Source organism: Staurois parvus, unplaced genomic scaffold (assembly GCF_062004578.1).
Source record: "Staurois parvus isolate SC_StPar_1 unplaced genomic scaffold, SC_StPar_1.0 ptg000058l, whole genome shotgun sequence".
In the NCBI taxonomy this organism is placed as follows: domain Eukaryota; kingdom Metazoa; phylum Chordata; class Amphibia; order Anura; family Ranidae; genus Staurois; species Staurois parvus.
In genome coordinates, this window is record NW_028317854.1 from 3,810,075 (window position 1) to 4,963,507 (window position 1,153,433).

A 1,153,433-nucleotide genomic window follows, 5' to 3' on the forward strand; every position below is an offset into this window, starting at 1 on the left:
TAAAGTGCAGTTGGCCTGCTTTTATCAGTGGGGGTCCAGCAATTAAGGTGAGCTGATATCCATGAGGTGGGGTGAAGGGCACTCTGGTGTGCATGGTGTGGGAACTGGAGCTTCCTTGCACTGTCCAAAGATCGACTTAATTGCAATAGGAGATTGCATGGAAATTGAATGGTGTATGGGACTTATTTTTTTTATGGAATTTTTTTCTACCACTGTTGCATTTTATATTGACTTTGGAATGAATATATTTAATATCACTGTGACATACAGTAAGCATTGATTATGTTATTATGTATTTTATAATTTCGTGATTCAGTGCTCATTCTTTGCACATTTTTTGCATTGAGGTTTGATCCACTCTGTGATTTAATATATCTTAACAGAATTATATTTATTTATACATTCATCCAGATAGTGTTTATAATGTATTGATTTGGGGTCTTTGCATTGGTAGTGCCATACTGGTTGTAATATTTTTTAATGCATAACTTTGATATTTTGATTTTGAATGTTTTAAGGCTGCTTCAAAAACTGTTAGTTGATACAAGAAAAATGTTTTGTGCAGATATAACCATTTATAATAATATGTGGTACTTGTTTTTAACATGTCATTTATATAATTGAAGATACATCAATTCACATGCAGTCTCTTGAAGAAATGGACTCTGCTTCAAGAAAATAGTTGGGCAAAGCCTCAATCTTTAGTAAATAAAACAACATAGCTTCATGTATTCATTCTGGATGATTATAAGATTATGTTATGTGATGCAGTAATTTGAATGATATATCCAACTCTCACACAATCAGTCTAAATATGCTTTTTTAGGATGATGATTTAATATGTATTGTAATATGAGTAAGATGCCCATGTGTGGAGCTCTTTCCAGTGAGCCCACAACAGTCAGGAACTATGTTTCAAGGCTTGAAAGCCAACTTTTATTTTAGCTTAAGAAAATAAACTGTTGCCCTCATAGGGGTTTCCATTATCAGTTAAAATATAAAAATAAATGATAATCAGGCCTGGGTCTATCTTGCAGCACTGCCACTCAGGCCTCAGACTCTGACCTTTTGGCTAGCTCGTGTTGTACTGCTGCTGAGGCCTCATCCTTAGGCTTTTGGGTTGGTCCCTAAGATTGGTTCACAGTACCCAATGTGTTCACATGCAATCCATGCACCTCTCTCATGCAACCTGTTCATATCATTCGATACTGCCTGACCTGAGAAGGGATCCTCCTGTCTCCTGGAAGGAGCCCTGAACCATGACCAAGGTCCTTCATTATAAGTGCTGTGCATACAGCACACTCACCCTGTTGATCTCTGGCAAGACCCAGATTCAGGATCAGAAGCTTTGTCCCTCCCAAGACTCTCTGATGTCGCCAAACTCCATAACCCAATTTGAGAATTACAAAACCTGGAGCTGTGTTTCCCCACTTAGCACAGACACTCTGGATCTCCTTGCTCTGCATTTGTGAGAACCTATTTTTTCCTATTTTTATACAGTTGCAGGGCCTCACACTGTCACAACATATGCTATTACTATTTGTTATGACTAATAATGTCACAGCATATAATAATAACACTGACAGTTTTTTTTTTAATTTATGTAAAACTTTTACCCCAAAAGGAAAACAATATTTGCTGTAGCTGCTTGTAAAGTGTAAGATGAAGTTTGGCTTCAATTTGCCAGTGTATTTAAATCTACTAGTACACTTACGACTCCCCTCCCCTCCCCTCAGACTGTCAATGCTGCTGTCTAAAGGTTCCCCTGTGCTCTCTCATCCAGAGTAGGGGCACTCTAACACAGAAGGTATTTTACTGGCCCACCAGGGGAAAACAGAGAGAAAATACCTAAAAAATGAATACAGCTACCACATCTACTGATTGGTTTTGGTTTCGGGTTTAATACTGCTTTAATGCGCAGAACTGCTTTTTTGTGATATTTGAGCCTTTCTGTAAAAAAAAAAAGTGCTCGGCATATCCCCCCCCCCAAAAAAGAAAGGTTGTGGGGGTTGGCAACCCTGCCTGATAGTAGTTTGTATTTGGGTGTATAATGCATTTGATGAAACATTGGTGGTATGTTGATTTTGAGAAATCCTTGAGAAATACATAGGAGGTGTTCCAGTAGACATCCATTAAAGTCAATCTATCACAATACAAATAGAGGGAGATTTACTAAAGTGAGTGCACTCAGAATCTGATGCAGCTGTGCATGGTAGCCAAGCAGTTTTAATAAATAACCCTATGAATGTTTGAACATACTGTACACCAGTTGCTAGTTGAGATACCATATCTACGCTGACATGTGCAGCCATGTTGAATAATTATCAGTGGCAGCACTCTTATTTTATGGATTTTTCTTCAACATCCTGATTACATAAGAGCTGCACCACCTTGCTTTCATCATTTGTACCAACAACATATATACCACCGTCATGATAGGCATACATGCTGATAATATAATGGCATACTGTGTTGCTTGAAAAACACATACCTATCCTCCGTACAGTTTCAGCAGGCTCCAGTGATGCTATTTGCATATCTTCTGTGTACATTGCAAGCTGTTATTTGAAGTTCCTTTAGTGAATTTATGAACTCAGCAAGGGGTTTGTGAGATTTATATTCCTAGAGACTGCCTATACAGACACACATTAAAGGATACCAAATGTTATGCTTCAAATAGAGTTCTTTATGTATGTATCTTTTTGTGAAAAGAAACTTGCCTTTTTATTTATGAATTGGATCTGATCTAATCAAGAAGGGGGCTCTCTAGGTTTAGGTGTGTCTCACCCTTTGAATTCCATTGCAGTCATGGCTTTTTTGCATAATTGTGTCCCTCATTTTTGCTGCACTATATAAATAATAAACTTAATTGCTATTAAAATTCTAAAACAAGCATGTGTTAGGTGTGAATTTATTTTTTTCTTTAACTCTAAAATTTCATAGAATTTTTGAAAATAATCCAGACATCTAAAGCACTACAGTTAAACAATTTGCCATGGTAAACAATAGAAAATGACCTTTACAGGAGAATAAGATAGATTTAATATTCATAATATGGTTTGGAGTTCTCCAAAGTTTTACACAAGCATGGTTAGCATTGATTGATTAGAGTAGTAGAGATGTAGTGTTTGAAAAACACAAGGGTTAGGGAAGGGAAGGACAGGGAGGAATGGGGAGGGGAAGGGAGGGTAGGATAGGTGAGTAAGTGGGGAAAGCATGAAGGGAGGGAATCAAGAAAAGAAGTCCGAAAAAACAGTAACTAAAAAAGACCTTATTGGTAATAGTGTGAAATGATTTTTCATATATAATGACATGATAAAATATTACTTATGTTATGTGCCCATTAAAATGGTATTAAAGTGGCTCTAAAGTCTAAAGGTTTTTTACTTTAATGGGTTATTTACATAAAGGTAAAAAACCTCCCCACTAACTGCTCCCCCCCAAATACTTACCTGTTTCTTGTCACCGATCCTGTATTGTCTCGACTGCCTCACCCCTCCTTCCACTTTCTGCTTTCACAGGAGACATTGAGGGCAGCAGAGCCATAGACTTCTGTTATTGTCAAACTCCCGTGAGGAGGGAGCAGGGGCATGGCTTTCTTGCATTGTGTGTGTCTATGGACGCACACAGACCAGCTTGGAAGAACACATGCACGGGTGCCTCCTTAGTGCCTGGCTTGCTAAGAAAGAACCCAGAGGAAAGGGAGTGAACAGTGCCAACGGGGGATTACCAGAAGAGGAGGGACCTTTCTCTGCAATATCTTTGCACAGAGTAGGTATGTATGACCTCCTTTTTGATTTAAAAAATATATATATCCTTTAGTATCATTTTCCAGATTAAATTTGTTTTATAATTGTGAATAGAGTGGGGAAGAATGTGAACCCCTGTCAGGTTTTACCATTATCTGGGATAATGGCAGAGAGACCCTTTTTACTATCCAGGTGATACCATTTTTCCAGGCAGAAGGGTAAACCTATAACAAAGACCTAGACAGAAATACCAAGCTGACAAGGGTTCTAACCTCTACTCTACTAAAAAAATATATTTCATCTCTTTTGATGTTGCGGATTTCCCCTAATTTTTTGCCTAGTCAAACCTTTGTCACCATGAGAGCAAGTGAGGGGAAATATCCCTAATAGAGTGCTGGATGGTAAGTGTTCTTATCCTTTCCTATTCTATCCAAAACTGTAAGCTCTTCTATCTCCTGAAAAACATTTTAGTTGTACTTACACTTTAAACAGAGTCTGGAGCATGAAGGAATCAATCAGTCAATGACTTTCCATGGGATTTCTAAAAAGTGATCACTGCAAGGAGGTTTATCATTTCTCCATCTATTGCACCACCCTTCTCACACTGTCTATGGTTATGGTGTTAAGGCAGTGCTCCCAGACACTTCTACACACAGACATTGGTTAACTCTTTGTAATCTGTGGCACAATTCTATGAAGCCTTACACTGTACACTATAGATGCATTCTCTCAATACTTCTCTTTCTCTCTCTGTGCAGTGAACTCCACCAGCACAGTTACCTGTCTCCTCATCCCAGTAACATTGATCCATATGTCAAACATGACTACCAGAACGCTTGACCCTGTACATAACCTGAACTTCTCTCCTGAGGTTGCACTCCATATTCCATGACATCATTGGCTGGGTCCCTAGAATGCTCAGTACCATAAGTCACTAGGGAAGGAACTCTACAAGAGTCATCCATCACCTTTGCAATGTCACCACAGCTTTCTGACTGGCTGGCAGCTATATGCACATAGACACCAGTACTGTAATAATTAGCAACAGCAGTATATCCTTCTCTTAGTTAGCTTGGGGACATACAAGACATTTGTACTGCATCTACCTCATATATTGTTTTCTCCCCTGGTGTGAACCATTTTCTTTGATACGCCATGCATGCAGTTCTTTTCTGTACAGTGAAATAACTTCAGACCAGGGAATTGTAAATGGCAACAAACTTCTCTTTACTTTGCCCAAAACTTTATCTGTTACAACTCACAGAATGTTACTTGTCTTACAGCACGGTTTACAGTCCCAGTCAAACTCTCTAGCTGTGATGCCCCCTGGCAGCCCCTACCTCATTAGTTATCATACCTCAATAATGCAGACAGCCCTTAAAGTCCATAATGTTCATATCCTGGGAACCCCAAACTAGGTTCTCGCTAAGGGAGCACAGTACAGGAAAGTCATTCATATGGGGACATGATCAGGGGCGGACTGACCATTTGGAAACTCGGGCACTGCCCGAGGGCTCGGAATCAGTAGGGGACCCCATGAGATGCCCCTGGTACCTTTTTCATAGGCTTTTTTGAGTTTGGGCAAGGACACAGGGACCCCACGATCCCCTATTGCCCGGGGGCCCCATGAGTTGTCAGTCCGCCCCTGGACATGATCTCCTCTCTTGTTCCTATCATGGAGCATCCACTCAGACTGCTGATCTCTATGCACTTCTCAGACACATAAACACCTAAGATCAGCATGAATCAGAATAATAAGCAAAACCTATTAACTCCCTCAATCCCAGAGGCAGCTACATTCAGTATTTAACTCCTTCCTGCCCGGCTTATTGTAAGATGTTGGCCAGGCAGGATCAATATTATCCTGAGAGGATGTTATATACGATGTCCTCCCAGGATCGTGCCTCGCACCCACCGCATGGGTCGTGCTCCAGCGTCATCTGTCACCAACTGTGTCCACCTGACACGGCCGATGACAGATCACTACTCCGGCCCAGTACCAATGTCATGTGATCACTGTAACCAAGTCACAGCATACATGACAGTTGTAAACAATGAATGGATTCCTTTCATGCCATTTATTGCTTTCAACTGTGCTGCTAGCTGTGATTGTAGCATGTGATCAGCTGTGGCCAATCACAACTGATCACAACAAAAACTACTGAATGAATCAGTTTCATTCAGTAAAAATGCTTGCTTATACCAATGAAATTCATTGGCATAAGCAAGCATAATGTGTAAAAAAAAAAAACTCTAGATCACTTGCCCAGAGCAGTACAATGTTACTATGGTAACATTGTATTGCTCTGGTTACAGGAGTGGAAAAAAAATCATAAAAAATTATTATTTGTTTTTTTACATACTGTCACCAGTCAGTATGCCTGAGCATCGCCGCACCAGTTATGTGATGACTGTACTGCACTGGTGACAGTATGTAAAAAGAAAAAAAGTGTGTGTGACAGAGGTGTAGGTGGGACAGAACACACGCGGAGAGCAGTTGGGCACACAAGGCTTTTATTGACTGATTTGGAGGGCGCTTGATAGCTATAGCAAGGGTTAGGTCTGGGGGCACACAGCAGAAGGGCAGTTCTGGCAGGCAAAGATTAAGTCCAGGGGGCACATAGCGGAAAGTAGTTCTGGCAGGTAAAGATTAAGTCCAGGGGCACACAGCAGAGGGGCAGTTCTGGAAGGCAAAGCTTAAGTCCAGGGGCACACATCAGAAGGGCAGTTGTGGCAGGCAAAGATTAAGTCCAGGGGGTGTGAGATGGGGAAACAGCTCTCATTGTTTGAACACTGTTTGTGTGGAGTAAATTATTGTGTGGAGTAAATTAAATGTTCTGGACTGACATTCTGCAATTTAGCCACAAGATGCCACTGTTTTCCTAACACAGCCTCAGACTACATAGACATTTCTATATTCATGAAGAGGTGGGGTTTTCACAGAGAGTTGAGAGAACAGGAAGAGGAGAGAGAGCAGCCATGTGCCCGGTAGGCAAGTGGTTAAAAACATAGCTTTTATGATGTACAACAAACAGAGACACATGCTATATTAGGCTCCGTTCACACCACTGCGTTGTTTAGTGCTTTTTGCAGAAACGCACTACAGTCCATATAACATGGTTTCCTATGGAACATGTTCACATCTATGCTTTTTTGAGCTGCTGTGTTTTTGGACGGGGTCAGGGACTTTTGTAAAAGCAAAAAGCAGGTTTTTGCTACAATAGAGTTCAATGGAGAGTCTGCTGAAATGCATGGTAGTGTTTTTGCTGTGATTTTGCCCTGTTTTGCATTTTGCAATTTTTTCTGCCCAGCAAAAAAAAATGCTCTTTAGAAAAAAAAATAGCTGAGCAGAATGCAAATTGCAGAAAACTGGCGTGTTGAAAAACGCAAAAAAATCTGTGAAAAGCACTGCAAAACGGACAAAAAGCAAACTGTATACTGTAGGTGTGAATGGAGCCTTACTCTGTAGGCTCCTGCCTAAAATTGGGTTTCACCTTTTTCAGTCATAGAGGCTCAGCATCACACGTGGGCATTACCTAGGGTAATATACTTGCAAATGCAGTCTTCCTAGGAATGTTCACTCCTCTAGACTAATATCCACCCATCACTGCATTTTGATCTTTGTATAACTCCTCTCAAGAACCAGCTCACTGCTTGCATCAGGGCTGAGGGCTCTTGAGAGGAGTACTAAGATCGGGTGCTGTGATGTTTTCAAGAAGTTATGTACAGCACAGGAGCGGACTGACAACTCATGGGGTCCCCGGGCAATAGGGGATCATGGGGCCCCTATGTCCTAGCCAAAACTCAAAAAAGCTTATGAAAAAGGTACCAGGGGCATCTCATGGGGCCCCCTTCTGACCCCGGGCCCTCAGGCGGTGCCCGAGTTTCCAAATGATCAGTCCGCCCCTGGTGCAGCACTCATTTAGGATTTGCCTCTATTGCAGTGAAAAGCATAGAGACCTAGCAATTACATCAATGGACCTAAAATCAGAGTTGCAAAAAAAAAACAAAGATTATATTTTAATTTCATTAGCAGGTTCATGAGAAGGAAAAAAAAAGAACAATGAAAGGCAAAATATAAACAAATTAAACTTCAGCTTCCAGTCATTTTCAGTTCAAAAATATTTCCCTTTTTGCATTCACATTTGACTGAATATATATATATATATATATATATATATATATATATATAATTTTTTTTCATATTTCTTACCTTTTAGATATTTCCTAGAAGCAGGGGCAGACTGACCATTTGGAAACTCGGGCCCTGCCCGAGGGCCCAGGGTCAGTAGGGGACCCATGAGATGACCCTGGTACCTTTTTCATAGGCTTTTTTGAATTTGGGCAAGGACACAGGGGCCCCTATGATCCCCTATTGCCCGGGGGCCCCATGAGTTGTCAGTCCGGCCCTGCCTAGAAGAAGGTGTCATGGTTCACTGCAGGCATTTCTGAACAATTTCAGGGTGAGTATGTCCCTATAGAGAGGTTTATGACAGACTGAGTTTCCCCATATTAACAAACAATGAAGAAGCCAAGTTTCTTCATTTTTAACCTATTGTTAGGACAGACATTTTTTAAATCTAGTTAACAGCCAATAATGTGATCTGCCGGCACAGTGCAGTCAGGATAATTATGCCAAACACAATTCCCAGCACTTCATAACAGAACTAGTAGGTGTTTTCAGTTATCAGAACAGTTAAAATGGAAAGCAACACCCCCTTCCTGACCAGGCCATTTTTTGCGATATGGCACTACGTTACTTTAACTGACAATTACATACAACGTTGTACATAAATGAAATTTATGTCCTTTTTTCCCCACAAATAGTGCTGTCTTTTGGTGGTATTTGATCACCTGTGCATTTTTAATTTTTTTGCGCTATAAACAAAAAAAGACCAACAATTTTGAAAAAAAATATATATTTTTAACTCTTTGCTATAGAACATATCCAGTAGAACATTTTAAAAGTAAAATTTTGTCATAAATTTAGGTCAAAATAAATTCTGCAACATGTCTTTGATAAAGAAAATCCCAATACGTGTAAATGAATTGGTTTACGTGAAAGTTATATCGTCTAAAAATGGCGGTATATACTGGAATTTTTATTTATTTATTTTTTTATACTAGTAATGGCAGCGATCAGCAACTTATAGCAGGACTGCGGGCATTTTGACACTGGGTGGTAACTGGCTAACTGCCACTGACATCCTAATGACACTAATACAGTGATCAGTGCTAATAAAAAGCACTGACACTGTACTAAAACATGTGCTGTGTGTGTTTTACTAGGGAAACATGCTGCTGTGTATTTCTCTGCTGTGCAGAGAAATACACAGCAGCATGTTATTGCTGGCAGGAGAGAGACCTGTGTTGTTTATGCACAGGTCTCTCCCCTGTAAGTGTGACTCTGCGATCGCCAGGTGCCAGAGGGGAATCTCCCACCAGGACCCGATGATTGACATCTGTAGCTGCCAATGACGGCGCATGTGCCCCCTACCCAGGAATGCAAATTGCATATATATATATGTACGTGATTTTGCACAGCACTGTCGCCCTGTAGCAGTAGTTCTACTATAGAGCACCGGGGAAGTGGTTAATGTTTTTTTTATTATTATTATGCTATGCGAATGAGAATATGTAACAACTTTATAGTAGGTGTTATCCCAAATTGATTGCAAAAGTAGAAACATGTCTTAAGTCAATGTCATGTTTTCAGCTAGGATTCATTCAGACCAACCCACTATCTAAAACATGGGGGGTTTACTAAAACTGCTGCATTCAGAATATGGTGAAGTTGTGCATGTTGCCAATCAGCTTCTAATTTCAGCTTGTTCAAATAAGCTTTGACAATAAAAACTGGTAGATGATTGGTTTCTATGCAAAGCTGCACCAGATTTTGCATAATGCAGTGTGTTGGTGTCCATTTTGTAGGAATGGTAACTGGCAGCATTACAACACATGCCTTGTTACACTGCTTACATTTTTTTTAACATTACTGAAGTGTCACAAAATGACACTACCTTAAAGTCTATGCACTAAAGCTCATTTTTTACATTAATCCTGCCCCTTTGTTTACATTCTCCTGGCAGCCTGGAATCCCCATATGAAAACTGAATGGCTGGGTGCAATACGTCAATGTGATCAAAATACCCCACAATTGTAATCAGCGCAACTACATATATCCACCACAAAAAATATATACAATCCAAATAAGATGAAAAAATAAAATAAAATAAATTGGATGAAATTAATCAAATTAAATTAAACCAATACTATATTGCAAGCTGAACACTTGTTAGTGAATCTCACCTCATCGTGACAAAAACAAATACAAAAATAAAAGTGCAGCGCAACATAAACATATCTACCCTAAAACAGTGTATAAACTCATTAGTGCAAAGGCATATATAACCAAAAGTCCAAAATGTGAAAGTTCAATTGAATCCCCATGGCACATGCACTACCACGTGTGACTTAGGTGTGTACACTTCTTCCTTACACAATAAGTGCACCTCCACCACACCAGGGGAAAAACCTGCTCACCTCCATTATATACCATATATATTATTTATACCTCCAAAATATCATTGCAAACTCATCTTTATCGATTATTACGCAGCCCTTCTGGCCCAGGAATAGGCTTCTTATCCTGGCAATATCACCCTTCTCCTCAGTTTGTACTCAGAGATTGATCAGTGTTTATACCATGTAATAAAAGGCCAAAACATAGTGCTCTCCGTTTGAGACTTTATTCTATCCCCACTGTTAAAATCACATAATCTTAATTTAAAAACAGCATGAAGGGCTGTATAATCATCGATAAAGATGAGCTTGCAATGATATATTGGAGGTGAGACGGTTTTTCACCTGGTGTGGTGGAGGTGCACTTATTGTGTAAGGAAGATGTGAAGAAGTGAACACGCCTAACTCACAAATGGTAGTGCATGTGCTTGGTCCATACTGCAGAGCAGAGCAGGGCTGCGGACCGGGGCAGCACAAGCATGATACTTGTTTGTGATCCCTAATAAAGAACAAGTGAACTATAATTTATATGAAATTCCAAATAATTGAAATTAAATTCCAGTGACTGTGCTAGTATAAGTGGAATCAGTGGCATCCTGAGGCACTGAGGCAGGTGCGGGGGGTGCGTGCCGCACCGGGTGACACCTACAGCAACCGCACGGGGTGACACCGGACCCGTTCCACGAAAAGGTAAGTTGTAAAGCAAGCCGACGATCCCCGCAGGATGGATCGGATCCATCCTGTGGGGATCGTCGGCTTTCTTTACAACTTACCTATTCGTGGAGCGGGTCCGGTGTCACCCCGTATAGGTTGCATGCCGACGATCCCCACAGGATGGATTGGATCTGCGGATTGGGGAGCATAATGGATCGGACTCCGATCCATTATGTTCAATCTGCAAATCCGAACCATCCTGCGGGGATCGTCGGCATGCAACCTACATGGGGTGACACTGGACCCTCTCTGCGAAAAGGTAAGTTGTAAAGAAAGCCGACAATACCTGCGGGATGGATCGGGTCTGCGGATTGGGGAGCATAATAGATCGGAGTCCGATCCATTATGCTCAATCCACAGATCCGATCCATTCTGCGGGGATTGTCGGAGGGAGTGTCACCAAGTGTTATCGCACTGGGTGACACCAACCCTAGGGATGCCCCTGAGTGGAATAAACATTTCCTTTTGCCAAGCCCTAAGTTGCAGACCCCTAGTTACTCTATTAGTTACTCTTGGGCCATAAAAGGAGTGACATTTACTTAACTCTGTACACAGATGCGTCCATGCGTCCTTCCTCTTCTAAATGTCTATTAGCTTATTAAGTGATTGCAATAACTTGCCATCAGCAATGCTGGCAGTTTCTGTGGGAAAGACACAAAAGTCTGCTGCTGGAACCTGATTTTGTTCTAGGAATAATCTGATTGGGAGGAATTCTAGCAAGCATACAAAAAAGAGAATAAGTTCTAAAAGGTAGTACTGCAATCACTCAGTTTGCTGTATAGTTCTGTATGCTCCAGTTTTCTCTAGTTTCACCAATCCACTACAGCCTTCCTGACAGCTCAGCCTTTTGATTTCAAAGGGTCGGTCACAGCACACAACCTAGCCCAAGGTATATTTGCAGTAATCATGAGATCATTGTGCCTGTCTGAATTATCTCAGCAACACTGTTTGACTGAAACAGACATTTGCAGTACTGACAGAGTCAAAAAACTCTACAGGTTGTGACAGTTTGCTAGCAGCCTTAAAATATTTTCATAAAAACCAACAAAATAATTTAATTTTTTCTTGTACCTTACCTTTTTATAAAAATCAGACTGCAAATGTACCTCATCCCTCATCTATCATATAAAAAAACATAAAAAACTAATGGGACTTTACTGGTACAGAAAGTGGACAACATCATATTGTTGTATAAAACATGTTTATCGAAAACATATCTTCCAAAAATTTACCATAAAAACAGTATTTTAGCTAATCAGCCAATATATCACACCATTGTATATCATGACATCAAAGTACTCCAGAGGTCGACGCGTTTCGCTTGTTCGCTTTCTCAGGACCCCAAAGGAGGAAAAGACAAAAAAGTCCAGTATCCTAGCTGGAAGATTCATATGTGCATATATTTGCAACACATTAGTTAAGTAATTATAATCATTACATAACACTACAAAAAGGAAACTTTCTCCACAAACTCACATGTCAACATGAGTTGTAATAAACCTTACCTTATTTTGTTTCAAACGTTTTCCACTTTTAAATGACATGGAAAGCTATCATGCCCAAGTTATATATGAGTATATGGTGAAAAGTATAGGTATCGCTAGACACCAGTACCTATGTCCAAATCTCCTGTTGTTTTCCAGTGGAATGATCTCCGGCTCAATAGAGTTTACAAAGCTCCAGCACCAACTCTACTAAGCAGGAGCAGAGCCAAAAGAATAGAAGAATAGGGCATGTAGTCTTTCTTTAGAGAATTTAATATGTGTGCAAAATGGAAAAATGGCCCTGGCAGTAAAAGGGATACATTATATGCATAGGGTATGCTTTAAAGCTGTCTTTTAGAAGTAGCTTGGCTTTTTCATCACAGTACCGCACCAAAAAATCTAATATGGTTAACAAAATGCCTCTCACTTTAGTCCTTCATGCCATTATAGTATTTTTAGTGGTGAATATAATGCATAGTTTTTATTTATATGGTAAAAAGGTGAATGTGTGGAGCTTTGGCGCACAGTAGAAAACCCTACAGCAATGTAGTGGCATGCTGTAAACATAGAGTAGCTACAAGAATGGTAAGTGGTCAGCAACAAGTAAACCATGCACTTTGAGCACCTAAAACCTTAGAAAATGTCCTATCAACATTAAATAAAAGCCAATGTACCCCAAAAGAACAGAAAACCCATACATACCACCCCTCTGTGAGAGAAGGGATAGTGTCTAAAAGTGACTGCTGTCCTCAAATCAAGCCTAAATTAAAATAAAGACAGAAGAGCCCTCAAAAATAAAAAAGTAGGCACCTGAGGGAATGATTTCCCAAAGAGATAACAATCTGAAATAAAACACAGTTTCCTAACAGGTCCTAATCTGTCTTTATGCAGTTTGTCATCCTTCTTTACCTCTCCCTATAGCAGTTTACAAAACACTGAAACTATGGCTACTTTTAGAGTGAAAGGACTGACTTATCCAAAAGCCCTCTTTTTTGGCCCATCTAACCCTGCTGGTCAAGGTCCGAAGGCCATGCAGTGCACTATGGCTTTAAAAAAATTCACTCATGTGGACCATGGATTTCGAAGACAGAGGATTCGCCATGAACTAATGGTAGCAGCAAACCCAAACCTTGTTTCCAGTTCCCAACTATTTTAAAGTTCTCCTTTAAAGTAGAACTAAGGGTAAAACTTTTTTTCAATTTAGGATAGAGTAAGGAAAGGTTAAAACCCCTGTCAGTTTATTTTTGCCATCTGTGTCCCATTGGGGAGATGTCCACTTTCTATTCCATAGTCAAAACAACATGTGAGAGCAAATCCCTGCAGGGTGGAGAAAATTCCGGTTGTCACCTGGGTCACCAGAACTAGTGTTTGCATGATTTTACCTCAATTCCCCAAATTTGGGATTTGCTTTCACTTTCGGTGGATGGTAAACTGGAAAAATAGAAAGGGTGAGTCTCCCCAGTGGGGACACAGATTGCAACAAAACAAGTGATCTACCTCATCTCCACTCTATCTAAAATCAAATTTAAAAAAGGTTTTGTCTTTAGTTATACTTAAAGGTAGGCCCAACAAAGTGTTGATACTATGGGGTTGATTTACCAAAAAAAAAAAACATGGAAGCTGATTGGTTTCTCTGCAGAGCTGCACCAGATTTTGCACTCTGTAATTTTAGTAAATCAACCCCATATCTATATTCTGTATGATGTTCAGAACAGCATAGCAGAAGAGCTTTTTTTCTAATGTTTCCTTATTACATGTCTGGAGAGAAATAGATAAAAGTGTTCATGAGCTAGAGAAATATACTCATATATACAAAATAGATTTTGCTGGGCTATTTCCACTTTTGATATAACATGGTGAAAATGACTGGAAAAATTGTCTAAGGCAACTTGATTGATATGCTAACCTTTCAAAATTGATATTTTCCATTTAAAAAAAAATAATGAGTCATCCTTTGTATAAATAGGCCCCAAATGTGTTCATGTTCTTGTGAAGGCAGTCAGCCACACTGAAAATTGCTTGAATATTACTCATGCAGTTGGACCTAGTCGCATAGGTCTATACCACATCTTAGGGTTTAGAATATTTCCAGCAAAGTAGCACCATCACTGATTTTACCATGCTAAAGTTCAACACATACTGCTATAGGACACCATGTATATAACTCACCAAGCTGCCATAAAAATGAAGTATCCATATTAGATGTCACCTCTGTTTTTACTGGGAACTTGCTCACAAAACCATGCGCATACTTTCACAATAATTATTTTGATTTCCAAACCAATATTCTGTCCTCAAAGAATCAGTGTTCAAAATCCTGCCGACATCGTCATAAAAGGCATTGGAGTCTATTAAAGCAGACAATTTTTACCCTGTTGTTTAAAGAGTTTAACATATTGGTTGTGTGATTAGCCAGCCAGTTATCTAATAACTGTAACATAACTGTAATGCGCAGTTTACTAAACAACGCTGGGTGCATTAATGGAAAACAGGTTCAGGATGGCAAAAAACTGCATAAACCGCAGCAATGAAAAACTGCTTGATGTTGCAAAAACACCATATAAACTTCAGAGTTTGATTATAAAAGCTGCATAAACATGAACTGTTCGAAGAAATGTCTCTGTGGCTCAATTAGGGTCACATGCATAGTTATATTATATCATTATAAGACTCTAAAAACAGAAAGTCAAGCACTACTTCGGTAAAACAGTACAGAACAAAGCTACCTGCAACTCTCCATATAGATTCCTCTCAGTGAAATCTGGGGTATCTCTGAAAAAACAGGTGAACAGCTGGAGGGCTTCAATGTCCAAAGACAAAGGGCTACCACATTGGATTGGTAGTACTCTGGGAGGGGTAATCTACAGTAGCTGGCTCTTCTGGAGAAGCTGTGTGCTATTAGGCTACTGCCTGGCTGCCCACACACTGGTTGTGAAAGTGGAGGGCCACTCATCTGGCTGCAGATCACTTGCCCAACTACCTCTGCTTTATCAGGTTTGGCTCCTCTGAGCTGATAAGGAAATTATGTTCCGTGGGCATGTGCAGAAACCCAGGGAGTTAAAGACAAAATGGGGTTAAAGAAGAACTCAAGGAATGGGATTATGCTATACACTAGTTTGGGCCAGCTTTGCTTTAGAAATTATGCAGATACCACCTCTTGCCGATAGTGAATCTGTAATTTAGTATTGTAGCCTATGCTACATACAGAAAGAGGTGTTCTCTTTCAGTGGGTACTCCAGTGGCTTTTTCTCTGTGTGCTAAATAAGTGGAGTAACTTGCTCTGGCACCTCCACCACTTAGGAATTGTTTCATAAATTACAAGACTTTCTCTGATTGACCAAAGCAGAGCTTGTTATGTCATTTGCCTCTTCACCTCAGCCAATCAGAGAAAGCTTTGTATTCAGTAATAAAAAAAAGTTACAAAGTGGAGGTGCCAAAGCAAGTGACACTCTCTATTTAGCACATAGATGGGAAGTTGTTGGAGCACCTGCCAAAAGCATCAAACACACCTAGGTGGTATCTGCATAAATTGCTTGAGCCAAGCTGGCCCAAAGTAAACGTACAAAGTAATCCCATTCCTGGGATTCTTCTTTAAAAGGGCCCTGCACCTGTATCGTAACATGTGAGTATAGTGGCACTCTTCTACAAGAGAATTGGTAATGAATGGCCATTTCTGACTATTTGGATCTTCACTTTCTACCTGTTAGAGTAGTGCAGCTTACCTCTCAGAGTTTCTTGACTTTTGATTATTTATTTTATTCTCTTCCTCTCAGAGCAAGAGTATTGGGCTGTAAGGTCATCCTATGTTCTGCCTGACCTATGTTCTGCCACCTGACAACAGAAACTGCAAGACTCTCTTATAATAAAGGTGCTTTTGAGAATACGTGAAAGAAAGTGGGTCCAGCACCCCAGGCAGAATGTCATTTAACAGCCCTGATCTGAAGTAGGGCTCAGAACTAAAGAAGATACTCAGATCAACCTTACACTGACACTGAGATAACATTCTGCTCTGATAGAGAGGCAATACAACTGTAAAATAGAACATTAGAGCTATTCTATGGTGCACGGGTGAAGGGTTAAGTGTTAAAAGCTTCCTGTAGAGAGTAGGTGAAGTAAAAGGTCTCATTCACATGCGCAAAATTAGCCTACAGATATCCTCATATATAGTGCTTACTTGTGGTTAGGGATAGATATTTGTCCCTGGACACAATCTATCTGGTCCAGGGGCAGACATCATTCTTTAACTGCGGGTAGATGTGTGGATACTAGCAGATTCATGCTTTCAGCTGTCAACAGTCCAATCTCCTTTTAGCCTGAAATTTAGTTGCACAGGCTTAGATGATATTGTTGATCAGAACACCTGGGATACTGGCCACTGGTATTTGTAGCGTACTTGCCACAGGAATCTGCAGGGGGGCTCTTTTTGCCCTTGTGAATGTGGCCTTGGAGTTAGGTGAATAGGTTTTAAAGGACAAGATATGGATCAAGTGTTGGCAAGTCAAGGTTATTACCTGGCACACATATTGAGTTTTTTTTTGTTCAGGCAATGTGTCACGTACCTAGTAGAAGAACCTGATACAATGAGGAAGGCCTCTCTTACACTTCTGGCCCAGGCCCCTGTTAGAGCAGACAGATGGAGCAGGAGTAAAGAGTGACATGAGTGCCTATTGGTCTTGTTGCAGCAGGGCTGGACAGACTCTCTGGATAAAGCAGGGGAGGACTATCAGTAGACAACAGCAGAAAAGGAGTGATGGATGTACACCAGTGAGCAGGAAACAGGAGCAGGCTGGCACTGGTGACAGTAGATTGGCACTGGCTGGCAGAAGACAGGTGTTAAACAGGCACCAGTGGAATATAGGCAGAGGCTCACAGCAGGCAGTCCAGAAGTGATGGGCAGACGAACTGGGTCATACACAGGCAGATGGATCAGGTGCAGATGCTTACGCAAGAGCAAAGTCAGGATACAGACCGGGTTGGTAACAGATCAGTGGGGTGGAAGCAAGGGGCACAGGCAGAAGTGAGTTCAGAGGCAGACCAGGGTTAGTGTAGGTAGAGTTCAGGAGTCAAGAATTGCTGGTCTGTAACAGTAGCCAGATGCAAAGCAACAGGTTGCAGCTATGCACAGGAACGTTGTAGGCAAGACAGCACTGAAGCAGAGCACAGGTTCGGTTTAAAAAGCCCTCTTGGTGCAAGCAACATATACGCACACATGAGCAACAGATGTACGCGGAGAATTATGCATGTACATGAGCACATGCACATCATCTATGTGTATGTAAAGGAACATGAAATAACCTGTGTCTATGCACAGGATGCCATCCAGAAGAACCATCTTGTCTGCTGCTATGCGTTTCCTGACACAATGCTAGTACAGTGATCTCTCTCACTGTGCTTTCGTGTTGTGACAGGGGGACTCGCTATTGGCTGTGAGCAGTGATGGGATGTTGGTTTTCCAGCATGTCCCATAGACAAAAACTAGTCCTTAGACTGACTTCTGTCAGAAGTACAGCTGTACACATGGTCTGAATGCTGGCCGGTTCCTGCTGAACAGTGTTTAGTATTAAAGCTCTGTTTAGAAGTTAACTTCCAGGGGAGGGGTGTTAAGGGCTTCCTTGTGGACTTAGGTTACATTTTAGGGTTAGGAACAATTTAAAACAAAAGTGTTGGTGGAGTGGGCAGTTAAGTTTTAAAGGTTCTGTTGAGGGGTTGGCTTAAAATAGAACTATAGGCAAAACTTTTTGGATAGAGTAAGGGTGGGTGATGACCCCAGCTAGTTTATTTTTTGCCATCTTTGTCCCATTGGGGAGATTTACCTTCACTTCCTGTCCCGTAGCCAAAACCAGAAGTGAGAGAAAATTCCTATACGTTAAGGGAATTCCTTGGCCCCCAAGTCAACCAGGACTAGGGAAAATTTCCCCTTATTACTTTTCTGGAGACAACCCTAAATTTGGGGGTTTCTTTTACTTTCAATTTTGATGATAATAGTAAATAGGATAAATAAAGAGGGTGAATCTCCCTAATGGGGGCACAAACTGCAATAAAAACCTAAAAGGTGTTCTTATCCATCTTCACCCTGTCCAAAACTAAAAAAAAATTTTGCCTTTAGCTATATTTTAAGGACCTATTTACTGTATACTTTTGCATGCATTACCACTTGCTCACACATCCCAACAAATAAATGAATGCACCTACACGAATAATGTCAACACTGCACACCCAACACAGTTACATAGATTATAAAATTCATTGTATCTGTATTTGTTTTAGGCCAGCAATTCATAAAATATTAGTCAAAGCACCAGCATGACTGCCAGGCAATTAGCATCCTTGGAAGGAGAGATCAGCAATGAAAGCCTACATGTCAAGTTTCCTTTGAATGCACATACTCCCTCTAGTGCCTACCACTAGTAGCTGAGATGAGTGTATTTTCCTACAACCCTTCACAGAATAAATCCTGATCTCTCCTATGCCCTGCCTACACTGAGAAGAGTGTAGCACCCCTTCTACAACTTGGGAAAGTATTGTTTTTATGAGGGATTTATGTTGCAATATTTCACACATATTCACAGCAATTAGGCAGTAATAACACAATAGGAATTTTATCTGACAGACAAAAACAAAACAGCTCAAATAGACATTACTCCACAGGGACTTTCAGGTGCCGAATAGATGTCTTTCTAGTTCTACTTTTACGTAAACCAGCATTTTCCTGGTTTGTACATTTATTGTACTTAGAAAACTTTTCACTGGTATTTCACAGTGGCCAATTTTGACAGTTTTTAACTTTACCATTTTTTTTTAAACCACAGTTATTTTTTTCCGAACCAGGTGTTATCTGTTACAAATCATTTTTATTTTCTGGTAAAATTAACAGGTTAAAACTACTTGTGAAAATTAGGTTCAGTGTTGCTTGCAGCTTTGGAACCTGGGAAACTGTTCTCCCATCTCTGACTGTATTATTGGTTCATTGATTTGCCATCTGCATTATTGGTTCAATCAGCCAATGAACTAATCAGAAATATTGGAACTTTCCGAAGTTGCATAGAGATTCATTTCATTCTACAGCTTAGGACTATTTCTACCTCAATTTTACCACTTGATAATTTTTACAGGTAAAAGGTGAAATGTGGGGCCGTATAATTAAGTTTTTTTCCTGCCTTTATAATTCTTTAAGAACATATTAGAAAAATATGTAAAGTATCTAAGCCAAAGGATCTTCAATATATAACCACTACCAACACAGAACTATAAGCATTTCTACACATTTATTGCTTTGCAATACATGTACTATGCATCCAAAACTGATGTTGGAATACATGTACATGTGAATGTTGCCTTAAAGAACATCATACTTCTTCACACCAGCCTTAGTTTCTTTCTTCTTCTGAAGGCTACATTTGGACTACTGGTCTCAAATGTGCAAGCTTTGGGCCTCTCACAGCTATAAAAACTTCAGTACTGCATTGCAGGATTGCAGGATCTCAAAATATTTATACATCAATTACACAGGTCTCAGCACTCATTCAGCAAAAGGAAAACAGTGGCAATGGACTATATTAACTTCAGACAGACCATGGCACCTGATAACTTAACCACTAGCCTACAGGGCACTTATACCCTCTTCCTGCCCAGGCAAATTTCCAGCTTTCAGCGCTGTCACACTTTGAATGACAATTGCGCGGTCATGCAACACTGTACCCATAGGACATTTTTATCATTTTTTTGATACAGATAGAGCTTTCTTTTGGTGGTATTTAATCACCTTTGGGATTTTTATTTTTTCTTAAACAAACCAAAAACCACTGAAAATTTTGAAAAAAAAATGTTTTTTCTTAGTTTTTTTATACAGTTTTGTAAATAAGTGATTTTTCTCCTTCACTGATGTGCGCTAATGAGGCTGCAGTGATGGGCACTGATAGGCTGCACTGATAGACACTGATAAGTGGCACTGATGGGCACTGATCAGGAGGCACTGGTAGGTTGCACTGATAGGCATTGACAGGCATCACTGATGGGCACTGAAAGGCAGCACTCATACATGACACTGATATATGGCACTGATAGGCAGCACTGATAGGCAGCACTGACTGGCACTGATAGGCGGCACTGGCTGGCACTGTTAGGCAGCACTGACTGGCACTGTTAGGTGGCACTGACTGGCACTGATAGGCGGCACTGACTGGCACTGATAGGTGGCACTGACTGGCACTGATAGGCGGCAGTGATGCGCACTGATAGGTGACACTGACTGGAACTGATAGGTAGCACTGATTGGCAGCACTGATAGGTGGCACTGATTGGCATTGATATGTGGCACTGACTGGCACTGATGGGTGACATTGAAAGGCAGCTCAGATGGGCACTGATATGTGGCATTGATGTGCACTGGTATGCACTGATATGTGGCATTGATGTGGCACTGATGGGCACTGGCACGTGGCACTGATGAGCACTGACTGCTGGCACTGATGGACACTGACAGGTGACACTTCTGGGGCCACACTGATCATCAAGGCACACTGATCATCAGTGCCCTGATGATCAGTGTACATGTCCCCTCCGCGGAAAGCCGATTACCGGCTCTCCTCTCGAGCTGTCAGCGTGACAGTTTGAGAGGAGAGAAATGCCGATAACCGGCATTTCCCTGTTTACATGTGATCAGCTGTGATTGGACACAGCTGATCACATGACCGAGCCGACATCTTCGGCTCTTTCCGTGATCCGCTGTGTCTGAGGGACACAGCGCACCGGCGATCGCTGTGCTGCGCGCTCCCTGAGCCACGCATGCGCGGTGAGAATGGAAGGACGTCATATGACGTCCTATCAGAACACGAGAACCACCTTGTACTATATGGCGAGCGGAAGGTTGTTAAAGCCTACAACTAGCCAACATTAAGGTTGATTTACTAAAGGCAAATAAACTGTGTACTTTGCAAAGTGCAGCTTCACTCTGCAAGTGCAGTTGCTCCAGAGCTTAGTAAATGAGCAGAAGCTCTGCTGATTTTCATCTTCCAATCATGTGCAAGCAAAAATTCAGTTTTTTTTTATTTTCCTTGCATGTGATTGGGTACTCTTTGCAAAGTGAAGCTTTACCTCATTTACTAAGTTCCGGAGCAACTGCACTTGCAGAGTGCAACTGCACTTCGCAAAGTGCACAGTCTATTTCCCTTTAGTAAATCAACCCCAATGTGTTTAGGTCTGAACACTGTGGGGTTATAACCGTTTGTAAAGATTTAAATGCTGCTGCATAGTTGTGGCCAGAGTTTTAAGAGTTTATGAAAAATGGGAGATGTTCATCTAGTTCAATCATTCAACTCATTGCTTTGGTTCAGAGGAATGTAACTGTAAAACTGTCACTAATATTGCCTTAAATGAGAAAAAAAAGTAATCACCACTCCCCCAGATCAATCAATCAATCACAATATTTCTCTCATCACCTCTAAAAGTAATAACTTTGAATGCTATTTAGTTGCAATAACATTATACAGTCCTTTTTTTAGATATCATTATTGTTCTTACCATAACAAATGTTTCTAGTAAGGCATTCTACAACTTAAAGAGGTAGCAAACTGTTTTTAAACTTCTGCCTCTGGGTACACTTATAATAAGTCATACCTGTAAGTACCATGAATATATACATATATACTTATGGAGTTTAGTAGCTATTCACATCAGTTGACATCACTTGAACAGGTGCAGTATGCTATGCATTCAGGGCACAATGAGTGCACCCTGAATGCAGAGAGTGCCGTGCCATGATAGTGAATCCTGTGTGCATGCATAAAAGTGACATCATTGCAGCCTGGTCGTTCAAACAACCGGAGAGTGTGAACCAGGAAGGAAGAGTGAAGATAGTTGTGATCAGGGGAGGACTGACCATTCAAGCACTCGGGCACTGCCCGAGGGCCCAGGGTCAGTAGCGGGCCCCATGAAAGGCCCCTGGTACCTTTTATTGGCTTTTTTGGGTGTGCTTTGAGTGTGGGCAAGGAAACAGGGGCCCCATGATCCCCTATTGCCCGGGGGCCCCATGAGTTGTCAGTCCGCCCCTGGTTGTGATAGCTCAGCGCAATATGGCATAAACCTGCAGTGGGGCAATTAAATTTTTTTTAAAGCAGTCACTATACGAGCGCTGGGTAGCAGATGAAAACAGGATCAGCAGCCAGCAATATAAGAGGGAATACCTTAAATCCTCCAATAGTATATAAAATAGTCAATAAAATGCAGCGCTAAAATTTACAAATTGCGATGACGTAGATAAATAGATAAATAAAAGTCTTAAAAAGGTGCAATGTGATAGTCGTGGTTCATTAGATGGTTGTTAGATTATCGTGACTTCCGTGTCTTGTGAAAAATGAGTATACAATGCACTAACCAGATAGCACAAAGTTATAATAATAAACAGATAAAAAACGGACACTTACATCCAGGGAAAAATGCAGTGTCATAACAGGTCAATAGTCCATGCACAGGGGGGTCTCTCTGACGCGTTTTGTGTAATCACACATTCTCCATGTGTGGTACGGAGAACCCCCTGTGCATGGACTATTGACCTGTTATGCCACTGCATTTTTCCCCGGATGTAAGTGTCCATTTTTTATCTGTTTATTATTATAACTCCACTTGCTCAATAAATACTACACTATTGGAGCTTTTTTTCTCTCTCTCTGGGCTCATTTTTTGGAAATTGTGAGCCCCCCCTCCTTCAAGGTGCACCCTGATAGGCGACTTACACTTAAGTGTATGATCCCCCCGGTGGCTGAAATCCATACTACATGATGTATCTATAATGATGATTACACACTACACTGGAATGAGGAAATCTGTTTTGGTCTGATGACATCTGGTGACTCAACTCCACCTGACGACTTCACCTGTCTGCAGAGTTCCCGCCCCCAGAGCACCGTGGAGTAGGTCTTATTTACTCCAATGCACATAACTTTGTGCTATCTGGTTAGTGCATTGTATACTCATTTTTCACAAGACACGGAAGTCACGATAATTTAACAACCATCTAATGAACCACGACTATCACATTGCACCTTTTTAAGACTTTTATTTATCTATTTATCTACGTCATTGCAATTTGTATATTTTAGCGCTGCATTTTATTGACAATTTAAAAAATTGTGCAGTTTACTACTAATTTAACTACTCTTACTATAAAGAATCTCTTCCTGTGCAGTTACAGTTATTGTGTAACAATAGAATGCAATGCATAGGTATGGTTATTGTTAATATACTGCCATCTTATGGACATTTTGGTTATTTCACCTTCCTTTTCTGTCTTTCATCCTGATCCCTTCCACCTGTGATGCACTTCCTTTTTCCTTCTTGTACACTGTCTTTGGGATGAATATGGTTGCTTGTCTCTAGGCCTCATGCAATCTGCTACCATTCGAGAATACATTACCATGTTTTTATCTGCAAATACCATCCTTTCATTCATCTGCTACAACTTGTTTTCTGGTGTACCTTCTGCATTATAATAAAGATCCATAGATGAGAAAAACAGGTATTTATTGAGACTGTACACAGTAATTGTATCTGCTTATACAGGCCAGGCATAGAGGTCTCAGCAAGGGATCATTCATTAATACAACAGAGTTGGAGTCAGAATACTTCCCTTGTAGTCTAATCCTGATATAGTATAGTAAAGTATAGCTTAGTCTGATAACACCATAGATGTTGATTCAGGGAATAACCAGTTGCCTTATGCCTAGTACACAAAATAAGAAAATTGGACGATTAATACAGATTTGGGACCGATCGTTAGTACACAGCTTTCAAGAGCCAATCATGACAGCTTATGTAAAATTATCCGAAGGGACAATTACAACATTGCTTTCTCCTAATATAACGAAACAAACAATTTTCATGTAATCAGTACACTATTCGTCCATAAAAAGTGACCAACACTGCATCAGGGGCGGACTGACCATTTGGAAACTCAGGCACTGCCCAAGGGCCCAGGGTCAGTAGGGGGCCCCATGAGATGCCCTGGTACCTTTTTCATAGGCTTTTTTGAGTTTGGGCAAGTACACAGGGGCCCCATGATCCCCTATTGCCCGGGAACCCCATGAGTTGTCAGTCCGCCCTTGCTGTGCATGCTCAAAAATGAAAGACTACATTACAATACAATACATTACATCAACATGGGAGTTCTATTCTGTCTTACGAGAATTTCCGTAACTCTAGTAACCTATTTGTTTTTTATTTGAGACTAACGTGCCAAAAAATAAAGGGTCAATCATTAGTAGAATATGCTCATTGTGTGTACGGGGCTTTAGTGTATTAGGAAGGAATCCTTTTCCTGTTGGAGCGAATAGAATGTTTTTAAGAGATTTTATTTTTGCATAGTTCTCAATCAACTGTGAGTTTATAGTTCTCTTTATACAGGTTTTCAATTTATTTATTCATTTTTCAATTGGTTTACCTTGATCAGCTGGTGTCTTCTTTCATCCTAACAAAGTATTTAAAGTGTGATATCCTATACTTTGCCACATGAAACTTAGGGACAGTCATTATATTAAAACACAGGATTCTTGATTCCAAAGAAATATTTTGTGCAAGGTATATGCAACATGCTTCCATACATTTATGCAGAGCGTACAGCTCTCTGATAATCTTTACCCTTACATAGTTCTAATAAATAAAAGGAAATGGATTATAAGCAAGAGGATGGATGAAATATCTCCTTTAAATGACTCCCATGTACCAGCAATGTATGTAATCACAATGTCCTCTGAGACACAGTGTCCCAGCGGTTAGCAGATTACTCAGATGCAGTGTGATATGAAGGTAGTGCTGAAGCCAGACGCTTCTTCAAGTTTAGCTTCCAGCTTGGCAGCATCTTTGACAGTTTCATCAGCATTTTGGAGGAGAAAGCTGGGACAGGTTTATCACACTCATTTTCTTGTGTCTACATCCATTAGCCAAGTTGGCTAACAGTAGCCATGTTGACTAACTTTATAATAGCCTATGTAATTTACTGCCTTTGTATAGTGCTGTTAAAATACAGCCTGTTGTGTGAGTTTTTGTGTCCCCTAGTCACTTAAAATATTTTATTTGTTAAGGATGAAGCTGCATTATATAATGTTTGCAGCCAAACTAGGATAGCAACTACTTTATATTTTTTAGATGCTCGCATTCACTTAGCACAACGTAAAAAAAATCTTTTAAAAGTTGCAGCTTATAATTTAAAATTTTTTTATTGGGACAGACTTCCACTGAACTTGTTCAGTAATGTTTGCAGTCAGCCATGACACCCTCTCCTAAGAAACATCTAAAAGGTAAGAAAGATATATTTTTTTCAGTTATGCTATGTCAATGGGACCAAAACAAAAATATAGTGGGGTTTTCACAATTATGACTGCAAACATGGAAATACGCTATAATCAATACCCATCTGCGCTATAGCAAAAAGACGGCTACAGTGCAGTTAACAAATTCTGGGAGGGCGTCCATGGATGTCCTCCCAGAACCACACCCCCCTGCGCCCTCTGGGGTGTGCACCTTGTGTGATCTGTGATCACTATGTTCTTCGGACACAGCTGATCATGTGTCCAAGTAAAGGGCCAATCAGAGCTGTCTTTTAATGTGACCAGCTGTGTCCAATCAGGGGGAGAACCCTTGGGGGGAATCCAGGATGGAAAAATATATGGGGGTCCTAGGAGACAACAGACTCAGCAATGGCATGCAATGCCAAGCTGCAGCAAGCAAAGCCAGCAGAATATTAGTGTGCATAAAAAAAGGAATCTACTCAAGTGTATGCCATCCAGTTCTCTTCACCAGTCCTCAGGGAGGATGTGCTGGAACTGGAGAGAGTGCAGAGAAGGGCAATAAAACTAATATGGGGACTGGAGGACCTCAGTTATGAGGAACAAATACAAGCACTAAACTTATTCTCCCTGGAGAAGAGACGCTTCAGAGGAGGCATGATAGCGATATATACATTTCTGAATGGTGATTTTAGCATATGGAATAAACTATTCAGTCGCAGGAAGTATAAGAAAACACGTGGCCACTCACTGAAATTGGAGGAGAAGTGGTGTAACCCTAAACTGCATAGAGGATTCTTCACTGTCGAGGCAGCAAGAATGTGGAACTCCCACAATCGGTGGTGTCAGCGTTAAGTATAGATAGTTTAAAAAAACTATTGGATGGGTTTCTTAGTGAACACAGTAAACAGGGATATCATTTTTAACATGAACACACACACACAGTTTGAACTGGATGGACTGGTGTCTTTATTCAACCTTACCAACTTTGTGACTATGTAACTGGCAGACCACACAATGTAACTTGAGAGAGGGAGTTATGTCATTACCTCTGTGCAAACTGTGACACCCTCTAAAACAGAGCTGTGCAGAGACTGACTTCTGACTCCACATAGGAACTGAATGGTGAAAATGAGTATATGTGGTTTTGGTTTTGGCTGGCAAGAGACTGTCACACAACAATTCATCTCAACCCACTTATACTGACCTTAATTTACATTTTTAGTCATTAAATCCAGAAACGTCATGAAACTAAGTACACACCTTTCAATACATTTTTATTATATTTTCATTTTTATAGATTGTACAGTCTGACTATAAAATATGTTTAGGTTATCTACTGTAAGTAGTTATGGGCAAATCTATCCGGGGTTCAATTCCCCAAAAGTGAATGTGAATTGGTGAATCTTGTCTGAAATTCAGTGAACTCAAAGCAAGAAGCAGATTCCTTTGAAGTTTTTTTTTTTTTGGGGGGGGGGGGGCTTGGTGTTAAGTTTTGCTCCTTAGGGCAAATAGGTAAACTGCAAAAACAAAAAAAAATGCATTGGATGGTCCACAGTGCCACAGGGAACATGTATCAATATGAGAAAAAAATGAAGGGAGAGCAGCTGTTCATGTGGTTTCAAGGGCAACATTGAACATACATTAATCCCTTTAAATCACATGTGTGGGAGATGCCTTATAGCTGTATGTGCTGATAAGTATGCCGGTAGCACATATTTAGCTACGGAATTAACTAATAATTTTACAATTAGCTTGGCTTACATACATTAGAACCCCAATCTGATTTTTTCACTTTTTCATTTCAGATAGCTTTAGCAGAAACACATATCTATTCATCAAATGGCAATAGATCTGCTTTGACTGGTAGATAGAAATTGGCCAGATTTTCCATGTGGCTGTTTCTGTTCTTGCTGATGCAAAATTGTTGTGGAGATGGCGATTTCTATCAAGCTTTCTAAGACACTGCAGATTTAATAGCAGTGTAAAATTGACCAACAACAGGAGGGAGAACTGGCTGAAATGTAGTAAAGAAAAAGAGGAAAAGAAGGTGCGTTACTACAAGAATGATGATATTGCAGAGGATACAGTAGTACAAAATTGGAGGATACAGTAGTACAAAATTGGCCAGCAGCAGGACATTTTTAATCATGGATAAAAGGTCAAAATGTACTAGAGACAAAGAGCATAGGCAGATGTTTTACCATAAGAATTAAGATATTACAGATGAAACAGTGTAAAATTGTCCAGCAAAACAACAATTTAATGAGCAAAGTAAGCCCCAAATATACTAGAGACAAAAAACACAGTAGGGGTTTTTCTACAAAAATTAAGATACTGCAGAGAACTCTGCAGTGTAACATTGGCCAGCAGGAGGGTCAGTTTTAATCAATGTTAATAGGACTAACTGGTGTATGTCTAACCCTAATTTTATCTGTGGAGATAGGGAGGTGATGTAAGGTGGTTTAGGTGCACACTGTTCCTGCACTTAGTTTTTTGCAGTAGTGTGCTGCAAATAAAAATCAGCTCCAGGAACAGATGGTCAGTAACAAGTGAATGGTCCCCTTTAAGCACCTCAAATAAGAGCCAAAAACACCTACTTCTTATGATGAGAAGTTTTTCAGCAATATTGAAAAGCCCTATAAAACATTAATGCAGCTGGTGAAAATTACTTGCCTTTCCCTAGGCACTGATAACCCATGCTATTCCACTGAATGAAGGGGTTGCTTTAACAAAAAGCCTTTCTATTGACCCTTCAAAGTCTGATGGCCATAATTTAAAGAGTATGCAGTGCATTGCTATTTTTTTTAATTCTCCTGGACATATAAATTGGCTAGGACCACAAATCTCATATCTGCATTATTTGTCTTGAACCTATGGTGGTGGCAAAACCAAACTTCATCCCTAACTGTAAACCAATCAGATTATTTTGTGTTGCACAGTGCTGTCAGTTCAGTACAGTTAAATAAGTAAATAAAACACACTAGGAGGTCCAACTAAATTGTTAAAAGAAAATTGGCAACTCACATTAAAAAATATGCTGTGTGCTTAACTGTAAGTAGAGGCCCTGACAGGGTCACTCATGCCCAGGAAGTATCTAGTCCAGCTCCAGCCTTGAACCGTGGATACTGGAGCCTTGCCACTCATCAGCTGAACATGGAAGTCAATCCAAACAACCTTGGAGAGTGCAACCAGATGTAACATCACTACGGGGGAGGACCTGCAGCCAGGGGCTGTGGTAATGCATTTCTGAGCATTATAGCTCTTTTGTCAAACCAATACTCAGGTGTATGCTTGTCCATCCTTAAAAAGGGGAGTGACAGTGATACTATAAGGCCAAGTGGACCTGGTGCAATGTTGGCAAACAAAATATAATAAAGCAACATGTGGGGAAATTAACTCACAACAGGCACAACATATGTGGGATATGTTGTATATGCACATATATGCCAATCAGTTAAAAAAGTAACCATCAAAGCAGACAGGATGTTTCAAAGTGTATTTCCCACGTGTTATTCAATTTTATAAAGGCCAAAATGATTTTCCCATGCCGGTTTAATTTTTGCTGTCTGTATCCCCCTGGGGAGGTTTCCATTCCTGTCCTGAAGACACAACAGCAAAGAAGAGTAAAGCTCCCCAGAGTTAGAGAACCCCCCTTTCTTAAACTGTTGTTACTGAAAAAAATGTCCCATTGAAATATTTCCAGTAACCTCTTGTTCTGGTGACAACATTCCAATCACTTTCTGCCTTAAGCCGACCATAGATGGCTCAAATATCAGCTGGTACAATTGGGACTGGTTGAGATTCGAACCATCTATGGACAGGCTGATTGGACCCAATTCAATTGTTGTACAACTTGGGTACAACCAACCTATCATGTGATTATTGCCGTGGCTGCAGCCACCGCTAGCAATAATCACTGTGTTCTCCCTGCAGGGACGACTGCCCCCCCACCGGCCAGGAAAACACAATAGCACTTTGGAATTAATTCCCCCATCAACGTTGACTGCGTTGATGGGGAACTCAAGCAATTTTCTTTCCTGCAACCTGCAGTTGCAGGGAAAAAAAATTACATTGTCTATGGCTTTAGTGATAATGTTCACAAGGACAAATAGAGGGGTGACTTACTTTAGCAGAAACGCAGACAACAATAAAATTTTGACTTAACCGTTGTCCACTCTATCCAAAACTAAACAAAAAAACCCAAACACTTTAAGTAGCACATGCTAGCATTTGTTTTTACTGAAATACATGATACAAGGGGCAGAGAGTAAATTAAACGGCTTCGTGATCTGGGAGTTCATGGAGATGAATGATCTTGAAATATGGCCCTGGCTGGAGTTCTGCTTTAAAAGCAACCTGTCAGGACAGATACAGGGAAGCTGTCACTACTAACTTGCATGTGAAGGTGCACGATCTAGTGCTGTCATCTTTATTTTTGCTTCTTTACTTAGTAAGTCACTGACCTTGAAAAGCACACACATATCAGATATTCCTGCTAAGCTCATGCTTGTTCCAGATCAGTGACTCAAAAGATAAGACAACCCCAAAGCTAACACATTAGAAAACAAGTCAGCACTGGCATCTTCCATTCTTTTTTCCTAACAAGGGAATGTACCATCGGGTTTGTTTAATAGTTCAGTTTCAAGTGCAGTGACTGCAAGTGCAATAACCCAACGCAACAAATGGCATTATATTTCACTGTAGTCAGATCATTTTAAAGGTGCTTTCTGTTTTTTAGCACACAATCACAGTTTGTTATTATCAAAAAGCAAAAAATGTAAATAGAAATAATGAAATAATTAAAAGACTGTATTAAATAAATTATCCATATCTTTATCTAAACAAAGTTTTAAACAAAATTTAAACTGTGCTATCTGTAATTTTCCTATTTTCTATATTATTTTATATTTCCATTGTTCTTTGAAATTACTTTTAAATTGATAAGGCATTTTCCATAAAGAACAGCTTATTTTTAAGGCATTAGGAAACTAGGCAGAAACAGAGCAAATTTTCAGTGCGTGTGTTATGGTCCTAGTTAGCTGTGAACATCCCAATAATGCTAGTTTTGTGCTACTATTATCAATTACTTGTACTTTCTACTGACACCCTTATGCAAAGGAGGACCTGGCAGATTGATATCCCAGTCACCAGTACCTGCATATATTCAAAACCGAGTCTGCACAGCGAGGAGACTAAAAGCAGCAGTATGATTTAGGCAGAGATTTTCTCCAGGTAAGTCACATCTAAATATCCATGACCCATTACTGACCACTCACTGGTCACCAATAAAAGGAGGCACTCACCATTGACTACCAAGTTTAAGGGGGTACTCACCACTGACCACCAAGTTAAAGAGTGCTCACCATCAATAAAGGGGGTACCCAGCATTGACCATCAGGTTAAAGGGGCACTGACCACTGACCACTGGGTAAATGTTCTACACATTACATACCTCTGACCACTGCACTCTTTATGTTGGTATGTATATTACATATATATATATACTGTATATATATATATATGCGTCACTCTGTAAAATTTGCTTTACATTACATAGTTCTGATCGCTGCATTCTGTAAACAGTGTTGAACATTGCATACTCTTGACCAATGTCTTTATTGTTTCAACAGCTGCTGGTTGCTTCATAGTCTCAACCTATTTTAAAGTGGAACTTTGCCCATACAAACTTAATAAAAAATAAATGTTATGTAGCAATAAACATACATTCTACATTAATAATTATACAAACCAAATTAGTGTGTTATGTAAATTGCCTCCAGCATTGTTCTTGTTTCTTTTTTCCAGAGCCTGTCATTTTACAGAAGCCCAGAGCCCCTTAGCAGCAGTAAATCTTTAGGTTATCAGCAGATTGGCCTGTACAAATTTGGCACAATGCCTAAAAACAGAGAGCAACTGAACATGTGCAGAGCAGGGTGAGACAGTGTATTACTGGATTTTAAATGGTATAGGCATTTATTTTGAATGTTTTACATATTGTAAAGGAAATTTGTAAATTCTGTATACAATTGTATTGTATTTTGTATGCTTTGCCTCTGTATTGTACACTGCACTCACTGAGCACACGGCACTAATAATGTTTTCAATACGTTTGCATTCCTTCAAGTCCTGATTAGAAATGAGCCTGCCTATGTAAAGCCCCGTGTTTACCATAAAAGTACAAATGTAATATTAATGTGATACCTATGTAATCATGTGTATAAAAAACTTCAAACACACCAAATAAACAGAACAGTGATTTGGAAAGATGCTGAGTGTATCTGTTTGTGTCTGTTCTCTACTGCAGTAGTTATTAATTTGGAACCGCTAATCAATATGAGGATAGGAGTTGCCTATCTATAAAATTTTCAGTATTAATGTCCAAAACAATAGCTTTACCTGCAAATATACCTGCTATACATGTAAAAAGTTGCCAACCTGAAAAGATCTAGCAGTACTTAATTTTCTGACTACAGTTCCAGTTTAATGAGGTTCTTTTTTAAGCTATACTAGGTCAAATCTTACCACATCAAGATAAGGATACTTATAGCCAAAAAGGTAACTGTTATGTTGAGTCCAATTAGATTTGAAAAATGACAGACACATGGCTAAATAAAGAGTGTTATTCTTGTGCTAAGGCTTTCTGGATTGAGCCCAGTGTGTTAATTATATGTCCATGTTCTGTGTCCAGAAAAGCATGTGTAATGGAAGACTTTCATTTTTAAAAAAAAATTATGTTTATCTAAACACTTGTTTGAATTTATTTTGGACTCTCACTCCTTTTCTATAGCAAATGGGCACAGGTTCTTTTTACCATCCCTCTTTAAGCCATTCTCTTTTCTGCCTGGCTATGTCTGGGTGTTTCTAAGCAATGTCTACTATAATTGCATAAAACGTTTTATTTTTGTTGGAGTTTCCGTGTAAAATTCTCTGCCTCTCTTGCTATGTTTTTTTTAATTTTTAATTCAGGTTTAGAGAGCTTCTTTCAGTATCTGTATAAAATATACATTATTAAATACCTTTTATAAAAAGTTTATTTTCTTATAGTTTTTCTCTAGGTTTTTCTAATTATGTATGTTTATGAGCCTGAAGTACACTAAAGTGCTGCAGCAGCTTGGTAGATAAAATAACCAGGTCCAATTACATTATAGTCAATAAATCAAAGTTACTTAGGTGAATTGAGTTCACTGTGTCCCAAGCATAATAAGATATTCGGAGCTGGACCATTCCCAGGAGAATGGAAATTTAACCTGGCTGCTTGATGGATTACACGTTCCAGAATAGGGAGTGTTAACAGCAATTTGAATTTTTTTTTGCTACTATAACTCAGAAATATTGTTGTATAATAAATTACCAGTTAAATATTTTGTTACCCTGTTGTGTCAGCTTTATTTACAAAGATGCCTCTGTAATTATTATTTATTGACCATGGTAAGGCTTATTTGTCAGTTGTACACTCAAAAATAATAAACCAATACCTGCACAGTAATCTTACACTGCATTGATCACACATAGTACAGCTATATCTTTTTACATAACAGCTTTTATTTAGTTAAAATGAATATATTATCTTTTTTCTTCTTTCTCATCCACTGTTTAGCCTTGTGCTGATTTCATCTTCAGTTTTTGTCCCTTTATCCATTCACAGCATATATAATGCAAATTGTTCTGTCCTGATCCATGATAAACATTTGATAATACAAATGTTCAGTTTAGAATAAGAAAAAATGAATGAATAGTATAGATATCTATGGAGCGCAGGTGGCAGCTGGACGTGCATATAATTGCCTTTTTACAAAGGACTCTTCCATAAATATGCATGATCGGATCACTCAACATGCATGCTTACGTATATGGAGGACAGAGCAATATGAGTTTAAGGAACCAGTGCAGGTGTACCTTCAGGAGTTGGGGGATAGCAACACGCTTAGAAAATCCAAATTGGTTGATCAGTTCTTCCCACGAAAATAGCCTGACAGCTGACAGAGTGCCCAGAGGCATACATTTTGTTCACAAGATGATCCTGACCAGAAAAATTGGCCTTGTGGTATGACCTTGAAACTTTCCTCTGTATCAGTGCTTAATAACCAAACATGTCCCCCCGAAGCAGTCAGCTTTGGACCTGTTGGAGTTTTGCAACCTATATCCCACCATCCAGGCAAGCACCATTCTACAATTTTTGTAGGTGGAATTCTATATGCTGGAGAAGCTTTCGTTCATAGCCACTTAGTTTTTGCTACAGCTCGATGGAACATCACATCGATTGGACAAGTAACACCTACGATGCCGTAGATAAATTGGTATATATCTGTTGCAAGCTATAATGTTCCAGTGAGAACTAATACTGAGATACCAGTGAACTGTTTGATTCTATATACAGTATATTCATATCATAGGGACATGCATGCATGCCTAAACACTAGATTAGCTCTGATGTTGATTGTTACTTATTACTGTGCATGACTGAGTCCAATGTAAGTGTTTTTTATGCATTGGTTAGATAGCCATGCTAATATCTATATACTGTATATAGAACAATATGCAACAATTCTGCTATCATATGTAATAAAGGATGGATGGAAGTACTAGACAGTGGATTTGAAGTATAATTTACATAACCTTCTTCATAGGTGTACAGCAGGGGCGGACTGACCATTTGGAAACTCAGGCACTGCTCGAGGGCCCAGGGTCAGTAGGGGGCCCCATGAGATGCCCCTGGTACCTTTTTCATAGGCTTTTTGGAGTTTGGGCAAGGACACAAGGGCCCCATGATCCCCTATTGCCCGGGGGACCCATGAGTTGTCAGTCCCCCTCGGTCTACAGTAAGCACGTATGTAATGTGTGGATGCAAAGGCATTTTCTTAAATCAGTGGGTTTGTGTGCAAAATTATACGTTGGGCCCCATTGTTTGATGGAAAAAAAATGCAGCATGCTTAGTGGGCTGTGGTGAAGGGTGGGCATTGTTTCCATTGTGCTGAGGTATTTGCTAGAATTTTAAAAGACCTAGGGCACCTTTTGGAAACTCAGATAGAGCAGTAATGCTATGCGAGTAGTGCACCACTGTGAACAGTGGATGTGGTTAAATTGTTTGAACAGTGAAAGAAGCTTAAAGTGCCATGGATAAATAAAACAAAAGCATTTCTGTTCCCAAAAAATATGCTTACATTGCTTTGCCACAGACATGTATACACCTCAGCACAATTAATTGTTTCAAATGAAATTCTTATTAAATGTGATTTGTGTACAATGCAATTATACAGAGATCTAACACTTTGTCTGAGCCTACCTTATAGAAGAATGTCATTATTAGAATCAGAGACTGCAACCAGAAACTGTTGAGACCATGAACACTTTGGTTAGATGTTTTTATGTAGTGCTGGAGTATGTAATGTACAATAGAGTGTATGTAGTGCAGGAATCTGGGATGTGCAATATATATATCAACCCACTCTTCCACTAAGCAAAGATTCTGGTTTTATTTAGCTACAGGTTTAGCACAATATCCTGTCTGAGAATGGCCATTTCTCATAATCCCCCAAAAGAGGGCTACGTTCAATAATAACTTTTACAATTCACTGTTAACTATTCACGGTGAGAATGTATATCCTCTGAGATCTTATGATCACTCTCCATCAAAAACCAAAGCATGTGCAGACTGGAAACACCTACCTGTCAGTTCACAATAGAGTTTGAGAATTAACAGAACAAAGCACACACAGCTCTACAGTGTACAGGCTTATAATTAATAAAAGAAAAAAAATGCAGCTCAGCACAACACAGAAACGCAGTGCCATCTAATGTAACAGTTGTCCCCTATGGATGATACAGATGCCAGGGGACAATGTTCCCACTGAATATACCAAAAAGTGAGTTGATCCTGTACCCTGATTGATGGTTTGTGTGTATATGTCCAGGGTAGAGAGTTTTTTTTTGTACAGTTAGACTGGGTATGAGTCAGCCTGAGAGTGAGTCAGCGAAGCTACTTAAGGTTAATGCTTGAGGGCCTAATAGGTCAGTTCTCTGATACCTCCCCCTGCTTTAGAAACTTGGAGAAGTTTCTAGAAGCCAGTAGGCGGGGGTGAGGAGGGTCTGATCTGCATACTTAGGGGAATCTGGTAAATCCTCAGGCATGGGGGCCTGGTGTGGTGTCTAGGTCAGCATGAGAGAGCCTAGTCAGCAGGGGAATTGGGTGGAAGATGGAGTGAGGAAGTTCTGCTGGTGTGGAGCCTGGGTGGGGTCCCCAGAGCACGGGGGTCTGCCTACAGGCTGATAGCTGGAAAGAAGAACCTCCACAGTCTCACAGTCCACTGGGGAAAGACCGCCTGTCAGCAGGGGAAGAAGCAGTCCAGCATAAGACCTGAAAGCAGCTTCAACCTTTAAAGCTACAGGAACAGGACAGTATGAGTACTTCTACACCCCCTGGGCCAAAGAAGGGAGAGGGCAGTCAATACCCAACTAGTTTTTATTTATTTTTTATTTATTACAGGTACTTATACAGTGCTGTCAATTTATGCAGCACTTTACATATATATATATTGTACATTCACATCACTCCCTAACCCTCAAGGGGCATACAATCTAAAGTCCCTAAGTTACATTCACACATACACATACTAGAGCCAATTTTAGACAGGATCCAGTTAACCTACCAGCATATCTTTGGAGTGTGGGAGGAAACTGGAGTACCCAGAGGAAACCCATGAAGGCACAGGGAGAACATGCAAACTCCAGGCAGGTGGTGCTGTGGTTGGGATCTGGGACTGCATTATTTGTGTGTTTTGCCCTGGGATACTCTCAAGACAGCCAGGTGGATGAAGAGATTTCATCTTGGATCTGATGAAGTTCATTTAAGGGGACCAAGAGCTCCTTGCAAAGACTGTGTGTTATCAGAAGGGAAGAGCAATTCCTGAAGGGGTAGAGAGCCTGAGATCTGATCTTTTGTGGGGTTTTTTGCTGGATTATTGCCTTTCCATGCCTAAGACGTTGGCCTCCAAGTTGTTTTAGTTCAGCTGGGCATCCCATATACCCCTAGACCCCATCCAAGACCCCATCCCATAAATAACAACAGAAAAAAACAAGCTCATGTCCCAGGTGCTCACTCACAAAGAAATCCAAAAATGGTATAGAGGAACTCACGGGTCTTGCAGAGGAGATAGATCAAAATAGCAGTGCTTTTATTGTGGAGATTCTGATGAAGCTCAGTCCATCTTTCTCAAGATGGTCTTGAGAAAGATGGACTGAGCTTCAATGAAACATTGGCAAGTCAACAAGTATAGAAATAAACAAACCAATACACATGGTTAAATGTGTGAAAAAACGTTCAGTTGGCATCCAGACACTCAGTAGCAGGCAGAGGTAGGAATCATAACGTTTTGGAAAAAAAAAACATTTTTCAAGTGAAAGCCACTTGAGGCTGCATTAAAAATTTCTTTCTCAAGTGAGATCCACCTGACGTGGGGTTTTTACTCTAAAACATTGGGATTCCCATCCCCACCTGCTGCTGAGTGTCCACGTGCCAGCTGAAGGTTTTTTGGCATCTATCCATGTGTACTGATGTTTGTTCATTGGTATATTGAGGACGTGTGGAGCGCGAAATGCATTGAGGCTGAGTCGCTGACATAATTTCTGGGCCGATCCCCACATCACTTCCGGTTTCTGTGGAACACATGCCGGCTCTCTGGTTGCAAGCGGCAGTGCTAGTAGAAAGTACGGCCTATCAAGCTGTCTGTGTTGGTGACTCCATTTGGCACCCTTCTATGTAAGTGCAACATTTTACCTCTTATACTTTTTTGCTTTAATAAAATATACACTACACATGCACTATGAGTTTTTTTCTTGGCTCTTTTTTGTCCTTGGTGAATGAGAATTGCTTAGTGACATCTATGGGTAGACTGGATCCAGCTGTCCTGCACCCAGGATTGTGATTCCTAATGCTTGAAGACTGCTCTGTCGGTCTGATCGTTTGATAATTGAAGATTACAGTCACATTCAAGAATACAGTGATTGGGATTTATCACAAATATGTTGGCCTGTATATTAAATATACTTATATACAGTATTAAATCATTTGGATTATATGTATATGCTTAACTCACTGGTTTTGATTTGGTTTCTGTTGTGATTTGCTTTATTTCTTCCAATATTTGCCCAAGGTCTTATATGATTTGAGCACCTATTTCTAAGGGACCAGCGCCTACTTTTATATTTTTATATATATTGCTAGCCTTTTCTCTGGCTCTCCTCCCTGTTCTAATGAAAATGTACAGTATACATTGCTTGTAGCTTTTGCATTTTTGCATTTTTCTAGAATGCATTTTTGCATTTGTCTAGATAGATAAACTGTGGAGAGATCCTGTGCATGTACTTTGATTTACTGGTATTTCTTTATATGATGCTTCCTTTCATAATTACGTGAAATGTAAAAAGTTAGCTGATTGAACTGCTCCCTATTATTGAGTTAGAGCTAATTATTCCCTCTAGAGGAAACCCAATCTATGGTTTCAACAGCCTTATTTATGCAATTAATAATTACTACTAATACACTTTTTATTATACTAGTTTTTTTTATTGAGAGTTGAGGCAGCTATGCTAATGTGGGAGAAAAAGAAAGGATCTGGGATACTGATAAGGCTGGAACAACTGGACACATTTATGGAACTAAGGGAATTTACATCTCAGAAGCGTGAGAGGGCCCAAGGTGTCAGGAGAACCCCTATCTAGAAGACAGAAGTGGGCCTGTGCAGTGAGTTGCTGCAACTAAAGGATGAGTGAGCCTGAAGAGTCCTTGGTCTAGGAATCCAGAATTAAAAGCAGTGGTGAAAATTAAAAAAAAAACAGGTGACTCTGAATTTGTTGATTGACTGGTTGCTTTGTGAAGCTGAAACCCCTGTGTGGGCAACTTTATGTGAATTGTTCTTTTCATTTGTTTAACTACTTGACTCCCAAGCCAATTTTGATCATTCTCACATATATGTAAAAATCTACAATTGTTTGCTAAAAAATTACTTAGAAACCCCAAACATATATTTTTTAGCTGAGGCCCTAGACCAGGGGTCCTCAAACTACGGCTTGCGTGCCGCATGTGGCCTGCCAAAGACATTAATCTGGCCCACTGGGCCAACCGAGGAAAAAAAAAAACCGCACCGGCCAGCAAATAGCTAGGCTGCTTGCTGGGTCCTTGGCTGTGAGGACCCAGCAAATGGCAGCCTGGAAGCTCTGGATTTCACCTGCTGCAGCCAGATCAGCAACAGGAGAGGAGGAGAGGACACCAGGCCCCAGGTACAGTGCATTGCGGTGTCTAGTGTATCAGTGTCCAGTGCATTACAGTGTACAGTGCATTGCGGTGTCCAGTGTGTTACAGTGTACAGTGCATTGGGGTCTCAAGTGCGTTACAGTGTACTGCAGTGTACAGTGCATTGCAGTGTCCAGTGTGTTACAGTGTGCAGTGTATTATGTTGTCCAGTGCGTTACAGAGTACAGTGCATTGCGGTGTCCAGTGCATTACAGTGTACTGCAGTGTCCAGTGCGTTACAGTGTACAGTGCATTTTATTGTCCATTGCGTTACAGAGTACAGTGCATTGTGGTGTCCCGTGCATTACAGTGTACAGTGCATTGCGGTGTCCACTGTGTTAGTGTGCATTGCATTGCGGTGTCCAGTGCATTACAGTGTACAGTGTATTTTGTTGTCCAGTGCGTTACAGAGTACAGTGTATTGCGGTGTCCAGTGCGTTACAGTGTACTGCAGTGTCCAGTGCGTTACAGTGTACAGTGCATTGCAGTGTCCAGTGTGTTACAGTGTACAGTGCATTGTGGTGTCCAATGTGTTACAATGTACAGGGCATTTTGTTGTCCAGTGCATTACATTGTACAGTGCATTGTGGTATCCAGTGCGTTACAGTGTATAGTGCACTGCGGTGTCCAGTGCATTACAGTGTATAGTGCATTGCAGTGTCCAGTGCCTTACAGTGTACAGTGCATTTTAAATATTGCATTGTTTTTTCCTGTTTTTTGCATTACAAATAAGATATGTGCGGTGTGCATAGGAATTTGTTCATATTTTTTTCAAACTATAGTCTGGCACCCCCCCCCCCGACAGTATGAAGGTCTGTGAACTGGCTCCCTTCTTAAAAAGTTTGAGAACCCCTGCTCTAGACAATAAAATGGTGGGTGTTGCAATGTTTTATATCACATGGTATTTGCATAGCAGTTTTTCAAATGCAATATTTTAAAAAAAATATACACTTTAATGAATTTTAGTGCACACAAACACAATACAATATCCAATTTTTGGTAAAATATAAAACATGATGTTACGTCGAGTAAATACATACCTAACATGTCACACTTTAACCATTATCAGTATCGGGCTCTTTCACCCCCTTCCTCCCCAGGCCAATTTTCAGCTTTCAGCACTGTCACATTTTGAATGACAATTGCGCAGTTATGCAACACAGTATCCATATTAAATTTTTATAATTTCTTTTCACTCAAATGGAGCTTTCTTCTGGAGGTTTTTAATCACCATTGTAGAGGGGTGCATGCGTGGCCGGCTCCTGCAAGGACGTGCAGTGAATCCCGCTCCGTCCATTCACCAGACCCGACACGGCTCGCACCGGCCCCAAGGGAGCTAAACACATCAGAGAGCAAGGGCAGAGGTGCACAATGCCGAAAAGCTGTTCAGGCAGGGATTTAAGATGGCGCCGGCTCTGTGAACGGAGCAAGCAGATCTGAGGAGGATGACATTAGCCAGCAGACAGATAACAGGCTGCAGTACCCGCTCTACCCAGGGGACCCTGGTGAGTCATCTCCTCCCCTGTCCCCCACAACAAGTAGCCCAGCTAAATCACATCCATGTCTGGACACAGACACTACATCTGCTTACCAGACCCTCATCCATCCATCCCCTCAGCATGCCAATGATTTTCCAGTGATAGAGACGTTCCCTGTGTCTGACCAACCTATCTCTGAAATCTGCATGAATAATATGCTTCTCTCACTCAGGCAGACGCTGCACAGTGACCTAACATCATCACTTGCCCAAATTACTACCGTGATTCAAAAACAGAACCACAGATTACGCCATATTGAGACAAAGATGGAGGAAATAGTTATAGTCCACAACGACTTGATTGACGCACATGCTGACCACACTTCTGACATCGAACAAATCAATTTGAAACTAGTGGATCTGGAGGATCGTTCCAGACGCAACAACATTAAATTTAGGGGTATTCCTGAAAATATCACCAATGAGGCACTGCTACCCTACATCCAGCAATATATGAAACACCTTATCCCGTCTCTCTCAGTTGTTGAGCTCGCTATTGACCGTGCTCACAGAATCCCAAAACCGTCTTTCCTGTCAGCAGCAATTCCTAGGGATGTTTTGGCGCGCATCCATTTTTATCACATATAGGAGAAGATAATGGCAGCAGCCAGAACCCCCCCCCCCCCATTACCATCATCACATGCTAACATCAAGTTATATGTGGACCTTTTAAAAGCTATGCTTCTTAATCGTAAAAAATTGGTTACCATCACCAAAGCCTTACGAAACCATGGCATTGCTTACCAATGGGGCTTCCCCACAAAAATTACTGTCAGACACCAGGGCAGAATTTACACAATTAGAAACCTAGAAGTGGGGATAGATTTACTGAAGACATGGAACATATTACCTGCAGACCCCCAACAATCCACCTCTACTACTACGCAACAGATGGAAGCAGAATAATTTTGCCGCGTTATGCCTCCAATCCGCTTCAAATTCCACACCTCTGATGCTCTACTCCACTATATCCCATCCACTCAACTAAGATCTTTTCTTGTTACAAAACACTGTTTGGCATGACCTTGTCTATAGTCAATGCTTGTTCACACCCCCCAGTTTTGAAGTAGCGTACCAAGCTACTCACATTTCTTGCGTTTTACGCAAGCCTTTTTTTTACCCCTGTCCGCATCCCTCACTTCCTGCACTACCAGTCAACCAAACACTTCAACAGTTCAATTAAGTCTTCCAAATGAACATGACTCTCCGATCGAGCCATTTCCGCACGGCCCAGGCTACAAAATTCTCTTCCTCATTCCTGTATCCGTCCAACCTGGATCAACGCCTCAAACACCAACTCTACTACTCCACAAACCGTACCAAGGATCCACATTATGATTAACATAACATCTCTAAATGTTTGTGGCTTAAACTCCCCTTTCAAAAGATCAATGCTCCAAAAGGAAACTCGGACATCTCATGCGGACATTCTTTTCATACAGGAAACACATTTCACAACATCCAAGACCCCCAAACTACAACTACATCGATTCTCCCACATCTACATGGCCACCAATCCTAAGAAACGTAATGGTGTACTTACAGCTATAAAGGACACTATACAGTTCCGTTATATATCAGAAACAGTTGACCCTCAAGGTCGCTATCACATATTGATCTGCGAACTTAACTACACCCTCTACACCCTAGTGAATGTTTACGGTCCAAACAACAATCAGACCCAATTTCATCGGAAACTCCACACTATTATCTCTTCCCAAAAACAAGGCAGACTTATCATCGGCGGAGACTTCAACGTCATCGGCAAACCCTAGACTCGTCCTCCAACAAAAGATCCATCAAACAAAATTTCAATCGTTTCCTGCATGATCACGACCTTTACGACATCTGGAGATGCCAGCACAGTACTGAAAAGGACTACACCTACTACTCCCCTTCTCACCTATCCTACTCCAGAATTGATTTCTTTATTACAGATAAATGGACTCTACAACACGTAACGTTATCCAACATCGGCACCATCACATGGTCAGACCACGCTCCAATCAACATAATCCTGGACGACTCTCAACGCTCAGCACTCCCCCCCATATGGAGACTGAATTCTACTATATTGAAGAACCCAGAGAATCAAAAACATTTATTAGAAGCCCATAACTTATTTTTTGAACTGAATACTACACCTGATATCTCTATAACCACACTTTGGCCTGCTTACAAAGCTTATATGCGAGGCATTCTCATACAACTCAACGCCCAAATCAATAAACAGAGATCACAACAAATTGACGAACTTCTAGCTTCCATAAAACTAAACAAGGAAATTAACAAACAAAACCCCAATACCTCCACATCTGCATCTCTCACCTCAGACAGGAACCAGCTCTGAACCCTTTTACTATATAAATATGACCTCAACCTCCAAAAAACAAAATCACAATTTTACTCCCTAGCTAATAAAGCAAACTCACTTCTAACAAAAATAATCAAAGACACCTCAAATCTAAAATTTCCTCAATTTTACACCCAACTACCCACACTTCGCTTACAAATCCAAAGGAGATTGCTGACGCTTTTGCAACTTACTACCAAACCTTGTACAATATCAAAGATGACCCAGATACACCCCAACCAATGACACTGTCCATACAAAACTTCTTAACTACCACTAGTCTACCCCATCTTACTCCATTACAACTCACCTCTATATCTATCCCATTCTCTCCCATGGAGATAGAGAATACTATAAAAATCTTACCCCTTAATAAATCTCCAGGGAACGATGGCTTTACCAACAAATTTTATAAAACATTTGCCCCTAACCTTACACCACACCTAACCGCTTTCTGTAACCATGCTGCATCTACAGGTACATTCCCTAATGAAATGTTGCAATCCATAATCACAACTATCCCAAAACCCGGCAAAGACCCCCAACTTGTTCAGAATTACAGACCGATTTCACTACTTAATACAGATATAAAACTTTACGCCAAACTAATAGCCCAAAGATAGCTTCCCCACCTACCCACACTAATCCACCCAGACCAAGCGCCGGATGCAACGAGGAGACTCATTTCTCTTCTACATACATTAGAAACCACTAAACGATCCTCCCTACTTTTATCCCTTGATGCTGAAAAAGCATTTGACCGAATTCACTGGTACTTTATGAAACTCACGCTTCAAAAGTTTGGAATCACAGACTGGATGCTATTGGCAATCCTTGCCCTTTATTCCAACCCTTCAATCTCCAATGGTACCAGACAAGGTTGCCCCCTATCCCCCATAGTCTTCACCTTACCTATTGAACCATTAGCCTCAAAACTCAGAGATGACCCAGCATTCACAGGAATCTCACTTCTCAAAAGAGAACACAAAATTAGCCTATTTGCAGATGACATAATACTAATGATTACCAATCCACACAAATCACTCCAAATGATCCAAACACATCTTCAAAAATACTCAGAAGTATCATCCTATAAACTCAATGCACCCAAATCCTCTATCTTAAATCTTAATATACCTACTGAGCTCCAGAAAATACTCCTCAAACGCTTTCCCTTCTCTTGGGAACACCACAGCATCCCTTATCTGGGAATTAAACTCACCACCTCGACAGACCAACTTTACATCTCAAATCATAAAGGACTACTCGAATCCATCCCTCAAGAACTTAAAAACCTACGCACGTCCACATTATCGAAATTGGGAAGAGTAGCTGCTCTAAAAATGTGCATACTGCCCAAAATCCTTTACATCTTTCGCACACTTCTTATACCCGTCCCCAATGCTTTCTTCTCCAAACTACAAGCAATACTTGCCAAATTCCTCTGGAACTCAAAGAAACCCAGATGTACAACAAACCTCCTTATACGCCCAACCTCTAGAGGAGGGGCAGGTCTTCCACACTTAAAATCATACTATAATGCCGTACTTTTAGACCGGCTCTACTTTTGGTGGCACCCAACTATCGAAAAAACATGGACCACTATGGAAACACTTCCCCATCTTCCGTCACCACTACGCGACGTTCTGTTCCTATTACAACCTTCTCAACCCAGAAATCTACCCAAACACCCTTGCATCCGGGCCTCCATACAAGCCTGGTATGACCTCTTATTATCTAACTCACCAGATTCAAAAACAATACCTACCCCGATCACCGTGCTACACTTTCTTACCCCTTCTTTGAACCTCTTACATTGCAAAAATCAAGGTATATTCTGTATACAAGACCTTTATACAAACCACAAAATAGACTCCTTCCTGACCATCCAAGAGAAGTTTCACCTCCCTGACAGTGAAATCTTCACATACTTAAGGATAGCTCATTCCTTACAAGAGATGAATCTTCCGCATCATTTGAAGGTTCCTACTACCGAGTACCTCTTACTTAATAAAGCGCAATACCCTAAGAAAGGAATTTCGACCTTTTACACGCTTATATCTACGTCTGTTTACCCTACAATCCACCTCTCTATCTAACTGGGAGAAAATTCTCTCACAATCAATTCAACCCCACACATGGGAAAACACCTTCAACATCACACATAGAGCATCTAGATGTAGCTCCCATTGGGAATCATACATGAAAATCTTACACCAGTGGTAAGACACCTGTCAAACTCTCTTTATATTACCCCCACCACTCATCCGCTTGCTCGAGACAATGCGGAGAAATAGGATCAACCCTACATATAATTTGGACCTGCAAATCTCTAAGATCGTACTGGAACAGTATCTTCCACTTGATCTCATCAGTTGATGGAGCCCAAGCGGCTCCAAATCCTGCTCTCACACTTCTCCATATAGGAATTGACAAATTCAGTACCATCATTATCCACATATTAGCAGCTGCAAAACGTAACATCACTAAACTATGGAAATCTTCCACAACTCCTTCTCTCTCTGCCCTTATAGCGGACCTGAATTTCCAATGAGATATGGAAAGAAGATCGGCCCTCAATAATTCCTCCCATTACAAATTCAATACCCAATGGTCTCGATGGCTACAAAACCCCAACTGCTCTATAAGATGATAATATATACATAAATATGTAATACTGCGACTCTTTTGTCCAAGACTGGTGTCCCCCTTTCCCCCTGTCCTGCTCTACCTTTTACAATGTTTCACACCTAATGGGTTCACACTAAACAAACAATACCTTTTGAGACACTTGATATTTGCTCATATATCCCCAGCCAATTGGTCGGGAATTTCTTTTTCATTTGAAGTATATATGTACCCAATTGTGAACTGCACTGATTTATACTGTTTTGTATTGTATTAAAATCTTTCAATAAAAACATTTGAAATAATCACCATTGTTTTTTGGGGTTTTTTTTGCTAAATAAATAAAAAAAGACAACATTTTGAAAAAAAAACCCGGTTTTCTTCATTTCTGTTATAAAATGTTTGCAAATAATCTTTCTTCATACATTTAGGCCAAATGTGTACTGCTACATTTGTACTGATGACTCATCTAATTTATTGAGGTCCAAAAACACCAGGACAGTATAAATGACTCCTTTTTGGAAAGTAGACAGTCTATGGCAATAAGTAAAGGGCATGGTGAGTTTTTTGAAGTTGTAATTTTTTTGTAACAATTTTTTGGAAAATTAAGAAAATAAAAAAATAGTTTTTACACAATTTTTTTTACATATTGCCATCAGTGCAGTGTCATCATAAAACTATTTATTAATATTTCTATTTCTTTTACAATTTACTTTAAATACTGTGACCAGAGCAATACAGTGTTACCACACTTATACCAGTGAATTTTACTGTTACAATCAACCGTTTTTACTGAAATTGACTAATACAGCGTTTACTATTCACATGATGCAGAAGGGCTGTGATTTGCCCTTTCTGTATCATGTGATCACTGTGACCAATCACAGAGATCAACACAATAGTACGTAATGGATGGCATGAATGGACACCATCCATTATGTACAATTGTCATTTGATCACATGGTACCTGCAGCTGCCAGTACACTGATTGGTCATCTGATGAGTCTGCTGGACACAGCGAGTGACAGATAGTGCGGCAGCATGGCCCATGGGGTGCACACGGCGTGCTCTGGGGTGGATGTCATATAAGTTCCACTCGGAATGACATGCTTCCTGCTCAGCCATCATTTGTCTATAGATGGGGTGGGAACTGGTTATAATTGTGTATTCCCATGGAAAGACGCCAAACTGGTACCTAAAAATCTCCATAGGCGATGCTTTAAAAGCTTTACAGTTTAGAGTTATACAGGTGCTCTGGAGCTAAAATTATTGCTCTCACTCTGATGTTCATGGCGTTACCTCACATGTGTGGTGCGATCGCCATTTACATATGTATGTACGACTTACTTACTATATGTATTTGCATTTTCAAAGGAGCACAGAGGGGCTGGAGGTGCTTTAAATTTTTTTTTTTTTATTTTGTTTAGATATTTTTACATTTTCCCTTTTTTTTAAATCAACTTTATTGCTATCACAAGGGATCCCTTGTGATATCATGGGCCGTGACTGATCCTCTTTATGGAAAGATCTGGGGTCTCCTCGGCCCTCCAAAGCTTCTGATAAAATTGAGATCAGTTTGATCAGATGCTTGTACAAGCCGGTAATGACTTGCAAAAAAGAACTGCAACTGAACGTGACAAAATGCTTGACGCTTCCAGCTTCTGATCTCACAGAGAGGGAGGAACAAAGTGTACTGTGTATCGCAGCCAATGCCATAAGTCGGAGCGATGGTCATGGGCTCCCCGATGTACAGCCACCTAAATCACTTCTACATGAAAGAGCTAAAAATTTTCATTCCTGGGGATATGCTTCTAGTTACAGGCATCATCCCGATATAGCCACTTCAAACTGAAGACGTCATATGACATCCACCTGGGAAGAAGTGGTTAAATAAAAGTGGGCCACCAAGCCTTTAAAAACACAGTTTGGACGGGAGGTCTTGGCCTTCCCAACTTTTGGCTGTATTACCTCTCGGCTCGCTTTGCGCAATTATCACAATGGGCTACTATTAACTCTCAAATCCCATGGATCAAGTTCGAGTCTCAGTCGATACGCCCATTTTATTTACCGGGAATTCTATGGTCTAAAATCTCTCCCCGATCGCTTACTTTTCATAACTCCATAGTGAACCATTCGCTGACACTTTGGTCCAAATACAAATCTAAATTGAATCTAGTCTCTCTTACTCCCCCAGGTGTTTCATTTTTTGGTGATCTCACTTTTGTTGTAGCCTTTTCTTCCCCTCATATGTTCCGTTGGTGGTATGATCGATCCTTTATCAGATTATCTGATTTTCAAAGAGGAGGATCTTATATTACCTTTGATATGCTACGTGTGTTGTTTGATGTTCCTCTTCGTGAGTACCTTCGTTACCGACAGATTAGACACTTTTTTAATTCACACTTTGGCCTTATGCCATCTTCCCTGATTTCCTTTTTTGAACGTATCAGCCGTGACTCACCCAGGGGTAGGGGTCTTATTTCAGATCTTTATCACCAATTTTTGATCTGCCTTTTTCATACGCCCCCTTTATACAGACAAAAATGGGAGGAGGATAGTGGTATCACTTTTTCAGATGAGGATTGGGATTCCATGGTGGATAATATATGCAAGAGTTCTAGATCTCTTTCGGTTCGGGAGACGGCCCTTAAGGGTTTAACCAGATGGTATTATACCCCATCAAGACTACATGTATTGTTTCCACAAATGTCCCCTTAATGTTTCCAGGGCTGTGGCCTCACAGGTACTTTGGTCCATATATTCTGGGATTGCCCGAACATATCTTTGATTTGGTATAAGATAAATGAGGTGGCTACCTCACTGTCGGGTACCCCAGTACGATTGTCCATACAGACCTGTTTATTGGGGGCCAATATCCCAGGGGTCTCTGATGCCTATCTGAGATTGATACATACAATATGTACAATATGTATTGCCACTTTATGGTCTATTGCCTTACATTGGAGGTCCAATGCTGTACCCTTGGACTCCGTTTTACACAGAATTGATACTGTAATGCTCATGGTCCGCATTCATTATACCCTACTGGATAAGATGCACTTATATGATAAAAAATGGGAGTCATGGAGAGATTGTAGACACTTATTGCATGCTTAACAATATTCTCAGTAAAAGTTGACTGACATGTACTGTTGACAGATGTATCACTTCGCTTATCTTATTGTTTACGTATCTCATGCACTCGTAATTTACTCTTTTCTTTTTCTTCTCTTTTTTATGTTAATATACTTTTCTGTATTGTACTTTTCAAAAGTGCCTTGTTTTTGCTGAAAGTATCACTTGAAAATGTACTGTTGTTTTGCAGTCTACTCATGTACAATAAAATCGTTTGTAAACAAAAAAAAAACACAGTTTGGACTGGCATGTACATCACTAAAATGTATCTCCCACTGAGCTAACTAACCCCCATATATAAAAAAAAAAAAAATAATTAAAATAATATATATATATATATATATATATACACACACACCAAAACAACAACAAGATAATCAGAAGGGGTGGACAAAAGTAAAAAAAATGGTCATGTAAATGAAATATGAGGCACTAGGAGAGTTTGGAAATTGGCGCTGGAGATTGCATATCCTTGTCTGCCAAAGTTTATAATTGGGTCAGATGGCTAATTCTGAATGTCATATAGCTTCCAACATTTGTTTGTCACAGTCATATACATTCCTGATCACAATACCAGCTAGCTGTTGGATGCCGCTTTTGAATTATACAGTAATATGTGGCTTTTTTATGATTACAGAATTCCTCTTTGTTTTGTATAGTCTCTCCAGTGTCAGAGACCTGAAATATAACTCCCAGGTGAGACAAATGAGGCATGTATATTGTGACTGTATGACTGCATATTTGTTTTTCGTTTACACTACGTGATTTTAGTTACTGTTACCTGCAAAAGCATACTTCTGCTGTCAAACCTGTCAAATAAAGCATATTGGATCAAACAAATAAGTGTGAGTCTTTTAGGAAAAATAATATATTTTTACATTTACTTGCTTCGCTAACATCCACATACATTTTGTTATCCAAACCTAAAAGTACATTTCAAACCTACAATAACAGTGCAGTTTTCTAGGAGCCAGTGCTACTGAAATTGTATGCCTTGATAAATAATCTCTTGAGTGTGTTTAGCACAGAAGTAGGAAACACTATACCACAGGATATCTCAGCTGATTCACATCTATGGAGAATTTGATTGGAAAACCTAACAGACCCACTTGGCCTAATGCCCCGTACACACAATAAGAAAATCGTATGAAAAAGTTCGCAGAACCACTGATCGAACGATTTTCTATTTGTTGATGATCTGGATGTTTTACCCGATAACGATATTGTGAACGAAAAAATCCGGTTGAACAACAGTGAAAAATGTTGTTGTTCCGCATATGAACGACCGATTTTCTATGCGGTGGTATGGCGGTCATACGAAAAAAATCTATCAAGCGCTATCATGCATGAGTGGAAACAGAAGATGACCCGGATGTTTATGTCCAAGGAATCCTCGTAAACATGAACGGAAAATGCAAATGTTAAAAGTAGATTGGCCTAATGAGATAATGAAAGCAGAATGATTCATATTCTATTTTATGAATCACTATTTATGTATATTGATAATGTAATAAACTATATTATACTCATTGCTGGTAATTGTTGTGTATATCGCTCGTTCTGGCCGTAAGGGCGTGCCTACAAGGTCACACGAACACTGCATCACTTCCACTTTTACGGAAGATGTCAACACTATGGTACGTATTGCCCGACAAACTTTTTTTTTAGATTGGTTAATGTGGGCCACGATTTCGACCAACGAACTAATGCCTCTTGGTCGTCGGATGACCGTTAGGTCACTTTTCTAATCGTGTATTCCCACCTTAAGGCTGGCCATACATTATACAATTTTCTTGAGAGTTTTGCTTTAGATTTACCAAAAACCATATGAGGTCAAACCTAAACAACACTTTCAATTGTATCTAATTAGGCAGGCCCTTGCACTACATAGTGGAAGGTAAATCTAAAGGAAATTGGGCAGAAATTGGGCAGAAAACTGTAAGAAAATTGTATAGTGTATGGCCAGCCTGAGGCTGTCCATACACTATACAGTTTTCTGTTCAATTTCTGCCCAATTTCCTTTAGATTTTCCTTCAACTATGTGGTACAAGAGCATGCCTTATTGAATACAATTGAAAGTGTTACTTAGGTTTGACCTCATATTATATGGTTTTTGGGAAATCTAAAGCAAAATTCTCAAGAAAATTGTATAATGTATGGCCAGCCTAAGGATAGAAAAGATATTAATGACAACAGTGAGGGGTGGAGCTGGGACCATTCCACTAGAGTCCTAGACATATAAAGTGATAGTCATGGCACCAGAAAAACAACCTAGTATAGTACAGAACCCCCTGCACTTTGTAATAAAATGGAACTTGCCAAATGTAGTACTAAATAAAAAAAAAAGTGGGTAAAAAGTTGGCTAATATACTTACTCCAAAGTTCTGCCTTTGGTTCCTAGATGGGGGTGATGTCACCCCCTTCAAACAGGATCCTGGGGAATGCCCAAATCTCAAAGGAAGACACCCCAAGCATCATCTCAAAAGATGGTGACTGCAATACCTGAAGTAGGAACTTGGAGGTAAGGTATTAACTCTTTTTATCATAGTTGATTTGGTTAAAAAATAAATAAATAAATAAAAATCCCTCCAGTTCAACCAACAGAGATAAAAAAAAGAAAACCAACACACACAAATAGAAACCTCCATATACACTATCCAATACCTACAGTTGATGCAGAGGAAGGCAAAAAACCCCAATAAAGCATGATCCAAATTGCTCCAGCGGGGGGAAAAATCCTTCCTGATTCCCCAAAAGGCAATCGGATACTCTCCGGATCAACTTTACCTACAAATGTTAGTATCCAGTTATATTATTTGCATTTAGGAAAGAATCCAGGCCTTTTTTAAAACAATTTACTGAGCTGGCCAGAACCAGTGAAGGAATCTATTCCACATTTCCACAGCTCTTACTGTGAAGAAGCATTTCCATATTTGGAGATTAAATCTTTTATCCTCCAGACGTAAAGAGTGCCCCCCTGTCCTCCATGGCCGTCCTCCCAGAACCAGTCACAGCTGATCACAATGTAAACACTTCTCGGTTGTTGGCAGTACTTTCCTAAGTTTTGTCAAATATTCTGCCTGAGAGACCAGAAATTATTTTCCGAAAAGCTAACGCTGTTAGACAGATGATTGCACCTAATGTGGTTGATCCCCCTAATAATATCTCTTTATTCAATGACTTAAAGGGTTTCCATCCCTGTAACAGATGTATTATCTGCAAATGTAGTAACATCAGAAAACACAGAGCTACTACATTCGAATCATCCGTTACTGGCAGAATATACAATATAAAACACTTCATATCTTGCTATAGTAAGTTTGTCGTATATTTGTTACAGTGTCCTTGCCAGAAACAATATGTGGGCAGGACCACGAGGCGTTTACGTGACCGCTTGCGTGAACATGTATCCAATATAAAAAAGGGCTTTAGAGAACACTCATTATCCAACCATTACCGGATTCATCATAACAAAGATCCTTCTTCTTTGAAATTTGTGGGCATAGATGTGATTGGCCATCATTGGAGAGGTACAAATAAAACACGAGCGGTCTCCCAAGCGGAAACAAAGTGGGTGTTTGAGCTTAACACATTACACCCCGCAGGCCATAATATAGAAGTAGATGTTAACTGCTTCATTGCCAACAGCTGAATGATACACTATGCCTTTTTATGCTTTCTTTTAACCTGTGCCCAATATTCATATTTTATACTGTATTTAATTTTATATTTGACATGTGAATATAGAATGCTATATCACATTTTTATGTACAAAAGCGTTTTAATTTTTATTCGCTCATACTCTACTAACAGAGCAAGTGAGGCATCAACTTTTATATATTTTTATCCCTATATTATTTATGCAATTTATTTACTGTATATTTGTTCTTTGTTATTATTATGTATATTCAGTGCACCCACCTTGCCGTGGTCCATCAACATAGTCATTTGCCAATCACCGTGGGGCCACTTTAAGGCCATAGACACCACTGTTATATCTTATAAATATTTGAGCACTGTCACTTTTTGATCTCTTACAATATAAGGAAGATGTGTGTATACCAGCCACATATTTATTCCCTGGGGTCTAGGGCTGGCTAGCCTTTTAGCTAGACCAGAATGGATAATGGGATTAATCTCCCTGTCCCTTCCTTTCTGCCAGCAATATCGCGGATCCACGGCAAAATGGCGCCGCCGTCTACGCGCATGCGCACTGTCTGCAACTTCGGGAAGATGGCCGCGGCTAACTGCGCACGCGCCGTCTTCCCCTGCATAAATTCCCGACGTCAGTCACGCTTCTGTACAGCCTCCCCTCTGATGATGTGCTTTTGGCACGAAAGGCCTAAGGAGGAGCTGTACAGAGCGTGACGTCATTCGCACCGCCGGAGCCACGAGGAGGCTCGGCGGACATCTTTACTGAGGGTCAGTCACTGCTACCTTATCCTTGTTAACCTGTATGGGTCTGGTTTTGCATGCTACCCTATATATATTTTTATGCTAAGGCAAATAAATTCCTTTAACATACTACACTATCTCTGGCACCTGTGTTTTTTCTGGGGCTCCTATTTGGAGCTGTTACCCCCACAGAGAAGGTGCCATTACCACTTAGTGGAGAGAGTCCCACCACCATTGTGAAGTACCTGATACACCTTAAGGAGGACCTCAGGATCTGGTTTGAGTCTTCAGGGACCCACCGTGAGAGGGATGCATGCTATCTGAATGTTGGAGGATCTGACATCTGGAATGATTATTCCTACATGCGCATAATCCATGCGTTTCTGGTGAGTGCGCATTGCTATTATTTAAGGCCGCAAGAGCTTTGAAAGTCTGCACCCTATATAAGAAACCACGGCTATTATCACATTGACTTTTGGACTGTTTTCAGTTTATATTCTTCTAGCGCTGCACCATATTACCTTTTGTTTCCTAAGCACTGTCACAGCTCTAGGAGAGGAGAGTCAGTAACCAGCAAGTGTGACAAGGGCATGTACACAGATAATCAGAGCACTGGTCAATAGTGCCCTGATTATCAGTGCAGCCCCTACAGTGCCCATCAATGCTGCCTATCAGTACCCATTAGTGCTTGCTCATCAGTGCTGCCCATCAGGGCTGCCTTTCAATGCTCATCAGTGCTTGCTCATCAGTGCTGCCCATCAGTGCTTGCTCATCAGTGCTGCCCATCAGGGCTGCCTATCAATGCCCATCAGTGCTTGCTCATCAGTGCTGCCCATCAGGGCTGCCTATCAATGCCCATCAGTGCCACCTATCAGTTAAAGCCCCCTTACCACACTAATCGAATTGCAATGTCCTTGCGATCTACGGGGAGGATCATTTCAAAGTTAATGACACCCCAAACTTAGGTCACAAATGCAGTGTGTTTTCCTGCATCGACCTGCCCTGGATGCGTTTGCCCTGTGTTTCAAAAAGTAGTGCATGCATTACTTTAGATGTGGTATGTTTTCAGCCCATTCAAAATGAATAGGGCTGAAATGGCATTGCATAGAACTGCATGTAAATCGCACAGGTTTAGATATCAGCAGTTAGGAAAATATAAATAAACAAAATAAATCATAAGGTAAATAACTATAATAACTACAGTATAATAAATAATAGTTAGGGTTGAGGGGAATGAAGGACTAATTATGGCTGATTATGGTAAATTAAGGATTAATAAGGGAGTAAATGGGAACAAATAAAAAATACTTTTTTTTAATAATCAGGTTGCTTTACCTGACATCATATGTACTTCAAAACTCATCCCTTTGATCTTTGGTCAAATGAAACATGAGAGTAGATACATAAGTAAAAGTATTACTTTGTGTCTATCTATATCCTGCCTGTACAATGTTTATAAAACCTGTGTCAGATGTTTTTTTTTTCACTGTAGCAGCTTCTACATCTGCTCTATTTATAAAAAATATGTTTTCCTTGTCACTTTAATAGAAAATGTAGCATGTACCAGCCTATTCACACAAAACCAAAAAAATGACTGAAATGTACATTTAAACTTAGCACCCTCTAGGGCACTAAAGAGTTAAATTTAGTTTGGCTCACAGTAGTGAAATGTGAATGTCTGTTGGGTTAACTTTAGGGCAGGCTTGAGGGCTCTACAGCTCAGGTCTCTGTCACCTTCCCCTGGTTCTGGAGTCTTCCAGAAGATTGTAGAAGCTAGTGGGCAGAGGGGTGGAGAGCAAGATCTGCATATTCATGGGAGGCTGACCAATCCCAGGCAGGAGGCCTAGCAGCAGAGAGAGCCTTATACTTATCTGTGCCCCCTCTCGATCCAGCACTGTGCACGGGAGCCTTGGCACCCCCGATCTTTCTTTCTTCATTAGCTGAAACACAGCAGCAGGAGCCATTGCTTCCCACTGCTGTCAGCCAGTCAGGAGAGAGCAGGGACAGGACTGAGCCACACTCAGACACACAGAGCCTGCTCAGGAGCGAGCACATACCAGTTCCGCCATAGCAAGCAGCTTGCTATGAGGGTGCTGAGCAGGGCGAAGGGGCCATGGGCACCGGCGGGGGAACCAAGAAGAAGAGGATCGGTGCTGCTCTGTGCAAAACCATTACACAGAGCAGGTAACTACAGCACTTTTTTTTTAAATTCAAGCCTTTAACATAACTTTAAATATTTCATGTCAATAGAATTCTAGTTCAGTTAACTTTACTGCACTGCATCCCTCTTCCTACTTTAGTAAACCATGCCCTGGCTGTCTATAAAAGTCTAAGGATGGAAATACATAGATTGAACCAGTTGAATTTTGATCCATGTATGGGCTGTCTGGTTGGACAGAAGTCGATCTACTGATCATCGTCTGTACCATCAGCCTGTCAGGTTTTTCCTGAACGATCAGTGCAGCCAGTATAGCCAGCAGCACTGATTGGTGTGATCTGACAGCAAGGAGACTCCCTGCTGTCAGATCACAAAAACACAGCAGGAGTGATTCCCCCATCTACATCGAGAATGCGGATGGGGGAATCAGGTAATTTTTTTTCCCGCTCAACCTACTGGTTGAGCAAAAGAAACAAAAAAAAATAGGATTAATGCATGGCCAGCTTTAGATTAAATGGGGAATAATAAACAGGATCCATAGCAGAGACATACATATTTTTATTGTCTTTTGTATAAAGTATAATGTATTATGCTGAAGTGTCCAAGTTCAGAATTAAAAGCCAGTGTGTAACCAAATTCTGAAGCACCGCAACACTGCCCTCTGTGTGTTTCTCTTCTCAGCATATCATAAATTGTAAAATGATTTCTGATGTCTTGCAGGAATCCATGGTATCCGGTAAGAAATTATCTTTCATTGTTCTAAACCACTGAAAGATAATCTAGTTGCCATGGATATCTTTTTTATCTATTTTATATTTTGCAAGTGCAACGTTTCATGAGATAATTATTTTTTTTTGTTTGTTTGTGTTTTTTGTTTGTACATGTTATGAAATATATGTTACATTTGATGAGATGACTATTACTTTGCATTCACACCTAGCAAAGCATAAGCAAAGTGTTTTCATAGTGATTTTGAGGACATTTTTGCAGGTGTTTTCCATAATTTTACAGGCGTTTTACATGGGTTTTTGTCCTTATATCAAGTACCACGGGTTTGTTTCTGGACTTGGGCAAGGGCAGAAGAACAATTCTATAGGAGAAGAGGAGTTGTCTTTTCACAAGATGGTATGGGAAGAGTTGCAACACTAAAAGCTTGGCTCTGTGAGTGGTTTGAGGGAAATGTTTCTATCCATTCATCAACCAGAGAAGGAAGTCTGGTAGGTGACGGTTGCTGTTGGAGGCCATGATGTAGGTGTTGGCAAGGGCTGAGGATTATGCTTCATTGTCTATGGTCTGCCTCGTTATTTCTTCACTGCTGGAGAAAGTGGGACAAATCAGGACAGAGAAGAATGGGCATTTGCACTAAATATTTGGAGTTGTTTAAAGTGGAATGGTTAAATACAATCTGAGCTAACATATTGTAGGTATACCCTGTACACAATCTTCAATCCTTGTACCCACAAAATCCATCTTAATTACTGTGCTATGAGTAAATTTCCATAATCTAAGCCTAAAGGATAAAATAAATAAATAAATAAAAATGTAATCAATTATACACATAAAGTTAATCTACGCCTTCTTAAAGTGGTTGTAAACGTCTGACATGAAATATGAACAAAGCATATCCATCCATAGTGTGCACAGTTCTGCTCCTGTGTGCTGTGTGAAGGGGGGGGGTGTCTCTTCACTCCAATTGGCTCTCAGAACTCTCCTCACTGAGCTCTGCAGAGTGTAACTTCAGCTCCCCACCCCTGCTTTCTGAAAGCTTGGACAAGCTGTATAAATTCTGCACTTTGAATGGCTGTAGATAAAATAGGGCTGCAGATAAACAGGTACAACTTATGTAGGAGGATTTGTTTCATCTCTGTGTATTACCTTTGGACATTCACTTCCCTGGGTATGTATAAGGGTTTACAAACACTTTAAAGAAGAATGTTAGTAAAATAGTTGCACACTACAAAGCAGCCAGCAACTGTTGAAACAATAACCACATTGATTACTCCTAACATAGTGTAGGGAGTGTTGGGATCAGGTCTTTATAACATTCCACACAGGATAGAGTGTAGCAATCAAGTCAATGAAACATACAGCACAATGTACAAAAAGAAGTAGTCAGGAATATGTATCATAGGGCTTTTTACACTGCTTCACAGTGAAGCAAAAATTGCCCCAGTATCAGTTGTGGCCTGTGGTCAGTTCGAGTAAAAATTTCCTGGGTTTCCTGTACCTTGGAATTAAAGAAAAGACCATATATCAGTGGGATAACAACACAAAGGGGCTGATTTAATAAAACTGGAGAGAGAAAAATCTGGTTGCGGTTCTGCATAGAAACCAATCAGTGTCAAGGTTTTTTTTGTCAAAGCTTAAAGTGTTACTAAACCCACAACAGTAAAATCAGTCTGTATATGCAGTAAAGCATGCTTGTTATACTCACTGTGGAACCTAAGGGGTTAATCCTCCACATTATTTAAAAAGGCTGTTTGTTCCTGTCTTCTCTGATCCTCCTCTTCTTCTTCTGTCCCCATTCCATCTGCTCTTAGTACAGAGCTCTAGGAGTCACTCTTTTTTTTAACCTCAGAGGGTGCCTGTGATCGGCACAGGGGTAATCAGCACTGCCCAAAGAGTCAGGGGTTATGCAGCCTCATAGGACAATCACAGAAGAATGAAAACTCCTCCTACAAGCTTTAACCAGTGCTTAGCTGGACACATAGAAGTCACAAGACTGCTCTAACTGTTGATGAGAAAAGGTATTTTATATTTACTAATATAATTGCATTTCCATGTGCTGTGTACTGTGGGACACCAGATATAGTAAATGCAGGGTCCTGGGATTAGTAACACTTAAATTGAACAAGCTAAAATTAGAAGCTGATTGGCTACCACGCATAGCTGCACAATATTTTGCACTCTCCAGTTTTATTAAATCAACCAAAAAAAGTGGTTGGATGGACACAGAATTTGAATCAGGTGCTGATAGGTTAATGCACATGCTCAGGAGTTGGCACTGAAGGTTTAATGCAGGTGCTGGGTGTCACGGATCCACGATCGCCGCCACCAACAGGCGACAATCGCACGACCGCGACTAACAGTAATACGTCACGCCCACGGCGTCAGACCCCAGACCTTCTCACCAAACTCATGACCGAAGGACCAGCCGATATAAAACCGTGGTGTGACGCGCGTAACAAAGCCACACTCAGCTGCACCCAGCCCAGCGATTGCCCAGCTAATGGATTACAATCGGTGCCTGCAGCCTAAATGCGCTTGTTACTGGGTCGGGTTAATTATGCAACTAACCCTCTACTGCCACCACCACTTTTGTCGGAGACTGGGAAACTCCCGTTATCAAATATACACTATAATGATTGAAATATTGATCTATATAGCACGGCCCGCGGACCTGTTATGCAGAGATATACCAAACAGTAGCGTCTCTTCAAAGGCAGGGATTCGTGAATTGCAAGTAAGCGCTTAGAAACAGTTTAACACTTTCAGAAAGAAAGATTTATTACTAAAAGGGTCACAACAGGTGCGATAAAATATTTTCAAAGAGATGTCACAAAAATATATATATATGTATATAAAGACACAGCAAGGAGATAATTAGGAAGAAGATTACAGGGTTAAGTTACTTGCCCATATGCCTGGGTTTGCAGATCCAAGTTATAGAGCAGGGTGAGTTCTTGATTTCCTTTTGTTACTATGTTGCTGGGAGATCTCTGTGTATGTGTGTCAAGCTCTAACTCACTTGTCTCTTCTTAAAAGTCCCTCTCAAAGGGGGGGGCTCTGACTACACGTTTTGGAAGTGGTCAGTGGGAAACTCTGAATTAACTATAGCTTCATAATACATGACATGAAACATACGGTTGACCTGAGGAATGTGCAATTACTCTGGTCAGTTTGATAATGTGTGGGCTTACAAAGTTTTGGGTGACAAAAGTTACACTTCAGCAGACGGCCTGGCTCCAATCTCAATGTCTTAGCCTGGTTGTCCCACACCATCTGTCAGGAGATAACCTTTGCCTCACAGGAATGCAGGAGTGATGTGAGGAATGATTAGAGGAATACCTCAAATACAGCAAGTTGAAGGAGAACTCCGCTCCAACTCGGATGAGCTAGTTTGTTACACTGGGGAGTAGGCATGTGCTGGGAACTGAGTGGTTAACATGCTAGCAATGTGGTTGGTCCATTGTGAAGTTAACACACATGAATTTGAGACTGACCACTTAGGAGTCCTGCCCAAAGTGATCTAGCAGTCTTGTGTGATGGACTATTCCTGACCTCATAATGTCTATAGGCTGGCTCAGGACATGAGGATAGCAGGAACAGTCCACTGCATTTGGAAAAAAATGTTTTTGACTGGAGTTCTCCTTTAACATTTATATATTATTCAGCTCTTCATTAGCTTTAAAGGCTAAATTCACCTTTTTTTCTAAATTCCAGCTTCCTTGTGTACCAATATACCATTAATTTACCTCTGTTGCAGAAAAGAAAAGACTGTAACTATATTCTAGGACAGGCATTACCTCAGCCTCCAGTTTCTTCTATAGAAAACTCTTTTATGACTTCCTGGTACATGTCTTATAGAATGGAAAAACAGTAAAGTGAGGAAGGACTTCAGCAGCTGACCTCATTTAAACACACTCTTCTCATGCCCTCCCCCTCTAGGAGGTTGTTCCCAACCACCAAGTTACAGAATATAACTAGACTAGACATAATCAGTTAGCACTATTCTCCATGAACATACAGCCAATTTCTTACTTTGCTGATAGATTGTTTTGTACCTTACCTTCATATTGCATAGATCGATCATTTGGCAGAGTGTGCAGGAGCTAAGCAATCACATAGCAGCCTATGTGGAGCAAAACTGTACTATTGAAAACAGTAGAAGTGTGTCCCTGAATGTCTGTAAAGCTTACCATACACTGTGCAATCTGATTGTACAATCTCCTTTAGATCTACCATTAATTATGTACTGGAAGGGCCTGTTTGACTGGATACCAAGTGATTGGATAGATAGGTGTGTTCTTTTTTTTATATAGTTTTGATAAATCTAAAGGAGGTTGTACAAAACAGATTGTATAAAATGTCAGTAACCATAAACCAGGCGGAGACAGAAAGTGCAGTAAAAATCACACCTTTAATGAAATAGTAAATATAACAAAGATCAGGAACGTAGAAAAAAAGAAGCCAGGGTTTTGGATTACCCAGTGCGGGTAATCAGATGAGCCAGGGCCAGGAAACCAGAAGTAAGCATAGTCAGGAGCTAAAAATCAGGAACAGGAAGTGGAAGATAAATCAGCCAGACCGAGTTGTACATAGGGATACAGGCAGGAACACACTGGAGATCATAGACCACACAAAAGCAAGGAGGATATGAGCTAAGCTGCTAAAATAGCAAAACGGGCTGGCCTAATGAGGCAGGTAATGGTATCCAGGTGAGTCACTGTAGAGACAATGAGTGGCTGGTAATTAACTGACAGCTGAACAGCACTGAAAGAAAAGAGCAGCTTGTTAAGTAGCAGGAGCCCAGCCCTGACAATAGTGTATGACCACCTTTATACACCTGAAAAGGACTAGTCACACTTGTAGTGCCATTAATTGTTAATAGCAGAGAAAATGCACAATTTGATGCATGCACCAAATTGCTGCAAAACATGCGGTAAAAAAAGGTGCAAACTGTGCAATGCCAAAATGCCCCATGCGCTACTTTGTCACATTTGTCAAACATAGAGTAGCCCGATGAAATCAATGTGCTGCCTATGTGTGTCATGGGAATAACATGTCAAAAAATGTGCACTTCCACTAGGCGGGAATAGAGGCTGAAAGGGAAATTGGTGTATTTACATCTTCACCCTCCCTGAGCTGAAGCTGGATTACAAGAACAATAACATTTGAATGTCTCCCTCCCATGTACTTGTATAAAGCTGGCCATACACTATGCAATCTGATTGTACAATATCCTCTAGATTTTCCAAAAATATATAGCACCTGAACAATCTATTCAATCTGTATTAAACAGGGCAGGCCCCAACCTTGCACTACATAGTTGATGGTAGATAAAAAGGAGATTGTACAATGTATGGCAATATTAAAAGAAGAAGTAGGAAAGTGGATGGAAATAAAAAAGAGGTGGTATAGTTATGGGAAAAGTGTGGTACAGAGAAGTAAAACACACCCTAACTCTGTGACACAGAAAGACAGTGCATGATATGAAGTTTCCTGGATGCTCACATGATAATGGAGGAAGTGATGGGCTCAGAATGCATTTTTTTAAATTTTTAAACAGAGAGGTGCAGATTCAAAGCTGCCATGGACTAAGTAAGTGGAGGATAGGCACATTGTGATGGCTTGGACAGAGAAGACATTAGAAAAGGCTTCTATTTGCTATATAAAAAAGTGAAATTCCAGCTGAAAAGGTGAATTTAGCCTTTAAATATTGTTCTGACCTAAACATGCAAAAATGCAAATAACTCAACATAATACATATTTGCTTTGCATTCCAGTATGAAATGTATTGCTGCTGTTGCTTATTGTAACACCTCGTTCTCATTAAATGAGACATATTACATGGCTTAAGACAAGTGTCATAATATTGCTTTTGGTTACCTAACTGCCTTTTTTAGGCCAATGGTTTATAATGGCATTTTAGCACTAATAACACATTGCAGTTATGATGAGAGATTTTACAATACTGCTTGCCCACTAAATACACGTTACGCACATTACTTACTTCCTAACAAGGCATTATATGTGTTTAAGGTATACACGCTTTACTTAATCTCAGTAATGTCCGGTCAGTTAGATATGCTTATTATTTTCGGTACATGAAGCAAGCTACTGCAAATCAGTGTTCTATTTTTACATGTAGCTGTGGTTCTTAAGTCATCCAAAATATATGTGGATCTGCTAAAGGGATTTTCCACTTATGATGAGGAATCTGGATTCTCTAAAAGTGGAGTCCCAAATCCTTCCTACATAGATGGAGTAGGCAATTAACATGCAGAAAGACAATAAATGTGCCGTGTGTCCCAAGATTTTCAACAAGCAGAAAAAAAGACGTACAAACAGTAGTCTGGCGATAGTACTTCAGCACAGCTCTCTCAGTGAGCAGTATATATTGGCAAGCTGTTCATTAAACAGTATGTAATGGCAGGGCAAAGAGTGAACAGAATGTAATGGCAGGACAATTAGTGAGCAGTATGTAGTGGCTGGGTAGAGAACTGCATTTAGTGGTAGGGCAGTCACTGTATGTTGTGGTAGAGCAGTCACTGAGCAATAATAAGTGGCAAAGTAGGCCAGTATGTAGTGGCCGATCAGTCAGTGAGCAATAAATAGTGGCAAAGCAGTCACTGAACAATATGTAGCGGCAGTGACGATCAGTCAGCAGTAAGTATTGGCAGGGCAGAGAACTGTATGTAGTGATAGGGCAGTCAGTGAGCTGTATGTAGTGGCAGGGCAGTCAGTCAGCAGTATTTAGTGGCAAGGTAGGCCAGTATGTAGTGGCAGAGCAGTTAATGAACAGTACGTAGTAACAGGAAAATCAGTGAGCATTATGTAGTGGCAGGGCAGAGAGCAGTATGTAGTGGTAAGATAGTCAGTGAGCAGTATACAGCATGTAGTGGCAGGGCGGTTAGTAAGCAGTATGTAGTGGCATGGCAGCCACTTGGAGGATAGTCTAACACAGGAGAGAGGGGAGCCACAAGCAGACCCCACTGAACCACCCCAGCTGACTCGATTAATCCTGGTACCAGAAGACTTCATGTACCCCCTGTCAGCATCCCTAATGCAAAGACAAAAGGCCCAGACAATTAAAACTTTTACTTCAGCTAATCCAGAAAGGAGGGATGATGACATTGTATCTAGCAGGGTTTACTGCATGCACAGCAAACTTTGCAGCTCTGGACATCAAACTTCTGAAGGTAAAGGGCCATTTTTACACAGTGGGGTTTATTTACTAAAGCTGGATAATGCAAAATCAGGCTCACTTCTGCATAGAAACCAGTCAGCTTCCAGGTATTATTGCCAAAGCTTAATTGAAGTTGAGGTTAAAAGCTGATTGTTTTCCCAGTGTTTCCTACTTGCTCTCTAGGGATTGATAAAATACATCTTATTTTTGTATTACAAAAGTTTGTATCATAACTGGCTGCCAACTGACTGCAATCCTCCATCTGTTGATAAATGATCCAAATTGTAGGTATTTATTCATATATCTGCACTGTGTTATATCTCACATTGTGATATTCATGTGCCATTTATAGCTAGTAACATGTATGATTTTACTCAGTAGTTTCCACCTGCCAAGGGATCATTAAGGGGTTCTTTTGCTTCAGCGACATTAGAGAGGTGTTGTGAAAAGACTGTTTTTAACTGATAAGTGGTTACGTGAGTTACTCTGAATATATGATAAGGATTGTAAATTATGTAAAGATCAGTTTGTTTATATTATAGTTTACTTTATTTTGTAGAAGCTTCTGCTGTATTTTTGTTTCTCCCTGAAGAAGATTCAAACTGTGAATTGAAACGCGTTGGTACTATATCAGTTTTGGAGCTAATTCTCCAGAGCACAGATCAAGCCGTTTCCTTTGTCGTTGATACTTATGTATATCCCATGTTGTCATTTCATCTATGATATTTTTTTATCTATTTTCAAGATAAGAATAAATAAAATTCTATATTAACAGTTATCATTATTTCAACCTGGTAAAAGTCCTTTTCTCAAAAAAAAAAAGTAAACATTCTGCCCTCAAGGAGTACCTCTGCAATTATGGTACAAGGACTAGCTCATCAATGGCTCACCATTAAGGATGTGTGCATCGTTTTGGCACCTTTTAAGTAGAAGACCAAAAGGGGGAGCTGAGATATCGTAGGGCTTAACAACACAATCCCTCTTGTGTTCCTCCAGAAAGATACACTCCATAATGCAGTAGACTGGGAGGCACCAGAGGAAGAAAACTTGCTGCAGTCCCAGGGCAAACTGGAACATTTGCCCACTACTACTATACCTGTTAGGCAAACATAATAGAAAGCAGAAGAAGAATTAGAAGAGGATAAAGAGGGTTGGGGTGTTGGAGAGCTTGAGGAAATGAGGTAGGATTTAAGTGCTGTACAGAGAGGAGGGAGGAGAGTGGGGGTTTTAATCCCTGAACCGCTGCATGGGCTGTGTGGGCATGTATAGCTCAGCATTCATAGAGGTAGTACAGCAGGGACCTAGAGGAGTGGGGAGGGTGTAGGGCAGGGGTGTCAAACTCAATTTCATTGCATCAGCATTTTGGTTGCCTTCAAAGGACCAGTTGGATCTGTAACACTATATAAATGTATCTACTCATTATCATTAATTTCCTCTGCATTCGATTATTACTGGTTTTAGTAATAACTTAAGCTGTGAAGGGTAGGTGCAGACCAGGACAGAGTGCACCCACACCTTGTTGTAGGTGATGCAAATCTGAAAAGGAGGGTCATATACTGTCAGGGATCACGGCAGCGCGCGGGTCTGCGCATGCGCAGAACACCAATACACTTTAACCAGCGGGCGCTAGGACCTAGGCAGCCGCGGCAACGGCAGCGGCCGTGCATGCGCACTCGCAATCGCGGATGTGCGCCTGGCACCAGTGACAGTGCAGGGCGCACTATTTAAACCAGCCCTGCACAGACTCACATTGCCATATGGTCTTATTATCTGTTCCTGCTCGTTTTGCCTGCTGATTGACCTTGTTGCCGACCATGCTTGATCCTGACCTCTGCTGACCTTCTCCTGCTCTGATCCCTGGCTCGTTTGACTACTCTCCTGCATACCCCTGATTATCTGACCTCCTGTTGCTGAACCTGGCATGTGACCCGATTACTCTCTGTCTGCTGCTCTGTACCGTTCTGTCTCCGCTGTTACCGACCCGGCCCGTCTGACTACGCTACACTACCCTGCCATCCATCCGTCCATCCATCCTGCACGGATCCGGTCACTGCTGCTCAGGTATATCTGCCTCTTCACATCAGGCTCTCTCCCAGTACATACCTCTGGCGGTTCCCTCTACCACAGGCGGGTGCACTCAGGGGCCGCGACCTGGTCTCAGCCTGCTCCAAGTCCATCCCCACCATCAGGGGCCCTGGTGAATAAAGACTGGGACTTAGACCCCGCGCCCTGGGGAATTCTGTCCTGTGGGTTGCTAGAGATACCGCCAGATGGTACATGACACAAACTGTTGGTATCATTCACAAGAAACTATATTGGAGACTGCTCAGACAGAACATGGTTCTGCCATGATGCTCTGTCTGAACAGTCTCTAATAAAGTTTATAGTAAATGATACCAGTGGTGTGCAACCATACTTTTCACCTGGCATAGAATGGTATTATTCTCATAATAGTTAGAAGCAGATGAACCCCCATTACATGAGATGTCAAGAGCCCTCCACCCTCCACAGTGCATCCGCTTACCTTGTGTTTCTCCCTGGAAGAAGCTGGGAACGGAGCTGAAAAGCAGAAAGTGCAGTATCAACTGCTATACTTTGCTAAATGCTGAGACCAGGGGAGGTGCAGATGAAGTGGCTATCGCTACACAGAGAGGTGCACAATCTGTAGAAAGAGTTCTGTACTCCTATCTACTGCCAACTGCTGAGACAAGGTGGGGGTGGAGACAAGGGGGGGTCCCACAGTTGCAGGAGAGATGCAAGGACCATATGAAATGGCCTGGTAGCAGTATTCAGCCTGCAGGCCTTTTTTTGACTCATGTGGTATAGAGTGTTGGTTTTAAACCCTTACATATACCCAGTTCAATTACCTGCCTCAGGTGATACACAAAGATGAAACAATTTCTCCTACATAAGTTGCACATGTTTATCCGCAGTATTCTCTTCTCTATATCTGTTCAAAATTCAGAATTTAGAAAACTTGTCTGAGCTTTCAGAAAACAGGGGAAGGAGAGCTGAAATTACACACTTTAGTGCTCAGTAAGGAGAGCTCTGAGAGCTGTTTGGAAGGAAGGGACACACCCCCTTCACACAGTACACAGGAACAGAGCTGAGATTGTCAATCACAGGCCGGGTGCTGGAGATCCTTCCCCACCTTTTTTTTCTCTTGGTGTCTAGGAAACTTGTCAGAAGTGATTAATGCTGATAGCAAAGGAATGAAGCAGCAGACAGAAATAACACACTAGAACTCTTAATTAAGTGTTCTTGCATGGCAAGAACACTTACTGTTATCTCACATATATATTCTTATTATTATAGCCAAATTTACCACCCTAACTCCTTCCACAGTTTTTACACTACATAGACAGTAATATACGGAAACGTGCGGATTGTTCCCGATTGGTGTGCTATTACTTTGTGGAACGTTTCGCCGAATGGTTCACAAAATATCTGCATTTTTGTGGTGAAATTGGTCCCATAGGAATGAATGGCGGAATGTTCAAAACTAGAGTGGGAGCTGACAAAACCTTTTCACAGTTTCTCTAGCCACTCCAACCATACAACAGTTACTCAAGCCACTCCACCCAGTTACTCCGTTCACTTCAGTTGTAGACTACTGGTGGAGGCAAGAACACTTCACACAATTTCCCCAGAAATTGTAGCTTTTCTAGTTGAGTACATACTATACAGTCGCAAGACAAAGTATGTGAACCCCTTGTGATTACGTGGAGTTTTGCATGAATTGGGCATAAAATGTGCTCTGAACGTCATCTAAGTCACAACAATAGAAGAACACAGTCTGCTGAACATAATACTACACAAACATTAGATGTTGCCATGGTTTAATTGCACATAACATGTAAACATTCAGAGTGCAGGGAGGAAAAAGTATGTGAGGCCCTAGCTTAATGACTTCTCCCAGAGCTAATTGGAGCCAGGAGTGAGCCAACCTTGACTCCAATCAGTGTGATGATATTGGATGTGTTGCTGACAGCTGTCCTGCCCTTAAAAAATACACACCTGTTTTGGGTTTACTGGTTTCAAGAAGCACTGTCTGATGTGAACCATGCCTCGCAGAAAAGTGCTCTCAGAAGACCTACGATCAAGAATTGTTGATTTGCATGAAGCTGGAAAGGGTTACAAAAGTATCTCCAAAAGCCTTGATGTTCATGTGTCCACAGTAAGACAGACTGTCTACAAATGGAGAAAGTTTAGCACTGTTGCTACTCTCCCTAGGCATGGTCGTCCTGTAAAAATGACTGCAAGAGCACAGCGCAGAATGCTGCATGAGGTAAAGAAGAATCCCAGAGTGTCAGCTAAAGACCTACAGAAATCTCTGGCACATGCTAACATTTTTGTTGACACATCTACAATAAGGAAAACATTAAACAAGAATGGAGTACATGGGAGGACACCATGGAGGAAGCCATTGCTGTCCAAAAAGAATATTGCTGCACGTTTGAAGTTTGCAAAAGAGCACCTGGATGTTCCACAGCACTACTGGCATAATATACTGTGGACAGATGAAAGCAAGATTGAGTTGTTTGGGAAGAACACACAACACTATGTGTGGAGAAAAAAAGGCACAGCACACCGACATCAAAACCTCATCCCCACTGTAAAACATGGCGGAGGGAGCATCATGGTTTGGGGCTGCTTTGCTGCCTCAGGGCCTGGACGGATTGTTGTCATTGATGGGAAAATTAATTCCAGAGTTTATCATTTTGCAGGAAAACATACAACCATCTGTCCGCCAACTGAAGCTCCGCAGAGGATGGGTGATGCAACAGGACAATGACCCAAAGCGTACAAGTAAGTCAACAAAACAATGGCTGCAACAGCACAGAATACGCCTTCTGGAGTGGCCCAGTCAGAGTCCTGACCTCAACCCGATTGAAATGCTGTGGCATGACCTTAAGAGTGCAATTCACACCAGACATCCTAAGAATATTGCTACACTGAAACAGTTTTGTGAAGAGGAGTGTTCCAAAATTACTCCAGATCGTTGTGCAGGTCTGATCTGCAACTACAGGAAACGTTTGGTTGAGGTTATTGCTGCCAAGGGAGGGTCAACATGTTATTAAGTCCAAAGGTTCACATACTTTTTCCTCTCTGCACTGTGAATGTTTACATGTTATGTGCAATTAAACCATGGCAACATCTAATGTTTGTGTAGTATTATGTTCAGCAGACTGTGTTCTTCTATTGTTGTGACTTAGATGACGTTCAGAGCACATTTTATGCCCAATTCATGCAAAACTCCACGTAATCCCAAGGGGTTCACATACTTTTTCTTGCAACTGTAGTACTATAGAGGGATTTGTTTTGTTCATATTTCATGTCCGAGGCTTATAACCACTTTATTTTTTTCGGAAAAGGGGAACACTTTAACTTTTCAATTGACTGTTAATTAATATGGGAGCATTGATAGTTATGTGTTTTTTTTTATTATTTCATACCCAATTTTAATTATATAATACACTATCATCAAATATTACTCCAAAAAATGTAAAAGATACTTAATCAGCATTTTTACTGCAATAGAGTCAAAATCGCCACAAAGAAAACATAAAAGATTCCATATGTTATTATTATAATTTTTATTATTATTATTATTATGCAGGATTTATATAGCGCTAACAGTTTGTGCAGCATTTTACAATATGAATGGAAACACTACAGTTACAATACAATAAAACAGAAGAGGGTTAAGAGGGCCCTGTTCATAAAGTACTCTGTACATTTGTATGCTATTTTACAGCCCTGAAAAAACTTCCTTGTACTGACTAGTAAATCAGTTTTCCCCTCAGGGTCAAACACAATTAGGTGCTAGTATATATTCTGCATTGCATTAAACAAGTAGTGATAAGATTAGTGCTAAAAGCAGGGATTGAGTCTTAAATAACAGTTCTTTGCTCCTCTTGACAGTACACTCAACCATCTGCCAAAAGCATGTGTGTTCATCTAAGTCTTATTGAGCCTGACACTTGTGTGTTATAATGATACTGAGTTGGCCAAGTAATGTTTTGAGGTTCACTGATCTGACAAGATTTTCATAAAAACTGTGATTTGAAACTCCTACTATGAAAACCGTAACATTTCAGTATAACTTGGAAAGAGGTCTGTGTATCAATTTAGCAATGTATGTTTCCTGGGATCCAGATGCATAATTTTACAGATGCTTGATATTGGTGTGCAGCCCTACAGCATAAAAATACATCAAATTTAAATTAATTTATCAATATACCTAACAAATAACTATGCTCTATTCCAGAGGTCTCCAAACCTTCTAAACAAAGGGCCAGTTTGCTATCCTTCAGACTTTAGGGGGACTGGACACTGGCGTGAGTGGTAGGAATAGTAACCCATTATTGGTAATGGGAGGAATCGTAAACCATCATTGGTGTCAGTAGGAGGAATAATGCCAACCTATCAGTGTCAATTGGAGAAATATTGCCACTTTGTTGTGTCAGTAGGAAGGATAGTGCCCTATCATTGGTGACAGTGGGAGAATAGTGCCCCATTATTGGTGTTAGTGGGATGAATAGTGTTTTGTATCAGTGAGAGGAACAGTGCCCCATTATTGGTGTCAGTGGGAGGAATAGTGTTTCGTATCAGTGAGAGGAATAGTGCCCGAAGGGCCAGATAAAGGCATTCAGCCCCCGGGCTGCAGTTTGGAGACCACTGCTCTATACCAACCAAATAACTTCTAATTAGTTTTTCCAGATGAGGTGTAATGAACCAGTTCATGCTCTGTTGCTACTGCTCCATCCCTTTTAGCAACCACAAGTAAATTTTAGAGTGTGGTTGATGGTTTGAATGCAGGGGCGGACTGACCATTTGGAAACTTGGGCACTGCCCGAGGGTCAGTAGGGGGCCCCATGAGATGCCCCTGGTACCTTTTTCATAGGCATTTTTGAGTTTGGGCAAGGACACAGGGGCCCCATGATCCCCTATTGCCCGGCGGCCCCATGAGTTGTCAGTCCGCCCCTGCTTGAATGGTTTTAGTTCCACATGAGTAACCTATGACTTACAGGTGGACCAGCTGTCCAGAGACTGTTTGTGACAGTGATACAGTGCTAGAGGGTACACAAGAGATCCACGAACAGGGGTAAACCAGTTGGGGTATGGATGGTGCAGAATGTTTGACCCTGTGGGTCAGGAGGCTGAGAGCAAACATAGCCAGGGATTACAGCAAGGTCAGGGCAGATTTACAACCATGAGTTAACAAACTGCAATGTATGGGCAGAGCCAGGAGGTTGGTACCCAAGTTGGAAGAATGGCACATAGAGTCCAGAGAAAGGTTGAACAGTTATTATTTGTTGAGCTGCAGGTAAAACAGAAAACAAGTTGAGCAACAATCTGCAAACAGTTAACTAGTAATGGGGTTGTAGCAACGGCTGCAGAACATTTGAAGTAACAGTTGCAGTAACAAACTCAGTAACACTGACAGTATAGGTTCAGTATTGCTGATAGTGGAAAGCACAATAATGTTAGTAGTACATTGGTAGATCTTCAGCTTCAAAGTTATCACACTGGCATAGCCTAATTTACCAGAGCAGCATCTGCAAGAAAGATGGCTGATAGGCAGAGTGGCAGCACATGCATCGCATGAAAGAATTGTGCAGGTCTTAAGAAGTAGTACCATAGACCAGAGGATAGCAAAGCAGACATCGGTATCTCTAATCTCTTCCTTCTTGAGGAGGAACCTTTCCCTAAGGCTATTACACAGCCCCCAGCAAGCGTGTTTCCTCTCCCTACTCTAGCCACTCATAACTACACACCAAATGCAGTGGGGCACTGCTATTTATTAGCATTGCACACTCTAAAGATGGCCACCAAGGTCACCCAATGTTGCAGTTTCCAATCGGACCACTGCTTCCCTGGTGACACCTACAGAATCTGCAGAGGAGCAAAGTTCTTCCCATCCTCCACCGTACAGCAGCACAGCGCCACCCACAGAATGAAGGATAAACTGCACCAGCTTACACTCCCCCCCACTTAACAGATGCAGTCCTCTGCATTAGAAACATGCAAATCACAGAATAAAAGCTTTAAACAAGGCACGTAACACAATTTTAAGTTATCTTCATACAACATAATCAGAATAGGTGTCCTTGGTTTGATCTAATAGGACAATGAGCCTCAAGGCCATCCTCTAGTTCAGCTTCAGAGTTCTCAAAAGCTTCAAGTTTCTCAGAGACTCAGGTGCGTAGGAGTTGCCATGGGCAGACACAACACCTTTACCAGGGTCAGCATCCTCAGTTTTGTTCATAGGCTTAACAGGACACTCACCTGGATCTGCAGCAATGTCTTCATGGGTGTCCAAGGATTGTTCCACAGGAATGTCCACAGGCTCATCAGGACACTCAGAATCAAGGAAACAGGCTCTATGGGGAAATTACCGCTCTACAGGAACGTCTTCTACTGGTGGAATGTCCATGGGACTAGCCTCCCCCCAGTCAGCAGTGAGCAGTTTTTTTAGCATAACAGTCTGCACTCGACACACAGAGCCTCAGCAGATTTTAGTGAAGGCATTTTTGGACATGATCCAGACCCTCAGCTGCCACATTGCACACAGAGAGGGAGAGAGCAGTTGCTTTTCAACCTGGTATGGCAAGCTTCCCAGTTGGATTTCAAATTGCTACCTCTCTTGAGCTTTGGGTTTTAGTTCTAGTGTTCTTAGCCTATTCAGTAGAGTGCAGTTAAAACACTCATGAACCCCAATACCCTGAGGATGATATGGGATCACTGAGCTAACATAGTTCAGAGAACACTTGTGATAAAAAGTTAGAGCCTTGGCCCAATGATATCCACTTGGGACACCCATAAGGTTACACAACATGCTTGTAGAAAAGTTTAGCTGTGGTGACCACAGTTTGGTCCTTATCAGGCACAACAACAGAAAAGTTTTAAAAGTAGTCAATGAAAACCAGAGCATAGCAGAAACCCAAGGAGTAGGCTGCCAATGTCCGGAACTCAACAGTGAGGAGCTCAAAGGGCTCTGACGTGGAGATTGTCATGAGGCAGACTGCCTTATGCAGGGCACAGGAAGTGCATTCACAGCAATTCAGTTAGTCTCAGTCAGTAAAATGCTTCCTGGCCAAGGCTTCCATGCTCTGAAATCTCCTACTGATGCATGCAGAAGATCCCTGGCATAACCCAACAGGGTAGCCACTGTCTGAAAAATGTCTCACTGTTCAGAGGGTATATGCACTCAGCGATCTAGCACATTGTCCTCTAGACTATCCCACTGCGGCAGGAGATTCTGAAATACAGCAGGATGTTAGAGACCCTCCCTAGCTAAAGGCCTCTGTCATCTGGAGAGAAGCTGTTGCAGTAGGCAAATGTCCTTATTTCTGTGTTACAGGGAGGCCAATTCAGTGAGGTTGTATATCTGTGCCACTTCCAGGGGCTTGACTGCAGTCTACACCACTGATGTGTTTAATTGGTGCCACTGAAGGTAGAGGAGGGGTCACTTCAAGATCCTCTTGAATCTGATCCACATCCCCCTAGAGTTCTACTACAGGGAACAGTGAGAGGTGTTTTAGTTTACCTGCTTGTGAAGAAAATGCTGATGTTCACAGATGCAAAGGTGTGTCTAGCCATGCCCCTTCATACCTGAAAACATAAAGAAACATTGGTGCACAGGTTGGGGCAGACAAGAGGAGAAATCTGGTGTGTGGGTGAACTTGAAATCCAAGGGGTGGCAAGACCAAGAGACAGAACCAGGAAGCACACCCAAAGAAAGAAATACTATAGAAACAGAAGAACTGCCAGTGAGGACTGTCCTACAAACAACTACTTGACGTTTGGCCACACCTGAGGTATTCAGCATTTTGAATGATGGTTATGTATGCAGGTAAATGGACTGACAGCAAACATGTAACCTTTCTCCATTCTATCCAAAACTGTATAGAAAAAAAAGGTTCAGTATAGATGAAATTTATACAAAACAAATACTTTTTTAACCTTTGTTCAAAGATCAGTGAATATTGGTTATGGACCCGTTTATGCACAGTGCTAAAGAAATTTCCAAAGGTCATAATTATTAATTTATTTGTGTGGGTGCCATCAAAAATCACAGGAATCATTCACAGTTACTACTAGAGATGAAGAGTTCACAGTTACTATCACCAGAAGAAATAAAGGGGAAAAAATGCCTAAACATGAAAACCTATGCAGCCATCTCATCTATGAATCAGTAAGCTGCAATTTAATACATTGCTGAAAATACTTATTTTGTTTTGGGTTTAATACCACTTTAATTTCATATACTCTTACACTGTGTCCACCGTGTAGCTTAGTGACAGCATTCAATTATGGTATGCAAATTTATAAATTAAAGGGAAAATATAGTCATTTATTGTGAATACCTTAACTCACTGAATGTACTAAATAAAAAGATTATCTGTTCCTTTGAAATATAATTACAGGTTCCGTCATGTTGCAAGTAAGGAAAAGAAAGAAACTGTGCACATTAGATACAGAAAAATCATTTGACCATTGCTCTTGGTATGCCTGATGCACACACACAGAATTTAACACTTTTGTACAAAGAGGCTATAAAATGAGAATCTGGAGCTATGTTTTCATCTGGCCTAACAAAGAAGAAATTGCACAAAATGCACTCACCAGTCAGCTGGTAAAATATTGGCATCCTCAGGAAACTTTTCCTAACATATACAATGTCCCTGAAGCTGTTCTAAACCTCAAAATGTTATCAATTGCAAATTACCAATTCTTAAATGTGGTGGTTGCATTTGTTTTCTATTTTACGCTTTTTTTCTTTTCTTTTCATATGGTGATCTGACCCATAACACATTTCCTTTCTTAAGATGTCTCCACTTCACTGAAGGTGCAATGGAGGGACCTTTGGACAGTTGTTATTCTGGGGAGATGATAAAGATAGAGGCAGTAGTAAATTTAGATGACCTTGATGAACAAATTAAAGCTAACATACACTCACCGACCACTTTATTAGGTACACCTGTTCAATTGCTTGGTAACACAAATTGCTAATCAGCCATTTACATGCTAGCAACTCAATGCATTTAGGCATGTAGACTTGGGGAAGACAATTTACTGAAGTTCAAATTGAGCATCAGAATGGAGAAGAAAGGAGACTTAAGTGACTTTGAACGTAGCATGGCTGTTGGTGTCAGACGGGCTGATCTGGGTATTTCAAAAACCACTGATCTACTGCGATTTTCACGCACAACCATCTCTAGGGTTTACAGAGAATGGTCCAAAAAGAAAAAATATCCAGTGAGTGGCAGAGTGTGGACGAAAATACTTTGTTCATGTCAGAGGTCAGAAGTCATAGGATAATGGGCAGAATGGTTTGAGATGACAGAAAGGCAATGGTAACTCACGTCAATATGGATCAAAATGTCTGAGGAATGTTTCCAACACCTTGTTGAATCTATGCCATGAAGAATTAAGGCAGTTCTGAAGGTCAAAGGAGGTCCAACTCGGTACTAGCAAGGTGTACCTAATAAAGTAGCCGGTGAGGGTATTTTAAGCAATTAGAGCAACAATTTATTTTTCCTTTTGGAATAAAGGTTACACATAAATGAATAAAAGCTGACCATTATAAGCACTCCTGTCAGTTGTAAATGGTTTGTCTCAACCCTCAAACTGCCTCTTTTGCTGTACAGAAAAAGCTAAAGGAGGGAAAGGAAGAGGAAATCAACATGTGCACGCCAATAAAAACCTTCACAGACCTCCACAGACCCATACACTTGCCTTCTTTTCATTCCTCCATAGCTCTCTTTAGCTGCTTTGAGTGAGAGCATAGCTCTATGTAAGCTATGAGTAGCCAAAGTTGTAACTCACACTTGGATAGGGCTTTGTTTCAGCTGGATCTTGGTGAAACTCAGTTCCACCACCTCTGGTTCAGGCTCTCTACTTCCTGCTCAACACTATCACTTGTACACACAGAAGTCTGCCTTCCATGTTTACAAGTGACAAGATCTCATCTCCTGAGAGACTCCCACTGAGTGCAGGATGGAGACAAGGGAGATGCAGGTGCCCAAGATGCAGATGCCAACACCCTGACTGGATGATCTCCCTACAAGTAAGAAAGGAAGAGCCACCTACAGTGTGCAGGGAGGTACTAGAGCTGGCTGGGTGCTTTAGCTTAACACAGAAACAACATGGTGGAGCGGTTAAGGGGGGGGCAGTGGAGGGGAAGTTGCATTTAGAGGTCAGAGCTGCACATACACCCTTGAACTCTGCACTCTGTGTAACCCCTCCCCCCCGAACTGTGTACGTAATACACTCCTGTTGTGATGCGGTTTGGAGGGTGTGTGATGGGGAGGGTGGTTTGGGGGGTGTGTGGTTTAGTTCCTGCACCTATGTTCTGAGAAAAGAAGTCTTGCACATGGCTATGGACTCCCCTGTGACACAGCTGTTTATTTCAGTACTAGTGATGGGCTGAACACCCCTATGTTCGGTTTGTGGTCGAACATTAAAACCTAAACCCTTTGACTGCGAACTTCGAAACTTAATGTGCAGTAAGTCTATGGAACTTATAAGTGCAAAAAGTGCCCATTTTTAAGGCTTATATGCAAGTTATTGGCCATAAAAGGGGTATGGGGACTCAGGTACTGCCCTGAAGGACATGCATGAAGCAGTGAAAAAAAGTTTCAAAAAGTACCGTTTTTAAAGGGCAGTTGTTTTTAATTGCTTAAAGTAAAAAGAAAAAATGAAAAAGGCATAAGGAACTCCTAGTTGGTAGCTCAGGCATGTGGTACCCACTCTGTCCCTCCTCCACTGGAACAGCTCCCTATAATAGTCACACTGTCCCTCACCAGCGAGTTCCTATCTCTGACCTAACCACTTTTCTAATGTGCCAACTACAGTGGGACAGTGCTATTTATTTGCACTGCCCACACGAAAGATGGCCACAGAGGTCATCCAGCACAGCAGTGGCCAGTCAGACAGCTGCTTCCCTGATAATGCCTATGAAGTTCCTCTAGTCTTCCATTCCCCCGGCATGGTGGCTGCCATAACTGTGCCACCTGCATCAGGAGGCCAAACTACACTTGCCCACAAGCCAATGGAAAGAAGAGCCAACAGATTTTGTATGTGTGTAGGGGATGGTTTGAGAGTGGCGGCTATGGACTCTGACCATGTTTCAGGTTATACCCTGAATATGGGTGGAACATGAGACATAGCCAGAAAAGAGAGACTTGGCTTTGAGGCTGTGATTCAAATCCTGGCTGTACTAGCAAGTTACTCATTAACCTGGCGCAAGTATGCAGCCAACAAAGTCTGAAAAGCCTGAATTCCTATCCTGCATGCCTGTTTTATGTAATTGACTCACTAGGTAGTAAAGCCAAGAAAAAAGAAAGTCAGCAGTGACAATTTCCACATTTCTATACTCACAGGGTTCCTTCGAATAATTTGTAAAGCATTGTGGCTACCTTTACGTTGAAGGGATTTTTCACTTGCAACAAGAAAAGAGAAATCCTCCCACTTAAACTCTGATGCTTTCAGTCTATTTCTAAGGATGGAAATATGTCAAAATGCCAGCCATCAGCCTTAGAACTTCAGTTAAGAAACCACAAAACAGCTGAACAGCAGTAGTCTATGTATGCTGACCAATGCAAAAGCTAAAAGAAATACACCACTGGCCAGGGCAGCGACATACAGGGAATTAGACTAGAAATATTCCTGTATATATATCTGCTACCAATTGATTGCTGACTCACCCAAAGGTTTAAAAAAAAGTAGATTGGTGTGGTCACCGAAACTAATAATCTATAGGGGGCCCTCAGTATGTATGTTTGAGGATGTATGAGCAGCTACATAGGTGACTAGACAACGCTGTCTTTTTAAATTGGTAAGGTGACAGAGGTAGGAATGCTCACTTTTAGTGTTTTTTTTTGTGCTAACCACATTTGTTTTTTCTTTTTAAAGCTCTTTTTTGATAAAGCTGCATGGTCTCATATGAAACTATCTTTCTGGGGGAACCCTTACCCCTGGTGTGTGCCCTCCTGACCCCCCCAATGTGTGCCTTCTCGACCCCCCCTGATGTGTTCCTTCCCGACCCCCCCCCTGGTGTGTGCCTTCCTGACCCCCCCAATGTGTGCCCTCCTGCCCCCCCCCCCAGTGTTTACCCTCCCAACCCTCCTGGTGTGTGCCCTCCCAGCCCCAATATTAAGCCCTCTTGACCCCCTCGTGTGTGCCTTCCTAACCCCCATGATGTGTGCCCTCCCAACCTCTCCTCCATTGTGTGCCCTCCCAACCTCCCTCCAGTGTGTGCTCTCCCAGCCCCCATACTGTTCCCTCCCGACTCCCTGGTGTGTGCCCTCCTGACCCCCCCCCCCCCTGGTGGTTGCCTTCCAAACCCCCATACTTTACCCTCCTGATTCTCCTGGTCTTTTCCCTCCCAGCTGCCATATTATAAAATCCTGACCCCCCCTGTACTTTTTCCTCACTTCCTGCACTGTGCCCTTTGCTCTCCTTACCCCCTTTACTGTGCCATGCTGACCCCTCCGTACTGTGCCCTCTTGACCCCCTGTCCTCTGCCATACTGATCCCTGTACATTGTCCTACATTCTGATAACCTGCGAACACTGCTCTACATTCCACTGACCCCGGTCATGCCAACTCCTGTCCTCTGCCCTGCTGATCCCCCTGTTTTCTGCTCCACTGTTCTCTGTACACTACTCTGCATCCTACTGACCTTTGTACACTGCACTACATACTATAGACCTCTCTACACTGCTCTACATCCTAAGGCTAGGTTCATACCTGAACCTAACGTCCATAAACACTCCTAAGCTCTTGCCACTCTGAGCAGTTTTTCTGCCGCTTTTTCTGCCAGAGGCTTTGGTATTTTTTCTGTTCCTAAACTGCATGTTCTCCTAAGGTAGGCTACATTTAGATTTTTACAGTGACATTTGTGTTATTATATTTTGCTACTTTTATCTTCATGCTTTCCTTATTTTTTTTTATTAGAAAATGGAAAAAAAGACCCAGACCCATAGTATTATCTTATTGATATGGTCTCCTTGGCTTGTAGTGTGATGTAATAAAAAGGGAAATTATTGCCTTTCACTAAACTCTAATTCAAGTAGTTAAGACTGGTGACCAAAATTGAATTCCATATTCCAGATGAGCATAAACCAGCAGTAACCTTTAGCAACCAATCAGTAATGATGTGCTATAACTTCTAGAAACCAATCAGTAAATGGTAATGATAAGCAGTAACCACTAACAACCAATCAGCAAGCAGTAAAGATAAGCAGCAACCAATCAGAAGAATGATGTGCAGTAAGCTTTAGCAACCAATTAGTGAGCAGCAAGGATATTCAGTAACCTCTGGCAACCAATCAGTGAGGCTGAACCAATCAGTGAGCCTGGACCAGTTCTTTATGTTTACATTATTAAAATCTGTGTGTGTGTTTGTTTTTTGGGATGTTGGGGTGGAGAGCGAAATTGCATGGAGTTGGCCCAAGAAAATGTTCACCCAGGGTCCAATGAATATTAAAGACGGCCCTGTCTGTAAGTATGATTTTGAAATTACCATGTATTTTATTTATACAATCAAATGACTATGTTTTGCATACTGTATTGTTATCATTTTAATCTACAAAAGAGTAACTATACAAAAACTGAACAATCAACAAATATAAATTATACACCTAAATTTGTGTAGAAAGATTATTTATTTGCAAAATGTTATAACAAAAACGAAGATAAACGCATTTTTTTTTTAAATGTTAAGACTTTTTTCGTCTTTAGTGCAAAAAATTTAAAACCCAGTGGTGAATGAATAACACCAAAAGAAACCTATATTTGTGTGAAAAAACAATTATAAAATGTTCATATGGGTACAGTTTAAAGTGCGACAGTGCTGAAAGGTGAAAATTGGCCTGGGCAGGAAGGGGGTAAAAATACCCAATAGGCAAGTGGTTAAATATGGTTTCATTCTTTTGGAACCTAAACAATTCCCAAACTTTTTCCATTTTGCTTTAAATATTTGTATATTGGGGATGTGGGGCCATTTTGGTCTCCCCTCCAATCTGCTCTATTTGTTATGGTTCAAGTTTAACTGAGTAGTTAACCTTTATACAAACGCAATAGCCACCACCATGTGTTTTGATGGACACACGCACCACCATCCTCTGTTGCAATTCTGACTTTTAAAAAGGAGTCTGTGTCACTCACTGCCATGCCTAAAGAGAAATGTAACAGAGTTTACGCTAAGATAGATCCTTCAAAAAGGCTAATTTCTAGTAAGAACATTCACAGATTTAACTTAAAGGACTACGGGATAGGCAAAAATAAAACCACCCATTAGTACACCCCTACACAAAACAGTTAATAACATTTTTTAAATCCTTACCATTTAGGAGAAAAGTCTAATTGAATTTTCATGACCTCATATCTGTAATTCAAAAGCTAACAGCATTTGCTCTACCAAAGAGGAGGTGTAACAGTTGGGATTACATCATATCCTCACCTCTCTTTCTGCAGTAAAATTACAGAAAATTACAGTTACCATCATCCGCAAAGAATTGTAGTGAATGTGGACGGGTACACTAGGTCTGTACATGTTGAATGTGTCTGAGAGTCTCAGTACACCCACCACTGTAGGTGCGGCTGAATTACATCACTTCTTCCTGGAGAAAGAACTACAGAAGGGATGTGCCAAGACCAGTGGCTGGGGAAATTGGAGGCATAGCAGCTACCGGTCTTACAAACAGGAAACCAAAGAAAATGTACGATTTAATTTGAAAATGAATAGGCTATTTTAGAGGAACTACTGAGTGAACCAGAACATGGATGGCATATTCAGTCAAGGTAGGAAATCAGCAACAAGGACAAGGAGTTCTGCTTTAAGGATTTTTAAACATTATTTTCGTGAAAAAAAGGAAAAGGAAAATGATGCAAGAAATATTTACGGAAAAAATGGTACAAAATATAAGCTTGCAAAAGTCACTCATTCTCAGAACTATGATGCCCAGTATCCTTAGTATTTTCAAAGGTAAATGATAGCTCACACCTTATCATACTGACATCTTTTCTTGACTCTGGAGAGTGTCACATAGCTAACTCCAACATATCAAAGGGTCTGAGGGATGTGGTGGTGTGCTGGAATGTTTTATTATGCTCAACGCACACACTCCTAATGCAAACTACCTTGGGCATATGCCAAGGCTTCACAATCCACAACGTAGCACATCATTTAGCAGCATAAAATTATGATTTCTTAGATACAAAAAATGACATATTCTTGATGTATGTTTCTTCTAAGATGTCTAATGTCTCGTATTAACTTTTTGGACCTTGTAAATTAGATATGTTTGGTATCTAACACATTTGTACTTTCTTAAACATTAGTGTCGCCATTTTTTCGTTAGGAAACTTTATTACTGTAGGAATTATGGAATATGGATTAAATCCTGGAAATTGAGATGATTGAACGTTAAGCTCTAGGTCTGTATACTAGACTCACAAATATGTATTCATTAAGCTGCTCATCAGACTTTATTAGAAGGCTTTAGAATACCCTGGTTAGTGTAGATTAATCAGTGTATGCATAACTGTTCTACTTTGTGTTAAATGGGCCTTAAATTGGACTATTTTTTGTCAAATGTGTTACCTTACCTGGCTGCCTAACAGACATGAGATTTAAATTTGTTGTTAACTGCTAAATCTGGGGGAAAATAAGGATACGTTCACACCTTTGCTTGTTGTAATTGATGCATTTTCCTGGCTTGTTTTGTGGTGTGTTTTATGTGTTTGAACATGCATTTATGCTGCATTTGAAGACACTTTTAATGTGATTTGGATGTGACTTTGTGTGGGTGCAGTTTTGATATGACTTTGGGTGGGTGTGACTTGGATGTGACTTGAATGTGACTTGCTGAATGTAAAAAAAAATAAAGCCAGCAATAGAAAAATAAAAACTGCACCCCCCCCCCCCCCAATCCATACCAGGCCCAAAACATAGCAACAGTTTTTGGCAAGACCTTTAATAAAATGAATATTAAAAAACAATTGTCCCCCCGGTGTAGATCCAACATCAGTCATATTGAATGCCAGCTGCCAACACAAACAAACAGGTCTGCATCCGATGCTGGCTCCTGCCAACTAACAGCTTTTCTTCTTTCTGCAGCTAAATAAACCAAGAGGCGGAGCCAACTGATGATGTCATCATGTGTCCCCACTCCTTGTGCTATCAATGGGCATGCTGGGACAATTATGTCATAATTGCCATACAATTATGTCACATGGTGACCCCGCCCCTTATTACTTTATTGTCCCAGCATTTATTTAGCTCCAGGAGGTGGCAGAGCTGTGAGATGGTGAAAGCCAGCATCGGGTGTCAATCTATTTTTTTTCCTTTGGGTCGGCAGCCAGCATTCATTATGACTGATGTTGGATCTACACCAAAGGACAATTTTTTTCAAGGACTTGTCAAAAACTGTTGTGTTTTTACTCACTTTTACCACTTTTTAATGAATGAGTAGGGGTACAATGTACCTCTTACTCATTCACATGGGGGGGCAGAGTGGGGGGGCCCCTTGTTAAAGGGGGATTCCAAATTCCGATAAGTCCCAAACCCGAACCCCCACAACCATCGGGCCAGGGTTGTGGGTAAGAGGCCCTTGTCCTCATCATCATGGGGACAAGGTGCTTTTGGGGGGAGCCCCTGTACCTCAAAGCACCCCTCATGTTGAGAGCTTGTGGCCAGGTATGGTTCAGGAAACGGGGGGGATGCTCACTTGTCCCTCCCCCTTTTCTAGCCTGCTAGACTGCATGCTCAAATAGGAGTCCTGTATGGATTTTTTGGTTCACTCAGTTTTCTTTAAATTTAACTAATTTAAACATTTTAATGTCATCATTCTTTTGTTTACATTCAGTTGTTGTTTTTTACATTTAGCTGTCAGCGGCAGCCACCCGCTCCCTAACAATCATGTTGTGCCTCCGCAAAGTCTAACAAAACTGTTGCATTGAAAACAGATTTAAGCGACTTTATGTGTCCAAAGTTGCATGTTAGTGTTAAGGTTAAATGTTATAGTTAAGGTCTAGGGTTAGGGTTAAGGGCTAGAGTTAAAGCTCAAAGTTAGGGTTCTAACTCTTAACCCTAACATTTAACCCTAGCCCTTAACCCTAAACCTCACATTTATCCGCAACCCTAACATTTAACGCTAACCCTAGTCCTTAACCCCAACCCTAACATTTAGCCCTAACATTTAACCCTAACCCTTAACCCTAACATTTAACTGTAAACCTAGCCCTTAACCCTAACATTTAACTCTATCCCTTCACTGCAACCCTAACATTTAACCCTAACCCTTAACCCTAATATGTGACTTTTTGTCAAGGTGTGCCACGCTTGCTCCTCTCCCTCACTACAGCTTCCCCCACCTCTCCCCCCTCTCATCCTGTCACGGCTCTTTGAAGCTGAGCCACCCAGGATGAGAGGTGGGACTCTCATCACCCTCCATCCTCTATCCCTCCCAGCCAGAGGGGGAGAGATAGTCTTCCGCTGGGAAGTTCACACCTCCCCAGCCACGGCCAGGGAAGGGACGGGCCCCCCCCACCGAGATGTCCGGGCCACGGCAGTCAACCTGGCGCGTACAACGCGGGCACAAGAGCTTCCCACGCTCTGCGCCTACTAGTGACAAAGGCCACGCTCACGAGAGCATGGCCCGAGTCAAGGGGGCTTGCCTCGTTGCCCCGGAAATGCGGATCTGGGCCGGCCGTTGCTGGGGGAAGCCAGAAGTGCCCTGCACGGCTTTAAAAAGGCCGGCACGGGACCAGGCCACTCTCTCTCTTCCTCCTGTTCTGCTGTTGGAGTACAAGCCGCAGCCATCCCCGCTGAGCACTCTGCAGGAGACTCCTCCAAAGGTCAGAACCATCCCAAGCACAGACCCCCACACAGCCAAGACCCTCTCGAGCCCCTGCAAGCCTGCTGTGTCCCTACCTGCTGAAGCCCCCTGTGTCCCTACCAGCTGATCACTGGGTCCATGGGAAGCCGCCCCTGTCTGCTGATTGCTGGGCCCCTTGGAAGCCACCCTGTCTGCTGATTGCTCGGCCTCTGGGAAGCTGCCCTGTCTGCTGATCGCTGGGGCCCTGGGAGGCTGCCCTGTCTGATGACTGCTTTGTCCCTGGAAGCTGCCTGCTGCTGAGTGTCTGCAAGCCGCCTATTTCCCTGGAAGCCGCCTGCTGCTGAGCGTCCGCAAGTCGCCTACCTCCCTGGAAGCCGCCTGCTGCTGAGCATCCGCAAGTCACCTACCCCCCTGGAAGCCACTATTGTGCGCTCAGACCACCCTTGTCATGAACTGCCCCTATTGTGCGCTCAGACTACCCTTGTTTGAACTGCCCCATGGCGTGCCCGGAGTATAGCTACTTGGACTGCCCCCCTGAGTGCTTGAGCCATCGCTACCCGTTAAGTCCCCGTGAGGCTGCTGTTGTCCCTAGAAATCCCGTTGAGTCCCCAGGAGGCTGCTCTTGTCCCTAGAAATCCCGTTGAGTCCCCATGAGGCTGCTGTTGTCCCTAGAAATCCTGTTGAGTCCCCGTGAGGCTGCTATTGTCCTTAGAAAGCTGTGTGAGTGCTGTGCTGAGGCCAGGCCCCACAGCCAAAGTCCCGTTGAGTCCCCAGGAGGCTGCTGTTGTCCCTAGAAATCCAGTTGAGTCCCCGTGAGGCTGCTGTTGTCCCTAGAAATCCCATTGAGTCCCCGGGAGGCTGCTGTTGTCCCTAGAAATCCCATTGAGTCCTCGTGTGACTGATGTTGTCCCTAGTAAGCAGTGTGGGAGCTGTGTTGAGACCAGACTCCACAGCCAAGGTCCCGCTGAGTCCCCGTGAGCCTGATGTTGTCCCTAGAAAGCTGTGTGGGGGTTGTGCTGAGGTGAGACCCCATTGCCAAGTTCCCGTTGAGTCCCTGTGAGCCCGCTTACCGTGGGTGTCCCTACAAGCCGCATGTCGTGGAGCGCCATGAACTGTCCTGATTGAGTGCCTTTCATAGTTCAATAAAGCTTTGTGTGTTCTCCATCTTCTTTGTGTGTTCTGTCCTGCCTGAGCTTCCCTTACAGGACACATAAAGGTTCCTGCACCACTTTGATGCTACTAGAGTACCAGAGAGTGTAGAGTCACAATAGTGACAACAAAGTCATACTATACGAACAGAACTGTCATACTTTCCTTTTAGCAAAAAAAAGTTGCAGCAAAGTCTCATAAACCTGGCAGCAAAGTCAATATTTTCATATTGACAAAAAAAAAATTATAATGCATCAAAAACACACTTTCATTTTTGGTGAGGTTCCTTTGAAGTCTGTTGAATAAAAAGCTCAATCTGCTGCGAGAAAAAAAAAAGTCCCTGACCCTTTCAAAAAAACGCACCAGCTAAAAACGTTCATATGTGAACTAAATTCATAGGTAATCATGTTAAATGGACTGCAGTGAGTTTCTGCAAATTGGAAAATGCACTGCAAAACACTCAAGTGTGAACCTAGGGTGAGGGTGGTGTGGTGTAAAGTAATGCTCCCCAATTCTTTCTTCACAAGTCACACCAGGTTGTTTTTTTTTAAACATATCATTTCCTTAAATACAGAAAAGAAATGGTATATTTATATATGCCAGCAATAACAAAGCAGCAGAATATACATGAGAATAACAAGACTGTGTCTTTAAGGTTCCCATTGGACTCAGACTGTCTACATGCAGGTTAGGTGATCCTTACACAAGCCACAGTGGTCCATGCCAGGTTTATACTGACAAGTGTAATCTCTCCAACTGCATCAAGTCCCACCGCTATTTACCTAGTGCTGCCCCCTTTTCTCACAGCTAACTGCAAAGCCAGTGTTCTGTTGAAGAAAGCATCCCCAGCATCCCTTTAGATGCCAAAGTAAATTTGTAAATGGATTTTGCTGTATGCTGTATCTAAACACCTGCTAGATCAGGTTATCTTTGTTTTATGTAAAGAGCTGCACTTATGAAACTGTTAGAAATTATGTTTATAGCCCTACAGAACAGATAGTGCATAGTCCACATGTGCTTTTTCTGCTGCTTCATTGCAAACAGGAAACAGGAAACTTTATTCTGAGAAATGTTTATCATAGATGCAGCTACAAACATATAAACACTGCCATCTACTGGTTGAAGACTATATCTCTACTGAATACTTATGCAGTTCTTGCACAAAATAAAACATTGTCTTCCAACGCTCCCACTCAACAACTCCTCCTTATATTAGTCCCATTTTGGTTTTCAGTTCTATAAATCTGTTTCTCAGGGGTGGGAAGTCTTTGCATCTCATCCCATGAATCTGGCTCAGGTTTTAATGCTATATAAACAACATAGGACAAATGTTTGGATGGGAATCCTTTATTGCTTCTGGTGGATTTGTTGACTGAAGCGTCCTGTGGCCTGGTTTATTCTTCTACAGTATTTGGATTGTCTGCATTAATTTCTATTTTGTGTCACTTTGTTGCTTTTCTTCATTTGACACATTCAGTTTGAAGCGTTTGTGTTAGTTCAAGAAATTTTGAACACACTGAAGTTTCATCAACAATTACACTTCTACTGACAGATACCTTGTTTGTGTCTTGGTGTAGAATTCTGGTTCCCTTTTGAGATTCACTGTACCCCACAAGTATACCTTCCTTTGCACAAACATCCCATTTTGTAGATTTTTCTTTTGGGATATGCTTTGCTTCCAAACATTTTTAAATGATTCAGTTTGTGGGCCTTTCCATTCCACAGTTCATATGGTGTTTTCTGGTAGTCAATTTTGGAGATAGCATGAGGTCATAATTGCCTCCCCCCAGTATGTGGTTGGCATATCTGCATCAAACAGCATGGTTCTTCCACTCTCACATAGCTTTGTTCTGGGTTGTATGGTATAGTAAAGTTTGAAATATTATTCCATGCTTTCTGAGAATCTCATGTTTGTTATCACTTGTATATTCAGTTCCATTTTCTGTGTGCAATACACTCTGCATTTTGCCAAATTTGTTGATTACTTGAGCCAAATACTGTTCAAGTCTCTCTTGTACTTCACTTTTGTTGCGTAACAGATTAGGGAGTACGTTTATTAAAACTGAGAATTTTATTCTCAATTCAGTTCTTCGCACTTCTCAGAGAAAAACCTCCTCTGCAGCCTGCTTATGAAGTGGAGAATTTTTCTTCTCAGAGGGAGAACAGAGGAGAAGTTTTTTCTCTGAGAATGGCTGAGATCTGAGTAGAAGGATAAGGGCTGCCTGTGATCTCGTGAGATATTGTGAGATTACAGTGCAAACTAGTTCAAAAAGTGAAACCAAAGTTAAAAAGACCATGCAACTACATAAAAATAATAAGCATTAGGCACTAGGGCTTTTTGGTAACATATTTTGGCGTATTTTTGAATGCACATTTTGTTGCAGTTTTTTTAAATCACACATTGTGGCACCATTCTTTAAATGCATGTTTTTGTCCTTTTGTGCATTTTGGTGCTTTTTTTAGCACTCAATTTGGTGCGGGCTTTTATTGCGCATTTTGTCGCTTTTTTAAGCGTGCATTTTGGTGCTTTTTTAAGCGTGCATTTTGGTGCTTTTAAAGACCCATTTTGGCATAGATTTTTTATCACATATGTGCTTTTTACATGTATTTTAGCTTTTATTTTAACATGTATTTTGGAACTTTTTTAAATGCACATTTTGGTACTATTTTATGTGCGTTTTGGCAAAACATGTATCTGCAAACTGTGTTTGGAGTGTTATTAACAATTAATTGCGCCACAAGCGCGTTTTGCATGCATTTCTGTTATGCGTACAAAAAAGCGTTTCTGCAGATTCCTGGAATGTACAGGCGGGGAGGGGGTGTTAAAACAATGAGCCAAAAGGCGTGTTGAAAAGTGCCAAAATATATATTAAAAAATAAGCTAAAATGCATGTAAAATGTGAGTTGAAAAAAGCTCCAAAATTCACATTTTTTAATTATGAACCAAAATATGCATTTAAAAAGCGACAAAAATAACCTTTTCAGGCATGGAGCATTGTGCACTTTTTCCAACGTTTGTTTTATCACTTTTTTGTAATGCATTTGTCACAAGACAACACGTGAAAAAATGTATGTTCGCTAACCACATTTGGGATGATATTAACAATGAATGGGGCTTAGAACCATACTGCGCATTTTGCTAAAAATTCAGTATGATCTGGAATCGCAGGCAGTCACTCCTAAAACACATTTTTAACTCTCTCGTGCTGATATATAGGAAGAAAGAAGTCTTCTTCCTCACATTGCACCAGCTTCTCTTCCAGATTCTCCACCTCTGAGGTAGGGAATCTAGGATGGAGATATTTCACACTAATGGCCAGTGAGATCTTTAGATCTCACTTTCATAAACTGACTGCTTGTTCACCGCAAGTGAATGGCAGAACAGTTGTGTGCTGTGATGAGAATCAGAGAACATGTTCTCTGCTCCTCATCTCAGTTACATAAATAGTTACACATGAGAGATCAGCTGCGATCCTCAGGATCGCAGCTGTTCCCTCTTTCATAAATGGACACCATGGTGTAGTATACCTGGAGTAATCAACTATAAAAGTGAGAAAATACCTTTTCTTTCCTTCACTCAATTTTTCCATTGGCCCGCAAAGATATGAATAAATTAAGTCTATAAGTTTTTTAGCTCTGCTGTTACTCTGCATTTGAAAGGCTTTTCTTGTCATTTTCTGTTTGATCACATGGACTACTTTATATTGCACTTGCATAGTCATTCTCAGTTAATTTCTTTATTCTATCAGGACTTCTGTGCCCAAGTCGTCTGTGCCATGTGTGAATGCAGTTTGAATGTTTTTCCTCCTTGGCAGTATTAACCACCTCATTGCAGTTCAGCCGATACAGTTCATCTGTAACTTTAGCCTTTGCAAGTGAGATATCCCCTTTTGTGATTGCACAACTATTACCTTGGAAGCTTCCTACATTGCCTTGTTTTGTGAGCTTGCTCACTGATAAAAGATTATTTTCAAGAGCAGGGACGTACAGGATATGTTTCACAGATATCTTTCTAGTGACACTCTGGGAAATAGGACAGCTAATAAAACCGTCTCCTATTCCTTTTGCTTCTTTAATTTACCCATTACTGTAGTAATATTCTGTTTTACTCCAGTGAAGGTGAATAAAGACATTTCTGTCATTTGTCATGTGACTCGTAGCTCCTCAATCAACACACCATGCCTGCAAAGATGAGGTACAACGTTCAGATTAAAAACTATTCATTATCTGAAGAAAAATCAGTTTCTTCCTTCACACTTTTGGCCTTTTGTAGTTTACTTTGTTTTTGTATTCTATCTTTCCAGAGTCTGCATTCTGCTTTATAATGGCCTTGTTTCTTGCACACAAAGCATTCACATGTTTCTTGTTGCAAGTTGCTTTTTTATTCATATTTTCGTCTTTAAAGCAGAAGCACCATCACTATTAATGTTTTCTGTTTTACGCTTGTATTCATCCATAAGCTTGCCCTTAACATACACATCAAGTGCTGTGACAAGCATTTCATGACTTTCTGGTCAACCACTAATAGTGCTGCAACATGAAAATCTTTTATTTCTTCTTCCATACCTCTCAGGTGTTCAGCCATTTCCAGGGTGTGTCTTATGTAATTGTCACATACCTTGGTTGGATGCCGAACTGACGAGAGAGCTTCCCTTGCAGCTCTGGTCTGAGCACCACTGAATGTGGTGACAGAGGTATAAGACTTAAAAAACCACAGGTGCAGGTAACTTGATAGCAGAACGTATTCAAGGTTAGCTAGGGTCATACACAGTGAGACAGCAGCATGGTCAGGAGGCAGGCTGGGGTTGGTACCTGGGAAGCAGGCAGAGTAGCAAACCGACATCAGCACCAGGAGATCAGGCAGAGAACAGTCAGGGGCAAGCTGAGGTCAACACCAGGAGATCAGGCAGAGAATAGTCAGAGGCAAGTCGAGTTCAGCACCAGGAGATCAAGCAGAGAATAGTCTAAGGCAAACCAAGGTCAGAATCCAGAATCCACATAGCAAGGTCAGGAACAAGCCGGGTAAGCAACGGAAGATCAGTCAGTACAAACAGGAACACAGTAATGTGAATCATAGGAAGTTGAAGAACATCCAGCAATTAGTACACAGCAGAGTCTCGTTTAAATAGGCAGCTAGGCACCAATGCACGAGGACGTGCTCACTGATGCACAGAAATGAATCTATGTGTCAGTGCACACTGGATATTAGTCTGAGCTCGTCTGTGTGCTGGTACATGTGCACTGGTACATGTGCACGAGCATTAGCTACATGGGAATGAGCAGTAGCTGCACCAGAATTAGCATTAGCTGTAGAAGATTAGCATTATCTGTACTATTTTCCTGACAGTAATCCTACATATCTTGGCCTTTCATAAGCTTAGTTTGGTAAAGGCTTTCCAATCAAATACAGTTTATTGCTGAGATTAGCTCTTTCATGCATCTTTTGTGATCCTTCCCACATTTCTTTTGCAGTTTTACAATTACATATATGTATGATTCGAAAATCTTCTATGCCAAGAGAGATTGTGCTCTGAGCTTTCTGGTCTTACTCTATCCACTCATTTGAAGGATGTTCTGGCCTGACTTAATTTATACATTTCCATGTACCTTCTCTTATTAGTAGCATTTTCATCTGGAATTTCCAAGACTGGCAGTTCTGGTTTGTCAGATTTGCAAATGAAAGCTTTATTGCAGCTGTTTTTTACTAGTCATTTTCTTTTGTTGTATCTTGCACTTTCTTGCTGTACCAGGCTATGACTGGCCATCTGGGCCAGTCAGAAAGTCTGTGTATAGTCCTATAGAACAGACAGTGCACAGCCCACATATGCTTTTTCTGCTGCTTAGCAAACAGGAAACTTTATTCAGAGAAAAGATACAAAGTTTACCATAGATGCAGCTGTAAACTTAGAAATACTGCTATCTACCAATTGAAGAATATATCTCCAGTGAATACTGATGTAGCTGTTGCACAAAATACATCAAATTTGTATTCCAACAAAAACTAAGAGCACCATACATTATGAAACAAATAGGAGGATGGAGGTTAGAGGTCTGGAGTTATTCATCAGGGGTAAATGCTCTAAGGATTGCGGGATGGAAAATGGAGACCTTGTGAGAAATATCATTCTCCCCCTTCTAAATTCTGCTGAATTGATTTAATGTCCATGTTATAGAATTAGCAATAATGGTGAAAATTGTGCTGTTAGAAAAATAAAAAGTTTTTTCATGCATGCATTAAAAGTTTCCAACTGTCTTATTGCAAATCAGATTTTTTTTATAAAACATATTAAAAATTAAGGAAATGGTGTTAACTCCAGGTAAATTGTCTACCTATTATATTATGCTATAGTATATGCTCCATTGATGGTGTATATACTGTATATGCAACAGAGAGCTCTGATTTTAAACAGATTAGATAGGTTTGCTGTGCAGTAGGTCTGAGGGTCTACAATCGCAAAATGATGACGATGCTTATAGTAATTTATTCAAAACCAAATTAACAAAAAACACAACTTGTAACATGTCCTCAGATAAACAATCAAGATTGTACTGACACACCTAGAACCATGTTTATAGAGATACAGTCAATACCTTACTGACAATCAGAAACATGTCCATAGAGATATAGTCAGTATCTTACTGATAACTAGAAACATGTCCATAGAGATACAATCAGTACCTTACTGAGAGCCAGAAACATGTCCATAGAGATACAGTCAGTACCTTACTGAGAGCCAGAAACGTGTCCATAGAGATACAGTCAGTACCTTACTGAGAGCCAGAAACGTGTCCATAGAGATACAGTCAGTACCTTACTGAGAGCCAGAAACGTGTCCATAGAGATACAGTCAGTACCTTACTGAGAGCCAGAAACGTGTCCATAGAGATACAATCAGTACCTTACTGAGAACCAGAAACATGTCCATAGAGATACAGTCAGTACCTTACTGAGAGCCAGAAATGTGTCCATAGATACAGTCAGTACTTTACTGAGAACCAGGAGCGTGTCCATAGAGATACAGTCAGTACCTTACTGAGAGCCAGAAACATGTCCATAGAGATACAGTCAGTACCTTACTGAGAACCAGAAACATGTCCATAGAGATACAGTCAGTACCTTACTGAGAGCCAGAAACATGTCCATAGAGATACAGTCAGTACCTTACTGAGAGCCAGAAACATATCCATAGAGATACAGTCAGTATCTTACTGAGAGCCAGAAATATGTCAGCAGAGACAAAATTAGTACTGTACTGACACAACCAGGAACATGTAAACAGAGACAAAATTAGTACTGTACTGACACAACCAGAAACAGGTCAGTAGAGACACAATTAATATTGAACCGACACAGCCCAAAATATGTTAGTTAATCAATTTATTTTTTTGCAGTGCATCTTAGGGCAATGCATACATATTCTATTGCCCCTGCTGTGCCTTGCTGAGGATCTGGTTTGGTTTGTGCAATACTCTTTGAGGATTTATTCACACCACAAGTGCTTTTTTACCACATCACATGGTAATGCACTTTATATGCACATTGAGGTGTACTGCAATTTATTCTTCTTTGCACCCCTCTGTATATATACAGTGAAGGAAATACATATTTGATCCCCTGCTGATTTTAAATGTTTGCCCACTCACAAAGAAATGATCAGTCTAAAAATTGAATGGTAGGTGTATTGTAACACAGAGACAGAATAGCAACAACAAAAATTCAAACAAAATGCATGTCTAACAAATTATGCACTGATTTGTATGTTCATGAGGGAAATAAGTATTTGATCCCCTATCATTCAGCAGGATTTCTGGCCACCAGGTGTCTTTCATACAGGTAACAAGCTGAGATTAGAAGCAGTCTCTTAAAGGGAGTGCTGCTAATCATTTTGTTACCTGTATAAAAGACACCTGTCCACAGGAGCAATCAAACAATCAGATTCCAAACTCTCCACCATGGCAAAAACCAAAGAGCTGTCCAATGATGTCAGGGACAAGATTGTAGACCTACACAAGGCTGGACTGGGCTACAAAACTAATGCCAAGCATCTTGGTGAGAAGGTGACAACAGTTGGTGCAATCATTCGCAAATGGAAGAAACACAAAACAACTGTCAGTCTCCCTAGGTGCACCATGCAAGATCTCACCTCGTGGAGTGTCAATGATCATGAGAACAGTGAGGAATCATCCCAGAACTACACGTGAGGATATTGTCAATGGTCTCCAGGCAGCTGGGACCACAGTCACCAATAAAACAATTGGTAACACACTTTGCCGACAAGGATTGAAATCCTGCAGTGCCAGCAAGGTCCCTCTGCTCAAGAAAGCACATGTCCAGGCCCGTCTGAAGTTTGCCACTGAACATCTGAATGATGCAGAGGAGGACTGTTTGAAATTGTTGTGGTCAGATGAGACCAAAATCGAGCTCTTTGGTATCAACTCAACTCGTCGTGTTTGGAGGAGGAGGAATGCTACCTATGACCCCAAAAACACCATTCCAACTCTCAAAAATGGTGGTGGAAACATTCTGCTTTGGGGTTGTTTTTCTGCTAAGGGGACAGGACAACTGTATCACATCAAAGGGACATTGGATGGGGCAATGTACTATCAAATCTCGGGTGAGAACCTTCTTCCCTTAGCCAGAGCATTGAAAATGGGTCGTGGATGGGTGTTCCAGCATGACAATGACCCAAAACACATGACCAAGGCAACAAAGGAGCAGCTCAAGAAGAAGCACATTAAGGTGCTGGAGTGGCTTAGCCAGTCTCCAGACCTTAATCCGATTGAAAATCTGTGGAGGGAGCGGAAAGTTCGAGTTGCCAAACATCAGCCACCAAACCTTAATGACTTGGAGAGGATCTGCCAAGAGGAGTGGGGCAAAATCACTGCTGAGAAGTGTGCAAACCTGGTGGCCAACTACAGGAAACATCTGACCTCTGTGATTTCCAACAAGGGATTTGTCACCAAGTACTAAGTCATGTTTTGTGTAGGGGATCAAATACTTATTTCCCTCATGAACATGCAAATCAGTGCATTATTTCTTACACATGCATTTCTTTTGAATTTGTTGCTGATATTCTGTCTCTCACTGTTACAAGTACCATTCAATTTTTTAGACTGATCATTTCTTTGTGAGTGGGCAAACATTCAAAATCAGCAGGGGATCAAATACTTATATCCTTCACTGTATATATAACATGCTCTGTAGCTCAGTTGCATCGCAATTCACAGAGGTGCAATGCACTTGGCAATGCACAAAGTAAAACAAGGCCAAAAGCTACATTAGTGACTTTGCTATGTGTAGGGCAGCCCATTAAAATTAATGGGTTTCCATATGCATGTTGTGTAAAATGCTCATTTAGCAAATGCCAGATGTTTTTGTAGCCTTAGTGCCTGTGTCAACTGACTTTTATTTGTGTCAAAATTAATTTGATAAAGATCAAATACAGGTCAAAAGTAGGTAAATTGCATGTCGAATGCACCTGTCAATGAATTCTTAATGACCTCAAACGCATGTTAAACTGATGTCATTAACACAAGCCAAATCTCATCTACACTGTCCCAGAGTATGAGAGTTTTTCAGGCACTTTAAATGTTGGATAGGGGGATAAAGATGAGTTAGAGCAGAGACTGACATTAGGCATGGACATTCTGCAATTCAATTTTGGCAGTGGTTACTTTAAGGAAAGTTAAAAGGTAAAAAAACAATTAGAGCCTTGCATCTGAGACTCACACCATCCACCCAAGTAATAGTCGATCTGACTAGTCACTAACCAAAGAGATCGACAGCCAGCAAATGTTTATCTTGGCAGTAAAGCTAACCCTTGCTAAATTATTGACTTTTTGTCATGTTGAGAAAACACGTCTGTGGCATACTTTTCTATTATCTGACACTCACATCAAGCCTTTCATTCATACCTACCGGCAAAGATGGCACTTCTTAAATTGTTGACACTTTTCACTTTGGGAAATAAAAGACACCAATAGCATTCTGTAGAAGTAACTGACACTCATACTAGGCTAAGCTGCCTGTGCATTCACCAAATTTACATATGAGAAGGCTGTCAGACTCCTGAACATATTGCACTTTGTAGAACTTGACAGCAATGTTGTTATTTTTTTTTTAAGTAAGCTGTATTTAAGTTTTACATTTGTAAAAGTACTTGATGGTGTCTAAAACAATGGGTTATTAAGAAGTTTGAGCTTCGTAACCATTTTTTTAAAAGCGTAACTAAAAGGCAAAACTTTTTTTTTCCATTTCGGATAGAGTAAGGAAAGGTTACAACCCATGTCAAGTAATTTTTTTCCCATCTGTGTCCCGTTGGGGATGTAGTACCCTCTAGTGTGCTACTAGTGTTCATGTAGGCAAATTTATTATGGTATGACTCATGGTAACTGTGTGAGTTTGTAATTTGGTTGGGTTACTGCAAGTCTGACTGGGTGACTCAGTAGGTTGGGACCTCACCTCCCCTTGGTTCTGTAGGACCATGGAAGCTTCCAGAATCCAGTGGGTGGAAGGGGCGGAGACCTAAATCTGCATGTTTGTGGATGTTTGAACAATCCCAGGTTTGGATGCCCTAGTAGTGTGGTAGGCTAACCCATAAATATGAGAGAGCCATGCTAGTGGGGAAGATGGAGTGCTAAGGAGGCTGTTGGTGGCCTGGGAGGGGTCCCTTTGGTCTGGCGGGCTGGCCTCCAGGCTGGGCTAGGGGTGGCTCAGAAGGATCCATTCAGCATTATGGTATGAACAGGATCAATGTCTGGGAGCAGTGGGAGCAAGGAGGACAGAGTGAGTACATTAGTACTAGGGATTTAAAAGGGGAGAGCCTGATATGTGTAGCAGTCATTCAAAGGACAGCATTGTGCTTAATCCTTTATCCTTGTCCTGGGAGATCTTCAGAGCAGCCAGGAGGGCTGGTAGTGTCTGCAGGCTGTGGAGCTTGGAACAGTTCCACAGGGGAGAGGAGATTCTTCTGCATGTAGTTTGCAACAATTTGTGTGGACTTTCAGAGGGGCTGAGAGTCCCTAGCCCATAAGGGGCTTTTGCTACTGATCTATAAAGACTGACCACCTTCAAGGAGAAGACCAGTCCAGGATCTGTTTCTGTAAATAGGAAGAACATTGTCCCTGTGAGTTGATTCAGTCAAGTTGGGCATCCCATGATCCCTATTAACGCATCCAAGTTATTTCCCCTAATAAAACAACAAAAATCAAGCTCATGGACTTTTCACTGACTGTGGAAAATGTGTGTTGCCTAGCTGTGTGAAGCTTAGGGGAACACAGAAACACAGCGGCCCTCTAGGGAGTATCGCTACAGGGAGATTTATCTTCAATTCCTGTCCCATAGTCAAAAGTGGAAAAGAGAGGAAATCTCTATTTGATGTTATCTAATGTTATTTAATGCCATTTATAAAGAATTAATTGTACTTGGCACAATTATATTTAATTATGTTTGCAAATTAAGTTGTGACCTTTAATTTCTTTTCTTATCATGTTTAGAATGTAATTAGTTAGGATGTTGTATTCCTTCCTAGTCCTGCCGGAAACAGAAAATGGCTTAGTAATTACAAACTTGGACTCATTTGTACATGTATTTGAACCATGTTGATCTTCAATAAAACTTTGTTGCAAAAAGAAAAAAAAGAAAGAAAATGGCTTAGAATGTTGGGAGGTTTGTCAAATAAAACGTTAGTCATAAAAGTCAAGAAGGTTTTCCATTGTACAGTAAATACTACAAGCAGTTACAATGTAAAGAATATGTACCATACATATAACCTTAGAACACAGCATAGAGGAAAGGGAGGAGTGCTTTTCCAGTGCGTGAGATGGCAATCTGACTTAGAACAGGTAATGTCTCAGGATGCCTTTTTTATTCTTGGAGATGGACCCAGAAATCATTGGCAGGAGGGCAATCTTGGGGTGGGTTGAATATCAGAAATTCACATAGAATTGTATGAAGAAAGTATCTTCTGCCAAAATGGTGCTATCATGCAAAACCCCTACCAAGTGTTCCTCAGTACACATTCAGCATGTAGTGGGAGTGGAGGGGAAAATGCAATGTAGATCTATTGGGGTCATGTACCATAAGGACACTGTTTTTTAGCTCTTCTCATGATAATATGAGGACATTGATAGTTTGTGTATAAAGATGAAATATTTTCTACAGTTGTATGCGGAGAGGGAAGTGCGAAAGTGGTATTCCCACTTTGCAATGAAAGGAGGATCCGCAGTGGAAGTCCCCTCTTCCAACATGCTGTATAACTAAGAAATGGTATGATTAGGGGTAATATCTTGGGACAGAACACCCCTAAACTTTAAACAATTTTAAACTTAGTTTCAGTACAAACTGCAGCTTGTAGACATACAGTGAGGGGAATTGAATTTGAATTAGTTTGCTCATCTCTAGTTTTCAAAATAAGGAAAAATGAGGTAACCTGCATATAAATTTATATTATGCTATAATATATGTCCTGCTGTCCCTGCTCTTATAGATTAAGACTGCACAGCATGATACTGCAACACATTGATGCAGCTGTTAAAATATGTTTGCAATATACAATAGGTATGAAACTGATTAGATAGGTATCCTTTGCTGACTAGTAGAGCTCAGAGCCAGTAAAGTTTGTCTTGAACTGTGAAATTAATTACCCCCACCACTGTGCATTTCTCCTGCTAATCTTAAACTAATAGACCTGGCTGACATTTTTCTGGTAAAAATATTTAAAGAGCTTACCTTCTTTGCAAAAAATGTTTTTTGCTAGCGTTTACTTTGTGCTGAACTATAACCTAAATCAACGAGTGTCAGATGTCACTAACAGTGGATGAGCTGAGTGTTCTGTTCGAAAATATGTTCAGCTCAAACATTCACTGCTCAGACGTTAGTCTGACGTTAGTCTGAACGCTGAACATTCATGATGTTCTGCTTGTATGAACATGACAGCTTCCTTTTGTCAATGGTTGCTAAGGAAGAAGTATGTGCCTGCACCCATTGTGTCCTTAACCTATGAGGTCACCTGGCCTATTCATTTACATGGTCGGGAATCCCTTGCCTTTTAAGTTAATGGGTCAGATGACACCAGTGGTTGTTAAGAACATGACAAAAGCAGGTACCCACTGCATCCTCAGCAACCACTGACATTGCATAGCTTTGTTTGCTTACATGGCCCAAATTCCCCAGTCATTTAGGTGAATGGGGGGGGGCATCATAGCCACTTGGCCATATTTGGGCAATAATATTAGCTAAATATGGCCATGGCCACATTTGAGCAATGATGTCACCACTATTCCTGCCCCTTTCCTTATATTGGCAATATAAGGAAAGGGGCAGGAATAGTGGTGACATCATTGCAAATGTCAACCAGTTGCCAATGACAACTCGGGGAGCTATCATTCAGTGAATTTCCATCATCACATTAGAGTTGTCAGGTTTTTTTCTTTCTGCAGGTGCCATTCATCGTGATTTATGAAGATATACAATGTGACTGCTAATGAATTTACATCATTGAATTGTTTCATTGAGCTACTATAGACCACTTACTCATTCACATGGGGGGCTGGAATCTGGTTGTCTTGTTAATGGGGGCTTCCAGTTTCTAGTTCCCTGCCTGCATCCTCCCACAACCACTGGGCCAGGGTTGTGGGGGAGAGGTTCTTGTCATTCTCAACATAGGGATAAGGTGCTTTGCCAGACGTGACCCCTCATATTGTGGGCATGTAGTATGGTATGGTTCCTGGCCACCCAGGCTGCATGCTTGGATTAAGGATCTTGTTTGGATTTCAGGGGGACATCATGCTTTTTTAATTTTTTGCATGGGATTACGCTTTAAAATTCACACTTTTTTAGGATGCACTACATCAATACACAAAGAAAAAAGCAAACCCCTTCAAATTGCCAGTAAATAACATTTGACTGCTTCTTCTTTTGTTAAAATGCCATGGGGGCACCACAAATGTTCCCCAAAATACTTTCCAGAACCTTGAGGGTATTTATTGAAGGGGTTCCATGTCATTTTTGCAAAGAAACATAAGCTGACAGGGACCTGTAATTTAACAGCATTTAAACAGCATTTTTTTTCTTTGTAAATGTCAGTGTTGCTGTAGTAAGTTGTATAATGTACATCCTACAGATGCACCACTTCATTCTCAGGTTTAGGGTACCCACAGGCAAATTATTTAAAGGAATTGGATACTTTTAAGGTTTCCTTTGAAATATTATTAAAATCATTACTGTTGGCCAAACTGAATTTTTTTAAACTTAACCACTTTCCACCTGTAGAACACCATATAAAATCCTGGACTTTATGTGGAGAGATCGGGATGATGCCTGCAGCTACAGCCACCTTCCCAGTACCTTTTTTTTTGCCCATTGATTCTCTGTAATGTAAAAGCAGTCCTAGTGAATAATTAGCCTCCCCCCTCCTGCTGCTCCATGGTGCCTTCCTGGGCTTACCTGTCATCAGGGAGCCTGAAACTGAAGTCAGCGCAGCATCTGGCTTACCATAGAGCTGAATGGGGACTGGAACGTCCCCGAACATCTCTATGGTATTAGAAACTGGAAGCAATGAGTTATTTGTTACTTCCAGTTTCACCAGATGTAGATGCACCAGATGCAGTATAATAGACCCCAGATCTCTCCGTAAAGATGTTTGCATTCCTTGTGATAGCAATAAAAGTGATTTAAAAAAATTAAAGAGAAAGTGTAAAAAAAAAAAAGTAAAGTGCGCTATGCTCATGTGCAAAGGCGAATGCATAAGTAGGTCACACATTCCTGTGTAAACAGTGTTTGTACCACACACATGAGGTATTTCCACAAACATTATAGCAAGGACAATTTTTTTAGCACCAGACCTCCTGTTTAAATCCAAACTGGTAACCTGTTAAGATTGCCCATGGAGATTTTTATGACTCTCTCCCACTTGTCTCAGCTATAGTCTCCCAGACTCTCTCAGCTGGCCCAACTCTCTCAGTCCACTGACCTGGAACCTCTCCGATATGAAGTGCCATCTCAAGGATATTGCCTTGGTTTTTAAACAGGACACCTCCTTCCTGTCTGCAGAAACTTCTCCAACTCCTACTCCTCCTTCAACTCTTACCAGACCATCATTATAAGGGATATGTGCACCTGGGTATACACCATGCTGGTTGTCCACAAAACCCAGACACTGGACTAAAGATTTCTTCCCTCTCAAGGCACTTTTAAATCTACAAAAACAGAGCTCCATCTAGAAGTACCAAAATCCAGAGAAAGATGCAAAAGCAGTTTTCTCCACTCAAAATCAATGTTTTTCAGTCCTGCACTCAGCAAATGTGCAAACCATGTGTCCTTTTTCTGACCCTTTCCACAGTGACAGAGCCTTGCACTGTCACAATGCTCTTTAAGTGAAGGAGTCTTATAAAGTGCCCAAGAAGCTGTTCAAGTGCCTCCACCTTTCATTAGACAGACACTCACCACAGAAGTATGCCTCTCTAGTCAAAGATTGGCATAGAGTAATTTATATCAGTAGTTGTTCAATATTGCAGGCTCCCCTCCATAAAGATGCTATTTCTCCTCCTTTCTCCTCCATGTACAGTATATTGCCAAAAGTATTGGAACGTCTGCCCTTACACACACATGAACTTTAATGGTATCCCAGTCTTAGTTCGTAGGGTTCAATATTGAGTTGGCCCACCCTTTGCACCTATAACAGCTTCTGGGATGGCTGTCCTCAAGGTTTAGGAGTGTATCTAATGTAATGTTTGACACTGATGTCGGACGAGAAGGCCTGGCTCGCAGTCTCCACTCTAATTCATCCCAAAGGTGTTCTATCAGGTTGAGGTCAGGACTCTGTACAGGCCAGTCAAGTTCCTCCATCCCAAACTCGCTCATCCTAGTCTTTTTGGACCTTGCTTTGTGCACTGATGCTCTGTCATGTTGGAACAGGAAGGGCCATCCCCAAACTGTTCCCATAAAGTTGGGAGCATGAAATTGTCCAAAATGTCTTGGTATGCTGACGCCTTAAGAGTTCCCTTCACTGGAGCTAAGGGGCCAAGCCCAGCCCCTGAAAAACAACCCCACATCATAATCCCCCTCCACCAAACATTACACTTCGCATTATGCAGGCTGGTAAGTACCGTTCTCCTGGCAACCGCCAAACCCAGACACGTCCATTGGATTGCCAGACAGAAAAGTATGATTTTGTCACTCCAGAGAACACATCTCCCCTGCTCTAGAGTCCAGTAGCGGCATGCTTTACACCACTGCATCCGACGCTTTGCACTGCACTTGGTGATAAGACTTGGATGCAGCTGCTCGGCCATGGAAACCCATTCCATGAAGCTCTCTACGCACTGTTGTGCTAATCTGAAGGCTGCGCAAAGTTTTGGAGGTCTTTAGCTATTGACTCTGCAGATAGTTGGTGACTTCTGTGCATTGTGCGCTTTAGCATGCGCTGTCCCCGCTCTGTCATTTACGTGGCCTACCACTTGGTGGCTGAGTTGCTGTTGTTCCTAGTTGCTTCCACTTTGTTATAATACCACTAACAGTTGACCATGGAATATTTAGTAGCAAGGAAACTTCACGAATGGACTTATTGCACAGGTGGCAACTAGGGGTGGACTAACAACTCATGGGGCCTCGGGCAATAGGGGATCATGGGGCCCCTGCGTCCTTGCCCAAACTCAAAAAAGCCTATGAAAAAGGTACCAGGGGCATCTCATGGGACCCCCTACTGACCCCAGGCCCTCGGGCAGTGCTGAGTTTCCAAATGGTCAGACCGCCCCTAGTGGCAATCTATCACAGTACCACGCTTGAGTGTGACCCATTCTTTCACAAATGTTTGTAGAAGCAGTCTGCATGCCTAGGTGCTTGATTTTATGCATCTGTGGCCATGGATGTGATTTGAACACCTGAATCCAATGATTTGGAGGGGTGTCCCAATACTTTTGACAATATAGTGTATATCCACCACACAAAAGAGCTGCAGGCGGTCCGAGCCGTCAGCAATAACAAGTATCCTTTATGGCCCCCTGGGTTATCCTCCTTGAATACTACCATCCCCCTAAATACAGTATGAAGTGTTTAATATCTGGTTTTCTCTACCATATTTTTGGCATTTTTCCTTGTGGCTTTATTTTACCTCCTGCAATATATGGTATCTAAGAGTGCCATTAATACATGGCTTTGTTGACTGATATATGACATTTCTTTTAATCTATGGCATCTCTGATACATAGCACACAGATTTTATCTGCCTTCCTCTTATGTATGTCTGTCCTGTCAGTTGTATTAGGGATTCTGTCATTTAGGACAAAATAAGGCCTGGGAGTATACTGAAGAGAAAGCAGTAGTTAAATAGGATTTTTGTGTCAGTGGGAGTAAGAACTGCCCCCAGCATTGGTGTCAGTGGGAGAAATAGTAACTGCTAGCATTGGTGTCAGTGGCTGCAATAAAAACCCTCAACAATGGTGTCAGTGGCGGTACTATTTCATTTCTGCCAGCAATCCCATGACTTCCACCATTTATTGTCAGTGGCAGTGTAAATTATCCCTCTACATAGTTGGTCAGTAGCAGTGAAATATACCCCCCACCCCCCATGTATTGGTGATTTGAAATGTATCCACCTGCATTGCTGTTCAGTAGCAGTAAAATGTCACACCTACATTGGTGGCACACCCATCAGAACTAGTGGTCATTAGTGGTGAGCTCGGGTGTGTTAAGTCTAGGATCCAAATCCATGAGTGAGCCCATGTGTGCATCAGAAAGCTTTTACCTGTAATGGGTTAAGCCTGCCAGAACTGCCCCTCTGCTGTGTGCCCCCTGAAATTAAGCTTTGCTTGCCAGAACTGCCCCTCTGTTGTGTGCCCCCTGGACTTAATCTTTGCCAGCCAGAACTGCCCCTCTGCTGTGTGCCCCCTGGACTTAAGCTTTGCCTGCCAAACTGCCTCTCTGCTGTGTGCCCCCTGGACTTAAGCTTTGCCTGCCAGAACTTCTTTCCACTATGTGCCCCCTGGCCTTAATCTTTGCCTGCCAGAACTGCCCTTCTGATGTGTGCCCCTGGACTTAAGCTTTGCCTTCCAGAACTGCTCCTCTGCTGTGTGCCCCTGGACTTAAGCTTTGTCTGCCAGAACTGCCCCTCTGCTGTGTGCCCCTGGACTTAAGCTTTGCCTGCCAGAACTGCCCCTCTGCTGTGTGCCCCCTGGACTTAATCTTTACCTGCCAGAACTTCTTTCCGCTATGTGCCCCTGTAAACCGTGTACCGGGGTGGGCTCCCCAGGATACAGTGAAGTTACAAACGAGGAAAGCAACCCCAAAACCAGCTTTTGCCACAACAGAATTTTACTTCGATGTGGCAAATAAACACAACCACAAATGCTGAGAACATACAATAAACTTACATACACCCAGCCCAAAGGCTGAGACCCTTGTGCTGCACAGCACGGCGCCTCCTGATGGATGAAGGTAGAAGATGTAGTAATTTACCTACTGGCGGGCACAAATAAGCTGCCACACCTTACCCGTTATTACCCTAAAAGAGCAGGAATCAGTGTATGGGTGTACGGTATGACCTAGCCTGCGGTGCAGCACAACAGCTTACAATCTTACACAATTCTACAGTATTCCCCCTCCCATAACTGGTCCTATAGCACGTGCCTGAGTATTCCTTCTGAGCAAAACGCCAGTCTGGCTTGAGTTTGTGGAATTTTATCAGCTCTCCAAAGTGAAATGTCACTTTAAGTTATGGAGTCCTTCCAATGAACAGTAATAACACTTGTGGCCTGACACAAACAGAGACCCTAACTAACTAATTATAGGCCTGGCCTCAGTCTCTAGGCGCCAACACTGAAATGAGGTGCATGCACGATCTTACCGACCCTGGTCTGCTTTGTATACACTGGTGACTCTGAACAGAACAAATGTCTCTCCAACAAGCATGAGGTATCGCCGTATATGTTGCTTAGTTCCTCTGCTCTCATCAGCATTCCTGGCAGCAATCTTCCTTTCTCTGAACAGGATCAGGGTCTTGGACATGATCAGCTTCACTTAGCTGCAGCTCTGGTTACTGATGGATGCTCTCACACCTGGATGCCATCAGATTCTCTGCTCACACTGCTCCTGCATTCACCATCCACAAAACATGGCTGCTGTCTCTCCTCTTTCTGTTCCCTCAACTCTGTGTGAAAACCCCACCTCTTCATGAATATAGAAATATCTATGCAGTCTGAGGCTGTGTTAGGAAAACAGTGGCATCTTGTGGCCAAACCGCAGAATGTCAGTCCTGAACATTTAATTTACTCCACACAATAATGTACTGCACACAAACAGTGTTCAAACAATGAGAGCTGTTTCCCCATCTCACATGCCACCCCAATAGAGGTTGTCGCCCTCGGCAACCCTCCCCATACAAACTCATTCTGGGCATAACACTGTGGGGGCACACCAGCATTGGGCCTTGTTGACCTTCGTAGAGTGACAGGCTCAGAAGCACTGGGGACATCCGGCACATTTAATGGGAGAGGAGCTGCTGACCGCTCAACATTTTCCCTTGGTGGCAAACTTGTTATGGTTGGAGCCTCTGTGGGTACTGGGGCAGGGACAACCCACCATTCCTCCCCCTCCTCTAAGGGGATTTCCTCTGTACCCTGAGCAGGGGGAGCCATCCCCTTCACGCACACTGGTTTATTAAAATTACAACGCCTCAACATATTACGGTGCAAGGTTCATGAGGGCCCCCCAGTCCCTATTGGCTCTACCTCATAGACCGGGATGGCAGGGTCTACCCTCCTCTTCACTATGTATGGGACCGCCTCCCACTGCCCATCCAACTTTCCAGATGGCCGCTTGGCTTTGACTATCACTCGATCACCTGGAGCATACCCCTCCTTCTGCACTGGTCTTGGATTGGGGTATACCACTTGTCTAAGGCGCTCCCCCACAACCTTGTGGATCGCTCTCATCCGGCGGTGGTGCTCTTGCACCCATGCGGTAGTATTTCTCGGTGGTGGCTCCATCGGATCGGGCATGTGGAGATCTTCAATCTCCCGTCCAGCTCTCCCAAACATGAGCATATGTGGGGAGTATCCGGTGGTACTGTGTACCCTGTTATTATAGGCCCACATCAGTTCAGGTAGGTATTCGGGTCACCAAGCCTTTTGGCGGTCCTCCAGAGTCCGCAGCATCTGAAGCAAGGTGCGGTTGAACCACTCGCACTCCCCGTTTCCCTGGGGGTGATACGGGGTGGTGCGGGAATGTTCGATCCCATACAGTTGGTACAACTCGTTCATTAGAGTACCCTGAAAACATGCCCCCTGGTCCGAATGTATTCTCTGTGGACGCCCGAACACCTGTATAAAGTGTTTGCAGACCGCATCAGCGGCCGACTCTGCCGTCTGGTCTCTGGTGGGTACAGCCACCGCATACTTTGTGAAATGATCTGTCATGACTAGACAGTATGAGTGTCCCGAGGTAGAGTACCCAATCTGTACATAATCAATCATAAGGAGCTCTAGAGGTGCTGATGTCTGGATGGCCTGGACAGGAGCCCGCTGTTCAGTGCTCTTACTCAGCCCTCAGGGCCGACACTTAAGACATGCCTCGGCCACCGTGTCTGCCAAATCTGGACAGTACACGAGCCGTTGGAGCCACTTGAATGTTTTATCACTCCCAAAATGGGCACCCCTCTCATGGGCTTCCAGGGCAGCCTCCGGTCCCAATGACATGGGGATGACAATCTGTTGCTGGTACTGCAACTCTGACTGCAAGTATATGGTCCGACACAGGAGGCCCTGGGTAACAGTCAGCTTATCCCACTGCCTCAACAACTGTTGGCCCTCGGGAGTCAGACGAGCTCGCTCTTCTGACCGAGGCCAGATCTTGATCCGGACCCATTCTTTCACTTTCCACAGGTCCGGGCAGCTATTCTGGCCCCCCTCCCAATCAGCCAACGTCTTTCCCAGCACCATTGGCATCCCGTACGCCACCCCACTTGAATGTGCCACGTCCTGGAACATAGGTAATCGACCAAGGTCAGGAGATTCAGTGTCCTCTAGCTCCTCATCGGCACTCTGAGCTGGCAACCCTACAGGGACTCGGGAGAGTGCATCGGCGTTGCCGTTCTCCCTACCTGACCAGAACTTGATGTGGTATTGGTACTTAGAAAGATGAGCCAACCACCTCTGCTCAAGCGCACCGAGTTTGGCATTTTCCAGATGTGCTAACGGGTTGTTGTCCGTCATCACAGTCACCTCCGCACCAGTCAGGTACTCCGCAAACTTTTCGATCATGGCCCACACCAGTGCCAGTAGTTCCAATTTAAAGGAGCTATAGTTGTCAGGGTTGCACTCTGACTCCCTCAGAGACCGGCTGCCATAGGCAATGACTCTCTCACGTCCATCCTGGACTTGGGATAACACAGCCCCCAGACCATGTAGACTTCTGTCAGTGTACAGCAGGAATGGGGTGTCGAACCGCACATAAGCCAGAATCGGGGCACGGATCAGCGCCCCCTTCACTGCTTCAAAGGCCCCTTACTGCCGGGGTCCCCATTCTATGGGATGATTCTTCAGGCCCCCTGCAGTGCCCCTTAATAACTCATTTAACGGGCCCACCAAATGAGCAAACTTGGGTATAAACCTCCTGTAGTAGCCGGCCAGTCCAATGAACGCCCGCACCTCTCATAGTGTACTCGGCTGGGGCCACTTCTGGACGGCCCCCACCTTGTCAGGGGTTGTCTTTACCCCCTCCTGGGCGACCAAATGTCCCAAATACTCTATCTGCTGTCGAAACAGTTGGCACTTCTTGGGCTTGATTTTGAGCCCAAGGTCTCGCAGCCGTTCTAAGACCTGTCACTTTTTCTGGAGGTGATCCTCAAAAGAGGCCCCAAACACTACTACATCATCCAGGTATATCAATATTGACTCGAAGTTGAGATCTCCTAGACAGTGCTCCATCAACCGCAGGAATGTTCCCGGGGCATTGGACAGACCGAATGGCATCCAGTTGAACTCGTAGAGTCCCATAGGTAGGATGAAGGCCGTCTTCACTTTGTCCTACTTGGCCACCGGTATCTGCCAATACCCACTGGCCAGATCAAAAGTTGAGAAGTACTTCACATGACTCAGGGCGGACAACGACTCCTCAATCCACGGAAGGGGGTAGGCATCCCGGACGGTCTGGGCATTCAGCTTCCGATAATCCACGCAGAAACAGAGACTTCCATCTTTCTACCGCACCAAGACTACTGGAGCAGGCCAAGGACTTTGACTCTCCTGGATCACCTGGTTTTCCAACATGCTGGCCACCATATCCTTCACCTCCTGGTACATTTTAGGCGGGATTTGCCGGTAACGTTCCCTGATCGGTGCAGCATTGCAGGTGGGGATTTCGTGTTCGATTATGGAGGCACACCCGAAGTCCTCCTCATGTCTTGAGAAGGCCTCCTGAAATTCCCAAAGGGTGTCTTCCAGTAACTTCTGTTGTCCTGGAGTCAGGGTCTTGCACTTCACCCCCATCCAGGCCATGATCACTTGACCACTCCACTCCGCTGTCGGGGTCTCCCTTTGATGGACCTCTACAGCATAGGTCCAGGCTGATATCCTATCTGGCCGTATCGTGAAGCTCCTCCGTCGAGGAATATCCCCTTCGGACACATAAACTTTGACCAGCAAGGTATTCCCAGGGACGGTTAACTCACAGTCTTCACCGTTGAGGCAGCGTACAGGCACACATCCATCCTTCACATTAGCGAGGGCCCGGGCTACCAGTGGATGAGTCTGTGTTTCTTCTTGGTAAGCGGGCTCGATCAGGACCTCCAGTCCATTCAGTTGTCGTCCAGCCCCAACCGGCAGCATCAATATTCGCTCTTGTCGAGGCGGGATCTTCACCGGGGTCCTCCGTGGCACCCTCACGTGTCCAATGGGCTGACCAGACATGTTGCCCTTTCGCAGACTACAGCTCCTCACCATCTGCCATAGAACCTTCTGGGTTGGCCGGTGCGTAGTGGCCCGTTGCCAATACCTCGGCCCTTCTTTGGCATAAAGTTGATGGTCTAGGTCTCTCAGCACATTCATAACTAGTGTCACGTCCATCCCTCTGCAGGGCGAATGATCCACCAGCACGACCCCCTTCTTGCCGATGTCTTGCCCACACAGCTGGACCCGCATCCAGACTATTCCTCGGACGTCCATCTCTCTGTTATTGGCAGCGGTCAGCTTGATGATGCTCCCGTCTTCCGGCTCCATCACATGTCAAAAGTGTCTTTCGAAGAACTCTAGAGGCATAAGTGTGCACTCTGACCCTGTATCAACTAGGCAGCATACCTTCTGGCCTTCCAACTCAGTTTCCATAATGGGGCTGCTGGCATACAGGTCGTGCTCCTCATGTTTAGGGCTTAGCTTCTGGTGTATCGCCGCAGGACGCCCAGCTGCTGCGGCGGTCGGAAGTTTAACGTCGTGCCCTGTTCTGGGCACTCTCTGGCCATATGGCCATACTGTCGACAAGCCCAACAGAGGGATCCCCTTTTGACGTGCCCCCGCAGCTGAGTTATCCTGGGTGGAGTGGAGTGGCGCGGGGTGCTAGGGTCATTTCTGGAGGCCGGGGAGATTCTGCCTTCATCTGGGACACTTCCAGCCGAAGTTCTCTTAATTCTGTCCGCAAGGTCTGGACCACATCCCTTAAGGATTCTGAGTTTTCAGATGCAGACTGACCTCTTGTAGCATGGGTACTACTCACTATTCTCGCTGCCACAGGTATGCACTCTTCCTCTCTCTCCACGGCGGCTAAGTAGATGCTGTAGAATGTCATGTTGGGCACCGTCCCGGTCATCTCTTGCAATTTGTCCTGTAAGAACTTGTTGGAGAGCCCCACTATGAACTGATCTCGTAGTAGCCGGTCCACCTCCCGGAAAGCTCCCATGGCCTCTGGATCTCGCCCCTGTATTTCATTTAGCGCCTCCTGTAGGGCATTGGAGTACTGCATCAGGGTCTCGCCCTCTTGCTGTGGTCGGTTGAAGAAATGGCTCCGCAGCTGCACTACTTTAGCACGCCCCCCTTGGGCTCTGTCCAGCAGGGAGAATATTTTCTCTAGGGTGTCTCTCCCAGATTTGGGCCTTACCATCACTGTCCGTCTGACGTCACCCTCTAGATCCCCCAATGCAACCTCTGCCCACAGCTCGGAAGCCAGGTTACACATTCTAACCGCACTTTACACTCTTTCAGTCCAGTCCTGCAACATCATATTTTATCGTCAAATTTTGGCAGGTGACTCAACAGCGCCCCCACGGGAATGTGCCCTACTGGTACGGGCAGGGCGGGGGCAAGCTGTATCAGCAGTGTTGGGGCAACTTGGTCTTGCACTGGCGCACCCTGAGCTGGGTCCTGGAATGGTGCCATTGGCGCCAGGGGAAGATCTCCCACTGCATTCCCATCCATAACGGTCGCTGTATCCTGCTGACTACGCCAAGTTGTAAGCCGTGTACCGGGGTTGGCTCCCCAGGATACAGTGAAGTCACGAACCAGGAAAGCAATCCCAACACCAGCTTTTGCCAGAACAGAATTTTACTTAGATGTGGCAAATAAACACAACCAAAAATGCTGAAAACATAGAATAAATGTACACAGCACAGCGCCTACTGATGGATGAAGGTAGAAGGTGTAGTAATTTACCTACTGGCGGGCACAAATAAGCTGCCACACCTTACCCGTTATTACCCTAAAAGAACAAGAATCAGTGTATGGGTGTATGGTATGGGCTAGCCTGCGGTGCAGCACAACAGCTTACAATCTTACACAAATCTACAGTATTCCCCCTCCCATAACTGGTCCTGTAGCACATGCCTGAGTATTCCTTCTGAGCAAAACGCCAGTCTGGCTTGAGTTTGTGGAATTTTATCAGCTCTCCAAAGTGAAATGTCACTTTAACTAACTATAGGCCTGGCCTCAGTCTGTAGGCGCCAACACTGAAATGAGGTGCGTGCACAATCTTACCGACCCTGGTCTGCTTTGCATCCGCTGGTGACTCTGAACAGAACAAATGTCTCTCCAACAAGCATGCAGTATCGCCGTATATGTTGCTTAGTTCCTCTGCTCTCATCAGCATTCTAGGCAGCAATCTTCCTTTCTCTGAACAGGATCAGGGTCTTGGACACTATCAGCTTCACTTAGCTGCAGCTCTGGTTACTGCTTTCACACCTGGATGCCATCAGATTCTCTGCTCACACGGCTCCTACATTCACCATCCACAAAACATGGCTGCTGTCTCTCCTCTTCCTGTTCCCTCAACCCTGTGTGAACACCCCACCTCTTCATGAATATAGAAATATCTATGCAGTCTGAGGCTGTGTTAGGAAAACAGTGTCATCTTGTGGCCAAACCGCAGAATGTCAGTCCTGAACATTTAATTTACTCCACACAATAATGTACTGCACACAAACAGTGTTCAAACAATGAGAGTTGTTTCTCCATCTCACATCTGCATTAAGTTAGTCTCATAACCTGTGGAATTAATGTTTGGTTTTAAAGGGATGAGGTGGCAACCCTACCTGGCACCCCACTGCCACTTTGCAAAGACCACATGTCCTGGGTTCTGCAGGGCAGCCTACAGCACGTGGACACTGTGGGACAGGGTGCAAGATAGGGTTGCAACCTCATCCCTTTAAAATCGAACACATATTAATTACACAGGTTCTGTGACTGATTAGGGAGATAATTAACCTTTTATTGTAGGCCTGTAATTCTTAGGAATAACTCACTGAAATCTGTCCAAACAAGAGTCTAGTAAACATCCCGGGTATGATAAAATTTGAAACACAAAATCATAAATTATAATATAATAATAAATAATCATAAACAATAATATAATAATAATAATTTTAATTTAATAATGTAATCAAACCAAAAACACTGACATTTGAAATATAGCTCCAAGTTCACACATCACTAAGCAAAGTCGCAGAATTGTTTTCAGTGTCTGATGACGAATTTTCCCATGAATCATTATCACTCAATTCTGCAAGTGGTTCTGATTTACTGTTCTCTAGCTGGTCTAAAACCTCTTTTGACCTAAAGGGATGCTTTTTGGACGCCATGGACATTTCCACGAATCATTATCGCTCAATTCTTTGCAAAGACCACATGTGCTGGGTTCTGCAGTGCAGTCCACAGTACATGGACACTGTGGGATAGGGTGCATGATAGGATTGCCACCTCATCCCTTTAAAACCAAACACATATTAATTACACGGGTTCTGAGGCTAATTTAATGCAGATAAGGCACCACGTGAGTTTAATGACCACCTTAATCAGCCCCAGAACCTGTGTAATTATTATGTTTGGTTTTAAAGGGATGAGGGGGCAACTCTGGAGCAAGCTCAAATGACTGTCCCTCAGAATCTGGGATGCTTGGCAACTATACTGAACTAATGGCAGACTTTGCCCAAGTTGGCAAGCATACTCCTCTCTGTGTCATGGATGCTACTAGATGAGCTTACACTGTGCACAGTGATCTGATATCTGTATCATAAAAATTACTAGCACCAGTAGTAAGGTAAGGGCTAAATGCAGTGTTAAAGCAACTAAAGCAGCTGTGAAAATGTAAAATTGTCCTATGTGATTTGACACTCAGTGCCTCTTTAATAGAAAACTATGTACCTTTCCCCCGCTGAGCTGCATCATCTCAACATTCAAGTGTATGGATATCATTACATCCACCACCCCGGGGTGCACAAGCATTAGGGGAGAGTGATCGCAGCTGCATTTAACATTTTGGAAAGTTGATTGCTTGCACCAACACTCTGTTAGGAGAAGCACTTGCATGTCAAATTGCCCATGTGCCATTTGAGTTATGGCTGACCTAGCCACACAATTTTAATTCCATACGTGCTGTGTAACTTAACCTCTTGATGGCAGTCATCTCATTTAAATAAAAAGATCATGTAAGAGATCTATACAAAAAAATAGAGCTGTTGTTTAAAGCAGCCAGTAAGATTCGTGAAAGGAGATTGGTTGCTATTAGCAACAGCTCCATGTTTACGCAAAATGTCCCTGCTACAACTTTTACAGGCTAACACCATTACTTTTAAAATAATGATCATTATATACAGAATGGGACAAAAAAAGTGTTTTTTATTAGCACACATCTTACATTATAAATGTTTGATAAAAAATTTCACATATTTGCTTGCTTGCTGTTTCATATTTGATGGGCAGCACAGTAGCTAAATGGTTAGCACTTCCAACTGGCAGTACTACAGTCATTGGTTTGAATCCCAACCATGGCACTACCTGCCTGGAGTTTGCATGTTCTCCCTGTGCCTGTGTAGCGGCAAGATATGTCTCCCATGTAGATATGCCCCCCCTGAAGCAACTGTGCATGTCCTGGCGATCGGCGATCTCCAACTGTAGCACAGAGCTGCCAAAGCTAACCCCTTTTAGGCTGCACTGCTGATTATTGGGGAGCATAATGGATCGGAGAGAGGACAGTTACATGGTGGGGGGAGTGGCATGGGGAGTACAGACACATATGGGGAGGACAGTGACATGGGGGGGGAGTGACATGGGGGGGAGTGACATGTGGGGGGGGGGGTCAGTGACATGGGGGGCCGTTGTAGCAGCAAGATGTATCTCCTATGTAGATATGTCCCCCCTCAAGCAAATTGGCATGGAAGGGGTTACTTAACCAAAGGTACATGGTCAGATACAGTAGTTCTATCATCGATTGATCGTGCCTGAAACCGGGAAATGCGCAGTTGCTTCAGGGGGGACATATCTACATGGGAGACACATCTTGCCGCTACACCTGCATGGGTTTCCTCCGGGTACTCCGGTTTCCTCCCACACTCCAAAGACATGCTGGTAGGTTAATTGGCTCCTGTCTAAATTGGCCCTAATATGTGTATGTATGAATGTGAGTTAGGGACCTTAGATTGTACGCCCCTTGAGGGTTAGGGACTGATGTGAATGTACAATATATATGTAAAGTGCTGTGTAAATTGACGGCGCTATATAAGTACCTGAAATAAATTATGGTATGTTGTATAATGATTATTGATGCTCCCTCTACTGGTTATCTGTATATCAGGGAATGTGATTGTATTAATGCATAGTCTACTACATTTAAGCAGGGCAGATTGATCTGTGGGCACACAGTACCACTAAGCAGGGATGATAAACTAAACATAAATACTATTATACACAAATAATATTACTACTACTATAATTATATATAAAGCATGGTCAAATGGAGACTGTAGTGTTTTTTTGCTTTTTTTTTTGCATTTTGAATAATTACATTGACCGAAAATAATTTTTTGACATGTTATATTTGTATTTACTTGTGTCATGTTTTCACAAGGCCGTTTGACAGAACAGTATTAACCGATCTATATTCACTATGCTGCATAATTAAGAAGAAAGTACATCCTGAACAAGTGTAGGTGTAAGTATATTTACAAACTATAAAAGATTTTTGAAACTTCAAGATTCATTAATATAAAAGTTTACATCAAGCTGACCACATCTTTTAAAAATTGACAGTTTTTTTGTTTTATTAGGTTTGAAAAGTCATAATAGGTTTAAAACTGAACTCCAGTAAAAGTCCTCCTTTGCAGGGGAGCTGCATTGGCACTCCAAGGGTTAACTGCTTAACTTTAGGAGGAGCAAGAAAAGCAGTTTTACTTGCCCAGTCCCTTGCACTGCTAGACCAATTCCTGCAGCCTCTTCTGCCTTGCACTCAAATGATCTAAGGTCCTCTGACATCATCAAGACCAATGCAGGGACCATAGACCTGCCCTGGACACAAAGACGCCAAGGGACGTTCCATTGCTGGAGCATGGGAAAGTTCCATTTGCAGATAAAGCAGAGGATCAGGTAAGTAAAAGTGTTTTTACCAGCCCCCTAGTCTAAATGAGTTGTTAACCCTTGTTAACTTTAAGTTAGCTAATGTTTAGATTTCCCGGAGTTTGGCTTTAATGTTTTTCAAGAGACTGCTAATATGCTTTGCACCAGTAACAATTTTTAAATGTCTCTTTCCAAGTGATGACATGCTAAAATACTGGCAGGTGAGCATTTTGACTCGTGTTTGGGGCTATTTACAACACTAAAAAACTGGGAATAGTTGTAGATCATCATGATCAATCCAATTCAATATTTTATTTTCTCAAAGAATATTGAATAAAGAGTTCATCCAATTAGTCACTATGGACAAGTTCTCAATTTTTTTGCTATTTTCTTTTCTAAATATTTTTATTTTTTATATGATTTAGAGGCCACACAGAATGGGGTATATTATCAGTAGAGCAGGAGATTGCCTCTTGTGTTATTAATAAATAAGGGCTTGATAACACTTGGTGACCTACATTTTTCTGGACTAGATCAATGTTAGAGCACATAGAGAACAATTGTTTTCTATGTGACCCGTTCTCAACACAACAGTTGTGTGATGCACAATGCGGTGGAAAGCAGGCATCCTGCATTTTATGACAGGGCACTGGATGGCACTGCAGGTCACTGAACCGCAGTGTAGAGACCTAAATGGAATGTACACTTTGTAAGCTTCCAATAAAGTATAAAAAAAAGAAAAGGTAAACAGTTTATTCCATTGTAAAAAAAAAGGCACTGCTTGTCACTGCTGCTACACAGCAGACTCCAGCCCCATGCTAAAATTGATCGTTTTATCATGTGACTGGTGTGAACATAACCTAACACTTATGTGAAATAGATGTTTTACCACATGTACAATATGCCTATCATACCAGATCAGTGCAGAAATACTGTACAACGTACATAAAAATGCAATTTGCGATGGCATACATTTTTAGTGTGTCACACTGAGTTTTATTGTTTTCTGCACAGGCCACATTAGGGTTAAAATGTTTTTTTTCTACATTAGAAAAAATGTGTTACAGGAACTTGCATTGTGTTAAACGCAGGTCACAACTAGAGCACATTGAAAACAATTTTTATTTGCCTCAATCACACCACCAACGCCAGTTTGAATTGTTTCAAAGCACACCGAATGGAGGGGTTGTCATGACATTGCAGCACAAAGTAGCATGCTGCTGTGCTAAGACATAAATGTTACTATGTGACACTTCAAATAAAGTTAAAGTGATAGTAAACTCGTTGAAAAAAAAAAGTTTCCTGCTGCAAGGTAATATCACAATGTGTGGCGTGCATGGCATACTAGTACATTATGAAAGACTTACCTTAGAACGAAGCCCTCCAGCTGCACACTGTCGCCACTGCAGAAAGCTTCCATCTTCACCCATCTTCCTTCCGGGTTCGCGGGCTGTGGTTGCTTGCATGGTTGAGGAGTCAGGCGTTTCGGCCATGGCACACAGCAGTGTAGGAAAGGCACAGGTATACCGTTCCGAAGCCCCCAGTTCACATCTATGTAGCTGTGCAGGCCGCATTTTGCACGGGCACGAGAGCCCATTCATTTGAATTGACTTCCGGGAAAGAAGTCCCTGCACTTCTTCCGAAAACGCAGCCCGTACGGGAACCTCGGTTCCCAGTACGGTTGCGTTTTCCAGTGCGGGCGGCGTGCCATTAGAACTAATGGCACCCGCCTACGGATCCACATTTCTCTGTGCGGGTGGTGCGGCTGCATGGATTTTCGTGCAGATCTGCAGCGGCACCACCCACACAGATGTGAACCAGGGTCAGAGTGCATGCGCCAGTATTGTTACCAGCTGCTCCTCCGTAGAATAGCTCCTAAATGGTGCACATTTAGAAGATATTCATTTTACTTACAGGTAAGCTTTATTATAATATTTAGGAGATATTCATTTTACTTACAGGTAAGCTTTATTATAATATTTAGGAGATATTCCTTTTACTTACAAGTAAGCTTTATTATAATATTTAGGAGATATTCCTTTTACTTACAGGTAAGCTTTATTATAATATTTAGGAGATATTCATTTTAATTACAGGTAAGCTTTATTATAATATTTAGGAGATATTCATTTTAATTACAGGTAAGCTTTATTATAATATTTAGGAGATATTCATTTTACTTACAGGTAAGCTTTATTATAATTGTTTAGGAGATATTCCTTTTACTTACAGGTAAGCTTTATTATAATATTTAGGAGATATTCATTTTATCTACAGGAAAGCTTTATTATAATATTTAGGAGATATTCCTTTTACTTACAGGTAAGCTTTATTATAATATTTAGGAGATATTCATTTTACCTACAGGTAAGCTTTATTATAATATTTAGAAGAAATTAATTTTACCTACAGGTAAGCTTTAATATACTGTAAGCGTACCTGTAGGTAAAAATATATAAAGTGACTTTCTTACCACTTTAAAGCAAATAAGAAAAAAAAAAGTAGTGCGATGCGCCGAAATGTGCAGCATACCACTCCCTACCGGAGCTCACACTGAGCTTACCCTCGCAGTAACACACTTTGTTTCATTCTGCAGGCTAGCGCAAACATGCTGCCTTCTTTATGCAATGCACTACAACTCGCCTGTAAAAAATAATTTTCAATGCATCCTTGCGATGAGCCTGTGTTGATCAATGCTTATGATTTGAACGAGCCCTAAAAGTGACCAGCCATTAGCACAGTCCTTGGGGAGCAACTGATATGCAGGAAACACAGTGGCTAACAGGAACAATCAAAGAGCATGCACATCTAAAGGGATGCCAGAGATGCCTTCTTTCATATAACACAGAAGCTCCTGACTCCTCCAAGTCATTGAGCAGCTAGCAGTGCTGGAGACAGGAGGAGGTAACTGACATCAGCAGGGAAGCTGAGTTCTTCTTCTCCCTCCCCATCACATCCTGTCCTCTTCTTCACCCTGTGCACGCTAGCTTCAGGCGTCTCTGATAAAAATCATGGAAAGTCCTATTTTTTCCCCTATTTTCATCTGTGGCTTTGTCATTCAGTATTGAGCATCTTTTCTCTCTCTTTAGTTAAGAGTCCTGTCTCAGCAGCCCAGTCTATGGCATAAGGGCATAGAGAGATCAGGATCTCACCGAGGTTTGGGTCGTTGGCCGCCGGACTGACCAAATCCTAATCTGGAGTCGGGAAAGACGGCTGGTCGGAGCGATGGTGCCTCTCTTCGCAAATGCCTGCAGGTTGTTACTAAGGCTCTGAGCAAAACTTGGGCAGCACCGATTCAACTCATTGAGGAAGCGCTTAGGGTGCCTAGCAATGAACAGAGTCTTGTGGTGTGGATGATATTGGTCTTGGTTGGATGGTGGATGATATTGGTCTTTGGATAACTGTTGTTTCTCCTTGAACATCGCAGACTGTATTAAACGACGTGCCTTGGGAACTAAGCTACTTTTGCTCTGGTCAGGATTTGTCAGCAGCCTACAGGGGTCGTCAGCTATTCCTCCTGTCAGATGCTGTCTGGATTAACTAAGAAAACTCTTAAAGAGAGGAATGCACAACCCATAACTTTGTATTTTAAACTTTAAATAGCTGCCTTTAACTCCGCTTATACACTGCTTAAGGATTTGGGAAATTTTAGTGGCTACATCCATTCTGCTTTTATGGCCGGTACCTTCCTTCAAGGATTATAAAAAAAATGAATGCTAGAGGAGCTTCTGCACTTCGTTAACAGGTTGATCACCACTGGCCAGTTTCTCGCATGCCCTGCCCCTGCGTAGCGTCCGGCTCGGTCATGTGATTGCTAACAGCGCTAAGCGGAGCGCCAAAAAATACACTGCTATGGTATTGCTGCTGCATTCATTTTAAAAAACAAGGCAACGTGTCAGAATGTGAGTGATTACAAGTGAAGAAGAATAAGCTGTGAGATGTAATGTCAGTGCTGTTGCATCCTTTAGGTATTTTGCATACTGAACAATATGCATAGAGTAGCTGGTGCATCAAATTGTTGGTAAACATTATCTATTGTTAAGGAGACTACAAAGAATACCATTGCAGCTGAACTACAACAGAAGCTTGTCATAGGAGCTGGACACTGCTTTTGTGGCTCCTGAGACTAAGGTGCCAGAACCTCACTATGACTGCCAAGAGAAGATGCCCAGGGCTGTCGTGGAGCTTCACTCACTACTATGGCCACTATGACAACTGCTACATCTACTGTTGCCTTCTGATTCTCATCACTGCCAGGGGTAAGTCATATCCAACAGCCAAGAGACAGTAACACTCTTCCTAATTTATGTCTGGCATGGGACTGTAGAAGGTCTATGAATCACATGTTGACTAGAAGCTTTACGTTGATGCGTCTAGAATGAAGTATTCTAGAGTCATTTCCATTTAAATTCAGCAGACTCACTGCATGGGTACCACCAGAGGTGTGGTTGGGTTTTGTTGGTGCTATGTGATTCTATTAAATGATGATGTTCCTAGGGCTGGGTGCTCAGATCTCCCAGGTACTGTCATATATGTATTCATGGTTGGTTATATGTCCTCGCTGGATGTGTCTACTGGCCTGACTTGCAACTGGTTGTGAGCTAATGTTTTATAGAATCTGCAGCATTGTTGCTCATAGCTCATCAGGCTAGATGGAGGATGCTCCTGCTTCTTTCATGAGCAGTACAAATGTCATAAAGGTGGCATGAAGCTTTTGTACTAAAGGTGTGACATAATCTGCTTGGTCCTCCAAAAAAAAAAAAAAAACACTGGGCACTTTGCTCTTACAGGGATATGTATTGTGAGATGTCACATACATGCTGTTCTTTGGGTAAATGTGGCCCCCCTGTGGATCTCCTTTAACTCTTTTGTGCAAAGGCTAGAAAAAAGGCATGACAACATAATGTGGAGATGCAGATACTAATTAAATAAAAATTCAGTGGATGTGTCTCAGCATAGGGATTTGTGCACTGTTGAGCTTTGTCTCTTTGCATTCCCAGTGCCTGCTAATGTTATTTAAGAAGCGAAGCGTGTGTAGCATTGCATACTAACAGAAAAGTAAAGAGTTAATGAGATTACAAGGTCCATTTGTTGCATGATTGAAATGCAAAATGCTATACAGCTGGAAGAGTAGGGCAAACAGTTTGGGGGGCACTGACATATAAAAAAAATACGGTTTCTCTTATACTTGTATTTCTATGCTGATTAATATTTAGTAAGGGGAACACATACATACTACAAAAAACACCCTATTAACATGTTTTTATTTAATTTGTATTTAATGCAAATAAGTGTGCAGAGGAATGCAGTATCCCAGGAAAACCAGTTAGAAATACATTTTAGCATCTTAGTGTAGTCAAATCTTGAGAGGTGATTTCTGATTGGTTAATGGTTTACTGCATACTGTTTTTGCACTTAATAAGCCAAATTGTTTTGTATAAAATGTTGTCCATCTTTAGCTATAGGATGCCTCAACTCATTGCTTTTCCTAACAGGAAAGTGTAACATATTCTAAGTTGAGGAGCCTCAGCATAGACATGAATAGGAATCACTTTCCTTGTCACACAAGTGTGGGGGGCAATCATTGCATGTGGCATTTTTGGAACTTGATTGCCCTCCTCCAAGCTCTTGTGACAAAGAGTGAGCCCCATTCATGTCTTTTCTGAGCTAATGCAGCTCAGCAGATGGGAAGAACTGTGTCTCTTCTATTAACAAAAGCCCTGTGTGTAGAATCACCTATTTGATATCACCCCCTAAAATATATGCCTTCTTTAATCCAAGTCCAATAAGGTGAAGCTGTTTTGGCTTTATTGCTTTGATTTTACATGCCCCAGCTGAAATCTGATCATGTTTGAATTTTTAACTGGAAGGTAATTTTATTACGCCAATGCCTGTTGCAGAGTGTGTTTCTTTTAGCACAATCTGTTTGTGCTATGTCATCTGGCTGTTTATTTCACTTGGAAAATGTAAATGACTTCCCTAAATGACAGTGCATTTGTCGTTCCATGCTAAATCCACTTCGACGTACATGGTCAGGGAGGACACTGGCTCTCTAGGGAGAGGCGTGGGTATTGAGTTATGTATATGATAAAGAGTGTAGACATGATCGGCTGTCATTTCTGCTGATAAGACAAAAATACAATAAAAGGGCTAACATGAAGGTAGTACATGGCCTCTGGAAATCTTTATATGCTATGCTTTTAATACTCCTGTATGTGTTTTAGCTGTATCTCCCTCATTAAACCTTTTATGCTATTTAGATCTATTTTCGCATACAGCAGAAACAATTTTTTTCATGGTGACCGCTTACACTAAAACTATTTATTTGTATTGTGGAAGAAGAATACATAATATGCATGCAGTCAGAGCTTCTGATGGGAATTTAATCTGATATCACTGTGCCATAACCTCACACCCAGTGTTTACCACCAAATGTACCTATAGGCATAAGATGGTTGCTGCACAATTCTTCTGCAGAACGATCAAGCCATAGACATAAGCTAGCATGCGTGTTTATATCTTGTGCCGACACCTCCAGCACTGGCATTATTTCAGGGAAACATTAGAGACTGTCCAGGATAGTGCACTCAAAGGGGATTGATTGTTCTCTTTGGTAGTTGTTTCCTGACTAGACCATTGGGTTAGGCAACAATTATCTTCTGGCTATAGCAGTGTTCCCTAAGCTTATTCCTCAAGTAGACCCAACAGGTCATAGACATAAGCTAACATGCATGGTTGTACCTCCAGCACTGGCATTATCTCAGGGAAACATTAGAGACTGTCCAGGATAGTGCACTTAAAAGGGATTGATTGTTCTTTTTGGTAGTTGTTTCAAGACTAGACCATTTGATTAGGCAACAATTACCTTCTGTCTGTGGAAGTGTTTTCTAACCTTTTTCCTCAAGTAGACACAACAGGTCATGTTTTTGGAAATCTCTTTTAGATAACATAGCTGTCATAAAGACCAAGACATTGATTTAATGCACCTGTAAAAGGTGAAGGAAAGCTTGAAAACATAACCTGGTGGGGATACTTGAGCACTGTTGTTGGCAACCACAGGTCTACAGGTACCTTTAAAGGGAGCCAAAAATGAAGGCTGAGCTTACACTTTTCCATATTCGAACATGCTGAGATCTGCTGCAATCTTTTATGAGGCTTGAAGAAACACATGGGGGTTGATTTAGTAAACTGGAGACTGCAAAATTGGTACAGCTGTGCATGGTAGCCAATCAGCTTCTTACTTCAGCTTGTTCAATTAAGCTGTGACCAAAAAATACCTGGAAGTTGATTGGTTTCTACGTGGAGCTACACCAGATTTTGCACTCTCCAGCTTTAGTAAATCAACCCCTTGGCATCTGCACAATCAACATTTCTTTCTTCTCCTTAGAAGGATGAGTGCCTCATATGCAAAGATTTTCCAGTATGCTGAAAACGTTTGGTTCCATTGGAATTAATAACTTATCTTAAAAAATTTACTTGGAATAGTTTATACATGATAAAGCTACGTTTTTATAGACAAATATGCAATATTTCAAATAGAGATGACCAATTTAATCAAGTACAGTAATGCAGACGTTGAAAACACGAATGTATAAAATAGCATGAATGCCAACACAGGTCACGTTTTGTAATATTTTCTGTGTAGGAGATTTTCAAAACTGTTTAATGACCCTAATTTCGTTGTTTATACAGTTTATTACTTTGCTGTGTTTTCTGCCTGTTCCTAACTCTCAAATTGCTGACTGTAAAGGGTATACACAGCACCTATGTGTGCAAACTAAATAGCTTTTGGAGTCACTCTATGAGTTATCCATAGTCAACCACTATGTATATGAAACATGTAATCCCAGAGAGAGAAGCAGAACTTTCATTTTAAAATAACCTGTGCTTTGCCTGTGCAGGATAAAGCTACAGGTAAAATTTAAAATGGTTGTAAACCTCAGACAGGAAAACATATATCTCAATAGCATGTGCTTGTCTCAATTCGGATCACTAAGTGTCCACTAAGTCTGCTTCCTCATTCCTCTGCTATCAGCATGAGTCACTTCGGACTAGTTTTCTTGAGTTACAAAGGTGACAGGGGAGGGAGCTCCAGCACACAGCCTGTGATTGACAGAATCAGCTATGTTCCTGTGTGCTGTGTGAAGGGAAGTGTGTCTCTTCCCTAAAATAAGCTCTCCTCACTGAGCTCTGCAGAGTGTAATTTTAGCTCCATGTCCCCTTTTTTCTTACAGCTTAGACAAGCTTTATAAATTCTGCACTTGGAATAGATGTAGAGAAGAAAGACTTCAGATAAACAGGCAGAACCTATGTAGGAAGATTTATTTCATCTCTGTGTATCAACTGAGGCCAGTCACTTCACTGGGTGTATGTAAGGGTTTACAACCACTTTATTTGCCACCCTCTCCAGCAACACTTACTCAACAACCTTTCCAAGCTTAGACTTAAAGTGTAAACAGGGTTAATGACTTTCATCCACTTCCCATCTGATCATGCAGTGATGAGTGCCTGAATCACCAAGCACCAGGATTCCACATGGGAGGAAGCTCACCTTTCACCAGTAGAATGTGGTTTGAAATTTTTATGTTGGTTAGTGGGGTCAAATCGATATTTGTATTCAACTGCAGTGATGAGAAAATTTGAAGGAGCAGGTTGGAAAATGTTTCTCGAACAAATTAACTTCTAACGGTGAATGAGGTTTTCATTCAGGAAAATCATACATTTTTGTAATGAAACCTGTTTACTATGTCTGGAATTCCATTCAGACATCAGCTCTGGATGGAATTTCAAGGGCTTTCAAACTAAATTAGTCGACTTGATGGCAAGAAAGAATGTTCTGATGAAGGACTAGCTGTATAGCCAGGTCCTACGCTTTTTCATTCTCTGAAGTGCTGAGTATATATCTTCTGGCAGCTAAACTTTGCAGTGGGGGCATGAAGGAAACATGAGTATGTGCTGCTGGACATGAAAGTAGTTAAATTAACCTGTTGCTTTTACTTGCATGGACAAGCACAAGAGCACTTTAAAGTGTTACTAAACCCAGGACCCTGCATTCACTACATCTGGTCACCCACAGTACACAGAACATGGAAATGCAATTATTTTAGTAAATATAAACTGATAAATACCTTTTCTTATCAGCAGTTAGAGCAGTCTTGTGACTTCTATCAGTGTCCTGCAGAGCACTGGTTAAAGCTTGTAGGAGGAGTTTTAATTTTGCTCTAGGAGGATGTAGAACTCCTGACCTCTATCTGGGCAGCGCTGATTGGCCCTGGGCTGATCGCATGCACTCTCCCAAGGAAAACAAAAAACCTACACACCATATTGAGCATCGGCAGAGTGACTCCACAAAGATATGTTTTATCAAGAGATGAGGGGGGCACTGGAAGAAGGGGAGGAATAGAGAAGTCAGGATCAAACAGCGTTTTTACACAGTGCAGAGGATTAACCCCTTAGGTTCCATATTGAGTAAAACAAGCATGCTTCACTGCATATACAGACTGATTTTACTGTTGTGGGTTAACACTTTAAGGACATCTCCCTGAAAAGGAAATCAAGGAAAATAGTGCCTGTTACATAACTATGTCAAGTATAAACTATATTTAAAAAGTTAAATTAGACCAAATATTAAAAACTCTAAGTCAAAAATTAACTTTAGTTCTATTACTCCCTTAGCAGCTTCCTAATCTAGTAAAAGCCCCCTTCCTTAAAGGATCAATCTACTTTTACAATTAGGAAGCACCATGGGAGACCTGTGACGATGAAGCCGACTGGTAGGAAATCTAACGTGTTTCGGGAGTCAAGCTCCCTTCCTCAGAGCTGAAGCTAACAAGAGCTTGACTCCCGAAACACGTTAGATTTCCTACCAGTCGGCTTTGAGATGGCCTTCTAAGGCTCTGTTTCTTATATATGCTTGTTGTTTCCATGCGTTTGTGAGTATGTTTTTGTTTTTTGACATTTGATTACATTTTATGGCAGTAATGCATGAGGAGTCTGTGCCCTCTTGTAGGTGTTTTTACAGCTCTCTGGAATATTCCCAATTCGTGGAGGGTTGCAGCCAAGGAAGCATTACACATTGTTAATCGTTTGAATTACCCTGGTTTAAGCACTGGAGTGTTTTTTAGAATACTCAGAATAGATTAGTTTAAAAAGATAGCGTACTCTACAAATGTCTGAATAAAGATATTTACAAAAAAAAAATAGAATAGTGTTCATGATCTGCATAAAGTATTTTTTTAAGGTGAATTAACCATTTAAGGAAATAGTATTTCCCGGTATGGAGGTGCATGTGACTCACCCCATGTGATCAGGATAGGTCAATCAGTGAGGTTTCATAGAGATTCCATAGCTTTGTAATATAAATCCCCTGACTTTAGTTTACACACAACTTGAACAGAGCAGAATAGAAGTAAAAGGAAGGTATGATTAGGGGATGGCTAGGTTAACATGAACCAATACAAATAATGGTATAACATACAATATAATAATAAATACTATAAAGTAATAATATAGGCAGCAATACTAAATTATCTAAGAAAACTAATTTACTGTTGTAATTGATCTGTTTTGATGGTGAAACTCGTCCTGCCTGAAAGGAGACCTCTATACAAAGTATGGAGTTTGCCACTGATGACCTCTGCTAGGTGTCTGGATTAGGGGATGGCTACGTTCACATGAACCAATTAAAGTCTAACTCCATTTATGTTGAGAAAAAATAATTCCCTCTGTGCATGTACATTTCAAGGATTTTATCAAACTTTGTTACAGATTCCTACTGGTTTCTGCTCTGAAGAAAAAGCTGTTTGTTGTCTGCAGATTGAATCTGAATGGGAGTGTCCTTTTCATTATTAATCAGCTAGTGCACTTGCAGTGTTTGACTGATGAAAGTCGCAGTGTCCGTATCCCTTCAGACATGATTAACCCTTTGGGAGTATCTCACCAAAAATGACATTTTTGTTGCACAGGATGCCTAAACTTTTACTTGTATTTTAATACAGGCTTCTGGGAAAAATAAATGATACAATCACACCCATATGCCGGTGGTGTAAAAAAACATCTTTAGGTTGCCACATTGCATTGAATTTTACAGAAAATAACAGCACTGTAGATTGAAAGGAAAGACGATTTTTACTAACATTCAATTTCAGTATGGCTTGTGTAGCAACTGTATATGCTATATTATTTTTTTTTCTCATGAAAGTTGGATTACCCTTTAATTTTCTTTGCTTAAGCAAAGCACAGATTTGCTTTACAACATGTGCTAGGCTGTAAATGGGGCCAGTAGATGTGTGAATGACAGCATTATAACTGCAAAGGGCTAGGTCATCTTTGCATGCTGAATATTGACCAGTAATGTGAGTAAACATAAGATCCCAGGAAATAATGGACATGCATTAATGTTGGAACATGAGATCCATTCAGGTCCTCATAAATAAGGGAATCATTATTTTGTGTGCACTGCTGATTTAGATGGTACAATTGCCTTTACGTTTACCTACAAAAATGTAGTGTCAGAACCTACCTGATAGGATATAAATTAATTTGGTTGTAGAGAGATCGTAGAATCAGATTGTAAAAATTATGAGCAGATTTTGCTCAGAAACAGCATGTTTGGCAAGCGAAATTTGTAAAAATGTTTCTAAGTACAGAAGAGATCTTTATTAGCTACGCATTCTAAAACTGCTAGGAATAAAATAGGACATATGAAAAATCCTTTGTGATTTGGTTATCTATTGTTCATTATAATTACATGATGAGTTGAATGTCTACTTTTGCTAATGTGCAGCTCAGTAAGCCCATTAAATATCTGTCAATCAATACCTGTGATTTCTGGAGAAACAGACAAAACTGACTTTGTGTAAGGCATACCAGAACAAAACAGTTATTGCCATTGAGGGAGTTATCAGTCATAGCGGGTCTTCTTGTACAGCAGCAGCACTTCCACCCTAAAGTCAAGTATAAAGAATTGTTTCCTATAAATATTCACTCTTGTAGGAGACTGTCAAAGTAGATTGTTTGACATATTTCCTATAGGAGAAGACTAGAAGGCAATGTGTACATCCATGCGTACTTGAATATTTAAACATTTGTTGTTTGGAAGACTCGAGCATGAATTCTTTTGATTTTTTTTTTAACTAGATTATTGTTTTTGGATTGCAAATCAATATAATATAATAATAATTATGATATTATAATTATTATTAATAATTATATATATCTCCTAGATTGTAAGCTCTGATGAGCAGGGCCCTCCTATCCCTCTTGTATTGAACTGTATTGTTGCCGTATTGTCTCCCTTTGTATTGTAAAGCACTGAGCAAACTGTTGGTGCTATATAATTCCTGTATAATAATTATATATAAATCTCCTAGATTGTAAGCTCTGAGGAGCAGGGCCCTCCTATCCCTCTTGTATTGAACTGTATTGTTGCCGTATTGTCTCCCTTTGTATTGTAAAGCACTGAGCAAACTGTTGGTGCTATATAATTCCTGTATAATAATTATATATAAATCTCCTAGATTGTGAGCTCTGAGGAGCAGGGCCCTCCTATCTCTCTTGTATTGAACTGTATTGTTACTGTATTGTCTCACATTATATTGTAAAGCACTGAGCAAACTGTTGGTGCTATATAAATCCTGTATAATAATTATATATATATCTCCTAGATTGTAAGCTCCGAGGAGCAGGGCCCTCCTATCCCTCTTGTATTGAACTGTATTGTTGCCGTATTGTCTCCCTTTATATTGTAAAGCACTGAGCAAACTGTTGGCGCTATATAAATCCTGTATAATAATTTTTTATATATATATAATAAAAATAATGGTATAATATACATTATAATAATAAATACTATAAAGTAATTATATAGTCAGCATTAGTAAATTATCTAAGAAAACTAATTTACTGTTGTAATTGATCTGTTTTGATGGTGAAAGTTGTACTGCCTGAAAGGAGACCTCTCTACAAAGTATGGAGTTTGCCACTGATGACCTCTGCTAGGTGTCTGGATGTCAAGATGAATCAATGGTTTCCCTACTCTTCAAGTCTCTGACCCAGGAACATTGTTAGTTGTGACTTCTTAATCTGCATACTTGCTCTGGGTCACCGACTCAGACATATTGAAGCCAGTAGATAAATATGACAGCCAGAGAATGATCATTTTTACAAGGAGGTCAACTATGGTAGTACTGGTTTCGTAAAAAGAGCACCAGTGTGCTTGCTGCAATAACACCACTGACCAATAGGGAGCATCCAGGAGCTGTTTTGAGAGTGCCCAGAAGCAAAGATATCAAATGGTTATGTTGTGTAGCTGCTGATAGATCTGCATGAAAGGATTGCAACGCTTAGAGTTTCTACACTGTGACAGAGTTACGCATTGACACAGAGCTTATTAACACATACACGTAGTACATTATAGATGTGTCTTCAAAAATAACAATGGGCAGTAAATTAAATCAAAAATAACCTACAGACTGGTTGATGTGGGTTATTCTTTTGACAACGTTAGATACCAGAGTTTTTATATGACATTACGTTTTGGTTAGTTGCATTGATATTTAACCAGTTCAGTTCTGGAGCCCCTTCACTTCCACAAATACAAAAATATTTGTTCTGGAGATGTGCTGGATTTCATCTTATACCTATTTTTTTTTGGCAGCCAGAGCTATTTTTCCATAGCAGATTTACATACATATATTTTACATTTTTGAGTTTTAATTGGGTAAAAGAAAATCTGGAAAAAAAAACTTTCTGCTCATTTTTCTCTTTGCAATCTTTTGCATGACTAATGCATACATGCCCTAAAATATAACTGACAAGTCTTGATGCTACAGGGATAACATTTGCAAAATAATTAAGCTCAAAGTCAGAATTTGCTATTTAATTTAGAAAAGATAAAGAATCTGTAAAGTATATTATTGCAACCGTAATGTTGAAATTCAGGCAGATATAAAATAATAGCAATGCAGTTATAACATATTTTACAAGCAACTTATATAAATATATGCATTTTGACTTGATTTAATCCCATGTAGAGCAGCACTTGGACTGGGAGAAGACAGGGCAGCACTTGCTGATCAGGTGTCCTGCATTTACATGTGGTGACAAGGGACATGCTGACCGGAGGTGTTAGCCTTCTGCTAATGCTTCACCTCCAAGCACAGGCTGGAGGAAGGGAGCTGACCAGGTTTCGTTGCTTAACTGCAGGAAAAGCAAATGCGGTCATCAGACTGGCAGAGCTCTGTAAATCTCAGGGCTGGGTGGACAAAAATAACAATTACTTTGCAAGTTACCTGGCTTTCAAATACATCTGTCAAAGTAATCCTTTCCCTGGGTTTCGGCTTTAAGATAAAATAGATTTAGGGCTGAGCAGACAAAATGTAATATAATTTCCTATTTTGCACACATCTAGATTTTTTTACGTTTTTCTTTTCTCCATGGGGGGGGGGGGGGCAGCTGGATTAGGTCATGGGTGACTTGTTTCAGCACCCCTTATGCACCTGTGCAGCAACACATAACTTGTAATGGAGATCTATTGTGTGTTGTTATGGACACGCAGTGGAACACTTTGAGCTGATCAAAGATGACCACTGAAGCAAAAAAAAAAACCAAGGTGACATCAAGTTTGTAATAACATTTTTCATTTAGCTACAATAAGGAGTCATTGTGGTTACATTATGCTACAGGTGGTTGGTTTGAACCTTCGCTCATCCCCAGACTGGTCATATGGCTTTTGTGGGGAAAAAAGCCAACTCTCACATCCAATCAGTATCCACTCTGATATTAAATAGACAATATAGCAAATGGAGTGGTACGGTGATCACATCTGGAAATGCAGAGGTCACCAACCCCCGGCACACATGTCCAGTCAGGCATATAATGCCTTTTCAATGGCCCCAGATGCCATTGTCTGTAGCCTCTCCTGCACTAAGCACACTTCCTCCTGTCAGGTGCAAAGAAGTAACCTCTAGGGGTGGCTCTGACTAAGGGTAACCATACACATTACAATACGACAATGCATTCTTTGTGCAATCAACTTCTACCAAACATATGTAATGACAGCCTTTGTACACTGTCCACTTAATTTATATCCAGTAAGGCAGACCATTGCATTCCATATTGCTTGGTAGATCTAAAAGAGATTGAACAATTAGATTTTAACGTGTGTGTGTTGAGCTTAAGCACTTGGTGTGACTTTGGCAGCCAGGAAGTAGCCGGACAGCTTTGAAAGGATGAAAGCATGGAAGTATTTTGGGTCCTGGGAGGGGTGGGGGGGTATTGTACAGTGTTGATAAAGAGAAGGCAGATAGGTGTTGCATTTTCCTACATTTAACCTGTGCTAAAATAATTACTGCAAGGTTTGGGACTAATTTGAGTCCTATGATTCATGCATTGGGGCTGATCTGAGGTCTGAAGTTCATGTATAGGGCCTGAACTGAGGTGCAGGAATTGGAGCTGATCTGAGGTCTGAAGTTCATGCACAGGGGCTGATCTGAGGTCTGAAGTCCATGCATAGAGGCTGATCTGAGCGCTGAAGTCCATGCATAGAGGCTGATCTGAGGGCTGAAGTTCATGCATAGAGGCTGATCTGAGGGCTGAAGTTCATGCATAGAGGCTGATCTGAGGGCTGAAGTTCATGCATAGTGGCTGATCTGAGGGCTGACGTTCATGCATAGAGGCTGATCTGAGGGCTGAAGTTCATGCATATGGGCTGACCTGAGGGCTGAAGTCCATGCATAGAGACTTATCTGAGGGCTGAAGTTCATGCATAGGGGCTGATCTGAGAGCTGAAGTTCATGCATAGGGGCTTATCTGAGGGCTGACGTTCATGCATATGGGCTGATCTGAGAGCTGAAGTTCATGCATAGGGGCTTATCTGAGGGCTGAAGTTCATGCATATGGGCTGACCTGATGGCTGACGTTCATGCATGTGGGCTGATCTGAGGGCTGAAGTCCATGCATATGGGCTGACCTGAGGGCTGAAGTTCATGCATATGGGCTGATCTGAGAGCTGAAGTTCATGCATATGGGGTGACCTGAGGGCTGAAGTTCATGCATAGATGCTTATCTGATGGCTGAAGTTCATGCATACGGGCTGATCTGATGGCTGAAGTTCATACATATGGGCTGATTTGAGGTCTAAAGTGCATGCATCTGGCCTGATCTGAGGGCTGAGGTTTATGCATATGGGCTGATCTGAGAGCTGAAGTTCATGCATAGGGGCTTATCCGAGGGCTGAAGTTCATGCATATGGCCTGACCTGATGGCTGAAGTTCATGCATATGGGCTGATCTGAGGGCTGAAGTTCATGCATATGTGCTGACCTGAGGGCTGAAGTTCATGCATATGGGCTGATCTGAGGGCTGAAGTTCATGCATAGGGGCTGATCTGAGTGCTAAATTTCATGCATATGGGCTGATCTGAGGGCTGAATTTCATGCATATGGGCTGATCTGAGGACTGAATTTCATGCATATGGGCTGATCTGAGGGCTGAAGTTCATGCATATGGGCTGACTTGAGGGCTGACGTTCATGCATATGGGCTGATCTGAGGGCTGAAGTTCATGCATAGGGGTTGGTCTGAGGGCTGAAGTTCATGCATAGAGGCTTATATGAGGGCTGAATTTCATGCATATGAGCTGATCTGAGGGCTGAAGTTCATGCATAGGGGTTAGTCTGAGGGCTGAAGTTCATGCATAGCGGCTGATCTGGGGGCTGAAGTTCATTCCTTGGTGCTGATCCGAGGGCTGAAGTTCATGCACTCTGTCTGATCTGAGATCTGAAGTTCAAGCATAGGGGCTGATCTGAGGGCTGAAATTCATGCTTCGGGGATAATATGAGGTCTGAAGTTCATGTTTCAGGGATAAAAAAGAGAGCTGACGTTCATGCATTGGAGTTGATCTGAGAGCTGAAGTTTATGTGTCGGGACTAATCTGAGAGCTGAAGTTCATGCATTTGGATTGAAGTGCATGCTTCAGGGATAATATGAGGTCTGATGTTTATGGACTGGTGTAGATTTGAAGGCTGAAGATGGAGGGATTGGGTCTGATCTGAGATCTGTAGATGTAAGAACAGAGGCCTCTCTGAGATCTAAATATGAACATGTTTTGTTTGTGCACCACTATAATAATAATTATTGAGCTTACCTTGTCATTAGCAGTACAACTATGGGTGCAACAATTGAACGCCAATATTAAGACTACAGCACACCATTGTTTACTGGCATACAAGTTGTCTAATTCTTGTAAAAACCACACTATTGGAAAGGTTTCTGGTACATTTTTTATCACTTTTATTATGTCCTGGGCATTCTGAATTTTGCTAACATGTCCACTTGTTCCAGTTTTTGAACATTTTCAAAGTCTGTGAGCTCTCAGGATATAGCAACATAGGTGATTAGGTGATCATGGTATTGGTACTGCATAGCCAACAACTGAGTCTACCCTTTGGTTCCTTATCAGACCTTGGAATAAATAGCATAAACCTGGCTTGCTCTGGAGGTTGCAGAGATATTTTTTACTTAATCATTTATCACTGTTGCATGTCCCTTTGGCCTGTGTAGTACATAATAGTAGAGATAAGAACTGAGTTAAGGCTGAACTCTAGGAAGAGATAGCAAAAAAAAAAAAAAATTCATGCAGCTACGTATATATCAATAAATCATTACATTTTTTAAATGCAGCTAGTGTATCTACATGCTCTTTTCTTATCCAGTCAGCAGGCTGAGGGTAGAAGAGGGGAACCACTGTATTGCTTAACTGTAAGTTCGGTCATCCACCTGGCTGTGCTGCATGGAGGGGATGTGTAAATCCAAGAACAGGATGGACAGAAAAACAAATCTTTTTGCAGGGAGAATGTACCTGTATACAGTATGTCTTCAATCTGTGTATTTAGCTGTTCGTCTGGAGTAACGCTTTAAACACTTGAGTACTAGCTTGTACATGCCTCTTCATTACCAGGCCAATTGGTAGTTTTTAGTGCTGTGCTGTGTACTGATATATACATGCAACACTGTACCCAGGTTATTTTGTATTACTTTTTGAGACAGAGCTTTCTTTTAGTGGTATGTAATAGCCACTGTTTTTTTAACTATATAAAGGAAAAAATATTCTGGAAAAAAAATGTTTACCTTATTCTCTTTTATAAAACATATAAAAATAAAAAAGGCCAAGGCAATACAAACACCCCCCAAAATGACCCCCTCATCTACATTTTTGGAAATGAAGAAACATGCAAGTATTGAGGTGGTAAATGTGTTCTTAGACTTTAAACATCACCCACTGAAACAAAGTATTATTATTATTATACAGGATTTATATAGCACCGACAGTTTGCTCAGCGCTTTACATTATGAGGGGAGACAGTACACTAGACAGTACAGTAACAATACGATTTAATACACGAGGGATCCGAGGGTCCTGCTCCTTGGAGCTTACAATCTAGGAGGGAGGGGATAGTGGTACAGGAGGAAATAGCTGTGGGTGATGGAGTGGTAGGAAGAGTTCAGTAATTAGCTGAGGGCGGGGTAGGCTTCCCTGACGAGATATGTTTTCAGAGTGAGCCTAAAGGTGAGCAGAGTAGGTGATAGTCTGATGGATTGGGGTAGAGAATTCCAGAGGATGGGGGAAGCCCTGGAGAAGTCCTGGAAACGAGAATGGGAGGAGGAGACCAGGGACCTAGAGAGTAGGAGGTCTTGTGAGGAGCGGAGAGTACGTTTTGGGTGGTATTTGGACACAAAATCGGTAATGTAGTTTGGGGCAGTATTATGAACAGCTTTATACGTCAGTGTTAGCATTTTGAATTTTATGCGTTGGGCAATCGGAAGCCAGTGGAGGGATTGGCAGAGGGGGGTGGCAGATACGGAGAGGTTAGTAAGGTGGATGAGTTTGACCGCAGCATTCAAGATAGTAGTAGCACTTTAATTTCCCCCTTCCACAATCAGCGGCATTATAAACCTTTCCAAACTTTAAAGATGATCCCACAAATATTGGTGGTCAGTGGCACTTTAAAACCCTCCCTCACCTTAAAAAAATTTGCTCACAATCATTGGTTGTGGCATTGTAAACCTCCCCAACCTTGACTGTTTGTAAACACGGGCAGTGTTTTTATTTGTGATGGCTTTGGTTGGCTTACAGTCATCACAAGGCACAGAGCCACATTGATTGGTTGGCTCTGTGCATTTTGCATATGACCTGTACTGTCTACTGACAGATCAATCATAAGCATTTAAATAGTACATTGACCACCCTTGTGTATTTTCTGAATCGCCATTTATAAACGGTGCTCCAGAAAATTTAATTTGACAACCCGCCTTTTTTTTTCTTTTTACAAAAGGAAGGTATCAAGGTGGTAAAAGAGAAGCACTTTTTTCACAACAGACCATGTAATAACACCCTAAGTTTGATTGTAGTGCTGTGAGATATTCTCTGGAAGTTACTGTAAGTAGTAGTAAGTTATATGAATAGATGTGCAACAGTTAATGATCTGCAAAAACAGAGGGCTCTTCATAAAGACAGACAGGTACAAGGTATAAACCAGAAGCCAATGAATACCTTTCCTTGATGTCACCATTCTAGACTATTTAAAAATGATTTTGAGTTTGCAGAGGGCTGGGAAAAAAACCAATGTTCTTATTTTGGTCTCATTTGTAACTTTGCCTTGCATAGCGTATCTCATTGGAAAATGAGATTATGCTGTGTAAGGCTCTGCCTCATTTATAAACAATTTTTCAATGTCGAAGCTCAATTTCATGCCCCAATCCCCTATTTTTATTTTCTGTCTATAAACAGAATTTGTGGTACGCTTGTACTTTAAGCATTTATTCATAACTATTTTCTGGAAGTCTTACTCTTTAATCTTTTTTTTTTTCCTCATTTTTCCTTGTTTGCTGCAATGGATGATGTTTTGCAAATATGGTTAGACATAATTATGTTTCATAAATATAGCATATATGCTTCCATGTATAAAAAATTAAATATTAATCTCTGTTTATGATCAAACTGAAAAGCCTTTATAAATAATGTAAACAGTAACTGAAATTTAGCAGTAATGGGATGCTGATTTTATTATTGTGTAAGTGTAACAAGTTCTGTTGTTGAAATTTGCTGTGTTTTTCCTTTGGGGTTTTTTTTTGCTTTTTTTTGTTTTATTATTTTGATTGTGGATATGTATGTTTTTGTTTCTTTATGACCTGTTCATATAGTTTTCATCTATGCATTTTTCGTGTCCAATTTATTGATAGAGGCTAAAAACAAATACATAAATTAAAATGCATATACATTTAAAATAAGTATATACAGAGGAACATACTTTGGTATATTTAACAAGGCTATGGTGATATAATCTCAGCTTCCTGAGGCTAACTCATCCCCTCCCTCAAAAAAACTCACCCCCAGGGGCGGACTGACAATTTGAAAACTTGTGCACTGCCCGAGGGCCCGGGGTCAGTAGGGGGCCCCGTGAGATGCCCCTGGTACCTTTTTCATAGGCTTTTTGGAGTTTGGGCAAGGACACAGGGGCCCCCTGATCCCCTATTTCCCAGGGGCCCCATGAGTTGTCAGTCTGCCCCTGCTCACCCCCTACCTCCATGTCACTGAAAACTGCAAGAAATAGCGAGAATAACAAACAAACATAACATATTAGAAAGATAGGCTTGCCTCTACGTGGCAAGTGAGAAAGAACTCAAAGACGTAAAAAAGGAAGAAAGAAAAAAGGCAAGAGAGGCCTTATAGTGTAGTAAAGTTAATATATTTATATTAAGGGCATAGTAAAAGGCAAGACGTGTTCATTCTATTGATAGGAGGCTAAAAACAAAAACAAAAAAAAACATAAATAAATACACTACAATGCACACCAATAAATCTCAAAAATTTCAAAAAAATTAAAAAGTGGCAATCTTAAAAAATTCTATCCAGAAGGATATATTTTGGAAGACCTAACAATGTTATGGTAGTATAGTCTTAGTTGCCTTTCATTTTCTCACTTCCCCTCTCCCAAAAAAAAACGTTTGCCACTGAAAACTGCAAGAAGACCAGACAAACTTAACACTCTTTGTGTCAATAGAAAAAGGGCTTAAAGAAGGCAAAAGGGAAGGGGGAGAGCAGGCAAGAGAGTCCTTATAGTGTAGTCAATTTAAAACATTTATGGAACTTCACACTTTTAGTCAGTATTGACTAAGTTGAATCCTTATGCTGCTAGCATTAGTAAATAGAGAAGTACATTATATTTACTTGTTTTAAACTTTTTTTTAACATTTCTTCAGTTACTTCCTGATTTCCATGCCTAGGCAAATGATGTCAAGCATCCCAGGAGTCTTCAGGAGGGGAGGAGGAGTTTTCTCAAATAAACACACTCTACATGTCTGAGCCAAGGGGAGATGGATTCCAGGAAGTAAATGCTGCACGAGTCATCTGCCCTTACTTAAGATGGCTAATAAAGTCAGGGGGTGTTTTTCAAAGAGATTTCCCAACAAAATATTTCATGGAGACATGGATGTATCGGGGGAGTATGCTTTGAATATGAAAAACGAATTGAATTTTTTGATTTGTGGTGCTTAGATGCAGTGTAGCTCCACTTTCAGGACATAGCAAGGTGCAAGGCTTGTTCAATCTATCGATAGGAGGCTAAAAAAATGAATACCGTATATACTCGAGTATAAGCCGACCCGAATATAAGTCGAGGTACCTAATTTTACCACAAAAAACTGGGAAAAACTATTGACTCGAGTATAAGCCGAGGGTGGGAAATGAGGCACCTACTAGTCAATGTAAAAAATAAAGATAGAGAATAGTGCCCCATCATTGGTGTCCGTGGGAGGAATAGTGCCCCATCATTGGTGTCAGTGGGAGGAATAGTGCCCCATCATTGGTGTCAGAGCAACGAATCGTGCCCCATCATTGGTGTCAGTGGCAGGAATAGCACCCCATCATTGGTGTCCGTGGGAGGAATAGCGCCCCATCATTGGTGTCAGTGGGAGGAATTGTGCCCCATCATTGGTGTCAGAGCAGCGAATCGTGCCCCATCATTGGTGTCAGTGGGAGGAATAGTGCCCCATCATTGGTATCAGTGGGAAGAATAGAGCCCCATCATTGGTGTCAGTGGGAGGAATAGCGCCCCATCATTGGTGTCAGTGGAAGGAATAGCGCCCCATCATTGGTGTCAGTGGAAGTAATAGCGCCCCTTCATTGGTGTCAGTGGGAGGAATAGCGCCCCATCACTGGTGTCAGTGGGAGGAATAGTGCTCCATCATTGGTGTCAGTGGGAGGAATAGCGCCCCATCATTGGTGTCAGTGGGAGGAATAGCGCCCCATCATTGGTGTCAGTGGGAGGAATAGCGCCCCAACATTGGTGTCAGTGGGAGGAATAGCGCCCCATCATTGGTGTCAGTGGGAGGAATAGTGTCCCAACATTGGTGTCAGTGGGAGGAATAGTATTCCTATCATTGGTGTCAGTGGGAGGAATAGCGCCCCATCATTGGTGTCAGTGGGAGGAATAGCGCCCCAACATTGGTGTCAGTGGGAGGAATAGCGCCCCATCATTGGTGTCAGTGGGAGGAATAGCGCCCCAACATTGGTGTCAGTGGGAGGAATAATGCCCCATCATTGGTGTCAGTGGGAGGAATAGTGTCCCAACATTGGTGTCAGTGGGAGGAATAGTACTTCGTCAGTGGGGAGAGGAATAGTGCCCCATCGTTGGTGTCAGTGGGGGGGAGGAAGAGTGCCCCATCGTTGGTGTCAGTGGGAGGAATAGTGCCCCATCAATAGTATCAGTGACACCAATGATGGGGCACTATTCCTCCCACTGACACCAATGACACTTGCTGACTCCTGTTCTAGTATGGTACTGCTGCAGCCAGCATATGTGGTTGCAGCAGCACCTCTGCACTGCACACTTACCCTCACTCGATTTTCGCGGGTCCGCTCGGCTCCGCCTCCTCGCCCGGGATTGGCCGCCTGTGTGCCTTTCCTGAGCTACAGTTCTGGCGGCCAATCACCGGTGAGGAGGCGGAGCCGAGCGGCAGGAGTGAGGGAGTGGCCGGAGTGACTGAAGGAGCAGCGCTTCCTGGATGGATCATCGTGGGAGCCAGGTAAGAGACTGCAGCCCTCTGCCAACCCCTGTACTTGGTGACTCGAGTATAAGCCGAGGGGGCCGTTTTTCAGCACAAAAATTGTGCTGAAAAACTCGGCTTATACTCGAGTATATACGGTACCTTAAAATGCATATTAGTAAATAATTTTTAAAATTTATAAATGAAACCGCGCAAAATAGACCTTCATACAAATTTAGTGAATCACAAAACAAATGTCCCATAATCATTGGTGCATATCTCTGTCAAAAAATCTTCAGGAAAGACACCCCAAAACCACTTGTGATGAAAGCTGAGGATTCCAAATGCTTTTAGGAAACTTCCACCTATCACCCGTGCACACCAACATCAAATACACTCACCAGATTTTGGTGAATGAAAACCCTTTAAAGATTTTTGGGAAATCCTAAACCCTCTTTGCATCAGATCAATAGTAGCCTGCCCCACCAGGTATGTATCTTCTCCCAGGTCCTCACCGTAGTATCCTTGTTTACTCCACCGTATCAGAGAAAAAAAACATATTTTCTCTGAAACAAGGATACTAAGGTGATTACCTGGGAGAAGATACATACCTGGTGGGGCAGGCTGCTATTGATCTGATGCAAAGAGGGTTTAGGATTTCCCAAAAATCCTTAAAGGGTTTTCATTCACCAAAATCTGGTGAGTGTATTTGATGTTGGTGTGCACGGGTGATAGGTGGAAGTTTCCTAAAAGCATTTGGAATCCTCAGCTTTCATCACAAGTGGTTTTGGGGTGTCTTTCCTGAAGATTTTTTGACAGAGATATGCACCAATGATTATGGGACATTTATGTTTTGTGATTCACTAAATTTGTTTGAAGGTCTAATTTGCACTGTTTCATTTATAAATATTATTTGTGTTTTCACATTTTCTGCACAGCAGCAATTTAGAAGAGGGATACACATATTTTGTATTTGGCACTTTTTTGTTGGCGCAGGAATATTTTATTTTTTGTAAATAATTTTTAAAGATCTATATCTAGAGGAATATAGTTTGGTAGATTTAACCAGGGTATGCTAATGTATTCTTAGTTGCCTGTCGTTTGCTAAACACAACGGATGTTGTCATACCGGGGGATGAGATATGTATATACATTGTCACAATGCCCTGACAGGGCAAAGCAACAGTGTCTCTTTAAGGTATTTAGCAACTGTTCTGTTCTGTATCCCTGTTGATGAGCCTTGATCAGCTTTCCAGTTTGCAGATTTACTTTATCCACCTTTGGCAGATGCTGTCAATATTTTAAGGCACATCACATAATTTTGCCATCTTTTTCTCTTTTTTCTCATCTGATTCATCTCACATACTGCTAGTTGCCAGGAAAGTTAAAATACTATACTGTCTATCTAAATCCAAATCATGTTTAGCTTTTGGTAGAGTGTGAAAGTGTTAAAATCCTTGGATGTTTTTTTCTGTCTGTTTAGTCCCTGCTAGAAAGATTTGCTATCTATGTCCTGATGACTATTGTCAAAGGGACAGATAGTAATAGAAAATCCAAAGGTTCACAGTTTTCTCTGAACAGAAATTGAGGGGAAATCTTCCAACTGGAACATCTGTTCTAATGTCAACTATGTAAAGCCTTGTTCACACAGACTTCAGCTTGTATAACAGCAGTGGGAGTGCTGACTTAATAGGAGTGCGGGCTGTCACTTTAAACAAGTACCTAGCATGTTTTAACAGGCTTTCAACAAGCTTCAGCTAGTGCTGATGCTTACTGATGTTTGCTAGCAGCTTGTTTAAAGTGACAATCCGCCCTTTAATTAAGATCTGTGTTTATCATTCCCAAACTGGAGTTGGATGGTACTTGAAAGGCTTCAATGAAGCTTGCCAAAATCTTTGCAAATGCATGTACACATTTCTCTTTTACAAGCTGAAGCCTATTTAAACAAGACCTAAGAAAAAAATCTGGCAGGCATTTTGACCAATATCTACACTATCTAAAACTAAACAAGTTTTGGTAAACTTTGAGGACCCATTCACACACATTGTGGCAATGCCTTTTAATACAAAGCTTCAGAAAATTGCCCTATGTGCGTTGCAGTGCCTTTCACTGTGAATGGCATTCCAATACATCATCAACCCATTCCACAGCACCACAACACATATACAGTGTGCTGTGGTGCACTGTATTGTTAACCTCTTCACACTGACAGTATGCAAATATGCGTCCTCTCTGCGGCTGGGCCATGATGCCGAGCAGCCACATAATTATGTACCATTTGTAAACAAACATGCTGAGAGCGATCGCCCTGCTCATATGTTGGTGTCCCATGGAATGGTCCCAATCTCTCCTTGCAATCGGAACCTTTCCAATCATGTGACTACCGTGACAGCCAATCGCGGCGGTCACATGACCTTAAACTCCACCCAGCCTCCCGGCATCAGAAACCCCTTAAAGGGTCGGAAGGTGTCGGCGTAAAGGGGTTAAAGAGGGTCATGCATGTGTTTTAATCGCTGTTTTGCATTGGCAGCGGTTTCATAATGAAAGAGCTGACTTAACCCCTTGATGCCGATGTAACACAAATATTCGGCCTCACAGAACTGGGCTTTTTACCGTGGGGCCGCATATTTGCATTCTTGTCTTTGTGCTAGGATTAAAAATAAAGAAAAAAATACATCGATCAAGGTTTAATCTAATTCAGTGCCAGGGATAGTGTTTGGGTCAAGGTCAGGGTCAAAGGTCAAGATCAAAAGGCCAGGGTCAAAGGTCAGGATTTAAAAAAAATTGTTATCAGTGTCAGTGTGTATTAGGTAAGAAAAAGACAAAAACAAAATGCGCACTATTGTTTCTGGGCTGTACTACAGGTACAAACAACAAAGAACATACACATGGTATCTCTGCGATCATCAATAGCTGGAGAATTCATTTTGGGTTGTTCTTTGGTGGTAGGTTATGATAGTAATAAGAAAAACACAGCTAAATAGAAAACAAAATTTTTTTTTTTTTGGGCCAGTTTTCCTTCTTTTAATAAAAAAAATCAGGTGATATCCATTACCATTTATCACCAAATGAAAGCCCAATTTGTCATGAAAAAAACAAGGTATAATCCACCTGGATGTACAAAGTAGTTGTGATGATATGTACGGTTTTACTAACACATGTCAGTGTTGTAAAATTGTGCTTAGGCATTTAGATTTGTTTTACCCTTAGACGTGAAGGGGTTAATGGAGTGCATGTTACCACATGCCATAAAGCAAGTAAATGTGTGTGTATTAACACAACCCAGTGTGTAATACAGCCCTGAACTCTCTTTATATGTTCTTTTAGTATGCCCGCCCCCTGTAGAGTGACTGTTAACTTTTAATTTAACCACTTGCCTACAGGGCACTTATACCCCCTTCTTTACCAGGCCAATTTTCAGCTTTCAGCGCTGTCGCATTTTGATTGACAATTGCGCGGTCATGCAAGATTGTACCCATATGAAATTTTGATCATTTTTTTCTCACAAATAGAGCTTTCTTTTGGTGGTATTTAATTGCCGCTGGGCACTTTACTTTTTGCGCTATAAACAAAAAAAATGCAAAAAGTTTGAAAAAAAAGTTTCTTTGTTTCTATTATAAAATTTTTAAAACAGGTAATTTTTCTCCTTCAGTGATGTGCGTTGATGAGGCAGCACTGATGGGCACTAATAGGCGGCACTGATAGGCAGCACTGATGGGCACTGATGGGCACTGATAGGCAGCACTAATGAGGTGGCACGAATAGGCGGCACTGATAGGCAGCACTAATGAGGTGTCACTGATAGGCGGCACTGATAGGTGGCACTGATAGACAGCACTGATAGGTGGCACTGACTGGTATCACTGCTGGGCACTGACTGGCGGTACTGCTAGGCATTGACTGGCGCAACTGCCGGGCACTGACTGGCACAACCGCTGGGCACTGACTGGTGGCACTGACTGGCAGCAGTGCTGGGCTGCACTGATGGGCACTGGTGGGTGGCACTGGTGGGCACAGGTGGGTGGGCACATGTGTGTGTGTGGCACTGCTGGGCACAGGTAGGTGGCACTTCTGGGCACAGGTGTGTGGCACTGCTGGGTGGCAAAGGTGTGTGCACTGCTGGGCACAGGTGAGTGCACTGCTGGGCACAGGTGGGTGCACTGCTGGGCACAGGTGGGCGAAACTGGTGGGTGGCACTGCTGGGCACCGATCATCAGGGCACTGATCATCAGTGTCCTGATAATCGGTGCCGATCCCTGCTTTGACAACTGCCGGTTCTCGGCAGTACTTTCCTCACGCTCTGACAGCATGAGGAAAGTGCAGCCGAGAACCGTCAATTGCATTTCCCGGTGATCAGCGTGTCATTGGACACGACTGATCACGTGGTAAAAGACCGCTGTGATTGGTCTTTTACCGCATCACATGATCAGCTGTGTCCGTAGGACACAGTGATTATGGAGATCGCCAGGTGCGCGCCCCTGGGGGTGCGCAGGAGAGCGCGTTCTGGGAGGACGTCATATGACGCCCTCCCAGAACTGGCCGGCCGCAGTGTAGCCGTCATTCAGCTATCTGCAGTTAGCAAGTAGTTAAAGTAACATTAAACCCTCAGCATTTTTATCCTATCACACTGAGCACAATACAATAAACATTCCCCAGTAAACTATTTGTTAAAATTCTTACCTCCGCACTTGCAGCTTTCAATTTTTAAATGCTACTGGCTCCTGCTCTCTCAATGCTGCCTCTCAGAACTTGCGGTCTTCACAAGAGATAGTTAGCAGTGGACAGTGCAGTCTACAGCCAGTGTGTTAGCTTGGAGAAGGGAAGGGTAGGAGGATTTAGGAGCAGGGGAGTGCCTTGCCATCCTAGGCTATTGGGCTGTGTGTTTCCATTGATGTACACAGTCTACAAAGACACAACTCTAGTTCATGCATGCAAGGGTGGCTCCATAGGATGCTGTAAGAGAAAGCAGCCACCTTGTAACAGGAAACCTGGGGCAGGAAGTAAGGAAGGAAATACATATTCAGTAGATTATTAAATCAGCTGTACGTAAACAACTAAGGGTTAAATATCACTTTAAGGGCAAGGTTTTTTTTTCCACCTTGCTTTAAAAAAATATACTTACCTCAGCTGAATACTCAGATAACACATGTTTGAGGCTGGTGGATTGCTGAATAAGCCCTGCTTCACATAAGTGCGACTTAAGGTGCGTCATGCGATTCACAAATCACACCTGAAGTCGCATCTAATGTATTTCTATGGCACTGTCTTCATCAGTGCCATTTGAAGTAGCGCAATTTCAAAAATAGTTCCTGCAGTACCTTTTTCCGATTCCATTGCGACTTGCATTGACGTCTGTTAAAATAAGTTGCAAGCCACAGTGAAATCGAAGGTACAAATCCCACTGATCTGCAGCTTTCAAAGTTGCTTTCAGTGTGAAGCAGGGCTAAATACTATGTATCCCAAACAAGTGTAATATTTTGTCATATTATAATGCAAAGAGGTCCACCCAATTGTCAATTTTAAGCTGTTATTTTTAAAGTTGGTCTTTATATTTTCGTCTATTTATTCAAATTAAGAAAACAGTCTCTTAAGTTGGAAGAAGGACTACAATTTAGACACCACTGGTGAAAGCACAGAACAATAAGCAGAAACAGAATCAATAAAATAGTGAGCGTAACATACATAATATCAAAATGGTTACCATATTGGAAGTGCCAAACTACAATGTAAGCAGAGCTTATCAAAACACTTTTATTCAGCAATTTAATGCATTTTGCTTTATGTTTAGTAAACTGGACTTATATAAAGATTGTTAGAAATGTAGAGTCTCTTTTTGATGTATGTTCCTGTGGGGTCTTTGATCTTTACCATTGAAGTCTTCTTAGTGATCAGGGGCGGACTGACCATTTGGAAACTTGGGCACTGCCAGAGGGCCCGGGGTCAGTAGGGGGCCCCATGAGATGCCCCTGGTACCTTTTTCATAGGCTTTTTTTAGTTTGTGCAAGGACACAGGGGCCCTATGATCCCCTATTGCCCAGGGGCCCCATGAGTTGTCAGTCCGCCCCTGTTAGTGATGCAACATTGGCATTTAGGTAGGTGGATGGGGCCCATACAAGGTCTTCCTCCAGAAATTCCTATAGATAACTTCCTATATCCTTGGTAACATTTCTGAATATTGCATGTGTTTCAAATTGTCTTCGGCTCAGTGGAATCACACATCCATTTATACCGGACTGGATGGAGGAGATCAAAAGCAGCAGAAATAGACCTATGTTCCTTTGGGGTCTGAGGTCTACTTGTAACTAGTAGGGCTTCTTGATCATTGCTGTATTGATCCCATACATATATGCATACATACAGTATCTTTGATTTATAAATAAACGGAATAAGCGCCCACAGAAAGATGACATTTTCTGAATGCCGCCATCATTAAAAAATTGGTCAGTGACAGAACATGGATGGTTATACATCTGGTTCATTGTACTAATCAGCAACAATCCTTCCTTTAGATATCTGGAGACTGCAGAAAAATAGAAACATGGTAGCACAGGGAAGACAATTTCTTGTATGTGTAAATAAAAAACAATCATAATACTCTGAGTGGATAAACAGAATAGAAATTGTCGCTTAATTAAAAGTACCCAGCTATTTTGTCAAGGTCCTTCGCAGCCTGCGCTAACAATGATTAGAATCAAGCAGTTGATACGCCACATGCCAGGGAAAAAGAAGAGTAGATTTTCCAGCTGATTCAGTTAAGTTATTCGGTTTACTCCGCTGCTGGTGGCAAAAGACCAGACTGCACGCATAGGCGTACAAGGAAAACTGTTTTAGCAGTCGCCAAGCACATTTCATTTGTGTCATGTTTTCATATCACCTTTGACAGCTTATTGCTTATTTACTTACTTAGTAAATGCGTTGAAAATAAAGTCAAACACAACCATGAGCTAGGTATAATCCTGTTTATCTTCCTTATAGCTTCACTTTATTTGGTTTAAAGTTGATCTTTTTATTTGTAATCGCCCTAGGGTTTTAGATGTCACACGCAGAGCTGTGACACGAGCATATTGAGAATGTTATTTATTACCATTTTAGAATTTATTCAGCCACAGTCCTGCCATTGTGTACAAGGCTGTTGATAATTTACATAGTAAAGGCAGTAAATTGCTGAGACAGGGGAATATCTTAAGATAGGTAGGCATACTGGCTGAATAAGAGCTTGCAGTGTTGGAATGAGTGTACAATTCACGTTGATAGAATACACTTGGGACAGTAAATCCATCCCTGTTGATAGAACAGAACAGCATCTTGGTGTGCCTTTAACTATAGCAGCAGAAACATAATTTTCAGTGGTCAAGGCATGGACAGCTCAGTTAAAGAAATGTCATGTGTTTGTTCATTTTCTTCAAGACCTATTGGACCAGCTGGGAAAGCAGTCAGGTCTGCAGTGAAATCTGCTGGAAAAATGCAATCTAACACTAAATGTATATTCTTTTGTGGGTTCTTGTGACTGCTGCCAAAAAAAAAGCATGCGTACCTTTAAAATGGCTATGGTGGCAACTGTCAAAAAGAATAAATTATTTCAAGCACGTATACACCTCTAGCTACATGTTGACTCTTTCTCTCTATTGCCGCCAGTTCTTGTTTTGTCAAGGTCCCAATGTAAATTGATTTTTTTTTTTTTTTTTAGTAAAAAGCAAAATTGTATTTCCTGAGCCAGAAATGTTATCTCTTTTATCTGACATATGCCTGAACTACACCTGATTTATGTGTGCTGCCTAAGCACCCTTCCCCCATTCAGATCCACTATCTCACCTACACTGACTAGATAGGATAGAGTGAATGATTTTTGTCATTCATTCTGCTCTAGCAGAGGCTGGTTTGAAATATTGTTTGTTTGCAAAGGAATATGGAAATATAAAACCCATTCCAGACAATTTATTTTTGATATAAGACATTTTTTATTGAAATTTCTTTACAAATCTATATATGTATATATCAGTCCAAAAAAGAACAGCTAAAAACACCCATATGTGAGATTAAAAGTATAGGAAGGACAGCAGCTCAGCACCTTCAGCCTGGTTTGCCACTGAAAGTTGTAGTAAATGTAAAAAAAACGAACAAAAAAAACTACAAACTAAAGGCATAATGTGCTAGTGTGCGTCGCATACTAGCTCATTATGAAAGACTTACCTGAGAACGAAGTCCTCCGATGGCAAGCTGTCACTGAAGCAGAGGATTCCATCTTTACCCATTCTTCCTTGTGGCTTCTTGAATGGCCGAGCTGCAATGATGTCACCCGCATGTGCATGGGAGTCACAGCTGCTGCACAGTGCTGTAAAGGAATGGCATGGGTATGCTGTTCTTTTAGTGTGCATGAGCTGGTGATGTCACCGGCTGATGCTCTCTAGAATATTTTATAATTGGTGAATGTTTAGGAGATATTGATTTTACCTACAGGTAAAAATCGAGACTTTACTACCCCCTTAATAGTCTATTCATCGTCAAGTCTGTTGGAGTCAGACCTTGTACAACTAGCCAGATCACCCATCATTTTTCAAATTTATCTGGTCAACCTTTATGTAAGTAGACAAAATGATTTAAACACAAAAGAGTGTATAGATATAATTTGTTTCTGAAATTTTTATTTTTGGGACCATCATTTTATTTTCTAATGGTTAGTAGTGTCAGCTCAAAGCAGGATGGCAAATTCTTCTCAAATGAATGAATTTCTAACAATGTATGTGATTTTCACTCGGGAAATTCTATTCATACCAAAATAGAATATTAAAAGTCAATTAAATCTTAATGTACCTTCAAACAACATTCGACAATTTTCTGGTGGCATTATTGGATGTACTACTGAGACAATCTACCAATGTATATCCAGCTTTAGTTTTATCTCTGTGCTATTAGAGGAAACAAATACAGGAGCAGGAAGTTGTCTTTGTTCATCTGTAGAAATTTCCCATGACTTCATGTCTCTCTGATCCCCATCACTAGCACAAAAAGTAAGGGGAAATCTCCCCACTCTATGCCAAAAAAAATGTTTTTGCTCAAAAACTTTCTTTTATATAAGTAATACATACATTTTTAATGGCTAATGATATGTCAAGTTTCATTTTGCGGTGTTATCTTAAAATGTTGATCTTGGCCATATTCACACCAAAGAGCTAATAATGTGACTTGGCCTTGTGTACACTTGCTTCAAAAATAGCATTTGGTCTGCCTTTTTAGAAGCATTCTGGATGCCAATCAAAGCAGTTATTACTAAATAAAATGGTTACCTTACAGTCCTATACACTGTTGAATTTGCGCTGCTTTGCCACATGTCGCTTTTGTGGTACTTCACTTCATCTCCAAAGCCTCTATAGATGTGCTGTGTCCATTGATGTCTAGTATCCATAGACAGTCACAGCGCTCCCTAAAAACAACTACATCGGTAGAGGGGTTGTCAGGGCTCCAGGTATGACCAGAGATGTGTGAACTGACACAGGGAAACGCAGGCTTTAGGAGTGATATAATAAGAATATAATTTATTCAAAACTACACAAGTATACAATGCACAGTACAAACAAAACCCAAACCTCCAACTAATGACAGTATGTGCAGGAATAAAGACAGGCGTAGTCAGGGCTGGAGAGGAAGAGTGGTCAGGCAGGCCAGGTCAGGAACAATCGGGCAGTCAAGGTACCAAAGGAGCAGGCAGAAGAGTGGTCAGGAATAGCCGAGGTCGGTGCAGGCAGAGTTCAATCAATGTCAGGAGTCAGGCAGAGGGATCAGGAAGGCAGACAACAGGATCAGGTTCAGACACAGGGGCTCATGGGCACAATTCACCAAGGCACTGATTGCAGGCCTGGCCATTGATTAAATACACCTCCTGCAATCAGCCTCAGGTGATGGCTTGATTGCAGGAGTGAGATTCTGGCTGCTGAGAGCACCCGCTGGCCAGCCTTGGTACTGCAGCCCACAAGGCAGGTGAGTCCCACCACCATTGGCGAGTCCATTCCTGACAGGGGTGCTTTAGAGTTAGCTTCTCTTTGTATTTAATGTATTGAAAAATATAGAAAACCAACACGCACACAAAGGGCATTTGCCAAGCTTCATTTAGGCTTCAAAAAAGCATCACAAAATCAATCACAAAATCATCAAAAACACATCAAAATTGCATTTTAAATGTAACAGGAGCTTTAATGTGTGATACTAATCAACGCAAGTGTAAATAAGCCGTCTTTTTAATTATGAATATTTGGCTACTACATCAGCCTAGGGCCTGTTTCACAAGGGCTTCAGATTCTGTAAGTGTAGAGTGAACAGCAAGCTTTTTTTAAAGCATTTGACGCTTTTAAAGCACCCTTCAGCTTCAGTTTGTACATGTTGAATGCAGACATTAATGGAAGTGCTGATTGTCACTTTAAACAAACTGCTAGCAGGCTTCAGCACTATTTGAAGCTTATTGAAAGCCTGATAGAAGCTGGTTTAACCACTTCTCACCATTGGTATGCTTATATGCAGCCTCTTGTGGGTGGGCTTTAACACTGAGTGGCCTCACACTGTATATGCTTCCCTATGTAAACATATTATTGTGCTGAGAGTGCGCTCCCTTCACACTCCCAGCATGGTAACTGATGGGTACCAGAAAGATCCCAATCATGTGAGCACTATGACTGCTGATCACAGTGGTCACATGATGGAATGCCCACCTCCTCCTCCCGGCATCTGGAAACTCTTAAAGGGCCAGAAGGCAGCAGTGGGAAGCAGATAAAGTGACAGCACTTCCATCAAGATCTTTGTATACCATTTCCAAATAGGAATTGAAGGTTGCTTTAAAGCAGCGGTTCTCAACCTGGGGGTCGCGACCCCTTTGGGGGTCAAACGACCATTTCCCAGGGGTCGCCTAAGACCATCGGAAAACACATATTTCCGATGGTCTTAGGGACCGAGACACCGCTGCAGTCTCCGGCGATGTGTGGGCGGGATGATACGCTGCTGTCACCTGGCCACACCTCCGGGATCGCTCAGCAGCTCCGCCTCCTCGCCGCTGATTGGCCACCGGAACTGTAGCTCAGGAGAGGCACACAGGCGGCCAATCACCGGCGAGGAGGTGGAGCTTGGAGAGGAGGAGCCGAGCGGCAGCGCGCGTACATCAAAGAAGACCGAGGGAGCTGCCGGAGCGAGTGAAGAGGAGAGCGGCCAGAGAAGGAAGACAGCTGACAGGTAAGTGAGAGAGCGAGCCCAGGCTGGAGCAGGGGTCAGCAAAGTAAGTATCATTGGTGTCAGTGGGAGGAATAGTGCCCCATCATTTGTGTCACTAATACCAACAATGGGGCACTATTCCTCCCCCCACTGACACCAACGATGGGGCACTATTCCTCGCCCCACTGACACCAACGATGGGGCACTATTCCTCCCCCCACTGACACCAACGATGGGGCACTATTCCTCCCCCCACTGACACCAACGATGGGGCACTATTCCTCCCCCAACTGACACCAACGATGGGGCACTATTCCTCCCCCCACTGACACCAACGATGTGGCACTATTCCTCCCCCCACTGACACCAACGATGTGGCACTATTCCTCCCCCCACTGACACCAACGATGGGGCACTATTCCTCCCCCCACTGACACCAACGATGTGGCACTATTCCTCCCCCCACTGACACCAACGATGGGGCACTATTCCTCCCCCCACTGACACCAACGATGGGGCACTATTCCTCCTCCCACTGACACCAACGATGGGGCACTATTCCTCCCCCCACTGACACCAACGATGGGGCACTATTCCTCCCCCAACTGACACCAACGATGGGGCACTATTCCTCCCCCCACTGACACCAACGATGTGGCACTATTCCTCCCCCCACTGACACCAACGATGTGGCACTATTCCTCCACCCACTGACAACAACGATGGGGCACTATTCCTCCCCCCACTGACACCAACGATGGGGCACTATTCCTCCCCTTACTGACACCAACGATGGGGCACTATTTCCCCCCCCCTGACCCCAATGATGGGGCACTATTCTCCCCTCCACCACACTGACATCAATGATGGGGCACTATTCCTCCCACTGACACCAATGATGGGGCACTATTCCTCCCCCCACTGACACCAACGATGGGGCACTATTTCCCCCCCCCTGACCCCAATGATGGGGCACTATTCTCCCCTCCACCACACTGACATCAATGATGGGGCACTATTCCTCCCACTGACACCAATGATGGGGCACTATTCCTCCCCCCACTGACACCAACGATGGGACACTATTTCCCCCCCCCCCCTGACCCCAATGATGGGGCACTATTCTCCCCTCCACCACACTGACATCAATGATGGGGCACTATTCCTCCCACTGACACCAATGATGGGGCACTATTCCTCCCACTGACACCAATGATGTGGCACTATTCCTCCCACTGACACCAGTGATGGGGCACTACTCCCACTGACACCAGTGATGGGGCACTACTCCCCCCACTGACACCAGTGATGGGGCACTATTCCTCCCACTGACACCAACGATGGGGCACTATTCCTCCCACTGACACCAACGATGGGGCACTATTCCTCCCACTGACACCAACGATGGGGCACTATTCCTCCCACTGACACCAATGATGGGGCACTATTCCTCCCACTGACACCAACGATGGGGCACTATTCCTCCCACTGACACCAACGATGGGGCACTATTCCTCCCACTGACACCAACGATGGGGCACTATTCCTCCCACTGACACCAACGATGGGGCACTATTCCTCCCACTGACACCAGTGATGGGGCACTATTCCTCCCACTGACACCAGTGATGGGGCACTATTCCTCCCACTGACACCAGTGATGGGGCACTATTCATCCCACTGACATCAGTGATGGGGCACTATTCCTCCCACTGATACCAACGATGGGGCACTATGCATCCCACTGACATCAGTGATTGGGCACTATTCCTCCCACTGACACCAGTGATGGGGCACTATTCCTCCCACTGACATCAGTGATGGGGCACTATTCCTCCCACTGATACCAACGATGGGGCACTATTCCTCCCACTGATACCAACAATGGGGCACTATTCATCCCACTGACATCAGTGATGGGGCACTACTCCTTCCACTGACACCAATGACATGGCACTACTCCTTCCACTGCAAAATTACAGTTATGAAGTAGCAATGAAAATAATTTTATGGTTGGGGGTCACCACAACATGAGGAACTGTATTAAGGGGTCGCGGCATTAGAAAGGTTGAGAACCACTGCTTTAAAGGCTTAGGATAAAGGTTCCAGAAGCTTGCCAAAAGTTTTCCAAAAGCTTGCTGAAAGTTTCGTAAAAGCTTTTGATTCACACTTCTCTTATATAAGCTGAAGTCCTTGTGAAACAGCTCTTAAAGGACAAAGTATTTTTTTTAATTTAATTTATATTATTTATATTTTTATTTTATTTATTTTATTTTAGTAACATACTACTAGCACTACAAGTTTTAAAAATGTTTGCATGTACACATACAGTAGTTTAGATGAACAGTCTTCAGAATGGATGCTTTCCCCTTGCCAATTTGTAAAATTGTTAAATTTTTAACACTTTGGCTGGTGTGAATCTGTTTGAATGACAGATTGTGTATTTTGTTCAATTTGGTAAACCTAACAGTCAATATAGTTGATCACCTCAGCAAAATCTATTGAGATAAATTACCAGTTCAAACTTTACAAAGGACTGCGTCCTCTTCTACATTCAATGAGCCTGTAAGTAGTTTTACAAGCATTATAATATTGCACAATGTATAGAACTTGTAAGTGCTTATGTCTGACAAATCAAAGCAGAAAATCATTCCATGTGTCTAAACAAGTGTTTTGTACTTCTTAATGTTTATGCATCATACTGAAACTGTTACAGCAGTCACAGAATAACAAAAGCATGTGTTTACGCTTTAAAATGCATGACTGACAAGGAAAGAAAAGTTGGGTAACTTAATAAAGTACAACTAATGACCCCTGTATAACAGTCTAAAACAAGTACCAAATCCAGTTACTATGCGATGAACAAGCCTCATAAAAGTAAACAAAAACCTTACTTTACCTTCCCTGAATGAGACAAATGCGTCTTCTTTTGTATCTCATGGTCCCCCCCTTCCCAAACACTGCAACCCTTGGTGGGAGGATTTCAGTCACAGACACATTGTTGTCAATCCAGAAATCAAAGGGAAGGATTTTAAAGCAGCACGGCAGCTTAATGGTTCGCACTTCCGCCTGGCAGTACTATGGTAGCTGTTTCAAATCCCAACCACATCCCCGCCTGCCTGGAGTTTGCATGTTCTCCTTGTGCTTACGGGGGTTTCCTCCGGGCACTCCAGTTTCTTCCCACACTCCAAAAACATGCTGGTAGGTTAGTTGGTTCCTGTCTAAATTGGCCCTAGTATGTATATGTATGAATGTGAGTTAGGGAGCTTAGATTGTATGCCCCTTGAGGGTTAGGGACTGATGTGAATGTATTAATTTGTTCGTAAAGCGCTGCGTAAATTGGCGGCGCTATATAGGTGTCTGAAACAAATAAATAAAATAAATACATTTTTCCATACCACTGTGGTTGAAGCAGACACAGCCTACTTGAAGGTGTCAATGCTTCCCCCTGAATTAAGAAGCAGTGCAGTATTGCTGCCACACCATCAAAGGAAGCTGCAATAGGTTCATGGACAGGATCAACAAGTATTTGAGGGACATTGCAGGGGGTTTAAGAGAAAACTGCAGCACATAATTTTACTGGGAGGCCCGTTTTCTACTTTAAGTGTTTAAGATAAGTGGCAATAAAAACTAATTGTCTAAGAGTAAGATATTCCCTTAACCTCCCATGCCAACATGAATACTCATTCAGGTCTACCCCTCATAGGAAATCTCACACATCTTTATCCTCCCTAGCGGTCTGATTATGTCCATATTTCTGTGCTCAAACTGGTACTTTTTTTGCATGGAAATATGTATTTTTTTATTGTAGGCCTGTAATTTTTAGGAATAACTCACTGAAATCTGTCCGAACAAGAGTCTAGTAAACATCCCGGGTATGTTAAAATTTGAAACACGAAATCATAAATTATAATTTAATAAATAATCATAAAAAATAATAATATAATAATAATACATTTAATTCAATAATATAATCAAACCAAAAACACTGAAATTTGAAATATAGCGCCAAGTTCGCAAATCACTGAGCAAAGTCGCAAAATCATTTCCAGTGTCTGATAACGAATTTCCCCACGAATCATTATCATTCAATTCTGCAAGTGGTTCTGATTTACTATCGCTGTTCTCTAGCTGGTCTAAAACCGCTTTTGACCTAAAGAGACACTTTTTGGATGCCATGGACGTTTCTCAGTTTCCAGGCAGAGAGAACAGTAAAAATGCAGGCAGGGCACAGGACAAAGCACTAGGGACAAAATTTATGTGAAATGGTTTGATAAAGTAATGTTATACTATGTGATTTTAGTGAATTTAGTGAATGTCCCTTTTTGTAATTTTCAAATTTCCCGCCAGTTCCGTCCCCGTATGTCCTGACGTCACAGGGGACGGAACCCAGAAGACAGATGCTGGCATCCACCGGGTGACATTGGCGGGGACACTGCAGGAGGGACATCGCGGGAGTGCAGGACAAGGTGAGAGAAGAACATATCCCGGAGCAGCGCCGCATGGTAAGCCCGAGTGTAGCTCGGGGTTACCGCTTGTGGTACTGAAACTTTACCCCGAGCTACACTCAGGAATACTCAGGAATACTCAGGGAGGTTAAGCATAACAGAGATTTCACCTACCTCCAAATATATTCTCTCATGGATCTCATAGGAATCCATTATGGGCCAAGAGGCATACTCAGTATAAAGATGACTATGGTGACTGTTGCAGTGGTTGGGGTAGATCTGAACTGCAAGGGACTCCTGGGAGTTTTGTAAACCAGCAGTTGAGCAGACCTACTATTTGAAAGGTGTCAGCACCTGTGGTAGTGAGCTCTTGTTGATACTTGGGGTTCCTCAGGGCGCAGAGTCTAAGCCCCAGCCTGCTTCTTCACCACAGCCCCTGATGGTGGGGATGGACTTGCAGCAAGCTGGGACCAGGTCTTGGCCCCCAGGTACACCCAGCTGAGGTTGAGGAGACCGCTCGCGGGAGCAGAGTATAATGGCAGGAGACAAACGGAATCCGATAGGCTAGCCGAGGTCAGGATAGGTGGAAAACAAACAAGGTCAGAGAACGAAGCCGGGGTCGGTACACAAGTAGTCAATGTAGGATTCAGGCAGTAGCAACACACAGGAGCTCCGACAACTAGGAAGTTGCTCAAGCAAAGTGGCCTACTCTGATCATGTCTTATATAGACAGGCAAACAAGGAGGCGGGCCAGGAAGTGATGGAAGGGAAGGAAATAAAATCCAGAGGACAGCAGGTGATGCCCATTGATGAGCACAGACAAACACATGTGAAAGGGATCAGGAACAGGACTGCAGCAAGGAGGTAAGAACACAAACAAGAAACTGCAGGCTAACTTGTGACAAAAGGAACACAATTTGTATAATCATAAAATAGAAATAAAATTAACCTGTGGTGTAATCAAGCATGGCAAATAACATTAGCAGTAAATAGTTCACAGCATTGGATATCAGCATGTCCTTGTTGCTTCAGAAGTTATTTGTGTATGAGTAGATGTTTCCTCCTACTCCTTTCATGAAAATGCCTGGAGCTGCTGGAGATAACTATGACAACAGGGCCTGCAATATGGGATGGAAGCAAAGGTGTGTGCCCAATCGCTAGCAGGATGTGCAGCAAAATCAGGAGCCCCAGGTTGACATAGATGGCACTAGAGACATGGACATCCTGACTTCCATGCCCCCCTGTAGTGGTTGTCCATTAAAGCTATAGGTGAGTAGATAAAAGCATGTGAGTGTAGAGGTGTGAACTTGGTCCATTTCTGCCCTCCTTATCCCTTCTGTGAGGCTACCAAATGTAATTATAGGCTAGGGGGTAGATGTGTGAGTCATCATGACCAAGCTCCCAACCATAGGAGGTATTATGGATCTGGAGAACTAAGGCTAGAGGGAAAAATATATTCTTACTGTTGCCAGTTTTGTATCTGTATCTGAAAACTATGTACAGTTACCCTAAAATATCTTTGAAAAACTGTTATGACAATTTGCAAATGTTAGTTAAGTAGTGGGTAATATAATTCTAGTAGGACATTTATTATGTTAACAGGAAAACTGTGAATTTCAATAATAATAAATGCAAGCTTCTTATATCACTGATCTATTTTAATCTTCCTAATCTGTTAAAAATTTTATTGTCAGAGATACGTCTTTACAAAACCAATGGAACAACAGATGAATATGTAAAACCTTTAGAAAGCCAACTTGTTACTGAAAAATATGCCATGTTGGCATTGTATGCTGAAAGAGAAAATACAATTGATTAGATTTCCCTGAAAGTAAGCCTCCTAAGAGCAGCATGTTCTTGATCTGTACTCTTTAGGTTTAAGTTCAGAGACATAAAAAATTATTTTAGAAAATGCAGAGCAATGTTGTTCTGGAGTCCTAAGTATTTAAACTGAAATGTAATTATGTATTTCTCTTAGGTCTTAAAATGTAAAGTTTTGTCATCCTCCCTATTTCTCATGTGTAGTTTATTGGTGGCTTTCTCTCTTAGTCAGTCCATCAGCCATTGACTGGCCAAACATCAAAACAAAAATTATTTATTTTTAAAAATGATATCTAAACTGCACAAACTTTTTTTTTGTAACTTTATGTTATTACTGTTTAATTTTTTTTTTCTAAAAATTGTCAAAATTTTTATTTGTATTTAAAAACTGTCAAAATTGTAGAGGTCACAACATTGCAATCAACCTGTAACATGTTTCCACAAAATGTCAATTGGCTGGTTGGTTGGTTGGTTGGTTTGGTCATTTTTATTGATGAGTAAGATGACCCTGGTCTTTCAGGTTATATGTTTCCTAACTGGTATGCTAGCAACATTTGGGGAGGTGTTGTAACTGGCATGAGAACGTTAGTAGTGGATTAAAAATAGCTTTGGCCATGAGCAGGTCAGTTTATGCACCTCCCTCCTTTCCCAGACACACACACACACACACATACATACATACATACACACATACACACACACACACCAGTTAGAAGGGTCTGAAGAGAATTAAAAATATAGAATAGAATCCATTGTGTAATGTTAAGTATTGATGAATTTCTATCCCCAAGAGCATTGATCTTTACCATATTCCTAAAACCCTCTAAACAATAACCACTTCTTTATGTAAACACCATTTATGAAGAAATACTAGGAAACTAAACATGTTTGATATATTCTTCAAAATGTTTTTCTTTTGAATTGCTTTGCAATCCACAAAAAATAGTAATCTACAGCAGCAGAAGTTTATTCACAATGAAAAAAGAAAACTAATTAAAGAAGTTTAAAATTTCTGCTTGACTCTAGAGGTTGAGAAGCTATTATAGATGAGTGGAGAAATTTCTGGCATAAAAGACACAAGTGTGACAGCTCTTTCCTAAAGACAGACTGTCACAAATCTGGTAAGTTGTTGCTATTGTTATCCTTAACTGCAGTCTTCTCCAGGCATTCAGTTGCATTGCCTCCTTTCTGTGGAATGGGCTGGGGCATTGCTATTGTTATAAAATACCTGGAGCAACCTTAGTCATGAGGCTCAAGTAGTAATGTGGCCAAATGTGACCTGGGTTTAAGTTAAACAATGACAGGCCAATCACTGAAATACAATGTCTTGTTATTATAGTGCCGATATTGTATTCCTATAACATGCCTACTAATGATTCAATTCTGGTTGAGGCTGTATCCTTCAGTAATAGTAGACTAAAAGTATTTTATTCTTCAATAGGATATCACACAATAACAGTATATTATATCATAGCATATCCTATTACAGTAGTAAATGATAGTGCACTGCAATGCTATATCATCTAGCAATATCGTATATAACACAGAAATGTTATAATACATCACCCAGAAGAGTAATATATCATGCAACAAGAGCATCACACAAAAGCAGTATAATTTATCAAACAGCCACAAGTTGTAAAAATTATTTAGCGCCCAGGAACAGTATATTATAACCCTTAACAATACAGTATAGCAGCAGCATCATATTTTATCAAACAGCAATAGTACACTATATAATTATTTGCCCTATATAATGTACAGTATTTAACCTAACAGCACCTCAGATGTTGGCATATTATATCAGTCAGGGTATAAAAGCTGTATTTTTGAGGTATATTTTTTTTATTATTATTCTTACAGTAAGGAATCACAGAGCTGTTGAATCTGATGTCCTTTCCTTTAGGGAGTGTGCTTATCTGAGCTCCATATTGTTGAGAATAGAGAAGTATTGTGAAGACATTTAGTCTGAATGTGTCGGTGGTGTGGTATAAGCAGTGTCTGGTGGCAAAGATGCAAGCATAAATAATGTATAATGTTTAAATAACTGTGGCCAAAGTCTGGTCACCATGAAGGGGAAATTTACTAAAACTGGAGAGTGCAAAATCTGGTGCAGCTCTGCATAGAAATCATAGATCGGCTTCCATAATTTATTGTCAAAGCCTAATTGAACAAGCTGAAGTTAAAAGCTGATTGGCTTAAAACTGAATTCTGGAACAGAAAAAACTTTCCACCACATTGCAAGGGTCTGTGGGTAGAGGAAAAGGCTGTAATAGCTTCCTTTTTCCTCGCTCCCCCCATTTCTGATGCTTCACCTTGTGGATGAGCCCTTGTCATCTCTATGTATAATGCAGGACTATTAGTCCTGCATTGTACTTGATGCAACTTCCAGATGGAACATAGAAAAGAGTTAGTAAACTTAACAAGCATTTAACCCCTGTAGTGTGGGGAAAGGGGACTCAAGGATAATTTTTTACTACTTGAAGTGGGGATTTAAGGAGGATATGTCATTAAGCAAAGTATTTGTGCTATGGAATTCTCTGATTCAAACTAATTCCATGGCAGCAATGTAACTAAGAATAAAGTTGGAGAGGTGCAGCTTCACAACCCTAGCAGGAGGACTTGAGAGTTCGAGAATCAAACTTCCAGCTGAAGTTTTCCCTGCTGGTTATTTTCTTCACATGTATGAGCATTTATTCATTGAGGGCTGGGGGGTTGCTGTTTTAAATTCATACTACCATGTCTCTTGTTCTGCCTTTAGCATAGGAACATTGGAAACAAGCATTGTAGAAAATCCCATGTAGACATTGAATATATTGGTTGACGCCTGTTAAAGGGAAGTTTGAAATATGAAGGCTACAATTTCTGGTCTTTATTTCTAAAAATGCTCTTTTCCTGGTCTGATCTCTTGATCAGAATACTTGTTCTGGATCAGTTAATCAGATAATCTTATAGCCCCTGGATAAACATGCGAAACACACACTTTTCCAGAAGGAAAAGTAATGGCAACCTACATATTTCTCAACATTGGTTTCATCTTTTTTTTTTATGTTTTTTTTAACTAGACCAACAGTTATTCTAGTTTAATTTATACCCCAAAAAAATAAAATGTAGTTACTCTTTTAGAATAATGCAATTCTTTTGCTTTCTACAGATTGGTATAAAGAAATATGCTACGTAAGTGTTATATATAGTTTCTGTTCCATGGAACAACCAATAAATCCCCATGATTTACTTAATTGCATAACAGCAGAAAGCACTCCTACATCTCAGTAAAACTTGAAGTCTAAACAAGTAAAAATCATCTGGCTTATTTAATAAGGCAGAGAACAACCTGCAAAGTGCAGTGACCAAGCAACCAACCAGATTGCTTTAAACAGATAAAAGGTGAAATGTGTTTTATTGGTTTACATTGCTACACTTTGCTCATTTTCACTGTACTTTACAGTGCCTTATTAAAAGTATACTTCAGTCAAACCTGAATATTTTCCATTTTAACTTACTCTGAGGATTTAGCCTACCTGTTGAATATCTTTAATTTTTGTCTTGTCATTAACCTGCCTTGTGCAGTTCTAGCTAACTCTTAATGCAAACCTGATACTTTATCTAGTATGGCACATCTTTGCTTTAAAACTGAACTACATGCATCCATAAAAGATGTATACACACACACATTTTTGTTAATGCAAGCAGTAAGTACCTGAATTTTACTTGAGATCAGTCTCTTGAAATCCCCTGTACAGCAGTACTCTGTCTGGGAGCAAAAGAAACAGCTCAAGGAACTAATCGGTTGTGGTGCAGTGCTTAGGAGCACGCTGATAAGGGGAGAGAGCAGAGATATTTAAAGGCTGGAGGAGAGGCAAGATCTGGTATTAATTAACAGTCGTAAAGAAAACTCCTGCTTACCAGACATGACTTTGCTGAGCGGCATATCACTGCTAAGCCTACAATCCCAGACTATCTAGTGCAACTGATGCCTAAGATGTCATGCTTATAATTCTTGAATTTGCATAAGGCTTGTTCATGTTTTCCACACTGATACAGGATATGCACATTCCAAGTTTTGATTTTGGTAAAAAATATTATGCTAAGAATACTGGATTGTATCAGACGTAGTACACCCTCTTGGCTTTCCTCCAATATTATCATCAGGACTGAGCCACTATTCTACCGCTGAGGTAGGTTTGCATTTAATGTTGGGGTAAAAGGTTTTGTAGGGCTGGGTTACCTCTGTGTGGCAAAGATGTTTAAATCTCACAACTGGATTGACAGATATACAAGCACATTGGCAGTTAAGACTGTGATGATTGTGTGCAATAGAGACCTGGACGCTGTACATGACAGCCATCTTGTTAAGGTCTCAGCCATTTTGTTTCTTATAAACAATCACCTTCTCCCCTCCTCCCTCCTCTTGGAATGGAAGTTGTAGCTGTAAGTTGTAACAACTTCAAAAGAGCCTCTTATCTTAAATAAAACACAAATAGATGAGCTCCAGAGCTGTAAATCGCTAATTAGTCTTGTGCAGGATGTCTGTTTTTCAGGAACTATGAAAAACCACTTTCCTCTGCCCTATCATAAAACAATAACTCAGTCAGCTGTCACACATGACCTGTTAGGCATTAGGACTCTAGGAATGCAGAGCATGCCATAAAACGTTTTTTCCACATGTATTCATTTTCACATATAGTTCATAGCATCCAACAGGAACTGGGCAAATTAATATTAGATATATATTTGGAAAGATCATGTTGAGCCGATCAAGGTCATACATGACTATGTTGGCATTTAGGAGAGAGGAGAAAGCAGTCTCTTCCCTCCTGGGTGACAAGGGTACGCTGTGTTTGGTATCCCTGGGTTTGAATATAATTCTGAATATTAATCTGCCAGTTGCTAGAATGCCACCTGCACATATTGGACGTTATTGATATCAGTATGAAATTGTAGTGCAACTCGGTCATAAACTTGGTGGCCTCCTAGACCCATCCCCAAACTGGCTGATAGATCAGTTGTTCTCAGGTGACACCCCTTTAATATCATAGAAAAGGACTGACAGGCCTGGAGCTCTCGTTTAACATCAATCAGGAAATGGACTTGAGAGCCAAGGAAACCTTTGTGCTTGGACAATTGGACTCTGCTAAACCAGGACTTTGCAAATATTCTGCCTTCCTAACTCTTTTCATTTACTTCTCTGTTGCATTATTGTTCTCTTTATGTCTTTGTAACATCTTTTTCTGTAAATATTTTAATTGCACCATTTTGACCTTTTTAGTAATAAACCCTATTTTGAAAAGTGTTGAAACTGTCTCTAAAGCTTTTAATGCAAGCTAAAGAATTCCTGTCTCTTGAAGAGTGCTACAGCATGTAATAATCCTCTGAATATATCTGTCTATGGTGACAGTGTGTATTACAGACACTTATGCTAATATCATAGGGTTATTGCTAGGATTTGTGAGTTTCCTCCTTCTCTGTAAAAAGGTGGTGGTGGCAGTGTGAAGGGTTAATTGTGTAATTAACCTAATCCAGTAACAATCGCTCTCAGGCTGCTGGAACATACTGTAGATTGTGGTCCCGTGAGCTGGAAAATCTTTGTGCAAGGTGCAGCTGCGAGTGGCATTGTTACACAAGTGACAGCGCAGTGCGAGATCGGCTCGTCCTTTGGTCACGAGTTGGTGAGAAGGGCAGGGGTCGGGCTCTGTGTTCTGTCACAAAGACATTTATGTATTTCATCTGTGAATTAAAGTGCACCTGTGCGCAGACTATGAACAGTAAAGTAAATATATATTCTTAACAATCAACAGAGTAGGTTTAAAACCAGCTCCAACTGACCTCTTTAGCTACTTGTACTATAAAGTAATTAATTCTAAAATATTCTCAAGGAACAGAACAAAGACTCTAAAGTCAGATTTCAGTCAGTATCTAACAGCATGGAAACACCTGCTATGTGCTTAAATTCAAGAGCTGATAGGCTGCAAAGGTCTACTGAAAATTCTGTGCCTCTGTTATGTGATTTAAAGATAAATTTCTCTACAATGTTTATAGGTACCCAGAGTAGTGGGAGCATAGTTTAAGTAGCTTTAACTGCATAAAATACGTTAGGCATAGCCCGGGCACATGTTAATTTATGTTTGCCTGGAGTTCAGTTTTAAGATTCAACTCCAGGCAAAACATCATAATTTCAGGATATGAAAACATGTGCACATTTCTACACTTTCCCCCCATTGGGGAAGAATTGGCTGCTGATGTTGAAATACTATTATACTTTAATATGTTTATGTCCTGTAGCAGGCTCAGTGCTAGAAATATAGAACCACATCTTGCAGTATTAGCTTTGTATGCTAGCCTGTGCTTCTTGGCTGAAGAAATTTAGCCTTGACCTAACTCTAGGATGGGGACCTTGTTTCTGCTTTAAGTGGATTACACAGATGTGAAATGAAGAAGAGCCAAAAACACTGTGCAATTTTACTGAATTTAAAGGATCTTCTTACTAGAAAACTTCTAGATTTCTTCCTCACACAGTAGTACTTGCTCCTAAAACTTTATAGCTGCTGGTTGTTATCATTACGGGATAAATGTAGTACTTGACAGATGGATGGAAATATACGCCTATTTATTTAACAAATTAATTTACTGTACATTAAATATAACTCATTGTTTTCTATTTAATTTAGATTGGCATGTATAATGAGTGGATTTGTGTCTTGGGGATAAGAAAAGTTTTTTGTATGGAAGAGGGAGAGCGTGTGCATGTGTCTTTGAGTGTTAAAGAGTGTTTTATGTATGAGTTGGGCTGCCGTTGCGTGCAGTATTGGTAGCAACTAGTCTTGTACAGAAATGGTCCAGAGATTACTTCGGGAATCTATATTTGGGACTTCATAAAATAATGAGTTGGAATTGTGAGTTATGACTGACAGAGTTAGACTTGCAAAAGTGTAAAAAAAATATTTGGTATGCATACAACACTGCAGAGAAGACCATTTAACTGAGAGTGTTCTCTAAGCAAATTTCCATACTGCAATGCTATTATTTTTGTTATATGCATATTGCCATTTGAGGTCTGCACATGGTTTGATCTTGTAAATGCCTTGAACAGGCTTCAATTACCATGTGGTAACCTGTACACTTGTTCAGAAAGTGGTACTGGTTAAATTAAGTGATTTTAGCAATTGAGAACAATGCCCAGGATGAAATTCCTGGATGAAAAGTAAAAGCAGTGGCAATGATGTCTGCATCTACTGTATGCTGTATCTAGTGTGACTGGACCTTTAGTCTTTTTTCTATTAATGCAAAAGGATGGAATTTAGTTGAGAAAGATATGCCAGCATGGCATTACTATAGATTGCAACAGTGCCTTCTTTGTTTTATAGTAATATTCTGAAATCTACAAAATGAAAGAGAATCTGAATATGACTAAAGCAATCAATTTCTTTCCAGAAATGTTACAATGACACAAAGCCCACTGCTGTCCATTCATAACGTTCTTGAAGCCTCCCTTGCTTTGCCATCTCAGTCAGAGAATACACTTAAGGACAAGTATTAAAGTAAACCTGGGGGCCCCCAAAAATTGTATAATGGCATTTAACATGGTATGCACCTACTGGTGACTTAGCATCCGTTTGGATCTCCTGTGCAGTACCAAGGGTACATAGAAGCCTAATTCACTTTCAAACCTGATAGTACAATGGAGTGTTTTATCAGGGGATAATCAACTCTGACTAAAAAAATTGGTTTATTAACCTCTTGCCGACCGCGCATAGCCGAATGACGGCTTCACCGCGGCCGGCCAGTTCTGGGTGGACGTCGTATGACGTCCTCCCAGAACGCGCTGTCCTGCGCGCCCCAGGGGGCGCGCACCCGGCGATCTCCGTGATCGCTGTGTCCTACGGACACAGTTGATCACGTGATGTGGTAAAAGGCCAATCACAGCGGCCTTTTACCTCGTGATCAGCGCTGTCCAATGACACGCTGATCACAGGGAAATGCAAGTGCCGGTTCTCGGCTGCACTTTCCTCACGCTGTCAGATCGTGAGGAAAGTACTGCCGAGAACCGGCAGTTGTCAGAGCGGGGATCGGCACCGATCATCAGGGCACTGATGATCAGCAGTGACACCCGCAAGTTCCGCCCAGCAGTGCGCCCACTAGCTCCGCCTACCCGTGCCCAGCAGTGCCCCCACCTGTGCCCAGCAGTGCCCCCACCTGTGCCCAGCAGTGCACCCACCTGTGCCACTCTGCAGTGCCACCTACCTGTGCCCAGAAGTGCCACCTACATGTGCCCAGCAGTGCCACCCACCTGTGCCCACCCACCTGTGCCCACCAGTGCCACCCACCTGTGCCCACCAGTGCCACCCACCAGTGCCGCCCACCAGTGCCACCCACCAGTGCAGCCCAGCAGTGCTGCCAGTCAGTGCCACCAGTCAGTGCCCAGGGGTTGTGCCAGTCAGTGCCGCCAGTCAGTGCCCAGCAGTGATGGCAGTCAGTGCCGTCTATCAGTACCCATAATCAGTGTCACCTATCAGTGCCGCCTATCAGTGCTGCATATCAGTGCCGCCTATCCGTGACCCCTAATTAGTGCTGTCTATCAGTGCCGCCTATCCGTGACCCCTAATTAGTGCTGTCTATCAGTGCCGCCTATCCGTGCCACCTCATTAGTACTGCCTATCAGTGCCCTTTAGTGCTGCCTATCAGTGCCCATCAGTGCCGCCTATCAGTGCCCATCAGTGCTGCCTCATCAACGCACATCAGTGAAGGAGAAAAAATACCTGTTTGAAAAATTTTATAAAAGAAACAAATAAACTTTTTTTTATTTATAGCGCAAAAAGTAAAGCGCCCAGTGGCGATTAAATACCACCAAAAGAAAGCTCTATTTGTGAGAAAAAAATTATCAAAATTTCATATGGGTACAATGTTGCATGACCGCGCAATTGTCAATCAAAGTGCGGCAGCGCTGAAAGCTGAAAATTGGCCTGGTAAGGAAGGGGGTATAAGTGCCTGGTAGGCAAGTGGTTAAACTAGGTCACAAATGGTAGATTGTAGTCTAATGCTGAAGAGGGATGAATAATGATATGACTTCTCGAATTTGCTAATTTTTCTGACTTCTCATATATTTACCCCTTGGCCTGAAATGTAAAGTATCTGCTTCATCGGTTTACTGATTTATACTTAATGGTCAGCTTTAAAACCTTGACTTCTTAACGCTTCTGCTCTTTCAACTAATGTTGAACGCAATTAGCTCTAATAACATAGTCGAGTGCAATTAATGGAGTCTTGTGTTAATGGCTTTTTGTTGCAGCTTTTCATGTGGAAAGCTATATAAATTCTTTATACTTTTTATTATTTATGATACTTTATTACCAAATTAAAACAGCAGTTATTATGCCAGCTGCCACACTCACAAAAGCAAAAGATAAGAATCAAATCTAGAATAGACTACTGAATTATGCTACCAAGTGAAGCTAGAATTTTAACAAGGTGTTTTAAAGTCTTTAGTTTTTGTTTTTTTTTCATTTTTCTTTATCTCTTTTGTAAAGTGATGCTATTTATTATTGATAGTATTTTTTTTATTGTCAAAGATATCAGATTTTTTAGTTAAAAAATATGCAATCATGCAAACTGAGAAGAATAGATTGCTCCCTTCTATCTCCTCCCCCTACCCTCCATTCTCTTTTTTTCTGTTCCGACTTATTTTACTTTTTAAACACAACATCTACTTAAGTCGGGTATACACGGTACAAATATCAACCGGTTCAGCAGGAACCAGCCAACATTCGGACCATATGTACAGCTGTCCTTCCAACAAAAACCAGTCTGAGGACCAGCTTTTGTTGAAGGGACTTGCTGGAAAACCAACATCCGATCAGCACTCACAGCCGATGGCTGCAAGTGCTGAAAAGTGTGTTCTGACACATCAAGAGAGATCACTGCATTAACAGTGCTTGTTTAGTACAGTGATCTCTCGGGGGGTTGAATGAAAAATCTGAATGTGTACACCAGGCAGTAATGTTAAACACTTTCTCATTCCCCTGTTTATAAAACTCTTAACCTAAACCCATATTTATTTTCTCTGTCTTGTTCACTTTCTTGTATTCTGTAATATTTTAAGCAATACTTTGTTATGCTAATATAACATATTGCATATTGAAAACCAATTGATTAGTCTATCTCAATCCTAGAGACATGTTAATTTCCTTACCAAGTGTAAACCCACTTTTACTATTTCTTTATTATTTGACTGTAACCCTGATAAAATTATAATTAAAATCTAATGAACAGGAAAAAACAAGATAAGCAGAATTTGATCTACTTTTTCTTTATTTGATTATAATGCATATTTAATTTAGGAATATAAAGTATTATTTATTTCAGGTACTTATATAGCGCTGTCAATTTACACAGCGCTTTACATACATATATTGTACATTCACATCAGTCCCTAACCCTCAAGGGTTGTACAATCTAAGGTCCCTAACTCACATTCATACATATACATACTAGGGACAATTTAGACAGGAGCCAATTAACCTACCAGCATGTCTTTGGAGTGTGGGAGGAAACCAGAGTACCCGGAGGAAACCCACGCAGTCACAGGGAGAACATGCAAACTCCAGGCAGGTGGTGCCGGGGTTGGGATTCAAACCAGCGACCCGAGTACTGCTAGGCGGAAGTGCTAACCATTTAGCCACTGTGCTACATATATACCCTGTTGGGCTTATTCATAAAAATGATCCAGTTAGTAATGAGTTAATTTATAGATCAAAGTTGCCTGGCACTCCTATATATGCAAGCGAGGGTGATTGTGGCCACCTGAATTCTATTTCTGTTGCCATACAATACCATACATACAATTGAACAAGCTGACATTAGATTGGCTACCATGTACAGTTGCACCAGATTTTGCACTCTCCAGTTTTAGTCAATCAACCCCTAAACTTCAGCTTGTCATTCAGCCCTTAATGATTTGGGCATACCTTGGATATTTTAGATCTCTTGCTTATAAAAGCAGAAAAATAGAATTAATGCTAATGTGTAAAAAATAAATATGGCCTTGCGTAGAAGCAGAACACAAGGCATTCTCTATGCATTTTTACTGCTGCAAGTACATAGTATTAGGAATTCAAATTAACTTTAAATTCACATAGGGCTCATTAAAACTAAAAAAGAAAAGAAATAATAGAACATTATTAGTAACTAGCCAAGTTTTACTGTACTTTAAATTGTATTCAATGCCAAACCTTTTTTCGAGGTTTTGATTACAGATTAGATTAGAATAGTGTACAGCGCTGCACTCTCATTCTTTATCATTTACTTTGGAGGTTCCCGAGGTGCCTTTTGTGCCAGCAGCTACCGTACTTACACCCATACACTGCGCTCGATTTTATATATAAGTTTATTAGAATAGTGTACAGAAGGGGTAGAGCACATATCAGTTTTTTTGCTATTTATGTCCCACTGGGGAAGCATCACGTTTTGGAGACACAACAGAAAATAATAGGAAATCTCTGTAAAGCGACAACTTATGAAGTTGTCATAGGAACAGATGTTTCCAGTGGAAGATTTTTCCCTCGCCTCTTACTCTACTGGCAGCTCAAAGTGTGGTTTTCCCTCATTTCCTGTCTCAGTGACAATGGTCACCAAGACAAATAGAGTGGTTTAAACTCCTCAGCGGGGACACCAAGAAAATAATTGACAAGGTTCTAACCCTTCTATGCTCTGTCCAAAACTACAAATTGACTTTAAGTAAGGAATCGGTGACTGGATCTTGCTTTGAGCCAATTGGTCAATAAAACCAACCATCACATTGAAAGTACATAATGGAATGTTCCAGGCTTATGGGTTTTTGAGATAATCTAGAACAGACTTTCTCAATAGGATGACTACTGAGATAGCCAAGGGTTCTTTGAGCAGCAGTAAATGAATTTCCCACCTGCACTGACCACCAATATAAGAAGGACAATTTTCCACTGACTACCAATGTATGGAGTAATTTCTACACTAACCTCTAATGTTTGGGTATAATAATTTGTAGCAGGGGCTCCCTGAGAGGAGGAAGTAGAGTTGCAAGTGACACTGAAGGTGCGGTGAGATAGGTAAGCTTCAAACCAATGGAGAGTATAGTCACGGAGACCAAGTAAATAGAGTTTTTTTAGGTGGAGGGGGTGGCCAAATGTGTCAAAGGCAGTGGAGAAGTCCAAGAGTAAGAGTACGGAATAGTGACCATTGGTTTTATATTATATTACATTTTTATTCCTAAAGATACATACGCTTTAAGGATTACTGGTCTTTAGAATCAAATATTATTTAGCATTGTTTTAGCCAAAAGTCTGTCTGTTTATGTGTCTATGAAATGTTATGTGAAATGTGTATTTCGAAAACAAACATTCCTGTAGTTAAAGCCTATATAAAAGAGACCTGATGTGGTAGCATGTTTCTTTAAAGTTGTTTGGGAAAACACTAGCAGAGCCTCTAAGGAGATCCATACATCAGTCTGTTGGTAGAGAAGTAGGCTATTAAGAAGCGAGTTTGATTTCATCCGAGTATGCATCATATTGTGTGACAAGACAGCCATTTACCCTTGTGCCTGCTCTCAGCTTTTACCTTTTCAGACCCTGCTTATTTATTTTTTATGCTCCATAACGTATATTCAGAGTTGTTGAACAAAAAAATCAGGGTAGTCTTATTTGAGCGTGATTGATCTTGACAGTAAGCTCAATGGGCTGTGCTGTTTAGAATATTATCTAACACATGTTTTATCATTGCTACCCAAAACTGAAAAAGACAGTTTGCTTTGCAGGGAAAAAGCTGAAGCAAACAGTATGCTGTTATCTTTTAAGCTCTGTGTTTGCTTCTCTGTGTTTTCCCATTTACAGCTCTACTTTCTATAAGCAGTCGGGCAGTTAGGTGAACTGTCTACAAATGTTCATGAAAAAAATTGTCTGACTACTTCGTAACCTTTTCAGAGCAGAGAGGAGGCAGAAATCAAGTTGATGGCTTATTTCAAATAACAAGGAAGGAATAAATCTGTAGATGTAAATTTTAACATTTTCTTCTGTACCTCAAAAATGTATTCTGGGTGATGAAAGCCTTTAAAATGGACCTAACATCAGATATATTTTTTCCTGTTCAGTGCATGTGTGCTAAATAACGTATAAGTGTACCTCTTAAGTAATTATTACCTCCCACAGAGATCACACTACTCCATCAATGCCTTCATCTAGCCCAGAAGGACAAAGCCATCTTTGGTCAGGCTTCATTTAGATCAGGGGTGTCCAACCTTTTGACTCTCCTGGGCCATATTGCAAGAGAAATTGTCTTGGTTCATATAAAATACACTAACAATAAGGATAGCTGATGAGCAGAAAAAGTTGGGCAGTTCACCATAAAAGTAAAAGAGGGCAACATAAAACTAGTGCGATATTTGACACTGTTGCAAATACTCAGATAGGTAGAGTGTTGAGATAAATGATTCATTGAAATTATGGTATGGAGGCATCATCCATATCTAAAAACAAAGACCAATGCCTCCAGTAGTCAAAACAACAGCTGATTAAAATTACTTATGCATCTTTAATAATACAAAAAAAAATCCATAAAAAGTACATAAGGACAATTTACATTTTTCGTTTTAATAAAATAGCATAAGTCATTTCAGTCAGTTGTCTTTTTCACTACTGAAGGCATAATAAAAGTCCCATTGATCTTTGTTTTCACATATGGATGAAGCCTCCCACAGTGTAATTTCAAGTAATTGTTTATCTAAAACACTCCACCTCCTATCTGAGTATTTGCATGAAATCTTAGGGGGGGTGCAGCTAACCCCAGAACCCCCCCCAGCACCACCATGTGGCACTTACTTGGCTAGTGAGAGTCCCTCCTTGTACAGCCGGTATTATAGCAAACATGGCGACCCCAGCATCCTTCCTGATGTACCTAGACCTTGTCTGTGCCAGGCACAGCCATATGTACTATGCCAAACATGGCATCCCCAGCATCCCTCTAGCCATTCAGTTTACAATCTCATGTTGGGCCAGATGCAGATCCCTCTTGGGCCACATGTGGCCCGCAGGCACCCCTGATTTAGAGTTAGCATCTACTTGGACTAAGAGGCTGGATCAATGATGACACAATTATGTAAATCCCAATGTGCAGTTCTTGGCTGTAGATAATTGAAGTGAACTTAAGTAAATAATTCAATTTTACTTCTTTAGTAAATTGGCCTCATTATTTTAGCCTAGGTTAAGTCACTTGACTGGAGGTCAGAGATGTTTTACTTTACTTTATAAAATGTTCTGCTCTTCCTCCTTTGTAGGTGCCAGGGGCGGACTGACCATTTGGAAACTTGGGCACTGCCCGAGGGCCCTGGGTCAGTAGGGGGCCCCATGAGATGCCCCTGGTACCTTTTTCATAGGCTTGTTTGAGTTTGGGCAAGGACACAGGGGCCCCATGATCCCCTATTGCCCGGGGGCCCCATGAGTTGTCAGTCCGCCCCTGGTAGGTGCTATATATTTTTTCATGTCAGGAATTTACTAATGCAGACTTGCAAGTTACTGAAAGGTCCACACTAAAAAAGTAGTAAACCTCCTGAACCCCCCCCCCTGCAGATTTAGGTCATAATGTACTAGTATGTAACGCATACTAGCACATTATTGCAGACTTACCTGGACACAGAGCCTTCAAGCGCCGCACTGTCACGGCTCCCTGGTGCTGCCATCTTTACTCGGTCTTCCTTCCAGGCTCAGGCCATATGAATGTCTGGAGCAGCAATGACATCACTCCCGGGAGCCCTTGGCTGTGACGCAGAGCTCTAAAGGTACTGTATGCTGTGCCGCCCCTTCAGAGTGTATGCGCTGGTGCCATCACCGTCTGCATGCTGTGCAAATATCTCCTAAATGGTGCTTGTTTAGGAGATATTCACTGTACCAACAGGTAAGTCTAATTATAGGCTTGCCTATAGGTACAACTTACATAGTGGACTTTACTTCCACTTTAAACATTTTAACTCATGTTTATTTATTTCAGGTACTTATATAGCGTCGTCAATTTACGCAGCATATATTGTACATTCACATCAGTCCCTAACCCTCAAGGGGCATACAATCTAAGGTCCCTAACTCACATTCATACAGCAATTTAGACAGGATCCAAGTAACCTACCAGCATTTGGAGTGTGGCAGGAAACCCACACAGGCACAGGGAGAACATATAAACTCCAGGCAGGAGGTGCCGTGGCTGGGATTTGAACCAACAACCCGAGTACTGCCAGGCGGAAGTGCTAACCATTTAGCCACTGTGCTGCCAATGAATAAATTGTCTACACAGTATATATCTGTATCTAAAGCGTATCTACACAGCGTCCAATTGCCACACATAAATAATTTTGGCAAAAGTGATTTGAAGTCTGACTAAATATGGAATGCCAAATGAAAGAGATGACCTTAGAAAAGGTGGAGTTATAAAATCAAAAGTTGGTTGAGCAGAAATAAGCCAGTGGGGTTGAATTACTAAAGGCAAATAGGCTGTTCAGACTGCAAGAGAAGTCACGCTTTGCAAGGGATTTTTTCCCCAAAGTTTAGTGAATGAGGGGAAGCAGTAAAAATGTTTTTTTTATTTTCTTTGCATGTGATTGGGTATTCCTTGCAAACTGAGTTTTTTACCCTATTCACTAGGCTCTGAGGAAGTTCTCCTGCAGAGTGCAACTTCCCTTGTGAAAGGAACAGCCTATTTGTTTTTAGTGGATTATTTATTATTATTACAGGTACTTATATAGCGCCATCAACTTACACAGGGCTTTAACACAGACACATATATATATATTCACATAAGTCCCGAACCCTCAAGGAGCATACAATCTAAAATCATTAACTTACATTCATACATATACTAGGGTCAATTTAGACAGGAGCCAATTAACCTACCAGCATGTCTTCGAAGTGTGGGAGGAAACCAGAGTACCCAAAGGAAATCCACACAGGCACAGGGAGAACATGCAAACTCCAGGCAGGGAGTGACATGAATGGGATTCAAACTAACAACCCTAATGCTGCTAGGTGGAAGTGCTAACCATTTAGCCACTGTGCTGCCCATATGGTTCAGAGTTGCTTCAATTGCCTAAGAAAAAACATCCACTTAACTTTGGATACATGTTTGGAAATAAAGTAATCTTTCAAGGTACCAATAGTTGTACATGACTAGTGATAAATATGATATGGTAAACCTTTTATATGGTTTTCCTCATCCTTCATGTTCTATATCCTCTGTATATTCTTTATTACCAAACTGTATACAAATCATGTTGCAATTCATATAATAATGCTGCATAAACATGCAAATTTACTTTAACAATTGCAAGATGACATTTAATAGTATTGTTAATATGTTAATTTGAATAAAGAAAAAACTAAATTCTGACTGTTTTCCTTTAGGCAAAAAAAAGCATTACTGTTACTAAATCCAGGACCCTGCATTCACTCTATCTGGTCTCCCACAGAACACAAAACATGGAAATACAATTATTTTAGCAATTATAAACTGCCTTTTGTCATCAGCAGTTAGGTCAGTCTTGTGACTTATATCAATGTCCAGCAGAGCACATGTTAAAGTGGAGTTCCAGCCATTTTAGTGCTTATTATTGTTGTTATTATTATTATTATTACAAAAACTGTAGCTGCTGACTTTTAATAAACACACACTTACCTGTCCCAGAGTCCAGAGATGTTCTCACCTGTGCAGTCCCTTCTCCCCTTCTCTCTCCCCGGCATCTCAACTGTGGGCACCAGTCTGTGACAGCTTGTGGCTTCACAACCTGGTGCCCACTGTGCATGTGCATGTCATGCTACGCCTCCTAATTGGTCCTGTAGTCTCTTGGGACCTGTGAAAGTTCCCAGGAGACTGTGGGAAGGAGGAGGGGGCAAAGCTTCTGGCTCACTTTGCTGCGGCGAACTGAGCCGGAAGTGGGAGCAGGTACCTGTCAAAAACAGGTATCCGCCCCCCCCCCCAAAAAAAGTGCCAAATATGGCAGTGGAGGGGGGGAGGAGGCAAATAAGCAGAGCTTCCGCTTTTGAGTGGAACTCCACTTTAAAGCTTGTAGGAGGAGTTTTCTATAGGAGGATGCAGAACCCCTGACCTCTGTCTGGGCAGTGCTGATTGGCCCTGTGCTGATCACATTCACTCTCCCAAGAAAAAAAATAAAAACCTCTCTAGCAATACATACCAAACTGGGCATATACAGAGTGTCTCCACACAATATATCTTATCAGGAGATAGGAGGGGTGCACTGAAAGAAGGGAAGGATCAGAGAAGACAGGATCAAACATCCATTTTACACAATGCAGAGGATTAACCCCTTCGGTTCCATAGTGAGTATAACCAGCATGCTTTACTGCATATACTGACTGATTTTACTGTTGTGGGTTTAGTAACACTTTAAAAACTGACAGGCATAAACAAAAGGATTACATGAAATTGAACTGCAGTTGTGTCAAGACTGAGGTTACCTTCAATTGTAAATCTTCTTCATTAGCAAATATCCTACACTGTTTCCAAAGCTGTTAGTTCACAGAACTGAAAAAGCGCAAAGCCCAGAGACATAAGTAGGAAAACAATTACTTGCACATATCATGACCCTTTTGTGTACACTGTGCATGTCAAATAAGCCTTGCTACTGAAACTAGCTTGAAGGGCAAAGTTTCACCAATAATAAAAGAGTCATTATTACTTAAAAAAACACGATATTGGCAATTAAAATCATTGCAGCAGGTGACCCTGGCTGTAAAGTTACATTTTAAAGCAACATCTTGGAGCACCTGAATGATACCAAAGTGAAAAAAAGGCTGGTGTCAGCATATCAGTGGGTTGGGTGCACACTTTCAAGCCCTCTTTCTAAGCAGGTAACATCTCACATACCACCAGCCTGGTTTCAGTGATGGGGTGTGTGTGCCAGAATTTTCATGCATAAAATCTGGTTAATCAACTAGTAATCAGTCTGAAATGCAATATTGGGCCAATATTGGTTAAATGTTGAATACAATGGATTGGTTCTCTCTTCTCCTAATTTCTTCTCTTATCCCCTTTTTATTTATTACTGTGAGGCAACCAGACAGCATACAAGTATATAGTAATGGCTATACCTCTTTTTTTATCTGCAAAGTGCTGCAGCAAGAGTTAAAAAAAACAACAAACCAACTTATAACTACAAGCAGCTCTCCAACCACCACTGAACCTCTGACCACTGATTAGGGCCCCATTTACACTTGCATAGGGAACCATTTGTGATTAAATGCGAGAGACCCATTGTGGGTTCCCTGCGATTAGCTGTGGAAGCCATATTGAAAACAATGTGAGGCTGACAGCTCCCACAGTTATTTGTGGGCGCTCACATGTAATTACTCAAACAGTGATTACATGCCACTAGCCATGACCCTGGATGCAGACAGTCTGAAACCAGGGCTGATTATTTGCTGGTAATCACTACAGGAGTGATTATATGAGAGCAGCCACAACTAGCTTTGGGAGCTGCCAGCATTCCATTGCTTTCAATGGGGCTTCCCACCCACAACTAAACTCAGGGAACCCCCGATGGGTCTCCGACATCTAATTATGAATAGCCCCATTTAAAAGTGTGAATGGGGCCTTAATCAACATCTCTACTGTGTGCTGGCAGTACAGGGCTCTCTACAGTACTTAGCTGACAAAAAAAGACATATTTATTACTGCAATACAATGATAATTTAAGAGGGTTCACTTGAGATTAAAAGTAAAAATACTGCTAAGCTGTTAAAGTAGCCAGCAGGGGCGGACTGACAACTCATGGGGCCCCCAGGCAATAGGGGATCATGGGGCCCCTGTGTTCTTGCCCAAACTCAAAAAAGCCTATGAAAAAGGTACCAGGGGCATCTCATGGCACCCCCTACTGATCCCAGGCCCTCGGGCAGTGCCCGGGTTTCCAAATGGTCAGTCCACCCCTGGTAGCCAGAGATCTACAGGTTCCTGCTTTGCTGTACAGATTATGTCTGTAATGTATGAGAATCCTCAAAACCCAGGGCACCTATTGCATGTGCTGGTTATTAGGAGAGCTGGGAGAGAAGAGAGGGGCCAGAGTGTGGTAATGCAAGATCTGATCCCTGTTTTAATAGATACTTCAAGCTGCCTGCTGTATAGATAAAGGACAACTTTAGCAGCTCATCAGAGTCCACTGATTTACTTTAAAGTGTTACTAAACCCAGGACCCTTTAATCACTATATCTGGTCTCCCACACTGCACACAACATGGATATGCAATTATTTTAGTAAATATAAACAGCTAAATACCTTTTCTCATCAGCAGTTAGAGCAGTCTTGTGACTTCAGCAGAGCACTGGTTAAAGCTTGTAGGAGGAGTTTTCTTTCTGCTTTTAAGCGGATGCAAAACCCCTAAGCCTCTGTCTGGACAGTTCTGATTGGCCCTGTGCTGATCACATGCACCCACCCTCCCAAGAAAAAAAAAACAACCTCTCTTGCAATGTACACTAAACTGAGCATGAGCATGTGACTACGGGTTCAGTCTGTCTTATCAGGTGGTCATTTCAACAAGAATAGGGGCAGAGAAAACAGGCCCACACAGCCTTTTGACACAATGCAGACGATTAACCCTTTAGGCTCCACAGTGAGTATAACAAGCATGCTGCATATACAGACTGATTTTACTGTTGTGGGTTTAGTAACACTTTAAACTAGATTTGTGATCTTTCCTTGTCATAACGTATAAAACATTTATAAAAACTGCTCTGGATGCTTAATTTGACACTTTGTTAAAACAGTGGTAGCAGTTATAAAGTGTGGTAGCCAAGGGTGGACTGACCATTTGAAAACTCGGCACTGCCCGAGGGCCAGGGGTCAGTAGGGGGCCCCATGAGGTGCCCATGGTACCTTTTCATAGGCTTTTTTGAGTTTAGGCAAGGACACAGGGGCCCCATGATCCCCTATTGCCCGGGGGCCCCATGAGTTGTCAGTCCACCCCTGCTGGTAGCTTTAGTTGCTTGCTGCATGTTGAATGCCATGCCACTCCAAAAGCAGCTTCAGCCTAACAGGTAGAATCATAGTGCAAAAAACCTGCATATGAATTTGCATGTTAACTATAAATGTAATTTTTTTTTTAGTCCATTTCAATTTGTCTTTGTGTTCTTGGTTAATGAATTGAAGACAGAAAAGGAAATACACCAAATATAGAGTTGTACATTACTTTAAACATTGCAAAGTTCTTATGTCCATTGATGTCCCCTCCCAGATATTTTACCTTGCTCAAAAGCTGTTGGTAAAATCCTGTCTGTGTGCATATATTAGTTTATAGTATTCCTTTCTGTCTTAAAAAAAAACTTATGTGGGTTGGCAAACAAATTCTGCACATTTTGTTAAATCTTCTTAAATCTAGCTGAATCTGACCTACATATGTGTGTGATATGTCATTTAAAGTGCATATAATACACAAAAACGAATAAAACACTAAAGCTCACACTTTAAAACCACATTTGAGAAAAACACTCCTACATTTGCAAACGGAAATTGGTATTTTATAGTGACTTAAATCATGTTTTCAATCTCGGCCATTGCTGACTGTGGCTCCTGTGATGATCTATTGCAGTGGGAGGTACTGTTATGCTGAGAGTAATTCTGAGAAAGCTGTATAATAATGAAATTATGTATTTTTTTTACACATTATCAATAGATTCATAAAATAGTGTCTGACATAGTGTGGATTATTGGGTACTGGTCACTTGTTTTGATTAAATATGGTAAATTGGCGTGTGAAATCAACATTATTGATATTTATTTCTGTTCACAGAGAATAATATTGGCTGGAAACATATTTTATTTTGAAAATGTGTCTTTACTCAGTGATGCTGAAACAATAAAACAAAGTGACATAAAGGTCAATGTTTCTGAGTTTCCCCTTTTTTCATAGCCTGACTAAAATAGGGTTTATTTGCAAAGGCCTAAGTGAACTTGGACTTTGTGTGGGCAATTTCCCTGATCGTAGTGAATTAGGTGAAGCTCTGCTGACTTCAACCGGCAAATCATGCGCAAGACAAAATACTGTTTTTTTTTTTTTATGAACACAATTGGGTATTTTTGGCAAAGTGAATTTTCACCACATTCGCTAAACAAAGGGAAAATTCCCTTTTAAAAATGCAAATTCTCTTGCAAAGGGAATAGTCCATTTGCCTTTATTTAATCAACCTCAATGGTTATATGATCATTTTAAAATTGTATAGCCAGTGCAGTCTTTTTAATTCATTTTGCATATACTTATTATTAATATTTATTATGACAGGTATTTTTTATAGAGTCAAAATTTACACTTTACATATATATTGTACAGTCACTTTAGTTCCCCCTCTCAAGGAGCTTCCAATTTAAGGTCCATAACATACTGTACATTCATGCACAGGGGTTTCCCTAGGGTTGGTGTCACCCAGTGTGATAACACTTGGTGACACCCCCTGTGACGATCCCCACAGAATGGATCGGATCTGCGCATTGAGCATAATGGATCGGAGTCCGATCCATTATGCTCCCCAATCCACAGATCCGATCCATCCTGCGGGGATTGTCGGCATGCAACCTATACGCGATGACACCAGACCTGCTCCACGAAAAGGTAAGTTGTAAAGAAAGCTGACGATCCCCGCAGAACGCGCCGCACCGGTTGACACCTACCGCACGGGGTGACACTGGATCCGCTCCACGAAAAGGTAAGTTGTAAAGAAAGCCAATGATCCCCGCAGGATGGGTCAGATCCATCCTGCGGGGATCGTCGGCTTGCTTTACAACTTACCTTTTCATGGAGCGGGTCCAGTGTCACCCCGTGCGGTAGGTCATATCAATATAAGGGCGCAGCGCTAAGACATAGTGTGTAACATAATACGTAATGAATAACATAAGGTGCAAGATAATTAAGTGCAAAATGAAATGTCACCAAGTGACGAACTTAGTGAATAAATGTCCCAAATGAAACAGCCCACGTGAGGATCTTGTATGATCACAATAATCGTGCGTGGAAATCTGATCCGGGGTGGCAAATGATAAATCCAATTAAATAAATTGCGAACTCACCAGAAGTGCGTAAATACATGCATTTGAGATATTGCCTGTCTCATCAGGTATTACTCAGGTGATCTGCTCCCAGGTCAGGTCAGGTTCCTATACACCTTCTGATCACATCTGAATAGGGTGCTCAGGGCTCCTTGATGTGTATCACCGTCTGGGGTCACCTTTAAAGCAGGCTCTGTGGATGACGGCACTCACAAAGAGAGCCCAATAAGGGACACAACACAGCGTGATACTGTAGGAAACTTTATTCCATCAAAGACAGGTGCAAAACAATAGTAGAAAGTAAAGTAAAGGACACTGACCATATATTGTTCAGGATAGCCACCAGCGGTGGCTAGACATCCAGTTGCTGTAGCCAAGCAGGTAGTGTCGTGATTGGGATTTGAACTGATGACCCTGGTGCTGCCAGGTGACAGTGCTATCCCCTTATGAAAGAGATTAGATTAATATAAAGTATTTTATCAGTGTGTACTAATGTAATACTAATACTAATAATGTAGTTGTGTATCTTCATGAGAAGCTCTGTTTTCATATTACAAAGTCAGGCTTTGGTTTCTGCTCAGACGTGCAGATGCTCTTATATCATTACAAATCTATCAGACAGTGTTTGATTGAAATTAGTAGACAGTAGATAGATAGTAGTGAATATAAAATATTAGCAGTCTTTTATGACGATGCTGTTGGTTGCCAGAGATCATGTGATCTAGGATGATTTAGAGCAGAAGAATGAACTCAGGAGCATCTATAATGCTGGCATGTGCCCTTTTGATAATGTATGTGAAGCATGAATTTTAATAACCGTTTCACATTATGTCATACCCTGTAGTTCTGTATGTAAACTGAGGTAATTAGTCTCCTCTACAGCTACTGGTTCACCACACCTCTCTTTTCTGAAGGTGATAACATATAATGTAGCTTGTGAGCTTTATTCCACTACTATTCTTTACAGCAGGATAGTCTCCTTTGCCTTCTACTTTGGTCATTTGATTGTTTAAATGCATTTAATTAAATATACATTTTAAGAAAATGCTTCTGGCTAATTCTTTCTGGTTACTATGGGGTCCTAATGTGTACCAGAAAGAACCAGGACAGGGCAGTTTACTGAATGCATTACTGTATAAACGTCATCCTTTTTTTTGTTTGTTTGCAGTATTTGTTTGAAATCTACATAAGTAGATCTCCTGTAAAATGTCTCTAGAAACCTCTTCAGCTCAAAAATATTATTAATTTGGATGCTGTTGATTAACCACTTCAAGTCCGGACACTTTCACCCCCTTTCTGTCCAGGCCAATTTTCAGCTTTCAGTGCTATCACACTGACAATTGCGCGGTCATGCAACACTGTACCCATATGAATTTTTTACCATTTTTTTGAGAGAGATAAAACTTTATTTTGGTGACATTTATTCACCACTGGGATTTTTATTTTTTTGCTATATAAATGAAAAATTCCAAACATTTTGAAAAAAGCATGTTTTTCTTACAAAATTTTGCAAATAAATAATAATTCTTCATAAATCTTGGCCAAAATGTATTCAGCTATCTTTTTAGTAAAAAAAAATAAAAAAATAATCCAAATTAGTTTATAACCAAAAATTATAATTTTTTAAAAATGTATTTTTTTACATTTTTTTTTATATTATTTTTATTTTTAACATACTGTCACCCTAGCAGTACAGTGTCACCATACACCATACACTGTCCTATTTGTGGGGGGTGATGAAGATTTTTGTTTTGTTTACACTGATTGCTTTTACACCCATAAAGGCTGTAAAAACAATCATTTCTCCTTCTCTCTGGCTGCATTCTTGCAGCCATTGAGAAATACTGTGAGAGCTGTGATCGGTCACAGCTTGTCACATGGTACAAGGTTGTTGTGAATAGCCTTGTACCATGTGACCTGTGATCATTCACTAGATTTCACTAGTAGTAAGCAATGATGTCAGTAAGTGACATCTTGCTTGCTGCTATTCATGTGATCACTGATTGGCCAATCAGTGATCACATGATCTGGACGTCACACAGAGGTGCTCCGGACACAGCGGGCAGCGGATCGTGGTGCTGCACGCAGGGCAGGGAAGAGGGAGGATGTTTATAAATGGCCACCCCCTCCTGTACTGCTCCCATCCGGCTGTTTATGTACATGGGCCAGACGAGAAGTGGCTAAAGCAGGCCCAAACTCAAAAAATGAAGATGGGAATACTTAATGGTAATTGTGCTTAACCATTAGCCGCCCGGCCAATGGCCGTTTGGCGGCTTGAAATGTGCTCCTGTATTCCGGGTGCACGCCATCTGGCGTGCTCCCGCACATGCGCGGTTTGCGCGGTTGCAGAGAGACGCAGCAGTGCGATCTGTCACCGCCCGTGCACCTCGGACACGGCCGATGACAGATCCGAGTACCGGCTCCCGTTGCCGGTACCATGTGACCTGCTGTGACCAATCACAGCAGGTCACATGACAGTTGTATACAATGGATGGCTTCATTCATGATGCCATCCATTGTATACTAGTGCCTAGCTGTGAATGGTCACAGCTAATCACATGCACATGTCATGTGATTAGCTGTGACCAAATCACAGCTAAGCACAAAAAAACAAAAAAAAAACAAAAAAAAAAAAAGCTGAATGAATCGATTTCATTCAGGTAAATGCTTGCTTATAGCAAAGTAATTCTTTGCTATAAGCAAATTGTGTAAAAAAAAAAAAAAAAAAAAATACTGATCACTTCCCCAAAGTAGTACAGTGTTACTATGGTAACATTGTACTATTTTGGTCATAGTAAAATATGAAAAAAAATCTTAAAAAAAAAAAAAAAATGTAATAAAAAATTAAATATAATAAAAAAATTAAAAAAAATAAAAAAAATATATATATATTTTTTTTTCATACTGTCACCAGTCAGTGTCGCTGTTCACCGCCATGCCAGTTATATGATGACGCTGTACTGCACTGGTGACAGTATGTAAAAAAAAAAATAGTGAAAATAATTTTTTTCATTTTTTCATTTTCCGAAAAATTATGACAAAAAAATACAACTTCAAAAAACTCGCCATGCCTCTTATGAAGTACGTCGGACTGTCTACTCTGCAAAAAGGGGTCATTTGGGGGATATCTGTACTATTCTGACATTCTTGGACCTCAAGAAATTAGATTGGCTGTCAGTACTTCAGGATTGATCAATTTTCAGATCTATACCATAGTTTGTGAACTCTATAACCTTCCTACAAACTAAAAAATACATCCTAATTTGGGTTATTTTCACCAAAGACATGTAGCAGAATACATCTCGGCCTAAATTTATGAAGAACAATTATTTATTTGTAAACTTTTATAACAGAAACAAAGAAAAATGTGGGTTTTTTTTCAAAATTTTTGGTCTTTTTTTGCTAATTTAGCAAAAAATAAAAACCCCATCGGTGATTAAATACCACCAAAAGAAAGCTCTAGTTGTGTGAAGAAAATGCTAAAATTTTAGTTAGGGTACTATGTTGTATGACCGCGCAATTGTCATTCAAAGTGTGAGAGTGCTGAAACCTGAAAAATGGCCTGGGAGGGAAGGTGTAAAATCACACGGTATTGAAGCGGTTAAACAATACACTCAAAAATCTACCTTTTTGCTGGGATTCCTTTTGAAAAATAAAAGTGTGCATCCTGGTATGTGAGGGTGCCTAGGCAGTCATGTGCCGACAGCCTTATCGATATTTATGTGCTTTTTGGGATCTAAGGCACTGTTGTTTCTGATTGCTAATCTTGGGAGATTTGGAGTTTCTGTTTACTGTTCTCCTTGCTGGAGGCTCTAACAAAGCAAAGCTTTGCCTCTACCAAGATGGCTTTCTCTATACAGAGACACATTGTAGAACAAGGCATATAAAGTCAGGGATGAGAAAATATTAGCTGCAGGAAGACCATAGGCAAATTGTCTTAAAAATAGTCCTTTGCATTCTGGTGAATAGTCCTTTGCATTCTGTCTGGCTTTTTGTTTCTGGATACAGTGTTACATTTCACTAAATTAAAAAACCTAAAGTAATCCATTGGCATAAACACTTTTCATGGTCTTTGACAGACGTTGCCAACTGTTACATATGGAGAAGTCTCAAAGTTACCACTGAAGAACATTTTCATGAAAGTGCACTATTACAAAAACAGAAGGTACGGAATGATGATAGTTGCATACTGAATACTTAACTGGCATGGGGCATTGTATGGAACTATTCCTTCGTATGAGACATAAAGTGAGCACTTAAAGCGGAAGTAAACCACCATGAATATAAGAAGAAAGCAGGCCCCTGCAGATTTAAGTCATAATGTACTAATATGCACCGCAAATTAGCACAATATGGCAGACTTGCCTGTCCACAGAGCCCTCCAGAACTGCACAGCGCTGTAACAGCTCCCTCGAGCTTCCATCTTCACCAAGTCTTCCTTTCGAGTTCACTGGCACCAGCTGTATGAATGGCCAGGGCCATGGGCGTGGGAGCCCTGGCATGGAGCTCTGAAGGTACGGCTCGAGCTCTTCAGAGAGCATGCACTGGTGATCTTATCGGCTGCATCCTGTCTGAATATATCCTAAACAGTGCAAGTTAAAAAGTGGACTTTACTTCCACTTTAAATCAGTATCATTTAGTAAACATGCAGTTTTACTCCTTCAGTATTTATGATGAAGAGATATTCAAACTTATGATGAACAAAAAAATTCTCTGATTCCTTAAATGTTCAAATACATACTTAACCACTTGCCCTCCTGAGGATTTACCCCCCTTAATGACCAGGCCTCTTTTTGCTACTCGGCGCTGCACTAATTCAACTAATAATTGCGCGGTCATGCAATGCTGCACCCAAACAAAATGTACGTCCTTTTAGAGATTTCTTTCAGTGGTATTTGATCACCTGTGCGCTTATTATTTTTCACGCTATAAACAAAAAAAGACCAAAAATTTTGAAGAAAAACAATATTTTTTACTTTCAGCTATAAAAAATATATAGTAAACTCAAAGTTGGTTATACATTTAGGCCAAAATGTATTCTGCTACATGTTTTTGGTAAAAAAAATCCCAATAAGAGTATATTGATTGCTTTGTGTGAAAGTTATAGCGTCTACAAACTATGGTATAGATACTGCAATTTACGCCATTTTTGTGCTATACAGCGCTGCGCTAGTTTAACGGACAATTGCGCGGTCATGCAATACGGTACATGAATGAAATTTACATCCTTTTTTTCCCCACAAATTGAGCTTTCTTTCGGTGGTATTTAATCGCCTGTGCGGTTTTTATTTTTTGCGCTATAAAAAAAAAAGCTGACAATTTTGAGGAAAAAAAACAATATTTTGGACTTTTTGCTATAAAACATGTCCAGTAAAAAAAAATGTAAAAATCAAATTCAGTCATAAATTTCTGCAAAAATGCATTCTGCGACATGTCTTTGCTACAAAAAAACCCAATACGTGTAAATTAATTGGTTTACGTGAAAGTTATAGCATTTACAAATGGCAGGAAAGATATGGGATTTTTAATTTTTTTTATACTAATAATGGCGGTGATCAGCGACTTATGGCGGTGATCAGTGACTTATGGCGGCAATCAGCGACTTATGGCGGGACTGTGGGACTGCAGCGGACATTCTGACACTGGAGGGGAACTGACTTGGGGTCACTGACATCCCCAGTGACACCAATACAGTGATCAGTGCAAAAAAAAAAAACACTGACACTGTACTAATGGCACTGGGGAGGAAGGGGTTAACATTATTATTCAGTGAAAGGGTTAACTGTGTGAGGGGAGTGTTTTACTAGATGGCGGGGGTGTGTACTGCAGGGAACACCGCTGATCCGGACAGATAAACTCTTCTGTTCTGATCAGCGTGTCAGGAGCTGTCAGGGAACTGACAGAAAGCACAGCTACTGCAGCTGTGCTCTCTGTCACTGATTGCAGCTAATCGCCGGGACATAGCCGGTAACGACCGGCTGTGACCCGGCGACTGACATCTGCGGCCGTGATCGGCGGGACAGGTAGGGCGGCGGCGCGCCTCGAGCGCGCCCCCTACCTGTTTTAAAAACACACGGTTTAAAACTTGGTTTTGCCCAGCCGTGCCGCCCTGCCGCCATATTTCTACAGTGGCTGGGCGGCATGTGGTTAAAAACGTTACTATAAAAAAAGGTTCATTTTTTTCTGCAGTGCAAAATTATATGAACTTGCACTTACATTTTAAAGTAGAAAAAAAACACATCTAGGTAAGGTAAATGATAAAAACTAAATGTGTTAACACAAATAACATTGACCTCGAAGCACTGCCTATTACAGACTCTTCAAATAAGGACATATGTAATTCATCAGCTGACACAGCTTTTAAATCTATTCATTTTATTCAAACCAGGGATGTTACCTTTGGAGGATGATAATTCATATTGGCTGAGTAGCTAAAATGGTTACAGCATTTCAGTGGACCAGTAAAGCATACTAAACTGACCTTCCTAATTAACCTCAGTAACAGTACTTTGGCATCTAGCTTCTCGAAAATGGAAAAATCATCTCATGGTTTATTGACCAAACTTCTATTGCTGCAATTCTTAAGAGGCTGATTTACTAAAGAAGGTGAAAATATTCACAAAACAAATATGTGAGCATCCTTTACAATTATTGAATCATATAAAAACATTTTCCTGTTTATTAAAACTGGTAATAGATTATTTTTTTTCAGCCAGTGGATTGAAAAAAAAACTAACATATTCCTTCATACACACAGGTGAGTTGAATGGAAGAATTCTCCCCCAAAAGGGATATCCTATGCTGACAGTGGGCATGGTGCTGTCAGAATACATTGATCAGCATCTGCATCTGCTGATTGACAAATGTTTTCCAGCATTTCCCTTTGACATAAATTGATCTAACGATTGACTTCTGTCGAGTGGGGACAGCCACACACCGATTGAAATTCGGCTGAACTGGCTGAATTTTGTTCCGTCTATCTCCAACTTTATTTTAATTGCCCATGACTGGGTATTCAAAGTGAACAGGAATTTGTGTTTCACATGATTGGATAACTAAAGTGAATATTCACATCATTTATTGTGTGAAGAACCTCAACTCTTTTAGTAAATTGGCAACAAAGCCTTAGGCACGAGTATGAAACTTAATAAAATTTTATTAGAAATGCAATTGTTGTTATTGCTGGCTCTCCTTTGCTAGCCTTGTTTTTCAGGGTAAGCCTCTCCTTTCCCTATCTCAGTCATGCTGTGTTATACATGCGGAACTATGTTCATCGGTTCCACACAACTGTACTATGTGATATTAGAATTATTTTCTTGTAGGAAACTCACTCTCCTCAATACGTCTGAAGAAGCAGAAGAGCCGTGAAACATGTTTAGAACAGTTGGCTTTACATTCATTCTCATGATGCATCATGCAACTACTGTATGGTGCTGGAGAATATTTCTTTGCAAAACTATTGCCTAGCCTTGAGGGTGCTATTTGTGTTATTTCATAAGGTTTTAGATCATTTTAGTGATGCTTGTGTAATAAAGAAAATTGGTTTGTAGCTTTAATATGTTGTAATGTCCTTGTTAGTACCAGAAAATGCCCATTTGCCTCAACAAATTATTCTTTTTCATATAACTTCTGAGGACGTAGGTACCTGTTAAGCATATCTCTTAAAAATATTCTGCACATTTTTTCCAATTAATATTGTTGTTATTATTATTATTATGGCATTCTGTGAGTGCCTTTATCTCTAAACAGGTTGGACCATAATCCATTAGCAGCTGTAAAACTGTAAAATGCTGTGGGTTAAAGGTCTCACTTTTATTAACAAAAGCTTCAGAAAGAAAAAGACTCTCCTTTTCAAGTCACTACAAGGCTATTAAAGGTCAAGCAGAGGCTAAGAATTTATATTGAGGATGGATAAGGTGATTGTAGCTGTATTAGTGCACTATTGCAACAATATACTGTCACTGTTACTATTTGCACTAACAGCTACATTTTCTAGCTACATTTTTTAATGGACAAGTTTTGTCTGTTCGACCTTAGGAGAGGGGGGGTAGGACCATAAACTGAAAAAAAAAAAAAAACAGTACTTAACTGTGCTATTGAGGATGGAGATGTATTTTTCAGATTGAGAAATCATTTTTTATTATTTGTATTTTTAATTAAACAAAAAAAATACTAAAAAGTGCTGAATATTTCAAATGCATAATTACATACAAAAAGTTTATATAAAGAAAAATAGTAAACAACCAACAGTTTGCTCAGCGCTTTACAATATAATGGGAGACAGTACAGCAACAATACAGTTCAATACAAGTGGGTTAGGAGGGCCCTGCTCTTTGGAGCTTACAATCTAAGAGGGAGGCTAGTGGTACAAAAGGTAATAACTGTGGGGGGTGGACTGGTAGGAAGAATAGAAGATTCCATTGTTAGCTGAGCACAGGATAGGCTTCCCTGAAGAGATAGGATTTCAGAGATCACCTAAAAGTAAGCAGAGTAGGCGATAGTCTGATAAATTGGGATAGAGAGTTCCATGAGGATGGGTTAAGCTCTGGAGAAGTCCTGGAGACGAGCATTGGAGGAGGAGACAAGGGAGCTAGAAAGAAGGAGGTCGTGCGAGGAGTGGAGAGTATGGTTTGGGTGATATTTGGAGACAAGATTGGTGATGTAATTTGGGGCAGAGTTATAAATGGTTTTATATGTTATTGTTAATGTTTCAAATTTAATTTTATATTTGGGCAATGGAAAGCCAGTGGAGGGATTGGCAGAGAGGGGTGGCAGATACGGAACGGTTAGTAAGGTGGATGTGTCTGGCAGGAGCATTCATGATAGACTGAAGAGGGGATAGCCTGCGATGAGGTAGGCCAATGAGGAGGGAGTTACAATAGTCAAGTCGAGAGATAACCAGGGAGTGAATAAGTTGCTTAGTAGTTTCAGAGGTTAAGAATGGGCGTATCTTGGAGATGTTGTGTAGGTGAAGTCTACAAGATTTGGACAGCGATTGGATTTGGAACTGAAAGGATAGATGGGAGTCTAAGATTACACCTAGTACCCTGGCCTGAGGGGAGGGACTGATGGTCCTATTATTGATCTTGATGGAGAATTGAGGGGAGGGGCACGGGCTGGAGGAAATAGTATGAACTCAGTTTTACTAGCATGACTTTTATATATAGGTTCTTATTGCAGAAAAGAAAATCTTAAAAAAGCTCTGATCAGCAGGGATCCATGATCAGACATTACTTGATTTTATTGATTTTTTTTTTATATTGCGTGTCGGGTTGTAAGGCAGTCACCTCTCTTGTTTGGGCTGAGTGCTGATAACAGAAATTCTAAAACAAAGGTGCTGTTAGGATTACATGAAACAAAACATTCAGTGGAACATTCAGTGAAGTCCGCAAATACTCATTGCTCCAGAGGTATGACTTCCTTGAGCTCCCTCACAGATGCCAAATTCTTCTTCTCCCTGTATTCCTCCAAGTGCAAGGTACATTTTGTGTACAGTGTAAAGAATATTGTGAGAAGGAAGATAAGAAATCTTTATTGCAGATGAGACATAGTATGCCCCTTCTGTAATAAAAAAAACTTCCTGTTCACAGTTCTTTGTTTTAAGGCTGCTCAGCTTTAAAGCTTTGTTAATTGACAGTTTTACCCCTTTTCCAGCAGCCTGGACGGAGTGTCAGATGTGTCCTGTTATAAGTCTGGTTTCCTGGCCATTCCCTCTTCTGATATATTACCAATTGAAGTTGCACTGACTTCAACAATTGAAGTTGCACTGACTTCAACGGTTTGAAAGTGGCATCTCAGATCAGATTTGTGATACTCAGTTTGAATTGTAAGGATCAAGGACTGCGCAGCTGCGTATCTGCTATTTGACTTTGGTTTAAGCTGACTGCAGGGCCAAGACCTGTAGTAGATATCTGACTTTCAACATTAAAGACATTTGAACGAAGTGTAGTCCTTTGAGGAAAGTTTACATCTTCTCTGATCTTTTCTTTTGCAAATGTACATTTTTATCAAAACCAAAGTTTTGCTTTAACCGGAGAAACACTGGCAGAGTAGGTATTACATGGATGAGTGCTTTACCTTTATTGCTGCTGTAAAGGTGATTGATGCATTTAAAAGTCCCTACATGGCTAAATGCTTCTATTGCACATGTTTTTTTTTAGATTTCCATGTTCTCTTGTGGTAAAGTGAGCAAACTTTAAATGCTTATTGATGCTTTTCTTGCTATTTGGACTAGTAGTGAATAGCTATAACTGGCTAGCTGGTAAGTAAATTACAGTGCAAGACACAATTATGCATCTTCAGTATACAGGAACTACTTGGAAGCATTGATTAAATTGTTAATACTTGCAATGATAATATTCAGTGTGTTAATTTATTTTTCATTGCAGCTGCTTTATTTATGCTTATCTTCAAATTTACATAGAGACTCACCTGTCCAGCAAAAGTGACAGGGCTTGGGAAAACTAACAGGGATACCTACAACAGTTGTGTTTTCTTTGCCTGTTTTTAAATGTTTCTTTTTAAATGTTAACTTAAACAAGCATGTGAAGCATCAAATAACTAAATAGTTAAATAAAGTCTATTATTCAGTAACAATAAGTATCTACCCAAGAACTTTAACCAGTAGCCTACAGGGCACTTCTACCCCCTTCCTGCCCAGGCCAATTTTCAGCTTTCAGCGCTGTTGCACTTTAACTGATAATTACTCAGTCATGCCACAATGTACCCATATGAAATTTTTGTCCTTTTTTTCACACAAATAGAGCTTTCTTTTGGTGGTATTTAATCAGCACTGGGTGTTTTCATTTTTTGCACTATAAATGAAAAAACGACCAAAAAATATGAAAAAAAAACAAATTTTTCTTTGTTTCTGTTGTAAAATTTAGCAAATAAGTAATTTTTCTTCATACATTTTGGCCACATTTTATACTGCTACATTTCTTTGGTAAAAATAACTTAAATCTGTGTATATTATTTGGTCTTTGTGAAAGTTATAGAGTCTACAAGCTATGGTACCAATCATTGAAAATTGATCACACCTGATTACACCTGATGTACCGATGTCCTCTCTCATTTCTTGAGACACTAACAAGCCAGGACAGTACAAATACCCCCCAAATGACCCCTTTTTGGAAAGTAGACATTCCAAGGTATTTGGAATGTCTAATGGGTGACAGGTGCACTGCTGGGCGACAGATGCTGATGAGCAATGATGTAAGATTGTAGATTGATTCCTAGATTGTAAGCTCGAAGAGCAGGGCCCTCAAACCCCTTGTGTATTGTATTGTTACTGTCTTGTCTCTTGTTCTGTCCCCCTTGCTATTGTACAGCACTGAGCAAACCCTTTGGTGCTATATAAATACTGTATAATATAATAATAATAATATTAATGTGCGACAGGTACTCTGATGGGTGATGGGTACACTGCTGGGCACTGCTGGGTGACAGATGCACTTCTGGGCGACAGGTACACTGATGGGTGACAGCTGCTGATGAGCACTGATGTGCGACAGGTACACTGATGGGCGATGGGTACACTGATGGGCGATGGGTACACTGATGGGCGATGGGTACACTGCTGGTTGGGTGACGGGTACACTGTTGGTTGGGCGACAGGTACACCGATGGGCGACGGGTACACTGATAGGCGACAGGTGCACTGATGGGCGACAGGAGCACTACTGATGAGTACTGATGGGTGAGAGGAGCACTGATCGGTAAGAAGTGCACTGATGGACACTGATGGGTGACAGGTACACTGATGGGCACTGATGGGCGACAGGTACACTGATTAGCAACGGGTACACTGATGAGCACTGATGGATGAAAGGTACACTGATGGTGACAGGTAGACTGATGGTAACAGGTAGACTGATGGTGACAGGTACACTGATGGTGACAGGTAGACTGATGGTGACAGGTAGACTGATGGTGACAGGTACACTGATAGCGACAGATACACTGATGGGCACTGTGACAGGGGCTGTGATCTCTGTATGCACTGTAAAAAAACGGTAACTCACTATTAGAAGATTCCTCTCGTCACACAAGATCTGTGTGTGAGGAGAGGAAGCTGGTAACAGTGAGTTACCGCTCTGTGTTTATATTTATGACAGGCTGTGATTGATCACAGCCTGTCACATGGAAAAAACTCCAGCCAACCGCTGCTTGCCAGGACTGATGATGATGATCTGTATCCCAGCAGCACAGACCAACAGCGATCACCGCGGGGAAGCTGGTAACAGTGAGTTACCGCTATTTGTGTACACTTATGACAGGCTGTGATTGATCACAGCCTGTCACATAAAAAAAACAGCAGCCAACCCGCTCCTTGCCACGATCGATGATGATCTGTGTCCCAGGAACACAGATCAACAGCGATCGCCACTCCCGCGGCCGCGCATGCGCAGTAAGAGTGGGAGGACGTCATATGACGTCCTCCCAGAACGAGAGAGCCACCTTGCGCCCGTCATTGGACTATAGGACAGACGTGAGGTGGTTAAACACATAAATTGAATACTTATATCTCCTTATTGGAGATTAACCTGAGTAAAAGTCACTAAACTGTAATATATTTTCTTACATTTTTTTACTTTGTCCTATTTCAACTTTACTATGGTTAAAACACATTATTATTATTATTATTATACAGAATTTATATAGCGCCAACAGTTTGTGCAGCATTTTACAACATGAAGGTAGACATTACAGTTACTATACAATTTGGTACAAGAGGAAACAGAGGGCCCTCTGTTAGAGCTTAACAATCTAGGAGAAGGATCTCTTTATCATTGTTTTTACACATGACCCAACTTTAATACCAAATTTACCAATTTTACATATTAAACGTAATTAGTGAATCTTGGATAAAAGGTTGGTAAATCCTTGGTGAAAACATTGATAAATAGACCCCTTAGTCCCTTATACTGAACTTTTGTAGTTTATGATGCATAGATCTTTATTGAAAGGACAATAAAAGGATTATTTTTTTTACACAGAAGCTACTCGTATGTGCCATCTCTGGTGATTGAGTTATATGTGATTGTAACTTGCCCAATTATATGGTTGGAGTCTTTTGTCTGTGTCCTCAGACTGAAACTCAGCTTTCTCTGACTAGATGGTTATCCGAATGTCAGGGATGGGTACTAAAACAGCATTTCTTTCAGTCTCATCTTAGGTAATTACAGGTTACAGCTTTGTTTTTTGATAGTCTTCTATGCACTTTGTAATAACAGACAGTATGTACAAAGATGTTTTCTGTGGTATTATTATCGTACTTGTTTGGTACATTTAAAGTTAGAGTTGAAATAGTTTAAAAAGTAATTTTGTATTTTTTTATTTAAAAAGGGGTCACAATTAGCTGTATATCTAACCCACTCACATGTAACTGAGGCTCTGACTATTATTATTATTATACAGTATTTATAAAGCACCAATAGTTTGCTCAGCGCTGTACATTACAAAGGGGGACAGAACATGTGACAGAACAACAACAATACAATGCAAAACATGAGGGGATCGAGGGCCCTGCTCTTTTGAGCTTACAATCTAGGAGGGAGGGGATGGTGGCACAGGAGGAGATAGCTGTGGGGGATGGGGTGGTAGGAAGAGTGGAAGAGGTTGGCAAGTTAGCAGGGGGTGGGGTAGGCTTTCCTGAAGAGGTGGGTTTTCAGGGTGCGCCTAAAGGAGAGGAGAGTAGGTGATAATCTGATGGGTTGGGGCAGGGAGTTCCAGAAGATGGGTGACACCCTGGAGAAGTCCTGGAGGCGGGCATGGGAGGAGGAGACCAGGGAACTAGAGAGAAGGAGGTCTTGTGAGGAGCGGAGTGTGCGTTTTGGGTGGTACTTTGATATTAGGTCAGTGATGTAGTTCGGGGCAGTATGGTGGATGGCTTTGTACGTCAGTGTTAGGATTTTGAATTTGATCTGTTGTGCAAGCGGAAGCCAGTGGAGGGATTGGCAGAGGGGGGTGGCGGAAACGGAGCGGTTGGAAAGGTGAATGAGTCTGGCAGCCGTATTCAGGATCGACTAAAGCAGGGATAGCCAGCGGCGAGGCAGGCCAGTAAGGAGGGAGTTGCAGTAGTCGAGTCGTGATATGATGAGGGAGTGGATGAACTGTTTAGTGGTTTCTGGGGTTAGGAACGTGCGGATTTTGGTGATTTTGCAGAGGTGGAGTCTGCACGAGCTTGTTAAAGATTGGACTTGGGGCTGGAAGGATAGGTTGGAGTCCAGAATGACACCAAGTACTCTGGCCTGTGGGGCGGGTTTGATGGTGGACATGATGGAAAAGTCAATGGGGGGTGGTGTCCGGGCTGGGGGGAAGACAAGAAACTCGGTTTTGGAGAGGTTCAGTTTAAGGAAGTGGACCGACATCCAGTATGATATGTCGCTCAGTAGGTGTGTGATTCGGGCAGAGACTGAGGTGGTGAGGTGGGGGGTTGAGAGATAGATTTGTGTGTCGTCGGCATATAGGTGGTAGTTGAAGCCGGGAGAGTGTATGAGTTGGCCAAGGGAGGAGGTGTAGATGGAGAAGAGAAGGGGCCTGAGGACGGAGCCTTGAGGGACCCCAATAGAGAGGGGGAGTGAGGGGGAGGTGGTAGCATTATAGGTAACGCTGAAAGAGCGTTGTGACAGGTAGGATGAGATCCAGGAGAGAGCAGAATCTCTGAGGCCATGGGAATGTAGTTTTTTGAGGAGGAGGGGGTGGTCGACTGTGTCAAAAGCCGCAGAGAGGTCAAGGAGTAGGAGCACTGAATAGTGGCCATTAGCTATAATTGTTCAGTGCTCTGGTGGCATAATGGATACATAACTTAATGTAAGGTAAACAGAGATGTTAATATGTATGATCAAATGCTTAACTTTGCTGTTTTTTTTGTTTCTTCCAATACATGTTTATACTGTACAGGAAGATAATACAATATACAAATGTATTCATACAATTGTATTCTTTGAATCACAGAATATACTGTATAGATAGGATTCTGTGAATGCCAAAAGGGGGGGGGGGCAGTAAAACAACACAGTGCTTCCATTTATGAGACTTGCAAACTCTCACAGCCTGGCAGAAATACAGCTCCATGGCTTCTTGGAGCAAACCAGGAACTAGTAATGTGTTTTCTTATTCTGAAGAAGAAGCGTCACAGATTGCAACATAGTGACTGTGTCTAGATACCTTCTCATGGTACTACACCAAGACAAAACACCTGTTCCAGAACTTCCACCTGGCAGTACTAGGATCATTGGTTCAAATCCCAACCACGGCACCACCTGTCTGGAGTTTGCATGTTCTCCCTGTGCCTGCATGGCTTTTCTTCCAGGTACTCTAGTTTCCTCCCACACTCCAAAGACATACTAGTAGGTTAATTGGCTCCTGTCTAAATTGGCTCTAGTATGTGTATGAATGTAGGTTAGGGACCTTAGATTGTTCGCCCCTTGATGGTAGGGACAGATTTGAATGTACAATATATATGTAACGAGCTGCGTAAATTAACAGAGCTATGTAAGTACCTGAAATAATGAAGAAAGATTTACCCCCTTTGTCAGAATGGATTGCACACATGGAAGGTGATATGAGAGGTACAACAGAGGATTTTGGGATTGATGAAGAGATCTCTAATACCAGAAGGGAGAGCGTTAGAACAGAGAGATCAAAGTTTGATAGGGACATAGAGGATCATGAATGCCAGTTGTACAAATGATCCCTTCCTACAATCCAGCACCCTTGAGTCAGAGTGCCGGAGAAAGCCATCCTTATGATTATTTCAAAGCATTCAGGCACCAGTTCATTCACTGGTTGTATTGGGAAAATGGTCATTGGATGCAACAGGTCCAGAGGCTATAGGGCACAAAAGAGTTGTGGAATCACAACAAATAATGAAATGGGCTGAGAGTAGAACACTAGAGACTTCCCCAGACATAATTCAGAATATTTCTGCCTAAGCCTTGTCCTTAGAAGTAGTAAGAATTATAAATAAAGATTTTTGGCCAAAAGGGATATTCGACAACATTTGTATAGGCTGTTCCACCAACTCTGATGGGAAGTATATTTTTCTTGGAAACCAGAGTTGCTTAATGTAATACCTGATTAAATGCAGGATAATAAGAGACTGGGTCAATATAACAATTTATTTTCACTGAAAAAGTATCGAAGGGTGTTAAACTCTAATGTAATTGACAGAAGAGATTTTTTCCTTAATTAAACTTTGGAAGCTAGCACTGGACTCTTTTCATTGAAGGACTAATACCTTGCTTAAGCAAAACACTGCCTCTACCAGAATGATTACCTCCACACAGAAACCATGTAGAACAAGGCATGGTAAGTCAGTAATGAGTAAAGATCAGCTGCAAAGAGCCCAGAAGCATCACTAGTGATAAGTTCATAGCCCTCTGCTTAATTTTGGACATTGCTTACAGAGTCCAGTTCCTCTGAAATAACACAAATCTTTGCTATCTGTGTCAGGATAAACTGATACTATGTAATGTATTTATATTATAGTTAAACACTAGGGATTGTTCTGTCACTTTAGAACTTTTTTTGCAGTTGACTAAACCATTTATATTAACTCTTATATACCAGGAGCAGCACGGTAATATAAACAGCAGATTGGATACATCTGCTTCTATTGGAACCAAAACCATTTTGGGGAGAGTTTTTTTTTCTTACTTGAATCTAGTTACATCAGAGGACAAAGTGTTTAGTTGCGGATAAAGGGAATAGTGGAAGGGGAATGCACATCAGTAAGGCAAGAAGTTATACAACAGGCCAGGTACTGTAGGTATTACACATTGTAACATTTAACCATACAGGTGGTATGTGAACAGTATTGGTAGACTTTTTAAGAAAAGTCATTACCAGTAAACCTTTTTATTTTAGGGTTATGAAAGCCTACTTTCCTGTTTTATGATATGAAGCAATAATGCTGAAATTGAACTCTGCTAGAAGATGCATAGATGTAGTAATATTACCAGAGCATCAAAGTATATGGATTTCAAATTGCAATATGCAGCCAAGCTTGCCGAAGAAGGAGAACAATTTCATTTAGGAAAGTATCTTTAGCCAAAAGATTTTTTAAAATTTTAATAAGGTAAGAATGGGTTAGAGCCTTTGTCAAGTTTTGGTAATAATTACTTTTAATTTGAGCCGAAGGACGTTGCTTTGGACTCCGAGCCTATATTTAACATACAGTTATTTTCTGTTTATCAGTTCAATTAAAATGTAGATTATATTTATTGCTAAAAAATGTGTGTTAACTGGAGTTGAACTTAGAATATTTCCTGTGGCCCCTCTATTGCAAGATTTTTGTTCTTACACTTTATCTAAACTTTTGAAATGCAAGATACATACACAGAAAAATGTAAAAATGGATACTTGATACTTTATTGATGGACCGGTTCAACAAATGCGAGTCAAGTACTAAGATAGAAAATTGCTTTAATAATCAGAACTGCTAGCAACCTTAAAAAAGAATTGTGTAATATGAACTGTTTATTTATTAGTAAGTTTACATTGCAAATTGTTATATTATACATATCTTCATTTGTACATCTCAATTTCAATTAGCTATGTAACTACTATTTAATATTATCAGCAAATTCTGAGATATAAGTATCTAAAATTATATGAAATTGCACATTTTCATGTAAAAGGTGGTTGCTATAGCAATAAACAATCTCATTGACTAATACGAACACTTAGGAGGAAAGTGGGCAGGGCCAATCTCTAACTTTATAAGAAGTATGCTTAGTTTGGTTTAACCTTGTTTTTCATAGGTAATTACTTCAAGAATAGGTATAGCAAGAGTCATAATACCTGTCTATATTCATCTGTCATTCCCTTTCAAAGTCTGTTTCCTCTTGCTGTAAACCACAAAGCCCAAAACATACATTTTTAAAGCCTTCATGTTTCCCTCTTTACTAAAATATTTATGTAACCTTGTTGGTTGGATGTGTGTATTTTTCTGCTTTATTGGCAGTATTTAATGCACAACTTATTGACACCATTAACATATGTTTAGCATGTGTCAGACATGATATAGTGCTAGATAAGGTCCTTGGAGTAGAGTGTTCACGGTCATTAAAAAGTAATTGGTAGCAATTTGCATTTTTGTATCAGAGTAGGGATTATTATTGTGGTGATCACTATAAATGTATGTTTGAATATGAATCCAAATCATTTTTTCCCCTTGTCAGTAGCTGTGGCCATGGAGGACAGCAACTCATCTTAATAAGGAATAGAGCAATGCAGAAACATTGCTTTCTGGTTGGTCTAATATAATTCATGGGTTGGTCTATGTTTAAACTTCTACATTTTTACAGCCTTCATAAATTCTGGCAGTTTCCTAAATCAGTTCAAGGCTATGCATATCGCTCAAAAGATTTACTAAAATGTAAGCTACAAATTTTAAAAAGTGGCGCCATTCTTTGATAACATTTTTAAGTGACACCACTCTGGACAGATTTTTTTTCTGTTCTCAAGCTTTTGTACATCAGACTTTTAAAGTTTAAGTTGATTTCTTTTTATGTATGTTTTTATTCTTTTGCAAGATCACTTTACAAATGAGGTAAGTGGCATTACAGATATGAATGCCTGCCTGATGATAAGATCTGAAGCTATACTTCAATAAATGGTATTAAAGATGAGCATTGAACATACTAATAAAAAGGAACTCATTGTACACCTGTGGGATGGCTATTTCTTTCATCAATTTTCCTCAGCCACAACCTCTTATTACATTCTTACTTCCATGCTGTAATTGTGCATTGACCTCGGCTGCCTGTGCTTTATCACCGTCAGATAGAAGGTTTCAACTTTTTGAAAATAAGACTGGACTGTTTTCTCTGTTATTTTGGATTGTTGTTTCCCTTTGCAGCTTGTTTTTAAATTATAGAGCAGTCTATTTCTTTGGTTTTTTTTATCCCTTTGCCTCTAAATGTGTCATAAAAGCAGGCATAGCCTACATCACCATTAATAACTATAGTTCTGCTGAATAACAGTTAAACCCTCATGTAACCATTATTGCTACCAGCTGCTATTTATTTCAGATACTTAGGCAACTGTGGTATGAGGATAAAAGCTTCTTCAAGTAAAGTTCCATTCAGTGTCACAGAATGAGAGGATCTGGGAGCAGAAGCTTTAAGGGAAGATTGTGCTTTTCTCAGACCTGCCAGGAAAGAGCTAGCTCTTGTCCACATAACATCCATTACCTTTAGCAATGTTGGGACATTACACAAAGGTGACTCAACAGGAGAGGTTTGGCAGAAAAATCCCGGGGGTGTGTTAAATAACTTATATAACTTATATTTAAGAAATACAAGATGCATTACTGTAGCAGAATTGAAAAGGTTATTCTTGGTGGCATTGGCTGCAGATATGAACTATAATAGTGGTTTTCACAGTTTTAAAATGTATGTCCACTATTTTCAGTTACATTAGAGAAATCCCCTCTGTATGTTTGCTATCTGTTCCTATTCATACAGCATATATAAAAATTGCTGCTTCTTTAAAGCAGGGTTATAAAGACTCTATTGGAAGCTTGAAATTTCTCAAAATAGCATGTGATGTGTCAAGGGCAGATAGGACATTTTTAAGTGCATTATTATTACAGGTACTTATATAGCACTGTTCATTTATGCAGTGCTTTACATATATTTATTGCACATTCACTTCAGTCTCTAACCCTCAAGGGGCTTACAATCTGAGGTCCATAACTCACGTTCTTACATACGCAAACTAGGGCCAATTTACCTATCAGCATGTCTTTGGGGTGTGGAAGGAAACCCACACAGGCAGAGTGAGAACATGCAAACTCCAGGCAGGTGGTGCCACGGTTGGGATTTGAACTGATGACCCTAGTACTGCCAGGTGGAAGTTCTAACCATTTAACCACTGTGCTGCCCCTACATTAAACATTAAAACTGTATTAAACTCAAAAGCAATATTTATTATATGTCTGCTTACCACTTCTTAGATGTGATGGATGCATTAGTTTCCTTTTTTAGGCTTTCTTTCTTCTATTTTCATTGAATGATCTAGTCAGTATGTCTTTCAAAATAACAAGATGTTTTGCAGATGTAGCAGTTATAGAGATGAGATAAACCATTTACTACTGGCAGTGGTGCTCACAATGATCATATTTTATTTATTTATGTAAAACCTTTATCCCAAAACGAAAAAAAAAAACCTGCTGCTGTAATTGATCATAAAGTGTAAGCTGGAGTTTGGCTTCAGTTTGTTAGTGTATCTAAATCTGCTATTCCATCTAACACTTCCCTCCCCCTAGATTAACAATGCTGCTGTCTACTGTGTCCTCTGTGCTCCTTCATCCAGAGTGGGGACACTCTAATACAGCGTGTTACTGAAAACAGAGGAGAATAAGCCTAAGAAAACTGATGCAGCCACCACATCTACTGATTGGTAAGGTGCAATATATTGAATTTTTGGCTTGGGGTTTTATACCACTGTAACTCCTCAGCTCCCCCCTTAAAATTACATAGATGGGAATTACATATAGGATTTTTATGCAAGCAAAAAGCAAATAAAAATATAAACAGATTTTTTTAAGTTATGTTATGTCAATTTAAAAATGTAACAAATATAAAGTAAAGTGTTTCCCAATAAATGTGGAAACGCAATTTAAGCTGTCATTTGCAAGTATCTGAATGGTCAGATATAGTCAATGTAAAACATTCATATAGCACAAATTTATTACAGGTATTTATATAGCACATTACATATATATACATTCATATCAGTCCCTGCCTTAAAGGAGCCTAAAATGCGAGGTCCCTATCTCACATTGATACATACTAGGGACAATTTAGACAGGAACCAATTGACCTACCAGTATGTCTTTGGAGTGTGTGACGAAATCCAAACAGGAACAGCTAGAACAAGCAAACCCCAGGCAGGTGGTGCTATGGATGGGATTTGAACCAACTACCCTAGTGATTGTAGGCAGAAGTGCCAACCACTTAGCCACTGTGCTGCCAACAGTGTTTCATTTGTTTACCTATGCCAGTGTATGAATGCACTTATCCCTAACCAAGGTGATTATTATGTGTCATTGTGCACAGAAATTAACATGTAATGCTAACCATTAACAGGTTCTGTTGCTTTATATATTAGAGGTACAGCACAGGTGAAACCTGCTTTCATTTGCAGGTCTGCCTGAATAATGCATGACATTTCAATATATACTGTATAACAACAGTATAATTAAAATAATTTCCAGGTTTTATTGCAAAAAGCCATTCCTTAACTTATCCTTATAGGACAACCCTAAATTATCACAACAAAGTGAGATTCCAGAGACTGCATAATTGAAATGCCATGGTAATGTAAGTCATGCAGACATTTTGTGGGAGAGAACAATGTACTAATTCATGTGATTAGAGGAGAGACATGATTTATCCTATCTTGCCAAAGAGCTAACATCTACTCTCTATTCCCACCTGCTGCAAACTAAACTGGGTAATACTCTACTGGCTATTACGATTAAATGGCAGGCCCTACTTCCTACTTTACTGAGAAATGGGATGATTTGTACTCCTCAAATATATTGATTCCACCACAGGTTAATAATAGATTCATTCAGTTGTATATTTTACACCAAACATACCCATTTCCTTTACAATAGCACAAAATGTGATATATAGCCAACTGTATGCAATCTAATAAATCCTAAGTAGATTTCATGCTCCTTTTTGGGGGGTTGTTAGATTAATATCTGACTTCTAGCAGCAATTGAATATCATACTCACCACATGTAACTCCCTCTTTCCTGTACACTTGACGCTTATTTGGTATAATAAATAAAAAATGTTGGCCACACTATGCTAGAATATATATTAATATACATTTATGGATCTCAAAACATAGCTATTAAATGAAGGAGTCCATCCACCCTAATGTGGCCCAGTGAAAATCATTAGTTAATTGAATGAAAATGATATATAATAATAGGAACTGTCTCCTATATTTCCATAACATCTGTGCCTATGGTGTAATTCTACTCTCATGTTAAATTTGGGGTGTCCTCTTCAGCCTAAATGTTAAAGGTAAGCCAGTATATATGAATTTTCATGGCAACGTGTTTTAGAATATATGTATGTAACAAAAGCATATTTTTAACAAAACAAATTTACACTCGAATGTGTGTTTATGCAGTTACTGTAATTGCAATTTTTATAAATATGTACAGCTTTTTGAGTTCAATGAAGGAATCTCTGATCTCCAGTGATGTGACTTTATTAGGTTAAGCTAGTATCATCAGTATACTGCAAGCATATCCTGCGCAGGCACCAGGGTTTATGTTATTTCAAACAATTGCTTAACAGGATTTTGACAGTAAGGCTTCATGTACACAAGCAGATGCTAAACTCGAGTTTAGGAGCTTTGGCATTTTTTTGCCAAAGCTCCTAACCGCAACTCCATAAAAGCCTATGTGTCTATGTACACATTGGCTTTTAGCGGAGTTTAGGAGTGCTACATTTAGGTGAGATTAAACCGCCCTCTCCTAAAAGCAGAAGAATCGCGTTCAGGATAGGAAAGTTTTGACTGGCGACCGTGGGAAAACGCAAAACTCAGTTTTGCCACGATTTGATTTTTCCCATGGCCGGCAGTTAGGGTAGGCTTGTGTACATGGAGCCTTATAGTGTATAGTTTGATCATTTATTGCCATTTTGCAAAATTTCATTTAGCTGTATTTAAGGCCAAAATCCAGCTAGATTTACAGTTAAGCAGAAATTGATATATGATGACTGTTTACCTATCAAATGATTTGAATTGTTATCCATCCATTCTTGAAATTTACACATTTCTGCCACATAGCACAGTCAGGTTGATGATCTGGGCTTTTTTTTAGCAGTACAGCGAGGTCACCTCTTTGCTCTTATTCTTTTATTGGATAGCCATATTGCATAAGCAGCAAAGTGAACTCATCACTCTGCTTTCTCCTCCTGTCTGCATGCTCCTGATCAGTAGATATGCACTCAGCACAACTTCCCAGCTCTTAGTGCTGTCCCTTCCTCTCCCAGTCTGAGTGCTTCTCTACAGGTGATTACAAGAGACTGATACAAGTCAAATTGAGGAGCTTGACACTAGCTGTATTTAAAATATAATTAGTAATTTATTTTAGTGTTTTTTTTTATCTGCCTGGAGTTCAGCTTTAAGAGAGAGGGATAGTTGGGAATAATATGTCTAATAATGAGCATGATGAACTCAGAATTTTGTTCTGAAATAAGGTGTCACAGACTATTAAAAACATATACCTACTGGCCAAGCAGCTAAGATGCAAATCCAATGTCTGACACCCACCACTGTTATTTTAGTACTACTTTCTGCTCCTCCCTTACAACATACTGATTGACAATACAGAGTGCCTTGGGCACAAAAGGGTAATTGTCCAATGTACAGTATGAGACCTGAAATGTTTCCATGTTTTCAGTGAGGAGTGGCAGCTGTGCTTAGAAACTTAGAAACTAGAAGCTGTGGTCGTAAACCCCACATACCCAGTAAAGTGACTGGTCTCAGGTGATGCAAAGAGATTAAATAAATCCTACATAAGCTGTATCTGTTTATCTACATAAACCTCTTTCCTCCATATCTGTTAAAAGTACACAGATCAAAGTGTATTTCCCAACATTAGAAGGTTGAGGTTGGGATCTGAAGTCACAAACTGCACAGCTAGAGCACAGTGCTTCAGTGTAATCTGAGAGTGGAGGGAATGGACACACCCCCGTACAAAGAATCATAGGGAAACATTCGCAAACAGTCACCTATGTGCTGGGGCTGTCACCCCTAATTCTATTGTGTCAACATAGACTATTAGAAGTGACTCATTGAGATAGCAGAGTTAAGAGAGATCAGAAAGAAGTGACCATCATGATCTCTTCCATCGCTCCTTAAACATTATTAACACTTCAGCTAGTTACTAGGGTGATGCCATTTTCTACAATGATACAGTAGTATCAAAATCTGTGTGTTCATGTTGCCAGATTTCAGTCTTGATCTAGATATGAAGAATTGCCAGAATCCAAACCATAATGGCTGCTTCCTCTCGCTACCTCATCCATCCTGTCATTCTCTCTGTTATATACAGTATATATATATATATATTAAAAAAAACCTCACCTTTCTGGAAGCCTGATGGAGTTGGGAGGCAGTGTGGCATTCTTTATCAAAGCTTTCTTCCCTTATGGAGGGTTAAACAGTACTTGCTAAATGTAAACTGTGGCACGCTCTGCTGACTTCTGATATGTCAATCCTGTCTGACTGACAGAAGGTAGCGAAATGCATTGCTTTGCTTTCCTTTTCAGCAGAGGGTAAAGTTGTGGTGGAGATTGCTGTCTCATGGCTTAACAAGCTTCTAGGATGATGTTGTAATGAATGTTAATAAATGGCCAATACTGTTGAAAATCCAGCTGTGGGTCTCATCCAAAGATGGTGCCTAACGTGATCATATTTAACTAAAGCTGGCCACATTATTTCAAGCAATATTTGTTCACCAATGTTAAAATATATCTAACTAACAGTTAAACACACATGCCTCATCATGTTTGAAAAACAAGAAAACCAGACAAAACCGGTGCTTTTGAATAGCATGTGAAATGTATATATTTTTAATATGCTGTGTTCATCTTTGATTCGAAGGACTGATTTGCCATGTTGAAAACAAATATGTTTTATTTGTAAATTGACAAGCAGGCAATGAGCCATGCATTTAGTATTTTATGTCTGCTGCTCTTTGAAATGTATTTGTGACTATCGGTGAATCTAATCAGGAAGAATTTAAAAGTTATTTATCATCTACGAAGTCTACTTCATTTGGAGCAAATGGAAGTGACCTTTGCTTTTAAAGAGAAAAGCCTTCAATGGAAATATTTCTTTGGGTTGACTTTTATTCCAGTAAAACAATGCAGATTGCTGGTTTATAAATAACATGCAAAGGGTAAAAGTAGCATTACTTAATTCAAAGAATGTTTGGAGCACAGCATTGGAGGGAGACAGAGATGCACAAGAGTGGAAAACATGAGGCTGCCCTATTTGTCAAGCAGTATGGCAGAGAATCATCAATAGCCTGAACAATCCTTGATGAAAGTGCTCCTGCATCCCAGGATGCAATGTTTAAAACATCACTTATATTTTCAATTACATGGTTTGGCTTTTTCCTCTTTATGTGTGCAGTGGTTGAGTGTACCAATGAGAGGTTTAATGCAAGTTAACCTTATAATGCCTTCTAGAAAGCCCTGGTGTGATATTAACACAGAACAGCATTTTAATGTAGAAGTTTACAGACTTTTAACACCAAAAGACTGCTCCCTGACTATCTAAAGAAACACAATTAAAGCCTGTGGGCTAAAAGCAGCTCATTTAACTTAGCCGTGTTAAAAAAAGGCCCCTAGGGGCCATACACATGTAATAAAGTTCCTAAAAATGTTTTAGCAGGTAAGATATTTCATATGTACATACAGTATTTCACATGTGAATTTAGTTGGCATGGTGGCGTAACCATAAACTAAAATGGTTCTTGTAGTGTTGTATTTTAATGGACAGACTTTAGTACATCAGGGTACTGAGGGACAATGGTCCTGCTTTTGCTAACAAATGTGAAGTCACCTTCATGTTACAGCTACTTAAGCACATGGTAATCCCTGGTAGCGGTGATAATAAACCAGTCTAAAGATGATCTTAGTTCAGCCGGATAGCTTAGGTTTGGCAGTTCTACATAAAATGGGGAACTATCTTGAAGGGCAGACATCACTTGACTTGAGTAACTTATGTATTTTTGAGGAAGAAGGTGCACCAAATAAATGTTAATTATTTGATTTCACAAGTGACCAAATGGAAGACAGAAACCAATGCATTTTAAGGGTCAAAGTAATCCCCCATCCATCAGGATTTTATTGCTTACATCAGTATTTAATGAAGTTAAAGTGATACTAAAGATTCATTTTTTTTTTTTAAATTACAAACATGTCTATACTTACCTGCTGTGTGTAATGGTTTTGCACAGAGCAGCCCGGATCCTCCTCTTCTCTGGTCCTCCGCACGTTCTATTGGCTCCTCCTTTCTGTCGGGTGCCCCCATAGCAAACATTCACACACGGAGCCGAGGCTTGGCCCTGCCCCCTCTATCTCCTCATTGGCTGGCTGTGATTGACAGCAGTGGGAGCCAATGGCTCCTATTTGCTGTCTCAGCCAATGAGGAGGCAGAGACCCAGGACAGCAGAGGCTTTCATGCACATCACTGGATCTCCATGGGGCTCAGGTAAATATTGAGGGGGCTGGGAATACTGCTGGACACAGAAGGTTTTTACCTTCATGCATAGAATGCATGAAGGTAAAAAACCTTGAGCCTTTATAACCACTTTAGGATCCTGGATTTATCAATCAAAGCTAGGGCAATATTCAGTGTGTGAATGCCGGTGTCAGTGTGAATGTTCAGATTCTTACAACTGCACATTCAAAACTGGTTCTCTTTAGGTTAATATTTTAGTAAAGGTCCACTTTATGAATGCTTACAAATTAGTAGGGGTTTGCCAAAAATATCAGAGGGATGATGTATATGCACAGTATACTGTATGTAGAGCAGCCCTTTTCACTCATTTGAACATGGATGAACCCTTGAAAAAACTTGCAAGTGTCAGGGAACTGCTAGTAATTACTATATTTAAAATTCACTGTATTAGTGTAAACAGGCTCCTCTGTATGACAAAATGCTTTACTGTTGGTGGTCAGTAAAATGCTCCCTTACATCTGTGGTCAGAAGAGTGAAAGATTCTTACAGTGGTGATCAGTGGAATAAATTGTTCCTTACAGTGGTGGTCAGTGAGAATAATGTACCTCGTACAGATAGTCACAAAGATCAATGGTGTCAGTGGTGTTATACGAGTTGCAGGAATTGATCATTATTTAAGGAATAGCAAGATTTGGAGGAGCCCTAGGACTACGTGGAACTCTGGGTGAGAAAGACTGATTTAGACTATCAATATGGGTATCATTCGTCTTCATGTATTTTTCTTTAATAGGTTCCTCTTGGGGTGAAGACTCAAAAGCTGCAATCATTTTAACTGAACGAGATGCTTTTACCGCCAAGGTGTGCAACTACAAAACTTGCTTCTTTTTATCCCTTAGACTACATGACAGTTGAAATGCTTGGAAAATGTTTTATGATACACTGTCTCACATGTACTTTCTACTGAGTTTGTTTGAAATAACTAGCTAAAAATTCTTTTACTCCACTGTGAGGCATAGAGTGCTTTTAATATGAAATGGGGACACAACAGCAGGTTAAAATTTAGCAACAAGTAGATTTATTCATAAACAACTGTGCTTCTTACAGCACAGAGCAAGCCATATGGTTACTCATACTTGGAAATGATCTTTGCTAGTTGGAAATGGGAATAACCCGCTGTTCCATTTCATATCATTCAGTTTCTTTTTTAAGACCGATAACAATTCTATTTATATTTTGAATTTTTAAAACGTTGTTTTGGATGGAAATGAGTGTGCTCAAATAAAATATATTTTCTCACTAGTGTGCTATGTATTTGTTGATCAGTCTAGTCTTCCTTTATTTTATTTTAATTTATTTTATCTCATTTAAAGCAAAACTAAACTCATAAATATATAAAATTTCTAGGAAGAAAGATGTTTGGAAAAAGACATTCAAAGTTTTTTCTGACAAAAACGTTTTCCACTTTCTAGCAATTTTTGATTTTCTATGTACAATTAATTGAGTACTGTCCATGATACTTTTTTTATTTGCACTAACATACAAATTTGAGGACAAGCTTTCGGGGTATGTCCCCTTCTTCAAGGTCTAAGCAGTACTATTACAAATCACAAAGTACACAAAGTCTATGTACAATTAAAGATGGATGTGTCTGGTGCGAGAGATGATGTAACTGTGCACAGCCTAGATTGGACAGCACTGAAGGAGGGCATGTTTGAAAGGTAAGTATGTTATAATGCCACTCAACACACAACTGTGTGGTTCTGCTCTAATTCGAACTTAAAGTTATTTTCCTTTTTTGAGTAATATAAAAGACAAACTCTTGGTTATTCATGTCACTAAACCACTAATACTACAGAGAAAACAGCTAAATTCAGATTATTCAATTTTCTTTAAAGTGGTTGTAAACCCTTACATATACCCAGTGAAGTGACTAGCCTCAAGTGATACATAGACATGAAACGAATCCCTCTACATAAACTGTATATGTTTATCTGCAGTCTTCTCTTCTACAGCCATTCAAAATCCAGATTTATAAGCTTGCCTGAGAGTTCAGAAAAAGGGGATGAAAAGCTAAAGTCACACTCTGCAGAGAGTTCTGAGAGCTGATTGAAAGGAAGGGACACTCGGTGTTCTTACTTGAGACAAGTATGCACTATAGAGGGATATACTTTGTTCAGATTTCATGTCTGAGGTTTACAACCACTTTAACCACTTCATGTCCAGACACTTTTACCCCCTTCCTGTCCAGGCCAATTTTCAGCTTTCAGTGCTATCACACTTTGAATGACAATTGCGCGGTCATGCAACACTGTGCCCATATGAATTTTTTAGCTTTTTTTGACAGATAAAACTGTATTTTGGTGGTATTTATTCACCACTGGGATTTTTTTTTTTTGCTATATAAATGAAAAAGTAAAAAAAATTTGAAAAAAGTGTTTTTTTTAATAACATTTTGCACATAAATAATTTTTCTTCAAAAATCTTGGCCAAAATGTATTCAGTTATCTTTTAAATAAAAAAAATAGCCCAAATTAGTTTATAACCAAAAATTATAATTTTTCAAAAACAATTTTTACATTTTTATTTTATTTTTGTATAGTGTCATTTATGTTTTTTTTACATACTGTCACCCTAGCAGTACAGTGTCACCATAGTGACACTGTACTACTCGTGGGGGGTGATGAAGATTTTTTTTTCTTTTACACTGATTGCTTTTACACCCATAAAGGCTGCAAAAGCAATAATTTCTCATTCTCTCTGGCTGCATTCTTGCAGCCATTGAGAAATACTGTGTGAGCTGTGATTGGTCACTGCTTGTCATATAGTACAATGCTGTGGTGAATAACCTCGTACCATGTGATCTCTGTGATCATTCACAGATTTCACAAGTAGTAAGCAATGATGTCAGAAGTGACATCTTGCTTACACCTATTCATGTGATCACTGATTGGCCAATCAGTGATTACATGATCGGGACCTCACACAGAGGTCCCGTACAGTGATCGGTGTCACAGAGGGCACCGGATCGTGGTGCTGTGCGCTCCCAGGGAGCGCGCACAATACAAAATGGCGGGCGCCATTTATGAATGGCAACTTGCCCCTACACTACCACTGTCCGGCCGTTTATATACAGTGGCCAGACGGGAAGTGGTTAAATGTATATCTGTATTCTCCAAAGGCATACTAATGGATTTTTTCTCCTATCTAAATTGACCCTAGTATGTGTATGTATGAAAGTGAGTTAGGGACCTTAGATTGTACACTCCTTGAAGACAGGGACTGATGGGAATGCTGCGTGAATTGATGGCACTATATAAGTACCTGCAATAAATAAATAAAATAAATATAATTTTGTAGATAGGTGCTGTAACCTTGAGGAGCTTGTCTCAGCCATAAGTTATCCCCCATGGCTAGCTCAGCTGTGTTCTACTCTACTCCATCCCACACAGCCAGGTGCTGGCTGTTTCCTCTTCCTTTTCTAGACTCTGAAACAAAAGGCTTAACCCCTTCAGGAACAGAATCCTTGTATTTAGGGTTTGGAGGTTCTTTTCCACCAAATGATCTCTTCGAACCTCCAAATTTTAAGTCCCAAATTAGGATTTACTAATCCAGAGAGTACTCTGTCCAGACTATCTCAGAACTGCTAACCCTGCATGGGTGAGAACGCTTGGGTGCTCAACAATGTCTTCAAACCCTCAAACTGTCCCCTTTAAAGGGATCACAACCCAAATAGTGAGGAAATATACCTGCCATCCAGGACCCATCGCTGCTGTCCTGTACAGTGCTAACAATACTTTTGAGGGGTTTGCAGCCTCTTGTCATTTTAATCTGAGCTGTACAAGCTCCTTCACAAACTTGTGAAGAATGTAGTACGCTCAGAGGGAACTGGTGCTGGAACCATGGAAGACATTAGCTTTTTATAATACTATATTACAAATAATGGCAATAACAAGAATTTAACAGACCAGAAGCAGTTATTAAGTAGAAGATTCAGCAAGCAGATCTTGTTCTTCTATTGAGTTAAACAAATTTCATTTTTTACTAATTTGCTATTCTATATTCATCACAGAATGAATTATTATGTAACTAGGGAGTCTATGAGAGAAAAACACTTTATTTGTATTTTGAATTAATGTATTCTTTTTTGTAAAATTCAAAATGCCACAATATAGTTGAGTGTATTCAATTTCTTGCTTTTCTTAGCATGCATCATTTTGCATAATTTTATGCAATAATATTAAAAACGTTAATTTTTACATAAGTAGAACAGGATTGCTAATTTAATTGATTGTATTGTTTAGAAATATTTATACAATTTAAAGTGAACCTGTTCTTTGCCTATACAGAGCTACAGGTTTACTTAAAGTTGAACTCCAAAAAACTATAAAAGACACAAGTCTTGTGATTCAGATATAAGCTCACCCGTTTGCTCTTTCTCCAATCACTTGATCAATCATAGGCAGGGGGAGAGATATGACTTGTAATTATGGCTTAACTGTAGTGGAGAAAGATCAGTTTTCTGCCCAGCAACCATTACCAAGGACCAAGTAAGTGGAGTAAATACCATACTTTCCTTGTATCTAGAAGTACTAGGTATGTTTCCAGTGGCCCACAGAGTTGTGTGGGAATGAAGGGAAGGGAAGTATGTGCTGCATTAGAGGGGAAGTTAAAGTGGTTCTAAAGGCAGAAGGTTTTTTACCTTCATACATTCTATAAGTGAAGGCAAAAAACCTTCTGGGTGCAGCTCCCCCCTCAGCCCCCACCCCATACTTACTTGAGCCCTATCTCGATCCAGCGATGTTCATTTGAGCCTCAGCTGTCCCAGGACTCTTTCTCCTTATTGGCTCACACAAAAAGGAATCCATTGCTTCTTGCTGCTGTCAGTCACAGCCAGTCAACCAGTGAGGAGAGAATGGGGGGCAGGGATGAGCCATGCTCTGTGTGTGAATGACAATGTCCATTTACAGGAACATGGCTCGGGAGCGAGCCTGTTTGAGCAGCCCCATATCAAGAGGCTTGCTGTGAGGGGAACTCAGCAGGTTGGAGAAACCAGGACTGCTGGCGGGAACTCAAAAAGAAGTGGATCGGGGCTACTCTGTGCAAAACCATACCACAGAGCAGGTAAGTATAACGTGTTTTTTTTTTTTTTTTTTTTAACCTTTAGAATCACTTTAAGCAAGCCTGTTGTTTTGCACTGCATTGCCTACTTCATATTCGGGCACAGTAGAAACCAGTGTAACCAAAAGTATTGTTAAAAATATCTAAACTTAGGCTTTAACCCACAGCAAAAAAAGAAATCTACATGTCACTGTTTTCAGCTTGAGCTGTTTTCAGATCCATTTTTTTTATCCCTATCCCCATTATCCTTATACCTTATAAGAGAATTGTTTTTCTTGTCCTGACCCATCACATCATGACACTGTACATATTAGCTATTGAGAGGACACTGTATTAGACTAGGTTCACATTTATGTGGGTGGTTGCCGCTGCAAGACCACACCTGTTCCTGCATCCACCTGCAAAGAAAAATGCACTGCCATTTAGGAAATGCTTTGGGTACAATTAAAGTGGTTGTATAGGCTCAAGGTTTTTTACCTTCATGTATTCTATAAATGAAGGTAAAAAGCCTTCTGTGTGCAGTGGCCCCCCCAGGCCCCCCTCAATCCTTACCTGAGCCCCCTCCAATCCAGCAACATTCACGACAGCCTCTGTTGTCTGGGGAATCTTTCTCTTCACTGGCTGAGACAGCAGCAGGAGACCATTGGCTCCCATTGCTGTCAATTACTGCCAGTGAGACAATGAGGAGAGAGTGAGGGGATGCATAGAGCAGTGGCTCAGGGATGAGCATGCAGTGGTGTCCCCAAGGTGAGCTGCTTTCCCTGGGGGCACTGCTTGAGGGGGAGGATCCAGGAGTGCTGGCAGGGACCCGAAAAGAAGAGCATTGGGGATACTCTGTGCAAAACCACTGCACAAAGTAGATAAGTATAGACATTTTTGTTATTTTAAGAAAAAAAAATGAAGCTTTAGTGTCATTTTAATCCTAATGGCACCCCCATGCACTGGAAACCGCAACGTGGGTTCTTGACCTGGAAACTACACTATATGGTTTCCCTGCAGCCACATTTTCTGAAAAAGTGCAGGGACCTTTTCTTTGTATTTTCAGTGTATGCAGCAGCTCATTCAACAGGGAAAAAACATAAATGTGTACCAAGCCCTACACACCAGTCATGTTCAGCAGAGACATGCTTCTTTGTGAATTATTAAACTTATCTTTTGCAGTCATCAAAGAATACTTGTTTGCAAACTAACCTCAGCAGATGTTATGTAAACTGGTCTTCTTATTGTGCTACAGCAGTGTTTCTCAACCTTTCTTCAGTCAAGGCACCCTTCTAAATTATGACCAGTGCCAAAGCACCCTTTAAAATTATGGACAGTCTTGAGTCACCTCATTCTAAAATGTGAAAAACTATTCTAATAATTTTATATAACACAGCAACATCCACACATGTAGGACACCCAATATTAGAGGTGATTTATTAGCAAATACACTTTTGCACACTGGTACTGACTAGTATTCCAGTGTTTCTCTTCTCTCTCAGTTTTTCTCCATCACTAAGCTAATTTGACCCCAGCACTGATGGAGAGGGGCAGTGGAGGGTCAAACTAGGATGCTGTGCATGTAGTTGACATCCTTCTTCTCAATTGATGATGTCATTGGTTGTCAGGACGCCGGTGGCTAGAAGGTCATAATAGAGCACAATGAAATCCTGTGACTTTGTGTAATGTAAGCCATACATGGGTTGAATTCTGAACAAATTTTCTTTAGAAAATCGGAAATTTTGTGCGTTTTGTAATCCGATGGTGCCACCATTGATTTTGAAGTTCAACTAATCAAGCATTCAATTTCACCTGTTGCTACAGAAAATAATTTTTGTGGCCAAAAATTTTCTTTTCTTTCCAGGTCACAGCTCATGCTCATTTATTTTTCGTTTATATTTCCCACACGTTTCTCCCATCATTGATTTGAAATTCATTGATTTTTCCAAAAAGTTCCCACATGTCCTGTCACTCAAATTTGATGATCACATGAAAATCGGCCATTTCTGTGACCCACTAATGGTGCAAAATTAGAACAAAAATTCTTAGAAAAGATTTTTGAAAGAGAATTATTTCAGAATTCGAGCCATGTATGGCTTAAGTCACAAGTGTTAGGCAATTTTTAGATGTTTTGCCTAGGTACCCCTGAAGAAACCTCAAGGCACCCCAGGGTGCCTTTGAACCCTGCTTGAGAAAGACTTTGCTACAGAACGAGCAATCACCTTATCTCCTACTCTTCTGCAGTTACTAATAAAAAAAAAGGTATGCTTTGTGTATAGAAAACATGCTTCCAGAGGTTCCTGCAGTGATACTATGAATGCATAGAGATTTGAATGCATGTGGAAATGCTGGGTTTCTCTGTCAGTCGACAGGGTATGGTATGCTCAGTGCAGATGATGCTGTGGCTGAACTTGGCCAGGAGTAGTTGCTTAGTGATGATTATTTGTAGATGGAAGGGCCCATTTGTTTTATAGACTTTCTATTACCACCCTCTGCTTTTCCCGCAGTCTGCTCTGCTTGTCTGATGTATATTAATATGGTTGTTTGCAAATCTCACCTCTGTATGATGAGTTAATGCATTATGCATTAGATTGTTTAAAAACATGGGAGGGATCAAGGTTATCTTGCTAATATATGGTCTGTGCAAAGAAAGAAAGAATGAATGTGAAAAGAGTTATGGAATTCCATTATGAACAATTACTGTGCATCTCTAAGATAGTATTCTTCCTAAGCAGAGTCTTGTATGTGTAAATAAAAAGAATGCACTTAACATATAGACATGCATAATAAATATGACCTTCTAGCATTAAATAAAAAGGAGATCATACATGTTCATCTGGTTACAGCAGATCTTATAGTTAGCTCGGGTGCAGCCAAACCATGTTTTTTTTTTCCTATGTAACAGCAAACTCACCTATTTTGTCATGAAATTAATTCTGATAATGTTAAATGCAAATTAGTTTTTACTGATGTTTCCACACTGGCTGCATACAAATTTCTAAGTCATTAAATATATGGCAGTTAAATTGCAAAAACATTTTAATTCATATTTTATTCCAGAACAGAGAATGTGCTTGCTGTATGAAATCAGTAAACACACACACATACATTCAGTTATTAAATCAACAGCAAAACATGTCACTTGCCTTTCTTTACAAAACCATGCTACACAAAACAGCAAGGTTTGATTAGGATGTGATTTGGTATGGAAATTTATACAATGAGCTTTCTGTGGGTTTTATCTTTAGCATGATTACCAGAGCAAACGTTATCTTCTTTTGTTGGCTACCACCATTTTTTATGCCTTCTGATTCAAGCAGAGCCAGTGCCAAAACATAACCATAGCAGCCCATGCAGCTGCCATAGGGTCTGGTAGTGGGAGGGGTGCAAATGGAAATTTTTAAGGCAAATTAAACATAGAAAATCTATGTATAAGTAAAAATAAAACACAATGCCAGTGCTGTATTTTTAAGGGATAGAAAATAGGGTTGCACCAATACAGATACCGACACTTGTCACATAGTCATATAGTTAGTCTGGTTAAAAAAAGACAAAAGTCCATCCAGTTCAACCATAAAAAAAAATTATAAATATATTAAAAAGTAAGGGTCCCAACACTGAACCTTGCAGTACACCACTGACAACCCTAGACCATTCAGAGTATAAATCATTAACCACTACTCTTTGAATACGATCATTTAGCCAGTTTTCTATCCATTTACATACAGATTTTTCCAAGCCCGTAGACTTTACCTTACGCATTAGCCTTGTGTGGGGAACTGTGTCAAACGCTTTTGCAAAATCCAAGTATACCACGTCCACCACCACCCCTCTGTCCAAGATTTTGCTCACATCCTCATAAAAAGAAATCAGATTTATTTGACAACTTTTGTCTTTCATTAATCCATGCTGTCTGTTGCTTACAATACTCCAAATACTGCAAATACTCCGATACCTAAAACTGATACCTTTGAGATTTGATTTGAGTTCATGCAATGCAAAAAATAGCATGCAATTTTAATAGAAATGCGGGGCGATTCTGTCCGAATCACATGTGGTTTCCCGAATCCCTCCTGTGTGAACCCAGGCTTTTCATAATGTCTTCAGCCTGGGTTCACACAGGAGTGGTGAGGGAAACTGCATGTGATTCGGACAGGCATTGCACCACATTCCTGTTCGAATCACATGCTATTCTTTGCAATGCAATTTGAGCCCCTTTATTTTGTATGGGCTCAAATTGAACTGCAAAGGTATCGGTAATTGGTATTGGCAAGTATCAGTACTCAGTGGTAAAACACAGGTATCAGTGCATCCCTAATAGAAGGGTTGGCCTTGGCACTAACCCTGACCAGTTATGTAGTCTCCAGTATAGAAGAACTGACTTCAGGCACACAGGAGGAGTCTAGATCATCGCTAGTCACATATCCTTCTCACTGTCTCTTGTTTAGCAGCTGTACAGGTATCTGTGAATCTTAGCGGTAATCCATTTAGTACTAGAGTTGTTTCCTTCAGAGTTTCTGATGCAGTCTGGCCACCATTTTGAAATGAACCCTGTTGCCTCATACAGTCTTCCTGAGGGTCCAACAATTATATACACTGATAAAATATTGGTTGCTGCTACAGTATAGCATAAAGTTACTGAGGACAGACTAGCTAGCTGGAATGTTAAATCCCAACTCCAGACACAGTGGATTTACATGTTTTAAATATTTTCTATAACTTTCATTAACTGTAAGTGTTTTTCTTACTTTGTTAGGTGTTTCAGTGCTGTTCCATTCACAAAGAACAGCCACCGTGTCATCACAGGCCTTACTTTGTGAATGGCCATCTAGAGGGAGGTTGTGGAGGCACAACACTGGAGCTGATGACTGTCATAGACACCATTTTAATATGGAGTCTGTTAAACCTGTTATACAGTACTTTCTAGTAGAAGTTCAAGGGACCTTACAAACAGCTAATGAAGTAAGAAAACACAGATTTAATGGAAGTTATAGAACTTATTAAAGGTTTAAAAACGTAAAAGCCATTGTGCCTGTATTTGAGCTTTACCATGTATGCAATGCAAAATCATGTATTCATTTCCTCTTTCTCTTTCAATTATTTATAGCCTACTCCTATTAATCTGGATGATCTTGAAGTTTGTAAACTTAGTGAAGATCCCCACACATTTACTTCTTTAAATTCCGTGACCTGTATTCACTATGCCCTGCGAGTAGGCACTGCTGTGTCGCACATTTCACAGAGCCTGCCTTCTAAACTACAGAGGTGCTGAGAGGAGGAGTTTCTGGAGGCAAAGTCAGTACAGGAATCACAGCTGGCAGGCAGCAAGGTACCATGGGATATGTAGCCCTTAGAAATTGAAAGTAAACAGCAGAGGAAAAGCTGCAAAGCATGCAGGGAATCCAGGAAGGTGTGGAAAGAGATTGGTAGCAGACAGGCAGCACTCACAACATAAAAGGAGATTTTTCAAGTAAGCTTAGATTGGATTGTCAAAAAAGCCTATTGTTTGTATTGCTATTAAAATGCTAATGTTATACAATTAGAATGTTAAAAGTTAATTTCTACTACTCCTTTTTCACTGGTAGGCTTTATCCACAGCACCGGTCTCCTAATATTCTGACTATGCTGACAGTATTCCTGATACTAGGCCTTGGTCTAGGCATACTTAGGGGTTGATTTACTAAAACTAGAGCGTGCAAAATCTGGTGCAGCTGTGTAGCCAATCAGCTTCTAACTTCAGCTTGTTCAATTAGTCTTTAACCCTTTAACGCTCGAGCCTCCAAGCCCTTTAAGGATTTTCTGATGCCAGAAGACGGAGCAGGATTTATGAGTAAGTAGTAATCAGGAGCTTTCCATTCGCTTTCCAGCAACTGTGCCAGGAGCACGCAGGGCGCGCTCTCTCAGCACAGCTTTGTTTACATTTTGGTATACATATATGCAGCCTTTCTGCGTCACGTTTTGGCAAAGAAAAAACCTGGAAGCTAATTGGTTTATATGCAGAGCTGCACCAGATTTTGCACGCTTCAGTTTTAGTAAATCAACCCCATGGTGACCAGACTTTGGCCACAGCTAATTAAACATTATTTAAACATTATGAATTATTTAATCTTGCATCTTTGCCATCAGACAATGCTCACCACACCACCAAACGACCTATCCCGAGCTGCACCAGATTTTGCACACTCCAGTTTTAGAAAATCAACCCCATGGTGACCAGACTTTGGCCACAGCTAATTAAACATTATTTAAACATTATGAATTATTTAATCTTGCATCTTTTCCATCAGACAGTGCTCATCACACCACTGACCAACCTACCCCGAGCTGCACCAGATTTTGTACTCTCCAGTTTTAGTAAATCAACCCCGTGGTGACCAGACTTTGGCCACAGGTATTTAAACATTATGAATTATTTATTCTTGCATCTTTGCCATCAGACAATGCTCACCAGTCCACTGACCCCGAGCTGCACCAGATTTTGCACACTCCAGTTTTAGTAAATCAACCCCGTGGTGACCAGACTTTGGCCACAGGTATTTAAACATTATGAATTATTTATTCTTGCATCTTTGCCATCAGACAATGCTCACCAGTCCACCGACCCCGAGCTGCACCAGATTTTGCACACTCCAGTTTTAGCAAATCAACCCCTTTATGTTGAGATCAGTAATACAGCGTATGTATTGTGATAGTTATTGAGGAAAGGTGTTACAAAGAGAAGTTGTGTTGTGTAGAGTCACATCTCTATCTCTTGACTGCCCCATTCATTCCAATATAAGCATGGGGTAGTGTTTAAAAATGAATTTCAGATATCTCTGTGTTATACATAGTTACATTGGTCCAGCTTGTAATGATTACTTTTTAATTGACAAAATGTTTTAACAGTTATCATTAACTTAGATGGTTAAACTCTCTTCATATACAGGTATTTAGAAATGTATTTTTGTTTACTTTTTGTGCTTATCAAAACCTAGGACTGATACTAATCTTGGCAATATTCAGTAAGGAAATGAATTGTTAAAACCAGCAGATGGAGATATGCTATAAAATAGCTTTTTATATATTGTGTTATTATCAGTCTCTGCAGTTAATCTTTAGCAGCTGAAAGCTTAACGCTAGCCACAGAGAGCACTGGAACACTTTCCATACACCTGCTGGTCTGAGGATCCTGAGTACTCCAGAAATATTATCCCATCTTGTCTTCAGATGAGAAAATGTCTTAGTGACAGCTTCAGTTGACTCTGGAGGAAAACTGCCAACTTTCCTTTACTCTTCTTCCCACTCTGGTCATTTATTTGTCAGCTCTTTTGTAACTGTAGTTACAGAAAATTGTTCAATTTCGTACCACACTTGCTATGGGCATTTACATATAACCTTTTTGCTGTTATGACGAGTCTGCATGGCTCGGTAATGCTGGTGGTACTGGTTTCATTATTTTCTGTGTTTCCATGTTGCACATGCAGAAGCCTCTTCTAAGCACTACTACTTTAACACCTGAACCTATAATACAATGTATAATAACCCACTGCCATGAGCTGGTTTGTGCTGCTTTAAAAAAAAAAAAAGTACATGCACCTTTTTTGGTACATTTTGGTGCATTAGGCCATACACATTAATGTGTGACAACATTAATGTTAAAGCCCTACAGGTGTGTAAACCAAGCCTAAACATTATCTTCCTGACTTTTGTGACATTTGTTTAACCACGTCCCACCCGTACAATGTCATATGATGTCCTCAAGTTGAAGTGGTTATACTGGGGTGATGCCTGTCATCCTAGTATAAACATTTTCAGGAGGCAATTCCCTGTAATGCAGAAGTGACTCGAATGGTTGAACAGCCACTTGATCACATCTGTGGGTGATGGAATGTTTCCTCCCCCATCTGCCACCACCACCTTTCCAGAGCTCTCCCGTCCAATCGCAGATCCCGGGACTGCTGCAACTGGCAGTGATGGTGGCACTAGACAGAGAGTGAGGAACTGACATTGTTCCTCCATCTCTGTGACTCTGTAAATTGGGAACAATGAGGATTTTGTCACTTCCGTTTTCCAGTAATGGCCAGTAAGCAGTTGATCAGACTAATCTGTGTCTGATCGGCTGCACTAGGGAATAGAGAAGAGAGGAGACATTTTGGGTCTAATAGACGCCAAATCTCTCCATAAAGAGGCTCTGTCATGGCCCATGCTTTCAAAAGGGATGTTGTTCAACAAAGATGACCAAACAAAATGAAAGGGACAGCTTAAAAAAAATAGTTGAGCAATAATTGTATCTCCATGCCTCCTGTGTAAAACATCACCTATGGAGATTTTTAGGTACCATGGTTTGGTACCGCTCCATGAGCATACTCAGTTTTATAGTGTGACATGTTAGGTATCTCTTTACTTGGTTTAACATCATCTTTTATAAAAATGGTATTACAGTATCTCACGGAAGTGAGTACACCCCTCACATTTTTGTAAATATTTTATCATATCTTTCCATGTGACAACACGGAAGAAATGACACTTTGCTACAATGTAAAGTAGTGAGTGTACAGCTTATATAACAGTGTAAATTTGCTGTCCCCTCAAAATAACTCAACACACAGCCATTAATGTCTAAACCGCTGGCAACAAAAGGGAGTACACCCCTAAGTGAGAATGTCCAAATTGGGCCCAAAGTGTCAATATTTTGTGTGGCCACCATTATTTTCCAGCACTGCCTTAACCCTCTTGGGCATGGAGTTCACCAGAGCTTCACAGGTTGCCAATGGAGTCCTCTTCCACTCCTCCATGATGACATCACGGAGCTGGTGGATGTTAGAGACCTTGCGCTCCTCCATTGTATATAGTGTTTGTGAGAAATAAAATGAATTTAGCTATATTCTTTCCAAGAAAATTGTGTTTGAAAAAACGATGCACAAATACCCTGTGGCATAAAAAACACCCACCATTTTATTCTCTAGGGCCTCTGCTAAAAATATATAGAATGTTTTGGGGTTCTAAGTAATTTTCTAGAAAAAAGTACTGATATTTACATGTAGTAGAGAAATTCCAGAATTGGTCTGGTGGGGGACTGGTTAAGGTAGATGTAAGCCCTAACAGAAAGAAATTTGCCATAAACAGTTGTAATTTTTTAAAAATAAAATAATTTTCACTTTTTGTTATCCTTTGTTGCATCTCTGTTCTATTGTTCTTTCTCTATCTCTGTTTTACTAATGGTAACAGCAGTGGACCATGCCTGCATAGTGTGCTGAGACAGCCACATGTGGGTTCCATAGAAAGCACATGTGACAGGGTAACAGTACCAAAACACAACAGGGACAACTCTTTGTCATTCTATAACAGGAAGTGCCAAAACAAGGACCTTCACGAAAAAAATGTTCAGGAATCACCAGGTTTTTTTTCATTGAAAGCTGGCAATTTAAAAATACTGGATAGGGTGACTAAAATTACATTAACATTATAAATTTTGTCTAAATCCAAGAACAAAAATGCAATAGAACAGCAGCATTGTCAAATAACTGAGATGGTAGTGTTAGATGACCTAATAGATTTAGACAGATTTTATATAATGATTAACAAATTATTATTATACAGGAGTTGTTTAGCTCCAACAATTTGCACAGCTGCTGATAATAGGAATGGAGACAGTACAATTACAATATAGTTCAATACAGAATGAATAGGAGGTCCCCGTTCATGAGGCTTACAATCTAAAGGGAGGGGGAGATTGTACAAAAGTTAATAGCTGTGGGGTATGAACTCTTAGAGGTGGTAGAAATAGGTGAATGTGGGGTAGGCTTCCCAGAATAAATGAGTTTTGAGGGATCGCCTAAAGACAAACAGGGTAGGAGCTAACCAGACATACTGAGGAAGGGAGTTCCAGAGGATGAAAGAGGTTCTGAAGAAATATTGGAGGTGAGCTTGGAAGGAGGTAACGAGGGAGCTAGAGAGCAAAAGGTATTGAGAAGAGCGGAGTGAACCCTATGTCAACATTTCTGGACAGCTTGGTCTGTTAAAGAAAGTGGGAAAAATAATAGTGCTACTGGCAGGATCAACAGGCAGTGCAACTATGTTGTGGGAGGGGTTTGTTAATACTGCTGTGTTAATGCGACTGACAGACTGCATTTATGTATTTTTTCCTTTTCCTTAGTTCCACTTGAAGCCTTATAAGAGAATTTAGAGAATAAGTTTGCACATACTTTAAACTGATTTTCTAATGCTTATAAAAGATTCCTGCACAGGAGTCATTGCTAGTAATGATTAAATCAGGAGAATTTCTGAATTGCTATTTTTAATTCAACTGAATATTTCCATGCAGATCTGTTTGATCTACAGGGAATCATTCTATTCAGGAGTCCAGACAATAGGAAATCATTGATTGTGTGATTCTATTCAGACAGAATACATTTGAATGCATATATGCAAGCAAATGAAGAAAAGATCGATTTGCAGATTCAACTGATTTGTCAATCAATTCTCTTTTCATTAGCCATGACAGTTACTTACTTTGAAACTTTGATATTTAAGTGGATACAGGGCTGCAGCAAATACAATAATGCCATTGCACAAACAAGATTATTGTACAGGGCGGAGTGTCATAAAGCAAAGGTAGCTAACAGCAGAGTCTCCATTCAGCCACGGTTCACAATGATGCGGTGCGGCACATAACATGTGATTCGCAAAGGAACTGCACTGCATACCTGTGCAAATGACATGTGATTTCTGTGCGGTGCAATTTTAGCCTTACATTTTGTATGACTCAAATCTCAACACATCCGCACCAAAAAATTGCAGGACCCTTTTTTTTTTCTGCACCAGAATCGGATTGCATGGGTATTCACACCCATGCGATCCGATTCTGCGCATCGCACCGTGTTTTACAAACTGATTTCAAGGTGTTGGCAACTTAAAATACACACCTGCAGTGGTTCATATGAACAGGGTGCGATTATGATTGTGTGCGGAGATCATATAGAAACTGGTGCGAATTCCACACCGCATCAGTGTAAACCCAGGCTCAATGCCAACCTTAACCACTTCGCACCGGCGCCTCCCAGCCCTTTAAGAGTTTCAGAAGCTGGGAGGCGGGCAGGGTTTTAGGGTCATGTGACCGCTGTGATTCGCCATCATGGCAGTCGCATGATCTGAAAAGGTCTCGATCGCAAGCGGAGATTGGCACCTTTCCGTGAGTCATGGACATATGTGCTGAGAGTGCGCAGGGCACGCGCTCTCAGCACATATGTATTTTTTAATGGCACGCAAATATGCGGCCGCTCAGCATCAAGGTCCACAGAGAGGCTGCATATTTGCATGCGCTCGGCGTCAAGGGGTTAAAGTGTTACTAAACCCACAACAGTAAAATCAGTCTGTATATGCAATAAAGCATGCTTGTTATACTCACTGTGGAACCTAAGGGGTTAATCCTCCACATTGTGTAAAAAGGATGTTTGACCCTGTCTTCTCTGTTCCTTCCCTTCTTCCAGTGTATCCTAAATATCTTCTGATAGAACATAGGCTCGGGGCAAGCTGCAAATGCTCAGTTTGGTCTGTATTGCTACAGAGTTTTTTTTTTCTTGGGAGAGTGCATGTGATCAGCACAGGGCCAATCAGCACTGTCCAGACATAGGTCAGGGGTCATGCATCCTCCTAAAGCAAAATTGAAATTTTTCCTTCACATTTTCTCTTAGATTGTAAGCTCCAAGAAGCAGGGCCCTCCAGTCCTAACTCCTAACCCTCTTGTATTGAACTGTATCATTGCTGTATTGTCTCCCTTTATTTTGTAAAGTGCTGAGAAAACTATTGGTGCTATATAAATCCGGTATCATAATAATAATAATAATAACGTGCTCTGCTGGACACTGATAGAAGTCACAAGACTGCTCTAACTGCTGATGAGAAAAGGTATTTAGTAATTTATATTTACTAAAATAATTGCATTTCCATGTTGTGTGTACTGTGGGAGACCAGATATAGTGAATGCAGGGTACTGGGTTTAGTAACACTGTAGCCTCCCTGGAGGTATTCCCGAGTGTAGCTCGGGGTAAAGTTTCAGTACTAAAAGCGGTAACCCCGAGCTACACTCGGGCTTACCATGCGGCGCTGCTCTGGGATCTGTTCTTCTTTTACCTTGTCCTGCGCTCCTGCGATGTCCCTCCTGAAGCGTCCCCGGCCATGTTCTCCGGCAGATGCCGGCTTCTGTCTTCTGGGTTCCGTCTCCTGCGAGCGTCGGGACGTACGGGGGATGGAACTGGCGGGAAATTAGAAAATGACAAAAAGTGACATTCACTAAATACACTAAAATCACATAGTAAAACATTACTGTATCAAACCATTTCACATACATTTTGTCCCTAGTGCTTTGTCCTGTGCCCTGGCTGCATTTTTACTGTTCTTTCTACCTGGAAACTGAGAAATGTCCATGGCTTCCAAAAAGCGTCCCTTTAGGTCAAAAGTGGTTTTAGACCAGCTAGAGAACAGCGATAGTAAATCAGAACCACTTGCAGAATTGAGTGATAATGATTCGTGGGGAAATTCGCTCTTTAGATATTGAAAACGATTTTGCGACTTTGCTCAGTGATGTGCGAACTTGGCGCTATATTTCAAATTTCAGTGTTTTTGGTTTGATTATATTATTGAATTACATTTATTATTATATTATTATTTTTTATGATTATTTATTAAATTATAATGTATGATTTCGTGTTTCAAATTTTATCATACCCGGGATGTTTACTAGACTCTTGTTCGGACAGATTTCAGTGAGTTATTCCTAAAAATTACAGGCCTACAATTAAAAAAATACATATTTCCATGCAAAAAAGGGACTGTTTTGAGCACAGAAATATGGACATAATCAGACCGCTAGGGAGGTTAATGGTTCTTAACAAGGAGGGTCTTAGATCGGGTTACTTTAGGTCACCACTCGTGTCACTTTGCATCTGAGTAGATGTTTTTGCAAAGATACCAAATGCAGTAGTAATCTTGCAGTTGCATTGCAATGTGCATACTGTATCTGTATCTCTTCCTTTTCTGGAGGTCAATGCATCTTCATGATTTAAAACTTAATCAGACGCTATTTAGTAGAGTAGTACTTACGGTATATATGTTACCACTTCTAAAGTATAAGATAGTTACACCTTGAGGATGTTTTAGCTCTTGATTTCCTATAATTTACCATATGTTCTGACACTAAAAGCCTCCATATTTACAGATATGTGAAGGTAACAAGATCACTTTTAAAATGAGATCAGCAATTTGTTTTGAGCCTGGAGGGTCTCGTCAGCATTGTGCCCAACTGAATCCAACATTCTGAAAGAGCTCTTATTTTAATCTGGATCAGTTATGCCTTGATCAAAGATGCTGAAGTAATTTGTGATATAATCAGGGCAGAAGCATTGTGATTAAGGCTCCATGTACACTGCAGCTGATAAACTCACGTTCAGGAGCTTTTCTGTGTTTTTTTCAGCAGCCCCTGAACTCAGTTTAATGTTTTCCTATGTGTCCATGTACACATTGTCGTTTACAGTCATTTACAGGCAGTTGAGTTTACAGTCGTTTTTTTGAAGGCAGAAAACTTGCGTTCAGCAGTAGATTTTATCAGCGTTTCAAATGCCAAATGCTTGTAAACGCGTGTAAACATGGCTAACCATGCTTTTGTGAAATATTTTTTAACTCTTCCATTTCCAGATGCTGTCCAGAGCCTTTTTTCATCATGAAAAATGCACGCAAAGCATTTTCCCAGTACTCATATGGACCTGGTACACCATACTTTGAGGTTTTGCATGAAAGAAAATATGCTAGACACTGCTGCAATAATATCTGCACAGAAATGAGCTGGAACACATCCAAACACCACAAAAAATAAATGACAGCTAATCTGCTCTCTCTGCTTCTGCTCTCTCTATTTCTCACAAAATGTCTGAAATAGTTAATTTTTTACTGTTTTTCATTGCATTCTGGGCATTTGGGAAGGTCTCCTGAGGTTATATTTAAAAAACGCTTCTAAACGCAAATGCTCATAAATGCGCATAAACACAGTATGCAAATGCTGCTAAAGAGATGTTTTTTAACCTACATTTTCTAGCAGTCAGTTTCCATTATTCAGAAGTGTCTCGTGTACATGTAGCCTAACATTTGGAACAGAACACTCTTAGGGCTCATTTACTTATTGTTAGCCCCCTGAAGAGCAATATGTGGTAAGTTGCTGTTCAAAGGGTATTTGACAGGCTTTGAGGAGGTGTTGTTATGTAGGTTTGTCACTGCCTGTTTAACTCTTAAGAACCTGCACCAGCATTGGACAAGGTTGTGGGGCAGCGGCAATGCAGCCCCATTCAGTTGACCGAATTGCATTTAATCGGGGAGTACAGCATGCAGCATTTACTCCCCCATCCGCTGCCTTTGCAGTTTAACAAGGAGCAGTTGAGGGGCAGCTCAATTACATGTTTTTACTGCCCCCCCCCCACTCACTAGCAGGATCTGAAAACCAGGAGCTGATTAGGTCCACTCTTGAGCATAGTACTGGATTCCAGCTTTTATGCAGGCCATAGACAGTTCAAAAATTGGCCGATTTTTCGTCGGAAAGAATAATCGGCCAATTTTCGCACTGTTAGTGGGGCAATGGCATCAGCCAATTTTCGTGGTTCCTCCTCATTTCTTTTATCAGTTATGCTGGAAAATTCATGAAAAACGACCTAATTTTGAAATCATTGATGGCAACATCGGATTACAGAATGAACGAGGTTTCGTTTTTCAGACCAAAAATCATTCGGGATTCGAACCGTCTTTGGCCTGCATTAGTGATGGTTCTAACAGTGGAGCCTCCCATATACAGCCACCCGCAGCATATGCTATTTTCTAAATTTGAGAGAGAAGTTTCTTCAATCCAGATTTAAAACAGACCTTTGCCTAAATGTCACACTTTCAAATAATGTAAAGCAATAGAATTAGAAAACAAAATAATAGTTTTTCTCTTTTTTTTTTTTCGTTCTTTGTGAATTAACCACTTGCCCGCCAGAGGATTTACCCCCCTTCCTGACCAGGCCATTTTTTATGATACAGTGCTGCATTGCTTTACTGACAATTGCGTGGTCATGCACCACTGCACCCAAATTAAATTTATGTCCATTTCTTCCCCACAAATGGAACTTACTTTGGGGTATTTGATTGCCTCAAAACAAAAACAATATTTTTGACTTTTTGCTATAAAACATATCCAGTAAAAAATCTAATTTCGTCATAAATTTAGGCCAAAATGTATTCTGCTACATGTCTTTGCTAAAAGAAATCCCAATAAGTGTAAATAAATTGGTTTACTTGAAAGTTCTAGCGTCTACAAATGGCGGTATATTTACTGAAATTTTTTATTTTTATACTACCAATGGCGGTGATCAGCGACTTATAGCGGGACTGTGGGACTGCGATAGGCAATCTGACACTGGATGGAAACTAACTGTCACTGACATCCCCAGTGACAGCATACAGTGATCAGTGCTAAATAAAAGCACTGACACTGTACTAATGACACTGCGCAGGAAGAAGTTAACACCTGGGGCGATCAAAGGGTTAACTGTGTGCTGTGTGTGTTTTTACTGTGTACTGTGTGTGTGTTTTACTAGGGAGGTGTGCTGTTTTGCTATGCAGAACAATACAAAGCTGCATGCTGGAGCTGACAGGGGAGAAATCTGTATTGTTTACATACAGACCTCTCCCCCGTCAGGCATAGTCGTGGATTGTCGGGTGCTGGCAGGGAATCTCCAGCCAGGACCCTGTGATTGACAGCTGTAGCCCCCAGTGCCATGTGCCCCCTACCCGGCCATACAAAGTCACGTATATATATATATATTTGTGATTTTGCGCAGCCCTGCCGCCCTGTAGCAGTATTTGTGCTATATGGCAGCGGGTAAGTGGTTAAATAAAGCCTCCTGTACGCAGGTGAATTTCTGGTTTCTTAAATGACAACTAAACCCAAGAACAAAAATGAATTATGTTGCAACTTACATTCCTTGGATACGGTGGCTGCACTGGTTTTCTTTTCTTTTTTTTTTAGATAATAACATTTTCAGCAAGTACAGAAAATACCTTTTGATCTGAACATTTTCCTTCCCAGCGATTTTCTGTAAACTACAAATTGCCCTGCCTCAAATGTAATAGAAATGAAGAGATACAGACCTATTTGGCCCTCCTAACCCTCTTGTATTGAACTGTATTGTTGCTGTAGTGTCGTTAAATTGTAAAGTGCTGAGCAAACTGTTGGCGCTATATAAATCCTGTATAATAATAATTTGTAGTCCATATCAGGAGAGCAGCCTGGGATGACAACCATGGCTCCCTCAATAGATACATTGCAGTAGCAATGAAGCCACCCAGAGATAGGAAGTGTAATACTTGCAGGATAACCAAGTGAAAGTAAAGGAAGCTTGAAAAAAAGGAAACAAATGTAGCCACCACATCAGGGATTAATAAACTGCAATATATTACATATTTGGTTTCAGGTTTAGATACACTTTAATGTTTTATGTTACTATGTTAATATTTAAGATACATTAAACATGCTGTTTTTGCATTTTTGACACCTGAAACATAAAACGCTCATTAGTTCTCATATTTCAATAATATCAATAATTCACTTCACAGCGTACATTGCAAACATATGTTAAACTACTTGGTTCTTTTATTCCATGAAAGAATATTTCAGGATTTAAGCTGGTAGTTACATTTCCCCCTCATTTACGGATTATTTTAGGCAATAAGGTTGTTAGGTATTCATAAAGCTGCAGGTACTGCTATCCCAAGTGTCCATATGGTGCTTTGACGAAAATTGCCTCATTTTGCCAGAAACAGCTGTCATAGTGTAGCAGAATTTGACTTGGCTCATGCATTAAGGAAATTGTTAAATGAAAGCGCACATTGCTGGTGTTTTTTCATGTCGCTGGCAAGTAGGATTAGACACACAACAGCCTGCTAAAATTTATAAAGGCATTTTCAAGGACTGTACATTAAGAATTATTTTACTTTTTGTTAGTTCCTAACTTTGAATGTTTGCTAATATTTAGTTGTAGTATATGTATATATGCCAAGCATGATTGGTTTGATAAAACCTATTGTACAATTGTTTATTTCCATCATAGTATATTGTTTATCCTGTTGACCCTTCAGGATATTCTTGAAATTCTGGTTCAGAGAAACCAGAATAAATGGAAACCTGGAGTTTGATGTTTTAACTGCAGATGTGGCACATATATGTGGCCTCTTGGTGGGTGGGCTTTAATGTAGAGCAGCTGCATGTGTCAATTGGTAAAAAAATAAGCACGCTCATCAGCACAGCAACTATCATGTAGTAGAAAGCTCCCAATTTACACTTGCAAGCGGGAGCTTTCCCATCATGTGCCCACCTTTGCCTCTTGGCATTTCAATCCAGTTAAAGGGCTGAGAGGAGGCATCAAAGAGGAGTAAAATAATCACAATACATGCAGCATCAATCACTGGCTGCTCTATAAAATAAAAAGCCACTAACAGATCCTACATATATGACCACAATTTGAAAATTCTGCACAAGTATCATCCTGTTGGTCTTTGTACTCTCACACTATAAAGCCTATGCGGTCCCTCATCAATCCTTTTGCTGGTTTAGGGCTCATTAACACCACAACCCCTGTGTCCAGTGTGCAGTTTCACATACATGTTTATACACACTCGTAAAGGGTTTTTGCATTGCCAATTCCTTTTTTTTTAGGCATTATTTGTAATTGTTTTTTTGTACTGCTTTGTATTTACATGAGCTTGCAATGTGTTCTTGTGCACTCCGCTATGGTTACTTTTTTTTTTTCAATGCACACAATGGTGTAAGCTTGGCTCATTGAAATACACTCATTATTCTTGCATATACGTTCTTTCTGCTTTTAAAAATGCCTTCAGTTGTATCTGGTGCAAACAAGCCATTACACCCTGACCTGTTTCTGAGTGACTTGTGTTTCTGCCTATTTTGGATTCTGTTTGGCCTCCTGATTCTGAATCTGTTCAAATGTTCTTACTTGGTTAGTCAACTATGTGGTGGCAGCCTTGTTAGTGAGTTTTGTGGAGATGAACACACAGTTCATTTACCAGTCAGAGGAGGCTAGGCTATATTATGTGTTTTACTTAAATTTGTTTTTTGTGTGTATATGGTTTGCCCCAAGATCTGCTCCATGGACTCCACATACCTGTTCAAAAAACTCTAATGAGCTTGTCTACCCCAAGAAACAAGGAAAGCAAGGCATCTAACACTAAATCTCCCTTATGCCTGTTTCTCATCTAACTATTTTGTAGTGCTTTTTGCATTTTGAAAAAACTCGCTATAGTCCATTTATTCACTTGCTAACTGTGCTATAGCCAAATGATATATGATGTCCTCCTAGAACGCGCCCTCTCGCGCGCCCCCGGCGATCTCCATGATCGCTGTGTCCTATGGACACAACTGATCACGTGATGAGGTAAAAGGCCAATCACAGCGACCTTTTACCACATGATCAGCTGTGTCCAATGACACAGCAGATCATGGAGTAAATATAGTTGCCAGTTATCGGCAGATGATCAGTGCCCTGCAGTGACTCCCAGCAGTGCCACCCACCAGTGCCCATCAGTGTCACCCACCAGTGCCTATCAGTGCCTCCACCAGTGCCCATCAGTGCCACCCATCAGTGCCCAGCAGTGCCACCAGTCAGTGCCATCAGTCAGTGCTGCCAGTCAGTGCCGCCCATCAATGCTGCCCAGCAGTTGTGCCCATCGCTGCCCAACAGTGCCACCCATCAGTGCTGCCCAGCAGTTGCGTTCTTCAGTGCCCAGCAGTGCCTCCCACCAGTGCCCATCAGTGCCCCCCATCAGTGCCCCCCATCAGTGCTGCCCATCAGTACAGCCCATAAGTGCCCATCAGTTCCCATCAGTGCCCAGCAAAGATGCCAGTCAGTCAGTGCCACCAGTCAGTGTCGTCAGTTAGCGCCACCTGTCAGTGTTGCCCATCAGTGCCTATCAGTACCACTTATCAGTGTCCATCAGTGCCACCTATCAGTAAACATCATTGTTGCATATCAGTTCAGTATCGTCAGTGCCTCCTCTTCAATGCCCACCAGTGCTCCTCATCAGTGAAGCCTATCAGTGCCCATCAGTGCTGCTTATCCATGCCACCTTATCAGTGCCCATCACTGCTGCATATCAGTGTAGCCTCATCAAAGGAGAAAAATTACCTGTTTGCAAAATTTTATAATAGAAACAAAGAAAAATGTTTTTTTCTGTCAAATGTTTTGCTCTTTTTTTGTTTATAGCGCAAAAAATAAAACATCCAGCGGTGATTAAATACCAACATAAGAAAGCTCTATTTGTGTGAAAAAATTATAAAAATTTCATGTGGGTACAATGTTGCATGACCGCGCAATTGTCATTGAGAATGCGATAGACAGTGCTGAAAGCTGAAAAATGGCCTGGGCACAAAGGGGGTAAAAGTGCCCGGTAGGCAAGTGGTTAACATGGTTTCCTATTGGACACATTCACATCTAAGTGTTTTCAGGATTTTTTTTCCCACAGCAGATTGCAACAAGCATAGGCTACTGATAGGCAGTAAGGAAGCGATGTGATGATGTGATACCTGCTCACCACCTGTTTTAACCCTATTTTTGCCGACAATAGCACAGCAGCCGCGTACATTGCACCTGGTTGAGTGGCATTTGCGTTGCGTCTCGATTACTTTAATGCATAGATTCAGTGTATTTTTGCCCCCCCCAACCACAAGTCTAAGCAAAGCCTTTATGAGAGAAGCATGAAGGCTGACATTGTTGGACTTTGCAGAAGATGCTAGAGTGCTTGGCTTTCACTCCACCCCTCTGGCCCTAATACTTAGAATCTAAGATGCTGAACAAGGAATCAGAGAAAGAATTCTGACTTTGTTTCTATTTTCCTTATCTGCATACTTAATTCAGGACAGTTCCTTAGAAAGTACTTAAGTAGGCAATTATCATTTTTAGAAGGAAGACATTAGTGGCAACCCCTATATTTCTCTTATGGGTTTGCTTTACGCAAAAATAAACAATTTCTTTCAAAATTCATCAGTCTCTTTGTATACATTGGGAGCTCCAAGTCTTGTTACTGTAAAATGGCAAGATTTTCTTGCTTATTATGCAAGGTTTAAAGGTTAGTGACTGTTCTGAAAATGATTGCAGAAGAATAACGGATATCATGATTGTTAAGGGCTGTCAATATGCATTTCAGAAATACATTTCAGCGATATGGTGCTTGTGGTCTCTTGAGCCAATCTTCATGTACCTCTCAGCGCTTTCCCAGCCATATAAAACCAAGGTGATGTCACCATGAATTGAATTTCCTTTTCATATTCAATCACTGTGAGACTGTGCTTGTCCTTGTGTCTTGATGATGAATTGGAGCTGCATTCTAGCATGATGTGATTGGCAATCAGAATATAATTATCATTTTATTTTTGACTCCCCACTTATCCTGCACTTAAAGCCACATGTCGCACACCCAGAATCCTGGGTCTAGATTTATGTATTGTTTGTGTTATTTGATTATTATTTTTGCAGTACAACATTGGGAGTTGCACAAGTGTAAACAGAACAAGAGGAGGAAAATATTTTCTTTTTTTTTATATTGGGCTAATCACAATTGCAGAACATAGAACCTGGCTTTGTATTGCTTTCTCAGAAATTAAGGGGTGCGATGATGACAACTTATTCACATCACTGCTGCTTGGTTTTTTTTACTGTCAATTTGTGTAAGAACACAAAAAAGTGATGGCATTAAAGGAAAAATAAAGCTTAAAAAACTAGCAGACACAGAAATAAGGAAATTCTGGATCCATAATTTATCAAGACAAAGACAGTAGATATTGGGGGTTATTTACTAAAACTGGCACTTAAAAAATCTGGTGCCACTCTGCATAGAAAGCAATCAGCATCCAGTTTTTATTGCCAAAGCTTAATTGAACAAGCTGAAGTTAGAAGCTGATTGGCTACCATGCACAGCTGCGCCAGATTCTTAGTTTAGGTAAATCAACCCCTATGAGTCCTTACCCTCTCACCCACCTAAGTAGGCAGCCTTCTATAGCCAGGTGCCATCATTGTGCATCTCAACATGTGCCCGGAGACAGGCCTTCAGAATTCTCGAAATGTAGGCATCCAAGCATGAAGCTGGTGTACTTGTCAAAGTGGTTTGGCACACTTTGTGTCATGGAATTGAGTAATATATAGACATATTCTCAACTCAAGACTCATCTTGTGATCTTCTATTGCATGAACATCCACTTCAATGAGTCAAGACAGTATATAAATGCATATTTTGTAAAAGATAATGATAATAATTTGAATGGATAGCTAGATCAGGTTTCCCCTATAAAATAATGTTCCACATTTGGTACTTTATTTGAAGATATACATTATATTATATGGAGCAACATAGTCTAATGAACATAAAGCATATCTCCACCCCCCTATCTTCTTTTACCCCCTCTTACTGTGAAATGGGATCTGTATGTTTCAGATACTCATTCATCCAGCAAATCCAGCTTTGTCCTGCTCAGATCCTCTAATATCCTGCCACTGTTTGGTTCTGTGCTCCCTTGTTGTACCTGAATTCATCGAGAGGCCCACAAACTCTTCCAGGCATTAGGCCCACCCCCCTGTTCCTCTGTGAAGTAAGCAGTAAGGCCTCCTGGTATATGTACATATCCACACAGCGGGCACTATGCACATCATTTGCCTAGGCAAATTATGTGTATTAGAGGCAGCACCGAAGCCTCTTTTTAAAAAAAGAGGGTTAAAAAAATACTTGCAACGTAGGCAGTGGAGCAGAGGAGGGGTGGGCAGGAGGTACTTTAGAGTCATGGATGAAGATCCACTTTAAAGAGTGATGATAAGTACAGTTTTGGAAATGTTTTAACACATGTCTAAGTTTTCCAGGAAAGTGCCCAGATTTCCCTCATTCTTTTTTCCTTGGTCAATATGAGAGAGAGGATTAGGGTTATCTTGAATTAACTATCCTGCTACAGTCATTGGCTAAAACACTGCAGGATCTCATTCACCAGCAAGGAGCCATGCCTTAGGGCCAGTTCACACTCCAAAAATGCATTCCGGATAAGTTTTTGCTTACAGTTTATGCCACACGCAGTTCCGGTGCAGGTTTGATGCCGTTTGCCATGTTCCAGTATGGTTCTGTGCAGAAAAAATACAGCAAGTTTTACTTTTTTTTCTGCACCGTAAACTTACTGGAACTGACTGCACTGGTGTGAACTAGGGCCATTTGAATACATGGAAAACACTATGCATGCATTTTTGATGCAGTAAATAAGTGCACTGAACTGCATCTAGTGTGAACAAGCCCTTAGTGTTCTTACTGCTCTTCTAGCGATACTCTCATTGGAGAACCATCAACAGAATAGATAAAGTGATGTAGGCTTTGAGATCTCAGTTGCAAAGCTGAAGCTAAAGAATACATAGGCCCACACTAGAAATGTTTTCATTCAATACTCTACATTTTCCAGAACAGGCAAAATGCACTGAACAGAGAAATTCCATTCGAGTTGATATACTAGAACAATAGAAATTGTTCACTTTGCAAAGTGAATGTCTGCTACATGAATGAAGCTACATTTATTTCACATATGCAACAAAAAAATGATTGCTCCTGATTGAGTATGCAAAGCCAACAAAGCTCATCTTATTTACTAAGCTCAGTGAAGATTCACTTTACAAAACAACTATTTACTTTGCTAGTACATTAAACACAAAAGAACATGACTGTTTAATACACATGTCAACACACATTACTATATATGTTATTGTCTGAAAAAGACAAAGTGACATATAAAAAACACAAATATTTACTCCACTGTTCTCCTTGCATTATGTTTTATATATCATGTATTTTAAGATACAATGCAAATTGAGCTACTATGAAAGGAAAGAAACTCAGTGCAGACAAAAGAAAGACAGAGTCATTATAACTGATGTAAATGAAGAAAATGCAGCACTAGTTATACAATAATATTAAGTCACTTTAAATAAAGCCCATATAAGTCCCAAAATAAATGGAAGCAGGTGCCTAAAAGGAAAATGTTTGATCCAAAAACCGTCACCATACACCCGAAACGGATTGGCCTCTTATCAGACAATTTGAGCATACAAAGTCGGTTAACATGCGCAGTGTGATATAACATCAATACAGCAATTGATCCTCCATACAGATCCCCTCCAGGATGAAAAGTAACTTCTCCACCTTCAATGATCTCCAAATGGCAGAAATTCCCATCTGATGGTCAGGGAATGAGTAAAGAGAAAAGGCAACTCATAATGTAGCATTTAAAATCTAATTTGGCAAATGTATTTAGATTCCACATACATCACAATGTAAGATAACCTGTATGGTAAAACAAGACGTTTCTGACCAAGAAGATGGCCACAGAAAGCACTGTGGCAAAAGGCAATAAGACATATTTGTAATTACTTTAGATGAAGAGTCACTGTGAATGTTTACATTTACTGTTGGCATTTTACATGCTGTTTGGAAGACCCATGTGAAGTCCTGGCTAAGCTCCATTTTATTCCACTGAGCTGAATGCACTGTAAATATACCAGAAACAAAGGGAAGAAGTCCACTCAATAAATTTAAAGCTCCCCAAAATGCCTACTAGATCTAGTCTAGATCAGGCTAATTTACCAGTATCTGTAAATATCAGCCTTAAGTGAAAATCTATCCTATACCAGGTTTAACAAAATAACCCTCCTGGATCCTTCTAAATCCTGCAATATCCTTCTAGCCATCAGATCTGTGTAATGTTAGACCTCCCTTTAAACCCTGCATACATACACAACACACACGGCAAAACCCTTTTTTAGGGATGCTCTTAACAGTAAAATAAAACACTAAAGTATTTATTCAGAAGCATTCGTATAAGAATGAATAAAACATTTTATTTTTATCTAGTGAATACTGTAAGTTAGAATTTACATATTTTATTTTTAATTTGTAGGGGCTTTTTAATGATTGGCATAGTACCACTGGAAGGCCAATGTGGTGCCTATATTTAAAAAGGGGTCAAATTCTTTACCAAGTAATGATAGACCTGTTTAACTTCTTTAGTTGGGAAGATACTGTAGAGTTTAATAAAAGACAACATAGATGAGTTCTTGCTGGAAAAAAATATTTTAAGCAACAGACAGCATGGATTCATGAAAGACCGAAGTTGTCAAACAAATCTGATTTCTTTTTATGATGAGATGAGCAAAACCTTGGACAGAGGGGTGGCGGTGGACGTGGTATACTTGGATTTTGCAAAAGCGTTTGACACAGTTCCCCACACACGGCTAATTTGTACGGTAAAGTCTACGGGCTTGGAAAAATATGCATGTAAATGGATAGAAAACTGGATAAAAGATTGTATTCTGAGAGTAGTGGTTAACCTCCTCGGCGGTATGATTATTTCAGATTTTTGGTGCTGAAAGCGGTACTATTATTTTGCATGGAAATATGTAGTTTTTTTATTGTAGGCCTGTAATTTTTAGGAATAAATGACTGAAATCTGTCCGAACAAGAGTCTAGTAAACATTCCGGATATGATAAAACTTGAAACACGAAATCATAAATTATAGTTTAATAAATAATCATAAAAAATAATAATATAATAATATGATAAAAATACATTTATTTCAATAATATAATCAAACCAAAAACACTGAAATTTGAAATATAGAGCCAAGTTCGCACATCACTGAGCAAAGTTGCAGAATTGTTTTCAGTGTCTGATGACGAATTTCCCCACAAATCATTATTACTCAATTTTGCAAGTGGTTCTGATTTACTATTGCTGTTCTCTAGCCGGTCTAAAACCACGTTTGACCTAAAGGGACGCTTTTTGGACGCCATGGACTTTTCCCAGTTTCGAGGCAGAAAGAACAGTAAAAATGCAGGCAGGGCACAGGACAAAGCACTAGGGACAAAATGTATGTGAAATGGTTTGAAACAGCAACGTTTTGCTATGTAATAATCATTTTTAAAAAAAAGACATTTTTTAAAACTTTCAAATTTCCCGCCCGTACGTCCCGATGTCACAGGGACAGGAACACGGAAGCCGGATGCCGGTGGAGTTGGCCGGGGACGCTGCAGGGGACACATCGTGGGAGCGAAGGACAAGGTAAGTGCTGCAGGGAATCCCTGAGCAACGCCGCATGGTAAGCCTGAGTGTAGCTCGGGGATACCGCTTGTGGTACTGAAATTTTACCCCAAGCTACACTCGGGAATACCGCCAGGGAGGTTAATGATTCATACTCTGAATGTTCTAGGTTTGTCAGTGATGTACCCCAAGGTTCAGTGTTGGGACCCTTACTTTTTAATATATGTATAAACGATATAGGGTCTGGGATTAAAAATACAATTTCAGTCTTTGCAGATGACACCAAGCTGTGCAGTGGAATAACGTCCTTACAGGGTGTCTTCAATTTACAAGCCAACCTCAATGCACTGTTTAATTGGGCAACTATGTGGCAAATGAGGTTTAATGTTGATAAATTTGGTGGCTAAGAGTATGCATGCATCATAGATACGGGGGGGGGGGGGGTACAACTGGGGGAATCAATGGTGGAGAAGAATCTGGGAATTCTGGTAGATCATAAGCTTAATAATGACATGCAATGCCAAGCTGCGGTTTCTAAAGCAAGCAAAATCCTCTCTTGTACTGAAAGAGGTATAGACTCCAGAGAGAGAGATATCATATTACCCCTGTACAAATCATTAGTAAGACCTCATCTGGAATATGCAGTTCAGTTTTGGGCACCAATTCACAAAAAGAACATTGGGGAACTGGAGAAAGTACAGAGAAGGGCAACCAAACTGATAAAAGGCATGGAGGAGCTCAGCTATGAGGAAAGATTTTATTCTCTCTTGAGAAGAAGAGATTAAGGGGGGATATGAACAACATGTATAAATACATCAGTGGTTCATATAGTGAACTCGGTGTAGAGCTATTCACCCTGAGATCATCACAGAGGACATATGGGCTCGCGTTACATTTGGAGGAATAGAAATTAATCTCCAAACACAGAAAGATTTCTTCACAGTGAGAGCTGTGAAAATGTGGAATAGACTCCCTCAAGAGTTGGTTCTGGCCAGCTCAGTGGATTGCTTTTAAAAAAGGCTTGGATTCCTTCTTAGATACACAGAATATAATTGGTTACTAACATTTATAGGTAAAGTTGATCCAGGGAATATCTGATTGCCTCTCAGGGGATCAGGAAGGAATTATTTTCCCAGCAGGAGAAAATTGGATCATGCTTTGTTGGGGTTTTTGCCTTCCTCTGGATCAACTGTGAGTATAGGATTATAACCTTTTTTTTCTTTTTTAATGGTTGAACAGGATGGACTTTTGTCTTTTTTCAGCCAGACTAACTATGTAACTATGTAACATATTCATTAGATAAAAGCATATATATGCCAAGTTACAATAGGGTGTATGGGCTTGACTTTTTTTAAATTAATTTTAGGGGCTGATCTTCCTTGCTCCATACTTGTAGAGTACTGCCATGCACATGTAAATATACAGTACACAGCTTAGAGATAATGTACAATGGCAATAAAAGGGTTTCTGCCAATCTGCACACAAGCCCTCTGTGACTGTGTTGTCAATTTGAGATGGCAATTCACTGACAGGTGCTTTTGATTGTCAGTTACTGTCCTTCTGACCAGCATTTGACATCTCTTCTCTATCAATTTCAAGCTGCGTTTGCATATCTATTGACTTGTTTAGGGGAGAAGCCGTTCTGATGTGAGCAAAAGTCCATTAATAATCTCTCAAAAAATTTAACTCAGCAGCTATAAATATTGTAGCGGCTAATGTTTAATAAAAGTTACATACTTGTCCAGAAATCCAGCGCCATTCTCAACCAGGCTGGTTCTTCACCGATCTTTGGGTTCCCAACATCAGCATGTTTACTAACGGAAGCTGGCTACACAGTGGCTTCACAGCTTGCCTCCCACTGCACATGCACATGTAGTGCTGCACTTTGTGAATGGTCCCACTTTCTTATGGGACCTGTGACATGTCCCAGAAGGCTGCAGGTGAAGAGAGGGTGAACTTCTGCTTGGATCACTTAGGCAACACAGGTGGAAGTGGAAGAGGGTACCTATCAAAACCAGGTACCCATTCCCAACAAAAAATAAAGTTTACAAAAGTGGCAGGGGAAGGAGAAGGCGTAAAAGTGGAACTTCTCTTTTGGGTGAAGTTCTGCTTTAAGCTTTTCTGGGTAAACTTTCTTGGTGTCTCTTGTCGATATGTTGGGTGGTTAAGCCACTGGATAGCATTAAATGTCAATAATCAGTGTAGTTTAAGGTATTTCCAGTTTTCCCCTAGATGGTGTAAATCAGGCCTTGAAATTTCCACTCGCCTGCTCGCATTTGGCGAGTGGAAATAATGTGGGGGCGAGTGTGTGCTGACACTCTGCACAAGACAGGAGACAGGCAATGGCATGCTGGGCTGTATATTATTCCACAGTGAGGAAGGAGCGGGCGGGGCCATGAGCTCCACTGACTCTCTGACCAATTCTAGAGCAGTGGGTGGGCTCCACTCCGGTGTATGGGGACAAGATGGGTGTGACTTGGCATTCAGTAGCCACTCTGATCCCGAGAATCAGACGCTGGGACCCCGACATTTCACCCCGCATGGCACTGCTGTTCCTGGAGCTGAAGGAGGGATGAGGAGCCCAGGTACTCGGGGAGAGGACGGAGGACACTCCACTCGGATGGATGACAGCCACTGACAACACAAGTAAGAACCTCTCCAGGGCCCCAAACTCTTTGTGCCGGAACACACCATCATTGTGTGGGGACTCAGCATTTGTATCAGTGGTTGAATTGTACCCTATCATCGGTATCAGTAAAAGGGACAATGCCCCATGCTTGGTGTCAATGGGAGGAATGGTGCCACATCATTGGTGTCAGTGGGAGGAATGATGCCACGTCATTGGTGTCAGTGGGAGGAATGATGCCACGTCATTGGCGTCAGTGGGAGAAATAGTGTCCCACTCTTGGTGTCAGTGGGAGAAATAGTGCCACATCCTTGATGTCAGTGTTAGGAATAGTGCCCCATCATTGGTGTCAGTGGGCGTCAGTGGGCGGAACAGTGCCCCATTGTTGGTGTCAGTGGGAGGAATAGTGCTCCATCGTTGGTGTCAGTGAGAGGAATAGTGCCTCATTGTTGGTCTCAGTGGGATGAATAGTGCCCCATCGTTGGTGTCAGTGGGAGGAATAGCGCCCCATTGTTGGTGTCAATGGGAGGAATAGTACCCCATCGTTGGTGTCACTGGGAGGAATAGTGCCTCAGATTTGGTATCACTAGGAGAATTAGTGCCTCAGCAATGGTGTCCCTATTGATGTAAAGCACTTATTTTCCTTTTATATTTACATTGTTGGTGTTACTATTTATTTTTGTAACTTCTGAATAAAACGTTTAATAGTGTAATTTACCACTTTCCCACCACCCTATAGCAGAAATCCTGCTACAGAACTGCAGGAGTGCATGCATGGGCCGCATGCGTGCCCTACCTGCAGCACCATTCGCTGTCTATCACTGGGTCCCGACTGGTGATTACTCGCCTGCACATGGTGATTGCCAAGTACTACAGACGGGGGAGAGAACTGTATGTAAACCACACAGATCTCTCCCCTGTCAGCATAGCAGAGCCATACAAAGCAGTGTGCTTACAGTGGAAAGCACACACACAGCCCCATAATAAAACACACACAGCACACAGTTAATCCTTTTATTGCCGCAGATGTTAACCCCTTCCTGCCCAGTGCCATTAGTACAGTGTCAGTGCTTTTTATTAGCATTGATCACTGTATTGGTGTCACTGTGGATGTCATTGACACCAAGTCAGTTCCCCCCAGTGTCAGAATGCCCGCCGCAGTCCCGCTATAGGTCAGGATCAATACCGTCATTTGCAAATTCTATAGCTTACACGTATACCAATTAGTTTACACATAGTGGGACATGTAGCAGAATACAATTTGGTGTAAATTCATTTGATTTTAAAAATTTTTTACTGGACATGTTTAATAGCAAAAAGTCAAAAATAGGTGTTTTTTTTCAAAATTGTCGGTCTTTTTTCGTTTTTAAATTGACATAATAAAGCTATGTTATAATTGCAGTTTTTTTTATATTTTGGACTCTTTATTCTAAAGAAAAATGTAAGTTCATAAGCTTTAAGGCGGCATGATTGAGGGCAAGGATGGGGGTGGGGTTGGGGAATGGGCCGGGCGGGGTTGGAGGCAGACCTGGGCAAGGTTGGGTGGGGCAACTGGTGGAGAGTAAGGTTTGTGCCTGGCTAGTAGATCTAGACTCAAAATTTTTAAGCCCTGGTGTAAATCACAGAATGCTCTTCAAGGAAAATCTAGTCTAATTTTGAAGACATCTGCCACCACCTATCACCCACAGTTTCCAATAGAGTATCAGCTCTAATATTGGAACCATCTTTCCACTACAGAATGTGCCTCCATTGGTCGCTCTCTGCAGCACAACAGCCCTTCTTTAGAGTATCTGTCTGCCATCTTTAACACAGGTCCCTATCTTAGAAGCAGTGTCCCAATGCCACTATTGGACTCTTCTGCACAAGGATTCACATGTGATATCTCACAGATACAGCGCTGATGAAGGCTACTGTGTCAGCTTTCTTATAATGCAGAAAAATCCAATCTACCAAAACCAGCACATCTTTGAATAAAAACGAGAGATGTCATTCCAAGAACAAGATCCTTACTGGTGGATGGAAAAGGAATGTGATAGATACATTTATCAGTTGTGTTTTCTCTGTAAATATATAGTCTGTCCTACAGTGCTTCAGATATGGTGTAACATTTCAAAATAATATTATGATTACACTGAATTTATTATACTACATAGGTTTTCATTTCATACTGTACATGCACCTACGTTTCACATACAGTAGGAGCATGTAGTTTTCTGCAGCATAGGCAGCATAGGCACTCAGCTAATAATGATTACAGGTAAAAACATGATCTCATTCAGTGTCATTAAAGTCAAGATAAAATCTACATACAAATCAGTCTGGCAGTTTTACAGCTCTTGGTAAGCTATTTCATTACTACAGTATCCTCAGTATCCTGTTTGGCAATTTGGAGCTGCTTTTAGCTTCTGCCAGGTGGTTTGTACCTGTTTTTATAAATGTTTAAATGTTCCTGTTGGCACACAAATACTGATCTGTGTTTAGAACACTAATCATCAGAGTAAGACACTAAAAGGCTCCAATGTCATTGGTATTGACACAAACAGTTTGCATTGTGTCTTGTTATTTTGTTAGTACAATGTGTTTCTATGACTATGGTTTTATTTGCATGATATCACGGTTCAGTGTAAATTATGATGTCCTCTATAATTAAAAGACACTAGCAATGAAGTCCCGATATTCACAGAAACCAAGCAAGTTTCCACAAGTGGTGGTTAATGAGGCATTATGGTAGTTATTCTATTATCTCTTGTTAAAATGTATATTTTAATGTATTGATATAACAACCTGATCTGCCATGATAACGAAGAGCTGATCTGGTCAGCTTGAGATAATTTTTTTTCATAAACTGTAGCCTGCACAAAGTAACGTGGTTCAACAACCAATCTCATCCAAACATCCAAACCTCAGAAATGTCTTACCTCACTGCTTTTAGGTTGGAGGCAGGGGATAATGCAGCATCAGTCCAGAATCGAATATTGAACCAAATCAGAATTTGGTTCAATATTGAACCAAATGATCCTTTTGGTGGTGCCTGTTGTTAAGCATCTTTTTGATGAATTTTATTATTTATTTACTTATAGTATGGTATAATATAATATTATATTATAATATTGTAAGGGTTCACACTTGTGTGCTGTGGCAGGGGTCACTGGTCTTTGAAGGCGGTGCTGGAGTGACAAGTTGGTGGATTATGGGTTGGGCCCATCGTAGGTATGGGTGTCCCTTCCCAATTGTAAGGTTGTTGGTAAGGTGGGAGGTCATTGGCTGTATCTGGGACTACGTAACTGTAGTATTGTCCCCAAGGTGGTGTGGCAGCGGCTGGGGGCCTTTCCTTGGGCGTCAGATATACCAAGTTATTGATGTGAGTAACAGTGCCTTCAAAGACCTTGGACCCGGTTGGGGATTGTTAATGTCAGTTATTATTATTTAATTGTACCAGAAGAAGTATTATAATATAATAATTATTAAAATATGGATACTTATATAGGGCCATCAATTTACACAGCGCTTTACACACACACATACATATATATATATATATATATATATATATATATATAATGCATTCACATCAGTTCCTGCCCTCAAGGAGCTTGCAATCTAAGGTCCCTAACTCACATTCATACATACACATACTAGGGTCAAGTTATAATCCTCCATTGTAGTATGAATGTTCTATGTGTTTTCAAAATAATATTCAATAAAACGTCCAGTAAAGTGCCATTTCTTAAAGTGGGTATCTACTCACAAAATGAATATATAGCGAACATCTAAAATGGTTATCATAAATAAGCTGTCCCTTGAAAAATGCTGACAGTGCATATCCTGATGTATGACTGTACCTAGTTATTCATGTTTTTGGAGCCTCTTAGTTGTATATATGCAATGTGAGATCATCATATCCTGAACACTCTCTATAACCTTAATACAAACTGTGCCTTTTTGAAGAGCTACAAACGCTAGATGTCTTGTTTTTTTTAGCTGAGGAAACACGTTTGGAATATCATTCAGCCTCAAGTAGACTTTTAGACCTACTGAAGGCAAAAAAATCCTCTCCTAGATGGGGAGGAAGATCACTTGTACTGCTGAGATGCCCAACAAACAACAGCTTTGCTACACAGAGAAAGCAAGGGAGTGCTGAGATTTGTGATGACCCTAAAGACTCACCCTGTGCTTCTGATGTCAGAATTTATTGACTATACAGTAGACTTTACAGCGGATCAATGTCAACTTCTCCTGCTTGATCAGTGTTAGGTTTACATGCACACAGGTTTTCTGCTTAATTTGCCTTAACAGACTCCCAAGTGGAGCCCCCGTTCCACTCTGAAGGCCCATAACAACTGCCTGTGCTGCTATGACTATATATAATTCACTGGCTTGCAAATGTCTTATGCACATTGATGTACTTTCTTATTGGAACATTTGTTAGGAACTACTGGATTTTCTCTGATATTGACTTTATTTCCTCTTACGGTAAAATCAGTGATGGGGCTTTCTAGAAATTATGTATAAACACGCTGAGGATCATGCCGTACATATGACTGCCGCCAAATGTCTATTATCTTGTTTACCTGTTTTCAAAACAGGAATAGGAAATGTAGAGCAATTGGCTTTGAGTCAGTGAAAATGCAATGTGAATTACTTGATATCGGGGAACAAATGTTTCTAAACCTAAGGCCTTTTCTATGGTGTAAAAACAAATGATATTAAAGTGTGTTTTTCACTCAGGACCAATTTTGTTTTAGTAATTAAGCTAAAACTTGGATAGAAACCATGGGATTCTCTGGTTAAAGTAATTAGGTATACAAGTACAAACAGACATGAATTTAAAGAAATGTGCAGAAAGTATTTAGAAAATTGCTGTTTTCCTGCAGAAATAAGTCAAATAGTTGCAGTATAAGAAAGAAACTATTAGTGTTTACCCATACTTGCGGAAACTAGCATCTTAGCTGCATGCCTTTTTTCATGGTATAATTTAAATTATTTATTCTTTTGTCCATAAATTATTGGCTTTTGCATTTCCTAGTGAACTTTAGAGATATATTCAACTATTCCATAGCACTGTTGGAACTTGATATGTGAAAAAATTACATGATGCAGTAGACACAAACAGTTGCTTATCTAATCTAATCTATCTATCTATCTATCTATCTATCTATCTTTTTTATTTTTCAGTGGGGGCACAGACTGTAATTAAAACCCAACAAAATTTCTGATTCCTTACCACTCTATCAAACACCAAACTAAAACACAGTATATGTTTCAGCTAGAGTTGGACTTAAAAGCATCAGGAAAAGGCTAGGATTCTATTAGGTTTTTATTTTAGGATAAAAAAAGGAAGAAAAGTCTGGAGAAGGAGACAACTCTCTACTGGCTTCCAATATGTACTGACTTTACTGGCACACCAAGAGACACTACTATACAAAATCAAAATACGTTGATCACAATCTTATTAAACTATAACAACACATATTAAAAAAAACATATCCAGAAAGTTGTATCCTGGAAAATAAAACCATACATATACCTTCTACTGGACTGGTACACTTTCTGGCCTGAACCCCTATGCATATGTATAGTATTCAGTGTATATTAAACAGGCAGGTTTCTCCAAATCCAGGTCTGTCAACGCATTTCACAGTAAGATAGCTTCATCAGGACAAGAAGTGGGGTGATCCCACAAATCGCATCAAGGAGACATAGCAAGATTTCCTACCCATGGAGGACACTGGATTCAGCACTGTGTTGTTATGAACTATGAATAGAAAATTACTGTGTCTAATTAGTATTTGTTACCCTATAGGAGGTATCTGAGGGAGGTTATGTTTTTACATATGCAGTTTTTTATCTTTGTAATGTTTTAAAATTGGTGTAATAAGACATTTAACTTTTAATTAAATTATTGTTGGCACCTCAAAAGTCCATCTTATGTTCTCCAAAATTTGACTCGCTTCCTGTCAGTACAGGAAATGACAGGCCATCTCTCCAGGCAGACACAGAGTGCAAGGGTTAGGACCCCTGTCAGGTTATATTACTGTCAGTTTCTTCCTGTCCCAATAACAACTGTTCTGCTGCTGTTGCAAGATTTTTGGAAAGTTATAAAAACTTGACAGAAGAGCTAACTCTCATTAGCTCTGAACAATAGCTAGATTTTGGCTTTAAAAACGTTTAAGAAACAGTGAACCAACATACTTCCATATATTGTTGCTCTTTTCTGGGAGGTGAGAGGCATAAAAGATATGTTTTGACAGCCTCTGTATCAACTTGCTGAGTATGCAATTTTGTGGTATCAACCTGAAATAATCAACCTGGCAGCACAAGAGCTCCGAATTATAGGTTTATTGGTTAAAATACAGCTGTATTGAGAGCATGCCCACTGACCACCTAGTGCTCTGTTTAAGTCGATTACATTTCACATTTGTATAGGGTTTCTTTAGCACAGGCTACACCCTTCATTGCTTATCATTTTACAACACTCTTGATGTATAGTGGACCAGTCTGCAACACTTAATGAGTATAGTGGACCAATACACATTATTCAAATGTACCAATACACATTACTCAAATGTCATTTAGCTGAATACACAAATAACCAAATACAATTTATATTACCATAACATATATTAACTTATAATTGAATATATCTATATACGCCTAATAATAATAGCCATTACTAATGCAATGGACCTTACTTTAAGATACTCATGTATATAATAACTTAATTGACCTCTTTTATTACTTATATTTCATTAAATTGTATTATTAAGATGTAGGATATAGCAAGGATCACACTTATCCCTATACATTGCTAAGACTGGTGGAGCTACTACCACAGACGCCTGCATTACTAACATAAATTTTGTAAAGCTCTGGTTTATGAAATATCTTTTAACACCCCTGGTGTTAGTAAATACTTGAAAGCAGCATGACAACACTCTAATAACTCCATTACAAGTCTGGCTGACATTTCACTTTTGGCTTAGACTTCATTACTAGCTAAAAAATGGAAAAATCCCTCTTACCAGGTGCCGTATAGTCCAAAAGGTATTAACTTAGCTATGTGAATTGTTTTAATTATTATTTAGTATGAGCTTCACAACTGTCAGTGCCCAGTTCTCCTATTCTTTTTAAAGATGATTTTGTTTCTAACCACATGAACACTCAAAACACTGCTACTGACATCTCTATGGTTAGAAACTATTGCAGCTGCAGAGCATAATAGTGCAGGGTTGGATTTAGACTAAAAAGCATTTTTAACACATAAAAAGCACAAGTTCCCATCGTTATATGTCATCAAACATTATTAAGCCCAGCAGAACAATTATGTTTCTATATTGATGCCTTGGAACAGCATTGGTGAAGAAGCGTAGATTATGTATGAAGTAGAGTGATGCGTGTTGTTTTAGTAAAGCAGGGCTGTTTGTATCTAATAAACCCAGAATTACTTATTCCAGCACCTTCAGAAAATGCCATTATTGAAAAAATTGGCAAAAAGGAGGTTTTATATCCAGTAGCTGACAGTTCTTAAATGTAGGTTTTATAAAATGTGAGCAATTTGTATTACCTGAATAGAAGAAAGGAATATTTGGCACAGCTTATTTGAAAGGAAACTGTGTTTGGAAGTACCAGTGGAAGAAAATCATGGGTAGGAATGGGTGTTCACAGACGGGTCCTTATTGTTTCTGGCTTGAAAGCAGCTACTGATGTTTCATGCATTCATTCTTTTTGTGTCGTACTTAACATCCAGGAAGTTATGAGGAGAGCCCATTTTCATTTTTCTTTTATTTTCATGTTTCTCATCTTTTCACTGTATTTTCTATTTTGAGATCTTTTAAAACAGTTGTTGTCGCAATGTTCATTTTAAAGCCTATATCCAAGCAAATAATACAAATCTAAGCCTTCCTGCACATTTTTTCCTATATCTTGTGAAGCAAGATATACTTACCTAAGTCCACCATCCAGGTCCTTGCCATCAGTGTTTCTTGGTATAGAGGACTATTAATCTAGTGTTACAGTTGTGTCTGCACTGGCCAGTCCATGGTGACTAGAGGAGATGGGCTTATCTGGCAAATAGCAATTTATATCCACAAAACCCATCCTTGCCAATCCTTACATTGTTCTCTTTGCTCCCACATTTTACTTTCTCCATGGTGATATTTTAAATTGATAATTTAAAACATTTACATCCGTGCAATTACATTTACATTTTATACGTCGAAGCCAGAAGATAACATTTGAAAATAACCGAAAGTCCAATGATTCTTACCACAAAGAATATTTTGAAGTCCCTCAGCAAAGCACTCAATGGGGTAGATTTTCTAAAACTGGAGCACTCAGAATCTGGTGCAGCTGTGCATGATACTCAATCAGCTTCTAACATCAGATTGTTCAAAAAAGCTTTGCCAATAAAACCTGGCAGCTGATGCGTCTCTATGCAGAGCTGCACCACATTTTACACTCTCCAGTTTTAGTAAATAACCCCCTATGTGTCAGAGAAAAACCTATTGCTTGCCTTGTGAACTTCCTAAGTCTGCCTATCTCTGATTTCTCTAAATGCTAAATGTTCTAGTAGATATGCATGCATACTAATACAGATTTCTGTAAATTAGAAAAATACTACATCCATTTCTGAAAAAAATGTATGCCAAATCCTACTATATGTTTATTTGGCCTCACAGAAGAACTTGTAGTACCACAGCACAGACAAGTTTCCTTCAATAGAGGTTGTATTTCTAGCTAGAAAATCTGTTAACAAATGACGGCTAGCAAAAGATGACCAACAGCTCACATACTAAATAAGGATGGACTCTAGAAAGACAAAAAAACACCAATGATTGCAGTAGTAAAAAAAGCATTTATAAATGCAACTAGTATAAAGCTGGATTGGTCTGCATGCCCTGCAGGAGGAAGTATCAGTAATATTGGCCACTTATGCTTAGTGCATAAGATCAGAAAATTGTACAGAAAATACCGGTTTTGAAGCGTTCGTACAATAATCTGATCGTTAGTACATAGCTTTTGTTTGAAATTATTAGAAGTAACAAGCACGAAAATTTTCCTCGCACAATAACAGATTGTACAATTTTCATTTAATCAGTAGTTTTCATCTGAAAATACAATTCAAATACAATATATGACATTACTTCAGAATTTTTATTCGGTCCTATGACTTTAGTAACTTTTTCATTATCAATATGAGACTAGCATGCAAAAAAAATGGAGGACCATTCATCCAATATTTTCATCTTGTGTACGGGGCTTTAGTGTCTGCTGCTAGGCTGCTGACAGTCAACATGCCGACTGGAGGAGAGGGAAGAGTGAAGTGATTACCTTCACTGTGCAAATGCTGTTTCATTGACTAGTCAGCAGCCAAAGGTGTTATCATATGTAATCTGGCATGCTGCTGCAATAACAGTCAAGAGCATTGATGTACTTACCTGGAACAGGTCTCAATCAGAAGACCAAATAAACAGATAATGCAGATTTTCAGATTTAACCTTACAAATACCACACTGCTTTAAAATAAAGTCAATTACATTTATAGTGATTGCCCAGAATAATTAGATTAAGTCTAAAATGTTTGGGTTTTTTGTCCCTCCGACCAATTTTCCTGATAGTAAAATTGCACAGTAATGATACATTCAACATTAACCTCCTTAGCGGTAAACCCGAGTGTATCTCGGGGTAAAATTTCTATACCAAGAGCGGTAACCCCGAGCTACACTCGGGCTTACCATGCGGCGTTGCTCTGGGGGTCCCTGCAGCGCTTACCTTGTCCTTCGTTCCCGCGATGTGTCCCCTGCAGCGTCCCCGGCCATCTCCTCCGGCTTCTGTGTTCCGGTCCCTGTGACGTCGGGAAGTACGGGCGCCGGAACCGGCGGGAAATTTGAAATTTTTTAAAAATGTCATTTTTGCTGTCATTGCTGTTTCAATGCATTTCACATACATTTTGTCCCTACTGCTTTGTCCTGTGCCCTGCCTGCATTTTGAATGTTCTTTCTGCCTGGAAACTTAGAAAAGTCCATGGCGTCCAAAAAGCGTCCCTTTACGTCAAAAGCGGTTTTAGAACAGCGATAGTAAATCAGAACCACTTGCAGAATTGAGTGATAATGATTCGTGGGGTAATTTGTCATCAGACACTGAAAACGATTTTGCGACTTTGCTCAGCGATGTGCGAATTTGCCTCTGTATTTCAAATTTCAGTGTTTTTGGTTTGATTATATTATTGAATTAAATTTATTATTGTTATATTATTATTTTTTATGATTATTTATTAAATTATAATTTATGATTTCATGTTTCAAATTTTATTCTACCCGGGATGTTTAATAGACTCTTGTTCGTACAGATTTCAGTGAGTTATTCCTAAAAATTACAGCCTACAATAAAAAACTACATATTTCCATGCAAAAAAATGGTACCGCTTTCAGCACAAAAAATCGGAAAGAATCATACCGCCAAGGAGGTTAAAGAACAGCTATAGTTAGGAAGGAGACAGTGCACTTTTTTGACATAGCATATTTCTAATGCTCAATTCTTCAATATAAATGATGTGGAACGTTTTTTAGATATTGGGACATATTGACCCATACATGCCTATTATTGAATCCATTCTGTAATATGTCAGCATGATTGATGACATGAATTACTTTAAGGTTTGCTTTTTATCTTTTAATAAACACAACTTTTGACAGAGACATCCCAAATGTATATATCTACTGTAGTATAATTATTGGAAAAATGCAATCCAAGCATTGTAAAGAATAATATATTTCACTTAAAATAAAGAAAAACTATTTAAAAAAACATTAAACCCTGCCTAATCACAGGGGTCACAATGCGAAATGAAAAATATTCATCATTGCTTACTGCTACTTCCTTCCCCAAACTGTAGTCTACTGCTGTCTGGGGATGAGTTTACTTTAATAAGTGAAAAGATCATGGTTACTCACTTTTATTCACTTCTATCACACATCAAGAAAACATTATTATGATGTCAAGGAGAGCGTGGAACCCTTCCCTCCCAAATGTGTGAGCATGCTTTTCTTCCAGTCTGTTGGTTAGGGTGTTCACAAACAGAAAAAAAGGAGAGAAGCTTCAGGAGGAAGGAATTTATGGTCAAAACACAAAGATCATCCTTGTGTTTGAAAATCAGTTTACAGTAACCAAAAGGCAATACAAATTGCATTATTTTCCCCAATATTTTAAAAGAACTAATACACATTAAGTGCACACTTGGTGTTTTTCTTTTCTTCTATCTTGCTGCATACAGAAACTATTGTGTTTTTAATGTCTCAAACGCTTGTCTTCTCATAGCCAGGATAGTTTTAGAAAGACCACCATTTGAAATGGTCATCTTATAGTAATCCTCAAAATTATAGAAAGTGTGTGTTTAGAAGACTATGCTAATCGTTCTTTTGGACATACAGTATGTCTTATACATCTATTGTCTTTTCAGTTAAGTTGAACATTAAATGTAGGTCATTGTAATTAAAATGCAGCATGGAAGCATTATGCTACTAAGCAACCCATTCAGTGGAACAGGCTGTACAGAATACAATGGATTTTCTTGGGTCCATGCATCTGCTTGTGCTGTAGCAAAGTGTATAACATTGCATCTGATGTTTAATAGCTCTAAAAATGAGAAGGGTTCAACCAGAAAATGTATCGTGCTTTAATTACAAAAAATCAGACCTGATTACGAATAACATTTGCATTTGATTATATTCTTTGGTAAATTTTTTTTTGTTTTTGCTATTGTGAGAACTTACTTCAAATGGAAGAACCTTAAAAACCTAGTCACTCACTGAGTTCTTCTTTTTAAGGGCTTTTCCTGCCCATTTTACTAAAAGAAAATGAATAAAGCAAAAAAAGGAGTTTCTCTCACAGGAGTTTTCAGCTTTTATCTTCCATCAAAAGAACAAACAACATTCAGTCTCCTAGCCTTTAGTCTGGTCACACAGACTGTTACACAGTACCTTGATCCATGTCCATTGCTGCTCTGGCTCTCATTTGTACTCCTGGACAGAGACCTCTTCTGTCTGCGGTGGTGGAGCCCAGAGCCATAGTCAGGTCTCTACAAAAATCCCAGCACACACCTGACTAATTGGTGTGCTGGTGGTTCTGAAAACCAGGATCCAGGACTGAAGATCTCATCACACCCAGATCCAGACTCCAGTTCCCAAAAATGGACTTTACTAAACAATGTGAAAACTTCATGGAGCCCCACAACTTGCCTGGTTGAGAATCCTGGGTCACAACCTCTGCCAGACTATATATATATACTGTGTGTATGTATATATATATATATATATATATATATATATATATATATATATTGAAGGGAAATGACAACTAATCTACTTTTTTTTCTCACAGAGTGTTCATATGCACAGGCCCAGCTGTAAATTGGCCTCTCCTTGCCACCAGCAGATGAGATAGATTACTAGAACTTTTCCTGCAAGGGTAGACAATTCCTGCAGAGATTCTGTGATTACTTTGTTTTGTTGGCAGTACAATACAGAATGACTTGGATATTCTGTGTAATGTTAATGAGCATCACGATTGTTTTTCCAAATAAGATGGACAAAGTGAACAGTTCATCTTTAAGAAGCCAAGTGTCTGTCGCCTGAGCTCTAGGAATATGCCACTTACATCTCTGTTATCATTGCTCAGTCAGTCCCCTCTGCTGTATAGCAGCATTTAAGCAGAAAGCTTTGAAACAGATTAGGAGAGGAACCAACATCGACGTAAGTTTAAATATGCGTGCAGGAGGATTTCTATAGAAGAGTTTTTGATATGTCTTTGAGCTTGGCCGAGAGGTGCCAATTTCATTCCCAGTGAGATATCACAATGTTTGATACAGTAACTGAGGATGGAGGCAAAATTGCTGACTGGGAGGCCGTAATGTTTTTATGCCAGCAAGACATGTGGAGGTAAAAAAGAAATCAGAGTGTGTCTATCTAAAGATCAGACTTGCGGCTCACCCCCTCTAGTTCTGAGACAGGAACGCAGAGCAGAAGACAAACAGCCATACACTTCGGAGCATCGAGCGGCAAGAGCTGGATAGTGAGTGACTTATATCCAGATGGGTTGATAACAAAGAATATGCAGTTACAATGTGGCCTAATCAATTTACTCCTAGGTGGGCTTTTTCATTAAGACAATGCAGATAGCCATAGTGATGTTTAGCAGCAGATGTTTTAGCAACCAGATTTACATTTTCTGTGGTCAGGAAAATGTTTGTCTGAAGGCTACTGTACTTGGCACACCATTAAAACACTTTTTCTTGCTTTACCAAGCCTGAGATCTAATGGACTCTGCTACCATAGTTCACATGATAGGCCTACTGCTGACAGGACAGTACCAGAAAATGCAGAACTAATACAAATACTGAGATGAAAATATCATACCTTGAATTTTCATTGTCACTACATATGTGCATAATCTTTCTTCCATTTGATCTGGTTAAAATATGCCAGCCGACTTTAATGCACTTTCCTGGTGTCAACATGTCATATTTAAAATAGCATTTCAAAGACACTTCCTGAAAATGAAAACATTTTGCTCTTAATGGTTTACTGCATGTTATCCGCCCACATACTATCTCCTGTGAAGTTTAAGTAGAATGTAAAAGCCTCGGCCTGTCATGGAAACATCATGATGTTTGCTAGTGGATAGTCAAGCTTGCCTTGAAGCATTCTAACTGTTCATATTTAAAGTGGGACTCCAAGACAAAGAATTTTTTTTTGTCTTTATTTCAGGTAAAGTGTGAAATATTGGAGCCTCATTTACATTTGTATCACTGTCTGTTTTTTGAGTAGCAAATTAGAATTATAAAGAGGCAAGATGCGAAGTCATTATTTTTCTTAGTTGCTAGAATAAATAAGAACAATTGAGTACTGTCTGTGATACTTTTTTTTAACTTGCATTAACATCCAACTTTTCAGGAAAGCTTTTGGGGTGTGTCCCTTTCTTCAGGGCCCAAGCAGTACAAATACATAAAGTTTTAGAAGAATGTTAAAGTGTTTGTAAACTTCTAAAAGAAAAAAAATATTGTACTGCGCTTTAAAGCAATATAATATGATCTGTACCTAAGCAATTTTATTTACTCCTTCCTGTGTTGAATAATACCAGGCTGATTCGACCTGTGCCCCTCTTCCTGACAGTAAACTAACCATACATAACATTGGCTGATGATTCATGTCAGCGTGGTGAGTTTATGCATTTTATCGTGCCTCTGACTGCAAGATCACAGTGTGTTTGTAAGTTCCATGGTAAGTGGAAAGCTGCACCCCCTACCCATTTGCCCTGACTCCAGCCACTCCTCCCTGTCTATCTGTCCTTCCTCCAGCTGCTCCTCCCCACCCATTCTTCTTGCCGCCAAGCTTTTCTCCTCTCCCATCCAACCTAGCTCCAGTCACTCCTCCCTTCCTCTTGGAATAGAATGGCAGCAACGTCATTTCTGGAAATGACATAGCACCCCCACTCTGTACATGCCCACTAGCAGGTCCATGAAACACTTGAGAAGCTATAGTGATCATGTAACTTGCACTTTGGAAAGAGGGAATTAAATATAGGCAAGTTAAAAATGGATTTGTGGTAGCCTTATTTAATTATACAGAAAAAAAATATTATTTAACTTTACTACTTTAGGTAGGACAATCTCTGAGAACAAAAATGCAAAAAAAAAAAGAAAAAACAAATAAATGTACACAGCAATGGTAATTGAACTTGGATGGTTAGTAAGATAAGGCATTGAGAGTGGGAGTAATAGTCACATAGGTGAGGTGGGAGGTTCCTAAAATGTTTGGATAATTCTTAGAAAACAAAGGTCTACATTAGGTCCATTATCTTTTGTGCAAAAAAGAATTATCATTCTTAATTCAAAAGTTTTCCTTTCCTGGGTAGTTTTGAAGTTCCCTTTAAGAACTAAAACATTCATGCCTTCCATAACGTGGTCTGGGTGTGAGATATAATGGCCCACAGGTGTGCAGAAATCCTCTTCTTTATGTTCCTGGATGGTGTGTCTGGGTAAATTCATCCTAGTTTGCAATTTATCTCTGGTTTCACCAACATTCGGATCCTTTTCTGCATTTGTTTTTTGCGTTGGATGAGTTACGCCACATTACTGGAGGTGCAGTTGTGTGATCCTTTTTGATGGATGGATTGATTTGGTTTACAGTGCTTTTTTGTTGCAGGGCTTAGTTCCTTTATTTCATAATCAGAATGAAGTTTCCTGCTGATTAGTTTATGTCTGAGGTTGAGTGGTTGCCTGAAAGCCAGTATAGGGAGTGTTGGAATATTTATTTCAGCATTTCATCATCTGTTATGATAGGTTGTAAATCTTTGATTATCTTTCTTAACCCTTTCTAGTGCTGGATTATATATGGTTAGTACAGGTCAGGGGCGGACTGACCATTTGGAAACTCGGGTACTGCCCGAGGGCCCGGGATCAGTAGGGGGCCCCATAAAATGCCCCTTGTCACGGGTCCCCCCAAGCCATGCCCACAGCGACTAGCTAACCGAGGCGCACATGTGCGGCCATGACTTGGGGATACGAGGGACTAAAGGGGACTTAACTTTGAATATATATAAAACCGTATATAAGATCAGCCGTGACACACTTTCACAGCCCGCACTACCTTTGGCCACCACCAGATGGAGACTCCATTCCAATCCAGCTGTCGACCACACACTGGCAGATACAAATCTTATATACAATCTGGTGCACTGATTTGAGTTAAGGACAAGCTTAGTAATTACACACCCTTCTAAGGTCCCTCCAGCTACCTACAGCATGAACCCCGGTGTTAATCACCCTTCCACTGTCCACACCAACCCCCCAAACCAGACATACCACAAAAGGTAGCCTGCCACCACCAAACAGTTTATCCGCAGAACGGTCTGCTGGGGCACCCCACACACACAGATCTCTGTCTGGTCGATCTGTTACCTTTTACAATCTGCACACAATCTACCCACACGCAGTGCAATTGCATACAGATTGGCAATGAGCTTGACCGAGCATTAAAGGCACTAAAATACAATCCAATCTAATCCAATCTAATCTCTCCAAACTAATCTCTCCAATCTAATCTCTCCGAAGATATGAGCACGTGCTTAAATACACAGAAGTCACTAATTAATTTTAAGATTTAATTTCCCGAAAGTGGGCAGTGCTTAAAATATGTACAAAATATAAAAAGTTACAGAAATGCAAAAAATACGAGAAGACACACAAATGACTATCCACTATAAAATAAAAGGGAATAAAAGACAGAAGTAAAACTTTACCAGGATTTATCCTGCGACTGGAGCAAGTCAGAGAAACAGTAATCCGTTGGTCGATCAAACCAGCTCCATACGAATCACAAATGTCCCAGTGTCCGGGTACTCAATTTATGGGGACATTAGTCCTCGGCCAATTGACCATGGGGGGCTGCTCCTGTACCTGCCCACAGGATGTTCTGTGTGCTGACCCGCCCAAGTTCAATTGGACCAAGACCAGCTTGAAACACCAAGTTGGGGATTGGATTTCCGACACCAGCACATCGGCCGATTGTGACAGTACCAAACACCGTTCGACTGTCGCACTCCAGCACCACCTAACCATTTCCTGCATTTTCCTAGCCTTCTGCCTAAACCACAAATATGATTTTTAGTGCAGATGTAGCCTACAGAATGCCCTAACAGATGGGAGCATGTTCATCTCTCTACAACTAATATTTTAGCTTTTATTAGAGATGAAACATACCCCTTTTGATGTATGAATATACTCCTTTTACATCTTCCAATGTCAGGCAGACAACCTGTCTGGGGCCACTTCCTCCAAACCGGTTTCACCAGAAGGTGACAATCTTATTAACACAAAGGTGTCACATCCCAGAAGCAGGCTTTTCAGCCTAATTGATGCTAATTGATGACCACTGTCTGAGTACCTCATTTCCCCAATGACAAGGACTGAATACACATCCTTAATGACAATGGAATGTCTCTACAGAATATACATCCTTAATGACAATGGAATGTCCCTACAGTTACGATTACATATTGCTACTGATCACATCATATCTACTCAAATCTGTACATTTATGTCACATGCATGTTACAACATGTCACATGTACGTTACACCCCTGGTACCTTTTTCATAGGCTTTTTTGAGTTTGGGCAAGGACACAGGGGCCCCATGATCCCCTATTGCCCGGGGGCCCCATGAGTTGTCAGTCCGCCCCTGGTACAGGTACACTGTTATTTGTTTTTTGTTTTTTTTACATTGTACTGGAGGAGATTATCTAATAAACAGAACTGCAATGCTTTAACGGTATAATAGAAAATGGGTATAGATTTGTGGTTTTCAACTTACTTGTTATAAAGGATATTATCACATGTAATATTTACTGAACGTGGTGCTGCAGGAGATGGTCAGAGACTGCAGACATGCAACATGGGATGGTCAGAGAGTGCAGAGATGCAACATGGGGTGGTCATAGACTGCAGACATGCTAAGTGAGATGGTCAGATACTGCAGCTATTTTACTGTACATTAGATTATTATTATTATTATTATGCAGGATTTATATAGTGCCATCAGTTTGCTCAGCGCTTTACAATATAACGGGAGACAATACAGCAACAATACAGTATAATACAAGAGGGTTAGGAGGGCCCTGCTACTTGGTGCTTACAACCTAAGATGATAAGTAACTGCAGACATGCTGTATGAGATGGTCAGAGACTGCAGACATTCTACATGAAATGGTCAGAGACTGCAGACATTCCACATGAGATGGTTAGAATGCAGACATTCTTCTGGAGATGGCCAGTGATTGCAGACATGCTACAGGAGATGGTCAGAGACTGCAGAAATTCTATTGGAGATGGTCAGTGATTACAGACATGCTACAGAAGAGGATCAGAGACTGCAGGCATGGTACATGAGATGGACAGAGACTGCAGACTTGCTATTGGAGATGGTCAGAGACTTTAGTCATGGTACATGAGATGATTGGAGACTACAGACATGCTACATGAGATAGTCAAAGACTGCAGACATGCTATGTGGGATGGTCAGAGACTGCAGAAATACTACAGGAGATAGTCAGATCTGCTAGAAATCACTGCTACTAAAGTCCATGTACAAATCTATGCTTCCACATTTGTGGTCCTCACAGTCCTTCTGAAAATTACTTGTGATTAATGTTATATTTCCCTCTGCAAAATCTATTATAAAAGATCAAAGAAATAAAAAGAAAAATAATGGGTATCACAGAAAAAAAATTTGTAGTGTTAAATAAATAACACTGGCTTGAGTGTGGAAATAGGTAAGGGAACCAGACCACTGTCTGCAGGGGCCTAGAGGGCTGCACAATAGGTGCAAAATGGCCAAATGGTAATAGTATGATGTCACTGCTCTGCAACTACTACAAAAAGTAAGCATATTTAAATGTTTTAAAAGGTTTTTAGAGAAATAGGATCTAGTGCTTATTACTTAAACTGCCCATCACAGTGCAGGGGGATTTTAAGCAGAGTCCTGTGGAACCTTGCCAGCTGAAAGCTGTTGTGCTCGATTCACCTGTAGCAGTTTATGTTTTTGCAACTTTAGCTAATAATTTTCTCTAGAAGCAGCAAAAATTCACTTCAACCATATCATAGAGTGCTGAGTTGCATAGAACATTTTTTACAAGATACTCTTGCAGTTATTGCTAAAACTACTACAACACCTTGGGATTAACATACAGAAGATGAAATAATTCATAAAATATATGTAGTCATTGATTTACTGTACTAAAGTATTGTAATTGGCATAGTTTAAACCTGGTAAAGGTGCAAGAAAATGTATTCTAAGCTACTTAACTGCAAAATTACGTAAGAAAGTCTAGCTTTGATGACCCATACAACAGTTTGCGGCCTCATTAATTTTGAAAGCTTAAGCCAGCCAAGGGCCAAAACCACAGTAAAAGAGCCACAGGCGGCCCAAAATGTGCCGCTTTAACATGCTATTCCATGCTTTTTGGCTTATGCTCCCCTCCTTTCAAATGCTTTCTTAGACAATTATTATAAAAAGAACAGTCTGAATGGAAGAAAATTGAACTATGCAAATCTTATAAACTCACATGACTCAGATGCTTACCGTTGGATCTTGCAAGCACAAGTGACTACATAATTTCAGGGACCTCCAGGACATGAACACTGCAATTCCCATTTTGATACAGATTAAACTATATCATGGAAAGTGCACAACCATAGTGTTTTGACAAATTGCATAACATGTGACTAAGTATTAATTATAAACCATGTTAACACCATTAAAGAGGTGGGAAATGTTCCCAGATGTCTTAAAATGAAGCAGGCTGTTCTAATGTACTGGTCTCAGGGTGTTTCTACTGATGTAGGAATAAATGTGTAGATTCTGCTCAGTAAGACACTAACACTTTACAAACTGATGCACTGTTTGTTCAGTTTATTATTGCCCGGTAGCACATTTTTGTTTTACAACAATTTATGACCATTTACCTGTGAGAATCTTCATTACTATAGACACCACAGTAACGAAGCATTTCCATGATTGCAGGGCTTCCTTTTTATAAGAGAAATAACATTGTTAGGAAAATCTATTTTTAAGAAATTACTTTTTTAAAGAAAAAAAGATCAACACATATGCTGCATGCCTCTAAGAAAGGCTACATGGGCTTCCCCCTGCACTCACTGGAGCACTGGGCTGTGGAGGGGGTCAGGAGCGGCTGGCTTAAGTTCTCAGCAGCATGTTGAGAGGTAAGCCAGCTGCCAGTCAGGTATCTGTGTGGATCCCAACATTGTTGTAGGGATCCCTGAGTCTTGACTGACTTTGTGATATCAGGTGTCAATGGGCTTTAGCGGCTGTTGGCTGAATCAGGGACACAACAGTGCAAAACTAGTGCACTCCTGTGATCCCCAGAAGAGATAGCCAAAAAACTTTGGCCATATTTCTCCTTTAAAGACCACTGGCCTCACAACCTAGACCTGAGGCCTGTCAATATATATATAATTTTTTTTTTCCATGATGATCCATTTTACATAATGTCAGTATGCATATCCCATACCTGAGGGGCTGCTGGGGACGCTGAAAATCACTGTAGGAGTCAGCACTACAGCAGAATATGGCCATGATCTTCCAGATCCTGTGGTAGCCTCCCTGGCGGTATTCCCGAGTGTAGCTCGGGGTAAAGTTTCAGCACCACAAGCGGTAACCCCGAACTACACTCGGGAATACCCTGCAGCGCTGCTCTGGGATCTGTTCTTCTCTTACCTTGTCCTGCGCTCCCGCGATGTCCCTCCTGCAGTGTCCCCTGTAATGTCCTCCGGCGGATGCCGGCACCTGTCATCTGGGATCCGTTCCCTGCGATGTCAGGACGTACGGTGGACGGAACGGTGGGAAATTTGAAAATGACAAAAAGTGTCATTCACTAAATTCACTAAAATCACATAGTAAAACATTACTTTATCAAACCATTTCACATACATTTTGTCCCTAGTGCTTTGTCCTGTGCCCTGCCTGCATTTTTACTGTTCTTTGTTCTTTCTGCCTGGAAACTGAGAAACATCCATGGTGTCCAAAAAGCGTCCCTTTAGGTCAAAATCGGCGATAGCAAATTAGAACCACTTGCAGAATTGAGTGATAATAATTCGTGGGGAAATTTGTTATCAGACACTGAAAATTACTTTGCAACTTTGCTCAATGATGTGCGAACTTGGCGCTATATTTAAAATTTCAGTGTTTTTGGTTTGATTATATTATTGAATTAAATGTATTATTTATGATTATTTATTAAATTATAATTTATGATTTCGTGTTTCAAGTTTTATCCTACCCGGGATGTTTAATAGACTCTGTTCGGACAGATTTCAGTGAGTTATTCCTAAAAATTACAGGCCTACAATAAAAAAAATACATATTTCCATGCAAAAAAATGTATTGTTTTGAGCACAGAAATATGGACATAATCAGACCGCTAGGGAGGTTAAGCAGTTTCTCCACTGCACAATGACCACAAGGGGTAGCTCGCTTGGCACTGGCATCATTTACAGAATACCTCAAACAATTCTTTTTTCAATGAATACAATGCATTCTTTGATTGGAGAAGGTGGAATTTGTGACGTTACTGCTCCTCATCCACCTCATTCAATCAGAAAATGCCTTGTATTCAATGAAAAAATACAAGATGTTCTGTGAATGGCAGCAATGCTGAGCAAGTAACCCCTTGTGGTCAGTCTGCAGCAGGGAAGTTGTTATGACTGTAGCAGCTTTGACTATTACAGTGATTTTCAGATTCCCCAACAGCCCATCAGGTATGAGATGTGCATACTTATACTGGTGCAAGCTGAAACAATGTAACTATGCAATAAAGATAATACTTAGAGTTCTGCTTTAAAGAGGAGCTCCAGTCATTTTTTCTATTTTTTAAAAGTCAGCAGCTGCAAAAACTGTAGCTGATGACTGCTAATACACTCCCCTGTCCAAGGATCCAGCGATGTGCTCACCCAAGCCATTCCTAGCTCGATGCCAACTGTGCATGGGCAATCCATGCTGAGCATTGTGGATGGTCCCACAGTCTTCTGGGACCTGTGATGTGTCCAAGAAGACTGCGGGGAGGGAGGAAGAGAGGAAAACCAGGTACCCTCTCCCCCCTAAAAAAGTGCCATTTGGTTTAGAGGAGGAAAAAGGCTTTAAAGCGGAACTTCCCCTTTTGGGTGGAGCTCCGCTTTAAGGCTGAACACCCCCTGTGTAGTCTATTATGGTTCATCGGACTCATGCACATGCAGAACATTTTTTTTTTTAGCCAGAACATTGCAATTCATGGCAGTGCAGGTAGATTGTTTTGTTGCTTTGGGGGGAAATTCAAATAGTGGAAAAATTTATGTTTTACTGTGTGTCTCCGCAACACAGAAGTCAAAATGGTCCTTTGCGTGTATCCAAAACCAAAACTTTTTCTTACGTTTTCAGTGGGGTAGAGAATGTTTAAAACCCCTTTCACATTTCTGTTCACTTCCTGTCCCAAAGATACTATAGGAAGTGGAAAATCCTTAGGGATCTAAAAGATTCTCATTAGCACAACTGTCCCCTATATTTACACTCACCTCTTTCTCTGGTGACATCCCCCAAAAAATGTTGGATTTCCCTCACTTTCTTTCCCAGCAACACTTCCTGGCCCAGAGCAAATAGAAAGAGTGAATCTCCCCTGTGGGGACACAGACAACTATTAAAATCTGATGGGTTCTAAATCATCCACATTTAATCCAAAACAAAAAATGAATTGGGCTTTTACCATTTGAATACCGGGCAATTTTACACCTTCCTGCCCAGGCCATTTTTCAGGTTTCAGCTCTCTCACACTTTGAATGACAATTGCGCGGGCATTCAACATTGTACCCAAACTAAAATTTTATCATTTTCGTCACACAAGTAGAGATTTCTTTTGGTGGTATTTAATCACCGCTGGGGATTTTATTTTTTGCTAAATTATCAAAAAAAGACCGAAAATTTTGAAAAAAAAACACATTTTTCTTTGTTTCTGTTATAAAAGTTTGCAAATAAATAATTGTTCTTCATAAATTTACGCCTAGATGTATTCTGCTACATGTCTTTGGTGAAAATAACCCAAATTAGGATGTATTTTTTAGTTTGTAGGAAAGTTACAGAGTTCACAAACTATGGTATATATCTGAATATTGATCAATCCTGAAGTACTGACAGCCAATCTAATTTCTTGAGGTCCAAGAATGTCAGAATAGTACAGATATCCCCAAATGACCCCTTTTTGCAGAGTAGACAGTCCAACGTACTTCATAAGAGGCATGACGAGTTTTTTGAAGTTGTATTTTTTTTTTTTTTTTTTTCGGAAAATGAAAAAATGCAAAAAATTATTTTCACAATTTTTTTTTACATACTGTCACCAGTGCAGTACAGCGTCATCATATAACTGGCATGGCAGTGAACAAGGACACTGACTGGTGACAGTATGAAAAAAAAAAAAATATATATATATATATATATATATTTTTTTTTTTTTTTTAATTTTCTTTATTTTTAATTTTTTATTACTTTCTTTTTCTTTTTTTAAGATTTTTTTTCATATTTCACTATGTCCAAAGTAGTACAGTGTTACCATAGTAACACTGTACTACTTTGGGGAAGTGATCAGTATTTTTTTTTGCACAACTTGCTTATAGCAACAGGGGCCGATACTCAGATCTGTCATCGGCCGTGTCTGAGGTACACGGGCGGTAACAGATCGCGCCGCTGCGCGGCTCTGCAAGTGCGAAAAGTGCGCATGTGCGGGAGGACGCCATTTGGTGTTCAACCCGGAAATCCAATACATTTTTCCGGCCGCCTTTTGGCTATTGGCAGGGCGTGTATTGGTTAAATACACTTAATTTACTAAAGGCTGTTTATTTTGCAAGGGAATTTTCCCCAGAGCTTTGTGAAGTGAAATTTTGTAATAAATTTAATGTGCAAGACAAAAAAATTTTTTTTCTATTTTCATTGCATTTCTTTGGATATTATTTGCATAGTAAAATTTCACCACATTCACTAAATTCTGGGGGAAAATCCCTTGCAAAGCAAACAACCTATTTGCTTTTAGTAAAGCAACCCTTTTAACTTTACTATTGCACTATTAGCATCCAGTGACATAATGGATGGTACATTATTACAGTAAATTACACTTGGGTTTTCACTTTCGATCTTCTTTGATTTATTTCATAGTAAAAGAACAGGACAGAGTAAATTCTTAAACAGCAAAAAAAGCCTCTGTATTTTAGTTGCCAGGGAGGTTTGTAGCATGTTTTGTAAACTAAACAGCAACCATATTATGTGCTGTTTTGTTCTTAGACCAGCTATGTACAATTTTAAATATTCTCCAGCACAGATGTTTGTCAGTGTGGCTTCCTAAAGGTCTTCATTTCCGTTAAAGTTGTTTGTCTCTACCAGCTCTTTCCAGATTCCTCTGCTGATGTTTTAGCATTTTGAAGCTTCTTTCATCCGTTGTCTCATCTGTAAATTTTTGCATGAGTCATCTTTTTTTTTTTGTTTCTCCTTTCTCTCATCTGCTGTCATATTTTCCAAATTATATCACTTTTGCTACTGAACTGAATTTTCAAAGTGCAGTGCAAACACTTGCCTTGAAATTTGCCACCTGGAACACAGCTTTTCTTCCTCTGTGCCCAATTTTGTCTTAAGTTAACTTTTAGTTACGTGTTCCTCCCAACTTTTAGGTGACCATTGTGGAACATTTGAAGGGTATTGCATACAGATGTGCTTTCCATGATGCTTAGAAATGTAAACTTGTACACTGTTCTATACAGGGATATACAGGCATACCTCGGTTTACGAACGCCTCGGTTAACGTAATTTTTGGTTTACGAATGAAAATCCATTGAAAATAATGGCTCGATTTACAAATTTTTTTTCGCAATACGAGCAGATTAATTGGTTTTCAATGCATTTACGAATTTGTTTTTAACCACTTCCCAACCGGCCATTGTATATAAATGGCCGAATGGTGGCACTGCAGGGTCGGGTGGCCGTTTATAAACGGCCTCCCCGCACCCTGCTTGTGCGCACTCCCCAGGAGCGCGCAGCACAGCGATCCGGTGCCCGCTGTGTCCTCCGGACACAGTGAAACACCGATCGTCAGACAGGACCTAGGTACGAGGTCCCGATCATGTGATCACTGATTGGCCAATCAGTGATCACATGCAAAGTAGTAAGCAAGATGTCACTTCTGACATCATTGCTTACTATGTGTGAAATCTGTGAATGATCACAGAGGTCACATTGTACAAGGCTATTCACAACAGCCTTGTACCATGTGACAAGCTGTGACCAATCACAGCTCACTCAGTAGTTCTCAATGGCTGCAAGAATGCAGACAGAGAGAAAGAGAAATGATTGCTTTTACATCCTATATGGGTGTAAAAGCAATCAGTGTAAAAAAAAAAAGAAAAAATCTTCATCACTCCCCAAAAGTACTACAGTATCACCATAGTGACACTGTACTGCTAGGGTGACAGTATGTAAATAAAAATAATAATAAAATAAATAATAATATAAAAAAAAATAAAAATGTAAAACAAATGTTTAAAAATTATACTTTTTGGTTATAAACTAGTTTGGCTTATTTTTTTTTTTACTAAAAAGATAACGGAATAAATTTTGGCCAAGATGTATGATGAAATATTATTTATTTGCAAAATTTTATAAGAAAAACACTTTTTTCAAAATTTTTGGACATTTTCATTTACATAGCAAAAAAATAAAAATCCCAGGGGTGAATAAATACCACCAAAATAAAGTTTTATCTGTCTCAAAAAATTGGTAAAACATTCATATGGGTACAGTGTACACATTATAAAGAGTTTTGAACAGATAAGCCTTTTTTCTGACCTCCGGAACGCATTAATTGGTTTTCAATGCATTTACTAATTTGTTTCACAATACGAATGGATTATTTGGTTTTCAATGCATTTACAAATTATTTTTTAATCATGTCCCTTTACAGTACTATGCCTTTAAAGTGCACTTTATAAACAGTTTTGAACAGATAAAGACTTTCTTCTTTTACTTTTTTCTGACCTCCGGAACGGATTAATTGGTTTTCAATGCATTCCTTTGGGAAACCATGTTTCAGTTTACAAATTTTTTGCAATATGAAAAGTCATGCGGAACGAATTAAATTCATAAACCGAGGTAAGCCTGTATATGAAATAAAGAAAAATCCTCTTGCACTGCCAAATCTAATATGATAAACTAAGAGTGGCTGCAAACACCAAATTACATTACCACAACACAAAAAAATAAATGAATAGATAAATTGAGCTGCGCTGCTCACTAAACCTAACCATAAAAGAAAAAGTAAACACCTGCTAGAGCCCCTAAGGTGATATAAGTGCATACCTAAAGAATAACCAAACACAAGTAAATGAAAATATATAAACAGACTAGATGCTCTGCTAGGTAATACCAAATATGAACAAATTTACTATTACTATATATTTACTATTCAATATATACGAAATGCCTACCTTAGATAAAGACACAAATATCTCATTACTGCAGATCTAGGCAGTATGTGAACTGCTTAAAGCATCTAAAAACACTGCAATTGTCCCAATGTAAAAAACACCTACCTAAGCCGATTATAGTTGGTTTGAATCTCAGCTGGTTGAGCAGAGACTGGCCAAGATTTGATATATGTGTGGGCAGGCTGATTGTTCTCAAGTTGACCCATTGACCAACTTCGGTACAACCAGCCTGTTGGATTCTTTTACATGCAACAAGTGCCAGCGGCTATGGCTGTTAGCAGTAATCATTGTGTTCTGCCGCGGAAGGGGAGGCTCCACCCCCCCCCCCCACACACACACACACTGGTAGAAGGCAACAACACTGATGGAGGTATTCCCCCATCAACCCCTGACTGTACACCCAACATGTCAGGTTTCTAGCATGTGAATATTCTCAGCGGCTGTAGTTGCCTGCAAATCACTGTGTTTTCCCACCTGACAGGGATGCCTCCACCGGGAGAACACATTAGCTTTGCGGGAGGGATTTCCCTATCAAAACTGACTGTGTTGATGGAGGAATCAAGACATTTTCTTTCCTGCAAACCTCAATTGTAGGAAAGAAAATCGCATCATCTATGGCCTGCCTTAGATTACCTGCTAAGCTGCATCCTCTTGTCTTATGATTCTGTGCTGTGCAATTTTATCATAAACATCAGTGTAAGCAAGGATGATTGAGGCTTGTAGAGAGGGTGATGTTTGGAATCACTGCTGGTGCTGAAGGACAGAGGTAGGGCATGGGTCAAGGAGCTTAATTTGCTTTAGAACTGATCCTTTTCCCATACATGTATATGGGAATGCAAAAGCAGGTGAAGCAGGTCAGCTGTGCCTGCAGTGAATTCTGAATGATCTCAGAAGCATCCTCATTCAGATGGCCAAATGTCTGCAATTAGTTTGCTGTGTTCAGAGGCAGCTAAATGCTGCCTTTGGATGCAGCCATTCCCTGGGCTATGGCCCCATACAAACTGCCTGATTAGCTGAGGCCAGTTTGTGTGCAGCCAAAACTATGCAGAAGTGCCAACCCTGGACACACATCAATTAAATCCAGGGTCAGTCTCAGGCTCTAATCACATGTACCTGCTATGATGAGTGGTTACATATGAACAGTAGAGCCACCTGCCACTGATCTGTAGAGAACAAATCTGACAGCCACCGCTGACAGGTGCTGCTGGTTGCATTTACAAACGCAGGCAAGAATCTACTGATTCTTGTGAAGTCTGCCCCTGAATGCAGATATTTGTCCATCTGAAAGTAGCCTTGAAATTATATTAAAGACATATTGCAATTACCCATGGAAGCTAATCGTACTGTCTTCTGCTCTAATGGTGGGGATTGGAGGATTATAGCTCATTTTAACTTTTTATTTAAACAAATAAAAAGTAAAAAATGAGCAAGCTTCTTTTCTCTCTTTCTTCGTGTCTATAACTTTTACAACTGGCTGCCATAGTATTTGAAGGTTTAATTAATAGATGAGCATCTGAAGAAGGTCATTCCTCAAGCTCTAACAACATTTTTGATTACTCTCAGTGCATTTGTAAAGGTGAGACAAGAACAAGTGTACACAGTGAATACATGCAGAGAAGCAATTTGATAGAAGAGCTGGTAAAAAATCAATACCTCCAAATGACAGCAACACTGAAATAATAAACAATGTCAGAATTGACTTGTCATTATTGCTATATCATCATTATTTGGCACAGCTGGAATTTACTGCTTGTTTATTTAGCACATCCAGTTTATTCAATGTGTACGACACACATTTTTTTCTATATTGCCTTTTGCTTCTGCCTATTTAAGCAGCTTAATTGCAAATATAGAGATCAATTCCCATTTACCCGTTCCATTTGCAGCATTTCCATAACATCGTCTCTGATTTTGCTGTCAACTAGTGACAAGCACATCTAAAATCTGATGTTGGGGTGCTCTGCATCAACAAATCGGTCAAGGGATATGGAACAGATTCATTCTGTAGAATGGGCAGAGCAGACATATTATCAATGCTAAACCTAATTTACAAGCTTTCTTTAGCAATCCTCTGGATATGTCTGCCTACTCACAGGGCTGGTGCCTTGTGTGAAGAAAATGAGAAGGCATTTTGCTCATGCTTCAAAATGATTTGTGGAGGTACCTCTAAGAGCCTTTTCCACTAGACCAAAATTTATAAAAAGAAAAATACTTTGCCACAAAGCCATTAAAGCAGTGCCACAATAAATGAAATTGATATAATAAAACAATTATATAGAATTAAACTCAAAAGCAAACATTTATTCCATTGCAGCTTCCCTATTCTTATGTCATGGCTGCATTCGTTTTCTTTTTTAGGCTTCTTTAGCAGAACTATTAACAGGGCTGCACAAAATCACGTAGTGTAACGGGGTTAGTTCGGCAGCATGTGTGTGTGTGACCTCCTGAATGAGTTTACAACACAAAACAGGTGAGAAAACAAAGGTGCTATTTATTTACAAGAGGAAAAACATCAAAACAAAAAGAAACATGAAAATAAATCTTTGCCAACTTACTATACACACAGCTTCTCTTGCTATCAATTAGGTGCAGCCTTGTTTTTTTTTTTTTTGTTGAAAAATTTACTTTATTTTTTACATAAGTATAAAAAAAAACAAGATACTTTAGTCAGGGTACTTCTCACCCTGTACTGCGACGCAGCGCTTAATACACCACATGACAATACAGTTCCAATCGTACAATAAATACATTCACTCAGCGGTATGATGCCTATCGTGACAATACAGAGTACTAGGTGTCATCCTAGACTCCAATCTGTCCTTCCAGGCCCAGGTCCAATCACTGACAAACTCATGTAGACTTCACCTCCGCAACATCTCCAAAATACGTCTATTCCTAACCCCGGAAACTACTAAGCAATTCATTCACTACCTTATTATATCTCGCCTCGACTACTGTAACTCCCTCCTCACTGGCCTACCTCACCGCAGGCTATCCCCTCTTCAGTCTATCCTGAATACTGCGGCCAGACTCATCCACCTTACTTTTAACAATGAAAACCAGCGCAAACCCACATGGTCAATTACATTACTCAGCTTTAAAAAAACATTACTGTGCTGATAAAGATATATATAATAAATTATATATAAATAAATTGATATATAAAAAAATATATAAACATTAGAATCATAAGTCCAGTGACAAAAAAATCAAGTGACAAAAAAATCAAAAAAATCCCAAAAAATATATATATATAATTACAGTCCCGTGACAAAAATAAAACAAATTAAATTACAATTTTCATTTGGTTCTTCCGTGTTACTGATCCCTTCACCATGCACCAGTGCAGAAATCAACATTAGCCGCACTCACCAGATATTGGTGAGTCACACGCCTTTCAGGATTATTAAGGGCTCCTGGACCCCCTTTACTTTTTGTGAGACCTCCAAGTGCTGTTTCCTCTTATGTCTAGGTACCTCTTCTGCTTACTCCTCTCACCGAATCCCCCAAGGAAAATCAGGAAGAAGAAAAGACCATAGCGTGATACCGTAGTAGTTTCTCCTCAAAATAATCTCTCCAGACCACTCACATTCTTTTGCGGGATATAGCCCGCCTTTTATTCAAAACAACAGTGATTTTCTTCCAAAATGATCCACTTTTCATGTACACCGATTTTTGTAAGAGACCCCACAGTTTAGTGTGCAGCAGGATGGCAGACCTCAGCTACAGACTCATCTACTAAGCTAAGATGGCCCCTTGGAACGCACCGCTCGGCGTGCGCTCCACTCACCGGAAATGACGTCAGACGACGGACCAGGCAATCGGAAGTGCGTCAACGCGTTTCGCCCCACCCACAGGGCGTTATCAAGACTGTAGCTGAGGTCTGCCATCCTGCTGCACACTAAACTGTGGGGTCTCTTACAAAAATCGGTGTACATGAAAAGTGGATCATTTTGGAAGAAAATCACTGTTGTTTTGAATAAAAGGCGGGCTATATCCCGCAAAAGAATGTGAGTGGTCTGGAGAGATTATTTTGAGGAGAAACTACTACGGTATCACGCTATGGTCTTTTCTTCTTCCTGATTTTCCTTGGGGGATTCGGTGAGAGGAGTAAGCAGAAGAGGTACCTAGACATAAGAGGAAACAGCACTTGGAGGTCTCACAAAAAGTAAAGGGGGTCCAGGAGCCCTTAATAATCCTGAAAGGCGTGTGACTCACCAATATCTGGTGAGTGCGGCTAATGTTGATTTCTGCACTGGTGCATGGTGAAGGGATCAGTAACACGGAAGAACCAAATGAAAATTGTAATTTAATTTGTTTTATTTTTGTCACGGGACTGTAATTATATATATATATTTTTTGGGATTTTTTTGATTTTTTTGTCACTTGATTTTTTTTGTCACTGGACTTATGATTCTAATGTTTATATATTTTTTTATATATCAATTTATTTATATATAATTTATTATATATATCTTTATCAGCACAGTAATGTTTTTTTAAAGCTGAGTAATGTAATTGACCATGTGGGTTTGCGCTGGTTTTCATTGTTAAAAGTTTTTTTGGTCTTTTGTACCTGTGCACAGTTGCATTCCATGGGGATTTGTGTGGTAAATAGGAAGTCCTGAGCGCTGAGGTTTTGTTTTCTTTACATCATCCACCTTACTAACCGCTCTGTATCTGCCACCCCTCTCTGCCAATCCCTCCACTGGCCTTCATTCAGTGTCCTCCACCCCTCTCTGCCAATTCCTCCACTGGCTTCCATTCAGTGTCCTCCACCTCTCTCTGCCAATCCCTCCACTGGCCTCCACTCAGTGTCCTCCATCCCTCTCTGCCAATCCCTCCACTGGCCTCCACTCAGTGTCCTCCACCCCTCTCTGCCAATCCTTCCACTGGCCTCCACTCAGTGTCCTCCATCCCTCTGTGCCAATCCCTCCACTGACTTCCACTCAGTGTCCTCCATCCCTCTCTGCCAATCCCTCCACTGGCTTCCGATTGCCCAACACATAAAATTCAAATTACTAACATTGACGTACAAAGCTGTTCATAACGCTGCCCCAAACTACCTCACCGACCTGATATCCATCTGCCACCCAAAACGTACTCTCCGCTCCTCACAAGACCTCCTACTCTCTAGTTCCCTGGTCTCCTCCTCCCATGCCCGTCTCCAGGACTTCTCCAGAGCTTCCCCCATCCTCTGGAACTCACTACCCCAATCCATCAGACTGTCACCTACTTTCCTTACCTTTAGGCACACCCTGAAAACCCATCTCTTTAGGGAAGCCTACCCCACCCTCACCTTATTGCCGATCTCCTCCACTCTTCCTACCACTGCATCCCTCACAGCTATTTCCTCCTGTACCACTATCCCCTCCCTCCTAGATTGTAAGCTCCAAGGAGCAGGGCCCTCGAACCCCTTGTGTATTGAATCGTATTGTTACTGTACTGTCTCGTGTATTGTCTCCCATTATAATGTAAAGCGCTGAGCGAGCTGTTGGCGCTATATAAATCCTGTATAATAATAATAATAATATAATATTTTTTTGCCATATTATTAATTATCGTCCCAAATTCTAATGCTCTGTTCTGCCCTTGCCAGGAATACCACACCGCCATTTTAAAAGTAGACATCTTCTGGCGTATTCTTCCATATGGGCCAGTGTGCAAGGAGGTATAAACATATGTATAAATAAATTATCAAAATATCATGGGATTTTGGTAATTCACACATAACTCTGTATCCGTTTCCTTGCACAAGTACTTTACATGTCATCTATGGACTAAAAAGCCTTTTCAAATGAGATCTTATAAGATTTCACAAAGTGTAACAGGTTACACATGAGATCTCATTAGAAGGCAATGGTGACTTCACCTTCCCAGGGGGCAGCTGGGACACTCTGGGGCTTCTGTAATCCAGGCAGTGAAAACAAGTAAAATGTAATGCATTAGCTTGTGCCCATCAGGAAATATTGGAACTGAACACTCATTGTGAATGCTAAATGTGGCTTTACACAGTGCCAGTCTGCTAGTCTTAGACTATAATGGGTCCCTGCACAGAAAAAGCTCCATTCTGTAATAATAGATCTCGCAAACCATTTAAAATAATGCCACACAGGCAGTGTATGCCTCTGCTGAGAGCGGCTTAGAATACATTTTTTATGTTGCAAGTTCATGTATTTTGCAGGTTCATTCCCATGGAGGTCCCCATTGTGCCTCAGATCTCTGCTGCATCTTATTCACATATTTGTAGCATTTGTATGCTCATTGACATATCTGGCAAAATTAGCTCAAACTCCAGCAGATGTGATTCAGTGCAGCCAGAACTAAATATTCTTGTCCCCTGTAGAAGTTGACATGAGTTCCGCAGTAACTGGGATGCCAGTTATTTGTCCCTCCTCCATTGACATTCTCATGTTTCTGAATATGATGGACGCTCTATTTTGGGACTTTTTATGCCTGAACTTGACTCCAAGTCATATTCCAAGTCATTTTGGCCTGTGAATTGCAGGCATTTTAATAACTGTTTTTTGTTGGGTTTTTGGTGCTGTTGCTACAAAGTAATAATATTTGTAGATAATTTACTAAATAGCATTTTATAATTCACTGATAAAGATGTTAGTGTATTTTCTTATATGTAAATATTGTGAATTATACAAACATATTGCATACAGGGAGTTATTTTTTCCATGCCCTCTTTCATGGTCCATTCACTAATCTAAAAAATATTGTGATCTGTGCTGTTCTGCCCTCCTCACTCTATTCAAAACAAAAAAAAGTCCTTGGATTACTACCTTAAGCAAACCCTATAGTACTGTAGAAAATTTGGCTACTGGTCAGGAACGCTGCTTCCCAACAGCCATCCAAGAGATGGCACAACTGCTTTACTTCAGTGGCGCTCTTGCCCAAATAAATTGCACAAAATCACATTGTGTAGTTGGAATTATTATATGCTAAACTCCAAATGTCTTTTTTTGCCATGGATTGCTGCTTGACCAGGATTCCCCAACGTCTAGTTTTTGACTGGCCTTCTTTGATTGTGCAGTGTTCTTAAGAGAGTATGCAGTGCATTCCAAAAAAATAAGGAAAGGCACACACTTTTGAAAGGATAATGTTTAGATTAATGTGGTAGGTGCCCCTAACAAATGGTAAAACAATTAGTTTATGTGCATCTTGTATTGAGCTAAAATTACATTATTTTTTATATGCATACTTAAAGAGCAACTCCGGGATAGGCAAAAAATCACCCATTAGTTCCCCCCCCCCCCCCATACACAAACACTAAACCGTTCATAACATTTTGAAAATCCTTACCATTTAGGAAAAAGGTCTAATTGAATTTTCATGACCTTGTTTCTGTAATTCAAAAGACACCAGCATCTGCTCTGCCAAAGGGGAGGTGTAACAGCAGCGATTACACCTTAAACTCTTCTCTGTCTCTGCAGTAAAAGGAAACCAGAGTTCCCATCAACCCCAGGGAACCTCTAGTGAATGTGGGTGTGTACACTAGGCCTGTACATGTTGACTGTGTCTGAGAGTCTTGGTCTATCCACTACTGCAGGTGCGGCTGAATTACATCACTGCTTCCTGGAGAAAGAACTACAGAAGGGATATGCCAGTGGCTGGGGGAATAGGAGTCATAGCAGCCACTGATCTTACAAACAGGGAGCCAAAAAGAGTTAACGGTTTGATTTGAAATTTATATGCTATTTTAGAGCAACTACTGAGTGAATCAGAAGATGGATGACCTAATCAGTAAAAGGAGGGAAGTCAGCAACATGGACATGTAAAAATGTACTGCTTCAAGGGAAGATTTACTAAAACTTGTGCACACAGAATCTAGTGCAGCCATGCATGGTAGCCGATCAGCTTCCAGGTTTTATTGCCAAAGCTTGATTGAACAAGCTAAAGTTCTAACTGATAAGCTACAATGCAAAGCTCCACCAGATTCTGTGTGCATCAGTTTTAGTAAATCTCCCCATATAGTTCTCAAACAAGAACATGGCTGACCAAAGTGTAAAGTGTAAAGCTCTACATATAGCAGAGTTTGCTCATGTATGCACATCACCCTCTGTTATTACTTCATCAGACCAGTATTAGAATAAAAGACGTGGTAATTCTGCCAGAAATACAGGCTGTACTTAGAGTGGAGTTCCAGTGAACTATAAAAAAAAAATAAAAGTCAGCAGCTACAAAAACTGTAGCTGTTGACTTTTAAAAAACGGACACTTACCTGTGCCTTGATCCCATGGCATCCCTCCCGCAGCCAGTTTTGCTGGCTGCCCTGTGTTCTCGGTGCCGGCATCTTCAGTGTCGGCATCTGGCTGTGACAGCTTGTGGCTTCACAGCCGGGTGCTCACTGTGCAGTGAGTACTTTGAGTAGCGATGCACTTTGTGAATGGTCCCATAGTCTTCTGAGACCTGTCACATGTCCCAGAAGACAACTGGGAGGGAGACCAACTTCCACTTCCAATCGCCTAGTGGGAAGTGGGAGCGGGTACCTTTCAATTTTGGGTACCCGCTTCCCAAAGGAGCCAATTCTTAACATAGAGCAGAGGAACAGTCCTTAAAGCGAAACTTCCCCTTTTGGGTGGAGCTCCGCTTTAACTTTCTTTTATGGGCTCAGCCTTGCATGTGAAATGTAGTTGGGATACAAGACAACTTGATGATGTTAACCTATAGTAGAAGAGTAACTCTCTCATCTGTCTATCATTCATGGGAAATGTAGTTCTTTTACTACTTATACATCAAAATGAAATAATGTAAAGTGCCTGTGCCTGAAAAGAACACTATACCCTGATGAAGCCTGTTGGTAGAAAGCAACAAGGCTATTGCACTTGTATTTAGGTAACATGCTACATACAAGTAAAAATTGTTTAAAAAGTTTACATTTACTTTTTCTTTCATTGCATTTACTTTTGTAAACCATAGGTAATACAGCCTCCAGTAGGTGACAGTACAAAGACCCTATCTGACATAAAGAATAATCCTTAAAAGAGAAAGACATGCAGCTGTTTTTAGAATTGCTAAGATGAAGCGAGAAGCTAGACTTCTATACAAGATTCTTGGTGTGTCGTAGCCAGTTCATTCATTGATTCTGTGAAGAGAAACTGTCTTCATTGATTCAGCCCAACCCAGTCAGTGAAACATGACAAGCTTTCTTACAGGGGAAGTCTTCTTTCCTAACACATAAGATATCTGCCGTGCCGGTAAATGACCGTGAGTGCAATCACACATGAAATAACGTGCAAATAATGGAGTGGTTGTCTTGTGGTAACAGAGTTCCAGCTATACTGTAGAGAAATAGTCTATCTCTTTAATAAGTACCTTCAAGTATATAAATTCTAGCCAAGGTCTATAAATCCAGACATCTTTCACACAAAGATAAAAATAGAGATATATCTCACCACAGCTCTGTGCATCTCATTTTGGAGCCACTGCATTTCTATCCGACCTAAATCACCAACAGGAACATATTTCCATGAAGCACACAAGCTTCTCCATAATATATGAGGTGACATTCTGCAGTGCTATGGAGGACTTGCTAAGCTGCAAAGATTCATATTTTACTCCAAAGGTTCAATGGTGAAAGGGTTCAAGAAATATGTAAATGTTGTAAGGGATTGCTAAATACAATTTTCCATGGTAATTCCTGTTTTGGTTCTCTCACTTCCACGTGTGGGAATTATATTGCAGAATATCGTGTCCCATCAGCATTGAGCTTGCTCTATAATTTGTCAGTGACAGTGGAGGTAATGTGCAAAATGGAATATATAGTTTTGTCACGGAAAACAATAATCATACATCTGTTATGTCTACTCATTGCTCCAGTAAAAATGTGATTCCAGAAATTTCTGCGCATTTCTCTATGTTCCTGGCTTTAGACCAAACAGAACACATTTCTTTGTTCTGAAAGTCCTTCTTTTCAGAAGTATAGTGTAGGCTGCTTAAATGATATATGCTCAGTGGGCAAGGTTGTCTTCAATTCTTACTACTACAAGATATGGGAAAATTGAATTCTGATTTAAAGAAATACATTACAGCATAGAGAACAATGCCTTGTAATTATTTTTACCTCCATTTTAGAGTATAAAAAAGAAAAGCCAGTGTTGGGACAATCTGGCATAATATGCCCATAGTATGTTTGGTTTTGCTTTTTTTTTCTGAAACAAGAGTTTCTTCATATATAGAATAATAATGATCCCATACCAAAAGTAGGCAAAAACTGAACTCTAACCTGATAGCAAAACACATGATTGCAGCTCTATAGCTCCGTAATATATATATACAGTTGTGTTCAAAAGTTAAAATATATCCAATAACACCTTGGCACACCTCACTGAGCTTTTTTTGTGGCACTGGCACAGAAAATGTTTATTTCTGTCAACTTGACCATACAGCTTATTTTTGTTTAAGAATCGTTGTATTGTGGGTCTTAAAAAAATTCACAGCGTTTTTTTTCCAGAGCAGCCTGTATTTCTCTTGCGGTTACCTATGGGTTTTTCTTTGTATCCTGTACCCAATTCTTCTGTCAGTTGTAGTTGCAATTTTTCTTGGTCTACCTGACCTTGACTTGGTATCAAGAGATCCCAGAACTTTCCATTTCTTAGTAAGTGACTGAACAGTACTGACTGGCATATTCAAGGATATTTGGACATATTTTTATATCCTTTTCCATCATTATAAAGTTCTGTTACCTTGTTACGCAGGTCTTTTGATGCTTTTCTGCTCCCCATGGTTCAGCATCTAGCCTGCTCAGTGCATCCAAATGAGAGCTAACAAACTCACTGAGTATTTATACACAGACACTAAATGCAATTTAAAAAGCCATAGATGTGGAAAATGAACCTTTAATTGCCAGTTCAACCCATGTGTCACCTTCTGCATCTGTACCAAAGCCAAACATTCCAGTGTATGTAAACTTTTGATCAGGGCTATTTGGGCTATTTCTGTTATCACTGTGATTTAAAAAATAACCAAACAACTATATGATATTAAATATGATATCATATGATCACGATCCTAAAATAAAAGACAGTTTTTCTTGGCATGATCAGTCATATTTTCAATATAAATGCCAACATTTCATGATTTCTACCAGGGTATGCAAACTTTTGAGCAAACTGTATATATATATTTGAAAAATTTGACCTTTTATATAAGCCTTATAAAGTCCATGTACAGCAGAGCCTGGAGTGTGAGAGGAAGAAGCAGTACAAGGAGACAATCATTCTATGCAATGACAAGAAGCATGCTGATAGGATGAAAAAGCAGAGTGATAGAGATAGGTTCATCACTGTGCTGCTTCTTATTTCGCTATCCAGTGACAGGCAGAGTTGGGTCTAGGACACCCTGGGCTTGGGGGAAGTGGATTGAATGATGCTGGCAATCAGAATGAGGACATCTATAGGGAGCAAAAAGTACTTCTGGGAAAATCTTTGGATAGAAGGTGAATTTTGCAATGATAGCTGGTCTGTTATTCTGTTGTTTAATGAGCTATTCATTTTTATCTTGTTGTCTTTGTCTGTAGTGCTGCTTTAACAGAGAGACAGATAAGTAGGAGAACATGTCATCTGCAATGCCTGTTTTTATGTCTTATGTTTCCTAGCTAGAATGAAACCTGCCAATAAGTACCTATCTCAGGTCCTATGTTATCTCTAGGAACACCCCTGCATCTCTAGATTCTGATCTTTTGTTGCCTTCACACATCCCACATTCTATTAAACATGCTCTCTCCAGCACAAAACCCATCCATGCATTCATCCCTGGTCCACCTGACCTGATCATGTACCTGCCCTTATCACATCTGTACACCTATCTACTTCTAAAACACCATAATTGTAGATGTGTGAGGTTTCAGTTTTCTTCGTGTCGATACAAGTCATCAAATAACTGTTACCTTGCCATCTGCACTATCCATTTCTGTTATTTCACATTCACCTCTTGCTGCAAGCCTTCTGGAACCTTTTGCTAATTGCTGGTCTTTCTGCCCTCTGCCTACCAGCAGATGTTCATCCAATATTTTCATCCACACTTTACAATCTGACCTACACCTTTGTAAACACACACACAGGTTTCAGTCGAAGAGCTAAGGCCTTCATTACTAGTGTGCATATGGTATCCAGTTTCATGTCTTGCACTCACTCTGTTAGCCATTGATGAAACATTGTTTTATAATATATATATATATATATATATATATATATATATATATATACAGTGAGGAACAGAAGTATTTGAACACCCGGCGATTTTGCAAGTTCTCACACTTAGAAATCATGGAAGGGTCTAAAATTCACATTGTAGGTGCATTTCCACTCTGAGAGACAGAATTTAAAAAACAAATTCAGGAAATCACGTTGTATGATTTTTAAAGAATCTATTTGTCTTGCACTGCTGAACATAAGTATTTGAACACCTAATAAACAGCAAGAATTTTGGCTCTCAAAGACCTGTTACTGTGCCTTTAAAAAGTCCACCTCTACTCCACTCATTATTCTAACTTAGTAGCACCTGTCTGAGCTCTTTAAAGACACCTGTCCACCCCACAGTCAGTCAGACGCCAACTATTACCATGGACAAGACCAAAGAGCTGTCAAAAGACACCAGAGACAAAATTGTGGACCTCCACAAGGCTGGAAAGGGCTACGGGGCAATTGCGAAGCAGCTTGGTGAAAATAGATCAACTGTTGGAGCAATTGTTAGAAAATGGAAGAGGCTAAAGACGACTGTCAGTCTCCCTCAGACTGGGGCTCCATGCAAGATCTCACCTCGTGGGGTATCACTGATGATAAGAAAGGTGAGGAATCAGCCCAGAACTACAAGGGAGGAGCTGGTCAATGACATAAAGACAACTGGGACCACAGTTTCAAAGCTCACTGTCGGTAGAACACTACGCCATCATGGTTTCAAATCACGCATTGCACGGAAGGTTTCCCTGCTCAAGTCATCACATGTCCAGGCCTGTCTGAAGTTTGCCAATGAACATCTGGATGAACCAGAGGAGGCATGGGAGAAAGTCACGTGGTCAGATGAGACCAAAGTAGAACTTTTTGGTCTAAACTTCACTCGTTGTCCCCCATGATACAGAATGTGTTTTCTGGCATTATGTTTTGCAATGAACTCGAGGCTTCATTGTGGTTGCAAAATTATTGTTTTGAAATGAGACAGTCATGCTGATTACAACCTAATAAACTTGATGGAGTGCTGCTCTAAATCTAGGTTCCCACTTATGTGGTTCGGGGAAATCAGCGATCCCTGTGTGTTTCCTGTGCGTTTCCTGCTTTGCATTGCAATTGCACTGTTTTTGCGATCGGCTGCTGGTGTTAGTACAAAGCTAACAACACCCCAAAAGCATCACATTTTCAGTGCGGTTTGGCCGCAGCAGATCGCATGGTAAAAAATGACCATGTGTTGTGGTTGCAGTGCATCCACAGAAAAGGTGCCTGCACTTCCTTTGGTGCAATGTGGTGCAATTTTATCCCATTCAAACCGAATGGGGTCAAATTGCACCACAGTGAATCAAATGGGAATTGCACAGGCATTTGGTGCAGTTCCTGTGCAATTCACATGAGGTTCATAGTGTGAACCAAGGCTCAGTGCCAATGCTTCTGGCTCTGATGTTCCACTGTGTGCATCAGGTGTCTGCGTGGGTAAGCTCCTCCAGGAAGTGCCATGTATTTTGAAAGGAAGTGCCTGAAATGTAAGGAGTGGCCTCAGCCCCAGCTCCTGCTGATGGCCACACCCTCTGACATGTTTCGCTCCACCCATGGGGCTTACTCGTAGAGGCAGAGTAAGCCCCATTGGTAGGGGCGAAACATGTCAGAGGACATGGCCATTGGGAGGAGCTTGGGCTGTGGCTGCTCCTTACATTTCAGGCACTTTGAATTGCTCAGTGTGTGGTGGTTCCTATTGAAAGACCTGCAACATACTGAGGAGGTTATTGCTCACTCTGCTCCTTCTCCCTATCAGAATGTTTGTGGTCAATACGTGTGCACTACAGGAAAGCCTGATTGAAACAGAGTGCTGTCCCTCTAATTGCTGCTGTGCAATCTATTACAGGAGGTTGACGTTGCAACAAATGCAGGAAGATACATTCATTAATTGTAATTTTAAAATAAAAAGATAAGAATTTTAATACATAGATTTATGCACTGCATTTTTACCCCGTCTTGAGTTTAGTTTTAACCACTTGCCCGCTGCCCTATAGCATAAATACTACTACAGGGTGGAAAGGCTGCGCAAAATCACTTATATATATATACGTGATTTTACATTTCCAGGTAGGGGGCGTGCACACTACCCGTGCTGCCGTTGGTGACTTCAGCTGTCAATCACTGGGTCCCGGCTGGTTTTTTCCCGCTGGCACACGGCAATCATCAAATATCACTGACTGTAAAAGATCTGTATGTAAACAATACAGATCTCTCCCCTGTCAGCTCTTGCACATTGCTTTGTATTGCTCTGTATAGCAGAGCAATACAAAGCAATGTGCTTACACAGTACAACACACACATACACAAATGTGAAACAGCACACAGTTAACCCTTTGATAGCCCAACATGTTAACCCCTTCTTGCCCAGTGTCATTAATACAGTGTCAGTGCTTTTTATTAGCACAGATCACTGTATTAGTGACAGTTAGTCAGTCCCTCCCCCAGTGTCAGAATGCCTGCTGCAGACCCGCAATCCTACTATAAGTCACTGATCGGCACCATTACTAGTATATTAAAAAAAAGAACAATTCTTTTGTAGACATTATAACGTTCACGTAAACCAATTCATTAACATGTATTGGGACTTTTTTGTAGCAAATACATGTAGCACAATACATTTTGGCCTACATTTATGATGAAATTTGATTTTTTAATTTTTTTTACTGGACATGTTTAATAGCAAAAAGTCAAAAATATTGTTTTTTTTCTCAAAATTGTCGGTCTTTTTTTGTTTATAATGCAAAAAATAAAAAACGCAGAGCAATCAGATACCACTGAAAGAAAGCTCCATTTGTGGGAAAAAAGGACATAAATTTAATTTGGGTGCAGCGTTGTATGACTGCGCAAATGTCAGTTAAAGTAACGCAGCGCTGTACAGCAAAAAATGGCCTGGTGAGGAAGGGGGTTAAATCCTTTGGAGGGCAAGTGCTTAAAGAACAAGTTTGGTAATTATCTAAAATACCCCAGCCACCCTAAATACACTTAGCTGAATCATTCCATCATAGATGCTTACTTTACTTCTCTACAGGTGGTAGCCCCTCAAGTTGCCTAAGTAAAAGGTTTAGTTCCAGGCTGCCTGCTCTTGCCTACTAAGGGATAGTTGGCTCTTGCCAACTATCCCTTAGACTTGAAATGGATGTACCTGTACTGCGGAAGCAACATCTAATTTATATTGAAGTTAGTACAATATAGGCAGCTGACAATCAAAATTTACCGGCTAGGTGTGAGATAACGTAAGATGCCACTGTCAGAGATAGTAAGCACCTGTGGGGGAAATAGATCAAAATACCCCAGCCACCCTAAATACACTAAGCTGAATCGTTCCATCATAGATGCTTACTTTACTTCTCTACAGGTGGTAGCCTCTCAAGTTTCCTAAATCACAGCCAATAAAAATTTAGTTCTAGGCTGCCCGCCCTTGTCTGCTAACATCCCTTAGACTTGAATTGGATGTACCTGTACTGGCGAAGCAACATCTAATTTATATTGAAGTTAGTACAATATAGGTAGCTGACAATCAAAATTTACCGGCTAGGTGTGAGATAACGTAAGAAGATGCCACTGTCAGGGATAGTAAGCACCTGTGGGGGAAATAGATCAAAATACCCCAGCCACCCTAAATACACTAAGCTGAATCGTTCCATCATAGATGCTTACTTTACTTCTCTACAGGTGGTAGCCCCTCAAGTTGCCTAAATCACAGCCAATAAAAATTTAGTTCTAGGCTGCCCGCCCTTGTCTGCTAACATCCTTTAGACTTGAATTGGATGTACCTGTACTGCGGAAGCAGCATCTAATTTATATTGAAGTTTGTACAATATAGGCAGCTGGCAATCAACATTTACCAGCTAGGAGTGAGCTAACGTAAGAAGATGCCACTGTCAGGGATAGTAAGCACCTGAGGGGGAAATAGATCAGCTTAGTGTAGTTAGGGAGCTAGAGGCAGGAGTCATTTTTTTTTATTTTGGATAATTAATTAGCTTGTCCTTTAAGCTTTTCTCTCCATCCATCTTGTGGTATATCACATAGACATTCAAGACACTGAGCAGCATCCTTTTGCATTATTACTGTGGTTCCTGCTCTGTTTTTCTTTCTCATCTTGTCTTACCAACACCTTCTATTACACGTGTGCATGTGAGCAGAATACCTCCAGAACTTCTGTTTCTTTGCCTGCTCAAAAAGCTACATACATACTTGTGCTGGCGGGAGGTGGAATAGTTTGCTGTGTCACTTCTAATCATGTTGCAATCCGGCTATGATTCTCCCAAAGGTGTTAGTGTGACAGAAGATCTGGACTAATCCAAGAGCAATTTATTTTCAACTTGCAGGGAAATAGACTGCAGCAGCCTGTCAGCTACCTTGCTTTAAGGAGGGGGTAGGTAAAGTAAAGGAGGGAGAAGAAAAGCGACACCAAGCCGGGATCACAGAGCTGCTTGAAACGATTAAGATTGTTCCTGCTGTTCCTCCTTCCCTTAGATGTTATATTTAAATGCAATTGCTTATTTGTGTACATTACGTAGTGAGAATTTGCCATGGTTATATGCAGAATTGGACAGGACGATCATACTGGTGCCTGGCTGGTAACAGGTTTTCAAAATCAGTTGTCAGCACAGTCATGTCTGAGCTAAACTTTTAATCACATTATGCTTATGTGATTAATGTCTTGTAAAAAATCTGTTGTCTTATGTCAAATAAAGGGCAGCATGGTTGTTAAGTGGATAGCAATCTCGACTTGCTGTTCTGGAGCTGTAAAAATATTATAAGAAGGTACAAAAACACAGATCCTGTTCTGCCAAATTGTTTTTGAGTGCATAAAGGCACTTTTGCGACTTTAAATTTGGAAGCTTAAAAAAGGGCCTGGATTCTTTCTTGGATACACAGAATATAACTGGATACTAACATTTATAGGTAAAGTTGATAAAGGGAATATCCGATTGCCTCTCGGGGGATCAGGAAGGAGTTTGTTTCCCTGCAGGAGCAAATTGGATCATGCTTTGCTGGGGGTGTTTTTGCCTTCCTCTGGATCAACTGTTGGTATATATATATATAACTTTTTTTTCTTTATTGGTTGAACTAAATAGACGTTTGTCTTTTTTCAGCCAGACTAACTATGTAACTATGTAAGCTGGAGAGTACGGAGTACAAATGAAACATTTCAGTCATGCTATACTATCTTTGTCTAATGCATATGGGGAGTATTTCCAAAATGTTTTGTTTGTAGTCTCTACCTGATAATAAACTGGTAATAAAACATTAGATGAAGCAGTAGTTTTCAGTGCTACAAGTTTTGGGGGCTAGAACCATGAGGATTTGGTGTAGAATCTCCATCACAGGGAAAGGCAAATATAGAGAAAGGGCTTACTTAGTGTTAGCACTTGCTTATCAATTAAACTAAGTTAAAGCGGCGTTCCACCTAAAAAAAAAAAAAGTCAGCAGCTTCAAAAACTGTAGCTGCTGATTTTTAAAATAGGCACTTACCTATCCCTCAGTCCAGCGGTGTCCTCACCACCGCTGCTTTCACCTGCCATCTTCTCTCCCTGGTGCCGGCATCTTCAGTGTGGGCACCCAGCTGTGTCAGCTTGTGGCTTCACAGCCCAGTGCCCACTGCGCATGCGCGAGAAGCGCTGCACTTTGTGAATGGCCCTGTAGTCTTCTGGGACTTGTCACGTGTCCCAGAAGACTACGGGGAGGGAAGGGGGAGGACGACTTCTGCTTCCGATTGCCTAGGCGATCGCAACAGAAGTGGGAGCGGGTACCTGTCAAATTTGGGTACCTGCTCCCCCCGGCTCCCCTAAGGTGCCAATCCTTAATGGGAGCGTGGGACAAAGGCTTAAAGCAGAACTTCCCCTTTTGGGTGGAGCTCCGCTTTAAGCTGGCCATACCCTGTATGAATTTGAGCTGGTTCCTGAGGAGCTGGCCCTGTCAACTGCCTTCTGCTCGATGTCCTTCAACCTAGAAATCAAAGAAAAAAGGGAATTGTCAGCCAGACAGGGTATGCATCCAATCATATGCAGTCACTGGGGGGGGTTTACTGGAGAGTGCAAAATCTGGTGCAGGTCTGAATAGAAATCAATCAGCTTCCAGGTTTTATTGTCAAAGCTTATTTGAACAAGTTATAGTTAGAAGCTGATTGGCTACTATGCACGGCTGCCCTAGATTTGGAGTGCCAACACTTTAGTAAATCCTCCACATTGTTTGGGTATTTTGACAGCCAGCAGGGTCGGCTGTCAAAATACAATAGCTGCAGCAGGAGATTCATCTGTCCTTGCTGTGTGTAGTGGGTGGAAAAACAGGTTTTTATTTTCATTCAGAATGTAGGCTGAATAAAAGAAAAAATCAGTGCATGGCCAGCTTTAATATCAGGGATCAGGGGTTTAGTTTTGCTTTTCGTTGCTTTAGAGTTGCATTTTAGGGGGTTAAGAAAAAAAATTTTAAACTTCCCAGAGGGAAAATAGACATCAATAAAAACCTGAGGTGCTAAGCTTCCCTACTTTATTCAAAAGGGGAAAAAATTGGCTTAAAATACATTTGTATAGGTCCGTTTGTAAAGCATTAAATATGACTTTCTCATTGGCACTGCTGAAAAATGGCTGCATATTATAGGATGCAATTTCTGTTCGCCAGATAATTTTCCACTTGACTCCCTCAATTTTTAAACTGACTTTTATCAAAGTGGGTGGTGCTTGCACAGCCACCCACAACTCAGTTTTTGTTATTTTAACAGAATTCAGATGAATTTTGAGCCCTCTATGGCCAGCCTTAGTGTTAAGAGGGAAGTAAGAGGTAGAGGATTATCGGTTCATATTGTAAGCATATAGCAAATTTTGCTCACCGCACCATTAGATTCTTCCACTGTGTGGAAGAACATTAAAATGCTGTTATCTATAATTTTGCTTCCAGAAGGGTGAAGCCTGCACAGTGTTCAATGGAAACTTGTGCTTATGTTCTAAAAAATTTAATGATCCACCTTGGAATCAATTCTGTGAGGACTACACACAACACCTCAAGGGTTCATCATGGTTAAAAAACCTTATTCAGTGGAGCAGTGATGTTGATAATGTGATAAGACATTCATTTATACGCAGCTGCCAATTGCATTTCAGTTTACTGTAGTTAGTTCAGTTACCATTGATTGATTTCTGCTTTTTGTTGGTTGTCATGTTTTGTTAGTTAGTTTTTCTGTTTGCATTTTTTTTTTCATTTTTAACTGGGCTACATATGAAATAGCATTTATAACATGTATTCATGCAAGATCCTAAGCTTGCATGCTAAACTCCTTGAGGGCAGCGATTGACAGCAGTGTATAAATTCTTGCAGTAGTATTCGTAATAATAATAACAATCAAATGCAATACGATTTTTTTTTGTATTACACATATGCAATATGTGCCTTTCTGTGGTAAAATTCACATCAAATAATTGCCTAGTCTTGCAATATGAACTTAAAGAACAAAGAAGAAGTTTGGAAACTACATAATAAAGTAAGAACTATCTGATTGGCATGTTCAATTTATTTGATGAACAGTGTATGTTTGGCTGGTCCATCCACATTTTTCAATGATATAAAAGCCATAGGAAGCTGAGTATTGATGGTGCAAAAGTAAAATATACACAAAAGTTAGGTAAGTTAGACCTATGTTGTATCTGATGTAATTCTACCCTGCTAGAAACAAGGTTTGCTTCCTCATGTTAGACCCTCCAGCAAGAAAACTAGCGAGCAGCCCAGCAGTGACATCCTCAAATCTCTTTCCAAATCTTGTGAGACTAGCAGTCAAAGGCAGCACCACCTTAGATCTCACACAGTAGTTATACATCTATGAGTCTGTAGGTACAGGAAAATCTATGCACACTCAAATACCAGGTAGTACACTGCTATTTTATAGAATGTTTAAAAAATGTACATTTTTCAGGGTACTGCTTAGTCACAGTTAACATTTCTAGATGTCCCCTATACCATGGAGAATCTTCACTCTTTAAGTTTAGGTCCACTTTAAGTAATATAAGTCCATAGTCACCATTTTGGTTTGCTTTGCGAACAGGGTGCCAATATTATATAAATAACTGTGTGTAGCCACTTCTGTTCTCTTGTATAATATACATTTTTAATATATTAAGTGCAGCAATATAGAAAACGTACAGCTCACAGTGGAATAATTACAGTTCAAAAAACAGACGTAGAAGTCGTTCAGTGTGGTTGCTAAGTCACTTGCTGCATACTAACTATTCTAAATGTGTTCTTATCCTAATTGATCGTCTCCATTAGCTTATTATTCCATTGCTTTAAAGTTGAACTTCGGAAAACTCAAATATTGCCTAAATATAAGAGACATGCCTATTCTTACTTGAATGTTGGCATGCTGTACAGATTTCTTCCAGAACTGTGCTGTAACCCAGCATGAAATTTTGCCTCTGTGCTGGAGTTACCAGTAAAAAAGACCAGTTGTTAGTAGGGACTAGTACACTCCTGGGTGGGTATAGTGGGTGGGTATGGTGGGTGAAGCTAATTTGCCTTATTTAAGGTAGAACTTGAAGAGCCTTGGGAAGAGGGTAATAGAAATAGACTACCCCTTGTATACTAACATGTAAGACTGTTGCTGGAGGCAAAGAACCCTTTGAGGTTGACCCCTTACAAGCTCATTTGTAGAATCTACCTATGGGAGACTTACAGTAAGGACATTGGAAGAGTGTGACAGCCAGTTTGTTTTGGAGATGCTGTGTGCAGAATATGCATATTGTGACTGGAAGTGTGAGGATGAAGGTTGTGATCTGTATATTATGCTGTGGTCACAGTAAAGAATCTTGAAAGGCTGTATGTGTGAACATTCCTTATTTCTGGAGGAGGAAGTAAGGCTATGAGAATGTGAGTGACCTAAAATGGCAGAAATTCTCCCTGTTACAGGAGTGTACATACCCTATCTCATTACTGTTGGAGGATGGTGGGTGGCATGGCCGTTGCTGGCAATAAATCAGGACCCAGCTTACATGGTCACTTCTACTCTCGCCAGTCACTGCAGGATGACTGGTCTTCTATCTGCCACTCCTGTAGTTTTCTGTAGGCGGCCTGTAGTGGGTGGAACTTCTGGGTCCCTCTCACAGTTCTGCTCTCTGCAAAGGATATGCACATTTTACAGGGTAATAACTTACAAGGTTTGCAAAGACCTTTGTTGCACACAAACTGGATTTATATCCTTTATCCTTCTCTACTCAAGATGTGGATGGTTTAAAAAAAAAAGAATGGTAAGACTTTGTACACCTGTTGTAAGTAATTACAATATGGTAATAAACAGACATATTAAATCACTGATAACATGCAATACCTATTTTCTCACATGAACTTTCTATGGGCTGTCTAACTTAAATCTGTTGCTAAAATCCACCTAAATGGTGGCCACTTACATCATCACTGATCGGCCATTCTGGATCCTATGGAGGAAGGTGTACACAAGAAACTCTACAAGCTCCATAATTTAATGCAGCTGAGGAAACTCAGCCTACCAGTCAGCCAAAGGTAGGGTAAACAGAAGAGGAGCCTTTGCTTGCTTACGGGGTATTTTCTGCTGCACCCACATGTATGATGCCAGAGGTAGAAAGGGAAGTGTGTGAATGCTGCTAAATTTTCTCAGCATGTGTAGCAATTGAATAATAGGTGGGCAAGATAAACAGCGGGGGAGTGCGAAGAAGTTTCCTTAACTATATTGGACGCTAGAACACAGTAGAATACTTCATGTGTACTCATTCCTCTACAGGAACCTGAATGATCAGTTAGTAAAAATATTTTGGTTTATTTTACCAAGAATTAAAGTGATTTTAAAGGTTGTAATTAAAAAATAAATGATTACATATAATAACCACAAATATGTTATACTTATCTGCTCTAGCCATGGTTTTGCTCAGAACAGCCCTGATCCTCTTCTTTTTGGGGCCACTTCCGGTGGTTCTAGCTCTCCCCCCCCCCTGCCAAGTGCGCTCAATAGCAAGCCTCTTGCTATGGGGGCACTTGAGCAGGCTTGCTCATGAGTCATGTTCCTCTGAATGGACATTGTCTATTCACACACAGAGCGCAACTTGGCCCCGATCCCAGTCCCTGTTGTCTCCTCATTGGCTCACTGGCTGTGAATGACAACAGCAGAAGCCAATGGCTGCTGTGTAAGCCAATGAAGAGAGAGAACTCAGGAAAGCTGAGTCTCTCATGCACATCACTGGATCGTGATGGGGCTCAGGAAAGTATTGGAGGGCCTGAGAAGGCAGCTGCACTCTTTAGAACTACTTTAAGTTGCGCAGACCATAGAAAACTCTTATGTGTATGCTAGAAAAAGGTATATAATTTATATTGCTGATTTGTAAAGTGTGCTAGGCTCATTGAAATGAACATTTTTAAAACAAAGGTGCAGTTTTCCTTTAATGCATCTGGAATGCATTTAGTTAATTTAAATTGAAAGTTCAGTTTTTTCTTTGAGCTGACCACATTTACATAAATTGCCAATGTTAAAGAAAAATCTAAAAATTGCCTGTCGGTTCTATTTAAGTGATATCCTATCTCTTTCTGGTGTACTGGAGTGGCTTACAATAAAATTATTGGGTATTTTTGGTTTGATTTGATCATGATTAGAGATAACTAAGCTACAAATATCACCTGTCCCTTCTTTATAAGTCATCTGGCTATTTCAAGCTTGCGTTCATTGTGGTAGTTATCTCTTCAGTGTGATAGGAACAGCTTCTAAAGAGAACATTATCCTCCCGTGAAGCAATCCATCATTTAATGTTACAGACAGGTCTAATGCATGGCATTTTAGGCACCACAACTGCTAAATTAAATACAGTGGATATTTGAATTTGCCTTTTCTCTCCAGTTTGGAGTTATCTTTCATGGTTTGTTAAGACCATTTTTTTTCTCTTTCCTCTTACCTTCAAAATTTTTTAGAAAGCAGAAAAAACTTATTTCATGTTCAAAGCTGAGCGTGGAATCTAGCTGTCACAGGCAACAACAGAACATTGAACCTGGCCAAGGGAATAAAGAATTACTCTAAAAAGTTAATGGCTGGGCTTATGTTCTAGCTCAGTTACAAGCTCATTGCTTGTTCAGTGTGTTATCTGGTCTGTTGATATTGGAAGAAACTGCCCCAGGAGAAATGTGAAGGTTACTAAATAGATGCTTCCTCGGTGGTTATAATAAGTAAAAAGTAACAAAAATTGGATTCTGCGACATGTCAGAAAGCAAAAAGCAAATATAGTCACCTTTATATGTGCTACAGTGAAAAAAACATTAGTATTGGTCTGTCAATGGCTACATTTGGGATCTATCAGGCAGAATTATTCTTTATTTCTGGTTCTCTTCTGAGTGTCTCAGTCACAGATCTGAGAAATGTCCTTTTTAAATGCCATTTAGCAGCCGCATTTATGATTCTGACCATCAGCCTCTAGAAAAAAGAATAAGCACATTCACTTTGCAAAGAATAGAATACAATGAAAAAAAATTGTATTTTTGCTTGCATGTGATTGGATAATGGAAGCCATTAGAGCTTCACTTTATTCCCTAAGCTAAAGGGAAAATTACCTTGCAAAATGAAAAGCCCCTTGTACAGTCAACAGCCTAGTTGCCTTTAGTAAATTAACATAATTGTGTTCAATTAAGATTCCTATTGAAACTATGCTGTATTGGTATTCTAACAAACTGCTAGATTACAATGAGTTTATTAATTGATTCTATCTGTGCCAGTCAGCACGATTCTACTATGACATCTACTATGTCAGATATTACATTGGCATTTACCTTCGCACCTTGCTGGTTATTCATACCTGCTGTGATTGGGTTGGGACTGAATGGGTGAGAGCGGTTAAATGAGGCAAAGTGTATTTTGAAATAATGAAATGTTTCAATGGATTTGATAGTTAGCACAGTTAGCACTCACCTTTTTTTCCCTAGCTGCTCCATTCAGCCAGAAGGAGCCAAATAAATTCCTGATATGGAGGATCATGGGACTCTCTCCATGTGACAGTGCTGCTGTTTGGGTCATCACTGTCACATGGGGCAGTCATCCCAATTTAAGCTCCAACTGGAAGTCTTACTGGAGCCTACAAAGACCAGTATTTGCACTGCCTGTAACTAAACAGATCACTAGGGGAAAAAAAGGGATAGACAGGCATGGTAAACATTTGTCTAATACCTATAGTAAACTTAATCTTTTTGGCCTACTCTGTTCCACCTGAGACAATCTGTATCTTGATACCAATGGTGGAAACCATTGTCTTCTGGATGGTTTTGCTTTTTCTTACCTCTGCATTGCATCCTTACATTGTCATGGCAGGAAGTTGCCCAGAGAATATGTAATCTAGTCATGCAGGGTAAAATGCCTCAACTGACTCATCATAAAGACAATTTCATTAACAGGGGAAACTGTCTGTAAAATGTTTGACTCGCATTCTGCATTGTTTGGGATTCTTGTTTTCTTAAACAAATACAGAATTTTAATAAGAGATTAATGATCCCAGTGGAAAATTTAATTTACTCTCAGCTTATTTATTTATTTATTTGAGGGGAGTTTTTTTTTTCTCCGTCAGAAAACAAAGAAGAAAAACATCATCACAGCTTGTGTCTAAGTGATTGGAGAGAATACTCCCTGCATGCGGAATCATTGAAACAACCACAAATGAAATGTGATTCCCTGGACTGGAAAGACACATTAAGGTTGGAGGTGTGGAGGATGATAGCATTGACTGTGCCATCACATTAACCTGTTCTCAGCTGGATATGATGAGCTTTCTCTGCAGATTACATATCTTATCCTACTGAGAGATGGAGACAGAAACCTTGCCTAATCTGAAAATGGTTTTTGATCATTTGCTTTGCAGTTTTGCAGCTTTGTAAGTTAATAGGCAAGGATTACTTCTAGAGTGTTAATGATCTTATGCTGCACAAAGCTGGCTGGTTTTAGCAACAAACTGTTTTGACTCTGAAATTTAGAGCTATGCACATGTTGCAAAGTGTTCCTGTGACAAGTTTATATTTTGGAACTTTTAATTAGCTTTTGCGTTGTGAGTAGTTTTACAAAATTAAAAACAGTTATCGACAGGGGAGTATTTAAAAATTCTGATATGTTTAAATTTAAATACTAGCATTGACTGTCATATGGTTACCTTATTGTCCACAGCAATAAGCATTTTTTAATACAAATTTTTAATTTTTTCATTCTCTTTTCTTGGAACGATTGCTACTTTGTGAGCATTTCACAGTCACTCTAAGAAAAGGGACTGACATATGCTTGAGAGAGTGGAAGCCAATTAATGGCAGACTAATTACAGCAAGTCTGAGTGGAAGGAATGCCAACATATTTCTGATTCAATTTTATCCACCGACAAATGACAGGAAAGAAAAACAGAAAACATGCATTCTATGAACAGTTCTAAAATAAAATAACAATTCCCAAACAAATTCAATCTAATATCACCATTAGATTGGGAAATATTATTGAGCCATAATAGGCATGGGTGTGGTACATTGTATGAGAAAGGAGGGAGGTCAAGTTTAATGAATGAAACAATAGAGTGATGTACAGCCTTATTGTTGTAAACATGTGGATACCTCTTTGGATGGAAATTTCAGTGTAATATTAGACTTTAATCTGAGAAAACAGACCAAATCCAGGATGCCAAAACAGACTTTGAGATCATCCTGACACTAAAAGAATCATGAAACATTACAACAGCTTCAAAAAGAAATGCTGAGCTTTTCATGACAGATACTGTGTTGGTGGTCATCATTCCTCATCCCATTTTTACAGACACCTTTGACAGACAGATGGCATTGAAGGTCAGACAATGAAAAACATAAATTATGATCTTAAACATTAATACACTAGATCCACTGAAGTAATGTCCAAGAAATTCCATTCAAACACATGTTCTCCTACCTAGGCAATATTCTCTGAAAGCATGAAAGCATAAAAAATGGCAATATTTGGTCAGTGCCAAGTAGCATCCTTTATATGTGGTGTCACCTAGACAGTATTACAATGCAAGGGTAAGTAAAGTCTTGACTTGATGACAAAAAGTTTCCAAAAAGAGCACAATTATGAACAAGACTATCAACTAAATGGAATGTATGATGATGAAAGAAGGGAGTAATGACTTTTGATTTTCACATTTCTTACTTACTGCGGTCAGACATGACTTTATGAAAAAGGCACATTTATAGTGGCCTATAGCCAAAACTATATAGTCCATTGAAAAAATTCAACAACACTCAGCCTTAGCAGCCAATAAAATGGGCCTTAATGGCATGTTTCAATAAAAGCAAAAATGTATAGGGGAAATACAAAGAATCTTGGGTTTATCTCACATTTTGTCAATTGTTTTTTAAGTTCAAGAATCCAGTTAACATTTCTTGCCCTAAATGCATAATGTATATCTGAACACTATTATGTTGGTACAGAAGCAAACAATGCACCCAATCTAAGATGGCATAAGTAAATCATTTCATGGAAACATGAGTGTGTTCCATATCAAGTTATCATTTTAGGCTTCTAGTCTTGAAAGACTTGATCATAGTATTTGCTGCGAGGTAAGGGACGTTTCTTAACATTTATGTATTTCGACTAAATATTTAGCTGTTCCTACTGAATATAACTTTAATTCATAGTCTTCCCCCACAATAAAATTAAACACTTGGAAGCTTTGTTATTGTGTTTTTGAGACAACTGTACAATAAAAGCATTGGCATTGTCAGCATTAGCCGAGAAATGTAGTTTATTAAATGAATAAACTGATTTTACAGCATGAACCCTTTCAAACAGTACAAAATGATCTGCTCTTGAACTCTCCAGTTAATTTACCATTATAGTTACCTGGGCTGTATAAACTAATTGATGAAAAGGACCTTTAACATAAATCAATTAATTCAGCACTGCTTACTGCATTAGTAATGTAAATGGGAAGGTTAAATCCAATGCATTTGTATCAGATTGTTTACAGTTAAAGGGTTTACTTTATGAGTGACATAAGTCTATTAAATAGACTTTTTCATGTCTATTCAGTCAACAATCTAACTGTGTATTGCTGTTGTCAGTTGGAATTATTAACATACACATAGGTATGTGTACTAAAGCTCACTTGATTTTACATTAAAAAAAATTGTAAAGATGGCCAGATGACCTTCAATGATGTGTTTTATTACAACGTAGGAATGAAATGACAGCAGAAGTAGTTTGTGTATATGCATTCATCAATCTAAATGTATATTGCTATTGTCAGTTATAATTATTAACATGTGCACTTAGGTCTGTGTACTAAAGTTTGCTTGATTTTACATTAAAAAAAAATTGTAAATATTGAACAGATGACCTTTAGTGATACATTATATTACATGGTAAATTTTAGTTTCAAGGTAAAATTGATGAATGCAAAACTAGGGGGGACTACTGAAAAATAGGCTGTTCACGTTGCAAGGGAAGTTTCACTTAGCAAGGGAATTTGCCCTAGAACTTGGTGAATGTGGTGGTTTCATTTTGCAATAAATATCAAATTACATACAAAGAAAATCAAAACAGCATTTTTGCGTGTACGTGATTGAATGATGGAACTGGGCAGAGCTTCATCACTTTAAGCTCTAAAGTATATTCCCTTGTAAATGTCAACTACCTTTGCACAGCCTACTTGCCTTAACCTCCCTGGCGGTATTCCCGAGTGTAGTTCGGGGTAAAGTTTCAGTACCAAAAGCGGTAACCCCGAACTACACTCGGGCTTACCATGTTGCGCTTCTACGCGATCCCTCGATCACTTACCTTGTCCTGCGCTCCCACGATGTCCCTCCTGCAGTGTCCCCGGCAATGTAATCCGGCGGATGCCGGCATCTGTCTTCTGGGTTCCATCCCCTGCGAGCGTGGGACGGAACAGTGGGAAATTTGAAAATGACAAAAAGTGACATTCACTAAAATCACTAAAATCACATAGTAAAACATTACTGTATCAAACCATTTCACAAACATTTTGTCCTGAGTGCTTTGTCCTGTGCCCTGCCTGCATTTTTACTGTTCTTATTGCCTGGAAACTGAGAAACGTCCATGGCGTCCAAAAAGCGTCCCTTTAGGTCAAAAGCGGTTTCAGACCAGCTAGAGAACAGCGATAGTAAATCAGAACCACTTGCAGAATTGAGTGATAATGATTAGTGGGGAAATTCGTCATCAGACTCTGAAAACGATATTGCGACTTTGCTCAGTCATGTGCAAACTTGGCGCTATATTTCAAATTTCAGTGTTTTTGGTTTGATTATATTATTGAGTTCAATTTATTATTATTATATTATAATTTTTTATGATTATTTATTAAATTATAATTTATGATTTCATGTTTCAAGTTTTATCCTGCCCGGGATGTTTACTAAACTCTTGTTCGGACAGATTTTAGTGAGTTATTCCTAAAAATTATAGGCCTACAATGAAAAAAATACATATTTCCATGCAAAAAAATTTACCGCTTTGAGCACAGAAATATGGACATAATCAGACCGCTATGGAGGTTAACTAGATCACCCTCTCTATATTTTGTGGATTTTCCAGAACGCTTGAAGTAGGCATAGCTGGATAAGAGTACAGGACCCAATTTGAGGTGTTTTGTTTATTTAATCATTGGGATTGATTTGCTGAAGGCAAATACAGTAGATTGCTTACTTTGCAAGGAAAGTTGCACTTTGCAGTAGATTTTTCCTAGAGCTTAGTAAATGAGGTGAAGCTCTGCTGCCTTTGCCATTGTTCAAAAATCTGTCAGTTAAAATCATTTTTTTTTCCTGGCCCGTGATTTGGTATTCTTTGGAAAGAAAACTTGCACCACATTCACTAAGCTCTGGTGAAGATTCCCTTGCAAAGCCTATTTGCCTTTAGTAAATCAACCTTATAGCATCAACATTCATATGGTATTTCTTCCACTCTACATGTAGCAAATGTCTGCAACTACATAGTATATCATTAGGTACAAGTGCAGCGACCCACAGCAATCAATGATTTTTCTTGTTCAAACATTTTTATTAACAAAAGAGAAAACTTTAACAACACAATCAAGGAGACATTGTATATATACAGTGGACATTGAAGAGGCTATAGGACATTGAAGGAAAATGAATGAGGATCACATTACAGATGTCTATACAATGCAAGCAAAAGCAAGAACATAAGAGTGGGCAATAGATGACATTATCGTCCCAGCCAATCCAAGTAACGTCTTTTAAGTGCATTTAAGAAGTAGGGGGAAGTTTGGAGGGGGATCAGACGGGGGAGGAAGGGAGGGTATGGGACAAAAAAAAAAAAACAATAGCGATGACTTCCATAGACAATCAGCTAGTTTACAGCAGACTCCATGAGTTGCCCACGGAGGACTATTGACAGTATTCTGGGCGCACAATATAGAAATCAAGGGAGAAGGAGTGATTCATCAAAGTTAGACGGGAGGAAGCGCTCTACCCAGGGGTTCCATATGTGCAAAAATTTAGGGATCGTGTCAAGAATTGTGGCTTCCACCTTTGCATGTATCATGGCTTGTGTTATTCTGGATTTGACGGCAGCAACACTAAGGGTGGGGGATTTCCAGGATTTCGCTATAACCTGCTTAGCCGCTTTTGTAACTTGCATAAGGAGCTTGAATTGCGGATTGGAGACGTCAGGGGGGCACTGATTGAGTAGGGCTGTTGTTGGATCAGGTCTTAAAGTGATAGCGCTAAGTGTAGATAGTATGGTGAAAATTTCATCCCAAAAGACCCGGGCCACTGGGCAATCCCACCACATATGGTAGTGCGTCCCTAAGTCTGTACAGCCTCTAAAACAGTTGGGCGAATAATTAGGGGTAAATTTTGCGATTCTCGCTGGGACCAAGTACCAGCGGGTTAAAACTTTATAATTCGTTTTTAATGCTACAATGTTCTGCGAAGATGATTTTGTGTTAGCCCAAATGTGATCCCAGTCAGATGGGTCGAGTTTCCTGCCCAAATCCACTTCCCACTTATGAGTATACAGAGGGGGGGACGTGGTAATCGAAGTAGTGAAGAGTGAATATAAGCAAGAAATAAGCCCACGTCTATGGGGGTCTTTGTAGCATGCTCGTTCGAAGAAAGACATAGCATCTGGCCGATTTGTTGTGGTAGCGTAGGGAGCATAAAAGTGTTGTAGCTGTAAGTATCGGAATATCTCGGAAGCTGGGAGGCCATGTGTTTCCCGCAGCGAGGCAAAGGTTTTAAACTTATTCCTCTGCAAGAAGTGATGCGTGTGGAGCAAATTAGAAGAGGACCAGGCTTTGAATAAAAGGGGCATCTGCCAGGCCGGTGGAAAATCTGGGTTTCGTAAAAACGAGAGCAGAGGATTATGTAGCGATTGGAGGGGATATCGGGTTTTCAGTTTATCCCAAAGGGATAAAAAGTGAGAGGTGATGGGGTTGGTTATAGAGCGGCGGTCTATAGGCCTCAACCAGAGTAAGTTAACTGTAGATAAGGGGTCACATTCTATTGATTCAAGTGCAACCCATTGAGGGATTTCAAAGGTTGCATGGTACTTAGGTAATTGGGCTAAATGCGCTGCTTGATAGTATTTGCTGATGTCAGGTAGGCCTAGACCACCTTTGAGCTTGGGGCGGTACAGGGTGGAGCGAGGTATACGAGGACGAGTATTACCCCATACATAGGAAAAAACGCTGTAGTGTACGGAGGTAGTGAGGGGGGACTGGGACTGGAAGGACTCTAAATAGATATAGAATTTTTGGGAGGATTGACATCTTGATAACTGCTATTCTGCCTAACCAAGCAAGGGGTAAGGAAGACCATTTGGTCAAAAGGGCAGAAAGATGGTTTAACATCAGAAGATAGTTAGCTGCGTAAAGGTCTGATAACTTAGGGGTCAGTTTAATACCCAAGAATGGGATATGACAGCGCGACCAAGGGAATGGTAGAATCTGCTTTAGGTGGGTCAACTCTAAAGGGGGGAGAGAGATATTGAGTGCTGTTGATTTATTAGGGTTTATTAGTAAGCCAGAGAGTGAGCCAAACGCCTCGAGAAGCCGGAGTAGAGAAGGAGTGGAAGTCAATGGGGATGAGAGAAAGAGCAAGACGTCATCCGCGAAGAGACATAACTTATGATGCGTGCCTCCTATCTCAAGTCCCTCGATATCCGGGTTAGCTCTAATTAAGAGGGCCAGAGGCTCTATAGCCAGGGCAAAGAGCAAAGGGGACAGAGGGCAGCCTTGTCTCGTACCTCTGGAGATCGGGAACTGAGCCGACCTGTGTCCCAGATACCTAATTCTGGCTGAGGGCTCTCGATAGAACGAGAAGATCCAGGTTAAGAAATGTGGGCCAAAACCCCAACGACTCAATATATAGCTGAGATATGGCCATGAGACTGTATCAAATGCTTTCCGGATATCAAGGGACAGGAAACAGGCGGGAATATTGCGAGACCTAGCTAAGTAAGCCAAAAGAGATGCACGTCTGATGTTATCTCCCGCTTGCCTAGTTGGAATAAAGCCCACTTGGTCGTTAAGAATTAGAGAGCCAATACATAGGTTAAGACGTGAAGAGAGGATTTTAGCTAACAGTTTAACGTCAATGTTGAGGAGAGAGATTGGCCTATAATTGGACCACTGCGTATCATCAGAATTCGGCTTTGGGATCATTGAAATGTTCGCTTGTACCGTATCATGATTAAAAACGTGGCCAGACAGTAGAGCGTTAAAGGCATTAGTGAGGATAGGTGTAAGGAGGTGAGCAAATTTTTTGTAATACGTGGCTGAGAAGCCATCTGGTCCTGGGCGCTTATGTAGTTTTAAATTTTTAATAGCATCTAAGGTTTCGGCTAGGGAAATGGGTCGCTCAAGTGCCTCCAACTGGCACTCAGAAAGTTTCGGGAAGGAAATGGGGGTTAAAAGGGCATCTGCTTGCGTGGGGTCAAAAGGTGTAGAAGAAGAATAAAGCTGTGAGAGGTGTTTATGGAAAATCTGTAGAATGCGTTCTGGGTTACTAGTGAGGTTGCCAGAAGAGGTGCGTAACCGGATAGGTCTAGTGAGTTGGTCAAGCCTACGAAGTGAGAGGGCCAGGAATGTATTGGGTTTATTCGCCTTGGTGTAATATTTGTGTCTAGATCGTCGGAGCGAGAGTTCAGCTTGATCTGTGAGAAAAAGATCTAGAGCCAATCTAGAACGCTCCAGGGTCTCACGATTGGCAGGCGTTGGAGCTGCCTGGAAGGCTTGATGGGAACGATCATAGGTTTGCTCAAGTGTGAGGCGTTGCTGCCTTTTGCTATTATTTAAGAAGGATGCTTTGCTAATGCAAAACCCTCGCAGAACCGGTTTATGCGCTTCCCATAACAGGAGAGGAGAAATATCAGGTGATTGGTTAAGAGAAAAGTAGTCTTTAAGGGCTGCTTCGATTTCTAGGCAGTGAGCTGGGTTTGCAAGCAGGTTATCGTTAATAATCCAAGAGGGCTCAGCGGGGGATGGGGCCAAGGAGGTCATAGCCGTGAATACAGCACAATGATCAGACCAAGGTATCGGAATTATTTCAGAAGTCAGTAGCCGGGGGGTAGAGGCGGTGGTAAGGAAAATATGATCTATCCCGGAGAATGACTGGTGGGGGTGAAAATAAAAGGTGTATTGGCGTTTCGCCGGGTTGAGTTCTCGCCATGTATCTATCAAGGAGTAACGGTGTAGAATGGCTTGGAAAGTTTGTTTAGAGGCAGGGGCAGAAGATGGTTGAGGGGATTTATCGAGGAAGGGATATACTACACTATTAGAGTCTCCGCTAACAATTAAAGTTCCGCGCTTATGGTGGTCTATAGTCGAGAGTATGTGGGAAAGGAATGGTAAAGGGTCTTGGTTTGGGGCATAGTATGCAGCAATGGTGACATCTATATCTAAGAGTTGCCCTACTAACAGGAGGTAACGACCCTCCGGGTCTTTAATTTCGGTGCCTAGTGTGAAGGGTGTTGTGCGATGAAAGGCTATCAGTACCCCCCTGCGTTTGGTGGCGGCAGAGGCTGTATAGACCTGAGGATATCGGGGGCCAAAAAACTTAGGAGTGGAGTTGGGAGTGAAGTGTGTTTCTTGTAGACAAACCACGTGAGCTTTAAGCGTAGCAAAGGTTCGGAAGGCCTTAGTACGTTTCTGTGGAATATTGAGGCCCTGCACGTTCAGGGTAAGGATATTTAGCGAACCCATGAGGAAAACGCATAATGGTTAGGATAGTCTGTCACTACCTTCCAAGGTGGAGCCTGATGGGGGATGAGGGCATTGTGGAGTGTGTTGTGCAGAGTCTTGAAGTCATGTTGGAGGGAGGGAGGAGGGTTACGATACGGGAGAGGAAACAGGAAAGAAGGGGTGTAAGAGGCCATTTAAGGCCTACAAGATGGGTTCCCAAGGACATCCTGAGTCAGGGTGGGCTAGGGAACAATAGTAGCCCAAGCATTATTAAATAACCAATAACACAGGGGCTAGGTTGGAGTGTGCAGGTACACGGTCCGTGAGGATGACAGCAATTTGATTGATAAAAGGTAGCGAGGTCCCGGTAGAAAAGAAAAAAAAAAAAAAACAGGTACATAAAGAAAATACATTCATGAAGATCACGCTATCCCAAACTCAGACGGCATAAGCAGTATCAGTGAGACATTACAGGGGAAAGGGTGTGGCGTCACATGCCGTCAGAGCTTAGGCTCTCAAACAAACTAACCTAAAGTGGGGCCCCAAAGGGGGGGGAGCCGAACAATTCCCAGGTAATGGGGCAACCAAAATTCAACAGGTAGAGGGAGAGAGGATATCAACGGTATTAATCTCAATAACAGTAATGACAGTCAAAGGAGTACACCGTTTGGTGTATATGGCCACAATAAAGTGGAGAGAAGAAGGATAGACATGAGACACCATTCAGTCCATGGTGTCTTGTGTAGATAGACCCGGAGATGAAAAACGGCCTCGTTTGTGGAGGTTGAGTGGGCCTTCAGTGGCACGTGTGGGAAGGGTCTTCCGCGGCGAGCAGGATGTGGACCTCCGCTTGGCGCTTTCTGAAGGTTGCGCTGATGAATGCAGTTGTAAGATCCGCAGGGTGTCTAGTAGGTCTTCTGGAGTCTTACAAGTGTAATCCCGAGATTGATATCTGAATCGCACTGCAAAGGGGAAGCTCCACCTATAAGGTATAGCGTGTTGTTGAAGAACTTGTAGGTGAGGTTTCATAGCCCTGCGCTTGGTGATTGTTGTGGGGCTTAGGTCCTGGAATAGCTGGTATGAATGACCTTGGAACTGTAGAGATTCTGCGTTACGGGCGGCTTGTAGGAGTTGCTCCTTGGTGCGGAAAAAGTGGAGCTTGGCTATAATGTCACGTGGTGGACCATCCGTGCGTCGCAATGCTAACGCCCTGTGCACTCTATCCAATTCTAATCTTTCGATTGGGATAGCTGGGGCAAGCTCTTGGAACAGAGCTGTTACTGTTGATTGGATATCGACGATCGTTTCTGGGAGGCCACGAATACGCAGATTGGAGCGTCGTGCCCTGTTTTCAAAGTCCTCCAGTCGTGTTAATAGTGTTGCGTTTTCGTCGCGCAGAAGGTCAAGGTCATCCGTATGTGTCTGAAGCGTGGCATCAAGACCATCTACTCTCTGCTCTAGGTCCGCAGTGCGTTGCCCTAGTTCACAGATTTCCCTGGAAAGTGTAGCAGTGATGCGGTCCGAGGTTTGCTTCAAAGCTTTGTGTAGCATTATTTCAAAGCGGGTCAGCAGGTCTGGGGGTGTAAGGTCAGGCGTCAGGGCTTGTGCAGGGACATCAGTTTCAGTGTCAGACTCACCCTCAGACGTGCAGGGATGGCTGGGCTGCGGATCCTGTAGGGCTGCATATGTATTTGTCACCTTCTTGCTTCCATGTGTTGAGGCGGTGGCCATCTTTGTGGAGGCCTTTGCCAGGGCCTCCTTGATTGACTTGGTAGAAGGGGGGACCTGGTGCCGGGGTGCCCCCTTAACCATTTTGCTGCTCGTCAGTCAGGGGGGGGGCTGTTATAGTATTCTCAGCCCCCCTTTTCTTACTCTCCGCTGCCCAGGTTCAGTGCGGTGGGCGGGCCTGTGCAGAGCTCGCCGCAGGGACATGTGTCCCGTCGGATATCTCCGACCCGCTGCAGGAGATCCGCCGCAGACCAGGGCGGATCGGACCCTGGGATGGTTGCCGCTGTGTTCGGGTCCCCCTGGGGTATGTTGCGGGCCGGGACCCGCTGCTTGGCGGCATTGTCACCCGACGGGGAGACGGAGCCTCAACGGGACATGTCCGTCCCACCGGCCGCGCATGCGCACGCCAGCAATCAATGTTTTTAAAGGATAAATTCACTTCTTGAAAAAAAAAAAACAAATAATAAATGCACATTTTTGTGCAGGTAAAGTAAAAATGTGCATTTATTATTTTGTATCTAAGCAGCCTGCAGAACATTGCACTCATGATCATGACCTAAAATGGGTGGAACATGTAACATGTTCCAAAGGTTAACTTATCATTTAATTCATTGATGGTTAGACCAGGAAAATGTAGATTCCCATAGATTGCTGTTTTTGTACTTAGTACTTTGCTTCTTGCAATTTTTTTTACTGAATCAGCCTGCAGGAGTTTTTCATACTGGTGTTTGCTCTAGTTTAATGAGCCATGAAGATACAATGTTTCCTTGCAATGATTTTATTGCATGTGCTATTTTATGGGAATATTCAATAAAGCTGTAGCTGTAGATTCCAAAGCATCATGCAGTGCAATAATTAAGTGTTAAAAACTACAGTGAATAAATGCTTTATTGTGATGATGTTTAGTAGATTCTCAGAGCCTCCCACAGATTCATAAGACTTTAATCAAAGCCCCCGTGGTACTTCAAACTAAAATAGCGATTGACGCATTCTTTTTATAATTTCAGTGTTTAAGGGAAAATGCAGAACAAGTAAACAATTATTTTTTTATCTCATTATCTTTTTATTAGAGAATATCTAAAACTCTGTTTTGGATAGAGAAGTGAAGGGTTACAATCACTTTTGTTTTTATGCCATTTGTGCCTTAATAGGAATATTTCCCTTTACTTCCTGCTCATAGACTCATCAGGAATTGAGAGGCTATCTTTCTAATTTGAGAGAAATGTCCTTTCAGGTGTTGTCACGTGATAAACTGTGCCTATTGGTAGATTTCCTCTCTATTCCTGTTATGGAGACTCAAAATTTTTAATTTACACTAACTTTAATTTTTGGTGACATTGGTGATCAGGACAATGAGAGAGAGAATCATCCTAAAGGGACACAAAGAGCAATACAAAACAAAGAGTGGCACTAGCCCCTCATCACTCTATCCAAGTTAAAAAAAAAAAAGTTTTGCTTTTAGTTATACTTTAATGGAATAAAGTGGCCCTGTTCTGCACACCTAACTGCCTGCTGCATAGTTATCATTGGTGGAAGTCCACTATGAGTGAGGATCTCTTTATTCCCATTATGGCCTGTGGGTCTGTTGTCTTACATCAGATACATAATGCTGTTATCTTTCCATAGTATTTATGTTTAACTGCTTCCCGACACACCTATAGCAGAAATACTGCTACAGGACAGCACGGGTGTGCAAAAACACACACATATATATATTTATACATGGTTTTGCATTTCTGGGTAGGGGGCACGTGCGCCCTACCCGAGCCACCAATCGCGGCCGCGGCTGTCAATCACCAATTCCTGGCCTGTGATTACTCGCCAGCCCCCGGTGATTATTGAGGATCTCCGACGGGGAGGAGAACAGTTTTGTTTACTAACAGTTCTCCTCCCTGTCAGCTCGGGCACACTGCTTTCAATGGCTGTGCACAACCCAGCCATTCAAAGCAGTGTGCTTACAATGAAGCACACAGACACCGCTCCATAGTAAAACACACCCAGCACACAATTAACCTTTGAACACCCCTCGTGTTAACCCCTTCTTGCCCAGTGCCATTAGTACAGTGTGAGTGCTTTTTTTTTTGCACTGATCACTGTATTGGTGTCATTGGGGATGTCAGTGAAACCAAGTCAGTTCCCCCCAGTATTGGAATGTCCGCCACAGTCCTGCTATAAGTTTCTCATCGCAGCCATTATTAGTAAAATTAAAAATTAAGAAAAAAAATCCCAGTTTATATATCGCCATTTGTAAACGCTATGACTTTCACAAAAACCAATTCATTTACATGTATTGGGATTTTTTTTTAGCAAAGACATGTAGCAGAATACATTTTGGCCTACATTTATGATGAAATTAGATTTTTAACATTTTTTTTACTGGACATGTTTAATAGCAAAAAGTCAAAAATATTGTTTTTTTTAATCAAAATTGTCAGCCTTTTTTTTTATAATGCAAAAAATAAAAAATGCACAGGCGACCAAATACCACCAAAAGAAAGCTCAATTCATGGGAAAAAAAAGGACATAAATTTAATTTGGGTGCGGTGTTGCATGACTGCACAATTCTCAGTTAAAGTAACGCAGCGCCGTAACGCAAAAATTGGCCTAGTCAGGAAGGGGAATAAATCCTCTGGAGGGCAAGGGGTTAATGTAGAATGTAGCAAACAACATTCTTTTACTGCTTTTATTCAACATATTCTTTATAGTGTTAGGCAAGGTCATCCAAAGCAGCAAGTTTATTACAAAGAATAATGTTCATCACTTAGTTGTAAATAGTGGGGATCATGCATTTTTAAAAGCATGTTTAACTGAGTTTAATTGATTTAACATGTGTCTTTTAATTGCAACTAATAGTATAGGATCATTTGGCATACCATAATATTGCTCATTTGGGAGATAAGTGCGAATGTGCTAATAATCATACTGTATACACATTGCAGACAATGTTTGAGGTTGAAATGTATGTTGGATTAGTGGACAGTTAGAATGAAACATCTCATCTGTAAATTCATCTGATGTGAATTGAGTCGTCATACTACTTGTTCTACTGTTGTCTTCTCTGCACAGTATGGTTTTGCATTTTTTCAGTATGTGCTCAGATAATATGCCTTCAGAAGTTATAGACTTTGTCAAACTAATTTATGATCAAATCTGCTTGTCACCTTAAACATAAGATTTCTTTAAGCATAAATGGTGGGGCAGCACAGTGGCTAAATGGTTAGCACGTCAGCCTGGCAGTACTAGTGTTGCTGGTTCGAATCCCAACCACGGCACCACTTGCCTGGAGTTTGCATGTTCTCCCTGTGACTGTGTGGGTTTCCTCCGGGTACTCTGGTTTCCTCCCACCCTCCAAAGATATCCTGGTAGGTTAATTGGCTCCTGTCTAAATTGTCCCTAGTATATGTGAGTATGAATGTTAGTTAGGGACCTTAGATTGTACACCCCTTGAGGGTTAGGGACTGATATGAATGTACAATAAATGTATGTAAAGTGCTGCATAAATTATTGGCGCTATATAAGTACCTGAAATAAGTAAAATAAATACATTTTGCAACATCAGCCTTTTCTCTTTTTTTTCACTGAGCACAATGATTTTGGTGCTAGAAGGCAACAGCCTGATACCGTAAGAATGTTGTGCCAAAACATTTGGTTCCATGATTTAAACCTGCGTGAAGAAAAAAAAATGGAGGCTGATTCTGCTACTTCCATATTTTGAGTCACTGCCTGCTTGTTCTACTTCAGTGACTCAGGTATTGAAACCAATGGATCAGCATAACAGAAAGGCAGATTGCATTTTCCATGTGTAGCTCTGAACAGGTTTCCTGGAAGTTTTAGTATCATACTAAGGTTTAGGTAAGGCATCTCTAAAACCTGTTAAGGAGCTTATAAATACTCTCCTGTCCTGCCAACCACTTTGCTGGAAGCCACTCTGTTAATTAAAATTTGCCACCTGAAGTTTCTTCAGTAACTGACACTTTGCTGTTCCTCTGGACAATCGCTATGTCTCTACTGTCTCTTGTAGTGATATCGGGGTTAGCAGAAGGAACTACTAAGTGCAATGGGGGAACAGGAGATTAATACCTCTGGAGGTGTTAATTTCTGAATTTCGGGCAGCAACTTTTCTGTCAGAGGGGCGTTTAGGCTCAGTTCACACTGAAGTGATGCAGGAAATGCATAGGAATCGCTGTATTTCCCGCATCACACAGTATAGCAATCACACTGTATTCATGCAATCTGCTGCGGGTGTCAATTAAAAGTTAACAACACTCCAAAAGCAGGTATAAAGACCCATGCGATCCAATGTAGCAAAAAAAAGTGCCTGTACCATTTCCGTTTAGATGTGGTGTGATTTGAACCATCCAAAATGATGGGCTATAGTTGCACTACACAGAATCGCATGTGATTTGCACAAGAATGTGGTTCAATTCCTTTCCAAATCACATGCGATGTGACAGTTTGAACCGCAGCTTAGTGGTGTGGGCAGCAGAGAGAGGTGCGTATTTACAATTTTATTTGCAGGTGAGAAAGGTGAATATATACAATCTTCTTTGCAGGTATAATTTTTTTAGTAGTTTGATTTAGGTAAAATAGTCTTTTCAATGTTAACTTCTTGGCACCGGCTGAATGCAAATGTGCAGCCTCCCGTCATCTGGGCCTAGACGCCAAGCGGCCTCACATTTGTGTTCTATTAAAAAAAGACATGTGTGCTGAGAGCGCGCACCCTGCACGCTCCCAGCACACATGCCGGGTACTCACTGAAAGGTCCCATCCAGGGGCAGACTGACCATTCGAGCACTCGGGCACTGCTCAAGGGCCCAGGGTCAGTAGGGGGCCCCATGAGATGCTCCTGGCACCTTTCATTGACTTTTTCATTGGGCTTTTTTGGGTGTGGGTGAGGGTGACACAGGGGCCCCATTATCCCCTATTGCCCGGGGGCCCCATGAGTTGTCAGTCCGCCCCTGGTCCCAACCTCCTCTTTCATTCGAGACCTTTCCCGATCATGTGACCGCCATGACGTCGTGTCACGGCGGTGACATGACTCTAAACCCCGCCCCGCCTCCCAGCTTCTGAAACCCTTGAAGGGCCGGTAGGCACCAGCTCCAAGGGGTTAAGCTAAAGGGTTAGGATGGTAAAGCCAAAGGTGCCAAGCCAAAGCCAAATTAGTTCAGTTTCAATGAGGGCTAATTCCCTGGATTAGGTTCAGTTTCTAGATGAGGGAGTTAGTGTTCTGCTAAGAGTTAATAGTTAATTGTAATGGTCTTACTGTTCCTGTGAAGGTTAGAAAAAAGGATATGGATAAGCTAGATGTTAGAAAAAAGGGCTGCACAAACATTTGTTTTCAGCAACAGCTCCATAGGGAAAATGAAAGTTCCATTGTTTCACTATATATAAATACATATAAAAGGCACAAGGACCTTCCTACAAAAGGCAGTGAGTTTCTGCTACTTTGTATAAGAAAGTACATTTTAAAGTTTCTTGAGAATTTGTTTTTAAGATGCCTTCACTTTTTAGCAGTCATTATATCACAAATCTAAAACTATGCAAATAAAAGCATTCACAGAAATGTTGAAATACTAAAGCTTTTATGGTTGTGGGAGTAAATCATTAAAATGTTTGAATGCTTCTTTTATTATTTTCTTCATGACAGTGTTACAATGCAGACATAAACAGAAATTAAAGTAATTCTGTAGTTAGGAAGAGCTTGTGAAGGTAATGCAGTCACCACCTAACTTGTTGAATGTTCTTTTGGTTTTTTTCATCTGCTCCTGAACCAAGGCACATTCAGTATGCAGATTGTAGCTCAGGCTATAAGTTGGAACTCTGCATACTTTAAATGTTTTTTCAGTGAACTGGATAGAATTTTTGTGGAATGACCAATAGAAAATGGTAATATGTGTTTATATATTTTTTTAGGAATAGTTTGGTGATAGAAATTGATCAAAAGCAGAAACGTTCTTACGAATAAAATCAGATACAAATTCAGAATCAGATATTGTGGGTCATAAGTATACAGCTGAAAGACCAGCAAAGAGCCTATGCAAGACCAAAGTTTATATAGCCTGTGTGCCACCTATGTTCCTGGTGGACTTGCAAACAAAGGCTGTGGTGTGTATGGGCTAATGCACACACATGTCACCTGTCTAGCTAGACTTCTGTGCTCAAAAATGTGTGCACAAATTCAATGGCTGGCACTGGCACGATGTTCCTGACACACGTATATGTATTTTAAACCTTTCAGAAAAATCTTTTTAATGGGAACACAGATGGCATATAACACTTAACAGAGGTTCAAACTGTTCCTCACTCTATTCAAAACAAAGTAAACAAAAAAAGCTTTGGAAGTCTCACTTGCCTCAAATTTTTGTCATGGTAGTATTGTCTGAATTCACTGATAGTATTGCTATCTGAGGTAATCCCATGGCATGCTCATTATTTGTAAATGTCACTGCATATCCAGCTTTTAAATATGCGTTAAAAAACAAAGTATGCTATTTGTGGGCCTCCTTGAAGTTTAAAGTGTAGACAATTTCCACCTTAGCTTTATTCCTGTGGTTTCTTTGGGAGTGCATCTTTCCCATATATGAAAAATTGAATGCATATGTGATTCTCTGTCTTCCAGCAGCTGCCAGCATCAAATATTAACTGTACTAGCTGTGATAAAATAATTATTTTGGCAATTATATAATAGATCAAACACATTTACTCGCATTTGCTTCTCTATGCCAAAGGTTTTGCTAAATATAAGAAAGTTAGTGTGCTTATCTTACCTTTAATGGTTCCTGGATCTTCTTAGATCACAGGTAAAGATTTGATTTACCGTACCTTGAACAACTGTTTGATTTAAAATATTACCATGTCTGACTTCAATGATTTGTAAATGTGGCAATGATACAGATTTCCTGTGACTGTCGTGTGTATACTGAAAATTATTTAAAAAACGTTGGATGTGGACTGCTCTGCAAGAGTCAAACTTGCAACATTTTGTTTTATAAATTGACCATCTGGTTCTGTATTCATAAAATCATCTGATTTACCAGACACAATGAGCTAGGCATAGAGGAAGCAGCGTACAATGCTGGTCCAGTCATGGCCAGGTGTGAACAGTAAAGTAACAATAATGTTTCCAAGCAGCTTTAGCTACAGTGTCATAACACTGGTTACATGGTGTTAACAGGTAAATTATACATCTGTTTTATACATCAATGATAAGGTTTCATTTTTTCAGCATTGTACAGTAGAAGAAACTAAGGGCAGTTTTACAAAGGCTTGTTTAAATGTACTTATACTTTTTTCAGTACCAACCATGTAGTCTTAATAATCAAAAGATATGAGTAGCAGCATCTGCTGGATTCAGTTTATAAGCTTGCTTTTACTGTAAAATGCTTCCCTGACCCTCTTATCCAGTGTTTATTTCCCTCCTGAATGCTCCTACACACACTTCTACAGACAACACTTGTTCCTGCCTTTTCCTTTTGTATATATTTTAAGAATTTGGTCAACTGCCAAAGAGGAAATCCAATCCCCCCCCTTCTCTATCGGGTTTGTCAAGAGAACTTGACCAGTAGATGTCTACTAACTGCCTAAACCTGAAAGTAGATCCAACACTTTCCCACTATACTACAGTATCTGGTAACCAAAACCTCCAAAACAGGAAACTGGGGCATCCCTCCCAGTTAGTACACAGACAGTAATACAACATAGCAGCAGTTGTAACCTTTCCTTCACACTATCCAAAACTTAGATTTAGCTGGAGCTCAATATTGGGAAACATGAATATGGTCACATGAAAGGAGAACAGGACAAAAACATCACAGGTTATATATAAGATAGATTGTGAATCTTCTAAGACATAGTCAAAGCAAACCAAGTAATGCACAAGGGGTCTTTCACTGATATGGTTATAGTCTGATATGTTGACAATGTTGTATTTCCCAAAGCAATTTGATAATGTGGTGAACTGGAGAGAACATTTGGCAGCAACCAATTCTATTTTAAAGTTGACACAAAGCAGACAATTAACAAAGAGGTAGCTTACCACATCCAAGTATGAGGTAAGATACCGCACAGCGTTTTATTAAAAAAAATGTTCGCATTCACTAAAAAACACTACTAAAATACTGCATGAGTTAGTCATGCGGTAATGTATCGAGTCATCAGGTGAATGTAAAAAAAATAATTGCCAGCAATTAAAAATTAAGAAAAAAAGAACAGTATGGGGTTCCCCCAATCCGTACCAAGCCATTAAAGTCCTGAAGGAATTTTTCTTAATTTTTAATTGCCAGCAATTCTTTTTTTTACATTCAGCTTTTAGCAGGGAACCCCGCTGACAGCTGATGACTCATCGGTTGTTAAGGATGTGGCTGCTGGTTACTGTTTGTTAAGGATGCCGGCGGCTGCCTGCTTCTTCACAACCAGTACATACCGTGTGCCTTGGCCACTGCTTAATTATTGCGTGCATTTAATTATTTATTTCCATCTGTGAATTTACTTTAAGGTCTTTTTATGCAGTATTTACCGAGCGTTCTTGCTATTTGCGGTAAATACCGCATACATTTTCAGTATCGCATGTGATATGTGGTCACGTGACCGACATAATGCATGTGATAACCTTTAGTGAATTGTCCTCAATATGACATTGGTTTGTAGGACTGAGTACTCCACATTTTTACTCTAATTAATCATTTAACAGACCAAACAGAGCCAACCTTTGTGCTTCTGTTGTGAAGTTTGAAGATTCATTTCTCCACAGAACATGCATCTACAGAAGTCAGTGAGGGCTTTTTTAAAACCAATTTCTTGCTCATGGGAATATAAAAAAAGGTTGCATGTCCATAACCTGGCCACAGGTTCACAGGTTTAAAGAAGAACTCCAGAAAGTGCAACTTTATATATGTGTGAGAGGAGGGGGGGGTAAGTGTTAATCACATTGTGAACCAAAAAAACAGACTCTGTAGCACAGCAGCATCTTATCTCTGCTCGATATGAATCATCTTAAAGCCCAACTACAAGAATTATAAAATGTACTTGTGTACTAGGGCCCTCAGTATTGAAAGTTAAACTATATATCACCAGCACATCATGGATCTTCAGCATCCAAAAATGTATTAGCTTGATCACAGCACAGCAGAGAATTGAGATGTTTCAGAGCCACACAGGACCCTTCATCAGGCACTGCAAGGATTAATTGCTCACAATGTGTACAAGTAGAGTAATAAGCTGTAAAACTTACTTCATTCCATGCTCTGACAGGTTACCCCCATTTAGGTGGCCAGTCCCCTGACACCTTTTCTCCAAAGTGCTCAGCCCTACAATGACACCATCAAGTACAATGCATGGTCAATTACCTTGCATTGTAATTAAGGACAGTAAGGGCCTGCCCACAACCCAGAATGGAGGAGAGTGCCAGAACTTGCCAGAATGATGGACAAGGTAAGTTTTTTACATTTCAATCCTCATCCTCTAGAGTAAACAAGCATTTAATTATTTCAGCGTGGGAAGGCCACACTGCAGAGAGAGTTTTTTTTTTGATTCCTGAGCTTTGGCTTTAAATTAACCATGTTGCCATTATCTTGTTCAGGTATGAATAAAGTCTTTAGAGCTACTTTGTTTTGCTCATTAGTAGCACAGGAGCACACACACACAGTGGTTGTTATAATTGTGCTAGAATTGTTTGTATCACAAAAGAATATGCCTAAGTGCATGGCCAGCTTTTGTATTCTGGTGCTTGGTGGGAATAAACAAATTCTCATTTATATAGAATAACACAGTAAACTCCATTCTTTCATGTTTTCTTAACAGTTTTGTTCAGTCCACAAAAAGCCACGACTTAGGGCAGTGAGCGAACATTAAGAGCTAGCAGCCAGCTCTATAAAGCTGTCATTAGATGATTGTAAATGTCTTTATATTATAATATACTGTTTTGTAATGGGAATGTGACTGGAAAAGTAAAGAAAATTAATTGAAGAATTCTTTTAAAGTCAATTCAGTTTCACAATTATTTCCTATATATTGCATTGAGATAATTAGCTTACAAGCTTTTATGTGTTTGTGTACGTGTGCACTCTTATGCACTTGTTTGTGCGTGTCACTTGGGGCAAGTCTTAAAAGAGTCTTAAAGCGGCTTGTAGACTGAAAAATTACACAGTAATGTCAAGTTTCGTTTATCAGTCATTAATAGCTGTTGGAGTAAATGGACATTAACAAATTGTAAGAGCTTAGCTTTTTGGGGAAACAGCCTAAGTGTGTTATAGCATGATGCTGACCGTGACAATTAGTTTATTATAGCTTGAGCATGAACATATTTAGACAAAAGTAGAATTTAAATTCATAGCTCAACGTCTGCTGTAGACAGTCCTTAGAGAGAAAAAAAGGTGTTCTGAATAAAACTTCTTAAACAGGTATACTTACTGTGTTGCCTACTTTACAATAACTCCTTAATTACAATTAACTACCATACTGCAGAAGAACCTGTGGCTTGGCAAGTTGGTTTGTTGGCAATACTAAGTCCTGCAGGTTCTGGATAAATAGAACAGCAGGTCAGCATTATTCATTCTTCCTGGGCATTGTTTTACACCAAAGATGTGGAAACATAAAAACAACCACTTAACCTTCAGACTGGTGGAGACAAATAAATAGCCTCCCCTGGCTTTTTTTGTAACAAAGATTAGTTCCTAACTTTAACCCAGGATATAAAAGAAGGTGGCAATTATAAAAAAAAAGAACATGACTTGTGCTTTAACTCAAAGCTATTCATTTTAAAAAACATTGACCCTGTATTAATTACATATTTTTATCATCCATGACTAGAAATAGAAGAGTTTGGGGTGAATTTACTAAGAGATACTGTAAATACCGCATTAATTTTTGAGTTCAAATAACTCATGCAGTATTGATCTCAAAAGCAGTGAATTCTCTAAAAAGCTAAATGGTTCCATATTTATGTTTGCGATGTTTAGCACTTAAATTTTGTGTTCTTTTTGCTGTTGTTTTTTACACAATTTTTATTTTGCAGGATAACACTGCAACAGAAGAAAACATTCTAGCGGACCTTCATTCACAAAACAATCTCCCTCTGATGAAATGTCACAATTTATTTTCATTCCTGAGCTCAGAGGAAAACATTTTCACACTGATACATTCTATACTTTTCACTTTCTGGCCAGTGCAGAGTTCCTCTAATTCTTAATTTGTACATTTCTAAAATACCGCCAGCAAACACCAGGTGATAAATAATGAATGTGTGTGTGTTTTTAGTTGATTGACTTTAATGATTTATCTTATTTTTTTCACAGTATTTCTTTAACAAATGTGCTGTATTTACCTAATGTTTGATATTTTACTTTGATGAATTGACACTTTTATTATTAGCGATAGTTTGGAAAAATGAGTCACGTGACCTTCATATCATATGCTGTAACCTTTGATGAATTAACCCCTTTGTCTGCCTCTCTCTGTGCTTGTTAACCTCTTCCTGCCTGCCGAACGCATATATATGGCTTCTCGGTGGGTGGGCCTTAACCAGAGGCTGCTTATATGTGTACCAATATGTAAATATTGCTGTGCTGAAAGCGTGTGCCCTGCGTGCTCCCAGTACAGTTACTGGTGGGTAATGGAAAGCTCCAGATCTCTACTTATGAATGGGAGCTTTACAATCATGTGACTGCTGTGACAGCAATCACGGTGATTGCATGTCTGAAATTCCCACATCTGCATCTCAGCTTCTAGAACGTCTTACAGGGCTGTGATGCCCCGCCAGGAAAAGGTTAAATTGTATTGCAATTGACTAGAAATATGGTTTTAGTTGAATGAGATTTTAGAAATGGCCATTTTTAAAAAAGACATATGCTATAAATATGCTAATTGCTACAGTTCAAACACACCTCAATAGGACATTCCCTGTACAAAAATATGCAAACCTGCTCAAAGGAAGTCTTAGAACTGCAATGTGTTATGCTCAGTTAAAGTCAATGGGATTTTGCTGGATGCACATAAAACTCATTATATCCATACCCGTTGACATGAGTCCCAAAGCATATTAAACAACAGGGTGTTACGGCTGTCTCTTACTTTCAGGCATGGTACAAAGGCTCTTCAGTGGAAGAGATACAGTACCTTGAATCTTGATTTGGCAACAACTCCAAAGGAGTTATAATGTGGAGGTCATTTAAAGTGGTTCTTGGAGCTGTAGAAGACTATAAAGCACATAAGTGCTAAGTCAGCAAAAGATGGCAAGAGCTAAGAAGAATTACATTGATAGGGCTCTGAGAATCTTCATTATAGTTTGGCAGCAGGAACAAGGATAATTCTGTTAAGCTACAATGTAACAGTCAAGATGTAGATGGACATATTTTCCTGATTTTAGCATACAATCAGCATGTAAGTTACACAGCAAGATGCAGGACAGTCACGCATTGCAAAGACTATTCATTTGTAAATTGTGTGTATTGCATTTTGGCACATTAATGAGTGTTGTCTCATCAGCCCTTTCAAATGAATGAGCTGGGAATGCACCAAAACAGCCAAAAAACAGAAATGCACCATTTTTGGCAATTCAGCACACCACAAAGCACAGAAGTGTATTACTGTTTGTTGGGTGTGTTGCCTTAAAAGATACGTTCGCCTTTTGGACAAAAATAATAAAAGCACTTTTGTTTGCAGGTAAAAAAATGTGCATTTATTATTTTTGTCCAAAATAGCCTGTTAAGTATTGCACCAGATATCAGTAGATCGCTGATGCCACACAGGTCTCCTGCAGACCTGTCAGAATATCTGCTTGCCGTAAGGGATATACAGTCAAGCAGACATTCTGACAAGCAGCTTCAATGAACTATCACGGTACTCCACAGCACCATGGTAGTTCATTGAAAGCTACAAGCCGACAGCCGCTAAGGCTGCCAAGACTTGTAGGCACTCATTCACAGAATAAATGACGCGGCCTTGTGGGTGGAGGGAGGGGGGCTTCGGGCACGGCTGTGGCTATGGAAACATGTTACATGTTCCACCCTAAAAACAGGTGCAACATGTAACATGTTGCAAAGGTGAACCTATCCTTTAACGAGTTGGAGTGTCATTCAAAATGAATGGCACCACAACATGTTAATGCATGTAATGCGCATTACAGTAATGCGCATGTTGCCAAAACATGCTGCTGAAAAAATTTTTGAATCTGGATAAGTACTATAACAGATTCCACTCAGTTTGTCAAAAGCTAAATTTAATGTTAGTAAGCCAACTGTATGTAATTGAAGCCAATCAACAGGTGCCTACCGCCCAGGGAAACTCCAGGGAGTATCTCTCTCAACAGGACCCAAGGTGCCACTTCTTCTATATAGGTAGTGCTTGGGATAGTACAAGATTTCCTTGAAATGATGATCAAATCATACTTCCAATGGACTATTTTGGACTTTGGCCTGGATGTTGCTGTGAGTAATTTCTTTCCTGTTGATTGTTCTAACCACTCATCGGGTTCTTTGGGATTGGGCCATTATTTGAAGTGTGGGTTGGTCAACATTTTAAGAAAATATTGTACTATCCCAAGCAATGCTTGTATAGAAGAAGTAACGTCTTGGGTCCTACTGAGGGAGGCACGCCTTGGAGTTTCCCTGGAAGGTTTGCCGAGTGGCTATTCAGCACAGCAATGATGTTGGCCATTCAATTACCATGATCGCTTGGGTCTCTTACTGATTTTCGTTTCCCTGAGGAAGAAATACAGTCTATTCAAAATACGTTGGGGGTGAAGAGAATTGTACCCAACATGCTCTGATCATCATGACCTGATATACTGTTTTTATTTTTATCTATGTTATTTTAACATGTTTCTAATAAACTATATTTGATAGATTTACATTTGTGTGTGTATAAGTAGGATACCTGAACAATCCCATCTAAACATAATAATATATATTTAAAGATTCAGGTATTCATAATTGAGTGTGACCACTTGTTGTTGTTTCTGTATGTAATTTTATCTATGCGTTTCTTCAACTCAGACCCTGGTGGCAATATATGTATTTTACTGGCATTACTGGCATGCTCTGTGTCTGTTGTGTGGGTATTGAAAACCTAGGGCATCAGTATGTTAGTAAAGTGAGCTGGCAGAGGATGACTCTTTGCTGAACTGTTAATACTAAGTCTACTACATACAGTATTTCTCCTTCTATAGACTGTAGCTGAACTCCAGCTTTATCTTCCATCTATCACTGTTGTAAAGACTTCTCCCCTGTATTGAAATCGCTTACTCTTATTTCACTGCACAGAGTCAGATAGAGCTTATTTTATTTACTAACTGTCCAGCATCATCTAGTCCTTTCCTCCCCAGTCTGACTGTCCCTGGTCCACCCCTTTCATGTTTTGGATTTTAATTATTTCAGTCATGAAGGTTGAGCATTACAAGTCGGTATTACCTAGGGCAGCCTGCTAATTTCAGGAAGCTATATACAGCACCTCCCACAATCTATGATCAGTTTGCATTGCACAGAGAAACACAAAAACCCGCTGATTAAGTCACTGGGTCTAAAAATAAGGATTATAATGAAAATTAAAAGATTTTTCATCCTATAGCAGATTTACTGCTACAGGGTAGACTTTCTGGGCAAAATCACTTATATATACGTGATTTTGCACTTCCACTGTAGGGGGCATGCACATGCTGCCAGAACGTTGCTTCTGCTGTGATTTAACACAATGGAAGCCGATCAACAGGTGCCAGCCAATGGATGAGGGCTGGCACTCGTTGATCGTCGAGGAGAGTGACAGAACACAGCTTCCTATAACTACCTGTGTCCTGTCACCGGCGATGTGCTGGATTGTGGTTCCATGCAAAGCAGGAAATGCAATCCAGCACATCTATAGGTAAAAACAGAACATAGCACACAGTAAAACACTGCTTAGGCACATTTTTTACCCATTGATTGCCCTAGAACCCCATCACAACCAGTGAAATTTAATACAGTGACAGTGTATATTTTTAGCACTGATCACTGTATTAGTGTCACTGGTTCCCACAAAGTGCCACTATAAGTCACTGATCACCACCACTACTAGTAAAAAAAACCCCACTATATATATATATATATATATATATATATATATATCTCATAGTTTTTAGATGCTATAACTTTAGCTTAAACTAATCAATATACTTTTATTGGGACTTTTTTTTACAAAAATATGTAAATACATTGTGGCCTAAATGTATGAAGAAATTACAGTTTTTTACATTTTTGGTTAGTTTTGTTGGTCTTTTTTTGTTTATAGCACAAACAGTAAAAAATACAGAGGTGATCAAATACCTCCAAAAGAATGTTCTATTTGTGGGAAAAAATTATATACATTTCTTTTATGTAAAGCCTTGCATGACCGCGCAATTGTCAGTTAAAGTAACGCAGTGCCGTATAGTAAAAAATGGCCTGGTCAGGAAGGGGAGTAAATCTTCCGAAGCTGAAGTGGTTAAGAACCATATTATTATGTTGATAGGGGTACAGGGGGTCACTAGGAAATGGAAAATATATCTTGATGAAACGTCAGCTTTAAAGTTTTACATAATTGCTGACTTTTGCTGTTTGCATTATGCCTGACATTATAGTTTGTGATTTTTACAGGCTAAAACTGGTATGATGCTATATAAAGTGCACTAATGACTGCAGGATATAACCTTGGGAAGCCTCTGTCAGGAAAAGGTCTATAAGCCAACCTCTACACATTTTGCTGTATTATTTCTTATCAGGCCAAAGATTAGTGTGGCTCCATAGCTCACAGTTACAGAACATGCCTGTTCAGAAGATATCTAAGCTTGCTTATATGTGAATGTCAGTGAGGAATTTGATCTTTCAGTGGAAAGACTATTTTCTAAAGTCTGTCTACCGCCAAGTGTCTATGGCCAGTTTTAGACAGTTTGTACAGCACTAAACATTATTATACATTAAGCTGAATGGGCTCATTAACAGCTCTTTTAGAATTTCATTAGAAGAGCAAAATGTTTAGGGGTACTTTTATCTGGATTTGCTTTCTCTGTACTCATTTACTCAAAGCACTTAATGATTGGCACAAAAATGAAAGGTGTTACTGAATGTGGTGTGTTAAAATATTGTACCCATTGAGAGCTGTTAGCTAATCAAACAAAAGGAGTAATTGAGCCGTGATTCATTTGTAGATAATGTTCAGAGGTTTAGTGTAATGGCATATAATAAGGAGAGGTGAAAATGTTTGCAATTTCTTTTGGTGGCTGTTGAAGTTATTTTAATTAACAGAATTCCTTTTTTCTTCCATATGTGTATATGATTTTTTTTTTTTGCCTTTTTTGAAATTTTAAACCTGTTTAGACCCTATTATGGCTCACATGTCATGGTCATAAAAAGATGACTGCTATTTATTGTTGCATATTTGCAGTTTTCTGTGTCACCTGCCTGTTGACTGACAATGAAAGAGTATCATCCCTATGTTCTTCAACTCTTGTAATCTAAGGAAGCAGGTCCAGCTCCCACTGTCTACAGCATGTTATATAAGCAACATGATGCATACAAATGAGCTGGGTAAGAGGTTGCAAGTAGACTATAGAATGAGGTGGTAGGAGTCACAGAGGTGAAAAGTTGTCATCAAAGAATCCGATGGTTATTTAGATTGGCACTGAGGACATTGAAGCTGAACTCCAGCCTTACCTTCAGTCTTCTACAGTTGTACAGGCTCCTCTATTGTACTTAAATGTATAGGTCCATCCCTTTTATTTATTGGATTTCAGTTATTTCAATCATGGAAGCTCAGCCTCACATGTGGTTGACTTGCATGCAAATGCAAGCTGCTTAGGAATGACTACTTCACCAGACTGACATCAAACGACAAAGGCATTTTGCTATTAGCATAACTCATCCCAAGAACCAGCCATCTGCTTACAACAGGGCTGGGGACTCTTGAGAGGAGTCTTGAAGCAGATAGCTGTGATTTTTTTCAGGAAGCTATGTACAGCACTCTGCGAGCCCCTCCTGCCATTCAGGATCTGCTTGCATTACATAGAGAAGCACAAAGATCCAGTAATGTTGTCAATATGTCTAAAGTACAGTATGTAATGGAATAGAGGGGTTTTAGATAAACATTTTATGAACACGTTGATGGAGAGGATGCAAGAAGACAAAATATAAACAGATTAACCCCTTCGTGCCGCTGCCTCCCGGCCCTTTAAGGGTTTCAGAAGCTGGGAGGCGGAGCGGGGTTTAGGGTCATGTGACCGCCGTGACACGCCGTCGTGGAGGTCACATGATCGGGAAAGGTCCCGATCGAAAGAGAAGAACGGGACCTTTCCGTGAGTACCGGACATGTGTGCTGGGAGCACGCAGGGTGCTCTCTCAGCACATATGTTCTTTTTTAATAGAACGCAAATGTGCAGCCACTCGGCGTCTAGGCCCAAGGCCGCACATTTGTGTTCGGCCGGCGTGAAGAGGTTAAACTCCATCTTTTGCTTTCCTATCAAATTAAATTATCATTCTTAGTTGAAGTATTTTCCTTTCTTGAATGATTTTGAAGAACAAAGACCAGATATTTTCTAAATCTGTTTTTATTTAAAGACAATTTTATACATTTACACCATTAAGACAGGTAGAAACACAGGAAAAATAAAAATATACAATGATACATAATATTTAAACCAGAGTAAGAGAATGAAATACATGACTAATACCCTAACAGAGAAAAAAACATATTGGGATCTAATATATGTTCCATACATTGGGGCTATTTAGCATTACATTTATGCATAGCATTTCTTATATAATAAATATATTTTTCATAAGAAATATAGCTATTTAGATTCATTATCCACTCAGGAAGAGCTGGTGTGTGATGCAAGGTACATTTAAGAGCAATCTGCCTATGAGCTATGAATAAAGCTCTAGAGATGGTAAACACCAAGTCGTGGTCCATAGAAGAGGGATCAATAAGGCCTAACAGGTTCCACTGGATCGATAAGGCCTAAAAAGGTTCCACTAAGATATTAGTCCCCAATAAACCACTTAAGGCACCTACAATCTCAGCCCAATATCTCTTCAACTTGGGACATTGCCACATAAGATGGATAAGGGATCCTGAAGAGTCACCGCACCTATTACAATACATGTTATCTCTCACCCTGATTGTATTGAATAATTTGGGAGATCTATACACCATATGTAAAATATATGTATGCGTCCATCTATGAGAGGGCAGGAATGAAATGAGTTGCACCAATGGTAAAATATCCTACCAAACGTCATCTCAAATATATATCCCTCTCCCATCATACTTTAAATGTTGATGGGAATCTCAAGTGGTCTAAAAGCGCCACATATGTGGCAAAAATCAAACCTTTCATAGATGATGCCCATACATTGTCTAATATATGCATGTGAGATAAAGAGACAAAAGCCAAATTAGATTGTGATTGCATGTCATGCCTCAGTTGAAGAAACTGGCAAAACCATTTAGGGGCAAGTGCAAACTTCTCAGTCAGTCTTAGGGACCCTTTATGATATAAATTGAACAAGGTAGAGGTATACATTCCAGCTTTCTCCAATCTTTGAAAGCCCTGCAGAATACAAATTTCTGGAAACAGGTCATTATGCCAGATAAGGGTATACCGAGTGAAAGAGGATACTCCTAACGGCTTGTTTTCAGCATCCCATACCTTCTGATCAAAATCGGGGATATTTTCAAATCTTCAGCTTTCATTAAAATAATACCTGTATATTTTACTATGAAGGTTCTTGTTGAGGAACTACTAGTAGGCTGACACCACTTTATTCTTGTCTCTCAATTGTTCCCCATTATTGTGCCATGCACTTCCATGGGCATCCATGCCAATACATATTAAGCAGACATTGGTAACTATTGTCCCCCTGATAACCGAACTCCTAAAATTAAAATACACCCTATGACTTAATCTTTCACTTACCCCCCTAAATGATAAACTAAAATGTAACATTTCACCTTATGCCATAATATATTAACATAGTTTCCAACCCCTGTGTTTAATCTAAACAACCCTAAATTAACATACTTACCTTATAGACATCAGTGGTGGAAGCTACTGCTCCTGTGTCAAGATCTAAAAACATGAAAATCTTGGTGCCATAAATGACAGCTTTGTCCATGGAGTTATAGCTGTGTAACAATACTCCTTCTCTGTGAGGTTTCTCCAAAGTATCATCATGGACTGCATTTGTTTACTTGTGAGAGGCACATCAATGGAAGTATAGCAGTTTGTAATACATGATACGTTCCTATTATGTGACACTTGTGGGCTGATTGATGTGCTTGGGCAGCTTGCAGCTTTTATTTTTAAGTCTTTGTTTCCCTTGTCAATGCCCCCATAGTCAAAATGAAAATTTCTGTTCGTCAGTTTCATGTCTGAGGCAGGGGTGGACTGACAACTCATGGGGCCCCTGGGCAATAGGGGATAATGGGGCCCCTGTGTCCTTGCCCAAACTCAAAAAAGCCTATGAAAAAGGTACCAGGGGCATCTCATGGGGCCCCCTACTGACCATGGGCCCTCGGACAGTGCCCAAGTTTCCAAATGGTCAGTCCGCCCCTGGTCTGAGGATCTATGATTGGCTAAGGGTCAGGATTGGGGACTGGTGGAATTTTAGGATTTAATCCTCTGTTATGACAGGTTCCTGGTATTGGTTATGTATAGTTATTGGTAGTATCTTGTTTTTTATTGTTTTCTCTTTGCATTGTAGGATTTAGTGTTTTCTAAGTGTTACAAGTACTTTGACATGATTAAAATTACTATGAATGGGAAGATTATATAAAGACAAACGTCAGGCTATAAAACTAGCCATGCTAAAAATACATGTAGGTTTTTGTCTTGTGTACTTAATTGAACTAAAAGTTGTATATGATATTTGTTGTTGGTATTATCTTATTTTTTTTCTGTTTGCATTGTAGGATCTAGCATTTTCCAGGTTCTACAAGTGCTCTAACATGATTATAATCATCTTGAATAGGAAGATTATATAAAGACAAAATTTAGACTATTAATATTAGCCATGTTTAAAAACATTGTTTTCTCTTTGCATTGTAGGATTTAGCATTTTGTAAGTGTTACAAGTACTTTGACATGATTACAATTACTATGAATGGGAAGATTATATAAAGACTAACTTCAGGCTATAAAACTAGCCGTGCTAAAAATACATGTAGTTTTTTTTCATGAGGGCATAATTGAACTAAAGGTTGTATTTGATATTTGTTGTTGGTAGTATCATATTTTGTTTTCTGTTTGCATTGTAGGGTCTAGCATTTTCTAAGTGCTACAAGTACTAACATGATTACAATCATCTTGAATAGAAATAGCCATATTTAAAGATGCATGTAGTTTATTTCATGAGTGCATGATTGAACTAAACTGAATCTGATATGTGTCTGGATTTCAGCTTTAATAAAACTTCAGACTACAATGCACAACTGTAAAAAATGCGGGAGAGTCCAGAAACTATACATTTCCATATTCTAATCCTATTCTTTCTTGCCTGTTAAAAATCTTGACAATACAGGAGGAAACATTTAGTATATAATGAATATTTAGTTAAATTGTCAGTATTCAGGCATTGAGAAGAATCTTTAGGCCTCATTCACATAGGGGTACTATAGTATACACTTATGCAAAGGAAATGTTTGCCCATTCCGGGATACAGGGATGTACAGGTGTTCTGTGCATCGCCATGCAGACAGGGATGTACAGGTGTTCTGTGCATCGCCATGCAGACAGTCCCATTCATGTCAAAGGGAGCACAGCAGCTGCACAGACACAGCCGCTGCTCTCAATTTGACAGCTGTCTGAGTTTGGGTGCATGTCCCTGAACACAGACCATGTACTTTGGGGCTGTGCAGCTGCACCCACATGACTGTCAAATTGGAAGCAGTAGCTGTGCCTATGCAGCTGCTGTGTCCCAGCTGACATGAATAGGACTGCCTGTATGGGGATGTATGGAATACATGCATAGCCTTTGCACAGGTGTACGCTATAGTACGCTCATGTGGACAAGGCCTTAGAGTAGGAGAAATATTTTTTTATGGCTGAAAAAATATTTTTAGTAGAAAAGATCCGAATATGTTCATGTAGGAGAATATTAATATATAAAGATTAATTTATTTACTTAAGTATTGCTTGATCCATATATATCACATAATTATCTTTTTTATATGTCAGACCCTACTCATTCCAAAAATAAGTGACAGTTTAACAGGGAAGAAGGGCCAAGGGATTTTGTACGTAAACATAAACATCTTGATGCTATGCATGTGGCTTCATTAATAAAAGTGTCTGAAATAAATTTTCTCTGTGTTAAATCAAGTAACCAATCAAATTTTTAAATAACTGAAGTTTAAGGGCCCGGTTGCAGTATCTGTGTGCTAAAATGCTCCATTGTGTCTGTTTTATTGGTCGATGAGGGGCAGTGCTATATGCTGTTTCAGCACATCTCATGGGTTCTTTTTTTTTTTCTTTACTTATTTTTTTTCTGATTGAGAGTGTACAAATGTACACTCCATTCATATCTCTACACAGCAGAACAGTGCGATTTGCTGGGGTGTGGGGACCTGTGATGCCACGCGACTTAATGTGCTGCCTTTTTTCACACCACACATTGCTGCAGCACTGTAACTTGAACAGAACACATAGAAAACATTTGTTTATTGTGCCTTAGCAGTGACCTGCATGCAGAAAATGGCAGGACGCTGCATATAGTGTGACTGAGCCCTAAAAAATTTTGGTTACTATGGGAATTTCACTATTTATTTTAAAACGAAATAAATAGGCCAAGTGTGTGCCTACTATCAAATGTGGATATGTTGTGTGCTAAAAAATGTGAATAATATGGTATTTGTGCACAATGTAATGCTTTTAGAAACTAAAAGCAGGGCTGGCATGTTAGCCTACAAAAGACTGAACAGAACAATATATATTTCACAAAATATTAAATGCCAAAATATTCAGAGCTTTGAAATAAAGACATTTTTTTATATGGGAAAAACATGTACATATTGTAGCTGACTTTAACAGATTACACCATCCATTAATCATAATCCTATATTAGTTTCACCTTTTAGTGAATATGAATGTAAAAATCATAGCAAAGCTGTCATACAGAAGAGGTGTAATTTGCAGGGTCCATAAGCTGTGGATGTCAACTCAGCAAGAACTCTTGAGAGTTCTTGGCTTATGAGCTGGAAGGCAAACTAAAGTCATTGAGATCTATTCATCAAAGCTGTATATCAGAAACTCACTGATTTGCACCTAAATTTGGGGTGACATTTTCCTCTTGATTCATCGAGCCCATATGCCCACTAACTTTTCACACAAGAAAATTTGAAATGCAAATTTTGCATTCATTCTGCATAAGAGAAACCTACGCAAGCATTTATAACTCCTTGATGATTCATAAAAGCGGTATTTGGAAAAATATGTATAATCATGTGAAATACTATGAACATTTTCTCAAGAACTATTGTGTAGTGAGACAGCAGTAAAGGAGCTGAGAAAAGCTGCATTATATGGCTATTCATCATTATACTATGAGGAACGTTCGCCGTGCCTGAACCCTGCGATGCTGTAAGTCCGTAATATACAATGAATATTCATAACTAATTAAGTGGGAGTGCTCCTGTTTGGAAATGTATTTTATTTTGAGCGTAATTCATATTTTTGCGTTACCCTAAGTACACAAAATGTATATGTATTTGGGTAATAATTCTAAGAAATGAACCTGAGACTTTACAATTGATCTATCCTGTAGGGAAAGTATACTGGTTTTTGACAATGTTATTTTAATTTTTTAATGTTTACATATCAGTAAAATTATGTTTTATGTGATTTTTTTAAAATCTTAAACATTTAATACAAAGAACACCCATAAGTTTGGAAGCATATACTGCTCACACTAAGTTCTCTCATTATGTTTGTTTATTTATTTATTTGTATAAAATCTTTATTTTTCTACTAAATGTTAGATGCAGAATGCATCCTTGACACAGTCTCCAAATCATATACTTCCTTCATGCTTATAGGTGTAAAAAAGACCAAGTCAAATGGTGCCAGTTCTACTAGGAGTCATTCAGTAGTCTATGTAATCTGATTTCCTCTTGCTATTCAGATCTTCACCACAACAACTGTTAAGTGCTTTCAGAATGTTGGTGCTTTTGTCTAAAGCTTACCTCCTTCTTGCCCCAAGTGATAAATATTTTTAGGCAATATTCAATATTTGCCTAAAAAATGTACAGCATAATGACTGAATGACAAGTGACAGGCAAATACCTGAAGAGTCTTGTGCAATACATACTGTAGGTCTGCTTCCTTCTTCTCCAGAACATATGAAATGTTGCCTAGTGTTTCATAACTGTGCCCAGGTCGTGTTCTCACTAAGCCCTGCCCTTTACCACTAAGACACACTTCTTACTGTAAGCGTGCAAACTCTTGCCCTGCCTCTTCACACAATGGAAGAAACAGTATAAAACTTTTAGTATGGTGATCATTAATGTGCTGAATCAGGCACTGGGTTCCTCATATGATCTACCTGCATCAAATTTTCACTTTTTCTCTCTGAAACCTGAAAGCTGGAGTATCTTAGGAGATACCTAAAAAGCTGGTTGGTGGTCCACTTCTTTGCCATATACCCCAAACCATCATATCAGATTAATTTCACGTTTACAGTTTGATCACATGTTCAATTCTTTTACCTCTTGGAGATTTCAGTGGAGAAATATGTCAACACAAACTCACATTTGTGCCAAACTGCCACATGCATTACAAGGTTAAAAGATAGTATAAGACTCTCTGTGATGGAGTGATGGGGTGTGTAATCTAGAACAGAAAAATAACTGAGGCATCAAGCTGTGGTAGAGTGACTTCATGGACATGAACTCATAAGAGGGAGCAGTTACGCAAACTACTGTGGAGATATCTCAACAAAGGCAATGAGTCTGCACTGGGTATAATAAACTGGTGGTTGATTCAGTCCTTTTGTACTCACCCAAAACTGAAATGTGTGGTTTTTAGATCTAGTGTTAAAGTTGTATTTTTTTTTTTTTAAAAAGGAGAGGCTACCTCTGGTAATGCAATGCAATGTTTGACACTTTCACTACTGCATATTAGGCTGCATTCTATTGACAGATCTGACTGAAATCATTTAAAAAGTGTATTTATGTCCTTAGGGATGGAAGAAAATGCTCTTGGATTTTCCATTTCCTAATTTTACCTCTCTGGTTTACCTCCCCCCGAGTTTCCACCTCTCCCTCTTTTATCCACCCCACTTTTTTGTTTCTTCTGTCCACTTGACAGATGAGAAAGGTCTATTTCATATAAGCCTTCTTTGCTCCCATTCTTCTTCCAACTATAAAAAAAATACTGAAAGGAAATACCTTGAACTCTGTAGGGTTTAATATGATAATCTCATGTATTGGTTGCATTCCATAACTCTCACCATATCTACATACTGTACTGAAGAACATCAAGGTATCATCAACTCCAGGAACCAGTTCTGAATCTGACCAGATCGTACATCAACCTAAATTCAGCTATAGCCACTCATACCTTTTCTAATTAACTCATACTCTTTAGTCCTACCTTTTGGCATTACTGTTATTCTTACAACTTTACTGTACTTGTTGGATATTATATTTTTCCTAGACATATCTCTCTTTTAAAAAAATAAGAAGAAGCATATTTATGCGTATATTATTTGTAGTCACCTTTTGTATCTTTTTCTTATAAATGATGTTGTTTTTTTGGCTGCTATAGCCCATTTTTGCAATATTTTCTGAATACAGCTATAAAAAGTGACAGAAAGGTACTTTTCAAAAGCTGTCATAGTCTCATCCAGGGTAATATTGTGGTCATTATGTCTTCTCATACGTGCCTTATTTGCTTTCGCTCTTTTTTGTATTGCTTTGTATATGTAACTGAAGCCATACTAAGGTAATTATTGCATTTGCAAGTAAAATTTAACAAGCTTGTAGTGGGTGGGTTTATATTTTGGCCAAGCTGTGTAACTACTGGTGTGACTTGACTAATGACTGTAAATACAGTGTGCGCTCACAAAAGAATACAAATGAGTGATGGATAGATTAGATATCTCCTTTCAGGGTGAAAATCTTTTAATAATAAGCTTTGCCTGTGAGGAGCTATGTGTTTTAGTAGCGCTACAGTATTCCATAGTACAGTTTATATTTGTGTCTCCAAATTATGTCTTCTAAATTACTTAAAGTGTTTATTATTAATATAAAGACTAAAACAATAGTTTTCTCTGGAGTATTAATAATTTGCTGAATTTAACCATGTTTTCTTCTACTACCAAATGTCATTGAATGTCATTTCTACTGTATATTGTGCTTTACATTGATCATTTTTAGGGGTTATTCAATTTTACATTATAGGCTTAAAAATACATTCCATTTAAAACTGAAAAATAAAAACTGAAATGCATGCAGTACACATAGCCTACCCACTGAAAAGTTCTGGATCCAGTCTTTGATGTAGTGCACCAGTCCACCAGTGTGGAATGCAGCTGTTGGTGATGGGAAAAGGACACTACTGTCAGGATTTAAACCTACCTTGATAATTGAATGTGATTGGTGACTCATGCAGAGAGAGAAAGAGAAAAGACTACACAGCACAAGCTTCAGGAAGTACACTTACACTGCCTTTCTAATTTTTAAACTCATATGAACCAAGGGTAATTTGGTGGCAGTACATTTCAGGAACATTAAAATTAGCTAGCTACACCAACAGCTTGCAATGACATCAGGCTTGACAGTTTGGATCAAACCCTTATTTGAGTTTCCTGAGGGGCGTATTTCCCCTGAAATGTGTTGGCTTCGTTTGATACCTTTGTTCAACAAATAATTTAGTCTGACCTTTTTGTGTCACAAACTTTTGTACTGGGCACTCCTTAACCTCCCTGGCGGTATGATTATTTCAGATTTTTGGTGCTGAAAGCGGTACCATCAGGGGCGGACTGACAACTCATGGGGCCCCCGGGCAATAGGGGATCATGGGGCCCCTGTGTCATTGCCCAAACTCAAAAAAGCCTATGAAAAAGGTACCAGGGGCATCCCATGGGGCCCCCTACTGACCCCGGGCCCTCAGGCAGTGCCCGAGTTTCCAAATGGTCAGTCCGCCCCTGGGTACCATTATTGTGCATGGAAATTTGGCGTTTTATATTGTAGGCCTGTAATTCTTAGGAATAACTCACTGAAATCTGAGTCTGAGTCTAGTAAACATCCGGGGTATGATAAAACTTGAAACACGAAATCATAAATTATAATTTAATAAATAATCATAAAAAATAATAATATAATAATAATAAATTGAATTCAATAATATAATCAAACCAAAAACACTGAAATTTGAAATATAGCGCCAAGTTTGCACATCACTGAGCAAAGTCGCAAAATCGTTTTCAGTGTCTGATGACGAATTTCCCCACAAATCATTATCACTCAATTCTGCAAGTGGTTCTGATTTACTATCACTGTTCTCTAGTTGGTCTAAAACTGCTTTTGACCTAAAGGGACGCTTTTTGGACACCATGGACATTTCTCAATTTCCAGGTAGAAAGAACGGTAAAAATACAGGCAGGGCACAGGACAAAGCACTCAGGACAAAATGTATGTGAAATGGTTTGATACAGTAATGTTTTACTATGTGATTTTAGTGATTTTAGTGAATGTCACTTTTTGTCATTTTCAAATTTCCCACCGTTCTGTCCCCCGTACGTCCCGACGCTCACAGAGGACGGAACCCAGAAGACAGATGCCGGCATCCGCCGGTTTACATTGCCGGGGACACTGCAGGAGGGACATCGCGGGAGCGAAGGACAAGGTAAGTGATCGAGGGATCCCGGAGCAGCGCTGCATGGTATTCCCGAGTGTAGCTCGGGGTTACCGCTTGTGGTACTTAAACTTTACCCCGAGCTACACTTGGGAATACCGCCAGGGAGGTTAAAGTGACATTAAAGGTAGATTAAAAAAAAACAACAAACATGTCATACTTACCTGCTCTCTGCAGCGGTTTTGCATAGAGCAGCCCTGATCCTCCTCTTCTTTGGTCCCTGCTGGTTCTCATGGCCCCTCCTTCCTGCCAAGTGACCCCAGTGCAAGCAACTTGCTATGGGGGCACCCAAGCAGTCTCACATCTGAGCCCCTGCCCTGTGTGTCCATTAATACATCCCCCTGCCCCATCTCTTTTTTTATTAGCTCACTGACTGTGATTGACAGCAACAGGAGCCAAAGGTTTCCGCTGCTGTCCCAGCCAATGAGGAGGGAGAGTCCTTGGAAATCTGAGGCTCTCATGCACACTGCTGGATCACATCGGGGTTCGGGTAACTATTGGGGGGCTGCTACACACAGAATGTTTTTAACTTCATGCATAAAATGCATGAAGGTAAAAACCCTTGAGCCTTTACAACCACCCACCTCAGACATTTGCCAATTCTTAACCACTTACCTACTGGGCACTTTTACCCCCTTCCTGCCCAGACCAATTTTCAGCCTTCAACGCTGTTGTACTTTGAATTGCGCGGTCATGCAACACTGTATCCAAACAAAATGTTTATCATTTTTTTGAGACAGAGCTTTCTTTTGGTAGTATTTAATCAAGCTAAAAAAGACTGAACATTTTGAAAAAAAAAAAGTTTTTTCTTAGTTTCTGTTATAAAATTTTGTAAATAAGTAATTTTTCTCCTTCACTGATGTGCGGTAATGAGACAGCAGTGATGGGCACTGATAGGCTGCACTGATGAGGAAGCACTGCTAGGTGGCACTGATGGTCATTGACAGACATCATTGGTGAGCATTGACAGGCATCACTGATGGGCACTGAAAGGCAGCTCTCATATATGGCACTATTAGGCAGCACTGATGGGCACTGATAGGCAGCACTGATGGGCACTGGTAGGTGGCACTGACTGGCACTGATAGGTGGCACTGATTGGAACTGATAGGGGGCACTGATGAGCACTGACAGGTGGCACTGATGGGCACTGATAGGTGGCACTGACTGGCACTGATAGGTGGCACTCATTGGCCGCACTGATAGGCGTCACTGACTGGCACTGATAGGCGTCACTGAAAGGCAGCTCTGATGTGCACTGATATGTGGGATTGATGTTCACTGGTTGGCACTAATATGTGGCATTGATGTGCATTGGCAGGTAGCATTGATGGGCACTGATAGGTGGCACTGATGGGGCTACACTGTTCATCAGTGCCTGATGATCAGTGTAGACGTCCCCTCTGAGGAATGCCGCTTACTGGTTCTCCTTTCCTCACGAACTGTCAGCATGAGGAAAGGATTGCTGATAACCGGCATTTCCTTGATTACATGTGATCAGCAGTGATTGGACACAGCTGATCACTTGAGAGAGTCTGTGTCATCGGTGATCTGCTCACACAGTGCACCACCGATCGCCACATCATGCACCCCCAAGGGCGCGCATGTGCAGTAAGAGTGGGAGGACGTCATATGACGTCCTCCCAGAACGAGAGAGCCACCGCCCACCAGTCATTTCTTTATATGGCGGGCGAGAGGCATTTAAAGCAACACTGTCAACTTTCTCATGCATGGCTAAGTGACAGTGTGCTTTCAGAACACTGACCCAGTTAAATTCACCTTACCAGTGCTTCTTCACACCTCTTCCCTCCACTACAGCTGAAATCCAAGATGCCACCTGGGTCAGAGGTTATGGGGAGTGGGGACACAACTCCCTCTCTAATGCAAAGTTGATCTGGCCTATTTGAGTTACTGGCTGCAAAATCTGGACACGCATCATACCCTGAAGCACTGAGTGTTTTATTTGCCATCTTGGCAGGAGTGACAATGGAGTGTGGGTAAGGTGAGTATAATTGGATCAGCACCTTTAGAACACACCATCGCTTTGTGTTGGATGTAAGGTGACCTTGGGGTTGATTTACTAAAACTGGACAGTGCAAAATCTGATGCAGCTGTGCAAGGTAGCCAATCAGCTTCTAAATTGAGTGTGTTCAATTAGGCTTTGACAAAAAATAAAACCGGGAAGCTGATTGGTTTGTATGCAGAGCTTCACCAGATTTTACACTCTCCAGTTTTAGTAAATCATCCCCACTGTCTCTAGGTTTTCATACTGTACATGAGGCCCTTAATTACTGATATGAGAATGTTACTGTATGCCTTTATGGATCAAAAGATCAAAAGTAGTGGTATGTGGGCTGAAAAGCAGAAAACAGACTTTTACCTGGATTCAACAGTGGAATACCTCGATTTTGCATTTTAATAATGCCTATGTTTTGGTGTGCACCATATAATCTAGATTGTAGTAAATGTAGTATCCCAGTGCCAGGTATACATGTTTCATGAACAGCAAGTGAATATGTAATTAGAATCTAATTGCTCATTTGCATGCTTATTGGAATGCACCAATTTGAAAATACAACTGGCATACTGCTGTAATAAAAGCAGCTGCTTTATCACTGGCAAAAGATCAATAAAGAAAATTGGCATTAAACACTGATAACTCCATTTTTTTAATTTAGAGAATCAATAAAGCCTTCACCATTCTGAACACAACACTAATAATATTCTTAATATCCCCCCAAGTTAATTGTGTTGTTTCCACTTGAACCTTGCATTGCAAAGGAACAGTTTTACAATTATTGTGAAGTATATTGTCAAAATGCCAGGGAAAAAAGACGTAAATACTTTTTTGAATAAAAACAACACAAACATTTGTTTAAAATTAGTTTCTTAATTTGTTAACTTAAAGCAGTATTAAACCCAAAAGCAAACATTTATTATATTGCAGCTTACCAATTCTTAGATGTGATGACTGTATATGTTTCCTTTATTTGACTTTTTTCTTCTATTTCCATCTGGTGATTCAACCAGCAACTCTGCTGATTTTCAGAAGTTTAAGCTCTACAGTAGAACGTATCAGTTTACATGGATGAGACCACCCATTTACCACTGGCAGGGGTAGTCTTTAATTATTCAAATCTGCTAATACATTTGTATGATTATTATACAGGATTTATATAGCCCCAACAGTTTGCGCAGCACTTTACAAAATGAGGGTAGACATTACAGTTACATTACAATTAGGTACAAGAGGAAACAGAGGGCCCTGCTCATTAGAGCTTACAATCTAAAGAGGAAGGGTTGAGTGATACAAAAGGTAATAGCTGTGGGGGATGTGCAGATGGAGGAAATAAAGGGCAGTTTACTAATTAGAAGCAGGATAGGCTTCTTTAAAGAGAAAGGTTTTCAGGGATCATCTAAAGGTGGATAGATTAGGCGATAGCCGGACAGATTGTGGTAGGATGTTCCATAGGATGGTAGAAGCTCGGGAGAAGTCCTGGAGGTGATCATGGGAGGAGGTGACACGGGAACTAGAGAGTAGAAGGTCTTGGGAGGATTGAAGAGAATTTGGTTAAAATTTTGAGACCAGGTTGTTGATGTAGCTGGGTGCAGAATTGTGGATGGCTTTGTAATTTGTTGTTAGTTTTTTTAATTTTATTTGTTGGGTAAGTGGAAGGCAGTGGAGGGATTGTCAGAGAAGGGTAGCAGACGCTGAACGGTTGGTAAGTTGGATGAGCCTGGCAGCAGCATTCGTGATGGACTGGAGGGAGGATAGCCTATGTAAAGGTAAGCCAATGAGGAGGGAGTTGCAGTAGTCGAGGCGAGAAATAACCAGGGAGTGAATTAGAAGCTTTATGGTATCATTGGTATATTCTGGAGATGTTACGGAGATTGAGGAGGCATGATTTTGACAGGGATTGGATGTGGGCCTGAAAGGATAGTTCAGAATCCAGGGTCACCCCTAGCACCCAGGCATGCAGGGATGGGTTGAAAGTTGTGCTATTGATCCTAACCAAGAAATTAGGGGAAGAGGCATGTGGGGGAGGAAATATTATGACCTCAGTGGTTTTGGATAGACTGAGTTTTGGGAAGTGCTGTGACATCCAGTCTAATATGTCTGCTAGTAAATCGGTGATACATGAGGAAACTGATGGTATGAGCTGAGGAGTAGAGAGATAGATTTGTGTGTTATCAGCATAGAAATGGTATTGGAAATCATGGGAAGCTATCGGCTGATCCAAGGAAGAAGTGTAGATCGCGAATAGGAGAAGTCCAAGGACAGAACCTTGGGGGACCCCAACGGTAAGAGGAGTAGGAAAGGAGGAAGTAGAGTTGTAAGTGACACTGAAGGTGCAGTGAGATAGGTAAGCTTCGAACCAACAGAGAGTAGTCATGGAGGCCAACTAAATAGAGGTTTTTTTTGAGGAGGAAGTAGTCAACTGTGTCAAAGGCAGCTGAGAGGTCCAAGAGTAAGAGTACGGAATAGTGACCATTGATTTTAGTGGTTAGTAAGTCATTTGTGAGTTTTAGAAGAGCAGTTTCTGTGGAGTGTTGTGGGCAAAATCCAAACTAAAGGGGATCGAGAAGGTTATTCTGAATAAGGTGGCAGCTCAGCCGGTTACAAACTAGATGTTTAAGGTGTTTGGAGGCAAAGGAAAGTAAGGAGATGGGTCTTAGGTTGCTAAGATTGGTGGGGTCTAGTGAGGCCTTTTTAAGTATGGGGGTGACTAACGCATGTTTTGGAGAGTTGGGGAAGATGCCAGTAGAAAGGGAGAGATTGAAAATATGAGTTAAAGAGTGAAGGATAGAGCCAGAGGGTGACCGTAGTATTTGCGAGGGAACAGGGGGTAGGTGGTTAGGTGGGCTTTAGGAAAAAGTTTACCAAGCTCCTCTATAGTAGCTGGGTTAAGCAAGGGAAGTATAGATTGTGCAGGTGGACAAGGAGTGTAGGGTGAGGGAGATATCTGCACAGTGGATATCTTGTCACGATCTGTATCAATCTTAGTTTTGAAGTGATTAGTGATCTCCTGGGCAGTGAATACGTTAGTGGGTGGAGGTACTGAAGGATGAAGTAGAGCAGAGCGTTAAAGGTAGAAAAGAGTTGAAGGGGACTGCATGAGAGGGTGTTAATGAGAGTGATAAAATAATCTGTTTGGCAGTGTGGAAAACAGGAATTGTATTTTTGAAGGGCAGATTTATATTGGTCAAAGTTTTGCTGGGTTTTAGTCTTATCACATAAATGCTCAACGGCATGGCTACATTTTTTGAGGCATATAGTTGTGTCTGTTTGCCAGGGCTGTAGTGGCTGGGGCCAGGGGCGGACTGACCATTTGGAAACTTGGGCACTGCTCGAGGGCCAGGGGTCAGTAGGGGGCCCCATGAGATGCCCCTTGTACCTTTTTCATAGGCTTTTTTGAGTTTGGACAAGGGCACAGGGGTCCCATGATCCCCTATTGCCCGGGGGCCCCATGAATTGTCAGTCCCCCCCTGGCTGGGGCCTAATTCCGTGTGTAGTGAGGGGGACCAATGTGTCCACGGGGGATGACAGTGAACTGTTGTAGACAGAAGTGGCCAGTTTGGGGTAGGACATGGCTGAGATTTTGTCATAGAGACAATCTGTTGCAGAAAAAAGAAGTGAAGAGTTAAGATAACAAAGGTTTCTACGTGTAACTGTTCGGAAGAAAGAAATGGTGTCCATTGTTTTAGGTCAAAAAAGTGCTTAGGCTCAGAAATTTAGAAGTATCAAAAGTGTTAAGATTAACAGGGATGTTGAAGTCACCAAGAATGATTGTGGGAATTTCAGAAGAGAGAAAGTAAGGCAGCCAGGCAGAGAAGTCATCAAGGAAGTCTGATACTGGTCCAGGAGGCCGATAGATCACAGCAATTCTTAAAGAAACTGGAGAGAATAGATGTATACAGTGAACTTCAAATGAGGAAAGGGACAGAAAGGGAGGTTAATGAAGGACCTGAAAAGTGCTTTCAGTGGATGGGAGGATTCCAACTCCACCTCTTTTATATCGACTAAGCCTGGGTGAGTGAGTCCTGAGGAGACCACCATGGGAGAGGGCAGCAGGAGAGGGAAAGTCAGATTCATGAATACATTTAACACTTCAATCCCCCCATACGACAATGCTGCTGTCTGCTGTGTCCTGTACTCATCCCTCTAAAGTGGTGTCTCACTAATACAGGAGGTGTATTACTGCCCAGATCACTAGGTGAAAGCAGAGGGAAAAAAGCCAAATAAAAGAAAAACTGATGCAGCCACCATATCTAATGATTGATAAGCTGCAGTATAATACATTTTTGGTATGGGGTTTAATACTGCTTTAAGCTGTATGTGTTTTTTTTCCTATTGCTATCCCATGAAAAGCTGCATTTGGGTGCTGCCAAGCCAGACAGTATTGTTTTGCTTTCATTACAGCTCATAAGTACAGTAAAGCATGTGTGGAACCGCTTGACGCCTTTTTGCCCACACACACAAAATATATTAGCTACAGTGGTTTGCTTCACCTTTTCACCGGACTTGCATACAGATTTGAGTCAATATATTTTTCCTGGATCATTCCACATGAGTGTGGACCAGCAAAATTAATTAAATGACCAATCTATGATAAAATAATGAGTTCCAGAGACCTTTTAGACTGCTGTTGTTCAAAGGCAGCAAACGTGTGTTGAATTCAAAGGAAACAGTCATTTACAGTGCAGGAAAAATATCCGAAGATATTTTTGTAATGTGATAGGCATCCAGACAGCCAACATTCTTCTCTTTCACACAATGAAAATTATAATTCACAAGACTTTTGAGACTGAACTTCAGCATAGTATGGCATACCAATATAAAAACATTTCCCTATACTGGGAAATCTGTGTATTTACTGAATAACCTACATGATAAGTCCAGTGTGAGGTGGGTCAGGCTAACAATTATATTGTAATTAGAACTGTATCCAAAGATATTTCTTTGTCTTCCAGTGTTAAAGTATATTCAAACCTAACAAATTAAACTCTCAAATTTGCTCCCTTGTGGTCTGTTCAGCATATCATTGAAAGTGCTTTGATATATCTGGTGAATTGAAAAAAATACCTGTTAATCCTTCCAGAAATATTGGGAGATCTTAACCTCCTGTGCCCTCTTCCTGTGGTGACTGTTATCAGTATTGTTTCTGGTTCTCTTTGTGAAGAATAGAATAACTCCCCTTGTATTATCTTATGGGGAAAATGAGAGGGAGAGGTGTTCTGTTGTGCTCATTCACCTGCTGCCCTAGAGTTCACCTGGTCCTCCACAGATACAGTATAATAAGTGAGTGTTGTCACCCTAGTAAAAGAAGTGTAATTTTGGCAGGATCACCAGTTTAATATGGAAGTAAATCTCCTGGAAAAAGAAAGGTAGTGTAGCTATCACATCTAAGGACCGATAAGCTACAATATATTACATTTTTAGTTATTTGGTCAAAAAATATTTTTATGAGAATTTATGTTGGCTGCTTTAATAAAGTTACTTTATTCATTTTTATAGTGCCAACAATTATTGCTATACTGTACAAAAAGCATTTGAGAATTTACACCTGCCACCAAAGAAACTTTTAAAGTGCCTTTCTCATTATAGGAAAATTATGACTGGTGGATGTTTATCGCACATTCGCAATATTCTTCTTGCCAAAAAAATATTATATTTGCTGTATTGATAATACAGTAAATGTGTTAACCTAATAACTTGTGAAACCACTCTCTGGGTTAAAAGAAAAGAAAAACTGAAAAAAGAACAGCTTGCACAATATTATGCTGTATATATAATATCAATCAAAACTAATAAAAAAAAACATGCTGCACTAATTTCTCAAAATAGTATGTGAAACCTACTCATTTTATTTATTTAAAGTGGCTTTGCACTGCATCTGAGCAGCACAAACCAAAAATGCTATTTAATTTATTTTTACTATTCAAAGCAAACTCATTTATCCATCCATGTCTCCATGCTTTATTTTGCTGAGAAATCACCTTGAAAAACACCTCCTCCTGGCTGTGACCATCTTGAGTAAGGGCAGATGATTCATGTAGCACTTACTTCCTGGAATCAATCTGCCCTTAGTTCAGGGATTCAGGCAGGAGGGTGTGCTTAGCTGAGAAAACCCCTCCTCCCCTCCGAAAGACTACTGGGATATATGATGTAATTTGCCTAGGCCAGGAAGTAACTAAAGAAATGTAAAAAAGTGTTTAAAAAAAGTAAATAGGGCAGCACAGTGGCTAAATGGTAGCACTTCTACCCTGTTCCCTCCCACACTCCAAAGACATGCTGGTAGGTTAATTGGTTCCTGTCTAAATTGGCCCTAGTATGTGCATATATGAATGGGGGTTAGGAACCTTAGATTGTACACCCCTTGAGGGTTAGGGACTGCTGGGAATGTACATATATATATATACAGTATATGTAAAGTGTTGCGTAAATTAATGGTGATAGGCAAGTACCTGAAATAAATAATAAAATAAATATTATATACTTTCCTACCTGTTTACTAATGCTAGCAGCATAAGTATTAAAAATATATATCAAAAAGTCCAGCGCTAAAAATAAAAGCAAAAATGAAAATAATAAATAAAATGCTAAAATAAAAAATATATATACTAATAGTCCCAATGGAGATGAAATAAAGTGAGAAATGCACACTAACCAGATGTGCACATTAACTGTGCAGTGTAGATATACTACAGTTCAGCAAGTGGTCATCTGGGTGGTAAAGATAGGTAGATTCCTTCGGACAGAATGGATCCATGGATGGCACATAGATAGTTAAAAGGTTTCCTTTGAGGGTAAAACCAGGCACAACTCCATCAAAGGGTAAGACTCCTTCACTGGGTAGAGTGGGTTATGGTGTCTTTGAAGGTACCGTACCGTCATCTGGACAGAGAAGGTTTACGTGTGCTAGCTAGTACACGGAATGGCTCATCATTTAAGTTCAAGGCCTAGCAGAGCACCTGTTTCTGTTACAAGTGTAACAAAACCTTCAAAGACACCATAACCCGCTCTACCCAGTGAAGGAGTCTTACCCTTTGATGGAGTTTTGCCTGGTTTTACCCTCAAAGGGAACCTTTTAACTATCTATGTGCCATCCGTGGATCCATTCTGTCCAAAGGAATCTACCTATCTTTACCACCCAGATGACCACTTGCTGAACTGTAGGATATCTACACTGCACATTTAATGTGCACATCTGGTTAGTGTGCATTTCTCACTTTATTTCATCTTCATTGGGACTATTAATATATATATTTTTTATTTTAGTATTTTATTTATTATTTTCATTTTTGCTTCTATTTTTAGCTCTGCACTTTTTTTATATATGTTTTTGTGAGGATTGTTATTGGTTATCCTGTGTGCCTAGCTGCTTTATTTGAAAAGCGCTCAGTTATTTTTTTTCACAAGGATTAAAAATAGTCCATGTTGACTGAGAGAGTGAAGTTCCACTTTAAATGATATTCTTGTGATAACACATAGAGCCACACAGTGAAAACAATTGCAATACAGATTCAAAACAGTAGTGAAAATCCACAGCAAACTGCAAGTAAAATATCCATGATAATCCAGAACTGAAGTTTTAATCCATGCAAGTAAGAATTCAAGATGTTCCAGTGTCTCCACACCACTCTTGTGCCACAAGTGAATGCTTGCCTAAAGAGAATGGCCTGAGTGGTCATAAACAGCATGAATGTGATGTTATCACGATTACTGCATCCATACATGACTCCGCCACTCTCCTTACATGACTAGGAGCTCTCCATGGTGCTGATTTATTTTATATGGTTTTAGCAATAGCATGGTGCTTTTTGTGTTGTTGCTTTGAGAAAAAGTCCATAGAAAAGAGGCATGCAGTTGGCAACCCTTTCAGAGGCAGACTTACTTTAGGAGTTTGGGTCAGTTCACACTGAGCAGTACCTCTTGTTCAGGTTTTGACAGCCCATTTGCTGCTAAACATACTGACCTATGCAAAAAGCACTACTTTTGCAAATCACACTGCACGAAACTTCGGTATCATGCAGTTTGGAGGCTGAGATGTATTTGTGGTATTAACTTTCAGCTGAGATGCCTGTGGGGTGCCGCTATCAATTAATTGGCACCTGTGCACGTCTCCCAAGTGAAGCACATTTACATGTGGTGCTGGAAACGTGCATGGAACATGGCTTTCCTGTACTGTGTTCCAGTGTGAAGGGCCCTTAATAAAGAAGTATAATATAATCAATAATATTTTCTAAGCCATAATCATCATTTTTCCTCATTTTCTTGTACTTTAACGGTGTAATATATTGAATTCCCGGTAGAGACCAGCAGAGTCCGAGCAATGGTCTGCAGTCTGTTTAAAAGTCCAGAGGGGCAGTTAGAGTCTACAGAGCAAGCTTTCCACTCTGTATTTTGTTTCCTCTTTTGCTTGTCATATCTACACTTTCTCTATGTGAGAACACCAAATCTGCAATTTAGATTGAGCAGTGTAAAGAGGAGGAGGGGGCTGAGCAGTTGTGCCTGCACCTACATCTGGTGAACACCCAATCAGCAGGAAAGACAAGTAAGGAGAATCCAAACAATACTGTTCACATCTCACCTGAACAGAGAACTTAGCCTCTCCTGAATGTATTTAATCATTTTTTAGATTAATGGTGGTTTGTGTACTAAAGAATCCAATTTGAACTCCTCTATGTCTTCATCTATCATCTACAGGAATAAAGAGCGTGTCCTTTACTTCTCTTTTAACTAGTTCATTCTGCATTTGGGAGTACAATTGTTAAATGAAAAACACACATGTATGATTTAAAATGATTTTACAGTATATGATCACTGTCAACAAGATTTTACTATACTGTCAACAATACAGTTATGTATCTTCTGCATAGTACATACCAGCACTCCCCCTCTTTTAAATGGTGCATGCCCTCCCATTATACAGGCAGCTGTTGGGAGAATGGAGGGGGGCGACTTTCCACAAAAATCGCTGATCCCTCAATCGTCCTCTGTTTTGGAGTTTGCAGGACAGGCTGGACATTTGAATTGTGCATCCCCTAGCGAATGCACCGGGCTGTTCACGGTGTGCTCTCTCCTGCTCCAGCTGTGCTCAGTAGCTTTCTAACTAAACTGAGGTCAGCACTATTTAAAGCAGGAGGATTGCTAGTATGCACTATTCATAGGCTATGGGGATTTTGGGAAAAAAACTTGCTGAAAATGAACTTACTCTTTAATGTTTTGTTATTGTTGAGGGTCAAATGTTACGTTAAGTCTGACAATCGCTGCCGGTTGCTTTAGCTTACACTCTATCTCCTAACTCTTTTAAGCGTAACTGTAGTTATGTTTGACAGTTTAATATAGATGGTAGAGTAATTGCTTGGTTTATAGACCATAGTGCTTGAAAAGACATGCTTTATTAGATAAAAAGACTATAGATACCTTCACTGGAAACAAAGTTCTCTGCTAACATATAACAGGCAAAAGTTATAGCTCTCCTGAAATCTCTCTGCTACCACATAGTTCAGAATAGGCAGGTATCTACACTAGCATCCCACATAGTAATACTTGGTGCATGACCTGCACTGACCTGTCAGAAAGATGGGATTTGCACCACACAGAAGGTGGGTAGGTGAAAGAGAGTGCTGCTTGTGGCTATTTAAATATCAGCTTTGAGAAAGTTTTTTTATTTGCATATGTGAGCATTTTGCTAGCAGTGTGGACAATGCTGGATAAACAGAGAGGAAAAAAGGAATGACCATAAAACATATGCTGTTCTCTAAGGTTACTAGTTTTTCTTGTTACCTTTGCTCAAAACTTTCCATTAAAAACAACTGACCTTATTTCATAAAGATTTCTTATTCTAAGTGGTACTCAACTCCCCCCACTCCCACTCATGTTTTCCCCCTCTTATTTATAGTTTTGCATTCTCTTTAAAATACTTACTTACCCGCACAAGAAGTCCAGCATTGCCCGACTGCATTCCATTGTTCGGGTATCAAACAGCTGGTCCTGCTCCACCATCTTGGTCCTCTTCAGCTGGATGCCTCTTCTGGGTGCAGGCAGACAGATCTGGTGAAGCGTCAGATCTGCCCTCTTGCCCACCCACTGGCTGCTGTGTGCCACTCCCACTACCTTCTGTGAGATGTGATGTTAGTATCCCACAAGGCTGTGGAACCAAGTACTTGTCATTTTGACAAAGGACAGAATGGTGACTGGAGCAGGGTCATAAATACAAAAAAAAAAAATAGGTAGAAAAAATGTAAGCATACAGTACAGACTGTTTCTATATGTCAAGTTTTCACCATCATCATATGTAAATGTGAGCAAATCAGAGCATTCTTTTAAAGAGGCTGAAGTTTTATGCTGGCAGTATTGTACAGGTAGCACCTCCATTATGTCATTAGGTTCTTGAGATGTAAGACAATATATCTGTTGCTTTGTATAGTTAATGCAACTGAGCACATCAGGTAACAAAGATATACTACCCCAGTTATAAATCTTACCTTGAGAATTCCATTGCTAAAATTGATGAGCAAACTTTATGATGTGGTACTAGGACAGGCATTATGACACCAACATTCCCTATAATAAATGGTCATTTCTCTGTTAGGGTTGCCAGTAGGCTCCCATGCTAGAAAATCTTTGTAGCTAATAAAAGTGTAATAGGGGAAAAATAAAAATGGCATATATGATTCAGTCTGTCACTAACATTAAAACAACATATTTTGTGTTTCTGAATCCACCCTATAACATTGTTTAATTGCCTGTTGATCCTGCCAGTACATCTGTAATTTTTACACTTCCTTTACATTTGTCAATTAACATTGACTTTTTGGGGAAAGAAAAGCAGTTAATGCTCATTTGCAGAAGCTCTATCAAAGGAAATTAAAATTTTAGGGGTTTATGTACACCGGCTTTAGAATCAAGGGAAAATGAAATGCAGAATGGTTAATGATAAAAACTATTGTCCTTTTATGTTACTTTAACTTGCTTCTGTGTTCTTATGAGTCACTGCAGGTTGGTTTGTGGTGCTTCTGGTTGCTTATATGTTGTTTGAGCTGTTTCTGAAAGGTTTTAGGTTATTTTTACTTTCACCTTTATTTGAATGGGAAGAAAAGTGGTTCAGACATGAGCATAAGCAGTGAATCTGCTCTACGGAGAAGGTGGCAGGGAAGAAGTTGACTGCCTATCTTAGGAGGTATTGTCTTGTTTATATGTAGAAGTATCTTATTTATAGTGTTTCAGCATATTTTATGTACTTAGCCCACAGCAAGGTGGGGAAACTTGGGTGTACTGTAAAAGTTAATATTGAAACTTTGCACCTATTAGTATGCAGGGTTATATTACAGTTATATGCCCTCTAGTTCACATTTCATGATGCCCCTATGACCACTGTTGCATTTATTTTCCTGGAGCCTCTATCTTATAAACACAGATTATTGTGGTTGTTTGTCTGGTACCCCTTTAACCACTGATCTTCAGGGCTAAAAAGTTATGTATACCTCATAAAGTGTAAGTTGTATTCTTCAAGTGTTGAATAATTGATTTTCAAGCATTTTTTTTCTTCTGAGAACATAAAAAGACTCAACAACTCAACTCCCAGGGGACTTTTCAGGCAACTTCTGTTACAATACTTTATTTGTATCCATAAAAATAATTAAAAAAACAGAGGCTTCCTGCTGTGGTGGACCCTGGAATGTGTTTCCTTTCATTCAGGTGTGAAAATGTGGTAGTGAAAAAATAGCATTTTGGATATTTGATGCCTAGATATTTCATTCTGATTAGAGTTGTTATATTTTTTTTAATGGTATATGCATTTCACCTATTAGCAATTTTGTAAAATAGCATTGATGTTTAACAGCAAGAATGCTTTGAAAATATCTCCACACACTTCCAAGGCCCCTTTTGATGCAAAAATCAAGCATTAATTACCCTTTGGGAGCCATTAATACCTCCTGATTAAATCTATGATTTCACAAATCGTTCACTAAGCTGTGACGCATGCTGGTGTGATTGTTAGCACTCCTCTGTGAGAGGATTTGTTTTTCCCCTCTACAGAAATCTTTATTTGGTACATTGTAATTTGCATCAGCTGTAAAATATTTAGCTCAGATACAGCCATGTCATAAAGCTTTTGGGTCTTTTGTGATCCAGCTTTGTCTACTGTTAATTTTCTTCCTGTGTCTGTGTATGGTTTTATCTCTCAGCCAGCTCACATGCGTTCATCAGTTTCGTCTCTTGAATGTTTTATTTATGTGTTTCTAAGAAAGCAATACAAGCTCTAAAAGTGAATGTGTGATAATAAAAAAGGCATTCCCACTGAAAGATCAAAATTGCTGTATATAATAAGACGAAAAGCATCGTACAGCTACTCCATCTCTTGCCAAGTGTCCAGGAGCAAGCTCATTTGTCCAGAATAATAAAAAGAAAAACCTAAATCAACTGAATCCCATTCCAGACACAGGGGAGCATGAACAATAACCGGGAAGAAAATTGGCAGTTTGGCAGCTATGCAAACAAGTAGGAAAAGCAGATATTAATTGCTAGCCCTCTGAGAAGTATAGCTATGGGTCTATGCTGCTATTGCCATTTACAGCTCTCAGACTGTAGTGCCAATAAGTATTGGAATCAGTCACTGGTGTGCAGCAGAGGAGGAAACACACTGAAATACATATTCATAGGCACTTATTATATTGTACATCATTCCTCAACATGTTTGCTTTATAATTTCTTGATACATCAAAGAAAGCTTGGGATGAGAGGGAAGAGACATAATGTAACTGCAGTCTATCAGCATAACAAATATTTTTTTATTCCACTCTACAAATATTTTATGCTATTCTAGACATACTAATCTTGTTTTACAAAAAGCCGCTGTTACTTAGAGTCTGCAAGAACTAAGAGAGAAACACAGTGCCTCTAAGTGCAGAATGTAGTACAACTTTAATAGTTAAAAAAGTAAGCAGACAACTCACATGTTAGTAATAAAAAATAAGTTCATGAATAGTGTGGGTGCTCAGTCCACTTCATCTCCAAGGTGGTGTGCCGCTGTTGGATGGTAAGAAGGATGGTAGGAGTCGGTCGTGGGTGGATGGATCAACCAGGACTTCCTCTGGCCTGAGAGACCTGCTGTGGAGTTCAGTCTAAATCAGCAGCATCGACGTCTGACGTCATCCAAGTGCGATGTGTTTCTGAGCATGAGCAGGATCTGGTGTAGATGGAGCGCATGATCAGAAACGTGGCACACTTTGATGACATCAGACACCGATGCTGCTGATCTAGTCTGCACTCCACAGCAGGTCTATCAGACAGGAGGAAGTCCAAGTTGATCCATCCACCCACGACCGACTCCTACCATCCTTCTTACCATTCCACAGCAGCACACTACCTTGGCGATGAGGTGGACTGAGTATCCACACTATTGATGAGCCTGTTTTTTTTTCAGTAACGTGAGTTGCCTATGGACGTTTGTAACTATTAAAGTTGTACTACAGTCTGCACTTATAGGTGCTGTGTTTCTCTCTTGGTTCCTTCTACATCAGAGCTTGTTTTTGCTCTACTACAGCCTGCAGTGGTGCCTAGACTGTCCCATCAGCTTCCTCATATGTGGATTTCCACAACTGGATTAATTTTAGGACTCCAAATGGACGTTTGGTCTGCAGGTTCCATGCGCCTATTATTTTCCTTGTCTGCACAATTGGCCTCTTTTTCCAGGTGCATTAAGTCAGTTCAATTCTACATTATCGCACTAAATCAAACTTTAATTAATTTAAGTGATTTTTTTTTTATTGCAGGCTTGAATCTAGTACTAGTAAACAGGTTCCAGTACTGCAATGTGGGCACCAAGTGGTGCTTACTCATAACATTTAATTTTTGTAGCCTTGGAACCCTGATTCATGAACTTCTGTAGTATTGACTCTGCCCTTTCCCAATTCTGTAATGTTATGGTTGGCTAGTAAGACTGCCTACAATAATAATGTATCAAGAGGGAACTTTGTGCCAGTGATCAACATTGCCAGGAATTGTCAATTGTTCACATTAAAGCATCTCAGAATTGGGGGCCCTTGGGTTGCAGTGGAAAGCAAAGTATGTGCAAATACAACTTGGTGCTTGCTTTTCAGTGCTACAGCCTGGTCAAAACCCTTAAAGTGGTTGTAAAGACAGAATTTATTTTACCTTAATGCATTCTATGCAGCAAGGTAAAAAAAACTTCTGCATGCAGCTTCCCCCCGCAGCCCCCTAAATACATACCCGAACCCGATCTTGATCCAGTGATGTGCACAAGAGTCGAGGTTCTCTTGGCTCTCTTGCTCCCCAGTCTCTCACTGCTGTCAATCAGAGCCACTGATGAGGAGCAGGTACCAGGGATGGGACTGAGCCTTATGGACACACAGGGTAGGTCTTGGGAGCCAGCATGCACGAGTGCCTCCATAGCAAGCGGCTGCTATGGGGGCACTCTGAAGGGGGGTGGAGACGAGAATACCAGCAGGAGACCCCAGAAGAGGAGGATTGGGGCTGCTCTGTGAAAAACCATTGCACAGAGCAGGTAAGTATAACATGTTTGTTATTCTAATAATGTAGAACACAAAGGTTTACAATCACTTGAAGGTTCTGACAGGTGTAAATTTTGTAATTTTGAATACTGTGTTTATTCTTCTAAAAAATAAAACTGGACAATGCTGTTTATGCAAGCTACAGTATTACTTATACATTCAGAATGGTTTCATGTTGCATGATAATTGGAAAAGCTAGCTAGTCAAATGCTTGTCGTAAGGTCAGCTTTAAGCATTGTTTATCTTGATGTTCTGTGAAAATATTATTTTTATTTTTTGGTATGCGCCTATGCCTAAAAAATCAGTTCCAGGATCTCATTAAATTGTAAAGAATCATCATGCAGATAGATGAGTGGTAGAATAACAATCTCTGGCATGTCTGTAGAGCTACTTTTCTTTTTTGGAGATGCTTATTTGCAGCCAAACAAGCTGAGAATTTTGTCTTAGATGGCACATTGTTAAGGTTGGCAAAAGACAAGATTACCTTTTAGCCTTAGAACATATCATCCTTATTTTAGACAAAAATGAAAGAGGTCAATTACTTTTTTACCAAACTTATTCAGGAAGAACAGTATCATCTTGTGGGTGTGTGGATAGTACAAAGTGTGTGGCTTAAAAAAAATTCTATACCCAATCACTAAAATCTCATGAAAAGCTTTAACATCCTAAGATTCAATATTTTGTTTCAATATTTCTGAATCTGCAGCATTTATTTCAATAAAACCTTCTGATCCCACAATAAAAGTCCTTGTTCTGGCCCAACTGTGCACCTGTATTGTCTTCGTGTCACATGGGCTTTTAATGCAGATTGTGACCAAGGCTTCATTTCGTAAGGTATTGAAGATTGTAAAGCCTGTAATGGCTGCAAACTTGAATTTTGTCAAATTCTGCAAATACTGTATGTACTGATTTATACAATTTCTCTTTTAACATGCCTCCAAATATTTCAAAGCTATCATGATGACAGCGCTGAGCGAACTATTGGCGCTTTATAAATACTGTATAATAATAATAATGTGATGGTTACCACATTCCAACACCCTGACCACCTCTATGTTCTGTGGCTATGGGTACTTCCAAGTTTTACCCAGTATGTCAGGGTAGCATCACATGATGTGTCACATGACAAATCAGATGACTATATCCTCTACTTGAACTTACTGTAACTGTCAAGTATAAAGTCAAAATTGCTCCCCTGAAGGTTTTTTGGCTCTGTATCATCATCTGAAACCTGCGCCTAGGTCCTCAGCACCCACAATCTCTGCAGACCTGTGCTTACAGTCCTGCTGTACCCCTCCAACATTATTCTGCATCACAGAACTTGCATCCCTGCTGTACTCTTCAAGCATCTACTGTACTTTAGCTACTGTCTGCTGTATCTTCACAGCACTCTACCTGCAGCCTCTGCTTCACTTCAACTGCATCCATAGTCCTCACTGTACCTTTGCTTCAGCCTCTGTTGCACCTCTACTACTCCTGCAGCCTCTGCAGCACCCACAGGCTTGACAGCACCCCCTCCCTCAGCAGCACCCACAGCCTCTGTGGTCACCACAGCCTGAGCCTCCGCTGTGCTATTCCTGCACCCACAGTCTTAGTAGCATCTACAGTCTGAACCACAGTTTCACCATCTCTGCACTCGTAGCCTCCCAATTAACCTCTGCTTCCTGTTGCTTAGTAGCTCAGTCCTCATGCTCCAGTTTCTTGTTACTCAGCACCCACCCTCCTCCACCTCTGTGAGTACCTGTTGAGTGACCTGGAGGTAGCCTTCATCTAAGCCAAGGATTCCATGAGGGGCCTCCATCAGAAAACCAGCTACTCCACTCTCAGGAAAAGTAGCCAAACTGAGGAACAGGGTCTACATCTCAGGTTGTGACACATCATCCGCCCAAATATTGTCCATTATTTTCTCAGGTGAGTTTAGGCAGCTGTTGCCTTAACGTGAGTATACTGATTCCACCACTCAGCGAAAACTGTAATTAGCATAAAGTTTTTTTTTCCAAAAAAGATTTTTATTAGAAAAAAGTAGGCATAACAATATATATACAGACGTGAATCCAAAATCGGACAGATTACTGTATGTCGACTCCCGTGTCGCAGACAGGTCAAAGCATAACAGGCAATACAAAAAATAACGTTGGTAAACATTTAGTCAACATAATATTACAATCTAGGAATTGTACCACAAATAAGAAATGAGTTAGGAGATATATTCTCTTTTGACCGTTGAGCAGAATTTTCTGTCAGGGAAGTGTGAAGTGTGTGATATCGAATATGAACAGCATCTATGGAAACCTTAGATCCGTGTCCGTTTCACGTGTCCAACCTTAGATCCGTGTCCGTTTCACGTGTCCAAGAATTGGAAATGTAATTGTTATGGGGCGTAATACGTCTGTTTGAGGTACAGCATTCTGTATTGGTTATGGTACGAAGATAAGAGTAGAACACGGGCGAGAGCTAAATATCAGGTAGAAAGAGGGTTAGTTAGTAATTAGAGTAACTTGGTGATAACGTAAGTTATAGAAAGGGAGAAAGAAGAAAGAGAGAGAGAGAGAAAAGAAAAAGAAAAAAAAAAAGGTGGGGGAGAGGTAGGGAGGGGAGGGAAGGGCTTATGGTATGATAAAACGGAAAAAAGGAGTATATTCTTGTGGGTAGGTGGCTTTCAACACGTGAAACGCGTCACAAAAGAAATATCAGCTTATAGTTGAATCCATGGTGTGAATCGAGACAGTCAACCGGGTAATATGCGGATACAAGTTCCAAAGGAGCAAGCCTTGGTAAAGGACAAAGGTATATCTAGGCATTGATCGAGAGGTATCTCAGAAAATAGAACCTTCCCCAGTGTCAGAATAGGTCTAGACAATCATTGCTGCATTAGTAGGTGGTAGGTAGGGGTGGTTTTAAAATGCTTCCGACAGGCCCAAGTTCCCCTGAATCTCTCGGGATGTTTCTTGGCAACAGAGATCAGTTCCTCCATTTCCTCAGTTCTATTGAAGCATAAAGTTATACATATGAGCTTATACTAGTTCTGGTTTTTCTTTGTACTTTACCTGCAGCAGCATAGCTAGGTAAACTCCAGGATTGGAAAGCGATGGTTCATATTGTTAAAAATATTTTCTTCAAAAGACAAAATTGTTTTTTGGCTCATGAAAGTTTTTCTTAGTCGTGTTTAGATTTATAATTCTGTACCACTTTCATTTATCTTCTTTTGTTGTAGAAATCAAGCATAACTTTTTCCTGTTTAGGAGCTTTGCACAGTTTGAGATCTAGTTAAGCTGTACCCTGCAGCAATAAACACTGCAGCTTATGTCTAAAGCTTGGTGCTCAATGCCCATGGCTGCTAAAGATTCAAGGGTAAAATTGTATACACAGATGGTTAAGTACTAATTTGAGAACATAGCTAATGTGCCAGTCATGAAAGGTGTAAATCATTTTTGAAACTGACTTAATAGAAATATTATAACTCTTTAATGTGTATGTAAATAGTATATCTTTTTTAAAGTGTACATTAAATCTAACAACGACCTTCTCTTTTTTCTACCTTTTGCCTGTTAAAATATACCAATGAAAGTGTTTTGTTATATCTGTTGATAAGTGCAAAAATCCTGCTAGATATCTTGTGAGCTGATAATTTCCCTTGCTCTCCATAGCTCTTTTGCCATAGGACAGGAAATGTCAGGATCACTAAAAATAAAGGGAAAAAAAGCATGAAATAACAAATCTATTGCAGCCACCCCATCTAAGATCTGGAAACCTGCAGTATATATTTAATTTTTGTTCTTGGGTTTAGATATGTTTTAACTCTAATCATCGCTGAGAACTGTTTAACAGTGTATGTTCTGTTACATCAATGTTGTTCTCAAAAGTAACATACAAATAAGAAAAGGTACAAAGTAGAACTGGAACAATAGGTTTGTGTCATAAACTACAGCTTGCTTAATTGTGTATTGTTAGTTAATTACAGAAATCAACAACAGGTGAGAAAATCAAAGCTCTTAAAGACTTGATGAAGCTGGATTTCACTATGTTTATTGGATAAACTGATAGAAATGTTTAGATTATAGATGTTATTTATGTGTGATAGGAATTGTTATGCTGGCAATGTTTGCATCTTTGAAAGTGAATCAATCTTCTGTATATAGGAAATGCGAGGAAAGCATCCAGTCATTTTTTTTGCTCTTGTACATCCAAGAATGCTGATTAGGTAAAATAATTATTACAACAGTAGGTTAAATAACTCTAGATACAGCAATAAAACCATTCAGCCTAAACAAACTGAACAGTTGCAGTCACTTGTTTCTAGAAATGCCAATAAAAATGGATGTCATGTAATTGTGTTTTGAGATGGATTGCTTATTTAAGTGTCAAAAGATGAGATTTTATTACTACTATTAGTTTTAGTTACGTATGAGTTATTTTTATCACACTGTGAAAGTCAAACAACAATAACTTGTCATAGGTGCTTTGAAGGAAAGAGGTGGTTTGAACCATTACTTATTGAATCTTGCTGGGAACAGATTTATATAATTATTTAATGTTGCTCTATGTTGTGTAAGCAACTTGCTAACAATCCCTTAAACAGCACAAAAAATGGTGTTTACAGCTTGAAAATAAAGGCTCCCAATGGATAGTTGTAATAAATCTGGAATGCTCAGTACCTAAACTTGATCCAATAGCTCCCTTAGTGCTAATTACTAAGTGAAAAAAGTCTTCAGCCCACACCACAACTAATGGGGTATTGTTTGTACTTCTTTATTCAGCAATCACTAGTTAAGAGATATGTTGCATAATAAGCTCTTAACATGCAGTATGTTAGTAAAACATAACTGGCTTTATACATTTTAAATATATGCTATGCTTTGGCAGGTTTAGGGAAGTATTTAGGCCTAGCACGGTGCTAGTGTTGGGCTATTTAATGGCTATTGGTACAAGTGAAAGCCATGGTGTAGGTAAGCTCAGAGAACACATTGAACCACTCTATTTGCTGACTTGATTGACACAACTGCTTGAAATGCAGATCTGTACTTCTGGGGAAAATTATGTGAATTTGTAGTTTATATGCTTTGCTTTTTTGAACCAACAAAAAATAGCTTATATACTATAAATAGTGAAATAATGTGAAAATTACCATCATTGAGAGCTGCCACTCTTCTAGAATGGTCTTTTTTGGAGATTTCCAGCTTTTTCACATAACCAATCAGAGACAATGGTGACACATCGAAGTTTTAATTCAGGAGAGCTGTTTTCTACCCTGCAGCGTTACAACACAACATACCCTGGAAATTATATTGCAATGTAAATTGAAATCGAAACATCAAGATATGATCAAATCAGTTTTGCATGGACAAAAATTAGCAAGATGGCAATGATTTAGCATGTTTGTGATCATAAAAAAGGAAATAAGGAATGACATTAAGCTTGCAAGTGTTTCACACGCAAGCTATTAAAGAAAATTTCATTCAGAGCTGTCAACATACAGTATATTTGGGACCTAGGGTTTAATAGGTAGGGTTTTTTTTTATAAACTGATTTATTTCATTTATCAAATGTAATACATTTTTTTTTTTACATTATTTTTCTGGAAGAAGTGTGCAGATCAGTTTAGGGGAGACCTAATCCAGCAGATGACTTCTAAAAGTGGTCTACTGCTTGTTGTTATCAGCTAGTTACTGAGAGCTACACTGCTAGGAGGAGTTGTTGCTTATATGTCCAGGATTCTGAGCCTAGATCAGGAAAGCTAACATTCAATTTGCAGCTCTCTGTACCCCAGACCTACAGTATATTGAAATCTGGAGCACAGGGTATTGCGCACTGAGCACTAGTGGGCCATGAGTTAGGTACCATCACTCTATAGTATATACTAATTAGGAAGTGAAGCTCCACAGGTTGGTTTCTGTTCTCATTTTCATTGGTCACTGAAAGAGATAGTTTATTTCCTTAAAATAATTTTACTTGGTAATGCTAACATGCACCCTGTTATTTGAGGTGAAGTGTGAACGTTATGGGGGCTAAATGGTTAGCACTTCCACCTGGCAGTACTAGGGTCGTTGGTTCAAATCCCAACCATGGCACCACCTGCCTGGAGTTTGCATGTTCTCCCTGTGCCTGCGTGGGTTTCCTCCTGGTACTCTGGTTTACTCCCACACTTCAAAGACATGCTGGTAGGTTAATTGGATCCTGTCTAAATTGGCCCTAGTATGTGTATGTATAAATGTAAGTTAGGGACTTTAGATTGTACGCCCCTTGAGGGTCAGGGACTGATATGAATGTACAATATATATATGTAAAGCACTATGTAAATTGACAGCGCTATATAAGTACCTGAAATAAATAAATAAAATGTCCACTTTATCTAAAAATTGGTTTGGGTTTTGGGTTCACTGCAAGCTTCAAATAATATCTCATTGTACTTCCAAAGGATAATCATTTCATGGATACTTCAATGATCCAAAAATAAACAGTCACTTTGAAGATTTTTAAGGGGTTCCTTTATTTAGCAGAATACCTGTGTCTCCAGGCTCTCATAATGACTGTTGTTCCCTGACGTATACTGCTTACTACTGTGTTTCCCCGAAAATAAGACACTGTCTTATATTTTTTTTGGCTCAAAAAAACACACTAGGTCTTATTTTCAGGGTAGGTCTTATTTTTTTTTAATGTACAGGTGTGGACAGGGGGTGCAGAGGTGAGCTGCAGGCAGTTGTGGATGAGGGTTACTATAGAGAGGGTCAGCTGATGACAGATGGCAGTTGTGAGCTGCAATCAGGTGTTGCAGAGGTGAATTGACAGGTGAGTTTGACAGGGTGCAGAGATGAGTTGCAGACAGGGGATGCAGAAGTGAGCTTCGGGTCCTATCTTCCCACACAGTGCACCAAGCGCACTCACCACATGCATTAGACTGCAGAATGAGACGCCCTGCCCCACCCCTAAACACACTGCACCCTCAGATATCTGTTCCTTCCCTGTCCCACAGTGAGTACAGAGGTAGGGGGGTTCTGTGGGAGCGGATGGTGCTGTTAATTAAAAAGAGGGATTGTCACTTGGAAACACAAAAGCCGCGCTTCTGTGCTCATAGGAGACAGTAGATATTGGTGTACACAGGGCCAGTGCCAGAGGTGGTGGAACAGCTGATCACAACTAGGTCTTATTTTTGGGGTAGGTCTTATACTTCAGCAATTCCCAAAAATAGTACTAGGTCTTATTTTTGGGGTAGGTCTTATTTTGGGGGAAACAGGTAGTTCTAGAGTTATGACTAAACGAATAGATTAAGTTACACTGCTCTATTACTAGGATAAAGCATATGAGTCATGAAAATAGCCATTTGCAAGAATTGCATTTTGCATACTGACTGACCCTCTTTAGAGTAGCCACACTGGTTTGTTGACTATGCTGACTTTTTGCATTGATATTCCATTAGAGGACTTTATTGGCACAGATCTTGATGGCACTACATAATTTTACAGCAAGTGTTAGTACACATCCCATCCTGGTTCATTGCTTGTGAACCCCTGAGACAGCATTATCAATGGACGTTTGATCTTTAAACACTACCAAGTAAAGTTTGCATGATTAGAAATGAAGATGTTGCCAATGCAAGGACATTAGGTCATGCAGTCTAATATAAATCTTAAAGATTATTGCTAGCTCTGAAAAAGAAGAGCAATATTTGCTTATGACTCAGGTTGAGGATACAGGATCAAATGTCAACACATAAAGATTGTTCACACTGAGTGTCAATACCACTTTACTGTTTGCACACAGTTATCGGTTTAAAGAATTGTTTTGTTCCAGCAAGTATATCCCCAGTGCACGTATGAACTGCTGACATCAGTTTTAGTGAAGGAGTTATTAGAGTCAGGGTCAACTTTCTCCTGCACTATCCACATAAATTAATTGAACGTGTAGGAAGGGACCATTGTGATTGATGTAATGTCTAAATTCTTTCACTGAAGACCTGGCTACAGGGAACTCTAGATAATTTGTTTTCATAGTTAAATTGAAATAAAATTTTGTTTTCCAAAGTAAAATTTAAGTTTCTAATTGTATGTGTACTACAGTTTACCTTGGGTGCTGAAGATGATCACTATTAAGTGCACACACTCTACCATGCAGGGAAAAAAGTTGCCACATGTATAAAGTACAGAAAGTCCTTCACATATCTGCAGCAACTTCCAAAAATTTGCTGTTATGGTTGAAAGCTAGTCTATTTTGACAAACAAAGCTCTGGCACTTCTTGATACTGCTGAAACTTGTCCATCCCTTCTGCCTCTACAGAGTCCTATTGACCTGTGAGGCTATTTATCATAGTGGTGGGGCAATAGCAATGTGTTGGGACTGGAAATGGTGCCAAGGTTTGGTACTATTTTGACACTATTTCGCCAGACATAACAGCCTGGCATTCAGACATAGCAGCCATGTTTTAGAGGTGCAACACATTTTTTTCCTTCGCAGTGTCTAAGTGTTTCCAACACACATTCCCATTTAATTGCTTATTCTCTTGTCTAGTGTCAAGTTAGTCACTAATCAGATGTACATGGTAGAGAATGGATATGTAGTCAAGGGATCAGAAAGGGGCAGGGGCAGACTGACCATTTGGAAACTCGGCACTGCCCGAGGGCCCGGGTCAGTAGGGGGCCCCATGAGATGCCCCTGGTACCTTTTTCATAGGCTTTTTTGAGTTTGGGCAAGGACACAGGGGCCCCATGATCCCCTATTGCCCGTGGCCCCCATGAGTTGTCAGTCCGCCCCTGGAAAGGGGTATACTCCATCTCTACAATATAGCAAAACAATGCCTCATTTTTCATCATCTGAAACACAGCCTAAGTATAGCTGAAATCTGTTAACTGTCGATGACTATAAGGTTATGTAGCATTGTTTGTTGACAAAAGTGACTTTTAGTGATTCAATACTCTACAAGGTTGCAAAGTCTGTGGATCTGTATGGGGGCCTGCATAGTAATGCACCTTTTTATGAACTGGTTACTACAGAATAATAAAATAATCCTCCCTAAATACTATGCAAAAGAAGCCAGTAAACAATCTAACTAAAATGAAGTTTTTCTTTTAAGATAAGTGGTATTGGAAAAAAAATCACTTTGCATTAGTGCTTTGAAAATTCAGATATTCAAATTGTGCCTTAAAGGTTCAGCACTAAGAGTAAGTAAAATGTAAAAAAATATTTGAATTGTAATACTATTGGATTGTATAGTGAAGAAATAAAAGCATATGTACTTCTATGCCCTGTGCACAATGTATCAGTTGTGTTAAGATTGATGGACTATTGCATGCTGGCTTGTCAAGTATTGCAAAGTTAATTGAGCATCTCCACAACAGTCACTGGCAGTACTGGGGTTAATGAAACAAATCTCACTTTGACAAATACAGTGCTTAACTGCTGCATGTCAGTCCCTTGTGTTTTTGGCTGATGCTAAAGGGAAACATAAAGTGAAGCTTTCATGTTTATTTTTGTTCCCTTATTGCCAAAGTTCACCTTTCATTACATGTTACATGTTACACCCATATTCCAGGTGTAATATGCTATGAATAGACCAGCCTGCTGTGACAAATAACGTGAGATCTTCTCCTCCTGCTAGCTGTCAACATTTTTAAAAAACACACCTGGCCATGTCATTCTTTAATGCTCATTGACAGTCCTCTGTAAATGAGAAACTACAAGTCTCAAAAGCCTTAGTGGCTGTCGGGTTGTAGTTCTCAATCAATGCCCACGGCACTGTGGAGCGCCATGGTAGTTAATTGATTCTTCATGTCAGAATATCTGCTTGCCCATACTGGATGTACGAACAAGCAGATATACTAACAGGTCTGCAGAAGACCTGCATGGCACCAGCGATCTACTGATCACTGGTGCAACGGTTTACAGGCTCTTGCAACAAACAATAAATGTAAATTTTTTTACCTGCAAAAAAATGTTAATTTATTATTTTTTAGCAAAAGGTGAACTTATCCTTTAAAGCAGACCTTCACCCTGAAATGAAAGTTGCTGTCATGAAAGTTGCTCTCCCCATAGCCTCTACTTCCTCGTTTCTCACCTATACTAGAATGACATCATTACAGCCTATCACTCTCAGCCTCCTAGGAAAATATTACATATCCCAGGGGTTTGCAGGACTAGTCTGACTGCACAACTTGATCTCACACATGCGCAGTAGGGAGTCAGCTGTGAATCATCAGCTGGCTCTCAAATCCCAGATTGTGGGTCCACAGTGCTAAGAAGCACTGGGGAAGGCAGCCCTGGGCTCCACGTGCTCGTAAATAGCTGTTTATTAATAGTCAGAAGCTACAGTATTTATACCTGCTAACTTTTATTTTTGCTATAGCAGAGTGAAGTTCCTCCTTTAAAACATGTAAGACATTTATTAAAAGAAAATTACTTAAAGCTGGTCATAAAGGGACAATTGCCTGATTGCCTATATTTCTTTGTGAGACATCTGACTGTTATCAAAAACATTACCATGTCAGATGGGCTCTCCAACTTGGCCAAACAAAGGTGAGGTCAAATACTCCACTGGATTAGATAGGTTGGCATCCAGAAAACTAAAAATTCTATGTATGCATTAAGAGCCTTTGATGGACAGATGTGCATGTTGTCTTCCCAGTGAATCCCTGTGAGACCTATTCGCATCCAGGTGTTGGAAGTGATGCTTACACTGCCTTTCTTGATGTAACTGGCCAGCAGCGATTACTGTTTGGAATGTATGAAGAGCTTTTTAAGGTCTCAAGCATCAAAGCGATCTTGTACAGACCCTTCATGTTTGGGCTGTCAGAGTTGAAGTGGTTAAGCACTTAACGATGTTAGACATGTCCAGGGAATCTTTGGACAGATACTACATGCAACAGAAAGCTCTTACTGAAATGCAAATGCTGTCTCGGTACGTGGGCGAAATCAAAAGCGTTCCCAGATAAAAGCCATTGCTTGTTAGCTGTGTCCTTGCACTTGTCCTGGAAGCATGATTTCAATCCTCACTATTTCTTGTAGGAGGCAGTTGGATGTGGTTTTGAACCAATCATATCCCACCTACCCCTACAGAAGTGAGTGTGCTAAAACCCACTAAACAACAGAGGTTTAATTGTCAAATGCATTTGTCGTACTGTCTGTTAGATAAGAAGTTACTATTTTTATTGCTTTAGTAAACTATTTGAAATAACAATACTAGTGCTTCATGCTACACAAAAAGGAAATTAGACAATGTTAGCAAACATTTATCAGATAAATGACACTGAGAATATAGTACTTTAGCATTTAAGATACTGTAACATTTATTAGTTAAATGAGAATAAGAATATACAGTATACAGCTACTCAATTTGAAACGTTTAGGCTAGACACACTAATAGCAATTGTTTAAAAATGAAATCAGTAGAACAGAATGATGCCTTTCGATTTACTGTATATCTGTATTGACTGTATATATCAAAAAATGGGTATTAAAACAAATCAGTCATTCTTAACCATTTCAATACCATGCAATTTTACACCTTCCTGCCCAGGCCATTTTTCAGGTTTCAGCGCTCTCACACTTTGAATGACAATTGCGCGGTCATACAACACTGTACCCAAACTAAAATTTTATCATTTTCTTCACACAACTAGAACTTTCTTTTGGTGGTATTTAATCACCGCTGGGGTTTTTATTTTTTGCTAAATTACCAAAAAAAGACCAAAAATTTTGAAAAAAAACCCACATTTTTCTTTGTTTCTGTTATAAAAGTTTACAAATAAATAATTGTTCTTCATAAATTTAGGCCAAGATGTATTCTGCTACATGTCTTTGGTGAAAATAACCCAAATTAGGATGCATTATTTAGTTTGTAGGAAAGTTATAGAGTTCACAAACTATGGTATAGATATGAATATTGATCAATCCTGAAGTACTGACAGCCAATCTAATTTCTTGAGGTCCAAGAATGTCAGAATAGTACATATATCCCCCAAATGACCCTTTTTGCAGAGTAGACAGTCAGACGTACTTCATAAGAGGCATGGCGAGTTTTTTGAAGTTGTATTTTTTTTGTCATAATTTTTCGGAAAATGAAAAAATTAAAAAAATTATTTTCACTATTTTTTTTTTACATACTGTCACCAGTGAAGTACAGTGTCATCATATAACTGGCATGGCGGTGAACAGGGACACTGACTGGTGACAGTATGAAAAAAAAAATATATTTTTTTTAAATTTTTTTTTATTTTTTTTAATTTTATATTACATTTTTTTTTATTTTTTTTAAGATTTTTTTTTCATATTTTACTATGACCAAAGCAGTACAATGTTACCATAGTAACATTGTACTAGAAGTGATCAGTATTTTTTTTTTTTTACACAATTTGCTTATAGCAAAGAATTACTTTGCTATAAGCAAGCATTTACCTGAATGAAATCGATTCATTCAGCTTTTTTTTTTTTTTTTGTGCTTAGCTGTGATTTGGTCACAGCTAATCACATGACATGTGCATGTGATTAGCTGTGACCATTCACAGATAGGCACTAGTATACAATGGATGGCATGAATGAAGCCATCCATTGTATACAACTGTCATGTGACCTGCTGTGATTGGTCATAGTAGGTCACATGGTACCAGCAACGGGAGCCGGTACTCGGATCTGTCATCGGCTGTGTCCGAGGTACACGGCCAGTGACAGATTGCGCTGCTGCGCCGCTCTGCATTAGCGCAAACTGCGCATGTGCGGGAGCACACCAAATGGTGTGCACCCGGAATGCAGCAACACATTTGAAGCCGCCAAACGGCCATTGGCCGGGTGGCAAATGGTTAATGTTCATACAACAGAAGCAATTGTTAACAAGCCTGAAACTACTGTATCCTCTTTCTGGATTTATGTGTTTATGCTGTCACAGACTGTACCTTTAAGAGTCATATGTGTTAAATATTCTATAATAATAGAGTGACTGGATTTTTCACCACACAAGACATAAAAACTCTTCATTTTTGGTAGGCTTGCCACTTTAAATAATTTTGGCATTAGACACGTTTTTTATCATCTATTTATGAGTGTATGTCATACTGTGTGTGACGGGAGTGACTTTTGTGGGGGGGACCCCTGTGTCAGCTCGTGTTCCCTTCATTATGTTTAACCCACCCTGTGCCTGTTAATGGGTACAGGGTGTGGATGTGAATGTCTTAGTATTGTGTACTGGTGTGGGGATTGTCCTTTGTTCCCTGCCATATGGTTGTCCATTGTTCTCTGCCAGGTGGTTGTCCATTGTTCTCTGCCATGTGCTACATCCCATTGTTCTGTGTTTTTGTTGGGTGGGAGGTGTTTCCTGTAGCCCTTCCCACTGATGGGGCGGGCTGATGATGTGTTTCCTGTCCCTGGTTGTGTTTCCCCGCCCTGTGTATATATCTTGTGTTTGTGTAAAAATAAAGGAGTTGACTTCCTGTTTTAAGAAGAGTCTGGTGCTGTCTTATTTCCTGCATGATCAGCGGGTGATGTCTGGGGATTTGTGTTCAGACAGGGAAGCTGCAGTATAACGGAAAATACCCAAGTGTGGTCTGGGTCAGGTTCCGTTACACTGTGGTTTTCTTTATTAGCCTTACAGTGGAATTATACTATAAAATGCATGTTTGCATATAATTATTTATTTCATTATGCTTTTTTTCTCCCTACAATCCTGTAAGGTATCTGAAGATTGTAGCAACACTTGATATTATACACATAGTATAATGTATTCTGCTATGAGCAGTTTGTGGTGTTTGAGTGACTTAAGGGGACATTTGCAACCTAGTTCAATAATGCTATCTGCTCTTTGATGTGTCCTGAAATGTTAATCCATACCATATGCTGCATTGTATGGTTCATTCATAAAATGCAGGCCGTGGTGTGGAGCCTGCATTGTCTCATTGAGTTTTCTGCTTAAAGTGGACCTTCACCCAGTGCCCCTTATTTTGTTTCTTCCCCCAACCCCTGATTTTCAGCCTTTTTTTTAAGAGAGGAGGGGTAATGGGTCCCTTTTTGACAGGTGTCCACTCCCACTTTTTCATTCCTCACCTAGACAAGGATGATGTCAGTTTGATCCTCCTGCCCCCAACCTGCAGCCTCCTGGGACATGTCACACATCCCAGCAGGCTGTAGCACCAGTCTCACACTGCCGCACAATATCACGCATGTGCAGTGAGGAACCGGCTGTGAAACATCAGGAGGTCACAGTTGGCTCTCACATCCAAGATGGTGTTGCCAGGAATCTGAAACCTGACAAAGTATCAGCTCCTGAAGAATATAAAGCTGAGCTCCATAGACTCCTAAGTACCTGTTGCTTAAAAGTCTTAGTCAAAAGTATTTTTAGCTTCCAACAATAAACGTTTAAGAACACAAGTGAAGTTCTTATTTAACGTAGCAGAGGATTAGAGTCAGTCATATGCCTTTTACAGGTTGCACGATCAGTGTTTTCTGAAAACTACTATTGTTCTTTCATGTTTTGTATGTAGATGTTATTATATCTCTGTATTCATATCTTGGATCGACCATCATATCCCCCGATGAAGATTTTCTGAAAAACTGAAGCATGTTGGGGTTTCATCTACTTACATGTGGTTGTTTGCTGTAGGTGTGAGGATGGTCTCTGTATATATACCTTTTGGCTGATCAGATGTTTTTAATGAAATTGTATTAATAAATGTGTACTTTTATAATATTTTGTGCGTAAGTGCCTACAAAGTTCCTAATCCTAGCCAATTATATACTATTCTTCATATGGGATGTGGCACCCAGCATGATCAGACTTACAGAAAAATTGATCTGTGTTTTCTGTTTTCTGCTGGCTTTTTTCTGACATTTGTTTTTATTGCACTCTGCTTCAGAGTTCCAAAACAAATAGCATACATTGCACATATTTAAAGCACACTGTATGTGTTGTTGTTTTTTTAATTTAAAGCACAATATGGCTACAGTAAGACCATACTGCAGCTTTATGAAAGGACCCCTGAGTCTGTACTCTACTGGCATTAGGTAATGGTTAAAACAGAGCCACATTCTTAGGCTCCCATTAATTTTTGTCACTTGGGAGTCCATAGCCAATCACAGAGGAAGAGGAACCTGTAGATGAGTTTAGTTTCCTGGTATCAAAAAACAGCACATAACTAACTATTCACAGGAGAGCAGGTGAAAATTGCTGCTGTTTTTTGAAAATCTGCGTATGCAGAAGAAAATAAGAATAAATGGAACAGATCGGGCATTTTTGACAGTTTAATTTTCTGTCTGCAGCTCTGCTTGTATATGAACTTTTTCACTTTCCCAGTGCACATTATTTTAACAGTAATTTACTTAGGTGACACAAATGACCTTAGGAGTTGAAGTCTTGTGAAAAATAGACAACACATTGGGCAAAAACAGAAATATGCAAATTTTAACGAATGTCTGATGTACTCCAATGTGCAGCTCATTAGCAAAATGTTTTGTAGATATCACAACCTTTACTGTCTTACTGCATATTTATAAACGTTTTATTTATTTTAAATTTGAAAGTACAATGCAGGAACATATGAGTGGATGCAAAACCCATTCTAGCTTTAAAGTGATTGGAAATCTGTTTCCTTTTTTGACTAAGATCTTATACTATACTATCATAGCTACCTGCGTCTACTAAACATTCAAAGTAGTTTATGAGTAGTTAGGCACAAAAAAGATATTTAAGTTACTGGAATTATTTCTAATGCAAATCAAAATGTCATGCATATGATAAATTTAATAGGCTGGAAGTAAAACTTGAAAAAAAAAACAACACCCTATAATCCAAGCATTCTTTAAATTTAAAGTTTGAGAACCCCTTAAATCCCAACACGTCACCAGATGTTATTAGTAGCTCCTTTGAATAAATCGGCACATTCTATATGCAAGGTCTAGCAGTTCTCTAAGATGATTATCTTTTCAAAAATATTTTCTTAATCCAACCATACATGAGAGATTAATGTTCTTGTACCTGTTTGTAATCATCTCAGTAAATAATTTGTACTGTTCACCCTTAATAATTATTTCATATTTTTACATGCTTGTGCTTGATTTAATCAACGTCTCTTGTCCTGACCTGCGTGTGACTGGTTAATACAAAATACACAACAGCATGTTCAGCCAGTTCCCCGAGGTGATGTAAATACGTGGACTGCTGGAGTGAGCCAGGGCAAAGGAAAAGGGTGAATCAACAAATGTTGTTACCTTCAGCTCACTGACTTATGTCTTTTGTTCACTCTGCGTGGAGGGGGAGATGTGGTGAAAGCAATCAAAGCTGTAACCTCTGGCCAACAGAATGAATAAAATGAGGCTGGACAAGGGCCAGAAATCCAAGTTGCTCTATAATTACCTGGAGTGAACAGGCAGTCCAACAAAATCTCTTTGGACTTCAACTGGATTCTACAGCTCAGCAGCCTGGTCACATAGTGCTGTTGTGTTTGCCATTCCGTTGCTGTTACAGGAATATGTTTTTTGACATGAACTATGTTTATTTTGTAGATATATTTGTATACTTGAATCATTTTTATTAAATATGCCACAAGGTTTGTAAAATGTTCCCATTAACAGACTGCTAAAAAAACAGGCTAGACTTACCTACGTTCTGTCTGATTAACCTTGTGTAAGGACCTTATGAACTTGGTAGATTTTAATAGGTATAAAAAGCTCATAAATGATTTAACAGGCTAATCAATCAAGTAGTCTTTGTTCTTTTTAACCCTTCCACTGGAGCCCAAACTATCTAAAATAAACAGGGAAATTTAGAAAAAACATTTAAAAACAAAGGTCTGTTGATATTTACCTTACACTCACGTTTATTCACCAGTGCAGTCTCCAAATTTTCTGTGTAAGTGCCATATTGGTTCTGAACTGGTGTGTACACACAGTACGGCTACTGTCTTTCGGCCCCAAAGGGAAAGTGCTCGGGCTTGGTCATAAGGCATCTAGTGCTGCATTGTGATAGGAAAAGGAGTCGGTCATACATACCCATAACCCAAAAGCACTGGGTATTTCACAGAGAAAAGACAAGTATTAGTAGCAGAGTGGTCAGACTATCCAAAAAATCTGGTTTTTGCTCTGACTTGGTGGCATATAGGTTTGGTTTAGGGCCCATGCACACTGCCTGCACACTAAACCAGAGTGGTTTAGTGTGAGGGCAGTGGTCTGTCTCAACTGCAATGAGCAGACGGTAGGGAGGCGTGTGATGTGTTTGTTGGTCACATGCCTGATGAAGGGGTCCTGCGAGACTCCGAAACGTTGCCTTGCTGTAACTATGTGATGGTTTATTAAAACCTTTGGACCCATATTGGTGATCCTCGGTGTGCTGGTGACATTTTTTCCTTGATGTGTTTGTTCTGCACATCACACAGTTTCCTTTTTTTTTTGGCAACTTTATTTGACAAGCGCAAAGTGACACTTTATTCATGTGCTGTGACATGCAAGCAGTGACATGCAGTGCCTTCCTGAGCACCTGTATGATTGCACCTCACTGCACCACACCTCCAGGTTGCATTGCAGTGTGAAAGTAGCACATGGAGAACATTTGTTTTCTATGTGCCCTAGCAATAACTGGCATTCTTTCAGTGCGGAAACATGCCAGTCACCACACTATGTGTGATCTGGCACTTAAAGTGTTACTAAACCCACAACAGTAAAATGAGTCTGTATATGCAGTAAAGCAAAGTGAAACAAAACAAAAAGCGCACCGACCTTGCGCATTACCTCAGTAACCAAATTTTATTGAATACAAAATGATAATCACAAACAGCGAAGTAAATCAAGCATGTAAGTCCTCAAAGGAACTTGAAAATTAGGAAGCCTGAGCGAGTCTCATCGTAGGGATAGACACTCAGAGTACAGCTGACGTGTTTCGAAGGGCATCTGATGAAGAAGGGATACTTGCTTGATTTACTTCGCTGTTTGTGAGTATCATTCTGTATTCAATAAAATTTGGTTACTGAGGTAATGCGCAAGGTTGATGTGCTTTTTGTTTTGTTTTGCTTTGCAGTACTGGTAGGGCTTCCCCAGCCTTGTTTAGAGCTGCACAACCCTATATGCACTGGTGGTCAAATTTTTCCAGTTCTGGTTCCATCTATCCACCACCTATCTGGGTCTCAGAGCGCAGGAGAGTTCGTTTATGGTTCTATGCAGTAAAACATGCTTGTTATACTCACTGTGGAACCTAAGGGGTTAATCCTCTGCATTGTGTATAAAGGCAGTTTGATCCTGACTTTTCTGCTCCTCCTCTTGTTCAAATGTCCACGTCTTATCTCCTGATAAAACAGACTGAACCGTAGTCATTCTGCACATGTTCAGTTTAGTGTGTATTGCTAGAGAGGTTTTTTGATCAGCACAGGGCCAATCAGCACTATCCAGACAGAGGTCAGAGGTTCTGCATCCTTCTAGAACAGAAAGAAATGTCCTCCTATAAGCTTTAACCAGTGCTCGGACGGACACTGATAGAAGTCACAAGACTGCTCTAACTGGTGATGAGAAAAGGTATTTAGCAGTTTATATTTATAAAAATAATTGCATTTCCATATTGTGTGTACTGTGGGAGACCAGATATAGTCAATACAGGGTTCTTGGTTTAGTAACACTTTAAAGTATACCTAAAGGCAAAATTTTTTTGGAAGTAGTGGTGAGAGATTAGAACTACTGTTAGTTTTCTTTTTTGCTTGTTTCCCAGTTAGGGAGATTCACTGATTTCGGAAACGAGGCTGTTTGCTTTCCAAGAGAAGTTTCACTTAGTAAATGAGGTGAATATTTGAAAGTGAATATTTGAAAGAGAAAGTGAACATTTGCCTTCAGTAAATCAACACCACTCCCTTTAATTGCTCTGATCACCTATTTATCTGTGAATGAGAGTTAATAAAACATTTTAAGTGGCCATCAGAACAGGAATAAGAGGAAATCTTCTGATGGGGACACTTGTTCCCTAAATACTGTCTAAACGGGGATTTACCCCACATTGGAAAGCTATCTTCTCAATTCCTGTTAACTACAGAACAGGAAGTGAAGAGAAATCTCTCTAATGAGATATAGATGGCAGTAAAACTTACAATGGTTTTATCTCTCCCCTCCAATTAATGTTTTTTATTCAAATCCTGTATTCATTTGTTATGTATTTGGCCATGATGTTTTGGATGGAAAAAGAAATCTGAAATGGTCTGCCTGGAGTACACATTGAGGTCCGAGTACAATTTAAAATTGTAATATAAATACTGCTAAATACATAGTATTTCTTTTTTTTTAATCTTGAATTTTCTACCAGCAGCTTTGGGCCACACTTCTCGATGAAATAGCAAAGACTACAGCCTATATACAGTATATGTGATCATTGGACCCAAAAAATAGGGTAGGCATAATATTCAGATATACATTAATGCTACAGGCACAATGATGGTAGATCAATGGTAGGAATAAGATTTTCTTATAGGACAGATCTTTTTTTTATTGCCATTGGGGAACATATAGAGGTGAGCAATTGGTTTCTAACAAAACAAGATTTTTATGCTTGTAACTTGAGGGTGGACAGTTTTATATACATGTGGATAGTTTTCTTTGATGGAGGACAATCAATCAACTGTGTTTCATTTTATAAAATGCTATTAAAAATTATAGCTTATAAAAGATGGCTGTGGAGTATTGTATGTTTCCGGCATAAATCCATTCACATATGAAAATGTGACAAAGGGACATTTTACTTGGCGCATCAAATGGCTTTAGTTTAATGTCCACCATTTTATGTAAAAGTTAATTAAAAGTTAGCTGAGGGAAGAGTAGAACAAAGAAGACAAGAGCACACGGTGACAGACTGCCTTTGCACACAACCAGCAAGTAGTGCTATGTCTTATGTTGTCCATTCTTTTCCTGATGTCATTATTGAGATACATATGCATAATTTAGCCTTTCTTCTGTTTCTTAAAAAGGCAACACAGACTAACAGTGTTTATGTATACAACCCTGTAGAAAGCATTAGACCATAATCATAGGATGTGATGAGATCATAACCCTGACTGTATCTTTGATATCCTTTAATTTACATAGTCTGATTGATCACCCAAACCCTACTGCTATCAAAACTGAAATGGTTCCCAACATGTTTAAGTATGCTGTTCAACACACTGTTCTGTTTGACATTCCATTGTGCTTTACTTATCTCAAATAGATTTATATAAATAAGTCTGCAGTGCTTTGAGTGAGATCCTCCAGATAGGCATTATGGATTAAGTTGTATTTACATATACATTGAAGCCAAACAAGAATACACTGGCGCTTTGCACAAAAAAGGATTTACTAATAAAATGTATAGTCTGGTATACAAAGACAAGAGGTATACTGTAATGCCAGATACTGGATACTGTAAAGTACATATTGAGAGAATGAACCGTTTTTTTAAAGGAAAAATGCACTGCATTTTAACCAGTTTACCTCTGCCCTATGAAAGTTTTACTACTACAGGGCAGCTCTCCTGTGCAACATCATATATAGATAGATATATATATATATATATATATATATATATATATATATATATATATATACACGTGATATTTAGAGATGAGCGAATCGAACCTGGCGAAGTGGAATTCGTTTTGAATATTAGGAAAAATTTGATTCGCGCCGAATCCGAATATTAGCAAACTTCGGATGCGCGAATCGAATTTTCCCTGATCGGCCGATTTTCATCCCTTCTACAGCCGGCAAAAAGTGTCCCTGCAGAGAGCTCCGCTATTTCTGACAGTTCTCTGACAGTTCCTTCACATTTACAGCAGTTGAAACATTGTATCTATTTGTTTCCATTTAGGATACAGATGTTTTTATTCGGAAACAAATAGATACAATGTTTCAACCGCTGTAAATGTGAAGGAACTGTCAGAGAACTGTCAGAAATAGCGGAGCTCTCTGCAGATACACTTTTTGCTGCACTGGAATTCTTCTTCATCCTCATCCTACTTCTTCTTCTTCTTCTTCATCCTCATCCTACTTCTTCTTCTTCTTCTTCTTCTTCTTCATCCTCATCCTTCTTCTTCTTCATCCTCATCCTACTTCTTCTTCTTCTTCTTCTTCATCCTCATCCTACTTCTTCTTCTTCTTCTTCTTCTTCATCCTCATCCTACTTCTTCTTCTTCTTCTTCTTCACCCTCATCCTTCTTCTTCTTATTCTTCTTCATCCTCATCCTACTTCTTCTTCTTCTTCATCCTCATCCTACTTCTTCTTCTTCTTCATCCTCATCCTACTTCTTCTTCTTCTTCTTCTTCTTCTTCATCCTCATCCTACTTCTTCTTCTTCATCCTCATCCTACTTCTTCTTCTTCTTCATCCTCATCCTACTTCTTCTTCTTCTTCATCCTCATCCTACTTCTTCTTCTTCTTCTTCTTCTTCTTCTTCATCCTCATCCTACTTCTTCTTCTTCTTCTTCTTCATCCTCATCCTACTTCTTCTTCTTCTTCATCCTCATCCTACTTCTTCTTCTTCTTCTTCTTCATCCTCATCCTACTTCTTCTTCTTCATCCTCATCCTACTTCTTCTTCTTCTTCATCCTCATCCTACTTCTTCTTCTTCATCCTCATCCTACTTCTTCTTCTTCTTCTTCTTCATCCTCATCCTACTTCTTCTTCTTCTTCTTCTTCTTCATCCTCATCCTACTTCTTCTTCTTCTTCTTCATCCTCATCCTACTTCTTCTTCTTCTTCTTCTTCTTCATCCTCATCCTACTACTTCTTCTTCTTCTTCTTCTTCATCCTCATCCTACTTCTTCTTCGTCTTCTTCTTCATCCTCATCCTACTTCTTCTTCTTCTTCTTCATCATCCTCATCCTACTTCTTCTTCATCCTCATCCTACTTCTTCTTCTTCTTCTTCTTCTTCATCCTCATCCTACTTCTTCTTCTTCTTCATCCTCATCCTACTTCTTCTTCTTCTTCTTCTTCTTCATCCTCATCCTACTTCTTCTTCTTCTTCTTCATCCTCATCCTACTTCTTCTTCTTCTTCTTCTTCATCCTCATCCTACTTCTTCTTCTTCTTCTTCTTCTTCTTCATCCTCATCCTACTTCTTCTTCTTCTTCTTCTTCTTCATCCTCATCCTACTTCTTCTTCTTCTTCATCCTCATCCTACTTCTTCTTCTTCTTCTTCTTCATCCTCATCTTCTTCTTCTTCTTGCCATGGGCCCCTGTACCGCCTCCTCATGCTGCTGCCAGGTCCAGAGTGTGTCATGGGTCCCTGTACGGCCTCCCATTGCTGCTGTCTCCATCGCCACACTCTGCCATGTGCCACTTTCAGGTCTCCTCACACTGTTGGTGGTTTCCATTTTGTCATAGGGTGCTGTATGGCCTCCCATTGCTGCTGCCTCCACCGCCACACTGTGGCTCCACACTCTGGTTTTGGCCCCGTGACTGCCCAAATGAGTGAAGTGTGCGGTGATTCTAAGATCGACGGCACTCATCTGCATGTCATACTGACTGTCAGTATTATTTCTCTTCCCCAGCAGACTCCAAGGGCATTTAAATTAAAGGTACAGTGTTCTGCACTAATATAAAGGCTCTCTGAAGCCTAGAAACCCTTTTATAAGTTAAATTCGCAGCGAATAAATTCTCATCGAATCGAATTTATTCCACAAATTCGGCGAATCAGCCGAATCGAATTTTTGAATAATTCGCTCATCTCTAGTGATATTGTACTTCCGCCTCACAGGGGTGAACCCATGCTGCCGGCGTATTGCTTCGGCTGTGAACTGTCACAGCAGAAGCCAATCTGCGAGTTCAGGCAAATGGATGTTGGCCAGTACCCACATATCGTCCAGCAGGGAGGAAGAACACAGCTGTGCTGTGACAGGAGAAAGTGATCCATAGTGTGTCTCTGCAGAGCTGGGAACACGATCAATCGCTTCCTCTTGTCCCAGCACCATCTATTGTACACCAAGCACATAGCTAGGCACACAGTTACCCTTCCTAACCAGTGTCATTAGTACAGTGATCAGTGTATATTTTTAGCACTGATCACTATATTAGTGCCAAAATATGTAACACAATGCATTTTTTTTTCTAAATTGTCGGTCTTTTTTGTTTATACTGCAAAAAGTAACATACCACCAAAAGAAATCTCTCTTTGTGGGGAAAAAGGATAAAAATTTCATTTTGGTACACTGTTACATGACTGCACAATTGTCAATTAATGTAACGCAGTGCCGTATCACAAAAAATAGCCTAATTAGGTGGGGGGGGGGGGAGTAAATCTTCTGGAGGGCAAGTGGTAATTATCAAAATGTTTGCAGAATTAATACAAAATTATTAGTTTACTGTGTTGGAGACCATGGAATTGATTTACTAAAACTGGAGAGTGCAAAATCTGGTGCAGCTGTACATGGTAGCCCATCAGCTTTTAGCTTCAGCTTGTTCAATTAACCTCTTGATGCCAGCCATATGCAATATATGCACCCACTCGGCAGGTGGGCCTTAATGCTGAGCAGCTGTATATATATTTATATGTTATGAATAACATATATGTTATTCATCATTGCATTGTTAAAACAACTTACCACGCTGAGAGCATGCTCCCTGCATGCTTCCAGCATAGTAGCTAGACGGGATAGGTAAGCTGTGCATACTTGCGATCGGGAGCTTTCTGATCATGTGACAGTTGTGACAGCCAATCACAGCGGTCACTTGACCCAAATGTGCACCTCCACCTCTGGACCCTTTAATATTTCTAAAAGCTGGCACCAAAGAACCTGGAAGCTGACTGGTTTTTATGCAGGTCTGCACCATTATTCCTGTATGTATTTACATTTCTGAGTCAAGCTAAAGGCAAAATGGGCAGATTCAGGAAATTTCTGTAGACCAATAAGCAAAAGTTACTTGGTTGAACATTTTTGGTTGGGTATTTTTTAAGTTCACTTTGAAAATTTGCCAGAATATTTGTAACACAAAGAACTGAAACATATAAAATGCTCAAATGTAAACTAGCATCACAGGAAGATGCTTACAGCTAAACTCCAGCCAGAGATAAAAGACAGTTGATTTCAGTTTTTATTAATTGATGTGCCATCAAATGTTATTTGCAAGCTGGTGGGGTCCCTTGCCAGTGCTCCTTGCTCCTTACCCCTGCCGAGTGCCCCTATTGCATATTGCTTCCTATCAGAGCACTGATGCAGGCTCGATCCTGAGTCTTGCTCTGTATGTCCATTGACAAACCTAGTAAACCTTGGCCCCACCTCCTCTCTCTGCGCACTGGCTGTGATTGACCATTTTTGCTATTCAGCACTGCGCTGCTTTAACTGGCAATTGCTCGGTTATGTAACACTTTACCAAAATGACATTTCTATCATTTTTTCACACAAATAGAGCTTACTTTTGTTGGTATTTGATCACCACTGGGGTTTTTATTTTTTATTATATAAATGAAAAAAGACTGAAAATTTTGTGAAAGAAAACAATACTTTTTACTTTCTGTCATAAAACATATTCAATATAGTCAAATGTCTTCATAAATATAGGCCAAAATGTATTCTGATACATTTTGGGGACACTATGCTATTGGGAACACTACTATAGTTCTGATTCTGATAAAGATACTGATTCATACAGACACTATACTAGTAATGGCAGTGATCAGCGATTTATAGTGTGACTGTGATAGTGTGGTAATCTAGCACTAACTGACATAGTTTGGGAGGGACCCTAATTTACTAACTGTCACTGACATCACTGGTGACGCTAATACAGTGATCAATGTTAACACTGTATTAATGACACTGGCTGGGAAGGAGTTAACATCAAGGGGCAATGAAGGTTTTAACTGTGTGCATAACAAGGATGTGTGTAATGTGTGCTGCTTTTTCTCACGGATCTAGCATCTTTTTCTCCCTGCTTTTCAGGGCAAAAAAACTGGCAGATTGCTGTTCTGTGTACACTGAGTCCTGTGTGTTTTTAAACAGAAATATGTGCTGTGATTGGGCGCAGCAGATCAGCAAGTTTCATTCAAAATCATTGGCTGAGACCTGCTGACAATCTCCTGCTGTGTCCAATCACAGTGCAGGTTAGCAGGGTGAGTGCACATGCATGCCTGGAAAACAGGAAGTTCCTGGATCCTTGCTGTGCCACTCGCTCACAGTAAATCTACTGTGGACAGGTAGCAAGTGGTTAAATTACAGAAAACCTGATGTAATGATTGTAAAGATCTTCTGTGGAAAGCTACTGTGTTGCGATCCTAATTATTCTTAATAAACACTACATTAATATGTAGTTTATCAGACCAATAATGGAGATTTATATTGCTGTTTCATTGTATTACAGGTGACAGCTGTTATTTGGTATGTTTATCTATTTTAATAAAAGTGTGACATTGTGTGCTTCTGTGCACTGCCTGTTTATATTTTGGATAATTTAATGTAATTAAAGAGCTGAAGACTAAATAACAGATGATTGGTTTGTGCTAGTAATTTGTTTATTACCTTTATTTACATAGCCCAAATATATTCAGCCAACATTGTACATAAAACATTTACACCTGTATTTCTCCTTAAGAATTTTACGATCTAGTGTTCCCAAAATAACCAGACACATGTACAATAGAGAGATTTGAGAAGCCAATTAACCTGGAAATATAATTCTCACAGGAACAGCCTAAGATAAACCTCATTTCACTAATGAAAACATACACTCTCCATGCTGTTGGTGTTAACCACTTTCCCTTTGCTCTATAGCAGAAGTACTGCTACAGGGCGGCAGGGCTGCGCAAAATCACGTATATATATGTGATTTGCATTTCTGGGTACGGGGCGCATGCTGCCCTACCCGTACCACTATTGGTGGCTAGAGATGTCAATCACAGGGTCCCGGCCGGCATTTGGCAATCGATGGGTAAAACTGACAGGGGAGAGACCTGTGTGTAAATAACACAGGTCTCTCTCCTGTCAGCATGGATATGCTTTTTTGTATCTCTCTGCACAGCAGGGAGATACAAAGCAGCATGTCTCCCTAGTAAAACACAGCACACAGTAAAACACACACAGCACACAATAAAACACACACAGCACACAGTTAACCCTTTGATCTCCCTAGATGTTAACCCCTTCCTGCCCAGTGTCATTAGTACAGTGTCAGTGCTTTTTATTAGCACTGATCACTGTATTAGTGTCATTGGGATGTGAAGTGGCAGTTAGTCAGTTCCCACCCAGTGTCAGAAAGCCCATCGCAGCCCTGCAGTCCTGCTATAAGTCACTGATCGCCAATATTACTAGTATTAAAAAAAAGAATTCCAGTATATATACATTTGAAGATGCTATAACTTTCACATAAACCAATTAATTTACATGCATTGGGATTTTTTTTGTAGCAAAGACATGTAGCAGAATACATTTTGGTCTGAATTTATGAAGAAATTAGATTTTTTTAATTTTTTTATTGGATATGTTTTATAGCAAAAAGTAAAAAATATTGGTTTGCTTATTGGCCAAAAAAAAACAACCCAAAGAAAGTTCTATTTGTGGGAAAAAATTACATAAATTTAATTTATGTACAGCGTTGCATGACTGCGCAATTGTCAATTAAAGTAACACAGTGTCATATCTCTAAAAATGGCCTGGTCAGGAAGGGGGTAAATCATCTGGAGGGCAAGTGGTTAAACCCAGTACCCCGGCACTGTTTACCAGAATTTCTGTGCTGGCTTATTGACATATTTTTAAACTTTGGGGTGGATTTACTAAAGGCAAATAGACTATGCACTTTGCAAGTGCAGTTGCTTCAGAGCTTAGTAAAATTAGCTTTGCTGACTTCCATCATCCAATCATGTGCATACAAATTTGCTGCTTTTTGTTGTTGTTGTTGTTGTTTTTATTGATTGATTTTGTTCTCCTTGTATGTGATTGAGTATTCTTTGCAAAGTGAAGCTTCTTCTCATTCACTAAGCTCTGGATCAACTGCACTTGCAGAGTCCCTATTCTATTCTTTTTTCCATTTTTTTCTGAGGGGATTGCTGGCCATACAAGGCTCAAATTTCAGCTGATTCTGACTTAACAAACCTGGATATGAAAATTGAAGAAGCTGGCAGAAAATTCTTAGCCAAACAGAGACTACAGCCAATCAGATGCAGTCACTGTTCAGACATTCTGAACAGGAGCAGCAGCTGTTCAAATACAAAAGCTGGCACTGCAGATTCCTCTATCCATGCTGGAAGGGCAAATCTATTGATTTCTCTCACTCAGCCCATGTGGCTGAAAGAGAGAAATCTTAACATATATAGCTAGCCTTAGTCTGTAGGTTTCATAGTAAATAATATACAAAATGAACATCACAATGTTCTGCTAGTTTGAGCATTTCTTATGTAAAAATTAATTACAGATGCATAATTTATATCCAGCAGGCAAAATACAGAAACATTCCTCAATGGAAACACTTCAGTGAAATCATTTAAATGTGGTGTGGTACTGTTTTCTGAAGCATGTTTAAAGCCTAAACAAAAAAAATGGCAGTTTATTTGTCAAAGGATTTTAAATTTTTTTCAGCCACTCCTGAGATTTACTCTGCCCTGTCAGATCATGCAGCCAGGTTGGTAAATACAGTTTTCTTTATTGCAATCCCACTTGGTCACCTCTTGTCCTCAGCCTCTGATTGGACAATGAAGGAGCATCAGAAGACTGATGAGATCACTTCTCTTCCTTTCCCCTCCAGTCAGAAATTTTCTTGTCAGCACATTCCAATTGGGTTAGAGTACTGTCCCAATTTGTGTGATACTGTACATAGGATTGCCAGAGACTGGTATTAAAGTGGTAGTATACTCTCCTTTAATAATTTTACTGACAGGTAAGCTTATAATAAGGCTTACCTGTAGATAAAATTAATATCTTTGAAACGTGAACCGTTTAGGAGATATTAGCGCTTTTTGATAGCCAAAGCATGTGCTCGGGTATGCTGTTCCTTCAGAGTACTGTGTCATGTCCCGGGACTCCCGCGTACATGTACGGGAGTGACGTCATCATGGCTAGCCCAGTCAGCCAGCCAGAGCTCATGAACCCAGAAGGAAGACCTGGTGAAGATGGAAGCTCCCGGGAACTATGACAGCACTCCACTGGAGGGCTTCATTTCAAGGTAAGTCCTTCATAATGTGTTAGTATGCAGTGCATACTAGCACATTTTGCCTTTACCTTGCAGGGGGTTTTTTTCTTTTTTTTGGGGATGCGGTTACTACCAATATAAGCTTTCCAGGTTTGGTGGCATTTAAAATAATAATGTTTCACCGCTTGTGGACCTTCTTTAAAGTACACAGGTCAGGTGTAGTAAACCCTGTCCTTCTGCATCCCCTCTCCCAAGATTTGCTGGCAACTGCCGTAAAAAATGGACAACCGGACACAGTTTTTTTAAACAACATTCAGATGCACAGAGAAAGATACAAAACAACATTGTTACTTTTGTATTTACTTTTTTTTTCTCATCTGAAGATCAAATGGATGAGATTCAATATGCATATGATGTCAGTTGAAGCAATCTTAAAAAAAAGGTTTTCTTTTATTAACCAGTTTTATAACAATAATCTTACTCCATCTTCCTGTTTTTACTGTTGTTTCAAGATTTTTTTTTATTCCTATTTTTCCAACCATTAACATTTAAATGTATTTTTGGTTTTATTTGTTTTATTCCTTCATTTTTTTCGAGTTCGAATATTTTTATTAGGTATATTGAATGTCATCACTTACAGACCACTGTGTATCTGAGGAAAAAGCCTCCATGAAGAAAGTATAATTCAAAGATCTACAATTAGCAATATTGGGTAATGAGTTGAACCCTGTTGAAGGGAAGATAACCTAAGCCCAAACATTGAGCCGCCAAATGACAGAATGGATCATTAAATACATAGTATGAAACAAGAAGGAAGAGAAAAAGAGTAGGAAGGCAACCCAGCACTTGATTGGCCAGCCCTAGCCAGAGCTCAGGGATGTGGTTGAGAGCTGACCAGCACCAGGATGGTGGGCTGAGGAAACCAACAAGAAGGAAAGAGTAGGAGAATGAAGGAGAAAAACAGGAGGGGTACGGGGAAGGTGGTTCCAGGAGTCTTCTCAGAAGGAGCCCAGAGTATGCCAAAAGATAGACTAGCTATCAATGGAGTCATGGTTCCAAAAGAGTGCTATTGAATTTGGAAGGGGGATGAGTATGTATCGATCCAGGATTGCCAGACTTTGGAATAGCACTGAGTTTTATTCCTTTATTTGCTAGTGTTACATTTAAAAAGTGCAAAATTAGTAAAACAACAAAAAAAAAAAAACTTTTTTTCACTTTGCATTGTTTTGTATAAGTAACATAATGCTAGTGCCATTTTAAAGAGGACAGATTATAGAATAAAAATTATGCTTTATAAGACTCATTTTTTTAAACTAACACTAAATAATACTGTTTTGTTCCATTTGTTTTTCGTCTATGGATTGCATGAAACATAAAATAATTTTTGCAAGACAATATAACCAAAGGAAAGTGTTACTTGTCTTAAACAAATGACATATGTATTACTTTGTCCTCCTAAGTAATAACAAAGTTACTGCCAAATAAACGGCCCATAGCCCATGTAATGATTGCTCTGGTCCATAGGGGATTTACAGATTTCAGAGTCCAAATTGATTTAGAAATAAGTATCTGTGTTAATTGTATTATATATACTAGCTGAGCTGCCAGCTGCAGACAAGAAAAGAGAAGGGCCTTCATTTTTTTTACAGCATGTAGCCACTTTGGTAAGATGGCAACAGCTAATAACTCTAGAAACCTGGCATCAATCTAGTTCTATTAGCATGACTTCTTTATAGCTGCGAAATGTTGACACTGATTATGGCTTTTTCTGCATGGTACTGCGTTTACCTAGGAATGGACAATACAATATTCTAGCAAAGGGAAGCACACTTCAATTTCTGCCTAGGGCTAATCACTTAATTGATGTTACTCCTGCCTAAATATTACACACTTTTTTGTCTTTATTTGGTAATATGGTTCTAGCACAGGTGGTATTATTTAAAGATTTCAGTGCTCAGTTATCTTTACAAACAGAAATATTCATCCAGCCTGTCCTTGACATAGCCCATGTTTCATTTGTCCCCTTTCTTCCTGCAGATTGCAAGGGCTTGTGTGCCTTGTCCTTTGACACAGTGTTTGCATTTGGTCTGGTCTTTCAGTCTGTACAGCAATGAGTAAAATGTCAGCATTTGTAAAAAATGTACTCTTTCTCCGAATCACTGATATGTGGTATTCTAATTTAGAGACTTGTAAGTATCATTTAGCAGCTTCAAGAGGTTTTTAACTTTTGTAGAGGAACTGGAAAAACCTAACTACTCCCCCCCCCACCTTTCCATTGATAACTGCTCCCCCAGGCATCCAGTGTCATAAGTACAGGAATGAAGAAAAAGTCTCTCCAATGGACATAAAAGGAAAATGCCATAAACGTTAACCCTACTCTATTCAAAGAAAAAAATAAACTTGTATAGAGTTAGGTTTTATGGTTTTGTTTCTTAGCTTATCCGTACATGCACAGTCTTGGATGTAAAAATACAACTTTTAAAGCTAACAGTAACATGGATTTCCTTATATTAAGTCTCATGAGGTTGGCATAATAAAAGTGATTTATTTTTTCGAGCCTGCAGTGTTTTTTGTTTAAATAGTGAGAACAAGGTAAATCATCATATAAAGCTCACCTTTATGAGCGGAAAGCCACTATCTACTTAGCTCACAGCAATACTAAAAGATGTCATTGTTATGAAACAATAGTCAAGGAAAAAAGATCCCTTGTGCCTTTAAATGTAACTAGGGTAATTTTAGAGAAAGGCTAGAATATAAAGTATGAACACTAGATAATAACTGGATAAGGAATAACGCTCATAACTAATACCTCCCCACCATTGTGTCAGCCTCCATGTGCATATCCATGTATAATGCATGGAATTATATCATTTAAATATACGAAAGTGTGGGTCTGTTCCGCTTTTTGTCTGCTCAGTAGGAAAAGATTTCTCAGTAAAAGAAGGAGCTACACAGGAAATCTGCCCCCCTGCTAGGATGCTGCTGGCATCGTCAGCTAATATTTATAAAGTGATGCTTGATAAGTTCACAACCAGATAGCTAGAGAAAGCAGCTTATATAAGCCTAAATATTTTCATTTTAATGTTTCTGACTCAAGGGACAATTGCTTAATTATATTTATCTCTTAATTATCAAGTCAATACAATTTCACATAAAACCAGATTACATGGCTTATTTAAAGAAAAACTCCACTAGGTGTTCTCTGCCTCAAAACTGACCATGTAACCTATCCACAATACAATTTGAGAAGCAGGCCAGCTCTTTCTAAAAAGAAATACTTATTCTTTATGGCATCTTCATGTCTTTAATAGCCATACATGGGATATAGTTTAAAAAATTGGATGCTGCTCCCCCCACTTTAGCATGTCACAGCCAGAAATGGAGACGGCAGTCACAAACACAGCATTATTCTTTTTGACTCTTTTGTGATCCTATTATTGGGGGGGGCACAGGCAACTAATAGTTCTGTGTGCAGGGCCAGATCTTTCTTTCCTGCCATGAGGCCCACTGTCCTATGTCACCTCTCTTTTACACTAGTTGAATGCTAACCTTAGTGTCAATCTAACCATTTGTGACACTTTAGCTACACAAGGCTAGTTGAGGCTGGGGGAAAGAGGATGAGGGAAACAGTTTTCCCACTTTACATCAGTAAACCTAGTAACCAACTGAAAGAGCAGGCATTACTGTTACAACCATATGGCCATAGTTAAACCAAATCTTGGCCGGTTAAGCAGGGCCAAGATTTGATTAATCCATGGGCAGGCTGGTTGTACTGAAGTTGATTTTTTTTCTTATCATCACTGCTGGCGGCTATAACCACCAGCAGTGATCATTGTGTTCTGCTGCTAGGGAAGGCTCCCCACTGGCAGAACACAATAGCACAGTGGGAGGGATTCCCCCCATGAACACAGTCAGTTTTTTTGCTTTAGTCTAGTAACAGTTTGGTTTTAGGTGCAGACAATTTGTTTAGGAAACAATAATGAGCTAGATTGCACTGACAGGCAGCAATTTGGAACCTTTCACTATACACCTTAATGTGCAACTGACAGCAGCATGATTTGTAGGTGGCTGCATTCCTTGCCTGACAGCCATATCACCCTAGGCCACTGCCTATGTTTTTTACTTTTTCTATACAAACTGTATTTGTAAAATAATGACTTAATCAAAGGTGCACCCATTTCACTTATGTTATGGGGCTTTGTGGATCTTCTAAAGAGAGATGCTGTTTGCCTTTAGACTGTCTCTTTCTGATTGAAAATATATCAAGCTGTACAGAGCAGCCAAGTAGTGACAGGGAAAAAAAGGTGGGTCCTAATTCTGACTTCCTTGATGTATTTATAAACTTTAGCTTGAGCTTCTGAGCCTTGTAAACAATGGGCTTATTTTCAGTAACACAGATAAGTCTACATTGGTTAGCATGAGATAAGGAGCCTGACGGTCCACCTGCTAGCTGAAAATGTAAGTATGATTAATATTATGATTTTTTTTTTATTATTTATCTGGTCAAACAATGAAATTATGGCCTAACTACAAATTAAATCTTAAGCATAATAAATAAAGAAAATATATACAAATGACTGTGTATACCCTGGAAGGACACATCTTTGTTTTACTTATATTGGCCCTTATGCCCTCTCACATTCAAAATAGTTAGGAAGCAATGTATATTAACAAAAACAATCACAACAAAAAATATGACTATACTTCTGAGTTTTTCTTACTCCAGGCATACTTGCCCTTTAATGCAGTAGTGTATTTATACATACAGTTAGCATAAGTACCTGAATCTATTGTATTATCATATCCTGTCACCCAGGACAACATTTGCTCATCACGATGAGGGAGAGGCCAAAGGAAAATCAAATCAGGCTCTGATATATGCACAAGTGATGACTGAACCTGCTGACAGAAGGAGAGAACACAGTGAAGAATGTTGAAAACTTATTTCTACATTGCTGCTACTTGTTTGTCTATTTAACAGGCTGTGGGCGCTATTGCAATCCTTAACCTCAACAGAAAGTGGTGTCACCATCCTAGCTGTATTGTCTGGAAGAGGTTTATGAACACAAACTAGGAGTCCTTTGGCAAATAAGATACTTTGCATATGTGCATAGCAAGTGTGTCCTAAGCTTTTTTTCCACATATTCAGCTAATATTATTTGCAAAAGTTAAGTTGTATTAGAACAGTTATCTAAGCCTAATTCTAGCACTCTTAATTTTTAAGAATTTTTAAATATATATTTTGCCGAATATTTGGTTACAATGAAACAGCATGGTTCTGCGTTAACTGTAAAAGACACTCCATGCATTTATTGTAGATATGCCAGCAGCAGCATATTTTAGCATGGTAATAATGTGGATAAAACATTTATGGGCTTTGTTGAAAAGAGTTTTACTCATTCTTAATTGGAAAAAAGTCTGTCAGATGCATGTCTTATTGAGGAGATGTGTGAATGGGCTGGGGAATTGACTGACATCAGGAAAGCAGAAAGTAGTAATTAAAGCTTTTACTTAGAGATAAACGTATGCTAAGGGTGTCAGTAGTCATTTTCTGTTGAAATTCATGGCATTAAGAAAGAGTAAGCCATAAACGTAACTATTCAGACTATTATATAAGCATAGTTGTATAGAGAACAAATGAATCAGACAAAACCAATGGCAGACTTCAAAGCCATTTCCAAATTCAGAGTTTTATAGCAGGGACAAGCTGGAAGATTTGAAGACCAGTAGGGGTCAGTCACAAAGGTCTAATGTTGAAAAGCAGATGCTCCTTATATAGAAAAAACAGTCCCTCCTTTTTTTGACTGTCTCTCAATGGTTGGTGGGACACAGCTTGCTGTGTTTGTCATTATCTTTGGCCAGCAGTTGTGCCCCTGTAACACTAGGTGTATAGCACATTCATATGCAAATATTGAGGGGGGGGGGAATTTTCACATACAAATCCAGCAGTGGCTCAATCATATGTAAATCTAACAGTATATTCAAATGCAAATAGTCCCACTATGCAAAGGCTAAGGGTTGCAAACCCTTTGATAAAGTCTGGTGACTAAACACCTGTCTGGGTGGAGCCGCACAACATATTCAGTAATGAGGCATCCACCTTACATCCCCTGCCAGAAATGACATATCGCTCGCGAAGAGGATTGGGGGAGACGCTCGCTTCATATGATATACAGATACCCTTTACAGTTATTGTGGATATTTTGGCATGCTTTCACTTATTTTATGTGAGTGCAATACTTTCTATCCAATAAATGGTTTTTAATGGATTCATGCTCTGAGTTTCCTTTTACATTTGATTACGAAGTGTAATAGTTTGGAGGATGTCCCATTATGCTATCAGTATCTAATTGATAAAGGGCTTTTTGATTGATGATCTGTACTATGCTGACACTAACCACAAGCACTATTGCCTATCATGTTTGGATGGGCCACAATATCTGATGAGTGCCTCTGAATTGGGGGAGGTTTTCCTCTGGATCACGTGGTGATATCTGAGTGCACTGTAGTCAATCAATTATCATTATGTTGTTCACGTGGTAATCTTGATGGATCAATAAGGTCTTTGTACTTCATCACAATTTTAATTTTTCAGTTGGTGGACTTTTGTCAAATGATTTAAATAATTGTATATTTATTGAAGTGTTATATTTGTGTCATATTTTCACTTTGCTATTGTGTTTTATCATTTTTTTTTTGCACTGCTTTTATTTGTCATTATTATATATGATATGTTGTACATTATACTACTGACTTCTGCATATTATACTCCGTAGTTTATGTTATTTTTCCTGACCCCAATACTGCATTCAATATGTTGTACATTATACTCCTGATTCCTGCACTGTATAACTGATACACAAGGAGAAAGCCTTGAAAATGAAAGTAGCTAAATTTTACTAGAATTGGGTCACTAATAAAGGAAAATTAAGTTCTGACTATTAATTGGCTCCAATTTCCAAGATACAGCTTCAGGTCAAAATTGCATTAAAATAATTCAATATTACGAGGGGAATGTGCGATTATGCTACAAAACATTCCTGGAAAATGTGATATAGCAATGAGAATGGTGCCACACCAATCATTATAAATTTATATTTTTAATGATACCAACAACATCACTTTCCATTCTTTTATTGGTTTTCATGTAACATTTTCATGCTTTTTGTTGACATCACTCTGTAAGAGGTTCTACTGTTGTAATCTGGAGCCCAATAGCTCTGCCTTACTCTTAGGCAATTCCAAATCCCTGACCAGGTCATATAGTTCACTCTGAGAAATTAGATGTGGTTGGTTCAGGGGGAGCATACGGTGGGTTAAAGTTCTGGTCCGCTGACATCAACGGCCCTGGATCAGCTGAATCCTGCTCATCATCTGTATCATTATCTGACTCTAGAGAGTAGGATTCTGGTGGATCTGGAATTGGCAATTCCTCATTATGGGGTACAGGACACAGTGTGGATGAAATGTTTGGATATTCCATGGTCCACTTCTGCTTTCTTGAGATTCCTTTTGCAATTGGGGGAACCATGCAAAAATAGTAGTCACTACTATGATTGGTGGGTTTCCTTCACACCATTGAGACTGTTAAAGGCATGAACTTTTTCTTCTTGTTTAGCTAGATAAGTTGCACTTGTAATGCAACAATGATGAGAGGCCCAACTTTTGTCCTGATCCCCTATTTTGCATCCGAATTATAGGTGGTATGCCTTTTTTACCACTGCCATAATACTGCACTTTTGAGATGCAAATGTAACCTCCGCACAAATGTAGCAGAAGTTATCTGCTTTGTTTACACAGTTTTGAGGCATCTTGGCTTCTCAGGGAAAATATCCCTGTTCCTTGGAAACCTTAGACAATGACACTTTCACAAGCCACCAGATGTAACTGTATGATGCGTAGATCTGACCAAGACAAATGTACCTTGCCATAAAAGATAAATAAATTACAGTTAGGTAATAATCTTTAGTCTCAAAGTGAAGATAAATTTATACACTTCCATGTGGTACCATTTTCATTGTTCTACCGTACTTTGTTAAGTCGTTACAAGGCATAATGATCATCAGTCACCTCCCTTTTTGTAGATACATATACTCACATGTGTATAAATCTTTACTGTGAATATCTTTAAAACTTTAGCAAACCAGCACCTTTATCACCTGTTTTCTAATTCATCTAATCAAAATATGTAATAATTAGCACATTTTATCTTGGAGGTCGATACATTTACAAAATTTGTAGACCATTGATATGCTATGTATTACATTATACTCAAGATCCCTACATTGAGTTCATTATGTTGTACATTAGACAGAAAGCAAGCAGCCCTGGTACAGTAAATGAAGTGCAGCTTAATCCCAGAATTATGAGAACTCTCAATTACAAATATTGCTCCTGGAATTTTGGAGAGACTGCACTTTTTAAACAACACTAAATCAAAGAAAAATGTTTTCTAAAAAAAAAATGTATTCACATACAAATATAATTAAAAACATAACAAAATGCCAAAGGGCACATCAAAATATAATGGTTAGTTGCATAATAGTGTATGCACAAAGCAAGCTAGACAAATTATATACTGGTACTTGTTGCGTTTCGTGAAGTAGCATTTACTTCCTCAGGAGACAGTGATGTTAAATATATCTGTGGAGATGCCATGTCAATTAACAAAACAAAACACCAAGGCCTGGCCGATTCTCCTGACCCCTGCACTGTGTATGGTATGTTGTACATTATACTCCTGACCCCTGTACTGCATTCACTATGTTGTACACTTTACATGCTATTTTGTACATTATATTCCTGACCTCTGCACTGCATTCGCTAAATTGTACACTGTATATGCTATGTTGTACATTATACTCCTGGCCCTGCTCTACATACTATGTTGTACTTATAAAACTTGACAACAGAGTCCAAATGAGTTTTATTCTATAGGATTTTTGTCACCTACAAAAACCTTCAACTCCTCACCAGCCACAGAAGGTGTCACAGTCCTCAGCAGAAAGGTCAGTGTTTTCTGAATATGTTATGCCAAATGTGTTGGCAGTGTAAATGGTGTTTATCACTGTATTCTCTGCAAGAGCTGTCAGGCAGCTGCATTTTAAATAGACTGCACAGACTAATAAAAAAATCAGCTAGCTAAACAAATACATAAAGTACATACACAATAGTTAAACAAATACATACTTTTACTAATGGACAATACCTTCTTAATTATTTTTCTGTTCTTATTATAATACATCTTATTTTAACATACATTTTACAAACATTTAGCAATATGCCTCTTTTAGAACCACGATAATTTTAAACAATAACCCTGCCTCTAATTAAAGCACATTCTCTGCCTGCAATTACTTACTGGCTGCAAACAAAAAAGGTGTTCCTGGAAATGTTTTTGACATATTTCTACTATGGTTAACATACATGTGCTAACAGTGCAATTTTCTCCATTAATACATTAATATCAGTTAGCCTGACAATCATCTGACAAAGAGAGTTGGCATCCTCTTTTTGTTTTGAGCAGACACAATATTATGTTCATGAGATTATTGCATGATAGTTAAAGTGATGACAAACAATAGTACACTGCTAAAAATTAAAAGAACACTTTTTAATCAGAGTATAGCATCAAGTCAATGAATCTCCTGGGATATTGATCTGGTCAGAGGAGGTTGTTAATCATTTTCAGCTGCTTTGGTGTTAATGAAATTAACAACAGGTGCACTAGATGGGCAACAATGAGATGACCCCCAAAACAGGAATGGTTTTACAGTTGGAGGCCACTGACATTTTTTTCCTACTCATCTTTTCTGACTGTTTTTCACTAGTGTGGCATTTGGCTAGGATCATTGTCACAACTGGTGGCATGAGGCAATACCTGGACCCTACAGAGGTTGCACAGGCAGTCCAACTCCTCCAGGAAGGCACATCAATATGTGCCATGACCAGAAGGTTTGCTGTGTCTCCCAGCACAGTCTCAAGAGCATGGAGGAGATTAGAAAAAACAGGCAGTTACTCTAGGAGAGCTGTACAGGGCTGTAGAAGGTCCTTAACCCATCAGCAGGCCTGTATCTGCTCCTTTGTGCAAGGAGGAATAGGATGAGCACTACCAGAGCCCTACAAAATGACCTCCAGCAGGCCACTGGTGTGAATGTCTTTGACCAAACAATCAGAAACAGACTTCATGGGGGGGGCCCGACGTCCTCTAATGGCCATGTGCTTACTGCTCAGCACCATAGAGCTCGATTGGCATTTGCCAGTGAACACCAGAATTGACAGGTCCACCACTGGCGCCCTGTGTTTTTCACAGATGAGAGCAGGTTCACCCTGAGCAAATGTGACAGATGTAAAAGGGTCTGGAGAAGTCATGGAGAATGTTATGCTGCCTGTAACAACATTCAGCATTACTGTTTTGGTGGTGGGTCAGTAATGGTTTGGGGAGGCATATCCATGGAGAGATGCACGGACCTCTGCAGGCTAAACAATGGCACCCTGACTGCCATTAGGTATCGGAATTAAATCCTTGGGCCCATTTTCAGAACCTTTGCTGGTGCAGTGGATCCTGGGTTCCTTCTGGTGCACGACAATGCCTGGTCTCATGTAGCAAGAGCATGCAGGCTGTTCCTGGAGGATGAAGGAATTGATACCATTGAATGTCCCCCACGCTCGCCTGACCTAAATTCCATAGAACACCTCTGGGACATCATGTTTTTGTCCATCTGATGCTGCAAGGTTGCACCTCAGACTGTCCAGGAGCTCAGTGATGCCCTGGCATATCAGTATAGATATCCAGCATGATATTTTCCCCATTGAGATGTGTTTTCAAGTGTTCCTTTATTTTTTTTGAGCAGTGTATATAAGTGCAATCACACTGAAGATTTGGATTGCACAGATCCCATATATAACTGAAACCATAATTACACAGTCCTCCTGAAGTTGTCTGGACTGTTCATCCTAAGTATGGTGCAACTGATTTCAGGAGCCAAGTTCACCACACTAGCATATTAACATCAGATGCTAATGACCCTTATCCTCCATGGACAGGAAACCTGTCCTCCTTTTTGGTTCTGTAACTGCAACAAACTGAAGGCTGAACACTGATGACATCACTCCTTTATAAAACTTTATTTGGCCACAAGAAGTATGCAGTGTGTTGCCACCCAGGAACTGCCCATAACAGATGCATTTCACTCCTTTTAAAGTATTACTAAACTCACAACAGCAAAATCAGTCTGTATAAACAGTAAAGCATGCTTGTTATACTCACTGTGGAATTTATGGGGTTAATACTCTGCACTCTGTAAAAAGGATGTATAATCCTGTCTTCTCTGATCCTCCCCTTCTTTCACTGTCCCTGACTCATCTCCTGATATAACAGAGCCTCAGAGACAAGCTGCCCATGCTCAGTTTGGTGTGTATTGATAGAAATGATTATTTTCTATCAATACACACCAATGTGTGTAGAAGAGTGCATGTGATCAGTACAGGGCCAATTATCACTGTCCAGGAATAGAGTCAGGGGTGCTACAGTCTTATAGGACAGTGAGAAAGCTACAAGCTTTAACCAGTGCTCTGCTGGACACTGAAGAAGTCACAAGACTGCTGTATACTGCTGATGAGAAAAGGTATTTAGCAGTTTATATGTACTAAAATAATTACATCTCCATGTTTTGTGTACTGTGTGAGACCGGATATAGTGAATGCAGGGTCCTGGGTTTAGTAAAACTTTAAGTACTTAGGGGTGAAATACACAGTGATTTACTAAAGGCAGATAGTCTGGGAAGTCTGCAAGTGCAGTTGAACTCATTTTCCCCAGATCTTAGAGGATACCTAGAAGCTCTGCTGATTTCCATCATCCAATCATGTGCAAGCAAAAATGCTTTTTTTAAAATTATTTATAAAGGGAAGCTTTGCCACATTCACTATGCTCTGGGGAAAATGAATGCAACTGCATTTTCAAAGTGCACAGTCTATTTGCCTTTAGGAAATCAACCCCACTGTGATTAAGTTTTAGCAAAAAGTGACATCATCAGTGTATGACCAGCAGTTTGCCTAAAAGTCATCTTTAAAATGAATCAGCAAACAGGTAAATATGCAATAGACATACTGTAAATATCCGAAAGCTGTTTTTCATGCCAAAAGTTTCTTTTTAATATTGATTCAGCCAGCCCTGCCATTGGTCTTGGTATAGTTTTACCTGGCTGGAGTTCAGCTTTAAAGCTGAACTCCGGGTTGAGAACATATTGTGTAAATTTATAAGACATGTAAATTCTTACTTGATTCTTGGCGTGCTTTTTGTATTTCTTCCAGATCTGTGCAGGAATACAGTGTGAAAATGTGCCTCTGTGCAGGAACGTCTTGTAATAAAGACCTGTCACTGCTGTTCTCTATCCTTGTACAGGATGACTGGTCTTTTCTCCACCTCTCCTGTAATTTTCTTCAGGCAGCTTATAGTGGGTGGGTCTGCTGTGTTCCTCCCATAGCTCTGCTTTCTGTACAGCACAATGATGATGTCACTGCTACTTTTAAAAAAATAATGTTTGGTTTTGTAAAGACATTTGGAGCACCTTTCCTTTCAATTATTTTTTATTAGAGGTTTAATACAAAAACACGGGGAGGAAAGAAACACAAGTTCCCAAAGCTCCCAGATAAACATTTTCAGGAATACCAGACATATTATTAATATAGAACATAAGGTACAAATATGAACAAGTGTACATCTTGTATATCATTAAAAAAATCAGAATAAAAAAGTGTAATACCCCAAAATAATTTCCATTTAGTGCACATTTGATGTGGCTATTAAGGAATACCCTCACAGGCCACTTTATTAGGCACACCTGTTCAATTGCTTGGTAACCCAAATTGGTAATCAGCCAATCTCATGGCAGCAACTCAATGTATTTAGGGATGTAGACATGGTGAAGATGACTTGCTGTGTTCAAACCAAGAATGGTGAAGAAAGGGGATTTAAGTGACTTTGAACGTGGCATGGTTGTTGGTGTTAGGTGGGCTGATCTGAGTATTTATAAAACTGGGATTTTCATGCACAACCATCTCTAGGGTTTATAGAGAATAGTTACAAAAAGTGAAAATATCCAGTGAGTGTAAGTTGTGTGGACGAAAATGTCTTGTTGATGTTAAGAGGTCAGAGGAGAATGTGCAGAATGGTGGCAATATTTAGATGGTAGAGTCAGAATTTGGTATAAACACCATGAAAGCATGGATCCATCCTGCCTTGTATCAATGGTTCAGACTGGTGGTGGTGGTGTAATGGTGTGGGGGATATTTTCTTGGCACTAGCAAGGTGTACCTAATAAAGTGGCCGGTGAGTGTATATTTAAATTAAAGTCCAGCTTTAAGAAAGAGTTAAATTCTATTTCAGCCAATAACCTATTGTTCGGCAGGGGTCCCACATTCTGATAGCATAAAATATATGTGTTTATATGCCTCTCATCTGGACATCATTTGATTGTCAGATCACTTCTTAATCTCCGAGCTCTATCTGTTATTTATGGACTATCCTTAGACCTTTTTACCAAGCAATTCATTTTATTTCCTTTTTCCAGTTCAGTCAGCTCAGGAAAGAATGGTGAAAAAAATTATGTATATATACAGTATTTACCTGAATAAATGGGAATACATTCCTGTAACCTAATTATCCAGCTTGTATTTCCATGAATTGATAATGTGGTATAACAGAAATGGCTTTATAAAATCATTTTAACAACTTGTTTCTTCCCGAAAATTGAATTGATTAATTTAGCTATCCAGACACAGAAACCATACTCTGCAGTCATATGAAGCAATTGTTGCAGCATTCCTTACATCTTTCTTTTGTAACCAAGGATACAAAGGTTTAGAATGCAATTCATGTAACAAACACACACATAGAAACTGATTGTGGTGGGCAGAAAGGTGAATGAATACCCTCTATACTTGGCAACTGTGATATATTTATTTCTTCTCACGAACCCATCATTTCATATATGCACAGCAACACCATACTACATCAGATTGCATCTAAGGTACCCTAAATATTGTGCTATAATTAACCAAAATGTAAATTGTGCAAACAGATTTCCTTGTTTTCAAAATAGGAAATATACAAATAAATACAGTATACGTTTAAAAAGGCCATGTTTTTAAATATTACCTGCTTGTATTCCGCATTTACTAAAGCTCCTGTCTTCTTCAATGAGGCCATTTCCGAGTTCACACAAGTTCACGAGTTCACTCTAATTAATCAGCACTGACAAGCAAGAGAATTATTTTTACACTTCTACTCTGTCTTATGCTAAGATAACTCAAGATAGAATGTTATGCTTTGACATAATGTGTGATAACCCTTGAACTTTCTTCCTTGCTTCATGTATTTTTTTTTTTATACCATAGCATAAATAAGTACGTATGAACTTCTGTAGATAGATATCAAAGGGGTGACTTACAAAATACAAAATAACTATGTTTTATTTCTTTATTAGCCTATTTAAATTGTGTTTGTGGTCCTTCTCTTAAAATAACAGAATGTTACAGTGTGACATAATGTGTGATAAACTTTGAACTTTCTTACTTGCCGCATACATATTTTTTTTTTCAAAATTTAACATAACATAAATAAACATATGAAATATGTAAGGGGATGGCCTAGGGGTGACTTATAAAATGCATAACATTAAAAGTGTGTATTTGTGTTTCTCTGTATTCATATGCTGTGTTTGCAAATGCCTAAAGAAGAGGTATCCTGACACATTAAAAAAATAAGTGTAGGTCCTGTTGGCCTGTATAGCTAAAGTAGATGCACCATAGAGTTTTGTCCTTAAAAACACATTTTGACAGCTGCTTGGCTTATCTGAAGTCAACACACTTTTTACTAGCTTTGGCACTCTATACATTCCAATATATTTGGGCTCCTGTGCCAAGCTGAAGACAGGAAGGTGACATCCCTGGTAGGGTGACTATCATTCTCAATTAGACAGTCATTGAGCATAGGATCCCAATTCTGGTACATAAAACTAGACCTTATACAACTGGATAGTCCAGGAGTGGACAAGTTGAGTTGTATTTACTTATTGACTATTGAGACCAGTAGGGGTACAGTACTAGTTTTTTTTTTAATATTTTTTTTCTAGTGCATGAATGCTTGTTGAAATCTCAAACAAGGAAGACATACAAGAATAAATATATTACCCCAAAACAATAAAATTAACCAAAGAAAAATAAAAAATTCCAAATGTGGACTTTAGAGGAGCTACAACAAAGATATCTTAAAAATCACTTTATTATTAGAATGTAGACCATCACATAGCAATACATACAGATTATTCTGCTAAGAATGCAAGACCCCCCAAGAGGGGGTGGAGCATTCTATGCAGATTACAAAACTAGTCAAAAATAGTTAAAATTGGCACAAAAATACTGTATCCCAGTAAAGGTATCAAAAGACATAAATCAGATGTCGATATTAGTAATCACTCTGTAGTTACTCTACATGTTTCATGAGAGTATAGCTTCTTCAGGAGTTAATACATAAAAGAAGGGTTGAATATAAGTATAACATGATATAACATAATATAATGTTATTAGTTGTTGGTTATATAAATTCATAAATACCTTGAGGAATCAGCTACAGAGCAGAAAGTGTGTCGGGATAGATGTTGATAACGCATGGAGCAACCACGTGTCAGGCAAGTCAGCAGGAGGATCCCACAAGGATGATACACCACTAGGTAGTCCTTAAAAGGGGGGTCTCTTGATCTAAGCGAGGTATATAGATTGTTAAATAAATACACCCCTTCCACTTTCTTTGATTCATTTTATTAATCATTATGGGACGGGGCACTTAGGAGCCTGTTATATGCCCTTACAGTCTGTCACTCTGTGTTGGGTATTTTTCTATCTCATTACCCCAAAACAAAACATTATTTGACATGAAATATCAATTAAGAAACATTTAGAAATAAGTAAAAATAATCCCACACCTATGCAGTCTTTTAAATATTTGATATCTACTGCACAGTGCAACCTTATTTATTCACTTCTATTTATACTAGGTATACTTGAGCATACCCAGTGGGCTGAACAAAAAAAAAAAAGCGAGTGGTCGCTGTACTAATTATGCAATGTTATTGCAGTGATCTCCCTCGCTGAGCTATTTAGTTCTAACATGGGTTCTGCCCCCCAGACAGAACAAACTGATCAGTTGCTGGCTTTTTAGGCAGACAGGTGGCTGTACACACTGGCCAAATATCAGATGATTTCTGTTGAACTGACGAATACAGGTTGATATTCAGCCAGTGTGTACCAGCATTTAATCTTAACCCCTTCACGCCAGCGCCTCCCGGCCCTTAAAGGTTTCAGAAGCCAGGATGCGGGGTTTAGGGTCATGTGACCGCCGTGACACGCCGTCACGGCGGTCACATGATCAGGAAAGGTCACATGATCGAAAGAGGAGATCATGATCTTTCCATGAGTACCGGACATGTGTGCTGGGAGCACGCTCTCAGCACATATGTTCTTTTTTAATAGAACGCAAATGTGTGGCCCCTCAGCGTCTAGGCCCAGACGCTGGGAGGTCACACATTTGCGTTCGGCCGGAGTGCAGAGGTTAAGGATGTAGCAGACAGAAATGCTCTTCCTTGAGATAAGAGCACAGAATGGCTATATTTTTAAAGCTGAACTCCAGGCAAACAGGTAGATGCACAGATGAAATACATCTCCAAAAACTGCCAATGTATTTGAATTTGTTATCCAACTAGTTCTGTCTGTCAGGGGAGGGACCTAGCCATTCTGTGTTGCAGTTTCATTTTCACTTACAGATCAGTTCCCCTCCCACACCCTGTGGCTGGGTAGTGGAATGAGAAGCATTACACTGATAGTCATAGTTCTCTGTTATTCTGCTCTTTCTTCCATATATATATATATATATATATATATATATATATATATATATATAAACAGTAAATAAGGTGCATGTGTGTGCATACATTATTATTATTATCCACTTGCACTCCTGAGGATTTACCCCCCTCTTTGACCAGGCCATTGTTTGTGTTACAGCACTGCGTTATTTTAACTGACAATTGTGCGGTCATGCAATCCTGCACCTAAAAGAAATTTATGTCCTTTTTTTCCCACAAATTGAACTTTCTTTTGGTGGTATTTGATCACCTGTGTGATTTTTATTTTTTGCACTATAAAAAAAGGCCAACAATTTTGAGAAAAAAACTGTATTTTTTACTTTTTGCTATTAAACATGTCCAGTAAAAAAAAAATCACATTTCATCATACATTTAGGCCAAGATGTATTCTGCTACATATATCTTCTAAAAAAAAAATCTCAATACGTGTAAATTAATTGGTTTACGTGAAAGTTATTGCGTTTACAAATGGTGGTATATATAATGGGATTTTTATTTTTTATTTTTACTAGTAATGGCGGTGATCAGCAACTTATAGAGGGACTGCGGGACTGTGGCGGGCATTCTGACACTGGGGGGAAATGACTTGGTGTCACTGACATCCCCAGTGACACCAATACAGTGATCAGAACTAAAAAAAAGCACTGACACTGTGCTAAGGGCACTGGGCACTTCCCGACCGCCCTATAGCAGAAATACTGCTACAGGGTGGCATGGTTGTGCAAATCTCACACACACACACACACACACATACACATATATATATATCAGGGGCGGACTGACCATTTGCAAACTCGGGCACTGCCCGAGGTCCTGGGGTCAGTAGGGGGCCCCATGAGATGCCCCTGGTACCTTTTTGATAGGCTTTTTTGAGTTTGGGCAAGGACACAGTGGCCCCATGATCCCCTATTGCCCGGGGGCCTCATGAGTTGTCAGTCCGCCCCTGATATATATATATATATGTGTGTGATTTTGCATTTCGCAGCTGCGGCTGTCAGTCACCGGGTCCCAGCCGGTGATTACTCACCGGCACCTGGTGATTGCCGAGCATCGCCAATGGGGAGGAGAACTGTTTGTAAACAAAACAGTTCTCCCTGTCAGTTTATGTACACTGCTTTGGATGGCTGTGCAGAGCACAGCCATGCAAAGCAGTGTGCTTACAGTGAAGCACACAGACACAGCACTTAGTAAAACAGCACACATTTAACCCTTTGATCACCCCTCATTTTATTATTATTATTATTATTATTAATAATAATAATAATAATAATAATATCATTATTATTATTTTAGTATTTGTTCCTTTTTCACTAATATATCGGTTATGTTTGGTAGTCCTTTGATAAACCCCCTAAACCATTTAGGAGTTTAATACTACACTTAGGGCTACACAGAAATAAACGCATTGTTAACCAGCAGTTTGTGCACATGGTTATGCATTATTATCAATATTGTTGATATGTTTATTATTAGTAGTAGTTGTGGTAGTAATAGTAGTCATTTTAATAATTGCTTTTTTTGCATTAAATGTGTATTTTTTTACAGTTTACTAATAATAAATATTTTTTTTGTGGCTTCAGGTTTGTGTTATTAATAAAAAAAAGTAACATAAATTAAAATTAACAGCAAATAAAAAATGTAAAATGTATTTTTAGAGGACTCAGGTGGAGATTTACTAAAACTGGAGCTCTTAGCATCTGGTGCAACTGTGCATGGTAGCCAATCAGCTTCTAACTTCAGCTTGTTCAGTTAGGCTTTGACAATAAAACCTGGAAGCTGATTGGTTTCTATGCAGAGCTGCACCAGATTTTTCACGCTCCAGTTTTAATAGATCTTTGCCATAGCTGATCACTACTTGAGTAAAGCAGGCCATTCATTAAGCAATTTTCTTTCCTGCAACCACAGGTTGCAGAAAAGAATATGGCTTGATTCTCCTTTCAACACAGTCAGTGTTGATGGGGGAATCCCTGTAGCAGAGCTATTATATTTTGACAGCGGTAAGTTTCCCAGCAGTCAGAATACAATGATTACTGCTTGCAGCCATGGTCTCCAGCTGTGATCAAACAAAAAAAACCTGACAGGTTGGTTGTAATGAAGTCGATCAATGGATTGAATTCAGTACAACCAGCATGCCCTTACATGGATTGAAATTTGGCCGGTCCCTGCTGAACCAGACAAATTTTGATCCATGTATAGCTGGCTATAGTTTGGAGCAGGCTGGGAATTGTATTCTTTGTACTACTTACATTGTAGATCATCTTTTGTACAGAAGAGCAATTCTTCTTAATGCTGCTGACTTTAATAGAGCACTGATAGGAATGTCTTAGGGAGCACTTCCCAAACTCTAACCATGGTTTTAAGACTCCATTTAGCAAACACCTTTCCCTTTATTCATTCTTCTGTTTATGTTGTGACATCCCAGCCTGCTAATGATCCTGTCAGTTTGCTAGTAGGGAATACTTTGAGTACATTCTTCATTTTTTGTGCATTTTGGATTTTTATTAGTACTCTTGTTGTAAAAATGCTACAGTAGTGTTTGCAGGATGTATATCAAGGCTTTTTATCAAGTTGCACTAACCGATTATGCCCGACTTTATGGTCTCATTAAAGTATACCGTTTGTAAACCCATAAACAAAGAGAATACCTTCCTGAGAAAAATTATTGGTAGCATAAGTACAGAATCCCACTCAAAGATAATGTCTAGTATAGCAAATGCAAGAAGCTTAAAGTATACCCAATCACTAAAATCTCATAAGTTTTAATGTTTTAGGAGTAATTCTAAAAAAGGCATTTTCAATACTTTTAAATCTGCAGTAAGCAATAAAATAATATCTGGTAATCTTGCCATTAAGGTCCTTATTCCGGCACTTTTTAGGATAGACAATGCTCTGTCTCCCAATCGTGCTTCTGTGTTGTCAGAAAGAGATTACACACATGGCCCACAGAAACTCACACTAAGATATGCCATGCAGCTTGACAATTGTTTATGACACAAGCTACTTTAGCAACTAAGTGTATTTCAGTTAGGGATTACATCAACCTTGACTAAAGTCATAGTATTATGTATGTAACTCTTACCTTCAAAGGAGCCTCTGGATGTATTGGGTCCCCTGTGCCCATGACTCTGAAAATAGCACAACCCATTCTCACACAGCTGGATGGGTGGAGAATATTTATTGTGGCTTAAGGTGTATGGCCACCACTAGTAACACAGTAGAAGGTTAAGCAGGAATTATATTGCAAATGAGCAGAAAAAAATATAAAAAATAGTAGAAAAAAAATATAATGCAATTGAACAAACAGTATAACAGAAACCAAAATTGTCCACCTCATCAGCAGCACCATTGCTCTAACCATCGGTCTACCTTATTCACTATACGTCTGTACCAGTCTGAGAGGCTGGTCAGCAGCTCTGAGGAAAGGGACTCCAAAACGCGTCAGCCATTTGACCGCACTGACAGTTGGAAAACCTTGCCTGCGCCGTTGTGGCCATCTTCTTAATGCAAAAGCTTTTATACATGCTTGGTCTGTGAGTATGTTTTTGTCTTTTATACCTTTGAATAAACCTTGGATAATGCACTAGGTGTGTGCGCCACCTGTTTACTTTTTATCTAGAAACCAAAATTGGTTTGAAGCACAAGCTACTATAACAGTTCAGCAATCAATAATGTACTACCCTATTTCTTCTTCTGGCCAGCTCCATGGGGCCAAACTGTTACTGTGATGCACTTAGGATAATGTCCCTTTAAACATTGGTGCAGGTACTGGCTCTGTGTCACTTGTAAACAACTATGTCACTCCTTATGCCAAGGTGTAGTGTGGATTTGGCAGACAGCCTTTCACCAACACTGGTGTCATCAAGTGGTCACCCTGTGTTTACTGTGTGAAGTATAGCTGGTCAGCGTCCTTCCCCTCAATTAGCTAGTACAGCCTAGTGTGCAATCAGTCCTCCCAGAACAGCCTCCACATATCTCCTTAGCTGGGGAAATCCATCAGGGAACCACCTCTCCCCTTTGTACCCAGTGCCCTATGGGATATGTAGTTTTTTTCCTCCCAGCCTATCCAGCCATTTACGTCTGTAGCAAACTAAACCTCCAATAATCCTAGCAGTCCACATCCTGGTGTATTCCTTTTAGTTAAAGGGTGAACTCTCGGTCCTGTAATAGCAGCCTCTCCTTGTAGCTGTGCCAGTGTATATACTTTTCCTTCCAATGCTGAAGACTGGGTTACATGTATGATTAGTACACTAACAGAAAATGTGATTTTGTATTATAATTTTTACTTGTGCTGTGACTATATTGTGCCTCCCCTCAGGAGCAATGGTCATGACCCTTCTGTGACAAATCTCAAATAATATACGTATGTCATCCTACAAGTACAAAGGGACTTATTTCATTACGCTCTATACATGTACAGTGAGTACCTTTCCACACTCCCATGATGCTGCTGCTGTGACCAAGTTAATTACATTGAGAGTTATTGAGTGATTTACAGTATACTTCTTGATTAAATTTGAAATTAAAGAATTGCTTTCCTCGTAACTGTAGGCAGTAAAGCTGTCTATGGTCAAAGACAAACGATTACACTGTATGTTCCTGACTGCATGACCCTTGCTTGGAGATGGTCACATGATCAAGATGGAGATATTGGAGTTTCTGTTATGTGTATCTGCTTGGTGAGATGTGTTACTGTTAGAAGCGATAAACTACTAATGTAGTGTTTTGTATATCATTATATAGATATAACCTGTAAACTAAGACACTGAATATGGTGCTTAAGATATGTTGTAATTAGCTTACTAATGCTTGGGTTTTCTACTTTACCTATGGATTTATTTAGAGGCCCATTAAATCTCAAAATAGTTAAAAGATAAGGATGTGGATTCCTGTAGATTTCTGGTATTCATGCCTCTACTACTAAGTCATATTCTCTGATTTGTTATTTTTTTTGCAGATATGCATCACAGTGGGCAGAGAGCCCAAGCCCAGCATGTCATAGATTATAGCCATTCAGAGTTCTGTCTCTTGCCTGCTGCCTGTGAAAAAGAAGAGCTGCAAATAAACACATTACCTTTATTGTTTTGGCTAGTTACTCTTCTGTCAGTTCAGTCAATAATTTTTTGATGGTAGTGACTTCCATAGCTTTACAGCATGCCATACTGCCTAGAAATGATGAAGTGTAGTAGATCTGACTAACTCGTATCCCAGAGATGCAGGTATCAGTAATATATGGATTCCAGCTTATGTACACTAGCATGTGGTACCTACGGCATTTTCTACTGTTTGGGACTAAAAATAATATGAAATTATCTAGAATTAGTCATTAACTGTACTAAACAGGAAAAGGCCATTATAAATTGCATAATCACTCATTGTTCAGTCTGTCCTCCTATTATGTTATGTTTCTTGTTAGTTGACATGCTCCATCTGTCATACATTAAAAACAATGCTTGTAGGCAAGTTATACTTAGAGGGAAAATAAAATTGTTTTTATAGAGGTTATGCAGTTGTTAATGACTGCTTTATATTTGTATAAAATACTTATCTAAAGAAAAAGCACATCAGTTGCTACTTTCTTTGCAGCTCCTTTTGTATGAGTAAAACCCTGCACTGAGCCTCTTACTAAAGCTGGCCATAGCTGGTTTGAATCCTGCTGAATCGGCTGAGATTTGAACCATGTATGGACAGACTGAATGTACCCAAGTTGATCGATCGATCAACTGGGGTACAACCAGCCTGCCAGAATTTACATTTAAATATTGCAAGTGGCTATTATAGTCACTTGCAATAATCACTTTCTCCCCCCTTCCCACCAGGAGAACACAATAGCTCAGCATGGCCATGGTTGCAGGAAATAAATTATCTCCGTCTATGGCCTGCCTAAGGGTTGGGTCATTGCCTTGATGACCATTGAGGCCAGGAATTGTTTAAATATTTACTTAAATCACTCAATCATATGAAGAGGAAATTCCTGTTCACTATAAATACACAATCATGTGCTGATTAAATGAATCGGGAATTTTCTCTTCACATGATTGGAGAAATAAAGTAAAGAATCTCAACTCTTTTGTAAATAAACCTTGCTGAGTTCTGTAAGGAATAAGCCTCCAGCATACAATCAAAAAATGTGCAATTCTACACCTGTTAGTAGCTTTACCTGCTTGCCTGTAAAAGAAAAAAGGCATTCTATTATTATGCAACATTTCATATTTTCTATTAGCTATGTGTGGGCTGAACTAAAAGCTGTATGTAAGATAACTGGTTTTCCTTTCAAGATAAAGGCCTCCATATGTCATTTTGACATCTCGACAGTAAATCTGTCTGCCAATACTAGCCAACATTCCTAAAATAAAATCTGAGTCACATATAGTTATGTCTGTGTGGCTCTGTATCTTTTGATGTTCTGCTATATAAACAAACAGGTGCTGAAAATTGTTCCAGATATTGCACAGTTATATCTACTGGTTTATCAGTCTGAAAACTTCTAGTGTATGCTATCAATTTTCAGCAGCGCCTGGCTTAGAGGCGTAAAAATCATATGGCTCATCGTGTTTTTTTCTAAATTATTAGGGATACTACACTTATGGCAGCTAAAAAGTTCTTCTACTTTCCTGTATTTATTGCAGCAATCAGACTGCTTCTAACCTCACTAGAGGCAACAGTTAGCAGAAGGCAATCATCACCACTCAAAGAGCTTAAAACTTGTTCCCCCCACATGTGAGCCTGGCACAGAATAATGGAGTGTCCCCTATAAGTGCTACAGTCATAGTTGAGCAAGAATCACATCTGGGCATTGCACTGTAAGGATTTTCTAAAGTACGTAAAGAAATATCCCCACCTGTTGTTCTCTGTTTAGTATCTGCTAATCTGTAATCACTTTTTCATTTACTGTCAGTGGTTCCTTTATTAAATACAAGATGTCTAATGTGTCAATATTTTGTATATAACAATCATATATATGTTTTTTTTTCATTCAGGTTTTAAATTGTGTAAAGGCTGTGTCTACCAAAACTATAAACCAGTTCTGGCCTTAATTTTTGCCTGCTGATACCTTTATTATCTGTTAAAGTAGAACTGAAGGCTCCTGCCAGTCTAATTCTGTTACCTAAGTGATGTGCAAGCCAAAAAACTTTCTCTATCTTCCCTGACTGAGCCAAGGTCTCATTTATTTGTGTCTCAAATGCTTTCCCTCTGAGACACTGCAGAAACACAGACAGTGCTGTCAATCCAGAAAGCAGAACTAGGTGTGGACAGGTGCCGATTGATGAGCTATGGGCTTGTCAATCAGCAATGACAATGATCACACCACCTGAAACTTTTTTCATCCTACTGTAGTGCATACAGACACAGCCTACATGAAAGGGCCAATAATTCACAAGAAGTGCTGCATCTTACACCATCACTGACTGTTCTCATAGATGGGACTTTGCAGGAGGACTATGTGAAGACTGTAAGTGCAGATGCACTTGCTAATAAAGCGTCACTAAATCCACATCATAAAAAACTATCAATAAATGCTGTATTACATGCTGTTCATACTTAGTCACTATGAGACTCCTGTGTTCTGCAAAAAAACTGGTTCATCCAGCTGCTCTCTATCTCCACCTTCTGTGCATGTCCCCAATTCAGCTAGGGATTTTGCAGCTGTAGTGGCAACTCTGCACATGCTCGCTTCTCACTGAGTTTCTATGCTTAGAATTCCCTCCCTATCACATCTGAGCATCCCATGTGACTATAGAATCACACATGTGGGTGTATACACAGTGGTAAATGACAGCCCACTCCCACTCTCCTCCATGCCTACCAACCAGCTAACCACAATAGGGGTGGGATATTACATCTTAATTGATGGAGGCTTCACTTCCCTGTTATTCTAAGGAACAGGCTTGAGGGGTTTGTGACTGACAGAAATCCACCCACACAATGCTCTTTTCACAAAATAATAAAGATTTGATTTTAAATATATATTTGTATGCCAATTTAAAGCAATTTATTGATATTATTTATTTATTTTTACTTTGTATCCCAAAGGCTGTTTTGTAAATTTTGAATATGTGATCAGCAGCAGAGGACTGGAAGCTCCTCCTGCTTATGTTTCCCTACAGACAGGCTGGGAAAGATCTGGGTCATGTGACAACTGTGTATCCATTAGGAAAAAGGTACTTTTAATTAAAATAATTACAGTGCCATCATCCACATACAGAAAGAGAAGGGATAATGTAAATTAAACCGGGTGTGTATAGTATCACTTTAAGCACTGAAGCACATATTTATTAATGGGAGGCCATAGTTCTACTTTAACTTGCTTCACAGAACATTAACAAACGTGGAAAGAAAGTTGAGATTTCCATTTCATGATAAGGGTTATAAAGTTACAGTATTCTTGATGACGTATTTGATGGTTTCCTAAATGCATGTAGGAAAGGCTTAGAACATTAGTTTATGGATAAGGAAAATGCTATAATTCAGTGAATATATATTCCAAAAAAATGATAGAGAACTGATTGTTGGATGTTACCCTGCAGCCCCTGGCCTACATGACTCATTTATCTCTAGTGATGCTCAAAATGTTAGTATTTCTAGAATAAATTAAGTCTTGTCTAGTCATTTTTTTAATTTTTGTGTTTATGCACTGTAGATTTATTCCTGGTTATTCAACCAGTAGTATTAATGATTTGCAGAATGAAAACTATAGTGTAATGCACTGTGTAGTCAAGAGAAGAAAGACGATTAAATAAAAGCAGAAACATTTTGTTATGCGCTGAATAACCTTGAACAGTATTATCATCACAATGGTGAATAATGTAAATGGGGTATGTTTAATTGCTTTAAATTACAAAACATTAATTCAGCTAGATTCAGATTGTTCTCTTTGATAATTTCTGCATTTACATATATGACTCAAATGACACTGCCTTTCTTGAAGGATCTGATACCATGTAATTTCCATCCTTTATTTGTGATTTGGAAAATTACAATTTAAAAGTAGTTTTGATCATCTAAGTTAGAATCTGGGTCAAGAAGCATATAAATGTCACCTGTGACCTTGCCATTACAGCTTAACTAGGGGTCAAGTCAAAGAGGCCTTAGATTATTAGCCTAAAAAGAGCATTAAATTAATTTGTATTTTAAATATACTTACATGTGTGCATGGGCCGCACTTTACTTCAAATTATGTAGATGGGATAGAAAATGTGATTGTTCAGTGACTGTATATGCACGTTTATGCAAATCTATAACAGTTTTTTCAATAGTTCAACACTAGAGATATGCAGTTAACACCTAGATAGACTGCCCATTTCTTGCCATTGTAATTGTAAAATTTGTTGAAAGTTGGGCTCAAACGTTTTTGCAGTCAGCTCCCTTGTGATAGCAAAAAAGTTAACTGCAAAAAAAAAAAATTAGAAATTAATGTTAAGTAAAATAAATAAAAGTCCCTTCCAAATTTTGTTAAAGCCCCCATCCCCATATACATGCTCATAAGAACATAAATGTGTGTGATGGGTGTTCATCTATGTACAAAACAAAAATTGTGTCACACATATAAGGTCTCACATATATAAGGGGTGAGAGCAATAATTCTAGGGCTATCATTCACAGCTAATTCTAAATGAAGACCCATAAAGCATTTCAAACCAACACCCATGAAAAATTTTGAATTTTTGTATTCTCTTAATTTTGTTTACTGAATGATGTTTCTGTTACACAGGTATGGCAACTGGCACCATTTTTTCCAGTGTCCCAGTGTTCATAAAATATATAATGGGGTTGATTTACTAAAACTGGAGTGCGCAAAATCTGGTGCAGCTCTACATAGAAACCAATCAGCTTCCAGGTTTTTTGAAAAAGATCAAATGAACAAGCTGACGTTAGAAGCTGCCATGTGCAGCTGCACCACATTTTGCACTCTCCATTTTTAGTAAATCCACCCCAATGTTTTTCAGTAATCTTCAGATCAAAGTTGTGCATTTTAATGTGTGCAAAAAAAAAACAGCCCTAGCAATGAAAGTTTTAAGGGCAAAATCTTCCTAATCCTGCTGCCTTTATTCAGATCAGGTGATGATCTAATGTCTATGGCATAGCCTTAAAAGATCTGCCATGACTTACCACAGGGGAAAAAAGTGATTGTAAAAATTAAAATTCTTGTGCAATGTTCATTGTTTTCAAGGTAAACCAGTATCTAGACTGTTTGCATGCAATCCCCCCTAAATTTGTGAGACAGTTGGATGTTGATTGAATTTATTTTCATCTTTGCCTAGAGTTTAGACAGCCATAGAAAGAAAATGGGCATAAACTGTTAACTATATGTGAATTGTTGTATCCACCAAAAGAAACTGTTTGGCCTCAATCACGCAAGGTTTACATAACCGTACACCCATGGAGGGCCATGTTTACCTGCACGAGGATGCACAGGTGTTCTAGGCATCCCCATGCAGGCAGTTCCATTGCTGTCATTTGGGACAAAGCAGCTACACAGACTCAGCCGCTGCTTCCAGTGTGACATCAATGCAGTTGCAGATGCATGGCCCAAAACTCATACAGAAACCAATCATATGCAAAGTATGGTGAATGCCTAGTTGATGGCTCTGAACAATGACCAATAGTCAGATACCTGAGGCAGAATGGAGTGGACCAGAAGCAGCATCCATGGAACTGGTCAATGCTTGCATCTTAAAACATGTTAGTTTTGCTGGATTTTGGATTCTCTACACAATATCACACTATCAAACAGAATGTATAAGCACATGCCAATTTGGCATAATTGTAGGAAAAGGGTGCACAGTAGGAACCCACAATGGAAATTCATAGTCATAAAAATCGACTGGATACAATATATGCACAAACACACATACTGTACATGCATTCTACAAGCATGTAATAAACTATGACTCTCTTGGCTTTCAATATTGGGATTTGATTCCCACCAAGGGCACTGTCTGTGTGAAATTTGTAAGTTAGTGTGAATTTTTACTGGCTGCTCAAGTTTCCGTTCACAGCCTAAAATTATGGTGTTTGGTTAATCAGCATCCAAACATCTCAGCCTTAGCACGTGTGCATGTGCTTGTTTGGCAGTTTTTGATAATAGATTGTAAGTTCCTATTAGGCAGAGACTGATGTTAACGGCTCATTGTACTCTGTAAAGTGCCTGAAAATATACTAATGCAATATAAATATGGGGAGCAAATGATAGTAATTATATTTCAGAATGCAGGCCAAACATTTTAAATCCACGGGTGTCAGACAATGGGCATTTGGTTTCTATGGATACATTAACAAAGAGATTCTCTTTGCTCAGCTTCCCTTACTGAAGTTTGTATTGATCAATCTCATAAATAAGCTTGTTGATTATGCAATTGCGTGTACTTGAACTATACAAATACTAGAAAGATGTACTGTACTTTTTCAGATAGTGTGAATGTGAATTTGCTGCTTAAAGTGGTTTTCCGGGAAGTTAGGAAATTGTTGCTTCTGGTCCCCATTGTTTTATCACCCTTTGCAGTAACATATGGATGCATGGATTTAATTCCCCATTTTAGATATATTTTCTGCTCTGTTTCTGGCTGACTTTGCTTGCATCTTCTCTTGGCAGCACTCTTGGGCCTCTGCTAGTCTATGAAGATCCAACTTTGGAATATCAGTCATGCAGCAATAAGCCTATGTTGTGCATCTCTGTGTGCTAGAAACTCTGAGCCAAATTATCCTCTTTTGTAAGCACACTTCCTGGACGTATGCTAAATAATTTGCCTCTCTGCAAGGCTTCCCGCCAGTCTAGTGTCTACTCCCAAGCCTCCTCTGTTGAGCTGTGATAAAGAGCTTGCCGGCTGTAGATTATCTGTAATTATCTCAGTGTGCTTAATGTGTTTATCAAACAAGTGCCTCTGTAAAATCCTCCCCAAGCGACTAGCCATTGTAAGCAAACATGAAATGTCCTGCAACACCTACTAAAAAATGCACCAACAGTATGGTAGTCATTTGTGGACTCATTTTATAATTCTGAATTTGCATAAAAGACTAAGAGCACTTGGCCCTTTCATATTAATGCAAATTGTGGTATAGCCCAAGCTAATTTCAGAGAGGATTATTGTCTTGGAGAATATCATTAGCACTGTAAATCAGAATAATGGTCACTGTGAGATTATAGATTAAAAATACAGTATACTGTATACAAATATAACTTCTTAGCAGCTTATTAAATGCAAAAGATTTAACATGATCTTCTATCTATCTATCTATCTATCTATCTATCTATGCATCTATTCACAGGCTATGTCAACTGTGAAATTGTTGGCGTGCTGGAAGCGGGATGCAAAAACCTATCACTACTTTATGAATGTATTACCCATAATGCATTCCTGAACCCATGACTAGGGCAGAGGAATATATGAAAAGCTGCTGCCTCGAAAAAGGTTGTGGTCAGTTTTAAAATGTAAACATTTAAAAAAAAATGTATATATTATTTATTTATTTTATTTTATTTCTCTGCATGTCTGTGACTAAAACATGCCTAAGGTAACAACATTAATGAAATACTTGCAAGTACTTTCTCACTCTTCAAGTCAATCAAGTGTATCTCTTTGGAGCCCCTAGGATCCTAGCCCAGGCTGTATACAGGACGTACACTACTCTCTAAGTTGAGAATAAATTCTCCCCATTCCAACACTTATTCCAACCTCCAGTTTTTCAACTGTAAAATGCTAGAGCCTTTACTAAACCTCTATCCTTATCATTTAATGACAGGGAGTGGACTTCATATAGGAGGTGGGGTTACACGATGTTCTATTGTTACTTTTTGTTTCTTTTAGATTGGAATATGATTGATCCTTTGATTGGTGGTCACTGGGAGTAGCAATGCCCCAGCATTGGTGGTCATCGGCAGGAAGACTGCTCTTTACATTGGTGTAAGTGGAGAAAAGACTGTCCTTTACATACAGTAGATGTCAGTAGGAAAAATATTGCCTTATGGGTTGATGGTCAGCGGTAGCAGAAAGGTGCCAGCATTGGTGTTCAGTGGCATCAGGAATGTGTCAGCATTGGTGATCAGTAGGCAAAGGGATGCCCCAGCAGTGGTGGTCATTGGATGCAGGAATGGCAATTCATAATCAGGAAGAGGAAGCCTGCCCCATACATTAGTGGTCAGTGGCCGCAGAAATGCCCCAAGAATTGATCATTTGCAGGAGCAATAATTCCCATTGGAAGTCAGTGAGAGAAAGACTTGTCCCTACATTGATTACAGTGGGAGGAAGACTGCAGAGCTGAATCATCCTTGTGCATTTTGCAATACCTATCATTTGAAGAGATGGGGAAGTTCCTCCCTTACATAGGGCCCCATTCTCCCTTAGGGTCTTTTCACATGGTGCGGACAGGTCTGTGTCTGCTCTGAGAGCTCCTCACTCTCCTCAATGGGCGGTTGGATGAAAATGGACCGCCTGTCCATTTCCATCCAACCTGATCCGATGGACGGAAGGGGAATTGGATCCCCATCTGTCCCTTTTTATCATAGAGGAGAATGGAAGTTCTGATCGGGTCCACCTGAAAAACGGGCAGGCGGACCCAATCGAAACGTCCATCTGAAAGAGGCCTTAATTAGTTTCTGAGTGGGAGACAGATTGGTGTCAATATGAGAAAGAAAGCCACAACATTCATATTTATTTTTACTTTGACTTTGGCTCTGCCAAGTGACATTGGCAGTGAAAATATGCAGGGCCTATCAGGCAGGAAATCAATCCTCTGGAGGGTGCCTGCAGAAAGCTGATCATTATTGACTGCTCAATGTTGGCACTAAAGTGGAGACTGGGACACATGCCCCAGGTGCCCAAGTCTAGTGGTGCTGTTGTCTTAAACACACTTTATTCAGATGAATATATCTCATAGTATGGAATGAGGATAATATAATCTAGTTGTGAAAGTAAGAAATATAAACATTCTGTAAAATTGTTTTACCACTATATCAGTATTTGTATCATACTTAAAGTCTCTTTGATTTAGCTATAAAATGGTCGCATGCAAAATCAAACATGAATACATGTATATTGAATATTGATTCTTGTACTGTCTCTACTGGTGTACCAACACAAATCTTAGTTTTCAATTTCATACAATTATTATTGACTGATGCAGATTAGAAATTGTGAGAGTATTATCAAATTTTATAATTTATTGTGCGAAAGATCAGGTTGTATATGGTAAGACCATGCAATAAAACATAGTTGTAATTTCACAGTGCCTCAAGGCTGTGTCTCTATATTGATAGCTATATTCTTGACTTACTGCCTACAGTATGAATGTAGGTTTATCCTGGAAATTGGCCTTTTATTGATATCAGTTAACTCTCATTTTGCATCACAGAAGCCCAAACCATTTTTTTTATTTTTTAGTTGTGTACAAAAACATATTACATAATTGAAGATTTGCTTAGGAGGCTTTCTGTGTCCCATAATAAATATGTAAATGTTAATCATAACTAAAGTTTAAAAAAAATGCAAAAAAAATGCATTGTAATTAGCATTCACAAACACAACATAATCCCATGTTGAGTTGCTGTCATATACACTGCTCCAAAAATTAAAGGAACACTTTTTAATTAGAGTACAGCATCAAGTCATTTAAACTCCTGGGATATTGATCTGGTAAGTTAAGTAGCAGAGATGGCTGTTAATCAGTTCCAGCTGCTTTGGTGTTAATGAAATTAACAACATGTGCACTAGATGGGCAACAATGAGATGACCCCCAAAACAGGAATGGTTTTACAGGTGGAGGCCATTGACGTTTTTTTCCCTACTCATCTTTTCTGACTGTTTTTCACTAGTTTTGCATTTGGCTAGGGTCAGTGTCACTACTGGTAGCATGAGGCGATACCTGGACCCTACAGAGCTTGCACAGGCAGTCCAACTCCTCCAGGATGGCACATCAATACATGCTATTGCCAGAAGGTTTGCTGTGTCTCCTAGAACAGTCTCAAGAGCATGGAAGAGATTCCAGGAGACAGGCAGTTACTCTAGGAGAGCTGAACAGGGCTGTAGAAGGTCCTTAAACCATCAACAGGACCGGTATCTGCTACTTTGTGCAAGGAGGAACAGGATGTGCACTGCCAGCGGAGCCCTACAAAATTACCTCCAGCAGGCCACTGGTGTGAATGTCTTTGACCAAACAGTCAGAAACAGACTTCATGAGGGTGGCCTGAGGGCCCAACATCCTCTATCAGGCCCTGTGCTCACTGCTCGGCACCATAGAGCTCTATGGGCATTTGCCAGTGAACACCAGAATTGGCAGGTCCGCCACTGGCACCCTGTGCTTTTCACAGATGAGAGCAGGTTCACCGTGAGCACATGTGACAGATGTGAAAGGGTCTGGAGAAGCTATGGAGAACATTATGCTGCCTGTAACATCGTTCAGCATGACCGTTTTGGTGGTGGGTCAGTGATGTTCTGCGGAGGCATATCCATTGTGGGAACTCGCTTCAAATGGTAGAGCTCTTCTTGTTAAAGCACACAGCAACTCGCTTCGTTAAGGGCCTTTTTGCCCAATTTTATTAAAAAGAAAAAGTTCCAGAAACACAAATGCTGCCCACGCAGGGGTATCCCCCATCAAGCAAATTAACAGTATTCAGCCTCCTGGCTTGTACGCAGTTTTAAGTCTGCCTCCTGCAGACTCTTCCCAAAATATGGCACTAGCACACAGCTTGTCCGGCTTCCACCTGACTCCAAGGCAGAGACCTCCCGTCTGCCGGGGTGGAGCCCTCCTGACTCCTATCTGCCAGGGTGGAGCCCTCCTGACTCCTGTCTGCCGGGGTGGAGCCCTCCTGACTCCTGTCTGCCGGGGTGGAGCCCTCCTGACTCCTGTCTGCCGGGGTGGAGCCCTCCTGACTCCTGTCTGCCGGGGTGGAGCCCTCCTGACTCCTGTCTGCCGGGGTGGAGCCCTCCTGACTCTTGTCTGCCGGGGCGGAGCTCAGAATCATGGCCTGGCCTCCCCTAAAAGGCCTGCACACACCTGTGCAATCAGCACGCTGGCTGCTCCCAAAATATGGGCCCAGGATTGGAGATTTCATCCCTCCCAAATCTCTGAGAAATCTCCAGGCTACAGGTCCCAAAACAGGCTTTACAAACCAAAGAGGAAACTGATAAACCAGTTTCCTCTGCATTATGAGATCTGCCTGGAGCCCCTCAACCTGTATAGTTGAGAATCCTGGGTGCCCATCATGATTTCCACCGTGGCAGGATACCGTACTGCCACATATCCCCCCCCTTTGTTTTGATCCCGTAGGGGGCAGAACACACAAGCCCAAACTCTTTAATTTGGCACCTCTGCGCCAGCTTTCCCTCATATGAGCCCATTCCTGACTGACATCACTTTCAAAGGGAAACTTTCCTTCCTGTCTTACGAGGCGACTTTCCCTGTGTTCTCCTACTACACGGACTTGGGCTCTAAAAAGACACTGCGCCTTTTTACGGGTTCGCTTCCAAAAGTGTTGCCTCTCTATTTCCTTGGGGCCACCCAAGTCACCTTCCCATTAAGGAACTTCCAAAACTTAGGACCTTTCTGAGGCTGACGCCTGAGGTTTAGGTGTCTGATAATATTAAAGCTACGCTGCACTTTGAACAGCCGGTTTCCCTTTACCTTTGAAGGGGTCACGCTTTTAAACACAAAAAGTGTGGGCTCTTTTATTAGGGTTCCCTTAGTCCCTCTCTGCATTCTATGTACAGGCATCCTCTTACTGACTAAACTTAGCTCTGCTTGTTTCCCCCCGTACACTGCATGCTTCCTTTTGTCCCTGACATTCTTAGATGACAGCAATGTCCTACTCCCTTTCTGAAGTACAAAACGATTGTCTTGCACTTCAGATGTTTTTATGTCAGGGGACCTCTTTACATATTCCACTTCCTTCAAGTTTTCCCTTGGGAAGATAAGCCATTTAAAGTTTCTCTTCCCAGAGCACCCTCCTGAACCTGTAGGGGGCCTAATTCAACTGCAGCTTTTTAGCTCACATCATTACCCACCACATCACATGTTTCAGGGTTATCAGCACACATGTCCACTTGACCTTCAGGTCCATCATTAGGTTTGTGGTCACCCACAGAAACTAAATGATCGACATTTACCAGTGCCTCTCACTTTTCCTCATCATAATAAATATCAACATTTACAAGGGTCTTGCATTTTTCCTCATGGTCAGAAACATCCACACCTTTGTCAGAATTAATTTCAATGTTTGGCAGGGCAGTGTCTGGAGACCAAGTGCACAGCGTGGAGTGGTTGTCTCCCATGGCAACGTCACTATCCACCAGCTCCACTGGCACATGAACCTCTTCCAGCAACTGTCCTGACACCTGACCGTCATCACATAATTCCACATTTGGTTTACTGACCCCAATCACTTGATTTGTGCCATCTGACACTTCCACCAACACCAGCTCATTTGGGATCACACTATTCATTCCCACACCATTGGATCCTTTGTGGTTTGTGGGCACGATCTCTACTATGTGCTCAATCTCACTTGGCTCCTCCATATTGGGAGGGAGACCATCTGCAACAACAGCAAGTGTGCCCTTGTCTATAAGCTGCTCTGCAGTCCCTCCATTTAGCACAGCAGAAGTCGTGTCCACTCCACTGTTAGAAACAGAGGTCCCTTTCAACAAAGCCAACAGGTTTTCAGCCCATCTGTCCCAGTCTACTTTATCTGTGCTCCAATCAGAGGTACTACGCAGTACTCCATCAACTGCAAGAGGAGACACAGGACAGAGTGGCTCAGCAGACACATCACATATATCACTTTTGTTCAAACAAAACTGTGGCACTAAACTTTTAACCTCAACAGGTTGCAATACCACACCCTCACCAACGTGCTCTGATGGCGCTTCATTCACCTCAGGAACACTTTCATACATATTGTCAGTACTGACAGACTCCGTTAACCCATTATCACCATGAGCATTTTAAAATATTTCAGTTTTAGCATTTAAATCATCATTTGGTTCAAGTACTCTCTTGTCCAGAGCAGCACCATAGTTGTCCCAGGCAACTTCTGGCTCCAACACACAGAGCTCCCAGGAAGTTTCCATGGACACCTTTGCAGCCTTGGATACTGTTGCCAAGGGCAACAACATAGCTTTACTCATATTCACATCAACACTGTTATCCTTCGTGAGCTGTGCTAGCCCATCACCAACCATAACATTACATTTAACAACAGTAACACTTTTGTCGGCATGACCATCAGCATTCTCATTGCATATAGACATGACTGTGCCTTTTGCGGGTAATCCCTGGCTATTGCCCAGCTGAGCAGCCTGTGAGCCATGTTTCACAGCACTCTCTCTCTTTAAAGGGACACTATTTTCAGTTTTGGCAGCTCCATAGCTGACCTGGGAAATCCTCTGCCCTGTCACTGCGGGCTCCTGGGAGGTTTCCCTGGGCATCTCTGCAGCACCTGGCACTAGGGAACACAGTGCCATGACAGTTTTGGTCACCCCTAGTTTACCTTCCCCAGCCTTCTGCTGGATTATAGCAGGCACCTGCTGAGTCCCCATGTCCTTTTCCATATTTAGTCCTACTGATCGTTGGGCTGTTCCCTGTGCCTCCCCACTACTCAGGGTAGCACACAGCAGCCAGTCCATGTCCATCTGTATTGTGGAACTCCCTGAAGGACACAGTCTCACTTCCTTGGACTCAGTCCCACAACCTGAAACAGTCTTACCATTTCCTGCAGCAGGTGTCATAGCCTTCACTTGAGTGCGTAGGATCTGGATCCTTTCTGTCATCTCCTCTGCTTGGCTTTGGCCACCCAGTTCATCCATGCAGCTATAGGATGATACTGTGGCAGGCACTTTTGACTCCTTGGCACCCCCTGCAGGCATAACAGGTCCTTCCTCACTGTTAGAGGTGGCTGCTAACATTTTTAAACACGAATCTGGGCTTGCAGATGAAGACTTTTGCCCAGTAGCACCCTCATCAGTGGTATTCCATAATCTGGGGCAGGTAAAGATACCCTGCCCAAACTGACCACATTCAGGCAGGGTATGGTTCCACCGATAACCTTCTTGGGATACGGAACCACATCTCCCTTGTAGCCCCTTCTCCTGGTTGGCAGGCTTTCTCCTGTTACTATGGGAGATGGCACTCTCCCAGCTGAACTTTGTGGGTTCCTCCAGATGCGCTGAACTCTCATCTCTGCGTTGCCACAATCCTCTGCAGACGACACTTCTCTCACAGGGTCCGCAGGCCTGAAGTCACATGTGTTACTATGGGCAACCACATTCTTCTGAAACTTTCGGGCAGCCTGTTGCTCCTTCCTGTAACTCCAAGCAGGCTTTCCATTTGCATACCCAGACCTTTGTCTGGTTGTGTCACCTTGTACTGGAAGCTGGGATAATGGGCACTTGGAGACAGTGTGCCCCCATTCACTGCACTGCAAACAGCGCTCTTGCGGCAGTATCTTGGCAGAACTTCCAACACTGCATCCTCTTTCAGGCTTAGTACTCTGCACACAGAAAACTGGTTTCCTTTCACCAGCATTGCCAGGGACAACAGCATGCACTTCCCACTGTGGCAAACTCTGTGCAGGTATGTATGGGGCTTGTTCTGGTGGTAACAACCCCTCCAGCCACAGGGCTCTGTCTCTCATTTCAGAAAATCTTGCTTCTTTTTTGAGTTTTGACCGCCCCATCTTTGCAGTCACTCCACAACACTTTTGCACAGTCCTGGTACACAATGGAGCACTGTCTCTTTAAGGCAAGTTCCTTTTCTCTTGCAGGATCTCCTCACCTGCACACACTGATAGTGCAGAGTCATGCACCAAACACAGTTCAACACATGAACTTACTTCCTTGCTGGGATCTCTAGTTCTGCCCACTGCATCCTCCACCATATGTGGGAACTCGCTTCAAATGGTAGAGCTCTTCTTGTTAAAGCACACAGCAACTCGCTTCGTTAAGGGCCTTTTTGCCCAATTTTATTAAAAAGAAAAAGTTCCAGAAACACAAATGCTACCCACGCAGGGGTATCCACCATCAAGCAAATTAACAGTATTCAGCCTCCTGGCTTGTACGCAGTTTTAAGTCTGCCTCCTGCAGACTCTTCCCAAAATATGGCACTAGCACACAGCTAGTCTGGCTTCCACCTGACTCCAAGGCAGGGACCTCCCGTCTGCCGGGGTGGAGCCCTCCTGACTCCTATCTGCCGGGGTGGAGCCCTCCTGACTCCTGTCTGCCGGGGTGGAGCCCTCCTGACTCCTGTCTGCCGGGGTGGAGCCCTCCTGACACCTGTCTGCCAGGGTGGAGCTCAGAATCATGGCCTGGCCTCCCCTAAAAGGCCTGCACACACCTGTGCAATCAGCACGCTGGCTGCTCCCAAAATATGGGCCCAGGATTGGAGATTTCATCCCTCCCAAATCTCTGAGAAATCTCCAGGCTACAGGTCCCAAAACAGGCTTTACAAACCAAAGAGGAAACTGATAAACCAGTTTCCTCTGCATTATGAGATCTGCCTGGAGCCCCTCAACCTGTATAGTTGAGAATCCTGGGTGTCCATCATGATTTCCACCGTGGCAGGATACCGTACTGCCACACCATGGAAGGACACACATACCTCCACAAGCTAGACAATGGCACCCTGCACCCTGACTGCCATTAGGTATCAGGATGAAATCCTTGGACCCATTGTAAGACCCTACACTGGTGCAGTGGGTCCTGGATTCCTCCTGGTGCTCGACAATGCCCAGCCTCATGTGGCGAGAGTATGCAAGTAGTTTCAAGAGGATTAAGGAATTGATACCATTGAATGGCCCCCATGCTCGCCTGACCTAAATCCAATAGAACACCTCTGGGATATCATGTTTTGGTTCATCTGATGCTGCAAAGTTGCACCTCAGACTGTCCAGGAGTTCAGTGATGCCCTGGTCCAGATCTAGGAGGAAATACCCCAAGACACCATCTGTTGTCTCATTAGGAGAATGTCCCGATGTTGTCAGGCATGTATACAAGCATGTGGGTCCATACAAACTACTGGGTACCATTTTGAGTTGCTGCAATTAAACTTCAGCAAAATGGACTAGCCTGCTGCATCATTTTTTCACTTTGAAAATTGGGGTGTATTTGAATTCAGTCATCTGTAGGTTGATAGTTTCCATTTCCATCAAATTATGGGACATCTTTACATTCCTAACACATTACCTAGTCCATATCAGTAGAGATATCCAGCATGATATTTTTCCCCATTGAGATCTGATGTGTTTTCAAAGTGTTCCTTTAATTTTTTTGAGCAATATATATATATATATATATATATATATATATATATATATATATACAGTATCTCCCAGAAGTGAGTACACCCCTCACATTTTTGTAAATATTTTATTCTATCTTTTCATGTGACAACACTGAAGAAATGACACTTTGCTACAATGTAAAGTAGTGAGTGTACAGTTTGTATAACAGTGTAAATTTGCTGTTCCCTCAAAATAAATCAACACACAGCCATTAATGTCCAACCAACTGGCAACAAAAGTGAGTACACCCCTAAGGGATGATTCATCGGATGCTAGGAAACGGGAAGTTACCAGGATCCTGGCAACTATGAGTCTCATGTGACAAATGATAGCTTACCCAACTGTAAGAACTGTCATCTTTCTGTAAACCAACTCACACTTGGTCTTAATTACCACCAGTTTTCTTATCTATGAATTCTAAAAATGGCATTAGTAAGAACTAACATAATCTGGCACACACGCTGGTACTAGTATCAAAAATGGTGCACAGCTTTCATGAATTTTGCAAAGGCCATGTTAAAGAAGCCATATTGACAGAATAATGTCTTTATTACTTTATTGAATTTCCCATATAGTGTTGCCACACATGTTTTACAGTTTAATGTTTTCAAAAATGGCATTTCCATCTGAATCTATGGCCAGAAATTATTTTCTATAATTGACAAAAGATCAAATTTTACTACCTTACATATTGTGACTATGGTTATGCTTTTCAGTGTTTTAACAGGAGTTCAATGAGGATGGTCCTGATAACGGAATTGATGCAGTTTTACCTTACCTTGCCTTTCTTAAAGGCCCAAGATTTTTTACCTTTATGCATTCTATGTATGAATGTAAAAACACTTCCGTGTGCAGCAGCCCCCCAATACTTTCCTGAGCCCCATCACAATCCAGCGATGTGCACAAAAATCTTGGATGTTTGGGGCTCTCCCTCATCACTGGATGAAATAGCCATTGGCTCCAACTGCTGTCAATCACAGCTAGTGAGCCAATGAGGAGAGAGGGGAGGCGGGACTGAGCATGTGAATAGACACACAAAGCAGCAGCTTGAGAGCATGCCTGCTTGGGTGCCCTCATAACAAACAGCTTCTTCTGGGGCACCCAACATGAAGGAGTGGCCTGGAGTGCTGATGGGGAGACCCCAGAAGAAGAGGATGTGGGCTGCTCTGTGTACAACTACTGCACAAAGCAGGTAAGTATAACACCTTTGTTTCATGATTATGTTTGTCAAAATCTTGGCAATTTATACAATTACAGTGTATGGTATTGTAGTTTATAAACAAACTGTTTACTTGGATTTTCAGCCAAAGCATTTTTGGAAGAATTAGAACATATTTCTGGTTTTAATTGCTGTCTATAACTCTGCTGTAGAAATGTCCCTTAATTACCTGGTTTGGGCTAAAATTCTACTTTGAATGAAGAGCCAGTATTCGTTTAAAAGAAACATACGTTTCCCATTTGTTAATATGTTTCATTCAACTTCTAAAAACTGGATGATTCTGCATACTATAACAAGGTGTATTATTCTGCGCTATCATCAAAAAAATAAATAAATACAAATAAATCAATATGTGTATGGAAAAAAAGGTTACAAAAGCTGAACACCAATAGGTCTTCCACATATACCAATACATAACTCAATCAAAAATACTTAAAATTATATCAAAAGTAATTATGTAATAAACAAAACTCTAAACATCATAATATAAAGTTTATTTACTTAATTTCCTAGATGTTCCATATTTATTCAGTGCCCACTTTACTGACCCAATAGGTTAGTGATAGTGTATCAAAAGCTGACATCGGCTGCAGGGGCAAACTGACCATTTGAGCTCTTGGGCACTGCCCGAGGGCCCGGGGTCAGTAGGGGGCCCCATGAAATGCCCCTGGTACCTTTTTTATAGGCATTTTTGGGTGTGCTTTGAGTGTGGGCAAGGACACAGGGGCCCCATGATCATCTATTGCCCGGGGCCCCCAGGAGCTGTCAGTCCACCCCTGATCGGCTGTAACCAATATACATGAATCTGAGAAGGGCAAAAATTAAAAAATTTGTAATATATGTTTTGTGTCCTTCAAATACGCATCAGTAGACGCAACCACAGGTTGAAGGAAAAAATTAATCCAAAAGGACAGTCTAAATGCTGGAATGCACTGTAAAATTCAATATGTGGGCAGAACAACTAGGCAGTGTTTTGGGAATTTGAGAGAGCACATAAATAATATTAAGAAAGGGGAAAAGAATGTTGTGTCCAAACATTTTAGAGATTTTCATAACAAAGATCCTAGTGTCTTCAGTTTTTGGGGTATAGAAAAAGTTATGAGCAACTAGAAGGGCGGTAATTATGTGAGGAGTATAAGCCATAGAGAATCTTTTGGATTTATGAGACTAAAATTTTAGTTCCTACTGGTCATAATGTAGATTTTGGTTTAAATTGTTTTATTAGTGATAGACTATTCTGTAAGGTGCATTATTTTAATTTTATTTTTATTATCATTTGTATATATTTTTTATGTTATGCAGTTTATCAACGTGAAATAAAATATATATTGATGTATTTTATTATTCTAAAAGGGCAGCGTAATTAACATTAATTTATTTTATAACAAATATTGTTGTATGTTTGTAAGTGTTGAGTGTCCCTGTGTTAGGAAGTGAGTATTTTTATCCTTTGTATTGCGGATGCACTTCCTATTTTTGCTGAGCTCATTGGTTGTCACGGGACTGGCGGGGAAGGTATTATAGGAGTGAGTATAGCATTGGCTCCACATCTTCTGAGAAAGTCCTGCCTTTGAATGATACAGTGGGGCATAAAAGTACTGTATTTAGTCAGCCACCAATTGCTCTTGGAGGGAGTTGAAAGTCCGTGTTGCCCAGCGACAGCCCCAAATCATCACTGCTCTAGAGGAGATCTGTATGGAGGAATGGGCAAACATACCAGCAACAGTGTGTGCCAACCTTGTGAAGACTTACAGGAAACATTTGACCTCTGTCATTGCCAACCAAGGATATATAACAAAGTATTGAGATGAACTTTTGATATTGACCAAATACTTATTTTCCAACATAATTTGCAAATAAATTCTTTCCAAATCAGCCAATATGATTGTCTGGATTTTTTTTCTCATTTTGTCTCTCATAGTTGAGGTCTACCTATGATGCCAATTACAGGCCTCTCTCATCTTTTTAAGTGGGAGAACTTGCACAATTGGTGGCTGACTAAATACTTTTTTGCCCCACTGTATACACACATGATGCCATCTCGCGGTCATCTTGTCAGACTGTGGCAACGTGGATTTCTTTGCTTGTAAGCCTGCACAGTGGAGTGCCCTGTATTTTAAGTGTATTCCCACTTCTTTTATTAAAATTTTTTATATGGAGAACACTATGGGTTCTCTTTTTGTTGTTTTATGATGGATTAATACTGCTGCGATTGTGGAAGTATAAGACCTGGAGTCTCCATATACCCTTTAAGGGAAAGCGCATTTGACTACCCGTTGGTTCAGGAATCAATTCCTAAAGGTGAGCAGCCAATTCCTCTGATGGTGATGGCTTTCACGTGTTGGTGATTGAAAGGATTGCAAGGAATGATTATTCATTGATTTGGCAGTTGTTTATATCATGTGGAATTGATGGACATTTGTGTTATCTTAAAAAAGTATTTGCACATATGTTTTGAATATGATTATTTTAAATCTCATTATGTATACTTGGTTGCACTGCATTATTTTTGAATGAATTTTGCTTACCATTCCTGCCTTCAGCAGCCCTCCATCAGCAGGCTATCTTTAGTATATGACAAGAAATAAATGCCTCTGCAGTGGATGAGATGTTGTCATTTATTTCATTTATGAAATTTACATATAAAATTGCTACAACGTGAATTGACAATTCTAGAGTATCCAAAGGCTACAATTAATTTTACTTCCAAGGTTTTATTGTTTTGTCCCTGGTATATTTTTGCTGCTGGATGTTTGACCAGCTCAACAGTGAAATATTTTTTATGCACCGTAGAGTCACCTCTCATGTTGGCTTTTGAAACAAATATGTGAACTGGAGAAGTTTTGAATAAAAAAATATATTTTTAGGTAATACATTTTTACTTTGATTTCATAATGATGATGGAATTGGACAATTGGACATAATCATAGCAACACCATAGATTGTTGATCTAGGGACTATCTGACTGCCTTACAAGATCAGAAATTATTTGTTTCACCTTTAGTGCAAATTGGACCATGCTTTATAAACATATTTGTTTGCATTCACCTGGGCTAACTGTGTGTTTAAGCTCCCATGAATGCAGGTTTATGATTTACTTATTCATTTTTCTATTGGTTGAACTTGATGGACACGTGCCTTTGGTTCCCTCAAAAATACTGTGCACTTGTACTGTTTCAAACTGTCCCTAGAAAACATTTCAAAATGCTGGTTATAATGGAGTGTGCCTGCACGTAATAAAAGAACCGTCTTGTAGTTAAAGCAGTCACCATCTACACTGGGCAATGAGCTCTAATGTTCAATAACATGCTTTTCCCCTGCTTCATTGGCTGGCTTGTTTAGGGATTGAGCTGGCGTGGTAATTCAGCAATTGTAGCAATTATTCACTTAGCTGATTTCCAATTAAATGGGAGGAATTTTTGGAGTCCTTGAACATTCATGGATGACATATTGTACTTGCCGCTGTGTTTCTCTGTTTCTTATTCTTCTCTTCACAAAAATGTTTTAAACCTCATACACATGCTGTGGTGCAAAGTACCTTTTATTATGGAAAGCACAGGTGCAGTACACAGCACTGTAACATTACTTGATGCACTGTGCAGCATGGAATTTGTACTATTATACCTGTGCTGAAAAAAAAATGGCTGATACAATCATAAAAATGTGCTTATAAAACCAAAAGAAAGAAAAATCCTATGTTTATGCATTTTAGATTACAGTTAAAAACTTGAAATTACAAACTGAATATTACAACAATGACAATGTTTTATATACAAGATACATCAGAGTATGCGCTCTTCAATATTTCTGCTTTGCTTCGGTACATTACCTCTTTGAGAGAGGTTCTAAGCCGTTGAGGAGAAAGGTAATGAAAATGTTCTTGTTCATACAACAGGACAGGCTGTTCATAAGCAATGATTCTAATATTTTTTGTAAATGCTGAAGCTAAGTCTAGCACTGGTTTGAAAAGACTGACAGAAGTTGATGCTTATTGAAGATCTCTGGCTAGACAGGATAACTAAACTAAGTGGTTCTTACAGGAAAGAATTGCTGTCAAACATTATAACATTATTAAAAGGTTTTTATTATTTCATACATCAAGTAATACTTTTTTTTGCCTGTAAAATTTGTCTTTTTAGTTAGTCATGGAGAAAGCATTGCGTGATGTAAACTGGGGTGATAAATCAGGGCCTAAAAAATGATTTAAAAGTGTGTTGTAACATGTTGGTATGGGAAGCTTATTTTGCAAGAAGAAATCAGTCAGAAGGGTAGGGTGGAGCCTTCTGTGGCATTTACATTAGTCTGCCATTCCTGTGCAAGGGAACTTGCACTTTGCATGAGCGTTTGACCTAGAGCTTAGTGATTGCGGCGAAGTTTCACTTCGCAAATAATACCCGACCATATGCAAGGAAATTAAAAAAAAAAAAACATTTTGCTTCCACATGATTGCATGATGGAAGTCAGCAGAGCTCCAGCACATTCACTAAGCTCTGGTGCAATTTTATTTGAAAAGTGCAACTTCCCTTGGAAAATTAACAGCTTTTTTTCTTTATAAATTGATCCATAAGTGTTTTATTGTGAGACGATTAAACAGGGGAGGTGCAGCTAAGAACACTTTTATGTAGTAGGATTTCTTTACTGCATATCGGGGCGTAAAACCCCCTTCTTAGTTATCTCATGGTTAAGTATTCTGGTAAAGTGTAAATTAATTATTTTTTCAAACCACTAGCTGACAATGTCACCTGATATGGTATTTGGTTAGGGAGGAATAAGGAACTTGATAGCAGAATCCCTTAGTCATGGTTTATTTATTGCAGGTACTTATATAGCGCTGTCAATTTACGCAGTGCTTTACATATATATTTTACATTCACATCAGTCCATAACCCAATCTAAGGTCCCTAACTCACATTCAAACATACACATATTGGGGACATTTTTTTCCAGACAGGAGACAATGAACCTACTAGCATGTCTTTGAATTGTGGGAGGAAAGAGGAGTACCTGGAGGAAACCCATGCAGATACAAGGGGAACTTGCAAACTCCAGGCAGTTGGAGCCATGGTTGGGATTCGAACCAACAACCCTACTGCTTCCAGGGAAAAGTGCTAACCATTTAGCCATTGTGCTAAATGGTCACAATCATTTTTAGTATATATTACAGTTTGTCTCTCCAGCAGGTGACAACATTTGTGGGAGTAGCTTATACAGTTTGTTGTGTCTATAACGTTGTAATTTGTATATGTGGTGAACGAGCCTTCACACATGTTACTGGCCATGGTAAAGCTTTTGCTGGTCCTGACTCAAGCAAAACTTCCCTACCATGCGGTCAAGGTGGCCTGCAACTCAGGGTCAGTAAGAATTTATAAAGTAATAACCTTTACATAATCTCCAGCGTATCTTGCTTTATTACGCGTCTCAAATAAGCATAAATATAAAAAATAGGCACATTCCGACACTTTTGTATTCTACACTACAGAGACAGAAGTGTAGAATACACAAGTGTCGGAATGTGCCTATTTTTTTACTATAACCAACATATTAGAATGGTGGGATCCTCCTAAACTCCCCTTCAGGCTACTATCCCATCCAGTTAAACATTGCAATATACTACCCTCTCTCTACTAGTGTAAAAGGGGAAAAAGAGGAAAGTCAAAAGCAGGACTGCCAGTGTGCCAAAGGAAGTGTCACATAGATGTTGATAACTTGGTGCATGAACTAAGTTCCCAAAATGGAGTAATGGATCGACACATTTCGCAGTAACACTTGCTTCTTTAGGATCCACACCTTTTAGATGCAATCAATTTATCTCTGAGAAAAAAAATACACAACTACATTAACAATTAGCATGGAAATTTTTTTTTTACTGAATATATACAGAAAATAAAAAATACAATATTGTTAAACTGAATTATAGCGACTCAACAAATTAGAAGGAAAAAGGGGAGGGGATGGGAATACACATGCATGTTTCGCAGCTACTCCTCTGCTGTTTACTTTTGATTTCTAAGGACTACATATCCCATGGTACCTTGCTGCCTGCAAGCAGTTATCCATGTACTGACTCTGCCTCCTGAAACTCTTCCTCTCAGCACCTCTGTAGTTCAGAAGGCAGGCTCTGTGAAATGTGTGACACAGCAGTGCCCACTCACAGGGCATAGTGTCACAGAATTCAAGGAATATGAGTAGGCTAGAAATAACTGAAATACAATATGGAAATGGATATATGATTTTACATTTTGACTACAGATATGAATTAACATTGGAGCCATCGGTATGAAGAAATAGAGAAATAATTACAGCAGCAATAAAATGGCATAACACCTGTCTAACTTGGGGTCATGCTGCACAGGTGATATCAAGATTCCTATAGTGAATGGCCTTAACCAGGGGACTAAAGATGGCTTGTAAGTCCCACTCAAACAATACCTACCCTCCATCCTTAACCTAAGTAACCACACTGACAACAAATGGAGTTAATGGCCTTCAAAACCAGCCATTTATTATAACCATCAATAAATAACATTTTAAATAACAGAAACACACAGTATAAACATATGTTCCTGCAAGGTCCAAATAGGCATTAAGAAAAACGAATGCCTACGTCCTGCTTAACTAGGCCTACAGCTGCAACATCACTGACTCGGAGATACTACCGCAGATACCCCCACCAGCACAACTGGAAGCTGCACTTCAGACAGGTTCCTACAAAGTGCCTTTTCTTGTGCCCACCTTAACCAACGAGGACCTTGCACCCCGCCACCAATGCACAAACATGACACCTTATGTGTTTGAAGTCCACAAATCAACACCCACAGCATTCAAGTGAACCCCGTCACCCCTCAGATACCGCCAAGTGTCCACCTCCAGCTCCCGACTAAACCACCATTCCGCTCAACAAACCGAGAAACCTCCTTGTTCAGTTTTATACAAGCCTTCTTCAAGACCACAACAGACCTGGCCAACCGTCACCGCGTACGCGCCACCACCTCTGACCACACAAAAACCGTCTGCGGACGCGAAGAAAATGAAACTTAATGCTCTCACCAGATCACACGCAGATCGAATCCCCAAATCATTACAACCCGCATGAACCAACAACACTGCCGGGGCCCTATCCAGGCAAACAAACTGCTCAACCTCCGGCCCCACCCTGCCACACAATAAGCCCAGCATGCCAATCCATTGCAACACGGCCTCCTCCCTAGGGATCTCCAGCTGCCGACCGGCTGGTCGCACGTTCGCCTTGCGAGCACCCCAATACACATATGAGTGCCCCAGGATCCACACTTAACATGGACCCGCATCTGTACTGGAAAAAACAGGAAAAAAACAAACAGCCAAATAGTCATACAACAACTACTACAGCCCACAGAAAAACACAGGAGAACCATTACAATAACTGCGGACAAACATACAAACGATATCGGCGCGATTCCCAAGTCCAATACGGCGAAGCACACCTTCATATAACCCCCGCCCTCCATGGCAGCCCCAATATGGAAGGAGTGTGAAGCAAAATCAGTCGCACAAAGCCCCAAAGCCAGCAAACCCTTCCGAAAAATAGAAATTAATTGAAACTGAGACAGCGCAGAGCCATCAGCGTGCAACAAAAAATGACCACCTCCCCCCGGAAGAACCTCCAAGAACCGGGAAACTGCCTGGACCAGACAGACAGCAGAACCAAGCACTGGAAAAAAATTCCACCCTGACACCCCGACCGGCCTGGTCAGTCTTTGACCAATGGATCCAAAAAACAACCGACACCTCACTGCATGACTTGTGCACCACCGACAAACCATCCAACCCCCGTGTGGAAGAACTGACAAGTTCCCCAACACACAATGCCCCAAAGAAAGTCAACGCAAAGCCCGCCCAAAACAAAATGACTGCGTAACGGGAGGAGCACACCCAAGGAAGAACACCCGACAAGGAACATAACAATGAAAAAGACACAGGCCTACAGATATCAACAGACCACCAACCTCTCCGATACCCTTTGACCGCCTGTCGCACCAAAAACTCCTTAGTATGATCCGACCAGCCCAACATCTTGAACAGAAAAGCCAAAGCCGCCAATTGCGGCTCAGCATAGACACAGACACGTGCCTCAAAATTCCTAGCAATAAAATACAAAGAAAACTAGCCTTCAATTCCAAAAAACCACCCCCAGCACTGTGAACCAAAGCAAACCACTCCTCCCACACCCCAGAATAAGCAGACCAAGTAGCCTCGCTCACCGAACGACGAATCAGCTTCGCTGTCACTCCAAGGCAACCTTCCACAGCCAATCCGGACAAGGAACCCCCAGTTGCGCCGCTCCAGGAGCCAATGAGTGAAACCTGTCCCACTGAAACCGAGAAAGAGCATCGGCCAAGGAATTAGTGCATCCAGGTACATGACTCCTGTCTCACGCAGCAGTAGAGGGAGGGAAGGAGGCCGCAGCAGCCACCACACTCCCCCCTTTGGGGTCCCACCGATACAGAGGAATCCTCCCAGGCTGCTCCGGACGTCCCGCAGATAGACGGGTCGGTGCAGATCCTGGATGGTCCCTCGAGGCACTCTGAGAGGGGCTCCTGAGACAACGCTGGACCCTGGGAGTCACTTCAGGGCTCAAGTGCTCTGGAGGCCTAGACCTCCGAGCACGTCGGGTGGCAGGGGGGACAGGAGCAGACTCCCCCTGCCTGACTCCCACTAGCAGACCCGTAACCTGGGAATGCAGCCAGTCCATCCCCTTCTCAGCTGCAGCTGATCTAAGCTGGGAAAGAAGGCCCTCCAAATCCCTCATACTGAGGCCTAGGAATAAAAATCTGAAGAGAGAGGGACTGGCGTGAAGTTTGCCCTGTGAAAACTCTCTCCAGACTGAAAAAAACCCCTGCCACACCCTATAAGACCACCCCTCGTAGCACCCTCCACTCCTTCCTTAACTATCTTGACTCCCCCTTATGCTAATAGGACTCTGCATCTCCCAACCCCCTTTAACCCCTGTCATGTTGGCCCTTCGTTCAGGTCTTCTTTTTTCATACTCCGGGCCTTCCTTTATAATATTTTTAAAAATGTTTTCTTTTTCAATTCATTTTTTCACTCTAGCTCCTCTTTAACAACAATATCACAGAGATGGAAAAATCAGCCAAGGGAATAATATGAAAATTATTTATGGGTTATATAAATAAATAAATCTGAAAACAAGAAGTGATGCATCCGTTGCAAATTGTTATTCATATTTCACAGCTTTGTTGTTACAAGACTCTGTTATTATGATTTTGTATAGATAAAATGTCCTACTGGGATAATTGTAGAATACCATGTGGAAATGAATATATGATTTTTACATTTTGACCATAGATACACTTTAACATTAACACTTTGGCAAAAATGGTGTTAAAGTGTATCTATGGTCAAAATTTAAAAATCATAAGAATGTCTGCATGCTAGAACTTTAGTGAGTTCCCTATTGAATGGCAATGAAAGGAGTTCATGGGTGTTTTTAACTGTGCCAAGATCAGTTCAAAATCAAGATCTGATCATAGCACAAGAATGGGAACATGGCCTCAAGCGAAAGGCAGATGAGCAGAGAGAAATAAAGAGAGGAGTATTACAATTATCGATGAAAATAAACATGCAATATAATGTGTAGGATACAAACTGAGGAGTGTTTTTTTCAGTAGATGCCACGTTTCAGCATTCCAGTGCTGCAAATTCAGCTGCAAAATAAAAATGTAACAACATGACTTCTACGAGCCAAAGCTGCATGGTTGTAGTTTGTCTACAGTATAATAGATATAAACTGTACAATATGGCATATACAGTACATTGTCAAATTCAGTGTTCCAGCTAGAAAACATTGTAATTAAATCTATTTAGAAATGTTTTAATGAGAGTGTGGTCTGGCTATCGCTGTTTTTCATTGCTCATCCTTGATATGTATACCTGCACAGCAGCATATGCACTCTGTTTCTGTAATTAGCCCTCAACATGCTACTAGTTCAATCCAGCTGCGTGTAAGAAATTGTGTTTCATAGGTTTTAAATGCAACATTAACTTCAGTAAATGAAGGTATCTTTTGTTTTAAAACATTGCATACTGATGCCTTTCTCAGTGTTAAACAACTTTAAGTAATCTTGTCTTTGCAATGTCATTATGAGTTCCCTGTGTAGATCACCTGTTCCCAAATATTCAACATTTTTTTTATAGTTTGATGGCAGTTCAACAAATATGATCAATGTTTATTTATTTATTTATTACAGGTATTTATATAGCGCCGTCAATTTCTGCAGTGCTTTAGATATATATTGTACATTCACATCAGTCCCTAACCCTCAAGAGGTGTACAATCTAAAGTTCCTAACTTATATTCATACATACAGTACTAGGGCCAATTTAGACAGGAGCTAATTAACCAGAATGTCTTTGGAGTGTGAGAGGAAACCAAAGTACCTGGAGGAAACCCATGCAGGCACAGGCACAGGAAGAATATGTTACTAACTTCCCTAATAAAAATATAATTGATTGGTCACCATTATTCCCAGCATGTTGGAAATCCTTTCTCTACCTAAGATTGTGTTGGATGATAGTTGTTCAGTATGTACCTAAAGACTTTAGAATACTGCTAAATGGAAATACATATTTGATCTGTTAAAGCCTTTTGCTGATTTGTATTGGCCAAGCATGGACTTATAGAGAGAGAGGACACTTAAGCTTTGGTTTATCCTCAAAGAAGGGGAGCAATAGTCATCTGCCAGATTCTGCCAGAACTGCACACCCAGTTGAATTACTTGTTGCAGAGTACTTAAGTACAGGGAACAAAGGGGGCAATTTCAGATAAGGAAACCTAGTTGAACATTCCTTTCCTAAAGCAACTTTGAATTAGGGAGAAATCTCACTTGGAGAATAAGTTTGATGCCTGATTTTTATGTAACTGGATTTATGCAGGCACCATGTCAGCTAGAGTGATTTTTTACTAACTTTATTTATTTTTTATGTCTTATTCTGATAATGTACTGTGTACGGATGCTGTGATATTCATCTACTTTTCATTTCATTTCATTCAGCCATTTTAATTCAATAAATTTACCAAATCACAGTCAAGAACCCCCAAAAACAATCTATGTATGGCCATCTCACAGTTTTGAATATATACAGTACAGTGGCTAAGTGGTTAGCACTTTAGCCTGGCAGTACTGAGGTCGTTGGTTTGAATCCCAACCATGGCACCACTTGCCTGGAGTTTGCATGTTTTCCCTGTGCCTGCGTGGGTTTCCTCCCACACTCTAAAGACATGCTGGTAGGTTAATTGGGTCCTCTCTAAATTGGCCCTAATATGTGTATGTATGAATGTGAGTTAGGGAGCTTAGACTGTAAGCCCCTTGAGGGTTAGGGACTGATATGAATGGACAATATATACATGAAGTGCTGTGCAAACTGACAGAGCTATAGAAGTACCTGTGATAAAGAATAATATACATAATCTCCTTTTATTTATTCCATGTTTAACAGATTCTAAACACAATGTAAATATATATATATAAAATGACATGTTGTCTGTGCATTTTTACACTTTTCTAAATTTTTCACATTCAATATTTTACACAACATGACCATGCTAAAAATCACACATAATATTTAAGCTATTTATCTATACAACCCTTACAAATGTAAATATATTTGTATGGGTTGGAAAAGGGTTATTTTGAGGACTAAGTACCTGTGTTTCTTGACATTTACTTTGTTACAGGTTCACCATGGCCAATCAAACCCATGCACAATAAAGATCTATTCCACTGTTTTTAAAGGATCCATAAATCACAATGTCCTACAATATACTTCTACAGTTGTGCTGCTCCTATATTGTTTTTGTTCCTGATTTTGCTTTATTCTACCTGCTAGAGAACAGTCCAGAACAATCCAGCTTACACAGTTTCTACCCCAGCCAATGATGATGATGGATTTCCTAAATATTTTGGTCATTTTGTACCATTTTTGGATGAAAAGGAATTTTTACCTTTTACTAATAAAGATTTCCAACTGTAAATTTTCTAAAGTTAAAGCCAATTTCAGACACTGTTTTTTTGTTTGGTTTAGGCAGAGAAAGGTTAGAACTGCTGTCAAACTTTTACCACTGTGTCATTGCTGGGGACCACTGGGGTCCAAGGAGGGCAAGGACATAAATAGCAAAAGCATTTTTTAAATAGGTTAGGGAAGGGTTAGGAACTCTTTCCCTTTGGGAATATTCTTCTCACTTTTTCTATAGTCACCAGTGATGGGAAATCTCCATAACAGGGGCACAAACAGCAATTGTACACCATCATAGGTTCTAATCCTTACCTAGTCTATTTAAAAATGAAGAAACACATTTGATTGGTTTAAGTTTTAAGGAAATCATTCAGTTGGTTAATCTAGGAATTAAGTCTCTGTTTTTTTGTATTTTTCAATGTAGTTTGCAACAAGGACAATGGCAAAAGATGAAGGATATTAAAGAAAAGGTGTTCTGACACTAGTCAAACATATTTTAAAAAATGCTCCACTTAAAAGGTCACAATTTACAGCTAAAATGACTTCCTTTGTAGAAACTCCTTTGGTTTAAAATGTGACAAGGTGGAATAAAGTGTCTAATTTGTACTGGCCTTCATACTTGAATTTTTCAACTGAGAAACTGAGACTTTAAAAACTAATGGGGTTACTATAATGTCTCTATCTATGTCATAGTTACAGAAATTTGTTACTGTATCTGAGAATATATATAGCAGTGAAGTATAGACAGGGGTCAAATCTGGGTTTGTTACTTTATTTTACATTCATTTTTTCTTCTATGTTTTTTTGCATACAGAAATTCCATATACTGTAGATGTGGAACGGGTATTTTTTATTTGAAAACATTTTATAACTTTTGAAGTTCTTTATTACTGTTAAACATATATTTTCTTCTCATAAAGGCATGTTTCATCGGTTTTAAAATTAAAGATTTTTATAATTAAAATAGTATCTCTTAAATTATTATTATTATACAGTATTTATAAAGTGCCAATAGTTCGCTCAGCGCTGTACATTACAAAGGGAGACAGAACATGTGACAGAACAATACCAATACAATGCAAAACATGAGGGGATCAAGGGCCCTGCTCTTTCGAGCTTACAATCTAGGAGTAAATGATGCTTAAGTGAACTGATCCCATAGATATTTAATAGTTTTTGGTGATGTTAATAGAAATTATGTTCAATGTTTTGATTAATGATCTTTGTTAAAGTCAGTAACACATTGCCTAATATAATAATTAGCTTTCTTTGCAGTTCACCGATATAAAGCAAATATGCCTAGAAGCTTGCATTAGTTTTACTTTTTTTCTTAGACTATAGCTTTCCTTACTAGGAACTGTTTCCTTGTGTATGTCTTGGAATAGAGACAAAATACACTGATGCCAGTATAGGGTTTAGTTAAGTTTAAAGAGCATTACAACAGGCTCAAAGAGCCTTTGTATGGGCCAACAATAAACCATGTATTCGATTTCAACTCATCACGTGCACCAAAAGTTCTGAAGGTATGGGGTTACCAGACTTTAAAAGTATTACTACGCTACTCACATTACCAGAATTATAGACTGAAATTGCCATGCCAAGCATAAACACTGGGTTTCCCTGGAAAGTTCTTACATTTCAACTCCTTTAAGATTTTCTCCATGGCTGTCAAAGTCTGCTTATCCAAAGCGTTTGTTAGCACATGCATTAATTGGCGCAACATTAGATGCATTTCATAACCTTGCAAGGGTTGTGGGTTTTGCTAGTTCTCCAGGTCCTCTCACTCCTATTGCTTGTAATCCAGAGTCCCCCCCCCCCAATTGGAGATTGGGGTGATTCCAGTGCATGAATCAAGCTTATCTCTGTTGGTGACTTATTGCCTCAAACGTGGAGGAGTTAAGTCCAAAGGAGAGCTCCAGGAGCTACGCGGAAAGGTTTCAATCCCATACTGGACTTATTTTCAAATACACAATTATTTGACTAACCACAGATGGAAGCCAACTTTCTCCAGGCCCCTCACATCTCTTAAAGGAGAAACCCATTGACAAAACCACCTCTTTGGCCAATTTATGGCTTCAAAACACTCTCTCTGAACCCCCTGACAATTTTTGGATGGGTTGGGAATCTACCCTTCAGGTAGAGTTCTCTGATGAGCAATGGAGAAAAGCCTGCATTTTTGCTTACAAATGCTCCATCAGTACTAGGACTCAAGAAACCTCCTACAAATTGTTAACAAGACGGTATGCTACACTAGATAGGTTAAAGAGGTGGTTCCCCCAAACATCAGGTTTTTGTTGGTGCTGTGAATCAGCCGAGGGCTCCCTGTTACATATTTGGTAGCAATGCCCAAGGCTTATGCCGTTTTGGGACAAAGTTCACCAGTTGACATGCTCTATTACTGAGACTGCATTACCTTAAACAGCCGAATGTTGTCAGCTCCATATCTCTGAGTGCTCTTTGAAATTGTACAAGCAATCCTTGGTTCGGCACCTTTTGAATGCGATCAAGTCCCTAATCCCAAGGCACTGGAAGACCACTCATGACCCCTTGATTCAAGACTGGATAAGAGAGGTTAACGTCATTCAGGAGTTGGAAAGGACATTGACTATGACCAATGACATGGTTGCCAGTTTCCATAAACTATGGTCCAGTTGGTTTGCTTTCACTTTCTCAGAAACGTATAGAGGGCTGATGGGCTATTAACACTTTTTTACTTTTCAATGTGCGTATCATACTGGTGGATACTTGACTCCACTTGCGGAATTGGATCTGTTCTTACGACTGCTGTTCTCTTTCTTTCTCTACTAAATCTCCTTCTTCTATTCATGCACTTTCCTATGTTAGATTTGATGTTTGTAATGCAGCTTATAAACATTTTAATCTGTGAATTTGTCATGTAGACCACTGATCTGATTGTACTATCGAGTTTTTCCAGAAGCCAACATTTGTTACCGTGTACTACATGATTTCATAACATGCAAAGCTTTTTTTGTAGTTCATTGATGTTTATATGTTCTGCTTTCTATGAATAAACATTAATTGTTTAAAAAAAGTTAAAATAGTAACTCCTCTAAATGTTATCTGTGGATTGGAATAAGGTGACTGGATTGTTTATAATTAATATTACCTGTAGAATTTGGATGAAGGTAAAACATGTTGTCATGGTTCAAATGCTGCAAGATATTTCTTCAATAGATCTTTCCACAGGCATGCATATTTTATTTAGCCAATATGCTAAATTTGTACCTTCATGCATTCTATGATCCAGCCCTAACTTGATCCAGCGATGTGCATGAGAACAGCAGCTCTCCCAGGTTCCTCCCTCCTCATTGGCTGAGCCTAAGCAGTGGGAGCCATTGCCTCCAGCTTCTGTCAATCACAGCCCGTGAGGAGGGAATGGGGGGCATGGCTCAGGGATGCTCTGTGTGTTTATAAGATGGCTTGGGGGCAAGCAGCTTGAGGGAGGAGCCTGGAGTGTGAGAAGGATTGGGGCTGCTCTGTGCAAAACCAATGCACAGAGCAGGTATGTATAACATTTATGTTATCTTAAAAAAATCTGAACCTTTAGTATCATTTTACGTCTATGGAAGAGGGAAGAAGAATGCAATTTTGTTGGCTTTTCTCAAGGAAAAACAATAAATATAGGCTGAGAATTGTATTTTCTGAGATGATAGAGCAGCACAGTGGCTAAATGGTTTGCACTTCCGCCTTGCAGTACTAGGGTCATTTGAATCCGTTTGACCAGTCATGAGCACACTAATACCAGAATGGTAAGCCAAGTGTGGAAGCTGTGTCCAAAAAAAAATGAAAGCAGAGTGCAAATGATTAGTCACCAGTATTACCTGTGGACTCCCTACAGGCAATTGATCTTTTTCTTCATTATTGACCTACCATGCTATGTTCCGCCTTGTATTTCTTTGTGTAAGTAGACATCTTGATAGAGACACAGAGCCTTGCTTCCTCATGCCAGAGGTGACCCCTTGATGACTGGTGAACTAATGACTAGTGGAGGTATACTCAAAAATCAACAGGAGAGGTACCGAAAGCACACAATGAACAAAGCAGAAGCAGGTAGATGCTTGCACTACAGCTTTCTCTCCAGCAAGGAAAACAGTCAGCAGCACATTAGTGATATCACCAAAAACCCACTCCAAATCCCATGAAACTAGCAGTCAGTTACAACAGTGACGTAATTGAACTGCAATATAAAGTACAGCAATGAGTCTGTAGGCAGAGAAGTGTCTAGGCACAGGAAGAGCTACTTTTCAGAACTTAATTCAGACAAATAAATCTTCAGAATCAAAAATATATATCCCAGCGCCAAAAAACAAATCCTAAGTGATTATGCAGCTGTGCAACAGTGAAAAAAGACCAATGAATAACAACAAAAAACAGCGCAAAATCTACAAACAAAATTACACAAGTGAACAAATAAAAAATAAAAAAAATATTAAAAAATATATTAAAAATCAAGTGTCCATGTGAAAATAAGTCCTTATTCCCATTGAGACCAATAATAAATCATTCAAGATGTGCCTCCACCTATCCACCACGTGAAAAATGATATTAACCGCACTCACCAGGTCTTGAGAACGCCCTGTGGGTGGGGCGAAATGCGTTGATGTACTTCCGGTCCGCCGTCATTCTGGTTCACGTCATTTCTGGTGTTTGGAACGCACGCCGAGTGATGCGGTTCAAGCGGCCATCTTAGAGGTGGAAGACTGTTCATCCTCTGCAGACACTACAGAAGCGTGAGATCCCTATATTTTGCAATTGTGAAAAGTGGTTATTTTGAAGCCATCTAGGCTATTAAACAAGGTTTTTAATTATATTTAAACATGTGAGTGGCCTTATTCTATCTTTCTATTCTATATGAAGTGGTAGTATTACACTATGTAGTTTCTTTTTTTATACACCATTGAGGGATTCATGGAGGAATAAAGTGGAGGCGATTAATATACCCAATCAGGGTGAAAAAGAAGATTTGATCTTTTTTGGAGGGGGTATAGGATCCCTTATATCCTATAAGGCTCATTACTCACCTCTATCTGGTGAGTGCGGTTAATATCATTTTTCACGTGGTGGATAGGTGGAGACACATCTTGAATGATTTATTATTGGTCTCAATGGGAATAAGGACTTATTTTCACATGAACACTTGATTTTTTATATAGTTTTTTATATATTTTTTTATATATTTTTTATTTGTTCACTTGTGTAATTTTGTTTGTAGATTTTTTGTTGTTGTTTTTGAAATAAATCTTCAGGGCTATTGCTTAGGCACAATTAACAATTAACATCTCAATGTTCCATAGAAGATAAAAACATACTGGGTTATTTTATGTTTATATAATATCATAAACCCGAGCAACAAAAATCACATTTATTTTAAAACTGAGGTGTGCACAAAAATAATTATTTGGCAATTTGTACAGTAAAAACGTTAGCTCTAATGCCGTTTGCTCCATCTTTGGCTGCTGCAGTTGCAGGAAAGGCTTTTAATAAGTTAAGAGATCCACAGTGATTAATATACTAAGAATATTGCAACAGGAACTACAAGTTTCAGCACAGGAACTACAAGTTTCAGCACAGGAACTACAAGTTTCAGCACAGAAACTTCGGTGCCAACAGGAATAAAAGTAAGAAATGTATCAAACGCTGCTGCGTCAGCGATGGGACACACGTCATTAGAGCTAGTTTATTTTTACTGTGCAAATGGCCAAAAATCAGTAGGCAGACCCATCTTCAAATCTTTTCTTTGTTAAATCATGAAGAAAAATAATCATCTTGATTTGTTTTTTTTGTTCAATTAATTATTCAAATATACATAGATATGTGGTGTCTTTTAACAACATATAATTTATTTTCCTGTATAGCGGTTAAAAATATATCTGATTACACATAGACTACTGTGTTTATGGAAATTTAGACCTATTTTGCAGTAAAGTAAGCATAATACATGGTAATTTTCCATTAATACAGTAAGGCATTTTTGGTATGCAGGCTTCGTATAGCTATAATAAGGCATAAGTATTGCTTACTGCTTTTTGTCTTTTCTTGCACTACCTTACAGCTCTTTTTCTTATTATAAAGCGAGACAAGATATGTAGACTTTTCTTGTTTTTTCTTAGAGCAACTATACCTCCTGCTAAGAGCAATCATATCTGAATTGTTAAGCTCACCGACCCCTGTAACGTTATCATTGCTGGAGTTAAGCAAACTTGATTAAAAGTAAAACATATAAGTTGTAATCAGAGATTACTTGCAGTAAAATGTTGAAAATGGTGCAACGATGCACACACAACATACATACTAAAAGAATGATAAAGAACAACACATAGTAAAAGATGATAAATGTTCATTTTTCATTTTCAGTAAGGGTGGCCTCATGCAAAATGTGAGTTCAACCTGAACCCAGCCTCTTTGCAGTTTAGCTACCGACCGCACAAACTGTCCATATTTGGCAAGTTCACCAATGTGAGTCCCCAACTTCTGTTTGTAAACAAACTGGCTGAGACACTGTCATTTGGTGATGGTGGTACTACTGCTGCTAAATGGGACAACTAGCTAACCGAGGCGCGCACGTGTGGCCATGACTTGGAGTAAGAGGGAATAAGGGGGACTTAACTTTGAATATATAAAACCGGTCTTGATATACTTTCACAGCCCGCACTACCTCTGGCCACCACCGGAGGGAGACTCCACTCCAGCTAGCTGACCACACACGGGCAGACACAAATCTTACATACAATCTGGTGCACTAATTAGAGTTGAGAAGCAGCCTAGCAATCGCACACCCTTCTAGGGTTCCTCTAGCTATCCTCCAAGCTAGAACCCCCGGTGTAAATCACTCTTCTACTGTCCACACACCCCCACACCAGACACACCACAAACGGTAGCTTGTCACCACCCAACAGTTTATCCACAGAACGGTCTGCTGGGACACCACACACACACAGATCTCCGTCTGGCAGACCTGTCACCCTTACAATCTGCACGCAATTTGCCAACACGCAGTGCAATTGCATACAGATTGGCAATGAACTTGACCGAGCATATAAAGACACTAAACTACAATACAATCTAATCTCTCCGGAGATATGAGCCCACTTAAATACCCAGAAGTCACTTATTAATTTTATTATTTAATATCCCAAAGTGGGCAGTGCATAAAATATGTACAAAGTATAAAAAGTTACAGAAAATACAAGAAATACAAGAAGACACACAATTGACTATTCACTATAAAATAAAAGGGAAATAAAACTTTTACCAAGAGTTATCCTGCGACTGGAGCAAGTCAGAGAAAGTCTGCAATCCGTCAGTCAAATAGAACGGGCTCCTTACGAATCACCACGTCCATTCCTCAAGTCCTCAATTTATGGGAATATGGACATGGGCTGGACATTAGTCCTTGGCCAATTGACTCTGGAGGGTGTTCCTGTACCAGCCCACAGGACGTTCTGGGTGCTGAAGTCGATTGGACCAGGAACAGTTTGAATCACCAAGTCAGGGATTAAATTTCCGACACCAGCACATCAGTCCGATCGTGACAGTACCAATCACTGTTCAGCTGTCGCAATTCGGCGCCACATAACCATTTCCTGCATTTTTCTGGCCTTCTACATAGGCACAAATATGGTTTTTACATGCAGATGTAGCCCACAGAGTGTCCAATCAGAAGGAAGTATTTTCATCTCTCTGAAACTAATATTTTAGCTTTTATGAGAGATGAAATCTATTCCTTTGATCTGTGTATATACTTTAAAGCTCCCCAGACAGATCGGAGCCCCCTGGGGTCATGAAGCCGAAACGTCTGCGTTCCTCTTTTAAACTTCAGGAAGGTGGCAAAGTCTGATTATATATATATAGACAAATCTTATTGGCACTTAGGTGTCACTACCAGCCTGGAAGCTGCGCTGTCTTTTCAGATGCTAATGGGTAAGCACATGTCTCTGAATTCCTAAGACTGAATATTTCTTTAATGACAAGGAATGAAACTAAATTTACAATTACATATTGCTACAGATTATACTGTATCTCAGTCCAATCACTTGAATCCCACATCTACGTTACAGGGGCCCCTGATAGTGTAGTAAAACTTAAACTCAGGGATCCTCTGAGTAAGTCACGTGGCCATGACGACATGTGTAGGGCATTGCCAGGTGATGTGAGTGATATCCATAACCGGAAGTGACACAGGAGCAGTGGCCCTGATGTAATTTTGATATGCCTGTTGAATTTTTTGTAAGTGCAATTTTAAGCTAATAAAAGTAGAAGTTTCACAAAAAATACTCCCCCCATCCTCCGCAGCCACATTTAGCATGCAGTTTTGTATAAGGGGAGCAGGTTCCCAGTTTTTACAGGTACCGGATCACCTAGACAATCCAAGGGGAAGTTATTCTCTGCCCCTCCCTCGCTGCAGTCTTCTGGGAAACTTCACAGGTCCCAGAAGACTGCCAGAACATTCAAGAGGTGCTGCATGACTCATGTATCTACAGTGGGCACCCAGCTGTGAAACCACAATCTGTTGCAACCGGGTGCCTACAGTTGAGACACTAGCGCCAGGGAAAGAAGAGGGAAAGAAGGGATGGCTCGTGTGAACACATCGCAAGATCCTGGGACAGGTAAGTATGTATTTATTAAAAGTAAAAAAGTGTAGCGCTGCCCCAGTAATCAAACAGCTAATAACAGTAAAACGTAAATACCTGGCAAACCATTACACCCCAAAAGTGTAAATCACTAAATACTCACCTATTGCAAAAAATGCACTAACAACATATATGACTTGCCCCAACATAAATGTAAAGATAGTTGAATAAATACAATAATAAATACATAAATTCAATAAAATATCATCAAAATAATATATAACAAACCCCTAGACAACTATGAAAAAGTGTAATATGGGAATTTATAAGGGACATTTTTTGTGTTTATTGAGGTATGTTTGTATGTTAGAGTTAGCACACAGTATTTTGGTAATAGGTGGAACAGCATTTTTATTCGTAAACATACCTGAGCACTGTGTTTACATGTGTTTATGTTTGCAGCCATTAAAGTATAATATTGTAAATTTTTTCAGTTTTTTTGTGTTTAGAGGTGATTTAAAGTGTGATTTTATTGTGGATTCAGTATTGTAAATACATCAGGGATTTGCTGGGTAGTGTGGGAGTGTTTCACACAGTTAATTAGCGATGGGATCCTGGGTGATGTCTTTGACCAAACCATATTTGGTCAATGACCTCCCCCACCACTCCTGGCTGGTCTGTATACAAACAGAAGCTGGGAGTCTGTAATTTTTGGTGCAAATGAGGTCATGAAACATAATAAAGAGGTGATCAGTGTGACTGATGCTGAATCTACATTGACCACTTCATTGACAATTGTTTTACATTGTGGGGCATTGTTTACATTTTTTATTTGCAACAAAATACTTTATTAGGATGTAGTTTTCTAAATTTTTGACATTTCTTGGGACAACAGTAATAAGGGGTATCTATGTACCCCATAATCATTCCTCCAGGGGAGCGGATATCTGAAGCCCCATTATTACAAAGGGGCTTTTAGATTGTGATACGCTCTTACACAAACAACCAGATGGGGATATTGAGGCTCTTGTCCTCTCATTATGTGAACAAGGTACCTTGCAAGGGGTGCACTCTTGTCTGCACCCCCCCCACCTTTCAAGGTACCCTCACATTGTTGAAAGGCATGTGACCTGGCAATCCTGTTTGACGTCATTGACCAAATATAACTATCTTGCTCAATGACGTCACCAAGGATCCCCATCTGGTTCGATGTAAACAGAAGTTGGGGTTATGACTGTCTTTTAGTGGCATCATCGGGTGGCTGCTTGCTGCAGCAGCAGAGAAACATCATCAGGAGTTGGGGAAACAACAGATGGATGGATCTTTGTGATTGATGTTGGATGACATGATTAACCATGGATTTACATTGAGTGACTTTTTTTTATTAAGTTTTTATTAAAGGTCTTTTTTTACAATTTGTGCATTTACTTACATTTTACTTTTTTTTGGAGGATTCAGTGATAAAGGGTACCAATGTACTTCTTACTCATTTCCTGGCGGGGCAGTATAAGAGGAGTCCCTTTATTCTAAAGGGGGTTTCCACATTACTATAAGCCCCCCCCCCACAAACTCTTACATCCTCTTGGAACCAGATGTGGGGAAGAGGCCCTTGTCCCCACTTGGGACAAAGTGCCTTGCAAGGGGGTCTTTCAAGGTACTAATTGTACTGTTTTAAACTGAAGCTTTAAGGCATTCCTAAATCAATTTGTTTAAAGTATTTGTATACTTTTCAAGCTGTGCTGCCCTTCAAGCAGCATTTTTTTTGCATTGGTGTATATCCGCAATAGGAGTGTCCAGCTACTCATGCTCTTTTTTAACAATAGCTTGCAAACTAGCATTGAAAAGGGCAGAATACATAGCAAGATTCAGTCCCCATAGATTTTAGTAGGGTTCAACACTATGTTTGGGGATTGTAGATTTCCCATTTGGGTTTGCTGAACCTCCTGGAAACTGAATTTTGCACAATTCACACATCCCTAGTTTTCAGAAAACAAATACCTACTTTCTGCTAAATATCATATTATGAAAACACAAGGAAAAGCAATTCTTAACATACAACAGCATCATCATTTATTTATAAGGCATCATCATGTTCTAGGCTTCAGCATGGTACTCTACAGGTTAGACAGTAATGACATTCAGTAAATGTACCATAAATGCATGATGACATATTGTCACACACAACTGCTTTATTTAGTTGAAATGCATGGTGGGAGGAGTAAAGGGTAACTATCAATCAATAGTTTCTTTAACAACATAGCCAATCAGTAGTCACTCAGTATCAGAGCATTTTTGTATAATTTTCTTTCAACAACTGGAACAGAAATTCAAATGTGTAGCATATTTTTACCAGGCCATTTAACAAACAAACACGCACATTATATAAATGGAAAGAACAAGAGCAGCTTCACTGTACATCAGTATCTATGGTGATAAAGGTTATATCATGATGAGGAAAAAGAGTAGGAATTATTTAAAAAGGAATTAATTAAAGTGATTTATGTCTAGTCCAATAATACAGAATATCTAGATTATTTTTTTTTTTATGAGTTTTGCATTTTCACAGTTGTGCACAGCTTTTGTGACTAAAATAACAATTCTTCAGGGTTTCACAGCTTGGAAAGTTATGTGTCCCTAGCTATTTAAAAACATAATATCCAAACCAGGCATGTTAAACCTACAGCTCCCGGGTACATTCCCTATGGCTCCCTGAAGTTCTTGTGTCTCTACAATGTAAGTGATGGTAGGTGAGCAGGAAATGTGTCCAGGACTGAGAATAACAGGTGGTGGGCAGGCATAGTGGTCAGCACAGCATAGTCATTGTTTAGCATAGTCATAGATTGTTTTTGGGATTTGGGCCTTTACATGCATTCTGTGGGAATCTGCAATACACTAAAGCTTGGCCTTGTCACTTGTGTGCAGGTGGTGAGTGGGCTGGAAGCAGTGTAAACATGGTGGGCATGTGGTGGACAGTGAAGCTGAGCTAAAAAAAATGTGGTGTCCACTGGATTATAACTGGAAAGGGTGGCGAGCCATTAATTTAAATGTAAGAAAGTGGAGGGCCATGAATTTAAGTTGACAAAGGTGGTAGGTCATAGATTACAATGCCATGGAGCTCCTAAGCCTCTCTTGGGCTATCATTATCTGTTTTTTATTCCAACATGGATTTTGCCAAAGTAAAATTGAGATTATAGATGTGAATAGTGTATTGCATGATAAATAAAACCTGTAGTATGTTTGCTCAAAAGTATCCAAATTCACAGTATAGTAACTGCATAGCTGTACCAAAGGTAGATCCATCTCAGTGTGGCCTGCAGATGAAGGACTGACTGCCTTTTCATCCTGTCCTTGGACTTGATTTGAACTTGCCTGGTCTAAACATAAAGAAATAACAGCTTACAATGGACATACAATGGTAACAGGACATTGCCAGTTTCAGCATTGGAAGATGAACATGTTTGTCTACTGAAATGAACATAAATATGCAATAATGCCTTTTTCTTATATGAACATTAGGAATTCAGTTACAAATTGCATTTTCAGCTAAAATCTTTTGATCAATGAAAACAGCCTGAAGAAGCAAGTTGCAATTAAGTCCCTGTAGATGGCCCTTTTATAATCGAACGCTTTTGAAATTCTGAGTATTGAAGGTAGAACTCTATGAACTGTGTTAAGCAGAGCTAGGTAATCAGAGATTCTGTAAAAACATACTTCTTGGATAACAGCAGTCAGGCTCTTGGATAACAGAAGTCACGTGACAACTTCAGTAGTGCTTGGAGCTAGGATTTTAGCAAGACCAAGCCTGAATTGTTTGTTAGTTGAATATTTAAACCGTTTAAAGTGGTTGTAAAGGCTGAAGGTTTTTTACCTTCATTCATTCTATGCATAAAGGTAAAAAACCTTCTGTGTGCAGCAGTGCCTCCAGTCCCCTCAATACTTACCTGAGCCTCATTGCGATCCAGTGATGTGAATGACAGCCTTGGCTCTGCCTCCTCATTGGCTGAGACAGCAAGCGGGAGCCATTGACTCCCGCTGCTGTCAATCACAGCCAGTCAGCCAAGAGGGGGCATGGCCAAGCAGCAGCTCCTTATGTGAATGGACAAACGGTGCAGCGGGTGCCCCATAGCAAGCTGCTTGCTGTGGGGGCACCCAACAGACAGGAGGAGCCAGCAAGCCTGCGGGGGACCCGAGAAGAGGAGGATCCAGGCTGCCGTGTGCAAAACCACTGCACACAGCAGGTACGTATAGACATGTTTGTTATTTTACACAAAAAAATTTACCCTTTAGAATCGATTTAAGTTGTATATTTGTAAAACAATAGGGAATTGTAAAAAAGCTGAATCCTCTTAATGGTTTAGGTCTGCTTTTGCAAAAAAAATGTGAAACTGTGTGCTCTCAAACCCTAAATTACTCCAAGATTCAAATTCAGCAGGGTGAAGCACTGTACTCAAGAGCAGGGCCACAGTTAGAAATCACATGGTCCTGTACAGCCTAGGTGACAGGGCCCCCAATCCCCCTAACTCCCCCCACCAAAAAAAAAAATATCAAAGCAACATTGTTGCTAAAAATACACTTAAATACTTGGCAGACACAAAAACAACTTACCTTACAAAATACCTGCTAAATCTAACAGATAAAACTATACTGAGGTAATAAATAAAGCACTGTGTGTGAATTTAGTCTTGGGGCTCATTCACATGGGCACTGTGGCATGTAGAGTGTGAATAAACATTTTTTTTTATGCGACTGGAGCTGTGTGCAGGCAGCCTATGTTAAGCTATGAGGATGCAGTGGCTGTACAAACATAGCCATAGGTCCTATTTGAAAGGTGTGTGGGTGAAGGTCTGTGGTCCCAAACACAGACAGTGAGCATTCAGGGCCACTCCCCTGCACTTACACACCTTTTAAATTAGGACCTGTGGCTGTGTTTGTACAGTTGCTGCTACCCCATAGAGTAACAAGAAGCTCTGGTTGCACAAACTGCTCATTCACACTGTATGAACCAGAAAACCCACGTGAATGACCCCTTAATTATGTGTTTTTTAATTTTTGTTTTTATTATTATTTTTTACATTGTTGGCAGCCTTGCTAGGGGACTTTGGTGAAATGTCAAGGGTCTAAACAGACCCATGGGGGTTTATTTACTAAAGCTGGAGAGTGCAAAATCAGACTCACTTCTGCATAGAAACCAATCAGCTTCCAGGTTTCATTGACAAAGCTTCATTGAACAAACTGAGGTTAGAAGCTGATTGGTTTCTATGCAGAAGGGAGTCTGATTTTGGACTCTCCAGCTTTAGTAAATAAACCCCATGATGTCTCACTTTTGAGACAGAGAAAGTGATTAAGGGCACTGTCCTCAGTCTCTGTCTAGCCTCAGCTGCACAGAATGAATGAACAGGGAGAGCTCTGTGCAGAGGCTCCTGTTCATTTATAAATAGAAGCATAGTAAACACTGTTTACTTCCTGTATTTATTCAGAAAAGGAAGGCGCTGGTAAATATGACACTCCGTTCTCCATTGTGAAATGATTCCCTGTGCATCAGCAGCTTGGGGAAGGTAGTGAAGGGGAGGCTGGAATGCTTCAGGGGGGGACCAGGCGGCCCAAGCAGCAGAAGGAAGAGGAGCCTGGACAGGAAGGGTGATCAGTGTAGTGGAGGCAGTATTTCATGGAACTAATCCCCTACATCCCCTGCTACATTTAGTGGAACTGATCCCCTCCCTGGTAGTTCCCCCTGCAGCTACTGAAAGCCTGCGAGAGGAAGAGGAGGAGAAGCTGGCAATCAACTGCTGAAGAGGGGAACTACAGGGGATCATTTCCACTAAATGCCACCCCCACCACACTGATCACACCTTCCTGTCCAAGGTACCCCTCCTTCTGATTGTCAGCTTCCTGAGCCCAACTGTTGATCTGATGTGGCCTAGGCCGTACAGGAGAGCTGGTGGCACCCCCTTACAATAAACATTTAAAGCAACACCTGCCAAATACAACTTACCCTATAAACTAGAAATTAATGGAACTCAAAAAATTTCAGCTAAAACGTATTTGTGTTGTTTTAGGTTACACCTTAGATTTCACATTACATTTTGCAAATGCATATGTCTGGTTCTCTGAGCCCTTATACAGTCTTATTTAATAACAGTGAGCACTTGTGTATTACCCCATGGAAAATAATCAGCAGGTAAAGTGGAACTAAACCTACTAATTTTAATTGTTTCAAGCCACGCTTCTAGTAATAGCTGTCAAAGTTGCCCCTGTGCTTTTGTCAGCTCCTTTCTAAACTTACAAAGCCTCTAAATGGCTGGTGTCTAAGCTGAAAATGTGTGCAGCACCCTGTAAACTGCAGATCTAAACAGAGGCTAAAATAACACCATGCTCATCTGTAGAGGGCATAAGAGTTTAGTTCAATTTTAAACAGTTTAGTAGATAATAAAAGATACTTTCTGATTGGTCTGGATTTCTGTGCAAGCTATTAGTAATCAACTTCTACATTACATGAAATAACCTGTGGCAGCTCAAATTGCTACTTATGTTGAACATCAGACATATTCCTTAAAGGATAAGTACACCTTTTATCATTTTTGCAGGTAAAAAATAAAAGTGCATTTATTACTTTTCTCCAAAGGAGCCTGGAAAGCATTGCACCAGCAATCCGTACATAGCTGATGCCATGCAGGTCTCCTGCAGACCTATCAGAATATCTGCTTGCCATACGGGATGTTCTGACAGGAAGCTTCAATGAACTACCACAGCACTCCACAGCACCATGGTAATTCATTGAAAACTACAAGCTGACAGCTGCTAAGGCTGCTGGTACTTGTAGGCACTCATTCACAGAACTCTGTTCTCTCTGAACTCGCTGTATTCAAATCTGACAGTACGGGAAAACTTCTCCACGTACTATCTGTCAGAGGGAGGGGAAACGGTGGGTGCGGCTGCAGCTATGGGAACATGTTACATATTCCACCCTAAAAACGGGTGGGACATGTAACATGTTCCCAAAGGTGAACTTCTTTAAATTACTGAACATGTAGAAGCCCTGATATGCAAATCTTGCCAATATCCTGTGGATGATGACTCTGGCCAGGTCCCCCTGACCTTGACCCCACTATAGGCTCATGACCATGAAGGGCATCCTCAATAACCAATAGGGATAATGGGAGGAGGCTAGCAAGAACCATCAATCATGGAAGGCGATCTATATTTTCATATCAGAGCACCCTGGTAATTAGCTCCCTACAAGTAAAGGAACTTGCTGTGCAATAATGTGGAGGTGCCTGCTCCTCAGCTTAAGTAGCAGTTAATCCTGTGCTGTTATTCAGACAGCAAATTAATTTTGGGAATCACAAAAGCCACCCTTCTTTAAAGCTAAAGAACATATAAAATACAAATTAACACATCTAAGTGTATAAATAGCTAAACAAAATCTGTTTAACAGATTTATACTTAAAAACCATGTCACTGGAACAAAACCATTTTTAAAATTTAGTTAGTGTTACTATACCCAGGACCCTGCATTCAATAAATCCAGTCTCCCACAGTACACACAACATGGAAATGTAATTATTTTAGTAAACATAAACTGCTAAATACCTTTTTTCATCAGCATTTAGAGCAGTCTTGTGACTTCTATCAGTGTTTAGCAGAACACTGATTAAAGCTTGTAGGATGAATTTTTCTTCTGCTATAAGAGGATGCAGAACCCCTGACCTCTGTCCGGCCAGTGCTGATTAGCCCTGTGCTAATCACAATCACTCTCCCAAGAAAAAATTTTTTTTTCTAGCAATAAACACCAAACTGAGCATGTGCAGAGTGTCTCCCCACGATATGTCTTATCAGGAGATAAGAGGGGGACACTGGAAGAAGGGAAGGATCAGAGAAGTCAGGGTCAAACAGCATTATTTCACAATGCAAAGGATTAACCTCTTAGATTCTACAGTGAGTATAACAAGCATGCTTTACTGCATATACAGACTGATTTTACTGTTGTGGGTTTAGTAACACTTTAAGAGTAATTTTGTTCAAATAAATGGTGTTTAAGTATATTCCATGTTAAATACATTTTTATCTAGATATCTATACAGTTATGTTATAATTCATTATCTCTACTTCCTGCTTGTGTACTTATTCTTTATATATTTTTATGTTTGTTTTTTTTTAGTGGTGAAGAAAGGGGATTTATGTGATCCCTGAAACATGTTGACTGTTTTGTGTCTTACTGCTGTGAACCAATTTTATCATTAAAATATTTTGGTCTTTTGTTGAGCACTTTTTACACGTATCAGTGAGTGTCAGAGGAGCGCTTCGAAGGTGATCAAAAGTGGGTCAGGGATTGAGTTTTAAAAGACAGTCCACCACTTTGCCCCGAGTTAACAAAGTAACCAAGTGTCTTTAGCAACTCTTGAACACGTGACACTTGGTAACAAGTCTTTCTCGAATGGACATATGAACCTAATGTTCTTCTACTCTGAGTCAAGGGGAAAATGATTGAAGCCTAACATATTAAAATAAGAATAGAAAAGACCTGTAAGAAGGTGTAATTTAAACTCTGCTGCCCAGATTTGAGTGAAAACCTCTAGTATATTATCTGAAAGCTATACCAAAATGACTCTATTATTATGCAGAAGCGGCTGCAGTTTATTCTATATAATGTTAAGTAACTTTAACCACTCTGCTAATAGCTCCGAGCGTCTTCTCTGCTTCCCAGCACCTTTGAATTTTAATTGAGAAATTATAGAGCTATGGAAGTTTTAACACGTGCTTTATATCCCATTTGCTATCTGTGGAGCATCACACTTCCTTCAATATCTATCCTTCCTCTACTCTTTAATGCTTTTTTTTCTACTTTTCTATCTTTTTCCCTTGCATGTGCTTTTTCTTTTACAGAATAACACTGCATTCTTGTATCCATCTGCTTCTTCCTAATCTTACACAGTCCATTTCTTGAATTTAATGAATCCCACTGAAATCCTCTTTCTGCATCTTCAAAGAGAGCAATTAAAAATTACAAGCTCTTACTTAAATTGGGTAGAAACTCTGATGTTGAAGCTGCTGGGCATTCGCTTGTTTGTTTGCCACAGAAAACAGTCTTGGGAGTCTCAATACTTTATACAATCCACTGGAATTTCTTTACAGGTTGCATAGTCATCTGGAACAGTAGCAGAAGATACGCACCATTGTCTGGGCCATTGCTTCCAGATGAAATGTCTCTACTTCCAAGTAGATAGCATTATGACTTACTAGCAATATTCCAAATAACACTGAAATATTAACTGAAATGCATCTTTTGTAAGAATTTCAACTAGATTATTTATGAGATGTTTTCATGATAAGTAAAACTGTCAATAATGTTGTTTCTAGTACACTATCCCATGACCAACTTTATAGAGAACGAAAGTATGTCTGTGAATGGATGTGTTTGTGCGTGTATCTAATACCATTAGCTGAAACATTGCTCCAGAACGCAGTAAGCATTAGCCAATAGCTGCTTTTTATTTTTATGAGCCAGATGCTTTATTATTGGCACTTGTGCAATATTTTCAATGGTTTTGATTATCTGTCTTCTGAATAATTATAGCAGGAAATGAAATGACTCATGACATTTTGGGTAACTGACTGCATCCAATTCCATTACATGATGCTGTATGCTACAAATGTAATAGGCCAAAATAAAGTATTTGGCCAGATCTGCTATGTACTGAAAATCATAAACATTAAAAGTGGCTTTAGACAGTAATAGGAAGGGTCATTTGTGAATATACAAAAGAAGCAGTACTGAATGTTATTTGATTATGATCCAAAATGTCTTTTGGTCCATAATGAGCATGTAATTGATCACGCTTAATCAGATATGAGAAGAAATGTTTTTTCCATGGATAGTGAATACACAACAGCAGTGTGCAAATGCCCCATCTTAGTAGCAAGCTACAAGTATTACAGATCTATTCCAGTGTTTTTAGGTGCTGATCCCTATAGTGCCCATTATTTTTATAATTGCTACCACAGATTTGTATCTGTCCAAACATTGTCATAGAGTCATGTTGTTTGTGTAGGAAGCATTAGTTTCTCTGTAGTTTTCATCTGCAAGGCAATGCACTGTATTGATACAGCAACATGCTACTGTCTTTCCCTTGAGTTATTTAAAGGATAACCTCACTTTTTAATCAAAATTAAATTGTTAAAGGGCATATTGAAAAAGTCGATCCTTATGCTGTTTGCCCACAAACACTGCATGCACTACCTGGCATGCACAAGACTGTTTTATATTTTATATATTTTTTTTAATATTTTTGTAAATGCTTATGTAGGGACAGATGCTTACTAAAAACTGAAAGGAGAGTGCAGGAGCTGAGTTACCTGATCTGTAGTGAATAATGGTTAGCCTGACTCAGATCCGAAACCCCCATTCTGAGCTTCAGGTGGGCTCCCACCCTACTGAGCATGTATACAGAGTTTGAGGATAGAAGCTGCACTTGTCCTGTATAGGCTGGTTTTTCTGGAAAAAAGGTACAAGATTGTTGCTATTACTTTGTAGCATGCCATCTAACTATTTCAGCCTTGACTTCTAATTGAAAAGTTACTATTATTATACAGGATTTATATAGCAACAACAGATTGCACAGCTTTAAAATCAATAATACACGTATTCACATGTGCCATGGATCTTGGTGCTACATGTTGTAATCATGTAAACACATTGCAATTTTCAGGCAATTTCAGTTTCTTCAACCTACTTCCAACTGCAAGCAACCAAATAAATCAAGACAACACCACCAAAAAACTTGATAATTGTTTTTAAAAGGTTGAAGAAAGTGACTGAAATCGCCTACTTGTTCAATATTTTTATCGATTAATTCAAAGCTAAAGAAAGAATAGAGGTCACTTGGTATGCACAATAACATAGCAGAGTGACATCAGAAAATACAGTATGTTTACAATAAAAAAGTAGATCTCCCAATGATAGAGGTAATATAGGAACAATGACTCCCAGTTGGTGTCAGGATAGTGAGCATGCTGAGAGCAACAAGGGTTGTACAGATAATGTTCTAGGTTGATTAAAGGTAGAGTATGCTCATTATAGTAGAATGAGTATGCCAAGGAACCAAACAAGGATAGAGGGGAAAAGAAAAAGGAAGAGTGAGGGGTGGGTGGGATGAGGGACATGACTGAAATTGCCAACAAATTGCAATGAATGTGGAAAGCCACTGGAATCACAAGGTTTAATACAAGCTTGATGTTAAAGTGTAACTACATCCCAAACAATTGCCACCGGGAAAGGGGGTGAAGGAAAGTCTCCACCACGTACAAAGTGTAAAAACCTGATTGGGGTTCTAATCATCAGCCACTGTATCTAAAGCTAAAAAAAAGTTTTAGCTACAGTACCACTTTAGAAACTAGTGTATTATCCTGCATTTGAGAATATAAACCTCTTGTTTTTGGTGTCTAGAATACATCTTATAACATATGGAATCACTTTGAAGTTGCTGCTCATTGTATATTAAAGCTGAATTTCAGGCAAATAGCTAAATACAATTGTATTTGTGGTTTTAAGGATTTAATTTTTTTTTTATCTAGATGGAGAGTCACCATACAAGATAGAACAAATGGGAGGAATTCAAAAAGTCAAGGCTAGCCTTAGAGGTTATGGGGGATTAACATAGAATAATATGGAAACATATTTTGTTCTTCTTTTATAGGGATTACAATCTCCAGAAATGAACAGGAAAATGCAGAGCACAAGGGGTCAGGGATTGGATGGGGGGGGGGGGGGATGGGTGGTAAATAGGTAGTGGGGGGGGGGGGAAGGGATGAAACGATACTTGTTTTGATAATAAGCTAAAGTTTTAATGAGTATGTTGTATAACTTGTTTATCTGAAAAGTGAATAAATATTTAAATAAAAAAAATTAATTTCTTATCTAGTTGTAAGAGCAACACAGCTAAAGCACACAACACAGCAGTGTCAGGCAGTGGAAGAGACCTGATTTTTCCCTGCTGCAATTCATTAATACTAACAGGTCTTGTCCCTCCCCCAGCCTGTGATTGGAGCAGCATAACTGGTTGATTTCTTGTGCTGCTTCTTCTTCTTCCAGTTCTGCTGTACAGGGATTGCAAAATGCAAATCTAACTGCTTGCATTTATATAAGACATTTAATTATGTATCTATCTTTAAACCCGGAAATAAAATGTTTATATGTTAGTTAAAAAAAATTGTAGCGTACCAAATTAAAATGATTTACCTTCATTAATACATTTTTAACACAATTTGAAGATGCTCCAAATTTATTTCACCTGAAGATTTTGATGTTATAATGGAAAATAGAATTAATAGTCATGTCCAGGCCTGTATTGCTATATAGATGCTATCATATGTATGTTATGGGATCAGTGGAATCTACCTATTATTCTTGTTCTTATGAAGGCTACTGATCCCACAACATAGAGAGGGTAGTCGCTATCTAGCATTACAGGCCTGGACATGACCAGAAATCCTATATTTTATTATAACTGAAGCCTATGGTTATCATTCCTGTGCTTATGAAGGATTTTGGAAGCCCTACTGTGAGGGATCCCATAACACTCACCCAAACCCACATGGATGATGCAGCTTTACTTTGTAAAGTTAATGATTTTGTTGTGCAGATTGTCAACATCATTGTGCTATATCAACAATGAATGCATTTGAAATTTTGGCTTTTGACTCACTTTGTTGATGATGTCAACTCAATGTGATTTATCTAGTGTAGATTGAACAGTCAGTTATTTAGAAGATTTTGCAGAAATATTTACACCTGAATATTATTGTGTTGAAACTTTTTTTCTTTTCTTTATTTATTTGCATCTATTTTTATGGCTAAGACTTTATGACCTCTATAATATGCTTGCTATAATATTACATACCTCTTGCATTTTCTTTTTTCTTTTTTTGGTATACTTTGTTGTGTTTTAAAAAAAATGTTTTTCTGTGGCCCTTTGAAAATCAGAGAGGTAAGTAACTATATATTGCTAAACACAATTTTTCTAATTAATGTTATTGCATTGAATTATGCCTTGTTTTTAAATATACGTGATGCTATATGCTACGCATGTTGACCTATAGAAGCAAGTGTTTTTAAGTAGTTGCGCTCATTATAGCACATTTAGACTTCTGCAATCAAGGCAGTTCAAAACGAAATAATGCTGGATATGTAACTTGCAGCAAGCATTCTAAAATCATGTCTGTGACCTCTGATTGGCTGTGGGTAGTTTACTGCACTTTGATCACCTACGGGGCTATTTGTACTTCCTTGGAATATAAACCTGATTTTGTTTCTCATTATGTAGATTATGCTAATGGTGCTTTCCTGGCTTTAGTCAAGTAGGAGTGAGGTGGTATTCTATTATTCACCTGTCATATTTGACCTTCTTATAAATGTATTCCTCTCATATATTTGCTGGAAGAGGATCGATAGTGGCATGTAATGATGATGAGCTCATTTAGGGAAATTTCTTTTCCAGTATGAACAGTGACCTGTTTATCATTAGTCAGGACTTGTGTAAGAAGAAGTCATTTAGGTCAGTCCCATGAGCCCTCAAATCTTTTCCCCATGGATTGCTTAATAGCTTTAGTGCTAATGCAAGGAAGAGAGGCACAGATGCTGGGATGGGGTAAATAGCCATGACATCTGGTGGGGTGAATGTCAGAAAGTAGTCTGATGGCGTACAGCATAATTCATTTATTTAGGTGGATTGTCTTTTGTGGTCATATTAATGTCTCTAATGCACTTAAATGTCCTGCTACAATAGTATGGACTATTCTTTTTTAAAAGCCAAACATTGCTATCTGGCTATCTTCAACTGAATTACTATATAATGGAAAGACATCCTGTCTTAAATATCAGCACTTGGCCTTCATACCTTACATTTGTAATTGAAAGAGAATCTTGAAATGCAGTGAAAAAAGGTCTCATATTGATATAGTAGATGGTTATCAAATAAATGAGGGCATTGTGAAATGCTTCTAAAAATACCACATTATGACTATATAATATACATCAGAAAAATATCTAGCCTCAACCATAACTGGAAATGTGTAAAATGTAAGCACATTTTGCATAGGCTAAATTATTATTTACTGTAACAAATAAGATATACCATGGACTACGCATACAAATTGGGTTCAAGGCATCAATGCTGCTAAATATGATTTGTAAGTAGAAATTCAAGAGGGACAAGAGACTTTTCCCACAATGCCTGTCTTTGAATACATCCCAGTATTTTCATTTTTCTTTGTCCTTTATGCAATATATTTGCTCTTCTTAATAGGAAGAAGTGAAAACAAAAGAAAATATTGGTACTGTGACATGGGGGATTTTTAGCTCAGTGGTAGATGCATTTGCAAGTGAGTTCACGCTAGTCAGGAACTATATTTCAGGGCTTGGTAGCCCCCTTTTATTAAAAGTAAAGGCAAAAACAAACGTCCAACACAAGGTTTCCCATGCAGAGGTTTTTCTCCAGAAAAATATAAACAGTCCAAATGAAAATGCTAGCCCACTTGGCTACTCTTCAGCAGCACTGCTGCTCTAGATACTGGTATCTCCAACCACCAGCTCTTCCAGGTACACAGCTCCTCTGGCCTAGTCCTCAGGCAATCATACTCCAGCTGCCACATGCAGCCTCTCTGATGCCTGTAGACCACCTGTCTCTCTTGAGTGGAGCCCTGAGGTATTCCTAAACCTCCATTATTATTATTATACAGGATTTATATAATGCCAACAGTTTGCGCAGTGCTTTACAATATAAGGGAGACAGTACAATTACAATACATTTCAGTACAGAAGGAATATGAGGGCTCTGCTCATGGAGCTTTCAATCTAAAGGAAGGGGGAGATGATACAAAAGCTGATAACTGCGGGGGATGATCTGGTGGAGGTGATTCAAGTACAGTTCTTAGGTGGAGGTGGGGTAGGCTTCCCTGAATAAGTGAGTTTTCAAAGATCGCCTAAAGGCAGACAGGGTGGGGGTGACCGGACATACTGTGGTAGGGAGCTCCAAAGGATGGTGGAGGCTCTGGAGAGGTCCTGAAGGCGAGCGTGGGAGGAGGTGATGAGGGAGCTGGAGAGGAAGATATCTTGGGAGGAGCGGAGTGGGCGATTTGGGCAGAATCTGGGGATGACGTTGGCAATGTAGCTAGGGGCAGTGTTGTGGATGGCTTTGTAAGCTATGGTTAGTATTTTGAATTTTGTATGTTGGGTTAGTGGAAGCCATTGAAGGGATTGGCAGAGAGGGGCAGCAGTTGCTGATCGGTTGGTAAGGTGTATGCGTCTAGCAGCAGCATTCATAATAGACTGAAGGGGGGATAGCCTGTGTAACGGTAGACCAGTGAGGAGGGAGTTGCAGTAGTCAAGGCGGGATAAAACCAAGGCGTGGATAAGTTGTTTTGAGGTGTCATTGGTCAGAAAGGGGTGGATTTTGGAAATGTTCCGGAGGTTGAGGAGGCAGGATTTAGCCAGTGATTGGATGTAGGGCCCAAAGGAAGGTCAGAGTCTAGGATTACGCCTAGCACCCTGGCATGAGGGGAAGGACCAATGGTTGTGCTGTTGATTTTATTGGTAAAGTCATGAGTGGGGGATTGAGGAGGAGGAAATATTACAAGCTCGGTTTTGGAAAGATTGAGTTTAAGGTAGTGGGTCTGTGTGCACCTGGGCACACACCCTGCTGTTCCTCCACAAAACCTGGACACTGGGTTGGAGATTCTGTCCCGCCCAAGGCACTATGGAATCTCCAAACTATGGAGCCCTATCCAGGACTACCAAAAACTGGAGAAAGCTGCAAACACAGTTTTCTCCATTCAGAACATATGCTCCCTAGTCCTGCACTCAGTAAAAGTACAAACCCTGTGTTCTTTTGGTGACCACTTACACAGTGAAAGAACCTCATACTGTCACAGTACTCATATATTATCTTGTATATAATACAGTACATATATTATCTTCACATATAATAAACTGTGTATGGACTACTGGGCACAGTATTATTTTCCCAACATTGCTAATTGTCCAAAATAGCAGAAATGTTTCATGGGTTCTGTAACAGGGTTAGCTCGGCAGCGGGTGTGTGTGACCCCCTGGATGGGTGCACAACACAAAAAAAATAGGCACAGCACAACAATAGTGGAGGTGAAAACAAACAGGTGCAATTTATTTACAGTATTTACAGAAAAAAGGATAAACAAAAAGAAACATCAAAATAAATCCTGGCCAACTTGGCTACTTACTGCAACAACAGCTTCTCCCTAGCTACCCACTAGGTACAGCCTGCTGCTATACCTAGTTGCTAGTACTTGGAGGCTAGCCACACAGGCTTTGGTCTCTCTGCACACAGGTAACAGGTCAGCTCCCCAGACAGTTCAGGCACAGATCTGGTTCCAGGGTGGAGCAACTCCCTAAGCACTCTGGGAGGTTTTATAGAGGTGTTTAATGAGCCCACTACCTTCAGCTGGGCTCATTACCTCAGTGCTGAAGGACTCAGCACTTCCCTCTAGTGGTACAAATCCCCATAAAGCCTGAACCTGGGACAAATATATCGTCCATCCAGGATGCAACCAGGTGATTTCACCGGCCTACTGTCACAGTTCATATTCTGTAGGCATTGTTCAGTGGTTAATAGGTCTTTCTATATAGGTTTATTATTAAATTAGCAAACTGGATAAAAGGTAAGCCGTATTAATGAAAAGATTCAAATCAGTGTTTAGAGTGATAGTGCAATACATTTTTGTGGATACCTTGAATGTATCAGCATACAGTGCATCTTAGAACTGAAAATTATTCCAAGAGCCTGTTATAAAAATACCCCCTAATATTGAATAGACTGGTTAGCACTCCTTGTTCCTCCTCCTTTCTCATAAACATTGCCCTGTAAATTGTTTATCTGGTTATACTGTATATATTAGCAATAAGCTATACATCATCAAGAATTTCAGACACAGTTATGCAGACGAGTCCTTGAGCATGTCAGCTTCATCCATAATAAATTGGACACCCCCACTGCCAGACATATCAATAGCTGTCAGTCCAAAATGCCTGACATATATAGATTGACCACATTAAACTAGACAGAAGCAAAAGATGTCTGGCTAGAAGAGTTTTGCTAGCTGAGAAGAATCTGAGCAAAATTTTAAGTTAAACCACAAGTCAGTTGGCTTTTAATGGAAGATTAATGTTTTTTCTGGGATTTCATTCAAATGGACGAAGCATAATGGATTCATAAGGAGGAATGAATCATGATGAAAGTACATTGAAAATACTCCCTTTCTTTCCCCATCCTTCCCTCCCATCTCTGTCCCCTTTAGAGAAATTAATACTCTTCATTTGTCCTGATCACCAACGTTACTAGGTCTAGTAGATCCAAAATTTTGAGTTGCAACCATAACAGGAACAGAGTGTAAATCTTCCAGTGGGGACATTGACAGCTGTCTGTCGGGTATATCTCTCACAGAAACAGATGGGGAAAAAATGACAGCAATTTTAACACTCCTCTACTCTATCTTAAATGAAAAAAAAAAGTTTTAGATATGTTTAAGTGACATTTAGCAGAATTTGTACATGGGATTACTGTATATTAATTTAGATGTTTTTTGGAAGCACATTTCTCCAAACAAATATATATATATAAAACGTATATACTGTATATAAAAATGTGCAGCGCTAAGATACTAAAAGATATGAATAAAATGTTCATAAAATGATTATAATATATAAACTTCTGCATTTATAAATAGTTTAAAACATATAAAAAGTCCAGAAAGTGACTATAGGTGCTCTAATATCCCGTACCATCCAGAAATCGGTGCTTGTGCAAACAAGCATGGAAGAAATGCGCACTCACCAGAACGTGCAATAAAATGTGCGTTTTTAAATATTATATCCTGATGTCATCTTATGGTCATCTGGGGTAGGTCAGATGTAAAGTAAACTCTGCCAGACCAATCATCATAATCATTTTACAAACATTTTATTCATATCTTTTAGTATCTTAGAGCTGCACACTTTTATATATATATTACTTATTTTAAAGGTTTTTTATGGTTACCTTGTGCATAGCTGCTGATATTTCGTCCTGCGCGCTCACATATACCTACCATATATATATTTATTATTTATTTCAGGTACTTATATAGCGCCGTCAGTTTACGCAGCGCTTTACATATATATTGTACATTCACATCAGTCCCTAACCCTCAAGGGCGTACAGTCTAAGGTCCCTAACTCACATTCATACATACACATACTAGGGCCAATGTACACAGGAGCCAATTCACCTACCAGCATGTCTTTGGAGTGTGCGAGGAAACCGGAGTACCCGGAGGAAACCCACGCAGGCACAGGGAGAACATGCAAACTCCAGGCAGGTGGTGCCATGGTTGGGATTCAAACCAATGACCCTAGTACTGCCAGGTGGAAGTGTTAACCATTTAGCCACTGTGCTGCCCTTATATAAAACTTAGCCAACAGATAGAACCCTTGTTGGCCAACAACAGGAAACAAACTCATAAATACAGGGGAGCAAGCAAGCAATTAGACACTGGCCAGTGAAATCTTCAGTGCTTTAATAAAGTTAAACATTTGGTGCCATACTGCATAAAAAACAAGTACAATCTCTTAATCCCAAGATAAAGATGACAGATTCAGAACATAAACATTCTAAAACAAGTCAGCAATGGCAGCAGCGTCCTGAGATGTTCACTTTATTATACAGTATGTGGTCACGAGTGAGCCAGTGGGATCAGATAGGAGCATTTGGTCAGCGTGCTATTATCGTGCAGCCACACTCGATTTATTAAAACCTAAACCTAGGTAAACTTTTAGTTTGTGTTAATGAGGGGAAAATTTTTAATTTTTCTCATGCTATTACTTTACATGCTTCTGCTTGTGAGCCCATTGGGAAGATTTTTCTTCACTTTCTGTTCCTTTCCACAGAAATGGGGGGGAAGGGGGTGGATTTCGGGGTCCATAAAACAGAAAGGCACAGTTAACACTATAAACATTGTCTGAATTATCTATTCCTAAATTTACTCTTTTTGCTAGTGCACCCACTAGGGAGATTTTCTATCACTTTCTGTTCTGACAAGTATAATTATTACTATACAGGATTTATAGGAGTATGGGTACAATGTCTCCAGCAGTGAGGCAAAGAGTTCCTAGAGCACTATGGGTTGTCTAAAGAAAGAACATAATATAAAGCAGCTTGCTTCTCAGCTCTCTTTGTCTGATAGAAATCGCAGAATATATCCTCCAATAAAGGATTCGTCACTGCTATGATTATTTTTACAGGTCTGTAATCTAAGGGTCATTTTCAGCACAGATGCAAAGCATAAAGGCAAACAATATAAAAAGGAAATTAGAGCTCCACCTTTTTGGCCAATTAAATAATTTCTTAATGTAATATGCAATATTTTATTTCAAATTAGTTAAAGCACAGTTGAACCCTCTTAATTACATAGTTAGTCTGGCTGAAAAAAGACAAAAGTCCATCCAGTTCAACAAAAAAAAAAAATTATAATCCTATACCCACAGTTGATCCAGAGGAAGGCAAAAAAAACCTTGCAAAGCATGATCCAATTTGCTCCTGCAGGGAAAAAAAAATCCTTCCTGATCCCCTGAGAGGCAATCAGATAATCCCTGGATCAACTTTACCTATAAATGTCAGTATCCAATTATATTCTGTGTATCCAAGAAACAATCCAGGCCCTTTTTGAAGCAATCCACTGAGCTGGCCAGAACTAACTCTTGAGGGAGTGTATTCCATTACTGTAATGCAGTCCGGTTGCATATGCTGTAATGAATTTCCAGTTTTTCTTTGCTTTTTATCAAAATGCTGCAAGGGTTAAGGAAAATCCCTGTGCTGCCATCATTTTGTAATGTTGGACCCACAGCTCTCACACATAAACTCTCCTGTGGCTTGACACTCCTCACTGAACACTGGTCTAATCAACATCACTCTTGCTCCCTGAGCAGTGCTTTTGATTAGCCAGTGTTCAGGGGGGCATGTCGGTGAGCTGGGCTGTTTCTTGAGCTGCCATGTTGTGTTTTTAGAAAAAAAAATATTTTTTTATGTCAATAACAAAAGAAAGAAAACTAAAATTTGTACAAAACCAAATACAAGATAAATAAAAGACATCCAATGCACAGCTAAAGAAATATTCCAGTTATCTTATAATGAAACAATTGTATAGAACTGAATTAAAAAAGCCATAAAACCTAATGTGTGCTGCAAGATTTGTCTTCAGATAACAAGTGGATTGGTGCTCTGTGCACTGCTCGTACATCAAGTGGCTTCTCTTTTATGTTCAAAATGTCACAATTGCCTGACATGATTTGTTCTTTCATTCTATTAGGGAAAATTGGTGCATCAAGTGGAAGAATATGCAGCATTAAAAATTCAGTAAGTGATCAGAGCAGCTGGTCCTTTTTAGCATTGAATCACATGTTAACCTTTGGCCCTGCCATTTGCCCTGGTAGCTAAATGCATGCAGTCTGCCATGTCTGTATTAGTGGTTAGCATTCTAATGGATGCTGCAGTTAGTGTTCTATTTCATGTGGACAGGTGTCCATGCTACATGTTTGATCAAGTCAGATAGTCGCAGCTGGTTTTTAACCCCCAAAGATTTGGTGTCACGTAAGGAAATCCTTCTGTTAGCAGGCTTCACAAAGTAGCATGCATCTTTAGGTTTTGAATGTTTTTTAATTGTTAAAATATGTACTAATAATTATTCCAGACTGAATCATAGTGAGTAGAATAACCTGGAGCAAAAATAATTAAAGCAAATTAAGACATTATTGCTCAACGAAAGGTACAGATTAGAGATGTAACCAGGGGTGGGGGTGAGGGGTGCTATGGTGATTGTCAGGATATTATGGGAGACAAGGACCAAATATAATACTGAAGGAAAAAGTGACATTAAACATCCTGAACATGTGACTTATAGTACAATTAGACATTTGAAGGTATATTTACCATAGTTGCCATTGTTTTAAACATATCATGAAATATAGACATGAATGATGGCAATGCCTTTAATATGGCTGAAATTGGGTATTCCAGTTTTGCAAGTTTACTGCTTCCTGTGACATGCAGATTTTCCTACCCCAATAGCAGGTAGTTTTCATTATTCAAATGCATCTCCAGACTAACACAGTCTTCGCAATGAAATATACATTTCAATATAGTTCTTTAAAGCGCAACTCTGGGCAGAAATAACAAGATAGAAATGAATAACCCATTAAAAGCTAAAATAACAAAACCAGCTTTGCTTTAATATTCCACTTCAGTTCAGAGTTCACCACAGTATTTTTTTCTGTTGCTAGTCCAATGGCCAGCGTCATTTAACAGATTTCTTCTAAGCCCATGTCACTCTCTACTGGCTCCAGAGTGTGAGTGGAAGTAAAAGTAGAATAAGCACAATGATGAGCTAATTTCTCTTCACTCTGCTTTCTCCTCCTATCAGCATGCTCCTTGTCAGCCCATGAACTGAAGGGTTCCTTGTACTGCTTCTTCCGCTCACTCTCTAGCCCTGCAAGAAGTTGATACCAAGTCAAATTCAGATACTGTATATACACTGCTTTAAAAAATACTATTTGTATTGTTAACCATTGCAAGCTGCAGTAATTTGTGTCTTATACAGTATATCTGGCTGGAGTTCTGCTTTAAATAGCATTAAAAACAGAACAAAGAAAACACCCTAGATGCTTCTGTGACATTTTCAAGTTCAAGAAATGAAAGCTCTGAAACTTTTCAGAAAAACCCAGAAAGCTGAGCTATATTAAAATTTGATTTCATTGTAAGGAAAACTGTATTAAAATGGATTATAGCATGGGATGTATTAGAAAAGGATGCTAAAATGTTCAATTTTATATTTTACTATTGGTTTATGTCAGCCTTTTTCAACCAGGGTGCCCAGGCACTCTGGGATGCCTTCAGGTTTCTTCAGGGGTGTTTGGCAAAATGCCTAAAAATTGCCCAAACATTGTATGATAGCCAATAGGTGGATCAAAACTGCCTTTTCATTGTGTACCATTTCAACCATCCAGCTATCGGCATCCTAACATTCAAATATGCTATTGGTTGATAAGGAGGACATTGGGTGCCTGCACAGCGTTCTTGTTTGCACTCCTCCATCAGCACCGGGGTCACATTAGCTGAGTGAAGGAGAGAAACTGAGGGAGAAGAGAAACACTGGAATACTAGTCAGTACCAGTGTGCAAAGGTGTATTTGCTTTGGAAGAATGAATCACCTCTAACGTTGGGTGTCCTAGGTATGGATGTTGCTGCACCTATGTAAAACTATTAATTTAGTTTTTCATTTTAGAATGGGATGCCTCAAGATTGTGCAGAATTTTAAAGGGTACCTGGACTGAAAAAAGGTTATATTTCAATATTTTTATTGAAAATCTGTAGAATCCGTATACAGAAATATAGAAAACATAACCCACCCACATGATGAGTTGTAGCAAAACAATCAAAGTCATGGAATATCTAGTCACATAATAATACATCGACCAATAATGTAGTAAACAATAAACTGGAAACCCAATAGGGTATAGTCGAGTTTAAGCAATTATTCCATCAATCAAAAAGGTGTGGGTATTATCATATAACCAATTAACAAAGGTAGAGAAACCAAAAATAAAATAAAGAATTGAAAAAGAAGGTAAAGAATAAGTTTGGAAAGAAAGAAAGAAAGAAAAAAAAGTTAAAAAACAATGGTTTATGCATTTAAATAAGGATGGATGTTTTGCCACCTTAAAATAAAGTCCTGATTTCAATATTTCTCTTCATCACTACCAGGAGACAGGCCTTCAGGTTAAAGTATGTTTATGTATCGTCTAACATGTTTCAGTGAACATGTATTTCCCGTTTTCCTTTATTTAAATGCCAATTTACTTTGACCTTAACATTAACAAGGGAATTTTACAATAAGCTTGAGTATGAATATAACACATTTGACAATATGATTTTTTAGTTGTTATTTTTAAATCTGTCTTTTGGTAAAACATATTCAAATTGTTGGAACCATACGTGATGTTTGATTATAGTGGGAGTACTTAAGAGTTAGAAATGCTTTCTATGATTGTTTAGTTTGGGAAACTAATAATCCATGTTCTGGCTGTGAATTAATTGGTGCTCTTGTTTTTATACTCTTTTATTGCTATTATAGCATTGTTACTGCTCTTTGGAAATAATTAAGCCATGCTTTAAAATATATGCAAACCCAAGCATTTCTTTTCAGTTTTAGATAGGGTAGTGAAGTGCTAAAACCCCTGTTTTGTTTAATTTTTGCTAACTGTGCTTCCCCTATACTTTCTGTTTTGGAGACCCAACAGGAAAAGAGACAGGAAATTGCTACAAAATTCCCTTCTTAGACAGCTGTCACTAGAGTATTGGGGTGATTTATTAAAACTACATACACAATCTGGTACAGCTGTGCATAGTAACCAATCAGCTTCCAGGTCTTATTGTCAAAGCTTATTTGAAGAAGCTAGAAGCTGATTGGTTACAACGCACAGCTTCACCAGATTCTGTGTTTTAGAAAATCTCCCTCATTGTGTCCCTGTTTAAAGGCTTGGCCTCAACTCTTGTTCTGGTGATAAGTATCAAATTTTGGATATCACATCACATCCTGTTTCGGTAACAATGGTCATGAAGCAGAAGAAAGAGCAGGTGTTTCCCGTTAGATTTTGAGCGGTGTAGATATTCTCCTTAGGCAGCTCTCCAAGGAATGGTGGCTAAAAGGTACCTGGAATGATCATCAGACTAATTAAATCTCAGAATCCCTCCAATTCTATTAGACCAGTACACACTTTTTTCAACAGTATCAAGCCCTGAGTAAGGGATACCCTTTTCAAACCTCCAAAGTGTTAGATTTTTATTAAATATATGAATATGAAAAAAATTTTAATGCAAGCTTTACACAATAAAAACTTGACAGGAATCAAGTAATACTTTTTTCTCTATCCAAAACCTAAAAAAAGATTTTGGCTATACATACACTTTCATATACACTTTCAATATATCTCAAAATATGGCCTCATACTGAGAACAGGTTGTATATTCTACATATTAAATCTATCAGTAGAAATATAGGCAGATTAGATAATATGCAAATCCCATCTTTTCCTGTAGAAGTCATTTTTAACCCCAGCTCCTCCTGCCTCCTCAGTCTGCTAAATATTTTGTGGGGGCACCCATCTAAACCAAGGAAAGCTGAGGAAGAGCAGGGTCAATACCAACTTTTACAGGAAAAGTAATATCAAAGAAATATTCAGATTATAACATAATCTCATTCATAAATGTTCCAATTTTCAAATGTTTTACTACTTAAAGACCTACATGAGAAAAAAATAATAAGGAAAAAGAGAAGTCCCCCTCTTGCAACACTATATTGCCTTTCAACAAACTTGCCAAAGGCTGCACCAGATAACTAATAGAGGAAAAGCCTATAAATTGGACCACCAGTTTTGCCTGATAGTTTATTGCTCCCTATTGTCAGAACAAGGATTATGATGCCACAGTAGATGTAATGTATGTGTACAAGCGTGTTGGAAGAGTCATTCAGTGGTTGAATTATTTCCTGCTGCCTATTGTTTAAGCTAACAAAGGCATATACAGCAATATCACATAGTGATTTCTATGCTTTACTAGGTAATATTAACTATTCTCACCGTTTATACAAAATTATTCTGTAACCATTGTGTTTGCTGGTCATTTTATTTTCAGACTGTGTATCTGGCCTCGTACAAGGGGCAACATTAATAGATTACTTATTTTATCCTGGTTTATCATTTAATCATCCATCAACACAACAATTTGTTAGTTGTAATTTGTTTGTTCTTTTCGTTTCATTACAAGAAAGCTAATTTTCCTTGAAAGATCGATAAAGATCATTGAGAAAGACTACTGAAATAATTATTAATGTGTAATGAGTGACCACCCTATGTTTTTACCAATCGATCAATGGACTGTAATTTCAAAGCAGCTACAGTGGAGAATTCTGAACAGCGATGAAAGCAGCTTGTGAATGTGTTTGGGAATATTGCTAGGGATGTTTCCTTTGTGTCTGTATTCTTACTGTATGTGGGCCATCTCATGGCATCAGAGTACTTTCATGCATTATACAATAGAGAACACCATGGGGATGATTTACTAAAATGGGAGAGTGCAAAATCAGGTGCATCTCTGTATATGAACCAATCAGCTTCCAGTTTTATTTTTGTCAAAGCTTAACTGTACAAGTTGCAGTTTCAAGTTGATTAGCTAGCATGCACAGCTGCACCAGATTTTGCACTCTTCAATTTTAGTAAATCAACCCCCATGACAGAAGTATAAATATAATAGTGAAAGGAAGTATAAGCATTGCTCACAAATGCCCAAATGTTCAGATGCCTGCTTTCAGTTCATTAACTTCTGGAAAATGACACCTCGAATTGCCATTAGTTGATATGGCCAACATATATCAATTGGCACCATTTGTCTTTCTTATATTTAAGCTAATCAGCAAAGTTTGAACCTCATAATGCAGAGGGGAGGGTGAATGGCTGGGCAGCTGGGGCACATCTCCTGGCCACTTGGCTCTACAAACACAGTTTCTTTTGTATTCCTTAAATGGTGTAATGCATACACGCTGCCATGGCACTTCTTATTCTGTCATACTTTAATAACTGCAAACATCTTCCACAGTATGTTCAAAGTTCATCACCCTTTTTACTTGATTATTAATCCATGGTTTGCAGAATTTCATCTTTCCTTGCTTACCTTTTTTTCATCTAGCCTTTTTTTATTTAGACAATAAAAGACCAGCAACATATTGATGATGTAATTTCATTGTTTTCTGAAAGCATGTCCTGTAAGCATGTCCACTGTGTTAGAATTACAGCATTTGCTGAATGACCTCCCTCTGTCAGATTAAGCACTGCTGTACTGGGGATAACTAAAAAATAATTTAAAGTACATTTTAGTTAAAAACTATAACCTCATATAATGTTTAACATGGTTGTGCAATTTAACAAATCATTTTCAATCTTTTTAAATATGTAACTTTCATTAGAGGCCTTTGTTTAGATACTTCCTGCTACAGAGTTACAACTGTCACATCCCCTGGTACTTTGCTGCCCGCAAGAAATAATTCCTGCTTTGTGGGAAATATGACATAATTATCAGTCCCTTCCCCTGCTCTTCATCCTGAAACATCCCCCTGTGTGCATGCAGCAGTTGCAAGCGGGAAAGAAGAGGAGGGAAGCCAGCCTTATGACTGCAATAAGGCAGTACAGCCAGGCCTTTTGAACTGCTGGGGCCCAGACCTGATACAGGAGGGCTAGCTGTACCGCCTTTTCGGCATCCCTGTGTACAGAACAGATCAGATAGGCTCTATGCCTTGTGATCGCTGTGGCTGAAGAGCCCCGACCTTCCTCTCATAATGGAGGGAGGGGTGAAGTGAGGATTGTGAAAAACGATTAATGAATGAAGGGATCAGTAGCAGTAGATTCATGTTAACGGGTTGTAACTGATTGTGGATACATTTATGACCCTTTCCCTCCCTTCCTCACTTGTAAGTTTCATCCTCATGCTGTCTCTGTGTGACCTATAAATTTACTTTTTCCCTTCTCTTATCCTACCACCTTATTTCCATCCTCTCACTGTATGTGATGTGTATAATAAACTCTACACCACCTCTTCCCTTTGTAACCTGTATATTAATGATGCAATGTATCTAGTGCATTGTTACCAAGCTTTATGTTTTAACCACTTCAATACCAGCATGATTCATTTCCCAAAAATTGTGTCAAAAAATGAAATCACTTTAGTGTCTTCGTCTGGCTCACACACTGTGTAGTTCATTCAGTGTATTGAGAGGACCCAGTTGCTGGTCTAACCCACCCAACACTAGCAATGGATTGACAGACCCATGTAGTTTTCTGAGGTGCACCAAACATCCACAGGATGTGACATTGGACACCTCATTGATCCCTCCTCCCAGCAGTCAGATATAGCTACAGCACCACAAAAGGCTGTGATGTCATTTATTTACACATTGATTCCTCAGAATAGTAAGTAATAGAAATATGCTCTGTATTTTGTCTGCCTAAGAAAGGGAAGCTCAGGAGAAAACAAATTAGTGCATCCTGGTTATCGGTGCAGCCCTAGTGGTGCCAATCAGTGTCCATCAGTGCAGCCTATTAGTGCCCATCAATATCCATCATTGACCTATCAGTGCCACCTATTACTGACCATTAGTGTCGTCTTATCAGTGCCCATCAGTGCAGCCTCATCAGGCTCATCAGTGCAACCTCATAAGTGCCCATAATTGCAGCCTCATTAGTGCCCATCAGTGCAGCCTATCAGTGTCCATCAGTGCAGCCTATCAGTGTCCATCAGTGCAGCCTCTTCAGAGCACATCAGTAAAAAAGAATAATTACTTAATTGCAAAACTTTATAACAAAAACAAAGAAAACGTTTTTTCTTTTTATTAAAATTTTCTGTCTTTTTTGTTTCATTAGCAAAAAATTAAAAACCAAGTGGTGATTAAATACCACCAAAAAAAGCTATATCGGTCCAAAGAAAGTTATAAAAATTTCATATGGGTACAGTGTTGCATGTCCACGCAATTGTCATTCAAAGAGCGACAGCACTGAAAGCTGAAAACTGGCCTGGGCAGGAAGGGGGTGAAAGTGCGCAGTATTGAAGTGGTTAAAGTGTATTTTGTTTCACCTTGCCATGGATTCTCTACCATGTCATCAGGAGCTATATTTGTGTTCATATGGAATATTCTGTAGCTTTCTGTAGCTCTGTAAAAAATGTCAGACCTGAAACAAACGTATGAGTCATAATCTTCCTCCCATACAAATTACTGCCATTTAAATTGTTGCACAAAAACAAAGGTGGCAATCTAGGTCCACAGTACTTCTAAATCATCCATCAAATCATAGCAAAATGAAAATAGAATGTGCTTTATGCTTTAGCATACCCATATCAAAGCCGAAGGTGTGATGAGGACTTATTCCAAGCTCCATAGCTTTCTGTGCCCCTTCCAAATGGACATAAATGAGCTACAAGTAGTTATTGTACATTGCTATTATTGTTATTGGGTGTTTTCAGCTTCAATTCCCCCAATGGAAATTACCTATATGCAGAATAACTTTCAAACATTGCCGTACTTTTATAGTGCGAGAGCTTTGGAAGTCCTCTTATGAACTGAAGTGTAATCTGCAAACCTAACCTTGCCAGAGTACTGAGCTCACCAGGCACTGTGTACAAAAGAGGAAATTAATATAGAGGCCAGTCACCCTTAACAAACCTTTAGAATGCCTGTAATATATCGCTTCACTTAATACACTATACTGAATCAAGGAGACCAGACAATGCAAATGTATGCAATTGTTTTGTGTCACTGAAGACATTTAGAACTACCTTTCACCTTCTTCAAGCCAACAGTTCACTCTGTAGACTGTTTCACAGTGTAACAACTGCTGTGTTATTAAGCCTTTAATCCTTTAAAGAAAACTAAAGTCAAAACTCAAAATCCTATAATGATAAAGATCAAATAAAGATGCTGTATGAAATGCTACCTACTTTTTGTTTCTGAAAGCATTTTGTTTTTCAGAAAAGCTAACAATCTGCATGATATTCTGTCCAGGTATACCCCAAATGGTCTGAGTGTTACACAAGAGTTTCTGGGTATGTTTGGAACAACACTAGTCACTGACTGTGTGATTCAAGCAAAAAGTAGACCCACCCAAGTTTGCAAATGGTAAACAGTAGCCAAGGCTGGTGTTGGGGAGGGGAAATAACAAACTGAACTGTTGCCTAGGGCCTCCACCCCTTTTAGGGCTCCACTCTGCAGAGTGGCAGTGGGCTTCAGGAGAACATTTTTTCATTCATTAGAGTAATCTATTGTGGCTGTTATGTTTCTGATTACAGGAGGTGAGATAAGTGTTCCGCTGCACCTCGGAACAACCCGCTGTAATGTGGTACGTGGCAGCCTCAGCCTGGGCTCCAACCAGGCCATGCTCCCAATGTGTTTCGCTCCACCCCTCAGAACTTAATCATGGGGATGGAGACTCCAAAAGCAGGGGAGGGTTTAAAGGCAATGTTGGCTGTCGCACAATCCAAGGAATAGGTGTAAGGTGTGTATGCAACTGGTCATGTGAGCTGGAATCTATTATGTTTCTTAAGAAACAATGTAACCAAGAATCCACAATGGCACAGACACAAAAACAATAAAAAAAAATAACAGAAAATGTAACAAAACACATTAACCCATTAAATAGCCCAAGATGCAAGATAACGCAGGTAATACAGTAAGAGCTGACCAATGTATAAATTTAGATTCAATAGGTAAGATTGAAAACAGATATTAGATCAGAAATAACCTGCGTTATCCATATTTGAGTGCGTTGTTGAGGGTTTCTATTAATACATTTTATATAGTATATATTTTGTAGATTTTTTTTATTTCTTGGATTTTTTCTTACATATGTTTTCTTGCATTTCATTTTATTATCATTTTTTAAAAAATACTCTTTCAAAAGTTTTTCCATTTTAGTTGGTTTTATAATAAAGTACACATAATAAAGATCTATTTTATGTTAATGGGGCTCATCTGGCATCTTAGGCTATTTAATGGGTCATAGTTTTTTGTTATATTTTAGTTTTTTGTATGGCTTTTGTGCAAAATGCATTGAGGGCGTGGCCTGCTTGGAGCCCAGGCTGAGGTCAGCACATACTACATTACAAGGGCTTGTTCCAAGGTGTGGCTCAAGGGACACTTATCCCATCTCACACTGTCATTTGGAGCCAAGACAAGCTCCTTCCCTAGCTGGCACTCACAACAATGCTCAGAAGACCAGTATGCCTTCAAACCTGAGTGGCTCACATACTTTCTATTTGATTACAGGAGGTATTATACTATTTCTTTGAGAGGTGTTTTTGTGCTTAGCATGTGGAGGTTGAAAGATTTTGCACTCTTTAGTGCACCACTTAAAACTAAACCCACATTTTGCTTCTACTGCTTTTGAAGACTCTCATTCTGTTATCGCCACTGTAACACAGGACAAAATTTTAGCCCCATTTTAATCTTTGCCCAGGACCCTATCTTGTCTAAAACTGGTCCTGACAGTACAGCAGCTGGAGAATGAAAGATTTACATTTCAGTACAGAGTTCTGGAGAACACATTTACAAAAAGGTATAGTGGACATGAATTGATTTGATGTTGACTAATCATTAGTTTAGTACTCCTTTAATAATCTTATTAAACTAATTTTGCTAAATCCGGAGTACAAAATAGTGAACAACACTGCATTTAATTATTTCTTTCTACTCAATGAATTAGGAAATAGTTTTTTTCTCTTGCTAAATCAATAGCTAGATGTTTAAAAGTGAATGGCAACAGTTTTTTTTGCTAAAGTAGAATAGGACATTTTAAAGTATGACTAAAATCAAAAGTTTCTTTTCATTTTGTATGGAATAGAGAATGGTGAAAACCCAACAGTTTTTTCCCCTTTGTGCCCCATTGCACTTATTTTTTTTTTCTGTTCTATAAATACAGAAGGCACTGAGAAAAAAAATCTCTCCAAATAAGTGAAGTGCCCTATTTGACAGTTGTCACCAAAACCCATGTCTCCATTGGAAGATTTCCCTTCCCTCACTTTTAGTCCCTGTGATGATGTTCACCAGGACAGATTGAGAATGTATCTTTCTAATGCAGACACAGACAGCAATAAACCCCTGTAAAAACACAAACAAAAGAGGGTGCACTGGCCTAGTGCATTATCCCATGGGTACTATATTTAAAAAATGGTAAGAAACATACTCACAAAACATGCAGGTTCATAGCATAGCAAGCCTCTAGCTCGTGTCACAGTGGTTAGCCAGACCCAAATTATTCCAATGCCAGAGAAACACTATCTAGGATCTAAACTAGCTTACGTGTTTTGAGGGTAAACCCTCTTCTTCAGAGACAAAATTGAAGAAGAGGGTCTGACTAACCATTGTGACATGAGCTAGAGGCTTGCTATGCTATGAACTTATTTATATTATGAACCTGCATGTTTATTTGAGTATGTTTCTTATCAATTTTTAATAAAGTACCCATGGGATAATTCAATAGGCCAGTGCATTGTCTTTTATTTGTGTTTGCAGTTGTTTTTTTGACTATCCCAGTTGTTGGAGGTCAGTAAGGTCTGCTATATGCCCAGGTTGTGCCCTAAAGGGAGCACACGTGAGGACTTGTCCCTAGTCCACCACACTTATGTGCAAGAGGTGTTTATACTTTGCACCAGCAATAAAAACTCAACAAGGCTCTAATTACTCACCACTCTATCCAAAGCCAAAAAAAACCTTTGACTTTAAAGGCAGAACTTTGCTTCTTAAAAGGAGTTAGTTCCAATTATACACCCCTTTTTCTACCCAAGTAAAATTATGTTTTTTGCTTTTTTTTTTTATCTATCACTTTTCTGTCTCGGGTCCTGCAGTCTCACATTGCATATCCCAGGAGGCTGCAGGATGGGGCAGACAGAGCCCAGAGGCAAGTTGGAGGGTGGGCTGCACAGAAGAGACAACCAGCTGAAGGGGACCAAGATGGAGGCATGGGACCTAGTGTATGTCACCCAAACAGAGGATTACAGCAGGACATTCTGAATTCACTGTGTGGGTATGTGTTTTGAAGATAATACAACACTACATCTAAGAGGGAAATAAAAACAACATGGTTGGAATTTGAGTACTTCTTTTAGTGAATGGAAACTTATGTGGCATATATAGCCTACATGCATGTTTACATACACAGCCAGCTAGAAACTGTATGATAATTTTAATTTACTTCTAGCTACTGGGCCTAATTCTCCAGGGCACTTATACATCAAGAGGAATATTGGACTTCTGACAATCCCAAACAAGTCATACAGAATGACTGTCAAATACTTTTTTTTAAAAACATGATTTTATGAAAAAAAAAAAACACTGATGAAGCCTGACCCTGATTTAAAACAAAACAAAATGCAGAATATCGGATTGTGAAGTTACAAAGGAAGTAGGTTTTGTACTGGGAAATTGATTTCTTTACTCTGTGTTACCATTTTTCAATACATGCTCAGAGTCAGCTAAAACAGCCAGACAGATGTGCTGATAATTAGTGATGAGGAACTAGGTTCACTGTACACTGTATTTGGTCATTTTGTTAGAAGCAGTTGCCTGAAGATGATACTACTTTATATTTCCCAGTGTGACTGAAAACTGCAATTTTCGATATGTGCACTGAGATGGTAATGACCAGTGTGAGTCAAAGGGCAAACAGTTTGTTGCTCCAGGGTGCCTTGCCTACAAAGGTAACGCTTGTGAATGTTTCCTATAAGCAATACACCTGGTATTCAGTGTAATATTAAGCCACAATATCAATGTGTTTATGCCACCAATTGCCTTAGTAGACTGACTTTTTTGTATTTCTATTTTTATTGGTCTGTCAGTTTTTGGGACTGATTTGTATAAAATATTCATATTTTGATTGGTTTCCTCATCTCTTTTGACATTTACATATTGGGACAATATTCAATGGTTGCCCATAAATGGATAGTATTTCAAATGAAAATTCTTAGGAAAACATTCATACAGAAATTCTCAGAACATTCAAATGTCATTCAAAAGATTTTGTTTGCTTTTAACATTTGATTTTAGAGTGAATAGACTTTACCAATCGAAAACCACATACACTTTTAGAAATTAACTCATTCAAGAAAAATTTTCCATTCTTGTTTTTCAGATTTTCTTGCCACTGCAGTCAAATACGAAGGTCGATTTGACCCACTAATGATTAGAAAAATGAACAAACTTTCCTAGAACATTTTTTCTTAGATTTTTCATTAGAAATTCTACTCTTCAGTGGCCAGCTTTACATCCATTTCAGTAGAACCTAAATGGGAAAAAAGTGTGTGCTTGAGTAAAGGATGCAATTAACAGTTTCTCTAACTACTGACAAGATGGTCTTTAATTCAGAGCATTTGTGTGTAGTACACAGCGGATATCAATAACAGATAGTAAACAGCTGCAGGCTTTAGGGAAAAACCCTCCACAATGACCTCTCTTTGTTCATTCTATTCTAATTAGCCTTTCATCATCAGCTTGATGTGAGCTCAGGTAGATGTCTCACATACGCATGACTCCGAAGAACTAACTACTTTCACAAATTAAAAGCCTATTTTCAAAAAATAAGTAATATAAAATAACTAGAGTAACATGAATTCTTTATGAAAATGAAACACAGATAATTAAATATGCGGAATTGATGTTTTAAGGTAGATCAATTGTGAAAACATTATTGAGAATGTCAGTACTGCATTTTATTAGTTTTTTAGGTTGTCCAAAACACAAGCATATAGGACTATTGGCAATCAATGCATGGATGAGTATATCATTCTCCACAATGTTTAAACTTGTACTAAAGCAATGCAATCCAAACCACTCTCTTTATAACATTGAGTAAAATGTTAAATTATTCTTGGATTTTATATATATTATATATATATATATATATATATATATATATATATATTTATATATAAATTAATTTTGCCTAAGTAGTTGACTAAACTATTATATCCTCAAATGAATGGTAAGTGCTGTACTGTATTCAGGGGCGGACTGACCATTCGAGCACTCGGGCACTGCCCGAGGGCTCGGGGTCAGTAGGGGGCCCCATGAAATGCCCCTTGTACCTTTTTTATAGGCTTTTTTGAGTGTGGGCAAGGACACAGGGGCCCCATGATCCCCTATTGCCCGGAGGCCCCATGAGTTGTCAGTCCGCCCCTGACTGTGTTTATATTACTCTATGTGCACTATCCTTCAATCTGACCACAAAAAGAACACCTTGAATCTATCCAGTCTTGGGTTTAATGTACTTTATGTGTGCCACAAAGAGATCCCATATACTGTATAAATACATATAAAATGTCACAAACTTTATTGTACAATGAAAGCCAAAACAAACTGAGATTTAAAAAAAACATGTTTTAACTCTATCATTGGTTCGAATACAAACCATGGCACTACCAGCCTGGAGTTTGCATGTTCTCCCTGTGCCTGTGTGGATTTACTCCAGTTTCCTCTGACACTCCAAAGACATGCTGGTAGGTTAATTGGCTCCTGTCTAAATTGGCCCTAGTATGTGTATGTATGAATGTGAGTTAGGGACCTTACATTGTGTGCTCCTTGAGGGTTAGGGACTGATGTGAGTGTAAAATATGTATGTAAAGCACTGCATATATTGATGGTGCTATATAAGTGCCTGTAATAAATAAAGTGACTATCAATATAACCACACTTTTTCTTAAAGCTCCTGTTCCTTTGTCACTTTTTTTATGAAATGCCAATAAAATTCCTACTGCCTATTCAATGCTTACTGAACCAAAATTAACCTTTAAACTGTTAATGATTATTGATTATACACTACGCATAAATTATGTTTTCATCTTGATCTCAGATAAGCTAAATATGTGGTGACTAACTCTTTTTTATTTATCTGTTATTTTTTCACCATTTCAATAAAATTAGACAGAATTTGGTAACAAAGTAAAGTAGCATGAAAAAACTTATTAAAGCTTTATAATCATCTGCCAAATTCAGCTTGGCATGTCTTGTTGTCTGGCAGAAACAAAATGTGTGATGTATCTGCAAAATGAAATGTTAGCACAATATACCTATTTCTTTTCATCTGTACAGAGATGCTTAATGACCCCACACAAATCACATTTATATGCAAGTCCTGTCTCCCTATTGTGACAAAAGCATTTATGTACTGTAACCATATTCATTAGTTACTCTTTAACAGAGATTATAGTGACTGGGGTCCATAAAGGTACGGATAGCCTGCACAAAAATTAATGTTGCAGTAGTTGCTAATGCCTACATTTATAATGTATGACATAGACAACACAATCTCCTGAGACACTGAATGTGGCAAAGTTCCAGAATGCTTTTACTTACTAGTAGCCATATCATCTCTGGATCGTGAGCTTTAACACCTTCTCACCCGGCCTATAGCAGATTGATGGCTGGGAGAGAAGCTCCTCCTTCCGAGTGGACATCATATGATATCCTATCAGAAGGCGCCGCTCATGTGTCTTCAGGGCCACAGATCACTATACCGGCCCGCTGCCAGTATCATGTGATCGCTGTGACTAATCACAGCAGGACACATGACAATTGTTTATCCTGGATGGCTTCCTTTCATGCCATCAATTGTATGCAATTGTGTTGTTAGCTGTGATTGGTCACATTGGTCATATGGTACCATCAGGGCCAATCACAGCTCATCTGTACCATGTTAAGAGTTTTAGCCAATCACAGCTAATCACAACAAAAGACTGAATGAATCAGTTCCATTCAGTAAAAATGGTTGCTAATATCAATGCAATACATTGGTAAAAGCAATCATTATGTGTAAAAAAATCCTGATCACTTGCCTAGTGTAGTTCAATGTTACTATGGTAGCATTGTATTTCTCTGGTCACAGTGTGTTGAAAAAATGTAAATATTAAAAAAGGAAAAAAAATAGAGAAAATTAAAAAAAAAAAAAAAAAATATGCAGCTTCAAAGAACTGTGCTTTTTTCCGTGGGGTCACATATTTGTGTACCTGTCTTTGTGATGGGAGCGCGCCGCACAGCGCGCTCCCAGCACAAAGACCGGTGTATCACTGAGACTTCCGATTCCGAGTCACATGATCTCTGTGATAGCCTCTGATTGACTATCACAGTGATCAGTCACTGTGAAGCTGCCCCACTTGTTTTTTTTTCTCTCTGAATGGAGGAGAGAGATACATTGTACAACTGTACAATACAACTGTTTGTAAAAAAAAAAAAAGAAGAAAAGATAAATAAATAAAGAAATTAATATTAAAAAATAAAGAACAAAAACCTAGATCGAGGTTTGATCTAGTTCAGTACCAGGGTTAGTGTTTGGGTCAAGGTCAGGGTCAAAGGTCAAGGTCAAAGGTCAGGGTCAAAGGCCAGGTGTTTTTTTTTTTACATTGGTATCATTGTCAGTGTATTTTAGGTAAAAAAACTAAAATGCACCCTATTGTTTCTGGGCTGTAGTACAGGTACAAGCAACAAATAACATACACATATATGGTATCACTGTGATCGTCAAGAGCTGTAAAATTTATTTTGGGTTGTTCTTTGGTGGTAGGTTATGGTAGTAACAATAAAGCACACCTAAATAAAAAAAAAATGTTTTACTATCTTGGACCAGTTTTCCTTTGATAATAAAAAAAATCCGGAGATATCCATTACCATTTGCCACCAAATGAAATCCCAATTTGTCCTGAAAAAAAAAAGAAGGTATAATTCACCTGGATGTACAGAGTAGTTGTGATGATATGTACGGTTTTACTAACACATGTCAAAGTTGTAAAATTTTACTTAGGCTTTAAGATTTTTTTTACCCTTAGGCATGAAGGGGTTAATCTTAGGTAAAATATTTACAAAACTAAAGCAGGTGTTATTAGAGGGGGGGGGAGTCTCTTCACTGTAGGAGAATGGCTTTTTAAACATAGAAGTATGCAGTATGATATATAGTTCTCATAGCAGTAGTAGGGATCAATCATTGATGTATCCTAGAATTCATATGTCCATGGAGGTTGATAGTAGTGGACCAAATGCAAGATTACAGTTTGGTATGTATCACAGACCTTTAATGGTTTAGTGTAGGATACAACTAGAAGAGATACCCAGATTGGAGTAAGCCCATTTTATGTAGATGATCAGGTGTACGTATGCTGCTGTGTGACGTAGTGGAAAAGATTGTCAAGTGGATCTTCCTAAAAGGATACTTGAAGAGAGCCAAACTGTGCCTATAAAGCATGCTTTGGTAGTATTTGAAAAATATTTTGCTTGGTATGTTCAGTTTGTTGTGAAGGGTATGGAAGTCCACAAACACACCATTGTGAAAAATACTGATGGGCAAGTATGTGGGTGACCGTACAGATTTAAGAGGTTAGGATTGTAGCAGAAGGCTAATTTGTGTGTAAAATAAGAGTTGTTACTCTCAGAAATGTCTTGGCTCTGTGCCAGACTAGAACTGAGACATCTTTTGGTGAAGTTACATAAATGAGGATAAGTACTACAGACCAGATTCCACATATGCTCAAGTGACCCCACTGTTGCTTCCTATCATGCTAGCTGCAATGACTTAGGGAGAAAGGAAGCAGTCAAATATAAAGGTGAGCTGGGAAGCCAAAAATTAGTTGACTGGATTGGGACAAGTCAGTCTACCTGAATCAATTGTAGCTTTGAACATTCAGGGGTTTTCCCTGCCAAATCAAGGAGGAGCGTCTAAGTTCTGTTATGTAAAACAACTTTTTGAGCAGGAATAAGGGGAATGTCTTTTAGAGATATTTGGGGGTAATTTTGCTTACATCTGGGTAACCAGAAGTGCCACATTGAGTGAGGGAAATTGGGAGAGGGCATTGTTAATTCATCTACTTTAAAATTATGTATTTTTACTGTATATCTACAGTGTGAAACAGCCCTTTTGCTCTGGTTCTTCCTGACACAGAAGAAAGGGTGGTGGTGGAGAGCTGAACAAGCCTGCTCCATGATACTCATGATTAGTTAGACTAGATTTAATTAGCAAGATTTACCCATGACTAACACACCTCTCCATTTCTTATACAATATGGGGGCCTTCTTTTTCTGCACTAAGGACTCAATTCCCAATCAGACTCTTGGTAGCCTAATTGAAGAATGAAATTAAATAACTGTAAACAAGGGGCCAGTGTAACGTCCAGGAAAATAAATCTTTGGTAAAGTGAGGGGTTTATAAGAAAACTATTTTAAATCTAGACTAGAATAGTTACCTAATTTAATATTTATTTTATCTTTTTTATAAAAATATGGAATTTGGAAATAATTAGGCAAAAGAAGAGTGTTGCTAAAGCAATTTCCTTCAGTGGGAGGGTTGTATGGTACAAAGAATATGTGAGGATGAGAAATATTCTGTGAAGGCCTGATGGTTGTGATCCTACCTTTTCTAGTCCTAGGCCCTGAAACAAAACTTTCATTATTATTAACATCTATCTTATAGTAATGTACATGTGAAACTCCCTGGTGAGTAAACACATTGCCTGAATTAACTCTATGAAAAAAAAAAGGAAAATAATTCTGAATAATTGTTAGAGATCCTTCCGTACTGGGCCACACGCCATGTTATATCTTGTAATTTGTCTTTTTGAAGACCACTGCTAGAATAAAGATCTTGGGTTGTGTTTAAAGGAAACATGTATTAGCAACATTAGGGGCACCATATCTGATTTCTGAGTGGAACAAATATCTCCTTAATTCTAAAATAATGCCCTTGCCTACAGAACCTTCCAGTCATTGACCTGGTATAAGCTTGCAAGGAGTGATATCAGAATTTCTGTTCTGCATTTTTGTTCTTACATGACTCACTGAAGCTAAAGGATCAACATAAAAGCCAGGTGACTAGCATGATCAAAGGAAAAAATCAGCACTGGCAGTTTCTCTTTTCCTTCAACAGGAAACTTGAATAGCTGCAGTATTCTGTCATGTAACAACAATCGTTCTTTCATATCCCACTATATTCTCAAAGTAAAAGTGTCTATATTTCCATGGTAATCAAAAATATTTTGACAGTTAGAATCTGATTGGGTTAAGATCCTTTCCTTTTTGACACATTTTATGCATGATTGATAAAGAAAATGAAAATTATGGTGATACTATTCCTAACAATACAAGCACATATGTTCTCAGTATTTAGACTGACAATGTGTAACCATTATTCAAGACAGGATAACCATTGTTGAGACCTGTAGTTACACAGGATACATTACCCTACCAACCTTTTAAGAATCAGTGCTATATTAATCCTTTTCATTGTTCCTACCTCTGCAACAGCAGCAGCGCATTGGGACTGCTTGTCTATACTACGACGGATGGGCTGCATGTCCCTCTCATTGAATCCTTAATTAGGTCTAATTATAAAAGCTGCACTTATTAATCTTTACAGTGTTTCCCCCCTCTGGAAGTTAATTAATGCAGAAACTCTATTTACATCACCTTGCTCATTTCCATGAGAATAATAAGGCAGTCAGGGACAATTTTTCTGACAGGTCTGCAGACTTAACTTTGTACAAGAACCTATAATATATTACTCCTGCGTCAATTCCTTCCCTCCCCTTCCTGCAGCAATGTTTTTAAATAAAGGGAAAGCACATAAGCGGTTAAACATGCTGTTACGCTGTCCTAATATCAGCAATGGAGGCAATAATCATAGTTTAAACCCACATTTCACGCCATAGCTCTGAACTGTGACAGCTTTTACATGAACCAGTAATTTAAAAATAACAGTCAACAGTTGCCAGTCACAATACATAATCTAACGTAACCTTTTAATTATTCAGATTGATCCTTATAATAAAAATGCTCTATTTATACTTCAGTGCATTTTTCAGACCAATGTTTAGAATATTCAGCTTTAGCATGCTGTAAAATCTACTTAAGATGCAAATGAAATGTCTGATTTTAGAGTATTGTGTATTCAGTTTTTGCACCAGTATGAATGTAGGTTTTGTAAGAGGTCTTGGTGAAAATATGACAGACTTTAATGTTAAACTCCAGAAGATAAAAAAAAAGTTAATGCAGTTATGTGTTCATTAAAAGTGAAGTCCTCTTCACACTTATGTGTTGCCATAAAAAACACATTTTACTTTGCATCCCCATAATGCAGGGAACTCTGTGTGGTGCCATTCATTTACAATGCTACCTCAACACACAATGGAAAAGGTACTGATGGGCCAGCACTGCAGGGTGCTTCAATATACAAAAAAAGGTGCAAATCTGGATTTCATTGCATTGGTGTGTGCATGCAGCCCATTCAAAATGAATACACCACCTTACAGCATATGCAGCATATGTTAATGCACCACAATCAAATGCGCAGATGTGAAGGGGCCCCCTAAAGTATTTTAAATGCAACTAGTATAAATACCTCATTTTAAGTTGATCACAGTTATCTGTATATAGTAACATTTGGACTAGGAGAAGGAGGGGCAGGGCCAAGTGGCAATTCTTTTGCATGAATAGACAATAAACCTGCTAACAGGAGGAGAGGGAAGAATGAGCAGAGAGGTGACTCCCAGCCAGGGAGGCAATAAAACTGTATTGCTTCACTGCAGTATAGAATGGCGAGGACACTAACCTGGCTGTGCAGTCTTGTAAGGCTGTGTAAATTTCAGGACTGGATAGCCAGGCCAGGTAAAATCAGCCCCCTTAAATGTATATCAATTTTTTTAGTTGTCTGAGATGAGTCTTTATAGGGGATTTCCATTTTAACTCTGCTTTTTGCTCCACAAGTGGCCTACCCCACATCATGCTTTTTCACTGTAAACAATAGAAGGACCCCAGTGGTGGCATAATATGACACATTGTGCCAGCACTCCTGAGCTTCAATACTTACCCACTGCTCCACACATTCACAACCTTTTAATCTCTACCTCTAGCTAACATACTTACCCCATTATCTCCTGCACTAAGATTCTTGTAATTGCTTATCTGGATATAACTCTATAACTCTAATAGCCCTCAACCTCACATAGTATGTATCATCTTCTCCATGAGAATTGGTTAACCACACAACATGATAGCGAAGTAGAGGGTATTATTGCTTGGCTAGGTACACACACTAGCAAGCCCTATCCCAAACAGGTATTGTCATAGGGTACCACTGCACCTGCAAGTCCCTATTAGGGACCCAGAATTTCAGAGATTCAAAGTTTGGTCCTATAGGAGTTAACCCAAGAACCTCAGAATCCAGAAAAGGAAGTGCTGGCAGTGAGAGAGTGAGCTGGACACCTGTTTGAACAAGGTGGCCTGAGCTTATGAATGAGCAACATTAGCTGAGCTGTAAAAACCACCTCCTTGGGACCCCTTAAGCCAATGGGAAAACACCAAATCCATAGCGTGGGACTGTTATGATGGCAGTGCACCTTTGACTAGTTTAACAGACCTGAACTAAAAATATCAACTGCTTTGTATTGTTTGTTTGCTGAAGGTAAATTGTGCTTTTTCTGTTGAGATATACTGTATGTATATATATATATATATATATATATATATATATATATATATATATATATACACACAGTGACATGAAGTAGGTCCTGGGCTACCTCATATCAATATATACACACACATACAGGTGAAACTCGAAAAGTTAGAATATCATGCAAAAGTTCATTTATTTCAGTAATGCAACTTAAAAGGTGAAACTAATATATGAGATAGACTCATTATATGCAAAGCAAGATAGTTCAAGCTGTGATTTGTCATAATTGTGATGATTATGGCTTATAGCTCATGAAAACCCCAAATCCACAATCTCAGAAAATAGAATATTGTGAAAAGGTGCAATATTCTAGGCTCAAAGTGTCCCACTCTAATCAGCTAATTAAGCCATAGCACCTGCAAAGGGTTCCTGAGCCTTTAAATGGTCTCTCAGTCTGGTTCAGTAGGAATCACAATCATGGGAAAGACTGCTGACCTGACAGTTGTGCGGAAAACCATCATTGACACCCTCCATAAGGAGGGAAAACCTCAAAAGGTAATTGCAAAAGAAGTTGGATGTTCCCAAAGTGCTGTATCAAAGCACATTAATAGAAAGTTATGTGGAAGGGAAAAGTGTGGAACAAAAAGGTGCACAAGCAGCAGGGATGACCGCAGCCTGGAAAGGGTTGTCAGGAAAAGGCCATTCAAAAGTGTTGGGGACTTTCACAAGGAGTGGACTGAGGCTGGAGTCAGTGCATCAAGAGCCACCACACACATACGGATCCTGGACATGGGCTTCAAATGTCGTATTCCTCTTGTCAAGCCACTCCTGAACAACAAACAACATCAGAAGTGTCTTACCTGGGCTAAGGAAAAACAGACCTGGTCTGTTGCTCAGTGGTCCAAAATCCTCTTTTCTGATGAGAGCAACTTTTGCATCTCATTTGGAAACCAAGGACCCAGAGTATGGAGGAAGAATGGAGAGGCACACACTGCAAGATGCTTGAAGTCCAGTGTGAAGTTTCCACAGTCTGCGTTGATTTAGAGAGCCATGTCATCTGCTGGTGTTGGTCCACTGTGCTTCATTAAGTCCAGGGTCAACGCAGCCGTCTACCAGGAGATTTTGGAGCACTTTATGCTTCCTTCCACAGACGAGCTTTATGGGGATGCTGACTTCATTTTCCAGGAGGACTTGGCACCTGCCCACACTGCCAAAAGCACCAAAACCTGGTTCCACGACCGTGGGATTACAGTGCTTGATTGGCCAGCAAACTTGCCTGACCTGAACCCCATAGAGAATCTATGGGGCATTGCCAAGAGAAAGATGAGAGACATGAGACTGAACAATGCAGAAGAGCTGAAGGCCGCTATTGAAGCATCCTGGTCTTCCATAACACCTCAGCAGTGCCACAGACTGATAGCTTCCATGCCACGCCGCATTGAGGCAGTAATTGCTGCAAAAGGGGCCCAAACCAAGTATTGAGTACATACTGTATGCATGCTTATACTTTTCAGAGGTCCGATATTGTTCTCTGTACAATCCTTATTTTATTGATTACATGTAAAATTCAAATTTTCTGAGATTGTGGATTTGGGGTTTTCATGAGCTGTAAGCCATAATCATCACAATTATGACAAATCACAGCTTGAACTATCTTGCTTTGCATATAATGAGTCTATCTCATATATTAGTTTCACCTTTTAAGTTGCATTACTGAAATAAATGAACTTTTGCACGATATTCTAATTTTTCGAGTTTCACCTGTACATACGCACACACTCACATCGATCAGCCATAATGTTAGGATCACTGACAGATAACATAAATACAATTGATTATCTCATTACAATTGCATCTGAAAGTTATTGGGATATATTAATCAGTTACTGAACATGTTATCCATGAAGTAAGTCTGTTGAAGGCAGAAAAAATAGGCAAGCATATGGATGTAAGCGACTTTGACAAGGGCCAAATTTTAGTGGCTAGACCCAAGCTGACATATGCCCACAGCCAAATGCTTATACAGTGTGTTCATGAGCATAAGAAATGGAACATGAAGCAATAGAAGGTAATCTGGTCTGGTGAATCATGTTTTCTTTTACATCATGTAGATGGTCAGGTGCATGTGCATCACTTACCTGGGGAAGAGATGACAACAGGATTCAGTATGGGAAGAAGGCAAGCCACCGCAGGCAGTAAGATGCTTTGGGCAATCCTCTGCTGGGAAACCTTGGGTCCTATCATTCATCTGGATGTTATTTGACACAGACCACCTATTTAAACATTGTTCCTGGCCTATTTCAGCAGGTTAATGTGCCCTGCCACACTGCAAAAATTATTCAAGAATGGTTTGAGGAACACAACAGCAAGTCTAAGTTGTTGACTTGACCTCTAAATTCTCTTGATCTAAATCCAACCAAGCGTTTGTGGGATGTGCTGGAAAAACAAGCCCAAGCCATTGAAGCCCTACCTTGCAACGTACAGGACATAAATGATCTGTTATTGGTGGCTTGGTGCCAAATGCCATAGCATACCTACAGAGATCTATTGCTGTCAGTGCCTCAATGGGTGGGTGCTGTTTTGTGACAAAAGGGGGACCTACTTAATATTAGGTGGGTCCTCATAATGTTATGGCTGATTGGTATATATAGATATATATGAGTATGTATGTATGTACATATATATATATATATATATATATATATATAAATTATGTGTGTATGTGTGTTTTAGGGTTACATATAACAACACTCGTTACTGCCAACTTTTAGAGAAAAGAAAATGGGAAGGTTGACCAGACTTCTTATTTATAATTCCCAGAAAATAAAAGATGAAATTTGAGGAATATCTTTTGTTTCCTTACCTCTTTCTCATTTCCATTTTTTATAAATAGAACTTGCTGGCATTTCTCTGGAATTTTACCATATACAGTATTTGTGTGGAAACTGTTATATTCTTAATTGTATTGAAGCAATGAACCCATGAAAGCCAAAATGAAATATTTTCCCACACAATCAACGATTCTACAGTAGTAATATGTCAAAGCTAGTCATAAAATAACTCCTTTTTGCTGTTATCCAACATATCAGCCTTTCTTGATGAATTTATAGAGGATTTTTATCATAATGTCAGCTCCAGTAATAGCTTTAGAGGGATTTTTACAGCTCATTTCGAATGGGCCTAGCTTTTTAACTTGAGTAAGGGGAGGAATATTCAATAACACAAGTCAAGATGTTCTGTGATAGGTATGAAATAATAGAGTTTTATATAAATAAATATATACATAGCTAGGTGCTCCAGGATTTCTGTGCTTTCACTATACTCACCCTTAAAGAGAAACTTCAGTTTAAAAAAACCCCACAAAAGTCAGCAGCTGCAAATGCTGTAGCTGCTGACTTTAAATAAAAAGACACTTGACAACCCAAGGATCCAGTGCTGCCTTCACCTTGGCCGTTTCTTCGCTGGTCCCCAGCTCTGCCAGTTTGACTGTGAGAAGCCAGCTATGACTCCCTGTGGCTTCACAGCCTACTCCCCATTATGCAAGTGTGATATAAGGCTTTTAGGGTTCAGCTGTCTCACTAGATAAAAATAAAGGTTTGTAGTCCATGATTCTCCATCCATAGTTAAGATCTAAGGAAATATGACTGTCAGAGTCTTAATGAAATGGCCCAGCTCCATCTGCAATTTCCATCTAGTGGAGCTGGTGGATCTGTTATAAGCCCTTAAAGAGTCCAAAAAATTAAAAGTCAACAGCGACAAATACTGTAACTGGAGGGGAGGGGAATGCAAACAAGCAGAGTGGAGCTCTCCTTTAAATATGACCTGTATGTATATGGTTCACAATTAGTGGCTGCTACTACTTAAAGCAGAACTGAAGGCATTTTGCAAAAGACTGTGAGCAGGCAGACTATTATCACAGACAAGACATGCAATGTCTCTTCTGTGATAAAATACACCTATCTGCCTCCTCGCACTCCTCTTGGTATTGTTGTGTCAGGTTAAAGGGTCCCCAAACTAGACCTTTCAGATGAGATAATGAGTCAAAATTGATAAAGAAAGGTGCATTTATTACACTGCAGTGGAGATAATATAGTATACAGAAGTTCACCTTGTGTGAGGTGGACCAAGGTAATCAATATACTGTATCTAAACTCTTAAGCTTTAAACTGATTGAGATATATATATATATATAGTAATAAAGTCCAGGCATGTCATATAGTTTTAGTCCACTCAGATCCTTAAATGCTTAACAGCAAGCTTAGTGTTAAATGGGTGTTACCATCATGTGACTAGTCCAAAATAGAAACTTGTGGTCATCTGCCATGACAGTTGCTGGTTCAAACTTGACCACAAGGTGCTTTTCTTTACTCAGAACAGGAAGGTAGGTGGTTAGTTCACCAGGTGGGTGTGCTTACATCATAGGCACAAACTTCAAACCACATTTCCTAAAGAAAAGAAAAAGAAAATGCAGTAAGAACTCTTAAAAATAACAGTATATATGTTTACAAGAACTTTCATTGTTAGACCCCAGTATTTCTGCTCAGTATGTAAACTGAGGTGTGTAGGTATATCCTGGATGCCGGGATGATGGATTCCTGTGCATTCACTGGAGTTATATTATCCTGTGCTAGCCAATGGAGATACCTGAAAACTGGCACCCGGGGAGAGCAGCCCTGACCATTAGAGAGGTGCTAGGTAAAAGTCTTTAGTTCCACTAAAATAAAAAAATAATATTTGTTAGCATTATCACTAAACAAAAAATTATTCTGTTCATATACATTGTTATTTAACCATTAAAGTAATTATAATATTAAGCTCAGTAACCTTAATCACCATAGATATCTGTTCCTTCAATCAAGTTACTAAAAAAATATGTTAAAAATTAAATTTTTATAATTTTTTATAAATTTTATAAAATGTAATATTTTAATATATTGCAGCTTCCCAGTCCTTAGATATTTTGGTTGTATTCATATTTTTTCAGACTCTTTTTCCTTTATTTTTGTCGGATGATCCTTCCAGTAATAAATGTTCGATCCTATGGTGACAATGCTGACTCACTATATTTTATCTATGGAGGAGCAGCAGTCATACTCTAGGATAAATGATTTTCTAGGATAGCAGGACATATCCCTTATTCTCCATTAGATAGGGGGAAGTTGTTCTGTAGTCTACAAAGATAGCTAGGGACAGTGCTAACTAGTAAGAATTAGCAAAGATAGTGGGCACAGGAAGTTATAAGCTCACTAACTTTCTAGAAGGAAAACTGAGTATTCTGCTTTTTCACTTATCAAACAGACATAACAAAATACTATCAAGCAGGGGCGGACTGATAACTCATGGGGCCCCTGGGCAGTAGGGGATCATGGGGCCCCTGTGTCCTTGCCAAAACTCAAAAAAGCCTATGAAAAAGGTACCAGGGGCATCTCATGGGGCCCCCTACTGACCCCAGTGACCGAGTTTCCAAATGGTCAGTCCACCCCTGCTATCAAGCATATGTTTAGCAGACTAAAAAGAAACAAATAAGAGAAGTTCATTATTAGGGTGTGCATACACTAAAGGATAACATCTGATAATTTAAGATGAGGACACAGAGCAATGCTGACTTGTATCTTTCATTTTTTTTAATGTTGGTTTCTATTTGTTGTTTTTTAGCACATGCTGCAGAGGTATTTTGCTGAGTGCTATTTTTCTTGGTTTAATCATGGGCCTGTGCACTCCTACCATTTAGCACAACATTAGTGACATAAAGAAGACCAGCGCTATGAACCCAGTGCAGCATTTTTGTTGTGTTTTTATTACTGTAGATGAAGTACATTTTATAGTTTGTAGCATAAAATGCAGACATATGATCTGCTTGACACATTGCCCATAACTACAACAATAATTAGTAAGCAGGATCATCTAAAGTGCTTGTTATTTATTAAATGGAAAACATTTACGATTGCTGAGCCAATGTTCCTATTTCCTTATGTTCCTATTTTCCTTCTTTGTGCACATAATGTGGTTAAATGTAATCCTAGTCAGATTTAAAAATTGCAGCAGGTTTAGTGATACAGCTTTACAGCAGCTCATTTTCTTGTTATTTTAAAGAATGATCATATATATACGTAGCACCCTCCCAGATAGGTGCTAGATTAGGTAAATTTAGTTACTTGCTCACTGTAATCAGTTGACCTGCATGTGACTGCATCTGATCTGTACCGTGTTTTACTGGCTTCCGGAATTGACTGCTCCCCCTTGTCTGTCAAAGAAAGGTTCTGGAGAATGGTGGGCTGGGAGAGTCAAATCAGCAGCTGAATATTTATGCAGCCCTGGACAATCCCTAGGGAGAGGTGCTCAGAGAGTGGCCGGTAGAGAGCATAAATTACCTGAGGCTTTGAACAGAATGATTCTTGTCCTAGTGGAGGAGATTTAGCCTGGAAGACTGCTACCCTTCTGGGCAGGCCTGCCATGTGCCTACTGCTCATTGAGGTCCTGTCTAGGCTGGCTGGGGGTCCTAGTTTGATGAAATTAATTGGAGCTGACTGAGACTGTCTTTTAAGGATCTGGTTTGGGATCACAAGAGATGTATCTGGAAGATATTGGATCCAAGAACAATAGTGAGTACAGACTGGTGTGAGAGATCCTTGAGACTGTGTGCTGCTGCCTTCCCTCTTGTTCAAAAGTCGGCATTGCTCAAAGGGGACATTATTTATGGTGTCCCGGTTTAGCTCAGCCCAATATTTGCTGCAAGCAAGGACTGTGCTCAGATTCTTAGGAGGAAGATTAGCATCCTCAACTTGCTAGTTAAAGTAACTGGAGTATCCTAAAGTTTCCCAACTCCTATGCAAGTTCATGTTCTGCAATAAAGCATCAGAAAAGTATACCCCTAGACTGATTATTGAGCCAAGAGAGTGACTGTGTCTGTGTGCCTGGCTGTGGGTGCAATTGCTGAGAAAGAGCTTTGGGACCTAAAAAGTGGGTTCCTGTGGGAGCGAGGGCTACATATAAGAAGCACTATCATTCATTAAAACAATGCAAAGGGCATTGATAATTTAGTGAACAAGCCAGAACACCTAATCAGATTCAGTAAAAAAAGGTCAGAACAGAAAAAGATGAATGCTGATTTAGTTATTAGTGTTTCTGTACTTCTGCCCGTTCCACTACGCCTCATTGAATAAGCCCATTTTTCACTAACAACTTTCCTATTCTTGCTTGAGTCTGTCTCTGGTCCTGCAAACGAAAAACTACTCCCAAGCAATGTTGACATGCTCAGGAGACGTGTACAGCAGGATTAGTCTAGTCATGCCTCTGTCTTGCAGTTAAGTCAGCACACTTGCTTCTGATAGCTGCAGTTTTGATGGGAAAATGATGTTCGCTATTATACCCCCCTTCCATCTAGCCTCTGATTCACACTCACATGCACACTTCATTTTTCCTCTTCTTGAATCATCTATGCCCTGCTGCTTCTGTTACATCTGCCACAGCACAGCATGGATGTGACAGCACAGAAATCCCCATGGTAGTCCCTTGGCACTGCAAAGCAGTATCTGTGATATTTATGAAACCAGTCTGAGAAAGAAAAGGAACAAGACTTGCACTATAAATGAGGCTCCAGATAGGGAACAGTGTCACAATGTACAATATGATCTCTCAATTTGCAATTTGCATGCAACAATCTGCAAGGCGGGTGTTTAGTCACACACCCCCAAGAAGCAGTTTTGACGAAGATGTGAAATGTAATTAGGGCTCCCATAGCCATAGACTGCTGCCCGTTGAGAGCTATGTGGCTTTGATTTCTCATACACAGCAGGTAGATTTTTGATTTACAGCTCAATTTTCTGTCATTTTGCCCAAACAACAGTAGTTTCCAACTCTTCACCTAATAATAGACATGTCGGCTAATTATTTTCTGTTCAGTGCTCAGGCTGAAAACCCTTTTACTTTTCTTTAATAAATACGCTTTGGTCTGTTTTCAGTTCTAAATACCACCCTGCAGAGCAGTTTTGTCATGTCTAATGGAATCTAGAATCCCTCACATCTGTGTTTGTTGCATTGAACTATGTACAAGCCACATTTCCCACGTTGATAATTGTGTCATCTGATTCTCAACCCACTGAAAGTCTCAGCTTAGATAATGACCTGGTAATGATATGTATGAACACTGACAGAACTAATCACTCTCTAGGTGTAACCATATGCTTCCTGCAACCATTTAAAATTCAAAATTGTGTCCTTTCCTAGGCTTTCTTTGTAAACATAGTTACTCAGCAATAGGTTATGATGCTAAGTAGCTCTTGTAATGTGTGGCAGGACTATGAGATCTGCTTTGATTTTTACACAAAAGAGTTATATTTCCAGTACAATGATTCTTTTATGCCAGATTGGCAACTCCAGAACAACTTAGCCAGTTATGTTTATATGCCCTGGAGTACTTTCTCACAGTTGTCTATTAAACAAGACTTACTTAGAGAATGAGTTATATGTTAAACTTTTGGAGAATTGGATTGAAGAACCTCCATTATGAGGAATGACTAAAATCATTAAACTTCTCTCTGGGGAAGAGATGCGTAAGAGAAGATATGATTGCAATATACACATCTGAATGGTAACTTTAGCACTGGGAAGACACTATGGGGTTGATTTACTAACGCTGAAGAGTGCAAAATCCTGGTGCAGCCATGCATGGTAGCCAATCAGCTTCTTACTTCAGCTTGTTCAATTAAGCTTTGACAATAAAACCTGGAAGCTGATTGGTTTCTATGCAGAGCTCCACCAGACTTTGCACTTTCCAGCTTTAGTAAATTAACCTTAGTAATTTATTCTTAGGCCACTAAAGAAGATGCATGGCCACATAAAGAAGTTGGAGAATAAGTGGTTCAATCTCAAATTGCATGAGGGTTTTATTACTGTTTGAGCAGTAAGAATGTAGAATTCCCTTCCACAGTTGTTGGTGTCAATGGGGAAGGTGAATACATTAAAAAACACTTAGATGCATTTCTTAGCAAGTGTAATGTGGAAAATAGTAATCACACAGACACTCTCAGGTTAAACTGGAAGAATTTGTGTCTTTATTCAACCTTACCAACTGTTATCTTTTCAAAACAAATGAATTTGTGTAGCGATGTAAAAAATGTCAGAGACGGCATGAAAACATTTCTATACATTGAGTCTAATTTAGGACAACAAGCTATAATTGTAGTTACTGCAATTCAGTCTGTATTGTTCATTCATTGTTCTAATGCAATGAAAGGAGAAATCTGGTTATATGATCCCTAAAAAATACAATTACTGATTTTATTATTTGATGCTGCTGATTATTATGGTTATTATTATGATGATTAATTGTATTATAGTTCTGACATGCATCACCACACCAACAGCTGTTTATATCAGTCTAGTGGTCACAATAAAGGTGTCTGTACATGTGCAGACTGTGTATAGAAAAGGATCATTTTGGATTTTTTGTGGTCATAGAAATGATAGGTGCACATACACTGATCACCTTGTAGTTAATGTATGCACAGCTGGTGGTGACTTGTTAACAGCAATCACAAAAGTCATGTTTTGAGGACATGCAGAACCTTTATGTCAAGTCATACTTACAGTCTTAGTTATGATTGCTTTTCTGCAGTAAGGTCAAATTTACACATAGGTTGGTGACAGGAATTTTACTGCACTGTAAAGCTCCTGTCACCGCAAGGACACACAGAAAACAATTGTTTTCTGAGTGTTCCATTCACACTGCAATGCAGCCCAGAATTGCACTGCAGCATGCTGTGATAAAATGCAGACTTGCTGCATTTTTTTTCAGACCACCATACAGAGTCGCATTGCACAGTGCAGCAGTGCAATGTATCTAGCTGCTATATACCACCATAAATGAATTATACTTTTGTACACTTCAAATAAAGTTTATAAAAAAACTAAAAAAAAAAACTACTGCAGTCGGGGATGGACAATTGCCAGAGAGGTAAAGCACTCTGGCAGCTGTCTGTTCTAGTATGAATTCACCCCAAAAGAGCTAAAAAGTTGACATTGATGTTTTTCCTAATGTTATTCTTTGATGGTAGTGCGAGTGCTAAAGCACAAAGCAGCTGAATATTTCATAAGTGTGTTTATAGTTAAAAAAAAACATGATTGGTTAATGTAAGCTGTATAGGACTAGCAAACATTCTTTACAGGTCTTAATGATCTGTGGGTTTTGTCATGGCTACAAATGTCTGGGAATCTGACTCAAGTACAAATTGCCTTTGGGGATGGAGCTTGGACTTTGCATGAACATCAGAGCTGAGAAGTGAAGTAATGACTGTCAGCATGACAGTCATCTAATATTTTGGGCATGCTGACTTTACAAGAAAAATAAGCTAACCCATGTTATTCTATAGGCACAGTGTGGTGCCCCAGTTGATTTATGAGGAAAGAACTATTCAGAAAAGACACAATTTATTCAGTGAGGTTATATGAGTCTTGTAAGCCAGAAAAGGTGTCTTTCTGTGCTCCGTAGTGACCAGGCCAACAGTGAAGAAGATATGAAATATGGATGGCTCCCCATGAGTGTATCAATTGTGAAGTCCCTCCTAATGATGTCCTGCGACTAAACAAAAAGCATGTGCATTGTTCAATTAAAGACCATATCATAGCTCAGGAAACACTATACCAAGCCGTCATTTGTGCCATATTAAAAGGTACTACTTGGCTGCACCAAAATAAGTTATACAAGTTAAAGAACTTTGTACACCACACCTTTGGACTGTCTGTTGATGAACTTGTTGCCTCCCTGAAAGGTTCCAAGAACTTTGGCTATATTGCTGAAAACTTCTCCATATTACTAGGTTGTAAAGACCATTATACAATTGTGTTCAAGCTAAGACAGGTCCTTACTAGACTTTATAAAGTAAAATTGCCCTTGCACCTTAGTGTCAATGTGTACATGTCCTGCACCATGGTGTCAGTAGTACAGTCCATTGCTTACCACATAAGTTAGATAACTTTGAACATTTTTATTGCCACTGGTGATTCTATGCTAAATATGCCAAATACTGTTATGACATTGAAAACAGCTAATTTACATCACACTTAGCCAATAAAATAATATGCAACTAAAAACTTCATAGAGCAAAGGGAATAATACATTTGTTATGAGGCTACTGCTACTCACTTTAGTCACATAGCTCAAGACTAATAAAAACGGTTGTTCTTTACAAATGTATTTACCTTATTATAATTGAGTCATCTCTTGGTTAGAATTCAGATAATTATCTGTTTTAATGAAATGGCATATACACACCCCTGCATCATTTTAGGGCTCAATTCTCACCAGTCCACCTGGGCAGCTTTGGGAAGTCCAACGCATACAGTAGGCAAGGCAATTTGCCTTATGTCCTATTGTTTCTGTTCACATCAATGCTTGGCATTAGCAATGAGCTGAAGAAGTTAGGAGAGGATGCATTTTGATGCAGCAATGTGTGTTACAATGGATTGTACTGTGGTACATATAGATTAATTAAATTACCGTACATTTGTCATTTGTCAATAAAGTTTAAAAAAAGAATCAAAAAGTTAAACATTGTGATGCGTTGTTACAATGCATTTTGTTGCCCCTACACAATGCACACCAGCGAGAGCATGTAATTCAAATCATAGTGCATGCCCACAGGGTGTGAATGGGCTCTTAGATCAACAGATATTTTTCTGTACTCACAGCATTTCACAGGGATAAAACACTGAGTAATGTGACTATACTGGAAAGATGTAATAAGCATGTTTTTTTTCCCCAGACATACACCTTTGGGCTTTCAGGAAACAGACCATAGGCAGTTTACGATCAAGACTTTATGTAGTCTATATTTGCTACTATTTTACATAGCAAGAATAAATATATCATTACTGCAGGGATCCAAATTTGTTGTTTTCAGGCCAAAGCTATACTCTCTTCTTGTTCCATGTTATACATCTGGGCATACAGTAGTGTGAAAAGGGAATAAATCAGAAAATGCAGCATTCTGAAAATAAATAGTCACGTACCAGCTCAGTTATATTCCTTGCACAGTATTACCACAATACAGATCCTCTTGCACAAAGTCCTCTATGTGTTCTGTACTGTCCTTCTGAAATCAGGTTCCAAGCTCTAAAGAACAAATCTCTTCAATCCCTTCTCTTTGATATGCTTTTAGGATATACTTGCTGAAATTATTTTGATTTTATAGCTCCACATTTATTACCAAATCAGCACATGCTGCAACCCAATAATTCCATCACAGCAGTCTCAGAATACTGATGCAATACTTCACTAAGTAGGTTCATACCACAAACTGCCTTCTGTGTTGCTGAATAAAGGCAGCTAGCTGGTCTCGTCATTTTACCCTTGTCTAGAAAATAAGCTGTATAGGTGGGTTGAGTAAAACAAGCAGTAGTTTTTATTTTGATTTAATTGCAAGCAGTCACAGGGACATGGGACATGACCAGTTGAGGAAACAGGCACTTGGCAGAAGGATGTGTTGAGGGGTGCTAATCCTTGCCTGCTCTTTAAATCCAAAGTACAGTAATCCCTGGCACATTTTTGTTGGGTTTTGAATACTTAAAACACATGATTGAGTTTTAATTACTGGATCTTAGAAACGTGTAACCTTCCACATTCCAGATTATTTCAAAGCCAAATGTAGCTTCAAATTATAATTCAGTTTTGGCGAGACAAATTTGAACATATCCTGGCAGCCCAATTTCTTCTGTCTTGAAATCCCAAGTACTAAGGTTTTCTGCAATAATTTGTCTCACTACCTCCCTTCCAAACCGTAACAAACCTGCAGATATCTTGTCTCATTGGTTTGTTACTCTTCACCAAGGCTTCCCAAACCTATCATGTCCCATTAGCAGTGTTTGTTCAGTGGGCAACCTTACATATACACAAGTTTGTGTATACCACCCCACTCACTGATGTTTTAGACAGCAGACTGTACCTGCTAAAAAAAAATGAAAAAAAGTTGGCATACATGCAGTGCAGCTAAAAACTTAACCACCCTGTATTTCAGTGGGTGAGTAGTTTACCAGGGACATGTACTAGTTTCTCATTTGGCTCCTCCCTTGTGTTTTGAGGGTTGCTCCAGTACTCAAATGTTGCCACTAGAGCTATAGTTATGGGACAAAAGTAAATCTTTGCAGTTGAGCATTTGTGTGCTCTCTAGCTCCCCTAGGTGCATGCTGGGGGAGGCTATAAAACCTTGGGGAATGGACTGGTGAGCTCTCTTTCCCAGGCTGCAGCCTGGGGAGGATGTGTGCAGAGTGTTGTGCTGTGTAGGTCTGAGACCTAATACAAGATCATTTGAGCTACCTTGCCTGGTTGAGGAGGGTATGTTTCCAAGAAAGAAGCGCCTGCAGGATTCCTGCTGAAGGAAATTACTGTCCTCCCTTCAGAGGGTCCTGGCACTCCCTTAGACTAATGGAGTCTGGAAGACCTAGTTGCTATCGAAGACGTAACCCTAACGTTCTCTTCCAGTAAAGTAGACGCAACACAACTACAAAAGATTTAAGTGACTGGCACCCTTCCTTGTCATGCAATTCTCCACTGTGGCCATGGATCCACCTTGAGGTAAATGATGGCCTTCTCCCTGCTGGAAGTGAATCTGCTACTCTACCCCATGCAGGAGGAGTGCTACATTAATTTACTAACCTCTAATGGGCCCTTACTGTATCTGAAATGAACTCTAACCCCAAGTGTAAAATGTACCCTTTGATGAAAGCAGTCAGTCTTCAAATACATAGGTTGTGATCTGGGGCCTAAATGCTATGCCTCCCTTATGCAAACGTACATAAAGCACATCAAATACCCATGGCACATTAAATGAGGCATAATATGGAGTAGATTATATATATAAAAAGATACATTTGTTGAATGTTATATGAAGTTCTCATAGATTCAAACAACAAGCTGGTTAGTTATATCTGACATATAGCAGCCTAGGGTACACATTATATTGATGGAATTAAACCAGACATATATTGCCTCATATTCAAATTACTAAAAAGGCAGGCATCATAAAAACTCAGCGAAAAAAATCAGTTTTCACTTCTTCAGGAATAGATGCCACCAGTAAATAAAATCTGTAAGCTATAAAACAAGGTTTCAGAGTATATTTGAGCACTCCCTAATTAAGGGAGAGATTTATAATATTGTTCAACTAGTGTCATTGATTGATGAATAAAATACTTACAAACCAGCATGATAACAAGATTATTGTTTTGGCACTTCCAAATGGTGACCACCACATAGTGTCTGGCTTGGGAAGGGGTACAGTATACCCCACCAGGATAACCAAAGAGTGGCACAGGGAAGTATAAAGATAGAATATGAAAACCGAAATTCCCACCTGCGAAACAAAAAAAGGTCAGTCTTCATCGGCTTATAAGAGCTATTACCATTTGTAAAGAATGTAACTGGTTGATGCAGTCCTCTTAAGTGTTCCAGTTTGGCATTTGCTCTGCGTTCAATGATATTCAACAGTGACTACCAAGAATATGAGGGCAGTACATGTTATTTTACGGTAAGTTTTGTTGTTTATAACAAAGAAATTCTACAATCATTACTTACAGGCAATTCTTTCATTTTGTAGATGTTCCCATTTTAAGCATATTCTTAAATTTGTCATAAATAATTCAAAATTAATAGCACACTCTACAGATTTCATTTCAAAGAGGAGTAGGAGAATCTAGGATTGCTTGGCCTGTTAGCTTTTACAGGAAAGGTACAGTTTCAACTGTTTATTATTACAGACTGCAGAAAGACTTGTTATGCTTTTGAATTAACTAAAGGGAGCAGATACTTATACCTGTTTTACTGCTGTTAGCAAAAGTGATGGGTACCAATTACAGACTTCATTTCTTATGTGTGTCCCAATGTTCTGCTTCAAAAAAATGAGAGCTCTGTGAATGTCATTACAGCATATTGAAATACAATGAAGCTGCTGATTACAGATATAATTCTTATTTGAGCAACCGAGCTCTCTCATTACATTTATTCCATTAGTAATAAAAACACAAAAAAATGGTTTCCTTAACTTATCAGAGATTCTAACTGACAAGATCAGAATAAAAATAGTCTAACAGAAAGATACACAAGCCTAATTTATTAGTATAACAATGGAATATGTATGATCTTTTCTTGACATTAAACTCTTATGTGTTTTATGCCTACATTTTATCTATCTATCTATCTATCTATCTATCTATCTATCTATCTATCTATCTATCTATCTATCTATCTATCTTTCTACACTATATTGCCAGAAGTATTGGGACGCCTGCCTTTACAGGCACATAAAGTTTAATGGCATCCCAGTCTTAGTCCGTAGGGTTCAATATTGAGTTGACAAGAAGAGAAACACAGCTCCTCTGAGTGTAGACTGTAAAAAGTATTTAATGGTGAACATAATTAAAACCACTCACATGTAGATGGTAAAAAGTAGGCTCATAAGTGGTTAACAATGCACAATGCCTTGTAGAAATCTGGACCAGAGAACAGGAATTCCGGCTGGACAGCAGAGAGCACTGGAGAGGTGTCAGAGTGGAGCCTGTAGTACAAGCCTGGCAAGTCTCTGTGAACTCTGGCTGGACAGCAGGGAGCACTGGAGCACTGCGAGATGGAGCCTGGAGGTGAAAGCCTGGCAAGTCCCTGTACACTCCGGAGCAGCGGAAATGGCGTGTGACGTCATAGGCACGTGACACGTTTCTGAGCATGCGCAGGATCCGAGGCCAACGCACTCCTTTCTCAAGCATAGGGAGAACACTGACAAGGAAGGAGCCTTATATGGAGCAGGGAGACGTGAAATGAAGCAGAAAAGATGTGGTTAACAATATAAAGGAGAAGGAAGGACCGGTGTCACGTACCTGGTTGGGGAGCCTGATATGGAGAGGAGGCGTCCTCTTACTACTGCTGCTCAGAGCCCCTGATAGTGGGAACAGAGGGCGCAGAACCAGGAGTGGCACGAGTGCCGAGTGGGTCTGGAGCTGATGGTAGGCAGGTGAAGACCCAGGAGATCCAGATGCAGGCCAGGTGCGGATGTAGGAACATGGGTGCAGCAGCAGGTAGGTATGGCGGCAACCAGGATGCAGATCGGAAACAGACACAGGAGCATAGATGCGGCAGCAGGCAGGTATGGCGGTAACCATGATGCAGGCCAGGTGCAGGATCGTAGGTGCAGCAACAGGTAAGTATGGCGGCAACCAGGATGCAGACCGGGAACGGACACAGGAGCGTAGATGCGGCAGCAGGCAGGTATGGCGGTAACCAGGATGCAGGCCAGGTGCAGGATCGTAGGTGCAGCAGCAAGTAAGTATGGCGGCAACCAGGATACAGGCAAGGTGCAGATACAGGCATGTATGTGCAGCAGAGTCAGACAACCCAGGTCAAGTTCAAATGAGCAAATCAAGTACAAGGAAGCAGGCAAGCGGATAGTCAGGGATAAGCCGGTGGTCGGTGCAGGCGGAGTTCTTTCTTAGTCAGGTCAGATCAGATGCAGGCAACAGAATCAGGTTATGGAGTGCAGAACATTATAGACCTGAAAGGCATAGGCTAAACTGTACTGGTGGTTTAAATAGCCCGCCTTGTGTTGAGGTGTACACTAGTGCGCATGCGTGCACTCGTACGCTCCTGCGTATGCACGCCCGCACATGTGCACTCGCATCACCACGGCCAGAAGGGATCCGGCGCTGATGTACGACTGCATGGAGGAGGGATCCCTGACAATCGGGAAGGTGTTAGCAGGAAAAACTGCACCGGGAAAGAAATAAAAACGAGAAATACAAAATAATAAGTATAAAAAATATATAAAATATAAAAGATAAAAAAGGAAAAAATAAAAATAAACAAAGCGGAGGAAACACAATTTCAAGATTACTACGAGGCGTTGTGCATTGGTAACCCCTTATCAGCCTACTTTTTACCATCTACATGGCACTGTTTTTCTCTTCTTGTTTACTCCATAGTCATTGCTTTACTGTACCACAGTTCACCAGGTGTTTCCAGACCGTTTGTTCCTCCACCAGCTCCTGACCCCATACTAAGCCTTGAGACTATGCAGACTGCGTATTCCATGTGCCTATCATCCCCTTTTTATTCAATATTAAGTTGGGCCACCCTTTGCATCTCTAACAGCTTCAATTCCTCTGGAAAGGCTGTCCACAAGGTATAGGAGTGTGTCTATGGGAATGTTTGACCATTCTTCCAGAAGCGCATTTTTGAGGTCAGACACTGATGTCGTATGAAAAGGCTTAGCTCGCAGTCTCCGCTCTAATTCATCCCAAAGGTGTTCTATCAGGTTTAGGTCAGGACTCTGTGCACGCCAGTCAAGTTCCTCCACCCCAAACTCACTCATCCATGTCTTTATGGACCTTGGTTTGTGCACTGGTGTGCAATCATGTTGGAACAGGAAGGGGCCATCCCCAATTTGTTCCCACAAAGTTGGGAGCATGTGATTGTCGAAAATGTCTTGGTATGCTTACACCTGAAGAGTTCCCTTTACTGGAACTAAAGTGCCAAGCCCAACCCCTGAAAAACAACCCCACATCATAATTCCCCCTTTGCCAAACTTTTTACACTTGGCATAATGCAGTCAGGCAAGTACTGTTCTCCTGGTAACAGCCAAACCCAGACACATCCATCAGATTGCCAGACAGAGAAGTGTGATTCGTCACTTCAGAGAACATGTCTCCACTACTCTAGAGTCCAGTGGCGGTGTGCTTTACACCACTGCATCCGATGCTTTGCATTGCACTTGGTGATGTAAGGCTTGGATGCAGCTGCGCGGCCAAGGAAACCCATTCCATGAAGCTCTTTATTCATTGTTGTTGTGCTAATCTGAAGGCCACGCGAAGTTTGGAGGTCTTTAGCTATTGACTCTGCAGACTGCGCACTGTTTCGCTTCAGCATGCGCTGACCCCGCTCTGTCATTTTATGTGGCCTACCACTTGGTGGCTGGGTTGCTGTTGTTCTCAGTTACTTCCACTTTGTTATAATACCACTAACAGTTGACTGTGGAATATTTAGCAACAAGAAAATTTGACAGATGGACCTATTGCACAGGTGGCAAGCTATCACGGTACCACGCTTGAATTCACTGAGCTCCTGAGAGTGACCCATTCTTTCACAAATGTTTGTAGAAGCAGTCTGCATGCCTAGGTGCTTGATTTTATACACCTGTGTCCATGGAGGTGATTGGAACACCTGAATCCTGTGATTTGGAGGGCTGGCCCAATACTTTTGGCAATATAGTGTATTTATCCAGGAAGAAAGAGAAAGATAATATTCGGGTATTCTTTAAAAAATTAATGCAGCAAACTCTGAAATATCAGTCATGATTGTAAGCTCCAAGGAGCAAGGCCCTCCTATCCCTGAGCAAACTGTTGGCGCTATATAAATCCTCTATAATTATAATAATAATAATAATAATAATGATTAGAAAGGACAAAGTGGTACTGAATCCAAAAGCAAACATGTATTATACTGAAGCTTATCAGTTCTTAAATGTGACGGCTGCATTAATTTTTTTCTTTAGGCTTTCATTATTTTATTTTAACCTGGTGATCTGGCCAGTGAGTCTGTTGTTTTTCAACAGAACAAGCTGTCCTGCAAATGTAGCATTTACTCCTGACAAAGGTGCTTACAGTGATCAGCTTTTATTTATTATGTAAAGCCTTTATCCTAAAAGGAAAAGAAAATGTTACTGTAACTGCTTTAGCTGGAATTTGATTTCAATGTGTTAGTGTATCTAAATCTGCTAGTGCATCGAACACTACTCCCCCCCCCCCATATTAATAATGCTGCTGTCCAGAGGTGGCCCTATATTCCTTTATCCAGAGTGGAGGCACTCTAATACAGGAGGTGTTTTGCTGGCCAGATCACCAGGTGACAACAGAAGGAAAAATGCCAAAAAAAGAAAACAAATTATTTGTAAGCTGCAGTATATTACAGTTTTGGGTTTAATACCCCTTTAAGTGTCACTGAATGCAAACAGCTCTTTGCATTTTCTGATTACTTAAAGCACCTACAGTATTCCATTTTTCCAAGGTTCCCTCTATTTTAGATCACATGAGGAAGAACAAATCATCCATTTTTCATCTATTTCAAACAAAAGGTGCTTGTTGACCTAAAATATGTGACCTAAATATGACTTGGTAACACTGCACGCCCAAATAAGTTATGTGAAGTGTAGTGATAGGTCTTAATGATAAGTCCACTTTAAAGACTGAATTTTAGGCGCCCATAGTCCACAAAGTGATTACCAACCAAACTGACAGACTATAGCAAGAGCAGAGGTCGATATTGGGGTTGAAGCAGATAACCTTTGCTGATAATTCTCCAGTTTGCTAGCTAACAACCTAGTTAGAGTCTTTCCCTGACTGCTTTCAGGTGATGTTCTTGCTAAAAGTGGAACTAAACCCATCAATTTAACAGTTTCAAAAACAGTTGCATTCCCAGCTTGTCACATTTGCTGGTGCTCTCAACCAAGCTGTCAAATCATCAAATGGCTGGTGTCATAACTGATCACTTGTGCAGTGCCATGGCAGTTGAAGATGAGAGGCCAAGATGGCATCTTCCTTCACTAGAAAAAAGACAGGGGTGTGTAGTTCCCCTTTAAGCCCTGGTTCACACTGATGCAATTTCTGATGCATTCCCGAAAGCATGGAATTGCATGCCAAGTGAAAGAACATGAGTTTCTATGGAGGCTGTTCACATATATGCAGTGCAAATCGGATGTGATTGGAAAAAGAGTACCATGAGAGTTTAGTGCAGTGCAATTTGTATCTCTACAGATTTTAATGGAAACTGCATGCTGTGGACTTTAGAAGATTCCAGAACCAACTCTCACTGGAGCTGCTCCTGAAATCACACTACAAAATGGATTCAACTCACAGCACATCAGTGTGAACCTAAGCTTAAGCAGAACTCTACTCACCTTGGCTCCAGTCATTTTATGTCCTGAAGCACAGGCTGTTTTCATGATCAGGCCGACATGACGTCATCCCCCTGCATGCACGGCAGCTCAGCCATTGCAATCTGTACAGTGAGCTGCGCATGCGGACAGGCAGGTAGGGGCAGACAGGAAAGTAGGTAAGTTTAATGTAGAAGAAACAAAGCATGTCTCTTCTGCATTAAGAATCCTGTCTGTTAACCCATTTTTATTATTTGTCTAAAGTTCCACTTTGGGTTCATGGAGAAGGGCAATTAAGAGTTGCATGGCTTCAGATGCTGGCATTGCCAACAACACAGAAGGTATTCCAACCTGGCAGCTGGTAGTCTTGAGCATATCTGATAGACATAGGTTTAACTGATTTCAAAAAGGTCAACATTTTGGCAGGATCTGGTGACTGTCATTTCATATCTACGGTAGCTTTATTGAGAGTAGCAATGCACATTCAGGTGCCAATAAAACAAACAACCGCGGGACAGGTTTTTACATCAAATATTCAGAAAGATTTAGAGATAAGATTTCTCTTTTCAGCAGTAATTTGCTATAACGTGTTGACAATATCATCCAAATGAATTTAGTTACAGTGTCACAGGTGTAAAACAAATCTGATTACATCATCTATTTTCTTTCATTTTGCCAAGTCGGTATTAGATGTATTTTCTCTTGCCTGATCGAAGTGTTGTTTTGTGCTTCCAGCAGCTCTAGCACCGGTCCTTTGCTCTTATTCCCTGGCTGTTGTATCCATTAATGTCTGAAAACCCCAGCTGTACAGACCCAAGGGTAGTGAATGCCCAGTAAATCTCTCCTTTCATTGACCTGTTCATTTCCTGCTCCATGACTAAGCAACAGACAGCCAGCTACTCTATGAGGGAATCCTCTCAACACAGACCAGTGACAAATCCTTCATCTCTACAACACGGTGACCTAGAAAAAAAAAAGGTGATACCTCCATGGAGTTACCTAGATGCTCATTTTTGCTTCTATTCTGTGAGGCGTCTGCTATTAAATGAATTGCATTGCCAGCATGGACTTTTTTCTTTAGCCTAAATGTAAGCCAAAAGAGTATTAAAGAGAATTAAGCTTGCTGGAAAATTAAACATATTGCAGTGTTTTCTTCTGGGTTCTGCTTAGCACTGTAATCCTTTATTGCCTTGAGGCTAGCAATGGTTTTCAGTACATTTATTAATGTGGCTTAAATTTCTTCATTACAGTAGGTATGAAAATTGTAAACATTAATATTAGTAGCATGCTGCTTTAATGAATTGATCTCATTTAAAATCCCTTAAAGCCACAAACAAATTCCATACTGTTCACTTAAAGGATAACAACACCAAATTTCAAATGTCTCTATAGTTGTCCATGTAACATTCTTTATCGTTCAAAGTCAGAAGATGCCTGTAACATGTTTAGCTTTCGGCCTATTATTTATTTTTGTTAAATGGTTGCAGTAATCTTCAAACAACATGTAGAAAAACAATGGGTTCCCCCAGCTCTCCTCTTGTTTCTTTAGAACCAGCAGCCACAGCTTCAGGTTCTGCCTATAGTACCATCTGCGGGTATATTCTAGAACTATGGCTTATTGGTTCAGATATGCAACTTTTGAGAGCAAAATGCATCTTAGTAAAGTACTACATAGAGCTGTTATCCACCCTACAATAAACTAAAGTAAATGTTGCATTTGGGAGTAACAGTTTTTTTTTTACTTTATTTAACATTATGGTCCTAATCAGCCACTCCATAACTTTTTCTATGATTGGTAGGATCAGTTGGGTGGATTTGCTAAAGACAAATAGACAGTGCACTATGCAAGTGCAGTTGCTCCAGAGCTTAGTAATTGGGATGAAGCTTCACTTTGCTAAAATTACCCGATTAAGAGCATAAAAACAGCATTATTGCTTGCAAATGATTGGATGATGTAATTCATCAGAGCTTGCATTTGCAAAGTGCACAGTCTATTTGGCTTTAGTAAATCCACCCTGATGTCTGTAGGTTTTCAGTGTCAGTGAAATTAAATAAAATAAGTGAATATATTGGTGTGCCAATAGTATCTACATAAAAGCCACACGAAACCCCAAATGCCAAAATAATATACTTTCTCCCCCGAAAGTCCAAAATAAACAGTCCAAATCTTTCAGCGTCTAAATGTCCTAAACACCCATGGGTGTGATTATATATGATCACATATACGGTTGTTTAGGACATTTAAACGCTGAAAGATTTAGAGTGAAATTAACTAGAACATACAAATGCCAAGCTATTGAATTAAACTTGAATGGACAGAAATGTGTAGACTGCCATTGTTAACCTACTTCTCAACATGCTAGTTGTCCTATTTGTAAGTGATCCAATGGGCTCAATACTTACCCTGATCAAGAATAAGCTTGTAGACAGTGAAGTCAGCATCTAGAGCACGGGTGTCAAACTGGCGACCCTCCAGCTGTTGCCAAACTACAAGTCCCATGAGGCATTGCAAGATTGACAGTTACAAGCATGACTCCCAAAGGCAGAGGCATGATGTGACTTGTAGTTTCACAACAGCTGGAAGGCCACCAGTTCGACACCCCTGATCTAGGGGATGATGAGGGAAGTTTGTTGTTTTTCCAAAAACACGTTCCCTAGAGTCACACTGGCTGTCCATCTTTTCCAACATCACAGTCCATCCCAGCGAAGCTCCGCTTCCAGCAATCCTTGGATCCACTAGTTCGCTGAGGGCACAGTGACTGAAGCCCTTGCACTTTTTGCTATGCTCCTGGCCTTGATCTCTCTCAAAAATGCCCATTCTCTCTGTACCTTCAGTGGCCGCCTTTCTATCCAGCTCCCAGCGGCTCAAGCCATTCATCTGCCGGCAGTTATGGTTTTCTGCCATAATGACATGCCTGCAAACACTTCACCTCTGTGAGTGCAATATTATATGTTTTTAACTATTTTATAATAAATTGGCATACTACACTATATTGGTTCCTCTCTCCCCTTTCCCATTTTTTCAAGTCAGCATCTATTGTCTGCATAATTGTTCCAGATCAAAATTTCAGAATGTACCAAAGCTATTGGACCAGCATAACAGCAAGGCATCTAGAAGAGAGAAAAGTTAGCGACGGCTGCCTATGTTATACTAACAGAACAGGTTTACTTATATTACTATATTTTATCCCCTGATACCCTGAAAGGTACAATTCTATGATTACTCTGTTTGAAAAAATATTTAAAAAAATTAAATCCTAACCTGGTTACTCTAATTTGTAAAGAGCTTCCCACTTTTTTTAAGCTTCAAATTAAAATTCTTATGTGTGCTGAAAGCTCATGTACATTTATGTTTGGAGAGCCATTTAATAAGGTAAGACTTACTTTTTCAGATCTTGATATATAATTACACTGACATTGCATGATTGGAAGCCTTACTTCAACAGTCATCTACACATAGCAATTAGCAATCATCATAGAGATAAAATTAATAATACTCAGTTTTTAAATATTGCTGTAGTTATTTTACATTTTCACAAAAAGGCTTTATCATAATGGAAATTCCTGGCCCTACACAATCCTGTAAAGCAGTCTCCAAACTGCGGCCCTTTTCTTGCCTTTATCCCATCTTTGGGACACCATTTCTCCCACTGATACAGGCACTATTCCTTCCACTGGCCCCAACGAAGAGGCACTATTGCTTCCACTGACACTAATGATGGGGCTCTATTTCCCCCACTGACACCAATGACAAGGCACTATTTTTTCCAATGACATCAACAATGGGGCACCATTCCTCCCATTGACACCAATGATGGGACACTAGTCCCCCACTGACACCAATAATAGGGCCCTATTCCCACCACTGACAGCAATGATAGAGCACTATTCTTCCCACTATTACCAATAATGAGGCACTATTCCTCCTATGAGTGACCAAAGGCACTATGCAATTTTCTTGCTCCTATTGACAACCAAACCTGAGGCATTTTTTAATCCCAGTGCCATGGGACCTCCCCCCCCCCTTCCCAAAGTCTGAATGACTGTAATCTGGCCCTTTGTTTAGAAACTCTGGAGACCCCTGCAGTAAAAGAATGGAAGCTAGATAACAGGTTCAAGCTCTTTGTAAAGATCAGGCTGGAGATGAGCAAATATTTTGGTGGTTTGGTACAGACTCTATAATTTGCTCAGCCAGCTGAACATGTTCATGGCAAGACATAATAATGATCCATATCCAATGATCATATGATCCAGACACTTCTCTGAAGTGAAGTGAAGTGTTCCTGAAGGGGGTAAAATACCTTGGTAAAGGATCTGGATGAGTGGAGGTTACCTGGCATTCCTTTAATTCATTGGGCATCAGGAAATGAGCATTGACTTTTTTGTGGAATCAAGGCGTCGTATACCATCTGATGAGTGTGGTGTTTGGTGGAGAGTCATGCAACTGCATGGGGTGATTTGCACAGACAAAGTGGACCTATAAGGAATTGTGACACTTCTTTATGTATGCCTTATGTTGATGGGAAGAGCACTAGAGCACTTTTAATCTATCTTAATTTATTTTGGACTATTTTCTCCTATGATATAATTTATCTGTGTATTATTTATCACATAGTAGCGCTGTTTAACAAGATTCACACTATAATAGCAGTTTGTTCTTGGGTAGAGACAGCTGCTGCATCCATTTTTGAGCATTAGTTATATGGTTTGAGCATGGGTGTTATCTTTTTAATTTATTAAATTCTCCAACAAGCCTGTTCAACAGAAGGTGATCATTAGATTGACCTCTGTCATGCGGGAGTGACCACACATTGCACACAGCTGAACTGGAGGACTTTTGATCCATCTACGGCCAGTTTTAGTAATAATGAAATCTTCCACTTTAGTACAGACAGGGTTATTTATGGCAAACACAAGTCTCCCGCTAAAAAAAAACAGGGAGCACTGAGAAGGATTTTTCAACAGAAAAGAGCATCTAAAAAAAGTTAAGCTGCAATTTTAAAGCCCTTTTTTTAAGTCATGCTATATGAATGGGAAAATGCAACAAATATAAAGTAGGTGTTAACCCAATTTGGTTGAAAAAGTGGAAATATACTTTAAAGTGACTCTGTTGCTGATTTAAACAAATTCCAAAGAAGGGTTCCCTGCAAATAAAACCATTACATTTTACTTCTTCCAACATATGGAACTTGATTTGGAGAGAGAAGCTTACTGACAATTCTTATGCATATATCATTTCTAAGATTGTCATGTGCCAGTGTCCCCTGCTGTGCTCTGTGATTTGATCCATAAATTCTACGTCACTGCAGGACACAATAACGATATAAGGGCTGGTGGAAGCAGCTTCTCTCTTCGATACAGCATAGTTCTATGGAATGGGCAGTGGGACATTTAAAGCGGAACTTCACTCTTTCAATCAACATTGACTATTTTTAATCCTTATGCTGCTAGTATTAGTAAATAGATAGGAAAGTATAACATATTTGCTTGTTTTAAACTGTTTTTTACATTTCTTCGATTACTTCCAGATTTCCGTGCCTAGACATATGATGTCATACCTCCCAGGAGCCTTCAGTAGGGAGGGGCTTTCTCAGCTATGCACACCCTCTCCTGCTTGCATGTCTGATCTAAGAGCAGGTGGTTTCCAGGAAGTAAATGTTAATATTTCAAACTGATTTCTCAACAAAATAAAATTGGAGACATGGATGGATGGGGGAGTTTGCTTTGAAAAATTAATTAAATAGCATTTTTGGTTTGTGGTGCTCAGATGAAGTGTAGTTCCACTTTAAGGACTCATCCCCCATTCCCCATGAAGAATTGACATCTTTGGGGAACTGAGTTGGCAGATACCTGTCAAAATCGGGTTCCTGCTCCCACTTCCGCTCCGATCACCAAATTCTCCTCTCCCCTTGCTCCTCACAGTTGTCTGGGACATGTGACATGTCCCAGAAGACTGCGGGACCATTCACAATGCGCAGCACTGCTCGCGCATATGCAGTGGGGACCCTGCATTGAAGCCGCAAGCTGTCACAGCCAGGTGCTCACAGTTAAGATGCCGGCGCTGAGGAGAGAGGATGGTCGGTAAACCCAGCTGGGGTGAATACACTGCTGGATCATGGAACAGGCGGTGGCTGTATTTTAAAAGTCAGTTTTTGTAGCAGCTGACTTTTATTTTTTTCACAGGAGACTGGAGCTCTGCTTTAAGTATTAACTGGCCTGCCTCGCCGCTGGCTATCCCCGCTTCAGTCGATCCTGAATACGGCTTCCAGACTCATTCACCTTTCCAACCGCTCTATCTCCGCCACCCCCCTCTGCCAATCCCTCCACTGGCTTCCGATTGCGCAACGGATCAAATTCAAAATCCTAACACTGACGTACAAAGCTGTCCACCATACTGCCCCGAACTTCATCACTGACCTAATATCCAAGTACCGCCCAGCACACACACTACGCTCCTCACAAGACCTCCTTCTCTCTAGTTCCCTGGTCTCCTCCTCCCATGCCCGCTTTCAGGACTTCTCCAGGGTGTTACCCATCCTCTGGAACTCCCTGCCCCAACCCATCAGATTATTACCTACTCTCCACTCCTTTAGGCGCACCCTGAAAACCCATCTCTTCAGGGAAGCCTACACCACCCCCTGCTAACCTGCCGACCTCCTCCACTCTTCCTACCACTCCATCCCCCCACAGCTATCTCCTCCTGTACCACTATCCCCTCCCTCCTAGATTGTAAGCTCAAAAGAGCAGGGCCCTCGATCCCCTCATGTTTTGCATTGTATTGGTATTGTTCTGTCACATGTTCTGTCCCCCTTTGTAATGTACAGAGCTGAGCGAACCATTGGCGCTTTATAAATACTGTATAATAATAATAATAATATTAATAATAATAACTGCTTTTTTTTTTTGCAAGAAATGCTTCCTTTGGTTTTTTTTTGTTTTGTTTTTAAAGGGAGTAACTTTAAAGAGGAGCTCCAGTGTATACTAAATAATTCCATAGTTTCCAAGCATTCTAGATCTCTAAATATAATTGGTTACAATTTTTAATGCAACATGAAGTTTAAATATAAAACCAAAAATTCTAATTGTATTGTGCAGCAAGCCGTTTTCTGCTAGCATGAAGCTTACCAAGAGTTCAAAATGTTATTACGTATAAGCCTACAGTGTTTTGTTACTTAAAGAGTGAGTGATTAATTACATTACTGTAAGATGTATCTAGTGCGTGTTTCTTTTGCGATTTTGCCAATCTTCAAAACAAACCCCATTCTGCAGAAATACAGTAGGTATGACAGATAAATCAGCTACTGTGAATTATCTTGGTGGAGTCGTCTAGCCAACCCTGTATTCTTCTGTTCTTATCTGCTTCCTGAACTCCCTTGACTGATTTTCCTTGAAAACCCACAAAGCTGTGTTTTTGCTCTCCCAAGGCTCTTCTTCATGTTCATTTGCTTTGAAGCCTGTGCAGATTCTCCCTTGTTGTCTGCTTAACATTCACTCTCCTTCCCTGTACCCCACATATTTCCATTCCTCTGTGAAATGACATCTCATATTTTGATCTTATAGTTCCACGTGCTTTTGAAACTTACGTTTTATCTTGCCAGACTCTAGCCCACCTGCTTTCCTTTTGTATTCCTTTGATTTGTATCTTCTACCCAACTTTAAGACCAACTCGCTAATATACGTTACTGTGAACTAGTCTTAAAATAGATTTGGAGCACCTGTTTCTCAACGGGTTTTTAGGAAGCTGCTAGTCTCAGCAAATCTCTTTTCTTGTAGTTACACAGTCATACAAGAGTAACAGCTGTCCAACTGCAGATGAAAGTTTATGATGTATCTTTAAAATATGCTTTTCTCTACCCATAAAATATAATGGAAAAAATCTTCAAGGAAATACATATTTTTAGCCTTAACTACTTCGGCATTCAAGGGTCATAGAAGAAGCTATATATAACACAGTGTTTGCAAATTATGTAACAGTTTCACTTGTGATGTTTGGTGGACCATTGGAACATGTATGGGTTCACTAGCATGAATGCTTTTGATTAACTAAAAATATAACTTATTATTGCACAGTGCTGAGTGTTGGAAAACTCCTGTTTGAAATGGCGTCAATCCTAGCCATTTCTTAGGAGAATGGGGAACAGAATTTTCATTGTGAAAGCAATTCATCCATGTATTAATGCAGTCAGGCTTAGACTTCATACCAAGTAAAGAATATGATTATTCTTCTTCTTCCTCATATTTTATTATTATTATTATTATTATTATTATTAGTTTGTGATTAAAACTTTAAAGAGGAGCTTCAGGCTCCCCCTGAAAATTAAAAGTCATCAGCTTCAAATATTGTAGCTGTTGACTTTTAATATAAGGATAATCACCTATCCAGAGATCCAGTGCTGTCCTCCCCTGAGCCGAGTCTTCAATGGGCTTCAAGTCAGGTGCTGGCATCTTAACTAAGGGAAATAGACTGCGAAGCCTTGCTTCCCACTGCACATGTGCGAGCCGCGCTGTGCTTTATGAATGGTTCTGCAGTCTTTTGGGACCTGTGATGGGTCCCAGAAGGCTACGTGCAAAGAGGGGGTAAACTACAGGTGGAAAAGGGAGCCTGTACCTGTCAAAACCCCCAACAAATACTTCACAAATGTTAAAGGGGGGGGAGGACACAAACAAGCAGAACTTCTCCTTTAGGGCTACTAGAGTAGTGTAGGTAAATTTATTTGTAGGACTCATGGTAACTGTGTGAGTCTGGTTAAGTCAGGTTACTGCAGGTCAGGCTGGATGATTTAACAGGTCAAGACTCTATTGCCTCCACCTGGTTCTAGAGGACCATGGAACCTTCCAGAAGTCAGTGGGTGGAAGGGGTGGAGACCTAATCTGCATGTTTATGGAAGCCTAAAACATGAACATGACCAAGGCCTGTGTTTTAACGCTTAGCTTGATCTTAAAACACAGGAACACAGTGGCCCTCAAGAGGGTAGCACTACATATATTGGGTTACCAGTATATTGGACATGAACTAAATTAGGAAGAGGCTCATGGTTAGTGCCATAACTCCATTGATGTTAAAGCAGACAGGCATATATTTTTCTGCATGTGCCTGTCTATTGATAGCCTTAATTTAAGCAGGGTTTGGTAAGTGGGTGTAATTATGCACCATCAAGCTTGGCTACAATAACTGAATAACGAAAAATAACCAATTATAACTATAGAGAATATTTTTTTTGGGGGGGAGGGGGGGTTGTCAGATGTCTTTGTTCAGTGTTTCACATACACATAGAATAGTTTTCGCTGTGAAAATACTCTTATATTAAGGACATAAGTCATTTGTTAAGTGTCAATACACTGCAAACCAATTTCTTGATAAACTGCTGTACTCTAAAGCAGCAGACAGTCTGTGCACAGACATGAAAACATTGACTGCAGATTTGGAGTGATAACTGGCTGGCATCACATCTTTACATTCCCATTCATCCTCCCTCCTTTCTATATTCTTCCCCTCTTCTAATGTTATCTCTCCTGATAAACTTGAATCCATCCACTCTTGTTTAATTCCACTTGGTAGACTAAATCCCATTTCTATTAGACCTATTACTGTTATACTTAGAACTTAAAGAAATGAAGTTTGATACAGACGTTTGCAGAATTCTTATGGAATTTTGAAATGGTAGAACAGTAAGTTGTGGCACATGTGGCATGTTTAATACATGCAAACATACATGAGAATTTGTTGTTATACAAGAGCAAACATTTGCATAGTTTTTTTAAACAGGTAAAAATTGCATATTTTACTAATGCAAAGATAATTCCCTTACTGCTGTAATATGTAAATGTTATGTGCTAAGTAACTTAAATCCACAATGTTTTGGCAATTGCAGCCCAAGGCAAATATCTGAAAATACAGTTGAAATACATGCATGATAGGTTAGAACTATGGCTTGCAATTAAACATACACTATATTGCCAAAAGTATTGGGACGCCTGCCTTTACATGCAAATGAACTTTAATGGCATCACAGTCTTATTCCATAGGTTTCAATATGGAGTTGGCCCACCCTTTGCAGCTATAACAGCTTCAACTCTTCTGGGAAGGCTCTCTACAAGGTTTAGGAGTGTGTCTATGGGAATGTTTGACCATTCTTCCAGAAGTGCATTTGTAAGGTCAGGCACTGATGATAGATGAGAAGGCCTGGCTCGCAGTCTCTGCTCTAATTCATTCCAAACGTACTCTATCGGGTTGAGATCAGGAAAAACAACCCCACACCCTAATCCCCCCTTCACCAAACTTTACACTTGGCACCGTGCATTTAGGCAAGTACCATTCTCCTTGCAACTGCCAAACCCAGACACATCCATCAGATTGCCAGCCAGAGAAGCTTGATTCATCTCTAGAGAACACATCTCCACTGCTGTAGAGTCTGTTGGTGGCGTGCTTTACACCACTGAATCTGACGCGGCCATGGAAACCATTCCATGAAGCTCTCTGTGCACTGTTGTTGTGCTAATCTGAAGGCCACATGAAGTTTGGAGGTCTTTTGCTATTGACTCTGCAGACAGCTGGTGGCTTCTGTGCACTGTGCGCTTCAGCATGCGCTGACCCAGCTCTGTCATTTTACGTGGCCTGTAGCTGTTGTTATCAGTTGCTTCCACTTTGTTATAATACCACTAACAGTTGACTGTGGAATATTTAGTAGCAAATAAATTTCACAGATGGACCCATTGCACAGGTGGGAACCTATCATGGTACCATGCTTGAATTCACTGAGCTCCTCAAAGCGACCTACTCTTTCACAAATGTTTGTAGAAGCAGTCTGCATGCCTAGGTGCTTGATTTTATACACCTGTGACCATGGAGGTGATTGGAATCCAATGATTTGGAGGGGTGTCCAAGTACTTTTGGTAATATAATGTATGTGCTGCAGAACTTAGTTATATGTACATCTCCATGTACAGTTTCCTCTTAGTTCCTCTGCAAAGCAGCACAAACACCTGTTGATTCTGCCAACACTGACAGCACAGCCTATTGCTGAAACCCTCAGCAACTGGATTTGGCACTTGTTTAGACTGTGATACAGTAGCCTTTAGTTGTACTTAAATGTTTTCCTTTCAGAAGGATTTGTAATTCTGTTCAGCCATTCTACTAAACTTTATAGCCAAGAAGTTCACTTTAGAGCTTCCTATTTCAGCTTCCAGAAATAAAGGGCGTCAGTTGCCTGGCTTTGCAGTGTCCCAGGGGTGTGAGGAAGTGTTTGGAGCTGCCAATAATAATGACAGGGCTATTTGCTGAGGTTTTAGCAAATCCTGTGTGAAGATTAGGCAAACTCAAACTTAGTGCAGAATTCCACTGAAATCTGTGGGCAGTGAATCTTGTTGGTGAATTCTGGCCATTTTTAAGGGCTAATATGCAAACTACTGTAAATAAAAGCATGGAAAGCCAGGCACTGTCATGGGAACATGTACCAATACAAAAAAAAATAAAAAATAACACAGTACAATGGGCAAAATGACTTTGAGCCCAACAAAGAGAATACAATAATCTTTTAACCACGTTATTACCACAGTATCGGAAACAACAGAGGGTAGGTAGATGTGTATTTCTGGAGAGCTATTTAAAAAAAAAACATTCTGTTTACTACTTGTGCAGGTGACAGATGCTCACACAATACCTGCCATTGAACAGTGCAGATCACAGGAAAAATGCACAGAGCCAATCAGAGTAAACAAACCATCCCTTTCCGCTGATCCTGTAATTAAAACTGCTTCTACTGACCACCAACAATAGGTGTGCACAATGAGAGCATACTGACTACCAATAACCACCAATGAGCAGCAAGGGACTACACTGGAGATATGTTGGCCATAAAGGGGGCACACTGACCAGTCTACTGCTGAGTAGCAAAGGACTACACTGGGCCATGTTGACCCTAAAGTGTGCACACTGACCATCAGAGACCACCACTGAGCAGTAAGAGACTACAGTGGCAGTAGATTGACCATAAAGGGGTTTCAGTGATCACCAATGTTATGGGGAAAACACCACTGACCAGCAACAGTTATGAGTCATTCACCATTGATCACCAACATTTAATGGGACACTCACCACCAACCATCATCATATGGGGCACTAACTCCTAACCACTGAAATCTGCAAGCTATTCTGTGAATTACAGTTTTGACCCCTGCACCCTGACTGCTACACTGCATATGCTATTTGCCAAACTATACAATTATGGTGTGTTTGTACTGTCCTGGCATGTTTTTCACTTTGTAAAACAACCAGGGGCGGACTGACAACTCATGGGGCCCCCGGGCAGTAGGGGATCATGGGGCCCCTGTGTCCTTGCCCACACTCAAAAAAGCCTATAAAAAAGGTACTAGGGGCATTTTATGGGGCCCCCTACTGACCCCGGGCCCTCAGGCAGTGCCCGAGTGACTGAATGGTCAGTTCGCCCCTGAAAACAACCCATTCAGTTTAAAATAGAAATGAAAGGCAAACATTTGTGTATGCATACTGTATAAAAACTTTTATAAACACTCTTTTTTCCTCTTTTTTTTAAGTGATCACATACCTTCTGTTCTTAGCTGCATAAGGAGCTTGGAGAGCTAGGTGAGGAGAAACAGCGACACATGTTTCCCCATTAAGTGCCTGTGCAAGGGGGTGTGCATAAGTCTGATCATTGAAGGAGAGCAAGCTGAGTTCTCAGCAGCTAGAAAACTGACCACACTGTGCTCTCTTGTGTGGTCAGTTTGTAATAGGAAAGCACAGGGACTGTCAGGAACACCAGCAATTTCACACAAAGGAAGCAATACAAAGAGAACAGGACATGTTTTCATACAAGTACGTGGTACAGCAGGCACATATCAGGAATGTGAAATATTGGGTTACCATTTTGGTGTTAATTTACCAAAACTGGAGAGTCTAAAATCTGGTACAGATGTGAATGGCAGCGATTCAGTCTATAACTTCATCTTGTTTGGTTAAGCTTTGAAAAAAAAAAAAACCTGGAAGCTTTTTGGTTCCTATGGAAAGCTGCACCAGATTTTGCACTCTCCAGTTTTAGTAAATCAACCTCATTCTTTAAGAAATACAATAGGTAGTCAGAACATCAGTTTTTTTTCACAAGTTTTGGTAATTTTTCTTTTATATAGTAAAAAAAAAAGCAAATCATGAATTCTCCTAGATCACAAGAACCAGGTTTGAACCTATGGTATTGACAAACTCAAACCTCTTTGAATAAATGTGCCTTAAAGCCTTGTTGCTTCAAAAATTAATTTTACCTTTTGTTTGAGTCATAGGATCTAGTATGTAAAGAAGGACGTTTGACTTTTCTCTGACTTTCCTGATCTGCACACATGTCCTGGGTCAGTGACTCAAAAACTATAAAAGCTCAAGGGTCAGTGAAATAGCCCAAAAATCTGCAACTTCACAAGGAGGTCAGCATTGGCAGACCATGTCTCTCTCACATCCTCAGCTAGTAAGAGACAGTAGAAACAGTTTAATTTTTATGTGAAGAACTAACCAGTCTATAAAAATACAGTATCTTATATGTTAACTAGAGCAGGGAAAAATGAACTGCTATAGCTGTCAGTTTTCATTTTCCTTTTGTGGGAAGGCCAAACAATGACATTTTTAACTGGTCAATAGTATGCTCTAGGAAATCTACTTATATTAGCATATAATGGCCACTGTGAAAATGGCCCCTCTGGTGCTAAAAGCATTGACATCCATTAACATTTATTGAATTACATCATTCCTAAAGAGTACTTTCTCTGTGATATTTAGGATTAACATCATCTGGTCCTTTTTTATCTCCTACTTATCACAGCAGCTCATTTTTTCCACTGTTCTCAAAGGTTGTTTTAATGGTAGTTGCTATAAAAGCTATTGCCGTCTTTTCTCACCTGCAATCATTAGCTGTAATACTGCTATTTCAGTTTTGGAGAATCTGGCTCCACTCACACTTTTGTTCTGCAGTAATGTTCAGTACTATGTATTGAATACATTGGTGTGATGCAGTCTTATTTATTCTGAATAGCATTCCAATACACCAACACACTTGGGTTACAGTGCAGCACAGCATGCAGAAATTCATTGATGCCATTTACTGTGCATTGTACTGGCAAACATGCTGCACACACCATTTTTTGGCATGTTTTGGTGGTTACAACATGTGAATGGGGTCTAAAAGAGTATTTTTAAAGATAATCATTGATGAACAAATCTCTGTCAAGAACAATGCATCTACGTTCCTTAAGTTCACTGGAAATTGTTAACCTTTTACCCACACTCAACTGTGTGCACATGGTAAATGGACCATTTCCTTTCTACAGTAAACAACCTGTGACAGAGGTTTACTTATAAATTGGAAAATGTACAGTATTATGTGATAATGATGCTTGCAACTATTGTTATCATTTGGGAATTACACGTAGTTTTTTAATATGAAAAGCCAGCTTAAAGGAAACCAGTACAGAGCTACTATAGAGTCTGCCATGCTGACTTCTCAATATGAACATGCTAGTTTCCTGGCTGGCATGCTCATCCAATGGTCTCCGTACGTGATGAGTCATATACATAGAACAAATATGTTGATTAGCAGTTATGACATTTTATTATTTTGTTATGTTGGATCAATATGAATAAAATATATTCAGATTTTACTTTACTAATTGAACCAACAGTTGGAGCTTTAGGCTGCTTTTCATATTTCACAGGTTTTCAGTTTGCCTCTGTGTAAAAGTGCAAAACTTTTGTTTTTGTCATAGTTATTTGCATTTTATGAGGCTCATTTGATTTTCCTCTAAATTTGCTTATGGAAATTTTCCTCTGGATATTGCATTTTCTGTCCCTCAGAATGCTAATAAAATGTTGCTTTATAATTATGTTGCTTGCAAGATTTCTCCATTGTACTTACGTACTTAAAGCATGTTTCCAGTTTGGCAGTCAAATCAAATTTTAGAAAACCCCACTACATATTTTTTATGTGATCCCACTGACACAGCATGCCTAAAAAATGTTTTAAAAATATTTCTTATCTTTTAGATGTTCCCCAGAAGGTGGTGTCATGTTTCTGAACATTTCTGTAAAGCCTGGTACACACATTATGTTTTTTTTTTCATCCAACTCAGTGGGTTGAATGAAAAAAAACTGAATGATCCCTGTACTAACTAAGCAATGTTAGTACAGCGATCTCTCCTGCTGTCCTTTTGTATTCTAACAGGGGGACTCCTTCCCCCCCATGCTAGAACACACTAATCAGCACTCACAGGCATTGACTGCGAGCACTGATCGGATGCTGGTTCCAGCATGTCCCTTCGACACTGTACTAAAGACACTGGCTGGGAAAGGGTTAACATCTAGGGTGATCAAAGGGTTAAGTGTGTGCCTAGCTATTGATTTGGTGTACACTAGGTTGTGTTTTTACTATGGGAAGTGATGAATCAGCTCTACAGAGACAAACGCGTCATGTCCCTTCGACAAAAGCTGGTCCTTAGAACAGCTTTTGTTGGAAGGACAGCTGTGCACATGGTCCAATTGTCTGCCAGTTCCTGCTGAATATTCAAACTGTATATACTCAACTTTAGAGTGAGCCTGTCCAAATCTATCCTCATTAACATACGATGCAAGGAGTCCAACCTCTTCATCTTTAATCGTTTGTTAGAAAAGACCGTGTTCAAATCTACGCTGTAGAAATAGGAAGAGATAGTCTGACCACTGCACACCTTGCCTGGCCCGTCGTTCAGCATGTGTTAAAGTAGCTGGGAAGACAATTCTCACTGGACAGAGCCTGAATCCAATCAGATGCAGGCACTGTTCTGGTTTTCTGACTATTGTGGTTGACAGTTATCAGAATATAATACCTGGTCTATGAAAATTCGGCCATCCATGCTGTTTAGTGTGGATAGGGGAATTATTTTGTTTGGTCTATTTTTTTTGTCTTGTATTTGTTACAGGCTCTTAACCACTTGCCCTCCAGAGTTACCCCCCTTCCTGACCAGGCCATTTTTTGCGGTACGGTGCTGCGTTACTTTAACTGTCAAAATTGCGCGGTCATGCAGTGCTGCACCCAAATGAAATTTATGTCCTTTTTTCCCACAAATAGAGCTTTCTTTTGATGGTATTTGATTGCCTATGTGTTTTTTTTATTTTTTGCGCTATAAAAAAAGACCGACAAATTTGAGAAAAAAACAATGTTTTTTACTTTTTGCTATTAAACATGTTCAAAAAAAATTTTTTTAGATCAACTTTCATCATAAATTTAGGGCAAAATGTATTCTGCTACATGTCTTTGCTAAAAAAAAAATCCCAAAAGGTGTAAATTAATTGGTTTATGTGAAAACGTGTAAATTAATTGGTTTATGTGAAAGTTATAGCATTTACAAATGGCAGTATATGTACTGGAAATTGTTTATTTTTTTTTTTTACTAGTTTTGGCAGCGATCAGAGGCTTATAGCGGGACTGCAAGACTGCAGCGGCATTCTGACACTGGGGGGATTGATTTGGTGTCACTGACATCCCCAGTGACACCAATAGAGTGATCAGTGCTAATAAAAAACACTGACACTGTACTGGGCAGGAAGGGGTTGACATCAGGGGCGATCAAAGGGTTAACTGTTAGGCTGTGTGTGTTTTACTATGGGGCTGTGTGTGTGCTTTCCACTGTAAGCAGACTACTTTGTATAGCTCTGCTACGCAGAGCCATACCAAGCAGTGTGCTGGAGCTGACAGGGCAGAGAACTGTATTGTTTACATACTATTATTATTATTATTATAATACAGGATTTATATAGCGTCAACAGTTTGCTCAGCGCTTTACAATATAACGGGAAACAATACAGCAACAATACAGTTCAATACAAGAGGGTTAGGAGCGCCCTGCTCCTTGGAGCTTACATACAGTTCTCTCCCCCCATCGGTATTACTCGGCGATCACCGCGTGTCAGTGAGTAATCACTGGCCGGGACCCCGTGACTGACAGCCAAGGCTGCGAATGATGGTGCGGGTAGGGCGTGATTTTGTGCACCCCTGCCACCCTGTAGCATTTTTTGGAAGATCTTTTAAAAAAGGTTTGTGTTAAATTTGTACTGATAGTATTTATCTACCTTGTTGCATAGTTTGTTTTAAAAAAACTGTTTTATTAGGATTTTTACATACTTCGTAGAAGATTACAATGTAATTCACTTGTGGTTTATTAATGTTTTTGAAGTACTCACTGAAGCCAGAGTTTTTCCTAATGTGTATTTACTGTATGAAAAAATAATATTGATTACCAGTTTAACAACATAACTACCACAAATGCCCCGTAGATATTAGGCTCTTGGCTGCCTGTCTGACATTTCAGTGGGTAGACAAGTTATTCTGCCAAATGAGTCGTTTGCTAATGCATATTCTTTACTACACAGGAGAGGCATAGAAACCCATTTTAATTTGTAAGACAACAAGGGAGGATTTTAACTATCCCATATAATAGCTATTTTCGTTTTGTGGTGTAATGCGGCCTATCATAGTGAGCTTCTACAGCCATAAGCATTTGTATTCATAATTTTTCTTTGTTTTACAAGCCACTGAGGCCAAATAAATTTGGAATGGTTGACTAACATGCATACACCTGACTTGTCTACTACTATTTCTTATCAGAAAGTTTGTGTATATGTGAGATTCTGGGTTTATGCAAGCTAAGAAGCCAACAGTTAAACACAAATCTGCAAAGTTTTGCCTCTATTGCATAAACTACTGGTCATCAGAGTGGCCAATTCCATATTTTTTTCTTTAACCACCTCCCACCCACTATATAAGGTAATGATGGGCGCAAGGTGGTTCTCTCATTCTGGGAGGACGTCATACGACATCCTCCCACTCTAACCGCACATGCGTGGCTCCAGGGGCGCGCAGTGCGGTGATCGGTGCTGTGCTGTCCCTCGGACACAGTGGATCACTGATCAATGGAAAGAGCTGAAGATGTCGGCTCGGTCATGTTAATAGCTGTGTCCAATCACAACTGATCGCATGTAAATAGGGAAATGCCGGTTATCGGCATTTCTCTTCTCACGAGCTGTCACTCTGACAGCTCGAGAGGAGAGGAGAGCTGGTAATCAGCATTCCTCAGAGGGGACATATACACTGATCATCAGAGCACTGATGATCAGTGTGCCCTGATGATCAATGTAGTCCCAGCAGTGTCACCTGTCAGTGTCCATCAATGCCAGCTGTCAGTGCTCATCAATGCCACCTGCCAGTGCCCATCAGTGCCTACCAGTGCACATCAATGCCACATATCATTGCCCATCTGAGCTACCTTTCAGTGCCACCTATCAGTGCCAGTCAGTGCCACCTATCAATGCCAGTCAGTGCCACCTATCAGTGCTGCCAATCAGTGCCGCCTATCAGTGCGTGTTAGTACCACCTATCAGTGCCAGTCAGTGCCACCTATCAGTGCCAGTCAGCGCCGCTTCTCAGTGCCCGTCAGTGCTGCCAATCAGTGCCACCTAATAGTGCCAGTCAGTCCCACCTAACAGTGCCAGTCAGTGCCACCTATTAGTGCCACCTATCAGTGCTGCCATATATGAGTGCTGCCCATCAGAGATGTCTGTCAATGCCCATCAGTGCCACCTTCCAATGCCTCCTCATCAGTTCCCATCAGTGCCACCTATCAGTGTCCATCAGTGCAGCCTATCAGTGCCCATCACTGCAGCCTCATTAGCGCACATCAGTGAAGGAGAAAAATCACTTATGTACAAAATTGTATAACAACAAGAAAAAACATTTTTTATTCAAACTTTTCAGTGGTTTTTGGTTTGTTTAGCAAAAAAAAATAAAAAACCCAGAGGTGATTAAATAATACCAAAAGAAAGCTCTATCTGTCTAAAAAAAAAGATAAAAATTTAATATGAGTACAGTGTTGCATGACTGCGCAATTGTCATTCAAAGTGTGACAGCGCTGAAAGCTGAAAATTGGCCTGGGCAGGAAGGGAGTATAAGTGCCCTGTAGGCTAGTGGTTAATGAAGAATTCTAGGCATGCATTTATTTACCCAGTTACTATGAGTATTAGAGATGAGCGAATCGAAGTATCCGAAGTGGAATTCGAGTCGAATATCGGAAAAATTTCGATTCGTGCCGAATCCGAAAAACAGCCTAATTCGGACGCGCGAATCGAAATTTTTCCGAAAATGGCGGCTGACATGTGCGGCGACGGAGCGGGGATGTCGGGGAAGGCGCGCAGACAAGGCGCGCTGCCCCATAATGCATTCCTCAACGACATGTGATCGCATCAGCCAATCAGCAGCCAGCCAGCCAGCACTGTGTAATGGTCGAGGTATATATAGCGGCCATTTTGGAAATCTTCATTTGCCTGCAGTCATTGAACAGAGGCAGACCGCTCTGTACTAGGGACAGGGACAGAGTTAGGGCCACAGAAACGAGAATTGGGGACAGAGAGAAGTTACTTAGGGACAGAGAACCATTACTCAGGGACACAGACTTGTTAATGAGGGCCACAGAATCGTTATTTAGGGACAAAGAAACGCTAGTTAGGGCCACAGAATTCATACTCAGGGACAGACAGAATTGTTACTCAGTGCCAGAGAATTGTTACTTAGGGCCACAGAAACGTTATTAGGGCCACAGAATTTTTACTCAGGGACAGACAGAATTGTTACTGAGTGCCAGAGAATTGTTACTCAGGGACAGACAGAATTGTTACTGAGTGCCAGAGAATTCTTACTCAGGGCCACAGAATTCATTCTCAGGGACAGACAGAATTGTTACTGAGTGCCAGAGAATTGTTACTCAGGGACAGACAGAATTGTTACTGAGTGCCAGAGAATTCTTACTCAGGGCCACAGAATTCATTCTCAGGGACAGACAGAATTGTTACTCAGGGACAGACAGAATTGTTACTGAGTGCCAGAGAATTGTTACTCAGGGACAGACAGAATTGTTACTGAGTGCCAGAGAATTGTTACTCAGGGACAGACAGAATTGTTACTGAGTGCCAGAGAATTGTTACTCAGGGACAGACAGAATTGTTACTGAGTGCCAGAGAATTGTTACTCAGGGACAGACAGAATTGTTACTGAGTGCCAGAGAATTGTTACTCGCACAGACACAAAATTGTTACTTGCACAGACACAGAATTGTTACTCGCACAGACACAGAATTGTTACTCAGGGCCACAGAATTCATACTCAGGGATAGACAGAATTGTTACTGAGTGCCAGAGAATTGTTACTCAGGGACAGACAGAATTGTTACTGAGTGCCAGAGAATTGTTACTCGCACAGACACAAAATTGTTACTTGCACAGACACAGAATTGTTACTCGCACAGACACAGAATTGTTACTCAGGGCCACAGAATTCATACTCAGGGACAGACAGAATTGTTACTGAGTGCCAGAGAATTGTTACTCAGGGACAGACAGAATTGTTACTGAGTGCCAGAGAATTGTTACTCAGGGACAGACAGAATTGTTACTGAGTGCCAGAGAATTCTTACTCAGGGCCACAGAATTCATTCTCAGGGACAGACAGAATTGTTACTCAGGGACAGACAGAATTGTTACTGAGTGCCAGAGAATTGTTACTCAGGGACAGACAGAATTGTTACTGAGTGCCAGAGAATTGTTACTCAGGGACAGACAGAATTGTTACTGAGTGCCAGAGAATTGTTACTCAGGGACAGACAGAATTGTTACTGAGTGCCAGAGAATTGTTACTCAGGGACAGACAGAATTGTTACTGAGTGCCAGAGAATTGTTACTCGCACAGACACAAAATTGTTACTTGCACAGACACAGAATTGTTACTCGCACAGACACAGAATTGTTACTCAGGGCCACAGAATTCATACTCAGGGACAGACAGAATTGTTACTGAGTGCCAGAGAATTGTTACTCAGGGACAGACAGAATTGTTACTGAGTGCCAGAGAATTGTTACTCAGGGACAGACAGAATTGTTACTGAGTGCCAGAGATTTGTTACTCGCACAGACACAAAATTGTTACTTGCACAGACACAGAATTGTTACTCGCACAGACACAGAATTGTTACTCAGGGCCACAGAATTCATACTCAGGGACAGACAGAATTGTTACTGAGTGCCAGAGAATTGTTACTCAGGGACAGACAGAATTGTTACTGAGTGCCAGAGAATTGTTACTCAGGGACAGACAGAATTGTTACTGAGTGCCAGAGAATTGTTACTCAGGGACAGACAGAATTGTTACTGAGTGCCAGAGAATTGTTACTCAGGGACAGACAGAATTGTTACTGAGTGCCAGAGAATTGTTACTCGCACAGACACAAAATTGTTACTTGCACAGACACAGAATTGTTACTCGCACAGACACAGAATTGTTACTCAGGGCCACAGAATTCATACTCAGGGATAGACAGAATTGTTACTGAGTGCCAGAGAATTGTTACTCAGGGACAGACAGAATTGTTACTGAGTGCCAGAGAATTGTTACTCAGGGACAGACAGAATTGTTACTGAGTGCCAGAGAATTGTTACTCGCACAGACACAAAATTGTTACTTGCACAGACACAGAATTGTTACTCGCACAGACACAGAATTGTTACTCAGGGCCACAGAATTCATACTCAGGGATAGACAGAATTGTTACTGAGTGCCAGAGAATTGTTACTCAGGGACAGACAGAATTGTTACTGAGTGCCAGAGAATTGTTACTCAGGGACAGACAGAATTGTTACTGAGTGCCAGAGAATTGTTACTCGCACAGACACAAAATTGTTACTTGCACAGACACAGAATTGTTACTCGCACAGACACAGAATTGTTACTCAGGGCCACAGAATTCATACTCAGGGATAGACAGAATTGTTACTGAGTGCCAGAGAATTGTTACTCAGGGACAGACAGAATTGTTACTGAGTGCCAGAGAATTGTTACTCAGGGACAGACAGAATTGTTACTGAGTGCCAGAGAATTGTTACTCGCACAGACACAAAATTGTTACTTGCACAGACACAGAATTGTTACTCGCACAGACACAGAATTGTTACTCAGGGCCACAGAATTCATACTCAGGGACAGACAGAATTGTTACTGAGTGCCAGAGAATTGTTACTCAGGGACAGACAGAATTGTTACTGAGTGCCAGAGAATTGTTACTCAGGGACAGACAGAATTGTTACTGAGTGCCAGAGAATTGTTACTCGCACAGACACAAAATTGTTACTTGCACAGACACAGAATTGTTACTCGCACAGACACAGAATTGTTACTCAGGGCCACAGAATTCATACTCAGGGACAGACAGAATTGTTACTGAGTGCCAGAGAATTGTTACTCAGGGACAGACAGAATTGTTACTGAGTGCCAGAGAATTGTTACTCAGGGACAGACAGAATTGTTACTGAGTGCCAGAGAATTGTTACTCGCACAGACACAAAATTGTTACTTGCACAGACACAGAATTGTTACTCGCACAGACACAGAATTGTTACTCAGGGCCACAGAATTCATACTCAGGGACAGACAGAATTGTTACTGAGTGCCAGAGAATTGTTACTCAGGGACAGACAGAATTGTTACTGAGTGCCAGAGAATTGTTACTCGCACAGACACAAAATTGTTACTTGCACAGACACAGAATTGTTACTCGCACAGACACAGAATTGTTACTCAGGGCCACAGAATTCATACTCAGGGACAGACAGAATTGTTACTGAGTGCCAGAGAATTGTTACTCAGGGACAGACAGAATTGTTACTGAGTGCCAGAGAATTGTTACTCGCACAGACACAAAATTGTTACTTACACAGACACAGAATTGTTACTCGCACAGACACAGAATTGTTACTCGCACAGACACATAATTGTTACTCAGGGCCACAGAATTCATACTCAGGGACAGACAGAATTGTTACTGAGTGCCAGAGAATTGTTACTCAGGGACACCTAATCGTTGAATTAAATAGTATGTCAGACAACATGCAGAGGAGTGGCAGAGGAGGCAATGTTTTAGGAGCGAGCAGACGTGGCAGCAGAGGAAGGGGTCGAGGCAGCAGTATTCGCAGCCAGAGGCCAGTGCTCCCGGTGTCATCCAGCGGTCGTGTCTCCACCGACAACCCTGCCGTCATTGATTGGTTGGCTCGGTCGTCTTCCTCTTCCCAGGTCACCTCTGACACCTACAGCCAACGGTCGGTGGGTACGTCAGACACAACCGTTAGTTGGCATGGCCCGGGACCAAGCCCACTGAAATCACGTGTCCTCTACCTGCCCCTGTCCTTTGCTGTTCCCTCACCAAGCGAAGTATCGCATGCTGTGGGCTCAGCCCCACTGTACAGTGAGGAAGAGCTAACAGAGGGCGGTCAGGAACGGGGGGAGACATCGGCCTTTTCAGCAGCCAAGCGAACAAGTACTGGCGAGGAGAGTGGCTCGGTAGCCGGTCTAGAGACAGGTCTGTCTCCTGACCCAGACGCAGCCGAGGGGGCTAGTAGTGAGGCGGAGACCCTACTTGATGATGAGGAGGTTGATCGCACTTGGCAGCCTCGTCGTCATCAGGCAATTTCTTCCGCATCATCAGGAGAAGAGGGTGGCAGCTTGGCAGCGAGCAAAACAGTCGGTGGGTTGCCCAGGAGACAGCAGCAGGGTCGCATCAGTGTCAGTGGAGCCAAACGTCCACGGAGTAGAGCACCAGCTCCACTGCAGCCTACCACCACGGCCAGTAGTGGTGCCGGTGCGCACGGAGGAAGTAGCAGTCAGCCAGTGAAGAGTAGCGGGGGCAAAGTTTCCTACTCGGTGGTGTGGCAATTTTTCCTCAAGCCGCCCGAGGAAGTAAACGTAGCCGTATGTCGACTATGTGGCCAGAAATGCAAGCGTGGCCAGGGGGCCCATGTTGGGACTACAGCGTTGCGTCAGCATATGCAGCGTCACCATTCGGTGGCCTGGGAAAACCGTGATAAACATACGGCGGTTCTGCCTGCCCCAGCCCCCGCTCCATCACCCGCTCCGTTACTTGCTCCGTCACCCGACGTCGTCAATCGCCCTCTATCAGCCAGTCAAGGCTCCAACACCTCTGCTGAGGGGAGTTGTCGCTCATTGGCATCTTCCGCTCGTTCAGATGCTCCTTCTCCTGCTACTCCTCTTCTCGGATTCCGTCAACAGTCTTTCTTGGAATCCGTATCCAAGAGACAACAGTTTGCGAGCACGCACCCGACGGTGCAAAAGCTGAACGTCCTCCTGTCCAAGTTGCTGGTGCTGCAGTCCCTCCCTTTCCAACTGGTGGACTCAGCACCTTTCCGAGAAATGATGGCTTGTGCCGCGCCGCGGTGGAGAGTGCCAAGCCGTCATTTCTTTGCCCAAAAGGCAGTGCCAGCCCTGCATTCACATGTAGAAGAGATGGTGGGCCAGTCTTTGAGCATGTCGGTCTCTGCCAAAGTGCACGGCAGCGCCGACGTGTGGAGCTGTAACTACGGTCAGGGACAGTACATGTCATTTACGGCCCACTGGGTGAACGTGGTGCCGGCACAGCCGCACCAGCAACTTGGACAGGTCACGACGCTTTTGCCTCCACGTTTGCACGTCCTTGGTCCAGCAAGCATGTCCGCCTCTACCACCTCTTTTTCCGCCGTGTCCTCAGCCGCCACCCCCGTGCCAAGTCCCATTACCCGACCGGCATATCACATGTGCAGGGCGCAACGGTGTCACGCTGTGCTGCACCTGGTATGCCTTGGCGAACGTAGTCACACAGGGGAGGAACTGCTGAGTGTAATGAACAGAGAAATCGACAGATGGCTGTCTCCGCGCAAACTAAAAATCGGAACCATGTTGACTGACAACGGAAAGAACATGGTGTCTGCTCTGCGTCAAGGAAGGTTGTGCCATGCGCCATGCATGGCTCACGTGTTCAATCTGGTTGTCAAGCGGTTCCTAAAATCCACCATCCCACTGCAAGACATCCTTAAAATGTCACGTAAACTGTGCATGCATTTCAGCCATTCCTACACCGCAAAGAACACCCTCATTGAGCTGCAGCGGCAGAACGGAATTCCACAGCATCGCCTGATCTGCGACGTTGCAACAAGGTGGAATTCAACCCTACACATGTTAGACCGCCTTTACGAGCAGCGAAAGGCCATCACCGATTTCCTGATGTTACAAGCGGATAAAGGTACTCCCCTGTGTAACTTAGATGTCAGCCATTGGCAGCTCATGCGTGACACCTGCCGCTTGCTCAGGCCCTTTGAGGAGGCCACGCTATTCGTGAGTCGGCAGGACTATGGGATGAACGACGTCATTCCTCTGTTGCACGTCCTGGAACAAATGCTGTTAACAATGGCTGGTCAGGGTGCGGTAGACGTGGCGCACAGATCTCAACGCCACATGACCCCTGTGGGGGCAGGACAGGAAGAAGAGGAGGAGGTAGAGGAGGACATTTGTGCTCAGGAATTATTGAGTGAAATGGGTGGTTTTTCCACTCAGCGGACAGGAGTGGAGGAGCAGGAGCATCTGGTAGAGGAGGAGGAGGAGGAGACAGAGGACCCAGACGCACCGTGGCAGTATGCTGTGGAGATGGAGGCAGGGAGTCCCTCGCATTCCTTGGCACAAATGGCCCATAGCATGCTCGGTTGCTTGCGTAGCGACAGCCGAATAATAACCATCAGACAGAGGGATGACTTTTGGCTGTCCACCTTGTTGGACCCTCGCTACCGGTCCAAAATGGTGGCCTTTTTCACACCTGCTGAGAGGGAGGCCAAAATTACGTACTATAAAAACCACCTATGTAGTCAGTTGGTCTCTGCCTTTGTGCGCCAACGTCCATCCTCAGACACTGTGGGCCCTGTGCGCTCGCGTTCCGCTGGCATGGCAGCAGGGGAGGGGTGGGGTGGTAGGAGCAGTGGCAGCTCCACCAGCAGTGGCTGCCTCAGTCTGCAGTCGATGATGAGTAGCTTTCTTCACCAGCGCAGTGAGGAAACTACTAACCAGCCGCAGCAGCAGCAGCAGCATCAGGTGGACCTGGAGCAGGAGCTCAAACAACAGGCTTGGGCCTACTTGGACAGCACCCTGCCAACCGAGGTAGACAATCCCCTTGACTACTGGGCAACGAAACTTGACCTTTGGCCCCAACTAGCTGAATTTGCCCTTGAAAGGCTGTCATGCCCGGCCAGTAGCGTGGCATCGGAGCGCGTGTTTAGTGCGGCAGGAGGTATTGTAACTCCGCGGAGGACACGACTGTCCACCCAAAGTGTGGAGAGACTCACGTTTGTGAAAATGAATCAGGCGTGGATTAGTCTGGATTTCAAACCACCAGTTCCTGACACAACTGACTAAATCCGCCATGAATCATGCCTCAAACATGTGCCACTTTCAGGTCTCCTCACACTGCTGGTGTGTTTAATTTTTTGACATAGGGTGCTGGCAGATTACGGGCCTCCTATAGCTGCTGCCAGGCCCCTAATCTGCCATGGGCCCCTATATACCGCCTCCTCATGCTGCTGCCAAGTCCAGAGTCTGTCATGGGTCCCTGTATGGCCTCCCATTGCTGCTGTCTCCATCGCCACACTCTGCTGCCATGTGCCACTTTCAGGTCTCTTCACACTGCTGGTGTGTTTAATTTTTTGACATAGGGTGCAGGCAGATTACGGGCCTCACATAGCTGCTGCCAGGCCCCTAATCTGCCATGGGCCCCTATATACCGCCTCCTCATGCTGCTGCCAAGTCCAGAGTCTCTCATGGGTCCCTGTACGGCCTCCCATTGCTGCTGTCTCCATCGCCACACTCTGCTGCCATGTGCCACTTTCAGGTCTCTTCACACTGCTGGTGTGTTAAATTTTTTGACATAGGGTGCAGGCAGATTACGGGCCTCACATAGCTGCTGCCAGGCCCCTAATCTGCCATGGGCCCCTATATACCGCCTCCTCATGCTGCTGCCAAGTCTAGAGTCTGTCATGGGTCCCTGTACGGCCTCCCATTGCTGCTGTCTCCATCGCCACACTCTGCTGCCATGTGCCACTTTCAGGTCTCTTCACACTGCTGGTGTGTTTAATTTTTTGACATAGGGTGCAGGCAGATTACGGGCCTCACATAGCTGCTGCCAGGCCCCTAATCTGCCATGGGCCCCTATATACCGCCTCCTCATGCTGCTGCCAAGTCTAGAGTCTCTCATGGGTCCCTGTACGGCCTCCCATTGCTGCTGTCTCCATCGCCACACTCTGCTGCCATGTGCCACTTTCAGGTCTCTTCACACTGCTGGTGTGTTAAATTTTTTGACATAGGGTGCAGGCAGATTACGGGCCTCACATAGCTGCTGCCAGGCCCCTAATCTGCCATGGGCCCCTATATACCGCCTCCTCATGCTGCTGCCAAGTCCAGAGTCTGTCATGGGTCCCTGTAAGGCCTCCCATTGCTGCTGTCTCCATCGCCACACTCTGCTGCCATGTGCCACTTTCAGGTCTCTTCACACTGCTGGTGTGTTTAATTTTTTGACATAGGGTGCAGGCAGATTACGGGCCTCACATAGCTGCTGCCAGGCCCCTAATCTGCCATGGGCCCCTATATACCGCCTCCTCATGCTGCTGCCAAGTCCAGAGTCTGTCATGGGTCCCTGTACGGCCTCCCATTGCTGCTGTCTCCATCGCCACACTCTGCTGCCATGTGCCACTTTCAGGTCTCTTCACACTGCTGGTGTGTTAAATTTTTTGACATAGGGTGCAGGCAGATTACGGGCCTCACATAGCTGCTGCCAGGCCCCTAATCTGCCATGGGCCCCTATATACCGCCTCCTCATGCTGCTGCCAAGTCCAGAGTCTGTCATGGGTCCCTGTAAGGCCTCCCATTGCTGCTGTCTCCATCGCCACACTCTGCTGCCATGTGCCACTTTCAGGTCTCTTCACACTGCTGGTGTGTTTAATTTTTTGACATAGGGTGCAGGCAGATTACGGGCCTCACATAGCTGCTGCCAGGCCCCTAATCTGCCATGGGCCCCTATATACCGCCTCCTCATGCTGCTGCCAAGTCTAGAGTCTCTCATGGGTCCCTGTACGGCCTCCCATTGCTGCTGTCTCCATCGCCACACTCTGCTGCCATGTGCCACTTTCAGGTCTCTTCACACTGCTGGTGTGTTAAATTTTTTGACATAGGGTGCAGGCAGATTACGGGCCTCACATAGCTGCTGCCAGGCCCCTAATCTGCCATGGGCCCCTATATACCGCCTCCTCATGCTGCTGCCAAGTCCAGAGTCTGTCATGGGTCCCTGTAAGGCCTCCCATTGCTGCTGTCTCCATCGCCACACTCTGCTGCCATGTGCCACTTTCAGGTCTCTTCACACTGCTGGTGTGTTTAATTTTTTGACATAGGGTGCAGGCAGATTACGGGCCTCACATAGCTGCTGCCAGGCCCCTAATCTGCCATGGGCCCCTATATACCGCCTCCTCATGCTGCTGCCAAGTCCAGAGTCTCTCATGGGTCCCTGTACGGCCTCCCATTGCTGCTGTCTCCATCGCCACACTCTGCTGCCATGTGCCACTTTCAGGTCTCTTCACACTGCTGGTGTGTTAAATTTTTTGACATAGGGTGCAGGCAGATTACGGGCCTCACATAGCTGCTGCCAGGCCCCTAATCTGCCATGGGCCCCTATATACCGCCTCCTCATGCTGCTGCCAAGTCTAGAGTCTGTCATGGGTCCCTGTACGGCCTCCCATTGCTGCTGTCTCCATCGCCACACTCTGCTGCCATGTGCCACTTTCAGGTCTCTTCACACTGCTGGTGTGTTTAATTTTTTGACATAGGGTGCAGGCAGATTACGGGCCTCACATAGCTGCTGCCAGGCCCCTAATCTGCCATGGGCCCCTATATACCGCCTCCTCATGCTGCTGCCAAGTCTAGAGTCTCTCATGGGTCCCTGTACGGCCTCCCATTGCTGCTGTCTCCATCGCCACACTCTGCTGCCATGTGCCACTTTCAGGTCTCTTCACACTGCTGGTGTGTTAAATTTTTTGACATAGGGTGCAGGCAGATTACGGGCCTCACATAGCTGCTGCCAGGCCCCTAATCTGCCATGGGCCCCTATATACCGCCTCCTCATGCTGCTGCCAAGTCCAGAGTCTGTCATGGGTCCCTGTAAGGCCTCCCATTGCTGCTGTCTCCATCGCCACACTCTGCTGCCATGTGCCACTTTCAGGTCTCTCTTCACACTGCTGGTGTGTTTAATTTTTTGACATAGGGTGCAGGCAGATTACGGGCCTCACATAGCTGCTGCCAGGCCCCTAATCTGCCATGGGCCCCTATATACCGCCTCCTCATGCTGCTGCCAAGTCTAGAGTCTCTCATGGGTCCCTGTACGGCCTCCCATTGCTGCTGTCTCCATCGCCACACTCTGCTGCCATGTGCCACTTTCAGGTCTCTTCACACTGCTGGTGTGTTTAATTTTTTGACATAGGGTGCAGGCAGATTACGGGCCTCACATAGCTGCTGCCAGGCCCCTAATCTGCCATGGGCCCCTATATACCGCCTCCTCATGCTGCTGCCAAGTCCAGAGTCTGTCATGGGTCCCTGTACGGCCTCCCATTGCTGCTGTCTCCATCGCCACACTCTGCTGCCATGTGCCACTTTCAGGTCTCTTCACACTGCTGGTGTGTTTAATTTTTTGACATAGGGTGCAGGCAGATTACGGGCCTCACATAGCTGCTGCCAGGCCCCTAATCTGCCATGGGCCCCTATATACCGCCTCCTCATGCTGCTGCCAAGTCCAGAGTCTGTCATGGGTCCCTGTAAGGCCTCCCATTGCTGCTGTCTCCATCGCCACACTCTGCTGCCATGTGCCACTTTCAGGTCTCTTCACACTGCTGGTGTGTTTAATTTTTTGACATAGGGTGCAGGCAGATTACGGGCCTCACATAGCTGCTGCCAGGCCCCTAATCTGCCATGGGCCCCTATATACCGCCTCCTCATGCTGCTGCCAAGTCCAGAGTCTGTCATGGGTCCCTGTACGGCCTCCCATTGCTGCTGTCTCCATCGCCACACTCTGCTGCCATGTGCCACTTTCAGGTCTCTTCACACTGCTGGTGTGTTAAATTTTTTGACATAGGGTGCAGGCAGATTACGGGCCTCACATAGCTGCTGCCAGGCCCCTAATCTGCCATGGGCCCCTATATACCGCCTCCTCATGCTGCTGCCAAGTCTAGAGTCTGTCATGGGTCCCTGTACGGCCTCCCATTGCTGCTGTCTCCATCGCCACACTCTGCTGCCATGTGCCACTTTCAGGTCTCTTCACACTGCTGGTGTGTTTAATTTTTTGACATAGGGTGCAGGCAGATTACGGGCCTCACATAGCTGCTGCCAGGCCCCTAATCTGCCATGGGCCCCTATATACCGCCTCCTCATGCTGCTGCCAAGTCTAGAGTCTGTCATGGGTCCCTGTACGGCCTCCCATTGCTGCTGTCTCCATCGCCACACTCTGCTGCCATGTGCCACTTTCAGGTCTCTTCACACTGCTGGTGTGTTTAATTTTTTGACATAGGGTGCAGGCAGATTACGGGCCTCACATAGCTGCTGCCAGGCCCCTAATCTGCCATGGGCCCCTATATACCGCCTCCTCATGCTGCTGCCAAGTCTAGAGTCTGTCATGGGTCCCTGTACGGCCTCCCATTGCTGCTGTCTCCATCGCCACACTCTGCTGCCATGTGCCACTTTCAGGTCTCTTCACACTGCTGGTGTGTTTAATTTTTTGACATAGGGTGCAGGCAGATTACGGGCCTCACATAGCTGCTGCCAGGCCCCTAATCTGCCATGGGCCCCTATATACCGCCTCCTCATGCTGCTGCCAAGTCCAGAGTCTGTCATGGGTCCCTGTAAGGCCTCCCATTGCTGCTGTCTCCATCGCCACACTCTGCTGCCATGTGCCACTTTCAGGTCTCTTCACACTGCTGGTGTGTTTAATTTTTTGACATAGGGTGCAGGCAGATTACGGGCCTCACATAGCTGCTGCCAGGCCCCTAATCTGCCATGGGCCCCTATATACCGCCTCCTCATGCTGCTGCCAAGTCCAGAGTCTGTCATGGGTCCCTGTACGGCCTCCCATTGCTGCTGTCTCCATCGCCACACTCTGCTGCCATGTGCCACTTTCAGGTCTCTTCACACTGCTGGTGTGTTTAATTTTTTGACATAGGGTGCAGGCAGATTACGGGCCTCACATAGCTGCTGCCAGGCCCCTAATCTGCCATGGGCCCCTATATACCGCCTCCTCATGCTGCTGCCAAGTCTAGAGTCTGTCATGGGTCCCTGTAAGGCCTCCCATTGCTGCTGTCTCCATCGCCACACTCTGCTGCCATGTGCCACTTTCAGGTCTCTTCACACTGCTGGTGTGTTAAATTTTTTGACATAGGGTGCAGGCAGATTACGGGCCTCACATAGCTGCTGCCAGACATGTAATCTGCCATGGGCCCCCGTACCGACTCCTCATGCTGTGACGTTGCAACAAGGTGTAATTCAACCCTACATATGTTAGACCGCCTTTACGAACAGCTAAAGGCCATCACAGATTTCCTGATGTTAAAAGCGGATAAAGGTACTCCCTGTGTAACTTAGATGTCAGCCATTGTCAGCTCATGTGTGACACCTGCGCTTGCTCAGGCCCTTTGAGGAGGCCACGCTATTCGTGAGTCGGCAGGACTATGGGATGAATGAGGTCAAATCGGCCATGGGCCCCCGTACCGCCTGTTCACGCTGATGCTGGTCCCACAGTGTGACCTGGGTCCCTGTACGGCCTCCCATTGCTTCCACTCTGCCATGTGCCACTTTGAAATCTCCTCACACTCCTGCGGTTGTCCATTTTGTCATAGGTTGCTGGCAGATTACAGGCCTTCCATAGGTGCCACCAAGCCCCATATCGGCCATGGGCCCCCGTACCGCCTGGTCACGCTGCTGCTGGGCCCATAGTGTGACCTGGGTCCCTGTACCGCCTCCCATTGCTCCCACTCTGCCATGTGCCACTTTCAGGTCTCCTCACGCTCCTGCTGGTTTCCATTTTGTCATAGGTTGCTGTATGGCCTCCCATTGCTGCTGCCTCCACCGCCACACTGTGGCTCCAAACACTGGTTTTGGCCCCGTGACTGGCCAAAGGAGTGAAGTGTGCAGTGATTCTAAGATCGACGGCACTCATCTGCATGTCATACTGACAGACAGTATTATTTCTCTTCCCCAGCAGACTCCAAGGGCATTTAAATTAAAGGTACAGTGTTCTGCACTAATATTAAGTCTCTCTGAAGCCTAGAAACACCCTTTTTTAAGTTAAATTCACAGCGAATTTATTCGACTCGAATCGAATATTGTCCACGAATTCGCCGAATCAGTCGAATCGAATTTTTCATTTCTTCGCTCATCTCTAATGAGTATACCTCACCTGTGGGATCCCTCAAGAAGCTGGAAATCACTGTAGTAGACATCAGTACTCCAGTGATCTCCCCTTGTCTGCCTTGCCTGCACTTGACTGATCTCCAGCTGCTCTGCTGCATTTTGAACAAAGGACATTGGCTGCTCAGCAGAGGCACCAATCAGAGAATGCTTTTCATTTTCTCAATAAATGCAAAGCATTCTCTGATTGGACAAAGTGGAGAGCATGATGTCAGCTAAACTATTTTAATTTAAACGTGGGTCTAGTTAGCACACAATAACACTGCTGCTGACTTATTTAAAAATACTTTTTTGGACTTTGTAGACTGTATTTTACTGTATGTAAAGGCAAATCTTTTTTTTCTTCTAACTTTTGGATACAGTGGGGAAGGGTACACCCTCTGCCAAGTTTTTTTTGTGATCTATGTCCAGGTGGGGAGATTTATCCTTCTATTGGTTCTGGTGATCATTTTCACTGAGGCAGAAAGTGAAGAGAAATCCTAAATTTTAGAGCTGTCCTGAGAGCATCAGATGAGGGGAAATCTTCCAAATGTTTTGGTGACAACTGTCTTACATCATGGGAATTACCCTCTTCCTCCCACTTCCTGTTGTATCTCCAAGACAATAAGTAAAGGAAAATCTCCCCAGCAGGGCACAGTCAGCAAAAATAAAACAAAAAACCCCAGAAGGGTCCCTACCTTGCGTTATCTAAAACAAAAACAAGTTGTAGCTATACCAAATACAAACATGTACATTTGTAAGGTGAACATTACAATCTCCTCCTTCTCTATGTCCTTATGTGTAGCCATAAAATATGTATAGCTTACCAAACATCTCTCTACCATACCTGTAGTTTCCTTTCAGCATAAACATTTCCTACTGAGACTATGGCAATCCAAAGATTAAAAGAGAAGTTGAGTTTTTTTAGAAATCATACTTACCTACGTGGATGCAGAATCGATCCAGTGCTGCATCTCTCCCCCGCTGCCTCTAAGACTGAGAACTGAGTGATCAAAGACAGTGGATCGCTCAGTTCACAGTGCTCTGTAAGCAGAGAGCTGGGTACTGCCAGTCATCACTCTCTGCTCTGCCCCCCCACACTCACTGAAGCACTGGGCTATGGAAGTGGAGGGAGTGACTGGCTGAGGCTCTCAGAAAATTGCTGAGAGGCTGAGTCAGGTGGCGGTCCAAGGATCTGGGTGTATACCAACTTTAAAGTCAGGAACATTCCCTAGCCTGCACCGGTTGAGTGACATCAGCTGAAAATGAGTTACAGGAGTGCAGAACAAACTGTGCTAATATGATCCACAGGAGAAGTACAGCCAAACAAGCTTTGGCTGTACTTCTCCTTTAAGGGTGTCTTCCTCTCACCATTGCCATCTGCATTTATTCACCTCTTATACAGAGAATGAAGACCTACTGTAATACCACCCTGGGAATGAGGAGGGTTTTTCTCTTGCATGGAGAAAAATACGGAAAGATTTCTATCTGGTCCTAACACAACTGTCACATTAATGATAAACAAATATTCTAAGATAGAATAAATAAGTGCCTATTTATAAAATTGATTTAAAGCCAGTGCATGGAATTGTGCACAGTCTGTTTTGAAGACTCACATCGATATTGACTGAAGGCTGTCTGTGCAGTATATAATAATCATGGAGCACTGAAGACGTATTGCTCCGTTTTCATAATGCTTTCTCTACTGCTGACTCTAATTTCATCTTCAAAAATACCAGAATGCTGTCATTTTTGTTTTGTTGGGAAATGAAGGACATCGCTAGTTATTATAAATTAATATGAATTTTTATGGAACATAAAAATAAATAAATTTTGCAACAGAGTTCTGTGACTTTCATATAAGCCAGCAAGTAATAGTTTATTGTATTTCTTTAGGTAAATGGTTTGGTTATGGAAAAATGTGTGATTGTATTGGTAGTTGTAGAATCAGTAGTAGTAGTAATAAAATTGTTTATATTGAGGTTTCATAAACCAATCCCTGTGAAAAAGGAGATTGGTGTGCCTATTTTGATTAAGAGTGCTGTCACATATGATATGCTGGTGCCATTGATCAATGTCTGGGTCACAGATCATGCTCATCCACAATAGGTGCATTCCAAAATGCATGTTATTGTAGGGAAACATATCCATTTTAAATGTGTTTTGATGTGGTCCGGTTCCGATTTTGTCACTCACTGTCAATTGTGGAGTTTAAAAACATGCAAAGTGACTGTTACCTGCATGTATCTGCAGTTTAAAATTTTTATAAATTTAATTCTCATGGAAGCTTAAAATACTTCTCACAATTCACTGTAATGCTTCATGTTTGTGAGAATGGGGCCAAATGAACAACCCTACCATACTATTTTTCTTGCTCTCCCTAAAACCCCAAACCTTCCACTTTCTATTTTCTGATATCTTTCTTCTTCACCGATTTCCTGATGTTTTATTTTATTCTTTATAGGTATGTCTACAAAGGTACCCCATTTAACATCTTGCATTATGTAAGCTCCAAGGAGCAGGGCCCTCCTATCCAGGGGCGGACTGACCATTTGGAAACTCAGGCACTGTCCGAGGGCCCAGGTCAGTAGGGGGCCCCATGAGATGCCCCTGGTACCTTTTTCTGTGGTTTTTTTGAGTTTGGGCAAGGACACAGGGGCCCCATGATCTCCTATTGCCCGGGGGCCCCATGAGTTGTCAGTCCACCACTGCTTGTATCCCTTTTGTATTGAACTGTATTGTTGCTGTATTGTCTCCCATTATATTGTAAAGCGCTGAGCAAACTATTGCCGCTATATAATTCCTGTATAATAATAATAATTATTATTATTATTTTACCCATATTTGAGACATTCTCCTTCAATAGCTATACCTTTCAAGCATTTCCAACACATCCCTACTAACCTAATAAAAACTACGGTACTTAGACCTTTCAATCTCATTACCTCCATTTTTATTCAGATAAAATGTACTGTACAGTATAACCTAAGCAATACCAATACTCATTATCAATGTCCATATATTAATACCTTGTACTTACGATGTATTAATAGTTTTGAAAATGACTGCTTATACATAATTTTTTTATATATTATAGACTAGTTTATAACATGTGGGTTGAAAAATTATCCATACTGCACAACATTCCATTTTAGATTTAAAAGAAAGAATAACCCGAGAATACTGGGGGTTTTCAGAGTGCCTACCTTCAATAATACAACATTCTACATATAAAATTAATCTTCACAAACTTTTTATACAAAATACTAAAATATTAGCCAGCAAAAAAAGTAGAAATGCCAACAGACAGATAAATGTACTGTATATGTTATTGCGTCTGTATACCAATTCTCACATGTCAATGAAAATTCCTTATTATGCTATAAAACAGAGTAAAGGAAACCCAGGTGCAAACGTGAGTGGTTGGTGAGCATTAGCTAGTGGTACGGATAGCAGATTCGGCAGCTCTCATATGAACCACATGAACCAAAACAGAAAACATCTGTACTCCTGAAGAAGCTTAACCTGGAAGCATGTTGAGCTGAACCAATCTTACCATATGGTATTTGTATCAAATAGTCAAGTTATACCATAATAAAAAACTGCAACTGTATATGGAGCACCAGGGAGTATGCACAAGTGTTTTTAATGACTGTTTGGACATTATTAAATTTTGTTTACCATTTTATACCTAACCAACTCCTCTTTCTTTGTGGACATTCTTTGTTATATTATGGATCCCATATTCCCTGGCGCTCCATATACACTGCAGTTTTTTTATGGTATAACTTGACTATTTGATACAAAGACCATATGGTGAGATTGGTTCAGCTCAACATGCTTCCTGGTTAAGCTTCTTCAGGAACAGATGTTTTCTGAAAATTAAATATATATAAATTAGTATCCTGCAATCAACATGATTAGGTATCAGAAGGATCCACATCTAATGATGAAGATATACCATAACATCTAATTCAATATGTATGTGCTATTCCAATTTATTTACTTCCATATAAAAAATATCATGCACATGGCTGGTTCCACTAAAAGACTCTATATTGTAACTGTAAAAATATTACTTAAAAATTAGGCCCACCAAAACAATGAATCAATATATATAATACTGCTCTTTATTGTGACAATAAAAAAAGAAAGATTGAAAAGAAAATAGGACAAGCCCAAAGCAGTGTATTTTGATCAACCATACACAAAGCTTAATGCACGAATATAGAGGTATTGTACTAAAGTGTTGTCCCATTTTTGTTCTATCTCATCCTGTAGGCCAGAATGAAAATTATACACTTTTTTAACATGTGTGAAGAGGTGGCACAATTTTCTACACAAACCACCACCTAGCTAGAGCAAATGGATGGGTCTTAGAAAAATCAGGAAAATTTCAATTGCTCTGGGGTCTTCACTATAGCAACAATGGGCTCCTTTAGAGTGGCTGTGCAGTGGTAAAATGTGGCAAGACACTTCATTCATACATTTGTCTGTAGACTTGGCACTGTCTGTGTGCAGGATTCAGCATGTGTTAGAATTACAGCATAACTGTAATGGCAAAACAAAATTTCATTTCAGGATAATTGTACAGCAGGGAAATTGATGTGAATTTATGTCATAAGAAAATTATTTTTAGAGCAACTGCTTAAATTGAAAACCTCAGATTTTTTTTTGTATTTTTGCTTGCCTGCAAGTCACTATGGATGAATATAATACTTTTGTTTTCTTACTTTCAGTGTAATTACTATGCTTAAAGTAGCAAAATACAATGATCTAATTACCTGGTACCATTTGGTTTTGAATATGTTATTAATTAGTTGTATCTTTTACTGCTACTAGTGGAATATTAATTGTATGTTGTATGCTAGTGACACGTGGGCATAGCTTTGTGTACATAAAAATGTAATGTTTTCTCACGATAGGGGGTATAACTTGTATCTCCACAGATACAGACTACAGCTGTGCTGTAAGGTGGTTCATGTCTTCTTATATAAGCTAGTTCATTAACACACTCTTGAGGTCGTAAATGAGAGTAATGTGTGTTTATATTTCTCTGCCATGTTACACAGGGGGTTAGGATTGGTGTATAAGGTGTTCTTGGTGTGGTGTCTTCTCAGCAGGGAGTATGGATCTTACACAGATCCATACAATGAAATAGCATGTAAGAAAAAAAATGCTCTGGCCAAAATCTGTCATTTGAACAGCAAGAGTAAACTAAAATGATTATGTTTTTAGTTGATATGGTTACTGTAGAATTTAACAACTAAAGGAACATTACTTTGAAATGATCAAATAGCTTAATTTAAAAAGAATATTATACTGAATATTATATAATATTATATTATAATGAATATTATCCTGGCATGTGAGTCATGGTGCAGCTAAAATGGGTATAAGAATGATGGCATTGGCATCCTTCTACAATTTGTTCCCATTTGAAGCTTCCTTACATGAAGAAACATCACATCAATAAGGCATTTGCAACCGATTTCTGGTGGTGTGTATTTAGTTGGAAGCCTTGCATGAAACCAATGTAAACCCTGCAACATTTTCATTATTAGTACCGATGTGTGCAACAAGTTCAGGTAGTTCTTATTTGCGAAATTTACACCATACTGGCGATATGAAGGAAAATATAAGTAAATAGGACCCCTTTCGTGTTGAAGTAAATAATTGATTGTGTAGCACAGGTAATTATCGCGCCGCATCATTTGCAACAGTATTTGCCTTTAGGTTGCTCTGAAACTGTTATTTGATACACTTCCGTTGCATTCACATTAGCGGTAATACATTCCTAATAATGATTTATGGTGGATTGCTTTTCAGAGGATGACGTTTTGTTTTTTTTCGCGGTATACTTTGCGGGACCACACCAGAACTGCTAGCTGAGTGTTCAGCTTGTGGTTGTGGTTCCACCTCACTGAAGTCACTGGGTGAGTTTGACAGGGGGTACTGCCTGTCAAACTCTGCACCCCTTGGTAAAAATGCCACAAAGCAAAGAATTTTGGCTGTGGCACATGTACAGCCTGCAAATAAAATATAAATAGATAGGTGCTACATTTGCCCAAACAATAAACTTCATATAGGGCAATAAGTACAAGTTTAATACCACCTGAGGGTTAACTCAATTTTGGTCCATGCAAAAAAGTTTATCCTACAGCACCTGATGTTCCCAGGCGGGCTCCCATCCAGGTAACCAAGTCTGACCCTGCTTAGATTCCAAGATGAGACAAGATCGGGTGCATTCAGGGTGATGTGGCCATGAGTTGCTAAATGTGCTTAGACCAAAAAGGTATTGTAACCCCTCTGTATAGCTATTCAAACAATAGTGAACATGTGAAGTGAATAATAAAAAAAAAGTGACTATAATGACGACTCTTGTAACTGTCCCAAAATAGAGTAATAGGAAATTCTAAAGAGTGTCAAAAAAATCAAAAAATTTGAAAAAAATAAAAAAAATCAAAATATATATATATAAAAATATAGAAAAAATAAATGTGACTTGATCTTCACCGAGTGTTCACAACTGTGAAACGTAGATGACTCACTCACCAGATCCTTTTACCCCAGTTATGGGAAGATGCCTTTTTGGGCGAAACGTACATAGGAGCATCATATGTCACTTCCGGGTCCGGGAATAGCTCAGTGAAAGAGAGGCTTGAAGTGCAAATCGGCCATCTTTAAAAACATATATGCCTGAAACACTGGTGCTGGTTTACAAGCACCTGTACAAGTGAGTGGAATATTTTTGTCTATGTGATTTTGATTCCTATTAAGGTACTACACTTAGATAAGCTATTCACTTGTCTGATTCATTCATTGGCCAGCTGCATTCCCGTGGGAGGAATATCTAAAACCAACCTAAATTATATTACTGGAAAACTTATTGGAATCACTTATATCTGGCTATAATCCATGGACAGAAAAATGGAGAATCCAACAAGAAAGGGTGGTTCCCTATATAACCAAAGGCGCATTTGACCACCATAACTGGGATCAAAGGATCTGGTGAGTGAGTCATCTACACTTCACGGTTATGAACACACAGTAAAGATCACAGTCACATTTATTTTTTATATATTTCTATATATTATTTATTTATTTATTTTTGCTTATTTCACATTTATTTTTTTGACCCTCTTTGGAATTTTCTGTTACTCAATTTTGGGACAGTTACAAGAGTTGTCATTATATTCTTGGTATTTTTTATTATTCACTTTATATATTCATTATTGGTTGAATTGCTATATGGAGGGGTTACAATATCTTTTTGGTCTAAGGACATTTAGCCATTCATGGCCATGTCACCCTGAATGAGCCTAATCTTGTCTTATCTTGGAAGCTAAGCAGGGTCAGACCTGGTTAGTACCTGGATGGGTAACAGCCTGGGAACATCAGGTGCTGTAGGCTAAATTTTTGCACGGACCAAAATTAAGTTAACCCTCGGGTGGTACTAATCTTGTACTTATTGTACTATATGAAGTTTATTGTTTGGGCAAATATAAAGCCTATCTATTTATATTTTATTTGCATGTTGTAATTGTTAATAACACTTAATTAGGGGCAGCTTCATTTAGAATAGAATAACACTGAGACAATATTTGTCTAGGGTCACTACAGTTGGCCCAAGTTTTGGGGGCCTTACACTATATAGAGTGTTTAGTTATAGGGATTATTTGTATATACACATCCCTTCTATATTGTATTTTGATCTTAATATATATACGAGGAACAGAAGTATTTGAACACCCTGCGATTTTGCAAGTTTTCCCACTTAGAAAAATCATGGAGGGGTCTGAAATTCACATTGTAGGTGCATTCCCACTCTGAGAGACAGAATTTAAAAACAAATTCAGGAAATCACATTGTATGATTTTTAAAGAATTTATTTGTCTTGCACTGCTGAACATAAGTATTTGAACACCTGAAAAATCAGTGTTATTATTTGGTACAGAAGCTTTTGTTTGCAATTACAGAGGTCAAACGTTTCCTGTAGTTCTTGACCAGATTTGCAAACACAGCAAAAGGGATTTTGGCCCACTCCTCCACACAGATCTCCTCTAGATCTGTCAGGTTTCGGGGCTGTCGCTGAGCAACACGGAGTTTCAGCTCCCTCCAAAGATGTTCTATTGGATTTAGGTCTGGAGACTGGCTAGGCCACTCCAGAACCTTGATATGCTTCTTACGGAGCCACTCCTTGGTTATCCTGGCTGTGTGCTTCGGGTCGTTGTCATGTTGGAAGACCCTGCCACGACCCATCTTCAATGCTCTGACTGAGGGAAGGAGGTTGTTGCTCAAAATCTCACAATAAATGGCCCCATTCATCGCCTCCTTAATACAGTGCAGTCGTCCTGTCCCCTTTGCAGAAAAGCACCCCCAAAAGCATGATGTTACCACCCCCATGCTTCACAGTAGGGATGGTGTTCTTGGGATGCAACTCATCCTTTTTCCTCCAAATACGACGAGTGAAGTTTAGACCAAAAAGTTCTACTTTGGTCTCATCTGACCACATGACTTTCTCCCATGCCTCCTCTGGATCATCCAGATGGTAATTGGAAAACTTCAGACGGACCTGGACATGTGATGACTTGAGCAGGGAAACCTTCTGTGCAATGCATAATTTGAAACCATGACGGCGTAGTCTTCTACCGACAGTGACCTTTGAAACTGTGGTCATAGCTCTCTTCATATCATTGACCAGATCTTCCCTTGTAGTTCTTGGCTGATTCCTCACCTTTCTTATCATCAGTGATACCCCACGAGGTGAGATCTTGCATGGAGCCCCAGTCCGAGGGAGACTGACAGTCGCCTTTAGCCTCTTCCATTTTCTAACAATTGCTCCAACAGTTGATCTATTTTCACCAAGCTGCTTGGCAATTTCCCCGTAGCCCTTTCCAGCCTTGTGTAGATCCACAATTTTGTCTCTGGTGTCTTTTGACAGCTCTTTGGTCTTGCCCATGGTAGTAGTTGGCATCTGACTGACTGCGGGGTGGACAGGTGTCTTTAAAGAGCTCAGACAGGTGCTACTAAGTTAGATTAATGAGTGGAGTAGAGGTGGACTTTTTAAAGGCACAGTAACAGGTCTTTGAGAGCCAGAATTCTTGCTGTTTCTTAGGTGTTCAAATACTTATGTTCAGCAGTGCAAGACAAATAAATTCTTTAAAAATCATACAATGTGATTTCCTGAAATTTTTTTTTAAATTCTGTCTCTCAGAGTGGGAATGCACCTACAATGTGAATTTCAGACCCCTCCATGATTTCTAAGTGGGAGAACTTGCAAAATCGCAGGGTGTTCAAATACTTCTGTTCCTCACTGTATATATATATATATATATATATATATATATATATATATATATATAGATAGATAGATAGATAGATAGATAGATAGATAGATAGCGCATACCTATTCTATCTTTAATTACATGTACAGCCCTTTCCGGCTGTAGTGTTACAATTCAGGTGCTGTTCAAACACCTGTTTTTCCCACCCCCCTGGCCACCAATCTGAAAGAATGATTACTCTCTTAACGTCTTCAAATAGGTTCTCTGCCAATAATGTTCCACCACTTCACAGGAGAGATACTTATGACAGATCTGTCAAAGTTGTGTTATATACACCTTACCAATACATACATGAATCTGCCGCCAGTTCCACCATTTGTCACACTACTGCGAGACAGATTTCTAAAGATTATCTACAATATTCTTTATGAATCCCAGGGAATTTTTTATTTCCACAAGTGAGTTTGAATGTGAACCAAAGATAAAGGGATGACTTGCAAAAGGCAAATAGACTGAGTGTAGTTGCACTCATTTTTCCCCAGAGTTTAGGGGTGAAGCTCTGCTAATTTCCATCATCCAATCATGTACAAGCAAAAATCCTGTTTTTTTTTTCCTTATACCTGTTTGGGCATTCATTACAAAGTGAAGCTTCAACACGTTCAGATCTGGAGAAAATGAGTACAACTGAACAGTCTATTTGCCTTTAGTAAATCAACCACAAAGTCTCCAAGGTATGTTCATAAAGCATTGAATGTGACATTGCTAAACATTTGCTGCAGGTGTATATTCCTGGTGCATGTGCTTTAAATTACAGATTGATGTATTTATATACAGGAATGTTCGGTGAATGTGACATTCAGTGGTTTATACACTCATCTTCCTTTTTATAGATAGTAAAGGAAGGGAGTCTAGCTGATTTAGCCGACACATAAATGTATACATATAAAAGTTAAGATGCAAAAGTTGTGTTTTTTTGTTATGTTAATGTGATTTTCATGCTTTTTCATTTCTCCTATGAATCACTCTAATTTAGCATGTCTTTCTGAGTCAGGCATAGTTTTGTTGCATTGTGAAAGTTCTTTAGGTGAATACAGAGCAAAGTTTTTTTTTCAACAGCACCAACCTAATCTTCAATAAATTTGTCGATTGGAACTTAGTCTCTAAATAGCATATAGGCCTTACCATGACTATGTAAATTTGTTTTCAGTCTTATTAAATATACAGATTTTGTTAAATGAATACTGCACCTAATAAATCTGCTATGAAGGCACTTGTTCAGGCTTTTCCAGTTATGAAGTGTCAACTGTCATGCTGCAGAAGACTGTCAAAGACAGAAAGCATGCTACAAGAGACTACTAGATAATGCTACAATTAAAGTTCCTTTTCAAGTTGACTCCCTCAAAAGCTCCTTAAAAAATATTAACATCACCTCTGATATCTTTCCCTCAGATCCATTATAAAAGATGAGAAAAAATGCATAAAAAGAGAAAAAAAGAATGAACAACAAACAAAAGTTAAGAAAGTGTGGTAAAAGAAAACCAAATCATTTACCTAGTTAGACCCCCAGAGTAATGAATATTTTGCTCCATTGTTCCTGAGTAAAAACCTAAGCAAGGAAAGCAAAGTGCACTGGCTACTGTAACTTTTACAAAAATGGTAGCTGGAGTTTGGCTTTAACTTGTTAGTCAAGTATACATTTACTAGTCCATCTAACATTAGAACACTAAAAAAGAAAATAAATGCAAGGGGCCCTGACTGTTTAGGCTGTGTAAAATGCAATACATTTTACTGTTTTACCTGTATGTCATCTGGCTCTCCTCAGAAGTCTGGCTAAAGAAAACTCCTAGTTAGCAAATCCTATGTTCTGACTTGTTGCTAGGATGTGAAAACTGTTGGATGCTCACTCCCACCATTGCAGGATTTACCAATGGTTTTTGCGTCCTAGCAACAAGGCAAGACAAGGTGGTTGCTAATTAGTTTTTTTCAGCCAGGTTTCTGAGGGGACCTAAACGGCCTACAGGTAAAATAATAAACTTAGTGATCATTTTGCAAAGCAGCACAGATTTGTAATATCTAATGGGTCCCCTTGACTACATAGGCTATTTTCTGGAAAAGGCGAACTTTAAGCTCAGTGTATACATTTATTCTTTCCAAAAAATGCACTTTGGATTCACTGGAATTCAGTGAATGCAACCAATGCACATTGGATTATGATTTTTTCCTATGCAGTCTCATTTGTTTGTCAGTGTCTGTAGTGATTGTGCTGATACTTTCTGAAATCTATTAATATTTTTTTATTTTTACATGGTTACTTCCAGAAAATGAAGGAAATTCTTGGTTTTATGATGCAATATATTCCAATGACACAATGGCCAATGACACAGATCTCTACATATTCATGGGTCATTTAAGGGATTCATAAATTAGATTTTGCTAGCACACTACATCAGTATTTGTAAGGGATTTGCACCTAGAATATACTATGCTCATAAAAACTGATGTTAACATAAATGTTGCTTTCTTATTTACCAAGCTTGTATGTTTGTCACATATCAAAAAAATGCAAAACATTGTTTTTTTACATTACACTTTAAAATGGTGTTACCGGCTTGTAATCCGTGGTATATATTAACCACATGACCTCCAGATGGTTTTACTCCCTTCCATTCCATGTCATTTTGACAATGGAAATAATAACTGACAATTGTGTGGTCAACACTGTACCCAAATGAAAATTATATCTTTTTTTTCACACAAATAGGGCAATCAGACTGCAATCTGTCACTAAAAGACACTTTGTGGGAACTGGCTAACTGACTCTGACATCACCAGTGCTAATACTATACCCTGTCACTGTATTAATGACACTGGCTGAGAAGGGCTTAAATCTAGGGGTGATCAAGGGGTCAATTGTGTGCCTAACAAGTGTTAATGTATGTAATATGTTTACTAATGGATCTTGTTTTTTCCCCTGCTTAGCAGGAAATGAAAAAACAGCAAGATCACCTGTCAGTATACAGAGCTCTGTGTTGTTTACCATCACTGAGCTCTGTTTGTGAATCATTGAGCCAGTCATCAGGTCCCAGTAGTCACTCATTGGGGGAGCCAACAGATTGGCTTGTGCTGTCATGATTGGCTTGTGCGGTCAGCAGGCTTATGCGTGCCCTGCCCAGAAACACTGATCACGTACCAGGTATGTGATCCAGCGCAGAGAGGCTGCCTTGCCATCGTACATCTAAATGATGCAGTCAGCAAGCAGTTAAAATAGGTATTTTAAAGGCTATGTGATTGCAATTCATTTTTTTTCCAAGGTCCACTCTGAATTGTAGTTCAGAGCACTATTAATTCAGAGCAGTTGATTCACTGTCAATCACAGTAATAAGCCAGCCATGCATGGATTGAAATTTGGCCAGTTTAACAGGGACCGGTTGAATTTCGATCCATTCGATCCATACATGGGCAGGGTGATTGTACTCAAGTGGATCCATTGATTGACCTAGGTACAAGCAGCCTGTAGCATAACCGCTAGCAGTAATCGTGTTCTGCTATAAATGAAGGCTCCATGCGCTCCCCCCACTGGTAGAAGACAAAAGCACTGCTGGATGCATTCCTCCATCAACACCGAAGGTGTTGATGGGGGAACTGAGTGATTGAAGGTAGCAGTTGGAGGAGTTAGATCTAATATATATACAAAAATGTTTAGATCAAATCTAAAACCAAGAGAAGTGTTGCTCCCGATATGTTTATAATAGTTATCATTAATTATATTATTACATTGACCATGTTGTTTTTATTGCATTCAGGGATGGTGCAATTAACTCCTGTCTTCTGGTTGTTTATATATATAATTACTAGAAACACTCATAATTCTTTGGCACGAGGGCTTCTTACCCTCTATTCTCCATCACAGTGACACATTTTGCACCTGTCACTTTTTGGATAGGAATTCTGCTCTCGTACCACTGGGAATAAGCAATAATTAAAGTTCAACCAGTTAAATCTACAGTCCAGTCTAGTACTCAAACATATTGGTAATCCCATCAGTTGGAGATACGTGAAGTATAAGTCATAGAAACATAGAAAAGTGACGGCAGAAAAAGAGCAAGTGGTCCATCGAGTCTGCCCATTTTTTTTTTGTTTTTTTGGAGGGGGTTTTTTGTTTTTCTTTTTTTCCCTTAGCTTTTTTGTAGTAAATTATCAAGTCAGTTAACAATTTTAATATCCTCTACACCCAACTGGTGTTTTAACAGCTTCAAAAAACAATACAATGCATGACTCCTTGGTAGTCATTGAATCATTGCACTGCCCAAGTCTTCTTCTAGTAGACATGTATATGTTATACACAGGGCCAGTGCTACTACTAGGTGAACTAGGCAGCCACCTAGGGCACACTGCCACCTAGGGCGCAGCCACAGACACTGGTTTCCCTACATTCCTGCTTGCTGAGAATTGTATCTCTTAGAGTGTTTTTACCTTTGGTTTTATATTCACTTTGCTTTTTATACTTTATTTAATTGAATTGTTGCAAAAAAAGTCATGCTGGTGTCTGTAGTCAGTCTAGTCGCTGCTGTGCCCATAAGTAGTGGGACACAGCAGTGTGCTTCCATTTCTCTAGAAGGAGCAGAGAGCTGAAAGTGCATAGCCTGTTCTCCAAGTCACTGGACCTTCCCCTTACGATATCATGTCCGCTTCGTGTCCATTCCAAGCCAGCCCAGGCACTTTTGGTTGTCCGGTGGTGTCCTGGCATATCTCTGTCTCTCCATCCACAGCTCCAGACCCATTATCGATGTTAAGCAACATTTTATTTCTTTCTTGTGAGTGTTTAACACTGCTTGGCTTGCTTATTAAATTGGTCTTTTAATACTGCGCTTAGTGGCACCCCCTCTGTGTTTTTTTGTCATCCACATACAGAGCTGTCATAGTCTGACGATGGCTGCCGCTGTTGTTACTGGTTTTTCATAGACTTTTTTTTTTGGGGGGGGGGTTGCAAGTAGCTGGTCTTGCCTAGGGAGCACAAAAGGTCTAGCGCCAGCCCTGGTTATACATCCACTGCTGCTCAAATAAGTAACCTCTATATCTGGTAGTGGTCTTTGGATGTATTGATGCCAATAGGAGCTCTACAGGATCCACATATTGTGTGTTAGCTGAAATTATTTTGAATCCTCATGGTTTAACAGTACAGGATTTATGTCTGCAAAGAAAGTATTGTGTCCGCTAGCTTATTTGCTCTATAAATATATTTTATGAATAAGCCTACCTCCTAGGCATTAGTCTCTTCTCTCTCTCTTAGTGCTGTGTACAAATGAACAGATACTCAGTGACCTAATGAAAAAGAATGAGTATGTTGCCATGATTAAAGGTAACTGTTATAACTACAGGCAGCCCATTGCCCCTGGAAAGGACTTGGTTAGGTGCTATGATTTACCTGACCTTATCATTTAATGATGATCTATAATCTTCTAAGCTTCTCACATCATAATCCTGTGCTCTCCTGCACTGGTATTGAGTGTGCAATAGAATTGTTAAGCTCCAGTTATTTAAACCAATGCATAGTTCAAACTTATTACTCTATAAAAAACAATCTTTCTGTGAACATATATTACCATTTGACTAAATTTTAATTTTAAAAAACATTCTATAATGAAGACACCAAAAATTCTGATTATCCAAATATTGCAGATATACACTGTAGCCCAGCAGGTGATCCCTTTAAGCATCTTGTACATGTTTGCAGTTACACTGCATCTGGTCTCTGGTGCTCCAGGCTATTTATGGGCAGAGTGCTAAAATAAGGGAGGGAAAAGGAATCTCGCTGGCTGTATCAGTGACTCAGAAGTTATTTCCCACTAACTATACTGGGAATTAAGGAAAGCAGTCATGGGTAGTGGGAGAGCATAGTAGCCATGCAGAGAGATAAAATCCATGGGACAAAAGCCTTGAAGAAGGGAGTCCACTGACATATAACATAAGAGGACCTATCCAGGGCAGTCTGCCAGAGTAAAACCACTTGGACCACAAGGAGTTGAATGACCTGACTGGGGACAGAGTGAAGACTAAAGTGGCATGCCCCTCATCCACCACCAAAGTGCAGCCTATCTTTCATCCATCTTCATCCAGCCTGTGGGAGCAGATTTTGGAAGACATGATATTTCCAGGAGGACATCTACTTGGACTTTGGGAGTAGAGGGTGTGTTGAAAATTCCTTACATCTGTTTGGGGATACTAATTCCTATAGCAGATCTTTTAAAGGAGATGTCAGCACTCTTTCACTGTGGACAGCTGGTACACTTTGCAAAGATACCATCTTTCATTAGTGGATTACAAATAGTTTGCTTTAAAGGTTGAGTGTTCCTCTATTGAGCTTAAATGGCCCCATCACTAGCAGACTTTGCGAGTTATCCACGGACAGTGGTTAGTTGGTGTGAGTAAATTGATGCTATCCCCAGGCAGTTAGCTGCATCCATCTTGCTTTTTACTGTGGATATCTGTTGTTGTAATTGGTTTTTATTATTATTGCCTGCAGAGTAGTGTTTCACACACCCAGTGCATTTTGGGCAGCACCATTAACTATCAATAAAGGAAGTGAATACCAACTTTATTAATCTCTTTGTATCTTTTCATAATCTAGTTGTAATCCTGTTGCTTTCACTACTGTCAGGGTTTATTTCTGCCCTAATGAAGTCCCATTATTTCTATATTGGTTTACTATCTGCTACAATTACAGGGTTGGTCATCACTGGAAACAGTAGGAAAACCCAATATTTCCAGTACTGTACACATGTATTTTTTTCTGTTTCTTAGATGTAAATTGTGTTTATGAGTTGTGCCCAAACAACTAACACTACATTTCTGGGTAGAACCTTCTAGCTCCAGTTTACAGCAGTGGACAGGCCTGAACTTCCGTTTTCTAATGTATGCCAATTAAGCTGACATCAGGCTGGACCAAGCTGTTTTCTTAGGCAAACTTATCCATGTTGCCATGACGACAACGCATTACAGCTCTTTAGCTCATATTGTGCTCTTCATTGGGGACACAGAAAAGTTTTGTTCTACTCTTCTCTGCAAAAGCGTTTTTCTGGAAATGGCCTTCAGCTGAAGACTTCTATACTTTTCTGATTTTGCATCTACATACACTTTCATCACTACAGCATCAAAGTCCAGTTCTGGACAAAAATTTATTTTAAGTAAACTCTGAATTCCAGCATATGCAATTGGAAATTTTCTACAATAACATAAAACAGCAAATGCACAACTGAGCATTGTAGATATGACATTTTTAATATGTATGCATCTACTACTAGGCTTATTAATCACAACTTTAAACTGAATATTCATAACAACTTTTTAGAACCAGTGTAGTGTTCAACAACAGTACCGGCACTGAAGAGGGTTGCAGAAACCCAGCTCCCCACAAGCGAGTGCTAGACATGTGCAATTTGGTTTCACTCAGATTCATTTTTCAGAAGAAAATGTAATTTAAAAAGCATATTCCCCCAATCCTTACCAGGCCCTTCAGGTCTGGTATGGATTTTGAGGGCAAACCCATGCCAAAATTTAACAAAATGACTTGGGGCTTCCACAAAATCCATACCAAATCCTTATCTAAGCATGCAGACAGAAGTCTAGGAAAGAGGGGGGAGGAGTGAGTGCCCTCCCCTCTTAAATCATATCATGCTGCATGTCCTCAACATGTTGGTGGGGAGAAAAGCCTCTTCCCCCCAACCCTGGGTCTTGGTTGTGGGATTATGTGGGCGGGGGGCTTATTGGACTCTGGAAGCCTTCATGTGAATGATATTGCATACTCATTCACTCATTCACCAAAAAAGTTCCAAATGTGAAAAAAATACTGAGACAGTTTTTGACACGTCCTTTATTAACCCCCCCCAACAATAAATGAATGCCAACCTGCAAAAAGAAAAAAAAATGCCGCCCGCTGAACACGATGTGTCCCTTCCAGAAATACACGTTGATTGACAGGTAGACAGCAGGGCACTCAGTGACACACACAGGGTTGTGGAGAGGAAGCTTTTGTCCCCATCAACATGGGGACAAGGTGCTTTGGTGGGAGCACCGCCCTATGTTTAGGGTATGAGGCCTGGTATGGTTCAGGAGGGGGGGTGAGCGAGTACTCATCCCCTGGCCTGGCGTGCCAGGCTGCACGCTCGGATAATGGTCTGGTATGGATTTTGGGGGGACCCCCACTGTGTTTTTTTTTAACCAGCACTTATTTTGTTTGCATTTTGCTGACAAAGGAGAATCCTGCTGACAGTCAATGTCAAATAGACAGTTAAACATTTTTATGATAACCTACTACACTATGGGCACTTTTCTATGTCTCCCTGTGTGGAGCGATTGATTTATAGAACCCACCTGATCCACTACAGTATCCAGAGGAGGGAGTTCCTGTCACACAGGCTGCTACACCCATCCATCCCTTAAAGGGGACCTTTGGCTGACTGGATCCCATACTGCCCAGGAGTATCTGACGTACCACACACCACCCAGAGGGAGGATTATCCTAGACCTGGCTTAAATCCATTTCCTAAAGGGGACCTTTGATTTATTTAATGCGTAATACTATTACGCATCTGGTGAGTGCGTATTCTTACCCCACTGTTTCAGAGCACCAGCACTGAAGTATCGCTGCAATTCACAACATATTTGCACAGATTGTCACTTGTGGATTATTACTATTTTGATGACATTTATTGACTATTTATGTGGACATTTTTTATTGATTTATTTTTAAGCGCTGCACTTTCTTACTTTATTATTACTGAGGTTTTTATTTTGGTTACCTTTAAGTGCTATAGCTGCTGTTTGAGAGAGCGCTCACTTTTCTCCTTATTATATTAGTCAATGAGTCATGGTTGTTAAGGACGTAACAGCTGGCCACTATTCCAAATGAAACAAAATGAATGCCGAAGATACAAAACGAATTCCGAAAATTAATAGGAATAGAAATTAAGGAATGCATTCTTAAATTAACAAATGGATCAGAAAAAAAACAAAATTACATTTTCCGGCATGCACATGTCTAGTGAGCGCTAGTTCCTAATGAATTGTTTTGTTGAAGGGGAAGTTTTACTGTTGCGCACACCTGAACTATAAGCAAGACTAGTCTGTGACTAAAACACTCAGAAGAAACTTTCAAAGGTAGGTTTTATGTGCTTCTACAGGCTTATGCTGGTTAATGGAACATAATTTGTATCCTAAATGGTGCCTCCAAAGTAAAGAAAAAAGACAAAAGCAGCTTACACTTCACTTCAACTTTGTGTTTGTCTAGGGTCTTGTACTAGAGTGCATGTATAGACATTTTTTATGTGTAGGGAAGGGTGAAATCTATTACTTTGTATTTTTATAGTCTGTATCTCTGGAATCTGAAAGGAAATGAGAGGAAATCTCTACAAAGTTAGAGCCATCTCTCTCTTAGACAGTTATCACTGGTACGGTTGTCCCAGTTGGAAGATTGAACCTTAACACCTGTTCTGTTGGCAGCTGTAAAAGTTTATATTGCCCATCAATTTTTGTCTTTCTGTCTTTTATTGTGACAATGTTTGCCAGTAATCTATATAATGAAAAGGTGATGTGCTTTTATCACCCTGCAACTAATCCACTGGACCTTAAAAATTCACTTTTATTGTAAATATAAGCAAAATAAATAAAAGTTCAAAAACTCCTGTGGCTTAAAGGCTAAGTTCACTTTTTGGAACATGTTACATGTTCCACCCATATTTCCAGTTCTAGTTCCTGCCACCAGTTCCTTCTCACCCCCTCCGTGTAACAGTGGGTGGGGAAACTTCTTCTTCCACACGCTGTCATAATTTAAAAACAGCGCAGCCATGCGTGGCTCACCCACATGGCAGCATCATTCATTTACAATTTCCTATGAATGAATGAACTACAATTGCCGCCATCCACCGCAGCTGATGAGGACACTGATGAGTGCTCTGGTAGTTCATGCACAATCCCCGCAGCTTTGAACAGACAGTTCGTATGACAGTATGGGCCGAAATCTGCAGGGCTTGATTGCCGAAGTTTAAATATTGCACTGCTGATCGAATGATCAGAGGTGCAATGCTCTCCAGGCTCCTGAAGGAAAAAAATATCAGATGCACTATTTTGTCTCTCTACAATAATATGTGCATTTATTATTTTTTCTTGAAAGGTGAGCTTTAAATGTGTGTTGTCTACAGAGAATGAAAGAAAGATCAAATTGTGGAAAAAAAGTACAAAGTCTGTATCAATAAGTCCACATAAACCTTTCTTTCCCTATCCATAATCCACTCAAATTCTGCACTCTCCAAAAATATCAAATCATAAAGGTGCAAACAAAAACCCAAAACCCAACATGTTTCGCCATTGCTGGTTTTATCATGGGTGAAATTAGTACAATATTTGTGAAATATATAGCCAAAAAAAGCAACGTGTCTGAATTATCAGGACTAGGTTAGCAGGATTAATACAGAGGGTGAAACTACCTAGAGGAGTCCCAGACATCAATACAAATTTGACAGGGTTTCTATTCCTTTCCTATCTAAAACTTAAAAAAATGTTTTTAAAATTTTGTTTTATTACATTGCAACCACCAAAGAGGAATTGATGTTTGCCAACATTACGTCAAGGAGGTGATCAGAATACTGTAAAGTTTATCAAGCTAATAAACCGTTGCTTGGATACAACATATTGCTTGCAAAGGAGATTTATTAGAAGTCACTCAGGATTATAGTGGGCGAACATACACAGAATGTTTTATATATATGATGACTCATGTGAAGCTGAATATTAATATGGACCGAAAAAATCACTAATGATTGTGACACAAGTTGAGGGATATATTAATGGGGCAAAATCTATAACTCTCTTTTCAAAACGATTGAACAGGAGTATTCTATACAGACTGCTTTTTTTAAGGGATTGTCATCTGCCATGCTGCTAGGAATATTATGAAGCGTCATATTTATCAATGCTGAGGGCAGACTGGTTTTTCAAGCTACTAAAGCATGTTTTGATCACTTTTTCTTACAGAGTTTACATTGCCAGTAATTGCCAGGCAGTAATCACACATTTTTTCATAACCTCTATTTATTCAATAAATGTCTATTTACATGGGGCAATAGCTATTCTTTTTTACACTTATGTTGAATACATGTAGCCCTTGTGACTAACTGTGACATATTGGAGATACATGGGGTTGCCAGTGGTGTGTCTTGATGGGGTTTGCATTTTATTGGAGACCTTGGTATTTTAAGTGTGTGTGTGTTAATAAAACTGCAAAAAAAGATACAGCTCTTTAATATTTTTATATATTTTGAGTGATATTTATGTATCAGTCAGGTTTCGCAGGTTAGGATTGTGGTATTATTTCTGAAAAAAAAAAAAATATATATATATATATATATATAGTAGTCACAGGTAACATTACTAATGGCATTGTACACTTTCAAATGTTTTTGTTGTTTTAACCACTTGCCGTCTGGCCGCTGTATATAAACGGCCGGACAGTGGCAGTCCAGGGGCGGGTTGCCGTTCATAAACGGCGCCTGCCATTTTGGACTGTGCACGCTCCCTGGGATCCGGTGCCTACAGTCGAACACCGATTGTCGTATGGGACCTCTGTGTGAGGTCCCGATCATGTGATAACTGATTGGCCAATCAGTGATCACATGCAGAGTAGTAAGCAAGATGTTGTGATGCTGCGCGGCGTCAGACCCCAGCCCTTCTCACCAACTTGTGACTGAAGGGCCAGACGATCTCAGACCGCGCTGTCACTTGCGTAACAATGCCACTCTCAGCTGCGCCCTGCACAAAGATTTTTCAGCTCCCTGGACCACAATCTATGTGCCAGCAGCCTGAGAGCGATTGTTACTGGGTCAGGTTAATTATGCAATTAACCCTTCTTCACAGCCACCACCACCTTTCCACAGAGAAGGAGGAAACTCACAAATCTTAGCAGTAACACTATGATATTAGAATAAGTGTCTGTAATACACACTTTCACCACAGACAGATATATTCAGAGGGGTAATACATACAGTAGCACTCTTCAGAGACAGGGATTCTTAGTTTACATTAAGAGCTTTAGAAACAGTTCAACACTTTTCAGAAAATAAGATTTATTACTAAAAAGGTCAAAATAGTGCAATTAAAATATTTACAGAAAAAGATGTATATATATATATATATATATATATATATATATATATGCACAGTCGTCAGTTAAAATAACACAACGCTGTATCGCAAAAAATTGCCTGGTCAGGAAGGGGGGTAAATCCTCAGGAGGGCAAGTGGTTAAACACTTCTCACAAGATATGTAAAAGCCCAAAACTACAGCATATCTATACTTAGATTACAGATTATGTGGTACACTCAAATTTTTAACCTAAAACTAAAATATGTAGTGTATTCATGCTTAATAACAATATACAATTTTATATAAGCCTAAAGTGTATCTATAGCCAAAGCATTTTTTTTCGGCTTTGCCTGAAGTAGGAAAAATGCAATCCTCATGTCAGTTTGTTGTCTGTGACAAGAATTTCTTTCACTATTTTACTGGCCTAAGAAAGAAAAAAGTGATACATTTTCATCACCACCTAAAGTTTGATATTTTGGACAGGCTTTGTCATTTTTGTATCTCTCAAAGCATCACGTTCTTCCATCTTCAAAGCATGCAATGAATGATAATTGTCACAGTTACTTATGCTATATGCTGAACTGTCATTGAATGGCTGGTGTCAAAACTAACATGTGCAGGGCCATGGCAACTGCAGATCAAATAGAGGCTAAGATGGTAGCCTTCTTGGCTGTAAACGATAAGGAGGGTTTAGTTCTATCTCAAATGAGAAAATATGGAGACTGTCATTGATTATGCTAATTACCTGTCTGTCTTGTAGGTTCAAAGGGTTCAGTTGTTTCTGAGTCACTGACGAACAAGTATGAAATGATGACTTAATTTGCTGCCCAGACATATTATGTAATAAATAAACAAAAATTAAACAGTGAAAGTAAGATTCCACCTTCATGCCTCCAGTAAATGGAGGAGTTGAGCACTGCCAAGATCCTATTGCCACAGACCCAAAATATAAACAATATTAAAAGCTTAGGAGTTTTGCTTTTGCAAAGAAAAGACATACCCATCCTGAATTTTTACAACATGCTAGCATCAGTGGATACACATACTCCTTCATACATGGAATAAAATCAATTGACTCTCTCTGTTTCTATTCCACTCCAAATGCTAGAAGGCCACTGTGCTTTGCTGCCTTCTCAGGACTGGGGTAATTTACAACTGCTTACTGAAAGAACAAAAGAAAGGGTGCACCTGCCTAACGCATTACCTTTATACATTATTTATTGGTAAACTAAAAGCAAGTACTGTAGTTCAGAGTCATTGAAGAAGAGGGGACTCCCCTTGAAACGTGTTAGCCTGTGTAGACCTGCATGGTTTCTTTTCATGATAAGTTGGTGCAGCCGTTCCGGTGTAATTGTTTCTGGATTATTGATAAGCCTGTTTACATATTGGTTTATGAATATATCTCTTGCTTTTATCTTATTAAGAAATGGTATAGATCAGTGTTTCTCAACCCTTTTTCAGTAAAGGCACCCTTTAAAATTATGGACAGTCTTGAGTCACCTCATTCTAAAATGTGAAAAACTATTCTAATAATTTTATATAATGCAGCAACATCCACACACGTAGGACACCCAACATTAGAGGTGATTTATTAGCAAATACACTTTGGCACACTGGCACTGACTAGTATTTCAGTGTTTTTCTCCATCACTAAGCTAATGTGACCCCAGCACTGATGGAGAGGGGCAGGGGAGGATCAAGCTAGGATGCAGTGCATGCAGCTGACATCCTTCTTCTCAATTGATGATGTCATTGGTTGTCAGGACTCCGGCGGCTAGAAGGTTGTAATGGTGCACAATGAAATCCTGTGACTGTGTAAGTCACAAGTTCTGGGCAAATTTTAGACATTTTGCCAAGGCACCTCTGAAGAAGCCTCAAGGCATCTGGTTGAGAAAGATTGGTGTAGGTAATGCGCTAGGCTGGTGCCTAGCGCATCTATTGTTTTAACAGTGAACATATACTCCTTCAACCAGTTGTCATACAGTAAAGTCAAGATCATGTTTAGCTATTTCTGTTCCTGCAGTTTTTAGCATGTACACAAGCACTTTCAGACATTTAGAACTTTTCTTTTGCTTTGCCAACAAGTGTGCTTTAGAAGTGTTTCTATTCATTATCTCACCTCTGCTCAGTGATTTCTGGTTTTGGCATTTTGCTCATTAGAAACTCTTAGTAATGAGCACCTGTGCTGTAATGAATTACTTACGGATCTGAAACGCATGTGTTAGAATTGCTTTAATTGACTATAACAACAGATTTGTCTGTTTCTAGCATGTGTCAAGGGAGAAACCTAGTGGACATTGTTTTTTTGCCCTTGAGAGGACTACTGAAACATTTTGGAGAATGCTGCAATGTTCTTTCACAAAGGTCACGGTAGGGGTTCTCTTCCTCCTCAATTCTTGGCTTTGTGTAGCGTCTAATGTGTACTGAATTGCTCCAGTCTCCCCATTCTTAAATTTAAACTTGGATGTTTTTTTTTTTTTCCTTCCTCAGATAAATGAGTTCTAAGCTGCCTTATATTTGCCAGAGGGTATGAGGAAAAATCTTTTCATTAGTGTTATCTTTTTTTTTTCTAACCATGTACCCCCATGCTGGCTCTGACTCTTTATTGCTTGTTAGAAAAAGCTAATTAGCGCTGAACAGCTCAGACATGCGCAGCTAGAGAGCGAGAGGTTAGCAAGGCCAAGGAGCGCATTTTGAGAAGTCTGTGCTGGATAAACCTTTCATCCCTTTTGTGATATGTTTAACACATGGGACTGAATTCAGATTTTCTACGTATCTGAGAACTGCAATGTAGGACTGTTATAGGAAAAATGAATGTGTTTTTCTATCTCACCAGATACTTGGGAAAGTAAATGACCTTCTTAGTAAATTAAATATGTTGCAATAGGTTCTTCCCTGTACAGGAAGAGCATGACCATTCACCTCCTAATTGCAGTCATTTTGAAACGTATAATAATACATCCTGCTTGTAAGTCAAAATTAACTGGACAAAATGGCTGCAAATAATACTAAACAACTGCAGGAAGCCCTAAACAAATCTAAAGCTATACATACCTAATAATAGTATTACAACCACATAATACATACTAAATGATACTCGTATCTAGCTTCTATGGAGTAATGAACTTTAACATTTTAGCTTCTATGTAGTAGGGAACTTTAACATTTTAGCTTCTATGTAGTAGGGAACTTTAACATTTTAGCTTCTATGGAGTAGGGAACTTTAACATTTTTAGCTCCTATGGAGAAGGGAATTTTAACATTTTAGCTTCAATGGAGTAGGGAACTTTAACATTTTTAGCTTCTATGGAGAAGGGAATTTTAACATTTTAGCTTCTATGGAGTAAGGAACTTACCATTTTAGCTTCTATGGAGTAGGGGACTTTAACATTTTAGCTTCTATGGAGTAGGGAACTTTAACATTTCAGCTTCTATGGAGTAGGGAACTTTAACATTTTAGCTTCTATGGAGTAGGAAACTTTAACATTTTAGCTTCTATAGAGTAGGAAACATTTTAGTTTCTATGGAGTAGGGAACTCACCATTTTAGCTTCTTTGGAGTAAGAAACTTTAACGTTTTAGCTTCTATGGAGTAGGGAATTTACCATTTCAGCTTCTATGGAGTAAGGAACTTTAACATTTTTGCTTCTATGGAATGGGAAAACATAGGGAACATTTTAGATTCTGTGGAGTAGGGATTTTTAACATTTTAGCTTTTATGGAGTTGGGAACTTTAACATTTTAGCTTCTATAGGGTAAGGAATTTTAATTTTTTTAAGAGCTGCAGAGATATTATGTAGCAGTTTTTCCTCTTTTAAAAGAAAAACAGACAAGGGTGTTATTGATTACAGCAGTGCAAGGAGCAACTAAGTGCAGTGTCCCACATCAGCTACAGTAATCAGAACACACTCTGGCTTCATTGAATTGATTGTTTACTGTAGATTACTGCATGTCACTGCTTATGTTGCTTATATAAGACCAATTAAGTATTAGTTCATTGCTTTCGATAACTAATGTGAGCACTGATCCTTTGGGAATGCAATACAGCAGTAGATAATGCACGTGAACAAGACAAACTATAGATTCACTCACAACATGCTGCTACAACTGTTTGACCCATAAACACATGTGTTGAATTACTAAAACAAGAGAGTACAAAATATGGTGCAGCTCTGCTTAGAAACCAATCAACTTCCAGGTTTTTTTGGTAAAGCTTAACTTAACAAGCCGAGCTTGGAAGATGATCGGCTACAATGCAGAGATGCACCAGATTTTGCACTCTCCAGTTTTAGTAAATGAACCCTATAGATTTTACAGAATTTGTGTAGTTTGTCAGGTATTTATATAGCAAGGGCACTAGAGGTCCGCTATAGAAATGTTCGGGACTCACACTTCAGTGTTCTGGAACACCTGCTTTGTATCCATTACTTTATTGGTTTCCATAATATACATGTTAATGTCTTGATGCTGATCCCAATTCAGTGTTTGCATAACTTATTTTTTTCTGCATTTCTAAGTGGTTTGCCCCTGCTCCTCTCTCTGTTGTGGCTAGTTAGTTTAGTCTTTAAGATAGATCTTCCTTTTACCTCCTTGCCCACTCAGTGAGTTGCTAGCCTTAAAGTGTTATTAAACCCAGGGCCCTGCATTCACTACATCTGGTCTCCCACAATACACACTACATTGAAATGTAATCATTTTAGTAAATATAAACTGCTAAATATCTTTTCTCATCAGCAGATAGAGCAGTCTTGTGACTTCAGCAGAGCACTGGTTAAAGCTTGTAGGAGTTTTCTTTCTGCTCCAGGAGGATGCAAAACCCCTTAACCTTAGTCTGGACAGTGCTGATTGGCCCTGTGCTGATCTCATGCACTCACCCAAGAAAAAATAAAAACCATCTAGAAATACACACCAAACTGAGCATGTGCATGTGGCTACGGGTTCAGTCTGTCTTATGAGGAGATAATATGTGGACATTTGAACCAAAGGAGGGGCAGAGAAAACAGGATCAAGCTGCTGTTTTACACAATGCAGAGAATTAACCCTTTAGGTTCCACAGTGAGCATAACAAGCATGCTTTACTGTATATACAGACTGATTTTACTGTTGTGGGTTTAGTAACACTTAACCACTTGCCCTCTTGAGGATTTACCCCCCTTCCTGACCAGGCTATTTTTTGCATTACGGCCCTGCGTTACTGACAATTGAGCCATCATGCAATGCTGCGCCCAATTGAAATTTACGTGCTTTTTCCCCACGAATTTAGTTTTCTTTTGGTGGTATTTGATCACCTATGCATTTTTATTTTTTGTGCTATAAAAAATAAGACTGACAATTTTGAGAAAAAAAACTATATTTTTGACTTTTTGCTATTACACATGTCCAGTAAAAAAATTTTAAAAATAATATTTCATCATAAATGTATTCTGCTAGATGCCTTTGCTGAAAAAAAAATACGTGTAAATTAATTGGTTTACGTGAAATATATAGTGTTTACAAATGGCGGTATAGATACTGGAATTTTTTTTTTCTGTTTACTAGTAATGGCAGCGATCAGCAACTTATAGCGGGACTGCGGCAGGCATTCTGACACTGGGAGGAACTGACTTGGTGTCACTGACATCCCCAGTGACGCCAATACAGATATCAATGCTAAAAAAAAGCACTGACACTGTACTAATGGCATTGGGCAGGAAGGGCTTAGCATGAGGGGTGATCAAAGGGTTAACTGTGTGTTTGGAGTGTTTGGACCAGATACGATTTCTCCTGTGCTCTAGGACCCAGGCCGGTGGCGAGTAGATGGAACCAAAACCAGAAAAAGGCGACCACCAGTGTATTAAAGGTTGTGCAGCTCCAAACAAGGCTGGGAATGCCCAACCAATACTGCAAAGTGAAAGAAAAATGAGAAGCGCAACAACCTTGTAGCTCTGATGAAGGCATGGCCTTTGAAACGCGTCAGCTGTACTGAGTGTCTACCCCCATGATGGGATTTGCGCTGGCTCCTTATCTCTGAAGTCCCTTCGAGGACTACGTGCCTGTTTTTATTCGCTGTTTGTGAGTACCATTCTTTAATTAATAAATTTGGTTACTGAGGTAATGCACAAGGTTGGTGCGCTTCTCATTTTTGTTTCGCTTTGCAATGTTGGGAGTGTTTTACTGGGGAATGGTGTGTTGGTGCTTCACTGTACAGTAAACACACTGCACTGACTGCTCAAAGGAGGTACTAGCAGACAGCTTACACACAGAGTCTGCAAGAGCTCAGCATAGCACCCATGATCTGCTTATAATGGGTGCAATGCTTTACAGGCTCCCAATAAAAAAAAAATTATAAATGCACATTTTTTTACCTGCAAAAAGATGTACATTTATTCTTTTTTTTAAAAAAAGCGAACTTATCCTTTAAGCTGTCTGTGGAGAGTGTTTATTCAGGAGGTGACCATACTGCTTAGATGGACTGGAGTTTAAAGGAGGTATGTCACTGTATAAAGTGGAGTTTAGAACATAGCACTTGGCACAATGAAGCAACAGTTGCAATGGCACATTTTTTTGTATATGCAGCCAACAACTTAGGGGATCTAAACAGGCCATTAGTCATTACATATTGACTGTTTGCAAATAGCATTGGAGACCTAATGTGGAGTCACCCTCACCAACTGTTGCCTTGGGCAAATGCCCAGTTTGTCTTTGTCAAAAACTGCCAAGTTTTCAAGCAACAACTTTTATATCTACTGTTAACTGGATCTCTGCCTCTTCATTGACTGAGACAGCAACAGGGAGCCATTGGCTCCCGCTGCTGTCAATCACAGCCAGTAAGCCAATGAGGAAAGATAAGTGGGCGGGGTCAAAATGCAGCTCCATGTGTGAATGGACACATGGAGCAGCGGATGCCCCCATAGCAAGCTACTTGCTGTGGGGGCACCAGACAGAAAGAAGGAGGCAGGAGAGCCTGCGGGGGGGACATGGGAAGACATGTTTTTATTTTACCAAAAAAAACCTTTGGTATCGCTTTAAGAATGGAAACACAGTAATCAGTGTTACAATTAAAGTAAATTGTATTCCTAAGCACTGTGGAAATGGGTAAAGAAATGGAAAACCACACTTTAGAGCACTGCAAATATTGTACTTTGGGCATTTAAAAACGCCTTTTTTTCTCTGAGAGCTGAAAGAAAATGTTTCATATTTCTCAATTGGTTTTTCACAGAGATCCTTAAAGTTGCTATTCCATTTATGAAAATATATAGAGATGGTTGTCTGAACTTGTCAGAAAAAAATGATGTGTTTGCACAGATGAGTATTCCACTTGATGAACCTGTTTTTAGGAAACCTGTATTTATATCATCAAGTGTATGAGATAAGACTGTATCCAGGACATTACTAGGGAACCCTCAATCCAAAATTGATTCTGAACTTTGAATTTAATAAATAAGGTGTACCTGCATAAATTGGGGGAAAAAAACCTGACAGAGTCTCTAACCCTTACAACTTCTATGTGAAAATAAAAAGTAGGTCAGGATTTTAAACACACTTCAAGCCACTGACCCAGAATACACAAACAAATCAGGACTTTTTCTTACTTTCTGTATCACCATACTTGTTCTATGTTTGTAAATTGAAGCCAAAGGATAAGCAGTACCTCTCAACTAGAAAACAAGGAGATCAGAAACAGTATCTCATATAGTTCCCTTGTGACCAATTTACTTAAAGTGGTTGTAAACCTCATACATGAAATGTGAACAAAGCATATCCTTCTATATTGTGTAATTGTCTCAATCCAGAGCACTAAGGAGTTGATTTACTAAAATTGGAGAGTGCAAGATCTGGTGCTGCCAATCAGCTTCTAACTTCAGCACTAAGCTTTGAGAAAAAAAAAAAACTGGAAGCTGATTGGTTTCTATGCAGAGCTGCACCAGATTTCACACTCTCCAGTTTTAGTAAATTAACCCCTAAGTGTTATTTCTGTCTGCTGCCTTCTTCCTCTGCTGTCTGCATGAGTCACATCTGACAGCTTTTCCTGACACCAAGAGAAAAATCCTGACAGGGGAGGGAGCTCCAGCACACAGCTTGTGACTGATAGACTCAGCTCTGTTTCTTTGTGCTGTGTGAAGGGGTGTGTGTCCCTTCCCTCCAATCAAGTCTCAGAGCTCTCCTCACTAAGCTCTACAGTGTGTAATTTTAGCACCCCACCCTATATTTGTGACAGCTCAGACAAGCTTTATAAATTCTGGACTTAGAAGAGATGGCTGCAGAAAAACAGAACTTATGTAGGAGTATTTGTTTCTGCTCTGTGTATCCCATTAGGACAGTCACTTCACTGAGTATATGTAAGGGGTTACAACTGCTTTAAGGTAAGTTTCTTAGTCCTATTTTTTGATAATTATGTTTCTTTAACCTCAAATGAGGAAAACGAATGGGGTAAAGTTAGTTGTATGTGACACCTCCAGTACTAGTTAATACTGAGCCATTATGTATGCTTTCTGCACTAGTTATCACACTGTATCACACCTTGGGGACTTGTGTTCCTTGGGAATGTGCGTCCTTTTAATTTTTAATCACTTTATCATTGACTATGGGAATCACTCAACCATCTACTTCATGGTTAGTTACACTGATGCTCTTTATTTTATCTGTCCTGCTGATGTAGAAAAACAAAGTAGGGTACATTTTTGCTGTTAGCACTTTTAACAATTAGGAGCTATACTTTTAATGCACTAAATGTCCTCTGTCTAGATAGCTTGCTTACTGGTGTGCATGGGGAGTTTCCCTAATAGTTGTAATGATTATAAGCATTTTTTAATGCCTGTGTATTTTGGCTCCATGCTGTCTCCCCAGGGCTTTTTAAAGAGCCTTGTTGAAACATCTGTGCTATTCCTTGGATAATAGCCACAGCAAACAGTGACGATAACTAATCCAGAGTTTGTGTATGTCGCAGAACCATAGTCACTTTAATATTCTGGATAGGTATGCTTTTTTAAGATCACTCTCATAGCCCATGTCTCATCGCACTAATGTTGCGAGTCGTGATTCCTGACAGTATGAAACTTATCTATTTAAAGTTTTATGATCTTTCAAATCGGCCAAACACAGTAAAAACTGTGGCATTTTTTTTGTTCTTATCTCTACAATAAAAAATGATGCCTCATGTGTTTTCTTTTCAAACTTTAAAAAGAAATTAATTTACTTCTCTAAAACTTTGTGTTAATTTGCATGCTCCAAGAGATCTGCATCATTAATTTATTGCAATTGCTTTCTTTTCATAAACTTTTATTGCACAATAAAAATGAAGTGCAAAACGCACATTTTATTGTATATAGTTGACATCGACAGACGATAAATGATCACTGACAATTACCTGATTTTGCACTGGGATAGATTTACCTCCAGAGTTAATAAACAAAGACAGTCTCCTTAGTGCAAGCACAGCACCTTTTATAGGATGCTGAATCTAGAGCTGAGGATATGGCATAGCACAAAGTAAAATGTAGTCTGCCTTTCTTTGTTTGTAGACACACCTCTGTACCCCTCTAAACTCACCTATATATTCTAATCTTTAACTATAGAACTGCAGATTTAAAAAAAAAATTAATGAAAGCAATTTACTAACCTGAGCATGTTTTAAACAAAAAGCCATGCATGCATCAACCATCTAACCTGTGGCCAGTCTATAGAATTTATGGCACTTACGTAGTATTAGCAAGAAATAAATGAGCTTTAGCCACTTGCCCTCCGCCCTATAGCAGAAGTACTGCTACAGGGTGGCATGGCTGCGCAAAATCATGCTATTGGTGGCTAGGGATGTCAATCTCCGATTCCCAGCCGGCACTCAGCGATCGTCGGAAAAGCTGACAGGGGAGAGACCTGTGTGTAAACAACACAGGTCTCTCTCCTGTCAGGAAATACATGCTGCTTTGTTACTCTCTGCACAGCAGAGGGATACAAAACAGCATGTCTCCAAAGTAAAACACAACGCAGTGCACATAGTAAAACACACACAGCACACTGTTAACACTTTGATCGCCCCAGATGTTAACCCCTTCCTGCCCAGTGTCATTAGTACAGTGTCAGTGCTATTTATTAGCACTGATCACTGTATTAGTGTCACAGGGGATGTCAGTGGCAGTTAGTCAGTTCCCACCCAATGTCAGAATGCCCACCGCAGTCCCACAGTCCTGCTATAAGTTGCTGATTGTCGCCATTACTAGTATAAAAAAAATTAAAGTCTCAATATATATACCGCCATTTGTAGGCGCTATAACTTTCACGTAAACCAATTAATTTACACGTATTGGGATTTTTTTTTTTAGCAAAGACATGTAGCATAATACATTTTGACCTAAATTTATGAAGAAATTTGATTTTTAAAATTTTTTATTGGATTTGTTTTATAGCAAAAAGTCAAAAATATTGTGTTTTTTTTTTCAAAATTGTTGTATTTTTTGTTTATAGCGCAAAAAATAAAAAATGCAGAGGTGATCAAATACCACCGAAAGAAAACACTATTTATGGGGAAAAAATGTCATTTACGTACAGCATTGCATGACTGCGCAGTTGTCAGTTAAAGTAACGCAGTGTCGTATCACAAAAAACTGGCCTGGGCAGGAAGAGGGGTAAATCTTCTGGAGGGCAAGTGGTTAAAAAAGCTCTTATTGACCTTTTTAACTGAAGGCACTCATCCTCAAATTTCATAACAGGGGTGTGAAATGGCAGCACATTCCCCTTACATCCCTTGGCAGCAAGGAAATTACAGTTTGTTAGCCCCCCCACTGTACTCAAACAGCAGCTGTTCTAAGGTAGTCATTAACCAACCCTATTTCAGAGTCTATGCTTCTACCTTGTAGGAAGAATTCATCCACAGTGGCTGTATCCAAAGAGGTTAGTGAGGGTTTGTTCTGAAACACTTTTATTGCTTAAGAATTTGAGGGTATTTAAAAAAAGGGCCATAACCAGGCCTTTGGAAGAAGAGAAGAGAAAATGTGAGAGGAGAGTTATTAGTTTAACGGCTTGGCCTACTTGAGGATTGCATATTGTTCCATAAAATACAGGCAATCAACTGATTACTGTTTTCTTGTTGAGTGCTCCATTCTGCATAAGATATCCATAAACTACTCATTGTCTTCCCTTTAATATCATGCACAATTACAAATCTTTGTCTCCAAGACTCAGTGAATGCTATCAAACCATTTTATAACCTTACACTTTATACCTGGCTTTCCCAAACCCTTGTGATAGTCCTCCTGAAGTCCTCCTATAGCAGAATATTGCTATAGAATAATGTCATATTCCATAGTGTGCATCACCTTACTGACTTGTATACTGTATAAGCTATGACTACACAATAGGTCAATTAATTCTTGACACTGTCTTTCTGAATTCAGGGAGTGCTTTAAAAGCAGCTCATTTTATTTACTGAATAATGATTTTTTGTTACCTAAGTCCTCTAAATTTGTGAATTTTAAACCCAGTATGGCTTAAAGCATATCTAAAACCAAAAGTGTTTTTTTCTGCAGCTTTGCAAGTCTTTAGATGTGGTGGATGCATTTGTTTTCTTTTTTTTGCAGGCTTTTGTCCCTTTGTTTTCACCTGATGGTCCTGTGAAAAACAAACACTGTGTCCATGGAGGCAGTCATGGTTGCCACCCAAGTTGGACTACTATTATGTCTGCCTTTACATGGTGGCTGATAGAATTAGTAATTTAGATAAAAAAGATACCTTTTTTATCTTCAGTGCAGATCAAATGGCACCACATCTAATGACCACTAAGCCATAGTATAGGGTTCCAGTAGTAAAATTCCAATTGAAAATAAATGTCATGCTGTGTGCATAATTACTACGCTTGGAGGAGAATCATTAACTGCATACATTTGTAGATTCAGATTCATGTGACTAAAAAGATGTCTGCAACAATTAATATCATACAAATATAGCATGTTATCCATATTATATTTATTTTTCATATGGCTGCTAAAATGCCAGTGTTCCAAATAAGTATGGCATTTTTTGTGTTATATAATGAAAACAAAATCAAAAACAAGATGAAATCATTGCAATCGTGCCTATAAACATCCCGTTAAAATTTAGGTTGTCTATTTTATCGTGAAGGAATGAGTATCAAATCCACACTAGTTTAGAGATGTGTCTTCATAACATGCCTCAGGGGAAACAATGGTATTATCTGTCAGCAAAGACATCTTAGATCTCTTAAATCTATGAATTGTTTCCTGACTAATTTACAAGTCTAGTGTTTGACTAGGAGATATGCCCACAGGCAAGCCTGCATTAGCACTGAGATACCTGATGCAAATTTTGAAACCTCCATGTTAGCTGTGTCACTACATAACAGTCTACTGAAGAGCCTGCAAATTGGAAGAAGCCACTAGGTATTTTCAGCGAGCACCTGTCACAAAAATACTTTTTGATAAAATGTTTTTGTTTTATATTATTTTTATGATCATATTTCACATACAGATTCTTTTTTTAGGGGTGATGTGCACATCACGCAGTGTAGTCAGCAACCTTGCTAGACTTCTGAAATATAGTCTATAGAGATTTAATTTCCAAATTTGCTTTTTGTATTTTTGTATCTCTGTGTCTCCTTCCTTAGTCTTGGTTCAAACTTGTCCAGGCTGCATTCTGTGTATAGGGCAGCCCATTCTTTTCAAAGGGCTGCCCTACCAGCAGAGAAGTGGGGAAAGAAGTCCCTGGCCCTTTTTTTAAATTTGTGCCACGCTGAACTTAAAGATGGGGGTGCCATTAGGAATTAATAAATCCCCCGTGTGTCTGCTAAAGTGTAGATCCATATCTATGCAGGTTTGGAATGCGCACACTTCCACACACTCCCCACCCACATATATATGAGTCTATCAAGAGTTTTTTTTTAAATAAACAATAGGACTTTTTCAGGCACCAAAATCCTATTCCTTGTTCAAAAAACTCGTAAAATAATTTTTTTGGGAAGAGTTTTTTGGAATTTTAAAGTAAATTGGCTTGATAAAGGAATGGTATACTATATGAATGTAGCTTTAGTGTTCTCTATGCAGTTTGTTACTTTCTCTCCCAGCTGCTGTTGAGTATTCACCAGCAGGCTATGTCTGAATGGTGCAAAACTAATAGGTAGACGCTAACCTTTTAAAAGAATCAAAAGTGTTCAAAACATATAACATCAAATAAAAATAGGGAAATAAGGCCAACATTGAAACAGATCAAAAATTTTTGAAATCAATATAAAGTCTAAACTTATATGTACGAAGTCCCCAGTCACCATGTTCTTGAAAATTAATAAGGTGATATACTCTTCTTAGAATCAAAGGGCTCCACCACATGCAGATAAACTCCTCACTCACCAGTTCCCAATGATCAACAAAACAGCCTACAAGTATAAGGTATCAGATCCTGTGCTTGAAATATCAGTTCCCCTATGTGAGATCACTGGGATCAGTCTGTTCATGGGTGTCACTGTCAATTCTCATTCATCAAAGGTGAATCAAACTTTGGGACCTCTTTAGTTGGAATTCACATAGTGAACAACTATGTTTCTGGGTTGTGTAGGAAAACTGAAATATCTAGTTGAAACTAAAACAAAAGTTGTAGAATACATAAATTCCCTTGTAAGAACTGACCTCAATGGTAAGAGTTTGGCTGTCTGATAAAGACCAAGCACAATGTTAATTGTAGACTTTTCTAACACACCTGATGTCACATAAATCAGAAAGTGTTGCCTTGGTAGTAAGCAGTAATTGCCAGTTATTTCTGGAATATGCTTGGCTCAAAATTGCCTACAACATTGTGATGTTGAAGTCTGGGAGAAATTATTTCTTGGCTCCATATGGATTTATCAGTGTAGCAATAAAATTTGGTAAATAATTGATGATACGAATAATGTCATTTTAGTCTTTGGAACTTTTTCATCTATCTTAGACCCCGGTCTACATTATTCGTGAGGATTTTAAAAAGCCCAGTGTTTATGAGACGTGTATTTTGCTTTAATTTTACCCCTTAAAATCAGTTTGGAGATTACCCAATACATATCAGAAATATTATAACTGTTTTACTGTTTTTTATCATTATTTTATAGATTGAAGAGGCTATATATGTAAATTGTGCTGAAAACATATTTGTATATCAATTAATATGAATGATGTAGTGCAACTCTCGCACATGTCAAAAATAACAAAAAAATGAAAAAATGTGTGCTATAACGTGTAAACCTATACAAATAAGCTAGCAGCTTGCAGGAAGACTCATATAAGAAGTCTTTAAAAAATGAATATAGACACTGCAGCACTTAAAAAGTAAGTAAAAAAGTGTTAATCCAAAATATATATTTCTTCACCCAATGTTCTTCACTGCATATATTAACAAAGTTTTGCCAACATGAATATTGTTTAACAGATTTAAGACTGAGGTTACCTTATGTAAACTGAAAGAGACAGAAACAATATGGCAACTTCTGTCAACAATCTGTGAGATGTCAACTTTATTTTTCTAAACTGTGCAAGAAAATTAACAATTGGAATCTAGTTGCTATGTACAACACCTTTACTTTCATTTACTGCAACTTTTTTTTTCTTTTTAAAGTAGGTCAAAAGAGTCTTTAAGAATAATCAACAGAACTGTAGTGTAGTGTACATATGTGCCATGTGGCAGCCAGATACACTGCAAGATATTTTACATGACTTCAGGAGATAGGTTGGACTATCTGTTCGTCACTGTCACTGCATGGTATATATTTTCTTTGGTACCATTGCTATTGGCATGTCAGTTGATAAAGAGTCACAGCGAGGAGCACATTGAAAGGTTACATGCCTAATAAATTTGACAGAGAGTGTATGCACCACTGGAAGGACAAGTGCAGTGCTCAGGGAGTATAAGGATACTGATAGATAATTCTTATAGTGCTTCTTCTAGCATGATGCCTATCTGTGATGCCAGGCTATTCACTCTGTGCTGTTCCACCATATCCTTATAAAATTGTGTCTTTTCAGGGGAAGCTTTAAACATAGTTATTAACAGCAGAATAGGAAAAATTATTGAACATGAACAATGTTTAATATTCCCAAAAGATATTTAGAAAAAAGAACTTCTGATTTGTGATTAAAGCCTGTTCAGGTATTCTCTTCCATTTTCTTTTCCATTTCTATGGTATGCATTTTAATAATCATATATGCATTTTGTATCTGTATAAAGTTTAACTTGCAATTTATTTGCTACTTATGGTTACACCTTTCTGTTAGTGCTAGTGACAAAAGCTGGCCATTAGCTCTTGGCTTCAAATAATACAATCAAATTTCCTCTTTGCCCTTTTATTTATTAGTATTTGACTGTCCCCAAGAACTCCACTTTTATGGTCTCTGTTTGGGCACAACTATTTTGATTACGCTTTATCATGTGTTTAATAAAGGAAAAGAAAGAAGGAAAAGAAATTGCATCAACTCACAGCAATCAATCATTGTTCTGGGCTATTTTAAATGAATAGACACTAAAATGTTACACGTCTTTGTAGGAGTACAATATTAAGGAAATTACATGTAATAGCATGGAAATTCCACCTAATTTCTTGGAAATGGTCAGTGAAGTAATGTAGCAATAGTGATCTATGAAGGCATCTTTTTATATTTCTGTGATGGTCAGTGTGCATCAAATATCCTAATTTCTTTTAAAAGAACTCCATTGTTATTTAATATGTATTATTGAAAGGAATACTTATGTGCACTTATGTGAAAAGGTACATTGTTTAACATATAAATATAATTTGTTATTTTAAATTTTAAGAAAAGTATAGTCTAATACTGATTAATTAAGGAGCAGAATTTGGTGTTATGCATATCTTGTCAAACCTTTACAAATGCTAAAGTGATAATAAAGGCTTCCATTTTAAAACAAAATGATATACTTACAAAGCCCTTGCACAGAGCAGCCCTTTCTCCTTTTTTGGGTCCCCTACAGGCTCACTGGGCCCCTCCCCCCTGCCAAGCACCCCTATAGCAAGTCGCTTGCTATGAGGAACTCTTGCATGCTCACTCCCGGGCCCCACCCTGTGTGTCCATAAGACACACAGAAGTGGGGTTCCGCCCCTGCTCCCTCTTCACTGGCTGCGATTGACAGCAGAGGGAGCCAATGGCTCCTGCTGCTGTCTCTGAGCTAATGAGGGGACAGCAGCCGCTCTCATGCACATCATTGGATTGAGATCGGGCTTTGGTAAGTATTAGTGGGGGCTGCGAGGGGGGGCTGCATAATTAAGTTTTTTTAACTTCATGCATAGAATGCATGAAGGTAAAAAAAAATTTCATGCTTTACAACCACTTTAATAAAACAAATAATATTTTAAGTTTTCTACCTAAATGTCTGACTATAAAAACTTATTCTGGAGACACTTTTGATTTTATTGTTTTGCCATTGCAACTATTATTCTCACCATAGTAGATACAAATTAGCAAAAAGCACCCATTCAGTGAGTATAGATAATGATGCAAATTGTAGGTTGTAAGGTTCTTACTTAGGTTAGATCAAATCATGGGTGTATATTTAAAAAGTAGTGAATGTGACATTCACCAAGCATTCAATGCATATGTATTTTCCTTTTTTGTGTGCTTTAAATTGCTGTGCATTTTTTGTGAATGGTCATATTCAATACTTTATAAAAATTTCATGTAAAGTATATTTTTAGTTTAGTAGATTGGAGTTGTGATAAACTGATAATGTGTTCATTTTTGGATTACCAACTTTGGTGCTATATTTAACTGTCACTGAAAAAATAAGATGTGAATAGATATACACTATCCCGTTTGCACTTTGCATTGCAACATTTAAAAATTGAATGAAAGAGTCAGAGGGAATAGGTGAAATTCATGAAATTAAAACAGTATGTCCACAATGCTCTTCTCCAAGAATGATAGCGTGTAAACATTGGTGCTTTACAAGCTTTTTTGTCACTTTAGGTTCACTTTAATCCAAGTAAACCTATTTACAGTATGTGACAACAGTTCTATCATGGTTCCAATGTAGTCTGACTTTAGATGTCAAGAATGATAAATCTGTGATCTGAATTTACTCAATAATCAGCAAATTTACAAATCTGTTAAACTGACAGGTCTATTTTTACAATGATAATCCCTTATACAGTAAGTGCTTGCCCTATGTTATGGGCTGGTCATCAGAATATAGCTGGTACACAAATATTTAGAAAAAATAGTATTCCCCATTCTTGTTTTTTGTATCTAGCAGCAGTTGATTAACTTTCACACAAACATTGTCCAGCAGAATTTAGGCACACGCATAGTGCAGGACAGTGTACAAAAATGCCACATGATTTCACTATGCAAGGCTGTTAACGGGTCGGTCTATAGAAAAACTGTTGAATTTTGAATATGCAGTTGAATTAGTTCACCTGCCTATTCCTTTTACCTCTTAGAGATTTTGTTGAAATATCTATGTCCATGGTTCTCAGTTCTGCGGATGTTTGGAATGTCACTTCTCACTGCAGAAAGAAAAGTTCAATCCTATTTCCACATTATACCTAATATTAAAGAAATTGAGAATTCCTCTTTGGACTTCCTAGTAAACTAGGTTATCATTGAAAAATGGTTTGATAAATTTACTTTTCTCAGCCAAAATACCCTGTCTTCTGTGCTAAAGGGGCTCAACACAGATCTATGTAGGGACCACAATGAAATTAAAACTAGAGGACCACAAGTAGTGGACATGTTCAAATAAGGTGCAGTTTAAATAGGTATTGTTATAAATAATCAATGATCATTTTAAAGAAGCTGACTTAACAAACATATTCTCAAACACCTGTTTTTTTCTCTTACCTTCAAATTAAACACACTTTTCCTCCATGTCACCCTCCTTAACCTTAGACAGACCCATTAAATTTGAATCTATCTGAGCTCAAGGCCCATTTAATATCTTCTATTTATAGTCTCTATTTATAAAATTTTTCATGAAGAATCACCTCTTTCTATGGATCACCATTTGCATATGCTTAAGTGAGCGCATATTCCCCAACTTCCTACTTCTTTAAACCACTGGGAAAAAATATGGGAATCAGCCTCCAAATCCTGACATTGTGTGGTGCAGAGAGAAACTACTTACAAAATGATGATGTTCTGGTACAGCTCTATATCTTTAACCCAATGATATCAGATGCTTGGTGGAGATGCAGCCATGGCATAGACTCACGGTATCATATCCTCTGGCAGTGTCTCCATATCCATTTTTTCTGGGCTTATGAAATTTCCATTTTTTTTAAATTAGGTTTACCTTTTACTGTCCGTTATTTAGCATACCTTACCCGAGTATCGCTAAACACACAAAAAAAATAATTTCACATATTTTAACTGCTGCTAAGAGAGCCATTCCTTTTTTCTGGCTATTTACAGACCTACCATCTCAGTCCCAGCTACTGAACATTATTTCAGGTGTCAGGAGAATGGAATATCTTGCAGCCAAAATAGTTCAACATTTGCGCCGCAGGGAACCAATCTGAGTATGGTCTTCTTTACCTCCCATCGGTCCCTTGATGCGCTAAGCTTTTCTTATTGGCCTGTAGCTTTGTTAACTATTACTGTTACTTACCTCTAGTGTGTTTCTTATGTTTACTACAGCCTCCTTTGGCTTATAGATATTTGAATGATATGGGGTTAGGTATGGTCCCACTCTGGTTCATGCATTTGACATACACTTTTTGCTGTCTGTTATAACTATATTCTTTGGTTTCTTTGTGATCTCCACTGTGAACTACAATTTCATTATATAAAATGTGACATTCTGTTTTATATGGCTGGAATCTATCCGATTGTTTAAGCTATCTATCCTTGACACTGATGTATTTTGTATCTTTTTCTTATTACTTCATCAGGACCCAATGTAAAATTTAACAGCAGCATGCCAAACTCAGTTGATCGTCTAAAGGAATAAAGAAGAGTACAGTTTACATTTACTTAAACTGCCTATAGAGGGGTAGAATTTCGAACAAACATTCTTAGAATGTTCTAAAGGTTTGCTTGTATTTCTAATCATTATTAGTGGGGTCAAAATGACATTATTGTTTGTCTGCAGTGATGAAAAAATTTGAAGGAGCAGAATGGAAATGTGCCTAAACAGAGGCCATAAAAGTGGAGTTCTTGGGGACAGTCAAATACTAATAAATAAAAGGGCAAAGAGGAAATATGATTGTATTCTTTGAAGCCAAGAGCTCACGACCAAATTTTTTCTTGACTAAACAAATTTTTAACAGTGTGTGTGGTTTTTGTTCTGTAAAGTCCACTCACTCCAATATCATATGTTAAAAGCAAACAAAATCTTCCAAAGAACATTTGAATTTTCCAAGATTTTTCATGAGAATTTTCCTAAGACTTTTTCTAAAAATTTCATTGGAAAGTCTATCCATCTGTAGTGAATAAAGCAAAACTTTGTTCACTTTAATGATCCCAACAATTATCTAATTATAACTGTTATTTAAATCCCCCTCTACATGATTGAATATTTACTAAGCTAAGTGAACGTGCACTTGGTTGGATCTGCATTCTCTACTCTTTTAGAGCAACCATTCCATATTCTTCCAGTATATCACCCATTTAATATACACACCATCTGTAACACATGTCCATTTACATGTTTAACATGCCAGAAATGTGCCACATGCCTATTTGCAAGGCACGGGGAGAACAGTTATCAATACTTAATGATTGCAGTTGCTAATCTGTTGCATTTTATATTTGATGTCACAGGTTGGAGACAGATTTATTACTTGGTACACAGCTGCATAATAAATGAGAAGCAATGAGCATATCTGTGTCTGTTTAAGAAGTACTCTTTAGCACATCTTAGTTCTGTGACAGATGTGAAGCTAAATTAACTCGCAAAAGAGGTGATCACAGTTATGGCAGAAGACAGAAAATAGGCATACAGAAATAGGCTTACGGTTGCTATTTGGCTGCTAAATCACACAGAACTAACGCTGCAGCTTTGATTGCAAAACAGAGCCAAAGATTCATGATAACACTTTTGCATGCAAATTGCATAATAATTAATTCACAACTGCTTTAATAAATGTCCCCCCAAGTGCTTTATCAATTTCAGTATACTACTAGAAGTTGTGTATATTTTCCTTGTTTCCATCTAACTGTCAGCCATTTCCTTGTTGCATATCACAAACCAACTGGCTGTGTCCTGCCCCTACTCTATGCACTATCATGCCATAATACTTTTCTTGATTGACCACTCAAAATGCTTCAACCATATAAAAACATAGTTGTTGGTTGCTTACATTAATTTTCAGAGACATTTTGCTGCTTATTTACTGTAGGATAACTATATTTTGTATATATAACTACTATATATATATATATATATACTGTATATATACTGTATATATCTGTAAAGCAAAAAGCTTAGGGATATTTAACAGCTGATCATAGAAAGCAATAGCATATCATTTACTGTGCTGTATAAGCATAAGGTAAACCTGTGGCCAAGCTATAGACATTTAAGCATTTATTGAGCAGTAATTTGACTTTAAAAACCCTCATTGAGCTATGTAGCTGCAGGCACTGTGGAATAAATTGTCCTTAAAATTCAGAGACTAAGCATTGAAGATTTCTTTCAAGTAGTTCTAGCTGCTGAGTTCACTCTCCCCGAACCACCACTTAAAACACCTGCTTTTTCTTCACAGTAAAGATTTGGAGTATAGAAGGATGCCAAATCATTGCAGGGTAAGGGAAGTAGAGTAAGCTAAGCTGGGTAACCAAGATAACAAATTCAGTATTTCTACTGCGTACTTTGAGAATGAATTGATCCACAGCAGATGCACCACTTCACAGGCAGGGTCAGGGCATCTCCCAGGCATATTATTTAATGCAATTTTGCATTTTGAATGTTTTACTTTAAAATATTACTAAAATCTCTGCTCCCCAACAAATAGAAATGTTAAATATTTTTTGCTTTAGTACATGTTGCCCAATTCAGTGCCCAAGCCCCACCCTTAACCCCCCTCCCCTTTTTTGGCAATCCGTTGCCTGTTAGCCTAGCAAATGGCCATCACTGTGTTTTAACTTTTGGCCCCCATGAATTCAATGGCTTTTGGATTCAGCACCCAAACCCAGGTACATTCAGCTCATCACTAAGTCGCAGTACCTGCGGATATAGAAAGCCACATTTAAAACTAGTTTAATGATTGGTAAGACTATGTAAATATTTAAATGTCAATAGCCTGGTCTTTTAGAACAAAATGCAGTTTACTCCATAAATCTTCTATTAATTGAGCTTCCACAATTTTATTATACATGTGAGCTTTGGTTTTGCAGAAGTCTTGGTTTACAGCATTATTTGCTTGCGCTGCAGGTGCCATTGTTATTGGTGTAATGTTAAGCTGGGTATACACTTTGAGTTTTTTTTTTAATTCAACCAATGGATTAAATTAAGAAAAAACTAAAAGATTCCCACATCCACACAAGTGGTGTGGATGCAGGGATCTCCCCTGTGGCTCTATTGTATTTTGAGAGTGGGGACTCTTCCCGCCATCAGAATACACTGTTCAGCACTGCAGCCATTGCCTATAGTGGCTGAACAAATGCAGGTTTTCCAGCAGGTCCATTCCACAGAAGCTGGTTTAATGATCAGCTGCTGTTGAACAGAGAAGGGTACACAAGGATCAACATTTGGCTGGTTCCTGCTGAACCAGCCAAAATCCCATACATGTATACTTTAGTTTTAGTTTTTGAACACTAGTCCATCTGGTATATTAGAACAGCAACTCTGTATAATGAAACTGATGACTTGCAAACATATTAGGAAATAAATGTTATAACCTCACTTCCTGTGTTCATCATAAATCAGCTTAATAGACTACTTTTGTTATTATTATTATATTATTATTATTATTATACAGGATTTATATAGCGCCAACAGTTTGCTCAGTGCTTTACAATATAAAGGAAGACAATATAGCAACAATACAGTTCAATACAAGAGGGTTAGGAAGGCCCTGCTCCTTGGAGCTTACAATCTAAGAGAATCACTGGGTGCTGCAATATACATGGAAAGGGGGGGGGGGCATATTTTGGCAGGAAAGAACAATAGCTTTGGAACGTGAAATAGATGGGGACACAATGCCTGTTTTGCTTAGCTATATGAATATCTTAAAGTTTTAGTCATTTTCCACTGTCATTACTTTCTTTGCATCATTTTTTCCGAAAAAGTACCTTTCCACTGTGAGAACACATTTTTCTCAAAAGAGAGACCATTGTTTCTAATAGTATTTTAAAATTAAAAGCCATGAACAAAACATATGCTTGTCTCTAGAGTCCTAGCTGTAGATCTGCTACTCTCATTGGCCCTCGTAACTTGACTTCTTTCTAATAGTGAGCCAGTTAATAGGGCAGCCCTTGCCAAGATATCTGTATTGATCTTCTTCATATTAGCCTTGCACAGCAAACAGAGACATGGATAGAGGTTAATTAGGCGGATAAAAGTAAAATGGCCTTGATAAGGAGATACAGGATGCCTAATTTTTGTGCACAAAACTACACTCTGCAGCCAAGCTGTTGGTTTAAAAAAAAAAAGATTCTGCGATATACCATCCTGGGATTTTAGACATTTATAAGTAATTGTCTATGTATTTGTTCAACATGTACGGCTCTGCATTAATCACTAAACCTATACTACTATACATAGCTGACTTTTTTTTTCTATTACCACTCCTGGATTTGTTTTGTCTAAGTGTACTGTTACATAATGGTTATTTTAGTAGAATATTATATAACGAGGTTGTTGTTGGTTTTTATTAGAAATAATAATTAGAAAGAATGTGAGACAGTTTTCTAACACTGAAATAAAAACAGTGTTAGAAACAGTAGGAGTCATTTAGAAGAATAAATGAAAGCTGCCAAGAAGGTCTGCATTTCTAAATTTGTATTTGTGGACAGCTAATCGTGCATAAGTGTAGCTGCAGAAAAGCAAGCCATGTGGCTCGGTGGTTTTTAAACCTGCTGGATTGGGATGGTAAAATTGGTCTAAAAAGAGTTTGTTTTTCTGGGTTCTGGTTAGATCTGTCTCAACTTCCCCTGCTTGCTAACTCAGTTCAAACATACTTTTTTTTGTCAGAATCTTCAACAGACAATGCAATTAATCCTTCTAGCTGGTTGCATCTCTGGAGCTTAGTTGTCACTCATGTAGTGCCCATTATTATAGTGGGTTAGTGTAAGTTTCTAATTCTTACAGTGTTTTTTTTTTTCTTTTTTGCTGTTTTGGATAGAGTGTGGACGTTTTAGACCCCCTCCAGATTTTTTGCTATCTGTGCTCCCAATGGAATAGGGTTTCCCAGTAATTCCTGTGCACAATGGGATGTCAACAGAACAGTGGCAGACAGAGGGTCTGATTTACTAAAACTGGAGAGTGCAAAATCTAGTGCAGATGTGCATGGTAGCCAATCAGCTTTTAAAATCAGCGTGTTCAATTAAGTTTTGACAAAAAAAACCCTGAAAGCTGATTGGCTTCTATGCAGAGCTGCACCAAATTTTACACTCTCCAGCTTAAAGCAGAGCTCCACCCAAAAGGGGGGGTTCCGCTTTAAAGACTGGTCCCCCGCTCCCCATTAAAGATTGGCACCTTTGGGGTATGACAGGTACCCTCTCCCACTTCCGCTGTGATTGCCTAGGCGATCGTAAGCGAAAGTTGTTCTCCCTCCTTCCCCGTAGTCTTCTGGGACACGTGACAGGAAGTACAGCGCTACTCGGGCATGCGCAGTGGGCACCCAGCTGTGAAGCCGCAAACTGTCACAGCCAGGTGCCCACACTGAAGATGCCGGCGCCTGGAACACCAGATGGCTAGTGAAACATGCTGCAGGGAGGACAGTGCAGGATCGTGGGACAGGTGAGTGTCCGTTTTTTAAAAGTCAGCAGCTACAGATTTTGTAGCTGCTGACTTTTACTTTTTTACAGTGTGAGTGGAACTCCGCTTTAAATAAATCAACCCCATAGTCATCAAAGAACCACAGTGCAAGACCAATTTTTTGGCCCTCTATTCAGTTACTTTCCAAATTAAAAAAACACGTATTCTCTGTTTTTATTGCCAGATAGATAAAAATTAGTTGTGTCCAGATCTGTGTGACAGTACCCATCTTACTGACATCCCATATAAATTGACCCATAAGTTGCATAGGACCCTTCTGTAGCAGTACAGTCTGCGCAAATGGTATATCCACCCCTGAAGTTATATCTCCAAAAAAAAGGGGAAAATAAACCTGTGACAGTTGGTAGTGATAAAATGGTCCCAGCTGCCATATTTCCATTTTACCCCTGATCTAATGACAGCTGTAATATTTTGCTTATCCCTTCACTTTTGGTCCTGATAACAATGGACCACAGGGCAAACTGATTTACTAAAAGGCTGATAATAACCAAACGGAATACTTCCTTTGAGCCTGTTAATTTTCAATATCTTTTGCCAGGGCAATGAAAGGCTTAGTTCACCTTTAAAAAAATATTAAATGCACCTTTTTTGCTGGTGCATTTATTATTTTTTTTTTCTTAGGAGCCTGTAAAGCATTGCTCCCATGATCAACAGATTGTGGGTGCACTGCCAGGCTCCTGAAGACTGTAAGTAGAGCTGACATTTACTGAAGTCCAGCATTATGACAGCACTCACCAGCACCCTCATATTTATTGAGAACTACAAGCCATAAGCCACAGGGACTGATGGTCGTTGTAGTTCATTCAAAGAACTCTCTGAATGAATGAATGATAAGGCTGTGTAGAGGACCCCGGCAGGCTGTCACAATGGGGGGATCGGGTTGGGGTGGTGGCAGGTAATTTAGTAACATGTTACACCCTAAATATAGGTATAATATGTTACTAAAGGTGAACTTATCCATTAAAAAAGATTAATTTTTGCAAGTACATGATTACTTAATTTAAGTGAGCACAGTTTCACTTTAAGTTCAGTGACCATTCACTTTGTTCAGTGAGAGGTCTCTACTACTTCAGTAAATCAACCCTATAATGTTGTTAAATATCCCAGCAGAGAGAGATAAATAAACTCTTCCCAGTCTAACCAAACCGAGACAAAAACATTGGCTGGAGCTATACTTTAATTATTCTGAAGCAAATCACTTCAAAAATAAGCTGCAAACTTACTGATTGTGCCTTATTTTATGGTACAATGCACATAAAATAATATAAGGGATATCATATCATAAACTTTATTAGTATAAAGCTAAATATCCTTTGATATGCTATGTAATCCCAAACCAACCTGCTGCTTTGATATAAAGTGTAGCAACAATAAGCAGTATTGGATCAACCTAATGATGACATCACTATGCTATTGGTGTAGGTATATCATTTTTCAACCAGAAAGTAGAACAAGGAAGACATTTTCCAGTAATAGTATATAGATGGCAAGTGCAACAGTGTGTAAATTAGCATAATGCCTAGGGCTAGATAGAACATATTTTTACTCTAATATTTTAATGTATGCACTGGTTAAGTTGTTGATCAAAAATAATTCACAACACATATTTACAGTAAGTACAATGCTCTTTACATACATATTTCATCTTAAATCACTGCTTCGTATTTTGCACCATTTGTTTCGATGAAAGCAGCAAGCATTATTGTATAATTCAGTATGTTCTCAAGCTGGGTTATTAACAGAGTATATTTGCTTTTTTCTTGATATTGAGCTCAAATATTTGCAAACCGAAATGATTCAGGGTATGCTAATTTTGCAAACTGTTCCAGTTTACTGACTCGCATCCAAAGATGTTGTCTTATTTCCCTAGTTAGAAATCTTTTGACTACCTGTGGGTTGAATCTTATTTATTATTGTTCCTAATGAGCGTACTGGTAGTCTTGAAAATGAAGAAAATGTATAGTATACAAGCTGTATTCAGCATGACATGTTTTTGGCTGTTGCTTGTTATTCCCTCTACTTGAAAGAGTCTAAATAAACAAGTAGTTAGGATTTTAAGTACATTTTCAGTTTCTTGAAAAAACTATTACAGCAGCTGATTATTATTGGCCCTTCCAGCTACACCATTAATTCTCAGGTTGCTGACTACACATCCTGGATGTTGATGCTTCTTGGCCCAGAAAGGGACTGTAGGCCTAGTCATCATAAGGGTATTCATTTTTATTATTCTCTGAGTTTCCTGTTAGGAACATTCCCTTTATCTGTTTTATGGTCACCTGTACAGGAATGAAAGGGCTTTCTCCAGAGACTGTCCTGTTTCCACTGAAACAGAATAATACTGCCATGTTCCTAGAGATGTTAATTTATTATTACAGGTACTTGTTTAGCAAAAAGTAAAATCCCTAACTTAGATTCATACTTCATACATACTCATACCAGGGCTAAGCTAGACAGGAGCATACACATACTAGGGCCAATTTAGACAGGAGCCAATTCACCTACCAGCATGTCTTTGGAGTGTGGGAGGAAACCAGAGTACCCAGAGGAAACCCATACAGGCACAGGGAGAATATGCAAACTCCAGGCAGGTGGTGTTGAGGGTGGGATTTGAACAAACGACCCTTGTGCTGCCATGCTAACCACTTAGCCACTGGGCTACCCTTAGATTAACTTGCTTCTAGAGACAGCTTTCCAACATTGCTGCTCTCTCAAATACTGTCTTGCTAGGTTGGTATTCTCCCAGTGACTGCTTTGTCAACATGTTTTGCTCTCAAAGTCTGCTTTGGTAGGCAGCCATGCTCCCAAAGACTAATTATTTAGACTTTCCTGTTTTTGCAGACTGTTCTGTTACGCTGTCCTGCTCCCATAGTCTGCTTTATTAGGCTGCCCTGCTCTGAGAAAATGCTTTGTGAGGCTACCCCGCTCCCAGAAAATACTTTTTGCTGCCTAGTTTCCAAAAACTGTTAGTATGAAAATTATATTCATATTCAGAGGCAGCTTGAAAGTGTACAAAATAAAGACTACAGTGATAGACGGCCACCCTTCTAGAGAAAGCATTGATATACTGCCATATACCCAAAGACTACCTTGTTAGACTGCCACCCTCTTAGAGTGTGCATTGATAAACTGCCATGTTGCCTTTTTAGACTGCAATATTCCAAGGACCTGCCTTGTTACACTACTATCTTCCCAGAGACTGTCTTGTTAGACTATTATGTTCCCATAGACTGCCTGGTTAAATGCCATTTTCTGCCATGTTCAGTTCCTTGTTATACTACTAGCTTCCCAAAAACTGCCTTGTTAGACTACAGTGTTCCCATAGACTACCTTGCTTGAATGTTATTTTCTCAGAGACTGCCTTTTTAGACTGCCATACCTCCAGACACTGCCTTGTCAAACTGCTATTGTCCAACAAGATTGCCAAGTCAAAAAGTCACAGGGATGCTTATGGGATCACAGTCAGCAAGCAGGAAAAAACACAAATATTAACTCAAAACACCAAGTGCAAAGTATGGAATAACATTGGACACTGCCCTTTGTTATTGGTTTAAAATAATATTTATTACTTTAATTTTTAAACTTTAACATGACATCATCATATAAATAAATAAATAAATTAACTAACAACCAAAAGACACCAAGTCATTACTACGTAATCAATTTACACAAATAACAGGACATTTAAAAATCAACTGTCCCCCTTTCCTAACAAGGTGACCCATCACATAATAGACCGTAATAAAATGAAGGGGGAGCTCACAGGTTGTGTACCCCTAACAACTGGCACTTCTGAGAGCTCCCCTCAGCCTTATATAGGGGCACAATATCCCTCTAGAACATTCTAAGAGTTTTCCTGGCCTTTCCTCAACCTATAGGAAAGGTCACTTAACCTTGTCCTCACGTCTTTCCTCATGGGTACATGCAGGTGTGAGAAACATAGAAATTCCTGCTGCTGATACAATCCCATGAGGAAAGGTAGGCCTTAAAACAGGCATCCCCATTTTTCCCTTTCATTCTCTGCAGAGCATTTAGGGGAGCAGCCTCTTCAGCATCCAGCGCTACCCCTGTCAGTGTACTCCTCTACATCTCCAAGTATAGCTCTGAGTCCCAAATGAATCTCAAAATGCCTTTTTTTGCTGCTGTAATCTGACCTCCTGTTAGAAGATGGCTACATTCATTCTTCATGGTCCGAATGTAAGCAGGAATGTAGCCATGCTCTCTTGCTCACTCCGAAAATGGATTTGGGGCTATGGACTATGCGATGTGTAGCAGGCATAGTGAGGCACACATTACTGCAATTAACAGGCACTGCTCATTCCAAACATACAGAGGTCACGGGGGGAAAGGAGAGGTTCAGGAGATCTATGAGGATGTTAAAAGGAGGCAGAAAAACAAAGTAAGAAATGATTTCATGAAAACTAGATTACAAGTCCATTAAGTAATGTATGTGTTTGAATTATTTTGGAGAATAAGGATTTTGTCTAGTGTCCTTTTAAGTGGTTGATATTAAAACATATCTGAATATACTTGACTCTGACTTAGCTTAACACTTTAAACTGTATATACATGAATAGTTCCAACTTCTGCTTCTTGATAACCTTATTTCTCAATAATAACTGGGAGGGTCAAACTAGTGTATTTTTTTTTTAAAGGCATGACTAACCCAAAACATCTTTTGATAAAAAGAAAAGAATTTTGAATGAAATCCAAAAAAATATTACTTTCAGAAGCTCCACAGAAGTCTTTCTTATCCTGCAGCTACCAGTGCTCTCTCTAAAAGAGTTAGACAACGGGAAAATTATTATCCCTTGCTCTGCCAAAAAGTGCTTCACAGCTTTGCTTCATTCATTTTTTAACCCATTGAGTTATAAAGAGATCAGCAATGTGATAGTGGGATATTACATATTCACTTCATCTAGAAATACACAGCATGCAGGGTGCCTGTAGTGTTACTCTGTACAGTAACATATTATTGGCTTGTGGATCAAAGCCAGGTCCAGAATAGCCAGAAATGCATTAGAGCAGAGATGTTCACCTTTTTTATGTGCTAGCCCCAAGTATAGATAAAATATTGCTGCAAGCAAAACAAAAAATGGCAACAGCTCCAATCAATTAATTACTAACTTTTTTAAGCAAAGGTGCACACAGCCAGGGCATTCCACAGAACAATGATATATGAAAAATTCCTCTCAGAATACTAGCCAGCAAAAAAAAACCCTAAATGGCAAAAAGAGAAGTGCTGTAGCAGGTCACACCTTGGACAACAACTTGTAGAGAAGCATTCTGGAGGAGAGAGTGAGAGAGCCTAGCTGGTCAGGACTGCCAAGTGGGACAATTTTGCACAAAGCAAGGTGCAGATGGAGAGACCTTGCCACTCCTGACCTTCAACTGTGGGTCTGATGCTATTTGTGGCAGGGCCTTGGGGCCTAGGACTGAGAAACACTATGGTGAGCAAAACCAATTGTGTGGAATTGATTGGGAAAGAGCGAGGAGATGGCAAAACCAGATTATGCACTAAGGACTGCTGTCAGAATGTAATTTCATGGTGCTGGTGTTCTGCACTGCAAGATTCTGTCAGTAAGTCAGATGTGACTAGTAGTCAGAAGCAGCAGTAGTTAAAATCTCTGTATGAATAGTTCAAAAGCTTAAGTGGAAAATTAAACACAGATCAGAATAATGGGCAGCACAGTGGCTAAATGGTTAGTACTTCTGCCTGGCAGTACTAGGGTTGTTGGTTTGAATCCCAACCATGGCTCCACCTGTCTGGAGTTTGCATGTTCTCCCTGTGCCTGCGTGGGTTTTCTCTGGGTACTCCGGTTTCCTCCCATACTCCAAAAACATGCTGGTAGGTTAATTGGATCCTGTCTAAATTGACCCTAGTATGTGTATGTATGAATGTAAATTAGGGACCTTAAATTGTACACCCCTTGAGGGTTAGGAGCTGATGTAAATGTGCAATATATAAGTAAATCGCTGCGTAAATTAACAGCTCTATATAAGTACCTGTAATAAATAAATAAAAATAAATAAGTCAGAGAAGGCAATCATACTCTCCCTTACCTTCCTTCCTGCTCTCTTCAGATGCTTCCTGTACTTCCTTCAAATTATAGAAGACAGCTATTCCTGTGGGCTCTCTTTGAAAACCCATAGTGTTCTGTGAATCCTGTGTAATAGGTGTACCCTGCATTATTATTATTTTTTTTTTTTAAAACAAGAATTTTATATGAATAGACATCATTTTAAAAATAACATATAAGCTTAAAGGGTAACTCCACTTTCGTTAAAAATATAAGAGTATATTATAACATATACTATGCTACGCACGCCAGATTGTAAAATAGTGTTATTGCAAATTACCTTTCCATTTCAATCTACACTTGCTGTAATTTTCTGTAAAATTCAATGCAACATGGCAACCTGGAGGCTTTCTGTACACAGTTGGAGTACAGAACTTCCCCAGAAATGTCATACCCTGTTTTTGTGATTGGCTCACTGATATTCCCAGAAGTCTGCAATTAAATTCAAGTAAAATTTTAGGCATCCTTTGCCATAAGATATATATTTTTGGGGAGATACTCCCTAAGGGTTAATTACTTCTAAATGGATGCAAATACTGCAACTTTCCTCATTAGAAGACTGCATGTGCATTATTCGATGAGAATGAATACAGACACGTCCATTCAGGAATCAGTATTCCAAGGACATAGTGGAACAGGCAGCTATTTCTTAACCTCCCTGGCGGTATTCCGAGTGTAGCTCAGGGTAAAGTTTCAGTACCACAAGCGGTAACTCTGAGCTACACTCGGGAATACCATGTGGCGCTGCTCCGGGATCCCTTGATCACTTACCTTGTCCTGCTCTCCCACAATGTCCCTCCTGCAGTGTCCCCAGCAATGTAATCCGGTGGATGCCGGCATCTGTCATGTGGGTTCCGTCCTCTGTGAGCGTCGGAACGTACTGGGATGGAACGGCGGGAAATTTGAAAATGACAAAAAGTGACTTTCATTAAAATCACTAAAATCACATAGTAAAACATTACTGTATCAAACCATTTCACATACATTTTGTCCCTAGTGCTTTGTCCTGTGCCCTGCCTGCATTTTTACTGTTCTTTCTGCCTAGGAACTGAGAAATGTCCATGGTGTCCAAAAAGCATCCCTTTAGGTCAAAAGCGGTTTTAGACCATCTAGAGAACAGTGATAGTAAATCAGAACCATTTACATGATAATTATTCATGGGGAAATTCATCATCAGACACTGAAAACGATTCTGCGACTTTGCTCAGTGATGTGCGAACTTGGCGCTATATTTCAAATTTCAGTGTTTTTGGTTTGATTATATTATTGAATTAAATTTATTACTATTATTTATTAAATTATAATTTATGATTTCGTGTTTAAAGTTTTATCCTACCCGGGATGTTTACTAGACTCTTGTTCGGACAGATTTCAGTGAGTTATTCCTAAAAATTACAGGCCTACAATAAAAAAAATACATATTTCCATGCAAAAAAATGTACCGCTTTGAGCACAGAAATATGGACATAATCAGACCGCTAGGGAGGTTAAGAACATAAACAGGTAGGAATCTGCTACAAAGTTTGTTAAAATACTTGCAATGCACATTGATCACCCCTAGGGTTTCTTTCTCTAAAAAAAGTGCAGTTACTGTTTCAGTTAAAATTGACCTAAAACCATAAAAGTGTCATTTGATGTGTCAGCGTGATATGAACGTTATTGTCTTTGGTAAAAGAGTAAGCCCATTCTGTATAGTGGCACATAGAGTTCTGTAGCAAAGGTCCATTTTTCATACTGTATATGTGAGGTTTTGTATGGATAAGTCACTTTTCTCCTTATTTCCTTTGATTATGCTTGTGCTTGGACTTCTGCAGTTAACTTTTTCTTACAGCCTTAGAAAACCTTGATGACTAAATGATTACTGGATTTTCCAGATAATGTGGCAAGCCTCAGTAAGCACCTATCACTTTATTGCTTTTAATGGGACACTTGATTCAAGAATTGTAGAAAGCAAATAGATTATTGATCTGCAGGGCCCTCACACGCAGACACACTCCGTTTTTATATTCTCAACTGGACTACATGAAAGGCGAGTAAAGCTGCACAGCCTCATGCTAATAAATTAAACAATACTGTTTGGTATAATCTTGCTCATGAAACATTAAATGTGTTCTAAGATAGATGATCCTTATTTCATAAGAAAAAAAAAATTTTATCATTCATCAGCTTTAGACATTTGTAATGCTGTATGAATCCAAGGGTGTCTTTGTGCGCCCAACTTTGTGAGCAGATCAAAGAATAGGTGAAGAACCTTTAATTGATTTTAGGAAGACAGTAGGAAAACAGAATGTAAGACAGGAAATAACTTGAAGTAAAATTGCAACTCGTACAATAGGTAACTCAGGGCAGCAAAACATTGTCAGCCATATAGTTCTTGATGTTGCACCATCTGAAAACTGGAAATCATTATGTTTTATATTAGAACAGATCATAGAAAAGATTTTGTTATGAGAGAGGAATGCCACAAGTATATGTATCTTCCTAAAGTGGTTCTTCAGCCTAGAAATAAAAAATTAAAAGTCAGCAGCTACAAATACTGTAGTTGCTGACTTTTAATAATAGGACATTTAGTCGTCCAGGGGTCCAGCGCTGTCCTCACCTGAGCTGGCTCTACAGCGATCTTTATGTTCAGGTGCCAGCATGTTAAAGTGGTTCTAAAAGCTGAACTGGGTTTTACATTTTTTACCTTCATGCATTCTGTGTGCTGCTTCCCCCAATACTCATCTGAGCCCCCTCTCGATCCAGTGATGTGCATGGGGTCCTTGGCTGTCCCGGGTCTCTCTTTCCTCATTGGCTGAGACACAGCAGCAGAAGCCATTGGCTCCCACTGCTGTCAATCACAGTAGTGAGCCAATGAGGAGAGAGAAGGACCAAGCCGTGGCATTATGTGTCTTATGGATGCATAGAGTGGGGCTCAGGAGCAAGCACACACCAGTGCCCTCATAGCAAACAGCTTGCTATTGAGGGCACTGGTCAAGGGGGAGTAGCCTGGACTGCCTTCAGGGGACCCACAAAGAAGTATAAGAAGAAGTTAAGTATAACATGTTTTTTATTTAATAAAAGTAAAACTACAATTCCTGAGGACTCCGCCAGGCGAAACATACGTAGAAGCGTGATCCTGTCACTTCCGGGTTCCCGTGACGTCACATCTGTCCTATCGAAAGCGATCACGCACGCCGGCCATACTATTGAACACATACCAACACAGGCTGTACAAACTGGTGCCAGTTCTTTGGGCACATTTACAAGTGAGTGTAAAGCTATACATTTGTTTGCTATGCAATTTTCAATAAATTCTACACTTAGAACATTTATAATTCATGTGATTTATTTGAGCTGCTTGGAGCATCACCTTTGTTTTGAGGAGAGCCTGGCATTAAAAATCCATCCATCATTGATGTACCCGGAGTCTTGTGATCACCCAATTGGGGGCAATTATCTGTGATTCCCTGGTGACCAGGAGGTCTAACCCAGGAGAGCCTATTGCTGGTGGTCTCCAATACTCATTATAACAAAGTGGTACCTGACCATCTTAACCAGGGTCAGTTATTTATGGGACTGTTACTATATTGTGTTCACCATTTATTATATCTGATATATGAATATTATTTGTTAGAGGTTGTTGAGAGTCCACTTGCTCTCATATCATTATATTTGGTATAGGAAAAGTATTTGTTAGATGTTGATGAGAGTTGACTTGCTCTTTTCCTTTGATGCATGGTTGTTGTAGCACCTATCTATTCATGTGTTTGTTTATTCAAGTGTATTTCACTTTTTAGGGGCAGCTGTCAACCTTTCTTGACGGCTTATTGAGGGCAATATCTTTATTGTTTGAACACTCGGTCACATAGGCGCCACAATATTTCAGTTATATATTTTTTCAAAAGTTAAACTATGCCTTTAATATCATTTTAGCTTTGGGAAGCCGGTTGCATTTGCTTGCGGCTTCACAGTCAACTTCCCACTGCTTTCTGATTGGTGCGGCCGCTTTCTGGGACCTGTAACATGTTCCAGAAGGCTGCAGGGGAGGAGGGACCACCCATAAATGGGAGCGATCCAACTGTAAGTAGAGAGGGTACCTGTAAAAAACAGGTACTCACTCCCTCCCCCCCCCCCTCACACACACACACAAAAACAAGTGCCAAAACCTAGAAAGGAGGGGTGAGGGAGGCAGACAAGGTGAACGTTTGGGTGAAGTTCCACTTTAAAGCTGCCATTTTCCTGTCCTCTGGGACAGGAAGTAAAAGGAAATTTCCCTAATAGACACAGAAAACAAAGAATAATAATAATAATTTGTAGGCCAGAAGTTCTTTGGTGATTCCTTATGTGTATTCATCTAATGGCTTGTAGGCCTAAACTTAACATCTTACTTAGCTTGTTTTAGCCTAGAATAATGTACAAATACAGCTTGGCTATAGATATAAATACACACTGTTGGATATTTCTAAATGGTCTGCATTAACTTTAAAGTTCATCCATAACTGAAGAAAAATGAAGAATGGAGGTACTATAAATAATACTGCTTTCCAAGGTATTAACCTCTGCAGCTTTAACAGTCATTAATTCAAAACTGACTAAAAATGATAGCTAGGTAATGGTAATTCGTAACGATGTAATGTTAGGGTATTACAAATTAGAAGTTAATTGTTAAAGCATTTCCCATAAGACTGCATGCAGTAATCAAATGTTCAGGTTATTTGTAATCTTCTGATTAGTACTGAAAGACAAAAGTCACTAGTGTGAGCTTTCCGCCCTATAGGATTGTGCTCAGCCATGCAAACATATTTTATGTTGTGTTGTTGGGTTTAACTTTTAGGTAAATACTGCATTATAAAATATTTAGACTGCTGTGCGTGTATGTTCTGATCACTGTAATGATATATACTTGTCAAGCAATACAGTGCCATTACACTGATAATGTAGATAGCTGTTTAAAAAGTTAATCGAACTCAGCATTATGTGCTTAATGCATTAAAGTATTTGTTTTTTGAAAGCTCCTCACATATTCCCGTTTGCTATTATCAATCAGATTCCATCAGTTTGGAATATGGAGCTTAGTAAAACCAACTCCCAGATTTTTAAAAGTTTACAAAACCATAGCGGAACAGTTGTATTATTATTTATGGTACTTACATAGCGCCGTCAATTTACGCAGCACTTTACATATATATATTGTACTTTCACATCAGTCTCTAACCCTCAAGGGGCGTACAATCTAAGGTCCCTAACTCACATTCATACACATACTAGGGCCAATTTAGATAGGAGCCAATTAACCTACCAGCATGTCTTTGGAGTGTTGGAGGAAACGGGAGTACCCGGAGGAAACCCACGCAGGCACAGGGAGAAAATGTAAACTCCAGGAAGTTGGTGCCATGGTTGGAATTTGAACCAGTGACCCTAGTACTGCCAGACGGAAATGCTAACCATTTAGCCACTGTGCTGCCCGATTAGAAAATGTTTTTCAATTACACACTGGGGTGAATTTACTAAAGGCTGTCCACTTTGCAAAGTAAGTTGCACTTGCCAGGGCTTTTTGAAGGTGGTGATACTTCACTTTGCAAAGAATATCCAATCATGTGCAAGGAAAATAAAACAGCATTTTTATTGCTGATTGGATAATTGGAATCAGCTGAGCTTCTCCTCATTCACTAAGCTGTGGGGAAAATTCCCTTGCAAAATGCAACTTCCCTTTCAAAGTTAACAGTCTTTTTGCCTTTAAGACCACAGAATTAAAGGTGTATTTAGAAACCATCAAACTTATACTCTAAGAATTGGCCAAAGAGCAATTTCAGGTCACTAAGCTGTTAATGCTAGCAAGGAAAGCTACTCTAATTTAAAAAGTTCACTCAATATACCTTAATATGAGGTCTTTCTAGTCCACAGAGGCTTGATATGTGAGAAGAGTGGGGAATTGGACATAGGGGGCTCCTTAAAACCTAAGATGTGAGGTGATGGGCAGCTTGCTCTCTCATGAATTACCATTGATGTTCAAGAAGTCAAGCCAGGATTGAATCTGATTGGGGGCAGCTTGACAAAATTTAGCATGGACAAAATCATACATCAGTCTTATTGTATGAGAGAGAAAACAAGGAACAAACAGCAGATGGCTTTAGGAATATATTTCTTGCAGTACTAAGGAGTAAGCAAAAGGGGTTCCTAAATCACCACATTACTGACAAAAGGGAGTGGAATGGCCTGGAGCACTAAAGCAATATTTGGATGATAAATTGACAGCAGACGATTGACGTATAGAAAAATACAGACATACATACACACATCTATGTCCCATGTTGGCTCTAGGACTGTGAACTGAGCAATCAAGTGACCACTGATCACTCTGTTCTCAGTCTTAGAGTGGACAGTGGTGACGGTGCCGGACCCAGCTCTCAACCAGGCAGCTGGGTAGATCCTGACAATATGGTCAGGATCCTTCCAGAGCCTGGAGAGACTCCATGACATCAGCTGACAACAGAATTTAGCCTACTGTCAACTGATTCTGGGTGACAGAAGAGCAAATGATAGTGCACTCCTACAAAAAAGAAGAAAAGTATGACCAAAAAAGCTTTGGCCATACTTCTCTTTGAAGTACAGAGTAAGTAGACTGGGTACTCCCTACTAAAATTTTAGGCCTTGGCATTTAATTAGAACTGAGTCTACCATATATCCGAACAAAAAGATTAAGCAGTCACTGTTTAAAACCAAACATTTTTTGCTGGATAGGGAGGTGGTGGGTAAGAACGCCAGTCAGTTATAATTGTTGTCTGTGTTCCAAATAGATACCATTCTCTATTTGTTCTGGTGACCATTGCCACTGGGATTGAAAATAAGGAAACTCCCAAGTTTTGAGTTTAGGGTAAAATCTAAGAAAAGGAACACTTTTCTGGTGTTTCCTGTGTCTACTCCTGATAGAAGTAACCATGCTCTTTCCAAAAAGAAAAATAAGTTTGGAATTCAGGTAGAAATGATAGGGAAATGGTCTTCTATTGAAAAGCCAACATTCTGCAAAAATAGCTATCTGCTAAAATCACCTGACAGTGATTAACTAGAGAAAAGTGAAGTAAAGATATGATCCCTTCAAATCCACAAATACATACAAAGGAGCGTTATAAAAAATAAGAACTTTAAATTTTATATCAATATAAAAAACAGATTACTCCCACTGTTTACTTCATTTAAAGTTGGTAGATGACAACTGGCGAGTGCTACTTTGACCTACTTAAGCTGGCTTATGATGAGCACACAAGTAGATCACATATAATCCTTTTTTTGCTTGTGGTGATAAGCTTACTGCAGTAAATGTGCAGTTGCTAACAGGTTTGAACACATATCAGATGACTGAAGTTTGGCCACTATGTTCAATACTACTTATCTAATAAAGCAGGTGGGCTATGAGTTTATAAAAAGGGTCTCTTAAAATGTGATATAGTAGTTGGAAACTGAACCTGTTCAGCACTAAATTTCAGATTTTGAATCACATTAGAACATTATCTATGCAGAGTTGGCTTGCTTCACCTTTGCTTTTGTGATTTTCTCTACATACCAATAGCATGCTTGTAGGTTAATTGGCTTTACCCAAAATTTGCCCTAGATTGAACGAGTATGCTAGTGGTATTAGACTTTATGATCTACTAGGGATTAATGCGAATGGTTCTGTACTCTGTGACATTCTGTATAACATACCATTGATATATAAATACAGATAGATTTTTTTCTGTTGGAGAAAGATCCAAGCTAATGACTGTTATCAGGTTGAACCTAAACAGGATATGTAGAAAATAATTGCTGAAAACTAAACAACTACAAATTCTCTATTTTTAGGGTCTTTCTGTTGATCTCTTATAAATAAATGGTGACAAGCTCTTTAATGACTGCTATTTCTTGGTAAATTATTTGTTCGTATGAAAAAATGCATGCTTTCAGTTCCACTGTGTCTATTTTTATAATATAGGTTTACAATATATAAGCACTATAGTGTTCAATTTCCAGAGATTTTTGTTCTTTTATTATTGGTACCTTCTAACAAAAGTGGAATAAAACTGGATCTGTGAAAATATATATAATATTTATAATATATTTCTAGTGACTTTAAATAGTCACAATTACTATTCATAACACATTCCTGCATATGTTGTTCATTGCTATATTAATGCCCCAGGGGCACAACGGTCTAATATCTTAAGCTTAATAATTGCTTATAAAATAGTAATCACATTGGTAAATTGAGAAGGGATAGTTTTGGTGTTATAGGTCATTATCGTGAAAAATAGAATTGAGTAAAATTAATCGCCCTGAATTTATTGAATAGTTATTTAATATAGAAAAACATTTTTCACAGTATTAAGAATAACTGGAGTAGCGATGTGAACAAATTGTGCAGGAAAGATGAATTGCTCGTTCTAATAGTTTCAACTACAAATTTTCAGTTACAGTGCTTTGCATTTACCCTGTTCTATACATTGACAATAATATGGCCAGATAGAATCCTATGGTAGGGTAAAGTATAAGTACCTGTATGTACATGCAAATCACTTAAATCCTTCTGGAACAGTGTCTTCCAAATGCTCTCAACATTAACTAAAACGCCAATAACCCCAAACGCTACTCTAGCACTCCTCCATATTGGAATCAATGATTTCCCTTGAGACTCCCGTACCACTTTTATTCATACATTATTGGCAGCTAAAATAAACATAACTAAAGTATGGAACACTAGTAAATCTCCTTCCCTTACTTCACTGATAACAGATCTTAACTTCCAATGTGATATGGAAAAAATATCTGCCCTAAACAATTCTGCCTATCACACATTTAAGCTCCAATGGTCTCGATGGTTACAAAACCCAAACTGTTCCGTAAAATTCTGATAAATTCACTATAAAATACCTTGATCCATCTGCCTAGACTGGTGCACTTACCCTTCCCTTCCCTCTCCCCTTTCCCACCTTCCCTATTTCCCTACTCTTTGTTCTCCACCCCCTATAGATCTCTTCTACAACCTTACATGGTTCACAATATACTAAGCATACCTCTCATGCCAACGCCACATATTCTAGTATTACCCCCAGCCAAATGGTGGGAAAAATATTGTTTACTATCCTGTACTGCATTATCTTTAAATGAACCGTATTTACCTACAATGTATTGTTATTCAATAAAAACTATTGACTACTTCAATAAAAACTAATGAAACTAAGTACCTGTATGTATGTGTGTGATTCGTAAATCACATTTACCCCTCTTCTATCCTGCACTGTCCTTAACCTCCTTGGCGGTATTCCCGAGTGTAGCTCGGGGTAACATTTCAGTACCAAAAGCGGTAACCCCGTGCTACACTCGGGAATACCATGCGGCACTGCTCCGGCATTTGTTCTTCACTTACCTTACCCTGCGCTCCCACGATGTGTCCCCTGCAGCGTCCCCGGCCATCTCCTCCGGCCGATGCCGGCATCCGGCTTCTGTGTCCTGTCCCTGTGACGTCGGGACGTACGGGCGCCGCTGGCGGCGGGAAATTTAAAAATTTTAAAAAATTTCTTTTTTTTTTTTTACATTTTACATAGTAAAACATTGCTGTCTCAACCAATTTCACATACATCTTGTCCCTAATGCTTTGTCCTGCGCCCTGCCTGCATTTTTACTGTTCTTTCTGCCTGGAACTGAGAAATGTCCATGGCGTCCAAAAAGTGCCCTTTAGGTCAAAAGCGGTTTTAGATCAGCTAAGAGAACAGCGATAGTAAATCAGAACCACTTCCAGAATTGAATGGTAATGATTTGTGGTGAAATTCGTCATCAGACACTGAAAACGATTTTGCGACTTTGCTCAGCAATGTGCTAACTTGGCGCTATATTTCACATTTCAGTGTTTTTGGTTTGATTATATTATTGAATTAAATGTATTATTATTATATTATTTTTTATGATTATTTATTAAATTATAATTTATGATTACGTGTTTCAAATTTTATCATACCCGGGATGTTTACTAGACTCTTGTTCGGACAGATTTCAGGGAGTTATTCCTAAAAATTACAGGCCTACAATAAAAAAACTACATATTTCCATGCAAAAAAATGTACCGCTTTCAGCACCAAAAATCGGAAAGAATCATACCGCCAATGAGGTTAATCCTCACACATATACTGAGTATGCAGCCAATAAAGAACTTTCATTATGTCTGTTTTCTCATTGCACACAGAATCAAGGATACCTCACTAGACACAAACATATGGTTGTATCCAAGCATTGTCTTTTTTGGCACAATATGTTCAATCTTTTATCCATAGCTTTAAATAAATTCATACCTGTTAGCTTTTGTCATCTAGAACCAGGTAAATGTGTTAAAAGTAAATCCTAAATAAAGCCCAGAGCTCAGTAATAATTATATTTTTAAGAAATTATACTCCACCTTATACTGGGATTCTATGGAAAAATACAAGTGCATATGAGAGTTCCTGCTTTTGTATGTTTAATGATTCAATCATGTATAGGGGTTTGAAAATATAGAGCTCTTTCTCATGATTGGATGTTTGAAGCAACGTTGTTCATGTTACATTAACTGCTTCTTGCTGGCTGTACACATATGTGGCAGCAGGGAGTGGGCCTTATGCTATGCTGCCACATATATATGTGCACTTGTGTTAGCAGTGTGCTCAGTTGTGTGCCCCCCAGTACTGAGACCAAGCTGTCACCAACAGCTCCTAATCTCAGAGTAACAATTGAGAGCTGGTAGGACAGGCTTCTGATCATGTGATCACTATGATGGCCTATTCCACCGATCATATATTTGAAAAGTATTCCTTATATCGCTTTCTCCTAAGAATGTCCATAAAGAGAATATGATATACTGTATGTATTGGAATTTATCGAACCTGGAACAGACAGAATCTGGATCATTTGTGCATGGCAATCAATCAGCTTCTATAATCAGCTTGGATAGGAGCTGATTGGTTGCCATGCACAGGTGCTCCAGATTTTGGCTACTCCAGTTTTAATAAATTCCTCTCATTGCAACTTTGTGAAGGCACACCAGTAGAGTAAATTAAAGTCTGAAAGGCCCCTTTCACATGAAGGGTCCAATCAAGTATGCCTGTCACTTTTTCAGGTGGACCTGATTGGATACTCTATTCACCCCTATGAACCAGCGGGTGTAAATGGACTTGTGTCCATTTACACCTGCCTACCTCCAATCCGGTCCGTGAAATGAAAGTGGAAATACTGCTACAGGGTGGCACGAGTGTGCAAAATCATGTGGTTTTGCAGTTACGGGTAGGGGACGCGCACCTCAGCTGTCAATCACCGGGTCCTGGCCAGTGATTACTCACCGGCACCCAGTGATCGCCAAGTATCTCTGACGGAGGAGAGACCTGTCTATAAACAACACAGATCTCTCCCCTGTCAGCTCCTGCACACTGCTTTGTATGGCTCTACATAGAAGAACGATACAAAACAGTGTGCTTACAGTGAAACACACACACACAGCCCAAGTAGCGAAACAGCACATAGCACATAATCATCCCACATGTTAACCCCTTCCTGCCCAGTGCCATTAGTATAGTGTCAGTGCTTTTAATTAGCACTGATCACTGTATTGGTGTCACTGGGGATGTCAGTGGCACCAAGTCAGTTCCCCCCAGTGTCAGAATGCCCGCTGCAGTCACTGATTGCAGCCATTGCTAGTTAAAAAAAAAATCCAGTATCTATTCCGCCATTTGTAAATGCTATAACTTTCAAGTAAACCAATTAATTTACTCGTTTTTTGTTTATAGTGCAAAAAATTAAAAATTCACAGGTAATCAAATACCACCAAAAGGAGGCTCTATTTGTGGAGGAAAAAAGGGCGTAAATTTAATTTGGGTGCAGCGTTGCATGACTGCGTAATTGTCAGTTAAAGTAACATGGCCTGGTCAGGAAGGGGGGTAAATCCTTTGGAGGGCAACTGGTTAAAAGTATTAATAATGTTATTATTATTGTTAGTGATATTTTTAATAGTAATAATAGTGAAATTATATACTAATAATAATTTGAAAGATGAAATTCAAATGTAAAGTGAGTATTACCAAATGCAAATAATCTGATAGACATTCACTGGTGATTTGTATTCTGACTCAACTATCCTTTAGGTACCCCAAACATTTGTAATTTACAAGTTTGCATCAGTGGAACAGATAATTATTTCCAAACCAGCCAAATATATTATTTCACATCATTAAAGTATAAAGAAATCTTGAAATATGATCCGTGGGGGATATCAGAGAACCAGAGTTGATAAATCCTTTTCTGCTACATGATTATAGTCTACAAGATATAAGAAGCAGTGTAGCAAGGACACCCAGGAATGCAGCTCCTTTGACAATGACAGTACGGTGCCAAAACGCATTTATTTTGGAGGATATTTCTGTTGTTTAGCAACAGATACATTGATGATTATGTATAAAAGCCTTTATGTTTCTAGGTTTAATCATATAGTTTACATAGCTTGTGGTTATACTTCATTATCCATCCTGCATGTTGTCTGTTTTGTTCTTTAAGGAATTCACAGTGATTTTTTTAAAGCAGAACTGCAGACAGCTATTGAATACACATTTGTATCTCCTACATACAGCTTATTACGTGTGTTTTTGATGCCATTTTTAAATCTGTTTGTTCACTGTTGACACTAATCACGCCTCTACCTGATGCATAGCCAAGTGAATGACATCACTTTTATCTATTAGATTAAATTACACTTGCAGTGGAAGTTGTCTTAACCCTTCAACAGCCCCCCTTAAACTGCAAAGGCAGCTGTAGGAGGATATATACATGCTGGGGTCACAATGCTTCGAGTCATGGTGCAGCAAAAATTATCCTCCCTGTTACATGTGACACTAAGTAGGGCCTATTCAAGTAAATGCCCATTTGGCTGTCAAAAAAAAACACAGGTATTTGGAGGGGGGGTAGCAGTATCACCTCCTGAATGCCTGTCAGCAGCCCCCTTGGCACACTGAAGAAAGCGATCCATCTCTGACTGTCACATTCAAAATGCAAGTGTAAAAGAGCCCTGATAAACACAATAATTTGGTTGCTCTCACACCCCAGCATGGGGATTGTATAATTGTCACACTGATAATTATCTCTCTACTCTCCCTAGTAAACTCCCTAAAACATGTTAGACAGTTGCATAGTTACATAGTTATTCAGGCTGAAAAAAGACACAAGTCCATCTAGTTCAACCAACAAAAATAAATAGAAAATCTCCATATACACAATCCTATATCCACAGTTGATCTGGAGGAAGGCAAAAAAAACAATAAAGCTTGATCCAATTTGCTCCTTAGGAGGAAAAAAAAATCTTTCCTGACCCCTCAGAAGGATTTTGGATATTCCATGGATCAACTACCCATGCTGTTATTATAGACACATATTATTACCAAGTTATATTTTATGCATTTAGGAATGCATCCAGCTCTTTTTTTAAATATTCTACTGTGCTGACCAGAACCAGTTCTTGAAGGAGTGTAGTCCATATTTTCACCACTCTTACTGTGAAGAAGCCTTTCTGTATGAGAAGGTTAAATCTCTTTACCTCCAGGCATAAAGCATCCCCCCTTGTCTTCTGTAATGAGCTGAAAGTGAATAACTCAACACCCAGTTCTTGGGTTAGTCTATTCCATATTTTCACAGCTCTTACTGCGAAGAAGCCTTACTGTCTGTGAAGGTTAAATCTCTTTACCACCAGATGTAAAGCATCCCCCCTTGTCTTCTGTAATGGCATGGAAGTAAATAACTCAAGACCCAGTTCTTGAGGGAGTCTACTCCCTATTTTCACAGCTCTTACTGTGAAGAAGCCGTTCTGTCTGTGAATGTTAAATAAATAGAAAACCTCCATCAACACAATCTTATTTCCACAGTTGATCCCGAAGTAGGCAAAAAACCCAACAAAGCATCATCCAGTTTGCTCCAGCGAAGGAAAAAAAATCTTTCCTGACCCTCAGAAGGCTTTTGGATATTCCCTGGATCTGACAACTGACATTGCAACTTGTTCATTTTCTCTACAGGTTTAAATTTAGGCCTGTAAACCAGGAAAACCATGAATTCACAAAATTCATGTGAATTCATAAAAACACCCCTGGTGTTATTACCGATACATGTTATTATCCAGTTATATTATATGCATTTAGGAATGTATTTGACTCTTGTTGGCCAGATCCAGTTCTTGAGGGAGTCTAGTCCATATTTTCACAGCTCTTACTGTGAAAAAGCCTTTCTGTATACAAAGGTTAAATTGCTTTACCTCCAGACGGCAAGAGTCCTCTCTTGTCTTCTGTAATGACCTGAAAGTGAATAACTTAATACCCAATTCTTGAGGGAGTCTATTCCATATTTTCACAGCTCTTACTGCGAAGAAGTCTTTCTGTCTGTGAGGGTTAAATCTCTTTACCTCCAGATGTAAACAGTGCCCCCTTGTCCTCTGTATTGACCTGAAAGTAAATAACTCAAAACGCAGCTCTTGAGGGAGTCTATTCCATATTTTCACAGCTATTACTGTGTAAAAGCCGTTCTGTAAGTGAAGGTTAAAACTCTTTACCTCCAGACATAAAGAGTGCCCCCTTGTCCTCTGCAATTTACTTCCAGAAATGAACAGTGCTTCCTTGTCTTCTATAATGACCTGAAAGTGAAAAGTCAACACCAAGTTTTCAAAGGAGTCCATTCTATATTTTCACAGCTCTTACTCTGAAAAAGCCTTTTTGTATGTGAAGGTTAAATCTCTTTACCTCCAGATGTAAGGGGTGCCCCTTTGTTCTCTGTAATGACCTGAAAGCGAATAACTCAACACCAAGTGTTTGAGGGAGTCCATTCCAGATTTTCACATCTCTTACTGTGAAGAAGCCTTTCTGTATGTGAAGGGTAAATTTCTTTACCTCCAGACTTGAACAGTGCTTTCTTGTCCTCTATAATGACCTGAAAGTGAAAATTCAACATCAAGTTTTCAAAGGAGTCCATTCTATATTTTCACAGCTCTTGCTCTGAAAAAGCCTTTTTGTATGTGAAGGTTAAATACCTTTACCTCCAGACATAAAGAGTCCCCCCTTGTCCTCTGTAATGACCTGAAAGCGAATAACTCAACACCACGTTTTTGAGGGAGTCCATTCCAGATTTTCACAGCTCTTACTGTGAAGAAGCCTTTTTGTATGTGAAGGTTTAATCTCTTTACCTCCAGACGTAAACAGTGACCCCTTATCCTCTATAATGACCTGAAAGAGAATAACTCAATACCAAGTTCACTACCTAGAAAACTTACTGTTCACCAGCTCTGAGGAAAGGGACTCATCCCCGAAACGCGACAGAGGCCGACCATACTGATAGTCGGACACCCCTCCATTGCTATGGCCATCTCCACCATTCTACTGAGCTTTACGTTTATGTTTTCATCCCTTTTGATACTATAATAAACCTTGGATAATGCACTAGGAGTGTGCGCCTCCTGTTTGCTCTTTTTGCAGTCGTTGATTTCCCTCTCGGAGGAGGGCAGCATCTCCCAAAGGCTATCCATAGGCGAATTTGGTCCTGGTTCCCCTGGCTTTCCTGTGGCATTTGATCCCTGGAGCGCTGGAGAGTTTTTTCTGTTATACATGTTGATCTTATCCCCCCTCCAGTCACCTCTTCACAAGAGAGAATAAATTCATTTCATCTAATCATTCCTCATTCTGGCTGCTCCAGTCTTAGTAAATCCCCCTTATTATGTTTGCACTTTGCAAATGATTACTTTTTCTCTTGGCAGTCAAGTGAGATACTACACCTGTTATTTAAACACATATGATCTTGTTTAATAAAGCAGAGTAATGAAAAATAGGTAATCTCTCAACAACCAATCACGTGATCAGGTTAGGTTTATATTTGCCTTGTATACATTTAAGTGCAGTGTGTTTAAAAAAAATAAACGTGATTCATTTTTGGTGCAGTTTTCGTCAAAGCACAACTTCCATAAAGATGAATACAAGCACATGCAACAGTGTTTAACCATTAGCTGCCCGGCCTATAGCCATTTGCTGTAGCTTTCCGGGTGCACGTCATTTGGCGTGCTCCCGAACATGCGCAGTTCACGCGGTTGCAGAGCCGCGCAGCGGCGCGATCTGTCACCGGCCGTGTACCTCGGACACGGCCGATGACAGATCTGAGTACCGGCCCCCGTTGCCGGTACCATGTGACCTGCTGTGACCAATCACAGCAGGTCACATGACAGTTGTATACAATGGATGGCTTCATTCATGCCATCCATTGTATACTAGTGCCTAGCTGTGAATGGTCACAGCAGGTCACATGCACATGTCATGTAATTAGCTGTGGCCAAATCACAGCTAAGCACAAAAAAAAAAAAAAAAAAACCTGAATGAATCGATTTCATTCAGGTAAATGCTTGCTTATAGCAAAGTAATTCTTTGCTATAAGCAAATTGTATATATAAAAAAAAAAAATACTGATCACTTCCCCAAAGTAGTACAATGTTACTATGGTAACATTGTACTACTTTGGTCATAGTAAAATATGAAAAAAAATCTTTAAAAAAAAAAATGTAATAAAAAATTAAAAATAATTAAAAAAAAAAAATATATATATATAATTTTTTTTCATACTGTCACCAGTCAGTGTCCGTGTTCACCGCCATGGCAGTTATATGATGATGCTGTACTGCACTGGTGACAGTATGTAAAAAGAAAATAGTGAAAATAATTTTTTTGATTTTTTCATTTTCTGAAAAATTATGACAAAAAAATACAACTTCAAAAAACTCGCCATGCCTCTTATGAAGTACGTCGGACTGTCTACTCTGCAAAAAGGGGTCATTTGGGGATATCTGTACTATTCTGACATTCTTGGACCTCAAGAATTAGATTGGCTGTCAGTACTTCAGGATTGATCAATATTCAGATCTATACCATAGTTTGTGAACTCTATAACTTTCCTACAAACTAAATAATACATCCTAATTTGAGTTATTTTCACCAAAGACATGTAGCAGAATACATCTCGGCCTAAATTTATGAAGAACAATTATTTATTTGTAAACTTTTATAACAGAAACAAATAAAAAGGTGTTTTTTTCAAAATGTTTGGTTTTTTTTGTTAATTTAGCAAAAAATAAGAACCCCAGCGATGATTAAATACCACCAAAAGAAAGCTCTAGTTGTGTGAAGAAAATGATAAAATTTTAGTTTGGGTATAATGTTGTATGACCGCGCAATTGTAAAATATGAAAAAAAATCTTTAAAAAAAAAAATGTAATAAAAAATTAAAAATAATTTAAAAAAATTTAAAAAAAAATATATATATAATTTTTTTTCATACTGTCACCAGTCAGTGTCCCTGTTCACCGCCATGGCAGTTATATGATGATGCTGTACTGCACTGGTGACAGTATGTAAAAAGAAAATAGTGAAAATAATTTTTTTGATTTTTTCATTTTCTGAAAAATTATGACAAAAAAATACAACTTCAAAAAACTCGCCATGCCTCTTATGAAGTACGTCGGACTGTCTACTCTGCAAAAAGGGGTCATTTGGGGATATCTGTACTGTTCTGACATTCTTGGACCTCAAGAATTAGATTGGCTGTCAGTACTTCAGGATTGATCAATATTCAGATCTATACCATAGTTTGTGAACTCTATAACTTTCCTACAAACTAAATAATACATCCTAATTTGAGTTATTTTCACCAAAGACATGTAGCAGAATACATCTCGGCCTAAATTTATGAAGAACAATTATTTATTTGTAAACTTTTATAACAGAAACAAATAAAAAGGTGTTTTTTTCAAAATGTTTGGTTTTTTTTGTTAATTTAGCAAAAAATAAGAACCCCAGCGATGATTAAATACCACCAAAAGAAAGCTCTAGTTGTGTGAAGAAAATGATAAAATTTTAGTTTGGGTATAATGTTGTATGACCGCGCAATTGTCATTCAAAGTGTGAGAGCGCTGAAACGTGAAAAATGGCCTGGGCAGGAAGGTGTAAAATTGCACAGTATTGAATTGGTTAAAACACATCGCAACACATGAGAAACACAGAAATGTGAATGTAGCCCTCTAATGAGATTACAAGAAATTGAATACTGATTGATTACTGTGGGGTAATTAACTTTACACATAGACTTTTTTTTTGTACTGCCTTACTTAATAATCCCAAGAGTGTAAGCTGGAGAAAGTTACGATGTATAGAAATCAGATCAAACATCTCATCAAAAGTGGTCTGAGAGGATTTGAAGCCTATTTACTGAAGGGAAAATAAATAAACTTGTCCAATAATTGGAAACAAGAATTTTGTTGATATGAACGTTGGTTCAGATCACTTCATAAACGATGCCCTTTGGATTACTGCACAACATTCTTTAATAAGGGCCAAATATTTTAAAATGCTAATTTACCCAGCACTGAAGATTCAAAGTGAAATATTTTTTATGTAGGATATTTTACTTACAGTGAGGAACAGAAGTATTTGAACACCCTGCAATTTTGCAAGTTCTCCCACTTAGAAATCATGGAGGGGTCTGAAATTTACATTGTAGGTGCATTCCCACTCTGAGAGACAGAATTTAAAAAAAAAATTTAGGAAATCACATTGTATGATTTTTTATACCCCCTTATTTACCAGGCCAATTTTCAGCTTTGAGCGCTGCCGCACTTTGATTGACAATTGCGCGGTCATGCAACATTGTACCCATATGAAATTTTGATCGTTTTTTTTCTCACAAATAGAGCTTTCTTTTGGTGGTATTTAATCGCCACTGGGCGCTTTACTTTTTGCGCTATAAATAAAAAATTGCCAAAAATTTGAAAAAAAAAAAGTTTCTTTGTTTCTATTATAAAATTTTTCAAACAGGTAATTTTTCTCCTTCACTGATGTGCGTTGATGAGGCAGCACTGATGGACACTGATAGGCGGCACTGATGGGCACTGATAGGCAGCACTAAAGAGCACTTGTAGGCAGTACTAATGAGGTGACACGGATAGACGGCACTGATAGACAGCACTAATGAGGTGTCACGGATAGGCGGCACTAATATGCAGCACTGATAGGCGGCACTGATAGGTGACACTGATGATGGGTACTGATAGACGGCACTGACTGGCATCACTGCTGGGCACTGACTGGCGGCACTGACTGGCACAACCGCTGGGCACTGACTGGTGGCACTGACTGGCAGCACTGCTGGGCTGCACTGGTGGGTGGCACTGGTGGGCAGCACTGGTGGGTGGGCACAGGTGGGTGGCACTGGTGGGCACAGGTGGGTGGCACTGGTGGGCACAGGTGGGTGGGCACAGGTGGGTGGCACTGCTGGGCACAGGTGGGTGGCACTTCTGGGCACAGGTGTGTGACATTGCAGAGTGGCACAGGTGGGTGCACTGCTGGGCACAGGTGGGTGCACTGCTGGGCACAGGTGGGTGATCTGCTGGGCACAGGTGGGCGGAGCTAGTGGGCGCACTGCTGGGCACAGGTGGGCGGAACTTGCGGGTGGCACTGCTGGGCACCGATCATCAGGGCACTGATCATCAGTGCCCTGATGATCGGTGCCGATCCCCGCTCTGACAACTGCCGGTTCTCGGCAGTACTTTCCTCACGATCTGACAGCGTGAGAAAAGTGCAGCCGAGAACCGGCACTTGCATTTCCCTCTGATCAGCGTGTCATTGGACACCGCTGATCAGGTGGTAAAAGGCCGCTGTGATTGGCCTTTTACCTCATCACGTGATCAGCTGTGTCCGTAGGACACAGCGATCACGGAGATCGCCGGGTGCGCGCCCCCTGGGGCACGCAGGAGAGCGCGTTCTGGGGGGACATCATATGACGTCCACTCAGAACTGGCTGGCCGCAGTGCAGCCGTCATTTGGCTATCTGCGGTCGGCAACAAGTTAAAGAATTTATTTGTCTTGCACTGCTGAACATAAGTATTTGAGCACCTGAGAAAATCAGTGTTAGTATTTGATGCAGAGGACAAATGTTTCCTGTAGTTCTTGACCAGGTTTCCACACTCTGCAACAGGGATTTTGGCCCACTCCTCCACACAGATCTCCTCTAGATCTGTCAGGTTTCGGGGCTGTCGCTGAGCAACACGGAGTTTCAGCTCCCTCCAAAGAAGTTCTATTGGATTTAGGTCTGGAGACTGGCTAGGCCACTCCAGAACCTTGATATGCTTCTTACGGAGCCACTCCTTGGTTATCCTGGCGGTGTGCTTCGGGTCAAACCTAAACACTTTCAACTCATATGCAATCACGCAAGTCCTTGCAATACATGGTTGAAGATAAAGCTAACGGAAATTAAATAAGAAAATTGTTTAATTTATGGCCAGCTTAAGGGGTTGATTTACTAAAGGCAAATAGACTGTACACTTTGCAAAGTGCAGTTGCTCCAGAGCTTAGTAAATGAGGTAAAGCTTAATTTTGCAAATAATACCCAATCACATGCAAGGAAAAAAACAGCATTTTTGCTTGCATATGATTAGATGATTGAAGTCAGCAAAGCTTCTAGAGTAACTGCATTTGCAAAGTGCACAGGCTATTTGTACACAGTCTATTCGTAAATCCACCCCTAAATGTTCATATTCTTATATAAAACCAGCTGTAACATTTTTTCCCCCTAACTGGCCAATATTCAGATGTGAAATGTATTCAATGTCATTACTTTGTAATAAAAATTAACAGAAGGACTGAAACCACTTTCCTGGAGAATATACTGCTGTATAGGCAGTAGGCTGTATAGGTTTCTTCACATGCTGGCCCCAATGACCAAAATCATTGGGCTTTATCTGAACGATGATCCTCCATTTTAATAGAGATCACATGACCAAATTCCGTAGAGATCACAGGTTTTGTGAGCAGCATTGGAGGGTGCCTGTAGCAGCATTTACTCCTGAAGGGAAAAAAATTCAGGTCTTCTATTACTCTTTATTTATACCTCCCTCTTTCTTCATCCACCACTAATAGCAGAAGTTTGTGTAAGAGCCCCATTATTAGAGGAACAAAAACATTCAAATAAAGAAAATGCCAGTATTATTGTAGTCAAGCATTACTGAAAATGAGTGAAGCCTGAACATGCAGAACAAAGGAGTATACGTAGATAGCAGAAATCCATAGTAACCTGTCACATATCATCCATTGTAAGCTAACAGAAGCTGAAAGCTGCTTGGTTTTCTTTGCACTTATTAATGCATTAGATTACATTAGATCTAATAAAAACACTACAACAAATACTAAGCACATACCTTTTCAGTTAATGCATAACTCCAGGAGTTGGTTTTATATCATATTAAGTGGAGCAGCTTCATGATGAAAATTCTAAACTTCTAAACTTCTAAAAACATGAATGAAAATATTCCTTATTATTGTACTTTTCCACTTCTGTATATTTTACCATTCAGGCATGGCAAAAATCTAATTTTGCTTTATCTGTCATAGCAGGTTATCAGCCTTTCTTTTATTTTTCATTTTTGTATTCAGATCTCATGCTTCAAAAGACTTGTGATTTCCTAGTCTTTGATCAACTGCCTTCCCCCTTGGCTTGTATTCTGTCATTTGTTGCCATTTTGACCTGTCAAGGTCCAGTCTTGTCTATGATGCTTCCAGTATAATTTGTGGGTCTATAGAATGTAGAGTATCGGCAGTATACTGCTGGACTCCCACCTCGGTCTTTAGAGATTATGTTGTGATTACAGTACATTTTGCCTGTTCTAAAACAGGAAATCATAGTGGATATAATGGCGTGTCAGAGCATATCCACCATAGCGGTAAACAACCTGCTGCAGCTGTTTACAATCCAGCATGCCTCTGGCACCCCTGAAGCTTCTTCACCCTGTCATTGCATGGCCATTAGGGAGCAATCTCTCCGCTTTTTACAGGTCATTACCGCCATGCCAACATCCTTCTGCAGTATCGCACCATTGTAGTGGTGTCAATATTTCAAGCTACTACTAGAGGTAAACACATTACTAGTAGAGAGGTATACCTAATATTGTCCTCCAGAGACCATTGCCCCGGGTTATGAACACTATAAAGAAATCACTGATCTATCACTGCATCATGATGAGCAGAATTACTAATACTGCAAAAGTTTACCTGCTCACAGCTCTGCAATGGTAAACTAACTGGCATGCTAGTACAGATTGATTTGCTAGATTGATATCTCCTTTATACACTCAGATATTAAAAATACTTTGTGCTCTTGACCAATATCTAAAACGTTACGTTTATGTTTTACAATTGCATTTGCATATACTCACTAGCTACTTTATTAGGCACACCCATTCAATTGCTTGGTAACACAAATTGTTAATCACATGGCAGCAACTCAATGCATTTAGGCATCTAGATGTGGTGAAGACAACTTACCGAAGTTCAAACCAAGCATCAAAATGTGGAAAAAAGGGGAATTACTCGACTTTGAATGTGACATGTTTGTTGATGCCAGATGGGCTGGTCTGAGTGTTTCAGAAACTGCTGATCTACCGGGATTCTCAGACACAGCCATCTCTAGGGTTTACAGAGTGGTCCGAAAAAGAGAAAATATCCAGTGAGCAGACGTTGTGTGGACAAAAATGCCTTGTCGATGTCAGAGGTCAGAGGAGAATGGGCAGACTGGTTTGAAATGATAGAAAGGCAACAGTAACTCAAATAACCACTTGTTACAACCAAGATATGCAGAATACCATCTCTGAATGCACAACACGTTGAACCTTAAAGCAGATGGGCTACAGCAGCAGAAAACTACACCGGGTGCCACTCCTGTCAGCTAAGAACAGGAAACGGCAGCTACAATTCACACAGACTCACCAAAATTGGACAATAGAAGATTGGAAAAATGTTGCCTGGTCTGGTGAGTCTCAATCTCCCTAGAGATGGCTGTGCGTGAAAGATCATCAGTTTTTTAAATACTCAGACCAGCACGTTTGGCACCAACAACCATGCCATGTTCAAAGCCACTTAAATCTCCTATCTTCTCCATTCTGATGTTTGGTTTGAACGTCAGTAAGTTGTCTTCACCACATCTAGATGCCTAAAAGCATTGCGTTGATGCCATGTGATTGGCTGATTAGCAATTTGTGTTACAAAGCAATTGCACAGGTGTACCTAATAAAGTGGTTGGTGAGTGTACATTCCATCAATATATGCAAGCCACTAATGCAGTTAATGAGTATGTGTAGCTCTGCTGCAGTGCAGTTTTAGGCAACTTCAACCTCTTTCAAACAGCTTTAGAGCTGTGTTAAAATAGGTGGTAGTGTTGTGTTATAACACTTCCTGATCGCCTATCAATGCAACTCAAAATTGATGACTATTGAGTGAATGGAAGTGTTCACACTGCAGCATTAGCATTGCCTTTGCATTGCAGAGCAGCAAAAATGGCACTGCCTGATGGGTTTGGCAGGTGATGACACTTTGCAACCACCTCCATTCACTTCTACTGAAACATGCCAAAAGTGCACAGTAAACACACTGAAATGCATCTAATGAGTTTACAGTTCATTTAAGATGTAGTTGTAAAGCATCAAAAGTGACCATTTCCCCTTTTTAGCCTTGTAAAATAATAAACAAAATTCATGGGGCATTTGAGAAGCTTCACCTAAAATGTGTTCAATATCTCCAAACCACTCATTAACACTATAGGTGCATTAAGGTATAGGCTGTTTTAAAATTTGACATCTATATGAAAGAGTCCTTAGCCAAAAGAAACCAAATGGATCGAAAGCATCTATCTATCCTATACTTTATCTGCCGTCAAAAAAGTGAAGATGGCTAAAGCTGGTTCACAGGAGCAGAGAAAACACCTATGAAACAGAAGTCTTTGTTTTAAAAAGCACAAGTACAAGTGATTGCAATAGGCTGATACCAAGTCAAATTCATGTATTTACAATGCTTCAATTAAAAATACATTTAATGATGTATTCATAAGTATAGAGCTGCATTAATTTGTATATTTTATATCTGCTTGGAGTTCACCTTTGCGTGCTGTGGGGCAGACTTGATATAATTTCAAGTATACTCTTCTTTTCTGCAGGAAGCATGGTAATGAAGCCAAGCTCATTGTCATTACAGAGTTTAGGTTTCTCCATTTATTTGTGTAGTGCTACCCTCGTGAGGGCTGCTCTGTTGTGGGTTCCCCTAAGCTTCTCTCCACACAGCCAGACAACAGCTATTTCTCACGCAGACTTGCATCCAAGAGACAGTAACCGGCTCATGGGCTTGGTTTTGTTATTTTATTAGGGAAAATCAACTTGGATAGGGAAATAGGGATTATGGGATGCCCAGTTGGCTTGAATCAATGAAAGGGGACACTTTCTTTTTATGTACAATGGCAGATCCTGGGCTGTTCTTTTCTTGAAAGCCGTCAGTCGTTACGGTTCAGTAGCAACAGCTCTTTACAGGCGAGGGACTAGCCTAACTTCTCATAACTATCTGCAGAGATATCTTCTCTCCCCTTGTAGAGCTGTTCCCAGCTCCACAGCCTGCAAGCACTACCAGCCCTCCTGGCTTCTCGGAAGATCTCCTGGGACAAGAATAAAGGATTGAGCCCAGCGCTGTCCTTACAAAGCTGTGTGACAGTCTTTCTCCTTGTAGATCCCAGAGAGTGCTGCTGTACTCACTCTGTCCTCTTAGCTCCATGCTGCTCCATATCTCAATCCCATTCTTGCCTCACTGCTGAATGTATCCTCCTGAGCCAGCCCAAGTCCAGCCTCAAGGATGCCCTCCTTCCCTAGACTTAGGGAACCCCTCCCACGCACCGACAGTCTCCTCTGCACTCCATCTTCCACCCGACTCCTCTGTCAGCCTGACTCTCCCATATTTATGAGTCAGTCTACCACTCTACTAGGGTCTTGAAACCTGGGATTGTCAGGATTCCTTTAAATTAGCAGATTAGGTCTCCACCCCTTCCTGCTTACTGACTTCTGGAAGGTTCTATGGTCCTCCAGAGTTATGAGGAGGCCATAGAGCCACAACCTGTTAAGTCATCCAGCTGACCAGCAATAACCCGATCTCAATCACAGACTCACACAGTTACCATGAATCATGCACAATGATTTTACCTACAATACACTACATTATTCTAGTGGCACACTAGAGGGTGCTACATTTGGAACATGCACAAAAATGAAGGAATGCTCTCTACAGTGGGGGGAAATCTACTGTTAAACATTTGTCACTGGGACAACTGTCCGTATTTGACAATTTCCCCACACCACCCATTTTGGTTAATAGTTGTAAAACATTGACTGTTTTATAAATTTTTGCTCCATTTACAAGAGGGAATGCAAACCGTATTAGAAACCTGACAGAAGTTTTGACCCTTCCACCGTCTAAACTAAAAAGAGGTTTTGGCAAAAAGATACACTTTAACACGGCTGGTATGAAAATGAGCACTAATAATGCACTTTAGTATTTTAGCTGCAAGGTATTTGCTCAAAATTAGGACCATACTACTACTGTAACCCGAAACTTAATTCTGAATCAATCCAACTACCAGACCTGAGCCAACTACATGGTGTACAAACACTGTTGGGAAGGGAATCATTGGAAATCTACTCAAATTTGCATTGCTCCAACATAACAAATTCACACTTTCATGTTCTTCCTGACATCTTCCAGAGAAAATATAAATCTACTAGCAAAACAAATGTTTCTTATTCAACGTAGTTTGACAATGAGACTAATTGTGTTATGTCAGTTTAATTTTGTTAGGGAATTCCATATTGCTATGCGTTGTATACAGTTGATGTGATACATGTCTCTACCACATTATTGTATAAGTTAATGTGGACCCGTGAGGATATGAAAAGAGAAATAGGAGGTTGTTGGTGGTGGTGGTGGGAGGGGGGGTGCACTATTGCTGACTTGTTTTTAAATGGTGCAGGTTCCAGGTCTATCATCCTAATCCTATAATCACTGACTAGTACATCACAAACCTAGAAAAAATATGAAGGATGAGTGTAGACTTCACTAGCTGCAGGCACATTCTAGATCAGTGACTTACTAGGTTGTGCAGCCAGTATCAGGATGACAACTCCGGTCAGCACCACACATGTAATCACCGAGCACATTATAGGGAGAGCAATAGTTCTAGCATCAGACCTCCTGTGTAACTCTAAATTGGTAACCTGGAAAGGCTTTTGCTAGGTATCTATTTACTAGGTATAGCATCATCATTTTTATTTTACCAAACAATTGGCTATTATATTGTGCATTAAAATAATTAAAGAGTATTTTTCCCAAAAAATTGCATTTGAAAAAATGCTGCACAAATACTGTGTGATATAAATATTGCAACACCCTCCATTTATTCTCTAGGGCTTCTGCTTAAAAAAAAAAATATATATATATATATATATTGTTTGGGGGTTCTAAGTAATTTTCGAGAAATAAAATGCTGCTTTTTACTTGTAGGAGAAGTGACAGAATTGGCCTGCTCTTGGCAGCTGTCATACCCCTACTCTTACAACACAGTACCTTTAGGTAGCCGTAATTAGTCACGTTGTAAAGTGCTGTGCAAACTGTTGGCTCTATATAAATCTTGTATAATAATAATTAGACAAGGAAAAGAATAAAAGGACCACAGTAAAGTAGGTGAAATTTCAAACATTATGCCAGTTCTGCATTGACTGTGACTTTGCAGATCCCTAGATAAAAGCAGTTCATTGTCTTTGTAGAGATGTATCTCTTTGGCAGTGTTAGGTCAAATGATATGTGATGTTTAAACTTGCAGTGTAACAACAGCCATGCAGTTATTTATGTCTTTATAGACAGAGATTAGATTAGTATGTTTGTTTCATAAACGGGTTAAGAAATCAACTCTGTCCTCCATATGTCTGGCAAACACCCATCTCCCTGATGAGCTCTGGCCAAGTTCTGGATGCGTAGTGAGTCTGCATTCAGCAAAGAGCCTGGGTGTGAATACTAAGCAGGAATATACTCTTCCCTAACCCCCATTAGAAGCAGTGACACATGCTCCCCCCTCTACCACTGTGCACGATGCACAGATCTTACCCTGCTAGAATTCAGAACCTGACTGTTAAAGAAACCATCAGAGCACTGAGTACCAAGTGATCTCTCCTCTGAACATTTCTTGCAGTTTGCAGAGATGCTTTAGTGATTTTCTCAGCTTGTCTTATTTTTTTCCTTGTTCCTTCATCTCTGCAATTCGATGCAATCATGCCAAATAGCTGTGGCAAAGTAACTGCTATATATATATATATATATATATATATATATATATATATATATATATACATACCGTACATACCGTACATACACAGCAGTGTCCTGCAAATAAATTTAGATGCTCAACCAATTTTTCCTTTTCGTCTGAATATTTTGTTTTCTGTGATATTTTATTTTAATGCACTTTGAATCATAAATATTTTTTTTTAGTGGTTATGTTAGCAAGAAAATCTTAAAGTATGCAACTGCTCTATGGTGTGATATTTCAAATGTGTCTACTTCTACAGTATCTGTTCTATCTCCAAGGGTGATGATTGTAATAAATAACATAATTCCTGGAGCAAAGGTCTATGCTGTGATTGGAGCAAAGGTGACTCTACCAAATATTGTGGGGATTAAACATTTCTATTAACAGCATTTCATTAAAAAGTTTTCTAACAAGAGTATGTCGCTTGACTTTCTGGACTCTTAAATAATAATAGAATTTGAAATGCCAGTGTAAAGCTTGTTTTTCAGTAAAATGAGAGAGTTGGTTGAAGATAGATAGATAGATAGATAGATCATTCTAATGAAGGTGGAATGTCTCCACTGGCATATTAGGAATTATATAAAAATATGGTTTATCCATACAACACATTTTATGAGTACAGAGTACAGGCCCACGCCATGCTAAGTATTAACTTGACAGGTCTTGTCTTGCTCTTATTCCTGTTTCCTGACTTTCGATTTTTCTTTTTCAGCATCCTGTAAAGTGCTCCCCACAATCCATCCAACAGCCCTCCCACCACATCCATCTGCTTTACTGCCGGTGAGCTACCGCCTCTCCAATACCCGCTTAGCCTTCTTTTTAAGAGAAGATGGTCCTCTACCAACATGGAATTCAAGTATGCCCCTCCTACAAAGGTCGGAGCCTTTTGTGGTGTTTCAGACAAAGGATTTACCGATTCTAAATGTCACATTGGGACCTTTTGCTTCTGGACAAGTTTTGCCAAAGGAACTTCTTCAGCCTTCTAGCATCCTGGAGGTTCCTGACAGATTAACTGTAAACTGGAAAATGAGAGCTTATATAATTCGTACAAGGGTGCCTGAAACCCAACCAGTAGTCCAGGTGCTCTTTTATGTAGCTGGCCGGGACTGGGATGATTTTGGAGTCACAGAACGTCTTCCCTGTGTTCGGCTACATGTTTTCCGGGAAATGCGGGAACTCAAAAGTTCTTGTCGGTTACGGGGAAGTCTTGCTACTTGTCTTGCTCAGGCTGAACTCCCACAAAGCTGGTTTGGGTTACCAGCTGCACCCTTGGGAAGACGGAAAGATTCAGCCGATGCAGCAGACCTTAATGGAGAAAGTCAGCAAATAGAATTATTCTATACTTTACATGCACCAGACTCAAGTGGAAATTGCCAAAATGAAGTAGGATCACGGAGAGGAGGGGAAGCTCCAACTCAGCATCCCCTTCTCCGTATTGGTAGTGTAAGTCTGTATCAACCAGTTCAGGTGCAGCAAATACAGGAGCAGAATTTGGATACAAATATCTTCATAAGGCTACCAGACCGACCTCTAAGTTCAGGAGAGATCCTTAGCATCTTGCTTTACTTGCAATCAAACTCCACTGTCGAGCACTTCACTCTCAGGTAATACTGCAGTCTAAATCAATTCAGTATGTGTTGTTTCAAGACATAGTATGCTATTTACGTTCATAAGTTGTGATGTTCTAATTTAAATGGTGTGTTTTACGTAGAAAAGAGATCGCAAATATTTGAGTGATGCATGCAATCTGCTTTTGGTGCTTACTGTACAAACCCAAAAAACAGAATGTCATAAGACTACGGATGACATTGACATACAGTAATCTTTGTGCTAGCCTCATACCATATAATAACAGGGCACTTCATATTATAAAATGATGCACTGTGTACTCAGGGAAGTTAGGAATACTGTACACATACTAAATGTACTTTAACCCCTTTACACCGGCACCTCCTGGCCCTTTAAGGGGTTTCTGAAGCCGGGGGGTGGGGTTTAGGGTCATGTGACCGCCGTGATTGGCTGTCATGGCAGTCACATGATCGGAAAGGTCCCGATCGCAAGGAGAGATCGGGATCTTTACGTGGAATGCTGACACATTTGCTGGGCGTGAGCTTTTTTTGTTTGTTTGTTTGTTTTTAATAAAAATTCAATTTTAAAAAAAATTGTCAGTCCTGCTGCAGCAGGTTCTATACATTGTAACTTTGCAGGTAGTTTAACCTCTTCCCGTCTGGCCCATGTAGATAAACGGCCGAAGGGGAGCACTGCCGATGCGGGAGGACGTTTCTAAATGTCCCCCCCCCGCATCCATTGCCTGCGCGCGCTCCCCGGGAGGCCTCACCTTACACTACATGTTCAGATGTACAAGTGGCTCCTGAATCAATGTGGTGCCACAGTTTGCTGGCAATACCTACTGGCACTTCATGGAGGCTAGTAGTATATATTTTGGCAGGTTTACTTTAAGCCTCAGTCCTTCCATCCTACTCTTGCTCTATAGGAGCCCCAGTGTTTAGTTTTTTTGTTTTTTTTCTAGTTCAATGACTTCTATAGAAATGCACATCACAGATGGATGACATTGTGTGAATGTTATCTCTTTCAGTACAAGATGTTATGTTCAACCCATTTCAGAAGCCGGTAGTGACAGCAGTGGTGACATGCACAGGAAAAAAATTGTGCTTATTACTAATGCCATGTATCCAATTTCGTTGACTCTAACAAGCTTCGGCAATACTTGAGTTTGAAAATGTCACAGGTTTTTATCAGTTTTCATAAGTGACAGCAGGTTGGCAAATGCACAAAGCAGTGCCTGCATTTGAAATTGGTATTTTGCATGGTGATCTTTTAGGTAGATTTGTATGGACATAAATAGGAATTACTGGACCAGAAAAGTCTAAATATCTATGATTTGTAGGCTAAACAACATGGTACGGCACATTTCAACGGTAGCATGAAGTTCCTATGAAGCTCATAAAAGCACAAAAAGGTAATCTAAAATGATACAAAAAAATTCTAAGTTGAGTTTTTGTCCCATGAGTCAAGCAACCTGCTGTATACAGTTCCACAAGTGCTGTAGTAATTCCATAGTTCCACACAAATGATCATTCTTCTAGTCATGTAATGATGGCAGTGCTTGTAAATGTCAAAATGTCATACTGGTACAATTTAAAGTGTAATAACTTTTGTGGTTTTATTTTACAAGAGGGAGTCAGGTGTTTCTCCCAAGCCTGTAGGTTTGTACTTATGTGTGGCCCAGGGCATTTTCATTTACTAAAACTGGAGAGTGCAAAATCTGGTGCAGCTTTGCATAAAAACCAATCAGTTTCAAGGTTTTATTGTCACAGCTTAATTGAACAAGGTGAAGTTAGAAACTGAAGAAGAAGGATTTATTTATTTCTTTATTTCAGGTACTTATATAGCGCCGTCAGTTTACACAGCACTTTACATGTATATATTGTACATTCACATCAGTCCCTAACCCTCAAGGGGTGTACAATCTAAGGTCCCTAACTCACATTCATACATACACATACTAGGGCCAATTTAGACAGGAACCAATTAACCTACCAGCATGTCTTTGGAGTGCGGGAGGAAACCGGAATACCTGGAGGAAACCCACGCAGGCACAGGAAGAACATGCAAACTCCAGGCAGGAGGTGCCGTTGCTGGGATTTGAACCAACGACCTAAGTACTGCCAGGCGGAAGTGCTAACCATTTAGAGTTCTAATCCTTCCCTACTCTATCTAAAGCCAAAAACTAAAGTTTTGTCTGGACTAAAACTAGACTCCAGGATAAAAATACATTTTGGACAACTGCAAGATATGAATAATTTACCAACAATGATGTGTGCCCCATAAGTGGCTGCTGCTGCGTTCACTATAATTGTTAGTTGAATTACTCTTATATACCACAATAAGCACTTAATATCAAGTGTTAAAACTTACTTCCAACTGGAGTACAGTTCTCATATTGAGTTTTTCGCTCTCAACCTCAGTAGTCATAAAATGCTGTGTATTCTTTTCACTGGATATGAGGCATTCAGTGATTGGAGGAGGGGCGGGTTACCATCATATTTCCCCACATCCAATTGTAGAACTGATTAAAAGTTTTATAACTGGCTGAAGAGGAGCGTGAGCAACCACTATGAGAACCATACTCCGGTCAGAACTGTAAAGCACTGGATTTTAGGTGTTTACTGTAGTGTAAGGGAGTTATAAAATGAACAGTTATAGCAAACATCACAGCAACCACACACATTGGTAACGCATCATTACTGATAACTTATTCCTACATTGCAAATGCCCAAAAATAGTTTTCACTCTTCTGAGAACCCAAATCCACCATTATTTTTGACATGTACTTGGATCTTGGTGAAAACAATGTCTGTTCTTTTAAGTTAATCACCAAAATTAGCTGCATTTGCATTATACCTTGTGGTCCCACCTTTACCCTTGATGTTGTTGATTTTGTGCCTCTTAGTGAAGGATACTTGGAGCAGGGGAACTATAGGAAATATGAAACCTTTTCTGGCTACCTTAAAGTACAATGTAGAACTAAAGGCAAATCCTTTTTTTTTTCATTTTGGATAGAGTAAGAGCAGGTTATAATTTCCATCAGTTTTTTTGCCATCTGTCTCCCATAGGCGAGATTCCCCTTCACTTTCTGTCCAATAATTGTCACCAGAACTAGTGTCTGCATTGGAAGATTTCCCCTTCATTACTGTTCTGATGTCAACCCAAAATTTGGGATTTTCTTTTAGGCCCCTTTCAGACAGGGCAGACACATCAGCGGATCCTCCTGCTCAGCAGGGGATCTCTCCGCTGATCCACGCTGAGCAAGCAGATGACAGGTCTGTGTCCGTTCCACTGCTGCAGAGCAGACACAGCCTGCTGTCTTGTATGGGGCGGTCGGATGGAAACGGATCGCCTGTCCATTTCCACCCGACTGTCATCTGATTAACCAGACAGACAGGGAACATCCCCATCTGTCTGTTTTTAGCATACAGGATTGGATTGGATGCTGGCAGGTTCAACGGACACGTTTGCTGACACCTGCTACTGTATAGAGAGCTATGGATGGTCTGATCGGGTCCGCCTGAAAAAATGACAGGCGGATGCGACTGGACCGTCAGTGTGAAAGGGGCCTTACTTTCACTTTCAATGATAACAATACAGGACAAAAAGGGAAGGTGAGTCTCCTGAACGGGGGGGGGGGGGGGGGTCGGTGGCAGACAGTAATAACAACTGACAGGTGTTCTAATCCCTCTCCACTCTATCCAAAACTACAAAAATCCTTTAGTTGTACTTTAAAGTTTTACTTCTGCTTTATTATCAGGTTTTAATTTTTATTACTTAGAACAGTAGTAAATAAGGATCGCTGATTGGCTGCTAAGGAATAATACTACGAAACAGAATAACAAGAATTACACAAACTTGGGGGATTTCCATTCAGATCTTTAAATAGTCTTTATTCATGTCAAGGTTACTTCAGTTCCCATTGAAAGCTTAATAGTAATTAGCACAACTGAGTTAGACAACAAGTATTACTGTCAAAAACAAAATGCTGAATTCTAAACAAAAGGCACTGAATGTGGAACAAAGAGCTCAATACACTCAGTACTCAAACAGCAATGTACTGAAAGACCTTTACAAACCCAGCTCTGAATGTGATATAAAACACAGCACTGAGTGCTCAGCACATCAAACAGCCAGCAAATAGCATGGCATTGGACACCCAGCAAAATGAATGATATATGTGGGTGCTGCTTTTTTTTTAGATAGATAGATAGATAGATAGATAGATAGATAGTGCTTAATTTTTTTATTTTAAATTTTGAGTGATATTGTTAAAGGACTGCATTTATTGTAAAACTAAAATGGGCAGTTGATCCAGGCACATCAATTCAGGGGGCCCTCTAAAAACTCAAAGGATCCACTAAAGGGTGCCTTGCTATCCAAGTACTTCAGCCTGAGTCCAAAGCTAGTGAAGTTGCACACTTATAAGAAAAAAAAAGCAGACCTCCCCTTTCCTTACATGCTTCCTGAGGATAGAAATACATAACAATCCCCTAATTCCCAGACATGACAGGTCCTCTTTATACTCTCTTACATGACAGGTTCTTTTTATTCTCCAATTCATGACAGGTCTTCTTTATTCTCCCTTACATTACAGGTCCTCTTTATAATTTAATGCAAGAAAGTTTATATTTATCTTCCATATAAAAGTCTTCACATGGCGGTGGGATCTTGCAAGTGTTCAGCAAACACTCACAACAACTCACCATGGTACACAGAAACAGAGCTCAATGTGGCTTTTACACTTGTGACTCCCCCCATCTGCTATTGAGGTGAGAGGGAGGGTGGAAATAGCTGTCCATCTCTGTGTCTATTTTTATTTTTTTTTTTGGATGTGCAAAAATTTGTTTTGCCACTACATAATTTTGGCTCCAGTATCGATTTCTGCATCAACACACACATGCTCTGCCTGACCCTCCACTGCTCTCACACACCCCATAACTTTCATTGTATTGCTTAATTATAGTGCAAGAACATGAACATTACACCTTCCAGTACTATACTAAACACCATAAGTTGCAACTCTGAGCACCCAACTCCCCTGCATTGTCTGTCAGCCTCACAATCCCCATCCACTGTCCCTCAAAACAACAATCAACTGCCACCCATAACACTCACCTCCCTTGTACTGCCTGTCAGTTCTGCAATGTGCACTCTCCATTCACTGTCTTGCATCCGAAAACAATGATCAACAGCAAATCTGCAACAAAGTTTGATTGCCAGATAAGATTTTTTTTCTTTCCTCAACAAAAGCGGAGGGCTGTTTTAAGTAATTGTAATAACTCCTGGTCATCAAACCTTGGATCTTGGCAACACGATTGAACATACTGTATAGGAAAGTGCAGCATCCTTTAGTGTACGTAGTTGTTTAGAGTAGTTAGAGGCTTGCTAGAAGCCTGGGGTTAGTCTGGAGGGCTCTACAGGTCAAGCCTCTGGTACCTCCCCCTGCTCTAGAAACTTGAAGAAGCTTCTAGAATGTAGTAGGCGGAGGTGAGGAGGGGCTGATCTGCATATTATGGAAGTCTGACTAATCCCAGGCAGAGGGGCTTAGCAGTGTAGCAGACCAACATATAAATATGGCAAAGCCAGCCCAGCTGGGGAGTTGGGTGGAATATGGAATGCTGAGAGGTGCTGCTGTGTAGCCTAGGAGCGGGCCCCAAAGAAGGGGACTTCTGTTTCCAGGTTGGAAGCTGGAGAAATGAGGAGAGATGAAGAAGGGAGCTCCACTACCCTGCAGTCCACCACGGAAGGACAGCCTGCAAAGCTTCAAGAGGAACCAGCCCAGCTGCAAAGGCCTGAAAGCAGATCTATCCACAGCTGCAGGACTAGGGCAGTGTAAGTACCTCTATACCCCAGGGCCTAGAAGGGAGAAGTCTGCTAGATGCAAGTTCTTTGCAAGCGTTCAGGGGACAATTCATAGCTTACCCAATCCCTTATTTTGTTCATTTAGTGGACTTTGTTGGGACTTTGCTAAAAATTCAAGCATTAGGGACTTGTCCTCAATTTTTATTCTGCAATCACATTGGGCATCTCAAAACCCATTTACCCCATCCAAGTTAAATTCCCCAATAAAACTTAAAAAACCAAACCCATGGACTGTTTCTTGTGTCTGGAAACAGGTAAAAAAAATGCATGTTGCCTGGCTGTGCAGGAAGCAAAGGGGGACCCAAAGCAAGCGGCTCTCAAGAGGATAGTGCTACAAAAAGCATTCTGGCATCTCCTTTCAGTGTAAAGAGTGAAATTTTTTCTTATATCTGAAACTCTGGAGCTCTTGCTGGACCACCAATGTATGAATTAAGTAAATAGTTTTCCTGACTTCTTGCCCAGTACATGGCAAAGTAGAGAAAAACATAAACCTACTCTTAAAGTCCCGGCACAAATGTCTGTAGCACCTCTGCCTAGAAGCATTTTATTTTTAAGGTTTAGTCATGTGTATCCCTAAGCCAGGTGGTTGATTGCTCCTGCCTGCCTCTGGAAGAAGCAGAAATCCAGAAATAGATTAGGAGGGGTAGCCACAGGGTTATTAATGTTTGTCTGACCTCAGCCGAGCCCTGGGAGGGAGGCCCAGAAGGTGTGGCTGGGGAGAAGTTAAATGTTTGAGAGGGTCTGATCAGAGGGCTGTCTGTCTTCTTGGGCCTCTGCCCTAGGGAGGCAGCTGTGTTACTGTAGAGCTAGAGCTGTTGCTGTTAGACCTCAACATGTGCTTGGCTGAGAGCCTTGGAAGAACCTAGACTTAAAGAAACATGCTGCAAGGCTCCACGTGAAGAAGCTGAGCTGGAGTGTGTTGCAGAGGAGCTGGTTGGGGAGCTGCCTCTGGACATTGAGAGTAGGACCTTTCGCCTAGAGCTCCAGGTGTGCTTGTGCTTTGAGGTTTAGATGCCAGATGTTGCTATTAGGGACTGTAACTGCTCCCACTGCCTGAATGTTACCTCTACCTCCAGCATTATCAAAGGCAGGTACTGAAAGACTTTATGTTAGAATCTGTCCTCTAATGCCTGCGTGCATTTTTGGAGTATCCTGCACCTTCATTACTGTTCCCAACTTTGCTCAAGTAGTGCAATAAATCTTCAAAAATACACTCCTAGACTGAGCTTACATTTTGTCAGTGTCCTCTGGAAGCCTTTGAACAGGTAAGGAAGACCTGGGTTACTTCCAGTGGCCCCTTTGGGGGTGACTACTATATATATAACACATATCTGACATAGGTTCACCTGTGCCCTAAAATGGCCCTATACTGTTGGTGGATAGTTAAATCTATTTTACAATAATTAACATGTCTATTTTTTGGTTTAAATGTACACTTCTTGTAAAGTTAGGGCACAGGTGATACTTTTCAGACTTTCCAAGTCAAAATTAACCTTCCTTTCAAAGTAACTGACAGAACAATTAGAGGGGAGGACATAAGGAAATTGATAACCAATTAAGCTCATCACTCTCATCATCTATTCTTGGAGTCACTGAGACTTCTGTGCCATTAAGCTGTCTGTTGTGTAACTAAGTCTGGAGAGAAGAATAAACTGCATGAACTAACTATAATAACTAAGACATTGCCTCTGAGGAACCAACTCTTTTTGACTGAGAATTTAAACATAAAAAAATGCATTTTATAATTTTTTTGTAGTGTACTGTATATTTACTGGGTAGATATACATCATTATATTACCATTTCATAGAGTGACAAAATGACCCTGATATATAGAGACAGTCCCCACTTTCAGAATATTTTGTCCCTGGGAGCTGCTGTGTCTGTTCAGTTGGCTGTGAAAAGTGACAGCCAAATTATTTGCATAGCCGAGGTCCCACACTTTGGTGAGTTTTATTGTTATGAGGTGTAACCAATCAAATACTCAGAAACTGCTTCCAATCAGGGAGTTTTGACATTAATGATAGTATTGGAACTCCCTGATTGGCTTCAATTTTTGAGTACCTGATTGGATACTACCAACAAAGTCGTTGTAAACCTCTGGACCCCACCGACCTGAACAACCTTAGACCCATCTCCCTGCTGCCATTTACTTCCAAGCTCCTTGAGCGCTTAGTCTACAATCGCCTAAGCGCCCACCTCACTGACAACAACCTCCTCGATCCATTACAGTCTGGCTTCCGCCCCCTACACTCCACCGAAACCTTACTCAAAATCACTAATGACCTTCTAACCGCCAAAGCTAATGGCCACTACTCAGTCCTCTTACTCCTTGATCTTTCTGCAGCCTTTGACACAGTTGACCACCCCCTCCTCCTTAATAAACTACACTCCCTCGGCATCAGAGACTCTGCTTCCTCCTGGCTCTCCTTCTATCTATCCCAACGCTCCTTCAGAGTTACCTATAACTCTACCACCTCCCCCTCTCTCCCCCTCTCTGTTGGGGTCCCCCAAGGCTCTGTCCTCGGGCCCCTTCTCTTCTCCATCTACACCTCCTCCCTCGGCAATCTGATACACTCCCACGGGTTCAACTATCACCTCTACGCCGATGACACGCAAATTTACCTCTCCACCCCTCGCCTCACCCCTTCAGTCTCTGCCCGTATCACCCACCTACTGAATGACATATCAGACTGGATGTTGCTCCATTTCCTCAAATTGAACCTTTCCAAAACCGAGATCCTGATTTTCCCCCCAGCCCCCCACCCCCCCACCCTCTCCATCACAACCAACAACGCCACCATCAGTCCCACCCCACAAGCCAAAGTCCTAGGTGTCACTCTAGACTCAAACCTGTCCAACCCCATGTCCAATCGTTGGCAAACTCGTGCAGGCTCCACTTCCGTAACATCTCCAAAATACATACGTTCCTAACCCCAGACACTACTAAACAACTCATTCACTTCACTCCCTCATTATCTCACGCCTGGACTACTGCAACTCCCTCCTCACCGGCCTACCTCATCACAGACTATCCCCGCTTCAGTCAATCCTGAACTCAGCGGCCAGACTCATCCACCTTACCAACCGCTCCTCTTCTGCCACCCCCCTCTGTCATTCCCTCCACTGGCTCCCGATTGCCCAACGTATTAAATTCAAACTACTAACACAGACATACAAAGCCATTCATAACACTGCCCCAAACTACCTCACCGACCTGATACCCAAATACCACCCAACCTGTACTCTTCGCTCCTCACAAGACCTCCTACTTTCTAGCTCCTTGGTCTCCACCTCCCACGCCTCACTGCAGGACTTTTCCAGGACTTCCCCCATCCTCTGGAACTCACTACCCCAATCCATCAGACTGTCACCTACCCTCCTCACCTTTAGGCGCACCCTGAAAACCCATCTCTTCAGGAAAGCCTACCCCGCCCTCACCTAACAGCCGATCTCCTCTACTCCTCCTACCACTCCATCCCCAACAGCCACTTCCTCCTGTACCACTATCCCCTCCCTCCTAGATTGTAAGCTCAAAAGAGCAGGGCCCTTGACCCCCTCGTGTTTTGTCTTGCTACTGTATTGTCTCATGTACTGCCCCCCACTATAATGTACAGCGCTGAGTAAACCTTTTAGCGCTATATAATTACTGTATAATAATAATAATGAATAAAGCGTATCCTTATACTGTGTACTTGTCGCTAACCAAAACACAGAGTGTGATTCCTGTCTGCTGTCTCATTCCTCTGCTATCTGCATGAGTCATTCCTGACACCAAGAGCTAAAAAGGTAAAAGAGCATGAGAACACAGGCTGTGATTTATATCCTTAGCGCTGCATTGATCCTATGTGCTATTGGGAGGGGGGTATCCCTTTCCTCTAATCAGCTCTCAGAGCTGTCCTCCCAGTAAGTAACTTGATGTCCCTGTCCCCAGCTAAGAAAACATATTTTGATCTGTGTGTTTTAGAATGATCTTCCCTCCAATCCTCCCTCCATTCAGTTCTCAGAGCCCTTCTCACTGAGACCTGCAGAGTATAACTTCAGTCCCTTACTCCCTGCCTTCTGAAATCTCAGACAAGCTGTATAAATTCTGGACTTCAGATAAACAGGTACAGCTTATGTAGGAGGAATTGTTTAATATCTGTGAATCACCTGATGCCAGTCACTTCACTGGGTATATGTGAGGGTACCTAACCACTTGAGTGGAACTTAACTCCAAAAAGGGAGTTAGTGCCATGCTGACACTCCCCAAGCAGAATTATTAGAATTTTTTTCTGTTTTTTACTTTTTATTCCCCCCCTCCCCCTCTTGCTATTCCAGCCAAGGCCAGAATTACAAATACCTGGTCCAGCAGCCTCCTTGGACACTTACAGTACATCACATCTCTGCAAGAGTGACATACAAAAAGGCCTGGGGATGGGTACAATGTGTCATCATCATAGGTGGCTGCCTGCACATGCAAGATAAATAATATAACTGTCACATGTTACAACTTTGGGATCACCTAGATAGATTTTGCATTCCATACTTACCTAATGTTTGAACAGTTGTTTTCATGTGCCTTTCCTGGATGGGTAAATTATTTGTCTCACTGAGTCTCTATTACCAGCAAAATGTTTCAACTGCACTAAGAATTGGTCAATGGCCGTTTTGTTATTATATGGGATCACTCAATGATCAGTGTTATGTTCACTTCTTGTCATATGGGATTCTTTATAGATGTGAGAACATTTCTTTTTTACTATAAGTGATCTAATTGCCTGCATGATTCACTTATGACAGGTTTTCTTGACACCAAGCGATAAAAAGGTGATGGGGTGGAGAGCTCCAGCACACAGCCTGTTGTTGGCAGAATCAGCTCTGTTTCTGTCTGCTGTATGAAGGGGGTGTGTCCCTTCCCTCCAGTCAGCTCTCAGAGCTCTTCTCCCTGAGATCGGCAGAGTGTTACTTCAGCTCCCCATCTGTTTCTGAAATCTCAGACAAGCCGTATAGAATATAGGCTTTGAACGGCTATAAAGAAAAGAGGGTTGCAGATAAATAGGAATAAACAGGAACAACTAATATAGATTTGTTTCATGTCTGTGTATCATCTAAGGCCAGTCACTTCACTGGGTATATGTAAGGGTTTGCAACCACTTTAGGTTCTTCTTGAAGATATGCTCACACAAACTGATACCTGTTTGCATGCAAAAAAGAAATTATGATTTAAAAATTAATTTTATTAAATACATATAAATAAATATGAAAACAAACTGTTACTTGTGGCACTGTAATTAGCAGTATTTTTCAGGTACATCGACTGTACATTTGTGTACTACATACAGCAACCAGGCACAAGTTCTTTTTAATCATTCCATTTAAGCCACTTTCACTGTTAGGCACTGCTTGAGGTGATTGTGGCCGTATTAGTGCACTTGCGACAGAAACAATTGAGTACTGTCCGTGATACTTTTTTTATTTGCACTAACATACAATTTTGAGAACAAGCTTTCAGGGTATGTCCCCTTCTTCAAGGTCCAGGCAGTACTACTTCATAAAGTTTTAGCAGAATGTTAAAAGAGGTGTTGAAAGGGGGAGAAAAAAAAACAGAAAGAAACACACACAAACAAATGTACACAGCAATGGTTATGAACCCTTTGTCTGCTGAAGTTATGCCATCCCTGTAGTGTGTTCAGCCCTGTGTTACAGATTTAACCCTTTGCCCACTAGAACTCTGCTATCCCTGCTGTGTGCCAGCTCAATGTTGTGGACTTAGCCCTTTGCCTACCAGAACGCTGCTATCCCTGCATTTCAATAAAAGTCTTGTGTGTGCTCCTGATCTCTGTGTGTGTTCTGTTTCACCCAGAAGTCCATCACAAGGTGTTTCTGAGGTTACCAGAATTCATTGGAAAGTGGAGTTGATCTGCATTTGACTTTCCTCAGCTGCTTTTGCATTTCCTTGAATTTGTATAAGGAAAGAATCAGTTTTTAGGGGATGAAAAGTCCATCGCAGGCCTTTACCATAGCTAGTGCCATAGGAAAGCGTGCTTGTTCAGAACCATATACAGGAACATACGGCTAGGAATTAGTATAAAGCCTAGCCTGTGACCACTAACAGCTGTCCTGAAATAAGGTTTGCCCAGATTCCATTTAATCCTGGCATTAATCATTCATTATTTTATTATTTCCTTTTCAGTAAACTGTTATTAAATGTATTTTTTTTTCCCATGTGACAGCCTAAGCTTTGTACATGCTTTTTTGAGAATGGCTGATGTTCTACTAATATTTGTTGCCTGAGTTTAAGACAGAAGTGGCCTGTTACAGACATATGTTACATGGCACGCAATCACTAACTAAAATCGAAGGACACATAATACCAGACCGGCTTTCTGTCTCCTTCAAACTTGAGTCATTTCGTGTACAAACAACACTAGGATCACAAAATGCATAATTACACAGACTGTCTAAGCAAAATTCATGAAGCCTTCCAAGCAAGGAGAATTCTGCTGGCAGTCTACTGCAAAGGAATTGAAGAGTGAGGGACAAAACTATTAGAGACTGAGAGAGAGAAATGAGTCCCCAAGGAGATACATTTACAATTGTACCATTTGTTCTGCTGTAATTGCTCAGGTTATTAACATAACCGAGACAAACCATATGCTGTGCCTTGTATCCTTTTATTAGGCCCAACGTGCTCACTGCCCCTAATCAGAGTAATGGCTGCGCCTGCGTACACATTTTCCCCGGGGAATGGCGGCTGCGAACGTGAAGCCTCAGCGGCACGTCTGAATGCTGAGCGCTCCAATTCTCAGACTGGCTCACAACAATTTCCATCTCCTTCAACGTGCTGGACGCATGTACCTTAATACATTACGATCTGCCTGTTTAATGAGCCCTTTTTAATGCCAGCACGGATTAAGGAAACGAGTGACTCGGGAGATGCATGACAACTGCATAAATACAGAGCTGTAATGTTGATTAGGTGGAAGATATTAGAATACAAAAAATGTCGGCTCTTCACACTAGATTTAGTAGAAGTGACCTGTCGTCATTCATATCAGCATTGACACTGCACGTACAATCCGGCGTTTGCTGTTATAATGTGCTGCATTCAAGTGGAAATCCCTAACCTGCTCAGCTCTGAAACATTTCACCAGCAGATATTTCTAAAACAAACATTTGCTTAACTATGTCTGTGTTTTTTGCACTTTTTAAAACTGAATAACCCTAGCAGATGTAAAATGATTTAGCTGCTAAATTATTCTGTTCAGCCACTTTTGTGTTCATACAACTCTGCAAAGCAAATGAATATTTGTCTTACAATTTCCCTTATCAAACTTACTGGGGGAGATGGAGGGTCTAGCTTCAATATTGCAACCTGAGCAATCTCCATGTTATAATAAAGACCGCCATATGCATTTCTTTAACCACGTCAATACTGGGCACTTTCACCCCCTTCCTGCCCAGGCCAATTTTCAGCTTTCAGTGCTGTCACACTTTGAATGATAATTGCTCAGTCATGCAATTCTGTACCCATATTAAATTTGTATCATTTTTTTGAAACAAATGGAGCTCTCTTTTGGTGGTATTTAGTCACTACTGTTTTTTTTATTTTGTTAAACGAAAAAAGACCAAACATTTTGAAAAAAAAATGTTTTATTAGTTTTTGCTGTAAAATTTTTCAAATAAGTAATTTTTCTTCTGCATTGATGTGTGCTGATGAGGCTGTACTGATGGGCACTAATAGACTGCACGAATGGGCACTGATGTGGCTACACTGATGAGCGCTGATGAGGCGGCACTGATGGGCACTCATACTGTAAGCTGCACTGATGAGCACTGATGAGGAGGCACTGATGGACACTCATACTGTAAGCTGCACTGATGAGTACTGATGAGGAGGCACTGTTGAGGCTGCACTGATGGGCACTCATACTAAAAGTTGCACTGATGAGCACTGATGAGGAGGCACTGATGGACACTCATACTGTAAGCTGCACTGATGAGTACTGATGAGGAACTGTTGAGGCTGCACTGATGGGCACTGATGGGCACTCATATTGTAAGCTGCACTGATGAGCGCTGATGAAGAGGCACTGATGGGCACTCATACTGTAAGCGGCACTGATGAGTACTGATGAGGAGGCACTGATGGGCACTCATACTGTAAGTTGCACTGATGAGTACTGATGAGGAGGCACTGATGAGGCTGCACTGATGGGCACTCATACTGTAAGCTGCACTGATGAGTACTGATGAGGAGGCACTGTTGAGGCTGCACTGATGGGCACTCATACTGTAAGCTGCACTGATGAGGAGGCACTGTTGAGGCTGCACAGATGGGCACTGATGGGCACTCATACTGTAAGCTGCACTGATGAACACTGATGAGGAGGAACTGATGAGGCGGCACTGATGAGCACAGATAGGCTGCACTGATAGACACTAAAAAGCTGCACTGATTGGCACTGATAGGGCTGCATTGATAATCAGAGTCCTGATTATCAGTGTAAATGTGTGCTGTCAGGATTGCTGGTTTCTGGCCTTCCTTTCCTCACACTGTGAAAGCATGCAAGGAAAGGCAATGCCGATAACACTGTTCAACAGGTAAAAAGTTTTGAGCATAAAATTAGCTAATCTTACATAATTTTGGGGTGCTGAAAACGAAAATGACCCTAAAAAATGTTGATTGGCTCTAGTTTCCATGATATATTCACCCATCTAATGACGTAAGCCATTCAAAATTATGATGCATCTTCAGCTGCATATTGCGCAATTGATACTGGTGACCAATAGAAAATTGCATGTATACTGAGATGATGCAATATTAGCCTTTAATTGCATCACTTCACTGCATAAATGCTGCAGTATCTGTAGCTGATTGTAGTTCGACAGCGTCTTTACATTTCGTTTTATGCTTATATAGGCTACTCAGTAATGCCTCGAACTTGTGTGAATAAAGCAGATAATTTCTGCTATATCTGCGGTGAAATAACTTTTATCTCACAAAAAAGGAGGATAACAGGAATGATTAAGAAAGCCTACAACTTGTATTTTGGCTGCAAGATAGGAGACCAGGACAAGAGCTGGGCACCACATATATGCTGCAATTCTTGTGGGACGGCACTGGAGCAATGGTTGAATGGAAAAAAGGCATCTATGCCTTTCGCTGTGCCAATGATTTGGAGAGAGCCAACAGATCATGTTAGTAATTGTTACTTTTGTATGGTGCCTCCAACAAAAGGGCTAAATAAGAAGAAAAAGTTATCTGTGCACTATCCAAATATTCCATCGGCAATACGTCCAGTTCCTCATGGAGAGGGGCTACCAATTCCTAAAGCACCAGAATCCTTCGTGGTTGAGTCAAGTGAGGAAGAACCTGAAGCGTGTAGTCATCAACCGTCAACCTCACATGACCCAGACTTTCTTCCATCCACACCCACTGAACCACACCTCATTACACAAGTGGAATTGAGCGATCTTATCAGAGACCTGGATCTTCCGAAGAACAAGGCAGAGCTTTTGGGGTCAAGACTACAACAGTGGAATCTCCTAGCAAGTGATGTTCGTACGTCTTTCTACCGTCATCGTCAGAAAGATCTGATCCCATTCTTCGTCCAGGAAGGTGATATTGCTGTATGTAACAATGTTCATGGTTTAATCTCAGCCATCGGCGTATGCTATGATCCCGATGAGTGGAGGCTGTTCATTGATGCTTCAAAGGCGAGTCTTAAAGCTGTTTTGCTCCATAATGGCAATCAGCTGCCGTCAGTTCCAGTTGCTTACGCAGTTTCAATGAAAGAAACGTATGAAAACTTGAAAGAGCTTTTAAGGTGCATCAACTATGATGAACATCAATGGTCGATTTGTGGTGACCTGAAGGTGATTGCTATCCTACTTGGACTTCAAGGTGGATATACTAAGTACTGCTGCTTCCTCTGTGAGTGGGACAGTCATACGAGAGAAATGCACTATGCCAAAAGAGACTGGCCATTACGCCAGTCATTGCAGCCTGGAGAAAAAAATGTTAACTATCCAGCACTTGTAGACAGCAATAAGATCTTATTACCTCCATTACACATCAAGTTGGGATTAATGAAAAACTTTGTTAAGGCAATGGACAAGAATAAAGCAGGTTTCAAGTACCTGATTAGCAAATTTCCAGCACTTAGTGCTGCAAAAATAAATGAAGGAGTCTTTGTTGGGCCACAGATTCGTAAACTTATTCATGATGATGAGTTTCTTTCTCTGTTGCGTGGAAAGGAAAAGGCTGCCTGGACAGCATTTGTATCAGTGACATCAAATTTTCTTGGAAACAATAAAACACCAGACTACAAGAAAGTGGTAGAAAAACTCATCCAGACTTACAGAAATCTGGGTTGCGACATGTCTCTAAAAATTCATTTTCTACATTCGCATCTGGATTTTTTCCCACCAAACTGTGGAGCAGTGAGTGATGAACACGAAGAGCGCTTCCATCAAGACATTGCAGCTATGGAAAGAAGATATCAAGGTAAATGGAGCCCATCAATGCTTGCTGACTATTGCTGGACAGTTGTAAGAGATAGCCCTTTCCTCGAATACAAGAGAAAAGCCAAGAGAAGCAAAACCGACACAAACTGAAGACAAAACTAGTGAGAATCCTAAGTATTATGATTCAACTTAGCTTATGGCTATAATTTTTTTTGGTAATCCTATGCAATATATTATGCCATTTAGGCTTTGTTATGTAGTCAATATCACTTGCTTTATATTTGTGGAAAGACATCTATCTATATAATTATTGTGCATTATGTAGTCATTACGCCTATAGTAGAAAACTTTCCGTTTACAGAAAAACTAGAGCCAATTGACAAATTTCATTGTTATACTTGAACTCAGAATGTGAAGTTCATTAAGAAATGGATCCTTTTGTTTCCAAAACTGGCAAAAAATAAAAATTTGTTGAACAGTGTAACCGGTGTTTGTTTACATGTGTTCAGCTATAATTGGACATAGCTGATCACATGGTAAAGGACCACTGTAATTGTCCCTTTACCTCTATCTGTAATCAGTTGTGAAGAGCGATCAGAGTATGCCTGATGGTCATCTATAGATGCCCCCCCAAGAACTAGACCACTGAGCTGTAGCCGTATTTCGGCTATGGCACTGTCAAGAAGTGGTTAAGCTTTGAATTTCATTAGCCTAACCTATCCTTCCAGCCCCAAGTCCAATCTTTAACAAACTCGTGCAGACTCCACCTCCGCAACATCGCCAAAATCCGCACGTGCCTAACCCCAGAAACCACTAAACAGCTCATCCACTCCCTCATCATATCACGACTCGATTACTGCAACTCCCTCCTCACTGGCCTGCCTCGCCGCTGGCTATCCCCACTTCAGTCCATCCTGAATACGGCTGCCAGACTCATTCACCTTTCCAACCGCTCCGTTTCTGCCACCCCCCTCTGCCAATCCCTCCACTGGCTTCTGATTGTGCAACGAATCAAATTCAAAATCCTATCACTGATGTACAAAGCTGTCCACCATACTGCCCCGAACTACATTACTGACCTAATATCCAAGTACCGCCCAGCACGCACACTCCGCTCCTCACAAGACCTCCTTCTCTCTAGTTCCCTGGTCTCCTCCTCCCATGCCCGCCTCCAGGACTTCTCCAGGGTGTCACCCATCCTCTGGAACTCCCTACCCCAACCCATCAGATTATTACCTACTCTCCTCTCCTTTAGGCGTACCCTGAAAACCCATCTCTTCAGGGAAGCCTACCCCACCCCCTGCTAACTTGCCGACCTCCTCCACTCTTCCTACCACCCCATCCCCCACAGCTTTCTCCTCCTGTGTCACCATCCCTTCCCTCCTAGATTGTAAGCTCGAAAGAGCAGGGCCCTCGATCCCCTCATATTTTGCATTGTATTGTTATTGTTCTGTCACATGTTCTGTCCCCCTTTGTAATGTACAGCGCTGAGCGAACTATTGGCGCTTTATAAATACTGTATAATAATAATAATAATAATTAGCAAAATACAAATGCTTGTTGCCTCTAAAAGTGAACTCTGGGCACAAAAATATTTATTCTAATGTTTTTATTTAATAGCCACAAACTATAAAAAACACTTTTGTGGGAAATAAATGCCCTTAAACCCAGATATTACCTTGTAAAAGTAGCAAGGACATCACTGCAGAAAGCAGCGGGTCCAACCACTATAGACTGCCTACAAAAATACTTCATAAGACTTTGCTCAAGGAGATAGGGCAGCAGTGACCACTCTTTATTACAGAAAACTGCACAATGGCAAAGTACAGGAATTGTTTCACACGGGATCAACGCACAGATCTGGAAGAAATACACAAAAAGCTCCAAGGTTTAACTTAGCATAAATATGCCCTGTAAGAATAAACATGTATTTAAACAGTATTTGTTTAGTCTGAGGTTCAGCATTCATTTATCTTTGAGCTCTGTGCAGACATTTGGGAAAAGCCAGTCACATAAGCAGGAAATTAGATTTCCGAGGATTTCTTTACAAAAACGGAGTACAGACCCCCCCTTCCCAGTTTGACTTTTGCTAGGAAGTACCTTTTTTGACGTTAGAAAATCATAGAAATTGCTCACTGAAATAGAAAAGTTATTTTTATTAACATTAAATCACAAAATGGATTACGTATCAATTATATATGTTTAACAAAAGGCACCTATAGAGAGAAGAAAACACAAATGCGGCAAAAACATTCTGTAGAGAAAAAGTTGCCGTTACATTCGTGAACATATCAGCCAATATAAAGCATGTTCATGCTCTGTGTGGATATTTCATGATTATTCCCCAGGCCTTGATTAAAATAAAAAAGAGTAATGAAATGATTGCTGGACTTGAACATGATGTACTTTTCCCATAGTGAAAAACAAAAAATGATTACATAATATGTACTGTATGACCTGAGTAAATTATAAAACAGGTCACCCAAAGTATGTGCTGTTAATCTGATTTCCTCCTCAAAGTGGTTCTAAAGGCTGAAGGTTTTTAGCCCTAATACTTTCTCTGCATTAATGTAAAATACCTTCTGAGGGCATCTTCCTATCAATCCCCCCCCCCCCTTTATACTTACCCGAGCTTGATCCAGTAATGTGCACAAGAGAAGAGTCTATTTCGGCTTTCTCCTCCTTATAGGCTCAGACACATCAGTGGGAACCATTGGCTCACACTGCTGTCAGTAACAGCTAGTGAGGAGGGAGCTGCATCAGTGCCCCCATAGTAAGTGGTTTGCTATGGTTGACACTCGGTGGGGGGAGGAGCCAGGAGCATCAGAGAGGGACCCAAGAAGAAGAGGATCGGGGCTGCTCTGTGCAAAACTTTTGCACAGAGCAAGTATAACATGTTTGCACTGGAAAAAACTGGGTTTTCAATCACTTTGCTTACCTAACAAATGGTGGGTGGGTTTATATCACTGAGAAATATATGTTCATGGGTATCATCCCTAAATTCAATGAATACAAGCCCAAAATGGGTGAGATATTAAAGCGTTACCAAACCCCCAACAGTAAAATCAGTATATATATGCAGTAAAAGCCTCCACATTGTGTAAAAAGGCTGTTTGATCCTGTCTTCTCAGATCCTCCCCTTCTTCTACTGTCCCTATCCATCTATTGATAGTACAGAGCTCTAGGAATCACTCTGCACATGCTCAGTTAAGTGTGTATTGCTGGAGAGTTTGTTTTTTTTTCTTTGGGAGGGTGCATGTGATCAGCACAGGGCCAATCAGCACTGTGCAGACAGAGGGACAGGGATCCTGCAGCCTCATAGGACAGTCAGAGCAGAATGACAACTTCTTCTACAAGCTTTAATAAGTGCTCAGCTGGACACTGATAGAAGTCGCAAGACTGCTAAATACTGCTGGTGAGAAAAGGTATTTAGCAGTTTATATTTACTAAAATAATTGCATTTTCATGTTCTGTGTACTGTGGGAGACCAGATATAGTGAATGCAGGGTCCTGGGTTTACTAACACTTTAATGGAAAATGGGACTTTCAGTGTACCACGCAGAAATAGATAAAAAAAACATATTTTATTACAAATTAAAATTTAACTATTTAAAAACAATGAATATACAGATTGACATAATCATGGTTTTGCATTTTAGGAACGATGCATTTTGTGATAAACACGCTTCTTCAGGGTCCAAGCTGGAATTATAGGTACAAGAAATCAAATCTGGAAAAAGTAATATCACCTGAAAGTAATCCAGATATTCAAATATTATTATCCATAAATATAATACAAAACAATCATCAAATCAAAAATGTTATACATAGGAAAGAAACTAAATCTGTCCCTGATTTGAAAACACAAAGGAGAAAAAGAAAAAAAAAACACCACCAACCCTGAAGTGAGACAATCCAGCCTGTGGGGAGCAGAAGAAAAAATTAACAACCAAACCCCATCATCTATACATAAATTTATATATCGCCCCACACTATATAACTAAACATAAATACACCTACCCAAGTGAAAAATGTCCCAATGTTGGGTAATCCAGGGGTGAATGGGCAATGCAAAAGTGAAATAGCAATTTGGCCCAATAATGTATATAACACTCCAACCAAAAAAAAATAAAATGGCAACACCTACCAAGAAAATAATAATAATAAGCAAAAAAAACAAACAAACACATAATCATACACACTTAAAAATAAAAGTACATTCAATTACCCAGGATAAACAACACATGTACACAAGTACAAACATACACTAATTATGGTAGTTCCAAATCTAAACATAGAAAAACAAAGAAACATGTATAAAGTTGGATAATATTATGCCATTGTGGGAGCAAACCTCATATAACATCCCTGCGAATGTTTGTTTATTATAATAAGGGGAGTGAAATATGCACTATGTTGCCAAAAGTATTGGGACGCCTACCTGTACACGCACATGAATCTTAATGGCATCCCAGTCTTAGTCCGTAGGTTCAATACTGAGTTGGCCCACCCTTTGCACCTATAACAGCTCCAACTCTTCTGGGAAGGCTGTTTACAAGGTTTAGGAGTGTGTCTATGAGAATGTTTGACCACTCTTCCAAAAGCGTGTTTGTGAGGTCAGGCACCGATGTCGGGCGAGAAGGTGTTACCTGCAGTCTCCGCTCTAATTCATCCCAAAGGTGTTCTATTGGGTTGAGGTCAGGACTCTGTACAGGCCAGTCAAGTTCCTCCACCCCAAACTCGCTCTTCCATGTTTTTATGGACCTTGCTTTGTGCACTGGTACGCAGTCATGTTGGAACAGGAAGGGGCCATCCCCAAACTGTTCCCACAAAGTTGGGGTATGCTGGTGACTTAAGAGTTCCGGGCTAAACCCAACCCCTGAAAAACAACCCCACACCATAATCCCTCCTGCACTAAACTTTACACTTGGCACAATGCAGTCAAGCATCACATTGCCAGACAGAGAAGCGTGATTCGTCACTGCAGAGAACATGTCTCCACTGCTCTAGAGTCCCGTGGCAGCGTGCTTTATACCGCTGTATGCTTTGCATTGCACTTGGTGATGTAAGGTTTAGATGCAGCTGCTCGACCATGGACACCCACTCCATTAAGTTCTCTATGCACTTTTGTTGTGCTAATCTGAAGGCCACACGAAGTTTGGAGGTCTTTAGCTATTGACCCTGCAGACAGTTGGCGACTTCTACACACTGTGTGCTTCAGCATGCGCTGACCTCACTCTGTCATTTTATGTGGCCTACCACTTCATGGCTGAGTTGCTGTTGTTCCCAGTTGCTTTCACTTTGTTATAATACCTCTAACAGTTTACCGTGGAATATTTAGTTGCCAGGAAATTTTACAGATGGACTTATTGCACAGGTAGCAAGCTATCACAGTACCACGCTTGAATGCACTGAGCTCTTGGGAGTGACCCATTCTTTCACAAATGTTTGTAGAAGCAGTCTACATGCCTAGGTGCTTGATTTTAAACACCTGGGGCCATGGAGGTGGTTGGAATATTTAAACCCAATAGTGTATATATAGTATACTGTATATATATATATATATACTGTGTATATATATATATATATATATATATATATATATATATACACACAAATAAACTACATAATACAATTCACAGGTCAAATTAAATTTATGAAAATAAACCCCTCTATCATAATCCAACTGAGAAAATTCTCTAGGTAAAGATTTCTGCTATGCATAAGGATACATAAAGTGAGACAGGGAAGGAAGCCCAAATAATAAAAATCCCAAAATACTATAAATCAAACTCACTACTGCATATGTCAAAACACTAGTTTAAAACATATGGCTTTCCATTTGTTCTAAAAGAGCAGAATTATATCTATAAGCCTGCCCACCTCATTAAATAGAGGTAGGCGGGTCATCTTCCACAATGGCACCCACCTATATGGCTGGGTGAAACACATTCACCCATATGTACATCAGGGCTTCTCCTCTCCTAGCTACATGACCTTTGACATTATCAGAAGCGATGTTAATGACACCAAACTACTGCCACCAAAACCAGAAGTGATGCATAAAACTATGCCTCAGCATCACTCAATGTCTGGCCAATGGCAAAGGATGACACAGATAACTGCCCCAGACCCAGTGTTTGTTTGCATATGACCACAGAGCCCTCAACTGGATGCAACTTCAACAGTATCTCTATCAAATCAACACTGGGACACCACTAAAATCATACATACCACTACCAAAAAAATGACAAAAGCATGATGTTGGAGAATAGCTTAGAGGAGAACACAGACAGCAAATAGCCTCATTTTGGGCTGATGGTTGTATTAATTGATTCCCCTTTATAGCTTGCTTTCTGTCTACTTGGCTGCCTTAAAATTGACCTTTCTTTAAAAAATGTCACATTATACGAATCAATAGGGAATGTGGCAGCATTACCAAATAACAGTATATTTTTTAGCAAAAATGCACCTCTTTGTTTGCTATAAATAAAAATGCAGCTTCATCTTGTCATTTACAGCCTAGGCAAAAATTACATAGTCTCTGACCACCTGGTGCATTGTGTTTGTCATCATTAGAGACTGCATAGCCTATTCAGTGACCATATTAGTGACTTAATTACAGACATTATTACAAACCATGCAAAAAATGGTAGAAAAAATCACAAACATTGATAAGATTATTGACTATTTGCTGATCTTTTTCTTATGTTTATCTGGGTAAAAAAATAAATATACCACAGGTTCCTTTAGGTTAGGTTCTCATCTCTGCGAATGGAGAACAAGCAAACAATGGCATGCGTTCTCAACTCACAGAGAACCGCCCTGCAGTTTATCAGATGCAATTCCTAATGGCATACCAATGCATCATCAACCGTGGCATAATTTTGCACATGCTAAACTGTATGTTGTTGCAGCACCATGCAAGTCAGTGCAGCCCAATCAAAAAAAAAAAAGGTCAGGGACTTTTTTCCCTGTGTTTTTAATGGGTAGGGCAGCTCATTGAAATTAATGGCCTACTCTACCCGTGGTGTGTATGAGCTGCTTGACTCCAGTCCAGGGGTGTTGAAATAGGATTGTGAAAAACCTGGAACACCCAGGAAAATGAGATTGCAGCATGCATAGTGTGAATGGCCAAATCATGCTGAACAATGGGTATCGCTCAAAGAGGCATGAATGAATAAAGTCTGGACTTACTGATTGTGAATGCTGCATACATTTGCCATAGCCTTGCAACTGTAAATGCGTGCCAAAAGTAAATGCTTCCTGGGCACATATTAACCCCAAACAAGACATTATTTTAGCAAAACATTTTCCGTTACTTACAGTTTTCTGCACAAAGAATGTAGATGAAGAGCTTACACTTTGGAATCTTTTACAAATGTATTTCACAAATGCTTCACACAACTATCACCAAGGATTCACACATATTGCATATTGAGTCCAATAAGAAAAATTAATTTTAGGTGAAAGCTGTGTTAAATTTGAAAAAAAATATATACAGTGAGGAACAGAAGTATTTGAACACCCTGCGATTTTGCAAGTTCTCCCACTTAGAAATCATGTAGGGGTCTGAAATTCACATTGTAGGTGCATTCCCACTCTGAGAGACAGAATTTAAAAAACAAATTCAGGAAATCACATTGTATGATTTTTAAAGAATTTATTTGTCTTTCACTGCTGAACCTAAGTATTTGAACACCTAAGAAACAGCAAGAATTCTGGCTCTCAAAGACCTGTTACTGTGCCTTTAAAAAGTCCACCTCTACTCCACTCATTAATCTAACTTAGTAGCACCTGTCTGAGCTCTTTAAAGACACCTGTCCACCCCGCAGTCAGTCAGACGCCAACTACTACCATGGGCAAGACCAGAGAGCTGTCAAAAGACACCAGAGACAAAATTGTGGACCTCCACAAGGCTGGAAAGGGCTACGGGGCAATTGCCAAGCAGCTTGGTGAAAATAGATCAACTATTGGAGCAATTGTTAGAAAATGGAAGAGGCTAAAAACGACTGTCAGTCTCCCTCGGACTGGGGGTCCATGCAAGATCTCACCTCATGGGGTATCAATGATGATAAGAAAGGTGAGGAACAGGGGCGGACTGACCATTTGAAAACTCGCTCTGCCGGTAGAACACTACGCCATCATGGTTTCAAATCATGCATTGCACGGAAGGTTCCCCTGATCAAGTCATCACATGTCCAGGCCCATCTGAAGTTTGCCAATGACCATCTGGATGATCCAGAGGAGGCATGGGAGAAAGTCATGTGGTCAGATGAGACCAAAGTAGAACTTTTTGGTCTAAACTTCACTCTTCATGTTTGGAGGAAAAAGAAGGATGAGTTGCATCCCAAGAACACCATCCTACTGTGAAGCATGGGGGTGGTAACATCATGCTTTGGGGGTGCTTTTCTGCGAAGGGGACAGGACGACTGCACTGTATTAAGGAGAGAATGAATGGGGCCATTTATTGTGAGATTTTGAGGAACAACCTCCTTCCCTCAGTCAGAGCATTGAAGATGGGTCTTCCAACATGTCAACGACCCGAAGCACACAGCCAGGATAACCAAGGAGTGGCTCCGTAAGAAGCATATCAAGGTTCTGGAGTGGCCTAGCCAGTCTCCAGACCTAAATCCAATAGAACATCTTTGGAGGGAGCTGAAACTCCGTGTTTCTCAGGGACAGCCCCGAAACCTGACAGATCTAGAGGAGATCTGTGTGGAGGAGTGGGCCAAAATCCCTGTTGCAGTGTGTGCAAACCTGGTCAAGAACTACAGGAAACGTTTGACCTCTGTAATTGCAAACAAAGGCTTCTGTACCAAATATTAAGACTGATTATTTTTTTTAAATACTTATGTTCAGCAGTGCAAGACAAATAAATTCTTTAAAAATCATACAATGTGATTTCCTAATTTTTTTTTTATTCTGTCCCTCAGAGTGGGAATGCACATACTGTACAATGTGAATTTCAGACCCCTCCATGATTTCTAAGTGGGAGAACTTGCAAAATCGTAGGGTGTTCAAATACTTCTGTTCCTCACAGTAACCCTTTGTCTTAGCCTACATAAAATGTAGAGTACAGCACACAAAGTTGAGCCGTCAGGAGTACAGTATGCAACATACAGCAAAGCTTAGGTCAGGAGTATATCTGGGGTACTGTGCAGAATGATAAATGTAGAGTCCATTACATTGGTGGACAGTGGAACAGTGATCCCTAACATTTATGATCAGTAAAAGATCCTCTTATATTGGTGGTCTGCAGAGAAGGGTTCCTTTTTATTGGTTGCCAGCAAAAAAAAAAAGGGCCTCCTTACATTGGTGATCAGTGTAGAAGTATCATCTTACCAGGGGCAGACTGACAACTCATGGGGCCCCCGGGCAATAGGGGATCATGGGGCCCCTGTGTCCTTGCCCAAACTCAAAAAAACCTATAAAAAAGGTACCAGGGGCATCTCATGGGGCCCCCTACTGACCCTGGGCCCTCGGACAGTGTCCGAGTTTCCAAATGGTCAGTCCGCCCCTGAATCTTACATTAGTGGTTAGTTGTAACTTTGGTCCTGAAACTATGCAGGCACAGATGGGTGGCAGATCACTCTGCAAAGCACTGCTAATATCTGGCTGAGTGTCACTAGACTCAGGGTGCCCAGCAGTAGACCTTTGGGATTTAGCGATGCTCATGCTCCAGTCCTGACCATGTGATTACAGAATGCACACATGCAGCACAAATTCTAAATTCTATATATGTGGCATGTCTTATTTTCATGTTGATTTTGTATTAGTTTCCAGTAATGTGTGCTGTTACATTTTTTAATCATGCGAAGCATAATCTGAGCACTATTGCGTGTTTTAAGTTTTTTTACATGGAAAGTATGCCTAAATTCTCACAGCATTTTCCATTGTTTTGTATTCTACCCATAAGCCAGGTACACACTCATGCATATCTGTGTATCAGTATGTGAAAGGTCTGCCAGTGGTTGGATCACTTCCCCACAAATTACCATCATCCAGTTTGTAAGGCTACCTTTTAGCTATGCACATGAGCAGCTGTTAAAGTAGTCCCTTTTCATATCTTTCTTTAATTAAACAAAAGAAAGACAGAGCACATTTTATTATCATCTGATGCTTGCTTAATGAGACAAAGGCATGAATGTTATCTGACATGGTACTAAGAAGCTGTTTGAGTACCCATTTTTTCTGTAAGAAACATATTTAAAGAGTTGGTAATGGTATGCACAAAATAAACCAATACCTTTGAAACACATGTCACATGGAGGTCAGTAAAATTCTATTGACTTTAATTGAGTGGCATACATAGCAGTTCAAAGGCTACATTTGACCTGCTTTGCATAGCACAGCATTTCTTTGGATGCAGCATGTCCTTTGAGGAGCATTTGAACTGCTTGATTGGGTAGCTAAATGGCAAATACACTTCAGTATGGACAAAATGGGCTAAAAACATGTAATATAGTAACAAATTGTAAACGTAGTACATGTGAGAAGCAGTTATAGTCATGTTCTGGTTTTGATCAGGATCTTGCTTAGGGTGATTTCTCTTTTGCTGTCTTAGTGACCACTGTCTCTGGGCTATCCAGAAGGAACACAGATAATAAGCGTTGCAATTCGAGAGAGAGAGAGAGAGAGAGAGAGAGAGAGAGAGAGAGCGAGAGAGAGAGAATACATATGGTATATATACAGTGCTCAGCATAAATGAGTACACCCTTTTTGAAAAGTAATATTTTAATCAATATTTCAATGAATACAAGCACAATTTACAACATTTTTACAAAACTGAGTTCTATAGAACATTTGTTTAGTAAGGTTAATAATATAACTTAGATTACAAAATCTTCATTTTTACTCAAATTTGTTGATGCAAAATTGAATACACCCCACAACAAAATCTAATCCATCTAGTATTTTGTATGATCTCCATGATTTGTAAGGACAGCAGTCTTCTAGGCATGGAATGAACAAGTTGGTGACATATTGCAACATCTATCTTTTCCCATTCTTCAAGAACAACCTCTTTTAGAGCCTGGATGCTGGATGGATAGTAATGCTCAACTTTTCTCTTCAGAATTCCCCTTAGGTGTTTGATTGGGTTCAGATCAGGAGACATACTTGGCTACTGAATGCTTTTCACCCTGTTCTTCTTCAAAAATGCAACAGTGGCCTTAGATGTGTATTTTGAATCATTGTCATGTTGCAAAAACTCATGATGACCAAGGGCACGGCCACGGAGTGATGGTAGCATCTTCTCTTTCAATATACAGCAGTATATCTGTGAATTCATGATACCATCAATGACATACAGCTCCCCAACACCAGCAGCACTCATGAAGCCCCACAGAACGACACTGCCACCACCATGTTTCACTGTAGGCATCATGCATTTTTCTTTGTACACTTTTGTGACGCCATTCAATTTTGAAGCCAACAGTTCCAAAAACATTAATCTTGGTCTCATCACTGCAGAGTACAGAGTCCCAGTAGTCTTCTTTCTTTTTTGCATGGGCCCTGGCAAATTCTAGGTAGGCTTTTTGTGCATAGGCTTTAGGAGAGGCTTACTTTGTGGAGGACACCCATGCATGCCATTCCTCTGCAGTGTACATCGTATTGTGTCAGGGGAAACAATCACTCCAGTTTGGCTTTCTACTTCTTTAGCTAACTGCAGTGAACTTGCATGGTGATTTTCTTCAACCCCTCTCATCAGAAGATGCTCTTGATGAGGTGTTAACTTCTGTGGACGGCCCGGCCATCTCTGTGAGTTGGTTTCAGTTCCATGTTTGTAAACTTTTTGAATCACTTTTGCTACAGTATTCTGACTGATAAGTAAAGCTTTGCTGATCTTGTAGTCTTCGTCTTTCTTGTGGAAAGGAATTATTTTCTTTATCAGGCCTTGTGACATTTCTCTTCCATGTGGTACCATTGCTGACAGCATGAAATGGGAAGGGGTTTTCTTTTATAATCAGCGCCCTTTTATAATCAACTGTCTGCTGGACACCTGTTTAGTGAATAATTAGACTCACCTGTAGTTGAATTCTTGTTAATTAGAATTTTGTTGTCTAAAATTTAGCTTTGCTCATAAGACTTCCATTGGGGTGTATTTATTTTTGCAACCTGGTCTTGAATTAATTTTTTAGGAAAAATACTTTTTTGTGTTTGCAATCAATGGCCTGCATTTGTGGGAGTATTTTGTATTATAATTTAATTATAGCATTAATTTACTGTTAGATAGTTCTTCCAGTATAGAGATGTCCCTTCACTTTCAGGATCAATAATCATTATAGCTTGTATAGCTTGGACAAAAAGGGAAGGACATGTCTCTTGGATAGGACATAAATAGCAGTAAAAGCCATGCAGAAGTTAAACCTACCTCACTAATGGAAGCAGAGAACATGTTTTACGATTTGTGCTCCAAAACCATTTTGATATTTCTAATAATTTTTACTCTACACTTTGTCACATTTATCTTGACAGCAAATGAATGTTCCTGGTAGCAAGCATGACAACTATTTACAACTGAAATTAAGACTTTTTTACATTTAGGACCCTTTCACACTAGAATGCCATGTGAGAAACCCACATTCTGTGCTGGTTTCCTGCACCACATTCAAATCAGAATGCCCGTTCGATCTGCAGTATGTGTCAGTGCAAAGTTACTATGTGATCTAGTTGCAGTGGGTTTCCAAAAGTAGTTGAGAACTTCAACGAGTTACAGTGTATCAGTGTTTGTTCACATGTTAACAAACGCTGAAGTAACTTAGCTGTTTCTACCCATGAATACGGAAATATAATTTAATAGCAGGTCTAATAAAAGACCAGGACCTCCTCTGTCAAATCAACAGCAAGTCTCGCCAGTTGCAAGCATGGGCTCTGGAGGAAAGGTGTTTAGGACATACAAGGTACATCCTAGGTTCTTAAAGTACAGATGTACTTCGGTTTACAAATTTAATGCTTTCTCTGGGATGTTTCATATTGCGAAAAGTTGGTAAACCGAAACACAGCTTCCCATAGGAATGCATTGAAAACCAATTTATCCATTTTGGAGGTCAGAAAAAAGTTTTAAAAAGTCGCTGTCACTATAGGTCAGTGCCGGTTTTTAAATGTAATTACCTGCTTTTTTTTTCTTCACTATAGCTCAGAGAATCAGCTGTCACTTTCCCCCCAGCTAAAAGAAAGAAAGTTTCCTTTTAGTTTATTTCCCTGAGTTAAATGAAACAATGTTTCCTTTTAGTTTGTTTCCAGAGATAAAAGAAACAAACTATCCTTTAGCTAGGGGAAAGTACCAGCTAATTCTGTGAGCTATAGTGAAGAAAAAAAACAGCCGGAAATTGCATTTAAAAATCGACACCGACATACACTTTGTATTGCGAAAAAAATTTGTAAAAGATTTGTAAACCGAGGCATTATTTACAATGGATTTTCATTCATAAACCTAAAATTATATTAACTGACGCATTCGTAAACCGAGGTATACCTGTAGTTATAAACCGCTGACATGAAATATGAACAAAGCATATCCCTCTCAAGTGTGTGTTTGTTTCAATCCAGAGCACTAAGTGTCATTTCTGGCTGCTGCTTCATTCCTCTGCTATCAGCATGAATCACTTCTGCAAAGTGTTCCTGACACCAAGAGAAAAATGGTGACAGGAGGGGGTCTTCCAACAGATTGACAGCCTCATCTCTGTTCCTGTGTGCTGTGTGGAGGAGGGTGTGAGTTTCTTCCCTCCAATCAGCACTCAGAGCTCTCCTCACTGAGCTCTGCAGAGTATAACTTCAGCTCCCCACCCCCTGCTTTTGGAAAGCTCAGACAATCTGTATAAATTCTGGACTCTGAACGGCTGTAGAGAAGAGAGGGTTCAGATAAATGGGTACAACTTATGCAGGAGGATTTGTGTCATCTCTGTGGATCACCTGTGGCCAGTCACTTCACATGGAAGGGTTTACAACTGCTTTAGCCCTGGTTCACACTGCAGCGGTGTGGGTAATCCATGTGATTCACACAGGAAACACACTGCATTCCTGTACAAATCATATGCGATTTGTATGCGGTGCGATTAGAGCCATACATTTTGTATGGCTTTATTCCCACCGTACCCACACCAAAAATGTGCAGGACCCTTTTTTGGTCTGCACTAGAATCGGATCCCATGGGTATTTACACCCATGTGATCCGATTCTGCATTGCACTGCATTTTGCGGATAGATGTGGGGGTGTCGTTAACGTAACATACACACCCGCAGCGGTCCATGTGAACTGGATGCGATTGTCATGCGGTGCGGAATTCGCACTGAAGACGCTGCGGATTCCGCACCGCATCAGTGTGAACGGAGGCTTAAGTTCTTTTTTAAGATAGACTCAGACAAAATGATACCTTTTTGTGTGCAGAATGTAATGGAAAAGTTACATTTTTTAATAAATGATCCTGAGGTTTTTGAGTGTCTGTGATGGTACTGTAATTAGCAGCATTTTGGCAGTACAGGAACTATATGTGTGTGTTGTATAAAGCTACTAGGCACAAGTTTTCACAGATTTAGATACTTATTGTATTAACATTTGCTGAGAAGGTAAGTGAAGTTCTGTTGTGTTATGTTATCACCAGGGGCGGACTGACCATTTGGAAGCTCGGGCACTGCCCGAGGGCCCAGAGTCAGTAGGGCCCCATGAGATGCCCTTGGTACCTTTTTCATAGGCTTTTTTGAGTTTAGGCAAGGACACAGGGGCCCCATGATCCCCTATTGGCCGAGGGCCCCATGAGTTGTCAGTCCGCCCCTGGTTATCACTCAGTTTAGCATTACTTTCTATGTACTCATAGAGGTAAGTTAATCATTGCTAAATAAGGTTCATTTTGCAGACACCTCCAGTCAATCAGTTTCAAGGAAAAAAGTCAATAAGTTGGAATGAATATTTTAGCCAGTCACTACTGTTTACCTGGAATAAACCTTATAGTGGGGACTTTTATAACAGAATGGGTATACATGCTCGCTCAATAAGACTGTGCATGTTTATCCATTCAAAAGTAGTTTGTCTATAATATGTTTACAGAGTACTCATAGGCATAAAATGAGCATTTTCTATTTCAGCTATTGCAGCCAGATTGTCCTTAGACATCCCTGGTCAACCGTTGTCTGCAGCATAGGATTGATCAAAGAGATTAGAAAGCTTTTTCTGATGGCTGTTGTTCCCCTGCAGACAAGCTGATGCTGGAGCTGTCATCCTGATACCTCTTCTCTCCATAGATGTAAAGTATAAATGTAGGCAAACGGCTAAATACACAGTTGAAGTACATATCTGTGAGCTGTCTTACCTGCCAAAAACATTTTATTCTGTCCAGGCAGATTTTGAATCCTGACATTTCTACCATACACTTTACAAAATACTGACCATCTACTTCCTGCACTTCATTTATCTCTATCATACATTCCAAAAACAGGATTTAGGATATAGATTTGTCCTTGCTACACACCTCGATAGCATGGACCATGTAAAATGGACCATGCAAGAATGAATGTTTAAAGACGGGCAGACTGACAACTCATGGGGCCCCTGTGTCCTTGCCCACACTCAAAGCACACCCAAAAAAGCCTATAAAAGCTACCAGGGGCATTTCATGGGGCCCCCTACTGACCCCGGGCCCTTGGGCAGTGCCCAAGTGCTTGAATGGTCAGTCTGCCCCTGTTTACAGAATATCTGAACCCACAAACAAAAATATTGCATCTTGCCAGTGGCTGTATTAGTTTTCTTTTTTTTTTCTTGTTTTCATGTGGTGGCCCTTCCTGTCCTGGGATAACAAAGCTCACTTACTGTACCTACAGAAGAGCAGAGCTGTCATCCTAAGGCCCCATGTACACAAGACACTTCTGAATGATAGAAACTGACTGCTGTTTAACGTAGGTTAAAAAAACGTCTGTTTAGCCGCGTTTGCATACTGCGTTTATGCGCGTTTATGAGCGGTTGCATTTAGAAGCGTTTTTTAAAGATAACCTTAAGGGACCTTCCAAAATGCCCAGAATGCACTGCAAAACAGTAAATAATTAACTATTTCAGACATTTTGAGAGAAATAGAGAGAGCAGAAGCAGAGAGAGCAGTATTTGTTGAGATTAGCTGTCTTTTTTTTGTGGTGTTTGGATGTGTTCCAGCTCATTTCTGTGCAGAAAGTATTGCAGCAGTGTCTAACATATTTTCTTTCATGCGAAACCTCAAAGTATGGTGTACCTGGTCCATTTGAGTACCGGGAAAACACTTTGCATGCATTTTACGTGATGAAAAAAGGCTCTGGACAGCATCTGGAAATGGAAAAGTTAAAAAAAAAATTTCAAACGCAAACGCTTATAAATGCAGTTAGCCGCGTTTAAGCACGTTTACAAGCATTTGGTGTTTGAAACGCTGATAAAATCTACTGCTGAACGCAAGTTTTCTGCGTTCAAAAAAAGACTGTAAACTCAACTGCCTGTAAACGACTGTAAACGACACAGTGTACATGGACACATAGGAAAACATTAGGGTGAGTTCAGGGGCTGCTAAAAAAAAAGCTGAACGGCTCCTAAACGTGAGTTTATCAGCTGCAGTGTACATGAGCCCTAAGTCAGGATGTGCATTGGGACTACAGAACACCTACCCCTGTGCTCATCTCTATAATATAGTGTGGTGGGGTGTTCGATAGTTCACACAAGTGAATTGGGCAAGGCTAATAACACTGGTTAAAATGTCCATGCAGCATAGACAAAGAGTGCAGGAAGGCAGTAACTGGTAGAATAAACAGGTACCAATGATATATTCAACAGAAAAACAAAAGAAATACATTATTAGGATCATTTGTCCATTTTTCATCCATCCGTTGACATCACTGCATCTCTATAGAAAAACGGATGTTAACGGATGATTATCCATTTACATCCACATCTGTCAACATCCGTTTTTTTAAGTGGATCAAAGCCCTAATTTTATTCCGTTAATAAAAAACGGAACAGATGAAAAACAGATATAAGTGAACAAACGGTTAGTTTTTGCATGAAAAAATTTGAAAAGATGGCTCTGGGACTCTGAGAAGTGGTTAAAGACTCTAGCTGATGTAAAAAAAATGTATGTTTTTGAAAAAAACGTGACTGAACTGATGAAACAAACGGTCCGCACACGTGCCTTAGGGTTTAAAACCATTGGAGCTGTTTTTACCATTTTTCCTTCATTTTAGGGTTTAAAAATAATGCAGTAATCTGAAGGGTGGATTAAAAATGTAGTGTTATATAACTAATTTTTGCAGTTAAATAGTACATTTATTCACAGAGACCTCTACCCTAGGGCAAAAAGAAAAAAATTAAATGAGGAACGAGGGTCATTGGTTCTCAAATGAGGAACAGTTGGACGTTATGTGCAGTAAAGTTTGATCAGGGCTGTGATTGGTCAGTGGAGGAACAGCAGCTCACAGTTAAGGTTACTCTCTGCTCTAGTAACCAAGCTTTTTTTTTAGAATAACAGCACTGTGCAATAGAGCTAGTAAGACAGACTGAGATGCTATTTGAAAATTCATTCAAGTATTTAATGAATGCATAAGTGGAGAAAATTAGGGGTTTATACCTGGCTATGCTTACACTTTAACCTGCAAGCACAGTAGAGCCAATCAAATAGTTTTTCCCTCATTGACTTGTCAGTGGTAATCTGCCTGTACATATTACCATTGCTTTAACAGCTGTGGATAGAACAGTAGTGGTCAATTTTCTTGATATAAGGGGCCTCAAGTGTGGCCAGTGATATCACCAATGGGCGGCACCTACAATAATATTTGGTGAATGCAATACTACAGAAAAACATTCAGAGACTGCAGGCATGCAAAAGAAGATGGTCAATGACTGCAGATATTTGACAAAAGATAGTTAAAGACTTTAAATAAGAGTTGCTAGAGACTAGGGGCATGTTTTAAGAGACTCATTACATGGAACTGTTAGGGATCACTGCCTTTTTACAAATTCATACTTTGATTGTTGTGATCCCTACTGCCACAGTAAGATGTTGTGCCACAGCAAGATCCATTATGTAGTGTACCCCCGTAGGAGCCACTGATTTGGATACGTTCTTCTTCTTTGCTCAACTTTTTCAAAAAAATTACAGTCCCTCTAACACCCCAGGTTGAGCATACAAACATACAATATAACAGGAAATCACTGAAGGTAACACTTAGTACCCAGTAGCAGCTCTATATCAAAGAAAACAGGCACCACACCAGGTAGTAAAAGCAAACTTAATATATTGTCACCTAATATGGTTGGTGACTAGGTGAGCATAAAATGGATTAATAATGGTAACAACACAATTTAGCACACAAAGTGATTATCAGTAGGCATAATATGAAATTTGGTGTCCAGTTCAGCATACACAGTAGCAACGCAACCACTAGTGCAGCAGTGAGCAGTAGTAAAGTTGAATCTGGAACTATACTGTCAAAACGCATTTATGGCAGCATCCTAAAATAACTGGGTATGCACTGTCCAAAAGAAAAGGTGGATGGTGGCGGTTGGGGCAGGGGAACAAAGGGGGCTTAATAATAATTATATAATATATAATAATTGTTATGGGAGGGGCAGTCCTTTGAGATGTTCTTCTGTAGGCTATTATTAGGGTCCTTGAAGAGCATTTAACGACAGTCCCAGTTAACTTGAATGCAATATAGGTGCAGTATAGGAATGGTATAATCTTAGCACAGGTTCAAAGTAGATATAGATCAGATGCGGTAAAGGTTTGCTTTAATGCACTATAGGGTTGGTATAGGTGCAGGCTAGGTTTGGAATAGGTGCGGTATAGGGTGCTGTATAGGTGCTGTATACTTGGTGTCTTGCTATAAGTGGCTCAGTTCCTGCTAGCAGTATCAGCAATGGGGGAAAAGCCATCTCACTAGTCCCAGGAATGCTGCTTTCCCCGAAAGTCTGCAGTGATCAGTGGTGGGAAGCAGAGGGCGAGTGGGCACCAAAGTCTCACTGCAGCAGTGGTACAAGTGCTGTGATGTTGGAAGTGCTGTGCTGCCCCTGGATGTCCTCTCTCCTAGTTTCAGACTAAGTTCTTCACTGGTATGGTCTCCAGCTGGCAGGTGAATATTCAGACAGTAGTGCTCTCTTTCTAACTCCCTTGGTGCCAAGAGAAAGAACTTTCTCTCATCTCTCAACTCCTCTTACTAAACAGTGCATATTGGGATCTGTGGTGTAACCATTATAATGTAAACATTATATAGCTGCTGTCTCAAACTACAACTCCCAGAATTCTCAGTGCTCTGCATATAAGTCTATGGGCTTGTTTGAAATTAGCTGTCCCCTGCTGGCTGGAGGAGGATGGTGCAGCATAACATCAGTATCTCAGCAAAGGGACAGAAGAATAAAGGGCAATGTCTCCATCTCCATATTTCTGTAGCCCAGCTCCTGGTTACAATTAAACAAAATTAGAGGGAAAAACATAAAAAGAGAACAGGAATAGATAGCACAGAAAAATGATAGTATAAAATAAATAAACTGAACCATTTACCTACTAGAACCCATTTTAAAGAATCCTTCACTGGCCTGTATAAGCACCTAAGTGAAACACAGACTAGTGTCTGCAGGGGTTCTGAGGGCCAGACAATAAGTGCCTTTGGGCTGTAGGTTGGGAGGTCATGGGATCTTGAACATAGGATCTCAAAACTGTCCTCAGAAAAATACAGCTCTGTACTTCAATCAATCACTAAGGTGGAAAAATCCTAACTATAACTATTCTTAAAAACTTATTTTCAATCCATTTCGGTTCTGTCATATGATCCTGCAGTTCTATGCAAGGAGCATTCAACAACGGCTGTGAATTGCAGGAACCTTGATGTCACCCATAGGATCCCATGACTCAGATTTTGTTGCCACTCCCTTCTCTCCCCTGCAGCAGCCACTCACTGACACAGGGGAGCTGCAGATGTATGATCATGACCAGAGCAGACTAAAATTAGGTACGTAGATCTTTTTTAATACAGGATGGGCAGAAGGAGGGGGGCATTTTAAGGAATGGGCAACAGAGTGGGTAAGTGGTTAGCACTTCTGCCTGGCAGTACTAGGGTCCTTGGTTCGAATTCCAACAACGGCACCACCTTCCTGGAGTTTGCATGTTCTGCCTGTACCTGCGTGGGTTTCCTCCGGGTACACCGGTTTCCTCCCACACTCCAAAGACATGCTGGTATGTTAATTGGATCCTTTCTAAACTGACCCTAGTATGTGTATGTATGCATGTAAGTTAAGGACCTTATATTGTACACCCCTTGAGAGTTAGGGACTGATGTGAATGTATAATATACTTTACGTAAAGTGCTACGTAAATTGATAACGCTATATAAGTACCTGAAATAAATAAATAAGGACTAGTTATAGTTAGGCTCTTCTTCCACTGTAACCCACTGCTGTTCCTAAATGGAAATCTACAAATGATTCACTGTTAGTGAGACCTGATGATGCATTTGGCAAACTGTGAATGCCTAATCTCACAGTTATACCTATAGAATGTCATGAGTTTACACTTGGCTCTGTGTAATCCAGCTATTACTCTAGACTAGAGCCTGAACAATTTATCATTTGCAGCTTTTGTACAGGAGCTGCTGTGACTTGTTCATATTAGAAGATGACCTCTGTAAGACCTAGATTGTTATAGACACAAACTACACCTATGTCCTAGTAGAAAATATACTGTATTGTCTTTATTTTCTTTTTTCAGAGACTTTAGTATAAGTGAATGATAACAGAGCCCCCTGTCGAGCAGTGGCTGCACATGTTAGGGAGGCTACTGATTAGTGGCACAGGTAGCTGCTGTCAGCTGCTCCCCCGGCTGTCACTATCTTTAGTACTTAATTGTGTAATCAGGGCGCGCAGCAGAGGGAGGGGCTGCTCTCTAATCTGTTATTCCAGCTTCTGAATAATCATACTCCCAATTCTGTGTATCTACCTCCCTTCCTGTCAAGTGTTCTGATTGGGGGTAGAGAGACAGGGGATATACATTGTACCTTTCAATTAGCCCCTTCATTTGGAAAGGGATGAATGATTAGTCATCCATGCACAATGAGGATGTACTGGATAAATGTATTTGTGAAGGAGTGAACACTATTTCATGCCAGACTGTCAGGACGTCTTTTATTTAATCTTGTGGGGCTATTATATATTTCTTAAGCTGGCCATAGGCAGGCAGATGTCAGGCATACTGACATATAATGAAAAAGCGTGCAGCTGTAAAAATTAGAGATGAGTAAATTGATTTACAAACTGATGCAAATTGGGAAAATGTAATGCTTTCCAAGCAAATTGGAAAAATGCTGATCCTCTTTAGTATGTTTATCTAAATTAATTCAATCTTAACATGAACATGTAAATGTGTGTTGGGAGAGAATCTGGGAGCTGCAATTTACCTTTATCCTCTTGATTTCCTGGAAGTCATTTCTTTCTCCTTTTAGTGATTAGGATCACAGAGTATCTGAAGTGGCTGCAGTGTTTTCTCTCCAACCTGTGTGCAGTGATGGATCCTTTTTTCCCCACAGAACATAGAAATGATGCTTTCCAACATGTTGGAAAACATTTCTGAGTAATCTTGTACACTTTGTATCTGTTATTGTACTAATCTGTTAGGCTAATATAAAATTGCAATGGTGACTCTGCCATCGGTGACGTATTGCCAGTGGCTGAATCACCTTGGAAGTGTCTACCCTAAAGGGTGTCACTGTATAAGCTAAATTCACAAGGCTTTATACAGGGATAAGGATCTTTATTTTTGGTCCTTCAAATGTAAAATCTGCAAATAATTGTCACTTTTTTGAAAATAAGGATCCTTATCCTGGTGCCATAGCCTTGCAAGCCTTATTTTTGAGCCTTATCTCTGGTCTTGAAAGCTACAGAGTGACTTCATAGAGATAAGTAAGTGACCTGTTAGATATCCAGTTTTTGGCAACAAGAATCTCATCTTATTTACGCTATCAGTCTCTAATAATTTTGCTCATTTGATTCCTTAAACTAACTGTCACATCCTAGATCTTGTTTGCTGAAGTGGAATTCTGCCAAGCACTGTTGTCTTGTTTTAGACAGTGGCCAAGGTTTAGAACTCCTTTCAATTTGTGTTTAGTGCTGGTTTGGGGGAATTTCTCCTGAACGGAGTAATCTTGTACACTTTTGTATCTGTTCATAATGCTATTGTACTAATCTGTTAGGCTAATATAAGATTGCAATGGTGACTCTGCCATTGGTGACATATTTCCTGTGGCTGAATCACCTTGGAAGTGACTATCCTAAAGGGTGTTACTGTATAAGCTAAATTCACAAGACTTTATACAGGGATAAGGATCTTTATATTTGGTCATTCAAATGTAAAATCTGCAAATAATTGTCACTTTTTAGAAAAGAAGGATCCTTATCCTGGTGTCATAGCTTTCTAAATTGAGCCTTATCTCTGGTCTGGAAAGCTACAGAATCTCCAAGAAGGGGCTGAGCAACATCTGGCTGTCTGGGCTAGTGAGGGAGTGACTTCATAGAGATAAGTGATAAATGACCTATTAGATATTCAGTTCTTGCCAACAAAAATATCATCTTATTTACACTATCAGTTTCTAATAATTTTGTTCATTTGATTCCCTAAATTAACTGTCACATCGTAGATCTTGTAAGTTAAGGTTGAATTCTGCAAAGCACTGTTGTCTTGTTTTAGATAGTAGCAAAGGTTTAGAACTCCTTTCAGTTTGTGTTTAGTGCTGGTTTGGAGGAATTTCTCCTGAACTGATATGACACGAAGTGAGACAAAATCTTATCAAAACAAGGGAAAATCTACTTTGGAAAGTTGTCACCCCATTGTGAAATTTCAATTTAACCTCTGTTCTGGTGACGGATCTTAACAGTACTATTTCCTCATGATAACTAGAATCAGGCCTGCTGCTAGAAACAATGGGTCCTCATACAGCAAACCTGACAGCTCCCCCCAAAATATCACAGTTTACTATGCTTCAGTTATGAAGGAACACAGTGAGTGATCAGTGCTGTTCATTTAGGAAAGGAAGTGCTCTTCCCCACTCTCTGTCCTAAAGGATCCTATTGTGTGCTGTGTGCAGCTGCCTGTGGAAAGGAAAGGAGGGAAGCTGACAGCACTGCGGGGGAGGGAAACAATGGGAGCATGGGCAGCAGAGGGAAAGAGGTGGTGCACAGGGAGGGTGATGGGTGCAGCGGGGGGGGGGGGGAGCATTACTGGAACTAATCCCCTGTATGGCTCCCTTTGCAGCAGCTAAAGGCCAGCAAAAGGAGAAGCAGCCATCTTTCAGCAGATAAAAGCAATACAGGGGATTGGTTCCATTAATTCCCCCCCCCAGATGTGCCAATCACCCTCCCTGCTCACATCCAATCCCCCCATCTGCCTAGGCCCCTTACAGGAGGACTGGTGGTACCCCCTTATCCATGGCCCTGACTGGAATAGATGTAAGTCTCCCCAACGGTGACACAGAAAAAAAATAAATAAATGAAAGGGAACATTTCCTCATTCTGTCCAAAACTCAAGTTTTTTTTGTAACGATACAATTTAACATCCAACATTCCTGACTACTGATACAAGTAATCAGGGATTTGTAACATTTCAAGTATTTTTATTTTCATTAGGATAAGCAAGAAAAAGAGTTGCAAGGGGGTGGGGGATTTACTAAAACTGGAGCACTCAGAATGGAAGCCATGGTAGCTTCTAACTTCAGCTTGTGTAATTAATATTTGGCAATAAAAACTGGAAGTTGATTGGTTTCTATGCAGAGCTGCACCAGATTTTGCATTCACCAGTCCTAGTAATTTCCCCCCAATGTCATACCTGGGGCAAGTTATGGTATGCAGATAAGTTTTTAAGATTACAAATGCAATTACATCACAAGGACAATATATCCTACAGCCAACAAGTGTCTAGTAAGAGGGAAGGAAGATATGTGAGAAGGCCCAACCAATTGTCTTTATGAGACATATTCATTTAAACTGCAAATAGGCATCAAATATTATCTCAGATGACACCTAAGAGGCCAGGTGTATGAAAAGGAGGTTGGCAAAAGATGAAAGAAAAGATAAAAAAAAGAGGAAAGAGGAGCAATAAGGGTCAAGAAAGGATTGTGCAACAAACTGGACATGCAACTGAGCAACATCACCCAAAATGGGCAATGCTGTTACCTAGGATTATCAAGCCTAACATATCCATAGGATTTGACATTTTCTGAGTGCATATATAACAGCCAAAGTGAATTTTGTGTCTATAATGCAATTGAGTAGTCAGATTTTCCATTTTTATTGGCACGGCACATTTCCTTAGCCTATTCAGCAACAGTAGGACTTACTGAAGATTTCCAATGGCACAATATCACCACACAAACTAAAAACAACAGAGATAACCCTTCTTGATACAAGAAATCGATCCAGGTAAAATAGATAAGGGAGCAATTTGAGAGGCCTGAGATGTTTTGCAGGAAGTAATTTGGTGAAATATACTGAAAACAGCATTCCAGAGGGTTTGAGCTATCAATGTCATTGGTGGAAGTTGCATTTTGTATGGCTAGGATTAATCTCATATCTATCATTACAGTAAATGAATTCACCAACATATTGGTTGTGACACTTGTAAAGGAATATTTGCTTCATGTTAATGTTCTATGATGACATCAAAAGGGATCCCAACACTTTGTATGTAGCATGAATACATAACTTCTTATTAAATAGTACGTATATCTAAAATTGACTGCATAGTCTTTATTTTCTATTTAGAGGCTTTCCCATTGAAACTGTGTTCTCCTGTGCACTACAATGATAGAACTCATTTTTACCCATGCTCATTCAGAAGGTCTCACACTCCTTGGCAGTGATCCAAGTCGCCCCCTCCTTCCCTTCTTCTATCTCCTCTACTCCTTGCCCTTTTTTAACTTCATTGATGTCTACAATGAACTCTCACATAAACAGGATAGAAAAAATCCTAGGATGCACACAATCACATCAAAACTATTCTAATCTAGTAAGACACATTTTATGCTTGGTGCAGTTATTTTTTTGCTACACATAGAGGTTTTATCACACTTTTTTAGGTACAGCTGTTGCTGCCTGAAGGAAATGGTTAATTGAAAGGGCAAACTGTGAAACAACTTTGAACAAAGTCAAATAAGATCTTACAACATTTCAGAGAAAATAATATATTTCAGTTTCTTAGACATCCCAGGCAGAACATCTGTGTAGTATAACTAATTTACAGAGTGTTGGTTACTTTAGTTAGTGATATCAAGAATGAACAGACCAGAGGATGAAGCTGCTATGGAATCAATAGACTCTCAGCTGGAAATAGGGCCTTCTTCATTAATATTCTCCTTTCTCTTTGTTCTGTACAGGGTGAAAGCTAAGAAAGGGATAAATCTCCAAAGCACCAGGTCCCGGGATCCTCAGTGGTTCGTCAACTCAGAGCTTCTGACCGGAGGAAAACATTCAACAGCTACCATAGATGTGTCAAAGGTTCAAGGGTTGCCACCCAGGTATAGAATTATTTAAAACATATTCAGCATATTATGGAAATATACTACTTTTTTGTTGAAACAATGATGCTTGTTAAATCACATTAAACTATGCAAACTGCTTAGCAAATTAAGTGAAAAAGACAAACAAACTAATGACTAAGGCACAAATATCTGCCTGTGAAATTAACCAATGTTTAAATACCAAACAAACATGAATTAAAAGAAATAAACTGTTAATAATTGTACTTTTCTGTACAAAAAATAGTCATTATGGGTACATAAAAATTGCCATATCCCACTAAAAGTTAGCACTCAATTCTCCCATAGGTTGCTAAAGTCAGCAGATGAGTGAGGGGTGAAGAGCATCAACTCATAGGCTCCTAATAGTCAGCTTCAAGTCGGATCTCTATCAGGCCAATGGGGTTGATTTACTAAAACTGGTGAGCGCAAAACCAATCAGCTTCCAGTTTTTTTGCCAAAGCCTAATTGAACAAGCTGAAGTTAAAAGCTGATTGGCTACCATTCACAGCTGCACCATTTTTTGTACTCTCCAGTTTTATTAAATCAACCCCAATGTGTTATACTATACATCGCTTCTAAAACAATGCTATAGCAATATAAAAATAAGAAAAGCTCCACAATACACATTAAAAAACTGTAGACAGTATATGACAGGCAAGCATGCAAGTACAATATGATTTACAAAGTTACTGTATATTTATTAAAGGAGAAGCCAAAGCTTTTTCAGCTGTATTCTCTTATGGATCACAGGAGATCATTTAGTTCTGCACTCCTGTGTCCCATTTTCAGCTAACAGCAGGCTAAAGCCCGCTGCCAGCTGATGTCTCAGAGCCAATCCAGGCTCTGAAAATATCCTGACCACATGGTCAGGATCCATTCAGAAGCCTGGACCAGCAGCTAGCTTAGCCTCTCAGCAAGCCACTGAGAGCCTTTTCCAGCCACATCCCCCCCTCCATAGCCCAATGCTCCAGTGAGCGCTAGAGGGGCAGAGCAGAGAGCAGGAGGCTGACAGTCACAGCTTTCTGCTCAGAGCAGAGGGTAGCACTGAGCAATCACAGTGTTATATCACTCAGTTCTCTGTGCAGAGCCAGCTGGGGACAGAAGCAGCATCAGATTGATACATCTAGGTGAGTATGAGGTTTTGTTTTGTTTTTTTCTAAAGCCCATGCTTCTTCTTTTAAACATATGGAGAAGCAGGGCTGAAGTTTGCATAGGGTTGACTTCAGCAATTGCCTAGGACCTTCTTGCTCTCCAGAGCCCCAGATTGCAGTATAACAGCAGGTGCATGGAGTTGTAATACTTTGAATATGGGATCCCCAGTTTACATTTACTTAGGCCCCCATTTTGTCTAAATCACATCCTGTGGAGCACGGCAGTGAAGGTGTGCTGCAAACAACTTCCAGTTTAACAGAGAAAATAGTTAACTTATACGGTTTAATTACCTTACCAAATACTCTGTCCTCTAGTGTATTACAGTGACACTTGGGTTGATTTACTAAAGGCAAATAGGCTGTTCTCGTTACAAGGGAAGTTGTACTTTGCAAGGGAATTTGAATCAAGTGAATTTGGGGCAGTTTCACTTTTGCAAAGGTTACTCAATCACCTGAAGGTTAAAACAAAATTTTTGCTTGCACATAATTGGATGTTGGAAGTCACCAGAGCTTCACCTTATTCACTAAGCTTTGGGGCAAATTTCCTACAAAATGAACCACCGTTGTTTTTTGGATAGTGCAAGGCACAGGTGTCAAACTGGTGGCCCTCCAGCTGTTTCCAAACTACAAGTTCTGTGAGGCATTGCAAGATTGACAGTTACAAGCATGACTTCCAAAGGCAGAGGCAAGATGGGACTTGTAGTTTCACAACAGCTGCAGAGCCGCCAGTTTGACATCCCTGGTCTAAGGTCTAACATTAGCTCAGCAGTACACTTTCATTTTACTTGTTTTTGTAACGACTTATTGCAAAGATTGTCTGTTTGTTCTGGCCCAGTGACGACTGATGAACCTTGCTTCACTTTTAGCAGTCATGCTTCAGGAAAGTTTACATGCCTCTGTACCACAAAAGTGACCAGATTATTGGATCTGAACAGGGTAGAAAGACAGACCAGACAGACAAGACAGAGCAGGGAAATTATCAGAGAAAAAATAAACTGAGCCAAAGAGAGAACAGACTCATAGTTTAGCTCAAGCCAAATGTCAAAAACCCACTGGCTGAGAATGAGAGCAGGAATGGAGAGCAGAAATAAGAGTCTGAAATCACAGCCAGAGCAAAGTACAGACAGAACAAGGACAGGGCACAAGAGACAGGAGTGAGATCAGTTTGTTCTGGTGCCCAGATCTCAGCAATGTGTGGTTCCAGCGCTGTGCAATTTTGGTGGAGAAAGAGATAAGCATGCAAAATAGTGGTTAAATAGTGTTAGGGTTTAGTTTAGAGCAGAACTACAAGTCCCACCGTGCCTCTGCCCCTGGAAGGAAAGGTTATTGTTGTCAAAGTCTTGCAATGCTCAACAGCTGGAGAGGTAATATTTGCCTGCATCTGGTTTTGAGGTTAGATTAGCTGTAAGGGTTTAGGGGTTGGTGGAGAGATTAGGTGTTATGAGTTTAATTTAAAGCCTAAGAGTTAACTGTTAGAGTAAACTAGGTGAGGGAGTGGGTGCTAACTATTAAGTGACAAGTCAAGGGTTAAGTGCTTAGTATTGGGGTGGGGTAGAGTAGTTAATAATAGCTTATTTTAGGATTAATGAAAAGATAATCAGTGCATACTCTACCACCAGTTGACCAAACTGATTATAAAAAGTCTATAAAGTCCAATAGATTCAAACAGGAAGGTCCATGGGGCACTTTGGGCAAGCTTCATAAAGTATCGTAGCAGAACTCTGTGTGATGAGAAAGAAAAGAAGCGCCTTAAGTGCAGCAGAACCACTTTAATAAATACCAAATATAGGAAAACTCACATGTAACAGTAGTAAAACAGGCATGTATTGGGTACATTTTCCAAGAGAGTTGAGGAATGGCTGTGTTCCAGCTTCGGACATCCGTGTCTGCGGCCAGGAGTAACGTGGCGATAGGAAGAAGAAGCTGGCTGGCATGTGTAACCTTACTAGGATGGCGTCTGGAACGCACGTTAAGGCGTAACGTCGGCGTCAGCTTCAGCATGATGATGTCAGGAACCAGCTTGCATAGCGAAGTGTAACAGATATGGCTAAAGGAAGTAATAAAACAAGCTCATCTGTGTATATGAGAGATGACCTGCAGGCTCTACCGGTGGTTGGTGCAATAGCAGCTGGGCTGATGGAGACGGTGAGAGACACTGTAGTGGTCAGTCCTATAGAGTGGTGGTAGGATTAATGCTAAGTGTACAGATGATTTGGGGGGTGGGGTACTGTAATGTTACAGAATGGAAGCTAGAGCTAGGCAGAGAAAAATATTTCCTGGATCACACTGGAAATAAGTCATACAGCAACAGCAAATGCAAACTAGGATCAACTTCAAAGTAGTTGCTAGCACGAGGAATTAAAATGAGCATATGTTGCCCTAGGTTCACAACTATGCGTTTTTTGCAGCGTTTTGCAGAAATGCAGTACAGTCCATTTAACCTGTCCTATGGAACAGGTTCACATCTCTGCGTTTTCACCCTGTGCGGTTTTTGGAAACGGTCAGAGACTTTTTTGAATGCAAAACGTTGCATTTTTGGGTCTATAGACTTCAATGGGAATGCTTCAAAAAAGCATGTATTGCATTTTTGCTGTGTTTTTGCAGTTTTTTTGCCGTATTTTTGATACGTTTTTGGTGTGTTTTGCGTTTACAATCTGCCTAGCAACAAGAAAAATTAAAAAAATGAAAAAACCCTGCAAAACTCATCAAAAACATGGCAAAACCAGAAGTGCAAAAACGTAAAACGCAATGCAGAAATGCACAAAACGCAACCTGCATAGGTGTGAACCTAGACTTAAGGAGCATTTGCTAGTTAGCAACCCAGCTGTCATACAACATGTATGGCACACCAAAAGGCCTAAAACATGTGTGCACATTTGTGCATGACAATGAAGCTGCATACGACAGTCAGATGTTGTGACTGCCCCATGGCTTAAATTGCCATCATTTGATGAAACCTATTACAGATATTTGTGTAGAATGTGTTTAGTACACCTGCAAGCTTCACAACAGTTGCTAGGACTTTCTATTGAAAACAATGAATGCCACTACAGCCTCACACAGTCATGTCACCAAGCTTACAATACTGTCTACTTAAAAACATTTGTGAAGTGAATGTAGATTGCGAGTTGTCCAATGATATTTTTCTGTGTGGAGCTATTATATTTGTTGATGCGCTCACTTTTCAAAAGTAAATACAGTCATAACAACTGTGTCTATGTCACATCTTTAAGGGATAATTTCACCTTTGGGAACTACAGGACAATTTTATAGAGGCCCCAACTAGGAATCATGCTCTGCTGGACCTGGTAATCTCAAACTATGAAGAGCGTATTACAAATGTCCATATAAAAGAACATCTGGGTAGCAGTGACCATAACATGATTTAATTTATTGTTAGTTGTAAACATCAAGCTCATATGGGAAAAATAAAAAAAGCTCAACTTTAAGAGAGCTAATTTTCAGGGCTGAGAGCTGCTCTCCAAGACAGACTGGGAGGGAATATTGGCATCGATAAACACAACACAGAAATGGGAGACATTGGCTCACAATTGATATGATCCAGAAATACTGAGACAGAATAAAGGTGAATAAAGCACCTGGACAAGATGGCATACCCCCATGGATCCCTAAAGAATTGAGCTCTGTCATTTCAAAGCCATTGTTTCTTATTTTTAGGGACTTTTTAATGACTCGCATAGTACCACTGAATTGGCGTAAGGCCAATGTGGTCCCTATATTTAAAAAGGGGTCAAAATCTTTACCAAATAATTATAGACCTGTTAGTTTAACATCCATAGTTGGGAAGATACTGGAGAGTTTAATAAAAGACCACATAGATGAGTTCTTGCTGGAAAAAATATATTTTAAGCAACAGAGATCGTGGATTCATGAAAGACAGAAGTTGTCAAACAAACATGATTTCTTGTTATGAAGAGGTGAGCAAAGCCTTGGACAGAGGGGTGGCGGTGGACATGGTATACTTGGATTTTGCAAAAGCGTTTGACACAGTTCCCCACACACGGCTAATGTGTAAGGTAAAGTCTACAGGCTTGTAAAAATCTGTATGTAAATGGATAGAAAACTGGCTAAATGATCGTATTCAGAGAGTAGTGGTTAATGATTCATACTCTGAATGGTCTAGGGTTGTCAGTGATGTACCCCAAGGTTCAGTGTTGGGACCCTTACTTTTTAATATATTTATAAACGACATAAGGTCTATGATTAAAAATCCCATTTCAGTCTTTGCAGATGACACCAAGCTGTGCAGTGCAATAACGTCCTTACAGGATGTCTCCAACTTACAAGCCGACCTCAATGCACTGTTTAATTGGGCAACTATGTGGCAAATGAGGTTTAATGTTGATAAATGTAAGGTGATGCACTTGGGGGCTAAGAATATGCTTGCATCATACATACTATGGGGAGTACAACTGGGGGAATCAATGGTGGAGAAGGATCTGGGAGTTCTGGTAGATCACAAGCTTAATAATGGCATGCAATACCAAGCTTTGGTTTCTAAAACAAGCAAAATCCTCTGTTGTATTAAAAGAGGTATAGACTCCATATCATTCTATCCCTGTACAAATCATTAGTAAGTCCTCATCTGGAATATGCAGTTCAATTTTGGGCACCGATTCACAAAAAGAACATTGGGGAACTGATGATTACCAAACTGATACGAGGCATGGAGGATCTCAGCTATGAGGAATGATTAGAGGAACTGAATTTATTCTCTCTCGAGAAGAGGAGATTAAGGAGTATATGATCAACATGTATAAATACATCAGTGGTTCATATAGTGAACTCGGTGTAGAGCTATTCACCCTGAGGTCAACACAGAGGACAAGGGGGCACTCTTTACATCTGGAGGAAAATAAATTTAATCTTCAAATATGGAAAGGTTTCTTCACAGTAAGAGCTGTGAAAATGGGGAATAGACTCCCTCAAGAGTTGGTTCTGGCCAGCTCAGTGGATTGCTTTAAAAAAGGCCTGGATTCTTTCTTGGATACAGAGAATATAACAGGATACTAACATTTGTAGGTAAAATTGATCCAGGGAATATCCAATTGCCTCTCGAGGGATCAGGAAGGAATTTTTTCCCCTGCAGGAGAAAATTTGATCATGCTTTGCTGGGTTTTTTGCATTCCTCTGGATCAACTGTGGGTGTAGGATTAAAACTTTTTTTTTATGGTTGAACTGGATGGACGTTTGTCTTTTTTCAGCCAGACTAACTATGTAACATGTTACATGTTCCACCTGTCGTTAGGGTGGAACATATAACATCTTCCTACAGCTGCATCTGCTGCCTGATCCCCCTTCTCACTGTGACAGCAGAATGGGGAGAAATTTCCCGTACTAGCTGTCACTTTTTGAAAACAGTGCGGATGTGTGGGGCTTCGCCCATATGGACGCGTCATTCATTCATAGAGTGCGAACACACAGATTAAACTGACAGTTGGTAGGAGACCTGCATGATACCAGCGTTCAGATGATCGCTGATTCAATGGTTTACAGGCTCAAAAAAAAAATACCTTAAAAAAATGTGCATTTATTATTTTTTTAAGTGAACTTATCCTTTACATTATTGATATTAATCAGGAATTGTACAGATATCCAACCATGTTAGTTGCTCGTATTATAGAGTACAATAAGTTGCACTTTATAACATGATTATAGACTACTGATGGGATAATTTAGCACACAATAAATGTACCTACATTTGGGGTACAACAGCAGCAGTTGTAATAGGGTACATCATTTTAAAGTTATAGGAAGTCTGCATTCTTGTTCCAAATCAGAGACCTATTATTACAGCAACTAGATGCACAAGACAAGCAGACAGACCTCTATATTTCCTCAGTACAGCTCTTTTCTTCCTTTTATTTAAATTAAATTACTTCTAATGTTAGGCTATCTAATTAAGTCCTACGTTTAGTCTAAAAGTCGCTTTTTTAATGGGACATTACTTACATTCAATGAGAAGTGTTTGCTGGCTGAGGTTTTAGATGAGACCTTCATTCCCCTGAACAACCCCCCCCCCCCCCGCGTCCCCGCAGCAGTAGTCTTCCATTTCCTTGGGTTTTAATGTAGCTGAGGGACCTGTCAATTGCACTTGAAATGAGTGCCAACTATGCCTGCCCTTTCCGCCCACTTCCTCCATTCATAGAGGCTGAACATTAGCAGGTCTGTCATTCACCCACTTGTCCTCCCTTCATAGATTGTATTTAATTTCATTCAGCTATGAATGGAGGAGTGAGGCAGAAAGCATGGGCATAGTTGGTCCCTTGACAAGTGTATATGACAGGTCCTTCAGTTCTATTAATCTCAACAGCACTGGAAGATTGCCACTTCTGAGGTGAATCAGATAGTTGAAGATTTCAGTTAACACTGCATTTAGAAGCACAATATCTATGTTGCACTGATTTTACATAATGTCCCTTGTGCTGATTTTTTTTAAAATAACCTTTTGATTAAAATTGCAAATTAATAAAATACTTGTGAGCCACTAGAAGTTTTCTTACTTATAGAGCAATAAATTCTGTGTATGAAATTACTAATAATATTGAATTTATGAATCAAGTGAACAACTAATAAATCTATAACCGTGCTTAATTAAATAATAAATATTTAGATCGCCAGGTACTTTTTACACCCTCTCCAGGTGTATAGATGTTAATTTCATATATCTATATTGTACCGCGCTCCAAAATTAATAAATCTAAGTGCTCTAAATAAATAAATAAATAATTATATATAACTAAAAATTCAATAATAATCTATATCCATAATACTTAAATTCATATTTGCATAATACTTGAATCCATGATAGAAGTGAAAAAATTCAATTAATATTGTAAATCAATACATAAAAAACTTCGTGCCTGAAAAACTATTTAAAAAAAATAATAATAATAAAAATAAATAAATAAATAAAATAAAATAAACTGGAAGAAAATTTTGTATGAATTAATAATAGTTCAGTTCATACGAATTGAGATGGTAATGTGAATCAATCTGACTGGCGTGGTAAGTCTATGTTCATGGCATGAACCTCTCTCTCCTTCCTCCTCTCCTTTCTCCTCAATTCAGCTTTTCTCAATTAGGACTTTCTCCTCTATCTGCTTGGCTTATTCCTGAGATTGTGCCTGGGCAAAAAGGGACCTGCTTTTATGGTCAGTATCCATTCATCTGAAAGTGGCAGCATAATAAGTAGAAACCTTAGGTGGGCCCAACCATGGTCAACCTGTTAGTAAATGTGGAATCGCGTCTGGCACATTTTTAGGTGCAATACCAGATATGTTTGCTAGGTGGCGCACAAGCACGGGCTTTGTCTGGGCGTTTTTCAGATATTAGTGAGTCACACGCCTTTCAGGAATATTAAGGGCTCCTAGACCCCCTTTACTTTTGTGAGACCTCCAAATGCTGTTTCCTCTTATATTTGGGTACCTCTTCTACTTACTCCTCTCACCGAATCCCCTGCATCCTGTTCTTCTGACAAATGTGCAAGGTTCATGCTGTGTATATATACACAGCATGAACCTTGCACATTTGTCAGAAGAACAGGATGCAGGGGATTCGGTGAGAGGAGTAAGTAGAAGAGGTACCCAAATATAAGAGGAAACAGCATTTGGAGGTCTCACAAAAGTAAAGGGGGTCTAGGAGCCCTTAATATTCCTGAAAGGCGTGTGACTCACTAATATCTGAAAAACGCCCAGACAAAGCCCGTGCTTGTGCGCCACCTAGCAAACATATCTGGTATTGCACCTAAAAATGTGCCAGACGCGATTCCACATTTACTAACAGGTTGACCATGGTTGGGCCCACCTAAGGTTTCTACTTATTATGCTGCCACTTTCAGATGAATGGATACTGACCATAAAAGCAGGTCCCTTTTTGCCCAGGCACAATCTCAGGAATAAGCCAAGCAGATAGAGGAGAAAGTCCTAATTGAGAAAAGCTGAATTGAGGAGAAAGGAGAGGAGGAAGGAGAGAGAGGTTCATGCCATGAACATAGACTTACCACGCCAGTCAGATTGATTCACATTACCATCTCAATTCGTATGAACTGAACTATTATTAATTCATACAAAATTTTCTTCCAGTTTATTTTATTTTATTTATTTATTTATTTTTATTATTATTATTTTTTTTAAATAGTTTTTCAGGCACGAAGTTTTTTATGTATTGATTTACAATATTAATTGAATTTTTTCACTTCTATCATGGATTCAAGTATTATGCAAATATGAATTTAAGTATTATGGATATAGATTATTATTGAATTTTTAGTTATATATAATTATTTATTTATTTATTTAGAGCACTTAGATTTATTAATTTTGGAGCGCGGTACAATATAGATATATGAAATTAACCTTTTGATTAAACATAGGCTTTAATGTCATTAGACAGTGTAACTTTTGAAGTGGTTTCATTATACCTTAGATTGTACGCTCCTTGAGGGTTAGGGACTGATGTGAATGTACAATATATGTGTAAAGTACTGCGTAAATGACAGCGCTATATAAGTACCTGAAATAAATAAATAAATTAAAGGAGACCTGCACTAAGGAAATATGGTGGCTGTCTGACTGGTTTGTACATCCAGTTACTTAAATATTAGGTCTCTGATTGGAACAAGTATGCAGATTTAGGGTTCTGACCTCATTCTGACTTTCCGTATCTACATGCTTGGGTTTCAGGAAGGAGGGCAGCCAAAGCAGGATCAGTATTTCTTTCAATACAGGTTTTCTTTAACAGCTTCCTGTCCATCCAATTTTCAGTAGATAAACGGCTGCACAGGAGCTTCTGGAGTGCAGAAGGGTGTATATATACTGACCATGCTGACCATGCCTCTGCCTGTCTACTGAACCGACCATGGCTTGTTTATTGACCATGTTTCTGCCTGTCACATGTACTGATCTTTTGCCTGCATATTGACCATATCTCTGCCTTTTGCTTGAAGTGACCCTGGCCTGTTAATCAACCATGTTTTTGCCTGCTGCCTGGACTGATTTTTTGACTGCTGCCTGGACTGGCCCTTGCCTGTTTATTGACCATGTTTGTGCCTGCTACCTGGACCAACCCTTTTCCTATTTGCTGGCCATGTCTCTGCCTGCCACCAGTACTGACCCATCTGCATGTCCCAGTGACTCTTACCTGGGAAATACCAATCTCACCCATCCTCTGTTGACAACTGCACTACTGGAACCACAGGAACTCTTTTGTTCACCCTTTGTTCAGCCTCCTGTACTTCCTGGCTGGTGAACATAGCATTGTCAGACAAAAAAATGATTTGTGGACTTAACAAACACCCACCTTATAAAGACAAGAGGAGAGGTGTATCAAAAAGTATACCGCTAAATATTAAAACCCAATATATTATTTTATTTAATAATCCAAATAACAATTAATGTATGCAAAACACAGTTTAAAATAAACTTGGCCAAGTATCTGAAAAGACACAATGTTGCTTCCTCATATATAACTGCCTATGAAATTTTGCGCATAACAAAAATATAGAAAAAACCCTTATATTTCAATATTATACTAACCCCCTGATGGTTAGTTATATACTATCATTCATTGTCAAATGTCTCAAATGCTGGCAACTTGTATTGTAATAATATCAGACAAGATACACTGGTGATGGGACTGGTTCAGTGAGCAATGAAGATTGTAAATTAATCATCCTCTGGTAGTCTTCACATATCAGACCAATGAGGTCATACACATCAGCAGTGGGATTGGTTCAGAGCCTCCTGTATACAGTGGAATACAGTGGAAGGTATATTTGAACCATCTCATGACCATCTTTATGTAGCATATCAGTGTAATAGTGCACATCCAGCTACTTCTCATAGGTCATACAGAGAGATTCTCGGTATATATCATAGCCCACATGAGCAAGCAATACTGCACCTTCTGTATAAAGTGGAGGGTATGTGTAAATATTCCCCTGACCATCTTTATGCAGTTGATCAGTGTAGCCATGCAAATCCAGTTACTTCACACTGGTCATGCAGAGAAAAAGAAGAAATCCTCAGTATATATAATGTGATATGTAAGTTCACAGTCACCTTTAGCATAAAGATCAGCTGTTGCATTAGTACTGCATCTGAATAGCATTGTTATATCCACAAAGCATTGTCATTGGTGCCACAGGAGTCCCAGCATTCTGTATGGAACTCATATGATAATCCATGTCCCAAATGTGGACAGCACCTAAAGTTGAACTATAGCCCATGCATGGCATAGAGCAATCAGCATTCATAGATAGTACCCTCCACTCTTGATGACCAAGAAATGAAGGGTAGAGAGATATACTTATGAGTTCATCAAGTGAAGGATTCATAATCATGGTTCTTAACATCATATTTCATCCATTGGTAAATCCATATTAAGGCATAAGGGAGGAGCAAGCCAGTGATAAAAAGTCCCCTGACCAGTTTCAACAAAACATCTGTTGTATCAGAAGCAATAAAGGCTCAAACTTCCCTTGGGTAAATGCAGACATGTGATTAACATAATCTTCCCAAATTGGTGCAAGTGAATGGCAAGTTACATCATGTGAGTCACAATTTTGCATACGTCATGATGTACATGCATCACAAAGCAAATGCACATTGTGATGCAAAAATATGTCACAACAAAAAAAGTAATGATGTAAATATGCAGCAGGGTGCTGGTACCAAAAAAATACCAGCTACCAGCATAGCAATGTCCCCAGCCCCTGAATTTAAGACAAAAGGTTCTTGCAGTCACCACATACAGTATAGGCATACATTCCAAGTCGAATTCACAAACAAGTATATTAAAATAGTGACAGTTTGATTATTTAATAAAAACATAAATACACAATACCCAGGGGTGTCCCTAGGGTTGGTGTCACCCGGTGCGGTAACACGTGCTGTCACCCCTCCAGAGGTGGGCGGTCCCTGTCGTGCACACACAGCCTTGCTCTTCCCCTCCCTGTGTCCCTGTTGTACCCCCTGGACCGGTGTTGCAAGATCAGTTAACCCCGTATACAGTAGGTTGGAGACCGACGATCCCCGCAAGATGGATCGGATCTGCAAATTGGGGAGCATAATGGATTAGACTCTGATCCATTATGCTCCCCAATCCGCAAATTCGATCCATCTTGCGGGGATCGTTGGCTTGCAACCTATACAGGGTTAAATGATCTTGCAACACTGGTCCGGGGGTGCGACAGGGACACAAGGAGGGGAAGAGCCAGGCTGACAGGGACCACCCACCTCTGGAGTGTTACCACAGATCTGATCCATCTTGCAGGGATCGTCGGCTTGCTGTAAAACTTTTTGGTGTCACCCCGTAAGATAGGTATCACCTGGTGCGGCACGCACACCCCGAACCCACCTAGGGATGCTACTGACAATACCATAATACTGAATATCATAGGATAAATAAATTGCATTTGCAAGCAAGTGTAAATCATAATCAATTACTTATGAAAAAAGAACAGATTTTATATACTTTCATTGTTTTCCAAAGATTTTGGGCAAAAAAAGTACAATTTCAAAAAACTCACCATGCCTCTTATAATATACCTCTGACTGTATACTTTAGATAAAATAGTTCATTTTTTGGATATTTGTACTGACCTTGCATTTTAGGACCTCAAGAAATGAGACAGGCCGGCAGGACTGAACAATTTTCAAATACATATACTATAGTTGGTTGACTCTATAACTTTCAAGCAGACTGAATAATATATAGCTTTTTTTCACCAAAGAAATGTAGAAGAACACATTTATAAAATGGTTTATATATTGGTGACTTCAGGATTCCCTGTTAGAATCCATTACCTGCTAAGTACATGAAGGCACAATACAACTGGAAACTTGGGAAATCTAGGGCTTCCCATTGATTGGTTGATTATTATTCAAGAATGATGGATACTGAGAGCTCTGTGCTTATGAGGGCTTGCTGAACCCAATACAATTGTATTTTTCAATCTAAGCAGTGTTTAGTACATATCATTTGCAGAAATTTTTCAATAAAATATGTTTGATGAACAAGCACTGTAGCTGCTCAACCCACTCTGCTTGACTTCTTTGGTTACTGATACTTGAGAGAGTATAGGTGGCCAAACTACCATTTATTATATTTCTTGTTCTCTTTGGAAAACCCTGTTGATTCTACTAATGATGCAGACAGCAGTTTTCACTTTCTGAATCAGAATGCTAAGAGTCGTCCTAAGAAATCTTAAAGTATAGTTTAAATACAGGTCTGAGGAAGAAGAAAAGTGTAATTGCATTGAAATGTAAACGCCCCGCGGGGAAGAGGTCTAAAGCGGCTCGCTTTTTTCTTTCCATTAATATTTCATCAGGTTGTTTTCCGAAAAAGGTGATTGCGATCACTTTAAATTCATCGTCTGTCTCTAACCTTTTGAAGGCCGATTTCAATCTGCATTGGAAATGGCACACCAGAGCCTTGCATTTTAGCAGACTGTGCTTGTTTCAAGAAAACTGCAATATGTAATATATACACGCATGTCACAATATATATATCTAACATTTCTTTTCTGCAATGTCATTCCAAAAAAGAACATAGTGAAAGCAGTTATATTGCAGTCAGGGTTTTTAGTTCTGAATGCAGAGAGGAAGAGGTATACTTAAAGGTAAAGAACGCATAGCCTTGACCTAATAATATTTGTGATGTAAAGTCAGCTATGTCTCAGGGAGCTTGTTTATCTCATTCTGGATATAATTCCTATCCTAGATTGAATATCTATCATTCCTTCATTCCTTGCATACCAGCTGAGAGTACACATCAGGTTGACAGTGAAGTACTTACCTGGCTACAAAAAAGAGAGGAGAGAAGGAGTGGTTGAAAAAGGTTTTACATCATCTACTCATTTGAACATTTTTTTAAATCCACTCTTACCAGATTTGCTGGGATATCCTCAATTCATATACTCACATGCCAAGCAAATTGAGCATTGATCTGTTGTGATCTGACATTCAGCTGCTGCACACTGGATCCCCCAAAGCTATTATTATTATTATAATACAGGATGTATACATCGCCAATAGTTTACGCAGCGCTTTACAACATATGGGAAGGCAGTGCAATTACAATACAAATTAATACAGGAGGATTCAGAGGGCAGAACAAACTGCACCCGTCATAGGAAAAGTACACCAAAAAAGCTTCGGCTATATTTTTCCTTTAAGAAAGTTAAGTCTCAAGAACCACAAAGACAAAGAAATGTTGGTTCAGAAAATGTGATCTTAATCTTCAGGTTAAAGTGACCAAATAGCTGGAAGAGAAATCAAGGACTCGTAGCAGAGAAAGATACAACTTTCAGGAAATAAAAATGACTAAAGTCATTATAGTCTCCCTTTAACTTTGAAACAAAGGAAAACTTTTCTTAGTACACAGCACATACTGTATTTGCAGTGTGTATATTTGAACTTCTGTAATAAAGATTAACAGTATGCAGTAATCCCCCACGTTGAGACAGTTTTTAACATCCATCAGGTTAGTGCTGGTTCACATATATACGGATTGGATGAAGTTTGAACTGCATCCAATCCACATGACATGTGAAACAACATTGCTTCCTATGATGTCTGTTCACATATATCAGGTGTACTGGTGGTGCGGATTCAGTGCAGATTGAAAAAGAGTCCTGTCCGATTTCTGAGCAGTGCAGTCAGGTTTAGGTGTGGATTACAGACTATTGATTTCTATGGGAAACGTTTCTAAACCACACACGTGTGAACAGGATAAAATCCTGACCTGAACCTGATGTAAACCTGACCTGAACCGCTGAACAGCTACTGTGTCAATTATCTGTGAAACCTGAGCTTCAATCTGCACCACACATGTGTGAATCAGCTCTTATGGGTGGCCATTTCTGCTATATGGCCACAGTGGCAATCAGTTCCCTGACAGCAAGGAGAAAGCCCAAACCACTATGGCTATGGATATCAGAGCAGATTGGTCTAGCTGGACACACAATCGCATTTCACAAGCAACTTCATTCACTTTTGACATGCAAAAAGCACTATCTTTATCAATAAGTGTCTGGGATAACTTCTGAGTAGGGATGAATTAATATTTTCACAAATCAGGTGATTTTGGCTAATGCCAGGATTAATACCAACCAGGATATTTAAATTTTATTTAAATTAATTAGTTCACAAACCATTATACTGTATATGCACATATTGCAAATTAAAATTTTTGATTCTATGAAAAAGTGCTGTGCCAAAATCGCTCAATTCAAAAATCATTTTGGTCAAACAAATACAGTATAGAATGCTAGCTTATTGCTACTTTATTTTAACCACTTTTATGCTGGGCACTTTCATCTCCTTCCTGCCCAGGCCAATTATCATATTACAGCTCTGTCACACTTTGAATGCCAACCACTCATGCAAAATTAAATTTTTATCATTTTTTGAGATAGAGTTTTCATTTGGTGGTGTTTATTCTCCTCTGTTTTTCCCCTATAAAAAAAATTTACCATTTTGAGAAAAAAAAAATGTCTTCATTTCTGTTATATATGTCTGCAGATAAACACACTTTCTTCATAATTTTAGGCTAAAATGTATTCTGTTACATTTCTTTGGTAAAAAAATAATCCAAATCAGTTTATATTTAGTCTCTGTGAAAGTTGTAGCGTCTACAAATTATGGGATATGCAGTATATCTGATAATCATTCCTAATGTACTGATTGCCTATCTCTTTCTTTGAGGCTCTAGAATGGCAGAAAAGTATAAATACCCATCAAATGACCCCTTTTTGAAAATTAGACACCCCGAGGTATTTAATAAGAAGCATGGTGAGCTTTTGAAATTGTAATTGTTTTGTCACAATTTCTTTGGAAAACGAAGAAAATAAATAAAAACATTTTTTACCATTTTTATCACGTACTGTTATCAGTGCAGTACAGCATCATCATATGACTGGTGTGGCAGTGACCAGGGATACTGACTAGTGACAGTATGTAAAAAAAACAAAAATGTTTCAATGTTTTTAGCTTTTTTTTTTCCTTTTTTTAAATTTTTTTCTACATATTTTTTACATACTTTGACCAGAACAGGGCAGGGTTACCATAGTGACACTGTTCTGCTCTGGTGAAGTGATCAGGATTTTTTTTACACTATGACTGCTTATAACAGTGATGATCACTGTTATAAGCAATCAATTTTTTATGAATGCCATCCATTCATATGCCATTATGTACACCTATGATAGTTGTGATTGGCCACAGCTATCCCATGGCTATCCCATGGTACAGGTGTGCTGTGATTGGCCCTGTCCGTACCATGTGATCACTGTGACCACTCACAGAGATTGCAATAGTACACAATGAATGACTATAAATGAAAATAATTCATTGTGTATATTTGACATGTTGGTAGTCACATGGTCACAGCCATCACAGGGCACCGGGGTCACAGCATGGCCGCTAGAGATCGCAGGGGGCGCACGACTGGGAAGACATCATATGACGCCCTCCCAGAATAACAGTTCTCCCGTTCAGTCATCATTTGACTATCGCCTGGGTGGGAGGTAGTTAAATAACCATCACTTCTGTTGTCTTAAAAGTAGCTTTTCTTGACTGTACTCTACAATATATCCTTTGCATTTCTGATGCATGAGCTTACCTAGTTAAAACTACTATAGCACAGCATGTAATGCATTGTCATTTTGGGACTCTAAGGGATGAAAATTGTGTTTTTAATTTTGGTTCCATTTATTTTTAGTCTACAAAGTTAGAGCCTCTTCCCATATAAAAGCCTTGCACCACAAATAGTTCTCAGGCATTTTTGTTTCAATCTTTTATTTGGTATGAAGAATGCAAACAGAGTTGTAGCTGAATTCCAGCGCTGACCTGAAGAAAGTTTGCAACTAAATAAGTTATTTTTGCTAAAACTTGAAGTTTGGGAAATATGGTATAAGCTCCTGATTGGTGTCATGAGATGTATTAACCTTGTAAAAATGGTTCTTCTCCCCAAAATCTTTTATAATTTTTGCTACTGTCTGATCTAGTTGCCCTTGAAATATTTTAAAGTGTTAGATTCTCTATTTAAACCTTTTATCTGGTGCTCCAGCAGACACAAACTGAACTGGTATGCTCTGAAACATCCTAAAGATTTGAGAGGCCTGTGCAAGACTTCAATTTATACTATTTCACATCTCAGACTTATATTTTCATATTTAATTTGCTGAATTCTATGCTTTTCCAATACCTTCAGCTTAGACATGCAGTCACCAGGCAATTACCTGTGCCTGCAGATAATCATTTGGCTGCTGCTATGGTCAGAGCTTCTCCCAAACAAATGATTTCAGAATTCCATGCCTTCCAGGACCCCACAGCATGAGCCCAGGCTTACAATAGAAATATTTTGTGGTAGGCTGATTTGGGTCCTATTAATGGGCAGAAGTTCTAACCAACCAGTGTTTAGTCTTCCTAAAATGTATAGATAGGCTCATCAATCTATTCTTCATCGTACCTATTTGTCACCAATCCTGTTAGCAAGATATAAACTATTTTATAACTCATTACACCCTGAGTGTCAAGGCTCCTTTTTCTACCTGCTTTGGTCCTGCCAGTAGATACAGGCTGACGTCATGGTTTCCACAGTACAATTAGACCTCTGGCTATGCCGGCTATGTCCTCTTTAGTCTTTAGAATTAAACATATCTACTGTATGTACCTTTTTGCATGAGGTATTTTTTACTACTAAGAAGTCAGTAGCTAAGGTGTGGATCCAAGTTGGGGTGCTTACCTTACAGCAACGAAAAGTGAAGATTATTTAAATACTCCCATATAAATAACTGATCTATGACAACAGAGATTGCCTGAATAAACTGAGAAAATTTAGGGCTATGTACTAAGCAGAATTTTCTACTTGGTGTACATTAGTTGCAGCACCTACTTGGTTTTCCAGTGGCTCTTATGTGTTTCTGTATGATGTACTCAGGCCGCAGTGCTATACTGTATATTCATTTGTGATCTGTTGTGTCAAAATATACTTCTAGTTCCAAATATTACTATGGTTCAGATGACAGAAAACTCTTTGGGTTTCGGTTTTTTATAGATTCACAACTTATATTTCTCTAAATATATACTCTTTGCTATATTAACTTACACTTATTCCTGAGCACGTCTGTGATTAGGTCTCACATTTGTCACCACAATTTGAAAACTTGCCAGATGTCTATGTAATACCGTATATTTCTCTAGTGTATGGTATATTGCAAAGACCTTTTTTTTTCTGTTTCTATGGCTGAATATGTACAACATAGGTGTATGTCTTTGTCAACATTGCATTTGTTATTTTATGCCCATTTCACTACCAATAAAAACTCTTTAGTTAAAATTTACATTGACATTTAGGAGAAAATTTAGGTGCAAAAGCAAGTACAGTTCTTGTACAGCTGCACAAATTTTCCAGCATGAAAAAAATACCAAAAATCCTTAGAGCATAATTACATAGTTACATAGTTAGTCTGGCTGAAAAAAGACAAAAGTCCATCCAGTTCAACCATAGAAAAAAAAAGGTTAGAAAAATTAACATGTCCTAGTTTCCCACTATGGTAGTACATCTACACCACTTGAATTGGCTACTCACTGTAACCAATGGAGAGACCCACTACGCAATGGGCTTGATTTACTAAAGGCAAATAGATTGTGCACTTTGCAAGTGTAGTTTCACTCTGCAAGGACCTATGCTCCAGAGCTTAAATAATGAGGGGGGGGGGGCCTCTGCTGACTCCCATCATTCAATCAAAGCAAAAATTATGTTTTTTTATTTTCTTTGCATGTGATTGGGTATTCTTTGTGAAGCTTCATCTCATTTACTAAACTCTGGAGCAAATTTCCTTGCAGAGTGCATCTGTACTTACAAAGTGCACAGTCCAATTGCCTTTAGTAAATCAACCCCTTTGTGTAGTGGGTCTCTTCATTGAGATTGAGTTAGCAAGGGAGGGGAATCTTTGGATGCAGGTATGTATTACAGACCTATTTTTGCAGCAGTTAGATATCAGAATGTGCAGAGTTGCAGTAGTAAAATGTTAGGGTGTACACACTTGCAGCAGTTAGATGTCAGAATGTGCACATTTTCAGCAGTAAGATGTTAGGGTGTACACAGTTGCAGCATTCTGGGAGCAGAACAGGTAATTTAGCTGCATTGGGCCTAGCCTAGCAGCAGAATGAGTAGTTATTACACCAATGGGTGCAGGGTTTATGTCTGCAGCTTCTTGCAAAGTAACACATCATGAATTATTCAGCTTATAGCCAGCAATAGACAGAGCAATTTTCTTTCCTGCAACCACAGGTTGCAAAAAAGTAAATTGCTTGATTCCCCATCAACACAGTCAGGGAGCTATTGTGTTCTCTAGGCCGGGGGTGTTACATACCTGGTAGTAAGCCTGATGTGCAAAGGAAGGCCTCTCGTACAACTCTGGCTCAGGGGTCACTGCAAGTAGAACAGCAACCTTGAGGGCACGGAGAGATGAGTGCTGTGATCAGTCTGGTGGTCTGCGTGGATTATAGCCGAGGTCTTGCTGGAAGGATACCTGGAGCAGGACAGTTGGCGGTGGGCAGATCTCTCAGCAGAGCACACTGGCAGTGGACAGTTGTCAAGGGAGAGCAGGCTGGTAGCAGACAGGCTGGCAGCGGGTAGACTTCACAGCAGAGCAGGCTGGTAGCAGACAGGCTGGCAACGGGTAGACGTCACAGCAGTGCAGGCTGGTAGCGGACAGGCTGGCAGCGAGTAGACGTCACAGCAGAGCAGGCTGGTAGCGGACAGGCTGGCAACGGGTAGACGTCTCAGCAGAGCAGGCTGGTAGTGGACAGGCTGGCAACGGGTAGACGTCACAGCAGAGCAAGCTGGTAGCAGACAGGCTGGCAGCAGGTAGACATCACAGCAGAGCAGGCTGGTAGCAGACAGTCTGGCAGCAGGTAGATGTCACAGCAGAGCAGGCTGGTAGCGGACAGGCTGGCAACGGGTAGACGTCACAGCAGAGCAGGCTGGTAGCAGATGAGCTGGCAGCAGGCAGATGTACCATATGAAGAAGTGCTGGACTGCGGAGCTGTAACAGGCAGGATGAGCAGGGTCAGACGAGCCGAGTTGGCAACAGACGGGCAGATCAGGCATTGATGTCAGACAAGAGAGAAGTCAGATCACAGGAAAGTGTTAGCAATGGTAGAGGCAGATCCGGCATAGGCAGTAGGCAGAGGCAGAATCCGAAGAACAAGCCAAGGTCAGGGCAAGTAGCAAACAAGCAGAGTCAGAAGCAAGCAGGATTGAGATCAGAGGTCAAACACAGGAGTCGGGATATACATGCACAGAAGCTGCAGACCAAGCAGCAATTAGCCAGTGCAGTAGCTCCTTTTAAATAGGCAGTTTGGCACCAGTGTTGGTGACAGGTGCTTGCACGTTTGTGTGAATGCGCATGAGTGTGTGCACATGCTCACCCTTGTGGGCGAGTGAGCATGTGTGCGAAGCCTATGCACATATTTGAGCACATCTGTGTGGCCAGTTGCCAGTTTGAACTATGGGCAAGCCTTCCCTCAAAGGGGGGTGGGGGGAGCTGTCCCCGCTGGGAGAACAAAGTGATTGTTGCTATAGCTGCTAGCAATAGTTGCATGTAAAATCTGGCAGGCTGGTTGTACTCAAGTTGATCAATTGGTCAATTTGGGTACATTCAACTTGCCCATACATGACTGTTGGACTTGCAGAATCCCGAGGCTAATACTTACCTACCCCCCTTAAAACACCACCACCCCTTCAAAAACCTTTCCCCCCTAAATAAACACGCAACTCACTTTTTGGTGTAAAACCGGCCATAGCAGCCATTTATTTAACATAACTCAACATAAATATCTTACAATAACTCAATTGATACCTGACAGTAAATTACCACCCGGGTCCAAGGTCTCTGAAGGCACCATTACTCCCATCACCAACTCGGCTGTATCTACTACTCAATGAAAGGCCCCCAGCCGCTACTACACCGCCTCGGGGACAATACTACCGTTACTTAACCCAGATACAGCCAAATGAACTCCCACATTACCAATATGACCTTTTATTGGGAAGGAACACCCATACCTACGATGGGCCCAACCCATAATTCCTCAACTTGTCACTCCACCACCGCCTTCAAAGACCCATCGACCCCTGCCAGCTGCCATGACAAACGAACAAACACTTCAGGACACAACAGCTATCCTGAACCTTGAACAAACGCCATGAACCCACATAAAACAAACACCACGAACAACCACCAAACAACAAAACAACACCAGAACAAACACAATGACAAAACTATAACCAACACAACAAACAGAATACAAACCAACTTCAGGGCGGGAGGGCGGGAGAAACCACCTCCGTGATGGCACAAGCTCCGACTGACTCCGACAAGACACAACCCCCCAATTCAAAACCTGCAAGACCACCCACAATGCTGCGTACACCAATCAAGTAAGTAACCACCCCCCATCCTCTTTTCCTTGCCTATACTCCACCCAAATTACACTCTCCGCCTCATCTGCACGCCCCAGTCATGCTGGCCCTCCCTTATACTTTGCTCAGTCCAGGCCCTGACTTGATTCAAATTGTCTAAGGCCAGCTTTTCAGAGGGTCTGTGACCAGCTCATCTCTTTTTTTCTCTCTAGAATTCACCTGTGGCAGTTGGTTAGATGAACGGATGGTGTGGGGGGGGGGTCCTTTCTTGTAACTGACTGTCACTGAAGGCAGATGAGTACCTTGGTGGTTCACTTCTGCATTTCCTAAGTGGGCCTGGGTGGCGACAGCCTGGATCACAGACTGCCATCTCGGAGTAGGCATTCGAGCAGCCGATGGCACAGTGGGCTCAGCTTTGTTCAGCCACCTGGTTCAGGATACATCAGTGTCCATCGAAACTCAACACTGTACGGCTTATCACAACACAACACTCCTTCTCCCATCCTCTCTCTGATTGGTGAGCTCCCCAACTGCCTTGTTCCTTCCCAGGCTTCTCTTTTTATCAGACTGCTCCTGCTCTCAAGTACCAGTATTAGTTGGTTGGTTGGTTTCCCAATGATGGCAGTGGTTTAGATCATTCTCTGGACTACATTCCTCAGAGTGCTACCACCTAAAGTCAGTTACAAGCTAAATAAAGCACACGTGCTACTGACATCTTGAGAACTAAAGTTCTGCAACCAGTAAAATTACCTTCTGTTACATAAAGATACCAACTCCTTAAGATGTCAGCCACTGCCAAGAGGAAACAAGCACTGCAACATTCTGTTGACTGGAGCAGCCACATTAAGTAGGCTTTTTACAGGATTTTGGCTGGCATTGTTACTCCCCTTTTTTTTACTCATAGTTGCACTGTACGTCTTCCTTTTCATACCCCGATGTGTGTTGCACTGAAATCAGAGAGATAGCAGTGCCTGCACATATTCAGGGATGAATTTATACTTCTCTTTCCCCCGGGCCAAATGTCTCCCCTCCCTCTCAATTGAAAGTTTTGCCTACCCCCCCATGTAGCTGACCGTTTTGTGCACGCTAGCTGTAGAAGTGTATGTGCACTGGATACGTTTGCCCTTGGCTGAAATGCATATTTATGTGACAGTCATTCTACAAAGTAATCCTTCAGTGTCCCATCTCATGCTCATGATTCGCCTTAGTATCACACTAACAAGATCAGGATCATATATACAGAGAACACATTAATAACAATGTACAAAACTGTGCCATGTTCATTTTACCATGTTGATGGTGACAAAATCAGAAATCACAACCACGCTGATGCAATGAGCAGCAGAAATAAATTTGCAGAAAATGATACTGACAAAAGCAGACAATTTACAGAGACAGAATCAGAACCACACCAACAAAATCAGAGATGTTTCATAAACAGCAACAGAACCACCCTGAAAAAATGAGACAACTCAAAAGAGATGATTCATAGAGAGAATTAGAACCACCCTGACAAAATGAGACAACTCATAGAGACAGAATCAGAACCACCCTAACAAATGGAGAGATGATTCATAGAGACAGGATCAGAACCACCCTGACAAAATGAGACAACTCATAGAGACAGAATCAGAACCACCGTGACAAAAGGAGAGATGATTCATAGAGACAGGATCAGAACCACCCTGACAAAAGGAGAGATGATTCATAGAGACAGGATCAGAACCACCCTGACAAAATGAGACAACTCATAGAGACAGAATCAGAACCACCCTAACAAAAGGAGAGATGATTCATAGAGACAGGATCAGAACCACCCTGACAACATGAGACAACTCATAGAGACAGAATCAGAACCACCCTAACAAATGGAGAGATGATTCATAGAGACAGATTCAGAACCACCCTGACAAAATGAGACAACTCATAGAGATAGAATCAGAACCACCCTAACAAATGGAGAGATGACTCATAGAGACAGGATCAGAACCACTCTGCAAAATGAGACAACTTATAGAGACAGAATCAGAACCACCCTGACAAAAGGAGAGATGATTCATAGAGACAGATTCAGAACCACCCTGACAAAAGAAAAGATGATTCATAGAGACAGAATCAGAACCACCCTAACAAAAGGAGAGATGATTCACAGAGACATAATCAGAACCACCTTGACAAAATGAGGCAACTCATAGAGACAGAATCAGAACCACCCTAACAAAAGGAGAGATGATTCACAGAGACAGAATCAGAACCACCCTGAAAAAATGAGACAACTCATAGAGACAGAATCAGAACCACCTTGACAAAATGAGACAACTCATAGAGACAGAATCAGAACCATCCTAACAAAAGGAGAGATGATTCATAGGGACAGAATCAGAACCACCCTGACAAAAAGAGAGATGATTCATAGAGACAGAATCAGAACCACCCTGACGAAAAGAGAGATGATTCATAGAGACAGAATCGGAACCACCCTGACAAAAGGAGGGATGATTCATAGAGACAGAATCGGAACCACCCTGACAAAAGGAAAGATAATTCATAGAGACAGGATCAGAACCACCCTGACAAAAGAGAGATGATTCATAGAAACAGAATCAGAACCACCCTGACAAAAGGAAAGATAATTCATAGAGACAGGATCAGAACCACCCTGACAAAAGAGAGATGATTCATAGAAACAGAATCAGAACCACCCTGACAAAAGGAAAGATAATTCATAGAGACAGGATCAGAACCACCCTGACAAAAGAGAGATGATTCATAGAAACAGAATCAGAACCACCCTGACAAAAGGAAAGATGATTCATAGAGATAGAATCAGAACCGCACTGACAAAAGCACATTGATTGATCAGAACTACACTAAGAAAAGCAGAGAAGAAACAGGTTCACAGAGCCAGAAAGAAAACTAATTTCTACAACTAACTTCTGAATATGTTTACAGTGCAATATGTTTCCAATGACATTGTACAAACTGGGCTATTACAATGAAGTCCCCGTAAGGGGGCACAGGTGGGTAGGGAGGATAGCTGGAACCTTTAAAGTGGTATTAAACTCCAAACCAAAATGTAATATATTGTAGCTTACCAATCATTGGATGTGGTGGCTGCATTCGTTTTCTTTTTAGGGTTTTTCTCTTTCTTCACCTGGTGATCTGGCCAGTAACACACCCCTTGTATTAAGGCGGCCATACATGGATCAAAATTGTGTTGGTTCAGCTGAACCAGACAAATTTCAATCATGTATGGGAAGGCTAGTTGTACAGAAATCAATCTACCAATTGACTTCTGTACAACCACCCTGTCAGGTTTTTCTTGATTCTCCCCACTGTCAGAATACAAAGGCACAGTGGGAAGGATTCACTATCCACATTCAGTGTGTAGATGGTGGAATCAGGTCATTTTTTTTTTGTTCAACCTGCTTGATGAAAAAAAAACCTAATAATATCAAGACTACATAGAGTGCCTAGCAACAAAGACAGCAGTACTATGAGTCTGGGGTGAGGGTATTGTTGGATGCAGTATCAGCTTTAACCACTTGAGCTCCAGAGGATTTACCCCCCTTAGGGACCAGGCCTCTTTTTGCTACTCGGCACTGCACTTATTCAACTGATAATTGCGCGGTCATGCAATGCTGCACCCAAACGAAATTTACGTCCTTTTTTTCACACAAATAGAGCTCTCTTTTGGTGTAATTTTATCACCTGTGCGCTTTTTATTTTTCACGCTATAAACAAAAAAAGCCAAACATTTTGAAGAAAAACAATATTTTTTAATTTCAGCTATAAAAAATATATAGTAAACTCAACGTTGGTTATAAATTTAGGCCAAAATGTATTCTGCTACATGTTTTTGGTAAAAAAAATCCCAATGAGTGTATATTGATTGCTTTGTGTGGAAGTTATGGCGTCTACAAACTATGGTATAGATACTGCAATTTACGCCATTTTTCTGCTATACAGCGCTGCGCTAATTTAACAGACAATTGCGCGGTCATGCAATATGGTACATAAATGAAATTTACATCCTTTTTTTCCCCACAAATTGAGCTTTCTTTTGGTGGTATTTGATCGCCTGTGCGGTTTTTATTTTTTGCGCTATAAAAAAAGGCTGACAATTTTGAGGACAAAAAAAAAATATTTTGGACTTTTTGCTATAAAACATGTCCAGTAAAAAAAAATGCAAAAATCAAATTTAGTCATAAATTTCTGCCAAAATGAAAGTTATAGCGTTTACAAATGGCGGGAAAGATACTGGGATTTTTAGGGGTTTTTTTATACTAATAATGGCGGCGATCAGCGAATTATGGCGGCGATCAGGGACTTGTGGCAGCGGCCAGCGACTTATGGCGGGACTGCAGGACTGCGGCGGACATTCTGACATTGGGGGGTACTGACTTGGGGTCACTGACATCCCCAAAAACACTAATACAGTGATCAGTGCAAAAAAAAACACTGACACTGTACTAATGGCACTGGATAGGAAGGGGTTAACTTTATTTTGCAGGGAAGGGTTATCTGAGTGAGTGTTTTACTAGGGGGCGGGGTTGTGTGCTGGATGGGACAAGGCTGATCGAGAGAGAGAAACTCTTCTTTATCGATCAGCTCGTCCTCGAGCTGTCAGGGTAGTGACAGACAGCACAGCTACTGCAGCTGTGCTGTCTGTCACTGTTTGCCGCCGATTGCCGGGAAACAGCCGGTAAAGACAGACTGTGACCCAGCGACTGACATCCGCGGCGGTGATCGGCGAGACAGATAGGGCGGCGGCACGCCTCGCGCGCGCCCCCTATCTGTTTACAAAACACGCATTTTAAAACGTGGTTTTGCCTGCCAGTGCCGCCCTCCCACCGTATTTCTACAGTGGCAGGGCGGCAAGTGGTTAAATACACTAACAAATTAAAGCCAAACTCCAGGTAACACTTTGGGGTTGATTTACTACAGGCAATTATGGTGTGCACTTTGCAAGAGCAGTTGCTCCAGAGCTTAGTAAATGAGCAGAACCTCTGCTGACTTCCATCATCCAATCATGTGCAAGCAAAAATACAGTTTTTGTATTTTCCTAGCACGTGATTGGGTATTCTCTACAAAGTGAAGCTTTACCTCATTTACCATGCTCTGGAGCACTGCAACCTTTTGCCTTTAGTAAATCAACCCCTTTATAATCAGTTACAGCAAATATTTTTTTTCCTTTTGGGATAAAGATTTTTACATAAATAAATAAAACCTCACCATTGTAAGCACCGCTGTCAATGTTAAATGGTTTTTTCAACCCTCTAATTGCTAGATATGCAGGACAGTTTGCTCTGTTGAAAAATAACACACCTACTAGATCAGTGGTGGGCAACCTTTTTTTTCAACTGAGCCAAATCTCGCCAAAACCACGATTGAAATTTATTTTGAGAGCCACATTTTTAAAACTGAAAATACATAGGATGGTACACTGTTTTTAGTTTCAATAAGTTTTTATAGTAATTCATCCCCCATATAGTAATTCATCCCCCATAGTAATTCATCCCCCATATAGTAATTCATCCCCCCTATAGTAATTCATCCCCCATATTAATTCATCCCCCATATAGTAATTCATCCCCCATAGTAATTCATCCCCCATAGTAATTCATCCCCCATAGTAATTCATCCCCCATATAGTAATTCATCCCCCATAGTAATTCATCCCCCATATAGTAATTCATCCCCCATAGTAATTCATCCCCCATATAGTAATTCATCCCCCATATAGTAATTCATCCCCCATAGTAATTCATCCCCCATATAGTAATTCATCCCCCATAGTAATTCATCCCCCATAGTAATTCATCCCCCATAGTAATTCCTCCCCCATAGTAATACATCCCCCATATAGTAATGCATCCCCCATAGTAATTCATCCCCCATATAGTAATTCATCCCCCATAGTAATTCATCCCCCATAGTAATTCCTCCCCCATATAGTAATTCATCCCCCATAGTAATTCATCCCCCATATAGTAATGCATCCCCCATAGTAATTCATCCCCCATATAGTAATTCATCCCCCATAGTAATTCATCCCCCATATTAATTCATCCCTCATATAGTAGTAGTAAGTAAGTAGCAAGTAGTAAGTCAAGTCCCTCCTGTGTCAATTCACTTACCTTTGCTCCGCGCGTTCCTCTCGCCGTGCTCCCCGCGCCGTTCCGGTCTTCAGGGCGGACTGTGAGAGGAGCCTAGCTCCCCTCACGTTCGTCACGCTGCCCCGCCTACACACATCCTGACAGCCAATCACTAGCTATCAGGATGTGAGTGGCAGCGAGACTGGCCAATCATTGCTGGGCTAGCTGCAGAGTCCTCGGCCACCCGAGAGGAGGGAGGGGAGGGGAGCGGCCGCCCGAGAGGAGGGAGAGGAGGGAGGGGAGGGGAGGGGAGCGAGCACCCGGCACACAGAAGAGCCGCATTAAAATGTGTAAAGAGCCGCATGTGGCTCGCGAGCCGCGGCTTGCCGACCACTGTACTAGATGAATCACCAGGTGAAAATAAAGGAAAGAAAGCCTAAGAAAGAACACTAAAGCAACCATTACATCTAAGAATTGCTGAACTGCAATATAATAGTAATGTGGAGTAATACCACTTTATACATGAAAATACTGAACTGCCATATGGCAAATTCCCACATAGACAGCTACATTTACTGTTAGGCAACCTGTCCCTGTATACGTGATCACATTGCCCTGCAAATTTCATATACTGTATTTGGTTATATGCTGCTGGTATGTATAAAAATTTAGTTTACGGGACAGCCGGTCACACAAGGAAAACACCAGGATGAAAATACTTGTAATTTAGCAGGTAGAGTTTGTCCCTTGAGTCAGTTTAAATGCAGCATTTTCATGTTTGATTAAAGTGCACCTGGAATATACAATATAAAGACACTAGGAGATTGCTTCATATGGGTACTACAGCTGGAAATTGTTTTTACTGGAAACATTTTGAGGTTTTGTGTTCACAAAAGAACTGAGTTCTTGGTAGGAATATATTGAAGAGAGACAGTCAAGAGCATGGCAGGCTCATCTCATTGCTCTATGATACAGTAACATAGTTCAGTTTTTACTGTGCTCCATAATTCTTTCTCAGCAGGCCCCTGTCTGAAATTCTCACCTGGTAGGTGAAACAGATTGAAAATTTCCCGTGCCGACTAAGAATCTTTTACTTGTCATCATTTTAAAAAGCCTTCGATGTAACACAGCAAGTTGCTGGAGAACTGTGCTTTAACTGGCGTAATAAGCTGCTTATTCCACATAACGAAGAGTTTACTTTAATAAGCCTTACAGTAAACCTCAGCCTTGCGTCTTCCTTGCACACTTTATTTCTGTGTGTCTTTGATATAGATCTGTGCTTTGATACGGATCTACACTAAAAATCAGTTGCCATTCTGCTAATGGAGCTTGTCAATAGAGAAATAACTGTGCTAATATTGCCTGCTCTCTACCGGAACAGCTTGTTATGTAATTGATGCAATACATAGTTTTATGTGTGATAGCGCAAAGTCTTCTGATTTGGGCTCTTAGGCCAACAGATTCCTATAGTCCAAAAGATATGGATCAAAGTGCAGTGTGGAGTCATTTGCACAAATGAAAAAGTATTGTTCTGACATAAAGCTCTGGCAACAGATTCCTATAGTCCAAAAGATATGGATCAAACTGCAGTGTGGAGTGATTTTTTACAAATTAAAAATGAATTGTTCTGACATAAAGCTCTGGCCTCTTTGGATAAGCCCCCTCCTCTCAATGTGTGAAGTGGCGGTACAGTGCTTTGTACCAACCAGGGGTCTCCAAACTTTCTAAACAAGGGGCCAGTTTACTGTCCTTCAGACTTTGGTGGGGCCAGACTGTGGCCAATGTGAGTGGAAAATGTCCTGGTGTCGGTGGAAGTAAACAATGCCACATCTTTAGTGCAAGGAATAATACTCTATCATTGGTGTCAGTGGGAGGAATAGTGCCCCATTGTTGGTGTCAGTGGAAGGACTAGTGCCCTGTTGTTGATGTTAGTGGCAGGAATTATGCCATTATTGGTGTTGTCAGCAGGGCAGTGGATAAGGGGGTACCATCAGTCTTCTTGTACGGGGCCCAGGCCAGCAGGGGGGCCCAGGTAGCTGGGTGAATAGGATGTGGGCAGGGAGGGTGATTGGCATGGTGGGGGGAAATTACTGGAACCAATGTATGGCTTTCTCTGCAGCATCTAAAAGCTGGAATCTTCTCCTCTCCCTCCCACTGGTTTACAGCTGCTGCAGGGAGAACCATACAGGGGATCAAGTCTAATAATTGCACCCCCCCCCCCCACACCATGATCACCCTCCCTGTGCACATTGGGTTTAACCCCTACAGTACCGTCTTCCCTCCTCTCATTCCCACTGGCAGCTGCAAGCATACAATAGGATCCTTCAGGATGGAGAGTGGGGGAAAAGTCCTGGAAAGTATGTCACGTTAATCAGCCCTTCCTTTCCTGAATGAACACAATGAGTGATCTGTACTGATCACTTACTGTGTTCATTCATAACTGAAGCATAGAAAACTGTGTTTTTTTTTAAGGGGGCCCTGTCAGGTTGGCTGTATGGGGCCCCCTGGTTTCTAACAACAGCCCTAGGTGTCATTGGAATGAATTGTGCCCCATCACTGGTGTCCGTGGTAAGAATTATGTCCCTATTGTTCATGTCATTAGGAGGAATAGTGCCACAAGGGCAGAATAAAAACAAGCTGGGCTACAGTTTGGAGACCACTGGTAGCAACCATAACACAACTGGAAAAGGGGCTTCAGCTTAGCAGGAAGTGATTGGGCTGCACTTCAGCAAGATTCTGGCACATTAACGAGAGCATTTTGTTTGTGCTTAGGAGGTTAGCTCCTCTAAGACAGCTTGGGGAAGTGGAAATATCATTGCAGTGATGCTATGTGACTGACGTGTTATGGTATGCTTCACTCTGAAATCCCCTTCACCCTGGTCCGTAAAATATCAGTAGCCTGAAAGTCCAGGTCACAAGATTTGGCATTTTCATAAGTGAGGTTGATTGCATTTTTCATAAGTATCTGGCAATTAAAATTATACTGCTGAATTGTATCCTTGGCTCTAGAATACGCTAAGGAAAGGCTTTACATTCTGCTGTTTTTGGTGCTGCCTCTGTTGAGTGCTGTGAAAAGCATCTTCCTGTGGATGATTTTCACAGCATTGAAACTATATCCCTAGCGTGCTTTAACCAGTTGGTGCACAGAGCTGTTAAGACATGACAACTAGAACTTTAAGTGCAGCACATATTGTAGGAAAGCCTTATTTTATATGGTATTTTGTACAACATTTTAGTGCAGTCACACCAATCTCATACACACACATGCATTGCCCACCAATTAGATAGATAAAGGAAAACAATGGCCTTGTGCATGAAATTTCCTGATCTCCTATCTCCTTATTACTTTACCCCTGTTTTTAGGATGATGCAGTGTCCCCAGGTTGGTCTTCAATATTTAAAAAGAAGAATTGTAGTGCCATTGTCTGCCTGCTCTCTGCTCTTTTTGCCTACCACTTCATATTCTTTGCTCATCCTCTCTGCTTTGTAAAAAAAGAAAAAAAAAACTCATTGCTTGGTTTCTTGCTAAGTACGCCGCCAGCTTCTGTTCTTTCAGAAAGGAACCAGCAAAGTGCTGTACACATTGCATTTGGAGATTTGCCTTCAATCTGCAGGAAGGAAGAAAGTTTTGACACACATGGCTGTCACCCCACCCCACCACTTAACAAGCTTCAAGGGTGGTAAGCTGGCTTTTACAAAGGGAAGAGGATAAGAAAAAGAAGATGAGGTTGGAGACGGTACCTCAATTAAAAATGAGATGGACTTACTAGAGTATGCCTAGTATATATATGATACAAATTAATTGTAATAATTGTTAAACAAATTGAAAACCCAGCTGTGAGCTCTCATCCGCAAGATAGTTCCCTGTACATGAACATAGGTCAAGCTTAGCTAAGGCTGATTATACTGAAGCCATAGACTTTTCCCCCATTAAACGCAATAAATAATCAGAACTAGAAAAGTGCTTCAACAGCATTTCTGACTGTGGGAAATCAGCTAAAGTAGATTGGAAACCCAGAATTTGGTCTCCTCTTTCACAGAGTTGTGAAAACACTCTGAGTAGATGATCACCCTATAAAGCAGCTGATGTTTTACATTCAAGAACCATGTAGATAGGAGACCAAAATATGATTCTGACTCCAAGCTCCTTTGACACCCATGTTTAGGATGCCAAAAGGAAGAGAGTAAAGATCTTAATGTAATACTAAAGACTAAACATTTTCTTTAAAATGTAATCTATGTGTTAGGCTCCTTTCAGACAGGGCAGACTGTCAGGAGATCCAATTGCTCAGCAGGGGATCTCTTCATTGATCGTCGCTGAGCAATTGGATGACAGGTCTGTGTCTGTTCCGCTGCTGCAGATCGGACACAGACACAGCCCGGCTGGATGGAAACGAACCACCTGTCCATTTCCACCCTACTGTCATCCAATCCGATTCACCAGATGGGTGGGGAACAATCCCAAATCCGTCTGTTTTTAGCATACAGGATCAGATTGGATACCAGCAGGTGTCAGCAGACACATGTCCGCTAACACCTCCCATTCCATAGAGAGCTATAGATGGTCCAATTGGGTCTGCCTGAAAAACTGACAGGCAGACCCAATTGGACCATCAGTGTGAAAGGGGCCTTAAGGTAAAAAATTACCCATAACCTGTCCTACAAACCTCCCCCCCCCCGTCCCTAAACACTTGGCTCCATGTCATCACAGTCAACTCCAGCATTGTACCTCTCACTTCCTAGTTTCACATGTCCCACTCAAGATGCTCCAATACGACTAACCCAGAAATGTAATACACATTTATCAATTATATGTTGTTTGCTGTAGAGATAATAGGTCTTGATGTTTCATTCCCTATAGTAAGTCAACTTTTCATTGGCATTCCATTGATGAGCCCACAGGACAATGTACAAAGATAGACCAATCTGAGATTAACAGTTGTGTCACAATTGGGTGGCAAAGATTCACTGTGAGAGGAAACATCTAAGAGCTCCTGGTCTTAACCAGAGTTCCTGATGGTGGAGATGGAGTTGTGTGACTTGCACTCCCATACAGCAGCTCTCACATGTGGCACTGAAGAAGCAGTCAGTAGATCTAATTGGGCTTGATGTTTCAATTCCTATGGTAAGTCAGCACTCTTGATGTTGGGATTGGTGCTGTGAAAAGAAGAAGGGTAGGTACATCATCCAGGTCATCAGGTGGCTCAAATGATATCTTGTGTCTCAAGTATCTCCCTCACTTTCATACCCTCATTTCATCTTGCAGCCCAGTAGTCTTTCCTTTTAATATAAATGCTCCATTTGATAAGGACTTGTTTGTTGAAAGGGCAACCCCACATTGCCATCTTTTTTCAAAAAGCTGGTTGCAGGTGTAGCGCTAAAACCTCTGCACCCCATTTCTACATAGAAAATCTTGATCATCCAACCGTTCTTGGGCAGTTTCAGTTATTAGTTCTGAGTACTTGGTCTCATGATCTTCTATAATACCATCTTCCTGTGGTTCTGAGTGTTGAAGCCACATTGTTTAGAGGAAACACAAGTATTTTTCCCAAGTCTGCTCCATGTTGCAGAGCAATCTGCAGGATACTTCTTTTACCTTGATCAAAACAATGGGTCCAAGCATTTAATCTCGATACCTAATGGCTGTCAGGGTGCCATTGTCTAGCCTGTAGAGGTCTATGCATCCCTCCATGGATATGCCTTCCCAGACCATCACTGACCCACCACTAAATCGGTCATGCTCATGAAGTCTCTTTCTGATTGTTTGGTCAGAGACATTCACACCAGTGGCCTGCTGGAAGTCATTTTGTAGGGCTCTGGCAGTGCTCATCCTGTTCTTCCTTGCATGAAGTAGCAGATACCGGTGAAGGAGCAGATACCGGTCCTGCTGATGGGTTAAAGATCTTCTATGGCCCTGTCCAGCTCTCCTACAGTAACTGCCTGTCTCCTGGAATCTCCTCCATTCTCTTAAGAATGGGCTGTGAAACACAGCAAACCTTCTGGCAATGGCATGTATTGATGTGCCATCCTGGAGGAGTTCGACTGCCTGTGCAACCTCTGTAGGGTCCAGGTATCGCCTCATGCTACCAGTAGTGACACTGACCCTAGCAAAATGCAAAACTAGTGAAAAACAGTCAGAAAAGATGAGTAGGGAAAAAAATGTCAATGTCCTCCACCTGTAAAACCATTCCTGTTTTGGGGGTTGTCTCATTGTTGCCCATCTAGTGCACCTGTTGTTAATTTCTTTAACACCAAAGCAGCTGAAACTGATTAACAACTCCCTCTCCTACTTAACTGACCAGTTCAATATCACAAGAGTTTAACTGACTTAATGCTATACTCTAATTAAAAAGTGTTCCTTTAATTTTTTTGAGCAGTGTATGAAGGCTCCATGCAAGATTTGAGTAAGTCCTTCTCTGTAATTGGCCAAATAAGGCTAAGGAGGTAACTATTCAGCAAAAAATTAAAAAAAAACCCAAAACACTTCCAGCTCAAAAACCTTCCTCCTCTAATTAAATGCCTTACCATAATCTGCACATTTTACAATGCGCATGTGAGAGCATAATTGAAAGTATATTTTTTTGTTTAAAAAGTTTTTTCGTAAGCTCCTGTGCATGCATTCAACTTAGTCTTCATTCAACTTCATGGAGGGTTTCTACTTTATTGGACCTCAGAAAATGAACAGGACTAAATGGAGATCACATGCACAGGGCCAATGGAGAAGATTCTGAATGACAACATACAGTACAGTATAAGATTTCCTTATCAACCACTTCATGTCCGGACACTTTTACCCCCTTCCTGTCCAGGCCAATTTTCAGCTTTCAGCGCTATCACACTTTGAATGACAATTGTGAGGTCATGCAACACTGTACCCATATGAATTTTTTAGCATTTTTTTCAGACAGATAAAACTTTATTTATTCACCACTGGTATTTTTATTTTTTTGCTCGATAAATGCTAAAGTCCAAAAATTTTGAAAAAAAGTGTTTTTCTTATAAAATTTTGCAAATAAATAATCTTTCTTCTTAAATCTTGGCCAAAATGTATTGAGTTATCTTTTTAGCAAAAACAATAACCTAAATTAGTTTATAACCAAAAATTATAATTTTTCTACTTTTTTTTACATTTTTATTTTATTTTTTTATATTATTATTTATGGTTTTTTTACATACTGTAACCCTAGCAGTACAGTGTCACCATAGTGACTTGTGGGGGGTTATGAAGATTTTTTTTTTTACACTGACAGCCATTGACAAATACTATGTGAGCTGTGATTGGTCACAGCTTGTCACATGGTACAAGGCTGTTGTGAGTCAAGGAGCAGGGCCCTCCTAACCCTCTTGTATTGAACTGTATTGTTGCTGTATTGTCTCCCATTATATTGTAAAGCGCTGAGCAAACTGTTGGTGCTATATAAATCCTGTATAATAATAATAATAATAATAATAGTAATAATAATGATGTCAGAAGTGACATCTTGCTTACTACTCTGCATGTGATCACTGATTGGCTAGTCAGTGATCACATGATCGGGACCTCACACAGAGGTCCCGTACAACGATCGGTGTTCCAATGTGTCCGGAGGACACAGCGGGCACCAGATTACAGTGCTGCACGGTCCCAGGGAGTGCACACAAGCAGGGGTTGGGGAGGCATTTATAAACGGCCACCCGTCCGTGCACTGCTCCCACCCAGCCGTTTATATACATGGGCCAGACGGGAAGTGGTTACGTTTCTTTACATTACCGAGAGTGAGGAATTCTTTCCATGGTCTTTGGAATTTTCTTACTGGCTGACCAATTCATAAACTGATTATGGTGAAGTGATCTGCTTGTTGCTTTCCTCATATGTGCCTTCTGTACCATGTACTTGAAAAAAAAAGTATTCTTCTCTTTGTATTGCTTTTTTTGTGTGAAAATTGGTGTTCCTGCTAGTCCCTCTGCTTTCCTATTAAACGCTGACTACACTAGGCAGGAAAACACACTGTGGTCAGTTCTCTAGGTGTGCTAGAAACTCAGTCTGCTCTCTTCCAATGATCAGACTTGTCCTAACAGCCTCCCCCCACACAGCCTTTCACTGGGAAGACCAGTGTCCTGCTGTTTCTGCTCCCCCAGCTCTTATGCAGCTGAGAACAGAGGGAAAGCGATCACTTATTGTTTTACAAGGTGAGGGTTTACATTCACTTTAAATAATGATTCTTTAGAAAATAACACTGCTGTTCAAATTATATTTGTATTAGGTTATCTCTTTTTGAGTGGGTAATGATGGAATCATTTAAGTAATTGCTATGTTTGACAGAAATATATATCTGTAATAGTGTAATATAGTGTTTTATAAATATACTATTTTTTATATATATATATGTATAAAAATAAAATCTCTGTATTCCATGACCCTAGAAAATATTTTATTTTCAATTAACTTTAGGACTGAAGAAACTCCTTACTTGATAATGCAACTGGACTTTGAGATGGAGGATATCACTAGTCAAACTGTCATAAGACGGATAATGTGGCATCTAGAGTATCAAGGTCGAAAACCCCCTCCTGAAATGGAGAAAGCAGTAACAGAGTTAACAGTAATACAGAAGGATATTCGAGCTATTGTGCCTCTGGCAATGGTAAGATTTCCTCTTTCATCCCATACTTCTATGTTATTTAACTTTCCTCTATTAGATTTTTTTCATCTTTAGGTCTGGTCATCTTCTTTTTTTTTTTTTTTCATCTCAGTATCCATTTCATATGTCTGATGAGTACCAGGGCACTTGTGCACTCATTTATATATTTTTTTATTATAATTTCAGGACACAGAGATAATTAATACAGCTATTCTGACAGGACGAACAGTTGCAATCCCTGTGAAAGTTCTAGCCATTGAAACATCTGGAGTCATCACAGATATTTCAACTTTCGTATCATGCAAATCTAGCAATGAGGACATCATCAAGGTGAGTAAAAAAAAGACTGCTTGTCACTGCAGTGGCACTAAGAGCATTTATGCAGACAGATTTTAGCATCAACCACAGAGATTAAAAAATGAATATATAAATGACAACCCTAAATTGTTATAAAAAAGTGATAGAAATATAATAGTAATAGTAGCTTCAGTTGGCCATCTGTGTCTCTAATTATATGTAATGCTTAAAACCACTGTAAATACCAGAATTAAACCCAGGACTGAAAATGCAATATATTGCAGCTTATCAAGCACTAGATGTGGTGGCTGAATTAGTTTTCTTTTTGCTTTTTCCCTGTTTTCACCTGGTGATCTGTCCAGTAACACACCTCCTGTATTATACAAACACCAATCTGGATGACTGAGCGCAGAGGACATACTTGGACAACAGTATTGTAAGTCCTAGGAAAAGGGGAGTGCTAGATGTACTAGCAGATTTAAAAATTTAAGACAAACTCAATTTAACACTTTATAAACAGTTACAACAACCATTTGTTTTAAATTTTTGGATAAAGGCTTTACATAATTAAATAAAGCTAATCATGAATTAGTAATGAATGGTTTGTCTTATCTCTGTAACTGCTACATCTGCAAGAGAGCTTGTTCTTTTGAAAAACAGATTTACTGGTTGGATCACCAGATGAAATTAAAAGAAAGAAGGCCTTAAAAGAAAACTAATGCATCTACCACATCGGATAATTGGTAAACTGCAATATAATAAATGGTTGCTTTTGGGTTTAATACTGCTTTAAAGGGTAGACAGTGGTTGCCATAGACATGTTTTGCTCTCCTGATGAAGGATACACATGGCACTGATGTCACATTATGATTTCTGCTAAGAGCAAAAAGCTGATTGTAGGGTGTGGAGGTACCTGCCATAATAAACCTGCAGGAAATACAGCGGGCTTATCATTTTCTGCGCATTCTGCCTCTGCTGACAGCTAATAGTTAGCATTGTTATTGAGTTCTCCCTATGTGCTACAAAATGATTCTCTCATATGTTATAGAGACTGAGAGAATGGGAAGTAGTCTGAGAAGTCTGAAAACATGTATTATCTTAGAGTGACAAAGCAGCTCTTCCCTAGATACAGTACAGTGAGCATTGTCACCCTAGGAATGGAAGCATGTTACTGGCAGGATCACCAGGTGATAGCAAAGGAAGAAAAGCAGCCTAAAAATAAAACTAATACGGCCATCACATCGAAGAACTGGGAATCTGCAATATATTACTTTTTCTTGAGCTTAAATGTTCTTTACACATGGAGCCATCTCTGCGACCCCTTGAAAGGTATCAGTTGCTGCATGTCCTAGTAAAAATGCAAAGAATAAGTTTGTATTTATAAGGTTTTTATTTTGGTTCTTTTTTCAACGTTGTCCATCTGTTTCTAGTTTTCTCATTTTTTAATATACCTTTTGTCTTCTTATTTTCTTTACAATTTTAGCTAAAAGTATTTGGGTCCATGCACACTGGCTGAAAAAAAAACTCTGTTTCTAGAGGAGTTTTTTGTTTTTCCTGTAGACACTCTGGCTTAAAGAAACCCCGTCCTTGGCAGAGAAAAACACTAAATTTAAGTGTTTTTGTACTAGCATTTAGGTGCGTTAATTTTTTTTTTTCTCCTGCTAGAAAATTGCTCACAAAAACACAAACCAGAAGTTTTTTTTTCTGCCTCTATACAGTGAGCCTAAAATATGCCTCTAAACGCCCTAATGTGAATGGACACTTAGGATAACATTGAGCTCAGTGTTATCCTATGTGTCCATTTACATTAGGAAGTTTAGATGCATATTTTAGGCTCACTGTATAGAGGCAGAAAAAAAAACCTTCTCGTTTTCGTTTTTGAGAGCAGTTTTCTGGCAGGAAAAAAAAAATTAATGCGCCTAAACACTAGTACAAAAACACTCAAAATTAGTATTTTTTTCTGCCAGAGATGTTGTTCTTTTTAAGTTAGTGTGTAGGGACCTTTAGTATACATCTGTGAAGGGGATGAGGTGCAACAAGGAGCACAGTTAGCCCTTGCCAAGGGTCCCACATATGTATTCAAATGCTGAAAACTCTCAGTATCAGCTACTGTTAGTGACATGCTGTAATCAGAGCCATGCTGATAGAGGCAGAAGAAGCATCCACACTGGACACTGCAGTGAGGGAAATGCATCTGGGGTTGTTCTGTTTTAAATGCTGATATATGCAAAAACACACCTCCTAGACCCAATGTGCAGACAATATGACACTTGCTGACTTGGCAAGAACCACAGGCAGCTTAAGTCTTAAAAAAGAAACACAGAAATTGAATCCAATGTAGTTTTATTTAACGTAGCAAGTAGAAAGAAGGTGATTTCAGTCTTTTTAACCCTTTGAGGACCAAGGGACGTATTTGTCCCATGTTTTTAATTGCGTGTATCATCTGATTAAGAACTTAAAACTCTTCTTTTTTTTTTGATTTGAGTCAAAATATTAGTTCTTATCAACAAACAACAAATGGATCTAGCTTTTTGCCAATTATTTAATGAAATGGCTTAGTTACAGCAACTGAAGTGTACGAACTTTAAAAACAAAAAAATTGATTCTTTTGGCGTTCCAAAATCTTACGGTCCTCAAAGGGTTAAAGGTGCAAAGACACTGACTTTCTTGAGCCTTGCTAGTGTTGTAAAGACAGACTAAACTGAAAAGCAGGGAGGAGCATTCCTAACTAAAGATTACAAGAACAGCAAACAAGACGGGGAAATGAAAGAACATAGCAAGTGAACAAGAATACAATGGGAAAATTAAGGAAATAACAAGTGAACAGAAATACAAAATTAAATTGATGTTGCAACACAGGGGTCACTGTCCTGGTATAATCCACTGGGCTCAGGTGACAGTTTGACAGTAGGGTACCACTATGTGTATTGTAAATGCCAAAAGTTGCTTTTGTATAAATTAAGCCTAAAAAAAGTTGTGATTATATAACCCTTGATAAATCATTAGTTACCCCTAACTGGTTATTTTTTAATTTTTCATCTCCTTCTTTCCTTAGCTTAGACCAAATGTTGGCACACCTAGGGCCTGCAGACAGTGGCTGCACCCTACAATAGCCTGGTCCCAATAAGTGCAGATATACAGGGTTGATCCCATTGTCCTCAAATATGTTCCCTGTGCAGCAAATGGTCATCTTAGATAACCAGATAAATTTTAGTCTTTGGGGTAAGGTGGGGGAGATGCATGAAAAAAATAATGGATTGGGTTATTGAGGGAGAAAAAAGTTTTTGTTCAATAAAATTGTTTTGTTAAATTAACTCCCCCTTAATATGCCTTATCTTTGGTGGTGATAGAGAGAGATGGCATAGATATGTTTAAATAAGTACTTAGAATCCAGTTCAGCTGTGCATGTCAGCCAATCAAATTCTAACATGAACAGCTTGTTCAATTAAGCGTTGACAATAAAACCTGGAAGCTGATTGGATTCTATGCCTGCACCAGATTTTGTATGCTCCAGTTTTTGAAAATCCCTTTGGCATCTTCATCTTGGGTGCTAGAGGACTTTGCCCCAACATTGGTTGTAATAGAAATGTTTAGCAACATTGAAGCCCAATAATGGTCATACCCAGTGATGCAATAATTGTAATAGAACATATACTATACGATAATTAATAACAATTTATATTCTAACAAATATTGCAACTGCTGTTTTTATACAGCGGTGTGGTTCAGGACATTTTTAATTCAAGGAGTTCTGTACAGGCAGGTTTGAGTGAAAGGATTGTATACTGAATTGGCAAATTGGAATTTAGAACCATAATTGCAGTAGTCTGAGGCAATCAAATAACCCAGTTGGTCATATTATACTATATCTTACTATATCATACCAGTTTTCATTTCCTCACATGTACAGGGACAGTTAAACTTGGAGCCTCATGCTCCTACAAAAGTTCTGGGTTTAGATGCTCCAGATTGTTCAGATTGGCACCTGAGAGATTTAAAGTGGTTGTAAAAGCTCAAGGTTTTTTTACCGTCATGCATTATATGCATGAAGATGAAAAACCTTCTCTGTGCAGCATCTCCCCCAGCCCCCCCCCCCAATACTCACCTAAGCCCCCTCTTGATCCAACAATGTGCACTGGAGTCTCGGCTATCCCAGGACTCCCTCTCCTCATTGGCTGAGACAATAGCGGGAGCCATAGGCTCCCACTGCTATCAATACCAGCCAGTGAGCCAATGAGAAGAGAGGAGGGGAGGGGTCAAGCCTCTGCTCCATGTGTGAATGGACACATAGAGCAGCGCCTGGGGAGTGCGAATGCTCGGGTGCCTCCAAAGCAAGCTGCTTGCTGTGGGGGCACCCGACAGGAGGGAGGGGCCAGGGGCTCTTCGGGGGACTCGAGAAGAGGAAGATCAGGGCTGCTTTGTGCAAAACCAATGTAAAGTAAGAATAGACATGTTTGTGATGTTTAAAAAAAAATTCAAGCCTTTAGAATCACTTTAAAGGATAAGTTCACCTTTTGACAAAAAATAATAAATGCATATTTTTTTTGCAGGTAAACAAATGTGCATTTATTATTTTTTTGCTGCAGAAGCCTGTAAAGCATTACACCAGCGATCAGCAGATCACTGGTGCCATCCTGGCATCCTGGTCTCCTGCTGACCTGTCAGTATATCTTCTTGCCTTTATGGCATGTACGAGCAAGCAGATATACTGACAGGAAGAATCTGTGAACTGCCGTGGTGCTCCACAGTGCTGTGCTAGTTCATTGAGAACTGCAAGCTGATAGCCACTAAGGCCTTCGGAACTTGCAGTTCATTCATTTACAGTACTCAGTGAATAAATGATGAAGCCGAGTGGGTGGAGCCGTGCATGGCCACGCTGATTTAAAAAATGGACAGCTAGTCAGGGAACTTCTCCCCATACTGCTGTCACACAGAGGAGGGGCAGCGTTCATGTTACATCTTCCACCCTAAAAACGGGTGGAAAATGTAACATGTTCCCAAAGGTGAATTTATCCTTTAAGCAAAGTAATATGCTTTTTTCAAGATTAAACAAATAATAATGAATAATCTAGTTAAAGCAGTAATCACTATTACTCTAGATTAACCCCTTGGCGCCGGCGCCTCCGGGCCCTTTAAGGGTTTCAGAAGCCGGAAGGCGGGGCGGGTTTTAGGGTCATGTGACCGCCGTGATTCGCCGTCACAGCGGTCACATGATCGGGTAAGGTCCCGATCGAAAGAGGAGATCGGGACCTTTACGTGAGTACCGGACATGTGTGCTGGGAGCACGCAGGGTGCGCGCTCTCAGCACAAATGTTTTTCTTAATTGCACGCAAATGTGCGGCTGCTCGGCCCAGACGCCGGGAGGCTGCACACTTGCGTGCGGCCGGCGCCAAGAGGTTAAACAAATCATTACTATTTTCAAGATGTCTGCATGCACTGTGTGTTAATTGTGCATGGCTTTTTTATGTCATGGATGGTAGAATTTGTATTAATGCAATGCAAGTCCTCGCCCTAATAATGCATCAGTTTCTAAGCATTATATTCCATAGACTTCATTAGAATGCATGATGATGAATTCATAAGACCAGCTGCAGTTCCTTCTGTATGTCTTTTTTAAAAGATATGAGGTCATGCAGCAGATTAGCCGCAGTGATTTGTAATTGGCACAATATCAGCTAAGTGTTTCATCTTCCAGCAGCCATTTATGCCTGCCTATTTCTACCATGGAGATGCTTCCATTTGGGCTGTATAAGAACATGTCCTTAATGATAATGGGTATCCATGGATACGCGCAACTTTCCAGATCCAGAGCCTTGATTGCGCTATATGCAGAGTTATAACACATGAGGTTGATCTTAAAATACTTTGCTCCCACTTGTTTAAGTAAGCTGTCAATTCATCACAGAGATTAGCAAGGTCTTCTTTAAGGTCAAACTACCGCATCAGGCTTAGCTCACACTGTGCATCTTAAATGGGAAGCACGCAGTAGAAATGGCTTCTGTATAAAAGAATATTTAAAAATACACTGGTTTTGAGGGTACTCTGGGCTCCCAGTTATGCTGAACATCCTTTTGCTTTGCAGTTTGACAGTTTTTCAATATAGCACACAGCAGGCAACCTGGTAATTTTCTGGGCTTAGGAAAACTGTTGAGTTTAATAACGCTAAGCAAAGCACAGTAGTATGCCTTAACCCATCGAAAGCCATCAGAAATCCCATTATACTGAAAAGATCAGCTAGGTCATACTCCTTTACACTTCACATAGAATATGCCACGATCTAGCATATATACTTTTAGAAACCGAGAGCTCATATTTTATAGTCATTATTCCTAAGGATAGATATACATTGGTGCTTCTCCTGCTCCTATAATGTTTCTTCTAAGCTCAAATCCCCACTACAGGGTTTATTTACACTGAGGTTTTGTTAAGCGTTCACTTCAACTCTGATGTGAGTAACAAGCATCTTACATGAGGGGTTCATTGGAAACCGCCTTACATTGCAGGGTCAACTCCTTTTTGCTAAGCAGTGCATTACTCATTGTAACAATAGCAACGATTCGGGCTTAGAACCTCTGCAAATAAACCTTTACTAAGGAAAGCTATAGAATGATGATGTGATTTTCTTGATGATGATGCAGGTTGCAGGAAAGAAGCCTCTCAAAATCCCTCCCGCAGTGCTATTGTGTTCTGCAGGTGGGGAGCTTTCTCTGCTGGCAGAAAACAATGATTATCCACCAATAGTAATCACATGCAAAAAAATCCAACAGGCTGATTGTACTGGAGTTGATCGATGGATGGTCGCTTTTGAACCAGCCAAGATTTGATCCATCTATGGCTGGCTTTAGTAATCCTTGACAGTTGATGACTAAAGATACCCATTTGCTAAAATGTAACCATGGCCATAATCAGGGCTGGAGCTAGACTATTTTGCACCCTAGGTAAGACCAGCAACTTGCACCCCCCACCCCCCCCCAAAAAAAAAAAAAAAACAGTAGAAAATAATACATCAACAAAACATGAAACTGGTAAATTTCTTTTATTTTGCAAAAATAAGTGTCATAAGATAACTCAGGCTGGAATTCCCCAGGCAATGGGGGGAGATAGAACATTATGACAGCAGGCACCCCAGCACCCACACACACAGAGAACACCTTAACTGAGCAATCCCACACAGTGGCAGATCCAACAAACCACCACCAACACTGACACAGATCAGCAGGCACTATAAGAGCAGGCTGTGGGATCGTGATGATGTCATCACTCACTGACACATTGAACATGTGATGGATGACTTGTAACAGGAGAGGGATTACGACAAGGTTACTAAACCCAGGACCCTGCATTCACTATATCTGGTCTCCCACAGTACACACAACATGGAAATGCAATTATTTTAGTAAATATAAACTGCTAAATACCTTTTCTCATCAGCAGTTAGAACAGTCTTGTGACTCCTATCAGTATCCAGCAAAGCACATGTTAACGCTTGTAGGAGGAGTTTTCATTCTCCCCTGATTGTAGTATGAGGCTGCATAACCCCTGACCCTCTGTCTGGACAGCGCTGACTGGCCCTGTGCTGATCACATGCACTCTCTAGCAATAGTGAGCATATGCAGCTTGCCCCCAAGGCTCTGTTCTATCAGCAGGTGGATTGGGGACAGTAGAAGAAGGGGAGGATCAGAGAGGACAGGATCAAACAGCCATTTTACACAGTGTGGAGGATTAACCCCTTATGTTCCACAGTGAGTATTACAAGCATGCTCAACTGCATATATAGACTGATTGTACTGTGAATATTGGACAGTCTAAGGCCACACAGATAAGAACCATGAGGCAAGTCTTTTTGGCATCTGGTTACCATGCACCACTGTATAGCTATTTGTACGCAGTGTAATCTCAGGAACACTGCACAGTAGAGGAGGGAACCCTTCTCTAAGATCACAGTCCATGACACTGCTAAGAATGGGGAATAGCCAACACCCGAGACCCATTGAAAGCTGTCTCAGTCCAAACTACCTCTGGCAGTTATATTCCAAAAGCACACAGTCACCGGGAATCAATTCAGGGTATTTACTCACAAATCCCCAGAACAGCTTCCTCTTTCCAGCTTCCTCCGGACACAGTCCAGTGAGTGAGACAGTCCTTCTCTAAACCAGATCCCTTTGGTGAAGTCCTGCAGTCAGTTCCAGGTCACTTCCAGATCTCAGTTCTGTCACCCCTGAAACCTTACAGAACAGCAACACAGGCCACAGGCTGCCTCAGGGGCAATAGCCCCCAGAGGCTGGGAACTTTCCTTACTGAGGAAAGACAACCTCTCCCGGGCTCCAGACTATTTTATTGGCATCCCCAGCCACCAACTGGGCACACCTCTCCAGGGATTGGCTAGGCTCTGATCAATATTCGGGCTGGTTATTTGAATTCTCCCTCCGTAAGCTCTAGAAACTAATTCTAGAGGCAGCAGGAGCAATCAAACTCCCAGCATGTGAAATCCTGAACAGATCAGACCAAACAATGTACTGCTCCCTTGAATACAGAAGGAGCCAAAAACTAAATTTACCTAGCAGCCTAACTAGGAGGGGGCTATACCACTGATAAGCTGATCTTTGTGTCCCTCTGATATCTACTTTCATCAGCATGTCCCTTGTTAGCACAGTCATTAACGTCTAAATCGCAGGCAACAAAAGTGAGTACACAATGTCAGTGATCGCCACGGCGCATAGGTCTGCGCATGCGCAGACTGCCAAAATTCACTAACACGCGGGCACTAGGACCTGGGCAACCGTGGCTGCAGTCGCGGCCGCACATGCGCACTCGTGCACACGGGCGCACGATTGTCACCAATGACAGCGCAGGGTGTCCTATTTAAAGCGGGCTCCTGCAGTACTCAAGTGCCGTATGATCTTTCCTGTGTTCCTGTTCCTAGTGCTGATATTGCTTGTTGCCGAACCTGCCTGACCTGGATTATCGTGACCTTCTCCTGCCCTGACCCCTGGCTTGTCTGACCATTCTCCTGCCTTCCCTTGCTGTCTGACTTCCTGTTGCTGAACCTGGCCCGTGACCCGTTATCCATTTGCCTGCCGCCCTGTACCGTTTGTTACCAACCCGGCCTGCCTGACTACACTACTACCTCTTCACATCTGGCTCTCACCTGTCATCTGCCATTGATGGCTGCCTCTACCACAGCTGGTTGTACTCAGGAGTTGCGACCTGGTCTCAGGCTGCTTCAAGTCCATCCCCACCATCAGGGGCTCTTAGACTCCGCGCCCTGTGGAATTCCGGCCTGTGAGTCGCTACGGGCTACCGCCAGTCGGCTCCTAACACACCCCTAAGTGAAAATGTCCAAATTGGACACAAAGTGTCAATATTTTGTGTGGCCACCATTATTTTACAGCACTGCCTTAACCCTCTTGGGCATGGAATTCACCAGAGCTTCACAGGTTGCCACTGGAGTCCTCTTCTACTCCTCCATGATGACATCATGGAGCTGGTAGATGTTAGAGACCTTGCGCTCCTCCACCCTCTGCTTGAGGATGCCCCACAGATGTTCAATAGGGTATAGATCTTGAGACATGCTTGGCCAGTCCATCACCTTAACCCTCAGCTTCTTTAGCAAGGCAGTGGTCATCTTGGAGATGTGTTTGGGGTTGTTACATGTTGGAATACTGCCCTGACGCCCAGTCTCCGAAGAGAGGGGATCATGCTTTCTTCAGTATGTCACAGTACATGTTGGCATTCATGGTTCCTTCAATGAATTGTAGCTCCTCAGTGCCAGCAGCACTCATGCAGTCCCAGACCATGACACTCCCACCACCATGCTTGACTGTAGGCAAGACACACTTGTCTTTGTACTCCTCACCTGGTTGCCGCCACACACTCTTGACACCATCTGAACCAAATCAGTTTATTTAGGTCTCATCAGACCACAGGACATGGTTCTATTAATCCATGTCCTTAGTCTGCTTGTGTTCAGCAAACTGTTTGTGGGCTTTCTTGTGCATTATCTTTAGAAGAGGCTTCCTCCTGAGACAACAGCCATGCAGACCAATTTGATGCAGTGTGCGGAGTATGGTCTGAGCACTGACAGTCTGACCCTCCACCCCTTCAACCTCTGCAGCAATGCCGGCAGCACTTATACGTCTATTTCCCAAAGACAACCTCTGGAAATGACACTGAGCACGTGCACTCAACTTCTTTGGTCGACCATGGCGAGGCCTGTTCTGAGTGGAAACTGTCCTGTTAAACAACTGTATGATCTTGACCACCGTGCTGCAGCTCAGTTTCAGGGTCTTGGCAATCTCATTATAGCCTAGGCCATCTTTATGTAGAGAAACAATTCTTTTTTTCAGATCCTCAAAGAGATCTTTGCCATGAGGTGTCATGTTGAACTTCCAGTGACCAGTATGAGAGAGTAAGAGCGATAACACCAAATTTAACACACCTGCTCCTCATTCACACCTGAGACCTTGTAACACTAATGAGTCACATGACTCCGGGGGGGGGGGGGGGGAAATAGCTAATTGGGCCCAATTTGGACATTTTCAGTTAGGGGTGTACTCAGACTTGAAAACTTTTGTTGCGAGTGGTTTAGACATTAATGGCTGTGTGTTGAGTTATTTTGAGGAGACAGCAAATTTACACTGTTATACAAGCTGTACACTCACTACTTTACATTGTAGCAAAGTGTCATTTCTGCAGTGTTGTCCCATGAAAAGATAGAATCAAATATTTACAAAAATATCACTTCTGTGAGATACTGTATATATATATATATATATATATATATATATAGGGCTTTCTCTCTCAGAGAATATGTAGGTGCAGGAACTCCTTCATTCTGAATAGCTCTTGTCTCTACCCCCTACCCACCTCCAAGTACTGTTCCTTGGTTACAGCCCCTACCCACTTTCCAGTACCTCCCCTTTTAAAGGATACAGACCAAAGTATCATTTTATGATGCTAAGTAATTTTTATAGAATTTGGTAATGATAACAACAAGCTAATAACAAAAGCAGTGAAATAGATCCCCTGCAGCCAACAACAATAGACCCCCCTCACCTGGCAACAATAGATCTACCCAGCAACATTAGACTCACTCCAACAACAATACCCTCTGGCAGCAAGAACAGGTCTCCCAGCAGACAACATGAATAAACCTTCCAGCAGCCAGCAACAATAGACCCCTCCCTCAACAGTAGATCTTTCTCAGCAACAAATGAACTCCCAGAGCCATAAGACCACCCTAGAAACAATAGTTCCCCCGCCAACAGCAATAGAACCCCCCAGCAATAATAGACCCTCATGCAAAAAATAAATATCCTCCAGCATCTTTACACCCTCTAGCACACCCCAGTACCCCTTGCCATTACATACATTCAGTGCTGGAGGTGCCGGAATTGCATTTCCCCACGTTCCCACTGAAAAAAGCCCTGTATATATAATGTCAAATGTAGCAAACTTTAGTGCAAAGGCACAGTAGTCTTTGTATGTGTGGGCCAGGTGGAGTGTTCATGCCTTCCTAGGTACAGGTCTCGGTCTCCCTACTTGCTATTTGAAGGTGAACTGAAATGAGTTGGTGATCAATCTGTAATGACAAGACTTGACCATCTTCAATACATGCATGCTATAAGAACATTGCCAGTTTAATGACTTTAATTATACATTTAATTTATCAATGTAATTTCTTTATTGCAATTTTTTGGCATATATATTTCAATAAAGCACTTTATTGTACCCTTTCCACTCACATAAATTTATCTTTCTTGTAAGTTTATCACACCGTATGATCATTTACAATGCATTTAAGTGTAGCTAATACTGTAGCTATAGTGTTCTTAACTGATTAAAATAATGTTGTATCATGCATGAATTATCAAGTATGATTGACTTTAACAAAGAAAGCACATCACAGCTTCTTTATTAAAAATACAATGTATTATTGTGATTGCAATGAAAAGCTTTTTGTGGATACATGTATCAAACATTTCTACGCTTACAAAAATTATAATAGAATATAAACCTCTGTGGCAGAACAGCTATAGCTTTGCAATGTCCAATTGGCTACCATGGCCCTCCTATGTATTTTTGGCTCTATATTCTTTTTTTGAATGGCTTTCTTAAAATATTAGTTCAAAGAAACACATACATTGGGTCTATGCAATAAGGAAAAACAAAAGCATAATGACAGAACAGAATATAGAAATCCATGGCAACCAATTAATATTCATGTTTTACTCCCCTCGCTTCAGCAAAGTTAAATTAGATAGCTTTACTACATATTGTATATATATATATATATATATATATATATATATATATATATATATATAATTAATAAAAGAGAATCTGTGAGGAAAGAAGTAAGTGAGCTGCCATGGCAGACTTACCTCCACAGCTACTGCTTTGAGAGCCCTTATACTAATTCTAGCCTTGCTGCCTGGAGACTGGAGAGATATACAATATGCATTCACAACAGCTTTCAGACTTCACTAACCCCTTGTTTTTAAGAGGTCAGTGACATATTAACTAGTGAAAACAACTGGATGTCTGCCTTGGAGCTCACACAAAAGTAGCTTATACTGTATATTCTCAAAAGTATTGGGACACCCCTCCAAATCATTGGATTCAGCTGTTCCAATCACCTCCATGGCCACAGAGGTATAAAATCAAGCACCTAGACATGCAGACTGCTTCTACAAACATTTGTGAAAGAATGGGTTGCTCTCAGGAGGTCAGTAAATCAAAGTGTGGTACCGTGATAGGTTGCCACCTGTGCAATAGTACATACGTGAAATTTCCTTGCTACTAAATATTCCACGGTCAACTGTTAGTGGTATTATAACAAAGTGGAAGCAACTGGGAACAACAGCAACTCGAAGTGGTAGGCCACATAAAATGACAGAGTGGAATCAGAGCATGCTGACCTCACAAATGTGCTTCCGGAAGAATGGTCAAAAATTCCCATAGACACACTCCTAAACCTTGTGGACAGCCTTCCCAGAAGAGTTGAAGCTGTTATAGCTGTAAAGGGTGGGCCAACTCAATATTGAACCCTACGGACTAAGGCTTGGATACCATTAAAGTTCATGTGCGTGTAAAGGCAGGCGTCCCAATACTTTTGGCAATATAGTGTGTGTGTATATAGATAGATAGATAGATAGATAGATAGATAGATTCTCTTTAAAAAGATCCTGCCCTTTGTAACAGTAATGAATGCTCATTAGCACAGATCTTTAAATACTAATTACAGATGCACACATATTGAAGTCAACTATGTTAAAATGATCTTTTAATAAAATATTAAAAAGTGCACATATTACTTTCAATGTTCCTTCTTCTTGTCTGTAACTCTCTTCTGCCTATTGGTGACTGAACTTGTCTCTTACTATAGATTGGGTGTGTATATTAGCATATCTTTTTATATAAAACGTATTCTCAATGTGCTGATTTTTCTGCTTGAAACAGACATTTGTCATTAAAAAAATCAGTGAAAATAACAAGTGAATTCCCACCAACTCAATATGACTGCACACCGTGAGACGTAACAAAGGAAAATTGCACAGCAGTTGTTTTTGTATTGTTAACCAATTGGTACTAGTTAAATCCTTGTTACGTTTTTCCTGTGGCGATAATGTGGTCTGATGAACCCCAAACCTAAGAGAGAGATGAGAATGGGGATTCGTACTGAGCACAGTGCTACCCTTAGTTATCCAAAGTTTTCAAGTCTGTAAGTGTTTAGATTTAAATCTAATGTTTGTGCTGAAGCAAGGGATGACAACTTTTAAAAGTCACAGAAACACCCCACACTATAAAATAACCAGGTCAAGTGGATGAGGTTGGAATTCCTGAATGGAACCCAGTAGAATCTACACAACCTCCCCTGGTCCTAAAATTGCCATGTTATAAGACTTCTAGCAAAACTTTCAACAAGCTCTACTGCATCTTCTTATAATTGGAGGTAGTAAACTGCCATTAAGCCAGAGACTTGTAATTGGCTGTCATAAAACCATTTAAAAACAAAACACATTTGAGTCTGGCTCTGCTTGATCTGACTAGCTATCAAGCACTATACATAATCCATACTTATGTTTATGATAAAATTACATTCATAACAACCATCTACCCAAATGTGAAGGACAACTGTTCGATACCATACCATACAAACTAATGGGAAGGCAGAATTATTACCTAAGATTCTGTGGACAGTGCATGTTTCCGTTAAAAAACTACTACTTGTGTTTGTAAATGATTAAATGTGGATGATTACTTTCAGTCTGGTGGCACAGATTACAGTCCCACAAGCTGGAAAATACATGCACAGGGTGGGGATGAGAGCACAATCGTCACATTCTCACAGCAGTGTTGGGATTTGAGGCCGTCACCATCACACTTGGAATTGGAAAAAGATTGTCTTATTATTGTCTACCATGTTCTTTCAAAACTACAAATTCACATGAGCCCTATTATACTCCTGTCGACCATGTAATGCATATGTGTGGTAACAGGGTGGGTGGGCCTTAACTTCCATGTGCCGAACATATGCGTCTTTGGGGATAGGAGTTTCAGGGCTTAGTTTGTGATCACAGTGACCCAGCTGTTAGAGAAAGCTCCTGGTCTCTACTGTAGTTATGATTTGCCAAACACAGTGATCATAGGATCATTATGATCATGAAGTCTATTTTGCCTTCATGTTAAAGTGACCCCCTTCCATACCACTGCTTTCATTCCCCCCTCCAGTATTGATTGATACTGGGAAACACTGAAAGCAATGATTGTCAAGATACTGTCCAGTGTTCTGCTAGTGGAACCCTTTCATTGGTATGAGTAGTAGAATTTCATAGTGCAGTAGAATGCCCCTTTTTTCCACCTGTGATAGAAAGTCTAGATATAATTTAAGAAATTAAATTTTCATTACTGCCCATTACAATTCACAAACCACATATTTTTGGTCATGGGGGTAACAGTAGAAATGGCCCTGTGTCTGTTTAAATTTTTTGTAATTCAATTTTTTTAAAGAAAACACATGCCCCCCCCCATCCATACCAAGCCCTTTGGTTCTGGTATGGATTTTGAGGGGAACCCACATGCCAAAATTTTTTTAAAAAGCGGCGTGGGGTCCCCCCATAATCCATACCAGACACTTATCTGAGCTTGCAGTCCGGCAATTCAGGAAACCATACCAGGGGTGTTGCCAAGGGGTGTTGGGCCTCTTCCCCACAACCATGGCCGGTGGTTGTGGGGGTCTGCAGAGGGCAGAGGGCTTATTGGAATCTGGAAGTCCCCTTTACAAAGGGGGCCCCCAGATTCCAGCCTCCCCCCATGTGAATGAGTATAGGGTACATGGTACTGCTACTCATTCATAAAAAAAGTGTAGTGTAAAAAATGACAGTAGACAGTCTTTGACAAGTCCTTTATTAAAAACAAAATAAAAAAAGTCCCCCGAAGTAGATCCAACGTCAATCATGTTGCCCACCACCACCGCCGACTCGAAAAAAGAAAAAAAATGCTCTGTTTGTGACACTGGCTCCTGCCGGGATTACAGTTCTTAAATACAGTGATGATGTCCCCCTTGTGATGTCATCATGTGCTGTGATTGGCCAAAGCGTTGCACCTGACCTGTGGTCAGGTGCATTGCTTTGGCAAATCACAATATACTGTCATGGCACAGTGCATTGTGAGGCGCAGCAGGCGAACAGCCCGCTGAACACCCTTACTATCCGTGCAATCACTGAACGCACAAACGGTTGATGTTTTAGTCGAACTTACGTTCGACTCGAACATCTAGCCCAACATTATAGTTTACCATTCTTTTCAAATAGGCTGTATTATTTTAAATTTATGGTTGTAAATCTCAGACATGAAAAAATGAACAAAGCATATCCCTGTACAGTGTGTTCCTATCTCAATTCAGATTACTAAGTATCATTTCTGTCTGCTGCCTCATTCCTCTGCTATCAGCATGAGTCACTTCTGATGAGTTTGGTGATGGGAGGGTCCTCCAGCTGATTAACAGCCTCAGCTCTGTTCCTATGTGCTGTGTGAAGGGGGTGTGTCCAATCAGCTCTCAGAGCTCCCCTCACTGATGTAACTTCACCTCCCCGCCCCCTGCTTTTCAGAGTTGAGAGATCCTTTGTAAATTCTGCACTTTGAATGGATGTAGGGGAAAGACAGCTCTAAAGTGTATAATTTCAGCTCTCCTCTCCCTGTTCTTTGAAATCCCAGACAAGTTTTATAAATTCTGGACAAAACAGATGTAGAGAAGAGAATAATGTACATAAAAAGGTACAACTTATGCAGCTTGATTTGTTTCATCTCTGTGTGTATCACCTGAGGGGATCTAATGTCTCTCAATCAACATGAACTATTTGTAATCCTTATGCTGCAAGCATTAGTGAATAGATAGGAAGGTATATTATATTTACTTGTTTGAAACATTTTTCTACATTTCTTCAGTTGCTTCCTGGTTTCTGGCCTAGACTAAAATGATGTGATACATCCCAGGAGTCTTCATGGGCATTGTTATTCTTTCATCTGGAGGAGGGAGGAGGGGCTTTCTCAGCTAAGCACACCCTCCTGACTGCATGCCTTAGCTAAGGGCAGATGGATTCCAAGCAGTAAATGCTATATGAATTATCTGCCCTCACTGAAGATGGTCACAGCTAGAAAAAGCTAGGGAGTGATTTCTGAATAAAATAAAGGATGGAAACATGGATGGATGGGTGAGCTTGCTTAGAATATTCAAAAGTAATTAATTTTCAGTTTTTGGTGCTTGCACACAGTTCAGGCATGCTTGCTAAATAATCTTTAAGGTAATTACAATATGCATTGCCTTATTTATTACATACAGATATTTATTATCTCCTACAAAGATCACTGTACTCTCCCTGACAATATGTTCTTCTGTTCTTTCCAGAAGGATGGTACCATTTTTGTTCAAAGTGAGATGTGCACAAATACAAACAAACACACCCAGCGCATAGAGGACTACCACACAGTCTCAATAATAGGCAGATTGCCAAAGTCTGTTGGGAATCTTTCACTGGAATGCTCAGCCGACGCAACCTTCTTCAGACAGGGTCAACAAGCTGTAGAGAAAGCAAAGAGGAGGGTTCAAACATTTAATGCATTATCAAAAGATTTATTGTTGAATAAAGATGAAAGACAAATGCATACTCACAAAAGGGGACAGAAACAACTGCCCGTGATTCTTTTTTATCTGCACTAACATACAATTTTCAGGTCAAGCTTTCGGGGTATGTCCCTTTCTTTAGGGTTCTAGCAATACTAATCTAAGGAATAGCACTGCTTGGACCTTGAAGAAGGGGACATTCCCCTGAAAGCTTGTCCTGACAAACTGTATGTTAGTGCAGATAAAAAAGTACCACCAGCCCTCAAGTATTTGTGTCACAAGTGCACTAATATGGCTACAATCACCTCACAAGAGAGGAAAAATTGTAAGCATTGTATCTCACTAATATCGGGATCCAGTGTTGGTGAAGTGTCTCCCGATCCAATGCACCACGATATCAGCAATCTGACTTGTTTCAGGAGATGCGCCCTCTTCCCCAGAGCTAAAAGAAAGGGGGTGCATCCCCTGAAACATGTCAGATTGCCGATATTGTGGTGCACTGGATCAGGTGACACTTCACCAACACTGGATCTGACATTGGTGTGATACAATACTTACATTTTTTCCTCTTTTGTGATTATGAATGTGGCTTTTATATTTATTCAACAACTCTTTTTGTAAGGAACTAGATGTTTACGCACTCCTTTTTTCTCAAAGTGAAATGTGTTTAAACGTCTCATGCAGATCAGCTCCTTCTACCAAGGTCAGATCTAGGAGGGTGCTGGGGTGGGGTGGTCTGTGCCCCCCCCACCCAGATTTTAATCATACCCCCCCAGCTCTCTGAAATTGCATTCAGTGATCCATGACTCAATCTGACACAGACTGTTGATGTAGGGAGGCACACTGATGGGGACAAACCATGTAAGGGGGCATTGTGATGGGGACATCTGATGTATAGGGATACCTAATGTAAGGGGGCACTCTGATGAGGGCACTCTGATGGGGATAACTGATTAAATGTAAGGGGGCACTCTGATGGGGACAATTGATGGAAGTGGGAACTCTGATGGGGACACTGATGTAAGGGGGTATTCTGATGTGGACACTGATGTAAGTTGGTGCTCTGATTGGGACATCTAATGTAAGGGGATACTCTAATGGGGACACTGATGTACGGGGGTACACTGATGGGGACCCTGGTATAAGGGGGTACTCTGATGGGAATCTGATATAAAGAGGGACTCTGATGAGGACTCCTGATGTAAAGGGGGACTGTGATAGGTACAGTTGATATAAGTTGGCACATGCTCTGGTTAATCACCCTAATCCAATGACAGCTTAATACATATTAGTGTTTTCCCATTAGTATTTCTCTGATGGGGATAACTAATTAAATGTAAGGGGGCACTCTGATGGGGACAATTGATGTAAGTGGGAACTCTGATGGGGACACTGATGTAAGGGGGTATTCTGATGTAGACACTGATGTATGTTGGTGCTCTGATTGGGACATCTGATGTAAGGGGATACTCTAATGGGGACCCTGATGTACACGGGCACACTGATGGAAACCCTGATATAAGGGGGTACTCTGATGGCAATCTGAAATAAAGAGGGACTCTGATGAGGACTCCTGATGTAAAGGGGGACTGTGATAGGCACAGCTAATATAAGTTGGCACATGCTCTGTTTAATCACCCTAATCCAATGACAGCCTAATACATATTAGTGTTTCCCAGGTCATGACACTGTTTGACACACTGTCAGACAGCGTCATTATGCTCACTGGCTTTTTCTTACTGCACCCCCAGATCAGAGAGGCTAGATCCGGCCCTGCCTTGCACACTCTCTCAACTTGTGACTTGCTGCAAAGTGACATTGCTGAAATCTGATCACTGGAGGAAAGGAGACTAAGGAAATGTTTATTTCTGGCTGCAGCAGAGTGATGAAATCTTAGTTTAGGCAAAACCACTGGCATGGAATTCAAGGACAGCTTTTTAATGATAAAATGTACAGCTTTTTTGAAAAATAATATTGTTGCTGTATAATGGTACTTATCAGTAATTTATTCATGTAGACTTGTAAAATGTATTAAAGGTCCATTACAACACTGTTTCTTCTTCTTTTAATAGGTATCAAGCAGCTGTGACTATGTATTTGTGAGTGGGAAGGAGAGCAGAGGATCGATGAATGCCCAAGCTGTTTTTATCTATGAACATCTGAATGCACCCCTAGAAATGACTGTATGGGTCCCCAAGCTGCCTCTACTGATCGAGCTATCTGATGCAAAATTAAGTCAGGTTAAAGGCTGGAGAATCCCAATATTGCCTGATAGAAGGTAGGCTTATTTTATCTACACTGAATGTAGCTCACTTAAATAATGTAATAAACGCAATTTATTTAGCCTGTTTACCAATTAATTATTATTAATTTGTGCTGGTAGAGCTCATGGAATGGAAGACTCTTCATAATAATGAAATTGGAAAGAGAGAATAATATTTTATTGGTGGCAGAGATTTTCAAGAAGTCATTTTGTTCCTTGTGTAAGCTAAATGTCTTTCATTCATTAACCTCATAAACCTCTAGACTGTGTGATTATCTCCAGAGATGCTTGGAGCGGCTATATCTCTAATGAACATCAGTCTTTCAGATGTTCAAAACCAGAGCTCCAGACATATCTTACCGTTTGCATAACCTTTTCACTGACTTTTGCCCTGGCCCTGATATATGAAAGAGTTGGGTCTTGTGAATTGGGCTTTCTGTACAGAAGGTGTGTGCCAACGTAAAGCACAGATGAAGTGTTCCATGACATTTCATTTATGTCATGGCTTCTGTATCATTTCTGCAATATCGTAGAGGTTGTTGTCATCTCTACTTACTAAATAATGATTTGTGTAATTTTTTTTAATTCAACAAAAATAGCCCTGAATATGTATTTGACAGTCACATGTTGGATTTTGAATTATATGCAGTTATATACAGATCTTTCTTACTTACATGATTTAATTAACCACTTAATCTCCGAAAGATTTTACACCTGTCATGAGCAGGGCATTTTTTTTCTATTCGGCACTCGCTACATGCAACACTTTGTCAAATTGAAGTTTATATCATGTTTCACACAAATTATTATTATTATTATACAGTATTTATAAAGCGCCAATAGTTTGCTCAGCGCTGTACATTACAAAGGGGGACAGAACATGTGACAGAACAATACCAATACAATGCAAAACATGAGGGGATTGAGGGCCCTGCTCTTTCGAGCTTACAAATAGAGATTTCTTTTGATGGTAATTGATCACCATTGGGGTTTTTATTTTTTATTATGTAAACGAAACAAAACTGATAATAAAAAAAAAAAATTGCTTACTGCTATAAAACATATCCAATCAAATATTAACTAGATTTCCTGCAACAGATCTGTTTATTTTGTATTACATGCAGTTATATGCAGATCTTTCTTACTAATATGATATAATTAACCACTTAAGCTGCGAAAGATTTTACACCTTTCATGACCAGGGCATTTTTTTGCTATTCGGCACTTTGCTACTTTATCTGGAAATTGCGCAAACATGTAACACTTTACCAAAATGAAATTTATATCATGTTTCACACAAATAGAGCTTTCTTTTGTTGGTATTTGATCACCATTGGGGTGTTTATTTTCTATTATATAAATGAAAAAAGACTGAAAATTTAAAAAAAATACTTTTTTTTGCTTACTGCTATAAAACATCCAATAAAAAATTAAAAAATCTAATTTCTTCATAAATTTAAGCTAAAATGTATTCTTGTAATCTACTACATATCTTTGGTAAAAATAAATCCCAATTAGTGTATATTGATCGGTTTTCATGAAAGTTATAGCATCTACAAACTATGGTGTATATATTTTTTTTATACTAATAATGGCGGTGATCAGCGACTTATACTGGAACTATGATAGTGTGGTGGGCAATCTGACACTAACTGACACTGGGTGGAAACTGAGTAACTGACATCTGCACTAATACAGTGACACTAATACAGTGATCAGTGATAATACTATATAATGTCACTGAGCTAATGACACTGGCTAGGAAGGGGTTTACATCTAGGAGCAATCAAAAGGTTAACTGTGTGTCTAACAATGTGTAATGAGTGTAATGTGTGCTGCTTTTACTAACATATGCGGTTGTGTAGAAAACACAGCCACATCACTGCTCCATGTACAGAGCCCTGTTTTGTTATTAAACACAGGGTTCTGTACTGTCATTTGCTAAGCCCATCAGCAGATTCTAGCCATAAGTCATTGTCCGGGACCTGCTAACCGACTTGTGCTGAAGTCAATGTCAGCACAGATGGGGTGGCAGGCGCGCGCTTGTGTGTTCCCTACCTGGAAATGCTGATCATGTACATATACGTGATCCAGCACAGCAGGGCCACCCTGCCGCCTTATAAAGACAGTGAGCGGTCTGCAACTGGTTAAAGTGGACCCATTGTTTTACCTACAGCAGCAGATTCACTTAATGCTGGTTCACACTAGTGCGACTTCTGATGCGACTTGAGTAACACAGAATTGCATGACAAGGGAAATCACATTATATTCAATGGTGCCCATTCAAATCAATGCGACTCAGTACAGTTCAATTTTGGAAAAGATTCCTATGATATTTTGGTGCGATTTACAGTGCAACTTGGCCCCATAGAGTATGCACAAACACAACCAAATTGCATCAAAATTGCACTACATAATTGCATTGAAATCCGTGGCAATATTGCATCATATGTGTAGTTGTATAAGTAGTAAAATGAATTAAAAACAAGCACCCCGACATCTCTAGCTGTTTGTAATGTGAAGTATTTCATTCTCAAAGCAAAGATACTTAAAGATCACAACAAAAACTCCAAAGTGTAACACAAGCATATCACCAGGGATCCGCCTGACAGTTTTCAGGTGGACTTGATCAGCTCCTTCATTCTCCTATATGGTCATCTGTCCATTTACACCTGCCTATATCCAATTTGATCCACTAAAAAAAGAGGGAAGGATTGGATTAGATGGCATTCGAGCGTAAATGGACAGGCAATCTGTTTACACCCAACTGCCCATAGAGGAGAGCAGGCTGTGCCCTATCCGCTCTGCATAAATGGAGTATACACAGACCAGCCATCCAACTGCTCAGTGGGAATCAACAGACAGGTCCCCTGCTGAGCAAGAGGACTCCTAGCCCATCTGGAAGGGGCCTTAGTTGGTTTCACACAGCTTAGAAAAATGAACTTTGAGAATGAATTTATCTAAAACGACTATAGATACTAAGGTGGATACCAGCTTGTTTTAAACTATTTTTTTTGTGCTTGTTTAGAATGTAAAAAATTAGTGTGCATGATCTTGGCTTAGGTTAACTTTAGACCTAAAAAATGATAGCCAAAACATTTTTTGCTTAGTTTTGGATGTTATTCCATGAAAAGAAACAAACAGCATTTCATAGTGCAATCTGTTGTGTTTATTGTAATAATAAATTGCGTGTCTACTCCCATGGGGCAATCAAACAATAGCATGAAATATATCTGGCACTGCACCGTTCTTTTGACAACTGTAACATTTTGGAAATCCCATCACCTTACTGTTTTGGGGACATTGATTCCCAGGTTAAAATGTGAATTCTCCTAGTGGTGACACAGACAATAATAAAAATGAAAAAAGTGAAAATGTTTTGCCTATTGATAGATTTTAAGTTATGCCCCAAAATTGAAGTGAAATTAAATAAAAGGGACAGGAAGAGGGGTTTTCTTGGATAATAAAAGTAACATTTGCCAACTTGTTGTAACTGCTCAAGGTCATGGCCAGGGGTGGACTGACAACTCATAGGGCCCCCGGGCAATAGGGGATCATGGGGCCCCTGTGTCCTTGCCCACACTCAAAAAAACTATAAAAAAGGTACCAGGGGCATTTCATGGGGCCCCCTACTGACTCCGGGCCCTCGGGCAGTGCTCGAGTGCTCGTATGGTCAGTCCGCCCCTGGTCATGGCTTACTTTTAAAAGTTTAAAATGTAGTACAGGTTTACTATAACAAATGGTTTATTAAAAAATAAAAAAGTCAATAGGCACAGAGTAAATGCAGTATTTAGATGAAGAGCTTTTGTGTGAGTGGAAATTGTCCTTGAATGCTGTTATCAGAGACCTATATCTCTACTGCTTAGCTGCAGGCTAAAACATAGACACTCTCAAGACATACACAAGGTCACATAAATTATGGGGCTCAGAACACCATAACATTAGCATGATGTACACCTCAATCACTGATGCATTTATACCTCAAGCGCTTCATTTTTTTTCTTAGCTGAATTTTTTTTCCTATCTTTTATTGATATTGTAAAAACTATAATAATATGGTGCTGTAATGACTTTTGTGATTTACTGGCCAGTTCATAAATAAGTTAAAGTTACATTTCAAAACAGTCAATAAATGTGCACTTCACAACTTTAAATGTGTTTTAGCAAAAGTTAAGGGACAAAAGTGGTTTCTAATGAAAAGGCAAACAAAAAAAAAAAGAAAGGATGATATAAAGAAGTGTAGCTAAAGCTTTTTTGGGCTACACTTCTCCTATGGATCACAGTAGTGCAGTAAGTTCTGCACTCCTGTGACCCATTTTCAGCTGACAGCAGGCCAAAGCCTGCTGTTGGCTGATGTCACAGAGCCGGTCCAGGCTCTGAAAATATCCCAATCATATGGTCAGCATCAACCCAAAATCCTGGACTGGCACCTGGCTTAGCCTCTGCCTGAGCCATCTCCTCCTTCCTCCTCCACAGCCCAGCACTCCAGTGGATGCTGGAGGGGCAGAGCAGAGAGCCGGAGACTGACAGTGCTGGCTCTCTGCTCAGAGCAGAAAGGGAGAACTGGTCTTTGATCGCTCAGTTCTCTGTTCAGTGCAGGCGAGGGAAAGATGCAGCATTGGACCAATGCTGCATCCACCTGGGTGAGTATAATGATTTTTTTTAATACAGCCCATACTTCTCTTTTAGGCAGGGTACACATGGGCATTTTTTCCTCATTCAACCAGCAGGTTGAATAAAAAAAAAACCTGCAAGATCCCCATATCCACATAAGCAATGTGGATGCAGGAATCTCCCCTGTGAGCTATTGTATTCTAACAGCGGGGACTGATTAATGCTTCATACTCCAAATGAATGCTGGTTTTTCAGCATGACCATTCAACAGATGCCAGTTCTTAGACCAAACTGGCCAATTTGCAGTCCGTGTATACTAGCCTTTAGGCTAGAGTTAAACAAATTTTAAAGTGTATGTATAACAAAAACATTTTTTGTTTTAAATAGAGTATGGCAGGGTTAAAACCCATGGTAATATATTTTTTCTGGCTGTGTCTCAATGGGAAGAGTTCCCTCAACTTCTTTTCAAGGGAGAGGAACAGCAAGTGAGGAGGAAACGGTTGTTGCCAGGCCAGATATTAAAACTTTTCCCATCACTTTCTGTCTTAACCACTTGCCTACTGGGCATTTTCACCCCCTTCCTGCCCAGGCCAATTTTCAGCTTTCAGCACTGTCGCACTTTGAATGACAATTGCGTGGTCATGCAACACTGTACCAATATGAAATGTTCGTTCTTTTATTTCACACAAATAGAGCTTTCTTTTGGTGGTATTTAATTACCACTGGGTTTTTTATTTTTTGACAAACAAACCAAAAAAACCTGAAATTTTGAAAAAAAAAGTTTTTTTCTTAGTTTCTGTTATAACATTTTGTAAATGAGTAATTTTTCTCCTTCAATGATGTGCGCTAATGAGGCTGTAGTGATGGGCACTGTTAAGCTGCACTGATGGGCATTGATAGGCGGCACTGATGAGCACTGATGAGGAGGCACTGGTAGGTGGCACTGATAGGCATTGACAGGTGTCACTGGTGGGCATTCACAGACATCAATGATAGGCACTGAAAGGCAGTACTTATATATGGCACTGATAGGCAGCACTGATAGGTGGCACTGACTTGCACTGATAGGCGGCACTGACTGCAACTGTTAGGTGGCACTGACGTGCACTGATAGGCAGCACTGATGGACACTGAAAGGCACTGATAGGCAGCACCGACTGGCACCGATAGGTGGCACTGATTGGCAACACTCATAGGTGGCACTGACTGGCACTGATAGGTGGAACTGACTGGCACTGATAGTTGGCACTGAAAGCCAGCTCCGATGGGCACTGCTATGTGGCATTGATGTGCACTGGTAGGCACTAATATGTGGCATTGATGTGCACTGATGGGCACTGACAGGTGGCATTGATGGGCAATGACAGGTGGCATTGATGGACACTGACAGGTGGTACTGATGGGGCTACACTGATCATCAGGGCACTTCATCATCAGTGTCCTGATGATCAGTGTTGATGTCCCCTCTGAGGAATGCTGATTACCGGCATTTCCTTATTTACATACGATCAACTGTGATTGGACGCAGCTGATCACAAGTCATAGGCTCTTTCTACTGATCACTGCGCTGCATGCCCCTGAGGGCGCGCACGTGCAGTTAAAGTGGTAGGACGTTGTATGACATCCTCCCAGAAAGAGAGAACCACCTTGCTCCCGTCATTTTCTTATATGGCAGGCGGGAGGCGGTTAATGACAATTGTCACCAGGATAAATAGAGTGTGAACCTTCCGAGAAATGACATAGACAACAATAAAAACCTTACACAGGCTCCAACCCTTCCCCACTCCACTCAAAAAATCAAAAAAAAAATTGCTATACATATGCTTTAATCTTTCTCTTCTGAGGGATATATCAACTGCTTTAGGTTATAACCCCGTTTACACAAATAGACCTATCAGGTCCACCTGTCAGTTTTTCAGGTGGACCTAATCGGAGCCTCCTATCTCTTCTATGGAGTGGTGGGTGTAAAAAAGACATATACCTACTGTACATTCAAACCAATCTGCTAAAAACAGATGGATCCATTCCCCTTCCATCTAGTTGATCGGAAAGCAGTTGGTTTTACATGGACAGGCGGTCCAATTACATCTATAAATAGTGGTAAAAAGTGAGTACTGACCAAGAAGAAAGCAGCTGTGCACTCTAAGCTACCAATGTACACTTATAAACAGAATAATAAAACAGTGCAGCGCTTGAGGAAAATATGAACGGATAAAATACACAAATCAAAATACTGATAAAATGTCTATATCATAATAATCGTGCCAGGTGACTGGTAGTAATCAATGGTGGTGCTCCGTGAAGAATAGCAGAAACGCACACTCACCAGAAGGTGAAGCTTTGAATCTCCTAGGGTTAGTTTACTCTATATACCTGGATGACATATGTTTGCAAACCGTTACTCTGTTCATAATAAAGCGATGTTCTATCATACTACACTATGGGCGACCTTCCCTGACTCCTGGGGAGGAGTTTTATTTGCAGAGCCCGTTATAACAATCCTAGGCACCATACCAAAAGGAGGAGGACCTCCTGTAAACAGGCAACCCCTTCCATACATCCTTCATTAGGAGACCTCTTGTAACCTGGATCTCTTCTACTTTACTCTTGGGCGAGTTCTGAATGCAACCTGGAGGGAGGATTCACCCATTTTGCCCAGACCTTTTTCTAATGAGGATCCTTGGGATATGATATATACCGCTCATACTTATTTACCTTCTGGTGAGTGCGCATTTCTGCTATTCTTCACGGAGCACCACCATTGATTACTACCAGTCATCTGGCACGATTATTATGATATAGACATTTTATCAGTATTTTGATTTGTGTATTTTATCTGTTCATATTTTCCTCAAGCGCTGCACTGTTTTATTATTCGGTCCACTTACATCTGCCTGCCCGTAGAGGACAGTGGGTTGTGTCTGCTGTGCATAAGCGGGCACAGACCAGCCATCTGTCTGTTCAGCGGGGATAAGTAGACAGATCCCCAGCTGAGCAAGGGGACTCCTAATGGAGCCCGCTCCATGTGGAAGGGGCCTTAAGCTGCACAGGAAATTTTTAGTAGCTCAGGCCAGCTACTAAAGTCACTAGATATTAATCTCTAGGTGTAGCAAATTGCAGAGAAGAGCAGCCCTGTAAAAGAAGGCTATCTACAGTATATTTATCTTTCCATCAGTTTGTGGCTTGAAACATTGTCTTTAAACTGAAGCCAGAGAGCAGTAAAGTAGTAGCATATCAAGACACAGGCTGCTTGAAAGGCTTTCTTGGGCTTCTCTTAAAGGGCTGGTATTCTTTTATGAGCAATCCTGTGATGACAGAGAAAATAGTGTCAACTGCCTGGCTGTGCGGTGTGGCAGAACTGTGTAAATCAGCGGACTGGAAGAATCAAAATTAAAATCTGCTGGCAGGTAAAACAGCTCAGTTATATGTATTTCACCTATATGATTTGCTGTTTGTCTGGAGTTAAACTACCAAAATTGCCAAAAATGCTGTATTCTGATAACGTTTTGGGTGAACATACTGTATGTAACAATAGTAGTCCACATATTGACTCATTTTTTTTTTTTCACATGAATTTATATATGTTTTTCTCAAAATCTGCATACAGACCAAACTGTCCAACAAAACTGACGGAGACAGGTGTTTGTACAAATGATATAGCTGACAAATGTGCCTGGGAATTTGCAGCAAAGGATTTTCTTTTAGTGGAGTTAAACCATGAAAATAAAAGGTAATGGTTGTAAGCGCCTTTTGCAGCTTGGTCTGCGTATGAATAGAAATATATACTGGAAAGTATAAATACAGGCAGAGAAAAAATAAAGGCACTGGAAATGAAAAAAAGAAATGCATACACTGAAAACTATCATTACAAGAATTAACTGTATACAATTATCAGAACACATTATTTTTCATGTTGGTGGTCCTTAAAATGACCCTTAATCTATTTAATTGCAACATGTGTATGCTGAGTGTTATTTACTGATGCACTGGCATTATCAGCATGTTAATTTGAGGCTCATTTTTATTTATTATGCTTTCAACTGCGCAAGCAAAAAAATGAAGTATGATGAATAAACACAAGCTTCAGACAAACAATAGCATTTTATCATAACTAAAAAAATTGACAAACAGTGACATGCAGCAGTTATTATTGCAATATGAAAAGTTTTTATAAGAAAAACTATAGTGTGTTTTCACTGAGCACATATTTGAGTTTTTATTGTAAAATTTTGTTAACATAAATGAAGTATTAAGGATGAGCCAAACTGTCCTGGGTTCGGTTTGGACGACAAACCCAAACCCCAGTTGAAGTCAATAGGAGCCGAATCAGCCAAATTAAAAATTTTAATTTTGAGAGCTAATAGGCAAGTGCTTGTAAAAAAAAAATAGCTTGGGAGGTGCCTCTGCCCTGGGGAACATGGAACATGTAAAAGAAAATTACAATTTCACTTGGCTGGGAGCAGTATTTTTTAAAAATAAAATTTACAAAGCAAAAAAACGGTTTCAATTTCTGGCAAATTACTTACTCCTTCATGGCTTCTTTTTTTTTAAAGAAAAAACTCCACACAGACCCTAAAGGTCCCTTTCATGCTTTCATGTTGATGGGAACAAGGGCCTTTTTCTCACAACCCTGGCCAGCAGTTGTGGGAGCATGTAGGTGAGTGGCTTATTGGAATCTGAAAGTCCCTTTAAAAATAAAGGGCTCCCCAGATACTGCCCCCCCCCCCCACACTCAATTTCCAAGGAGACGAGCATCCATATATTTAGTATGGTCTACATTGATATCCAGTGATTGTGTATAATTTTGCTAGGTAGGGACATTATGCCCGGATCAGACTATTCAATAGGTTGAAGCTTGTTGCACACAGACAGTTTTTCTTGATCCTGGTATAATCAATCTTGAGTGTATGGACATCATTTATCTTTTCATGGTCAAGATAACATTGTCTTAATTTGGTAAAGGTGTGGGAGCATTTTGTACTCAAAATTGCGGAATTAACACATGGCTAATTGAATATTTCCCTTAGAGTTGTTTCCACCTCCCTCATGAACCTGCCCACACAAGTAAGTGCTGCATATGTCCAGGGACAGTCATGGGCGTTTCATCATTTAATGTGAAAGGACTTAACAATCCGGCCAAGAGACACATGACATGGAAAGAAACCTGCTGGTCACAGTGTGACGTCATGTGCCTACATTTGACACATTTTTCAACTCTTAAACCACCATCTTTTCAACATTGTCACTTCCTGCTCATATGGTATATATCTCAAATGCTCCTAAAAAAAGAAAAGAAGGGTAGCTATCACAGTGAAAAACGCAGTTTTGAAGCAAGTGGAGATGATTTCTGATGAATTGGGCAAATATATTATATTGATATGTGAAATCAATATTCTGTATACTTTGATCAATGTATATCTCCCAAGGTAAAACAGCTCAAATTTCTAAAGAAAACCTGTGGGGTAAGGTTACCTCCATGCGGAAAGGTCATTTGATTTTATGTGGTGACTTTTATGCCATTCCAAATAGAGATTTAGACTTCAACTCCTCTTCCCAACCTCATAGCCCCAGAGCTACACCTGCTCATTTTATCACCACATCTAATATATTTGACAGGTTGCAGTGCCAGCATTCCACGGAGAAAGATTTTACTTATTTTTTGCAAGTACACCACTCATACTCAAGGTTAGACTTATTCCTAGTAGATAAATTCTCGCTGCAAAGGATCAGCAAATCTGAAATACATACACTTAGATGGTCAGGCCATGCTCCAGTGTCCATTACTGTGGGGGAGACTAGCATCGAACAAGGGCAAATAGATTTTCTTACTGTCTCAACACAAACCAGTGATTTACAAGGCATTAAACGAATTCTTGTTATCAATGCCCCATGGGTGGGGGACCCCTTCACATTGTGGGGGACCCTCAAAGCCTTGATTAGAGGCCTTTTAATACAGTTGAGCACTAAGGTTAGGAGGCAAAGGGCCCAGAAGTTTAACAACTTCCATACTACTGTCCAAAAACTAGAGTCTGAGAATAAGCTGTCCAATTTTCAAAAGCTCTGTGATCAGTTATCTCAATTTAGACATGACCTGCAATCACTTCTAATGCATAAACATGATTGTCACCTTAGAACTTTAAGAGCTACCAGTTAGAGATTTGGCAACAAAGCAGGCAAATTGTTAGTGGACCAAGTCAAAGAAAAAACTGTAAAGCAAAAAAAATTACTTATAACATTGACCTTACCACTGGCCAAAAAGTTTTTAACCCCAAAGAAATTGCTGATGCTTTCATTGCTTACTACAGTTCCTTATATAATATAAAGATCCCATAACTCACCAACCCCGGAACTTATTAATGACTTTCTGGCCTCAGTGTCATTGCCTGAAATACAGCAAGCAGATTTGGAGTCTCTTAATTCCCCATTCACTATCTCAGAAGCAGACACACTTATCAAACAGCTCCCCCCTAACAAATCGCCAGGACCCAATGGATACTCTTCGGAGTACTATCAAATTTATTTATTAATCTTAATACCATATTTGATCCCAGTTTTTAATGCTGCTGTTGCTATGGCTTCCATCCCATCTGAAATGCTGTCTGCCACCTTTATTACGCTACGCAAACCTGGAAAAGAAACGAACACACCACATAACTTTAGACCGATTTCACTATTTAATGTCGATGTGAAAGTATACGCCAAACTATTGGCAAACATATTGGCTAGATGTCTACCATCCTTGGTAGGATCTTGGTAGGCTAGCAGCATGAAAAATAGTATTGTCACCAAAGTTTCTATAATTTTTCAGAACACTTCCTATTCACATGCTATTATCTTTCTTCTCCACTATGCAATCCCAGTTGTCTAAATTTGTGTGGACAGACTGTACAGTGCTTTGTTCCCACCAGATTTTGATGAAACATATATCAGTGGGAGGCATGAGTCTTCCTAACCTAATGGACTATTACACTGCGGCACTACTAAAGCAACTCAAATATTGGATCCTGACTCACATTTGAAACATTGGTGCTCATTAGAGTATGATTCAATTCATCCAGAACACCTTCACTCCTTGTTGTTAATTAGTTTTTTTTTTAAAACGCCTAATTCTATTGATCACCCCATTATCGCTGCATTATTACAAGCATGGCAAGACTTAAGTAAACAATTTGATCCTTCTGTCAAATGCGAGAAGGTCCTTACTCCTCTCAATTCTTTGAAATTTATAATTCCAGACATCTCCTTTACAAAATGGGAATCTAGAGGACTTAATACTATTAATGATGTCACTAATGATGAGGGATTGCTCCCATTTAAGGATCTTGTTCATACTAAAGCCCCATACACATGATAAGAATATTGGATGAATGATCATCCGTTTTGTTTGCATGCTAGTCCTATATCGAAAGTGAAGAGGTTACTAAAGTTATGAAAATTCTTGTACAATGGAACGAAAATTTGGAAGTGATGTAATGTATTTGTATTTTATTTTCAGATGTAAACTGTACTGATTAAATGAAAATTGTACGATCTGGTATCGTACGACAAAAAGTTTCATGCTTGTCCCTTCAAATAAGTTTGGATGAAAGCTGTGTAATCAGATTATCATATGATCAATTCAAAAGCAGAAGAAGGGCGTGGTTTGGAGCCCAAGGAAGATAGCTGCACATCCAGGAGCTCTGGGATGCCGCTGGCTTCATCCTCCTCACTCTGGTCCCCTGAAAGCCGCAGTATGGGGATGCTTGTGCGGAAAGCCCCACAACACCGCTTCTGCCGAACAGTCTCTGCCACTCTAGCCCCAGTGAGGGATATCACAGTGATTTTCCACTCACAGTCATCATCCAGGACCGGCATGGCATGCAGCAAGATGGCGCTGACCTTCCAGGGGGAAGAGGACTCACAGATGGCATGGGAGGATTGGGTGATAGATGCTGCCTTCACAGTGCAGCCTTCGACTTACTCTGACATGACGGCTATTGAGGCCGATATTAAAACCACTCTGTCAGCTGCGATTACAGATCTGAAACAGACATTTTAGTGCTTACTGAGGAAATAAGGCAATTCAAAGACTAGACCTGGTTATTGACTCTCACACTAAACACCTTATTGAAATGAATAGACACCTAGAAGATCTTGACAACAGAGGCAGATGAAACAATGTCAGAGTGAGAGGAATACCTGAAACAGTTCTACCAGATCAAATTTCCTCTGCACTTCAGAAAGTATTTAATAATATTCTTGAAAAACCAGCAGAAGCTGAAATTGAGTTTGTGAGAGTACATAGAGCTTTGAGAGTTAAGGGCCCAGACATGATTCCTCCTAGAGATATCATATGCTGCCTTCAAAGCTTCCCGCTAAAAGAAGAGATACTGCAGAAAGCAAGGCAGAGTGATGTGATAATGGCGACTCTATTTCCCTGTACCAGGATTTATCATATATTACGCTTAAAAATAGGAGAGCACTAACGCCTTTACTTGAGAAAACCCACGAGAAGGTCCTACTGTATAGATGGCGATTTCCATTTGCCTTAACTGTAACATTGCAAGGCAAACAACTCCTGTTTCGCACTCCTGATGATCTTTCAGATTTCTGTGAAGCACTACAAATACAACAACCTGAGCTGCCCAAATGGTATCAAGAATTTAGACTTCACCCACAAGTCTGCAGTCCTCAAAAATCACTGTTTTCTTCCCCAGATAGTCGTACTGCCAAGAAGGGTAAAGATGGACGCCAAACTCCGGTCTGGCAGGATATGCCATTATCCCGTAACAGGACTCCCAGAGGAAACTTCCACACCTGAATAGATGAAAGGACAGCTGTTAACAACTGTGACACTCTTAGTATCATTGGTTGGACGTTCCATCTCCCTGGAGATTTGTCAATCCAGATGGTGATGGTCTGGATAGCCATTTCCTCACTTTACTATGTGATCACATTTAGGTCAGTTACTTAGAGCTGTCTTTATAGACATGACGGAATATTTTTGGTTACACTACCTGTGATTGTGCAAAGGTGGTGGCGACAGCTGCTACTAAGTAAGTGGTGGCATTTTCCCCCTGCCATTGATGGGCCTTTTATTGCTCTTACTGTATGCTGTTGGTACGCAGTGATTATGGGTTGGATACCACAGCTGTACCTCGGTGGTGCGGGTTCCCATATGTCGAAGGCCTATACTTTACGGGCTTCATAATAAGCTGGGCTGGGCTCAGACGCTGGGAACCTGATACACAGATTGGCTTAATGGTTTTGTTTAATAGAAAGTTTACCCAATGTTGCACTACTTACCTTTCCTCTTAGAAATGAGTAACAAAACACTTTTGTTATGGTTAGACAGTTTGATACACCAATGCTCCATTCAATAATGGGGTACCACAGTGAAGATACAACTTTTATCATTTTGATTATGTTGTCTTGGATCCTTTATTCTCAAATTTGTATACCCCGGTTTCCTAATACAATTCTGAACCTTTCAGGTACATAGATATCTAAAAGTATTATACCATTTTTTGACTTATTACAACTTCTACAAAGCTAACTTCTCTAGTTACAACTTCAACTATAGAGAGTCTCTACTCCCCTGAAACCCATCACGTTTTAGGGGCTTCTTCCCCTTATTTGACAAAGATGGCTTATCAGCAGTTCTAAGCCAATGGTGATCTCCCACAATGTACAAGGTTTAAACATTCCTGAAAAAAGAATATGTCTTCTGAGACAATTCAAAAAGTCTCGCCCACTATTTGTTTTTTTACAAGACACCCATTTTTGAAATCTCTAAAATTCCCCATTTGACTGATAATTTCTTTACCTCTACCTACCACGCCCCTAGCCCGCTTTCAAAATCCAAAGCAGTGTCTATCTTATTGAGCAAAGAGGCCCATTTTACCTTGCAACAGCAATTAGCCGATCCTGAAGGACTCTGGTCAACCCTTAACTCTGGCAAATGTGTATTTTCCAAATACGGCCCATATTAGCTTTTGCAATAAAATAGTTCAGGAGCTGAAAGGTTTCACTTCAGGCTGCCTGGTATTAGGGGGCGACTTTAACATCCTGCTGAATCCATTGTTTGTCACATACAAAATTCTTAAAAGGATTAAATCCCTTTTGCAATCACTACTTCCAGTTGACACTTGGAGAACAATGTTCCCTGAGGGCAAAGATTATACTTTTCACTCAATACCACATAATAAATATTCTAGAATTGACTATCCGTTTCCCAGAGAGACCTAACTTTTCTCAAACAAGCTGCTATTGGCATTCAGTCGATTTCAGACCATGCACCTATAGCGATGACAATAGATATAGCTCCACCCAAACCCTAACACTTCAACTGGAGACTCAATGTCAAGGTCCTACCTTTCCTCAGACTTTGTGCTGCTCCATGTGCTGGCATCCATCTTAGGTGTCTGCAAAGCATTGTGGGATGCTTTATGCTTTCAGCCCTCTGCGGCTCCTCCCCCAGGAGGTGGCGGCTTATCACATATAAGTCTGCTGTTTGTGGCTGTCCATTACATTCGTGTCCTGTCTGTTGCACAACAGCAAGCTCCTGTTTAGCTACTCATTGCTTTCATGGATACCGACTCGGCTTTGGCTAAGACTCCTCCTGGCTTCTGACCCTGGCTCTGGCGACCATTCTTCCTGGCTCGTGATCCCGGCTCTGGGGACGATTCTTCCTGGCTCCTGATCCCGGCTCTGGCGATGATTCTTCCTGGCTCCTGATCCCGGCTCTGGCGACGATTCTTCCTGGCTCTTGACCCTGGCTTTGGCTACGATTTCCGCTGTTGGACTTGCATAGACTCTTGTCTTATTTTTATATTAATAAACCTACCTTTAATTGCACTTCCTTGTGTGTCTGGCTCCACACTCCCTGACACTCAATTCCTCCTTAATAACAGATAATACTTTCAGTCACTATATAGCTGAGCAAATTAAAAAAAATTTCAAACTCAACTCAGTGAGTGAAACAACACCATTAATCACGTGGGAAGCACATAAATGTGTGATAAAAGGAGAACTTATAAAATTGTGCTCTAAACACAAAAAGGAATATGAGACAACATTTACGACGCTTTATCATACCTAGAATAGCTGAGTAAACAGTCTAAGGCCTGTAGGGTTAGCTGTGAACTCTTGGAAGCTTGTAACACTTTATGCAAAAAGAATACTTTTTTTCAAAAAGAAAATCTACTATGAGTAGGGGGACAAAAGTGGCAAATTTTTAGCCAGAGCCTTGAAAGAGGCTTCCACAACTAACAATATCTTTCAAATTAAAAATAAAGAGGGTAAACTAGTATTCGAATCTGAGAAAATTGCTTCTCAATTCCACACTTATTATTCCAAATCATATAATCTACCCACTCATCACAAACCTCCGGGAACCCCAGAGGATAGAAAGCAAGCCATAGGGAAATATTTAGAGAAGAGTAGGTTACCCCCCTTACAGGAGGTGGATATTGCCAACCTACAGAGACCAATTGGAGAAGAAGAGCTTTTGCTGGCCATTAGAGATCTTAAACCTGGGAAAAGCCCAGGCCCAGATGGGTTCTCGGCTATTTATTATAAAACTTATGCCGAAATTCTTAAAATGCCTTTCTTGTCGGTTTTGAATTCGCTAATGCAAACCCAGACCATACCTACTTCCTCACTGCACATATCACTGTTCTCTCTAAAAGGAAAGGATGCTTCAGACTGTACGAACTACAGACCCATTTGTTTGCTAACTCTGGATCTAAAACTTTTGGCAAAGATACTCGCTAATAGACTTAGGCCTCTCACATCATGGGCCCTGAGCAGTCTGCCCTCTGGTTGTATGCCCAGCAAAGAGACCAGGGACAATGTGGTTAAAGCACTAAATTTAATCCACTTGGCTAAACACCAGAGAATAGACGGACTTCTTCTATCCACAGAGGCGGAGAAAGCTTTTGATAGGGTGGCATGGGATTTTATGTGGGCGACTTGTGAACATATTGGTTACATTCTTTCGTGGATTAAAACACTCTCTGCAGGTCCTAATGCAAAAAGTAAAGTTAATAATATACTCTGATACAATTCACGTAAATAATGGCACCAGACAAGGCTGCCATCTTTCATCACTCCTATTGATCTTGACATTAGAACCTTTTATCAGGACAGTAAATTTGGACCTTTCCATTACCGGCTTTCGTATAATTGGACGACATGAAAATGTATAATTTCTAACATGAAAATTAATTATAACAAATCAGAAGCATTGAATCTCACACATATAACTTTGTATGCATGCTCTGCTAATTCTTATTGGCTTTGGTGTAATAAATGTTAATTTGAAAAAAAAAACAAAAAAAAACAAAAGCAATATTTTTCATACGATTTTCTGATCATGTGCACTAGACTTTACTCTTTACCAGCCAATGAGTCTTCTTTCACTTATGTTAGGCTATCTTCTTTGCTTAACCATCAAATGTTCCCATCGGTGGTAGTATCTAAAAGAGTGTGGTCCTATTGGAACTCGAAAGATCTAAAACCTAAATGTATTACCTTAATTTAAGAGTTACTGCATGCTAAACCAACATTAGTGAAAACCTCCCCCTTGTGTAATGTCTCAATGGTTGAGAGCAAATCAATGCAACTTTAAGTATTCAAACTTATCAAACTATTGGGAAATGGCACAGAAGATCAAATTGAGACGGTATTTCTTTCCCTATATGGTGGCAAAATTTTCTTCTAAAGGCACAATGTATGCTGGAGCAGGGGCGGACTGACAACTCATGGGGTCCCCGGGCAATAGGGGAACATGGGGCCCCTGTGTCCTTGCCCAAAAAAGCCTATGAAAAAGGTACCAGGCGCATCTCATGGGACCCCCTACTGACCCCGGGCCCTCGGGCAGTGCCCAAGTTTCCAAATGGTCAGTCCGCCCCTGTGCTGGAGAGTCTGTGGGCATACAGGTACATTATTACACATAATCTGGTCTTGTCTACATCTCCATATTTTCTGGGCTGATATTTTTAAACTGATCTCACATGTCACTGGTTTTTTTTTGTCAAACCCAATATAGAGCAAGCTATCCTTAGCATTAACATATCTGACATCCCTAATATTTTATGCCCAATGTTTGTAGGTACTGTTTGTCGGTAGAACAGTAATATTGAGGAAATGGAAATCAAATGAGGTGCCCAGCATGTACAAAGTGATTACACAGGTCACTGAAATCTTTCAATATAAGTATCTTGGCCTATGAATATGGGAGAATCTCGCTGTTTGAAAAACAATGGAACCTTTGGTGTTCATATATTAAGTAACCACATGGACAGTGTCCAATACGATAACTCTGACATGGCATAATCCTGTGTTAATTGAATGCTTTTTATGCTGATCGTTTTCTTTTTTTTTTTATCACTCTTTTCCTTTACTTGGTTGATCATTTATAAGTATTGGGTGAGCTTATCTTCTTTATACATATTTTGAATTGATACAGAGTTCACGGGTGATATCTATTAATATATGATGAGAATCATTATTGTACTGTAGAATTCAATATGGTTACTACCTATGAAAGGAATATACTTTACTTACTGACTAATCCTATACCAATATTTACACCAGGTATAATTTTCTATTGTATTGGGTATAGCTCATGAAAAAGATGTATAAATCATGTATATAATAATAAGATTTACAGATCTTTTGATCTGTATTTTATTTTTGTATTATTTGTTTATTATTGAAAACTTCAATAAAATTATTTGGAAAATAAAAAGAAGAAAATCATAGCTGAATGCATGTTCAAACAGGATTTGTATCAGAATCCATATACAACGTAAAAGCCAGATTCCAACAAGCCAAATTCACCCATCACATTTTATTGCAAGCTAGTTTAATCAACTAGTGTATTATACATAGGGTGAAGCCTGTGAAAATTAATGGAATAAAATACAGACAACAAGCATTCACTTTGCCACTCGTTCAATGAATCCTTTACAATTAAACTCCATAGAGGTTTTAATGTAAGAAAGTTAGAATTGAAAGTGCTAAAGCAAAATGTGACCATTGGTGCACAGGACAAATCAGGTAGGAGTTCTAAAGAAAAAGAAGAGATGCCCCAGTGTTCTGTATATCATCATTGTGTTGATTAGAGAGCCATCTATTGGGCATTCACTGCAAAAGCACCCTTATCAATAAAGGACAGGAACAGGAAGTGTCTCATGTTTGTTAAGAATAAAGATTTACCATAAACCACTGCAGCCTTTTTAGCTTCCTGAAAAACACCAGTGAAGGTCTCCTCTATTATTCCTTTGATACACATAGGTATGTAAGTTCTTTCATTGTGTTTGTCAAAGTCACATACATAGCTAGATCACAGTTCAATGTTTTCAATGTGATTTGTAGGTAGCTGTTTATAAGAAATGTGTTTATTGTAGGCATTTGTGAGAGGCATGTTTACAAGCATATTGTAACTTCAGTTTACTTGATTGTATTGCAGTTTTACAGAACTATTCACAGAAGTAAATTTAGTTTTGAAATGAAACACAACACTGCTTCTATCAGTTTTGTTAGCTAACTGTGTGCTAACCGTCCTTTAGGACAGCAAACCCAGGGAACCTTCAACAAAAAGTAAAAGTATACCTTTTTTCAGTGTGAAAATAAAAATGTGTGATACTAAAGCACTGTAAGCTACAGAATGCCTTTCCTAAAACAGAAGTTAGTTATATTTCATCAATAGTTGAATAGAAATTGCGGGCACACAGCTAAATACTTTATAAGCCTTTAGTTACATACATCTATACTTTTTCCTTTCCAAAACATTTCCTATTCTGTTCAGCTAGTCTTGTAAGATGTGTACATTTGCCACACTGGTCAGCCAGGTGGGTGACCGACTTCTTTCCTGGTTCAGCACTGCAGCTTCCACCATCATCTGTTTGCATCCATGCTGCTGAATAGTAAATTAGCATCAACATCTCTATCTAGCAATGAGGAGGTGACCCATTAGGAAGTAATGCCAAAACAAAAGGAGCAGATCTTCCTGGTTGTGTAATGTGGCAGAGGTATGTGTTTTATAGGTAAACTGCTAAATGTATACTTTAGCTATGTACCAAACTGTTTGACTGAAGTTTAAGGCTTATACTCTGGAGAATTGGGAGGAATTAATACACTAACTCTGAAGGATCAATGCACATACTCTGGAGACTAGTCACTGACATGTTAATGCACATTCTCTAGTCACTGAGAGGCTACTGCACAATTTCTGGAATTCATGCGTATTGTATATATACCTGAAACTGATCACAGAGGGGATAACACATATTTTTTAAACTAATCAGGTGTACACATACTCTGAAGACTGATCACTGAGAGTTAATAAGCATACTCATAATTTGAAGACCAGCCACTAAGGAGTTGATACACGTATACTCTGGGCATTGACCACTCAGGAGTTAACACACACATACAATGGAAACTAGTGACTAAAGGCATAATTCACCCTCTGAAACAAAGCCAATTAACAAACATAGTCTGGAGACTGGGCAGTGAGGCATTAATGCGAATAGTATGGGGACTTGTCACTAAAGCTTTATGCTTATGACGTAGTTGGTGTGGTATCTCATTGGTGAAACATGCTCTGTTCAGCTAAATTTTAGTACTAGGGACAAAAAAGTAACAATCTCCTTTTATTACTACAAATCAGTAGTCTCCAAACTGTGGCCTGAGAGTTGAATGCTGCCTTTTGCTAGCTTTTATCTGGCACCTGGGGGCACTATTTCTTCCACTAATTTGAGGCACTATTCCTAACACTGACGCTAACAGTGGAACATAATTCCCCCAACTGACACTTAAAACGGGGCACCATTCCTCCCACTAATATTAATGATGGGGCACTATTTCTCCCACTGATAGCAATAATGAGGCACTATTCCCCCCACTGACACCAATGGTGGAACACTATACCTCCCATAATGCCAATGACGGGGCACTATTCTTCCCTGTACCATCCATAGGCACTATGGAAATGAGCACCACACTTAAGACATAGTTTACATTCACTGATGCTGGGCTTGGGAAATTTTCTACGCCCACTGGCCACAATCCAGCCCCACCAAAAGTCTGAAGGACAATAAACTGGCCCTTTCTTTGGAAAGTTTGGAGCATACACAATAGTCAAGAATTGATCATTGATAAATGGGGAAATATAGAAAAGTAGGACATCTTGACATCTGAGTTCAAATTATATGTAACACCAACCTTAGACAATAACTGATTGCATGATCTAGGATTGCATTTTAATTTGAGATAGGGTAGGTTAAGATATTCCCTGATGAATGGAAGATCAAATCATCTAGCAACCAATAAAGTTTTAAAACTGTTCAATAATTCATTGGTTTTTTTAGTCATTTTCTTCTCATTTGTAAAACTAGTTTACTGTTTTCCATGCCTTCAGCAGTAACAGCAAATAACATCTAACAATAATTTATCATTTCAATGAGCAACTTCCAGGTATATTTGCTATAATTGAGACAGCTTTAACAACTATGGTGTTAATGTTTCTATGGTGATGCATGTCACACTTTGATTCCCAGTGTCATCTCATGGTTGATGACAGACTATACTTATGTAGTATATATATATATATATATATATATATATATATATATATATATATATATTGCCAAAAGTATTGGAATGTCTGCCTTTACACGCACATGAACTTGCATGAACTGGCATCCCAGTCTTTGTCCGTAGGGTTAAATATTGAGTTGGCCCACCCTTTGCAGCTATAACAGCTTCAACTCTTCTGGGAAATCTGTTCACAAGGTTTAGGAGTGTGTCTATCGGAATGTTTGACCATTCTTCCAGCAGCCCATTTGGGAGGTCAGGCACTGATGTCAAGCAAAAATGCCTGGCTCACAGTCTTTGCTCTTCTTCATCCCAAAGGTATTCTATCAGGTTGAGGTCAGAACTCTGTGCAGGCCGGTCAAGTTTCTCCACCACAAACTCACTTATCCGTGTCTTTATAGACCTTGCTTTATACACTGGTGCACAGTCATGTTGGAACAGGAAGGGGCCATTCCCACACTGTTCCCACAAAGTTGAGAACATGAATTTGTCCAAAATATCTTCTATGCTAATGCTAAAGAGTTCCCTTCACTGGAACTAAGGGGCCAAACCTAACCCCTGAAAAACAACCTCACACCATAATCCCCCTCCACCAAACTGTACACTTGGTAGAATGCAGTCAGGGAAGTATCATTCTCCTGGCAACCACAAAACCCAGACACGTCCATCGGATTGCCAGACAGAGAAGTGTGATTCATCACTCCAGAAAATACGTCTCCACTGCTCTAGAGTCCAGTGGTGGTGTGCTATACACCACTGCATACGAACGTTTTGCATTGCACTTGGTGATGTAAGGCTTGGATGCAGCTGCTCGGCCATGGAAACCCATTCCATGAAGCTCTCTAAGCACTGTTGTTGTGCTATTCTGAAGGCCACACGAAGTTTGGAGGTCTTTAGCTATTCACTCTGCAGACAGTTGGTGACTTCTGCACACTGTGCGCTTCAGCATGTGCTGATCCCGCTCTGTCATTGTACATGATCTACCACTTCATGGCTGAGTTGCTGTTGTTCCCAGTTGCTTCCACTTTGTTATAATACCACTAACAGTTGACAGTGTAATATTTAGTAGCAAGGAAATTTCACAGACGGACTTATTGCACAAGTGGCAATCTATCACAGTAAAAAACAAAAATATATAATGCGGCGCTACTACCATATAAATCCTTCACATAACACACTGAATTTGCACAAATATAAGTGAAATAGTGCAAATGAGTGAAAAAAGACCAATCAACAATACATAAACAGTGATGAACGACAGTGTAAAGTTGCCTCACACAATAACACGTGTAACAAGTGCCAACCAACAGGTCCAAAATAAGGGACCAAACTTAGGATAATAGTGCCCCAAAAGATCCAAATGGATCTAATAGTGATCAACAAACAACATAAAAAAGTCCAAAAAGGGACTCAGCATAAATGCATGCTGAAGAACCTCCCACCAGAACAAATAAGTTATTCCAACCACACATAACAAAAAAATCACAAGTGCATTCCAAACAACATATAATTGTGTCTAATCATGCAAAACATTACATATATAAACGCATAATAAAACAGATAATATAGTAAAAAAGTCCAGTGAAGTGAAAAAACACCTATCAGCAATAAACAAAATAAAGTCCACATAAATTATTTGAACACAAAGTGATGACAGGTGTGCGAAGATATCCAAAATGGCTGAATTGCCCGCTCACTTCCCTCTTGTGACCCACACAGGGTCAAGGAGCCTTTAGGATCACTAATACCTGGATCCTTAATACCCGGGACTCCTGCACAGCTCTCCACACTGGTCTCCCCTCAAATACAGGCTCAAATACAGGCTCACAGGACAGCAGATCTCCTCTCCAGGCAATAAGATGGTAAACAGCCACATATTTTTTTTTTTTAAAGCGGTAGTATTTCATCTTTAAAGGTACTATGTTCTTAAATATGTTCTATTCAGTTAATTTCTAGCCATTTATATATAGTATACTCGTACAGTATATAGCTTAACTGAATGTTAAACTTCGAAATTTGCTACTGTTTATTTGCAAAGGCTGTGAAGCAGTTGGACAATTTTCCTTTTCTCACTTAGTATAGTAAATAGTTGCTTTAGTTAGAGTGACAGCACAGCCATTTCATGCACAATTTTGTCGCAGTAGACTGAAAGATGTATATCCCACACATAATTAGGCTGGCAGGTTCCCCCTCAGTGATTATAAAATGCCAGTTCTGTGCACTCATTATGCACTATAGTCACAGGTACACAGGGCCTTAGAAACCACTCCTGTGTTCCCCATTCTACCACGCAGCTACGCACTGGTACTTTAAACATAAGAAAATTCCAATTTCTCCTCTTCAATTTTCTGCACCGCTGCCTTCTAGTGATTTCAGCCAGGGGGAAAATTGGTAACTTTGTTTTTCAAGAGAGAGAATAGAAATGGCTTAATTTTTTTCCCTTTAACTCTTTACAGCTCAAAAAACCTGCTTCATTTGCCTATAAGAAGATAGTGATGTTCTTTTCATTTACAAACAATGCACACCGTTCCTTTTTGTCTTTGGCTTGTTTTCAGCCTGTGACTGCAGTCCTTTTGACCCAGAATTAAATCACAAATATGAGATGAGGATGTCTACTGAGCACACGAGTGGCATCACCTGCCTTAATGGGCTGGTGATGGCTGAATGCAAAAAGCGAGAGAAGGCTCAGTCAACTGGATCAGACTCAGGGCTGCTTTTACACCTGTGAATAAATCTTGTCAAGAGCAAGGAGAATAATATGCTCTGTGCAGTGAAGATCTCAGTTCTTCAATGTAATGCTTTACGATTCCATTCTATTAGAGAAGCATAGGCTATAGGGATGAGCAAACAGAATATGGGTGATTCACAAGCATCTGGATTTGTGAAGATAATTTATCCAATTAATTTTTCTCATTAGATTTTTTGGCTTATCTTTAAATGTGGTTCTACACCCCACACCAGCACTAAAAGCCTGTTGCTGCATGTAGCTTGGCACCCAGAGGGCTAGTGCTTGCCCACCCTACCCCAAATTATTGATACCAGAGTATATACCACTAAGTGCAAGGTTGTTGTGTACATTATAGAGGAAAACAATAGAGGCATTAACCCCAAGAAAATGCAACCTTTGCTGTAGAATGAATGTGAGGTATGTACAGTAACAGTAAGTGGGAGGAGTCAAGGCAATGTTTGAAATACATTCATATGGAAACTTATGTGAAAAGAATTGTGTGTTGTTCAGCATTCAGTATAATTTCTATAATTAAAGTTGATCCATAAATATTGGGACATCGGCACAATTCTAACATTGTTGGCTCTATACACCACCAAAATGGATTTGAAATGAAACGAACAAGATGTGCTTTAACTGCAGACTGTCAGATTTAATTTGAGGGCATTTACATCCAAATCAGGTGAACGGTGTAGGAATTACAACAGTTTGCATATGTGCCTCCCACTTGTTAAAGGACCAAAAGTAATGGGACAGAATAATAATCATAAATCAAACTTTCACTTTTTAATACTTGGTTGCAAATCCTTTGCAATCAATTACAGCCTGAAGTCTGGAACGCATAGACATCACCAGACACTGGGTTTCATCCCTGGTGATGCTCTGCCAGGCCTCTGTCTTCAGTTCCTGCTTGTTCTTGGGGCATTTTCCCTTTAGTTTTGTCTTCAGCAAGTGAAATGCATGCTCAATCGGATTCAGGTCAGGTGATTGACTTGGCCATTGCATAACATTCCACTTCTTTCCCTTAAAAAACTCTTTGGTTGCTTTTGCAGTATGCTTTGGGTCATTGTCCATCTGAACTGTGAAGCGGCGTCCAATGAGTTCTGAAGCATTTGGCTGAATATGAGCAGATAATATTGCCCGAAACACTTCAGAATTCATCCTGCTGCTTTTGTCAGCAGTCACATCATCAATAAATACAAGAGAACCAGTTCCATTGGCAGCCATACATGCCCACGCCATGACACTACCACCACCATGCTTCACTGATGAGGTGGTATGCTTAGGATCATGAGCAGTTCCTTTCTCCATACTCTTCTCTTGCCATCACTCTGGTACAAGTTGATCTCGGTCTCATCTGTCCATAGGATGTTGTTCCAGAACTGTGAAGGCTTTTTTAGATGTCGTTTGGCAAACTCTAATCTGGCCTTCCTGTTTTTGAGGCTCACCAATGGTTTACATCTTGTGGTGAACAAGTCTTCTCTTGATTGTTGACTTTGACACACATACACCTACCTCCTGGAGAGTGTTCTTGATCTGGCCAACTGTTGTGAAGGGTGTTTTCTTCACCAGGGAAAGAATTCTTCGGTCATCCACCACAGTTGTTTTCTGTGGTCTTCCGGGTCTTTTGGTGTTGCTGAGCTCACCGCGGTGCGTTCCTTCTTTTTAAGAATGTTCCAAACAGTTGTTTTGGCCATGCCTAATGTTTTTGCTATCTCTCTGATGGTTTTGTTTTGTTTTTTCAGCCTAATGATGGCTTGCTTCACTGATAGTGACAGCTCTTTGGATCTCATCTTGAGAGTTGACAGCAACAGATTCCAAATGCAAATAGCACACTTGAAATGAACTCTGGACCTTTTTTTCTGCTCATTGTAATTGGGATAATGAAGGAATAACACACACCTGGCCATGGACCAGCTGAGAAGCCAATTGTCCCATTACTTTTGGTCCCTTAACAAGTGGGAGGCACATATGCAAACTGTTGTAATTCCTACACCGTTCACCTGATTTGGATATAATACCCTCAAATTAAAGCTGACAGTCTGCAGTTAAAGCACATCTTGTTTGTTTCATTTCAAATCCATTGTGGTGGTGTATAGAGCCAAAAATGTTAGAATTGCGTCGATGTCCCAATATTTATGGACCTGACTGTATAATACTTTACAGTGCAGATTCTTGTGAATAGAAGGGTAGTAATGAAACTTGGTAACAGTGGGCAGAGAATTGTCTACTTGCTTAAAATGAACCAGTGCAGTGCAAGTCAACAGGTTCACTTTAAAGAACTGTATTGTCACATCAGCACAACAAAATGCAAGCCTTATCCATCAAGAAATATATAATGTACATAGTACAAACAATAGTGTTTATATACAAGCATACAACAATAAGGGAGCATAAAAGAACAGGGTACAGGTCCTTTAAGGAAAGCTGCAGACTCCAACAGGCCAGCACAAGTGAAGTGCCACATCACCAGAAGTGACATCACGGTGACACTTTGCATCACATTCACTGCCATAAATATAATATGCTATGGGACCTATACCTATTGTTATATACGTAACCTTTTTCCATGGGTCCTCAGTTAGGTCATGTAACATAATTGATTTTGATTTTTATAGCAGTTGTCAGATCCTGATTACTCTAGAGACCAGCAACCAATAGGTTGAAGTAGGTTTAATGACCCTGGGCCTCATTCATTTAGAAGAGAGCCATCACTGAGAAGCAGAGCTATGAGTCTGCAGGGAATACTGTTAGAGATAACAGATATACCAGTAACCAGGGAAGAGTTTAGGACTACACAGTTTAGGATCACAATTTGGGAAATGCATGGAAAAAATGTAAAGGAGACAATGGTTTTCTCAGTAGCCCCCCATTTTGCAAGTATACCAAGACTAACTGTGTCATATAAATAGGGAAACTGGAGAGAGTTGTTGAGCAGCTGGGTTCTCAAGTCTCACACAAGGACGGTAAAAAAAGCAAAAGAGAGGAATGAGGAGTGTTTTTTTATTGTCTTTACTTGCTAAGTAGTTTAGGAGTAAATCTTGAGGGGTTTCAAATTAATGCACCCCAAACACATTTTTAAAGTCCACTAGTACCCTTACCTATAATTTAGGTCCCTTTTGAAAAGGCTGATATGTACAGTATCTGGTCAGGCCACTGCCGAAGTCCACCAGGGGGGCACCCTCATAGAATCTTAGGCAACTACATACAGTACATTGCCAACAATGTAAGGTATTAAGTTGATTTCCCCTGTGTGATGTAAGTCGATATTAGCCAATGTGGGCTTGTGATGGGGGTGGCAACAGATGGGTGCAGAGATAGTGTGTTAGGTCAATGTGTTTCATTCATTTGACTCACAAGTTTCATAATGGGTCATAGATATAGCCCAGGAATCATGAGAACAAGAGGCAACACCTCACAAAACCTAATCAAACACACTGCTCTGATGCGGAATATGATAGCAGAAGTCATGCTAATAATTCAGTATCATATGCAGGAAGCCCAGGGGTTGTGGGCCAGAGTTCTGCTAAATTCAGAACCTTTAACACGGGAGAAAATGTCTTAACTTTGATTCTTACTTTAGAGAACAAAGTTCTGGCAAAATGACAGGGTCCTTATGAGATCAGAGAGAAAATCAGCGATGTCAGCTACCAGGTATACCATCCTGGAAAGAGAAAGCCTCTCTAAATATCTTATGTTAACCTGATAAAACCCTGGCTGGATCAGGAGGCTTTCTCAGCAGAAAGCAACCCTAGTATCTTCAGCAAAAAGTATACTGGAGATTAGGTTGTCAGCGATGTTGTCTGCTATTCAGGTTCAGAGTGTAAGAGTGTTCTTGAATTAAAATTGAAAGGTGTTTCCAGAAATACTGGCCAAACTAGAATATTTTACCATGACACTGCGAATAAGCTTCATATCAAAGTAAAGTTAAAACTTTACTGGTGTTTCTAGAAACTCATAGAGACGTTTTTCAGAAGAGGTACAGAAAATATTACCCTTTGGATTATAAAGGAGTCTAATAGCGAGTGGCCAAATCTTAAAGTACCAATCGTTAATATTCATAGAAAAGTGTTTTTCTGCCAAATGCACTACCATCCTTGTTCTTACTAAAGGGTATTGGCAGGTTTCCTTAACAGTCAGGGTAAAGGAAAACACAGCTTTTTAGACACCAGATGGACTGTACCAGAATGTGACCCTCCCTCTTGGCTTACATGGAGCCCCAGCTTTATTCCAAAGTATGTTGAGCCACATTCTTAATCCTCACAAAGCATTTGCTTTGGCATATCTAGATGCTGACATTTTAGTCTTGATGGGATTCCCACCTACAGAAGGTCTTTACATTCCATTTGTAAAGCAGGCAATCCAAAATAAATTGAGCAAATTCCCTGGAAGAGGCTATAGAACTGGGCGAGGGATCATAAAACCTCTAAAACTGAAAAAAGTAAAACTTAGTCCTGGTCAATGTCATTCTATGGATTTCAGGATATCCCCCAAGGTTCATGCCTAACTTTGCTACTATAGCAGCTCCATGTAAGAATCTCACCAAATGAGCCAATAAAATGGAGTGAGGAGACCAAGAGAGCTGAAGGTAGTGTTGCGTACTGGAGCAGTGTTAACTATCTAACCTTCAATCAAGAATTTCCTGGAGAAGTCTTTTCCCAAGAAATTATTGAGAAAGAACATTCACTTGCACACCTTAGCCAGAAACTAACCCATGCAGAAAGAGAGTGTCTGGCAGTAAAGAAGGTACTAGAATCACTGAAGTAATACCCTTTGGACAGGCTGTTCCAGTTGATTACAGACCATTCTAATCTACAGCGGATGGTTAGAAAGAAAGGGTAGATACTTCAAGACTATACATTACATATAGAACACAGGCCAGTAACCCAGCAATGGAATGCTGATGGACTGTCATGCACCCAATGTATGTTTGCAAAATGTGCTCCCACAGGTCTGAGCAGAATGGGGAGAGTGTATGGCTGCAGGATTGTGAATGGTGTGTATGTGTCACCTAGGTTTCCTACATACACGGGAAGAGGATTTATGCCTAATATGAAGAAAACAAACTGTTTGCTCTAGCTTGCATTATCTACTTATCCAGCATCTGTCAGATGTAGATATTGCATAATTCTCAGGCATCATAGAATGGATTGATGGACAGACTGAAGGACAGCTGTGTTGTGCACTACACATATATTTTGCAGCATGTTTTTTTTGCATTGCTGTCCTGAGAAAAAAAGAAAAACGAGCACAGAATTCCCGCTATAACTATAACTGTAGACCAATAGGAATTGCAGCAGAATTTAATCCTGCATGGCATTTGGTTAATTTGTTTCTAGGGAAATCAAATCAGTTTAATGTGTTTTCATTTAATTGGTCCAGCATGCTAATGCACTAAACATAAATTGTAAATAAGAATAAAAAACAGTATCAACAAATGGGTTTGATTTGGCCGGCAGATGTGAATTGCCTTGCTATTTGTACTGTTTTATGCATTTCCATTTTGTGTGCAAACGCTTACTGACTTTTTCCTGCCATTGCGCTGCTTTTATGTTTATCTGAATCCTCTAGTTCAGTTTGTAGTTTTCTCATTTTTAGTTATTTGTATCCTTTTCGTCTCCTGGAACACATTTTGGCATTTTTGCAGCATATGCTAATCACTGCCTTTCATTTACAATTTCTATATCAACTTCATCTCTTTTTCTACTACACAGTTTTCTTTTGGTTTCCATACAAACACTGGAATGCGAAACCTTGAGAGTTAGGAGTTGAAATAATCCACTCGTGCATTGTATTATTTGTATAGAAATAGAAATTACCTTAGTACTGGCTATTCTGTTATAATTGTGTGGTGTTGCTTATGCTGGAATATATCTGCTAATCTTAGCATACATTTTCATGTAATGTTTTCTGAATAAGAAAAAAAATCAGCATTTCTACCAAGGTAACTGCTCCAAAATGCTATATCAGGCAAAACCCATAAATTAATCTATGAGGAAAACAGAAGCAGACAAGAATTTTAAAATACACAAGATCATGTGTATTTTGGAAAATATGCCTGCATCCTGTACCTGAACAATTCCAGTGTCTATGTGTCCAATTGCCTGGCTATCTCTGTTATATCTGTATCAGAATAACTATATAGATCAGGAATACTGAATTGCCTGCATTTTTGTCCACAATCTATGAGAGCTGGAAGCAGCCAGGTCCATAACAGTGGCTTAGTGGTTAGCATGTCTGCCTTGCAGTAAATGGGCCATGGGTTCAATTCCTGACCATGGTGCTTGTGTGGGTTTCCTCTTGGTGCTCTGCTTTCCTCCCACACTCCAAAGACATGCTGATAGGTTAATTGGATCCTGTCTAAATTGTCCCATGTATGTATGAATGTAAGTTAGGGACCTTAGATTGTAGATGACTAGTTTTTTTTTTTTTTTTTAGTGAGCGGAACAATAAAGACAGCCGCATTATTGGCTGGATGGAAGTTTCAAGACAGATTCCCTGATGGTGATAACACCATATCCATGTACTGTTGGGGATATTTCTCTTCACTTCCTGTCCTGAAGACCAAGCATGGAATAAGAAGAGATTCTCTAACATAAGGGTAAATCCCATTTCAGACATTTGTCACTGGAACAAGTGTCAATATTGATAGAATACCCTCAACCTCTTGTTCTGGTGATAATGGTCACCAGGACATACAGTATAGAGAGAATGAATCATTGCAGTAGTAACACAGATGGCAGCTGACAGAGGATCTAATCCTGCACTACCCTATCTAAAACCAGAAAAAAAAGGTTTTAGATAAACAGGCACTTTAAAACACTAAAACTTGTACAAATAGCTAAAACTTTTTTTTTTAGCTTTGAATAGAGTAGGAAAGGGTTAACACCCTTCCAGGATTTTTTTCTTAACTATGTATTCTTTGTGCCACTGGGGAAATTTCCATTTTTTGTTCTATAGACTTAAATGGAAGTTAGAGCAAAAGTGAGGGAATTGTCCAAGCAATTCCCTGTTCCCTACTCACTGCAAGTTTTCCCTTTACCCCTTTTTCTGTGGACAACTCCAAAATTTTTGATTTTCCCTCATTTTTTTTTCAATGATAATGGTCATCAGTAGAGATGAGCGAATCGAACCAGGCGAAGTGGAATTCGTTTCGAATATCGGGAAAAATTCGATTCGCATCGAATCCGAATTTTAGCCAACTTCGGGTGCACGAATCAAATTTTTCCCGATCAGCCGGCAAAAGTGTCACTGCAGAGAGCTCCGCTATTTTTGACAGTTCATTTACAGCGGTTGAAACATTGTATCTATTTGTTTCCATTTAGGATACAGATGTTTTTATTCGGAAATAAATAGATACAATGTTTCAACCGCTGTAAATGTGAAGGAACTGTCAGAGAACTGTCAGAAATAGCGGAGCTCTCTGCAGATACACTTTTTGCTGTACTGGAATACTTCTTCTTTTCATTCTTCTTCTTCTTTTCATTCTTCTTCTTCTTCTTCTTTTCATTCTTCTTTTCATTCTTCTTCTTCTTCTTTTCATTCTTCTGCTTCTTCTTTTCATTCTTCTTCTTCTTCTTTTCATTCTTCTTCTTTTCATTCTTCTTTTCATTCTTCTTCTTCTTCTTCTTTTCATTCTTCTTCTTCTTCTTTTCATTCTTCTTCTTCTTCTTTTCATTCTTCTTCTTCTTTTCATTTTTCTTCTTCTTCTTTTCATTCTTCTTTTCATTCTTCTTCTTCTTTTCATTCTTCTTCTTCTTCTTTTCATTCTTCTTCTTCTTTTCATTCTTCTTTTCATTCTTCTTCTTTTCATTCTTCTTTTCATTCTTCTTCTTCTTCTTTTCATTCTTCTTCTTCTTCTTTTCATTCTTCTTTTTATTCTTCTTTTCATTCTTCTTCTTTTCATTCTTCTTTTCATTCTTCTTCTTCTTTTCATTCTTCTTCTTCTTCTTTTCATTCTTCTTTTCATTCTTCCTCTTCTTCTTTTCATTCTTCTTTTCATTCTTCTTCTTCTTCTTTTCATTCTTCTTCTTCTTCTTTTCATTCTTCTTTTCATTCTTCTTCTTTTCATTCTTCTTCTTTTTCTTTTCATTCTTCTTCTTCTTCTTTTCATTCTTCTTTTCATTCTTCTTCTTCTTCTTTTCATTCTTCTTCTTTTCATTCTTCTTTTCATTCTTCTTCTTCTTTTCATTCTTCTTCTTTTCATTCTTCTTCTTCTTCTTTTCATTCTTCTTTTCATTCTTCTTCTTCTTCTTTTCATTCTTCTTCTTCTTCTTTTCATTCTTCTTTTCATTCTTCTTCTTCTTCTTCTTTTCATTCTTCTTCTTCTTCTTCTTTTCATTCTTCTTTTCATTCTGCTTCTTCTTTTCATTCTTCTTCTTCTTCTTTTCATTCTTCTTCTTCTTTTCATTCTTCTTTTCATTCTTCTTCTTCTTCTTCTTTTCATTCTTCTTTTCATTCTTCTTCTTCTTCTTTTCATTCTTCTTCTTCTTCTTTTCATTCTTCTTTTTATTCTTCTTTTCATTCTTCTTCTTTTCATTCTTCTTTTCATTCTTCTTCTTCTTTTCATTCTTCTTCTTCTTCTTTTCATTCTTCTTTTCATTCTTCCTCTTCTTCTTTTCATTCTTCTTTTCATTCTTCTTCTTCTTCTTTTCATTCTTCTTCTTCTTCTTTTCATTCTTCTTTTCATTCTTCTTCTTTTCATTCTTCTTCTTTTTCTTTTCATTCTTCTTCTTCTTCTTTTCATTCTTCTTTTCATTCTTCTTCTTCTTCTTTTCATTCTTCTTCTTTTCATTCTTCTTTTCATTCTTCTTCTTCTTTTCATTCTTCTTCTTTTCATTCTTCTTTTCATTCTTCTTCTTCTTCTTTTCATTCTTCTTCTTCTTCTTTTCATTCTTCTTTTCATTCTTCTTCTTCTTCTTCTTTTCATTCTTCTTCTTCTTCTTTTCATTCTTCTTTTCATTCTGCTTCTTCTTTTCATTCTTCTTCTTTTCATTCTTCTTTTCATTCTTCTTCTTTTCATTCTTCTTCTTCTTCTTTTCATTCTTCTTTTCATTCTTCTTCTTCTTCTTCTTTTCATTCTTCTTCTTCTTCTTTTCATTCTTCTTTTCATTCTTCTTCTTCTTCTTTTCATTCTTCTTCTTCTTTTCATTCTTCTTTTCATTCTTCTTCTTCTTCTTTTCATTCTTCTTTTCATTCTTCTTCTTCTTCTTTTCATTCTTCTTCTTCTTCTTTTCATTCTTCTTTTCATTCTTCTTCTTCTTTTCATTCTTCTTCTTTTCATTCTTCTTCTTTTCATTCTTCTTCTTCTTTTCATTCTTCTTCTTTTCATTCTTCTTTTCATTCTTCTTCTTCTTCTTTTCATTCTTCTTTTCATTCTTCTTCTTCTTTTCATTCTTCTTCTTCTTCTTTTCATTCTTCTTCTTCTTCTTTTCATTCTTCTTTTCATTCTTCTTCTTCTTCTTTTCAATCTTCTTTTCATTCTGCTTCTTCTTTTCATTCTTCTTCTTTTCATTCTTCTTTTCATTCTTCTTCTTCTTCTTTTCATTCTTCTTCTTCTTCTTTTCATTCTTCTTTTCATTCTTCTTCTTCTTCTTCTTTTCATTCTTCTTCTTCTTCTTTTCATTCTTCTTTTCATTCTTCTTCTTCTTCTTTTCATTCTTCTTCTTCTTTTCATTCTTCTTTTCATTCTTCTTCTTCTTCTTTTCATTCTTCTTTTCATTCTTCTTCTTCTTCTTTTCATTCTTCTTTTCATTCTTCTTCTTCTTCTTTTCATTCTTCTTCTTTACATTCTTCTTCTTCTTCTTTTCATTCCTCTTCTTCTTCTTTTCATTCTTCTTTTCATTCTTCTTCTTCTTTTCATTCTTCTTCTTCTTCTTTTCATTCTTCTTTTCATTCTTCTTCTTCTTCTTTTCATTCTTCTTCTTCTTCTGGCAACTCCACCACGCAGCTCATTTTTGTTCCAGTATTACTGTATTTTGCTCCTTCAAAATCCTGAAACTTTCTTTTGGCAGGTGTACAGACTCAGGTACTCAGTGCAGGAATGGTGGGAATCCCTCACAATGGACACAGCAGGTGTACATACAGACCCAGGAATTGAGCACAGGGATGGTGGGAACCCCTCATAATGGGCACAGCAGGTGTGCATACCCAGAACCTCAGCACAGGGATGGTGGGAACCCCTAGTAATGGGCGCAGCAGGTGTGCAGACCTGGGACCTCAGCACAGGGATGGTAGAAACCCCTCATAATGGGAACAGCAGGTGTACAGACCCAGGAATTTAGCACAGGGATGGTGGGAACTCCTCCTAATGGGCAGAGCAGGTGTACAGACCCAGGAACTCAGCACAGGGATGGTGGGAACTTCTCATAATGGGCGCAGCAGGTGTGCAGACCTGGAACCTCAGCACAGAGATGGTGGGAACCCCTCATAATGGGCACAGCAGGTGTTAGGGGGTTTAACTCTCCAGCATCCATTAGAGACTGATATAGTAATATAGTTCATTCTTCTTTTCATTCTTATTTTCATTCTTCTTCTTCTTCTTTTCATTCTTCTTCTTCTTTTCATTCTTCTTTTCATTCTTCTTCTTCTTTTCATTCTTCTTTTCATTCTTCTTCTTCTTCTTTTCATTCTTCTTTTCATTCTTCTTCTTCTTTTCATTCTTCTTCTTCTTCTTTTCATTCTTCTCATTCTTCTTTTCATTCTTCTCATTCTTCTTTTCATTCTTCTTCTCATTCTTCTTTTCATTCTTCTTCTTCTTTTCATTCTTCTTTTCATTCTTCTCATTCTTCTTTTCATTCTTCTTTTCATTCTTCTTCTTCTTTTCATTCTTCTTCTTCTTTTCATTCTTCTTCTTCTTTTCATTCTTCTCATTCTTCTTTTCATTCTTCTTCTTCTTTTCATTCTTCTTCTTCTTCTTCTTCTTCTTCTTCGTCGTGCCCCGTGACTGCCCAAATGAGTGAAGTGTGCGGTGATGTCAGGGCTCCCAGGTATGACCAGAGGTGTGTGACTGAAGCAGGGAAACGCAGACCTCAGATATGTTATAAACAATATAATTTATTAACACTAACAGTACAAACATAAACGCAGTGCAATACTAAAACATAATACGGTGCAAACAAACCAAACCAAACCACCCACAGATAACAGTATATACAAGCAAGCGTCGTCAGGCAGGCCGGGTCAATATCAATTGGGCAGGTAGGTACAGGGGGAGCAAGCGGAGAATGGTCGGGGTCACAGGCCAGGTTCAGCAGGTAGCAAGCAGCATAGTACAGAGGGTCAGGCAGAGGGATGGTCCGGGTCACAAGCCAGGGATCAGAACAGGTAGCAAGCAGCGTAGTACAGAGGGTCAGACAGAGGGATGGTCAGGGTCACAAGCCAGGATCAGAGCAGGAGAAGTCAGCAAAGGAACAGAAACAGGATGCAGGACAGATACAGGGCCCAGGACAAACACCAAGGCAGAGTCTGTGGGTCTGGCCATCCCTTAAATACCCCAGTATCATCAGTTCCAGGTGTTAGCTGGCTGAAAGGTTGAGTCTCTGATTGCTGGGAGCACCCGCTGGCCAGCCCTGGTACTGCAGATCAAAAGGCAGGTGAGTCCCACCATTGCTGGCCAGTCCATTCCTAACAGTACCCCCCCCTCAAGGAGCGGCCTCAGGACGCTCCAAACAGTCCTAGCTGGGCAAAATGTTCCACCGCCCGGGTCTGGCAACTGGCGGGATATCAAAGACTGGCACACCGGGCAGGACTCCGGGCAGCGGCACACCGGGCAGAGGCACATCGGGCAGAGGCACATCGGGCAGAGGCACATCGGGCAGGACTCCGGGCAGAGGCACATCGGGCAGGACTCCGGGCAGAGGCACATCGAGCAGGACTCCGGGCAGAGGCACATCGGGCAGGACTCCGGGCAGAGGCACATCGGGCAGGACTCCGGGCAGAGGCACATCGGATTACCAGGCGAAGCAGCAGGCAGCGGGCCACCAGGCGGAGCAGCAGGCACCGGGCCCCCGGGCGGATCAGCAGGCACCGGGCCCCCGGGCGGGGCGGCAGGCTCCGGGCCCCCGGGCGGGGCGGCAGGCTCCGGGCCCCCGGGCGGGGCGGCGGGCACCGGGCCCCCGGGCGGAGCAGCGGGCACCGGGCCCCCGGGCGGAGCAGCGGGCACCGGGCCCCCGGGCGGAGCAGCGGGCACCGGGCCCCCGGGCGGAGCAGCGGGCACCGGGCCCCCAGGCGGGGCGACGGGCATCGTGCCCCCAGGCGGGGCGACGGGCATCGTGCCCCCAGGCGGGGCGACGGGCATCGTGCCCCCAGGCGGGGCGACAGGCATCGTGCCCCCAGGCGGAGCGGCGGGCGCCGGACCTCCAGATGGAGCAACAGGTCTCGGGCCCTCAGGCGGAGCGGCGGGCGCCGGACCCCCAGGAGGAGCGACAGGTCTCGGGCCCTCAGGCGGAGCGGCGGGCGCCGGACCCCCAGGAGGAGCGACAGGTCTCGGGCCCTCAGGCGGAGCGGCGGGCGCCGGACCCCCAGGTGGAGCGACAGGTCTCGGGCCCTCAGGCGGAGCGGCGGGCGCCGGACCCCCAGGTGGAGCGACAGGTCTCGGGCCCTCAGGCGGAGCGGCGGGCGCCGGACCCCCAGGAGGAGCGACAGGTCTCGAGCCCTCAAGCGGAGTGGCAGGTGCCGGACCCCCAGGCGGAGCGACAGGTCTCGGGCCCCCAGGCGGGGCGGCGGGCGCCGGATCCCCAGGCGGAGCGGCGGGCGCTGAACCCCCAAGCGGAGCAACAGGTCTCGGGCCCCCAGGCGGAGCGGCGGGCACCTAGACACCAGGCACGACAGTGGGCTCCGAGTCAACTGGTATGACCGCAGGCACTGGGTCAGACATTGGATGGTCTGGCTGGACAGCGGGCATCGGGTCACCAGGCATCAGGTCATTTGGCTCGACCGAGGGCACCGCGTCATCTGGCAAGGCAGTGGGCTCCGAGTCAACTGGTATGACCGCGGGCACTGGGTCAGACATTGGATCGTCTGGCTGGACAGCGGGCATCGGGTCACCAGGCATCAGGTCATTTGGCTCGACCGAGGGCACCGCGTCATCTGGCAAGGCAGTGGGCTCCGAGTCAACTGGTATGACCGCGGGCACTGGGTCAGACATTGGATCGTCTGACTGGACAGCGGGCATCGGGTCACCAGGCATCAGGTCATTTGGCTCGACAGCGGGTACCGCGTCATCTGGCAAGGCAGTGGTCTCCGAGTCAACAGGCACGACAGTGGGCACCGGGTCATCAGGTACCGGATTGTCTGGCTCGACAGCGGGCATCGGGTCATCAGGTATGACAGCGGACACTAGGTCACCAGGCATCAGGTCATTTGGCTTGCCAGCGGGCACCGCGTCATCTGGCAAGGCAGTGGGCACCGAGTCACCAGGTACGACAGCGGGCTCTGAGTCAATTGGCACGACAGCGGGCACCGGATCAGGTACCGGATCATCTGGATCAACAGCGGGCATCGAGTCAACTGGCCTAATAGGATCGTCAGGCTGGATCAGTTCATCATGCTGGGTAGAGGCATTAGGCCGAGTAGAGGCTTCAGGCCGAGTAGAGGCATCAGGCCGAGTAGAGGCATCAGGCCGAGTAGAGGCATCAGGCCGAGTAGAGGCATCAGGCCGAGTAGAGGCTTCAGGCTGAAGAGAGGCATCAGGCCGAGTACAGGCATCAGGCCGAGTAGAGGCTTCAGGCCGCGTAGAGGCTTCAGGCCGCGTAGAGGCTTCAGGCCGAGTAGAGGCATCAGGCCGAGTAGAGGCTTCAGGCCGAGTAGAGGCTTCAGGCCGAGTAGAGGCATCAGGCTGCGTACAGGCATCAGTCTGAACCACGGAAGGCAGGCTCACCGGTTTGGATACTGGCAGGATGGTATTGGTTGGAAAGAATTTTCGCTTTTTTCTGGTTTTAACTACTGGAGCACTGCAAGTAAACGCAGGTCTGCAAACGAATGGAGCAGCTGGAGACAGAGAAGAACTGGAGGATGGAACAGGAGAGGGAGCAGTTGCTACAGAGGGCTTTTTTACAGGGTTAAAGGCAGGATAGGTGCAGCGAGTGGGAACAGGGTACTGACATGCGGTAGATAGCCAAGTATACTGGGCTGTAACTGGAGGAGCTGGTGGGAATACAGGAGTAGAGTTAGAAGCAGGACTGGGTCTTTGTAAGCTGACTGAGGCTGGGTGCAACAAATCTGTCCATGTCTGCAGTAGGGGTTGAACAAAGCTGAGCTTACACAAAGTCTGTCTGGTCAATGACTGCACTGCGTTTATACAATCTCTCAGTGTCTGTGGTGAACATGTGGAATAACGCTCCAGAAAGTAACCCACATCATCCTCTAATAACCACACCAGGGACTCTACCTGGTCTGCACTAAATGGTGGCAAAAATTCATCCCTGCATTCGGGGGAACCAGATGAAACCAACTCTGCACAAACCTCAATCAATGGCTGCACCTCAGAGAACACTGTGCCCTGATCTACTAGAACATGAGCGAGCCGTATACATTCTAGCAATTCATCCCGGGTATACTCCTTCAGAGTTTGATAAGCATACTCCCTGTCATCAAACACTAGCAGATATAAATACTCAACCTCCTCAAGATCCATCCTTCCCATCAACAAGCCAAGATGGCTTCCCTGTGCAGCCACTTCTGGTCAGGATTGGCCTTGGTGTAATGTCAGGGCTCCCAGGTATGACCAGAGGTGTGTGACTGAAGCAGGGAAACGCAGACCTCAGATATGTTATAAACAATATAATTTATTAACACTAACAGTACAAACATAAACGCAGTGCAATACTAAAACATAATACGGTGCAAACAAACCAAACCAAACCACCCACAGATAACAGTATATACAAGCAAGCGTCGTCAGGCAGGCCGGGTCAATATCAATTGGGCAGGTAGGTACAGGGGGAGCAAGCGGAGAATGGTCGGGGTCACAGGCCAGGTTCAGCAGGTAGCAAGCAGCGTAGTACAGAGGGTCAGGCAGAGGGATGGTCCGGGTCACAAGCCAGGGATCAGAACAGGTAGCAAGCAGCGTAGTACAGAGGGTCAGACAGAGGGATGGTCAGGGTCACAAGCCAGGATCAGAGCAGGAGAAGTCAGCAAAGGAACAGAAACAGGATGCAGGACAGATACAGGGCCCAGGACAAACACAACACCAAGGCAGAGTCTGTGGGTCTGGCCATCCCTTAAATACCCCAGTATCATCAGTTCCAGGTGTTAGCTGGCTGAAAGGTTGAGTCTCTGATTGCTGGGAGCACCCGCTGGCCAGCCCTGGTACTGCAGATCAAAAGGCAGGTGAGTCCCACCATTGCTGGCCAGTCCATTCCTAACAGGTGATTCTAAGATCGACGGCACTCATCTGCATGTCATACTGACTGACAGTATTATTTCTCTTCCCCAGCAGACTCCAAGGGCATTTAAATTAAAGGTACAGTGTTCTGCACTAATATAAAGGCTCTCTGAAGCCTAGAAACCCTTTAAATAAGTTAAATTTGCGGCGAATAAATTCGCATCGAATCGAATTTCTCCCGCAAATTCGGCGAATCAGCCGAATCGAATTTTTGAATAATTCGCTCATCTCTAGTCATCAGCATAAATAGAGGGTCAAATCTCCCCAACGAGAACATAGACAGAAATCAAAACTTGACCCTTCCCCTCTGTATCTAAAACCAAAATAAAGGTTTTGACTAGAGATACATTTTACATACTGTCAACAGCGACATGCAGATGATTTATAAGTTACTATGGATTTTTTTTTATTTTGTTGTACTTTGTGTTTTGTCATAATAAAATAGACCTCTCATGAGCCAACCAAGAGGGCTGCCATTGCAAACCTGTAACTGTTAATTATCTGGCTGTTGAACCACTAGCTTCAATATTCGACTCAATGACCTAGATCTAATATGCACATTAGGGACTCAAAGTATAGAAGCAAGAGGGTCTTTGTGACTGCTAGGCAATTAGCATTTTCAGACATAGAGTACAGCAGTGGCAGCCTTAATGTTTTTCTCATGACAGGCTTCATTTACATAAAACTGGATTTAACAGGAAAGTGGTAATCAATTGTAGACTCTTCCGTAAACATCTTGTAATATCCAGCAAAAATCATTTAACATATTATTAGTAACAACATTTTAAATATATTTGGCTAAATTGGCCAACGTATAGCAAAGCACTGATCAGGATAACTAAATGCTAACATTTGTATTGAGGCCTGCTCCAAAGAACTGTTGCAAGCTTACTCCTTGGTAAAGTTGCTTATAATGTACTATGTTACTGCAAAAAAATTTGTTTATGGGGTTTTCCTCTTTGTCTTTTATTGGCAGGTCAGTACGTGACAGTGATGATGATGATGAAGAGGAAGATAGAAAGTTAAATCGAGGCTGTACTCTACAATATCAACATGCCACTTTGCAAGTTTTTACCCAATTTCACACTACATCTTCTGAAGGCACTGACCAAGTGATTACAATGCTTGGTCCAAACTGGATGGTGGAAGTTACGGATCTAGTTAATGATTTCATGCAAGTTGAAGACTCTAGAATAGCTGAAATGGTTGATAGTAATACTTTGGCAGGAAGAGAACCTGGTACCACTTTATTTAAGGTCAGTTTTTGAAATGGAACTAAGTTGTATAGTACAATGAAAACTTTCTTTTTAGTGTTTGCCCTTTGTACTTTCTTTAAAGTGTTTGTAAAGGATACTTTTTTTTTAATTATTGTAAAATTTTATTAAATGAAAATGAAAATTATAATAGTACAGAAATACAACAACAACATGGGTATGGGCATTGTGCAACAAAATCAACCGAAAAAGGCTAGAAAATTAACAGACAGCATGATGAAACTTTATATTTTAACAACCTAGGATAACACAGACCTGCTAAGGAGTTATGTGTAGATCGGATAAGAGATTTATGAAATGTCAGGGGTAGATGAGGAGATATTACCAAAGGGAGATTGATCCCATATTTCCCAAGTGGCAGTAAAATGACCTTGATATTCACCAGGTAAAGCTGTAAGGTATTCCATAGCTCTAGTTTTGGAAATAAGTTGTAATAGATGGCTCAGCGTAGGGGTATCCATTGATTTCTAAAATCTAGGTGTTAATCTTCTGGTGGAAGTCAGTATGTGTACCCCTAGTTTTTTGGAATGCTTAGAAATTCCCTTAAATGGAAGACCTAAAAGGAAATGAAGTGGATCTAATAGGAGAGCTTGTTCCAAGACATTTCTAACCATAGCCCAAAAGTGTTGGATCTGAGTACATAGCCAAAAGATATGTACCAAAAAGCTTGTATCACCCAGACATCTCCAACATCTCTCAGATAAGGTTGGGTTAATAGCTTGTAAGAGAACAGGGGTTTTGTACCAGTACATCAATATTTTATATATGTTCTCTTTATAAGTGACACATCGGGAGGTTTGCCTCCCAAATTATCTGCCAACATTTTAAGGAGATTGGACGTTCAAGGGCCTCCGCCCATTTACTCATAAAAAGATGGAAGTGTCTCTCCAAAGGAGCTTCATCCTGAAGTAGTTTATACAGTGAAGATATAAAATGCATCTGGGAAGGACCCTGAGTAAAGTCCGTGGGGTGGATCAACATTAAAGAAGGGCTCAGAGTGTGAAAAATATGGCAAAATTGGAGGTAAGTATAACGAGCTTGTAAAGGTATAGAAGGTTTCCACACTCTGATCTCCTCAAAAGATCTGATCTTACGAGTGACTGGATTGATTAAGTGATGAAGCTGAAGTATCCCATTGATTGCCCAAAAAATTCATTTGAGTATAAGACAGACTATTAGGGATCTCTGGGTTGTATAATATATTTATCAGAGGAGAGCAGGTAGCAATTAACATTTGAGTCTTCATACAGTTCAGCAATATCTTAAGGGTAAATTTCATATAATTAAGCAAGGGAAGGAGGGGGTTTAGGGAAGATGTAGATTTTAAAGGATGTAATAGTGAACAAGTATGAGTGGGGTATAAGTGATTTAATTCTATCTCAGAACATCTGCTATAAGGAATCTGGGAAAACCGGGACAGTGTTTGTCTTAAATGAGTTACCAAATAATATTTAGTTATGTCCTGTGCTCCCAGACAACCCCTAATTTTTGGGGATAAATATACCGTTTTTGCTATCCTGGGTTTTTTAGCATGTCAAATGAATCTGAGAAATAAGTGTTGCAGGGATCGTAGTTGAGATTGTGGAACTGGAACTGGAAGTGTCTCAAAGAGATAAAGTAGCTTCAGTAGAATCGACATCTTTAACATGTTTATCCTACCTAAAAAAGAGATATGATACGTATCCCATTGATTCAGGAGGGCATGAATTTCTTTAAACATGGGAAGACAATTGGCTTCATACAAAAGTGATATAAATTTGTTTTCATAAATTAATAAACATGGTATACTTACCTGCTCTGTGCATTGGAATTGAGAAGAGCTGCTCCAAACATCCTCTTCTGGGGTCCCCCACCAGCACTCTCAGCTCTTCTGTGTGTGCCCCCATATCAAGCTGTGTGCTATGCGGCCACACATGCAGGCACACTCCGGAACCCTGCTGTGTGCATTCAAAGACACACTATGCGGCTAGGCACTACCCCCCTACTCCCTCCTTACAGGATTTGATTGACAGCAGTAGGAGTCTATGGCTCTTGCTGTCACCTCTGTGTCCGATGAGGAGAGGAACAAAACTTAATGTTGTTGCAGATGCGCACAGTGCTGGATCAAGATAGGACTCAGGTCAGTATATTGTATATGGAGGGGAAGAAGTGATACTACTACTGGGACATTTTTTACCTTAATGCAAGGGATGCATTAAGGTAAAAAATGTCTTGCTGTTAAAACCACTTTAACTGTAACTTGTGAGTGAAGACACCTATGCACTATTGTTTGACACTTTTTTTTTTTTTTGCAAATCCACTTAGTATCATAGTATACAGTAATTGTTGCTTATTGCATGTTTTAGGGGATTATGGATACAGTACTAAAATCATATTCTCTCCTCCTGTGCATTAAAATCAAAATCTTTCAAACTATGTAATCCTATAGCATCAAAATAATTATCCAGTGTTGGAGCCTGGGAATAAATTAGGAATTTATGCTAATGAAACCCGAAGAAAAAGGAAAAGTAAATCATATTAATTGTGGACATACAGTATGTATATATCTAAAAAGAATGTTTATGGGTCACCACTCCTTTCCCAGGGCTTCAGAGTGAGTAGATGTTCTTGGTCTGAATAATGCTGTCAATACAAATAAAACTGACAGTCCGATATTACAACTCCTGAATGGTTTTTTTACACCCACTAAAGAGCCAGGACAAGGGGAAGGCAGGGAAGGGCATCATGTTTTTATGTTTGGGGGTGGGGGGCGTATGCTGGGAACTTGTTGGCTCTCCATATTTCTGCTGCTTGACTGACAGGAGTGGCAGCAGTGTCACTCCTGTCAGGCAGAGGATCGTGTTAGCTGCTGAAGGGAGGATCCTGCTCTCTACTCCTTTCAATAGCAGCCTAATGTGAGTGGAAGAGAGCAGGGATAGAAGGGGGAACACTGAGAGCAGGCCTACTTCTCAGTTTAGGAGCAGGCTTCTGAGTGAGGGCAGACTACCCTCCTTCCTGTTTATCCTTGCCACTTGACATATCCCATGACCAGAGATAGAAAAGGAGAAGCTACCATCATTCCAGGAAGGAAGAAAGAAGACTGAAGTCTGTGAGACCTGCAATTACACATATGGTGGGTGGAGCAGCTCAACACCTGAAAGCCCCGTAGTCATTCCAGCTTCCTCAGTACCTTTCAGCTCCCCTCCCCTAGAGTGACACAGAAAACCTTCATTACATGCACCCTACAGAGTTTCCCAGCTGCCCTCCTTAGTCACAGAGACACAGATGTCAAAGCAGTCCTCTTCAGAGTGCAGAAGTATTATTTTAATCCCACTGAAACCAATGTCGCTGCATTTTTTCCTCCTATGGGAACCAAATTTTTTTTCCTACTGAAACTGATGCAGTGGCATTTTTCCTCCCACTGAAACCAATGTTTAAATTGGCCCTAATATGTCTATGTAGGGACCTTAGATTGTAAACCCCTTGAGGGTTAGGGACTGATGTGAATGTTCAATCTATATGTGTAAAGTGCTGCGTAAATTGACAGCGCTATATAAGTACCTGAAATAAATAAATAATATTTTTTTTTCCTTTACAGTGATGCCACCAATGCTTGATAATTTTTTTCCCTTCAGTGACACCACTGATGTAGGGGCATTTTTTTACTTCTATTGACACCACCAACACATTTTTTCCTTACTCTGATGCAGATACATATCTTCCTCATTCACTGTTCTATATACTGTATTATTGTGGGACCGTATGTGCATAGCTATTAAACTCTATAACTCATGGTGGTTTGTCATAACCAATACATAAATTATGACATGGCATACTGAGTACACTACTGTTAGCCCTGCCCTCTGCTCCAATCAGGTAGAGGGGGCACAGTTTGAAATCTGGATGACTGTGTCCTAGAACTGCCCGCTACACACACATTGCCATCTTCTCAAAGTACACGTAGACATTAAAATTTGCTACAACACATTTGTTTCTACTGGAAAATGTCAGTAAGCAGAATTGGCCACAAACGTTTAATCCATATGTATTTTTTTTTTGTTGATGGTGTTTTCTCAAGAATGTTTGTATTCCTAGGTCTACTCACTGACTGGAATTACAAACATCATATAAGCATATCTTATGAATTGTCAGCAAAAGATAACTATAATGTAAATTGTGAAAATACTTAGCAATGTTTAGGAATCTTGCTATGAACCAAAATTTGAGTCTCTTTGATCTTTAACTAGGACTTTTTTTTTTCTTTCATTTAACACTGATCTGTATAATCCCCTAAAGGTTTATAACTAGTCTTAAAAGACTGTTGTAACTGAATTGAAAATGTACTATCCTTAAGGTTTTAATAGGTTTCAAGGTTTTGTTAACCCTTACTTATCTTTCAGCCTTGATGACATATTTGTCTAAAAATAATATCCACAATTAAATTCATTGTTTCATTGCCTATGGTAATAGATTGCCTATGGTAATAGATGCTACATGTAGCTCTAATATGCATATTGTTGGCTTTCTTTCTGGATAACAGTCACCTACAAACACTAGTAGGTTTGAAGGATTTATTAGGCCTAAGGGCCCTTTCACACCTAGTGATTTGGAATCATGTTCAGAATCAGCACAATATTGCCCACAAGTCCAAATCGAGCTAGAATCATGGCAAAAAGTGAGATTTTGCTGATTGTCATGCAACAGAAACACATGGAAAAAAAAGTGCATGTAAAATTAAAGCAAAGCTTGTTACCCAAAAATATACATGAGCTTCTTTTGTGTGACAAAAGCACATAGAGCCCATTCAAATTATTGGGCTGCCCTATGCGAGACATGCAAAGATGTGTGTAAATCTCCAGCAAAAAAATTGCAAGCAGAAGCACATGTTCCCACTACATGATGTGTGAATGGGGCCTTACATATCTTTTAACCTTGATGACATATTTATCGAAAAAATAATATCCACAGTATACAGTTCATGTTATTATTGCTTATTCAGAAGCTGCATAGATGCTGTAGCATGAAAATAACCAGCTTTCTTTCTGGATAACTGACTAACAACACCAACCAATATATATACAGTGGGGCAAAAAAGTATTTAGTCAGCCACCAATTGTGCAAGTTCTCCCACTTAAAAAGATGAGAGAGGCCTGTAATTGGCATCATAGGTAGACCTCAACTATGAGAGACAAAATGAGAAAAATATTACAGGAAACGTTTGACCTCTGTCATTGCCAACAAAGGATATATAACAAAGTATTGATATTGACCAAATACTTATTTTCCACCATAATTTTCAAATAAATTCTTTCCAAATCAGCCAATGTCATTGTCTGGATTATTTTTCTCATTTTGTCTGTCATAGTTGAGGTCTACCTATGATGCCAATTACAGGCCTCTCTCATCTTTTTAAGTGGGAGAACTTGCACAATTGGTGGCTGACTAAATACTTTTTTGTCCCACTGTATAAATATATATATATATATATATATATATATATATGGGGTTTTTTTTTACTAAAAAACATTGTTTGTGTTACACAGTGTTCATTGCATGGATCTGAACACTCCATTTTTGCCACTCCTGTGCAGGAGGCCTTAGATATTTGTAATACTTTTGAACAAGAATAGTTAAACTTGTTGAAGACGAACTTCATTTTAAATTCTTAAATGTATATTAGCAAGTCAGTAGCGAGGGCATTCCCAAACTTTATTTTTTTCTTCACTTTTGCCCTAATTAGCTCAGTCACAAATGAGAAGAAATACCCTTCATGGCAATAGCTGTGATTATACTTCTGACAACAGACATCATCATGCAGCCTATTTATGTTGTAGCAAGGGTTGTCTATACACCCCCTGTAGTTTTTTAGGGTACAGGGGAGACAAAAGCTAATAGTGCATATTGTTAAATGTGGAGCGATGTACATGGCTACCTACCCAGGACCACGCACCCAGCTTTGGCAGAAGAAAAAGGAGCAGTGACTGAAGTGGTGCAAAACAGACTCAGTGATAAAAGGTGGTGGAGAATGTTGGGAGTGGTGACAGAGGAAAAGAGAACTCCCCTGACACTGTTCATATAGCCATCTTAGCACATTGCTTTAATCGCCAAGCTTTATGGGATATGTAATCAAGTGTGGCTCATGAGGCTAGGTCAGAGGAGATGTGCAGTACCTCACAGAATCATCCCAATATGCCCAACTATAGGAAGAAGAGTGAGCGCAGTTGAGGACATCACAGGTCAGTGTGAAATTGTTTTTTCTTTGAATTTATGATTTTGCATGGCATAAAGTAACAGTTTGGAATAAGTATGAGTAGAGGGAGGATCAGAAGGCTTTGTGATTGGTATCCCAGAGTTAAACTTCAAAGAACCAGCCACCAATGTTATTCATTTAACAGTGGAGTTTGTGTAACAGTTATCTACCATGTTGCTTTAAAGAGCAACTCCACTTTTGTTGAGAAAAAAAGACATTTCCCTCTGGGTGATCTATGTACATTGCAAGGAAAGAGCTGTTTGTTTGCCTGTGTCCATGTGCAGAGTCGTATGGGAGTGGTTTCATAATTATTAATTAGCTGCTGTACCTGCAGGGCTCTAATGAGGAAAATTGCTGCGTCCCTTTAAATAGGATGGTCCTTTGGGAGTATCTCACCAAAGATGACATTTTTGTTGCAAGAGATGCTGAAAATCTGACTTGTGTCTTAGTGCAGACTTCTGGAAAAATCAGTGAGCCACTAATTTTCATGAAATGACATTTCTGAAAATGACATTTCTGGGGGTGTTCTGTATACCTTCTGTGTACAGAATGCCTCCAGGTAGCCATATTGCTGCAGATTGAAAAGTAATGGTAATTTCTAGTCACATTCAAATATTGTGGGCACAATTCACTAAAGGTTATCGCATGTGTTATGATGGTCATGCAGCCACTTAATGCCTGCAATAATGAAAATGTAAATTCACTATTGTTTGGATGCGGTATTCAGCACAAACACCAAAAGCACTCGGTAAATACAGCATAAAAAGACATTAAAGTCAATTCACAGAAGAACATACATAAATATATGCATGCAGTAATTAAGTAGTGATCCAAGCTTGCGATAACTATGCTATAGGTATGGCAATGGTCAGACCCAGGGTAGAAGGTCAGTAATTGGTTTAAAAAAATGGGCAGGAAAGTGCAAGCTGAACCAGGTGGCAGCTAGGTTCCACTCAGGAGTTGTCTCTGGAGGCTGACAGACTGGATAGCACAGATGATGGAGCCCTTTGAATCCAGTCTTTTGGAATTTAAAGTAATGCAGAAGAGGAGGATCAGAAGATCTAGAGATGCTTTAACCTCCCTGGCGGTATTCCCGAGTGTAGCTCGGGGTAGAGTTTCAGTACCAAAAGCGGTAACCCCCGAGCTACACTCGGGCTTACCATGCGGCGTTGCACAGGGAGTCCCTGCAGCGCTTACCTTGTCCTTTGCCTCTGCGATGTGTCCCCTGCAGCGTCCCCGGCCATCTCCTCCGGCCGATGCCGGCATCTGGCTTCCGTGTTCCGGTCCCTGTGACGTCGGGACATACGGGCGCCGGAACCGGCGGGAAATTTGAAAATTTTAAAAAATGACTTTTTTTTTTAAACGATTATTACATAGTAAAACATTGCTGTTTCAAACCATTTCACATACATTTTGTCCCTAGTGCTTTGTCCTGTGCCCTGCCTGCATTTTGACTGTTCTTTCTGCCTGGAAACTTAAAAAAGGTCCATGGTGTCCAAAAAGCGTCCCTTTATGTCAAAATCGGTTTTAGACCGGCTAGAGAACAGTGATAGTAAATCAGAACCACTTCCAGAATTGAGTGATAATGATTCGTGGGGAAATTCGTCATCAGACACTGAACACAATTTTACGACTTTGCTCAGCGATGTGCGAACTTGGTGCTATATTTGAATTAAATGTATTATTATTATATTGTTATTTTTTATGATTATTTATTAAATTGTAATTTATGATTTTGTGTTTCAAGTTTTATCATATCTGGAATGTTTACTAGACTCTTGTTCGGACAGATTTCAGTGAGTTATTCCTAAATTACAGGCCTACGATAAAAAAACTACATATTTCCATGCAAAAAAATGGTACCGCTTTCAGCACCAAAAATCTGAAATAATCATACCGCTAGGGAGGTTAAGGAGCGCACATTGCTGGATAAGTACACAGATGCTGATACCCTGCAAAAGTTCTGGTCATTAACTAGTTGCCGACCGCAGATAGCCGAATGACGGTTGCACTGCGGTCGGCCAGTTCTGGGTGGACGTCATATGACGTCCTCCCAGAACGCGCTCTCCTGCGCGCCCCAGGGGGCGCGCACCCGGCGATCTCCATGATCGCTGTGTCCTACGGACACAGCTGATCACGTGATGTGGTAAAAGGCCAATCACAGCGGCCTTTTACCACGTGATCAGCGGTGTCCAATGACACGCTGATCACAGGGAAATGCAAGTGCCGATTCTCGGCTGCACTTTCCTCACGCTGTCAGATCGTGAGGAAAGTACTGCCGAGAACCGGCAGTTGTCAGAGCGAGGATCGGCACCGATCATCAGGGCACTGATGATCAGTACCCTGATGATCGGTGCCCAGCAGTGCCACCCACAAGTTCCGCCCACCTGTGCCCAGCAGTGCACCCACTAGCTCCGCCCACCTGTGCCCAGCAGATCACCCACCTGTGCCCAGCAGTGCACCCACCTGTACCCAGCAGTGCACCCACCTGTGCCCAGCAGTGCACCCACCTGTGCCACTCTGCAGTGTCACACACCTGTGCCTAGAAGTGCCACCTACCTGTTCCCAGCAGTGCCACCCACCTGTGCCCACCCACCTGTGCCCACCAGTGCCACCCACCTGTGCCCACCCACCAGTGCTACCCACCAGTGCCACCCACCAGTGCAGCCCAGCAGTGCTGCCAGTCACTGCCACCAGTCAGTGCCCAGCGGTTGTGCCAGTCAGTGCCACCAGTCAGAGCCCAGCAGTGATGCCAGTCAGTGCCGTCTATCAGTACCCATCATCAGTGCCACCTATCAGTGCTGCATATTAGTGCCGCCTATCCGTGACACCTCATTAGTGCTGCCTATCAGTGCCGCCTATCCGTGCCACCTCATTAGTACTGCCTATCAGTGCCCTTTAGTGCTTCCTATCAGTGCCCATCAGTGCCGCCTATCAGTGCCCATCAGTGCTGCCTCATCAACGCACATCAGTGAAGGAGAAAAATTACCTGTTTGAAAAATTTTATAATAGAAACAAAGAAACTTATTTATTTTTTTTATTTGCCATTTATTTTTCCCAAGAAAGTGGAGTTACCCTTTAAGCAGATACAATATATAGTACCTCCAGCAATGGGTAGTGTACAAAATCACAAAAACAATTTTTGCAGGTATCAGCTTAAGAACGATTAAAAAACAAAAATCCAGCTCTTGCACCAGAATTTTTGGATAATTTCTGTGGCTGGAGTTTCCCAAGCAATGATACAGTGTAAAGATTTTTATATATCTTTTCCACAAATCACCAGATTTCCTCAGAGGATACTGAAAATCCCCTGAACTGCATATTTACAACTGTAGTTAAAGGCTTACATGACCGCACTATGATATGGTAATTAGTCCAGGATAAAGTAATATGTGTGATACTTTCTGTGAACAGGGCTGTCATAGAGACTACAAGTACATATTCAGACTTGATTTCATTTTATCATACAGCAAGAAATTGTGGAACATAGATTGTTAATGAGATCAGACCTGCATTTTCTGCAAGTTTTCTTGACAATTGCCAAATATTTTTACATGAAGGCCACACATTCAGATTCAAGCTTTTCTGGAATATCAGTGTATCTGAATGGTTATACCGAACGCCTGGGGACCCTCTATTTTACAGTACGGATGTACTGTATCTCTTCTGTTTTAATTGGCAATTTTCATTGTTATTGGAATCCCTTTATTTAAAAATAACTCATTCTTTATTTAATATAGGGTATTGAGTCTTAATATTATTTTACTGAATACTTTCGTTTTTATTATATAATTTTACTAGCAAGTTATCGCACTTTATTAAAGTTGACTTTATTAACATTGAATATCTTATTTACCTGAGCCAACGATTCTGTAGTGGCATTAAGGGAGTACATTTTACTTTTTCTTTTTCCATTTCTGATAATCACTGCAGTTTTGATCTATGTGACAAGACTGTAATACATGTTTAATGTTCAAAAGAATATATTAAAAAGTGTCTTGGGGTAGTTGAAGCAATAAAGGTTAATAACAGAGTTTTATCATGTTCTGAGATAGAGCCTACGAACTTGTATAAGTTGCTAAATGATATAAATGTGAAATAAGACAGAGTATTTATAGCTCATATATATGTATTTTTTATATATATATTCGTAGTCCTCTAAAACATTTTAATTCTGGGTGACTACTCTGAGGTTTGTTTGGAATTTCATATATACAGTATGATCAACCCTATTTCACAGTAATTTTATATTTGTTTTAAATGAAAACTTAATAAGATGTTATAATCCAATGTTTTACTTTTTACATATATTTGCAAATGGGCGAAAGACAATAATTATTCATGATCCCAGGAAGTTGTAGAAGTTAATGTGTTTAATGTAGAGCTTTTTAAATCAGTCTTCTGGAAAGTTAAATTAAATTGTGTGATACATTCTCCAAATGAAATTATTTATACATTGCTTTACATAACAGACATTACCAGAAAGTAATTTTGTGCCCCTTGACAGTCCAGACAACTATTGCACAGCACACAAATGTAGTGGTGCCTTTCCTGTTGTTGAATCGTTCATAATTTACAGACACTTAGAGCTTGAGTTGCTGAAGCCAAGCTGTCACTGCCCTATGATAGTGAGCAGTGATTTCTTTGCTTCACCAACCAAATGAGGCTTGCAATATTCCCCTCCTATGCCCTTTCTAATGGGTAAAAAAGGCTGTGCTCAGTGGTCCATCTCTGGAATGTAGCTTACCATAGGTAATCAATAATGAAATAGCATTACTTAATCCTTAATGTTTCAAGCATAAGGTTTTATTAAAAACCGTAGTTACAGTAACATGTTTAAACCATATTTTTAAAAATACTAAAATAAATCCCAAACTATTACAGTATTTAAGTTTACTGTGTTTTTCAAGTCACAATAAAATATATTATTAGGAACTACATTTTGACTAGAAATAACATTTAATATGCTGTTTTTGTTTGCATAATTGAAATGCATACCCAATGCTGGCTGCATTGATTACTTGTGAGCAAGAATTTTGAAACAGCACACCAGCTTGTTCATATTTCCATCCATTCCATGAACCTTTTTACAGAGTCGAAGAATGTGCGCCTCCATTAGCCAATGAGCAACCTTGGGGAATGCAAAACATACACACTAAGTATCAAAGTTGGGTGCACATACAGTATGTGCATTGCCTGTGATATAGAAAATTTTCAAGTTAAGAAGCTGTAAGTTCTCTAGGCATACATCTCTGTAGGCAGAATGAGGTATAAATGAATATAATATAGTATTCCATTCAGTAAATGGGAAAACCAGCAGGAGACATCTGGTCATAGATAGGAAGATTGTAAACTCCTCACTGTTTAAGTTATGGAGAGAGTTTAGAGAATTGTGACAGTGTCAATGTCAGAAGAATAAAGACGTAACCAAGGGTTTACAGCCAGAGTAAGCAGCCAAAGAACATAGTCAAAAACTAGAATATTACGTACACAAAACAAGCATAGTCATACAAACAAGTATAGGGGGCAGATTTGGCATTGAACATCTCTCAAAGAGAAAGGTATGACATTTATGTGATCTTTTCCACCTATACTAGCCCCATGCATCATTTTTAGAATGCCTCACATTTTTTGTGTAAGCACACACATGGGTTGATTTACTAATGGCAAATAGACTGTGCACTTTGCAAGTTCTGTTGCACTCACTTCCCCTTTGTAAAGAATACCCAATCAGGTGCAAGGAAATAAAAAAAAACATAACTTTTTTCTTGCACATGGTTGCATGATGGAAATCAGCAGAGCTTTACCACAATGCACAGTTCTTGTAAAACACATGTAAAACATTTAAAATGCCCAAAAAAAACACTTAAAATCACCAGGAACATGCTCTGCTCATGCTCTGTTCAGGTGTGAATATATTATGATAATTTGAATAATAGAATAGGATTATCCAAAACATAAACTGTTGTTTAAGAAAATCATCTGAGTTGGAGTTTTTCAGTCAAACCTTGTCATTCTTTGTTTCACTGCATAGAGATAATCCCATGCTACCCATTCTGTGCTATGTAGAATTTCGGCTGTGTGTGTGTATATTTTCTGGTAGTTCCCAGCACGTGATTGGGTTTCTTTGCAAAGTGAGTTTTCACTACATTCTCTAAGCTAAACTAGAATATATATATACACACACACAAGGGGATAATCATTAAAAGAAAAATATATATATATATACATACATACATACATATATATATATATATATATAGACACACAAATACACACGAGGGGTATTCACATCAGATTGGGACTTTTAGGTTTACAGGTACAAAACAGGATGCTAGCATGGCTGTACTACATGCGGTAGTAAGTGGCAAGTGTGTCCTATTACTGATTGGCAGTGCACATGTCACAGGCTAGTTCAGAAACTGTTAACCAAGATGGCAGACAACAGTGTTAGTGCGTGCATGGAACAGCCTGTGGTGATGACGTTTCTTGTGAACAAAGGTGAAAAACCCGTGGGTATCTAGAGAAGACTTCAAGCACAGTACGGTGATGAGACGCTCGGCCCCAGTAAGACATTTTCATGGTGTAAACGTTTCAAAGATTGCTGTACGTCTGTCAGCAATGATCCCAGCCATGGTGGTTCCCAGCCCACAGCAGTCATTCCTGTGAACATTCAGCCCATGGATCGCCTGATCCTGGATAACGGATGCATAACTTGTCATAAAATTGCACAAGAAATTAATCTTTCTGTGGTCAGCATTTCAGCACCGATGACGAAGTGAAGAAGGCTGTCCTAGGATAGTTCAAGCATACTGACAAATCTTTCTATGCTGAAGCTTTCCAGATATTAGTTAAATGCTGGGATAAGTGTATAAATGTAGCAGGGGAGTATATTCAAAAATAAATGCAGTTTCCACTCCTTTAAATTTTTTCTTTTACTATATCAACTTAAAAGTCCCAGTATTACCTGAATGTCCCTTGTGAATATATATATATATATACACACATACTGTATATACTGTATAAATATACTATATTGGCAAAATCATTGGATTCAAGTCCCATCAACTTCATGGCCACAGGTGTATAAAATCAAGCACCTAGGCATGCAGATTGCTTCTACAGTTGTGAAAGAATTTGTCATTCTCAGGAGCTCAATTAATTCAAGCATGGTACAGTGATAAGTTGCCATCTGTGCAAAAGGTCCATCCATGAAATGTACTTGCTACTAAATATTGCACGGTCAACTCTTAGCAGTATTATAACACAGTGGAAGAAACTGGGAGCAACGGCCATGAAGTGGTAGGCCACGTAAAATGACAGAGTGGGGCCAGCACATATTTGCGCATATGCATAGAATTCGCCAACTGTTTGCAGAGTCAATAGCTAAAGACCTCCAAACTTCATGTGGCCTTCAGATTAGCACAACAGTGTACAGAGAGCTTCATGGAATGGGTTTCCATGGCCGAGCAGCTGCATCCAAGCCTTAAATCCCCAAGTGCAATGCCAAATGTCAGATGCCGTGATGTAAAGCACACCACCACTGGACCCTAGAGCAGTGGAGACGTGTTCTCTGGAAAGATGAATCACACTTCTAGGTCTGGCAATCCGATGGATGTGTCTGGGTTTGGTGGTTGCCAGTAAAACGGTACTTGCATCACTGCATTGTGCCAAGTGTAACGTTTGGTGGAGGGGGGATTATGGTGATTAATGGAACTCTTAAGGTGTCAGCATACCAAGACATTTTGGACAATTTCATTCTCCCAACTTTGTGGGAACGGTTTGGGAATGGCCCCTTCCTGTTCCAACATGACTGCGCACCAGTTTATAAAGCAAGGTCCATAAAGACATGGATAAGTGAGTTTGGGGTGTAGGAACTTAACTGGCCTGCACAGAGTTCTGACCTCAACCCGATAGAACACCTTTGGGATAAATTAGAGTGGAGACTGTAATCCAGGCCTTCTTGTATGACATCAATGCCTGACCTCACAAATGCTCTTCTGGACAAATGGGTAAACATTACCATAAACATACTCCTAAACCTTGTGGACATCCTTCCCAGAAGAGTTGAAGCTGTCATAGCTGGAAAGGGTGGGCCAACTCAATATTAAACCCTACAGACTAAGACTGAGATTCCATTAAAGTTCATGTGCGTGTAAAGGCAGGCGGCCCAATACTTTTGGCATTATAGTGTATATACTGTATATATATTTGTGCACTGTATATTACCTAAACCTATGGCTTTTGGTGATGCTAAATGTTAAATGTTTAGTTTAAAAATATGGTATTTATATAGGTAATAATTGCGAATTGAGTTATGTTTCCTTTCTTTCATTTGATTAGGTGGTATCCCCTCTTATGGAGGCAGTTTTAGGTGAAACAACAATTACAGTGACTGAGGAGAAAGTCAGCATCATAGAACTTCAGGCTCAGTTGATATCTGGCCTCTTTCTCTCCTTGCATGCCAGTCCAGGAAATAGTCACACGATAATAGCCAAGACAACTGCCCAGCACATACTAAAATATCCAAAACAGGTAAGTGCCCCCTTGTAACTCCAGATCAGTTTGCAGTGATGTCAATTACTTTTATTGAGCACTTGAGCACTATCAATATCTATCATTTTGTTCTTTTGCAAAATTAATTATTTCAGGCAAAAGTACTGTCCTGTTTTAAATATGTGTAGTACTATTGCATGATAATAAATTATCTAATTTTACTGCATGTTATTTTAGTAGATAACCATCAATATCAATAAAGCATCTTCAAAAAACCCTTTGTTAACAGCCATAAAAGTATGTCCCTATAAAAATATACAGTGTGTATGATAACTTATGTAGGCAGGTACAGTTTGTCCTCCATACTGTACATCCTGTAGGTGGTACTGTGTTGCTGTGCCACTGTGCAGAGGGAGCAGAGACTGAGAAGAACACTGTTCCTCTGCAGACTCCATGATGTCACCAGGGGAGCAGCTGTTTGATTGGACACTGCAACACTAAATAATATTTGGTGGCCATCTTTAGTGTGGACAGTGTTAATAAATACCAGTGCCCTGCTGGATATGGCATGCATTTGCGAAGTGGAGAGGCTAAGGACAGGTCCCACATTGGTTAGGGAGAGACAGAGAGCTTAGGGACAAGATAGGGACACTGCTATCTTCTTCATATCCTCAGACATTGAAGTTGCTGCTCCAGTCTATTTGCCAGCCCAGAAGAGCAGATATCTGTGTTGCCAATCAGCTACTCCTCCAGCAATATGCCATCCTGGTGAACCAGGTTTTGCCTGAAATAATGCCGTTTTTGAATCACCGCTTCATTCCTGTGCCAGTGCCAAGTAACATGCTGCTACAACTCAGTGGTGTTGATTTACTAAAACTGGAAAGTGCAAAATCTGCTTCCAGTTTTTTAAGGTCAAAGCTTAATTGAACAAGTTGAAGTTAGTAGCTGATTAGCTACCATGAACAGCCTCACCAGATTTTGCACTCTCCAGTTTTAGTAAATCAACCCTACTGATTCCCTGTATGCCTTTTGATGCAACATGTGTCTTTAAACCTGGACTGTACTGTGTAGAAGCAAAGCAATAGCTACTGCAAATGGTACTACAAGTGTTATCACTAGTGTTACTACAAGTTTTATCAACGGTGTTATTACAAGTGTTACTACCATTATTCCAAAAAGTACTCGCATAACGTCTTCTATACTGCTTTTCAAATACAAGAACTGATACTACCAATTGGTATCTGTGTGAGTGCTCCCCTTTTACTGGGTAATCCAGCTACTGACCCTGCCCACACCTAGTTCAAGAGTTAAAGTAATGTGTAGAAGACACTAAGCATAGTTCAAGATGAGAACCAAAACATTCTTTGTATGGCACTGTTTAACTTTAATCTACCCTTTTTATATATATACAGAACTGGCTTTGGCCTGCACTTCCCAAATATATATATTCTACACAGCATCATGATATAGGACAGCTTAGGGGATGTTCCAGTAGTCGGTTGCCCACACTTAATCTGTTGGGAGTTGCTGTCGGTGTAGTTACTAATGCTTTAATCTCAATGTAAGGATGGATGTGACCACATAAGGATGAGTGCACACTACTGGTCTATAGAGGTTTTTATTTCCCATTGTTAGTTGGTCCTCCCCTTGCTCTGCTAAAAGCCAGTATGTCTTCTTCGAATCCAGACTCAAAATAGATCATATAAACAAAGATTTGGGAGGGTAGAGCTACAATGTACTAACTGTCTCTTGTATTAGTACAGTATGTCCATTTTAGTATTATCATTTATATCATCAACAATGAAGTATACTACAATTTAGCAATCATTAGATGTGGTGGCTGCATCAGTTTCCTTTTGTTTTCACCTAGTGATCTGCCAAGTAACACAACCCCTGTATTAGTGAGACACCAACTCTGGAGGAGTGAGCCAGGACACAGCAGACAGCAGTATTGTCAGTCTGGAGGGATGGGAGTGTTCAATATATTAGCAGATTTGAATGTAATAACAAACTGAAGCCAAAATCCAGCTCACTCTTTATAATCAGTTATTGCAAACTTTTTATCCTTTTGGGATAAGGGTTTTGTATGAATAAATGAAAGCTGACCTTTTCAATCACTCTGCTAGTGTTAAATGGATTGTCTCATCCATGTAAATGGATACATTCTGCTGGAGAGCTTGAACTTCTGAAACACAGAATACTTGCTTGCAGAATGAAAGATGAAAATAGAAGAAAGAAAGCCTTAAAAAGGAAACTAATAAAGCCATCATATCTAAGAATTGGTAGGATGCAATATAATAATTGTTTCCTTTGGGTTTAATACTACTTTAAATTTAAAGTACAAAGGTAAAACTATTTTTTTAATTTTGGATAGTGTGCACAGGAATTAGAAGTCCTGTCAGTGTTTTTTGCCATCTGTGCTCCTGTTGAGGAGATTAACCCTCTCTATTTGTCCTGTTTATAATTATCATTAAAAGTAAAAGAAAATCCCAATTTTTTGGGTTGTCCCCAGAAAAGTAATAGGGGGAAATCTTCCAATGGGGACATTGGTTCTGATGACCTGGGGGTCCCCAAGGAATTCCCTTAATTTAAAGGGATTTCCTCTTACTTCCTGCTGTGGATATGGGACAGGAAGTAAAGGGATATCTCCCCAATGCCACACAGATGGCAAAAAATAAACTGACAGGTGTTATGACCCACCCTTACTCGATCCAAAATGAAAAAAAAAACAGGTTTTCCCTATAGTTCTACTTTAGCTGTTTGCATTCTTTAAATGATAAAAATAATGTAATTACCAGATTTAACTCAATTAGAAGTAGAACTAATTACATTCTCATTCTTTTGTAGGATGGTTTGGTGAACCTTTGGCTTACATTCAGTGATGGTACTTCAGCTCCATTGTCCCTCTATGATCCTAAGGATTACATATTGTCTCTAAGTAGTACCAATGAAGAGGTGATATCTGTGAGTCCAGATCGTGCATTTCCTCTTGTTCTTGCTGGTGAGGAGCAAGGAACGGGGGCTTTCCTGAAAGCAGAGATGATAATTAATGAGAGCTGCCAGAAGACTAAGCGAAAAAGTATACTGGCAACAGCGACAGCTGTAGTTCATGTTATTTTTGGCTCCAGTGAACCAGGAGGAGAAAGTGATCCTGGAAAACCGGTTACTGAGGTCCTGCCACATTCTCCTGTACAAGAAAACAGAGACATGTCAAGAACGACATCTATGACAATGCTATCCACAACATCTGAAGAGCACAGCTCACATGTGCCTGGGGATTATTCCTTACCTCTTCCTACAGTGTTTCCTCAACTCCCACGTGGATTGACAGACCTGGAAATTGGGATGTATGCTCTTCTAGGAGTATTCTGCCTTGCTATTCTGGTATTTCTCATAAACTGTATTGTGTTTGTTCTTAAGTATAGACACAAAAGAGTTCCACCAGAGGGGCAGGCTAATCCAGATCACTCTCATCACTGGGTATTCTTGGGAAATGGACAGCCCCTTAGGGCTCGAGGAGAATTATCACCACAACCTGAAAGTCCTGGAAATCCCTTGGAAACAGGAACACTACCTCCTCATCATTCTTCTTGCTGTAGAGGGGAGGCAAGAGGAAGCAGCAGTAACAGCAGTTCTCAAGCTAGTGTGCAAAGCCAATCCCATGGACGTGGAGATGGCTCCTCTGGTGGGGGTGGCTCAAGTAGAGAAGCGAGCGAGGACCCATTAAGCTCATCTCCCACATCCAAACGCAAACGTGTAAAGTTTACTACTTTTACTAGTTTGCCTAGTGAAGGTAGTGTTTATGATGCAGTGCCAGGTCAAGAGGAATGTGATCTTGAATGGGTGTGTCGGGATATGGGACTGAGGGACCCACATGAACTCAGAAACTACATCAGGAGGGTCACAGAAATGGCATAGCCTTGGAACTTGCTTGGGATGTTATTACGGACAAGACAAAACAAACTTGCACCCATTAAGACTGTTGTTTTCTCTAGAACACAGGAAGTGGGATAATGTCCCTTTTATGTCTCTACGTATTTAAACCCATACACTGCCACTCACCTCTTTTCCTTCCTTCATATGATAGTCAGTCACTTAAGACATTTGTTATTCTGTCTTTCTCTTCTTCGCTTTTGCCCAAAACACATGCACATATAGCAAAGAAAGAAGAGCATGTTGTCTGCTTATGTCTCTGTAATCTGTGGGATGGAAAAATGAGCATTTATTTGCCTCCAACTTTCCAAAAAACTTCATATACTACGCTATTTAAATATTAACCATCAATGTATATTGGGGTTCTGAAGTTCAAAAGAAAGGGAAGAGCCAAATGACAGGTATGGCTCTTTGTATTCTTAGTAAAGTACAATACAAAATAAAAATTCTAACAGCAGTAGCTAAACAAAAGCTTATGACAGCTCACTGCAACTGGCAAAAGTAAATTTTCTTTAAAAAGTGAACACAGAATTAGTACATTGCCATTCAATTGAGGAAGCTATAATGAGTACATTTGGAAGACTCTGATTACACTATGTTATGCCAAACAATGTAATATTAATACCAAAAGATTATTGTGGAGTTAGCAGCGCAAGTATGCTTTCCATTTATCTAACAGTAAAAAAAACAAAAAAAAAACCTGCTGACAGCCAACAGTACAGCTTCATGAATGTGTTTACCAATCATGGAAATGCTTAAATGCAACAGATTTATATAGCACCTCAATTGTAACAAGATTTTCTCAGGGGTATAGAGCAACTAATGCAGTTTATAAATTGCTATTCCTGGTGATGCTGTGCTATGGCACAAGATAGGAGACGTAGCCATCTTTGCAAGATTAGTGATCAAGGATTGTTACATGGAAATAAATTATTATGCTACTTGATGGTTCCATTAGTGACACATGCTTGCAGACCCTACAATTTCTGTTTATTTGGCCAATTTGAGAAGTGCCACAACATTTCGTTTATCATGCCACCACAGAAATTAATTAGATTTGACGGTAGGGAAACTAAAATTTTCCTTTAAAACTTACTTAGAGATAGCTATTCCATTCAAAAATGAATCCTTGATTCTATGAGTCAGTGTTTCATTCGCGTGATGTTCAGTCTGAAGAGTTCTTGTAGTAGGATTTCTTCAAACAAAACCTTAAACCTTGTATATGTATCTTTATTTTATTATATACAAACATGCATTTATTTCTTAATTTGAGTTTACCAGGATGTGATTTATATATATTTTCAAAGTAATAAGATATTAATACTCTGCTGGATCCTTAACACTATAGAAATACTGCCTTTTTTATTTGATTTATTTCTGTTTTTTTGGACAACGCATTGAGTGTCATGGCAGAAGAACACTCAGCTCTGTTAATGGAAGCTACAGACAACAACCAGTATGGAGGACAGTCACTGCTAAATCAGCAGAACAAATTCACAGGATAACTTAATTCCCAGAAGAGATGAATGGGTGCATAACAGGTTCTCCTTTATATAAGACAAGTATGTCTTGAATTTAACCACCATTTATGTCAAATTTTTTTCCTAAGTCAATATAGGGGAAAATAAAATTTGGCAGTGCACCAAAGTCATGTGTGTATTATTTTTCTTTAATGCTAATGTTGTTGTTGTTATTATTATGAACATCAATTATTATTATTATTATTATTATTATATAATGCCTTCTTTTTAAGTTTTATTTCAAAGATTAAAATAGATCTATTTAATGTTAGGAGGAGGATGAAAATGGGTTCTGCCATATCTCATTAAGGTGGACCTGAACACAAAATAAAGATTTGTTATGATATAGAAAATACCTAGATATTTTAACTGTACCTAAGTAATGGGATTAATGGGATTGTAAGAAGCAGGCCCAATACTCCAAACAAGTTATAAATAAAAATACACCACACTAAACTTTATTTGGATACAATAGCCTGCAGCTTTGTTTATTGGTTTAAAAAAATTAACATTAATTAAAATTAATTAAAAACAACTTAAATTTATTCAAACAAGCATACTTTTACCAGTAACTAAAATACTTAGCTCAGCCACTGAAAGCTCAAGCCATCATAACTTTTCAGAATAAAGTATTTCAATTGTCCCCTTTTGTAATTAATACAAAAGAGGCCCTACCACATAAACTTGGCTACTTTGGTAGCTCCTTTATATAGTGCCCTAATAACCTTCTGGAAGCTTCTCTGGGGTCAGCTGACCTTAATTGACCTATCCTGGCTGACCCCCAAAAAATACCAGAAGGGTCCTAAACAGAAGACCTTAATTGGTCTATCAGCCCTCCCCTTATAGGTCTGAACCTGGGGGATCTTGAAATTGCCGCTCCCAAGATCCCATGAGAGAAAGGGGGGCCTTTTAGCAGGCTAACCCCTTTTTCTCTCTCATATCATGAAAAATATACATTTTGTTTTAAATTACCCATAAAAACCCTCAAAATGATGTCCAATAAGTAGAGGTGGATTGAGCTTGTGGTAGAGTATGTTTTTCAAAATGGTGTCTATTATGGAGGATGTGTGTCATGTGATGTCTGAAGATGGATGATGTCTTCACAATGGAAGTTGTATGTGCTCGATAATGCGTGCCATCTGTTTCCCTCAGCTTGCTTATTTATCTATAACAAAATTCTAATTTCTGCCTCCTCCCAGAGAGTGTAGTTGGTGCTATTTACTTTTCATTGGTGAATCATATTTCATTGGTGAATCATATCACATCTGCTTGTATAACCAGTAACTGACTTGACCACTAAAAATCCCAATATTCAGGTTTTCTGGGAGAGAATAAGTGTATAGGAATCCACTGTTTATTAGATAAAATATTATTTAAATATGTCATGATTTAAATATGTCATGTTATTCAGAAGGTAAATAGATGTCTGCAAGAGTTTAGCGGCATTACTCATGATTTCTAATTTTTTATAACTACATCTGAAATGAAACCTTGGCTAAAGGGATGGATTTATTTACACAAGAATCTACATTAAAATATTTTGTAAAATATTCTGTATACACTTTAAACTATTCTCACTTCACTACTGAGTACTTTTGTATATTATTATGCCTTGTATATACCTATATGGAAACAAGGATGTTCCCTTTTATATCCTTTTACAAAAAGTGAGCCCCAAAGTATCAGTGGTTTCATCTTATAAGATAATGAAATGCTGTCTTGTACCGGGAAAAGGCTGAGTTGATGAGAGGGCTGCCCTTACAATAACTGGGTGGCAGAAGTACAGGATCAGGAACCAGGAGCAGAGTCAGAAGCAGACCAAGGTCAGTAACAAGTAACCAGAAGAAGTGCTAGTACAGTGGGAGACAGGGTCGGGTAACAAACCAGAGTCAGGAACAAAAGTTCAAAACAAGCAGGATCAGCAAGCCAGGTGAAGACACACAAGGATGAACACAGGATAAGGTCGCAAGCAGAAGGAGCTGATGACCACTCATCAATGAACCCTGAGTCCTGTAAGGCTTTAAATAGGCCACTGAGTGCCAAAGTCCATCAAACAAGCATGCTCATATGCTCTAATGCTCACGTGCATGTGTACATGCTTGTGTAGATGCGTGAAGGGTTTTAATGCTGTGCACAGTTCTATGGACCATTCTGCTTGCATGTGCATTCCTTTTGAGCATAAGCATTCCTTTGAACATGGGCATTCCTTTGAGCATGGTCTTGAGCATGGCATTCCTGACAAATGCATATATTTCTCATTATAAAGATTGCCATCACCTATAACATGGTAATAATCATAGTCCATATATCATGTATAGATACAGTGTATATAAATTGAAAAGTGTCTGCATATTTTAAAGTTAACATTTTTAATAGAATCCATGAGGTTTGACTTATTTTGTCTTATAGAAGAGTCTATAGTAACAGTTTTCTCGTAATCATTCCTTATGCTTTCTTCAGTTTATCCCCAAAAAGATAATGACCAGCTGTTTAAAATAATTCTCAGGATAAGTGGACTTTTAGGCTGGATACACATTTTCTATATTTTACTGCCTGCACATTAATATGGTGGTACACTAAAAGATGTGTGCTGGGGTTCCAATGAAAATGAATGACACCATGCTTGTGGTTTATGAATTACTGTAATGTCAATCCAAGCCCTTATATGTAAAAAAAAAGGTCTCTATTAATGGAACACCATTTATTCACCTATTTTTTTTGTATTAAAGCAGACCTAAATACAAAAATACTTACAGTGGGGATCGAAAGTTTGGGCACCCCAGCTAAAAATTTGTATTAATGTGCATAAAGAAGCCAAGGAAAGATGGAAAAATCTCCAAAAGGCATCAAATTACAGATTAGACATTCTTATAATATGTCAACAAAAGTTAGGTTTTATTTCCATCATTTACACTTTCAAAATAACAGAAAACAAAAAAATGGCGTCTGCAAAAGTTTGGGCACCCTGCAGAGTTAATATCTTGTACTGCCCCATTTGGCAAGTATCACAGCTTGTACACGCTTTTTGTAGCCAGCCAAGAGTATTTCAATTCTTGTTTGAGGTATCTTTGCCCATTCTTCCTTACAAAAGTCTTCCAGTTCTTTGAGCTTTCTGGGCTGTCTGTCACGCACTGCTCTTTTAAGGTCTATCCATAGATTTTCAATTATGTTGAGGTCAGGAGATTGTGAAGGCCATGGCAAAACCTTCAGTTTACGCCTCTTGATGTAATCCCCCGTGGATTTCGAGGTGTGTTTAGGATCATTATCCATTTGTAGAAGCCATCCTCTCTTTAACTTCAGCTTTTTCACAGGTGGCATCAAGTTACCATCCAAAATTTGCGGAAATTTTATTGAATCCATTTTTCCTTCTACTCGTGAGATGTTCCCTGTGCCACTGGCTGCAACACAACCCCAAAGCATGATTGATCCAACCCCATGCTTAACAGTTGGACAGAGGTTCTTTTCATTCAATTCTGTGCCCCTTCTTCTCCAAACGTACCTTTGCTCATTCCGGCCAAAAAGTTCAATTTTAACCTCATCGGTCCAGAGAACTTGTTTCCAAAATGCATCAGGCTTGTCTATATGTTCATTTGCAAAGTTCAAACGATGATTTTTGTGGTGAGGACGTAGAAGAGGTTTTCTTCTGATGACTCTTCCATGAAGGCCATATTTGTACAAGTATCTCTTTATAGTGGAATAGTGTACCACAACTCCAGTGTCTGCCAGATCTTTCTGGAGGGATCGTGCAGTCAAACGTGGGTTTTGAATTGTTTTTCTCACAATACTGCGAGCTGTTCTGTCTGATATTTTTCTTGGTCTTCCAGATCTTGCTTTAACTTCCACTGTTCCTGATGACTGCCATTTCTTAATTACATTCCGAACAGAGGATATTGACATCTGAAAACGCTTTGCTATCTTCTTATAGCCTTCTCCAGCTTTGCGAGCGTCAACTATTTTCAGTTTCAGTTTTCTAGACAACTGCTTAGAAGAACCCATGGTGCTGATTGTTGGGGCAAGGTCAGATTAGTCTGGGCATTTAAAACCTTTGAGATTGACATAACCTGGTCTTCCCAGACGATGGTTGAGAACAATCCATGACACTGGCAGGTCTCAGCTTTGCAAAGGGGGCAGTGCATGCTATAAATTCTGCAGGGTGCCCAAACTTTTGCAGATGCCATTATTTTGTTTTCTGTTATTTTGAAAGTGTAAATGATGGAAATAAAATCTAACTTTTGTTGACATATTATAAGATTGTCTAATCTGTAATTTGATGCCTTTTGGAGATTTTTCCATCTTTCCTTGGCTTCTTTATACACATTAATACAAATTTTTAGCTGGGGTGCCCAAACTTTCGATCCCCACAGTACCTTAGTTTCAACAGTCCAATGCCCGCAAGGTCTCTCGCTGGCTCTGGCTTTTTCTACCAGCTTCTTCTGGGTGTCGGTCTTTAGCTGTCTTGATTGGCCATATGGGATGATGTCATCTCAACACACAGACAGTGTGCCAGAATGTAAACAGAACCACGCATGCACAGCTCAGTGTACATTCTATAGGTTATTACAAATAGGCAGGTAAGTGTATTTATTGCAAAAGAGACATTGCATGTTTCTTTTGCAATAAAGAGCCTGCCTCTTTGCATTTTTTTTATTTTTCAACTTACATTTTACCGTATTTTTCGCTCCATAAGACGCACTTTTTTCCCCCCAAAAAAGGGGGGAAAATGTCAGTGCGTCTTATGGAGCGAATATAGAGAGGCCGGTCCGGTATTTCCACCGCCGCCGTGTCAGAATACCGGGCCGGCCGCTCAGCCCTGCAGTGGGACCTTACCTGTTCCTCTATCCAGCGGCGCGCTGTCTTCCCGGTAGTGTGCGTGACAGCCGGGTCCCAAGTGCGCATGCACAAGAAGCGGTGCTCTTTGAGAATGGTAAGGCGGTACCTGGGACACATGACAGATCCCAGAAGCCGCCGGGCCAATCACAAAGCGCAGCGCTTCTCGCGCATGCGCACTGGGCATCGGGCTGTCCGCCGAGCGCCCACACTACAGAAGCCGGGAAGACAGCGTGCGGCTGGATAGAGGAACAGGTAAGATCAAAGAAATACTCTCAATTTCAGGTACCCGCTCCCCCTCCCTCCCCAAAGGTCAGCAGTAATCTCCTGTACTGTCCACAGTCTCTGGTCATCCCTGTACTGTCCGCAGTCTCTGGTCATCTCCTGTGCTGTCCGCAGTCTCTGGTCATCTCCTGTACTGTGTCCGCAGTCTCTGGTCATCCCTGTACTGTCCGCAGTCTCTGGTCATCTCCTGTACTGTCAGCAGTCTCTGGTCATCTCCTGTACTGTCCACAGTCTCTGGTCATCTCCTGTACTGTCCGCAGTCTCTGGTCATCTCCTGTACTGTCCACAGTCTCTGGTCATCTCCTGTACTGTCCGCAGTCACTGGTCATCCCTGTACTGTCCGCAGTCTCTGGTCATCTCCTCTACTATGTCTGCAGTCCATTAGTTCAGAATTTTTTTTTTCCTGTTTTCTGCCTCTAAAACCTAGGTGCGTCTTATGGTCAGGTGCGTCTTATGGAGCGAAAAATACGGTAATTAAAGATTTAATGATAATGAGTGCTTTTACAGGGGGCTGAAGATCGTAGATCCTCAGGCCTGCTCTTCTGCACGGACTTTGACAGCCTTAAACAGTTTTTTGTGTTCTTCTATTCAAGTCCTTTGTTGAACAGATTTTACAGCAGCACACACAGCATATCTGTGCAGACCTGTACATCAGCTAATAATGTGAAAAACTGCATTCTATAGTCCACTGACCTATAAACCTTCATTGACATGAGTGGGTGCACTTCTCATCATGGAGATGAATAGAGACACATGACAGTCATTAACAGCTGTCATAATCAGCACAAGAGAGCGAGCATGAAGATATTTGATCTTTATTCCTATGTAAGGGAACTCTTTTTTTAATAAATTATGTTTTTTGTTTTTTTTTTTAACAAAAGGGATTACAATGCAAGTAAGGAGTCACTTTTCTGAACATAGGTATACAGGTACAAAAGAACATGCTCACAGAAGTGACAGCCAAGTGTAAGGGCAGTCTTAACTGAGACTGTCACAAGCCTAATGCAGCAGCTGTTACCTTCATGAGAACAAAGTGCTTGGAGCACTAAATATCACAAAGCTCTTTTCTTGTTTCTGCTTTCATTTGCATAAAAAAAGTTATTACACTAAATAGCTATCTGCTGGCATCTGCTACTGTCTTACTTTCAAGCTGTGTACTGGTTCCTGAGATATCGCCTTACTTCCAGTGATGCTGAACATGTGCTTCACTGCCCTGGAATTACCACACAACTTGTGAGTCAGACATTTTCTCCATGGGAAAAGTAATTTGTCTCCACGTTCAAATAAATAATATAGATTAAATGTAATCTATATTATCCCCAGTAAATACACTGTGAAAATTATGCAAACTTTATTGCAGATTCAAAATGTTTGTCCTAATGTGTCATTTCTCAGAGGCACAAGCAGTGGAATACCTAGGGAGGTGAAGACCACAGGGCCAATGCTTTGGGGATGTTGCTGCTGTTTGACTTTTTTTCTTTGTGTTGCACAGCTATGGTTTTTGCACTGCAGTGCTGCTTCTACCTGTCTGACAGTGGCAGTTCAGAAGCAAGGGGAGGCCCCTTTCTTTGCTATGGTCTCATGACACAGCTGAAAGTAGGACTTCCCTTAACTCTGGACTGCTACTACTTCTGAAGTCTGTGAACTGCTGCTGCAGGTGAGTAAGAAGGGGAACAGTTGGGCTGGGAGGAGGTCCTGTACTGGGAGATTAGGTCTGTGTTAGTCACTCCTGTGCTCTACACACTCTCCATTATGCACCCTGACCCCTACACTTTTTGTGTTGTGCAGTCTTGACCACTGCATTCTTTGAACTATACACTCCTGACCCCTGCACTCTCTGTTATACACATTTCCATCCCCTGCTTTATGCACTCCTAACAACTGTATGATGCGTTGTGCATGTTAGCTCTGCACTCTCTGTGTTAGGCACTCCTGGGCCCTGCATTTTGTGTGTTATGTACTCCTGGCCCCTACACCCTCTGCATTGAAATGTTATACCATCTGCATTCTGTGTGATATGCACCCCTGGCCCCTGCCAGGAGGAGGGGTTGTATTTTGTACAGTGGCCAGTGCATCACACATTCCTGACCCCTGCACTTTCTGTTGCATGTACTCCTGAGCATGGTACTTTCTGTGTTACACACTCCTGGCACCATTGATTTTGTGCGTTACATACTACTGCCCCTGCACTCTCAATGCTATTCACCCCTGGCCCCTGCACTCTGTGCATTACTCATTCCTGGTCCCTGCATTTTCTATATTATATTAGAGCCCTGCCATCTCTGCATTATGCACTCCTAAGCCCGACACCAGGGGCGGACTGACCATTTGGAAACTCGGGCACTGCCGAGGGCCCAGGGTCAGTAGGGGGGCCCCATGAGATGCCCCTGGTACCTTTTTCATAGGCTTTTTTGAGTTTGGGCAAGGACACAGGGGCCCCATGAACTTATTGCCCGGGGGCCCCATGAGTTGTCCTTCTGCATTCCTGTGCCCTGCACTTTCTCTGTTCTGAGCCCCCTGCATTCTGTGTGTTATGAGCTCCTGGCCCCTGCATCAGTGTATTACACACTCAAAGCACCTGTATTCTGTGCATTATGCTTTATCAACTCCTATGCTCTGTGCATTACACACTCCAGAACATGGCACTGTGTGCATCATGCACCCCTGACCCTTGCACTTAGTTTGTGCATTGCGCAGACAAACACTACAGACACAATGTTGTTCATTTCATACTCCTGACTACTGCACTTTATGTGCTGGGCTTTATATGACATACTCCTGCCAACATACTCTAAGAACATTATATACTCCTGAAGCTTTTCTTTAAGGTAGGCAGTGCAGAAAGGCATATATAATGCTAGTGTTTCATTTTTTGTTGTTGATTGTGCTAAGTTTGGTATGCGTCTGTTAGCCTCTCAATTATTGTGCAGCAATTAAACCATTTTTTGGACTATACCATTTGTGTACTGTGTATATAGTTGATACGCCCAAGTTTTATTTAACCTTTGTCCCTTTAAGCTTTTCCCATTGTTAGCACAAATTGGCTACACTTACAGTTTAATGTGGCACATTGCTTTCTTTCTTCAGATTTTTCTTTTGTGGGGGTTGTTAAAAAATAAGTTCATCTTCAAGTGGCATGTTACATATGTTACATGTTACATCCATATTTAAGATATGACATGTAACTCCTCTCTTATGCACCCGCCTCCCACCATGAGAGCTCCCCTCTCTGTGACAATGGGCAGGCGATCTTCTCCCCGCACTGGTCAAATTTTGAAAATGGCTCACACTGGCATTTCATTTTTTCACAGAGTTCTGTGAATGAATAGACTACAAGTTCAACACAGCAGATGGACTTGTAGCATCAACAAACTGCTGATCAGCACGCTCATGGTTCATTCACACTGCCTACCACTCAGCATGTACAGATGTATGGGCAAAGAGCTGTAGACAATGTGTGCAGAGCCTGACATTGCACTCATGATCCACTGATAGTGGGTGCAATGCTCTGCAAGCACCAGTGTTTTTTTCCTCTAAAAATATGCAAATTTATTTATTTATTTATTTTTTTTTAACAACACCTTTAAAAAATGATCACTTCTGGACCATGCTAAGTATGGCACTGCTGATTGGAATGGCAAGGTCTGCCTTTGTTATCACCTGATCAGTCCCAAGGTTGTTAGAAAGAAAGAAGCACCACCTTCACCCATGTAGTAGTGGAAGAGTCTCACAGGGAGTCTCACCAAAGTAAAGCCCTGAACACACAGACAGGAACCCAACACATTTTGGTATGTACTGTTGTCTGTTCAACAGAAGCTGGTCTAATGACCAGCTTCTGTTAAGCGGTCCTTCTGGAAAACAGTATGAGTTCAGCGCTCACAGCCAATGGCTGAAAATGCTGATCTGTGTATTCTGAAGTGAGGGGGGAGGCAGAATACAACAGCAAAGAGGAGAGATACCTGCATCAACATGGTTTGTGTTGATGTGGAGTTCTGTCAGTTTTTATTCATCCAATGCACTAATTGAACAAAAAAACGTACATGTATACACAGCTTAAGACTGATGTCTGAAATTTGTTTTCAACTTTTGTAAGATTTCTGAAAAAAAAGTAAGCCATTCCAACAAGCAGGAAATTTGATTTCTAATGGCTTTCTGTACATACAGTAAGTGGAGTACAGTTCAGCTCCAGGTTGACATATTGCAGGAAAGCCACACTTAAATTTTTTGGCAAGTTCAGGATTTCACAGCAGCTGTAGATTAAAATTGAAAGAATTTTTTAATAACACTAATGAAAAATGGCTTACAGTATATCAAAATATTATATCAGATGTAATTTTGGATGGTGAATTTTTTGTTTAAATGGAATATGTCATCACACAAATTACTTTTTTCATGGAGAAAATGTCTGACTTACAAGCTGTGTGCTAATTCCAAGACAGTGAAGCACTTGTTCAGCATCATTGGAAGTAAGGAGATGTCTTGGGAACCAGTATGCTGCTTAGCTGCTTGTAAATCAGACTGGAATGATTTATTTTTTAACGCATATGACTATTATATTTATGTATCTAGAAAATACTAGAGTCCAACAATATTAAGACATAGCAGGTACCTCTGGAACCCTACATGTCAGTTTAATTTTTAGTGTGTTACCAAGACGCAAAGCGATGAGAAATTCAAAACAGCTGTCCCTAGAATAAGAGATAAGGGAATATATTCCATTAGGGACATCTGCTTTGTTGACAACTATCTAAGAGAGGATTCTGATTCTGCTTATTATGATCTTCTCTAAAATCCTGTTGCATCTCCAAGAATTGAAGGGAAAGTTTCCCAACGGGACACAGAGCAAAGAATAAACTGGCAGGCATTTCAAACCTTCCCTAATCTATCCAAAAATAGGCCATATATACATTTTAAAGGATCAGTACATCCAAAAGTGGTATTTCTTTTACTCATTGACTTATTATATCTTCTGGGGGGAATATAGTGTATCCTTCTGGCATTGTTCCTGACTATCCCGTTACATATTCTTAATGTAAAATAAGGTTCAGACTCAGGAACCTGAACTACTAGATTCTCTACCTACAAGACATAAAAAAGAACATTTGTTAGTTTAACTCTCCACCACATTCTAAAGGCTGAAATACCAATTGTGAGTAGTTTATGGGTAGGAAACACAAGTTTAGTTCTCCTTGAATACACCTTATAAATTGCTGCATGTCATACTGTATGTTATAAAATGGACAAATTCATTTTGCAATAAGTGCTAACCTTCTTTCAAAGCTTTAGCAACTATTAAAGTAGTCCTACTGAGTTCTTAGTGTAACCTGACAATAATACTCAAGTGACATTTTTGTGCTGTGGTTCAAAATCAAACTTTGAAGTTTAAAAACCCGCACTTGTACTTCAGCAGAATTGTACATTTGAAAACTCCGACAAGTTCAGGTTAAGCAACTCTTGGCATTTTTATTGTGAATGTTGAAGTTGCTTTGTAAACCTTGTTTGACAGTTACATTTGTCTTGGCTTTGTCACCTGCTTGCTGTTCTAAATTTGCATAATAATTGTATGTAACCTGCAAATGTGTACATACTTTCACTAGTGGCTACAGAATTTCCATGTAAGTAGTTCAATTAGCTTCTGTGCTGAATGACTACTGAGATAAAAATCTTTGTGTAGGTTAAAGTTCATCTAAAGTCTGACGCATTTTTCATTCACAATGACTAATAACCATGCCAAGGCAAACCAAACCATTCATCCTGTGAACACTTTTGTTTTCACTTGAATTTTCAAACTAACCTCTACTTTACATTAATGGAGATAGTATGAGGGATTCTCAAAAACAATTTTCATTTCTCCCTGATGAAGCCACATGACCCAGTGGCGTAACGAGTAGGGGAGGGGCTCTGATGTCAGGACACTTAAAGGAATATAGACACAGCAAGTATGAGGAGTGTGGCAAACATACAAGAGGATTTTATATCAATGCAAAACAAGGCGTTTTTTCTTTTTGTATTATGTGAGTGCATTATTTAAGCATATAAAAATTTTATTACATGATAATCATGCACATGGAGAGGAAAATGAAAAAGGAGTGAGGAGACCCCCTGGAGGAGAGTGGAATAAGTTCATCCATCCATCCAACTCCAGCAAAACAGATCTCTGGGAAACAATAAGACCCCCTGCTGGAAAAAAAGGGAAACACTCCATCTATCCATCTATCCATCTGGGACACGGATATATATATCCACTCATCTTTAAGTCCATTTAAAGGGACACATGCTGTTTGACTTCACTTAACGGTTTGGTCATATAAATCAGGTGAGCGCACACAGGTGAAGGAGCACATGAAAAGAAGTTTTTTTGTGTGGACTTTTTTTGTGTGGGCTTTTTCATATAAAAATATATATTTTTTATGTTTCTTATTTATATATATATATTTTTTTTATATAACACTCACTAGTGGAAGTTATCACAATTAATCACAGAGTGATTGTGGGAATGCATTTGCAGCAGAATAGCACATCAATAGTGTGGACTTATATATGCTATTTAAAATTCAATATTAAGTTGCAAAATATATTGTATTAGTGTACACATTTTTTTTGAGTTTTTTCACAATTTTATTTTAGTGTTTTTATTTGTTTTTGATTATAGTAACACACTAATATGAGTATGTGTATGGTGTAGGCGATCCACTCATTCAATTTCTCACATATATATACTTTATATAATTTAGTATATAGCACTAAATTTTAAGAGGTGATTTTTGTTATATAGATTGTAATCATATTTAATTTATAATTTTTTATGCCTATAATTCACCATAGTAGCTCACAAAGATTTTATAGTATGAGGGATTCTACTGTGTCTGCATGTCATACTTCATATCTCGAGCACCATGGGTGGATAAGCTGCAGGGGAGTGTGTCATCTCAGCCTGATTTAGGGAGGGTGTACTATATTGTCAGTCAGTACCATAGAAGGAAATGGGCAAGCTACACCACTGCTGTAAAAGGATACAACATTGCAGTAACTTCTATGCAGAACAAAGAGCATTGTCACCACAATCAAGGAATTGGGACATCAAGGGTTCTACTGGAAGGATCAACAGATATATAGACATCGGCAGAAAGTAAAATATGTAAAAACGCATTGCCTCAATGGTATAGGCAACCTGCATAGCATGATTTTAACGTTTGACCATAGTTCTACTTTAATCCATTGAGACTAATTTACATAATTGAGAGAAGAATTGAAAGGGGTAAAAAAAAAATCAATTATTCTTTTTTACATTGTAACCTATAATTTTTCTGCAAGATGTGCTGAAAATTAGAGCTGTATTGACAGAAAAAATATTTAGGTGAGTTATATATAATAAATGTACCAAAAGTTGTTTGTATCTGTGTCATAATGAATAATAATAATAATTATTATTATTTTTTTATTATTATTTTTAATAATAAATAACCCTCTGTCAGCACTCTGGGTACATTGTGAAATACCAGAATATCTGGACTATGAGAAGAATATTCATGCCCCTTCTGCCAATCTACACGGCAGGTGAGAACTGTCCAATGTAAAATAGGGGAATGCATCTGATTCATATTTGCACGGGAAATTTCATAGACTATAGCAGTGGTGACACATTTTTTTTTGGTTAACAATTAAGCATGTTATGGTGCATCAACACTTATCTTTTTCTTCGCAGTATGAGAACTCTTTAAAAAAGATTTATCACTATTAAAATGTTTAACTTGTCAATCAGTTTGATGCAAGTTGTAAATTTTATCTAATGTATTCTGTTTGCCAAAAAAATGGCTATTTTCAGAGCTAACTCTTTCCATAGGGGCACATTTATCAAATGCGGAGTTGCATTTTTAATGTAAGTTTAAAATGTGCTGATCTTGGAATTATGAATGACTTTTCCCCATTGATATTGATGTTTAGAGGTTGGAATTTCATGCACTTTGATGGCTTCATTTTTCTAGATATGGTTTGGGCTTTTTGCCATATTATTAGAAAAGACCTTACACAGCTCCAAGTCCTCAATATATATAGCTCATGTAAAAATAGCAGACTAACATGTTTCAGCCATGATGGCCTTTTTGCAATCATAATACTTTATATTTATATAAATACTTTGTATTTATATAAAGTAAAGTACCAAAATAGAAGGGGACTTAGAAAAAGACTAATCTAAACCCATCAACTAAAACCTTTTAAAATATTTAACATGTTAATGTAATTTAATTTTTTTTAATTAACAGCTTTTGTTAACAGAATACCTGGTGGGGCTGATGTAAAGATTCATGTTCATCCCTGCAATGGGGTGACCACTGTCTTCCAGTCGTGCTTCTGCATAGTCACCCTGTCACTTAAGCCCCAAGTAGAGACTGTAAGTGGCCATGCTAACACTTTTTGCATGGGTACAGTCCACTGTCATCATATCTGGGAAGCAATTCAAGAGCAATGAAGTACAGTCAACACTAAAGCCAGTGCCTTTAGACAAGAGGCGGCTGAAAGAAGCTGGAAGAGATCAACAACACTAAGATGCAAGAAAGGATAAAAAAGCTGAAAACAGAATTTTACGGGGAAAAAAACTGTTTATGATGCATAGTGGCTTAGCAAACTAAATGGTGTCCAATAAGGGTTTAGATCTACTTTAAAGTAGCTGACTTGGTCATTTTGGTAGGAAATTGTTACTATAAATTAAAATTGAACTCTTAATATTGTCCCAATAATATTCTATTTAACCCTTTCACTGTTTGGTCCATACGTTGTATGGACCTGACAGCAGGGGATTTTATACACAATCCTGTAGCTGCAGTCTCCAGGATTGTGTATACAACTGACAGGGAGACTCCTGCCTGTCAAGTGGAAGCAATCTGGTGGCTGCATTGACGCCCGATTGTTTCCACAGCCCCAGGCACTGGTTCCCCCGCACGTGCGTGAGCGTGCACTCCCGCCATTTATCTGGTTCCCGCTTGCCCATCTTCAGGCCTGAGGAGCACCATGGCTGGTGTCGGTGGGTGGGGGGGAGAGAGAATAGTAGACGAATGTCACTTCTGGGTCACCCCTGTCATTTTTTAAGCTTGCACAGCCTAGAAGCAATGTATTGTAATGTAGTCTGCATTGCAATACATCCAGTGGAGCCCAGAGGAGACATGCAGGGTCCTTTAGACCCTGCATGTCTCAATAAAGAGTACCTGTCACCTAAAAATCATCACATAGGGGACTTTGTGTCACCTATGTGCTAAAAAAAAACTTATGTACATTTTTTTTTTAAATTAATTTACACCCAAGCACATAAAATCACCCCCAAAAAATGAGCCCCCCACCCTCCCATACACGCAAGTACGAACGTAAACATACATGTCAGCGCACGCCAGAGTGAGAGCAATATTTCTAGCACAAGAACTCCTCCGTAACGCTAAACCTATAGGGGTTTTAAAGCATCACCTATAGAAAATATAGGGTACTGAAGTTTGTTGACATTTCATAGGTGCACACAAATTTACAGTTTGGCAAGTTGGATATCTATTTACTTGGAACAACCTCGTCTTTTATATTTTACCAAACATTTGGGTAATTTATTGCATTTGTTGCAAATGATCTAAAATTAATTTCAGTGATTTTTTTAACCTTTGCGGTAATATATGTGACATAAAAATTTTTGAACTACCACTATTTCATTCCATAGGGTGCCTGCTTTCAAAAAATATTTAATGTTTAAGGTGGGTTTTGTGTAATTTGCAAGCCTAAAATGATTTTCTAAACATGTTCAAAAAATGCGAAAACAACTCTGACAGTGAAAGGGTTCATGGAGGTGGATTCATAATAATAATGGGGGTCAAAGTGAATGGATGATAACTATTATTAAACATTTATTAATACATAATTATTATGTTTTAGCATGTACCGTATTTTCCGGTGTATAAGACGACTGGGCGTATAAGACGACCCCCTACTTTTCCTGTTAAAATGTAGTGTTTGGGCTATACTCGCCATATAAGACTACCCCTCTTCCAATGCACACCAGTGGTAAGAATCGTGCCCCATCATTGGTGTCAGTGGGAGGAATAGTGTCCCATCATTGGTATTAGTGGGAGGAATAGTGCCCCATCATTGGTATTAGTGGGAGGAATAGTGCCCCATCATTGGTGTCAGTGGGAGGAATAGTGCCCCATCATTGGTATCAATAGGAGGAATAGTGTCCCATCATTGGTATCAATAGGAGGAATAGCGCCCCATCATTGGTGTCAGTGGGAGGAATCGTGTCCCATCATTGGTATCAGTGGCAGGAATAGTGCCCCATCATTAGTATCAGTGGGGGAATAGTGCCCCATCTTTGGTGTCAGTGGGAGGAATAGTGTCCCAACATTGGTGTCAGTGGGACGAATAGTGTCCCAACATTGGTGTCAGTGGGAGTAATAGTATCCCATCATTGGTGTCAGTGGGGGGTGGAATAGTGCCCCATCATTGGTGTCAGTGGGGGGGGGGATAGTGCCCCATCGTTGGTGTTAGTGGGGGGGAGGAAAAGTGCCCCATCGTTGGTGTCAGTGGGAGGAATAATGCCCCATCATTGGTATCAGTGACACCAATGATGGGGCACTATTCCTCCCACTGACACCGATGACACTTGCTGACCCCTGTTGCAGTATGGTGCTGCTGCAGCCAGTATATGTGGTTGCAGCAGCACCTCTGTACGGCACACTTACCGGCCGCTCCTTCACTCGATTTTCGTGGGGCCGCTCGGCTCCGCCTCTTCACTGGTGATTGGCTGCCTGTGTGCCTTTCTTGAGCTACAGTTCTAGTGGCCAATCACCGGTGAGGAGGTGGAGCCGAGCAGCCGCACGAACATCCAGTGGTCGAACTGAATGAAGGAGCAGCCGCGCTTCCTGGACCGGATCATCGTGGGACCGGAGCCAGGTAAGAAACAGCAGCCCCTGCCCACCTCTGTATTCAGTGTCCCTTCCGTTGGAAGGGGGGGCAGTGGCGGCACCGCGCCACCCCCCTAAAAAGTGTCAGCATGCCGTATACCGGCGTATAAGACGACCCCCGACTTTTGAGAAGATTTTCAAGGGGTAAAAAGTCGTCTTATACGCTGGAAAATACGGTACATAATAATTATTTAAAAAATGTAACAATTCATTATTGGTGTAACAGTTGATGATATTCAGCAAAGAAGAGGAAGCTCCTTTTTGCCTTACTTGAAGCAGGACTTGGCTAAAAATACAGTACGTGGCCTTACAAGCTAAAATAGAGTTATCATTATTATTAATATTATTATACAGGATTTATATAGCGCCAACAATTTGCGCAGCTCTTTACAAAATGAAGGTAGACACTACAGTTACAATACAATTTGGTACAAGAGGAAACAGAGGGCCCTGTTCGTTAGAGCTTACAATCTAGGAGAGTTGAAAATTTTAATTTACTTTTCTTATACCTTTTCATTATGCTATATTACAACATTGTTTGGAATTGTCAGTATCACAGTAAATAAAATGGAAAATTCTGAATAATTTACAGTGGAATTTGTGATGCCACAGATTGACCAGCTTTCGTAAATTCATCTCTTAGAGTTAACTTTAGTCCTTTCAAAATTTTTGGCTTGCAGTGTTCACTGTTATACATTCCTCCTATGTTTGTTGTATCCTTTATTTTTAATAAAAGAACATGGAAAACAGAGCTGAAGTTGAGTAAAAGCTGAAAACATATAGTTTACCAGTAGCAGATGTAATCATCAAAGGGCCTCTATGCGAGAACAATTTTAGGGCCCCCATTCAACTACTGCCCAGGTATAATTAACTGAGATAGATAGATAGATAGATAGATAGATAGTAGATAGATAGATAGATAGATAGATAGATAGATAGATAGATAGATAGATAGATAGAAAGATAGATAGATACTCAGGGTTTGTTTCCAGTCTAAATGTTTTAAAAGGAAATTTCAGAAGCATACTGCATGATTCTGTATTGCTTAGACAAGAAATGCAGGAGGTGCTAATTGACCAAAACCACTAGGGTCTTATCAAACAAAATGAGCATTATGAGGAATGCTGCCTGCTTCCTACTTGCTTTGAAGGTGAAAAGTGTTCAAACCTATGAATGAGAGAGATGTCCAAACACCAGCCAGAACTACATGCAGTATTAATGTGCCCCTAAGCTCTAAAAGGCCCCAGTGCCGCTGTGCAATCTGCACAAACAGTTTGTCCACCCCTATTGATTACTATGGACAGCAACCTTGGGAAAAAAAACAAGTAGATGGAATGTCCTAATATGGACAAAGGACAGATTTTCAGCATAAAAATCTACATGTCTTTGGAGGGAGTAGGTTCTGAAAATAGCCAATTTCATAACTTACATCAAAACGATTGATGAAAAAGATATTTAAAAAGTGACAAATCCTCTTTAAAAACTGAAGAATTCACTTACACAATGAAAAGGTTTGATCTGATATTCTTATATATTAAATGAAGTTTGGTTTTTTTAAGGCTTTGGGATTTAAATTAAGCTCAGAGAAAAATAAGAGCCTTAAGAGAAACCGGTTAGGTTAAAGGGTTAGGAATTACAGATAATAGAGGAAAGCCTTTTATGGAACACTACGGAGCTAACAGTCTGACCTTCTGCTTGAATACCTTTGCATTTTACATCACAAGGGAGAAGAAAGAATACATTCATGTATACTATATACCCTTTGATTGCATTTTCTAAAACCAATATATTTTCTATTCAAGACTTATTTTGTTTCCATATATTTTTCAGCAGTCAATTTATATTTGTGCGTTATATATACTTATTTCTTATATTGAGAGGTATCCATTTATTTTTCCAGTTTGTTTTACTTTTTTTTTTCTTTTGCCTTAATGTGCTTGAAAGTAGTTTTGCTTTTCTTGATTTAATTATGTTGTCACATTGAATTAGTGTTTTTTTAGTTTGTGAGTAACCTGCATGTCATATAAATATGGTATCTACCTGCAGAAAGAACAGCAATGCTTGAAAGGTTAGAAGTTGATCAGAGATGTGAGATAATCTATAATATTGTACTTTTTCAGGGAAGATAAGGTACATGCATTTGTTCCCTTTCAAGGTGAGATTATTTTAATGGCAACAGAGACTTTTGGTAAAAAGTCATTCTTATTTTCTTTATATATAAGTAATGTTATACTTAAATAGACATGGAATCTATCCTGAAATATCCTGATTACAAATACAGAAAAATTAATAATGAAAAAGTGAAAATTCCATTCCATCAACCATATAGTTCAGTAGTGCAATTCTATTTGTTTATCTAGATTTTTTTCTGTAAAGTATAACTAAAGGCAACAATTTTTTTTAGTTTTGGATAGTTTGAAGAGGGATTAGAACACTTGTCAGTTTTTTATTGTTGTCCGCTCACTTGCTAAGGAGATCTAACCTCTCTATTTTTTCTGTTTACCATTTTCACTGAAAGCGAAAGTAAAAGAAAATCCTAAATTTTGGGTTGTAATACAGGGGAGATCTTCCAACGGGGACACTTCTTCTGGTGATCTGGGAGTCCCCAAGGAATTACCTTAATGTGCAAGGATTTTCTCTCACTTCTTGTTTGACTATGAGACCAGAAGTGAAGGGAAATCTCCACAATGGGATACAGATGACAAAAAAAAATCTGACAAGGGTTATAACACTCTCTTGCTCTATCCAATAATGAAAAATGTTTTGCCTATAGTTCTACTTTAACTGTGTTTTATTTATGTATGTGTTCCACTATATCTTTATAAATCAGTTGTAAACCGCTGAAGCTAAAATATGAGCAGAGTATATCCCTATTGTGTTTACTACAGTCCAAAGCATCAAGTGTGATTTCTGTCTCCTCTCTCTTGTTATCTTTATTAATAATATCTTGCAGGTTATTCTGACACCACAGAATCTTAGGAGACAGCTCATTCCCCCTTCTGTGCACAGCAGGTGATTGACAGCCTCAGCTGTGCATGTTTCCCTGTGAGATTGTGTTCAGGAGTGTGTGCCCTTTTCCTACACTCAGGTCTCAGGTTACACTCAGCCTCCCCTGTGTTCTGCAGTGTGTGATGTCAGATCCCTACCCTCTGCCTGCTGGAGCTGGGAAGTAGTCTTTGACCTGTTTGTTTTAGAGGGCTGTAGAGGGGAGTGGGATGCAGATAAACAGGTGCCACTTTTGCAGGATTATTTGTTTCATCTCTGTGTATCACTTGAGGCTTGTAACCTCAATGGGTTTAGGGTAAGGGGTTACAAGCACTTTAAATATTGCCAACCCTGTGCACTAGGCATCGAGACTTTTGGGCCCCTTATTTGTCTATGAGGCAAGCTGACAACTCGTCCCTTCAATTCTCAATGTACCTAAGCTGTGGATTCAGGCAGAACCTTGTCTGCATTTAATCAGACAGGCATTTAATCAGCTACAGATCCTATGCAATGTAGTTCATATTTATCTGTGATTATTTGAGGCTGAGAAACAATGCAAGGAGTTGCCCACCGGTAACTAGCAAATTACTCTTCTACAGTTATTATAAAAGCAATATATGAATATATCTTGTCATATTTTTAATGTAAGAGCTGCTTAGACTAAATACTAATATTAAATTATTACCCTGTCTACTGAATGTGGTTGCAGTAAGTTGAACTGAAAAACTGCACTGTTTTACCGGAAAACACTGTCTAATTCTTATTATTTTACACTTAAAGATATTTTAGAGCTGATCTAAAGAACGCTGGTGCATATATTCAGCAATTACTGATTCAATTTAATGATTAGCATTTTAGGGTAGTCAGAAAAGTGAACATTGATTATTGCACTTTTCATATCACTTTCTGCATTATAAAAAAAGAAACACTTAAACCTGTATCGATGGAATGACACTTTATAATTATATTCCCTGAAAAAGTAATTTTTTTTCTTCCATAAGAGTTTTATTAGGTTTTACAAGCAATAACAAAATAGGAACAGTGTACAAGGAAGTCACACAACAATACATGGCATGCTCAAGGACTTATGTAACAGTGTAAACACTTTGACCCATAATCCAGGCAAAACATAAAAAGGGGAGACGAGAACCATAAAACAAAAAAAGAGAAAAAAAAAAAATAATATATATATATATATATATATATAAAAGCAGGGTAACCCAGTCGTGCGGGGGGAGGAGATCCTGTCAGCTCAGAATCGACAGCTCCCATATACCATAGCAAAGCCCTCAGTACTTCAACATCCAACAGGAGGAGCACTCCCTGGAGGCCTGTCAGGAATTTGAGTATGACCAGAAATGTGTGGACTGACACAGGGAAACGCAGGCTTCAGGTATAGTATAAACAATATAATTTATGAAAGACTAACAATACATAAACACAGTGCAAAACATAACACAGTGCAACAAACCAAACCTCCAACAAACAACCATACATTCAACACTAAACGTAGTCGGGCAGGCCAGGTCGGTAGCAAACGGGCAAACAAGGTAACAGGAGCAGGCGGGAGAGTGGTCAGGACTAGCCGAGGTCAGTACAGGCAGAGTTCATGCAGAATCAGGATAGAAGCAAGCAGGATCAGGATACCGGGGCCAAGCGAAACAGTACAACAAGGCACTGACTGCAGGTCTGGCCATTCCTTAAATACACCTCCTGCAATCAGCCTCAGGTGATGGCTGATTGCAGAAGTGAGCTTCTGGTTGCTGAGAGCACCTGCTGGCTAGCCCAGGTACCGCAGCCCACAAGGCAGGTGAGTCCCACCACCATTGGCGAGTCCATTCCTGACAAGGCCAGTAAAGAACAAAGAGAAAAGAGAACCCGGTCAGCACATTCAGGTCATAATTTGTTTGTACAAATCAGTGGTCAGAAAATGCATCCAACATGCCCAGGTAGAGTGATAAGAAGTTATTCGATCCTCAGATATATAAATCAATTCCTCCAGGTCAGCTATCCTATTCAGCCTACCAAACCAGTCCCCCAGACTCGGAACTCTCCAAGTCTTCCAAAACAAAGGAATGCACTTTCAAGCAGCATTAATCATATGTGATGCCAATGATCTCTTGTAGCCATTAAATGCCTGAGTAGTTACATGAAGGAAGTATTGTGCAGGAGAGAATATTATTGCATCTCCGGTCACTTGTACAATAATATTGTGTACCTTGTGCCAGAAAGTGGAGAGAAGGGGGCAGGACCACCATATAAGGAGAAACGAACCCTCCGATAAACACCTCCAACACCTATCCGTTGTCAATGGGGAGAATTTGTGGATGGTCTGAGGCACCCTATACCATCTAGACTTCAATGTATACGCGTTTTCTTGTACCAAGACATTAAGGAAGTTTTTATGTGCCAATAAATGTTCCTATTCTTCATCACGAAAAGAGTAGTTCAGATCTCGCTCCCATGTCCTGCAAGCAATTTCAAAACCAGGCGAACTGCGATCATGCAAAAGAGCGTAAATGGTCAAGATCATATGACGCTGGGGAGATCAACTGGTACAAATAGTCTCAAAGGAGAGGAGCGGCCACCCAAACTCTCTGGAATGTCGTGATGAAAATTACATTTTAAGTTTAGATGTATGTTCTTTTGGCATAAAGTGATTAATAAGGCTGAACTCCTGTCATATATATAAACTACATATAAGCTATTTTAACTGCTAAAGGATTTTTACGTCTGTCAACCTAGTTTTAAGATTTAAACAGCTCTGCCATACCACAAGCTTTTGTCCCTCCCCCACCCTGTGACTGGACAGTGAAAGTAGAGGCTGCTCTCCCTACCTACCAGCATGCTCCTTTTACTGCAGCACAGTTGATTGGCTACTTGTGCTGTTTCCTCTCCCCCCAAGTCTGAACTCTGTTGTTCTGGGACTGCAAGAGGAGGATACCAAGTCAGTTCCAAGTGCTTTCATTTCTGTATTTTATATCTGCCCGGAGTTCAGCTTTATTGTTAACATCACAGTGCTATAGGGGATTTCAACCTTTGTATTGACTGGGTTAATACTTTGATGACATTATGGAATAGTTGTGATAACATGGCAATACATATTTCACCCTACATTAACCTTCTCATTTACTCCCCAACAGTCAAATCAATCATCTTTGGGATGAGATGGGACACATCAACCATTAACATAGTTAAAGACAAATTCAAAATACATTTGCATTTCAGTGTCAATCTGTCATAAGCAACACTAACATCTTCTGTGGAGTCCTTACTGATGCACTAGTAAACTGTGTAAATAGGATTTTTTGTTAAAAAAATGCTTTATTTGCTCTGAAATATATAAGAGACAAAATACTTTGCACACTGGACGTTTCTACAGCTACTGTTTTTGGCTTTTGATGTTTTTTTCTACAGCCAATAAACCCCCCATCATGTTATCTTATGTGTTCATGCACACATAGACTGTAATCAGCGTTTTTTGGCTGGAAAAAAACCCCAGAACTAGTGGGTACCTAGAGGAGTTTTTTAGCTGTAAAAACGTGCTAGCGCTGAAAAACGCGATAAAACGTGGTAAATCACGGCAAATCACTGCAAACCAGTGTTTTTGTACTTTTTTGGAGCAAAAAAAAATATTTTTTTTGTAAAAAAATGCTAAAATACACGAAAAACCACAAACGCAAAAAACTCAGCAAAAAGCCACTAAACGCAAATGCAAAAACGATAAAAATGCTGAGAAACTCATGTTTACACAGCTAACATTACCAGCGTTATTAAAATGCCCAGTGTGCTTGGAGTCTATTTCTAAAGGCTAAACGTTTTTTACCTTCAGAGTGCAGCCCCCCCCCCCCTTCCAAATACTTACTCAAGCCTGATCTCGGTCCAGCAATGTTCACAAGAGCATTGGCTCTCCTGGGTCTCTCCCTCCTCATCGGCTGAGACACATCAGTGGCAGCCATTGGCTCCCACTGCTGTCAATCACAGCCAGTGAGGAGGAAGAGACCCAGGAGAGCCAATGCTCTCGTGCACATCACTGGAACTAAGCAATAAGAAATAGCCCATAGTTGGGCTTTAAATTTAATAAATATTTGAATGTTCATAGCCTAGTCAAAGTTCTACTTAAGTGTGAGGCGGAAATTTTTTAACTCTACTGGCCATTTGGGATCCAATCTCTTGGGTGTTCCAGCATCCACTACCAGAGAGCAAGGGCAAACCATAGGGGGTACTGAATCCCCTGTGCTTATTACACACTTTCTAATTGACCCCAAATCTTTTTTTCCTCATAATTTAAATATCTAGTCAAGCCAGTCATTTATTCCACCTAACTCATTAGACTTGCTACAGCCAAGCAACTTTATTTGCCTTAGGTGACACAAGAATCTCTTATGAAATTTACATCCATCTTCATACAGTCGCCCCACATTTCTTAGAGCCTATATCTACCTATGCACATGAATGACAGCGTACACCAGAGATGCGACTGGACTCATATAGGTACCCTTTAAAAACACACTGAACTGCAGTACATAGATGTGAACCAGTAACAGAAGAAATAATTGGATTTCTAACTACAATGTATTTTCTGATGTTTTACTACTGAAAAGCAGATAAGTGTGAACAGGCCCTCAAAATATCTGTAGACATAACGCAGAAGTCAAAATATGTTTGTTTATTTCACAATTGTTCCCTATAATGACTGTGGAATAAACATGCCTGATTGTCCTTCCTGCAGTATTAGTGTAGCACACCCTTGGGTGTTGCTTGGCTAGATATACTGTATAGGTTCAGCTCCCACCTGAATCTGGTGACACCTCCGATTATACCCAGAACACTTTGAAACTCTGAGAATATTTTTTATGGGTTTTATTGAAGAAGACAAACCCTGAAAAAGAACTAGCTGATTTAACACAGGTAATGTACATAAAACACAGATACCACTTTGCATAACACAGTTAGCAAGAAATCACTCTTCACTCGCCAAAGACTCCAAAAACTGACTAGTATCACACTGACTAGGGTGACATATGAGAGTGACATTGACACATGAAACAATAACTGGTAATGAGATTTAGCAGCTTATTGACATTTGCTATAGCAATACTATCTAGAGCAGAAATGTCCTACCTAACCACTGGCCAGTGAGATGAAACTTAAAGTCTCTTATTGTTGGGGCCCTTTAATCAATGGAAGAGTGCTCACTCTCTGCATGGGAAAGTATTTGTAATCCAGGGGTAGCAGGATAGCACAGTCTCCTTTAAGCAGAATCTTCCAGTGAACATTGCAATAGAAGAAAAACAACACTTCAACAAATCTTTACCATACAGGTGAAATCCTGATATACTGACACTTGCTCAGTATATTCAAAGCAGCAAGCTTCTGTGGGAACTTGGAACTAAACACACTCTTCAGACACAGCACAAGTCTTGAGGAGTCAATCACCAGTAATATACAGAGACAGAGTTCTCTCATCAACCAGCAGCAGGAATAGCTCATTCTGAGCAGCTTGGGCTTTTCAAGATCTGTGTCACTCTGAGAATTAGAGAGCAGGCTTTCTCATGACCATTCTCCAGAGATGAACAGCAAATGCAGCAATATCAAAATCCCCTTTCATCACAGAGTACTCACTGTTTCTGGATTGACCCTCTAGTTAGCATTAAACAGTAATAGAAATCCTCTCTCTTTCATCAGCTCCAGACTTTGAGAGACACATGCACTTGAGTGGCTGTAATCCTGAGTGTCAGGCAGGACAATCCTTGATTTGCACACTGTCCTCTTGCAACAATTCTTCCGCTACACACTCCCAGCCCAGCCCATGGGCTCTAGCAGCAGAGAGAGTGAGACTCTGTGACTTTACACCAGGAGCCCTTGCTCCATGCGGTCCCCTGAAAATGTCTCCTTCCCCACATGTGCTTCTTCTTCCTTTTTCCTCTCTCTTTTCCTCCACAGCCAATCATATGTCCAGCTGCAACAGTGCTGATATGGGTGGATCCTTCTCAGCTGTAGCAACAACCAATCAGAGCACAGTCCTGCTTTCCCTGTCTGTTACTCACAAAGAGGGAAAAGAAAAAAAAATGCTTTGCAACTGCTGTTTAAGATTTAAAGCAACCAGCACATCTCTACATTAGCAATAGTTTGGGATAGCCTATTATGGAAAACTAATCTTTCTCCTAAAACTTGTTGGCCCAGGGATGTTTGCCCATGTCGAGGGTATTCCATAGATATACAAGGGTTCATTTTCTAAAGACAAAAAGAATGTTCAATTTGCAAGGGAACTTTCCCTTAGCCTAGTGAATGTGGTGAAAATGTTTTTTTCAAAGAAAACCCAATCACGTGCAAGGTTAAAAAAACAGAATTTGTGCTTGCACTTATTGGATGATGGAAGTAAACAGAATTTCACCCCATTCAGAGAAAAGGGGAATTCCCTTATACAAAAAATCCCTTCAAAAGTGAACAGTTTATTTTCCATTAGTAAAAACTCAGCCCCACAGTCTTTTCCTGGTGATGTCTGGATGTAATAGTGAATTCTAACTAGACAGCAAAAAAAAAAAAAATACAAGAATATACTGTATAGCTGTATAGCTTTCTTAAAAAAAATGAATTTTTTTTTCATTTCAATATATCTCATATTTTTCTAAAACAATTACTATACCATCTCAATTTACTCAAAGTGGTTTCAAAAGTAAAAATTAATGGCTGCTTTAGGAAGTATAATTTAAATTCTTTGTAAAAGGATACAACTTTTCTTTTATGTTTTATGATATATTTGTGAGCTGTAAAGCTGTAAAGATCAAATTATCTTAAATGGTGAGAGGTATACCTATAATTCAATAGGTCCAGAGTTGAACCCAGGTACAGGCAGAGGTTGTATACGGTTAAACTACTAATAGTTCTTAATTGATTGATCAACCTGGGTACAATCAGCCTGCCAGATTTAACATGTAGTTATTGCTAGCCACTGTTATAGCCGCTAGCAATAATCACTGTGTTTTCCAAGTGGGGATGGCCCCCCGCCCCCCCTTCCATGCCAGGGAACACAATGGCTTGGAGGGAGGGATTCCCCCATCAATACTGAATGTGGTTGCTCTGTCTATGACCTGTCTAAGAATCCTCGTGGATTTCAGTGAAGAAGGAAAATCATACACAATAAAATACATGTAATCCTTAATAAATTACATTTAGTTTACTAGAGCACCATGAATTAGAAACAATTTACTTTTTTTTTTAAAGAAAATACCTTTCTACATTTACATTTTAGTATTTGTTAAGTCTTAGTGCTGCTGATTTTGCAGTCACTTCCTGACTACTCTGTACAGTACTGCAGTGATGGTTATATTTGCATTTTTTAATAAACTGCTACTTGTAGTCTCCATCAAAAGTCTGTATGACAGGATGACAACACAAGATCACACTGAGCATCAAGGAAGACAGTTGTCACAACTTTGCTTGAGCAAGAATCTTTATGGAAGGTTCACCACATATTGTTTTAAAGACAGCTGCAGATGTAAAAAGATACTGAAAATAACTTTTGAAATTATATTAACATATTCAAGCTTCTATGGTTTTTAAGTGGTGGTGTTTACCTATGCTTTACAGTGTTACTAAACCCACAGCAGTAAAGTAACAACAGTAAAGTATAAAGGGGTTAATTCTCTGCATTGTTTAAAGAGAATGTTTAATCCTGTCTTCTCTTATCATCTCTTATCATCTCCTTTTTTACTGTCCCCAATCCATCTGCTGATAAAACAGAGCCTTGGGGGCAAGCTGCACATGCTCAGTTTGGTGTGTATTGCTAGAGGGTTTTTTTTTCTTGGCAGAGTGCATGTAATCAGCACAGGGCCAATCATCACAGTCCAGACAGAGGGTTGGGGTCCTGCAGCCTCATAGGACAATCAGAGGAGAATGAAAACTCCTCCTACAAGCTTTAACCAGTGACCTACTGGACACTGATAACAGTCACAGGACTGCTATATACTGATGAGAAAAGCTTTTTAGCAGTTTATATTTACTAAAATAATTGCATTTCCATGTGCTGTGAATGACAAGATTTAGTGAATACAGGGTCATGGGTTTAGTAACACCTTAAAGTGTTACTAAACCCACAACAATAAAATCAGTCTGTATACGCAGTAAAGCATGCTTGTTATGCTCACTGTGGAACCTATGGGGTTAATCCTACGTATTGTGTAGAAAGGCTGTTTGATCCTGTCTTCTCTGATCCTTCTCTTCTTCCACAGTCCCAAATCCATCTGCTGATACTACAGAGCTCTAGGGGACACTCTGCACATGCTCTGTTTGGTGTGTATTGCTGTAGTTCTTTTTCTTAGAGTGCATGTGATTAGCACAGGGCCAATCAACACTGTCCAGACAAAGGGTCAGGGGTCATGAAGCCTCATGGGACAGTCAGAGGAGAATGGAAACTTCTGCAACAAGATTAACTAGTACTCAGCCGGACACTGACAGAAGTCAGAAGACTGCTATATACTGCTTATGAGAAAAGGTATTTAGCAGTTTATATTTACTAAAATAATTGTATTTCCATGATCTGTGTACTGTGTGAGACAAGATCTAGTGATTGCAGGGTCCTGGGTTTAGTAACACTTTAAGATCATCAAATACGAAGTGACTGACTGATTTTATCCTTTTTTTGACAACACTATTTTGCAAATTCTCTGGGAAAAAATGATACTGAATTTGAGATTGTACCATTATAATGATACATAAGCATGCCCAGAAGTAAGATATTATTACTAGCTGTGTTGATTTGCACTATTAGGTAATATCTAGTTGTGTATGGTTGAATTTTATATCTCTGTCCCTTCTCTTAAATTTGTAAATCAGCCGCTTCTTCATTTTCTAACCCAAAAAATTGAATTGTTGAAAAAGAAAAGTTCTAAATATATAGCCAGTACATGGAAACAAATGGTATGCAATTTCTTAAAGAATAAGTTAACTTAAAAAAAAAAAAAAAAATGCCCATTTTTTGCAGGTAAAAAAATTTGCATTTTCTTTATTTTATTTTTTCAGCCTGGAGAGCATTGCACCAAGCAATCATGAGATCACTGGTGCCATGCAGGACTCCTGCAGATTTGCCAGCGTATCTGTGTACTTGTACCTCGTATGGGCAAACAGGTACACACTGACAGGAAGGATCAATGAACAACCACAGCTCTCATCAGAGCCATCGTAGGTCATTGAGAACTACAAGCCAACAGCTGCAAAGGCCGTAGGGACTTGTAGTTCATTCATTCGCAGAACTCTGTGAATGAATGATGGGGCCAGGTGGGTGGAGTCCCGCACAGTGGTGCTGTTTTCAGAAAGTGACAGCTAGTATGGGGAAATTCTCCCTATACTGCTGTCACAGGGAGAGAAGACAATAGATGGTGCCTGCAGCAGTGGGAACATGTATCACAGCTGATCACGACATACGGTAAATGGCGGCCTTTTACCACATGATCAGTTGTGCCCAGTGACACAACAGGTCACCAGGTAAATACAGTTGCCATTTATCGGCTTCACTTTCCTCACGCTGTCATAGTATGAGGAAAGTATTGCCGAGAACTGACAATTGTCAGCTAAGGGATCGGCACTGATCATCAGTGCCGCCCATCAGTGCCACCCATCAGTGCCGTCCATCAGTGCTGCCCATCAGTGCAGCCTATCAGTGCAACATCATCAGTGCCAGCTCATCAGTGCTGCCTATCAATGCTGTCTGTCAGTGTCTCCTATCAGTGCCGATTAGTGTTGCCTATCCGTGCCACCTCATCATTGCCCATCAGTGCTGCCTATCAGTGTCCATCAGTGCTGCCTATCAGTGCCCATCAGTGCTGCATATCGGTGTCCATCAGTGCTGCCTATCAGTGCCCATCAGTGCTGCCTATCAGTGCAGCCTCATCAACGCACATCAGTGAAGGAGAAAAATTACCTGATTGCAAAATTTTATAATAGAAACAAAGAAAAGCTTTTTTTTCACATTTTTTGTTTCTTTTTTTATAGCACAAAAAATAAAACACCCAGTGGCGATTACATACCACCTACAGAAAGCTCTATGTGTGTGAAAAAAAAATGATAAAAACTTCATATGGGTACAATGTTTTTTTAATTTTGGATAGAGCAAGGGAGGGTTAAAACCCCTGTCAATTGTTTTGGGTTTTTTTTTCTGTGTCCCATTGTGAAGATTTCCCTTCACTTCCTGTCCCATAACCAAACAGGAAGTGAGAGGAAATCCCTGCAAATGAAGGGAATTCCTTGTAGACCCCCCCAGGTCACCAGAACTAGTGTCCCCATTAGGAGATTTCCACTCTTACTTTTCTGGGGACAACCCAAAATTTGGTATTTTCTTTTACTTTCACTGATAATGGTAAACAAGACAAATAGAGAGGATGAATCTCCTGAATGGGTATACAGACAGAAATAAAAGCTGACAGGTGTTCTAATCCCTTTGTACTCTATCCAAATCTAAAAAAAAAGTTTTGCGTTTAGTTATACTTTAATTTGTTTTCTTCAGATAGGAGGCACTCCCCCCCCCCCCCTCTACCTCCCTGACCTATAGTTCTGAAATTTGCAAAGCTTATGCTCCCTGCTCATTTTGAAGTTCAAGCTGAGGCTCAGCAGTGGGTGTGTTGGACCTCTTCAGAGAGACTACTGTTTTCTTCTAGCCTCCCTAGCGGTCTGATTATGTCAGTATTTCTGTGCTCAAAGCGGTACATTTTTTTTCATGGAAATATGTATTTTTTTTATTGTAGGCCTGTAATTTTTAGGAATAACTACTGAAATCTGTCCGAACAAGAGTCTAGTAAACATCCCGGGTATATTAAAATTTGAAACACGAAATCATACATTATAAGTTAATAAAAAATCATAAAAAATAATAATATAATAATAATAAATTTAATTCAATAATATAATCAAACCAAAAACACTGAAATTTGAAATATAGCGCCAAGTTCGCACATCACTGAGCAAAGTTTCAAAATCGTTTTCAGTGTCTGATGACGAATTTCCCCACAAATCATTATCACTCAATTCTGCAAGTGGTTCTAATTTACTATCGCTGTTTTCTAGCTGGTCTAAAACCGCTTTTGACCTAAAGGGACGCTTTTTAGACGCCATGGATGTTTCTCAGTTTCCAGGCAGAAAGAACAGTAAACATGCAGGCAGGGCACAGGACAAAGCACTAGGGACAAAATGTATGTGAAATGGTTTGATACAGGAATGTTTTACTATGTGATTTTAGTGAACGTCACTTTTTTACATTTTTAAATTTCCCGCTGTTCCGTCCCCGTACGTCCTGACATCGCAGGGAACGGAACCCAGAAGACAGATGCCGGCATCGGCCGGAGGACATTGCCAGGGCACTGCAGGGGGGACATCATGGGAGCGAAGGACAAGGTAAGTGAAGAAGAGATCCAGGAGTTGCGCCGCATGGTAAGCCCGAGTGTAGCTCGGGGTTACCGCTTGTGGTGCTGAAATTTTACCCCGAACTACACTCGGGAATACCGCCAGGGAGGTTAAAGAGCAAGGGTCCTTCTCTGCAGCATGCATGCATAGGACAAGACTTTGTATTCAAGATGTACCTGCATTCTAAAGAAAACAAACTGTAAAACTTTGCACTCCTTCTGTTATCATGAGCTTGGAGTATGTTAAATTGGAACAAAATTTTCTGTCTTTTAAGTCCAAGGAAGCTGCCTCTGTTTGATCTTCAACTGCCATGATGCTGCCACATGTGACCAGTTATGATACCAGCCATTCGATGGTTTGACAGATTGATTGAGAGCATAAGCAAATGTGTCATTTATTAATTACGGTATGCCTTGAATGTAACTGTTTTGAGAAACTATTAAATACAGTATATGGGAGTATTTCTGCTTAAAGTTAAGTTAAAATTAAATTTCAGTTAAGTTTTAACGTTCATTTGCCCATGATTGGGTGTACATGTTTACTTCCCTACATTTTTCACAGGTGTCAAACTGGCGGCCCTCCAGCTGTTGCCAAACTACAAGTCCCATGAGGCATTGCAAGATTGACAGTTACGAGCATGATTCCCAAAGGTAGAGGCATGAAGGGACTATTAGTTTTGCAACAGCTGGAGGGCAGCCAGTTTGACACCCCTGCGAAACTCATCCTACTCTTTAGTATATAAGACCCAACAACAGCAAGGTCTAAAAAAAATGTAATGCACAGCATGTGATCATCAATTGTTGTTTTACTAAAGGAGTAGGGAATATTAACTTTGCAAAGTCATTGTGTATATATTGAAACTGCACTCACTTTGAATACTGAAGCATGAAAAAAGGGAAATTAAAAATGATGGAGTGTTGCTTGGAAATGAATGAGTGTTTAGGGTAAAGACTTCACCTAATTTACTAAGTAAAATGAACATTCACATTGCTATTCCTTAGTAAATCAATCCGATAGCATTGGGATGTACATCTGAGGGTATGCCAACCTGTGACATTTTTTGTGTGTTTCTTTGTGCTATACTGTTCATTTTAATGTGATCTATGACTTTATCTGCTGTAGATTCTAATTTTACCATAACTACCCAGGGGATAAAAGTTCAGAGCTTTTTCAGATTTTCTTTCTTTCTGAAGTTCTTATTTGCTGTCAACTGAGCCCCGAGGCCTTCTTGTTTCACTATCCCGGGAGCTTCTGACAGCTGTCACCTTCTGTGTAGGAAAAAGAGAACTCACAGATTTATTCAGATCACAGGGGTAAACCTGATGAGGTTCCAAAAAGGAATGGTAAGGGAATAAATACTGAGAGGGTGATAAAAGCAGAGTGTTTACAAGAGATTAGAGGCTGACTGATATAAGACTGGGCAAAATAGTAAAAATAGAAGAACTTGTATATGAAATGTCAAATATGTCACAAAAAAGTGACTTGAGTTATGGAACGTTACAAACTGGAATACTAGGTGTTCAGTTTAAAAGGAGAGATTAAAACTAAAATGTGCTTTATGCAGTTTAATGTTATCAGATAAAATATGTTATTTTTGTAGCTCGGCCTTGCTTTCCTCAGCCGCAAGGGGTCACTGCAACAATAACCTATAGTTTTACAAGTGATCCATTGCTAAGCAAGGGGCTGAACCAAATATATTGCCAAGTTTTTGCAAATATGTGGGATGCTTTGGATGGCATTTCCACTTATTGGAGTTGATTTATTAAAGTAAAAGAGACTATTCACTTAAGTGAATAAGGTGAATCTGTGTTTGCTTCAAATACCTAATCATGCGCACGAGAAATTAAAAAAAAAATTTGATGAAATTGAACACAGATTTAACGTATAATCTAAGTTAGGTGAATATTCACTTTGCAGATGAAAAATACACTTTTCAAAGAGAACATACACCTTCTAGGAGAACAGTCTCTATTTCTTTAGTTAATTAACCTCACCATGTTTCGAACGTTTGCCATTACAATCCTTTATAAACAGTGCTGCTGTGCCAAATTTTTCTTCCACCAAACGCAACTAGACCTTAGTTTAATTTTATTCTAACAATTTATGCAGTTATTTTAATGCATTGCTAAATAGCATGGTGAATGGAAATGGTTCCAGTTAAGAAAATAAATGATTCAACTTTAAGCTCTGGTTCACAGCGGTGTGACTTGTCATGTGATTTGTCCATTTCAAATCGCAGAAAAATTCACACCCTATTGTTGGCAATGGAACTGTTCAAATTGGTGTGACTCTGATGAAATCAGAATTGAACTGATTTAGAAAGCAGTTCCTGCACTACTTTTTTTGGTTTCAGGTGCAACTTGCATAGACATCTGTGCATGAAGTTGCAAATATGTCTTCCAAGTCACGCCTGAAGTTGCACTAACATGCGACTTTGAAATTGTGTGGCTTCAAGTGAAGTTGCACAATTTCAAAGTCAGATCCAGCATCAACCCGGGCTAAGAGAGTATAGGCTGCCAGAATCCCATGGTCCAGATACTAGTACTATGGTATTAGAGTTAGTCATGGTGAAACTGTAATATTCAGGTTATCTTGCAGATGGAATGTTGACTTTTAAATGTAATCATTGATTCATCAAATTAAATGTAGGGCTTGGTACAGGATGATACAAGATGAAGACAGACACTTGAAAACTGATGAAGATTGGAGTTTTCTTTTACATCAAATAACATTTTGTTATGTCTTTCTTTTGTTTGAAATGTAGTAAATGATTTAAGTTATCTTTAGCCAAGGTATAAGTATAAGCAAAGATAATAAGTAATTTTGCAGCCCAGATAGGGCCTGGTAAATAGCATATAAGCTCTTCCCCCTCCCCACCTTCCTATACTACTTTAGTGGGATGGTATTCTGAATTGGGAGCTCAAATGTTTGGTCCCCCACTCTTGACACACCTGCCTGGAACATAGGTCTGGTGTTAGTGTCAGACTAAATGAAATGAATAATTGTCCAGCTCAACATTGACACACTAACTGCCACAATGACCCCTTAACATAGAACAAAGATTATTTGCAGAAAGTGAGACAAAGGTACCTAGCAGCAACTGAAGTTGAAAAGCCATGCAGATCTGATTTGTAGTCAGTAAAAAGAAGCTTTTACAGGTAGGCCCGATGAAGTAGTAGGGTCACCGATTCATACATGATTTGTTAAAGTCTAACTCCAGGTTTGATACTTCTTCCTCCCTCCTCTGAAGGTCCCCCAGCATATTTATTATGCTGTATTTTACTACTTACCTTTTCTGAAGTCTTCAAACTGATCCTCTTCTCTGGACTGAGTCTTTACTGATATAGGTGTCCTTTTATGACACAGAGAATAGCTGTGATTCAGAGGATTGCAGCTATTCTCTGGTCATTCACAGTTATTAACACTCAGGAGAACATGTTCAGCCCTTCACTGGAGATCTGTGTTCTCCCTCCAAATTCTCCAGCCCAGAGCTGGAGAATCGGAGGGACTGCAAACTAAGCAAAGATAATTTACCTCTGCTTAGTAAACTGATCTTTTACTGTAATCTCATGAGATTATAGTAAAATCAGCCGTTTTCCAGAGTTTGTAGACCGTTCTCCAGTGTTTGTAGACCGTTCTCCCTTCGTTTGGAGAACTGATCTACATATGCTTCATAAACGGCATTCACAGGAGAACTGTGTTCTCCGAGAATGCCGGAGAACTGAGCAGCGATCTATTACTGCTGGTTCATAAACGGACACCATAGAGTGTAGCACTGGCATTATACACTAGTGCATTGTAAATGAAAGGCACCGGGATGAGGCTCTCTCTGCAGGCAGTCTGAAGATGCCTTGAATTCACAGTACACTCCTTAGTCTTTCTGCATAACTGAAGCTAGGCATCATTTATCCAAGAAGATTGAGGACATCCTGTGGGGAAGAAGTACTAGGGGGGACATCTTCAGACTAAAAGTATGTGACAGTTGAGGCTTGAGATGTTTTTCTAACACAGCCTGAAGAACTTTTTTATAATAAAAATGTAGCCTGAAGTTGAACTTGAAGCCTTGCTCTGGGTCGAATCTGATCTGCTTTGCCCATCTAGTTTTGTGTTTCACATTTTTTTTTTAATTTAATTATATTAAAAAGTTTCTCAGTTTAAGGAGGAAATTTGTTTTCAATCTCCCATTGCCACTGGAAATGTCACCTGATTTAAAGTGTAAGTCTAGCCAAAACCTTTCTTTTTAATTTCAGATAGAGCCTGCTCAGTTTATAATGCTGTGTGACGTTCCATTAGAAGGATTCCCTTTCACTTACTCTCACAGTGACAATGGTTTCAATGGACAAGTAATGAGATAAAATCAGTACTAGGGAGACCAACAGTGATAAGAAGCTGCCTGGGGTTCTAGTCTCCCTCTGCTTTACTAATTAAAAGCATTTTTACTGTTGTTTGGTTTTCTTTTGAAAATTGTTGTTCATGTAAAAAATTGAATGAAAATCTTTCTAATGGAGCCCCAGATAACAGTAAAACATCATAAGTAATTGAATCCATTCCCATTTAATTAAAAAAAAAGTTTTGGACATTAACTTTGTGGTTTTGTCCATGCACGTTTATATTTGACCTAGATTTTACAAATGTTAAATTTCATATGTCAAAAGGTTTTATTTCACGTTTTTATCCACTCACGCTTACATTTAGTGGCATCTGCAAGATTCTGTGAATTTAGAAGCATGATGTTTAAGACCTTCAGATGAGCTCCATTGGAGACAGTTTGTAAATTTTGGTCTGAAAAGCAATGAGTATGTTCTTGTAACAACCAATAGACACCAGTCATAGTGGGATTGATTTACTAAAACTAAAGAGTGTAAAATCTGGTGCAGCTCTGCGTAGAAATCAATCAGCTTCCATGTTTTTTGTAAAAGCTTAATTGAACAAGCTGAAGTTTCAAGCTGATTGGCTTCCATACACAGCTGCACCAGATTTCACACTCTCCAGGTTTTTGTCGCCTTAGTGACAAGATAAAGTTAGGAAAGACAGAAAATACACTTGAGAACCAAAACAACAATTGCCCTGAGAGAAAAGACAGGGTGTATAGTGCTGAGCCAGGTAATCTAATATTGCCTTTCTGTCTGTTTTTTGTTTGTTTTATATCATAACTAGTCATGATTTGAAAGTGCAATAACAGCATTTTAATATCCTTTAGTCATGTCTTTTAAAGAGCTTAAAGTGTTACTAAACCCACAACAGTAAAATCGGTCTGTATATGCAGTAAAGCATGCTTGTTATACTCACTGTGGAACCTAAGGGGTTAGTCCTCCACATTGTGTAAAAAAGATGTTTGATCCTGTCTTTCTAATCCTCCCCCTCTTCTACTGCCCCCAATCCATCTGCTGATAGAACAGAGCCTTGGGGGCAAGCTGCACATGGGAGGGTGCATGTGATCAGCACAGGGCCAATAAGCTCTGTCCAGAGGGTCATGGATTATGCAGCCTTGTAGGAAAGTCATAAGAGAATGAAAACTCCTCCTACAAGCTTTAACCAGTGCTCAGCCAGACCCTGATAGTCACATGACTGCTCTAACCGCTGATGAGAAAACATATTTAGCAGTTTATATTTACTAAAATAATAGCATTTCCATGTTCTGTGTACTGTGGGAGACCAGATATAGTGAATGCAGAGTTCTGGGATTAGTAACACTTTAATTTTTAAATTTTTGTGAACTGTCCTGTGTATGATATAAGTAGTAGGGAAGATATTGGTGACCTGGTTGACAGTAGTTGTAGGATAAAGGAAATAGGAACTTTTATTAATTTATTTTATTACTGATATCATTGCTACAGAAATGACTGCACCATACTTCCATACTGCTGCTTCTTAGTGTCAGCTGGTCAGAGTCCATGGGCCATGTGGCAGAAAGAGTGCTTTAAAGTGTTACTGAACCCAGGAACCTAAATTCACTATATCTGGTCTCCCACAGTACACACAACATGGAAATGCAATTATTTTAGTAAATATAAACTGCTAAATACCATTTCCCATCAGCAGTGAGAGCAGTCTAACAACTTTAGCACAGTACTGGTTAAAACTTGTAGGAGTTTTCTTTCTGATCTAGGAGGATGTGAAACCCTTAACCATCTGTCTGGACAGTGCTGATTGGCCCTGTGTTGATCACATGCACTCTTCCAAGAAAAAAGAAAACCTCTCTAGCAATACACAAAAAACTGAGCATGTGCATGTGACTACGGATTCAGTTTGTATCAAGTGGTCATTTCAAGAAGAGGAGGGGCAGAGAAGACAGGATCAAACAGCTATTTTACACAATGCAGAGGATTAATTCCTTAGGTTCTACAGTTACTATAACAAGCATGATTTACTGCATATACAGACTGATTTTACTGTTGTGGATTTAGTAACACTTTAAGGCATTTCCATGGGGGTTTGAATCAATAAGGGCAGTTTAAAGTCTAAATAAAAACCTTGTTAATAACGGTGCCTAGTTCAGTCAAATCACTGATATTATGGCGTATTAGACTGATCTACTTTTGAAGTAGATACAGAGTATTTTGCTCATTTCTACTTTTGATTCTAATGCATGTTCATTTGCAGGTCTTCTTTAATAGGTGTTTACTGGTTCTTTTGTCTGAGCAAGCTACAGCTGTAGAATGCTAAAAATAAAATATATTGCTGAATATAATGAAAATATATTGAAGCAGCTGGCTTGAGACTTCAGAATGCCTCCTATACTAGAAGGATTCCTCTAAAGTAGAAAACTAGTAAGTGATTTTGCAAAGGAGCTTAAAGCCTGATTGCACCTTTAGCAATATTTTTAACATCTGTCACTATTTTCTGGTAGGCAACAGCCACAGTTAAGAGCTCTGTCCGAGGTGCTGAAGCAAGCTATTAACTCCAGGCTGTTTGCATAGTTAATCAATAATAAGCACGACACAGTGATTATCAACACTGAGCCACATGTCAGACAGCACATTACCTTTAGAATATCACACAGCAGGTAACATAGCTTTTAGTCTGTAAATGCTATTTTACTGTAAATTACTGCATTGCACTTCTTGTTTTATATTATCACTGAAACATTCTTAACTGTCAAAAGTAACTTTCAATTCTTAAGCCAAATAACTAAGATAAATATAATGGCCCATAATTTAGCAGTACCTAACCTAAATTACAGATAAGAATAAAAAAACATTTATACATATCTGGCTCTGGGACTGTTCTGTGCAGTTGGCTCCTACAATAATTCATGAGTAATGCAAACATCGTACTACAAGAAATTAGATTAATTAAAAAAAACTGAATATCATGTCAAATACATGGCCTGTAGGACATTTAATGTGGCTCTTGCACCCAGGGCTTTTTTTCAGCCAGAAAATGGTGGAACTCCATTTTGTCACCTCCAGCTCTTGCCCTCTGCTCCTCGGTCACCACTGCCACTTCTGTGTTACAAGAACAACATTCCTCTTGGTGGTTTGCGGCTCTCACAGATCCCTGTCTTCCCTTCATGGACTGACAGTGGTGAAAGATGTGGATCCAATGATCTTCCTGCAAGGGAGAGGGAGCAACAGAGCAGCCTACACTGCTTGGAGGTACAAGAGCTGGGCTGGGTATGTGAAATGCAAGGAAGCTTTTGGGGAGGGGGAAATATGAGGGCTGTGGAGGAGGATGTGTGCAGAAGTTGTGGATGGGAGAGAGTGTTGCAAAGGTCAGAGCCGAGGAGGAGGGGTGGAAGTGAGTTGTGGACAGCCTGTGAAAGAGAGCTGAACCCTGAACTCCGCACATGGAACACCCCAAAACCCTGCACTTGTATGCAGCATGCTCCTAAACTCTGCATACATAGTCTTACAGGTACAACTGGCCCTTTGAGGGTAACTATAATGCAGCTTGCATTAAAATTGAGTTTGACACCCCTGCCATATACTGTACATATAGGCTGGGGAAAGTGAATGTCTACTTCCCATGTTCTGGACTGTGCTCCTGCACTGGAGCTCACTGCCAGCAGCTTACAGGGATGTACTGATTACTTCCTCTGATCGGGGGCAGGGTTAGCTCAAGGAAGTGTTTTGGCGACCGGTACCTCTTTCTCAAGTTTGACTTTCTCAAGAGTACTGTATATATAGGCTGGGGAAAGTGAATGTCTCCTTTTTCATGTTCTGGACTGTGCTCCTGCACTGGAGCCCACTGCCAGCAGCTTACAGGGATGTACTGATTACTTCCTCTAACTAGGGGCAGGATTGGCTCAAGGAAGTATTTTGGGGAATGGCACCTCTTTCTCAAGTTTGACTTTCTCAAGAGTACTGTACATATAGGCTGGGGAAAATGAATGTCTCCTTCCCATTTTCTGGACTGTGTCCCTGCACTGGAGCCCACTGCCAGCAGCTTACAGGGATGTACTGATTACTTCCTCTGACCGGGGGCAGGATTGGCTTAAGGAAGTGTTTTGGGGACCGGTATCTCTTTCTCAAGTTTGACTTTCTCAACAGTACTGTACATATAGACTGGGGAAATTGAATGTCTCTTTTTTCATGTTCTGGACTGTGCTCCTGCACTGGAGCCCACTGCCAGCAGCTTACAGGGATGTACTGATTACTTCCTCTAACTAGGGGCAGGATTGGCCTAAGGAAGTGTTTTCGGGACCGGTATCTCTTTCTCAATTTGACTTTCTCAAGAGTACTGCACATATAGGCTGGGGAAAGTGAATGCCTCCTTCCCATGTTCTGGACTGTGCTCCTGACTGGAGCCCACTGCCAGCAGCTTACAGGAATGTACTGATTACCCTTTTATCAAGTTTGACTTTCTTAAGAGTGATAAAGAGACATCCACTTTCCCCATCTTGTCAGCACATACTAGAGAGGATGCAGCCTGAAACTGTCGGTTACCCATCACCATTGGCCCTGGTGCGAGTGTCCATTCTCTTGTGATCCTAAGGCTATTTACAAGGCAATTTCCAGAGGTGGTTAAATGTGACTGTAATTCTTTTGGATTTGATTTTATTCAACTCATTAAAATATTTAACTGCACAAGATCATGTGCTTCTCTGTGTCTTTTTCTCTATATATTCAAGCCCAGTGCATTCCCTTGTGCATGACTAACCCTGGGACATCTGCAGAAGATCAAATCATGTTGTTTTGATGCAAGAATTGAGACTTAATCTATGGATTGTTGGTGGTCCCATTTTTAAGGCATATAACGCAGTTAGCGTTTAGTGTTCATTTTGCTACTGGTATTAATATTGTTTACTAAGCAGTGATGTTTATTTTTTACATTTAACATTTGAGCTGTGAATTTATATTATACCACCTGAATTCATTGAAGGCAATAGTTTTCAGATTTTTTGGAACAGGTGTTTTTGGAATTGTACAGTTTCCAGACTTTTCCAAAATAATTGGCTATTATTTGCCTCTGAATGACTTTGTTTAAGATTATGGATTGAGCTAGATTAGGAACAGTGGAGCATGCTAAACAGGACCTCACCATTAGCAGCATCCCTGTCTTCAGATAGTTTTGTCTTTTTGTGATAAATTGCCCTATCCTCTGATATCACCTCCTTGTCCCCTTACAGCTGGTTCTTGCTCTCTGGAGCAGAGCATGATGTTAAATAGTTCTACCTACTCTCTAAAGCACTGTGTAATGTCAGAACCATATGAAAATATGGGAGGTTTATGTCTAGCTGCTATTTCACAGTTTCTGATTTTATATATACTTATTCAGCACACTAAAAGTAAAATAATGTTTTAGGTCACTGCGCTGCTTTACTTTACTTTAGTGTGGCCAAAATAAAAGAATGACTCTTTTCCCCTCTGTGTCTCATGCTTTTTTCTGTCATGTAGCAAAAAGAAATAGACTTTTTTTTTAATTTAAAAAAAAAATCTGTTTTTCAGGCATCACTGTAAAACAAAGTGATACAAATCACAAATAGTCTGGATCTCAAATCAATTAGACACATAAGACTTGGTTAACAGAGAAGGCAAAAAAAATAATTTGGTAGGTGCCTCTAACTCCTGCTATGCAACCCTTATATAGTTACATATTTACATAGTTAGTCTGCCTGAAAAAAGACAAAAGTCTATACAGTTCAACCATTAAAAAAAAAAATGTTATTTATCCTATACCCACAGTTTATCCAGAGGAAGGCAACCCCCCCCCCCCCCCAGAAAAGCATGATCCAATTTGCTCCTGCAGGGAAAAAAATTCCTTCCTGATCCCCCGAGAGGCAATCGGATATTCCCTGGATCAACTTCACCTATAAATGTTAGAATCCAGTTATATTCTGTGTATCCAAGAAAGAATGCAATCCTTGCAATGCACTGAACTGGCCAGAACCAATTCTTGAGAGAGTCTATTCCACATTTTCACAGATCTCACTGTGAAGAAACCTTTCCGTGTTTGGAGATTACATTTCTTTTCCTCCAGATGTAAAGAGTTCCTCCTTGTCCTATGTGATGACCTCAGGGTGAATAACTCTACACCGAGTTCACTATATGAACCACTGATGTATTTATACATATTGATCATATCCCCCCTTAATCTCCTCTTTTCAAGAGAGAATAAATTAAGCTCCTCTAATCTTTCCTCATAGCTGAGCTCCTCCATGCCTCTTAAAGGACCATATAAAGGGTAGACTCCTGGGCAGCCAGTTGGCAATGCTTTGTAGAATGAACACCTACTGCCTAATAAGTTGTATTCCTATTCTCACATGCTGAGGGGTCCCACCAGTAAATAACAATGTCATTAGGTTATTTTTTTTAGTTACCCCCCTGACTCATACTGATGTATGTATAAACTGTACCTTGAGTCAATGATCTCTGCTTTTTTTAGCAAAGCAGCTAAGATCAGCCTTGAAAGCAGAACCTAGATCTCCAACTGCTGGTTAAAAATAAAAAGACTGAATATTTATTTGCAATACTTCAAATTTACACCATATTTGATTGAAAATGCCATTTTGATTTTTTTTTGGTCCTAACTAGAGATGAGCGAAGTATTCAAAAATTCGATTCGACTGATTCGGCGAATTCGTGGAAAATATTCGATTCGAGTCGAATATATTCGCTGTGAATTTAACTTAAAAAAGGGTGTTTCTAGGCTTCAGAGAGACTTAATATTAGTGCAGAACACTGTACCTTTAATTTAAATGCCCTTGGAGTCTGCTGGGGAAGAGAAATAATACTGTCAGTCAGTATGACATGCAGATGAGTGCCGTCGATCTTAGAATCACCGCACACTTCACACATTTGGGCAGTCACGGGGCCAAAACCAGTGTTTGGAGCCACAGTGTGGCGGTGGAGGCAGCAGCAATGGGAGGCCATACAGCAACCTATGACAAAATGGAAACCAGCAGGAGTGTGAGGAGACCTCAAAGTGGCACATGGCAGAGTGGGAGCAATGGGAGGCGGTACAGGGACCCATGTCACACTGTGGACCCAGCAGCAGCGTGACCAGGCGGTACGGAGGCCCATGGCAGATTACAGGCCTGGCAGCAGCAATGGGAGGCCCGTAATCTGTCAGCGCCCTATGACAAAATGGAACCCACCAGCAGTGTGAGGAGACCTGAAAGTGGCACATGGCAGAGTGTGGCGATGGAGACAGCAGCAATGGGAGGCCGTACAGGGACCCATGAGAGATTCTGGACCTGGCAGCAGCATGAGGAGGCGGTATATAGGGGCCCATGGCAGATTAGGGGCCTGGCAGCAGCTATAGGAGGCCCGTAATCTGCCAGCACCCTATGTCAAAAAATTCAACACACCAGCAGTGTGTGAGGAGACCTGAAAGTGGCACATGGCAGAGTGTGGCGATGGAGACAGCAGCAATGGGAGGCCGTACAGGGACCCATGAGAGACTCTGGACCTGGCAGCAGCATGAGGAGGCGGTATATAGGGGCCTATGGCAGATTAGGGGCCTGGCAGCAGCTATGGGAGGCCCGTAATCTGCCAGCACCCTATGTCAAAAAATTGAACACACCAGCAGTGTGAGGAGACCTGAAAGTGGCACATGGCAGAGTGTGGCGATGGAGACAGCAGCAATGGGAGGCCGTACAGGGACCCATGACAGACTCTGGACTTGGCAGCAGCATGAGGAGGCGGTATAGGGGCCCATGGCAGATTAGGGGCCTGGCAGCAGCTATGGGAGGCCCGTAATCTGCCAGCACCCTATGACAAAAAATGGAACACACCAGCAGTGTGAGGAGACCTGAAAGTGGCACATGTTTGGGGCATGATTCATGGCGGATTTAGTCAGTTGTGTCAGGAACTGGTGGTTTGAAATCCAGACTAATCCACGCCTGATTCATTTTCACAAACGTGAGTCTCTCCACACTTTGGGTGGACAGTCGTGTCCTCCGCGGAGTTGCAATACCTCCTGCCGCACTAAACACGCGCTCCGATGCCACGCTACTGGCCGGGCATGACAGCCTTTCAAGGGCAAATTCATCTAGTTGGGGCCAAAGGTCAAGTTTCGTTGCCCAGTAGTCAAGGGGATTGTCTACCTCGGTTGGCAGGGTGCTGTCCAAGTAGGCCTAAGCCTGTTGTTTGAGGTCCTGCTCCAGGTCCACCTGATGCTGCTGCTGCTGCTGCTGCGGCTGGTTATTAGTTTCCTCACTGCGCTGGTGAAGAAAGCTACTCATCATCGACTGCAGACTGAGGCAGCCGCTGCTGGTGGAGCTGCCACTGCTCCTACCACCCCACCCCTCCCCTGCTGCCATGGCAGCGTAACGCGAGCGCACAGGGCCCACAGTGTCTGAGGATGGACGTTGGCGCAGACAGGCAGAGACCAGCTGACTACATAGGTGGTTTTTATAGTACGTTTTTTTGGCCTCCCTCTCAGCAGGTGTGAAAAAGGCCACCATTTTGGAACGGTAGCGAGGGTCCAACAAGGTGGACAGCCAAAAGTCATCCCTCTGTCTGATGGTTATTATTCGGCTGTCGCTACGCAAGCAAGCGAGCATGCTATGGGCCATTTGTGCCAAGGAATGCGAGGGACTCCCTGCCTCCATCTCCACAGCATACTGCCACGGTGCGTCTGGGTCCTCTGTCTCCTCTTCCTCCTCCTCTACCAGATGCTCCTGCTCCTCCACTCCTGTCCGCTGAGTGGAAAAACCACCCATTTCACTCAATAATTCCTGAGCACCAATGTCCTCCTCTACCTCCTCCTCTTCTTCCTGTCCTGCCCCCACATGGGTCATGTGGCGTTGAGATCTGTGCGCCACGTCTACCGCACCCTGACCAGCCATTATTAACAGCATTTGTTCCAGGACGTGCAACAGAGGAATGACGTCGTTCATCCCATAGTCCTGCCGACTCACGAATAGCGTGGCCTCCTCAAAGGGCCTGAGCAAGCGCAGGTGTCACGCATGAGCTGCCAATGGTTGACATCTAAGTTACACAGGGAGTACCTTTATCCGCTTTTAACATCAGGAAATCTGTGATGGCCTTTTGCTGTTCGTAAAGGCGGTCTAACATATGTAGGGTTGAATTCCACCTTGTTGCAACGTCACAGCATGAGGAGTCGGTACGGGGGGCCCATGGCAGATTACGGGCCTGGCATCAGCAATGGGAGGCCCGTAATCTGCCAGCACCCTATGTCAAAAAATTCAACACACCAGCAGTGTGTGAGGAGACCTGAAAGTGGCACATGGCAGAGTGTGGCGATGGAGACAGCAGCAATGGGAGGCCGTACAGGGACCCATGAGAGACTCTGGACTTGGCAGCAGCATGAGGAGACGGTATAGGGGCCCATGGCAGATTAGGGGCCTGGCAGCAGCTATGGGAGGCCCGTAATCTGCCAGCACCCTATGTCAAAAAATTCAACACACCAGCAGTGTGAGAGGAGACCTGAAAGTGGCACATGGCAGAGTGTGGCGATGGAGACAGCAGCAATGGGAGGCCGTACAGGGACCCATGAGAGACTCTGGACCTGGCAGCAGCATGAGGAGGCGGTATATAGGGGCCCATGGCAGATTAGGGGCCTGGCAGCAGCTATGGGAGGCCCGTAATCTGCCAGCACCCTATGTCAAAAAATTTAACACACCAGCAGTGTGAGGAGACCTGAAAGTGGCACATGGCATGATAGACTGTGGACCTGGCAGCAGCATGAGGAGGCGGTATAGGGGCCCATGGCAGATTAGGGGCCTGGCAGCAGCTATGGGAGGCCCGTAATCTGCCAGCACCCTATGTCAAAAAATTCAACACACCAGCAGTGTGAGAGGAGATCTGAAAGTGGCACATGGCAGAGTGTGGCGATGGAGACAACCCACCGACTGTTTTGCTCGCTGCCAAGCTGCCACCCTCTTCTCCTGATGATGCGGAAGCAATAGCCTGATGACGACGAGGCTGCCAAGTGCGATCAGCCTCATCATCATCAATTAGGGTCTCCGCCTCACTACTAGCCCCCTCGGCTGCGTGTGGGTCAGGAGACAGACCTGTCTCTAGACCGGCTACCGAGCCACTCTCCTCGCCACTACTTCTTCGCCTGGCTGCTGAAGAGGCGGATGTCTCCCCCCGTTCCTGACCGCCCTCTGTTAGCTCTTCCTCACTGTACTGGATGACACCGGGAGCACTAGCCTCTGGCTGCGAATAGTGCTGCCTCGACCCCTTCCTCTGCTGCCATGTCTGCTCGCTCCTAAAACATTGCCTCCTCTTCCACTCCTCTGCATGTTGTCTGACATACTCTTTAATTAAACGATTCTGTGTCCCTGAGTAACAATTCTGTGTCCCTGAGTAACGTTTCTGTGGCCCTAAGTAACAGTTCTGTGGCCCTAAGTAACAGTTCTGTAGCCCTCAGTAACAATTCTGTGTCTGTCCCCGAGTAACAATTCTGTGTCCCTCAGTAACAATTCTGTGTCCCTCAGTAACAATTCTGTGTCCCTGAGTAACAATTCTGTGTCCCTGAGTAACGTTTCTGTGGCCCTAAGTAACAGTTCTGTGGCCGTAAGTAACAGTTCTGTGGCCCTCAGTAACAATTCTGTGTCTGTACCTGAGTAACAATTCTGTGTCCCTCAGTAACAATTCTGTGTCCCTCAGTAACAATTCTGTGTCCCTGAGTAACGTTTCTGTGGCCCTAAGTAACAGTTCTGTGGCCCTCAGTAACAATTCTGTGTCTGTACCTGAGTAACAATTCTGTGTCCCTCAGTAACAATTCTGTGTCCCTCAGTAACAATTCTGTGTCCCTGAGTAACAATTCTGTGGCCCTCAGTAACAATTCTGTGTCCCTCAGTAACAATTCTGTGTCCCTGAGTAACAATTCTGTGTATGTCCCTGAGTAACAATTCTGTGTCTGTCCCTGAGTAACGTTTCTGTGGCCCTAAGTAACGGTTCTGTGGCCCTCAGTAACAATTCTGTGTCCCTGAGTAACAATTCTGTGTCTGTCCCTGAGTAACAATTCTGTGGCCCTAAGTAACGGTTCTGTGGCCCTCAGTAACAATTCTGTGTCCCTGATTAACAATTCTGTGTCCCTCAGTAACAATTCTGTGTCCCTCAGTAACAATTCTGTGTCTGTCCCTGAGTAACAATTCTGTGTCTGTCCCTGAGTAACGTTTCTGTGGCCCTAAGTAACGGTTCTGTGGCCCTCAGTAACAATTCTGTGTCCCTCAGTAACAATTCTGTGTCTGTCCCTGAGTAACAATTCTGTGTCCCTCAGTAACAATTCTGTGTCCCTGAGTAACGTTTCTGTGGCCCTAAGTAACAGTTCTGTGGCCCTAAGTAACAGTTCTGTGGCCCTCAGTAACAATTCTGTGTCTGTCCCTGAGTAACAATTCTGTGTCCCTCAGTAACAATTCTGTGTCCCTCAGTAACAATTCTGTGTCCCTGAGTAACAATTCTGTGGCCCTCAGTAACAATTCTGTGGCCCTCAGTAACAATTCTGTGTCCCTGAGTAACAATTCTGTGTCTGTCCCTGAGTAAGAATTCTGTGTCTGTCCCTGAGTAACGTTTCTGTGGCCCTAAGTAACAGTTCTGTGGCCCTCAGTAACAATTCTGTGTCCCTGAGTAACAATTCTGTGTCTGTCCCTGAGTAACAATTCTGTGTCCCTCAGTAACAATTTTGTGTCCCTCAGTAACAATTCTGTGTCCCTGAGTAACAATTCTGTGTCCCTCAGTAACAATTCTGTGTCCCTCAGTAACAATTCTGTGTCCCTGAGTAACAATTCTGTGTCTGTCCCTGAGTAACAATTCTGTGTCTGTCCCTGAGTAACGTTTCTGTGGCCCTCAGTAACAATTCTGTGTCCCTCAGTAACAATTCTGTGTCTGTCCCTGAGTAACAATTCTGTGGCCCTAAGTAACGGTTCTGTGGCCCTCAGTAACAATTCTGTGTCCCTGAGTAACGTTTCTGTGGCCCTAAGTAAAGGTTCTGTGGCCCTCAGTAACAATTCTGTGTCCCTGAGTAACAATTCTGTTTCAGTCCCTGAGTAACAATTCTGTGGCCCTAAGTAACGGTTCTGTGGCCCTCAGTAACAATTCTGTGTCCCTCAGTAACAATTCTGTGTCTGTCCCTGAGTAACAATTCTGTGGCCCTAAGTAACGGTTCTTTGGCCCTCAGTAACAATTCTGTGTCCCTGAGTAACAATTATGTGGCCCTAAGTAACGGTTCTGTGGCCCTCAGCAACAATTCTGTGGCCCTCAGTAACAATTCTGTGTCTGTCCGAGTAACAATTCTGTGGCCCTAACTAACGTTTCTGTGGCCCTAAGTAACAGTTCTGTGGCCCTCAGTAACAATTCTGTCTGTCCCTGAGTAACAATTCTGTGGCCCTAACTAACGTTTCTGTGGCCCTAAGTAACAGTTCTGTGGCTCTCAGTAACAATTCTGTGTCCCTGAATAACGTTTATGTGGACCTAAGTAACGGTTCTGTGGCCCTCAGTAACAATTCTGTGTCCCTGATTAAAGTTTCTGTGGCCCTAAGTAACGGTTCTGTGGCCCTCAGTAACAATTCTGTGTCCCTCAGTAACAATTCTGTGTCTGTCCCTGAGTAACAATTCTGTGGCCCTAAGTAACGGTTCTGTGGCCCTCAGTAACAATTCTGTGTCCCTGAGTAACGTTTCTGTGGCCCTAAGTAACGGTTCTGTGGCCCTCAGTAACAATTCTGTGTCCCTGAGTAACAATTCTGTGTCTGTCCCTGAGTAACAATTCTGTGGCCCTAAGTAACGGTTCTGTGGCCCTCAGTAACAATTCTGTGTCCCTGAGTAACGTTTCTGTGGCCCTAAGTAACAATTCTGTGGCCCTCAGTAACAATTCTGTGTCTTTCCCTGAGTAACAATTCTGTGTCCCTAACTAACGTTTCTGTGGCCCTAAGTAACAGTTCTGTGGCCCTCAGTAACAATTCTTTGTCCCTGAGTAACGTTTCTGTGGCCCTAAGTAACAATTCTGTGTCCCTGAGTAACAATTCTGTGGCCCTAAGTAACGGTTCTGTGGCCCTCAGTAACAATTCTGTGTCCCTGAGTAACAATTCTGTGGCCCTAAGTAACGGTTCTGTGGCCCTCAGTAACAATTCTGTGTCCCTGAGTAACAATTCTGTGTCTGTCCCTGAGTAACAATTCTGTGGCCCTAAGTAACAGTTCTGTGGCCCTCAGTAACAATTCTGTGTCCCTGAGTAACAATTCTGTGGCCCTAAATAACGGTTCTGTGGCCCTCAGCAACAATTCTGTGGCCCTCAGTAACAATTCTGTGTCTGTCCGAGTAACAATTCTGTGGCCCTAACTAACGTTTCTGTGGCCCTAAGTAACAGTTCTGTGGCCCTCAGTAACAATTCTGTCTGTCCCTGAGTAACAATTCTGTGGCCCTAACTAACGTTTCTGTGGCCCTAAGTAACAGTTCTGTGGCCCTCAGTAACAATTCTGTGTCTGTCCCTGAGTAACAATTCTGTGGCCCTATCTAACGTTTCTGTGGCCCTAAGTAACAATTCTCTGGCACTCAGTAACAATTCTGTCTGTCCCTGAGTAACAATTCTGTGGCCCTAACTAACGTTTCTGTGGCCCTAAGTAACAGTTCTGTGGCCCTCAGTAACAATTCTGTGTCTGTCCCTGAGTAACAATTCTGTGGCCCTAACTAACGTTTCTGTGGCCCTAAGTAACAATTCTCTGGCACTCAGTAACAATTCTGTCTGTCCCTGAGTAACAATTCTGTGGCCCTAATAACGTTTCTGTGGCCCTAAGTAACAGTTCTGTGGCCCTCAGTAACAATTCTGTGTCTGTCCCTGAGTAACAATTCTGTGGCCCTAACTAACGTTTCTGTGGCCCTAAGTAACAATTCTCTGGCACTCAGTAACAATTCTGTCTGTCCCTGAGTAACAATTCTGTGGCCCTAACTAGCGTTTCTTTGGCGCTAAGTAACGATTCTGTGGCCCTCATTAACAATTCTGTGTCCCTGAGTAATGCTTCTCTGTCCCTAAGTAACGTTTCTCTGTCCCTAAGTAACGTTTCTGTGGCCCTAACTCTGTCCCTAATACAGAGCGGTCTGCCTCTCTTGAATGACTGGAGGCAAATTAAGAATTCTAAAATGGCCGCTATTTATAGCTCGACCATTACACAGTGCTGGCTGGCTGGCTGCTGATTGGCTAATGCGATCACTTGTCATTAAGGAATGCATTATGGGTCAGCGCGCCTTGTCTGCGCGCCTTCCCAGACATCCCCGCTCCGTCGCCGCACATGTCCGCCGCCATTTTAGGAAAAATTTCGATTCGCGCGTCCGAAGTAGGCTATTTTTCGGATTCGGCGATTTTATTTTTCGGATTTTCCAATATTCGACTCGAATTCCACTTCGCCTACTTCGATTCGCTCATCTCTAGTCCTAACCATAATGAATAAAAAATTGTTTAATGCCACCAGGATATTACAAAATGTTAGAAAACGTTATATGAAGTAACCAAATGTTTTTGCCAAGGGGAAAATCAACTTTATATGAAGAAACCTCATGTTTTTGCTACAGGGAAGGTCAGGAGGAATTGTTTGTTCTGTATTTTTTACCACTAAATTAGCAGAATGGGAATCACATTTCTTTGCTTTGTACAATACTTTCAGAATGGATGATCTACCCAATGGTGAAAATGTAATGAGTTGAAATGAATACGCTTTGTAAAATTTGCTTTAATTTGCTCCTGTGATCTAGTTTGTGGTTTGAGTTTTCTCATTATGGTTTTCTCATTAAATAGAGAAAAATATTTCTTAGAGACTTCCTATCATCCTTCTTTTGATATAAAAACATAATAAAAAAAATTATCAGATGGAAAAAGCATATTTGATATACTATTGCTTTAATATTTTTTTTCTTTGTTGTAGCGATATAGTGGTAGCACAGCCTAGAAGCTGACAATGATGAGGAATAGGACTTGGGGGTACTTATTTCAGATGATTGCAAAATGAGCAAACAGTGTGGCCAGGCAGTGGGGAAAGCGAATAGAATTTTAGGATGCATCACTACAGGGGCTACCAGCAGGAGGAAGAAGGTCATGGTTCCTCTATATAGATCTTTAGTTAGACCTCATTTAGAAAATTGTGTCCAATTCTGGAGACCTCACAAGAATACGGGGACATGACCTTAAATTAACTGGAGGAAAGTTCAAAACTAACCTCAGAAAGTACTATTTTACTGAAAGAGTAGTTGATGCTTGGAATAAACTTCCAGCAGAGGTAGTGAGCCAGTCAACAGTATATAACTTTAAGCATGCTAGGGGCAAGCATAGATCTATATGAAAAAGTTAAAAAAACAAAACCCAACCCCCTCCCAAAACAAACAAACAAAAAAAAAACAACACACACACAAAACGGGCAGACTCGATGAACCACTCAGTCTTTCTCTGCCATCACTTTTCTATAATTTATGTTTGAGGAGCTGCATAGGAGGGATAAAGGGATAATACCTGTTAGTTTAGGAATAGTTGGAAATGCTAAACAGGGCCAGAAGCCCTGCCTTCAGATAATTATGTCTTTTTGTGATACATTGACCCTTCCTCTGATGTCACCATCTACTTCTCTTATTGCAGATTCATGTGCTATATCCACCTATCATCATAGAAGTGACATATTTTTAATACAATGCTATAGCCTGTGTAAATTAGTGATTTGTTGAACTGGAAATTGAGATACCAGCACTTATAAATACCTGACATTGTGGTTTGTTAGATTCAATGCTGAGATATACTGTATATATTATTATTATTATTATTATACAGTATTTATAAAGCGCCAATAGTTCGCTCAGCGCTGTACATTACAAAGGGGGACAGAACATGTGACAGAACAATACCAATACAATGCAAAACATGAGGGGATCGAGGGCCCTGCTCTTTCAAGCTTACAATCTAGGAGGGAGGGGGTGGTGGCACAGGAGGAGATAGCTGTGGGGGATGGAGTGGTAGGAAGAGTGGAGGAGGTCGGCAAGTTAGCAGGGGGTGGGGTAGGCTTCCCTGAAGAGATGGGTTTTCAGGGTGCGCCTAAAGGAGAGGAGAGTAGGTGATAATCTGATGGGTTGGGGCAGGGAGTTCCAGAGGATGGGTGACACCCTGGAGAAGACCTGGAGGCGGGCATGGGAGGAGGAGACCAGGGAACTAGAGAGAAGGAGGTCTTGTGAGGAGCGGAGTGTGCGTGCTGGGCGGTACTTGGATATTAGGTCAGTGATGTAGTTCGGGGCAGTATGGTGGACAGCTTTGTACGTCAGCGTTAGGATTTTGAATTTGATCCGTTGCGCAATCGGAAGCCAGTGGAGGGATTGGCAGAGGGGGGTGGCGGAGACAGAGCGGTTGGAAAGGTGAATGAGTCTGGCAGCCGTATTCAGGATCGACTGAAGCGGGGATAGCCAGCGGCGAGGCAGGCCAGTGAGGAGGGAGTTGCAGTAGTTGAGTTGTGATATGATGAGGGAGTGGATGAGCTGTTTAGTGGTTTCTGGGGTTAGGAACGTGCGGATTTTGGCAATGTTGCGGAGGTGGAGTCTGCACGAGTTTGTTAAAGATTGGACTTGGGGCTGGAAGGATAGGTTGGAGTGACACCCAGTACTCTGGCCTGCAGGGCGGGTTTGATGGTAGCGTTGTTGGATGTGACGGAGAAATCAATGGGGGTGGTGTCCGGGCTGGGGGGAAGACAAGAAACTCGGTTTTGGAGAGGTTCAATTTAAGGAAGTGGAGCGACATCCAGTCTGATATGTCGCTCAGTAGGTGTGTGATTCAGGCGGAGACCGAGGGGGTGAGGTGGGGGGTTGAGAGATAGATTTGTGTGTCGTCGGCATAGAGGTGGTAGTTGAAGCCGTGAGAGTGTATGAGTTGGCCAAGGGAGGAGGTGTAGATGGAGAAGAGAAGGGGCCCGAGGACAGAGCCTTGAGGGACCCCAACAGAGAGGGGGAGTGAGGGGGAGGTGGTAGCATTATAGGTAACGCTGAAGGAGCGTTGTGACAGGTAGGATGAGAGCCAGGAGAGAGCAGAATCTCTGAGGCCGAGGGAGTGTAGTTTTTTGAGGAGGAGGGGGTGGTCGACTGTATCGAAGGCCACAGAGAGGTCAAGGAGTAGGAGCACTGAATAGTGGCCATTAGCTTTGGCAGTTAGCAGGTCGTTGGAGAGTTTGAGTAAGGCAGTTTCGGTATATATACACTGTTCAAAAAAATTACAGAAACACTTTTCAATCAGAGTATAGCATCAAGTAAATTAAACTCCTGGGATATTGATCTGGTCTGTTAAGTAGCAGAGGGGGTTGTTAAACTGTTTCAGCTGCTTTGGTGTTAATGAAATTAACAACAGGTGAACTAGATTGGCAACAATAAGACAACCTCAAAACAGGAATGGTTTTACAGGTGAATGTCACTGACATTTTTTTCCCTACTCACCTTTCTGACTGTTTTTCACTAGTTTTGCATTTGGCTAGGGTCAGTGTCACTACTGGTAGCATGAGGCGATACCTGGACCCTACAGAGGTTGCACAGGCAGTCCAAATCCTCCAGGATGGCACATCAATATGTGCCATCGCCAGAATGTTTGCTGTGTCTCCCATCACAGTCTCCAGAGCATGGAGGTGATTCCAAGAGACAGGCAGTTACTCTAGGAGAGCTGGACAGGGGCATAGAAGGTCCTTAACCCATCAACAGGACCAGTATCTGCTCCTTTGTGCAAGGAGGAACAGGATGAGCACTGAAAGAAGCCCTACAAAATGATGTCCAGCAGGCCACTTGTGTGAATTTGTCTGACCAAACAATCAGAAACAGACTTCATGAGGGTGGCCTGAGGGCCTGATGTCCTCTAGTGGGTCTTGTGCTTACTGCCCAGCACCATAGAGCACGATTGGCATTTGCCGTTGAACACCAGAATTGGCAGGTCAACCACCTGTACCCTGTGCTTTTTACCCTGAGCACATGTGACAGATGTGAAAGGGTCTGGAGAAGCCATGGAGACCGTTATTATACTGCCGGTAACATCATTCAGCATGACCATTTTGGTGATGGGTCAATGATGATCTGGGGAGGCATATCCAAGGAGGGACACACAGACCTCTACAGGCTAGACAATGGCACCCTGACTGCTGTTAAGTATCAGGATGAAATCCTTGGACCCATTGTCAAACCTTACGCTGGTGCAGTGGGTCCTGGGTTCCTCCTGGTGCACGACAATGCCCGGCCTCTTGTGGTGAGAGTATGCAGGCAGTTCCTGGAGGGTGAAGGAATTGATACCATTGAATGGCTCCCATGCTCGACTGACCTAAATCCAATAGAACACCTCTGGAATATCATGTTTCGGTCCATCCGATGCTGCCAGATTGCACCTCAGACTGTCCAAGAGCTGAGTAATGCCCTGGTCCAGATCTGAGAGGAAATACCCCAGGACACCATTCGTCGTCTCATTAGGAGCATTCCCCAATGTTGACAGGCATGCATACAAGCACGTGGGGGCCATACAAACTACTGAGTACTATTTTGAGTTGCTGCAATGATATTTCAGCAAAATGGACTAGCCTGCTGCATCATTTTTTCACTTTGATTTTCGGGGTGTCTTTGAATTCAGTCTTCTGTAGGTTGATAATTTGCATTTCCATCAAATGATGTGGCATTGTTCCTAACACATTACCCAGTCCATATCAGTATTGATATCCAGCATGATATTGTTCCCCATTGAGATCTGATGTGTTTTCAGTGTTTCTTTAATTATTTTGAGCAGTATATATATATAGATATATATATATATATATATATATATATATATATATATATATATATATATATATATATATATAGATATATATATATATATATATATAAAATTATATATTTGTGCTAGATGCATTTTGGCTAAATCATGGAACAATCATTCACATCCATTTGAGGCTTGTGCTAAATATATTGCTCTTGGACTTTAAAAATGCTACTACAAATAATTGATAAAGGTAAATGGGTACAGACTCTTCCTCATGGCATGCTTACCTGCAACTCTATGCAGTGTCTAAGCATTATACAGTAAGTGTTTCATAAAGGATATTTATTATCTGTATATATTATAGTACTCATTTCAACTTTACTAAGGAGTATCCTTTTAGCTTCGGAAAACAAGTGACATGTCCCCTTGAAGTCCACATTGGAACTCCACAAAGCATCACCATGCTTTGTAAACTTTTAAACAAATATGGGCCTTGAACAGAATAAAAATGACATGCCCACACTGCTGAATGAGTTTAGTGTCGAAATAATGTATTATTGAACATGAGAAGCATAAAGATCACAGTTGTGTAGCCTGTGTAAGTTATCACAGTAATTCAAGATATGAAAGAATGTCACTTTGGTCATCTCATGCTCTGTATAATTGGTTACTATTTTTGCAACAGTAGACAGGTCAGTCATTACATGTATGACAAGAGCTGCAAATAAAAGGAATTTAATAGTGTGTTTTGGGATAGCGCTCATTGCCCCAAGGGACATCTGATAACATCACAATATGAGAACACTGATTGGTTTGACACCTTGTCATTGATTAACATCACAGTGCATTAGCATTCATTTCAGTCCAAGCAACAACATTGCTTGCTAATATGATTTTCGATTAGGTTGGCATAAAAAGGCAGCTAATGAGTTGAGATTGAAGAAGGCTTTGATGTGAGCAGACTAGGCTGATCTGCTATCATTTGCTTGCATATATTTTTGTAGTAATTCTAGTATCTTCCTCACTTCAGTCATATATTAATATTATTTTACAGTGTCTTAAAACAAAATTGCATTTACAGTTTGTGGATCTCTCTGATCTGAGTTTTGCCTGGAGTTCTTCTGTGCCCAGCATATTTAATGCTGTTTCTCAATTAACCCTCTTTGTCTGTACATGTAACAAAGTATATCTGCTAGTCTAGAAGAGGATAATTAAACAAAAGAAAATTAAAGTGTTAATTTTTTTTCTATTAGAAATTTATTCCATGATTAACATAACAGGTTCTCTTCTGCTTTTGCCAGAGTGCTAGTACTTTTTCCTTAGCACTTTAAAGAGATCACTGAACTATATACATTAGTGTCTGCTGCCAAAGAGCTTACAATCTAATGTTCTTCACACATTCAAACAATGTACTGTAGAGCCAGTAAAGATAAAAACAAATTAACATACAAACTTTGTTTAAGAATATGATAGCATTTATCTGGTACTTAGAAGAGGTATTCTTAACCACTTCAATACAGGGCACTTTTACCTCCTTCCTGCCCTGGCCAATTTTCAGCTTTCAGCACTGTAGCATTTTGAATGACAAATGCGCGGTCATGCAACATTGTACCCATATGAAATTTTTATAATTTTTTTCACCCAAATAGAGCTTTCTTTTGGTGGTATTTAATCACCACTGAGTTTTTTTATTTTTTGCTAAATAAAACAAAAAAACACCTGAAACGTTTGAAAAAAAACGTACTTTTCTTCGTTTCTGTTATAAAATTTTGCAAATAAATAAAATGTCTTCATAAATTTAGGTCAAAATGTATTCTGTTACATTTCTTTGGTGAAAATAATAATAATTGAATTTGTGTTTTTTTTTTCAAATCTTTCTATTATTTTTTTCATTTTTTATTAAATGTTTTCTTTTTTTTACTATTTTATTTTTCAGCACACTGTGACCAAAGCAATTCAATGTTACCATAGTAACATTGAACTACTCTGGGTGATCAGGATTTTTTTTTAACACATTATGATTGCTAATGCCAATGTATTTCATTGATACTTGATCATTGTTACTGAATGAAACTGATAAATTCAGTCTTTGTTGTGATTAGCTGTGATTGGGCAAAGCTGATCACATGATACAGATGGGCTGTTATTGGCCCTGTCTGTATCATGTGACTGCCTTGACCAGTCACAGCTAACAACATAACTGTATACAATGGAAGGCATGACAGGAAGCCATCCATTATATATAATTGACATGTGATCTGCTGTGATTGGTCAGAGCGGTCAAATGACTGGCAACGGGCCGGTGCAGTGATATGTCATCGGCTGACAGATTGCGCTGCTGCGCGGCCCCGCAACTGCGTGAGCGGCTTGTTTTGACAGGACATCATATGACGCCCAGTCACAACGGTGAGTGTCCTGCCCGGCTGTCAATCTGCTATAGGCTGGGCGGGAAGGTGTTAAAGACAAGTTCCACTCCGCTTTTATGCCTTGTCCCCTCTCCTCCACTGCCATATTTGGCACCTTTTGGGGGGAGGGGGGAGCAGGTACCTAGTTTTGACAGGTACCCGCTCCCACTTCTGGCTCAGTTCGCCGGCTCAGTTCGCCATCCCTTCCACCCAACTCCAACCTATTCTGCCAGGATTTAGAAGTCTATGCCTGGTAAAGTCAGTAATACTCACATACACTATATTGCCAAAATTATTGGGACACCCCTCCAAATAATTCTATTCAGGTGTTCCAATCACCTCCATGGCCACAGATATATAAAATCAAGCACCTAGGCATGCAGACTGCTTCTACAAACATTTGTGAAAGAATGGGTCGCTCTCAGAAGCTCAGTGAATTCAAGCGTGGTACCATGATAGGTGGACACCTGTGCAATAAGTCCAATCCGTGAAATGTCCTTGCTACTAAATATTCCACGTTCAACTATTAGTGGTATTGTGACAAAGTGGAACAACTGGGAACAACAGCAACTCAGCCACCAAAAATGACAGTGCGCAGAAACTGTCTGCAGAGTCAATAGCCAAACACCTCCAAACTTCATGTAGCCTTTAGACTAGCACAACAGAAGTGCATAGAGAGCTTCATGGAATGGGTTTCCATGGTTGAGCAACTGCATCCAAGCCTTACATCACCAAGTGCAATGCAAAGTGTCGAATGCAGTGGTGTAAAGCACGCTACCACTGGATTCATCTCTGTCTGGCAATCCGATGGATGTGTCTTAGTTTGGCTGTTGCCAGGAGAATGGTACTTGCTTGACTGCATTGTGTCAAGTGTAAAGTTTGGTGGAGGGGGGTTTATGGGATGGGGTTGTCTTTCAGGGGTTGGGCTTGGCCCCTTGGTTCCAGTGAAGGGAACTCTTTAGGCATCAACATAACAAAACATTTTGGACAATTTCATGCTCCCCACTTTGTGGGAACAGTTTGAGGATGGCTCATTCCTGTTCCAACATGACTACCCACCAGTGCACAAAGCAATGTTGATAAAGACCCATATGGATGAGCGAGTTTGGGGTGGAGGAACTTGACTGGCCTGCACAGAGTTCCGACCTCAACCTGACAGAATGCCTTTGAGATACCATAAAGCAGAGACTGCGAGCCAGGCCTTCTCGTCTGACATCAGTGCCTGATTTCAGAAAACGCTTCTAGAAGAATGGTCATACATTCCCATAGACACACTCCTAAACCTTTTGGACAGTCTTTCCAGAAGAGTCAAAGCTGTTAAAGCTGCAAAGGGTGGGCAATCTCAGCAGTACTGAACCCTATGGACTAAGACTGGGATTCCATTAACATTCATGTGCGTGTAAAGGCAGGCATCCCAATACAGGCAATATAGTGTAAGTCTCTCCATCTAGGTCTCTTGCTGATACTGTTTCTGCTGGAAGGGACCATTGGTTCTCTACTGCTGGTAATTATTACTGTCTAGACCCATTCACTCTTTTGGGTATGATTTCAATGCTCTTCTGGGTCCTTAGAAGACCCCTCCACTGCCCAGCCAATGGAAATTGTCCACACTACTCACTACTCACAGTCACATGGACTTTGGGAAGAAATACCCCATCAGGAAGTAAACAGAGAAGAGAAGGACCTGTAGCTGGATGATCTTATGACCCCACCTTAAAGCGGTTCAAAAGCCTAAACATTTTTTACCTTAAATGCATTCCTTGCATTTAATTTTGCCCCCCCCCCCCCCATATGCTTACTTGAGCCCATTACACAGAGTAGGTAAGTATAGAGATATTTGTTATTATTTTTTTTTCTAATCATTTCCTTTACAATCACTTTAGGGTAAGTGAAAACAGGAGTTTAGAATGAAAGAGGGTGGGACTGGGTGAATTTTATCTCAGACTTTGGCTTTAAAATGTAGTTCTTTGTTGTCTTTGTTGACTGTTTAAGCCCACAATGCCTGTAATCACTTCTAAGCCTTTTGAAAAATAGAACTGTAATAGAACTGTAAAATAACTCATAGACGGTTATACACTCATTTACTGAAAGAAGGGCTATCTAGGATAAAAAAAACCTTTATGGGGTTGGTTTCCCAAAACTGGAGAGTGAAAAATCTGGTGCAGCTCTGCACAGAAATCAATCAACTTCCAGGTTTGATTGTCAAAGCTGAAGTTATAAGCTGATTTGCTACCATGCACAGCTGCAGGGCCGTGGATAAGGGGGTGCCACCAGTGCTCCTGTACAGGGCCCAGGCCAGCAGGGGGGCCCAGGCAGCTGGGTGATTTGGATGTGGGCAGTGAGGGTGCGGGTTAATTACTGGAACCCATCCCCTTTATGGCTCTCTCTGCAGCAGCTGAAAACGGCTCTCCCTCTCCCTCCCGCTGGCTTTCAGCGGCTACAGAGAGAGCCATACAGGGGATCGGTTCCAGTAATTGCCCCCCACCACACCCATTACCCTCCCTGTGCACCATACATTTTCCCCTACTGTCCAAACCCCCCTGTGTGCACCCACACCTACAGTGCTGCTGACTCCCCTCCCCTCTTTCCCACAGGCAGCTGCCAGCACACAATAGGATCTTCAGGATGGAGAGTGGGGGAAGGGTCTGGTAATATGTTGCATTTAACAGCCCCTTCCTTTCCTGAATGAACACAACAAGTGATAGGTATGGATCACTCACTGTGTTTGTTCACAAGTGAAGCATAGTAAACTGTGTTTTTTGGCAGGGGGCCCTGTCAGGTTGGCTGTATGGGGCCCCGTGGTTCTTAACAGCAGCCCTGCTCAGCTGCACCAGATTTTGCACTCTCCAGTTTTAGTAAATCAACTCCTATCAACCCCTTTACACCAGTATTGTTATAATGATGCTAACAAATGTGTGAAAAAATTATTGTGATTGTCTAGCATTTGAGTATGTGAATAGATTTAAATATAGGTCAAATCTTATAACGTAATTTTAACTTTGGTGCATCCTTATTGCACAGCAAGGACATATACAAAAGATTTCCAGTTTTTTTTTTCTTTCCTAACGTGACAGTCTCGAACTTTTATAAGCTTTATTTTAATATCTGCGCTTATATGTATTTAATGGTATTACTTGATTCATATTATTCATAAAGTTTTGTTTAGCTGGAATTAGACATATGTCTGAATTGTTCTAAAAGGATATGTAATACTGTTCATAGTTATAACATCACAGTACATGTCATGTAGATGGCTGAGGAAATTTTTTCTTGATTGTGACTCACCATTCATCAGGCAAAATGAAAAGGACATTGTAACACTGAAATAGTATATAATAATGTGACACTGAGTCAATATATAGTCATGTGTCAAAGAGCTGGTACAGTTGTGGCCAAAATTATTCAACCCCCAATGCTGTAAAGGGGTTTAGGGACTATAGTGTACATTTGGAATTGTATTCAGAATCAAATCCTACAAGGACGTTGTAACTACCCAAATGCAACTAAAATGACATCAATTGTTTATGTAATACAGTAGTAAATGGTTCTTATGTGGTTTCTTCATTGCCACAATTATTCAACCCCTTAAAGACTACCACTCTGAAGAACAGAGGTTCATACAGGTGCTTTCCATCAGGTATTGAAAACACCTGTGGATGTCACCGAGCAGCAATCAAGCATAATAAGCACCAATTAGGCAGCTTTAAAATGACTGTGATACTCAGCTCCTTCTAGACATTTACTGGTGTGGTTACAAACATGGTGAAGGCAAGAGAATGGTCCAGGAAGACAAGAGAAGAGGTGATTTCTCTTCACAGGAAGGGCAATGGCTATAAGAAGATTGCAAAGATGTTAAACATACCAAGAGACACCTTAGGAAGCATCATTCGCAAATTCAAGGCAAAGGGCACTGTTGAAACGCTACCTGGTCGTGGCAGAAAGAAGATGCTGACTTCGACTGCTGTGCGCTACCTGAAGCGTAGAGTGGAGAGAAGTCCCCGTGTGACTGCTGAGGAACTGAGAAAAGATTTGTCAGATGTGGGTACAGAAGTTTCAGCCCAGACAATAAGACGCACACTGCGTAATGAAGGCCTCCGTGCCAGAACTCCCAGGCGTACCCCCTTGCTGTCTCCAAAGAATAAGAAGAGTCGACTGCAGTATGCCAAAAGCCATGTGGACAAACCACAAAAGTTGTGGGATAGTGTTCTGTGGACTGATGAAACAAAATTAGAACTGTTTGGGCCCATGGATCAACGCTATGTTTGGAGGAGGAAGAACAAGGCCTATGATGAAAAGAACACCTTGCCTACTGTGAAGCATGGTGGAGGGTCAATCATGCTTTGGGGCTGTTTTGCTTCTGCAGGTACAGGGAAGCTTCAGCGTGTGCAAGGTACCATGAATTCTCTTCAGTACCAGGAGATATTGGATGGAAACGTGATGCAGTCCGTCACACACCTGAGGCTTGGGAGACGTTGGACCTTTCAACAGGACAATGATCCCAAGCATACCTCCAAGTCCACTAGAGCATGGTTGCAGAGGAAAGGCTGGAACATTTTGGAGTGGCCATCGCAGTCACCAGACTTAAATCCGATTGAGAACCTCTGGTGGGACTTAAAGAAAGCAGTTGCAGTGCGCAAGCCTAAGAATGTGACTGAACTGGAGGCCTTTGCCCATGAAGAATGGGCGAAGATACCCGTAGATCGCTGCAAGACACTTGTGTCAAGCTATGCTTCACGTTTAAAAGCTGTTATAACTGTAAAAGGATGCTGTACTAAGTACTAAGATTGAATGTCACTTGGGGGTTGAATAAAACTGATAATGCTGTGAGCACAGAAAAGACATTTGTGGTTATTTCATTATAACTGTTATGTTATATTTGTCTGACCTACAAGTGCCTCTTTAATGTAAATGTAAGCAAGATGACTGAATGATCAAAAGCAATGTCAAACTGGCCAAAACACTCAATTTCAGTGGGGGTTGAATAATTTTGGCCACAACTGTATATAATAACTTTTATAATAACATATAATTAGTTATATAACAATGCTTTATCAGTCAGTCAGCACCAGTGAAGAAGCAAATTCTAAAGACATAAATCCTTTTTCACCGATATGAAGGGGATTGTCATCCTGTAGAGTGTGAGGAGTAAGAGTGTGAGGAATATGGAGAGTGAGGTGCAAGACAAATGAAGTGCAGCACACTCATTATAATCATGGCACATGCCTTTGGACCCCATCCATTTACCCTTACACATGACATATATACTTTCCATATATTGCGTGTGAGCATTTGCATCAAGAGACTGATATTGGAATCTCAAGTAGCTGAGTAAGTTTTTAGCTATACTTGAAATGTCTTAAAAGCAGTGAGGGGGAGATGGCCTAAAATTCAATGTATAGTAACAACACTTGTGAATTGTGAAGAGGAGTGTTGGCTCTGATTGATTAGCTTTGATAGAAAAAAATCCCAGATTCGGTATTCTTAACTCAAACCCATATATTTGTGGCAAACTGTAAACATTACTTAAGACACCCAAGACATGAACCTGCCATTGTCAAACATGTATATTCAGGTAATGAATACTGTGGAAATAGGTTTTTTTTTACTAGTCTTTATTGCCAGAAATCTTCTTGAAAAATATTCATGTTATTTTGTCTACTTTCTTCATTTTTTAATTTTACAGTGGTAATAATTTCTAAGATGAGCATGCATAGCTCAGCATACATTTAAAACACTGTTCTGTACCCATGTGACTCCAATGCACATGCATGGAAGTGACATCATCGAGGCCATTCAGGAGGACAGAACCTGGACAGAAAACGGGAAGATGATGGATGCAACCAGTACCAGCAAGAGCATTGACATCGCAAAGCTAGTGGGCATTGCTTGACAGGTAAGTCTGCCATAATGTGCTAATATGCCGTGCATCCTATCTTGTTATGGCATACATTTCCTGGGAGCCTAATTCATTAACCTCCCTGGCGGTATGATTATTTCCGATTTTTGGTGCTGAAAGCAGTACCATTTTTTTGCATGGAAATATGTAGTTTTTTTATTGTAGGCTGTAATTTTTAGGAATAACTCACTGAAATCTGTCTGAACAAGAGTCTAGTAAACATTCTAGATATGATAAAACTTGAAACACTAAATCATAAATTATAATTGAATTAATAATCATAAAAAATAATAATATAATAATAATACATTTAATTCAATAATATAATCAAACCAAAAACACTGAAATTTGAAATACAGAGGCAAATTCGCACATGGCTGAGCAAAGTTGCAAAATCGTTTTCAGTGTCTGATGACGAATTTTTCCACAAATCATTATCACTCAATTCTGCAAGTGGTTCTGATTTACTATCGCTGTTCTCTAGCTGGTCTAAAACCGCTTTTGACATAAAGGGATGCTTTTTGGACTTTCTAAGTTTCCAGGCAGAAAGAACAGTCAAAATGTAGGCAGGGCACAGGACAAAGCAGTAGGGACAAAATATATGTGAAATGCATTGAAACAGTAATGTTTTACTATATAATAATCATTTTTAAAAAAATGAAATTTTTTAAAAATTTCAAATTTGCCACTGGTTCCGGCGCCCGTACGTCCCGACGTCACAGGACCAGAACACGGAAGCCGGATGCCTGCATCGGCCGGAGGAGATGGCCAGGGACGCTGCAGGGGACACATCACGGGAGCGAAGGACAAGGTAAGTGCTGCAGGGACTCCCGGAGCAACGCCGCATGGTAAGCCCGAGTGTAGCTCGGGGTTACCGCTCTTGGTACTGAAATTTTACCCCGAGCTACACTCAGGAATACCGCCAGGGAGGTTAAATAAACATGAAGGGGTTTAATTCTGCTTTTAGTGTAAGTCTTGTGAACACAGATAAACTGTCAGGATATGTTCACCAACACCTGTTGAAATTTTACTTGGAAATTTTTTAGTGAAAGGATAAGTTCACCTTTTTACAAAAAAGTTACAAATGCAGCCTCTAAAGCATTGCACCAGATTGCTGATGCCATGTAGGTCTCCTGCAGACCTGTTACTGTAGCTGTGTGCCCATACATCCCATACGGGCAAGCAGATTCCTACTGACAGGAAGACTCCTGAATGAACTACCATAGTGCTCCACAGTGCCATGATAGTTCATTGAGAACTACAAGCCGACAGCCGCAAAGGCTGTCTGAACTTTTATTGTTCTCTACTACAGAATACTGTGAATGAGTGACGTGGCCAGGCAGGTGGAGCCCCACATGGCAGCATTTTTTAAAATTGTAACAGCTAGTGAGGAGGAGAGAATCCCCCGTGAGCTGTCACAATGGGGAGCAGGGAAGAGCGGGGGTCAGTCCATTCGTAACATCCTGAATATGGGTGTAACATGTAACATGTTACGAAAGGTGAACTTATCCTTTAAGATCATGCCATTCATTTAATCCAAAACTGAGGGATATTTAGTAGTGGTAATGAGTTGTAACACCCTTAAAACAACATAGTACATTTATTTAGATAAATGTTCACTTTTTTCTTTTTCTCCATCCTCATAATTAGTCTCATTGTCTAAAAAAAACAATAAGAAATTAAGCTACCTATATGCTGCTATGGAGATTCAATAGTAAAAGAAAATTACAGTTAGTCCTGATAACATTTTTCCATGCTCCTGGTGTGTCCATGACAGAATACAAACAATCAGACTAAAAAAGTAAAAATACAGAGGTATGGGGAAAACAGCAATGTAAGGAAATTGTAGTGTCTATTGTGAACATATGAAAAATGATACTTCTTAAATTGAACTGGTGAGACAAGAACATAGATTCTGTAATAAAGGCATTCAGAAAAAGACCAGTAGACAGAAATGCACATTAGTTCAGAGGAAATGTTCACATTGCTTAAAACTAACCAGTGCCCAGATTGTGCATGTAAAAGTATTTACATATTTTATAAAATCACTTTAAAACCTGCCCTCACTCATGTCTGTATTTATAAGCATTGCAAAAAAAAAATTAACACAGGCATTATGTTTTTGTATGAGACAAGAATATTGCCAGCATGCCTGCCCTCTAAAGTAAGCAGCCAGCAGGTGTTTTCTAAGCTGTTAGAAACTATCTGAGTCTGGACTCCAGAGTCTTCCTTGTGACCATTAAAGATATTGAGAAGTAATATTTTCACAAGAAAAGCAGCTAGCTAGTTAAGAGATGGCTTGTTGTAAAACTATTTCACTGCCTGTTAAGAATGTGTAAATTGTTATTGCAATTTGATCATTAGCCTGAGCACAGGTGCACTTTAAAGGGAGTAAATGGACATAGTGAGTGAGTCCCTTGCTAGCTCACCTATGCCCCACATATGATCAGCTTTATAGTGCTATCCCACCACTTATTCCTCCATTGGAGCCACTGCAAAATATCCTGTGTAAATTACATGGCAGATGGCATAGGCACTTACACAGGGTAGATTATGTCCTCTCCTTCATCATGTGCTTGGGTTTGGCAGTTGGTAACTTAGGCCTGAGAACTGAATCATGGGAGGAAGTTTATCACCTCCCCATACCCGATAGAAACAGGCATTTTGTGCTGATTTCAATTGAGGAAGAAGCACCAGGTAAGAGGTGTAAAGGGGTGTCTTAGTGGGATGCGGGGGTGAGATAGCAAGAGACTTTGTCATTGAATGGGCAAAATGGCAGAATCCCTTAAAAACTGCCCTGCCCACAAGTAAGTCATTGCTTTCTACTACATTTAAGCTGTAGAGGTGTTGGTTTATACTCCTTACCTATTTTCTATAGTCATAGTAACGTTAAAATTAGAGATGAGCGAATTATTCAAAAATTCGGTTCGGCTGATTCGCCGAATTCGCCGAATAAATTCGCTTCGAGCCGAATATATTCGCTGTGAATTTAACTTATAAAAAGGGTGTTTCTAGGCTTCAGAGAGCCTTTATATTAGTGCAGAACACTGTACCTTTAATTTAAATGCCCTTGGAGTCTGCTGGGGAAGAGAAATAATACTGTCAGTCAGTATGACATGCAGATGAGTGCCGTCGATCTTAGAATCACCGCACAATTCACTCATTTGGGCAGTCACGGGGCCAAAACCAGAGTGTGGAGCCACAGTGTGGCGGTGGAGGCAGCAGCAATGGGAGGCCATACAGCACCCAATGACAAAATGGAACCCACCAGCAGTGTGAGGAGACCTGAAAGTGGCACATGGCAGAGTGTGGCGATGGAGACAGCAGCAATGGGAGGCCGTACAGGGACCCATGACACACTCTGGACCTGGCAGCAGCATGAGGAGGCGGTACAGGGGCCCATGGCAGATTACGGGCCTGGCAGCAGCATGAGGAGGCGGTACAGGGGCCCATGGCAGAGTGGCGGAGCGTAAGCAGCTTCAATTAAAGGCCATACAGAGGCCTATGTTAAAAAGTCCCCCCAGCAGCAGCGTGGGGAGACGACTATCAAGAGTCCAATGGCAGAGTGGCGGAGCGGAAGCAGCTTCAATTGAAGGCCATACACAGGCCTAGGTTAAAAAGTCCCCCCAGCAGCAGTGTGGGGAGATGACTATCAAGAGTCCAATGGCTGAGTGGCGATCCGGGAAGTCAGCGTTGTGATTGCAGATGCAATGCAGAAATTTTATGAGGTAATGCCGTGGGTGCGAAGAAGATCATATACCGTCGTACTTCCATCCATAAGACGGAACAACCTGCGAACCGGGAGCTTTATTGCCCTGACCCGCTGAGCAGCTTCTGGGATACCCAAGAGTTTGGCCTCTGTGGGGAATATGGTTGAAAACTGAAACTTAAAGGCATGTTGATGGAAGGGCACCAGTGTCAGTGCTCCGGAGGGAATATAGCTTCAAAGCTGACACTTAAAGGTATATCGACGGTCAGAGACCACAGGAAGTGGAGCTTGCGTCTTAAATCGACTGAATGTGGCAGACGTGAAACGTCTACGGGCCGTATATGAAACGGGTTGTTCCTCTTTCTGGAATAAGTGTTGGAAATGGCCACTCTTTTTGGTGTGGCGTTTTGTCTATTTAATTCCGATAACGGACTCTACTCCTCCGTGCAATCTAGTTACGAGACCCTGGGCAGGTCTGGGTCCAATTTGTGGTAGAGACTGGTTTTGTTCAGCCATGCTTGAGCGAGTAATAACAGGTCTGTGCTGCCCTTTGGTGTCTGGCTTAATGCGCACAACACTGAACGTCCCAGCATTTGTCAACGATTTGCCGTTAAGTGATGCAAACCCGCTGAACCACGTTCATGAGGAGCCGGTACAGGGGGCCATGAATCAGCATGGACCTGGCAGCAGTGTGAGGAGACCCGAAAGTGGCACATGGCGCAGGGTGGCGGTGGAGGCAGCAGTATTCGGAAGACATACACAGGACTAGTTTAAAAAGCGGAAGCCGTCAGCAGCGTGAGCAGACGACAGAGGCACATGGCGCAGGGTGGCGGTGGAGGCAGCCAGTATTCGGAAGCCATACACAGGCCTAGGTTAAAAAGCGGAAGCCGTCAGCAGCGTGAGCAGACGACAGAGGCACATGGCGCAGGGTGGCGGTGGAGGCAGCAGTATTCGGAAGCCATACACAGGCCTAGGTTTAAAACTGGAACCCAGCAGCGTGAGCAGACGACAAAGACGCACATGGCAGAGGATGGATCTGGCAGCAGTATGAGAAGGCGGTACAGGGGCCCGTGGCACAGTGTGGTGATGGGGGCTACAGCAACTGGATGCCAGAAAGTGGCCGATAGGGCTATATACTGCATGGAATTATAAAGTTGTAAAGACAGCGGCCTATAAGGCTATACACACTATAACAATCATGACTTGATTGACCATTGGCCTATAAGGCTATACACAGCATGAATATCATGACTTATTCTGAGAGTGGTTTGGAAGGCTATATACAAAAAGTAATTCATGAGCTGTCCGGACAGCGGACAATAAGTACATATATACAAATCAATTCATCAGCTGTCCAGCCAGCGGCCTCAAAGGCGACACATATAGAAAGCAATTCATGAGCTGTTCAGACAGCGGCCTCTAAGGCGACAGATATACAAAGCAATTCCCGAGGTGTTCAGGGAGCGGCCTGAATGGCTAGGTTATTACTAAATATATTTTTGTGGCCAAACATCGGCCTATAAATAGATGTCTACACAGTGACAAAAAATTATGTCGCCAGACAGCGGCCCCTAAGGCGACAGATATACAAAGCAATTCCCGCGAGCGCACAGGGCCCACAGTGTCTGAGGATGGACGTTGGCGCAGAAAGGCAGAGACCAACTGACTACATAGGTGGTTTTTATAGTACTTTATTTTGGCCTCCCTCTCAGCAGGTGTGAAAAAGGCCACCATTTTTGAACGGTAGCGAGGGTCCAACAAGGTGGACAGCCAAAAGTCATCCCTCTGTCTGATGGTTATTATTCGGCTGTCGCTACGCAAGCAAGCGAGCATGCTATGGGCCATTTGTGCCAAGGAATGCGAGGGACTCCCTGCCTCCATCTCCACAGCATACTGCCACGGTGCGTCTGGGTCCTCTGTCTCCTCCTCCTCCTCTACCAGATGCTCCTGCTCCTCCACTCCTGTCCGCTGAGTGGAAAAACCACCCATTTCACTCAATAATTCCTGAGCACCAATGTCCTCCTCTACCTCCTCCTCTTCTTCCTGTCCTGCCCCCACAGGGGTCATGTGGCGTTGAGATCTGTGCGCCACGTCTACCGCACCCTGACCAGCCATTGTTAACAGCATTTGTTCCAGGACGTGCAACAGAGGAATGACGTCATTCATCCCATAGTCCTGCCGACTCACGAATAGCGTGGCCTCCTCAAAGGGCCTGAGCAAGCGGCAGGTGTCGCGCATGAGCTGCCAATGGCTGACATCTAAGTTACACAGGGGAGTACCTTTATCCGCTTGTAACATCAGGAAATCGGTGATGGCCTTTCGCTGTTCGTAAAGGCGGTCTAACATATGTAGGGTTGAATTCCACCTTGTTGCAACGTCGCAGATCAGGCGATGCTGTGGAATTCCGTTCTGCCGCTGCAGCTCAAGGAGGGTGTGCTTTGCGGTGTAGGAATGGCTGAAATGCATGCAAAGTTTACGTGACATTTTAAGGATGTCTTGCAGTGGGATGGTGGATTTTAGGAACCGCTTGACAACCAGATTGAGCACGTGAGCCATACATGGCGCATGGCACAACCTTCCTTGACGCAGAGCAGACACCATGTTCTTTCCGTTGTCGGTCAACATGGTTCCGATTTTCAGTTTGCGCGGAGACAGCCATCTGTCGATTTCTCTGTTCATTACACTCAGAAGTTCCTCCCCTGTGTGACTACGTTCGCCAAGGCATACCAGGTGCAGCACAGCGTGACACCGTTGCGTCCTGCACATGTGATATGCCGGTCGGGTAATGGGACTTGGCACGGGGGTGGCGGCTGAGGACACGGCGGAAGAAGAGGTGGTAGAGGTGGACATCTTTGCTGGACCAAGGACGTGCAAACGTGGAGGCAAAAGCGGCGTGACCTGTCCAAGTTGCTGGTGCGGCTGTGCCGGCACCACGTTCACCCAGTGGGCCGTAAATGACATGTACTGTCCCTGACCGTAGTTACAGCTCCACACGTCGGCGCTGCCGTGCACTTTGGCAGAGACCGACATGCTCAAAGACTGGCCCACCATCTCTTCTACATGTGAATGCAGGGCTGGCACTGCCTTTTTGGCGAAGAAATGCCGGCTTGGCACTCTCCACCGGGGCTCGGCACAAGCCATCATTTCTCGGAAAGGTGCTGAGTCCACCACTTGGAAAGGGAGGGACTGCAGCACCAGCAACTTGGACAGGAGTACGTTCAGCTTCTGCACCGTCGAGTGCGTGCTCGCAAACTGTTGTCTCTTGGAAACGGATTCCAAGAAAGACTGCTGACGGAATCCGTGAAGAGGAGTAGCAGGAGAAGGAGCATCTGAACGAGCGGAAGATGCCAACGAGCGACAACTCCCCTCAGCAGAGGTGTTGGAGCCTTGACTGGCTGATAGAGGGCGATTGACGTTGGGTGACGGAGCAAGTAACGGAGCGGGTGATGGAGCGGGGGCTGGGGCAGGCAGAACCGCCGTATCTTTATCACGGTTTTCCCAGGCCACCGAATGGCGACGCTGCATATGCTGACGCAACGCTGTAGTCCCAACATTGGCCCCCTGGCCACGCTTGACTTTCTGGCCACATAGTCGACATACGGCTACGTTTACTTCCTCGGGCGGCGTGACGAAAAATTGCCACACCGCCGAGTAGGAAACTTTGCCCCCGCTACTCCTCACTGGCTGACTGCTACTTCCTCCGTGCACACCGGCACCACTACTGGCCGTGGTGGTAGGCTGCAGTGGAGCTGGTGCTCTACTCCGTGGCCGTTTGGCTCCACTGACACTGCTGCGACCCTGCTGCCTCCTGGGCAACCCACCGACTGTTTTGCTCGCTGGCAAGCTGGCACCCTCTTCTCCTGATGATGCGGAAGCAATAGCCTGATGACGACGAGGCTGCCAAGTGCGATCAGCCTCATCATCATCAATTAGGGTCTCCGCGTCACTACTAGCCCCCTCGGCTGCGTGTGGGTCAGGAGACAGACCTGTCTCTAGACCGGCTACCGAGCCACTCTCCTCGCCAGTACTTCTTCGCCTGGCTGCTGAAGAGGCGGATGTCTCCCCCCGTTCCTGACCGCCCTCTGTTAGCTCTTCCTCACTGTACAGTGGGGCTGAGCCCACAGCATGCGATACTTCGCTTGGTGAGGGAACACCAAAGGACAGGGGCAGGTCGAGGACACATGATTTCAGTGGGCTTGCTCCCGGGCCATGCCAACTAACAGTTGTGTCTGACATACCCACCGACCGTTGGCTGTAGGAGTCAGAGGTGACCTGGGAAGAGGAAGACGACCGAGTCAACCAATCGATGACGGCAGGGTTGTCGGTGGAGACACGACCGCTGGATGACACCGGGAGCACTGGCCTCTGGCTGCGACTAGTGCTGCCTCGACCCCTTCCTCTGCTGCCACGTCTGCTCGCTCCTGAAACATTGCCTCCTCTGCCACTCCTCTGCGTGTTGTCTGACATACTCTTTAATTCAATAAGCACCCCAAAAATAAAAACGGATTTAACTCTTTGAACGTACAATAGTGGTTGTGAAGCAGAAAGTCAGTTTATTTAGCACAATCGGTCAATTGCAGCTTGCCGTTGGCTGTAAACTGTACGTTTATGTCACTGGAATGCACTAATCACCCAAAAAATATTACCGCCAGCCGGCGTGTAAATGGATTTAACTCTTTGAACGTACAATAGTGGTTGTGAAGCAGAAAGTCAGTTTATTTAGCACAATCGGTCAATTGCAGCTTGCCGTTGGCTGGAAACTGTACGTTTATGTCACTGGAATGCACTAATCACCCAAAAAATATTACCGCCACCCGGCGTGTAAATGGATCTAACTCTTTGAACATACAATAGTGGTTGTGAAGCAGAAAGTCAGTTTATTTAGCACAATCGGTCAATTGCAGCTTGCCGTTGGCTGTAAACTGTACGTTTATGTCACTGGAATGCACTAATCACCCAAAAAATATTACCGCCAGCCGGCGTGTAAATGGATTTAACTCTTTGAACGTACAATAGTGGTTGTGAAGCAGAAAGTCAGTTTATTTAGCACAATCGGTCAATTGCAGCTTGCCGTTGGCTGGAAACTGTACGTTTATGTCACTGGAATGCACTAATCACCCAAAAAATATTACCGCCACCCGGCGTGTAAATGGATCTAACTCTTTGAACGTACAACAGTGGTTGTGAAGCAGAAAGTCAGTTTATTTAGCACAATCGGTCAATTGCAGCTTGCCGTTGGCTGGAAACTGTACGTTTATGTCACTGGAATGCACTAATCACCCAAAAAATATTACCGCCACCCGGCGTGTATATGGATTTAACTCTTTGAACGCACAATAGTGGTTGTGAAGCAGAAAGTCAGTTTATTGTACACAATCGGTCAATTGCAGCTTGCCGTTGGCTGGAAACTGTACGTTTAGGTCACTGGAATGCACTAATCACCCAAAAAATATTACCGCCAGCCGGCGTGTAAATGGATTTAACTCTTTGAACGTACAATAGTGGTTGTGAAGCAGAAAGTCAGTTTATTTAGCACAATCGGTCAATTGCAGCTTGCCGTTGGCTGGAAACTGTACGTTTATGTCACTGGAATGCACTAATCACCCAAAAAATATTACCGCCACCCGGCGTGTAAATGGATCTAACTCTTTGAATGTACAATAGTGGTTGTGAAGCAGAAAGTCAGTTTATTTAGCACAATCGGTCAATTGCAGCTTGCCGTTGGCTGGAAACTGTACGTTTAGGTCACTGGAATGCACTAATCACCCAAAAAATATTACCGCCACCCGGCGTGTATATGGATTTAACTCTTTGAACGTACAATAGTGGTTGTGAAGCAGAAAGTCAGTTTATTGTACACAATCGGTCAATTGCAGCTTGCCGTTGGCTGGAAACTGTACGTTTAGGTCACTGGAATGCACTAATCACCCAAAAAATATTACCGCCAGCCGGCGTGTAAATGGATTTAACTCTTTGAACGTACAATAGTGGTTGTGAAGCAGAAAGTCAGTTTATTTAGCACAATCGGTCAATTGCAGCTTGCCGTTGGCTGGAAACTGTACGTTTAGGTCACTGGAATGCACTAATCACCCAAAAAATATTACCGCCACCCGACATGTAAATGGATCTAACTCTTTGAACGTACAATAGTGGTTGTGAAGCAGAAAGTCCGTTTATTTAGCACAATCGGTCAATTGCAGCTTGCTGTTGGCTGGAAACTGTACGTTTATGTCACTGGAATGCACTAATCACCCAAAAAATATTACCGCCACCCGGCGTGTATATGGATTTAACTCTTTGAACGTACAATAGTGGTTGTGAAGCAGAAAGTCAGTTTATTTAGCACAATCGGTCAATTGCAGCTTGCCGTTGGCTGGAAACTGTACGTTTAGGTTACTGGAATGCACTAATCACCCAAAAAATATTACCGCCACCCGGCGTGTAAATGGATCTAACTCTTTGAACGTACAATAGTGGTTGTGAAGCAGAAAGTCAGTTTATTGTACACAATCGGTCAATTGCAGCTTGCCGTTGGCTGGAAACTGTACGTTTAGGTCACTGGAATGCACTAATCACCCAAAAAATATTACCGCCACCCGGCGTGTAAATGGATTTAACTCTTTGAACGTACAATAGTGGTTGTGAAGCAGAAAGTCAGTTTATTTAGCACAATCGGTCAATTGCAGCTTGCTGTTGGCTGGAAACTGTACGTTTATGTCACTGGAATGCACTAATCACCCAAAAAATATTACCGCCACCCGGCGTGTAAATGGATCTAACTCTTTGAACGTACAATAGTGGTTGTGAAGCAGAAAGTCAGTTTATTTAGCACAATCGGTCAATTGCAGCTTGCCGTTGGCTGGAAACTGTACGTTTATGTCACTGGAATGCACTAATCACCCAAAAAATATTACCGCCAGCCGACGTGTAAATGGATTTAACTCTTTGAACATACAATAGTGGTTGTGAAGCAGAAAGTCAGTTTATTTAGCACAATCGGTCAATTGCAGCTTGCCGTTGGCTGGAAACTGTACGTTTAGTTCACTGGAATGCACTAATCACCCAAAAAATATTACCGCCACCCGACGTGTAAATGGATCTAACTCTTTGAACGTACAATAGTGGTTGTGAAGCAGAAAGTCAGTTTATTTAGCACAATCGGTCAATTGCAGCTTGCCGTTGGCTGGAAACTGTACGTTTATGTCACTGGAATGCACTAATCACCCAAAAAATATTACCGCCACCCTGCGTGTAAATGGATCTAACTCTTTGAACGTACAATAGTGGTTGTGAAGCAGAAAGTCAGTTTATTTAGCACAATCGGTCAATTGCAGCTTGCCGTTGGCTGGAAACTGTACGTTTATGTCACTGGAATGCACTAATCACCCAAAAAATATTACCGCCACCCGGCGTGTAAATGGATCTAACTCTTTGAACGTACAACAGTGGTTGTGAAGCAGAAAGTCAGTTTATTTAGCACAATCGGTCAATTGCAGCTTGCCGTTGGCTGGAAACTGTACGTTTAGGTCACTGGAATGCACTAATCACCCAAAAAATATTACCGCCACCCGGCGTGTATATGGATTTAACTCTTTGAACGTACAATAGTGGTGGTGAAGCAGAAAGTCAGTTTATTTAGCACAATCGGTCAATTGCAGCTTGCCGTTGGCTGGAAACTGTACGTTTAGGTCACTGGAATGCACTAATCACCCAAAAAATATTACCGCCACCCGGCGTGTAAATGGATTTAACTCTTTGAACGTACAATAGTGGTTGTGAAGCAGAAAGTCAGTTTATTGTACACAATCGGTCAATTGCAGCTTGCCGTTGGCTGTAAAGTACGTTTATGTCACTGGAATGCACTAATCACCCAAAAAATATTACCGCCAGCCAGCGTGTAAATGGATTTAACTCTTTGAACGTACAATAGTGGTTGTGAAGCAGAAAGTCAGTTTATTTAGCACAATCGGTCAATTGCAGCTTGCCGTTGGCTGGAAACTGTACGTTTCTGTCACTGGAATGCACTAATCACCCAAAAAATATTACCGCCAGCCGGCGTGTAAATGGATTTAACTCTTTGAACGTACAATAGTGGTTGTGAAGCAGAAAGTCAGTTTATTGTACACAATTGGTCAATTGCAGCTTGCCGTTGGCTGTAAACTGTACGTTTGTGTCACTGGAATGCACTAATCACCCAAAAAATATTACCGCCAGCCGGCGTTTAAATGGATTTAACTCTTTGAACGTACAATAGTGGTTGTGAAGCAGAAAGTCAGTTTATTTTGCACAATCGGCAAACTGCAGCACCAACTGTGCACGACAGCCACCAAAAAAAAAAGGGTGTATGTCACTTTAAATTTTCGATTCTTTGATAGCTGTGGCCCTAAGTAACGATTCTGTGTTCCTGAGTAACGATTCTGTGTCCCTGAGTAACGATTCTGTGTCCCTGAGTAACGATTCTGTGTCCCTGAGTAATGATTCTGTGTCCCTGAGTAACGATTCTGTGTCCCTGAGTAACGATTCTGTGGCCCTAACTCTGTCCTTTAATACAGACAGGTCTGTCTCTCTTGAATGACCGGAGGCTAATGGAGAATTCTAAGATGGCCGCGATTTATAGTGCTGGCTGGCTGCTGATTGGCTAATGCGATCACATGTCATGAATGCATTATGGGTCAGCGCTAGAGATGAGCGAATCGAACCAGGCGAAGTGGAATTTGTTTCGAATATCGGGAAAAATTCGATTCGCATCGAATCCGAATTTTAGCCAACTTCGGGTGCACAAATCGAATTTTTCCCGATCAGCTGGCAACAGTGTCACTGCAGAGAGCTCCGCTATTTCTGACAGTTCATTTACAGCGGTTGAAACATTGTATCTATTTGTTTCCATTTAGGATACAGATGTTTTTATTCGGAAATAAATAGATACAATGTTTCAACCGCTGTAAATGTGAAGGAACTGTCAGAGAACTGTCATAAATAGCGGAGCTCTCTGCAGATACACTTTTTGCTGTACTGGAATACTTCTTCTTTTCATTCTTCTTCTTCTTTTCATTCTTCTTCTTCTTCTTCTTCTTTTCATTCTTCCTATCATTCTTCTTCTTCTTTTCATTCTTCTTCTTCTTCTTTTCATTCTTCTTCTTCTTCTTTTCATTCTTCTTTTCATTCTTCTTCTTCTTCTTTTCATTCTTCTTCTTCTTCTTTTCATTCTTCTTCTTCTTTTCATTCTTCTTCTTCTTCTTTTCATTCTTCTTTTCATTCTTCTTCTTCTTCTTTTCATTCTTCTTCTTTTCATTCTTCTTTTCATTCTTCTTCTTCTTCTTTTCATTCTTCTTTTCATTCTTCTTCTTCTTCTTTTCATTCTTCTTCTTCTTCTTTTCATTCTTCTTTTCATTCTTCTTCTTCTTCTTTTCATTCTTCTTTTCATTCTTCTTCTTCTTCTTTTCATTCTTCTTCTTCTTCTTTTCATTCTTCTTTTCATTCTTCTTCTTCTTCTCATTCTTCTTCTTCTTTTTTTCATTCTTCTTTTCATTCTTCTTCTTCTTTTCATTCTTCTTCTTCTTCTTTTCATTCTTCTTTTCATTCTTCTTCTTCTACTTTTCATTCTTCTTCTTCTTCTTTTCATTCTTCTTTTCATTCTTCTTCTTTTCATTCTTCTTCTTCTTCTTTTCATTCTTCTTTTCATTCTTCTTCTTCTTCTTTTCATTCTTCTTCTTCTTCTTCTTTTCATTCTTCTTTTCATTCTTCTTCTTCTTCTTTTCATTCTTCTTTTCATTCTTCTTTTCATTCTTCTTCTCATTCTTCTTTTCATTCTTCTTCTTCTTCTTTTCATTCTTCTTCTTCTTTTCATTCTCCTTCTTCTTTTCATTCTTCTTCTTCCTCTTTTCCTTCTTTTCATTCTTCTTCTCATTCTTCTTTTCATTCTTCTTCTTCTTCTTTTCATTCTTCTTCTTCTTTTCATTCTTCTTCTTCTTCTTTTCATTCTTCTTTTCATTCTTCTTCTTCTTCTTTTCATTCTTCTTCTTCTTCTTTTCATTCTTCTTTTCATTCTTCTTCTTCTTCTTTTCATTCTTCTTCTTCTTCTTTTCATTCTTCTTCTTCTTCTTTTCATTCTGCTTCTTCTTTTCATTCTTCTTCTTCTTCTTTTCATTCTTCTTTTCATTCTTCTTCTTCTTCTTTTTATTCTTCTTCTTCTTCTTTTCATTCTTCTTTTCATTCTTCTTCTTCTTCTTTTCATTCTTCTTCTTCTTCTTCTTTTAATTCTTCTTTTCACTCTTCTTCTTCTTTTCATTCTTCTTCTTTTCATTCTTCTTTCATTCTTCTTCTTCTTCTTTTCATTCTTCTTCTTCTTCTTTTCATTCTTCTTCTTCTTCTTCTTCTTTTCATTCTTCTTTTCATTCTTCTTCTTCTTCTTCTTCTTCTTTTCATTCTTCTTCTTCTTCTTTTCATTCTTCTTCTTCTTCTTTTCATTCTTCTTTTCATTCTTCTTCTTCTTCTTTTCATTCTTCTTTTCATTCTTCTTCTTCTTCTTTTCATTCTTCTTCTTCTTCTTCTTCTTCTTTTCATTCTTCTTTTCATTCTTCTTCTTCTTCTTTTCATTCTTCTTTTCATTCTTCTTCTTCTTCTTTTCATTCTTCTTCTTCTTTTCATTCTTCTTTTCATTCTTCTTCTTCTTCTTTTCATTCTTCTTTTCATTCTTCTTCTTTTCATTCTTCTTTTCATTCTTCTTCTTCTTTTCATTCTTCTTCTTCTTCTTTTCATTCTTCTTTTCATTCTTCTTCTTCTTTTCATTCTTCTTCTTCTTCTTTTCATTCTTCTTTTCATTCTTCTTCTTCTTCTTCTTTTCATTCTTCTTCTTCTTCTTTTCATTCTTCTTTTCATTCTTCTTCTTCTACTTTTCATTCTTCTTCTTCTTCTTTTCATTCTTCTTTTCATTCTTCTTCTTTTCATTCTTCTTCTTCTTCTTTTCATTCTTCTTCTTCTTCTTTTCATTCTTCTTTTCATTCTTCTTCTTCTTCTTTTCATTCTTCTTCTTCTTCTTTTCATTCTTCTTTTCATTCTTCTTCTTCTTCTTTTCATTCTTCTTCTTCTTCTTTTCATTCTTCTTCTTCTTTTCATTCTTCTTCTTCTTCTTCTTTTCCTTCTTCTTCTTCTTCTTTTCATTCTTCTTTTCATTCTTCTTCTTCTTCTTTTCATTCTTCTTCTTTTCATTCTTCTCATTCTTCTTCTCATTCTTCTTCTTCTTCTTTTCATTCTTCTTTTCATTCTTCTTCTTCTTTTCATTCTTCTTCTCATTCTTCTTTTCATTCTTCTTCTTCTTCTTTTCATTCTTCTTCTTCTTCTTTTCATTCTTCTTTTCATTCTTCTTCTTCTTCTTTTCATTCTTCTTCTTCTTCTTTTCATTCTTCTTCTTCTTCTTCTTCTTCTTCGTCGTGCCCCGTGACTGCCCAAATGAGTGAAGTGTGCGGTGATTCTAAGATTGACGGCACTCATCTGCATGTCATACTGACTGACAGTATTATTTCTCTTCCCCAGCAGACTCCAAGGGCATTTAAATTAAAGGTACAGTGTTCTGCACTAATATAAAGGCTCTCTGAAGCCTAGAAACCCTTTAAATAAGTTAAATTCATGGCGAATAAATTCGCATCGAATCGAATTTCTCCCGCAAATTCGGCGAATCAGCCGAATCGAATTTTTGAATAATTCGCTCATATCTAGTCAGCGCGCCTTGTCTGCGCGCCTTCCCAGAGATCCCCGCCCCATCTTCTCTGTCCATTTTCTCCGTGGCCACACATGTCGCCGCCATTTTTGGGAAAATTCGATTCGTGCATCCGAAGTTTGCTAATCTTCGGATTCGTCGCGAATAGAATTTTTCCAAATCTTCGGAACGAATTCCACTTCGTCATGTTCGATTCGCTCATCTCTAGTTAAAATAATTACTCAGATGTTTTTATTTTAGGTATCTATGTAATTACCCCCACTCCACCAGTATTACAAGTACTAAAATAGCATTAGACATTGCTATACTGGCAAACCATGAATTTGTGGTATAAGAGAGGAACATTTTGTCATTAACCTCCCTGGAGGTCTGATTATGTCAATATTTCTGTGCTCAAAGCGGTACATTTTTTTGTATGGAAATATGTAGTTTTTTTATTGTAGGCCTGTAATTTTTAGGAATAACTCACTGAAATCTGTCCGAACAAGAGTCTAGTAAACATCCCGGGTATGATAAAATTTGAAACACAAAATCATAAATTATAACCTAATAAATAATCATAACAAATATTAATATAATAATAATAATAAATTTAATTCAATAATGTAATCAAGCCAAAAACACTGAAATTTGAAACAGAGCGCCAAGTTGCACATCACTGATCTTAGTCGCAAAATTGTTTACAGTGTCTGATGACGAATTTCCCCACAAATCATTATCACTCAATTCTGCAAGTGGTTCTAATTTATTATTGCTGTTCTCTAGCTTTAGTGTATTGAGTGAATGTCACATTTTTAAATTTTTTAATTTCCCACCGGTTCCATCCCCCGTACATCCCGTACATCCCAATGCCCGCTGGGAACGGAACCCGGAAGCCGGATGCCGGCAACGGCAAGAGGAGATGGCTGGGGACTCTGCAGGGTGGACATCGTGGGAGCGCAGAACAAGGTAAGTGCTGGAGGGAATCCGTGAGCAACGCTGCAGTGTAATCCCGAGTGTAGCTCGGGGTTACAGCTTCTGGTACTGAAAGTTAACCCCGACCTACACTCGGGAATACCTCCAGGGGGGTTAAGCTCTGAAGAAGAGGCAGCCAAAGACTCCTGGACCAATATGGGTTGATCATAATAAAAATCACACTACCTTTACAAATACAGTAAAGTTGGCTGAGAGAACAGAAAGCATTTGGGAGGTTTTCCAGTGAATCTAAGATATCTGCTCAGGCAACTAACTGCAAAGTGATATTTTTGAATGAAAACTCATTTTGATGCATAAAATTACCTAAAAGCACTGCTTGCTGGTTGGATGCATCTGATAGGCTATTGGCATTCATAAATTGAAGGCTTCTCTGTATCCTCCATCAGTGACCAATTCTGGATTTCTTCTTGCCTTTTCTCTAGCATTCTCCTTTTTGTTCACTTGAATCTGTACTCTCTCTCTCTCTTGACGAACAAAGACCTTGGGGGGTAATAGAGGCTGCTGGATCAACCCTGAATTGGGGTAATCCATTTCCCTGTACCAGTACGTCTTCAGGGTAATCACCCCAGCCAAGAAAACTTGGATAAAATATGATGGTCATGTTGTCATACTATAAAAGATAAGAACAGAATGAAAGGTTATCCATCTTGGTTCACCACTGATTTTTCCCAAATAAAGGGCTTAGAAAATCCTTAGTTGTAACTGATTTCACTTTTTTATTATTTCCCAGCTCTATAAAAAACAAAACAAACAAAACATATAGAATCATATTTCACTCTGAATTTTACTGTATCATAAAACTCTTACTTTTTTGCACCAAATACACATAAGTTACTTTTGTAGGATTTCATTGCCTTAAATCTGGGAGCTATGTAGTCCGAGCTGCTTTAATTCTTCAGCTCCTAAGAGGATTACAACTGTTAAAGCACAGCCGCCCTCACTGATAAACAGCACCAGCAGCCTAACTAGCACATCAGGATTAGCTCAGTCACATCTTGCTGTTACATCCACTCTCTCTCTCTTTAAGATAGTCACCCACTAGCTGCCTCTGATAACTCAATGCTTCTCTTCTATCCCCCATAGATGCCATATTTGCATCCCTCTTTTCATTGTAACTGAGCATATCTGCTCCAGGGCAACATTCAAACTTGAAGATCAGAAGGGACGAGACCAAAAAGCTGCAGCTTCCAGGCAAAGCCACAGCAGTTATTCTTCATGCATGTAATTTACATTGGTAATGCAGCACCACTGCTTCAAGAAATTAATGTGACTCCTATTGCAATTAAACACTACAATTATCATCAAGAAATAATGCCTGGGGAATGTAAGAACACATACTTGATGTCTGCCATAAAATCTCACAGAACTACTAAGTGTTGTCTATTTCCATTTTCAATTCACAAATTGCTAACACCAATATATTCAAGGAGATAACATTTTAAACAGATATCATTAAAGTCAAAGACATATTGCTTGCTTGCTTCTATGTGAACTCCCTTTTGTAGAATTTCCACATCCAGGTGATAAATAGACATTCAGTGAATTTAGTAGCAGATGTTCCAAAACTTTTATTTGCTGTTTCATTTCAATGCACCATTCGTGAAAGTTTACCAACTCAAAGCAAACAATATGATTACTCTATAATGGGCATTTACGTTGCACTTCTTTATTGAGGTAGTCACACTTTAAAGGCTGAAGTATAACTGAAAGGCAAATTTATTTTTTATTTCTGGATAGCGTGGATAGGCCCCATCAGGGTGATTCATGTCACAGATCTTTCGACATTAGTTTTGGTGACCCTTCACTTTGGAGGGATTTCTTCTCACTCCTGTTTTGGCTATGGGACAGGAAGTGAAGAGAAATATCCAAAATGGTATGAACACAGATGGAAAAAAACTGACAGAGATTATAATCCTTACTCTATTAAAAATGAAAATACATTTGTAGCACTAACCCCTTAAGGGTACCTGAGTTATTTTCGGGCTCCCTGTCACTCTTGACAACACTCTGAAAGCCCAACCCCCACTGGCACCAACGCACACTTCTGCTAGAATAAACTCTCAATATTACCAGGAAATAGACTCATATACAAGTTAGAGTGAACCGATACTTTGTTTATATTAAAGCTGAGTATGAGCACAGTAAAGTAGCACAAAATTATAGGTGTGTAAATATAGTAAGTAACTTAAAGCAAAGGTCAACACATACAGCTAAAATCTCAATCAGTTCTGGATGTCCTGCAAGTCAGATTTTAACCAAGGGACTCAACTCTGAGATATTTTTGTCCAAATACTAAAGAATAAGGCTGACTCACTTTGGGCTCTCAGAAACTGATGACAAGGTTCAAATATGAGATAAAGAAAGATCTCCTAAACTAGGAAGGTTAAAGTCACTTTAACTGCAATGAAAGATGGTCTACGTACTTGTTGGGACCCAGTTGGTGCACATCAAGAATTCAGATTTCCTTGGTTGCAACAGGTGGAAGTCCCTCAAAAGGATTCAGGCAAGTGCAAACACTATCTCTTTAAGTGGTATTTAACTTGGGCAGTACCCCTTTAAGGCACAAGATGAGATACAAGTTTTAAACAAAAGGTTTAGAGGGTGGGCAGAAGAACTTATTGGCAAAGGGTTAATTCCTCTCTAGGTCGCAGTAGCAAATGGCAGCAATGACTAGTGTCCCTTGATGGATGTAGACCAATTGCAGAGGAAACCGTGGGGTGGATGGCTCGCAGAGGGCAGATGAGTGGATTATGCTAGAGATGTGTTTGCTAATAGGCCAGGTGAACTAAGCCTCAACTTGTGTAACTTGTGAACAATGTCAGTAACTGTATAGAGAATGCCTGATGCAAGAGAATGTCAGTGACAACTTAATTGGCTGGAGATTGGGACTCATCCCAGTTACGGTGGTCTTGCTGTAGATGGGTGCCTCCAGCGGTCCTCCAATTTCTCATGCAGAGTTCATTGGTGACAGCAGCCCTCTGAGTCTCCAGCCGACAGGGTAGTTCTCCAGATTGTTTGTCAGCTTTCGGCTATTCTTCCTTCTTTCTCCGTTCTCCACTCTGCAGCCTTGTCCGATCCTCCTACATTCCACACAGCTTCCTCCTCACACCTTCCTTCCAGCTCTCTCCCAGCTCACTTCCTGCGTCTGTTCCCGGGCTTCTACCTTTAGATGTTTGTACTCACGTGCCAGCTCCTCTGGGAAATGTAGTCCCCCAATTTGCAGCCTTCTAGCAAAGTCCTGCGGTTCAGCCTACAAAATCCATAAGCCCTCCTGAGGACTTACCCCCCTTCCTGACCAGGCCATTTTTTGCTGATTGGCACTGCGCTATTTCAACTGGTAATTGTGCAGTCATGCAATACTGTACCCAAATGAAATTTATGTACTTTTTTCACACAAATAGAGATTTCCTTTGGTGGTATTTGATCACCTGTGCACTTTTTATTTTTTGCTCTATAAACAAAAAAAAACAAACATTTTGAAAAAAAACCCCAATATTTTTCACTTTTGCTTATAAAATATATCCAATAAACTCAAAGTTAGGACCAACATTAGAAGCTTATGTCACACATCACCAACTCTTGAAGACCAAGCCTTTTCTGACACTTTTTGTTCACATGAAAAAACATTTTTTTTGCTAGAAAATTACTTTGAACCCTCAAACATTGTATATCTTTTTAAATCAGAGGCCCTAGATAATAAAATTGTGGGTGCTGAAATTTTTTACGCCACACAGTATTTGCACAGTGATTTTTCAAACACAAATCTTTTGGGAAAAATACAATTTTTTGAATTTTAATGCACAAAAACACAATATATTGCCCAATTGTTTAAAAAAATAGATACCAAACATGACATTCTTTTAAATTGCGCATGCCCGTGCAACAAAGTACATACATTTTTATTATTGATAGGCATTGCTTTAAATGCCTTTACAGATCACCAATTTATATTTACACAGGAGGTCTAGTGATAGAATTACTGCCCTCGATCTGATGTTCACGGAAATACCTCACTTGCATGGTGCAACAACTGTTTACAAACCGGCACAGGGTCAACGCTTGCTCAGGCAGGTGCGTGCACAAGGGGGCAAGGGTGTATTTTTTATTTATTTATTTATTTATTTATTTATTTTAGTTATTTTGATTTTTTTCAAATTATTTTTACACTGTCTCTTTAATTTTTTTTTATATCACTTTTAATTCTATCACAGGTTAGGCCCAAAAGAGTTTTAAATTCAGAAACCATGATAGGTTTCCATGCACATTGCCTGCAAGAGCTGAATTTGGGTGGGCAGCCATATATTGTGTGTATAAATTGCCCACAATCAATTGATACAAACCTTCCATGAAAAACAGCAGAGGGGCTAAACGCTAGTGCTGGCAGCCAACGGAGCCGAATCTGCTAACTCTGCATTTTTGTGGACACTATACAAAGGAAGCACTAGTATAGTTCTGTTCATGATCAATATATTGATCCGTACAAACAATATACTGTTAATGGGGGTGATCAGCAACCTATAGTGTGAGTGTGATAGTGTGCGGACAATCTAACGCTAGCTGACCCTGGCTGGGTGAGGCGCTTACTAACCCTGACACTATCTGATGTCGCTAGTAGCAGTAATACAGTGATCAGTGAACAATTCTATATACTGTACTGACACTGTACTAATGGCATTGGCTGGGTGATGGGGTGATCAAAGGGTTAATAGGGGCGATCAAAGGGTTAAATGTGCTAATCTAATGCATGCATGTAAAATGTAGTGGTGCTTTTACTTGGTGCCGTGTTCTCTCTTCTCTCCCTGGACCGAGAAGTGGGGGGGCAGTGGGAGGCACAGGTGCGTTCACACCCCAAAATTGGAAGCGACGCATAATTACATCTCGTTGCCAAGAGCTGCTCTGCTCACCCGCAAAATGTGGGTGCGCAGTTGGCAAGTATTTTAAAAAAAACTCTTACATTTTTTTTTTTAATTCTCAATATGGTATTTTTAATTTTTTTTCTATTATTATTATTTTTTTTAAATACTTTTATCAGAATACTAATAATACCATGTGTGTGTTTGTGTGTGTGGGGGGGGGGGAGGTGATCAGGGATTTTTTTTTCTTTTACACTTTGCTTTGCAGGAGAAAGATCATTTCTCTTGCAATGCAAAGCTTGCTGTCAGAACCTAACTCATTCATGAACTGTCATGAATGAGTTAAGTTTTGTCAGCTCAAGATAGTGAACTGTGATTGGCTGGAGCTGATCACATGGTACAGGGTGCTGTGATTGGCCCCATGTATCATGTACAGTGTAATCACACATCCCAAAGGAGATAATGAAAACTGTCATAAGTGATAAGAAACCACTGCTGCCATAGTAAATCACATGAGTGAATCCAGGAAGTACAATATGTCCCCTACAGAAATGAGTCGGTGAACATAGAAGACTTATAAAAGAGTGGTGCGATAAACACAGTGTCCCCAGGCACTTCCTACATCACCATGATGAGAATTTCAATTTTCTAGAAGTTACAGTTGTGGCCAAAATTATTCAACCCCCAATGCTGTAAAGGGGTTTAGGGACTATAGTGTACATTTGGAATTGTATTCAGAATCAAATCCTACAAGGACGTTGTAACTACCCAAATGCAACTAAAATGACATCAATTGTTTATGTAATACAGTAGTAAATGGTTCTTATGTGGTTTCTTCATTGCCACAATTATTCAACCCCTTAAAGACTACCACTCTGAAGAACAGAGGTTCATACAGGTGCTTTCCATCAGGTATTGAAAACACCTGTGGATGTCACCGAGCAGCAATCAAGCATAATAAGCACCAATTAGGCAGCTTTAAAATGACTGTGATACTCAGCTCCTTCTAGACATTTACTGGTGTGGTTACAAACATGGTGAAGGCAAGAGAATGGTCCAGGAAGACAAGAGAAGAGGTGATTTCTCTTCACAGGAAGGGCAATGGCTATAAGAAGATTGCAAAGATGTTAAACATACCAAGAGACACCTTAGGAAGCATCATTCGCAAATTCAAGGCAAAGGGCACTGTTGAAACGCTACCTGGTCGTGGCAGAAAGAAGATGCTGACTTCGACTGCTGTGCGCTACCTGAAGCGTAGAGTGGAGAGAAGTCCCCGTGTGACTGCTGAGGAACTGAGAAAAGATTTGTCAGATGTGGGTACAGAAGTTTCAGCCCAGACAATAAGACGCACACTGCGTAATGAAGGCCTCCGTGCCAGAACTCCCAGGCGTACCCCCTTGCTGTCTCCAAAGAATAAGAAGAGTCGACTGCAGTATGCCAAAAGCCATGTGGACAAACCACAAAAGTTGTGGGATAGTGTTCTGTGGACTGATGAAACAAAATTAGAACTGTTTGGGCCCATGGATCAACGCTATGTTTGGAGGAGGAAGAACAAGGCCTATGATGAAAAGAACACCTTGCCTACTGTGAAGCATGGTGGAGGGTCAATCATGCTTTGGGGCTGTTTTGCTTCTGCAGGTACAGGGAAGCTTCAGCGTGTGCAAGGTACCATGAATTCTCTTCAGTACCAGGAGATATTGGATGGAAACGTGATGCAGTCCGTCACACACCTGAGGCTTGGGAGACGTTGGACCTTTCAACAGGACAATGATCCCAAGCATACCTCCAAGTCCACTAGAGCATGGTTGCAGAGGAAAGGCTGGAACATTTTGGAGTGGCCATCGCAGTCACCAGACTTAAATCCGATTGAGAACCTCTGGTGGGACTTAAAGAAAGCAGTTGCAGTGCGCAAGCCTAAGAATGTGACTGAACTGGAGGCCTTTGCCCATGAAGAATGGGCGAAGATACCCGTAGATCGCTGCAAGACACTTGTGTCAAGCTATGCTTCACGTTTAAAAGCTGTTATAACTGTAAAAGGATGCTGTACTAAGTACTAAGATTGAATGTCACTTGGGGGTTGAATAAAACTGATAATGCTGTGAGCACAGAAAAGACATTTGTGGTTATTTCATTATAACTGTTATGTTATATTTGTCTGACCTACAAGTGCCTCTTTAATGTAAATGTAAGCAAGATGACTGAATGATCAAAAGCAATGTCAAACTGGCCAAAACACTCAATTTCAGTGGGGGTTGAATAATTTTGGCCACAACTGTATGGCCATAGAATATATCCCTAAGGGTACGCTCTCTGACAATGAGAGGCCATCCCTCCTCTGTAGCAGGGAAACTTTTTGGATATTAAAATTTGGTTCTATGGTACCCAATGGCCTCGAAGAAGATCTAGAGGTCCATAGTATCATCTAATATTGGATACGGATATATTCCAATTCGGTTTTTGGAATCATCTACATGATCAGCTATTTTGGCCCCTGCTTTTTCCCCTCCTCCCATGCCCATACAAACACGGATGTGGCATACATCTGTTTTTAATGATTTTTTTTAATGATCACTGCAATTATTTATTTTAATCATGTTATGGCCTCTGTATGTTACTTTCGTTTTTCCCTTTATTTTTTATTCAATAATACAGATTTTTGGTGTATATATATATATATATATATAAATGTTTATAAACATGTTCTATATTTACCCATTTATATGCATTTATATATTTATATTTTGTTGGATTTTGTTGTCGCCTACAAATGTATTACAATATGGTTACTATCAGCTATGGTGATATCATCATCCTCCGCCATTTTTTTAGGACATTGTTATTATCAATTTTCTTTTGATTTTTTATCCTATGTGTGGTTTTTATACAAGATGTTTAACCTTCCTTTCCCCCCGTCCCTTCTCTCATTTGTTCTTTTTTAATATGTTTTTATGATGTATTCCTTGCTTTTAATCTAATTAGTTTTGATTTTGTTTTTATGATCCCTGATGTGATATATGGGCTATTTCGGTAAAGTATCCCCCTTTATAGTGGATCCCGGATGATATAAGATGCATCAGTATGATGTATTTCCTTTGCCTGATATACTTCCCTTATTCTCTTGATATAAGCTTTTTATTATGTGTTTTTTATCATTTAATATTGTAAATAGAGCTCCTGTGTTCATTATAATTGAGTGTAAGGTGGGATGAGCTGTCCGCTCTAACCACATCCCCTCCTGTGGATAAGCCGGCCCCCTTGCTGTGCGGGTCTTCTACAAAATGGCCGCTTGCCAGACCTATCACCGACTTGAGAAAGCGCATGCGTGCGAAAAATGTTGTGCTGGCAACCAGCCTCCACTTCCTTAGCTGCGGCTTCAGCGGGGGTTCCTCCCCTCCGTCTCCTTGACATCATGGTGACGTTACCTTCAGCGCCTCACGACGCCGAGCCCTCAGCACCCGACGCCTGGCCTCAACAACCCCAGTCACCGAGCCGCCAGCATCACCAGTCGCCGTGCCTACCATCGCCATCAGCCATCGCACCCTACGACCCCTCCACTAGCCGAACCACCGTACCCACTGAAGACATGCCACATCACCCATGGTCGCCAGCTTACTGCACCCACAGACTGCTGCCAACCAGCTGCCGCCCTCCACCCTCACTCTACCCCTACAGAAGGACTCAAATGACTCTCCCATGGTAATACAGATTCCCCACACCACCTTGCCCTGACCTGTATCCCTTCACCTCCCCTGACCCAACTGTCACCCCACCCACCCCAACATGCCTCCTGCACTCCTCCTCCTCATTTTCCTCTCCACCATCCCAAAAATCACCTCCCTCTACCCGCCTACCCCCCCAAAACAGCTCTACATTGCCCCTTCACTTCTCCCGTCTCCCCACTACGGCACTCACCACCTCCTCCTGCTACTCCACTCCCCCGTCGACCCACGTCACACCACTATCAGACCCACACGCTCCTACACTTCCCATCCCCATGCCACCTTCCTCACCCTTCTCCTTCTCCTATCTGCTGGGGACATCTCCCCGAACCCTGGCCCCTCGCCACCTCACCCCTCCTCTAGGGACCCCCCTGCTCCCGCCAGCTGCCGTAACCCCCTCAACCTCATATCTGTGCCCCTTCTCCCCGCATCCATCCCCCCTCTCTCGGTTGCATTCCTGAACGCCCGCTCGGTCTGCAACAAACTTACTGCCATCCATGACCTCTTTATCTCCCGCTCCCTTAACCTCCTAGCCATCACCGAAACCTGGGTACAGGCCACTGACTCCACCTCCCCTGCGGCACTCTCCTATGGAGGTCTCGTCTGGTCCCATTCACCAAGACTGAGCGGTCACAAAGGTGGTGGGGTCGGCCTGCTCCTATCACCGCTGAGCACCTTCCAGGTCCTCCCTAATCCTCCCTCCCTAACCTTCTCCTCCTTCGAGGCTCACTGTATCCGGCTCTTCACCCCCACCCCCCTAAGGATCGCAGTGATCTACAGGCCGCCCGGATCCATACCCCGCTTCCTGGATGACTTCGCTGCCTGGCTTCCTTCTTCCTCTCCTCTGAGCTACCAACCATCATTCTCGGGGACTTCAATATCCCCATCAATGACAACAGCCTGGCTACTTCCCAACTCCTCCACCTAACCTCCTCCTTCGCGCTCACACAGCACACTCAATCCTCCACCCACATCATTGGGAACACCCTGGACCTCGTCTTCTCCCACCTCTGTACCCTCAACCAGTTCTCTAACACCCCCTTCCCTCTCTCCGACCACCACCTCCTCACGTTCTCCATCTCCCCTTCCCCTAACTCCCCCCCCCAGAGCGCCAAACCATCACCAGCCGCAACCTCCGCAACCTGAACCCGGCCCCCCTCCACTCAGCTGCCGACCGCTTACACGACAGCATCCTTCCACTGTCTTGTCCTGACCTAGCCACTAACACGTACAACGACTCACTATCAGCTACCCTAGACTCTCTGGCACCCCTAACCACACGCTACATCAAACCCAGACCGCTCCAACCCTGGCAGAACGACCACACTAAATGCCTCAAACGTCGCAGTCGCGCGCTAGAGAGACTATGGCGCAAAACCAGGTCCCCCCGTTCATTCTCCCTCTACAAATCTGCCTTCCTCACTTACTCCTCCTCCCTCCACGCCGCCAAGCAGGCTTACTTCGTAAACCTGATCAACACCCTCTCCTCCTGCCCTCTTTTCCACCTTCAACTCCCTGCTCTCCCCCCCCCTCCTCCACTCAGTACCTCATTCACCGCCCACGAAATTGCCACTCATTTCCACAACAAAATTGATGCAATCCGTCAGGACATAGTCAACTCGCAATCTACCTCTCCACATAGCCTCCCCCCCCATCTCCCCCTCATCTCTTCCCTCCTCTGACCTCGCAACCGCACTGCCCCCCTCCACACCCAAGACCCCGCTTACCGTAACCCCACCAGCTCTGCACTCCTTCAGCCCTACTACCACTGAGGAAGTCACCAGGGTCTTCTCAGAAGCCCGCCTCACTACCTGCCCCCTGGACCCTATCCCCTCTCGACTCCTCCAGTCACCCCCCTCTTCCCTCATCTGCTCCCTCACCCACATCTTCAATCTCTCCCTCTCTACCGGCATATTCCCCTCCCCCCTAAAGCATGCGCACATCACCCCCATACTCAAAAAGCCCTCCCTGGACCCCTCTGACCCAAACAACCTCAGACCCATCTCCCTGCTGCCACTCACTTCCAAACTCCTGGAGCGCTTAGTCTACAACCGCCTAAGCGCCCACCTAACTGACAACAACCTCCTTGATCCACTACAGTCCGGCTTCCGTCCCCTACACTCCACCGAAACCGCCCTCCTCAAAATCACCAACGACCTACTAACCGCCAAAGCCAAAGGCGACTATTCTGTCCTCCTCCTCCTGGACCTCTCCGCGGCCTTCGACACTGTTGACCACCCCCTCCTCCTTAATAAACTACTCTCCCTTGGCATCAGAGACACCGCTCTCTCCTGGTTCTCCTCGTACCTATCCCGACGCTCCTTCAGTGTCACCTACAATGGTGCCAACTCCCCCTCACTCCCCCTCTCTGTTGGGGTCCCCCAGGGCTCTGTCCTTGGACCCCTTCTCTTCTCCATCTACACCTCCTCCCTTGGCAAACTCATACACTCCCACGGCTTCAACTACCATCTCTATGCTGATGACACTCAAATTTACCTCTCCACCCCTCACCTCACCTCCACTTTCTCCGCCCGCATCACTCACCTCCTAAACGACATCTCTGACTGGATGTCGCTCCATTTCCTCAAACTCAACCTCTCCAAAACCGAGCTTCTCGTCTTCCCTCCTGCCCGTGCCCCCCCCCTCATCCTATCCATCACTACTAACATCACCACCATCAATCCCGCCCCGCAAGCCAAAGTCCTTGGAGTCATTCTGGACTCTAACCTCTCCTTCCAACCTCATGTCAAATTACTCACAAACACATGAAGTCTCCACTTCCGCAATATCGCCAAAATACGCTCCTTCCTTACCCCAGACACCACTAAACTACTTGTGCACTCCCTGATTATCTCACGCCTTGACTACTGCAACTCCCTCCTCACCGGCCTACCCCAGTGCAGGCTCTCCCCGCTTCAGACCATCCTCAACTCAGCGGCTAGACTCATCCACCTCACCACCCGCTCCACCTCTGCCACCCCCCTCTGCCTCTCCCTCCACTGGCTCCCTATCGCCCAACGCATCAAATTCAAACTACTCACTCTGACCTACAAAGCCATTCACAACACTGCCCCTAACTACCTCACCAACCTGATTCCCAAGTACCACCCTACCCGTACCCTTCGCTCTTCACAGGACCTCCTTCTATCTTGCTCCCTGGTCTCCTCCTCACACGCACGTCTGCAAGACTTCTCCAGGTCCTCCCCCATCCTCTGGAACTCACTACCCCAACCCATCAGACTGTCACCTTCCCTCCTCACCTTCAGGCGCTCCCTGAAAACCCACCTCTTCAGGGAAGCCTACCCCACCCTCACCTAACTGCTGCTCTCCTTCATTCCTCCTACCACTCCATCCCCCACAGCCACTTCCTCCTGTACCACTACCCCCTCCCTCCTAGATTGTAAGCTCGAAAGAGTAGGGCCCTATAACCCCTCGTGTGCTGTTTGTAGTTGCTGTAATGTTTCATGTATTGTCCCCCCCTCTATTGTACAGCGCTGAGCAAACCCTTTGGCGCTATATAAACTCAATGTAATGTAATGTAATGTTACCCGGGACACCACGTGGTCCCTGCTTGACAGGCGTTCCTCTCCTCTACAGCTCCCCTCTGAGTGGACGGGCCGTCCATCGAGATACCTGGCAAGATACCTGACACATGATCACCGGGCCCCGTTCACCGAGAATATTTATTCCGCTGTGTCCGCAGGTGTGTGTGTGGGGGGGGGTGCTGCGCGCCCCTTTGTGTTACCACAGTCAGAGCAACATACGGGTACGTCGCTTTTCCTGTAGTTGCCTCCCGGTCGCAGTACATTGCGGGTGAGCGGGAAGTGATTAACATTCTGCTGTCTGAATAATAGCATGGTGTTACACATTTTTTTCTATTTTAACTCCAGGGAGATATACAGTAAAATACACAAATTAATGTAGCTCTGTATTCATGAATACATCTTTTATTTGTTTAAATACAAGCAGCGTAAGTACCTGCATTGGATTTGGTATCAGCATTTTGCAGCCCCCTGTGCAGAGGAGCTCAAATGGTGAGAGTGAAAAGCAGCACATAAAACCAATCAGTTGTGCTGCAATGCAAGGAACATGCTGAAGAAGGAATCAGAATGACAGAGGGATAAGCCCCACGGCCTGCTTCTTCTTCTATTCACAGTCCACTAACAGGGTGAGGGTGGGGAAGAAACCACCTGTCTGGGGTACTTAACAGCAGCAGAGAAAAATAAAACACGGCTGAGTGGTTGTGTAGATCTATGTAACATTTGGAAGTGGATGGACAGAAATAGACAAAAAAAAACCCAGCTTCATTTTAAGTATTTCATCTTTGCAATTAGTTGGTTGCCTGGAGTTTATCTTTACATTAAACTTGTAGCAAGATATCGTAAATATGTAGGCTGCCATTGCTTACATGAAAATGCTACTGCCTGGCTCCTTGATATTCTTAGTTACTGGGGTTGATTTACTAAAGGAGTATTTACTGGTCACCTAAAGTGAATGTGAGTATATAAGATATATTTTGTTGTGGCTCGGGTGGCGGGGAGGATCAGGGCTGCATTGGGATCCGGGGGGGGCTATGCTCGCGGACTGTGCTCATTTCTTGGTGCCTGTGCTCGGACCCCAGGCCCCAGCTTGGTATGGGGACCCAGATTTTTGCTGGGATTTAAAGTGCCATACACACTTTTTTTTTATGTAAGTGCAATTTTCAATGTTTTTTACCTAATAAATACGGTGTTACACTATGGAAGTTTCCTGTTGATGTTTTTACAATGGTGGAGGAGTATTTTGGAGGTTCTGGAGGAGTTTTGTCGCAAACTATTGATCTAGTGGTGTTTCCACTATGGAATCTGTCATCAGGGTATAGAGGTGTCAAGACCACACAGACGGCTAACTTTCCTGCAGGAGAGCGCTGCAACATCTCATGCAATCTCAAATGCTCCTGCACTTGGGGATGGACTCGATGCAGGCTACAACCACATTAAGAATGTCCTGGAACATGCACACCTTGCTACCCTCAAATAGACCGGGGGAATCCAAATATACTGAATGAGGAAAGAATAAACAGAGGGTGCACAGGCCTAGTGCATTACCATAAAAAATGTTTAATAAGAAATAAAGTAGGTGTTGTACTCACAAATGACAATAAAGTCAAGGCACATCATAAAAGAACAGCTGGGTCAACACCGCGCTGAGTAACAGTCCGCAATAGGGAGTGTAGACATCCAATATGCTGACGCATTTCGAGGACTTGCCTTTTCCTCAGAGCCAAAAGACCAAATGTCTGCTCCCTCTTTTATATGCTCACTACTAGTTGAACCAAAGGTCACATGGGCCGTCCTGGACACTCCCCTATGCAGGTGGAGGAGTCACAGGGGCAATGGACATAGTATAAGTAAACACAAAATATCTATAAAAATATATAAATATATACAGGTGAAACTCAAAAAATTAGAATATCGTGCAAAAGTTCATTTATTTCAGAAATGCAGCTTAAAAGGTAAAACTAATATATGAGATAGACTCATTACATGCAAAGCAAGATAGTTCAAGTCGTGGTTTGTCATAATTGTGATGATTATGGCTTACAGCTCATGAAAACCCCAAATCCACAATCTCAGAAATTTAGAATATTGTGAAAAGGTGCAATATTCTAGGCTCAAAGTGTCCCACTCTAATCAGCTAATTAAGCCATAACACCTGCAAAGGGTTCCTGAGCCTTTAAATGGTCTCTCAGTCTGGTTCAGTAGGAATCACAATCATGGGAAAGACTGCTGACTTGACAGTTGTGCAGAAAACCATCTTTGACACCCTCCATAAGGAGGGAAAGCCTCAAAAGGTAATTGCAAAAGAAGTGTCAGGGACCATCGCGACGCATGGGTCTACACAGGCGTAGGTGTCTGCCAAGACGTGTAGGTGGCAGGGCACTTGGACCCAGGTGCACCCGTCGTCTTGACAGTACTAGGCAGGCACTAGGACCTAGGCTGCACCTGTCAGGTGCAGGGCGGGCTATTTAAGCCAGCTCTGCACAAACACTTGTTGCCGAATGTTCTTTGTATGCTGTTACCTGTGTTGTGAGTATCTTGATCTGGATTGTTTGACCTTGCTGCCTTCTCCTGTCCTGACCCTTGGCCTACCTGACTCTGCTCCTGAATGTTCCAATTAAATCTGATCTTTTGGTATTGACCCTGCGTGTGGCCTGACTATCCTTTGCCTACTGTTTTGTACCTCACCGACCCGCTAGTTGCCCATCCGGCCTGTATGACTCTGATTTAGCTCATCCATCCCGCAGGGATCACTAGGCTCCCTCATGTCAGACTCTTAGCCCCCTGGAGCTCCTGTCAGACTCCTGTACCCCTGTTGGAGATACCTAGCAGCTGCGACCTGGTACCGGAGCGCTCCAAGTCCATCTCCACCATCAGGGGCCCTGGTGAACAAGTGCTCCGGTGCTTAGACTCCGCACTCTGGGGAGGCTCTGCCAGGGGATTGATAGAGGTGCTGTCAGGCGGTCCATTACAAGAAGTTGGATGTTCCCAAAGTGCTGTATCAAAGCACATTAATAGAAAGTTATGTGGAAGGGAAAAGTGTGGAAGAAAAAGGTGCACAAGCAGCAATGATGACCGCAGCCTGGAAAGGATTGTCAGGAAAAGGTCATTCAAAAGTGTTGGAGACTTTCACAAGGAGTGGACTGAGGCTGGAGTCAGTGCATCAAGAGCCACCACACACAGACAGATCCTGGAAATGGGTTTCAAATGTCCTATTCCTCTTGTCAAGCCGCTCCTGAACAACAAACAACGTCAGAAGCGTCTTACCTGGGCTAAAGAAAAACAGACTTGGTCTGTTGCTCAGTGGTCCAAAGTCCTCTTTTCTGATGAGAGCAACTTTTGCATCTCATTTGGAAACTAAGGACCCAGAGTATGGAGGAAGAGTGGAGAGGCACACACTGCAAAATGCTTGAAGTCCAGTGTGAAGTTTCCACAGTCTGTGTTGATTTTGGGAGCCATGTCATCTGCTGGTGTTGGTCCACTGTGCTTCATTAAGTCCAGGGTCAACGCAGTCGTCTAACAGGAGATTTTGGAGCACTTCATGCTTCCTTCCGCAGATGAGCTTTATGAGGATGCTGACTTGGCACCTGCCCACACTGCCAAAAGCACCAAAACCTGGTTCAATGACCGTGGGATTACTGTGCTTGATTGGCCAGCAAACTCGCCTGACCTGAACCCCATAGAGAATCTATGGGGCATTGCCAAGAGAAAGATGAGAGACATGAGACCGAACAATGCAGAAGAGCTGAAGCATCCTGGTCTTCCATAACACCTCAGCAGTGGCACAGGCTGATAGCTTCCATGCCATGCCGCATTGAGGCAGTAATTTCTGCAAAAGGGGCCCAAACCAAGTACTGAGTACATATGCATGCTTATACGTTTCAGAGGTCCGATGTTGTTCTATGTACAATCCCTGTTTTATTGATTGCATGTAATATTCTAATTTTCTAGATATTCTAATCTAGACACCGCTCTCTCCTGGTTCTCCTCGTACCTATCCCGACGCTCCTTCAGTGTCACCTACAATGGTGCCACCTCCCCCTCACTCCCCCTCTCTGTTGGGGTCCCCCAGGGCTCTGTCCTTGGACCCCTTCTCTTCTCCATCTACACCTCCTCCCTTGGCAAACTCATACACTCCCACGGCTTCAACTACCATCTCTATGCTGATGACACTCAAATTTACCTCTCCACCCCTCACCTCACCTCCACTTTCTCCGCCCGCATCACTCACCTCCTAAACGACATCTCTGACTGGATGTCGCTCCATTTCCTCAAACTCAACCTCTCCAAAACCGAGCTTCTCGTCTTCCCTCCTGCACGCGCCCCCCCCCCCCCCATCCTATCCATCACTACTAACATCACCACCATCAATCCCGCCCCGCAAGCCAAAGTCCTTGGAGTCATTCTGGACTCTAACCTCTCCTTCCAACCTCATGTCAAATCACTCACAAACACATGCAGGCTCCACCTCCGCAATATCGCCAAAATACGCTCCTTCCTTACCCCAGACACCACTAAACTACTTGTGCACTCCCTGATTATCTCACGCCTTGACTACTGCAACTCCCTCCTCACCGGCCTACCCCAGTGCAGTCTCTCCCCGCTTCAGACCATCCTCAACTCAGCGGCTAGACTCATCCACCTCACCACCCGCTCCACCTCTGCCACCCCCCTCTGCCTCTCCCTCCACTGGCTCCCTATCGCCCAACGCATCAAATTCAAACTACTCACTCTGACCTACAAAGCCATTCACAACACTGCCCCTAACTACCTCACCAACCTGATTCCCAAGTACCACCCTACCCGTACCCTTCGCTCTTCACAGGACCTCCTTCTATCTTGCTCCCTGGTCTCCTCCTCACACGCACGTCTGCAAGACATCTCCAGGTCCTCCCCCATCCTCTGGAACTCACTACCCCAACCCATCAGACTGTCACCTTCCCTCCTCACCTTCAGGCGCTCCCTGAAAACCCACCTCTTCAGGGAAGCCTACCCCACCCTCACCTAACTGCTGCTCTCCTTCATTCCTCCTACCACTCCATCCCCCACAGCCACTTCCTCCTGTACCACTACCCCCTCCCTCCTAGATTGTAAGCTCGAAAGAGTAGGGCCCTATAACCCCTCGTGTGCTGTTTGTAGTTGCTGTAATGTTTCATGTATTGTCCCCCCCTCTATTGTACAGCGCTGAGCAAACCCTTTGGCGCTATATAAACTCAATGTAATGTAATGTAATAATGTAATAATTTTCTGATATTGTGGATTTGGGGTTTTCATGAGCTGTAAGCCATAATCATCACAATTATGACAAATCACAGCTTGAACTATCTTGCTTTGCATGTAATGAGTCTATCTCATATATTAGTTTCACCTTTTAAGTTGCATTACTGAAATAAATGAACTTTTGCACGATATTCTAATTTTTTGAGTTTCACCTGTATGTATAAATAAAACCATTGAAACTAATGAAAATCATAAAATCATATGAAACATAAGAAGTGTGCAAATGAAAAATAAAAAATAAATAAGTAGAAAGTTACACATATATATATATATTAAAAATCCTGCCCTGGTGATGCACTGCACTGCTCGCATATAAATAAATGGATAGATGGATGAATGGATGAACGACACTATGAAGATGCCTAGTGCTCTGCTTGCCATAGACAACCATGGGACATGGATATAATGAAGAGAGTAGATCTGAGCAGAGATACTTATTAAGTCATATAAATACAGCCTACAGGGTGTGTGCTATTATTCTAGTATAGTTTTATGTGATGAAACTTAGGCATGTGTGGCAATGCAGTGCACCATGGATGGATATGCATATATAATACTATATACGGGGACAAAGGAGATAAATCACTAGTATAAACATAAATGTTAATATAAAACATTACAAAAAACTTCTTAATATGGTTTACAAAGTTTAAATAAAATAAAATGAAATAAGTATTGTTACAATATAGTATAATATCTGGTAAAATTGATATACTGTATGGTATACATGTGTATGCATAAACATGGAAGCATAAGAAATATAAATATATAGGAAATAAATAAAAAAAAATATATAACATATACATAATATTGAGTATTCAACGTGAACACAGATTTAACTTATTCACCAACCTAAGTGAACAGGGTACAACATGAACAGGGTCCTCTTCTTTAGTAAATCAATCTCATTGACTCAGAACAATTAAGCAGCAAGATGGGTTAGAATGATATCGGAATTACTCATCTGCATTTGTGTTTTACGCTACTAAATCAGAAAATATTGAAGGCAATGGATTACCATGACAACCATGAAATTATTTCTGTATAGGTTTCCTTTAACAATGTCTTCCAAAAGGCAGATTTGTAGCCAACTAACTACAACAGCTGTGTGGCTTTAACATTTTGTTAAATTATTGAAGAAAGCTTCAAGAGTATGTCCGCAGCCACTTTTTCACATTTTTAATCATTCTTTTCTCTGTAAAAGCAGAAAAGACACTGCAGTAAGTGATGGGTCTTTTTCTGTTTCTCTGTTTACCTGTTAGTCCACTTTTACTCCTGGTTCACATCTCCGTGTTCCTGCAGTCCGCGTTTGGCGCAGGCGTGAGAGCCCATTCATTTGAATGGACTCCCCGTGCCCCGGGACACGCAGGGAAGAAGTCCCTGCACTTCTTCTAAAAACACAACCCGCATGGGAATCTCGGTTCCCAGTACAGTTGTGATTTCCAGTGTGGGAGGCGTGCCATTAGGACTAATGGCACCCGCCCACGGGTCCGCATTCCTCTAGCCTCATTCTTCATGAACACGAGGTGTTTTGATAACGCTGGTAACGTTAGCTGTGTAAAGTCACGTTAAAAACGTGAGTTTTTCAGCTTTTTTTAGCGTTTTTGCATTAGCGTTTAGTGGCGTTTTACCGTGTTTTGCAGCGTTAGAGCGTTTTTCCTGCTAAAAAACTCTAGAAACCCACTAGTCCTGGGGTTTTTTTTCAGCCAAAAAATGTCCCAGCCACAAAACGCTGATTACAGTCTATGTGTGCATGGACACATAGGATAACATGCTGGGGGGTTTACTGACTGTAAAAAAAAATGTCAAAAGCCAAAAACAGCAGCTGTAAAAACGTCAAGTGTGCATGATGACTTAGCATTGCATTTTCTTTGCTGTGTTAAAAAAAAAAATCAAATTGCCATTTTTATCCTGGTGGTTTCTAGCTTTTTATACTGGAGTCAAAAGGGTACAAATTAAAAACACCAAATCTGTTTTTATTGCATTTTTGATCTATTTTCTTTTTCCTAGTTTTTGATAATGGAACAAGAAAAACAAATTACTAAATTGGAATGAAGGTTGAAAAAAATTGCTAATAAGTTTTTAAAAGAAGGATTAAAAAAAGATGTAGGTCTCCTTTACTCTACATAAATGAAAAATTGCTTCTATCAACAGAAAAACGAATATTTGTGTGCTCGGATGTGTTTCAGATACATCATGATAGGTTTTCCTATGCATTTTGTATATATTGTTAAACCCTGCACTTATATTTCATCTCTTCTAAGGTCACTTGGTTAGCTTTGAAAAAACATGTAAAATGTATGTATGTGAATGTTCATGCATTTTACAGGCACTTTAAAGTATTCCTCTGCATTTTCTTACAATGCACAATGACACCTAATATTGGCTCCTAAGAAAGTCAAATGAAAGTTGTGTATGTGTTATTGTGCATACATTTACCTGTATTGTAAACTGCAGAAAAGTATATTTATAATCTCAACAGTGAGAATGAGCTCCAGGTCCAATTTACAGTACATTTATGGTTTATGGCAATGCATGATGATTTACAGTGCTATTAACCACTTGTCCTCCAGAGGATTTAACCCCCTTAATGGCCAGGCCTCTTTTTGCTATTCGGCACTGCACTATTTCAACTGATAATTGACCGGTCATGCAATGCTGCACCCAAGCAAAATTTACGTCCTTTTTTCATACAAATAGAGCTTTCTTTTGGCGGTATTTGATCACCTGTGCACTTTTTATTTTTCACGCTATAAGCAAAAAAAGACTGAAAATTTTGAAGAAACACAATATTTTTTATTTTCGGCTATAAAAAATATATAGTAAACTCAAAGTTAGTCATACATTTAGGCCAAAATGTATTCTACTGCAAGTTTTTGTCTAAAAAATCCCAATAAGTGTATATTGATGCTTTGTGTGAAAGTTATAATGTCTACAAATTATGGTATAGATACTACAATTTACACCATTTTTTTTGCTATACAGCGCTGCGCTAGTTTAACGGACAATTGTGTGGTCATGCAATACGGTACATAAATTAAATTTACGTCCTTTTTTTCACACAAATAGAGCTTTTGGCACTATAAACAAAATAATTTTGAAAAATAAAATTTCTGTCATAAAAAATAGCCAAAAAAACTAATTTTGTTAAATAAGTTTAGGCCAAAATGTATTCTGCTACATATTTGTGGTTAAAAAAATCCCAACAAGTGTATACTGATTAATCCAAATTAAAAGGTATGCGCTAATAACAAACTTATACAAAAGTGTATATCATCATCCAAAAAACATTAGTGTTTTAAATAAATTATAGTGTCCAAACATAAATTAGTGTCCAAAAAAAAATATATAAAAAGGTATAAGGAAACTCACAAACAAGGTGTCCAACAGACACCAGCTTCAATCGCAAAAAAGGGTTGAGATACAGTTAACGCTCACCGCAGATCTCTCCCATACAGCACAGACCAGCAAGGCTCTCTAACGTCCACATCAAGTAGGCCACGCCCAACCAGTTTCGTCACACCGACATCATCAAGGGGCGATCATGTCGGTGTGACGAAACCGGTTGGGCGTGGCCTACTCGATGTGGACGTTAGAGAGCCTTGCTGGTCTGTGCTGTATGGGAGAGATCTGCGGTGAGCGTTAACTGTATCTCAACCCTTTTTTGCGATTGAAGCTGGTGTCTGTTGGACACCTTGTTTGTGAGTTTCCTTATACCTTTTTTATTAACCTCCCTGGCGGTATGATTATTTCAGATTTTTGGTGCTGAAAGCGGTACCATTTTTTTGCATGGAAATATGTATTTTTTTTATTGTAGGCTGTAATTTTTAGGAAAAACTCACTGAAATCTGTCCGAACAACATCCCGGGTATGATAAAATTTGAAACACAAAATCATAAATTATAATTTAATAAATAATCATAAAAATAATATAAAAATAATAAAAAATTTAATTCAATAATATAATCAAACCAAAAACACTGAAATGTGAAATAGAGCGCCAAGTTCGCACATTGCTGAGCTCAGTCGCAAAATCGTTTTCAGTGTCTGATGACGAATTTCCCCCACGAATCATTATCACTCAATTCTGTAAGTGGTTCTGATTTACTATCGCTGTTCTCTAGCTGATCTAAACCGCTTTTGACCTAAAGGGACACTTTTTGGACGCCATGGACATTTCTCAGTTTCCAGGCAGAAAGAACAGACAAAATGCAGGCAGGGCGCAGGACAAAGCACTAGGGACAATATGTATGTGAAATAGGTTGAAACAGCAATGTTTTACTGTGTAAAATGAAAAAAAAAAAAAATGACATTTTTTAAAATTTTTAAATTTCCCGCCGCCGGCGGCGCCCGTACGTCCCGACGTCACAGGGACAGGACACAGAAGCCGGATGCCGGCATCGGCCGGAGGAGATGGCCGGGGACGCTGCAGGGGACACATCGTGGGAGCGCAGGGTAAGGTAAGTGAAGAACACATGCCGGAGCAGCGCCGCATGGTATTCCCGAGTGTAGCTCGGGGTTACCGCTTTTGGTACTGAAATGTTACCCCGAGCTACACTCGGGAATACCGCCAGGGAGGTTAAAGAGATAAATGAAAAAAACGTATTGCACCATTATGTTCTCTTTTTTGTCCCTGAGTGTACTGTATGCTCTCATGGAGGTATGAGAAAGAGTGGAGAAGTTCATCATAAGAGCTTGGGCTGCAAAGTTGTTTGGCTGTGATTATTATTATCTGGAAGTATCTGAAACATCACCATATCTATTTGGACATCGGGTTCATTGCTCCCAGAGAATCTGACCAGCCATTAGCTCTGGTGAGTTCATTTAATCTCCTTTGGTGGTGGATTTCTCACAATTGGTTCAAGTCACTGAAGATATATATATTTTTTTGGACACTAATTTATGTTTGGACACTATAATTTATTTAAAACACTAATGTTTTTTGGATGATGATATACACTTTTGTATAAGTTTGTTATTAGCGCATACCTTTTAATTTGGATTATTGTTGCCAAAATTTATTTTGGGTGGGATATGCTGCTGACACTTTGGTGTTTTTTGTAAGTGGCGCTTTTTTCTTTTTTAATTTGGTATAAGTGTATACTGATTGCTTTGTGTAAAACTATGGTATAAATAATGGAATTTACACAGCTTTCACTTTCTGACTGCTCATCACATTTCTTGAGGTGCTAAAATACCAGGGCAGAACAAACACCACCAAATTATCCCTTTTCGGAAAGTGGACACCTTAAGTTATCTGCTGAGAGGCATATTGAATCCATGGAAGATTTTTTTTTTCCACAAGTTTTTGGAAAATGACAAAAACATTTTTTTTACACAAAGTTGTCATTTAAATTATATATTTCTCACACAAGCCATGGGTATATGTGAAATTACACCCCAAAATACATTCTGCTACTTCTACTGAGTATGGGGATACCACATGTATGAGACTTTTTGGGAGCCTAGCCACATACAGGAGCCTGAAATCAAATGACCACTTTCAAAGCTTGAAGGTGTGTAACTTCCTCATTTCACTTCCTCACTACCTATCACAGTTTCGGAGGCTCTGAAATGCCAGGATAGCACCAAGCCCCCCCAATGACCAATTACCCCTTTTTGGAAAGTAGACACCCCAAGGAATTTAAAAAGAGGCATGGTGAGTATTTTGCAGATCTCATTTTTTCTCACAAGGTTTTGAAATATAAAAAGGAAAAGAAAATATGTTTTTGTTTCTTTCTTCATATTCCAAAAACTTGTGGCAACAAACGAAATCTGAAACATACTCAAGATGCTTCTTATCAAATTCCTTGGGGTGTCTACTTTCCAAAAAGGGGTAATTTGGGGGGGGGGGGTTGGTGCTATCCTGGCATTTCAGGGCCTCCAAAACTGACAGGTAGTAGAATGAGGAAATAAAGCCTGATGGCGCTGATTGGATTTTGGGGTCCTGTACTTGGCTAGACTGCCAAAAAGTCACTCACATGTGATACCCCCATACTCGGGAGAAGTAGTAGAATGTATTTTGGGGAGTAATTCCACATATACCCATGGCATGTGTGAGCAATAAATCATTTAAATGACAATTTTGAGTAAAAAAATAATTTTTTATTTTTATTTTTTTGTCATTTTCCAAAAACCTGTGGTAAAAAAATAAATTCTTCTATTGACTCAACATGCCTCTCAGCAAATAGTTTGGGGTGTCTACTTTCTAAAAAGGTTGTTTTGGGAAGTGGGGGCATTTTATGCCCAGCATTAGAAGTTTATGCCACACATCATTAACTCTTCAATCTACCTAAAGACAAAACCTTTTCTGACACTTTTTGTTCACATGAAAAAAATCTGTATTTTTTGCTAGGAAATTACTTTGAACCCCAAACATTATAAATTTTAAAGCAGACACCCTAGTTAATAAAATAGTGGGTGCTGCAATTTTTTATGTCGCATAGTACTCGCGCAGCAATTTTTCAAACATACATTTTTTTAAAAAATACACTTTTTGTACTTTTACTGCAGAAAAACACAATATATTGGCCAATTATTTGGTAAAATATAAAAGGTGATGGTATGCCAAGTAAATAGATACCAAATATTACATGCTTTAAAACTGCGCAAGCCCCATTTAATGACGACAAACTGCATACATTTTTAATATCCATAGGCAACATTTTAAAAGCCTTTACAAGCTACCATTTTAGATTTACAGAGAAGGTCTAGTTCTAGTTTTACTGCCATTGATCTGACGTTCGCGGTGATACCTCACATGCATGGTGCACCCACTGTTTACATACTGGCACAGGGTCAACGCTCGAGAACACAGGTGCGCGCACGTGGGGCGGGAGAAGGTGCTTTTTTTTAAGTTATTCTGATTTTTTAAATTGTTTTTACACTGTTCCTTTCATTTTTTTTGGTCACTTAATGCTATCACAAGGATAGAAAATATCCCCTATAACCTAAATGGGCATTGTCATATATTCTTTTTTGAGAAATCTGGGATCTGTCAGACTCTAGATATCTCCTCTGCCCTTACATTATCTAATCTCACCAAGATCAGTGTGATCAGATGCTTTCCAAATTTACAAATGGCGCTGTTTATATCCTGAGAAACTGAAATGATGAAATGCTCGTAGCTTCCAATTTCTTAAACTATAGAGATGATTGGCACCATTCCGGTCACCAATCAGGTCTATGGTCAGCTGGCAGAAACACCGGTTGCATTCTCAGGTTCCCCCGTTGGCACGGGACTGCCCGAGAAGGCAGTGGAAGGCAGCGGGGGAGGGGGGCAATATCTCCCACTGCTTGTAAAAGCAATCCTGCAGCTAATTAGCCACTAGGATGCATTTACATGAAAGCCAATCACTGGCTGAAAAATACAATACCAGGATGATGCCTGCAGCTGTAGGCATCATCCTGGTATAGCCATTCAAAGTCCAGTGATGTACTTTGCTGGTCCATGTTGGGTATATATGCTATGTTCCTATTTTTTTGTATGTAGCCTGTGGGCTGAATGAAAAAAAGAGAATATATCTCTGCCAGAAAAAGTGTGTGGTATGCCCGCCATTAGAATATACTGCCCTGCATCCACCCACTTCTAATGGCGGGCACACATTAGGTCGCACAGTGCCACATGTGCCATTTCCAAGATTGTACAAATGTCTAAATAGTGGCACGCTTGAATAAAAATTGTCCATGTACAGTTGCAAGAAAAAGTATGTGAACCCCTTGGGATTACGTGGAGGTTTGCATGAATTGGGCATAAAATGTGCTTTGAACGTCATCTAAGTCACAACAATAGAAGAACACAGTCTGCTGAACATAATACTACACAAACATTAGATGTTGCCATGGTTTAATTGCACATAACATGTAAACATTCACAGTGCAGGGAGGTTCAACCAGTTATTAAGTCCAAAGGTTCACATACTTTTTCCTCCCTGCACTGTGAATGTTTACATGAGCGTGTTCCTGGCAATCAAGGGGTTAAATGTGATTACTGGTGTACTGACGAGCAATCTGATGCTATCTGGGAGGGGCATGAAAACCACAGGAGAGCGAATCACGTATATATACGTGATCCAGCACACAGGGGCCGCCCTGTAGCAGTAAATGTACTGTGGGCGGTCCTTAAGTGGTTAATTTTGAATGAAATTGAACTGTTATTGTAGTGGGCAATGCAGTCACACTGCTGCTGCTGTAGAGGGGGCAGGAGCGGCTGGCTCAGGCTCTAAGCAGTGCACAGAGAGGCTGAGTCAGATGAAGTTCCAGGCATCTGTGTGGTCGGGATATTTCAGAGCCTGGACTAGATCTGTGACGTAAGTCAACAGTGGGGTGTAGTCTACTTTCAGTTGAAAATGGGTCACAGAAGTGCAGAACGAACTGCACTCCTGTGATCCCCAGGAGAAATATAGCCAAAATAGCTTTGGCTATCCTCCTTTAATAATGTATGGCCTGCCTTAACAAAAAACATGTTAAAGTGTTTGTAAATCTCTGAAATGAAAGATAAATAGAGCACATCCCCCTATAGTGTATACTAAACTCAATCCAAAGCACCAAGTGTGATTCCTGTTTCATCTCTACTCCTTCTGCTCTCTGCATTAGTCACTTCTAACAGGTTATCCCAACACCACAAAATCTCATAAGATGGCTCTGTCCCCACTCCAGCACACAGAAGGTGATTGACAGCCTCAGCTGTGCATGTTTCTGTATGAGATTGTGTATAGGGGATGTGTCCTTTCTCTCCAGTCAGGTATCAGATTACGCTCAGCTCTCCTCTCTATGACGTACAGTATCTGATATAAGATCCCTGCCCCCTGCCTTTAGAAGCTCAGAAAAGTGGTGTCAATTCTGGACTTTAACCACTTGCCCTCCAGAGGATTTACCCCCTTTCTGACCAGGCCATTTTTTGTGGTATGGCACTGTGTTACTTTAACTGACAATTGCACGGTCATGCAACATTGTACATAAATTAAATTTATGACTTTTTTTCCCACAAATAGAGCTTTCTTTCGGTGGTATTTGATCACCTGTGTGTTTTATATTTTTTGTGCTATAAACAAAAAAACCCGACAATTTTGAAAAAAAAACAATATTTTTGACGTTTTAATATTAAACCTGTCCAATAAAAAAATTTTAAAAATCAAATGTCATCATAAATTTAGGCCACAATGTATTCTGCTACATGCCTTTGCTAAACAAAATCCCAATACATGTAAATTATTTGGTTTATGTGAAAGTTGTAATATCTACAAATGAATGTATAGATACTGGAATTTAATTTTTTTTTTTTACTAGTAATGGTGGCGATCAGTAATGGTGGCGATCACCACAGGACTGTGGTGGGCATTCTGACACTGAGGGGGAACTGACTAACTGCCAACGACATCCCCAGTGAAATTAATACAGTGATCAATGCTAATAAAAAGCTACTGGGCAGGAAGGGGTTAACATCTGGGGTGATCATAGGGTTAACTGTGTGATTTGTGTGTTTTACATAGTGTGCTGTGTGTGTTTTACTGTGTAGACAAGCTGCTTTGTATTGCTCTGCTGCGCAGAGCAATACGAATCAGCCTATTCATGCTGACAGGGAGATATCTGTATTGTTTACATTCAGACCTCTCCCCTGTCAGCTCCACCGATGTTTACCGAGTCCCAGATGAGAATTGGTGGCTGAGACCCGGTGATTGACATGCCGAGGAGCCAGTAGCAGTGCTGGTAGAGAGCATGCATGCCCCCCAGGGGCGGACTGACCATTTGGAAACTCGGGCAGTGCCCGAGAGCCCGGGGTCAGTAGGGGGCCCCATGAGATGCCCCTGGTACCTTTTTCATAGGCTTTTTTGAGTTTGGGCAAGGACACAGGGGCCCCATGATCCCCTATTGCCCAGGAGCCTCATGAGTTGTCAGTCCGCCCCTGGTGCCCCCTAACCAGAAACAAAAAAAATCACATATACTGTATCTCACAGTATTACACCCCTCACATTTTTGTAAATATTTTATTCAATCTTTTCATGTGACAACAAACTTTTCTACAATGTAAAGTAGTAAGTGTACAGCTTGTATAACAGTGTAAATTTGTTGTCCCCTCAAAATAACTCAATGCAGCCCAGACCATGACATTCCCACCACCATGCTTGACTGTAGGCAAGACACACTTGTCTTTGTGTTCCTCACCTGGTTGCCACCCCACACGTTTGAAACCATCTTAACCAAATCAGTTTATCTTGGCTCATCAGACCACAGGACATGGTTCCAGTAATCCATGTCCTTAGTCTGCTTGTCTTCAGCAAACTGTTTGCGGGCTTTCTTGTGCATCATCTTTAGAAGAGGCTTCCTTCTGGGATGACAGCCATGCAGACCAGTTTGATGCAGTGTGCGCCGTATGGTCTGAGCACTGACAGGCTGACCCCCCACCCCTTCAACCTCTGCAGCAATGCTGGCAGCACTCATACATCTATTTCCCAAAGACAACCTCTGGATATGAGGCTGAGCATGTGTACTCAACTTCTTTGGTCAACCATGACAAGGCCTGTTCTGAGTGGAACCTGTCCTGTTAAACCGCAGTATGGTCTTGGCCACCATGCTGCTGCTCACTTTCAGAGTCTTGGCAATCTTCTTATAGACTAGGCCATCTTTATGTAGAGAAACAATTCTTTTTTTAAGATCCTCAGAGAGTTCTTTGCCATGAGGTGCCATGTTGAACTTCCAGTGACCAGTATGAGAGAGTGAGAGCGATAACACCAAACTTAACACACCTGCTCCCTATTCACACCTTTTCACACTAAAGAGTCACATGACACCGAGGAGGGAAAATGGCTAATTGGGCCCAATTTGGACATTTTCACTTAGGGGTGTACTCACTTTTGTTGCCAGCGGTTTAGACATTAATGGCTGTGAGTTATTTTGAGGGGACACTGTTATACAAGCAGTACACTCACTACTTTACATTGTAGCAAAGTGTCATCTCTTCAGTGTTGTCACATGAAAAGATGTAATAAAATATTATAAACATGTGGGGGGTGTACTCAGTTTTCTGAGATACTGTATATACGTGATTTTGCGCATCCCTGACGCCCTGTAGCAGTACTTCTGCTATAGGGCAGTCAGGAAGCCGTTAAACTGATGTAGAGAAGAGATGTCTGAAGATGAACAGGTATAACTTATGCACAAGAATTTGTTTCATCTCTGTGTATCACCTAAAGTTAGTCACTTCAGCGGGTGTATGTAAGAGTTTACAACCATTTTAATGTATGACATAACACACATAGTAAACTGTAGAGATTTGAATGGCCTTAAGAATCTCATGATATGCAAAATTGAGTAATCAGTACATTTTAATTTACTAAAACCAAATGAATGGCAAGTGAATGCTGATTGATTGCTACGTGTCATTACAGAACATTCTAAAACATTGTTTTAGAACAATCAGCAACTTAGAAGAAATTATTTCACATACGATTCACACATTTCCAGATTGAATTTTTGGTGAAATATTTGTGAATACTCAGGGAAAACATTGATAAATAGTCCTTATCTAATGTTTCACATACAAAATATTAAACACATTTCCTGTACACTGAAAGCATCCGTTACAAATTGACTGGTAGAAGTTCCAAGTGTGGGTTTGGTAAAATACAAATTCAATATTTACTTGTCTGATTAATAAAAATAACTAGGGCTGTTTTCTAAAGCCAAGCCAATAGCTCTGACAGTGAGAAAGTGATTTCATTAAAATGAGATCTATGCAATGTCATGTAGAACTGGATTTGGAGATAAACACCAACGGCTAATGCCTAGATTTTAGTTTTTAGATGTGACTTTTCCCAGCAAAATGCAACTATCAAACAATTAAAATTTCTTTTTAAATTTATAGGAAAGAGAAAATATCTGCTACGATTAAAGCTGAATTCTGGGCTTATCAGTTTTCATATTACTGTATAAGGCAATCCCAGGGCAGAAAGTAATGAAGAAACTCCTCAATGGGGACAAAAACAAAAACACATTTTTAGTTGAGTGAGCAAGTCACAGACATAAAAAACTGACAATTTTACACGGCTTTATACTACAAGAAATTGGCTGATGTGCTTGCCCCTCACCTTGTCGCTATGTTCAATGCGGTGAAGGGAGGTTCAAACTTTTCCCCTGACTCTTTGACTACTAATGTGGTTATGATCCCCAAACCGGATCGAGATCATTCCTCTTGGGCAAATTATAGGCCTATTTCTCTTATTAACATTGATATGAAAATCCTCACTAAGATCTTAGCCACTTGTTTGAATTCTTTCCTTTCTCGTCTGATAAAAAAAGACCAGGTGGGTTTTGTCCTCCACAGACAAGCTGGAAATGCCATCAGACGCATCTTACAGTTACAACATTTGGCTCATACTCGCAAAATTGATATGATGCTCCTATCTCTAGATATCAACAAGGCCTTTGACACTTTGTCCTGGCCTTATCTTATGTCGGTCCTTCACCGTTTTGGCTTTGGTCCCTCGTTCTTACGTTGGATCTCTTCGCTATATACATCCCCTCAAGAAAAACTCAAATATTATGGTTTTGAGTCCTCAACGTTCCCACTTTCTCCCATACTATTTATCTTAGCCTTGGAACCTTTGGCAGAAGCCATTTGTATGCATCCTGATATTAAGGGAATAGATGTAGCTGGCTCCCAGCACAAGTTATCTCTGTTCGCTGACGATATATTGTTGTTAGTCACAAATCCGGGGGTTACTTTGCCAAATTTACTTGCAGTTTTGGATTCCTTTGCAGTTCTCTCAGGTCTCCATGTCAACCCTGCCAAATCTAAGGCTATGTCAATTACTCTCTCACCATCACTTTTGGCTACTTTGAAACATTCGTTCCCTTTTCAATGGCTCTTGGCTCTGCCGTATTTAAGAATTAAGCTCACCCCGACTTACGAAGGACTTTATCGGGCCAATTTCCCCGCCGTCTTTAATGAACTGACCGAGCTGCTGTCCTCCTGGTCTCACTACCCTCTTTCGTGGTTTGGTAGAATCAATGCGATCCGTATGACCTATCTTCCCAAATTATTGTATGTGTTTCGAGTTTTACCTGTCTCTGTTCCTATGCATATATTGCGTATTTATCAGCGAAAACTTCTGTCTTTCATTTGGAGTTCTTCTCGACCCAGAATTAGTAAAAAAAATGGATATAGCCTTAACCTTAATGATGCATTTTTCACCAACTGTCAGCAAGAGCAAAAGTTTAAGAAGCCTAAGGAAAGTGTAGGGTCTAAAATCAGGGTCAAGGTTTTGGTTTTGAGTAAGTCCTAATTGCCTTTATTCAAATATCAGTTGCATAATTTATTATATTTTATTTATTAGGAATTATATATTTACTTAGTATCAATAGATGCCTCCATCCAGGATAAGTATTTAAGCAGCTGTACCATCTGCAGCTACCTGAATACCCTAACAGTGACTGAATCTGATTGTATTCCAATAATTTTCTACCTGAATCTTTTGTTTTTTTCTGTTGGCTTTTGTGGAACCATGTAGTGCTGACAGAACAACCCACAGTTTCAATTTTGGCCTATTTGGCACATATTGGCCAAAGTTTGACCAGCATAGGCACTAAAACAATGAAAGTTGGGAGTTGTAATCTTAAAACAGGCACATGGTCAACAGTTGATGAATAGAAGCTGAAGTCTGCACACATCAATGCTGCATTTGTAAAAGTAGCTGATATATAAAAATAATCATGAAAGTCAGGAGACTTTGGAGTCAAGAGTCCTGTAATAAGATTGCTCCAATCTGGTGTAAGATTGATCAGGTAGCATCTAAGTTATTGGGTAACTCTCTTAAAGTCTCCAACTGTTTGCTCTTCATTATGGTACCTGAAGACTTCCTCGGACAGGTTGATACACACTGCTTGTGTGGCTACCCATTGGGCTATTGCCTTTCAAGAGAAATCACTAGATGTAGCACCTGATGTGTGTATCAGAAACAGATCATCACAGTTTTCTGAATTTAAAACATTTTTTGGGTTTAACGCTCAATATGGGCATTACAAAAAAGAATGAACTGCGGTTATATTGGTCCACAGACTTGATTCATCATATGCCCATGTTCTTTGCTGTTACATATATGCCCAACAAGGACCAGCAACATTCTGATACATTGCTGGACTTTGAGTGGTTATACCGGGATGATGCCTGCAGCTACAGGCATCATCCTAGTATCATTGTTTTCAGCTGGTGGTCGGCTTTCATGTAAAAGCAATCCTAGCAACTAATTAGCTGCTGGATCATTTTTACAGGCAGTGGGAAAGGATGCCCCCGCCGCCTTCCACTGTATTCACAGGGGAATCTGAGAATGCAGCTGGCAGTTCTTCCGGCTGACCATAGAGCTAATCAAAGACCAGAGTGGCTCCAATCATCTCTATGGTCTAAGAAACAGAAAGCTACAAGCATTTCATTATTTCCAGTTCGCTGGATATTAACAGCGCCATTTTAAAATTAGGAAAGTGTCTGATCACACCGATCTTGGTGTGATCAGATGCTTTAAGGGCAGAGGAGATATCTAGAGTCTAATAGACTCCAGATTTCTCAGAAAAGAATACCTGTCATTGCCTATTGCTATCACAGGGGATAATTACATTCCCTGTGATAACAATAACATTGATAAAAGAAAGAGACAGTGTAAAGAAAAAAGAAGAAAAATTAAAGTAAAAAAAAATCACCCCCTCCCATGCTCATGCGCAAAAGTGAACTCAAGCATCGGTTCTGTAAATAGAGATTACACCATGCATGTGAGGTATCATAGCGAACATCAGATTGAAGTCAATAATTCTAGCACTAGCCCTGGTGTGTAAATATGAAGTGGTGACTTGTAAAGGCTTTTAAAGCGTAGCCTATCGATATTAAAAAATGTACATAGTTTGTCGCCATTGCATGATCATGTGCAATTTTAAATGTTTGGTATCTATATATTTGGCGTAATATCATCTTTTATACTTTATCAAACAATTTGGCAATATATTGAGTTTTTGTGCACTAAGATTCAAAAAAGTGTATTTTTTCCCCAAAAAATTAGTGTTTGAAAAATCGCCGCAAAACTTTAGGGCCTCTGAAACTGTGATAGGTAGTGAGGAAGTAATACACCCTTTGAAAGCCTGAAAGTGGTCATTGGATTCTGGGGGCCTGTATGTGAATAGGCTGCCTAAAAGTCTCTCACATGTGGTATACCCATACTCGGGAGAAGTAGCAGAATGTGTTTTGGGGTGTTATTCCTCATATAGCCATGGCATACGTGAGCAATATATCATTTAAGTCAAAACTCTGTGTAAAAAAAATTTGTAATTTTTCAAAAATTTAAGACAAAAAAATAAAATCTTCCATGGACTTGACATAGCTCTCAGCAAATTCCTTGGGCATCTACTTTCCAAAAAGGGGTCATTTGGGCATTATTATTCTGCCCTGGCATTTTAGCACCTCAACAAATATGATAAACAGAAAGTAAAAGCTGCATAAATTATATATCATAATTTGTAGACACTATAACTTTCACGCAAACCAATTAATACACATGTATTGGGAATTTTTTTGACCAAAGACATGTAGCAGAATACATTTTGGCCTAAATTCATGACTAGCTTTGAGTTTATTGGATATTTTTTGTAACCAAAAGTAGAAAATATCTTTCTTTATTTTTACTTTTTCTGAATTTTTTCGTTCGTATCACAAAAAATTAAATATCCAGTGGTGATCAAAAACCACCAAAAGAAAGCTCTATTTATGTGAAAAAAAGGAGATACATTTCATTTGAGTACACTGTTGCATGACCACACAATTACCAGTTGAAATAGTGCAGTGCCAAATAACAAAAAATGACACTGGTCAGAAAGGGAGGCAAGTGGCTAATAAAAGTTTGTAAACCAAAAAAATTCAAATAATCATGAAAGTAAATTCTAACTATTAAAAACATGTAGCCAATTATTAATTTTTATATTAGGTTCATACTCACCAATACTATTATGGGTGAATGAGGTTGGTGAGCAGAGGTTAGCACAGCAATAAGCATGAATTACTGTCCATGGTAAGTACAAGTTTAAGCAATGATGCAATGGAGTCAGCTAGGCCAAAGAAAAGCACTCAGCATGGCAAATGGAGATTGTGAAGAAGAAGTGCCTTGAGTTCAGCTTTAAATTGCACCCTGGAACTAAAATGCAGGTATGTCATACTTTTTCATGTAAGAGCACCCTGGAATTTAAAATCTCAAACAAAACTGTATCATATACAGTGCAAGGTACCCTAGGCAGCAGCCTAAGACCCAGCTTTGACCTTTCTTCTCCTAAAGTATACCAGGGAGATACAATCTGTGATCTGTCTGTTATCTTACGGTATAAGGTTGATTTACTAAAACTGGAGAGTACAAAATCTGGTGCACCTCTGCATAGTAACCAATCAGCTTCTAAGTTCAGTTTGTTCATTTAAGCTTTGACAACGAACCCTGGAAGCTGATTGGTTTCTATACAGAGCTGCACCAGATTTTGCACTCTTCGGTTTTAATAAATTAACCCTTTAGTGTCTTAGGTGGTGAGTCATGCCAGTGCAGACAATGCTAACTGAACAGCTTCTTTGTGCCTTGTCATGACATTTTTAAGGAATAAAGGAGCCAAAGATTTGAACTTGCAATGGTCCTATTTTTCCTTTATTCCTCTCTGATTTCAAGCACTCCAGAATACTTTCATACATTTGTACAGGCACTACTAGTTTAGTCTTAGAAACACTTTAATTACTGTATGTTATAATAGGGGTACTTTAAGTTAAATGCTCATAAAGTGGCTAGGAAAAGGTATTTTGAGGAATTTAAATTCTATCCCCTTCCTCATAAATTTCTCCTTACTAACATAGAACCCTTGGAATTGTCTCACAGAGTTCTGATTTCTCTGCATTTTTAGATTTAACCTGCAACCTTTCCTGCTGGAACCATAAATCCTAATGTATTACTTTGATGTGCATATAATGTTGCATTGATGCATCTGTAAACTAGGCCAGAAAACTCAATCAGATTCAGATTCAGAATACTGTCAGATTCTGACAGTGTTTACTAACAATGCATTGAGATGGTACAGTATACAGCTGTGCTCAAAAGTTTGAATACCCTGACAGAAATTGTGAAGTTTTGGCATTGACAGGGGCGGACTGACAACTCATGGGGCCCCCGGGCAATAGAGGATCATGGGGCCCCTGTGTCCTTGCCCAAACTCAAAAAAGCCTATGAAAATGGTACCAGGGGCATCTCATGGGGCCCCCTACTGACCCTGGGCCCTCGGCAGTGCCAGAGTTTCCAAATGGTCAGTCCACTCCAGGGCGTTGATATTGAAAACATGACTGATCATGCCAAACAAATGCTCTTTTATTGAAGGATGATGATCATATAAAGCCATTTATTGTCAAATAGTTGTTTGGCTCCTTTTTAAATCATAATGATAACAGAAATCACCCAAATGGCCCTGATCAAACGTTTACATACCCTGGAATGTTTGACCTTGGTACAGACACACAAGGTGACACGCACGGGTTAAAATGCCAATTAGAGGTTAATGTAGGGCAGCACAGTGGTTAAATGGTTAGCACTTCCGCCTGGCAGTACTAGGGTCGTTGGTTCGAATCCCAACCACGGCATCACCTGCCTGGAGTTTGCATGTTCTCCCTGTGCCTGCATGGGTTTCCTCCAGGTACTCCGATTTCCTCCCACACTCCAAAGACATGCTGGTAGGTGAATTGGCTCCTGTCTAAATTCTAAGGTCCCTAATTCACATTCATACATACACATACTAGGGTATGAATTAGGGACCTTAGATTGTATGCCCCTTGAGGGTTAGGGACTGATGTGAATGTACAATATATATGTAAAACGCTGCGTAAAAAAAATTGACAGCGCTATATAAGTACCTGAAATAAATAATGTCCCACATCTGTGGCTTTTTAAATTGCTAGTGTCAGTGTATGAATAGTCAATGAGTTTGTTAGCTCTTACATGGAAACATTGACTAAGCTAGGTACTGAGCCATGGGGATCAGAAAAGAACTGTCAAAAGTCCTGCATAACAAGGTAATGGAACTTTGTAAAGATGGAAAATTCCACAATTTCTGCCACGGTATGCAAACTTTTGAGCACAACTGAAAAGTTCATTACTATATGATATGCTAAATAGAGCACTTTTCGATGCCTGAGTGTTGGTATACAAAAAATAAAAATAGGAGTTTCCTTAATTTTTTTGGGACATCTGTTATGTGTTTTTCATACACAATCAATACAGCATGAAATGCGTTCAAATAGCACTAAAGTAGACTGTAAAAGATATTGAGGATAAGCAGCCATAGTCCATGATTCACTAAGGATGCCACAATGCAAATGTGTGTAAAAAGTGTGCATACTGTATTGTGCCAACTTTAGGGATGGCATACTAATGTACATGGTTTCATGTGCTCTTGAGCAAGTATGTAACACTCAATACCAGTACTTATGTTGCCTTATTTGCTTTGAATTTAGGATTTTGGGGGCTGCTTGTTTGCTAAGCACATGCTCTTTTCCTACATTGGTGGGCAATCATGGAATTTTTCACATTATTATTCTTTTTTTTACAGCAGAATCACAGCACATGTATAAGTTCACCTTATCTGCATATAAGGCAAAACAAGCAGCATAATTTTGATGTTCAGGAAGGGAACATAACATGTGCGCTGAATACATTTGTATGCTTTAGCAGGTCAGTTCCTAAAGTAGAACTATGAGCAAAACATTTTTTTTCATTTTGGATAGAGTAAAGATGTATTAAAACCCCTGTCAGGTTTTTTTGTCATCTACTGTATGTCCCATTGGGGAGATTTACCTTTCGCTTTGCTGTCCCATGGTCAAAACCAGAAGTGAGAGGAAATTCCTGCAAAGTAATTCCATGTTGACAGAACTAGTGTTCCCATTGGGAGATTTTCCCCTCCCTCATTTTGTAAAACAACCCATTCAGTTAAAAATAGAAAGGCAAAACATTTAGTTCAAAATAATGGTGAAGCACTAGCAATATGACACAAATGAAAATAGATATAAAATGAGCATACACACAGCAGATAAATAATATCAATAAAGTGACAATACGATGTGTTGATCCAATCGGATCAAATAAAGTGCTGCTGATAGTGAACAGGTGAACCTGTACTCATACAAGTGAACCCTTTCTCGAATTGGGAAAAAACAACAAACCAGCCACCCCTAGTCCACTGGGGGACTGATGGTATATAATCAAGTGACCCCTCTGGGGGTGAAGACACAGCAAAAGTGACCAATAAATAAAAAAAATATATAATCACTCCCACAAATACATAATAAATGCACATGAAACCATGAAAAAAAGTCCAGAAAGAACTGTATATTAATCACACAAGTGCTGGTAATCAGTGTGGATATCCAAAATGCAGAATAGCTGCAGATCAACAACTATGTGCTCGTGGTAGGTGATCTTCAAACCGGGTGATAAGAATCCTAAATAGCAGAAATGCCCCCTCACCTCCAAGCAGTGACCACAAGGGCCAGCTCTCCTTATGAATATCACCACAAAGCCACGTCCAGACCAGGAAGTTGCATGGGATCCTCTGTCGCTAGCAATCTCAGGTCACACTCCCCACAGAGCCATAACATCAAAGATATAAGAACAGAACATCCTCCATAGCGTAAAACCATTTATTTATCATCAATAAGTAAATTAAAAATGCCCACTCACATGTAGAAAATGATAAAACCGCATTGCCACCACTTAGTATGGGTGTACTGCGTGGATCAGATGATAGAACCCAGAAAGGCGGCCAACCGGAAGTGTGTCACCGGAGCTGACGTACCGACGCGTTTCATCACAACCACGTGACTTCCTCAGGGTATACGCCCACCGGTGATCAACTAATGCCTTATATACTGTGTATAAGGCTAATAAACCAATGGAAAACGGGATGACTGTGGCCATTTTGCCAAAGGCCACATGCGCATATTCAGTATAGATATTACAAAAAACAATATATACCCTTTTTTGTTCCCTTTTATATAACTGATTACATTCCCTCTGTTCACAGCTGCATACAAGCTGGAGGTGGAGAAACAGCATCACACTGATCTTCCCAGTGAAATGCTGTGTGGTTGGGGGGGAGTCAACACAAGTCCAATAATTGAAGTAGAGTAGGCTGAGTTCCCAGCACAGCTAGAAAACTAACCACACTGACATCTCATGCCTGTTTTCAATAGGAGAGCAAAGGGACTAGCAAGAACACTGGGGATTTCACACAAAGGAAGCAATGCAAAGAGAACAGGATACTTTTGCGTACAAGTACATGGTATGGCAGGTACATATCTGGAATATGAAATGTTGGTTTAAGATTGTGTTCACTGGTTGTGTGAACATTCGTGCCTTAATGTGAACATAAAACTCGCATGCATGTCTACAAAATTTGTAGCAATTCTCCCTGCTCTTATGCAATTCCTTTTAGTAAATTGGGCCCATTGACTTTTCAGGTTCCCACTATTTTTTGCAATGGAATGGTAGGGGACTTTCAGCACATGAATGACACAGCTCTAAGGATAAAAAAAAAAAGTAAAAATAAACAAAAACATTTTTAAAAACAAAACAAATCTCACTGCTAGCATGGATCCCATTATTCTATTACCAAATGTATAGTTTAGAATTAAGTATATTTATAAGGAATAAAAGTATTTGCAGTGGCACTTTTTTATAGATATGCTGTAGGCAATACAATTGGTAAGTGAATAAAATAATCTATGTTAGCAATGGAATCATTTTTTGTTTTTGTTTTTTTCTCTATTTTATTTTTACTTTTGCCCTGTGAACAATAAATCCTTCGTATTTGATGTAATTGCATCTTTACCTCTTTAATTTGGACATAATAATGGTTTTTGTTGATCGAGTATATGTTTGGAGACATATTGAGCAAATATCGTTTGCAATCACACATTGAGGTTTTTGTATATACAATTATATCATGTAAACATGTGCAAATAACAGGCATCAGTCCCCTAATGCCCCTGAATAATTAAAGCCATTGCGTAGGCTGAATCATCTACAATCGCTGCTTATATGTACTTAGCAAAAACCTTTGTTCTTAAATACATATCTAGGTACAAATCTTCTATTTTTCTAGAATGTTTTCTTAGGTGTGGATATTCATTATGTAGAGTGCTTGCATTGTGGTTCCATAAAATTACATCATAAGGACAGCTGGGTTAATTAGCAGTATGCTAAATACAGTGACTCGAACACTAATTAGCTTGTATTAAAGCTATTACTTAAAAGGGACCTATTTCAACATACTCCTTATAGTCATTTTTCTTTATAATCTTCTTTACTTTATTTCTGCTTTTGTGGTGACTTCAGCTTGCACAGATTTGAAGAAAAGCCTTCAGAGCCTTGGTACCTGAATTAATGATATATTTAATGCGCTAATGGTCAGTGCTGCTAGTCTATCACTGTTTCATTACAGTTAGGACAGTCTTTATGGGCCATAGGTTGTTGGAACATTATTGAAAGTGTGCTTTGTGGAATTAAAAAGGGGCTTTAGAGATTCAGGGTTCTTTGTTAGCTGTCGTATGCAGGTCAGAAAAGAACTGTCCCTTTTAATCTTTTGCTCCATGTGTAATAGGGATGACATAATAAATGTCTGGTTTCCACCACTTCACTTCTAGGTGTATGAGTGGCAACTTTTCTTTAAAACATTGACACAGACTTGAACAGAGTTGACAGCTGCTTTACTGTAGCAAACAACTTTAATAGGGGTTGAGAAATTGAGAGCCCCACACAGGTAAATGCTGCAGAACAACTATATAGCATAGTTTTTCTATCCAGTGGTACTTGCAGCTTAACGTGATACTTCTGACTAACATGCTCAGGTGGTATCTGTTGAAGTAAAATCATAATGCATGTTTAAAGAGAATGAATAATACTTTGGGTCAGTTTTTTTTCACGTTTTAAATTTTTTAAATTTTTACATCTATTTTTGTTATTAATATACATAAAACATACATTCTTTGTTTTACAAACAAACATTTAATACATGACAAAAGATTCACAGAGCACTATGAATTATTAAGAGGCAGATCACAATAGTTCTCTCCTTTACAGTCTTGTCTGATTATGAAATATAATTAATATCATTCTCTGCACAACCCGCAGTAAAGTATTAAGAGAAAAACAGTATACCACTTGTGCAATAATTAGATGTACTGTATACTAAAAAAAAGCACAATAAACAAACAAGTCATAATAACAACAATAAAGTGGTTGATTTACTAAAATTGAAGAGTTGGTTTATTAAAAACTGAAGCCAATTGGTTTCTCTGCAGAGCTACACCAGATTTTGCACTCCCCACTTTTAGTAAATCAACCTCAAAGTGTGCTCCCCTTGCTGCTGTGAACACTGACATGTGTTTCCCAAACCTAATTAAATGACTCTATTAACAAATGCTGTGCAACCACAAACCTGCTATATAAATAAATAAAACATCACAAGTGTAAATAAACCAACACAAAAAAACCTCCACATCCAACTTGTCAATAGATTATCATAAACAATTTAACATAACATATCTATGCATATATATATATATATATATATATATATATTAGTATATGATTTCATACATCCACTTTACATGTGACATGCAAAGACTAATTTTTATTTCAAAAGTCTTCATAACCATAACATCATAAGTAATTAAGTACTTTCAAAATAGTGTTTCCTTCATGTGCTTGTGATTACTCTTATATATTAATTCAATCTTGTTTTAATATGATTTGGGGATAAGCCACCCAAAAATGGAAATTCAGGTGAACCATTCAACTGGGGTTTATCATCTCTGTAAACAACAGGCATTTTGTAACACTGTAGTTTGCGATAAGAAAGCTGGCTGACTGGAAAAAAGACTGCATAATATTAAAATGTAATTATTAAAAAAAAAACACATATAAAAAGAGTAAGGTGGTACTGGTCATAAAATGTACTGTACATATCAAGACCTGTTTAACACAATTAAACCCATGCAAGAGCTGGATAAACCATAAGACAACCTAGGCTGTAGCCAAGGGTCTGATGAATGTGCAAGGGATCATCTACAACCTTTATGATTCTGAAGTAAAGCAGAAGTATAATACACTAGCTCAAAACTGTGTTCTTGCTTGTCCCTTCACAGAGGAAGATGTACTTGTAGGCAGTCGATGTCTGATTGGTGGGTTATGTCATTCCAAACCTGATTGCAAACCTTATCAATGTCAATGAAAGCATTGGGAGACAGCACAAAACATGTTGCCTTTTTCAGTTCCCACGTTGTCTTACTGCCATGTCATGTGCCCTGATACATGAATAAATCTTTTTTGGAGTGCATCTGTCGAGATGTTCATAGTAGTCTATCAATGCAAGCATTGATTGAGAAGAGGGGAGTAAAGCCTAGGGCCCTATTATGCTTTAATCTGTTTCTACATATAAATACTGTTTAAAATTAGTATGCATGTATCTATGTCACTCTTTCAACTTTTTTTCCAGCAGCCTACAGGACTACTCTTGCAATTAATAGTTGTAGAAACTGCTCAAAGGTCCAAATGGGTATTTTTTATGGTATCCTTGAATGGACCTCTAATCCACACAATCAAATGTCAACAAAAAGGTCCTCAAGGTCATCTGACGTGGCGTTAGGGTCATTGATGCTTTAATACATTCTTCTCGGAATAGAGTTCACCATCATGATCTTTCCTAGAGCACCACTTTGTGTTATTGTCCACATGGAAACTTTTTACGCCAGTCAGTTTCAGACATCGTTCCATGCACAAAGGAATCCTTCCAGTTCTGCTTAAACCTACATACCTTTTAAGGAAGAAATGTGAGACACTATGATTGATAAACCCTTGTTCAATTCATAATCTAAGAGTAATAAATAATTATTCTCCTGAATGACAATAGAGGAAAGAAAAAGTGGAGGTACTCACGGTAGCAACAAGCCATATTCCAGGTCTCATACACTATACTGTAGAGATAGCTGACATTTAAAGTGTGACTGACAGCAACAAACAACACATATTACTTTATTTCCTGCACTTTATCAAAAATCAGTATCTATTCTAATTCACATCAAGTAATATAGTTGGTAGTGTTTTGAGTTGTGTCGGAGCTGTTGAAAAGAACATAGAGAAGTAATCAACACAAAATCTGTACCAAATCAGAATTAGTATTAAACAGAAAAATCCCTTTTTCCTTCAAACCATCTTCTGAATCCCATGACAAACACATATTAAACAGTTAAGCCAGAGGAAGACCTCTTATCAGAGAATTAACACTTAAGGCTCTTTTCTAGCAGATTAGGAGTGATTTAATGTTTTAAAGAAAATGAATATTCTTTAGTAATGTCCACATTGATCATTTTAAATCCACCATATGTAAAAGAAAGTAAGATTTCTTCCAACCTCTAAATATACCAGTATAGGCTTAGAGATCTGACTTCAAAGAGAACAGTTCTGTAGCATATGTTTATAAATGAACACACAAAATCTGCACGTTACAAGCAAGTGCTAACAGAATGATTTATGTTCATGAATTTTTAGAGAATTTTATATGGAAACCTGGGTGGTTAACAGTCAAATGCTACATTACCTATTTATCAAGCATGTATAACCCCTTTGGAAGCGTTAGTCTGCTCTTGTCTACTCATTTTGTCATTTTTATTTTTGTACTCTTTAAAAGTTATTCATAGCAGCTTGACATCAAAAGGGAGTAGGTTGGTGTTGGAAGAGCTGTTTCCATAGGATAGAGTGAGAACTTCACTTTCCTTGTTTGAGATTATTTACTACTTTGGAGGGGTAGGCTGTACAAACCATGATGAGTGGCAACCATGAACTGGGTGGGTAATGTTAAGCCACCTTCTTAATGCTCCCAAATTTTGTTGGCAAAGTATACCATAAAGAAGTCGTGTGACTGTGAGGAGTACTGTATTAAATAAACCCCAACACATGCTGCTAGAAATAAAATGGTTGTGGATCTTTATTATTGGTTTTAAGATAACATCATATACTAAAACATTTCAAACAAAATTGTCAACAAAAATTAAACTGAAATACAACAAAACAGCTTAGCTGACTCAAACGTACCACATAAAAATACAAAAATAACTTTTAATATAACTGCCCTCTTCCTAAACTGGAAGTGAAACAACCACAAATTAGTAGGTTTCAGCATATTTGGAGGAAGGGGAGGAGGGTCCCACTGTAGTGGCTACTGTGCTATTTCTTCACTCCTTTATGCAGTTATGGCCAAAAATGTTGGCATCCCTGCATTTCTGTCAGAAAATACACCACTTTACTCAAATGTTTAGGCATTCTCGTGCTTATTTCTTTTGTTTGTATTGGTAGTACACAGAAACATGGAGAAACAAAAAGCCAAATCTTTCACATTCCACGCAAAACCCCAAAAATGGACTGGACAAAATTATTGGCACCTTCTCAAAATTGTAAGAATAAATGGCATTCTAAGTGTGCGATGCTCCCGTAATTTGTAATTAAACTCACCTGTATCAATTAACAGGTGCTGACAATATAGAATTCCCACCGGCAACCAGGTAAATTTGTGAATAATTGACTCAACCTTTCTGTTGTGTGTCTCTGTGTGCCGCATGGAGCATGGAGAAGAGAAAGAGCAGCAAAGAATTGTCTGAGGATTTGAGAGCAAAAATTGTGGAAAAGCATATATAATCTCAAGGTTACAAGTCTATCTCTAGAAATCTTAATGTTCCTGTGTCCTCTGTTCACAGAATTGTCAAGATGTTTACAGCCCGTGCTAACCTAATCTCCCTGGACTTGGACAAAAGGGAAAAATTGATCAAAGAATGTGACAAAGGATTGTTTGAATGGTGAATAAAGAACTTCGGTCAACTTCCAGAAAAATTCAAGCTGACCTTCAGGAACAGGATACAACTGTGTCAGCTCCCACTGTACGTCACCATCTGAATGAAAAGGGACACTATGGTAGGAGACCCTGGAGGACCCCACTGCTGACACAGAAACATAAAAAAGCCAAATTGGAGTTTGCCAAAACTTACCTGAGGAAACCAAAATCCTTTGGGAGAATATACTGTAGACAGATGAAACAAAATTACAGTTTTTTGGTAAAGCCCCTTATTCTACTGTTTTCAGGAAAAGAAATAAGGCCTTTAAAGAAAAGAATACAGTCCCTACAGTCAAACATGGTGGAGGTTCACTGATGGTTTGGGGTTTCTTTCCTGCTTCAGGTACTGGATGTCTTGACCATGTGCATGGCATTATGAAATCTGAAGACTACCAAAGATTTCTGGAGTGCAATATAAGGCCCAGTGTCAGAAAGTTAGGTCTCAGAGGTCATGGGTCTTACAGTAGGACAGTCACTTAAAGAACACATCAAAAAGCACCTAGAAATGGTTTAAGACAAAGTGCTGGAGAGTATTTAACTGGCCAACAATGAGTCCAGATCTCAATCCCATAGAGTACCTGTGGAGAGATCTCAATACAGCAGTTGGGAAAAGGAACCCTTTCAATCTGAGAGACCTGGAACAGTTGGCGAAAGAAGAGTGATCCAAAATTCCAGTAGAGAGGTATAAAAACTCATTGATGGTTGCAGGAAGTAATTGATTTCAGTTATTTTTTCCAAGGGGTATGCTACCAATCATAAAATTGTGGGTGCCAATATTTGTGTCCAATCCATTTTTGGGGTTTTGCATGGAATGTGTCAGATTTTGCTTTTTGTTTCTCCAAAATTTGTGTCATACCAATACAACCAAAAATAAACATGAGATTGCCTAAACATTTGTAATTGCAACAATGTTCTGTGCAAAGTGGTGCATTATCTGATAGAAATACAGGGGTGCCAATATTTTTGACCATGACTGTATACAGTAGACCAAGGAGCAGAGCAAATGTAGTTTATCTTCACCCTCTTATACAGCCCAAGGAGCAGAGCAAATTTGTGTATATTAACCTCATTATTTAGGCCAAAGAACCGAGAAACGTTGTATCATTTCTCTTCTTTATAGAAGCCAAGGAAAAAATTAAATAAAATGGTGTCTCTTCACTCCTTTACATAGGCCAAGGAGCAGAGAAAAGGTAGTATCCCTTCACCCCCCCCCCCCATATAAGCCAAATAGCAGAATAAAGTGGTAACTCTTCATCCCCTTATTTGGGCCAAGAAACAGAGCACAAGAGATTTCTTAACACCTCCTTAAATAGACCAAGAAGCAGAGCAAAAGTGGTATCTCCTAACAGTTTTATATAGACCAAGGAGCACATCAAAATTGGTATCTCTTTACCTCCTTATATAAGTCAAGAAGAAGGGCAATTGTGGGATCTTTTCACTTTCAAGGAGCAGAGCAAAGTGCTATCTCCTCACCACCTACTGTATATAGGCAAAGGAGCAGAGCAAAAAATTGTATCTCTTCACTGCCTTATATAGACCAATGAGTAGAGCAAAAGTGGTATTTCTTCACCCCTTATATAGACCAAGGAGCAGAGCAAAGTGGTATCTCTTCACCCTCTTATATGGACCAAAGAGCAGAGCAGAAGTAGTATCTCCTTACCTTCTTATATAGACCATGGAACAGAACAAATTGGTGTCTCTTCGTCCTCTTATATATGCCAAGCAGCAAAGCAAAAGTGATATCTCTTCACCCTCTTATCTAGGCCAAGGAGCAGAGCAAAGTGGTATCTCCTGAACCCTTATATAGACAAAGTAGCAGTGCAAAAGTGGTATCCCTTTACCCTCCTTGTATAGGCCTAGGACCTACACAAAAGTTGTACCTCATCACTTATCTCTTCAGAACTTATCTGAAGAGATACTTATCACTTATCTCCCCAGAACACTGTGCAAACTGTCAATGAAGATGACCATTGCAAGCAAAATAAAATTTGATTTGTGGGTGGATTAGCACCATTAATCTTAAATAAATATAAAATCTGCACTGTAGGTAAACATCTTTCCTCAAACCAGTTTCAATAGCACATTTATTTTCAGATGAATCTTGCTGGGGAAAGAACCTGAAAAAAATTATGTACTCATTAAATGGAGTAATTATAATGAGTAGAATAAATCTGCACCTTTGTTGATAAATAGTCCTGTTGTTTCATCACATAAGCTCTGCCATGGAGCAGAGACTTCATGCAAAGTTTAGCCCTTGCAATAATTGTGTATGAAAGACTGTGCATGCTGATTTGTAAGTGAGCAATTTGATTCACATAAATATCACAGTTACCACATAAAAAGCCAGGTTTCCTATTTATCTGTGAGAAAAGCTAGCATTTTTCATGTTTCTCCCTCCCTTCTTCACAGTCAAAATATGCTAATATATCCAAAACACAGGCTTCTTTGTTACCGTAGCAACTTCAACATGACACAGATTTTTTTTTAAAAATTGACATTTTTTTCGGAATGTGCAGACTTCAGCTAAATAGCTAAAACAAATTAAAATATTGAATTAATATATGAATAATTCCATTGAAATCCTGGGCTTAGTAGTGAGTCAAGACACTAGGATATTATTTTCTGCACAGTGAAAATTACCCATTGCTTTGCCTCTCCTATCAACCCAAGGTCTGCAGTATTTCTTACTAACTAATTATAGCTCTCTTTTAGACCAATTAATCAGTTCCTAAACCTTCCAAAATATCTGCTTAACAAGCATGTAGCAGAGGCTTTCAGAAAGAGAGAGTTTTGTCATCTGACACTTAAAAACAACATTTTGCAGCCACAGGCATGCCTGTTCTGTATTTGATGCCATCAAAAGCTCTCTTCTGATAAAAAAAAATAAGATACAAATGATACATTCAGCTTTGGAGCTGTCAGCAGCACTCGCATGGCAGTTACCCAGAATAATTTCCCTTACCTGTGTTAAAACAGATGTAAATCTAATCAGTCGCATATCCCCGACTGAGACCACCAGCAGAAACATAATGCACTGGCATAGTCTACCACTGTCTCAGGAAGCTGGTTCAGAGCAATGGTGTGCAGCCAACACTGGAACCATCGGCTGAAGGATATCACAAGCACAAAGACATTTTCTTTTAATTGTCAAAATAGCATTTTATGGGGAAACAATATGGCAATTGTGCATGATACACAATGTTTAGCAAACTAATTGTCATCTTGTTAGGGTTACATGTACTGTAAGGGCAAAACAGGTAGTTAACTTTATCAGTTGTGCTGTGGGAAGTTGAATTTTTTTTTTTAAGTGTTATTGATGTTTTTGTTATGTTGCTGCATTATTGTTTTCCTAGTTCATAAAATAAATTATTATAACTAAAAGCCAAGTTCCCCCCTCCAATCTTCTTATTTACCTATGAATACTATTCTGTTTTAACAAATAGATTTCCCAAAAAGCATGGGTAGTAAGAGATCTTGAATCTCTGAACCAGCATGTTGTTATCTTCAGTTCACATTACGACGTAATGGGCTTAAAATTTCGAGTCTAGACCTACTAGCCAGGCACAAACCTTACTCTCCACCAGTTGCCCCACCCAACCTTGCCCAGGTCCGCCTCCATCCTCACTTTGGCCCATCCCCCAACCCCAGCCCTGCGCCCAACCACGCCCCCTAAAGCTTAAGAAATTACATTTTTCTTTAGAATAAAGAGTCCAAAATATAAAAAACTGCAATTATAACATAGCTTTATTATGTCAATTTAAACATAAGAACAATTGCTTAACAGCAATAGGGTGCAATCAAAATATCACGTTTTCCAGCTTTAAACCTGTAGTGAACATTTTGTATTTTTTTTGTTTATCTCCTGCATCTTTAAAAAGAGACTTTAGTAACTAAACTCTTTTAAAAGATGTAAGTTTAGTTCACAGAAGTATAGCATAAGAAAAAGTGTTTATTTTGATGCCAAAAAACATAGAATAATAGTTATTGCAAACATGTTGTATTTTTTATCTCCAGCAGAGACCTTAGAGAAGTGTGGCATTAAGAAAAAAGAAAAAAGTGCCTCTTTTGATGGTCAAAAAACATTGCATAAAATAAATAACAATAGCAAACATTTAGCATTTTTTATCTCCAGCATCTTATTAAAAGAGAGCTTAGAGAAGTAGTGCATTAAGAAAAAACAAAAAGGAGGTGTAGAGCGGGCCTCCTGTCCCCCCAAGGCGGTGTAGAGCGGGTCTCGTGTCCCTCAAGGTGGTGGAAAGCAGGCCTAGTGTCCCCCAAGGCGGTGTAGAGCGGGCCATGTGTCCCCCAAGGCGGTGGAGAGCGGGCCTCGTGTCCCCCAAGGCGGTGGAGAGTGGGCCTCATGTCCCCCAAGGTGGTGGAGAGTGGGCTTTGTGTCCCCCAAGGCGGTGGAGAGCGGGTCTCTCCTCGAGTCCCCCGCAGCGGTGGAGAGCAGGTGTCTCCTCTCAGCGGAGGAAAGCGGACCTTTCCTGCACTTGTCCCCTCAGCGGCGCTGCCAGTATAATGGCAGTGCAGAAGAAGAAGCTGGAAGTCGGAAACCCGGAAGCTGGAAACCGGAACTCGGCTTCACAATGAGGCTTGGAGCGCAGGTGGAGCCGCTCCATCTGTGCTCGCCACACAAGGATTTCCCCTCGCATTTGGTGAGTGGCTTTTTCAAGCCCTAAATTACATCATGAAGAACAGTTGTTTAAAACGAGTTCCCATTTCTACTCAGAAAGGGTTCGAATTGGATGATGGTCATAAATATTTCTGAGACCCTTGCCTGCAAATACAAGCACTACCAATACTCCAAGTACCTGTTGCCACTCCATTTAATCACTTTTATTGTCTAACTGGCACAAGCTGTGCTTGAAACTGTTGCTTCCCTTGATTGTATTAGATTTTAAATGGCCATTCCATGGACAAATATGAGCTTATCTCAGAAGTAAGGATGAGGTTTGGCTTTGCCACAACCTTGGTTTTGCAGAAAATCCTGATGGTTTGAAATTCATAGTCCCTGCTAATTTTTGTCCAAATTGGATTTTGAAACCAAAATAATTCTCCTAGCCTTTAAACTATAGCCAACAGGCTAAAAATGGTTATTAATAGGGTTTTTGGATAAGCCAGCCCCATAAAGTAGTTGTAAGCTCTTATACATATACCAAGTGAAGTAACTGGTCTCATGTAATACACAGAGATGAAAACATAAGTTGTACACGTTTATCAGCAGGGCCCTCTTCTCTTCATCCATTCAAAGTGCAGAATTTGTACAGCCTGTCTGAGATTTCAGAAAGCAGGTGGCGGGGAGCTAAAGTTACATTTTGCAGATATTAGGGAGAGTTGATTGGAGGGAAGCCCCTTCCCCCTTCACATAGCAAACAAAAACCTAGCTGAGGCTGTTAATCACAGGTCGTTTGCTAGAGATTCTTCCCGTCACCTTTTTCTCTTGGTATCAAGAAAACTTGTCAGAAGTGACTCCTGCTGATAGCAGAGAAATGAGGCAGCAGTGAGAAATTACACTTAGGGGTTTATTTACTAAAGCTGGAGATTCCAAAATCAGACTCCCTTCTGCATAGAAACCAATCAGCTTCCAGGTTTCATTGCCAAAGCTTCATTGAACAAGCTGAGGTTAGAAGCTGATTGGTTTCTATCCAGAAGGGAGTCTGATTTTGGACTCTCCAGCTTTAGTAAATAAACCCCTTAGTGTCTGAATAGAGACACATTTACACTATAATAGGATATGCTTTGTTCATATTTTGTGTCTGAGGTTTCCACAGGGTAACCACTTTAATATAAAAAGGAGGGCTGAAAGCAGTAATATTGTAAACATTTTTAAGCTGTTGTACGGAGAAGAAGAGGAAACAGAGAGATAAGGGTAAGTCTGTAAAACCGAACACCCCTCAGGTGGTATTTTGTTTTGGAGGAAGGGGTGGTATTTAGGGGTTTTCATTTCTTTTTAGGGTAGATATTATTTTATCACATTAGTTTTTTTTCTAATTTCCTGTGTACCACATAATCCATATGTGCTGCAACAGGGAGGTTGGCTTAACAAGGCATTTGAGCTGTGCTGTGAGTGTCCTCATTGTGTGCTCCTACAGGGACTGAGCTGTCAAAGACAGCTCCTGATCTCTGTGATCATCAGCTGGTGGGACAGCCAAGCTACCAGTGCCAAGATCACAGTAATCACATGATCAGGAACTCTGGAACCCTGTTTTTCAACATTACGTTTCAGTTAAAGTGGTAGTAAACTCTTATTTTTAACTTTTACCTCAGGTAAGCTTATAATTAGAGATGAGCGAATCGAACTCGGCGAAGTGGAATTCGTTTCGAATATTAGGAAAATTTCGATTTGCGACGAATCCGAAAATTAGCATACTTCGGATGCGCGAATCGAAATTTTTGCTAAAATGGCGGCGACATGTGCGGCGACGGAGCGGGGATGTCTGGGAAGGCGCGCAGACAAGGCGCGCTGACCCATAATGCATTCATTCATGACATGTGATCGCATTAGTCAATCAGCAGCCAGCCAGCCAGCACTGCGTAATGGTCGAGCTATAAATGGCGGCCATTTTAGAATTCTCCATTTGCCTCCAGTCATTCAACAGAGGCAGACCTGGCTGTATTGAGGGAGAGAGTTAGGGACACAGAAACGTTACTTATGGACACAGAAACGTTAGTTAGGGACACAGAAACGTTACTTAGGGCCACAGAAACGTTACTTAGGGCCACAGAAACGTTACTTAGGGACACAGAAACGTTACTTAGGGCCACAGAATCGTTACTTAGGGCCACAGAATCGTTACTTAGGGCCACAGAAACGTTACTTAGGGCCACAGAATCGTTACTTAGGGCCACAGAAACGTTACTTAGGGCCACAGAATCGTTACTTAGGGCCACAGAAACGTTACTTAGGGCCACAGAATTGTTACTTAGGGACAGACACAGAATTGTTACTGAGGGACACAGAATTGTTACTGAGGGACACAGAATTGTTACTGAGGGCCACAGAACCGTTACTTAGGGCCACAGAATCGTTACTTAGGGCCACAGAAACATTACTTAGGGTCACAGAATTGTTACTTAGGGACAGACACAGAATTGTTACTGAGGGACACAGAATTGTTACTGAGGGCCACAGAACCGTTACTTAGGGCCACAGAACCGTTACTCAGGGCCACAGAAACGTTACTTAGGGACACAGAATTGTTACTCAGGGACAGACACAGAATTGTTACTGAGGGACACAGAATTGTTACTGAGGGACACAGAACCGTTACTTAGGGCCACAGAAACGTTACTTAGGGACACAGAATTGTTACTCAGGGACAGACACAGAATTGTTACTGAGGGACACAGAATTGTTACTGAGGGACACAGAACCGTTACTTAGGGCCACAGAAACGTTACTTAGGGACACAGAATTGTTACTCAGGGACAGACACAGAATTGTTACTGAGGGACACAGAATTGTTACTGAGGGACACAGAAACGTTACTTAGGGCCACAGAAACGTTACTTAGGGATACAGAAACGTTACTTAGGGCCACAGAAACGTTACTTAGGGCTACAGAAACGTTACTTAGGGCCACAGAATCGTTACTTAGGGCCACAGAATTGTTACTTAGGGACAGACACAGAATTGTTACTGAGGGACACAGAATTGTTACTGAGGGCCACAGAACCGTTACTTAGGGCCACAGAACCGTTACTTAGGGCCACAGAAACGTTACTTAGGGACACAGAACTGTTACTCAGGGACAGACACAGAATTGTTACTGAGGGACACAGAATTGTTACTGAGGGACACAGAACCGTTACTTAGGGCCACAGAACCGTTACTTAGGGCCACAGAAACGTTACTTAGGGACACAGAATTGTTACTCAGGGACAGACACAGAAATGTTACTGAGGGACACAGAATTGTTACTGAGGGACACAGAACCGTTACTTAGGGCCACAGAAACGTTACTTAGGGACACAGAATTGTTACTCAGGGACAGACACAGAATTGTTACTGAGGGACACAGAATTGTTACTGAGGGACACAGAATTGTTACTCAGGGATAGACACAGAATTGTTACTCAGGGACACAGAAACGTTACTTAGGGCCACAAAAAGGTTACTTAGGGACACAGAATTGTTACTCAGGGACAGACACAGAATTGTTACTCAGGGACAGACACAGAATTGTTACTGAGGGACACAGAATTGTTACTGAGGGACACAGAATTGTTACTGAGGGACACAGAATTGTTACTCAGGGACACAGAATTGTTACTGAGGGACACAGAATTGTTGCTCAGGGACACAGAATTGTTACTGAGGGACACAGAATTGTTACTGAGGGACACAGAATTGTTACTCAGGGACACAGAATTGTTACTGAGGGACACAGAATTGTTACTCAGGGACAGACACAGAATTGTTACTCAGGGACAGACACAGAATTGTTACTGAGGGACACAGAATTGTTACTGAGGGACACAGAATTGTTACTGAGGGACACAGAATTGTTACTCAGGGACAGACACAGAATTGTTACTCAGGGACAGACACAGAATTGTTACTGAGGGACACAGAATTGTTACTGAGGGACACAGAATTGTTACTCAGGGACACAGAATTGTTACTCAGGGACACAGAATTGTTACTCAGGGACAGACACAGAATTGTTACTCAGGGACAGACACAGAATTGTTACTGAGGGACACAAAATTGTTACTGAGGGACACAGAATTTTTACTGAGGGACACAGAATTGTTACTCAGGGACAGACACAGAATTGTTACTCAGGGACAGACACAGAATTGTTACTGAGGGACACAGAATTGTTACTCAGGGACACAGAATTGTTACTCAGGGACACAGAATTGTTACTGAGGGACACAGAATTGTTACTGAGGGACACAGAATTGTTACTCAGGGACAGACACAGAATTGTTACTCAGGGACAGACACAGAATTGTTACTGAGGGACACAGAATTGTTACTGAGGGACATAGAATTGTTACTGAGGGACACAGAATTGTTACTGAGGGACACAGAATTGTTACTCAGGGACACAGAATTGTTACTGAGGGACACAGAATTGTTACTGAGGGACACAGAATTGTTACTCAGGGACACAGAATTGTTACTGAGGGACACAGAATTGTTACTGAGGGACACAGAATTGTTACTCAGGGACAGACACAGAATTGTTACTGAGGGACACAGAATTGTTACTGAGTGACACAGAATTGTTACTGAGGGACACAGAATTGTTACTCAGGGACACAGAATTGTTACGGAGGGACACAGAATTGTTACTGAGGGACACAGAATTGTTACTCAGGGACACAGAATTGTTACTGAGGGACACAGAATTGTTACTCAGGGACACAGAATTGTTACTCAGGGACACAGAATTGTTACTCAGGGACAGACACAGAATTGTTACTGAGGGACACAGAATTGTTACTGAGGGACACAGAATTGTTACTGAGGGACACAGAATTGTTACTCAGGGACACAGAATTGTTACTGAGGGACACAGAATTGTTACTCAGGGACACAAAATTGTTACTGAGGGACACAGAATTGTTACTGAGGGACACAGAATTGTTACTCAGGGACACAGAATTGTTACTCAGGGACACAGAATCATTTAATTAAAGAGTATGTCAGACAACATGCAGAGGAGTGGCAGAGGAGGCAATGTTTTAGGAGCGAGCAGACGTGGCAGCAGAGGAAGGGGTCGAGGCAGCACTAGTCGCAGCCAGAGGCCAGTGCTCCCGGTGTCATCCAGCGGTCGTGTCTCCACCGACAACCCTGCCGTCATCGATTGGTTGGCTCGGTCGTCTTCCTCTTCCCAGGTCACCTCTGACACCTACAGCCAACGGTCAGTGGGTACGTCAGACACAACCGTTAGTTGGCATGGCCCGGGAGCAAGCCCACTGAAATCACGTGTCCTCGACCTGCCCCTGTCCTTTGGTGTTCCCTCACCAAGCGAAGTATCGCATGCTGTGGGCTCAGCCCCACTGTACAGTGAGGAAGAGCTAACAGAGGGCGGTCAGGAACGGGGGGAGACATCCGCCTCTTCAGCAGCCAGGCGAAGAAGTAGTGGCGAGGAGAGTGGCTCGGTAGCCGGTCTAGAGACAGGTCTGTCTCCTGACCCACACGCAGCTGAGGGGGCTAGTAGTGAGGCGGAGACCCTAATTGATGATGATGAGGCTGATCGCACTTGGCAGCCTCGTCGTCATCAGGCTATTGCTTCCGCATCATCAGGAGAAGAGGGTGGCAGCTTGGCAGCGAGCAAAACAGTCGGTGGGTTGCCCAGGAGGCAGCAGGGTCGCAGCAGTGTCAGTGGAGGCAAACGGCCACGGAGTAGAGCACCAGCTCCACTGCAGCCTACCACCACGGCCAGTAGTGGTGCCGGTGTGCACGGAGGAAGTAGCAGTCAGCCAGTGAGGAGTATCGGGGGCAAAGTTTCCTACTCGGCGGTGTGGCAATTTTTCGTCAAGCCGCCCGAGGAAGTAAACGTAGCCGTATGTCGACTATGTGGCCAGAAAGTCAAGCGTGGCCAGGGGGCCCATGTTGGGACTACAGCGTTGCGGCAGCATATGCAGCGTCGCCATTTGGTGGCCTGGGAAAACCGTGATAAAGATACGGCAGTTCTGCCTGGCAGATTACGGGCCTCCCATAGCTGCTGCCAGGCCCCTAATCTGCCATGGGCCCCTGTACCGCCTCCTCATGCTGCTGCCAGGTCCAGAGTCTCTCATGGGTCCCTGTACGGCCTCCCATTGCTGCTGCCAGGAGGCAGCAGGTTCGCAGCAGTGTCAGTGGAGGCAAACGGCCACGGAGTAGAGCACCAGCTCCACTGCAGCCTACCACCACGGCCAGTAGTGGTGCCGGTGTGCACGGAGGAAGTAGCAGTCAGCCAGTTAGGAGTAGCGGGGGCAAAGTTTCCTACTCGGCGGTGTGGCAATTTTTCGTCAAGCCGCCCGAGGAAGTAAACGTAGCCGTATGTCGACTATGTGGCCAGAAAGTCAAGCGTGGCCAGGGGGCCCATGTTGGGACTACAGCGTTGCGGCAGCATATGCAGCGTCGCCATTCGGTGGCCTGGGAAAACCGTGATAAAGATACGGCGGTTCTGCCTGCCCCAGCCCAGGGTTCCATTTTGTCATAGGGTGCTGGCAGATTACGGGCCTCCCATTGCTGCTGCCAGGCCTTAATCTGCCATGGGCCCCTGTACCGCCTCCTCATGCTGCTGCCAGGTCCACAGTGTCTCATGGGTCCCTGTACCGCCTCCCATTGCTGCTGTCTCCATCGCCACACTCTGCCATGTGCCACTTTCAGGTCTCCTCACACTGCTGGTGTGTTCCATTTTTTGTCATAGGGTGCTGGCAGATTACGGGCCTCCCATTGCAGCTGCCAGGCCCGTAATCTGCCATGGGCCCCAGTACCGCCTCCTCATGCTGCTGCCAGGTCCACAGTCTCTCATGGGTCCCTGTACGGCCTCCCATTGCTGCTGTCTCCATCGCCACACTCTGCCATGTGCCACTTTCAGGTCTCCTCACACTGCTGGTGGGTTCCATTTTTTGTCATAGGGTGCTGGCAGATTACGGGCCTCCCATTGCTGCTGCCAGGCCCGTAATCTGCCATGGGCCCCCGTACCGACTCCTCATGCTGCTGCCAGGCCCTTAATCTGTCAAGGGCCCCTGTTGTCGCTTGTCGGCATATTCCGCTCGTTCAGATGCTTCTTCTCCTGCTACTCCTCTTCACGGATTCCGTCAGCAGTCTTTCTTGGAATCCGTTTCCAAGAGACAACAGTTTGCGAGCACGCACCCGACGGTGCAGAAGCTGAACGTCCTCCTGTCCAAGTTGCTGCTGCCAGGCTCGTAATCTGTCATGCGCCCCTGTACCGCCTCCTCATGCTGCTGCCAGGTCCAGAGTGTGTCATGGGCCCCCGTACCGACTCCTCATGCTGCTGCCAGGCCCGTAATCTGTCATGGGCCCCTGTACCACCTCCTCATGCTGCTGCCAGGTCCAGAGTGTGTCATGGGTCCCTGTACGGCCTCCCATTGCTGCTACCAGGCCCGTAATCTGCCATGGGCCCCCGTACCAACTCCTCATGCTGCTGCCAGGCCCGTAATCTGTCATGGGCCCCTGTACCGCCTCCTCATGCTGCTGCCAGGTCCAGAGTGTGTCATGGGTCCCTGTACGGCCTCCCATTGCTGCTGTCTCCATCGCCACACTCTGCCATGTGCCACTTTCAGGTCTCCTCACACTGCTGGTGGGTTCCATTTTGTCATAGGGTGCTGTATGGCCTCCCATTGCTGCTGCCTCCACCGCCACACTGTGGCTCCACACTCTGGTTTTGGCCCCGTGACTGCCCAAATGAGTGAAGTGTGAGGTGATTCTAAGATCGACGGCACTCATCTGCATGTCATACTGACTGACAGTATTATTTCTCTTCCCCAGCAGACTCCAAGGGCATTTAAATTAAAGGTACAGTGTTCTGCACTAATATAAAGGCTCTCTGAAGCCTAGAAACACCCTTTTATAAGTTAAATTTGCAGCGAATATATTCGACTCGAATCAAAATTTTTTCACGAATTCGCTGAATCAGTCGAATCGAATTTTTGAATAATTCGCTCATCTCTACTTATAATAAAACTTACCTGTAGGCAAAATTAATATCTCCTAATCGTGCATTATTTAGGAGATATTCTATTTTCTTTAGAGCAGGCATATGTGCTCTGAAGGAACAGCATACCCGTGCTATAACTTCAGAGTACTGTGCCATGGCCCGGGACTCCCGTGAGCATGTGTGGGAGTGATGTCATCGTGGCCCAGCCTGTCAGACATCTGGAGCTCACGAATCTGGAAGGAAGACCAGGGGAAGATGGAAGGGCTTCGTTTTAAGGTAAGTCCTACATAATGTACTAGTATGCAGTGCATACTAGCACATTATGACATTACCTTGCAGGGGACTTTTTTTTTTTCTTACCGCTTTCCACTTCCCGTCTGGCCCATGTATATAAACGGCTGGGAGCAGTGCAGGAGCAGGTTGCCGTTCATAAATGGCGCCCGCAATTTTAGCCTGTGCGTGCTCCCTCATGTCACAGCGGAACACCGATCGCTGTACGGGACCTCTGTGTAAGGTCCCGATCATGTGATCACTGATTGGCCAATCAGTGATCACATGCAGAGTAGTAAGCAAGATGTCACTTCTGACATGATTGCTTACTACGTGTGAAATCTGTGAATGATCACAGAGGTCACATGGTTCAAGGCTATTCACAACAGCCTTGTACCATGTGACAAGCTGTGACCAATCACATCTCTCACAGTATTTCTCAATGGCTGCAAGAGTGCAGCCAGAGAGAAAGAGAAATGATTGTTTTTACAGCCGTTATGGGTATAAAAGCAATCAGTGTAAAAAAGAAAATCTTCATCACCCCCCACAAGTAGTACAGGGTCACTATGGTGACACTGTACTGCTAGGGTGACAGTATGTAAAAAAAAATTATATATATATATATATATATATATATATATATATATATATATATATAAAATAAAATAAAATGTAAAAAAGATTTTTGAAAAATTCTAATTGTTCTAAACTAATTTGGGTTGTTTTTTTTACTAAAAAGATAACAGAATACATTTTGGCCAAGATTTATGAAGAAGGATTATTTATTTGCTAAATTTTATAAGAAAAATGCTTTTTTAAAAATTTTGGGGATTTTTTCATTTATATAGCAAAAAAAATAAAAATCCCAGTTGTGAATAAATACCACCAAAATAAAGTTTTATCTGTCTCAAAACAATGCTAAAAAATTCATATGGGTACAGTGTTGCATGACTGCACAATTGTCATTCAAAGTGTAATTGCATTGAAACCTGAAAATTGACCTGAACAGGAAGGGGGTAAAAGTGTCCGGATTTGAAGTGGTTAAAGTGCTGCTGGAGAGGAGGCAGGGAAGGGTTTGGGATTTAGGTTGTATAATAAAAGACAACAACATTTTCTTTTCTTCCGGCAATGCCATATTGACTAAGTCTGCTACAATTTTTAAGTGCATTTACAGTGTTGTTAAGCAATGCCCCCTCCATTTTTTCTGTCCTGGCTATTATTGTTGAAATATACTTTTACAGTTTATACTCTGTGAAAGAATTAAATGGAATATAACTGAATCCATTTTGTATACACTAATACAAGATGCTAGTTTAACATACATACGGTATATATGAAATTTGTACACACTAACAAAACTGTTTATGCCAGCTTCATGTAGAAATAAGTGTTTTTGCAAACTTTACCAAAAAGCAGATAAGGTTTACTCTCATTTCTGAAAAGTTGTAACCACAGCTTGGGCATTGGGTCAGATTATAGCCATGGTCTGGGCGTTAGATCAGATATGGTGTGACAGATAAAGCAGAAGAGTGAAAATGCAAACCTCATACAAATAATTGTTGAGTTAAGGTAAAAAAATGTACATGTATTTGATTGGATGGTCTGAGGGTGTGTTTGCCCAAAGACTACAGTATAAAAACCCTGATGTTATGCCAATATCACTGAAGTGTTTGCAATCGCAACTGAGGTGACTTGAGTGCATTCACTTTCCGAGATCTCGTAGCTGTGTCCAGGTGTGACCGTTGGTATCTTGAGGGGGCCCCCAAGGAACAGAAAAAAGACCATATACCTACTTGCACTCTGAAAAAAGGGAAACTTTAAAACCCAACTCTAGCCAAAAACATTTTGGATAGTTTGGGTTTAAGGGTTAGTATATCTGTCAGATTTTATTTGTCTTTTCTGTCTGAATATCCTCACCTGGACGCATAGTGATAAAAAATATCATTAGTTTGGACACAGACAGCAATAAAACCTGACAAAAATTCTATTTGTTCTGTTTATATTAAATTGTTTTTATTATTGTGCACTTCACATTACCTGTAGTCATAAAGGTAGGCAGTCTTAAAACATAAGTTCACCTTTGGGAGCATGTTGCATGTTCCATCCGTTTTTAGGGTAAAACATGTAGCATGTTCCCACCACTGCAGCCACTGTCTGATCCCCCTTGACAGCAGTACGGGGAGAAGTTCCCTGCAGGGGCGTCCCTAGGGTTGGTGTCATCCTGTGCGATAACACTTGGTGACACCCCCTCTGACGATCCCCGCAGAATGAGATCCCCTGCAGATTGAGCATAATGGATCGGACTCCGGTTCATTATGCTCAATTCGCAGGTCCGATTGATCCGGGGATCGTCGGCTTGCTTTACAACTTACCTTTTTGTGGAGTGGGTCCAGTGTCACCCTGTGTGTTAGGTGTCACCCGTTGTGGCACGCACCCCCCCCACCTGCCTAGGGACGCCACTGGTTCCCTGTACTAGCTGCCAGTTTTTGAAAACAGTGCAGACGTGCAGCCCACACAGCCCCACCATTCATTCACAGAGTTCCGTGAATGAACTACAAGTTCAGACAGCCATTGCGGCTGTCAGCTTGTAGTTCTCAGTGACCTACCACAACACTGCTGAGAACTGTGATAGTTCATTGAGTCTTTCTGTCAGACTGTATCTGTTTGCCGAAGCTTGGGCAAGCAGGTACACTGACAGTTTGCAGGAGTCCTGCATGGCACCAGCGATCAGCTGATTGCTGGTGCAATGCTTTCCAGGCTCACAAAAGAAAAAAGTAAATGCACATTTTTTTACAAGCAAAAAATGTCTATTATTTTATTTTTTTTTTTAAAGTGAACTTCTCTTTTAAGCAGAATGATCTCTCACCCTACAATCGCTGCATAGTTCCATCCACAACATCACTAAACTGATCCAGAACAAACAACTTTGGACCACCAAGGTTTCTTCTATCTCAAGAAAGTAACCAATGTATGCCACCAATGATCTATTTAGATAAAGTACAGTTAAAGGCAACTGTATAATAGTCCAAATTAGTACCAACACAAGTTACATAAAGTACCAACTATTCTCCCTTCCCTTATTGAGCTAAATTTTTAATTTACTGTATGTCTCACATATGATGCTCATAGTGGGAAGGTTTCAGCAGCAGAAGCAGTATTGTAAGTGCAGAAAGCGATGAGCGAGACTAGGTGTGGACTGACAAGCCGTAGGCAGCACAGTGGCTAAATGGTTTGCACTTCCACCTGGCAGTACTAGGGTTGTTGGTTCAAATTCCAACGACGGCACCTCCTGCCTAGAGTTTTTATGTTCTCCCTGTGCCTGCATGGGTTTCCTCCGGGTACTCTGGTTTCCTCCCACCCTCCAAAAACATGCTGGTAGGTTAATTGGTTCCTGTCTAAATTGGCCCTAGTATGTGTATGAATGTAAGTTAGAGACCTTAGATTGTACACCCCTTGAGGATTAGGGACTGACGTGAATGTACAATATATAAGTAAAGCGCTGAGTACATTGACTGTGCTATACAAGTACCTGAAATAATAATAATAGGCTTGTGAATCAGCAGTGACAAATCTGATAACCAACCCCCCCCCCACACACACACACACATACACACACACATTTTTATCGCACTGTAGTGCAAACCAGCCTACACCAGAGTGTAATTTCTGCTCTGAATGGAGGAGCAGTGCAGCATAGTTGACACCCAATCACAAGAAGCTGCACTAGGTGAACTTTAGTGGATTTTACTGCAAATGGAGTAAGAGAAAACTGTAAGCACATATGCACTTATAATTAATGCATTGTAATTAATATGTATGTATGCAATTATTGTAGTATAATTAATTTGTTGCAGCACATATTTATTTCTTTTTAATGGGAGGTGGTTGTCCATAGCTCTACTTTAAGTTTCAACTGACCACCAATGTGAAAAGACTCTTCATCAATGACCACAAAAGTAAAGAGGCACTTCCTCAATGACCACCAAAATAAGAGGTAACTTCTCTGGCCACAAATGTATGGGGGTGCTACTTTGAGCACTTTGAACAGTACAAATCCCAGGAATACTCTTGACCGCTGCACCCTGTAGACTGTGTTTTACATTACAAACTCCTGAACTCTGCATCTGTAAGTTGTAGTGTACATTATTTGTAAATGTTTATTTTCCGAACTGGCCCTATAAAGGCAACCATAATCCTGATGTGGTCCATGATGAAACTGAGTTTGACACTCCTATTCTGAACCTTCACCATCAAAACTAAAGAAGTACATGTTTTGGCCTGAGTTGAGCTCTAAATAAAATTACGGTAAGCTGTAATGAGATACAATATTAATTACAAAAGGGCCAATTTGTGTTGCTGTTTGCTTTGTCCAGCTCCATTGATATGAGCTTTACTGAAGTTATAAGATATACTCATAACTGGATTCAGACTAATAACTCTTTGGGGTTGCTGAGTGAGACATATCAATGTTGCATTTAGTATTGCAATGTTTCGTAGCAAACGTGAAAAACTCACTGATTTGGTGGCTACTAAAAATACAGAATACCAAAAGTAGAATACCAAAAAAGTAGAATATAAAATATGGAAGAGGGATTGACAAAAGCGATACTAGCAGCAAAAAGCTGTATTCCTCAGAATGTGAAACTTTTCTTTTAATTGTTAAGAGGTTCATGAGGAAATTGAATAAATCTAAAGGAAAACTAGAAAGTCCCATTAAAGGCCACTAGCGTTCATGTGATTAAGTAGTTTGAAGTCCCAGTCATGGAACACTTGTCACCCCCCTAGAAGACTTTATGACAATTAAACAGACTCTTGATGTACTTTTGGTCTGGGATTAAAACAAACTGATCATATCATATGGGTTCTTCAGTTTTTCGTTTCAAAATCATGGGGGTCCTAGCCACACATTAATAGTTAAGTAGGTTATACATTTAGCGCTAGTGATTACCAATAACCTTCAGAGGCTTTTCTCATACATCAAAATCTGCCTTCATCTTTAAACAGTGAAATACTGCGGGAAATATTGAAACAGAGTCACGTTTCGAAAAGATTGTTATAAACCTGAGAACTATTTGTTGTGCTTCATATGTCCCAAAAGACTCTCTTATTCCACTTCAAAGTGAGATCTAGCTGAACAGCTCTCCTGCAGACCTATTAAGATCCATCAGGTATCAAAGCCTTATTAATTACAGAACAGCAGACAAGTCTGGCACGGGAGATAAGATTTGACACCAGACAGGCTGCCCAGGAATTACTTCCAAGCAAGTTGGCAAAGAAAATGAATACAGATGCTATGTAATGTAGGCTAATAGGTATATATATATATATATTTATTCATTTATGTCTTTCATCACTTTGGGTGTTTAAGACTTGTGTCATTCCAAAAGAGCTATAAGTTACCTACCCCTGCTTTACTTTAACTGTTGATCAGAATATTTCTACTTTTATTCTATTTGTACTTTCTCTGAACTTTTTTTCCCAGTAAGTGTAGAGCTTGTTTGCTCCATTGTTTGATAGCATATTGCTAAGGTCAATGACCCTTTGGCAAATACTGTATAGAGTGCTATGTACTGTTCCTTACACTGAACCTGGTTGTAGTTTTAATGCTGTTGAACTTTGACTGCTTGGTCTTCGGATGAACACCCAAACAGACATTCTTCAGCTGGAGCCAAACGCCATGCATAGTGTCAATATTACTTTTTCTGTTACACATGGCAACATGTTGCCAATGGTTGTTAAAGATGTCAGTGGGTGCAGGAGTCCTTAACAACAAATTATGTCACCCATCCCATTTATTTACATGGCTAGGCCCAGTCATGTAAGCGAAGGGGTGTGGATGGTTTCATTTTAAGGGGGATTCTAAGCAAAGCTTAGAAAAAAAGGATGCGTGAGGTCCCCCTAAGTGTTATACCTGCCCTTTTGGGTCTTGTATACATTTTATGGAATGAACCCCATGCAAAAATAAAAAAAGCATGAGCTCCCCTTTATCCAAGTATGCATCCTGGTTGGCCAGAAAATGTGGGGAATGAGCAAGCAACCCCCCTCCCCCCGAAAATCCCCCAGGTAACATGCCTTCACCACAGAGACAGTACCTTAGACATGTCCAGTTTGCTTGCTTGCCTCCCAAAGAATGGTAGCTCAGGTGGGTAACTTGTTATATACAGAGGGCGTGGTCCTCCCACAACCACTGAGCCAGAGTTGTGGGCAAGAGGCCCTTGTACTCATTATCAACATGAGGACAAGGTGCTTTGCCACTTGGGCTCCCCCCTGGCAAGGTACCTCCTATGTTGAGGGAAGGTGGGCTGGGAAGATGGTCATGTAGCCCGGTATGGCTCTTGCTCGTTTCCCCCTTTCCTGGCCAACTAAGCTGCATGCTCTGATTAAGGGTCTGTTATGGATTTTTATGGGAAACCTATGCATTTTTGTGTGGTATCTCCCTTAAAATACAAGCCAGACCCAAATGGGGAGGTCTCATGCAGTTTTGGGGGGGAGGTTTGTGTGGGGTAACCCCTTAAAATCCATAACAGTGTCTGATAAAGTGTGTGGAATGGGGCTCCATTAATTTTTTTCTTTATATAAAATTTTATTTATATAAAAAAATGATACTGTTTAAAGGATAAGTTCACCTTCAAGAAAAAAGAAATTCACATTTTTTCAGGTATAAAATGATTTAGCAATTTTTTTTAGGATCCTGTAAAGCATTGCAAGCAGCTGATCATGGGTTCAATGTTCAGCTCCTGAAGATTGTCAGTTTAGCTGTCTGCCTGTACGTCTGATATGGGTAGGCAGTTACTGAATGACAGGAAGATAAATAGGCTATGAGAGTACCCTCGCAGTTCATTGAGAACTACAAACTGTCAGCCTCAAAGACTGACAGAATTTGTAGACATATATTCACAGAACTTTGTGAGTGAGTGACATAGATGTATGGGCAAATCTTTTCAAATTGTGACAGCAGGTGCGGGGAGAAGATCCCTGGCCCGCTGTCACAGGGGAGGGGGGATCCTGGACAGAGCTCACCCCTTGGATTGTTACCCTTTGTACACCCACCATTGGATTGTCTTTTTGTGTGTTCATTTTTATTTACCTTTCTGGTGATATATACACAAAATAATTTTGGTGCTTCCTGAGGAAGTGGGTGCTGTCCTACAAAATGTGTCGAAATTTCAGCCTGAATATACATACTTCTTACTGTGATTATTATATTGTGTTGTATATATCCAACTAATGTACATTAATGTATTGACTTTGTTAGTCTGTTATGACACGTGTATATGTCTAAATTTTTAACTTTAATATGTAATAAATCTTGCATATTGTTTTAAAGCAAAATGTTAGTAGCCTCCCTGGAGGTATTCCCGAGTGTAACTCGGGGTAAAGTTTGAGTACCACAAGCGGTAACCCCGAGCTACACTCGGGCTTACCATGTGGCTCTGCTCCGGGATCCCTCGGTCACTTACCGTGTCCTGCGCTCCCGCGATGTCCCTCCTGCAGTGTCCCTGGCAATGTAATCCAGCGGATGCCGGCATCTGTCATCTGGGTTCCGTCCTCTGTGAGCGTCGGGACGTACGGTGGACGGAATGGTGGGAAATTTGAAAATGACAAAAAGTGACATTCACAAAAATCACTAAAATCACATAAAAAAACATTACTGTATCAAACCATTTCACATACATTTTGTCCCGAGTGCTTTGTCCTGTGCCCTGCCTGCATTTTTACTCTTCTTTCTACCTGGAAACTGATAAATGTCCATGGCGTCCAAAAAGCGTCCCTTTAGGTCAAAAGCGGTTTTAGACCAGCTAGAGAACAGCGATAGTAAATTAGAACCACTTGCAGAATTGAGTGATAATGATTCATGGGGAAATTCATCATCAGACACTGAAAACGATTCTGCAACTTTGCTCAGTGATGTGCAAACTTGGCGCTATATTTCAAATTTCAGTGTTTTTGGTTTGATTATATTATTGAATTAAATTTATTATTATTAAATTATTATTTTTTATGATTATTTATTAAATTATAATTTATGATTTCGTGTTTCAAGTTTTATCCTACCCAGGATGTTTACTAGACTCTTGTTCGGACAGATTTCAGTGAGTTATTCCTAAGAATTACAGGCCTACAATATAAAACGCCAAATTTCCATGCAAAATAATGGTACCGCTTTCAGCACCAAAAATCTGAAATAATTATACCGCCAGGGAGGTTAATTGTGTGGGGCACAACTCAATTTAAGGCCCATGGGCAATATTGTGGCTGCTTCTGCCTTGCATTTACAAATATATTCTAATCTGCCCCCCTCCAGTTCTGTATTCAGTTCAATTCCCCCTCCCTCACACACAGATCTCACATTCAATGCTGCTTCAGATGTCTGTGGGATGCTCTTCCTCCTAGGATCCTCCTCTTCTTGACACCTCACAATTCAGGAGAAGCCTGGGGGAAGCTGCTTTTAAAACTTTTGAGAGACAGCCGGAACGGAGAGGTGCAGGGGTATGGGATTGCAGCCTCGGAAACTTAGAATAAAGATTGTAATAGCTGTCAGATCGGGACTGAGCAGGGTTTGCTCACCCACCTCCTACCCCCATTCTTTGCTTGGAAGAGATAGGGGCAGGTAAGCAAACTCTGCTCAGTCTAATGTAACAGTCCCAATTGAGGAGCATGGCAGTGACAGAAGGGAGAACCTGGAGGGAAGAGAGCACAGCACAAAACTCCTTCCAGCTCTCTCCTCCTCTCCAAATTGGGCTTTGTCACTTCCAACCAAATGCTAACAGTAGTGGTAAAGCTGCCATCAACACTTCTGTCAGATTGTAGCAGCAGCAACTCTTCGCAGGGTGCCCCGCTCACATGGTACCACCATGCCCAGGGCAGTCGCCCCTTTTGCCCACCCATAGCCCTGGCCCTGAGCTCAGATTCCCAGTAGGTTTCTATTATTGGTGACACAAGTACAATATACCTGGCTAATGTAAATTCATTAATGTCCTTGGTGAAAGGTGAGTCCAATTCATGATGAGAAGGGATTGTCAGCAAGTGCACACACATTTGTTGGTGGATGCAGTATTGTTACGTTGTACTTTGTCAGGTTTAAAAATGCAGCAATATGGATGATTTGTAGCGTGAATTAGTAGATAATCATCTGGACTTTCACGTGTTTTTTGACGTACTCGCACATCTGCATTTACACTTTATTGGATGCATTTACACTCTTTTTTTTATTTTTTGAGTATATAAATGAGTACATTTTTATCTACTGTAGATTTTATGATTATACATAATGGTACATTCATTATTATTTTTTATTGTTTAATATGTTCTAAAATATTCAGTTTAGTTGCACAGTCAAGAAAGGGGAGAGAGTTCATTTATGTAATTATTGAACAGTACAATACTCTACTATAGTTGCATCTGTAAAATTGACCATTAAAAATAGGATACCTATGGGATTTGTCAGTTATTTCCACCAACCAGTCTACTACACTTTTTTAAATGTGTATTAATGTTTTAAAAAAAACTTGCTTCTATCTAAAAGTTATATATGAAGGTGGATTCCATAATTGCTCATTACACAATCAGGCTTCAGTCCCTGCTTTGTAGTGCAGCACAATTGTGCTTTGCTGCAGCTTTTCACAATGCATATCTATGATTAAGTCAACATTGCATTTTCTGAATGGCTAATATCCTATCTCAAATGTTGATTAAGGACACAGCACAGCAATAGGAAAGACAAAAAAGTCCCTCTAAACTGAAAACTTTATACTTTACTGTAAGAAGAAATTATTCCCTTTAAGTAAAGTGAAACAGTAGCTTCAGTACAAAGTAACACTCTGGCCACAGTTTATTGTGCATTTTCTTTGAGCTAAAAGAAACAATGCACATTTCATCAAAGGGATTAGGGAGCTTTCAGCAAGCTGCATGACCAGACACCAGTGCTACTATTAGGCATTTTTGTATACCAAGACGTACAAATGTATTCATTTAACCATGCCATATTTAACTAAAGCCACCATTATATTCTGCAAAACATTTCATACATGGGAACCAAGAGAAAAAAAAGTAATATTTTTCTTTCTTTATATTTACTAAACCTTCACATTTTAACTGAATAGACAATTATTTTCTACAGTAATGACTTTCCTACACTTGCTCCCTTAGTTACAGGACTGGTAATTGTATTAAATGTGGGTATAGTTTCCATTTAAACATTTAACTAACTGCTTCTCATGCACAAAATTAATTATGAAATACATTATGGAAAAACTGAGTTTCCTTTCTCTGTGTAAGCAATAAAGGTCACACAAGCCCACAGAGAAAAAGTCATCAGAGAGACTAAGCAGTGATTGCGAGCAAAAGTCTGACATATTTTTCAGAGCCTGGATCTAAACAAATTACATGTACTGTGCCATTTCAGAAGGAGTTCCACAATTCACAACAAGGATTGGACACGGCTGGGTGAGTTGGATTTCATGCTCTTAGGAAACCCACTGGAAACAGGAAAGCAGACACTTTTTGATGACTCTGTTCCAGTGTCAATCTAACAGATGGCTACATTGAAATATTACCAGGATGTAGTTATAAACCATTGTAGCCTGATGTGTCGTAAAATTTATTTGATTGTTTGGAAGTCTTTTTTATGCTGTTCAATAACAAAATCCTTTCATGACCTTGATGCAAAGTGCACTAGTACATATATAATATAAACTTTATTTCATTATTTTTATTATTATTTTAAATTATTATTTCGGTATTTTTGTTTAAAGGATAAGTTCACCTTTTAGAAAAAAAATAATAAATGCTAATTTTTTTGCAGGTAAAAAAATGTGCATTTGCTATTTTTGTCTGCCGGAGCCTTTAAACCATTACACCAGTGATCAGCAGATCACTGGTGCCATGCAGGTCTCCTGCAGATCTGTTAGTATATCTACGGGATGTACGAGCAAGCAGATATACTGACAGGAACAATGAATGAACTACCACGGCGCTTCACAGTGATGTAGTAGTTCATTGAGAACTACAAGCTGACAGCTGCTAAGGTTGTTGGGACTTGTAGTCTCTCATTCACAGATGACTGTGAGTGAGTGACACAGCCATGTGGGCGGAGCCCTGCACGGCTACTTTTTTAAAAATGTTGACAGCTAGCAAGGGAGGAGAATATCCCCCACTAGCTGTCAAAGTGGGAATTAGGGGGGAGAGGGGGATGGTCTGATTGTAACTTGTTACATGTTACGATCCTGAATATGGGGGTAACATGTTATAAAAGGTGAACTTGTCCTTTAAGTTTTATTACTTGTATTTTGTTCTGTTCTAAAATGTTCACTTTATTTTACTACCCTATTAGCACTCTGGCACAAAGTCTATTTAAACCCCAACTCCAGGAAACATAAAAACTTGTGCCCATATTGCAAGGGTTGACTTTACTGTTTATATTTAGGGGAAGGTGCTACTGTGGCAGATGGTGCTCCCCTTCCCTCCAGTGGTGGACTGTTTCCCAGCTTTCTCACATCCAGGGGTTAGGGTCTCTGCATCAATCTTGATGACAGCAGAGGATCTTAGACTGCTGGAGCTTATGGGCAAAAGAGGCTGCAAGAATCAGTTTAGCAGCACGGAGGAGTGGAGGATCGAGTAAGTAAAACTGCTTTACTAAATCACCCAGACAAAATGAGCAATTAACCCTTTAGCATTGGGAGAGTAGCCCTGCTGAAAGGGTGAATTTTTTAGGTTTTATGGAATTCAGCTTTAACTGTTTGCACAATAAAAAAAAAATAGGAAAATAGAAATATACGTGGCAACAGATCATTCTGTGTCTTCTGAACTAGTTTATGTCATTGGATATGGAGTAATTCAGCCAAGGGGGCCTTGCTTGACTCTTGTCTTGGGTTTTGGTCTAAAACTGACCTTGCTTACAAAGATACTAGGGACAGGAGTTTTATTCTTGCTTCTCTCCAGACCTTTAGATAAATTGATAGCTCAGGTAGGATATAGCTTCTTGCCCATGACTTTTACTGTGATTTCTTTGACTGTTTTGCATCATTAGTATACATAGTACACACTGAGTATCACAAAATCCATGAAAAGTGGATTCCAAAGGTAAGAGCAGCCCTGTGGCTTCTCCACATTTACGGAATATCATGCTTATTAATGTATACCACGGCAAAGTACAGTATAATGTTTTTGGATGCCAGGACCTTCCTCTAGTGCTGAAACATTGCCTGAAACTTTGTGTTGTTCCCTGGCGTCATATATATTAATAAGCAGGCTGTTGTTATGAACGTGGAGGTGCCCAGGACAACATTCACTTTGGTTTATATAATGCTTAGTTGTTTTACTCAATGAACACAGCAGTGAGATCCCTCTGCAATTGAAAAAGCCCCTTCCAGATACTGACATTTTTAAAGCTAGGCAGACAATAACTGAAGTTCCACTATCCAAACCATTAAAATAATAAAAACACTATATATATATATATATATACATATACACACTACTACTTTTTAATCAGAGTATAGCAACAAGTCAATTAAACTCCTAGGATATTAATATGGTCAGTTAAGTAGCAGAGGGGGTTGTTAGTCAAATTCAGCTGCTTTGGGGTTAATGAAATTAACAACAGGTGCACTAGATGGGTAACAATGACACAACCCCCAAAACAGGAATGGTTTTACAAGTGGAGAACACTGACATTTTTTTCCCTACTCATCTTTTTGACTGTTTTTCACTAGTTTTACATTTGGCTAGGGTCAGTGTCACTACTGGTAGCATGAGGCGATACCTGGACCCTACAGAGGTTGCACATGCAATCCAACTACTCCAGGATGGAACATCAATATGTGCCATTGCCAGAAGGTTTGCCGTGTCTTCCAGCACAGTCTCAGGAGTATGGAGGAGATTCCAGGAGACAGACAGTTACTCTATGTGAGCTTAATAGGGCCATAGAAGGTCCTTACCCATCAGCAGGACCGGTATCTGCTCTATTGTGCAAGGAGGAACAGGATGAGCACTGCCAAAGTACTACAAAATGACCGCCAGCAGGTCACTTGTGTGAATGTCTCTGACAAAACAATCAGAAACAGACTTCATGAGGGTGGCCTGAGGGCCCGACGTCCTCTGTGCTACCTGTGCTCACTGCCTGGCACCATAGAGCTCAACTGACATTTGCCAGTGAACACCAGAATTGGCAGGTCCACCACTGTTGCCCTGTGCTTTTCAAAGATGAGAGCAGGTTCACCCTGAGCACATATGACAGACATGAAAGGATCTGGAGAAGCAGTGCAGAAAATTATGCTGTCTATAACATCGTTCAGCATGACCATTTTGGTGGTGAGTCAGTGATGGTCTGGGTAGGCATATCCATGGAGGGATGCACAGACCTCTACAGTCTAGACAATGGCACCCTGAATGCCATTATGTATCAAGATGAAATCCTTGTACCTACTGTCAGACCCTAAGCTGGTGCAGTGGGTACTGGGTTCCTCCTGGTGCACGTCAATGCCCTGCCTCATGTGGCAAGAGTATGCAGGCAGTTCCTGGAGGATGAAGGAATTGATACCATTGAAAGGCCCCCACTCTCACCAGACCTAAATCCAATAGAACACCTCTGGAGTATGTTTAGACCTGCTGCATCCTTTTTTCACTTTGATTTTCGGGGTGTCTTTGAATGCAGTCCTCTGTAGGTTGATAATTTTCATTTCCATGAAACGATCCAACATGATATTTTTCCCCATTGAGATCTGATGTGTTTTCAAAGTGTTCCTTTAATTTTTCGATAAGTGTATATCAGAATTTCAGAATTATTTGGTCCAGCCAAACACACACAAGCCAAAATTTAATTTTAAATTTTCACAAATCAGAAAACTCATTAAACAACACTTTAACCGCTTGCCTACCAGGCACTTATACCCCTTCCATACCAGGCCAATTTTCAGATTTCAGCGCTGCCGTACTTTGATTGACAATTGCGTGGTCATTCAACAATGTACCCATATGAAATTTTGACCATTTTTTTCTCACAAATAGAGCTTTCTTTTGGTGGTATTTAATTGCCACTGGGCACTTTACTTTTTGCGCTATAAATAAAAAAAGTGCAAAAAATTTGAAAAAAAAATAAAATTTTCTTTGTTTCTATTATAAAATTTTTCAAACAGGTATTTTTTCTCCTTCACTGATGTGCATTGATGAGGCAGCACTGATGGGCACTGATAGGCAGCACTGATGGGCACTGATGGGCAGCACTAAAGGGCACTGATAGGCAGTACTAATGAGGTGGCACGGATAGGCGGCACTGGTAGACAGCACTAATGAGGTGTCACGGATAGGCGGCACTAATATGCAGCACTGATAGGTGGCACTGATAGGTGACACTGATGATGGGTACTGATAGACGGCACTGACTGGCATCACTGCTGGGCACTGACTGGCGGCACTGACTGGCACAACCCCTGGGCACTGACTGGTGGCACTGACTCCCAGCACTGCTGGGCTGCACTGGTGGGTGGCACTGGTGGGCAGCACTGGTGGGTGGGCACAGGTGGGTGGCACTGGTGGGCACAGGTGGGTGGCACTTCTGGGCACAGGTAGGTGGCACTTCTGGGCACAGGTGTGTGACACTGCAGAGTGGCACAGGTGGGTGCACTGCTGGGCACAGGTGAGTGATCTGCTGGGCACAGGTGGGCGGAGCTAGTGGGCGCACTGCTGGGCACAGGTGGGCGGAACTTGCGGGTGGCACTGCTGGGCACCGATCATCAGGGCACTGATCATCAGTGTCCTGATGATCGGTGCCGATCCCCGCTGTGACAACTGCTGGTTCTCGGCAGTACTTTCCTCACTAGAGATGAGCGAAGTATTCAAAAATTCGATTCGACTGATTCGGCGAATTCGTGGAAAAATTTCGATTCGAGTCGAATATATTCGCTGTGAATTTAACTTAAAAAAGGGTGTTTCTAGGCTTCAGAGAGACTTAATATTAGTGCTGAACATTGTACCTTTAATTTAAATGCCCTTGGAGTCTGCTGGGGAAGAGAAATAATACTGTCAGGCAGTATGACATGCAGATGAGTGCCGTCGATCTTAGAATCACCGCACACTTCACTCATTTGGCCAGTCACGGGGCCAAAACCAGAGTGTGGAGCCACAGTGTGGCGGTGGAGGCAGCAGCAATGGGAGGCCATACAGCACCCTATGACAAAAATGGAAACCACCAGCAGTGTGAGGAGACCTGAAAGTGGCACATGGCAGAGTGTGGCGATAGAGACAGCAGCAATGGGAGGCCGTACAGGGACCCATGACACACTCTGGACCTGGCAGCAGCATGAGGAGGCGGTACAGGGGCCCATGGCAGATTACGGGCCTGGCAGCAGCATGAGGAGTCGGTACGGGGGCCCATGGCAGATTACAGGCCTGGCAGCAGCAATGGGAGGCCGTACAGGGACCCATGACACAATCTGGACCTGGCAGCAGCATGGGGAGGCGGTACAGGGGCCCATGACAGATTACGGGCCTGGCAGCAGCATTTGGAGTCGGTACGGGGGCCCATGACACACTCTGGACCTGGCAGCAGCATGAGGAGGCGGTACAGGGGCGCATGACAGATTACGAGCCTGGCAGCAGCAACTTGGACAGGAGGACGTTCAGTTTCTGCACCGTCTGGTGCGTGCTCGCAAACTGTTGTCTCTTGGAAACGGATTCCAAGAAAGACTGCTGACGGAATCCGTGAAGAGGAGTAGCAGGAGAAGGAGCATCTGAACGAGCGGAATATGCCAACAAGCGACAACAGGGGCCCATGACAGATTACGGGCCTGGCAGCAGCATGAGGAGTCGGTACGGGGGCCCATGGCAGATTAGGGGCCTGGCAGCAGCTATGGGAGGCCCGTAATCTGCCAGCACCCTATGACAAAAATGGAATACACCAGCAGTGTGAGGAGACCTGAAAGTGGCACATGGCAGAGTGTGGCGATGGAGACAGCAGCAATGGGAGGCCGTACAGGGACCCATGAGAGACTCTGGACTTGGCAGCAGCATGAGGAGGCGGTATAGGGGCCCATGGCAGATTAGGGGCCTGGCAGCAGCTATGGGAGGCCCGTAATCTGCCAGCACCCTATGACAAAAAATGGAACACACCAGCAGTGTGAGGAGACCTGAAAGTGGCACATGTTTGGAGCATGATTCATGGCGGATTTAGTCAGTTGTGTCAGGAACTGGTGGTTTGAAATCCAGACTAATCCACGCCTGATTCATTTTCACAAACGTCAGTCTCTCCACACTTTGGGTGGACAGTCGTGTCCTCCGCGGAGTTGCAATACCTCCTGCCGCACTAAACACGCGCTCCGATGCCACGCTACTGGCCGGGCATGACAGCCTTTCAAGGGCAAATTCAGCTAGTTGGGGCCAAAGGTCAAGTTTCGTTGCCCAGTAGTCAAGGGGATTGTCTACCTCGGTTGGCAGGGTGCTGTCCAAGTAGGCCTAAGCCTGTTGTTTGAGGTCCTGCTCCAGGTCCACCTGATGCTGCTGCTGCTGCTGCTGCTGCTGCTGCGGCTGGTTAGTAGTTTCCTCACTGCGCTGGTGAAGAAAGCTACTCATCATCGACTGCAGACTGAGGCAGCCGCTGCTGGTGGAGCTGCCACTGCTCCTACCACCCCACCCCTCCCCTGCTGCCATGGCAGCGGAACGCGAGCGCACAGGGCCCACAGTGTCTGAGGATGGACGTTGGCGCAGACAGGCAGAGACCAGCTGACTACATAGGTGGTTTTTATAGTACGTTATTTTGGCCTCCCTCTCAGCAGGTGTGAAAAAGGCCACCATTTTTGAACGGTAGCGAGGGTCCAACAAGGTGGACAGCCAAAAGTCATCCCTCTGTCTGATGGTTATTATTCGGCTGTCGCTACGCAAGCAACCGAGCATGCTATGGGCCATTTGTGCCAAGGAATGCGAGGGACTCCCTGCCTCCATCTCCACAGCATACTGCCACGGTGCGTCTGGGTCCTCTGTCTCCTCCTCCTCCTCCTCTACCAGATGCTCCTGCTCCTCCACTCCTGTCCGCTGAGTGGAAAAACCACCCATTTCACTCAATAATTCCTGAGCACCAATGTCCTCCTCTACCTCCTCCTCTTCTTCCTGTCCTGCCCCCACAGGGGTCATGTGGCGTTGAGATCTGTCTACCGCACCCTGACCAGCCATTGTTAACAGCATTTGTTCCAGGACGTGCAACAGAGGAATGACGTCGTTCATCCCATAGTCCTGGCGACTCACGAATAGCGTGGCCTCCTCAAAGGGCCTGAGCAAGCGCAGGTGTCACGCATGAACTGCCAATGGCTGACATCTAAGTTACACAGGGAGTACCTTTATCCGCTTTTAACATCAGGAAATCGGTGATGGCCTTTCGCTGTTCGTAAAGGCGGTCTAACATATGTAGGGTTGAATTCCACCTTGTTGCAACGTCACAGCATGAGGAGTCGGTACGGGGGCCCATGGCAGATTACGTGCCTGGCAGCAGCAATGGGAGGCCCGTAATCTGCCAGCACCCTATGTCAAAAAATTCAACACACCAGCAGTGTGAGGAGACCTGAAAGTGGCACATGGCAGAGTGTGGCTATGGAGACAGCAGCAATGGGAGGCCGTACAGGGACCCATGACACACTCTGGACTTGGCAGCAGCATGAGGAGGCGGTATAGGGGCCCATGGCAGATTAGGGGCCTGGCAGCAGCAATGGGAGGCCCGTAATCTGCCAGCACCCTATGTCAAAAAATTCTACACACCAGCAGTGTGAGGAGACCTGAAAGTGGCACATGGCAGAGTGTGGCGATGGAGACAGCAGCAATGGGAGGCCGTACAGGGACCCATGAGAGACTCTGGACCTGGCAGCAGCATGAGGAGGCGGTATATAGGGGCCTATGGCAGATTAGGGGCCTGGCAGCAGCTATGGGAGGCCCGTAATCTGCCAGCACCCTATGTCAAAAAATTCTACACACCAGCAGTGTGTGAGGAGACCTGAAAGTGGCACATGGCAGAGTGTGGCGATGGAGACAGCAGCAATGGGAGGCCGTACAGGGACCCATGAGAGACTCTGGACCTGGCAGCAGCATGAGGAGGCGGTATATAGGGGCCTATGGCAGATTAGGGGCCTGGCAGCAGCTATGGGAGGCCCGTAATCTGCCAGCACCCTATGTCAAAAAATTCTACACACCAGCAGTGTGTGAGGAGACCTGAAAGTGGCACATGGCAGAGTGTGGCGATGGAGACAGCAGCAATGGGAGGCCGTACAGGGACCCATGAGAGACTCTGGACCTGGCAGCAGCATGAGGAGGCGGTATATAGGGGCCCATGGCAGATTAGGGGCCTGGCAGCAGCAATGGGAGGCCCGTAATCTGCCAGCACCCTATGTCAAAAAACTGAACACACCAGCAGTGTGTGAGGAGACCTGAAAGTGGCACATGGCAGAGTGTGGCGATGGAGACAGCAGCAATGGGAGGCCGTACAGGGACCCATGACAGACTCTGGACCTGGCAGCAGCATGAGGAGGCGGTATATAGGGGCCCATGGCAGATTAGGGGCCTGGCAGCAGCTATGGGAGGCCCGTAATCTGCCAGCACCCTATGTCAAAAAATTCTATACACCAGCAGTGTGAGGAGACCTGAAAGTGGCACATGGCAGAGTGTGGCGATGGAGACAGCAGCAATGGGAGGCCGTACAGGGACCCATGAGAGACTCTGGACCTGGCAGCAGCATGAGGAGGCGTTATATAGGGGCCTATGGCAGATTAGGGGCCTGGCAGCAGCTATAGGAGGCCCGTAATCTGCCAGCACCCTATGTCAAAAAATTCTACACACCAGCAGTGTGAGGAGACCTGAAAGTGGCACATGGCAGAGTGTGGCGATGGAGACAGCAGCAATGGGAGGCCGTACAGGGACCCATGAGAGACTCTGGACCTGGCAGCAGCATGAGGAGGCGGTATATAGGGGCCTATGGCAGATTAGGGGCCTGGCAGCAGCTATAGGAGGCCCATAATCTGCCAGCACCCTATGTCAAAAAATTCAACACACCAGCAGTGTGAGGAGACCTGAAAGTGGCACATGGCATGAGACACTGTGGACCTGGCAGCAGCATGAGGAGGCGGTATATAGGGGCCCATGGCAGATTAGGGGCCTGGCAGCAGCTATGGGAGGCCCGTAATCTGCCAGCACCCTATGTCAAAAAATTCAACACACCAGCAGTGTGTGAGGAGACCTGAAAGTGGCACATGGCAGAGTGTGGCGATGGAGACAGCAGCAATGGGAGGCCGTACAGGGACCCATGACAGACTCTGGACCTGGCAGCAGCATGAGGAGGCGGTATATAGGGGCCTATGGCAGATTAGGGGCCTGGCAGCAGCAATGGGAGGCCCGTAATCTGCCAGCACCCTATGTCAAAAAATTCAACACACCAGCAGTGTGTGAGGAGACCTGAAAGTGGCACATGGCAGAGTGTGGCGATGGAGACAGCAGCAATGGGAGGCCGTACAGGGACCCATGAGAGACTCTGGACCTGGCAGCAGCATGAGGAGGCGGTATATAGGGGCCTATGGCAGATTAGGGGCCTGGCAGCAGCTATGGGAGGCCCGTAATCTGCCAGCACCCTATGTCAAAAAATTCTACACACCAGCAGTGTGTGAGGAGACCTGAAAGTGGCACATGGCAGAGTGTGGCGATGGAGACAGCAGCAATGGGAGGCCGTACAGGGACCCATGAGAGACTCTGGACCTGGCAGCAGCATGAGGAGGCGGTATATAGGGGCCTATGGCAGATTAGGGGCCTGGCAGCAGCTATAGGAGGCCCGTAATCTGCCAGCACCCTATGTCAAAAAATTCTACACACCAGCAGTGTGAGGAGACCTGAAAGTGGCACATGGCAGAGTGTGGCGATGGAGACAGCAGCAATGGGAGGCCGTACAGGGACCCATGAGAGACTCTGGACCTGGCAGCAGCATGAGGAGGCGGTATATAGGGGCCTATGGCAGATTAGGGGCCTGGCAGCAGCTATAGGAGGCCCATAATCTGCCAGCACCCTATGTCAAAAAATTCAACACACCAGCAGTGTGAGGAGACCTGAAAGTGGCACATGGCATGAGACACTGTGGACCTGGCAACAGCATGAGGAGGCGGTATATAGGGGCCCATGGCAGATTAGGGGCCTGGCAGCAGCTATGGGAGGCCCGTAATCTGCCAGCACCCTATGTCAAAAAATTAAACACACCAGCAGTGTGTGAGGAGACCTGAAAGTGGCACATGGCAGAGTGTGGCGATGGAGACAGCAGCAATGGGAGGCCGTACAGGGACCCATGACAGACTCTGGACTTGGCAGCAGCATGAGGAGGCGGTATATAGGGGCCTATGGCAGATTAGGGGCCTGGCAGCAGCTATAGGAGGCCCGTAATCTGCCAGCACCCTATGTCAAAAAATTCTACACACCAGCAGTGTGAGGAGACCTGAAAGTGGCACATGGCAGAGTGTGGCGATGGAGACAGCAGCAATGGGAGGCCGTACAGGGACCCATGAGAGACTCTGGACCTGGCAGCAGCATGAGGAGGCGGTATATAGGGGCCTATGGCAGATTAGGGGCCTGGCAGCAGCTATAGGAGGCCCATAATCTGCCAGCACCCTATGTCAAAAAATTCAACACACCAGCAGTGTGAGGAGACCTGAAAGTGGCACATGGCATGAGACACTGTGGACCTGGCAGCAGCATGAGGAGGCGGTATATAGGGGCCCATGGCAGATTAGGGGCCTGGCAGCAGCTATGGGAGGCCCGTAATCTGCCAGCACCCTATGTCAAAAAATTCAACACACCAGCAGTGTGTGAGGAGACCTGAAAGTGGCACATGGCAGAGTGTGGCGATGGAGACAGCAGCAATGGGAGGCCGTACAGGGACCCATGACAGACTCTGGACCTGGCAGCAGCATGAGGAGGCGGTATATAGGGGCCTATGGCAGATTAGGGGCCTGGCAGCAGCAATGGGAGGCCCGTAATCTGCCAGCACCCTATGTCAAAAAATTCAACACACCAGCAGTGTGTGAGGAGACCTGAAAGTGGCACATGGCAGAGTGTGGCGATGGAGACAGCAGCAATGGGAGGCCGTACAGGGACCCATGAGAGACTCTGGACCTGGCAGCAGCATGAGGAGGCGGTATATAGGGGCCTATGGCAGATTAGGGGCCTGGCAGCAGCTATAGGAGGCCCGTAATCTGCCAGCACCCTATGTCAAAACATTCTACACACCAGCAGTGTGAGGAGACCTGAAAGTGGCACATGGCAGAGTGTGGCGATGGAGACAGCAGCAATGGGAGGCCGTACAGGGACCCATGAGAGACTCTGGACCTGGCAGCAGCATGAGGAGGCGGTATATAGGGGCCTATGGCAGATTAGGGGCCTGGCAGCAGCTATAGGAGGCCCATAATCTGCCAGCACCCTATGTCAAAAAATTCAACACACCAGCAGTGTGAGGAGACCTGAAAGTGGCACATGGCATGAGACACTGTGGACCTGGCAGCAGCATGAAGAGGCGGTATATAGGGGCCCATGGCAGATTAGGGGCCTGGCAGCAGCTATGGGAGGCCCGTAATCTGCCAGCACCCTATGTCAAAAAATTCAACACACCAGCAGTGTGTGAGGAGACCTGAAAGTGGCACATGGCAGAGTGTGGCGTTGGAGACAGCAGCAATGGGAGGCCGTACAGGGACCCATGAGAGACTCTGGACCTGGCAGCAGCATGAGGAGGCGGTATATAGGGGCCTATGGCAGATTAGGGGCCTGGCAGCAGCTATGGGAGGCCCGTAATCTGCCAGCACCCTATGTCAAAAAATTCTACACACCAGCAGTGTGTGAGGAGACCTGAAAGTGGCACATGGCAGAGTGTGGCGATGGAGACAGCAGCAATGGGAGGCCGTACAGGGACCCATGAGAGACTCTGGACCTGGCAGCAGCATGAGGAGGCGGTATATAGGGGCCTATGGCAGATTAGGGGCCTGGCAGCAGCTATGGGAGGCCCGTAATCTGCCAGCACCCTATGTCAAAAAATTCTACACACCAGCAGTGTGTGAGGAGACCTGAAAGTGGCACATGGCAGAGTGTGGCGATGGAGACAGCAGCAATGGGAGGCCGTACAGGGACCCATGAGAGACTCTGGACCTGGCAGCAGCATGAGGAGGCGGTATATAGGGGCCTATGGCAGATTAGGGGCCTGGCAGCAGCTATAGGAGGCCCGTAATCTGCCAGCACCCTATGTCAAAAAATTCTACACACCAGCAGTGTGTGAGGAGACCTGAAAGTGGCACATGGCAGAGTGTGGCGATGGAGACAGCAGCAATGGGAGGCCGTACAGGGACCCATGAGAGACTCTGGACCTGGCAGCAGCATGAGGAGGCGGTATATAGGGGCCTATGGCAGATTAGGGGCCTGGCAGCAGCTATAGGAGGCCCGTAATCTGCCAGCACCCTATGTCAAAAAATTCTACACACCAGCAGTGTGTGAGGAGACCTCAAAGTGGCACATGTTTGAGGCATGATTCATGGCGGATTTAGTCAGTTGTGTCAGGAACGGGTGGTTTGAAATCCAGACTAATCCACGCCTGATTCATTTTCACAAACGTGAGTCTCTCCACACTTTGGGTGGACAGTCGTGTCCTCCGCGGAGTTACAATACCTCCTGCCGCACTAAACACGCGCTCCGATGCCACGCTACTGGCCGGGCATGACAGCCTTTCAAGGGCAAATTCAGCTAGTTGGGGCCAAAGGTCAAGTTTCGTTGACCAGTAGTCAAGGGGATTGTCTACCTCGGTTGGCAGGGTGCTGTCCAAGTAGGCCCAAGCCTGTTGTTTGAGGTCCTGCTCCAGGTCCACCTGATGCTGCTGCTGCTGCTGCTGCTGCGGCTGGTTAGTAGTTTCCTCACTGCGCTGGTGAAGAAAGCTACTCATCATCGACTGCAGACTGAGGCAGCCGCTGCTGGTGGAGCTGCCACTGCTCCTACCACCCCACCCCTCCCCTGCTGCCATGGCAGCGGAACGCGAGCGCACAGGGCCCACAGTGTCTGAGGATGGACGTTGGCGCACAAAGGCAGAGACCAGCTGACTACATAGGTGGTTTTTATAGTACGTTATTTTGGCCTCCCTCTCAGCAGGTGTGAAAAAGGCCACCATTTTGGAACGGTAGCGAGGGTCCAACAAGGTGGACAGCCAAAAGTCATCCCTCTGTCTGATGGTTATTATTCGGCTGTCGCTACGCAAGCAACCGAGCATGCTATGGGCCATTTGTGACAAGGAATGCGAGGGACTCCCTGCCTCCATCTCCACAGCATACTGCCACGGTGCGTCTGGGTCCTCTGTCTCCTCCTCCTCTACCAGATGCTCCTGCTCCTCCACTCCTGTCCGCTGAGTGGAAAAACCACCCATTTCACTCAATAATTCCTGAGCACAAATGTCCTCCTCTACCTCCTCCTCTTCTTCCTGTCCTGCCCCCACAGGGGTCATGTGGCGTTGAGATCTGTGCGCCACGTCTACCGCACCCTGACCAGCCATTGTTAACAGCATTTGTTCAAGGACGTGCAACAGAGGAATGACGTCGTTCATCCCATAGTCCTGCCGACTCACGAATAGCGTGGCCTCCTCAAAGGGCCTGAGCAAGCAGCAGGTGTCACGCATGAGCTGCCAATGGCTGACATCGAAGTTACACAGGGGAGTACCTTTATCCGCTTGTAACATCAGGAAATCGGTGATGGCCTTTCGCTGTTCGTAAAGGCGGTCTAACATGTGTAGGGTTGAATTCCACCTTGTTGCAACGTCGCAGATCAGGCGATGCTGTGGAATTCCGTTCTGCCGCTGCAGCTCAAGGAGGGTGTGCTTTGCGGTGTAGGAATGGCTGAAATGCATGCAAAGTTTACGTGACATTTTAAGGATGTCTTGCAGTGGGATGGTGGATTTTAGGAACCGCTTGACAACCAGATTGAACACGTGAGCCATGCATGGCGCATGGCACAACCTTCCTTGACGCAGAGCAGACACCATGTTCTTTCCGTTGTCGGTCAACATGGTTCCGATTTTCAGTTTGCGCGGAGACAGCCATCTGTCGATTTCTCTGTTCATTACACTCAGAAGTTCCTCCCCTGTGTGACTACGTTCGCCAAGGCATACCAGGTGCAGAACAGCGTGACACCGTTGCGCCCTGCACATGTGATATGCCGGTCGGGTAATGGGACTTGGCACGGGGGTGGCGGCTGAGGACACGGCGGAAGAAGAGGTGGTAGAGGCGGACATCTTTGCCGGACCAAGGACGTGCAAACGTGGAGGCAAAAGTGGCGTGACCTGTCCAAGTTGCTGGTGCGGCTGTGACGGCACCACGTTCACCCAGTGGGCCGTAAATGACATGTACTGTCCCTGACCATAGTTACAGCTCCACACGTCGGCGCTGCCGTGCACTTTGGCAGAGACCGACATGCTCAAAGACTGGCCCACCATGTCTTCTACATGTGAATGCAGGGCTGGCACTGCCTTTTTGGCGAAGAAATGACGGCTTGGCACTCTCCACCGCGGCGCGGCACAAGCCATCATTTCTCTGAAAGGTGCTGAGTCCACCACTTGGAAAGGGAGGGACTGCAGCACCAGCAACTTGGACAGGAGGACGTTCAGCTTTTGCACCGTCGGGTGCGTGCTCGCAAACTGTTGTCTCTTGGAAACGGATTCCAAGAAAGACTGCTTACGGAATCCGTGAAGAGGAGTAGCAGGAGAAGGAGCATCTGAACGAGCGGAAGATGCCAACGAGCGACAACTCCCCTCAGCAGAGGTGTTGGAGCCTTGACTGGCTGATGGAGGGCGATTGACGTCGGGTGACGGAGCAAGTAACGGAGCGGGTGATGGAGCGGGGGCTGGGGCGGGCAGAACCGCCGTATCTTTATCACGGTTTTCCCAGGCCACCAAATGGCGATGCTGCATATGCTGCCGCAACGCTGTAGTCCCAACATGGGCCCCCTGGCCACGCTTGACTTTCTGGCCACATAGTCGACATACAGCTACGTTTACTTCCTCGGGCGGCTTGACGAAAAATTGCCACACCGCCGAGTAGGAAACTTTGCCCCCGATACTCCTCACTGGCTGACTGCTGCTTCCTCCGTGCACACCGGCACCACTACTGGCCGTGGTGGTAGGCTGCAGTGGAGCTGGTGCTCTACTCCGTGGCCGTTTGGCTCCACTGACACTGCTTCCACTGACACTGCTGCGACCCTGCTGCTGTCTCCTGGGCAACCCACCGACTGTTTCGCTCACTGCCAAGCTGCCACCCTCTTCTCCTGATGATGCGGAAGAAATTGCCTGATGACGACGAGGCTGCCAAGTGCGATCAACCTCCTCATCATCAAGTAGGGTCTTCGCCTCACTACTAGCCCCCTCGGCTGCGTCTGGGTCAGGAGACAGACCTGTCTCTAGACCGGCTACCGGGCCACTCTCCTCGCCACTACTTCTTCGCCTAGCTGCTGAAAAGGCGGATGTCTCCCCCCGTTCCTGACCGCCCTCTGTTAGCTCTTCCTCACTGTACAGTGGGGCTGAGCCCACAGCATGCGATACTTCGCTTGGTGAGGGAACACCAAAGGACAGGGGCAGGTAGAGGACACGTGATTTCAGTGGGCTAGGTCCCGGGCCATGCCAACTAACGGTTGTGTCTGACGTACCCACCGACCGTTGGCTGTAGGTGTCAGAGGTGACCTGGGAAGAGGAAGACGACCGAGCCAACCAATCGATGACGGCAGGGTTGTCGGTGGAGACACGACCGCTGGATGACACCGGGAGCACTGGCCTCTGGCTGCGAATAGTGCTGCCTCGACCCCTTCCTCTGCTGCCACGTCTGCTCGCTCCTAAAACATTGCCTCCTCTGCCACTCCTCTGCATGTTGTCTGACATACTCTTTAATTAAACGATTATGTGTCCCTGAGTAACAATTCTGTGTCCCTGAGTAACAATTCTGTGTCTGTGCGAGTAACAATTCTGTGGCCCTAAGTAACAGTTCTGTGGCCCTCAGTAACAATTCTGTGTCCCTGATTAACGTTTCTGTGGCCCCAAGTAACAGTTCTGTGGCCCTCAGTAACAATTCTGTGTCTGTGCGAGTAACAATTCTGTGTCTGTGCGAGAAACAATTCTGTGGCCCTAAGTAACAGTTCTGTGGCCCTCAGTAACAGTTCTGTTTCCCTGAGTAACAATTCTGTGTCTGTGCGAGTAAGAATTCTGTGTCTGTGCGAGTAACAATTCTGTGGCCCTAAGTAACAGTTCTGTGGCCCTCAGTAACAGTTCTGTGTCCCTGAGTAACAATTCTGTGTCTGTGCGAGTAACAATTCTGTGTCTGTGCGAGTAACAATTCTGTCTGTGCGAGTAACAATTCTGTGGCCCTAAGTAACGGTTCTGTGGCCCTCAGTAACAGTTCTGTGTCCCTGTGTAACAATTCTGTGTCTGTGCGAGTAACAATTCTGTGGCCCTAAGTAACAGTTCTGTGGCCCTCAGTAACAATTCTGTGTCCCTGATTAACGTTTCTGTGGCCCCAAGTAACAGTTCTGTGGCCCTCAGTAACAATTCTGTGTCTGTGCGAGTAACAATTCTGTGTCTGTGCGAGTAACAATTCTGTGTCTGTGCGAGTAACAATTCTGTGGCCCTAAGTAACGGTTCTGTGGCCCTCAGTAACAGTTCTGTGTCCCTGTGTAACAATTCTGTGTCTGTGCGAGTAACAATTCTGTGGCCCTAAGTAACAGTTCTGTGGTCCTCAGTAACAATTCTGTGTCTGTGCGAGTAACAATTCTGTGGCCCTAAGTAACAGTTCTGTGGCCCTCAGTAACAATTCTGTGTCTGTCCCTGAGTAACAATTCTGTGGCCCTAACTAAAGTTTCTGTGGCCCTAAGTAACAATTCTCTGGCACTCAGTAACAATTCTGTCTGTCCCTGAGTAACAATTCTGTGGCCCTAATAACGTTTCTGTGGCCCTAAGTAACAATTATCTGGCACTCAGTAACAATTCTGTCTGTCCCTGAGTAACAATTCTCTGGCACTCAGTAACAATTCTGTCTGTCCCTGAGTAAAAATTCTGTGGCCCTAAGTAAAGTTTCTGTGGCCGTGAGTAACAATTCTCTGGCACTCCGTAACAATTCTGTCTGTCCCTGAGTAACAATTCTCTGGCACTCAGTAACAATTCTGTCTGTCCCTGAGTAAAAATTCTGTGGCCCTAAGTAAAGTTTCTGTGGCCCTGAGTAACAATTCTCTGGCACTCCGTAACAATTCTGTCTGTCCCTGAGTAACAATTCTCTGGCACTCAGTAACAATTCTGTCTGTCCCTGAGTAAAAATTCTGTGGCCCTAATTAAAGTTTCTGTGGCCCTAAGTAACAATTCTCTGGCACTCAGTAACAATTCTGTCTGTCCCTGAGTAACAATTCTCTGGCACTCCGTAACAATTCTGTCTGTCCCTGAGTAACAATTCTCTGGCACTCAGTAACAATTCTGTCTGTCCCTGAGTAAAAATTCTGTGGTTCTAATTAAAGTTTCTGTGGCCCTAAGTAACAATTCTCTGGCACTCAGTAACAATTCTGTCTGTCCCTGAGTAACAATTCTCTGGCACTCCGTAACAATTCTGTCTGTCCCTGAGTAACAATTCTCTGGCACTCAGTAACAATTCTGTCTGTCCCTGAGTAAAAATTCTGTGGCCCTAAGTAAAGTTTCTGTGGCCCTGAGTAACAATTCTCTGGCACTCCGTAACAATTCTGTCTGTCCCTGAGTATGAATTCTGTGGCCCTAACTAGCGTTTCTTTGTCCCTAAGTAACAGTTCTGTGGCCCTGAGTAACAATTCTGTGTCTGTGCGAGTAACAATTCTGTGGCCCTAAGTAACAGTTCTGTGGCCCTCAGTAACAGTTCTGTGTCTGTGCGAGTAACAATTCTGTGTCTGTGCGAGTAACAATTCTGTGGCCCTAAGTAAAGTTTCTGTGGCCTTCAGTAACAATTCTGTGTCTGTGCGAGTAACAATTCTGTGTCTGTGCGAGTAACAATTCTGTGGCCCTAAGTAAAGTTTCTGTGGCCCTAAGTAACAATTCTCTGGCACTCAGTAACAATTCTGTCTGTCCGAGTAATAACTCTCTGGCACTCAGTAACAATTCTGTCTGTCCCTGAGTAAAAATTCTGTGGCCCTAAGTAAAGTTTCTGGGGCCCTGAGTAACAATTATCTGGCACTCAGTAACAATTCTGTCTGTCCCTGAGTAACAATTCTCTGGCACTCAGTAACAATTCTGTCTGTCCCTGAGTAAAAATTCTGTGGCCCTAAGTAAAGTTTCTGTGGCCTTGAGTAACAATTCTCTGGCACTCCGTAACAATTCTGTCTGTCCCTGAGTAACAATTCTCTGGCACTCAGTAACAATTCTGTCTGTCCCTGAGTAAAAATTCTGTGGCCCTAAGTAAAGTTTCTGTGGCCCTGAGTAACAATTCTCTGGCACTCCGTAACAATTCTGTCTGTCCCTGAGTAACAATTCTCTGGCACTCAGTAACAATTCTGTCTGTCCCTGAGTAAAAATTCTGTGGCCCTAATTAAAGTTTCTGTGGCCCTAAGTAACAATTCTCTGGCACTCAGTAACAATTCTGTCTGTCCCTGAGTAACAATTCTCTGGCACTCCGTAACAATTCTGTCTGTCCCTGAGTAACAATTCTCTGGCACTCAGTAACAATTCTGTCTGTCCCTGAGTAAAAATTCTGTGGCCCTAAGTAAAGTTTCTGTGGCCCTGAGTAACAATTCTCCGGCACTCCGTAACAATTCTGTCTGTCCCTGAGTATGAATTCTGTGGCCCTAACTAGCGTTTCTTTGTCCCTAAGTAACAGTTCTGTGGCCCTGAGTAACAATTCTGTGTCTGTGCGAGTAACAATTCTGTGGCCCTAAGTAACAGTTCTGTGGCCCTCAGTAACAGTTCTGTGTCTGTGCGAGTAACAATTCTGTGTCTGTGCGAGTAACAATTCTGTGGCCCTAAGTAAAGTTTCTGTGGCCCTCAGTAACAGTTCTGTGTCTGTGCGAGTAACAATTCTGTGTCTGTGCGAGTAACAATTCTGTGGCCCTAAGTAAAGTTTCTGTGGCCCTAAGTAACAATTCTCTGGCACTCAGTAACAATTCTGTCTGTCCCTGAGTAACAATTCTCTGGCACTCAGTAACAATTCTGTCTGTCCCTGAGTAAAAATTATGTGGCCCTAAGTAAAGTTTCTGTGGCCCTGAGTAACAATTCTCTGGCACTCCGTAACAATTCTGTCTGTCCCTGAGTAACAATTCTCTGGCACTCAGTAACAATTCTGTCTGTCCCTGAGTAAAAATTCTGTGGCCCTAAGTAAAGTTTCTGTGGCCCAGAGTAACAATTCTCTGGCACTCAGTAACAATTCTGTCTGTCCCTGAGTATGAATTCTGTGGCCCTAACTAGCGTTTCTTTGTCCCTAAGTAACAGTTCTGTGGCCCTGAGTAACAATTCTGTGTCTGTGCGAGTAACAATTCTGTGGCCCTAAGTAACAGTTCTGTGGCCCTCAGTAACAGTTCTGTGTCTGTGCGAGTAACAATTCTGTGTCTGTGCGAGTAACAATTCTGTGGCCCTAAGTAACAGTTCTGTGGCCTTCAGCAACAATTCTGTGTCTGTGCGAGTAACAATTCTGTGTCTGTGCGAGTAACAATTCTGTGGCCCTAAGTAAAGTTTCTGTGGCCCTAAGTAACAATTCTCTGGCACTCAGTAACAATTCTGTCTGTCCCTGAGTAACAATTCTCTGGCACTCAGTAACAATTCTGTCTGTCCCTGAGTAAAAATTCTGTGGCCCTAATTAAAGTTTCTGTGGCCCTAAGTAACAATTCTCTGGCACTCAGTAACAATTCTGTCTGTCCCTGAGTAACAATTCTCTGGCACTCAGTAACAATTCTGTCTGTCCCTGAGTAAAAATTCTGTGGCCCTAATAACGTTTCTGTGGCCCTAAGTAACAATTCTCTGGCACTGAGTAACAATTCTGTCTGTCCCTGATTATGAATTCTGTGGCCCTAACTAGCGTTTCTTTGTCCCTAAATAACGATTCTGTGGCCCTCATTAACAAGTCTGTGTCCCTGAGTAATGGTTCTCTGTCCCTAAGTAACTTTTCTCTGTCCCCAATTATCGTTTCTGTGGCCCTAACTCTGTCCCTGTCCCTAGTACAGAGCGGTCTGCCTCTGTTCAATGACTGCAGGCAAATGAAGAATTCCAAAATGGCCGCTATTTATAGCTCGACCATTACACAGTGCTGGCTGGCTGGCTGCTGATTGGCTGATGCGATCACATGTAGTTGAGGAATGCATTATGGGTCAGCGCGCCTTGTCTGCGCGCCTTCCCAGACATCCCCGCTCCGTCGCCGCACATGTCAGCCGCCATTTTCTGAAAAATTTCGATTCGCGCGTCCGAATTAGGCTATTTTTCGGATTCGGCACGAATCGAAATTTTTCCGATATTCGACTCGAATTCCACTTCGGATACTTCGATTCGCTCATCTCTATTCCTCACGATCTGACAGCATGAGGAAAGTGCAGCCGAGAACCGGCACTTGCATTTCCCTGTGATCAGCGTATCATTGGACACCGCTGATCACGTGGTAAAAGGCCGCTGGGATCGGCCTTTTACCACATCACGTGATCAGCTGTGTCCGTAGGACACAGCGATCATGGAGATCGCCGGGTGCGCACCCCCTTTGGCGCGCAGGACAGCGCGTTCTGGTGGGACGTCATATGACGTCCACCCAGAACTGGCCGGCCGCAGTGAAGCCGTCATTCGGCTATCTGCGGTCGGCAACTAGTTAAGCAAGCACTCCTTCATGTATATAGCTACATGCACTGTGAAGAAATTCATCCTCAAAATTTGCAACAGAAGTACTGAAATCACAACTTACAACTCTCATTATATTAAAGTAAATGCAACAAGTGTTTGTAAGCTGTTAAAGTGGACCTTTTACCCCCCTCCAAAAAAAAATCTTACATTTTGTCTATTTAAAGTTAAATAAAAACATATTTTTGAGAAACGTATATTTCATTTGAATCTACTTCCTGGTGTTCTTAAGCACTGGTGATGTAGCCCTGGCCTCAAGGGTGTCCTCTGGAAAGATTAGGTCACCAGAGGCTTCCAAGAAGATCTTCAGATGAGTGTAATGATATATAGCACACGATAGACCCTTGGCCTTTCCCACCAAAATCATGCAAGATCATGGTATTATGTGGTCCAACACATGCACTAGATGAGGTGCAAGCATCATTGGTGGACAGGGAGGAAATTAAAAAGAAACCTTCAAGCTGATGATGTTTTTTTGCCTGCAAGCAATCAGCAGTGTGGAAAGAGATCTAAAACTAGGCAAACAGTGAAAGAAGAAGGCAGATTTAAATAACTCAGAGTCAATTAGAAGCTGCTTCCTTCCACTGTGTAAACAGAAAACTAACATATATTCAAAAAAGGAAGTGCTAATTAATATCTCCAAATAGTATAACACTAAATAAATAAATATCTCTAACATTTATTGTATACACTGTATACAATAAACACAATATTTCATAAATATACACACTTATAATAAATATACAAAAAATATGAAAGCAAAATGTCATAAATGTTCCTTCAGTGCATGTGATAAATTCATATAAAAACCACCATGCAATAATTCAAGTCCATTCATGTGAAAAATTACATTAAATTTAATAAAGTTGAAGTATTCTTCCTGAGCTGAAAGGAGTATATCAATAATTCTATAATATCATTATGCTTTATATGCTAGGGACAACAGCGCACCCTTAATTTTAGCCTTGATTCTGAAGGTCAAACAGCCAACTGACATAACAGTGAATAGGTCCTTCTATCCCTGAACGTTCACCGGTGTGCATCTGTGTAATTGGTGACATCATAAAGACCATCCCAACATGTGTTTCATCACATTACTGACCCCAACCACATCACCCCAACTTCCTCAAGGACCTTTGAACTGGGAGTCAAAATTAAGGGTGAGCTGAAGCCCTGAGGGTGTGAGGCATAAGGTGATAATGTAGAATTTTGGATGCATTCCTTTGGATGTTGAAAAGAACTTCATCAACTTTATTAACTTTATCATAAATGTTCACATGAATGGACTTGAACTATTACACAACATATAAAATCCTACCTTTCTTCATTCAGGCCCACTTAAAAGCTGATCTCTGGATTTTAACAATTATTGTCTAAATGCAAAAGACATGTATATGCATACTTCTATGTGGGAAAGACAAAACGCCCTATTCAAAAACGCATACATGACCATGATTATTATGTACCGAAATGTACTACCCCCATTGGACGCCATGTAAGGCTGTTGCACAATTACGATGTATCAGTCATGAAATTCATGGCTTTGGATCAAATTATAGAAGACGCCAGAGGGGGGGATTCCGATAGAAGGGTGCTCCAACAGGAGACAAGGTGAATACATCACCTAAAAGCCACAGTGCTGCCAGGCTTAAAGTGGTTGAAAACCTGCAGTGCATGCAACATAAAAGAAAGGCACCCTATTAATGTGTCCACACTGCAAACACAAATAGCTGTACATTTACCTTAAACTTTTTATCCCCTTAACCTGTCTGAGTCATCAGAATATCGCCAATCAGTGGGCGTGTTTGCATGCTGGAGTTTGGGAGGCGGAGTTGTGACCTTACTGGACTCTCCTCCCATCTCTGCACTCCCTCCAGCCTGACAAGAGGACAGCATGAACCTCTGGTGGCTGGCCATGCCCCCTCACAAGTACTGACCAATCAGAACTCATGGAAGGCACCACCTGACTTCAGCATGGCCAATAATCTTGAGGTCTGGAGCAGCCATTCGTGGGTGAGCCAGAGGAGGTAGACGGTGCAATCTATTGCTGGAATGCTGGACATACAGCCCCTTCTCTCATGCTCGTGCATGAGAGAATTATGTAGTCTGTCAGTCAAGGAGGGTAGGTGTGGCGACACCATTTTTTGTCATGTGTCTCTTTTTATCCCTGCAAGTGGAGAGGATTTAACAACGCTGGATTCACTTTTCTTTGCAAGACTGGAGACAGATGACTTCTGATGCTTAACTGTAACAGTTAAGTTTATTTTTCAGGTTAATAACCACTTTAAATTATACCATCAGCTTTGCTCCAATTTTATAAGATTGTCTCCTATGTCAACCCTGTAATTTGTTTGCTTCATTGTAGTTTTGCCCCATCAGGTCCATGTTTGTCTATTAGTGGGTCCATCTTGATCAATAGGTCACTGACTTGGTCCACATTGTAAGGTATTCATTTTATTTATTATTTTTTGCTTTTTTTTTCTTTCTCCTTTTTTTTTTTGGTGTACAACCTGGAAAAATCCTCAACTTACTTATTGGATAATAAAAGAGAAGCAGTACACTAATCAGTTCATCCTTCTGCCTATTCTGCTATCTCTCACAGTCATCATGTTCATGTTTGAGTGCTGCTATTTAGGGGATTAATGCACGACTGTATAAATTTGTGTTTTTACCCATCTGGAGTTCACCTTTACTTCCCTACTTAGGGATACAAATGATGAATTCAAATGACAATTTATATGCTGCCATCTACTCTCCACTCTTTTATAATCTGAAATCTCTGCTAGCAACATGGTACAAATACCCAATTTCATGTTTATGGAGAATAGCCTCTTTTTAAATGTCCTACATCTCCAAATGTCTTTATCACTTAAGAGTTCTCTCAATTGTGGTAGTGACTCATGTACTCAGACCTTTGCAACAAGAAATCACAACCTATGCTCCAGGTTACCCCCTGTTATGTATTCCTGGATGTGGGCAGACTGGCTCATTTTTTAATATGGTGCTTCTGCCCTGTGGTGGTACAATTCTGGTATTTCATAGGCTTATAAAACTGATTGGAGAGAAGCAACTCTGCAAATGAAGTGGGCACTTCCTAATGTAGACTGATGGTCTTTATTTTTACAGATGTATAACCAGCAATAGCTAGGGTATAAAACTGCCCTACTCTTAGTATAATGAAGGTCAGATCCAGAATTACCCAGTTAATACTCCATGAGTAGATTGAAGCCAGACTTTCCGACACTATGACCAAACTTTTGCTGATGTAGCAACCCTGGGCTGACCAGTTACTACCTTTTGGTTTTTGACACACAGCTACTCTATCTGTAGCAGGACCATGGCCTTCAGTCCCTTAACAACTACTATATTTTCTTCCACCATCCCTTTTCCCTCTCTTTTTTTTTCTGTCCCATGTCTTTTCTCCCCAACCCTACAGACACTTACCATGTCCACCATCCCCATCTGAATTCCCTGTGAATAGTTGATATGTCACATTTATTTCACTCTTACTGTCTTATGTTGATCAGGTGATATCCTGTTTGGTCACGTCTGTGCCATGGACTATATAGGAACTATTGCAATTTGACTTGTATTATCTTAACCATTGTAACCTCTGCTGTTGTACCCCTGCCAAACTCTCAATGAAAACATTGGAAAAAAAAGCAGAGGTATGGAGGCATTGAATGAGATAGAAGAGGAGGCAAAGGGAACCTTAACAGCAGTTAAAAAAAGGCTGTTACGCACTCTTGGGGAGGAGTAAATAGGGAAAGTCTTTGTCAGCCACCTCATCACCTCCTGGGCTTTTTTTCCCACAAAAAAAAACAGCTTCCCAGGGCTTTTACAGATTAATATGTGCAACCTCAAATTAAGATGTAGGGAATGGCAGGCAGCCTGTAGTCTTTATATTTAACACTTATCTTTACTGCTGCAAGCTCATCTCCCTGGCAATAGAATCACCCCATATATGCTGCTTGCCATTTCCCTTGCATTGTGGAAGGGTGGGCATCTATTTGTAATTTTTCTACACTGCTCTTCCTCAACACCAGAACCCCTACCCTCCTCCTCACCATCCACACCCCATGTTTCCTTCAGCTGTAGTGTAATTAGCAGAAGAGGAACAGGAGGGGGAAGGAAAGGATACATTATCTGCCTTCCAAAAATGGCTGCTATGAGCCCTTGATCAGAAGGAAAAGGAATTCAAACTAATGGCAGATATGCACCCTTGGGGAGGAGCAGTAGGATTAGGAAACTTGTGCATTAGCAGAAAGTGGCTGCTATGTGTCCTTGAAGAAGATGAAGAAGGAAATTGGCACCTACCCTATAAGAAAGTGCTTTTTGCTGCTAACTTGTCCCATTGAGGTGCTATGAGTCATGCTTATGAATGTGGTATCCAAATAGCTTGTACTTTTTTAAAGCCAGTATGCTTAAAACAGGAACTGCAGTTCACAACAGTGTTGCTGGCAGCAAATACATTAAAAAAGACAGTGTAGTGTGGTACTACACAAAAACCCCCACTATACTATTGGTGCCACTGGCCAATTTGTACAAAGTTGAGGATTTCAGCTTTATTTTTCTTGAAGTTACCCTTCCTATAACCTTTGGATCTGTTGTGGCTCTTACTTCCATTCAATTCAGGCCTATTACAGCTGAATAAAAAAAAAGAAGTCACAGCCAAAACTATCTTAATATGCTCTTTCTTCAAGGTATAATGAAACAAATTAGAATGCTACTGATGTATCTAAGCCAATCATAATAACAAAAAAATCAAATTATGTGATGGCAGAATAAAGTGTTTTGAGCTGTCATTGAGAATTAGTAGTGTAGTCTACAGCCATCTCCCAAGCATGTAATTACAATTATTGGTGTTATTTCCACATCACACTCAAAGCTTTATTGAAAGGTGGACCCTCTCCTTGCTGTATGATATTTGAAAACATTTTTTTTTGCATTGGTATATGTCCCCCATGGCAGTGACCAACTTGCCATCTCTGTTTTTGACAATCCCTTGCATACTAGCTATTGAAAACAGTCATAATTGATTTTTAGGAATATGCACCCTTATAAACATCATAGGAGTTCAGTGTTAAGTTTCACGTTTTCTGACTTCATTATGGATTAGATGAATGCCCAGTGAATCAGCCCTGATTCATCCGTAATGACTAGTACCAAACAGAAACATTATGTTAATCAGTGCCAATACACATAGAGAAAACAATATATAATTTACTGGTGCCAAACAGTTTATGTGCAAGTATTTATGCCAATGCTTCTGTGCCAAAAAAATGCAAATTTTCAAAAGCTAAAAATCAATGTACTTCAGTTTACAAAATGCTTTCTAATTCAATTCCGACATGTGTATAGATACACATGTATTAAGGAAAAGCACTCCACTAAAGAAAATACAATCTATTTATATTAATATGTTGTAACTATAATCTAGGTGAAGCATGAAAGTGAATATTAATGTTTCAGTTCATTCTTAACCACAATTTTATTAATTTTCGGAGAGGACCAGAAATCTTTCACATTGGAAATGAATGCAAGTCTATTGCCAAGCTGAGAGTTGATAATAGCTCCATTCATTGTTATTAGCTGTTGACACAGTGTGATCCATGTCGTTTCTCAACATGTTCCTTGGCTCCCCTCTGCCACTTTCTTTTCTGGCTGATGTCCCTGTCTCTCAGAAATCTTTTTCCTCAGTATAAGAAACAGAGAAAAGCCAGCATTTTATCAATACTTTGTTGCTGTCAATCACTAGCATGCTAGATTTGAAGTAATTATAATTTTTCAACAATACCACTAACAATGAACCTAAAGCTGTAGGAAATTTGTATCAAATGTAAAAAAAAAAATGCATCAAGAAAACCCAAATCTAAATAAATTCCTTTCCACAGTTTTAGCTGCAGAGATTTAATTATAGCATGTTAACAATTTCCCCCCTGGTAGGCTGCTATTATGCAAATTACCTGATTTCCAAAATCAGAAACACTACTCGTGTTTCTCCTGCTTTAAAGTATAAGTAAACTCTGTTTGAAATAAAAATCACTTTGAGCAAACGCACCTTTTTTTCCAGTTGATAAGTTCTGTGCAATGGACATCGCTGCAGCTCGATTTCAATTTGTGCTCCCAAATCCTAGCTGTTAGTGCACTTCATTAATTTCCTGTGTTACAACAGCCAATCTTGGAGCAGGAGCCACTGTCACTGTAACAGGGAATGGGCATTAGTGTCATTAGTGTGGACAGGTCTGAAAAGGACGATCTAAGGTGACAACTCTTTCCTGTAAAAAATGAGTGTTGTCCTTCTATATGAGGAAAGGCATTTGCAACATCTTACTGACTGGCTCATTAGGTACAAATACAAAGCTAAGATCATGATGCTTAATGGAGGTAAGCAAAAAGTCTTTAATTTTATTAAATTTTTGGTGTTCTTAAAATCTCTGAGAATCAGACTAAGCCATGCTGCATCTCGCCAATCCCATCCACAGCTACTGACAGCTATATTGGTCTAAGAAAAGGAGCTTTATGCAGTTCCTATTTTTATTTTTTTTTTTGGGGGGGGGTACAGTACCATACACATCAGGTATGTGTAATGATGTTTACTAAATTATCTGCAGGTGATGGCTTCTTCCCAAAATCCACTGTGTTGTGGGTTTTTTCAGCTACTGGATACTTTCCTGAGTGACTGTCTTCCAGTGTGTTGGACATTCACAGCAGTGGCTTCTAATAAGGAAAGTTGCACTGCTCATCTGCCCCCTTCTGCCTTCTCTGCCATTCATACCCATCTTACTGCACTACCACAATGCATCAAGTTCTGTGACTGGGTGGAGAAGATTCTGTAGTTCAACTCCTCCTCTTCCCTGAGATGGAAATGTTAGCCTGCTACACTAAATAAGGGTTCATTCTGCATTACCCCTAGAGGAGGACTGCTACATTTGTATAATCAAACCTTTGTTCATTGTGATGTGCCTGTGTTTTATATGTCTATTGTGAGTATGATACCTGCTTTTTATTCTTTCATTAAATATTTTTTACGATAATACACTAGGCCGGTGCGCCCTCTTTTTGTTTTTCTTTTGCATATCTAATCACCTGTTCTATTAAGCCTTTGATCTTATTTTTGTTTGTGTCCTTTTTTACAACCACAGATTGCACAATTTTTTGTAAGAAAAAATTGTTTGTATTTAAAAAGAATAAATAAAACGAACTGCAATGCAGTCTGTTCTGTGCAATCTACCAATATAGGAAAAATGCAGCTTCTTTCTCTGCCCTGAGTTAAACCTGGTCAATGTTGGACACGTTTCCAGACAACTGAAGAGTTCACTCTCTTGACTGACAAATCTTCTCTCCAATAATGACATTACCATTCACCTATGAGATCCCCCATATATACCCGGCTTTTTCCAGGCTACTCATCTCTGAGGATGGGCTTGAGCGTTAGGAACTTATTCGGTTAGGCTCCTTCCCCTTCACCTCATGGCCTTCTATGGTGTGGGGTGCGACCCTTTAACACCCAGCAGAGGGGGTGAGAGACCAATGCTATCCCCCTCTGTCATCCTTCCTCTATATCTTAAGTTACTTCACCTGATACCCATCTTTCCCTCCTCTCGCCTTCCCTACCCCTCCCTCCCTCCCTTTTTTTCTTCTCTCTCTAACCCTCTTTTCCCCTTTTCTCATTCGCCACACTCTATCACTACCTCACCCTCTCTCTGTTTCCTGCCCATAGATTCCCCTCTTCTTTTTTTTCCCTATCTCTCGCTGGAATGGTGCCTCCAGCATGCTGAAATCAACATTATCATATCTGACTTAGAATCACAATAACAACTAACGTACCTTAATGTAACTTCTCCGCTCCCACCATTCCAAAAATTACCTATATGTCAATGATTCCATGTTTCGGTCTATCATGAATCTACATGCGATATTGACAATATGTTCTCATAACCATATTCACCCAACTCCTCTTCATTTCTCATGAATCAAAAATATACAGCGCAGTACTATAAACTCAAATACGGTGCTAAATAAATCCAACGTGCATATGTGAATAGTGAAACATACAATTGTGCTTCGTGAAAATAATATGTGCTACATAAAAATGAATATCAACACATATATAGAAATAAAACTTCATATACCAGTGCTAAATGAATAGTGTATACAAATACCAAATGAATCATATAAAATGGTGAACTGTCCCTTTAACACTCCAAAATGTGCTTCGCCGATGACGTCAAGCTGTAAATCGGAAGTGCACGTACCGCCATTTTGAATAAGGGATCCATGTATTTTCATTCAAGAAAGACACTGTATAGTGAGTCCTTAATCCTATAGTGTCCTAGGTGGACATTTACAAATGTGAGTGCATTTTACCAATATTTTAATAAAGTTTAATACATTTTGGATATACTTCACTATATGGAGCATTTTTTTCATTTATCTGTGGAGCGTTTTGGAGCTTAGAAGTGCTGACAGTGGTGCACATCTTTGTACCAGCATACCCTCCCGGGTTAAAGGGAAAGGAGTAGTTTGACCTGAATATTCAGGCCAAACCTGAAGGTGAGCGCAACAGTGTGTCGGAGGTGGATAAGCACTAAAGGGTGACACAAGAGCACCGTATATGTATACGCAGTAGAGTGATTACACAAATTCACTTGGAGCACAGTGGTCTTAAAGGGACAGTTCACCAGCATTCGGATACGATAACATTGGGACACTTGTTGATGGTATTTGGTATATGATGCACAGGAGACATTTGAGACCGTATTTGAGTTTATAGTACTGCACTGCATTTTTTTGATTTATGGTTTACATGTGGGAACACAGTACATGCTAGCTGCAATACTTGTTTTATAGGAGATCCATTGCACTGAAGGTATCTCATATACATTTTGTCCTCTTCATTTCTCGTCTTTCTAGACTCATGTCCTCCTCTTAGTTCTCTAAATTTTTGTATAGGGTCCACCCCTTTATTCTTATGTGTTTGAATTACATGCTATGTCTTTCGTCTGACATATTCCCGTTATGAGGCTAGATGCTCCTAGCAAATTCCTGTTTTGATACAACAACCCATGTTTCTGTTTTTCATAGCTCAATAAATCTTTTTTGGAAAAAAAAAACCTGGTCAAGTAACAGAAACTATTTGTTTCTATAGAACAAATTTTGTTTACTTGCATCATAAGGCATTCATTAATGTTCTAAGTTTTTACATATCCACCAAATATGCACCTTCTATCATATTTTACATCCAAGATAAACTGTCAGGAAAGCGAAGTGTAAAGGTATTTGGAAACCATCTTTTTTGAGCAATACCGCTCTAATGTCTGGTTGCATTAAAATAGTGGATTACAGGGAGAGGGATGAGTCTCCTATGTTTTATTTATGAGATTTTCTTCAGATAAATAGGGGGCTTCAATTTCCATCACTGTCAGCCTGACACGTCAGCAAGTGCTAAACTCACTGCAAAATAATTATAAGAAATAACTTTCCAGAAACATTTAGCTTGCCTGAAGTTTGAAATTGCTGTCAACCACATGTGAAGCAGAGTTTTATTTTAAATGGATGCATTTTATATCTCTTCACTTCATCTCTGAAAACTGGAAGAAAAAAAAAACATTTCCTGCAGACCTGCCTGTCTGGACAGCCATTATTTTTCTGTTAGCAATTCTTCATGTCAAAGTTATCCCCCACAGCCAACATCTTTGAGTTTACCCCTGTAAGAAAAAACATGAATCAGTTTAATATGTGACAAACAGGCCAGTAGTGCATTGTGGGTAATCATATGCAAATAAGGTGCCAGGCCTTGGAGACTGCAGCTGTTGCCTTCAGCTCAGCAGGATACTGACGGATGGTTTTATGGTGTGTTAACATCTCTATCTGTCCTTATCTCCTTTTTTTTATATATTTTCATTTGATATCCAGCAATAGCATCTTCTTTCAAACTATTACTTTAACAGTTATGCCATTCAGCCTGACCGTCAGCTACTGAATACTGATTGTTAATTACAGTGATATAAGGGAAGCTTTCTAGACCCTGCAAATTTGCAAACAGGTCACATTCAGTTCTTGTTTCAGTTCAAAGTGCAGTTGGTAGGGACATGTAATTTAAGTATGGTGTTGCCGGTTTTCAGATCTCTCCAGCATATAACCTAACTTTTATCTTTTTTTTTTATTTTAGACTGCATAGTAACTAACCTATTTACTTATTTTAAAGGTTATTTTACAGGATGTAAAACTGGAAAGTGCTCAACATTTTCTTATATGTAGTTACATACAACATGGCTGGTAAGGTTGAATAAAGACGCCAGTCCATCTAATTCAACCTGGTCTGGTGTGTGTGTATGCGTATGTTTGTAAGTCACTACCATTTCCCATATCCCTGTATATTGTATTCACTATGATTCCCATCTAAAAGTTTTTTTTTAAATATTGACACTCCTCACTGACACAACCAACTCTGGAAAGGAGTTTAAGAAAGAACTCTTCTCGTCCAACTTCGTTGATCAACTACCTGTCTTCTTATGAGACCTGAGACTGAATAGTTTTCTCCCTATGCTAGAATCACCATTTACATATTTGTATACATTTAGATAAGTATATATTGGGGTATACATTACCCAACAGCTAACTGTCAAGGGATGCTACAAGGCGGCATGGGTGCACAAAATCACGTATATATACGTGATTTTGCATTTCCGGGTAGGAGGCGTGCGCGAGCCATGCGCATGTTCTACCTGCGCCACTATTCGCGGCCTCGGCTGTCAATCACCGGGTCCAAGCTGATGATTTCTCACTGGTGCACATTGATCAAGGAGCATTACCGGGAGAGAACTGTAAGTAAACAATACAGGTCTCTCCCTGTTCAGCTCCTGCACATGGCTATGCATGGCTTTGCATAGCAGAGCCATGCAAAGCAGTGTGCTTACAGTGAAGAACACAGTAAAACAGCACACAATTAACCTTTTTATTGCCCCACATGTTAACCCCTTCCTGTCCAGTGCCATTAGTACAGTGTCAGTGCTTGTCATTAGCACTGATCACTGTATTGCTGTCACTGGGGATGTCAGTGACACCAAGTCAGAATGCCCGCCCCAGTCGCTGATCACCGCCATTACTAGAAAAAATAATTTTTTTTTAAAAAAGGTTCAGTATATATACCACCATTTGTAAACGCTATAACTTCCACGTAAACCAATTCATTTACACGTATTAGGATTTTTTTTAGCAAAGACATGTCGCAGAATACATTTTGGCCTAAATTTATTACGAAATATCATTTTTTTATTTTTTTTACTGGACATGTTTAATAGCCAAAAGTCAAAAATATTGTTTTTTTATCAAAATTGTTAGTCTTTTTTCATAGCACAAAAAAATTCAAAACCGCACAGGTGATCAAATATTACCGAAAGAAACCTCTATTCATGGGAAAAAAGGACGTAAATTTCATTTGGGTGCAGTGTTGCATGACCACGCAATTGTCAGCTAAAGTGACGCAGCACCGTAATGCAAAAAATGGCCTGGTTAGGAAGGGGGTAAATCCTCTGGAGGACAAGTGGTTAAAGAGTATGTTATTCTAACAATGAACTCTTCTTATTTACCATATTGATCTTGTAATGCCCAGCTGAAGTGTTTACTCCAGCTTATATCCTAGGAGCATGAAAGAAAGAAGTGTACAACATCATACAGTTTGCTGTCTTTAGAAGGCAGCCACAGCCAGAGTAAAAAGGCCCATTTCTTGCATATTGTTCAGAAGAACTCTTGCTATCTTAAAGGAAGTAGTAGTCACTTTCAGAGTACTAAAACAACTCATTGTTCCTTTGATCTCCATTACATGGGGGTTTGGGAGATTGACGAGTTTGTACAAGGAAAACAAAATTTCTCTATGCATCCAGATCAGCGTACAAGCAGTGACACATACACTGAAGGGTATTTTCTGTACTTGGCCTGAAAAAAAAAATACAACCATTGCAACACATTACAATTGTGTTTTTGGGTTTAGATATGGGTACATTACCAAGTAAATATGTAAACCACAAATCTTTCAAGGCTTTTTTTAAACAAAGCATGAAACATTTACAAGCAGACTTCTTTGTGTACGTAGTGTTGCCTGCACCCACAAAAGTGCCTTAGACTTCTGTACTGTAAAGAGCCAGTTGAAATCTAAAGGAACATACAGCAGTATAGAATATTATTGTAACCTGCTGAATAAGGTCAGAATGGACCAATGGGAACTGGGATTTTCCCCAGATCAATGAGTGGAGGTATGCCCACCTAAAGAATACTAGATAATTATAGAATGATGCAATCAAGAGGGTACCAATCACAGATAAGGACTTTGAAACAATAATCGATTGCATTGCCAAACCTATTGTTACAATATAGGGTTTCTTTTATCACACAAATTTTATATATCACTAACAACTCAGTAAGGTTTCAAACACGTCTATACATACATTTATGGGAATTATCTTACTATATGTGATACAGTTCATACAGAGACAAGTGTCTGTTATTAGGGCAAAAACATTGCTACAGTTAGTTACTTAACCCCTTCACGCCTAAGGGTAAAACAAATCTAAATGCCTAAGCACAATTTTGCAACATTGACGTGTTAGTAAAACCGTACATATCATCACAACTACTTTGTACATCCAGGTGAATTATACCTTGTTTTTTCAGGACAAATTGGGCTTTCATTTGGTCGTAAATGGTAATGGATATCTCCTGATTTTTTTTTATTATTAAACGGAAAACTGGCCCAAAATAGTAAAAAAATTAAAAAAAATTTAAATTAGCTGTGTGTTTCTTGTTACTACCATAACCTACCACCAAAGGACAACCCAAAATAAATTTTCCAGCTCTTGACGATTGCAGCAATACCTCATATGTGTATGTTATTTGTTGTTGTACCCGTAGTACAGCCCAGAAACAATAGTGCACATTTTGTTTTTGCCTTTTTTACCTAAAACACACCGACACTAACTGACACTGATACCATTTTTTAAAATCCTGACCTTTGACCCTGACCTTTTGACCTTGACCTTTGACCCTGACCTTGATCCAAACACTTACCTTGGCACTGAACTAGATCAAACATTGATCTATGTATTTTTTCTTTATTTCTTCTTTTATTTTTTTATATTTATTTGCTTGCCTCTATCTGGCCCATAGGGCACTATTCCACCAACTGACACCAATGCTGGAGTACCAATCCCCCCATGAACACCATCAATGGGGCACTATTCTTCTAATTGATATGAACAATGGGGCACTATTTTTCTCACTGATATCAATAATGGGGAACTATTCCTCCCAATAAAACCAATGATGGGGCACTGATGCCAATGCATTTTCTACTTCCATTGGCCATAGTCCACCCCCACTAAAGGACAGTAAACTGGCCCTTTGCTTGAAAAGTTTGAAGACCCCTACTTTAGCAGAGAAGATAATGCAAGAAGGAAAAAAATTAGGAGAAATAATGCACAGAAGCTATTTCAGATGTATACAAAGTCAAAATGCAAACATGTTTAACAAATGATAGTATATTATAGTATATCAAGATAATAATTATAGTCATCTATTGTCAAGATCATGAATCAAATACTTAATGTTGAGGGTTCTAAAATTCTTTCTTCCAGGCACTCCTGGTTTTGAAGCTTGAAACTGTCTGTTTTGGCCTCACTGTCTTGACTATAGGTGATGATGTTTGCAAGTATATGTCGTCTTTATAAATTATAATTTGTTAAAAGCATTTGTATTTTTTGCTAGTGGGTTAATATAATGTACAGCAAGCATAAAATGGTAAATATAAGTGATTAACATGCACTTTATGTAGCTAAACAATTACTTGACCTTAAGGCCCCATGTACACTTGACACTTCTGAATTATGGAAACTGACTGCTGGAAAACATAGGTTAAAAAACATCTCTTTAGTCGCGTTTGCATAACACGTTTATGTGCGAGTGCATTTAGAAGCTTTTTTTAAAGATAAGCACAGGAGAACTTCCCAAATGGCCAGAATGCACTGAAAAGTGGTAAATTATTAACCATTTCAGACTGTTTCAGAGAAATACAGAGAGTAGAAGCAGAGACAGCAGTATGTGTTGAGATTTGCTTAGGTGTGAGTTGCTCATTAACATTTCTTTTGTTTCCAAGGGTGGAAAGGTGTCTGTTAGAGTTAGTCATTAAGGTCACCTGACAGGGGTGAATTTGAGATGTGAATGGTCATTAACATATCTTTTGTTTCCAAGGGTGGGAGAGGCCTGAGGTGTGAATTGGTCATTACAATGTGTGCCAAGCTTGGTAGGAACATCCTGTTTTCAGTGTTTTCTCCATCTGAGTACCTTGAAAATGCTTTGCATGCCTTTCTTCATGATGAAAAAAGGCTCTGGATAGCATCAGGAACTGGAAGAGTTAAAATAAAATGTCAGATGCAAACGCTTATAAATGCGATTTGCCACGTTTAGATGCGTTTAAAAGCATTTTGCGTTTGAAACGCTGATAAAATCGACTGCTGAATGCAAGTTTTGTGCTTTCAAAAAAAGACTGTAAACTCAAATGCCTGTAAACGACTGTAAACAAAGATGTGTACATGGACACATAGGAAAACATTAGGGAGAGTTCAGGAGCTGCTGAAAAAATGCTGAACAGATCCTAAATAAGAGTTTATGAGCTGCAGTGTACATGAGCCCTAAAGCGAAACTTAAAATCTAGCTTTAAAAGACTGCGAACAGGCAGGCACTTTATTGTTGAAGAAACATGCAATGTCTCTTCTGCATAAAAAGAAACTTATCTGCCTTTTCTGAGTCAAACTTAAAATGTATATGGAGCTGTGCAGTTGCAGTTCAGTTTCCAATCTAGCACAGATCCTGTGTGCCTGGATGACTGTGCATACAAGCAGATCCAGGACTTTCTGTTTATGATTTGCTTGGACTACTAGAAGGAAATATATCAGGGGTCTAAAGAACCTCTAATGAAAACCTCCATCAATAAGATCAGTCATCACTATCACATAGGAGGCTTATCATTCCTCTTGTAATAGTAGTAAATAGAAAAAACTGTTTAAAGTGTTACTGAACCCAAAACAGTAAAGCATGCTTGTAATACTCACTGTGGAATCTAAGGGGTTAAAAATGCTGCCTGATCCTGTCTTCTCTGATCCTCCCCTTCTTTTACTGTCTCTATTACACCTGCTTATAGTACAGAACCCAAGGAGGCACTCTGCACATGCTCAGTTTGGTGTGTTTGTTTTCTGGGGGGGTGCATCTGATCGGCACAGGGCCAATCAGCACTGTCCAGACAAAGGGTCAGGTGATGTGCAGTCTCATAGGACAGTCAGAGGAGACTTTACGCTTTAACCAGTGCTTGGCCAGACACTAATATAAGTCACAAGACTGCTATAAACTATTGATGAGAAAAGGTATTTAGCAGTTTATATTTACTAAAATAATTGCATTTCCATGTTGTGTGTACTGTGGGAGACCAGATATAGTGAATGCAGGGCCCTGGGTTTAGTAACATTATAAACATGTTTTTAAAATTAGCAAAATGTAATAAATACAATAATATATTTAATAAAATCACACATATTTACATACATGCAGTCAGTACGCAAGTGTATACCTGAACATTTATTAAAGATTAGACACCTCCATGCACACCAGAGGAAAAAAAAATAATTTTAGGGCTGTCATTTTAGTTTAACTTCAAACTTTTGGGCTGTAATTGATTAAATGTGCCGCATATTTACACATTTGGTTATCATCGCACTCTGCTGTTTTGCAGGACTCACAATTTGGAGACCAGAATTTGCTACTTAGTAAGCTGATACAGTCTCCTCTTTGCTATTTTTTACCTTCATAATGACCTTACTGTACATTAACAGCTTTCCAGGCCATTTGGGGAACTACAGCTGTTGTACTGAAACATATCTAGAAATCTAATATATATATATATACATATATTGCTTTATGACCATACAGCACTGACATATGTTTCAGAACCTATGCATAACTGATAAATGAAAAAAGAAATAAATAGATCATTAAAGTAAGATGTGCAAAAAACATGTGCATGTGCTACAATGTCCAGGTGCTAATAAAGCACTTGGTCTTTTTAGCACATATTTTTTGCACATTTTACTGATACATTGTGAAAATCTAAAGTTTTACAAAAGCACTTTATTGTATTGCATTTTTAAATGGATGAATGGCTGTATTTGATTAAAAAAAGGTTAATAGTTCATTGTAATACACGTTTGGGTTTAGGTTAGGGCTGCATTTATTTATTTATTTGTTTGTTTATTTATTTATTATATGTTCCAAATGTTGCTACTATCATTAAGATATTCATATTGTATCTTAGATTTTATTTGTTTATTTATTTATTAAAAGATAAGCATGGAGTATATATTTTATGTCAAACCTACATTTAGCTGGGGTTCTTGAACTTGGGATAAATAGAGAAAATATTTTACTGAAAATATTTGGAATAGTATCTGTTATACAAAATACATTTTACATTAAAAAAAATAACATTATTGACCATTTATGGTTATTGTAAAAAAAAAATAGTACATTTTTTAAAACAAATTGCTAAATGAAAGCACTCAATGTTAACAAAAGGAGTGTGAAATTATTTTGCTATGCAGACTGGCTAAAAGTTTGTTGTTGAATATGCCAAACTACTAAAATACAAAAACTTAAAAATTAGGTCTAGTCATGAAAGTGTACTAAAGGCACACATATTCACCTATGCTCCAATGGTCTGACACTAATGAGGTCCCTTGCAGGCACTTGCATCTTCTCTCCTGCTTCTTTCTTGTGTCGTTCTTTAGCTGTCTTGATTGGCTGGCACAGGATGATGTCACTCTTGCACATGCGCATCACGGTACACGGGGAATGTTTGCAGAATTTAGACTGAGCTGTGTAAGTGCAGCTCATTGTTCATTGTAGAGGGGAATGCAAACAGGCAAGCATATTTTATTGCAGAGGAGGCATTGCATGTTCCTTCTGCAATCAGAAGTCTGCCTGTTTGCAATGTTTAACGTTTTGTCTGCTTTCAGATCTCTGCTGTAAAAAGAGTGTCTAAAGTTGAGTTGTTTAGTAGTAATGAGCGATTATGCTTGAGTTCCATTTGAGGATTCACTTTACGACACTCTGAATGAATTTCAGTGTATACACCTGTGGTCGGTTTATTGTTTAATATGTTCTGTGTAGTTTGACAAACAAATAATAGACACTTTGTATTCTGTGGGTGTCATTTCTGGTTTTTAGCTTCATAAATGTGTTGGCACTATGTTGCAATTAGCTTAAAAAAGGCCGAGATGCCTGAGACAATGCTTGTATAAGCAATGCAGAGCTCTGTATGCTTTAACTCTCTCTGGACATTTAGGCTCGGTTCACACTGCTGCGGGCTGTGGGGCCCATGGTTGCTCAGGCACAGCAGCTCATTCATTTGAATAGGCCGCAGTGCCATGTTTCTTGCAGGAAAATTATGCATGCACCTTTTTGAAAACACAGCCACAGGGAAACCATGTGGTCTTTTTGATCATGCAGTTTTCCTGCGGTTACATGCTGTGGGCGGAGATGCGTGGGGGTTACATAGTTAGTCTGGTTGCAAAAAGACAAAAGTCCATCACTTTAAAAAAAAAGTTATAATCCTATACCCACAGTTGATCCAGAGGAAAGGAAAAAACCCCCAGCAAAGCGAGAGGTGATTGGGTATTCCCTGGATCAACTTTATCTATAAATGTTAGTATGCAGTTATATTCTGTGTATCCAAGAAAAAATCCAGGCCTTTTTTAAAGCAATCCACGGAGCTGGCCAGAACCAACTCTTGAGGGAGTCTATTCCACATTTTTACAGGTCTTACTGTGAAGTAACCTTTCTGTGTTTGGAGATTAAATTTCTTTTCCTCCAGACATTAAGAGTGCCCCCATGTCCTCTGTGATGACCTCAGGATGAATAACTCTGCACCGAGTTCACTATATGAACCACTGATGTATTTATACATATTGATCATATCCCCCCTTAATCTCCTCTTCTCAAGAGAGAATAGATTCAGTTCCTCTAATCTTACCTCATAGCTGAGCTCCTCCATGCCTCTTATCAGTTTGGTTGCCCTTCTCTGTACTTTCTCCAGTTCCCCAATGTTCTTTTTGTGAATTGGTGCTGAACTGAACTGCATATTCCAGATGATGTCTTACTAACAATTTGTACAGGGTAATATGATATCTCTCTCTCTGGAGTCTATACCTCTTTTAATACAAGAGAGGATTTTGCTTGCTTTAGAAACCGCAGCTTGGCATTGCATGCCATTATTAAGCTTGTGATCTACCAGAATCCCCAGATCCTTCTCCACCATTGATTCCCTCATTTGTACTCCCCCTAGTATGTATGATGCATGCATATTCTTAGCCTCCAAGTGCATAACCTTACATTTATCAACATTAAACCTCATTTGCCACATAGTTGCCCAATTAAACAGTGCATTGAGGTCGGCTTGTAAGTTGGAGACATCCTGTAAGGACGTTATTCCACTGCATGGCTTGGTGTCATCTGCAAAGACTGAAATGGGATTTTTAATACCAGACCCTATATTGTTTAAATATATATTAAAAAGTAAGGGTCCCAACACTGAACCTTGGCGTACACCACTGAAAACCCTAGACCATTCAGAGTATGAATCATTAACCACTACTCTCTGAATATGATCTTTTAACCAGTTTTCTATCCATGTACATACAGATTTTTCCAAGCTCGTAGACTTGACCTTACACATTAGCCTTGTGTGGGGAACTGTGTCAAACGCTTTTGCAAAATTCAAGTATACCATGTCCACCGCCACCCCTCTGCCCAAGAATTTGCTCCCCTCCTCATATAAATTCAGAATAAGCACAAGAGCAATGCAACTCAGCTGAGGGTGGTTGCAGGTGGGGGAACAGGTGTGATTCTGACACCCGAAACCAGCCCGCAAGTGTGAACTTGATGTCAAACTATGTTGCTTTGGTGCTGTCTGTCTACCTTTTGCTTATTTACAATCAGGTTGGATAACATACGTTTCTGAGCAATATAAATAGAAATGATGTTTAGTAATATATCCTACCTTTGCTCCAATAACAGCTGCCACAGTACATTGCCACCAGGCCTTGCAGGAACCTGATGTTTGATTTGACCATACAGTGTAATCACTGCATTGCAAAATTACGCAAAGCTAATGGGTAGATGTTGCCTTTTACATATGCTGCATTTGAAATAAAGCAGAACTATAGGCAAATTTTTTTTCTTAATGGATAGAATAAGGGAGGGTTATAACCGCTGTCAGGTTTTTTTTTGGGGGGGGAGGGGTTCCATCTGCATCTCTTTGAGGAGATTTACCATCACTTCCTACCCCATGGCCAAAACAGGAAGTAAAAGAAAATGACTGCAAATTAGAGGAATTCCTTTGGGACCCCCAGGTCACCAGATCTAGTGTCCTCATTGGAAGTTTTGTTACTTTTCTGGGGACATCCCAAAATTTGGGGCTTTCTTTTACTTTCACTTTAAATGATAATGGTAAACAAGACAAATAGAGAAAGTGAAAGTCTGTAAGGGGGTCACAGATTGCAATAAAAACCTAATAGGTGTTCTAATCATTTTCCACTTTACTCCGGATGCCGCAGACTAATCTGCAAGTGCAGCGGCTCCAATGCTTTAAACTAATCCTGGAGATTGATACAAAAGTGGCCAGGAGTATAGTGTACTAATAAGAAACAGCGGCGCTATAGAATACTCCACCGCTCCCGAAATGGAGAAATAGTCCCCAGTCAGCCACGCACCCCCTTCCTGCTCAGCAAATACGGCAAGGAAAGTTTTTAATCGTTTAACTACTCTAGGCTCTTGCAGAATTAGGTACCCCTATCTGCTGCTGCCCCTACTCTGATCTTGGATTTCCAGGACACTTGCCGGGCCCCCCACCCTGATCTCAGGTTTCCAGGACATTGGCCAGGAAACCTGGCATGGTGGGACATCATTCAAAAATGAATTTGTAACAGTTGGCAACTATGACCTTACAGTTATGAAGAAGATTCACTGTGTCCTCACATACAGTTGGTACTGTAAAATTGGATAGGCCAAAGTTTTCATTTTTTTTGTCCATTTACATCTACCATTGGCTTGCACATAGTACTGTAGATGTTTTGGTTAGGTGTCATAGGTACTAGTGCAAATGTTATACCTTTTTAAAATGTAAAAGGACTGAATCTGTAAAATAACTGAACATATTACATGATAATTTAATACAATAACTGAACATGTGCTATGTTTCTTTTCAAGCATAGATACAATTGAATAACTCCATGAATACCAAATATAACATTTTTGCTTGCAAATCCCCTATCAAGTGAGGCTATTGATTCAACTTTTGCCTCAACCAACAAACCTTGCCAGGTGGTAAAGAAAGCAGAACTATTCAATGTTAAGGGATTTCTTTAAAATCTATGTTCTACTATATTTTTTTGTACATTATGAGGCCATACTTGCTAAATAATAGGTTTGTCTGTCAGAGAATCTGTGCTATTTCTTTGTAAGCATCAATTCATGACTGCCTTGTGCAACAACTTTTTATAGCCATTTCATATTTGCTAATTTGATTTAATTTCAATGGAAAGAGAATAATTCATCAGTTTTATACGATTTTCCTAGGTTCAGCTTGTTGTGCAAATTGGTAATGTGGCAGACTGCCAGATTCTAACCAGCAGCTTCCAGATATATGTCTTGCACGTCCTTGTACAGAACCAGTGTATATCATTGAAATCACAGGCAATTTGGGAACGATGTCACCACATCAGCAATAATTAAGTTCCCTTGGCATGCTCAGTCAGTGGTGAGACATGCTGGAATGTTTCCATCTAAAATCGATGTGTCCTTCCAAATTATCTTTCTAATAAGCTCATACAAAGTACCAATGAACCAAAAAAAAATAGGTAGTGTAAACTCTGGTTTTTAAATATGTCTGGGAAATTTTATCTCTAATACAATATCAGATTCTAATGCAATTCCTCAAAGGGTCATTTCAAACTAAATTATTGCTATAGTATATTTTATTTGTTGCAAAAACATTAAAACTATAATTAAAAACAATGGCAGAAATAAAGAATAAGCAACTTTAGATCTGTTACAAAATTGGGTGCACTTAATCAATAATATAACTATGAAAGTATTGTTGAAGGTGAAAGGGATGTAAAAAAGCTTAGGTTCACAGATTAGAAGGTACTGTGGTAAAATCTTTGTGCAATAAGAGATCAACGCTATAAGAGTACTTGAATGTAGTTTCTGCTGCCTTTCCACAGGTCAGGTGCAATGCTTTGGCCAATCACAGCACAATTGGACATAGCTAGCAGTGATGTTACGGCTAGCTCTGTCCAATTGTATACATCTGAAAGCAAATGTCAGATTGCGGCGAGTACTCGGTGGCTGTGGAGAGGTCAGCAGGCATCAGTTGCTGGATGATGTGACTGATCATGGATTACGATGGAACCATTTTTGGGGCTTCTTTATTTAATAAAAGACTTGTCAAAAACGTTTTTTTCAAAAGCCTAAAGGGCCTGGTATGGCTTTGGGGGTAACCCACGCACTCTCCCCCCTCCATTTTTGGGAGGTGGTGTTCCTCTTAAAAGTCCTACCAGGCCTAACGCCCCTGGTATGGCTTTTAGGGTAAACCCCCATGCACTTTAAAAAAAAAAACTTTACTGTGGGGTCCCTCCTAACCTTCCTACCAGACCTAAAGGATCTAGTAAGGATTAGGGGGGGACACCACGCTGTTTTTTTAAAATTAAAAACGTAAGTTCTTTACAAAAATGTAAGTCCTGCTGCAGTTTAACTACTTGCCCTCCAGAAGATTTACCCCCCCCCCTTTATGACCAGGCCATTTTTTGCTGTTCGGCACTGTGCTATTTCAACTGGTAATTGCATGATTGTGCAATGCTATACCCAAACAAAATGTATGTCCTTTTTTTCACACAAATAGAGCTTTCTTTTGATGGTATTTGATCACCTCTGCAGTTTTTACTTTTCATGTCAGATTGCGGCGAGTACTCGGCGGGTGTGGAGGGGTCAGCGGGCATCAGTTGCTGGATGATGTGACTGATCATGGATTATGATGGAACCAGTTTTGGGGCTTTTTTTTTTTAATAAAGGACTTGTCAAAAACGTTTTTTTCAAAAGCCTAAAGGGCCTGGTATGGCTTTGGGGAGGAACCCACGTACTCCCCCCCCATTTTTGGGAGGTGGCGTTCCTCTTAAAAGTCCTACCAGGCCTAAAGCCCCTGGTATAGCTTTTAGGGGGAACCCCCATGCACTTTAAAAAAAAAAAACTTTACTGTGGTTTTTAGTTTTCATGTTATAAACAATAAAAGACCAAACATTTTGAAAAAAAATTATATTTTTCGCTTTTGGTTAGAAAAAATATCCAATAAACTCAAAGCTAGTCATAAATTTAGGTTAAAATGTATTCTGCTACATATCTTCGGTAAACAATCCCAACACATGTACTGTATATTAATTGATTTGTGTGAAAGTTATAGCATCTACAAACATGGTATATATATTGGAATTTATACAGCTTTTACTTTCTGACTGCCTATCACATTTCTTTAGGTGCTAAAATGTCAGTGAAGTACCCCCCCCAAATGACCCATTTTTGGAAAGTAGACACCTCAAATATTTTGCAGAGAGGCATGTTAAGTCCATGGAACATTTTATATTTTGCCACATATAGCGATCATGTGATCACCAGGTCCCGTCCCCGCTTCTGTTTTTAAAAAAATCTTATGTAATTTTTTTTTTGGGGGGAGTGGCACAAGTAGCTGGTCTTAGGGCACAAAATAGTCTAGCACTAGCCTTGGTTACAGAGCATTACCACTGGAATCAATGGAGGCGGCTGAGAAGAGTTGGTGCCTCTTGAATGCGACATACTGATTATTTTTAACATGACACAACTCTCCTGTTCCCATGTGAACAGCATTTTGTGGTGACATTGTAATATTCATGGCAGGAGTTGAGGGTCTTTAAAAATGCTGAATATATTAATAAACTAATAACACGTGATATTGACACACATGTGAACAAGCTTAGAGGGCCTGTGTTTGGCTTTTGTTTTGTGTCAGATAGGTTTTGTGAGCTTATACATGTCTATGGAAATGCAAAACGAGCTTGAAGTCAACTGCAGGCCAAATGTATAAAGCTACTACACAGTATACTGTATATATATTTTGTGTATATATATATATATATATATACTGTATTTTATTCATTTCAGGTACTTATATAGGCTTAGAGGCCAGAAGCCATGGCAGTGGAAAGACTCCAGAAACCAGAAGGTGATGTGGGTTCACCCAATGTCAGGACCTGTGTCATTACTTGGGTCACCTGCTGGTGGCACTGTGGTTTTCAGATTCAAAGGATGCAGTTCTGGTGGTCACCAGCAGGTGTCTCCCAACAGCTGGGTGTCCAAATGATTAGGCTGCACCTGATGTTGGCTTCTGGGAGCTAAGCTTGGCCACAGCTGATCTTTGTACTTGACCCTTGTACCTGACCATGAGACCTGCTCCTGTGATCTGCTCCCTGTATCTTGCTTCCTGCTCCTAGTACCTGGCTCCCTGCTCCCCTTGTCTCCTGACCTTATCCTGTGTTCCCTCCATTTTGTATATAGTTGTTAGGTTGTTATTTGGGGTTTGCACGATCACATTTATTTTGTCTCTTGCATTGTTTGTGGTTTACTGGTGTTAGAAGTGTGTCATTTGTCTTAATAAACTTATTTTAGCTTTACCTCGGCCTGATCCCTGATTCCTATTGGTACAGCCAACTGATCTAATTATCCTTGCTGGATGCCTGTGGTATCCCTGACGTAATACTGAAACCACTAACAATCAGATCGGCTGCACCTGGGAATTGGGTCTCGGCATTTGATGCAGTCAGAGGAGTTTCTGTATTATGCACTGCATGTAACAGAGAACAGGGAATATTGACACCAAATTTTGAAAGAGCAAACTAGGAAACAGTTGTTGGAATGCATCTATTTGGCTCACTGTCTTGAGGATCAGGGCAGAGTTTTGTTTGGAGAAGTTCAGCTACTCATTCAAATCTGTGCAGAGTTGGCTTTGTGTAGCATTCCTCAGGGTGGTGATGACTACACCTCTCCATTTAGTTTGCCTCAGGTGGAGTCTCTGGTGTGGCTATTGGAAGATGATAAACCCTATTTCCTTGAACATTATTCAGTATATTTTCAAGGCTTTGCTGGATTGTATGAATGCAGTACATTCTAAAGTCAGACAAGGGAATTTTGAATTGGGCTTTGTTCAGCCCCTACTCCAGACCTGGTCAGATATTTCCTATTCAGCTTCGGTTAACAGGCACCAAACTACTTCTGCCTCTAGACACCAGTTTGCTCAAAGATCCCCCTCTCCATTACCTGTAGTAACCACAACTGCGGCACAGTATACCTTGCTTTCAACTGTAATGTCGGTATCCTGCCTCCACTAGCTGCACGTTTCCTGCATTTAATTCTGTGAAAACCCCCCTCTACTACTGTGTTTCCCTGGTACCACTCAGAAATCTGCAACTTCTCCTTTTCCACTATCTCTCAGTGCTGCTACTCCTCCATCTGCTGCACAATCTGTTCATAGCCCTGCAATCACTCGCAAGATTACACTGTCCAAACCTAAAAAGAAAAGCACATTTTTCCCAACTCACACAATTCTACCTCTGTCCTCTCTTGCCTCCATTCCAGTTGCTCTGTTCCCACCTGTCACCACACCAGCTGCTCCAATCCAGACTGCTACGAGGTCAGCTGCTCCAGTCCAGCCTTCCATGAGTTCAGCTGCTCCATGCCAGCCTGAAACCACGCCAGCTGCTCAAGGCCAACCTACCACCTTGCCAGCTGCTCCAGTCCAGCCTGCCACCATGCCAACTGCTCCAGTCCAGCCTGCCACAAGGCCAGCTGCTCCAATCCAGCCTGCCACGAGGCCAACTGCTCCAATCCAGCCTGCCACGAGGCCAGCTGCTCCAGTACAGCTTGCCATGAGGCCAGCTGCTCCAGTCCAGCCTGCCACCATGCCAGCTGCTCCAGTCCAGCCTGCCACCATACCTGTCACTCTGTTCCAGCCCATGATAACTGAGCCTTCTGCCTTTACATATGGGGGATTCTCAGCAACCAGCCTTCACCCTATGGCAATTCCATCTGCTCAAGTCTGTCTTAGGAGTACTATCCATCCTTTGGATAGACTGCCTCGTTACATCAAGTGGGGGCCTTGTCCTTTGCTCTAGGTCACCCTGCATCCAACCTGTGTTCTAGTGACCCAGCTTAACCTTGACTATATGTCAGCTGCTGTCCAGCCAATAGGTTCTCTGTCCACCATCCAGTTTGAATCCATAGACCCTTTGCTGGCTGATCACACTAACCTCGCTGATTCACTGACCATTTCCCAGCCTGATGGCATGGTGCCTACTAATGGGATACAGTCCCCTTCTATACTGTCTGATGATATGATACAGTCTGCCACTGATGCCCTGCTGTCTGCTGCCAAATCATCCTCTCATGATCTGCTAACTTCTACCAAGCTTGCCTCACATGCTGCTTTGCCTGTTGCACAGCTTGGTGGTCCTGTGTCTGCTGTTCATCAAGAAGATCCTGGTCCTGATGTCCAGTCTGAGGTTCCGTATGCCCAACCAGAGGGTCCTGTTCCTTATGTCCAGCCAGATGGCCTTGTTCCTGATGTCCAGCTGGAGGGTCCTGTTCCTGCTTCCCAGCTGAAGGGTCCTGTTCCTGATGCCCAACCAGAGGGTCCCATGCCCAAAGGCCCACCTGCTTCTACAGTCCTGTTCTTGATGACCCACCTGTTTTTGACAGTCCTTTGTCCAACTCCCAGCTAGTCTTTGGTACCAGGGTTTTGTCCACTGTTGGGTCTAATTTTGCTGCACCTCCAAGTTTGTTGCATGCTTGGCATAGGCTACCCACTCGGTCAAAGATCCCGATTACTGCTTTACCTCGGACTGATCCCTGACTCCTTTTGGTACAGCCAACTTATCTAAATATCCTTGCTGGATACCTGCATCCCTGACACCCAAGGTGCAAGGGTCTAAGCTGTAGTCAGGCTTCAGTAGAGCCCCTGATGGTGGAGATGGGTTTCACTGCATGCTAGTACCAGGTTTCAGTGCTCAGGATCACTCCTCCACATGGCTGCTGATAAGGGGATACCACCGGTCCTTCTGTATTATGTCTGGGCCCCATCAGCTCAACAGGGGGGGCTAGAAGCTGGGGGTGCAAAGGTGAAACACAGGGGGTGGAAAAGGTGAGAGGTGAAGTGGATTGGGTGAGCTTTAGATGGAGGTGCAGAAGGGGGGCAGAGATAATATGGAGGGGGGATACAGAGGTGAGTTGTGGACTGGGGGTGTAAGTTGAGATTGGAGGGATGCTGAAACAAGATGTTGATGGGTGGGCAAAAATTTATTGTGGATGGGAGGTGCTAAGGTGAATTGTGGATAGGGGTGCAGAGTGGAGAGGTGACAGGGGAAAGAAGAAGTGAACTATGGGTGGGGGACACAGAGGTAAGCAAAAACGTATGCACAGGTGAGGAATCGATGTTACTTTTTTTGGGGGGATACTTGAGGGAAGGAGGATTTTTGCTTGGGGAAGACCATGGAAATTTTCTGGGAACAGTAAAGCATACAGAGTTCAGTGACTAAGAGTTTGTAATGTATGGCACAGCATTCAGGGTGCAGAGGTGAGGATTTTGTAACACCTTGTACATTAAATACTTAGAACCACTATACTCTGTGTGCTGTGTGTTACATATTGTATTAAAGGCCTCTGGATGGTACTCCTGAATGCTGTACTCTGTATAATGGGTTTTGCAGTACATACTCCTGAGCCCTGCATTCTGTATGCTGGACTGCATATGACATATGCTTTACCACTGCACTCTGTGTGCTGGGCTTTATGTTACATATTCCTGACCCCTGCATTCTGTACACAGGACTATATGTTGCATATTCCTAAGCACATTGAATGTAAGTACTGTCCCTTGTGTTGATTTTTTTTTCTGTACCCTTTGTAGTACACACTTCTCACAGCTGCACAATACACTCTTGAGTCCTGTACTTTATATGTTATACATTCCTGAACCATGTGCCTTATCCCTTATGTTTTAAGCCTTAACCTATTACAATTGGTTCCACTATATTTCTCTCCTCTAAGGAAGGTGTGGCTGGGGGCGGAGTTTGGACAGGATTGGGAGCAGGGGATTGGCCAGGGAGGGTAAGTTCCTGCACCTTTTCTCTGAGAAAAAAAGCCCTGCTGTGCACACTGTCTGTGTTTGGGATCATAGACCTGCATTCAAAGACACCTGTCAAATTAGGATCTAAAGCTGTGTTTTTACAGCTGTTGCATCCCCACAGCATAACATAGGCTGCCTGCACACAGCTCCAGCCACATGAAAAAAAATGCTGATTCACACTGTACAGGCCACAGTGCCCATGTGAATGAGCCCCAAGACTACATTTACACAGAGCTTTATTAACACAATGCGTTTTTATCTTTTAGATTTAGCAGGAATTTAAGTCATGTTGTGTTTGTGTCCTCTAATGGTTTTAGTGTATTTTTTGTGAAAATATAATTTTGATATTTTCAGGGGGTGAGTTGCAGGGCCCTGTCAGGAAAGCTGTACAGGGCCCCATGATTTCTAACTGCGGCCCTGCTCCTCTGGGAGGTGAGCAAGCTGGGGTAGAGTAACAGATATAGCAGGTAAGGAACAAGCAGACACATAGTCAGTAAACAAAAGTCAGTAAAAAGTGGTTGCAGGTTGGGATCAAGCAGAATTGTAGTTGAGGAATAAGACCAGTCAGGTAAGGTCAGAAGTTGCAGTAAAGATACAGATGGCAGCAGGAGCACAAGGAACAAGTTTTTGGCTGGAAAAGAGCGCAATAAACTGACAAACAGGAAGTGCAAAGCCATGGCTGAAAGAAGTTCATGGGAGAAGCAAAGAGTTCAAGGTTCACCAGAAACAAGACAAAGTAAGGTTGTCCAAAGGATCAGGCAGAAAGCTGTCCAGCATCTTAGGTGGCTCAGCAAGAAGAGCTACTGCTAGACACATAAAAAAAAGGAAGAACATAAAAGCCAAACTTAAGCTCAACCTCAGTCTGTAAGTATTGTTATTTATCCTTGAAAAGCGTAAAAAACCCCAATGAATGGCTCAGCACACACAAATGACAAAATAGAAAACCTTTATTGAAAAACCTATGCTATACAAAAAAACTGTAAATCAAACCCTAAAAATAAAATAAATAAAACCCTAATTGACCAATAATTAATAAACATTCCCCATAGCAGCTGTGGGAAAAATGTAAAACATCACTTCCCAATAAAGGGCACATACATGAAGTTGACCCAAATATTTCTATATGTGACTCTTTAAGATATGAAACTGTATTATATTATGTATTATGTGACCTCCACCTTCATGGGGATTTCATAAAGTCCATTGCATTCATTCAATGGCTAGGCACAAGTTCAAAGACCTTGTTGGACATTAAACAAGATGTTGAGACATCAGAGGTTGTTGTTGATGTGGGGTTTTTTTAATGTTTGAAGACATGTTTTAGGCTTTGTTCCTTTCCCCCATTTCTGTTTACATCGGGTCGGGAAGGAATAAGACGTAAAAAGGAAAAAGCAAGATATTGTCAAGAACGGTTTGGATCCTTGTGGTCTCTATTTTGTTTGATTACCATTTCTGTTATTCTGTTTATTACGGGATCTGCGTATCCACGTTGTTCTATTTATGTGTAATCATGCTGTTGCAGTATTGTCATTGTGGATTCTGTAAGTACAGTTCCATTATCTCTATTATCTTGACAATAAAAGTTGTTTGGATTAAAAAAAAAACAAGATGTTGAATTCTCCTATATGTAGCATATCTTGTCAATCATCATGCAATCATCATGATATAACGTTGTCCCAACTGTATGGTTCAATGGCTAAATAAGGGAGCCACCAGCTTGCTGAGATTGCCAGAAGACTCCAAGAGCAAATGGACTGTGTATCTTTACATCTAATCATAGACTTATCATGCTGATAATAGAAATCTTATGTTTACCATTATCATCGAAAGTGAAAGTAAAAGAAACTGATGTCCCCAGAAAAGCAATAGCGGGGACATTTTCTAATTGGGACACTTTTTCTGGTGACTTGGGGGTCCCCAAGGAATTCCCTTCATTTGCAAAGATTTTCTCACTTCCTGTTTTTTGGCTATGGGACAGGAAGTGAAGGTAAATCTCCACAATGGGACACAGATGGCAAAAAATAAACTGACAGGGGTTATAATCCTCCCTTACTCTATCCAAAAGAAAAGAAAATGTTTTGCCTATAGTTCTACTTTAAGGATTAGTGTTAGAGTGGGGGTGAAACGGCCGGATCTAGCCTGTCTGATGTGGGGGTGCAGTAAAAAATGTCAGGGGGGCAGGAGGTTAGCAGGGCAGTGTATTGGAGCCAGTAGAGCAGTGAACAGGGGTCAGCAGGGCAGAGAATAGGGTCAGTATTTTTTAGGACAGAGTACAGAGACCGTTAGTTTTTGGGCAGTGTACAGTGGGTTATTTAGGCAGTGTACAGAGTTAGCAGGGAAGTGGGCAGAAGTCAGCAGTGGAGCGTACAAGAGGGCAGTGTACATGTGGTCTTTAGGGCAGGGGTGATCAGGGCAGAGAACAGGGGTCAGCAGAGCAGATGACAGAGGTCAGAAGGATGGAGAACAGGTGTTATCAGGGCAGAAGACAGGGTTCAGCAGAGCAGGGTACAGGGTTCAGCAGAGAAGAGGACTGGGTTTACTGGTGGCAGATCACTCAGCAGAGCTCCTACTCCCACGTACACACTGCACATAGTCTGGGCACTCTCTTCCTCGCCACACAGGACACAGCTTGGATCGGATTCCCTTACACAGACATAGCCTTGATCTGCAGTGTGTAGCTGGCTACCGCAGCTGTGCTGCCATTCAGATCTGGGAATTTCATAGGTCAGAACTGCAACATAGCAGCCACCTAAACACTATGCAGATTGAGGCTGTGTCTGTAAGGGATCTGATCTAAGCTATGTACTGTGTGGGGAGGAGATCTCTTGAGTGCCCTATGTGTAGTGCAGGCAAAGCTGGAGCAAGATCACCTAGTGCCCAGTGGTGTATTTAGGTTTTGTGCTGCCCTAGGCAGAAAAAAATTGGCGCCCCCACAGAGAGAGCCTGACATTGACCAAAAACACTCCTGCCTCCCACCTGAGAGAACCTTCCACGACCACTGCCCCTTCATACACCAGCCACCATCCCCCATGGTGAGAGAGAGACAGACACTCACTTTAACAGCTCCGGACATCCCTGGAACGAGAGTCGGGCTGTGCATACACCGTCATGAAACCCGCAGCCTCTCTCGGAACCCACCAGGTCCCCATGACGCGTGTGTCCCTTCTTCCGTCCCTTCTTCCAAGGGGCAGTGCTGCCCCCCCTGAGAAATGCTGCCCTAGGCAAATGCCTTTTTTGCCTTCTGGTAAATACACCCCTGCTAGTGCCTAGAGTGAAGATGACAAGCTGCGCTTCTGAAGTGTAAACATCAGCATAAATTCCTCCATATAAAAAAAAAAGACTGCACTAATTAGAACACTCTTCCCCTAAGCATAAATTCCATCTGCAAGCTAAAATTCTTTCACCCAAAAAAAATGCAAAAATCTCCCTCAAATCCACCCTCCCAATACAAATATTTGCCCTCCAATCCTGCCTTCCAGCTCAAATCCCACACCAATTCCCCCCTCCTAGTACAAATCTCCATCACCCCTAAAAAAATCACCCCTCCTAGCACACATTCTTTGTTCTCAAATTTTCCATTCTAGCACAAATTATCTCATGGAAATTCCCCCCTCCTATCATAAATCCCCCCAATCTCCCCAAATTGCACAACCCCCCCCCAGTCACTCCTATTAGCCTAAATCCCCCCTCATTCTCCCCAATCCCTCCCCCTAGCACATATCATCCCCCCATCCTTCCTTTTATCCCAAATCCCCCCAATCCCTCCACCTAGCACAACCCCCTAAAAATTACCTTTCCCAGGACAAATCATCCCTCCCTACCCAAATCCCCCCCCCCCCATCTTACCACAACCTCCCAGCACACAAAAATTCCCCCAATCCCTCCTCCTGTTTCAATTCACTCCAAACCCCCCTCTTGGTACATATCATCCCTCCCCCATTCCTCCTCCTAGCACACATTCCCAAATCTCCTCCAACTCCCCCTTCCTAGCACAAACTCACCCCCGCCTTCCCCCTCACCTTACAGGGGGGAGGGAACTGCTACAGAGCCAGGATCAGGTGTGGGTTGTGCAGTGCTTTCCCTTCCTATTACCCGTTCCCCACCCATGTGTCCTGCTGCCCGGTGATAAGTAGCGACATAGGGAGCGGGTAATCAAACCACGTATGCAGCCCAACGGAAGAGCGATCCTGTGTTATCTGTCACACAGAGGAACGCTGTTCTGATAGGAGGGGAAAATACAGCACCTGCTACAGACTCTCTCCTCTCTGCCACGCCTCTTTTTCAGGCTTTCCCTCCCCTTGTAGGCTTGTGCTGAGTGCGGGGCTAGAGGGAAGTAGCCAGGTGGGTGGCTGGCCTGGGGAGGCACGAGATCTGGGGGGGTGTAGCACACCCCAGCACCCCCCTAGATCCGGCCATGGGGTGAAATGTTCATTGTTATAGGTTCTCTTTTCAACATAAAGACAGTATGTAAAACCTCAGAGGGTGTTTAGTGTTGCTTAGTTATTTTGAATGACAGGAAAATGGATAAACTGTAGGTCTAAACTGTTAGCTGTAATCAGGGGCGGGCTGACCATTTGGAAACTAGGGCACTGCCACAGGGCCCGGGGTAAGTAGGGGGCCCCATGAGATGCCCCTGGTACCTTTTTCATAGGCTTTTTTGAGTTTGGGCAAGGACACAGGGGCCCCATGATCCCCTATTGCCCGGGGGCCCCATGAGTTGTCAGTCCGCCCCTGGCTGTAATTAAGGTATTCAATAATGATTGCATTTTATAATGAAGAGCATGATAAAAGGAAAGTTTCTTGCACCTTTTTAAGTCAGCTCAGGACACCTATATTCACCGGAGAAAAGACAGGCTATATCCCCTTAGGCATTCTCCCAAATTATATAAGAGGAGATAATGAATGTCTGCAACCATGGCAAGTTAATGAACCGTGTGTACCAATTCTGTCAACAGCCAGGCCTGAGTGGCTGAGTGTAAAGTCCTCAGCGGATAGAGCGTTAAGTTAATTTGCTGCATTTATGCCATGGTGACACCTGGAACTTGACAACCAGCTATAGTTAAGTGTTTTGCACACCTACAAAGTATTTCAATATGAAATGTAAAAAGAAAAAATACATGAAGTGTCACATATCTGCCAGATGAAAAAGATGCCCCATCTTCTGCACTTCCTCTGCAATGCTTCATTCCAGTCAGAAAGACAGATGTATCATGTGGGGGTACAAACCTATTACCGGTGTGACCATAGTTAGTATTCACGTTGCTTGTCAGACTTAATGGAGTTTGATGTAAGAAATGCTTGTACTGCACCTTTTAAAGCTTAGAAGTAAAGTGTGTAATGTAAGTGCTGCAGGGAAACACTAATTTTATTTTCCTGACTTAATTTTCTCTAATTTCCTTTTATGATACTGCTAGATATTAATAGAGACAGACGTAGTTTAAAATAGAACTTAGAGACAGATGGCAAGTGTTTTAACTAATTATTTTAGCAGGTGGGTGTGTAGAGCGTTTGATGAGCTTCTCCATGTAAGAGGAAGAGACAGTATAAGTTACTTAATTCAGTAGTATGTTCTGTAGGACTGTATACTACAGTTAATACTTCTAAATACTGCAATGCTTACCTCTGTTGGACAAATGAGGACACATTAGGACATGTGATCTGAGAAAGGAGGGGGAAGCTATATGTTATTATATGTTACTGGCAGTTAGCAGAACTTGTTGTCTTCTTCCATCCAATCATTTTTCATTTGGGTAGAACTTAAATTTTTTTCAGTCTCAAACATTTAATGCATTTATTTTGTACTAAGGACTTACACTCAGACTTGGAGGCTTCCAAAGATCTCTAGTTGATGGTCAATAAAAGCAAAAAATAAATGTTATATTGAATGTACAGAATAGGATAATGCTTCACATTTAAATTTTATATCTTGATATTATACTAATGCATCAAGTTTCCTTCTGGTTTCTATGCAGACAGTACAGATGCGTCTTTGTAGACACAAATGTAAGACCAGTAAATATGCTTACACTCTCTGTAGTGCTTAATCTTTGTGTTTTTTAATACAGGTACAGCACTTAAAAGAATCATTATTTTCTAAGTTTTGCTTTGTAATGAAAAAAAAGTATAAAAAAAAATAACAGCTCACCCCCCCCTTGTGTAATTGCTGCATTACAGCTACATTGTTATTATTATTATAATACAGGACTTATATAGCGCCGACAGTTTGCTCAGCGCTTTACATTATCGAGGGAGACAGTACAGTAACAATACAGTTCAATACAAGAGGGATTAGAAGGCCCTGCTCCTTGGAGCTTACAATCTAGGAAACATGACTATATATTTAAAAAAAACCTGTGGAGGAAAATCTGAGAATATACAGTACTTAACTTACCCTAGATTCAACACAGGAGAGGATGATGTCACCATCCTTTTAGCAAGATCTTCGAAATTCTAAGTAATCAAAATCTTTGAGAAAAATTTCCATCACGGTGTCGGAGCTTCGTTCAATGAGCTTTGGGATCTTCAGCATCACTATGATTTCACTGGAGGGATTGTGACTTCTCCCTTATCAAGGCCTAGCACGTGTAATATAAAAATATTTTCCAAGTTTTTTTCATAAGTTTTTTTTTAAGCTGTAATGTGGTTATTTTATTATAATCCTTGCATTGAGTTCAGGGGCCACTTTTACAGTTCACCATTGCATACAGGCATGATCAAAATAAAAAATACATACTAGTGAAAAATTTGAGTTTGAGTCAATTCTAAATAAGTATCTAAATTTAACTTCTATCTAACAGTAGATTTATATGTATAACACTTTGCATTCTTACTGATTGTTAGATTGCCACAAGAAGGCAGTGCACTGCAGTTTAATAGAAAAAAACTCATATACCAATGCTAAGAATGCTGGGATTTTTATGCTACAAGCAGGACTCAGAATTCCCAAGGAAAGAAGCAAAGGGGTAGGAGCATATAAAATGGGAAGCCCAGGAACCCTCGGGAGGAGAGAAAGGAAGTCTTAGAAAAAGGCAGGACTGTGTTGCATTTGATATTATTATTATTATTATAATAATAAAATAAAGGCAGACATTACTGTTAGAATACAATTTGGTACAAAATGAATCAGAGGGCCATGCTTGTTAGAGCTTACAATCTAATATATATAAATATATAGAGTATGTATGTTTTATGCTTTTTTTCTCTGACTTACAGGAAAGAGTCTGTCTTGCAGACAGACATCAAGTTTCTTGGAGTTTGTTTGAGAGGATACTTCTCAAACAAATGCCACTGGATACAATGGTAACATAGATACCATTGTTGTATTTCAGTTGACAGTTGGATCAGTCTATTGTTTTGTAACATAGCATGACCTTTTAACATATATGACCTTTGGCATGTATGATACCACAATGCCATCTTGAGGTCGAGTTGGAGAATGTTTCTTCCATTGAAACAGTATTGTAAATGGGGCCACACCCAAGGGGATGGTAAACTTTTCAAATAAAAGGTTGGCAGGTTAGTCTGACAAGGATGACTCTAAGATTACTTAACACCAAGAAAGATCTCTGCCAGAAGCTGAAGGCGCTTTAAGCCCAATCTCCAGCAATTATTTTAGAGCAAGCCTGGGGTCCGCGTTTCTTAAGGAGATTGTGAAGCCTCTATAATCGAAGCTCATTGGTTTTTCAGTGTATTACAGAACACAGTTTCACTAGGTAGTAGGTAACATTTTGGTTGTTATAGGTATATCTGTCAGTCTTGTATTGTATTCCTATAATTGTAATTGTTTGTATGTACAGCATTTTCTATTTGGTAAAAGCACATTAATACACTACAGAGGTCTAAGCTTCCTTGCTTATAACACAAGATAACATTACTAGACAACAAAGCACAAAAAGGATGTATGTGAGATTGGAGCTCTGATCCAGAAGTCCTAAGGGGATGGTGAAGAGAATTCCAAGATCACTGATAGTACTGAAATGCAGGATAGTTGATCCTGCATGCAGATGGATGAGGTCACCGCCATTTGCAATGCTATCTCCATGAGATAATAGCAAGGAAAGGGCCCTGCAGCAACAAAGCCATCATTCACATCGCTACTACTAAGGACTGGGTGAGAGGGTTCTTAACCCATACCACACCACTACATGTTATAACTTCCATAGTTGTTGTTGCCAGTTAATCAAGACCAGAACTTTCTTCAATATAGGCTGCCACTTAGAGACCTGTTAGCTCAATCAGTACTGCAGCCTATCTGACTGCATCAGTAGTCTATTTCAGTACCGCAGTCAGCAGGGGCAGACTGAGAACTCATGGGGCCCCCGGGCAATAGGGGATCATGGGGCCCCTGTGTCTTTGCCCAAACTCAAAAAAGCCTATGAAAAAGATACCAGAGGCATCTCATGGGGCCCCCTACTGACCCCGGGCCCTCGGGCAGTGCCCGAGTTTCCAAATGGTCAGTCCGCCCCTGGCAGTCAGTATACCAGCCTCAATAGCTTCTGCTTACTTGATTGGCAGGACTGAAAAAGAAAAAAAGTAAAAGCATATCACATCAGCCCTTTTCATCATAAAGAAGCAGCGAGTTCCACCAGTCTAATTCTAGCACTTAAAGGGACTTACTTTTGCTAAAGTCTCCTTCCACCCCTCCTCAGTTGGAATAACCATCATACCCTTTTAACACATTCAAAACAGACTCTCAGCCTGCTGCCTTTATTAAAGGGGAACTCTCCTTGCTATGTCATCATTTTTAGGAAAGTGACATTTCATTGTAAGGGAATGAAAGACAAGAATTGCATTTCCCCTGTGCACCAACATAAAGAGCTCCATCAAAGTCGACTAAAGAGTCATTTACGCATTGTATGATAGGGTGTAAATAGGACTTTCCCACTTTGCAAATTTCCTCAGAGAGTTAAACACTGATTCTGGTTACTGGGAGCTCACAAGTGAGCTAGTCTGACATTCTTAATTTCTCCTTTTCTGCTTGCTTGGGGAAATTTTCTCATTAGGAGAGCTCTGATTAAACTCCTAAAAGTCCTGCTGGACAATTGGGACTATTGAAAGTGGTATAGTCCTGTACTTTGTTGTTTATTTTCCCTGGTAGTTCATACTTATCACGTCAGTCATTGACCCTTTATAGGTAAATTTCTGCTGACCTAACTTTAATACAGCCTGATTTTTTATTCATTAAACACTGTGTGGTTATTGTGTGCATCTTAATCAAAGGGAATATCTGGCTCAGATCTTACGGTGGTATCAGCAGGCATTGTGCTCCAACCAGGGCTCAGAAAAAAGGAATAGTAAACCCAAAATACTCAGCAGCCCTTAAGTGGGTAGCGCTACATATAGTAGAGGAAAACAAGAGAGGCAATTGGAGGGTATCTCAAGTGGGATGTAATATCCATATTCTTTTTTTCTTCAGGGCTGGGACAAGGATCACTATAATTAGTCTATACACATCCACTACTTAATGGTCCTGTAGTCTATTTTTAATGCAATCATTTCTTATGGTGTTTTTCTGCCTCCCTGTAATGTCCTCCATGAGTTCACAATCCTCTTCTTTCCCACAACTCCTGTTTGTTTGCATATTAGTTGAGGAAACAAGCAGTGCATGTTAGCTGAGGCCATGTGCACTGCTATATGGATAGTACAAATTCCATAATTCCTAGTCCATCTCAGGAGTGTGAAGAGAAAGTAGATATGCTCTTACTTACAACATACATAACCATGGAGAATGAATATAGCAACCCTTTAACAGGAAATCATATCACAGCAGTAAAGAAAAATTATTTGTAGATTTGGAGGACACTGAGAAAATAGAAGTTTTTTTTTTAAACTAAGAATACATACTTGAATATAATATTTTTGTATAGTGTCACTTTAAATAAAGATATTTTCATTTTTCCAGAGTTATAGAACTTATTCCATTCCTAGTTTCCATTCATATCAATAAAAAGTCAGTCTATCAGCTTTACACCTGAGGAATTAACATTTCTCACTGGGGTCAAAATTATTAGGACTGTTTTGGTGTGAATGGTGAAAACATGAAGGTTTTAGACAGGGCCTTCCCCATACAGTTTAAAAAAAACCCATATAATTATATGTCAAAATAACTGGGCTCAAACAGTTGATATTACAGGTTTATATTAGGACGTACATAGGCCAGAATGATAAAATCCTTTCCAATTAAGATAAGGTTTACCTTTGACTTTTTCTCAGTGTTTCACATAAAAGGTTAATGGAATAAGACCTTGCTTCTCTCTTTTAGACTTCGCAACCAAAGAAATGGCAAGACATAAGGAAGCGACGTTCTGAAATGACATTTGGATTGGGCAGATTAGTGTTCTATTTACTTCTATAACTGTCATATTTTTGAGTACAGCTCTGAAGTTTTCAATGCCAATCAATCATAGAAAATAAATGTGAAAAGCAGTGCAAATTCCTCTGTACCATTTGCTAGGATTTTCTTTCTCTCTAAATTCATATGCGGTTTGAAAAATGTTCTGTTCTGTCTGCTAGTTGAATGAGCTCAGTGTTTATTACAAATTTATTTTCAGCAACAGATTCTACATGCCACTATTAGAATTTCAAAATGAAACATTTCAAGGTGATCAAGATTAGAATGACGTGTGTATTGGCAAAAATGTTTCTACTTTGCTTAATCATCCATCTCATCTAATATTTATTTCCAGCAACTCTCTCTAATCCTGTTTAACGCTCATCTAACATAGATGTCTAAATCACCTTTGCAAAACTGTTTGACATGCTTAGCCGATGTGTAGATGTAGCCAGTCTTTACTTGTTTGATAACAAAACTGGACATCAATATAATTTACAGGATTCTATTAATATGTTACACAGGAGTCACAACATTTAGACATTTCCCTAGCAAATCAGAGAATATGGATAGAAGAATTCATTGAAGTTCATTTGAAACAATGTTACTGCGACAGACTCAACTGGGACAGGGGCTTTTGGAGAAGACTGCCGACTAACCTCTTTCCTACTGACTATGACGCCCTGACGTTTGTAGGGGCTTTCTTCTTTGGGAGGGGTGTGCCTGGGGGACTTTTGGAGTAGCTTTACTTCGGATTCAAATCCATGTCTCCCCAAAACACACAGACTCTAAGAACTTAGAGTACAGGAGGACTTAAATACAGATTTGGGGCCTCTGTGTATTGTTGGGGGATAGAACCAACAGCCCAAACCAGCACTGACTGCTTCAGCCCCCTCATATACTCAGAGACTCAAAGCAAAAGATTATAATCTGCTCAAACAACCTGATGTTGGGGTCTCCTGCTGTTATGTGTAATCTGTTTATTAAGGTGTGAACTGTCTTTCTGCCATTGTGTAATTTCCCTATTCTGTACCTCCTAGGTGTGAATTCCCAATGTTAATTGAGTAATCTATTGTTTCTGTCTGGTTGCTAATCCTCCAGATGTGATTAGTCTGGTGTCAGCTTTACCTAATTACCTAACCATTGTGGGATGTTTACTCCAATGTGTAATATTTGTTTTTATTGTTCAAGTGGTGACTGCCCTTTTTTTTGAAGTGTATACAAACATGTGTTTTTTTTCAATAAAGTTATTCCTTTACTTTTTACCTCCACACCTCGTCTGTGTATGATGCTTGGGGTAAAGGGCTGGTATTTGCTATCGATCTGGTGGAAGGGTATGGAGGTCAGGAGGCACTGCTTGGCAGAGGCACACAGGCAGGGTGCTATGTGGCCCATCAAAGTTACATCATCATTTAAGCTTGGATGACCTTTCCTTACCATCTATCATACAGTAATGATGATTATTCTACTGTTAATTCTTCCCTATTGTAGGGCTAAAACCTATCCTTTATAAAATAGCTGTACATGCACTGTTCCTAATAAATATTAACAAGCACATGAAAAAAATACACTTGTAGAATGTGATCAGTAAGAAGTTTAATTCAGTGCCACCACGTATTGATGCATTTTGGCCAGTAGCATTTGAACAGGGGCGGACTGACAACTTATGGGGCCCCCGGGCAATAGGGGATCATGGGGCCCCTGTGTCCTTTCCCAAACTCAAAAAAGCCTATGAAAAAGGTACCAGGGGCATCCCATGGGGCCCCCTACTGACCCCTGGCCCTTGGGCAGTGCTCGAGTTTCCAAATGGTCAGTCCTCCCCTGGGGTTGAACAAATCAATCTGTGTCAGATAGAATGGAAGATCTGGTCACTTCAGGTGATGTGGATGCTGATAGATAATTTGTGATCCACAATAAAACAACTCATATAGTTTTGTTGCCACATAAATGTTTTTATGCCACTGGCAAGGATAGCCATCACCCCCTTTCAATCCAGGAAATAGGATAGGTTTAGTAAGCAGAATGAAATTGCTAGTATGTTGTGGGATAGGTAGAATAGCAGGGAAGGATAGTGGATGTTCTTAGACAGGAGCATTATACATATCAGCATCAGTTACAATCTAGGAGATGGCATCAGCTTCAATCTAGGAGAGTGGGAGACTGCTGGACTGTTCTAAGTGCTCAGTGTCATTTCTAATTGTAAAAATGCAGGAAAAACACAATTAGAGTTTGCACCAACCTCTCAGGCTTACAATGGTGATCAGAGTACCTGTGTATTAGACTGTTTATAGAGGAGGTTAACATGTTGTAACTTGTTAGCTTTGCTGTCAGTGAACAATTTGTTTTACGTTTTTCAACCTGAAAAAAGCTGTGAAGGTTTCTAACAGTTTCTCAGAAACAGCGATCTTTTTATTTCCATTTTAATTTGAGAAAAAACTGTAAGGGGCCTATTCACACATATTTTCCCATTGTTGCAATGAACCCAGGCATTGCAGTGATATTCATTTTCAATCCCATTGCACTAATGAAACACATCTTCATTGTATCACATAGTGATGCAAAACATAGTAACACACAACTGTTCGTTCTGGTGAGTGGTGTAGAAACAAATATTGCTTGTCTCACTTTCTGTTTATTGTGGTGCATTGGTATTCTTCAAGCATGTATTTAAATAGATGTTGCCCTAATGCAAAACGAGTTCACAGACATTAGTGTGTACATTACTCATAACATGCTATATAGATCTAAATTGGTCTTAATGATGCCTGAAACTCACACAAGACACTGGGGTGCTGTTGCTTTTTCCAAACTGCTTACAGTGTAAGCTACCAGGTAGCATGCAGTTTAATGCACCTGTCAGTAAAGCTGAGCATTTCACATGAACTATTGCTCTTACAAATGCCTGGATTCATTTGGTGCATTTGTTAAATTTGACATGTTTTAAAATACTGTACGTGATGCTAAAAATCCCTAATTTAATTCACAGTCTAAGATAGCTAACTAAAACACTCTAACCAACTAATCTATATGCAAAATCCCATTCTGTGCGAAATCGGTTGGGGAGGGGGGTCTCGGCAGGATGCATGCTTTGTACACTTTGAACAATAAATCTTTTTGTGCTTGGGATGCTTTGAAGTGTGGAAGCTCTCTTTTCTTCTAGCATGTTTAGCTGTATTTAGGACTAAAGGAGTGAAGTGCAATTTGCACACAGTTTTAATATGGAACACTGATGTGTAACACCAATGATCTTCTTACTACATATATAACATGCTTAACACATAAATAAAACAGGTTTAACCACTTGCCCCCTTGAGGATTTACCCCCCTTCCTGACCAGGCCATTTTTTGTGTTACGGTGTTACATTACTTTAACTGACAATTGTGTGGTCATGCAACTCTGCACCCAAATGAAATTTACATTCTTTTTCCCACCACAAATTGAGCTTTCTTTTGGTGGTATTTGATCCTGGTGCATTTTTAATTTTTTAAAAGTCTGACAATTTTGAGAAAGACAATATTTTAGACTTTTTGCTATTAAACATGTCCAGTAAAAAAATTAAAAAAATCTAATTTCTCCATAAATTTTTTTTTTTTAGAATTGGCAGCAATCAGCGACTTATAGCGGGACTGCAGGACTGCGGCGGGCATTCTTACACTGGGGGGAAATGACTTGGTTTCACTGACATCCCCAGTGACAACTATACAGTGATCAGTGCTAAAAAAAGCACTGACACTGTACTAATGGCAGGAAGGGGTTAACACAAGGGGCGATCAAAGGGTTAATTGTGTGCAGGTAGTGTTTTACATAGGGGGCGATGTGTGTGCTGCACTGTAAGCACACTGCTCTGGATGGCTGTGCTGTGTGCCCGAGCTGACAGGGAGGAGGACTGTTAGTAAACAAAGCAGGCCACCTCCCTATTGGAGATGTTCGGTAATCACCAGGTGCCGGTGGGTAATCACCAGCCGAAACCCAGCTGTGGCTGTGAATAGCGGACCAGGTAGGGCTCATGCATGGCTCGTGCGCGCACCCTACCTGTAAAAGCAAAATCACGCACATATATGTGGTTTTGCGCACCCCTGCCACCCTGTAGCAGTTTATCTGCTATAGGGCGGTCGGGAAGCAGTTAAGTTGTAGACACTATTGACTAAAAGGTGCTCAGTGGAGAGAGAAGGAATCTATCTCCACCTCTTTTCCATCCAAAGGGCTGTGGTCTCTCCAGTGATATTATTGACAAATATGGACATGATCATATGATACTCCTAAGTAGAAAAGAGAAATAGCAGCGCCACTCTAAGTGTAGAAGGTTAAAATCAGGCAGATATAATATTAAAATTGCACTCACATAGATAGGTAACAGGTAGGCATGTCAAGTGATGGAGGCCCAGTGGGAGTATCAGGTCCTTTGGCCGCACTCTGGGTGTTTTCCCGCCACTCCAGTAGTGTCCAGGGCTCGGGGAGTAGCAGAGGGGCGCAGGGAGGCTTGCAGGGATAATGTTACCGCATGGACCGGGTTTCCAAGATGGCGCGCGTTGGGAGCATGCTCACTCTTTCGTCAGGAAGATTTTAATCTTACAAAAAATACACTGACTCTGACCATGACCTTTACCATAACCTTGACCCTAACTCTAAACCTGACACTGACCTAGATCAAACCCTGACCTTTCATTTGCTTCAACACCTTTCCAACCCTTCCATAGCTAGAATCCCCCTGCTCCCCCCCGCCTTTGTACCAAAACATGCTTGTTGTACCCCAAGGGTTAACCTGAAAGAGCTGGAAGGAGGTGTACTATTCTAGACTGATCTTTCACAAGATTGATTTTTTTGATCTGTTAAGCATAGGAAGAAAAGCTTATCTTACATCTTGGGCACCTGTGCTGGCACAATGGAAATCTCTGTTAGGAGACCAAGTGGTGAAGTTCCTCTGAATGGCAGCATAGAAATACCACTGCCCATTCTTATCATGTGCAATCACATTCCAGTCAACAGAGGTAAGAACCCTACTCCTGCAGTTGCCATTGCATCACACAGGATGACAACAAGGCCCTTAATTGCTGGGATGATAATTTTTGCTCTACAGTGTTTGATATAACCACTGAAGGCATTGAGTTGGCAGCCACAATGGAAAACAAAGAGTTCCTGATAACTACGAATAAGGAGTTCTACCAAATCAATTCTAAAAGCTGGGTAGCACTTCTACCATTTTGTACCCAAGAAGGAGAATACCATAGTCATTATGCAGAAGCATGATTTATTTCCTTAGGGCACACCCCAAATGGGAAACACTTCTCAAACAGAAGGTGTTTGAAAAAGATCCTGCTGAGCCTGCACCACCACTTATGGAAGGAAAGGAATGTTGCTACCTCTTATGTTTTGGCTTGTACCATCCTCAAAAGCCAGGGCAAATCATGGTGATTTTTCAACTCAAACACTTGATATATTTACCTCAACAACATCCCTCTTGTTGAGTCTAATCTGAACAACAAACAGATTTGAATTTTGTTTTAGGCAAGAACCAGTTGCTATAATGTGGAAATGGTATAGCGAGCGCTACAAACAGAAATATATAAGCAGCTAGAACACCAAAAAAGGCAACCAACCAACCTTACAATGATCAAAATAAAAGGAGAAAAATAGGTGCAGCGCTAAAATCAGAATACAGTAAAATTCTCTATAAAATATATATGCATCCAAATGCCAGTGATCAAAAAGATGTGATACAATGGTAAACAGTGCGCTATTCGTAAGAAATGTTAAAGCACACGTAAAGTCCTCATCCCAGGTCAGTGGTGATAAGAGAGGTGAAAAATCCTAGGAACATATAGAGTGCGCACTCACCAGAGGTGCGTTTAAATAACGCATGTAGAGAAGTGTAATCTGCATAAACGCTCCAGCATCAAGGCTCTGGTCAGAACGCACTCCGTACTATCCTCTGTTTCACCGCGAAGCACAGTAACCAGGATTCATCAAACCGTGTAGGCGTCAGAGATACTCCTTAGTCCAGATAGGCACTGTGGGAGGTGGTGCTCTCAAAGAGAGCCCAATAAAGGACGCCACATAGTGTGATGCTGTATGACTGGGGTTTATTTAGCCAAAAAGGGTGAAACAACAAAAAGTACTGACCATACAATGTTGGCCACATATAGTGGCTAGATGTCCAAAAGCTGTAGCCCCCCTGACGCGTTTCGTGCGATGCACGTCCTCAGAGGATCAGGGCTTACAGCAGGACATCCTTCCCCATCTATTTATACACAGAAATGGCAATCGCGCTAGTTGCGGCGGCCATTTTGCCGGCGTCTCGCGCATGCGCAGTAGATCGGCGCCATTTTGCCATAGGACGCTGAGGAGAATGCAGTTATTCCTCCAGTGTCCATTCAAAATACATGGGACTTACAGGATAGGCGCCATATTCTAGGTGGGGAAAGCAGAATGTATTATAATCACCGATCAGGCTACCGACAGAGATGAGCATTATTGTTGAAACAAACAGGAGCATCATGCTGTATGGTAGCATTAGCTCCATACAAAAAACCCCCTGTCCAGATAGAACTCGGTGATTTACTGCAATGCATTTATATTGTATATATATGTGTATATAAATGCATGTTACAGAATTTACATATAAATTAAGGGAAAAAGATTAATCTTTATTCTGCTTTCAATTTAAGTATGAGTGGTCAATAAGTGGTTATTCACTAATGACTTTATTATTATGACTTAATATTTATTAAATCTTTTTTATAAACAATTAAAAAATAATTATACGATGGCCATTTCTGTTGTAATAGATAGATGTAGATAATACAGATACAGTTAAAATCTAGCATATTTTATTAAGTGTGTATTTTAAAATAGGTCAGTATAGTACAATCAATTTCATATGGTCAGAAAATTAAATAAAACATCAATACTGGTACATAAGCATAAGACATAAAAATGTATGAGAATATAAAAATATATAAAAAAATATATAAAAAATCCCTAAAAACATGTGTAAAATAGAATTCACAATGAAACGTTATGTTGGTGTTGTTAATAATAGGACACCATCAACCACATCAACTCAGACAGGGCAAAAATATCAATAATTTCAGAACAATGTAAACGCACATTAACTGTCATCAGTGAAGCAATTCAAGTCAAATTCAATGTTGTGACCTTTTGGATATAAAGATCCAAGGTCATAAATCCACTTAGACTCTACTGCGCATGCGTATGTATAAATAGATGGGGAAGGATGTCCTGCTGTAAGCCCTGATCCTCTGAGGACGTGCATCGCACGAAACGCGTCAGAGGGGCTACAGCTTTTGGACATCTAGCCACTATATGTGGCCAACATTGTATGGTCAGTACTTTTTGTTGTTTCACCCTTTTTGGCTAAATAAACCCCAGTCATACAGCATCACACTATGTGGCGTCCTTTATTGGGCTCTCTTTGAGAGCACCACCTCCCACAGTGCCTATCTGGACTAAGGAGTATCTCTGACGCCTACACGGTTTGATGAATCCTGGTTACTGTGCTTCGCGGTGAAACAGAGGATAGTACGGAGTGCGTTCTGACCAGAGCCTTGATGCTGGAGCGTTTATGCAGATTACACTTCTCTACATGCGTTATTTAAACACACCTCTGGTGAGTGCGCACTCTATCTGTTCCTAGGATTTTTCACCTCTCTTATCACCACTGACCTGGGATGAGGACTTTACGTGTGCTTTAACATTTCTCACGAATAGCGCACTGTTTACCATTGTATCACATCTTTTTGATCACTGGCATTTGGATGCATATATATTTTATAGAGAATTTTACTGTATTCTGACTTCAGTTGCTATAATGGCTGACATTTAACAAATGTTCCATTGTTTTATTGTTCACAAAGGCAACAGAACCTTCCTCAGGTTCTAGTGCCACCATAATGACAATGTCAATGATGAAGCCATAGAGGGTACATGTTTTTGGTTAGAGCCTTTCTCCTGCAGTAGCAATTTAAGGGCTGAGAAGGACTGCTCAAGATAGCAAAAAGAAATTTGGATCTGATGTACGACAGTTCATTGAAACAATCGACCCTCTCACCAGAACTCAGAACATGCTTGCCACTGCCAATCATAGGCTTCACAAAATTGTCTCTAGCAGTGCTGTGACAAGGTAATGAGAGCTTTTCCCATTAATAATGATGCTGTCCGTATTAAATGATATGAGCCATGATCTGACCTACCCCTTACACAATGTAGTCTCAGTTTGATCTGGGGTGGCAAGTGAGACACGTTCATATTTTAAGTAGCAGCCAGTGACAAGTGAAAAGCCCTTAACACCACAAGGAGTTTATCTGCAGTAAATAACATATATGATCCATTGGGGTTTAGCACGCATTACTATTCAGAGTAAGATACTGCTAAAACAGCTTACAGAGTGGGATTCCCCATTACCCAGAGAGAAACAACAAAGATGGCAATCATGGAAGGAGTCTCTCAATGCATTTAAAGAACTTCAGAATTCAGATACTGTGCTGCTACACCATTGTATCCCTAACTACTGCCCCCGGAAAGGAGATCCATGTCTTCTGTGATGAATCCATTTACACTTTAGCTGCAATAGTCTACGTTCAGTGTCATACATCCAAATTACAAAATAAGCATTGGATTTGTCATGAGACAAGACCAAGCTAACTCCAAAGCCTGCTCATAGCGTTCCAAAGCTTGGACTCTGTAGATCTGTGTTAGCTGTGGAAACTGCTGAGGTTTTAAAGCTTGAAATTAACTTTGAAGGCAAAATAGTGTTTAAATACATACATACAGTAATGAAACAAAACTGTTCTATGCATCAATAATAGAGTAAATTGTATAGAAAGTTCTCTACACTTGATTAGTCTTGATCAATAGCATTACAAGCCTACTGACCTCAACCCCATTAATCATAGCACCCATGCAGTACCAGACACGGCATTTTTGAACATTTCATGGTCTTCTCCACTTGATTTCATGAATGACATACCCATATGAAGTCCTGCAGATTCCACCTTTGACCTGGTCAATATTGAATCTGAAAAAGAGATCAGAGCTAGTATGGTCACCCACAACACCTCTGTGAAATCAAAGATGAGTTAGGTTCCCACCATTTCTACCACTTTTGAAAGTGGTCTTCTTTCTCTCACCTTGATGACTTGAAAAGAGGAAAGAAGATGTTGTTACCTTCCCCTCTGAAGACTTTTTTTTAAAACGAGGTAAGAAGGATTGGTGTATGTTATTGCTTTTCCCTCTGTGCAAGTATTACTATTGATGTTTACATTATTCTCTTACTCTTCCCATTCATTTTGTTTTCCAGATGTTCAAGTGTTTTAACATGGTTATGTTTTTGGGTTTTATATGAGATGTGCAAAGAAAGATCACACAAACACTTGTAGGTAAAATCAAACTGAATACAACAAATGTAATAATATTAGAGAATGTAACAAGGATACTTAGCTATAGATGCCTTTTTCGCCATGAGTTCTCTGTCTTTGCGGCATGGCAGGATGATCAAACCAGATGCTTGCATAATGCAGCTCTGGTGTGAGACTCACTATTACAAGTTTTAGGTGTAGTATATACAGGACTCAGGGGCGGACTGACCATTTGGAAACTTGGGCACTGCCCGTGGGCCCGGGGTCAGTAGGGGGCCCCATGAGATGCCCCTGGTACCTTTTTCATAGGCTTTTTTGAGTTTGGGCAAGGACACAGGGGCCCCATGATCCCCTATTGCCCGGGGACCCCATGAGTTGTCAGTCCGCCCCTGACAGGACTAGTTGCTAGCATTCAGCCAATCATAAGCAACATTACCTTCTAAGGAAGATAGCATATTCCAGACATTCCTATAGTATGAAGTCAGCTAAGGTAACCATCCTTATATGTCCTTGTATGGTCCCTTAACCCAGATTAGTGAGCCGAAAGATTATTTCATCATCATCCAGGACAATAACCATTTTTTACATATGTTTGGGCTTGATTAGTATAGTTTGTTTATTGACTGAAGAATCAGATTATAGACAGAGAGTTTCATGTTACACATGCATTGCGACTTGTTAAGCATTGTTTGTTTCATTTTGCCTCCTAGTATTTTTGTCCTCCCACAACCTCCTTAGTTCAGTTTTTTTCTATGTTGTTATCTCCACCCTTTCAGAATAATGTTTCAGTTACCATTCAGTTTGCATGTGCATTACTACAGTGAATCATATTATGATCTTTTGACCTATCTGGATGTTCACTGTTGTCAGGAAGTTGGGATTAAACTTCTCAACAATGTTCAAGGTGTCATTATGATTGAGTCAACTGTGGCCAACACTTCTGAGATTGTAAATTATTGCTATTCCACAACATAATCAGTTACAGAGAGCATGCTTTCATTGCTTAGACTGGGGAGGCTAAGCACCAAACATGAAATGCATTTGAGCTCATTTACTGTAACAAAATGAAAAAAAATGTTTTTACATTTTATTAAGGGATAGGAAGAGAATAGATGCACATTTTGGGAAACAGATTATTTGTAGAAGTTAACATAAATAAATTTCATTGTAGGCTAAATGAACCAACCAGTTAGCAGCATTTCCTACAATGTTTCCATTACCCATTATGGCTCAGTAGTAAATATTCCAGCAGAGATTTCAGTAGTTTTAGCTTAGAGTTCAGTTCTGTGTTAAAGGAAACCTGAGCATAAAGCAACTCCTTTGTAAAATCTTAAAATGTTACCTATGAAGAGGGGACATACCTCTCCTGCTGGACACACTGCTGGTTGCAAATCCATCTAGAAGAAACTGTCCCCCAAAGTCCATTGGTAAACCAGACCTTCAAGATTGTTGATCTCCAGGGCCCACTGAATCTTGCACTGGTTTCTTCTGCCAATGTCTACTTCATTGCAGGAAATAGTAGTTACATGGCGGTTAACAAGAAGAATTAGTGAGAGCTACAGGGGACCCATTGAAATTCTCAGAAGTGTATTCCACTAATTCAAGCACAGAAAGAATATTTCTAGCTCACAGCACTCTTATAGACACAGTGGTAAGTTCAGTACCGGTAATTGCTGCAGGTGCAATCTTTTGTTAAAACCTGGATAGGATAGACAAAAATTTTGATTTTAAGGGCACCAAGGAAATATCAAATAAAAGTGTAAATGTTTAGTATCCTTTTTTAAAAACACCATGCATATAAAAACATAGCAAAAATAGGTCCATGGCCAAATATCAAAACCAAAATGGGACACATAAATCTGAACAATGCATGCAGAAAACCCCAAAGCATTTCAATTCTTGACACAAATCTTCATCAGGGTATGAAGTTTAAGTAGGACCATAGATCACATAATCATAATATTTCCTGAGAGGGAAAACCCCACTAGAAAGGTTCAAACTCTTGGAACACAAAGTTCAACATGGAGTTTCCCATCGAACGTAACTTCAAAAGGAAAAACCAAAAAGGACAATCAGGCGCCACCGATGTCTTCAATTGCCAGCCACCAAAAATTGACAGGATATCACTAGTTTTTGCAAAATTTCAAAAACAATGCAGAAACAATGTTGAGTTTCAAGGTTCACTCAAATTAATTGAAAATTCTTGGTAGTACATACTGTATATTAAGCCACATGCAAAAAATGAAGAAATAATTGGTGGCTAGTAAATTGTAAAAAATAGAGATGTCCCAACCAAAATAAACAAAGCATGAGGGCCCATTTGATCACATGGCCATACAATCTGGCCCACATGCTTTGTTTATTTTGATTGGAACACCTCGCTTTTTTGAAATGCACAGCCATCTGATCTGGCCCACATGCTTTGCTTATTTTGGTTGGAACATCTCTATTTTTTGCAATGCACTAGCCCCCAGTTATTCCTTCCTTTTTTTGCAAGTGTCTTAATATATGTAGTATCAAGCATCTAATTTGAGTTGACTTTGAAGTCCAACATTGTTTTGCATTGTTTTTGGATTTCTGCAACACTAGTGATATCCTGTGATTTTTTTGGTAGTTGGCAATTGAGGTCATCGGTGGCTTCTGTTTATCCTCTTTTTGACTTTTCCTTTTGAAGTTACATTCGATGGTAAACTCCATGGTGACTTGTGATACATCCCCCTGATGAAGATTTGTGTCAAGAATTGTTTATGTATCCCATTATGGTTTTGAAATATTACTGTGGGCCTATTTTTTCTATGTTTTTATATGCATAGTGTTTTTAAAGAAGGATACTAAACATTTCTACTTTTATTGTATCCTTCTATGCATTCAATTTATGGAATGTGGCACTATTCAAAACCAGATTAGGCTATCCATAGTTTTGTTAAAAGCTATTGGCTGGTTTAATTTCTAGCAGAGACATGGAAAACATTCTGTTTTTCAATTACGTTGTACTATTGAATCTTTAAAGGTTGTAATAATTAAAAAAACTGGATAAATGAAGCTGTAGCTGTGTGTTATTTTGCTGTTATTTTTGTTGCACTGATCTCTGTATGACAAGTATGTCAATGCAGAAGTAATTAATTCTTTACTTATCTAAAATTAGTTCATTGTGGTCAATATTTTCCATGATAAAAATGGAAAAATAGATAGAAAAAGAACTACAGTGCACGGAGATAGTTAGATATGTTAAATTCTTACTATACTTACAAGGTTTATAAGGACTATATTATAAATGATTTGCCCCCTCCATGAATCCTTCATATAGCATTCCCTACTATTTTTGTCATAGTAAGGGTGCCTCCTCATAAATATGCAATGCATATCCCATCCCCCCTACCTAGCTGATCAATACTTGACACCAGCTCTGCCATGAGTTTAAGTCTTTGACTTTCCAACATACACATCTCAGGGATGTTCCTGTCATGGGATGCAGTGCAAACTTTAACTTTGCTTGCTTCTGTACTAATAAAGAGCAAATAATGGCAACTGGTGAGAAAATAAAATGCTAATGCAACTAAAGTACCATTCCAGCTGTACAAATGTAATTAAGTCCCTTCAATTCTTCTAAATCTAAATGTTATACAGTCCAAATGTACCCAGATTCACCAACATGCTCACAGAGATTCTAAACAGAATGGATGACTCTAGTCTTAACTTGCATGATGTGTTTGTTATGCAACGTTTTTGTTTGGATAAACCCTAATACTAACCACTTGCCCTCCAGAGGATTCACCCCTTTCCTGACCAGGCCATTTTTTGCGATATGGCGCTGTGTTACTTTAACCCCGTCCCGCCGGCGCCTCCTGGCCCTTTAAGAGTTTCAGAAGCCGGGAGGCGGGGCAGGCGGGGCGTGGTTTAGGGATCATGTGATGTGGTTTAGGGATCGAAAGAGCAGACCGGGACCTTTCCGTGAGTACAGGACATGTGTGCTGTCAGCACATGTTTTTTCTTACCTGAAGGCAAATGTGCGGCCGCTCGGCGTCTAGGCCCAGATACCGGAAGGCCACACATTTGTGTGCGGCCGGCGTAAAGAGGTTAATTGACAATTGTGCAGTCATGCGTCAGGACATAAATTAAATTTATGTCCTTTTTTCCCACAAATAGAACTTTCTTTAGGTGGTATTTAATTACCTCTTTTATTTTTTGTGCTATAAAGAAAAGAAGATCGACAATTTTGAAAAAAATTTTGATTTTGCGCTATAAAACATATCCAGAAATTTTTTTTAAAAAATCACATTTCGTCATAAATTTAGGCCAAAATGTATTCTGCTACATGACTTTGCTAAAAAAAAATCCCAATACGTGTAAATTAATTGGTTTACGTGAAGGTTATAGCATATACAAGTTGCAGTATACAGTTGCAAGAAAAAGTATGTGAACCCCTTGGGATTACGTGGAGTTTTGCATGAATTGGGCATAAAATGTGCTCTGAACGTCATCTAAGTCACAACAATAGAAGAACACAGTCTGCTGAACATAATACTACACAAACATTAGATGTTGCCATGGTTTAATTGCACATAACATGTAAACATTCACAGTGCAGGGAGGAAAAAGTATGTGAACCTTTGGACTTAATAACTGGTTGACCCTCCTTTGGCAGCAATAACCTCAACCAAACGTTTCCTGTAGTTGCAGATCAGACCTGCACAACGATCTGGAGTCATTTTGGACCACTCCTCTTCACAAAACCGTTTCAGTGTAGCAATCTTCTTGGGATGTCTGGTGTGAATCGCTCTCTTAAGGTCATGCCACAGCATTTCAATCGGGTTGAGGTCAGCACTCTGACTGGGCCACTCCAGAAGGCGTATTCTGTGCTGTTGCAGCCATTGTTTTGTTGAATGACTTGTATGCTTTGGGTCATTGTCCTGTTGCATCACCCATCCTCTGCGGAGCTTCAGTTGGCGGACAGATGGTTGTACGTTTTCCTGCAAAATGTCTTGATATACTCTGGAATTCATTTTCCCATCAATGACAACAATCCGTCCAGGCCCTGAGGCAGCAAAGCAGCCCCAAACCATGATGCTCCCTCCGCCATGTTTCACAGTGGGGATGAGGTTTTGATGTTGGTGTGCTGTGCCTTTGTTTCTCCACACATAGTGTTGTGTGTTCTTCCCAAACAACTCAATCTTGGTTTCATCTGTCCACAGTATATTTTGCCAGTAGTGCTGTGGACACATCCAGGTGCTCTTTTGCAAACTTCAAACGTGCTGCAATCTTCTTTTTGGACAGCAATGGCTTCCTTCGTGGTGTCCTCCCATGTACTCCATTCTTGTTTCATGTTTTCCTTATTGTAGATGTGTCAACAAAAATGTTAGCATGTGCCAGAGATTTCTGTAGGTCTTTAGCTGACACTCTGGGATTCTTCTTTACCTCATGCAGCATTCTGCGCTGTGCTCTTGCAGTCATTTTTACAGGACGACCACGCCTAGGGAGAGTAGCAACAGTGCTAAACTTTCTCTATTTGTAGACAGTCTGTCTTACCGTGGACACATGAACATCAAGGCTCAAGGAGATACTTTTGTAACCCTTTCCAGCTTCATGCAAGTCAACAATTCTTGATCGTAGGTCTTCTGAGAGCTCTTTTCTGCGAGGCATGGTTCACATCAGACAGTGCTTCTTGAAACCAGTAAACCCAAAATGGGTGTGTGTTTTTTCAGGGCAGGACAGCTATCAGCAACACATCCATTATCATCACACTGATTGGAGTCAAGGTTGGCTCACTCCTGGCTCCAATTAGCTCTGGGAGAAGTCATTAAGCTAGGGGTTCACATACTTTTTCCTCCCTGCACTGTGAATGTTTACATGTTATGTGCAATTAAACCATGGCAACATCTAATGTTTGTGTAGTATTATGTTCAGCAGACTGTGTTCTTCTATTGTTGTGACTTAGATGACGTTCAGAGCACATTTTATGCCCAATTCATGCACAACTCCACGTAATCCCAAGGGGTTCACATACTTTTTCTTACAACTGTATATATTGGAATTTTTATTTTTATTTTTTTTATACTAGTAATGGCGGCGATCAGAAACTTATAGCGGGACTGCGGCGAACATTCTGAAACTGGGTGGGAACTGACTAACTGCCACTGATGTACTAATGACACTAATACAGTGATGAGTGCTAGTAAAAAGCACTGACACTGTACTAATGACACTGAGTGGGAAGGGGTTAACATCTGGGGTAATCTAAGGGTTAACTGTGTGGTGTGTGTGTTTTACTAGGGAAACATACTGCTGTGTATTTCTCTGTTGTCCAGAGAAATACACAGCAGCATGTTCTTGCTGGCAGGAGAGAGACCTGTGCAGGGGTGGACTGACAACTCATGGGGCCCCCGGGCAATAGGGGATCATGGGGCCCCTGTGTCCTCGCCCACACTCAAACCACACCCAAAAAAGCCTATGAAAGGTACCAAGGGGCATCTCATGGGGCCCCCTACTGACCCCGGGCCCTCGGGCAGTGCCAGAGTTCCCAAATGGTCAGTCCGCCGCTGGACCTGTGTTGTTTACACACAGGTCTCCCTCCTGTCAATGTTACACAGCGATCGCCGGGTGCCGATTGACATCTGTAGCTGCCAACGACGGCGAGGGTAGGGCGGCACCCCGGAAATTCAAATCACATATATATATATATATATATATATATATATATATATATATATGTAAAAATATATATATGTGATTTTGCGCAGCCCTGCCACCCTGTAGCAGTAGTTCTACTATAGCACAGCAGGGAAGTGGTTAAAACTTTTGAAAGGTCAGGGTTTAAATAGATCAAATGTGTAGTGAAGCAGAAAAAAACATAGGTGAGTTAGCATAAGGCTCTGATTTTGAGATCTGCTAGCCTGTGGATTTCAGGTGAAAGGGAATAGTGGCATGCAGGCTCATAGAGAAGACTTTCTAACATGTCACTAGCCCCCATATCCCCATTTTCCTGCTACATGCAAGGAGAGTATGGGGGAAATTTAAAGATTTAAAACTGGTGCACTCAATATCTGATGCAGGTGTGCATGGTAGCCAATCAGCTTCTCACTTCAGCTTGTTGAATTAAGCTTTGACAATAAAACTTGTAAGCTGATTGGTTTTTATGTAGAGCTGCACCACGTTTTGCACTCACCAGTTTTAGTAAATCCCCGCACCCATGAAAAGGTGCTGCATGGGTGCTCCAAGTATACCAGGATGTCAAACAGACATATAGTATATGCTGATGTAGGCATTTACCTATTTTATATTATTCGCTAAACATTTCACCTTTTTAAACTCCAAAAGGGAATATCTTTTGATTATTTTGAGATATGCAAAGGAGAATATACTGTAGCCAGTTAATGATCTCAAAGCAAACCTTTTGCAGCTAAAAAGCAGTGCAATTTAGGATACTGTTGGAAGATAGGACAGAAGAGGCAGGTACATTTGGAGAGATGTCCAACAGCTACCACAATATAAATGTTACAGTTATGTAATTTGTAATTAGTTCCCATATCTTTACAACACAGAAAACCTTTCTATTTATACTGAGAGCCTCTTGCCCACTTCAGGCAGTTTTAGAACCTTGAATATTTTGACACCCATTATGGTGTGCCTAAGGCAAGTTTTTTAAGAAATCATAATATAGAGTCCTGTAGAGTATTTCATACACAGTTGGATATACTGGGAGAAGGAGAGCAAGGACTGCCAGCCAATCAAACTTTGCTCTACTTCACAGTGTTGTCAATATAATACAAGTACAAGCACATGGATGATGCCATCAGTGAACAATTGCTCCTTGTTCAGTTTTTTGTATGTTATCTCCACCCTTTCAGAATAATGTTTCAGTTACCACTCAGTTTGCATGTGCATTACTACAGTGAATCATATTATGATCTTTTGACCTATCTGGGTGTTCACTGTTGTCAGGAAATTGGGATTAAACTTCTCAACGATGTTCAAGGTGTCATTATGATTGAGTCAACTGTGGCCAACACTTCTGAGATTGTAAATTATTGCTATTCCACAACATAATCAGTTACAGAGAGCATGCTTTCATTGCTTAGACTGGGGAGGCTAAGCACCAAACATGAAATGCATTTGAGCTCATTTACTGTAACAAAATGAAAAAAAAATGTTTTACATTTTAATAAGGGATAGGAAGAGAATAGATGCACATTTTGGGAAACAGATTATTTGTAGAAGTTACATAAGTAATTTCATTGTAGGCTAAATGAACCAACCAGTTAGCAGCATTTCCTACAATGTTTCCATTACACATTATGGCTCAGTAGTAAATATTCCAGCAGAGATTTCAGTAGTTTTAGTTTAGAGTTCAGTTCTGTGTTAAAGGAAACCTGAGCATAAAGCAACTCCTTTGTAAAATCTTAAAATGTTACCTATGAAGAGGGGACATACCTCTCCTGCTGGACACACTGCTGGTTGCAAATCCATCTAGAAGAAACTGTCCCCCAAAGTCCATTGGTAAAACAGACCTTCAAGATTGTTGATCTCCAGGGTCCACTGAATCTTGCACTGGTTTCTTCTGCCAATGTCTACTTCATTGCAGGAAATAGTAGTTACATGGCGGTTAACAAGAAGAATTAGTGAGAGCTACAGGGGACCCATTGAAATTCTCAGAAGTGTACCCCACTAATTCAATCACAGAAAAAATATTTCTAGCTCACAGCACTCTTATAGACACAGTGGCAGGTTCAGTAATTGCTGCAGGTGCAATCTTTTGTTAAAACCTGGATAGGATAGACAAAAATTGTGATTTTAAGGGCACCGAGGTAATATCAAATAAAAGTGTAAATGTTTAGTATCCTTTTTTAAAAACATCATGCATATAAAACATAGCAAAAATAGGTCCATGGCCAAATATCAAAACCACAATGGGACACATAAATATGAACAATGCATGTAGAAAACCCCAAAGCATTTCAATTCTTGACACAAATCTTCATCAGAGTATGAAGTTTAAGTAGGACCATAGATCACATAATCATAATATTTCCTGAGAGGGAAAACCCCACTAGAAAGGTTCAAACTCTTGGAACACAAAGTTCAACATGGAGTTTCCCATCGAACGTAACTTCAAAAGGAAAAACCAAAAAGGATAATCAGGCGCCACCGATGTCTTCAATTGCCAGCCACCAAAAATTGACAGGATATCACCAGTTTTTTGCAAAACTTCAAAAACAATGCAGAAACAATGTTGAGTTTCAAGGTCCACTCAAATTAATTGAAAATTCTTGGTAGTACATACTGTATATTAAGCCACATGCAAAAAATGAAGAAATAATTGGTGGCTAGTAAATTGTAAAAAATAGAGATGTCCCAACCAAAATAAACAAAGCATGAGGGCCCATTTGATCACATGGCCATACAATCTGGCCCACATGCTTTGTTTATTTTGATTGGAACACCTCTCTTTTTTAAATTCACTAGCCATGTGAGCTCATTCAAATGCACAGCCATCTGATCTGGCCCACATGCTTTGCTTATTTTGGTTGGGACATCTCTATTTTTTGCAATGCACTAGCCCCCAGTTATTCCTTCCCTTTTTTGCAAGTGTCTTAATATATGTAGTAGCAAGCATCTAATATGAGTTGACGTTGAAGTCCAACATTGTTTTGCATTGTTTTTGGATTACTGCAACGCTAGTGATATCCTGTGATTTTTTTGGTAGTTGGCAATTGAAGTCATCGATGGCTTCTGTTTATCCTCTTTTTGACTTTTCCTTTTGAAGTTACATTCGATGGTAAACTCCATGGTGACTTGTGATACATCCCCCTGATGAAGATTTGTGTCAAGAATTGTTTATGTATCCCATTATGGTTTTGAAATTTTACTGTGGGCCTATTATTTCTATGTTTTTATATGCATAGTGTTTTTAAAGAAGGATACTAAACATTTTTACTTTTATTGTATCCATCTATGCATTCAATTTATGGAATGTGGCACTATTCAAAACCAAATTAGGCTAGCCATAGTTTTGTTAAAAGCTATTGGCTGGTTTAATTTCTAGAAGAGACATGGAAAACATTCTGTTTTTCAATTACGTTGTACTATTGAATCTTTAAAGGTTGTAATAATTAAAAAAACTGGATAAATGAAGCTGTAGCTGTGTGTTATTTTGCTGTTATTTTTGTTGCACTGATCTCTGTATGACAAGTATGTCAATGCAGAAGTAATTAATTCTTTACTTATCTAAAATTAGTTCATTGTGGTCAATATTTCCCATGATAAAAATGGAAAAATAGATAGAAAAAGAACTACAGTGCACGGAGATAGTTGGACATGTTAAATTCTTACTATACTTACTGTATAAGGTTTATAAGGACTATATTATAAATGATTTGCCCCCTCCATGAATCCTTCATATAGCATTCCCTACTATTTTTGTCATAGCAAGGGTGCCTCCTCGTAAATATGCAATGCATATCCCATCCCCCCTACCTAGCTGATCAATACTTGACACCAGCTCTGCCATGTGTTTAAGTCTTTGACTTTCCAATATACACATCTTAGGGATGTTCCTGTCATGGGATGCAGTGCAAACTAACTTTTCTTGCTTCTGTACTAATAAAGAGCAAATAATGGCAACTGGTGAGAAAATAAAATGCTAATGCAACTAAAGTACCATTCCAGCTGTACAAAAGTAATTAAGTCCCTTACATTTTTCTAAATCTAAATGTTATACAGTCCGAATGTACCCAGATTCACCAACATACTCACAGAGATTCTGACCACAATGGATTACTCTAGTCTTAACCTGCATGATGTGTTTGTTATGCAACATTTTTGTTTGGATAAACCCTAATACTAACCACTTGCCCTCCAGAGGATTCACCCCTTTCCTGACCAGGCCATTTTTTGTGATACGGCGCTGTGTTACTTTAACCTCTTCCCGTCGGCGCCTCCCGGCCCTTTAAGAGCTTCAGAAGCCGGGAGGCGGGGCGTGGTTTAGGGATCATGTGACCGCCATGACACGTCATCACGGCGGTCACATGATCGGGAAAGGTCCCAATCGAAAGAGCAGACCGGGACCTTTCCGTGAGTACCGGACATGTGTGCTGGGAGCGCACGCATTTCACACATTTCAGTCAGAAAAGCGCATGTCCGTACATGATAGAGTCAGTGTGCTGTGGAAGTTCCACAGCACACTGACTCTATCATGTACGGACATGTGCTTTTCTGACTGAAATGTGTGGAGTATGTGAATGGCAGGAAAGTGTTTTGGGAGTGTGAGGGCACCTGGTCCATCTATCTGATTGGGGGCGACTGGCGTGATAAAGTGGTTATTGAGCGTCTGGCTTTTCGGGAAACTAAGTACGGCTTCATCATCTGGTCGTTGAAGTCCACCCCTCCCATGTTAAGGTTATAATCGTGGACACAGAGGGGCTTCTCAACAACACCAGCTGCCGTGGCAATTTGGACGGTCGTATCTGCGTGAATGAAAGACAGGAGCTGCGAGATGAATGAGGTGGAGATAATCAGGAGGAGAAAAGCACGTGATTTCTGGCAGATCAAGGAGAGATTAATCCCTGCAGAGATATCCAGCTAATAAGGGGCTTACCGAGGTATCCATAGGAAAGATCACATATCCATGATATGCTACAGCTGTTCCAGCAGGTTCCAGGTTGTGTGAACCACAAGCGTGTGTAGCCTATTTTTTAGGCATAGAAGGAGGTGAGCGCACAATTTTACTGGTTGGAGGATCACGGAAAGTCACTATTTCATGATTAATAAGTCACCACGTCACGATTTTTGGATCACTTATTGAGTGATGGGAATATATATTTTTTAGAGCACAGCAATAATTAAGTTTTTTTGTATTTGGACGTTTTTATTCATTTAAATCATGTCACTATAATTGTTTCATCTATAAAAGTATGGTTTGATTATGTTATGTGTTTATCACAAATCATAAGTATGAATTAATATATTTTTTAAGGAGCGCTACATTTATAAATGTATGACATCTGTAGCTGCCAACGACGGCAAGGGTAGGGCAGCACCCCGGAAATTCAAATCACGTGTGTATATATATATATATATATATATATATATATATATATATATATAATTTTGCGCAGCTCTGCCACCCTGTAGCAGTAGTTCTACCATGGGACGGCGGGGAAGTGGTTAAAACTTTTTAAAGGTCAGGGTTTAAATAGATCAAATGTGTAGTGAAGCAGAAAAAAACATAGGGGAATTAGCATAAGGCTCTGATTTTGAGATCTGCTAGCCTGTGGATTTCAGGTGAAAGGGAATAATGGCATACAGGCTCATAGAGAAGACTTTCTAACATGTCACTAGCTCCCATATCCCCATTTTCCTGCTACATGCAAGGAGAATAGGGGGGAAATTTACAGATTTAAAACTGGAGCACTCAATATCTGATGCAGCTGTGCATGGTAGCCAATCAGCTTCTCACTTCAGCTTGTTGAATTAAGCTTTGACAATAAAACTTGTAAGCTGATTGGTTTCTATGTAGAGCTGCACCACGTTTTGCACTCACCAGTTTTAGTAAACCCCCGCGCCCATGAAAAGGTGCTGCATGGGTGCTCCAAGTATACCAGGATGTCAAACAGACATATAGTATATGCTGATGTAGGCATTTACCTATTTTGTATTATTCGCTAAACATTTCACCTTTTTAAACTCCAAAAGGGAATATCTTTAGATTATTTTGAGATATGCAAAGGAGAATATACTGTAGCCAGTGAATGATCTCAAAGCAAACCTTTTGCAGCTAAAAAGCAGTGTAATTTCGGATACTGTTGGAAGATAGGACAGAAGAGGCAGGTACATTTGGAGAGATGTCCAACAGCTACCACAATATAAATGTTACAGTTATTTGTAATTAGTTCCCATATCTTTACAACACAGAAAACCTTTCTATTTATACTGAGATCCTCTTGCCCACTTCAGGCAGTTTAGAGCCTTGAATATTTTGACACCCATTATGGTGTGCCTAAGGCAAGTTTTTTAAGAAATCGTAATATAGAGTCCTGTAGAGTATTTCCCAGTTGGATAAACTGGGAGAAGGAGAGCAAGGACTGCCAGCCAATCAAACTTTGCTCTACTTCACAGTGTTGTCAATATAATACAAGTGCAAACACATGGATGATGCCATCAGTGAACAACTGCTCCTTTAATATATTAATCAAGGGCTGGGATGGCTATCTTTCATCTGTGTTGCCTACTGCAGTAGACAGATATAAGGCCAGGAACCCAGCTATGTTTCTGGCAGATGACACCAGTCTAGCTGAATAGAATAATAAATCTTTTAGTATTTCACATGTGATTTTTGCTGGTTACCCAATAGTACCACTCTAAAACATCACACCATAAAACTAAAATAAAAAATTAAACTGCATGCAGAATTCAGCATGCATCAATACGCAAGTTACTGGATCTACACTTACTCCAATTTATATATTATATTCTGATGATATATAATGATGTCATTCTCCGGGAAAGAGTATAACTGCATTCCTGGTAATTCTCTGTGCGCTGCTACAATACAATGTCTAGAGAGACCTGGTATGTTGAGTGTGCTCCAGGCCCAAAATATAATATTCCTTTATGAATATGAATTGTACGCTGAGCTGGTGTGGATCCCACAGAGGGAGGCAGGACATACAGACAACAGTGAAAAGAAAAGCTAGCCACTCAGTTGTAAATCCCAGCATATGGTGCTTTATACTCCCTGCCCCCACTAAACAAATCATCCTTTAATCCTTTTAAATAAATTTATTGCCAAGCCTCTTACATTTTCTATTTTTTGTTTGGTGTATTGCATGCACAGAAGATGAGACTGAGAAACAAATGGATTTCCTCAGTTTATGATCATGCTGTCCACTGATAAATATAGGCATACATTGTGTGTTTGCAGCATGCAGCCTGGAATAAAAAAGGAATGTAATAGATACTGGATATGCAAAGATTACATTTATGACCTGTAGTATTAAACACAGGCTTTTTATAGCATGCGTGTTGAACATGCAGTACTGGTAGGGATCACAGGGTTACACGTATATTATCATATAAACACTTTTTTTTATTCATGCTGAAGTTTGGAATATATTATATTTTGTGACTGGCAATACTATGCAAATCATAGTCTTACACCGTATATATTGGGTACAAAAAGTTAAAACATATATATATATATAATACAGAATAGATGAAAGAAAAAGTCTACTAATAATGAAAGCCAAATAATATTAGCTGTATTACTGCAGTCAATACTGCAATGCTCAGGTCAAATAACCTGGAATTTCATACTGTGCTGAATCAAGGGCAGTATTGTACACTTACTTATTATCAGTCAAACAGGGTTCTCTTTTCTATTCTTTACTGCAGTTAGGAAAGTTATAGCAACCATCTAACTGTTTGTTGTGTGTTCCTGCTGTGTTCTACACAAGGTAAATTGAAACTATTTTGTACATATTTACTTTCCAAGTGCTTGTATACACAGTGGATTTCCCAATGTATGCCTATCGTGCTTAGCCTGCTTTTTTTTTTAAACAATAACTGGTTAATGTGTCTTTAGTGTAATAGTCTATGTCTATAGAATCATCATTATACATGTTTCATTGCCATGCTTTCCTTTTTTCTCCATAATAATGATAATAAAGAATGCAAATTGTTAAAGCAGTCTTAATAGATTGATAACACCCGGGAAGTGCTCGTATGCCAGTGCACATTGGATTTCCTTAGTGTAGTTAGTCAAAGAGAGTTATGCTAGAAATTATGTTGCCATCAGCCTAAAGGGTGACTCCGCTTTTGCTAAAAAATGTACCTCCTAGATTGTAAGCTCGAAAGAGCAGTGCCCTCGCTCCCCTCATGTTTTGCATTGTATTGGTATTGTTCTGTCACATGTTCTGTCCCCCTTTGTAATGTACAGCGCTGAGCGAACCATTGGCGCTTTATAAATACTGTATAATAATAATATAACATATATGGTTGATACACAAACTATTTTGTAATGGAATGTTATTTAAATAACTTTTTCACCCAACCTGATTTCTTGCAATTAGGCACAGGAACTGATGAAATGGAGATAAAGAACATGAAACCCTACCTTTCAGGTAGAGAAAATATAGAGAGTATAGAAAGTATAGACAAGGTAGAATTTCTTTAGAATGAAGGAGGATTTAAATCTTCAAAAAGTCTTAAAGGATAAGTTCACCTTTATGGTAACAAAATTATAAATGTATATATTTTTGCAGATAAAATGTGCAGTTTTTTAATTGTTTCCAGCAGGAGGCTGGAAAGCACTGTACCCACAATCAGTAGATCATGAATGCATTGTGGGCTGCTGCAGACATGTCATCTGGTTTTCAGCCCATACCGCTGTACAGGCTTTCTGTTTTGTAAGCCAGAGGATATGTCAGTGGACTATGAGAGAGCTCACCAGATCCCTTGCATCCCATTGAAACTACAAGTCGATCTGCTACAGAGATCTGGCACACAGTCGTTTGTTCATTCGCAAGAAACTGTGACTGTATGATGCATTTGTATGGGTGAAGCAGCGCAGAGCTGCACTCTTTTAAAAAAGTGACAGCGGTGCGGGAAGAAGAACCCTCTCCCACTGTCATGGGAGAGAGAGAATCAGGAGAGAGGTAGCCGGAGATGGAGCATGTGGCAATTTGTACCCTAAATATAGCTGGAACATGTAACATGTTCCAAAGATGACCTTAGCCTTCAATCAGAGTATACACACATAGTTTTTGTTTGTTCAAGCAGCTGGTTGAACAAAAAAAAAATCACAGACCTCCACATCTACACAAGAGATGTAGATGCAGGGACTCCCCGCCGTGTGCTATTGTATTCTGATAGTCTCCCCTATCAGAATACACTGATCAGCATTGCAGCCATTGTCTGCATGCACTGATTGAATGCTGGTTTTCCAACAGCATCATTCAGCAGTAGCTCTGTTAAACAGAGAGGGCTACACACGTGCCAAAATTCGACCGGTTCCTGCAGAATAGGATGAATTTCGATACATATCCAACTTTACTGAAATCTTTACATTTTAGATAATTCACCTTCAGTGGAGTTTTTTCTCAATTACACCGGAGTTAGTGTAGTACAGGTGTGTTCAATAACTTGTTGATAAGTCACTACTAAACTATACATGCATATTGTAGTCTTTACATAACATTAAATTAAACCTGCGCCAAAAATGTGTATAATCTAAATATAAATGCTGCTCATGAAAGGGAAAAAAAAACAACAAAAATATGTAAACACCACACTGAGCAAAAAATATATAATAAATTCAAAAATTCATAATTATATATGTATATAACAAAAGTCCATAAGGAAGTCCCAAATAAAAAATTAAAAATGTGCTCCAATCCTGAAATAGTGCTGAAAGAAATTCTTCAAAGCGCCCACACCATCCGTGATTGACAATCTGATCCGCATTCACCAAATGGAGTGGACACTTAGGCCAGGCATATACTATACAATTTTCTGTCCAATTTCTGCCCAATTTCCTTTAGATTTACCTTCAACTATGTAGTGCAAAGGCCTTCCTAATTGGATACAATGGAAAGTGTTGTTCATGTTTAACTTCATATTATATGTTTTTTGGTAAATCTAATGCATAAATCTCAAGAAAATTGTATAATGTATGGCCAGGGTAAGCCCTTGGTAATTTCAGATTTCTTCCGTAAATCCAAAAAATTACGAATACTATCAGACCCAGGGAACCCTCATCTGATTCAGTAAAAGTCAAGTTCAAGTCAGACAGGGGTAGAAGTTGCTATGATCTCCCTCTTTCAAAAGGGGCACTTATTTTGGAACAATCCAGTGCCCATTTGGATTACAAAAACTGTACAAGAGAGTGCACCAGCCACATGTAAGGAAGAAAAAAATGGGCCGTCTCAGCAGCAGCAACTTCTACCCCTGTCTGACTTGAACTTGATTTTTACTGAATCAGATGACGGTTCCATGGGTCTGATAGTATTGGTAATTTGTTGGGTTTACACAATTCTGAAATGACCAAGTGCTAAGCGTCCACTCCATTTGGTGATCGCAGATCAGATTGTCAATCACGGATGGTGTGGGCACTTTGAAGAATTTCTTTGAGCATTATTTCGGGATTGGAGCACATTTTTTACTTTTTATTTGGGACTTTCTTATGGACTTCTATTATATACATATATAATTATTAATTTTTGAATTTATTATATATTTTTGTGCTGTGTGGTGTTTACACATTGTAGTCTTTGCTACAATACTACACATCACAACATAACAAAAAATGTAGGCCTGCCTAACTCCTTTAGATGCTGCTTTTTCTACAATTTAATTAGAAGTTTGCTGGTACAACAAATATTCTTTATAGCCAGTTTGGTCAAAATAAGTAAAGATGAGTAAGGGATGTAAGAGATATTATTTACTACACTGTCTGAACAAATAGCTATTTATGTTACCCCATTCAACTAGTCTCTCGGTTATTTTTTTGAGTGACAAGTTCCATCTGTGGACACTAATAAATAAGACTATATATTTTATTATGTATGGTATTGCCAGTTTGGAGTTGCTTGCAATGCAAAAACCAAAAGAGTAAATTGATAAGGTGATTACAATGCATACATCCATATGTCAAATGCCTACAGCAGATGTATGATTTGCATGTTGTAATCGCTTGTAATTGCAAATGTACCAAACATAAGTTGAGTACTCTAGACAAGGCATACTCACAGTGCATTAAGAGTATGTATAATGGGGCATGTACCGTACAGCTAAAAAAATTCAGAACACATTTGTCACATTCGTCATACCCTTCTCCCTGCCAGGGAACTGCTTAGACATAACACAATAAGTAAGATCAGTTAACCTCTTGCAGACTTATTTTATGACTTTGCTGCCAGAAGGTCTTGTATCTCATTTGTTCTAATTTTAGAGGCAATCTGAGATGCATTTTAATTTAGTTTTATGTTTTTTGCTGAAAGGCTATGTAATATATTTCCAGTGGCTCTTTTACACCATGTCTGAGGCCATGTTCTGTAACAAATCTTTCAAGAAAGAACATCATAAAATATACCTTTGGGCTTATTTAATACAGCAATGCAACAAAATAATATAGATGCATAGGGTGCAGCCACTGTTGCAGCTAAAGATTGCTGGTTGGTTGATACGAGTTTTTACTATTTGTTTTGCTACATAGCCTGCTAGCATGAGGGGAACATGGCAGCATGATAAAAGCATATGCCTGTTTCACAATGGAGATTACGAGAGCAAAATGTACTCAACTACATTCTCTTTGTATGTATCACAACAATTGTTGGATTCATATTCTTTCTTTTAGAAATATGTGGCCATTATTTTCTTTGGTTCCTAATCTAAGATACCATGGTGAAAAAAAACCCACATACAAACACGCAGGAAATGCAATCAGAGGTGATTATAGCTAGGTTTATCTTTGAGGCTTTGTTAATGCTGGCAGCTTAACCACTTGCCCTCCTGAGGATTTGCCCCCTTTCCTGACAAGGCCATTTTTTGCATTAAGGTGCTGTGTTACTTTAACTGACAATTGCACGGTCATGCAATGCTGCATTCAAATGACATTTACACCCATTTTTCCCATGAATTGAGCTTCTTTCAGTAGTATTTGATTGCCTGTGCATTTTTTATTTATTGCACTATAAAAAATAACGACAATTTTCAGAAAAAAAAACAATATTTTTGACTTTTTGCTATTAAACATGTCCAGTAAAAAAATTTAAAAAATCAAATTTCATCATGTCTTTGCTAAAAAAAAAAACCCAATACGTGTAAATTAATTGATTTACGTGAATGTTATAGCGTTTACAAATGGTGGTATAGATATTGGAATCAATATTGGCTATCAGCAATTTATAGCGGGACATTTTGACACAGGGAGGAACTGACTTGGTGTCACAGATATCCCCAGTGACACCAATACAATGATCAGTGCTAAAAAAAAATAAAAAGCACTGACACTGTACTAATGGCACTGGGCAGGAAGGGGTTAACATGAGGGGCGATCAAAGGGTTAACTGTGTGCACGGAGTGTTTTACTGGTGGCGGTGTCTGTGTGCTTCACTGTAATCACACTCCTCTGGATGGCTGTGCTGTGTGCCCAAAAACAGACCTCCTCCCAGTTGGAGATGCTCGGTAATCACCGAGCGCCGGCTGGTAATCACCATCCGGGACCTGGTGATTGACTGCCGAGAATAGCGGTGCGGGTAAGGCGCATGCGCATGGCTCACATGCCCCGCCACCTGGAAATGCAAAATCACATATATATACATGATATTGCCCACCCTGCTGCCCTATTATTATTATTGTACAGTATTTATATAGCGCCAAAGGGTATGCTCAGCGCTGTACAGTAGCAAGGGGGACATAACATGAGACAAGACAGTAACAATACACTACACGAGGGGTATTGCTATAGGGCAGTGGAAAAGCAGTAGACTCCAGTTCCATCCTGTGAAAAAAATTAATTGATGGTTTCCCCGCAGCTCATGAAAATAATAAAAGCCTCTACAGCCGCCATACTCACCTGATCTCCAGGCTGTTCATTGCAGACTCACCAATATACCAATGCAGCTTCACTCCTCTTCTAGGATGAATGATGCCCAGTGCCATTCCGCCCGCTTTCTGTAAGCTTGGGACATCAAGACTCTGCCACCCACCAACAATATAGAATGTTGAAGTGAATGCTGCAACATTTAGGAAATGCAAACCTCCACAGGAATAAGGGGGAAAGAGAACCTGTGATGTCACTGAACCAGATTGAAGACCTGGAAAAAAGAAATGTACATAGAGTCTTTTAAGAAGTCAGGAGTACTCCAAAGGAATGGGGGGTGGGTAACAGGAAGAACATTTTGAGTAATACATACACTTTATAGCACCCCTATCACTGCAAAAATGCTCCCATTTATCCAATCTGAATTCTGTTTAGGTCTCACCTGCTGCTGGCTTCCCTTCTGCTTGCTGTGGCTCTGTGTGACGCTTATTTATCTGTTCTGGCTGAGGCAGAACATTTTGTTTACACCGATGTTCTGTATTTTAATATATTTTCTTGTCTGCCCATAATCCTGTACAATATGCTTACTCTATTTTTAATGTTCATTGTACAGTCACACTTTGTCTAACAGAAGCCTACAGTATCACACCCACAGGATCACAAATGCTGGGTGAACAAGAATACTACTAATTGATTTTATACACAGTATACCACATGCATGTTAAGGGGTAATGTTACAGGTAAAATGAGCAGAAAATGTACACATTAGATAGCACAATTGGTCATTTCTGAATAAGCAATGCTGGTGTACGTATTTGTCTTATAAAATAAGCAAACAAGATATGACTACTTTTATTTCAAGTAGCACCATATACAGTAGGTAAGTATAAGAAACTGTGAAAAGTTTATATTTTAGGCAGCTGCTTTGTCTAGTACAATACACTTGCAAGCATGTGTAGATTTAAACAGTAGGATCTAATGGCCATGTTTTGCATTTGTGGCAAGACCAAAAAAAGCTGGAAAAGTCCATATTACATTCCCTGTTTCTATTGCTACTGGTTGCACTCTCAGTCCTGTCCCTATCGTAGAGGTTGCAAACTATGTTCCTCCTTTTTATTGCAACCATAGAATCAATATTACAGAGCACTCCTCCTCTGCATTAGAGGCAATGAAGGGGATACTCTAATGTTAATTTTCAAAACTTACAGTGATATTAAAGGCAATTCTTTAACAAAAATAAAAAACATGTTATACTTACCTGCTCTGTGCAGTGGTTTTGCACAGAACAGCCCTGATCCTCCTCTTCTCAGGTCCCCGGCCAGCATGCCTGGCCCCTCCCTCCTTCCAGGTGCCCCCAGAGCAAGCACCTTGCTCTGGGGGCACCCAAGCAGGCTCACTCATGAGCAGTTGCACACAGAGCCGCAGCTCAGCCCTGCCCTCTCTCACTCATCATTAGCTTATTGGCCAGGATTGACAGCCAAGGCTCTCATGGACATTGCTGGATCATGATGAGGCTGAGTTAAGTATAAGGGTGGCTGCTGCATACAGAAAGTCTTTTACCTTCATGCATATAATGCATGATGGTAATTAACTTTGAGCTTTTAAAAACACTTTAACTGAACAAGCTTAAAATAGAAGCTGAATGATTGCCATTCACAGCTGATCCAGACTCTGTCTGCTCCAGGTTTGATAAAATTCCACCATGTACTGTATGTCTACATTTTTGCTGATACCTGACCATCACATGTACAATATATGGCTAATTCCTATATTACTATATGGCCAAGTTTTTGAATTAAGATGTTTATCACAAAGGGTACTATTAATGCTACAGCATACAAAGACATTTTAGACAAATATGTTCTTCTAACTTGTGGTAATAGACTGGAGAAGACCCTTTTGTGTTCCAGGAAGCCAAATATGTAAAGATACGTCTTGACCAGTTTGGTGTAGACCTCAACCCTACTCAACAACTTTGTGGAGAAATGTAATACTGCTTCCAAGCCATCAGCAGTACTGAACCTCGCAAATGCTATTTTGGTTGAATAGATACAAATTCCTACAAACATACTTGAAAATCTTGTGGAAAGCATTCCCAGAAGACTACATTAGCTTTGGTATTGGATGTTCAATAATCTCATATACAGTGGGGCAAAAAAGTATTTAGTCAGCCACCAATTGTGCAAGTTCTCCCACTTAAAAAGATGAGAGAGGCCTGTAATTGGCATCATAGGTAGACCTTAACTATGAGAGACAAAATGAGAAAAAAAATCCAGACAATCACATTGGCTGATTTGGAAAGAATTTAATTGCAAATTATGGTGGAAAATAAGTATTTGGTCACCTACAAACAAGCAAGATTTCTGGCTCTCACAGACCTGTACCTTCTTCTTTAAGAGGCTCCTCTGTCTTGCACTCATTACCTGTATCAATGGCACCTGTTTGAACTTGTTATCAGTATAAAAAGACACCTGTCCACAACCTCAAACAGTCACGCTCCAAACTCCACTGTGGTGAAGACCAAAGAGCTGTCGAAGGACACCAGAAACAAAATTGTAGACCTGCACCAGGCTGGGAAGACTGAATCTGCAATAGGCAAGCAGCTTGGTGTGAACAAATCAACTGTGGGAGCAATAATTAGAAAATGGAAGACATACAAGACCACTGATAATCTCCCTCGATCTGGGGCTCCACACAAGATCTCACCCCGTGGGGTCAAAATGATCACAAGAACGGTGAGCAAAAATCCCAGGACCACACGGGGGGACCTAGTGAATGACCTGCAGAGAGCTGGGACCAACATAACAAAGGCTACCATCAGTAACATACTACGCTGCCAGGGACTCAGATCCTGCAGTGCCAGACGTGTCCCCCTGCTTAAGCCAGTACATGTCCGGGCCCGTCTGAAGTTTGCTAGAGAGCATTTGGATGATCCAGAAGAGGATTGGGAGAATGTCATATGGTCAGATGAAACCAAAATAGAACTGTTTGGTAGAAACACAACTCGTCGTGTTTGGAGGAGAGAGAGTGCTGAGTTGCATCCAAAGAACACCATACCTACTGTGAAGCATGGGGGTGGCAACATCATGCTTTGGGGCTGTTTCTCCGCAAAGGGACCAGGACGACTGATCCATGTACAGGACAGAATGAATGGGGCCATGTATCGTGAGATTTTGAGTGCAAACCTCCTTCCATCAGCAAGGGCATTGAAGGTGAAACGTGGCTGGGTCTTCCAACATGACAATGATCCCAAACATACTGCCCGGGCAATGAAGGAATGGCTTCGTAAGAAGCATTTCAAGGTCCTGGAGTGGCCTAGCCAGTCTCCAGATCTCAACCCCATAGAAAACCTTTGGAGGGAGTTGAAAGTCCGTGTTGCCCAGCGACAGCCCCAAAACATCACTGCTCTAGAGGAGATCTGCATGGAGGAATGGGCCAACATACCAGCAACAGTGTGTGCCAACCTTGTGAAGACTTACAGGAAACGTTTGACCTCTGTCATTGCCAACAAAGGATATATAACAAAGTATTGAGATTAACTTTTGATATTGACCAAATACTTATTTTCCACCATAATTTGCAAATAAATTCTTTCCAAATCAGCCAATGTGATTGTCTGGATTTTTTTTCTCATTTTGTCTCTCATAGTTGAGGTCTACCTATGATGTCATTTTTGGGTTTAATTGCATGCAGAGACACTATCTGAAAATATTTGGTCACCATGTTTTTAAGAGGGTTTTCTGGGTGTTCTTGATCCCTCCCTCAATCACAACACATTCTGGTATGTTAACTGGGAAATACTTTGAAACTGTAAAAAAATGGAAATATATACCGTATTTTTCGCTCCATAAGACACACTCCCCCCCCCCCCCCAGAAAAAAGGGGGAAAATGTCAGTGCGTCTTATGGAGCGAATATAAAGCGGCCGGTCCGGTATTTCCGCCGCCACCATGTCAGAATACCGGGCCAGCTGTTCTTTGCGGCAGGATCTCACCTGTTCCTCGGTCCAGCGCTGTAGTCTTCCCGCGCTGGCTTCTTCCCGCCCCGGCATCTGTGACAGCCGGGTGCCCACTGCACATGCGCGAGAAGCGCTGAGCTTTGTGAATGGTCCGGTGCCTTCTGGGACACATGACAGGTCCCAAAAGACACCGGGCTATTCACAAAGCGCAGCGCTTCTCGCGCATGAACAGTGGGCACCTGGCTGTCAAAGTCGGGTGCCCACAGTATAGAAAGGAGAACTCCGCAGAAGTGGGAGCGGGTACCTGTCAAATTCAGGTACCCGCTCCCCCTCCCTCCCTAAAGGTCTGCAGTATCTGGTCATGCCCTGTACTGTCTGCAGTCTCTGGTCATCCCCTGTACTGTCTGCAGTCTCTGGTCATCTGTACTGTTCGCAGTCTCTGTTCATCCCCTGTACTGTCCGCAGTCTCTGGTCATCCCCTGTACTGTCTGCAGTATCTGGTCATCCCCTGTACTGTCTGCAGTATCTGGTCATCCCCTGTACTGTCTGCAGTATCTGGTCATCCCCTGTACTGTCTGCAGTATCTGGTCATCCCCTGTACTGTCTGCAGTATCTGGTCATCCCCTGTACTGTCTGCAGTCTCTGGTCATCCCCTGTACTGTCTGCAGTCTCTGGTCATCCCCTGTACTGTCCGCAGTCTCTGATCATCTATACTGTGTCTGCAGTCTCTGGTCATCTCCTGTACTGTCCGCAGTCTCTGGTCATCTCCTGTACTGTGTCCGAAGTCTCTGGTCATCTTCTGTACTATGTCCACAGTCTCTTGTCATTTCCTGTACTGTGCCCGCAGTCTCTGGTCATCTCCTGTACTATGTCCGCAGTCTCTGGTCCTTCTCCTGTACTGTGTCCGCAGTCTTTGGTCATCTCCTGTACCATATCCGCAGTCTCTGGTCCTTCTCCTGTACTATGTCCGCAGTCTCTGGTCCTTCTCCTGTACTATGTTCGCAGTCTCTGGTCATCCCCTGTATGGTCTACAGTCTCTGGTCATCTCCTGTACTGTGTCCACAGTCTCTGGTCATCTCCTGTACTATGTCCGCAGTCTCTCATCCATCTCCTGTACTATGTCCGCAGTCTCTCGTCCATCTCCTGTACTATGTCCGCAGTCTCTCGTCCATCTCCTGTACTATGTCCGCAGTCTCTCGTCCATCTCCTGTACTTATATATTTCTCAAATGCAAAGCACACACCGAAAAAATACCCGAAAAGTAGTCCACCTCCACCCTTGAAGGTTAAAAATGATATATAAAGACTTTTCTTCTTTTAAATAAAACCATATAAATATCCCAAATCTCAAGACAAACCCCACTCGTATAAACAAATGTTCAATAAAGTCTCTTTTTTTCTTCTTTTCCACGAAAAAATTCTTTTTCTCAACACCCGCAAATTCTGATGCCCATATACCTCAAAAAGAAAAAAAACTTAACATAGTGTCATACCTTTTTGGTAATCAAAAACAAACGTGCCCTTAACAGTGCACCATGCAATACTCGTGAAACACTCCAAAAATACACAAAAAAAAAAAAAAAATAATACTCTATGTGAATATCAGCATATACACATATATTTTAGATCTCTGTGTCACCAAATATATAACCAGTGAAACATACACATATCACATCCACTATGTGAATCTGTGAAACTTATAACACTGCAACTTTGTGACACCACACTTAATATATCAGTGGTCCAACACACATCCCCAACCAAAAAGTGATCTCCAACTCATGTGCTAGATGGATAATTACCCTATATAACCAAAAACAGGGCTTGATACAAATCTCCTTAGCTGTAGAATTCCATCCAGTATTTAGATCCAATACAGTGATTTATCTTCCATTATTACAGTTAGAGTAAGGCAGCTCCTCCTCATCGAGATGTACACGCAAACAGACTAGGGAACACTGGCCACATGTTCCCACTTCCAAGATGGCCGCGATCGCACTTCCTGTCAATGTTGATGCGTCTGACAGGAACACGTGACGTCAGACGCATCGACGTTGACAGGAAGTGCGATCGCGGCCATCTTGGAAGTGGGAACATGTGGCCAGTGTTCCCTAGTCTGTTTGCGTGTACATCTCGATGAGGAGGAGCTGCCTTACTCTTACTGTAATAATGGAAGATAAATCACTGTATTGGATCTAAATACTGGATGGAATTCTACAGCTAAGGAGATTTGTATCAAGCCCTGTTTTTGGTTATATAGGGTAATTATCCATCTAGCACATGAGTTGGAGATCACTTTTTGGTTGGGGATGTGTGTTGGACCACTGATATATTAAGTGTGGTGTCACAAAGTTGCAGTGTTATAAGTTTCACAGATTCACATAGTGGATGTGATATGTGTATGTTTCACTGGTTATATATTTGGTGACACAGAGATCTAAAATATACGTGTATATGCTGATATTCACATAGAGAGTATTATTTTTTTTTTTTTTTTTTGTGTGTATTTTTGGAGTGTTTCACGAGTATTGCATGGTGCACTGTTAAGGGCACGTGTGTTTTTGATTACCAAAAAGGTATGACACTATGTTAAGTTTTTTTTCTTTTTGAGGTATATGGGCATCAGAATTTGCGGGTGTTGAGAAAAAGAATTTTTTCGTGGAAAAGAAGAAAAAAAGAGACTTTATTGAACATTTGTTTATACGAGTTGGGTTTGTCTTGAGATTTGGGATATTTATATGGTTTTATTTAAAAGAAAAGTCTTTATATATCATCTCCTGTACTGTATCTGCAGTCATTGGTCATCTCCTGTACTGTATCTGCAGTCATTGGTCATCTCCTGTACTGTGCCCGCAGTCTCTGGTCATCTCCTGTACTATGTCCACAGTCTCTGGTCATCTCCTGTACTGTGTCCGCAGTCTCTGGTCATCTCCTGTACTGTGTCCGCAGTCTCTGGTCATCTCCTGTACTGTGTCCGCAGTCTCTGGTCATCTCCTGTACTGTGTCCGCAGTCTCTGGTCATCTCCTGTACTGTGTCCGCAGTCTCTGGTCATCTCCTGTACTGTGTCCGCAGTCTCTGGTCATCTCCTGTACTGTGTCCGCAGTCTCTGGTCATCTCCTGTACTGTGTCCGCAGTCTCTGGTCATCTCCTGTACTGTGTCCGCAGTCTCTGGTCATCTCCTGTACTGTGTCCGCAGTCTCTGGTCATCTCCTGTACTGTGTCCGCAGTCTCTGGTCATCTCCTGTACTGTGTCCGCAGTCTCTGGTCATCTCCTGTACTGTGTCCGCAGTCTCTGGTCATCTCCTGTACTGTGTCCGCAGTCTCTGGTCATCTCCTGTACTGTGTCCGCAGTCTCTGGTCATCTCCTGTACTGTGTCCGCAGTCTCTGGTCATCTCCTGTACTGTGTCCGCAGTCTCTGATCATCTCCTGTACTGTGTCCGCAGTCTCTGGTCATCTCCTGTACTGTGTCCGCAGTCTCTGGTCATCTCTTGTACTGTCTGCAGTCTCTGGTCATCTCCTGTACTGTGTTCACAGTCTCTGGTCATCTCCTGTGCTATGTCTGCAGTCCATTGGTTCAGAATATTTTTTTTCTTGTTTTTCTCCTCTAAAACCTAGGTGTGTCTTATGGTCAGGTGTGTCTTATGGAGCAAAAAATACGGTACATCCAAACCAAAGAAGCACATATTTGTATTATTACAAGCCAGAATGTAATATTGTACATATTATGAAATGAACTAAAAAATCCCAGCGCCAATCAAAGAAAATGTACAATTATGCAGCTGTGAACCAGTGAAAACCACCAATAATAAATAACACAAAAAACAGCGCAAAAATTAAATAAAAAATAATCACAAATAAATAAATGTCCGTGCAGAAAAATATATATATGATATTTCAAACAAAAGTCCTTATTCCCAATTCCCAAAAGGATTTTCAAAAAAATATTCCAAAATGTGCTTCCACCTGATCACCACGTGACAAATAATATTGACCGCACTCACCAGATGGGGGTGAGTAATAAGCCTCATAGGATATAAGGGATCCTATAGCCCCTCAGGAGGAACTCAAATCGCCTTCACCCTGCTTAGATACAGCAATCGACTCCACTCTACTTCTCCATGGAATCCTCAATAGTGTGCAAGGAAAGAAAGGCTACATAGTGTAATACTGCCACTCAATACCATATAAATCAATAGAATAAGGACACTCACATGTTTCAATAAAATAACAGGCCTTGTTTAATAGCCTCAAAGGCTCCAAGAAAACCAGTTTCCAAATTGTAAATATAGGGATCTTATGCTTTAAGAATCACTGTAGAGGATGACCAGCTTCCCACCTCTAAGATGGCCGCTTGAACCGCAAAAATTGGCGTGCGTTCCAAATACCGGAAGTGACGTTGGCCAAAATGATGGGCTCTCCCTTAGCGGTATAAAAGACGGCTGGAGACTGAAGGCGGTGTCTTGAGAACGCCCTGTGGGTGGGGAGAAATGCGTTGATGCACTTCTGGTTCGCCGTCATTTTGGCCAACGTCGCTTCCGGTATTTGGAATGCACGCCGTTTTTTGCGGTTCAAGCGGCCATCTTAGAGGTGGGAAGCTGGTCATCCTCTACAGTGATTCTTAAAGCGTGAGATCCCTATATTTACATTTTGGAAACTGGTTTTCTTGGAGCCTTTGAGGCTATTAAACAAGGCCTGTTATTTTATTGAAACATGTGAGTGTCCTTATTCTATGGATTTATATGGTATTGAGTGGCAGTATTACACTATGTAGCCTTTCTTTCCTTGCACATTGAGGATTCCATGGAGAAGTAGAGTGGAGTTGATTGCTATATCTAAGCAGGGTGAAGAAGGAGATTTGAGTTCCTTTGGAGGGGCTATAGGATCCCTTATATCCTATGAGGCTTATTACTCACCCCCATCTGGTGAGTGCGGTCAATAATTTTTGTCACGTGGTGATCAGGTGGAAGCACATTTTGGAATATTTTTTTGAAAATCCTTTTGGGAATTGGGAATAAGGACTTTTGTTTGAAATATCATATATATATTTTTCTGCACGGACATTTATTTATTTGTGATTATTTTTTATTTAATTTTTGCTATATTATGAAATGAGTTAAAAGATAAGTTCACCTTTTGTAACATGTTACATATTACACCCATATACAGGGTGTAAAATGTAACATGTTGCAAATAGACTGGCACCTGCACCTCCCCGATCCCCGTTAAGACAGCTAGTAGGGTATCTTCATCTCCTCGTTAGCTGTCAAAATTAAAAAAAGACCATGTCACTCATTCACAGTATTCTGTATTCTTTGCGGCTGTCGGCTTTTAGTTTTCAATGAACTACCACGGTGCTCCACAGCACTTTGGTAGTTCATTGAGCCTTTCTGTCAGTAAGTATCTGCTTGTCCGTACAGGATGTATGAGAAAACGAATACACTGACAGGTCAGAGGGAGACCTTCATGGCACCACAGATCTGTTGATAGCTGGTGCAATGCTTTAGAGGCTCCAGAAACAAAAAATAATAAATGCACATTTGTTTTACCTGCAAAAAAATGTGCATTTATTATTTTTTGTTAAAAGGTAAACTTAACCGTTAAATACACATTCCCCTAAACATTCAATTAAGAAAGTCCCAAAATCATGATTAGCAAAAGCATAAAGGTAAATACTTACCACTGCATCCTCCACCTTTCCTCCATACATATGAGCTCCTGAATACCCAGATGGAGTGTCACCATGGATCATTTTGCAGAATGCTGCAAACAATGCATAACACTGTACTGTAGGGAGTCAATCATTTGCCAGCTACTCAGATGGTGTTTTTTTTTAGATATTTAACTATAGATCCTCTCTAATAGGTTTTTATTGAACAGGGTGTTTATTGTGCAATTTTATAAGTGAAGGTTTAGTTAAACTGAATTAAACAATCAGAAAGAAACACTTCACTGTCAATGTTAAAACTGTGTTTATCAGACCCTAAAATTAATATTGATTTTATAAATATGCCTTGCTGTAATAACTTACATATTTACAAAGCAAGGAACCGAAAAATGTCCATTTAGTCATTTCTGATGAATACTACTCAAAAATTATTTTGCTTAATGTTAAATCAATTGAGCTGAGAGCACTAGATTAAAATATTGGCATATTAGGGAACCATGACAACCAAAAAAGTTACATTATATCCATTGTGTGAAAGAACTACCTCATTATTAACATTCACAACTATGCATATAAACACCCCTGTCTTTGTACAAAGATAGTAAACCACTTCAGCTCTTATACCTTTTGTTTCCTAATGGACCAGAGGGATTTTTGCATTTCAAATGACTATATAATGATGTTTTTAATGTGTTCTTTTTTCAATTTTGCTAATTTTTCATGATACACTGAACAAATTATATGAAATTAAAGTAAAAAAAGTTTTTAAAAATTGTAAAATGATAACATTTTGGTAACTTTTTTTAATGAACATCATATGCAAATTAAATGTCACACCTTTGATTTACATATGAATGAAATGGCAAATACAATGTAACAATAGACTTGCAGACTACTTGACAGCCATTTCTTCTATGTAATACATACCAATTCCCAGTTTTCATTTTGATACCTGGATAATGCTGGCAATAATGGAAAGGGGCGGTGACAGAGGAGGAGAAACAGGGCTTAAGGGATATGTCCTAGAAACTTTGATGAAGATTTTAGGATGTATCTCCTATGGGGCTGAACATAAAAGCAGACATAAAAAATTTGATCTGACCCCTCCCCCGCGGTGCTGAATGATTGTGTCCCTAGTGTGTGCCTGCTTCTAGAAAAAAAGAGCTGCCCATCAGCCCTCATTATTCATTTGTCTCTCTGTGAGCAGCGTGGTTGGACAATAGTAGGGGAGGGGTTGTAATGTCCAACTACACTGCTCAGCAACTACAGAATCATACATGCACTTGGTTTCTTCAGGGATACCATGCTTTTTAGAGCATAGTGATACTTCCTCTGAATGTTAGGCAGATGTAAAATGTGCAATTTAATGCTGCTCTGCAACCATTAACCACTTCTGCTCTACAGCAATTTTTTCATTTTTTGCACACGTGTAAAAATGTGCATTTTTGGCCATAAAATGACATACATATTATATATATATTCTGCAAGTAAAGGCTTTGTAGAATAAAAATATTGTATTTGCAATGTTGTACAATATTTGCACAATTGTTTATCAAACCATATGTTCAGGGAAAAATATAATAAAATTAATTTTAGTGCATACAAACAAAATATAATACCCAATTTGTTTTGTCAAATATAAAAGATAGGCTTGCAATATGTAAATAGATACCAAACATGCCAAGTATTACAATTATGCACTCCTGTGATATCTCAAAAAAACAATGGTAAACCAAAAATCTCCATAGGCGATGCTTTAAAAGCCTTTACTGGTCTTCAGTTTAGAGTTACCCAGTAGCTACGGCACTAGAATGATTGGTTTCCCTCCGATGTTTGCGGCGAAATCTCACATGTGGAGCATTCACAGTTTACATACACATGTGCACCACTGGGCTGTATTTGCATTTGTGGGTGCATGTAGGGCAAAGGGCATTACGTTTAATAGGTAAGTAAAGGCATTTTTTTTTTCATAGAGCGGTGACAGATTGGAACACCTGTCAGTTTTTATTGCTGTCTGTGCCTCCATTCCCTTTGACCTGTGTGCTATTATCACTAAAAGTGAAAGTAAAAGAAAACCCCAAATTTTGGGTTGACATCAGAACAGGAGAAAAGGGACACTGGTGACTCTGGTGATACACCGGGATTCCCTTACTGTGGAGGGATTTCCTCTCACTTCCTTTCCTTACTCTACCAAAATGAAAAAAAAAAGTGTTGCCATTAGTTACACTTTACATTTTTTGTTTTTAAAAAATGTTATTATCATTTTTATTTTTTTTTATTTAACTGTATTACTATCACAAGGGGTTAACAAACCCCCATAGGATTGCATTGCACAGGTGACAGGTACTCTTTATGGACAATCTTTAGATTGTAAGCTCCTTGAGGGCAGGGACTGATGTGAATGTACAATATATGTAAAGCACTGCGTAAATTGACAAAGCTATATACTGCAAATACCTGTAATAAAAGAATAAAAAAATAATGGGGGAAATCTGCCAGGGAATGACTTCTCTGAAACTGGAAGGGACAAAATCATTGTTGTTTCTGGTTTTATTCTGTGCAGAGGAGATTGAGGAAATTCCTTTGTCTTTTCCTGCACACCATCCTGAAGGACGTGGTCTCAGGTTCCTGGCTAGAGTGGGAGAGCCTAGGAACTACGTGGGAGGGCTCCAACAAGGGGAGAGACCACGCCGCACACACTGTGAAAATGATTGGTGGCCATGCAGCAGCCGGATTACTTTCATTTTACAGCCTGGAGCCAGCTGAGGAAAATGCATACAAGTTGACTGTAGCCATCAACTTGTGCTTAACCCTTCACTCTTTGGACGTACTATGTAGCTGAAGTGGTTAAAAAAAATTATTTAGGGTCTGTTCACACTTGTTCCTTTTGATGCTGCAAGACCCTCGCATCCAGGGGCAGACTGACCATTCGGAAACTCGGGCACTGCCCGAGGGCCCGGGGTTAGTAGGGGGCCCCATGAGATGCCCCTGGTACCTTTTTCAAAGGTTTTTTTGAGTTTTGGCAAGGACACAGGGGCCCCATGATCCCCTATTGCCCGGGGGCCCCATGAGTTGTCAGCCCGCCCCTGCTCGCATCTTGTCACATGGAAATGCATGTCAGATAGAAATCCCATTAATTCCTAAGGGACTGGGCCACATCTATGTGCTATTCATTTCTATGTGACTGGGTCACATCTATGTGCTGCAGTGTAGTATGAAAAATAAAGGTAAACTAAATGGTCCCATTCATACCTACACATGTGTGGTGACATGAGAGCTGCATGCATACAGAACAGTGTGAACCCAGCCTAAATGTTTTTTTTTCTGCAAGCAGAAAAAGTACATTTAATCTATCAGCTCACTCTAGCAACTCCAGCAGGGTGCATACTCAGCGTGAATCTTTGCATAAAAACATCAAATTTGTAAAGCACTCCCAGAAAGTAAGTAAAACCAAAGGCTCTATTAAATGCTTAAAAACAGTGCATATGGGTACACCCAAATACGGCACTCCTAAGAAGACAACTGGTTTCTACCATAAGTGCTGATCATCCTTTACGAGTAAGCAGTGGAAGCACCTCAAAGTGGAACCAAAGTTTGAGATACTGAACTTAGTTCCAATAGTTCAATGCCAACAAGGTGTCTAGCCTGCCCTGGCATTTTCTCCTTGCCTTTTTACAGGTGCCAGTCTTCAGCCATCTTGATTGGCCAGTGTGGTATGACATAACTGCCATGCGTGTTCAGTGATCTTGGCATACAGGTACATTGCCAGCATGTATACAAAGCTGCTCAGTGCACATTCTAGGAAAGACTGCAAACAGGTAGGTATGTTTATTTAATGGCATGTATCTTCTGATATAAAAAGGCTGCCTACTCGAAATAAAAAAAACACTTTAGTTTCTCTTTGATATAGCATCAGCCTCTTGCACTTCCTGTTCAAGGGATAGGCAGCACAAGGAGCTAATCAGGTGTATCGCAGTACAATGAGTATGCCAGCAGAGGGCATTGGAGTCATTAGCACCAGGCTCCCAGGGCACATTTCCTGCTGAGTGCCCTTAGTCCAATGTCGCAACTGCTTGATTTTTTTGGTGACACTTGCATTGCAGCTCCATCTCATTCCCATGTCAGACCTCACATAGTGTACAGAGCTGGGGAAGGCTCATCTCCAGCTCTGATGTACAGTGTCGCATGTGGCAACCAAAGAACAAGTACTCAATGAGCACTGCCACTGTACCTGAGCTCTCCTGAGTGTACTGGTGGGGGGGGGGGGAGTAGAACACTGTACTATGGTGGATATGAGGTGGGGGAGACCTCTGTGCTGGAGTAAGTTAAGGGGGAGAGATCTGTACTGGAGAGGATGTGATAGGAGATAGATCTATACTGGGGGGATTTGGGGGGTGGTATCATTAATGGGGCACTTGTGGTGTGAGTTAAAGCTGTACTGGGGGGATTTGGATGGGGAGAGGGTTGAGAGATCCATACTGTGACCAGGAATCTACTGGTTTTGGTTGTACTCTCTGCACTGGCCTATATGTTATGCATTCCTGACCCCTGCACTCTGCATTTTACACTCCTTACTGTGTTTTGCACATTAAGCACTTCTGAGCCCTACATTATTTGCATTAGATATTCCTGCACCCTGTGATTTTTTACTGTGAACTATCCTAGGAGGATATTTGGAGGGGTTTTAGAGATCTACATTGTGGGTGTGTTTGGACTGGGCAGAGGGAGAGTTTTTTGGTTGTGTTCTGTACACTGGCCTGTATGTACTCCTGACCCCTGCGCTCTGCATTACACACTCCTGATTCTTTTGCCCTGTGTGTTAGGCATTCCTAAACTCTGATGGGATTTGTGTTACATATGCCTGACCCTATATTTTAGTCCCTGCACTTTGTGCATTACACGCTCATGAAATCTGTGGACTGTGCATTACATACTCTTAACCACTTCACTTCATTACTCACTCCTGACCACAGCGCTCAGAGTAATTTTTGGTTGTACTCTATACACTGGCCTTTATGTTACATACTCCTGACCCCTGCACGCTGCATTGTACACTCCTGATCCCTGTACTTTGTGCCTTATATACCCCTGAGCCCTGTATTCTTTGCAGTACATACTCCTGGAAGCTTACAATCTAATAGGGAGGGGCTGGCGGTACAAAAGGTAATAACTGTGGGGGATGGACTGATGGAAGAAATAGAAGATTTGGTTATTAGCTGAAGGAAGGATAGGCTTCCCTGAAGAGATAGGTTTTCAAGGATCGCCTAAACGTGGGTAGGTGATAGTCAGACAGATTGAGGTAGAGAGTTTCCGAGAATGGGGGAGGCTTTGGAGAAGTCCTGGAGACAAGCATGAGAGGAAGAGACAAGGGAGCTAGAGAGCAGGAGGTCTTGGAATTAGTGTAGAGGATGGTTTGGGTGATATATAGAAACAAGATTGGTGATGTAATTTGGGGCAAAGTTGTAAATGGCTTTTGTATTTATTGTTAATGTTTTGTTATTGTTAATGTTTTGAATTTTATTCGTTGGGCAATGGGAAGCCAGTGGAGGGTTTGGCAGAGAGGGATGGCATACATGGAATGGTTGGTAAGGTGGATGAGTCTGGCAGCAGCATTCATGATAGACTGAAGAGGGGATAGCCTGCGATTAGGTAGGCCAATGAGGAGGGAGATACAATAGTCAAGGTGAGAGAATAAGTTGCTTAGTGGTTTCAATGGTGAAAAAAGTGTGTATTTTTGGAGATGTTGCAGAGGTGAAGTCTACAAGATTTGACCAGTGATTGGATTTGGGGCTGAAAGGACAGATCGGTGTCCAGGATTACACCTAGTACCCTGGTATGAGGGGAAGGACTGATGGTTGGATTATTGAATTAATGGAGAATTAAGGTAGTGGGCATGAGCTGGAGGGAATACTAAGAGCTTGGTTTTTAGAAAGATTGAGTTTTAGGAAGTGGTGTGACATTCATGCTGATATATCAGTTAGTAAGTTAGTAATGCAAGAGGAGACTGAAGGGGTAAGATGAGGATTAGAGAGATAGATTTATGTGTCATCAGCATAGAGATAGTACTAGAAGCCATGGGAGTTAATCAAGTGATCAAGAGAGGAGGTGTAGATGGAGAAGAGAAGAGGTCCAAGGACAGAACATTGGGGGACCCCTACAGCAAGAGAAAGTGGAGAGGAGGAGACAGAGTTATAGGTAACACTGAAGGTGTTCTGTGATAGGTAGGAGGAGAACCAGGAGAAAGCAGAGTCTCGCAGGCCGAGACAGTGGAGCTTTTTGAGGATGAAGGGGATGGTCAACAGTATCAAAAGCCGAAGAGAGGTCTAGTAGTAAGAGTATGGAGTAGTGGCCATTGGTTTTAGCAGTAAGTAAATCATTAGTGAGTTTTAGTAGGGCGGTTTCAGTGGAGTGCTGCAAGCAAAAAACAGACTGTAAGGGGTCAAGAAGGTTGTTGTCCGTGAGGTAGGAGTTCAGACGAATGTAGAAAGCGTTCTAAGATTTTAGAGGTAAATGGGAGCAGGGAGATGGGTCTTAAGTTGTTCAGGTTGGTGGGGTCCAGTGAGGGCTTTTTAAGTATGGGAGGTATCTGTGAATGCTTTAGAGGGGAGGGGAAGGTGCCAGTAGAGAGGGAGAGATGTAAGATGTGAGTGAGGGAGAAACAGATAGAAGAAGAGGGTCACCGTAATAAAAGTGAGGGAACAGGATCCATGGGACAGGTAGTAGATGGGCTTTTGAGAAAACTTAAGTGACCTATTTGGTAGTAGCAAGGCCAAAAGAGTAAAGTGTTGAGGGTAGTTTTGTATAGGGTATGCTAAATGGGATAGATATCTGTGCATTGGAGATGCCCCCACGAATTGCATCAATCTTGTTTTTGAAATGATTGGCAATCTTATGAGTAGAGAGTGAGTTACTGGGTGGAGGTGGTGACAGAGAAAGTACAGAGTTAAAAGTATAGAAGAGACGACAAGGACTGGATGACAAGGTATTAATAAGAGTGACAAAGTAGGCTTGTTTAGCAGCATGAAGGGAGGAATTGTATTTTAAGAAGGCAGTTTTATATAGGGTTTGCTGGGATTTAGTTTTACGCCACAATCATTCCAGTGCACGGCTATGTCTCTTAAGATTTATGGTGTCCTTAGTCTCTCAGGGTTGTAATGGTCGCGGGCCTGATACTTTGTGTAGTTAGAGGAGCAAGTGAGTCCAGTGTGGATGAGAGTGAACCGGTGTATACAGAAGTGGCCATGTCAGGGCAGGACAGAAGAGATATTCTGTAATAAAGGTGGTTGCTTGCAGAGTAGAAAAGAGAAGGATTAAAGTGGTGAAAGTTTCTGTGCATAATTGTTTGCTACTTGGAGGGATAGGTGGTTGAAGACGAGGACACTGTGAAGGTGATGAGGATGTGATCAGTGAGAGGAAAGGGGGTGTTGGTGAGGTTGCAGAGAGTGCAAAGATGGGAAAAAACAAGGTCTAGGGTATTCCTATCAGAGTGAGTGGAGGACTGTGTCCATTGTGTTAGAACTGTGTCCACTGTTTTAGGGCAAAAGATGAGGTTAGGTTGAAAAGTTGGGATGTAGCTGGGTTGTTAACATCAATGGGGATGTTAAAAATATAACCTGATAGGTGTTGAAGCCTTCCCTATTCTATCCAAAACTCAAAGCTCACCTTTAGTAACATGTTAAATGTTACACCCATATTTAGGTGTTACTAATAATATGCTACTAAATCACCTGCCTCCACCCCATCCCAATCACCCATTTGGACAGCAGGCAGGGGATCCTCTCCCAGCACCTGCTGATGCCATTCCACACAGCCACATCATTCATTCACATAGTTCTGTGAATGAATTAACTAAAACTACAGTCAACCATTATTGCTGACAGCTTGTAGTTCTTAATGAACGCTGGTGAGGGCTCTTGTAGTTCATTGATCTTTCTGGACTATAGTAATTGCCTGCTCATATGGGAGGTACTGGCTGACAGCTCTATTGACAATCTGTAGGAGCCTGGCATTGCACCTACAGTTGCGAGAAAAAGTATGTGAACCCCTTGGGATTACGTGGAGTTTTGCATGAATTGGGCATAAAATGTGCTATGAACGTCATCTAAGTCACAACAATAGAAGAACACAGTCTGCTGAACATAATACTACACAAACATTAGATGTTCCCATGGTTTAATTGCACATAACATGTAAACATTCACAGTGCAGGGAGGAAAAAGTATGTGAGGCCCTAGCTTAATGACTTCTCCCAGAGCTAATTGGAGCCAGGAGTGAGCCAACCTTGACTCCAATCAGTGTGATGATATTGGATGTGTTGCTGACAGCTGTCCTGCCCTTAAAAAACACACACCTGTTTTGTGTTTACTGGTTTCAAGAAGCACTGTCTGATGTGAACCATGCCTCGCAGAAAAGAGCTCTCAGAAGACCTACGATCAAGAATTGTTGACTTGCATGAAGCTGGAAAGGGTTACAAAAGTATCTCCAAAAGCCTTGATGTTCATGTGTCCACGGTAAGACAGACTGTCTACAAATGGAGAAAGCTTAGCACTGTTGCTACTCTCCCTAGGCGTGGTCGTCCTGTAAAAATGACTGCAAGAGCACAGCGCAGAATGCTGCATGAGGTAAAGAAGAATCCCAGAGTGTCAGCTAAAGACCTACAGAAATCTCTGGCACATGCTAACATTTTTGTTGACACATCTACAATAAGGAAAACATTAAACAAGAATGGAGTACATGGGAGGACACCACGGAGGAAGCCATTGCTGTCCAAAAAGAATATTGCAGCACATTTGAAGTTTGCAAAAGAGCACCTGGATGTTCCACAGCACTACTGGCAAAATATACTGTGGACAGATGAAACCAAGATTGAGTTGTTTGGGAAGAACACACAACACTATGTGTGGAGAAAAAAAGGCACAGCACACCAACATCAAAACCTCATCCCCACTGTAAAACATGGCGGAGGGAGCATCATGGTTTGGGGCTGCTTTGCTGCCTCAGGGCCTGGATGGATTGTTGTCATTGATGGGAAAATGAATTCCAGAGTTTATCAAGACATTTTGCAGGAAAACGTACGACCATCTGTCCGCCAACTGAAGCTCCGCAGAGGATGGGTGATGCAACAGGACAATGACCCAAAGCATACAAGTAATTCAACAAAACAATGGCTGCAACAGCACAGAATACGCCTTCTGGAGTGGCCCAGTCAGAGTCCTGACCTCAACCCGATTGAAGTGCTGTGGCATGACCTTAAGAGAGCGATTGACACCAAACTTTCCAAGAATATTGCTACACTGAAACAGTTTTGTGAAGAGGAGTGGTCCAAAATTACTCCAGATCGTTGTGCAGGTCTGATCTGCCACTACAGGAAACGTTTGGTTGAGGTTATTGCTGCCAAAGGAGGGTCAACCAGTTATTAAGTCCAAAGGTTCACATACTTTTTCCTCCCTGCACTGTGAATATTTACATGTTATGTGCAATTAAACCATGGCAACATCTAATGTTTGTGTAGTATTATGTTCAGCAGACTGTGATCTTCTATTGTTGTGACTTAGATGACGTTCAGAGCACATTTTATGCCCAATTCATGCAAAACTCCACGTAATCCCAAGGGGTTCACATACTTTTTCTTGCAACTGTATAATCTGATAATGATGGGTGCAACGCTTTACAGACTCCTAAGAAAAAAAATAATAAATGGACAATGTTTTACCTGCAAAAATTGTGCATTTATTATTTTTTTAAAGGTGAATTTAGGCTTTAAAAAATGTTGATTATACATACACAAGTAAAAATCCAACACATTTCTATCACAATATTAATCACTCATAGCCTAACATACTATACATATTGCTGCTATATTCCTTATTTCATTAGAGATATTCAGATACCAAAGATAATATTTTATGAAATTTCACATTTAAGCCAAGCTTTCAAGCACTCATAATAATGTAAACAACATTTTTTAGGGCTGCCTCTTGGATTTTAAAGCATGTACATTCATACTTCAGGCAGTGAAATAATGTGTTTCTTTTATTAGGGAGATAAGAACAAGGTAGGAAGATGTTGTATGTCTGAAAACCATATACTGTAAAATAAATTTGGAACATTTCCATATTTATGAGTCTCAACTCTCAAATATACTTTTAAAATATTATCTTGTTTGATTATTATTGTTGCCGCAGATAAGACTTGGGTTTTATTAAAATATTTGTCTCGTGATTACTCTTCTAGACAGACCAGTGTATTAAAGTTGGTATCTGCCTGTTGTTCTAGCTAGAGGAAAAGATGTGCACTATGCTTGACTATAGCGTGCACAGTTTGAAGTTTTTAAATATTTTTAGACTTCCAATTCCAGCTTTTCTTTGGGGACAGACTGTATATTTAAAGTGGCTACTTATAAATATAAAATGTAGAATTCATCAGCCATTAATTTACTATGCAAGTTGACACTCATGTGATGTACTGAAACTATGCTATATTGCTAAAAGTATTGGGACACATGCTTTTACATGCACATGAACTTTAATGGCAACCTAGTTTTATTCCATAGGGTTCAATATTGAGTTGGCCCACCCTTTGCAGCTATAATATCTTCAACTCTTCTGGGAAGGCTGTCCACAAGGAGTGTGTCTATGAGAATATTTGGCCATTTTTCCAGAAGCACATTTGTGAGGTCAAGCACTGATGTTGGATGAGAAGGCGTGGCTTGCAGGCTCACCAGGAGCAAAATATAGTTTCCATAGGGAAGTATTTTAATGTTAAAACCATAAATGTACAGAAAACATTAACGCAGGTAAGCCAGTTTACATTTGTAGCTGCTGCCGACCCGGAATCAAGCAACAGCACTGTAACTCCTGTCTCACGCGTTTCATCCAATAGGATATTCTCAAGGGGTGGTACACTGCTGAAAACTTACACATTTATAAGAAAATATGGTCTCCGCCCTCCTTCATTCAATCAAGGACTAAAACCGGAAACAGAAGTGACCATAAAATTGAAATATATAAAAAAGGAAGACATATACTGAAGGAAAAAAAACCTTATTATTAAAACAAAGTACTTATTGATGTAAATATAAAAATTCTCACGTTGCCATTTTATTGGAGGGTAGAGGGTTAAGGACATCTACATTGGATCATAAAAAAGTGTTAATAACCATAAAACCTATAAAAAAATAGAACTTATAAAAAATAAAATGTAGAAAATGTAGGAGAGCGGGAGCCGTCCATGACATATTTTAATACTATAATAAACATACATGCTTGTAAACAAAAACAAGATGACTCTACAGCAATCATCTATGCACATACTAGTGGTTCCAATCCACAGATCACTGTCTTTAAGGAGATGGTGTTGAAGCATTTGGAGAAATTAAATGGTAAACAAATCCAAATAGATACAGGCATGAAAAGTCTTCTCAATAGACAATATTTGATTATACACCCCGCGAATAAAGGAGTGGGTATTATTCTCTTAGACAAAGAAGATTATTTGAAAGAAATGCATAATATCCTGGATGATGTTGAAACCTATATACAGTTAAATAGAGATCCAACGATTAAGTATAAGACACAGTTGAGTGAGATCGTTAAAAGAGGCTATAAAGATAATATATTATATAAAAAAGAAAGGGATTATCTAATTCCCTCCTTTCTAAGGATTCCCATTACCTACTATCTACCAAAACTTCATAAAGAATAAAACAAATCCCCCTGGTAGACCAATTATAATTGGTATTAATTCACTGCAATCTAGGGTTGGTATAGACTTCTTTCTACAACCTCTAGTTATGAAAACTCCTTCATGTATCAAGGATAGTAAACATCTAATTAATGATCTTGGTATATTAACAAAACAACCAGGAAGTTTTCTAGTAGCAGCGGATGTCACCTAATTATATATCAATATATCACACCAAGATTGTATGGAAGCAGTTAAATCCTTCCCGAGTGGAGTGGAGGAGATCCCAGAAAAGCAAAAATCATTTATTTTGGACCTTATTAATTTTGCCATGTTTCACAATTACTTTTGGTTTGATGGCAAGTATTTTTTGCAAACTAAGGGAGTAGCGATGGGTGCAAAATTTGCGCCCAGTCTTGCCAACTTTTGTTTATGGCATTTTGGGAGGATGAAGCGATTTACAGTAATCAGTGGCCATGTTTGAACTTTTACAGAACATATATTGACAACATATTTTTGATTTGGAATGGAGATGAAGAATCATTATTGAATTTCATCCCATTTCTAAATGACAATCATAAGAATATTCACCTAACTTATTCTTACAGTGAACGAGAGATCAACTTTTTGGATTTGACACTAACTATCGTATCAAATACCATCCTGACTAATTCTTATTTTAAGGGTACTGAAAGAAACAGCTATATCCCCCTCACAAGCTGTCAATCCTACTTGTCTGAAAAATATACCAAAATGACAATTCAGTAGAATGAGGAGGAACTAGCAGTCTGACTGGTTTCTACACACAAAGTCAGATACTGAAAGAAAGATTCCTACAAAAAAGCCAACGACAAGCAGGATGATGTTATAAGACAGGAGGGCTCTCCTGATCGAATCATATTACTGGCAGATAAAGAAAAGAAAAGTAATGCTGACATTATGTGTCCCTTTATTACCAATTTCTATATTCAGCATTGGCAGATTAAACATTATACGTAGACACTGAGGCATACTGAGAGGTGATTCTATTTTAGAAAAAAATCTTCCTGACACTTCGCAAGTAGTGTTTTGTAAGGTTCCTAATTTGAGGGATAAAATAGCCCCTAATTTAATTAACCCACCATTAAGACCAGAACTATTTAAAAACTTAAGAGGGTTCTTTCCATGTAACAAATACGTTATTTGTACAGTTGGAGGATTCAGACATAAAAACAAATATTCCAACTAGGGAATATGATATTGGTTAATTAATTTCATGTAATACTACGCACGTGGTCTATTTTCTCCAATGTACCTGTGGTATCCAATATGTTGGTAGAACCACCAGGAGACTCAGGGATTGCCTGAGAGAACATATGTAAAACATCAACAGAGGTTTTAAATATCATAGTCTCTCAGCACATTTCAGAAGATACCATAATAGAGACCCTAAAGATATTAAATTTGTTGGAATTGATAAACTAAAACCTCAGTTTAGGTAATGTAATAAAACTAGGGAGGCCTCAACATTGGAGATGCGTTGGATATATAAACTGAAGTCATATGCCCCATTTGCTGTGAATTCAGATTGGGATATCAACTGCTTTTTAAATACTAAATAGGATAAACTGATTGCTGTAGAGTCATCGTTTTTGTTTTTGTTTGCAACCATGTATGTTTTGTATAGTATTAACCACTTGCTGATCAGCCACATTACATATACTGAGGCAGGACGGCACCGCTGCGCAAAATCACGTACAGTGAGGAACAGAAGTATTTGAACACCCTGCGATTTTGCAAGTTCTCCCACTTAGAAATCATGGAGGAGTCTGAAATTCACATTGTAGGTGCATTCCCACTCTGAGAGACAGAATTTAAAAAATAAATTCAGGAAATCACATTGTATGATTTTTAAATAATTTATTTGTCTTGCACTGCTGAACATAAGTGTTTGAACACCTGAGAAAATCAGTGTTAATATTTGGTACAGAAGCCCTCCCAATGTCAGAATGTCCGCCACAGTCCCGCCATAAGTCGCTGATTGCTGCCATAAGTCGCTGATCGCCACCATCAATCGTTGGTTGCCACCATTATTAGTATTAAAAAAAACGCTATAACTTACACGTAAACCAATTAATTTACACATATTGGGATTTTTTGTTTAGCAAAGACGTTGCAGAAAACATTTTGGCCTAAATTTATGACGAAATTTGATTTTTTCATTTTTTTTACTGGACATGTTTTATAGCAAAAAGTCCAAAATATTGTTTTTTTCTCAATTGTTAGACTTTTTTTTTTATAGCACAAAAAATCAGAAATGCACAGGTGATCAAATACCACCAAAAGAAAGCTTAATTCGAGGGGAAAAAAGGATGTAAATTTCATTTTGGAGCAGCGTTGCATGACTGCGCAATTGTCAGTTAAAGTAATGCAGCACCGTAGCACAAACTGCTTCTGTAACCACTTCCTGACCACCCTATAGCAGAAATACTGCTACAGGGCGGTACGGGTGCGCAAAATCACATATATGCATGGTTTTCACGCCCCTCACAGATAGCACCAGATTGCCCATCAGTACATCAGTTATTACATTTAACCCCTTGATTGCCAGGAAAACACTCATACACAATAAACATCCATTGCTAGTATAGTGTCTGATTCCACCAGCACTATAGATAGATCAGCACTATACCAGCATTCACATTAGTATAGTGTCCCCTTTAGTGGGATCAGCCCCGGCACCTGCCAGCACCTGCGCTTAGCCCCTATGCTTACCCCCCTTCACCCCCAGCAAGTGCAGTGTCAGTAGGTTACTGTCACTTGATACATTGCACACAGAATCAGGCCTGATCTCTGTTAGCACTTACCGGTAAATTTTGATGACTCTCATATACAGAGTACCAGTACTAGTGCCACACTACCTTTTGGTGAACTGGCGAGCACCAGCGGCCTAGTACATCCTGGTCTTTCACATACCAGCACTGCAGTATCACTTGGTGATGTGGCGAGTCCCATAAGTGCAGTACAAGCTGGTGAGGTGTCGAGCACAAGTATTGTCCCACAACCACCAAGAATTCGCACACAGGCCCATAGAGCCCCTAGTATCCTTCCGGATGTGCTTGCAAATCCCAATTGGCAGCCCACAAATTCTGCAGCATTTGTACTTCCCCCATTCACTGCCCAACCCAGAATTCAGGTGGAAACAGCAAATTTAACTACTCCCTTGATTTTGTGGATCAAAGCAATTTATATGCACAAAAATTTATTGCCGCCAACCCAAATTGAAACCTTGCCAGACCATTCGCATGGAATCTCATTATGGTTTCCGAATTTAAATTTTTTGCCCTCAACATGGGCATTACTGAAAAAAATGAATTGCAGTTGTATTGGTCCACGGACCCGATTCATCATATCCCCTATTCTCTGCTGCCATGACCAGGCATAGATACGAGAGTATAATGTGTTTTATGCATTTCAACAACAATACACTCTGTTGTCCTCGAGGTGACCCTGAATTTGACCGGCTCCACAAAATTCAGCCCCTCGTAATACCTTAACCAAAAATTTGCAGATGTCTATACTCCCCAGCAAAAAATCTGCGTTGATGAGTACCTCATTAATTTTTCTGGCCGCCTTGCATTCAGACAATTTCTCCCCAGCAAGCGTGCCAGATATGGGGTCAAGATGTAGAAGACCTGTGAGAGGGCAACAGGCTATACATAGAAGTTTCAGATATACGAGGGATAAGATAGTCATGTGGAGCCCCATGGATGCCCAGACTACATAGGGAGTAGTGGCAAGATAGTGTGATTAGATAATGTAAGAGCAGAGGAAATATCTAGAGTCTGATAGACCCCAGATTTCCCAAAAAAGAATATATGACAATTGAAGTTATAGTGGATATTTGCATTCCCTGTGATAGCATTAAAAGTGATAAAAAAAAATAATGAAAGGGACAGGGTAAAAATAATTTAAAAAATCAAAATAACTTAAAAAAAAAAAAAGCACCCTTGCCCCCCTGTGCATGCACACCTCTGTGATAAGCGTTGACCCTGTGCTGGTATGTAAACAGGGAAAAGGAAAATGACAACAATTTTTTTTTTTTTTTTTTACACAAAATTGTCACTTAAATGATTTATTGCTCACACATGCCATAGGTATATTATTATTATTATTATTATACAGTATTTATAAAGCGCCAATAGTTCACTCAGCGCTGTACATTACAAAGGGGGACAGAACATGTGACAGAACAATACCAATACAATGCAAAACATGAGGGGATCGAGGGCCCTGCTCTTTCGAGCTTACAATCTAGAAGGGACGGGATAGTGGTACAGGAGGAGATAGCTGTGGGGGATGGAGTGGTAGGAAGAGTGGAGGAGGTCAGCAAGTTAGCAGGGGGTGAGGTAGGCTTCCCTGAAGAGATGGGTTTTCAGGGTACGCCTAAAGGAGAGGAGAGTAGGTGATAATCTGATGGGTTGGGGAAGGGAGTTCCAGAGGATGGGTGACACCCTGGAGAAGTCCTGGAGGCGGGCATGGGAGAAGGAGACCAGGGAACTAGAGAGAAGGAGGTCTTGTGAGGAGCGGAGTGTGCGTGCTGGGTTGTACTTTGATATTAGGTCAGTGATGTAGTTCGGGGCAGTATGGTGGATGGCTTTGTACGTCAGTGTTAGGATTTTAAATTTGATCCGTTGCGCAATCGGAAGCCAGTGGAGGGATTGGCAGAGGGGGGTGGCGGAAATGGAGCGGTTGGAAAGGTGAATGAGTCTGGCAGCCGTATTCAGGATCGACTGAAGCGGGGATAGCCAGCGGCGAGGCAGGCCAGTGAGGAGGGAGTTGCAGTAGTCGAGTCGTGATATGATGAGGGAGTGGATGAGCTGTTTAGTGGTTTCTGGGGTTAGGAACGTGCGGATTTTGGCGATGTTGTGGAGGTGGAGTCTGCACGAGTTTGTTAAAGATTGGACTTGGGGCTGGAAGGATAGGTTGGAGTCCAGAATGACACCAAGTACTCTGGCCTGCAGAGCGGGTTTGATATTGGCGTTGTTGGATGTGATGTAGAAGTCAATGGGGGGGTGGGGTTCGGGCTGGGGGGATATGGGTATATGTGGAATTACTCCCCAAAATACATTCTGCTACTTCTCCCAAGTATGGGGGTACCACATGTGAGAGACATTTTGGCAGTCTCGCCAAGTACAGGACCCCAAAATCCAATAAGCACCTTCAGGCTTTTAAAGGGCTTTATTTCCTCATACTTCCTGACTACCTATCACAGTTTCGGAGGCCCTGAAATGACAGGATAGCACCAACCTCCCCCCCCCCCAAATGACCCCTTTTTGGAAAGTAGATACCTTAAGGAATTTGATAAGAAGCATGATGAGTATTTTGCAGATCTCGTATGTTGCCACAAGTTTTCAGAAAATGAAGAAAAAAAACAAAAACATATTTTTTCTTTTTTTATATATTCTAAAACCTTGTGAGAAAAAATTAGATCTGCAAAATACTCACCATGCCTCTTTTTAAATTCATTGGGGCTAGGCTCCCAAAAAGTCTCACACATGTGGTATCCCCATACTCGGTAGAAATAGTGGAATGTATTGTGGGATGCAATTTCACATATACCCATGGCTAGTGTGAGAAATATATCATTTAAATTACAACTTTGTGTAAAAAAAAAAATTTTGCTGCTGAAACTTTGTGAGAAAAAATGAGATCTGCAAAATACCATGCCTCTTTTTAAATTCATTGGGGTGTCTACTTTCCAAAAAGGGGTAATTTGGGGGGGGGGGGGATGTTCGTGCTTTCCTGGCATTTCAGGGCCTCTGAAATTGTGATAGATAATGAGGAAGTGAAATGAGGAAGTTTCGCACCTTCAGGCTTTCAAAGTGATCATTGGATTTCAGGCTCCTGTATGTGGCTAGGCTCCCAAAGAGTCTCACACATGTAGTATCCCCATACTTGGTAGAAATAGCAGAATGTAAATGGATCATCCAGAAATCGGGGACTTCTACATGCTGCCGAAAGTCCACAAGCCAGGAAATCCAGGCAGACCCATCATAACAGGTATGAATACACTCACCAAACAAATCTCAGGCTTTGTAAAAAAAAAATTTAAAACCGTTAGTCATGAATACTGCTAGTTTCTGAACAAGATTAACATACAGCAATTACCATCTAATACACTTCTAGTGACTATGGATATAGTATCCCTGTATAGTAATATCCCTCACAAGGATGGATTATCTGCATGTCTGTCACGATCTGGGTCAGGTTCAGAGACCAGTTGCTACAGCAGTTGTAAGGCTTACCTGAAACCAGCAGGATTGGTACACCAGTGGCCCACCCTGGGAATGACGCAGGCTCACCTGAGGTGCGGGGTCTAAGCATCCACCGGTCTTCCCCAGAGCTCCTAATGGTGGAGATGGATTTGGCTGCGTGTGAATGCCAGGTCGCAGATCTCAGGATCACCCCACCAGGGAATGAGTAGGCTGGAAACCAAAAGTGGATCAAACAGTTCAGGGATCAAACAGAAGCGGAGTCAGTCACAAGCCAAGAGTCGGTCACCAATGGTAGTAGATAGGATGAGGCAGAATTGTAGTCAGTAGCAAGCCAATGGTCGGTAGCGTAGAGGAAGACGGCAGCAGGAACAGTAAGTGGGATATTGGCTGGTAAGGCACAATAATCTGGCAACCAGGAAGTGCAGAGACATGGCTTTTATAGGAAGTTCATGGGAGGAGCAAGGAGTTCAAGGTTCAAGACAAAACAGGGAAAAGGCAGGATCATCCAAAGAATTGTCAAGGGAGCTGTCCAGCATTCCAGGTGGCTCAGAGAGAAGAAACACCGTCTCTCACCGCAGAAGGCCCAGGTTTGATTCCAGGCTCTGACAATGTCACAGATCCTTATCATCCTCACCAAATCACAAATACACTGCTGAGGATGTTACACAGCTCATTGAATTCATACTTACACACAACTACTTTGCCTTCAATAAAGACATCTATCTTCAATGTATGGGTACTGCGATGGGAAGTAAAATGGCACCCCAATATGCCAATTTATTTATGGCTGACCTGGAGGAAAAATTACTGAACAGCATGGAACAAAAACCATACAGATACTATCGCTATATTGATGATATTTGCATCATATGGACAGAAGGTGAAGAAATCCTAAAACAATTTTACTCATTGATCAACACTTTTCATCAATCAATCAAACTAAAAATTGAATACTCAAACACACACGTCAACTTCCTAGACACCACAGTATACATCAGGGATCATACGCTTCACACCTCAATATACAGGAAACCCACTGACAGATGCAACTACCTCCACAGTTCTAGCTTCCACCCCCAACACACGAAACGTGCCATCATACACAGTCAGGCCATTAGATACCACCGAATATGTTCCGACCCAAGAGACAGAGATAAACATCTCGGGACACTAGCAGACTCCTTCCATAAGAAAGGTTACAAGGACAAAACTATCAACACCAGCATAAACACAGCCTTGAGAACACAAAGAGAAAATCTACTTCAGTACAAAGAGAAAAAAACAAACAACCATGTACCTCTAGTAACCACATACAACCCAGCACTAGAAGGGATAAGAAAAATAATCAAAAGATTTACAACCCATCATAACAGAGGATGGAACTCTGAAAGAAATATTCCAGCAACCCCCAATACTGGCCTTCAGACAACCCCCCAACCTCAGAAATAAACTAATCAGTAGGAAACTTCCTTCTGATCAAGATGTCACAAATAATGGAAGCACACCCTTCAATAAGAAACGCTGCAAACTGTGCAACCAAATCAATCCATCAAAAAGCGTCAGACACTCAAAAGGGATCTTCAATATCTCCGGATCATACAGCTGCACCTCCAGTAATGTTGTGTAGCTTATCCAGTGCAGAAAATTCTTATGTTGGCGAAACAGGACAGAAGTTGTAAACAAGGATGAATTTGCACAGACATACCATCAAGGAACATAAAGAAGATGACCTCTGCACACCTGTGTGACACCATTTCGCACAACCAGACCACACTATGGAAGACCTTAATATCTTAGTTCTTAAAGGATATTTCAAAACTATCAGGAAAGGATAGTAGGACACCATTTCGCACAACCAGGCCACACAATGGGAGACCTCAATATTTTAGTACTTAAAGGAAATTTCAAATCCATTCAGGAAAGAAAAACTTTTGAACTAAGAATGATAATTCTATTTGACACAAGAGATAACGGCTTTAATTTGGACATGGGATTCCTCAATCATTATCCAACAGTTTTATGACTATTAGCTGAAGCTTGACTCCCTCTGTGTGAGTGTAGTATTCCCCCCCTTCCCCCCTTGCTTTTGCTGTATCTTATCTCTAGCCTCTCTTTTTTTTTTCTTCATCTCTTCTAACATTCTGCTGAAACTTTGTGATTTGTATACTACTGCTTGGACTTTGAAGAAGGGGACATACCCCGAAAGCTTGTCCTCAAAAATGTATGTTAGTGCAAATAAAAAAAGTATCACAATACTCAATTGCTTCTGTCATTTTCCAGAAACTTGTGGGAAAAAAATAAATCTTCCATGGACTCAATATGCCTCTCAGCAGATAGCTTAGGGTGTCTACTTTCTGAAAAGGGGTCATTTGAGGGTGTTTGTACTATCCTGGTATTTTAGCACCTCAAGATATTTGATGGGCAGTCAAAAAGTAAAAGCTGTGTAAATTCCATTATGTATACCATAGTTTGTAAATGCTATAACTTTCACACAAAGCAACCAATATACACTTATTGGGATTTTTCTTTAACCAAAAACATGTAGCAGAATATATTTTGGCCTAAATTTATGACAAAATTTAAGTTTTTTTGGATATTTTTTATGACAGAAATTAGAAAATATCGGTTTTTTTTTGGTTTAAATATTTTTTTCAAAGTTTTTTTGTTTATAGCTCCAAAAATAAAAGGTGCACAGGGGATCAAATACCACCAAAAGAAAGCTCTATTTGTGTGAAAAAAAGGACATAAATGTCATTTTTGTACCATATTGCATGACCGCGCAATTTTCAGTTAAACTAGTACAGCGCTGTATAGCAAAAATATGGCATAAATTGCAGTATCTATACCATAGTTTGTAGACGCTATAACTTTCACACCAAGCAATCAATATACACTTATTGGGATTATTATTACCAAAAAACATGTAGCAGAATACATTTTGGCCTAAATTTATAACTAACTTTGTGTATACTATATATTTTTTATAGCCAAAAGTAAAAAATATAATTTTTCTTCAAAACTTTCGTTTTTTTTTTTTTTAAAGAAGCACACAGGTGATCAAACACCACCAAACAAATGCTCTATTTCTGTGAAAAAAAGGAGGTAAATTTTGTTTGGGTGCAGCATTGCATGACCGTTCAATTATCAGTTGAATTAGTGCAGAGTCGAGTAGCAAAAAGAGGCCTGGTCATTAAGGGGGGGGGGGGTAAATCCTTTGGAGGGCAAGTCGATAAGATATGTCATGGATGGATCCCGCTCTCCTACATTTTCTACATTTTTTTAGATTTTATTTTTTATAAGTTTTATTTTTTATAACTTTTATGGTTATAAACGTTTTTTATACAATCCAAGGTAGATGTGCTTAATCCTCTACCCTCCAATAAAATGGCGATGTGAGCATTTTTATTTTTTCACCAATAAGTACCTTGTTTTAATAATAAGTTTTTTTCCTTTTGTATATTTCTTCCTTTTTTTTATATCTTCCGCTCATATGGTCAATATATTATCTACTATACATTTTCATGAAGATATCGGCTATATTTGCTCGGTTATAGGTATTGTTTTCCTATATATTTGAGTGTTGATGTCTGCTCTGTGTCCTTCAGTAAAATGGAGGCTCAACTACTTCCTGTTTTTGGTCTGTAAGGCATTTATGACCCTTTCTAATTTTTGAACTTCTGGTTTTGGCAAGATGGCTTCTTGCACACTTTCGGTTCTGGTTTTGGTCCATGATTGAATGAAGGAGGGCGGAGACCATATTTTCTTATAAATATGTAAGTTTTCAGCACTGTACCACCCCTTGAGAATGTCCTATTGGATGAAACGCGTTGGAAAGGAGTTACAGTGCTACCGCCACGCCGCTGCTTGATTCCGGGTCGGCAGCGGCTACAAATGTAAGCTGGTTTACCTGTGTTTATGTTTTCTGTACATTTATGGTTTTAACATTAAAATACTTCACTCTGGAAATTATATTTTGCTCCTGATGAGCCTTATTTCGCTAGAGCCTGCTTAAAAGTGGATGCTCTTCATACACTAATTGTTGTGACAGGCTGCATACTTGCTGGTGGAATCTGACAGGCGTTTGTGCTGCTGTAATGGCAGCCGATACTTCCGGTGAGTTTGAAATTCACTGGGAGACAGTGGTGGTGACATTTGCAACCGTATTGAATTGCCATCTATCAAGCATACCTTTTAAAGGGTGGTGGATGAACAGCTATTGAGCATGTTTTCACTTATATGGACGTTCCCTATAATTTCCTTTATATTGTTATTTCACTTTAAACTGGCCATTAAATTCTGCATGTTCTGTGTATTTTTATTGTTTTGGGTTTGTATACTACCTATTAGTGTCAGCTGCTCACTTTTGCAGTCAGAGCAGATAATTGTTTCTATTTGATTGGTGCAGAGTCATGTTGGAACAGGAAGGGGTCATGCCCAAACTGGTCCCATAAAGTAGGGAGCATGAAATTGTCCAAAATGTCTTGGTATGCCAACGCCTTAAGAGTTCCCTTCACTGGAACTAAGGGGCCAAGCGCAACTCCTGAAAAACAACACAACACACCATAATCCCCCCTTCACTAAACTTTACACTTGTCACAATGTCAGTGGCAGCTTGCTATACACCACTATATCTGACACTTTGCATTGCACTTGGTGATGTAAGGCTTGGATGCAGCTGTTCGGCCATGGAAACTCATTGCATGAAGCTCTCTACACTCTGTTGTGCTAATCTGAAGGCCACACGAAGTTTGGAGGTCTTCAGCTATTGACTCTGCAGACAGTTGGTGACTTTTGTGCACTGTGTGCTTCAGCATGTCATTTTAAGTGGTCTGCCACTTTGTGGCTGAGTTGCTGTTGTTCCCAGTTGCTTCCACTTTGTTATAATACCACTAACAGTTGACCGTGGAATATTTAGGTGTAAGGAAATTCCACAAATGGACTTATTGCATAGGTGGCAACCTATCACAGTATCATGCTTGAATTAACTGAGCTCCTGAGGGTGACCCATTATTTCACAAATGTTTGTAGAAGAAGTTTTCATGCCTAGGTGCTTGATTTTATACACCTGTGGCCATAGAGGTGATTGGAACACCTGAATCCAATGATTTGGAGAGGTGGTCCAATACTTTTGGCAATATAGTGTATAACACATATGATGGAATTGCTCTCTAGGGTTTTATCATGATGTCCCAAGTCAATGATCATAGTATGAAGCAGGCACATTCCAATATTTTGTATTAGCAAACTCAAACATATGAGATATGCATTTACATACTAGTTCTTTGTGCCTTTATACACCATGAACCTTAGATTCTAAGCAGCACTTGCTCTACTCTTAGATTCTAAGCAGCAGACACTGTATTTAACCATTGGTCAAAAGTGTATGTTTTTCTTTTTAGTTTTCGATAGAGTTGGGAAGGATTATAATTCCTGTCTGTTTTTTACTGTTTTCTAGGGCCCTCACTTCCTGTTCTGCTGACAATGGTTTTACCTAAAAGGAAGTGAGAGAAAATCTGCAACAGGAAGACACACAGAAATCAAAATCTTGCCAGGGCTCTTGTCTTCCTCTGTTCCACTTTTATTTTTGTCTGCTGTTGGAGAGCTCCTCTCACATTCTGTCTGGTAAAAGGTTGTCAACAAGACAGGAAGTGAAGGGAATTCTTTGTAATTGAGCCCTGGATAGTAATGAAAAACAGACAGGGTTTTTAACCATTCCCTATTCAATCCAAAGCTGAAAAAAGTCTTGACATTCACAGTAAAGCTGAAGTTTAATCTGTTTATATTTTGTCTTTCTTAGTTGCTCCATCCTCATCTCATAAACATGCCTTGTCGATTCTAGAGTCTATGAGTTCATGGGTGTCCTTTTCTTACCCTCTCTCTGTGGAATTTTGGGTTTGAGTGCATCTAAAAGTAACTGGCATCCATCTGTATACATTTTCCACTATTGTGTGGAGGCCTAGTTGGATAGGGCCTGCCTATAAGCCTGGGGATGGAAAGGCAGAAATCTTGGAACTCACTGGCCTCCTGAGAGAGGGCCACCGATTTGGCAAGGAAGGAGCAGCCCAGAGGGTAGCAGCAGCCAACCTGCAAGCGGTACAGGAGAAGATCTGGGTGAATACACCTGCACCCCCTGGGTGGATAGGGAAAGGAGCACTCTGGTGGGAAACCAGATTAGTCCTGTACTAGTGACTGTTCGCCTATTTAAAGGGAGAGGAGCCAGATCCCCTGCTCAGGAAAACCTCTAGATTGCTGGGTGAAGAGGAGAATTTCATCTAGGGTCTGGGTTGGTACATCAAAGAGACACTGGCTAGCTCTCCAACAGAGACTCTACTACAAAAGAGAAGTTTGTGAGTAGTTCCAGGATGTCTTTCCTCAGTTGTGGGTTCCCCTGGGCATCTTATACAACCCTTACCTTATCCCAGTTCAAACTCCCTTCAATGAACAAGTAAACAAAAGCTCAAGGACTGATTTCTGACATTGAATGCAAGCTTGTGTGGAGAATGCAGATTAGCTATGCAGGACTATAGGGGGACCCAATTCAACAGCAACTCCTAAGAGGGTAGTGCTACAAATGAAGAAACATTTTCACAGTCCCTCCCCCCCAAAAAAAACAAAAAGAAATGCATACTAGACCCACTGAATCTGATATGAATTATAAGCAGGTTCCCCACAAAAATAAAAATGTGTGAGGTCCCCCAGGAAATCCATTTGTAGTGCTGTATTTTGCCCAGGTTCTTTCCCAAGTGGATTGCCCTGCAGCCAGGCACATGAACACAGTCACTTGCTTCCTTATTAACAAGTCTATGGCTACCTTTGGGCTGCTGCCAGCCCTCTTATGCTAGATAGTCAGCTGTGTGTTTGACCAAAGGGGACATTGGCTGGCATACTGGAAAGATAGGTCTATCTAGTTCTTTGTTAAGGGACTTGTTTGCTACTGCAAGGACTTCTGCTTCAGATTTTCAGAAAGGAGTTTACTCTTCTCATCCTGTACATAGGTCTTTTTTTGGAGTATCCTACTCAATCCTACTGTAGCTTTTAATTCCCATTTTTTAAATAAGTGTTTCAAACATAGTTTGCCAAGTTGTGAAACACACCTTATATTAACACTGCTGGACCAACGTCCATCAATGAGGTGGCAGAAAATCTTAATTTAATTTCAATATGCAGAGCTGTGTCACCCACTACCGAGTGCTCTGCATTGGAACTACAATTAAAGAGCTAGATATCCTATGCATCCTGGACATTGGGTGGTGAAATCATTGGTTACCCTGCCTTTTACATAGCCCTTATGTGTCAGATATAACAGATTCTGCAAGGCAACATAAATGCAAGCACATAATCTTGGAAACAGGCAAAACTGGCAGATGTTGGGCAGTGATCACTTTCGTTTACACATTTATTACTGTTTTAGTTAATAATTGCAAACGCCTCATAAAGACTTTATATCTCCTTTAACATTTCTAGATCTTCAGATGACAGCATATTTGAGTTTAGGTCTATTTAGTAAATGTTTTGTGTCTGAAAGTACTTTTTAAAAATTAATACATTTTCATTTGTTTGTCATTTGTTTATGGCTAAGACTAGCTTTTATTGTATTTAGATATACAGTACTTAATAAAAAACCTGCATAGGTCAAACGCTCAGTCTATATACTGTATATTTTTTTATAACCTATAAACCATGTATATTTCACAAAATATTTTTTAGGTCTATTTAGTAAATGTTTTCTGTCTGAAAGTACTTTTTAAAAAAGTAATACATTTTCATTTGTTTGTCATTTGTTTATGGCTAAGACTAGCTTTTATTGTATTTAGATATACAGTACTTAATAAAAAACCTGCATAGGTCAAACGCTCAGTCTATATACTGTATATATTTTTATAACCTATAAACCATGTATATTTCACAAAATATTTTTGATATTTGTAGAACATATGTACACGGGACTGGAGATTGTCACAAATGAGCTGCAAATCCAGGGATTGTAAGCAATTCTGTTAGAAGACATTGGTAATAATACAAGACTCTTTAATGATATTCTCAATGCAGGAAGAAAATTGAAAAAGGAACACAGTATACATTAAAAATGGGAAGTTGTTTGTCAGGTAGAAATCATGAGAAGAGATAATCACCCAAGACATGTTTTGCCAAAAGCAAGGGAGATTAAGGGAGATAGGATACAGTGTTTAGGTTGTTAAAGAGATAGAAATCAGATTTCATTGACTTAGTAATGTCAAGTAGGTCTAAAAAAAAGAGAGAACAGAGCTTGAAAGGAATAAATATAAATTTCATGCAGAGAATGGTAAGGTGATTGTTGTTTTCAATAGCAGCCACTAGCTTAAATGTATCATCAATTACTAGGATATGGAGATCCGTATATATTAAATGTAATACAAAATATGCTTTTTCCATTCTTTCCAGTTGCTGACAGACAAACAGTAGGTGATATACAGTACCTGAAGCCATATAGCAGGTGCATTTTAGGTTAAATCAGCTAAACCATTTTTGTTGAACCATTGTTTGCGGCAGTTAACTTGCTTGCCTTTTATGTACAAATACAGAAACAAAAATATGATGCATGGGCAGAGGGTTCAAACGCACCAAAATAATTGCTGCAATGACTGTCTACTAAGTCCTGTCCCACTAACCACCAAGTGACAGTACATATTCCTGACTGCCACACTTTCTAAACTGTACTTAATGTTACAAACCATTGTACTCTGTATGCTGTCTACTAAATTACTTACCCTGGAGGCATGGCCAAGCAGCCGATGTGAGAGGAAGCTGATCTCCCAGCTGCCGCCAATACTCTACTTAATTATCTTCTTTATAGGCTTCCCAGGATGGCTCTCTATGGCTACCCATATTTCTCATCACCTGCTCTCCCACCCGATCCACCCTGCAGCAGCAAACAAGTACTAGGGCTATGACAAAGAAGAAGAGACAGGAGACTGAAAGGCTGGACCAGAGCAGCCAAGATGGCATTGTTCCACTCCCTCCTCATTCTCACCAGTGGGACAGAAGCAGGGATGTACCTGCAAAACTGGAGTGCTTCATCAGGATCCCAGCAGAGCGATCCCCCTCTTCAAATGTCACCACTTTGGTCACTTCATCCTCTGCTGATCAAGAGCTATCATGGACTGTTGAGTCTGCCATAACTATACACCCAGCAGCTCTTGAGGCGGAGGGGGGAGACTGGAATCCTCAGCCCCCAGAGTTTTCCTGCTTCTGCCCCTGAGCCCACCATTAAAGACGTATTTTTAGCTGTGCAGAGCTGCAATTCCTCTTTAGCCATGCTTACTACGCAATTTCTACATTTGAGAGAAGATATGTCCTTTATGCATCATGATGTTCAGAAAGTGCAGGAACGCACCTCAGCTTTGAAAGGGAGAGTTAGCTCCCTCTGGAAAACAGGCTGAGGAGAAATAATGTAAGGATCTTGGGTTTGCCTGCAAAAATTGAAGGGAGGAATCCAACAGCATATATAGAGCAGTGGCTGCTTGATACCTTAAATAAGAAAAATCTTACACCGTTCTTCGCTGTGGAAAGGGCACACCGCATACCTGCTCATTAACTTTCTCCAGGCAATAACCCTCGCACTTTCATCTTGAAGCTACTCCACTACAGGGACAGGGATAACATAGGGGCTTATTGAAAAAAAACGGCTCCAAAATATTCTTCTTCCCTGATTTCTCGATGGACATACAGAGATTTCGGGCCCAATATGATGAGCTGAAATGCAGGCTTTGTAAGGTGCAAATCCCTTATGCCATGTTGTTACCAGCTAAGCTATGCATTGTCGCAAAAGGTGAAACCCACTTCTTTGATACCCCTATGCAGAGCAATACAAAGCAGCATGTCATTGCCCACAGGGAAGAGACCTGTGTTGTTTACATACAGACCTCTCCCCTGTCACTGTTCCTTGGTGATTGCTAAATGCCGGCAGTGAATCTCCAACCAGGACCCAGTGATCGACAGCTGTAGCCGCCAATGGCGGCATGGGCGGGGTGGAGCGTACGCCCCCCTACCTGGAGATGCAAAATTATGTATATATACACTGCTCAAAGAGATTAAAGGAGCAGTTAAAAACACATCAGATCTCAATAGGGAAAAATCTCATTCTGGATATCTATACTGATATGTACTGGGTAATGTGTTAGGAACGTAAGGATGCCCCATCATTTGATGGAAATGAAAATGATCAACTTACAGGGGACTGAATTCAAAGACACCCCGAAAATCAAAGTGAACAAATTATGCAGCAGACTAGTCCATTTTGCTGAAATATCATTGCAGCAACTCAAAATAGTACTCAGTAGTTTGTATGGCCTCCACATGCTTGTATGCGTGCCTGACAATGTTGGGGCATGCTCCTAATGAGATGACAGATGGTGTCCTGGGGTATTTCCTCCCAGATTTGGACCAGGGCATCACTGAGCTTCTGGACAGTCTGAATCGCAACCTGGCGGCGTCGGATGGACCAAAACATGATATCCCAGAGGTGTTCTATTGGGTTTTAGTCAGATGAGCGTGGGGACTATTCAATGGTATCATTTCCTTCATCCTCCAGGAACTGCTTGAATATTCTTGCCACATGAGGACAAGTATTGTCATGCACCAGGAGGAACCCAGGACCCACTGCACCAGTGTGGGGTCTGACAATGGCTCCAAGGATTTCCTCCCGAAACCTAATGGCAGTCAGGGTGTCATTGTCTAGCCTGTAGAGGTCTGTGCGTCCTTACATGGATATGGCTCCCCAGACCATCACTGACCCACCACCAAAACGGTCATGTTGAATGATGTTACAGGCAGCATAACGTTCTCCATGGCTTCTCCAGACCGTTTTATGTCTGTCACATGTGCTCAGGCTGAACCTGCTCTCATCTGTGTAAAGCACAGGGTTCCAATGGAGGACCTGTCAATTCTGGTGTTCAATGACAATTGGCAATCAAGCTCTATGGTGCCGGGCAGTGAGCACAGGGCCCACTAAAGGAAGTCAGGCCCTTAGGTCACCCTCATGAAGTCTGTTACTGATTGTTTGGTCAGAGACATTCACACCAGGGGCCTGCTGGAGGTCATTTTGTAGGGCTCTGGCAATGCTCATCCTATTACTCCTTGCACAAAGAAGCAAATACCAGTCCTGTTGATGGGTTAAGGACCTTCTATGGCCCTATCCAGCTCTCCTAGAGTAACTGCCTGTCTCTTAGAATCTCCTCCATACTCTTGAAACTGTGCTGGGAGACACAGAAAAACTTCTGGCAATGGCATGTATTGATGTGCCATCCTGGAGGAGCTGGACTGCCTGTGCAATCTTTTTAGGGTCCAGGTATTGCTTCATGCTACCAATAGTGACACTGACCCTAGCCAAATACAAAACTAGTGAAAAACAGTAAGAAAAGATGGGCAGGGAAAAAATTGTCAGTGGCCTCCACCTGTAAAACCATTACTGTTTTGGTTGTCTTCTTATTGTTGCCATCTAGTGCACCTGTTGTTAATTTAATTAACACCAAAGCAGCTGAAACTAATTAACAACCCCCTCTGCTATTTAACTGTCCAGATCTATATCCCAGGAATTTAATTTACTTGATGCTATACTCTGATTAAAAAAGTGTACTTTTAGTGTTTTTGAGCAGTGTATGTGATTTTATTCAGCCCTGACTCTCTGTAGTAGTTGTTCTGCTAAAGGGCGGCGTGGAACAGGTTAAAAAAAACATGTGCATTACCCATGCAGAAGCCCCCTTCCCAAATAATACATATGCACCTTTCCTTCACTCTTCCCACCATTCTATTCCATTACCTGGACCAACAAAATACCTGATACTTCCAGGTATAGAGGACAGATTCTCAACTGGAGTAAATCAGCTCCACAAAGTCTTCTCTACAAAAAAAACTCCACCTTCTAACATTTTTTTTTAAACTTTGGTTCCAATTTGAGTATTAGGTTAACGTTGGGGTAGATTAATGGTTAAGTGAAAAATATGATTCTGGTGTTATAATTTAGGTTTGTGGTTAAATGTAAGCGTTAGATTAGAAGACTTCTGTCCCTCCTTACCCAGCACTATTTCTAAATATAAACATTTCACAAATCCATAACCTAAGCTTAAGGATTATTATTTTCAGCCCCATTTTCAAACCACTTTTTAAAAATAAGGTTTATTGTCTTTGTGCATTAGCTCTATGAATTGAAAATAGTGGGTCCACCTGGCACCCATGTTGGAGTAATGTAAGAGACAGTGATTCGCTGTCTGCAGGCAACACTTTCAGTAAACCTGTTTTACTGAAAAGTGATGTTTGTAGTGACAAATTCAGTGCTATCCGCAAAGGGGGAAGCAGTGTGTTAAGGGATGAGTTGAAACCATTTCTGAACTTAAAATAAAAAATTGCAGCTGTTTTCTTTGTCTTATGTCTTAGGACTAGAGATGAGCGAATTATTAAAAAATTCGATTCGGCTGATTCGGCGAATTCGCGGAATAAATTCGATTCGAGTCGAATATTTTCGCTGCAAATTTAACTTATAAAAAGGGTGTTTCTAGGCTTCAGAGAGCCTTTATATTAGTGCAGAACACTGTACCTTTAATTTAAATGCCCTTGGAGACTGCTGGGGAAGAGAAATAATACTGTCAGTCAGTATGACATGCAGATGAGTGCCGTCGATCTTAGAATCACCGCACACTTCACTCATTTGGGCAGTCACGGGGCCAAAACCAGAGTGTGGAGCCACAGTGTGGCGGTGGAGGCAGCAGCAATGGGAGGCCATACAGCACCCTATGAAAAAATGGAACCCACCAGCAGTGTGAGGAGACCTGAAAGTGGCACATGGCAGAGTGTGGCGATGGAGACAGCAGCAATGGGAGGCTGTACAGGGACCCATGACACACTCTGGACCTGGCAGCAGCATGAGGAGGCGGTACAGGGGCCCATGGCAGATTACGGGCCTGGCAGCAGCATGAGGAGTCGGTACGGGGGCCCATGGCAGATTACGGGCCTGGCAGCAGCAATGGGAGGCCATACAGCACCCTATGAAAAAATGGAACCCACCAGCAGTGTGAGGAGACCTGAAAGTGGCACATGGCAGAGTGTGGCGATGGAGACAGCAGCAATGGGAGGCCGTACAGGGACCCATGACACACTCTGGACCTGGCAGCAGCATGAGGAGGCGGTACAGGGGCCCATGACAGATTACGGGCCTGGCAGCAGCATGAGGAGTCGGTACGGGGGCCCATGGCAGATTACGGGCCTGGCAGCAGCATTGGGAGGCCGTACAGGGACCCATGACACACTCTGGACCTGGCAGCAGCATGAGGAGGCGGTACAGGGGCCCATGACAGATTACGGGCCTGGCAGCAGCATGAGGAGTCGGTACGGGGGCCCATGGCAGATTACGGGCCTGGCAGCAGCAATGGGAGGCCAGTAATCTGCCAGCACCCTATGACAAAATGGAACCCACCAGCAGTGTGAGGAGACCTGAAAGTGGCACATGGCAGAGTGTGGCGATGGAGACAGCAGCAATGGGAGGCCGTACAAGGACCCATGACACACTCTGGACCTGGCAGCAGCATGAGGAGGCGGTACAGGGGCCCATGACAGATTATGGGCCTGGCAGCAGCATGAGGAGTCGGTACGGGGGCCCATGGCAGATTACGGGCCTGGCAGCAGCAATGGGAGGCCGTACAGGGACCCATGACACACTCTGGACCTGGCAGCAGCATGAGGAGGCGGTACAGGGGCCCATGACAGATTACGGGCCTGGCAGCAGCATGAGGAGTCGGTACAGGGGCCCATGGCAGATTACGGGCCTGGCAGCAGCAATGGGAGGCCCATAATCTGCCAGCACCCTATGACAAAATGGAACCCACCAGCAGTGTGAGGAGACCTGAAAGTGGCACATGGCAGAGTGTGGCGATAGAGACAGCAGCAATGGGAGGCCGTACAGGGACCCATGACACATTCTGGACCTGGCAGCAGCAAGAGTAGGCGGTACAGGGGCCCATGGCAGAGTGGCGAAGCGTAAGCAGCTTAAATTGAAGGCCATACAGAGGCCTATGTTAAAAATAATAACATGTTTGGGGCATGATTCATGGCGGATTTAGTCAGTTGTGTCAGGAACTGGTGGTTTGAAATCCAGACTAATCCACGCCTGATTCATTTTCACAAACGTGAGTCTCTCCACACTTTGGGTGGACAGTCGTGTCCTCCGCGGAGTTACAATACTTCCTGCCGCACTAAACACGCGCTCCGATGCCACGCTACTGGCCGGGCATGACAGCCTTTCAAGGGCAAATTCAGCTAGTTGGGGCCAAAGGTCAAGTTTCGTTGCCCAGTAGTCAAGGGGATTGTCTACCTCGGTTGGCAGGGTGCTGTCCAAGTAGGCCCAAGCCTGTTGTTTGAGGTCCTGCTCCAGGTCCACCTGATGCTGCTACTGCTGCGGCTGGTTAGTAGTTTCCTCACTGCGCTGGTGAAGAAAGCTACTCATCATCGATTGCAGACTGAGGCAGCCGCTGCTGGTGGAGCTGCCACTGCTCCTACCACCCCACCCCTCCCCTGCTGCCATGGCAGCGGAACGCGAGCGCACAGGGCCCACAGTGTCTGAGGATGGACGTTGGCGCAGAAAGGCAGAGACCAATTGACTACATAGGTGGTTTTTATAGTACTTTATTTTGGCCTCCCTCTCAGCAGGTGTGAAAAAGGCCACCATTTTTGAACGGTAGCCAGGGTCCAACAAGGTGGACAGCCAAAAGTCATCCCTCTGTCTGATGGTTATTATTCGGCTGTCGCTACGCAAGCAAGCGAGCATGCTATGGGCCATTTGTGCCAAGGAATGCGAGGGACTCCCTGCCTCCATCTCCACAGCATACTGCCACGGTGCGTCTGGGTCCTCTGTCTCCTCCTCCTCCTCTACCAGATGCTCCTGCTCCTCCACTCCTGTCCGCTGAGTGGAAAAACCACCCATTTTACTCAATAATTCCTGAGCACCAATGTCCTCCTCTACCTCCTCCTCTTCTTCCTGTCCTGCCCCCACAGGGGTCATGTGGCGTTGAGATCTGTGCGCCACGTCTACCGCACCCTGACCAGCCATTGTTAACAGCATTTGTTCCAGGACGTGCAACAGAGGAATGACGTCGTTCATCCCATAGTCCTGCCGACTCACGAATAGCGTGGCCTCCTCAAAGGGCCTGAGCAAGCGGCAGGTGTCACGCATGAGCTGCCAATGGCTGACATCTAAGTTACACAGGGGAGTACCTTTATCCGCTTGTAACATCAGGAAATCGGTGATGGCCTTTCGCTGTTCGTAAAGGCGGTCTAACATATGTAGGGTTGAATTCCACCTTGTTGCAACGTCGCAGATCAGGCGATGCTGTGGATTTCCGTTCTGCCGCTGCAGCTCAAGGAGGGTGTGCTTTGCGGTGTAGGAATGGCTGAAATGCATGCAAAGTTTACGTGACATTTTAAGGATGTCTTGCAGTGGGATGGTGGATTTTAGGAACCGTTTGACAACCAGATTGAACACGTGAGCCATGCATGGCGCATGGCACAACCTTCCTTGACGCAGAGCAGACACCATGTTCTTTCCGTTGTCGGTCAACATGGTTCCGATTTTCAGTTTGAGTGGAGACAGCCATCTGTCGATTTCTCTGTTCATTACACTCAGAAGTTCCTCCCCTGTGTGACTACGTTCGCCAAGGCATACCAGGTGCAGCACAGCGTGACACCGTTGCGCCCTGCACATGTGATATGCCGGTTGGGTAATGGGACTTGGCACGGGGGTGGCGGCTGAGGACACGGCGGAAGAAGAGGTGGTAGAGGCGGACATCTTTGCTGGACCAAGGACGTGCAAACGTGGAGGCAAAAGCGGCGTGACCTGTCCAAGTTGCTGGTGCGGCTGTGCCGGCACCACGTTCACCCAGTGGGCCGTAAATGACATGTACTGTCCCTGACCGTAGTTACAGCTCCACACGTCGGCGCTGCCGTGCACTTTGGCAGAGACTGACATGCTCAAAGACTGGCCCACCATCTCTTCTACATGTGAATGCAGGGCTGGCACTGCCTTTTTGGCGAAGAAATGCCGGCTTGGCACTCTCCACCGCGGCGTGGCACAAGCCATCATTTCTCGGAAAGGTGCTGAGTCCACCACTTGGAAAGGGAGGGACTGCAGCACCAGCAACTTGGACAGGAGGACGTTCAGCTTCTGCACCGTCGGGTGCGTGCTCGCAAACTGTTGTCTCTTGGAAACGGATTCCAAGAAAGACTGCTGACGGAATCCGTGAAGAGGAGTAGCAGGAGAAGGAGCATCTGAACGAGCGGAAGATGCCAACGAGCGACAACTCCCCTCAGCAGAGGTGTTGGAGCCTTGACTGGCTGATAGAGGGCGATTGACGTCGGGTGACGGAGCAAGTAATGGAGCGGGTGATGGAGCGGGGGCTGGGGCAGGCAGAACCGCCGTATCTTTATCACGGTTTTCCCAGGCCACCGAATGGCGACGCTGCATATGCTGACGCAACGCTGTAGTCCCAACATGGGCCCCCTGGCCACGCTTGACTTTCTGGCCACATAGTCGACATACGGCTACGTTTACTTCCTCGGGCGGCTTGACGAAAAATTGCCACACCGCCGAGTAGGAAACTTTGCCCCCGCTATTCCTCACTGGCTGACTGCTACTTCCTCCGTGCACACCGGCACCACTACTGGCCGTGGTGGTAGGCTGCAGTGGAGCTGGTGCTCTACTCCGTGGCCGTTTGCCTCCACTGACACTGCTGCGACCCTGCTGCCTCCTGGGCAACCCACCGACTGTTTTGCTCGCTGCCAAGCTGGCACCCTCTTCTCCTGATGATGCGGAAGCAATAGCCTGATGACGACGAGGCTGCCAAGTGCGATCAGCCTCATCATCATCAATTAGGGTCTCCGCCTCACTACTAGCCCCCTCGGCTGCGTGTGGGTCAGGAGACAGACCTGTCTCTAGACCGGCTACCGAGCCACTCTCCTCGCCAGTACTTCTTCGCCTGGCTGCTGAAGAGGCGGATGTCTCCCCCCGTTCCTGACCGCCCTCTGTTAGCTCTTCCTCACTGTACAGTGGGGCTGAGCCCACAGCATGCGATACTTCGCTTGGTGAGGGAACACCAAAGGACAGGGGCAGGTTGAGGACACGTGATTTCAGTGGGCTTGCTCCCGGGCCATGCCAACTAATGGTTGTGTCTGACGTACCCACCGACCGTTGGCTGTAGGTGTCAGAGGTGACCTGGGAAGAGGAAGACGACCGAGCCAACCAATCGATGACGGCAGGGTTGTCGGTGGAGACACGACCACTGGATGACACCGGGAGCACTGGCCTCTGGCTGCGACTAGTGCTGCCTCGACCCCTTCCTCTGCTACCACGTCTGCTCGCTCCTGAAACATTGCCTCCTCTGCCACTCCTCTGCGTGTTGTCTGACATACTCTTTAATTCAACGATTCTGTGTCCCTGAGTAATGATTCTGTGTCCCTGAGTAACAATTCTGTGTCCCTGAGTAACAATTCTGTGTCCCTGAGTAACGATTCTGTGTCCCTCAGTAACAATTCTGTGTCCCTGAGTAACGATTCTGTGTCCCTGAGTAACAATTCTGTGTCCCTGAGTAACGATTCTGTGTCCCTGAGTAACGATTCTGTGTCCCTGAGTAACGATTATGTGTCCCTGAGTAACAATTCTGTGTCCCTCAGTAACGATTCTGTGTCCCTGAGTAACGATTCTGTGTCCCTGAGTAACGATTCTGTGTCCCTGAGTAACGATTCTGTGTCCCTCAGTAACGATTCTGTGTCCCTGAGTAACGATTCTGTGTCCCTGAGTAACGATTCTGTGTCCCTGAGTAACAATTCTGTGTCCCTCAGTAACGATTCTGTGTCCCTCAGTAACAATTCTGTGTCCCTGGGCAACAATTCTGTGTCCCTGAGTAACGATTCTGTGTCCCTCAGTAACGATTCTGTGTCCCTCAGTAACAATTCTGTGTCCCTCAGTAACAATTCTGTGTCTGTCCCTGAGTAACAATTCTGTGTCCCTGAGTAACAATTCTGTGTCCCTGAGTAACAATTCTGTGTCCCTGAGTAACGATTCTGTGTCCCTGAGTAACGATTCTGTGTCCCTCAGTAACGATTCTGTGTCCCTCAGTAACGATTCTGTGTCCCTGAGTAACAATTCTGTGTCCCTGAGTAACAATTCTGTGTCCCTGAGTAACAATTCTGTGTCCCTCAGTAACGATTCTGTGTCCCTCAGTAACAATTCTGTGTCTGTCCCTGAGTAACAATTCTGTGTCCCTGAGTAACGATTCTGTGTCCCTCAGTAACAATTCTGTGTCCCTGAGTAACAATTCTGTGTCCCTGAGTAACAATTCTGTGTCCCTCAGTAACAATTCTGTGTCCCTGAGTAACAATTCTGTGTCCCTGAGTAACAATTCTGTGTCTGTCCCTGAGTAACAATTCTGTGTCCCTGAATAACAATTCTGTGTCCCTGAGTAACGATTCTGTGTCCCTGAGTAACGATTCTGTGTCCCTGAGTAGCAATTCTGTGTCCCTGAGTAACAATTCTGTGTCCCTCAGTAACGATTCTGTGTCCCTCAGTAACAATTCTGTGTCCCTGAGTAACAATTCTGTGTCTGTCCCTGAGTAACGATTCTGTGTCCCTGAGTAACGATTCTGTGTCCCTCAGTAACGATTCTGTGTCCCTGAGTAACGATTCTGTGTCCCTGAGTAACAATTCTGTGTCCCTGAGTAACGATTCTGTGTCCCTGAGTAACGATTCTGTGTCCCTCAGTAACGATTCTGTGTCCCTGAGTAACGATTCTGTGTCCCTGAGTAACAATTCTGTGTCCCTGAGTAACAATTCTGTGTCTGTCCCTGAGTAACAATTCTGTGTCCCTGAGTAACAATTCTGTGTCCCTGAGTAACGATTCTGTGTCCCTCAGTAACGATTCTGTGTCCCTGAGTAACGATTCTGTGTCCCTGAGTAACAATTCTGTGTCTGTCCCTGAGTAACAATTCTGTGTCCCTGAGTAACAATTCTGTGTCCCTGAGTAACGATTCTGTGTCCCTCAGTAACGATTCTGTGTCCCTGAGTAACGATTCTGTGTCCCTGAGTAACAATTCTGTGTCTGTCCCTGAGTAACAATTCTGTGTCCCTGAGTAACAATTCTGTGTCCCTGAGTAACGATTCTGTGTCCCTGAGTAACGATTCTGTGTCCCTGAGTAACGATTCTGTGTCCCTCAGTAACAATTCTGTGTCCCTGAGTAACAATTCTGTGTCTGTCCCTGAGTAACGATTCTGTGTCCCTGAGTAACAATTCTGTGTCCCTGAGTAACAATTCTGTGTCCCTGAGTAACGATTCTGTGTCCCTAAGTAACGATTCTGTGGCCCTAAAGTCTCTGTGGCCCTAACTCTGTCCCTAATACAAAGAGGTCTGTCTCTCTTGAATGACCGGAGGCTAATGGAGAATTCTAAGATGGCCGCGATTTATAGCTCCACCATTACACAGTGCTGGCTGGCTGGCTGCTGATTGGCTAATGCGATCACATGTCATGAATGAATGCATTATGGGTCAGCGCGCCTTGTCTGCGCGCCTTCCCAGAGATCCCCGCTCCGTCGCCACACATGTCGCCGCCATTTTTGGGAAAATTCGATTCGTGCATCCGAAGTTTGCTAATTTTCGGATTCGGCGCGAATCGAATATTTCCTAATCTTCGAAACGAATTCCACTTCTTCATGTTCGATTCGCTCATCTCTACTTAGGACTCGTGTGAGGGTACGGTTAAATATTAGGGTTAAATTATAGAGTCATCTATAAAGTATGTTAAAATTAGGGACAGGGATATGGGGGCTAAAGGTTTAGTTTTGAGTTATTTTTGGCTTCAAAAGTCACTATTGTATGTTTATATTTGAACATAGGTGATTTGTAGCTTTTTCTGATGCAAGCAATCAGTGAATGGAAATCTTTACATTTGATGCATACGATGCCTTACTTTTAAATTGCATCATTATCTCAATAGACATCCCTCCAAATGAATCACTTGAGTGGTGAAATCATTAATGGATTCGAAATACAGGCATAAAAATAGACCATTTGCTTGTTTTCTGGCCCAGTCCCATAATAATACCTCCAGGGGAAATAATATTGAAGAGACCACTACATTTGTAACCTATGTCACCTGTCATAATCTCACAGCTTTGCATGGGAAGATCATTTTGTAAATTGAGGTATACTATCTCATGTCCTGTGCATATGCATTGTCTCTGAGTGAACATTTCAATATGGTAGACAGTCGAACAATGAAATTGAATTGCTATGACAATTATGCAAAATGCATACCAGAGAAAGGCTTTCATTTGATCTCATAAAGGAAAACTGGCTTTGTATTTAGTGCAATAGGAACATGTAGGCAAATTACATTTCCTTTTTATGTTCTTGCTTACAATAGAATAGATGAATGAATGAATTGTTCCAAATAATTTACACCAAAAGTTTTTTAAACACTTTCTTTAAACAGAAACATTTTTGGAGCCCTATATACAGGGGCCACAAATAAACCAAGAACTTATGTCAAATCAAGATAAATAAATCCTTTAGAGATCAGGGATTTTTCACCACAAATGCGCAATCATCTGTATGCATGAGCTATTGAAGGCAGTTAAATCATGTTTTCTATAACTTATGTCAGATATGCTCAAGGGGCTGACTTCCTTTGGTATTTTAATGGCCAGTCCAAAACTGCTGAGCACAAATGCTGGCAAAACTGAGTTGTTGGCACTGCTTGCTTGAAATATTCTGAAAGGGTAAGTGCTGTTTTAGTGTAAGTACTGTTTTCATGGTATGCAGTAGATCTTAGATGTCATGGTCTGGCCTGTTTAGGGCCAACCTATACCCATGGTCCACTTAGGCATGATCCTTTCCCAATCTGAAGATGGTAGAGAAGAGTTTGTGATGGAATGGCTTATATTACTTATGATCAATTCTTCCACAGACCCACCTTCCCTATCTTCAGTTTGGCACAGATCGTTGATTCAACTGAGGGAGACAGAGAACCAGCTTTGCACCAGCAGGCTGAACAATGGGCTCAACAGTATGCAGACCAGGGAATTTATTGATTTTTTTTTAGCTGTACTGTGGTGGAATAATGATCAAGACCAGACAGTTTTCACCCAGACTTCTGTATATAATCACATACTAACATTACACTATATGCTTGACATATTAAAAAAAATAGAAGCAATCTATTCCAACTTCAAATGGAACTAATGTATCCCAAGAAACTCTTCAATTATCTTTTGAAAGCAGTGAGTGCTATTACATAGCAGCAAAATGAATCAATATTCATGATTGGCTCTGACCTACAGGAGTCAATGCCTGTACAGCCACAGTGGTAATGGCCTCCTATGAACCTCTTCACTTCTTCACAAGTACAGTAAACCACCCTTTTGGTACTTCTATGATAAAATTTACAATGAAGATATTTTGATTCATATTTAAAGTGCAACTTCAACCAAAAGTTGAAGGGGAAGTTCTACTTTTTTGCATCATCCACCCCTTCACTGCCACATTTGTCTATTTTTGTGGGGGGGTGTAGGAGTGGGTACTTGGTTTCGACAGGTACCCGCTCCTACTTCCAGTCAGATGCGTCGATGCAAAAAACACCCCCTCCTTCCCCTGCAGCCTTCTGGGACACTTCAAAGGTCCCAGAACACTGCGGGGCCATTCACAAAGCACAGTGCGCATGCGCAGTATTCAGCTGGCTGGGAATTCGCAAGGCTTCACTACCAGTTTCCCGTACTTAAAATGCCGGCGCCTGCACCCAAAGACGATTGAAGAATCGGCTCGGGTGAGGATATCGCTGGATCCCTGGACAGGTACGTGCCCTAATTTAACGTAAAGTATTTGTAGCTGCTGAATTAAATTTTTTTTGGGAGGAGCCTGGTACTTTGCTTTAAGAACATTTGTACTGAGGACTGGTCACCAAATAATCCAATATGGGTAGACGTATTCCTGTGTGAGTTCCCCACAGTTCCTAGTGTTGAATAATGAGCAGCCTAAGAGTTACACTTTTTCACAAACTCTTTGATGCCCATAAGTTTAAATCCCTGTAGTCTCTACAAACAGAATATAAATTAACCCAATGAATTAATAATTAATAATACATCTTCCATATCACTCCATGGACCACTAAGAGAAGCTATTGAAAAGTGTGTGAACACCTGCCAGTGTGTAGCTACATTGAGGAGTACCTTTCTGGTTAGACCCTATGTGATAAGATGGTTTCAGTCATATTGCTTGTGGGTGCAAATTTTAAAATAAAAGGCACTGTTTTATGAAATAGAGAGCATTATATGTATTTTTATCTCTTTTTAAGCACATTGTCTGGGCTAATATCCTTGTATGCAGTGATTGGTTTTAAAGGGATATCTGATATCGGCCATAGTCTTTCCCAACTAGTTAAATGGAACCTGCAATATTGGACATTTTATCAGTTAAAAGTCCAGCTACTAGGGTTAGAGTGTGCCCACAAGGGTCAGTATGGTAGGCTGTATGATAGACTTGTAAAGATCTGTTTTTACCCTTCTAGCCACCTGTGTGAAAGAGGCCATAGTTTGCCAAAGCAGTGTGCCATGAACATTTGCCATTTTTAAAAATTAAATACTGTTTTCTCCTTTGTTTTAATATTTTATTGTATCCCAGTGTTAATAATCTCCTCCAGCTTTATTGTCACTTCCTATTTACATTCATCCAGTGTCAGCTGCACCATGTTGTTTTGGACTGTTGTCACCTCAGAACAGGAAATGCCTGAACGTGGACCTTCATAACAGGATCACCAGTCATTATTTTAATGAAAGCTGCAGAATTAAAAGGATTAAATCAACTTTTAGAATTACATTAACATGTTCCAGCTTATTTAAGACTTTACTGATTGAGATAAGATCTACTTTAGGGACACTTCACGGGATCAAAAAAGAAATAAAATTGAAGCCAAGTCACATGTGGCCACAGGCAGTTTTCAAGTTTTCAAGATTTACAATATGAAAGTGGATTGGCAGCAATCCCAAAATGCAGTGCTGTACAACATTGTCTTTAGATATTGTATTTCTGATTAATATGTTATGCAAGATTAAATGATATATTGTTTATGTTGTTTTTAAGCCATTTATTATTAAAGAACAGACGGAAACATTTCCCATAAGATAAAATGCTTATTAATTAAAAAGGTTTAGCTTGGATAAGGTCTAATGTTGTGGCGAGGACGATAGTGCATACAGTAACGAAGATAAGTGTTTTGCAGAAGATCTTCTGTGTAATACATAATCATCATTATTTGTCTTTATTAAATGTTTTATTTATAATGTGCGTGCACTACATTCTTTTTTTGAATTTTTAGCATCAGTGAGGTCTAGCAAGGTTAATGCTGAGGTCGTACATCTGTGAAGTAGTATGCAGTGCTCAGAGCTCTTTCACTTTGTATGCAAAGAAGATTGCAACATACTGTGTTGTAACTAATGTGGTGTCAGCTATGGTGGATGCAAAGCGAGCATAGATTAATTACACAAACACAGATAACAGAATATTATTATACATTTTAATGCTGTCTTTAATGTTGGGAAAGTGCCTTCATTACTAAATATGGAATGATGTCAGACCAGATAATATTAGCTTACCATTCTTTCCATTAGCCTAGTTTCTCATATTTGACTGGATGTCGGAGCTATGATAAAATAGCATCATTTGAATGCAATGATACAGATTATAGTCAAAGTGGAAGCTCCATAGAAAGGACAGGTAGGAGCTATTATTCAAATATATTAAGCTTTCTATTTATGTAATCAACTTTGATATCTGTTAAGTCAAATAAATAGTTTATTATATTTCTCTGCAGCTTTTTCCAGACAGTGCATTGTCTGCTTTTCTTTTGCACATCTCAATTCTGTTGTAACAGCTACATCTTTGGATTCAATATTGGACATAGAAACTCTGGTTATAACAAGCATATCTACACTGTTAAAGTAGGTGCTAGACCCAAAAACATTAGAGAAAATTAAATTTTTACTTAAAGTGTTACTAAACCCAGGACCCTGCATTCATTATATTTGGTCTTCTGCAGTACACAGAACATGGAAATGCAATTATTTTAGTAAATATAAACTGCTAAATACCTTTTCTCATCAGCAGTTAGAGTCTTGTGACTTCAGTGTCCAAGCAAGTACTGGTTGATCTTGTAGGAGGAGTTTCCATTCTCCTCTGACTGTCCTATGAGGCTGCATGACCACTAACCATCTGTCTGGACAGTGCTGATTGGCCCCGTGCAAATCACACGCACCGTCCGAAAAAAAGACTCTAGCAATTCACACCAAACAGAGCATGTACAGACTTGCCACTGCATATGGCAGATGGATTGGGGACAGTAAAAGAAGGGAAGGATCAGAGAAGAAAGTTTAAACAGCCTTTTTACACAATGCAGAGGTTGACCCCTTAGGTTCCTCAGTGAGTATAACAAGCATGCTTTTCTGCATATACAGACTGATTTTAGTGTTGTGGGTTTAGTAACACTTTTAGGCATGTCAAGACTTAGCCAGCATACATTCATGTTTTTGATAAACACTTGTTACCCTAGCTTCATATGTATGTACATGTTTATATATGCACAATTTGCATGGGCACTGCAGCCCATTCATTTGAACGGGTTGCTGTGCCTCACAAAACACAGGCAAATGGTCCCAAGTACAGTACAATTTCCAGTGCATGCAACGTGTCATTAGGATTTATGACACCCGCCTACATCTGCGTTTCACTGTGTAGGTGGTGTCGGCTGAGGGAAGAGGTGCAGGTTCCGCAGTGGCAACCACCCACACAAGTGTGAACCTAGTAAATTCAGCATATAGTTGTTGTTGACTGTTCCATGAATATACAGCTTGTTGGTCCAAATATGGAATAAATCCACTCCATAGTGTCAGTCACAACAACTGTAGAAGTAAAAAAGTTTCTCACTGTTCCTCATTTGTAAAGCACAACTCTTTGACTGATAATCCACTGAAGGACTCCCTGCACTCTCTTTACGCCACCTCTATGTCGTGTAAAAAAATAGTGATGATGTGGCACAACTCTCTGCAGCATTCTTCAGTGTACCCAGGGTGGCCTAATAAAGTGCCACCAGGGGACAGTTACTTGTTTCCCTCACATTAAGTGAGTTGAATTACCCTGAGACAATTAACTTAGGAGAGTATCACCATCTAGGGAAGAAAATTACCAACTGTGTGGGACAGTCAGGGGCAGACTGACCATTTGGAAAGTCGGGCACTGCCCGAGGGCCCGGAGCCAGTAGGGGGCCCCATGAAATGCCCCTTGTACCTTTTTCATAGGCTTTTTTGAGTTTCAGCAAGGACACAGGGACCCCATGATCCTCTATTGCCTGAGGGCCCCATGAGTTGTCAGTCCGCCCCTGGGGACAGTGCTAGAGATTGAATGTGTTAACAGATAACTCTTTTTTGTAAACAATGCTGGATATTTTTTTCTCAGTCTGAACCTATAGTTTGTCTTTAAACTACAAACTAAACTTAATAAGCCCAAATATACTTTTGTATCATTAACCATTTGACACCCAGCCATATGGCGTCCTCCAGCACATGCGCAGTTTGCACGCTTGCAGAGCCACGCAGCGGCGCGATCTTTCACCGGCCGTGTACCTCGGACACGGCCGATGACAGGTCTGAGTACCGGACCCCGTTGCCGGTACCATGTGACCTGCTGTGATCAGTCACAGCAGGTCACATGGCAGTTGTATACAATGGATGGCTTCATTCATGCCATCCATTGTATACTAGTGTCTAGCTGTGAATGTGACATGTGCAAGCACAAAAAATGTTTTTTAAAAAAATATATATTTTTTTTTCACACTGTCACCAGTCAGTGTCCTTGATCACCACCATGCCAGTTATATGATGATGCTGTACTGCACTGGTGACAGTATGTAAAAAAATTATCCGAAAAATTATGACAAAAAAAATACAACTTCAAAAACTCGCCATGCCTCTTATGAAGTACATCGGACTGTCTACTTTGCAAAAAGGGGTCATTTGGGGGATATCTGTACTGTTCTGACATTCTTGGACCTCAAGAAATTAGATTGGCTGTCAGTACTTCAGGACTGATCAATATTCAGATCTATACCATAGTTTGTGAACTTTATAACCTTCCTACAAACTAAAAAATACATCCTAATTTGGGTTATTTTCACCAAAGACATGTAGTAGAATACATCTCAGCCTAAATTTATGAAGAACAATTATCTTTTTGCAAACTTTTATAACAGAAACAAAGAAAAACGTGTTTTTTTCAAAATTTTCTTTTTTTTTTTTCTTTTTTTTTTGTTAATTTAGCAAAAAATAAAAACCCCAGCGATGATTAAATACCACCAAAAGAAAGTTCTAGTTGTGTGAAGAAAATGGTAAAATTTTAGTTTGGGCACAATGTTGTATGACCGCGCAATTGTTATTCAAAGTGTGAGAGCGCTGAAACCTGAAAAATGGCCTGGGCAGGAAGGTGTAAAATTGCCCGGTATTGAATTGGTTAAAACATGTAAACATTTATTTATTACAGGTACTTTTATAGCGCCGTCAATTTATGCAGCGCTTTGCATATATACACTGTGTTCCAAATTATTATGTAAATGATATTTTTCTCATTTTCCTAAATAATTGATGTAAATAACAGTCAGCATAATTCTCATGTTACACTGTTCAACAGGTAAAAAGTTTTGGGCATAAAATTAGCTAATCTTACATAATTTTGGAGTGCTGAAAACGAAAATGACCCTAAAAAATGTTGATTGGCTCTAGTTTCCATGATATATTCACCCATCTAATGACGTAAGCCATTCAAAATTATGATGCAACTTCAGCTGCATATTGCGCAATTGATACTGGTGACCAATAGAAAATTGCATGTATACTGAGATGATGCAATATTAGCCTTTAATTGCATCACTTCACTGCATAAAAGCTGCAGTATCTGTAGCTGATTGTAGTTCGACAGCATCTTTACATTTCGTTTTATGCTTATATAGGCTACTCAGTAATGCCTCGAACTTGTGTGAATAAAGCAGATAATTTCTGCTATATCTGCGGTGAAATAACTTTTATCTCACAAAAAAGGAGGATAACAGGAATGATTAAGAACGCCTACAACTTGTATTTTGGCTGCAAGATAGGAGACCAGGACAAGAGCTGGGCACCACATATATGCTGCAATTCTTGTGGGACGGCACTGGAGCAATGGTTGAATGGAAAAAAGGCATCTATGCCTTTCGCTGTGCCAATGATTTGGAGAGAGCCAACAGATCATGTTAGTAATTGTTACTTTTGTATGGTGCCTCCAATTGTAAAAGGGCTAAATAAGAAGAAAAAGTTATCTGTGCACTATCCAAATATTCCATCGGCAATACGTCCAGTTCCTCATGGAGAGGGGCTACCAATTCCTAAAGCACCAGAATCCTTCGTGGTTGAGTCAAGTGAGGAAGAACCTGAAGCGTGTAGTCACGTGCAGTTGTAAGAGATAGCCCTTTCCTCGAATACAAGAGAAAAGCCAAGAGAAGCAAAACCGACACAAACTGAAGACAAAACTAGTGAGAATCCTAAGTATTAAAATGATTCAACTTAGCTTATGGCTATAATTTTTCTTGGTAATCCTATGCAATATATTATGCCATTTAGGCTTTGTTATGTAGTCAATATCACTTGCTTTATATTTGTGGAAAGACATCTATCTATATAATTATTGTGCATTATGTAGTCATTACGCCTATAGTAGAAAACTTTCCGTTTACAGAAAAACTAGAGCCAATTGACAAATTTCATTGTTATATTTGAACTCAGAATGTGAAATTCATTAAGAAATGGATCCTTTTGTTTCCAAAACTGGCAAAAAATAAAAATTTGTTGAACAGTGTTATCAACTATTAAGAGTACAATTCACATTTTATTGAACAAACCTCCTAATGATAACAGTATTTTTTTTTAAACATAAAAAACTTACAGTGCACTGTTCCAAATTATTACGCACAGTAAGTTTCAAAACACTTTAGAGGTTGTAAAGAACTGAAAATTGTCATTTGTTGTGTTTGCAGCATATTTACTGAAATCAAAAGCTATTTCAATCAAACTTTTAACAACATTTTAACTTTTTAAACATTTTAACAGGTCACGTTACATTGTAACATAGGACCCCTTATTTGATAGCAGCTTCACAAGTCTTGCAGCCATTGAACTTGTGAGTTTTTGGACAGTTTCTGCTTGAATTTGTTTGCAAGATGTCAGAATAGCCTCCCAGAGCTGCTGTTTGGATGTAAACTGCCTCCCACCCTCATAGATCTTTTGCTTGAGGATGCTCCAAAGGTTCTCAATAGGATTGAGGTCAGGGGAGGATGGAAGCCACACCATGACTTTCTCTTTTATCCCCATAACAGCCATTGATGCAGAGGTATTCTTTGCAGCATGAGATGGTGCATTGTCATGCATGAAGATGATTTTATTATGGAAAGCATAGTTCTTCCTTTTGTACCAGGGAAGAAAGTGGTCAGTCATAAACTCCACATACTTTGCAGAGGTCATCTTTACACCTTCGGCGCCCCTAAAGGGGCTGACCAGCTCTGTTCCCATGATTCCGGCCCAAAACATTACTCCACCGCCACCTTGCTGATGTCGCAGCCTTGTTGGAACAGGGTAGCCGTCCACCAACCATCCACTACTCTATCCATCTGGACCATCCAGGGTTGCACGGCACTCATCAGTGAACAGGACTGTTTGAAAATTAGTCTTCATGTATTTTTCTGCCCAATGCAGCCATTTCTGCTTGTGAGCATTGGTTATTGGTGGCCGAATAGAAGGTTTATGCACAGTTGCAAGACTCTGGAGGACTCTACACCTTGATGTCCGTGGGACTCCAGAGGCACCAGCAGCTTCAAATATCTGTTTGCTGCTATGTAATGGTATTTTAGCATCTGCTCTCTTGATCCGATGCATGGATCTGGCAGAAATCTTCCTCAATGTGCCTTTATCTGCATGAACCCGTCTGTGCTCTGAATCAGCCACAAATCTCTTAATAGTGCGATGATCACGCTTACTTTTTCGTGAAATATCTAATGTTTTCATACCTCGTCCAAGGCATTGAACTATTTCACTCTTTTCGGCAGCAGAGAGATCCCTTTTCTTCCCCATATTGCTTGAAAATGGTGCTCTGCTTAATAATGTGGAACACCCTCCTTTAGTAGTTTTTCCTTAAATTGGGCTCACCGGCCAATCTAATTATCACAGGTGTCCGAGATTGTTTTCAGTGATCAAAAGAGCCCTGACACACAATGCCATCCATGACTTAAACTGAAAAACAAAATATTTAATCTTTGTGACACTTAAATAGAATTTGAATAATAATTTGGAACACAGTGTATATTGCACATTCACATCAGTCCCTAACCCTCAAGGAGCATACAATCTAAGGTCCCTAACTCGCGTTCATACATACAGATACTAGGGCCAATTTAGACAGGAGCCAATTAACCTACCAGAATTATTTTGGAGTATGGGAGAGGAAACCCACGCAGGCACAGGGAGAACATGCACACTCAATGTAGGTAGTGCCGTGGCTGGGATTTGAACTAACAACCCTAATGCTGCTATGCAAAAGTGTTAACCACTTAGCCACTGTGCTGCCATTTTAACATTTTCTTTCATTTCGTTCATTTGTTTTTGTAATGCTGTTACACAAACTTTTTTTTTTGCAAAGGCATTTATCTCCTAGATTGTAAGCTCTATCGAAAAGGGCCCTCTGTTTCCTCTTGTACCAAATTGTATTGTAACTGTAATGTCTACCTTCATTTAGTGAAGCGCTGCGCAAACTGTTGGCGCTATATAAATCCTGTATAATCATAATAATAATATAATAATTTCCTTTATAAATAATTTAACCGTGCTTTGTACTAGACAAGTGATCTCCAATCTCAGATGTGGTCCTTTCCTTGCTTTTATCTGGCCTTTGGAGCACTATTCCACCAAATGACACCAATGATAGAGCACCAATCCCACTTCTAACACCATCAATGGAGCACTATTCTTCTCACTGATATCAACGATGGAGCACTGCTTCTCCCATTAAAACCAATGATGAGGCACAGGTGCTGGTGCATTTTTTTACCCCCACTGGCCACAGTCCATCCCCCCTAAAGCCTAAAAGACAGTAAATTGGCCCTTTGATTAGAATGTTTGGAGACCCCTGTACTAGAGACATAATTTAAAGTCATAAATGGGTCAATTTATAGACTAAATTTTTTTTTTTTTAATCTGCACTAATACTAGTTGTTTTTAAAATTGGTCAAACTGTAAGCAGAGAGGATACCTCAAATGCCACACAGTGTGCAAGCCCATCCATCATACAAGCATTGGCAGATCGAGCACTGTAGAGGTTATGGCTACTTTTTATGTGTTGCTTTCATGCTACAAGGAGAATAAATAAAACACTACATTAGAATATACTGATTTTGACAGGTGACCAGAATGAAGAGTTGTATATGGCATTTATACTGTATCGCAAAAAACTAGAGCTGGTAGGGAATTTTTTTTTAAATCAGCAGGTCAGTTATACCCAGGAACAGATTGAAGGGCTTGTTCACACTTGACTAAATTTCTAACTTTTAACAAATGCTCCTATAGCAGTAGTAAAGGTGTTAGATGTTAATGATGGTTTTTGACATGTTTTATAAGCGTTTTATAAGCGTTAAAACTACACCACAAACACCTATAGTAAACTGTAATGTTATTAGTATGCTGTAATTGCACTGAAAACGCCTGCAAGAGTGTTTGCAGACTGTCACCATAGACTTGAATGGGAGTCGCTGAAAGGCTTCAAACTCCTCCAGACTTGACATGAGGCTTCAATTTTGAAAGGATGAGACAATAACCCTTCATGTTTTGATAATGTGACCAGCACTGTGTGCTGTCTATAGTATAATTTGCATAGGTGTTTGAGGAGCATTAAACACGCCCTTAAAATGCCTGCTTTCAATGCCAATGTGAACTAGGCCTAACAATCAAGGTACCAAAATGTGTGTTGGACTGTGTAATCAATAGGCTCATAACTGAAATTTATAAATGAATCTGGTCCATGAGGTGTATACATATGTGAACTGATTAAAGCCCAATTAAAACCTCACATCTTTTTCCTTTTATGGTTCTTTACTGTCACATGATTTTTAACTGGTTGTCACTTTATTCTCCTTCAAATGTCACTTTAAGCAAAAGACATACCTCCTGAAACCCAGTCTGTGTGGACAGACTCGCTGACTCAACAGGATCCAAGCAATGTAAACTCACTACGTAGACTCAGAGTGAAATGCAATGTAATTTATTCCAGGTTGGCTGGTACAAAGGAGGTTTCCTGAGTTTTTCTTGCAGATGAAAATGTACAGTATTTTGGGAAAATAAGCCTTCTGACTTTTCATTAGACCTCTTTACCCAATAGGAGTAAACAAAAGTAACTAAAGAGCAAAGAGAGGCTGGGAGTGTTTAACCAGGAACTGTACTACTAGTAGAAAAACATGATGGGGAAACAAGGGAACATGCCAACACACAAATATAATATTAAAACATAGGTCTGGCTACATAAATGGAAAGAATATGAACTTCGGCTTTTGGACCTTACTAAAATAAGGATGCTTTATACTACCCCAAACAAAGCAGGTCGTCTTCTCCCTTTTTTAGCTAGACCTGATTCAGTTCCTACCTCTATTCCTTGTATCCAATTGGATACCGGTCAAATTAGTACTGCCTCTCATGAGGTTCTGGATGCTTTCATGTCCTTTTACTCTACACTTTATATCTCCATGGTTCAATACTTTGATGAGCAGTTGTCTGAATACTTGACTCAAATGCTTCTCCCTTCCCTATCCTCTCGTAGGAGTGGGGAATTGGATGCACCTATCTACATTGAGGAGATCGAGCTCGCCATTTCCCAAAAATCTGCTCACAAGACTCCAGGCCTTGATGGCTTCCCAGTAGAATGGTATGCTAAACTCAAACAGTTATTGAGTCCTTTTCTTCTCTGTATGTTCACTGAGGTATTGCAGGCAGGCGTTCTTCCTCTATCCACGAGGGAAGCGCTAATTGTTCTTCTTTTGAAACCAAATAAAGATCCCCTTAAATGTGACTTTTATAGACCTATTTCTTTTATTAATGTAGATGTCAACATTCTGGCTAAAGTCCTGGCAAATAGATTGAATACGGTGGTTGCACAATTGGTGTAAGGAGATCAGGGTGGTTTCATTCCTGGTTGTTCCAGTAGAATGAATATCCCCAGATTATTTCAGGACTTGCAATACCCTAATTATTGCCCTCTCGCCCGTGTTATTATTTCTCTAGACACTTGTAAGGCCTTTGACAGTGTTGAATGACCCTATCTTTTTACATACAACAACTCTATGGTTTTGGTCCCCATATGATAGCTTGGATACGTCCCTTATACACTAACCCAGTGGCCAAACTTAGGGTGAACTCCCATATTTCTGATGCTTTTCCAATATATTGTGGCATGCTACAGGGGTACCCATTATCTCCCCTTTTATTTGCCCTGGCAATAGAGTCTCTTGCTGTTCATATCTGCAATTCCCACACTATAAGGGGTCTACCCCTTGATACAATAGAGGAACACATTTCTCTCTATGCAGATGATACTCTGGTATATTTAGCCAATCCTCATAACTCCTTATATTTTCTACTACGAAAAATTACTGTTTTTAGTGATTATTCTAGTTCTCAGGTGAACTGAGATAAATCTAGCCTATTCCCCTTTGCCCAGGCTGCTAGTCGATGACCCAGGTTACAGGTTGTTAATTTATTTCTGTATTTGGGTGTTAAGGTCCAATTACCTCTACACTCCTACTGTATATTGTCAATAATGTATGTCCTTTGATAGTCCAGTTACCACATCAAACAAAGCAGTGGATGGACCTATCACTGGACCTTATGGGTAGTGTTAACATTCTTAAAATTATTTATTTACCTAAATTTTAATACATTTTGGCCAATTCCTCCTTAACTAAACAGCTTTTTAAGCAAATTGATACTATGTGTATGGTGTTCCTCTGGCAACACCTAAAATGGCGCTGGAGGTATTGAGGTTGCCTGTGCATTTAGTGGAGCTTGCCTTCCCTAACCTTTTCCTGCACTATTTGGCATCTCAGTTGGTTCACATTCATTCATTAATTCACACATTCAGGATTGGCTGCATCCCACCTCAGCTAAAGCCTGTACGACTACTGAAGCAGCCATTGCCTCATCAATGGAAAACCTTCATAATATAATTTACAGATGCAAGGTATCCTCTTGTCCAGGCACTGCCATGTTAAAAACTTTGCTTTCCTTGTTTCACACAGTTGTGACCCATATCTCTACTGTCTCCAAGTCAACATCTCCCAACAACCCCCTCTGGTTCAATCCTACCTTAGGTTAGTTATACTTTTTATCTGACCCACAAAGATGGTCCTCCCCGGGGCTTAAATATCTATGCCATCTTTTTAGTTAAAAATATTGAGGTGGTAGGAACTAAAGGTTGCCAATCATCCCTTAGAGTAATACATATGAGAAAAAGTATTTCCCCCTAGAGATGGGATTTTAAAGGGCAGCACTGATCAATAAGCCAAGATATCAAAGACAAAGGAATTTTCTAAAAAAAACACAATCATTTATTGATAAATAATTGATAATGACAGTTATATTCAGCAAGCGTGGTTACAAAAGATTACATGCACAATACTGTACATGATCAGTTTGATAGTCATGCATCCAACGTGTTTCAAGATTAGAACTTCTCTTCTTCAGGGATGCAGTACATGACTATGATTACATTTTATAATATAAGAACAATATACATTAACATTTTCATAATGAAAGAAGCAAATATGCCAAACATAGATATAGAAAATGTTCAAAAATACTGATCTGCAGAGCTTATTTGATATAACCACATAGGTTGTTTTTTGTTTTTTTTTTAGTCCTGCAGTGTAGTGAACACCCTCACAAAACTAGCACCTGGTGCAAAAAAAGTGAGCATACAAAAGTGAAGCACTCAAAAAAGTTCACAGGGTGTATGCCTGACCCTCCTCCGAAGAGAAAGGGCCCTCCTGACAGGGGCTAAGGCATTCACTGGTCCACCTGGCTGAAACCAGATAGACCCGTTTCTTCAGGAGGCCTGCAGAAGCAAGGCCACCCTGAATACCCAGTGGGGCTCCCCCGAAAGAAGACTCCATGGGAGGGGGAGAACCTGACCAAAAGGCCATGCGCTCTCCCGCTAAAAAACATTCAAGGCAGGCCCAAGGACCTTCACCCTACTAATAGGGGAAGTGAAAACATCTGGGGCGATCTAAGGGTTAACTGTGTGCTGTGTGTGTTTTACTAAACTGTATCTGTGTGCTTCACGGTAAGCACACTGCTTTGCCTATGCAAAGACAGGCAAACCAGTGTGCAGGAGCTGACAGGGGAGAGAACTGTATAGTTTACACACAGTCCCCCCCCGTTGGAGATCCTCGGCAATCATTGGGCACCGGCGAGTAATCACCGGCTGGGACCTGGTGATTGATAGCTACGGCCAAAAAAAGTGTCCTGCACCTTTTTGATGTGCATGTGGTGCAATTTGAGCAATACAAAATTTATTTCACCACACAAAATTTGCATGTGATTTGCACAGGAATGCAGTGTGGTTCCTGTGCAAATCACATGCAATATGCCGTACTGCACAAGTGTGAACCCACTGCATCCACACCATAAAGGTGCAGGACCCTTTTTTTGGTCCACACTAGAATCGGATCGTGTGGGTATTCACACCCATGCGATCCGATTCTGCACATCGCACCATGTTTTGCAGACCAATTTCAGGGTGTTGTTAACCTGCACACCCGCAGTGGTTCTCATGAACGGGTTGCAATTGTGATGATGTGTGGAATTTGCACAGAAACCGCTGCAAATTCCTCACCGCATTAGTGTGAACCCAGGCTTATGCTTGGTTGGTTCACAGGCACAGGTACAACCAAGCGTGGGTGTGTTTTTCACGCATCACATGTATGGCAGTCCAAGCATTTCAATGGGCAACCCTACACACGAGCAAAACAGAATCTTTTAAAGATGTAGTTTAGCACATTCACATTTGCATGAGGGTGGCATTAAAAATGAATAGCATTGTTGCAAAGTCTGCTAAGGGGCAGCACTGTTCTGTGCATGTTGGAAAAGCTTGTGCCACCCATAGGTCATGTGAACATAAGTTTTGTGTTCAGTTTATGTGGTAAGTTTTATACTTTTAATTGTACAGAGCATGGATCAACACAGATTAACTTGAATGGTAATGAATTCACTTCACATTACCTAGTCCTAGACAAACACAGAGTGCTAGGTGCTTGCTTAAGGAGATACTGTATATATTTAGTTTATAACAGGAGATTGTATTCTTTGAGTAGTATTGCTGTATTATTTATTGTTGTATCTATTAGAAGATGAGCACAACAGTTTTTTTGATTATAGACTTCACTATTTGACCACTTTTCAGCCCCCCAACTCCCCCCAGCTTCCATTACCCCCAAGCCACTTCATACATCTAGTTGACGGACTTCACTCTGAGCTACTTCCTACCCCCCAGCTGAGAAACATAATTCTATGGTCACTTTCCTTTCCCTACCTTCTCAGCATCCCTTGCTGGTCACCTCAAAGACACTGCCACTGAAAGAAGTTGCTCCCCAACTGAAAGACACCCTCCATAATTGTCTTCATACCATCTGCACTTCTCTGCTGCACATACTAACTGCCATCATTCCTTCTGTGTATCTCTCCTGCACACTATCATACATTTCACGCTCCTCTCCTGTACGCTATCATACATTTCACACTACTCCCCTGCACAAACAGCATGCTGTTATTCCCTCCTCTCATGTACATACTGCTCACTGTCATACCCTTCACACTCCTTTCTTGTATATACTGGTCACTGTCATACCCTCCACTCTCCTCTGCTGTACATACTGCCCACTGTCATATCCCCCACACTCCTCTCCTGTACATACTTCCCACTGTTATACCCTCTGCACTCCTCTCCTATACATACTGCCCACTGTCATACCCTCTGCACTCCTCTCCTATACATACTGCCCACTGTCATACCCTCTGCACCTCTCTCCTGTACATACTGCTCACTGTCATACCCTCCTCTCTCCTCTCCTATACATACTGCTCACTGTCATACCCCTGCACTCCTCTCCTGTACTTACTGCCCACTCTCATACCCTCCACACACCTCTCCTGTACATATTGCCCATGGTCATACCCTCTGCACTCCTCTCCTGCACATACTGCCCACTCTCATACCTTCCACTCCCATCTCCTGTACATACTGCCCACTGTCATACCCTCCGCACTCCTCTCCAGTAATACTGCCCCCCTGTCTTACCCTCTGCACTTCTCTCTTCCACATACTGCCCACTGTCATACCCTGCACACTCCTCTCCCGTACATACTGCTCAATGTTATACCCTCCGCACTCCTTTCCTGTACATACGGCCTCATGTTTTACCCTCTATGCTCCTCTCCTTTATATACTGCTCATCATCATACCCTCCACACTCCTGTCCTGTACATACTGCTCGCCGTCATACCCTCCAAACTCCTCTACTGTACATACTGCCCCCTCAGGTTGAGCCCGGGTTCACACTGATGCAGTGCTGCACATCGCATGTGATTTGCACAGGAACCACACCACATTCCTGTACAAATTACATGCGATTTCTGTGCGGTGCAATTTGAGCTATTCATTTTGGAGGACCCTTTTCACACCCATGTGACCTGATTCTGCACATCGCACCGTGTTTTGCAAATTGATTTCAGGGTGTCATTAACTTAAAATACACACCCGCAGCAGTTCGTATGAATGGGGTGCAATTATGATGCAATGCGAATTCCACACCGTATCAGTGTGAACCAGGGCTCAATGTATGTGTTTGCTGTTACTACCAGTGTTTTAGTTGTTTTTGTTTACTTTTGTTTTTCTTTAACAAAAGTAACTACAGCTCTCTTATATATGGTTCATTAGATTAACCCTATGCCTTCTGTAGAACCACATCCATACTAATTGAATGCCCCGCTCCCTAATTAAAGTACATTCCCTTGCCTATAATGTCTGGCTGAATGTAGAGCAAAAAAAAAATGTGTCTGTATGCTGGAAACCATGCATGAGCAGGGATTTTTTTTGCACTGGCAACCCTGGGGGGGGGGGGGGGGCAGTGCACTGAACGAACCTTTTCTCACTGCAGCAGCTGAAAGCCAACATCTCCTGCTCCAGCTGCAGTGAGAGCCACAAAAGATCAGTTCCAGTTATCCAGTTCCCCGCCACTGATCTGAATTTCAATCACTGCTTGAATGTTCCCTTCCTCCCACAGCGCTGCAGGCTTCCCTATTTTTTTCTCCTGCCAGCAGCACCTGCAGGCACACAGGTGGATCTTCAGGATGGAGAGCAGGCCGGTAGATATATTATTTACTGGTGTGATGGACCGCCTGTCACCCCGATTGAGCGATTGCATTAGAGAACTGCTTCCTCGACAGTGGAACAGAGGACAAGAGGACCTATTATAGCTGGGCATTGCACCCAAGACTAGGTGACACTAGCTTAGCTGCAAAACTGGAACTACTTTATTGAACAGAAATACAGGTTTTTATACACTTCAGAAATAGGGACAGTCCCCACATGAACAAAAAAAAACCAAATAGTAAACATTGGGATAAACATCCCTTAGCGATTAGGTAAGAGCTTGATCACATTATCCTAAATACTGCAATGGTAAACAGTACAGCCAACAGTTATCAGTGATCTAATTAACAGTAAGCAAATCAACAGCAAAACACCCAGAAAAGCCAGGGAGCCCACCCCAGACAGTACGGCACCTCCAGCCCTGAAGACACAAAGGTATGTGTTCCCTTATGACCACCTTCACAACAAGTGCTGGGCTATGGTTTAATGTACAGAAGCTTAGACATGACTTCATTTCAATATATGACTGTGTTTATTTCATCATGGTTGCTCAATAAATTACATATATATTTATGGATTTGTTTGGAAGCAAAATTTTATCAATTTATTCCTGTTGGATCTATGGTCACCCCTGTTCTAGTTAGTGCTTTTGTTTACTTACTTCCATTTCTCCAGTGGAATGCTAGCAGCACAGTAATGTGGGGGACTGTATTATACTAGTGCACCAAGTGTATAGCGCCTCTGGTCCTTTTGTGGATTTACAGGGGAATGTGTCCTCTGTTTCTTTCTCTATCTCAAAAGTGAGACTTCAATGGTCTGCTAGCCTCCTGATATCTCACCAAAGTTCCCTCCACAACACTGTTGTTAAAAAAAATGTAAAAAATATTAAATTAAAATTAATTAAAAATTAAAACAAAAAAATAAAAATTGTAATAAAGAAATTGTAAAAAAGCAGACAAAAATTTCCATTCAGAGTAAAAAGCCACATCCAATATGTGGCATAATTTAGCACACCTACTGTGTGCTGAGACACTGTATGCATGCTGCAGGTCACCATCTCCCTGGCAGGGGCCCCAGTGCATTACTTTGCCCAGAGGCCCATGATGCTGTTAATGTGGCTCTGCCCATGAGAAGCTCCTATTACCTTTATTAGGTTGCCAGCATTAAGTCTTCTGCCACCTTGCATGTGACCAAGCCCCTCCGTGCAGACCTTCCACATTAATATTGTATCATAAAGATGGCTGCCACATGGGAGCCCCATGATCTTCTATTGTCAGGGGGCCCTACATGCTGCTGTGAAAGCACAAAAATGAAAATAATTTTAAATCCTTTTCTTTCCCCTCAATGAAAAATCTTTCTTCCCTCACATTTCAGTGTAGGTGTCCTTACAAACACTTTTCCTAGGGTCAAAGATAGGGGTTGGGCTGACTAGTGATGAAAGGTTGCAACAGATGGTGCGGTCAAACTGTATTGCCTTTTAGAATCTATAGAATGTACAAGGTCTAAATGAGTATAGGATGGAATTAAGTGGGCTTAGCTAAACTGCCTTCTTCCTATAGTTTTTTTTTTCAGTGAATCCTGAATGTTGTAGAAAATATGATAATGGCTTCTGACGTTGAAAATACTGAATGTAAAAGATAAGTGGAGCAACATAGTACTACCATAATGTTATTTTGATTTTTACCATAAGCAGGTACACTTAGCCTTTAAGACATGGCTTTGAACATGTTGTTTGTATCATTCTTTCAATAGATATACTGTATGCAAACCTACTTCACTATCACTTTGTATAAACATGAGGCCAAGTAGAGTATGCTATACTATCTATAGTGTTTCATAATTATTATTACCAAGAATTATTAAGGCTGTTTCTACGAAACAGAATAGAGACACTACCTTTTTTATATATAAAAGGATGGACATTTCTAAATTTATTACAAGCCCATTTTAACGTATCATTTACGGAAACCCTAAATAGAATTAAATTGTGGCTCGCCCTTATAATCTAAAACCATGCAAAGCTTATTACAAATTTTCATACAACGTTGTATAACAGAAAATCTGGGTAGCAGTAGCCATAATATAATTAATTACATTTAGTTTAAATTGTAAACAACAAGCACATACTATAAATATAAAAACACCTAATTTAAAAAGAATAAATTATCCAATGATGATGGCTGCTCTCTAAATCATAGAGAAACTTAGAAAAACTTCAAATCAAGAACACTTCAAAATACAGTATAATCCAATGTAGTTCCATGAATCATTTTAGGTGCGCCATGGTGCATCGAAGGTGTGTTGCAATAACAGTAGACGGGACATAAAACTTGAGCATATTCACTGCGTACATTGTAATATATGCCACAGTGTTGTCAAAATATGCTTTAACCATTTGAATACCGGGCAATTTTACACCTTCCCTCCCAGGCCATTTTTCAGGTTTCAGCGCTCTCACACTTTGAATGACAATTGCGCGGTCATACAACATTGTACCCAAACTAAAATGTTATCATTTTCTTCACACAACTAGAGCTTTCTTTTGGCGGTATTTAATCACTGCTGGGGTTTTTATTTTTTGCTAAATTATCAAAAAAAGACCGAACATTTTGAAAAAAACAAGTTTTTCTTTGTTTCTGTTATAAAAGTTTGCAAATAAACAATTGTTCTTCACAAATTTAGGCCAATATGTGTTCTACTATATGTCTTTGGTGAAAATAACCCAAATTAGGATGTATTTTTTAGTTTGTAGGAAAGTTATAGAATTCACAAACTATGGTATAGATCTGAATATTGATCAATCCTGAAGTACTGACAGCCAATCTAATTTCTTGAGGTCCAAGAATGTCAGAACAGTACAGATATCCCCCAAATGACCCCTTTTTGCAGAGTAGACAGTCCGACGTACTTTATAAGAGGCATGGCGAGTTTTTTGAAGTTGTATTTTTTTTGTCATAATTTTTCGGAAAATGAAAAAATGCAAAAAATTATTTTCACTATTTTTTTTTTACATACTGTCACCAGTGCAGTACAGCGTCTTCATATAACTGGCATCAGGGACACTGACGGTGACAGTATGAAAAAAAAAAATACGTAACATTGTACTACTTTGGGGAAGTGATCAGTATTTTTTTTTTTTTTTTTACACAATTTGCTTATAGCAAACAATTACTTTGCTATAAGCAAGCATTTACCTGAATGACATCGATTCATTCAGGGTTTTTTTTTTTTTTTGTGCTTAGCTGTGATTTAGCCACAGCTAATCACATGACATGTGCATGTGATTAGCTGTGACCATTCACAGCTAGACACTAGTATACAATGGATGGCATGAATGAAGCCATCCATTGTATACAACTGTCATGTGATCTGCTGTGATTGGTCACAGCAGGTCACATGGTACCGGCAACGGAGGCCGGTACTCAGATCTGTCATCGGCCGTGTCCGAGGTACATGGCCGGTGACAGATCGCGCCGCTGCGCGGCTCTGCAAGCGCGTAAAGTGAGCATGTGCGGGAGGACGCCATTTGGTATCCAACCCGGAAATCCAGTACATTTTGCCAGCCGCCTTTTGGCTATTGGCCGGGCGTGTATTGGTTAATTACTGTGCCACAAGTCTAACACATGTGTAAACTTTATCACAACCATTTCTAAAAAATTAAAATACTATATTACTTATGATTTTTGCCCACAGTCAACATTCGGAAAGGACTTCACTGACATTCTCAATGACTACTGAGCAACCAGCAACTGTTCTACAATACTGTATAGTGTAAGGGTGCAGGGATCAGAAGTATGATATATACAGCCCAGTGTACTGTGTGCAATGATCAGGAGAATGTACTATACAGTCCAGCATACAGAGGGCAGTAGTCAGATAAAATATCTTATTAGAACCATCCATATGGAAATTAGTGGTATGCCAGTCATATAATGTGCTAGTTATAGAGCAATATGAAGATACAGAATATCACATAGAGCATACTGTCCCACCAAATAACAATGTAAGCTGTAATGTCTGTCACAGCAGCACACACGCACTGCACTCAGCAAAAAACAAATGAAAGTAGTAAGGACACCATGCCAAGCTTCCCTTTAGTATTCTCTAGAATTGTTAAATTGCATCCCTTGCTGCAAAAACATACAGTATGTATTTCCTATGCTCCTCAATTCCATCTGGTGGCCATAATATTACTACTGACTATAATAGAACAACATTCATTCAGAAGAGAAAATAGGCTGAAGAACTTTCTTTTTTGCCCAGTTCTAAAACATGCAGATTTGCTGGATGAATGGCTATGCACATTTTTTTACAAGTAAAAACACATTGTGGTTGATTTACCAAAACTGGAGAGTTCAAACTCTGGTGCAGCTCTGCATAGAAACCAATCAGCTTCCTGTTTTTTGTTGTCAAAGATTAATTGAACAAGCTGAAGTTAGACATTGGCTACCATGCACAGCTGCACCAGATTTTGCACTCTCCAGTTTTAGTAAATCAAGCGGTTTAATAATTTTAAATATATAGAGTAAACACACCACAGAACAAAAACGTATGTCATAGCATAATACAGCAAAGATATTCACTCCACTGTTGAATCACAGCAAAAAATGCATGCATGCATGTAGATACTGTGAGCTACACTGAAAACTTATAAGAGCTGATGTTCAGAAATACATACAGGAGTTCAGTACCCACAAAAGAGTAATGAAAAGGATAGCTGAGCTAGACCCTGGTGAAAAGAGAGAGGAAGAGGAAAAACGTTTTGGGAATATAAGAACCCCCTTTTTCAAAAACCTCCTACCTAATTTCACAGTTCCTTATATACTTTGGGGTTGATTCACTAAAGGCAAATAGACTGTGCACTTTGCAAAGTGTAGTTACACTCTGCAAGATCATTTTGCTCCAGAGCTTAGTAAATGAAGACAAGCTCTGCTTATTTCCAGCATCCAATCACGTGCAAGCGAAAAGGCTTTTTTTTTTTAAATGTCCTTGCACGTGATTGGGTATTCTTTGCAAAGTGGAATTTTACCTCATTTACTAAACTATGAAGCAAATGCACTTACAGAGTCCAACTGAACATTGTGACGTGCACAGTCTATTTGACTTTAGTAAATCAACCCCTATGTTTAACTTTGTCTTCACAGTAAGAGCTGAAAAATGTGGAAAAATAGGCTCCCTCAAGAAATGGTTAAAAACAAAAGCTGGATGCATTCTGAAATGCACAAAGTATAACTGGTTATTAATATTTATGGATAATAACATCAGAGATTGTTGATCCAGTGAATATCCAATTGTCTTAGGGGATTTTTCTCCTGTGGAGCAAATTGGACACCACATTTTAAGTAATTTTTTTAGCCTTTCTCTTCATCAGCTGTGGGTGAAGGGCTCAGCTCATAGATGTTTTATATATTACCTTGTTTTTCTATTGCTTGCACTCAATAGACTTGTCTTTTTTAAGAAAAAAGAATAGTCATATATAAGAAAATTCCTACTTTCATGCATATGTGATATTAAAGATATGAGATATGAGTTAGAATGTCAGCACAGACTGACCATAATAGAAAACTGCATAAAGTCAATGGGGATGAGCATGTCATTAGAAATTATATCCAATCATTATTCAGTAAATCAAAGCATAGCTGGATTTTTTTCAGATCCAATTACTCATCCTTGGGTAGTGATGGTAGACTATTAAAAAAAAGAGCCAACCCAGAACAGCTGCCAATATTTTGGGACATTCTGTGCTGAAATTAGCTTCTTTAGAACTCAGTAACACAGTAACATGCTATGACAAAAATAAAGGCCACATTCGTTTTGCTACAGGGGAAACTATTGAATCATTACCAATGTAAGTACCTAATAAAGTATATTCTAAAGATCAGTGGTGTGCATGTAGAACCATAATATTAAGGTGGTGTGGATGACCGCCAAAAGTAATATCGCAGGCTGACATCACAGAATGCCCCAGTACCTACTCTTCAAGTTCACTCTCAGAGCTGGATCTTTGATGTACAAGGGGTAAATAAGCTGGACACCTGTCACTTTCATCTTTTTTGCAATTGTATTGCTGATTTCATCCTTGCGGGGTCAACATTAAGAATACAGGATACCAGAAAAAATGGGAGCATATCTGGCTCTCATAGGTAGCAGAATGAATCTCAATTTCCAAACTCCAATTTAGTGTAACTTGTGTTTGCCTTTTTTCTGGTATAGTTCATAATGTTTGTCCCTTTACGAGCAGCTAAATCAAGTCTTATGACTTGGTAAAGCAGTAATGGTTCCGGTCTATACTCTGTAAGAGTAATCACAGTTTGTTTCTTAAGTTGGAAGAGATTTTTATCTCTCAAGTTTTAGGCCCCTTACCCGTTCAGAGCAGCAGCCACAGTGTTTCTTATTCTGTAGGCAACCCTTCTTGCAAAGTCAGCAACTTCTACCCAGCTTTCCTCGCACCCTATTAAGCACAGGAGATTCCTTTGAAGATATTTTCTCCAGACAAACATCTTCTTAATAATGTATCCTGATCTGTAGCACAATTTTTCCCCTTGTTACAGTGTAATACTCCTTTTCTGCAGTACAGACAGTACTGAATTCAAAAGAGTCTCCAACACAGAAGGAATAGTGGTCATTTTTGGAAGACCAAGACTGAAGGGTGACTGTAATTAACTGCATCGTCAATTGTACTGGGAATCTGCGCTTAACAATAGGAAGGTCAAGATTTCTGTTGCCTAAAGCAGCTGCCTTTGAACCTGACCCCACCCCTAGGTGGAGGTAACTGTTTACAGAGCCTGCAGGGAACTTCGTCTTTGGAGGACTACATGAAGGAAAGGCTGGACTTCTGGAGATGGTTGCTGCGAGTAGGTCACAAAGAGAGGAGCTGTGTGACTAAACTGATGTAGCACCTCTACTTAAGAATGTGTTGCTGTATATGAAACTGCTGAATAGTGCCAACCAGAGACTGTGTTACTGAAAGGGGAGCTGAGCTTGCCAGAAACATGTTATAGGTGCTGAGCAGGGTTGCAGTAGAGGACTCCAGAATAGGCAGAGTTTGCAGCTGAGCATAACCCAGACACTGACTGCAGATATTTTTGGTGGCAGAAAGACACAGGGCAGGGCAGGGCAGAGCCAAATTCTGTCATTGAGGACAGCGATTGTCCATGCCCCTTGGATTATTAATCTTTCAGACTTGAGAATTAGTGCTTCTACTAGTAATTTAAGAGCCATAAAGCCAGCATACTGGTTAGCTCACTGCCCATTGATGTAGGTGGAATAACTTTTATACTCAGTCAGGCTGCCCAGTCAGTTGTGATATTTAATAGCAAATGCATACTCTAACATTTTGTATACATATAGTTATACCCCTTTACAGGGCTTTACTGTTTATTAAAGGTTAATTCAACCCTAGGTGAGTAGGTGAGTTCAGGTATTACCCAAGTGAGGCATCACCTGTGGAAGTGGGGGAAAGATCCAATAAACCAGTGGCTTCTCTAAGAGTAGTTCTACACTCAATTCCTACTGAACAGAGTCTACATCAAGGCAACTGTAAACTTAAGTCATTCTGAGATAAATAACAATCTGGAAGGTTTTTCAAGCATTTATCAACTTTCTTCTGAATAAAACCCCCATTGATTGGCTGGGGTGGATAATATTTATAACCTTGATATTGGAAACATCTCAACAGTAGCAGGCAGAAGCTAAACCAGAAACCTGTGGAGCAAAAAAAAAAATGTAAACAAAGCTCAGGCTGACTACAGGCTAGCTGTAAAAGCAAGTACAGAATTTAACTAAGGACACTGCAGCTTAGGAAAGGGTCCCTACATGCACTATTTAATGACTTTAATAAACTGTAAAGTAGATTCATGGAAACAGATTTCTTATTGGTGGCTTGGGCGAACATCATAGCAAAGCTCTTTGCATTTCTTTTAGATATATGAGTGCATATCAATAGACTGTAATTGTAGTTTGAAGGTAAGAAAAAATGCCATCTTTCAGTTGCTCACTTCTATACTGTAAAAGCAGAGATTATCCAATAGATACTAATATTGATTTACAATGACATTTGCTTTGCAGCAAAAACCTGCAATAATAGTCAAACAATGAGATATGTTAATATATTAAAAAACATAGTTATGATGTTTTTCTCCTGTGACCTCCTTTTGGCAGTAATGAGAATTAATAGAAGAAATCTGCCAATGCTATTGCTTCTGTTATTTCCTTTAGTCTAAAGCACACAGCCTTATTGATATTGCCATAAAAAGGTCATCTCAATAAAAGCTTCCAAACCTTCAGTTGTCAGTGTAATAAGCATGGCATTTATATGCACAATTCTTGGCTTGAAGATACTTAATGTAGAATTAATCTTTGATCCTTAATCCCTTATGTTAATGAAGACATTGATGGCAAAGGAAGACGATTGCACTGAGAGATCGGATCTTAATACAGTAAGTTAAGAGAAATTGATGGGACATTCTGTACTTCGCAAAATACACTATGGTTTATGTTTTGATAAGGTTGTGGGCTGATAATAAATTGTGGATTTATGAAAAGGGCAGTTGTGTAAACTCAGAAATAGATGTCAGTTAAAATACAAATATAAATAGGATGTAAGGTCTGAAGGTCAATAGAAAAAACATTTTGAACATTCTGAGCTATTGTTTGCACTGCTACGTTATTGCATGGTGTTTTCAGTAAGATAAGAAGCAAATGTGTCTCTTCATTCCCATGATTTTTTTCATTTATCATGAACAACCTATTAGAACATTGTAAAGTACAGCATGTAACTAAAGGCTGACCTTACCATTAACCGAAAAAATAATTATTTTTTTGCAAATGAGCCTGCAAAGCATTGCAGCCATCATCAGTGGATCGCAGCTGAAACCCCATGCTCCTTCAGTTTCTTCCTCCAAAGGAAGTGTATGAGGCCTGTGAATGTGATGATAACTGCACTCATGTTCCATAGAGAACCACAAGTCCATCTGCCATGGTGTCAGATGGGACTTGTAGCCCATTCATTCACAGATCTCTGTGCTGCAGAAATTTCAAAAGTTACAGTAGGTGAGATGGTGAAGGACCTTGACACACTGTCCAGGGAGGAGGTAAGGAATTTGCTAGTGTGGGGATTCCCATTGCCACCATGTTACATCCTAATACTGGTATATGTAACGAGGTGAAAAAAGTCAAGGTAGCCCTTAGCACATGCTACACTTAGAGGATAGTACATCTACACAATGTTACCAAAAGTTTGTGGACACTTGACCATCACACCCAGGGCCTCTGATAAGGCAGTACAGCCAGCCCTCGTGTACATGGTCAGGGCCCCATCAGTTCAACAGCTGTACTGCCTTATCACTGAAACTGATTCCCCTGTGGCTCCTTCTGCAGCACAGCTGACTTCTCCACTCCCTCCAACAGGCTGCACTGCAGGGAGAACCACAGGGGGGATCAGTTCCAGTATCTGCATTACCCCCTGCTGCTCCAATCACCCCCAACCCCCCTTCCCATTGCTCTGATCCCCCCCCCCCTCCTGTGCCCCCCGGCAGTGCTACCAGATTTCCCTCCTCTCACCAGCTGCAATTGTACAGGAGGATTGGGTTCAGGATGAAGAGTGGAGAGGCCAGTAAATATGTCATATTTTCTGCCCCCTTCTTTAGCTGAATGAACACAGTGAGTGACTGATCAGATCTGATACAGATCTCTCCTGTATTCATTCTTAACTGAAACAGAGTATGTCCTCAGTCCATTTCTCTGTGAAAGGGAAACATTGAGAGTCTGTTTAGACCCATGATATTTCACCAAAGCCCACCCCCCTCCCCCAAACAGGACTGTTAAAACAATTAAAAAAATATAATACAAAAATAAAATTGTAAAAATAATAAAAAAAAAAATGAAGGGTTCCTTCACACATACCTTGCTCTCTAAAGAATGATTGTGTTCAAAGGGCTCATTCACACAGGTACTCTGGTCATATGAATAAGAGGTTTGTTCATGCAGCTGGAGTTACTCTATGGGGACACAGCAGCTGTTCACACGGCTGCTACATCTCTATAATACAACAAAAGAAAAAAGTGGTTTATTCTTGTATCAATAATTTCTCCATTAGATTAGAATATTTTGGCAAAAACCACCAGCATTGAATGGAAACAATGACTCGCTTAAAGCATGTGTAGAAAAAACACTAAACGAACAGAAAAACTAGATAGACAGAATCAAAAAAATGTCCGGATGCTCAAATCAAGCTGTGCATAGTTTTAAAGCAGTAAATTCTGCGTGCAAGTTAATTAAAGGAAAAGAACAAAGTATCCCCTATACACGGATTTTGGCAATAAAGTGGTTGCCACTGCACTAGTAATGGGCCAATATTTACCCAATACCTAAGCTGATGGTTCAGCCAATCATAGTTTTAAGTGTCCCCACATTAAGTGCGTGGCTGTGAAGGAAATGATAAATAAGTCCCAGTCAAAATTCTAGGGGATAAATTCCTTCTTTGATGTGGCGACTCATTCCCTGGGATAATGTTGCCAAAGTGCAAATAATCAAACATATATATTCTCCCCTGGGAATGAACTGGGATGGTGAAAGAATGGCATTGTATCCTCAAGCATTGTATGGCAAATGTTAATGCACATAAGAGCAGCATTAAGAGCATAGCAGATGTAGCACATATAGCAAGCACATCAAAAGATCAGCGCATGGCAGTAACAGAAAGCAGCAAGCAAAGTTTGCCAGGAGGAAGCAATTATATTTCAGACAACAAAGTTAATCCTAGTCCATATGGAACAAAAATAAATGTCATCATGTGTGTTTCAATTACTGTATAGTGTTTGCATGGGATTATACATCTCCAGAAGTACTTCCACCAATAGTTGTGGGACATAAAAGCTGCATACATTAACTCTCACATAGCTCACTTTTGGATCTGATTTTGTGTATGTGGAGCAACCTCCTGTCTATCACATGGGATAAAAGTAGCCCATCTGTGGTTCACCATGCTCTTAGCGCTTGTCATGCCTCTCCCGCTGCCATTAATGTTTCACCAATCCTGCCGCATACACTGTTCCTAATAATAAATAGCAGCGTCACGTGATGTGTGATGACGTCAACACATTTCACTAGATTGTAGCGTAGCTTTGTCTGGACATGAACACAACATAGGCTGCCTGCACACAGCTCCAGGCAGTTCCACTCATATTAACAAAAACTGCTGATTCATACAGAAACCATGTGAATGAGCCCCAATACCTCATTCACACACAGAGGTTTATTTATTAACTCAATACATTTTTTCTTTTTCGATTTATCTGAAATTTTGTAAGTTCTGTTGTGTTTGCGCCTGCAAATAATACTTTTTGTGTATTTTTAGTGAAATATTGTTTTGATATTTTCTTTGTGGGTAAAGGGGGCCTACAAGGTACTGTATGGGGCTCTGTGATTTATAACAGCAGCCCTGACCTCACCTACATGAGCTTGTTGAAGACTGTTCCAAAACTATGGGCATAAATATGGAGTTCTACAAAATGTATACTTGGGGGAATTTTATATCCTTGTTTGGCTTACAAGTAGGGTGGCTAAGGAGGCTGTTTCAAAGCTGGTTTCATGTGGCCTAACAATGTCCAAAACACAAGACAAAGTACACTGGAATACTGTAATATGTAAAACTTAAATTGGAAGTGTCACAAAGTCCTGCACTCACATATTTCAATCCTTTTGCTGTAGCTTTAAGAAGGGAGATGTTGTATAATCAAATTATCCACTCCGATAATCTGTGGTAATGTGTATTACCTAATTAACCTTTTTTCGCTGCCCTTGCTCTTTTTGTGTTTTTAGCACACATTTAAAAAATCATTTTTGTCCAGAAGAGTAAATAAAACCTCCAAAAACATTATGGGGTTTATTTACTAAAGCTGGAGAGTGAAAAAACAGGCTCACTTCTGCATAGAAATCAATCAACTTCTAACCTCATCTTGTTCAATTTAGCTTTGGCAATAAAACCTGGAAGTTGGTTGGTTTCTAAGCAGAAGTGAGCCTTGGCAATAAAACCTGGAAGCTGACTGACAGAAATGAGCCTGATTTTGCACTCTCCAGTTTTAGTAAATAAACCCCAGTATGTTTTCTGAAAGCAGACACCATAGACAAAAAAATAGTGATATTTCCAATTTTGTTATGTTGCACAATATTAGCGAAAAGGTCTAGGCAATGCAACATTTCATTTTTTGGGAAAACATAGAAGATGAGGTTGCCCAACATGTAAATCTTAAAATTGTGTGTGCTCATGAAATAGCTACACACTTCAGTATCTTATATTTTCCACAAGCGATGCTTTAAAAGCTCCTACATGTTATCAGTTAGGCTTTTCCAAAGGAGCTCTGGTGCTAAAATTATTGCTCTCACTCCAGCGTGTGCAGCAATATGTAAGATGTGTACCGCATTTGATGGTTTTGTGCATAGGTGCCCTCTATGTGTGCGTTTACATTCATACGTGCATTTATGTGGGAGTGGGGGGCCTCAAAAAAATTTGGGGGGGATTTTATGTACTTAGATGTAACTAATTTTTTTACAATGCTTATTTATTTATTAAAATTTTTATATCACTTGTGATGATTTGTTGGTGACAGATTCCTTTAATTCTAAAAGACCCCAACATCTCACCTGTTCACCAATGAATCAAATGCAGTGCAGATTGGACTGCATTTGTTTCTTTCCTTGCCAAGCTGGCTGGGGGTGTGAGAGGAGGACCTGGATGTTATGTTTTACATGTCCCTTCCAGGTCAGCAAGAAGAAGGATAGGACAGCAGATGCATGTCCACTCAGCTCCTTCCCCTCTACCCAGCAGCACCTGCCATGCCAGTACTAGTCATTCCAATGGGCATGGAGCCTATGGTGGGGGCATGCACAGGAGGGCATCCATTATTGAGGGGTTTGGAAGCGGTCTTGCGACTTTTCATCTGTCAGATTACTTCTATCTTACAGCTGTTAGATATATACACAACAGTCTCAATGGCTGCAGCCCCCTGCTTTAAGGTCTGTACTACAAATACAAATTATATGATTGGATAATGAGTGCAAGAACCTACCCAATCATACATATAATTATTATCATACATATAACTATTCCACTGGATAGGACTGCTACATAGATACAGGCCACTGGTATCCCCAGGTCTCCTCCTAATAGACAGAGACGGTAGCATTGCTCCAGATAGGTTCGACACTCCCACACGCCACAGTACTTCAGCGTGTGTGCTACCCCAGTTCGCACAGCCGTGTTGTAGATCAAAGGTATGTCCAGGAGGCCAAACTAAAGCACATATCCACCCGGTCGTATGGAAACCAGCTTAAAAACACCATATCGTATGCCAATAGAGGAAAAAAGGTTCACACACTTAATCATAACACCATACCCTCAACCCCTGAACTCCCATTAGCTCAGTTGTGTGGGCATTTTTCCACATTTCAAATGAAATATGATTGCACTCTTCTTCATACACTGCATCCTATAAAAAAAGAGTATATATTGTATAGCAAATTTGTACAATTTTCTGTCTTCAATTATCAGAAAAAAATACACTTCAATTTTTAATTTCATGATAAAACCTGCCTAATCTCTCCTTCTTCCATAGTGGCTTAGTAAAAATAATTTCAATGTTGTAGAGCATGTCAGTGCAATATTTCTGGCTCTCGACTTTTTTTACAATAAAAACTGTCTCATATCTTCATAACATGGTGGCCCAGTGACAAATGTTAACATAATGTGCAACAATTTTATATGACCCTATTAGAATCAGCATATTCTGGTGAGAATCTATCTTCATGATGGTGGTTGTGAAGTGGATTTGCACATGCAGCAATATTTTGGGAGCACTGTAGTTATAAGTAATGTAAGCATATTTTTGTATTACACTGGTTAATATAATATTCTACACTATGAATGCAGTATTTTTGGTTTTGCAATGAAACGTTATGAATATCACAAAGACAGTGAGAATATCTCGGGTTTTCAGCAAGACGGACATCTGAGGATGAGAAAGATATTTGCATTGATCCTAATTTGGCCCATTGATACCTAGGGGTCAAAATATCTGAAGAGAGTTTGTTTACAAGGGGGGCACAGAAGCAAAGAAAAGATGTGAGATTTGAATGAGGATTTGCATGTTGTGGGGACTAATATGTGTTTTAATTTTCTCACATTTGCATTGACTATAAAGCTGTTTGATTATACCGCAGAAAGTGTTTATAGTATATCTTTGGTTTTAGGAATAGGGTGCTGGTTTCTAGTTCACTCTGATTTTCAATGCTGCTCTTAAAGCCACCTGAAAGAGTCCCTTGCTGCTGAATATTAATCTTTACATTTTTTTTCCAATGTTTATGTCCACCTGGCAATGCACAGCTCCCATTGCCTTTGTTTGACAATCCTTTGTTTATTATTCAAAATTGCCAGAATCAGTTTTAAAGATTTGGTTTGAATTCATTAGGTTTCATGCTATGCCTGACCATTGTACTCTACACGGTGAACTGCATGACACTCCTGAAGTCTGGGCTATATGTTCTATACTCCTGACCCCTGCATTATAACTTTAGGTACAAGAGGGGAGGTCCTTCTTAGGACCCATAGGCAGTGATGCAGATAGGTGTCAGTGATGTGTATTTTTGACTGTCCAACAGTGTGGGTTTTTCCAGGATACAGAAGAAGATAATGTCAGCAAAAGAGAACAGGCTGGGACCAGCTGGTGTGGGTATATCTGTAAACAATCATAAACAGTTGAAAGACATGGACAGCAGACTTAGGATCATTAAATATTTCCTTGCCTTCATTGCCTTTTTGCAGTGTTTTTAGTTTTTTGTGAATTACAGATTACCATGCCTTATGGGTAAGAGGACAGGGTAAGGTGTCTTGCAGTCCTAACATGTTTTCTGTCCTAGAGTGACAACAATTCTACTTCACATATACAGTAGAGTGAATGGGCATTGTCTCCTTAGGACAGGTAAAAAAAGCCTAAAATAATAAAACTAAAACAGCCACAACATCTAAGGACTGGTAAAGTGAAAAATAAAACAAACAGTCAACTTTAGCTTAATAGTGGGATATTGGGATGAAGAGTCTTTTGCAAGCAGCTGTACAGTATGTGGAGAGTTCTTTGGCTACAGTATCCCACGTAAAAAGTCTAACATTTCAAAAATCTAAATAAATTTGACTCAAAACCAAATTATTTTCTCTTTTTGGAATTCAAGAATTAATTTATCATGTACTATAAGAGAAGACAAAAGCAAACAAAAGTGCCTTTAAACTCAATGAAGCCCTCACTTATTATTTAAAACAGCCTTTTTGATGACTGGATTCAGCGCTTCTCCTTAGAACTTTGAGAGCTTGTTGCTGCTGGTGTGCTCTGTATTTAGAGCAATGGCAATGAGCTGAAAAACAGTGCATCACCCTGTAACCTTTTTTGTTCCAGCTTTATTGAAATGTCACAAATGATATTTCATTTTGTTTTATTCATTGGTGCAGCATTCTGTATTGCAATATGTTGTGAAAAAAAAGTATTTCCTGCCATACTTTTCAGTGCACACCACTGTGCCACAGTGAATTGATCTAATTGTAAATAAGGCAAATTGCCTTGCTTGTGCACTAGGACTGCACTAGTCAAGGCTGTCCAGTACAGCCCAAGGCACATGTTGTGTAAAATTGTTGAATATGAGCAACAGCAACAGGATATTTTTAAATCCAGAATTTATCTAATCAAGTACCAACATGTGGAAGTTTCTCAAAAAAAGTTTCTGCTTATACATTTCTGACTAATTTATGACACGTGTCACATATTATTCTTAAGAATGTAGAACATCTCTAGTCTAGCCTATCCAACCTGAAATAAACATAATCCATATCCTTGTGACCCACCTACATTAATATCAATGATCTTCAAGGGTCATTGACCTGCCTTGTTTGCAGGTAAGAGGAGCAGTTCACGGTGTCTTTATTGTGTTGTCCAGAGGCGAAAGTTAAAGGAAAGTTCTGTGCTTAGACTATACTCAAGTATGCTATACTTGATTACATATTTAACCCCAACTGTACGCAAATATACGACCCCACTGCACTGGGCTTTTTTCCGTGGGGCCACATATTTGCGTATCTGTCTTTGTGCTGGGAGTGTGCCGCACGACGCACTCCCAACACAGAGACCGGGGTCTCACTGAAATCCCTGGGTCCCATTCTAACGGTCGGGACCTGGAACTCCCAATTCTAGGTCACCTGATCACTGACCGCGCAATTGTCATTCAAAGTGTGATAGCGCTGAAAGCTGAAAATTGCCCTGGACAGGAAGGGGGTAAAAGTGTCCGGACAGGAAGTGGTTAAAAAATATATATTTTGTTTACTATTTTGGGAGAATTTTCCTTTGATAATAAAAGTAAAAAAAATCATGCAATATCCATTACCATTTACTGCCAAATGAAAGCCCAATTTGCCAAGGTATAATCCACCTGCATGCACAAAGTAGTTGTGATGTGCTACCACATGTCAAAATTGCAAAATTGTGCTTAGGCGTTAAAGTGTTACTAAACCCAGGACCCTGCATTCACTGAGTCTGGTCTCCCACAGTACACAGAACATGGAAGTGCAATTATTTTAGTAGATATAAACTGCTAAATACCTTTTCTCATCAACAATGTATACAATGGATGGCTTCATTCATGCCATCCATTGTATACCAGTGTGCCTAGCTGTAAATGGTCACAGCGATCACATGCACAAGCTGAGCCAATCACAGCCTAGCTGTGTCATGTGATTAGCCATGGCCAAATCACAGCTAAGTACAAAAAAAAAAAAAAAGCCCTGAATGAATCAATGTCATTGAGGTAATTGATTGCTTATAGTAAAGTAATTCTTTGCTATAAGCAAATTGTGTAAAAAAAAAAGAAAAAGAAAATACTGATCACTTCCCCAAAGTAGTGCAATGTTACTATGGTAACATTGTACTACTTTGGTCAAAGTGAAATATGAAAATAAATCTTAAAAAAAAGAAAAAAAATGTAATAAAAAATTAAAAATAATAAAAAAAAAGTAAAAAAAAATTTGAAAACTTTTTTTTTTCATACTGTCACCAGTCAGTGTCCCTGATCACCGCCATGCCAGTTATATTATGACTCTGTACTGCACTGGTGACAGTATGTAAAAAAAAAATTGTGAAAAAAAATACAACTTCAAAAAACTTGCCATGCTTGGTATGAAATACGTCGGACTGTCTACTTTGCAAAAAGGGGTCATTTGGGGGATATCTGTACTATTCTGACATTCTTGGACCTCAAGAAATTAGATTGGCTGTCAGTACTTCAGGATTGATCAATATTCAGATCTATACCATAGTTTGTGAACTCTATAACTTTCCTACAAATTAAATAATACATCCTAATTTGGGTTATTTTCACCAAAGACATGTAGCAGAATACATCTCGGCCTAAATTTATGAAGAACAATTATTTATTTGCAAACTTTTATAACAGAAACAAAGAAAAACGTGGGTTTTTTTTTCAAAATTTTTGGTCTTTTTTTGTTAATTTAGCAAAAAATAAAAACCTTGGTGTTGATTAAATACCACCAAAAGAAAGCTCTAGGAAAGAAAATGATAAAATTTTAGTTTGGGTACAGTGTTGTATGACCGTGCAATTGTCATTCAAAGTGTGAAAGCGCTGAGACCTGAAAAATGGCCTGGGAGGGAAGGGGGTAAAAGTACCCGGTATGGAAATGGTTAAAGCTTGTAGGAGGAGTTTTCATTCTGCTCTAGGAAGATGCAGGACTCCTGACCTCTGTCTGGACAGTGCTGATTGGCCCTGTGCTGATCACATGCACTCTCCCAAGGAAAAAAAACCTCTCTAGCAATACACACCAAACTGAAGATGTGCAGAGTGATTCCACATGATATGTTTTATAAGGAGATAAGAGGGGGGCACTGAAAGAAGGGGAGGATCAGAGAAGACAGGATCAAACAGTGTTTTTAATACAATGCAGAGGATTAACCCCTTAGGTTCCACAGTGAGTATAACAAGCATGCTTTACTGCATATACAGACTGATTTTACTGTTATGGGTTAGTAACACTTTAAGATTTGTTTTACCCTTAGGCACAAAGTGGTTAATTAATAGTATTATTTGGCCACATACAGTATTTAACCATATTTCCCTGCTGCCCTATAGCACAGGTACAGGGCATCAGGGCTGTAAAAAATCATGGATATATACGTAATTAGCATTTCTGGGTAGGGCGCGCATGCGCGCTTCCCTGCCTTCACAGCTAATGGCAGCTAGGGATGTCAATCATTGTGTCCCAGCCGGCGATTCCTGGACGGCACTTGGCAATCAGAGGGTAAAGCTGACAGGGGAAAGATCTGTGTGTAAACACAGGTCTCTCTCCTGTCAGCATGGACATGCTGCTTTGTATCTCTCTGCACAGCAGAAAGATACAAAGCAGCATGTCTCCAAGGTAAAATACAGCAGATGGTAAAACACTCACAGCACACAGTGAACCCTTTGATCGCCCCAGATGTTAACCCGTTTCTGCCCAGTGTCCTTAGTACAGTGTCAGTGCTTTCTATTAGCACTGATTACTGTATTAGTGTCACTGGGGATGTCAGTGGCAGTTAGCCAGGTTCCACCCAGTGTCAGAATTCCTGCCGTAGTCCCGCTATAAGTATTTACATGTATTGTTTTTTTTTAGCAAAGACATGTAGCAGAATACATTTTGGCCTAAATCTATGAAGAAATCTGAGTTTAAAATTTTTTTTATTGGATATTTTTTATAGCAAAAATGTAAAAATATTGTTTTTTTGAAAATTGTAATTTTTTTGTTTATAGCGCAAAAAATAAAAACCACAGAGGTGATCAAATACCACCGAAATAAATCTCTATTTGTGGGAACAAATTACATAAATTTCATTTATATACAGCGTTGTATGACTGTGCAATTGTCAGTTAAAGTAATGCCACGACGTATCGCAAAAATGGCCTGGTCAGGAAGGGGGGTGGGGTTAAATACTCTGGAGGGCATATATCACATAGAAGATAAAAAATAGAAACCCCACATGGTGCAGTACTTCTTTAAAACGCTTTATTCTCCACCTTAGAATGCTACTTAAAAGAATCAAGCCAAAGATGTAAATATGTCTACCAATCCAAAGAGAAAAGACCTATGAATAAGTCGGAAGTGACGAAACATGTCAGGGATAGACTGTGCTGCGACCGGAAGTGACGTGGACCAGCACCGGAAGTGACGCAGGAGCATCTGAGAGCAAGGGCCAGCAGTGGTAAGAGCACTGTTCGGTCTTTTCTCTCTGGATTAGTAGAGATATAGACATCTTTGGGCTTGATTGTTTTAAACTTCTTGTAAGTAGCATTCTCTGGTGGATAATAAAGCATTTTAAAGAAGTACTGCACCATGTGGGGTTTCTATTTTTTATCTTCTATGTGATATATGTTTGGGGTATTGGAAGGAATTATTACCTTATACCCTGGAGATCGGCAACCATTACTAGAGAGATCCATACTACTGATTGAAGGGCGATCTGGTTCTTGGAGAATTATAATCTTAAACTCAGCATGCCAACCATGAGAGTGAGAGGCAATTAAGTTTGGTGAGTGCACACCTGAGAGGGGAGCACTACACAGATTTATATTTTGTTTTTTTCACAATTATTCACGCAGTGATTATTGGAGGATCGAAGTGATTTATTCTGATGAATTTTGCATAATAGTGTTTTCTTCACGTGGTGATCACAAGAATGGACTGAATTATTTGGACTTTTATGTATGTTTTTTAATTGAAAATGCTCAATATTGATGCATGCGCCACATTAATATTTATTTATTTTTTAAATATTATTTGATCTTGTTTAATAATTCAGTGTGGCAGCAGGTTATTATCATATGAGTGATTTGCACATTTCACATTAACTGATGATTTTTTATTATTTTTTAAATTATTAGTAATCACACAATTTGTTAGTGCAGAGTTTACACCTCATTTTTAGATAAACTGCTAAATACCTTTTCTCCTCAGCAGTTAGAGCAGTTTTATAGCTTCTATCAGTGTCCAGCTGAGCACTGTTTAAAGCTTGTAGGAGGAGTTTTTATTCTGCTCTAGGAGGCTTCAGGACCCCTGACCTCTGTCTGGACAGTGCTGATTGGCCCTGTGCTGATCAAATGCACCCTCCCAAGGAGAAAAAAAAAATCTCTAGCAATACACACCAAACTGAGCAGTGACTCCAAACTTCTGTTCTATCAGGAGATAAGAGGGAGACACTGGAAGAAGGAGAGGATCAGAGAAGTCAGGATCAAACATCCTTTTTTCCACATTGCAGAGGATTAACCCCCTAGTTTCCACGGTGAGCATAACAAGCATGCTTTACTACATATACAGACTGATTTTACTGTTGTAGGTTTAGTAACACTTTAAGTTAATCACTGAGCACCAATGCTGGTCTTAGGTTTCTTTCGCTTCCACTAGGGCCCTTGTTTCCCACTGACATCAATGTTTGGGGCCCATTTTCCCACTGACACCTATTATTTGGATTCATTTTCTCCCACTGCCACCCATGACTGAATTGTATTTATATGGATGTTTTACTGGCACTATCATTGCAGAACTGATTGAATACAGTATCTGTAGATATGTTTCTGGTGGTGTCTTAATGTAATGTATTTCTGCAGATGTGTCTCTGAAAGCGTCACTGTCGAACCAAATGTATTCCTATAGATGTGTCTCTGGTATTGTACCTTGGGTACAGATTGTGTTTCCGCAAATATGTTTCTTGAGATGTCAAAGCAGTACTAATTGTGTCTCTGTACAGCTGATAAAAAGGTGGAGACTGAAGGGTTTATCCTATAAAGATTTAGTAAACTCTGTACCTTCAGAGATGTTAGTTATTACAAGAAACATCTGCATGGGGAAATATTTGAATTGAGATAGAGCATACAGTAAAGTGAGTCGCTTAAATCAAAATAGCTATACCACTTTATTTAACCGCTTCCGCACCATCCTATAGCAGAAATACTGCTACAGGGCGGCACGGGTGCGCAAAATTACATATATATACGTGATCTTGCAGTTCTGGGTAGGAGGCGTGCAGCCATTCACAGCCTCAGCTGTCAATCACTGGGTCCCAGCCAGTGATTCCCTGCTGGCACCCGGCGATCTCCGAGAATTTCCATTGGGAGAGAGACCTGTATGTAAACAATACAGATCTCTCTCCTGTCAGCTCCTGCATACTGCTTTGTATAGCTCTGCATAGAAGAGTCATACAAAGTAGTGTACTTGCAGTGAAACACACACACACATCTCACATAGTAAAACAGCACACAGTTAACCCTTTGATCGCCCCACATGGTAACCCCTTCCTGCCCAGTGCCATTAGTACAGTGTCAGTGCTTTTTATTAGCACTGATCACTATATTGGTGTCACTGGAGATGTCAGTGACACCAAGTCAGTTCTCCCCAGTGTCAGAATGCCTGCCGCAGTCCCACTATAAGTCGCTGATCACCGCCATTACAAGTAAAAAAAAAGTCCAGTATATGTACTGCCATTTGTAATGCTATAATACATTTTGGCCTAAATTTATGACGAAATTTGTTTTTTTTTTTTTTTTACTGGACATCTCGGCCTGTGTGAGATCTGCAGTTGCCATTGTGCACATGTGATCAGTTATGACACCAGTCATTTGATGATTTGACACTTTGGTTGAGAGCACAAGTAAAAACAACAGTTATCTGTCACTGCATGCCTTGAATGTAACTGTTTGAGGATACAGTTGGATTGAAGGTTTTAGCCCTGGTTCACAGTGGTGTAACATGCAATTTCCAATCGTACCTGAAGTCGCATCTAATGTATTTCTATGGCACCGTCTTAATCAGTGCGTTTTGAAGAAGGGCGATTTCAAAAATAGTTCCTGCACTACTTTTTTTCCGATTTCATTGCGACTTGCATTGACTTTTGTTAAACGAAGTTGCAAGCCACAGTGAAATCAGAGGTACAAATCGCACTGATCTGCAGCTTTGAAATTTGCTCTACTTCAAATGAAGTTGCGCGGTTTAAAAGTTGCATTCAGTGTGAAGCAGGGCTAAGTTCCATTTAATACTGAGCAAGACTGAGGCATTAGTTTAGGTGGGCAGTAGACATGTGCAGAACAAAAATGTTTTTGCTTCATATTGATTCGTTAAGTTACTAATTTTGTTTTGTTTATTCTTTTTTGACCAGATTCAAATTTCTCCAATGGATTGGAAGTACTCGAATTGAACATATCACATGGATCCAAATTCAATGTGAAGAGTAACTGCTACTGTGCTATTTGAAATTAAAGTTGCGGAAGACGTTTATATTCTTTCTATTTTAATCTATTGTATTCTAATCTATTGTATTCTTTTATTTTCTATTCTATTCTTTTATTTTCAATTCTATTATTTACTATTCTATTCTATTTTTTTCTATTTTATACTGTTTTGTTTTACTCTATTCTGTTTTATTCTATTCTTTTCAAATTTTGAATTTTGGAAGAGGACTATATTCTATTCTAATCTATTAAATGTTTTGCCTATTTTCTGTTCTATTCTACTCTAATATTTTCTATTTATTTTCTATACAATTCCTTTATTTTATATTCTATTTTATTCTATTCTTGTATTTTCTAGTCTATGCTATTCAAATCTATTCTATTCTTTTCTATTTATTTATTTTCTCTTCTATTATATGCCGTATTTTCCGGCGTATAAGGCGACTGGGTGCATAAGGCGACCCCCTAATTTTCCAGTTAAAACATAGGTTTTGGGCTATACTCTCCGTATAAGACTACCCCCCTTCTGAGGCAACACCATTTAAAAACATCAGATTTTTTACTTGAAATGGTTATGACTTATAGGTACTTAAAATCCTTCAAAATCCTCATGTTCATCCTCTGACATCATAAGTTCATGAATGACATCTTGTGATACATTTGTAAGACAGTCATCATATGGATCAAATTCCAAATCAGATGGTTACCGCTGGATGTGCAGTAATACGGTAGCTTCGGCTACATGCAGTATATATACAGCCCGCTGGATGTGCAGTAATGTACATACAGTATACCGCGCTGAGCCAAGCTGGCTCAAAACAAATGTTCCTATGACAGATTAATCTGTCAGCCCGCTGGATGTGCGGTATATACAGTATACTGAGCCAAGCTGTTTCAAAACGTACCGGTACATCCCTACGGTAATCAGACCACTGGATGTATAAAAGGTTCACATTTTATACCCTGCGTATAAGACGACCCCCAATTTTTGGGGTATATTTTTAAGTATAAAAAGTAGTCTTATATGCCAGAAAATACTGTACTAATCTTTTATTTTCTGTTCTATTTTATTCTATTCTTGCATTTTCTAGTCTATTCAATTCAAATCTGTTCTATTCTTTTCTATTTCTTTATTTTCTTTTTTATTCTATTCTTTTATTTTCTATTCAAATCTAATCTATTTTTGTTTTCTATTCTATCATTTCTATTCAATTCCTTTATTTTCTATTCTTTTATTTTCTGTTCTATTCTACTATATTCTAGTCTTTTTGAAATTCAAATTCAAAAGATGGCTATATTCTCACACCAATACACAGTCTTTGAAGGAAATCAGCAATATATTTATATTTTGAATTTGTTTTTGAATTTGATTTAGTTTTTTCATTTCAATTCAAATTCGATTAGAATTTTGTACAAAATTTAATTTCGTTATTTGGGATTCATTTAAATTTGTTACTAGTGTATTTCAGAAATTCGGATACATCCAAATCTCCAAATAATAAAAATTTTGTCCGAATTTCGATTCAGAATGAACGATCCACACGTGTCTCATGTGCAGTCATAGTGGTAAGAAGTCATGAAGAACTAGGCTCAACTATACAGGTATGTTCAAAAACACACACAAGTTTACATTTAATCAGCAGTTCATTAAAGTGCAATGCAGAGAATATGCAGTTAGTTACATTTCAGTTTACAAGAGTAAGATAGATTGGTTGCCAAGAGCAACTGCCTCATTTTCAACGCTCAATGCCTTATTAAGTCATCCAGATCATTTATTTTCACTGTGCAAGCAAACTGCATTTATCTTTCTCAAAGGTTTTATAGGTGTAAGTCCTCATGCACACTGGACTGGTTTTTACAGCGGCTGTTTTGGGCTTTTGACATTTTTTTCTACAGCCAGTAAACCCCCCAGCATGTTATCCTGTGTGTCCATGCACACACATAGACTGTAATCAACATTTTTTGGCAGGGGCGTTTTTTTGGCTGAAAAAACCCCCGCAGAACTAGTGGGTTGCTAGAGGAGTTTTTTAGCTGTAAAAGCGCTCTAACGCTGAAAAATGCGACAAAGCGCAGAAAATCACGGCAAACCAGCATTTTTGGACTTTTTTTAACCAAAAAATTAAAAAAAAAATTTTGCAAAAAAAACGCAAAAAAAAGCAGCAAAATGCCGCTAAACGTTTTTAACGTGACTTAACGTTACCAGCATTATTAAAACGCCCAGTGAGCATGGAGCCTTATGTGCACTCTTCCTTGCCCTCTTGCTGCAAGGCCATGGTAACGGCACTCACTCTGTCCTCGCTATCAGTCTCCGATTCAAACACTCTCTCCTTTTACTCTTCTCTCTCGGTTGGGAAAGCATCCAAGTTTCTTTCACTGAGGTTTTACATTCTCTGTTCTCTGTCAGTCTGGAGGAAAGCTATTGATTTTCCCCAGGAGTATTCAACACGTAATTGTAAACAGTTTAAACTGTTACACTGCAAAGGATCCCCTGTGATTACAGCATGTGAGCACGGGATACTGTAGAAGCAGTGACAGAAAGCTGTTAGTCCAATTGCTGCTTGCTCTGTGACATGTGGGAAGATAAATCAGCAGACGTACAACATTTCTGTGCTGATGTCCTATACTGTACATTTACTATTATATAGCACAAAAGAAAATAAGTATAGCAGTACTGTATATGCAGCAGAACTATGTTGTGTATTTTTTAACATGTAACTTTAAAGGGTATTTTTTTAAGAAATATGGCAATTCCTATGAGGCCCCAATGTGTGATAACATAAATATTTCCCTATCCCTACAACAAGGCCTCCAACCTTCAATAATTTGACATGTTTACTAGGTTGAAATGCAGATCCCTTTGTTAGAAAGACCAAACATTTCCTGGGGGTAGGAATAAGTGTCACGTTTTAAATGCTCACACCTTCTGCTCAGTATGATGAGAAAAACATACAACAAACTACAGTTGTGTCCAAAATTATTCAACCCCCAATGCTGTAAAGGGGTTTAGGGACTATAGTGTACATTTGGAATTGTATTCAGAATCAAATCCTACAAGGACGTTGTAACTACCCAAATGCAACTAAAATGACATCAATTGTTTATGTAATACAGTAGTAAATGGTTCTTATGTGGTTTCTTCATTGCCACAATTATTCAACCCCTTAAAGACTACCACTCTGAAGAACAGAGGTTCATACAGGTGCTTTCCATCAGGTATTGAAAACACCTGTGGATGTCACCGAGCAGCAATCAAGCATAATAAGCACCAATTAGGCAGCTTTAAAATGACTGTGATACTCAGCTCCTTCTAGACATTTACTGGTGTGGTTACAAACATGGTGAAGGCAAGAGAATGGTCCAGGAAGACAAGAGAAGAGGTGATTTCTCTTCACAGGAAGGGCAATGGCTATAAGAAGATTGCAAAGATGTTAAACATACCAAGAGACACCTTAGGAAGCATCATTCGCAAATTCAAGGCAAAGGGCACTGTTGAAACGCTACCTGGTCGTGGCAGAAAGAAGATGCTGACTTCGACTGCTGTGCGCTACCTGAAGCGTAGAGTGGAGAGAAGTCCCCGTGTGACTGCTGAGGAACTGAGAAAAGATTTGTCAGATGTGGGTACAGAAGTTTCAGCCCAGACAATAAGACGCACACTGCGTAATGAAGGCCTCCGTGCCAGAACTCCCAGGCGTACCCCCTTGCTGTCTCCAAAGAATAAGAAGAGTCGACTGCAGTATGCCAAAAGCCATGTGGACAAACCACAAAAGTTGTGGGATAGTGTTCTGTGGACTGATGAAACAAAATTAGAACTGTTTGGGCCCATGGATCAACGCTATGTTTGGAGGAGGAAGAACAAGGCCTATGATGAAAAGAACACCTTGCCTACTGTGAAGCATGGTGGAGGGTCAATCATGCTTTGGGGCTGTTTTGCTTCTGCAGGTACAGGGAAGCTTCAGCGTGTGCAAGGTACCATGAATTCTCTTCAGTACCAGGAGATATTGGATGGAAACGTGATGCAGTCCGTCACACACCTGAGGCTTGGGAGACGTTGGACCTTTCAACAGGACAATGATCCCAAGCATACCTCCAAGTCCACTAGAGCATGGTTGCAGAGGAAAGGCTGGAACATTTTGGAGTGGCCATCGCAGTCACCAGACTTAAATCCGATTGAGAACCTCTGGTGGGACTTAAAGAAAGCAGTTGCAGTGCGCAAGCCTAAGAATGTGACTGAACTGGAGGCCTTTGCCCATGAAGAATGGGCGAAGATACCCGTAGATCGCTGCAAGACACTTGTGTCAAGCTATGCTTCACGTTTAAAAGCTGTTATAACTGTAAAAGGATGCTGTACTAAGTACTAAGATTGAATGTCACTTGGGGGTTGAATAAAACTGATAATGCTGTGAGCACAGAAAAGACATTTGTGGTTATTTCATTATAACTGTTATGTTATATTTGTCTGACCTACAAGTGCCTCTTTAATGTAAATGTAAGCAAGATGACTGAATGATCAAAAGCAATGTCAAACTGGCCAAAACACTCAATTTCAGTGGGGGTTGAATAATTTTGGACACAACTGTATTTGTGTAAATTTATCAAGGATTTTATTTAACATTAAAGCGGTTGTAAAAGCATTTTTTTTTTTTAAATAACAAACATTTTATACTTACCTGCTCTGTGCAATGCTATTGCACAGAGCAGCACCAAACCTTCTCTTCTGGGGTGGTGAAACTGCATGTTTGCTCCTGAGCCAGGCTGTGTGCTTCTATTTACATACACAGTGCAGCTCGGCCCAACTCCCCAGTCTGTCCCAACAGCATTTGATTGACAGCAGCAGGAGCCATTGGAAAGTGGTGGGGGGGATGGCATTCCTACTGCCTTCTTCAATTTTTCTCTTGTCCAAAACTCCACCTGCAGGGTGTGTCAGTGGTAAGTCCACCCACTCACAGCAGATTGATCCACTACAAAGTACACATAGAACAGAGATCACAGAAGTTTTCATGCCTGCTAAAGCTCAGTGGGTAAGTGCTCTTTATTGTTGATAATTAATTGCTCTTGTGAAATAGTCAAAAGATGTTGGCTTGTCCATGGTTTTATGTGCTGGATGCCAATTAAAAAATGTGTGCGTTTACAACCCTACGCTTTACCATTCATTCGTTTTTCATTGGAACAGTCAGAATCTTCTAATCCACCCAATAGCTTCCATCTTCAATTCAATGTCATGAAATTGGTCTAAGGGCAGCAAAATATAAAAATTACCAGAGCCAATGACAGATTCATCAAACAATTGGTAAATTCCACAAAGGGTCTACCCTTAACCACCTCCCATCCTGCCGAGGTATATAAACGGCCGGACGGTGGCAGTGCAGGGACGGGTGGCCGTTTATAAACAGCCTCCCCGCCCCCTGCTTGTGCATGCTCCCTGGACACAGTGGAACACCAATCGTTGTACGGACCTCTGTGCGAGGTCCCGATCATGTGATCACTGATTGGCCAATCAGTGATCACATGCAGAATAGTAAGCAAGATCTCACTTCTGACATCATTGCTTACTTCGTGTGAAATCTGTGAATGACCATAGAGGTCACATGGTACAGGAATATTCACAACAGCCTTGTACCATGTGACAAGCTGTGACCAATCACAGCTCACACAGTATTTCTCAATGGATGCAAGAATTCAGCCAGAGTAAAGGATAAATGATTGCTTTTACAGCCTTTATGGGTGTAAAAGCAATCAGTGTAAAAAAAAAAAAATCTTCATCACCCCCCACCATGGAGACACTGTACTGCTAGGGTGACAGTATGTTAAAAAACATAAATAATAATATAAAAAAATAAAATAAAAATGTAATAAAAAAACATTTTAATTATAATTTTTGGTTATAAACTAATTTGGGTTATTTTGTTTTACTAAAAAGATAACTGAATACATTTTGGCCAAGATTTATGATGAAATATTATTTATTTGCAAAATTTCATAAGAAAAACACTTTTTAAAAAAAAATTTGGACTTTTTCATTTATATAGCAAAAAGCGAACACAACAAATACTTGAACTTTAGTCACCATCTCAGTGAATTAAAACTCTGTAATTTATTCTTTTTATACATACTTTGGATGGCAGCCAGAAAAAGAAGTAGACCTAGTTGAGCCTAGGGCCCTACAAGGCCTGTAAAGCCATGGAGTACCAGGATGTTCCATACACTGTGATAGTAAGGTTTAGTATACAAGGACATTTCCTTGCCTGCAGCATCTCACACACAGTAGTACTTTGCAAGAGAGACCTCAAATAGGTTCCGGCTTGGTGGCTTGCTGATGCTCAGCACGCATCGGAGATGTAACACAAAAGCTCCAGGTGCACCATAAAGTCAGCCTTGCAGGTTTATTGCCTTTTCCACTATTTATTCAATTATTTAGGTGACATTCAAACTGGTGCATATCCTTGTCTTGCAATTTACAGAGTTGTACATGCTGCTGCAGTATGTGCTTTAGAATTGCTACTACCAATAAAAATTCAATGTTTCTGTGACCTGAAAGTGTTATAGTTCATAATAATCCGATTCTACCTTGTGCACACACTAACACCTGGAAATAAAACCAGCACAGGATATATTCAGAATATATTCAGTATGGCACCTGGAGAAAATTGGTGTTGAATGATGCCAGTATTGTGTAAAGAAACCTGTCACAGAAAGTCTCAAGTTAATCTGTAGTTTTACATGAGCTGAAGTAAAACTGGATTGTTTGTAGTTCTCTTACACATGGCAAAAGTTTTTAAGAAATGGAATTAACTGATTCTTTCCACTCTGCAAAAAATTACTTAACCATACTTAATCATATGCTTCATAGTCATCCTTATAAATGTAGCGCAACCCCCAAAGAAGCCACTTGTTTGTTGCCCTGGTTTCCACTTCACCCCGAAGCCAGGCCTGGTGTATTTCTTCAGCCAAAGACACACACACTTTCACTGGTTGTCTTTAATGACCAGTCTAGGGGATGTTTGTTTTTGGAGTTTATTGTAGAACTGGGGATAGGGATGGGGAATTGTAGTAGGATACTCCAAAATCAAAACTATTCACACTGAGGACATCTATCTGATCTCTTCGTTGAACACTTATGAAGTCTTGGCTGACAGTAGATAGCAGACTTCCTTGTAACATATAGCAGCTAATAGTTTAGGAGTGAGCAAAGACCCTTTTTGCAGTAGTGGTAGTTACAGGGCTGAGCTCCTCAGGTATAAGCCAGTTGATACACACTGCGACAGCCCAAAGGTAACATAGCTGAGCAAAGTCCTTTTGAAGTGGCAACATTCAGACAAGCTCTTCAGAACACTAGCCAGACCCACTTTTCCAGACCCATACTGACTATCAAACACCAGGAGAAATAGTAAGCACACAGCATCCCCAAGCTCCTCAATGTCAGTACTCACAAGGCCCAAGGATACAATGGTTACCTCCTTCTACTTTTCCAAGCGAACCCCTCCAGTGATACCATACACATCTTTGGCAGACAACTCCCCTCAGTCAGCTTCTTGCAAAACCAGAGTCGCTCTCTCTCTCTAATTTCAGGCCCTCAGATTGATCCACCTGAGGCCACATGACATCAAATGCCAGAAGAGGCAGTCTGCCTCCAACCTGGCTGGTGCAATCCACTCCCAGGAAAGACACTGAACCCATGTGCTCTCAGAACATAAATACCAATTCCAGCATGCAATGAGACTGCCTTCCCCTGCAATTGGCTAGGGCTGTATCGATATTCATGCTGTTCATTTGCCTAGCCCTGACCCATGTCCTGGAAATCTCTCATAGCTTCCTGAAGGTGGGCAGAACTTAGACAAACTCCAACAGCACCAGAGCTTCATAAACAGACCTAACTAATCAATCACAGCACTCTGTTAAATAGAATACCACACTGAATTTACCTGACAGCGTCTCTGGTAAGCAGAGAAACACAGCTATGCTTAACCTAACTATACACATCCTAGCATCTAACTAGGAGGGTGCTACCTGAAGTCACTCTTGGACAGGGGATAGACAAAGTCTGCTGTTTTCAATGACACATAGGGGTTGATATACTAAAGGCCAATAGGCTGTTCATTTTTCAAGGAAAGTTGCATTTTGTAAGAGAATTAGCCCCAGAGCTCAGTGAATGTTTCATTTTGTAAAGAATACTCAGTCACGTGCAGGGAAAATAAAAAACATTTTTGCTTGCATGTGATAGTAAAGTACATATCAAGAGAGCAATTAAAAAAGACTGGTGCAAGCACAATGCTTCTTAAGATAAAAAAATGTATGTAAAAAGTAAATGCTCCTCCTAATTAACAAAAGTGGCACAAGCTATCAGTTCTCTGAACTGCCCTGTTATTGACAGATGCAGCACAGAGAACAGGAGAGCTGGAACTTTGTGCACCAACACCTCTGTCCATCCCTGCCCTCCCTCCCTCTCAGCTCAGAGCGAGAGAGAGGAGGATGGCTGTTAACCCTGCAGGCTTGTGTTGTACTTGGTGAATGGACAGAGAGAGGAATGTGACCTGTCTACTGATCGCTCACATCCCGTACACCACCTCAGAGCTAACGGCGATCTGCGGCAGTTTTCTATACAGAAAACTGACATATTCCCTCGCTAGTTTCTATATCACGGCACTAGTTTCTATATCACTCTGTAATGGAAACTAGCATGGGTGGTACAGATAAACCTGAAACAGATCTATCTGATTAGTTAATGTGGTGCACACCACTTCTGACAGTAAGCTTTGTTAACGCCCCAGAATGCAACCAATAACCTTTCTAGCGGTAATCCCAAGTGTAGCTCGGGTTTAATTTACAGTACCAAAAGCTGTAACCCTGAGTCACACTCAGGATTACTCTATAGTGCTTCTCCTGCGATCCCCCAATCCTTACCTTGTCCTGCGATCCCACGATGTCCTCCCATTGTGTCCTCCGGCCGATGCCGGCATCCATCTTTTGGGTTCCGTTCCCTGCAAGCGTCAAGACGCAGAGGGGTGGAACCAGCAGGAGATTCAAAAAAGTAAAAATATGACATACACACAATACATTGTAATCTGTTAGGATTACATTACTGTATCAAACCATTTCACATACATTTTGTCCTTAGTGCTTTGTCCTGTGCCCTGCCTGCACTTTTACCGTTCTTTCTGCCTAGAAACTTGAGAACATTCATGGCATCCAAAAAGCGTCCCTTTAGGTCAAAAGCAGTTTTAGACCAACTAGAGAACAGCGATAGAATTAGAATCACTTGCAGAATTGAGCGATAGTGATTCGTGGGGAAATTTGTCATCAGACACAGAAAACGTTTCTCCGACTGAGCTCAGTGATGTGTGAACTTGGCGCTATATTTCAAATTTCAGTGTCTTTGGTTTGATTACATTATTGACTTAAATTTATTACTATTATATTATTATTTTTTAGAATTATTTATTATATTATAATTTATGATTTCATGTTTCAAACTTTATCATGCCTGGGATGTTTACTAGACTATTGTTTGGACAGATTTAAGTGAGTTATTCCTAACAATTACAGGCCTACAATATAAAACAACAAATTTCCATGCAAAACAATGTACCACTTTGACATTAAAAATATTGACATAATCAGACCGCCAGGGCGGTTAATTTAAGTGAAAAGGAATGTTCTGAGTTTGTTTTCTGATAGTTGTAAATGAATAAGCAGGTATCCCCTTCATGTCTCCTCCTCTTTTTTTGACCATTCACAGAACGTCTTGTATTCTGTAAATGATTTGTGACTGGCTAAGCAGAGACAGGGGTGGATAAATGATGTTAATGCTTCTTTCAGCTCTTATGTCAACAGCAACCAAAGCAATAGCTGTAGTATTCGGCATGAATTAAAGTTATAAAGGACAGAAAAGCAAACCCCAAAGCAAACCACAAAAAAAATTCTTTAGTACAGTAAAGCGTATCTCGAGATATAAAAGCACAATTTAATGCATCACTAAAGGATAATCAGGTTCTGCAACATGGAGAATTAGTAGTGTGTTGATACTCCCTTGCTGTCCAGCCAGTGTTGGGAAGTGACACCTCTGTGTTTCTTCTCTATAAGGCAGGGGTGTCAAATTCAATTTCATCATGGGCCCCATCAGCATTATGGTTACCCTCAAAGGGCTGGCTGTATCGGTAAGACTATATAAATGTATCCACTCTTTGTCATCTTAAATAATTGCCTCTGCATTTGATTATTACTGGTTTTATTGGTAACATAGGACTTAAGATACGAAGGGCAGGGGCAGGGGCAGGGGCAGACCAGCACAGAGTCCACTCACACTTCTGAAGTAGATGATACAAGTCTGAAAAGGAGGGAGTGCACACCGCTGGTATCATCCACAAGAAACGTTATTGAAGTCTACTCAGAAAGAACATGGTTCTGCCATGATGTCCTGTCTGAACAGTCTCCAAAAAAGTTTCTTATGGATATTACCAGCAGCGTCCAACCCTACTTTTCCACATGACATAGAATTATTATTCTGGTGTAGAATTGTATTATTCTCATAATAATTATAGGCAGATGTCCAGAGCACCCCCCCCCCCCACATCAGATGTCAAGAGCCTCCCCACCATCAGAAGTAAAGAGTCCTCTACCTTCCCTTACATCACAGTGCATCCTCCTCACCTTGTGCTGCTGCTGGGAAGAAATTTGGGGCAGAGCTGGGAAGCAGAAAGTGCAGTACCTAGAGGAGGACCAAAGGAGGGCTGGAGTCAGTTGCCGGAGTCTGCTGAATGCTGAGACCAGGGGGAGTGGAGACAAGGGGGTGCTGTGGCTGCACAATAGCAAGTGGCAAAGCATCTGCAGGAATTCTGTCCTCCTCTCTACTGCCAACTGCAGGGGCGGGGGGTGGTGTAGAGATAAGACTCTCTGTGGTTTCACAGAGAAGCACAGGATCTGATAGAGGAGTTCTGTTCTCCTCTTTGCTGCCAAATGCTGAGGCAAGGGGGGGAGGGGTACCGCAGATAGAGAATAGGTGCGAGTTCCACATGAAATGGCCTGGTGGGCCATATTTGACCCTCAGGCCTTGTGTTCAACACATGCTATAAGGGACTGTGGTACCACCATTCTTTTTTGGCAGACGTGTGTGAATTACAAAAATGGTTAGACAGATTTACAAATTGGTGGATAAAACCATTCACGTATGTATTTCAGTTGTGTACTAATCTGTTTGTACTTTACTAAGTTATTCTGTTTCTAAGATTTAGAATTCAATAAAATATAGATGGATTTATAAGGCTGATGCCTTACATTCTACAGCTTTAAAGTTCTGTTGAGACAGATTTCCTGTTAAATGCCATCACTGACACAACAGAGTGTCTTATGAATTCTAACAAGCAATGTTTTATCATGTAAGGTTATCTTGACGGATTCCTTCAAACAACTTTGCTTGCAGTCATTTTGTAAATATCAGAAATGTAGCAGATATGTCTTATTTATTTCTTTATTTGTTTGGTAATGTATTTATGGCCACAGAATACGGTATTATGCTACTTCATTTTCTTATAGAATCATTACTATTTGTCATAGAGGTATTACTATTCACCCAGTTTGATAATAGCTAAAGTGAAAGGATGTCTAGTTTTCTCATAGTTGGCAGATATATTGAGCTGCAGTGTAAATGAGAGCAGAAACTGTGAATATAAATGAGTCAATAAAGAAATTCTAAATATACATACTGTAGTTTGAAAAACCTTTTCATTTTCTAGTAATGGTCATCAAGGTAAGCTATTATGCAACTAAAGAAAATGTCTCAAATTTAAGATACATACAGTATGGTATAGAGGCATTATTGTCAATTTTAATACATAAGTATTTACAGATATATTTATCATATAGGTAAGTTCCACCTCTGTCTTACCTTGCTACAAAATCATATTTGAAGATTGCTGTTAAACAATTGAAATTCTACCCTGCAGTTTACTTAACTAACTAATTTAGATTTGAAAGTTCACTAATAATATATGAATTAGTATATTTTGTTCTCCCCTTTATATGGCTAAAGTATCAGTGGTGATTATACAAGACAGTAAAAATTATAGACAGGTGTACTGTATTTCTATATCTCTAAATATGACTAACACAGATATAAAAGAATGTGTAAATAACTTAATAACATTGTCAATATATTACGTAATTAAAGGATAAGTTCACCTTTCGGAACATGTTACATGTTCCACCCGTTTTTAGGGTGGAACATGTAATATGTTCCCAATCCTGCGGCTGCTGCCCACTGCCCCCCAATCCCTATGACAGAAGTAAGGGGAGAAGTTCCCCAAACTAGCTTTCACTTTTCAAAAACAGCGTTCATTTATGGTTCTCTGTGAATAAATGGACTACAGGTCCTTACAGCCTAAGCAGCTGTCGGCTTGTAGTCCTCAATGAACTACCACGGTGCTGTGAGCGCTGTGGTAGTTCGTTGATTCTTCCTATCAGTATTATCAGCTTGCTTGTACGGGATGTAGAAGCAAGCAGATACATTGACAGTCTGCAGGAGACCTGAATGGTATCAGCGATCTGCTGATCTCTGGTACAATGCTTAAACACTTGCCCTCGTGAGGATTTACCCCCCTTAATGACCAGGCCTCTTTTTGCTACTCGGCGCTACACCAATTCAACTGATAATTGCGCGGTTATGCAATGCTGCACCCAAACAAAATTTACGTCCTTTTTTCACACAAATAGAACTTTCTTTCGGTGGTATTTGATCACCTGTGCACTTTTTATTTTTCACACTATAAACAAAAGAAGACCAAAAATTTTGAAGAAAAACAATATTTTTTACTTTCAGCTATAAAAAATATATAGTAAACTCAAAGTTGGTTATAAATTTAGGCCAAAATGTATTCCGCTACATGTTTTTGGTAAAAAAAATTACAATAAGTTTATATTGATTGCTTTGTGTGAAAGTTATAGCGTCTACAAACTATGGTATAGATACTGCAATTTACGCCATTTTTTTGCTATACAGCGCTGCGCTAGTTTAACGGACAATTGCACGGTCATGCAATACGGTACATAAATGAAATTTACATCCTTTTTTTCCCACAAATTGAGCTTTCTTTTGGTGGTATTTGATCGCCTGTGCGTTTTTTATTTTTTGCGGTATAATAAAAAAGGCTGACAATTTTGAGGAAAAAAACAATATTTTGGACTTTTTGCTATAAAACATGTCCAGTAAAAAAAAAATGTAAAAATCAAATTTAGTCATAAATTTCTGCCAAAATGTATTCTGCGACATGTCTTTGCTAAAAAAAAACCCAATACATGTAAATTAATTGGTTTACGTGAAAGTTATAGCGTTTACAAATGGCGGGAAAGATACTGAGATTTTTGATTTTTTTTATACTAATAATGGGGGCGATCAGTGACTTATGGCGGCAATCAGTGACTTATGGCAGCAATCAGCGACTTATGGTAGGACTGCGGCGGACATTCTGACACTGGCAGGGAACTGACTTGGGGTCACTGACATCCCCAGTGACACCAATACCATGATCAGTGCAAAAAAAAACACTGACACTGTACTAATGGCACTGGGGAGGAAGGAGTTAACTTTTTTATTTACTGAAAGGGTTAACTGTGTGAGGGGAGTGTTTTACTAGGGGGCAGGGGGTGTGTACTGCACAGGAACAAGGCTGATCCGGAGAGATAAACTCTTCTCTCCGGATCAGCATGTCAGGAGCTGACAGGGGACTGACAGAAAGCAGTCAGTGATTGCCGCTAATCGCCGGGACACGGTAGGTAATGACCGGCCGTGACCTGGCGACTGACACCCATGGCCGTGAATGGCGGGACGGGTAGAGTAGGCACACGCCTCGCGTGCGCCCACTACCTGTTTTGCAAATGCATGTTTTAAAACGTGGTTTTGCCTAGCCGTGCCGACCTGCCACCATATTTCTACAGTGGCTGGTCGGCAAGAAGTTAAAGGCTCCTAACACAAAAAATAATAAATGCACATTTTTTTACCTGCAAAAAAATGTGCATTTATTATTTTTTGTGGAAAGGTGAACGTATCCTTTAGGGCTAGTTCACACTACATGCACTTCAGTGTGTTTTTTTTTCTGCATCCAAAATGCACAGAAAGTAGGTTATATGGTTGTCAATGTCATAGTTCACATCAGTGCTTGCAGTTCCAGTGTGTTCCGGTTGCAGAAATATAAGTAGAACATGCTGCATTTTTTCTGCACAGAACTGTACTGGTATGCGGTAAAATGCATAAAAATGCACTGGAACGCACCAACAAAGCATTGGACTGCACATGTCCCTATTTAAATTGAAGAAAAAGATAGGGGAAAAAATGAACTGCAATGCATCAAAAACACATAAAAAATGCACCAGAACATGCCAAAAAAACGTGTAAAAACCATGCATGCAGAAACGCATCCAGAACGCATTTGGACTGCCTTTCTGTGCTGTGAACTGGCCCTAAATTAAGGGCAAAGCAAAAAGACAAAGCTTCCCTTACAAAAAAAAAATAAAAACATTTTTGTTAAAACCTCTGCTGTGTTTTGTACTGCTGCCTGTGCCATAAAAATATATACTATATACTTGTAACTATACTTTGGTTTAAAGAAAAAACTATTTATAAACATTTATAGTCACAGCATACAATTCCATTTTATAACCTCAGTGGTGTAATAACAATACAAACAATAATTTTTTCTGACAATCCAATATAAACGTACGTGCAAAATCTCCATTCATGTTGTGAGTGCTGCCTGTCTGTTGGCCATCTCTTTGCACAACGTCCTGGATTCCCTGCATGCTTTGCAGCTTCTCCTCTGCTGTTTACTTTCAATTTCTAAGGACTACATATCCCATGGTACCCTGCTGCCTGCAAGTAGTGATTCCTGTACTGACTCCGCCTCCTGAGACTCCTCCTCTCAGCACCTCTGTTGTGAACACAAGGCAGACTTTGTGAAACGTGTGACACAGCAATGCCTACCCACAGGACAGTGCATATGTGTTAAAGAATTAATGGAAATAAATGTGTTTGGATTCTCACAAAGTTCATTTACAAGCATCAAGAGAGTAGACCACTGATTTATAGCATTTGACCATGTGAGTTTTAAGTATGTGTTCTTAATATTTAACATCACTTCAAAACAGAGCTTCCATTCCCCCCCCAACACTTTTGCTTAGGCGATCCTAGTAGAGGAATATCTGAGGTCTGTGGGTACAGTCCGAAAGCATGAACTTTGTCACCAGTACACCAAGGATCTCCAGAATGGGTCTATCCAGCAATCACATCTTAGTTACAATAGCGACATTTTGGATATTTGCAGGACTATTTCATCAGGTATGTGACACATGATGAAGCATCACTGCGAAACTCCAAAATGTCCCTATTGTGTGCTGGTGGCATACTTCTTGTTTTGAATGTCTTTGTTTTCCAGACTACCTGTTAGTGGGTGTAGGGCCATATAAAGACCATCATGGGCCTGGTGCTCAGGACTGTGGTTGGCCTTAAGGGCTGTGCGTTGGCATGCTCCTTGAAGTGAAAGGGTGCAACGATGCAGACATAATGATACAGAAGCCTGGCATTTGATTTGCCAGGCTTTCGTAAGGGCCATGCATTACCGTGCACCCTGAGGTGAAAGGGAACAGCCATGCAGGCCCAATGCTATGGAAGCCCCAGGCCTTTCATGCCCTGAAGCAAGCCCATTATTTATCTGCCCACTCAGCCCAGGCAGTTCATGCAGAATGCAGGGTTGGGCAAGGCAAGGTTGCTGTTTAAAATCATGAGGCCCTGTACAGCCTACCTGAAAGCCCCCTTCCAAAAAAAGAAAAAATATCAAAATAATTTTTTCACTAAAAATACACTAAAATCATTATTAAAGGACACAAACATAACATAACTTACAAAATTCCTGCTAAATCTAAAAGATAAATCTGTACTGAATTAATAAATAAAGTTCTGTGTGAAAATGAGGTTCTGTGGCCTGTACAGTCTGAACCAGTGTTTTTTCTTTTAAATGTGGCTACTGCTGTGTGCAGACAGCCTATGTTATGATATGGGGATGCATCAGGTGTATGAACACACAAAATAATCATTCCAAAGCCAGACAGAGAAAGTTTGCACAGACCAAAACAGAGTACACAGACAAGCACCAGAATGGGTATTGCCTGAAAGCTTGAATAATGTGTGTGAAAGAAGGCACATGGCTAACAAAAGTCCTAAAAGAGGGGGAAGGTAAAGATGTACTTCATAGGTATGGGCAGGATGGGCCTGTCACTCAATGAAGGACTGTAACACAGATGTATGGCCAACCCATGAGCAACTGCCAGACAGTTGGCCAGATGGTCTGCTGAAATGAAGGTCCTTTCAAACAAAGTATGTTTGCCTCACTTGGTAATTGGATATAAAGTTCAAAACATTAACTATTTAATCACAAAAGAATAACAAAATAAAAAGCCCCAAAGGTCCTTTGGCTACTTGAATGAGGTTTCGCATATTTTATTGGGTTTTATATTAGAGGTTATTATGCAATGAGCAAAGAGAGCCTCGGAGCCAAAGTAAAATTAATTTACTGCTAATGACAATGTGAGCTTGTCCTGTTCATAACATTCAATATTGTGATTAAAAATGTCCAGTTCTCATGGAAGTGATACAGAAAAGAGCAATGGCTAGTTAGCCAGATATCTCCTGAATCTTGAATATCTGATTAATAAATATCATCAAAACTTAAATGTACTTTTTGACATTATGGTTAGAAAGTATATAGCTTTAAAGTTGAACTTTGGTAATTTTTTGGGGTGGTGGGATATGGCATCAAACATGTTAGTTACATGTAATAGTATGTATCCCATGTCCTGGAGACTGCTGCTAACTGTACAAATCCTTCCTTTATGTCACCACTTTTGTAAATTACCTCTCAACTGCCTACCTCCCATCCCAAAAAGAGATGATGCAGCCTACTTCTCATCCTCCTTTTATCGAGCTTGGTGGAACAGCCATCAAAGGACAGACTGCATCTAGGAAAACATCTGTTGGATTTTAGAATGATGAGCTGACATTGGCTGAACTTTGCCTACATGTGTTTGGGGACATTACTGCCTAGGGCAGAACTTTTTTAGAAGATGCTCTTTAATTGTCACTTGCTTAGGACACTTTATAAAGATACCTACCTTTACCCTATGTATCACAAATAATTTCTCTCGAAGGTTGAATGCTTCACCGTTAACTTTAAAGGGCCCCACTACTGATAAACATTGTGATAGATTTACCAGTTAGCAAATGGTTAGCTAGGGTCTATTATATTACAGTTAAGCCCCTTTAGCTAGCTGCACCCCTCTGTCAAGATACAGTGGATATTCATATAAGCTATGGAAATGTTTTGTTATGACAGTAATGTTTCACTTGGGGAATAACTTTTTTGTATTTGTTTGGATGTTTCACTACTTACAAAGATACAACGCATCAATAGGGTGCTAAATTCTCCCTTTTCTCTCATCAACCTTTGCATGGGTTGGTAGTTGCAGCTCCTTATCTTTGCAACTGGGAACCCCTTTGTATAAAATATAGTTTAGTATAGGAAGTGTATTGAAGAGCTCTTGTTAATGTAGAGGGGTGAAGACCCCAATTGAAGCAGAAGGTTGAGCATTTTAACAATGACCTGAATTTATGCTTTACATCATAACATGCATTTTTTATATATTTTTTAGATGTGACTTTTGTGGGTGAGTCCAGGACAAATCAAATCTCCACATCTAACTTTTGTAGGAGCATTGAATTGTCATCCCCCATACAATTACAACAAATCCTGTAGGAAAATTCATTAGTACAATGGTTTGAATGATTTTATTTATTATAAATGAATCAGAACTTATTCAAACCAATAACTTATTGAACCCCTTGGCGCCGGCGCCTCCCAGCCATTTAAGGGGTTTGTGGCACCGGGAGATGGGGCAGGGTTTAGGGTCATGTGACCTCTGTGATTGGGTGTCACAGCAGTCACATGATTGCAGGGCGTAGGCTCTTGGCATATGTTTATTTACTTTTGGTACACTTTTGCGGTCATTCAGCATCAAGGCCCAGCCATCGAGAGTCAGCATATTTGCGTACTGTCGGCAGCAACAGGTTGAAATAGGTTGCAGGAAAGAGGTTTGCCTCTATGGCTGATTTTGAGATATAAAAAACATTACCTTTAGTAAATCAAGACAGATATTACTGATTATTGGAACATCCTCAAATTGTAGATAAACATTTTCTCATCTTGTTTGTAGATAAAAAGTTACGTAGTATTTTCAGAGGTGGGTGTCCGTCTTCAAGCACCACTCTAGGTTTAATTCTGTCTGCCAGTTATTGTTATACAAATAAAGGTTCTAAAACATGGTTATTGTTAACAGGGTACAAGAAGTGTGGTGCTGCTACTGATAAGTACATGCAAATACCTAATTTACTAAATCAGTGTTCATAGGAGATGTTTTTGCCATTTGTTTTATTAATTGTAACAAACATTTTGTTATGCATGTAATATAATGTACACATTGTTCCTTATAATATGTAAAATGTACAAATCATCCCCGTAGAGTGAGAATTGGAGAACACCATTGTGATGGTTGTAATCATGTAATCTAATGTACTTTTTAGTTAGTTCTTAGTTCCTAAATAAGTTTTGGTGTACAGTGTATGTATTTATTCTGGTCTCTAGACACTGATTAAATGAAAAATGATTACAATATTTTTGTAATTCTTTTAGAATATGTTTCTATTTAGCAATATGTTGTTAGGCTTTTTTAATTCTGTACGCTGTTGATGATTGTGCACTCCACCCCTTTCCTGGAAGTGGAGGTATATCTTGTATGTTGTTGCAATGTTAGAGTCAGATTTGATTAAGTCATCTTACAGCTGAAACAAATTAGCACACTTTTGCTTATTTCTGCTTTTTGCCCAAACACCAAAGTATTGGAACTTGTGCTGCGTGCAGGACTATTTGCAGTATTAAAGTAAGGGTCCTTTCACACGAGTATTCCGTTTTTTTTTTTCATCTGTTCAGTCACATTTTTTCAAAGAAAAAACGGGTGAGTTTATATTGTTTTTTTCATCCGTTTACATCTGTTTTTTCATCCGTTTTTCATCCATTTACATCCGTTTTGGTCTGTTAATTCCCCATTCACATCAAGCCCGACTTTGAAATCATGCATCTTTGCAGTGGCACGATTTCAAAGTCGGATGACATGCCGATTTCAGGTGCGCTTTGCAAGACATCTGAAGTCAATTCACAAAAGGAAATAAATAATTAAATGCATGCGGTAATTAAGTAGTGGTCCAGGCATGCGGTATGTACTGTCAATACAGTCATGGGTTGTTAAGGAATGGGTGGCCGCCGAGTCCCTAACAGCCTATAAGTCATCAGCTGCCACTGGGGTTCCCCACTGAAAAAAAAAATTGCTGGCAATTAAAAAATTATTTAAAAAATGGCGTGGGGTCCCCCCTCCATCCATACCAAGCCCTTCAGATCTGGTCTGGATTTTGAGGGGAACCCACACGCCAAAATTTTTTTAAAATGGCATGGGGTCCCCACCAAAATCCATACCAGACCGTTATCCAAACATGCAGCCCGGCAGGTCAGGAAAGGGGGGGGGGTGAGTGAACCATACCAGGCCACATGCCCTCAACATGGGGGGGTGCTTTGGGGCATGGAGGCTTCCCCCCCATAGCACCTTGTCCCCATGTTGATAGGGACAAGGGCCTCTTCCCCAAAACCCTGGGCTGTGATTGTGGGGGTCTGATGGCAGGGGGCTTATCGTAATATGGCCCCCAGATCCCGGCCCCCCATGTGAATGAGTATCGGGTATATGTTACCGCTACCCATTCACAAAAAAAAACTGTAGTGTGAAAAAAGACAGGGGACAGTCTTTGACAAGTCCTTTATTAAAAGAAGGCCTGCCGCCGCTGCCACCCGAAAAAAGAATAAAAGTGTGACATTATTTACCTAGCATGCCCCAGCTGAGGATGTCACACGAGGGTGGGGGTCCCCGGGATGTCACCGGGTGGTCCTTCCCCTTACATGTTTAAGAACTGTCAAGCCAGCGGAGCAGTCAGATGGCCGGGAGCTAGCGTCGGGAGTAGAGCCTTTTTTTTTCTCTTTTCGGGGCAGCGGGCATTGTGATTGACGTTGGATGTACTTTAGGGGACATTCTTTTATTTTCCTTTTTTAATAAAGGACTTGCCAAAGACTGTCTCCTGTCTTTTTCACACTACACTTTTTTTTGTGAATGGGTAGTGATACCATGTACCCCATACTCATTCACATGGGGGGGCGGGATCTGGGGGCCCCCTTGCTAAAGGGAGCTTCCAGATTCCGATAAGTCCCCTGCCCACAGATGCCCCCTGCCCACAGCCCCCATGTTGAGGGCATGTGGCCTGGTATGGTTCAGGAGGGTGGGGACACTCGCTTTACCCCCCCCCCCCATTCCTGACCTGCCGGGCTGCATGCAATCCGTTCACATCCGTTGACATATGTTTTTCATCCATTCCAGTTTTTTTTTTAGGGAGAAAAATAGGGTTTTCTTCCGTTCAAAAAAAGTATGTTAACAGATGCGGACATTACCGGATATAAATGGATGATCATCTGTTTACATCTGCTAGTCCATAGAAATACATGGATGTCTGTTTTTCATCCATAAACGGATGGATGAAAAATGGACATATGGAACGCCCATGTGAAAGAGGCCTAATAGTGTCTTAAATATTATGAGTGCCCTCACCACCTTAAATTAGTTGTTGAATCACCAGTTCATAATTCTCAAGGAACAGGATATTGCAAACATCATAATTTAATGTCTGACAATAGCCACATTTTAAGTCCAATTTAATGAACAATGTTACTCCTTTCACCTCTTACAGAATATAATCAATAGTAAGAATCTCATGCCTTGCCATGGTAAATGCTTAGCCAGTACATCTCATGTCATAGGTACACCCTTTGTTGAATTCATCCCTTGGTTCAGTAAATATCACGTTCCTACAATACAGCAAGTTTTGTTCTTTCAACTTATGTAAATAACTTATGTAAGCCAAAATTTTTTATGAAGTAGGGGATGCCTAAACCCTTGTTTTTTGCCATCTACTAGGTGCTGTCCCACAAAACAGTTGGAATGGAGAGCAAATCCCCTCCTGGACAGTTGTGAAAGAATCCCCATCGGAAGATTTCCTCTGTATGATTGAGCTGGAGACAACTCAATATTTTGGATTTTTCTTACTAGATAATGGTCACCAGGAAAGAGAGAATGAATCTCCCCACTGGGGACGCAGACAGCAGTACAAACCTGATAAACCCTATGCATTCTACCCAAAATAAAATAAGTTTTGGTTTTATATGCACTTTAAGGATAGAATAGAACAGCATAATGGTCTCTTTGGTGTCTGTACAGTGTTCAGCATTACATATCCCTAATTATGTCACTGTATTGGAGACAAGAAAAGAGTAAATTTTGCTATAACTACAAACATTTCAGCTCATAGGGGAGATTTATGACCTTTTGTTTGAATAAACATTATTTTTATTCTTTAGGTTACAGTGGGACACTAGAGCTCATGAGTAAATCTGCTTATTTGTGTTGCACAAATCAAGATGTCAGGAAATACTGTGAAGTCTGTTATCAACAGGGGCGGACTGACCATTTGGAAACTCAGGCACTGCCCGAGGGCCCAGGGTCTGTAGGGGTCCCCATGAGATGCCCCTGGTACCTTTTTCATAGGCTTTTTTGAGTTTGGGCAAGCACACAGGGGCCCCATGATCCCCTATTGCCTGGGGGCCCCATGAGTTGTCAGTCCACCACTGGTTACCAAGCAAGGTTGTTTGCTCAAGAGGGGCAAATGTAAGAATAAATTCATATATACAGTAACTCCCATATCCACTTATGAATTATCCTCTGCTAATTGTGGCTTGTGATTCATATAATTCTTTGCTATGCAATCTTCCTCACACAGCAGTGTAGGAAAAAAAGGATGTGGTCAGCTCAACTAAAAGGTTATGTGGTTATAAGCATGTTAGCCTGTGTTTTAACAAGACCAGATAGATGGTCGTGTATGATAAAAGAAGAAGAAATTGCATTAACTGATGTAGACTGTTGGTTTTCAATATTCAAATCTTAGGATCACAAAATTCAAAACTCCTTGCAATCTCTTGCAAATTGCTAAATGTTAGATTAGATCCTCTTAGCGGTATTTTACAAAGTTGAGAGATATATTTCTTAATAACTGTTTTTTTATGTTAATTGTGCTTTTACCAACTACTCGCAAGACTTATCTTTCATCCTGTGTGCTGAAAAAGAAATAGCATTTTGTCACCTGGAAGGATTGTAGCAGGAAAGCACACACGCACTCCATCGTGAAGATGCAGCCCCTTCTAAAAAATGTTCACAACAGTATTGTCCTTAGCACATCCATTATGTACTCTGTGGTGCCCATGCCCTGGTAGAGACATTCTTTTGTCATCTTTGTCCCCACCACACAATGAGGTTGATTTAATAAAACTGGAGAGGGCAAGATCTGGTGCAGCTCTGCATAGAAACAAACCAACTTCCAGCTTTTTTTGTCAAAGCTTAATTGAACAAGCTGAAGTTAGAAGATGATTGGCTGCCATGCACAGCTGAACCAGATTTTGCCAGTTTTAGTAAATCAATCCCATCGTGCCTTCAGCAGTATCCACGGCACTAAACACTCTGCACTCTCCTGTGTTGTATCTCTTTCTCTATGGTCTTCTCTAGTTTATTTTACAGTAATTGCAGCACCATTTAAACAATACTATTCTTTCTTCCTCGTCGCATCAACCTTTCTTTCAGGTCTTACCCCACTATCCACACTAAAGTGTACTGATGTCTGAGTCTGTATACACCACAATCCACTCTCTTTCCACAATACCATTTGCTGGAATCAGTACTACACATGACTTTCCAAGCCTTTGTGTTTTGTATGGTACCCACTTGCTGTTGCCTTCTTGCTGCTTTAATATTGCAGTGTTTCTGACATTCTGACTCTTAATTCTCCCCAAGATTATTCTTTCTGTAGTACATTTCCTAGGAGCACTGGCCCATGTCATTTGGCTGAACAAAGTGGAGACAAACACCCAAGCAGATAATACAGTAAATGTCAAAAGACATTTAATAAATATGCAGAAATTCTCTATGTGTCAAGCCCCACTTTTATTAGAATATGTCCCTTTTTGCTAAGCCTCACTCTATTGTCAGGGATGTGTCAAAGCTGGAAAAACACTTTGCACTTCAGTTGTTACTAACCTAGGAGGGAGAAATGGCATTTCACACATAATCCCCCCAATTACAGACCACGATCAGCTTCACCACTGCCTCCTCTCTCTTCACCCTCTGGTCCATGAACAATTGCCCTTGTACATCCTGTTCTGGAGTAATACAGCCACAAGCTGGTTCTATGTGGTGTTTGCTTCTCGGCCTTTTGGCTAAGATCAAGTGTAATATCTGTTTGTATCAATGTCTAGTAGGGGTGTTTCATCATCTTTCTGGCCATTAGGTAAGAATGGCTGGCTGTAGAGTATCTCTGCTGGCATGATGGGGCTCTGAAGGTTTGTGCTGTAGGACACACACTGGGTAGGGTGAGGCATGGGAGTAATTTCATGGTGACAAACTGGAGGAGCCCAGTGCTTCCTGATTTGAATGGTGCTACCTGTTGTAGTCATGGGCTGGGAAACTCACAATGTCAGTTCCCCTGGGAGCTGGGCACCCAAGGGGTGCTCTAAGTATCACTTGGACATGGAAAACCCGCAATAAGAATGAGAACATGGCCACGTCACCTTTTGCATTTTCTGCACAGCATCTCTTGGACTAGGCCTTTTTGCTAAGTTTGTGGCAATTTTTTTTACCACCCTCTTGGGCCTACTCTGAAGTCTAGGGGAGGCTGGGAATGGCCTTTAGGTTCCATCCTTCCCTGAACTGGGGGGGTCTCTCTTAGGAAGGGCCCCTCACCTAGTACTCAGTGGTCAGCTTCATCTGACCACAAGGAGAGGGGTCTGCCTGGCCTTTTGGCTGGGTGGAACACGAGTGTGCCTTGTCCTTGTCAGGAGCCTTGTGCCCGGGGGGGGGGGGGAGGTCAGGGTAAGATCCTACTTCTTCAGGAGAGGAACTAGAGACACACCCTTAAGTGCACTTTTTTGTGTGTGTTTTTCCGATGCACCTTTTTCTTTACTTAGGTGTTTTGTTTTTGCGCACCACTGCAGATTAAAAAAAATTCAACCACAGGCTTATTCTCTGACCTTTTCACTCCTCAGTAATATTTAGTTCTTCATTTTTCAGCTCTCTGCCTGGGTATGACTAGCTCCCACTCTACCCGCACCTCCATCACACAATCACCTCCCAATAATCTTTTATCAGATAATGCTCAGCACACACTATCCCCTGTCCATGTTCATTTTCACCCTGTTTCCTTGCCGTTCCCCAAGTCCATACTTTTTTCCAATATCACTCTTTAACTTTTGTGAAATTCACATTGTACATTTATGGTTATCTACTCATTTGCCTCTTTTCTACCTGCTGCCACAATCAGTTTTCCTCCTTTTCTACAGCCCCCCTGGTCCCAAACTAGTTGCCATTCTGCCTCCTCTATCACTCCATGGCAGTTCTTTCCTAAAAATCCATGAACATGTCCAGCTTTGCCTTATCTCCCCTCCATGCTTCTTTTGCCCTCTAACTCCACAATCAGTTTACAGTCTGTGTTTGAGTGAGACAGAATACTGGAAATCACAAGTTTTAGTTGGATTCTAGTGAGATGATGTACATGACTAAGTAATGTATTGCCAGCTAAAACTTTGCCTGAAAGAGACAAAAACCATTCTTATTAAATTGCCCATTCATGAACCAACATACATTTATTAGCATAAGCTAAACAGTGCCATATCTTATGTAGTAGTGCAAATACTTGCCTCACTGATGTAATAATAAAGGGCACATTATACATGTTATACAGCTATTTTGAAGTCCCAGTAAATTGCTAAAATACATTTTTCACTTAAGAAAATGCAATAGACAGCAGACAGTTAAGGTGAATTTAAAAATAATAATGATACACATGTCTCCGTAAAAGGTTGAAAGCTGTGTTCGAAGGATGGTATGCTCTTCATCCCAGCATGCAAAAATTTCTAGAGTGGGGTTATAACCATAGCAAGCTGGCAACACTTGCTATAAATTATTAAACAGATAATTTATGGCATTCATTTACTTCTCAAACAACAGCATATGGCTCTCTAATGCTGCTTCAGATCCCAGCCTGTTCTAGTGGAGAAAATTCATCTAGTGAGCCTTTCAAGGAAGAAAAAAATGCATCTTAAGTGGGAATGGCTGGTGTGGATATAAACATTATATGTGTACAATAGGAACAGCAACAATATAACCCATCCTTCCAGGTCTGCAATTACTGACTGTGTTTTGCTCAATCAATACGATTGTACTGAATATTAGTTGCTCACTGTCACCTGTCTTAAATTTCTGGATATTATCAGTGATACAAGGGACTTTTTATTAAAAACTGCACTAACCTAACATTCACAGTGACAAGATACATGTTAACATGGTGTGCATAGCATGTTGCCAAACAGGATTAAATTGTGCATCTAAGGAAATAATGCAAAGGTTTTCTTGTAGGAAACAGGGCCATAAACAAAAGAGAACAAATCCAAAGTGTTTACCATGTGGTTTACTTTTTATAACAATAAGAAGAATAAATGAAAACCATTCAAAAAGTTAAACTAAATGCTTATTATGCATGAATAAAACAGCACAAAAATCATCTCCAACTCAATCAAGCTAGTCAGCACAGAATGCTGTCTTAAAGAATTAAAAACAGAGGATTCTGTTTCATACAGTAGCAAATATAAGGACCCACGCTGTGATGCCACAGCACCTTTGAAAAGTGTGGTTACAAACTCTAATTTATTTAAGCCCTTAGTGTGTCCCTCCCCAGTGCCAAGGTAGACTGAGCTTGCACATCTGCACATACAATACAGAATAAAGAATTGACAGCCTCTGGTCATTGGCCTTTGGCTTACCATGTTTTGTTCCAAGGACAACCAAAATGGAGGAACTGTTCAAGTAATTGAAATTGTGATTTAGTCAGAATCAGCATGTTAAAACAGATTGCTACCATAACCAAAATTCATTCTTTCATTTGCTAACTAAAGTAGTTTATAATGCACTAGAATTATGCCTCTGGTGCAAAACATTTTTTAATGAGTCAGTGCAAGAAAGAATGACCACAAATTTTGAAAAGTTTACATATAAATGGTTAAAGAAGCAATAAAAAGAGCTATTTTAAAAAAGGGGATTAAGAATTTAATCACAAATAAGGATTTTTAAGGGGCTCCAGTGATTACATTGGGAAAGGTATGCTTTTCCAGTGCAATCTGTAAGACTGATCTGTCATTTTGACAGCTTGTTTCTACACAGTACATGACATGACTGTATGTTGCAGAGGGAGGAGAGACTCCACAGCACAGCACTCAATATAGTTGTCTTTCTTGCCTTTGTCTTGGCTCAGCTCTACCTAACACCCCTCTTATAAGTTCTTCTCTTTTCCTGTTTCCCGTTCTTAACCTGTCATAAAATATTTTGATAATGTGCAAAAACCTCATGTGAGATTACTTTTGCTTGTGATCATGGGGAAAATCATGGCCAATACAAGAAAAAAGTGGCTTTCTTTTCTCTGCTTTCCTAATGGTAAATCTGGCCCTTTTATTCTGTAAAATACTGTTAAGACCTTAATGTAATGACATTGAAAGAACAATGACTACAGCTAAATGCATATAATATTTAGATGAATAAAAATGCATATAACAGGTATTTCTATTCTGTTGCCTGAAGAAGCAATATAATTATATATCTCTAGAAGGAAATAAAATGTAAAATGTCACATTTCTTCATAAATTTAGACCAAAATGTATTCTGCTACTTGTCTTTGCTAAGAAAAATCCCAATACGTGTAAATTAATTGGTTTACATGAAAGTTATAAGTTATAATTGCAGTATGTGTACTGGAATTTTTTTTTTATACTAGTAATGGCAGTGATCAGCGACTTATAGCGGGACTGCGGCGGACATTCTGACACTGGGTGGAAACTGACTAACTGCCACTGACATCCCCAGTGACACTAATACAGTGATCAGTGCTACTAAAAAGCACTGACACTGTACTAATGATACTGGGCAGGAAGGGGTTAACATCTTAGATGATCAAACGGTTAAATGTGTGCTGTGTGTGTTTTACTGTGTGCTGTTTTACTTGGGAGGCTACTTGCACAGCAGAGAGATACAAAGCAGCATGTCCACGCTGACAGGAGAGAGAACTGTGTTGTTTACATACAGCACCCATGCACCCCCTACCCAGAAATGCGAGTCATGTATATATATGTGATTTTGCGCAGCCCTGCCGCCCTGTAGCAGTAATTCTGCTATAGGGTGGCACAAAAGTGGTTAAACTAAATAGAGGTCCCCATCTCTTTGTATCAGACATTTATGGCAATCTTAAAGTAGATCTTAAAGTAGAACTATAGGCACAAGTTTTTTCCCATTTTTCGAAGAGCAGGAAGGGTTAAAACCCCTGTCAATTTTTTTTTGCTGTCTTTGTCCTGTTGGTAAGATTTCCCTTTAGTTCCCAAAGCCAAAACAGGAAGTGAGAGGAAATCCCTGCAAATTAGGAGTATCTCTTAGGGAACCCCATGTCACCAGAACTAGTGTCCCCATTGGAAGATTTTTCCTATATTACTTCTTCTATACTTATGATTCTATTCTGAGGACAGCCCAAAATTTGGGATTTTCGTTTACTTTCACTTTCAATGAAATTGGTACACAAAACAAATAGAGAAGGTGAATCTCCCTAACAGCGGCACAAACAGCAATAAAACCTCACAGGAGTACTAATTCCTTTCCACTCTATCAAATAAATAAATAAATAAAAATAAAAAGTTTTGGCTTTAGTTGTATTTTAAAATTGATTGATGTGGGTTATTTTATACACCTTTATTGAATAACCCACATTCATGTAACAACATAGATGTTTTTTTCTTGCCCAAGCCTTCAGAAAACATTACATATAAAAGAGCAAATAAATAATGCTTAAATAATTGAAAAGTGAAATATATGTTAATTTATAATGTAATGAGAAACATTGATTTTTATGAGTCATTGATTTTACGTGATGCTCTAATTTTCTTCTATAATATATTTGGTTTAGTAGTCTCTATTGCACAGTAACAGGAGTCAGGGCACAAAAATAAGAAGTTGCATGGTCTTTTTTTCTTAATGCTTACACAACACACTTGCTCTGTATCTACTTACTCCTCCTTTTCTAATTTAAAGCTGAACTCTAAGCAGATAAAAAGACACAATCAAATGCAACATTTGATACTTTAATTTTTAAATGCAAGCAGTATAAATACCCACGTCATGCAAGAGGAAGTGGATTGACTTATGCTGTTCTTAATTCAACCTGGGAGAGTCACTACATACTGTATAGTACTGCATTATACTTCATTAGTATATTTGTTCACTACCTGACATTATTTTATATCTCTTAGGGACTATATTGGTTATATTCCTTGGTGTGCTCATGTACATTTCAAGAGCAAATAGGGATAGGGAGATCTTATACATCTACTCTATGAGGGGTAGGTGGTGGACCATGGATAGATATGAGTTAATGTAAGGTCCATGTGGAATTAACGTCCAAGTCCATCTTTGGTGGGGGGCTCGTGGATATGTGGGCTCGTGATAGCAGGCAGCCGGCTGTAAGAACTTGTAGATACTCCTGGATGCAGATAAAGAAGAAAAACAGTGGAGCCACTCTAAATGTAGAAGGTTAAAAATCAGGTAAATTTAATGTAAAATACACTCACAAAGGTAGCTAGCTAGTTGTCATGTCAGTAGAGTGGAGGTCCAGTGGAGCAGGAAGTCCTATGCCCCGCCCTGAGTGTGTCCCCGCCGGTCCAGTGGTGTCCAGGGCTCGGGGAGTAGCAGAGAGGCGCAGGGAGGCTCACTGGGATGATGTCACTGCATGGATTGGAATTCCAAGATGGCACACGTTTGGAGCATGCGCGTTCCTTCGTCAGGCCCTGGACACCACCGGAGCGGCATAGGACTTCCTGCTCCACCGGACTTCAAATCAACTGACATGCGTACTAGCTACCTACCTTTGTGAGTGTATTTTACATTAAATTTACCTGATTTTTAACCTTCTACGCCGTTTGTCTTTCTTCTTTATGTGCTCATGTTCATTGCCAATTATAAGGTGGTCCCTCCATCCCTATTGATTTTTATTTTATTTTATACTGCACCTTCTGCATTTTTAGAGCACGCACAGGTGGATGGGAACACTGAAAACTCTAAAATAGACAGTAGCACAGGTGAAGTCTTGCCACTTACCATGTTCCACCTTTTAAATTTAGACTGATCCTTTATATCAACCTCCCTTGTACAGCTATGTATACAACAGTGATGTATGAAAATATATTTGGGTGCACTTTTCAAAATACAATCAAGATGTGGAACAAAGAGTTGAAAGGGTGTGGGTGGATTGACAACTGTGGATATGAATGGAAAGTTCAATATGACCCTGATCATATAATGAAAGTATAAGTGCAAATAATGTTCAATAGTTATAGAGACATTCTCAGGGTCATTTAACTCTTATAGTAAGCTTTAAAACGGCACATTTACTCATCAAGATCACTGTAATCGTTGGTACATAAAATTATGTTTAAAGAGTTCACATATTTATAAGTGTGCCAGCTGTCAAACATGCTTTTTTTTTTTCTTTTATGGTCTCCTGTTTTCATAATGTGACAAAATAATTTTAGCCTTACATAAATTGTGTGTAAAACAGTTGATGGATGTGTTCCCAAAATGATGCACTGAAAAGAGCTAAGTTTTTTCTGTGCATTGCCTTCTATGAATAGGTGCCATTTTGCTATGAAAACTGAGAACAAAGCAGATTGCCAATTGATTATCTTAACTGACATTGTGCATTTGTCCCTTTGGCATTTTTATCATATGTCATCCCTGTAAAAATTTGCATAGTTGTAATTTTGTCACTTATAGGGAGGGTGTTGTTTGACATTGCTAAGCCTGCCATCCAGTACAGGAGGATGCTATTGCCCAACCATTGAAAATCATGCTAGCACTATGCCTGATGCTGCAAAGGTGTGCTTTGAACTGGAACTAGCATTGTGTCTAGCATGGATAGCAACATTTCTGCATGAAATTTTCTGGTATTACACATTTCCTTTAAAATATTTTGGATTTTTTAGGCATGTATTTGTTTAAAAAATCATATTTTTGTTAGATAAACACAAAATATTGTTATTGAATATTTCATATGTGCCACTTGCAGAAAACAGCTGGAGTTCTAGGCTGTTTTCTTCATTTTCTACCTGGATGGCTTTACTGCTTTACTGTGATCAGCCTAAGTGTTCTCAGTAGCAAGATCTTAAACTATACACACACTATGAATGAGCCACAGGAGTGACATCTCCACATACAGCCCCATATGAAGTCACTTCTCTGGCTTAAATTGAAACAATCAGAAAATAAGCAGACAGTGCTTTTGTTTCTCTACAGAAATCTATACATTTCTCCTTTTCTCTTTTCTACATTTTAAAAGCAAATATATAAATTGTCATATAAACCTATACACTAAAGAAATAAAATGGACAAAAAATGATAGCTTCTCTTTAAGAGTCTTTTTGTACAGACATTATATATCATTATATCATCATCTGAAATTTCCATCATTACTCCGTTGGAGAAGAAAAGTACAAAATCTTCCCTCTGCCATTAACTATTATTTTATTACTTAGAGGTTTTTTTTCCCTAAGTACATTTATCCCATCACTTCCTGTATAGCTCTTTTTTACACTGACCCTAAGGTTCCCTTCTTCATAATATTGATTTTTCTATCTTGTGCTTACTATTGTCCCCTTTCATCTCTCTTTACTTCATCTCACTCTCACTCCCACTGCATCCCCTGACAGCTTCAGTGTTCGTTTGAAACACTCATTAATCAAAAGGCAATTAATTTCCAATTGGAGCTGGTAAATAACAAATAAAGTTATTTAACAGCCTTCTTTATAGCGAGAATTGAGGTGCATTGCAGGCTGAGAGGGGAGATTAAGTACTTCATTAGAGTTCTGGAGGGAAGGTGTGAAAAAAAAGGTGTGAGCAATACGTAAGGAGCGAAATGCTGAAAAGGACAAACTACATGACCTTTCGCTGCTAAATATATGCAGAAAAAGCTATGTAAACCTTGCCATATAATAACACAAATAGGGGAATTCACATAGGGAAATTATTCCAAATACTGTGCTTGAAAGAGCCATGTATTACATGTTGACTTTCTTTAGGTCAGATACACTGCATCCAAAACGTATTCACAACGCTTAACCGTTGCCAAATTTTGTAATGTTACAGTCTTATTCCAAAATGGATTAATTTAATTTTTTTCCTCACCATTCTACAAACAATATCCCATAATGACAATGCGTAAGAAGTTTGTTTTGAAAAAAATAAAAAACGGAAAATAAAACACATGTACACAAGTATTCACAACCTTTGCTCAATACTTTGTTGAGGCACCTTTAGCACCAATTACAGCCTCAAGTTGTTTTGAGTATGATGCTACAAGCTTGGCACACCTATTTTTGGGCAATTTCTCCCATTCTTCTTTGTAGTACCTCTCAAGTTCCATCAGGTTGGATGGGGAGCATTGGTGCACAGCCATTTTCAGATCTCTCCAGAGATGTTCAATTGGGTTCAAGTCTGGGCTCTGGCTGGGCCACTCTAAGACATTCACAGAGTTGGCCTGTAGCCACTTGTTATGTGGGCTGTGTGCTTATGGTCGTTGTCCTGTTGAAAGATGAACCATCATCCCAGTCTAATGTCCATAGCGCTCTGGAACAGGTTTTCATCAAGGATGTCTCTGTACATTGCTGCATTCATCTTTCCTTCAATCCTGACTAGTCTCTCAGTTCCTGCCGCTGAAAAACATCCCCACAGCATGATGCTGCCACCACCATGCTTCACTGTAGGGATGGTATTGGCCAGGTGGTGAGCGGTGCCTGGTTTCCTCCAGACATGACCCTTGGCATTCAGGTCAATGAGTTCAATCTTTGTATCATCAGGCCAGAGAATTTTGTTTCTCATGGTCTGAGAGCCCCTCAGGTGTCTTTTAACTCCAGGTGAGCTACCATTTGCCTTTTACTGAGGAGTGGCTTCCGTCTGGCCGCTTTACCATGCAGGCCTGATTGGTGGAGTTCTGCAGAGATGGTTGTTCTTCTGGAAAGTTTTCGTCTCTCCACAGAGAAATGCTGGAGCTCTTTCAGAGTGCCCATCAGGTGCTTGGTTACCTCCCTGGCTAAGGCCCTTCTCCCTCGATTGCTCATTTTGGCCCGGTGGCCCGCTCTAGGAAGATTCCTGGTGGTTCCAAACTCCTTCCATTTATGATGGAGGCCACTGTTCTCATTGGGACATGCAATGCTGCAGTCATTTTTCTGTACGCTTCCCCAGATATATGGCTTGATACAATCCTGTCTCAGAGGTCTACAGACAATTCCTTGGACTTCATGGCTTGGTTTGTGCTCTGACATGCACTGTGGGACATTATATAGACAGGTTTATGCCTTTCCTATTCATGTCAAATCAACTGAATTTCCCACAGGTGGACTCCAATCAAGTTGTGGAAACATCTCAAGGATGATCAGTGGGAACAGGATGTACCAGAGCTCAAATGTGAGTGTTATGGCTGGTTTTTTTCCCGTTTTTTTATTTTTAATAAATTGCAAAGATTTCAAAACAAACTTCTTTCACATTGTCATTATGGGGTATTGTTTGTAGAATGTTGAGGAAAAAATGAATTTAATCCATTTTGGAATAAGTCTGTAATATAACAAAATGTGGCAAAAGTTAAGCACTGTGAATACTTTCTGGACACACTTTATATTATTATTGGTAGCTCTCCCCCACTTCATCTTTTCCCCTATGTTGGTATTGTGTCCACAGTAGCATTTTACGTAGGCAGAGCAGAGTAGGACTGGCCATAGAGGGATTACTTTGACGCAGTTGGCCAGTTTAAACATGTATTGCAATATGTGTGAACTAAATATCCCTATTTATTGCAGAGACTGCTTGAAAGTGTATATACCAGTGTGCAGAGGGCCCCTCAGAATTTCTAGTGTTAATACATTGTTACATCCTTTTAGCACTTGATGGATAAATGCATGTACTAGCTATTGGGATTTTAGCACACGTATATCTTGTTTTTTTGTATATTATTATTGAACACAACTGTTGAAGACAATGGCATCAGAAATCTACTGTCCTAGCAGTACTATCACACTGTCAGAGGGTGGAAATGTATATTCTTATTACAAGATGGGACTGTTTTTTTTAGGAGCCCCAGCTAAAATATATGCTCTACTGGAACTGTTAATCCCAGTCAGTACATGAACTGGGATTAACACTAAACCTATCCCCTTTTTCCCTTCCCCCTTTTGACAAGTATCTAAGCTTATTCTACAACTCCAATCACTGTTGCCACTATTCTTTGACTCCCACACTATCACAGACCGGGGTTTATTTACTAAAGCTGGTTCACTGAGAATATGGTGCACTTCTGCATAAAAACCAATCAGCTTCCAGATTTTATTGCTAAAGCTTAATTGAACAAGCTGAGGTTAGAAGCTGATTGGCTGCCATGCACAGGTGCACCAGATTCTGAGTACACTAATTTCAACAAATCTCCCCCATAGTTCAAATGAGTACATCAGACACTCCAAATCTACAGATAAGCAGAAAGGTTCTAGTGGGTTATCAAAAAAGCTTTAGTAAATAAATCCCACAGTGTGTTACAAACCCTGTCGCGACAATTCCCTAAAGATATGGGACAATAATAAATTATCTTGGAAACTACACTTGCCCCACTTTCTACCCAAGCTTTGATTTCTAACATTTCACTCTCCAGGGGGTTAGGTCTTTTGAAGCTTTGAGACTATCACATAAAATACCCTCATCAGAAATAGTTTGCCATCTGTAATTAAAAAACTTCTTTAAAACACAGAGTCTTTGCTCACACTGTACCCCTTTGAGAATATTTGTAGCAACGACCCACACTCCTTTGGCATAATTACATGGATTATTCTCTCTGTCATTTTGGTGGCTTTCTCTATCCTCCTGGCTATATGCAAATTGGGAGGAATACTTTGATCAGGATTTAACATTTGAGGGTTTGACAGAAATGTGGTTGACTACCTCCAAATGCTCAATTAACATTACTGCTTCCAAAACAAATGATAGACATATGATGTTCTGGTACTGTACATGGATTTTTCTCTGTCATTTTGGTGGCTGTCTCTTCCCTCCTGGCTTTATGCAGAAGTGGGAGGAAGACTTTGATCAAGATTTAACATCTGAAGGTTGGGCAGAAATGTGGTTGACTGCCTTCAAATGCTCAATTTACATCACTGCTTCCAAAACAAATGATAAACTTATGATTTTCTGTTACTGTACCATGTACCAGTCCAAATAGCCCATGCACTGCCAGGGTACTCCGCATACTGTTTCAGAGGGTGTTCCGAAAAAAGCACTTACCCTCATATCTGGTGAACCTAACCTGTAAGCAGACAATTCTCATGTTTAATTTATTGCATATTCTCCCCTTGAGGAGCCCCTGTAAAGCTTTTAAAAACAGCCATCAACCTGAACTAAATGTGAAACCAACCAGCTCAATCAAACAAATGCTAAAGGTTGGTTGGTACTGCATATTAAAGTGATGCTAAACCCAAGACCCTACATATTATCTGGTTTCCCACAGTACACACTACATGGAAATGCAATTATTTTAGTAAATATAAACTGCTACATACCTTTTCTCATCAGCAGTTAGAGCAGTCTTTTGACTCCTATCAGTGTCCAGCAAAGCACATGTTAAAGCTTGTAGGAGGAGTTTTCATTCTGCTCTAGGAGGATGCAGGACCCCTGGCCTCTGGAAAGTGCTGATTGGCCCTGTGTTGATCACATGCACTCTCCCACTTAAAAAAAAACCTCTCAAACTGAGCATGTGCAGAGTGTCTCCACATGACATGTCTTATCAGGAGATGAGAGGGAGACATTGGAAGAAGGGGAGAATCATAGAAGTCAGGATCAAACAGCATTTTTAAACAATGCAGAGGATTAACCTTTTAGGTTCCACAGTGAGTATGCTTTACTGCATATGGAGACTGATTTCACTGTTGTGGGTTTAGTAACACCTTAATCTCTGTATAAGGCTGCCATAGATGGATAGAATTTCAAACAAAAATTCTAAGGAAAAAATTTCAAGAAATCTCAAACAAAAAATTCCCAGAACATTTAAATGTCATTTGAAAGTTTTAATTTGCATTTAACATTTGATTTTGGAATGAATGAACTTTGTCAAACAAAAAAGCACATGCACTGTTAGAAATTAATTAGCTCGAGAAAAAATATTTTATCCTGCTCCTTCAAATTTTGTTGTCACTGCAGTAGAAAACGAACACTGAACAAAAGATTTTTCTTAGTACATTCTTTTCCTAAGAATTTTAGTTCAAAAGTCTGCCCATCTACAGCTAGCCTAAGTTACATGGAAGGTTGTGGTTTTGAAGTAGCACAGCAAAAATGACCCATTGGATCCTATTGGATACCTAGGATGACAACTTCTATCATAAAGGTAGACTCTACACTGAAACATTTGCTTTTCTAAAACCATGTCAGTCTGATACCATGTCAAATAAAAAATGTGTTTTCCTAATTTTTGAAGCTCTTTTTTTGTTATGATAAGCTCTGCAGCTGGTTTTATACCATTCCATACTGACGTACATGCCATCTTTTGTTAAGAAGTTTGAAATTGCTGTGCATCATGGTTATACTGGGGAGAATCAGGTATTTGCACATTGCAACCATCTGTACTTTAAATAATTAAAACAAGAATGATTATCAGTATGTAAGTGTTAAAGAAGCTATAAGGTATAGGAGTCTAGATTATACTTTGATTTATTGGTGCCTTTGGAAGCTTTAAACAGTGTAACTGCTCAAAATGATAGGGATGTACAAATAGTAGCATAGCAGAGTATAAATGCACAATGCAAGGGACCCAAGAGTTGGAAAGAGAAACCGTCAGAGCATAATCACAAGTGTGCATAGATTAAAGAACAGGCTTCTAGTTATTCACATGTGGCTTGTGGGCCAGGGTCTACAGTAGCAAAATAAAGAGGCCACAATATACAATATTTTCTAGTCTTATTTAAAGTGCACATAAACCCTACAATGAACTTCTACTGCTTCTACTGCTCTTTCTGCTTTTGTTAACTCTCAAAAGTTAGGATTTTTCACAGTTATGGCAGCTGAACACCTCTCTTCTATTTTTAACCTCCCTAGCAGTATGATTATGTCCATATTTCTGTGCTCAAAGCGGTACATTTTTTTGCATGGAAATATGTATTTTTTTTATTGTAGACCTGTAATTTTTAGGAATAACTCACTGAAATCTGTCCGAACAAGAGTCTAGTAAACATCCCGGGTAGGATAAAACTTGAAACACGAAATCATAAATTATAATTTAATAAATAATCATAAAAAATAATAATATAATAATAATAAATTTAATTCAATAATATAATCAAACCAAAACACTGAAATTTTAAATATAGCTCCAAGTTCGCACATTACTGAGCAAAGTCGCAAAATCGTTTTTAGTGTCTGATGACGAATTTCCCCACGAATCATTATCTCTCAATTCTGCAAGTGGTTCTGATTTACTATTGCTGTTCTCTAGCTGGTCTAAAACCACTTTTGACCTAAAGGGACACTTTTTGGAGGCCATGGACGTTTCTCAGTTTCCAGGCAGAAAGAACAGTAAAAATGCAGGCAGGGCACAGGACAAAGCACTAGGAACAAAATGTATGTGAAATGGTTTGATACAGTAATGTTTTACTATGTGATTTTAGTGATTTTAGTGAATGTCACTTTTTGTCATTTTCAAATTTCCCGCCGTTCCGTCCCCCGTACGTCCCGACGCTCGCAGGGGACGGAACCCAGAAGACAGATGCCGGCATCCGCCGGATTACATTGCATTACATTACAGGAGGGACATCGCGGAAGCGCAGGACAAGGTAAGTGATCGAGGGATCCCGGAGCAGCGCCGCATGGTAAGCCCAAGTGTAGCTCGGGGTTACCACTTGTGGTACAGAAACTTTACCCCGAGCTACACTCGGGAATACCGCCAGGGAGGTTAAAAAAGGAGAATGGGAGATGTTCCATAATCTTGTCCTAGGGTGAAAACTGCTTCTCTACAGTGGCGTCCCTAGGGGGGTGCGGGGGGTGCAGGCCTCATTGGGTGACACCATCACAGGGAGTGCAGGAGCAGGATGCCAGTAGAGCTTCTGGGCTCTGTGAAGTTCCTGGCCAGTTATTGGGGTGGTCGTGGATTCCCAGCACAGTGGCAGCTGCCGGCCATGTAGCGGTAAAATGAGCATCCCGGAAGATATGTATCCCCTGAAGCAACTGCGCATGTGCCGGTTTCAGGCCAAAGAAGCTGTCCTCCGATCTCTAACTTTAGCACAGAGCTGCCACAGTTAACCCCTTAGAGGCTGCAAACTGCTGAAGCTGATCCCGTCAATCACTATGGGTTGCAAGATCAGTTAACCCCGTATAGGTGCAACTGATCTTGTAACCCATAGTGATCCGCGGGATCAGCTTCAGAAACCTATATGGGGTTAACTGATCTTGCAACCCATAGTGATCCGCGGGATCAGCTTCAGGAACCTATATGGGGTTAACTGATCTTGTAACCCAAAGTGATCCACGGGATCAGCTTCAGCGGTTCGTAGTCTGTAAGGGGTTAACTGTGGCAGCTCTGTGCTAAAGTCGGAGATTGGCTTCTTCGATCTGAAACTGGCACATGCACAGTTGCTTCAGGGGATACATATCTTCATGGGTCGGGACACTCATTTTACCACTACACCGGCACCGGTCCTTCCTCTCTGGAGGGGTGACACCACATGTTACCGCACCAGGTAACACCAACCCTACGGACGCCTCTGCTTCTCCACAGATACATTATACTATGGAAAAAAAATGTGTTACTGGCAGAATCACAAGGTGAAAATAAAGGGAAAAAAGCCTTAAATAAGAAAACAAATGCCACCACAACATCTAAAGAATGGTAAGCTGCAAAATATTATATTTTTGATCTCGGGTTTAGGTACACTTTAATTCGTTACTGTTGAAAAAGTCAACCACTTGCTTGCAGTCATCTGATTGGTACATGGGAGATTTTAGGTAGCTGAATTGTGTTACTAATTTTGTAGCAATCAATCCCGCATGATTGAAGTATTGTGCGTTCATGTGAGATTGATCGCTACTAGATGCTACTTGTGTAGATTACTACACAGGGAACCATATGTTCAATCTGCTTAGTGATTAAATGCTACTCCTAGCAATTAATCACTATCACTTTTAAAAGCATGGTGGAGCTACTAAAATCTCCTGTGCAGCTCAGGCCTAATGCAGTGACTGTCAGCAAATGTTTCAATTTCTCAATAGCATAAGATGAAAATTGCCTTTGTGGCTTAGCCCCATGTAAAATCCAGATGTTGACACTTGTCATTTTAAAGAAATGTCAAATATGTGTTTATACAGAGATGTAAAATCTTTTATTTTTAAATATTATAAGTCGCTGCAGCAGTTATCAAAAAGGCATCCCACCAGTGTTACACTGCAACACACAGGCAGCCATATGAGATGCAACAGGTCTGTCATGAAAGCAAGAAGATAATACAAAGGGAAATTGTTTTAGTATGTAGCTATATTTAAACATGACATTTCTGTCCAATACTCAGAATATGCTGACAAGAGGGGAGCTCAGAGCTTGTCCCATTGGTGTGCTGCTAATCCTTTATTGTCCAATACCAGATTGGGGTGGTCAGGCAAAAAGGTTTGCATATGTAGCACTACAAGTAAAACAACCATCAAGCAGTCAAGTAGATTTAAATTCATGATTGTCCCAGTCTACTTACTTCAAAGTGTTACTAAACCCAGGACCCTGCATTCACTATATCTGGTCTCCCACAGTACACAGAGCATGGAAATGCAATTATTTTTAGTAAATATATACGGCTAAATACCTTTTCTCATCAGCAGTATATAGCAGTCTGAAAGCTTGTAGGAGAAGTTTTAATTTTGCTCTAGAGCATGCAGAACCCCTGACCTCTGTCTGGACAGTGCTGATTGGCCTTGTGCTGATCACATGCACTGTCTCTCTAGCCATACACACCAAACACCAAACTGAGCATGTACAGAGTGACTCCACACCAATGTTGTATCAGGAGATACTTAGAAGACACTGGAAGAAGGGGAGGATCAGAGGAGACAAGATCAAACATCCTTTTTACACAATGTGGAGAATTAACCCCTTAGGTTCCACAGTGAGTATAACAAGCATGCTTTACTGCATATATAGACTAATTTACTGTAGTAACACTTTAAGCTCCCTGGCACATTCAATTCACATCACTAAATCCTTGGCTTGGAATGTGTCAACAAAGTGGGTGCAAGTCACTTTATCTGGATTTTTGTTGTTTTATTGCTGAACACACAAAGGAGCAATAATAACGGAACAACATACCCAAAGACACAGTGACCCACTTCTCTTCAGATCATCTTACAGAAACCTTTGTGGCTTTCTTACAGATACCTTCTTCTTGCTTTATACACCCATAGGGGTTTTTCTACTAAAGCTGGAGCACGCAACTCTGCATAGAAACCAATGAACTTTAGGTTTTATTGCCAAAGCTTAATTGAACAAGCTAAAGTTAAAAGCTGATTGGCTACCATGCACACTTGCACTAGATTCTGAGTGTACTAATTTCAACAAATCTCCCTCATAGTTCAAATGAGCACATCAGACACTCCAAATCTACAGATAAGCAGAATGTTTCCGCCATATGACCAGTTCAGCTCCACTTAGGCCCACAGAGTGATTTTCTTTCTTGCAACCATTGGTTACAGGAAAGAAAATAGCTTGATACCCCCATCAACACAATTAGTCTCATGCCAGGAGAGCACAGTGAATACTGCTAGCGGCTACATATAGCCACTAGCAATAATTGCATGTAAATACAACAGGCTGGTTGTATTGACCGATAAACCTGGGTACATTCAGCCTGCCAAAACATGGTTCGAATCTTGTCTGATTCCTGCTGAACCCATCAAGATTCAAATCTTCTATGGCTGGCTTTACTGTATGTGGGCAGACACTGGTACATTCCTTTGTTACAGGAGGTTACTCTGAACAGAACCCAGATTAGAATAGACTCAGCAGTGCAAGGACTTTGAACACAGCTTCATCACAGGAAGATCCTGGAGGAAAGAAGAAAACCCTGAAAGGTTGTTCAAAATATTTATCACCTTCCCCTGGCTCACACCACTAATCAATCTCCTAATTGACTGGCTGGTACATGTACATTTGCATAACTCATAAACTCATTCAATATTCCTCCTACACTTACTATTGGAACCTCCCCAGAAATGAACAAGCAGAAACAATCAACATTCCCACTTAAGGAAGTGAAAAATGTCCATTTGGGCAACTGTAACATGGCAAAAACTTTGAATAGAGTTGTTTTCTCTCTGTTTTAAAGTGAAATTTAAGTGTGACCAAAGAAAGCTCAATCTCACCCCTGACTTGATGTCTATTGTTTCACTTATATTAAATACTCTTTTTTCCCAAAGATGTTTGCTAACTTCTTGTTTCTTCAAGAAGATCGATGCAAATACTGAACCATTCATACACTGCTATTGTCCATTGGGAAAGTGACCATTCATACACAACCCCTTCCTCCATTCCACCATCAGCTCATTCTCTGACTCCTCTCTCAGTGGTACCCAACTACTAAGCTACTTCCGTTTCCTCTAACTCCCAGCAACCTCACTCAGCTTCTTCTAGCCCCTCTCTACTGTCAGATTCCACCAGCTTCTGCCTCTTCCATCAATCCAAGATCTCTCTGCTGCCACTGTTTAACTTCCTTCTGTCATTGATCAGCACAAGGACTGCCTGCTTTGTCTTCCCCAATATTCATGATCATATACTTACTGTATTTACATCTCTTTCATTCTCCCAGTGTCAATTTTGCCTCCTTAGCCACCATTCTGCCTCTTCTTTCATTCCTTATAGTCCATACTCAACTCTGGCACTTACCCTTTTCTCAGTGATCAGCTCCCTCTGTGCCCATTTGTATGTCACAGCTCCACAATTAGTTAATACCCTTTGTCTTTTTTATGATCAGTTCTACTGAGATGGTACATTTGACTAAATAATACATAATTTTAATTTTAATTTTTTCATCAACGTTATAAAGAGTTGCATATTAAGATCATCATGTTTGATTAGTTTACAATAAAATGAAAATGTTCATATAAGTCCATATGCTTATCTTTGAAAATAGCAAAGTCAAGGAATCGTGTTGCCCAGTGTAGAGGCTTATGATCCACAGTAAACTCTCTGCAAGTGCAGGAGTAACAAAAGCAGGATGGAATGAAAAGAAGGGAACAAGAAAAAATAAAAACAGATAACCCGGGGAAGAAGGAAGGAAGAAATGGATGTGGAAGAGCAAAAGAAGGCTCCAGAATCTCTGTGACATGTCTCTACAGGTATGGGTGCCTATAAAGAAGTATAAATCAATTGGAACTAAAGCATAGGCATTGATTCCATGGGGGTCATATGGTAAGAAATGGGAAATGTGTAAAAGATGGCTGTCTATGAGTATGCTTGAGAGTTTCTCTAAGGTAAAGAACAGACCCATTCATTGCCTGGATTACTTCAATTGAACAAATTGCTTAATCCATACATTATCAATGGTTTGTTTGGCTGCCAACAGCACATACTGTACAGTACATTGGTGGCTGCTTGTTTTGGGTTTAGTGAGAAAAGGGAGTTTGAGATGGAAGAGAGCAAGCCAGAGGTCATTGGGGAAGGGACAGTTGAAAAAAGTATGCAAACGTTTGAACACTTTGGTCCAAAATCTGCCCAGCATGGGGCAGATTAATCAAATGTGAGCACGTTTCTGACAGTACTACAACCCTTGAACACACAAATTAGAGTTGGATGGAGACATTTCAATATGGCTGGCGCCATGCACCATTGGGTAAGTGCATAAAGTGACTCTAAAGGCTGGACATTTTTTACTTTAATGCATTTTCTGCATTAAGATAAAAAAATGTCCTATTACTTGTAATGCCCTCCTCACCCCTCTGTATACTTACTTGAGCCAGATCTCGATCCATCACTGTGCTCATCTGCAGAGGCAGCAGCAGGAGCGCTGTGTGTGAACAGATGCATACAACCCAACTTGGGAGCAAGCCCACAGGTGTTCCCCCATAGTAAGCAGCTTCCTGTGGTGGCACACTGAGAAGAGGAGGAGCCCAAAGTGTGGGCTGGGAACCAGAGAAGAGGAGGTTTGGGGCCGTTGTGTGAAATACCATTGTAAAGAGCAGGTGAGAATAATATTATTTTATTAAAAAAAAATTAAACTTTACATAATATGTATTCATCTGAAATATTGTCTAATTGGACATAAAATGCATGCTAGTGTGTTATGAATCACTCAGAGGCCAAAAACCATTCAGTCTAAACTAACCTGTTCATGAGCAGATTCAAATTTGCTAGTATTAATCATTAATTGGAAACTGAGTTTCTCTAGCACTAAATAAACCTTCTCATGCAAAAATAGAATGACAATTAATAATGTTCTTCAAACTCATTTAGAATTTCTACATGGTTTTATAAAAGATTAGTGGAGCAAAATATTAATAAAATTGCTGTAGCTTCTAATACATATTTCGTACTCAAGGATTTGCAGTTAATTTAAGGGATAATACAATGAAGGATTTTTAATAATACCATGCAAACTTAGTTATTACCTAACCAATAAATTATTAGTTTTAATTGTTAGTGACTGGCAAGTAATAATGAGAGATAAACTATGAAATGAAAAGCTGAGAAAACTTGTCACCTTACAAAATAACTGTATCTTGCTATAAGTATTATTTTGTTTAAAGGTAAATATGTTTTTTAAATAAAACTTGCCAATTGGACAAAAATAAGCATTTCTTTTGCAATGGAAGACCTTTATGCACTGATGAATTTCTACAATTCTACATAAACATTATCCTAATTTCTGAAACATACTAGAGTCATCATTGTGTAATATATTGTACAGTCTTTGCATAGTCCCTAGCTCCAGCTCCAGTAATTGACTCTCTGTGCAGGCATTTTCACATAAAATTGAGCTATCAGTTCTTGTGTCAAGTGCTTTACCTTAACCTCCCTAGCGGTATTCCTGAGTGTAGCTCGAGGGTAAAATGTCAGTACCAAAAGCGGTAACCCCGAGCTACACTCGGGCTTACCATGCGGCGCTGCATAGGGAGTCCCTGCAGAGCTTACCTTGTCCTTCGCTCCCGCGATGTGTCCCCTGCAGCGTACCTGGCCATCTCCTCCAGCCGATGCCGGCATCCAGCTTCTGTGTTCCGGTCCCTGTGACGTCGGGAAGTACGGGCGCCGCCAGCGGCGGGAAATTTGAAAATTTTAAAAAATGTCATTTTTTTCCAAACAAATTTTACATAGCCAAACATTGCTGTTTCAACCCATTTCACATACATTTTGTCCCTAGTGCTTTGTCCTGTGCCCTGCCTGCATTTTGTCTGTTCTTTCTGCCTGGAAACTGAGAAAAGTCCATGCCGTCTTTAGGTCAAAAGCGGGTTTAGATCCGCTAGAGAACAGCGATAGTAAATCAGAACCACTTGCAGAATTGAGTGATAATGATTTGTGGGGAAATTCATCATCAGACACTGAAAACAATTTTGCGACTTTGCTCAGCGATGTGCGAACTTGGTGCTCTATTTCAAATTTCAGTGTTTTTGGTTTGATTATATTATTAAATTAAATGTATTATTATTATATTATTATTTTTTATGATTATTTATTAAATTATAATTTATGTTTTCGTGTTTCAAATTTTATCATACCCGGGATGTTTAATAGACTCTTGTTCGGACAGATTTCAGTGAGTTATTCCTAAAAATTACAGCCTACAATAAAAAAACTACATATTTCCATGCAAAATAATGGTACTGCTTTCAGCACCAAAAATCTGAAATAATCATACCGCTAGGGAGGTTAAACTATAGCATTGTTGCCTCCAATGAGGCCAGATTTCCCATACATTATTCCAGAAGCAACCCTTGGATTCTAGACCTTGCCTGGATAGAACACTTCCTTAGCAAGTAACAGTCAAATGGGTCCACGGTGCTTTCTGCTCAAATGAAGGTTTATTAACCAGATAAAAGGCACTAACAACTGAACATCAACAAAGAAGCCTTAGCAGGTTTCACTCTATAAGTGCTTTCTCATTTTTTTTTTTATAAAGTACTGTACACTGTGGTGTACAGTGTACACTCTTGGCAGCTGTAAGATGCTGTAGAGTTCAGTATCTTATCATCTCAAGTGCCAAGATAATACAACTCCAGTGCACATTCACAATAGTTGCATAATTTCTGGCTGCTTATCGAAAGAAGACATTGAGGGAGATTTATTAAAGCTGGTTCACTCAGAATCTGGTGCGCTCAAGGACTCAGATCAAACAGGCGTTAGTGACAAGCAGCGTGTTCTGTGTTCATCCACTGGTGATCAGAGGTTGTGCAGCTCTATCATGAAGCTGGGGAAGCTTAATAAAACTGTAGAGGAAGATGAAAGAAAGAGCGCACAAACCTTGCGCATTACCTCAATAAATAGTGACTAATTTTATTAATAAGGAAATATACTCACAAAATGATTGTATAACAGGCATAAGTAACCATAATCCAAACAGGGTTACAGGTAAATCCAAAAGGGGGGGATGAAGGCTAACGCGTTTCGAAGGGTGCTCCCTTCTTCATCAGAGCTGGGTTTGGCAGATAGAAACTTCAGTATGGCAGAATTCCCATGGCAAGGAGATATTCAGCCATTGAGTGTCAGTATTACAGCAGTTCAGCCTGTTTAGTCACTCAGAATCTGGTGCTGCTGTGCATGGTAGCCAATCATCTTCTAACCTCAGCTTGTTCAATTACGCTTTGGCAATAAAACCTGGAAGCTGATTGGTTTCTATGCTGAAATGTACCTGATTTTGCACTCTTCAGCTTTAGTAAATAAACCCCAATGGGTCTTAATGAGCAATCCAGGAAGATGACAGCAGCAGTAATGAAATAACAACAGAGAGCGCAGCGCCAGAGGAGGACAAACTACATTATGGAATGTTTGCCATAAAATGAAAGTACGCAGTCCCTCTTCCCCAGTTGAGTTTAACTTTAAAGATACAGTTTAGTTTTTTTTTAAAACTACATCTTTAGTAACATCTCTTATCTGTAATAAAGGATATCCCACATTGTGCAGGCAGCTGGATCCTGGATAAATCTTTACTGCCAGGATGCCTTTCCTTTTAATGTCTCTGATGCTGAATTAGTTAACAGTACTCAAGGTTAACCATTGCAGGTCTTCAAGCAGAACAGTAGTACAGTTTATTTGACAAGGAAACACTGTCTTTCCTCCTCTGTCATTGAGAAAAGTTCTATTATTGGTTACATTGCTTGTAAAATGATCTGTGATCAGCCATGGGACTCTCTCTCCTATTCAAAGATCATGTTATAGTGAGTGATAACCAGTAAGGTACAAATGATATGCAAATAATAAGTATAAATGAAATTTGGAATACTACACTATGAGCACCTATATTTTTATTGTTCTGCACTAAGCTTCCACACCTCAGCCCAGAATTCCAGATGTCCTGCCTAGGCCTGAGAAGTAAGCCTTAGACCAGACCAGCATACCTGTCACCCACCACCAAACAGAGGGACCTCTTGAGGATCATCCTAGTACCAGGCAGTACCCACATAGGATACTTTCGCATCTGGAGGCGGGATCAGTGCCCTCACTGGGCATATCAAGTTTCAATATAATACCTTGGACTCTTCATTTATACTTAGCATATACCATATTGGACATTTCATTTATACTTATTTATACTTATTATTTGCACCTTACTGGTTATCACTCACTTTAGCGCTGCACTGTATTTACATCTGCTAATTCTAGAAAGGTTTTTTGTGGTTCCTTTTGGTGAATTTAGCTGCTTTTAAGTGCGCTCGGTAGGCCTTACACATATAAAGATCATGTTATAAGCAGTGTAATCAGTGAAATAAGCTTTCTAAATGAAGAAGGAGGAGGCGTGTCCCCATCCAATCATAGGTAGTGCTGTTCTGCCTTAAGACCTGAAACTGTTAAAAATTACAACACTAGACGTTCAGACAGAGGAAGAGGACAGGCACCCCTGCAGGGAAGATTTCTCCTGGATTCAGCTATCTGCATAAAGTGAAGCATACAGTACTTTATTACAGGTGTTACCAATGTAACAATAGTTTTCAGGGTGCTTGAATTTGAATTCCAGCCAAAGCATTTGTTAAATTTCAGGCTTTGAAAGGTTTGAAGTTTTGTTAAAGTTTTCTTGCTATCTATGTCTCTGTCTTTGGAGATTTTTCTGACTTTTTGCCTGTTTGACAGGTGTAAGACAGAACAGGAAGTGAGGACACAGTCACACAGCCTTACTTCCAGTACAGATCATGGAAGTCAGACAAAAAGCAAAGTGATGAGTATAGGAATATCTGCTTAAAAAGAACACATTCAGTTAAAATCTGACATAAATTCTTATTAATATTATAAAAAATAAAAAAGTGGAGTTGTCTGTTAACTGTTCAGATAGCACCATAGTAGCCATAAAGAGCAATAATGGTAGTAGTAGTTTGTGTAGCAGTAATCATTCGTATAAGATTAATGCAAAATTAGTACACATAAATAAACGTGTTTTACACTGGTTTTTAAGTTAGGTTACATACTCAATGATAACAGAACAGTATTTTCTTTTTACATCTCTTTATATCATTGTGTTACGTTTTTTTTTTTTTAACTGAGAATTTCAAGAAAAAAAATCAATTTACTATAGCATGTATGCGGAAGTCCCCATGGCAGTAAAAAAAAATTGCATTTAGAGAACTGAGAATTCCCAACATGGCTTTGCTGATATTGATTTCCAAACAGTCAGGGCTTGTGCTCTGACCCAGAAATACAGCGTGTGAGCAAAGCATAAGGATAAAGACAAAACACAGGCACACGGTAAAAAGAGACAGATATGGAAATGATGATAGAGGGAAAGGAAGTGCTCTGATGCTGAAAAACATTTACAAAACAGCAAATATATATGTAAATGTCTCATCTTTGATTCCTTATTTAACCAACAGGTCTGCAGCAAAAGGAAACCCCTGCTTACCATTGGCGCCATAGAGGAACAAATGGAGAATTTCACATAGCCATAGGACAGCTGAACGCTAAGCTTCTTTTTATTAGAAACTGCACATACTATATAGCCACAAGAGCAACCCAACTGTTTTCACATGTATAAACACTTCATCCAGGGTAAGAATTATTACAACATGCTAGGTTTGTAATAGAGCAGATAGAATGACTCACAAGGGCACTGCAAAAAAAAAAATGAATTGCTAACATGATGTACCACATTTTTATGAAGAGTGAAATCATATGCAACAAACGTATAGCGATGCTAAATCCTAAATGCCTAGGGTTACAGTACTGTGTACTGTAAATATCAGAATTCACATTTGATCCAGATAGCAACATAGCTTGTAATCCACATTAACTCCCTATATCTAAACTCCAGTTTCACTGTTTTCCAAAGATCTATATATGTCAAAAGAAAACCTAATAAGAACTCTCATGATTAACAAAATGACTCACTATATTGGATACAAAATGTTTGTTCTTTATTTTATGACAAAATGCATATACACTATATTGCCAAAAGTATTCGGACACCTGCCTTTACATGCACATGAAGTTGGCTCACCCTTTGCAGCTATAACAGCTTCAACTCTTCTGGGAAGGCTGTGCACAAGGTTTATGAGTGTGTCTAAGGGAATGTTTGACCATTCTTCCAGAAGTGCATTTGTGAGGTCAGGCATTGATGTCGGACGAGAAGGCCTGGCTCACAGTATCTGCTCTAATTCATCGCAAAGGTATTCTATCAGGTTGAGGTCAGGACTTTGTGCAGGCCAGTCAAGTTCCTCCACCCCAAACTCGCTCATCCATGTCTTTATGGACCTTGCTTTGTGCACTGGTACACAGTCATGTTGGAACAGGAAGAGGCCATCCCCAAATTGTTCCCACAAAGTTGGGAGCATGAAATTGTCCAAAATGTCTAGGTATGCTGGCACCTTAAGCGTTACCTTCATTGGAACTAAGGGGCCAAGCCTAACCCCTGAAAAACAACCCCGCCCTATAATCCCCCTCCACCAAACTTTACTCTTGGTACAATGCAGTCAGTCAAGTACTGTTCTCCTGCTAACCACCAAACCCAGACATGTCCATCTGATTGTCAGACAGAGAAGCGTGATTTGTCACGCCAGAGAATATGTCTCCACTGCTCTAGAGTCCAGTGGCGGTGTACATTACACCACGGCATCCAACGCTTTGCATTACACTTGGTGATTTAAGGCTTGGATGCAGCTGTTTCGGCCACTGAAGCCCATTCCATGAGGCTCTCACTGCTTTGTAGTTGTGCTAATCTGAAGGCCACACAAAGTTTGGAGGTCTTTAGCTATTGACTCTGCAGACAGTTGGTGACTTCTGCGCACTGTGCACTTCAGCATGCCCTGAACCCGCTCTGTCATTTTACGTGGCCTACCACTTTGTGGCTGAGTTGCTGTTGTTCCCAGTTTCTTACACTTTGTTATAATACCACTAACATTTGACCGTTGAATATTTAGTAGCAAGGAATTTAACAGATGGACTTATTGCACAGGTGGCAACCTCTCACGGTACCATGCTTGAATTCACTGAGCTCCTGAGAGTGACCCATTATTTCACAAATGTTTTTAGAAGCAGTCTGCATGCCTAGGAGCTTGATTTTATAAACCTGTGACCATAAAGGTGATTGGAACACCTGAATCCAATGAATTGGAGGAGTGCCACAATACTCTTGGCAGTATAGTGTAGATGAAGTCTTTGAGTTCCTTGGTGGCTCATTCTACATCTTCATTCCCAAATCATCAGTTACACAAATTGTGGTGTGATTCAAATATTTTTTTTTCACTAGTGTTGTTCAGTTGAACACCTTTAACACCTAAACATGCTAGAAAAAATAAATATGGAATATCTGCAACTGCACATACCTACAACAGTGGTCCATGCACATGGTGGATTAGATCTTCTAATAAAACAACTAATCATTTTTTTTCCTTTTCAGTAGGTGCTGGGAAATGAGTTTATTCTGGGCCCACTGTTCTCGCAAACTAATAGTTGTACAATAATTTCTTAATTACATTTGAATTAAAGCAGTATTAAACCCTGAACCAAAAATGTAATACATGGCAACGTAGCAATAAATAGATGTGGTGGCTGCATTCATTATCTTTTTTTAGGCTTTTTACCCTCTGTTTTCACTTGGTGGTCTGGCCAGTAACACACCTCCTATATTAGAGTACCCCCACTCTGGATGAAGGAGCACAGGGGGGCACAGTAGACAGCAGCATTGTCAGTCTGCGTGGGAAGGGGAATGTAAGAAGTACTAGCAGATTTAGATACACTAACTAATTGAACCTGAATTAATACTTTATAAACAGTTACAGCAACAGTTTTTTTTCTTTTAGAGATAAATAATTTATATACTAAATAAAATGTTATAATGTTATCACTAAATAAAAGCTGAGCATTGTAAGCTCCCCTGTTGTAAAATGGTTTGTCTCATCCCTGTATCTGCAAGAGTGCTTTTCTGTTGAAAAACAACAGACTTACTGGCTGAAATCACCAGATATGCATGGACCCTAAATGTTAAACTCACTGTTCCCTACGAAACAGAATTCCTATTTTTTTTCATTGGTACATGTCCCATTTGGCAGTGCCCAGCCCCCAAGCACTTTTTAACAATGCCTTGACTACTGGCCTTAAAAATGGAGAAAATTAATTTGACTGATTTGTCTCCCCTTGACATTAGTGGTGTTCGAATTCAGCATCGAAACTTTTGATATATTCTCTTGAACCTCCATGAAACAAACCTGAATGTCTTCAGCTCATTCCTATCGCTATTGAGTTTAGTTTACAACAATCTAAGTTCTAAATCCTTCTTGATGACATTCAATACCAAAACTACTCATCCACATAGCAATGGTACTTTGTAAACCAGAACTTTATCCTTTCTGTCCACTTTCCTCCTCTCCATCCTACTCCCCCTCACTGCACAGCTATCCGTTTTTTGTTTTTCTTACCCCTCATTTTGCTTGTTTACCTTTTTGAATCAAAGGTATTTCTTTCTGACCCCTCTTCTGTCATTTGCCTAGGCGAATTACATCAGCGCCCCCTAGTGCCTCTCGGGATATATGACGTGGATATCCGGATAGGCACCAAGAGTCCCAGAATCAAGCAGCGATGTGGCGGAAGCACTCCTTTCCAACGCGTTTCATCCAATAGGATATTCTCTTACATATTTATAAGAAAATATGGTCTTCATCCTCCTTCATTCAATCATGGACCAAAACTGAAATCTGAAGTGTACAAGAAGCCATCTTGCCAAAATCAGAACTTCAAAAAATGCCATCTTAGAAAGGGTCATAAATGCATTACAGAGCAAAACAGGAAGTAGTCGAGCCTCCATTTTACTGAAGGACACAGAGTAATCATCAACACTCAAGTATATAGGAAAACAATACCTATAACCGAGCAAATATAGCCGATATCTTCATGAAAGTGTATAGTAGATAATATATTGACCATATGAGCAGAAGATATAAAAAAGGAAGAAATATACAGAAGTTAAAAAACTTATTATTAAAACAAGGTACTTATTGATGAAAATATAAAAATCCGCACGTCGCAATTTTATTGGAGTGTAGAGGATTAAGCACATCTACCTTGGATTGTATAAAAAGCGCTTATAACCATAAAACTTATAAAAAATAAAATGTAAAAAAATGTAGAAAATGTAGGAGAGTGGGAGCCATCCATGACATGTCTTAAACAAAGGGAGCCACAAAGCAAGCAGGAAAACGGATTGCCTGTGCAATGCACTGTAAACTAATATAAAACTGTACAAAAAATAAAAAAATTGATCCCAAAATGTTATAGTTTCTTTTTAACTACATGTCTTATACTTATACAATAAATATTAAAACACTGAGTCAAAACTTTCCACTCTTCCCAGTGCTTAGGGCAGCATAATGCAGAATTTAATCAGGATGTATATTGGTATTATATGACATCTTTGTTGTGCTGGCTTGCAGTTTGACTCTGACGAATAAATATGTTTGACTGATTCTTCTTTCTACTTTTGTTTAGGTATGCATTATTTCTTTCTTAAGTCAGATCAGATATGTCTGCTGCCATGGCAAAGGTGACTGATAACCCACAGATGAAGGATAACACAGATCAAGTAGATTGTACACATACAAACCTGCATTATTACAAGACCAGAGGACATTTTTTTAGTACAGGAATGTTCCACAGGAAATAATGCTATTCATAAATTAAAACTATAGAATATATACAGTAAACATACTGTATGAATACATATTTGTAGTTATGGATATTGCTGATGCCCAGATCTGTGGATTTATAGTAAGTAAGACCTGTTTGCATTTAGAAAGATGATCATAGGAACACAGCTAGTGTATATCACCACTAACAGAGCCTGCATGCAATGAAGTAATATGCCACCATGTGCAAATATAACTGCCAATTGTACAAACATAAATATTTTTCATTAGAAATCATGCTGATTACCTTCAAGTGTCCATCTAAAAAACTAAAGCTAATTAGCTTGGGGTTATTTTAATTAATATCCACTTGCCCTCCTGAGGATTTACCCCCCTTCCTGACCAGGCCATTTTTTGTGTTACGACTCTGCGGTACTTTAACTGACAATTGCGTGGTCATGCAACACTGCACCCAAAGGAAATTTACGTCTTTTTTTTCCCATGAATTGAGCTTTGTTTGGTGGTATTTGATCGCCTGTGCATTTTATAATTTTTGCGCTATAAAAAAAAAGAATGACAATTTTGAGAAAAAAAACTACATTTTTTACTTTTTGCTAGTAACCAGTTGCCAACCACAGATAGCCGAATGATGGCTACACTTCGGCTGGCCAGTTCTGGGAGGGTGTCATATGACGTCCTCCCAGAACGCACTCTCCTGCGTGCCCCCGGGGGCACTCACCCGGCGATCTCTGTGATCCATGTGTCCTACGGACACAGCTGATCACGTGATGTGGTAAAAGGCCAATCACAGCGGCCTTTTACCACGTGAGTGCCACCTATCAGTGCCACCTATCCATGCCATCTCATTAGTGCTGCCTATCGGTGCCACATATCAGTGCCCTTCAGTGCTGCCTATCAGTGCTGCCTATCAGTGCCCATCAGTGCTGCCTCATCAACACACATCAGTGAAGGAGAAAAATGACCTGTTTGCAAAATTTTATAATAGAAACAAAGAAACTTTTTTTTTTTTTTTAATTTTTGCACTTTTTTTGATTAGCACAAAAAGTAAAACACCCAGCGACAAGTAAATACCACCAAAAGAAAGTTCTACTTGTGAGAAAAAAATTTCATATGGGTACAATCTTGCATAACCACACAATTGTCAATCAAAGTGTGACAGTGCTGAAAGCTGAAAATTGGCCTGGTAAAGAAATAAGTGCCCGGTAGGCAAGTGGTTAAACATGTCCAGCAAAAAAAAAAAATCTAATTTTACCATAAATTTAGGCCAAAATGTATTCTACTGTCTTTGATAAAAAATATCCCAATATGTGTAAACAAATTGGTTTACATAAAAGTTATAGCATTTGCAAATGGCAGTATATATACTGGTATTTCTTTTTTTTTTTTTTACTAGTAATGGCGGCGATCAGCGACTTGTACCGGGACTGCGGTGGGCATTCTGACACTGGGGGGAACTGACCAGTGACACCAATACAGTCATCAGTGCTAAAAAAAAACACTGACACTGTACTAAGGGAACTGGGCAGGAAGGGGTTAACATGAGGGGTGCTCAAGGGGTTAACTGTGTGCTGTTTCACTGTAATCTATGTGTGTGTGCTTCACTGTAATCACACTGCTTTGGATGGGTGTGCTGAGCTGTGCACACCCATCCAAAGCAGTGTGCACGAGCTGACAGGGAGGAGAACTGTATTGTTTACATACAGTTCTCCTCCCCGTCGGAGATCCTTGGCAATCACCGGGTGCCGGTGAGTAATTACTGTCCCGGACCCAGTGATTGGCAGCTTCGGCCGCGATTGGTGGCGGAGGTAGGGCACGTGCTCCCCCTACCTGGAAATGCGAAATCATGTAAATGATTTTGCGTACCCGTGCCCTGTAGCAGTATATTTGCTATGGGATGGTCAGGAAGCGGATATTATTATTGCTATTTAAAAAAAAAAAAAAAACATTTGCATGACAAAGGATTTACAGAGCACAATGGTATACTGTAGATAAGGTTTGAATTTATCACAACAGGAGGACTATGGATAGTTGTGAATGTGTATCTCTAGTTAAACATATCTAAACCTTAACCTAACCCTTAGATGTTTTATAGAAAACAGATTGTATCATGCAAGTGGGATGTCTTTACCACCACCTATAAACAGTTTGCATTGTGTAGTTCTGAAATGCATTTTTCCCAATAAATCCCATACCTAATATTATGATTATCAACCCACAAGATTAAAGCTGGGTAAACACGGATTGGAAATTCCAATCCGTGTGTAACCCTTCTGGTTCGACAGAAGTTGACCAACTACTGTTAAATGGTCCTGCTGGAAAACCTGCATTCAACCAATGGCTGCACTGCTGACTAGTGTATAGTGACAGATGAGGAGTCTCCACTGTCAGAATACAATGACACAGCAGGGGAAATTCCTGTAGCCACCTTGCTTGTGTGGATGCAGGAATCTGTGAGGTTTTTTTGTTTGTTCAGCCAACTGGTTGAATGAGATAAAAAAAAATCTCAGTGTGTACCCAGCTTAATAGCAAAATCAACAGATGTTGTTTTGCGCTAATCAAACAGGTATAACAAAACAGTGATTGACAGAGTTAATTGTTAGGGTTTACATACACTTTAACATAACAAAAAAAGTGTCTGGATTCAACAACAATCATCTGCCATTCAGTACTGTCAGGTGGCAGATGAATGCTGTTGAATCTATACATTTATGTAATTTGTGTAAATTTATTTACACAGTTAAAGTGTATGTAAATCTCAACAATTAACTTATTAGATCTTATTTGCTCTCTTTTGGTATGCTAAATATACAATTGAAAGTGTTGTATCTGTCTAAAAAAATGCAGAAAAATGTCCATTCTGGTAATATAGTCCCTGTACTAAAATTCCAAGGATTTCAGCCCTGCCAAGATTTATCTGCCCAGCTATGCTTCTGACCCAATTCCCAGCATGATATGGAGAGGAGAAGAGGAGGAGTTGTTCTATAGTTCTGTCTTAGGGTGCAATGCTGCTCCTCCATAGATAAAACAACACCAAAGAGTGAAGTGCAACAGTATTCCTTTTTTTTAAATAAAACCACACTATAAATATTGCATTACAAATGCAACAAGATTTTCCCAGGATCAAGGACTGCTCCACCAGGATAGAAAGTTATCTCTCAAAAGTATGTAAACCAGGGAGGAAACCATTTCGTAGTGTAGTTATGAGTTCTCATATTTATTTAATTGGCATATCACCTAAAAGAAGGAAAGTTTCAAACCAACAAGATGGTCGCAATCCGTTACATGATGATGTCGCTTGCCGTGGCTCCACCCTACATGTTTCGTCATTAAAAGATGTCATCAGGGGCGTGGCCAGCAATGATCATCATGCTATTTATAGCGTGGTTTTATAATATTAAGGACTGCAGTTGCACCTCACTCTTTGGTGTTGTTTGACCTGTTGATTCTGAATATAACAATTTGTTGTGCACTTTCTTTTAAATTGTCTATTATTTGTTACCTGCTCTTGTTTTGATATTTGCCTTAGCACAGGTGGATATCTGTTATTTCGCTCCTCCATAGATACAGTAAAGTAACAGTAAAGTGTTGTCACTCTAGGACAGAAAGCATGTTACTGGCAGGATTACCAGGTGAAAGTACAAGGAAAAAAAGTCTAATAAAAGAAAACAAATTCAGCCACCACATCTAAGGACTAACAGGCCCCAATATATTAATGTGTGCTCTTAGGGTTTAATACACTTTAAAGTGGTTGTAAACCCTTACAAACATATACCCAATGAAAAACTATCCTCAGGTGATACACAGAGATGAAGCAAAGCATCTTACATAAGTTGTAATTGTGTATCTGCAGCCCTGTCTTTTCCAGAGCTTCCTAAAGCACACATTCTACACGGCATCTCTGAGCTTTAGCAGGCAGGGGGCAGGGATCTGATGTCACATCCATTGCAAAGAGCTTCAATGAAAACTGAAACCTAAGTGAGGAAATGGGCATGCCCCTCTATACACTGTGATAGGGAAACCTACATACTGTAGTTGTGAATGTCAGTTACCTGCTGTGCACTGGATGGGGAGGCAGCTCACCTACTGCGAGAGCTGTGGAGTCGGCATAGAATATTATCAGTGACTCAGGCAAATAGCAGAGGAACAAGAGAACAGAGAGAAATGAGAGTTAGTGCTTTGGAATGAGGCTAGTACGCAATATAGAGGGATATGCTTTGTTCATTTTTTATGTTCAAGGTTTGCAACCACTTTAAGGCATGGCAAGAACTTCAAGTCTGTGCACGATCAACAGGTTTGTCTGTTTGTTCATGCTCTGTAGGTCTGTCATTTTCTGCATTTTGCCTGCTTATTCTCTCCTTGGATTATTCCTGAGTACTGTTTGGGCTGAGCTGGTAACACAGAGGTTCTACTGAACTCCTGACAAAATGTAACAATGGTGAGATGCTTCTGAGATCATTCAGAATTCATTGATGGGTACATTTGAGCTGCAGTTGACCTATATTTGACAGGCTTCAAGATTGTTTTGCATTTCCATAAACTTGTATGGGATGACACAGGCCCCTACTGGGATCAATGAAGAATAGAAAATCCAGATGATGGGTGTGGGGTGGCAAATAAACTTTGATCAGCTTCAGGCAATACAAGTAGTAAATTGATCATTGACTGTATCAAACATATATCCTTTAGAGCCAGTTCACACTACATGCATTTCAGTTGCTATTCTTCTGCATCCAAAACGCATAGAAAGTAGGTTATATGGATGTCCATGTCATAGTTCACATCAGTGCTTGTAGTTCCAGTGTGTTCCGGTTGCAGAAAAAAAAAGTAGAACAGGCAGCATTTTTCTTGCACAGAACTGTACTGGTATGCGGTAAAACGCATCAAAAATGCACCTGAATGCAATGGAAAGCACTAAAACGCATCAAAAATGCACTGGAATGCACATGTCTCTATTTAAATTGAAGAACAAGAGAGGGGGAAAAATTAACTGAAGTGCATCAAAAACACAGTGGAACTCGTCAAAAACGCTAATGCGAAAATGCATCCAGAACGCATCTGGACTGTGTTTCTATAGTGTGAACCGGCCTTAGGGTTAATTACATTTCATCCTGGCTCTGTTTGGAAATTATTTTGAGCTATTACATAGTAGAGACTGTCCAAGCACTATACATTTTTCATATTTCACCCCCTTCCCCCCAGCCTTTAATATTTCTTTATTTCTTCTTTCTTTAATATAATTTTTATTTCCCTTCATGATAACATTTAATTTTTTAGTCGCAAAACCTATTAAATATGTTTGCGTGTGTCTTCATATACAATATTGTTTGCTTAACTCTCATATGCTATAATATACCTGCTCTAGCTATTACGAAAAAAAAGTTTATAAATAAAAAAAAAAATAAACCTAAGAATGTCTAGGCCAGTGACTCGTCAGAGTCTGTTCCCTACAATGACCAATGCTTTACATTGTTGTACATCACTGACAGAACTATAAAAAGTGCATACAAGTAAATGGGGAATGCTGCATAAAGTCTGACAAGATAACATGAGTTTTACAGTCTGCCTCTGGAAATGGAAAGGGGAATGAAATGGAAGATGACAGTGATACCTTGAGTCAGCACATTAAAGTAGTCATGGATCACTAACTCTTATAATGGAAGCAACTATACCCCACAGCTACCAATGACCAGACATGTGACTCCATTCTTTACATACTTGGTATAGTTGTATGCTTGCAAAAAAGGATAAGCGCATTTGAAAAAAAAAATATTTTGCCGTTAATGTTTGCAGTTTCCACAAGACACAAATGTTTATATGAAATAAGCCTTCATAGATACTTTATTTATTAACTGCTGAGAATTTAGTTGTACAAGTGTAACAGCTAAAGTTGTTCAAAGAGCAATGGTTATATACATAACTGCACATTTTTTGCTTTGGTGTTTTTGTTGTTGTTATGTTACTATGCTTAGTATAAAACCAAGTCTTTTCTCTGCCTTTACAAAATGTTCTGACTTAACGAGAATGTACACAGTTTTTGTATATATTTTCTTTCATTATTTTTTTGCTGAGAACTAAAAAATAAAAAAGTTAAAACATTTTTAGTCAGCTGAATAGAAAACACCTCAAGCACCCTAAAATGGGAGCACTAAGAACCTGGTGCACCTCTGTATGGTAGCCAATCAGCTTCTAACTTAAGCTAGTTCAATTAACCACTTGCCTACCGGGCACTTACTGTATACCCCCTTCCTCCCCAGGCCAATTTTCAGCTTTCAGCGCTGTCACATTTTGAATGAAAATTGTGTGGTCATGCAACATTGTACTCATATTAAATTTTTATCATTTTTTTTCTCACAAATAGAGCTTTCTTTTGGGGGTATTTACTCCCCGCTGGGTGTTTTATTTTTTGCACTATAAACAAAAAAATAGCAAAAAATTTGGAAAAAAAAAGTTTCTTTGTTTCTATTAGAAAATTTTGCAAACAGGTAATTTTTCTCCTTCACTGATGTGCGTTAATGAGGCTGTACTGATAGGCGGCACTGAAGGGCACTGATATTTGGCACTGATGGGCATTGATGGGCACTGATAGGCATCACTGATAGGTGGCACTGACTGGCGGCACTGCTGGGCACTGATTGGTGGCACTGCTGGGTGGCACTGGCTGGCGGAACTGCTGGGCTGCACTGATGGACACTGGTGGGTGGGTGGGTGGCACTGGTGGGCACTGATGGGCACAGGCGGGTGGCACTGATGGGCACAGGTGGGTGGCACTGGTGGGCGGCACTGCTGGGTGGCACTGATTGGCGGCACTGCTGGGCTGCACTGATGGGCACTGCTGGGTGGCACTGGTGAGTGGCACTGATGGGCTGGGTGGCACTGGTGAGCACAGGTGGGTGGCGCTGCTGGACACTTGTGGGCAGATCTGGTTGGTGGCACTGCTGGGCACCAATCATCAGGGCACTGATCATCAGTGCCCTGATGATCGCTGCCAATCCCTGCTCTGACAACTGCCGGTTCTCGGCAGTACTTTGATCACACTGACAGCGTGAGGAAAGTGCAGCTGAGAACCGGCAATTGCATTTCCCGGTGATCAGCGTGTCATTGGACACGACTGATTACATGGTAAAAGGCCGCTGTGATTGGCCTTTTACCACATCACGTGATCAGCTGTGTCCGTAGGACACAGGTGATCAAGGAGATAGCCGAGTACATGCCCCCAGGGGCTCGCAGGAGTGCGCATTCTAGGAAGATGTCATATGTCGGCCTCCCAGAACTGGACGGCTGCAGTGCAGCCGTCATTCTGCTACCTGCAGTCGGCAACAAGTTTAAGGATAAGTTCACCTTTTTGACTAAAATAATGAATGCACATTTTTTTGCAGGTAAAAAAATGTGCATTTATTATATTTGTCTGCAGGAGCCTGTAAAGCATTGCACCAGCGATCAGTAGATCACTGATACTATGCAGGTCTCCTGCAGACCTGTCAGAATATCTGCTTGCTGTCCAGGATGTATGAACAAGCATGTATTCCGACATGAAGCTTCAATGAACTACCACGGCGCTCCATAGCACCATGGCAGTTCATCAAAACTACAAGCTGACAGCCGCCATGGATGTCGGGACTTGCAGTCACTTATTCACAGAACTCTGTGAATGAGTGACACAGCCATGTGGGTGGAGCCCCGCACGGTCACGATGTATTCAAATCTGACAGATAGTACTTGGAAACTTCTCCCCATACTATCTGTCAGAGGGAGGATGGGGGGCATGGCTGCAGCTATAGGAACATGTTACATGTTCCACCCTGAAAACGGATGGACCATGTCACATGTTCCCAAAAGTGAACTTAGCCTTTAAGCTTTGACAATTCGGCTTCGGTCACACAGAATCCGACTTTGAAATCATGCGATTTCACTTGAATTAAAAGTCGGGTATCAGTGCGACTTAGAAGACATCTGTGTGACTTCATGCACAGATGTCTATGCAAGTCGCACCTGAACTTGCAAAAAGTAGTGCATGACCCCTTCCATTGTGGACAATAGAGTGCAACTTGTCATGTGATTTGAAACGATCAAATCGCATGACAATGCACACCGGTGTGACTGGAGACCAAAATGTGGAAGTTGATTGGATTCTGTGCAGAGTTGCACCAGGTTTTTGTACTCTCCAGTTTTAGTAAATCTCCCCTTGTCACGTTTACAATTTCAGTCAGCAATTGAGCTCAGGATTCATTTTCACGTGGTTACCAGACCTTTCTTAGCTGCTGTAGTAAAAAAAAAATGTTGTGTATACACATTAACACACAGATCTAAATTAGTAACCATAGGTACTAGTTTACCCTCTCCTGCCTGTCTGCGAACAGTTCAGACAGTTCAGGCATTCAGTCAAAGTTAGAGAGGGAAAAAGCTAAAAGTATCTGCTAGCTTTCCCTTTAGAAAGCCCACAATGCTCTGTGAATCCTAGGTCATGGGCACACCCTGTATCAATAAGTCACTGTCAATTTGTTCATTCAAGGCAAGGCTACAATACCAGGCACTTTTACCCCCTTCATGCCCAGGGGGCTGTTGCACTTTGAATGTCAATTGCGCTGTCATACAACACTGTACCCATATGACATTTTTATCATTTTTTTCACACAAATAGAGCTTTCTTTTTGTGGTATTTAATCACTACTGATTTTTTTTTTTTGCTAAATAAAACAAAAACACCTGAACCTTTTGAAAAATAACGCACTTTTCTTTGTTTCTGTTATAAAATTTTGCAAATAAATAGCATTTCTTCATAAATTTAGGTCAAAATGTATTCTGCTACATTTCTTTGGTAAAAATAATAATAATAATAATTGCATTTGTATTTTTTTTTCAACTGTTTCTATTATTTTTTATTAAATTTTTTCTTTTTTTTACTATTTTATTTTTCAGCACACTGTGACCAAAGCAATAAAATGTTATCATAGTAACATTGAACTACTCTGGGCAAGTGATCAGGATTTTTTTTTAACATGTTATGATTGCTAATGTCAATGAATTTCATTGTTACTGAATGAAACTGATTCATTCAGTCTTTTGTTGTGATTAGCTGTGATTGGGCAAAGCTGATCACATGATACAGATGGGCTAACAGCATAATTGTATACAATGGATGGCATGACAGGAAGCCATCCATTGTATACAATTGACATGTGATATGCTGTGATTGGTCACAGCGGTCACATGACACTGACAACGGGCCGGTGTAGGGATATATCATTGGCTGTGTCCCGTGGACACAGACGGTGACAGATCGCACCGCTTCGTGGCCCCGCGGCCATGTGAACGGCTCTTTTTGACAGGGCGTCATATGATGCCCAGTCACAACGGCGAGTGTCCAGCCCGGCTGTCAATATGCTATAGGCTGGGTGGGAAGGTGTTAATGTATGCACCATTACAAAATATCTGGTGCTGCCAAGTATGGAGGAAGTATGTGACTTCATCCCACATCCATAAAGTACTGTTGCATGGCAGAAGGGATGACTTCACCCAGGCCCGGAGTGGCCATAGGGCAAACCGGGCATTCTCCTGGTGGGCCAGAGCTCCCTGAATAGGAGGGGCAGCCGGGTGGCACACAAAGGTACTGGACCGTGCATTTCTTGGATTCTCTATGTGCCACCTGGCCGCACCTCCTATTCATCTCCTGCATGCCATGGGCTCCTGTATGCTCCCCCCACGTCCACCCCCCCTAATCTCCTGCAGCGCTGCTGCCAGGTTTCTCCCCCTCTCTGCAGCTGCTGCAGAGCACCTGTCAGCATATTCTGCCCCCAGTGCTAACAGTTCCCCATCCACCACAGACAGGAGGGGAGAGAGAAAACTGGTTCTGTCCCTTCTCCTCCTGCCCTCATCCTCTGTCCCTCCTCCTCCCGCCCAGCTCACACTCCCCACCAGCCTTGTGTCTTCTTCCCCCCCTTTTTTCTTTCTTTCTCTCTCTCTTTCTTTCTTTTTTCCTTTCTTTCTTTCTTTCTTTCTTTCTTTTTCTTTTTCCTTTCTCTCCTACAAAAGAAGGTAAAAAAATGTAATAAAATATGAAATTGTAAAAAATAATAAAAAAATAAAAACCTACTGACACTAGTGGCGGAACTACCAGGGTTGCAAAGGTTGCTCTTGAGACCGGACCCAGACATTCCACCACCAGACTCCGAGGAAAGGTTCCTCAGTCGTTCTGCCACCCGATTCCGAGGAAAGGTTCCCCTGCTTGGGGCTTCTCAGTCCAAAATGCCTGGGCCTATTTTTTGTCCCAGTCTAGAAGTACTCCCTCTGCTGTGACACCAGCCCACACTAGATATTTTGGTGGCTACAAAAGAGAAAGGAGTGGTGAGGGAGAGCTAGAGAGGAATGTATAAAGTGGTCAGGGGGTGGGCTTTACAGACACTGTCACTTTTATCTAAATAGGCAAGGTGACAGAGTCTCTTTAAAGTGTATTCGTTTACAGAAATAGAAAATAAAATATTTAAAAAAGAAACATTAACTTTTCACTATTTTCACATAGGAAATTCACAGCTGTTTTTCCCTTACATACTGCAATGAAGAGTTAAGTTGTTCTACTGCAGCTAAATTTCTCATGCAGTGGTCATCATTGCAGTCTGTACTTTGGAAGGATGTTTATTTTTCCAAATTAATTAGGTTATATGATCTTATAGAAACACCAATTACATTGTTAGCAAAACCATATAGCCAATTTCATTAGAAGTAGTTACTCTCATCATTTGTATTTATTTTTCGATTATAGAAGACAGCATAGAATTAATTAATGATGACAAATCACTTTGTAGAGAAATTGAATACATTTGCATTGGTATGGCAACTGCGACAGACAATGACACATATGAATTATATGGCAAGGTAGAAAATCTGAGAGGGGTCACATGCTGATATCTTACAATGAAGGGACATTTTCTGTAGAGAAGACACCCTCTGCAATATTTCAAGAGGTAACATAAGAAAAACATTTAAGCAAGGGGTGTGACACTTTTATAGTTTCATATTTGTATGTAGACTGACTGTAAAAATTGATTGTGATACATTGTATTGTTTTGTTTTATTACTTGCAAAATTGAAATATGCAATTTTTATAAACCATCTTTACATTGAGCATTCAAATGTGTATGTGAAAGATGCTACAGCTGTGTATTTTAAAAACAGCTTGCTGCAGTAAAAAAAAAACAAAAAGGAACTGTATAGTGGTCTTGTATTTATTGTCAGCATGCTGTTTATACATACACAGGTGCAACAACTTTTCTCATATATCATATAGAGATTAGTAGTTCTACCACTAGATGATAGTGTTTAATGTTTGTATAATGTAATGTTCTTCCTAGTTAAACTACATTAATGTGACATAATTTGTCTTTGTGTGGCTGTTATCTCCAATAAAATAAGAAAGGCTTAGCCATGTGTCCAGAGTTACGTAAGCATCATATCTGCCGCAGCTTTCCAACATACATTTTATTCCTTTTTACTTTGTTATAGTCAGGACTAAAAAATAACATTTTAAAAAGTAGTTTTATGTTTTACCCAGGAAAATATAAAATAGTACATACTAATAATACACAGTCTCATTTTCTTCCAGATGTAAATGATGTGGCCAGTTCCTTTTTATATGTTCTCTAGTCATTCCTTACTTTCTTCTGAAAAAAAAATTATCGCTTACAGAGCTCAAAAACTGAAGCTGAAACATTTACACTTAAGTGAGTGAGTCAAATCAGTCACCCAGCCCCCCCCCCCCCCCCCATATGACTCTGTTTGAGGTTTCAGTGAGAGGGAGTGTGCCTGTTTCTCTTTAAAATCCATAGGGATTGATTTACTAAAACTGGAGAGTGAAAAATCTGGTGCAGCTCTGCACAGAAACCAGCTTTCAGATTTTTTGTCAATGCATAATTGAACAAGCTGGAGCTGGTTTGCTACCAGGGGCGGACTGACAACTCATGGGGCCCCCAGGCAATAGGGGATCAAGGGGCTCCTGCGTCCTCACCCACACTCAAACCACACCCAAAAAAGCTTATGAAAGGTACCAGGGGCATCTCATGGGGCCCCCTACTGACCCCGGGCCCTCGGGCAGTGCCCGAGTTCCCAAATGGTTAGTCCACCCCTGTTCACTACTATGAAGAGCTGCACCAGATTTAGCACTATCCAGTTTTAATAAATTAACCCCATAGTGTTCTGAGAGTCTCTTATCCTCTAATAAATGTCTATTTATAATACAAAGATCTATGCAGTAAATAGTTTAAAATAATGTATATATTTTGTATATGTATATAACAAAATATAGTTTAAAAATGACCTTTATCCTCAGACCTTACAGTTTTGCTTTAGAAACGTCAACGTGGGCAGGGGCAAGGACCCAGTGGCTGTCCAGGGAGAACCCAAATACAGCCTTCATTTCTCTGCAGTAAACCAGAAGAAAAGTACAACTGGTCAGTAGTGATGGGTTGAACACCCCCGTTTTCAGTTCGCGGTCCAATGTTCAAACCTAATGAACGTTAGACCGCAAATTTTGTACCCAATGCAAGTCTATGGGACTCGAACTTGTAAATTCAAAAGTGCCCATTTTGAAGGCTTATATGCAAGTTATTGACCATAAAAGGGCTATATGGACTCGGGTACTGCCCACGAGGGACATGATTCAGTGAAAAAAAAAAATCTCTAAAACTACAGTTTTTAAAGGGGCAGGTATTTGTCATTGCTTAAAGTAAAAGAAAATCCTTTAAATATCATGCCTGGGAGGTCCCCTTAAACTACCTGCTAAGTTGCACTTCTGTACAATATTTAGAACCTGCTGCAGCAGGACTGCCATTTAAAGAAAACATTTTTATTAAAAAAAAAACTGTGCCCCTTCCCCCCTCCCAATCCATACCAGACCATTTAGGTCTCGTAGGAAGGTTAGGAGGGACCCCACAGTAAAAAACATTCTGAGATAATTAACATTCCATCATTATTATTGTAATATAAATGGTACACCAAATATAAAAGCACTGTCCATTTTACTTGCGGTACTATCCTGCCAGTCATGGTTTAAGTTATACTGTGGCACGTTTGGCAGAGGCTACATTAGAAAAGACTGATTACCATGATTCTTTTTAATTGGAAATGCCTGGTAAACTAAATTTGGCAGGAGTATCTAAGGGAGAGTCATCATCAACAAGAATAACAAAAGCATAAAATGCACACATTAAGTAGACAGGCAGCTCAAAATCAGATGATGGCAAATTTGAGTTTAAACTGTGGGGAAAAAACAGCAGACCATGAATAGCTTCACATCCAGGCAAAGTTTAACAAGAATGAGTTATGTCATTGTCACTCGTGTTTGCTGAATAAATAGACGGCATTCTCTAAAAGGCTGCAGCTTTGGTGCAGCAGCAATAGGAACAGATATTGTGCATTAACCAACACACAAGCATATTTGAAGTGTAATCATTTTTAGCAAGCAATCAGAATTCTTTGTTTGGTTCTACTTCAGTATACTTACAAGGGAATAGGATTTAGGACCTGGTTGTACAGAAGGTGCAACTATTATCTAAGAGCATTTTATATTACTAGTTACATTAAATAATTTATAGTGAACTCTTTTACTATTTTAAAAAGCAAAATAAAACCATTCCTGCAAGGAAAGCAATTAAAATCTACCTGTTCCACTGTCCACACCACCAAATTTTACTGTGTTAAAGTTCCAAGCTTCCTGAAGGATCTTCAACATTTGGTACATTTTTGCCTGGTGCCCTGATGCACTTACTGGTTCCATTTGTTGGCCTCTGTTTCCTGTAGGCTGGCAGAGGAAACTGCAGAGCAGTGGATGCCAGCATCCAACAATGCATCTGACACTCCCAGAAGTGTCAAAGGCTGAATATACATCAGCAAGCTTGGATCTTTGATGCAACTGAGTTCAGCAGTATTACAGGTAGGTATTAATTATGTGGGAGACTTGTTGTGGAGCTCAAAGCTCAGTACAGGTAAAAGTCACCCTGCCAGCAGAGAAAGAAGAGGGAAGCAGCATCCCAGGGTATTCCAGAAACTGATGCGGTATTTGAAGAAGCGGACTGATACGGTATATGAAAAAAACAATCCCCAGGTAGGTATTAATTGCTTTCTTGTATTCCTAATGTTATATAAAGATTAAAGGATAAAAAAAAATTCTATGCTTCTAATATTGTTTGCCATTTAACGTAAGCTTGTGGGTTCTGACCAAAGAATTGTTAGATATTACTTCTGCCAAAAAGATATATATATATATATATGACTGGCAGCTGAAATAATAGCTTTACTGACAGAAACAAGAAATGCTAGTAATAAAAATGACCAACTAAAAGAAAATTGCCTTTTTTTTTTCTCACCAGCTACCCTCTGTAATCTGAATAGTTTCTATGGTTTCCTAGACTTTGCACTGGCTTTAATCACCAAAGTAATGCATTTGCACTAGTTGTGTGATTAAGACCATCAAAGTTCAGAATATTTCAATCATGCAGATTTGCATGTTTAATATATTTTGGAGAGTGGGCTTTCTTATACATTATAGCTGTTTCTATGAACAATTTTAAACTAACCTTTTAAAGTGAACCTGTGTTTTGTTCATGCAGGGCAAAGCAACTTATTAACTGTATTCCCCACCTACCCAGCAGCATATATTTACCATCATTTCACTCCCCTATTGCCCCATTCAGGTGTGGGAAGTTACAAAAAGCAGCCCTGTGCAAACTGAACTTGGATTTCCAATTTCCAGAACTTGCACAGGGCTGATTGTCTTCATGCCTCCATGTAGCAGCAGTTGGCCAAGCACTGGTACTGTCACATAGATTGAGTAAAGGCTATTACCATGGCTGCTGGTAATGAAATGGAAATGTAAGTATTTACTGCTGGGGGACTTGCTCTACATGAACAAAACCACCACAAACAAAAATCAAGCTTGCAAAGACATCAACTTCCTAGAAGAAGTCAGTACTCCACCCAACATGTTTCATCATCAAAAGACATCGCCCTGGAAGATGTCTTTTGATAACGAAATGCGTTGAGCATTTGTCCTTCTTTTGCCTTGCATGGACCATTACATTGTGAGGGTTATGCATTTTCAACTGACACTGTTCCTGGATACCACTGAGACTGTTTGGAGTGTGACTCAGATACCGGATGAAATTTCATAAGCACTTCATGAGCACACTTATTGCATGGGGGTCATGAAAAGCTGGTAAGTGTGTACCCTGTTATCACTTTGAGTGAGGGTGTTGAGCAGTGACACTTTATGATATCAGGAAGGAACACATTTTCATCTAACAGCACTTTTGGATGGGACTCTGTATATAAACCTTTTCTATTTCACTCATTTTATTTAGAATTTATGTATTCTTATAAGTTTAAGGAGGAGACCTAGCACGGTGATGTCACACCGCTGGAGCTGCACCTGAGGTCCAGCGGCCATTTTAGATGTTGCCTGTTACAGCCATCTGGAATTCTCTCATATGCTTTATAATTTTAAGCACATATTTATGCACTTTTTGCCCTCAATTACCAGAGGATGTTTTGTATTTGTTTTAAATGCTTTTAACAAGCACTCACAATAAATCTGTTATTTTATAAATTACTACACTATAAGCTTTTTTTATACATGGCTTGGCTTTGAGCCATCTGCTCAGGGAGACCTCCAGAGGAAGAGGAGCTGTACTAGAGGCTGGTGTCCGGACAGAGGATCCATACCCCTGGCAGGCTGACTGATCAAGCTTAAAGGGGACCCCGCAAAGAGTTTATATTCAATGCACATTTTCCATGTGCATCTGGTGAGTGCGCAATTTATATGATTGGAGCACGGAGTCACTTCTATTAACAACGAAGGTGGATTTCACTTCCTATTTTGCTGACTATCTCGAGTCAAGCCTTCACGAATTCTCACATATAATAGACTTTTTTTTATATATTTGGAGCAATTTAGCACCGTATGCATACTTGATTTAATACTGTATTTTAGCGCTGTACCTATTTTATCTGTTTAATGTATTATTATGTGTTTAGTTTTTATTTATACACTTTGAATGCAAGCAATATTTATTTACGTGTAGCACAACACATTTAATCTCTTGAGTATAGATAGTAGAAGGGATATCTTCTTTCTGTGTTTGTTGCTTTAATTTTTGTTTTTGTGTGTTCACAAGTGTGCAGTAATTTATATATAGTTATTTCCTTTTAGATTATGTAAGCCTGTATTTTGAATACGTGTCAATTTAAAACTTTTTCATAATGTGGGCTTTGTGGTTTGTATGAGTATGACCCCAAATTTTCCCCAATGCTCCTCTCCTCATTTAGAGCATGTCCCAGCCTTTTGTTTTCTTTCATCTTCTTCCTGTACTGAAAAAAGCTTTCGTTACTCCTTTGGGTGTCATCACAAGGCTTAAAAGATAGGCAGGCCCCCAGAACTACATCTCACAGCAGCCCTTTCTCTACTCGCAGTGTTTCTGCAGACTCTTGGAAGTCAAGACAATAGTATTGTTTTGCTGAGAAGGAAATCATTGTTTGAATGTGGAGAGGGACAGAAAGGGTGGGGGTTTGAGGAGTTCTATAGTCCAGCAGGGGAGACAGGCTTGACAACAAAACTTGGGAATTTAGTGCAGCAGAGGCAGTGTTGTCAGCTATCACCAGGTAAATAGATCATTGGATTTTTGTCTGGATCAACGGGTGTTTTTCTGTACTTGCAGCATCTTTAAAATAATAAAACATGTTGAAATTTGCACATACACAGAATTTACCATCCAAAAAGGAAATCAATGCTCCCAAAATGCACCATATAGCACTTTTTCCTCAACACACTTCAACACAAAGCATTCGTGCAAACAGATCCTATGTATCGATTTTCTGTTGTTGCATTCACTTGGATTTCAAAAGGCAGCAAAATACTGTACATGGCAACACATCCAGTGCTAACAACATTTTACTAATTATAGCACTACATGGCATTAACAAAGCATAAGTATAATAAATATTTGAAACTGAAGATGTCTGCAGTTCCCCAGGTGGAGGATCTAAAAGAAATCAATTGAGATGGTGTGATCTTTCTATACAATAAAGAAAATAAGAAGAAACAACCTTTAATAGAAAACCGGAAAAGTTTTTTTAATAAAGTTAAGAATGATAATTAGGAATGGTTTATATGTGATTTATCAATTGCTGAAATTCTGTACTTGATTTAATTCAGCCAAGCAAAATACACCCTAGTGTACACATAGTGCAATGCTGTGTAGAACAGAATCAATAAAGTCTATGCGTGGTATATGTACTGCAGTCCTTTCTGCTATATTGAAAAGTATTTCACAATAGGTGATATGGATGGAAGCTCTATTATTCAGTCTTGTAGAAACAATTACTGTCTATCAAGAATCTGCACATTTATGAAAATGCGAAATATTAATATTTCTAGCAAATTCTATAGAAAAACAACACGTAAGTATGCAAGACTTATTAATAACATATTAGAACATTAGTGGGCGTGAATACTAAACAGTGCTTTGTATTCAGTTTCAGTTCTGCCAATAAAGTATGAGTTTAAAGTGAATCTATAGTCTCTCAACAATATTTAAAAAATACATGTAAAATGATCAGCATTATGTAAATACCGGTAATCCTTTTAATATGTGTTTTTTTATTTTTGATGTATGTTTTGTATATTTTGTATATACTGTATATGTATATGGTTACTCTGTCCTTAGCTGGAGTGATCATTTAAATTTAGCTCTGCTGGGCTTTAATCAGCCTAAACGGTATTTACTTGGCCTCCCCCAATGTTATTGTTGCTTTTGTCTGCTGTTGGTGTGTGCCTGGCAATAGTGCAAGAAGAAACAACAATGCTGTGCTATGAATACTTATGCCCCCCTGGCCAACAACAAGGAGGTTTATTGCTGGTGGTGCAGACTGGGAACGGATATAAATATCTGGATGTGACCATGTGAAGCTCTCTTTCCCTGGGCTCACTCCTGTTTGGGGGTGGATGTGTGCTCCAAGTCTCATCCTCCAAGCCTGCTGACCAGGGAGGGTAACATGTGTTTGTGAGACAAGGTCTGAGTCGGTACCTAGGTTCACACTGCCTTGTTGGAGTTGGTTTCCCAGAAAGAATGGAGCCAATCCTGGAAAGGGATTCCCATGGGCGATTTGTGGCTGGAGGTGCTTGAGAAGCTGGAATTTGGCTTGAACATCACATGAAGTCCGAAGTCTCGCTCAGAGTATCCATGATATTTCTGCTCAAAATAGCACAGACTCTCTCGATAATCACAGGATGCCAGCCTGGCTCAGAAGCAGGAGCAGACTGACCAGTCGGGCACCAGGGCCCCATGAGAGGTTCGGTCCATTCTGAGAGGTACCCACAGCTTTAGAGGTGGTTTAAGGTGGGAGGAGGAAGTGAATCATGACATTCCTGCCAGCGGTGATGCAGCACTGGGAGAGGACTCAGAGGGACTCATGCTGGCCGGGATGAAAGAGTGATGGTACAGCCATGAGGATGAGGGCAGCGGCAGACACTCCGGTCAATTCTCTTCCTGGGAAATTCAGCAAAGGGGCGGGGCCACAGTCCACATCCCCGCTGTGGAGGACTGCAGGTTGATGCTGAAGAGAGCCAGAGGTGGCCAAGTCCACTATGGAGCAAGCAGCAGGTCAGTGATCGCAAGCCCAGCATCTCAGTGTGTCCACTCTGCTTTATCCTAATCTGTACCAGCCAGGTTGAGTGTAATAGTGCTCGTACACTAGGTGCTATTCCCTTTAATAACACTGATCTCTATACACTGAGTGCACACTGATATCTGTACACTGAGTGCCACTCAGTGTTTAGAGATCAGTGTTTTATAGGTACTAGCACTCAGTGTATAGAGATCAGTGTTATATACTGTATACGGAATAGCACTATGTATAGAAATCAGTGTTACATGTAGGGCATAGCACTTAGTGAGTACACTATCGGTACTAGTGTTGGGTTCGCATTCGAACATCTGAACCTACAGAAAGTTCGACCACGAACTTCACACACGAACTGAACAACTGAGCGGTATCATACCGCATCTGAGTATGTGGTAAGATACAGCTCAGTTACTAAAATACAGAATGAGTTATATTATTAAGTCATGCGGTATTTTAGTAGTGAAACATTCATTAATGTTTCAGCTGTCAGTGGGGTTCCCCTCTGACAGTTGAGTGTCAAAAGAATTGTCGGTGTTGCCTGACAATTAAAATTTGTATTTTGAAAAATACGTGGGTTCCCCTTCCCATTCGTACCAAGCCCTTTGGGTCTGGTACGGATTTAGAGGGGAACCCCCACACCAAAATTTGAAAAAAAAAATGGCGTGGGGTCCCCCCCCAAAATCCACACCAGACCCTTATCTGAACATGCAGCCCGGCAGGTCGGGAAAGGGGGAAACGAGTGAACACACCCCCCTCCTGAACCATACCAAGCCACATGCCCTCAACATGGGTTGCTGCTTTGGGGTGGGGGAGCAGGGGGGCTCCCCCCAAAGAACCTTGTCCCTATGTCAATGAGGACAAGGGCCTCTGTGGTTGTGGAGGTCTGGGTGCAGGGTTCTTATCAGAATCTGGAAGCCTCTTTAACAAGGGGGCCCCAGATCGTGACCCCCCCTCTCCCCATGTGAATGAGTATGTGGTACATGGTACTGCTACCCATTTACAAAAAAAAGTGTAGTGTAAAAAAGACAGAAGACAGTCTTTGACAAGTCTTTTATTAAAAATAAAAATGTTAAAAATGTACCCTGAAGTAAATCCAACGTCAATCACGATACCCGCCACCATCGCTACCCAAAAAAAGAAAAAACGCTCCACTCGCAACATCGGCTCCGGCCATCTGACAGCTGTGCCCGTGATGACAGTTGTTATATACTGTCATGATGTCACAAGGAGGCAATGGTTCATCCAGCCTCCTTTGTGACATCATCACACACTGTGATTGATCAAACCATTGCCCCTGACCTGCGGTCAGGGGCATTGCTTTGACCGATCACAATGCACTGTCAGGTCACAGTACATTGGGCGGTGTGACGGGTGAACAGCCCGCCGAACGCCTGCACCGTTCGTGTGTTTGCGGAACACACGAACGGCCCATGTTCGAGTTGAACTTATGTTCGACTAGAACATGCAGCCCATCCCTAATCTGTACACTGAGTGCGGCTCAGCATTATGCATAGGTACTAGCATTAATTGTATAGAGATGTGTTATATAGGGAATAGCACTGAGTGCCAGGGATGGACTGCCCAACAGACGGCACTACCCAAGGGCCTGAGGCCAGTAAGAGGTCACTCTTGGTATCTTCTGCAGCAGGGGGAATCTGACAGTTGGGTCTGATCAGTGTAGTGGCGCAGAGGCAGTTACAAGCACCAATATCCCTGTACGGCTCTCCATGAAGCTTCTCCTCCTCTCCCTCCTAAAGCTTTCAGCTGCTTCATGGTAAGCCGTACAGGTAATTGTAATCCCCCCCATCACTGCACCAGTCATCCCTGACTTTCCATAAGATCCCCCCTGCTCTCTGGGCCCCCCTGTGTGCTTCCCTGCCCACCCCTCACCCCCTGCAGCTCTGACAACATCCTCTCCTGTTGGCTGTTGTGAGGGACGTGTCAGGATGGAGAGCAGGGGAAGGGGCCAGTAAATATGTCATTTACTGGCCCCTTTCTTTGCTGAATGAGCAGAGTGATCTGTTATTCATCTTCAGTGCAGCTGAGGCAACAGAGAAAGGGACCGGAGGATCTTCAGCCCCTTTCTCTGTCTCAAAAGTGAGACTTCAGGGATCTGTGGTTCTAGCTGATCGGCGGACACTGAGGGACAGTCCCCACTTGCAGAACCTGTTTAAAGGGACCCCAGACGGTGATACACAGTAAGGCAATTCGGAGTACCTCACCCTAGAGGAGATTGGATGGTGTGTGACCCTGACCCTGGCAGCGGATGACCACTACCTGATGAGACAGGATAATCTCATATGCGCAATTTTGACGCACTTCTGGTGAGTGCGCATCCTTTATATCCCTATCTACTGTGTGGCACACTGGATTCCCTCCCACGCACTCAATAGGATCTATCGGATCCCCACGTGAGCTTTCATTATTTTGGGACATTTTATTCACTTATTTCACCGCAGTGTGACATATGATTTTGTGCTTGATTTCATAGTTTTAATCATTTTATGTTCATTCAATACACTGTTTTACTATGATCAGTTCTTCAGTTATATCTAGCGCTGCACCTTTTTATATGTACATTGTTGTAAGGTTTGTTCTTGGTTGCCTTTTTGGTGTTCTAGCAGCTCTTTTTGAAAATTTTAGATAGCGCTCGCTCACAATCTTTCTACAATTTTATTTTTTCTGTTTCAATATTTTTGTTAACAAAGTTTTGTTTTAAGAATACAACAAGCTCAAGATACGCCCATGCAGGGGCAGAGCAGAACAATAACACATAAACAGATACATCCCGCTGACTTTTATTAGCCAAATAACGGAATGTCCAATGACATCAAGGAGGGACGGCAAAAAGCCAAACCAAATAATAGCAGTAGCAATCCATCATATTACCGGAAAAAGAAGAGAAAAAAAAGTTAGAAAGAAGGAAAAAGAAAATATAAAAACAGAGAAAAAAAATAAGAAAAAAAGAAAGAATCAGAAAGAAAACATGGAGGAAAGGAAAATTAGAAGAATCACGGATCCAGGCTAGCGCAGGCAACGACTATAAGAGGCCATAACTAGTAGGAGGCAGGGATGGCAAGGAATAATATATTTAAGGTTCCCAAAGCTTAAGGAATCTTGGATGAGAATCTTGAAAAACGCTAGACATCTGTTCATTAATCAACATAGCATTCATCCGGGTCTTCACCCCCTGGAAGACAACCAAAGGGGTTCTTCAAGCTTGAGCTATAGCACATTTGGCCAAAATAAATATGTAGGATGCCATTTTCTGCTGAGACTTAGACAGACCCAAAATTGGACAATGCAGGAGGGCCACCCTTGCATCCCTATGGGCCGTAATATGAAATAGCGTTTGCAGCAAGCCAAAAACTCTAGACCAGAAACCTATCAATCGCGGGCACAACCAACAAATGTGCAAGACGTCCCCACATAGACCACAGTTGCGGAAACACATATCTCCGCCAATCAGATTAAAGTGAGCAGTCCGAGCCGGGACCCAGTACCACCGCAGGAGAACTTTGTAGGCTGCCTCAAAAGTGACGGTATTGAAGGAACATTTTGCCACCATCCCCCAGGCCCTATGCCAATCCTCCGCCGCACTCGAGAAACCCAGATCTTGCTCCCATTGAGAGACATAAGACAGGGGTGATGAGGAGGACCTACTGTTAAGAGAGGCATAAATTACAGAAATGAGACCAGGGGATCCTGGGAAATGCTGACAGATGTGTTCAAAGGGCATTTTGTGGTAAATATATGTAGAGGTACGACGGAGGGATAGGACCCAGTGGTGCAATTGCAAACACCGATAATATTCCCATGGCGGGACCCCCCTTGATTCTTGAAGAGACTCCCATGATGGAAACATATGCACGCTCAGAAAATCATGTACAAAAACAAAGCCCAGGGAGGTCCACCAAGAGAAAGAAGGGGGTTGTTCTAAACCTGGTTGAAATAAAGGATTAATCGGCAAAAGAGGTAGAAACAATGATATCAAATTACCGAATATTTAACAGAATCCCAGGTTTGTAAATTGGGAAGCATGATAGGGCTCAAATCCAGAGGGCAGAACTTAGGCGGGAGCCAAAGCAATGTAGTTAACTAAATCGGAGCACAGTTGGGTAATTCCAAGAGTACCCATAATGGGATATCTGCCGTGGCATGAAGCATAGACAACTGGGAAATCTGAGCCGCCAAGTAGTATCTAGAAATATGTGGAACTCCCAAACCTCCCTGCAATCCCTGAGTATCCAGAGTGGCTCTAGGCACTCTGGGACGTTGTTGAGCCCAAATAAAAGGAGAATCCGACTTTTCAGTAGACGAGGAAAAGACGCAGGGACCAGAATAGGGAGAGTACGAAAAAAGTACAGGATCTTCGGCAATATAGTCATCTTGACAGCATGTATCCGGCCAATCCATGATAAAGAAGGAAACTGCCAAGAATGAAGCAGGGAAGTAATAGTGCGCAATAAGGGGTAATAATTAGCCGTCAATAAGGCCGAGTAGGAGGAAGTAAGTGTAATGCCAAGATAAGCCAGGGAATGGGATGCCCAAGTGTTATTTTATTTTTTAATATTTATTCAT

The 1,153,433-nt window shown here is 40.6% G+C and overlaps 1 protein-coding gene and 1 pseudogene across 1 annotated transcript; both read left to right on the plus strand.

The window, feature by feature from the left end:
- The first annotated feature begins 115,830 nt into the window (after positions 1 to 115,830).
- Positions 115,831 to 759,433, plus strand: TMEM132E (transmembrane protein 132E). The gene is made up of 9 exons (XM_089668454.1): positions 115,831 to 117,216; positions 599,851 to 600,742; positions 642,388 to 642,528; positions 678,669 to 678,861; positions 679,045 to 679,188; positions 698,353 to 698,558; positions 738,831 to 739,110; positions 753,701 to 753,892; positions 756,701 to 759,433. Exons 1-9 carry the CDS (start codon positions 117,105 to 117,107, stop codon positions 757,769 to 757,771), a joined length of 3,231 nt encoding a protein of 1,076 aa, XP_089524580.1. The 5' UTR covers positions 115,831 to 117,104; the 3' UTR covers positions 757,772 to 759,433.
- A 342,541-nt stretch (positions 759,434 to 1,101,974) lies between these two features.
- LOC149469855 (U2 spliceosomal RNA) lies at positions 1,101,975 to 1,102,137 on the plus strand (annotated as a pseudogene).
- The last annotated feature ends 51,296 nt before the right edge of the window (positions 1,102,138 to 1,153,433 follow it).

Coding starts and splice junctions, on each gene's coding strand:
- TMEM132E (XM_089668454.1), top strand. CDS start 117,105: ATGACTGCCAAGAGAAGATGCCCAGGGCTGTCGTGGAGCTTCACTCAC. Junction 117,217..599,850: donor GATTCTCATCACTGCCAGGG/GTAAGTCATATC, acceptor TTTCTTTTTCAG/CATCCTGTAAAGTGCTCCCC. Junction 698,559..738,830: donor CCAATATTGCCTGATAGAAG/GTAGGCTTATTT, acceptor TTTTATTGGCAG/GTCAGTACGTGACAGTGATG.